Source organism: Chrysemys picta, chromosome 4, assembly GCF_011386835.1.
Source record: "Chrysemys picta bellii isolate R12L10 chromosome 4, ASM1138683v2, whole genome shotgun sequence".
Lineage (NCBI taxonomy): Eukaryota > Metazoa > Chordata > Testudines > Emydidae > Chrysemys > Chrysemys picta.
In genome coordinates, this window is record NC_088794.1 from 131,752,512 (window position 1) to 132,837,200 (window position 1,084,689).

Genomic DNA, 1,084,689 nt, shown 5'->3' on the forward strand with positions numbered 1-1,084,689 from the left:
GGATGGGATGGGTTCAAATGGGGTGGCATGGGTGGGTTATACAGGGATGGGGAGGTTGAGATAGCTAGAAGAGAAAGCAAATAGCTGGGCTGGAGTGGGTTAGCATTAACTGCTTCTGGAATTATTTGTAAGTATTTTGTGCTGGGAGAGTTGTAACAAGACTTCACTGTAATGAACAGTATAGTTTCAAGTATCAAAGGGGTAGCCGTGTTAGTCTGGATCTGTAAAAGCAGCAGAGTTCTGGGGCACCGTATAGACTAACAGACGTATTGGAGCATGAGCTTTCGTGGGTGAATACCCACTTCTTCGGATGCATGTAGTGGAAAATCAGTATAGTTTCAGTTCTTTTATTACATACTTAATGCAGGAGTGTAAAGAATGCTGCATGACACATGTCAAGGCTGATTCCCCACTCTGGCACTTTGAGTGCAGAAGGTGGGGGCCCACAAGGATTCTAAAAAATTAATACTGGTCACTCCAGGCTTATATTAAACTCCCAAGGTTGTTTTTCTCTGACGTTGGATGGGTAGATGCTGCCACCACCCAAGTGCAAAAACCCCTTTGAGAACCCAGGAAGGCGCACTTGGGAATTCCTTCCTGTGAGATACCCTCAAGCCCTTTCACCCCCTCCCCCAAGGGAAGAACTGAGAAAGAAAACAAAGGAAATCAGCTGTTGCCACCAGCTAATTAAACAACATGTGTACAAACCTTTTAGGACACAAAATCCAATCCTGTTCTTAAAAAAGGTAAATTTTATTAAAAACAAAAAGAAAGAAATACATTTGAAAACTCAGGCTATTGCTAGATTTAAAAAACTCACTTACAAAAATTCAGCATCAAGAATGACCTTCTTGCAGTCCAGCTTAAAGGTTACAAGCAAAACAAAAGCATTTAGGTTTAGCACAGAGGAGTCCACAAGCCATAAAGAAATAAAAAGAAATAAACCTAATCGTGTCTTCCTAGACATTTCCTGATCTACTTACATATTTGGGGTTTCAAATGAGTAGATTCTAGGTATGATCTGATGATTTTTCATACCTGGCCCAAAGCTTCTTACAGCATTGCTGCTCTTCTCCCTCTCTCCGGAGAACAACAACAGACAGAAAATAGGGGAAGTTTTTTCCCAATTTTAAAAAGTTCTAGCCTTCCCATTGGCTCTTTTGGTCAGGTGCCCATTCCCTTTCTTTTACCTATGCAGGAAGACTTTTTAACCCTTTACAGGTAAAGCAAGTAGAGAACAACTACTAAGAAGGATTTTATAGCTAACTGGCTGGCTGGGTGTCCGTAAAAGGGAGTTACCCCTGCCCCCCTTTCATTTATCACAACACAAATTTATCAGAAAAGTCAAGAGTAGAAGTTCAGTGGAAGGAGTTCTTGCTACTTGACATTGTGACCTTTCCTCCCTAGGCTATGGTAGTAAATATTTAACAAGAAATAAGTGCCTCTGTGGGGTCATTTCTTCTTGGGGGATTCTGGGTACCTGTAGAATGGACTGTTGACATAACTTAGCTATTACTTCTTTATTACATGGACATCATTTTAATGTCCGATTGATACTATGTCTATAATGAAAAAAACACCAGGTAAGTTCCTAAGGATATGTCCAGCAATGGCTATTAGCCAGTATAGGCAGGGATGTAATACCATGCTCTGAGTGTCCCTAGCCTTTGTTGCCAAACGTTGGGAGTGGATTGGATCACTTGATGATTTCCTGTTCTGTTCATTCCCTCTGAAGCACCTGGCATTGGCCACTGTTGGAAGACAGGATACTGGGCTAGATGGACCATTGGTCTGACTCAGTATGGCCGTACTTATGTTTTGGGATGTGTGTGGTTTGGTGAGGTGTATGCTACTAAGTGGGGGGTGGAGAGGGGAGCAGTGCCTCTGCATGATTTGTCTAGAAATGAATGTCCGTTATGGAATTTACATTGATTGATAGGATAATGATACAGTTTACACTTCCTTATTTTTGAGCATCTTCTCCCCATGCACTTTTTTTTACTCCAATTGTGACAAATGATCCATAAGCATTTAATATCACCTCCATGGAAAAAGAAAATATCTTTGCCCCAGTGAAGTCCATGCACTTGTTTCAGATGCAGGCAAAGCTTTGGAGAACTTCCTTTGAGGAACCTGGCCCAGTGAGAATGATACAAACCTTAATCCCTGTAATGTAGATGAAGACCTCATGCTCACTTCCCCCACGTTCCTGTGTTGCACTGTGGAAAAGCTTGACCTGGATGAGAACTGGCTCTTCCCTCTTTCTTCTCGATAGAGACAGGATGTCACATTTCTCCAGTCTCCTGCCATTTTCAGGCAGTATTTTCAGTAGCAATGAGCAGTCAAACCATGATGAATCTGTTGCTGCAGCTCCAGCTCTTACTAAGGCATAATCCAAATATTTGAACACCAAATATTTTAACTGATCCTCATTCTAGAGATGAGAAGTAAAAAATGTAACGTGGCCAAAATCTGACAATCTATATATTAATTTCTCTCCGTCTAGACATCTTTTCCTGAACACCTCAAGAAATACTTAAATAAGATGGTCAAGTAGGAGCTGAATCTATTCTTTGATCACTGCTTGTAATTTCTGGGATCCTTGTTATACTTTACATCTCTTAATTCTGGGGTCCTTAGTTTATGTTTCCTTGTTCTAACTCTGCTTTTCAGGAAGAATGGGAAGTATTGTTGCTCCCTTGATGAAGTCAGACAAAGAAGGTTTCTCTTAACCCTAGTGGTCTTGCTGATCTCAATGATTATATAGGTGCCAATCTTAAATTGAAAATGTTAATCCCTCCCCCTAAGAGCCTAATGCCAGGAGGAATTGATGAGAAATATTTGTACCCACTCATGACTCCTTTTGGGAATACTTTAGGAAGAATGGGGTGGTCTTGATAAATGCCATGAACCCTCTTCCCCTGTTTACCACATCCTTAGGTCACCCAAAGAGCATCCTCTACCTCTTCTGATATGGGTATTCTGCAATCGTCCATACACCTGTTGTCCCATAAACTGAGACTAGGTGTGACATTTACAGAGAAAATCAGAGGAGACCTTGGCCACTGGTTTTGTTGGCTCCCAAGGTCAGCTCTGCTCATCCCATTAGTCTTAGTTATACCCCATGTACCACCCTAAATAACTTACTCTAGCCTTCTTTGCACTTTTAAAATAGCTGTAGATAATTAAGTCCAGACCTTTTGTCCTCTCTTAGCTTGACTGCATATTTCTCCATCCTAATCTTTCTTCATAAATCAGTTCCTTGGCTTCAGCCTCCTCATATCTGAGTTGATCTTCTCTGAATTCCATCCAGTTTTTCAGTATCTTTCTGGCAGTAAGGTTCCCAGTACTGAATTCAGTATTCCAGGTAGTTATATCAGAGTCATACAGAGGACTATTGCCTCACTGCTCCATCATTTGATGCCTCTTCACGTGCAGCCCTGAAATTATATTAGATTTATTATTGTTATTCATAATAATTATTATTAGGGTTGTCGATTAATCGCAGTTAACTCACGCGATTAACTAAAAAAAGAAAATCATGATTAATCACATTGTTAAACAATAGAATACCAACTGAAATTTATTAAATACTTTTGGATGTTTTTCTACATTTTCAAATATATTGATTTCAATTACAACACAGAATACAAAGTGTACACTGCTCACTTTATATTATTATTTTTGATTAAAAACATTTGCACTGTAAAAATGTTAAACAAAAGAATCAGTATTTTTCAATTCACCTCATACCAGTACTGTAGTGCAATCTTTTTATCGTGAAATTATAAAGTACAAATGTAGATTTTTTTTGTTACATAACTGCACTCAAACAATGCAAAACTTTAGAGCCTACAAGTCCACTCAGCCCTACTTCTTGTTCGGCCAACTGCTAAGACAAACAAGTTTGTTTACATTTATAGGAGATAATGCTTCCCACTTCTTATTTACAATGTCACCAGACAGTGAGAACTGGCATTCACATGGGACTTTTGTAGCCGGTATTTACGTGCCAGATATGCTAAACATTCGTATGCCCCTTCATGCTCCAGCCACCATTCTAGAGTACATGTTTCCATGCTGATGATGCTTGTTAAAAAAAATGCGTTAATTAAATTATGACTGAACCCTTTGGGGGAGAATTGTATGTCTCCGGCTCTATTTTACCCGCATTCTGCCATATATGTCGTGTTATAGTAGTCTCAGATGATGACTCAGCACATGTTGTTCAAGAACACTTTCACTGCTGATTTGACTAAACACAAAGAAGGTATCAATGTGAGATTTCTAAAGATAGCTACAGCACTCAACCCAAGGTTTAAGAAGCTGAAGTGCTTTCCAAAATCTGAGAGGGGTGACATGTGGAGCATGTTTTCAGAAGTCTTAAAAGAGCAACACTCCAATGCAGAAACTACAAAACCCAAACCACCAAAAAAGAAAATCAACCTTCTGCTGGTGGCATCTGACTCAGATGATGAAAATGAACATGCGTCAGTCTGCGCTGCTTTGGATTGTTATCGAGCAGAACCCGTAATAAGCATGGACACATGTCCTCTGGAATGGTGGTTGAAGCATGAAGGTACATATGAATCTTTAGCTCATCTGGCATGTAAATATCTTGTGACACAGGCTACAACAGTGCCATGCAAACGCTTGTTCTCACTTTCAGGTGACATTGTAAACAAGAAGCAGGCAGCATTATCTCCTGCAAATGTAAACAAACTTGTTTGTCTGAGTGATTGGCTGAACAAGAAATGGGACTGAGTGGACTTGTAGGCTCTAAAGTTTTACATTGTTTTATTTTTGAATGCAGTTATATTTTTGTACATAATTCTATATTTGTAAATTCAACTTTCATGATAAAGAGATTGCACTTCAGTACTTGTAATCAGGGAATTGAAAAATATTATTTCTTTTGTTTTTTACAGTGCAAATATTTGTAATAAAAATAAATATAAAGTGAGCACTGTACACTTTGTATTCTGTATAATTGAAATTAATATAGTTGAAAATGTAGAAAGCATCCAAAAATATTTAAATAAATGGTATTGTATTATTGTTTAACAGTGCGATTAATCACATGATTAATTTTTTAATCACTTGACAGCCCTAATCATAATTATTTTTATTAATTTTTTTCTTAGTATTAACCATTGCAAATTCTTGTTTACCTTACTGTCCACCCTCTCCTCTGGGTATCTTTCAACAATATTGCCTTCCAACTTACTCCCTACTATTAAATATGCAGGTTTTGGACCCTATTTGCGCAGATGTATTTGCTTTGCATTTTTCCAAGATGAAATTCATTTTGTTAGGTTTCTGTCCATATTTTTAATCTCTCTAGATCCCTCTGTATTTCCCTGTCCTGACTGGCATCCACAAGCACTCCAAAATTACTATACACAATTATACACATATTAATATATGATGAAATCCTACCTTCAGATACAGATGCCTACTCCCAACTCCCAGTGAAGACAAGGAGAGCTGTATGTGCCTCTCACATGGAGGGATTTAGCCCATGGTAAATAAACCACAATAGAGATAATTTTAGTCATCATCTGTGGAGAAGGGTATATTCACACCACTGTGTGTAAGTTGCTTTACAGGAAAATGACAGTGAGTCTATTGGACAGTCATGGGGAATTAAGTCATATACTTATGTACAGAACAGCTGCAGCAATAGTGTTGGATAAAATTCTCCAGACTACCCAATCAACGTGCTTTAATATCCACCTTAGAGGACCACTCCTGGAAGTGAGAGATGTATGTATTTGCCAGGCTTGTTCAGTTCTTGGCCTCTTTGCTGACATTGTCCACAAGGCTAAACTTTAGAGTCCATTAAGGTGGTGATTACTGAGCTATTAATGACTTTCTGCTCTGTGATCACCAACTAATTTCACATAAACCATAGAACAACCTTGCATAGTTTACTGACCTGTGATCTAAATTTGGTCCTGCAACATACAAGCAAAAGACTCTGTGTCCCATTAAGAATCCACTGAGTTATCCAGTCACATCTGCATTTATGTTTCTCTCTGTTATGAATGTGTCTTGGAGTTTCATTAGCACAGCTATTTTGATCAACTGACATTAATATAATAAAGATCAGTGTATTCATTTTATTAGAAACTGTGTTCCAAAGGCTTTGTGATGGTTGAAACAGCACATTCGAAAAAGTGTTGAACATAGTGGTTTCCTCTTATGCACACAAATTATTAAGTAAGATGCACCTTGTGACTATGGTGTATGGAAAATATGGAAAATCGTGTTTCAGATATTTATTCTGATCAGGCTATTTTGCTTTTATTAATTCTTGGCTTTTATATAATACTTATCATCCATAGATCTCTAAGCACTTTACAAAGGCAGGTAGGTATCTCTAAACCCATTTTACAGGTGGAGAAACTGAAGCATGGAGAGGGGAATGACTTGACAGAACTGGAAATCCATCCCAGCTCTCCCGATTCCCAGTCCAGTGACACAGAGGCAAAATCATGATGAAAATTATTGATTTTATTATATCAAGTAAGTGATACAAGATAATTTGCTCATTCTACTTAAATAACTGCTGTACTTCCACTTCTTTCTTACACTTAAACTAGCTTCTTTAAGCCACATCTTGCCACTGATCTGCACCTGGAACTCTCCACTGAACTCAATAGGACAGGGGTAGGCAATCTATGGCACACGTGCCAAAGGTGGCACGCAAGCTGATTTTCAGTGGCACTCACCCTGCCCAGATCCTGGCCGCTGGTCTGGGGGGCTCTGCATTTTAATTTAATTTTAAATGAAGCTTCTTAAAACATTTAAAAAACCTTATTTACTTTACATACAACAATAGTTTAGTTATATATTATAGGCTTATAGAAAGAGAATTTCTAAAAACGTTAAAATGTATTACTGGCATGCAAAACCTTAAATTAGAGTGAATAAATGAAGACTCGGCACACCACTTCTGAAAGGTTGCCGACCCCTGCAATAGGAAGTTCTGAAGAATTGATGGCAAGATAAATGGCCATTAGGGGATTTTGTTTGTTTGTTTGCTATGTAAAATACTCTTTTGATGGAATTCTGACATCTAGTGGTCAGTTAGATTAATCACAAATGAATTTTCTATAGATACTATTTAGTAACTTAGACCTGGTCTACACTACGAGTTTAGGTCGAATTTAGCAGCGTTAAACCGAATTAACCCTGCACCCATCCACACAACAAAGCCATTTACTTCGACATAAAGGGCTCTTAATATCGATATCTGTACTCCTCCCCGATGACAGGAGTAGCGCCGAAATCGACATTGCCATTTCAAATTAGGGTTAGTGTGGCCGCAATTCAACAGTATTGGCCTCCGGGAGCTATCCCACAGTGCACCATTGTGACCGCTCTGGACAGCAATCTGAACTCGGATGCACTGGCCAGGTAGACAGGAAAAGTCCCGCAAACTTTTGAATTTCATTTACTGTTTGCCCAGCGTGGAGAGCACAGGTGACCACGCAGAGCTCATCAGCACAGGTAACCATGCAGTCCGAGAATCGAAAAAGAGCACCAGCATGCACTGTAGGGGAGGTACTGGATCTGATCGCTATATGGGGAGAGGATTCTGTGCTAGCAGAACTACGTTCCAAAAGACCAAATGCCAGAACATTTGAAAAAATCTCCAAGGGCATGATGGAGAGAGGCCACAATAGGGACTCATATCAGTGCCGCGTGAAAGTTAAGGAGCTCAGACAAGCCTACCAGAAAACCAAAGAAGCAAACAGAAGGTCCGGGGCAGAGCCGCAGACATGCCGCTTCCACGCTGAGCTGCATGCAATTCTAGGGGGGGGCCTACACCACCTCTGACCGTGAATTCCAAGGAGGGGGTAATCTCAGCCATGCCTGAGGATTCTGCGGACGGGGAAGATGATGATGATGAGGAAGACGACGAGCTTGCGGAGAGTACACAGCACTTCGTTCTCCCCAACAGACAGGATCTTTTTCTCAGCCTGACTGAAGTACCCTCCCAACCCTCCCAAGGCGTTATCCCAGACCATGCAGCCATGGAAGGGACCTCTGGTGAGTGTACCTTTGTAAATATAAAACATGGTTTAAAAGCAAGCGTTTTTTAATGATTAATTTGCCCTGAGGACTTGGGATGCATTCGCGGCCAGTACAGCTACTGGAAAAGTCTGTTAACGTGTCTGGGGATGGAGCGGAAATCCTCCAGGACATCTCCATGAAGCTCTCCTTTGCAGAAGGTTTCTGGGCAGTGCAGCCTTATTCCATCCTCCATGGTAGGACACTTGACCACGCCATGCTAGTAGCAAGTAATCTGGTATCATTGCATGACAAAGCCTGGCAGCGTATGGTCCCGGTGTTTGCTGGCATTCAAGCAACATCCGTTCTTTATCTCACTGTGTTATCCTCAGGAGAGTGATATCGTTCATGGTAACCTGGTTGAAATACGGGAATTTAATTAAGGGGACAGAGGTGGCCGTTTCTACTGGGCTGTTTGCCTGTGGCTGAAAAGAAATCCTTTCCCTGCAGTTAGCCAAGCGGGGGGGGGGGCCATTGGTGCTGAGCTTTTTGCGTTTGGCTAGCAGGGATCTTCCCTGATATCAGCCACGTGGTGGGGGGAGGGAAAAAGCGATCGACCCAGAGAATTGGATGGGGGGGGGGGGGTAGTTTGGTTTCTGCTGCTGCACGTTAACAGGAAAACCACAGCACTCAATGGGCTTTGCTTGGTATGTGGGAAAGCAAAGGTTCTGCTGCTTTTAGGAAGATTGCAGAAGCCGAAAGACAATGGCTTACCATGGCCGCATGCAAGCCGAATTCTGTTGCCCGGACCTGCGTCTGTGATCTCTAACACCAAAGCCGCAGGCACTCAATATTAGGATGCAAAATGCGATCTTGTACCGAAATCACATGTGCTATGTAATGTGAATAGTGTTTTTCACCGTGAAAGAGTATAAGCATTGTTCTGTAAAATGTATCTTTTTAAATACTTCTCTCCCTTTTTTCCCTCCTGCAGCTGCAAATTTTTCAAGCCTCCCTCCTCCGTCCCGAAGGCTATCTCAGATAAGGCGGCGAAAAAACGCATGCGAGACTAAATGTTCTCAGAAATCATGCAATCGACCCGCGATGAAAAAACTCATCTGAATGAGTGGAAGGACATCCTATCCCAGTACAGGAAAGCTGCCAGTGAACGTGAGGCCATGAGGGACGAACATGAGGAGAGGAGAGACGCTCGCGATGAGAGGTGGCGGGATGCAATGCTGGGGCTGCTGCGTGATCAAACTGACATGCTCCGGCGTCTGGTGGAGCTTCAGGAACGGCAGCAGGATCACAGAGTGACGCTGCAGCCCCTGTATAACCGCTCTCCCCCCTCACAATATTCCATAGCCTCCTCACCCAGACGTGTAAGAGCGCGGGGGGGGGGGGAGGCGGAGGCTCCGTGCACCTGCCCACTCCACCCCAGTGGACAGCCCAATCAAAAGGCTGTCATTATTTTAAACTTTTGATGTGGCCTGTTCCTTCCCTCCTATCCTCCTCCCAAACCCCACCCGGGCTACCTTGTCAGTTCTCTCTTTTTATATCAATTAATAAAGAATACATGATTTTTAAATGATAGTGACTTTATTTCCTTTAAAAGCAAGCTGTGATCAAAGGAGGAGGGTGGGTTGCTTACAGGGAATGAGTCAATCAAGGGGGCGGGTTTTCATCAAGGCGAAACAAACAGAACTTTACACAATAGTCTGGCCAGTCATGAAACTGGTTTTCAAAGCTTCTCTGATGCGCAGCGCTTCCTGGTGTGCTCTTCTAATCACCCTGGTGTCTGGCTGCGCATAATCAGCGGCCAGGTGATTTGCCTCAGCCTCCCACCCCGCCATAAAGGTCTCCCCCTTACTCTCACAGAGATTGTGGAGCACACAGCAAGCAGCAATAACAATGGGAATATTGGTTTGGCTGAGGTCTGAGCGAGTCAGTAACGTGCGCCAGCGACCCTTTAAACGTCCAAATGCACCCTAATTCTACCACCATTCTGCACTTGCTCAGTCTGTAATTGAACAGCTCCTGACTACTGTCCAGGCTGCCTGTGTATGGCTTCATGAGCCATGGCATTAAGGGGTAGGCTGGGTCCCCAAGGATAACTATAGGCATTTCAACATCCCCAACGGTTATTTTCTGGTCTGGAAAGTAAATCCCTTGCTGCAGCCGTTTAAACAGATTAGTGTTCCTGAAGACGCGAGCGTCATGAACCCTTCCTGGCCATCCCACATTGATGTTGGTGAAACGTCCCTTGTGATCCACCAGTGCTTGCAGTACCATTGAAAAGTACCCCTTGCGGTTTATGTACTGGCTGCCTTGGTGCTCCGGTGCCAAGATAGGGATATGGGTTCCATCTATCGCCCCACCACAGTTAGGGAATCCCATTGCAGCAAAGCCATCCACTATGACCTGCACATTTCTCAGAGTCACTACCTTTGGTAGCAGCAGCTCAGTGATTGCTTTGGCTACTTGCATCACAGCAGCCCCCACAGTAGATTTGCCCACTCCAAATTGATTCCCAACTGACCGGTAGCTGTCTGGCGTTACAAACTTCCACAGGGCTATCGCCACTCGCTTCTCAACTGTGAGGGCTGCTCTCATCTTGGTATTCTGGCGCTTCAGGGCAGGGGAAAGCAAGTCACAAAGTTCCATGAAAGTGCCCTTACGCATGCGAAAGTTTTTCAGCCATTGGGAATCGTCCCACATCTGCAACACTATGCGGTCAGGGCCGGCTTTAGCAAGAGTGGGGCCCGATTCCTGGGGGCGGGGCTTGCTGCAAGCCCCACCCCCAGGAATCGGGCTGCGCTCCGGCTGGAGCTCTGGCCAGGGTCGCGGGGCTTGGGGCCAGGCCGGGGCCGGCACGCTTGGCTGGAACTGGGGCCTGAGCCGGGCCGGAGCCAGTGGGGCCAGCGCGCTCGGCTGGAACCGGGGCCGGCACCCTGGGGCCCAAGCCAGGCCGGAGCCGCTGGGGCTGGGGCCGGGGCCGGGGGTGCTCGGCCGGCGCTGGGGCCCCGGGGCCCGAGCCAAGCCCAAGCTGCCAGGGCCTGGGACGGAGCTGCTGGGGGTGCTCGGCCAGTGTGCTCGGCTGGAACCGAGGCCGGTGCCCCAGGGCCCAAGCTGGGCCGGAGCCGCTGGGGCCGGGGCTGGAGCCGCTTGGCCGGGCCAGGGCCGGAGGGAGCCACTCAGCCAGGGCTGGACTGGGCCACGCCGCGCCTCCCCAGAGCCCTCCTCCTCGCGTCCCCCTCCGCCCCAGCTTACCTGCTGCTGCCCGCCTGCCCCTGCTTGTTTTCAGACTTCCCGCGAACATCTGATTTGCGGGAAGCAGGGGAGGGGGAGGAGCAGGGGGCGGAGTGTTCAGGGGAGGGGAGGAGGGGGAAGTGAGCTGGAGGAGGGTTGTGGACAGCTGCGGGGCCCTTTTAGGCGCAGGGCCCAATTCAGCCAAATCGGCTGAATTGGCCTAAAGCCAGCCCTGTATGCAGGGCCGGCTCCAGGGTTTTGGCCGCCCCAAGCAGCCAAACAAACAACAACAAAAAAAGCCGTGATCGTGATCTGCGGCGGCAATTCAGCGGGAGGTCCTTCGCTCCAAGCAGGAGTGAGGGACTGTCTGCCGAATTGCCGCCGAACAGCTGGACGTGCCGCCCCTCTCCGAAGTGGCCGCCCCAAGCACCTGCTTGGTAAGCTGGTGCCTGGAGCCGGCCCTGCCTGTATGCGGTCTCACCAGTCTGTACTTGTTTCCCGGGCCCAAAATCGGCGTTCCACAGCTATAACATGCCCCATTAACATCATGATCTCCAAAGCGCCGGGGCCCGCGGTTTGAGAGAATTCTGTGTCCATGTCCATGTCCTCATCACTCTCATCACTGCACTGCAGTCGCAGCCTCCTCCTTGCCTGGTTTTTCAGGTTCTGGTTCAGCATAAACTTCACGATAATGCGCGAGGTGTTTACAATGTTCATGACTGCTGTCTTGAGCTGAGCAGGCTCCATGCTTGCCGTGGTATGGCGTCTGCACAGTTCACCCAGGAAAAAAGGCGCGAAACGGTTGTCTGCCATTGCCCGAGGGAGGGGTGAGGCTGTACCCAGAACCAACAGCGACGATGTTTTTTGCCCTATCAGGCATTGGGATCTCAACCCAGAATTCCAATGGGCGGGGGAGACTGCAGGAACTATGGGACAGCTATGGGAGAGCTACCCACAGTGCAACGCTCTGGAAGTTGACGCTAGCCTCGGTACATGGATGCACACTGCCGAATTAATGTGCTTAGTGTGGCCGCATGCACTCGACTTTATACAATTGGTTGCCCAAAATCGAATTCTGTAAATTCGGAGTAATCCTGTAGTGTAGACATACCCTTAGTTTTCTAGATCTGAATTAGCATTCCTTGGCACCTCTAATTAGAATAATTCTTCCTTTACATTAACTGTTGAAGATTTTAACCATTATCTAATCTATCTATAATGCGCTCTATCACCATAGAATCTAGAGACAGAATTAGAGAAATATGTCTGTAAAACAGCAGTGCTTGGATTTAGGGTGAAGGCAAGTGATTGTAATTCACTCTCTGTTCAGTCCACAAATGATATCTGTTCGTTAAGGGGGCAACTAGGAGAGCAAATCCTTTAGTTCAAGCTGCAGAAGCTTCTGCTTTAGCCCTGGAGGTACCAATTCAATTCCCAGTGAATATCAAAATGATGATTCTTATGTGATGATATACTCCAAAAGGGATACATTTTTATTCTTAACCTTTCCTCATCCAGCAGAATTTGGCTCAAAGACTGATTTTAGCACCTAGTTACCATGGTGATGAGCATAACAACAATACCTAGATAGTTTTATTATAGTAGTAGAATCTTTAAAGTAAAACCTACACCAAAGGACAGTTTTCAGAGTCAATCAATTTTTAAGACTAATCTTAACTTCTTTTTGGATTGGCTAATTAACACCCTTTCTTTTCTATGCCTCTGTTAAGTCATGATTATAGGGGACAAATGAACACCCAAATGGACAATTCTGTTCCCTAAAGAATTCCTGTTTATAATAGAAATTGCTTGACTTTACCATATAAAAGTTTTAGATCTTTTTGCAATGAATTATTTAAAATATTTTATAATGTATTGGCCTGACCTTTATCCCGAACTTTATCTAATGCAGTTTTACAGCAATTAACTATAGCAATTAACAGCATAAAGCATAGGCAGCAGGAAAGCCATCTGTATTGTATTGGGATTGGAAATAATTTATTTTACATAAATACTACGCCAATTTTATAATCTCATTCTCTTTCTCTACCACATCCAAAACAATTACAACCTTTCTGAAGATGGGTGGCTCTGTAAAGCATTTTATTTTGTTCAATGTTAGGATTTGTGGTTATTTTCTCAGTCATGTGAGACAGATTTGCTGTTCCGTACTATAAGCACTGAGCTATGAATAGGGAAGGTAATCGTGGAGCAATTTTGCCATTCTGGGATTTCAGGAACAGTTTTACTTTGATCCCAGGGTTCTAATATAAACTGTTAATAAGCCTCAGACAGGTATTCTTTGCTTCTAAAGCAACAAGATTATATATAAATATATATTAATATTCCCTAATTATGAATATACATATAGATTATTCTAGTCTAATTGGTTGTTTTTCACATTATTTCTGTGTATGTATTATATTTACGTTTGAAGCCAAAATATATATGTCCTTAAACACAGAGGGTATAGTCCACAAAGCAATTTAGACACCTACATTCCAGAATTAGGCACCTGCATCACTGGCATGGCACCACTGCGATCCCAAAAACTTCTGCTTGGCTGCGGCCTAACCCAGTAGGCACCTAATTTTCCACTGTAAAAGTTCCCTAGGTAACTAAATTATAGACCCTGAGTCTAAAGTTTGCACACTGATGCTTCTCTCTGGCTGCATATGTCTGGCACATTTTCAGTATAACCTTTTGAACTCCTAGGTCTCCCCTCTGTCACATGTCCTCCCTAGAGAGTTTACATACAATCCTGTACCACAATAATGGCATTCAAGCATAGTGCAAGAAATTGCCATATGTGTTACAATCCTCTAACTATTGAGCTATGGGATATTGTGCTGTAGGGCTCCCCCAGTGTAACTTGTTGAAGCAGTTCTATTGTAGATAAATAATGAAAGAGTGATTGGAATAGGGGGACTAGACCTGACCCAGGGTCTCACACTTCCCAGGTGGGTACCCTAACCACAGACTACAGTCTCTCTCTCTCTAGCTCTTGCTCTGGCCCAATGACTATTTAAGTATTTAATGACAGTGGAACAGTCATTGGGCCAGAGGGCAAGAGAGAAAATACATGTGAGACTGACACTGTGGTCCAGGAGTTAGAGCACCAATGTAGGAGACCCTGGATTCAGTCCCCCTGCCCCAGTCACGCTTTCATTATTGACAATGAAATGGCTTCAACCGGAGAGACTGAGGGACTCCCTATATCAGAATATCCCATAGCTCAGGGGTTAGAGAACTTTAGTGAGAATGGGGAGAGCCCTGTTCAAATAATTTCTTCTCCCTCTGTCAGAGAGAGTGGGGAACTGAACTGAGTTGAACCATTGTGCTGAAAGTTATTAGATGGACAGTGGCACTACCACCTCCTTCTTTTAGCTTAGGTGGCTCCCCACCTCGCATGCTGGTTTTTGTTAATTGCTGTGACAATGCACTCCATATGTTTTATGGAAATATGCTAATGAGTGTGAATATAATGTAACTTGAATATGCTTTATGCAAAAGGTCTCTTGTAAGGTATCATTACAAAGCTTATAATCTACTGAGTGTGTTCATCCTATTTGTATGAATGTATCATTCTTGTACCTGAAGCTAGAAATATGAAGTATTATTCTGAAGTCCTATTGTAATTATGCAAAGTGTGGGCCATTAATGGTGGCTTGGAATCTTGATGACTTCCATTAACTAGGACAATTGGTTGTAAATGGCTCTTGTAAGCCTTCCTGTATACCTGGGTGCCAACCAGTGAGTAATGAAGTCTCACTGGACATGTGAACATGTCACATGATACTGGAATCCATCTTAAACTTGGTGCTTTTCCATTTAGAAAGAAGGGTGGGAACCCAGAGAGAGACAAAGGATTCCCGCCTTAGTGCCAAAGATATAAAAGGGGGTGGAACAAAACAAAGGGGGCTGCCAGGTATGAGAAATCCCCTGAGCTGGAACTAACAAGAACTGTACCAGGGGAAAGGATTGGGCCCAGATTAAGAAGGAGTCTAGTCTGTGAAAGAAGCTTATTGGAACATCTCTGAGGGTGAGATTTACCTGTATTCAGTTTCTTAAAAGTATATTAGGCTTAGACTTGTGTCTTTTGTTTTACTTTGTTTGGTAACTTACTTTGTTTTGCCTGTTATTACTTGAAACCACTTAAATCCTACTTTTTAGTCTTAATAAAATCACTTCTGTTTATTAGTAAATCCAGAGTAAGTGATTAATACCTGGGGGAGCAAACAACTGTGCATATCTCTCTATCAGCGTTCTAGAGGGCGGACAATTTATGAGTTTACCCTGTATAAGCTTTACACAGAGTAAAATGGATTTATTTGGGGTTTGGATCCCGTTGGGAACTGGGTGCTGGAGACAGGAGTACTTGCTGAGCCCTTTTCAGTTAAGTCTACAGCTTTGGGGGCATGGTTCAGATCCTGGGTCTGTATTGCAGCAGGCTTGCGTGTCTGGCTTAACAATACAGGGTTCTGGAGTCCCAAGCCATCAGAGAAAATGGGCTCAGAGGTAGTTTCAGCACATCAGGTGACAGTCTCAAGGGGGTCTCTGTGGCTGAAGCCATCACAATTGCATTCTTAGATGCCCCTCTCTCCCCATTCGTTGTATAGGTCATATTGGTTAACTGGAAGGTGGGCGGGCTCACCCGCCCACTTCTAAAGGCCCCTCCCCCAGCCTAGCGGGAGGGACCACTGGACCCAGGAACCAAATAATTTCTTGGGACAACTAATGAAAAAACAGGGAGTGAGGTGACGGTTAAAGGTTCAAAATCAGGATACTGGATGTATAGGTGCTCAGGTGCCTAACCCAGCTAGGTAGATCACAGGGTTGTGCCTATTATTTTCTAGGCACCTACAAGATAGGCACCATGATGCGCAGCACTGCAGTGCCTAATTCCCTTTATGGATTCCATCTCAAGAACCCAATTTAATAAGAAGTAAAAGGAGAAGCAGTTTTCATATATTTTTCCACATCATTAGTACTGGCAGATTATGTTTTATTCTAAACTGGAGAGTGAGGAATAATCTGTCAATAAAAGTGCCTGTTTGTACTAACCAGCTTCTGTTTCCCTGCTAATTCATGATGTGTTAGATTTCATGTGATACATTAGCAGATTTTGTGCTATACACACACGTTTTCAATCCTTTAAATACTTGATTCCAAGTAACATATTTCATCAATCATTTGAACTCAGAAATTCTCATCTTCTCCCACCCCCCAAAAAAGCCAGCTACCTTGTTTGGGGGTGTATTCATATGTTTCAGCTGATAGAGGCGGGTAGCTGTCATAAAGAATTCTATGGAGAGTCCAGACTCAAAAATATGTTTGCCAATCACAGGGAACTGTATAGTGCTTATTCAGCTAAATCATTTCTCCTGAAATGATTAGAAAATCTGGGATCCCCAATGGATGATAAGCTCTGATTTTCCCCTTTTTATATTGATGATGGATTTCCTGTGTAACTCCACTACACATCATCAGTGCTTTGGCACACAGTACGGCAGAATCCACTGGGCCACATCAGGCCCTGGTGGACCTACACTTGCGAAAGTTTCCACTAATTTTCAGTATTTAGTGGGAAACACCTAGGATCTAATTTTCAAAGCTGCAGACCACCTCTAAAAATCAGATCCCAGGTGCCTCAAAGTGAGTGCCCAAAACTTAATGCACTCAAAATGAGATGAAGTGGGCATTCACCCATGAAAACTTATGCTCCAATACTTCTGTTAGTCTTAAAGGTGCCACAGGACCCTCTGTTGCTTTTTACTGATTCAGACTAACATGGCTACCCCTCTAATACTCAAAATGAGTGGGCTCTTGGAAAAAAACAGGCCATGAACTCTACATCAAAGGGCTTTATAGTTGAAGATCCACTGCTTTTTGGGTTGGACTAACGAAAGAACCAAAATCTCTGAGAGCCCTGCCCATCCGAAGGACAAACTTCTGAAAAGAGAGGGCTCATGTGAGGTGCAGAGAGGTGCTTAGGTTTTTGAGATTGGCTGGTCCAAAAAACCCCACAAATCAGGGACTGAGCTTCAACTAGAGAAAAATTTCCCTGCTTGTAAACAGATAGATGCTTCATCACAGAAACAATTCCACCTGGAAGTGCTCTACAGATGACAGTTTGAAAACCACTATACAGTCCTAGGCTATCTGCCTTAATAATATAAAACTGCATTGAATTCCAAAGGTTATGTTGCATTACAAAATCCTTTTATATGGACCAGGACCCCATTGTTCTAGGTGCTGAATAAGCACAGTACAAAAAGACACTTCCCACTCCAAAGAGTTTATAACCCACAGCTGTTTCTTGAAAACTGTTGGCATTTCTAAATGGGTGTTTCAACAAAAAATATTAGCACACTGAAAAGTAAACTACACTTCTACATTTAAATACTTTTCATGCTTAGAATGATGTGATAATTTGCTAAAATACCATATTTCATTACGTGTGACAGCTGTTGGATTAAGTATTCATTTTGTGTTAACAGGCACAGTATATGTTGTCTAGTAGAAACATGATTAGTTTGGCACAGGAAATTTTGCTGCCCTCGGGCTGTCATGGGACTGCACTAACTTACCTTTGTTTTTTCTAAATGATTAATTTTAGTAGTTTCAGTCAGTAATTCTTCTCTCTTATGATGAAATGCTGGTTCAAGATCTAATCTTTCATGCTGGGTGCCATGAACTCCCATCTGAAGTGAGGTTTTTACCCACGAAAGCTTATGCCCAAATAAATCTGTTAGTCTTTAAGGTGCCACCAGACTCCTTGTTGTTTTTGTAGATACAGACTAACACGGCTACCCCCGATACATAATCAACTCCCATTGACTTTAATGGGAGTGAATGGATCAGCGGCTTGCAGGATCAGACCCAGAGTGCATAACCATGTAAATAGATGCCCAAGTGTGGGGCTCAGGAGGACTGCCATTGCTGCAGGCAATACATATGTGTACCTGCTGCAGGCTGTTGCATATGTGGATATGTTTACTGACCACACTGGCCATGACCCCCACCACCTTCCCAGTTTTGAAATCACCCTGTGTGGATTCTCCACCCAGCTGATACACATTATTTTTCAGTGTTTTGGGCCTCCTGCATTAACTGTGATTTGGCTCTTTGAGACTTCAACACACCTATCACATGGACAGATCTATTCTGGACACCAAATGGAAAAATGAAGTTTGGTGAATTAGGAAAGAACAATTACAAATCTTCATCCATCAGAAAGAGGGGGAAATCGTGAATGAGTTAATGTATTTGCATTTGTCTTTCAGATTCATAATCCAATAAACAATAATAATTTTGCTTAAATATAATTTCACACATTAAATATAGGGGGTTAAATGATGCTCCCTTTTCTCACTCAAGTAGTCCTCTAGTGCTCGATTCTTCTCCCATCTTTTAATGCAGTCTAAATCAGGGTTAACTACTGGGAGGCATAGCCCTTTGACTTAAGTGGGACTACTTGTGTGAGTAAGGCAAGTAGACACCGTGTGTGTGTGTGTGTGTGTGTGTGTAAACTATATACAAGGGAAATAAAGGGTACAGCTTATCAGATGAGTGTTGTTGCTAGAAGAGTTATACATAATTATAATGATTTAGGGGTGATAGTGCACAACAAATTAGAAATGAGTTTGCAATGTGAGGTGGCAGCAAAAACCAGGACCCTACTGTGCTCAGTACGGTACAAGCAAAGATAAAAGACAATCCTTGCTCTGGAGGACTTACAGCCTATAAAACATGAACATGACAGGTAGAGGGAGAAGAATGTAACATATAAGCAAATTAATATGGTGAAGAATTGGTGCAGCTTTGTTAGTTATGTGTTTTGTTTTCTTTTATTTTTATTAATTGGGTTTGAAGTAGGGTAAAGAACAGCAGAAATGGGGCAATTAGTAAGAGTAAGTGAGAAAGAAAAGGAAGGCAGAGAAAAAGTGACAGTATACACAATTCATCACCTGCCTAGCCACAATCAGTAGATAGAATTTGTTAGTCATCATGGGAGAGGTGAATCTTAAGGGGAGAGTTGAAGGAGAATAAAGTAGCAGCATACCGATTATATCCAGGATTTTTACCACATGTAAAGGGTGGTATCTGAGAAAGTACAAAGATATTTAACAGAAGTTGATGAGTAGCGAATAAAGGCTGGCTAAGTTGTGAAGGGCCTTAATGCTAAAGACAAAAAACTTGTTTGATGCAGAGGTGAAGGTAGAGTCAATGGAGGGACTCAAGATGACCAACATCCTTCCTATGGTTTAGCTTTAACAATAATTCAATCTGTACCTGGATACTTTGCAAGAAGCTGGGAATGGGCGACAGGGGATGGATCACTTGATGATTACCTATTCTCTTCATTCCCTCTGGGGCACCTGGACCTGGCATTGGCCACTGTCGGAAGACAGGATACTGGTCTAGATGGACCTTTGGTCTGACCCAGTATGGCCATTCTTATGTTCTTACTAACCTAAATTTCCACCCTGAGCTTACCCCAGGGTTTCCCCCTCCAAGACCTCTCTTGTCTTAACTCAATCAGTAGAATGTCATTTCCAGGTAGAGGTAACACCTGCTACACTGAGTTAGCAGAATTTATTCAACAGCGTATATGGGCCTCTAATAGCCATTAAGAGTGTGATCCAAGAGAAGAGTCTTGTCTTAAAAGCAGTGACTTCATTTTCCTCTAGTGTGTAAATGTCTGATATTTGAACTCATTTATAAGAGATTCACAAATGCTTAACTATTTCTAAAACTGCCTAGTTTATATATTTTAAAGCCAGTGGCAAACAAAAACACTGGTTTTTATATATAATAGATAGGTGTTTGGGTTACAAGGGAAGTGATCTTTCTTTTCCTCCACAGCTATTCAAATATTGGGCAGAATGTTCTGGGTGATACACCTTTAACAAGAGAAAGGATGGAATATTAGAAGCAGAGAGTTCCCAGGCAGTGGATTTGGGCAGTTTGGGAAAGGAGAGGAAAAAAACAAACAAACAAAAAACACCGCAGTGACATAAGTAGCACAGAAAGGAAAATGGGAAGTGGTTGTGGAGGAGAAAGATAGCTAAGCTGCTTAAAGTATGTGAGAGAGGATGGGTATCAGAGAACTGAAAATAAGTTGAAGAAAGAAAAAGAAAAAAAGAAAAGAAACGAATACTCCACTGGTAGGACTAGTTAGGAACAAAAACAGCCCCTCGGGGGGAAGAAAAGGGTTGATCCTGGTTCTGTCTTTTACAGGATGGAAGATGTTTAAGGGTTTAAATTTTTGTCTGATCTGCCTTTTCTTTCAAATATATTTTCCTTCTAGTGAGTGATTTCTTGTTTTCAAGGGACTAGTTATCTAGTTCTGGTTAGATGTAATTGAGGTTAAGGGCCATTACTACTAGTATTGAGGTATGAGGCATATGTTTCTTACATGTGAGAGAGCTAGTATGTGTTTTGTGTGAGAGAGGATTAGAGGTGACACACAAGACTGGATTGGTGCATTTACAGGGGCTATGATTTCAAATGCTTCCAACTAACAGACCACCAGAGGAAAACAGGAAAACCAGGAACAGAGAAATGTGATGTTAAGAGGCCAAAACTGCAAGGTGCGCTGAGCACCAGCTGCAAGCTATTTGGTGCCTGATCCAGCAAAGTACGGTATATCTTTTCTAGGCCCATATCCTGCACAGACTTATGCATAGGGTTACCATATCTCATAAATAAAAAAAGAGGACCCTCCACGGGCCCTGGCCCCGCCCATTTCCCCACCCTAACTCCGCCCCCTCCTCCCTTCCACTCCCAGCCAGGGGGAAAGGGCTGCCCCAGTGCTACTGGCTTCAGGGTTTGCCGGGCAGCCCCCAGACCCTGCGCCCCCAGCCGGCGCTTCCCCAGCGCAGCTGGAGCCCAGGAGGGGAAGCGCCCAGCCAGGGTGCAGGGTCTGGAGGCTGCCCGGCAAACCGTGAAGCCGGTAGCGCTCGGGCTTTGGGCAGCCCCTATGCCTCCGGACCCTGCGCCCCCAGCCGGGCACCTCCCCTCCCGGGCTCTGGCGGCGCAGGGTCCGGAGGCACGGGGGCTGCCCGAAGCCGGTAGCGCTCGGGCAGCCCGGCTCTTAAACAGAGCCGAAGAGGAGCAGAGCCTCCAGCCGCGGCGGCTCTGCTCCTCCCCGACTCTTCGGCTCTGTTTAAGAGCCGGGCTGCCCGAGCGCTACCGGCTTCAGGCAGCCCCCATGCCTCCAGACCCTGCGCCCCCAGCTGGGCACTTCCCCTCCCGGGCTCCGGCGGCGCAGGGTCCGGAGGTACGGGGCTGCCCGAAGCTGGTAGCGCTCGGGCAGCCCGGCTCTTAAACAGAGCCGAAGAGTCGGGGAGGAGCAGAGCCGCCATTTTCCCGGACATGTTCAGCTTTTTGGCAATTCCCCCCGGACGGGGGTTTGACTGCCGAAAAGCCGGACATGTCCGGGAAAAAGAGGACATATGGTAACCCTACTTATGCATGTATTTAACTCTGTGTACGGTGAATGGTCACATGGATTTCAATGGGATGACTCAGTATGTAAAATTAAATACTGGTAAGTCTTTACAGATCTGTGATTTTACATACTTAATTTTACATACTGAGTCGTCCCATTGAAATCCATGTGACCACTCACCGTACACAGAGTTAAACACATGCATAAGTCTACACAGTATCTGGGCCTAGAAGAGCACTTAGGATCCATTCCTGAGCGATAACTCAGCCAGTTACATGCAAGAGAAATGGTAGGGAGAAGAGACTTGTCAAGAGGGAATTTAGTGTTGCTCTTGCCTGTAAGATGTGCACATGCATATCTGAAACTGATGCCCTGAAAGAATTTAGCAGTACCAGGGAAGAGGAGTGAAGAAAAAGGAAATGATGAGCAGTGTTTAGAAATGGGCTCTGACGGACTAGGACTAGGATTAGGATTTAGTTTAGCAGATATTAAGGAAGGAGGTGAATTATTTCAGAAAAATTATCATTTCTAAAAATTTGACGTGTTTATTAGAGCTGATCAAAAATTATAAAAAAAAATTAATGAAATAGCTTTCTGCAGGCTACACAAAAATGATTTTTCATAAAAACATGCATAGAAAATGTTTTTTTGTTTCCCTCTCTTCCTTCCTCACCCTACTTTTTATTCCACCTCCCCCATTTCCTCCTTGTATTTGATAGTTTGAGCAGACAGCCCCAGAACCACTGGTGAGAGAACATAGGACAAAAAGTCCCTTAAATTTGAACAAGTTGATTCCTCCATTCTGCCCATCACCCTGTGCACCTCCAACTAGCAAGTCAACTCCATATTATTTGTCTTGATTTGTGTTGAAAGTGATATGGAGGAAACTATGAGCCCAATCACCCTTTCATTTGAGAAAAATCACAGGAATTGTGGGGAGGCATAGCAAAAATGTTTCCCCATGAACTGTTCTGTTGGGGTCTCCTCTCAAACAGGGGATGTGCAGGAAGCCACGGGCATCCACTCCCTGTACTGGCTCTGGAGGCCCTCTACCCTGCTTATTATCTATTGCTGTTCCTCAGAACACCCTTAAAGGAGTGGGGGGAAGTTCACTGAAGATAAGGCTGCAAAAAGGTAACAGAAAAAGGAGTTATTTTTTGTGGGGGGCAGGGGCTCCCTTGATCCCTTCCAGACCCTGCTCTGTCCAATCTCCCCCTCATCCCGAGTTCATAGCACACAAGGTGTTCTTTGAGTCAAACAAACATTCAGAAGAAAGGCATGTCCCCTTCACCTACCCCACCCCTGAAGATGGAAAGGCCATTCTGGGGCAGCTTGTCTTCATCCCTGATCTCCTGTGAAAAGAAATTGGTATTTCTTGCCTGATGTTGTACTCTGAAACTATAGTGTAGCACAAGACACCAACACATAATACATGGGTTTGTGTCTTTCATGGAATGGATCCATCATAGGGGTGTGTGATCTGTGACCAGGGAGAAGGGGCTACCCAACAGGTAATATCTGAGAGAGTCCACAGCTAATTCCTCCTCCTCAATAATTGAATACACCTTTTCTCTAGGTAATAGCTTCCTTCACAGGTATAGGATGGGATGCTCTACTCCCCCAAAAGCTTGCGATAGGATGGCGCCAAGTCTGACATCCGAGGCATCTGTGTGCAGTATAAACTCCCAGGAAAAATGAGGGCTGAACAGCACGTGGCATAGTCGTGTTTTCAGTTCGCTAAAACTTCCTCGCATTTCTCATCCCATTGGATCCTCTTACTGTTGCTCCCTTTCATGTGGTCCATAGGGGGAGGGTGCTGCAATTGAGGTGAAACCAGGGATAAACCTCCAGTAATATCCTGCCAGGTGGAGAAAATACCTCACTTGCCTCTTCATCTGGGGAATGGGATATGCTGTGAGGACCTGTACCTTGTTGATCACGGGTTTCATAAGGCCATCTCCTCCGCAGTATCCCAAATAGTTTATTTCCTCTACAGCTAATTTACGGTTTTCAGGGTTGGCTATAAATCCCACATCCTACAGGGCTTTTAACACTGCCTTTAAGTGCTGCAGGTGGTCTTCCCAGGTAGGACTGTAGATGATTATGTTGTAGATGCAGCATATTGATGGTGGGGGCTGAGGATCCTGTTCATAAGCCATTGGAAAGTTGTGGCAGTTCTGTGGATGCTGAAAGGCCTAGTCTTAAATTGGAAGTACCCAAAAGGGGGAGGAGAAAGTTCGCTTTTGGGAGGATGCGGAGAAGGGAATCTGCCAATAACCTTTTGTTAGTTCAGTAGTGCTCAGGTGTTCTTCTGGTCCCAGCCCCTCATCTACCCTTGGCATTGGGTAGGTATTGAATTTCGAGATGGCATTAACCTTCCTGAAGTCAATGCAAAACCGACCCATCTGGTTTGGAAACAAGAACTATGGGGATCCTCTATTCACTTTTGGATTTCACATTTCCCGCCTCCATCTCCAGCATCGCTCGCACTTCCTCTCAGACTGTATCCTTTGTGGCAACAATTTAAGGATCTCCCTGAGAACATTCTCCCTGGGCAGGTGGAGAATACAGTCAGAAAATCCTCGATCAGTGGGACGAGCTGCCTCCTTTGTACAGGAGAGACCCCCTCACTCCCTGGAACTGTCACCAGTTCTTGGCCGCTGAGTCCTTGGGGTCCTAATTTAGGTCCTCTTGGAGAGGGAGTTAGCAGCAGGGCCTCCCATGTCTTCCAAAGTTTGAGAAGATTCACATGATAGAGCTTGTTTTTTCTCCTCTTATATCATAGTCCATAGGCCCTACCTGTCTGACCACTTCAAAAGGACCCTGCCATCGGGTCATTAATGTAGACTTGGCTGAGGGTAGTAATAGAAGGAGATGATCACCCAGGTGACAAGTCCACAGTCAAGTCCCTCTATTATAATTTTTTTCCCCGTGTGTGTTGGGCCTTTCCTCAAATTCTCCCTGGTGAACACCCGAGTTGTTCCCTTAACTGTAAGACATATTGGGTTGCACGGAAGGCCCCCCCCCATGTCTTGTTCCTCCCAACCTTCTCGTAGCAAGTCCAGGATCCCCCACGATTGGCAATCATAAAGCAACTCAAATGAAAAGAGCCCCATAGAGGCTTGCAGGACCTCCCTTATGGCAAACAGAAGTGGTGGAAGTAGCTGGTTCCACTGCGTTGGATTGTCACTGACAAAGCATCTCAACATTCCCTTCAGCGTCTTATTAAAGTGCTCTAGTAGGCCATCAGCCTGCTGGTGGTACACTGAGGTTTTCAGGGACTTGACCTTCAGAAGGAAGCATAATTCACACATTAACTGAGAGGTGAAGTTAGTCCCTTGATCTGTTAATATTTCACTGGGAAACCCCATGTGTGAGAAGAGCTTCAAGAGTCATTTTTGTGGCTTTTGCAAAGCGAAGAGGAACAGCCTCCAGGTACCTGATTGTGTAGTCGACAATCACTAATATGTACTGATGCCATGATGCATTTTTTTCCTAGGGGTCCAACCACGTTCACTCTGATCCTCTCGAAGGGTGTCTCAATCAAGGGCAGAGGAGCCTAGCTGACCCTTTGGGTAGGAACAACAGTATTCAATCACCTCATGATGCATGCCTGGGCCAACAGAAGCAGGCTGATACCCAAGACAATGTCGGGTTTCTTCCCAGGTGCCAGCGCATAGTATATCATGCACAAACAGCAACACAGTCCAGCAGTACCTGCGCAGCACCAGCAGCTGGCCTTCAAAACTCTGGTTTGCTGATTCCTTTCAATTTGGTAGAAGCACTCTTTCTTGAGTGTGAAGTGTGGGTACTGCCCACCATGCTGAGGCTCTGTTACTTCTTCATTTATGAAGGCCATGTCCATATGCATGGCTCAGTGTAGGGTCTGTTCTTGCACAAAATTCCCAGCCTATAGGAGGACTTCCAGGTCTCAACTGCTTGCCTCTTCTTTCCCTGTGGGGGGTCACTGGCCATGTTGCTTGGGATGTTCCTTCCTCGAGGTTGTCGACTTCCTCAAGCCTTATCAAGCTCCAGAGAACTGGTGGTAATAATTGGCCCAGGTTGTCTTTGCTACCCAGCCTCCTGTATTAATGACTTGCCAGAAAAAAGGTCATTTCTGATCTATGATTATGGGGTAGGCCAATTTTTCGGCTAGGACTACCATTATCACTGTGGTATGGGCTCCCATGCTCAGTTGTAAACGTTAGTTACAGTATGTATTGACAACGCAATGGATACACTGCAGGTGGATCAGATTCTTAGGAGTGATGTCACCTCCCTCCATGGCCCTCCCACTTTTTGAAAGTGGACAGGCCTGGCCCATTCACTTTTTGCCATGGGCCTCCTTGCCCCACCCCTGGCCAGGCTGGCAGCTGGTGCCCAGCCGAGGAGCCTGGGCAGCATGGGGTGCCACCCTGTGGACCTCCACCTGCCTGAGGTGGGGGGGGGGCCACCAAGAGCAGCCCCCAGCCTGTGTCCCCATCCCCCTGGCTCCCTGCCCAGGGCAGGTGGAGGGTCCTTACTAGTCCTTGATAGATGGACTAGTAAGTGGTCAGATAGCAGGTGTTGTCAGAGGTGCATAAAAAATGGAATTTAATCACATGACACCACTACAACATGAAATATTGAAAACCAAAACATTATTTGTGGATCAAGAAACTTGAGATTTCTAGGTAGGGAAGGAGTGAGGCTATCAAAAGGAGAAAAGAGGGAAGAAATTAGGAAGAGAAGTAGAGATGACAGCATGACAGAAAGGTAGGGCTTGAACTGTGTTAAATTATTTTAAAATCAGGCTAGCTTTCAGCAGCAGTCTAACAACACTTTTGCCCATTTGTTGTTTTCTTGTTTCCTTTAACATGTGAATATTATGTTTTTGTTATAAATGGAATGCTTGTTTACTCATTAAACATTTCCAGGGCTAATAATACCTCCAAGCTGAGTTTATTTAACAATACCTACCTACCACTTATTTACAACACTTTCCATCAGTATAACTCAAAGCACTTTTCAAAGAAGGTAAGTATTGTATCCCCATTTTATAGATACGGAATCAGAGGCACAGAGAGGAACAGCTAGGCTGTTCTCAGTGGTGGCAGATAACAGAACAAGGAGCCATGGTCTCAAGTTGCAGTGGTGGCAATCTAGGTTGGATATTAGGAAAAACTATTTCACTAGGAGGGTGATGAAGCACTGGAATGGGTTACCTAGGGAGGTAGTGGAATCTCCATCCTTAGAGATTTTTAAGGCCCGGCTTGACAAAGCCCTGGCTGGGATGATGCAGTTGAGGTTGGTCCTGCTTTGAGCAGGGGATTGGACTAGATGATCTCCTGAGGTCTCTTTCAACCCTAATCTTCTATGATTTGCCCAAAGTCACCCAACAGGCCAGTGGCAGAGCTGGGAATAGAATCCAGATCTTCTGAGTCCCATCCAGCCCAGTGCTCTGTCTACTAGGCCACGCCTAATTGTAAACACTTTGACCTCTGCATTTATTCAGCCTAGGGGATAGCTATTGCTTTGCAAATAGGAAGCACTTCGAGTTATTACAACAGGGAAAACAACAAATGTCTATGTATTTAATTTTATATTTAAATGCACGCATGCTTACCCATTTGCAAAGATAAAGAAAACACCCCCATGAATGCGGAGTATTTGGAATGACATTTTTTCCCTCTGCAGCTATTCACAAAATAAACTGTGTTTGGGCTGAAGTCCCTGGAACAGGAAATGGGCTGGAATTGGAAGGTTCTAGAGCAATTTGGGAGGAGGGGGGAAGAATCAAAGAAAGTGAAATGACTACAGCAGGAAGCCAATGATTTTTTTGAGGGCCGTTAAGTTCAGTGACTAAAGGGGTTGTGTTTTCAGAAGAAAGAAGGCTAAAACAAATAAGTGCTTAAAATATCCATTCATACCTGGAGTTGCTATCTGGGGGCAAAATCCATCTGGCATAAGCCTGGCTAGGGGATGGGAAAATGCCCCATTTAACATGTCCATCCTCCCTCCCCAACCTGATTCTACTAATTATGGACCTTTAGTAGCAGATAATTATACTGTACATGTAGTATTCTCAGCTCTCTATGAGCTGAGGGGGTGAAAACATTTCACTCTACATAGCAATTGTACACAACTAACTGCAATGTACTACTCATATTAAATTCTACATTTCAGCGAACCAAGTTATTGTTCATTTCCCTTGATTATACAGGTTGCATTGCTTTAAATCTACAAATTCAGGAGATTGTCTTCAATATTGTTCAACTGCACAGGAGCAAGATGGAGAATTCTCATTGGCAAGCAGTATTTTAACTGCATAATTTTAGTTTATGGTTGAATGAGTTAGCTTACTGAAAAAGCTTACTGACTGTGCTGTATACATGTCTTCCCAGAAACAACTTTTTCCCCCCTCTTGATTATGCAGACAGCCACACAGTTGTAAAATTCAAGTAGACCTTCATTATCCAAACTGCCCCATATGGATTTGTGGTGGTTTTCAGAGATAATACACAGCCCCTACTCCAAAGACTGTACCATCTAAGAGCATGTCTACACTTACCTCCGCAGCAATAGATCCAGCTGGGGTCGATTTATCCCGTCTAGTGAAGACATGATAAATCGACCACCGAGTGGGAGGCGCAGGCGGAGTCAACGGGGTAGCATCAGCAGTCAACTTACCACAGTGAAGACACCGTGGTAAGTAGATCTAAGTACATCAACTTCAGCTCCGTTATTCACGGAGCTGAAGGTGTGTAACTTAGATCGTTCCCCGCCACTAGTGTAGACCAGGCCTTAGGCCCTGATCCTGCATAGGGATCTTCTTCAGGAAGTGCTTCATTAGGATTTCATGTAGGTACAAGACTTTGCACTGGCAGATCTCAATGAAGGATTGGGGCCTAAAGGCCCAATTCTACAAGTCTTCCTTGTGTGGTAGTCCTACCAAAATCAAGGGCTTGCAGATCAGATCAAACAGAGGAGGAAAGATCAGAGGGGAAAGTTAGAAAGTGATTAGGAAATAAGGATACTTGTTGGTTGCAGTCTACATTTACTACATATTTTAATATCACATTGAAAAGCTACAGCTGATTTTTCATATTACTTGTTTTGATATGATTTCATCTTGTTTCATTAAGGCTCTTTGATCACTTGAACTCTGTTTCATGTTTGAAGTTTTTCATATCTGCTGAACTTGGCACAAGTATACTAGGCAGCCTACACAGGTTGGTGGGGGTGGTTGTTATTTGTACTTAGGTGGAGTAGAATGGAGGGGGTGTCACTATTTTTAGATTTGGCCTATGGCAACAGAAAGGATTAAAAGGAAACAACCATCATAATCATGGAGTAATTCTTACCTGTTACAAACAACAGAATATTAAATGAAATATTTTGAAATCCATTTGCTGTCACTTTACTGGTGGACAATGAAAATCAAATCAGTTTCACTTTTGTTTAGTCAGTTTCATTTTAATTATTTCATTAACTGGAAACTTAGTTTTAAAACAATTTTACCATGGAATTTCCGAATAAGTTGTTGAGTCATTTTTATACACTTTTATGTTTAAAAGGAATTAATTCTTACAAACTGGAAACTTTGAACCAAATTTAAATTGACACTGTTTAATAGTCTACAGAGTTTTCCCAACTATCCTCCTTGAGAGGATGACTTTAAATGCAGCTATCAGTCATTATTGTCCTACCAGCCCGAAAGTTAAAAAACAAACAACAAAACACTCCAGTTTCTATCACTGTACATTTACCTAAATAATAGCAAAGATAGGAGAGTAGTCAAACCACTGTCTACTGGTGTTATTGATTGCTGTAGCCTGAACCTGCTCTGAGCAGAAGGTTCAGTCAGTCTACACTAGTGCTCCCACTCCACTCATTGATGAGTGAGACACTTCATGAGGTAGAGGGGGAATAGTCTAGCAGACACAGTCTATCTGTTTTCCTTTAAATGGACAACAGCTAGTAAGTAGCAGTTTATTTTGCAGTTTGCTAGGGGTTCTTCACTTTTGATCCTAAACGGTTTGATTTTACACAAGTATAGGATTTCTCCTTCAGCAGCCAGCTGAATGGGAGTGACAGGGTAAAAGTGATTAACAGAGCTTGTAAAGTACTGCAGTTTCCCCCTCTCGTCTTACTTGTTGCAACCACCTCCTGCTAAGGTCTCATGTCTTCCGGTTAACACTTGTATGTTGTTTTGGCCAGGGCGAGTCATCCGGTTTAAAACGGCCGTTCCCTGTAACACAGGAACGCGTTACACTAAAACTGTATCGCCGCACGTGCTTTTTCTTCACTATAAATCAGATGCAACTTCGTTAGAAAGCGTCAGAAACTCAGCATGAGGCTCGCTTTGGGGCGCTACTTGACCCCAGCATGAGGAATAACAAAGGGAAACATCCACAATCGCCTGCCAGCTGTGCCGAGCCAGGTTTTCGGAGGGCAGGAGCGCGCGGACGGGAGGTGCGAGCTCTCGGGCTCTTTAGAAGAACAGGCTGGAACCACAGTCGGCTCCTGCCGCCGGTGCGGCCGGGTTTCCAGGGACGCGGTGGGCGCACGGAGCGAGCGCCCCGCAGCAGCTCCACGGAGGCGACTCACCCCGGTTCAGCGTGTTCCCCGGGGCGCTCGCAGCTCCGGCCTGGCCCGTGACAGAGACCCGGAGGGACGCGGGGTCACGAGCGCAGCAAACATCCTCCTAGATCGTTTCCGCTCCGCAGGGGCAAAAGAAAGGACTTGGAGCGAGTGACAGCTTCCTCCCTACCCATGGTCGGCGCGGGTCTTCCGCAAGAAGCAGGGATAGGCTGAGGCGCTAGGGGGCGTGCCCTACGGCCCAGCGATTGGCTGTTTATGGTAAAGGGCAGGGCCTCGGTGCCAGACGCTCTCCAGTAGGCTGTCTGGGTTGAAGGGGCGTGTCCCCGGTGCTAGGCGCGGTATGATAGGCTGCTTAGCGTGTGGGGGGGACTCCCGGCGGCAGCAGCCTCCAGGGGCTGAGGTCCGTCTCGGCGGTAGCGGCGGAAGTCTCGCGAGGGAGCGTAGCCGGGATTTGGCGGCTGGCTGCCTCCCTCTCGCTGGCTGCGAGGAGCTGCCTGGTGTTTGTGTGGAAGGGGGAGGAGGAGAAGGAAGGGAAGCGAGAGGAGCCCGAGCCCCGTCGCCTGCCCGCCGAGGGGAGCGGACCGGACCCTCCGCCCGCTCGTCCCCTCCCTCGCCCCGCCATGGCCTCGGGAGACACCCTGTACATCGCCACGGACGGCTCGGAGATGCCGGCCGAGATCGTGGAGCTGCACGAGATCGAGGTGGAGACCATCCCGGTGGAGACCATCGAGACAACCGTGGTGGGCGGCGAGGAGGACGAGGACGAGGAGGATGAGGACGAATGCTGCGAGGAGTGCGGCCCGCACCACCCGCCCCATCACTACCACCACCACCACCAACCCATGATCGCGCTGCAGCCGCTCGTCTCGGACGGAGACCCCAGCGGAGCAGGCGGCGGCGCGGGCGGCGGCGGCGGGGGGCAGCTCCACCTGCACCATCACCAGGAGGTGATCCTGGTGCAGACCCGTGAGGAGGTGGTGGGGGGCGACGACTCGGACGGGCTGCGGGCAGACGACGGTTTCGAGGACCAGATCCTCATCCCGGTGCCGGCTCCCGCCGGGGAGGACGAGTATATCGAGCAGACCCTGGTCACCGTGGCCGCCGCCGGTAGCAAGAGCGGTGGGGGCGGCGGCTCGTCCTCGGCCGGAGGCCGCGTCAAGAAGGGCGGCAGCGGAAAGAAGAGCAGCAAGAAGAGTTACCTGAGCGGGGGAGGCGGCGGTGGGGCCGAAGGCGGCGGAGGCAGGAAATGGGAGCAGAAGCAGGTGCAGATCAAGACCCTGGAGGGGGAGTTCTCGGTCACCATGTGGGCCTCGGGTAAGTGCGCGCCGGGCCCCTCCCTCCCCGGGCCCTAGGCCCCGCCGGGCGACCACCAGCTCTGCCAGGCCGGTTTTGTTTTGAAGGGAGGCCATGTTTTGATGTGTGTGATGGGCGCCGCCATGTTCATCGCCAGGGCAAGTATGGCGGCTCCCCCGAAAAGATGGCGGGGTCTGCGCTGCTGCTGCTCCTGCTCCTGCCCGGCTCCGGCGGGGGGAAGGAAAGATGGCGGCGGCCGCCAAGATGGCGGCGGGGGGGAGGGGGAGCGAGAGGGAGGCAGCGCGCTGCTGGCTCCTGGACTAGGCCGCAATGGCGTAGTTTCTGCAGCAGGGGGAGGCGGGGTGTGCGGGCGGGCACGGTGCGGGGTGAACCCAGCCTCCTTTCCTCGCCCCCCATTGGCTCCATCTCCTCCCCCCCGCTTCTCTTCCTCCCCGGCTCTCTCTCCCTTGCCATCGGCTGTCTCTCTCTGCCCTACTCCCACTCCTCCGCGTCGGCTCTCCGCCTCTTCTCCCCGTGCCCGCGCCGACTCCTTCGCAGCCGCCTCCACCAGCGCCCCGTCTCGCTCTGCCTGCCGGTTCCCTCCCCTCCTTTCGGTCCGCCGCACACCCGGGGCCCCATTGGGCTGCATTTTAATGCTGAACATGGGCCGCAGCCCCGGATGACGCGTGTACTTCAGCCCGTGACCGTTATATGAGGGGGGCGGAGGGGAATAAATGGCTGCCTGAGCACCGCCTGCCTCAGCTCTCACGCTGCAAGTTGGTCGTTAGGACCGTGGGAGGGTTACCGGCCCCACCTGGCGAGGGGTGGGTGCCTGTACCCCATTGAGGCACTTATAACTTCCCTGCTTCCAAGTGAGCCCTGTGGGCGAGCCAGCCCTGCTGTGCCTCTGCACTGAGTCAAGCCCTTTGCAAGAGGGGCTGGGTGTGGGTGGATCCTCTGCCTGACATGGGGGTGGAGGCTAAGAGAGGAAAACACCTTTCTTAGATTTGTTTGTGTTCTATCTATATCTAGAGGGTGCTCAGATACCAAAGTGTTAGGGGCCTTAGAAATACCCAAGATAGGAGCCTGGATCTCTGTCCTCCGCTCTGGAGGAAGGGGGTGGGTCTTATGTCAGAGAAGCCTTGGTCCCTGGCAGCATCTTGGAGGGTGGGGGAGGGTTTGGCTGTGGATCCTGCCTTACGCTTGGAAATGTTTAAGCTCTGCCTTTTCCCATTTGATAATAACTGTGTCAGAAGCTTTTTCAGTTCATCTCTGTTTTAGGGGCAAATAAAAAATTACGCCTGTCAGAGAAATCTTAGAAAATAAATGTAAAATCCAGCGTGATACAAGATTTTAACCTTTTATGATAGGGAGGGTGGAAGGTTGTGCCTGCAGGGTTAGGAATCAACCTGATTTTGTTTCTAGCTTTGCTAATGTCTTTAATTCCAAATATTGTTTTCTCCCCCTTACTTTTGAAGTGTTTTGTAGATTTCTGGAAGAGATAGGCAACCTAATTTATTGTCCATCAGTGCAGAATTCTTACTTGCTGTGTCTTCTCTGTAAGAATCACATTTACTAATGTTGCTGGAGAACAGGTGTTCATCAGTTATTAACTCTGTGTGTGTGTGTGTGTGTACACTGTTCATGAAGAACTGTCTGTTTTAATGTGGTTGTCATATGAGTCTCGAGGAAGAGGTTGGAATTCCATCTTTCACTGATAACTACTTCTAACCTTGAGTGTCATAATAACTTTAACAAAATTTTATCCTCTGAATTTTAACTCATAGAATGCAACAGAGGTCAAGCAGGTAGAAGAGACAATGTGAACAAAAAATACATCTTAGCGCATCTGCCACTGTAAGCTGTGTAGTGTAGCCATAGCCTGTATCTAGTTGTGGTCAGTTGAAGGTACTGTAAAGATAGCTGGAAACAAATGACTGGGGGACAACTGAGTAAATAGGCTACAGGAGATTGCCAAAATCTGTTAGCAAGTGCTAGTGTGCATTTGAATTCTGCACTTCAAAGTGCCCAGTAGGGTGCTTGCTTAAAGCTTGTTATACATACAGATTAGTACTTGGTTTAAATGAAGTACAATAGATATAATGAATGAGCCTGATTCTCTCATTTAAACCAGTTTTACATTAGGGTAACTCCATTGATTTCAGTGGACTCTGTTCCTTATACTAATGAGGAGAATCTGTCCCTGTTTGTAACAGTTTATCAGAGATTTTGAATTATACTGGCATAACTAACTGCTCCACATATTTAGACTGTAATCCAATGATGCTGGGTGCTTATTTTTAATTATTATAGTCTTTTGCTAGAAATCAGGGCTACTTTCTTTATAGAGCTGGTCTACACTAGGAACTTACTGGCATAAGTGCATCTCTCAGGTGTGGTCTGAGCATTGGATATGAAAAATTCACACCCCTCAGATACATAGCTGTGCTGGACAATGGAAGAAGAATTCGTCTGTCCACCTAGCTTCTGCCTCTCAGGGAGGTGTATTACACAGATGGGAGAGCCCCTCCTGTCAATGTAGACATTACCTATGCTGAAGTGCTACAATAATGTACTTGTGTACAGTGTAGTTGGCTGTAGCAACATGTCGTTACTGTTGTGAGGGCCACCGAGACTATTCAGTAGGCTAGTCCATCCCTTGTGTGACCTATAGTCCTGAGACTTAATTGTTAGTCTGTTTTCAGAAGTTCCAGATTATAAACAGAATGGATACCAGAATAACTCCACGAGAAGCATACCCAAAAACTCCACCTCCCTCAACAGGGTAGAAGCGTGTTAGTAGTATACTGTTCTCACAGAAGATAATAAAATAGGACGTTTGACATTGCATATTTCAACTAAACAAGGTTTAAATTAGTGTCTTTTAAATGTTTTGCACCATTGACCCAACTTAAGTTAAAACTGTGCAGACTGTGGCATGAACAAGTCCTTAATTACCTGGTAAGGCTTCATGTCTGACTTAGAAATTTAGTAAAAAGCTCATCAAAGAGAGAAAAATAAATAAGTGGTTTGTCAAGATATGGATTCTGTGTGGCTTGCATCTGGGGGTTTTCAATGAGGAACAAGGGCACTTTGCCTTCAAAGAGTATCAAGCAGTGGTCTCCAACCTTTTTACGCACAAGATCACTTTTTGAATTTAAGTGCAACCCACCCCTTCCCCGAGGTCCTGCTACACTCAAACACCCCTCCCCCCCAGTCGCTTGCTCTCCCCCACCCCCCACTCACTTTCACTGGGTTGGGGTTCGGGAGGGGGTGTGGGCTCTGACCTGGGGCCAAGGGGTTCAGAGTGTGGGAGGGGGCTCCAGGCTGAGCCTGGGGAAGGGGGTTGGGGTACAAGCTCTGGGAGGGAGTTTTGGTACAGGAGGGGGCTCTGGGCTGGGGCAGAGTGGTGGGGTGTGGGATCCAGGAGGGGTAAGGTGTGCAGGCTCTGGGAGGGAATTTGGGTGGAGGAGAGGGCTCTGGACATGGGCAGCGTGTTGGAGTGCAGGTGGAGGTACAGGGTGGTGGCTCCAGGAGGGGGGTCAGGGCTGGGACAGGGGTTCAGGGCGCAGGAGGGGGTATGGGGTGCTGGCTTTGGGAGGGGGCTCAGCTGGGGCAGAGGTTTGGGGTCCAGGAGATGGTATGGGGTGTTGGCTTTGGGAGGAGGTTGGGGTGCAGGCTCCCGCCAGGGGAAACTTACCTCAGGTGGCTCCCAGTCGCGGCGCAGTGGGGCTAAGGCAGGCTCCCGGCCCCATGACGCTCCCAGAAGTGGCCAGTATGTCCCAGGGGCAGTGCATATGGCTCTGTTTGCTGCTTCTCTCTTCAGGCACTGCCCCCTCAGCTCCCATTGGCTGCAGTTCCCTGTTCCCAGCCAATGGGGGCTGCAGGGGCAGTGCTTGCAGGCAGGAGCAGTGTGCAGAGACCCCTGTGTGACCTTCTCTCCCCCCCCCCCCCCGGAGGGGCCAGGGGGGGCATGTTGACTGCCTGTGGAAGCAGTGTGGGGCCAGGGCAGGCAGGGAGCCTGCCTTAGCGGCAGCCCCACTACACCACTTTTAGCAGCCAGAGATCGTGATCAACTGGGAGAGTCTCCAGGATCGACCAGTTGGTCACAATTGACCAGTTGGTGACCACTGCTGTTGAGCAATGTAAATAAACAGCACATGCCATTTTCCAGTGCTATTAAAGTGATTTGATAAACCAGTGTTGTTAAATTTAGGGCTCATATCTTTCCTTCAAATGAGCATTGCCATACATCTTCTAAAATCATGCATGTATAGTAATCTATTAGATGTGAGCCTGTGTACCTAAGAAGGTGAATATTTAGTTTTGTTGTATGGTTAAGTCAGTTGCAGCATGTTGTTGGTAACCATTTAGGCTTTCCATAAAAGTGCTCTGATGTCTCCTTTTGTATTCTGCTGTATCAGAACTTGACAAACACAAGGTTGGTTTTAAATAAAATGTTAGTTTGAAAACAGTAATGCTTTATGGCAGTTCTTCAAGCTAACTTCAGCTTTGCATCTGGAAAGCTTTCTGACTTACTTCCTTTCATACATGTGGAAGTACAATGTACAATGATCTCTGATCTGTTAAATATTTCTTCAAATATTTGAAAATTACTATAAACTCTTCAAGCGTATTCCTACACTGAGCAGCCTCTCTGCACTGTCTATAGTTTATCTCCAGCGTATCCGTTGGGTGCAATTCGTGATCAGAGAAAATCGTGTGTGGGGTGAATGGTACTGTTTGTTTTACTGAGGAAAAGGCCCTGATTCTCTTATAAATTGGGAAAATTCTGCAATTTTTGTGGCGCAAGAATGCACACTTGTTTTTTATAACTAGATCTGTTGCTTTTTGTTATACCTGTTTTCTGTTGCTGGCGTCAGACCCCACTGTATTTAAAATATATACTGTAGTAGCACCCAGAGGCCGCAGTCTGGATCAGAGCTTTGTTATGATAGGGGCTATGCAAACAGTTTTGTTTTTTCCTTTCTATAATGAGTCAAGTTGCCTCTCTCTCTTCCCCCTCTGTGTTCTTGATGTTTCCCTGACACCTTACAACTTTTATTTTCTGGCAATGTGTATTCTGTTTTCTCTCCACTCTAGTCCTATCCCCCTGTCTCATTCCAAAACTTAACCACTACCATGCTGTTTATCCGAACAGTCTCCTTCCATCTACTACCCATTCACTCAGTCACCTAGAGGGCTTGGGAATTTTATCAGATGCCTTGTAGCCAGAGGTTTAAACCTATGAGCCAAAGACTGATAAAGAAGATGACCAGGGGCTCTCTCACCAAGCTATTGCATCTGGAGTCCTCCCTCCACTGGGTGGAAAGGAGAGGATGTCAGGATTTCTATCGTAAGGTGCTGTTTCTGGACTGTGGTTGATCACAGTCTTTCATACTAGCATTTGGCTAAAAGGTGCCTGATAAATTTGAAGTGGTAGCAAGGAGAAGGAATAACTAGGTACTTCCTGGTTATAGTGAGAATGGGTTGAGGAAATGAGATTCTACATCTCCCTCCTCCCCAGCATCATAGCTATCTCTGCCACCACTCTCCCAGCTTCGATTTGAGTCCTTGTCGTCGATGAATAAGGCCAGTGCTGGGTTCTGGATCGTAGCAGTAAAAACTTACAAAACCTCAGTCAGATGGCGCTCTTACTGAAGCTTGTCAAAGCTCTGAGCAGCACTGGAGCTCTTTGCAAACTGGGGAAGACAGTACTGAAATTGTGGCTCCAGAAAGAGTTGTTGTTTTAAACACTAAGCTTAGAACAGTAGGGCCTGGTTTATGCACACTGCATGGATTCAACTAAATTAGCATCTAAATTGTAACTTACTTCTGTGAGGCCTCTTAAAACAGGATTGAGTGGCTAAAATTGATTTAGCTTAATTTGGTAATACCACAAAAGAGTTGCATTGATTCAGTTAAACTGTGCAATTTCTGTAAGTAGACCAGTCCTAAGCCATCCCCTTCAGCTGTTGAGCATTGCATTAAAAAAACAAAAACACACTTTTGTGTGTCATGCTCAGACAGGAGTTGACACAAATTTTACTTCTGGGAGAATTCTGTGCCTGTGCAGAATTCATGTCCCCCCACAGATATTTTTTTTTCTCCTCTGCAGCATATAGATTCTACTGGAGAGGTGCTGCAGTTACACCTTTTGCCCACCAGGGGTTGCTATGGTGCCAGAAGAGATGGCAGCCAGTGGGCGGAGAGGAACAGGGAAAGACAGCGTTCCTCACAGATGGGACAGAGCAGGGCACATGGGGCTGTTGGGGAGGGGGTGTCACAGACTGGGGTTCAGAAGGGCTACTGGGGGGACAGACTGGGGTGTGGGCTCAGGAGCTGGGGGGGTGACAGTATTCAGCCAGGAGTTGAATGGGAGGGGGCTGCAGGGACACATGGGGGAAGGGGCAGATGATCTGACTGACTGAATGGGATAGGCTAGGGGTTAGCCAGGGTCTGCATGGGCAAGGCTTCCCAACTCCCTACCAATCCAAAATAACACGATATTTCTCCCACCCACACCCAACAACCCTCCAGGTTCATTCCAAAGGCTCCTTCCCTCTCCCTCTACCCCTGACTCCCCCAAGCCTTTGCTTCTGAGGAAAGCAGGAAATACATTACTGTTTTGTAGTTTAATATAGAACTTCGAGTAATTTATTTAATGTGCCTCGTTAGGAATCTATTTGTCAAAAAAACATTTCCTGATTTTTTTGGGGGGGGGAGGAGGAGGGGAGGTGATCTGTATTGTTACAGACATACTTGCTGACAGGTACTTTGAAATAAACTATCAAACTAATTGAAACTGGCGTGGTTATATTGTGTGATTTTTGACAAATAAAATATGCAGAATTTTTAATTTTGTCACAGAATACCCCCTGGGAGTACAAGATGTAGTAGTCTGAGCGGGCCAAAATACATGAACTATAAAATTTCTATTATTCTTGATAATTTTATGGTTCCATCTCAATGAGCTTCCTGAGTTTTATTTTGAGACTTTATGCTGAAGTTAGGGGGTGGGTCATTTAAGGTCAGTTTAAGATTATGCTCAGCCTCACATCACAGCATTTGGGGGTTTTGACTTCTGACTTTTGTGGGTTGTTTTTCCCTTTCCAGCATCTAGTGCTGTCATTAGGAGTACAGGAACTGCCATACTCACCAGACCAGACATCTAATTCAGGAAGGTGCCTGACTCATACTTTAGGAAGGTGCAGAAATCTCCAGGTAATGGACAACTATGGAATAAGATGCTTATCAGAGAACTTATTCCCAATTGAAGCAAGTAGTGATTGGCCTATACCCTCAAGCAGAGAACAATAACCTTTTTTAATCCTAATTCATAAAACATGGGTCTTTTGGGGATCCTTAAGTATTAATCTGCTGTTGAATTTGTGACAGTTTCACAGGCTAACTGTACACTGTAAATATTTTCTTTCCCCTGTTTTAAATTTAATGTCTTTCAATGGTGAGGGTAAATCTCACATTTGTAACATGAATTATTTTAAATACCTTATCAAGTTGCTTCTCACTTGGTTGTTTCTAAACTAGAGTCCTAGTCTTTCAGTTTTTAGTCAACTTTTTTTAGTTTTAAATAGATGATTAAAATAACTAACTATAATGCATAATTAACATATAGGAGAAAGTGTGTTTTTTGTTAAGGATTCAGTTAAAGATCTGTGCCTTGCGATTAAAATGAGAGCACACACCCCATAAGTCCTCTAGCAAAACAAAAGATCAGACTTCACGTTCCTGATCTTTCAAAGGGGGGAGAGAACTTTTCAGAACTCCTGCATACATCATAAAGAATCAGATACAAATCCAGCTTAAAAAATCCTTTATAGATGGTTCCTTTTCATATTTATACCTTTGTGGTTGCAGCATCCTGCACAGTGCTGAAAGGTTAGGATGCCATAGGCTGTATATGTTGTGAGGACTTGCTGTTTCTATGGTCAGGAAGAGGTTAAGCAACCCAGTGAAATACAGAAAAAAATGTTTGTTTGGTTTTTTTTTTTGCCATTTTCCATTGAAAATTAGAATTCTTCTTAAGCTTCAAGTAGCTTTAAAAAGCTTTGTGCCATCTCCGTGCTTGAGGTAGCAGTTATTAAAATTGGGTTGGAATGGAGATGGGGAGCTAAGGCATGAAGTTGATTAGAATGACTTAAGTTAAAGTTTGTATTTTTTCAACTGCCACAGTTGGAAATGAATTGAAGCTACCACTGTGTAGGTGGGCACCCCATCTTTCCAGTGGTGGGTAGCATTCATTTCTAGCTCTGGCAGACAGAGAAAAAGTGCCTTAAATCTGGTGTGGATTGTTTGGACAAGTGCAGTACTCTTTTGGTACCAATCCAGGATTTAGTATAGGAAATCTCACACTGGTCTAAGGTTAATTTTCAATCCCTCATTAATAGATGGTGCATATGTGAATGAGGTGAAGAACACACATCTTCAGCATTTGCTTAGTAGCTGAAGTTGTTCTGCTTTGCTTAATGCTACTTTATTGGCTTAGTTCTTTAAAATAAAATCTTGGTGCTTTTACTCTGTTACAAGGGGTGTGTGAGAGCATAGACATGTGCACGAAAACACTACTTTTGGTGCCTTACACACATGCTCTACTCTTTATTGCCACTCTCCCTCCATTTTTTGACCTCCCATTTACTTGTTTGACCAGGTGGCCTTCAAGATCAACCCTAGATGGAGTGTAACAAAACACTATCTGGAGGTGACAAATGTTTGAACTGTTGTTGCTTGGCTAGGGAGGAGCAGACTGGTCGCCTCAAACCAGTGAGGTTTCTGGCTACTGCTGCAACGTGTGTATATTGGAATAATTATAAGTGGTGTAAGAACTTTTGTGCAAGGTGGACTGCATATTACCTTGATCGCTTATAGGTAGTCCACCATAATGGAGGATGAAGTCACAGTACCGACCAGTTCCAAGATCCTCACACTTCAGGTTTCTTCTCCCTTGCACTGGATGTTTGTTGACATGGAGAGGTAATCTAAGTGTCATTGTCATGTTTCATGGTGGCCTCACATAAATGTTGAAGTCAAATCATGATAAGATCAATATGTACAGCACTTGATCAATTCATACATCATCTAGTGATCTGATACATCAGGTTGGGTGACCTGGGCATAGAAGAACCCTGTTCACAATATGTGCAATGCACATTAAACAATCAGTCAATTAGGTAATCAGTAGATGAGGCAGAATGGAACTTGTAACGAGAGGTTTGGCACATAACTAGAGAATTTAGCAAGCTAGCAACAATTCTTTTTTCCAAACATAATAACTAAGACGACGTTTTGCCAGAAGAGATCAGTGAGCAGTGGACACAGATGTGCTGTACCAGTCCTGCCACAGAAATCTGCTTGTATGCCTTTTAACCATTCTTGCCATTGTCCAGGACAATGCAGAAAGTCAGCATGTTGCAGGAGATTGTGATTCTGATGGCAAGGCTTGAAGAGACCATTACTATTGGCAGAGGGTCCTGTGTATTCCCCAGCCACTGAATTCATTCTTCATCACAGAATTTTATTCCAGAATTTTAACTCTTTTAAAACAAACATTCTAACCTTGTGATTATGAAGATAACATTGAAAAGGTTAATTGAGCATACGGTGATGGAATGTCGTCTTCCCGACTTTACAGAAGGCCTGAAACAATAACTCTTAGATGCATCCTGCCCTGCATCTCAATCAGGAGATTCAAAGACTGCAAAATTTGTGGCATCCTGGAGATTGGTGGGGGAAGTAGGGATGTAAGAATTTGGCATTTAGTGAACCAAGAAACCAGCTACTTTCTGTTCATGTCCTCTTAGGAGTTGCCTGCAGATCCCTTACGTTCTCCAGTTTTCCCAGAAGTGGGATTTATTTGAATTACAGTATATTCTCCCTGCTCTGTAATCGATGGAGCCAGATTACAGGGCTCTGGAAAAAACCCTTCATTTCCATGACCTGTTATCTAATGGAGATCCAAACAAAAATACTGACTGCAGAAGTTAAGGGTTCTTTTCATGGCACTTGGGAGTGTTTGCTATAGAATTTTGTCCTATTGCGCCACAGAGTACTGAGGACCCTAATTATTGAACCTGATAAACATGACCATTTCCACTGTTCCTACCAAACTGGTTGGCTGCCACTTGACAAGATATTTGGACAGGGTAATCTCTACCCTTTCACTTTCCACATAAAATCCAACAACAGAATCCTTGTAATGTCACTGTAACTTAAAGTCTGGCATACACAGCGGAGTTGCACCCAAATCAGTAAAATACGTTGCATGATAGGGGGTGTCTTCACAACACAGTTAGCTTGAGCATAACTTGAGTTACTATTGTGAACACCTTCATGATAGTGCCACTAGGAGTTTGAAGGTGCCCAGCTTAAGATGTGTATCACACACATCCACCGTACTGGAAATGTCCAGTAGGAAGAACTTAGAGAGGATGTTTTGATAAAGCTCCATATCTGATGTGTCCTCAGCAGAGACTCAGCATTCCACTTCGGGTTGTCTACATCATGCTAAATGTTCTCTTGCAAGGTCTCTTTTGGTTCTCTTAAAGGCAGTATCTCTGTATGCCCTCTGTCAGTTTTTTGTTTTTGTGTTTTTGTTAGCAGTCATGTCAGCCAGATGAGTATTGGAACTAGATACGCTCTCCCTAGAGTGCTGGTAGTGCATTTTTCATGCTGATAAAGTGGTTCTTGGGGGCAAACCTGGCATTCATCCATGAAGTCAATTCTAGAGTCCATAAATCACAGGAGATAGCACACGCTAGTCCTGTCCCATGTTATCATTGAAAAAGCTGTGGCACACCTGGCATGTGGACTCTGTGCTAAAGATATGTTTAGTCAAATCCAGAGTGAGAAAATAAAGTAATCTGGGCTCTCACATGGCTGTAAGGGACAAAAGTCTTGAAGCCTAAAATATCTAGGTGCATCAGCTGGTGTCTGAGATACAAGGCATAGATTGTCTTCACCCATGCCAACTACTGTAGAGCTAGTTGGTGATCAGCATATGGATTAGCCTAGCCCGGGTATGAGGCTCATTGGTGCTTTACTCACCTGTGTGGTACTAGGACTTCTGGGGGGTATATCCCATGGTTCTTTATGCTGCAGTAAATTAAGCTGCTATATTCATCTTTCCCAGTGAATTGTGGGGGATCTCTTCTGTCTTTCTGGACATGGTCAGCAGGGTGGGGAGTGGCAAGGTCCCTTCTGGCCCTGTATATGTCTGATTCTGTGAAGACATTGGGGGACTATCAGCACTAAGGTAGTTTAGCCTGCATTCTTACTACAAGTGGTGAGTTACCTGTCAGACTGAAAGCCTGACTTGGGCTTTTGCCTACGGCCCCACATGAGCCAGCTAGCAAAGGTTGAAAGCACCAGTAACTTTGGGTGAAAGGTGTGTGTGGGGGGGGGGGGTTAGAGGCAATCCCTGAGTAAGAACCATGGCTGACAGAGAGAGACCCTGACAGCAGTAACGGGCTCTTTGGAAATGTATGCTTCATAAGAAGAAAGCTCCCAAACAGCTACCTGGTGGTCTTGTTCATTTACTTGTAAAGTTCTTCATAATAGAGGTGCAAGCCTGATCTGTTGCAGTCTTGGGGAGGGTATTGAATGCTGTAGTCAGTGTCTCAGTAACTGCTTTATGCATAGTTTTAATTTTACATTGGAAAATTTTCTCACTCTAGGATACATGCTGATGAAATTCCATTGTAAAAACTATAGAAACTACTGTGCTGAAAAACATTTACTGCCTACCTGCCAAAAGGAAAATTTTGGGTAAGATCCACAGATAGTGTTTTTTGTTTTGTTTTGGTTTGTTTTTTTGTTAGCCCTGTGGCTAAAAGAAGGGATCGCTGTTTGCTAGGTACCAAAACAAAGTTTTCATGCTTTGTGGTAGGGCCTCTCATAGTTACTAGTGTTTTACTCAGTAATTTACTCATGTAGAACATGGTTTTTCAACATATTTGTGGGAAATGATCTTGGTTGGCAGGCTCTTCAGAAGGAGAGGCATAACATTGAGGTAGTCTCTGACCGTTCTGAATTCTTACAGCTTTGGGGGAAGTAAGCATTATAGAATCTGTGGCTCTTGCTAGTAGGAGAAAGGATACTCTTTAGGAATATACGTATACAATTTTCTTATTGACTAGCTCATATGATATGAGGCTGAAAGTGAAAACTAACCTCTGTCTCTTGTAAATATCACCAAACTCAGATTGGAAGTTGGGAGAGGGTATAGAATTAGCTAAACAAGAGAGGCTATCAAAACTCATTCTGCTCCAAGGATTCAGGAGGTATAAAACTTAATTCAGAAATACAGAACTATAAACTTCCTAGAAGTTTTATGTTTCTACCTGTCATAAATGTCAATTAATACTGTTCATAGGCTACTAAACATTTGGAAGAACATATTAAGCGTGAGGCTTCTGCATTTATAATACCTTCCTAAATTAGAGTGGTGGCTTCTTTTGTAGGTGCTGGAAAACATATGTTAAACATTTTGTACTTTCACTTTTAAATGTGAACAGTATTTTCAGCAGTTATTAGAGAAAGAAAGATAGAGAATCTGTAATATGAAGACTAGGAAGACTTTCTAGGTATTTCGTTCAATACATATATTAGAGCTTTCTCTTTATAACTCTTTAACACACATTTTCATTTTGTTAGAAAAGTGTTTCATTTTTCACATGAAACATTTAAGTGAACTGTTATTTGAGCTCGTAGATCAGATTAAACTTCAAACTAGCAGTAACAATTCTAGAAATAGTGGCATAGTTTAAAAGCAGGCATTACAAATTGGTGAGAGAGTTGTCATGTTGGTATTTTTAAACACACAGATAAAAGAGAAACTTCCTACAAGGCAGGTCTTTTAGTACTCTTTTCTCTTCTCTACCTTACAGAACAATGGTAGTTTGATACTTTCTGCATTTTATTGTGTTTCTGTAACATGAATAACTAGCGCATACTAACCCAGGCTAGTTCTATCTTTTTTCCTTTTTCCTGTTCACTGTACTCCTCCTTCCCCAGTCCTGCCCCATCTAGTACATTTTCTTTCTACTTCCTTTGCCTTGCCTTTTCTTAAAACTGGGGGAGCTGTGTTTGCCCTCTCTTATGCTGAGTCTTCGCTCTTTACTGTTGCATTATAAAGTGGGAGTTGATATCTTTCTGGTGTGGCTCTGGAGCTCACTCATGGGACAGAAGTGGCTTGACAAAGCTACCCTAAATAAGCAGGGCAGTGGAAGTAGGATTATACTAGCAAGGAGGTTATTTCTAACACTGTACGTAGTGGGCAGGTCTACACTATAGCAGGAATTGATGCTCTGAGATCGAGTCACTGGCGGTCGATTTAGCGGGTCTAATAAAGACCCACCAAATAGACTGCAGGTCGCTCTCCAGTCGACTCCTGTACTCTACCCCCGACAAGAAGGCCTGGTCTACACTGGGGGGTGGGGAGGGGTGTCTGTGTAAGATACGTAACTTTAGCTACAGGGATACCGTAGCTGAAGTCGACATATCTTATTCTGACTTACCTCCCGTCCTCACGGCGTGGGATCGATGGCCGTGGCTCCCCCGTCGACTCCTCTACCGCCACTCGCTCCGGTGGAGTTCCGGAGTCGACGGGGAGCGCATTCGAGGATCGATCTATCGCGTCTTAAAGAGACGCGATGTATCGATCCCTGATAAATCGATCGCTACCTGCTGATACGGCGGGTAGTCTGGACGTATCCGAAGAGTAAAGTAAGTCGACGGGAGTTTTTCTCCCATCAACCCCCCACAATGTAGACCCCACAGTAACTCGACCTAAGGTATGTCGACTCCAGCTACGTTATTCATGTGGCTGGAGTTGCGTAGTGTAGGTCGACTTACCACAGTAGTGTAGACCTCGCCACTGTGAGCTGTGGTAGAGGCACTATGAACAGAGTAAAGCTGCCCCATACCTGCTAACATCATACCTGATGTTTCATTACTCTGATCCTCCCTGTATTTTTGGAAGGCTTTTTATGGATGGGAGAAGGAGAGATGGCTCTGAGTCTTTCTCCCAGCAGCGAAACACTCTGAGGTGAATACTTCCTAAGGCCTCTCCACACTGAAGAGAGCTATTAGCCAGCTCTCCCTGCTGGATCAGGGGCTTTAAAACATCAGTAGAGAGAAACCAATATCTTCACCACTTCAGCAGGCTTGGGGGTGGGTGTTGAGCAGCAGCACCAGGGACTCCTCCCTGCTCCCAGGCCTGGTGGGAACAGGGAATTGAAAGGAGGACCCGCAGAGCTGGTAGAGAGGAATACTCCCTAATCAGCTTTCTGATCAAAGGTCTGAGTGATCCCTGTCCTTTAAAAAGAAGAACAGGAGGACTTGTGGCACCTTAGAGACTAACAAATTTATTAGAGCATAAGCTTTCGTGGACTACAGCCCACTTCTTCAGATGCATATGCATATGCATCCGAAGAAGTGGGCTGTAGTCCACGAAAGCTTATGCTCTAATAAATTTGTTAGTCTCTAAGGTGCCACAAGTCCTCCTGTTCTTCTTTTTGCGGATACAGACTAACACGGCTGCTACTCTGAAACCCTGTCCTTTGTTTACACAGTGATATAGGGAAGTGGGAGCACAGTTTGATGTCCATGCTGGAAGAGGAAGCCCCTCAGCATGTGCAGGAGATTTCATTGGCTATCCTTTGCTCTCATGTTGTGTGATTAGGAAGGCAGCCAACAGAGTTGTCTCCACTGATTCATGCATTTTCCTTGTGTAGTACCTGTATGAAGGTCTGAAAACTAGTTTATAGGAAACAAACCCTAGAGTTGGCAGGACTGATGCCAAAGTAGACAGTAAAGATATCCCGTTTAGGCCATGTTTACACTACAGCGGCACAGCATAGTCCAGCAGTTCTCAAACTGTGGGTTGGGACCCCAGTCATTCAGGACCCCATTTTAATGGGGTCGCCAAGGCCAGCATTAGACTTGCTGGGACTCAGGGCTGAAGCCCAAGCTCCACCCTCACCCCAGGCAGCAGGGCTCGGGCTCCCTCCCTCCCTGCCTCCCACCCCCCTGTGTCATATAGTACCTTTGTTGTCAGAAGAGGGTCCTGGTGCAATGAAGTTTGAGAACCCATGGCGTAGGCGCTTCCTATATTTATGGAAGGGTTTTTTCCATAGCTGTATGTAATCTAGTTATTGCCTCTCAGAGAGGTAGGTTGATGGAGGAAGTCTTCTGTTGATCTAGCTGCAGCTACTGTGGGGATAGGGTCAACCTAAACAGGTTACACATGGTGCAAAACTTTTCATAGCCCTGAGCAATGTAGCTAGGTTGACCTAAGTTTTAGGTGTAGACTAGGCCTACGCTAGACAAATTGGGGTTTGCTGCAGGGAAACAGGTCAGGAATAGGAAGGTAGATGTGTTTTTTGTCTTCCATGATCATCTACATACCTATTGGCTCTGGCTACTTTATAAAATCCTCCACTACATCTTCAGTATTTTGCCTTCAAAGGTGATCTGTGGAGGTGCAATGTGTTTTTACCCAGGTCACCAGACATTTTATTTGAGTATTGTGGCATACCTGTTTCCTTTCCTTTTTTTTTTTTTTTTTTAATACTTTTGCACATTCCGAGATCCACCAGTTAAATGTATGCTTCATCTCTAGGATGTTCCTAGTTATACCCCATAACTTGCACTTTACTAGATCTGTATACACATCTAATTAAAAAGTGTGTGCATGTGTTCACCGCGCCTCAGAAAATGTGTATTGTGGTTTTTTATAACTTGTGGAGCTGATTCCTGTTGACTCCTTACAAGTAGCATAGGAGTCTAGAAGTGCACTGAGATTGGTTGGAGAACTTTAGAATTTTACTTGTAGCAATAGCTAATTTGCATTGAAATATTGGCCATGCAAGATGCCTAAAGATAGTATTCATGGTGTTTGATTTAATATATGTAAACATCCAGGGTAATTTTATCTATTTCAGATGATAAAAAAGACATTGACCATGAAACAGTGGTGGAAGAACAGATCATTGGCGAGAACTCTCCACCTGATTACTCAGAGTACATGACAGGAAAGAAACTTCCTCCTGGAGGAATACCTGGCATTGACCTTTCAGACCCCAAGCAGCTAGCTGAATTTGCTAGGTAAGTCACAAAAGAGCATCTGTTAAATCTAAAATGACTATCATTCCATGGTTTTCTTAAATAAAACCTTCAAAAAACATGAATACTAGTTGTCAAATTACTTTTGCCTGTTCCATTGTGACCTATATTACTTCACGTAAAGAGCCTGTGAAACAAGCAGTTAAAAGTAACAGGAACTTGGGTCCTTATAACACAGTATTCTCAATATTTTGTTTCCATTTCCCAAATGCTATAGTCTTTTTTAAAATATTTGATTTTATCAATGCCAGATAATTTTTTTACTCTTTAGTCTTTGTGGCAGACAGGAATCAGATACCTTGAGAAGTTACATCTTTACACATGTCCTTACTATTGCTGTTTTGAAAGATTACCTGGGACTAAAAATGCATTTGAGTGAGAGGTGGCTACTTCCTTGTTAAATTTGACAAATCAAACGTGCTGCACTCAAAAGTTGTCCAGTACAATAAGAACAGGCCAGTAGTGTTCAGTATGAAGATCTAGTTATTAATTTTATTTTCATTCTTGACCACCTCAACCCCTATCAATGTTTGTGGGTTCTACAACTTGCTCCACTATATCAAACCAATCTGTTGATCCTTTTTTTTCTTAATAATGGAAAATATCTTTTGTATTGTGTTTATCGCAAAAAACTTAACGTAAAAAAAAATGGTAAAAGTTGCATAGTCAGCACTTAAAAGCTTAGGAAACATCAGTTCAGGTTGCCTGTACCATCTTAACTTGGCCCATTGTGCATATGCATTATGATACAGCATCTAATTACATGATCACTCACTGGTTGAGTGTGTAGGCATCCTTAATTCTGGCATTTCCTAAACTTTGAGCATTTGAGTAATCTTGTTTTTAAAACTGAAATATTAGCCCATGTGGTACGGTACCGCATGATTTGTCGGCAAGGCTTGGGGAACATTAGATCCACAGCCCAGATTTCTACTACTTGAGACAATAGCGAAATTAGTAGCAGTAGTCAGCTGTTACCTCTGTATGGGCCAGCCACTAGAAGGGGAAGAGATGTACAGTAGAACCTCAGAGTTACAAACACCAGCGTCACGAACTGACCAGTCAACCACATACCTCATTTGGAACCGGAAGTACACAACCAGGCAGCAGCAGAGACCATCAAAAAAAAAAAAAAAGCAAGTACAGTACTGTGTTAAACATAAACTACTAAAAAAAAAAAAAAAAAAAATTGGAAAGCAGCATTTTTCTTCTGCATAGTAAAGCTTCAAAGTTGCATTAAGTCAATTTCAATTGTAAACTTTTGAAAGAACCGTAACGTTTTGTTCAGTTACGAACAATCTCTGTTCCCAAGGTGTTTATAACTCTGAGTTTCTACTGTAACTTCTGCCAGTGGGATTCACAGCTGTTTGCTAGACCGCAGGGGAATACTGGGTTCCATTCCAGGTTTTGGTGGGGAGTGTACATAGACCCTTCTGTCTCTGCTCCCTCTGCTCCTGTTCCCCTTCCATAGTCTACCTCTGCTGTTGTCATCCCCTTATGCTGCTTAGGTGCTAGCAGAGTAGCACTGAGAAAACCGTATACAGTCTTCCTGCTGTTGTTTCTGGTATCAAAGTGGCTCCCCAGCAGCTGGGAGGAACAACTGTGGGAAAAACGTTTGTCTCCATGGTGCGTCATCCTCAAATTTTGAGCATGCCCCATGTGCCGTTAAGCTGGCCTGTAGGAAATGTGTGGCAATAGAGTATGCACAGTGCATATAAAATCTGACTGTAAGGCTGCCAGCTTCTACCAGCCTTTACCGAAAATATGAAAATGCAATTTCCCCCCCTCCCTCCCAAATTCTTATGTTGGCCAAATTTGTGCAGGCTTTCACAAGGATAGCAAAAGGTACATTGCTGACAGGATTGGAGCATGGACTTGAAATATGATAGTCAAAGTGTGGAGGTACTGGAGCGTCTCAAATGGTGGTAAGAATTTTTTAATATGGGCAAAAATAGATATTTTCCCTGTCCTGATGCTAGTGTCAAGAAGGAGTTAAAATTCAGCCAGGAAAAAAAAACAAAAAAAACCTGTTAAAAATCAAGGATATAGTTAGCATTGTTCTTTCTTACTGATGAACTGACCACCCTCAAAGCCCCCAGCTTTCTGTAAGCACTCATCCCTACCCCTCCCCACTCCGGATCTTCGCCCCGAAAGTAGTCACAAATAACTGATGTAATCAAAATGGGTTCAGCTGTATTGTTCCTACTGTTATCTTTGTTAAAAGTTTTTTCTTTATAACAATGTTTGCCCCTATAAATACAAAATAAATGCAAATAAATTAATAAAATGTATATAACTGGCCACTATGGCACCATATTTTTAAAGCTGCTTGTCAGTCTTCCCGATACTGTAAATAAACCCCCTTCAATATAATCTCTGCTTGCCAAATTCTTAGGCAAAATTTTTTTTTTAACACTAGGCAATGTTTCAACTGTGGGGTTTATTTATTTATTTATTGGGGAAAAAATTCCAGTAAGTCAGCCTGCAGCAGACATGAAAAGTTCAGCCTGAACATTAACTATAGGTGGTTCCATCTGAGTGGCTTATAATATTTCATAACTTATGAAGTGTTGGTGTATATACTCCCACATTTGCTATCGGTCATAATAAACTAATTTCAAAAAATAAGATTACGTTACAAGAAAAACACTTGCTTTGATCTTAACGTATGTCAGCATTATCTAGAATTTTTGTCAAAGCAAGTTTAGTTCTGTATGCTATCCCGCATATACCTATTGCTGTGGGTTGCATCCATCAGGCTAGTATCTGGGTGTTCATTTGTTTTTAAAATGAATTTAAATGCTTGGTTTTGTTGTGCTACTTTATAACTGAGTGTGGTTACCTGCTACAGAATCTATTTAATGCTCTTCTAAAATTTTTTTTAATGTGAATTATTCCTGCAAATACTGGATGTTGCTATGCTGTGGCTTGTCTGACTACTCAAACTGTTCTCTTACTGATGAATTGTCTGTTGTCAGGGTTAGTTTTTTGAGGTTTTTAGCTTTAACTGGCACATGACTTCTGTTGGGTCTTTTTACTAAAAAAAAATAATGTACTGCATATGTTACCTTACAGAGAAAAAGAGATTTCTAAGCAAATATTGATGATGTTTTCAAATTATGAACTAATTTTTTTGCTATCCTAGAATTTTTAGCAAGTATCATTATAAATCAACAGCTAAATTAAGTTTTTGAGCATACAATTGCTATTCAGATTTTCCTTGAAGTCACTTATGTTTTTACAGTTATTCCATCTGTTTTTATACTGGAGCCATTCCTGTGGTATCTGAACACCTTAGGAATGCTGTCAAAATTGACAAGCCTCAAACTTGAATTACCAACCATTATGTGTTCATCACAGTCAGGAAAACCTAATCATGTCACCGCCTGCTGGTATGATTGTGTTGCATATGAAGAATAGGATGGACAAAACCTTCCTAAAACAGTGAACGCTTAGAGGTTTTCAGTCAGTAGAGCATCACTTTCAAGAAATCCCTTCTTTTTGTTACCGCCTTTGCAGTTGTGTTATAAAGTTTATAGGGCCAGTTTTAGAGAGAACTAGTGACAATGTGTATAATTCAGTTTTATAAAACTATGGTGGATGGCACAGTAAATAAGTTCTAATCTTCTGATGCCCATACATTGCTGTTTAGTCCTGTTTGTGTTTGGGTCAATGGAGGGTGGGGGCGGAAATCAACTTGAATGATGCAGGATCAAGCTCTAATTTTCCCTTGGTTAAAGTTTACTACTGATTCAGTTTTTACCTTGATTAAGATTCTCAAGTACAAGGAAAGGGAATTGTGAGTACAGAACAGGGAGAGAATAAAAAGTGAGATAAATGAAATTTGACAGTTGATTAGGGCATATTAAGGGCTTGGCGGCTTGGTTTTTGCTACAGTAGCAAATGGTCATATTTAGTGTGTGGTTTCTCAGTTATAGTGACTTAAGGAGTTCTAAAATTTTACTCATCTAGTAATACTTTGAAAGTGACAGTGAACTTGAAATCCAGTCAGTTTAAAGAATTGATGAAGTAATTTATGGTACCAAATCTACCCCAGTCCCATTGGCAGTTTTCATGGTTTAACAATCCAGTCATATTTTACTAGCTTTAAAAATGCGTTTTCTCTTCCTTGTTGCTGTGTACAAACTTAAAGGGGAAATGGGAAAACTGGCTAGCCAATGTTATGTAGGGCTGCTGTGGTTGCCTCCGTTCCTTAAATTGATAGGAGGGTGTGCAGTAGTGATTTGCAGAAATCACCTTACCAAGCTCACTATTGAGGCATCTTATTGATCCTCAAGAACGAAGTTCTGAGGCTAAGGTTCATTTCCAAACCCACAGGCAGCTGTGGGTCAGTTAACACTATAGGTGCCCTTGGGTACCGTAGCAGAGTTTTTTTCATGCTTATCTGTAATACATTCTGCTACTCAAGCCTTTATGTTGGGTTTGCAGTCATGTTTAGTAGTCAACTTCAGACAAACTTCCAGTATTTAGGACATTCTCCTATCACTTTTTTTAAAGATGCCATTTCACTTACTCTCTCTTAAAATCTAATCTCTGTTGAGAGCATGTGTTGCTGTTACAGCAAGTAGCCAGATGGTCCCTTAAAAGCCATTTGCCCTATAGCTTGTGGTGGTGATGGTTGTTCCTTTGTCTCTGATGTATGGAGCTGGAATATTGGACCCTTGTTTAAACCTTGCAGGAACTAGTACAGCTATGCCTGAAAGTAGTTCATAATTTCTAAAATAGCTGAAAATATTGTACACCTCTACCCCAATATAACGCGGTCCTCGGGAGCCGAAAAATCTCACCGTGTTATAGGTGAGACAGTGTTACATCAGGGTAGGGAGAGGAACCGCTCCCCGCCCCAGCTCACCTCTGCTCTACCTCCTCCTTGAGCACACCGCCGCCGCTCCACTTCTCCCTCTCTTCCAGGCTTGCTGCGCCAATCAGCTGTTTGGGCCCGGCAAGCCGGGGAGGAAAGGGGAAGAAGCAAAGCAGTGGTGGCGTGCTCAGGGGAGGAGGCAGAGATGAGCTGGAGCAGGGAGGGGTTCCTCTGCAGGGCAACCCCCTTCTCCCCCGTTACTTGCTGTGGTCCTCCCCGGGGCCCCCCCCGCCCCAGCTCACCTCCATCTCTGCCTCCTCCCACAAGCGCGCTGCAGCTCTGCTTCTCCCCCCTCCCTCCCAGGCTTGCTGCGCCAATCAGACATTTGGCGTGGCAAGCCTGGGAGGGAGGAGAAGCGGAGCTGAGCGGCGTGCTCATGGGAGGAGGAGGCGGCGGCGGCAGAGCGGAGGTGAGCTGGGGCGGGGCGCGGTTCCTCTGCACCCCCCCTTACTTGCTGTGACCCCCCTGCCCCAGCTCACCTCCGCTTCGCCCCCTCCCAGGCTTGCCATGCCAATTAGCTGTTTGGTGCGGCAAGCCTGGGAGGGAGGAGAAGCGGAGCTGCAGCGTGCTCGTGGGAGGAGGCGGAGCGGAGGTGAGCTGGGGCGGGGGGAACCACAGCAAGTAACGCAGGCGCAGAGGAATCGCTTACTGTAACACGAATTTGGATATAACTAGGTAAAGCAGCCCTATCTCCCGGAGCGCTGCTTTACCGCGTTATATCTGAATTTGCGTTATATAGGACCGCATTATATCGGGGTAGAGGTGTATATAACAAGTTACATCAGAATAGTGTGATCTGTTGGGTAGTACTATCCAGTTAAGGCATATTCTGACATGAATGGATGCATAAACTTTAGTTGTCCTTGTCACTTCCAAATCTTTATACAGGGTTTATGAAGAGTGCTGGCATTATTTGTGTTAAACAGGACCAGAAAATATAAATAACTATATACCTCAAACAGTGTGACTGATTTTTTTTTTTTCTCTTCAGTTTGCTTATTACAGGCCAACAATTGTGTTTGGGGATTTAAAATTTAAAATGTGAATGATTTTAAGCTCTTTAAATGGTCTACTATTTAATAGATACACTCCTATAGATTTTATGTCTTTGCATGGGATGGTGAGAATCCCTTTAAATGAAAGACTAAAATGGAGCATTTTCTAAATTTGGTGTTAAGCGAAACTTATGTTGAAGTATAAAAATTCCATGATTGTCTGGTACTAGAACCTAGTGGAAGTAAACAGTAGCTGTAATTCTGGCAGTTATGAACAGTGGTGGCTTATTTTTCCCTTTTCTTTAAAAAATAAATACATTTACTTAAACTTACTTTTTAAAAGTTGGCCTCTGATTTTTTTTTTTTTCTAAGCACTGTTTGTGGCTGAACTGCTTAGAAACAGCAAAAGTACAAACTAAGAAAGAGGAAGTAAAATGTGAAGAAAGAAAAAGGGGAAAATATAACGGGTGGGAAGTTGCCACAGCCCTGAGTCTTAGTCATAACGTTCTTCCTTGTTTAGCTTCTCCCTTTTTTTCCTTTTGGCCCCTCTGTTCTTTCATTCACACTTTTCTCCACTTCTGCATGCTGTCCAAGCAGTAATCCCCTTCCTCTCCTGCATCCCCTTCACGCCTCCCTAGTGCACTCATTGAATGAGGGCCAGTAGTGGCAACTCTCCTTGCAGTTGACCCCATCTCCCAGAATTGATAGAGAAAAGGAGAGGGAACTATTTTAGCCATTGGTCATGTCAACTTCTGCCACCAACTGAAGTGCTCTGGGCACTCCATCCCTGGAATGAGGGCAGGCCTACACTACAGAATTACTTTGCTACAATTACATTGATCAGGGGTGTGAATTTTTCACACCTCTGAGTGATGTACTTATAGCGACCTAAGCGCCAGTGTAGATAGCGCTATGTCAGCGGGAGAGCTTCTCTTGACCCCATAGCTACTGCTTCTCGTGGAGGTGGACTAACTACGCTAACGGGAGAATTCTCTCCCATTGATGTAGAGTCTTCATGAAAGCGCTACAGTGGCACAGCTGCATTGGTGCAGCTGTGCTGATGCAGTTTTAAGTGTAAACCTGCCCCAAGTCTCCTAGGTTAATAGCCGTAAAGACATTTGTGATTGTTATGCTTGAGTGGGGTTTTTTCCTCACAAAAATGGCGCAATTGTACGTTCTTTTCAAAATAAGGTACCTTGTTCTGCTCAACTGTGTGAGAATGTGGCCTTCACAGTGCAAAACATTAATTGTTTTCTCTACTTGCAACAGAAATAATTGCATTTTCCAGAGCCTTGAATTGAAGGAGAAATTCTTATTCCATTTTATTGCAACTCGCTCTACCTTACTGTGACCCAACTATGCTAAAACACTAACTAGAACACCAGGATTAAAAACTCTTTAAAGATCATAGATTGTATTAGGGCAGCTTTGTACCACTCTCGTGGTGCAAAATTTAAAAATGACTTCTTAAAGACCCAAATCTCCTTTTTCTAATAAATTAAATATAAAGTTTAAGTTCTTCTTGCAGTAGCAATTGTCTACTAGGATTCCACTCCTGGTGAACACATGCTCTAGGTACACAAGATCAGGTTCTTTTGGCCAGCAATGTCTGATGGGGACATGTCTGTGCCCTAGATGTCCTTACACCCCTTCTTAGGGCCTAAAGGGCAGAGCAGGCCCAACCTCAGTTCTTCTTACCACCCGCAGCAGTGGCCTGCATACTTCTCTGAGCACTATGCTATTTTTAGTGTTGATGGTTAGTCTTATTGCCCCAGTGCAATCCGTGCACATACAGATTCCTTATTTTATGCATGTTCTGTTTCTTAGGCTAGACTACCACCTCAGGGACTCTAGAAGAATGATAGAAGCAAAATCTTCATGGTTTAAAACCTGCCTTAATGTGAATCTTCAGTGCCACTTAGTGATACACTCTAGGTGCCCATTTAGTTTGAGGAAACATTCCTAAGTGGTGTACTGAATGTTGCTCATTTTCAAGTGGACTCAAAAGTTTGAGGATCTCACTTAAAATTGTTCCTCTTGAAGCACTCAAGGCAAGCCTCCTTGGACACAGCTAGACCTCATTTGCCTGGTCATTCCCTGTGCATGAGTTCCCTGGTGAGCCCAGAGTCCATGCCAAGCTCTTGAGCTTCATCGACCAAGAGGCGTGGTCATCTGCCTTCATTCCAGCTTCTGAGGGCTCGGAAGAAGCAGTGCTCCAGAGCTGACCCAAGGTATAGATACCTTAAGTCTTTTGCCTTGACCCATAAGTCTGATTCATTTCTAGCTCAACAATCAAAGGGCAGTCAACAGCCTGAGAGGGGTCCCTTTGGCACCTTGGTACTGACTTTTAAGAGAGTTTTGGCAATAACCACTAAAGCTATGGACTGCATCTCTGTTGGAACCAATCCTTTATCACCCAGGGCTCCTGTTCAGGTAACCTCACAAATGTGTTCCTGAGTGTCCAATGGATTGATACTTACTGGGTCAGTACCCCGGTGATGATTTTTTTTTTTTTTTTTTTTTTTCCACAATCTGTGTGCCCAGTACCACAATCTCCTCTCTTTGAGAGCTTGAAGTTGGTGATGACTAATCCACGTTGGCCAAGTACTTTTTGAAGTGGTGACATAAATGCACTCAAGACAGTGTTTTTGAGCCATACCCTACATTTGGCAGTAAAGCTTGACTGCTCTGTCCATTCATCAACACATCAAGAAGACTTGCAAAATCCAGTTGAGTTGCAAACTTGCTGGCAACTCATGGGCATTAGTGTTGCTACCTTATGGACAGCTACCAGTTCCCTAATGATTGCACCTGCTTAATGCTGTGAAGCATCTTAGGGCTCCAGCTGTCATTGTGACAAGTTGGACTCGGTGATCAATTCGGTCCTGCATATCATCAATGGTACAACCCAGACAACTCCAGCTTCCAACATTCCAATCCTAGTTGGCATTGCTTCCCCAGTAATTGGGCATAAGGCAAGGCCCTGGCCGCATTACTGTGTGCAGCCAACTATCAAGACAGCTTACTTCATAAAATCCATATCAGAAACACTTGCTAAAGTGTTTTCTGAAATAGTTGACCCCATCAGACAACCTTTCTAAGGAACAGTGGCAACAGGTAGTGCGGGACTATATTTTGGAGCAGTGGTGCATTTCTTGGCAGTTAGACAACTCAGATCTATGTTTCCTAGGCTCTCAGGATAAGCTCTCTCAAGACCTTCAGAATAACCATATGAACCAAAAGATCCTTCTTTGTTACAATGGGATGTATTGTGGTCACAGTCCGTTTTACTTGCATCTTTATCATTGGGTCTTCCTGAGCTTCCTGTCCTGCTCCTGTGGAGCTCATGAACTGTGTGCTATTTGGTTAAAGAATGCCCTCTTTATCATATTGATGGTGGGTGGATGCACTTAACAGAGTGGCTACATCTCATACCCATGCTAGAATCTAATTAATTGTTTGTGTCATCAGAAGCCATATACCAGAAGAAGGAAAAGCATCAGCTACCAAGTTGTTGGTATAGCAGGTCAAGAAGATATCTCTGGTACTGAATTAACCCACTGCCCACTTAGGGAGAGCATAACAGACCCAGGGCACTCCTGACAGGATGACCCCTGTCTTGGAAGCCATGTATTCCTTGTCTGCATCCCTACTGGGGCACAATAGGGACTCCTCCTTCCATTACTTTTGGGTTGTACAATGCAAGTCAGAAATGGATCTGTAGTCGACAGCAGTATATGACCTAAGGCTCATGGGGAATATCCTTCCTGGTTTTACATGCACACACCCCCATGTGTCCCTCAATCCAGTATCCATACCCATATCGGCTCTGGCTTGACTGGATACCCATGGGAGTGCAGCTGTATTCATGCAAGCCTGAGTAATCTGCCTCCTTGTGGATTAGATACTGCTGCCCAAGGAGGCAGTATAAACTAACAAGTCAAGTCAACTAGTGCAGCCTTAGAGCCTCAAAGTATCAGGAGGAAAGTGATGAATGCTACAAGGGGAAGAATGAAGCAGTAAATTAACGTTGTCTTTAGCTGATGACTTCAAGGCATTCCAGGACCTCATCAGATCTATGGCAGAGACTCTAGATACACCTCTGGAAGTGGTGCAGGAGAAACCTTTCAAACACACTTCCATTGCTGGCAGGCTCGTTTTGCTTATAAATGAGGATCAGCCCACAAAAGACCTGCGACATGTGCTAGCTTCCATTTTGGCCACATCCAAGGGGGGCTGACAGGAGATTCCACATCCCTTCCAAAGAACTTGGAGTACTTTTATTCCCACTCAGTATCAAAGTTGTTTCTGGAAGCTGCGGTCCAAGAGAGATCAAAGTGGCAGGAGTCTCCCAAATCTATATCTAAGGGGACAAATATTTAATATTGGCCTCTTCAATCTAGCAGAGAAAAGTATAACATGATCCAATGGCTGGAAGTTGATGCTAGACAATTCAGACTGGAAAGAAAGTGTAAATTTTTAACAATCTCAAAAATTGTGGTGGATTCTCCATCACTGGCAATTTTTAAAATCATGATTGTATGTTTTTCTAAAAGATAAGCGCTAGGAATGATGTTGGGGAAGTTCTGTGGCCTGTTATCAGATGGTCAGGCTAGATAATCCTAGTGGTCCCTTCATCCAATGTTTCAAGTTCAGAATGGTGACTCTGACCTCTATAGTTCCCTCATTAGATCCCTCAAGACTGTTTTGTGGTTCTCAATCTGCAAGATGCCTATTTTCAGATATCCATTCATCCGGCCCACAAGAAACTTTTTGGATTCCTAGTGGAAACATCTCTCTATCAGTACAGGTCCTGTGCTCTCTCCACAGTTCTGCACTTTCACTATAGAGATTGCACTACAGTACTTGTATTTTTTCAATTCACCTCATACTATTTCTTTTCATCTTTTTTACAGTGCAGATATTTGTAATAAAATAGAGAGCATTGTACACTTCGTGTTCATGTTGTAATTGAAATCAGGATATTTGGAAATGTAGAGAAAATCCAAAAATATTTATAATAAATTTAAATCGGTATTCTGTTTAACATTGCATTTAAAACTGCGATTAATAGCAACTATTTTTAATCTAGTTTTGTTAGTCGCTTGTTAACGGCGATTAATTGACAGCCTTACTTTAAATGTACAGTGTTCTGTATCTGAAAGATACTTATGTAAAGATCTTCAGATTTTAAAGTTTGTGTTGTATGGACTAAACTGCTTTTCCAAAATGCAAAAATATACTGTTACTGTATTTTTATATATATATCTATATCCTCCCTACAACATTAAACTCCAAGTGCAGTTGATGTGTATGTAACTTGCAGAATTTTTTTTTTAATAGTAAAGCAAACAGTTTCCGATGAAGTGGGCTTTCACCCACGAAAGCTTATGCTCCAATACATCTGTAGTCTTAAAGGTGCCATAGGACTCTGAGTTTTAGGAAGGTTGCTTCTGCACACTTACCAGTGTTTTCTTCTTTTGTTTTTGTAAGAATGAAGCCACGAAAAATTAAAGAAGATGATGCTCCAAGAACGATAGCATGTCCTCACAAAGTAAGTGAAGCTCTCAGAACTTAAAGCATTTCAGTGGTCAGTCACTTGTGGAACTGAATTTTGGGTGGCTCACTTTTTTTCTGTTAGGGAAGGACTAAGCTGAATATTTGTATTAAAGCTAAATATAGAGGCCTATTACTTTAAATACAGTTGCTTCTTTAGGTGCTTTCCAGATGCTAAAAGATTTCCTCAACTCTCCCTACAAACTGAATGTCCTAACACAAAAGGGAACCTTGTTTGCATGTAAGGTGATCATAGGAGTGTGGCAAGACCCTTTGTCCCTGTAATGTAATTTTCCGTCTGATTACATGAAATCCTCATTAATCCTCTAGACTCCACCCGAACTATATTCCTTTAAATTTCTGTACTGCTTTTGTCTCACACCTGGGCTCATGATATTGAGAACTTGGAGGCTCATTGGAGGACTTCATTCAGTAAAGATCAAGGATATGTGTATGTTGCAGCTGGGAACTAGCCTCCCAGCTCAGGTACGCAGATTTGTGCTAGAAATAGCTGCGTGGGCATTGTGGCACTGGCAGAGGCTCAGGCTAGGTACCTGAGATCAAGCTTCTCTTAGGGGAATTCTGTGCCACTGCACAGTGCAGAAATGTTCAGAAATTAATGTTGTGCACGCAGAATTTCCTTTTTTTCCTCATAGAAATGAACTGCAGAGATGTTGGCCGCCACTAGAGGCCACTGGACCCAGCACAAGGCTAGGGGGAAGAGGAGGGAACTGGAGGGTTCCCAATAGCTGCAGTTGTCAGCATGCCCTGAAGGAAGGAGGTGGTAGCATGCAAGTCTTGGACCCAGGCTCGGCTCTGGGAAGGAAGGGTGCAGAAGAACTGGGTTGTCGTAGGGGTTTCTTTAACACTCTACTCGTGGAGGAATTTTTGACATGTATTTTGAAATAAATTACCAAATAATTCAAACTGGCATGATTATATAGTGGTGTTTTTTTGACAAAATCTGCAGAATTTTAAAATATTGTGCGCATAAATCCCCCAGGAGTAGCTCAAGCCTACCCTGGCGCCAAGCTTGTCTGGCTAGTGTGAGCCTCTGCCAGTGCCACAATGTCCACACAGCTATTTCTATCACATTAGTGTGGGCCCCTCTAGCACAAGTCTCTGTCCAAGCTGTACGGCTGGCTCCCAGCTGCAATGTAGATAAACCCCTAGACCAGTGGCTCAACCTTTCCAGACTACTGTACCACTTTCAAGAGTTTGATTTGTCTTGTGTACTCCCCAAGTCTCACCTCACTTAAAAACGTACAAAATGAGACACAAAAATACAAGTGTCACAGCACTCTATTACTGAAAAATTGCTTACTTTCTCATTTTTACCATATAATAAAATCAATTGGAATATTAATATTGTACTTACATTTCAGTGTATAGTATACAAAGCAGTATAAACAAATCGTTGTCTATGAAATTTTAGTTTGTACTGACTTCACTAGTGCTTTTTATGTAGCCTGTTGTAAAACTAAGCAAATATCTAGATGAGTTGATGAACTCCCGGAAGACCTCTGAGTATCCCCAGATGTACATGTACCCCTGGTTGAGAATCACTGCCCTAGACAATTTAATCATCAGATCTTTTCTGCGGTCACTACTTAAATAAAGGAGAGCACTCTGGTCCCTTCTCTTATGGTTAGAACTTCTGTAAGTTGTCTTTTGGTAGCTACCATACACTGTTGTTGCAATATCTTGTCCATGGTAATTTAGAATACTTATTTGATGGCATGAACCTGTTCTGAAAACTATCCAAAGTGTATTCCTGAGATCTAGGTGTACCCAGCCTTGATATGAAGTCATTATAGGTTGTGGGGCTTGGTTTCTAGTTAGGGTAAGCCTAAGAATACTTGCCTATGCAGATATTTAATAGTGCACATTACAGATCAGGAACATAGACAGATTTGTTCCTTACTAGCCTTGAGCCCAAGCATCTACTCTGGGAACATTGAGCTCCTATTCAGGGGCTCTATATTTTTCAGGATGTAGGTTCACCTTTCCTTAAAGTTGTACTTGGAGACCCAGAGTTAAATTATTCTTCCTCTGAGGAGAGATGTTTGTTCTTCACAACTTTATACTTCTGATAAACCATTATATTGTCTACGTTAAGTGGGAGAAGAAAAGTAATGCTTCCTTATTGCTTCTTTTCCACTCCCCAAAAGTTCCTTTATCAGTGTAGAGCAGTGGTTCCCAGACTGGGGTTCGTGAACCCCTGGGGGTTCACGAAATGTTACAGGGGGTTCTCAGGAAAAAATTCCCTAATGGCGGACAGAGCTGTCCCTAGGGACTTCAGACAGCACGGGGCCAGCAGCCTGAAGCCCTTGGACTTCCAAGAGCTAAGCAGATCAAAGCAAGTATATCTATCATACTGAGGAGATTTAAACTTCAAGACTCCTTATAAGAAATGGAAAAGGGAGGTGGATATTTTTTGCTGTTTTTAAAATTAAATAGGCAGGTAGTATTGTTTTTAAAATTATTATGAAGAACAAATTTAAGCTTTGTTGTAACGTGCGTTGTTTGCCTGGACTACTCAAGACCTGAATGCTTATGTAGGAGGAACTCTTTGAGTTGGCTTCTTAAATACCTTCATGCTGTTTCAAATCTGATACTCCTTGATGAAACATAGGAGCTTTGTCTTATAACAGGCTTATTCAAAGTGATACAAGCTACGGAAGTGAGATCTTGGAAGAGTGTTGCCATTTTCATAATGTAATAATAATAGTGTAATTATAAATAATAATTCATAATTAATAGTGTGTAATCATGTAATAAAAACAAATTTTATATTTCCAAGATCACTGCTTTTATAATTTATACTCAGGTAAAGGAGAAAATCCCTGGAAATATTCATTTTTAGGAGGGGGTTCGCGAGACTTGACATTTTAGTGAAAGGGGTTCACAGGTTGTTAAAGTTTGGGAACCACTGGTGTAGAGGTAACTCTTAGGACAACTTTGTTACTTCTGTGTAACCAAGAAATACCTCTTAAGACTTCCCTTCTCCTTTCCACTGAGTAGTTGGGATTTTAAAATCAATATAAATAGTTTTTTTTCATGCCACCCATTTGTGAAGTTTAACTTTTGAATAAAGACAAGGAAATCTTGAAGCCTGTGGGGAAAACTTTTTTTATTTAGAAGTGGTGGCTCCTTGGTTTTTCAGAATGTAAGACATATTCAGATACAGTTATCGCCAGTTTGGCAGAAGTAACTCCCAAAGAGGAAGCCTACACATTTGCAGATTGGAAGGTGGATCACTCAATCAGTTGCGGTTTTCAAACTTGTACTCCATGTAGTTGTATGGTACTACAAGTTCTGAGTTATTTTCATGTACACTTCAAAATTCATATGGGATCTGAAACTCATTAACAAAACTTAAGAATTTATGAAAGTTTCTGACATCCTTTGAGGGACCTTTGACAGCTGAGTTCATCTGTATTCCCATCTTACGTTTATTCAACCGGGAAGCCCTGGTAGCTCAGTTAATTTAGCTGGGTTGAATTTGTAAGAAGCGTGTTTGTCTTTACCATGAAATGCAGTTTTGATCCCACAAATCCATTGCCCCATCCTTTATGCTGGATAGTAGAGGTAATGTTTTTGGTATGAGTGACTAAAAGTCATCTGGTTGGATCTTCTGTGTATGTAGGGCCCTATGAAATCAGTTTTATTATGGATTTTTGGATTTATTTTAATTTTGTGGGTTTTTTCCATTTTTAAAATAATTCCACCTTTATGGTCTTTTACATCAAAATTGTTTGATACATTGGCAACAATTAAGTAGCCTTACTGTAAATGTATTGTTCAGAATTGGATTGCAATGGGAAAAATTGATTTTACCAGAAAAAAATATAATAATTCTACAATCTAAACAAAACATCTGGCAGATATACAGTACAAGCTAAAAGTAATACATTTTAAATTGCTTTTTAAAGTAGCATTTGGTAATATGACCAAACTGACATTGCTGAACAGTAACACAAGAAGTCCACAAAACTGTGTTGGGGGAGTGTCGGCACAGTCTCTCTTTAAGCAGAGCAACTCACCAGCCTGAACACTTGCTTAGACGGCAGCTGTAGCAATCACTCCTGAGCCAGAGGCTGGTGTACAGACAGGTGCCCCCCTGTTCTCCCATGTGGCTCAGTGGAGACTGAGTACACCAGCGGGGGGAAGGAGACGCCCCAACCCCCAGGCCGGCTGTGCACAGCAGATCAGAAGGCTTGACTCTTAACCTGCCTGCCCCTGCGGTCCAAATGCTGGGGAGAGCAGAATTCCGCATTAATGTTTTGATTCTGTCCATGTTCTCATTAATGCGGATTTCATAGGGCCCTATGTATGGTTGTTAGCCAAAGAGGTATTAGGGGACTTTTTCATAATCCATTTGGCTTGTTATTTCTGATGTAATGGCTTATGTATGAAATATGAAGCCTCTAGATTATTAACATTGTAGCTAGTCGTCATCCTTTTGTAGACTAGATTTGTAAAGAGGTGCTTTTTCAGAATGATTAGAGTCTGGGCTTGCTCAGCGGTATAGAAGGTGAGGCTGCCTGGTAGTGTTAGGGGAGGGATTCAAGAGACACTGGCTCTGTTTCCCCATCTGTAAAATGGGGAGGGTATTGACCACTTTTGGTAAATCCTTTGAGATCTGATGAAAAAGCTAGTTGGTAATATTTATAAGTAATTAACTTCTGTCCCTCGTCTGTCTATTGGTTTCTGTTTAGTGGTATTTAAAGTTGGTAAGGGGATTGGAAAACCTTCCATTAAAAAAGGATGTCTAGGGGATGGCAGAAGCAGCAGGCAAACGAAGGAATGGAGCACAGTCTATCAGTAAGGAAGGGGATAGAAGAAATGTATGGTGAAAGAGTTGGGAATTTTAAAGATAGCATGAATTTTGAACAAATGATATCTAGGACAACAGGATTCTGTAAAAATGATCATAATTTTCTATTTTCCAAATCTCAGCAACCAGTAAAGATAGAATGGGAAATTCATAGATTAGGGGTGCAGAAAGGGAATAGCTCAATCAAGAACCGTTATGTCTAGGTAGGACTTCAGCCTAATTTTGTCTGTCTTTAGTCTCTCTGCAAATGCAATATTCAAAAAATAAGTGAATCTGCAGAGGCGGGATCTTCAAGAAGCAGGGGTGAGTTCCCATTACTTGAGGTTATAGAGTCTTGTTGCTCAGGAGTGAAATCTGTATTCTGCCTTCCTGTGATGCAGCTACCAGGTGTTGGTCTTCAGGCTTCATGACCCAGCAGCACCAGATCTATTTTCCCCCTCCCTAGAAACCACACAGCTGTTACCTTTGTAATTCTAGTCAATTCATCAGATTCATTCTGCTCTCAGTGCATTATGGAATAGATTTCTTCTGTAGCTGCTGTGTCTTGGAGACCCTCTTGCTTCTTTCTCTGTCAGGAACGGGAAACAGACAAAGAAAGAAGAAAGAGGGACAGTAGGAGATGGACAGAGCCAGACATCACTTGCACAAAGAATATGGGGCCCACCAAAGGTAGCGGTGGACTACCATCATTTTACCTTTTGCTAGCCCTTGGACTACCATAAATTTTGTTCAGTTTGTTCATCTGTGCTTTAATAGCATATAATCTTCTGGGGAAGATGCAGTGTGTGTTAATAAAACTTGACTGCATGTAGTACACTAATGTTGTATGGGTGAGTAGAGGAGTTGGATTCCCCCCTCCCCCCCACTTCTTAAATTGATATTTACTGGCTGTCCATAGTAAGAGTTTGTGTTTAATTTTACTGTAAAAGTGTTTCATTTTTAACCTAAGTCAAAGCAAAATATGTATCCATGTGAGGGAGTGTCTTTTCAGGGCCAGCTTCTATTTTAAGGTATTTTTCCAGGGAAAAGGGGGAGGGAGGAAGGGGCGGGTAACTAAACTTTCATCTACTAAAATGCTAGACATTTTATTATCGGAACTTGTTTATGTATTTACTAATTTTTTTTTATTATTCTCTTTAAGGGCTGCACAAAAATGTTCAGGGACAATTCTGCTATGAGGAAGCATCTGCACACTCATGGTCCTCGAGTACACGTATGTGCAGAATGTGGCAAGGCCTTTGTGGAGAGTTCCAAACTAAAGCGACATCAGCTAGTTCATACTGGAGAGAAGCCCTTTCAGGTATGGCCACTTTCGAGACATGCGGAGTATTCCAGTTTTAATTTATAAAAAAAAAAAAAAAAGAAAGAAAGGGTGGGGTGGGGTGCAAGAGAGACTGTGCTTACCTGGCTTCCCGGCCAGTTGAGGCAAGGAAGCAGCTTGTCTCAAAACAAAATTGCACGTGGTGACTTGACATGCAAAATCAAGACATGATCCAAAGTCTGATACTAATATCGGCCTTTCCATTGACTTTAGAGGCTTTGGATCAGATCCTTAGAGAAGTTAGAATAAGTTCTCTGTTCGCTAATGATTAATGCTTAGACAGAATTATGATTGTTTATTTCCAGGTATATTTTGGAAGTGGAGTGCATTGTAGCACACACATCAGCACATTTAAATGTAACTATCATTCTAGCCTACTTTAAGATTTTTGGAAAACTTGCAAGAAAATTAGACTTTGAATACCATATTTGAGGAAACTCTCATTGCTTCCTCTTTTTCAACATGATGTATTTTACCAGTGTAAACAAGGCCTCAGGTTATGCTCATTAGGCTGTGTAAATGGAATGTCGTCCACTATTAAGAGTCATACTATGTAGCTTGGCAGATTAAGACTGCAAAGCTGGATCACAATATATTAATTGTGTGGATTTTTGTTTTCTTTAGAGGCTGTTTTTGTAACACATTTGTAAACTGCCTGAATATCTTTGTTAAAATCTGCAGTGCGGATACTCCCCGTGGGGGGAGAAACTGTTTCATTCTCTCTCCTTTTTTTTAATGTCCCCCATGTTGTCAGCAGACACTTTTTTTCCCCCTTGTGCTGTTTGATGCATCATTGGCTAATCAGAATGCTTAGCTTTCAAGTTGAGTGTTAATCAACTTAAAATTAAAGCCATGAACTCTACTCACTGAATATCCTCTGATGCTACGACAATGTAGGAGACGCTTGAGCTCCTGCCACCAGAGGTCCCCAGCCTTCTTCATATGGTAAATATCATTCAAAAATTACTGTAGACTCTGACTTATACAACATGCAGAAATAACTGATGCACATCAGTTCAGTTAAGATATCTTACTTTCATTTGTTTAGTTCCTTCAAGAAAGTAATCTGTCACAAGACACAAACTGATATTCTAAAAATGAGATTCTTTAATACAGAAAACCTCCAAACCTACCACTGCTTCTGGTTTTAAAAAAGCCATTACATTTAATATAGTTTTCATAGAAGGTAATGCCTTGAATTCAGTAAGTTGTGGGTTTTTTTGTTTGTTTTCCCCCCTAGAAATAAATATTCCTGTGGCTGTGGAGTTTATTCATACGTTTATCTGCTTTTATTTGTAGCAAAAAAAAAAAAAAAAAAAAAACTCTGATCCAGGCTCTTGTGGCTGTTTATGTACATTAAGAACAATTGTATAAGGCATGAGTTGGCTTCTCATCTCTCCCCTGCATGGCAACAACTCATAAATAAATATCTTATCTGAACAGTAGCCCATCTGACCCACAAATAACCCATATTGTGCTGTGCCCTTCTCTTCCCAAAAACATGGTGGAAATTTTAGTCTTTGAGTCCCTGCAGTAGAATGGAGTCTAGCTGCTTTTTGGAGCAGGAGGGAAGGGGGAGTACCAAATTCTAAAGCTGAGGGCTGCTTCTTTAACTGAAAGTTTAAAGAAACCCCTATGACAACCCAGTTCCTGTTTCTCTGCTCTGCCCCCCGAACCCAGCCAGGGGACCAGACATCCACAATCCCTCTCCTCTCTCCCTCACCCCCTCCCATCCCAGCCGTGGGGCCCACCCAACCCAGACACTCACTCCCAGAGCCCAGGGAGAAACCGCCTGATGCTTAGTCCCAGGCTTACATGGAGTTTCCTGTGTGCTGCCCTCTCCTTCCCTCAAGGCATGCTGGGAACTGTAGCTGCCAGGAACTCTCTAGCTCCCTCTCCCTTCCCCAGCAGTGTCTGTGTGTGAGCTGTGCTCTGCTGGGTCCAGTGGCAGCTAGCAGGCACTGTAGCCCATTTCTGTGGGGGGAAAGGAAATTCTGCGTGCACAATGTTAATTTCTGCAAAATTCTGCACTGTGCAGTGGTGCAGAATTCCCCCAGGAGTAAAAGAGGGTGTGTGTAGAGAAAGTGCTTACTTTTTGCAAGCTTGGAGCTTTGCTTTCTTCAGAATTTTTCTTCACAGTAGTGTACTGTGTACATTGCAACTATTTGAGAAAAATACCAGCCATCAGTTTTCTCTTTAGGCTTTCACTAAAAAAATAAGCTTCGTATGTTAAATAAGATGTAATGAATGCAATGTTGATATGCAAAGACCTGCAATTATTTCTCAGGCAAAGCGCTCACTGGTTCTACTGGGAGTTTTCAGGGAAAATGGACTGCAGGATCAGGACCTAATATTTGTAAAGGGAATCCAGTAACGCAAGCAAGAAACTTTTGCTGATTTACCAAGTGTCTGTTGCTCCTGTTGAGAATGTTTTTAATCTATGACCTTTCCTTTCAACAGTGCACGTTTGAAGGATGTGGAAAGCGATTTTCACTGGACTTCAATTTACGCACACATGTGCGAATTCACACTGGCGACAGGCCCTATGTGTGCCCGTTTGACGGCTGTAATAAGAAGTTCGCTCAATCAACTAACCTGAAATCTCACATCTTAACACACGCTAAGGCCAAAAACAACCAGTGAAAGTAAGCGAGAAGAAAGCTCTTGAACTCTCAAAGCATCTTACAGGAGTATGGGAATAAATATGCCTCCCCTTTGTATATTGTTTCTAGGAAAGAATTTTAAAAAAAGAACCCTACCCACCTAAAGGACATGTTTTGATAAAGTAGTAAATAAATAAATAAAAACTTTAAGATGACGTTACTAAGATGCTCTACCTTGCTCTGTAATCCAGTTTCAAGAACACGGTGTTTTGTAAAGTGTGCTCCCAACAGGAGGGGACAATTGATGAACTTGCATCAAAAAGAGACAATTCTTTATACAACAGTGCTAAAATTGGACTTCTTTTCACATTCTTATAAATATGAAGCTCACCTGTTGCTTACAATTTTTTTAATTTTGTATTTTCCAAGTGTGCATATTGTACACTTTTTGGGGATATGCTTAGTAATGCTATGTGTGATTTTTCTGGAGGTTGATAACTTTGCTTGCAGTAGATTTTCTTTAAAAGAATGGGCAGTTACATGCATACTTCAAAAGTATTTTCCTGTAAAGAAAAAAGTTATATAGGTTTTGTTTGCTATCTTAATTTTGGTTGTATTCTTTGATGTTAACACATTTTTGTATAATTGTATCGTATAGCTGTAATGAAATCATGTAGTATCAAATATTAGATGTGATTTAATAGTGTTAATCAATTTAAACCCATTTTAGTCACTTTTTTTGGAAAAATACTGCCAGATGCTGATGTTCAGTGTAATTTCTCTTTGCCTGTTCAGTTACGGAAAGTGGTGCTCAGTTGTAGAATGTATTGTACAGGCACTGACCTTTTATTAACACCTGATAATATGTACATCCCATGTAATAGAAAGGACAACAATAAAACAGTGGTCCTAAAGAAAGAGTATGGCAGAAGATGATCTGTAAGCACAGTCTATTTTCTTTTTTTGTCCAGAATAATTATAGTTCTTGAACCTCCCAGAAATTGGAAGCTTAAATAAAACTCAAGTTTCCTTTACTTTGCATTCAATTACAATGATTTTTGATTAAGTAATACATCTGTGGCAAAATATAATCTACCGAAGGTGGTAATTTTAGTCAGAATTGATGACAGTAATCCTGGGTTTGGGAGTGATTTGGACTCCTATTAACTGGAATAATGGAGTTGGAAACAGTTTTTTCAGCACCCACAGCCAGCCAATCAGTGGAACAACACCGTGTCTAAATTAATTGTGCTTCTCTCTTTAATCAAGGTAAGGGGCGGGTGGAGTGGAGGTGTGTGGGTGCCTGCTTCTTTGCTTAGTCAAGGTAAAGGTGGGTGGGGTGAATGGTGACACCAGAATATTGAGAGAACCCTTTGTTGTTTGATTGGGCTAGCCTTCAATTTTGGACCAGGTGCAGTAACGGGGATCCATGTTTGGAGCAAGGAACAAAGACCATGAAAATTCCCAATAAGTTTTAACATACACAATATTCTTTTGATGGTCTAATCAGAAGTGATTTCTAACATTTTGTTACAAACGTTGAGTAATCTGTGTGTACTGTAGTAAAGAGTTACAAACACAGGAATATGCACAAAAAATGCATAGGTATTGTTTTAAAAGAATGTCCAAAAAAGGTTTAATGTTGTTCTAAACAGTGTCTGATAGTAAAATGTTTGTAGATATCAATCTCTGCATCTGTGTTACAAGACTATAATCCATCAAACTTTACAAGATAAAAATTAGGTAGCAAAACTTTTTTTCAAGTTTGGTTTCAACTAGTAATGTTAAGTGCTTGCACAACACACAGGCCATTTTACAAATAGCAAGGAAGGATTTTCATCTACAACTAATTCAATTTTATTCCTAAAATAGACCCTGCTTCTCTGGCTTCAGGGGCTTTTTAGGGGTAGAAGATAGTAGTGTGGTTGGGTAATTTAAAAATGTGCGTTGGACTATCTAAGGCAATACTAGTTTGGGTTTTTTTGTTTTTTTCCCCGCACATGGCTACATTTTTGGGAGGCAGTGGCAAATAGTTCATAGTAAACTTCTATTAGCAACTTTCTACAGGAACTGATCATCGTAGTTGCATAAATGTGGCATTTTGTTTTTGAAAGGGGAGACAAACAACTTAGTCTAGTGTTATCTAAGCAAATTTTATCTGTATTTTAATACAGAATGCATGGCGTCTGAGCATCTCCACTAAAGAAGGTACCGTATATACTCGTTCATAAGCCGAATATTTTTGGTAAAAAAGTGACGCATCTGAGAGCAGGGTCGGCTTATAAACGGGTCTACACCAAAATTTGATGATTTTAAACTCTATGGAATCATTGAATATCTAATACAGGGATCGGCAACCTTTGGCACGCTGGCCACCGCTTCCTGCCGCCCCCATTGGCCTGGAGCGGTGAACCGCAGCCACTGGGAGCCGCGATCAGCTGAACCTGCGGACACGGCAGGTAAAGAAACTGGCCCGGCCCGCCAGGGTGCTTACCCTGGCAGGCAGCAAGCCAAAGGTTGCCGATCCCTGATCTAAAACATTGTAGTTTTTGTTTACTTGGTGTGTCTGCAGGCATGGAGTCTCTCAGCTCCCTGTGGCCGCGGTTCGCCGTTCCCAGCCAATGGGAGCTGCGGGAAGTGCCACTTGCAACTCCCATTGGCTGGGAACGGCGAACCGCGGCCACAGGGAGCTGAGGAGCCGCAACTCCCATTGGCTGGGAACGGCGAACCGCGGCCACAGGGAGCTGAGGGGCTCCATGCCTGCAGACACTCCCAAGTAAACAAAACGTTCCAACCTGCCAGCGGCTTACCCTGACAGGCCGGGAGCCAAAGTTTTCCAACTGGTGGAACTAGTTTTCCAAATATAGGGTGGGTTTATGAAAGTGTCATACAGTTTTTGCTATTTTTACTTATCCATTTTGGGGGGTTGGCTTATAAACGAACGGGCTAATGAATGAGTATATACAGTATATATTCCTCTTTTTCTCCCCCTCCCCCCCCCCATTCCTCGCTCCCCATTCGGTGGGAAGTGGTATCTATTTTGTTCCATGTGGGTGTGGTTTTTTGTTTGTTTGTTTTTGTTTTTTGAGGCTGGCTCAGGATGAAGCATGTATTGCACTTCATCTTTAACTAGTTTTGCCATTAGAACAAGAATGCCATTTGAGGCCAGGTTATTTAATTGTATTCTGTATTGGTCTGTTTGTTATCTAGAAACACAAATCAGCATTGTCACCCAGTGTATATACTGTGTATGAGAAACCGGAGATCCATTGAGCAGCTTCGTCGGAGTATTGGATCCCCTGAGTAGATGCTGACTCTTGTTACCAAAAAGAGGTTTCTCACAGTTGTGCTTACATAGCTCTGGTGGTGAACAATTAGGAATTCCTATAATCAAATTGAATAAATCTTAATTATAGAAGCTATTAAAATAAATTCACTTCTTGGAATAGCTTTTAAAAATATAATTGGCACATCTTATTCTTAAAGCTCCTCACTTCACTGATTCAGCAGCTCCCATTGTGGAATCTGAGGATATTGCAAGCAGGAAGTCAACCTTGGGAAACCAACACTGTCTGTCTGCTACCACAAGAACCTGCATCATGCCACCAAGCCTGCAAGCAAGTTGAGGTAAGAGGAGAAAAACTTTTCTGGGGCCCCACACTGCAACCATTTGTAATTGCCAGGGAGTTTCAGGGAGGGCTTTAGTGTCTGTGCCCTATGCATCATGCTCATTTCATAGCCCAGTTATTCTTTCACTCCCTGTATTCCAACTAACAGTCACATAGTCAGCAAAGAGAGGGGGAGGAACTTTAGTTATGCTTGTGTGTGGGTTAGGACTCTGGTTCCCAAAGCTTGCAGGTCTTTGGGCTCAAAATAGTTTTAAAAAAGCCCCGGCTAATTTGCAAAAGCTTTCTACCATTTTCACTGTTTGCCTCAGGAACATCAGCAAATTCATATGGTGTAGGGGGAACCCCACTGTTAGTCACAATAATTGCTCTGTTTGCCTCATGCTCAGAGGAGGAACTTCACACCAGCATTCTTTCCCTTTAGAGAGCCCTTCTGCCTGAAAGAAAAGACACAGAGGGCTTGTCTACACTTACTGGGGGATCAATGAGCAGCAATCGATGCATCGGTGGTTGATTTAGTGGGTCTAGTGAAGTCACTAAATCGACTGCAGATTGCTCTCCTGTCTCCTGTACTCCACCGGTTTGAGAAGAGTACGTGAGTCAACGGGAGAGTGTCTCCCGTCAACATCATGTAGTGTGGACCCCAAGCTACGTTGATTTGAGTTACGTGAATAGTGTAGCTTGGATCGAATTTCCCTTGTAGTGTAGACAACGCCTGACAAATCTGTTTTCCACCCCCTTCAATCCTAACATGGTGAATGTGGTTTTATAACAGAACAATGACAAAGAGCTATTTATTTCTCCCTGCCAGGGCCCCTCTTCAACCACCTAGTTTTGACCTAGCTTATTCTGTCCCAATAAGTTGTGGTCCCTGAGGATGCTGTGTTCTATGTGTTAGAGTGGTCATACAAGCAGTCTGTTGGTGATACTGCTTCTTCCCAGTGGACATTGGCCCCAGTCTGTCCTGGACTTTCTCCCCAGCCCCACAGCAGTCAAATCTTTAAGGGAGACAACCATATCAGGGCTTGAATCCAAGCTACCCCTTAGGAATTACTCTTACAAGGAGCCTAAATGTATGTGATCCTCTAGTGATGCTGTGTGTAGTGTAAGACTTTTTGAAAGGTGACTCTGCCTAAAGTGGGGGCAAATCCAAACATCAAGAAACATAGCTTTCAAAGGACTAGCCATCTAGAAAAGGAAGCTACATCAGTCCCTAAAATTGTGGATTCTAGCTCGGGTGCAAGTGCTCCTGCAATTCCTGGAAAAACAGGATACTTTAATAATCCTGAATTTTTGTTGTTTTTAAAGAGAGCCAATCCCTCCCCCTTTTTTCCTTCCCAAGGGGATTAATCTAATGGGTCAAGTCCCTCAGTTTTGAAAGGGCATGTGAATAACATTCCTTGTTTGGGACTGGATGGCCAGGGGGAGAGAACAGTCTGGTAGGTATTTTAGTTTATTAGAAAAAGTTTCTCTTCCTCCTGATTGGACAACTTTATCTTTCTGGGAATAGTTTTCTAGCACAGTTCTTAGTCTCCTCAGCTATGGCAGTGTGCCTGGGTTAAGTCTCCATTACCTCAATTATGCCAAAAGGGGGGGATGGCAGCACACTTGAGAGGGGCCAAAAGACAAGAGGGATGTCACATATATTTCCAAAACGTGCTATGAAGGTGAATAGCCCATTGGTACTGGCCTGACTGAGCAGCAGTTCCCATTTGGAGAAAATAAAATTAAGGTAAGGAAGCTTATTTTGACCTCTCTCTTCCTTAAGTGGTGTCTAATAATAGATATGAACTCTTTAGGTCTTCAAACACACTATGAAGCTTACTTGTGGATGTTCTCTATCAGTCTTCCTCAGGTGGAAACTTACAGGCAGCTTTCTCAGTGGCAAATTACTAGATATTTCCTGTATAGGTCACTAGAGAGAGTATTTTTTTTTTTTAAGGTGGTGAGATTATAGGGTAGTCCACTTGGTCTAGGTAGAGGCTTATCATAGAACTTTTGGGAGTGCTATATAATTGAGGTATTGCACCCCATATATGGAGAGTAATATCTTGTATAATATCTGAGAAAGGGACTAAAAACCCCCTTAAAACATGACTCAGTTTCAAACTTAGTCAGTCTTGTTCCTAGTAGGGCTGTCAAGGAATTAAAAAAAAAATCATGATTAATTGCATTGTTAAAGAATAACAATACCAGTTATTTAAATAATTTTGGATGTTTTCTACATTTTCAAATATATTGATGAGAGAGAAGTTTGTGAGACAAGCTTTTGAGCTTACAGAGAAAGAGCTCTGTGTAAGCTCAAAAGGTGGTCTCTCTCACCAACAGAAGTTGGTCCAATAAGATATTACCCCACCCACCTTGTCTCTCAGGATATTGGAGACCGACATGGCTACAAGAATACTGCTTACAACAATGTAAAATTAGGCATTTGATCCCTCAAAAATTGATGTTCCATACCTTTTGCTGTTAGTTATGGATACATTAATATAGTTTAGTGCCTTACTGCAAAATATGTCATCTCTTCTAGACAAGGACCACATCTTTGTTCTGTAAAGTGGCATATATGTTTATTATATTGTTATGCTGGAAGATGTTGACAGTCATCAAGCAGGTCTTCGATCTAGAGACAATCACAGACCTGGTTAAATCCCATGGGTGTGCTACACACCCTTCTTTCAGGCTAAATGGAAGGAGCAATTAAGCCCCATTATGTAGAGAGAGAGCTGGAAACAAGGCCTGATCAGAAGTTAAGCTGTGGGCACTGTCACAGTGGCCTTTTAAGGGGAGTCAGAAGGGAATGAACCAACCCAGGGTCCACACAGCAGCGAGTCTCAGAGCCCAGGTTAACTGACTTGGGCTCATGCTATGAGGCTAATAGTGGCAGTGTAGACATTCCCGCTTGGGCAGGAGCTCAGGCTCTGTGACCATGTGGGAACGTCTACAGTGCTATTTTTAGCCCCATAGTGCAAGCTAGAGTCAGTTGTTCTGGGTTCAGACTCACTGCTGTGCCTAGGTGGCGGGTATAATAGGCCAGCTCTTTCTCTGTAAGCTCAAAAGCTTGTCTCACAAACTTCTTTCATCGACAGAAGTTGGTCCAATAAGATATTATCCCACCCACCTTGTGTCTCTCATAATTTGACTTTGAGACTGAAGTCTTAGCTAATCTACTTACAAATCACACCACCTGAATTTCTAGGTGCTGAAGACAGTGTGAATCATGAATATTTCTTAAAATTCCATTCACAGATGATGCATTCTGTCCTAGGTTGTGATTAGCCCCTCACAGGTGCTAAAGTGGGGGAAGAGAGGGCACAAGAAGTCTCTCCATTTCCCTCTAACCGGTTGCGGCTCTTGTACTCCCTAGTACTGGCCAAACAAGGAGGTTCTCGTGCTGGGGGATGGGTCCATAAATTCAGTAGTGATGGGATCTTCAGTCTTTATGCTGTAAGAGGCAGGTGTTTTGGTTGGCTGGGCTAGCTCACCAGATAACTCCTCACAGAATTTTCTCTGCCTCCAAAGGCGCAGCAGACTTAAGAGTCAAGTCCTCTGTGCATCACCTGGTTAATTTTGTGACTTTTTTTTGGAGTTTTTTGTAACTCAGCACTCCTCTTTTGCGTGGGGGTTACTGGTTTTTTAAGGTCTGTTAAAATTACCTCACAGAGCTCTGCGCAATTGTGAGGGCTTAAATCAAGTGATCCTCTCCAATTAGCCCTGATAATGGCTGAGAAAGTATAAAAAAAGGGGAAGGGCAGGTCTGTACCCTGTGCTCAACACTCTTGGCCCAATGCATCAAAGGAGAAAAATGTTCCTTTCGCTCCCTCAACCTTGGTCCTATCACAGCTAGAATGTAGGCCGTAGCACAGCCAAAAGTTGCAGCCTGCCCCCTAGGACTGCACCTTGGCAGCTGCCAGCAAACAAGGGACCCAGTAAGTCAAGCTGCTCAAGGAAGAGTGGGAGAACAGGGTGCCATCCATAGCCACTGATGCAGACCAGGCCCCCATTGCTGGGTATTGCATCCCAGGAAGGTGCATGAAAGAGGCTCCAATCAACAGAACCAGCTTGTGGTAAAACACCAGGGCCCTAGTCACCTTCCTTCCTCCCTTCCATCTGCCAAAGCATCATGATGGGGCAATACGTGTGTTTTTTAGGACCCCCTCTCTTCCTGCCAGCCGGTATGCTGTGGCCAGGACACCCCCTCAGTTTCTTAGGAGTCCCAAACTGTTGGCGGCACAGAGAAATCAGTTTCCTGCCTCTGCCCCTTCCTCCTTTTGTAGCGAGGTCACGGCAGCCATTTTGGTGTCAGGAGCTCATGTGCTGCAGCCAGGAAGCTATTTTAGAACACACTTCTGGCCTTTTCAGCAGCCATCTTAGAGCCCCCTGAGCGGAAGAGCATAGATGTTCCTCTCCTGACTCTTAGGCTGCCTCCTTCCGCTTGTCATCCCTCTAAGCGGAGTAAAGGTCACAAACGGAGACGTTCTCCTATAGCACAGGGCAGGGGTGTGCAGAAATAAAAATGACCCCTTTGGGGGAGCACATTCTGTACTCCCCTGGGGTCTGAGGAGCTCACTCCCCCTCTGGGGCCCCATTGGGGCACTTGTGCTTCTCCCTCCTACCTACCCCTGCCATGGGGTACTCTGCTCCCCCCACCACCTTCCCCTCAACTGATCCCTTCTTTGTCTGCCCCACACCCAGAGGCTCTGCTCACTGCCCCACTACTATTGGTTAGGATGATTGTCTGTCTCTCTCTCATGTCAGCTGCTGATTGGTGGAGGCAGAGAAGGGGTGGGGTGGGTGAGCTCCAGAAAACACTGGCTCCTGGAGGAAGGGATTTGGCTGCCCAGCACTGCAGCTAACAGGTCATGCTTAAGGGTGCACTGTGAGCAGACCTCTGGTATGAAAATTGGGGGACAGGTGTCCCTCACTCCAGGGTTGAAGGAGCTGTCAGCTCCCCTCCAGGGCCTGAGGAGCTCACTCTCCCCCTGCAGCCCCAGGGCTGGAGGAGTTCTGTGCCTCTGCTGATTGGGGGAGGAGGGCTGTGCCCCAGCTTGTCTCTGCCCCTGCCCACAGGGTTAGGGGACAGAAAGCTTCTAGGTCCTCCTCTTGATGGGCATTGGCTTTATTAACAAAAACATGTATGGATTTAAAAAAAAAAATCACCTCAAGCATTTTCCCCAGGCTTGGCTCTCCTAAAACTCCTGCAAAAATCTCACCTAGAGACTAAGCCACTCCCATCTCCCTTGCATACCATTGAGGCTTCCTGCCTCTATATCTAGAAGAATGAGGTGTGTGTTTACCAAACATGTTAGCTAACACTTGTTAAGTGGTGTGATTAACACATAGTGTAGACAAAGTGTTTAACTTATTTGGTTAACATGTGTTAGCTAATGTTTACTAAATACACCACCCCTTTTTAGAATCTAGACAGGACCCAATGAGTCATCAGGACCCACTTAACTCTTTCCCAGCATTATCGATGCTTGCTAGTGGGGGGCAAATAATGCCACGCTGTCACAAGCCACTGTCCAGCCCTTTAACAAAAAGGCATTCTGTAAAGCAGTACAGATTAAGGCCCTGAGGCTAAGGATCTAAAATGTCAAAATGTGTGAATTTCAGTTTCATGAGACTGCAGTCTTACTACATGCAGTTTATCAAGCATTTTCTTATTGGAGGATTACATTTCAATATTCAGTGTCTCATAAACAATTTGCAATCCCACAGCCAGCCTTCTCTCCACTTCCCTGTGTCAATGTTAGCAATTGCTCAACTGAAAAAGTAATATTAAAGTCACAGTGCCCTTTGAAAACAGGACCCCGGCTTTCCATGACGCCCGATCTCAAAAGCTGGAGAAATATACCCCTCTGGCCGACACCCTGATAGCTACGGGCGACAAGGTCCAAACTCACGCACTGATCGTTGGAGCCATGGGCGCATGAGTACTGAGAGAATGTGGAGTTGGTCAACGCTACGCTCGGCTGATGCAGCAACTCATGGTGTTGGACGCCATCAGGTGGTCGAGGGACATCTCCATAGAACACATCACCGGACATTGGCAATATCAGGAGGAATGAGCTGGCATGCCAATGAGAAGCGCAGTTGGGAAAGTAACTCAAATACTTTCCTGACGGACTGTTTTCTCTAAATGGAAAACCTATCCTAAATTCTCAATTACTGAGGGACAATTTTCACTCATTGATATATTTTGCTTTCTGCTACAAACTCTCTGTATAACTTTTTTCATGAGTAATGTACCTGAATGCATGGATGCTAAATATCTAAACTGTTGATTATGCACTATGTATCTTATGACTTTAAAACAAACTTTGTATTTGTGGATAATCTAAGCACTATATGCAGATGTACAGACACTCTTTTCTCAACTGATGTATTATATAATTTTTTTAACATTAGCTTTAATAAAATGAATGATTCTCAGGTTCAGAGATGACTCTGGACTCCTCAGTCACTGCAGAGGGGCTGATCTCTGCTGGCAGGGATCTTCTTCAGGCAGGAATCAGGCTGCTTTGGTCCCAGGATTTCCCCTCACCACAAAGGGGTGCAGGGCTCAAGGTATACTAAAATCCAAACTGTAGTCTCCTAGCCCAGTGTCCGGACACACACACAGAGCAGGCAGCAGCCCTGGACTAGCAGCCAGAGCAGAGCTGACCATGTGGTGACTGGTCTCCTTGAGGAAGCTGGAGGGCTAACTCAGCCTGGCTGGGGAAGTTTCCCAGCAAAACTCTACAAACTGGGAATCACCAGTGGAAAAGGAAAAACCCAGCTGAGGGATCTTGTTTTCAGGTCCCTAGAGGCCAGTTCTCAGGGGGAACTCTGCAAGCAGGCCTGGGACTTACTAACTCCCTACACACCCAGTCCTGCCCTTGCCCTGGTTGGCTCCACACTGACTCCAAAATGGCTTCTCCCCTTTCCTGAACTCTCTGGGAGGAACAGACTCTGAGTTTGCCTTGGCTCCCCCTCCCTGAGCTGCCAGCAGACAGAGCCCCAGGAATCTAGGTAATCTCCTTGGGGGCTACACTATATAAGTGTAGTTAAATTTATTTAGTCAGCTTGAGGCTTGCCATATAGATACTATCTAGAAATTGTTAATCCCCTTTTTTGCCACACTTTCTAGGTAAAGAAAAGACCATGGGCACATGCCAGGAAGTGTCCAATTCTTAGGACTGGCCCAGTTGCATAAATTAATATTTAATGTGTCACCAGGATTGCCCAGAACCCCTTTTGTGCTAGGTGCTGTACAAATATATAGTAAGAGCCAATCCTTGCCCTGAAGAGGTTACAAACTGATCCCCTGACTGCTAGTAAGGCTTTTTGTAGTTGTCCCCTAACTGCTTTCCCTTTGGCTGTTGTGCATTTCTGTTTCTTAAACACTAGATTGTTTAACTGCAACTGTATTTGGGATTAAACTGTTATTGCTGAGGGAAACAAGTGCTCCCTGAACTCTCTGGGACAGTCCGTGCTGGCACAGTGAGCTCTTTGACCCTAGGGGTGATGGGCACAATGATGTGCTCATGAGTTTGTTTTAGGCCTATTCAATAGAGTTAACTTTAAAGGGGGAAAGTGGAGGGGGAGAATTAATGTATAAAATTTGGCCTTACGTGGAAGTGTTTAATGGAGCTTAGAACTAAAGAACTGTCACTTGCTTCAGTTCACCCATATTTTGTTTTCTATTCTTGGAGAATTTAAATAGTATCTGCATACCTATAATATTTCTGGCTAATGTGTCCCTCAATTATTTGGCCACTCTGACATTCTAGTGCAGATTTATGTTTAGATGTAACATTGTGCATTGTCCTGAACTTAAGAACAGACAAGTTTTCCAAACGGGCTTGGGGAGATTAGGTTGGCTACTTATGGAGAACTCGCCATCTCCACTTCTGGTCCCAAACTAGATTGAAATAAGATGACTTTGCAATACTAGTTCACCAAACTTAACTGTGTGATATACTGATGTGAAACTTAGTATGGGATAGAATGGGAAACTTAAAACCCATCTACTTAGTGTTCATACCCCAGCCCTTGCATATGGCACAATACCACCATGGCAGTAAGTGCTGACCTATGCATGGTTATAAATATTTCTTAGAGGAGGCTATGTACTATGTTGAAAACCAGTCTTGTACTAGTTGTACTATCCTCAATCCTTTTTACTATAAAAGGAATCCCTTCCTGGTTCTGCCCAGTCTGTTACCTTACTTGTATTAGGTGAACACCACTTTTGTATTAAGTGTACACTACTTTTATTTTCATGCATATGTATGAATTTATCTTGTATTTTCAACATGAGCTGTACAAAATACCTGTAAGAGTACAATCTTAAAGATGAGATGATAATGGCTATAGAGCAGTAGTGAATCCATATTTTGATGAAATCTGGTGAGTAGACTTCAGACAGTATAGGACTTCCCACAGCTCACCTCAAATGCTTTGGGAAAAATAGTACTTTAGGGTTCTATCAGTGTTATGTACAATTTCCAAATTAAACTGGTTTAAAAGAGAGACAAAATCTGTTGAGGTCTCTGGTCAGACCTGTCTTAGTCCCACCACCACTTTAAGTTATTGTCTTTGTCCCTTGCATTAATTGTAGATTGCTGCTGCTGTATTCCATCAAAACAATAGTAGTATCAAGGAACTGTTCTCTAGGGGTTGGAGGAGAGGACAGGGAGGGGATTCCTGGCTTTTATTTCTACTGCTGTTTGACTGCAGTGGGATCTTGACACAGAAGTGAAATAGTCTCTGCTTCTCCCCTTCCCACTGTAAAACAGGGATAATTACCTACCTATAAGCCTGGGGTATGATGTGAAGTCTTTTAGAGCAGCTTTCATCTAAGGCTAGCAGTATACCCAAAAACCCAATTTGAGAGATTTTACTGAGATAGAGAAACTTTTGAAGAAATGTTAGAAAGTACTGCCTCAACACCTGTGTTCTCATCTAAAAGCTGCCTTTGCAAGGAATAAGGTCTGACATTTGTATTTCCTTTTAAAAAGTATCCCAACAATAAGTCATAAGACATTAAATGTTCCACTGTATTTTGCTAAGTAAGTAAAAATGGGAGTTGAGAGCACACCCATGTCTATAACAATGTTCTGAGGGGGCCTGCTTGGTCTTTTTGATGTCCACCACTGGGTCTTGCTATCTGCACATTATGTTAAATGGGTGAAAGAAAGGAAATAATTCCAACAGTTGCCTTCCCATGCAATAAGAGCATAGAGTTTCCTTTTAATTCAGTTTCCTGTTCAGGGCTGTACTCCAAACTCATGCTTAAATTGTTCCATTTCTTTCTAAATAAAGAGGGTAGGTGATGTGCTAATGCTACTTATCTCCTCTGTAAAGCACTTTGAGAGCTACAGCTGAAACTCTATATAAGAGGTAGGTTGTGGTATTTGCTTTAGTGGCTAAAACCTAGTTTAAATGGAATTTCTCTGTCCTCCCTCTCACCCATTTTGTTACACAAGGCTGCAAGGGAAAGCTAATAAAAATAGAAGAGATAGCTGAACATGGTCCCTCCAACAATTCCAGGAAATGTTTAGGTTTTTTTTAAACATAATTTGAGAGCAATGAGCTATATTCTGATATAGACCCTGAATTGACTTGCTGTTAACTGCTGGTGCATGTCTCCTCCATCTCAGCTGGATAAAGGCATACAGCATGCTATAGCTGAGATGTGGGCCCAATAGTCTAATAATCCTGATTTACTGCTTGGTATTTGAACATCTTACAGGAAAATGAAATAATCTGAGACACAAACAAACACTGTGAATCCCAATGAGAGGATTTAAGCTGTTGCCTAACTTGCTTTAATAGTTAGAAATAGCACAAATGTTTGTCAAATAACTGCCATTGTTGTAACCCTGATAGTCCCATGATATTTGAGATAAGATATTACCTCAGCCACCTTGTATTGGACAAATTTCAGCTGGTGAGAGACAAGCTTTTGAACTTCCACAGAACTGAAGAAAAGCTGTGCAAGTTTGAAAACAGCTCTCACCAACAGAAATTGGTACAATAAAAAGGTATTACCTCACCCACCTTGTCTGTCAGTTAACTGGCATGCAAGATGAATTGGCAACTGGCTTACAGCCTCTTCTGTGGAGCTCACTTACAATATTGGAGCACAGTAGTAGCAGTATTAAACTTTGGGGGGGGAGGGTTGAGTTTTATTTCAGTTTTTATTCCTAGCGGACTTTGCAAGTGTATGGTTTGAGCAGAGTGGTGTGCTGTCCCTTCAAAGTGTGGCTATATAGAACCCCTTCTACAGTCACAACCCTCCTTCCTCTGGGAAAGAAGTTCTCCTGCTCTTAGGAGGCTGCATGAACTCATTCCATGCCTCTTGCTTCCTCCCTGAAGTTCTTCCAAGGTGCCACTGCTGTGATAACTGAAGCAGTATGGCAGCCTGGGCAGTGGTTGCAAGATCATGGCTGGTTCCTAGAACAGTAAAGGAAAAGAAGGAGCAATTCTAGTCAAACTGGTTGCTAACTGTTCCTTTTCAGTACTAGTCTTCTATGTGGCTGGGGAAAGTGCCAACCACAGATGAATTCTGCCAAGCCAAAAGTGAGCCTCCTTTTGCCGAACATCACTAAATATAAGGAAATGCGAACAGTCATGGAGATCTACTAATTCCTACCAGCAATGGGGTGGTCACATAACACACATCAGAAGCCTGCTCATCCCAAGTGGATTTCTTATCCTGCAACATCATTCCTTTTTAATTTCCATGAAGTGCAGCATGTAGTCAGTCAGGTTTTTAGCCTGTAACCAGATCTATTTTTCCTTTAGCTGGAATGTAAAGAAGCCATGCTGAGGCATTTTAAATATTATACAAGTAAGTGTTGGGAGGAATCCCAGTAACAGCATGATCTAACTATACATCCCTTTTAAAAGCACAAATCATACTTCTGAAAGTGGCATTACTGAGTTCTCAGTGTTTCTTCCACGAGTTTGCTTCACTTTACTAGAAAAGCTTCCCTGCAAAAAAGCAACTAGCCCTGCACAGTCACACATGAATCTGGAAAGCAAACATTATTTCTGGCTCAAGCATCAATATCACTAATTGAGTCTGCAGTCAGAACTTAACTCTGCTGATCAGCAAGCCTGCATAATTCTCCAGAACCAACACAGCTAACAATAAGGAAGTCATCAATAAAATAACACAGTAGGCCCAGAGCTGTTGTATAAGGAGGTACTATGTACCCAGTCACACTTCTGTTGGGCAGCTAGTTAGCAAAAGTGAAAAATTAATGGGGAGAGAGAGAGAGAGAGAGAGAGAGACAGTGTAGCTGGATATATAGAAGATAAAGCCCTTAATTTCAGGATGTCTGGTCACCCTATTCTTCTGGCCATAAAGAAAGAAAAAGCATTATTAGTAAGCAGCCTGAAACCTACTTTAAAGCATTGCTGTTTTAAAGAGATCCGTTTAGTTCAGCTTTTACACTCATGCTGAAAACAGCCCATTGCTATACCTTTTGCTATCAGGAGTATGTGTAGAAAATAAATTCCTTTAGGCAAAGAAAATGTGCATCTTTCAATCCTTTTGGAAGCTAGGTATATTAGTCAAGTCAAAAGGGTATTTAAATACAGAAGTGTTAACACAGGGTCACTTCTATTATAAAAAGAGAAGAGGACTGAAGTCAAAATTTTTAAAAATTTTATTCCTTAAGTTTATATTACAGTAAATACAGAATACTGTACAAAGGTGTAATTGTCTTTGCTCTGAATTGTTGTGCATATACATCTTAGCAGACACGTTTCACATTCAGTTTGAATCTCAGTGCAAGTAGGCACCAAAACATCCAACATACCTCCAAGGTATATAGAGACATACCAGTTTTACAGGTTTCTCCACCATATTTTGTTACAGTACAAAATGCTATGAACTGAAAGTTTTTTTAAAAGTGTAAACACATATTGCACCTGTCCCAAGCAGAAGTGTAACATGTTCAACATCCACTATCTCACCGAGCAAGCTTGATACATTTAACATGCTTCCCCTTCATCTGTTTGTGCCAAGCAATCGTGGTTCTTATCCAAAATATTGGATAATTTTGTTTAAAGCCATTAAAGTAATCCCTTTTGGGCACACTGCTATAAATATAACAGCTGGTGAATGTTACAAAAGGTTCTCCAGAACCCTTTTCAGTATGACTTTATCCAATGCACTGTAACCAAATACACAAAGTCAGGACAGTGTAGTACAAGAACTTAATGTAATACCAAACCCTAATCCCCTCTTAGGCATTTCAGCATTACACCCCTATCCATTATTCCAGTGGCATATGGAACCTCCACCTCTATGCCTCTGTGTATTTTCACCACTATATATATATAAAAAAAAAAGTATATAAGTGATGACCCCCCAGTTTAACAATTTGAGCAGGAACTAAGAAAGGACTTCGTATTACACATCACTGACTGCCATATTGCCTGTTTGGAGAATGGTGAGCGGTGGCATGTAATTACGTAAACCTCTCCAGAAGAACGAAAGCTGCTTGCACTAAAGCTAGTTAACACATTCCATGCACACACAAAAATGAATAAAGTTGAAAGTAAAAGCAAATCATGCCATCAACCTCACTTGCCTTGAGTCTCCTTAACTCTGCAATTTAAAGAAACAAATGTAGGTGGGGTTCAAATGCTCCTTTTAAGCACAATGAAACAATACATCTGTGTATAGAAGGAAGTGAGAGAAGTTACTTAAAATAACTAAACTCAAATTTACAAAAGTCAAGGAGAAAGATGTGGCTAGCTGAAGGCTACTCCATGCCTTAAACATTTAAGAGTTCTCTGTAACATCTCCAGCATAGTAAACCATGACTTCTAATAAAGACTACAGGTGTCCCAGTCAAATACAAAAGAGCATTTTTTGTATTCAAACAATATGATCCTCTTGGTCATTCAAAACATGATTGGAAGAAAACCTGGTTTCTGGTATTACAAGATTCTCCAGACCATACATAGTGATAGAGCAGCAGTGTCTGTACAGTATGTTTTTAAAGTCAGATCCCTACATTGCCTGGATTAACACATTTTGATCATTATAAAAGGCAATAAGCTGCTTATAGAAGTGATGAGATGAAATCCTAAGTAACAGCCTCTATACAGATAGAATTTATTTACACAATTTCTATAGATAAAATGTTTACAAAAATAAGCCCCGTAAAATGAACTCCAGAAAATAAACATGTAACAGATGTGTCAGATCACTGAACAATGAATTCACAAGCTTGAAGGCTGCTGGATTGCTGGACCTGCCTCACATTCATGTAGATTCTCTTCCGACCTCATATACATAAGAAACACTGTGACAGTGGCAAAAGTAGCTGCATTGACGGGGAAAGCTCGGAGAAGTGTAGAAGTAAGACCCCTTGTAAACACCCTCCAACCTTCCTCACGGTAACTTTTTCTAACACAGTCCAGAATTCCATTGTATTGAACAACTCCTCTGACTCCATCTGCCTGAAGCCGGGACTTGATCACATCCACAGGATAGGTAGACAGCCAGGATACAATTCCTGACATGCCTCCAGCCAACAGCAATTTGGGGATGATGTAACTGTCCTCCACTTCACAGCCTAGGTATCTGGTCAAAGAGTCGTATGTCAGGAAGTAAAAGCCAAAGCTCGGTGTCTCTCTTAGGAATGTGGAAACCATGCCCCTGTTGATGCCTCTCAAACCTTCCTTTTGGTAGATTTTAACTAAGCAATCTAGAGAATTCTTGTAATTCTTTGACTTTAGACTGTATTCACCTGTTCCCTGAAGTTGCATTCTTGTCTTAGCTAACTCCATAGGGCAGCAGATCACACACTGAATGGCTCCTGCTGCCGAACCTGCAAGAAACTGGTTTAAAGGAGTGTCTTTTCCGAGAGCACGGATTGTGTTTCCCTGAACGCCAAACACAAGTGCATTAATGAAGGTAAGTCCCATCATTGGTGACCCAATACCTTTATAAAGTCCAAATGCCTAGAAAATAAATTAAAAACAAAATGCTATTTAAGAATAGTGTTAATTATTTTCTAAGACTGCATAGAAAATAAGCTTCTCTTCAGCTCTTGTACAACTGTTGCTCCAACTTCTCAACAAGGTGGCTGGTGGCAGAGATTCCCTACAAAGTACTCCTCTACCTCGATACAACGCTGTCCTCGGGAGCCCCCCCAAAAATCTTACCACATTATAGGTGAAACCACGTTATATCGAACTTGCTTTGATCCACTGGAGTGTGCAGCCCCTCCCGCGAGCACTGCTTTACCGCGTTTTATCCGAATTAGTGTTCTATCGGGTTGCATTATATCAGGGTAGAGGAGTACAACATTGTCTGTCTGCGTTAAGCAATAATTAGATCAACAGCTAGAACTTCAAAAAGCATCTTTCAGCATAAGAACATTGCTAGTTAAATGTTTAAAGTTCTCATAACTATGTCGCAAGGACAATTATGATCATATAGTCTGATTTCCTGTATTATACATACCACAGATTTCACTCAGCTATTTTTGTATCCAGCCCAATAACTTGTGGATGAATTAGAGCATCTTTCAGAAAGACATCCAGTCTTTGTTTAAAGACTTTGAGTCAGTGGTGCCCAACTTTTCCTGTCACTCCCCTCCCCTCCCGCTAGTAATGGAATCTGTCTAAATCCCCTCTGTTACTGCAGCTGGCTCAACAGAGTAGCTACATCTGGGGGTGGAGCAGAGCTGCAGTGCTCCCTCCCCACCACACTGTGGGGTCTGGCCCAGGGCACACCGCATGCCTCCCTGAACTTCCTCCATGCTCCCCTAGGGGGCATGCCTTACAGTTTGGGGACCATTGCTCCAAGTGATGAACCCTCCACAGAGATTTAAGATGTTCAATTGTTAATTCCCTTTTTTAAAAATTGCATCTTATTTCCAAAGCGTTAACTTTGTTGACTTCAATTTCCAACCATTGGATCTTGTTTATGCATTTGACATCTAGATTACAGGTCATTCCAGTGCTTTGACAACCAGGTTTGAAAAGATTTGGTGCAAATTCTTAACTGTTTGGAAGATCCAGAGATAACAAACCTGTCCTGATGAAATGTGAGTTTCACCATTTGGAGCTCAATTAAGATCAGAGTAAAACACTACCATTTCATAGTTTTTCTAATCACATTAAATACATTTATTTATCCTTGTATAAAACAGCAATTGGCTACTTACTGATTCATGCTTTATGATAGATTGAAAGCAATGGTAGGTCCCACGGTAGAGAGGTTTCTCTACACTTTGTACTTGAAGGCGCACCTACAAGAAGTTTAGTGAGAAGAAGTTATTTGTATGGTAATATTGATGTAACTGGTACACTAGTGCTTGGTACCTATATATGGAGATATATTATAGTAGTGTCTACACAAAGCACACAGTAAAGATATCAGAATGCCATAAATGGCAATGTAAAATCATTTTAAAGAGATGTTCAGAGTTGATTGCTTTTGAGATGATGATTAAACCTGGGGGGGAGGGGGGAGCGTTCATTAAACTAAGTCCTTTTTATAAAAAATGGGAAATATTTAGCCATTTTGAAAATGCAATAGGGTGAAAACTGGCAATAGGTTTCACCCACGCTAAAAACCAAAGCTTTCTTAACCTAGATGTTAATGATATTTGTCAACGCTTTGGGATGTAATGGAGAATTTTTATAATTGATCTACAAACTAAGCATGAAATGTGGCCAGTGACATACTATCAGTCCTCAAATGAACAATTTTAGAATGTCCGGACCAAGATTTTCAAAAAATGGCTAGTGTTTGTGGATGCTCAACTTAAGTCACCTTAATGAGGTCTGATTTTTCTCACAGGTGCTCAAAACTTTTTGAAAAATCGGGACTGCTAATGTGTCTCAAATTGGGCACCCCCAAAAAAAAAAAAATCACAAGGCTCTTTCAAAATAAAAAAGAAAAGTAGACCCAGGATTTAAAGGCAGAATGCTAACTTAAGTGTTCAATAAGCTTTATAAAGCATATTTCTAAGCTACAGTGCTCCAAGTGATCTTTATTTACTGTGATTTATATATACTCCCTATGCAACATGCACTTTACCCATAGTTTTTCTAGAATGAAACAGTATATTTTTGGTCAGAAAGATGCCACTGTAATTGTGTGTGGAGACTGTCTAGGAAGAAGTATGGCAGAAAGGGATCTAGGGGTTATAGTGGACCACAAGCTAAATATGAGTCAACAGTGTGATGCTGTTGCAAAAAAAGCAAACATGATTCTGGGATGTATTAACAGGCATGTTGTGAGCAAGACACGAGAAGTCATTCTTCCGCTCTACTCTGCTCTGGTTAGGCCTCAGCTGGAGTATTGTGTCCAGTTCTGGGCACCGCATTTTAAAAAAGATGTGGAGAAATTGGAAAGGGTCCAGAGAAGAGCAACAAGAATGATTAAAGGTCTTGAGAACATGACCTATGAAGGAAGGCTGAAAGAATTGGGTTTGTTTAGTTTGGAAAAGAGGAGACTGAGAGGGGACATAATAGCAGTTTTCAGGTATTTAAAAGGGTGTCATAAGGAGGAGGGAGAAAACTTGTTCATCTTAGCCTCTAAGGATAGAACCAGAAGCAATGGGTTTAAACTGCAGCAAGGGAGGTCTAGGTTGGACATTAGGAAAAAGTTCCTAACTGTCAGGGTGATTAAACACTGGAATAAATTGCCTAGGGAGGTTGTGGAATCTCCATCTCTGGAGATATTTAAGAGTAGGTTAGATAAATGTCTATCAGGGATGGTCTAGACAGATGGTCTAGACATGGTCCTGCCATGTGGGCAGGGGACTGGACTCTATGACCTCTCGAGGTCCCTTCCAGTCCTAGAATCTATGAATCTATGAGAAGGGATAGGGCGTGGGAGGAAGGCCCCGTATTCTCATGTATTTATAGGCCACTCCTTTAAGACTTCAATTTGACACCCCCCTCCCCCAATTTGTCTCCTGCACTTTATAAACATTTTTAAACTCAGATACACACATGTAAAAAGCCATATTCCAGTAATTAACATTGATTCTGGCTAGAATGATAAAGCTAGAACTTCGTCTTTGTTTATCAGAGTGCAGGGTTGTGAGCATTTTTGGGAGGGAATACCTATTAGCCATCCAATATGCTGCAATTTCAAAGCAAAACATGCTTTTTAAAAGAAGTTTTAATTCTAGATACCGTAGTTCTCCAATTTGCATGATGGATTCTTGACCCCAGTAACTGTTCTCCCTATCTGCTTAAAGCTCCCACCGGTGTCAATGGAAGACCCATGCATACAGCAACAGCAGAATATCTATGATAGTGAAGGCAACGTGTGGGTCAGGAAAGGATTTTGGCCAGTTTTGTTTGTTTTTTGTTCAAGTTTCATATTTAGTTTTCACTTTTAAAGAGACAGTAAAATTTACTTTCAAAGTTAAAGATCATTAGTATTTTCCTCAAAGTAAGAACTAGATCATGTAATAGGCAAACTAAATGTCAAGGGTCACTTTTTAAAAGCAAAAGATGGTTTGAACTATCTAAGCACAAGAGCACCTTTTTTAGCCTGCCATATGGCAAGACAACTCACTCCAGGGAAGAGACCTTGTTAAAATATTGCAGTACAGAGTGAGATATTAAACCGGTTACAAACCACACTAAACTAAGTTTACAATGTGATTTAAAGAGATCATAGCCTCTTAATTTCCTACAGATTACTGAATACGTGATAGTGTGGTGTGAAGGATTTATCAGCCTTAATTTGGGATTGTTACAAGTAGCAGAGCCGTTAAGTGTGCTATGACGCTCATTCTGAGCAATGCCAATAAATTTAATACTACGCTACCATGAATAAAAGAGCAGTTTAATGTTATTGGTACTATTTTTCATATCCCCTGGCTGTAAAGCCAAGTTACCTTGTTTACAATGAGTCCCAAACTGTACAGGCCTTGGAAGTAAAGGAAATAACTTAAGTTTAAGACCTTTCATTGCCCAATAACTTTTCTATACGCAAGTGTTTGCAGATAAAAGATACCAAAAGTGTGCTCTGTATCCACATTGGAATCCTTGGTATAAAGCTTCAGTTTCTAGTCCTAACTGAAATATTGGACCTTGAACCTATCACTTGGACAGGACTGAATACTACCTCTCAAACCTTAGGCCAGTATAATTGGGCATAAAAACACCAAATCTAGATATGATGGGAGGGATTTTGTTTGCTTTTTAAATGGCAGCTGTTTGAAGACACGTCAATTGTCAATGTCAGAACTAGTCAGGACAGAGATGTGTTAACTGGCACAGTGGAGGTAAATGTTTCATAAATGCAATTTATCCATGGCTCACTGCCACATTATTTTCTACTCAAAATATTTAAAAAAGTTTGATGCTTTTATGCTATGCAATTTGGCTTATGAGAGTCTGCGAAGAGGTGGGTTTTATTACAAAATTATACTATATCATTAATCTACTGATAAATTCTTATCTTCCTCCTTCCTGCATCTGACAATTCATGGTGATTTAAACAGGCAGGCCCAAAAGTAACTTCACTTTACAATTACTGAATTTGTTTTAAGATATCAAAGAGTGAGCAGCAAAAAAGGCAAATATTAAGTGTGCACAAGTTTGGTGCATTTTAGATATGTCTAAACTAAACATATGCATTTCAAATTTAAGAAGTGGATGAAACAGATCAATTGAAAGTGTGCCCAAGATCCAGTTTCACAACCACTTTGTGCACAACCTTAAGCACATGGTGAGAAATGCACACCAGAAAGATTCAGAAGAACATCTATAGACTTAAAAATGTTCCCATTAAAAAGGGATTCTCATACCCCACTCCCTCCAATTCAGAACACTAGTAATGGGACACATCAGTTTAAAAACTAAAAAAAAAAGAAGGGGGGGAGGGAGAACTATATAAGGTTGTCTGTTTGAACTAATCATACATTTTGGAATAAATTAAGACTGAGAGAAACAGAAGTGTTCACCTGGTCTATACTTACTAGGTAACTCTCCAGTGATGAGGCTTATCTGTCATCTACAACAAAGTAACACTTTTGCTGTTAATGAAGACAGCCCCTAGCTCAGAAAGTAAAGGCAGTTAAAAGCAACAAAGCAATTTTACACATTACATCAACAAACCAGGGAAAGGGAGTTTGCCACTTTTGAGATTAGACTCAAAATCTGTTTGATTGGTTTTAGCATGATTTTAGAAATTAATTCTTTATTCTATGTGTTTCCGCCATCTCCCCTCCTCCCCCCCATCCCACCTTCCCTCTCCCCCATGTTTTTGCCCTTATGAAGCATGATTGCTGGCAAAAAGGTTTAAAGGTTGAGGAGGAAGCAGAATTCTGGCTCTATTAATGCAGCTTCCTCATTTTTAAAATTAGTGTATTAACACTTTAGTATATAGTTAAAAAAAAAAAAAACCACCACCAATCCAATTAGCCATCAGTCCTGTAGAGTTAATCTTAACAGAACACACAAGATACAGCATTTTATAAACGGTTCTCTCTTTTTAAAGACCGGTTACAAATTCTTAGTTTTCCCCATACTTTAATAGTGATTATACTGGCTGATTATACAAATACTGGTTAGTATTTTATTCTCCAGTATGGAAAAAGCAGGAAAGTACTATTCCCTTCTACCAGTACGAAAATAAGTTACCCTGGATTTAATAAAGCAACAACTATTAACACAATTACAGAAATTGACAATACTCCATTGAACTGTCATAACAGTTAGTCTACAGCCAATCCAGCTCTCACTGCACATTAAATAATGCTTAATTTAAAAAAATTACAACTATTAGAACATTCAGCACTAGAGTATCAATCCTTCAGACTTAAGCACTTGCTTTTTATATCCTCCCAGTAGTTCCATTGACTTAAACATCTCCCAAAACCTGAAGTTAAGCATGTATTTTAGTAGTTCCACTTTAGTCAATCAAACTAGACACAAGCCATACATTTAAGCATGATTAAATCTTTGCAGGTGTGGGGCCCTAGTACTTTTCCTCTGCACCAACTCTAAAAATAGTTGCAAATCCAAGTAATACAATCAATGAGAATGCATTTAGTGAAATGTAGCCGAACTGTTTAATAGCGAAGGTTAACATATCTTGAAGCGTAAACAGTTTGCATTGGACTGATAGGAACTTAATACCCAGTAGATAGAGTCTTTTCAATAATAAACCATGTGGCTAAAATATGTAATAGGGCGATGCACACCCTTAATAGTCTTCAGATATTTCCCTCATTTATTGCATTTAGATATCCAGCTTTGTGCTGAACTTAATAAGCATAATGTGAGATGGCATGCTCTGTAGAGGAGAAAGTTATCAAGTACAGTATATTAATTTATTACTGGGTACATCTTCTATTGGGAGACTATATTCTGCCTTTACAGGTGACTAGACGGAGTAAAACTCTCAAAGTGCCTATATCCCATTTTGAAAAGTGACTTAGACACTTAGGAGCCTAAGCCTCATTGACTTTCCAAGAGACATAGCCAATTCTGAAAATACTATCCTTTTATCTAATATGCCTTCTATTTCTAGCTACTTGAATCCTAAATCTCAGTCTATCTGCATACGATACGTACAGCTGATAATCATTAGCATCTCAAAGGAAAAATTAATTCTGGCTAGGAAAGGTAAAAAGATTCTTTTTCCTCTTCAAGGAAAGAAGCCCAAAGCAGTGTGTCAAATTGTGAAACTGCTGCTTCATGCAGTTAATTGCTTTTGTTCACTAATGATATAACTATTGGCCAATATAACAATGCTTTCAGAGTGAGAAAAAAAAAAAAAAAAAAAAGGAAAAATTCCAGCCCATAACAAAATAAGATTAAATTACAAGAGAGGGTACAGACAGTTTTAGATGTCAGTGATAAACAGCTGCAGGGAAGCAAGCCTGGATTCAAATTCTTAAGTTTAAACTCTGTCCTGTTACTGGTTTGACTCTTACATTCAAATGGTTTTCATTTGCTTTTAAAGATCTGGGGCTTCAGCAAGTCTAGAAGAATACTTGAAAAGGATTGCTTCAAGTTTTGCACCATCAGGCTTAAGCTTCTGAAATGCCGGTGTTTATATTTTTTCCCCTTGTAAATACTTTTGCACTGCTTTCTGCCTAGAGTGTGGAAGTTAAACCTGTTCAAAATCAACCCACCTTAACAGTGTCGAATGGATGTCCTACTAGCACCCCAGCAGCACCTGCAACAAGATAAATGGCAGTTTTATGGTTGTACGATCTAGCATTTTTTCCCTTACAGCAATCCAACACTACAGTAGTCCTAGAATGAGCTGGTAACTCTAGGTGTAACTCAAGGTGCACTTTGTTACAGGCAGGCCACACATGGAACAAATTACCAAGGGAAGCGGTGGATTCTCCGTCTCTTGATTTTTTCAAATTAAGACTAGATAGCTTTCTGGAAAATATGCTTTAGTCAAACAAGTCACTGGGCTAAAGAAAGGGTGAAATTCTGTGGTGTGTTATTCAGGCAGTCAGACTAGATTATCTAATGATCCCTTCTGGCCTTAAAATCTATGGACGTCGTCATCCCCAGTAGGCAAGTATTGTGGTATCACAGGCATGTCCATGTAGAAGTGACAGATTTCCTTGAAGTGGAAATCATTGTCAGGTATATATGATCTTTACTGGATAGGAGCAAAACTGAGACAAACAAGGCTTCTTGTAGGAATAGGCTAACAGTCTTTCCAGATGTGGTGGAAAGCAGTGTCCCAACACAGTACTCCTGATAGAATTTGCTCGAGTACTAACTGAATGGAGTGAAGAGATCATCTCACTATGGCATAGTTAGGACTAGGCGTAAGGTTCTTTGCCTACTATTTTGAAGCCTGTAAAGAAAGTCTTCGGGTAATGAAGTATAAAAAAAAAACTCAGCGACAACAGTTCTTTAATGATGATTGGTGGCTTTACCCTTACTCATCCATGTACCATTAGACATTGTTTAAATACACTAAGGGCTTGCCTTCACGTGATCTGCTACTGCAGAGCAGCTGTGCCATTCTAGCCCTTCAATGTAGACACTCACTGCAGTGATGCAAAGTGTTCTCCCTTCAGTGTAGTTAATCCACCTCCTTGAAAAGCCTTTGCTAGGTTGACAGAAGAATTCTTCCATTGACTTAGCCTTATCTATATGGATAAGCTTAACTTCTGAGTGGAGACCTGGCCCCAGTTACTAAGGCCTAGATGGATAAAGGAACGTGGGCGTGGTGACAGTGAGTGTTGCCATGCCTAACTCTCAGGTGCCTAAAAAGTCACTGGGATTCACAAAGCCTGATCTTGGCACCTAGGCTTCTTATGCAATGAATTGGGAGAAACTGGTGCCTAAGAATAGGAGTCATGAAAAGCCAGCATACTAGGTGGCTCCTTACCTAACCTAGCTAAGGGCCAAGATGAAGCCAAGTGCCCTGTGATAAGCTCTGCCCCTTTCTTGGAGATAAGCGCCCAACTCTAGGCTGCAGCAAGGCACCTCCCTTTGTTTGGGATTCTCAGCTGCATGCCCTCTCTTGGTGTTACATGCCTATGCTGTTTTAGTAAGAAGCAAGGAGAGAGAACTCCCACTGGGGCCTTATTGTGGGAGTTCGGTGTTTAAGTCCTTTTGTGAATCTAACCGTAAGTACAGTAACTCCTCACTTAAAGTCATCCCAGTTAACGTTGTTTCGTTGCTGATCAATTAAGGAATATTCTCATTTAAAGTTGTGCAATGCTCCCTTCTAAGTCGTTTGGCAGCTGCCTGCTTTGTCCATTACTTGCAGGAAGAGCAGCCTGTTGCAGCTAGCTGGTGGGGGGCTTGGAACCAGGGAGGACCGGCAGCCCCCCTATCAGCTCCCGGCTCCCCTAAGTTCCCTGTGCAGCAGCTGCCCAGCAGGCTAGCAATTGCTGGCAGTTGAGCTGTCCCTCCCCACACTACCATGTGCTGCTCCTGCCCTGTGCCTTGGAGCTGCTCCACAAGACTCCTGCTTGTTGTGCAGGGGGGAAGGGAGGGTCTAATGTCAGGGTATCCCCCTCCCCCCTGCACCCCGCTTACCCCATCTTCCATAGAGCGGGGGGACATAGGACAGGGCTCAGGACAGGGGGAGCTTGCTAGCTGCAGTCTCAGCAAGCTGATCTAATTAACAAGGCAGCGTACTTAAGAGTGGGTCAGCGTACTTAAAGGGGAAATGTGCAACACACACACAGTCTCTGTCTGCAATGCTGTCTCCCCTCCCTCCATTCCTGCTGCCTTGTAGAGTGAGAGAGTTAACTCTTGAGGGTTCAGCCAATTGCTAATTCATCATTTAGCAGTAAGGCATTCCCTGGGAAATATCCCACCCTCTGACTCCTCCACCTCAACCAAGCTTCACAATCATCATCACTGTGTACCAGTTCTGGTGAAAGAAGTTTCCCTGGAACCTAACCCCCCCCCCCCCCCTTTACATTAATTCTTATGGGGAAATTGGATTCGCTTAAAGTCACATTTTTCAGGAACATAACGTTGTAGTTAAGTGAGGAGTTACTATATTTAAATCCTCTATGAAATTCTGATGTATGGTGTTAAAGATCTAGCACATCCCCTACAGCACAACTATCAGGATGGATAAAAATCAATTTTTTTTATTTAAATCAGATTTTTTGATAAAATGCCTTTTGAGGAAAAAAACCTCTCTCATCATGGAATAGAGATTATAAATTCTAAAGTATGAAACAATATATTCATGTAATGTTTAAGAAAAAAGTTTTTTTAAGCGAGTTCCAATAATTCACAGATTAGGGACCCAATCTTATGGGGTTCCAGGGGCTTCTATATAGAAAGATTAACCTAAATAATCTATCTACCCAATGGGACTCAGTGCTAAGTCTAGAAGATACCATCAGAGATGCTTAGTTTTGCAGTTCTCAAACTGTGGATTTGTGTCTCGACAGATAACATGCTTGTTAACAGCAAAAATGTTTTTAAATAAAATAAATAAATATACAGAGGTGAGAAATAACAGACCTCAACCCTACTGTCCCTCTGCAAATTTGTGTACAGAGATTTCAATCCCTTACCTCTCTCTAGAAGTGCAAAGTTTCAAAAAGTTCAATGAATAGAAGATTGTTGGGGGCGGAATAGATCTGGACAAGGAGAAGTGTTCTGGAGATAAATGTGAGAAGGGAGGGGCAGATAGTAGAAACAAAAGTGAAACTGATTGAGCAGCATATTCCAGAAGTCTGGAGATCTTTCTGAGCCCTGGTCTGGGGGCGGGGGGGGGGGGAATTGATCTAAGTTACGCAACTTCAGCTACGGAAGTGGACGTACTTAGATCGACTTACCGTGGTGTCTTCACTGTGTCGACTCTGCCTGCGCCTCTCGTGGCGCTGGAGCACAGGAGTCAATGGGAGAGGGCGGGGGTGTGTGTGTGTGTCAATTTATTGCGTCTAGACTAGATTTACTAGACTAGACACAATAAATCAACCCCCACTGGATCGCTGCCCGCCAATCCGGTGGGTAGTGTAGACATATCCTGAGTGTAGCCTTCATTGATTTGAGATCTACCATACCATTCTCTCACTAGAAGGGAAAACCTATAATGGCAGCAGGCCCTAGAGTTGTGAAGAATATGTATTAAGGTTATAACAACCAACAAGAATGCACTTTTATGTAGAAATCTATGATTTATATTGAGTCTTCCTGAAATCCACCCTGATGACTATATACTTCAGTTACAGAGCAGTGGATTCCAATAGTGTTTTCCCCTCCCATCTCTACCTTCTATGTAAAGGTTTTACTGCCATCAGTCAGCTAACCATTTAACATCTCTTCCAAGGGAGAAAGCTAAAGGTTACACTTGCATTGTTTTATTCAGATGGCCCACTGATCCTTAGTCTTGACTTGTTAATGGAAAAAGCCTCTATTCTTTCTAACAGAGATAAGATCTCTTGCTCTCTGGAGTTCACAGCTATTGCCAGAGGCAGGCAAGCAATTCCCTACACAGAAGTTAGAGGCTATGCACAATTGCGGAAGAAACACAAGTACAGATTGTCAAGCGGGTGCCATACCCTACCCCCTTGCAGGGCCTTCCCACCTGCCCTGGCATCCCCTGCTACGGGAAGTACTTAAGCTTAAGAAAGCAGCTAATGCCGCATCTAGGCACGTTTCCCATCAATGTGATTAGCAGGAATGAGAATCCCCTCTGTGTGCTTTGTACGTGTGGGCAGGCAGTGGAAGTTAGTGTAAGAGCTACACGAGGTGTGCATTGCGCACAAGGAACCGGAAGCCCCGAGCAGGGGCACATTCAGCATCGGGGTTTGCAAGTTGTGGGGTGGCTGGGAGGGAGGGCGGAAATGGTGGCTGTTCTGGGGGGAAAGGGAGGTGAGGAGACTCAGGACGTGCGCCAAAGGAGGTGACCGGGTTGGGGAGCAGCTGTGGAGAAGGGGATGATGCTCAGTTCAGGGGGAGGGGACAGAGTGCGGCTCATTGTTCGAGCTCCCCCTTTGCTCTTGGCGGCCCTGGACGCAGCAGAAATCGCGTTTCCGCGAAGAAACCCGACTCCTGGGCGCTGACTCACCCCCTGCTCCTGCACCAGCTCCGCGCACGCTCCAGCCTCCAACCGCGGGCTGAGACAATGGGCCCAGCCCGGCCCCTACAAAGAGCCGGAGCCATTCAGGGCGCGCGGAGCGAGCGGAGGCGTCAAGCTCCCGGCGCTGGCAGAGCGAAGCTGCCACGCCAGCAGCCCGCAGGGCGGGGAAGGACCCGCCAGCGCTTGGAATCCTTCTCCCCAGCCGCCCCGGCACGGGGAGAGTCTGATCCACCCCATCTCCTGTGCATCCCCCACCGTCAGTGCGCCTCCAAAGCGGCCCCTGCTCTGCACCCCGGGGCCGGACATGCTGCCCCAGCGCCCTGGCTCGGCTCCCACCCCTCGCTGCTGGCAGCCGCTTATGTAACCGGATCACTGCAGCAATCCCCAGGCACTCGCGCGGAGCCCCAGCGCCGGGGGAGCCTCGCTCCTCTCTTACCGCCAACGCATCCCGCTAGGAAATCCAGCGCCATCCTGCTCTCCGCGGCCCCTTGCTGCAGGCCCGGTGCGTGCTGCTGCTGCTCCCCCCTCGCTGCACGGGGGCACCACCGCTGCTGCTCCGGCGGCTTCCTCGGGATTGCAGGGGCTGGATGCGGGGGTCGGCGGCTCGGGATCGGTCGAGATCAAGGACTCACGAGGCCTCCCCCGGTAGCGATGTCAGCAGCGCCCGGCACACGTTCCAGCCCTGCGCAGCGCAACCTGCTCCGCTCTCGCCCTTTCTATTTCTGATGCCGCTCGTGCGAGGCGGGGGGGAGACAGAGCCTTATGGGGAAGGGGAAGCCTCCAATCAGCGGCAGCGGGCGAGACAACACCCCTCCGGCTGAGCCCTCTGCCTGGCTGCCGATTGGCGGCTCCTCGGGGGCGGCTGAAGCGCTTGGGGAGGAGGGTGGAAGTCGTGGAGACAAAGAAGCTGAGAGGCTGGGGGGTGCCTTGTGCTCTCTCCTCTCTGGGCTGGGGCCTGGCGTTCCGCCCTGGGGCAGAGCCTATCGCGGCCCTGCAAGATGCCAGCCGGGAACCGGCCCCGTCAGATGCAGGCCGGGCCGACAAAAGGCTTTTTCAGGCTGGTAGTTCTTATGATAATGCAGCAACTGCTCCACCTTCCCCCCGCCTGCTCTTGAGTCGGCTGAAGCAGCGGTTCTCAAGCCTTACGCAGTTTGCTGATGGCCACTCCGAATTGAGCGGAGAGTCAGACGGAGGCGGGTATTAGACAACCTACGGGCTGGTACTGGTTCACACTTTTTAAAAATCTCTTGTATTGGTTTAGGAACTGATACAGCTAAAGCAGTACGGCCCCCTAGTGGGGATGCTGTTATACTAGTATCACATTCACCATGTCTGCACTAGACATGGGCTGTACCAGTTTAACTGGATTTGTATAAAATCACACCCCTAACGAAAAAATGGTGTAGACCAGGCCTAATGCAGAATCATTGATTCTCTGGAATAGATTATTTTCATGTTTGAGACCATGAAGGATATGATTTGTGTGTCTTTATAAAACACTATGCAGCCCTTGTCTAAGGTATATATCAGTATTAGCAATATGCTGTTGTGAATTGCCTCTGTGGCGCTCCTTTCACTTTTTTATAAAAATTTTCCTATTCAGATTCCTAGGGTTCCAGTCAATATAGATTTTCTAGGTCGAGAAGGAGGATTTCTCTCGAGTTCTGCACAGTGATGTTTGCACAAGACTGAATCCTGTTAAGATGGCACAGCTTTTGTTTAAATCTGCTAACAGTATTCAGTTACCCTCTTCCTCAAAATGTGGACTCTTATCTTGCAAGTGGGGCCAGAGAAGAGCCTCGATGAAGTCAATGGGGGGGGGGGGTAGGGAGTCTGTTGTGATTTTTTTTTTAAATTGATGCCTGGCTATCTTAAAAAGAACAGGAGTACTTGTGGCACCATAGAGACTAACAAATTTATTTGAGCTTAAGCTTTCGTGGATGCATAGAATGGAACATATATTGAAGAGATATAGATATACACATACAGAGAGCATGAAAAGGTGGGAGTTGTCTTACCAACTCTGAGAGGCCAATTAAGTAAGAGAAAAAAGCCCAGTACAGACAGTTTGATAAGAAGTGTGAGAATACTTACATGGGGAGATAGATTCAATGTTTGTAATGGCTCAGCCATTCCCAGTCTCTATTCAAGCCTAAGTTAATTGTATCTAGTTTGCATATCAATTCAAGCTCAGCAATTTCTCGTTGGAGTCTGTTTTTGAAGCTTTTCTCTTGCAAAATTGCCACCCGCAGGTCTGTCATTGAATGGCCAGACAGGTTGAAGTGTTCTCCTACTGGTTTTTGAATGTTATGATTCCTGATGTCAGATTTGTGTCCATTAATTCTTTTACGTAGAGACTGTCCAGTTTGGCCAATGTACATGGCAGAGGGGCATTGCTGGCACATGATGGCATATATCACATTGGTAGATGTGCAGGTGAACGAGCCCCTGATGGTATGGCTGATGTGATTAGGTCCTATGATGATGTCACTTGACTAGATATGTGGACAGAGTTGGCATCGAGCTTTGTTGCAAGGATAGGTTCCTGGGTCAGGTTTCCTGCCTATATTGTTCATCCCAGTCTTCCCTTCCCTTGTTTTTATAGCTATTTAACAAGGCAATTACAGGTAAGGACACTATTGAGACCTGGTTCAATTCTATCCTCTGTCTTAGGGTACATCTACACTACAGCGGGGAGTCGATTTAAGATACGCAAATTCAGCTACGTGAATAGCGTAGCTGAATTCGACGTATTGAAGCCGACTTACCCTGTTGTGAGGACGGCGGCAAAATCGACTTCTGCCGCTTTTTGTCGGCGGCGCTTACTACCACCTCCGCTGGTGGAGTTAGAGCGCCGATTCGGGGATCGATTGTCGCGTCCCGATGGGACGCGATAAATCGATCCCCGAGAGGTCGATTTCTACCCGCCAATTCAGGCGGGTAGTATAGACCAGACCTTAGAGTTCCTGTGTGGCCCTTGTCAAGTCACTTAGGCACTTCTGGAAATTTTACATAAAAGTGACTTAGGTTAAAATGTGCTGTATGGAGGGGTGATTTCTAAAGCACACTAATATGTTGCACATCAGTTGGTCCTTGTCGATTCTGCTGGTGCACACTAAAAGTTCCTTAGTGTGTTTCTTTAATGTAGTACTGTTTTAAACTGCACTATGTTCAAGTGCACCGGAGAAGTCTATGCCAACCAATCATAGTATGTTTTAGAAATCACACCCATTTAGAGCTCATTACAAGCCCTTAGTCATGTTTGAAAATGAGATTTAGGGTCCTGAAAATGTTACCCTTTTTCTATATCCTATCTGTTTCCCTATCTTACTGGGGTTTTGTGTGGATAAACATTAACAAGGTGTACAGATACCATGGAAAGTGGGGAATTTAAGTACTAAGACAGATAGAAGATGGTGCTATTGTGTACACTACAGCTATCTGGTAGTGAAAACAACAAGGAGTCTGGTGGCACCTTAAAGACTAACAGCTTTATTTGGGCATAAGCTTTCGTGAGTAAAAACCTCACTTCTTCGGATGCAGTGATCACTGAAAAGGAAAGTGTTTTCTATACTATTGTTGTCTACAGGAATTAGCAACGCACTAGAGTGTAAATAACCTCAATTCCTAGTATAACTGTAGGAATTTCTCAGTTTCAACTGGACCTGTAGACTGCTGTTGATAACAAACATACAGCTGTTTACATGTAATACTTGTTATATATAATCTTTCTTTCATTTAACAGAAGAACCATTTGCCCATGAAACCTGCTCTATTGATGTATTATTCCCTGTGCTCTGAAGCTCTAGAGGTAAGGTGCTCTCTGTTCCCATTTGTTTGTGGACGGGGGAAGAATGGCCACATCGCTGTTTTATCCGTATAAAGCTATAATTCCAGGTGGACAGAAACTCCAAAGGGGAAGTTGCTCTCTGCCATCTGTTGATGAACAGGAGGGAAAGTATGGCTACAGAAAGCTTCCTCTGAATAAGAATTCTTTCAGTGACACTTGAGGAGTCACCATAAAGATACACAGCTCAGAACTGGTTGCGTAGTGGAATTGAACTGAAATAAGGGGAAGGGCTCCTATCTTGTGTAATAGAAGGAAGGGAGCCTGGAGCACCGGGTCTGGTGCAAGGTCTGATGCCTGAACCAAAGTCAGCAAGAACCAGGCTATGAATCAAAATCAGACCCTGTCATAAAGCAGATGCTTGCTTACAAGTTCACTGTCCGGTACATGAACTTGGCAAAAACACAGCTAGCGTGGCAAAAACACAGGCGCTCCTAAGATGTACTAGGTACTGGATATTAATATAAACAGGTTCCAGAAGGCTAACATAGGGGTGACACTCTGTACCTCAAAATAGCACCCTGGAACCCCCACATTCACCACTGTGATATGATCATGGTATGTTTTGTACAAAATATGCCTTGTGAGGTATAATTTGAGAAGTCATGAGTAAGGCTGCGATTTAGTCATGGAGGTCACAGCAGTCACGGATTCCGTGACTTTACCAGACCTCCGTGACTTCTAGGGCTTCAGGAAGCGGAGGCGGGACTGTGTGCCGCTGCACTGCAACTGGAGCTGGAACCAGGAGGACCCTGCAGCCCCTACCCAGCGACTTCTGCTGGGGCCATGCACCCCAGCCGCGTGGCGTCCCGGGCTTGGGAGGTGCGGGGCTGCAGCAAGGGCCGTGTGCCCTAGCCCCGCGGTCCTGGGGTTGGCGGGGCTGCAGCCGGGGCCACCTTCCGCCAGGGGCTGCAGCTGGGCCGTGCAACCCAGCCCTGCGGCGCAGCTGCCAGCCCCACCGCAGCAGGAAGCGGTAGAAGCCTGGCTGGATGATCACTGGGACTTTCCCTGGTGTTGCCTTTACAAGCACCTTCCCCTCCACCGCTTCCCTCCCAACAGCTGGCATGACTGCTGGCCCATGGCATCCCAGGCTTGATCTGGAGCAGGGCTGTACACCCCAGGGGGGCCTGTGCCACTGGAGCCAGGGCTGCACCCCCCTGCCATGGTGGGGGGCTCGGTCTGTCAGTCCCTCCCCATGGGACTCCATTCTTCCCCCTTACCTAGCCCTGCCTCCCCCTCTCCCCCCCCCCCCCCCCGGTTACTTTTAGTAAAGTTACGGACAGGTCATGGGCTCCGTGAATGTTTGTTTATTTCCTGTGACCTATCCATGACTGTTACTAAAAATAACCGTGACAAAATCTTAGCCTTAGTCATGATCTGTTGAACATTACTATCCTGTTGAATTATATGTGTTACTATTGTATCTGAAATTATGAAGCTTTGCTATGTGTGTGTTACTGAAATATGTTGAGTCTGGGAGCCGCCCATAGCTGGCCTTTCGATGGCAACAAAGCCAACACCCTCAAGATAGATTTACAACAGAACTAGCTGGCCATCTGTTGATGGCCCATTAAGGAGAATCCATTCTCCCATTGGGACCTTCCCAAGGCACGTAGACAACGGGGATTGCTTAACCCAGTGACTCAGCAGGGGACACAGAACATGTGATCCCTGACTTGTTTGAAACAATATCTTTCCATGCACATGGATTGGGATGTATAAACTGGAGTCTGTGACATCAGCTCCTGGCCTCTCTCCTCCCCCACCTACTCTGAAGGCAACAAGAATGTTTGGAAGAAAAGACTTTGAACTGAGGAGATTCCTAGCTGAGCAAAGAATTCAGCCTTTGCCACCTGCAACATCCAGTGGGGTGAGAAAAGATGTTTGATTCAAATCTTGCTTAGTCTGATAAAGTTTAGAATTTAGATTGTGATTTCATTTTTATTTCTCATGCAACCAACTTTGACCTCTATGCCTAACAATTATAATCACTTAAAATCTATCTTTCTTTAGTTAATAAACTTATTTTAATGTCAGGTTTCAGAGTAGCAGCCGTGTTAGTCTGTATCCGCAAAAGAACAGGAGTACTTGTGGCACCTTAGAGACTAACAAATTTATTAGAGCATAAGCTTTCGTGGACTACTGCCCACTTCGGATGCATCCGAAGAAGGGCTGTAGTCCACGAAAGCTTATGCTCTAGTAAATTTGTTAGTCTCTAAGGTGCCACAAGTACTCCTGTTTATTTTAATGTTTTATCCTTACCAGTCAGTTTGTCTAAAGTGCTTGGGGAATCTGCTGAGATTTTAAAGGCCGGACATGTTCACTATCCTTTGATGAAGTGGCAAACTAATTAATGAGCTTGCATTGTTCAAAAGAAGGTCTTGAGCAGTGCAAGATGGTACATTTCTGTGGTGCAAGGCTTGGAGCTGGGGGTATTTGCTGGTGTCTCTCTTATGTATAGTTCCTAAGTGGCTTACAGAGTATTCATGCCAATTAGCTGGATGTGTCTCTGCATGCTGTTGACTGAGAGATCACAGCACCGGGTGGGGTTTGCTGCTTGTAACTAGCATGACATTGTAAGGGAGAGCCCAGAGAGGAGAGTTAAGGGAGCACAGCGGTCCCACAGTTCCATGTTGTTCCCCGGGGGTATGTCACAACAAGTAAACCCCAACATAAAGTTATGGCATAAACACAACTCTGGGAGATGGTACAAGAGCACTCCAACCCCGAGGAAGACAAGGATGGGAGGACAGGATGATGGATAGAGATGTTTTTGTTGGATCCATCAGGTACGAGGTGTAGGGTTGGTAGTTAACCACATCAGAAATGTAATACATAACTTGTTTGTATCAATATATATAAAAAAAAATCAGAGGGGGGTACCTTTCTCCAGCTGAGGGGGCAGCAAAAAGCCCTGATGCTGACTGAGCTGGTACCATTGTGAGAAGCATACATGTGTTAGCGTATTTGTAGACAAGGAGCCAGCAAGCTAGTACCACAATTCATCGACTATAAACCTGGCCAAGCGCATTCGCCACTGATCTGAGTCTGTGGTCTTTCTGGGTAGTGCTGTCATGATCTGCTAGGCATAGTTGCACAGAGCTGGGACAGCACACAGAGAGAAAACATACACACGCCAACTGACAACACCTTGTAGCACGAAATGCATCTCTGGTAGCAAAAACTCTGTGGAAAGATCCTGTATGCGTCCCCTATACGTCTTCTTTCCTTTCTCTCCCCCTCCCCCCCCCCCCAAGATTCTGTGCCATTAGGTGGATTCTTCAATGGGAGATGAGGCAGGAATGGCTCTTGGAAACTGACTGAGTGATGGCTCCTCAGCAGGGTGCAGGGCTGAAGCCACGAGGATGGCAACAGAGCTGAATGAACTCCGGTGAGGCCCCCTCCTATCCAGCCTCTAAATTAAGTTGAATTCCCCATAGCTAGTTTAGCTGGTGGAGCCTCAGGATAGGAACAGGCAGCACTTCCCAAAGGACTGGAGACAGGCTTGCTTGAATGCACCTGAGAACTCTGGGACTATGCTACTCATTGACATCAAACTGCGAGTAGGGTTTAGCAGATGGGGAAGAGAGAAGTGATGTGATAAAGGGACATGTGTCTAGTATAGGATGTTCACTCTAGCAGGTACTGATCTTAGGTAATGGGCTACTGCCCAAGTTACTGTGTGGCAGTATTTTTGTTTCCTTCATATAGATAGTGCTGCTGTGTTTTCCCAAACGGATCCTGTTTCTTTTTCTCCCTAAAAGTTTTCCTTGTTTCATACACACACACTGCTTGTGGGAGGGGAAGTATTGCTTGTTAAGATAACCCAGGGAAAATATTTAGGGAGCCCAGAAATTCTGGGTGTGGACATAAGCCAGTGATGTTTGTTTTAAGATGGACCCTGGGTATTTGGACCTTGCCCTGAGTCTCTCGTGGGGATGGGGTATAAAATAGCATGGAAAAAAGGTGAAAGGTGATTGGTAGAAAGAGTGATATTGTAGTGAAACCGGTTTAGTCTGTAGCCTTACTGTGTAAAACAAGCAACGCCATATATGGGTATAGTCTCATGCTGAAACAAAACCTAATCTTATCCTGTGTTAATATTGGTTCAAACTGTTCTGTTTGACTATGGCTGAGAAAATCTGATTCATCTCTGAATTATGGCTGGGGAAAGCCTTTCTTCAAACCACCAATGCAGATGCAGTTATATGATTTAAAAGGGCCTATGCTGGTATATCTCATTCCCCTTCCCATACACCCCCTCTGTTTGGTGAAGCGTAAGGGTGCAATGGAGTGCGAATCAAAAGGGATGTGCTAATTCTTGTATCTTTCAGGTTCTTTATAGTTATTCAGCTGAAGGAATAACACTTGTTGAACATGTTTCAGAGTAAACAGCAACAAAGAGTCCTGTGGCACCTTAGAGACTAACACATGTATTTGGGCATAAGCTTTCGTGGGCTAGAACCCACTTCATCAGATGCATGGAGTGGAAAATATAGGAGCAGGTATAAATACATGAAAAGATGTGAGTTGTCTTACCAAGTGAGAGGTCCGTCTAACGAGACAATTCAATTAACAGCAGGATACCAAGGGAGGAAAAATAATTTTTGAAGTGGTAATGAGATTGGCCCATTTCAACAGTTGACAAGAAGGTGTGAGTAACAGTAGGGGAAAATTAGTATTGGGGAAATTAGGTTTAGGTTTTGTAATGACCCAACCACTCCCAGTCTTTATTCAGGCCTAACCTGAACATGTTCATCTCCATTCTGCTAAACCAGTTCCAAACATAATCTATAACAAACTGGGACCAGTGTGTAGATAGGCAGTAGTAGCTTTCTCTGGCTAGGAATGAGGACACAGCAGGTAAGAATTGAAGTGGAAGGAACTGGGGCGTCTGGGAAATTTCTGTGGTTCCCAGCCCATCCTGTAGGTAGAGCAGTAACAGTAATACCACCTGATGGGAGGGAGGGTCAGAAAGTCTCCTTGCTTAAAGATCCTGTTCCCTCATCAGTTATGTCTTTCCTCTAGGGAAGAGGGGAAGAAAGAGCTTCCTTGTTGATGACTAAGGAGGGGGGAAATAGAAGAGGAGATGCTGCTGCCCCAGGGGCAACAAATCGATCTTCAATTCCCACTCCCCTCCTGGCACTCCATAGTGGGGTTGGAAGGAGTGACTTGGGAGAATGTGAGCCCAGATGGGAATGTGTAGAGAAGGATGGAAAGTGGCAAATGGAGGGGGAAATGAAGAGAGTGGAGGAGAACAGAAGGGAGTTAATGTTAAGGGGAAAGCTGAAAAACTAAGGGAAGAAGACAGGAAAAGAAAAAAGTAGAGTGAATAAGGGGAAAAGAACAGAAACCTGGAGGGACACAGTCAGTGTATAGAAATTCTGGTTCAAAATCCCTCTTTTTATTTGCTGATGTGACATCAATACAGATTCTTCATTCTGGTCAAGTCCAAATGATTAACATATAGGAATTAAGGTGTCCCCTTCCCCTGTCCAAGATTTAGTCAGGGGTATATATATAGTACAAGTCATGGACAGGCCATTTGCCATGAATTTTTTGTTTACTGCCTGTGACATAAGGGGGAGGAAGAACAGAAACCAGGAGGGACACAGTCAGTGTATAGAGATTCTGGTTCAAAATAGTGTAACAAAATACCCATGACTAAATCGTAGCCTTAGTCATCATTAATTAAGCAACACACCATGAAAACAGGAAGTGGGATTACCATCCAGCAATGTTTAGCATTTAAGAGTTACTTACATACATAAAAGGTGTAAGTCAGTATCTTTGATTGTTTCATGTGTCAGGTTTCATAAAGACCGCATCATGTCAGGGGTTCATCTCGACTTCCAATTTTATCTTAAAACCAGAAAAAATCATAGGGCTTAATTCTGCTCCCATTCATGTCAATGGGAAAAATTCCCAGTAACTTAAAAAGCACAGGCTCAAACCCTTATATTCAATGCACACGCACACATATTCAATGTGTGCGCACACGTACTCAATAAGGGTTTGAACCTGTGCTTTTAAAGTTACTGGGAATTTTTCCCATTGACATGAATGGGAGCAGAATACACACACACACACACACACACACACACACACACACACACACACACACACACACACACACACACACACACACACACACACACACACACACACACACACACACACACACACACACACACACACACACACACACACAGCAGAACGCTCCGGAGAATGGGAAAGTGCGAAGCTGCAGCGCCGCCTATCAGCCTCAAGAGAGATCACCAACTTCTGGACCTGTGCGCTGGTTGTTCGGTTACTATGGAGAGCTGGTTTATGGAGTCAGATAAACGAGGTTCTACTGTACAGTAGATCCTAGGCCCTACGTATCTGCACAGTGTGACATCAATCTATCAGTTCTATCCTATATGCTTTTAAGAGAAATGGTGCTGGGGAGGACAAAAGATCATTTTGTGAGAAAGGGAGAGGATTGTGGTGGAAGAGAAAACATCCCAAAGTTAATCTAGGGGAGAAGACATAGTCGAAACCCCTCCTTCTAACTAGGGTGACCAGATGTCCTGATTTTATAGGGACAGTACCGATTTTTGGGTCTTTTTCTTATATAGGCTCCTATTACCCCCCACACCCTGTCCCGATTTTTCACACTTGCTGTCTGGTCACCCTACTTCTAACCCCCTTCTCTAGGACACTCCGAAGCACAAAACTGACTGATAACCCTTTAAAACTTCCAAGTCCCCTACGTTCCCCCACTCATGCTGTGTGGTGAAAAGGGAAGCAGAGGAAGGCACAGTGGGGTGGGTTGCTCCTCCCCCTTGCAGAGTCATTTGTCTTGCTTCCATTAAAGATCTATGCTACCAATCAGCTGTGCAGGAAAAACATGTTTGTGGGTGGGAGAGAGAAGGGTTGGGAGGAAGCTGTGCTCAGCAGTTTGCTGCTCTTGCCACCTTGAGCACGAGAGGAGCAGCAAAATGAATGGGAAGCTAATGCGACCTCAGAGAATGTCAGAGAACACAGCCATGAGCTGGCATCCAGTGGCAGCATATATACTGGCCCTGATATGTTGCTATGGCTAAGGGAAAGGAGAATGTCAAGGGATAGTCCCTCCACATGACTGGCCAACGATCTGTACATTTGGGGATCCATTTCTCTGGCTGCTGCCTCTTCATTTTATGGCCTGGCCCCCATGGCTGGTTCGTGCCTCTGCCAGTCCATTGGTCTAAAGGTAGAATACAGGCTCTTATACAGAGGGAGAGTTTTAAAATGAAGTTGTTCCCCTCTCACTTATGTATGGGCCCAATTAGTCATTCCATTTTGGCAGGAGGATATTACTTTAACATAAAAAGAAGAACAGGAGTACTTGTGGCACCTTAGAGACTAACAAATTTATTAGAGCATAAGCTTTCATGGACTACAGCCCACTTCTTCGGATGCATCCGAAGAAGTGGGCTGTAGTCCACGAAAGCTTATGCTCTAATAAATTTGTTAGTCTCTAAGGTGCCACAAGTACTCCTGTTCTTCTTTTTGCGGATACAGACTAACACGGCTGCTACTCTGAAACCTTACTTTAACATAGATCCCCTCGTGTGGGAGTCCATTCCACTTGTTCCCCACTCTCTGTAAAATCAAACCTTCTTAAACTCTTTTGTAGATAGCCCCTCTTAAGGTAAGCTCAGCATAATACCAGTGCTTAGAAATGTTTCCTTCTCCTGAAAGCATTTGTGCAAGGCTGCCTCTAAGTGCCTTTGCCACAATCTTTTCCATATGATAGTGAACAAACTCTTGGAGAACAATGCTTTATAATTTCAGAGATGGGTTTCCTTCCAAGTTTTCAGATGTTATGCTTGTCCCAGAGCCACAGGATCGGTGCTAAGCCTTCAGCTCTGGAACAATCTCTTGGAGGAACCCCTTGTGTGTGCCAGGGTCTCACTCTTCCTTCAGGGTAGGCCATGTAGCCTCAATGCCTCCTTAGACTGAATTTTGGGGGCTTCATCACTCCTGCTTCACACCGTGAACTCTGCTTAGCAAGTCCAACTGAGAGAGACTCCTGATAGAGACTTGTACACTTCAGAGACCAACGCACCTCACTCAGTATTTTCAGTGACACTCAAGCAGCGTTTTCAAAACAGTCAGGTTTATTGATCAACTGGAGCATAGCATAGTCCTCAGGTTAGCATAAAGCAATAAAGATTAAAACATAGTCCATTCGGGTCACCCCAGTTCACCAGCCAAGCTGTTGTGAACTCCATTTTCAGGCTCTGTGTGTCTCTCTCTGACTTCCTCCCTAGTCAGTTCCCAGGTGAGAGAGAGAGCCCAAACTTCTTCCACAGCCCATGTTTATCCCCCCTCTTCACCTCACACCACCCAGTCCCTGCTGAGAGGTGGGTAAATCCTTCTCCCGCTGGGTCTTTAGTTGCTAGGTGTCAGTGACTTGGTGACTGGTTTTTCCACTGTCTTCTCGGATTTTCCGTATGGGTGGGCCTCGGCCAGCTTCTTAATGACTCTATTCATTCCACCCTGACAGTGTGGTGAAACACACTCCTAGGTTTCTTAGCCTGCTCTGAGAGCAAACTTAATCCTTCCCCCCCACCTCTCCCAGGTAGCATTGCAAAGCATGGCGGAAACTGAGCCACACATAAGATTAATAAAAAATTACAAAAAATTCCCACTTTGTCACAAAGCTTCAAGGGGATCTCAAGTTGATGGTTAACACATCAACAGTTAAAGGTATATACTGCGAAGACAGTCAGGTATAGTCATCAGAATTATCTGATTTCAGGAATGAGCTCAGGAGATTTTTCAGTGGGCGGAGCAGGTACACAGAATCATTTGAGTTTGAGTATGATGCAGGAGGAGACAGAGAGTTATTGGAGTGACTAGAAGGGGAAAGCAATGGGGTTAAAGCATTAAAAGAGCATCTTTGCTACCTGCTAATGGAGCTGCTGCTTCTTTAGCTCAGCTGGTAGGGAAAGCCTGTGTTTGGAGCTGAACATCCTGGATTCTATCCCAGTTGCTCACCTGGGGACGAGGGCACTATATTGACATCCTGAAAGGCAGATACAGTATGTATCCTCGCCAGATGGAGAAACTGAGCCACAAGGGTGAAGGTCTTGGCCAGAGGGAGTCAGTGTCAAAATAGGATGTAAAAATTCTTGCCTCCCCAATCCTGTGCTCAGATCACTAGACCAGGCGTATGCTTCCCACGGAGTGTAGAAATGCTGGAAAACTGCCCAATTATTGTACTATCAGATAATGGTCCTGACGGTTCTTCTCTGCAAGGCAGCCATCACTCCCTTTCAAAGTGTCAGTAACATAAAATCAAGACTCCTTAGAAAGAGTTAATTGAGGTGCTCCAGCATCCATTTCCCTTCTGTTTTTTAAATCTCAGTACAACAGATGCCGAGATTAAAAATGGTAGCAGGATTTGAAGGAAGTTTGAAATAAACCATGCAAATGACATAAGCAAGGCATTTTCATATTTTTTAAAATACCTTTTCTTGCTGTTTCTCTATAATACTCTGTACTCTCATACCACCTTCCATCTGAAGATCTGAATGTGTTTCACAAACATTATTGGCTGCTGCGAGAATGAATCTGTCACCCCCATTTTAACAGGTGGACAATTGAGGCACACAGAGGTTAAGTGACTTGCTCTAAGTCACCCAAGAAGTCTGTGCTGGAGCTAGGAACAGATCCCCTCATCTCTTGAAACTTTCTATCACCATCCTTTCTCCCCTTGAAGTGTGAAATCAGTGGCATAACATCAGGGTAAAACTGATGTTAATAGAGCAGAGAGTCATCTTTTTCTTTGTTTGTCCTGGCATACAGGCTCATAGATTTGTCGTAGGGCTGGATTGTCAATATCTGGGCTCCTACCTTATTATGTTTGTTGGTTTTTATTACTTAATTAAAGGAGAAATTAAGCCTTTTGTTTTGAAAAACGATTGCATGGATTTAGTAAAGAGATTCCACCCCCAGCCCATCCATCCAGCTCCAGGCCAAGTTTTAGGCCTTGCCCAAGCCTGCTGACAGCAATTCTGGGCCCCAGGGTGGAACACTCAATGGCATAGGCGCCGACTTACCCTCTGCCCAGTGGTGGTCGACCCGCCTCTGCCCCTGCCCCTGCACCGCTTCTTCCCACCCCTGCCCCGCCCTCGCCCTGCCCCCATTCCACCCCTTCCCCAGAGTCCCCGCCCCTGCCCCGCCTCTTCTCCGCCTCCTCCCCTGAGCACGCTGCGTCCCTGCTTCTCCCCCTCCCTCCCGGAAAGGGAGGAAACAGCTGTTAGGCAGCGGTGGGGGGGGGAAGCACTGGGAGGGAGGGGGAGGAGCAGGGATGTGACGCGCTTGGGGGAGGTAGGAGGAGGCGGGAGGGGCAGGGGGAGCTTGGCTGTCGATGGGTGCAGACCACCTGCTAATTTTTCCCTGTGGGTGTCCCAGCCCCGGAGCAACCACGCAGTCGGTGCCTATGGTCAATGGGGCTTCCACTTGCCTGCCCGGCGGCCTCTGCCGCTGCTGGTACCACTCTGCGTGCACCTAGGAGCCCTGCAGCCTGCCCAGGCAATCTAAAAGGGCATCGGGCTCCCGGCCACTGCTGCCTTTACCACAGCAGCGGTGGCAGCTGGGGGCCCTCTTTTAAATCACCCGGGCCCCTGGGCAATTGCCCCCTTCCCCTCCCTGCGGTCGGGGGGCCTGGCCTTGCCAACTTTATAGCATTGCTGTAACTCTCTCCTGTTCTGCAACTTGCAAACAGCATAATGACATACTACTGGGCATGTTGTCTGATATGTCTCTTTAATCAAGGATCTTCCAAAATAAAGTAGACAAAAATTAAACTGGTCTGTGTATGCATCTGATTTTATCAGACACAAAGGCCATAGAAAACGGGACATGGGAAAGTTTTCCCAGTGAAGCTGGCCTTGAAGACCCAGCAGATAAAGCAGAGAGAGATCAGAGACTAAAACATGCCTGATGTTCTTTCTCTTTGCAGGGGGAATGGTGCTGGTATAGTGTCCTGGGCGTGGGGTTCTTCACTCCTGGAAGAACCTGGTGCACTCAAGTGCCTCTCACCCATCTACATTATCCTGCCCAACCTCCAGCTGCTCTAGTGTCTCTTTATTCTCACCCCTTTTCCTATTGCTCTATATGCTCTTCCTAATCTTCTCACCATACTGCTGTCTTTGGCCTCTGATACTGCATTATTATCCATATGCATGGTGTGCTGCACCCACACGCTCACACTGTTGAAATTAGTGCAGCAGTCTATCTTTCATATCCAATGCAGGATTGGGGCCTGTGTCTCTTTTTCCCACTGTTGGCTTTGTAAATCCTATCACCTTGCCCTCTCCTCCTCTTCCAAGCAAAACACTTTAAAAAAAATTGACTGATGGAATTTACTGTAAAACGAGTTGTTGTTTCTAATGAAATAATCTCCCTAGAGCAGGCTCAGCACATAAATTCCGTGTGTCAAATTTCACTGAACAGAATTTTACTAAATCAGTAGACAGCATAGGCGCCGACTCCGTGGGTGCTCCGGGGCTGGAGCACCCACGGAAAAAAAGTAGTGGGTGCTCAGCACCCACTGGAAGCCCCATGGATCAGCTCCCCCCACCCCCAGTGCCTCCCGCCCGCTGGTGGCCCCTGATGATCGGCTCTTCCCCCTCCCTCCTAGCACTGCCCACTCTCCACAATCAGCTGTTTAGCGGCATGCAGGAGGCACTGTGGGGGAGGAGTGGGGGCAGAAAGAGGTGGGTGAGGGAGCGGAATGGGGTGAGAAGAGGCAGGGCAGGGGTGGAGCAGGGGTGGGAAGAGTCAGGGTGTGGGCAGAGCGGGGGCGGGAAGAGGCAGGGTGGGGGTTTGGGGGAAAGGGTGGAGTGTGGGTGAGGCCTAGGGCACAGCAGGGATCCAGCACCCTTGAGGAAATCACAAAGTCGGCGCCTGTGGTAGACAGGCAGGATTAACATCAGAGCTGAAGGTGTTTGAGCACTACAGCTATTCATTGCATAGACTTGAGCTGCTCCTCTCCTCTGCCAGAATCATAAGGAACAATCGTAGCTATCCTTAGTACATAGTCTTTACATACCATGTATGGAATGAAGTTTTCAAAGTTTGATCAACTGCAGGACAAGCTTGAAAATCGTCCCACAATTTTGAAACTTCTGTGTTTGTTTATTTTATAGTGTAGGGCAGGGAGGGGCTGGATTTCTGAGATGTTTCTAATGGGATGATGCCTCAGACTCATAACTATTTGAAGCCCCAAAGAACAGAGAATATGACCAAGAGGACTGTGTGTGCGTGAGAGGGAGCTCAGGTCTTACAATGACTCCATGCTTCAGAAATTTTTGTGATGACCCCTGGGAGAGGCTGAGTCATTGGATCATGACCTCTTTCTCCTTTGGGGCCTATTTATATTGGGTATCTGTGGCAGTATAGCTACACTGTATCCATTTGATTTACTTAGTGTTATTGAAATCTGGTGGGATGATTCACACAACTGGAATGTTAAAAGCAATTGTTATAACCTATTTAGAAAGGGTCATGTGGAAAAGGGGCAGAGGGACTGGCACTCTGTCAGAAATGGCATTGTCTGTTTCCAAGTCACCAGTAACTCTGAAGAAAGTGATCTTGAATGCTTGTAGATCAATGCGCTAAGATAAGGCACAAGATGGGGTACTAGATGGCATGTGCTACAGCCCATGAAATCCCACTAGGAAACAGGATGCACCTATCTACAATGTGTAGGGTGGGAAAAAAGGGTATGTGATCATGGGGGACTTCAATTTGAGTGATATATGCTATGGAGGTTTCATGTGGCCAATACTAAAACATACTTGGAATTTCTAAACATAATAGATGACAATTTTCTAACTTAAAACATTTTGCAGCCAACACAGGGGAATTCTGTATTACAGCTTGTCTTGACAGATAAAGAGGGACTGATCATAGAACTAAAAATTAATGGTAGCTTAGGTACAAGTCTGACTTGTTCACATTTATTATGTGCAAGCAGAATAAAGTCCAGAGCAGTCATATATATATATATATATCACAAAGCAAAAACAATTATGAGCCAAATCAGCTGGGAGGAAAAATTTAAACAGAAAAATGTGAATGATAATTGGGAATCATTAAGAACACCATACTACATGCCCAAAAGCCACAATCAAGGAAGAAGGCCATGCTGGTTAAAAACCTGACTGGTTTAGAGGGGAAGTGAAAGCAGCTGTAAAAATAAATAAATACAAATAAATAATATGTAACAAATGGAAGAAAGGGGAAGTTAATAGTAATGAATATAAATCAGAAGTTAGGAATTGTAGAAAATTGATAAGGGAAGCCAAGGGATACAACTCTATGCCCAGCAGACTAAAGGGCAATAAGGAAACATTTTTTAAAATATATTAGGAACAAAAAGAATCCTGACAGTAATATTGGTCCATTAGATAGAAATGCTATAATTCTTATTAATAATGCAGAAAAGGCAGAAGTGTTCAATAAATATTTCTCTACCATATTTGGGAAAAAACAGATTCTATAGTCCCACCATATGGTGATGATAACATGCTTTCCATTCCACTAGTATCTCTGGGGGATGTTAAACAGAAGCAATTAAAGTTACACGTTTTTAAATCAGCGGGTCCAGATAAATTACATCCAAGAGTTTTACAAGAGCTGGCTGAGAAGCTTGCTGGACTGTTAATGTTGATTTTCAATAGGTCTCGGTCCACTGTGGAAGTTCAAGAAGACTGGAAAAAAATTAATATTGTGCCAGTATTTAAAAAGGGTAAACGGGATGACCCAGGTGATTATAGGCCTGTCAGTCTGACATCGATCCCAGGCAAGATAATGGAGTGGCTGATATGGGACTCAATTAATAAAGAATTAAAGACGAATGATGTAATTAATGCAAATCAACATGGGTTTTTGGAAAATGGATCTTGTCAAACTAAACTGATCTCTTTTTTCTTTGTGATGAGTTTACAAGTTTGGCTGATAAAGGCAATAGTGTTGACACAATATACCTACACTTCTGTAAGGCATTTGACTTATACTGCATGACATTTTGATCAAAAAACTAGAATGGCATAAAATTAACATGGCACACATTAAGTGGATTATAAACTGGCTAAGTGATAGGTCTCAAAATATAACTGTAAATGGGGAATCTCCAGTGGGGTCATGCAGGGAGTGGTTCTTGGCCCTCTACTATTTAACATTTTTATCAATGACCTGGAAGAAAACTTAAAATAATCACTAATAAAGTTTGCAGATGACCCCAAAACTGAGGAAGGGGTAAATAAGAAAAAGGACAGATCACTGATACAGAGAGATCTGGATTGCTTGGTAAACTGGGTGCAAGGAAACAGTACGTGTTTCAATATTGCTAAATGTAAAGGTATACGTCTAGGAACAAATAATGTATGCCATACTTACAGGACAGGGGACTGTATCCTGGGAAGCAGTGTCTCTGAAAAAAATGTGGGAGTCATGCTGGATAATCAGCTGAACATAAGCTCCCAGTGTGACTCTGCAAACAAAAGAGCTAATGTGATCTGGTGATGCATAAACAGGGGATGCTCCAGTAGGAGTAGAGAGGTTTTTTATCTCTGTATTTGGCACTAGTATGACCACTGCAGTAATACTGTGTCCAGTTTTAGTGTCCACAATTAAAGAAGTATCTACAGGGGGAACAAATATTTAATAATGGGCTCTTCAATGTAGCAGAGAAAAGTATAACACGATCCAATGGCTGGAAGTTGAAGCTAGACAAATTCAGACTGGAAATAAGGTGTACATTTTTAACAGTGAGAATAATTAACCACGGGAACACTTTCCCAAGGGTTGTGATGGATTCTCCATCATTGACAATTTTTAAATCAAGATTGGATGTTTCTTCTTTAAGTGATGTCCCCATGGGTGCTCCACTGTAGGTGCGGCAGCGCCCCTGTGCCTGCGATCAGAGATCTTTAGTAGCAGTGCCCATCGGACCACACATGCGCACCTCCCCCATCTCAAGACATGAAGGGGACACATATATATAGCATTGTGTAGTCCGACTGGCCCCCAGTTCCTTCTCTACAACCTTTGGTCTGAGATAGAATCTGCAGCAGAGCCCACTTCTCCTTTTTGACTAGATAGTGCCTTTACTGTTAGTTTTAGGGTAATTAGTACTTCCTCCTTCTTCTTTCCTCTGTGTTAAAAATTTTTTTTTGCTTTACCCTACTCATTACTTCATAGGTTAGGTTTTCGTTTCCTGGCTTCCCACCCTTCCCGATTGGGAAGCTTTTTTCTCACCCTTATGCCCGGATTAAGAGGTGCGTCTCTTGCTAACTCACCTTCCCAATAACAGATGGCTACCCACAGTATATTCGCTGTCTTGCAGAAGGACATGTCTCACAAAAGTGTTCCCACTGCCATGACTTGACTGCCAGAGTTAGAAAAGACCGGGACATTTGGTTACTACTTCTCTTCATGGAGAAATAACTGTATCCAGCATCGGACCAGGGCCTGGACTCTCCCCATATGTGACTTTCCTGCTTTGACGAGAAGAAATGGGCTCCCTCATCACTCCCTGAGGCACTGCCCGCTAGAACACCATCCCCTGCGAGGTCAGTCACCTCGACATCATTGGACATGGGACATAGCTCCAGGGCCTGTTTGAATAGCTCTAGTACAGGAACAAAACAACAGTCTAAAGACCCTAACTGGGCAGACCTACAGCCCTTGACACCATCTCTCAGCTCTGGAGACCAAGAAAGACCAACTTTGGGCCCTAAGGTACCAACAAAACTGTTGGCACTGATGAAGCTGTCGGCACCGAGCAAATCTTCAGCTCCACCTGCTGGCTGCTCAAGAGACTGTATCTCTTCCTCTGCACCGATTCATGCACCCGTGCAGATGATGTTCCTACCTCCTCCCCAGGAGTTCAGATACCCTAAAGAGCTACTTGTATCTGACGTGCCTGAGTCACCACTGCTCAGACATGACCTCCCACCACTTCCACCCTCCTCTCTGGGCTCATGACATTCTTCCCTTTTCTCTTTGAGGACCACAACCCCTTTCCCCAGTGACAAGGAGGAAGAAGAGGAGGAGGAGTGTTCCATCACACCTTCTTGTTCAAGACAGGTGCAAACGACTTCCTCTACATGTCCTCACTATTCACAATCCACTCCTGGACCAGAACCCTGGTATGGACCACTGTGGATGCAACCCCAAACGTTCCACTCCCTCCACATTGGCCATGCCGATTCCCCTGGCCCAGGTACAGAGCCCAGTTCAGGAAGCCACCTCTGGTGCAAAATCCAGAGACTTACATCTTTGCCTTCTCCACCAATTTCTCTTCCACCAGAGACCAGGCCTCCCCTGGTAACAGATGAAGAGGAAGAACAGGAGGAGGAAGCTCCATTACATTTCTCCTCTTCTTCCCCTGATGAGGCTCTCATCCTCTGCCTCCTACTGCTGCTGCTGACTTATGGTTATACGGTTACACATGTGTCTTCAGGTGGGGCTACGTACAATATATGTCCCTCACAGACACAGCCTGCACAAACTCTTATCTGTGCCAAGATAAAGGACTCGCTACTGTGGTGGACACAGCCCAAGAACGTCTGTGTAGGGATTCCTTTCCTTCAACCAGCACCCGCCGACCAAGATTCTAACAACCAAAGCCTCCTTAATCGGTTGGGGAGTGCACCTTCACACTCATACAGTGCAGGGCAGATGGTCCTTAGCCGAACCCACCCTACACATCAACCTTCTAGAGCTATGATCTCTCCGCAATGCCTGCCAACATTTTCTCCCACTGTTCTCACATTGCACCATCAGAGTCATGACGGATGGACAAATCATCTGCATGTTTTATATCAACAGGCAAGGCGGAGTGAAATCCCACCTTTTTTGGATGCACTGAAATTATGGAACTGGTGTATCCAACACGACATTACCATCTCAGCCACATACGTCCCTGGACACCAGGAAACAACACTGCAGACTCATTGAGCAGGAGATTCTTCCACAATCATGAGTGGGAATTGGATATGCAAATCCTTTAGTTTATCTTCCACTGCTGGGGATTCCTCACCATAGATCTTTTTGCCACACCGCAAAATGCCCACTGCCCTCAATTCTGCTCCAGGGTGGGACTCAGACATGGATCTCTGGGAGACACATTCCTCATCACATGGGATGCGCCACTACTCTATGCCTTCCCTCCCTTCCCCCTGCTCTTTCAAGTGCTCCACAAGATACAGGAGCACTGAGCCCTTGTCATCCTTATAGCTCAGACATGGCCACAACACATCTGGTATACTTATCTCCTTCACATGACGATGTGCCCTCCAATCTCTTGCCATCTGAGTCCGTGACTCCTTTCACAGGATGTGGGTCGTATCCTCCATCCTGATCCACAATTGCTCCACCTGAAAGCCTGGCTCCTTTATGATTCTGGGATTCGGAAATAACCTGTTTGGAAGCAGTTAAACAGGTACCCTTGAATAGCAGACGTGACATGACTAGATGAACTAATGTCCAAAAATGGACTAGATTCCAATGCTGGTGCATCTCCCATCATGTCAGCGCAATGAGTGCTCCATTACCACTTATCCTGGACTATATTTTACACCTTAAACAATTGGGATTATCCACCAGCTCCATCTGTGGGCATTTGGCTGCCATCACAACCATCCATTGCCACATAGACAGCCACTTTGTCTTCATACACCCACTCACAAAAAGTTTCCTGGAGGGTCTCCAAAATCTTTACCCTCACATACAAGATTCAACCCTGGCCAGGGACTCTGGCCTTGTCTTACGCTCTGTGTTTGAACCAATGGCAATGTGCTCCTATTTCACTTATCTATGAAAACAGCATTTCTTGTTGCTATTACCTGTGTCCAATGGGCTGATGAAATTGGAGCACTTATGGCATACCCCCGTATACATTTTTTATAAAGACAAAGTTATGTTATGTCCACACCCCAATTTTTTTACCCAAAGTACCATCCTCTTTCCATCTTAATCAATCTATCTACCTGACTTGCTTCTTTCCAAAGCCTCATAGCAACCAACAGGAGGCAGCGCTGCACACTAGGATGTCAGATGAGCATTAGCTTTCTACCTTTCCGAAAATTGCCACACTTACTCCTTTCAATGGCCGGAAGATCCAAGGGCGTAGCCATCTCTAAGCAATGCTTTCCAAGTGGATCTTGCAGTGTATACATCTATCCTACCACCTACACAATGGACAATCTCCTCCTGGAACTAGAGCACATTCCACTTGCCACCTCCATTGCTTTTCTCAATAATGTCCTTACTGCTGACAGTTACAAACTGGCCACATGGACATGAGTGGGCACTTTTGCCCATCACTATACCACAGCAGATACTGTCCTAGGGCATGCTGTCCTATCATTGGCAGTAAATGCTGCTCCAAAGGCCCAGCCTTCCTATTAGGGCACTGCTTCCTAGTCACCTACAGTCGAGCACTCATAGGGCCCTCATTCGAAGAAGAGAAGGTTACTCACCCTGTGCAGTAACTGAGGTTCTTTTAGATGTGTGTCCCTATGGGTGCTCTACTACCTGTCCTCCTCCCCTCTGCTTCGGAGCTGAAACATAAACTCTGCGGCAGGAAGAAACTGGGGGTGAGTGGGGTGGTCAGCCTGCCAAGCACTATATATATATGTCCTGCTCATGATGTGAGATGGGGGAGGTGCGCATGTGCAGTCTGATGGCCACTGCTGCTGCTGATCTCCGATCCTAGGTGCAGGGGGTGCTGCCGCACCTACAGTGGAGCACCCATTGAGAAACACACCTGAAGAACCTCAGTTACTGCACAGGATGAGTAACCTTCTCTTTTCTAAAAGCTCTGCTCTAGACATTAATTTGGGGAAGTCCTACGGCCTCTGTTATACTGGAGGTCAGAGTAGACGATCCTAATCAGAGGCGATGTGTAGGGGAGGCATGCAGGGTCAAGTGCCCCAGATTGACCTGCCGGGGGTGGGGAAGGAGAGGAGCTCTGTCCTTCTCTCCCTGCACCTCTCCTCCGTCACGTTCAGCCGCTCTCCCTGGCAGCCGGGCAGGGAGCGGGATGGAGCCACTTCTGCCTGAGAGAGCCTTGTTGGAAGGCAGCAGCGGCCCGCTCCCTGCCAGGGCTCTGCTGCTGGGGACAGGAGTTGAGCGAGCCGGAACCCCCTGTCACCCACCTGGCATGCTCGGCCCCTGTCCCTGGCAACCAAGGGGAGGGGCAGTCACATGTCCAGTATGGGGAGGCACCAGTCATCTTGATCCTAATGGTCCCTTCTGGCCTTAGAATCTATATGATTCAAGAATAAGCTGCACTGTTGCAGCTCCAGTTTACACCAGTTCAGTGTGTATACACTTGGAGTTTGCACCGGCAAGCTTTGATATAGCTATGCCAGTACAAATATCTGCAGTCTGTCCCCCAGAAAGAGCTTCTTGTTGGGTAGCCATTCACAGAACTCGTTGACATTTTTCAAACACTAAAGTAATTTTCTCTAAAAATGGCTTTTTTTCTTAACTGAATTTTTTTTTTTTTGGTGGAAAATTGACGACTTTATAAAAATGTTCTTTTCTCATGATATTTGTTTTCTCAAAATGATGATAGAAAACCACTATCAAAATGGTTATCAACATTCTTTCATTTGTTCTAGCCCTAGTTTCAATAAACATTTTGATGAAAATGATTGCAAAAATATCATGACAAAAAGGCCCATTTTTCACCCTGTGAAATGAGAACAGCTTCAATATTTTTCTTTGCCAGAGGATGTTGTGAAGGCCAAGACTATAACAGGGTTCAAAACAGAACTTGATAAATTCATGGCGGATAGGTCCATCAATGGCTATTAGCCAGGATGGGCAGGGATGGTGTCCCTAGCCTCTGTTTGCCAGAAGCTGGGAATGGGTGACAGGATGGATCACTTGATGATAACCTGTTCTGTTCATTCCCTCTGGGGCACTTGGCATTGGCTACTGTCGGAAGACAGGATACTGGGCTAGGTGGACCATTGGTCTGACCCAGGGTGGCCGTTCTTATGTTTTATGTTCTTCTGTTTTCCTGAGAGGGAAAAATCACATTTTGACCATCTCTATTCACAGTTAATAAAGGTAAAAATCCTTGATTAGGCTTGTACAATTCAAGGGTGACATATTTGTTAGACCTAATATTGATGACTTTATATCTGTGAGTCAGAAAATTCCATTAGATAATATTCTCTCTCTCTTTGGTATTTCTAGATGCTGATACTGCTTTCAAAATGGTGGCAGGAGGTAAGTGACAGCTCTTTGATAGCAGGAATAGAGTGGATTTTTTCACTTGCCCCAGGCAGCTGCTTGCGAAAGAATGATGGAAGGAATGCAAATGAAGATACCCTTTACCATACTTGGAAATGTTTGATTAATCACATGGACTGTGGGTGAAGCACTGTTAATAAATCATGTAGGGTTACTAAATATAACAAGGGATGGCTACTGAATAACTCAGCACGTGTGTAGCAGTTACATTGCTACTTCCCTAGGTAATATTTTACTTTTCTCTTTGTGTTCATGCTGTACTCACATGATACTATATTGTGGAGTAAAAGTTCTTTTCAGGTTGGAAAATAATGGCCCATCTTAACAAAAATTAAAATTTGATATAAATCCTTTGAATAATCTTTAGTTCCCATCCACTCCCCACTTGCTGTAACCTATGATGCTATAATTCTACAAGGGGACATTGACAAGTATATTCATCCGAACTATGTTCTTTGAAGTGAATTTGGTGCTTGTGAAAAGGATGAGGGCCACTAAAGCCCTCAGCTTACCAGTGAACCAGGTATGCCAGAGGGAGGGGCAGTGCAATTATCCCTTCAGGCTGGGTTGCCAACAGTCCCTTATTTTTTCATTTCTGTACAGCAAGATCGGGAGTAGTTGAGTGCTGCAAAAAGCATCAAGAAATACCCCTGGCAAATGTAGGTGAGTACTTATTTATTTATTTATTGATAATAGGGATGCTAAGAAAACAGTCCCTTATTTTTGAAATACAGTGTTGGCAACCCTATGTGACCTGGTGTAATCTCTGCTAGAAATGTGTGATTCGGGTCTTGATCCGACAAAGCCCATAAGTACATGTTGACACAGCACATGCTTAAGTACTTTGCAGGATCAGGACTTTGGTTTCCATGCTCATTCAGAGGAAATCCAGCCCACTCCTCCACAGATATGGATGCCACCTGGGCATCAGAACTGGTGTAGTTCTACTGTGCGAAACATGAGCTGACCCCCTCCCACTTTGGTTTCCCCTTTCCCCTTCAGTAGGCCTGAGGTCAGTCTTCCATGTACAGCACAGAACAGTCACCATCCATTCATGGTCTGTTACTTTTCCATTCCCAACTAACCTTATTGAACCGTTTACATTGACAATGTTTAGTGTTGGCTTCTCTTATCTCACTGAACTTTGCTAGCTATGGCTAAATTTTCAGAGATTAGTTCCCTTGGCCCCACAGTGTCTGAGCACAGAAAAATTACTGGCACCAGCACCCACCTATATTAAAGCCACTCCTCTCTCTCCCCCCAAATTAAAATAATTGGAAAACAAACCAACCCAAACCCCAGAAAATATTGAAAGTGTCAACATTGATAAACAATGAACTGATGGTAAAATTCAGTTTGCATTTTCTAGTTCAGAAGGGGCACTGGAGCAAAGCTCCAGTGTTTTTCCTGATTAAGCAGCTGATATCAGTGTTGTTACCTTTGATACAGTCTATTTGATCAGCCAAAACAGTCCAGGTTTAATTTGGGTTATGTTTGTTGGTTTGGAGGACTAGATGACTCGGGATCAGAAATGAGATACAAAACTAACCCCCTCTAAGTCATAAACATGAATGTTGTCGAGATAGGAAATGACTGGCAGTTCCTGTTACCTGATGGCTCAGGGGCCTATATGAAAAGAACTGGTGGTCTCAATCCAGTTCCTACTGGACAGGTGTGCCTGTCACAGTAGAACCCACCAGCATTGCCACCTGCGCTGGCCCTTTCAGCAGAAAGGCAAAGGAATGGAGGATGGGCAACCGACGCTCTAGAGTCCTAGAGATGGTTCCTCCTAGCCCCGGTCTGAGCAGAGCAGTGAAGTGATAGGAGGAATAGTGGATATGCAGAGGGTGGCCTCTGTTGCTTCTCCTGTTTCCTCATTAATCACAGAATCCACCCCTGTGGTGACCTTTCTGGTTACTCGACAGCCAATCGTACCAAATCTCTGAGGTTTTTGAGATCATGTTACAATATGCTTTTGCAATAAGAAGACATCCCCCATTAAAACCTCCACTGACGTCTCATTTAAAATTCCTATGGTATCACTTGGACTGCTCCCTATCACTTTCCCCATAGGGAATTCCTTTTGATGGACGTGCACAATTGGTCCTGCTCTGGTGAGGTTGCCTGTGGTCAAACATTGTGTAACAGATCTCTTAGCCGGCTAGCCTAAATTCAAGCATAAGTTTTACATATGGAAATGTCAATGCACCAGTCTCTCTGGACAGACCAGTCATAAGGGATGTGATTTGGGAAGCAGAGAACAGACAAAACAGGCATATTTGGTGGAGATGTTGTGGAGTGTACTAAGCTGAGGGCCAACAGGGAGTGAGATCACAGCACAGTTTACATTGTGGTCCTAGCCTACGTGAAAAGGTCTCCAAAATAACACTGATTGGAATGCCTTAAGCTTCAATGCACTTGCAATGCCCTGTGCTTATAAATGATAGGATATTTTACAAGCACTGGTTACAAGCTGATTGCAACCCTTGTGATAAGGAGCCACATTTATCTCTAATGTAACTCCACTGACTTTTGATGAATTATACTTGGAATGAGGTTGACCCAAGTTCCTTAGCACAGATCCACCCAAACCAATGCAAACTTAATCAGTTTCTCCCCAACGTGGTCTGGATCTACCAGTGTTGTAGTTGCTGATCCTCTAAACCACTGATCCTTTAAACCCCATCCTATGATCTGCAGATTCATAGTTTATAAGTCCAGACGAGACCACTGTAATCATCTAGTTCGACCTGCATAATACTAGCATAGAACTTCTCTGAATTAATCCCTGTCTGAGCTAGAGCATAATTTTTAGAAAAGCATCCAATCTTGATTTTAAAATTGCCAGTGATGGAGAATCTACCACACCCCTTGGTAAACTGTTCCGATAGTTAATTACCCTCACCGTTAAAAAACTGTGCTTTATTTCCTCTTTGAATTAGGTCTAGCTTCAGCTTCCAGTCATTGGATCTTGTTATGCCTTGCTTTGTCTGCTAGACTGAAGAGCCCACTATAGGTGCTTATGGTCTGTGATCGAGTCACCCCTTAGACTTTGCTTTGTTAAGCTAAATATATTGAGTTCCTTTAGTCTATCACTATAAGGCAGGTTTTCCAATTCTTTAATTATCATAGTTCTTCTCTGAACCCGCTCCAGTTTATTAACAGCCTTTTTGCATTGTGGACACCAGAATTGAATGCAGTGATGTAGTGCTGTGCGTGTGCACATGTGCACAAATTAACTCAAAGCACCAGTTTCCAACAACAGAGCTGGACATTATTGCTGGCTGGAAAAAATTATTTTGAATTTTTTTGGTGGGGCAAAAAGGGGCACATTTTTACTCACACACACAAAACGACCTGCTAATCAGGGCATTATTGAGTTCCAACTGCATGTGGATGTGCCAAAATGGCACTGTCAAAAACACTGTTCCTGCAGGAGAATACATGCTGACCGTGGAGCTCCTTTAGCGCTTCGGGTCTGACACAGTTGGTGCCCCGCTAGAGTCATGACCACTGCAGTGAGCAGGAGAGCTCTTCTCCAGAGCCCCCTCAGCTGCAGCATTCCCTGCCACCCCAGCCGAACGTATAAACGCATACAGTTTACTCTAATCCCATCCTCGACTGTTGTTTTTTTCTGTGCCCTCCCAGAGTGCCCACTAGACTGAGGCTTTTTGTAGCCCCCTGTGCAGTAACTGACTAGAGGTGCTGCAGAATGCTACCCTATGAATGCTGTGGGAAGTCAGAGCACCCTTGCAGGGAGAGGAAGGACATGTGTTCTGCATGGCCAACCTTCAAAAAGTTGTCCTGCAGATGGGGCTCCCTGCTCCCCAACAGGGTGGGCAGGTTTGTGGGTGGCACCTGTGGAGCTCAGGAACTGCTTCCCTGGAGGGGCCTCCTTCCCATTCCTTCTCCCAAGAGCTCCCACGCGAGAGGTCACCTCCTGGAGCTCCAGAGTGCTCCCCTGTTCAGAGGTTGAGTTTCCTGGTGTTTATGAGCACCACTCAGCCATGGCCAATCCCTTCATATATAACTGTATCCACCTCTGCTTTTAAGACTTGGCAAGGATGAGTTGAGTGCTGTGCAAGGCTGAAGAACCAGGACCGTAAGTAGGAAGGTCAGGGTGAATGGCAAGGGAAGAGGGGGTGGCATGCTTTGCCTTTGATTGGGAAGGGAGTCTACTTTGAAATAGTGCTTGTGGGGGACTCTCCACTCCTCTGTGTGTGTGTGGATGTACCTGGGCGAGTTATGGAAAAGACCATCTCCTGCAGTTAATTAATACAACAGGGATAATGTGGCTGCTCCATGTTCTACATCATTGTTGTTTTATAAGGCCGGGTACCCAGGGATTTGCAGGGTAAAAGGCACTGGAATAGAAGTTTCAGGTCAATGTTCTGGTTCATTTCTTCATGGGATTATTTATTCACAATATTCTTGGAACCAATTCAATCTTTGTCTCTCCCTGCACATGCATAGTTCATCAAGTTTCCCCAGAGTACATAACCTCTGGAGGAAGGTGGAGTTAGCAGGGTTAGCTTTAATATATTATGAACTATATCATTTCCAAAGGACTTAAGTTGGCTTGTGCACGGAAAGGCTGAATTTTCCTCTTTGACTCCTCTACAATCCCAACGTTTGATCAGGCCAGTCAAAGCAGCAGACTCTGTGCAGATGGATTTCATTGCTGGAGCCATTGGAGGTAAATAAATAAGTAAAATGGTGTATGATGAAAGCTGTGTTTCCTATTAATTTAAAGGCAGATCCTAATGCCACAAATGGCAATGTTATAGTTGAGAGTCTTTCCGTGATTTATTGAGAAATCTCCTTTTTTTAAAAGTATTGTTACTTTAAAGAATCAGCAAACGTACAGAGCTGTTAAATGAATATAGTTAAACATATGGTTAGCTAAGGTTATTGCTCTGCAACGCCAGGTCTAATTCCAAAAGTATTAAGCAAAACAACATGAAAACCCACACGTGGCAGCAGGAGACAATAAGATGGAACAAATTGAATGCAGATACTGGCAGACACTGCTGGTATGGTACAGCCTCAGTTATCTGATATCCTAGGCAGTCAGAGTAGGAAGAACTGAGGTCATTTCCAGTACAATTAATAGTGCAGAGAAATGACTGTTTCAATTAACAAGGAGGTTTGGAGGAGTGACATTTGGATAACCTTAGGTTGATCTTTATTTGCAGTTTCATGGGTTAATACTACACAGACTTGTTGCATAGCAGAAGTTGATCTGGGAGCAAATATTTTCCAATTTTTAAAAAAGGTACCGCTTAGTTTTAGATTTTTTCGGGGTTCTTGTACATATGAAAGCTAGTTTTGTTTTAAACAATGAAATTTGGCAAGTGATCAGCAAAGAGTATGGTCTAATTACCTGGGAGATTTTGAAAGAGAAAAGCATTAAATGGCTAAGATTGATCAGAACTGGAGAAATGCAGTGTCATCTTTGCTAGAGAGGGTCAGGCAAATTTGGCATATGGCTGAGACATGCTACAAACAATTCCAACCAGGCTTCCAGATCCTCTGAACTTTGGCAGCCCTTTGCTGGTCAGTTCAGGAGAGGCTCATTGTCCATGTAGAGATTTAAATAGGAGAACATACTTAACTCTCCCTTTATGTAATAATTGGGAGGTATAGTGAGTCCTGTGGGATCCAGAATGACTGCAGGAGCAGGAGAGATGGATTTCGTCCCTTCATTGTGGTTCCCTTCCCTTCTCTGTCCTCAGTCATCTCAGACTGTGTGGGAGTTTTGGGAGCCTGGGAACTGGAGGGATATGGTTGACAATGAGAAGTTGGGGCAAGGCTATGAAAGAGATTCTTTAAACCTTGGTACTGACTGCCACATTGGGCAGCAGCTGTGCAGTAAGTGCATTTTTGGGAATGGGAATGGGAAGCACTCAGTACTTGTTGGATCCTGCCCTACTCAGATGCATCAGGGGAGAGGGACATCCCTCTGGGGTTGTAATCAGAAATACTTTTGCTTATTTTAAATGCACCACATTGCTATGAATACAGAATCCTCCTAGCTGCTACCTAAGGCAAACTGGCTGCTCTTCTATGACGTGCAATGCCTATAGAAAGCAAGCTCCTCTGAGATATTTTGTCCAGTACCTAGAGAGTTTGAATGTAAGTCAGTGGAAATTTTGTCTGTTCAAAGACGTCAGGGACTGGCCCAATGCCTATCATTACCAGTCTGATGTGGGAGATGCCATTATCTCTTTGAGGGGTGTTTTCCAGATCAAAGATTTCTTGGAGAACAGACATTTGTGGCTGACTTTCTCTGAGACTTGGAGTTGGTGTATGGCTTATGTTTGATTCTGACAAATGTTAGAGAGTTGAAGCAGGCTCGTCTTGTGTATTTTCACATTTCCAAATATGTTGCAAACCCAGATGATTTGCATCAAACAACTAAAATGGCAACACAGCGTTTCTGTTTAATTAACTGCACTCCTAAGACCTTGATGTGTTTTCGCTTTTTGGAAAAGCCTGGCTCCTACTGGAGAATAGCAAAGAGGCACAGTCCCCTTAAAATCCTGGCTGATGTCTATGGTGAAAATATTCAAGGTGATAAGTTATCTACAAGCACAAACATGCCCAGAACTGTTGTGCAGCTCCTCACACGTGCACGTGCACACACACACAACCTACTGCACAGCTCCTCCCACTGCTGTTGCTTCGGAGTGTATCGAACTAGCTCAGAATCAAGGGACGGTTTGAGTGCACAGTGACACAGTATGAGATGTGCCTGAGAGAAATCAGAGAATGCACAGTGCCTGCGCTTGTGACACCACATGTTGGCAACATGACACCAATGTAAACATGTCCACTGCTCAGAAAGATCTTCAGTAATCAGGACATGGGCTGGAGGTGCTAGAAAGCTTATCCCTTCCTTCATATATAACTGGGTCCACCTCTGCTTTCTGGCCTGCATAGTGCAGGTGCCCAGGCCAGGGTGGAGATGACCGAAAGGGCTCTTTTCTGCCTGAAGCATAGAGACCTAGTGTTCTCTTAGGCAGAAGGCAAGGTATGTCCGGCATTGCTCTGTAGCCTTCAGGGAAGTGTGACCAGTCAGCTGTGGACATGTCCTGGCTCCACTGCCAACTGCTACCATCAATAGCTAGTGCTTTATAAACCAACCACACGCTGCGCAGGGTTAGAAAAACTTCCCTTATGGGCAGGTTATTCTATAATTGTCCATTAAGGGACAATACACTGGATCAGATGAACCAGGGGTCTGACCTGGTATAGCAATTTCTGTGCTCTACTGCTCCTTTGCAGAGCAGCCATAAGGAGATCTTCAGAGCTTATCTTCCTGCCCCAGCACCCATGAGCCAGGGTGGTGGCTTCTCCCTGTGCCTTGTGCTAGCAAGGCCAGGATTTCACGTATAGCTATTGCAGTCAGTTGTGTTAATATAATTTGTCTTCCACTATGTTATTTTTTCATTGAAGATCACCTACACAGTTTGCTTCTTCTCGATCCATATCCTCACAGGACCCCTGGCTATGTTACATATCAGGAACTGCTGGCGCAGGGGAACACAAGTTGCTGTGATAACTGTGTACATCCAAAAAAAAAAAAAATCCCAGCCAAATTGGGCACAAAGACAGGGACTCAGAAGACCTGGGTTTTGTTCCTGGCTTAGCCACTAGGTGACATTAGGCAAGTCACTTCACTGCTCTGTGACTCAGTTTCCACATATGTAAAATGAGCATAGTGATACTGGTCTCCTTTGTAAAGTGCTTTGAGATCTACTGATGAAAAGCTCTATATAAGAGCTAGGTATTATTAAAACCCAGATAGGTCCTTAACTTGATTTCACTGTTTATCTTCTATTCAACCTACAGCAGCCAGGCACCACTTTACTGAACAGAGTCTTTCTATAGGTTCTGCCTCCCTTATGTGTTCTATACAGAGCTGCTCTTGTTTGGTTCTGCTGTGTAAACAGTACAGCCAGCTCATGCTATCACTGTCCAGGGCTATTTATATAAAGTGACGGAGTTCACAGCATTGCAGCTTTCACAGCCTTTGATAAACCTGACTGGACACCACTGATGTGTAAAAGCTTCATGCCTTGGGTGCTTAGTCCCTTCTCAGGAGACTAAAAAGCACACCTGGAATTTGGTAGACTTTGGGGCTCGTGGTGCAGAGAAGAGCCAAAGTGAAAAATGCCAAGGAGGGGTATCCGTGTGGCTAACTCCTCTGACGTCTTCCCCAGTCAGGGGATTCTAGCCAGAGCAGCAGTCAGTCTGGCATTGAGGAAAAGCTCCCGGCCTTGCTCAGATTTTCAACCCTGCCCAGGGATGTGGGGAATCCCTTTACTGACTCCTTTCCCCACTTGCTGGCCTCCTGGGGCAGAAGTAGATCTTCCCCCTCCCTGCCTCCAGCTGACACCATTCTCTCAGGAGGGGAGGAAGCAGAAAGAGCCCAGCAATGCAGGCATCTCCACTCTCTCCTCACCTCCTGTGACAACAGGGCGGCTCCTGGGCACAGGAATTGGGGTTGTCAATACTGGGGTGCAGTGGTGGGGCAGCCTCCCGCTCCCACGTCGCCTCCGTGATGGAGCTCAGCTCAAAATGGGACCCGTCGGACATGACATCAACCAAGGGCCCTAGGCACATGAAGAAATAGGGCCTTCTATGGCCCCCTTCATGGTGTCCCCTCTCCTGCTGCACACTTGGGATGGTGGAGGAAGGGATGGCTGCCTGGACCCCTTCTCAGGAAGAGCAAGAGAAGCAGTGACTCTCTCCTTCCTGGAGAGAAAAGCGGGGCAGCAGCAGGGCCCTACAGTAATGACTTTAGGAAGTGGGGTGTATCGGCCGGGTTCGCTGTACTCTTCTCCTGCCCTATGTGGCCCCTGGTGGAGGTGGTGTTAGTGGGGCCCTCAGAGCAGTGAGCCAGGCTGGTCAAAATTTTGCTCAGTGAGATTTTTTTTAACAAACAACCGCAAAACACTGTTACCACTGTGGTAACACTTTTTCTTGATTTTTAAACTTCCTCTGCCTCTCCGTTTCCTATTAAATGAATTAAAAAGTGAAAGTGTTTGTTTTCCCCCTACTTTCTGTCATATTCCTCCCCCTTTTTTCCATTAGGAAGGCGGGGGAGGGAAAGTAATAAAAACAAAACAAAATTGGGGTGGGGGGAGAACACACAAAGTTTGCAAGAACTTTTTTGTTTAGTTTTGAGAAATTTCATTTTGGATTATTTCTTTGTGCGATGAAAAAGGTAGAAAATGTTGAACAAACCAAACCAAAACAAACAACCCTCTCCCTCCCGACATTTCCTTCTACCCTTTTTGTGCAAACAAACACAAACCTTGAACCAGGTCTGGCAATGGGTTGTGGAGAGAACACCTCACTGAGACGCTTCGGGCAGGTCACAGCCCCGCTCAGAGGTATCTATTGTTTATTGTTAAGGCTGTCTGCAGACTCAGGTAGACATCACTGCATTGGTTATATGTCAGGGCACATTTTCAAGCTTTTCTTACCAACCCTGAGGGCTAGAAAATACTTTTTTTTTAAATGAAAGCCTAGATTCTGATGTAATTACAGAACGCCAAGAGCTCTCAGGCTAATAGTATCTATGTCTTATTCTAGCCCAGGGCAGAAGGAGTCAGGGATCAACACAATGTGTACCTAAACTTCAGCCTAATTCACAATTTATTTGCCATTGCTGCTGTTACTCAGAGGAGTGAAACAGCAGAGAGTTTATGAATGTTCCATGGCCTTGGAACAGCATGAGGGACTGCTGTGGGATGGAGGTGGAGTTAAACAGAGCTGTCTCTTGTATATCCCTAGCTCATTTGCAGGCCACTAACTCTCTCAGTCTCTCAAGCTGTTTTATCCAGAGGGACAGGTGACAGTAACAGCCCTGTAAGAGGGCCTATGTGTCTGTTTTTGCATTCTGCATATTTTAATGTGTGACAAGGCTGATTAATCCCTATCAAGATACTAAATACACCCAGTATTAACCCAAATCCAAAAGGAAGGAAGGAATGCACTGGTCCCTGCCTGTGAGCCAAGCATGTATCACAAAGTAGCAGGGAGTTCTTCCTTCTTGAACGCAGTAGGGGCAGCCGGAAGACTACGTTTTTAGCTCTGCCATGCACAAAAGAGCCCTTTCTTAAAAGGTCTTCCAAGAGCCAAAAGTGCCACCTTAAACCACTGAGAAGCTTGCAACTCACGTAAAGCCAAATCCTGCCCTCGTTTGAGGACATGCTCATGCACGGAGGGAACACTGGGTGTGGGTGAGATCTGCACAGCAGAAGGGCACAGTAACTTACTCGCTGCTATGCCCTTGGTTTCCAGGAAACCCTCCTCCCCAACTTAGTGATCTGCCCTGGGTACATTTGCAAGAGGCCCAGGCTGGAGGATCTGTCAGTGAGCAGGAGAGCCAGGCTGGGTGGGGCATGTTTTCATTCTCTGCACGCTCCACTACCTAGACTGAATACGCTCCTCTTTTTTTAAATTCCATCTTTTGCCTGTGTATTTTTCTTTTCTAGATAGTCCTTCCCCTTCCCACAATGTACTTTACATATAAAAAGTTGTTTTCTGACCTATTTGTTACTGCCTATTGAGCTTTCCTACTGCACAGATTTGATGGAGAGGCTGGCTGGACCATGCACAGAAATTAAAATAAAGGGTTTGTTTGGGTTTTTTTGGTAAGTGAGCAAGGATCATGTAAATCTTGTCCAGGATTGTCTAAGGTGCAATGCACTACAGGATTAGCTGTTGGGACCTTGGTGACTCACTCAAACAGATACTGTGTACTTCACCATGTAGCAGTGCTAGTCAGTTACCAAGATGGCAGGGCCGGCTCTGGCTGTTTTGCCGCCCGAGGCAAAAAAGCCTCTCACTGCCCCCCAGTGGGGAGCGCGGCAGGGGAGGGTGGCGAGCCTGCCGCGGCTCCGCTCTCCCCGGCGGCTGGAGCGCTGGGGGGAGGGCGGCGAGCCCGGCTGCGGCCCCGCTCTCCCCAGCCGGCCAGAATGCCGGGGGAGGGCGGCCCTGCTCTTCCTGGCTGGCCGGAGCACCGGGGGGAGGGCGGCGAGCCCAGCTGCGGCCCCGCTCTCCCTGGGTGAACACCAACCCCCTCCAGGTGCCGCCCCAAGCACATGCTTGGAGGGCTGGTGCCTGGAGCCGGCCCTGCAAGATGGCCGTGTTATTTCAGGTGAAATGTGGCTTGTGCAGTGACTACACCACCCAACACTAACTTTGTAAATGAGCTGAATTGCAAACTCCTCTTAACTGGTGAACCTCCAGGAAACAGATCAGTGTAATTTCCCAGCTCCCTGAAAGGGCTTATACAATACATTAAGACAACTAAATCTGTTTTCAAAACAAAAGGACTGGCCACTATCAATGTCCCATTGAAATGGCTCCATTGTCACTGAGACGGATTTCCTTTGAGGTCACGTGCAGTTCATGTATTAACCAGAAGTTAGCTATTCAGTCGGCTGTAAGGTCAAAAAATACTTTGCATTGATGTAGTGTCAATCAACAGAGGAGTGAGACATTTAGAACCATTGGCTGAGAAATATGGTGGACATAATGGCAGTAATGAAATTCTATTTGTTTTTGTTAAATAAAGAAACCTACATGAAAACTATGTGTCTTGTCTGCCCACCCGCCCAAATTGTGACAGCAACTTTTTCTCCTAGAATGATTGAGCTTCCATCTCTAGAGATTATTTTAAGCTCTAGAAATGTTCCTGGGTTTCTATATTTGGGGCAGACAAATCCCTGTTGAATGTTAAAAGCGATGTCTTTGCTGTCACACCATGGTAATAAAGATCAGCTGGTATCCAGACAAGCTCTGTTGACCAGCCTGACTTTGTGCATACCCCATCATTAGTCCTCCTCAGCACTGTCACAGTGGGGTGACACTTGAAGCTTGCCAAAGCTGAAACAGCAAGGGCAGTTTAGCCTAAGGTCAGCTCTGCCACGCTGATTTGCAAAGCAGCCATTGGGCTTGTGCTGTATGTTGTACACAGTGTTACTGCCCTGACATTGCATCACATCACAGTTCTAAAATCAGCTTGGCTCCTTTTCAAGGGCTGTTTCCTGGTTAAGCATTAGTCCTTTGTTTTTGTTCCTCTTTCTTTGCACTGTCGTGTATCTGTTCACTGCACATGTAAAACACACTATTGCTTTATGGGCTCGATCCTGGAAGGTACTGGGTGCCTTTAACTCCCATTGAGTAGTTTAGTCTGGGGCTTCATATGTGGCTCTTGAAGACTGCCCATAATGTGTTCCAACTTTGCCCTGTGAAGTCATAGAATGAAATCACTGGCTACCTCTGCTTAGATCAAGATGGAGTCTTGCTGGCTGGAACCTGTAGTCTGTAAACCTCAGTTAATATCTGAGTGGCTTCATTCTTTATTACTTACTACTTCTGGTACAGTAGCATCTAGAGGCTCCAGTAGGGGTTATTCAGTAACATCTAGAGGCCTACGTGTTGCCAAGGGAGCGGAAGCCACAGTGTCCTGCGTAGGAAGGCTTGGTCTTGCCCCAGAAAGCTTACACTCTAAGATGAGAAAGGACATGCAAAAAGACAGGGGACTAGGAAACGATCAACTATTTCCTTGACATCTCCTGTTAAAACTCCCGACACAACTAAAGTCCAATGTCAACAGGGCAGCCCACAGCCCATGACATTAGCACTTTGCATAGCATATTCCTAGCAACATTTGTTACTTTTTCGTTTACAATCCTGGCTTGCACTATGCTGCTGTTACCTCTGGGATGTTCCCTTTGCCACTCCAAAGCTTTCTTTTAATTTGTCTCAGCCTCTCTTTTTTTTGCATCTTGATCTTTGGCTTAAACTTTCTGGTTACCTACAAATTAGAGATATGGTATCAAAAACAACTTGTCTTTCTGGAACTGACTTTCACTGAAATTCATTTAATGACTTCCTTTGCATTAGGAAATTGGTCCTGTAATTATGTACATTCTTAACCTTGTTTAATAAAATATCTGTTTCAGGTGGCTTAAGTGTTGCTGTGGGTTATCCACTGGATACAGTAAAGGTATTTGTTTTAACTTTACTTCTAAAACTTAACTTTTTGCTCTTGCCTGTTCTTCTCCATTTGGTAAATCAGTGATATAACTGAATGCTGTAAATTTTTCTTTCAAATTCTTTATACAAAAGCGTTCTATAATTAATATCTGATAGTATCTGCTGTCTGCTTGAGAACGAGATTCTACTGCAAATAAAACGGTGTAGCATTAATGTATTCGTTAATATTTTCTGAATATGATGTCCTTTGCTTACAGGTGAGAATTCAGACGGAGAGGACCTATAATGGAATTTGGCACTGCATTCGAGAAACATACAAAGCAGAGAAAGTAAGTACATGCGTCTGACGAAGTGGGTATTCACCCTTGAAAGCTTATACTCCAATACTTCTGTTAGTCTATAAAGTGCCACAGGACTCTTTGTCGCTTTTTATAGATCCAGACTAACACGGTTACCCCTCTGATACTAAGTACATCTAGTTTAATACATTACATTTATCATAAAAGCGAGTGTAACAACCGAAACAATGATCCTGTGTACCCACTTGTTAGCAGGTGCTGAGCTGCTAAGTGTGTCATGCTGATTCATATTGCAAGCAGCCCATCAATTCCACTCTAGATAGAAGGGAGGAGAGATCTCAGAAGTAATCAAAGAGAACCTAGGGTCTGGACTGGTCAACCCTGAATGGGGACTGTACAAACAGCCAGCCCTGGGGAGAAGATTTAGGTTGAACTTTATTTTATTGTTAAATTGTTAAGAAAGCTAACTGCAGGCTGAGGGTGACTCTACAGCGAATGGATTGCGTGTTAGAGCAGATTGGATAGGGCATTTGCATAAGTACAAGCTATTTCCTTTCTAATCGATTCTTTCTCTCTCTCTTTCAAACTAGGCATGGGGATTTTACAGAGGCATGTCACTGTCAGTCTCCACAGTGTCGCTTGTTTCTTCTTTTTCATTTGGGGCATACAGAAACTTCCTTTATAACATCTGCAGATTAAGATATGGCACTTCAGACGTGAAGCCATCAAAGGTGGATATTTCTGTTGCTGGATGTGCTACTGGTGCTGTTCGGGTAGGTAAATCACAAAAAAGACCACAAAGAAAGGTCCCAGTTTTATATATGTGAGGCTGGAAAGATAGTGAATAGCTTTTGTTCAGTACTTATAGGAAGGTCATTGGAACCCCACTGTTTATAATAATCCTTTGGAATCTTGCAACAGAATTAAAAAATAAAAAAAAAGAAGAAGTTCTACTCTTCCTCTGTTGTGCCCACATGCTGGTTTGGTTTGGCTCAGTCTTGCTGGGTGTCTGACATTAATCTTCTTTTCTAAAATAAAAACAAAGTATTTAAAAAACACATCACAAATTACATGTATATGTTTCCTTGCCCCATGTAGAGGACCATTCAGTAGATAATTTTTCATAGCAGATCGCATTGTATGGAGCAACTTAATGCCCAGATTAAGTCAGGGAAATCAAATAGCAAAGATTTCTCATCTCAGTTTAATTTCTAGCATTGTTTATGACAGTGGTTCCAGCCCACTGACACATGTACTAGGACTCGTATAATGTACTGTTAGCTTAGGATTCCCTCCTTTCTTCCCTAATGGCCTGACTGCTTGTTCCTATTCTACAATACTGCGCTATGCCCCAGTGCACCACTTTTGCATGCCTCTCATTACATTAAAAAGAAGAACAGGAGTACTTGTGGCACCTTAGAGACTAACAAATTTATTAGAGCATAAGCTTTCATGGACTACAGCCCCCTTCTTAGGATGCATAGAAGAAGTGGGCTGTAGTCCACGAAAGCTTATGCTCTAATAAATTTGTTAGTCTCTAAGGTGCCACAAGTACTCCTGTTCTTCTTTTTGCGGATACAGATTAACACGGCTGCTACTCTGAAACCTCTCATTACATTGTGTGCTCCTAACTCATGCTTAGGCAGCTCCAAACTTTAGTCTTGCAGTTGCTCTATGATGATTTAGAGCATGCTCACTTGAATTGGAGGAGGATGGGCTTGGCTAGCTTTAGGCTGTAAAACTGCTACTGTTGCCTGGAAAAGTCAAGTGTGATTGATTCATTGGCTCAAGAAGGATAATGATGTTAATCCAAACACCGTGAAAGTTTAAAAGTTATACGTTCTTTTAATTTTCCAGGTGGTGCTAATATCGCCTACGGAAACAGCTAAAGTTCGAATGCAAACTCAGAAGCAATCACATTACTCAGTTACAGCTTCTCACCTCTCCAAGCCAAAGTATCAAGGACCTGTGCATTGTCTGAGGATGATAGCAAAGGAGGAAGGTTTTGGGGGTCTATACAAAGGTTGTTCTGCATTACTGTGCAGGGACTGCCACTCATTTGCAACATATTTCCTAACCTATAATATCCTGTGTGATTGGTTTACTCCAGCTGGAAAAAATAAACCAGGTATGTGGAGAAAACAGTTCAGGATTGCCTACAAAAATAGGTTCGTTTATATTGCATTAACAGGGGAGGCATATTTTGAGTATACATTCTTTTTACCTGTCTCCTGTTGTGCATTGGTTTTCAACCACAAAGCTTACAATTATTGCATTTATATAGTACCATTCATCCAAGCGGCTCCCAAAATGATTTACTTACAGAATGTACAAACTATATATAGTGAAATCTGTATGAGGTGACTATTTTAAAGTATCAACAAGTCTTTCAGTATAGTTTTGATCACCCTTTAATTAGACCCTGCAAGCTAAGTAAAGTAGGGTGGGATTCCTTGAATAAGTGTCATGTAGTGGTTACCCAAAACAGGCTTCCCAGTCAATAGGAATCACATTGCTTAAGAATAAATGCAGCTACGTCTGGGATGAAACAGGACACAGATTTAAAAATGCAAAACAATCTAATTAGAGTCATTTAGGATAAGAAGCAAAGATTGTCATATTTATTTGAAGATGCGGAGGCTATTTCATAGAATCATAGAATCATAGAATATCAGGGTTGGAAGGGACCTCAAGAGGTCATCTAGTCCAACCCCCTGCTCAAAGCAGGACCAATTCCCAACTAAATCATCCCAGCCAGGGCTTTGTCAAGCTGGGCCTTAAAAACCTCCAAGGAAGGAGACTCCACCACCTCCCTAGGTAACACATTCCAGTGCTTCACCACCCTCCTAGTGAAATAGTGTTTCCTAATATCCAACCTGGACCTCCGCCACTGCAACTTGAGACCATTGCTCCTTGTTCTGTCATCTGCCACCATGAAGAACAGCCGAGCTCCATCCTCTTTGGAACCCCCCTTCAGGTAGTTGAAGGCTGCTATCAAATCTCCCCTCATTCTTCTCTTCTGGAGACTAAACAATCCCAGTTCCCTCAGCCTCTCCTTATAAGTCATGTGCTCCAGATCCCTAATCATTTTTGTTGCCCTCCACTGGACTCTTTCCAATTTTTCCACATCCTTCTTGTAGTGTGGGGCCCAAAACTGGACACAGTATTCCAGATGAGGCCTCACCAATGTCGAATAAAGGGGAACGATCACGTTCCTCGATCTGCTGGCAATGTCCCTACTTATACAGCCCAAAATGCCATTAGCCTTCTTGGCAACAAGAGCACACTGTTGACTCATATCCAGCTTCTCATCTACTGTGACCCCTAGGTCCTTTTCTGCAGAACTGCGACCTAGCCATTCAGTCCCTAGTCTGTAGCAGTGCATGGGATTCTTCCATCCTAAGTGCAGGACTCTGCACTTGTCCTTGTTGAACCTCATCAGGTTTTTTTTGTCCCAATCCTCTAATTTGTCTAGGTCCCTCTGTATCCGATCCCTACCCTCTAGTGTATCTACCACGCCTCCTAGTTTAGTGTCATCTGCAAACTTGCTGAGAGTGCAGTCCACACCATCCTCCAGATCATTAATAAAGATATTAAACAAAACTGGCCCCAGGACCAACCCTTGGGGCACTCCGCTTGAAACCGGCTGCCAACTAGACATGGAGCCATTGATCACTACCCTTTGAGCCCGACGATCTAGCCAGCTTTCTATCCACCTTACAGTCCATTCATCCAGCCCATACATCTTTAACTTGGCGGCAAGAATACTGTGGGAGACCGTATCAAAAGCTTTGCTAAAGTCAAGGAATAACACATCCACTGCTTTCCCCTCATCCACAGAGCCAGTTATCTCATCATAGAAGGCAATTAGGTTAGTTAGGCACGACTTCCCCTTCGTGAATCCATGCTGACTGTTCCTGATCACTTTCCTCTCCTCTAAGTGTTTCATAATTGATTCCTTGAGGACCTGCTCCATGATTTTTCCAGGGACTGAGGTGAAGCTGACTGCCCTGTAGTTCCCCGGATCCTCCTTCTTCCCTTTTTCAAAGATGGGCACTACATTAGCCTTTTTCCAGTCATCTGGGACCTCCCCCGATCGCCATGAGTTTTCATAAATAATGGCTAATGGCTCTGCAATCTCATCTGCCAACTCCTTTAGCACCCTCAGATGCAGCGCATCCGGCCCCATGGACTTGTGCACGTCCAGTTTTTCTAAATATTTACTATAAGAAGAATGGAACTGAAATTTGACTAAACATGTTGGGGATAACACCCCTACTCTTAGATGATGTGCTATGCAGTTTTTAATGACTGCTAGGGATTGGAACCATCCAATTTATGGTAGCACAGTATCCTGCAGTAATACATGGGGCACTGGTTCTGTACTAAGGGGTTAATCATACGAGGTGCCAAGTGGCCTCATTTGAATAAACCCTTTAACAAAGGATTTAATTCAATCAGAGAGAGTGGCAGGTCCTCAGTCCCTTTAAGGCTTGGGGTTTTAGAGAGAGGAGGGCCAGCTAGTGCATCATATCCACAATTTCTTGCAGGCTATGAGTCTTCCTTAAGCAATCTCCCATCTGGGTTGTGTCGCACTCAACTCTGCTTGGATTGTGAAATCAGACCAACTTCATTAGACTGTAATTATTCCAAGTGTAGCAATCTCTTCCGTACACTCGGAATGCTTAGTTCTCAAGCCATGCACCTCCTCTTCAGATAGCGATGGGGAGGAATTCCAGCAAATGAGACAAAACAAGCATTCTACAGCCCGCAGCACTGCATGCGCTACATGCCCAGGCTGAAGTTTGAAAACAAAGGCCTTTGAACTATCCCAGACACAGAAACAAAAAATGTCTTAAGTTTCCTAAGAGGCAAATAACCCCAAGATGACTACAAAATGCCTCCCCCCTCTGGGTTAAGCCAATCTGCGAGAAGTTTCAGCAAAGAAGATTATTCTTGGTGAGACAGTTATATAAGCAATTGGAAACAGGTGGTGGACTCCAGCTGCAGAGGCACTGGACACCTTGGAGTGGCAGGCTCCAGGTCAGTCTTAACTATAATGTCTCAAAACCAAATATTACCTTAAACTAGGTAAGGTGCCCCGAGCCACCTGACTTGTTGCTACATGAAAAAATGAATATGCTGTGAAATTAAAAGGTAGCACATTTAAAATATTGGAAACATTGGAACTATATATAATATACATGTGGTAGATATCCTGCAGAATTTACTACTACAGGCAATACAGGATAGTAGGCTTGCTATCTAGAGTAAGAAGTTACAAGGCACAGTTTTGTTAAGAACACAACTTTGTCTTTGGGCAGGAAGGAATTCCTTTTTCTCCTTCCCAAATTGCATAAATGGTCAGGTTCATTGTAGAGTCGTTTCACTTTATTTCAGCATCAGGTCAAGCACTGGTCACAACTGGAGGCAGTATCTGAAACTTGATGGTGTATCAACAGTGCTGTTTGAATGGTTATACAGTATAAATGGACTTGCATACTGTAGTGATGGGAACAATACAACCCCCTAGATAGCCTAGAATGATCTGATATGGCAAGATAAATCCAGTGGACTGGCTGAGGTTGCTAGAACTCTAGTTGAAGTCAGTGGAAAGTCTGCATGAAGAAACTCTGATCTCACTTATCCGGTTGTAATTCTGTTGACATCAGTGGAGTTACTTCTGATTTGGACTGTTGTGAGGTCAGTCACGCTGTACAAAACTAATTTTTAGTAAAACAGTCTCTTTCTGCAGTTTTTCCTCTTTTTCTAAAACTGTTCACAGTGTTATATTTGAACGAGTAGCTGGAAAAAGTCTCTCTGGAAATGCTTACCGCTCTATCATTACCACACTCTGGTTAACTATTCCTACTATTGGTTCTCTTTTTGCAGACATACTGACTGTGCTTATTTCTGGTGGCTCTGCTGGAGTGTTTGGGTGGGCCGTAGCTACTCCTATGGATGTAATTAAATCACGGATGCAAGTAGATAACTTGGGCCAGCGCAAGTACAGAGGACTCATACACTGCATCCGAGTCAGTGTGAAAGAAGAAGGAATAAGAGTTCTTTTCAAAGGACTTGGATTAAACTGCATTCGTGCTTTTCCAGTGAACATGGTGGTGTTTGTAACATACGAAGGCGTAATGAGACTTGCAGAACATCTTATGAAGTAAAAGCATGTTACATCACTCGGTTCTAAGGTGGCTGCTTCCTTTGAGAAGACTTTTCATATAACAGAACGCTCAAACAACAGTCCACCAACAGAGGTCTTGGGTGAAATCAGTAGACTTATGGGGGAGTGAAATGCAGAATTGGAGAGAAGTGGCTGATGACTACTACATTGTGTCCATTTAGTTGTCTTGTCAAGTTGTCTCCTACTTTTGAATAAACTTGATCTAACTTGTAAAGCACCTCTCTCCACTTGGTTACCTGTTTTAGCAGAAATATCCTTACAGGCTTTGATGGACAGGCGTGGGTTTTTCTGGATCCTGCCTCAGCTCAGTAGGGTGTAACTTCTGTATTCCCATATGAATTTATTTGGTGGTGCCTCCACCCCCCTTGCTCCTTCCTGGCAGGGCAGGGTCACCAGGGCAACTTGGAAGTAAAATTCTAACCATGGGTAACCCCCACTTACTTGCCAACTCCCAAGAAATAACACAGACACAGTAATTATATTAAACAGGAAGCAAATATCACAGGGTAAAACACTACTCTCAGGGTCACCGGTGCCCACACTGATAATATCCGTCAATTTCCCCAGTCATGTGACCTGATATAGCAAATGTAAAATTAGTGTCCCGTTGGTGTACGCACTTTGTAGGGGCCGTTGACCACAATATTGTCTGAGCAGCAATTAGCAACTTGACTGATTTGGCTTAGTGCAGCTCAACAGACTCTCACTTGGGATAAGGCGGTAAGCCCCTCCACAGGTTAATAGGCAGGATTTTTCCCAACAAAGCCCTCTAAACTAGGAGTTGCCTTGAAGAAAGGGCCAAGCTGAGGGATTTTGCATCCAGAGACCAGTTCTCAGGGGGAACCCTGCATGCAGGCCCGGGACTCACCAGCTCCTCACACTGCCAATCCTGTCCTTTTTGTGTCTGGCTCCAGACTGCTCCAACGTAGCTCCTCCCGCCTCCAGGGCTCCCGGGGCAGGCATCTCCCTTCCTATTGGTCCAGCTCGTTATTCTTCCTGAGGTTGCACTTGCCAATCATTTGACTCTGCCCCCCTCCTTGCTCTCAGACACTGCCCCTCCTGCCAGCAGGCACCCTGCTGTCCTCCTCTGGCCAACAGGGGCCCTGGACGCTCAGTGTCTCTTCTCTTGCCCTCTCCCCCTCTCTGTTGCCTAGCAAAATAAAAACTGGTCTTCACTCCACATGCGTGATTAATAAAACAAACAAGCCCACTTTTGCTGTAAGTCTAACACCGTACACTGTGTATGTACCACAGATACAGGTAAATTGCAAATATACCAAGCAAAGTGTTTTTGATGTGTGAATGCTGGGATCCAGGAACTGACTGTTCTGTTTTGCTTAACGTTGCCTTGACCATGAGCTATTAATTGCAACTTTAATTATCAGAGAACTATTTCTTCTGATAAATTATCCAGGCTGAAGGCCAGTCAGCACAAGGAAGACAACACATTTGCCATGCTGATTACCAAACGTATTTTGCCAGAAACTGCAGCTTTCTGTGTAAACAAGTCTCTTTTATAATGTGAAGTTAATGGCCTTACGCTTAAAGCAGTGTTGCGGCAGAGGGGGCCAGTCTGCTCCGTATATTTTTGTCTTGCCATTTACTTCCTGTTTCTGAGGCAATGTTCTCAACTATTGCCATGTGGTTTCCAGGATGCATCACACTAAGAAGTGAAGCAATTTAGCGAGGCTAGTCACAAGGAGTATTTGTCATTCTCAGCCACCCTTCATTCTAGAGAGCCATATTTCCATTTTTGAGTTCCTCTTGTCATGCCAAACCTTCTGAGACACTGCAGCAATAGCTTTCATACCCTTAACTTCCCCCACATAGTTCATCTGTAGATAGCTCTCCAGTTTTACTGCCCTGTTATGGGGCGCTGGAGACTGACTCCGAGCTCAGGTCCACCTGGCAGTACGCGGTGAACAGAACCTCTTGGGGGAATCCTTAATTCACAGAAACTACAGAGGATCCAAACTTGGGGGCAACTTCAGGCCTTGCAGACTTTGGACAAGCAATATCTGCGAGTGACTGATCCAATCTTCACAAGAACAGGGAAAGGGGCTAAAAGAAAAGTGTGAAATGAAAGTAGATGCCCTCATTAAGTACCGGGAGCGGAAATGGAGAAATTAAACACAGACTTATGTCAACTCAATCCATATTTTTATTATACGGAGATGAACAAAATACCAGTAAGTCAAGGTAAAGTTTTCAGCTGATCATTATCTGACAAAAGCTCTCAAGGATTTCACTGAGGCTTTTGAAGACTCTGTTCTCCCCAGCCTCTGGGATTTGTTGAGTGACATTTTCCAGTGGAAATTTGAGTTTGTCAGTCTCCATTGGGAAATATTAATCATGCTGTTGCTATATATAAACTTCAGTTTTCAGAAACATACTTTTTGTAAGCAATCACTGCAGTACTTTATTAAAGCGTTATATCAGCAAACATGTTTAATTCATTCTGTTTTCACATTCTTCTAGTGCTCGCCAGCTTAAATACAAAATAATTCTGTACATCTGAGTTAAAAGTTACAGAATTGCACACTCTGTTCCCCTTTCTCCTATAGTAATGTAAGTTTATTGAAACAAATTAGGACATATAGTGCTGCACTGCTTGGGAAATCTGCACAAACACAAGAAATTTGCATTGGAAGTTCTTCAAAGAAATGAGAAAAATATCCATAATCCCATAATACTCTACAATATTGAGAGTGTGGATCAAACAGGGTTAAAGTTGGATTGTGGGAAACTAGAAAGGTCACCATTAAAAAGTCCACATTAATCAAACAGTTAACTTCTCACATACGGAGACAGTGTTTCACCTTTCTAATACAGGGTCCATACCCTCTTCAAGTATGACAGGATGGAAATCAAGTTAGTTTGCCTACAGGCTGGGAAGGACGATAGATAGAAATTATTTTAATTTTTAAATACTTGGAGGTGCTCGGATACTATGGTGATGTGATGGCCTATATAAATGGGTAGCTGTTGGTAAAGTTGACTTCAGTGTACTAAACCCAGTGAGATTTTTATCTGTGACATCAGGCCACCATATTTTAGGAGAAAAAACTAAGCACTTTGTTTTGTAGCCTGTTTTGCTAACTCTTATAACCCTAAGTCAAGCACTTAGGTTAATTATTTAGGCTTGATGCTAACTGATTACACCTCATACTTTTAGAAAAGTCTGTTACAAATACACATTTGATTTCCCCTACTTGCATTACAGCTTTATTTATTTTTATTTTCAACATCTTTACGCTTCTTAACTTTTCCTAACATAGCGATTATAGTTTGATTTTAGGCATAAACCTCCCAAGATCAGGTCAGGGGTGAACGGTAGTTTTCAGCACATAAATAATGAAGTTTAAACATGTGGTAGCAAGATCCCAACTTTAACGAGTTTCATAGTTACCTCCTGGTCCCAGGTGGACGCATGTCCACATCATACTAAAAAACCACTCAACATACTCCTGAGCAGCAGCTGCCAGTTGTGCCAAATTGTGAGACCGCAGGACCCGAGTGCATTGGCAGAATTTTGAGGATGGGAAGGGAGAAATTGTGCATTGTCTGCTAGCTCTAAGCAGGACTACTGTATTAGTCCTTCATGTTCTCATGCATTGAACTTAATGGAAGAGCTCCCATTGACTGCAGTGGGCTTTGGATCAGACTTTAAGTTAACCCATTAAACATCTCCCTCCTTTCCCACAATAAACCTCTGTGATGGAATCCCTGAGGTGCAGCCTGGGGCTGTGGGACCGCTGTGCCCCCTGAACTCTCTTCAGCCTGGGCTGTCTCTCACAATGCCTGGCTAGTGACCAGCAACAAACCCCTCCAGGCGCTGTTATCACTCAGCACAACCGCATGTGGAGACCCCACACCCAGCTAGATTGCATGAATGCTCCCAGAGACACTCATGAACCAGACAGAGAAAGGCACCAGAGCCGAATCCCCCCAGCTCCTAGTACTGTACCTCAGGAAAATACCGTCTTGCACTGCTCAAGACGAGCAGTGCAAATTTATTAATTGGTTCACTACTTCATCAATGGAAAGTGAATATACACCAGCCTTTGCAAACCTGAGCAGATTTGCCACAAACTCCCTGGTAAAGGTAAACAGTAAAAGTAGTTTACTGACTACAAAAGATAAATTTTAAGTGCTATTAAGTGATAGGCAAAAAGTCAGAGTTAGTTACCAAAAGAAAATAAAATATTACCCCCCAGTCTAAACTCTCAACCCTATTAGATTGGGCAACATTTAGATTAAGCAGTTTTTCTCACCCCACTGGATATTGCTGTCCATAATATATAGATTTCACCCTTGAAATCTGGGCCAGTCCCCTCAGTTGGAGTCTTCAGAGTGTCCTTGTTGCTTGCAGCATAGGTGGGTGAAGGAGAAAGGCCAAGCCTGGGCCCCTGTGTTCAGTTTTATACCCTCAGTCCATGTGCTTGTAGAACATAAGTCCAGGCATGCCTGGGGGGCATTGCTGAGTCTCCAGGCAAAGTTGAGCAATCCCCTTGGTGTGGCCTCATGCAGGTAAGTCATTGAATTGTAGCTCCCTTGCTGGACAATGGCTGTTGATGAGTTGTTCAACGCTCGGGCGGGGTGTCAGTTACTTTCCTTGTTGTTGCCTCTGGAGAGCTAATATCTGGCTGATTCCCCAATTTACAGCATGTTTTAGTGACAACCATACAACACAACTCTCATAACTTCACATGCATTCATAATATACATATGTGGACAGAGAAATGACTTTCAGCAGATCATAACTTTCCCCTGATACCTTACAAGGCATGCTTTATATGTAAATTATATAATTATATACAGATGAGGAATATGGGGGGTTACAGGCTGCTCCCCCAAGGTACAGAATGTCACACCCTCTATCTAGTAAGGTATGAAAAAAGTTGGGAGTATACCTTTACATAGGTAAAGGACTCCTAGGGCACTGTTCATTGTACAAACACCTCAGACTTTGGTATGCATGTGCCCAGGTTCTACAGTATGGAAGTCCTGACAAATTGCTTTTTCAGGGGGTTCAAACTACCTATCACCTTTCATACCACATACATAGTTTACTGAATCAACCTCTAATGGATGGAATCTTACAAACAGTCCTAGCTACTTTCATTTCATTTTAAATGACTGTCAAATATTACAACATAACTCTGTTTTCAGTGCTCAACTGTATTTCCAATTCTATCATCCAGACAGGTATGAGTTATAAATACACATAAATTGTTATACTTTAGATCCAGTCTAACGAATAATGTTTTCAGCACTATCAAAAAATGTCAGTTGATTGTTTGTATTGCTATTGCATGTATTGCACTAAAGATTGTAAGGGTCTGTTGCTTAAAGAAATTGGACATGGAAATATTTTATGGGGTATTTCAAGGAAGTAGATTTTCTAACAAATGAACAACTTAAAAGGAATACCTCAGTCATAAGGGGTTTCTCAGCATAATCTGAGGCATTTTAGATCCCGGTAATGAAAAAGTAATTTGCATTTCTATAGTGTGTTCCATCTGAGGATAAAAACTTTACAAGCATTAGTGAACTTGGCCCAGTGTCTGGGGAGGTAAGTATTATCACTCCACTGTTACAGATGTGGAAATGAAGGGAGAGAAGATTCTGTGACTTGCCAAAAGGCTGTGGCAGAGTCAGCGTGACTCCCAGTTCTCTGCTTTAGCAACAGAGATACTCCATATCCATTTAACATTGGGAACATATTCCTGTACAATGTACCCTGAAAAACTCACCTACTGCGTATGTGCAATATGTCCCTGAGCAGCCACCATTATAACCCAGTCCCTTAAGCTGAGAAACACAGGATAAAAAAAGTTGGATCTACTAAGAACTTCATTTCTTTTTGAGCTATGGACTCTTACTAGCATATCTAGAACAAGTTAGACTTTGGCATTACAATAGAAATTTTATTATTATATTTTAGTATTTTCAACTTAAGTACAGTAATAGGGTCCTCTGCTAACTAACATGGTTCGCCAAAGAATCTGGCAGCTGTCATTTGTGTTACAATGAAATTGATACCTCACCTAACAAGTTTTGGTTTTTTAAATACAGATATGAATAATGTCTTAACAATTCTTCCAAATAGTCACTGATCGTACACTGCAAATAACTTGTTAAGAGCAACATTTATAAAGCACTGATTGCAGCCTTTGCATAATTAAGGAGTGATGACAATTCAGTCTATTTCCTACCTATTGATAAATTACATCTACATCATTAAAAATCGAATGCCAGTTTCCGTGGAGTCATAAATTGTTTCACCATTTCATCTGTGATCTGTTTGCGTCTCTGCTGATGAGCTGCTACCAAGGGCTGTAGTGTTTCAATAAGCACCTTCTTTAGCTCTCCTGTGAGCAGTGCTCCGCTTGTGTAAGCCTGCCAAGAAAGTGTCAGTTGTTAAAAACTACTCCGGTAATTGGAAAAGAGCCTCAATGTTGAGCAGAATCTCTTTAAAAGCACAACTGGCAAATAAAGATTTGCATATATATTAAAATTATGTACGTCAGAAGATCACCTGATATCACACTGGTAGTGTAATCTGCAACATCACTCACTGATTTTTAAAGGGTTTAGCAACACAGTACAGCAAGTTCTTTTATTTAACATGCTTCTGTGAGTAAACTAAGTGAGCAGAGTTTTAACTTGAAAATCCAGTTACAGTAAAAGCTGTTTTATCCAGCATGGTGGGGGAATGGAGGGGGGTGCCAGTAAGTGAAAAATGCCGGTTAACTAAGAGGGAGGGAGTTTGGGTGCAGGAGAGGGTGAGGGGCATGGGCTCTGGGAAGGAGTTTGGGTGCAGAAGGGGCTGGGGGCTGAGGCGCGGGAGAGGGTGTGGGGTGCGGGCTCTGTGAGGGAGTTTGGATGCAGGAGAGGGCTCAGTGCAGCGGGTTGGAGCATGGGAGAGGGTGCAGGGTGCCGGATCCGGGGGGCGCTCACATCAAGTGGCTTCCTGCAAGTGGCGACCCGTCCTGGCTCTTCCTAGGCAGAGGTGTGGCAGGCGGCTCTGCGTGCTGCCTCTGCTTGCAGGCGCTGCCCCCACAGCTCCCATTGGTTGTGGTTTCCAGCCAATGGGAGCTGTGGAGCTAGTACTGATGCAGTACTAGGAGATTTTCAGGAAAGCACTCAGACAGCGTGTCCCACTGTGCTCCTGGAACACACAAGGACTTGGCTGCAGTATTCCCAGGGGATCAACGACTTCCTCAACTCTGCTTCCTTCCCTGTTCAGGGAAAGTTGTGTGGGGAGAGCTAAAGAGAAATTGGTAGCTCCTAGTCTTTCTTACAGCTATTCTGAGTGGGGAAAGTCAACAAATTAGTCTTGGTATAGTTGCTTTCAGTGGTGAGTGAAAGTACTGCTTTCCAAAGAACACATGTGCTGCTTAGACCCATCAATGATCCTTACAGCTAGAGGGGTGAGTGGACCCTGCCACCAATCCCAGGATGAGGAGTTCTTGCGAGGTAGGTTTTAGAGGGAAACTACTTATACTAGTGAGGCCTTAGTGTGAACTTCATTGTATATAAATTAGGGCTGTCAAGCGAGTAAATAAAATTAACCGTGCAATTAACCGCACTGTTAAACAATAATAGAATACCATTTATTTAAATATTTTTGGATGTTTTCTAAATTTTCAAATATATTGATTTCAATTATAACACAGAATACAAAATGTATGGTGCTCACTTTATATTTATTTTTTATTATAAATATTTGCACTGTAAAAAATAAAAGAAATAGTATTTTCAATTCACCTAATATAAGTACTGTAGTGCAATCTCTTTATCATAAAAGTTGAACTTACAAATGTCAAATTATGTACAAAAAATAACTGCATTCAAAAATAAAACAATATAAAACTTTAGAGCCTACATGTCCACTCAGTCCACTTCAGCCAATCGCTCAGACAAACAAGTTTGGTTACATTTGCAGAAAATAATGCTGCCCACTTCTTGTTTACAATGTCACCTGAAAAAAAGAACTGGCATTTGCATGGCACTGTTGTAACTGGCGTCGCAAGATATTTACATGCCAGATGCGCTAAAGATTCATATGTCCCTTCATGCTTCAACCACCATTCCAGAGGATATGCATCCATGCTGATGATGGGTTCTGCTCAATAACGATCCAAAGCAGAGCGGACCGATGCATGTTTATTTTCATCATCTGAGTCAGATGCAACCAGCAGAAGGTTGATATTCTTTTTTGGTTTTTCGGGTTCTGTAGTTTCCGCATCCGAGTGTTGCTCTTTTAAGACTTCTGGAAGCATGCTCCACACCTCATCCTCTCAGATTCTGGACGGCACTACAGATTCTTAAACCTTGGGTCGAGTGCTGTAGCTATTTTTAGAAATCTCACGTTGGTACCTTCTTTGTATTTTGTCAAATCTGCAGTGACAGTGTTCGTAAATCAAACAACATGTGCTGGGTGATCATCAGAGACTGCTAGAACACGAAATATATGGCAGAATGTGGGTAAAACAGAGCAGGGGACATACAATTCTCCCCCAAGGAGTTCAGTCACAAATTTAATTAACGCATTATTTTTTTAACCAACATCATCAGCATGGAAGCATGTCCTCCGGAATGGTGGCTAAAGCATGAAGGGGCATACAAATGTTTAGCATATCTGGCACGTAAATACCTTGCCACACCGGCTACAAAAGTGCCATGTGAACACCTGTTCTCACTTTCAGGTGACATTGTATATAAGAAGCAGGACTGAGTGGACTTTGTAGGCTCTAAAGTTTTACATTGTTTTGTTTTTGTGTGCAGTTATGTAACAAAAAAAATAAAAATCTACATTTGTAAGTTACACTTTCACGATAGAGACAGAGTACTTGTATGAGGTGAATTGAAAATTACAATTTCTTTTGTTTTTCACTTTTACAGTGCAAATATTTGTAATAAAAATAGTATAAAGTGAGCACTTTACACTTTGTATTATGTGTTATAATAAAAATCAATATATTTGAAAATGTAGAAAAACATCCAAAAGTATTTAATACATTTCAATTGGTATTCTATTATTTTAACAGTGCGATTAATTTTTTAATCGCAGTTAATTTTTTTGAGTTAATCACGTGAGTTAACTGCGATTAATCGACAGCCCTAATATAAATATAAACATGTCAAAAGTTGTGTTCATCCATAAGGACGATCAGCATCTGAAATAAACTTGTCACTAGCTTTAAAAGCTACAAAGGGTTTAGAGACATTGCACACTACGTAAGTAGGGTTAATATGCACAATATTCTTAAAACTTTATGAAAACATATAAAAAAAGCCAAACAAAGTAGCATCGTTTAAAAAGGGGTAGAGGGAGGGAAGAGATCCTCCTACACAAGACCCCATGAAAATATATGGGGTTTGTCGTTTCCCACTTTTTAAAAAGAAAAAGAAAGTGATACACGTGTGGAGAGAATGCCACAACCATCACACACAAATCTTGATCATTTGCAGGATTGAACTAGGATAGAGAAACCCATAAAAAGGGAGGATATAGCATTATACCATGGATATCTTCCATGAGGAGGTTCAAATAGGAGGTCTTGATTGTAGCTGGGTCCCTCCTCATGAAAAGACGAATAATAATGATCTTTAAGTTGGCTCCTTACCTGCTTCATTTTTTCAAGTTCGTCATCATCTTCAAGGAAGAAGGTGAGATACATGTAAGAGACATCAACCTCACAGTTACCCCCATACTTCCTGTGTTCTTCAATAGTATCTTTACCTCCAGAGAAGGCATGCTTGTTGATCTAGAACAACATAATTATTTGATGGTATAACTTCTGTCAAATGGGGATTACACTATAAACAGTTGATATGGAAGGGCCATAAGCACTTTTATCAACATTACATACAAAAAAAAAAAAATCTACCTCAAAGACTAGTTGAGGTGCAAGCAGGAGCAGATTTGTGCAGAGCCTTAAAGGCGAGGGAAGAAGCCTGATCCTGATGCAGAAGGTAATGGGAGGACATGACTAGGGGAGTGACAAGCTGTGAGCAGCAGGACAAGATGATGATACACACAATCAACCCATAAACTGGTCCCTTAGGTCTAATTAAGTCGCATCAAGAATTTACCCAGATTTTCATTAAGAACACCTAGTCCTTTCTGCGGCAGTTGTCACCATTTGTAAGGAAGGCTATGTATTATTATTATTATTGCACAAAACTATCTTCATACAAACAAAAGCAACATTGTTAGGTATATCCTATATTCACCTCACTGAGAAATTAACTTTGAAGGAGAATGGAGTGGAGCGGACAGATTTTAGGGAGGTTAGAGAGAGAATAAAACTGGTAGGACTTAGCAACTATCAAGAGCGACAAGAGACGGAGAAGAGAGGAGCTGAAGATAATAATGGCCAAGGCTGGAAAGAGATAGTGTCCAGCACCTTCATTTTTGCTATTTGCCCTTTTTCATTTTCTTCTGTTTACAGACAAAATCCTGTTTGGGATTTACTGTATTTGCTATAACTCGGAATTCTTAGTCATATTTGAATCTTGCTAAGAGCTGGATCTTAAATGATATCTTGGGGCAATGAGTTTCATGGGCTAATTATTCATTGTCTGAAAACGTAAACATTTTTTTAAAATCAATTTTGAATTTGCCACCTTCCAATTTCATCGACTGTCCCCTTGTTCTTGTGTATGAGACAGCCTGAACAGCAGCTCACAATGTGCCTTTTCTAGAACACTCATTATTTTATATACTTTATCAAGTCTCCACTCCTCTGCACCTCCACAGTAAGGCAAACAATTCCAGTCTTTTGACTCTTCAAATGAGAATTTTCTCATGCTCTGAATCGTTCATGTTTCCAATCTCTGAATCTCATCTAATTGTGCAATATACTTGCTGAGAAGGGATGACTAGTACTGAAAGCAGAATTCCAGCTGAGGGCATACCATTGTTTCATATACTGATATAGCGTATATAATTCTTGCCCTCATTCCTTAAGCGTGCAAACATCGTTTGTTTTTTTGACTGCTTCTGCACATTGAGCATAGGGTTTCATTGAGCTGTCCACAACGATGGTCTTTTTCCTGAGCTGATAAAGTTAATTTAAAATCCAGTTAGAGGTACAAGTAGTTGAGATTATTATGCTTTATATGCATCAGCAATGAATTTCATGTACCACAGTGTTGCCCATTCACCCAGCTTGGTTAGGTCCCTCTCAAGCTTCTCAGTCTTCCAGTCTTGACTAACCTAATTAGCTTGTTCCATCTGCAAGTTTTACCACCTCACTGCTAATACCCTTTTCCAGATCATTAATAAAGTTATTAAAATCAATTCTAGTACAGAATCTTGTGGTACCCTGCTGTTAATCTTTTGCCATGATGGAAATTTGCCATTTGCCTACTCTGTTTTGTCTCTTAGTCAGTTTTTGATCAACAGACAGTACTTTGCCTTTCTCTCCATGACTTCTTAATTGCCTCTTGGAATGGACTTTTCCAAGCCCTTTGAAAGTTTAAATGAATATTAATTAGTTTTCCTTTATACAAAACTTTACTGACATGTTTAAAAAATTCTATTCTAAGCCATAATTTTCTTTTGTAGAAGAAATGCCTATCATATTGTGATCTGGTGTTTATAATTCTACCTTTAATTATTGTTTCAACCAGTTTACTGGGTGCAGAAATAGGATTTATTGGCTTACAATACCTTGGATTGCCCCTAGAGTATATTTGATATCCCCCAAGAGACTGGAGGTAAACTACCAATATTGTATTTAAATGAATATCACTATTTTAAAGCCAGGGATTAGTTTTTTTCCTCCCCCAGTAAAATAGAAGAGTTAATCTACCTACTTAAAACAAAACTCTGCATAATTGTGGAATTCTTCAAACACAAATGCAAGAGGACACAATGCTGAAGTCGTAATTATAATTCTTAAACAAATACTGCTTCCTCAAGACACACCTAGCAGTTCATATGCAGGACACTAATTGTTCACAGAAAAAAAACCATGCCAAAGATCTTAGCTGCTACATTCTGTGACAGTTTGTCAAACATATTAGGAATGCTGCCTAACCAGCTAGAAGCTACAACAAATCTTTCCCCTGCTTTGACCTACAGTGACCTCCACCAATCAATACATGGGCTGAACACGCCTTTTCTGAACACTTAACTTTCTATGTACAAGGAGGTTTACCTACTTGTAGATACTCAACCCCTAAATCAAGGGTATCGTATGCCTAAAAGTCAGGGTTCCTCTTGTCTAACTTTGTAACTTTTTCAGAATATTCTAAAGATTCTTATTCTCATTCTTATTGCAAATTCCACAGAGCACTATGTCACATGCAACAAACCTAGTCTAATTTAGTCTAGTAATTATGAATGCCTGATTTTCTTTAGGATTAAGAGTAGTTATGGGGATGCACTGGAGAGGAGATAGATACTCTTTTTAAAACCAAAGAGAAGGTTAATGTAATATTTCTGTTCACAGACTAATTAGCTGGAGAAGTGCATGGTAGCAGCAGATCCACTGAGCCGCAGTGAAAGCTTCGCCTGCCTAGCAACTGTCACTGTGTAACACGGTGGTATTTGGTGCCATGGAGTAGTCAACAGAGAACAAGAGCTCTTCGTTTGATTTACATCACAGGTTGCCAGTCTTTAAAATTACAGAAACCTGCTGTGTATTTGTAGAGACAGGACATTGACAGACTTATTGTCATGGCAAAGCTCTGCAGACACCAGGTGAACAAACAGGATGTTTAGTACATTAAATATTATTCTGGTAGTATAGCTGACAGGGCAAAATATCAGACTAGGTTAGTTATGTTTGTCTCACTTGGTCGATTTCCAAAGGTACATTAGAATAAATTACAAAAGGAAAAAGGATGTGGATATGTTTAAAAAAATGGTCAACAAAACAAAAAAGGAGGGCTTATTGTAACACTCAAGCAAATTACTCCACTGAATATAGTACTGTATATATTTTCATATTGTGTAGGTTCTTACCTTTGTCTTGATCTGCTTGGGTGTGTCAGTGAGGAAGATGGAGGAGTTGGGGTCACTAGCACTCATTTTTGTCTGTGCTCCTTGCAGCGCTGGGAAGAAGATCGAATGCAATAAGGCTGGTTTAAGATATCCAATCCTCGGAGCTACATCCCTTGTCATTCTAAAATAAGGATCCTAGAACAACCACCAATAAAAGCCTTGAATAAAATTGAATATACATAGTTCAGAACTGTTTGATTATAACTCATCTGGTTCAGGTTCCAACCAGTGACAAAATGTCTCATAGCCCATTTCCAATCCCCTTTGAAAAATCCCTTCTGATATCTCCAGTTTCTTTTTAGAGCCCATCCTTCCATAACAAACTGTGCAGTTTATTTAAGAAGAAACTGTGTGTACTTGGCACTTATGAAAATGAAGTTTGACTGCCCAGGAGACAGAAGTCTGCCATTTATCAACAGGACACTTAAATTCTGGGCAAGGGCAGTGTAAGCTTCTTATCAAAAGTACCCTGGCAACATACACAGCTTGTAAATTAGAGAAACCTCCTCCAGGATGGAGTAGGTAGTGCTGCCTTCATGCCTGTTAGTTTCTTGATCTCTAACAAGACTTTCAACAAGGGAACCAATAGCAGTGGTTTTACAATGTGGATGTGTGACACAGGGCCAGAAAGGCTTGCACAACTAGCAGGCTAATTGACCCAGATTCAACCTTTAGAGACATATTAGGAAATAATGTTTGTGTTTTTTGTGTGTTTACATATACATTGTTAGAAGTTGACAATGTAAAGAAATGGTTCCTGTCTTTCGCTGTATTCTGTTGATTTGGAGAGCAAAAGGAGATAAATAAGCTGTGAATGTAGTAATATCATCGTCCTTATTTCTCTTTGAAGTTTGTAGTAAACTACCTGTAAATGGCTGAAGATGGGTAATTACCTTATATTAATCTATGTAGCTAATTACTGGTGGTGCTTAGGCAATAGGAGGTTACTTCAAAGACACCATTCTTCACTCAAGGAACACCTGGTGTCAAGGGATCTATAAAAACTCTTGGGCCCTGACCCTTTCATCTCAGATCTGCTTAAGCTTCATCAGGGGAAGTTTGAGTCACAAGACTGAGGTCTCCAGTTCCATTCTAGATCACCCTGATATTGGACATTGGACTATAACCTGATGAACTGATTCTGGAAAGGACTCTTTGCAACTCTAAAGCTCACGATCTACACTAGAAACTGACCTAAGAATTCATACCTGTATATATAATGCTCTTTTAACCAATACTCTCTCTTTTCTTTTTAAATAAATCTTAGTTTAGTTAATAAAATTGGCTGTAAGTGTGTATTTGGGTAAGATCTGAAATATTCATTAACCTGGTGGGTAATGTGTCTCATCCTTTGGATTAGTAAAACTTTTTATATGATGCCACAAGATTTTCAGTAATCCTCCTCATATTTGACTTGGCTGTCTGGGTGGGAGTTCCAGGCTGGGTTGCTTTACGGGAACTGTGTTTTTGTACTGTAGAAGCTGTTTTGTTGCTGGTTTGGTGAATCTAAGTATAGAATAACCACCAGTTTTGGGGACTGTCTGCCCCATACTTTGCAGTTTGCCCTAACTGAGCAATCACAGTGTGGCCCCCTGAGGCCTCGGTCACAGGATGTAAATGCAATAGCTTGGTGCATGTAATCATCTTCTAGCAGCTGTCTCCAATGACTATGGGCTTGTCTACATGGCACAGCCATGTGCACCAGAGGGGTGTTTTTTCTGGAATGCATGAATGTGCTGTGCACTAACTGGACCGAGTTGACCCAGCGCGCACAACACTATGTTTGTGCGCACTAGGGAGCTTTTAGTGCATGCAAGTAGGGTGAACACAGGCCAGTTCATGCTCAGTACATTAGTGCACTTTAGAAATCAGACCCTTCTAGTACACATTGTCATGTCATGTAGACAAGCCCTACGAGAGCCTTATGGCTAAGTGGCTCAGGGAAGCCTATGCTTTTGGTGCTGAAGGCATGGGCAGAGACAACCATGATGCCTGTACATGTATATCACTTCTGGGGGAATTCTGCACCAAAAATTTTTAAATTCTGCACACAATATTTTAAAATTCTGCATATTTTATTTGTCAAATAACACAATATAATCATGCCAGTTTCAATTATTTTGGTAATTTATTTAAACTAAACTACAATGGATGGAGAATGGGAATGGGGAGCATTGGAGGATATCCCGAAACCTCTTTTGTCTAATGATAATGTAGCTAGGTTTGACTCTTTATTTCTAGTTATTAGTCAACAAATATATGCACTCAGTATTACATCATAGGCAACTGAAGAGCAAGTGAGTGCTGGGGTATCAAACTCACAATTTATATTGGCTACTAACCATCTCCAGAAAGATCAGGAGTAAACAGTTCATAGAGCATATTTTGATTGGAACATTTTTCAGTCCAAAAATTTAGACCAGTTCTAAATTTAGACTATAAGCATTTATAAGGCCATACTGTCCTTTACCCCACTCTGGCAATGTAAAGGAGCCTTAAAACTTTTACGCAGTCTGCTACATTCTGCTCTGCCTGAGGGGACTGAGCCTGTCCCATGCCTACCTCCTCAGAAACATCCCGAAGCCTTGCCACACACACCGGGCATGCTGTAATAGCAAGCAAGAGGGACAGAGCCTCTCTTGTTCGCCCGCATATACCCCCTCTCCCCCCTCCCGGTGTGATTGACATCTCCCCATGCACGCATACCAGCCCAGCCCCAGGGGTGATTTACATCTCCGCTGGCTGCCCCGGGCACCCGAACTGACATGCCCATGCTGCTGGGGAGAGGGGGGCATGATCATTCTTGTGGATTCCCTTTGCTTCCCCATCAGAAAGCATTTTTCTGCAGGGAAGCAAAGAAATCTGCAGGGGGACATGAATTCTGCACATGCGCAGTGCTGTGGAATTCCCACCCATGAGTAATATATAGTGTGGTCTAGTGGAAAGACCACCAGACTACAACTCAGGAGACATGAGTGCTATTCCAGGCTCTGCCACTGACATGCTAGGTGATCTTGGGGAAGTCACTTCTCTTTCCTGTAGCTCAGTTTTCCCATCTGTAAAACAGGGATAATTATACTGACTTTGTAGTGCTTTGAGATCTGTAAGAGCCACATGTGGCCATTGTACATTCATGTACACTTGCACACTAGGGACTAGTCTGATATCATGACAGGTTCAAGACTTAATGGGAATCAGTATGAAATTAGTAAAGTGCCTACTGGGCTGATACAGCCTGTATTATTCCTATCAGGACATAGTATAAGACCTAACAATATCCTCAGGCTTCTGCCTGAGGAGATTGCCTGTGAGAAGGATGTTTTCTATTTTTTTAGTCACTTAACAAAAGTCTGATGGGTGCATTTTAAAAATCCCAAAATAAAATACAATAATTTCTAACCTGATCAATGGCACATGGGATAAGACACTGAATGTCTTTCTTGTCCTTGAAGATTTGTGGAAATGATGAGCTAAAGGATGGAGCAGCTTGGATAGCAGGAAAGCTGATCTTTCCTAGAAAAGAACATTTTAGAACATTTTTATTTACCCCTTTCCAGTTCAATTACATCCAACACACGCATCTTTAACACTACAGTAAGATAATTAAGAACTGTATTATAGAGATGTATTTAGTCTATCACCACATAGAAAAGTGAATTATTTGGTTCAGCAAGATGAGAATAGCTGTCTTTCTAAAAGGTATGTTTTAATCCACCTTCTGTGAGCAATTCTGCAGCCTGTGTGAGGGTGAGGCGTTAGGCTGGCCCCTTCTGGCTTTGAAATCTGTGAAATCGCCCTGTTCATTCCCTTCTTTCACAGGCCATGGGGAGAATAGAAAGCTCTGCACTGCCATCAATATGCTCATTCTACATTAAGACAGTAACTATCATCAAATCTCATGCTTCAGACTTTTCCAAAGATGCCTTTTGCCCTCTTCAGGAGAGGCACAGGAGATGGGGTGTATGACCTCCTTACCCGTGTCCCATGACAGAGATTCATGGCCCAAATCAAATAAGGGCAATGGTAGATTTTCCCAAACTGGAAAAGAGTGCTCAGTGTCCTCACAAAGCATAAATAACAGTGGCTGTTTGTAACAAACATGTTTTTTTCTATTCAGATCCCAGCCAATATGTGGGAATCACATCCCAGAATGTAACAACATATTCTGAGAAGCTACAAGAGAGGCCTGACCTAGTAGTTCAAGAACAAGGCTGGGAGCCAGGAACTCCTGAGTTCTGATCTCATATTTGAGCCCCAAAGCATTTGGAGCCTTATTGTGAGGGGTGTTAAGGACCTACAACCGTGTCAACAGAAGCTGTGGCTGCTCAGCACCTCTGAAAATAAGGTCTTTAGGACTTTATTTTCCATCTGAAAAATATAGATAGCATACCTAGAATTTATCCTAAAAAACAAAAAGAAGACAGACTTGGAAAATGCATTTAAGGTAGAAAGTGCAATAGAAGTGTTATTATTAAGTATTAGTTGTAACAGTAAATTACACAAAGAATTACTCTCTGCACTGTGGACATTGCATGCACATCAACAACTCCTGTATTTCATACTTCATTGCCATCAAGGCCATAAACAGCAGCCCTTACACTGGGAAAACTTACAATGGTAGCTAAAGGTGTTTTGCCTGAGTAAGGACTCCAGGACTACGTCCTACGTGAGCAGTTCAAAATATTAATATTTGTGCTTCTCCTCTCAGTTTTTCCAATAAGCAGCAGGTGCGAGTCTGTTTACACAATCAAGGTGCCTTTGGTATCACACAAAGTGCAAACAGCAGTCCTTTCCAGTAACTCATATTCATGCTCTTACCAATGCAATCACTGTCTGTAAAGCCAAAGATTCCCTTCACTTGGTTAAATGTAACATGCTTCTGAACCTTTACAACATTCTTGTAGAATCCTGAACTCATCCTGTAAAAAACGGGGGAGGGAGTCAAAGGGAGATAATTTAGTGTCAAAGAGGGTAGACTACATTTCTGTAATAACATCTATACAACATGGGTAGATTGGCAGACCACCTTAGAAGCACTGCTTCCTAGTATTTATTAATACATTTAGAACATAATTTTTAAAAAACCAAGATTAAATAATTTTGGAAGTTTATATTCTTTTCTCCGCAAGCTTACATACAAGTGGTCAGTAGGGCTGGTCAAAAATGTTCAGCCAAAACTGGTTTTCAATGGAAAATTGGGTTTTTAACAAAATGAAGTGTTTGCTTTCTGTAGAAAATTTCAATTTTTTTGTAAAAACAAAACAAAAACAAACAAACCCCAAATGCCTGAAAAATCAATATATTTTGATTTGGAAATACTAGTGAGGTGCCTCATGGGAATTGAGGTTCAGATGCATCCTGTCCTTGTTCTCCTCCATGGGCTGGGATTCCTGGCAGACTAAAGCTCCTATGATGCACCCTGGCCAGGGACTTCTATGATGCATCTCCTCCCTCTTCAAGAGGAAGACTGTGTTGTATCATGGGAGATCCCAAGTCAGGCTGGCCAATAGGGAAAAGGAGCTTGACGCACCTGAACTACAACTTCCATGAGACACTGCAGCAAGATACCCAGAGAAACCCTTCTTCACGAGAACAGGCTTGGAAGTTCTTTTTGCTACATGAAAAAAAAAAAAAGAAACAAACAAAAAAGAAACAGGAGGAGGTAAGGCTAGTGAAAACCTCCAACACAGTCCTCCAAGTCACCAAGCCCTCCCTGAACTATCATAGTTTTTAAATGTCGGTCATTATCATGGTATCTGAACACCTAACTGACACTCTTTCCCTAAGCATACAAGAGTACATTCTTCTTCTCTTCTGGAAGATCTATATATCTTCTGAATAATTTTATATTAATTATATAAATTTTATATTACACCTCTACCCCGATATAACGCTGTCCTCGGGAGCCAAAAAAATCTTACCGCGTTATATGTGAAACTGCATTATATCGAACTTGCTTTGATCCGCTAGAGTGCGCAGCCCCGCCCCCCCGGAGCGCTGCTTTACCGCGTTATATCCAAATTCGTGTTATATCAGGTCGTGTTATATCGGGGTAGAGGTGTAATTATATTGAATAATCTGAATTAATTTTATTAAAAGTTGGCTTGATTTTCAGGTCTCATTAAGACATAAAACCTCAGGTTTCACTTGAAAATTACATACTTCGTTGTGTATAAGTTTGTGTAAGAAATTCAAATTTGTGCTGTATTTATAAATAATTCTAAGAAGAGAGCCCATATTTTACATGCACAGGCACAAGGAGGCAGAGTTAGGCCATGACTTCGCTAGTGAGCTCACAGCGGCACAGCTGTGCCAATGCAGCTGCACTGCTGTAAAATTACTTGTGTAGCCACTCTCCCGTCAGCATAATAAATCCACCTCAATGAGCGGTGGTAGCTACGTTGACGGGAGAAGTTCTCCTGCCGATATAGTGCTGTGCACAATACCACTTATGCTGGCAAAACTTATGTTGCTCGGGGTGTGGTTTTTTCACGTCCCTAAGCGGCATAACTTTTGCCGACGTAAGTGGTAGTATAGATATGGCCTTGATGTTAACTTTTCAACATTTACTCTAAATTCCTTGAGAGTGTATGATTTTTTCCCCTTAAATGTACTAAGTATACAAGCTTACAAAATGCACTACAAGCAAAATATACCTGTTCTTTGATGATAAAGCTTTATGAATTTTTAATTCACTTTCCCTGTAAAGAAGATTAACGGACACTCAGCTATAACCTTACACCCTTGGGAACATTTCTCAATAGCTGCAGATGCATGAGAATATATAGAAATACTGCAGCCCCAGCAACTGCCACTCAGCAGAGATTGCTGCTATTTCTGTTCAAGGCTAAAATAGGTCTCCAAATATACTCCAATATGTTTGTACAACATGAGTGTGTCTGTACATATGGTATGGGTGGAATTTTCAGATGCAGTTGGTGTTGGTCTAACTCCGCTCCCATTGAAGTCAATGGGAGTACCATTAACACCAATAGGAGCAGAGCTAGGCCAAAATTGAGTGCTTTGAAAATCCCTCCTTATACATTTTTTTGAAATTGGCAGGCAGGAGGAAATGAACTAATTTATTAGAGATATTTCAAAATCTTGTTAATTAATCTGAGATTGGAGAGTTTGGAACTTCTCAGCTGCTTTGTTCTTCCTCATAACTAGATGCCATTTCTACTGCCATTAAAATGTTAAATCAATATAAAATACCTGAGGTCTTATGACTTGGAGGCTCCCAAACTGGCCTGGATCTCTCCAAGCATTGATCCTATATATGTATTTTTGTTCTTCTGTTTTATAAAAACAAGTTTTAAAATATAGATTAAAAAAAAAAAAGGCTCTGCAAGCAGCTAAAGTTGCTCCATTATTACAATATATTCCTTTGCCCCTTGTTTCAAAACTTGTTTTATTTCCTGCAAACTCTACATAGAAAAAAGGTTTCGTAATAATACTCTAGTGAGTATTTTTATTCACATGGCTAGTCCCACTGAAGTCAATGGGATCCTTTTCACATGGGTATGAGCTACTCAGGTAAGGAAGATTTGCAGGATGGGTCCCGTACGAGCAAATTATGCACAGTGTTTTCCTCTCCTCTTTAATGAGGTGAAAGCCAACACCATGGGGGACAAAAAAGGGAAGTGCTGGCTCTACAGCATACTCCCTTGTCCCAAGGTCTCCATGGAAGTTCCTTATTCTCACCAGTTTAAGTGAGAGGAGAATCAGGACCATGACTTCTAAAGTTTCAATCTCTTCTATGGGGGTTTCTTCCTTTGAAGCAGGCAACCATGATGGCTGCTTCTTTTCCTTGTGGATTTGTATTAGCAGCTCACTCTTACTGGAAGTTAAAACGTGAACCATTTAAGTTCTATTACAGTCATAGATCAACATGAAAGTAACTTGTTTATCCCAAACAGAAAAAGAACGCAGCCCAAAAAAGCTATGACATGAGACTATAAAGACATCTGAGGTTTTGATAGCATCCTAAACAAATGAAGCTTCAGTCTTGAAGTTACCAGGCCTATGTACTCTCAGTTATTTTTATAATATTCTCTTTATTACATACTTATATTAAATATATAAAATATGATGTATATTTTATGTTGTTATACACACACATGTTCATACATTGCAAAGAATATATTAGAAACACGGACAATAAGGTATTGTGTTAAGTAGTGCAAAAATTGCCTGGAAGATTTCAGATCTAGATACATAGTCAATGTGTTTATATTGCTGGCTGTTGCAAGATCACAGAGATTATCTGAAAGCTTTTGATCATGAGGTTTTACGAATTCTTATAACCTTACCCCAAGTAGTCAAGATCAGAAAAGATAAAGGTTTTATTGATGTCAAAACCACAGGCTATGATGTCCTTTGCATTTTCTATAGCATATTCATAAGCTTTCTCAATTGTCAGATCTTTCCACAGGTATTTCTCATCATCAGTCAACTGTATAACCAAGGGAACATTAAATACTTCTTGCAGCCACCTAATAGAAATAAAAATATTTTATTTTGTAGAACAAGTTAAAGCAAATGGGTTGCACAGCCAAAATATTTAAATGACTTCAGGCAGTAATAAAGTTAAGGGGTTGATTCTCCACTGCTTTGTACATATGCTTATCTAAAATGGATGGAAAATTCTACCAAATCAGAGTTCTTCAGTCACTCGCCTCAGGGCTAGTGTTTTACATGCATGTGCCACAGATGTAAATGGTTACCCAAAGTAGTGGAGAATCAGACTCAAGGTTTCTGATGCTATGTTAGTGACCATACTGTACTTTTTGCCTCTTTGATACCTATTTAACAAGAAAAAGAAGAATGGAGAAGAATGTGTATGTGCCATGTGGGAGAGGTAACAGTGGTGAAGGGACAGCAATAGACTTGCTTTAACCAGGCCACTGTAAGAGTTTCATTAACAAGATTTTTGCATTTAATTTTATATGCAGCTGAAGTAACATAGATAGTGGGTATGATGTACAGTTTTTATAGCTCTAAATACTGTTCAATATTTCAGATGAGAACCAAATATTTGTTTAATAATAAACTAGCAACTTAGAGGCAGAAGCTACTTACTTTGTGAAAATAAATGGGATAAGATGACCAACATGCATTGCCTCTGAGGAGGGGCCTCTACCTGTATAAAGGTAAAAGGGCTTCTTATTTTCATATGCATCAAGAATTTGGTTCATATCTCTAGAAAATAAAACAGAGGAAACATGGTGTGACTTATAGAATTTAACCAAAGACGACCAATGTAGGTAAATAAATTAGCTCTACAAGGAACAGCTGGCAAGCTACAGTAAAAATTTTGAACAGAAAAGTGAAAACTTTCGAATGCAAAATGTATTCACAAACCAAATATAGTAACTTTAAAAAGTCTTCATATATAGTACACTTCATAAAAGTTATTTTAAAAAGAGAAGGTATTGGTTGAGCATATTTAAAAGATTTAGTTAAAAAAAAAGCAAAACAGAATTATGTAATAGAAAAATGTAGGCCCTATATATGCACTGTATGATAACAAATTAAGGTCCCAAATGTCTATTGAGATCAAATGATGTGGACCCATGTGTCCATGCTGAGTCTCATTGAAGTCAATAGGGACTCTGCATGAGCATGGAGGTCTATGCCAACAGATCCCAATACAGAATTGGGGCCTAAGCGTATGGCCATGTTTGGAAATTATACTGTATTCAACACTTGAAAATGTTCACTCTTGGAATGCTAACTCTTTTCCCCTACCAACAAACAAAACAAAACACAGCACAACAAAAACCCAACTCCTTCTCCGCCCCTCTCATTTCCTACAACCATACAAAACTTTCTTTCAAAGTTATGCTGGAGCCCAAGCAGATTTATTTCTCCAGATAGTTTAGAATACTCCTCCTGAACCCAGTTCTGTTGTTGCTACATATGTGGAACTCTCACTGAAGTCAATGAGAAGCCAGTGCATGGGGAACCGCTGAATCAGACACTTTGATACTGGCAGCTTTTGAACCAAAACCTGCACACCCCCCCTGATTACTTAACATGGTCTAATTTTAAAAAAATGCACATTTTTGACCTCGCTCACATTTTCCTTAATGACTAAAATGGATGCAAACAGTTTTTGCATAGGTAAGATAATTTAAAAATCAACTCCTATCATGGCCATGAATCATGCTAAAATAAAAATGCAATTTACTTTTTAGAAAGCTTTTAACTTTTTAGTACCTAACTTCAAGAGGACCTATGACACTTCAGAATTTCTAGGATTTCTCCCTAGACTTCACATTTCAAAAGAAACTGTCCTTTGTTAAATCAGTGAGATGAAAGAGTACTCATACTCTTAACAACTGTATTTCCACTTGAAATCTTTCATGTTATTCATTTATTCAATCACAAGTCCATACACAGAAAGTGCCCTCTCACATAATACAAGGCTGAATGAGTAAGAGGATGAAACAGCAAGCATTTTTTCCCCAAACTTCCCCTACTTTTTGGGAGCCAGGTTTTGCTTCCCAGTGATGAAATTGTAAACCAGGAATAACTTCATTAATTTCAAGCACTTTATTCTGGGTTTTTGATTTGGTGTAAATAAGAGTAGAATATGGCTCTCTGTTGGACACAGGCTGCTCTTGCTGAGATTAATGGAAATTGCATGTATCCTGATCCATACATTTTTGTGTTTACTTGTCTCTGGGTATTACCAGAGGATCAAAAAGAAAACCTCACCCACCTATGAGAAAAAAAGATGCCTCTGCGCAGAAAGTGGTGAGGTGTTTTTCCAGTAACTCTCTCTATTCGATTGATTAGCTCTTTATCAATTTTACTGCTTCCAAATCGAACTGAAAGAACAAATGCACAACAAATTATATACACTGCTAGCTAAAACCCGCTCATGGATTTAAACAGAACATATTGCTTAGGCACAATGGCAAAGAAATATAAAATCAGAAGCATTGATCAAAAAGAATCTGGGTAGTGGTTAACTAAGGTGCTTGTAAAGCATACAAACATCTGCTTGTTCTTGTCACTGTTAGCAGGCGAATGCACCGCTCACCTCTCCTGGTCACATCAAGTGCACCCTCTCCTAGGTCTCAGACCTCTAGCCACCACGTGGAGTTGTGTGATTCTCCTACTTTAAGACTAGGTCCTTGGTTGCAATCCTTGGTACTAACCATGATTATCTCAGCAGGCCTGACTTATCCTCAGTGCCCACAGTTCTCTTCCCTCTGGAAGCAATGATAATGATTAATACAGTGACCAAGAAGCCTCCTTTAAGCCAAGTATTTATTTAGAACAAAAGTGTTTCAAAGAAAACAGATCTTAAAAACAGTCAGATAAGACTGTAAACATATTAGGTGTTCCCTAAAGTTTACCATTCCCTGGATCTAGAAAGGCCCAACTTTTTCTGACTCCCCCTGCAGTCTCTCTCTGTGCCAACCCTAGACAGCTTCTGATAACTGACTGCCCCTTCGCTCCCTGAGAAGGGCTTTTAGCTGTTTATCCTTCTTTTGATTTCCAGGCACCTCATTTTTGCCAAAACAATTTACTGGGGACACTATACAGGTTCCTTGAAGCTAACAGCGAGCCCCATTTTCTTGCAAGTCTGTGCTTGAGGCTGTTTATCAAGATCTAGTGTGCGGCTTTCCTGTCTCCTCCCATAGTGCTCTTATTAAGTTAGATCAATGCATTCATATAGGAAAGTCTAATAACTCGCCGTGTTTATACAGTAACTTTACCTCACTGACCAGATTACTTACAGCATTCATGACATTATTACATATCAGTATTCATAGATTAATATATAGCACCTCCCCTCCTTAAACTACAAATCCTACAGAAGCTTTCCTGCAAGGTGCTTCAGTGAAGAAAATCTTCATTCCTTCCTAGTAAGTGCCCTTGAAACCTGCATGTAGTTTCTACAGTTTGGCTATGCAGGTCTGTGCATGTTCAAGACAACTATGTGAGAAAAAGGATATTCCATTGAATTATACCTTATTTCTTGGCACTTTGGTTTCTTCTGTCTAAAGTAAACATGAGTATTGTGTTCAGTTTTGGGTGCCACAATTTACCAAGCATGTGGATAAACTGGAGAGAGTCCAGAGGAGAGCAACAAAAATGATCAAAGACATAGAAAACCTGACCAATGAGGAGAGATTAAAAAAACAGAATAGATTTACTCCTGAGAAAAGACAACTAAGGGGGGACCTGATAAAAATCTTCACATATATTAAGGGCTATTATAAAGAGGACAGACCCCAAGTGTTCTCCACACTTGACTTTATCTGCAGCAATGAAGATTTAGGTTAACTATCAAGAAGAATTTCTAAATCTTAAGGATAGTTAAGCCCTGGAATAGGCTTCCAAGGAAAGAAGTTGTGGAATTCCTGTCAGTGGAGGTTTTTAAGAACATGTTGGACAAACATCGGTCAGGGATGGTCACTCTAAAGTTTACTTGGTGCTGCTTCAGAGTGCAGGGGAAGGACAAGGTTACCACTCCAGGTCCCTTGCAGCCCTACCTTTCTATGACGGGACTGGTGGCTATCTCCAATAGTGCTAGGGGGGAGTGGTTTGAGCATTGGCCTGCTAAACCCAGGATTGTGAGCGCAATCCTTGAGGGGGCCACTTAGGGATCTGGGGCAAAATCAGTACTTGGTCCTGCTAGTGAAGGCAGAGGGCTGGACTCAATGACCTTTTGGGGTCCCTTCCAGTTCTAGGAGATAGGATATCTCCATATATTATAATTATTATTTTATAGATGTGACATTATGCCCCTATATTCTTCATAGAAATATTGTTATGATATGAATATGGCATAACTAAGATATGTTTCATGCAAGATGGGTCATGTGAGATATCATTGAAAAGGTTATAATTTACTGAATGTAATTATCCAATTTGTATGCATGTATCATTTCTGTACCTGACTATGTAACAATTACAACTGTGTGTGTACTTGGGGAACGCTTACCAGACAGTATGCAATCAACCTGAATGGGCCATTAGGAAAGACAATGGGTCTTTGAAGATGCTGATTTCCCACCTTCCTGGAGTTCCCTCCTGTGGATGTTACAAATAAACCTTGTCTCATGGTTGCTTTAACACTGCAAGGTCATGTGATGATGTCACCTGGTACGAAATACCACCTTGGACACTGCTGGTACTTTTCCACCGAAGAAGGAGGATGGAGATCAAACAGGGAAATAAAAGATTCTATTTAAGGCTGGAGAGTGAGTTAATCAAGGTCACTGGTTCTTCACTGAATCCCCACCCAGGAAAACTGCTGTAAACATCCAAGACTGATCTGGGGAGAAAGGACTGGGACCAGGCTGAGACAGGGGTCTAGCCTGTGAAGAGAAATACCTGGAACTCTAAGTAGTAGAAACTCAGCAACCTGCCTAAAACAATATTTAGGGTGAGAAATTACTATTTGTAACCAGTTTCTTTAGTGAATTAAGCTTAGGTTGCATGTTTGTTTATTTTGCTCAGTAGTCTGCTTTGTTCTGTTTGCTATCCCTTATAATCACTTAAAATTCATCCTTTGTAGTTAATAAACTTGTTTTGTTTTCTAAAACCCAGTTTGTGCAATTCATAACTGAGGGGGCAGGGCAAAAAGCAGTGCATATCTTCCTCCACACTGAGGGAGGGGGCGATTTTCATGAGCTTTAAAACAATATAATTTTGGGTTTGCACTCCAGAGGGTATGGGCACAGGAGTGCTGGGCAATCCCCTAGTTGAGTCCTCCCACAGAGAGCTGATCACAGACTGTGTGATTTTACAGCTGGGTGTGTTCCTACCTGTGTATGTACTAGAAGGAGGCTTGAGAGCCTGACACAGCAGCACGGGGGGTGGGGGGAGACCCAGGCTGGTGGGCCAGGTGGGCTCAGTGGGACCCTAGCACATCAGGTGGCACCCGGAAGGGGGGGTCCAACCAGTCACAATAGACTTTTGAAATAGCACCAGAAATTCACTCTGCCCTAAAGAGGGAAACTGCTTGTTATTAGAATCTTGGACATTAAGATTTGTATAGAAAGGAGTAGCAGGAAGTTAATATGTACTGCTGACAAACTACCTTCTTTTCATGGAGCGCTCAGTATTCTCATGAAGAAAAGCCCACACCGTTTCCAAGAAACTTAAAGGAAACCACTCCCTCCCAATCTACAATTACAGTACGACAGGCCAAAAATCAATGAGTGTGTAGGTATACAATAAGCAGCCCAAGCAACGCAAGCTAACTACATTGTTCTAATACTAAGTCCCATTGTTCTTTAATATCACTTAACTGATACCCATAAATCATCAAGGGATTATGACAGTAGAGATCTCTTATCCTCCCCACTTCCACCACCTAGAGACAGACCAGATGACATAAAAGGTCTTTCAATCTCTAGATTCTATGATTAACACACAAATGCTGGGTTAATGCAATGTTAAGGTTGCACAGTTAAAAAAGTAAGGAGATGCAAAATGTTAAATGGACACCATCAACATCAGTTTCAAAAAGCAAGTTAAAAGCCTTTTCAGGTATTGCCTGTACCCTTGGGTGCCCCCAGATGACTTTGTTTTTCCACAACCCCATTTTCCTATTTAAAATGTTTTTTTCTCTCATGTTGCTATGTGACAGACCCACACAAACAGGGAAACTAACTTGACTACACACAAAATAAAGAAATATTTTTTTCTCTAACCTCTTTCAATTATTCTTATCTTACAAATCGTAACTATAAAAAGTAAAATGCTTTCAATTAGATGCACATTCTTTACATGGGCTGCATTCCTTCAATTCCAACAGTACTTAACCTGGCCGTAGCTCATGTACTCTCTGAGGCCTGGTCTACACTGGGGACAGGGGGTGGGGGAGGTGGGAGACGAAGGGGAGGAAGAAATCGATCTAAGTTACACAACTTCAGCTACGTGAATAAAGTAGCTGAAGTCGACGTACTTAGATCGACTTACCATGGTGTCTTCACCGCGGTGAGTCGACTGCTGCTACTCCCCTGTCGACTCCGCCTGCGCCTCTCGTGGCAGTGGAGTACAGGAGTTGACGGGAGAGCGCTCGGGGATCGATTTATTGCGTCTAGACTAGACGCGATAAATTGACCCCCGCTGGATCGATCGCTGCCCGCCGATCTGGCAGGTAGCGTAGACATACCCAGACAATGCAACAGCATGATGACCTCGTTTCAGAGCCACAGTAACAATTCTACATGGGCCCCTCTCTGTCCAAGTCCCAAGAATCTAGTTGGGGGTCAACTGAGGGCAGGTAAGACACTCAGGCATGGCCACAGCACATTCCACATGTTCTGAAAGTTATTACAAAACAGGGCAACCTCTTCAAAACACTTTATAATTACATTGTTCTAATAGGAAAATAACATGTACCACAGCACTTGTGTTAAAGAAATTAAATATATGAATGGGAAAGATTTTGCTCAAATTTTAAAAACAGAAATTGACAAAGTGGAGACCAACCTCTGGATGTTTTCAGTCCAAAAAACGAATGCTTCAGAAAGACACTAGCATGAAAAAACATAGTATAATGGAAACTGATCCCTACCACCTCTCCCTATGATATTCTACATTAATAGGTTCTTGTAAGTGACATTAATATCAAAGTGACACAAGTGAAACATCCTGGCAACATAGGCTCTATTTCAAAATGAGAAAATACAGTAAAACATTTGCTATATTTACAGTCATTAGAATAATCAGACTCATCTTACAGATGTTACATTTTGCTAACGGTGCTTTTTAAAATGAGAGAGTAGAATACCTATAAGTTTGTCGTAGTCTATGCCTTTCGCATTGGATGTCTGCACTGTCCAAGGGTCTACAAAATCCTCATCCTGTGTAGTAGTTGGACCATTATTGCTTACTGGTGAGAAATTGACTGGAGGAGAACCAGCCTTGTAATCTTGTCCTGTTGCTGTTTTATAAGTCACTTTTAATGACAATAACAGCTTCACTGCTGCATCAATTTCATCCTGAGCAAAGGAAAAACAATGTTAAGATGGAATGTGCTTCAGACAAAGTCTGTTAGTATGGCCTTCCTTCTCCAAACACTAACACACATGCATTGACTTCAATGGGGCTACTCATGTGCTTCAAGTTAAGCAGGATCAATGTCCACGATAAAAGAAAAGGAAGTGGCAGGTGGGACAGTTTCTTAACATTCTCTGTACACAAATCGTAAGAATTTATTGTGTAAACTTGGGCAAGTCACTCAAGGCACTCTCTGTGCCTCACTTTTCCATTTGTAAAACAGGGACAAAGATATTTACCTGCCTCACAGGGAAGTGGTGAGGTTTAATTCATTTAAGTATAAAGTTTGTAGATATGCTTAGATAGAAGGTGCTATAAAATTATTAGTTACTTTAGAAATACTCCTGTAGTAGTTGTTATATTTAACATTTTTTAGTTCTTTACACCTCACATAGTTATTTTATGTTCTATATAATTTAATGTTATTGTAACAGCTCATGCATGCACACACTCCCATTGCTAAGATTTCTTATCCAAGTTTCACTTGAAAAACAAATCTTCAGACCCCAAAGTACATCACCTACTGAAATTAATTCTATTTACACACAGACTGATGACAGGATCAGGTATTTAGAGCCAAATGCTGATCCCACTTAAGTTAACAGAAAATTGCCAAATGACTTCCACAAGACTAGGAGTTGGCCCTCAGTGCACATACACTGAAAACCACATTTCCTAATAGGTATGGTAATACTTTTATACAGTGCTTTGCATCCAAGGATCTCAAAATAGTTTAGAAAGGTCAGTATTACTATCTACATTTTAAAGGTAAGAAAACTGAAATGCAACAAGACTAATTGATTTAAGAAAGGCAACGTAGCAAGTCAGTGGCAGAATTAGACCCTAAGCCTAGTGCCTCCCAGTTCCTGCTCCAGGAAAAACAACTTTGGTCATTTTGAATGAGGTAATATTAATAATTCCAAAGTTTGTATTATGGACAACAAAACATTTTTAAAAGAAAATATTTTATTACTGGAATATAAAATAGCATCTCAAGCCACAAAACTGTTCAATGTGTTAAGAGAGAACTAAGGTGCAAAATTGAAAGAGTTCAACAAATGAAATAAAATTACCGTTGATGCTTTCCCTGCTTTCAGTGATCTGACTTTTTCTCCTTGTGCAGTCACTCTTTCAAACAGCTCAAGTGGACTTGAAGGGCAAGAGTCACAGTTCTGAACGTCCGCCATTTTTTCAGGAGTGTAAATTATCCTTTTTATTCACAATATAAAGTATTTTATCCAGCAGATTCAAAATAGCTGCAGCAACAGACTGGAGAAGGAGAACTGTAAAGAGATAACCAGGTCATATGTTTTATTTTATTGTAATTTTAAAGACTTCTGTTCAAACCCATCTGAAATAATACTATTTCATTTCACCCATAGTAAGCAATATGTTTGGAGAGTCCATTTTTTCAGCACTGTTCTTCAGAAACCAAAGACACATAGCACAATGAAATCGTTTCATAGCAGGAGTTTAGACGTTTGAACTAGAAGATGGGCACTGCTCTGGAGGAAATAAAATCACAGGTTGATTCATAAATACTGTTCCTTTAAATCTACGTACGTGCACTAACTAAACTATGCTGGCTCATTTTATGTTTCAATGTACGTTATAATTTTCCCATCAACACACACAATCTTAAAAACAAACAAACAAAAAACAATGAAACACATCTTGATCTCATCATATATCAGGTAAGGTTTTAGTTTTCTTTTTCTTCTAAATCTGTTCTTTGTCCCTTTTAATATTTATTTCCCCCCTTATTTAGCGGCAGTCCACAAAAGTACAATGAAGGTGCTTTAACAATTTGCAAAACAGAAGTTCACGTTGTACTGGTTATACATTCAATTCTTAACTCCCACTTGGTTTTATATGTTCTCTGTCTAAAGGACCACCTGTAAGGGACTGGGCCATAGGTGGTCTGGCCTAGCAGTCACAGCTGGGCTGAAGTCTGCCCACCAGGTAGGGTTGCCAGCCCTCTAGGATTGGCCTGGAGTCTCCCAGAATCGGCATTGATCTCCTGGTGACTATTGAAAGCAATCCAGGAGATTTTAATAGGATATTTTAAGAAAATGACATTATGTCATGTTGGGGGGGAAAAAATCTCCCGGAATAGCTTCAGAGATAGCACCAGATTAGAATCAAGAGGCAGGAATCTGGGTCAGTCAGGCTGGAGTCGGAGACTGGAGATCAGGAGACGAGGTGAAATCTGGTATTGCAGCAGGCCAAAGTCTGTGTGGTTGCCCAGACAACTTATTGGGCCAACCCCTGAGGTTAAGCAGGGGCACATGACCAATCAGAGGGCCATGGGATACTGTCACTATGGTCTCTTGGACAGTCCTTCCTGCAGTACCTACACTCACAGTGCTCCCTGGCTTTGCCTCTGCGTGTGGCACTCTGGGAATATCAAATACCCCAGGCTCTACAGACCCAGGTTCCAGTCCCCAGATCCTGACACTACCTTCTACTACTGGAATTTCTTCCTCCTCTTTCAGGTTTTAGTCTTTAAAGACAGTTTAATTAGAGTAACCTTTTTACAGGTGCTGCAGGATTGTTTATTCTAATAAAGGGTTTGCATTTATGACTAAGAAATGTGGCAACCTGTTATCCATTAGCCCAATTATAATGAAAACATGGTTGGGTTGTGGGGATAGAGCTTTCCCTATGTGATCCTGAAAGAATTGTTAATAATCAGAAAGGAATATAATAAGCAGAAGCTCAAGCAAAAAATAGGTTAAGGTCATAAGAACGGCCATACTGGGTCAGGCTAAAGGTCCATCTAGCCCAGTACCCTGTCTTCTGACAGTGGCCAATGCCAGGTACTCCAGAGGAAATGAATGGAACAGGTAATCATCAAGTGATCTATCCCCTGCCACCCATTCCCAGAAAATATAATGTGAATAGCTTTTAAAATAGCAATGGTGGTTATGTGTAAAAATGCAAGCACATTGGTTATACTAGTATTCAGGCACCAATCAAGGATTTATTTAATTTTGTCATTTGATACAGAAGAATAGAAGATTAAAAAAAACATGTTTACATTTACAGTAAGTTCTCCATATCGACAAAGAAAAAAGATTAGTGCGTTGGAAGAGGAGGGGATGTCATAATTCAGAGAAAGCAACCTTACTGGGTGAGCTGTGATTGTCCCAAAGACCTATCATACATCTGTGATGAACACAGCATGAGTGCAAGACACAGAGAGGGATCTCTAGCAGAGAATGCTTGTTTTGAAATGCACTTCATTCATATGTGATGGATACACAACAAATTGAAGACTAAATTAGTCTTATAACAGTACAGCTACCATCAGTGGTCAGTTTGAAAGACGCACCTCACACCTTAAGTATCCCTTATCAGACTAAGGCCCAGGAGCCCACTTGGCACCTCACTCACTTCAAAGGGACACGTGGGCATACAGGTCTATCTGCATAGAACAAGTTGCAGGATCAGGGACTAGAAGATTATCCCTGATGCAACTGAGGGGCAAATTTGCTTCGAAGATTGATCTTAAGATGCATCTAACTATTCAAGAACTCTTAAAAAACAGATTCCTAAACAGTTTATTGACAGAATTCTATATATGATGCATAATTAGAAATGGATTTACAAGACCTAACTTTAATTAATCCTAAGAGAAAGTTACAAAAAATGACCCACTTGGTTTCACTGTTCCAGAGTTCCAAAAACAAGCCTACAGTATTCACACTAGCTGTTCAACACTACAAAGTCTGCATCCTGCAAAACAGTCTGATCACAACTTGTTTACAAAAGATACATTTAGACTGTCACCATACTACGAGCCTTTTGCCTGCTCGGGAAACATAACAAGGAGTTGCCATGGCTAACTAAAATGTAGCTAACCATCAAGGTTCTGTTCCTTAACCAGCTGCAATATTTCCAGGTTATGGAACAGCTGAGCACCAACTACAGCTAATGTTATCCTCTTATCAGCCCACTACTATATCAAATTCTTATTTTAAATAAAACTGTCCTGATTAAGGGTACATGCAGTTTGAATGGTCACTAGTTTTGATTGCTTAGTTCAGTAACCCTTTAATAAGATTGTTCGAGGCAAAAAAAATTGTTTGGTTGGATAAGGAAATGAAATTATTAAACCCACAAATCCAATAAAAGGGTTTTATATAGTCTTTTATGAAGGTTAACACAGCATCTTTATGTGGGGCTACCATGGTTATATTAGCTGGCTTCAAATTTTACAATGTATGAAGTTAAACACCAGTTTTTTGTATGTAACATTAACATGGCTGCATAGTTTGATCTAATTTAATTATTCTATTTAACTCCCTATTTGCAGCACTTCTCTATCCTGAAAGGCTGAAATGACAGTGTGAAGCTGATGGACTTCAGCAGTACACTAGAGAAGACCACTCCCGTCTGAGGAAAGTAAAATTGGATGACTCTTTAAAGAGGACTAAGGTAGTGTTATGCTATTCAGCATAGCAGAATTGAATAATAGAATCATAGACTTTAAGGTCAGATGGGACCATTATGATCGTCTAGTCTGACCTCCTGCACAACGCAGGCCACAGAATCTCATTCACCCACTCCTGTAACAAACCCCTAACCTATGTCTGAGCTACTGAAGGCCTCAAATTATGGTTTAAAGACTTCAAGGTGCAGAGAATCCTCCAGCAAGTGACCCGTGCCCCATGCTGCAGAGGAAGGCGAAACCCCCCCAGGGCCTCTGCCAATCTGCCCTGGAGGAAAATTCCTTCCCGACCCCAAATATGGCAATCAGCTAAACCCTGAGCATGTGGGCAAGACTCACCATCCAGACACCCAGGAAAGAATTCTCTGTAGTAACTTAGATCCCACCCTATCTAACATCCCATCACAGGCCATTGGGCGTATTTACTGCTAATAGTCAAAGACCAATTAATTGCCAAAATTAGGCTATCCCATCATACCATCCCCTCCATAAACTTATCAAGCTTAGTCTTGAAGCCAGATATGTCTTTTGCTCTCAGTGCTCCCCTTGGAAGGCTGTTCCAGAACTTGATTCCTCTGATGGTTAGAAACCTTCATCTAATTTCAAGTCTAAACTTCCTGATGGACAGTTTATATCCATTTGTTCTTGTGTCCACATTGGTACTAAGCTTAAATAATTCCTCTCCCTCCCTGGTATTTATCCCTCTGATATATGTATAGAGAGCACTCATATCTCCCCTCAGCCTTCTTTTGGTTAGACTAAACAAGCCAAGCTCTTTGAGTCTCCTTTCATAAAACAGGTTTTCCATTCCTCGGATCATCCTAGTAGCCTTTTACATCAATCAACCTTTTGTTCTCTCCCTATATTTGCACAATCCAGTCTGCAAAACTGCTCAAAACAATACAATACTACATGCTCTACTAGAGCTTGGTAAAGCCAGATTGCCTTTTCTTTCACACAAGCACTTTCCAAACAAAGGGTGAAGTTGCCAACAACAAATGTTGCCAACAACAAAGTTGCCAACCTACATAGACATATAGAACATAACTATATATAGAATATATAGAACTATATATAGAATATAGACGGACATACAGAAGATGTCTATCTGTGCAAGTGATGACATACTCTATAGACTGTCTTCTACATGGACATACTGTCCATGTCCGCATTGTACAGGCGTCTACACAGACATACATAACAGCATAAGAATGGTCATACCTGATAAGACCAATGGTCCAGCTAGCCCAGCATCCTGTCTCTGACAGTGGCCTGTGCCAGATACTTCAGACGCAGTGAACAAAACACGGCAATTTATTGAGTGATCCATCCCCGGTCATCCAGTCCCAGCCTCTAGCAATCAGAGGCCTAGGGACACCCAGAGCATGGAGTTGCGTCCCTGACCATCTTGGCTAATAGCCATTGATGGACCTATCCTCAGTGAACGTATGTAATTCTTTTTTGAACAGTTATACTTTTGGCCTTCACAACATCCAATGGCAATGAGTTCCACAGATTGACTATGCGTTGTCTGAAGAAGTACTTCCTTAATAAATCTTCTTTGAGATGGGGTGACTGGAACTGCATGCAGTATTTAAGGTGTGGGAGTACCATGGATTTTTATAGTGGCAAAATGATATTTTCTGTCTTATCATCTATCCCTTTCTTAATGGTTCCTAACATTAACTTTTTTGACTGCTGCTGCAAATTGAACAGATGTTTTCAAAGAACTATCCACAATGACTCCAAGATCTCTTTGTTGAGTGGTAGCAGCTAATTTATACCCCATCATTTTGTATGTGTAGTTGGGACAATGTTTTCCAATATGCACGACTTGCAATTATCAACAGTGAATTTTGTCTGCCATTTTCTAGCCCAGTCACTCAGTTTAGTGAGATCCCTTTGTAACTCTTTATAGTCAGCTTTGGACTCAACTATCTTGAATAATTTTGTATTGTCTGCAAACTTTGTCACCTCACTGTTTTACCCCTATTCACAGATCATCTATGAATATGTTGAACAGCACTAGTCCCAGTACAGGTACTTGGGGGACTCCACTATTCACCTCTCTCCACTGTGAAAACTGACCATTTATTCCTACCCTTTGTTTCCTATCTTTTAACCAGTTACTGATCCATGAGAGGACCTTCCCTCTTATCCTATGACCGCCTACTTTGCTTAAGAGCCTTTGGTGAGATACCTTGTGAAAGTCTTTCTGAAAGTCCAAGTACACTATACCTACTAGATCACCCTTGTCCACATTAGCTATCCACCAGTACAGAGGCTGATTTAAGTGACAGGTTACATACCACAGTTAGTAGATGGATGGCTGGAGAGAGATCACTTGATCATTACCTGTTAGGTTCACTCCCTCTGGGGCACCTGGCATTGGCCAGTGTCGGCAGACCGGATACTGGGCTGGATGGACCTTTGGTCTGACCCAGTATGGCCATTCTTATGTTCTTAGTAGTTCTGTGATTTCATATTTGATTTCCTTCAGAACATCTGGTCCTGCTGATTTATTACTGTTTAATTTATCAATCTGTTCCAAAACCTCTTTTACTGACACCTCAAATATGGGACAGTTTCTCAGATTTGTCACCTAAAATGAACGGCTCAGGTGTGGGAATCTCCCTCACATCATCTGCATTGAAGACCAATGGAAATAATTCATTTAACTACTCTGCAATGGCCTTGTCTTCCTTGAGTGCTCCTTTAGCACCTCAATCATCCAGTTTCCCCACTTATTCTTTGGCAGGCTTCCTGCTTCTGATATACTTGAAAAAATGCTTGCTTTTAATTTTTGAATCTTTTACTAGTTGCTCTTCTAATTCTTTTTTGGCCTGCCTAATTATACTTTTACATTTGACTTGACTTTATGTTCCTTTCTATTTTCCTTAGCAGGATTTGACTTCCAATTTTTAAAATATGCCTTTTTCTCTTTAACCACCTCTTTTGCTCTGTTGTTTAGCCAACATGGGGGTTTTCTGGACCTCTTATTGTTTTTTTAATTTGGAATTTACATATCGTTTGCAGCTTCTACTATCATGTTTTTTAAAAGTTTCCATGCAGCTTGCAGGCATTTCATTCTTGTGACTGTTCCTTTTAATTTCCTTTTAACTAGCTTCCTCATTTTGTGTAGTTCTCCTTTTTGAGGTTAAATGCTACTGTGGTGGGTTTTTTTGGAATATTGCCCCCTACAAGGATGTAAAATTCAATTACTTTATGGTTGCTATTCCTGAGTGGATCAGAATCTGTACACTACTTAGGACTAAGTCAAGAATGGCCTCTCCCCTTGTGGGTTCCAGGACTAGCTGCTCCAAGAAGCAGTCATTAATAGTGTCCAGAAATTTTATCTCTACATCCCATCCGAAGGGGCCATGTTTCCAGTCAATATGGGGATAGTTGAATTCCCTCATTATTATTGTGTTTTCTGTTTTTGTAGCTCCTCTAATCTCTCTCAGTCACCATCACCATCCTGATCAGGTGGTTGGTAGTATATTCCTGCTGCTGTACTCTTATTATTCAAAAGCATGGAATTTCTAGCCATAGAGATGCTATGGTATTGTTTGATTCATTTAAGATTTTACTATATTGGACTCTATGCTTTTTTCCCCCCACATACAGCACAACTTCTCCACCAGCGCAACCTACTTTGTCATTCCTATATCTTTTGTACCCTGATATTAAGTGTCTCATTGATTATTATTGTTCCACCAAGTTTCTGTGATGCCTATTATATCAACATCCTTATTTAATACCGGACACTCTCAAGTTCGCCCATCTTAGTATTCAAACTTCTTGCATTTGTATACAAATACTTATAAAATTTGTCAATATTTTAGTTGTGTGTCTTCATGTGATGTAACTGAATGAGACTCTTTTTTGTTTGACTGATCCTCTTCAGTTGCTATCTATACTCCGATGAACAGAACACAAGAACAGCCATACGGGGTCAGATCAATGGTCCATTTAGCTCAGTATCCTGTCTGTGACAGTGACCAGTGCCAGATGCTTCAGAGGGAATTAGCAAAACAGGGCAATTTCAAGTAAGCCATCCTCCTGTCATCCAGTTCCAGCTTCTGGCAGTTGGAAATTTATGGACACCTGGAGCATGGGGTTTCACCTCTGACCACCTTTGTTAATAGTCACCGATGGACCTATCCTCCATGCATTTATCTAATTCTTTTTAACCCAGTTACACTTTTGGCCTTCATCCCTGGCAATGAGTTCCACAAATTGACTCTGCACGGTGTGAAGAAGTACTTCTTTTTGTTTATTTTAAATGTGCTCCCTACTAATTTCATTGGGTGAGCCCTAGTTCTTGTGTTATGTTGAAGGGTAAATGACACTTCCCTATTCACTTTCTCCACACCATTTGTGATTTTATAGACCTCTATTATATCCTCCCTTAATCAATTTTCTAAACTGAACATTGCAACTCTTTTTAATCTCTCTGCTCATAGAAGCTGTTTCATACCCCCAATAATATTTATTACCCCTTTTTGCACCTTTTCCAATGCTAGTATATCTTTTCTGGATGTACCATGGATTTATATGGATGCATTATCAGATTTCGTATTAACTATCCCTTTCCTAATGGCTCCTAACGTTAGCTTTTTTGAATGCCACTGCACATTGAGCAGATATTTTCAGAATATGTCTGCACTGTATAGCTGTGTATGCAGAGCTATTGCAGCTGTGTTAGTCCCAGGATATTCAAGTGACAAGGTAATCTCTTTTATTGGACCAACTCCTGTTGGTGAGAGAGACAACCTTTCCAGCTTACACAGAGACTTGAATAAGAGTAATCTCGAAAGCTTGTCTCTCTCACCATCAAAAGTTGGGCCAATAAAAGCTATCACCTGCCCCCATCTCTGTACAGCTGGTGACAGCCTATAGAGCCCTCATTCTCAACCGGGGGTACACAGAGATCTTCCACAGGGTACATCAGCTCATCTAGATATTTGCCTAGTTTTACAAAGCACTACCGAAGTCAGTACAAACTAAAATTTCATATGGACAAAATAAGACAGTAAGCGATTTTTCAGTAATAGTGTGCTGTGACACTTTGTATTTTTGTGTCTGATTCTGCAAGTTTTTAAATGAGGTGAAACTCGAGGACTCCACAAGACAAATCCAACTCCTGAAAGGGTTACGGTAGTCTGGGAAGGTTGAGAACCACTGCTCTACAGCATGTCCAGGCAGCCTGTGCCAACGCTGGCCAGCTCCGACGGCTGGTGGCAGCGCACTGCGCAGGGACCAGAGCAGTCACTCAGGTCCCCCTGTGGCTGTAGCAACCATGGAGGCCGATGTCTCCCCTGCCGGGGACCGCACCGAAGGAAGTGGCGGGCCTCCGCTCTGAGGCGTTACTCTCCCAGGCCCCAGGGCGATGCAGATGGATGAACATCCCGAGCGCCCACAGGAGTGAACCCACACTAGAGCTCTCCCGCCCAAAGGCCACCCCGCCGCCGCCCCCCGAGCGCGGCCAGGCCCCTGTCCCCTTACCCTGGCGTGGCCGTCTCCCCTTCTCAGCGCTTCTGCCACCGTCAGCGCCGGGCACCAGACCAGAACCGGCACGGCGCGTTGCTCAACCCTGCCCGGTCGGAAACGCGCACCCGGGCCGGAACCATTCGCTACCCGCGCAAGCAGGGCGGCCGGGCGCGTTTCCCCAGACCAGATGCGGAGTCTGTCGTTGCGGGCGCTTGACTACCGCGCTGGGGTGGCCTGTGGGGGATTTACACGTGGCCGGCCGCGCGCTGGGGCTGTTAGCAGAGTAGCCCCAGTTTCCACCCGGCTCGCTTTGCGGGATTGACCCGCCGCTGGCTGCTTTGGAGTGTGTTCCTGGGAAAGGGCCTGGTGGGTTTCTTCCCTTCAGGTAACTGACGTGGGTTCCCCGCATAGGTGGGGCACGTGGGGCCCCCCCTCGCCAGGCCTCAGGAGGGGCCTCCTCTGTAGGAGGAGCTGCAGGGTCAGGCTGCCCCCGGACCGAGCTGCCCCGTGTCTCCGGGGGGCTGAGGGGAGGCTGCCCCCGGACCGAGCTGTCCCGTGTCTCCGGGGGCCTGAGGGGAGGCTGCCCCCGGACCGAGCTGTCCCGTGTCTCCGGGGGGCTGAGGGGAGGCTGCCCCCGGACCGAGCTGTTCCGTGTCTCCGGGGGGCTGAGGGGAGGCTGCCCCCGGACCGAGCTGTCCCGTGTCTCCGGGGGGCTGAGGGGAGGCTGCCCCCGGACCGAGCTGCCCCGTGTCTCCGGGGGGCTGAGGGGAGGCTGCCCCCGGACCGAGCTGCCCCGTGTCTCCGGGGGGCTGAGGGGAGGCTGCGCCCATAGACTGAATTGTCCACGGCCTCAGGCACTGGGAGGCTGACCCCAGGTTGCAGTGAAGTGGAGGTTTCCCCCGTTCACAAACATTCCGGGTAGTTGACATTTAAGAAACTATTTATGTTATCTCAGTGGGAGCTGGGGGGAAGTGAGGTTGGGGGCGATGAAGGATTTTGCTTTTTGTCTTTAACTGAAACATTTAATTAAAAAAAACATTAATATCTCCTACCACCCTAAGCACTTTCAGAAGAAGAGCATTCTGGATGGTTTTAATCTGTCTGTTGTCTAATACTGTCATTCTGATTCTAAGGTGCCTTTCTCTTTTATGGGCTGGGGTGAGTTGAACAAGGGGAGATTTTATCTAGTTAAAATGTGCACTGAGATTTTGAAGTGCCTAATTATCAAAGCTGAGAATGTGCAAACATATTAAGTGCTTGTGCAGGTGGCCCACTATGTGTGTTATTGGCCTTTTGTGTGTGCCCCATATCCCAATTTGTACAGAGATATACCTATCTTCTAGAACTGGAAGGGACCTTGAAAGGTCATCGAGTCCAGCCCCCTGCCTTTACTAGCAGGACCAAGTACTGATTTTGCCCCAGCTCCCTAAGTGGCCCCTTCAAGGACTGAATTTACAACCCTGGGTTTAGCAGGCTATTGCTCAAACCACTGAGCTATCCCTCCCCATGTAAGTTGCTCCCTATCTCTTCAGAGTAATTTATGCTTACTCATTAGGTACGTGCAATGCATATACAGAGTTTAGATGCCCAATGTCTAGTTCTCATTAAAAACCATGTAAATAAACCTTCCTCATGAAAAAGAGACTGGAGAAATACTTAAGCTGCACTGTCAACTTAAAAATAGTATGTTGTCAACCCATGCTACAAATACATAACTGGTGCAATACTGGTTGAAAAACCATACTTCGAGTAATCATCAATGGTTCACTGACAAATTGGCAGTATGTATCTGCTTGGGCCCTGCAGGGGTCTGTCTTGGGTCTGGTACTATTAAATGTTAATGAATTGGATAATGGAGTGGAGAGTATTCTTATAAAATTGTGGATGAACCAAGCTGAGAGGGCTTGCAAGTACTCTGGAGGATAGGATTACAATTCAGAGTGACGTTGACAAATTAAAGACTTGGGCTGAAATCAACAAGATGAAATTCAATAAAGACAAGTGCAAAGTACAACATTAGAAAGGAAAAATCAAATGTGCGACTACAAATAGAGAATAATTGGCTAGGCAATAGTTCTGCTGAAAAGAAGTGGGCATGTTTAGTCTTGAGAAAAGAAGACTGAAGGGGATCAGATAACAGTCTTTAAATATTGTAAAGATTGTAAAGGCTTGTTATAAAGAGAACAGTAGGGATGTGAAATGTTAACCAGTTAGCCAGAAGCATTAGTCTTACCAGTTAACCCACCTTAACCCCTGGGCAGCCCTCCCCCTGGCTGGATCAGCCCTGACCCCAGCCGCGCCAGCCCTGGCCGGATTGGCCCCAGGTGCATTTCTGTGCCTGTATAAGCATTTTAGATTAGTAAAAGTGAGAATTTGAAATCCAGTGGATTTAGAACTGTTTTGTCTACTTTTTTTGCACTTCTTTTCAGTTTTGACCATGAAAAATAAAGAGACACATTTTTGGGGAATATTTATTTGCTTAAAAACAGATGCTTTCACTGCAACCTCTAAACAAAATTTTGGAAACATTTCTACTATTTTCACAAAATTTAAGGCCTCAATCTTGCAATTGGCTGTGTGCAAAAGTGGGCATGCACAATGTCAATTTCAGGATTGGGGCCTAAACTTGACCAAATTTAAGTTGACAGTGGCCTTTCAGTCCTCAAAGAGGGAGGTTTTTCTCCCAGTGGATGTGAAGTGAGACAGGTCCATTTCACACACTCAGTTATGAAAACATCTGTCTTCTACAGTCTTTGTTGTTAGTTATAAAATAGAATTGTATTATAAAATGAAAAGTAAAATCTGTTGGTTTTTTGGGTTGTGTAGGTTGGTTGTTTTGTTTTCAGGCCTATTACAACTGCTATCCCTTCAAGAAAAGTGTTTTTCTCTAACTTAAAAAGAAAATTCCCATCAGTAGTTTGGACATCCTAGTTCAAATTATCATATAAAGGCAATTTTTATCTTGGAGCACTAAATCAGTCTTTGAAAGTCTAACAAAATCACTTCACTTCTCTGTGCCTCTCTTTCCTCTCTCTCCCTTTGTCTGTCCTCTCTGTTTATATTGTAAGCTTTTTAGGGCAGAGTCTGTGACTTACTACACATTTGTTCAGTGCTTAGCACAATGGAGCATCAGTCTTGGCTGGGGCCACTACTGTAAAACAAATAATTAATATCTGTTGGTTGTAGTTACTTTTAGCAATGGCTCAGAAGCAACATTTTCATGCATTATAACCTGGATGAATTTTTATTACCCATCTTGTTTTGAACAGGAGTTGATAGTCATACTACCTTTTAAACACTTTTCCAATTTTTCTTCTCTCCTTTGCACAGGTGGAATCCCATTTAAATCAACAGTGTTTCATGATGTAGCAGAGATGAGTTTGGCCCCTTATCCGTTTTTGTTGTTTATGAAATAGTCCCACTGTTTTATACTCTGATAAACTTCAGTTAAAGATATGGGTTGCCCTCTAGAGGGAGGATTTAATGTTTTTTATACTTAGCTCTATGCTGCTTTTTTAAACTTCTGCTAAATGTTTAGGTCACTCTCCTGCAAAGGGATTTGAAAGAATCAATCTGTAGTTCTGGATAGAGCCTTGTTTGCTTTAGTGGGACCCTGCTCAGGAGTAAGGGTTTGAGTATCCTATTGTAAAATAGAAGCACAACCTACAATGTAAATCTCTTGTTGCTTGGAATAAAATGTGCATATTAGAGACTTGTTCTATTTATACCAGAGGTTTTCAAACTGCGAGGTGTGTTCCCCTAGGGGAACAGAGGAATGTTTGGCAGTGACACCAAATGGGGCTCTCACCTCAGTAGGCCCCCAGTCTGTGGGTCAGTGTCAACATCTGCGGCAGCTGCGCCGATTTCCGCTCCCAGCACCCTCCGCACCCAGTGCTGGCTCCACTTTCAGAGATGGTCGCAAGTGCCTTCCCCCCACTCAGAAAACTGAGAGGGGAGGGGCAGGTAGTATGTCTATTTTTATCTGGATATGGGGGGTACAACCAAAAATAGTAACTCGGGGGGCGGGGAGGGAACTCAGCTCAAAAAGTTTGAAAACTGCTGATTTATACTAAGATCTGAATCCTGCAAACACTTAGATCATAAAGTTACTCACAGGACTAAGTAGTCCCATTGAATTCTAATGGACTACTCACATAGATTCATAGATTCTAGGACTGGAAGAGACCTCGAGAGGTCATCGAGTCCAGTCCCCTGCCCGCATGGCAGGACCAAATACTGTCTAGACCATCCCTGATATACATTTATCTAACCTACTCTTAAATATCTCCAGAGATGGAGATTCCACAAACACTTATGCCCATGCATAAGTGTTTGCAGGACTGGGATATAAGGTACTGATTCTGCAAATACTTAGGTATGTGCTTAACTCTACTACTGTGAGTAGTTCCATTTCCACTTTCTTTTCAATATGACTTCACAGAGTAATAAAGTTAAGCATGTATGTAAGTGTTTGCAGGATAAGGGCCTAAAGTTGCAAGGGACATGGATCATATCTTCAAATATATGTCAAGTGCTATGCATATCCCTGGTGTCAATACACAGATGGATTTTGTCACAGTTATTTGTAGTAAAACTTGCAGACAAGTCGGAGGCAATGAACAAAAATTCATGGAAGCCCATGACACGTCTGTGACTTTTCCTAAGAATAAGGGGGATGGGTTTGACTGCTGGGGGGGAGCGGGGAGACAATAGCGCTGGGTCCCCTGCTTGCAGCAGCGGCGGTTAACAGCTCTGGGGCTCCTTCCGCTGGTGGCTGGGAGCTCCGGGGCTGGCAGCGGCCCCTGCCCCGGGACATGAGGCTGAAGCAGAAAATGTCATGGGGGTCTCTGAACGTCATAGAATCCATGACTTCTGTGACCTCCGTGACAAAATTTTATCCTTAATTATTCTGGATAAAATGTCATCATTCGTACTAGATGTAAGTGTCTAAAAGAAACTTTTTATTTCAAACTACAGTCTTCACGGCTGTGGATGTGAGGGAGATTTCCAAACCTGAGCCATTCTTTTTAGGTGACAGATCTGAGGAACTGTCCCAGATTGAGGTATCATTAGAGGAGGTTTTGGAATTAATTGATAAACTAAATAGCAATAAGTCACCATAACCAGATGATATTCACCCAAGAGTTCTGAAGGAACTCAAATGTGAAATTGCAGAACTACTACTGTAGTCTGTAACTTATCATTTAAATCAGCTTCTGTACCAGATGACTGGAGGATAGCTAATGTAACGCCAATTTTTAAAAAAGGGCTCCAGAGGTAATCCTGGCAATTCCAGGCCTGTGAACCTGATTTTAGTACCGGGCAAACTGGTTGAAACTATAATAAAGAACAAAATTGTCAGACACACAGATGAACATAATTTATTGGAGAAGAGTCAACATGGTTTTAGTAAAGGGAAATCATGCCTCACCAATCTACTAGAATCCTTTGAGGGGGTAAACAAGCATTTGGACAAAGGGGATCCAGTGAATATAGTGTACTTTGCTTAAGAGCCTTTGGTGAGGGACCTTGTCAAAGGCTTTCTGAAAATCTAAGTAAGTTGCCATGGGATAAGAGGGAAGGTGCTCTCATGGATTGGTAACTGGTTAAAAGATAGGAAACAAAGGGTAGGTATAAATGATCAGTTTTCAGAATTGAGAGAGGTAAATAGTGGTGTCCCCCAGGGGTCTCTTCTGGGACCAGTCCTATTCAACATTTTCATAAATGATCTGGAAAAAGAAGTAAACAGTGAGGTGGCAAAATTTGCAGATGATACAAAATTACTCAAGATAGTTAAGACCAGGCAGATTGCAAAGAGCAACAAAAGGATCTCTCAAAACTAGGTGACTGGGCAACAAAATGGCAGATGAAATTTAATGTTGATAAATGCAAAGTAATGCACATTGGAAAGCATAATTGCAACTATACATATAAAATAATTAGCTGTTACCGCTCAAGAAAGAGATCTCAGAGTCATTGTGGATAGTTCTCTGAAAACATCCACTAAATGTGTAGCGGCAGTCAAAAAAGCGAACAGAATACTGGGAATAATCAAGAAAGGGATTGATAATAGGACAGAAAATATCATATTGCCTCTATATAAATCCATGGTACACCTACATCTTGAATACTGTGTGCAGATGTGGTCGCCCCATCTCAAAAAAGATACATTGGAATTGGAAAAGGTTCAGAAAAGGGCAACAAAAATGATTAGTGGTATGGAATGGCTTCCGTATGAGGAGAGATTAATAAGACTGGGACTTTTCAGCTTGGAAAAGAGGCGACTAAGGGAGGATATGATAGAGGTCTATAAAATCATGAGTGGTGTAGAGAAAGTAGATAGAAGTATTGTTTACTCCTTCTCATAACACAAGAACTAGGCGTCACCAAATGAAATTAGTAGGCAGCAGGTTTAAAACAAATAAAAGGAAGTATTTCTTCACGTAACACACAGTCAACCTGTGGATCTCCTTGCCAGAGGATGTTGTGAAGGCCAAGACCATATCAGGGTTCAAAAAAGAACTAGATAAATTCATGGAGGATAGGTCCATCAGTGGCTATTAGCCAGGATGGGCAGGGATGTGTTTGCCAGAAGCTGGGAATGGGTGATAGGGGATGGATCACCTGATGATTCCCTGTTCCGCGCATTCCCTCTGGGGCACCTGGCACTGGCCACTGTCGGAAGATACTGGACTAGATGGACCTTTGGTCGGACCCCGTAGGGCCGTTCTTATGACACAAAATTACAATTATTTTTATTGTTTATTGTTATCTCGTTATCTCCAGACTGATTCTTGCCTGCATATTTATACCTGCCTCTGGAAATTTCCTTTACATGCGTCTGACGAACTGGGTATTCACCCACGAAAGCTTATGCTCCAATACATCTGTTAGTCTTAAATGTGCCACAGGACTCTCTGTCAGTGGCGTAGCCAGGGTTGCAGCCGAGGAGGAGCGGCGGAGAAAAAAGGCGCCGGTCCTTCGGTGGCATTTCGGCGGCCCTGCACATGCGCCGAAATGCCGCCGAAAGATGGAGCGGTGCATGTGCAGGGCCACCCCGCTTCCCTATCCGGAGTGCTGTCTGGGGCACCGAGACCCCCAGCCACGCTCTCAGGGCCGGAGTCCCGCCGGGAGCCTGCAGCCCCGCTGTGCCGGCTGGAGTGCCAGGAGCCCGCGGCCCCGTTCCGCCAGCCGTCCAGAGCGCGAGGAGCCAGCAGGCCAGCCCGCGGCCCCATTTGCGGCCGCCCGGAGCGGCGGGAGCCAGTCCGCAGCCCCGTTCCGCCGGCCGCTCGGAGCACCAGGAGGCGGGAGCCAGCAGGCCAGCCCGCGAAAAAAAGAAAAGAAAAACCCGGAAGCAGCCGAGGAGGTGGAGGGGGGGGTGCGCAGGTGGGCGGGGGATCAATGCACCACTGCTGTTGCTACTCACTTCATCAACAACAAAAGAAGTCTCCTCCCCTGACTGGAACTTGTCCATCTTTCCTCCGGCTCGGACCGCAGCCGCTCACGCTGCCAGCCTGTAGTGATCCGAGCCGGAGGAAAGATGGACAAGTTCCAGTTGGGGGAGGAGACTTCTTTTGTTGTTGATGAAGTGAGTAGCAAGAGGGAGGAGACAGCGGAAGGACCTGGAAGCAGTGCTGAGTGAGGCCTGGAAGCAGAAGGACCCAGAAGTGGCGCCGAGTAAGTATGAAAATTAAAAAGGCGCCACTTTTGGGGAATGTGGTCAGGGGAAGCGGCCGCTTCACCTGAACGCCCCTAGCTACGCTACTGCTCTCTGTTGCTTTTTACAATTATTTTGTTTCAAATGGACACTAGATAATAGCATCACAAATATCTTGAGCCATGTGTGCTTCAATTTTCTAGAGATATCAACATGCTCAGTGATTTCATTATGACTTAACTAAGCCTTTTATGTAAAACTGAAGATGATGCTGATTTTAACACGTGGGTGTGGTTAGATTTACAGATTGCATTTTTAACCTATTCTGTGATCCATTTAGTAATTCTGTGGCTGCTTCTTTTTTCTTCTGTCACTTCGGCCACATTCATGCTCTTTTACTGTACCAATGTGGTGGAAGAAAGACTGTGTCATATTGGCTCCATTTGTAGTTGTTTCTCTGCATAAAGTTACACATCTCCAAGCTACAGCATAATTCTTATTATCCGGTCAGGATAGACCTAGTGGCAGGTCAGGTTAAAAGTGTGCTATCATAACTGCATGGGTAAGTCTGTGCTTTCTTTGTCGTAATCCTTTGCATCAGTTTTGTGGAATGCAGCTTGTTATCTATGCAAAATGTAACTAATGTTTATAAAGTGCTTAGAGATCCCGAGATGAAAGATGCTGTAGAAGTGCAAGTATAGGTGTGTTGAATTAAAGATTAAATTGTGTGGGTAAATATGCATACAAGTGCATATTTATATTTGTAAAAAATATGTTTTTAAGTGATTAGAACCTTAAATATTTTATAGTGAAATGTCTTCTGAATTATTGATTCCTTTAATTGCAGATATTCATCATTTCGGAGGATTTCAGCACAGAGATTATTGGACTTTGCCATATCTGACCAGGATGAATTCATCATTGGTTGCTTATGATGATTCAGATTCTGACACAGAGACTGGAAAGGCTGAAAATCTCAGTCTTTCTAGCAGAGAAACCAGACTTGCAAGTTCTGCTATAAATCCTATTCAGTATTTTGCACCCGGTGCATTAGGCACAAAATCTACATACAAAATGCAGACTGTTGAGAATACTGCCAGTACTGGCGCAAGCATTATTTGTGAAGGTGCTCCTGCATATAAGGTACAGGCTAATAACCGGGATTTGGCAGCTGTTTATCCCTGGAAAGAATATTCTAACCAGGCTGAAACGCTTTCTGGAAATGGAAGTTTCTCTCAGAAGAGAGTACATCAGGACAAGATTGTTACCATAAAGGGAATTAGACCATATATCCCTAAAAGACTTCGACAAGAAAAAACTTCTAAAGTGTATGGAAAAAAAGAATCCGAAGAACAGAGAGAGAGTTGTGCAATACCAGGAGAGCAAATTTCCACAGAGGTTTCTGAATTTATTAAGCCATATTTAGGGTCTAAGAACAAATCAACTGAAATCCCAAGGAACTTGGTGTTTCAAATGTCTAAACACAGTGGTCCAGTTAATAAAGTCCAGTGGTGTCCTGTACAAGGATGGAGCCATATGCTTCTTTCCACTTCCATGGATAAAACTTTCAAGGTAATGTACTTACATGGTGGAATGGTTTGTATTACGTATCACTCACTTTAAATAGTAAAACAGATGGGAATGGTTATTACTTTCTGAAAGCTTCACTCAGCCTTTTTAGTCTGCCTGTATTTGATAATTGATCCCATGTGTGTAGTACCTATTAATACCTTGATCAGATCCTTTGCAGGACGAGAGCCTCTTGTAGGCCCCTTCTCAGCACATAGTCCCATTTTTCCAGTGGGTAATTAAGGATTGCAGGTAGGCTTACCATATGTCCGTTTTTTCCCAGACATGTCCGGCTTTTTGATAATCAAACCCCCATCCGGGGGGAATTTCCAAAAAGCCGAACATGTCTGGGAAAAATACTCCCTGGCTTATCTGCTGTGCTCCCTGACTCCTGGGCTCTGTAAGAGCCGAGCGCTACCGGCTTCGGGCAGCCCCCATGCCTCCAGACCCTGAGCCGCTGGCCGGGCACTTCCCCTCCTGGGCTCTGGGGGCACAGGGTCCAGAGGCATGGGGGCTTCCCGAAGCCGGTAGTGCTTGGGCAGCTCAGCGTTTACAGAGCCCAGGAGTTCAGGGAGCACAGTAGCCGCCGGAGCCCGGGAGGGGAAGTGCCCGGCCGGGGGCGCAGGGTCCGAAGGCATGGGGGCTGCCCGAAGCCTGAGCGCTACCGGCTTCATGGTTTGCTGGGCAGCCTCCAGACCCTGCGCCCCCGGATGGGCGCTTCCCCTCCCGGGCTCCAGCTGCAATGGGGAAGCACCGGCCGGGGGCACAGGGTCTGGGGGCTGCCCAGCAAACCGTGAAGCTGGTAGCGCTTGGGCACCCCTTTTCGCGTGGCTGGGAGGGAGGAGGGGGAATGCAGGGCGCTCGGGGAGGGGGCGGAGTTAGGGCGGGACTTTGGGGAGGGGGCGGAGTTGGGGCGGGGCCGGGGTGGGAAAGGAGCGGGGCCAGGGCCCCATGGAGTATCCTCTTTTTTTATTTTTTAAATATGGTAACCCTAATTGCAGGGAGGTTGTGGAATCTCCATCATTGGAGGTTTTTAAGAGCAGGTTAGACAATCACCTGTCAGGGATGGTCTAGATAATACTTAGTCCTATCTTGAGTGCAAGGGACTGGACTAGAAGACCTCTGAAGGTCTCTTCCAGTCTGATGATTCTATGAGTTTATGATTCGTCCCTTTGCTTATTACCAAAATAAAAGCTTGTGGAGATGATTTAGAATTCATATGTCTAAATCAATTAAGCTATTGAACATAAGCTATTTTAAAAGTCTATATACTATGATTATGGTGCTTGTAGGACTTCCTACTAATTTTATTAGAATTTATAGAACAGTGCTTCTATATTAGACACACGATCATTTTTGTTTTTTAATTGAAGAAGCCAGATACAAGTCTGCCTGTAGCTCTTGGTATGACATAAGGAACAGATTTTGTATGAATTCTATTGCTCTTATATTTTATTTTTAATTTTTTTTATTGTAATTTTCAATATCTATATCTGTGGTAGAGGAATACATCTAAATCCTCAAGTATATTAATGAAGGACTGTTGCCAGAAGCTGGGAATGGGCGATGTTTACCTGTTCTGTTCATTCCCTCTGAAGCACTTGGCCACTGTTGGAAGATAAGATCCCTTTGGTCTGACCCAGTATTTCTGTTCTTATGACTGTGTATTCTAGAGAATATCACAAAGAGATTTAAAAAAAAAATACTGGGGTGGATATAGATTTTTTTTTTTTTTTTTTTTTTAATTCTTACATGGTTAAGGAAAGAAATGTTTAATGTTTAGAAAGGACTTGGAGTTGGGATTCCTTAAATGGAAGTTGCTTGTTCCTACTAGTTGGGAGGGAAAACAATAGGTGACCCCAGCTTTTATTTTCAACTCTGATATGGATTCACAGTGTTAAGTGAAAGTCACTTAAATGTTGTAAGTCGGAGTTTACTAGTCTATAAAATTAGTATAAAAATTCTCCCCCATCTCGTGAGGGTGTTGTGAGGCTTTGAGATTTGTAAAGCTCTTTGAAACCCTCACATAAAATATGATACTCAAGTACATATTACTGTGGGGGGGATTTTCAACTAGATCACTGTATTTTCAGCAGTTAATTATTCGTATTGTTTTTATGGTTTGCATTGAGCTATCACCCAAAGACCCTAGTCTGGATGGGACTCCCATCATACTAGCAGTACAAACACATAGGAAGAGACTATGTTTGCTCTGAAGAGCATTCAGCATAAGGCTTTGATCCTCCAAACTTCTCTGTGAGGTTGAACCCCAGTACCCAAACGGAGTCACACTGATTTTAGTTGGGCTACACATGGTGTCAGGGGTCTACCCATGCAGAACTATTTGTGAGATCATGGTTCAAGTTTCCACTCCTGCGGTTGGATGTGCATGGACAGACCCTTAGATTGGCTATATGACTGTTAAGTGGGGAACATGACTGTTTACAAACAATATAAACACATAGGATGGAGAGGAAGTATTTAGTATGGCACAGTGGGGTATAAGTGAGAGAAATTAGATAAAATAAAGAAGGAAATATTTTAGGTTGACTATCAGAATATAATCAAGAAAGAGGACAACTTTTTAGTTAAAATACCATCTGGTTTAGTAGTGGAGCAAAAAGGATTAGAAATGAAAAAGCAATATATAACAAAAGGAAAAAGGGGGAAATAGCAATCAATAGAAATTAGAAGTTATGAAGGCAGAAAATTGATAATTGAAGTTAAGCAGCAAAACATCCATGGCAGATAAGGGCTTAGGACAATAAGGAGGTTAAGTATATTAGGAACAAAAGAAATTCTAGCAATTGTATAAGCCCATTAGTAGTTGGAGGTGGTAAAATTATTAATAATGATGCGTAAAAGGCTGAGATGTTCAATAAAGATTTCTGTTCTGTATTTGGAAAGGAGCAGAATGATGTACACCTCTACCTCGATATAACGCTGTCCTCGGGAGCTAAAAAATCTTACCACGTTATAGGTGAAACCGCGTTATATTGAACTTGATTTGATCCACCGTAGTGCGCAGCCCCGCCCCCCGGAGCACTGCTTTACCACGTTATATCCGAATTTGTGTTATATCAGGTCGCATTATATCGAGGTAGAGGTGTACTTGTATCATATGAGGCTGTGACATTAGTAGCTGAGGAGATGTTAGACAACATCTGCTAGAGATAAACATTTTTCAATCAGCATGTTCAGATAACTTGCACCCAACAGTCCAAAAAGAATTTGCTGAGATTTCTGGTCCTCTGATGTTCATTTTTAATAGATCTTGGGATACTGGGGAAATTCCAGAAGACTGGAGGAGTACTAATGTTGTGCCAATATTAAAAAAGGGCAAGCCAGATGACCCAGGTAACTATAGTCCTGTTAAACTGACAGCATTCCTGGGCAAAATAACGGAAGAGCTGAGATGGGATTCAGTGGATAAAGAATTAAATGATAGGAACAGAGCCGTCCCTTGGGTAGGAAAAATCAGGGCAACTGCTCTGGGTCCCACGGACTGGTGCGATTGGCCGGTGCAGCTGGTCCCAGAAGACATAGGCATGGGAACTAGGGGCTCGGGGGGTGCTGCAACACCACCGGGCTCCCGGCTCTGCATGCCTGGGGTCTCGGCTCTGGTGGGGAGGGGGAGACTGGGTAAGGGGGCTGGCTTTCAGTACCCCCACTATTAAAAATGTTCCAGCGCCATTGCTGGAAGACGAATCCATCACTTCCGCAGGGCCCGCCATCTTGTTGGTAGTTAGCGGAGACAGCGCCCCGCTCAGCTGTCTGCATTTTGGTGCAGTGAATTCCCTGTCTGGAGCCCTGAGGCGCCATGGCACTATTGCTAACAATAGCCCCACGGTAGGTGCCGACAACTGCCAGCAGCAGCAGGTGGCCCAGAACCAGGCTGGATCCGTCCCGCCAGCCCAGCCACCGATGCAGTGCAGGGCCCCCAAGCTGGCGGGGGCTGATTTGTCCCTGGACCCGCAACTCCCTAGGGACGGCCCTGGATAGGAATATAATTGATGCCAGGCAACTTGATTTTATGGAAAATAGGTCCTGAGATTATCTTTATTAATCTAATTTTGTAACTGCAAAGTCTACACTTAAACTTTTGTAAGGCATTTTGTTTAGTTCCGCACTACACTGTGATTAAAAAATTAGCATTATACAATATCAATTGAGCACACATTAAACTGACTAACTGATAGATCTCAAAAAGTAATTGTCAATGGGGAATCATCACTGAATGGGTGTAGTCTAGTGGGGGTCCGAAGAGACTGGCAGTAGGCCCAGTGCTATTCAGTGTTTTTCATCAATTATCTGAAAATAAGTATAAAATAACTGCTGATAAAATTTGTGGATGACAAAGATTAGTGGAGTGGTTAATGGTGAGGACAGGGCAGTCATACAGAGCAATTTAGATGGCTTGGTAAGTTTGGGTGCATTGAAACAAAATCTGTTTAAGTACATCCAAATGCAAAGTCATTCATCATGGAACAAGGAATGCAGTTCATACCAGGATGGGGGGACTATATCTTGGAAAGCAGAGACTCTGAAAAGGTTTTATTGTTCTAGGGGACAAGTAACTCAGTGTGAGTTCCAGTGTCATGCTGTTGGTAAAAGGGCTAATGTGATCCTTAGATGTATAAACAGGAGAGTAAGAGTCTAGTTCTGGGTGTCCACATTTTAAAAGGATGTTGAAAAATTGGAGAGTGGTCAGAAAATAGCCTGTGGCAGGGCCTGCTTGCTCCTGCCTCTGCTAAAGTCTACAAACACCTCAAAGACCTTTTTGCTGGCAAAACACCAAGTGCAGTTTATTTACAATATTAGTTTCCACTACCCTTATACCCCATATAGCCTCACCCCTACTGTCCTAGGGAGCCCTCTGCTCCTGAGGCAAGCAGAGAAGAGCAGTCTGTCTCTTTCTGCTTCATCCTCTTCCCACTTCCTTCCTATGCATTTTGTATAATCTGCCTAGTGGCCTAATTAGCAGCTTAGTTTTCCTCAGCCCATCAGTTAGGCCCAGTTCTTTTTAATGAGGTCTGTTCTGGAGTATGTAATTAGAGTTGCAGTGAGCAGAGTCCTGACTCAGATGCTGTTGCCCAGCCCTCTGTCACAGAGCCCCAAAATGATTTGAGAGCTGGAGAAAATGCCTAACACTGAGAGACTTTAAGAGCTCAATCTGTTTAATTGATCAAAAGAAGATGTGAGAGGTGACTTGATTACAGTGTATATAAACCATCTTTTTCCTCTTATTCTGTTGTCTGGGGTTGGGCTGTTGTATGGGCATCTACCATCTTCAACGGTCTAATAAAGCACTAAAGTCCACCTCCTTATTATCTTCTTTGATGCAATCCATCCATAGCTTCCTTGGCTTTCCACTGAGTCTCTTTCCTACTAACCTCTCTTGCCATGCTGTCCTCACCAGCTTTCTCTTCATTCATCCTCTGTATGTGCCCAAACCAGCGAAGTCACACTTCCTGGATTTTGTCGGCCACATCATGGACTTTGTCTTCATCCTAATGCTTTAATTTAGAAATCTTTATAGTGCAAAGACATTGCATCTTGAACACCTGTAGGCGTTGAACCTGCCATTTCTTTACGACCCATGCTTCCACACCATACAGCATTGTGGCGCGCTCCATTGTGTTATACCGATGGGATTTCATTCTCAGTGACATATACTTATCATGCATGACACCTGAGATGATATTCCACATTCTTTCAGTGCTCCCCAGTCTGGAATTCATCTCACATTTAAGGTCACTGTTGTCTGTAACCCAGCTGCCAAGGTATTTAAACTGGTCATTCTGGTTTAGCTACACTCCATTAATCTCTGTAGCCAGTTTCCCTGTGGCACCTCTACTGACCCTCATGATCTCAGTCTTAGTCATGCTCATTTGCATCCCATACCTGCTTAGCTGGTCTTACCACTGGTTTACTATTTCCCTTAGGTCTTCTTTTGAGGACACCCTTTTTGCTATGTCATCTACATATAGTAGCTCCCCACCTTTTCCCATTGGTATCTTCCTGGTGATGTAGTCCATCTGTATGGTAAACTGCAGCGGACTGAGGTCCAATCCCTGATGCAGTCCAACTTTCACTTCAGAGGGCTTGTCGTTCCAAAACATGTTCGGAACACTGTTTTAGGCAATCTGTATAGTGCATTCACCAGAGTTATTAAATCCTCAGAAACTCCATATTTCCTTAGCACTGATATGAGCATCCTTCTAGCCTCTTTATTTTATACCTTTTCTAGGTCTATAAAGGCCCCAACATATCCTGTTGTTACTCTAGCTGCTTCTGTATCACTTGCCAAATTACACACATGGCATCTTTGGTTCTTCACCCTTTCCTAATGTCAAAGTATTCTTGTTCGAGGAGCGGTTCCACCATTCTCCTAATCTGAGCATCCATGATGCATTCCAGTATCTTCATCCCATGATATAGTAACTTTATCACTGGATAGTTTCCACGTTCATGGATGCTTCCCTCCTTATATATTGGGACCAAGATAGACTTGCACCAATATTCGGGGATTCTTTTGTCTTGCTATACAGTTTTAACTATTCTGCCCCTCAATTTTATACTTCTCTTGCTCAAGACTTCCACCACATCCGCTGTCACTTCATCAGGACTTTGTGCTTTACTATTCTTCATTTTTTTTGTACTGTTTCTCACCTCCTTCTCTGTTATGTCAGACTCCAGCACCACATTAGGATCACATGTTGGCAACTCTGCCCACTGGGATTTTGCCTCATTTAAGAGACTCTGAAAGTATTGTTTCCTCCTCTCCTTCACTTGTTCAGGTGTTGATAGCCTCCCCATGTCATCATTTACAAATCATGTTGCAATACCAACCTCCTTCCCTATGCATCTTATTTTTTGCAGTGCTGTAGATCTTTTTGCCAGCCAGCTGTAGGTGGTTCACAAACTCAGTGTACAGGTCATCTAGGGCATTCTCTTTTGCCTTCCTCACTGCCCATTTGGCAGCTCGCTTTGCATTCTTTCATTTGCACTCGGATTAATTTCTTTTTCTTTAGGTGCCATTTCTTGTTTTGGATTGCTACCTGCACTTCATCAGTCCACCACCACTATTCTCTCTCCTTTGGTTTTCCCCATCTTCATTGTCCATAAACCTTTTCTGCAGCCGCAATCCACGTTATTTTGAGGTAGTTCCACTCCTCTTCAGTCGATGCCAGATCTGTTTCCAGGTACTTGTCCTCTACTACTTACACAAACTTCTTTGCTGCACTTCCCCTTGACTTCCCATACTTTTAATCTTGTTTCTTTTGAGCTTAATTCCCTTCTTGTCCAATAGTCTACCACAATCTTTGCCACAAGAGGCTTTTGCTGTGGTGCTACCATCTTCTTAGTTATCACTTTGCAGTCGATAACTTGAGTCCACTGAGATTTCTTTGCCAACATCATGTCAATCTGGCTTTTGTTCAGCCAGTAATGTATGTGATCCAATGACTTATATCCTCTTTTGAAAGCATGTATTGGCTACCATCCATTGGTGTGCAATACAAGTCTAGTAATGCTTTCTTTTCCTCATTTATGGGGCGGAGGTTTAAATTTCCTAAGCACATTTCATATCCCTCGGGATTTTGCCAATGTGTGCATTCATATCACCCAGCACTAACAGCTCCCTTGACACTGCTGTGTCTGACGGTGCCTGCAAGTCTTGGTGTAAACTTTGTCTCTTCTTTGTCATGTCCTTATTGAGATGCATACACAAACAGAGCATTCTGCTGGTTTCGTACAGTCATCAGTCTGTCACTTCTCTAAAAACATCAATCACCAACTTCCTCAGTTCTCCTCTCACTTCCACCCCAACTCCATTATCCCCATTTTGTCACTTACATAGAAGAGTTTACAATCTAAGCTCAACTCTTTTGCTGCATTCCTTGGCCATCATGTTTCCTATAGGCACAGAACATCTGTACCTCTCCTTTCCTTTCCATCATATCAGCTACTTCCTTTACAAGTCAAACTGGATACGTCTGGTGTTGTTACATTTATAATATAGTTCTGGCTGTTCAGGTCACTGCCTTTCACCTGGCTTTTTGCTCTGACCACTAGTCCCCCTGATCCTAGAGGATAGCTCAGACTCTGGCCACCAGAAATCCTATTGGCCCGGGGCTGCCAGGCTTGAGGTGTGCAAACTTCTAGCATGATGCTGAGATGCCCTCCCATCATTAGCAGTAGTCCCTGAGAAGTACAGTGATTGAGAAGCATACATTCCAGTCTTACCCTCACCCCTTTTTACAACCAGTATTTACTATGGCTCTTTGGCAACTCTCCCAAAATATGAAACTGCTTGCACCAACATAATTACCTTGTGCCAAAAAAAGTATAGTGTATCGCTTGGTATTCCTGACATACACCACAGTGAGAGGGCCTTTCTCTAGTGGAACTAAGTACATGCCCGCTCTCTTCCCACATTGTTGTGGTAGATTTGGTGGACCGTCAGCAGGTGGTCCTGGTATTGCAGCTGCCCAATATCAAGCTTCATTTGACCCAGGGATGGACGTTTGAAATCAGATTTCAGAGTAGCAGCCGTGTTAGTCTGTATCCTCAAACAGAACAGGAGTACTTGTGGCACCTTAGAGACTAACAAATTTATTAGAGCATAAGCTCTAATAAGTTTGTTAGTCTCTAAGGTGCCACAAGTACTCCTGTTCTGTTTGAAATCAGAATTTTTCCTTTTCCTGGGTAGGCTGGTTTCCTGGACTGAAGAGCTCCACTTGCCCTGAGCTGTCTGGTTACTTTTAAAAGGTGCCAGATACCTGCCTCTCTCACACCTATTTTTGGTTTAAAAACCAAAAACCTACAACTCTGCCGCATGAAGGATATTTCATATTTGTTGGGAACTTTCATGGGGAGAAAATCCTGTGTACTGAAGGGCTTTTCAGTTTAGCGGAGAAAGGCATAACAAAAACCAGCAGCAGGAAGCTGAAGTCAGATAAATTTATGTCAGAAATTAGGCACAGTTTTTTTTTTTTAACTGAGGGTGATTGTTCCGATGGTGACTCTACCAAGGGAATTGGTGGATTTTCCTCTCTTGATGTCTTCAGGTCAAGACTGGATGACTTTCTGGAAGTTATGCTTTAGTTCAACACAAGTTCTTGGGTGCAAATGGGTGATGCACAGGAGGTCAGTCTAGATGATCTAGGTCCCTTATGGCCTTAAAATCTATGAACAGCAATCAAACCGAGGATAACCCAATGACTTCCAGACAGTGAGATGTTGAATTGTCTTCCAGGAAAGTAGTAGAAGTGCCATCTGTTGAGAGCATTAATAGAGTGGGCAGAACAATATAAAATATACTTCAAGAAACAATCCTGCATGGACAGTGAGAAGGAATGCATGATTATAGAAGGAATTTTCCATTGCTAATTCATGTGATTGTATACAAGGAGCACAATTTATGGTGAGATTCCCGTGTCCAGTTGAAGATTTGCATGGTATCTAGTTACATTAAGTGCTTATTAATAATTTTCTACCACTGAAACACATACTAGAACAGTACAGATGTAATATTTCTAACTATCTTTGGAGAAATTTTGGATTGCTAAATAAATCTGAAATAAATGTAAATGCTTCACAATGTTTTGACTGTTCTGTTTTCATAAAGACAAAACAATTGGTGAATGACTCAAAAGGTTCAATGCTAAGGGCAATGAAACAAAAAACACTTAATTTCAAAATAGTTTTACAATTGATCTTTGAATTTCTGAATTATTTTTTTATTTTTTGTTGTTTTTAATTCTATTTTTTAAAAAACCACACCGATATGAAACTATCAATTTGGCCCTCAGCTATTGTGGCCTGTTATAACAATGATTTCTTTTCCTTTTGTAAAAAGCCTGTCTCACTGTATTGATTATAAACCATTGCTCACAAGAACCTTATAATTAAAGCACTTTACATGTTTACTGTAATGACCTTGCCAAGAATTATGAGGTTCTGGTGTAAGACTCCCCACAGTGCCATGCTTCTCATTTCTCTGCTAATTTCTCAAAATTAGTAGTTGAATACTTCATGTTTAGTTTAGTCAATGTGATGTCTTGTTTTTACTTTCACTAACGAAATTGAATATCTTCCCACAAGAGGGACTATCGCTTTCGTATGATTCACATTAGAAATTGCCGCCTTGTATTAACCTTGCAATTATTTAACTGGTCGTAATGATCAGTGCAAGTGGCACTTCACCAATAGGTGATGCTGTATCTGTAACTTAGCAAAACAGGACAATTTTAAACTATTATGTTGTAGTCTTTGGGAGAGAGGAGATGATCTAGAAGGAGTTTAAGTCCTGCCTGTGTGTGCTGGAGTTACTTTCAGTGTTCCAATAAATCTTTCAGAGACTGTGCACCACATACTTTGAGGAGATGTCATGTGCTATCAGAAAATAAAATACTAATCTCCAGCTGGTGTTTCTGCCTGTGGGCCTTTCAGGTCAACCTGTGTGAACTCCCAGGCCTTACTAGGATGGAGCATTTCCTCTAAAGGAGTTCTGCCTCTCCTTTCTGGTGCTTTACAGGTAAGTCAGGAAAGTAAGTCAGGAAAGTCCTTAACATCTGCAGCCATGCCCAGCCAAAAAAATCTCTTGGGTACCCCAGGTGGCCTGTTGCTCGGTTATCATGAAGACTCTTCAGTTCTTGCCAGATATCTTTACAAGACCAGTCTACGTGTACTCTCATTGCCCTCAACTGGCTGAAAACATCTGTAACTAGATTTTGGTTTCCAGGTTTATGATATTCTATGAATCTGTCTTCCTGAGCATCCTTCCAGGTTGTGCTTCCAGGAGAATTGCAGGGCACTGTGGTCTGTGTATGCTGTGAATTCTGTACCTAGTAAATATGGACAATAGGCCCTTAGGGCCTCCACAGTATCCAGATGCTCCAGTTTTGCAGCTGAATACTTGGTTTCCTTTTCATTCAATTTGTGACTTCCAGAAGGTCTGTGCCTGCTGAGCTCATCAGTTTGTTCAAGTGCAAATCCAGGTTTTGCATCTTTTGAGATATAACAGGTTACTGTGAATAGATAGGGTGGATCTGAGAATTTAAGTGCAGTATGGTTTAGAAGTCCTTCCTTCAGTGACTCAAAAGATTTTGGGGTTTCTCTGTCAGGACAAAGTCACTCTTAGCTGGCGTAATGATGCTACCTGCTCTGTGAAATTTGGGACAAATTTCCTGTAGACTCCATAGAGGCTTACAAACTGCAGTACCTCCTCCAGGTTTGTAGGAGCCCTTCAGTCCTTTATAACATTCAGTTTCTGGAGTTGGGGTTCCAACTCATCATTACTGACTGTATGTCCAGTGAAAATGATGTGAATCTTAAATGGACATGTGCTTCCTGTAGGTTTAAACCCTGACTCCTTAAAAAGCTTTAGAATCTTTTCCACTCCTACCAGCTTTTTCTCCAATGTTTTTTGGAAACAAATGAAGTAATCTAAGTAAAGTAAATCATCCATAGAGTGTCACCAAGACAGTTTTTTCCATTGCTCTTCAGGAGTCTCTTTAAGATGGTATCCAGATACCAAATGGAAACCATAAAATATTTTGCACCTGACATTTCATCCGGGGTATGAGTTCGTTAGCTACCATCTGTGAATTAAATATCCTGTAGTCAGATGGTGTCGGCGAGAGGGTTTTGGCTTCTTCGACAATAAGCTGATGTTCCAGGAAGGAGCATTACTGTGCTGGTTTGGGTTCTCTCCATCAAATACTGGGAAGACCATCTTTGGCCATTTTCTGGCTAACCTGATAAGGAAAGCTTTAAACTAGGTCTTATGGGGGATGGTGACAAAAATCCGGCCAATGCGCATCCAGGCTTAAGTAATGAAGACAAGGGGAAGGGGCTAAATTCTGGAGAAGGGACTGGAAACCATAATTGCATTAAAGAGGCAAGAAGAAAAACAGGGCAGTCTGCAAAGTGTCTTTGATGCCTGTATGCCAATGCAAGGAGTATGGGGAACAAGCAGGATGAACTGGATCTCATGGTATATGAAGAAAATTATGACTTAATTGGCAATACAGAGACTAAGTGGGACGACTCCCATGATTGGAGTACCAGCATTGAGGGATATCACTTGTTCTGGAAGGACAGGTATGGGGAAAAAGGAGGTGGTGTTGCGTTGTATGTCAATAATGTATATGCTTGCTCTGAGGTCCAAGAGGAAGTGAGTGGCAAACCTACTGAGAGTCTCTGGGTGAGGACAAAAAAGGAAAAGAATGGTAACAATGTTATGGTGGGGGTCTATTATAGATCGCCAAATCAAGAAAAGGCAGTGGAAGATGCATTCTACAAGCAGATAGCTGATTTTGTTAACACACATGAGCTAGTATTATTGGGGATTTTAACTTCCCTGATATCTGTTGGAAGACTATTACAGTAAAACATAGTATGTCCTGCAAGTTCTTAGTTCCAATGCAGAGGAAAGATAAGAAGAGCCACAAGTGGCCAATGTGGCTGCACAAGATGCATTTTAGCTATCTAAAAACCAAAAGGGATACATACAGGAAATGGAAGGAGGAGCATGTCACCAAGGAAGTATACATGAGAATAGAGCGAGCATGTAGGAACAAAATCAGGAAAGCCAAGGTAAAGAATGAGTTACTGCTTAAATGTTGGCAACAACAAGAAAATGGTTCTACAAATATGTCAGACCAAAAAAAAAGAAAGATCAGGAATGGTGTGGGTCCACTGCTCAATGGAGAAGGTGAGCTGGTAACAGAAGATGATAGGAAGGCAGAGCTGCTCAATGCCTTCTTTGCGTTAGTCTGTTCACAAAAAATAGTGTGACCAGACAACTAGTGAAGTTACCAAAGACAATAAAGGGAAAGGGATTCAGATCAGGATAAGTAAAGAACATGTCAGAGGACTAACTTGATTGAATTCAAGTCAGCAGGGCCTGATGTTATTCACCTGAGGGTACTGAAGGAATTAGCTGAAGAAATCTCGGCGCCACTGGCAATAATATTTACAAACTTGTGGATGACAGGAAAGGTTCTGGAAGACTGGAAAAGGGCTAACATAGCACCCATCTTTAAAAATGGGGAAAAGGAGAAGCTGGGAACTATAGACCAGTCAGCCTGACCTCGATACCTGGGAAGTTACTAGAGTAATGTATAAAACATTCAATTTGCAAATACCTGGAGGATGAAGGGGTAATCACTAGCAGCCAGCATGGATTTACTAAGAACAAATCATGCCAAACCTGCTTGATTTCCTTCTTTGGCAGGGTAACTGGTTTGGTGGATAGGAGGCATGTGATGGACATAAAATACCTGGACTTTTAGCAAGGCTTTTGACACAGTCCCACCTGACATTTTGATAAGTAGACTGGAGAAATGCAGGGTCAGTTACATAATTGGTTAAACAACCACAAGCAACGAGTAACTATTAATGGAATGATGTCAGATTGGAAGGCGGTCTCAAATGGGGTTCCACAGGGATCTATTCTGGACCCAGTGTTGTTTAACATCTTTATGAATGACCTCTATGTAAGAATAGAGAGCATATTGATCAAATTTGCAGATGACACAAAGCTGGTGGGGGTTGCAAACACTTTGGAGGATAGAGCTAAAATTCAAATGGATCTTGATAAATTGGAGAACTGGGCTATAGATGACAAACAGAAATTCAAAGACAAGTGTAAGGTGCTAGGGAAGAAAAAACCAAATGCATAAATACAGAACGGGGGATAATTGGCTTGGAAGCAGCACCATTGAGAAGGATCTGGGAGTTGTGGTGGATCACAACCTCAACATGAGTCAACAGTGTGATGCTGTTGCAAAAAAACCAAAGCAGTTTTGGGCTTCATTAACAGAGGCACAGCATGCAAGTCCTGGGAGGTGAGAGTACTGCTGTGCTCGATGCTGGTTAGGCCTCAGCTGGCATGCTGTATCCAATCTTGGTCACCAATGTATAGAAAGGATGTAGAGAAACTGGAAAGGATCCAGAAGTGAGTGACAAAGATGATCAAAGGGATGGAATGTAGGCCATATGAGCAAAGGCTGAAGGAACTTTGTATGTTTCATTTGGAAAAGAAGAGATTAAGGGGAGGACATGAAAGCAGTCTTCAAATACTTGAAAGGCTGCATTGGCCTGCTAAACCCAGGGTTGTGAGTTCAATCCTTGAGGGGGCCATTTAGGGATCTGGGGCAAAAAAAAATTGGTCCTGCTAGTGAAGGCAGGGGACTGGACTTGATGACATTTCAAGGTCCCTTCCAGTTCTATGAGATAAGTTGTTCTCTCTCGCCACAGAGGGCTGGACAAGAGGCAATGGGTTCAAACTATAGCATAGCAGACATAGATTACATCTCAGGAAAAACTTCCTAATTTTAAGAACAGTAGAACAATGGTACAGACTGCCTTCAGAAGTCCTGGAAGCTCCTTCCCTGGAGGTTTTCAAAAAGAGGCTGGATAACCATCTGTCTTGGATGGTTTAGACCAGGGGTGGGCAAACTTTTTGTCCCGAGGGCCAAATCAGGATGCGAAACTGTATGGTGGGGCGGGAAGGATGTGCCTCCCCAAACAGCCTGGCCCCCGCACCCTGACTCCCTGACTCCCCCCCCCCCAACCCCTATCCACACCCTGCCCCTGACAGGCCCCCCAGGATTCCCACGCCTGTCAAACCACTCCCTGCTCCTAGTCCCCTGACTGCTGCCCCCTGGGACTCTCTGCCCCTTATCCAATCCTCCTCTGTCCCCTGACCATGCTGCTCAGATCAGCAGAAGCTCACAGCCCCATCATCCGGCTGGAGCCAGCCGCGCTGCCTGTGTGGTGGCGTGGCTGCGGGGGAGTGGGACAGCAGGGGAGGGGCCGGGGGCTAGTCTCCCCGGCCAGGAGCTCCAAGGCCAGGCAGGATGGTCCCTTGGGCCGGATGTGGCCCGTGGGCCGTAGTTTCCCCACCTCTGGTTTAGACACAACAAATTCTGTATCGTGGCAGGGGTTTAGATTAGATAACCCTTGCAGTCCTTTCTAACCCTATGGTCCTATGATTCTAATGTCTCCTCAAGTCTCCATTGAGCTTTTTCACAATAACAATTGGGGATGTCCAAAGTGATGTTGATTGTTCTATCAGGTCATGCTCCAGCAAGTGCTTTAGCTTCTCTTTCACTGCTGCCTGGTTTAAACTCAATCTGACGTTTCACCTGTTCATATCTCCCAAGCTCTTCATTGTTTCTGAAAAAACACATTAGCATACTATAAGAGCAGCTGTTTTAATATAGCTGCTCCTATCAAGTCAACCCCAAGTTCTTTCACTGACTGGGATGCTTCACAACTCTTGGTCTCTGACTCTGTGAGAGGTGTTGAGACATCAGCTACATTGAAAACTGTTCCTGTGATCTGCTTTTTCACTAGATGCTTTCCCTGGTCAGTCACATTAATTGTTTGTATGCAGAACTCCCCCTTTAGTCCAGTCAAGCTTGAAATAGAGTTCTGCTAAACAGCAATCCTGAGTGGATATTTGTTATTTTCAAACACTCTTACAAGGGATACCAGCAAGCCTAGAAGTCTTGGAATTCCACTCCTTAGTATGATTCTTAGCTTGTGATAGTGTAATGTTTCCAGGGCTTTGGGTTCAGATAATGTTCTTCTGGGTTGGATTTGCACAGGAATGTATTTTTGATGGGAGAAATAAACTTAGAGAGAGAGAGCATACAATGTAATGTAGCATGTACTGTTATTCTAAAACTGTTCCTGTTAAAATACAAGCCTTTGTTTTTGGTGAGTTACTTTTACAAAATGAAGAAGAAATGCCAATATTTTGTAATGGATCATTTGAAAAGAAGAATATTGTAAAACAGGAAGAGCTGACTCTGTTATCTAGCATATTTCTAATAAGCTAAATCAGGAAAGGAACTCCAAAACTGAGTTTGCATTTCCATTTCATCTGAGGTTCTACTTTCATTAGAGTTAAGTTACTTACATAGGATCTATTAAAATTGGGATTTTGACCTTTTTAGCTACTTTCTTAACCAAAAAGGAGGTCTGAAAACATTGGGTTTCTTTTTGTTTTTATATTGTCCTTGTTTTTTGTCTTAAAAGCATCATGACAAGTCTGGTTTTCCCTAGTTTTTCTGGAGGACTCTGGCATGTCATGAGATATGCATTGTGAGTTCTCAAACCTTCAGTGAAGCAGTGGGAGTCTTGAATCTTTGAGAAAGAGATGTTTTCTTCTAAATGTCCATTAGGCATTGGTGTTTACAAAAATAAAGAGAACTTTAAACAATCTGCCTAAAAATTGCTTCTCCTTTCAGTTGCTCAGTTTTGAGTCTCTGATGATGTAATAATTTCACTAGTTGTCTAGTCACCATAGTCTTCCAAGCATACAAAATTTGAATTCCTAATTTGAAAATGTCTTTTTGTCAAAATCCTTTTGTGTCTTCTTTATATAAGATGAAATGGAGGCCACAAGCCAATATGCCTCTCCCCCCCCTTTGCAAGTCAGCTTTTACACTCTAAACAGGGTCAGCCTTGTTAGTACTTGTAGGACAAGACTTCTAATGAAAACCTCGGAGGGGTTCAGGAAGTGCTGCTGGTTATTTTGGTAAAGTTAGCACTAAATCAGTACCCCAGTCTGAATGGGGATGAGTCATTATGACGCTGGAGATGCTGATCAGTTTCAAATGGACATAGTATTCTTCACTTCAGTTTAAAGTCAGATCTGATAAAACCAGTTTCAGCTCCAGTGACTTCAACAGGTCTAAATTTGAACTCTTGTCCTAAACTGTTGTGCCGTGTACTTAGTGGTTGAATACTGTCCCAGAGTTGCATTTCAATTATGGGTAAAATGCATTATATATACATATAAAGTTTGGTAAAGCACTTTGGGATGAAAGTTGTTATAGCCATGTAAGATTGTTATTAATATAAGGTCTTAACAATATCTGTCATGTTATCCATCTTGTCCTTTTAATAGAAAGAAAGGCCAAAGTTCTGGAGATGGAGAAAACAAACAAAAAATCCAGAATCATCTTTCACCTGGAGCAATCTTAAAACACTAAGCTGGGATTTTCAAATGAGTTTAAGGGAGTTAGGTGTCCAAATCCAATTGAAATTCAGTACAAAATGGCCACATACTCCTTTGAGCACCTTTAAACATACCAGGCTAAATATTATCAAAATAATAATTTGGCAGAAATAAAATTACTACGCAGAACAGAATATTAAAAATGTTTAAATGTTTTAAAAAAATGTGCAGAAGTGCTTTACTGAATAGGGATGGACTTAATCATGTACTCAGGTGCTTTCCTGAATTGGGGCCACACCGCACAACCCGTTTAATGACCAATAATGTAAAAAATGGTGTTCTTAGTAGCTCTGCAATAACAAATGCAAAATAAAATTAAGACCTTATGAAGAGGTTATAAATATTGAAAATAAACCTGCCCCGGAGAAGAAAATTAAAATGTTCATTATAGAATAATTCTCAAATGAAATATTAAAAAAAAAACTCCAGTTGTGAAAGACTTCTGAAATATTTTAGATATTAAATATTTAAAAAAATCTGTTAGACATACAGCAATCTTTAATATTAAAAATAACTGAAAAAGTATTTCATAGTTATTCCTCAAAAGTAAATGCAGATTTTTAATAGGGTGTTAGGGTTGCCACCTGTGAGGTGTTGAAAGCCTGGCCACCGACACCACCCCACCAGCAGAAACAGGCCATTTCCCTAGCAACAAAGTGTCCTGGTGTCAACTATAGCTAACTATTACTAAAATGTTTGAAATCCATTTTACACACACATGTGGCATATGTGTATTTTTATGTTGTTTTCTCATTTTCCTATCTTATCCTAACATGGTGCCACAGTCCCAGACTACCAGGGTGTGAATTGTAGAGCACTCTAACATGTCCCAGGTGGGAACTGCCCTACCCCTGTCCGCAGCATATTAAATGTTTTAATCAGCAAAGGAGTAAAAACACTGGTCAGGCCAGCTGAAAACCGGATCGGTGGCAACCCTATGATCTGTAACATCTTTAGCACTTGCATACTTTCTTGTATGCATCCTTCAAGCCAGTAGGGGGCACAGTTAGATTAAATATGGGCATTATAGGGATCTGAGACTAATTGTATTAAGGCTTCATTGTCACAGGCCCATGAATCTCCAATCACTGTGGAAAGAGTACTTTGTAGTTTAGGAAATAAGGTAACGGTGAACAGCTTAAGTTTTAAGGAATTTCTTTTTTTCCAGATACAAGTTTTTTGGAAAAGTATGCGATTGAAAATAGTGATTTATGTTATAAAATGTGGATTTTTCTCACAGTGCCACTTTTCTTTGAAACTATGAAGTATCAAGAAGTATGTAAAGTGCTTATGAAAAGGTTGCATGTGAATATGAACAAGCATTTGAGATCTCTGTTAGAGGAGATACAGTGAGTATGTAACATGAAGAATAGGCAGCCAGAATGGATGATTTATTAATCTGAGCTTCAGGTTTGAAACATTTAGCCTTCTTAGAACCACAGATTTTAATCCTAGCAATGCAGACTCAGTCCTTTCAATGGGAGTATTCATGGTACTAAGTAGACAATTTGTCTAATAGTAAATATTTGTAGGATTAAACCCATAGGCTTCAGTCATGCAATCTGATCAACGCAGCCAGATCCTGATGTTTGCATTGTCCCACTGAAGTCAGTAAGACTTCATGTTAGCATGGGGTCCTGCCTGTGCAGATCAGATTGACCATGGCTGATATTGCATAGTTTAGAAGGTTTTTTAAAAAGAATAAATGAAAATAGGGATACAATAATAAAATACTACTATTTCAACTTCGTATCCTGTGAGAATCTGCAGCCACATAACTTTGCTGCATTATTTCCTAAATTAAACAATTTTACATCTTTGATTTTTTTGTTTTGTTTTTTTGTTTCATGTATGCTTGAAGACTCTGACCTTCTTAAATTGTTTTTCATCACAAACTAAGAACGTTCTACTTGGCTGCTTTGGGAAATGATCTATTTTATTAGGAAAAAAGACATGTATCGTACTTCCAAATTTTAGATCAGGCTTTATATGGGAAGAAAGAAAAATTGAATAAAGTGTCCTGTGTATTATATTCCACATAGGAATATATTCCTATAATATGCACATGGAACTTACTACTTTTGAAGTAATGTGTGGAATGTGATATGCATTCTGCCTTTAATCAGGAACAAAGCACAGCCCACATGTCATGCTGTTCCAATTTAAGTGCCATGCATGGTGCCCTTATCCAGGTCACCCTTACAAATCAATGTTAGAACCTACTACAAAATTTGTAAAGTTCAGGGGGGCAGTTTTCAATTGGCATCTCACAACAAAATAAAGCATCAGAGAGAGGAACTGTTTTGGGTAATGTATAAACATTTTGAATATTTAACAAGGGATGTTTTTCATTAAAAGTAGTTGGTCTGGGTAAACATGTGTTTGCTTTCTTTTATTCAGTAGTAAGCAATCATTGATAATTACAGTACAACTTCATGGTTATACAGTAGTTCCCTTTTTGTAATCATTTCTACCAGTAGGTGGGGCTAGTCAGCACCTTAGAGAGTAAAACATGAATTAATATTCTGTGAAAGAAGAGAAAATTTGAATGTTGCCTCCAATTTATATGTGAAAAGGCAAAATCAAAAATCTTTTGTTCATTTTTCTAGATCAAGCATGAAACACTTTGGCGGGAGAAAGAGCTCCAGGAAAAATAAAATGTCTAAGGTTACCTCTATATTTATGGTGTCGTGTAAAGTACAGATACTGCACGCCCAGCTAGCACTGATATAAATAGCAGCATAGATGGTGAGACTCGGCCTACATGCCTGAACCCCCAGGGTATATACCTTACAAAGCTCTTCATGTGCCCAAGTCTATCCTGCTGCTTTTAGCTGTGTAGTGTTCTGCTGCCGCCACACTGCTGGAGCCTTTCCCCACCACAGTGAAAAGCTTCAGCAGTGGGAAAGCCTCTGCCATTGGGGAAGGCAGTCCAGAAAGTCTCAGGCAGTGGGGAGCTGCTGGCAGGGCCGGCTCCATGGTTTTGGCTGCCCCAAGTAGCCACACACACACACAAAAAAAAGCCGCGATCGCAATCTGCAGCGGCAATTCGGCGGAAGGTCCTTCGCTCCTAGCGGGAGTGAGGGAATGTCCGCCGAATTGCCGCTGAATAGCTGGACCTGCCGCCCCTCCGGAGTGGGGCTGGCCCTGGCTGCTGGAATCTTTTCCTGCTGCCTCCTGGTTGCCCAAACCTTTCACTGCAGCATGTAGTTACACACTGTAGTGCAAGTGTGGATGCAGCCTGACTTTCGCTGCAGTGTGTAGCTATATGTGTAGTGCCTGTACTCTACACGCTACCATAAGTTTAGACATAGTCTAATAAACCTTCATAGAGAACTGGAAGCAGGTTAGAACTTCACAAAGGAAAGTGATTTTAATGTGTATATTACAAATAACTTAATCAGTATACTCATTTCCCCACTCTGGAGCATTTCGATTAAGAATGGCTATTGCATGCTGCTTTTATAATGGCAAGGAATGCTGATAAATGTCTTAAAAGGACTTACGGCCCATACTTTAATAACACTAAAGTGATGAGGGAAAGAGAAATAGATTGAAATGAATCAGGAAGACCATTTAATCAGCATAGATGCATTGCATAACTACCAGATTATTGGGATGTGTATCACTTGTATTTTAGGACACCATTCTCAATGTGACCATGGTATTCGTGATATTCTCAAAGCCATGATACACTAACTTCATATGGCAGCTAACAATGCTTTTGATTAATGATATTGTGTAAATACTTATGCCAGCCCCTGTAACTTATTGTTTTGGTTTTATGCTGTATAAAGTTGGGTGGAAAAAATTTGCTCTTAGTATGAGTCCAAATATTCCAAATTTTAGAACAGAAGGGTAATATTCCAAAATTTAATGTCTAAGTTCTGTCTGACTAAAAAATGAGGTTGTATTGAAGTCCCATCTCAACCTTAAGTGGAGTTACTGCACTGCTATGATAAGTATACGATTCCTTTAGAGTCCACAACGGTTTTCTCTTAATTGGCCAGAGGAGACAGTCCTGATTGTCAGAGTCATGTTCTTCCTGCAGGCTCATGTGCTGTTCTTATAATTCTGTATTTCTAATTCATGGGGGTAGAGATGGGGCAGGAGGTTTATCTCAGGGTGGGGGAAGGAGTGTTGGGAGTTTTTCCCATAGCAGTACAGAACACTTTCACTTCCAATAAACCAGCTAAGTTTGTAAAGCAATTCATTCAGTCCAATTTGGGGAGTATGTGTATGGGATCAGGGATGTGGGGATATGGACACACGATTGTCTGCCTGAACTGCTATAGTATGAAATCTCCCTTTCTTTTCCTCTTTAGATAATGTTAACATTCTGATACATCCCTCATGTTGAATTGCTGCTTTATGTAAATTCTAGGAATGTGTGATATATTTAATATTAATGCCATGTATTTTTGCTTTAATACTCTAAGCCTAGTTAAAGTGGCTGAGATTTTCAAAACCGAGTAGTAATTTTTGATGCCTCCATTTTTGAGGTCCAACTTGAGAGCTTTTAAGAAGCCTGATTTTCAAAGGGCAGACGCTCAGCATATTCTGAAAATTAGGCCCCATTAAGGTGATTCAAGTTGAACAGCCAATAATCATGGAATGCGAAATCACTAGTCACTTTTGAAAATCTTGGCCATTGTCTCTATTTTAGGTGCCAGGGTAGATGGAAATTGTTCCTTGAAAGATAGCCATTTTAACAGGTGTACTGAAAATGCTTCTAATTCCAAAACTTCAGTGTCTGTTAGTAGGAAAATGTCGTAACCATGGAGCACCATTGAAGAGTAGGTACATTTTTGGTAGTTTCTGATGCTGTGCTGACGTTTTTTCTGGAACAAATGTTGAACAAACAGACACACACACACACACACAAACCCAACATTCCCACATTCTGTATTTCCTTAAAAATAGTTCAATCAGCAAAATTAAATTGTTAAAAGTTAATGTCTTTGCTATCCTTGATTGTAAGTCTTTGGCCTTTGTTTCTCATTTCCATCAATTTAGCCTGTTCCACTTCATAGTGTTGGCAGTGACAGCAGCCGTGTTCCAGTTGTTGCAAAACACAACTATTCCCTTTCGGTTTCTCCCATTTCTCTGCATATGGCACTGAGCCTAAGGAGTACAAGAACTGTACGCTCCAATACATAAGCCATTCAAAATATACACTAAATAAACTGGTGAAACAATAACAGAATATATGATAAACTGACTTTATTTTTGTTAATTTCTGATGACTTTCCATAACTCTCAGAAATCAATCACATTTTATATGCTCCATGCATGTATTAACTTTCCTTATTCTGAAGGGAGTATAATCTTGTTAGAACTGGTGACTTGGAGTTGGGTCTTTTCTTTTCTTTTCTTTTCTTTTCTTTTCTTTTCTTTTGTTTTGTTTTGTTTTCTTTTCTTTTCTTTTCTTTTCTTTTCTTTTCTTTTCAGGTGCTGTGTGACTCTGGACAAGTAACTTAAACTCTTCATATCTATGTTTACCTATTTGTAGAACTGGTGTAATAATGCTAACCTACTAAAGTACTGTGAGGTTTCATATTTGCAAAGCTCTTGGAAATCACTGGATCAGAGGTTCTATATTAAAAACATCATATTATTTATACTATCCAGATTTGATGTACAGGGTTTCACAGCCTGCAGTACATCAAGTACTATATGAAGCCATATTTGTGTTCCGATTTTCAAAACTTTGTTTTTCCTTATCTGTCAACACTGGAGAGCAAAAATAGAAGACTAGGGCATATATCTCTAGAAGTTTCTTCCTGTAGGATAGTGTTTCCCAAACTTGGGACACCGCTTGTGTAGGGAAAGCCCCTGGCGGGCCGGGCTGGTTTGTTTAGCTGCCCCATCCGCAGGTAACTGAAGTCTTCTCTTCATCTATATAATGAGTGTAGCATGGACAGTAGCAATGTGAATTTCCTCAATGCTATGATTTCACCCTGTCCTAGAGGGATCACTTCTAAAGTTATTTCAGTCTTGAAGCCAATTCGGTGCTTGGTGTCTCTGATGAAATAGCCAATATAGGTGATAAATCTGAGTATATGTTTGTGACATGGATGTATGTTTACTAGGTAATGAACTGAGACTGCCAACTCATTTCACATAAGTCCATGGACAGCTGTTAATTGGTATGACCTTGTCACTAGTGATCTGGGCTAGATTCAAACTGGTGATATAGTGGTGAGAGCCTCTGTATCACATTGCCAATCCTCTGAGCTGTCTACTTCCAGTCTCCTGGGGCAGATTCATTTTAAAATCCAACAGTCTTGTCAGTATTCCTTTAAATGCTGCCAGAATATTTCTAAGATGGATGCTTGATGTGCCTTTTCTCAGAAAATTTCTATTACGTTAAATGTGAAAACTCTAAAAAAAAACAACAACCTTGTGCTCTGTGAAGGTAAATTTTTAATACCACATTTCTAAAATAACAAGAAGTTGCATCCATCATGTCTTGCTTACAGCACTCTTGGGATGTATTAGAAGGAGTGTTGTAAGCAAGACGAGAAGTAATTCTCCCACTTTACTCAGCACTGATAAGGCCTCAGCTGGGGTAATGTGTGCAGTTCTGAAGACCACACTTTGGGAGAGCAACAAAAATGATACAAGATCTAGAAAACATGACCTATAAGAAAGATTGAAAAAATTGGGATTGTTTAGTCTGGAGAAGAGAAGACTGTGTAAAAGGTTGTTATAAAGAGGAGGGTGATAAATTGTTCTCCTTAATCACTGAGGATAGGACAAGAAGCAATGGGCTTAAATTGCAGCAAGGGAGATTTAGGTTAGACATTAAGAAAAACTAACTGTCAGGGTAGTTAAGCACTGGAACAAATTACCTAGAGAGTTTTTGAATCTCCATCACTGGAGGTTTTTAAGAAGAGATTCGACAAAAAACCCGTCAGAGATGGTCGAGATAATACTTCATCCTGCCTCACTGCAGGGGGCTGAACTAGATGACATACCGAGGTCCCTTTTGAGTGCTACTTTTCTGTGATCATCAGGGGGCCAGTAGAAAACCACTCCTGATGCTGTTATTAGATGTGTGTCTGATGGAGTGCTGTTTTACTGGTCTTGTGAAAATAGCACCATCTCCTTACCATCATTACAGAGTAGCATGGGAGGCTAGTGGGGAAAAGGGAGGCTAGTAGCGGGCAAGCAGACTTTCAGAATAATTTTACAAGTGATAGAGAGGTAGGCTTCATCTCTTCCTAATGCTGAGTAGCACTTCAATAAGTAATCCTATTTAAATATCAATGAGCCTGCTACTTGCCTGAGTAAAAGCTCAACATATGTAAGGGTAGCAGAATTAAACACACATGAGGGTGGGGATTTAAATCTCTTCTTTGGAAAACTGCCCTTATGGGGAAGCCGTAATCAATGTAAAAAAGATTGATAGCTGTGCTGTAGAATTCTGATGGATGATTAAAGAAACCTAAAGAATAGACATAATTCTGTACTGAATTCTATAGGTTTTTAGTGTGTTTTTTGTAGAACCCTAGTGGTTTCATCTCCATAAATTCTATAATATTTTCCCACAAGTGTTAAAAAAAAAAATCCCTAAAAGTAAAAACAAACAAACAATGGTCTTCTGTATCCCTACATCATTTTTTTTTTTTTTTAAGAAGGGGAACAAATTTCTTCCCATTTCTAAATCAAGTTCTACCACACTCGTCTCAGCACCCATTAAAGTGCATCTCAGTACTGTCCTTATTTCTTTCCCTCCTGTAGTGCATTGTTAACAGAAGGGTAGGAACAACTCTGTGATATCAGTGCTCTACATTCCTATTGTTAGGGGAGGGGAATGCTGCCTGTGCTGAGAGATGGCATTACAAGGGTCTTGTGAATGTAATTACTTGGGTAATAAAAATATTTTGCTGCATGGCACCCAGAGTTGACACACAGGCTGTCAAAATTTAGTGATTAGTACATTACACTTTGTTAAATAAAGCAGCATGTCAGAGGCTGAAAGGGACCTCATGAGGTCTTTTTGTTTATCTTCCCATGCTGAAGCAGGACTAAGTATACCTAGACATTCATGGAATGACCATGCATGTAAGGATGCAAGAAAGGCCAAGGACAGGGCACTTCAAAGAGAAGTCGACTTTACTAGTTCAGAGTAGTCAGTCTTGAATCCTATAGATCAATTTTTTATTTAGTTTTTTTTAACTTGCTAATTACTAATTTACAGGCACAGTAATATTCAGGTTTATTTGTAGAAATGTGTATTAATACATATTTGCCAACCACTGAAAATGCTGATATTGTCCATATATTTGAAATTTTGCCATTTTAAAATCTGTTAAATGGGAAATAGTCTTTTGAATACTCATTATACTATATATAAAATGAGCATTGCGTAGGAAGGAATTTATTTGACAACCAAAACTTCCGACTTTACTGGTATCCAGATAATAATATAGGTCATTTTATAAAAGCCAATACATACGTCAGCAAAGTGTAGTTCTTGGGTGGTGAAGGTGCTTGGCTTTGGCCCACTTGTCACAGAAGTACTTGGAATGTATAGGTGTCTGCAGCGTACTGCTATTGTATGTTATTGCTTAAATATATTTGAGATTTTTCTTACAAAGATTTATTTTTTAATTATTTTCTCAGTTGTTTCTGGCAATGCTGTTGTCAAGGAAACAGAAATCCTTGTAATGCCTTGCTCCACTTTCTATGATTCCTTGCCTGGAGATGACTTGTATACTATTTATCCTGATTTAAGTAATAGGCAAGTTCTTCCTCCTCTAAATGGTCCTTTTTGAAATGAGTTTGTTTCCTTGATTATGAATAGCATCAGCCTGACCTTTCCGTTATAGGTCATTATTCCTTTTTTTAAAGGCTCAGATATTACACACGTGCTGTTTTAGACTCTAGGAGCCAAATTCATCTATGTTCCAGTACGCAGCCCAGCACAAAAGACCAAGGGGGGAAGCAGTGCACCTTCTCTGACCTAGGAATATGCTAACATCTTACAACCCTGTTGCGATGAAGACCTCATCTGTCTTAATACATCTCTGTAATGCCTCCAGGATTGGGGCACCTGGGGGTTTGTAGAGCAACATCCCTATACATGGGATATTCCTTGGGAAGCTGTATGGCTGCTTCATTGCCCATTTTTGATGGCATAGCTGTCACAAAAGGATCATAGGTTTCAGAGTAGCAGCCGTGTTAGTCTGTATCCGCAAAAAGAACAGGAGTACTTGTGGCACCTTAGAGACTAACAAATTTATCTGAGCATAAGCTTTCATGGGCGACAGCCCACTTCATCCGATGCATAGAATGGAACACACAGAAGATATTTATACATGCAGAGAACATGAAAAGGTGTGAGTAGCCTACATCCATAGTGGCCAGGATGGTGTTTTCTGTAAGATCACTGATGGATTGTAGTTTCCTCAGGAAGTCAGTGGTGTCTCGAAGATAGCTATGAGTGCTGGTAGTGTAGGGCCTGAGGAGAGAGTCCACATAGCCAGACAATCCTGCTGTTAGGGTGCCAATGCTTGAGATGATGGACAAAAGAATAAATGGACACAAATCTGACATCAGGAATCATAACATTCAAAAACTAAGTGGGAGAACGCTTCTACCTCTCTAACTACTCAGTGACAGACTTAAAGGTCTGTCCACATATCTATTCAAGTGACATCATCATAGGACCTAATCACATCAGCCATACCATCAGGGGCTCGTTCACCTGCACATCTACCAATGTGATATATGCCATCATGTGCCAGCAATGCCCCTCTGCCATGTACATTGGCCATGTACAGTCTCTCTGCAAAAGAATTAATGGACACAAATCTGACATCAGGAATCATAATACTCAAAAACCAGTGGGAGAACACTTTAACCTGTCTGGTCATTCTATGACAGACCTGCGGGTAGCTATTTTACAACAGAAAAACTTCAAAAACAGACTCCAACAAGAGACTGCTGAGCTGGAATTGATATGCAAACTAGATACAATCAACTCAGGATTGAATAAGGACTGGGAATGGCTGAGCCATTACAAACATTGAATCTATCTCCCCTTGTAAGTATTCTCACACTTCTTATCAAACTGTCTGTACTGGGCTAGCTTGATTATCACTTCAAAAGTTTTTTTCTCTTACTTAATTGGCCTCTCAGAGTTGGTAAGACAACTCCCACCTGTTCATGCTCTCTGTATGTGTGTATATATATCTCCTCAATATATGTTTCACTCTATATGCATCCGAAGAAGTGGGCTGTAGTCCACGAAAGCTTATGCTCTAATAAATTTGTTAGTCTCTAAGGTGCCACAAGTACTCCTGTTCTTTTTGCAGACTTGAAGGTGGCAATTTTGCAACAAAAAAACTTCAAAAACAGACTCCAGAGAGAGACTGCTGAACTTGAATTAATATACAAATTAGGTTTGAACAGAGACTGGGAATGGTTGGGTCATTACACGAATTGAATCTATTTCCCCATGTTAAAATATCCTCATACTTTCTATGGGTCATCTCGATTATCACTTCAAAGGTTTTTTTCTCTCTCCTGCTGATGATAGCTCATCTCAATTGATTGGCCTCTTACAGTTGATATGGCTACTCCCACCTTTTCATGTTCTCTGTACGTATACATATCTTCTTTCTGTATGTTCCATTCTATGCATCTGATGAAGTGGGCTGTCGCCCATGAAAGCTTATGCTCAAATAAATTTGTTAGTCTCTAAGGTGCCACAAGTACTCCTGTTCTTTTAAAAGGATCATAGGGCACTGATGAAGTGCTTCCTCTTTCTCCCCATAAAAGAGCTAGGAAGTGAAGAATTGCAAGAAAATAATGTGACAGAGTAAAAATATATTCTTCACTTCATATACCAAAGAACATCCACTATATCATCCATGCAAAGGAATACCTGTGAGATACTCTTAAAGGTGGCCTGAAATGAGTGGTAGGGCCAAAAACCTGGATTATGCTTTTTTTTCTTTATGATATTCAGAATAAAGGAATGAAAATAAGAGTGTATGTGGTTTAAAGATTTTTTCTTGCTTGTTTTTCTTTCTTTGGAAATATTAAAAATATCAAGTTTGATCTTCCTTGTTTCATTGGCGGTCTCCCTGGGAGCCCTCTCATCCTTTGCATCTCAGACTTGCTTGAGGGGATGATGGTATTAAGTTTTTCCTAGAAGAAAGAGCTTTTCCTCCAGCTGTGTGCAAGATGTCTCAGTTAAATGAGTGTTAACAGAAACAAAAAAAAATCTTATTGAACAGTCTGTATAAAAATAATTCCCCCTCTTAATTTATCAGATGTCACATCCTTGGTATCTGTTATGTCATAAACCCACTAGTTCTTCAGTCATTTATAGACTCTTTCAGGAAAATCAAAATTGACAAGATCTGAAAAGAAAGGAGAGGAAAATTTTATTTTTTGCAAAAACCTTTCAGGCTTTCATGGAGGAGAAGGTGGTGATCAGGAACAGTCAACATGGATTCACCAAGGGCAAGTCATGCCTGACCAACCTGATTGCCTTCTATGATGAGATAACTGGCTCTGTGGATATGGGCATAGTGGTGGATGTGATATATCTTGACTTTAGCAAAGCTTTTGATACGGTCTCCCACAGTATTCTTGCCAGCAAGTTAAAGTATAGATTGGATGAATGGACTATAAGGTGGATAGAAAGCTGGCTAGATTGTCGGGCTGAACAGGTAGTGATCAACGGCTCGATGTCTAGTTGGCAGCCGGTATCAAGCGGAGTGCCCCAGGCGTCGGTCCTGGGGCCATTTTTGTTCAACATCTTTATTAATGATCTGGATGATGGGATTAATTACACCCTTAGCAAGTTCACAGATGACACTAAGCTGGGGGAAGATGTAGATACGCTGGAGAGTAGGGATAGGGTCCAGAGTGACCTAGACAAATTGGAGAATTGTGCCAAAAGAAATTTGATGAGGTTCAACAAGGACAAGTGCAGAGTTCTGCACTTAGGAAGGAAGAATCCCATGCACCGCTACGGGCTGGGGACTGACAGGCTAAACAGCAGTTCTGTAGAAAAGGGCCTGGGGATTACAGTGGACGAGAAGCTGGATATGAGTACCCCTACATGATTGGGGAATCCTTACTGAGAAGAATAGATAGGCCTGTAACCAGAGCTGATGTAGAGAACAGAAGGGTGTGCTGTCTGCCAGGTGCTAAGATAGGGGATGTGGACCTGAGGCTGAAGAGGATCCTGACGGGAGTGGGAAAGAATCCACTAATTGTCCTTGATGTGGGAACAAATGATACGTCTAGATTCTCGCTGGAACGTATCAAGGGAGACTATGCCAGGCTGGGGAAGACGCTTAAGGAAATCGAGGCTCAGGTGATCGTCATTGGGATTCTGCCTGTTCCTAGAGAAGGGCAACAAAAGTGTGACAAGATTATGATGATCAACAGATGGCTCAGGCAGTGGCATAATAAGGAGTGCTTTGGGATGTATGGCCACTGGGAGGCATTCATGGACAGAGCACTGTTCTCTCGGGATGGACTTCACCTGAGTAGGGAGGGAAATAGACTTCTAGGATGGAGGCTGGCACAACTGATTAAGAGAGCTTTAAACTAGGAATTTGGGGGAGATGGTTGGGAGAGGTCCAGGTAATCTACATGGCAGATTTTAACATTGAGAGGGATGGAAACAAAGTAAGATTATGTAAGATCGGGATACAGCCGTGGATAGGAGAATGGACATAGTCTAATAGGTAATACTGGCGGTAGAATGTCTGTGCCTAATCGGGTAAAGAATGTGAGCAAAGCCAAACAGCAAAAATTAAGATGTTTGTACACCAGTGCGAGGAGCCTAGGTAACAAAATGGAGGAACTAGAGTTACTGGTGCAGGAAGTGAAACCAGATATTATAGGGATAACAGAAACATGGTGGAATAGTAGTCATGACTGGAGTACAGGTGTTGAAGGGTATGTGCTGTTTCGGAAAGACAGAAATAAAGGCGCAGTTGGTGGAGTAGCATTGTATATCAATGATGAGGTAGACTGTAAAGAAATGAGTGATGGAATGGATAAGACAGAGTCTGTTTGGGCAGAAATCACATTGGTGAAGAAAGCTACTAGAGCCTCCCCTGGGATAGTGCTTGGGGTGTGCTATAGACCACCGGGATCTGATTTTGATATAGATAGAGACCTCTTTTTAATGTTTTTAATGAAGTAAATCCTAATGGGAATTGTGTGATCATGGGAGACTTTAACTTCCCAGATATAGACTGGAGGACAAGTGCTAGTAATAATAAAAGGGCTCAGATTTTCCTGGATGCGATAGCTGATGGATTCCTTCACCAAAGTAGTTGCTTAACCAACAAGAGGGGATGCCATTTTAGATTTTGTTTTGGTAAGTAGTGAAGACCTCATAGAAAAAATGGTTGTAGGGGACAACCTTGGTTCGAGCGATCATGAGCTAATTCAGTTCAAACTAAATGGAAGGATAAACAAAAATAGATCTGTGACTAGGGTTTTTGATTTCAAAAGGGTTAACTTAAAAAAATTAAGGAAATTAGTTAGGGAACTGGATTGGACTGAAGAACTTGTGGATATAAAGGTGGAGGAGGCCTGGAATTACTTCAAGTCAAAGTTGCAGAAACTATCAGAAGCCTGCATCCCAAGAAAGGGGGGAAAATTCATAGGCAGGAGTTGTAGACCAAGCTGCATGAACAAGCATCTCAGAGAGGTGATTAAGAAAAAGCAGAAAGCCTACAAGGAGTGGAGGGATCAGCAAGGAAAGCTACCTTATTGAGGTCAGAATATGTAGGGGTAAAGTGAGAAAGGCCAAAAGAGTTGGACCTTGCAAAGGAAATTAAAACCAATAGTAAAAGGTTTTATAGCCATATAAATAAGAAGAAAACAAAGAAGAAGTGGGACCGCTAAACACCGAGGGTGGAGTGGAGGTTAAGGATAATTTAGCCAAGGCCCAATATCTAAACAAATACTTTGCCTCAGTCTTTAATGAGGCTAATGAGGAGCTTAGGGATAATGGTAGGATGACAAATGGGAATGAGGATATGGAGGTAGATATTACCACATCTGAGGTAGAAGCCAAACTCGAACAGCATAATGGGACTAAATCGGGGGGCCCAGATAATCTTCATCCAAGAATATTAAAGTAACTGGCACATGAAATTGCAAGACCATTACCAAGAATTTTTAATGAATCTGTAAACTCAGGGGTTGTACCATACGACTGGAGAATTGCTAACACAGTTCCTATTTTTAAGAAAGGGAAAAAACATGATCCGGGTAACTACAGGCCTGTTAGTTTGACATCTGTAATATGCAAGGTCTTGGAAAATTTTTTGAAGGAGATTGAAGTCAATGGTAATTGGGACAAAATACAACATGGTTTTACAAAAGGTAGATCGTGCCAGACTAACCTGATCTCCTTCTTTGAGAAGGTAACAGATTTGTTAGACAAAGGAAACACAGTGGATCTAATTTACCTCGATTTCAGCAAGGCATTTGGTACAGTTCCACATGGGGAATTATTAGCTAAATTGGAAAAGATGGAGATCAATATGAAAATTGAAAGGTGGATAAGGAACTGGTTAAAGGGGAGACTACAATGGGTCATACGGAAAGGTGAACTGTCAGGCTGGAGGGAGGTTATTAGTGGAGTTCCTCAGGGATCAGTTTTGGGACCAATCTTATTTAATCTTTTTATTACTGCCCTTGGCACAAAAAGTGGGAATGTGCTAATAAAGTTTGCGGATGAGACAAAGCTGGCAAGTATTGCCAATACAGAGAAGGACCGGGATATCACACAGGAAGATCTGGATGACCTTGTAAACTGGAGTAATAGTAATAGGATGAAATTTAATAGTGAAAATTGGAAGGTCATGCATTTAGGGATTAATAACAAGAATTTTTGTTATAAGCTGGGGACACATCAGTTGGAAGTAACAGAGGAGGAGAAGGACCTCGGCGTATTGGTTGATCACAGGATGACTATGAGCTGCCAATGTGATATGGCCGTGAAAAAAGCTAATGTGGTCTAGGGTGCATTAGGCGAGGTATTTCCAGTAGAGATAAAGAGGTGTTAGTACCGTTATACAAGGCACTGGTGACACCTCATCTGGAATACTGTGTGCAGTTCTGGTCTTCCATGTTTAAGAAGGATGAATTCAAACTGGAACAGGTACAGAGAAGGGCTACTAGGATGATCCGAGGAATGGAAAACCTGTCTTATGAAAGGCGACTCAAAGAACTTGGCTTGTGTAGCCTAATCATAAGAAGGCTTGGAGGAGATATGAGTGCTCTCTCTAAATATATCAGAGGGATAAATACCAGGGAGGGAGAGGAATTATTTAAGCTCACTACCAATGTGGACATAAGAACAAATGGATATAAACTGGCCATCAGAAAGTTTAGACTTAAAATTAGACAAAGGTTTCTAACCATCAGAGGAATGAAGTTCTGGAACAGCCTTCCAAGGGGAGAAGTGGGGGCAAAAGACCTGTCTGGCTTCAAGACTAAGCTTGATAAGTTTATGGAGGGGATGGTCTGATGGGATAGCCTAACTTTGGCAATTAATTGATCTTTGACCATTAGCGGTAAATATGCCCAATGGCCTGTGATAGGATGTTAGATGGGGTGGGATCTGAGTTACTACAGAGAATTCTTTCCCGGGTGTCTGGATGGTGAGTCTTGCCCACATGCTCAGGGTTTAGCTGATCGCCATATTTGGGGTTGGGAAGGAATTTTCCTCTGGGGCAGATTGGCAGAACAGTCCAGGGGAAGGAAGTATATTGTTTTGTTTTTCCTTGTTCTGGAGACTTAAATAAGAGCATCTTAGAAAGTGTAATGACTTTTAAGCTTTGAAAAAATAACACAGTCCCGAGTGCTTGCATATGTCCAGTTTACTGTTGGTGTGTGCTTGCCCTTGCGAACAGTTATCGGAGAACTTTTTCCCTCAGCAGTACCCATCGGGGCAGATTGAGCTCCCTCTGCTGGCATAAACCACTGCATGTTGGCATAAGAGAGTGGGGCTGCCCCCAACTCTCCCCCCAAGTTACTTCATTCTGCCAGTGACAATTGTCAGAGCGATCTTACAGAAGTTAGTGTCTCTCCATCATTCCTTGTATAAAGTATATCTCTTGTTGTTTCTAGTTAGTTAAGGTAGATAGGCTAATTATCCTAGGTCCTTTCGGCTAAAATTTGTGTTCCTTGGTAGTGGGCTCAGTATTGAAACTATGCCATGCTAACCAGGATTTAAGTCCTGCAGTAAACCCATGCTCAGTGACTCACACCCGACCAGTTTAAAATGCTTGGGAGGATCTCATATCAGTGGCAAATGCCACATCTGTAAGGTATTTAAATCCCCCACTTTTTATTACTGACCTTGGCAATACCTCCCAGCTTTGTGTCATCCACAAAGAGGGATAGAATGGTGAGATTCAAGTGTTTATTCATGGAGGCAGCACTTCGGCCTCTGCCAGAATCATCTCATGCGGAGAGCATCCTGAGTATTTTGGCTTTGGTGCAGAGCACACCAGAAAGGTCTGTGCCTTCTTGGTCCAACTCATCAGTGCTGAAGAAAAGGCTTAGAGCTTTCTCAGGCTTGGACCATGCTTGGCCAGGTCGGTACCTAAGCCTGGTAGAGACAGACAGACACTCCAAGAAACACGCTGGAGAAAGTCTCTCAGTGGAGCAAGTTCCAGCTAAAAAGAGGGGTTCGCTGCCTCCAGAACCTGTGCCAGGTCCATTGAAGGCATCTCCAGAAAAGCCTCTGAGGCAGACCTATCAGCCACTGCTGTGTTCGTCCTCCCTGGGGGTGTACACATCCCCGAGAGACCTGCTTACCCTCTCAGTACCGGTATCTCTGGCAGTGCAAGGAAGTTTGCATTGAATACCATTGCATGCAGCTCCTTTCTCACCATGTCAGGACATCACTGTACTGTTACCTATCAAGCCTATTCAAAGGTCAATGCAGTCTAAGTGCAAGCCTCTGATGATTTCCCTGGTGCCTCCTTTCCTGGGCTTGAGGTACTTGTCCCTGGTACCGACTGGCTTTGTGCGCTGTTCCCGTCTACCCGCTCCCTCCCGCATGTCTGATGGTTCATACTGTTCATCCTCTGACTCAGAGGTATGTTTGTCTGTGTCCTATCCAAGACAGAAGTCATACCCTTAGACAGACACTTGGCAGATGTGGGCAGTGCAACAGTCTCAACACTGGCCTGCTCCTACCTTCAAAGGACAATGGCCCAGTCCAGGTTGGGTTATCAGTAGCCTTTCTGGACACTGTGGGGTGTTCTTTACCACACTTGGTCTTCCTCCCAAGCCGCCTTATTCCATCTCACCAAGACCTCTGTGAGGTTACTGGCACAGAGAACATCATTCCGCACTAGCTGGTACCGACATTAGTACCAAACACCCAGCTGCATCTCAGACAGCTTCCCCACCACACATCATGGAGCAGCCACCTGCCTAGAATCCTGTGGCATCCTCTTCCTTGTCTCCAGATGAAGAAGTGGGGACACTAAGTGATTCACCACTGTCAGAAGACCACAGGGCTCACCAAGACCTATTGAGAAGGGTGGCTTCTGTTCTAAATATTCAAGCAGAGGAGTTGAATGAAAGATTCCACAAGTTGGTGGACATTTTGGTATTGGCAGCCCCTGCCTGGGTGGATCAATGAAGCCACCATGGAGCCAGTCAAAGCACTATTGCAGACACCATTCTTCTTACCTCCCGCAGCAAAGCGAGCGGAGAGGAGGTATTATGTCCCTTCTAAAGGATATGAGTATTTGTATTTCCACCCTTCCCCAGATTCCTTGGTGGCGGCAGCTGCTAATGAACAGGAGAGACAAGGACATCAGGCATCCTTCTCCCTGTGCTGGAAAACTCCCCAAGTGGACTGGTTTCAACCAGGGTAAAGTTTCTGTCTTCACTCAAAATTTCTCTCCAAGGTAGTCTCTAATTCCATGTCAACCAGGCAATCTGTTTGCCCCATGCACATAGAGACGAGAAGAGGCTTCATTCATTGGATGTGAGAAGGGCTTTGGCTTTCTACCTGGACTTTACTTAGCACTTTAGAGCCTTCACGCAGTTGTTCATTGCAGTTGCGGATGGGATTAAGGGCTACTAAATCTCCACTTAGCGCATCTTGTCCTGGATCTTATTGTGCATTGGTTATGCTATCAGTTAGCTGAAGGTACTCCGCCACCACTGGTGCATTCTATTAGAATGCAAGCAATCTTACTGGCCTTCTTGGTGTATGTATCTATTATGGGTATTTGGAAAGCAGCAATGTAAAATCATAGAACTATAGGGTTAGAAGGAACCACAAGGGTCATCTAGTTTAACCACTTGCTAAGATGCAGGGTTTGTTTTGTCTAAACCACCCAAGACAGATGGCTATACAGCCTCTTTTTGAAACCTCCAGTGAAGGAGCTTCCATAACTTCCCTAGGCAGTTTGTTTAATTGTCCTTCTGTTTTTACAGTTAGGAAGCTTTTCCTCAGATTTAGTCTAAATCTGCTATGCTGTAGTTTGAACCCATTGTCTCTAGTCTTGCCCTCTGTAGCAAGAGAGAACAATGTTTCTCTGTCTTTTTTATGGCAGCCTTTCAAGTATTTGAAGACCACTATCATGGCCCCCCCCTTAATCTCAATTTTTCCAAACTAAACATACCCAGTTCCTTCAGCCTTTGCACATATGGCTTGCATTCCATCCTTTTGATCATCTTTGTCACTTGCTTCTGGATTTTCCAGTTTCTCTACATCCTTTCTATGCAGTGGTGACCAAAATTGGACACAATACTCCGAGGCCTAACCAGCTCTGAGTAGAGCGGTACTGTTCACCTACTGTGACTTGCATGCTGTGTCTCTGTTAATGCAACCCAAAATTGAATTTGCTTTTTCTGCAACAGCGTCACATTATTTACTCATGTTGAGGTTGTGATCCACCACAACTCCCAGATCCTTCTCAGCATTGCTCCATTCTGTATTTATGCATTTGTTTTTTCTTCCCTAAGTGTAGCACCTTAAATTTGTCTTGGTCATCAGTACATGCTTTTGCTTCACATTATGCCATTTCCAGAGATGATGCTAGCTTTGGACGGGTTGTGTTATAATCACTATTCAAGTAGATTCCAAACCCATGTCCTTGCATGTTTTGCTTGTGAGTAAGAATTAAAAGTTGAAGAATTAAAAAAGTTACTTACCTTTCTGTAACGGTTGTTCTTCGAGATGTGTTGTACATGTCCATTCCATAACCTGCCCACCTTCCCCTCTCTATCTGCATCTATACACGTACAAAGGAACTGAGGGGGGTTGGCCCTGCCCTCTTTTTCCAGCATGCAGTGGCCTGGCCAGCAGAGGGAGCTCGAGCAACCCCAGTGGATGCCATTGAGGGGGAAAAAAAATTCTGATAACTGATCACGAGGGTGAGCACACACCTAATGTAAAATGGGCATAAGCAGCACATCTTGAAGAACAACAGTTACAGAAAAGTAGGTCACTTTTTTTCTCTTCCGAATGTAAAGTAATACATTTCAAGAATGCCTTACTTAAAATCTTTTACAACAGTTGAAAAATTTACAAAGGCTTTTTAAATTTATTTATAGTATAAAGAATTTAAATAAAATTAAATTAGTATTCTTTTTCAGGAGCATAGCTTCATGGATATGCAGTGTACACACACACACACACACACACACACACACACACACACGTATGTGTATGTGTGTATATATATGCACATTTATAAAATCTGCTAAGAAAGGTGCATTGTATTTTCCACTTGTTTCTTTACCTCTCTTTGTCAGTGATGTTGTCAAGGAAACCCAAATCTGTGAGAAGCTTTGCTCTACTTTTTTAGATTCCATAGGAAAAGAGAGATTATTTCTATCCCAGTGTTAGTAACAGAAACAAATTTGCATTACATTTCTATTCTTTCTAATGTGTTCATGTACTTACTTATTTTTTATTAGAAGCAGATTTTGTTTCGAGCAGAGCATAAAATAACTACATAGTGAAGATCAGAGTCTATGGGAATATAGTGAAGATCTTTAGTTAACATTGGTTTCTTTGTATCAACTTTAGTGTAAGCAGCATTGTCACACAAAAATATGTTTAAATGTCATTAAGGCAGAGCTAGCCTTTGAGGCTTTGGAGAGCTGTTGTCTGCGGGTCCCCCTAATTTAGGGGAACAAGAAATGCAATGAAAAATTTCCACATTCATTTAAAAAAATTCTAGCCCTTTGTGAAGTTAGCCTTCGGAATACAAACCAAGCATTAGAGTTGAAATCTTGTTCCTGATTTTTTCTAAAGATCATAGATTATTTAGTTTCCTTGCTACTACGATAGAGAAAATGCCTATTCATTCTGACTTTGAGTAGGAGTTGAAAAAGAAGCTACAGTACAAAGTCTTGCCACAGTAATACAGACTGTTGTCATTGGAAAAACTTAATTTGATCCTGTGCTTGCCTGTGGCACAAGGAAGGTTAGCAGAAGTATCCAGCATGGTTCATTTGCCACCAGCATATGGAATTGGTGCAGTTGAGCTGTTTCTAGGCTCATTGCTTACTGTACTGCCTAGGATCTATGACAAACCTGGAGATGGTCCCTGAAATCTAGCTGTGCTCAATCAGTCTACTGTCAGATTCACCAGCTCAGCTGGCTGTGAGCTACGTGAGGAGTCCAGTCTGCCAAGATTTTCAGAAAAAAGGACAAAACAGTTTCCTTTAATAGGAACAAGGGACAGGCCTGAAAACAGGGACATATAGTAATCCTATAGTTTGTAAAAATGAGATCTTGTTCATTCATCTTAATGGGCAGTCTGATTTTGATATGGGGTGGGGGAATAAGTAAAATATATATATTGAAGGGGAAGGACATGTGTGTGGAGTTAGTAGCCAAGTATTTCAGAGTCCTGACCCCCTCCCTCCCAAATGCTAAGGCTGGCCCTTCTTTAAGGCCTTGAAACAAACTGAGGGAAAAACAAGAAAGAGAAAGAAAGAAAGAAAGAAAAAATTATCTTGTTTGATAGTTCTGAGATATTGCTGGGCATATGTGTTACCTTTGCACTGAAGTTATTCTGCTGCATAAGCTTCCAGTTACTATTGTTTGTTAGAGATCTGCTCCTGTTTGAAGTCCATGAGAGTTTCGTCATTGACTTCAATTGGATTGGGTATACTATATATACTGTATAGTTTATATAGTGCCTTTCACCTAAGGCCTTTACGAACAATTAAGCCTGTCAACACTCTTGTGAGACAAATAAGCAGTAGTATTCCCAGTTTAATGAAAGAGTGAATATTGATGCACAGGTCTGCTATTTGCTCAGGGTCACACAGTGAGTGAGTAGCAAAATTATAAATAAAGCACAGGACTCCTGGCTCAAGACCATAGCTTTAATCACTAGACTAGCCTGTCTCCCATGTTTAAGTGATATTTCAAATTAATTTGGGCCATTAGGACACACTGGTTATGTTTTTTTAAAGAGTCAACCAGTGGCATTTCCAGGATCTAACATTGTGGGTGACAAGGAATCCCCAGATAGGGGGATTTAACCATAATCATTCTTTCACCACAGCAGGAAGTCTTAATTTAGAGCAATAAAGTTAATTGCCATTAGGTATATTTAGAACTGTATTGTACCAGTGTATTACTCCCTGAGTTACTGTATATATGCTGATAATAGCTAAACACATTGCAAGCAGGTGCAGCATATAATGCTTTGGTACAGCTGCCACTCGTGTGATAGCTGGATTGGCAGAGCTTTTCCATAGATTTCTTCAACCCTTTTGCAGACTCCCTCAATGGATAGTAAGATCCAGGAATAAGAGGTCTAAAACAATTCTTATCCGTTTTTGTTTTTTGTTTGTTCTTATTTCTTTATTAACAATAAAAACAGGTAATAACACACAATGAATAGAGAGAGTGCTGCAATACACCAACAGCAGTGCTATGTCAGCTGTGATCAGTGGAGGTATTTGAGGTAGAGCCCACTGGTGAGCTGGCAGAGTCACTAGCCATGGTGCTATTCTACAAGCACAATATACTGACCTGCAAAAGTACTATTCAAATAATATGACTTTTGAGTTTTGATATCCAGTGTGCCACCAAAGCTAAAAAGCTGCTATATATAGTACGCATAATTAGATAGCACCTTTTCCCCCATCCCATGAAAACAAAAGGAGAAAACTAAGGCAATATATATAGTTGTTCTTCCACTTGAAAATGGCTAAGACTACACCTCTACCCCGATATAACGCAACCCGATATATCACAAATTCGGATATAACGTGGTAAAGCAGCGCTCCAGGGGGGCAGGGCTGTGTGCTCTGGCGGATCAAAGCAAGTTTGATATAATGTGGTAAGATTTTTTGGCTCCCAAGGACAGCGTTATATCGGGGTAGAGGTGTATATTCTTTAGGAAGCAGAACATAGATGCTAAGATTGCAACTATGCTCTGCATAAAGTACTGAGTAGACTACTTTTGGTAGTAGTTAGTGGCTAGATTCTGCAAGGTGTGAATACCTCCTTCAAGGTGCATATCCAATAATATTACCAACTACTCAATGAGGATTGAGGGCACTCTGGGACTGGCTTTGATGGGAACCAAGGTTCCCTCCCCAAATAGAAATAAACAAAAGGCTTCCCTTATAGAAAAAACAGTTCTTTACCGAGGAGAAGACTTTTCCCTTTGCTGTACACTGACCACCAGCAGCTTTCCTCCCATCCCTCCTCTGTCTCCTGGAAGAGATTTTTAAAGGTCACAGGCTGCCTTTAATTGTCCATAATTAACCTGAGGTAACCTCTTTCAGTTTATAGGAAAAAGGGCTTTAATTATTTTACAAAAGATATTCTATAACCTTTTCAGAACTGTCAAGTCTGACTTTGTCACAGGAACTAATTAAACTTCCGTGGAGGACTCTTTTTATTTCTTGTCCAAAAGTATTCTGGCCACTGTTAGAGAGAGGATACTGGACTCAGTGGCCCACTGGCTTGATACAATATTATATTTCCTATGCTGCTTTGTTCTTCAGGTTGCAAACATCCTAAATGAATAACGTGTACATTTATGAGGTACAACACTATGTCCATGATCTATGTAAACAGGACAGGAGGCATCACATCATGCGTTCTCTTCAAAAAGCCAAATGCCTATTGTCTGGAGCAGTGGTTCTCAATCTTTTTACAATATGTTATATGGGCCGTGTCCAATACTACCTGTATGGCCATGAGGATGTCACAGGGGCTGCAGCTCTGTGCTGATTGGGCCGCAAGTGGCCCGTGGGCCACAGGTTGAGAACCGGGGGGAGGGATAGCTCAGTGGTTTGAGCATTGGCCTGCTAAACCCAGGGTTGTGAGTTCAATCCTTGAGGGGGCCACTTGGGAATCTGGGGCAAAATCAGTACTTGGTCCTGCTAGTGAAGGCAGGGGGCTGGACTCGATGACCTTTCAAGGTCCCTTCCAGTTCTAGGAGATGGGATATCTCCATTAAAAAAAAAAAAAAAAAAAAAACCACTGGTTTAGAACCACAAAAACCCTACGTGCCAAGGAAGCTAAAGGAACTCAAATATAAAATTGAAGAACTGCTAACTGTGGTATGTAGCCTATCACTTAAATCAGCCTCTGTACCACATGACTGGTGGATAGCTAATGTCATGCTGGTTTTTAAAAAAGGGTCCACAGGCTGGTAGATCTAACTTCAGTACCAGGCAAATTGGCTGAAACTATAGAAAAGAACAGAATGATCAGACACACAGATGAAAACGATATGTTGGGGAAGAGTCAACAGCTTTTGTAAAGAGAAATCATGCCTCACCAATCTATTAGAATTCTTGAATGGGGTCAACAAGCATGGGTGATCCAGTTGATATAGTGTACTCGGAATTTCAGGAAGTCTTTGACAGGGTCCCAAGCCACAGGCTCTTAAGTAAAGTAGGCAGTCATGGGGTAAGAGAGAAGGTTGTCTTATGGATCACTGGTAAAAAGATAGGGAACAAAGTGTAGGAATAAATGGTCAGTTTTCGCAGTGGAGAGAAGTAAATAATGAGGTCTCACGAGAATCTTTATAGGGACCAATGCTGTTCAACATATTCATAAATGATCTGGAAAAAGAGGTAAACAGCGAGGTGACAAAGTTTGTAGATGATACAAAATTACTCAAGATTAAGTCCAAAACTGACTGTCAAGAATTACAAAGGGATCTCACAAAGCTGGATTACTGGACAAGGAAATCGAAGATGCAATTGTGTTAATAAATGCAAAGTAATGCACATTGGTGAACATAATCCCAACTATACATACAACATGATGGAGTCTAAATGAGCTGTTACCACTCAAGAAAGAGATCTTGGAGTGTTCTCTGAGAACATTTGCTCAATGTGCGGCGGCAGTCAAAAAGCTACCAGAATGATAGGAACCATTCAGAAGGGGAGAGATAATAAGCAGAAAATATCTTAATGCCCCTATAGATATTCATGGTATGCCCACAGCATGAATAGTACATGCAGTTCTCGTTGCCTCATCTCAGAAAAGATATATTAGAATTGGAAAAAGTACAGAGAAGGGAACAATTATAATTAGACTGTGACTGTTCATCTTAGAAAAGAGATGCCTGAGGGGAGATATGTTTTGATAAAGGTCTATAAAATAATTAATGGTGTGAAGAAAGTAACTAAGGAAGTGTTATTTACCTTTTCACATACCACAAGAACCAGGGGTCACCCAATAAAATTAATAGGCAGCAGGTTTAAAACTAACATAAGGAAGTACTTTTTCACACAAAGCAGTCAACCTGTGAAACTCATTGCCAGGGGATGTTGTGAAGGCCAAAGTATAACTGGGTTCAAAAAAGAATTAGGTAAGTTCCTGGAGGATAGGCCCATCAATGGCTATTAGCTAAGATGGTCAGAGATGCAACCCTATGGTCCAGGTGTCCTTAAACCTCTAACTACCAGAAACTGGGACTCAATGGAAGACACAATACTAAGCTAGATGACCAGTGTGGCCATTCTTATGTTTTTCTGATCAGAGTACGATATAGTAAATCAGAGTACGATATAGCTGGCTCAGCAGATGCACCTTAGGACCTACCAAATGGAGCTTAAACATATCAGTCTGCCATCTTCTATTCAGTGCATAAGTTGTTCCAGTGATGAGTCTCTTAATTTCCAGAGAAAACATTCTTCAAAAGACAAAAAGGTGAAAATGTGAAGGCTTTTGATGTTGTCTTGTTGCTATGTCCCCAGGGTTATCTTTTTGCCAACTTTCAAGTTTGAAAACCCTGCAAGAGATCAAGAATGAAAGAGCAATGTTCATAATGAGCGTATAACCAGTTTTCCCAGCCCCTGACTTATGCCTACCACATAGTCTATAGCAAGGATTGGCAACCTTTGGCACGTAGCCCGTCAGGGAAATCTGCTGGTGGGCCGGGCCGGTTTGTTTACCTGCAGCGTCCGCAGGTTAGGCCGATCGCAGCTCCCACTGGCCGCGGTTCGCCGTTCCAGGCCAATGGGGGCTGCCGGTAGAGGTGGAATTGAACAGGAGCAATCAGAAAAATTAAGGACCGTTTTCTCTATTCAATGAGTAGGAGTCTCTCTACACAGTTACCTTTGGCATTAAAGGGAATTTTGTTGCTGAAACTTCTCACGTAAGCTTCTATACATATCTCTATAAGAGCAGGTAAGCAAAGGCATCTCATTTTACAAAGCAACAAAATACTTGATTACAGGTCTAATGATAGTTTAAGAGGTGTTTTCAGATATGCTGGAATCAAGGCCTTGCAGCAGATGAATGTAATTATCTTTGTGAATATGCACAGTCACATTATGTGCTTTAAATGTCACATTTGGAAATAGAGCCACATTGCTAGTTAATTAACAATAATTACTAGAGGCAGTGGTTATGTTTCTGGAATTTCTTACCCACTGAGCAAAACATTTTTTGCATGTACAAATTTAGTCATTTAAAATCTAGAATTTTTAACCCATTATTAAAGTGCTTCTGTTGCTTAGTCTCTGAGCTTTTCATCTTTGGTTTCCTTGCACAGATAATCACAATAGTTAATAAATCATAACATTTTACTTTGCCTTCTCTCTTTCAGATAGCCAACACTATTAATGGCTAAATCCCATAGTTTATAACTATTTTCTCGTGTAAAATTCAAGTAGCACAGCTACTTCAGCAGCTTTGAGACATTCACTCATTCAGAGTCAAGCCACTAGAAATTTTATACTCAACCTCTAGGGCTGGGAGGTCTGAGCTAAATTGTGGATACAACTCAAAGTGCTGTTGTGGAGGCATATTTCCCAGCTGGAACTCTGGGGGAGTGTGGCCACTGAGATGCTCCTCAGCTTCAAGAAGGCAGCTCACCTGCACAGGACAATGATTCCATCACACCTACTCTCTTTTGGGGGTTTTAATGATGCTGCCATCACAGGAGATCCAGTGTCCCTGAGCTAAAGGAACATAAGGTCAAGATTATGGCTCGCTTCTTGCACAGGGCAATGGGAAAGGTTTCTTGTACTCTTTCCCTCCTGTGCTCTGTACACTGATATAGGACCATTATGGTATTTTGGTTAAGGCATTGTCTTGTGAGTTGAAGGTCAGTGTTTTCTACCTGATTCTACAAGACGCTTCCTGCATCACCCAGGTCACTAACCTTTTGTTGCCTCAGGTTTACCCTTTTGTAAAATAAGGATAATACTTCCTTGTTGCTCTTGGATATTGTGGATAAATTAATATATGTGACATGCTCAAATAAAACTATAGTGTTGAGTGCCACAAAAAAGTCCATAATAGATCAAGTCTAGGCCTATATGATTTAGTCGTTGCCCCCCCCCCCCAAAAAAAAAAAAGGTTGGAAAAGGTTTAAAATAACTAACCGTAAGCCTTAAGCTAAAAAATTGTTAATTGGACTGAAATATACAGTCTGGCTGTTCTTTCCGCCTTGGGAGGGGAGGAGGGGTTCTGCATTACCTGCATGAACAAGTAATTTCCATTGAAGTCTTAGCAACAATACATTCCCTGTACAATTTATGTTTTCATAATCAGCTTATCTTTTTAAATATATGAATTGACTAACATTTACAGTAAACCTTTTAGCTCAGATTATATCTGCAGCACATGAAATGCATGATTAAATTAATAATGTTTGGGAATTGGAAAAAATAAATTCAGAGGGGAGCAAGAAAAATTATTAAATGATTGGCGAGACTGAAGATGAATAGAACTAATTATGTATGCTTAGTACAATTGCAATTAATGGGAGCAATAGTAACTATAGATAGGTATTTGAAAGTATAACATCAAGGAGAGAGAGCATTGTTTAGGATGATACAAGAGGTTATAACTATGGGAATGAGCAATGAAATTTAAGATGAGTAATAGGAAATTGGAATCATTAGATCAATCAGATTGTGGAATAGTCTTCAATTTAGTAGATGAAAAGCACAGCAGAAGTGCTAAGTATTGTATCGGGAAGAGCTTCCAAACAGTGAGTTTTGTTAGTCTTCAAAGAGAGTGGTGGAAGGCCTCATTTCCTTCAAGTAATTTGAAAAATGGGCTTGAAAAAGCACAGGAGTTTATAGTGTAGGAAACAATTCTGTATTAGAAAGAGTGGCGTAGAAGGACAAATAGGGCTTTTGTATGTCTAATTTCTGTTTTTTATGAAACTATAAATGGACTGACACTGAATAGAACTCTGTTTTATTAATTTCTTCTTTACATCAAAAGGACTAGATTTTTTCAAAAGTGCTCAGGAACCAACAACTTCCATTTAGGTGTCTGAATATGTGGCCAGATGTATCAAAATGCTTAGTAGCCAGGATCTTCCATTGTTTTCAGTGACCACTTTTGAACTCTGACCAACTCCATTTCGGTGCATAAAGGTGAGTTGAAGTCTTATGAAAATCTGCCTTGAATTGTGAGTGTGGGCACTCCCTAAAATCTGGTCCAGAAGGTTTTACTGTTTTGCAAAATCCTTTGATGATTGGTGGTTTTCAAATGCACAAAAACTAGCTCAAAATAGTTGCAACATTGTTTGACTTTTAAAATTAGATATTTCATCCTGCTGTTCCAAAGCCATAAAATAAGGTGAACTCAATTAGGACGAAGTAATACTTTTGAAATCCTAGGACCATCTGCTCTGTAAATGTCATGCTGCTGTGAGAAACATTGAACCAAATTCTGCCCCAGATGTGTGCACAAATTATTTTATTTAAACATTTATATTTTAGTAGCATCTAGAGGTCAAGCAGGATATTGCCCTATTGTGGTAACCACTATTTAAACATAGTAAATGACAGTCCTTGTCCCAAAGAACTTGCCAGTTGGCTTCAACAGATGTTGTGTGCAAGTATGCACATCGAGCCTTGTAAAAATGTAGTGCCTAATCCTGCAGACACACCAACACATGTACAGTTTTGCTCACATGAGTAATACCATTATGTGCCAGGTGATATTACATTTCCAATTCTGTTATTGCTCACCAGGTGGTAACTCTTAATTGTTAGGGGCTCAGGACTTTATCAATATCTTATCTCATAAAAAGAACAGGAGTACTTGTGGCATCTTAGAGACTAACACATTTATTTGAGCATAAACTTTCGTTTGGAACTCCGAAGAAGTGGGCTGTAGCCCACGAAAGCTTATGCTCAAATAAATGTGTCAGTCTCTAAGGCTTGGTCTACACTACCCCCCTAATTCGAACTAAGGTACGCAACTTCAGCTACGTGAATAACGTAGCTGAAGTTCGAAGTACCTTAGTTCGAATTAGTTCGAACTTACCTTGGTCCACACTCGGCAGGCAGGCTCCCCCGTCGACTCCGCGGTACTCCTCTCGGCGAGCTGGAGTACCGCAGTCGACGGCGAGCACTTCCGGGTTCGACTTATCACGTCCAGACTAGACGCGATAAGTCGAACCCAGAAGTTCGATTTCCAGCCGTCGAACTACCGGGTAAGTGTAGCCAAGGCCTAAGGTGCCGCAAGTACTCCTGTTCTTTTTGCGGATACAGATTAACATGGCTGCTACTCTGAAACTTATCTCATAAAGCAATTTTTTATTTGATGCCAAATCTCCAGCATCGAGTGCTGTGTTGATTTTAGCCCTGAAGGCATGAAGAATTTAGTTCCTATGTAACTGTTAAGGTTAAGATTTTGTCACACTTATTTTTAGTAAAAGTCATGGACAGGTCATGGGCAATAAACAAAAAATCACAGAACCCCACGGTGCGACCTGTCTGTAACTTTAATTAAAAATAAAGGGTGGGGGGGGAGTTGACGGGGGAATGACTGAAGCCCAAGACTTTGAAGGATTAGAGCCTGAGCCCCAGGGCGGGGAGGGGGAAGGGGGTTCCAGCGGTGGCTGACAGGCCTGGAGGCCAGTGGCTCGGAGCTCTGGGGCTGGCGGCTCAGAGTTCCAGGGTCCCTGCTGCACATGGTGGTTCAGAGCTCTATTTTTATTTTTTGTTTTTTAAAAGCTACAGTAAAGAATAGTGAATCAGTAAATGGGTTTTATTCCTCAAGTGAATGTCATAGCAATATTTTGCTGAGTCAGCATATTTATTTTTGATCATTTGTCTCTACAAAAATGTTTTAAAGGAAGACTTTCAAGGTTTAATATCTCCATTTTTTGAACTTATAAATTTTAAATAAAAAATAACCCAAAAATTCAGCCATAGGATGTTAGCAGTCGTGGAAGGTCAACATACATTCTTCAAAAACACCATTCACATTTTAAAAAATGTATATGAAAAACAATTAAATTATTGTCCTGGAATAATATTATCATGTCTAGTTTCATATGGAACCCTTTTTACTTGTGTAGAAACTCAGCTTTCTTCGTGTGTATTTATACGTTATTTTAAGATGTAGTGAAGCACTTTCATTTTGTAAAAAACATTGTCTCTAATCCTGCAAACACGTATGCACATGTTTAATTTAAGCAGTTCCACTAATTTCACTGGATCTACATGTACGCTTAAATCGATGCATGTGTCTAAGTGTTTGTAGCATCAGGGCCTTTCTTAGTGTAGTTTGAATAGAAACATAAAGGGCTGGCTGGAAAACAATTCAGTTTCATGAAAAATTTTGAGTTTTCAAAATTTGTTTTTGGTCCAGTGCAGAACAAAAATGAAACCTGTGGAAATTTTTTGAGGAAAAAATGGAGAGAGAGAGAGAACCACGCACCACAGAAAAGCCAATCACCCAGTAATTAAGGCACTCATTTGGGTTGTGGGAGAATCTGTTCCGAATCAGGTAGAGTAGGACTATAGGCTAATCTGGGATTGGGTCTCTCCCTCTCCTCTCCATGCCCCTCCAGAAATTCCATCCTGTACCTGAGAAACTTTCCTGCCTAGATTTTCATGAAAACTGATACACCTCTACCCTGATATAACGCGACCCGATATAATACGAATTTGGATATAACGCAGTAAAGCAGTGCTCCGGAGGGGCGGGGCTGCACACTCCGGTTTATCAAAGGAAGTTTGCTATAACGCGGTTTCACCTATAGCGCGGTAAGATTTTTTGGCTCCCGAGGACAGCGTTATATTGAGGTAGAGGTGTACTTTATGTATTCAGACTATTTTTTCATATTTCTCTGACTGTTAATCTCAGTTGTGAGTTCACCTATGCAGGGCTCAGAAGAAACTATACACATTTCTGAAAATGTACAAAAAGAGCTCCGTTCTCTTGGATATTCTGTACTCATCCAGACTGGTGTGTTTCTCTATAATTCCTATATTTGAACAATTAATATTTTTTCCAACTGATATTAAGATGCTTTAGTAGAAAAAGATTTTGGACATGAGAATTTACTTTGAGTATCTTCATCTGTAATTCTGTGTAGGTGAAGACTAGTGCAGTAATGATCACATAGCTCAAGATGTATTACAGCAGTTCTATAATACATTTTGTTTAATTTGTGGAGGAATAACATATTTCAAAAGAAAAAAATAAAGTGACTTTTGAAGACTTAAATTTTATCAGGAGTTATTTTTGAAGGCAGCTGTTATAAAGTATAATTTTCTATAATTTTCTTTGATTTAGAAAAAATGGCCCAAATAATGACAAATAGTGCTTGGAATTGGATGTCTTCTCAGTTCCAGTAAAGAAGGTAGTATCTGACAGTTTACAGTTATGTTGAAAGCTCTATATTGGAACACCATAGGTCAGTAATGCATGGTTGCAGGGTGGGAATTAATATAAACATTTTATTTAAGAACAATGGAACCGTAAAGATCAAGTTCTCTAATGCTTCAATTGTGTTGTTTTGTTTTATTAAAATAAAGAATGTGTGGTTATGGTCCCTCCAAAATCCTCTTGTAATTAATAGTTTCCTCTTTCAGGTTTTAGCCTTCTACTTGTAGTATTAGGATTTCTGCCTATATGTGTCTTGTGCAACAAACTATTTATGTTGTGATGTTGCAGTTTGAGTCCACCTGTAATGATAGATGCTGACTTGTGCAGCATCATGAGATACTGCGGCAGTGTCACAACATACAGATGCCCATGCAGAGTGAACACTGCATGCAGCTCACTCCTAACAGATGTAACAGTAGCATAGACGGAGGGAGCTGTACAGCTCTCCGGTCACTTTGCTGTGCTGGAGCTGCAAGAGGAACAACTGGCTGATAGGCCCTGCGGCTCATTCAAGGGACTGGCCCACCAGATAATGCCACACTGCCTGTCAACCCAGTCCAGGTCTGTAAAATATTCATCTCACATTATTAGTTGTTGAGATAAAAGTGGATTTGCGAACTAGAATCCCAGGACATTGTACTGAAACACAAACATGAGAAGTCAACTGTTTTAGGACTCCTAAAAGGCCCACAGCTTTTTTTCATAAAGATTTTTAGATAAAAATACAGCTGCATTGCCATCTGCAGAATACTTCCATTCCAGCCCCTAATTGAAACAAAATGCTTTGTAATTAGCTTCCCTTTAAATCAAATTTAAAGTAATATATATTTAATAAAAGGAGCTCTGGGATTTTTTGTTAAAGCATCTTGTTGGTTTTACCAGGACCAGATGGTATTCATCCAAGCTTTCTGAAGGAACTCAAATATAAATTTGTAGCATTACTATCTGTGGTATGTAGCCTATCACTTAAATCAGCCTCTGTACCAGATAACTGGTGGATAGTAATGTAACACTGATTTTTTTAAAAGGCTCCAGAAGTGATCCTGGCAATTACAATCTAGTAAGTCCAACATCAGTAGTGGGCAGATTAGTTGAAAGTATAGTGAAGAACAGAATGATCAGACACACAAATGAACACAATATGTTGGGGGAAGAGTCAACAAGGCTTTTGTAAAGAGAAATCATGCCTCACCAATCTATTAGAATTTTTTGAGGGGGTCAACAGACATTTTGTCCAGCGTGATCCAGTGGATATAGTGTACTTAGACTTTCAAAAAGCCTTTCACAGGGCCCCTCACCAAAGACTCCTAAGCAAAGTAGGCAGTCGTGGGATGAATAGAGAAGGTCTTCCCATGGATCAGTAACTAGTTAAAAGATAGGAAACAAAAGTTAGGAATAAACGGTCAGTTTTCACAGTGGAGAGAGGGTAAATAGTGGAGTCCCCCAAGGATCTCTACTGGGACCTGTGCTATTCAACATATAAAAGATCTTGAAAAAGGGTAAACAATGCGGTGGCAAAGTTTGCAGATGATATAAAATTACTCAAGATAGTTAAGTCCAAAGCACACTGCAAAAAGTTACAAAGGGATCTCACTAAACTGGGTGATTGGGCTAGAAAATGGCAGATGAAATTTAGTGTTGATAAATGCAAAGTAATGCACATTGGAAAACATAATACCAATTATACATACAACATGGAGTCTAAATTAGCTGGTATCACTCAAGAAAGAGATCTTGAAGTCTTCTTGGATTGTTCTCTGAAAACATCAGCTCAGTGTGCAGTGGCAATAAAAAAAAAACCTACCAGAATGTTGGGAACCATGAGGAAGAGAATAGATAATAAGATAAAAAAAATAATAATGCCACTTTATAAATCCATAGTGTGCCCACACCTTGAATCCTGTGTGCAGTTTTGATTGCTCCCATCTTAAAAAGATATATTAGAATTGGAAAAGTCCAGTGATTAGGGGGTATGGAACAGCTTCCATATAAGGAAAGATTTAAAACTCTGAGACTGTTCATTTTAGAAAAGAGATGATTGTGGGGGGATGTGATAGAGATCTATAAAAATGAATGGTGTGTGGAAAATGAATAAGGAAGTGCTATTTACCCCTTCACATAACACATGAACCAGCAGTCACTCAATGAAATGAATAATGGGCAGGTTTAAAGAAACACAAGAAGTACTTTTTCACAAAAAGTAGAGTCAACCTGTGGAACTCATTACCAGGGGATGTTGTGAAGGCTAAAAGTATAACTGAGTTAAAAAAAGAATTAGATAAGTTCATGGAGGATAGGTCCATCAATGGCTATTAGCCAAGAGGTCAGGGACGGTACCCCATACTCTAGGTGTCCCTAAACCTCTGACTTCTTGAGACTGGAACTGGACGATGGGATGGATTACTCAATAATTGCCCTGTTCTGTTCATTCCCTCTGAAGCATCTGGCCCTGGCTGTTATTGGAAGTCAGGATACTGGGCTAGTTTGACCATAGGTCTGATCCAGTATGGCCATTCTTGTGTTTTTAGGTTCTAATGAAACACAGGGTTTTAATTTTATGCATAACTTCTTTTCCTGCTTTGTACTTGAAGGACTGAACTTTAGTTTAATGATCCTAGCTATATGTTCCCTTTTTGCAGTGAATGCTTTATGCTGTTGGCCTCTCATCCCCTATTATATTTAAGTTTTGTTCTTCAATGTATTGTGAGATTTGCTGATTGTATAAGAAAAAGGAGAGCAAACCACATATACTGTAGTTTCTCATTTAGGCTGTGTCTGCCAGAACACGTTTTCAAAAGTAATCTTGCAAAAACACATTGGCTGGTGTCCACATATTTTTCTAAAGAGTGTACACTAATGGATGATGTTGTACCAATCTCTCTCACCTCGCATATCTCCTGATTGTGTTTGCAAAAACTGTGATGTTGGCAGACCAGGTGCCAGCTCATGCAAGAGCCCCAGGCCAATTCACTTGTATGGTAGTATAGATCAAAGCAATTGTTAAATGTATAAGAGTGTATTTGGCATTTTAACTAGGGCTGTCAAACGATTAAAAATTTAATCACAAGTAATCGTGAGATAAAAAATAAGTCGCAATTAATTGCAGTTTTAATTGCACTGTTAATAATAGAATACCAATTTAAATTTATTATAAATATTTTTGCATGTTTTTCTTCCTTTTCAAATATACTGATTTCAATTACAACACAGAATACAAAGTGTACAGTGCTCACTTTATTTTTGATTACAAAGATTTGCATTGTAAAAAAGTTAAAAGAAATAGTATTTTTCAATTCACCTCATACAAGTATGTTAGTGCAATCTCTTTATCATGAAAGTGCAACTTACAATTATAGAATATTTTTTTCGACATAACTGCACTAAAAAACAAAACAATGTAAAACTTTAGCGCCTACAAGTCGAAGCATGAAGGGGCATACAAATGTTTAGCATATCTGGCATGTAAATACCTTGCAATACTGACTACAACAGTGCTATGCAAATTCCTGCTCTGACTTTCAAGTGACATTGTAAATAAGAAGTGGGCAGCATTATCTCCCATTAATGTAAACAAACTTGTTTTTCTTAGCGATTGGCTGAACAAGAAGTAGGACTGAGTGGACTTGTATGACATGAATTGAAAAATACTATTTCTTTTGTTTATCTTTTTTATAGTGCAAATATCTGTAATAAAAATTATACTATAAAGTGAGCACTGTACACTTTGTATTCTGTATTGTAATTGAAATCAATATATTTGAAAATGTAGAAAAACATCAAAAATATTTATAATAAATTTAAATTGGTATCCTACTATTGTTTAACAGTGCGATTAAAACTGTAATTAATCGTAACAATTTTTTAATCTAGTTAATTTGTTTTGTGTTTATCGCATGCATTAACTGTGATTAATTGACAGCCCTAGTTTAAACTTCATGAAAACGAATGGGATGTTATTTGAATTGTTTTCACTTATCTGTCTCCTGTTATAATGTAATAAATTTACATTGTGTATAACCCTGTAACTAAATAACCCTTCAAATGTAAAAGAAGCCTTGTGGAATGCAAATGAAGAACTTTAGCAGAAAAGTGCTCAAAGACTCAAAGTGCATTCGTCCCTTACCATCATCAAAGGAAAAGCCCACGTGGGTAGTGACACTGTCAGCTTGTTTTCTGTGAGAAGAAGCTGTAAGCATGGATTCAAGGAAAGATCCTGGATCTCTAGACAGGTTGGACTCTTACAGGGAAGTGACCAGATATGAAGCGGAAATCTCCAGAGATAATCTGGGAACCCTGAAAAGATTTTTGGAAAACTGGCAGTTTATTACATGACCGCCACCATTTGCAATTACAAACTATGGCTCATCTGTACATATATTTTACTTGCTTTAACCTCTTAATAACTCTCATTTTGTTTTCTTAGCTAATATACCTTTAGTTAGTTTACTATAGAATTGTCTGCCAGCGTTGTCTTTGGTGTAGGATCTGGAGTAGCAGTTGATGTGGGGTAAGTGACTTGTCTCTGGGGACTGAAAGCAACCTGATGTGGTGTGATTTTTGGTTTAAGTGACCTTTTATCACAAAGTTCAGGTTGTCTGAGTGTCAAGATAGACTGGAGAGTCTAAGAGGACTGTCTGTGACTCCATGGTAAGACCGTTATAGTGATCCAGGAGTTCACATTTCTTACTGGCCTGGTGAAATATAATTATAGAACACAGCACCAGTTTGGGGTGTCTGCCATGTTTTCTGACAGTCTACCCTGAGGTAGGCACTCACAGTTGTGAACCAATCCAGACAGCGTGACAAAAACATTTATTCATACATTTTGTTAAAATTCAAACCAGTTTACACTTCCATGTTGAAGTAATACTTGCCTTCTGAAGAAAGATTTAATAAGTTGCCAACCCCCGGAAAGAGAAATATGCCCAGGTAGAAAGTTGAGTATCAATCTATTGTAGGAAGTGTGCATTAAAACATGTCAATTCATGCAAGAGTATTTTCAGACAATGCAGAGAATATGAAATCTGGTGCAAGGTTACATACATTACATGCATATGAATTAATACAAATGTATAGAAAAAGATGTTACATTAAATAGTTATGACCTTTGTATTGTTTGGAGAGAAACTGAATAATCAGTAACTTCACTGAAATCTGCTGGTGTTCCTGTGACATCCGTAGGTCTTGCACCGTGGACTTTCAGAAGGTCTTGTTTTTCAATTATTTTTTAATAATATTGTTCCTGGGTTATTTAAGTTATACTTGTCCTATGTGCTAAAAGCTAATGCTGTCAGCACTCTGACCCTTTTCTGTAAAATGTGCTGACATGAGTGATCAGCTTCCCAAAGTCAAATAATGCTTTTATGTTCTGTGATCCAGGTCAGAAATTTCAGACTAAATGTTATTTCACTGTTGGGAACTTTTTCTGTACATAATAGGCTCTCATTTCTAAACCTTCAGGATTGAGAGATATCAGTCTTTAAAACTGTTGCTGGTCCAAGCCTGAATATTGCATACCCTGTACCCCAGACAATGGTTGAAATATCATCAGAGTTAGGAATCTTTCAGATTTAATTTCAATTGCTCATTTCCAGCTTCCATTTACATTGATAAGAGTTCTAAGCACACAATGAGGGGAGAATATACCCCGCTGCACTGCGTTTTCTAGAGGATATATATCCTAGATTAAACAGAAGAACATGACTTTCACAGATGAAGTATCAATGAATGTGTAATAAGCAAGAAAGTGATATATTGACACATCCTTCCTTTTCTTATATTCCATCTATTTGCTTGCTTTCTTTGGCCCTTATAAATCTTGGCTGACTCGATTCCTTTCCCCCATGGAGTCACACTTTCACTTCTGCTGTACCCTTTGTCTGGATCTCTTCCATCCAGACCACTGAATCACTTCCTCACTTTTAATCACATCTTAAAACTTTCTTTTACTCTTCAGTCTACTATGGACTCTTTTTTGCTGTAAATTGTTTTACTGTCCTTCATTTTAAGGATGATTTATATAGAATTAAAATATATTTTGGAGTCAGTGGGTCCTGTGCAATTCTCCCCTATTCCACCTGCAGTTGGTCGGAAAGGCTCCAGTGAAGGGAAGTTGGAACCAGCTCCCTTTAGAACCCATCAGTATTTCCCCTTTGATTTGGAAGAGGGGTTGCTAGAGAGGCCTTTTGAAGACTAAACTCACTGCTTCCTCAGTGCTACCAGCCTGACCCTATGTTGCATTGCTACTGCACCAGTGACCAACATAGTGGTCCACACTGGAGCTTTCAAACAAAGGTTTGCCATGATTCCCATGCATTATAGTTGCATAGGCTCATGAGTGTTATTTTTGGGAAGTCACTGTGTTCTACTGGTTAGCATATGGGGCTGGGAATCTACCTTGTATTCCTGACTTCTCCACCATCTGGCCATGGACAAATCATTTAATATCTCAGTGCTTAAATTTCTCCATCAGTAAACTGGGGATAATACTTTTAAGTCACTTTGAGCTTTTTAGATGAAATGTACTAAATAAGTATAAAGTATTAGTCTTAATTATTTTTTATTTGTATTTTTGTAGTGGCTAGAAGCCCCAGTCATGGACCAGAACCGCATTACGTTAGGTACTGTACAAACACAGAACAAAAAGACAATTTCTTCCCCCAAAGAGCTTAAAATCTATAGGACAAAAGACACAAGTTAGACAAACAGGGAAATACAAGGAAACAGTGGGACAGTACTGGTCAGAATTATAGGCAGTGATCTCAGCAATGGTAAATATTACACGTACCTGGTTGTTCTTTACAAGTAATAATACTTAGCACATATTCACTCAAGCAAAGCTGATTAGTGTAAGGAATATTTGGCCAGCTGTAGAAGGAAGTGATATAGTGGGCCATTTATACTGCATTATCTAAACATAAAAGCCAACATTTTCAAACTTGGATGCCTAGAATTAGTCACCTAAGTTTCTATTTGGGCATCTAACATAAAAACTCTGATTTTCGGAGGTATGGGACACCCACAACTCCCCTTGGCATTAATGACACTGGTGGGTGCACAGAACCTCTGAAAATGAGGCCACTTAAATATAGGTGCCTAAATAGGAATTCTAGTTGATTAACCTGATGTACCCAAATTAAAAATGTCTGTGAAAGGGCGAAGATGAGGTGCTGTGGTCGTCTTAATGTAGAATAACCTTGCTTTTGCGATAATTTGTGATTCAATCATTTTTAATGTAGCTTTTGTGTTCCCTTTTGTTTGTTTTTAAAATGATAATATGACTTATAATGAAAATAGTTTACTGTTGAAATTACACATCATAATGGTCCTTTAATGGCATCTTAATGGGATCCCCCAGGAATTACATTGAAATGGTTACTTCACAGTAGCTTGTAATGGCATCATTTACAATCTCCATAAATTTTGTATTGATTTAATTAATGTATCAATGAGTTCTAAGTCTAAATTCCCATTCTTGGGAATAGAAAGAGAGCAGTGTTGGGAAAAACTGCTTGATATACATAGCATCTGTTTTTCAAACAAACATTTCAGTTGTCTCAGTATTAGTAAGATACTCAGTATTTATAAGATACTAATTTACATTTATAAGGATATTGTCAACATTAGTAGATCACCAAAATCAATGTGCATTAAGTTGATTTTCTTTCCAATTAGGACGATCAGAATTCCTTTTTATCATGACATTGCTGCAAGGTGTCCAGCATTACCATAAAATAATAACGTATGCTAATACAGTATGACAGTGTTAGAGGCTTTAAACCGTCTTTAAGCTTATCACTATAACTCATGACTGTCTTTAAACCTATCACTACATTTATTTGAAGCAATTATGCACTATTTATAAAACTATCATAAGCCATTTATGTAATTCAGTGCCTAGATACTACAGTGATTGCCAATATATGGTAAAAATACTTAAGATAGATACTAATGCTGCCTTTATTTCGATGTGCTGATAAGAAAGCTGACAATAAGACTAGAAGTTACTATAATAAGAATACATGGTCTTCCCTCCCTCTGAGTTGCCCCTAGGGAATGAAGAGGAGGAGAGGGTCATGACCATTCCTTCTTGCACTGGTCTGCAGGGCAGCCTAAACGTGCCTTGGAGGGAGCAGATTGTACCATCTGAAGATAGATGCATTTCCCTAAGGCACAATATTTATCCAAGTGCTTGCTTAGTTAGCGCAGCTCCATATCACCTCAACACAAAATGTTTCTTAAAGGCACAACTTCATCCTAAATAGACAAACCTATGGGTCTGGGGCAATTTATTCCATTGTTTTGTATACAATTCCTGTGCCTAACAAATAAAAAAACCCTACCTCTTACTTAAACCTACCTTAAATTCTTAATGGGCTGGAGTGATCCTTCAGCAGCATATGTAATAGCTGGTGTGCCACACAGTCCGATGCTTTGAGTTGTTGATGGTATGAAATAATTTTCCATATTACAAAATGAAAGCTGGATCCAGATCCAGAACTGTATTCTGGCCAAATCCTCTAGATGGAAAAACCATGACTTGGGCCATTGTGGTACCAGTACGGTACTTTTAGTTATATCTGTCAGATTCTCTTTTTTATTGTGTTTGAAGAGGATAATAGTGTCTACACTGGCAAATGAACGACAAAAGTTTTGTCGTTCAGAGGTCTGACCCCCACCCCACCACTCTGAAAGGCAAAAGTTTTGCCGACGAAAAGCGCCGGTGTGAACAGTGCTTTGTCGGCAGGAGCGCTCTCGCTACCGCTGCTTGTTGGGGGTGGAAGTTTTTTCTTGATGGGAGAGCTCTCTCTTGCTGACAAACAGTGGCTATGCTGCGTGCCTTTTTGCGGCACCGCTGTAGTGGCACAGTAATGTCGCCAAAAGGTGCGTAGTGTAGACAAAGCCTAATAGACCGGGGTGTTGGAACAATTTGTATAGTGGGGGTGCTGAGAGCCATTGAACCAAACTGTAAACCCTGTATATAATGGAAACAATTTCAAGCCAGGGTGTGCGGCAGCAACCACCAGTATCCCTAGTTCCAGCACCTATGCTAATAGAGACCAACAGAGAGGATCAGGCAATGTAAAACTAAAGAAATTCTACTGGCACCATACTGGCCCAGAAATCATAGTTTTAAATTTGGGGAATGCATATGTACAGTAAAACTGATTGGCAATGGCAGAAATACGGTATAAACTTACTGGACTGGAAAAATTCCAAAAACTAAAAGTTCAGTTCATTCAAGTAGAAACATTTTTTGAATTTCATCTGAATCTTGGCATTGTGCTGCCTCAAAATATTGAGTTATTACAGACTAATCTGTAGACAAGTTTGGTTTCTTGACTGAAAGAACTAAAACAGTATATTTCTGTAAATGCCTGAGAAGAGGTGGGTTTTTTTACTGTTGTGTCAACATTTCATTATAACCACAGAGGTAGGAACAATGCCACAGGATTAAAAAGAGAGCCATATTCTTTCTTGAGAAAAAAAAATAAAAAACGAATAAACAAACTTTATGAACGGAAGGGATAAAAAGATTATTGTTCATAATTGAAATCATGTACTGTCACATTTTAAAGTAATATTTTCAAAGTAGCACATTGAAGTGTGTGAGTTTAACTTGTTAGCTAAGCAATTGAAAATCCAATCCACTGTCATGGGATAAAAGAGCGAACTAAGTAAAAAGAAAAGAAAAATGCAAAGATGTTTTTGTGTTTCATCCAGTGATAATGCTGAGCATGTTAAAAGATTTAGAGTTTTGAAAGAATGTGGCATGTGACACCTACTTTAAAAATAGCTTTTTATGTCTAGGTAAAAGGAATAAAGATAAATTCTTTCCAACTTTATAGCTGAGATTTGCATGATTGCCTGGAATCCCATAAGGCTAAATAGGTATTAATATAGATGTATCAAGGAGTATGAATATCTCAGTCTATATTTTTAATGAAGTCCTTATATGCCCCCGATTGTTGTTCTTTTTATAGATTTAATATGTACATTCATGCTCCGTATATAGCCAGATAAAACTTTTCTCCCAAAACCTTTTACCTGAAAAATGCAGATTCAGATTGACTGAAAGTTTTCGACATGAATTCATGTAATGCATCTCCAAAGAGCTTCACTTTTGGATATTTACGAATTATGCTTTGTTCTATCCCCTTGCCTCAATTCTGTTCTATATAGGTTCTTATACTGTGCTCATCATTGTAGTATCTTAGTGCCTTCCAGCAGTGTATTAAACAACATGACTAACATCTGTCATGTCATGTTTGTTCTCTCATCCTCTCCCCATGCATTCATTGGAGTGTCTTGTTTTGATAGTTTTTTTTAAAAAATACTGTGTATTGATATTAGTGAAATGCACCTTGCACTGGAGCAGTAAGTGCTATGGTTTGTGATGGCCCTTCATTGTGGGAGAATTCATTCCACAGTTTTGGACCTGCCCCCAAGAATGTTCTGTCTCCTGGCATTGAAAATCAGTGGTTTGTGTTACATCCTGGCCCTGTACCTCCCTATATGGTCACCAGGTTTTAACCCATGAAAGCTTATGCTCAAATACATTTGTTAGTGTCTAAGGTACCACAAGTACTCCTCGTTCTTTTTGCTGATACAGACTAACACGGCTACCACTCTGAAACCAGTCTTTTCTCAGTGGACCCAATCAGGTCCCACATGCTTCCAAGCCGACTGAATCTGGGTAGAGTTTAGTCACTGTTTCTAGCTCTGAGAATCTAGGACAGACTCCCAGGCTCAGACCTGGCTCTGATGCCCTTCCTTGGGTGTCACTGCCGTTCTAGACCCCAAAATCAGTGTCTGAGACCCCCAGAGTCCTACCGGTCCCTAGCACACACACTCCCCCAGAGCTCCAGCTAAGCTGTGGGCACTCCAAACTTCTAGTTAAGCCCCTTTGAAAAAAACATAGTGGGAAAGGAAGGAACACAGGCTTAGCAAAGGAATTTCATAACCAAAGAAACTTTACCCCTAAAAAGAGCCAGCGGAGTGGGTTGGGACCGGGTCACTCCACTTCCTGCCACCCGGTGAGTGCAGGGCACGCCCGACTCCACACTCACAGGGCGGCAGGAAGTGGAGTGACCCTTGGAGCTTGGGGGGAAGGGGGAAACTGCCCCCCCAGCACTCACCGGTGGCGTGACTGGGAGCTGGTTGCACAGAGCGGGCTGGGGCCGGGTCGCTCCGCTTATCGCTGCCTGGTGAGTGCAGGCCTGACCCCTGCTGCAGTCCTCAGGGGAAGGAGTGGAGTGGGGGCGGGGCTAGGGAGGAGCAGGGGTGGGGACTTTGGGGAAAGGATGGAGTGGGGGCGGGGCTGAGGCAGAGCAGGGGTGGAAAGGGGCAGAGCAGGGGCGGGGGACATGGCGAAGAGGTGGAGCAGGGGCTGGAGTGGCACACAGCTACGTAGGGCACCAGGAAATTTGGTGCCCCAAATTTCCTGGTGCCCTATGCAGCTGCGTATGGGTAAGGACAGCCTGCCTGAGACACAGATTTCCCTGATCTGATCTCACCCCTTCTTGTGAATCTAATGTTTGTCAGCTTTTCAGGATAGTCAGACTACCTCCTGCTAACACCCTCCTGCAAGTCTTATGTCTGGCGAGGGTTGATCCCTCTGTACAAAGCAGAACCCTGTTCTTTAATTAAGCGTCTCTTTCTCTGCCATGTGCTCCATGGGGAAGCTGCAACCCCCTTCCAGGCATGCTTACCCTAGCCCCCAATATGGGCTGCTTAGTAGAAAGTCCATTTTCTCATTATCTCTCAATAACCATCCCATCCCAATCAAAGTTGATGGTTTCTTGGTGATAGTCCTTCAACGAGGTGTCAAGCACCTTTCCCAGGTAGGACAGCTGTCCAGAATGCAGTTTGATAGGTTGTATTTGGACATGTCCAGACTTGTGCAGTCACAGTATCCAACACTTCATACAGAGAACAAGATAGAGTTAATAATTTAACTCAGATATATCCCATTCTATCACAGTTGGTCATGCATGACTTTCAACCTCTGAATAGTTTACTATTCACATGGAAAGTGCACAACTAGTTTCCTTGGACAATCTTGCCTTGACTCTTGAACACCAAGCTTGTTCCTTGATGTCCTTCTCAGTCAGTGGCTTATCTTAGTATTGTTGTTCATATGTATGACTACATCATTATAACTGGTGTTTTAGGGGCTCCCTGCGATATCACTGGTCTCTTTGGTAGCCTCAGATTCTTGTAAACAATAGGCCATATTTTTCGTCTTCCACAGGCAAAGGCATACTTACATTTAAAACTGGTGAGTTCTTTTGGAAAAAATGCAGCATGCTATCCTTCCCACAGCAGGGCAGAGAGCTGTGTCTATATCACTGAGCTGTGTCTAGCCAAAACCACGTAGGCCAGAGATTTGTAGGAAACTCTGGAGCAAACCTTAAGGAATTTTGTTTGACATGGAACGTCCCTTTCTGAGCCCCTGATCATTGCCCTACACATAACATTGACAACTTTTATTGTGTAGCCTTGCATTTATTGTGTTGCTTTGCTTTTATTGTGCGATCGCTACATTTTTCGAGTGTCTCCTAAAGTAGGGTGTGAAGCCACAGTAGATGCTGAACCTATTAGCATTAACTAACAGCAACATCTTCTGCAGAATCAGGTTAATTTGCATAGGGTCATGCCTCCAGAGCAACTGCATTCCAACTCCACTTCTCGTAACTGGCCACCTCACCCCTAAAAGACACATGTTCCACATCAAACATTATATAGGTGAAAGCAATTGATGGACGCTTATAGGGTGGAAATGGAAAGGATGCCATTTAGTGACTTTTCCCTTCCACTCAGTCTCTAATGGTTTACATCCACAGGTGCAAAATGTTTGCTCCCTTCCATAAAATGGAGAAGAACATAAAGCACGATCTGTGTTACACATTTTTCTCTATTATACAGATGTTCTATTCTTAAACGAAAACCATGCAATGCTGTTAAAGCTTGTTTTATTTTTCCTTTCTTGAGGAAATTGCTTTTTCATATTTAATCATTAAAACATGGTAGGGAAATTTTTTTGAAGCATTTACCACCTGTTTTTCCTTTCATCTTCATTCATTCAGTAGCTTCCTCATGCTAAAATAGCTCCTGGACATAATTAACTCCTTTTTTATATAGTAATGTCTGAAATGATTGTTAAAAGTCATTAAAAGATGATAGAACCTTATTTCCAAAAGTATTTTAATATTTTTTTCTTGATTTCCCTGCTCATAGTTAGAGTAGAATAGTTAGGATACAACTTTGTGAAGCCTGCTTAAATGACCAGTGAAGGAACTAACAAGAATTGGTTGCTTATCAGAGTAAAATGATATTCAGTACGTGTTATGGGGATACTTCGAAGCAGTGTCATAAGACAGAATCTTGTCTGTGAAGAGTGGTCTGTTATACAGATAAAGCTATCAACAAATCCTTCCCAGATATAACCCTTTCTAGTCCAGTAAAAAGAAAAAAATGATGATGAAGGAGATAAAAATAAATACAAAATATTTTTCTTTTGCTGTTTTCTTCTTACAGCTTAGTGTTCCTGATCTATGCTGTTATTACAATGGAAAAGACAACCAGTCACGTGTTGACATTGACAGCATTCATTTTGCCTTTAATGCACATGTAATTGTTTTAAATATAGAACCATAATCAACTGTATCTTACTAATTAATAATTGAATTCAGTGGAGTTACTTGGCTGCAAATGAGGACAGAATTTGGCCCTTGTGTTTCTTAGATAAGCTCTTGGAAGCAGGGACTGTGTCTTTTCTATGTTCTGTAAATTGCTTAGCACATTTCAACCATTATATAAATAATAATACAGATCAAGACTTAAAAAATGAGTAGTTAATTAGGATAGAAAGAATAAACACTGTCTTTGGTGAGCTTACAGGCAACTTTTGTTTGAAATATGCAGCAAGATTTAGGCTGTCTACACTACAATCTTAAATCGACCTATTTTAGCTCGAGTTACAGCCATCACATGTCCACACTACCCTAGTTCTGTCGGTGGTGCATGTCCTCACCAGGAGTTCTTCCACTTACTGAAGAGGGGCTGTGTGGGGGAGCTGGGAGTGGGGGGTGGGAGGGAAAGCCACCCAGGGCTTCTCGCCTCCGGCAGGAAGATCCACACCTGGAATCCAGTCGGCTGCCGTGCTCCTGGCAGGAAGCCGGGACCTCAGGAGACAGTAAGGCTCCCAGTGGGGAGTTGGGAGCCCAGGCAGCAGCCGAAGCCAGGAGCCTGGGTGGCAGCCTGGCTTGGAGCGGAGACCTCTAAGCAACCTGGCTCAGGACCTGGGAGCCAGCTTTCTTGACAATTTCATGGCTCCAATGGATAACAGCCAACAGCTGATGTAAGGACCCCAGTGTCTACACAAACACGTCACCCTAACTATACTGAAATAAGCCCTATGCCTCTTGTTGAGGTGATTTTATTATGTTGGCATAGCATATATTATATTGGCAGGAGGAGCATTTCAGTGTGTACGCCTCCACTGTTTTATCGACAAAAGCTGACTGTAGTACAAGGCCTTAGTATGATGGAAATGTAATGACAAACCACAAAGATTGTTAGTATTTCTGTTATAACTTTAAGCCATATACCATCTGGTTTTCAATTTTCAACTGCAAGTACAATAAAATTGTTATCTAGCACCATTAAAACATTGATCTTCTTGCACTACTAATACTGGCAGTGAAAACATATTGGGGGTCACTTAGCAGCTAATTGTAATATTTGGCTGGAAGCCAAATAATTGGAAAAAATTGTTTTGCCTGAGACAAATAATAGATATAGCAATAAGTGATATAGTCAGATTGTATAAATTAGTGTTGTTTGCAGCAAGATATTAATAATAAAAAAAATCAATGGTTAACCTAATCTCAAATCTGAATTTGCTAGATGTTATTTTTCACATATAATTTGATAAATTTTGATTGTCATAATATATGATAAACTCTGCATATAGAATGTGTGTTTTTGATTAATGAGGTGTACTGCATATTTGATAACCCAAATCATAATTAAAAATAGTTAATAGTTGCTATAAATAGCTTGTGACAGCTACTTTGATTCAGAAAATCATTACTTTTTCCTTTATCAAATCATTGTTTTTGTTTTTAAAATGTGAACTAGAATACAACATTCCAGAAAAGTTAAAGATTGAATACTCTTTTGTTTTTCCTAATGCTTTAAAGATTTAAGGTAATCAGTAGAGGTGGGATTTTCAGAAGTGCTCAGATTGGCCTAACTTTGCTTCAATTGAAGCTAGAATTAGGCCAGTGCTGAGCACTTTAGAGAACCCTACCCAAGTCTCTATGACAATATTCATATCTAGTTCTTAAGCAAAGTTTGAGAGTGGCAAAATGCTGCCTGAAATTAGTATTTGCAAGATTGAAGAATCAGGCCTAGCCAACATATAGGCAGATCTCAGATCTGTAGTCTGCCAGGGTTCCTGTTCACTACTAAATGGGGTTGATTACAGGTGAAGTATGTGGGAGAGAAACAAGAGGGAACAAACAGGAGTTGTTGGGGTTGTTTCTCACCATGGAAGGAGACGAGGGAGTGGCAGTGGGAAGGTCTAATAAGAGCTGCCACTGAGAACAGTTTATGAATTTTCAGGAAATTATGCCTGCCACAAAAATTCTTTCTTTTGCTAATAAGGCTTCTGACACCGTCCCATGTCACATTCTTATAAGCAAACTAGGGAAATGCGATTTAGGTGAAATTACTATAAAGGGGGTGCACAACTGGTTGAAAGACCATATTCAAAGATTTCAGAGTAGCAGCCGTGTTAGTCTGTATCCGCAAAAAGAACAGGAGTACTTGTGGCACCTTAGAGACTAACAAATTTATTTGAGCATAAGCTTTTGTGGGCTTATGCTCAAATAAATTTGTTAGTCTGTAAGGTGCCACAAGTACGCCTGTTCATATTCAAAGAGTAGTTATCAATGGCTTGCTATCAAACTGGGAGTGTGTATTTATTTAGTGGGGTCCCACAGGGGTCAGTCCTGGGTCCGATACTATTTAATATTTTCATTATTGACTTGGATAATGAGTTGAGAATCTGTTTATAAAATTTGCAGATGACACCGAGTTGGGATAGGTTGCAAGCATTTTGGTGGATAGGATTAGCATTCAAAATGACCTTGACAAATTGGAAAATTTGTCTGAATTCAACAAGATGAAATTCAGTAAAGATAAGTATAAAACACTACACTTAAGAGGAAAAATCAAATACACAACTACAAAATGGGGAATAACTGGCTAGGTAGTAGAATTGGTGAAAGGAATTTGGGGGTTCTAGTGGATCACAAATTGAATATGAGTCAACAATGTGGTGCTAATATAATTCTGGGATTTATTAACAGAAATGTTGTATGTAAGACACGGGAGGTAATTGTACCACTCTACTCGATATTGATGAGGTCTCAGCTGGAGTACTGTGTTTCTGTGTCACACTTTAAGAAAAATGTGGACAACTTGGACAGAGTCCAGAGGCGAGCAACAAAAATGATAAAAGCGTTAGGGAACCTGACCTATGAGGAAAGGTTAAAAAAACTGGGCATGTTCATTTCAAATCTGTTAAGGGTTGTTATTAAGAGGATGGTTGTTCTCCATGTCCAGCACAAGAAGTAATGAGCCTAATCTGCAGCAAGGGAGATTTAGGTTGGATATTAGGAAAAACTTTCCAACTATAAAGGTAGTTAAGTTTTGAAATAGGCTTTTGGGTGTTTGGGGAATGCCTGTAATTGGAAGTTTTTAAAAACAGGTTGGACAAACATGTCAGGGATGGTCTAGGTTTACTTGGTCCTGCCTCAGCACAGTGGACTGGACTAGTTGATTTCAAGGTCTCTTCCAACCCTACATTTCTATGATCTGTAAAAATATTTTCATAATTTAAGGGAGTGCAGTTTTACTTTAATCCCATCCTCATAGCAAAATCAAATCTGTTAAACCATATGAAGCTTTCTCAGCTGGGCTAATTGATTTGTTCTAATTCTTTATCAGCAGGTTGAATAATTTAATTACTGATGTTTTAAAATTTATATTTAGAATTGTCATTGTGTTTCTTTTTAAGATATGGAATGCTGTAGATACAGGCTGTTGTTTAAAAACGTACTCCTGTCACAGTAGTGCTGTTCGAACTGCTCAGTGGTCTTTGTGTGGAAGAAGAATTCTCAGTGGAGGCTTTGATTCTATGCTTCATTTAACAGACGTTGAAACAGGTAAATGTAATTTAAAGTTACATTTTTTAACACTATTTTCCAACTTCAGCCTGGATAGTGTGGCATGAGACTATTAGCCCTATTCTCCATAAATGAGGTTAAATCTCAAAATATCAAGGCCAAAATTGGGTACTTAAACGTGGATATAATTGACTACATTAAAGACACTTAAATAGGTGTGCTAATTTTCAGAGGTATTGAACACCTAGAGCCTATTATTTCATGTAGTTAGGACTCCGTTTCAGCAAAGCACTGAAATAAAGTATACGAGTCCATGCTTATTCAGCAGAGCATTAAGCATATGCTTAACTTTAAAGTTGACATCAGTGAGACTTACACATGTGATTAAGCATATGCTTAAGTGGCTTGCTAAGTAGGGATGGACTTAAGCAGGTGCTTAAAGTTAATTAAGTAGATAATGTGCTTTGCTCAAAAGGTGCCTAATTACGTATATAGATTCCTAACTTTAGGACTGAAAATTTGAAAATTTTGGCCAAAACCCATTAAAAAGTGATTTGTAGAGTCATGAACTTGAGATTGGACTTCATTTTTGTTACCTCATTGGTCTGGTTGCTAAAATGCCATTTTTTCCCCAGGCTGCTACAACAATTGGAAGGGCATATTTTGTGAGTCTTCCAGATCTCCCCACATTCTTTGTTTAGTACATTATTTCATCAGTCCTGCAATGGCATCTATGCAGCTGATCCTTGCACTTTAATGGAGCCCCATTGACTTCAGTGGGCTCTGCATGAGCACAGGCATCCAACTGTGTCAATGGAATTGCAGGTTTGGGGCATAAGATAGCATCTTGCCAGCTGAAGAGAGACACTTTAATAAATCTTGGCCATTTAATCTACATTGAAATATATTTAACTGTTTTACAAAGTAATTTATTTTATGAGCATATAATTTTATATTTAAAAAGGTTATATTTATAAAGTAGCATCTGTCTAGTAGGTTTTTTTCCTGATGTAAAATTAAAAATCACCTTGTAAAGTGAAGTCTGATGTCTTTTGGAGAGCAGAGTGGCTGCAGATTAAGCATGAAACGGTCCTCTTCTAATGAATTAGGAAGCTGCCCAAGACTGGGAAAACTGGTCATACAAATAATTAAAGAGAAAGTTCCTTTCCCTACTGTAGGAATCGATTTCCCGAGATTTGTCATGCCATGTGATTTTAAATTCAGTCATGGCTATAAGAGGGTTGCTGTATGCTGAGACTGTAAAACGCATAACTAGCACTGGAATAGTGACGTTTCTTGAGTATTCAAGCTTCACACTAGTATAAATGAGTTTGCCTGGATGGCATTCTGTGGAGTTAATGTACCGTTTTCATTTCAAATAGACTTTATTATGTCGTCTTCCCCCCTCCCCCCCCGTCTCATTTCAGCATTATTTTCATTTTCGTTCTAATTTGAAACTAACTCTGACTGAACCTAATGAGCTTAAATTCCGGTGTAATACTCAGGAAGTTATGCATACAGTGACTGCTATTGCTAATGGGAATTGGACATAAAGTACATTTATTCCAATGTTCTAAATCAATATGGATGAAATCTGTGCGTTATAAAATGTCAATACAAATTCCTAAGAGATATAATTCTAAGATTATATAATAATATTTTATGTCTTCTGGCTGCTTGACTTACAGAACTACCATGAATCAACATTTAAATAGCATTCTTTCTTGGATTAATTATTTTTAGTATTTCCTTTGCCTCTAAGGGTAACTTGAATAATAAAATATTGCCAGCATTTTGGACTGTGGCAGCATGAGTGGCAAATAAGCTGAGTTAGAGCTCAGTATGCTAAATGGAAATAGTATATGTTTAATCTGTTAAGATTTATGCATCTCTGGTATCTTTTAATGGCCTCATTTTAAGAGGAGGGTAGCTCCTGTTGACCTGTAGTGTCGGTACTCGGAACTCCTGAAAATACCAGGCCCAAAGTGACTAATAAACCTCCATAACAATACAGGTAATATGACCTCTTCCATGCACATCCAGCCCAAACTTCTAGTTTTCCTGGAACTTGTAAAGTTACCCTCTTTCTCGCCTACATTTTCAGTAACTCTTTCAGAGAAACAGGGCAAGTAGTTTGCAGATGGAATCCAAATCAGGTTGATATAAAAAGCCTCATTTCCATTTGAAAATATGAAGCCAGTTACTAGAATCAGATCTGCATTAGTTCACTGAACCATTTACCTCTCCCTACTCTTCATTACTGCTGAGATGATTTCATCTTTGATTAACTTAACACTAAACTGGGAGGCGTGGTAGATACACTAGAGGGTAGGGATCGGATACAGAGGGACCTAGACAAATTAGAGGATTGGGCCAAAAAAAACCTGATGAGGTTCAACAAGGACAAGTGCAGAGTCCTGCACTTAGGACGGAAGAATCCCATGCACTGCTACAGACTAGGGACCGAATGGCTAGGTCGCAGTTCTGCGGAAAAGGACCTAGGGGTCACAGTGGACGAGAAGCTGGATATGAGTCAATAGTGTGCTCTTGTTGCCAAGAAGGCTAACGGCATTTTGGGCTGTATAAGTAGGGGCATTGCTAGCAGATCGAGGAACGTGATCGTTCCCCTTTATTCGACATTGGTGAGGCCTCATCTGGAATACTGTGTCCAGTTTTGGGCCCCACACTACAAGGAGGATGTGGAAAAATTGGAAAGAGTCCAGCGGAGGGCAACAAAAATGATTAGGGGTCTGGAGCACATGACTTATGAGGAGAGGCTGAGGGAACTGGGATTGTTTAGTATCAGAAGGGTAGCCGTGTTAGTCTGAATCTGTAAAAAGCAACAGAGGGTCCTGTGGCACCTTTCTGTTAGTCTTAAAGGTGCCACAGGACCCTCTGCTGGGATTGTTGAGTCTCCAGAAGAGAAGAATGAGGGGGGATTTGATAGCAGCCTTCAACTACCTGAAGGGGGTTCCAAAGAGGATGGAGCTCGGCTGTTCTCAGTGGTGGCAGATGACAGAACAAGGAGCAGTGGTCTCAAGTTGCAGTGGCGGAGGTCCAGGTTGGATATTAGGAAACACTATTTCACTAGGAGGGTGGTGAAGCACTGGAATGCGTTACCTAGGGAGGTAGTGGAGTCTCCTTCCTTGGAGGTTTTTAAGGCCCGGCTTGACAAAGCCCTGGCTGGGATGATTTAGTTGGGAATTGGTCCTGCTTTGAGCAGGGGGTTGGACTAGATGACCTCTTGAGGTCCCTTCCAACCCTGATATTCTATGATTCTATGATTCTATGAACTTCAGATAGATGTTACAATTATATCTTCATAAAAGTGACTCATTCTTTTTTGGACTTGCTAGGCTGAACTCACTGTCACTACATTTAAATATAGCGAATGCACACCTGGGGTGCCATATAAATAATAATGCCATCTGCAATTAGTAGCTTAGCCCTAAACTCTGTTCCCTGTGCACTTTGTCCTTACCGTTTGACTTTTTTCCGGCTATGTTTACTGAAGTCTAATCTCTTTTGTCCTCATTTTCAGTACAGTTTTTTTGTGTAAATTGCTATGTTTATTTAGAGCAGGGATTGGCAACCTTTGAGAAATGGTGTGCCAAGTCTTCATTAATTTAAGGTTTCGCATGCCAGTAAAAGGTTTTGCGTGCCAGACCGGCAGTGCGGGCAGCAGACGGAACCCCAGACAGGTAGTGGGCTGAGCGGCTCATCACGCTGCCACTCTGGGGTTCTGTCTGCCGACCCCTGCCAGCCAGGGTCCTGGCCACCGGCCCCGCTCAGCCCGCTGCCGGCCTGGGTTCCATCCATCCATCCAGGCTGGCAGCGGGCTGGCAAGGGGCCGGCGGCCAGGACCCCGGCTGGCTCAGCATGCCACCAAAAATCAGCCCACGTTTTGCAGGTTGCTGACCCTTGATTTGGAGAAAGGGAGTATAATAGCCCCAAATTACTTTTTTCATGTAGAATCCTTTTTAAAGCTGTAGAAGAGAACTAGCTTAAAAAAAAATACAGTACATTAAAGTTATATTGATTCTTTGGATTTTTTAAAAATATTTTATTTATTTTTTCCTTAGGTCTAATATCCTTTTACCCTTTATTTTTATAGCTCTTTTCTTGAAAACTTCAGTGTTCCTAAAATCTAATGAATCAATGTTATAAATTTTTATATAAAATTCAAATAATAGAATCATAGAATATCAGGGTTGGAAGGGACCTCAGGAGGTCATCTAGTCCAACCCCCTGCTCAAAGCAGGACCAATCCCCAAATAAATCATCCCATCTAAGCCTGACCTTAAAAACCTCTAAGGAAGGAGATTCCACCACCTCCCTAGGTAACCAATTCCAGTGCTTCACCACCCTCCTATTGATAAAGTTTTTCCTAATATCCCACCTAAATCTCCCCCACTGCAACTTGAGACCATTACTCCTTATTCTGTCCTCTGCTACCACTGAGAACAATCTAGATCCAACCTTTTTGGAATCCCCTTTCAGGTAGTTGAAAGCAGCTATCAAATCCCCCCTCATTCTTCTTTTCTTTCTCTCTTCATTCTACCAAATTCTATGCATTCATATTTAGTACAAAGTTCTTCTTTAGAAGGACATCTAAATTAGTCTATTTATAATGAAAACAATTAATTATATTCTTTAGTTTATTGAAACACAAATTTGATGTTTAAAAAATATTTTGAGATGGGGCAAACAATTATTGATTATGGAGAACCCACAAAAATATGTTGACAATCCTGTAATGTCCCTCCCAGACAAATAACTTTTCCAAATGCAGTACCTTTATCTCTAAAAGTTGCTAAAGTAAACTTTTATGGTAATTTCACAATTCAGTACTGGAGTAGTATGTTACTATGGGCAAATTTAGGGTCAGATTTTAAAAAGCTGATGCCCTCTACTGGATGCAAAAATATATGCATGTATGCAGTTGCATGTACATTCTCCACGAATGGGTGCAAAAATTGGTTAAATGCATGCAGAAAGCAACAGAAACATTTAACTAGCTGTGTGTGCCTTGGTTTATTTGATATCCATGTACATAAAAGCACAGTAATTACCATGTGTATGTGTGTTATTTTGTTCATGGACCTCTGCTGCTACTCAGTTTGGGGCTGGCTATAAAAACTATGTAACACTTGCAGAATTGCAGAACTCTCTCTCTTTCTTCTCCTTTCTATGTTTTTTCTTTCTTTCTTTTGCTCCAGCTAGCTGATTGTCCTGTCACTGAAAACGGGTGGTATCAAATGCTTCAAAGGAAAGTGTTAGAATACCTGTAATAAACAATACTAGAATAGCCTGTCTGTGACTGTGGGACCTCGTAATGCCAACAGGCAGTGGTTTTAAAGATTAGAGGTTAGAAGAATCCCTGGGTCTAGTATTTATATTCTAGTTCTCCAAAGAATGTCATGTGAGGTCTCTAATAAAAGCCAGTGTCACTCTGGATATCAGTATAATTGTGAAATTAGATATTATATAAAGTGTTATGCATATATACACTGAAAATTATGCTCTTAACATGTGCAGCTGGGGAGCTGGTCATCAGGAAAGGTGAAAAGGCTTTTTCTTTTCAAGACTCAAGATGTTTGTCTATATATATAAATTGAGTATTGTCTGGTTCATAATGGGCAACCAAATGCTAATGAAGAGCTGTCAGGAACTTAAGAAGGAAACTAACAGGAAGAGGTAAACAGTGGAGGAGGGTGGAACCCTATCTTGAGGAACACATCAAAAGTTTGTTCTGGTATATTTGGGGGACAAGGAAGACACCTTGTCATCCTTTACCCAGGAAGTAAATGGACAGCAAGTTGCTTCATGAAAGAGGGGTCTCAGCCAGGCTTGGTTGAAAATGCTGGAGACAACTTTGGGTGAGATATGTTTCTTTAGACTGGAGGATAACATGTTAGTTAAGTCTCTATAAATCATGTTATGATTTTGATTTATACATAACCATTGATTTCCAGTATTCTTACTCACTATCACTTGAATCTCTGGTCTTTGATAATAAACTTATTCTTGTTTTCACTATACATATATCTGTGTGTTTAGTAGAACTTTGTTCTAACATATAACTAATAAGCTGGTGTTTACTGTTCCTTTGGGAACAGCAGGCCAGGTAAGTCTGTGAGTGGTCAATGGATTAACGGCTAGACTCTACAGGGAATGCTCCAAACACTTGGGAATTGATATGTGCCTATTGTGTACCTTTATGGCGAGAATGAGGATAGTACTTGTTTCCCCAAAGCACGAGAGTTTATTAGTTATGGAGATACTGTATTTCACAGTTTTAAAATTTGTTTCTGAAATTATCTGCTGCTTTTCACATCTGAGATTTTGCACATGCTAAAAACTCAGTTGTGTGTGTTCAAACTGTATTTGTTAGAGAAAATGTTCCGGTTATTCAATCATTCCTTGCTGCTATCTATTTTTTGTTCTTCCCCTTAACAGTTGAGTTCATCCATAATTTACATAGATATAGCCACATATTCTGCATCAAAGATTATGTTTCCAGAAAGTTAGCAGTAAAGTTTTAAAACAACTTTGCAGAAAGTATATGCCTGCTCCTATATATCACTTGTTATTTACTCCTCATACACTTTTTAAACTACTGGCCATTATTTTTAGATGTAATTCATATGCTCAGCAAATTTTAGTAGGCTAATACTGTTTTCTTTACATTTCTATATCTGTGTGTTTATGCATAGCTATATATATACATATATTAGTGAATATTTATATATTAGCATAAGTCACGAAAGGACTGCGGCAATCACATATGGAGAATTCTAGCAAAGATAACATTATTTGCATGCCATGGATACCATTCAGTCCTTCATATTATGGCAGAGACATTGCTCCAGGATGTTCAGGAGCATTTTACTAAGTGCACTTCAAATTGCCTAGCATAGCAATTACATTACAGCTCATGAATTTTATATGCACCTCCCTCAAAAGTACATTGGGTCACTTAATACCCTGGTTTGTGCTACTAAGATTACATCTAGCTTTAAAGGAAACTGTAGATTACTTCAAGTAGTTTTTAAAATTTGATGGTTTTTTTTTTTAACTTGTTTTATTTTATAAAGCTGTGTAGAGTCCCTCAGTAGTAATACTTTGCACAGCCAATTGGGGGACATAGGTTTGATTTCTTATCTTGGTGGTCCTGCTGACATAGTTTATTATTATTTATTTTTTATTTGTGAGAGAGTCAGTTTTAGAAGTCACAGGTGATAATCCCAGCAGGGATGATGTAGCTCTCCAACTTTATTATGAAGATAGAATAGTATGCAGTTTACTGTGTAGGAATCTTTCAGATGATACCTCAAGAAACAGTGGCTTCATTTTTGAAAAAGTACTCAGCGCCTTTGAGAATGAAGCCACAAGATTTTCCGTAGTAGGGTTTTGTTTAAGTGTCCTTGAGGAAAAAAAATTCCTCCCAGCCATTGTTGAGTAGTAACATGCTGAATACTGTTTATCTGTCACCCTCCACTTGAGATGTGACCACCTCTCATTGGTTTTGTTTACAAAGTGTGTAAAGTGCTTTGAGAAGAAAAAGGATGAAAATATTATTTATTGACATGGAATTATTCTGAAGAGTGTGCAGCTCCTCAACTGGAAAAACCTATACAATATATCCAATACACCTCTACCCTGGTATAACGCAGTCCTCGGGAGCCAAAAAATCTCACCGTGTTATAGGTGAGACTGCGTTACATCGGGGTAGGGAGAGGAACTGCTCCCCGCCCCAGCCCACCTCCGCTCTGCCTCCTCCCTGAGCGCGCCGCTCCACTTCTCCCTCCCTTCCAGGATTGGCATGGTAAGCCTGGAAGGGGGGGGGGAGAAGCGGAGCGGCAGAGGCGCGCTCAGGGGAGGAGGCGGAGATGAGCTGGAGTGGGGAGCGGTTCCTCTGCACCTCCCGTTACTTGCTGCGGCCCTCCCCAGGCCCCCCCCTACCCCAGCTCACCTCCGTTCCGCCTCCTCCCACGAGCACACCGCAGCTCCGCTTCTGCTCCCTCCCCCCCAGGCTTGCCGCGCCAATCAGCTCTTTGGTGTGGCAAGCCAGGGAGGGAGGAGAAGCGGAGCTGAGCGGCGTGCTCATGGGAGGAGGAGGAGGCGGCGGCGGAGCGGAGGTGAGCTGGAGCGGGGAACGGTTCCTCTGCGCCCGCGTTACTTGCTGTGGCTCCCCTGCCCCAGCTCATCTCCGCTCTGCCTCCGCCTCCTCCCACGAGCGCGCCGCAGCTCCGCTTCTCCCTCCCTCCCTCCCAGGCTTGCTGGTGCGGCAAGCCTGGGAGGGAGGGGAGAGAAGCAGAGCTGTGGTGCACTCATGGGAGGAGGTGGAACGGAGGTGAGCTGGGGCGGGGGGCCCTGGGGAGGGCCACAACAAGTAACACGGGCAAAGAGGAACCACTTGCGGTAACACGAATTCGGAGATAATGAGGTAAAGCAGCCCCGTCCCCCGGAGCGCTGCTTTACCGCATTATATCCGAATTCGCGTTATATAGGACTGCATTATATCAGGGTAGAAGTGTATTCAAAGTTTTAGATTCATTTTAAATGTTAAAAAAAGTTTTAATAATTTAAATCCAGCTGGATAGCTGGACGATAAGCCTTTGTCCACATTTAGCAGGTTTTTAAAGATGTACAGAATCTAAGGCATGTTACCTAGGGAGTATTTCAAAAAATATTAAACTATTCTTCAGCAATATAGTATGACCATTTGACATAACTCACCAGAAGTGGGATTTTCAAATGTGCTGAGCCTCAGGCTAATTCTGCTCCCACTGAAGGCAATGAGAGTTTTACCATTGATCTCAGTGGGAGCAAAGTTAGGTGAATGTAAGAGAGTTCTCTGAAAACATCCACTCAGTGGGCAGCTGCAGTCCAAAAAGCTAACAGAATGTTGGGAATCATTAGGAAAGGGATAGATAATAATACAGAAAATATCATATTGCCTCTATATAAATCCACAGTATGCCCACATCTTGAATACTGCATGCAGATCTAGTTGCCCCATCTCAAAAAAGAGATACTGGAATTGGAAAAGGTACAGAAAAGGGTAACAAAAATGATTAGGTGTATGGAACGGCTTCTGTATGAGGAGAGTATTAAGACTAGGACTTTGCAGCTTGGAAAAGAGATGACTAAGGTGGGATATGTTAGAGGTCTATAAAATCATGACTGGTGGAAAGTAAATAAGAAAATGTTATTTACTCATCCTCATAACACAAGAACTAGAAGTCATCAAATGAAATTAATAGGTACTAGGTTTAAAACAAACAAAAGGAAGTATTTCTTCACACAATGCACAGTCAACCTGTGGAACTCTTTGCTAGAGGATATGAAGGCCAAGACTATAACAGGGTTAAAAAAAGAACTAGATAAGTTCATGGAGGATAGGTCCATCAATGGCTATTAGCCAGGATGGGCAGGGATGCAAAACCATGCTCTGAAGTGTCCCTAACCTCTGTTTTCCAGAAGCTGGGAATGGGTGACGGGGTGGATCACTTGATGATTACCTGTTCTGTTAATTCCCTCTGAAGCACTTGGCATTGGCCACTGTTGGAATACAGGATCCTGGACTTGATGGACTATTGATCTGACCCAGTATGGCCATTCTTATGTTCTTATGAATACAGAATACTTTTGAAATTCCACCGTAATTGGTGACATACTGTTACACTGGCAGGCACATTCCCTTCCTTGGCCCAGTTCCCCCTACACCAGAAGTAGAAAGAGGCCAACTCTACCCTGTAAAATGTTTTTATGACCGCATTATTCCAGCAAGGAGGGATAGCTCAGTGGTTTGAGCATTGGCTTGCTAAACCCAGGATTGTGAGTTCAATCCTTGAGGGCGCCATTTAGGGATCTGGGGCAAAAAATTGATCCTGCTAGTGAAGGCAGGGGACTGGACTTGATGACCTTTCAAGGTTCCTTCCAGTTCTATGAAATAGATAGATAGAACAGCATAAATGGGCTGCAGCATATGGGAGAATGGGACATTTTGTCATGTCAGTGTCTGGCCAGGACAAACCATGTTTAAGAATCATGCTAGAGGCCTGCAAAGTCCTCTGTGCAAAGAGTGACAATCATCACTCATAACTGATGCAAATTAAAAGTTGTCTTGTGTCTACTACTTTTTAATTTGTAGTTTTCGTTTAAAAATAATAGAACAAAGCCCCCCACTATGAGGCTGTATTTTACAGGGTTGTAAAAATACGGATATAATGGTGAAGTAACCAACAATAATAAAGGGACAAAATACGGAAAAACTAAAGCTAAATTAATTCTAGCAATAAGTTATATCTATGGTAAAATCGTTTAGCAAGATTTGATCCTGCTGGCATATTGATACAGTAAACATTTTGGGTGAAATCTTGGCCTCACTGAATAGATATCAAAACTCACCATTCAGAAAAACATCATCTTTGCAGGAACAAAGATCTACAATTATCAAAAAGTCTCATGTTCCCTACAGCCTCAGAATGGACTGAATCTTTGTTATACAGACAACAGGAACTTAAATACAATGAATATATACATTCACTGGAACAAATGCATTTTCTGTTTTATGTCACAAGCAGCTTTAATTTTTGGTTTATTAACTAAAGGGTGAAGTTACCTTAACTCCCATTGAAGTCAGTGTGAGATGGGAGAGCTCTGCAGAGCTAGTAAGAAATAGCACCTCACTAAATCTGGCCCTGGAAAAATGTTACTGTGTATTTAATGTTACTAGTAGCTTAATAATTGTAAACAAAAGTGGATAAAATGTTTGCATAGAAAATATATCAATGGTTACTTCTAGAGTGCTGGACTGACAGCAAATTACATTTATGATGATCTTTCTTAGCTGTTTCTATTGTGAGTTTTGAACAGTTAATATGTTGAACATGGGTCTGTCAATATAGTTCCCTGTCAATTAACACTACAGGTCTGTCACATCTTACGCGCATTTAACATGCACGATTTCAGCTTTACACAGTCGGCAAAAAAAGAAGAGAAAAATAACAATTTTAATACTGTACCTGTAGTGCGGGCGATTCCGCCCGCCATTACACTCAATGTAATTTTGACTATATGCTATTTTCGCTTTATGCGCTGACTGCGGAACGTAACCCCAGCGTAAGATGCGACAAGACCTGTATATCCATTATTGGGTAATGGACTTAGGTGAACATATAGACTGACTGTCATATGAAGTATTGGTATGGGATATTTGAACAAAAATCAAAAGCTATAAGTAACAGAAGTGATGGCCCTTTGTGATGCTGGATGGGCATACATGGAAATTTCTGATGATTCAAAGCAGTGGTTCTCAACCAGGGGTACATGTACCCTTGGGGGTATGCAGAGGTCTTCCAGGGGTACCTCAACTCATCTAGATATATGCCTAGTTTTACAACTGGGTATATAAAATGCACTAGCAAAGTCAGTGCAAACTAAAATTTCATATAGACAATGACTTGTTGATACTTCTCTATATAATATACACTGAAATGTAAGTACAATATTTATGTTCTAATTGATTTATTTTAAAATTACATGGTAAAAATTAGAAAGTAAGCAATTTTTCAATAATAGTGTGCTGTGAGTGACACTTTTGTATTTTTATTTCTGATTTTGTAAGCATGCACTTTTAAAGTGAAGTGAAACTTGGGGGTACACAAGACAAATCAGACTCCTGAAAGGGCTACAATAGTCTGGAAAGGTTGAGAGCCACTGATGTAAAGTGTTCACAAAATAGCACCATGATGTACATCTCAAAAAGGTACAGTAAGCTTGAGGTGTCTGTAGTGTGACAAAGAAAAATAAACTGCAACAAGACTAGCAAAAACCAAAGCCAAATCTAATGTGAGGGAGCATGGATAGCAAAAAATATAATTGCACTGTTGTGGTGATGGATGAAGTATAAAAGCTTGACTATAATAGGATCGAAATCAGGGGGGAAATGGCTGCTCAGAAAGTATTCCTGATATCAAAAAGCATGAATATTGTTCATAAAATATGATGTAAAATAGAGAGCACATATCAGGTATAGCTCTATAATGGAATACAATTTTAGTAGCATCAGTAACACTATAAATTGGTTTAGGAAAGGAAAAGAATAACTACACTGAATATTTAGTTAGGTCAGAATGTAATTAGCTTGGTGGGAATTCAGCATGGTGTCACACCCATACTCTAGCAAATAGTGTCATGGGATCTTTAATGAATACAAGTACAGTAACTCCTCGCTTAACGTTGTAGTTATGTTCCTGAAAAATGCGAGCCCGGGAGGGGAAGTGCCTGGCTGGGGGCGCAGGGTCTGGAGGCATGGGGGCTGCCCGAAGCCGGTAGCGCTCGGGCAGCCCGGCTCTTAAACAGAGCCGAAGAGTCGGGGAGGAGCAGAGCCGCCATTTTCCCGGACATGTTCGGCTTTTTGGCAATTCCCCCCGGACGGGGATTTGACTGCCGAAAAGCCGGACATGTCCGGGAAAAAGAGGACGTATGGTAACCCTAGGTAAGCGGGATGCAGGAGCAGGGGGGAGGGGGACACCCTGACAGCCCCCCTCTTCCTTCCCTCCCCCCTGCACAGCAAGCAGGAGTCTTGGGGAGCAGCTCCAAGGCAGAGGGCAGGAGCAGCACATGGCAGTGGGGGGAGGGATATCTGCAATTGCTAGCCTGCTGGGCAGCTGCTGTACAGGGAACTTAGGGGAGCAGGGAGCTGATGGGGGGCTGCCAGTCCACCCTGGTTCTAAGCCCCCACCAGCTAGCTGCAATGGGCTGCTCTTCCTGCAAGCAGTATACAAAGCAGGCGGCTGTCAAATGACATTAGAAGAGAGCATTGCACAACTTTAAACAAGCATGTTCCCTAATTGATCAGCAACGTAACAATGAAACAATGTTAACCGGGATGACTTTAAGTGAGGAGTTACTGTAGTTGGGTCAGTTTTACATTTAATCTGAAAATGGTTCTTCCAGTAGTTCAATGTCCTAAATCCTTGTCCCTTACCATATACCTGCTGTAACATTCTAACAGTGCAAAGGGCACTTACAGCTGTAGGGGCAATGATCTGGTAAATAGTGAGGTGGCAAAATTGGCAGAAAATACAAAATTACTCATGGTAGTTAAATCCAAAATAGACTGTGAAGAGTTACAAAGACATCTCCCAAAACTGGGTGGCTGGGCAACAAAATAGCAGATGATCTTCAATGTTGATAAATGCAAAGTAATGCACATTGGAAAACATAATCCCAACTATACATACAAAATGATGGGATCTAAATTAGCATGAAAGAAATCTTGGAGTCATTGTGGATAGTTCTCTGAAAACATCTGCTCAATGGGAAGTGGCAGTCAAAAAAGCTAACAGAATGTTAGGAACCATTAGGAAAGGGATATATAATAAAACAGTAGATATCATAATGCCAATACATAAATCCATGGTATGCCCACACCTTGAATATTGCATGCAGTTCTGGTCACCCCATCTAAAAAAAAAGATATATTAGAGTTGAAAAGGGTACAAAGAGAGGCAACAAAATCAATTAAGGTTATGGAACAGCTTCCATATGAGGAGAGATTGTAAAGTCTGGGACTATTCAGCTAGGAAAAAAGATGACTAAGGGAGGATATGATAGAGGTCTATAAAATCATGAATGATGTGGAGAAAGTGCATAAGGAAGTATTATTTACTCCTTCACATAACACAACAACTAGGGGTCACCCAATGAAATTAATCGGCAATAGGATTAAAACAAACAAAAGGAGGTACTTCTTCACACAACACACAGGCAATCTGTGGAACTCATATACCAGAGGATGTTGCAAAGGACAGATTTCTCCCCTCTCCCGCCCCCCCCCCCCCCCCCCCCCCCAGTGTAGACCAGGCCTATGTTGCTCCTAAGTGGCTGTTGCTGTTATGGGGAGTGTCGACAATTTACAGCAGGGAAGGTGTTCCCAGGGGCAATGTTGCTTATAAGCAGCAGTTGCTCTTACAAGGTTGCTGCAAACAAGCATCTATTGTGTCAGGAGAGTTGTAAAGATGGCTTAGAGCTACCTCTGATTCCCTGGTACAACTAAGGTCTGAATCCATATTTTTTCAACATTGTTGCCCCTTTTTGACCCAAGTGACTAATCAATGTTTCAGTGCCCTGGCTATGTTCTAGTTGGAAGTAGAAATTATGGAGTTCAGTATTTTCTTTGATCCTGTTCTGTTTATTTATAAAGAATGTACAAAATCCTATGTCTCTAAATGCAGAAGGTATCAAACAGCAGAAAACAGCTTCTTTTGCTCCCAGCACTAAGAGCACCCTTTTCAGCCTGCTTTCTTGGCCCCAAAACCTTTCTTTAGGTTTAGGGAAGGAGGTTACTCTCACCTGATGGAACATCTGACATGAGACTGTGACCCAGAAGGACAGGTCCTGCGAGAGGACCTGAAATACTTTGAAACCTTCCAGGGTCATGATGTGGATTGATGGCTGCAAAGGCACTGGAACGATTTTTATAGTGGGGGTGCTGCTGATCAAAACCCTGTATTTGGTGTTTGTTATTACTACTTCAAGGAAGGGGTTGTGGCAGCACCCCCAGAACCCTTAGTTCCAGCACCACTGGATGGGTGATATCTGGTAAGATAGGCATACATGTAAGCTGTTTACTGTTTTCAAGATATATTTTCTCTGTAATGCATTTGTTTTGAATAATTAGTATTTTGTTTGTCTAGCTGGTAGCAGGTTAACCCTGTCATTACCCTTGAGAGAAGTGCAGTTAGCCAAAGAGAAGTGACTTTGAACTCACATTTTTTAAGCCTTTAAAAAAAACAACCCACAAGTTGCTGCCTATGGGTTTTGGTGCTTAATTCTAATAGATTGCTTTTTCTCTGGATTATTTTTTTGATTGTGCTCCAATCAAGTCCGATCCAGCCATCACCGTGCCCAGTGTGACTGAGGAACAACTCCCTGCCCCCTGCTGCTCTCTAACTCGGTACTCACTTCTGCCGGACAGTCAATATACTGCAATGATTTTTTTTTTATGTGAGCGAAGGCATATGATTGGCCCTCCCCCTCACTTTAAAAAAAAATGTATGAATTTCACTGATTGGGTCTGTGTGGTTATTTAAAGAGCAAAATAGTTCTCTCTCTTTCAGGTTCAGTAAGGGCTTTTAGAGTCAATGATATTGCTACCCCAAGGAAACATCCCCTTTCCCGTAAAGATGTCCTATTCAACATATTCGTTAATGAGCTGGAAAAAGGGGTAAACAGTGAGGTGGCAAAATTTGCAGATGATACAAAACTACTCAAGATAGTTAAGCCCCAGGCAGACTCCAAAGAGCTACAAAAGGATCTCTCAAAATTGGGTGACTGGGCAGCAAAATGGCAGATGAAATTCAATGTTGATAAATGCAAAGTAATGCACATTGGAAAACACAATCCCAACTGTACATATAAAATGATGGGGTCTAAATTAACTGTTATCACTCAAGAAAGAGATCTTGGAGTCATTGTAGAGGGTTCTCTGACAACATCTACTCAATGTGCAGCGGCACTCAGAAAAGCAAACAAAATGTTGGGAGTCAAGAAAGGGATAGATAAGACAGAAAATATCATATTGCAACTATATAAATCCATGGTACACCCTCATAGAATCATAGAACTCAAAGGGACCTCGAGAAGTCATCTAGTCCAGTCCCCTGCACTCGTGGGGACTGGACTAATTATCTAGACCATTCCTGACAGGTGTTTGTCTAACCTGCTCTTAAAAGTCTCCAATGATGGAGATTCCACAGTCTCCTTAGGCAATTTATTCAGTGCTTAACCACCCTGACTGTTAGGAATTTTATTCTAATGTCCAACCTAAACCTCCCTTGCTGCCATTTAAGCCCATTGCTTCTTGTCCTATCCTCAGAGGTTAAGAAAAACATTTTTTTCTCCTTCCTCGTGTAACAACCTTTTACGTACTTGAAAACTGTTATCATGTCCCCTCTCAATCTTCTCTTTTCCAGACTAAACAAACCCAGTTTTTTCAATCTTCCCTCACAGGTCATGTTTTCTAGACCTTTAATCATTTTTGTTGCTCTTTTTTGGACTTTCTCCAATTTGTCCACATCCTTCCTGAAATGTGGCGCTCAGACCTGGACACCGTACTCCAGTTGAGGCCTAATCAGAGTGGAGTAGAGAGGAAGAATTACTTCTCGTGTCTTGCTTACAACATTCCTGCTAATACATCCCAGAATGATGTTTGCTTTTTTTGCAACAGCGTTACACTGTTGACTCATATTTAGCTTGTGGTCCACTATGACCCCCAGATCCCTTTCCACAGTACTCCTTCCTAGGCAGTCATTTCCCATTTTGTATGTGTGCAACTGATTGTTCCTTCCTAAGTGGAGTACTTTGCATTTGTCCTTATTGAATTTAATCCTATTTACTTCAGACCATTTCACCAGTTTGTCCAAATCGTTTTGAATTTTAATCCTATTGTCGTGGTCAAAGATACCCACGCATTGATTTTAGTTTACAGACTCAAGCCTGAGGCCAGTTTATTGACATACATACCAGTGCACTGGGGTGCAGTCCGAAGACTGACACCCCTAGGACCGCTCACAGGCGGCTTTTATTTCATTAAACCACAAGCAAAGTACAAACAATACGTCATGAGTTAAGAAATTGGAGTTGGGGTCAGTCCCCCCTTCCCCGGCACCTTCCTCATTATTTTCCAAGAATTGGGTGTTTTATTTGGGTATAGGGGCGCTTGGTGGTTTTTCCTCAGGGGTGGTACTTGGCACCGGTTTAGGGGTATTTTTCATCAGGGTACATATTATTTTCCGGGGCTTTATGGTTATGGGCACAAGGGGGTTAACATAGGACGCTCAAAGAGGATACATGATTGGTTAATTTTGCAGATAGCTGGAATCACAGGAGAAGTTGGCATTTGCAAAACCAATTTCTTCATACAAGCGGTTATTATATTTCATAAACTTGCGGTTATTAGGTTGCGGAGGCCTTTACCACTGTTACTTCCTCCCCCCTCCCTCCTCTGGTCATGACCCTTGACCGAGTTTGGCAGGGAATTGTACAGCTTAGTCCTGTACCGAGCCTCTGTCAGAGGGTCTGAATTTGGGCCTTCGGTGTTACTCAGGTTATTAAAAGGAAGGCCCCCCAGTTCTATTTCCCCACACTGTCCTCCAAAGCACTTGCAACCCCTCCCAGCTTGGTATCATCCGCAAACTTTATAAGTGTACTCTGTATGCCATTATCTAATCATTGATGAAGGTATTGAACAGAAACAGACCTAGAACTGATCCCTGCAGGACCGCACTCATTATGCCCTTCCAGCATGACTGTGAACCACTGATAACTACTCTCTGGGAATGCTTTTCCAACCAGTTTTGCACCCACCTTATAGTAGCTCCATCTAGGTTGCGTTTCTCTAATTTATTTATGAGAAGGTCATGTGAAACAGTATCAAAAGCTTTACTAAAGTCAAAACTGTGGAAAAATTGGAAAGAGTCCAGCGGAGGGCAACAAAAATGATAAGGGGTCTGGAGCACATGACTTATGAGGAGAGGCTGAGGGAACTGGGATTGTTTAGTCTCCAGAGGAGAAGAATGAGGGGGGATTTGATAGCAGCCTTCAACTACCTGAAGGGGGGTTCCAAAGAGGATGGAGCTCGGCTGTTCTCAGTGGTGGCAGATGACAGAACAAGGAGCAATGGTCTCAAGTTGCAGTGGGGGAGGTCCAGGTTGGATATTAGGAAACACTATTTCACTAGGAGGGTGGTGAAGCACTGGAATGCGTTACCTAGAGAGGTGGTGGAGTCTCCTTCCTTGGAGGTTTTTAAGGCCCGGCTTGACAAAGCCCTGGCTGGGATGATTTAGTTGGGAATTGGTCCTGCTTTGAGCAGGGGGTTGGACTAGATGACCTCTTGAGGTCCCTTCCAACCCTGATATTCTATGATTCTATGAAAACATACCACATCTACCACTTTCCCCCCATCCACAAGTCGTTACCCTGTCAAAGAAAGCTATCAGTTTGGTTTGACACAATTTGTTTTTGACAAATCCATGCTGACTGTTACTTATCACCTTATTATCTTCTAGATGTTTGCAAATTGATTGCTTAATTATTTGCTCCATTATCTTTCCGGGTACAGAAGCTGACTGGTCTGTAATTTCCTGGGTTGTCCTTATTTTTCTTTTTATAGATGGGCACTATATTTGCCCTTTTCCAGTCCTCTGGAATCACTCCCGTCTTCTGTGACTTCTCAAAGATAATCGCTAATGGCTTAGATATCTCCTCAGTCAGCTCCTTGAGTATTCTAGGATGCGTTCCATTAGGCCCTGCTGACTTGAAGACATCAAACATTACTTGGACAAATTAAACTTGTTCTTTCCCTATTTTAGCCTCTTTTGATCCTACCTAGTTTTCACCGGTATTCACTACGTTAGACGTCCAATCACAACCAGCCTTCTTGGTGAAAACCGAAACAAAGAAGTCATTAAGCAGCTCTGCCATTTCCACATTTTCTATTATTATTTTTCCCCTCTCATTGAGTAACGGGCGTACCCTGACCTTGATCTTCCTCTTGCTTCTAATGTATTTGTAGAATGTTTTCTTGTTACCCTTTATGTCTTTAGCTAGTTTGATCTCATTTTGTGCCTTGGCCTTTCTAATTTTGTCCTTACATACTTGTGTTATTTGTTTATATTCATCCTCTGTAATTTGACCTAGTTTCCACTTTTTGTAGGACTCTTTTTTGATTTTTAGATCATTGAATATCTCTTTTCCAGAAGCTGGGAATGAGTGACAGGGAATGGATCAATTGATTATTATCTGTTCATTCCCTCTTGGGCACCTGGCATTGGCCACTGTTGGAAGACAGGATACTGGGCAAGATGGACCTTTGGTCTGATCCAGTATGGCCGTCCTTATGTGGGGAGTGTGGTGATGATTGTGGGAGAGGATGCTGGGTGTGTGTGTGTGTGTGTGGGTGTGTGTAATTATGTCCTCAGCACTCACTGCTGGTTGGGTACTTGTTTTCAGAATTTAGGGCTGCTTTTGAAACCCATTTCAGCTTGTGGTTTTTGAAAAATCTGGCAATCCTTCTGTAGGTGCTGAACTAAAGTCAGACCTGCTGAAGTGATCAAATTGAATTACAGGAGAAATTGCAGCTTAAATTCTCAGTCTGGAGAGAGAAGGTCATGGGACTTTGCCCCAAGAAAGGTAATGGCTAGACCTGAAACTTTAAGTGGGGTGCCCTGAAAGAGGCCATGAAGGGGTCACAGGTGCAGTTACCTTGGAAACTGAGACATGGAGGTACTCACGTAAATGTTAGAAAGGTTCATATTTGGCTTTGATCCGGGGTTGGATTGATGTTCAGGCATATTCATATTATATGTAATCTGGTTACTCATCCCTAGCAGCCCATTGATAAACTAGCTTTTTTGAAGGTCAGGGTGTAATAACCAATTATCAAGCTTGTTTCCCCTTCTGAGCAATGGTGTTTTTCCTCTTCCTTCACCTGCAGTCTTTTTATTTTCCTAGTTCCATCCTCTTCTGCTGTTCTGTTCCCTGACAATGGACTGAAATATGTATAATAAAGTTGTCCTCTCCAAAGTATTGCTTGCTGGCCTTTCAAAGAGAGAGATTTGATTGACTGTCACTTCATAGCTGGCACAAACTGTGTAGTGTGAATGAGAGGAAAATAATGTGAATTGGAAAGTATTAATGGAAGAACCTGAGCTTCTCAGACTGATGTGTCCTGACCATTCCTCAGACTTCAGGAGGTCTGGGACTTGGGTATTGGAAGCTTGGAGGAGAATTCATCACTTTAATAGCTGGGTATGAAAATATAGAGAAATATACTTTAAAAATAATTTTTTGGAGGACAGTAAATTCCTTAACTCCCAGATGACAAATATTTGAGTAAACAGAAATCTAACACATTTTAAGAGAGAGATGTCAGGCTATGTTGATATCTGACCATAAGTGTCTGTATTAATTGCATCTTTTGATCTCTATCCAATATGTGATCTATGTGCTTGACTTCTAAGATTGCATGTTAGATTAATCAAGGGAATCAGAGAATTTCACCACCCTTTCCTCCAAGGGAGACTAGCCATGAGGCCAGGGATTACAATCCATTGAGATTGAATGCATCTAATAGGCCAAACAATTGAACTGCTATGATTTTTATTTTTTCCTGGATAGGGCCTGCTGGATGCTGTAACTGACTGGGAGAATGCAGTTTGAAACACTAGGAGACTTCACACCTATTGCCTCTGTATGTGGCACTGTTGCAACCACTGCTGGAATACTGCGTCCAGTTCTGGTGTGCACAATTCAAGAAGAATGTTGATTAATTGGAAAAGGTTCGGAGAGGAGTCATGAGAAGGAAAATATTCCTTATAGTGATAAGCTAAACCGATAGAGCTCCTTGAGTCTAACAGAGAGAGAGAAGGCGAACAGATGACTTGATCACAGTCTAAAAGAGCTGCATAGGGAACAAAAAATTGATAATAAAGGGCTCTGCAGGCAGACAAAAGTACAATCCAATGGCCGGAAGTTGAAGCTTAAACAAATTCATACTAGAAATAAGACACAATTTTTTAAACTGTGAGGGTAATTAACCATTAGAACAACAACCAAGGTTTTGTGGTGGATTCTCCATCACTGGAAATGTTTTAATCAATTCAGGGAAGTCCTATAGCTTGTGCTATACAGCAGGTCAGACTAGGTGATCACAGGGATCCCTTCTGACCTTATAATCTATGAATCTATAAATCTGGCCCATAAACTATTGAGCAATATAATAATTGGACTTAGTTTCCTACAGGGAATGGGGAAGGGTACTGTCCTGACACAGAAAAAAAGTCAGATGGAGATTGAGACTAAGATCTACAGACATGAAGGAGGATCTTGGCAGTCTAAGAAGATGTGAATTAGGTCAGTTCCATTCCAGTAATTTAAGCGGAAACTCTATCTACCGTAGCTTGTAGTGAAGCATAAAATAAGATGAGACCATTTATTTTGTTGTCAAAATGGGAGCTGAGCTCATTGGAAATTATGGACACTATTGTTTATTATAATTCAAGTTTTCATTGTTGCATTCGAATAGAATCAACCAATATTTTGCCCAGAAGTACTTTTTAAAACTTTTTGGTTTTAGCAATAGTTAAATATTTAACAGTTTTGGAGACTAAAATCCTTTTCCTGCAAATCTTAGTGGTGCAAGCTTTTCCCTTACAAGCTTCTAGCGTGCTTCAGCCTAGACATGGAAGATCCCCTAGGGAAGAGAAGCCAGTTTTGTTTCGTTGTTTTATTCCATTGTTGGCTCCTCTACTGAGACTACCAGAAGGGTGCCAGTTGTGATGGAGTGTTTGTTTTTTAATGTGAATACGAAGCAGTGTGGAGGTAGAGTTAGAACAGTGTGGAGGCAGGGCTAGAGAGCCAGGCTGGCAGGAGGACAGTGCAGTGTAGGACTACACCACTGCCTTTCTATGAACATATTTCACATAGCTTGTCAAAGAATCATCAGGCTGCATCAACTTTCAGTCACTGCTATTCTTTTCTGGATTTGAATTAGAGACCTAGAAGCATTTGTATCATTTTACCAATGCCCTGAGCCTTCCAGTCCCCAAAAGAGTATAATCAATTGGGAAAATCAGAAATACATACTACAGATATTTTAAGCTTTCACTAGGCAGTTTTTACACACATTCATTGCATGGTCTCAATGTGACAGTATATAACATGAGGAAACAATTTCCTTATTGCAAAAGCCTACTTTTACTTACTGTGTAGACATTTCATTTCTTGCAGGAAAATTGGTAGTTCATTTTTAATGCTCTCAATTTTGAACAAGAAAAGTTGGGAAGAAATACTTCTATATTCCAGAATATTCCCCCATCTTCCCCACTGTTGCACTTCAAAGTATATTTGAACAAAAACGCTTTACATTTCATTTTATTCAGAAGCAGAATCCCTTTGAATTTTACATACAGCCATTTTGCTGCTTATTAAATCTAAGAAACTTCATCTTAATAACAGCTCAGATTTCTTTTATTTTAAAAAAGGCAGGAGACTTCCTAACTCTGCATTTGCTTTGTCATAAAAAGACTATAATAATTGTACTTTTGAACTGTTTAGCATAGGTAGATGAAATATTCTCAATAAAGCTTGCCCTTATCTCAAAGAAGAATGTAGGTTTTCTCTGTGGAAGAGAACATTACCAGAAATTGTGTCTCAGTTCAGCTAAGAAACAAATGACAAAATATCTTTGTTAGGGATCAACAAAGGAGATTAAAAAAACCCTTCTGCATTTAGTTTAACAAAGGACAACTTTTCTCCATATAAGTAGTGTATTATTTTATTAATAAAAGTGGGACTTGGGAAGAATGGAAATGAACTATATATCTTTTTTCTGCCTGAAGTTGCTCATTTTGGGTATGAGATGTGAAACCTTCATTGTAATATTATATATCTTCTTTTTATATTTTCATAGTCTTCTAAAATATAATTAACAAGATGTTGCTAGAGGTCATAAAATAACTGACAACAAATGGAAAACCTATTCTTAAAATTAGAGTTAAATGTTCCAAAAACAAAAGTTAAGTTGCCTATTGTATTTATGCAAAAAGTACACAAAATTGCATATAAAACGGAACAGAATTAAATAAAAAAATTCCAACTCTTTTTGTTTTAGTTTCTTGTTTTAAAAATATCTTAATAAAGTGAATATTTTGCAGGCTTCCTCTTGTTTAACAAAAAAGTTCATATTCAACTTTTCCCACTTTTTAACCACTTGAGAAAAAATTCTTATTTTCCTTTTTGTGTTGTGTAAGAATTTGCTTTGTCCTTATATCTGACAACATTTTAGATATCTGATTATTAAATCACTGTGTATTTGTTATGGTAACAATGATCCACTATTATTCAGCACATTTAACAGGAGTTGTTAGCTAGCTATTTTGCTTCCCATGTGTTGGAAGGTTCTGCACTCAAGATCCCATACTAATCAAGATCCTTCCAAGGTAGAAGATCAAGCTGAGGGATGTAGCAGCTATTAGATCAAGATGGTGGCCTAGATGAGAGTAATCTCCTGTTACGTTGGTACTGCCTTTGTCCTCCTTACTTATGAGTATCTCCTCTCTTCCTTCTCCTGTCCTTGGGGAAGTTGCAGGTTTCCAGGAGGAAAAGCCACTACGGGTGGCATGTAACTTTGGAAGGAAGGACTGTTGGCCTGCTAACCACCCATTCTTTCTTTTTTTTTAAAAAAGACCTTTGTTGGATGGATGCTCTCACTGTCAGTGTTTACAGGAGCCCTTAAACATTTTAGATTGACAATCTATCAGGCAACAATAAGCAACCATCCAACCCCCCCAGCTTCAGCAGGGAGCAGTACATTTTGTTTTGTATTGTTCTGATTTTTTTCTGCTTTTCTGCTCTGGCTCTGAGTGAGCATGCATAATGAAATCTCATTCTTTCTGAGAAAGTGACTCAGAATGGCTTCTTGTAAAACCTCCTTACCATGTAAGATTGGTTAATCGAGTCAGGATCAATTCCTATGTCAAAACCAATCAGATCAGCTCAGAGTGAAGAAAGTAGTGTGAAAATTTATTACATTTTTACTTTCAACCTAATAGCAAAAAAGTGTTCACATCATGAATTTTTATAGAACAAAAAATCGCACATTATTAAAGGTTTCAGAGTAGCAGCCGTGTTAGTCTGTATCCGCAAAAAGAACAGGAGTGGTGCCACAAGTACTCCTGTTCTTTTTGCACATTATTAAAGCTAATTGGCCTGAAAGTCTGATTTGCTGTACAACTGGTGAGATGCACATTTTTAAGGTGCCCTCATCATATTTTAAGGTGCACAGGGGCCCTTGACTTACTCAGTGATCTGGAAAAGTGTGAAAACAGTGAAGTGGCAAAGTTTACAGACAATACAAAACTACTCAGTATAGTTAAAGCCAAAGTTGACTATGAAGAGTTACAAAGAGATCTCACAAAACTGGGCAACAAAATGGCAGATGAAATTCAGTGTAATGCACATTGGAAGACATAAACCCAACTGTACATACACAAAGATGGGATCTAAATTAGCTGTTACTGCTCAAGAAAGAGATCTTGTAGTCATCATGGAAACATCTGCTCAATGAGCAGCAGCGGTCAAAAAAGCTACCAGAATGTTCGGAATCATTAGAAAAGGGATAGATAAGAGGATGGAAAATACCATAATGTCAATATATAAATCCATGGTATGCCCACACCTTGAATACTAGGTGAAGTTCTGGTCACCCCATCTCAAAAAAGATATATTAGAATAGGAAAAAGTATAGAGAAGGACAACAAAAATGATTAGGGGTATGGAACAGCTTCTATATGAGGAGAGAGTAAAAAGACTAGGACTGTTCAGCTTAGAAAGAGAGACAACTAAGGGGGGATATGATAGAGGTCTATAAAATCGTGAATGGTGTGGAGAAAGTGAATAAGGAAGTGTTATTTATTCCTTCATGTAACACAAGTTCCAGGGGGTCACCCAATGAAACTTCTTTATATAATGCAGAGTCAACCTGTGGAACTCATGGCCAGGAGATGCTGTGAAGACCAAAAGTATACCTGGGTTCAAAAAAGAATTAGATAGGTTCATGGAGGATAGCTTGGCTATTAGCCAAGATGGTCAGGGACACAACTCCATTCTCTGGGTGTCCCTAAAACTCTGACTGCCAGTAGCTGGGACTGGACAGCAGTAGATGGATCACTTGATAATTGCCCTGTTGTATCTAATACCATGCACTCTCATAGGACAGGATGCTGGGCTGAATGGACCATAGTTCTGACCCATTATGGCCATTCTTGTGTTCTTATGTTAGTGCACACCATCTAATATATTCTCGATGTATGTGGTCGTTATATATTCTTGAATGTAGATACCATGTGTAATACAATAGAATATAAAATGTGAAATTGTGAAAACTTAAATGCATTTAGCTTAAGATATGTTGCTATTTCAGAATAGTATTGCAGTGAATGTACATTATCATGAATTTGATAAGTATAACAGCAATGAACTGGAGATAAATCCTACACATTCATGTAGCTGAATTTCCTGTGGTATTAATTTATGAATTATATAATTTGGAAGTGCTGTTTGCAAGCCAATTACTATTAAGCCACAGGATCCTTTGAAGATTACCATACACAATTAAATTTAGAGAACAGCGTATCCATGGGAACAGATATTGCCTTAGAATGAGGGTATGCAAATTATTTTCTGTTGTAAGGGCAAAATTCACCCCTCCTCCACAAAATCCAAGCAAGCAAAATCCAAGAGGAAAGGTATGTGGCTGATCGGATGGAATTCCACTCCCTGCAACATACATGCAGGCCGCAGGGTTTCAATGCAGCCCCTTCTCTAGCTGCTGGAATAACAAGCACAGCTCCTCTGCACAGGAGTACCCATCCATGGGATCTGCATATGTAATTCCTGCATGCCATCCTAACTGGGACTATTGTGGAACCCCTAGGGTTACCATTCGTCCGGATTTACCCGGACATGTCCTCCTTTTTGTTCTAAAAATAGCGTCCGGGGGGAATTTGTAAAGCACTCAAAATGTCCGGGATTTCCCCCCTCCCCCGGCAGAGCAGAGCGAGCAGCTGGGAGGGCTGCAGGAAAGTCCCGGGCTGGACTCCGGAGCAGCTGTAGAGGAGCCGGATCCGCCCTGCATTCTGAGCCGGCAGCTCTCCCCTGCAGCCCAGTCCAGCAGCACTGTGCAGGGCCAGGGACCGGGTTTTGTTGTGCTGGGGAGCGCAGCCACGTGTCCGGCTCGGCTCGCACAGAGCCCAACACCCTGTTCTGAGCAGCAGGGTAAGGGGGCCAGGGGGCAGGAGAAGGGGCAGGGAGGTTCTGGAGGGGGCAGTCAAGAAACGGGGGGGGCTTTTGGGGGGGAGTGGAGAAAGTTTTGGGCAGTCAGGGTACAGGTAGGGGGTAGGGTCCTGGGGGGTAGTTGGGGGGGTCTTAGGAGGGGGCAGTTAGGGGACAAGGAACAGGGAGTCTTAGGTAGGGGGTGGGGTTCTGGAGGGCAGTTAGGAGCAGGGGTCCAAGGAGGGGGCAGTCAGGGGACAAGGAGCGGGGGGGTGGGGGGCTGGGAGTTCTGGGGGGGAGCAGTCAGGGGGCAGGAGTGGGGAGAGGGATCGGAGCAGTCAGGGGACAGGGAGCAGAGGGGTTTAGATGGGTTGCGAGTTCTGGGGGGGGGCTGTCAGGGGGCAGGAGTGCAGAGAGGGATCGGAGCAGTCAGGGGACAGGGAGCAGAGGGGTTTAGATGGGTTGGGAGTTCTGGGGGGGGCTGTCAGGGGGCAGGAGTGCGGAGAGGGATCGGAGCAGTCAGGGGACAGGGAGCAGAGGGGTTTAGATGGGTTGGGAGTTCTGGGGGGGGCTGTCAGGGGGTGGGGAGTGGTTGGATGGGGCGTGGGAGTCCCAGGGGTCTGTCTGGGGATGGGGGTGTGGATAAGGGTTGGGGCAGTCAGGGGACAAGAGGCAGGGAGGCTTAGATAGGGAGTGGAGTCCTGGGGGGCAGTTAGGGGCAGGGGTCCCAGGAGGGGGCAGTCAGGGGACAAGGAACGGGGGGAGGGTTGGGGGTTCTGGGGGGGCGGGAAGTGGGAGGGGCAGAGGCGGGGCTAGGGCGGGGCTCCTCCCGTCCTCTTTTTTGCTTGCTGAAATATGGTAACCCTAGGAACCCCCACCCACAGTGTGCAAGTGACCCAGAAGTCTCTCTGCATATCCACTCTGCCCTGTTCTTGTCTGTGCAAGGGCACTGCCCAGCAAATGGTGTAGCAGGCCAGGAGTAGGATGAATTTCACTTAAATGGAATAAAGTTAATTCAATTCCAGATCTTTTACACTCCCACATGTTTATGCTACCATTTACGTATTGACTTTTGGCAACCTACATTTTATTTTAATATTTATTTGCTACATAAACATTCAGTATTCTGTCTAATGAAAGTATTATTCATGTTCAAATTTTAACCCTGTTCTTTTTTTTTTTTTTTTTTGTATTTTAGGGACACAGGTATTTAGCAGCAAAAATGAATTTAGGATCAGCACACTGAAGTTTCACCTTTCTGAGCCTAATATTTTTATTTGTGGAGGATTCAGCCCAGAAGTTAAAGCCTGGGATATAAGGAATTGTAAGGTAACAGATATCTGATTCATTTCTTGTTCGCCAGATTATTTTAACTTGTCTGATATAGATGCATTCTGAAGGGTGGGGAGTGTGGGTAGCTAATAGGACTTTGCTTTGGAGGGGGAGGGGATAATTGGAAAATAAGAACATGTTTTTGTCACTCATTCTTGCTGTATGTTAAAAGGGAACAATAAGTCAGTGTTCGTGCTCTGTCTATAGCAAAAACATATGTTTAAAAAGCATTTCTTTAAAAAAGTTTTTTTTTGTTCTGAGAACTATACAATACAGTGGCTGTGTGAAGGCTGAACTGTCAGAAATTAATGAGTAATGCATTTTCACTAGTAACCATTGGTGGATGGGTAGGAAAAGGCTTCCAACATAGCTTGTAATAACTATTAAGTTTTTTTAATTGTTTTGTTTTCTCTTGAGTTGTGAGATTATTTACAAAAATCTATATTCTTGTCAGTATCTTTGATGAAGTTCGTAACACTATTTTCTGTGTCATATTGTCATTCAAGTCTCACCTAGGATTTAGGATGTACCCGAAGTTGACATTTCTGTACAGCACGAAAGGGATATAGTCCCTTTCGCCCACCTCTAGTGACTCTCCATTTGGAAGTTAAATGATACCTTTTTTACTCTCTTTGCAACACTGTTAGGGGAACTATTTATAGTTAACCTGATTTTTCTTACTTGGGTGTGTGTGTGTATATATGTATATATATATATATATATATATATATATATATAAAATTTATTTTTAATTAACCACCGTAAATTACTAACGGATCAATAGTTGAGTTTTTCTGTCATTTGAAATTTATATTCTGATGTCTCTGTTGTGGGATTCAGGCAATATTTATGTTTTCACTACCTACCCAACCAATGGGGCTCTTTTAACTCTTCCATACATGGACTCAATGTGTGAGACATCATCAAGTGGGGTCAGGAGGTGTTCCTGTGCACCTGGACCACTGCTTGTTCTCATTTGAATTCCACCTTACAACCCAAGAGTGCTCAAGAGCATTGCAGTACAGGTATGAGCTTTTCTTTGGAGGCTGAGAATATTCCCACTGTGATGTTTCTAAGTACAAGTTCTGAAGTCCTTTGGTCACACTAGTGGCTGATCTCCTAATAGGCAGCACATTTTACGGCCCACAGTACAGGATACCGTGAAGTTCACAATAGCTGAATGATGTATTTCTGTGTCATTAGCTGACCATATTTTTTCTTTCCCAAAACTGGAGTTTCATGTTTAAAAGCTATTTTAAGTAACATGGAACAATGAAGAACTAAGGATTGGTAATCTTCATAGACTGATCCCAAGGCAAATCACAATAATTGTGAGAGATTTTGTGCACACCTTTTTTTAGTAGTCTGACTGTAATTAAGAGATAATACTACTTTCCCACCATGTTAACAGGCAGTAATCCAGTTCCTAGAAATGGTTAGTTTATTGTTAAAAAGGGAAATTAACTGTTGTAAAGCATTTTAAAAATTGGTGTTCAGGTTTTAGGCTCAGAGGCACACCAGGACAAAGAAACCTGTCTACACCTGCTCCTAACAGGCACCGTTTTCAGATATGATTATCTGCTTTGTTCTCTGAGACATAATTAGATATGTGTGGAAGTTCTTCAGTCAGGAAACCACCCGAATAAGCAATTTGTTAAAAATATCTAATTTTAACTTGGAACATGCAGCAGTTAATCAGTGTTGAATGTGTAAGGAGTGGCGTGGGTCGGAAATGGATATTGAGCTTCCTGTTGGAATGTTTGTTTTAAAACCTAAGCTTTATGTTTATTGTCACTGATTAAAAAACAGCAATCTGTAGTTTACAGTCCTATCCATGCAATAGTTCCAAAGTGGACCATCATAGTTTCTTCTCTTTCCTATTGATTTTAAAATGTAGTGTTTTGAATTAGGGAAGAATGTATGTACTGGGTGATATGTGGATAGTCACAACTGAATGGTGCCATCAGAGACTTTTATCTGCCTGAGCAGTCTGAGAGAGGAAAAATCAGGGACGAGTTCTGTGTTTTGATTGACAATTAATAGGGCTCCGTGTCTGTCATGGAGATCGTGGAAGTTGCGGATTCCGTGACTTTCTGCAACCTCCATGACTTCTGCCGCGGCCAGTGTGGCTGACCCCAGGGCCGCCCAAGCAGCTGGCCCCAGGGACAGCCACACTGGCCGCTGCTGGAGCAACTCCGCAGCCAGCCGCTTGGGCGGCTCCACAGCCAGCCTCACCGGTGCTGCTGAAGTGGCCCCAGAGACAGCTGCACTGGCTGGTGCTTGGACAGCTTCAGGCAGCTGGCCCCGGGGACCCCCTGAGCAGTGGCCGGTGTGGCTGGCTCCAGGGACTGCCTGAGCAGCGGTCCCAGGGCAGCGGGAGCAATGGCAGATGGGCGGCCCTGGGGGGTGGCCGGAGTAGCCACTGCTTGGTGGCTCCTGGCAGCTAGTGCCACTGGCCCCTGGCCCCCTTTCCCGCAGCACCGTCCCCCCAGAGCAGTGCACCCCCCTGCCTTCCAGCTAGAATTTAATCAGGGATATTTAGTACAGGTCACAGACAGGTCACGGGCTGTCTGTGATCTGTCCATGACTTTTACTAAAGAACCCGTGACTAAATTATAGCCTTAGCTATGAGCTTCCACCTGTAGCATAATATCTAATGTCTAATAAATACAAATATAAGTATAATTGTTGCAAAGCCTCCAGTTACTTTTCAAAGTGTCAGTTTGCCATAAAACAATGTGTTGATTAAACATGAATTATTAATATTTAATGCATCCTGCCCATAACATTTGATATTTCAATACAGATTCCTTTTCACATATATTAGTTTCTTTATTATTCATGTGAGACAGTAACCATACTCTCATTTTCTTTTCTGTCTTGTACTCTTATGATCATATTCAAGATTGGATAAAGTGTCTTGTCCAGTATTTCACTTTTTGTTCTATCATAATATGTTCTATTTACTCTTAAAATAAAATAGGTGGCTGGGACCTCATCCCACCTAGTTACAATTATGATGCAAAGGTCCTGCAGATATGTGTAGTGTTTTCATCTTCATTAATTGTAAGATCTTTCCATGGTATTCTTGGTCTTACAAATTTGCTGCAGCTTTGCCTATTTTGCCTCAAATTGTATCTTCAAGTGTTTCAAATTGTCATTCAGCTTCAAGGAGCAGCTGATGGCTGTGTGGATGAAGAAATGAATTTTTTTTTTAATGTTTCCTTCATTACATCCCTGATAGCCTTTCCGAGAAGAATTCTTCTGTCAACCTAGCCACTGCCTCTTAGAGGTAGTTTTATGACAGCAACAGGAAAACCTCTTCTTTCGCTGTAGTAAGTGTCTACACCACAGCGCTACAGCATTGTAACTGCAGCTACGTCACTGTAGTACTTGTAGTCTAGAGTACACATATTATACATTGGAAGCTCAGTTTAAGTGGTCATTCTTCAGAGTGTACTGTTTCTGTTTAATGTGCTGGCTTTTCCATTTGCACATCTTAAACTTACATTTCCAGGGCCAAATAGCCATCATATTTTTAATGTTCTTTATACAACCTGAAATTTATCTGACTCCTGCACCTGGAATTTGTGTTGAGCTCTGGGAACATATTACAGGAATAATACTGACACAGTGGAGGGTGTTCAAAGAAGAGCAACTTAGGAGGAAAATATTAGCTAAATAGATGTATAATAAATGTGACAAAGGGATTGCTTTTTGTGAGAATGGCTGTAAATATGATTTATTATTAATTAATTGTCCAAGAATTAATATATACCAAAAGAGGAATTTTAAGTCTTAGAAGTAGTGATATATAATGGGAGGTTTGTTGCAGTCTTTCACACACTGAAACCTGGAGCAATAGATAGCAAGTTGGCTAACTAGAAACAAAAATGTCAAATCTATGCTGTATCAAAAACCATACGAAACATCGAAGGACAGATTTTGCTGCTCTTGCGTATGCTGAGTAGTGCCTTTCTCTACAAGACATCCTATTGATTTTGAGTGTAGAGTAAGGTACTACTCAACATGAGTAAGGTTGGCAAAATCTGGCCTTTAGTTAATATGTTTTAAAGCGAACATAAAGTGAAAATCTTCAATGTAAAGCCAACCAGTGTTTCATAGAGAACTGCATGGCTGTAGGCAGCAGCTTGTTAACGGCTTGATTAATAGTAACTTATACACACACACCCCTCAGAAGTGCACAAGCTAGTTATCTAAGCTCATATAGTGAAGAAAGAACTAAGGGGTACTAATGCATAAGTTAGAGATTTAGTATACAGCTATTTCATTCTGCTGGTGTTGAACCAAGCTTTGTCTGTGTAGCACCAATTATTCAAATGACTTTATATTGCTGTATAATGGGCTGATTAAATAAGGTTATAAAACTATCGGAGAGCATATAAAGACTTCACACGGAGACGAGAACATTTCAAAATGAAATTTTTAAAATGAGCTGCCATGTCAGAAGGAACACAGAGCTGTGTTTTGTCAGCCAAGGAGACTACACCACACTGAATGAAAGGGCCCAGTCACGGGGTTCTCTGCTCACTTCTAGTATGCCTCCTTGTGGCTCTGTCTGGGGAATTGCTCTGCCTGGTCTGACACCCCTTTTTGTCTCTCTTTCACTGTGAGACCCATCTGACACTCCAGGAGTGGCAGTGCTTTCTCTTCCTGACTCAGGAGTGGGACACTCCCTCTTCATTGCTTGGCCCTCCAACCAGGTCACTATAGTTTTTCCCTTCCTGGGGTATCAGAGTCTTTCTGTTTAAACTGTCTCAGGCAGTCTTCCAATTCACTGCCTAGATTGTGCCACTTCCCCAGTGGCTAGTAGGGGAACCCAGGCCTGCCCATTATTCCAGGTTCCAGCTCAGGACCCTCAAATCAACAGCCTAATCCTCCTTCAGGTGTGGCCTATCAGGTTACTTAACCACTTCTAAGGCAGACTAACCCTTTTTGGGCTAGCGTGGGGTGAACATTCTGTCACAGGCCCCACAGGAGCTTTGCAAAGACCTCAGAGCTGAAGCTGCCAGAACAGAAGGGCCTGAAACCGCCCACCCCCAAACACACAGTAATTCAAAAAGAGTTTAAAATATAAAACCACTAGTCTTCCTGTTTCTTTACTTGGCTATGAAAAGGTTATTCAAGAAGCCAAACTCACATGCCAGTTGGATTGCCTCATCTCCTGGCAGGAAGCATACTCGATGTTCAGTGGTCCACCTATTTACACTGACTAAAACTTGATATCATCACTGATCCATTTCACAGGCAGGAAACACCTGGATAGAATAAGGGAGTGAGACCTGGATACTTTGGCTCGGCTCCAAGGGCCCCTTTTATTGTCAACAGCAGACTTCTCACAGCTGGGTTAAATCTTTTTCTTTTAGGGTCCTGAGGGAACACAGTGATAATATCAGAACAAGACTAGAGCTGTAATACCACTTTCAACTAATACTACTTTCAACTGAGCTGAAGTTTCTACGTATCTCAAGAGACCAGCCATTGTGAACTGTCAGACTGAGTTGAGGAATTTATTTACACACATTGGTTTCACATGATAAGTAACAACAACTTTTATATGATGTCAGGTAGGAAAATCCTCATCCACCTCCAAGGAAAAGCTACACACTTGTAGAGTCAGGAAGTCACTTCTTAGTCCCAAAAAGTAATTCCTAAACAACACTCCAAGAACTTCCCAGGGCCTAAGTAAGTGTAAGTGTATTTGTTTAATCTTTGTAAGCATTATCAAATAACTGTATTTTGTTTTCTGCAGTGTAGTTGTAGCTGTGTCGGTCTGAGGATATTAGAAAGACAAGGTGGGTGAGATAATATCTTTTATTGGACCAACTTCTGTTAGTGAGAGAGACTTGTCTCGCTTACCAACAGAAGTTGGTCCAGTAAAAGATATTTTGCATCTACCTGGTCTCTTTATTTTGTTTTCTGTAATTTTTTCCTTATCTTTAAATTCTAAGAAATTTTTATCTTCCTGTATGGCCATTGTGTATTGTGTGCCTCACAATGTATGCCAATTTGCATACTGAGCCAGATGCTGATTAAGAGATTGCAAAATCTACAGAGACGTACACAGGAAAAAAAAAAAAACAGCAGGGGGCACCCTGTTTATTCATAAGGACAATAGCTTGTTCTGATATTCAGCGGGTTCGGCTGTGTGTTGCTCGCGGGGGGCGGGGTACGGCGGGGCGGTGCTCTTCTTTTTTGCCTGAGGCGGCAAAAAAGTTAGAGCCGGCCCTGAGCAGCAGGGAAGCAGTGGGGACACTACACTGCTAAAAATAGCAGTGTAAATGTGGAAGGCACTGCTTGGGGCGTGTAGAGAGCCATGCAGGGTACATAGCTTAAAGGTTATGGCATCCCTTTACTCTACTTGCCTAAGCCATGCTTCACCATCTGCACTGCTCTTTATACCCGTGCTAGGTGGTGTGTAGTGTCTATACTCTATATGCTGCCGTAAGTGTACACATAGCTTGTGAATGTGGGTTAGCGCCTTGGCTCTGTCTACTTACATTCCTCTGGGAGTAACTGGGTGGTATCTGGTATACAGTCTTCATGCTCCCACAATTTCAGCCGAAAGGTGGAATCCTTTATCAGTCCTGCTTCCCTGCATGGCCACATAAGCACTAGTCCTAATCTCGCCCTGCATTTTGTATAATGTATATATCCTCATGTTCTTACAGTATATGGGAGCATAGCTAGCGTTAATGGGATGAAATTCAGAGGGAATATTTAGGCTGAAATATATAACCAAAAAACTCTTCCTGATGGTGAAATGTTCTAGGCTGTAGAATAGTCTCCCTAGAGAGATGGAGAAAGCAGTAATGTTTGGGACTTTTAAAACTAGACTGAACACAACACTAGAAAATCTATGGAACAATGGGAACAATTCTGCATTCGCACAGGAATGGACGGAATAACAATAGATCTTTTCTTTTTCATTTCTTTAGTCTTTGCTTCTATAAAATAATACATAGTTACACTTTTGAAGCTTAAGTCAAATCATCTATAGCTATATGTGCAAGAGAGAGAGATTATTCATAGCATATGGTTATTACAGTTCTCAGTGTTTGAATCTCATTAAAGGACTGTTAAAAGCTAATAAATTTATAACGTGCAAATGCAGTGCAGTTTCCTTGGAAACATTCTAGTACAATTGCTTTATGATGAACCATATTCATTTTAAGAAGTGTGTAGTTAGGAGCCTGTATAAACTGGTGGTGATGTTTGTACTTACTTTATTTATGTGATACTTTGGGGGGGGGGAACAAAGATTATTCCTCTTTCAGTGATATAAATTCTTATTGATTCTGTGGGTAAGGTAGTCAAAGGAAGATGGAGCAGGGGCATTTGCTAATCCATAATAGTATTTGTGTATAAGTGTCTTAATGTACACAGTGATCCTTTCTGCATATGAAAATACATGTCTGTATTGGGTACAAAAGGTGTATGCACAGCACTAAACTGTTTACTAGGAATAGGGAGGGCAAATATGGTGGAGTAGCTTGCGGGATCAGAATCTTAGGGCTTGTCTACATATGGAGTTATGCAATAGCCGTTCCTGAATAACTCCTTGTGTAGACAAGCCCTTGTTTTTAACATCTTAAGATATAACTTGTAAAAGTGCATAATGAAATATTGCTTAATGGGTCCTCCAAAGGTTACAGCATTCTGTAATGCATCAAACAGGGAAATAAAAAGATTCTTTCTCCACCAGTTTCATTATTCTTTCCAAAGAAAATGCTTAAAAAATGCCATTTCAGGATCTTTATAGTGTCTCAATCAACTTGAAGTTTGTCAATTTTTTCTTTTTCTCAGTAACCTACAAACATTTCACTGTGAATGTCAGATTAAGCATTCAACATTTTATCAATATCTGCACATTTTTTAACATGCCTCAGTAGTCAAGGTTTTGTCTTTCAAAACAGAAGAAAATTAAGAACAGCAGCAAGGAGTGCCTGATCAGAACAGAAAAGAGAAAATAATGTATCTTCAGTGGCATACAGGAAAACCCATCCTGGGTTTATGGTACAGTATTCTAACCCAAAGGAACATATTTTTGTGGAAGATAAAGCTATAGAGTTTCTGACCTTTCTGTCCATGACATTACCATCTGTTTCAGTAATTAAAATTGCCATTAAAATTAGTTAGATTGAGAACAGGAACATAAGTGGATTTCTCATTTGCTCTTATAAAGTGCTCCATTCTGGTCTTAAATGTGATGAAAGGTTAATAAGGCAAATAGGATTTTGCAGTCACACCAAAACATAGGAAAATTTAATGTTGATATAGCATATGATTGAAATGAAACATTTCACATTATGAGAATATATCATTTAAAATGTGCGGAGGTAGCATTTCATTTATACTTAATCATTTGACACAAACTCACCCATACTGTGCAAATTAACTTTCTTTTATGCTGAAATGCAGTTTCTTGTTTGTATGAGTGTAGCATCTAGAAGTATCAACTGAGATTAGTGCCATATTGTACTGAGCACTATACATACACTTAGTAAAAGACAGTCATTGCCCCAAACTGCTTACAGTCTTAATGGACAAAATAAAGAGTTAAAAAAACTAATTTCCCTTTTTACAAGAGGGGGACTGAGGAACAGAGAGATTAATCATTAAGTGACTCATCCAAGGCCACACAAGGAGGCTGTGGTAGTGCTAGGATTTGAACCCAGATCTCTCGTAAGAACAATGACTTAATCACAGAACCATTCTTCTTCCTCATCGCTTCCATAAATCCTGAGTAATGGGACTTTATGAATGTGAAATGCACATATTCTGTGGGGTGGCCACTCTGGGGACAAGGTGTGGGGCATGCAGTTCACTTTACTTGAGGCTTGGGCTTTTAAAAAATCAAATATCACTATATATCATACACTGCATATACTTCATACAAAGAAATCCTATGGACCATCAATACAAAAATAAGTCTCTTAAATTCAGCCTTACTAAATACTATTCCTATCACCAATATCATTAGAATCTATTTGAAACTGCTTTCATTTGCTTAAATTACTGTTCTTGAAGAATGCCTGCAGCCCTGAACTCTGCCTTAGTAAAGGAGTTTCATCATTATGTTGAATTTTGTTGACGTCAGAAGCCATTATGAGTATCTTTGAAAGCAGGTCTCTTTTGTCCGGATATGTTGAGACTGTGCTAGTGGACTGTACGTTTTCAAAAGCTTGTGTATAATAAACCTGCAAATGGAAAAGCAGCAAAAGCCTTCATTAACAAATGACAGATAGCAGGGTAGGCTAACTGACATTTTGCCTAAACTGGCATCCTTGAGCATGTCATAAATTAATGGTCTAAATTAGAACAAAAGTTTAATTATGAGTTCTCATTATAGCAATGATATTGCAGTTATTTACTTTTGCAAAAGATCTTTGCAAAGTGAAATTGAAAAGTATATATACCTTGATCCCAATTACAAACCAAAATATTACTTCATTGGTTCTAGGGATTGAACTACACTTCTTAAAGTAAAAAAGCAGCTTTTTATTACATTTTTTGGATTTGTAGTCTAGATTATAAAAAATTACATGCATATTTTGTATATTACTATATCCTATATTACATAATTTCACTTTTTGGCTTGATATTTTTTAATCTGGGTGAAGAGGGTAATGTCCTTTCTCTGTGTTAGTAAGCGAAATTGTTTTGATGTGAGGCACTAACGTGTTGCTCAATGAGATGTAAATCCAGATTGCCTCCCCCTTTTCTGGCCACTATTGTTCAAGCCATTTAAGATGGTTGAATCTGGCCCTGACTGTCCAACCAAGAATTCCCCTGCCATAGAAAAGCTCCCAGCTGATGTAAAGCAATGGAGCCTGCTCTTATGCCAACTAATCCCTGTCTCGAGTGTAGGGCATGTGGGGGGAGTTTACAGGAGTGGGATAGAGTTAATGGGGAATGGATTTTGCTAGTGCATAGCATTTGTTCCCAAAGATGAGTGAGTGTGATTTTCCAGAACAGTGTGGAGAGGAGGGGGAAATCTGGTCTGTTTGCAGCAGTAGCGTGGCAAGTGTGGGGAAAGGGAGCTGAAATACAGACAACTTTAGCAGGGCACAGTTAAGGATGTGGTACATGGTTTATGGTGATTGTTTTAGTGGTGAGATGTGTGTCTCTGGGAAGAGAGAGGATATGTATTGTTAGATACCTTAATTTTTCATCTCTTTCCTTTCGTAGCTTTCCATTATATATGTTTTATCAATCATATCTGATACACAATGTAGTGCTTTTGTGGATTATTTTATATAGAATAGAAATTAAAACTTAAAGGGGTTAAATAGAAAATGTGTGTACACTTAAGAATAAATTGTCAGACAAAAGCAACATGGCAGTTGCTCTATTTCTTTCTGAAGCAGATACCCAAGAAGATTACAGTGCTGGAGAAGAAGTTAGCTCTGGTAGCAAGAGATTTGATTTCACAAATCCAGTTTGAAGAGCCGTGTAAAACAGGAGCTATCAAACTGCATTTGTCATTAAGCACACAGAGATGCATCTATTTTTAACATTCACCAGTGAACATGTAAAAACTGATTAACAATTAATTAATAGGGGTATAAACTGATTTTTGCCTAGATTTCCAAATATGTCCATTTTAATTATTTCCCCACTTTTTGACCTTTCTCATCATTAAAGTGATGTCCCAAAATGTATGTAAAGAAAATTCCATGTGGCACCCCTGGAGCATGCCGTACCTATGTTCCGTGTAAATATGTATATATGCTTCAAACAAACATCATGTTGCTGAGGACCCAAATAATGTATTTGAGTTTAAGCCTAAAACACTTTTAAAAATATAGAAAACTACCTCTTTTGATTGCTATTAACGATTTTCATTCATTGTCCCCTTCTCTACTGAGTTAGCCTTTGTCCTTGTGCAGCCTCTCTCCTTCCATGTCTCTGTTTTGTGCATCTCCATCCTCTGATCTTTCCAACTGTCATGGTTAGAATTTGACTCCTTTTTAATGATTCCTGTTGCTAGGTAACCATCTCTTCCATTTCCTGTTCTATCTGGATGTTAGAGCGCCCCTTTTGCATTAATAGCCACTTGATTTTTTTTGTTACATGATTTTCCCTTAGTTTAAATCATTCTCAGTTTTGCTGCAAGCCCTTGAGAATCCTTATATTTTATCATTTCTCATTCAAAAGACAGCTATAGTATATAGGAGTTCAGATTTTTTTTTTTATTCCTAACGGTTTACCTTTCTTTGTAACACTGTACAGAGTTATCCATGCATGGTTTTCACAGAATTATAAAGCAAAGGCTATATATACAATTATCACTTTGGGCTTTAAAAAAATCTAATTGCTTTTTCTATAGTGCAGGATTCCTAGGAATTTAAGTATGAAGGGAAAACATTTACTTTTTTGCCATCTAAAAAGGCAAGCGGATTGCTGAAAATTATATAAATTTTGCAGACTTCAGGCTTACAACTTGTTGATTTTATTACCATGTGTGGGCACTACCTGCATGAGCAAGGGTCTACAACTGAGTGCAAGCATTACATTTCCAAACTGATGAGACAGGCAAAGCATGTGAAAAACTGGAGTAACTGCTCACATATCTGTATGTAATGAGATGACAAGTATCCAGGCAGTCTCATAGTTTTTCAGGTGGAGGCAGTTTTATTCTATGTATACTTGATTTTCACTAGTTTGTTTAAAATGTGGTCAGAGATGGTTTAGTTGGAGGACTTGATTGATACTCATCACATTATTTTCGAACATTTTTAAATCCTTGTTTTTAGATGTTCAATATCAAAGGAAACCGAGCATGTGTGTTGGTTGACCTACACTGTCTGGGAGCAATACAGGGGCTAATCAGTTAAGTCATAGAATCATAGAATATCAGGGTTGGAAGGGACCTCAGGAGGTCATCTAGTCCAACCCCCTGCTCAAAGCAGGACCAATTCCCAACTAAATCATCCCAGCCAGGGCTTTGTCAACCCTGACCGTAAAAACCTCTAAGGAAGGAGATTCCACCACCTCCCTAGGTAACCCATTCCAGTGCTTCACCACCCTCCTAGTGAAAAAGTTTTTCCTAATATCCAACCTAAACCTCCTCCACTGCAACTTGAGACCATTACTCCTTGTTCTGTCATCAGGTATCACTGAGAACAATCTAGATCCATCCTCTTTGGAACCCCCTTTCAGGTAGTTGAAAGCAGCTATCAAATCCCCCCTAATTCTTCTCTTCTGCAGACTAAACAATCCCAGTTCCCTCAGCCTCTCCTCATAAATCATGTGCTCCAGACCCCTAATCATTTTTGTTGCCCTCTGCTGGACTCTTTCCAATTTTTCCACATCCTTTTTGTAGTGTGGGGCCCAAAACTGGACACAGTACTCCAGATGAGGCCTCACCAATGTCGAATAGAGGGGAATGATCACGTCCCTGAATCTGCTGGCAGTGCCCCTACTTATACAGCCCAAAATGCTGTTAGCCTTCTTGGCAACAAGGGCACACTGTTGACTCATATGCAGCTTCTCGTCCACTGTAACCCCTACGTCCTTTTCTGCAGAACTGCTTCCTAGCCATTCGGTCCCTAGTCTGTAACAGTGAATGGGATTCTTCCGTCCTAAGTGCAGGACTCTGCACTTGTCCTTGTTGAATCACTGCTGTCATTCTAAATTTTCAATTGGGGCATCATTCTCTGAGCAGCCAGGGCAGTAGTTTCGCTGTCTATTATTACAAAAATATTCAAAGTTAAGATGATGATAAGGATCTTACTCAAAATCTGGATTTCATTGCTTTAGTTGTTTTATGTCTAACTGTATCCTTAACTCAGAGGTTTAGGGGGATTATTTAAGAATGAAATAAGATATATCCTTTGTTTTGAGACCCATTCCATCCTTCATATACTGGCTATACTGGCAGAGAGAGAGAGAGAGAGAGAGAAAGAGTCAGGACAAAACTGGGAGGAAAGATCAAACCAGTATCTTAGATGCCTATATACAAATGCGAGAAGTATGGGGAATAAGCAGGAAGAACTGGAAGTGCTAATAAATAAATACAACTATGACATTGTTGGCATCACTGAAACTTGGTGGGATAATACACATGATTGGAATGTTGGTGTGGATGGGTACAGCTTGCTCAGGAAGGATAGACAGGGGAAAAAGGGAGGAGATGTTGCCTTATATATTAAAAATGTACACACTTGGACTGAGGTAGAGATGGACATAGGAGACGGAAGTGTTGAGAGTCTCTGGGTTAGGCTTAAAGGGGCAAAAAACAAGGGAGATGTCATGCTAGGAGTCTACTACAGGCCACCTAACCAGGTGGAAGAGGTGGATGAGGCTTTTTTCAAGCAACTAACAAAATCATCCAAAGCCCAAGATTTGGTGGTGATGGGGGACTTCAACTATCCGGATATATGTTGGGAAAATAACACAGCGGGGCACAGACTATCCAACAAATTCTTGGACTGCATTGGAGACAACTTTTTATTTCAGAAGGTTGAAAAAGCTACTGGGGGGAAGCTGTCCTAGACTTGATTTTAACAAATAGGGAGGAACTCGTTGAGAATGTGAAAGTAGAAGGCAGCCTGGGTGAAAGTGATCATGAAATCATAGAGTTTGCAATTCTAAGGAAGGGTAGAAGGGAGAACAGCAAAATAGAGACAATGGATTTCAGGAAGGCAGATTTTGGGAAGCTCAGAGAGCTGATAGGTAAGGTCCCATGGGAATCAAGTCTGAGGGGAAAAACAACTGAGGAGAGTTGGCAGTTTTTCAAAGGGACACTATTAAGGGCCCAAAAGCAAGCTATTCCGCTGGTTAGGAAAGATAGAAAATGTGGCAAAAGACCACCTTGGCTTAACCACGAGATCTTGCACGATCTAAAAAATAAAAAGGAGTCATATAAAAAATGGAAACTAGGACAGATTACAAAGGATGAATATAGGCAAACAACACAGGAATGCAGGGGCAAGATTAGAAAGGCAAAGGCACAAAATGAGCTCAAACTAGCTACGGGAATAAAAGGAAACAAGAAGACTTTTTATCAATACATTAGAAGCAAGAGGAAGACCAAAGACAGGGTAGGCCCACTGCTTAGTGAAGAGGGAGAAACAGTAACAGGAAACTTGGAAATGGCAGAGATGCTTAATGACTTCTTTGTTTCGGTCTTCACCGAGAAGTCTGAAGCAATGCCTAACATAGTGAATGCTAATGGGAAGGGGGTAGGTTTAGCGGATAAAATAAAAAAAGAACAAGTTAAAAATCACTTAGAAAAGTTAGATGCCTGCAAGTCACCCGGGCCTGATGAAATGCATCCTAGAATACTCAAGGAGCTAATAGAGGAGGTATCTGAGCCTCTAGCTATTATCTTTGGAAAGTCATGGGAGACAGGAGAGATTCCAGAAGACTGGAAAAGGGCAAATATAGTGCCCATCTATAAAAAGGGAAATAAAAACAACCCAGGTAACTACAGACCAGTTAGTTTAACTTCTGTGCCAGGGAAGATAATGGAGCAAGTAATTAAGGAAATCATCTGCAAACACTTGGAAGGTGGTAAGGTGATAGGGAACAGCCAGCATGGATTTGTGAAGAACAAATCATGTCAAACCAATCTGATAGCTTTCTTTGATAGAATAACGAGCCTTGTGGATAAGGGTGAAGCGGTGGATGTGGTATACCTAGACTTTAGTAAGGCATTTGATACGGTCTCGCATGATATTCTTATCGATAAACTAGGCAAATACAAATTAGATGGGGCTACTATAAGGTGGGTGCATAACTGGCTGGATAACCGTACTCAGAGAGTTGTTATTAATGGTTCCCAATCCTGCTGGAAAGGCGTAACGAGTGGGGTTCCGCAGGGGTCTGTTTTGGGATCGGCTCTGTTCAATATCTTCATCAACGACTTAGATATTGGCATAGAAAGTACGCTTATTAAGTTTGCGGATGATACCAAACTGGGAGGGATTGCAACTACTTTGGAGGACAGGGTCATAATTCAAAATGATCTGGACAAATTGGAGAAATGGTCTGAGTTAAACAGGATGAAGTTTAACAAAGACAAATGCAAAGTGCTCCACTTAGGAAGGAAAAATCAATTTCACACATACAGAATGGGAAAAGACTGTCTAGGAAGGAGTACGGCAGAAAGGGATCTAGGGGTTATAGTGGACCACAAGCTAAATATGAGTCAACAGTGTGATGCTGTTGCAAAAAAAGCAAACATGATTCTGGGATGCATTAACAGGTGTGTTGTGAGCAAGACACGAGAAGTCATTCTTCCGCTCTACTCTGCTCTGGTTAGGCCTCAGCTGGAGTATTGTGTCCAGTTCTGGGCGCCGCATTTTAAAAAAGATGTGGAGAAATTGGAAAGGGTCCAAAGAAGAGCAACAAGAATGATTAAAGGTCTTGAGAACATGACCTATGAAGGAAGGCTGAAAGAACTGGGTTTGTTTAGTTTGGAGAAGAGAAGACTGAGAGGGGACATGATAGCAGTTTTCAGGTATCTAAAAGGGTGTCATGAGGAGGAGGGAGAGAACTTGTTCACCTTAGCCTCTAAGGATAGAACCAGAAACAATGGGTTTAAACTGCAGCAAGGGAGGTCTAGGTTGGACATTAGGAAAAAGTTCCTAACTGTCAGGGTGGTTAAACACTGGAACAAATTGCCAAGGGAGGTTGTGGAATCTCCGTCTCTGGAGATATTTAAGAGTAGGTTAGATAAATGTCTATCAGGGATGGTCTAGACAGTATTTGGTCCTGCCATGCGGGCAGGGGACTGGACTCGATGACCTCTCGAGGTCCCTTCCAGTCCTATAATCTATGATTCATTCTGAATTTCCCTGGTTTTATGAGTCAGCCCCTTAATATTATTCTATAGTAGTTTTTGAAATTGTTTTTAATAAGCCATAAATATGGTTAATGGGTCGTAGCAGATTTTCACAGCTGATAAGATTGGAAGGAGCCTCCCTGGGCCATCTAGTCCAACTCCTAGTATTAGCACGAAGGGTTCTACATTATGTTTTTCAGTTTTTAAATTATACATTTACATTTATATTGTTCATTTCAATCAGCCAACCAGTTCAAGAGTGAATGAGGGAAATTTTGGGCAAAGACACAGGGGCAAATCCTTGTGAACAGTACCACATATCTTTAAGGTCAAGAAAGAGCAGACCTAGATCTCAATGAAAGAGCCACCCACAGTGTTCAATTTAGCCCCATAAGGAGAAGGGGTTGAGGAGACCCTGCCTGGATTCAAACTTGTGGTCCCATAGAGTCCAAATGTTTCACACTCGATGGCTAATTCCATATACCACCTCTCTTGCTTTTCATACCAGTGCATTGTAATGGTATGAAAAAGCGAGAGAGAGGTGTCATATAGGAGTAGTGCATTGTAATGGAGTTTTTTTGTAGGTTTCTGACTCTACAAACCTTCCCTGCAGCTGGAGGCAGGTTTTTAGATACCTTTACTGTGCTTCTCATTTCTGCTGGAGCACCTCTAATGAGTTTGCCTTAACTACCTCATAGACAAACTATCCCACTGATTGTCATTACTGTCAGAAATTGTTTCCAGATAGCCAAGCCACACTGACAAATTTGAAGATTAACAAAATTATGCAATAACTAACTATTGGGCTTCTTTGATATATATTTTGTCTTGGAGTGAGAAAAAACAATCTTTCTGTAAATGGAAAATCAATTCCATATCCCACAGATGCATAGCATGGCTCTTGATATATTTCTTTCCTCACAGAACATAATCAGTGTTGTAATTATTTTTTTTTAAGATATACTTTACTTTTCAGTTCAGTTGCTGCAGTTCTGAAAGATACAGGTATTTCCTTTATTGCTATGAAGTAAGTAGTCTTCACTCTGCTGTGCTATTGGATTGAGGACCTTTGGGTGAAAGTCTTACTCCAAAGCAATGGGACTATTCGTCTAGAGCCTACCACATACCTTTCAGGAAGGAGCAAGGAATAGTAGCATGAGACTAGTGGAGGGTAAAGGCTTAGGGTAAATCTTCAATGCACTGCTCTCAGAGTTGCACATAAAATTCCCAAGAGCAATTTAAAAGGTATCCCTTTGTTCCTCATAAATCCATTTTCATTTAAATTAGGTCTCTCATGCACCATATCCAGGAACTCTGGGAATAATAATGTTGTACTGGATTTTTTAAATCGTTTTTTCTGTGGGTTTCAGTACAAAGTAGTGCTCTGATCACACAATCCATAATGTTTCCTTGTGTAGAAATTCATTACACTCTCATAGCAGCAGCAGCAGCCTTTGGGCACATATAACATATTTAAAACAATTTAGCTACATATATACACAGTATTATTGGTGTGAGGTAGACACCAGTATATGTCCCACCAATGGATTGAGAATAATTCCTGTTTTAATACTGTGGATCAAATCGTGGGCCTATGTCAAGATGCACTAAAGGTCATGGGAGCTGTTCACTTCCATGTATGCTGGCTCTGCACTGGACTGACTGACCTTCACAACAGTTGGTCCTAGGGAATCAAAAGGGAGAAGGGTGGAAGTAGGGGTCCCAGAGTATTTTTATCCCAATGGGTTATTTCCTTCTCTTAACAGCTGTTAGCCTCACTGCCTCCATAGGACTCATCAGTCTCACAGAAATCACTTATTTGGGGAGCAGTTAAACCTGTTCCTTGGAAGGCGCTGTTTCCTTCTATGCCAGCTGTGAATTCCCTGACCACCATATATGGCAGTTGGTAGGTGGAGTCACAGACGCTGCTTCTCGGAAGAGGGAGTGGTTGGGCCAGCTTTGAGAGGTTCTTGGCCCTCTGGACTTGTGTTGGATTCCACAGCTCCAACTCCTGAATACTCTTTGATGCAGTAGCTAATGATATGGAATTTAACTTAATTTAGAAGTGGTGCATAAAGTGGTGCTAACAAGTGTTCCTGTATCCTTGTTGCCATGACAAAGAGGCTAATTTCTTAAGGTGTTGGATAGAAGTTTATAAGAAGAAAATAGTGAAGTAATACTTCCTTTTATATATTGTTTAATTTCCCGTTGTGTGTTATTAAATAAATATTGTGTGACGTTATAACAATGCTTCTTTGATAAAATAGATGTAATACTGCCTCATTTAAAAATACCAGTGTGCTACTCTATTATCATTTATCTATATTTAAAAATATGCTTTATGTGGCTTTAATGCAATGGTGCCCAAACTTTTCCTGTCCTGCCCCCCCACTACCAGTAATGGAATCTGTCCATGCTTCCCCTCCATTATTGCACAGCCAAGGCTTCCTCAACAGAGGTGCTTATGCTGAAGGCGGAGCTGGGGACAGAATTGGGGATGGGGTGGAGGTGGGGCTACAGGTGGAGCTGGCCTGGGGGTGGAGAGGGAATGAGGGCAGAGCTGGGCTGGTGGTGGAGGAGGGGACGGAGTGGAGTTATGGCTGGGGGCAGAGTGGGGCTGGGTGGTGCTCCCACCCTGCCCTTCATGGGGGGCTGGCCCAGGCCCCACTGTGTACCCCCCCAAACATTCCTCAATGCCCCCCCCACCCATGGGGGGCGTGCCCTACAGTTTGGGGACCACTGTTTTAATGAAATACATGAGTTTGTTATGATGATACACTTGTCACCACTTCAAATGACCTCATTTACATTGTGAAATATAATCTATCCCAACATAATGGGTGTTCTTGTTTAATAGGTGATAAAAGTCTACAAGGCAGCAGTACAACAGACCTTGGATGTCCTCTTCCTTCCTGAAGGAAAAGAATTTCTTACAAGCACGGATGCAGTAAGCCGGGACTCAGCTGACCGTACGATCATTGCATGGGATTTCCACAGTGCTGCAAAAATTTCCAATCAGATTTTTCATGTAGGGTTAACACTTATTATTATTTGAATGCTGATTTAGTATATTACATTGTGAGCAGAGTAAAAAGCTTTTGATTTTTCCTAAACTGCTGTGAGTTATTGATCAATTTTGCTGGAAGAAGGGATGAGTGCAGCTTATATTAAATCACAGTACTTCTGTATGATTTGAAGTAAGCCATTATAATGTTACTGTGATGTGTAAACTGCTACTTACTAAAAAGCAAGAGCTGTTTTTCTATTTTAGCAGCCCTTACTTATTCTCTGTAACTATAATTGTGAAGTGACCTAGAGAACTGTGAGTGCCCTCCTTGGAAAAGTATTTCCGTTTCACTGCCTATTCACTGACTTTTGAGCTAAGTTTAGGCAGGTACACAGGTAGAAATGTCGGTGTGTCCTGCAACTGTGTATCAAAGTATTTGTTATGGTATCACATTTCCCTCTCCAGTACCTTTCCCAGGACAGCAGAAGTGATGTATTTGGGATGATCACAGGTGAAGGATTTTATCAATAAAATGTTTGAGCAATAGCATGGTATATGCATGTAAATACATAGCAAAGGATAATAGCAGAGGCAAAATGGTGCTGGCAAAAAAATTACTTTAGCAAACACAGGTGCAATATTCCTTGCAATATGTAGCAGTCCAACCAACTAATTCATTTACATGCTGAATTGTCCAGAAAGGCTGGCAGCTTCACAGGACACTTAGTGAGTTAGTCCTTGCTCCCTTAGGCTCCTTTGAAAATCCCAGCCTAATCGCTCATGTAAGTTGAAGAATGCATGAGTGAATTGGGTTCAGGTAGTTCTACTTTTTTACTGGAAAGAACTGTACTGGCAACAAGATGGAGTGGATGATCTAGTAAGATACTTCTATCTCTAACTTCCACAATTATGTCTTTGTTCAATTTTGGAGCAGCACACGTCCTGGGTATGCAGTTTGACAGCATGTTAGTCATTTGCTCTGGAAAGAAAACGCTTCAGTGAATAAACAAACTGCAAAACAGTCATATTCAGTGTACTGAGCAGTTTAAACAAGACAATTCTTTTGGAAATAGAGCATCACTGAATGGGGAGGTTAATTCACTCTTTAATATGTTACTAACAAAAAATAGATAGTGATTTTGGGAAATAAGTACTCTTACATTTGAAAGAGCATAGCATTCCTTTTGCCCAACGCAATAATCTCAGATGTTTTTACTGCGCATAAACTATGATTTATAGTGAAACATAAAAGTTGTACATTAGAACTAGAGATGAGCTAAAACCAGAACTTTGATTCCAATTGCCCTCCCCCTTAGAATTTCACTAAGTTTGTGAAAGTTTGGGAAGTTTCGGAAGTTTGTATTTGAATCCCTGGATCTAAACCTGCCCATGTGACTTTGGATTTCTTCTGAAATTGGAGGAAACCCTTTTTCTCACTTTGCTTTGGATTTGGCTCATGAAGTTACCATCATTCATAATTCTAAACACTGGCCTAAGGCTATTGTGGATCCAAAAGTATCCATCTCTTCCTACAGCTGAACATTTTGAACTGAAAATAGTCGTGTTGAAAAGTGACATCATTTGTGACTTCTGACCTTACTAGGATTAGAAAGATCAGTTGTAATTAACAAACTGTTTTCTTCATGATACAAATAGCAGTAAAGAGGTATTTCGTACTAGGGGGTAAATCCTGTCCCTGCCTCTGTAATCAGAGAAGATTCTCTGGCAGCAGAACTGTAAGGGTAGCCAGGGTTTAGGGAGTTAAACAGGGACTATGGAAGGGGGTGGGGAGTAGGACTAGAGGACCCATTGCTACATGGAACCTTTAGTCTTCCTAGGACCCCAGAAGCTGTTTGAGTGCTTTTGGGCTGAAACTGCCTTTTTAAAGGGGTGAAAGGGAATATTCCTTCCCTATGCATTTGCCCAGCTCCTGCTCAGCCCAGCTAATTAGGGTAGATACCAGATTTAATATTTGCCTCATGTGAACTTTCAGGAGAGTGTGTTGAGCAAATTGGGCATGGATTTCTTTTAAATTTCTTCATGGTTACATATCTAAAATATGTCAGTTCTCACCCATCTTCTAATCATTCAGATATGTTAGATCTACAAAAGACTGCCTGATTAATTTGAACATGTCTGTATTTCAGGCAACAAAAATATAGGAATGTCAATCTTCTCAACTATTTTTTAGGAGCGTTATACCTGTCCGAGTCTGACTCTGCACCCTAGAGAACCTGCATTTGTTGCTCAAACAAATGGAAACTACATGGCATTGTTTTCTACCCAACGACCATACAGAATCAACAAAAAGAAAAGATATGAAGGGCATAAGGTATTATTCTTCACAAGAAACTTAAAGTATTCAGGACTATAAGTAATATAACCAATTTCTGTTCCCTTAACATGTCTGCTGATACTATTGATTTATAAACCAGGGTAGATATTAATTGACTTGCTTCTTTTCCTGTCTGGTTTCCTGTAATGTAGTTAATTTAGAACGATACCCATTATGAAGACAACGGAGATTAAAATAATGGAAGATTTTGTGAATTGTTAATAGCTTCACCAATTATTGATTGACTAGTGCTAACAATTTAAAGTCTAAATAAGTTTGTCTTAATAAACACCTGGGGAAATAATTAGAGCATATTGTGTAAAAGAGACATTTTTAGTACATTAATGCATTTTCAGGAGGTTACATTAAATTTCCCTAATTAGCATATTGATTTACTCTTATTCTTGACTCTTCACAGGTGGAAGGATTTGCAGTGGGCTGTGAATTTTCTCCAGATGGAACACTTCTAGTGACAGGAAGTTCAGAGGGCAAAATATTTTTCTATAACTATCACACTGCTAGAATCATTCACACTTTGTCTGCACATAACCAGGCTTGTGTGAGTGCAACTTTTCATCCAGTCCTTCCGTCACTTCTTGCAACGTGTGACTGGGCTGGAGATATCAAGATCTGGCAATAAGAAGACAGGGTTCCCTTTCAGAGTGAATCCAGGTAGTCCACATTGAAGACACGGGTGCTGGTGTTTCATCATAAATAAACCAGTGTATGTAATTTGAATTTTTCTTATGAATATGAGGGAGTCTGTTGTCATTTTGTATATTCCATCCAAGCCTTCTAAGAGTAGGATTTTCAATCCTTCCGTCTGGAAGTCAATGAGAGTCAGGCTAACACTGAGCGTTTTTGAAAATATCATCTAAGCTTTAAGCTTAAATTTGTTTTTTATCATTTGATGCCTAATGGGGGTAAAAAGGAGGCATAGTGGTAAATATTAAATTATACCAAAAATTAAAAAAAAGAATATTTCCACATGACTGCAGGTCTCTGCATGTCCAACTCCTTGCTGCTCTGAGTCCGCTTAACACTGGGGTCAGTGTTCAAGTTAATATAATAATATTTTACATTTATAACATCATTTTTCAATCCAAAAGATCTCTACTTCCATGCAGTTCAGTATCACCATGTGGAAGAAATCTTCTTCTGAAGTGCAAAGGAAAAGGATCTCCTTTTCTACTGACCTCTGTTAAATACATATCACCAGTTATATGGTTCTTCTTCTTCTTCTTCAACTGGTGTTAATTGTCATAGTATCATTGAAGCCAATAGAGCTATTACAATTTAGACCAGCTAAAGATCTCCCCCAAATATTTTTACATAGTCCTGTGTGTGTATAAGAGAGAGAGAGAAAATTAATCTTGTGCCTTTTAGTATCAACCTTAACTCTGACTCACAAGATATACTGACTCTTTAAACATATACATAGATTATTTAGAAGTTGTCTTTATATTTTGATGATTATGTTGAAAAGATAAATATGTCTTGTATGTTGGAATTAAGACTGCTACTAGAATGTGAGAGATGAATTTTCACATATCAATATTGTGGTTAATTGATTTTAATGAACTGCAGTGTTACAGAATATTTATGTCCATTTTAACTGAATATTTCCAGATTTTTTTAACTAGTCTTTTTTATGACAATGCTGTAGTTTGCAGATGTGTTATTCTGTGATCTAACTCTAAATTAAGGAAGCATTTTGTTTGAGAATATCAACTAGAAAAGAAGAGAGCGTGTACCACAGAAATGAAAGGGGGGAATCCCTTTTCTGATGAGACAAAGACCTGGATTTCAAACATGTGGCGGTTAGAATTGTAGGGTAGTTAAGCCACATAACCACATTTTGCTATTGCCTAACTAGAAAAAAGAAAGTAAAAGGAGGTGGGAAGGGGAGCATCCCATCAGTTTTTGCCTCTAATTTGTTTGCTGCCATCATTGGCAATCAAAGCTAGTTCTCTCCCTATTAATTCCATTATAGTATTTCAGTCTATGAAAAAGAACTTTATTCAGATACTGGTAATATTGTAGCTCCATATTAACCCATATATATTGCTATATCATAGAATCATAGAAATGTAGGGCTGGAAGGGATCTTGAAAGGTCACCTAGTCCAGCCTCCTTTGCGCTGAGGCAGGACCAAGAAAACCATTTCTGACAGGTGTTTGTCTAAGCTGGTTTTAAAATCCTCCAATGACGGGTATTCCATAACTTCCCTTGAAGCCTATTCTAGTGCTTAACTATCCTGATAGTTAGTTAGAAAGCTTTTTCTGATATCTAACCTAAATCTCCCTTGCTGCAGTTTAAGCCCATTATTTCTCTTTTCTTCAGTGGATGTGGAGAGCAATTGATGAATCCCCCTTATAACAGCCCTTAATGTTTTTGAAGACTGTTATCCGGTCCCCCCTCAGTCCTCTTTTCTCAAGACTAAACATGCCCAGTTTTTTTAACGTTTCATCATAGGTCGGGATTTCTAAACTTTTTATCATTTTTGTTGCTGTCCTCTGGACTTTCTCCAATTTGTCCATATCTTTTTTTAAAGTGTGTTGGCCATAGGCACCGACTCTGTGGGTGCTTCAGGGTGGGAGCACCCACAGGGAAAAAATGGTGAGTGGGGAGCACGCACCAGCAGCCCCCCTATCAGCTCTCTCTCACCCCATCCGCTAGCACCTTCAGCCCGCTGTGCCCCACGGATCAGCTGTTTCACGGCGTTCAGGAGGCTGGGAGAGATAAGGGAGGGCGGAGGAGTGAGGACGCAGTGCATTCGGGGGGGAGGAGGAACTGGGCGGGAAGAGGCGGGGTGGTGGTGAAGTGGGGGTGGGAAGAGGCGGGGTGGGGTGGAGTGGGGGCGGAAAGAGGTGGGACCTTGGGGGAAGGGGTGGAGTGGGGGTAGGCTGACCAGAGAGCAAGTGTGAAAAATCGGGACAGGGGATGGAGGGTAATAGGACCCTACATAAGAAAAAGCCCCAAATATCAGGACTGTCCCTATAAAATCGGGATATCTGGTCACCTTAAGAGGGGGAAGGATCTGGTTTGGAGCCGGGGGTCGATCACTCCCCCGGCACTTTGAAAATTCGGCGCCTGTGATGGTGGCCAAAACTGGAGATATATATCTGTTAATGTATGTACATATGATATATGTTTGTAACCTACCTGGGTCTAAAAAAAGTAAATATATAAATAGTGTACATATATTTATGTATTTAAATGCTCTGACACAAAGTAAGACTTAGTGTATATGTATTCATTCAAATAGCAAATCATCTACTTACAAAGAGAAGCTAAATAAAATGAAAACCCAACGACAGTCTCTGAACTGATGAATAGAGAGCTGCACTGATATAAAATTTGGATCCACATCCATCTGCAATCCGCAAACATGGTCCATGGATATCCACGGATGTGGATATCTGTGGATATAAAGCAGATATCTGCAGGTTTGCAGGGCTCTAGTGATGAAATATTAAATTATTAAAACATTAAAAAACACCACCCTCTTGTTGAGCTCTGTTGGAATCAAAGTGAGCTGAAATGCTTTTTAAATACATATGAAATCTGATTCATTAAGCACCAAGTCCTCCTTATCTTTACTTATGCAGGTAGTGCTTTGGGAGTCAATGGGATAACTCTCTTGAGTCAGACAAGTAAGATTTAGCCATCAGAAAATATGTGGTTAGAATTAAGAATAACAAATACTTTTATAATAAAATATAATTATTTAAAAATAAGTATCCTTTTATTTTTCCACCTTGGATTGAGTGCAGGGTTCTGTGTTTCAAAAGCAAGAGTTGATGTCATCACGATCACCTATAGTGTGCACAGCTTTATTCACATGTCTTTGCCTTAGACATTTGTAATATGCCTGTCACCAGAGTATCTAAGATTTTTGGAGTTAAGGCTGGCACCAGCTTTTGCAGTCAAGGCCTTGGTTTACTTTTAAAATGCATTAATTTATAATCGTAGTCTTGTGCCTATATTTTCTTGAGCCATAGTCCACCAAAATGATCCAGGGTTGTGCAGAGTCCCACTAATTTCAGAAGGACTCCACATGTGCTTTGCAAGATCAGGACTGTAGGGCCCTATCTTGCACCACTGAAGTCAATAGGATTTTATGTCCAAAACAGTTGATAGTATTCAGTTTTATACAGCATTTCAGTTCCATCTTTAAGGTTTGTTTCAGCTGTTGGTCTTGAGAGTCTGTTTATTCATGTTTGAGTTGTATATTTACAAAGAGAGTGTTAAGGTGCTGGAGCAATTTAGCACTCTTCTTTGTGTTGGTAATATGGTTCAAAAGAAAATAAATGAATCCATAGTGTTATCTTTGGGTGTCTTATTTTGGACATGATATCATTTCCACCATTCTTCCTATTGCTTAGCATATTGCATATCTTCTTTATTATAGAGCACCGGTCATGACTCTAAAGTTAAGGCTGAGTTCCATTTTGCGCTTAAAGAAGAGATTTAGCCTCTTGTTGTTCATCTAAAATATTGTGTATCCTCTCCAAACTTATAGAATTTACTCTTTGAGTAAAGAATGAATATTATGAGAATTTGCAAATAAATCCGTTACTTTGAGTTTCAGTTAGTTTTAAAATAATTCCTTTGAGAAATTTAGCCTGTCAGTCTTTTTTGTCCTGAATGATCTTAATAATGGAATAACACAGACTCAGACATTCATATTTCATCAAAATCATGTGCATATGCTGTATTTGAAAATAGGTTGTAATTAAGCTAAGTTATTAATGATAGTTGTAGCGAATGGTTAACTCAAATAGGCTGAAACAGGGTTCAACAACTCAGGTAGCTCTTAAGTAGGGCTATTGTAATATCAGAGGTGATTCAACCAATCATCACTCTACCTCTATAACTAATTTGCATGCAATAGCTTTATTGGTTGTAATGAGCAAGTAGTATGAGGGACACTGGAGATGTGTCAAGTGTTCTAATTGGTAGATTACTTGGCCCCAGTGTCACTACTCTTTAAAGGTTCCATTGCAGAATGCTACTTAGCCATCGATGCTTAAAGGCTCATTATGGCATTGCTGCCTCAGCTCCTCTGTGCACTAAGGCAGTCCTGCTGGGAAACTGAGAAGAGTGCATGGATGGCCAGAGTCATTGGGACCCAAGGAATGGGTTCCCCTCACCTCTTCACATAGCAATGCTCTCGGTATCACAGCCCTCTAAACCAATACATTAATGGCAAATTAAGGACCCAATTCATCAGTACACTAAGGTTGTTTTGTGTTGCTCTGGTGTACTGGTGAATCTGCCCTCTAAAGTTCAATAAATATATTAATTACTTAAGGTTGATACAAAATACCCAAAATTGGTAGAAACACTGCATGATAACTTTCGTTTGGGGTTTCTTGTTTAGTGTCTATGTATGACATTTTAAATAATTTTTGAAAACCAAGGACATTTTCACACAAAAAACTGCATTAATATCAAATTAAGGTTGAGAATACGTATTAGTAATTTAAGAATAAAATCACAGATACGTTATAATTATACCAAACCCAGGCATTATAAACTCAGGAAGTTCAAAGTTAAAGTGACACTTAAAAAATATTCAAATATTTGAGGTACGGAATACACAAGTAAGGCATACAGGCAACTTTAACTCTGTCCTGTAGGTACACCATGAAGAGAAAAATATGGGGAAATAATTGTCATTAAAATCAGTTTAATCTAATTTGGACCAGAAACACTAAAATGCCTTAGTTTTGACGCGGTGCAGCTAAGATTGCTTGGGTGCCTTCAATGTGCATTTCCATACCATTTCTTTGAAGTGTAATCTTAACGCTGAATTTCCTGTGTTTCTGTTGCTTGGTTTTGGGACCCTTGCTCCATGTTCGCATAGTTTTTTGCCTTTGAATAAGGATTGTGAATTTGGTTTGCATCTGCCAGATTAGTTTAGGAAATATTTTAAATAATGCGTGATCATTCTGCACAGTAAATTGTCTCTCACAAAAATACTGATGCCAAATCCATAATGCATGTATAACAGTAATTGTTTTTCACATGCAGCAGTGTTTTACTTTGCTGATTTAATCCTCCTTGACACAGATATAACAGTTCATTACCATTCTTCATGTGTTCAGTTTAAGACATCTTAAAAGGCTTTCTGAGGAACATCTGTCCGATGTAACATTCCAGTGAATGGCAGATTTGAATCAAGAAAATCACAAAAACTGGAACATGGTGTTTTAGCAAGCAAAATCAATTCTTTTTGTTGGCAGTTCAGAACTGTACTTGGGATCCAAACACCCCAGAAGTTTTAGACTATTTAAAATCTGGATCCAAATTTTGTGGATTAAGAACTTCTCTAGTTTTAATTTGCTTGCCAGCAGTACCAACAAATGAGTTGCAAATTGAACCAAGGGACTTGAATTTAAGTAGACCAGGCAACATATACACCTCTACCCCGATATAACGCGACCCGATATAACATGAATTCAGATACAACGCAGTAAAGCAGTGCTCCCGGGGTGAGAGGGGTGTGGATGAGGGGCGGAGCTGTGCACTCTGGCAGATCAAAGCAAGTTCGATATAACTCGGTTTCACCTATAACGTGGTAAGATTTTTTGGCTCCCGAGGACAGCGTTATATCGGGGTAGAAGTGTAGTAACAAGCAATTGTTCAGAGTTTTCTCAAATTTCGTGCTGCTTTTTAGTGCAAGCCATTTCACAGTCTTTAAATTTCTGGATTTTTAATTTCTTTAGAAATTGTATCACTGGGCCACCACATCACAGAGAAGATTGGTCCAGCCCCAGCTCTGACTAATTCATTGCCTCCTAGCTGAGATGTGGGGTTAGCATGTCAGGTGATAGCCATCAAGAGTTTAGTTGAGCTGAAGAGCTGCAGAGAACAGGTAGGCTCCTGTAGTAGGCTGTGGAGCAGGGGAAAGAACCCTGCTACAAGATACAGCGGAGAGTGAGAACTGCAGGGATACTCCAGTGGGTTGACTTGGGCCAGAATAAGGACTGGAGAGGCAGAGAGAAGATGTGGAAAAGACCCTGGGAATGGTAGCCCATGTTGGGCAGAGGAACTAATTTATTTTGTCTAAGTTTCTGCATAATCAATAAGGCCCTGAGGCAAGAGCTTGAAATGGACCGGGATGGTACCGAGTTTTCCTGGGCTGGAGAGCTAGCTAGTAAGTGTACACCCCATTTTGACAATGTATGGAAAATGGCTTAAATCTCTTCAAAGGCAGCCTCCAATTTATCTACTGTAGCCTAATAATCTATGTTCTTTTAAGAAACAAAATATCAAAATGTAGATTACATTGGCATCAGATCTCCAAGAATGACTGGAGGTTTTGATCACTTGTAAGAACTGAGTTACACTATCTGATCTTTTGACTGGTTATGTTCACAACATTACCTCCTGAACATCTTTACTAATTTGGAACTGAAATTTGATGATTGAATATATCTTAGCACTGTGAGGTCAATTAAGTTGTCAATATGAACCAAAGACAAGTTCTCCAATCAACACACATTCCGATCAATCCATCTCTTGGGTAAAAAGTACTGTTTGGGCTGCAAACAAGGATCGATGTGATCAGCTGAAGCTTTTGAAATGCAGTAAATTGTTAGTGAATTTATTTTATTCATAATACGGTAATCACTACAATCTTAAAGTTAGCTGTTGGAGAGGTTCCAGTTTACTAGGAAAATCTGCAGAGTATTTTATATTACAATAGATCATCTGGTTTGGCAGTACCTAAAAGGGAACGTAGCTGTACACTGTGATTAAATTAACAGTGTGTGGATAGAACAAACCCACCTCTTTATTTTTATTGTTTTATTTCCATGTTTTTTTAAAAGAACAAATGATGATTGTATTGTCTGTTAACAAAGGCATCATTTAACCCAAGGGTGACAAACGAGCTACACCATTCAGATCTTCTTATTCTTCTCCCTCTGTCCCTGAGGACTGGGGGATGGTCACTAGGATTTGGGAGCCCACTCCAGCCCTTCAACTGCAATATTGGCTCTGGAGGTGTTCTGCCTCAACTCTGCAGCCTGGATTGGAATACTAATGCACATATTCACATTGCAATGACTGTGTTTCGTGGCAGAAAACAAAGATTGTTTAAAATGTGATTTCAAAAGGGCTAACTTAAAAAAATTAAGGAAATTAGTTAAGGGAGTGGATTGGACTGAAGAACTTGTGGATCGAAAGGCGGAGGAGGCCTGGAATTACTTCAAGTCAAAGTTGCAGAAACTATCAGAAGCCTGCATCCCAAGAAAGGGGAGAAAATTCATAGGCAGGAGTTGTAGACCAAGCTGGATGAGCAAGCATCTCAGAGAGGTGATTAAGAAAAAGCAGAAAGGCTACAAGGAGTGGAAGATGGGAGGGATCAGCAAGGAAAGCTACCTTATTGAGGTCAGAACATGTAGGGATAAAGTGAGAGAGGCCAAAAGCCATGTAGAGTTGGACCTTGCAAAGGGAATTTAAAACCAATAGTAAAAGGTTCTATAGCCATATAAATAAGAAGAAAACAAAGAAAGAAGTGGGACCACTAAACACTGAGGATGGAGTGGAGGTTGAGGCTAACGGGGCGCTTAGGGATAATGGTAGGATGACAAATGGAAATGAGGATATGGAGACAGATATTACCACATCCGAGGTAGAAGCCGAACTTGAACAGCTTAATGGGACTAAATTGGGGGGCCCAGATAATCTTCATCCAAGAATATACTGCTACCTCAATATAATGCCACCCGGTATAACAGGAATTTGGATATAACACAGTAAAGCAGTGCTCCCGGGGGGTGGGGCTGCGCACTCCGGTGGATCAAAGCAAGTTCAATATAACGCAGTTTCACCTATAACGCAGTAAGATTTTTTGGCTCCTGAGGACAGCGTTATATCGAGGTAGAGATGTATTAAAGGAACTGGCACATGAAATTGCAAGACCGTTACCAAGAATTTTTAATGAATCTGTAAACTCAGGGGTTGTACCGTATGACTGAAGAATTGCTAACATAGTTCCTATTTTTAAGAAAGGGGAAAAAAGGTGATCCAGTTAACTACAGGCCTTAGTTTGACATCTATAGTATGCAAGGTCTTGGAAAAATTTTTGAAGGAGAAAGTAGTAGTAGGAGATTGAAGTCAATGGTAATTGGGACAAAATACAACATGGTTTTTACAAAAGGTAGATCGTGCCAAACCAACCTGATCTCCTTCTTTGAAAAGGTAACAGATTTGTTAGACAAAGGAAACACAGTGGATCTAATTTACCTCGATTTCAGTAAGGCATTTGATATGCTTGCACATGGGGAATTATTAGCTAAATTGGAAAAGATAGGGATCAATATGAAAATTGAAAGTTGGATAAGGAACTGGTTAAAGGGGAGACTACAATGGGTCATACTGAAAGGCGAACTGTCAGGCTGGAGGGAGGTTTTTAGTGGAGTTCCTCAGGGATCAGTTTTGGGACCAATCTTATTTAATCTTTTTATTACTGCCTTTGGCACAAAAAGTGGGAATGTGCTAATAAAATTTGTGGATGAGACAAAGCTGGGAGGTATTGCCAATACAGAGAAGGACCGGGATATCATACAGGAAGATCTGGATGACCTTGTAAACTGGAGTAATAGTAATAGGATGAAATTTAATAGTGAAAATTGGAAGGTCATGCATTTAGGGATTAACAACAAGAATTTTTGTTATAAGCTGGGGACTCATCACTTGGAAATAACAGAGGAGGAGAAGGACCTTGGAGTATTGGTTGATCACATGATGACTACGAGCCGCCAATGTGATATGGCTGTGAAAAAAAGCTAATGCGGGCTTGGGATGCATCAGGCAAGGTATTTCCAGTAGAGATAAGGAGGTGTTAGTACCATTATACAAGGCACTGGTGAGACCTCATCTGGAATATTGTGCGTACTTCTGGTCTCCCATGTTTAAGAAGGATGAATTCAAACTGGAACAGGTACAGAGAAGGGCTACTAGGATGATCCGAGGAATGGAAAACCAGTCTTATGAAAGGAGACTCAAAGAGCTTGTGTCGCCTAACCAAAAGAAGGCTGAGGAGAGATATGATTGCTCTCTATAAATATATCAGAGGGATAAATACCAGGGAGGGAGAGGAATTATTTATGCTCAATACCGATGTGGACACAATGACAAATGGATATAAACTGGCCAATTTTAGACTTGAAATTAGATGAAGGTTTCTAACCATCAGAGGAATGAAGTTCTGGAACAGCCTTCCAAGGGGAGCAGTGGGAGCAAAAGACATATCTGGCTTCAAGACTAAGCTCGATAAGTTTATGGAGGGGATGGTATGATGGGATAGCCTAATTTTGGCAATTAATTGATCTTTGACTATTAGCGGTAAATATGCCCAATGGCCTGTGATGGGATGTTAGATGGGGTGGGATCTGAGTTACTACAGAGAATTCTTTCCCGGGTGTCTGGCTGGTGAGTCTTGCCCACATGCTCAGGGTTTAGCTGATCACCATATTTGGGGTCGGGAAGGAATTTTCCTCCAGGACAGATTGGTAGAGGCCCTGGGGGGTTTTCGCCTTCCTCTGCAGCGTGGGGCACGGGTCACTTGCTGGAGGAGTCTCTGCACCTTGAAGTCTTTAAACCACGATTTGAGGACTTCAATAACTCAGACATAGGTTAGGGGTTTGTTACAAGAGTGAGGGTGGGTGAGATTCTGTGGCCTGCATTGTGCAGGAGGTCAGACTAGACAATCATAATGGTCCCTTCTGACCTTAAAGGCTATGATTCTATGACTATTGCAGAACAAAGAAAAACCAACACATGCCAAAATCATGGAGTCTGTTAGCTTTCTTTTATCCTGATGATAAGACAGCATTTGTTTTTTGAGTATTTTGGAATGTTTTAATGAGACGTTTACAATTTTATTCAGCTGGGCCTTGAGTTCGAAGAATCTGTCCTGGTTTCGCTGGCTAATCCTTCCTGCCCCATCACTCTTGTTTCATCCTCAGTCTCTTCTCCATTCTCCTCTTTCATCACCTTCCTCTCTGCATTAAAACACATCACAGTCTTCTACATCATCTTCACTAGATTAGACTTGCCTAGCATCCCTCTTTCTCCGTAGCTTTGTACTCAAATGACATGACTACTCACACTGTATCATTCTCTCTCCAGTAACTCTCTCCTTAATTCCCTTCAGTCTGGCTTTTGCCATTTTCATTCTATTGAAACTGTCATTACCAAGATAGTCAGAGACTAGTTCTTGGTCAACTCACAAAGCATCTTTCTCTTTCTGCCACCTCTGATATGGTTGATCACTACCTTCTTCTGCAAATTCTTCTCTTTTGTTTTCTAAAACTCAGTACTGCCTGGTTTTCTTTCTACTTCAAATTGATTCTCTGGCATTTCCTTTGGTGGTTCTTTTTTTTGATCATCCCTCCTGCTCTCTGTCAGTGTCCCCTCCTGCCTTCTGGTGTCCCCAATGGGTCTCTTTTTCCCCATCTCCCTCTGTCTTTGCTGATAAATCCTATGTCTACCTCTTCTGTCTCTCTGACATCTCCTCTAGATGTCTCACACCACCTCAAAATATGGAACTATGGGGAATTAGAAACTAAATTGATCTCAAGGGAAAATTGTCACTATAGAAGGACCTCAACTGGTAGTTTCATCCTTACTCTGTTCTCTCTGTGAAATTCACCTCTTCCTTGTGCAAAGTCTGAGTAGCTCTGCTTTGTGTGGGGACCTGCTGCACAGGGTAGCAACCTACGGATGGGAATAGTGGCCACAGCCCCTTCACTTCTCCGATGTGAAGGCTTAGAGACACTGGATCCATGCCCCATCCACCTCAATGTCCCAATACCTGCATCCTCCTCCTATTTGGAGTCTATCCATATACCATGCAGGGTGATGGATCCCACTGCATTGTCATCCTGCCTTTATGCCCTGTCTGGGGTACTTGGGGTCTCAGTGTGAAAGGCCATGGAGGAGCCCGTTGCACACGACTGAATTTCACCCCATGAGAGTGCTCCAAGTTGCTCAAATCTGGCAATTTCTGTCAGGAAAATATCAAGCACTACCTCAGTTTGGATCACCCATTTCTCTCCTATTTTCTTCAATCAACCACAAAGCCCAGGTAATGTTCCTACTTCTGAACTGAATGAAGTACCAGCAAATTGTCTGAAGCATATTTTCAGAGCAGCAATTTATATAAATAGAAAATTGCTTGAAAGAGCCTCAGAGCACTGTCCCTGGTGCAGATTTAGTTACCATGACACAGCAGTTTTCTTGCATCCATCTACTTTAAGTGAACACAGAAAAAATTACCTCCCATTATCACTTTTGTTTTATCCTCTGCATGTGACCTCGGGTGTGTTTCATTCACGTACCACACAGACATCTCCTGTGGCATCAGCTCCTCTGTAACCTTTATATTAATTGGTATCAGTGAATACTCATCACCATAGATGTATGAAATCTTTTGTCCCTAGATGTCTACTAAATATGTCACCTAAGTTACGTATGGTACATCATCATATTTTATTGGACCAATACTGAAGTCCTTCTTCAGCCTTTTTTCTGTATTTTTGCTCAGTCCTTACTCCAAAGAGTTTCCTTTCAAAGCATCAGGCACCAGCCACTGTCAGAAGACAGGATACTGGACTAGATGGCCCATCGGTCTGATCCAGAGTGGCCATTTTTATGTTCTTAAGCCAGGGGTGGGCAAATTACGGCCCATGGGCCAGATCCGGCCCATCAGAGCTTTGGATCCGGCCCACGGGATTAACACCCTGGTGACGCCGCGGGCCCCGTGCCGCTCCCGGAAGCAGCCGGCACCATGTACCTGTGGCCCCTGGGGACAGGCCTTGGGGGGAGGGGGGGGGAAGGGCTCCGCACGCTGCCCTTGCCTGCAGGCACTGCCCCTGCAGCTCCCATTGGCCAGGAACAGGGAACCACAGCCAATGGGAGCTTCAGGGGAGTACCCACAGGTGAGGGCTGTGCTGCCAGCCGCTTCCGGGAGCGGCACAGGGCCAGGGCAGGCAGGGAGCCTGCCTTAGCCCCGCTGCACACCACTGCCACCCCAAAGCTGCCCAAGGTAAGTGGTGCCGGGCTGGAACCCATACCCTGAACCCCTCCTGCATCCCGCACCCCAACCCCCTGCCCTGAGCCCCCTGTCACACTCCACACACCCTCCTGCACCCCAACATCTTGCCCCTTCCTGCACACCACACCCTCTCCCACACCCCGCACTCCCTACCACACCACAACCCTCTGCCCCAGCCCTACATTCATGGCCCTGCATGCAAATTCCCCACCCAGATGTGGCGCTCAGGCCAAAAAGTTTGCCCACCCCGTCTTAAGCTCCTGGAAGCAGCCGGCACCATGTCCCTGTGGCCCCTGGGGACGGGCCTTGGGGGGGGGGGGAAGGGCTCCGCACGCTGCCCTTGCCTGCAGGCACTGCCCCTGCAGCTCCCATTGGCCAGGAACAGGGAACCACAGCCAATGGGAGCTCAGGGGAAGTACCCACGGGCGAGGGCTGTGCTGCCAGCTGCTTCTGGGAGCGGCGCAGGGCTAGGGCACTTGACATTTTTAACTTTGGTCTTGATTTTAGCTATGCACACTTTAATATTCCTCTTATTAAATCTGTAGAATATTGTACTCCCCATTGAAGGAACTAATTAAACTACACATGACACACTGCTGGGTGTGTACCATACTGTGTATTTTAGGTGGTCCTCTGAACTACTTAAACCCCACATTCTGAGCTTCAGTGATGCAGCTGTTGTCCAGGCCCTCTGCATTGGACTTCTGGATTTCACTGTGAGAGAAGTCTTAGATACCTCAGAGTGGGAAGGCTGGAGCACATGTTTTCTCTAATGAGTGAAGCAACAGTAATAGGTATAAAACCAAGTTTGCCTTTTAGAATCATATATATTGGATTAAAATTTTCTGCTGGGCTAAATGGGCAAAATGTGACAAAATACTGGATAAAACTCAACCACTGTATTTTGAACAAATTTCAGGATTTTTATCCATGTTTAGAATTTTTTGTAGTTAAAATTCAGCAGGAGTCAGAAAAGTATTTGTGTCTAGTTTGTTTGTGTTTTTCTGACACTCACTTATCCCCAGACCTTCCCAGAACTTGAACCCCTTCCATCCCCTTCATTTGCTCATTCTAGAATGATCAAATAATGTGGGTTGGGACCTTGCTGTTGGAGACACTGCCCCTCTCTCTCCTTGTGCCATACTAGCTCAGGTGGAATGGGTGGAGTCACTTGAACTAGCTCCCCCGCAATTAAAAAGAGAGGGAGCTGACAGTAAAGCATTCTCTGTGAAGGGTCTTTGGCTCTGGAACACGCTCCTCCCCATCCTGCCTTGGGGCTGGTCTACACTGGGGGGGGGGGAATCGATCCAAGATACACAACTTCAGCTACGCGAATAGCATAGCTGAAGTTGAAGTATCTTCGATCGAATTACCTGGGGTCCAGACAGTGCGGGATCGATGGCCGCGGCTCACCTGTCGACTGTGCTACCGCCGCTTTCTCTGGTGGAGTTCCAGAGTAGACGGTGAGCGCGTTCGGGGATCGATATATCGCGTCTTAACGAGACGCGATATATCGATCCTGGATAAATTGATTGCTACACGCCGTATAGACGTACCCTTGGTCTAACATAACCCAAGTCTATTTTCCTTCAGAGCACATGGTAAGACACTTTTATTTATGTGGGCTGCTATGGAGATGGGCCTTGCAAGAACTCAGAGATGTGGGGGAGAGGGGAGTTGCTAGTTATGCAAGTGATCTAATTTTGTTTCATAATCTATGGCAAGGGCACCTAGAACCATTGTTAGCCCCCTCCCCTTTTTTGTTTTTATCTAAATTTTCAATACACCCCTGTGATGGGGCGTTTGCCCCACGGTGGCATGTAAAGAATTAAAAGAGGCCTAGAGAAGCTGCTTGGGGCACCACCAATAGGAGAGAGGCTGAAAAGAGCAGCCAATCAGGGCCCAGTAGGCTCACACAAAAGGAGCTGCAGGGCTGAGCAAACGTCAGTTGGTGCTGGGAGCCCAAGGGGGGAGGACTGTGTCCCTAACAAGTTGAAAGAAAGCTAGCACAGGTCAGTTGTTGGCATGGACCAGGGGAACAAGAGGGAGCTTCTGGCTGGCTGCAGGGACTCAGCAGCTGAGTGCCCTGAGGCAAAGGCGAAGAAGGTGCTGGGGCCATGGGGAAGTGGCCCAGGGGATCATAGCAGCAGTGAGAGGAAGTAGAGGCACAACAAGAGGCTGCTCTCCATAGACTCCCTGGGCTGGGGCCTGGAGTTGTGGTTGGGCCTGGGTCCTCCCCACTGGGAAGTGCCATGATTATTGGACTGAGACACTAACCCCTGGAAGGGGGGGGAACACAGATGGTGACACAGCCGGAGGGCTGAGTCGCAAAAAGGATGCTGTGGTTCCTGGGGCTGCAAGAGGGCCTGTGCAGGCAGATGCAGAGACAGAGTGACAGCGTGCAAACTGTGGACAGAGGGCATCAGCCTCGAGCTAATCTGCAGCGTGACCAAGAGGAGGTGCCTATCTGGCAGTGAGTGATGCACCCCGTGACAACCCCCTTCCCTAATATGAAATTCAATTGTACTTTCTCTTTGTAATGGGAGGGTGGGACAACCTGCTTCCTTCAGGGCAACTGTCAACAAGTTCTATCAATTTGCCCAGCAGAGGACTCTCTTAATGGGGACCAATATCAAAACTGGAATTGGTTGGAATTTTTTTCCCTGCAAAATATTTTGTCAAAAAACAAATATTGAAAAATTTCAACCATAAACTGAAAAATGTTTGGTTTGGCAGATTTTGGTTTTCCAATGAAAAATCAAAAATTTTCAAGGTAAGCGGACACTTCCCACAAAAAGTTTTGTTTAATCAAAACTCCAAATTTCAACCATAAGAACATAAGAACGGCCACACTGGTCAGACCAATGGGCCATCTAGCCCAGTATCCTGTCTTCCAACAGTGGCTGGTGCCAGATGCTTCAGAGAGAATGTACAGAACAGAGCAATTTATCGAGTGATCCATCCCCTGTCATCCAATCCCAGCTTCTTCAGTCGGAGGCTTAGGGACACCCAGAACATGTGGTTGCCTTCCTGACCATCCTCCATGATGGACCGTGAGCCATTGATGGACCCATCCTCCATGTACATATCTAATTCTTTTTTGAACCTAGTTATACTTTTGGCCTTTATAACAGCCCCTAACAATGACTTCCACAGGTTGGCTGTGGAACCATCCCTAGTCCAGAGCTCTGCAGTATCCCAGCTCTCCACTAATCAAGGGATAAGTACCCCTGGGCACTTCCTAAGCCAGAGATATACTTCGTAGAAAGTCTCAGCTATGTGACCAGGTTGAAAATATTCACATTACATAAGAACTTATTTTTAAGAGGAAAAGTGTGACACTAATTTCAGTAAAGGAAGGATAAAAATATCAATGGGCTCTTCAAATATGTTCAAACTTTCTCCTAGGGAGATGTTATTTTTTCTTAATAATATCAGAACTTATCATTTGTTTCTGAAACTAAAAGCTCTGTTATCATTCATAATTAGACATTAATTTCTCCCTAACCGCTTATATTTCAAGTTTCTGCAGTCATCCCGTTTTGAGCAACTGCTCTTTTAAATGTCAGCAACAGAAATTTGTGAAGATAAAGTAATAAAGCTTTAAAATACACTTTATCTTATTGATGGGTATTCTTATAATCAGACAGGGCTTGATTGAACTCCCCAAAAAGTTAATGGAAGATATATATGGCCCAGTCTGAATTGCAGTGGAGTCCACCTTCCAAGCAGTCTTTGTATGCAAGGTGTGACCTCCTTGAGCCCAGCCCATAAGCCCCTACCATCTCCACTTTGTTTTCAGCATCTTGTCTGTCATGCATTTCTGCTGTGAAGCTTGTGACTGTGTTTAAAAATCCCTTCTAATTTTGTTGTTGTTTGTTTCTCTTCCCCAATCTCTGCTTATCTGTCTGTCTTTAGAGCTGCTCAGGGCAGGGACTGTGACTTCTTGAATGTTTGGAAAGCACCTAATGGACACTTCCGCAAACAAACAATAATATATGGAAGGAGTCCCTTTGATTTCAGTCAAATGTATTTGGTTCATTGGTGGATGTGGTAAAACACACAGTAGTGGTAGCTTTATCTGGTAGCTTTATCAGTCAAGTATATATAGGCAATGTGCACAGCCAAGGTGTGCCAAGCCAAACCCCTTGCACGCCCGAAAGCTTTTCAGAGCTGCACTCACTAGGGGCTTGATCCTTTCCATCCCTCTCCTTAGGTGTAGCATGAGTGAACTAAAGAAAGTCAGCATGTGCGTGTTGAAAATTCAGTGGGTGTCCTCCATTGTGTAGCAGGGTTTTTAAGAGCAGTTTTGAATACTTTCATGTACATAGAGACAACCAAGTTTGCTAATGGTCTCTCAACTTTATGTGGAATGAATAGGGGGAAAAACAATCTTTAGTGGCCAAATTCCCAGAGCATACACCTCAAATTTCAGTCCATCACAATAAAATCCCTGTTATGGGCTGCACTAGTGTCCCTCTATATCTGCACCCATTGCTTGAGGCAGTTTTCAATCTGCTAACAGACCAATTCAAAGGGAGGCAGATAGTCTCAGTCCAACCAGCAGAGGGAGGTGCAGAATGAAATCAGTAAACTGAGGCAACAGAAGGAGAGAGCTCAGTTTGCTGTTCGAAGATATTGGATGGGTTTGCTGTCTCACTACTATAAATTAGGAGTAACTGTGCTGAAGTCAGTTACATCATGCACCTTTTCTTGCTTTGTCACATCCCCCCACCCTCTTGAGGTGTGTGTAATACTGCATGTGATACAGCTATTATAAGTGAGATTAATCCATGCAGCAGCTTACAAGCATTTCATGAAGTCTAAACACATTGTTATAAGTTCAATACCCATCTTAACCATTCTAACACATAGGTGAAACAGACTGGTTTCTAGCAATGAATTTGTTGGTGCTTGGCTGAGGCCTAAAGCCCTGGCAAGAGCTGGCACCTGCTCTGCCAGCACCACATCATGCTTAAAAGATTAAACATTTTTATTTCAGTGCCTAGAGAACCCTGTGTAGGGAGTGGACCTGCTCGGTGTAATTTATGAGTAGGGTATCCCTCCTCCTCATAACAACCTTTTACGTACTTGAAAACTGTTATCAGGTTCCCCCTCAGTCTTCTCTTTTCCAGACTAGACAATCCCAATTTTTTCAATCTTCCCTCACAGGTCAGGTTTTCTAGACCTTTAATCATTTTTGTTGCTCTTCTCTGGACTTTCTCCAATTTGTCCACATCCTTCCTGAAATGTGGTGCTGAGAACTGGACACAGTACTCCAGCTGAGGCCTAATCAGTGCAGGGTAGAGTGGAAGAATTACTTCTTGTGTCTTGCTTACAACACTCCTGCTAATACATCCCAGAATGATGTTTGCTTTTTTTTTTTTTTTTTGCAACAGTGTTAACACTGTTGACTCATATTTAGCTTGTGGTCCATTATGACCCCCAGATTCCTTTCCGCAGTACTCCTTCCTAGGCAGTCATTTCCCATTTTGTATGTGTGCAACTGATTGTTCCTTCCTAAGTGGAGTAATTTGCATTTGTTCTTATTGAATTTCATCCTATTTCCTTCAGACCATTGCTCCAGTTTGTCCAGATCATTTTGAATTTTAATCCTATTCTCCAAAGTCTTGCAACCCCTCCCAGCTTGGTATCGTCCACAAACTTTTTAAGTGTACTCTGTATGCCATTATCTAAATCAATGATGAAGATATTGAACAGAAACAGACCCAGAACTGATCCCTGTGGGACCCCACTCGTTAAGCCCTTCAAGCATGACTATGAACCACTGATAACTACTCCTTGGGAATGGTTTTCCAACCAGTTTTGCACTCACCTTATAGTAGCTCCATGTAGGTTGCGTTTCCCTAATTTATTTATGAGAAGGTCATGTGAGACAGTATCAAAAGCTTTACTAAAGTCAAGATATACCACATCTACCGCTTCCCCCCCATCCACAAGGCTTGTTACCCTGCCAAAGAAAGCCATCAGGTTGGTTTGACACAATTTGTTTTTGACAAATCCATGCTGACTGTTACGTATCACCTTATTATCTTCTAGATATTTGCAAATTGATTGCTTAATTATTTGCTCCATTATCTTTCCGGGTACAGAAGTTAAGCTGACTGGTCTGTAATTCCCTCGGTTGTCCTTATTTCCCTTTTTATAGATTGGCACTATATATATATCTTGAGCCTTTATTTTCTTCCTGCTTGTTTTTCCTTAGAGCTCCCTATTAAATGAAATTAATATATAATATCATACATCTATATCTAGATAAATCTATATCTATTATATATTAATGTAGTTTAATAGGGAGCTGTAAGGAAAACAAGTCGGAAGAAAATAAAGGCTCAAGATAAGATACAGCTCAGCAAACACTTGAGCAGTGGGTCTCAAACTTTTTTTACTGGTGACCCCTTTCACACAGCAAGCCTCTGAGTGCAACCCCCCTTATAAATTAAACACACTTTTAAATATATTCAACACCATTATAAATGCTGGAGGCAAGTGGTGTTTGGGGTGAAGGTTGACAGCTCGTGACCCCTCATGTAATAACCTCACGATCCCCTGAGGGGTTCCGACCCCCAGTTTGAGAACCCCTGCACTTGAGGGTTCGTAAGGGTCAATGCCAGACCCACTTTGGGCTCAATGCCTTTCTGAGCCTACAGGACTGGCTTGAACCAGAGGGTCAAAGGCTGTGAGCACAGAAGAACAAAAAGCTGTGGCCGTTTAAAAAAATCTCTCTCCTTAAGAAAGTGGGTAGCTGTTCAGGGGCTGAGACACAGCTGTCTGCTGGGGTGTCTGAAGAAGGTAGGCCTGCCTAGCTGCCTCAGGGCATGGTGAGCCGTTAGGTAAGATGGACATGCATGTAGACTGTTTTAAAATCCTTTTTCTCTAAATGCGTTGTTCTTTGTGTTAACATACACAGTACTTTTGGTTTCAGAAGGCTGTCTGGTCACCAGTCACCACTGGTCGCAGACTCCCAAAGGCGAGAACCCCAGGTCTCCAACTCAGTCAGACCCCCCAGTTCCCATTGGCTGGTTGAGTGCGGGGCTGGTGCTCGGGGCAGGGGCAGCGTGGGGAGCCCCGTGGAGCCCTCCGCCTTGGAGCCAGATCTGCTGCTGGCCACTTCCAGGGCACAGTGCGGTGTTGGAAAAGGTAGGCACTAGCCTGCCTTAACTGAGTAGCACTGCCAATGGGACTTTTAACATCCCAGTGGGCGGTGTTGACCAGAGCAAGGTGACCTAGTGCCTTACATCCGCGACCCAGTAGTGGATTGCGACCCATGGTTTGAAAAACACTGGTCTAAGAGTGGGAGACTCATGGAATTCCACCTGAGAGATCAGATTGGTCTGGAAGAGGATAACAGTGACAAACCATTCAAGATCAGGACCAAGCACTGTATAATTGCATTGTATTGGACAATCCCTTCCCTGATGAGCTTACAGCAGTAAATAAACTAAACATGCAAGAATTATCCCCCTTTTAGCGAGAGGGAACTGAGATACAGAGAGATGTGATTGTCCAAGGTCACAGAGGAAGACTGTAGTAGACAGTGGGAATTAAACCCACATCTTCTGGGTTTCAGATCTCATTTCTTAACCACAAGACCATCCTTCCTCTTTGTAGAATAGGAGAAATTCAAACCTCAGTGGAGAGTGCTCTTAGACATTATAAGTAAATATATTCTGAAACACGTATTTGTCAGGTTCAAGGTTCTGGTGTCCCTGGCAATAACTGCCTGTGTTAGTAATAGCTATCGTAAGAGAAGCAATACAGCTTCCTGCTGTCTGTTAACTGGCCCAAGGAGTATTAACAAAGCTATCAACTGGCACAACAATAATACAGACCCCAAAACTCAAGCTCTTAGCAGGTGAGTGGTTTTTTGAGGTCACCTTTAATAAGCAAACAGCAATAAAGCAGATAGATGAGCTTACCAAGAGCCCAAACAAGAAATCAAGTTTATTTGGCACTATCTGCAATGCTAACAAATGCATTTCATCTGCCGCACCCACTGAGTTAGGGAGCCAAAGTAGTTCAGGGTCTTTCTGAAGTGTGATTTCATGTAAGTTATTGTGTTTCTGCACCATAGGCGATGGCTTTATGGACACTGAGATCATAGTAATGAGCTGTCTGTCTACAGATAGATTCAGTTAGACTGTTTCTTCGGGAGTAACAACGGCTCTTCTCTCTTGCTATAAGGATTCAGTCTTTGGGATTTTTTTCCCCTCCAGTGACAAATGTCAGGTTATTGCAGGAGAGACAAACAGACTCTAACCTTAGCAAAAGCCACAGTGTTGTTGCTTTTGTTACATTATCTTTTCCTCCTAATACGGAATTGTATTTTTAAGAAAAGGCAAACAAAGGAACACAGGTATTTGTGTTGCTAAAACTCTTTTCCTGAGACATTTCTTTGATGTGGTTTAAAGAGCAGGGAGTCATAATAAATATTGTGACTAGAATGTCTTATTATAGTGATGCTGTGCTGGTGCAACTATAGTCCTGGGTCCGCTTCTGTGCCATTATCAACTACTATAACTTGTCAGAAAAAAATCAGGCTGGCTCAAAATAATAATCCACAAGGTCTCAGCTGGGGAGCAATTATTTTTGTTCTCAAAGCAAACTTTGAAATAAAACCAACTGTTTTATGTTATGAGTACAAACTTTGTAGAGATGTTAGTGATTTAGATGCTTTTATGTGTTGGTGCATTTCTGTGAATTCTTGTTCTTCTAGTTCCCAGTCTAGTCCTCCTTAATCTCAGACGTCCATGGGGATGTAGGACTGGAAGGAGCCTCTTGGGTCATCGGGTCCAGTTCTCTGCTATTGAAGGAACCTCATTGTATTATCCCATTCATGAACTTATCAAGTCCACTTAAAACCAGTTAGGTGTAGTGGGGGCAAACAACCTGTCAGAAGGCTGTTCCAGAACTCCCCCCCCCCCCGTGATGGTTAGTAATACATATTCTACATTATCATAAAGGCTCCCTGAGAAAGAGGGACTTCTGTATGGCAGTATAGGAGGAAGGATGGTCCAGTAATTATGGTGCTAGCCTGGAGGACTTGGGTTTGATTCCCTGCTTCTCCAAATGCTTTCTGTGTTACCTTGGGCAAGTCACTGGGTCTGTCTGTGCCTCTTCTCCCCATCTGTAAAATAGGCATAGCAGCACTGCCCTATTTCACCGGGGTGTTGAGAGGATAAATATATTAAAGATTGTGAGGTGCTCAGATACTGTGATGCTGAGGGGCTATATTTAGGTAGAACAACCAAAGCACAGTCCAGTGAGTCATGTATCTTGAATTTTGGCTGCCATCCATTAAAGACTGCTTCTGCATTAGTGGGTATATCACTAGTGCTCTGTCAAGAATGCCCCTATCTTATTCACCATCAGGTCAGGAAGTCTCCTCCAGATATGAGATCTAGATGGTGGCTGGAACCTTTACAGATGGTGTCCCCATCTCAGCCTATGGCAGAAAGCTCATTTACTAAATAATATGAGCTAAAGTAGCATCATACCAGTCTCCCTGCCACAGCCACCAACCTGGTGCAACTTAAATCTTCTTGCACAACCTTCCAGCCAGTTGGTGTGCATTCTATGAGGCTCTCTTACACATTTCCTCTGAATTTAGCCCAGTGCCTGATCCAGAGCCCTTTGAAATCCATGGAAAGGCTTCCATGGGCTTTGGAGCAGACCCTGTGTGTGGTGAAAACAACTGCTCTGGCTTTTGGCTCGTTGAGTATGTCTACACTGCAATGTAAGCCTAGGGTTAGTAGAAATCAAGTTAGCAGACTCTGGGTTTGTTAACCTAGGGCTTGAGAGTCTACATTCATTGGTAACCCAGACTAGGAATTGTTGAACCCTGGGTCCCAACTAGGGTGACCAGTGTCCCAATATTTAGTTGTTTGTCCTGTGTCCCAACTGATGTACAGTTGGGATGCCATTTGTCCTGATATTTTTGGCTTAGGGCTGGAGGAGTACACTGGTGAGCTCTCACCTGGGGTCCCAGCAGTGCTTATTTGGGGTGGCTCCCAGGAATCGGCAGGCAGAAGGACTCTGCATGTGTGTCTCTGCGTACTGCGCCTACCGCAAGCGCTGGCTCCATCGTGGGAACTGCGGGCGCGGACAGGGTGCAACCCCCCCACCCAGCTGTCCCTGATCCTGGGGCGCTGCATGTTACTCATGCCCCCAAGTAAGTCCTGCCCCCACAGCTTCTAGCCAATGGCAGCTGGAGCCAGTGCTTGTGGCAGGCACAGCATGTGGAGTGGAGGCTCACTGGCCACCGCTGACTTTAGGAGTCAGAGAAACCTGCCAGGGGCTTCCCAGTGGGTGGGAACCCTCCCCCAGGTAAGCGGCGGGGCTGCGGCTGGGGCCTTGTGCCCGCAGCTTGTGGTGGGGCTGCGGGCGGGAGCCACGGCCGTGTGCTTGTGGCAGGGGCGGGGGCCATGCACTCCCAACCCTCAGCTTGCAGCAGGGCTGGAGCAGGGGCCATGAGCCCCTGACCCGCAGTGGGGCTGCAGCCAGAGCCAGGACTCCACGCCGGGAAATCCATGGAAAGGCTTCCATGGGCTTTGGAGCAGGCCCTGCCCCCCCGACCTGTGGTGGAACTGTGCCTGGAGCCGGGGCCCTGCGCCCCCGACCTGTGGCTTCCTCAGGGCTTTGTATCCCCCTCCCCCATGGCTCCAGTGGGGTGAGCCTGTGGCTACCCCCCATGTGTCCCGATATTTTGTTCTTGACATCTGGTCACTCTAGTCCCAAACTAGGGATACAGCATCTAAACTGCATTATGTGGGCCTGAGTCTAATCACCCATATCCCAGACTTGCTAGTGCCTTCCCAAAATGTGCCATTCTAGTTCTTTGTTCAGGTGCAGTGAGGGAAAATTTGACTATCCAGAGGACAAAGAAAAGTTGACCCCATGGGATTGTGGGATACTTTCAGAAGATTCTCAGAGCACAAGTCCACCGGGGTCTGTGTCTACACTACAAAGTAATAGGGCTTGAACCCTGGGTCCTGGCTTGACTCAGGCTCAGACCCTCCATCCCCATGGGGTTCTGGGACCCTGGGTCTGAGCCCTGGATTAGTGCAATTTGTACATAGTTCACAGGGGGGTTAGGCTTGAACCTGAGTTTCAACCCTGACCCTACATTGTATTGTAGACATACAAAACATGCCACAAGGGTATGTTGGTGTGGCATAACAGGTAGCTGGGGGGGGTGGGGGTGGGGGTGGGGCTGATGACAGCCATTGGTGTTAGAAACCGAGGAGAGTAATTAGTCTAGGACCTGCTGCTGTTTCTATTTTTAAATCCTAGAACTGTCATTGTTAAGCTGGGTATAGTAGTTGGGAGAAATATCATTGCAGCTCAGTAGTTTGGATGCATCTGCTCAGATGTGGTTAAATTACAAGGCAAAAAGCTACTTGAATGGATGAGATTAGATATGAATTCATTAATGATAGTTTTTTTTAACCCAGAAGAACCATATGTATGATAATGAGTATAGTACGGTATTAACTATAGCTAATTAGGCCTAAAGCCACACACTGCACAATGAGGATAAAACAAAATATTGAATAGCTGCTCATTTATTGAGCACTGTCCATCCTGTGTGCTGAATGAGGCAGGGGTCCTGTGGAAAATAGTATGTGATCATGTAATTAAAGACTGTATCATAAGGCTACTCACAATGGAGCCAAGTTAAGCTTGCACAGGCAACCTTAATTCTTATAGATATAATTGGGGTTTTCCAAAAAAATAAGGGGAGAACAAAACCCCCCAAAGACAAAAAGAAAGAACAGAAAAGTGAAGGGAGAGAAAAGAAGGGGGAAAAGTGGCAAAAGGAGAGTGATATCTCAGTTACCACTGCTAAGAATTAATCAAAGATTTCTAAAAAGTCAGTCCAAATCTGTTCAAATTTGTCTGAAGTCCCAATTCTCTAAAACATTCCTCGCTCTTCAGCTGCCAGGTCAGACACATTGCTGTGCCAAGCTTGCGTCCCGGAAAGCAGTCTGCTCTTCCATCTGCAGTATGAGTCGTTTGGCTACAAGCACTGCTGTAGAGAACCAAGCTTTCCATGAGGTAGAGAGTATCCAAGCTGATGGGATACATTCCAAAACACAGTTCTGGGAAGTAATTTTTAAGGAGGTATTCATCATCATATTAACCCTCCCACCTGCTTCTACCCAACCACCTGCAGTTTGAGATGGAGCAATGGCATGTCCAGGGATTCTCAGCTTTCTGCCTCTTACACAGCAATGTTTTTCTTAGTTTTTCTTTCCTTTTGTTGTTTAGTTATTTTATTTGTTCTTTAGTTTCAGTTGTATTTGGAAGGGGTGTTACCCCTCCCCATAGAACCCCTATTTTGGGCGCATTACCACTCTGGATTATGCTGAAGACCACAGGGTTTAAGCCCTGCCAGACCTGCTACAGGTCTTTTCCCTGTAGTGACCGGCATTAGAGCTGCCTTCACTGCCTCAGAGACACCCACGTCTTGTCTAACTGTAAGGTGAGTACAGGGTTTAAAGGCAGGTCTCAGAAAGACAGAGGCTAGACTGAAGCTCCTTCTAATGGAGTGTTCATTAGCCCCAGTGGTATACACTTCTCTCTCTCCCCCCCCCCACCCTTGTACATCGGCCTCAACATCCCAGGCTGCCCCCCATGGCAGCAGCACCTTTGGAGGCTAGGACTTCTAAAAAGAAGAAGCCTCTTTCTCCTTTTGGAGAGCCTAAGAAGAGGGGGTGGTCACCCCATAAATCCCGCTTTAAAGAGACCTCATGTCCAACCAGGGGAACATTTGATGCTCCATCTGTGTATGGTACTGAGCCAGCACTACTGCACAAGAAGCAGCGTGTAGACAAGTCTTCTAGCTGACAGCACAGGGAGGAGCCTGCCTCGGCACCAACTGACACTTCCAGGCACAGAGAGATGCACAGATCTCCTTTGCAAGCCCTGGTACCATCATCTCCCATTCACCAGGGCTTTGAGGTTAGAGAAGCTCTACAAGCCTCGCTGGTTCCACATTCACTACCTTGGTACTGCCAAGCCTCAGTCCTGACTCAGTCTTCTGGATACCATAGCCCTCCAGATTTCTTTTCCTGGAGGACCTCTTTATACTGGAGATACCAGAGCCTCGCCTTCAACTGCCATCAGAAAAGGGGGCCTCTTCCTTCTACAACAACGTCCTGTATCTCCCTCTAAGAAACAGTTTGACATCTTGGTTGAGGACCTTGAGCAACCTACTTTCCTTGAGCAATCTACTTTTCCAGATCCTGTGCTAAACGATTCCATCCAATTCCCCTTTGGAGATGGTCTATCCCACTTTCTCCCTGCCTGGGAACAGATTACCACAGACAGATGGATTTTGGAGGTGATCGCTGTGGGATACTCCTTCCATTTCCACACTATTCCCGCTGCCCGCTCTCTTTCCCCATCCCTCTTCAGGGATCCATCTCACAAAGATCTCTTGAAACAAGAGGTACAAGATCACCTAGTCTTGGGGACAATCAAGGCAATTCCCCCAGAATCCTCCATAGGAGGGTCCTATTTCAACTATTTTCTAGTTCCCAAGAGGGGTGGAGGATGGAGACCAGTTCTCGATCTAAGAAAACTGAACACCTACATCTTTTTCTAGCACTATAATCCAATCCCTAGAACTGGGAGACTGGTTCTTTACTCTCAACCTTCAGGATGCCTACTTTCATGTAGTTATCCACCCACCCTGCAAACGCTTCTTACACAACTAGGCACTGAACACTACCAGTCCTTCCCTTCAGACTCTCCAGAGCCCCAAAGGGGAATAGTATTACCTGCTCAGGATGATTGACTCCTCAGGGTTGATCAACTCTAGAGATTCGGTCAGCAGTCTCTAGGGCTCTCGTCCTATTTCAGTCTCTGGATCTATGCACCAACCAAATCTACATTGACCCCATTCCAAAGATAGGCTTCATCAGAGCCACTCTAGACTCTCTAATCACCAGACCCCATCTCCCCAAGGAGAGATTCTCCACTCTATCCAATCTAATTGTGACAATACAACACTGCCTGCAAACAACTGCAAGGACCTGCCTACAGCTCATGGGCCATGTATTGGCCTCCTAATTGTCACGCTTCACATGGTACTGCACCTCAGGTGTCTACAGACATGGCTAAGGTCTGTGTACACCCCAAACAGACATAGTCTCTCCAAACGAGTCACAGTACCTCAGAAGGTTCTGGACCCTCTGAAGTGGTGAAAGGACCCTCTGAAGGTCTGTGTGGGAACCCTGTTCTCACATCCCTCTCCCTCTCAGACCCTCACAACAGATGCTTTTTTTCTGGGATGTGAGGTAGCTCACCTCCAAAGGGCAAACAGCCCAGGGCAACTGGTCTGTACAAGAGGTCACGCTCCACATCAGTATTCTAGATCTGAGAGCAGTTTGTTATGCTTGCCAACACTTCCATCACACCACACAGAGCCACTCCATCAGGGTGACGCTGGACAGTAGGGCTGCAATGTATTACATCAACTGATAGGACGGAGCAAGATCCCAGTCCTTACGAGCAGAGTGGCTAAAGCTGTGCAACTTATGCATTTCCCATTAGATGGACATCTCAGCTGTGTATCTTCTAGGCCTCCGAATACAATTACAGATTCCCTGAGCAGACACTTCCTTCAGGACCATGAAAGGGAGCTCAGTTATTCTGTCTTCCAAAGCATCTGCCTGACCTGAGGTTTCCCAGGAACAGACCTCTTTGCCATCTTAAACAAAGTGAAATGCCGTCCTTTCTGCTCCAAGGGAAGACATGACCGTAACTCATTGGGAGATGCCCTGATAATGCTGTGGCGCCATACCCTGCTGTATGCTTACCCATTCTACCTCTGATCCTCAAGATCTTACTCAAACTACATCAGGAAAGAGCAAGGGTTATCCTCATAGTGCTGCCTAGACAAGTGTACTTGAACATTCTGCACCTCTCCAACTTCCTCTCAAGAGGCATCTCCTGTCACAGAACTCGGGGACTTTGATCCATCCCAACTTCTCCTCCTTGAACCTCAGAGCATGGTTCCTAGATTGTTCTTAAGCATGGAGCTAACCTGTTTGGATGGGGTCTAATCAGTTCTCCTATCTAGCAAGAAACATGGTACTTGCAAAACTTACCTTCAGAAGTGGAAATGCTTCCACTCCTGATTTTCTTTTCACTCTTCCCATGCCTTGGAAGTTTATCTTTCAAAACTCCTGGACTACCTGTTGGATTTAAAAATGCAAGGTCTGTCTATAAGCTCAAGCAGAGTACATTTGGCAACTATTGCAGTATTCCACTCACCTATTGAAAGCTTCTCAGTCTTTGCCCACCCTACTATAGTTAGATTCCTCAAGAGCGTACATAGTTAGTTTCCACCTGTACAGAACCCGGCCCTGCAGTGGGACCTCAGTTTGATTCTCGATGCCCTGAGGAACTGATGGCTACTTGCACCTCTCCCTCAGGACTTCATTCCTTGTAGCCAGCACTTCAGTTAGATGAATGGGAGATATTGGTGGTATTATGGCTGACCTGCCGTATACCATCTTTTGTAAAGACGAGGTTACTTTGCATCCCCATCCTTGCTTCCTCCCGTAGGTCTCTTTGGAATATCACATTAATCAAGTGATTCACCTGCCCGTGTTCTAACCAAAACCTCCAGAGAGGAAACCAGTCTCCATATGTTAGTTGTCAGAAAGGCCCTCACCTTCCACCTTGAAAGGATTAAATCTTGCAGGCCTCTTCTAGGCTATTTATGTAATTTGTGGAGAGAACAAAGGGTCAGACTATTTCCACTCAGACTGTCAAAGTGGGTTCCAGGGTGCATCATAGCCAGCTGTGTATCCACTGGGATGCAGCCCCCTCACAGATTTACACAACATTCACCTAGAGCTCAGTCCACACCCGTGGCTCTACTGAAGGACAGTCCCATAACAGAAATTTGTAGGACTGAACTTGGTCTTCCATGTATACCTTTGCCAAGCATTACACCATCTTACCTGCTTGCAGAGATCATTCTACTCTTGGTGAGCGCAGTCCCCCGAACTGTCCTGGTCTTGCCTCCTCAGCACTCACTTCCTCATGGAGTTACTGCTAGGGAGTCTCTTACAGTGGAGCACCCATAGGGGTATATATTTGAGAAGGAGAAGTTATTTACTTACAGTAACTTGCATTCTTCAAGCTGTTTTGTCCCTCTTTGGTTGCTTCACCTTCCATCCTCCTTCCCCTTGGCTGTGGTGGCTCTGTTTTGCGACCAAGAAGAAACTTAGTGGCAGCGGGCCTGGGACTCCCTATAGGCCCTTGATTGGAGGCACGTGTAGGCCTAGGCCCATGGACGCTGCTTTGCATGCTGTGGTTGAGAGCACACGCATATGCGCATATCCTACCGTGCAGCACCCACAGGGACAAAACGTCTTGAAGTCAAGTTACTGTCAGGTATGTAATGTCTCCTCAAGCAGATGACAGGAAGAAAGACAACAGTAAAAGATCCCTTTGAAGAAATTGGAAAATGGTCTCTGTCCAATGCCTTTGTTATCAAGAATGTAAAACTCTGCAAGGATGATCTTTGTAACCAGTGTCAGAGGCAAGAAGGCATCCCGAGTTCTGTACTGATGCTTACATTTTTAATATTGTCTTCATTTTGTAGAGAGGAACAGTTTCTTTTTGTCAATCAGTGTTGCTAGCAAATCGGAAGCTGTTATCTGCTGAAATGCATTTCGAGTAGCAGATAAAAGGAAACGGAAGAACCCTAAAGGCATTCTAAACCAAATGAGGGGACAAGCTGAAATAGAAGACCTGTAATGCTCAGCTTGCACCCCAGGTCCATTAGGACAGTGAAATGCAAGTGGAAATCATTAGACGACAGCCTTTTATTAAACCTCTTTGGACGCAGTTTATCTGCTGCAGCTTAAAAATAATGCAACTTCTACTGTTCCAGTCTGTGGGAAAGATAACTTTGCAATCTAGGTGTTGAGGCTGAAGCTAAGTAATTTAATCACTGATTCTGCCTGGAATAGAGTTTACTGAAAATGCTGTACCCAGATTATTCACTCATATCAACAGCTGGCATCAACAGTGACAACACTCTACTACACAAATTGGAGCATTGACTCCCAGTGGGCCTGATTCTCTTCTCCGCCCTGGACCCTCTATACCACATAGAGAGCAAGAGAGGGAGTGGATCTGGTCTCAGGAAAATACTCCTCTGTGTAAGGTAGTTCTCCAGCTACAGTAAAGCTGCCAGAATGGCTCTGGCATGCTGGATCTGGCAGTGACGTGATGAGAGAAGGGGTGAGTCTTTGCACTTTGTCTATTCTCAGCTGGCAATGGCTCACAGTGGTCTGTTATAGCCACAACATAAAGTAGTGTACCCCCAGGGGTGCTCTAACTCACGCTGGGGACCAGGCAGACCCTTTCAATGATACAGTTTAGAAGGTGCAAAGATAGTTTGGTGAGTATAGGAACGGAATTGGGGACATTCTCTGTTTGACTGTAGCTAGTGGGCCACTGTCTGCTACCCTTGCATGCCATGGCATGGACTCTGTGGCCCTGCTGCAACCTGGCCGCAGTTGTGGAGAAGGCCTGGCTCAGCCAGACAACTGTCTTAGGCAGGGCCGGCTCCAGCATTTCTGCCGCTTCAAGCAAAAAAAAAGCCGCGATCGGTGGCAGCAGTCCAGCGGCAGGTCCTTCGCTCCTAGAGGGAGTGAGGGACCTGCTGCCCCCGAATTGCCGCAGGTGCCACCCCTCTTCCTTGGCCGCTCCAAGCACCTGCTTGTTAAGCTGGTGCCTGGAGCCGGCCCTGATCTTAGGTTGCAGGGATTAATTTAAAGTCAGTAGCTCAGACAGGCACTACCAGCTAGGAGATTATTAGCAGCTCTTTCGACTCAAGACCTTAAAAGAAGAATGTGGTCCTCTCAGTGGAGGGAGGTTGTGCTGACCAGAAGACAGGGCAGGGAGTGCTGGGGAAACACAGGAGGATGGGTTATACTTTTTGGTTTTCTATTTCTGCATTTCCTGCATGTAAAGCTGCAGGGAGGCCCAGCTTACAAGTGATGCAGATCCTCTCTATGACTGCCCTGTCCTCTCATTACTTCTGTCTTTCTGTTAGTTTTATGCTGGGACCCCCAAGGGAAAAGATAAGGTCTCAAGAACTGCTGAGAGAATGGGAGAGAGTCACCTTGATTCTTCTGCAGCAAGGGGAAGCCATGTGCTTCCAGGTGGGAGGGTGGTTGAGACCAACTCCTACACTGCAGCTGGAGGCAACACCACATCGGGAAGAGATGGGGGTGTGGGGATGTTTGCCAGGGAGAGAATTGTCCAGGTTGTTAGCTGCCAGCAGGTTGCAGCTGAACCAGAGACAAAACCCTGCTCTAGGGAACATAGAGGAATGTGTCCCAGAGGAGAGCCCAGGGAAGGGGCAGGGAATCTCAAAAACCACTGAAGTGGGTGAGGGTTCCTGTGACTCTGTAACACAGGGAAGCAGGTGTATGGGAGGAGCTGAGACTAGTTCCTTTCCAGCAGAAGGCAACATGCCCTCAGGCACAGAGCTGGAGAGATGTTGTCAGTGATTAAGGAAACTGTCCCAGTTGTTAGCTGGCAGAGTTTTGCAGCTGAACAAGAGAGAGACCTCTTCCAAGGGAGCCAGAGAAATGTGTCTTAGGAGTTGGCCCAGAGGAGGAAACTGGGGAAGGAATAGTGGGGGTACAGGAATGTCTCCTCACTAGTCACTTGGGGCTGAATGCCCAGGACACTAGGAGGATGGCTGGGTCAGCATCTGTGCACCCAGGCATTCAGCCTGTGACCCAGGTTTTGAGAAGGAACTGTGTAACTGACTGGAGGGGAGCAGTCACACAGCTGACTTCTTGGGGACAGATAAAGGGGTGATGGAGGGTCCCCCAATCCAGGTCCCAGTTTTTCAGGATTCTATTTCTGAAAAGTTTTTGGAAATTAACTGTCTCTCTTTACATCAAGATGCAGCTTCAACGCCTGGGACAGCAGAGGAGTTGAGACCAGGAAATTGCCAGGTGGTAGTTTGTGAGAACACAAATGACCCAACTGACAGAGAAGGAGGTGTTCTCCCCCCGGCTGGTGAGACACAGGGAACAGTTATGAACACCTATCTTGCCAGACCCTGAGGCACCAAAATTCCAGAAACATGATTAAATTAAGAGCCCACAGAGAGGGGAACAAAAGAAAAGTCAGTGACTGATTACATGGGAGAGAGTCAAAGTACATCATGGGTAATGAACAAACTAACCTCAAACCAGACTATCTGAACAGAAGGCATGGTATCATAAAGATATTTGTAAATGGCCATCTGCGATAAATTTTTTTGGTATTAATGTTAAGTTTTGGGGATAAGAATTTTGATACATGTTAAACCTTATGGTAATGCTAGTTCTCAGTTAATACATGTAAACAGATTCAAAGCTTATCACAGCAGAGAAACCATAACAAACCTGGTTTGCTGTGTGTGAAAGGGGAAACAGAGGCACACTGCCTCATGGCCTTAATGGCTGGATGCCAAGAGAACTATAACACAAACTGCCTTCGAGCTAGTCAGTGATTAACCCTCCTGCAGTAAACTAAGGGGGGATGTGTGACGTTCTGTACCTTGTGGGAACACCCTACATGCCCATGTTCATCCTTATAAAATGATTGTGTGGTATCCAATCCAAAGTTTGTCATGTTGGGTGTCTTCAAAAGGCTCATGATGCACTGAGCATTGTTGTTATAGTAATTGTGTTACAGTAATGTTATAGGTTGTAATTTCATGCATATAGTTATGAGGCTGAAAATGTGTCCTCATGGCTTAAACCAGGCCCAGAGCAGAGGGGCAGTTCACACCTCATCAGGGTATGTGTGGGACAAACCCAGCCCAGCCTCACAGGAACAAAGGACACTGGCCTGGGTAGCAACAAAGGATCTGTTGGACTCTCAAGTGAATCACCCCCCTTCCTTCGGTCAGTAGGGACTACAATGAGGTATTGCTCACCTGACCCTGAAGCGGGGTGGGGTGGGGAAGCCAAGAGGGAGGAAGGAACATGATAAAAGGGAGAGATGTTTGCCCTGCTCTTCCTCTCTCTTCCACCTCCATCTACAGACATCACCACCAAGTGACTGAAGCGCTGATCAAAGGGGGGAGCCTGGCTGAAGGGCAACCAGCCAGCCTGTGGTGAGAAGCATCTAAGTTTGTAAGGGCACTGAAAGTGTTATGATAAGTTTAGAATGCATTTTGCTTTTTATGTCATTTGACCAAACCCAACTTGTTGTGCTTTGACTTATAATCACTTAAAATCTATCTTTGTAGTTAATAAATCTGTTTGTTAATTCTACCCGAAGCAGTATGTTTGGGTTGGAGCATGTCAGAGACTCCCCTTAGGATAACAAGCCTGGTACATATCAATTTATTTGTCAAATTGATGAACTCATATAAGCTTGCAGTGTCCAGCAGGCATAACTGGGCACTGTAAGACGGAGGTTCCTAGGGTTATGTCTGGGACTGGAGATATTGGCTAGTGTCATTCGGTTGCACAATCCAAGGAGCAGCTTACATGCCCGAGGCTGTGCGTGAACAGCCCAGGAGTGGGGGTTCTCACAGCAGAGCAGGGTAAGGCTGGCTCCCAGAGTCAAGGATTGGAGTGACCTAGCAGATCACCGGTCCAGATAACTGCAGAGGGGAACGTCACAGGGATGGAAAGGTTTTTTTGATGTCATGAACATTTATGAGGATGAGAAAATCATTTCCCACCAAGCTCTTATAGTCTCCCAGCGTAAAGGGCAGAGATTGTCTCTATAGCTATGCTTGTATCTGATCCAGCACACCGAGGCCCGGATCCCATTTGTGGCCTTCAGGCCCTGCTATAATATAAATGTTTGTTAATGACAATAATGAGGTAATTGGTGCAAAGAAAGTTGAGTAATTTAAACCTGCATATGGCAATATATTGTAGGGAACAATCCAGCAATGATCCTCAGGAGATGGACCGGATGAGTAAATAAGTGACAATTTGAGACCCTGCTGGGAGACTGTTAGAGCTTGGTGGGAAATGATTTTCTCATCCTGTATAAATTTTCATGACATCAAATAATGCACAGCAGTCTCAGATATATGTCCCAGCATATATACTTATAGAGGGTGAAACAGGAATTTAGCCTCTTGGGGCTGATCCAAAGCCCAATGAAATCAATATGAATCATTTCATTGACTTCAGTGGGCTTTGGGATTGGGCCTTTGGAAGCTACTGCAGAGGATTTGAATGGCCTGAAACATTGGAACTGGATAAGAAGGCTCACAACCAGACTAGTTCTGCCCTGTTGGCTGAATGACAACAGGACTGGTGTGGCTCAGTGCCTGAGGCACTCCAACAATGGGTTAGGTTATTAGTTCGCAATTTAGCCCACAGTAAGGGGCAGTGCATTGTTACACTGCCCTGGGAGGAAGACTGTCACTTGGGGAATCACAGGCTCCCTTCTGGTCTTCCTGCTGCTCCAGGGAGGGAGTCAACTGTGATGAGTCTATTGTAGTATATGCCACCTGATGCCTTGGTGTAGCAATGCTGCTGGGTGCAATATGGAGGGTGGAGTCAAGGCTTCACCCACTCCCTGCCTCCTCTTTTCCCTTCCCACCAACTCTGCAGAACCTGCTTCCTCCGTGCACGGGAAGAGGTAGTGTGGTGCACTGGTGCTAGACAATAAGGAGGCACCTTTCACCCTTTCTACTTCCTTTTGCCAGGATGGACCACTATCCGTCCCAATGATAGTTGTAAAAATATAAAGAAAAAGAGGGAGACCTCTTTGCAACTATATTGATGGAAGATTTTCAGGATACAAATTTTTTAAGTAATTAAAATACAAGATGCAGTGGTTGCCATTAAAAAGTCAACATTTCCCAAGAGTTACTTACCACACAATGTAATCTGAAATTATCACAATTTCCCTCTCAATTTAGACCGGGTGATATCTCAATAAGGTTTGTGTATGGTAAAGGTTGGCATGACGGTCTACCCACACCCTGCTCCTCCCAACCACTCATTAATTTTAACAGGTGAATTGATGAGCTGGGTAGCCATAGTACTGTGTCTGAATTTCCAACTACCATACGTTAGTTACCTGAAATCTTCTCACTATCATTTGACACATTTAACATACTATGCTTAAATCCTTTAAAAGCATTTATTCTTTCTGACAATCTCATTTAGCTGCATGGATTTTTATTTTCCCTATAATTCATTTGACATCTATGCCTTCATATTTGTAACTAACCTTTTGGATGCTAGTATAAATCTATTTATCTTACTGGAGCGTTTCTTATTTCTCAGGTGGATTTCTGTTTTCTTAACTACTTCGAGCACATGCTTTCTTGTGACTCACTTTTGGTTCATTCCAGTCCTGTTTGTGTCTTGTATTTATTAGTGTCCTGCCCCATTAACTTCTCTGGCTTCAATTTCCATTTGCCATGATGGCTTTCTGCATGTCCTGCTCCACTAAACTGTTGAGAACGCTCCAATTTGTCTTTGTTTCTCCACCAGTATTGCCTGTGGTGATCTGAAAGAATGAATCAAAGTGAAAAGCCTGATCTACGTACATACAAGTCTTTCATGCAAGCTTGAATTCCCTGAACCTATGCCATAACAAAGTCTGTGCTGTTTGATGGCTTCCCATATTAGGAGTTCTGTTTCCTGTGGAAGAAAATTAGGGTCACTGCTAGCTGGGAAGGAGCTGCTTTGGAACAAATCCTCTGCTATTGGACTTCAACAGAGCTATAACAATGTACACCAGCTGAGGAGCTGCCCCTTTGTGTCTCTGGATTCACATGATCTTGCGGATGTAGCAGCAACACCATGCCTAACAAAAATACCAGTCAAAATCAGATTTGCAATAATAAAAGGATGAAAATAAGATGCTCCAAGAGTTATTATTTTTTTAGAGACCATCCTGACTTGTAAGTGTCCTTGAGAGAACACTGCATGTATTGTGGACCATGTTTATAGCAAGCTAGTTGAATACCCATTTAAGTTCAATATGAGGAGATGCACCATGACCTAGCGAAGTACTAAGTATGTACCTCTCATAGACTACTCTATTTTAGCTAGTGTTAAAATACTCAGCCTTCTAAACCCTCAGCAGCTCTTAGGTCTATACTTAAGTCATGTTCTTTGTGTGATGACAAAGCACAGCATTGCTAATATCATAGTGCATCTGATGAACTGAGTAATTAATCGGTAGCAAAACCTAAGAAGTGAGAGTTCTGAAAACAGCATGAGGAAAGTTGTTCTGTTACCTTTAGTGACCTCTACCTGCATACAACAAGGAGCTGCTCAGTGATAAGGGTTCTCAGGAGATTTGATTCCAAGCTAAAATAAATAAGAAGTGAAAATATGCAAAAAACAAAACAAACAAATGAACATAAAGAAAAACCACCAAGCGGGCATGTACTGGCATCCCAACCTTCTTACATCTTAGGCCTCTCATGGACCAGTTGCTAGAGAAGGGAACCTCTTCGTCAAAACTAGAGTTGGTAGAAAAATGAAAAAATAGTTTCATGGAAAAAACCAAACAATTTTTGACAAGTTTGAAACGGACCCATTTTATATTACAAATTACTGAATTTTAATTTTTTTTCTCATTTTTTTTATTTAAAATGTGATCAAAATGGTTATCAACATTTTCTATTTACTAAAAATCTGGTTTTCAAGAAATGAAAAGTGGCAGGAAACTTTTTGGCAATGTTTTTGATATACATTTGATAAATTCAACTGAAAATACCAGAACTTTGTTTTTGCAAAAATAAAAAAAAATGTTGATAGTATTGACAATTTTGCATGAAAACATTTGTTTTAAGAAAAAAAGTTATTTTACAATGAAAAATATTTGTTCCAAAAATGTTGCCCAAATCTAGTCTACAGTCTCCCGTACTAGCATGTATAAACTGTGACCAAATATGTTGGATGCTCCTATAACACATTTGAATGAGGTATGCAAGCAAGCATTGACACTGCATTAGAGTGAAAGAATAGTAAAATCTTTTAAACAAGCAGGCACATAAAAGCTTCCATAGCATAAACCTAATTGTCCATAAATTGCTAAGGGTAGTAGTTACATAAGTATCAAATGATGAATGATATTAATGAGGAATTAATAAACTCCTGGCTTCTGATTCAGTGAATCTGAAGATTTATTGGCCTGAGAATTAAATATTGACTTACATTATGTAGAGGTCAATTTTTACCTCTTGCACTAAATCTTCATATTCACTGAACCAAGAAATCAATACATGTCTCATTCAAATATGTTATGACCATTTTTAAAGACTGGCTGCAATCCTATATCCCTGACTGAGCTTGCAGTAAGAATTGTTTTTCAGTTTTTAGCCTTTTAAGGTTAGAGGGTTAGAAAAGCTATTATTCACCTTGGGCCTGAGTCTGTCACACTTCTTCATACTGGTCATGCCAAGAGCAATTCGATGGACTGCAGTAGGTCTGTTCTCAGAATAAGGTGCTACTCAATATGAAGAAAGGTGGCAAGATGTGACAGCCCCCAACAACAATATTATAGACCTTCAAAGAGGGTGCGGGAGGGATAGCTCAGTGGTTTGAGCATTGGCCTGCTAAACCCAGGGTTGAGTTCAATTCTTGAGGGGGCCACTTAGGGATCTGGGGCAAAATCAGTACTTGGTCCTGCTAGTGAAGGTAGGGGGCTGGACTCAATGACCTTTCAAGGTCCCTTCCAGTTCTATGAGATAGGTATATCTCCATATGTTGTTATTATTATTATAACAATGGGAACTTAGTGCCAGATTTTCTAAAGAGCTCAGCAAATACTTAGGCACATAAATAAGGGCCAGTTTTAAAAAGCTGAGAACACAGAGAACAATGGGGGCTGTTGGTGCTGCGTGCTTGAAAACCTGGCCTTGTGTGACTCATCAGACTTATCCGTTTTCAGCCAGACGAGACAATATTTTCTTCTAGTATGTAATATGAATTACATGGTTAGTTAAGAGCAACAGAGCGTCCACTTCGTCGGATGCATGTCACCCATGAAAGCTTATGCTCCAATACATCTGTTAGTTTTAAAGGTGCCACAGGACTCTCTGTTGCTTTTTACAGATCCAGACTAACACGGCTACCCCTCTGATACATGGTTAGTTAAGTTACCTGAGAAGTAGTTTAGCTTTCCACTCTGAGCTCATTGGGTACTGGGTTTATATTGCACTAAATAAGTGGCCTCTATTCAGGGGCATCATAAAAGTGCGCGGGTTTATAAACATATGAGATGAAGTCTCTGGATATGACCGGGTGACTTAAGGACTTAGAGGCGTATTCTACCACCCTTACTATAGCATTGAGTAATAGCTTATTCCTTGAGTACTCCCATTAAAGACGAAGGTGAAGTCCATGGGACTCACTTTCATGTATCCTTTTCCTCTTCTTGTTTCTTCTGTCTGCCTTCTGCTACTCTATGAACAGTACATTGTTAAGTGGAGGGATTGCAACAAAGAGAAAATTCTTAGGGGCAAATGCAAAAATTACAAGTGAAATCCTGGCTCCATTGAAGTCAATGGCAAAGCTCCCATTGATTTCAATGAGCCAGGATTTTACTGTATGTCTTTAAATGTTTCTATCTTTGAAAAATACTGAACCACACAAGAAAAAAATATTACCTTTGGGTTGCGTCCATTCATAGAACATGCCATGTGCAAAGAAATTGGTTTGAGAAAGTCGTAAGTGACTGAAGTAGGTGTTTGAAGGGAGGGTTGGTTTTCACCACTAACTACAGTGTTCATTACCAGTGCACACTGCACTATCCATCAAATCCTATTTGTACAATTCAATTGGATATTAAGGACCAAATTCTCCTCCTCAGCGTGTACGTTCCTCTCCCACGGAAGCCAACTGAGGACAACACAAGTGTATATTTGAACAAGATTAAATTACATGGCTGAAATCCCCAGGTTAAACTTCCTCTTCCAAATTGTATTTGGGAATGGTCAATTTGGAAGAGCTCTGTGTAACTGGATGTATCTTAATCGTGAAACTGTATTTTACTAATTTAAGACATGCCTTTTAATGCTGTTTTGGTCTCTGTGAATTCTTTCACCATTGGCCCTCGCTAGCATCTTAGTGAGCTCAGCAGCCTGCAGTGATGATGAAGTAACTGTTTTTGGGAACATATGTCATTGGGTTTTAGATAATACAGCTGTTTTGTCTTGTCCTCTTTCAGGCCATTTTCCGCTGCTCATAATGAAATCACCCTCATCTGTGCCTGAGATTTTCATTCTGATAATTAAAAGAGGCAAACACAGAGAAAGTGCCACAAAAGCAATTGGTGAGCCATACATTTATTGGATTTTATATTATCTGGAGGTTTTCCTTCTTGAGGGTTAAATAGGGCCTGATTCTCAGATACTGGAAGGCGTTGAGTAACCCCAGCAAGGTGCTGGGTGTCCTCAACTCCCACTGAATTTAATGGGAACCCCTTTCCAGATTGATGCCACAGAGAACAATTGTGAATAATTGCATCCCCCAGGATATACCGTATTTTAAAGAGGACAAAATCAAAATATTTCCACCGGTGTCTTTTATTAAGTAATGCAAAATACAGTACTAATTATGACACTTCATGCATTTTAGACAATATAAATGCAAGCCTACAGAAAATATGTGACCAAGAAACCCTCAATTACTTTGAGGTAGTATACAAGGGAAAGTAGGAAAGCAGAAACACAATGGAATAAAAGAACAAAATATTTGTATTACTTTGTGTGTACATTTTTCACTCAAATACATTTGTATGAAAGAACTTAGGGTTCATTTCTGTTCTCATTTAAAAATATACTTCTTTAAATTCACCATTCTCATACATTTCAGCTTCACATAACACAGAGTTGATGGTATCTTATCGAGTGGGTTTGATTTTTGTCATCACAATGATGATTTTACCCTCTTCCTCCAAGAGTACAGGCACTGATGGCCTCATGCACAAAAATAAATAAGAAACCTGCTTGAAGGAAAAAGGTTGCCGCTCAAATAGCTTAGATTAAGGATAATCTAATAAATACCATTTTGTTTATAAAAATATTTCAGGTTTATAAAAGGGGAGAAAGGGTGGTCTTCCAGATGGAAAGGATGTTGTGTGAAAAGTGCTGTGTAATGTTTTTGTACAGATTGTTGTTCTAAACATACAGTACCATTATGAATATATAATTTATAATAATCCTGTTTCTTAGAACCCTGTCGTTCAAAAGAAATATCAAACGTTGTTTGTTTTTTCTTATTGCAGTTTTGGAAGCTATTTAATTTAGAAGGGTTCCATATAATTGTGCTTTTGTAAGACTGTCCTTCCGACTCAAACCAGTGCTCCCAGTCCGTTGAAACTGCTGCTGTTTGCTGTGAAGACCTGAATGGCTTCCTTGCTCCATGGAAGACTGATGGATCTCTGAAGCCTCCATTGAACTCTGATTGAGGGATTCTGCTGAGCTGTTTGGGCTCACATCAACGTATTCTCTTTTCAATACTGGGCTACTCTCGATATTTTTGCTACTGCACAACTGCATTGTGATCCTGTCATTTTTTTGGTCTCTTGGTTCTTTTGTTTTGTAAGAGGGCAACTTGTCCTGTTTACAGCTAGTGCTGATGTCAATGTTCAGGCCACTGTCTGTTCTGAGGAAGCAAGAATCCACAAGTCTATTTTGACAGATATCTTCTCCCTCTGAGAAGCTATCTCCTTTGTAACCCGCATAGATGGGGCTTGTTCGGCTTTCTGCTTTTTTTATAGGGCTGCTGTAGTACTGCTCCGAAAAGCTACAGGGTGATAGTCTGCCAGCGTTCCTGTAAGAATATGCACCAATGTCCTCTACGCTCAGCTGCCTCCACCTCCCGGGTAAGTCTTCTTCTGAAAGATGGGTGCTCATGCAGTCGTTACGCATTTTCTGAGTTGCCAATGCCTGTTGCGTCGTTATGGCTGAGAAATGAAAAGGCTCATTAGCATAAGGTGGTAGAGTCCTAGTAAAAGTGGGAGAGTTCTCATTGTTATCAGCAAGTTCCATTTGCTGTACGGACTTTGACTTGGCAAACCTAGGACTTCCCTGATGTTCATAACTAGAACATGACTTTCTTTCAAACATTTCATCTCTGCTGCCCAGGTAGATTGCTTGCTGGGAGGCTGTCAGAGTGCTGGCCTGGGCGTTCTCTTTTTCCTCAGAGGTAACACTGAAACTGGAGTAGGAGCTCGAGGTTGGTAAAGAGGTAACATATTCCGGGAAGGCTTCATGAGAGAAGCTAGAATGGAAGCCATCTTCTTCTACAGTGCTGTCAGTAGAGTTCTGGGACCTCAAAAACCCCACATCTTTCACTTGCATATCAACGCTTTGTCTCCTCTCCCTCCTCCTCTCCTCAGGGCAATAAAGGGCGGTGTCACTGCAGTAGATGTCAGACTTATATTGGGGCTTTTGGCCAAGCTTCCCAACGGAGTCTTGAAAAGAGTGATCCCTTGCAGATGTACTTGACAAATGCGAAGACAAGCTGTTTGGGTCTGGTTTCTCCAGTACCTTAGCGATGACGCAAGTTGGTATGTTATCAGCAAATGATGTGTGACACAAGGGTACAGAAAGGCTGCATCCATGCTTTTCCAGATGGAGGCTGACTCTCTCTTGAAAGTCAGATGGCAGCTGTAACATAGAGAAGTGGTAGGGGGAAGGAAAATAGGAAGAAAGTCATTAATGGTGTCTAGCTACACTTATGGAACACAGATGAATGAGTGGACCAGACAGTATTATTTATTTCAGTGTGTACAAGGTGTAAATCATGTGCCAATTTATACCAACTGAGAATCTAGCCCTTGGGTTCTTACTTGACTCCCAAACACTGAATCTTTTGAGATTCACCCATCACTATTACTATGCTTTTTTACAACCATGACCAAATACCAAAAATTAAATTCTTCTGCTCCTTTATATCAGTTATACAGTGGTCACTCTTAAAAGCTTACCAGTTGCATTATATCACTAAATAAGGTTATTACTAAATAAATAGCTGTATTTCCTACAGTAGCATAAGGGGTACTGCAAATATTGAAGTTAGCATCCCCATTACTCTATGGCAAAAGTTTTTAAGGGTGAGCACTGTGGATAATGATTCCACATTGTATAACATATGGTTCCTCATTTTCCAGCTTCACTTGTGAGCTTTTATACTTGGATTAACCCAGAGACCTTAAGGCATTCAAAATATGACGTGATGGGAAATGGCAAGCCTGTTAGTTTGGTGTAAGATGACAGTCCTTTTTAATCTATACACCTTCCATGATATTTTAAGTTAATTCATATGTTGTTAATTTAATCCGTCTATCCTCCATTTGAAATAAGGTATGTAATATTGCTGATAGAAATATTAGTAATAGTAACTACAGATGCAACAAAGATTGAAAGAACAAGTTGTAAGATAAGACCACGTAAATCACCATAAAGGTGTGGTTACTATTGCAAAAGAAAACAGATCATTTAGCATGAAACTACTATGCTGGATAGGTGCAATTTTTGTGAGAACATACTGCAATAATTACACTACTGTTTGATCTGTTTTATGCATTATTTATATATTTATATCCTGAAGTATTTTAAGGAAAAGAACTATCAACCCCTTTTTGGCTATCACTCACTGGGGCTGGAATTACTAAAATGGTATTGATCTCATGTCAGTGGTACGCCACACCACAGCTCACATTCTTGTGTCCTCTAATTTTGCTTGTTCATGGATTTGTCAAGATATTCAATGTTTTGCAATGCATCCACTTCTTTAATCTTTTTAAAGAAATAATTGTTCCTCACAATATACTCAGAGTTGCTGAGTAATAAATGCTTGCAGTGATAAATGGAATATTTGCCTCTTCAGCTGAATAGATGACAGAGCTTTTGGAAATTAGGGGGAAAAAACAAACAAAAATCCAACTAACCAACCAACAAAGCCTCCACCACAACACACCACCCTGGATACTTTTCAGTAAGTGTTGAGTCTATCTAGGGCCCAATCCTGGAAATGCTTGGGATCGTGTACAGTGCTTACTGCATTGCTCTCAGCTGCAATCATTTGCAGGATCAGGACATTTGAAATCTCTGCTTTTGTTCCAGTAAATCATTGTCCTTATTGACCAGACAACCTCAGTTACCAGATGTATTTAGTATCTCTCAGCATTATACTGATATTGAAATAGTCAATACATTTAATATTTAGTTTTGCACGAGTCTATCAAAGAACTGCATAAATGAGGCAATTTGAGAGCACTGTACTAATGAAACTGCTGGAAGAAATTGGTGTGTTAGTAGCAATAACCTCTGCCATACAAACATACATCTTTGAGGTGCTGCCCAGTGTAAGACAGTTCCAAAAATTGGTTTAGAAAAAGACCAATCTCCTGCATTGAGATACCCATCCATAAGAATGAAGAATAGACCGGTAAGTGACTGACCCAGCTCCTGTTAAATCCCATTGATCTCTGTGAGAGTAGGATCAGGCCAAAAGTGTCTCAGAGGTCATGAGATGATTTAAAAGCCTGGGGTGAAATCCTGTCACCACAGAAGCCAATGACAGTCTCGTTGACTTTAGTGAGTGGGGCCAGGATTTCACCTTAGGTTATGGACATGTGGCTAAATGTTCATGTTTCTTTCCTGCTGTTTTGCTTTGATTTGTACCATGCCATGACACAAATACAGCCCTAATCATGATTTTTTTAAACCATTTGCCTCAACTTGAAAGGGTCAGTTTCTCAAACTTCTGCTCCTTGGAAGGTTTAGGGATTAGTCTAATTTAACCAAAGTTTTCTGGTTGCCTTAGAAAAAGATGTCCTTTCCCATTAGCTTGTTTTAAAATTGATTTTTGGACTGTAGTTGTATGTGCTGGGAAATAGCTTGTTGGGGAAAATTGATCCTGGAAAGATACCTTGATGTCTGCAGGATCTCATTGTTTCTTTTATCATTTCACATTCTAGTGGCCTGAACATTCTTAGCGCTTTGATTATGCTAAATTTTTTTCTTTTTGCACAAGATCGATAAGGCCCATTCCAAACCATACCACCGCTTTCGAAAAAGAAAATATCATCACGTTTCATCTGAAGCTGGGATTTTGTTAACAATTCCCTCAGCTGCAGGGGTGTTGGAACAAGTTGTATAGTGGGGGTGCTGAGAGCCATTGAACAAAACTGTAAACCCTGGATATGATGGAAACCACTTCAAGCCAGTGGGTGCTCCTGTGCCTCCAGCACCCCTAGTTCCAGCACCCATCCTCAGCTGTACAGAAAACCAACAGATATATACATTCCTTTCTGTTTCTTAAAGGAGAAAAAAATCAGAGCTTTAAAGGCAAACAGGTTTTGGGATTGATCACGCATGAATATTCTGTTTTCCAAGAAACATTATTTCTTTGTATATTCATTAAGTTTGATCACATTACCTCAGAAAGCTTATGTGCCCTGTCGTAATTCTTGCTGCACTGGAGCAGCTGAGCAGCTAAATTGCAGTCCTTTCTATAGAGCTCCTAAAAAACAAAAAAAGCCTGATTTTTATGGCTTGCAACTAACCTAAGCCTTTGATTCTTGCTCCCATTTCTGGGCAAACTTTGTATGTTTTATGCTGGGAAAATGCAGAGCACATTTTATTTTTCTAATTCATTAGGTTTCTATTTTTTGTACACACTCCTGAAATGTTGCTCAACTGGTTATCAAAGGAAAGGGTCGGGGGGGGGGGGGGGGGGAGAGGGGAGGAAGGGACCAGAAAGAGAAGTTTTAAACAGTATTACTTAAAAAACATCAGTCTGCAGCTTAGAGTATTGGGTGAATACTTACCATGGGGAACTCAGCATTACATAGTAAGCATGCCTGAGAGACTGAGAACTATAATAAAGGTGAACTCTACAATAAAAAGGAAATTTGACTTAAGCATAAATATTCTGTACTGAATATCCCCCAAATCACTTAGATCCCATTTTAGAGATACCTGAAATAGTCTCATCAGGTTGTAGGGGGGAATTCATCATAGACATTGTTTTAACATTATTTTTAAAAAAGAATTTGTCTCTTTCTTTCCTGTGTGAATTCCCCTTGGTACTTCCTGGTTCACTAAAGATATCCCAGAATGCCTCATTTGATGACATCAAATACTATGGCTTGCAATGAGACTTAAGATATTTGCAATATAGTTGCATTCTGCACTACATTTAATGAACCAGGAAGTAGCAAGAGGATTTCACACTGAGGAAACATAAATAAATGGGTTAGTTATGTTCTTGCTGTGCTGATTGGCTCCTGCAGCCTGTTTAGTGGGGGAATCCAGAACAGAAATCTGTGCTTAACTCCATATTCAGTCTTGCTTTGTACTATTTTAGCACACATGACTATCCTCTGATGCAGCATCTATAGGGCCACTGATATACAACTTATACCATGTTCCACTGTTAAGGTGCCATTACTGATGAAGCTTATTTTCAGAAGTAAGCCCTATAGTTGTGCACAGATATGTCACAGAAAGGATTAAGAACCCTACAGACACCAGGCCATGCAAAACTTGTAAACATTTTATAATGTTTATAGAGAAAATGTGTTTGTGATTAAAATAGCTTCGTTTTTTTCCCTGGGTGCTAATTCTGGAATTTCATTGCATGCCAACTTCTCCATTCTATTTATTCTCTTAAAAAACATGGCAATTTTCTAGAAAAAGAACAAGGGGAAAAAGTCTCTTTTCTGAATACCCCTTTTGAGAAAATATAGCTAATATGCAGAATCAGTCCCACAAGAAGCTCCTGGGATCACATCTGTAGATTCAAATATCCTTAAACAATGTTTGCAAACTATGATGATTTATTTTATTTGGCTTTCTATATAACTCTCACTCTCTGCCTCAAATATAAAGACTATATATATAAAGTAAACAATGGTTACCAGGTAATTCTGTTTTTAATTTGATGCTAGTGACTCAGACCCTGACTCTGGAAAACAGATGCAAACAGTAGGAATCTAAACATTTAATTTAAAAACAAAATCTCTGTTGCATGTGCATATGGTTCTGGCATATTTTACATATGTATCATACTTCCAGCATATTGCTGCAGAATATAAAACCAAAGACAGCTACTTTAGATTCCTAATGGCACAATTTGGCACTCAAGAATGAAATCGTTCCTATGTCTCATCCCTTATTTCAAGACTGGCTGCTTCACTGTCTGTGAAGACATGGCCATGGAAAGTGTAGAACACATTTTTGAGCCTTTTTTATATGAAACATCTTCAAAAATGTATGAAATATGTATGTAGAAAATCACATTAGTTGAATGTAGTGGATGTACCTTATCCCCAACATGACGGGATACACTACCTGACTGGATCAATCATCTCTTTGAATACAATATAATTCTGGATGGAAACCAGCCAAGAGTACAGCAAATAGATCAATAATCAGTAAGTGGCATCATAAGGTGTCTCATATTCCATCCCATATTTTCTGAATTTAAGATATTGTGATCCCTCATAGTGTGGGGGGAAATACCATCCATTTAAGAAATATCAGCAGGACAAGGATATGCTCTTTGTCTCATAAGGGTCTGTTGCTCAACAGCTTCTCTAGTTAACAATGATGTATAATATGGAAGATCTATGTGGTAGTTCTTGAGCAAAGTACACTGGACCAAATTCACCCCTCAGGTTTGCCAATGCAGCTCCATTACCAGAGGGCAGGATTTTGCCCAACATGACTCACTCTGGGGTATGAGGAGATGAGTATTGGCCTCAGTCTTGGCTGGGGCCTCTAGGCTCTGATGTAATACAAATACTCAATAATAATAGTGATAACAACAACACCAGCTTCTTGGAGGATGCTCCATATTCTAGTTCAATCCAATATGACTATTTTAAAGCACCACAATTGAAAACTGCGATTGGTTCACATGTGGGATCAAATTCTGCTCTCATGCAATCCCATGGATGTCAGTGGAGTTGCAGGGCAGATGTTTACCCAATTTCATTTATACCAGTGTTAATCTGGAAAAATTCCATTGACTTTGGTGGAATTACACCATATTTACATCATCAGTATACTTGTAACCAGAATTAAGCCTATTGTACTTATAGGGTCCTTTTAGTTACAGGTATTAGAATAGTGGGAATAACAAATGTATTCCATTTTTCTGACACCCTTATTGCGGTACAAATTAAGGGCCAGATTTTGAACTCTTTGCTCCCATTAGTAAGATGTTACTTGTATGAGTGGTCCTATTAAACTCAATGGAGCTATTTGTGGAATAAGATACTCTCAAATATGACTAAGGGTTCATAAATATACATATGGGACCATGCAGGAATGTCCTAACAAGACTATAATGTTTTCTCTAGCATAAGTATTTTTCTTGCTATCTCCATCTGGGGAGTGGGATTATAATGAACTAAACACATGCAATCTGTCCCCCTCTGCCACATCCTTTGAAGTTTGTACAGGAGAACGATTTCATGAGCTTGTTTGCCAGTTTCAAAATGCATGATAATTTTCAGCAATATTTAATGAGATGTATGACAGTTGCAAAGGATATTCCATGTTTCATTTCATACAGAGATAGATACAATACCACACCATCAGTTAGCAGGGGAAAATCTAAATTCTGGGGCTAAGGTGGGTCAGTCCTGCAACCATTCCTCATGCGAATAGTGCTTACTAATGCTAGGAGTCCCATTCCAATGAGTAAGGATTGACTGATCTGATCCTTTTTGTGAGATGAAAAGATCAAATGAAAGGCAGTAACATTTTAGGGGCATATATCGGGACCGTAATCATCTGTAGAATTCTCTTTGATGCTTATGTGCAATGCAGGACGTTCACCATACAGTACCTAGGGACATATGCCTCCATCAGTCTGCTCTGTGACCTCCACTGAATCTTACATAAAACCCAATAGCAGAATAACACCTTTTAAAAGTATTTAGAAAGCTGCATTATAGCTATGTTCAAATTTAGTGTCCCTAAATCCTTATAATTTTTTGCATAGAGGAAAAACTCTAAGGAACAGTCACAACAACACAATAATTGAATTGTAAGAAAAGCTAAAATTATACACTGAAAGAAATTCCAAACAGTAACGTTTCTGATCCTAGGATTGACAAGTCACATTTACTGTAAAGAATAGGTAATGATTCTATAATTACATATAAAATGTATTGCCTAATTCACTGTCACACACAATCTTGAGAAGTATCCATAATTAAATACTTACATTATCTTCTGATAACTTATCTATTGTCACCTTGGCTTCTATTAAATGATTATTGAGCGCTATTATTTCATGGCTTAAAGCCCGTTTTTCCTCTTCGTAATGTTGACCCTGTGTATAAAAAATGGATTGGTCAGTATTTTTTGCCACTGTGATATAATTCCTGAAAAATACTCATAGCATGATGCCATTTTCAAAGCCAGAGGGATGCACAACATAAACCAAGTATGTTCCCTATCCGCTTCCAGATAAGCTGCTACTTTCACTCAGCACACTAGGTGATCTGCTGTGTAAACGTGAAGGTCAAATGTATTCAGAAAAAAATTTAGACAATGGGAACGAAATGGCAAATGAAAGACCATCTGCACTGACATCCTCTACTATCCATAGGGTGCACTGGGGTTTCCAACCTGGAGAGGTGGATCAACTCCGGCTTTCACTCTAACAAATTCTCCAAAAAAAATGTTCCAATTACACCATTTGCTTCCGTCTTCACCAAGCAGGAGGAGCAAATAGTCATAGAAAATAACAGGGCCATTTACTTTTCTGGGAGGTCCCAGAGACAGACAAATCAGGTTGTTTGTTTCTAAAGTTCATTTGCCTGATGAGCGGAGAATGGATCACAATAAAAGAGCTAACTTACTGTGATTGGGATAAGAGTAAGAGAAAAACATATGAAATGATTTGAACTTTTTCCTCCCCACTTTCTTTTCTGCCCACTGGTCTGATTACATTGCAAGGATACCCATGATGTTTATAGCAACATTGTATGACTGAAAACAAATCAGCATAAAAGATAAGGTGTAACTGGCCCGTAACCTATTGTCACCTTTTAATACTTCAGTGTTTCTTCTACGAGAAAGGGACCAAGTGACCTTCACCGTTGGATCATATGAACTGGAATCATAAACTCCCTGAACATTAAATCTCACCAAATGAGGGCCAATCCATCCTCATCATCATATCCACTCATTATACTCCACACCCGAACATAGCCACTCTATGAACTTCATACTCTCATCTCTCAATGCCTGTACTTTGATCCATCAACCTTTTACCCCCAATCGAGGATATTGCTGATTATGTATTCCTTATGGCACCTGATCTTAAACCAAACTTTGCACCCTCGATAATCTGTACGTTATTCCCTGATAACCAGAAACTTCTATGCTCAAACTCTGTTCACTTTTTTTAACATCATCTTAATAAAAATACTATCTTAATTCTATACATGGGGGTGCACAGATTAAGTGACTTGCCCAAGGTCACATAAATTCTGTGGCAGAGATGGTAACTGTGAGCCCAGATTTCTGAGTCCCAGTCCAGCAGGCCTTTCATCCTTCCTCACTAAAGCTCTGAGTCAAAGCCCGCTCAAGGCAATATGGATATGTCTTCACTGCATCGGGAGTGAGCCTGCCAGCCTGGGTCCACAGACTTGTGCTAATGGGGCTTGCACTAGTGTGCAAAAATAACTGTATAGACGGTACTTTGACATTGCAGCTTGGGCTCTGAAGCCCATCACCCCTCCTCCAGACTTCAGAGCCCAAACTCCAGCCCGAGCCACAACATCTACACAGCTATTTCTAGCTCACTAGAGTGAGCCCTGTTAGCACAAGTCTGTAGACTGGGCTGGGAAGCTTTCCATTGACTTCAATAGACTATGAATCAGGCTCTAACTCAGACAAAATTGACTTCAAAGTGAGCTTTGCCTGTGTAAGGACTGCTGGGTTAGGCTCTCGAAGCAGTGGGGTGAGAGATCCCAACCACAGTAAATTAGCTCTTTCACTGTGATCCTTTCAGCATAGCTGCCTGAGAGAAACATGCAAGACCAACCTGAGATGTTGGATTGGGGACACTGCTCCTTCACCAAAATGCCGCTGACAGCAATTATCTAGTAAGATCTTTTTTAAAAAGCCACACAGCAAATCAGAATACTAGGCAAGATAACCACTGGCCTACTTCTTTTCTGCTTTGACTCCTCACTCTAGCAATGGGTCCAGGACCCGATTTTTCACTCTAGATTTCTTTTAAAAAGTTGTGAAGGATTTTTTCCAACAGGCAAACTGTATTAGAGACTTAAATTTCCCCAGTGCCATGTGTGTTAGTGTGACAGTGTCAAGGAAAAATCTTCCATCACTACAGGCTCAGCATCGTCTGATAATTGACAGCAGTGGGAGTCAGGTGTCCTGAGGGCACTGAACAAATATCAAGGTTAATTATCTGGTTATGGAGCAGGCGGCTACAATAAAAAGAGATTATGAAAGCAGAAAGTGGTGAACTTCACATACTAAGCAGCTCTTCAAAGAAAAGCACATTCTAAAATCATTGAAGGGAACTTGGTGCTTGTTTTAAAAAGTGTCAGGCTGACTGAAGCTCCCTTCTTATCGACAAAACGGGACAGGACAGGCAATGAGACTCCAAGATTCTCCAGACTGTGTCGACTTCTTCAGACTGTCCCATCACCCTAACCTGGAATGATCATTTACAGGTAAAAGGGTAGTTCAGTCTCCATCACCATTCTGGCCTTGGCCTTGCCGAGCAGACTGCCAGTCAGACTGGCAACTAGTGCCAGTGTTGGTGATGGCTTGTACATGTGCAGTGGAAAAGCCAAAGGATAAAAAGGTCCCATGTCTTATTTTTCGAAAGAGAGTAAGGCATGTAGGAGCCTGAGTCCCACTGCCTTTCTGTTAGACACAGGCTCCTAAGGGACAGATGTTTAAAGATATTTAGGTGCCTAGCTCAATGGAAGCTTGGTGCCTAGGTGCTTTTGTAAACCCCACTAGGTACCTTTACAGATCTGGCCCTTAGTCACTTTAGGGTTAGATTTTCAAAGGAATTTAGGTGTCTAAAGATGCATTAGGCATCTGGCGGAACTTGCGAATCTGACCAGAAAATCAATGGGAGTAAAGTGCCTAACCTGCTTAGGCATTTTTGAAAATCACAGTAGTTGCCTATCTGCATTTTTAGGCATCTAAATAGCTTTGAAAATCTGGCCTTAGGCTTCTAAGTCACTTGAAAATTTTACCCAAGGTCTATTGTATGCAGATTTAATTTTTAAGATATCCCAGTATACGATAGACACAATGCAGTAAATATCGCTTGCAGCTGATGAATTCTCAACCAGTTGGGTTTCCATTTGGTCTGTCTCCCTGAATTCAGTAATTGTTACTTCTGTGCAATAGAACTGAATTGGGTCCCACTGTATTTTCCAATGTTGGAAGGTTTTGGACAAACTAGGATTTATATCCTGTATCGATGGCTGTATATGGAAAGAACTGGCAGATTAAAGTGGTCTGGCAGCAATACCTTCCACTACATTGAATAATACTGAATAAGGTTGAATATGGTTTCCATTTTAATTTAGTTACTGATAGCTTGTCACTTTGACATTTTCCAGTCTTGGTGTCTGCCCAAATGTGACTGATTTATTTAAAAATTTGCATAGATTTCTCGTAATTAGAAATGACATTATTAATATCAGCAGTCCTGAGGCAGAGAGATAGGGACAAATTCTCTGCTGGTGTCAATTGGCACGGCTCTGTTGAAGTCAATGGCGTTTACACTAAAAGGGAATTTGGTCCATAATATCAACACAACATAGGATCAGGGTTAGCGAAGAGATGTGGGATGCTGTGTTTTCAGTATGCTGATGACACCAAATCCTGCTTGGACAATGCAGTTCAGTGCCTCAGCCAGCATCCAGCTGTGCTTGGGGCATGACTAAAAACAAGCTGGTTGAAGTTCAATCCCGACAAGACAGAAAGTGATGCCACTGGAAGAGCTGGCAGAGGTATTATCAATCCCTTTGACTGAGGGAGTACGTCCACTACTTGTTACGCGAGGTTGCAACTTAGTGGTGATTTCAGACTCCCAGCTGCTGTTTGATGATCATAGTGCAGCAGTAACGCAATCAGCTTTTTACCACTGAATCTAGTTAAGAGATTGTGACTTTTCCTTTCAGATGTGGACCTTGCCACTGGTATCCAGGCCCTCCCTAGAATCACAGAAGATTAGGGTTGGAAGAGCCTCAGGAGGTCATCTAGTCCAACCCCCTGCTCAAAGCAGAACCAACCCCAGCTAACTTATCCCAGCCAGGGCATTGTCAATCCGGGTGTTAAAGATCTCTAAGGATTCCACTACCTCTCTAGGTAATCCATTCCAGTGCTGCACCACCTTCCTAATGAAATAGTTTTTCCTAATATCCAACCTAGATCTCCCCCACTGCAACTTGAGACCATTGCTCCTTGTTCTGTCATCTGCCACCACTGAGAACAGCCTAGCTCCATCCTCTTTGGAACCCCCCTTCAGGTAGTTGCTGCTATCAAATCCCCCCTCACTCTTCTCTTCTGCAGACTAAATAAATCCAGTTCCCTCAGCCTCTCCTCATAAGTCATGTGCCCCAGCTCCCTAATTATTTTCTTTGCCTTCTGCTGGACTCTCTCCAATTTGTCCACATCCTTTCTGTAGTGGGGGCCCAAAACTGGATGCAATACTCCAGAGGTGGCCTCACCAGTGCTGAATAGAGGGGAATAATCACTTCCCTCAATCTGTTGGCAATGCTCATAATAATGCAGCCCAATATGCCGTTAGCCTTTTTGGCAACAAGGGCACACTGTTGACTCATATCCAGCTTCTCGTCCACTGTAACCCCTACGTCCTTTTCTGCAGAACTGCTGCTTAGCCAGTTGATCCCCAGCCTGTAGCAGTGCATGGGATTCTTCCATCCTAAGTGAAGGACTCTGCACTTGTCCTTGTTGAACCTCATCAGATTTCTTTTGGCCCAATCCTCCACTTTGTCTAGGTCACTCTGGACCTTATCCCTACTCTCCAGCTTAGTATCATCTGCCAACTTGCTGAGGGTGCAATCCATCCCATCATCCAGATCATTAATGAAGATGTTGATCAAAACCAGCCCCAGGACCGACCCTTGGGGCACTCTGCTTGATACCAGCTGCCAACTCGACATCGAGCTATTGATCACTACCCGTTCAGCCTGACAATCTAACCAGCTTTCTATTCATCTTATAGTCCATTCATCCAATCCATACTTCTTTAACATGCTAGCAAGAATATAATGGTCCCACACTTTCCCTAACCTTCTTCTTGTTGCTAACATACCCGTAGAAACCCTTCTTATTACCCTTCATATCCCTTGCTACCTGCAACTCCAATTGTGCTTTGGCCTTCCTGATTACATCCCTGCATGTTTGAGCAATATTTTTATATTCCTCCCTAGTCATCTGTCCAAGTTTACTTCTTGTAAGCTTCCTTTTTGTGTTTATGCTCACCGAAGATTTCTCTGTTAAGCCAAGCTGGTCTCCTGCCATATTTGCTATTCTTTCTGCACATCGGAATGGTTTATTCCTGTGCCCTCAATAAGGCTTCTTTAAAATACAGCCAGCTCTCCTGGACTCCTTTCCCCCTCATATTAGCCTCCCAGTGGCTCTGCCCATCAGTTCCTTGAGGAAGTCAAAGTCTGCTTTTCTGAAGTCCCGGATCCATATTCTGCTGCTCTCCTTTCTTCCCTTTGTCAGGATCCTGAACTCGACCATCTCATGGTCACTGCTACCCAGGTTGCCACCCACTTCTACTTCTCCTACCAATTCTTCCCCGTTTGTGAGCAGCAGGTCAAGAGGAGCATGGCCCCTAGTTGGTTCCTCCAGCACTTGCACCAGGAAGTTGTCCCCAACACTCTCCAAAAACTTCCTGGATTGTCTGTGCACTGCTGTATTGCTCTCCCAGCAGATGTCAGGATGATTGAAGTCCCACATGAGAACCAGGGCCTGTGATCTGGAAACTTCTGTTAGTTGTCCAAAGAAAGCCTCATCCTCCTGGTCCGGTGGTCTATAGCAGATGCCCACCATGACACCACCCTTGTTGCTCTCGCCTCTAAACTTTGGGTTATTTACGCTAACCCAAAGACTCTCAACAGGCTTTTCTCCAGTTTCATACTGGAGCTCTGAGCAATCATACCGCTCTCTTACATACAGTGCAACTCCTCTACCTTTTCTCCCCCGCTTCTCCATCCTGAATATGCCATGACAGTGCTCCAGTCATGTGAGTTACCCCACCAAGTCTCTGTTTTTCCAATCACATCATAGTTATATCAAGAGTATCCTATTGAACTGCACTCTCATAGGTCCATTCCTTGAAACCATTTGGAGGCTCAGGCTGATGCAGAACTCAGTGGGTTGTTTATTGAGCAGGACACTTTGCTGAGAACATGACACCAGTGCTCTGGGACCTGCACTGACTGCCTATTGGTGTCTGGGTAGAAGTTATGGTGTTGGTTATGACCTATAAAGTCCTAAAATGGCCTAGGGATGGCCTCCCTGTGCCACTGCTGCAGTCAGCAGTTGTGTTCAAGTTGCATACCTTTTATTATAAAAGGGAAGGGGTAGCTGGCAGGTCATTCTTGGTGAGGGTGCCGAGACTCTGGAACTTGCTGCTTCTTCGTCCAAAATAGACAGAATTTGGTACCCCTGTTGGCATCCTGCAAAAGACACCTGCTCCATAGGGTTTTTGAGAGGGCTTTCCATAACAATAAAGGGGTGGAAATGAGTTTCTGTAGGTTTCTGGTTGGTTGAGTTCATCACATTGTATAATTAGCAAAGGTGCTAAAGTGCCTAGAGTCGTGGATAGGCATTTTTTTAAAATAAAAATAGTTTAAAATTCAAATAAATAAAAATCATTCATCAAAGTATGGAGCTGGTCAATCTCCTGTCATGGCCTGGAGGTTCCCATTCTCAGCTCTTAATTCCTCTGCTCCTGACCAGGAGCATCAGTCTCCTGATTTGGAGAACTGAGGAGATACCCTAGGTAAGGGTTGTTCTAGGCAGGATTTCTGTGGTTACAGCCTGAGACCCCCAACCAGGAGGGTTCTAACTCATAGTCTCCCAAACCATCCATGGCCATAGACTCAGAACTATGCCTGGAGCAGCATAGGACAGTGTTCTGGCCACGGGAACCTATGACCAGAAACGATGGGTCAGCAGCCAGAGACTCACCCCAGCCAAGGGATAGCAGACAGGGGAGCCAGAGCCCTCACCACCAGAAATCAAGGGGCAAGAAGCAGCCAGAACTTGACCCTCTTAGAAGCTGGCAGCCCAGCCAGAGCATCCCCAGCAGATGACAGGATGCAGCCAGATCCCCTTTCCAATCCAGAGCAAGCAGCAGGCAGTACAAGGGCTAGCAATCTGACCGCAGTCCTCCACCCAGTGCAGGACAAGGAACAATCGGGGCAGAGCCTCAAAGAGCAGCCTGAGTTATCATGGCACCAACCCAAAGGGATTGCAGAGTCAGCCAGGAACACCGCATTTCCTGTGTCTCTAAAGCTTGTTTCATGGCACCAGAATTTAAGTCTGACATGGCTGTATCTAGGACATTTGCTGTCGCTTACATAAATGAGGCAGTGCATCATAATTAAACATGCAAATTTGCAAATGAAGGCATTGAGTAATTTGCATATAATCTCCAGATTTCTGGACCTTGAGTCTTAACAGGTATGAAAATACACTTTGTGAGGCAGAAGTACAACATGCCACATCCTTGTTACAGTTTGATAGATTGTTACAATCTATGGTGGGAATTTCAAAAGCACTCACAATTAGCCTAATTATGCAGTGGGAGCAGAGAGAGATCAATTCTGAGGGTTTTTGAAAATCCCATCCATATTATTCCTAGGATATGAAGTGGCCAGTTCATTATGTAAATGGAAAGCAAACCTTAATAGACAAAGAACTGTCAGTCATTGTGCAGCAGAGACCTTAGAATACAAAGGGACTGGAACCACTTCAGGTTATAAATAAGCAGGACCCTTCAGGTCAAAGCCCAGCTCACAGTATGTGCAAGGCAACCTCACAACTAACAGTGAGCATTAAATCTGGCTTCTAGCATCACTATGCAGTGCACAAATGATTGTGGCAAATAAAAAAACCCCAAACAGTGTTTGGGTTTGTCTTCAGATTAATGAACCATTTATATTTGGTGGGTTAGAATAAGGAGCACCATAGTTAGACTATCTGCTTCTGTTTTTTTATGTGCATAACTGTGAGCGGGCATAAAGAACGTAATGGATTAAGAATATAAATGAGTATCAAAAGCTGAACAAAATGACCTACTTAATACTCCAATAAAGTTCTGTCATCATCAGAGTCAAGATCACTTGCTGACTTCCTTGCCATCCATGGAGAGCTTTGAGGTGTGCACAGACCCTTTGAAATCAGTCTCATTGATGCAAATGAAAGGGCTGGCCTGTGGAAATGTCACATTCAGTTTGGCAGGTATGAAAATCCTGTTCTTGATGTTCCCTTAAGGGGATCATGTGCAAACCTCATTTGTGGTGGCATTCTATCGTCTCTCAAAACTGAGAAGTGATTGATGCTGTCCAAAGCTTGCTAAAACTTTAACTGCATAAAATGAGATAAAGAAAGGCAGCTGGTCAACGGTCTGCTCTTTAGCCTAGTGTTTAGGTAATCTGGGTCAATTGTTGTGGATTTTTTCTGAAGAATTTGTACATTTTCTTAAAAACAGCTTGAGGTCTGGGCGGTAAGACATTAGAATGAGCTAGCCATCACTACATAACAATCTATGATTGGCTTTTTCAGAGGGTGACAGGTTGAACCCTGATAAATCTTGTTGTGTGTTATTAATATTTGATTACTTTTATGTTGCACATAGAGATGGTATTGGGTAACCACTGATTACTTACACAGAATGAGTCTTTGTAGGAGGAAATTTGCAGAGGCACAGATGACAGATAAGCATCTTAATTCTAATTCACTTTCAAGGGAAATTAAGCACCTAAATGCCTTTTGTCTTGAAAATCTCCGGCATAATTATTAATAGGGGTAAAACACTTCGTTCGTGCAAATAATTTGTAGTAATGTTTAGAGAGTGAAAACAATCTCTAGCAAGTAAGTACCAATCAATTCACTTAGGGCCAGTTTCTAATATATTTACTTATACTGTGAAGTTAATAGGGCTTTCACTCTTAAGACTCTTAGGCACTTTTGAAAATCCCACACTTGGGTGTCTACACATGGACTTCAGAGCGTAACTACAAGGCTCCTATTTTGCAAAATTTGGCTGATGAATATATGGAATAAGTTTGTGGCTGAACATGAGTGAGGGTCTAAGTTGTGATGATGTCTAGCAGGTTGCCTGTGTTAGATCACTTCAAAGGGAATGTTAATGGCATTGCCTTCACTTATCTATAAACCTGTTGATTGCTATCACATTACATTATGTATGCCCCTGTAATTAAATAATCCTAGATCAAAGTGTGTGCGTATTCAGGTGTTAGAACTTCATGAATACTAATGAATGATACTCATATTGCTTCACTAATCTATCCCTCTTATAATGTATTGGCAGGTAATTGCATTATGTATATCACTATAAATAAATTACGTGTGAATGCCAGGAAATAGAACACTAACTTCAAAGCAAGGGTCATTGTGTTCAACAATGGAAATTCACAGACTCAATCTGCAATTGCTATTCATCAAAACCCATGTGGGTAAAGACACTGATTTCAACAATTTCCATCCCACCATCAACCTCAGTCTGGACCAGTCCACACAAGAGATCCACTTCCTGGACACTACAGTGCTAGTAAGTGATGGTCACATAAACACTACCCTATACCGGAAACCTACTGACCGCTATACTTACCTACATGCCTCCAGCTTTCATCCAGACCACATCACACGATCCATTGTCTACAGCCAAGCTCTAAGATACAACAGCATTTGCTCCAATCCTTCAGACAGAGACAAACACCTACAAGATCTCTATCAAGCATTCTTAAAACTACAATACCCACCTGCTGAAGTGAAGAAACAGATTGATAGAGCCAGAAGAATACCCAGAAGTCACCAACTCCAGGACAGGCCCAACAAAGAAAGTAACAGAATGCCACTAGCTGTCACCTTCAGCCCCCAACTAAAACCTCTCCAGTGCATCATCAAGGATCTACAACCTATCCTGAAGGACAATCCCTCACTCTCACAGATCTTGGGAGACAGGCCAGTCCTCGCTTACAGACAGCCCCCCAACCGGAAGCAAATACTCACCAGCAACTACACACCACACAACAAAAACACTAACCCAGGAACCTATCCTTGCAACAAAGCCCGTTGCCAACTCTGTCCACATGTCTATTCAAGGGATACCAACATAGGACCTAATCACATCAGCCACACCATCAGAGGCTCATTCTCCTGCACATCTACCAATGTGATATATGCCATCATGTGCCAGCAATGCCCCTCTGCCATGTACATTGGCCAAACCGGACAGTCTCTACACAAAAGAATAAATGGACACAAATCAGACGTCAAGAATTATAACATTCAAAAACCAGTCGGAGAACACTTCAACCTTCCTGGTCACTCAATTACAGACCTAAAAGTCGCAATTATTTAACAAAAAAACTTCAAAAACAGACTCCAACGAGAAATTGCAGAACTGTAATTAATTTGCAAACTGGACACCATTAAATTAGGCTTGAATAAAGACTGGGAGTGGATGGGTCATTACACAAAGTAAAAACTATTTCCCCATGTTAATTTTCCCCCTACTGTTACTCACACCTTCTTGTCAGCTGTTTGAAGTGGGCCATCCTGATGATCACTACAAACGTTTTTTTTCTCCTGCTGATAATAGCCCACCTTAATTGATTAGTCTCAATAGAGTTGGTATGGCAACACCCATTTTTTCATGTTCTCTGTATATATATATCTTCCTACTGTATTTTCCACTGCATGCATCCGGTGAAGTGGGTTTTAGACCATGAAAGCATATGCCCAAATACATTTGTTAGTCTCTAAGGTGCCACAAGTACTCCTCATTCTTTTTATTGTTCAGATTGTCTTCTGTGAGCAGAATCTATAAATACTGGTTCAAGGGAATTATCCTGCATCTCTGGACTGATGGATTCTGACAGGGTGGAACACTAAGCAAGTGGACAGAGATTCCCAAGGTTATTTTGAGTAGCAAATCACTAGCAAATCACTACATCTCTGCTATCATATTGGATTTATAAACTTTGACTCACCTGTTAACGTATTTTATCTGCGTTAGCCTCTCAATAACTTTGATTTCTTTTTCTTAGTTAATAAACCTTTAGTTTACTAGAGAAATTGGCTGTCAGCCTTGTCTTTGATGTCAGATCCAGAGTATCTATTGACCTGGGGCAAGAGACTGACCCTTTGGGGTTGGAAGAAACCTAATGTGAGATGATTTGTGGTTTTAATAACCTTTCATCACAAAGCCCAGTTTGTCTAGGTAGTAAAGAGGGGCTGGACAGCTTAAGGGGATTATCTGTGTCTCCATGGTAAAACTAATATAGTAATCCAGGAGCACACATTTGTTACTGGCTTGGTGAAATCTAATTATAGAATATACCAGCATTTTGGAGTGTCTGCCCTGTTTTCTGACAGTCTGACCTGAAATTGGCACTCTTGGGTAAGCCATACCATGGCAGTATTGGGCCCTTTCTGAGCAATGCTTCTATTTACTGCATGATATTTAGATGCACTCACTTACAAATGGCAGCATTAATTTAATTAAATAATTAAAATGGTTTAACAAATTTCCAATCATGTTTTTTAATGTTAAGTAATTTTTAGGAAGCACAGTTAAACAGCAATGGAATTGTTTTACTTTGCCTCCGTGGCTATGAATCAGTAATATTTTTAGTGTCGTTGTACATTTGTAGGTGATAACTGAGTGCCACATTCCCACCCTCCACTCCTAAATATTTTCAAATTTCAGCAGTGACTCCCTAGTTTCAGATATTAAATAGTCCACAGAAGGATATGAAGTGCATTAAATTAACTTACTGTTCTTTCACCTCTACAGACCTGGATTTGACCTTAAGTCCAGATCTTGAATATATTTACCACCAGTCAATGGGACTATTTATAGTAATACGCACTATGCCTGGTGGCAAATGTTTGTAGAATTAAGCAGTTGGTTAACAAAGGGAAATGGTTTGCCAACTGGCATTAATAACCTCTCCCTTTTATGTGCACTATGGGTCTGATCCTGGTCTCATTGAAGTTGTTTGCAAAACTCTTATTGACTTCATGGAAGTAAGACTAAGCCATAAATATAACAATGTTACTTAGAATTTAGGCTTTCATCCTAGGACCTCAGACAAAAGTGAGGAAGTCCCATTATCCCCATTTTACTGAAGCAGAAATGCGATGCAGAGAGATTGTGAATTCCCTCAGACCACACAGCGAATCAGTGGCAGAGCTGGGACACCTAAATCCCATTCCCTTGCCCTTCCCAGTGGACCATTCAACAGCAACAACAACAAAACGGCCATATTTTTGTGGAAATTATTATCAATTTTTCAAGGAGCCCTAATCTGGTCCCATCTGAACCAGCCATTCATTGAGGATTGAATTGCACAGGTTAACCCATAGCCACTCACTACCAGGGACATTCATACTTTTTGCCACTCCCAAAGGGCATATCACAATATAATTTCTGTGGAAGGAGGAATCTGGGATATCAATTTGGGAGATCAGTGGGGCTTTATATGCGATAGTCAAAGGATCTTTATAGTATTTCCACAGTTCACTCACCAGCCCTTTTGTCGAAATAATCCTCAGTCCAGCCATCTGTTTTTTATGGAAAAATATGGGCTCTCCTTCTCACTCTGCTGTGAATTATATTTTAGTGCAGTGATTGTAGCAACTAAAATAGCCTCCTCTTTGACTAGTTGCTATTTTTGTATTTTAATTCTATATAAGGAGTCCTTTTAGCAGGATATTAGGTGACAGAGCAATAGCTTCATTTCCTGAAATACAGACTGAGCATGGAAATCTGTGAATTTATTGTAATAAATATGCCAACATCCTGGAAGCTTTTGCCAACATCTCACTGAATTGGGGGATGGATTTGTAGAGAGTTGGGAGTACATATATTAATCATAGGAAGGTTATCAAAGCAACATTACATCAGGCAAAATATATTGTAGATGCACTGGGTGAAATCCTAGCCTGGCAGCAGTCAATGGATGTTTTACCACTGATTTTAATGGGCAGAGATTTCACTATGGGTCTGTGCAAAGTCAGGTCACAGGAATTTGTGTGAACTCTTTTTTCCTTTTTTTGTTTGCATGGTTTTGCAATCATTGAGTTATGCTTAGATTTTAAGGGATTGACTACACTGGGAAATCACATTGTGTTAGACCACAACCTTAAGCGTCATGGTAGCTAACACCATGTCAAATACTCAATGTAAACAGGAACTCAGATGGCCATGACTAACCTGAATTCTTAAGAGGACAATGTTAAGCATGAGAACACTCGGTGTAGACAGGGACTGAATCATGTTTAATATTGTGCTACATACCACAATTCTCAGGTTTGTGTTCTAACATGATGCAAATTTTCCAGTGTAGACAAGTCCCTAGATTCATATAAAATCCTGCTTCATTCAGACTTTCGAAGGAAAACAAATAGCCAGTGTTTTATCTGGTGTGGAAACCAGACAAAACCATTGAGTTTCGTATAATTTCTACTTGGAAACATAAATCAACCCAGAATCCCCCTAGTCAAATGCCAAACTCTCTGAACCTGGTATCTTATTGGGCCTCTTTCTTTGAGACTTTAGGTACAGAAAAGACTCTGTCAGGTGGTAACAATTGTTAAAGAGCAGTGGGATGAAAAAGTTTCTGAATGTAAAACTGGACCTAATATAATTCCTACTAATATAGATTAAAAAAAATTCTTGGCAAGATCCTCAGCTCGTATAATTTGACATAGCTCAATTAAAGATAATGGAAATACACCAGTTTACAGCAGCTGAGAATCGGGCCCCCATATTTAAAGTATGAATATGAAATAAAGCCGGAAACAGCTTGATGACTTCTATCAAGTCTGGACATCAAACATGGGAGACAAAGCGAACAGCAGGAGTTTTCTGCAGCTCTTTTTAAGCTCTGTATTTTTTCTGTGGTTTAAAAAGATATCATTTTAGTATGTATGTTCATCTTGTGAAAACCAGATGTCCAAGGGTAACCAAAAGAGCTGTAGAAAACTCCTGCTAATCTCCATGTGTCTGATTGTAGCTCTGATCTTCCTGCTCTGATATACACCATCAAAGTGTACTTTCTGTTGCTATTATCATAAAAATGGCAGCCATGGGGAATACACAGCTGCCCAACTCATATTAATAGAGCTTTTGAAACATTTTCAGGGAATTTTAAACACTGTTTTGAAGTTTCTTTGTTCAGTTTACATATCCCGAATAAGTACAATTTTCAGTAGCTACCGAAGTAAGAACTAAAAATCACTGTACTGACTAGCTAACCTAACTCATTAGGACAATGAGAGAGTCACTCATAATGATTTTAAGGTTAGCCCTCCCTTGCTTAAACTCAATATAATTTGTAGCAATACAAGTATGTCTTCACTCATTTTGCTTGTGGTAGTTGAGACGTCTGCATGCTACATAATACACATAATGACCACTGAGGCAAATCAACAGCATTCCTGCTAATAGTCACAAAAAGCACTAAGCCAGGGGTAGGAAACCTATGGCACGCGTGCCAAAGACGGCACGTGAGCTGATTTTCAGTGGCACTCACACCGCCTGGGTCCCGGCCACTGATCCGGAGAGCTTTGCATTTTAATTTAATTTTAAATGAAGCTTCTTAAACATTTTAAAAACCTTATTTATTTTACATACAACAATAGTTTAGTTATATATTATAGACTTATAGAAAGAGAGCTTCTAAAAATGTTAAAATGTATGACTGGCACGCGAAACCTTAAATTAGAGTGAATAGATAAAGACTCCGCACACCACTTCTGAAAGGTTGCCGACCCCTGCACTAAGCAGATATAGCTCTTTCCTGGGGATAGAGATACGCAAGATCTGACAAAAAATATAGTCCATGTTGCCTTCATGTAATATGTACCCTGAAACCTGCACATGCTGGCAGGACTAGTGCCACTTACTTGATGGGGAATGTAAGTGGGATTCTTTTTTTGGCCTTCGTTATTGACTATTGTGTGTGTGTTAAGAAGGAACGAAGCTCTGACAGAAGAGCTGTTCCCTAAAGGCTACATTTTCAAAACCGTGTGTACATTTTTAGTATGTTTCCCACTAAAATCACGGGGAATGTGAAGGACTTAGGGAGAGCTGCTCTGTAATATTTTATGAACACGATATATGACTTTACTATTGGGATAGTTACTGTATGGCTATATGGGGTCATTGGGATATTTACTGTATGCATTTTTTGGTTTAGTTTAATGCAGGCAGTTGGCAGCTAATGGCTACAGATAAAATACCTCCCAGTAACCACTTCAAGGGTTAAGAGACAATGCCTGAGCTATTAACTGTGAAGAATCTACTTCTTTGGCTCCAGCCACCTTACCCAGCTTGTTTTGCTGAGACTGGGAACCAAAAGATAAGGACAATAAAGAGTTAAAGACTCCCTCTGACCAGAGGTCAAGCAGTTGTTTGGGAGATATTCATGGGAAACATGAGGCACAAAGTAGGGCTACCATATGTCCGGATTTCCCTGGACATGTCCGGCTTTTCGATCTATAAATAGCCGTCCGGGGGGGGGGGGGGGGGGAGTTCTAGAAATCTAAAAATGTCCGGGATTTCCCCCCGGTTGACTATTTATAGATCGAAAAGTGGCGCTGCTCGGTAGCCAAAGCCCCTTCTCAGCTCCCCCTATCCCCTGCAGCCTTAGCATGCCCCCGGCCCGCAGCTGTCTTCCCCCTCCTCCGCTCCCCTGAACGCTCCGCCCCCCTGCCCCTTCCCATCCCCTGCTTCCCGCGAATCAGATCTTCACGGGAAGTCTGAAAAGAAGCAGGGGCAGGCGGGCAGCAGCAGGTAAGCTGGGGCGAGGGGGACGCGATGAGTAGGGCTCTGGGGAGGCGCGGCGCGGTTCAGTCTGGCCCCGGCCGAGCGGCTCCAGCATTGGCTGGCCCCAGCTGCTCCGGCCCGGCCCGGCCCGGGCCCCGGGGCACCGGCCCCAGTTCTGGCCGAGCGGCGCCAGCCGAGCACCCCCGGCCCCAGCGGCTCCGGTTCCGGCCGACCAGCCCCAAGCCCCGTGACTCCGGCCAGAGCGCAGCACGATTCCTGGGCTCTTGTTAAAGCCGGCCCTGGTCAGGGGACAGGGAGTGGGGAGGGGGGTGTTTGGATGGGTCGGGAGTTTGGGGGGGGGCTGTCAGGGGGGCAGGGGTGTGGAGAGGGGTTGAGGCAGGCAGGGAGCAGAGGGGGTTGGATGGGTTGGGAGTTCTGGGGGTCCTGTCAGTGGGCAGGGAGCAGTTGGATAGGACATAGGAGTCCCGGGGGTCTGTCTGGGGGCAGGGGTGTGAATATGGGGTGGGGGTGTGGATAAGGTTCGGGGCAGTCAGGGGACAGGTAGGATCCTAGGGGGGCAGTTAGGGTGGGGAGTTCTCAGGTGGGGGCAGTCAGGGGACAAGAAACAGGGAGGCTTAGATGGGGGTGGGGTCCTAGGGGGCAGTTAGTGGCAGGGGTCCCAGGAGGGGGCAGTCAGGGGACAAGGAGCAGAGGGGGGTTGGGGGTTCTGAGGGGGGCAGTCAGGGGGTGGGAAGTGGGAGGGAGTGGATGGGGGCAGGGCTAGACCGGGGCTCCTCCACCCCGTGTCCTCTTTTTTGATTGTGCAAACATGGTAACCCTAGCACAAAGACAGGTTTCAGAGTAGCAGCCGTGTTAATCTGTATCCGCAAAAAGAACTTGCATCCGAAGAAGTGGGCTGTAGCCCACGAAAGCTTATGCTCTAATAAATTTGTTAGTCTCTAAGGTGTCACAAGTACTCCTGTTCCTTTTATGAGGCACAAAGACCATGCTAGAGAATCTGGAACAGGCAGGCTTTCCTAAGCTTCCAGCACCAGGGGAGGGTAAGCCTTAGGTAAGTAAGACTTGCATATTGACTGTTTATTGTTAATATCTTTTTTCTCTTATGCTATGCTTTGTTCCTACTACTAAGATTAAACAATATTTTGGGCTAAGGGGCTGCTGCTTAGAAGCTTCCGAAGGGAAGAACTGCAGGTTCAAGCACAGTTGATCCAAAGGGTACAGTAGCCCAGGACTGGGTCTAAGAGTGGGGGAATTGTGGGATTCCAACCTGAGAAAGGTACAGACGTAGGCCTAAGGGGGTGTGCTGAGAGAGACTCCAGAGGAATCAGAGGGGTAGCTAGCCCTGTAACACAATAGGGACTTTTGACATGAAGACAGAAGACTGAACGATTTACCTCTAGGAGAATTAGGTGCAGCTATAATTATGCAAAATAAATACTCAATGTGTAAGAAATAAACCTTCCAGTCCAAATGAGGTGGATTTATTTTTGCACAGAGAATAAATGTGTGGGATATATGGAATAAACATGAGATGAATTTATCCCTGATGTAATGCCCTGGACTTCAAAGAGCTAATGAGTGCAAGGGAGTGTAGCTTCTCTGGGTCAATGGAATTGCACCTAATTACTGTTAACTATGAATTTGGCCCCAAGACTACAATACAGTGTTCACTGTAATCACAAAAGTGAGAGAGAAGTGCAATACCTAGAAGGAAAGAAAGGATGGGTCTCCTAGCCAATGTGCATCCTCTGTTCTTTATTGACTATTCAGTGTTCTCAGTGTTCTGTGGAGATTTAATTTTCTTTTTTTTATAGACTCTGTCAATACAGCTCTCTCTTATCAAGGTGAAATCTAAAGGAAAACAGACATCACTCAGTGAATTGTCTGTGGCTAGAGTATATGTATGCTCTCTCACAAGCTCCACCCACCGGATTTGTATGAATTCCAAAAGTGTGGGGGCAATAAAATAGTTCCGTTCAAACTTGTGCACACTCTAATTCCCATCCAGGTGTACCGTGATCTCAGTCTGAGCACCGCACAACTTTGAAATGCTCTGTTTGAATCAAGGGACAGCCTAGCTAACTGGCAAAGACTTAAAAACAAACAGAGAAGGAGAAAAAAGAAAAGAAAAGAAACAAGCAGGCCGGGGGCATATCTTGCAATCTAAACAGAACAAGAACAAAATCTAGCGGTGGAAATAAAACCTCTTTTTATTGCAACTCTTTAAGTTAACAGCAATTCTATTCACAATGCTTCCCTAAAGGCCACACGCGTAGTGTATGTGTTACCATTCTGCCCATAATCAAGCAAAATATTGTTTAGATTTGTATATTTTACTGAGTATTCACTGCAGTAATTCAGTTTTACTGGGTATTTGCTGCAGTAAGTCAGTTTATACCAGTTGAGGATTTAGCCCTGAATATCCCCCCCACCCACAAATTGTAATAAAAATGTCATGAACTGAGAGACTGAAACCAACAAATAATGACAAAAGTATTTTTAATGAACATAGGAGTTATGTCAACTTATGCCAGCTGGTGATCTGGCTCTTGGAATGTGAGATTGAGTATTGGTCATTTATACACTGACATTCAAAAAGCATTTTTTTACTTCTTTGTCTAATATTTTTATATGGGTTTGCAGCAAAATTGGTACCTAGAAAATCTGTGTATTTACAAGCGCATTCAACCAGCAGGGGTCTATTTAAAGAATACACATCTTCCCTGGCAATTGAAAAAACATAGTCAAATCGGTCTATTCGTTTACTGGTATTTGTCAAGTTACAAACAGCAAAGCGAGAACTTGTAGAGACTGGTACACAGAACGTGTCAGCCTCCTGATTGCGCTTTTTGATGTATCACTGTGTCATCTTGGCTTCCCTCTGCATTAATTCCCAGGACATTGATCCTTATTTCAACACCTCTTCATAATGCTAATAAAGCCTGGCTTTCAGAAATACCATTACAATTACGGCAAAGAGCAATTAGTAATTCATTATATGTTCTACGGCATATCAGATATTTGTTTGAAGTGGTTTACTATTTTCAGATTGCCAAAGCCACAGGCAAGGCTGTAGTCTGTGGAGACAAATTTACAGCATTAAAGATGTTAAAATATTCACTTTCGGGGAGGGTCACAGAAAATAAGTTGTTGATTTGTCTTGTGCCTGAGGACCTTACCTATTGCAGAAATGGAGTTTTTCCAATTAAAGACGACAGTGGCAAGAACTATGTTTCAAGATGGAAACAATCTTTGTCATGATGGGGAGCTGCCAGGGCAAACAGGTGAAGGGAGAGATGGCAGCCATATCTAAACTGGAGGGGCTGAGATGAGATGTACTTGCTGTTTCTTTTTCTTTGGATTTTTAACAGTGTACCCATCCATTGCTCAATAGCTAAATATACTTACATGGCTATAGTCAAATTAATACAGTTCTCTGTGTGTGGATCTTTGAACAGAACTACTGGTAAGTTATAACTATTACGCTTTTTTCCTACTTTATATTTAATAAAGTCAAAAAGCTGTGCACAGTTTAGCTTCACTTTGATGGATGGCATGGCTGGAAGATTCAGGGAGCTAGGGCTGAAGTTGGTTCTTCCAAAACGCCAAGAAAATAGGTCTCCAGGTCCACTATAGATGGCAGGAAACAATTTTCCCATTCTGCAAAAGTTTTTGAGATTTCAAAGATTTTCCCATTCCACATCAGAACCTTTAAAATTGTTGATATCATGCTGAATCAAGGACTTGAACCTGGTCTCCCACATCCTAGGTGAATACCCTCATCATTGAACTATCAGCTATTCTGGGGTGTGGCATCTCTCCCTCCCTCGTTTTATTAGAAAATTCCCAACCATTTCTACTCTGCACCCTGCCAGGCATCTTGGGCATCTGCCCTTAGTATTATCTTCAGGGGGAAGGTCTGGTGGCCTGACAACCACTAATAGTTGTCTGCTGGGGCTGGGGGCTTCTGAAGATGAAAGGTGGTTTCATGCCCAATTTTCATTCCATCTACCAGCCAGCTAACTAGAGTCCTGTTTGAATAGAGCCCACTTAACTGAGCCCTGCAACTCACAGTTCCTTGTGTAGTACATGTCCTCTTTCTTATTATAAAATATGTTGTCATGGCAATGAACAGAAAAAGAAGGAGAGAGTCAGTACTACACCGGGCTACTGCAGGGTCTGCACATCCACATTTGCAGCTTTATAATAACTGAATTACCAAAAATGTGGGGTTCAGATGCAGAGTTCCATCTGACAAGTTTGGGAGTCCTTGCAGCTGGGGTTTGGCTTAAGACTTTGCTTATGTGGGGATGAGGAGATTTGGCAGTTTCTCTGAATAAAGAAGTGAATGAATTAGGAAGGAACGGTGAAATACTGAACTTTGGAACTTGTTATTCATTAATATTTATCACAGGTCACGTTAATAAGCAAATACATTTTAATTAGATTCAGCTACAACAGCAAGGGTCAACCTTCCATTCTGACTAAACAAAACCAAAACCAGAATATTTACTACACTTTGTTCTGCTGCGTGGCTGTTTGGATTCTCATTTCCAAGCCCCCTTTTGACATATTGTTTACTAAGGTGGGCAGCAGGCAAATGAAGCTCTTCCCTGATTTTTCTTCTAACTGCTGTCTCAAAATAGACTGTTTAGCTGACTGCAGTCTTTGATGAGCAGAGATATTTATTGTTCAGCAAGCACTTTTCTCTTGTGCTATGGCTGATGTCAATCTGCAGTAGAGCCAAGGCTGAAATTTCCCCCCCATCTATGGACTCTCTCTACATCCAAACTCAAAGGGCCACTATTAGGAGAAGAAGGATGGTCTTGTGGGTAAGGCATTACATGGTACCTGGGAGATCTAAGTTCATATTCCTGATTCTGCCAGATTCCCTGTGTGATCTTGGGCAAGTTAATTACTCTCTGCCTCAGCTTCTCACGTATAAAATGAGAATAATAGTGCTTCCTATTTCCACCATTTAGATTGTAACCTCTTCAAGGCAGGGACTAGCTGTTACTATGTATATGTGTACAGCATGCTAGCATGAAACTAGTAGGTGCTGTTGCAATATTATTATTAAGTTGTATATTTCTGCCTTTAGACGACACATAAATACACCTTCAGAAACCATCCTTTCTTGAAACAGGCTCATAAGCATATGGCAATGCATATGTATAAACCTTGGCATGTGCCAATATCACACATGTATTTAATATAAATTTGAATATCCAGTGGAAAGATTTCAAATCTAGTTTACATAGTAGCAGTGTGAATGGATGTAGAATCTCCAGGCTGCTTAGTACAGGGAATGTGCTAGATGCATTTATGAGTCTTTTCTGTGTGAATTAGCCCCTCAAGCTTTTGTTTTCCTCCCCAAATCTCCATTATCTATTTTTAAACAGCCACACTTCAGATAGTACTATTTAAGATATTTTTTCCCCGATCAACTTAAGCTCCTTAGAATACAGAGAAGAAATCCCCATAACCAGTTGTTTTTCAGTGGAGAGCGAGGCAAGTTCATTAAGGTAAACTGTTCCATTCAAACCTCCAGGCTCCGCCCTTCCATCAGACCCTGCTAAACATAGCAGCGTTTTTAGCAGTGCTCCCACTCAAACCTCCCATTGCCAAGTGTACTAATGCTAAATAACTAATGTGAAATATAAAAGTGTAAAAAAAAAAAAAAAAAGGAAACGCATCATTATGTAAATTGCTTGAGTGAAGAGAGAATTTTCCTCTGAAGTCTGTTAATACATTACCCATGTCTCATTTTCCTCCTAATTCAGCTTTCCCCAGAACTGTTTCAGATTTAGCTGTTTTTATCATTTTTCCATGGCTTTAATGCTGGCACTTAGCTGCTGCTGGGTGGATGGACGGATTAGACCAATCTCCCAGAAGACTGATGATATAGATAGGTTATCAGTCACATGGGGGCTTTGCTGGATACAGCAATACAGTAACACTGCAGCCACAGTTCAGGGTCACTACTTTTGCTGAATGCTATTCTTGTATAAACGTTTCAGAGTAACAGCCGTGTTAGTCTGTATCCGCAAAAAGAAGAACAGGAGTACTTGTGGCACCTTAGAGACTAACAAATTTATTAGAGCATAAGCTTTCGTGGACTACAGCCCACTTCTTCTTCTTAGCTATATGCATCCGAAGAAGTGGGCTGTAGTCCACGAAAGCTTATGCTCTAATAAATTTGTTAGTCTCTAAGGTGCCACAAGTACTCCTGTTCTTCTTTTTGTATAAACGTGTTCTTCTTATCCTAAAGGAAAGTTGCAGAATTGGACACAGTAGGCTAAGTCTTGCTACAGAGAAAATAGAGCATGTTTTCTGGCCTGAATACTGGGACCCAAGTCCAGAGAAAACAAATTGCTGGACCCATTTATGCATAGTTTTGAATTGCATGTGGAATTCAATTTTTATATCTGCTCCTAAAGTTATACAGACCAACTCCTAGTTCTGGCTACTCTTTGGGCAGTTGTCTGAATTTCTTATAAAGGCTTTTTACTTTGACAGAGCTATGTCCTAGGAATACCTTCCTCTCTGTGTTTTCCCCCCTTTCTTATGCCACAATGACTTGTAACTGTGTTGAAATGGGGTGGAATGAAGATTTACCTGCATTTATTTGTGCATCTTGTAGGAGCAGGATTTCATAATTGTACTATGAGAATTAATGTATGATTTGATTTGATCCTGCCAGCCATCCTTTTTGCATAGCAGAAAGGAATGACAGACCAGAACAATCCTTATGACTTATTATGGTCACCCTTTTGTTTTAGGATAAGTTATAATGTCTACTATGGTTTCCTATATGTGTTACAAATTAGGCACTCTAGTTAAATATACATTTCTTTGTTTTAAAGTTTAGAAAGTAAGAGACAGGATCTTGTATTGTGTCTATTTTAAGGAGATTAGAAGAAATGTTGAGGGCCTGAAGCCCCAATGTGTATTGTTTTAATTATAAGATTTAGCAAGGCTTGATTTACAATGTATTCTGCTGAATATACAATACTACTGTCTGTATACCTTTGAAGGTTTCTGTAAGAGATTGTTTGTGTGAATGAGGAATGCAAGTGTCAGTAAAAGATAAGGTATGAAAGCCATCACAAATGTCCAGATGGTCAAGAAAAAGTGAGACACTTGGAAAAACCAGGAGACAATCAGAAAACATCCATTGTATCCAATGCTAAACATGTTAGCAGCATTGACGACCTCAGAGGTAAGGCAGGCACCCCGAAGGTGAGACAACAAATAGGAGATAACGATGGGAAGCCCGACAATAACCATCAAATGATAACACAATTTAAGGACTAATGATTACAGGATAACATTGCAAAATGCATGGACTCAAATGGGAATTTACAACTATAAAGCTGGGGTGTTTTGCCATGGAACTCTGGGTTCAGTCCTGTCACTTTTTAGCTGTCTGCCATGTGATTATGATTTGATTAATAGCTGTACTTGAAAGGGAGCTGTTTTAGAATCAAACAAAAGTATTATTGGTGGTTTAAATCCAGCATGAAGCGAATAAAATCTCCTGGATCTATTTTGTGGCAGATCTGACAGTGTCTTTGTAAGCTGATGGGCTATATCACAAACCCAGGAAAGTACCAGTACTACTCTTGCATCCAGTTCAGGGACTTATCTCAGGGCTCAATTTATTGTTTAAGCACAGAAACTTATAAGTTGCACAAAAACAAAGTGATTCCCTTGCACAGAGGCTATTCCCCTTGCCTCTCTCCTCCATGGAATGAGGGCCTGCCCCATCTTTAAATCCTTTGCTGAGATATGTGCGGGGAAGGTAGCCTTTAACCTTTCTCTGGATGCTTCACCCTGCCATTTTCTCTTAGTAACAAAGCCATTTATCTGTTTTAGATCTAGAGCTGGTTACTACCATTCTATTCTTCTCATTGCAGTGATATGAACCGAGCATGTGCCATTGCCAGTATTATTGAATGGGATTTGAAAAACATCCTTTTTACAGACAACTACTGGGTTCCAATGTACTGGTATGGATGTGTTCACCTTGGAACCATTGCTGGGTGGCTATCAGCAGGGGAAGCAAGGAAAGCAGAGTGAGCAATTCAGCAGTGTATCCTCTAGAATAGCGGTTCTCCACAGACAGGTGGGTGGCCTGCTGAGGTGAGTCAGGGGGTGGAGCTGGCACTCCCTCCCTGGACCCCAACACGCAGAGGTGGCTTGAGCCCCGCTGGCCCCTGCCTCCCCCCCAAATAGAAGTCAAACTATGCCTATGCCCAAGGCCCCTGCCCCAAGCCCTCCCCCTCTTCCCCTGCTGGGCCCTGGAGTTTTTATATCATGTCAAGGGGGGTCTCAGAGAGAAAATGGTTGAGAACCCCTGCTCTAGAAAAGGTTCAGGACTTGGTCAGTAGAGAGGTGGGCTTCCCCCTCTGAGTAGCAGACATGCTTTCCCCAAAACAAGCTTATGAGGATGCATGTAACTGGAGAGGTCAAGGAGAGAACAGGGATCCCGGTCCATCTTCCTTATTTGATGGTCAACAAAGTATGTGTATTAGTATCTGTCACAAGCTGCCAAAAATACCCATATGTCAATCCCACAGCCCAGCTGGCTTCTGGTCTTGATGTTTTCTGCCTCAGTCAGTATAAATGCTTTAGTGACATGTTTTATTGGTTGAGGAAAGTTCATAGGCCTCAGGTCCCTCTCTGTCCATCTCAGCTCCCATTCAAACATGAGGGGAAAGCCTTAAAATTTTCCTCCAGGGCACTGGATAGGAAGATTTCCATGTTCCAATTTCCCCCCTGTGTCCGATGATTCTTACTGACATCAATGGAAGTGAGCCTGCAGTGGGAGGATATCCCATCCCCTCTCATACGCATTTCCCAAAGTGTCCTGAAATTACTTCAGAACCTGGGCCAAGAGTTTTAGAATGCTCCAGGAAATAAAACAATGTTCACCTCATCTACACTTTTAACCTGGCCCCTCTCATTCTGGGTGGAAATATATTTAACCAGCACAAAAACAGTTGCAGCACCAGTATTCATAGTGGTTTGGGTTAGAATAAAAGCAGTCTGTTTGTGACATCTGATGTAGGCCTTTTGATTTTTATCTTCATTTCATGGCTCACTAAGTGTGTTAGTCACGTCCCTGCCTCACTAATGAATTTATGCATCTTGCATTGGTCACATCATTGTTTCTTTGTGCTTGTTAACCAGCTGTGATGATGGATGACAGTTTCTTCCAAACAGTTAAAAAAACGAGTTGAAAGAAACTAAAAGGGGAACAAAGAGAGAGACAGTAAATGGTCCTAGTGAAGATCTGCTGGCAATTAACTGTATTTTGCATAATGTGTAGGAATAACCCTATAATTTCTAGATGGCTTCTTGACCTTTGAGCCAACAGAATGAACTTTTTAAGAATGACCAGTGCCATGGTAAGAAGGGAGGTTTATGAGCCCATCCTTTTGGGAGTGTGCTCATGTTTTGGAGCACACAAAGGCAACATTGCAAAATGTCAAGTCTTAGCTATGAAGTCTGCAGACAGAAGATTTGAGGTGCTCCATGGAATCAGTCCAATGATGCCCTATAAGCCACACCTGAGCTATGTGAGTGTACCTTGGAATAGATTAACCAATGTGTATCTAAGAAGGTCTATCTGAGACAATGTAATGAGCCTTAAATGGATTGATTGGCAATAGCCCTGATGACTCTTGAGGCTGAGAATCTTTTACCTCTCACAAGGTTTGAGACAACCTGGTCTGATAAATCTCTCTCTTGCCTGCCCTTTTATTGAACAGTGGGAGCCTGATGGATCCATTGACCTTCCTCTGTCGGACCACAACTGACAGCAAAAGAGAAATCAGTCTCCAGAAGGGAGTGTTACAAGATCTCTGCCCTTTCATTGCAATGAGTAGATTATATCTACCTGACTTTACATGGAGAGTGAGATTCTCACCCACGCTCCAGCCCATGTACACCAGATAAAGGAGATGGAGTGTTATAGAGGAGATCAAAAAGCCCCAGATCTGTCTGACAGAGAATATCACTAGCACAGGAACTGAGCAAGTTAGCCGCAAGCAGTCTCTGAAGACCTCGCAAATTCTGGCATGGGTTTATGATACAAGTCAGTCATGTAGGGTGTAGATTTGGGTGAGAGTTGGCAGGGCCACAGCACATGGAGCTGCAGAGATTTCAGGTGAAATTATTGGGGCTTCTCAGTGCTGGATGTTTTTCTAAAAGCTCTGCTCTAGGAATTCTTTTGGGGAAGTTCTATGGCTTGTGTTATGCAGGAGGTCAGAGATGATCACAAGAGTCCCTTCTGGCCTTGGAATCTATGAATCAGTTCTTGTTTGGGCCCCTGGACAGTCTACTCAAAAGTCAGGGGTCTTCAGGCCCAGTGTCTCAGCTGCCCTCTTCAATCAGTCTCTATTCTGGCAAAAAGGAGCTTCAAGGTTTCTGAGTCAGGCTCAGTTAGTGTCTCTCACTGGGGCTCTCTGCATGGTCTCTCCACTGCTGCGCCCCCAAAGCCCCAGGCAGACCTGCACCGAGCTGTTATGTCCAGCAGCCAGAACCTGTTCCACAGGCAGCTCTCCATACAGTTCCTGGGAGATCCTCTGTGTAGTTTCTGCCTTACTATCTGGTTGCTGCTTCCCAACAGAGCTCAGCCTCTTTCTGGTTCATGACCTTTCCCTTGCCTGGCCAGAGAAAGAGGAAGTGCAGTAGGGTGGTGCTGTTGGGACCTCTAGTCCCCTGATTAGCAAATCCACTACACTAGGCAGTTGTTGATGCCCATAGCCAGTCAGGGACCCTAATATTACAAGGACCTTGTAAGTCACCACTGTGAAGTGTATAATGTACTTTCAATATATGTTTCTGCAAAGCATAGGAGAGATCATGGAAACCACATTTATAATAAGCTTTTCACTCTCATTTTTATATTCATGAATTCTTTTTTAACCACAATGTGTGTTTAGTGACATCACTCTGAGGGTTAATTACTGCTTTCAGCTGATTCATTTATTTCCAGACAGCTCTTGGGGGGGGGGGGAAGGGGAGGGAAATGTAACTTGCCAGGTATACACACTGTGTTAAATTGAATTGTTGTTCATTTGTTCTCAGTGTAATCTATTGTTTCCTTTCTGTACAGTACATGCATTTCAATTACAAATGCTAAAATAATTTAACAGATTCTCCCTTCCTACAGAGGTAAGGCAAGGCTGTGTTAGGCTGTAGTATATCCTCTGGCTTCTGGAAAATGCAATTTAGATACAATAATCACCCCAGAGGCAAGTCCAGGCTGTTGAAAATAAAACCTTTTAGAAGATTGCTTACTGAAATATGTAAGTACTGTAAGAGCTACTGAGGCCCTTTGAATCAATCATGGTAAAGGTAGGAAAGCTGTGAAGAATTGGCTTGACAGAAAATCTTGCAGTTAAGAAACGCTTTGGTAGCTGTCTATGGTTTTACTCTCAGTACAGAAGTGCACATAAACTCTGCTTAGTGTGAGCTATTTGAATGATGATGATTTGGGGAAAATGATTGGCTCAAACACTTGCCTTTTTTATATTCAGTCTGTTGGTGTAAATTGCCACAGCTTTGTTGGAGTCAATGAGCTACCCCAATATATAACAGCTGGGGTCTGGCCCTGCAAATGAAAACACTACATTTCTCACAAAAGGGGCTACCCACTCTTGACCGTATAGCAAATCCTGCACAGTTTGTCACAGGAAACGAAGCCTTAGTGGTAGTGCTCTTGCTTACTGTTTGAAGTCCACCTTTCACCTTATAAGTGTCCGCACTTCACTGAGGTATGGAGTGATCCCTGTATGTTGCTTGTAATCAAATTTGTGAATGGTTTGGGATCTCTGGACAAAAGACATTATTCTAGTGTCAAGTTATTATTAATAAGTGAAGTGTTGTGTGTCCATGTTAGATGCCAGCTACAGGCTCCTAACTTATTATCCTTTTTTGAGATCCCACCTAGGGGTGCCAAAAGATGAAGGAGGAGGGTCATAGCAGAGCATTGGAGTTCCTATATGTGCCCTTTGTTAGCATTATCTCCCGATTCCCTTCCATGGTATGGGTTGTTTATGTGCACCTCTTGAGAAACCTAGAGCCTTAGTCTTGACCTCAGCCATACACTGGTATCTAATCCAATCTGTCTGGCTTCATATACCTCACCCATTAGCAGTATGTCATAGGTAGACTGCTGCATCCGTTATCCTTCCTTTCTCCCTCTGTGTTGTGGGCTGGCTATATGCATCTCTTTGGAAACACAGAGACATTGAGCTCAGGGAAACCTTATTACCTAATCTAATCAATCTGGCTTCTCCCATCACCTTGGCATCTGTCTGCCTGCTATGGCTTCTTTTCCTCTGTCTCTTTGTACTTTCAAAATGGTTAGTCTTGGGGTGGGATGTGCCAGCATGTGCAGCCTGGAACGCTGCATTCTGTTTTTGTACCCAGAGGTTGTACCCAGTTTGCTGGTCCTTTTTCTGGCTTCTTGTAATTTAATTTCCCGTCTAAAGTGCTGAGTCACCATTTGCTTTTCAGCCTTTCAAATCTCTGTATTGAAGTAAATGTGTTAGTGTGGAGGGGTGTTTAAGCGCTGTAATGATTGTGACTAGTCATAAATAATTTTTGTGACAAGGGTTTAAACAGTCATCGATTGTCAAATCTATTATTTTAGTCTTCTGCCAGCTACATCTCAGAATCCTACCTTATGTTCTATTCTAGTCTGTCACTCTAAATAAGAGAGTGAATACATTCTCCCTGTGTGGATCTATTTATAAGGTGAATAAGAGGCTAACCTCCAGATGACCTAACAGTGTAGGAGCAACAATGCACGTTGCTGCCCAGGAGCCAAGGTTCAGGAGCAGCCATAGGTCTCACTGTCAGGGTTATTGGGGTTGTCAAGTGTGGTCTGGATCAAAACAAGTTTAAATGTCACTCAAACACTTGAAGTCCTGCCGTGTCTGGCTGCCCTGAGTTACATGATGTAAATTCTGCTGCATTATGTCACATACAGTGGTTCGGGGCAATCAACAACAATATGTTCCTCTTTCCTTACCTCACCTGCTATTGCTTTAGGTAAAAATAAGCTAATATAGGTGTGGTTTTTGTTTCGTTGTGGGGTGGGAGGGAGTGTCACCCTAGGTAATCCATAGCCTATGGTATCCATATGTCTTCAGGGTTCCAGTTTGAGCTGCTTGCTGCAGTGAGGCTAGGCAATGCTGTGAGATGCCATGGGCATTTTCTTCCAGAAACATTTTCTTCTTTTGTCTGTTTTCTTTCAATGTTGGCATTGATTTCAAAACCCATACTTTCCAGCTGGCTGAAAACACCAGGATGATTTTGAAATAATGGGCTAATTGTCATAAAAACCACAATAGGAATGCAACTTGTGATCAAGTCACGGCAATCCGGGTTAGATTTAGAATCTCTTGACGCCTCTGGCACAGAAATCCACCTTTCATGGATATTTTGGAATGAAACCTCTCGCTTCTTAGAAATCTAGTAACAACAAGACGTTGGGCTTGTTTTTCACAGATTTATTTTAAGGGCAGAAGAGACTGTTGAAATCGTCTAGCCTGAGCTTCTGCATAACATAGGCCGTTGAATGTTACCCAGTTACTCCTGTAGTGGAGGGACTCATTCTTCCCTGACAATGCTGAGGATCCTTGTAATTTAGGAACCGATCTGACATTTCATCAGGTGGCTGTTACCACCCGGAAGGCTGATCCTATATCTGCATATTCAGGGTGCAGATGCAATAAGCTGTGTTTCACTGTGTGAGTAGCTGAAGATGGTCATCTGAACATCTTGTGCTCCTTGGGCTGGGTATGCTGTGACAGCTGTGCACGTAGCCTCTCTGTAGGATAGAATCCTTTGGTTGCCTGAGGGACCCCCCTCTGATCATCCCTAGGAAAAGTTTTCAGAGGCTCCAGAACTCAGCCAGAAGTCAGACAGGTTGTCATGAAGCAGGGCACTAAATGAGGTCAACAGCGGAGTGGGGAATGGGAGTGGAGGGGAGGGAGAAGAAGGGAAATGGAGCTGAAACATGATAGTTACGTAGAAAGATGTCTAACTACATGTTAATTTTCACTATTCGTCACCACTGAATGATCACAGACTTGCTACAGATTCAGAATTGAGAGCCCGAAAGCATTCTTTGTAGGAACAAAAGCAGTTGAATAATGCCGCAGTCTAAACTGTTCCTTCCACAGTTGACTCTCTTTTGCTATTCATTACATAAAGGGCCCTATGATAATATCAGCCTGCTAGTATACAATCATAATCTATACTGACCTATTTAATTTGAGTTTTTACAATCCCTAATTAGAATGGTAACCCCTGGGAACAGCCATTCCTAAGGCACTTTAGCAGTAATGCTCCTCTACATCTAAGCTCGTGGCCCTTGCCAGCAGCCCATTAAATGTACACCAGAAAAGATGGCAGCTGATTTTTAATTTTGGATAATGAACATTAGAATCGTATTTGCATTACTAATCTAAGTAATGACATTTCAAGAGCATCCGAGCTCTATGTTATGGAATCAGGGCCGGCTCTAGGATTTTTGCCGCCCCAAGCAAAAACAATTTTGGCCGCCCCCCCCCCCCGTTTTTTTCTTACCCCACCCCCGGCCCCGCCTCAACACCACCCCTTCCCCAAATCCCCAGCCCTGCCTCCTCCCCACAGGCTCTCAAGCCTAGGAGGGAGGGAGGGAGGGAAAGGGAGAAGCAGCGTGTGTGCCGCGGCCACTCGGGGTCTCCACCTCCCTCCCAGGCTCTCAAACCTGGGAGGGAGGGGGAGATCCCGAGCGGCCGCAGTGCGCGAAACAGCTGATTCGCGCGCCGCTGCTCCCCCTCCCTCCCTCCCAGGCTCTCAAACCTGGAAGGGAGGGGGAGATCCCGAGTGGCTGCAGCGTGCGAATCAGCTGTTTCGCGTGCCGCGGCCGCTCTGGATCTCCCCCTCCCTCCCGGGTTTGAGAGCCTGGGAGGGAGGGCGAGCAGTGGCGCGAGCGGCAGCAGCGGAGGTGAGTTAGGGCAGCCGGGGCACATTTTTAGGGGCGGCAGGGCCCGCGCTAGAATGCCGCCCCTCAAAAATGTGCCGCCCCAAGCACCAGCTTGTTTTGCTAGTGCCTAGAGCCGGCCCTGTATGGAATTGTCTCGAAGAGCTGGAGCAGAGTCAGAGCTGTAGGTTAAGAAGCTGTTCAAGTGTTCTGTGCGTAGGAAATGATAGATCAGACCAGCACAATATTAAGACCTTGATCAGCTGCTAAAAGAGACCAGGCTTCATCCCTGCCAACACTTTAAATAGAACTGTGTTTTTGTAACCAGCTTGTGGCCCCCATGTAACCCAGTTACAAGAAATGTGGTTGAGTTGTGGCCACACAGCAGACTGGTTTCACAACACCACCATATAACAGCTGTGCCTTCTGCAACACTTAGAGCTTTTTTCAAGCTATGGAAGTTTCGTAATTCTTTTTTCTGTAGCTAGCCTGGTTTAAAAAAATGTGGTCAGAACATTTAACAGTGAGAAGGCTCTTACCGTCTCCGCACTCCACTTGTCCATAATGCAAAAACAGCTGAAGAGATTTTGCTCAAACTTCTAAAAGCTTCCTTTCAGGTAGAGAATAAACATGAAAAACTTCAGGTCCAAGGGTGAATGTTTCAAAAAGTTATGAGCAGGCAAAACAGGGGATAATAGTAGGATCAGTTTTGCAAACTTAACTTTAGAGGGGACTAGTAAATACCTGCTATACAAACTAGTTGCACCCAGCACTTCTTTGAAAGAGAATTACTTAAAAAAAACTCCATTGTAAGTATTAAAATGTCACTGCACAGACAGTGAGTAGGGTTACCATCTTTAAACATTAAAAAAAGAGGACACTCCACGGGCTCTGGCCCCGCCCCTTCCCCACCCTGCCCCAACTCCGCCCCTTCCCTGCCCCAACTCCACCCCCTCCCCTGAGTGCCCCGCATTCCCCCTCCTCCCTCCCAGCCACACGAAACAGCTGCCCGAGCGCTACCGGCTTCACGGTTTGCCAGGCAGCCCCCAGACCTCCAGACCCTGTGCCCCTAGCCGGGCACTACCCCAGCGCAGCCGAAGCCCAGGAGGGGAAGCGCCCGGCCGGGGGTGCAGGGTCTGGAGGTCTGGGGGCTGCCCGGCAAACCATGAAGCCGGTAGCGCTCGGGCAGCTCCGCTCTTCAGCTGCACAGAGCTGAGGTGTCTGGGGGGAGCTGCAGGCGGATTCCCCCGCAGCGGTGGCAGCAAAAAAAGTTAGAGCCGGCCCTGCCCCCCGGACAGGGATTTGAGGACCAAAAAGCCGGACATGTCCGGGAAAATCCGGATGTATGGTAACACTAACAGTGAGTAAACCAACATATCAAGCCTGTTCTTTTGAAAATGAACAGGATTTTTCAAATAAACATGCACTAGAAATAAAAATTATACAAGAAGATGATATATATATATATATATATATATATATGCATGTGTGTGTTATACAAGAAGATTATATATATATATATATAACACACACATGCATATATATAGAATATATGTATGTGACACTGTGTTTAATCCCCACACACTGATGTGCTGCATTCACACTTGTTCTCCCAGTGGCCCTGATTCAGGAAAGCACTCAAGCATGTGCTTAAGTCTATCTTTATTGAGCAAAGCACTTAGGCACAGGATTGAGACCCAGTCAGACTTAAGCATATGCCTAAATTTAAGTATGTGCTTAAATGCGTTGCTGGATAGCAAGGGACTACTAAATTGGGGGTAGCGTGCATATAGCCCTGTGATGCTAGTATTAGTCCTACAGACATTTTTTTCTCATTGGAGGTAATGAGAGCAGAGAAGCAGAAAAGTATGAATGGTGGTGGTGGAGGGGCACAGTAATGGGAGGAGAGGCATGTGGTCATGGAAGAAGAGAGACTCTTGACTGACATTTTAAAATTTTACTTTGGCCCTTTGCATCTTTTATCCACTCAGATTCCAAATGGAAAAATATAGTCAACTCTTAACCAAAAAGCAGGTAAGCCTGCTCACAGCAGAGATGGAAATCCAAACTGGTCTAGTTCGCCTCTGTACCACATTGATATATATGAATCCTCTCTCAATGTAGCTCTCGTTGAGGGCCAGGAACCTCATGATTCTAGAACAAGCCATAGCATCAGGGCAATGTCACAGTGGACATGGTAGGCAAACAAGCCTGCTCATCAAGATACCAGTGCTCAGATACTTGCCTAAGACCTGTAATATGAACCGATACTAAATGGCGGGAACTAATGTCATCTGTCGAGGGTGAGGAACCCTAGTGGGCCACCGTAGTCCCACGGTCCGCCAGGGCTATCAGCTGGTGGCTCCTCCATGGACCTGTGAGCATGGGCATGTATTTGGTGCAGTTCACCCCTGTCCCTGAAGCCTGCCCCTTCTGCAGCGTGAGGGAGATCCTAGCGCACCTTTACCCTAAGTGCGCCAGGTTGCAGCCCCTTTTCCAGCTCCTCCTCAACCTCCTTTTACGTTTTTGGCTGCACTTCTCCCCCCACCTCCTTATATACGCACACTCTATCTGTGGCCCCACGAAGTTGCGGGACTTCCTCATCAACTTTCTCCTAGCGATGGCCCAGGTGGCTGTTTACAACACCAAGGAGAGAAGGTTGGCTGAGGGGGTTCTCTGCAACTGTGGGGCCTATTTCCAATCCTCCCTCTGGGCAGAGTTCCTCTGGGTGGCGTCCGCTGGCTCCCTTGACACTTTTGAGGAGCAGTGGGCGCTGTCCGGGGTTCTCTGCTCGGTGTCCCCTTCAGGTTCCCTATTTTTGACGCTTTGCCCTTAACACCTGTCCTTGTTTTGTTGTTGTTTTTTTTCCCTGTTGTTCCCTGTAATTACTTGAATTTCCAGGCTCTGTGGATCCTCCCCATAGCCTGGGGGAGGGTCCTTTAGCTTGCGCCCGCCAACCTCCCTGGAACCCAACAGGACCTGTAATATGAAATGATGTAGCTCAGTATGGGATCTTGCTTTCTACCTTTATCTTCTGTTCTTTTGACTTCACTTATGCAAGGAAGGCTCCAACTATAGCAGTGTATCAGGGCCAACATTTAAGTTTTTACATAGGAACAGACTTCGGTGAGATTACAAAAACCAGCCATGTCCTTTAAAAACCAGGGAGCATGTGATGGGGTATACCAACCCCAAACTGAGCCAGCAAGGGGTAACAAGCTGCTGTAGGCAGGGCCGGCTCCAGGCACCAACCGACCAAGCACATGCTGGGGTGGCACCTTATAAGGGGCGGCCAATGTTGGGGTGGCGGGGGATGCTCGTGGTGTTTTTGTTTTTGTTCATGGGGCGGCGCTCAAAGTTTTTTTTTTTTTTTGGTGGCGTGGCATGGCGTGGCGCTGGGAGGGTGGGGGCTTTGGTGGCGTGGCGCTCCAGGGGGGTGGGGCTTTGGGTGGCCTGGCGTGGCACTCGGGGCTTTGGGTGGCCTGGCGAGGCGCTCGGGTGGGGGCGGGGGGTTGGGCGGCCCGGCGAGGCGCTCGGGGTGGGGGTTTGGGTGGCCCGGTCCAGCGCTCGGGGGTTTGAGTGGCCCGGCGCTCTGGGGGTTTTGGGCAACCCAGCGCTCGGGGAGGGGGCGGGGGTTTGGGTGGCCCGGCGCGGCAATCGGGGCGGGGGTTTTGGTGGCGCAGTGCGGTGCTGGGGGGGGGTGTTGGCGGCGCGGCACTCGGGGTGTGTGTGTGTGTTACGGTGGGGCGGTGCTCTTCTTTTTTGCCTGGGGCGGCAAAAAAGTTAGAGCCGGCCCTGGCTGTAGGCCTACTCAGCTGTGCCCTGCTACACTGGCACTTGCTGTCAGGTAATGAAGGGGTAGTTAAAAAAGGGGGAGAGGGCAGCTCTCTAGTTGGTAGCTGGTTTAGTAGGGAGGAGAACAAACCTTTTATTCCTCCTTTCCTGGGGGAAAGGATCAGCCTAGAAGATCTGCAGAGACTGCTCGCTGCCTGAGCCCCTCTGGAGAAAGGTAGTCTTGGCACTGGACTATTGAGTTTGTTTTCTTCATGGGACTTTTTCTGTATTTTATTATAAAAAGACTATCAGGCTTACTGGGAGAGGCCTGAGGGGCCTAATCAGCCGGTTACAGGGAACCCCTGCCCAGGGTAGGTGTGGGGAGCTCAGTAAACTCTGTGGACTCCTGTACCCTACTCAACTCTCCCCTTAGTTTGTCTGGACCCTGAAGAGTGTGGTCACACTGTCACAGGAACCCGTTTCCTCATCAACAAAGATACCACTGTCCCAAACAGTGGGAGACAGTCTGCAGTGGTACGGCACAGGCAATAAAATATAATAACCTGTGGAGATGAAACACTGTTCTAAATAAAAAGGCTTTTATGAAATGCTCTTGTACCGAGACCTCAAATAAAAAAACACAATGTATATGAATGAGCAGGAAGGCAACAGCAAGGACAAAAATAGGATTCTACTCTACCAAATTCAAGATTCTATTCTACATGTCACCCAGATCTGAACTAATTTTTCATCAATACCACTCATGGATGGGTGACATTTCTCAGGTAATTTTCCAGATAACTGCTTATATTTAGAGGAGGTTGATAAGCAATTTTGCCAAAGGTTTACAAGTTGTTTCCATTTCACAAGGTTTAAACTAGATCCCTTTCCCATTCTGACAATTTCCATGACCTTTCAACTGAAAAGTTAACCCATATTTTTATTGAAATCACTTAAAAAAACCTTGTTTCCCAAACTACCTTCCAGTGAGAAAACACTGTTTTTAGTAAATAAAAAAATTCAATTAAAATATGGGTAAAATTTTTGATAAAAAATAAAGCAGAAAAATTCCCGAGAAGCTGAACCCTTTCATAATGTCAGGAATTTTTTTCTATTTTTTTTTGGGGGGGGAAAGGTCACTTTTTATGACACCCCCAAACAAAAGACCCCCCTATTTTTCAAAAAAAATGTTGAATAGGTATTTCCTTTAGACTGTTATACAGGCTTCTGCTTTACATGGTTGAATGTATGGGAACTTGAGTGACATAGCCTTGGATTGCTGTGAAGGAAAAGTTTAGTGCTTCTTAACCCGCTTTTCTGAAAACTGCTGTTTATATGAAATCAAAATAATTAAAACACTCACTCTGCCTTTTGGAAAGCTTAAAATAATGCCAATAATGATCAAAAATACAGAAAAACTCAGAAAAAATACAGATACAATACAGTGTTGCAGCCCCACATGTGCAGTATAGGTTCGATCCAAAGCTCACTGCACTTAATAGGAAAACTTCCACGGATTTCTTATTTTATTGTTTATTTGTATTGCAATAGTACCTAGGAGCCTCAGTCATGGTCTAGGACCCCATTATCCTAGGAGCTGTAAAAACACAGAGCAAAAGAGATGTTCTCTACCCGAAAGAGCTTGCCATTGGTTTTGGACCAGGCTTTAAATCACTCGTCATCTGTATGTTGGAGGGAGGTGTGGGGAAATAGAGCGGGGAGGCCTTCTTTTTAATAGCCAGAGCTGTGAATCTAAAACCCCCAAAATAAACCCTCCAATAGAGATCTGTTATGCTAACTACCCTTACACAAAGTAGTACAGGCCAGGGCCCAGGCCCGGGCCCAGGCCAGGGCCTGAACTAGACTGGACTGCACAATTCCCTGCCAAACTCGGTCAAGGGTCATGACCGGGGGTGGGGGGCAAGGAGGGAAAGACTAAAAATAAAAAGCCCCAGCAGCAGCACTAATGAAATATGTTCATGACTAATGAAATATAATAACCACTTGTGTGAAGCAATAGGTAACTTTAGCTAAATGCAATTTCTTGACTCATGCAGCTTCTCCTTTGGGTGATCTGTGACCCACTCCGTGATTCCCGCTATCTGCAAAAATAGGCAATCATAGATCCTCTTTAGGCGTCCCATGAAAACCACCCCCCAATCTTTAACCAAAAGACCCCGGAAAATAACATGTGTCTTGAGAAATGTACCCAAACTGGTGCCAAGTACCACCCCTGGGGAAAACCACCAAGCGCCCCTCTACCCAAATAAACATCCAATTCTCGGAAAAATGAGGAAGGTACCTAGGGGGGACGGGGGAAACTGACCCCGACCCTAATTTCTTAACTCGCGGTTTGGGGAGGGACTGACCCCAACCCTAGTTTCTTAACTTGTGGTTTGGGGGGGGGGGGGCTGACCCCAACCCCAGTTTCTTAACTCATGACGCATTGTTTGTACTTCGTTTGCGGTTTGACAAAATAAAAGCCCGCCTGCGAGCGGCCCATGGGGTGTCAGTCTTCGGACTGCACCCCAGTGCACTGGTAAGTATGTCAATAAACTGGCCTCAGGCTTGAGTCTTTGAACTAAAATCATTGCGTGGGTGTCTTTGACCACAACAGAGGGCTACATGTAAGTTACTCTTTCGCTAAAATTAAAAACCTTTCCAATTCTCTTTTGCTGTTTTTGTTTAGTAAATCTATGTGGCACTCCTTATACTTGGAACAGCCTTTCTGATACAGCTCTATTCTCTTCCCCTTCAAATTCCTCCTTAAAACGCACTTCCAAAAAAAATTGGTAAGCTCTGGTCCTTTCCATAATAAAGTGTTTTCAAAACGTCAGACAGAACTCAAATTAAAATAACATATAAACAAAAGCCATGTCACTTTTTATGAGATGTGTGCTAAATCTGCCTGCTCAATTGCTTTGCTTTTCATTGCATCCCTACCCCCATGTTTCCGCAGCATGCTGTTTGGATTGTAAACTCTTTGGGGCAGGGACTGTATCTTCTTTTCTATCAAGTACCTAGCAGAAAGATGATGCTCCAGGGATTAAAGATTAATCTTTAATTAAAGAGTATGTCATGTGATGAAATGCCCAAGAATACATCCAACCAAAATCGGCAACCCTACAGAGTGCCTTCCACTTTAAATGATTTGAGTGGGATTTGGGGGGCACTCAGTACTCTATGGCAGGGATGGGCAAACTACAGCCCGCGGGCCACATCCAGCCCATCAGACCTTTTAATCTGTCCCTCGAACTTTGAATGGGTTTGGAGGCTTGCCCCACTCCGCACGTTCTGTGGCTCCGCATGGCTCCCAGAAGCAGCGGTATGATCCCCCTCTGGCCCCTACATGTAGGGGCAGCCAGGGGGCTCCGCACATTGTCCCCGCCCCAAGCGCCGCCACCACAGCTCTCATTGACCTGGAACCACAGCCAATGGGAGCTGCAGGGGCAGCGATTGTGGACGGAGCAGCATGCAGAGCTACCTGGCTGTACCTTCACATAGGAGCCAGAGGGGGGACATGCTGCTGCTTCCGGGAGCTGCTTGAGGTAAGTGCCACCCGGAACCTGCACCCCTGGCCTCCTCCCATGCCCCAACCCCCTACCCCAGCCCTGATCACCCTCCCGCCCTCCAAACTCCTTGGTTTCAGCCTGGAGCCCCCTCCTGCACCCTGTACTCCTAATTTCTGGCCCCCACCCCAGAGCCCGCACCCCCAGCTGGAGCCCTCACCCCCTCCCACACCACAACCCCGAATTTCGTGAGCATTCTTGACCCGCTATACATTTTCCATACGCAGATGTGGCCCTTGGGCCAAAGAGTTTGCCCACCCCTGCTCTATGGGAAAGTGCCACAATGGCTAGTTTGACAGAGGAGAAAAATGTCTCCCTGAAATAAATTCTTGTTCTGGGCTTGTGACCATTTTAGCAGTGAGTTTGACTTTGCCCATGATGTTTGTTAAAATAGCTAATTTTTGTAATCTGCCTAACAGATATCCAAGTATTATTGCTTATCATACTGTAGAGTAGAGGGGGGGGGGTGGGAGAGGGATAGCTCAGTGGTTTGAGCATTGGCCTGCTAAACCCAGGGTTGCAAGTTCAATCCTTAAGGGGGCCACTTGGGGATCTGGGGCAAAACCAGTACTTGGTCCTGCTAGTGAAGGCAGGGGGCTGGACTCAACTCAATGACCTTTCAAGGTCCCTTCCAGTTCTAGGAGATGGGATATCTCCATTAATTATGGAACCAAAATAATGTAGTAACTGACACCATGTTTTCAGCTGATTCAAATTTCTAGTGGATAGGCAATACAGAAACTCTTTATCTGAGTTCATGGGTATAACTCACACAATATTATACTGCTTGCTGTTTGGGGAGGGGAAGAAAGTGAGAGGAAAAATGTATCTGCTCCCAGGCTTGAGTCTTTCTGCTGAGCTACTTTCAACGAGACATAACTAATCAATTGCTTTCTGAGTTATATGTCTTCAAAGAGGCCTAAATCAGAGAGACCTTCAGTCCTCTTTATTAACCATAGAGTGCCATAAACAACTGATGAATTTAGTTAGTTCTGTTATCATTAACAAAGGCCCCAATGAAGCACATTTGTAACTCTTTAAGCATGCGTGTCTTGGCTAATGAACCAGACAATAAACTGGGGATCTCCAGAGCTGAGCGCTTGAGATGGAGAAGCAGGCCCTGGAGTTAGGGTTATACCTCCTCCAAGGACACACACTGACCAGTTTGTTACACATAGTCAGTTGGGATTATTTAGATGCTTAAAATGAGGCATGTGCCGGAGTACTTTGTTGAATGTAGAATCATAGTGTTAGAAGAGATGGCAAGGGTCATCTAGTTTAATCCCCTGCCAAGATGCAGGATGGTTTAGACACAACAAATCCAAGACAGATGGCTATTCAGCCTCCTTTCGAAAACCTTCAGTGACGGAGCTTCCACAACCTCCCTATGCATCTGTTCCATTGTCCCACTGTTCTTACAGTTAAGAAGTTTTAACTACTGACAAGCTCACCATTCCTTCTTTCTTACCACAGATGGTAAAGCAGCACCTTGGAGACTTCTCCTTCGTAGTGGAGGATTAGCTAAACCTGAATGAGATCTTTCTTTCCCTCTCACCATATTCTGAGCTGGTTTGCTGAAGGTAATTTTTAGCTGGTTATACCATATTAAAACAGTACTGGGACTCCAACTAGCTTTATAGGAACCAATTAACAGGAAGTGTTTCATAAACATGCCACTGAAAGCAAATATTTATCCTTAACTTTGTTCTTTCACAAAATTTTCTTTTATCCTGATTGTGGGGGGAGGAGGGAGATTCAATTACTAACTGATTCCCTGCATCTCTTAATTAGGCTTCTTAAGGTTTAGATCAAAAGCATTCTGTTCCATAGTAGAATCTATAGGGATTCATCAAGATGAGATTAAACCTTCTATGGATAACTAGCAGCACTAGCTTTGAGGCTTGTAAAGAAGGATGATCTCTTAAACTACCTGGAAAATTCCCTTAAGAGATGCTTCACAATCTGAGGATTAATTTGGACTGCATATTTCAAGTCCACTTGAATTCTTTAACCCTTTGCTCACCAGACTAGAAAATAATTTTCTGTTCAACTAAGGGGCCCACATAATACACTTTAAAATTAGGCACTTCCCTCATTTGGAGGGCCTTTACAGTTCTTTTACAGCCTCTGTGGGCTTCCAGCTCATAGGAACTTATGTACAGTACAATCTGGTAGTTTAAGTAGGGTTGTGGGAATAGTGGTGGGAAAAACTGAACAAATAAAATGGAACTAGTTTGTTCATCAGTTTAATAGCACTTATCTTGCCTCATAAAGAAAACTGCAGCTTTTATTGCTCAGCAGAGAACTTATGCCATTGTTAAAGATGGATGCTTCAGCTACTTCTTCTATCTACTGCGGATTGCATGGAAAACTTCAATGTACTGTATTCTATTTACTACCTTCCTTGTACCATCTAAATACTAACTGAGAGAGCAAAGGGGAAGGGCAATGTTTGGAAACAGGAATTTTAATATTTAAAATGTGGCGATGGAAAAGGGACTGTGCATAAATGGCACCTTCTTGCTCAGCAAATCTGGCTCCTGTACGTCTTTTGAGCCAAAGGTCCCAGTTAGGATAAGAGTTGCATTGTATCTGGTTTTGTACAAACTAAGACATGAGCAGTACTGTGAAAAGCTTATCAACTAAATGGATATTGCAGATAAACAATAGTGGACAACATATAAACAAAATATCAATGAAATACTTTGTTAGTTACATTCCTCCCTCCATCCCTCTGCCCATGTGCCTCAGCGAAAAAGCTGCCCTGGTTTTTAACTTGCCCTCCACACACAAATAGATCCAGGGTCAATGTTGTGGGGGTGGAGAGACAAAAAATGAAAACCAAGAACTTTGGGCTGAAAACTTTAAATTTAAAACTTTCACTTCAGACATGCCAATGTGGTACCTTCTGGGAACTGCAGTTCAAATGTGACAAGCTGCCATTCTCTTCCATAAACTAGGCTCCATGGCTGGAGTACATCTCCCATCCTGCACTATGATATCCCTTGTTGAGCCACTGCAGTGCATCATGGGAGACCCTGGTCTGGTGCATCATGGGAGATGTAGTTCAGCTGGGCTACCCAGCCGATAGAGGAGAATGTGGGCATGAGGCATCCAAACAATTCTACTGAGGCAAAGTGGTGGGATTTTTTGATTCAAACGCTTTTTGGTTTTCAGCTGAAAATAAAAATCTTGTTGGTTTTGGGGTATTGTTTTTTTTTTTTTCCTTGAAAAGTTGAAACTTTCCCGGAAAGCAGATACTTTTTGCAAAAAATTTTCTATTGTCAAACATTTTCTATTTGAAAAACACTTTAGACAGAATTTTTTTGACCAGCCCTTCTAAAGGTCTCATGGCCTTTCCTGCCCTTCTGCAGTGTTTAGTAGGGGGAAGCACACTGCAGTTGCTAGGAAGTGGCTGGGGATGGGGAAAGGGAGTTCCTTGGATTGCTTCCTGGCATAGCCTCTCCTGACACTCTGCACACCTTACTGGCACATGCACCTCTTCTCTATCTCTGAAGAAGCTAGAGTGGTTCATATTCCATCGTGAGGGCTACCATGGTCCATAGTAGGGACTAGCATGGGCTCTGCTGTCCTTGCTAGCAGTTCCAGCCTCTCTTCCTCACCATCCCTATTCCTCCTGATGTGGGGTGGAGACTCCCATCTCAGCCCTTCTTAGCTTGTGGATCTTTTTCAGGCTTGTGCATCAACAGAATTTGTGAAATTCCCCTAGTATATCTTCCTATAGCAAATTCTTCTTCTTCTTCTTCTTTTTTTTTTGAATGTAAGGTGCTTTGGGGGCAAGGAACCTGAGCCAAATGAAGGGGTGACTGTGGTGGATGTAGCTATACGTATTACTTCATTTTCTCTGTACTGCTTCCTTGCATTTCTAAGGAGTGTCTGCATGGAAATGTACCATGAGGTAAGGCAGAGTTGGTGGAGCACATTAAAGGAGAGACATGCATGGTGCTCTCTCATACAGGTTTAAATTTCCTGTTCTTATTTTCTCATAAGAATGGCCATATTGGGTCAGACCAATAGCCCATCTAACCCCATATCCCATTTTCCAACAGGGGCCAGTGCCAGATGCTTCAGAGGGAATGAACAGAATAGGGCAATTTCGAGTGATCTATCCCATGTCATCCAGTCCCACCTTCAGGCAGTTGGAGGTTTAGGGACACCCAGAGCATGGGGTTGCATCCCTGACCCTGTTGCCTAATAGCCCCTGATGGACCTATCTTCCATGAATTTATCTAAGGCATTGGCTACACTACAGCTTCAATCAGCATAACTTATGTCGCTCGGGGTGTGAATCAAACACCCCCCTGAGCAACGTGAGTTACACTGACATAAGTGCTGGTGTGGACAGTGCTATGTCAGTGGGAGAGCTATTTCCCGTCGGCTTAGAGCAGCTACATTAGAGAGCTTACAGTGCCAACTCTCTAATAGCGTGCCCTAATTTTTTTTTGAACCCAGTTATACTTTTTGCCTTCACAACATTCCTTGGCAACAAGTTGCACAGATTGATTTTGTGTTGCGTGAAGAAGTACTACTTTATGTTAATTTTAAACCTTCTGCCTATTAATTTTATCTGGTGAATCCCAGTTCTTGTGTATTGTGAAAGGGTAAGTAACACTCCCCTGTTCCTTTTTTCCACATCAGATTTTTATAGACCTCTATCACATTGCTCCTTAGTCATCTCTTTTCTAAGTAGAACAATCCTAGTTGTCTTAGTCTCTCCTTGTATGGAAGCTGTTCCATACCCATAATCACTTTCATTGCCTTTGTCTGTATCTTTTCCAGTTCTAATACCTCTCTTTTTGAAATGGGGCAATGAGAACTGCATGCAGTATTCAAGGTGTGGGCATACCATGGATTTACTTAGTGGCATGATGATATTTCTTTATCTATCCTTTTCCTAATGGTTGCTAATATTCTGTTCGCTTTTTTGACTGCTGCTGAGTGGATGTTTTCAGAGAACTATCCATGATGACTCCAAAGATCTTTCTTGAGTGGTAACAGCTAACTTAGACCCCATGGTTTTGTACATATAGCTGGGATTCTTTTTTCTGGTATGCATTACTTTGTATTTATCAACATTGAATTTCATCTGTCATTTTGTTGTCCAGTCACCCAGTTTAGGATGACCCCTTTGTAACTCTTCACTGTCTGATTTGGACTTAACTATCTTGAGTAATTTTGTATCATCTGCAAATTCTGCCACCTCACTGTTCATCCCCCTTTTCAAGGTTATTTATGATTGTGTTGAACAGCACAAATCCCATTACAGATCCTTAGGGGACCCTTCTATTTACCTTTCTCCATTGTGAAAACTGGCCCTTTGTTCCTACCCTTTGTTTCCTAGTTTTTACCAGTTACTGATCCATGAGAGGACCTTCCCTCTTATTCCATAATCTAAAATAAGTCATTCAGACTAAAAGCGCATGGTTATCTGTATGGAAAAACATAATCACTATATGGTGAAGTAAATTATATGTTGGTAGGATGGTGTAATTAAATATGAGCATAACCTGGGGTAACTGATTTGCTAAATGGTCAGGAGAGTAAGGTTATGTGAGGAAAAGCACCCAATGAGAAGGGAGTAAGTAGTCTGTTCTACAGCTCCTGTTGCTTAGTTTTCCTGCTTAATTCCCTTTGGCAGGCAAGTTATCCAGCTTGCGCTTACTGGGCTAACCCTTTGTCCCATTGAAGTTGGGGAGTTTTGGCATTGGCTTAAATGGGAACAAGATTTTGCTCAGTGGCACCAATTTACTGATACAACATGTATCATCATTTATACACCTCTACCCCGATATAACGCGACCCGATAGAACATGAATTCGGATATAATGCGGTAAAGCAGCGCTTTGGGGTGGGGGGGCTGTGCACTCCAGTGGATCAAAGCAAGTTCGATATAACGCTTAAGTGCTAAGTAGAACCTAAGTTCGATATAACGCGATAAGATTTTTTGGCTCCCGAGGACAGCGTTCTATCAAGGTAGAGGTCTACCAGGCTGTAGATTTAACCCCACAACTTTAAGTTCCCTATAGCATTGAACAAATTATTAGAGTTCAGCAAATGAATAATAATACTTAATTGCAGAATCTTTATTATGGGTGATGGGGGAGCCGGAAAGGACAAACCTTGACTTTCAGATCACAGGTTGGGTTTGCAGGGCTGGCAGTTAGAAAAGATACATCTTAGACTGGGCAAATTAGTTTAGAGGCCACTTAAAGTTAGTGAAGATTAAGCCCCACGATGTTATTTTTAAATGTTTCCCCCTTAGCTGAAAAATTGCAAATTTCATTTTGTAGGGAAGGTGTGAGGCTACCTCTGGCTTCATAGGTCAAGACCAACTTGTTTAAACTCCACCTGGAAGCCAACTGCCTGCCAGTGCAGGTCATGGGGGCGAGGGGAGGTGGGTCCCAGAGTCATGTGCTCCATTGAAGAGTAGAAAGAAGAGATGTGTAAACCAACTTCCATTCCTTTTTGATGGTTTTAATTTCCATTTTCACTTATTGCCATTTATTCATTTGCCCAATATTAAGAAACTTATAACACACCTTGCCCTTTAGGGGACCAGTGCATACATTCATAGGCTCACTTCCCATGGCTGATATTGCAGGCTCATCTAGCCAAGCTGATTTGCAGTGGAAGCTTCTTTTTAGGTTAGAAATCTTGCTGTGAAAAAGGAAAAAATAATGAAGCCTAAGCAATTAGGATGCTATTCACCCCAGGGCAAAGAGCACGCACAAGGTTCTACTTAGCACTTAAGCCCTGCATTAATGACTTACAGGGGTAGTAAGTGGTGCACAGGGCTTTGTGTGGACTCTCTCTATATAGTGGTGAATTCTCCCCATTAAGTGTGTGAGTGCTTGCATTGCACTATAGAGCTCTTGAATCATACAACAGACATTTCCTGTACCAGAATAGCTAAAAGCATCATCTCAGTCCCCGATGATATGAAACTTTTCAGCAACAAGGAATGGATTAGCTGTGGAGCCTTGAAGTTCAGAGGTTTATAAGATTGTGCAATAATTCAGGTGCTTTTTTCTCCTTTAATTTTTTTCTTAAACATTGGGTAAGCACGGTAGCTGAGAGATGATGGAGAATCAAAGGCTTTTGAAAATTAGCTGCACATCAAACATAATGAAAAACCCCATGGGAATCAATTTGCTACTGGGACTTTCCTCTTAGTATTTTAATATCTTCTTCAATTAGCCCGCACTTCTACTAAAAAAGCCACTTCACACTCATAGTCACTTGAGGGTCTTGTAAAGATCCATAGAAAAATTTTGCATGTGTTACTAAAATTCACCATAATCACTTGTTTGTCTTTCTCATTGTGTGTGCTAAAAAGTCAGTGCACAAACTAAGCATGTCTCTGTTTAGGTTTATATTAGCGATGGCCTGAAGGGATTTCAAACAATGAGTCCTATAATATTCTGTGCAACCAACCTCTTCCTTTATGAACAAGAATAAGCACAAGGATGTTCAACTGAAGGTTGTAATTTCTGGAGAACTCCAGCAACAGAGCAATTTGTCATCTATAAAGGAAGACTGAAATATAAGCAAATATTTGGGTTGTGTGCATTTATTTATCTATAGTCTGATTTCCTGTAAAACATAGGCTATACAATTTCAACCCTCTATTGAGCCTAATAACTTGTGTCTGACTCAAACATATCTAAAATATAGGCAAAATGTGTTATGCCTCTGTCAAGATGTCAGAGTGGCTTTTTGTGTCCCAAAGCATGTCCCAGGCAATATGTCCTTGAACTTGTTCCCATTGAAGTCAATGGTGACAATCCTATTTACTTCAACAGAGCAGGATTGGGCCCTATGAGAATAAGAATTTTGCTGATTTAGGTTCAATCACTTACCTCCTCCATACCCAATTTTGCTTGCAATTGAAAGGGCACCTATTTCCCTTGACCATGTATAGTCTATTTGGCAGCTTCAGTTTTAGCAAGTCTTAAAGCTTGTATTCACTTGCATTTCCTGAAGTTGTCTGTCCTCTCTCTTTCACCCACCCCTCAATATCTTCTCATGGAGGAAAAGATAAATTATGCACCTCTAAACTGTGTGAATTCCAGTTAGATATATTTTTAAATTCCTTTACATGGTGCCACTTTTCATATAGTGAACTAATGTTCTCTCGCTGAGACCGATATGTGGGAGGTTAGTGGCAGTGGTCAGGAATCAGAGCCAAGGGTGAGAGCCAGATTACTGGAGTGAGGCAAGGCAGGAGAAGGGCTGAAACAAGCAGACACAGGAGATACTGCAGCTGGTCAACAGCTCCTGCTGCTTTTTATATTTTATGGCAAAGCAGACTCATCTACTGCATCTATCCTGCCACCTACTCTATTCCTTGAACATTCATGTCACTACACTCTCACCCTGCTCTAGACCCTTAAAAAATACAATAGATCTTTTTTTAATGTTATCAAACTTTCCAGATACTCTCACTAGACCCCTTATACACCTCTACCCCGATATAACGCTTTCCTCGGGAGCCAAAAAATCTTACCGCGTTATAGGTGAAACCGCGTTATATCGAACTTGCTTTGATCCGCCGGAGTGTGCAGCCCCGCCCCCCCGGAGAACTGCTTTACCGCGTTATATCCGAATTCGTGTTATATCGGGTTGCGTTATATCGGGGTAGAGGTGTAGTATATCCTGTCACCTTAAAGCATCTAAATTGCATATAAAGGATTTCTTTCCTGGGAATACTCCCTGCATTCTCATATCAGGTGATCAACATTTTTTTTTAACCTTACATATGTCTCATAACTAAGGCTAAGATTTTGTCATGCATATTTTTAGTAAAAATCTCGGACAGGTCACAGGCAATAAAGAAAAATTCACAGAAGCCCTGTGACCTATCCATGACTTTTACTAAAAATATGCATGACAAAATGGGGAACTCCAGGGTCCCCATACTATCCCTGGTGGCCCGGCTCTGAGTTGAGGGGCATCCCCACCACCCGTGACTCAGAGCTGCGGGACACCCCCGCTACCTGCTGCAGCCAGGGAGCTTGGGGGCATTGGCTGGGAACTGCAGCGCACTCCTAGAGCACTCTCTCCCCTGACCTCGGCAGCTATGAGCTTGGGGCCCCACAATTCCCAGCCACTATGGGCAATGGGAGGACCCTGCAGCTCCCAGTCGCTGCAGGCTCAAGTCCCGGAGGTCTCTGGAAGTCATGGATTCCGTGACCTCTGTGACAAAATCGTAGCCCTATTCACAACCCATCTTTGTGTCTATTCCATCAATATAAATTATTATGCAAACCACAATGACCAGTTAAGTCTAAATAGGAGCACTTCTCTGATCCTTTTATAGCTTTGGAATAGTGTATTTTCCTCTATTTTGGGGCATACTTTGTAGAATCTTCTTCCTCTTTTCTCCTTAGTCCACAATTCTTGCCATTCCCTTTTAAATCCTTTTAAAACTAAACTTCTAAGTTCCTGTGTACTCCAAGGAATCTTTATATCAGCTTCATTTTTTAAAAAAGCATTTTTCGCTTCCTTATCCACCATTTCATTGTCAGGTATCCCAGTATGTGCTGGAATCCAGGCTAGTACTATGATCACAGCCGACCATACTAACTCTGTTGTCAAAAACAGTATTTCATTGATTAGAGCACTGCTGCTTTCTGAGGCACCCCTTTTAATTGCTAGTAGACCTGATAATGAATCCAAAAAGATATTCACTGTGGTAGGCTGTACATCCCTCAGCTAGTTCAATTCTAACATTATTCCCACCAGTTCAGCTGTCATAATGGCTACACAATTAGATATTCTTCTAACTCCATCTCAGGGATGCAAAAGCCTGCTCTCACTCTACCTGTTCTTTCATCTTTAGATCTGTCGGTATATATTTGGCAATGGTGACTCTATTTAGCATATATAAACCTTATCTGTCATATAGGATGACTTTCTTTCTCTTCATTTTATTATACAATTCTAAATCCACGTCCAGAGAGACTATTTTCCAGGTAAAATTTACTGCCCCATAACTATAAATTTTAATCTCCTCTAGTTCTTCCTCTTCACTTAACACTTCTTTTTTAAGCACACCCACATTTTAACCCTAAGAGCATGAGGGAGTTTATTGGGCCTGGCTATGTTTTGCCCAACATTCCTCATATACCAGTCCAGTAGTCTGATCTCCACTATTTCCTTTGACTTTAGCCCACAATGTCAGATCTAACATTTATGCTCTTAAATTGATAGGCATTTCTCTGGCAGCTACCTGCATTACATTCAGTGGTGTCATAATAATGCACTATATGCCATCTGTAGCACTTGAGCATGAATTGATTAAGCTCCAATCTGGATTCAGAACTAAAGGCTTGACACCCATAATCTATGACTGATCTCTCTAACACTCTATATCTGCGCTTAAGAGCTGGTTTGCTGACTCTGGCTACACAACCTGATTGGTAAGAAATCAGGCAGCCTATAGGCTAGCTGTGCTCCTTAGGTTGCCTAGAGACTGGTTTTGCTGCAGGCCGTGATTCTTGACATTGTTCTGTCAATGCACTAGTTCTGCTATTTATGGGAGGGATCATACAGTCAAGGCTGAATGTATTGCTATAGGATTTCTGCATAGGGGAATATAGTAGCAGAATAAAGTATACATTTGTTGACACAGGGGCGGCTCTATGTTTTTTGCTGCCCCAAGCACGGAAGTCAGGCTGCGTTCGGTGGCATGCCTGCGGGCGGTCCGCGGTCACGTGGATTCGGCGGCGTTTCTGTGGGTGATCTGCCGGGCCCGCGGATTCAGTGTACCTGCCACCAAATTGCTGCCGAAACCGCAGGACAGGCAGACCTCCCGCAGGCATGCCGCTGAACGCAGCCTGACTTCCGCCCTCACGGCAACCGGCACGCCACCCCCCACAGCTTGCTGCCCCAGGCACGCGCTTGCTGCACTGGTGCCTGGAGCCGCCCCGGGTTGACACCACTGAATTCAACAGGGTTCAGATACCAGAGAAGAGCTCTGTGTAAGCTCGAAAGCTTGTCTCTCTCACCAACAGAAGTTGGTCCTATAAAAGATATTGCCTCACTGACCTTGTCTCTGTAGATATGTTCCTAGACTTTCTTCCTCCTCCTGCCTAAGTTGGGTGCTACAGTGATGATTCATGCTTTGATTACTTCAGGGCTTCATTATCATCATTACTAATTTTACAGGCTTCCTAAAAGAGATCAGTCCAGACTGCATCCTGTATACAATGTTGCCTTGAATGTTTCCAACTGATTACTAGCTTTTCCAAGATATTTCTCTAGTCCTGCAGTTCTTGCATTGACTCTACCAATCCCCATAATAAACTGTGTATGTATTTAAAAATCTCAGCATCCCCAAATTCACTATCATTCAGAATTCCTTATGTACTCTAATGAGTCCTGCTTTAATGTCTAATTATATTGGCCTTTGGTGATCCTTAACACTAGTGATTACGTCTTCTCGGTCAAGAGCTTTTACCCCAAGACTCAAAATTCCTTCTTGTGTCGCACAGTCCTCCTGAGAAGCTTATGATTTAAATCCTCTGTTTAATTTGGCTCTTATGTAAATATTTGTGCTGTTGAATTTTAATTCTTTCTACAGTACCTTGCCTGAAAGACATTGTAGAGCGGTAATCTGAATGATTAATTTGGCTTCTATAAAATTGCCATACACAAATGTTTTATATAAAATTCTAAGAAAACCTGTTATGATCATATTAAATAGTCCTGGTTTCTTCAACGAAATCATGTCAAAAATTGACAGTAATTAAACACATTAGAACTACAAGATAACAAAAATTAGCATGTTCTCTTCCCCTTGGCACCCTTCTTTGGGATAGGATGGGATTCGGATTATGGCTGACACCCATGTCAGGAATTTTAGCAAACCCAGGCCAACAGACCCTGACCACATTTTTCAAGTCCACAATCATAGAACTGTAGAGCATATACAGCAGTTTATAACATCATTCTGTTCCTGCCTCGTTCCTACTGCCTTTCCAACTTTCCTTCAAATTCCCAATCTGTTGTGCTCTTCCCCCACTTGAGACCAGCCTTCCGCCTAACAAACTTAGCGTGGACATCTTTTCATGGCAAAACTATTGCCTATTTCCTCTGTGGCCATCATTCCCCCATGACAAACTCTCCATTCGGAGAGTAATATGTGTGATGCTGGCAAACCAGGTGCCAGCTCATGCCAAGGCCTTTAGATCTCAACTGAACACTGACAAATGCATGGCTGGAAACCAGCCTGTCTACTTTGTGTGTTAGTATTGTTAAGATAGGTATTGAACTTATATCAACGTGTTTAGACTTTATGAAATGCTTGTAAGTTGCTGCATGCGTGAATGTCACTTAAAACCTCTCTATCCCATGCTATAAGGTAATACTTAAGTGTTTGTTTTATAACTGTAAAATGTTTGTTCTGAAACTAAGTAACTCACCAAACAGGGAAAAAAACAAAACAAAACTTCACCTAATGCGAAATACTGGATTCCTACAGAAAGTGTGATCTCCTGCCCATCAGGAAGGGTTATTGAATCCAAATGGGCCATTGTGGAACCAAGACTTTGTTGATTGCTTCAACCAGAGCCCTGCAGAGGTTATGTACCCACACCCTCTTCCCATCACAGCTTGAATGCTGGGAATGTATCATTCCTATGCTGTTGAACCCTGAGGGGCAAGGATTTCTAAGCATAAACAGGGAGTCCCCAACTGTTTAGCTTGGGTTAGCTCTAAAAAACATCTAGAGCAGGGATCGGCAACCTTTGGCAAGTGGCTCATCAGGGAAAGCTGCTGGAGGGACGGGACGGTTTGTTTACCTGCAGCGTCCACAAGTTCGGCCGATCGCAGCTCCCACTGGCCGTGGTTCGCCGCTCCAGGCCAATGGGCGCTGCGGGAAGCGGTGGCCAGTACATCCCAACTTGAATATTGTTGTATGCAGTGTTGTTGTATCCATGTCGGTCCCAGGATATTAGAGAGACGTGGTTGAGGTGATATCTTTTATTGGACCAACTTCTGTTGGTGAGACAAGTTTTTGAGTAGTTCCGAGGCACAGAAACTCTCCAAGGAGATCTTTGCAGGGATTGTCTCCCTCTAAGCTCCCTCCTGAAGGTTTACTGATGGGAGGGGATGATCCAGGCCCTAGACTACTTGCAAATCAAAGCTCATCAGATTTTGCTTTACAAACCACAGGGCCCGACTATTTTCAGTTTCATGCCCCTGAGTCACCTTCCAAGTTCTGCAGAGCCTTTGTATAATTAGAGTTAAATCTGATCTCTCCTTTAATAATGGAACAAAGATTTTTATACTCCCAGATCTAGCTACAGTAGCTTTTTTTTACTTTAAAAACCCTGCTGGAATTACATACAGGAGGCAAAGTATGGGATTTTGCACCCTGCTAAGTTTAAAGTGACTTTTAGTAATGTTACTCGTGTACTCACAGTTCTGGGGCCCTATACTCTTACGACAGGGTACTACCCTGTAGCAACTCTTATTGAGGTTAGTGGGAGCTACTCATATCTCCAGAGATGGAGAATCGCTCATTGTACAAGCACAAATATTTAGACAAACCGTATAACGAAAAAACTACTCCCGTCTCACCATGAGCAGCACTGGCTCACTGAAAGAACAGCTCATTATCTTCATACAGCTTCTGATTTAATAGTGCTTGACTGTCCAGTAAATACAAAAAACATATTGTAGGAAAAGGAGAGACAGTTCTGTCCTTTGACAAAAGTTGGCATCCTCTGCCTACACATTTTGATAATGATTCTTAGATTGTTTTTAATAATTACTCTACAATATTTCCCAATTTAATTACATTGTTTAGGAGTAAAATTACATCCAGTAATTTTGTATGTATCTCTTACACTGCTTTGTCTGTCTTTTCTTCTCAAACTATCAACCAATAACTATATTTTGAACACGTCTTGGATCCCACTAGATATTTAACTGAGTAGTTAGTTTGAATCATCTCAATATCCAGAAACTTCAAAGTAGATATGTGGGGTGGGATATTTCCAAAGACCTCAGTCAATGGTAAAACTCCCAGTAATATGAGGTCAACATTAAGCACTTCTGATAATCCCAATCCAGCTCTTCATAATAGTACCTGGCTCTTATATAGCACTTTTCATCAGTAACTCTCAAAGTGCTTTTCAAAGTAGGTTAGTATCATTATCCCTATATTACAGATGGGGAAACTGAGGCACGGGGCAGTGATATGACTTGCCCATTGTCACCCAGAAGGCCAGGAGCAGAGCCAGGAATAGAATGCAGTTCTCCTAAGTCTTAGTCCAATGTGCTTTCCACTAGGCTACATAATCAGAGACCATTTTCTTAAAAACATAGAGGCACACAATTGTGTGCCTAAAACAAAGTGTGTATTTCAGACCTCCTTTTAAGAAAAAGCTCTTGGTGTCTTGTTCCTCATGGTAGCCATCGCATCAAGGGTTTACATAAGTTATAACTGGGCTGGAATCTCAGCTGGTGTAAATAAGGAAGTCAGTGGAGCTATGACAACTCCCACCTTTTCATGCGCTCTGTATGTGTATATATATCTCCTCAATATATGTTCCATTCTATCCCTCTGAAGAAGTGGGCTGTAGCCCACGAAAGCTTATGCTCAAATAAATTTGTTAGCCTCTAAGGTGCCACAAGTACTCCGGTTCTTTTTAGTGGAGCTATGCTAATTCATAGCAGCAGAGATTCTATGTCCTGTGCAGCATCCGCTGCAAAGAGCACACATTAACTATCTGATCCTTGAACCTCATTTCTCTTGCTTTGCACATCATGTTAGACTCCTGTTTGACAGAACACACTGCTTTCTTTAGGAAGAGAATATATATTAAAAATTCATCAGCTAGATCATGCAAAAAAAAAAAAAAGCCTTACTCTTCTATTCAACCCTTGGCTATGGAGTTAAAAATGCATCTGCACACATTTAAAGCCACTCTTTATGGCCTGCTCTTTGTCCTCTCCTGTCTTTCGGTCCAATTAGCTCTTGTGTTTAGAATTTTTCAAATGCTGCAAGCCTTTGGGTTTTCACTCTTTTGAGCTGGCAGTGTGCAAGGAAACAGATCCAATTCATTCGTTAGGGTCAAAGCTTCCAAGCTTTCCTCCTCCAAAAGCTCATTCTTCACTTCCTTAGCACATTAAGATTTTGCTTCCTGCAACATACTTCAGTGCTTCAAAATATTAGTGTTTTTTTTTAAAGCGGACGTTCATAATGCTATGGCATGTTGTAACTTGTATATCGTTGGGTGTTCATTACAATGGGGCAAATCTCTCCCTGGCACCAAGCGTGGTTTAATATGAGGAAGGCCAGTGAGGCTTAGGGTTGCCAATTTTGGTTGGATGTATTCCTGGAGATTTCATCACATGACATAATCTTTAATTAAAGACTAATCTTTAATTCCTGGACATTCCAGGCCAATCCCAGAGGATTGGCAACCCTAATGAGATTTGAGAGATAAACCACTCTCCTCCCAGGTCCGGACATAACCGTCTTGGGATTCAAACTAAATTTCTAGGCTGCAGTGATACTTGCAGTACTAGTGCCCCTTACATGGTGGAGAATGGCCAGCAAATCCCTGAGGTCAGGCACTCCTCAAACTCCCCTCCGTGGCTATGAACAGGAAGACTTACTGGAGCTGAGCTCCTTGGTGCACATGTGACACCTTGTACACACTCAAGTATCAGAGGGGGTAGCCGTGTTAGTCTGAATCTGTAAAAAGCAACAGAGGGTCCTGTGGCACCTTTAAGACTAACAGAAGTATTGGGAGCATAAGCTTTCGTGGGTAAGAACCTCACTTCTTCAGATGCAAGTCAAGATGAAGGTGCCACAGGACCCTCTGTTGCCTTGTACACACTACCACTCGTGTAGGCCACCCCCTGAACGACGTAAGTTACACCAACCTAAGCACCGGTATGGACAGCACTATGTCTCTGGGAGCGTTTCTCCCGCTGATGTGGCTACCACCTCTCGTGGAGGTGCTTTTATTATGCCGACCGGAGAGCTCTCTCCTGTTGGCAGAGCATCGTCACCAGACTGGCTGCACTTCTAGTGTAGACTAGCCCTAAAACAGATCCTCTTCATGGAAAAAACTAATCCTGTCCCCCAACCTTGTGCAGCAGAGGAGCACTGGTTCTAGTGCAGTCAGAGTCCTGCAACAAAGCAGGATACTAATCTAATTTCAGACAATCCAATGAAGAGGTAGGTAATGTATCAAATCCTCCTTATTTCTATTCCCTTATAATTGCACTAAATCAGCTCAAAGGAGAGTAAATATAGAAACTCAATATGGAGATGAAGTGTCACTAGTGGAAATAGCTAGCAAATCTACATCCCTCTTGCAGTCTGACCAATATATGCTGAGCTAATATCTATCTGTCACATTATCAATATGTGTTATTCGCACCTCATATAGTAATATGAATTAAGCACATAACATCAATATACATGTGGTGAGTGTATATATATTTCTAGCAGTTACACGGCCTGAATTGGCCTATGTCTTTCTATAATCCTGTTCACTTATGCTAAGTATCCTATAACACATTGCAAAGCTGAAGTCAACTTTGGTATTAGAAACTTGTCAAAGGCAAAATACATTTAATGTTCTGCCCCGGGACAAGATGGGGAGGTACCTTCACAGACCAGCAGCTGGAATGCATGTGTTCAAAACAAAGATAAGGCCTACACTGTGGTCCAATAAAATGAAGGCAGAAAGACAATTGGTTAAATCTAGCCCCAGATGATGCATACAGTACTTTGTTACTTATAAACAGGTTGGGTGTAAAAAGGCTAGATTTAGGGGTGTAAGTCTGGAAGCACAGCTCCTGCATAAGGTGAATTTAACAATGCACCATGAGACTGCTTCCTGGAAATTTGTTTTTTCCTGTACTACACTATTACTGACCTGACTGCTATTAGTTATTGGTCTTTTACTGAAGTGTGGTCAAGCATCTGACTATAGAATTTACCAACAAGTCTTTTCTTGAGGGCTCCTGGCTCCGCTTTTCTTTTCCACATGGAGCATTTTCTAGCTCTTATTTTTTCATCTTTGGCTATTTACTCAGAGGAATGAATTCCTAGAAGCTGAGAAAGTGGGAGCAGGGGCAAGGCGCTGTAGTGAGGGTTTCATCAAAACCTTATTTGAAGAGAGAAAGCCAATTGCTTTTTTCACCAGCAGGTAAAACGAGCCTCATTCAGAGAAACATCCTGTCTCATAATGTTCTCTTTAAAAAATGGTACTTTCCACTGCTAAAATGACGGTGAGAACTGGTAGTAGAGCAAAACAGGCAGAGGGAGGCCTCTGACAGGGGGACACTTCTCCAATCACATTGTAAATGAGCAAGGGGGCAGCCTTTATCCTTGGCCTAAGCGCCTTTGAGCTAGGCCTGTTGGTGCCTTTGATTTGACTCTTACCATTGCAGACACCAGCAGCAGGATATTCCCCATGCCCACTCCTCTCCCACCCCAAAGAGCACACATGCAGGCAATAGGAGAGGAGTGGATGAGCTGAGACAGTCGGACTAAGAGTGGAGCAGGGGATGTGCTTTTATCCTTACCCTGGCTAAGGATCAAAAGCTCTTCCCCTGCTCCACTCTCACTGTGGAGCCATGGGCGCTGCATTGATGTGGCCCTCACGCCCTGCCCCAGTGATGCCAGAAGGAGGCTGCAGCCAATATTTTAGCCATAGACTGGAGTAGTGCCTCATCTGGTCCTAGTTGGAGGAGATGGTTTTTACCTCCCTTGCACTTCACCTGCATAAAGCTAGATTACTTGAGCTTTATGTGGAGGAAACAAATTTTACCATAAAGCAGTCACCATGGCAATCCTTTCCTATGTCATTGTTCAAAAGAGACTGTTGCCTGTATTCTGGATAAAGCAGAAACCCCCTCTTCCCGTGACAATGTGTGGCTCTCCGGTCCCAGAGGAGTAGTATACAGTAGCATAGCTGGGGGGCGGGGGGGGGGGGGGGCGGCCGCTCCCCCGCCAAGCACAAGTGGCGCCTTTTTAATTTTACTCACCCGGGAGCGGAAAAAAAAAAAAGGCGCCACCCGCTGCGGCGCTTTTACTGACGGGGCAGCACTCCAGGTCTTCGGCGGCGGGACCTGCACTAGCTCCGGGTGTCTTCGGCGGCACTGAAGCTTCATTGCCGAAATGCCGCCGAAGACCTGCGGAGCGAGTGAAGGTCCCGCCGCCGAGGTGCCGCCGAAGACCCGGAGCGCTGCCCCATCAGTAAAAGCGCCGCAGCGGGTGGCGCCTTTCCCCTCCCCCACTCCCCCTCTTCCCTCCACCTGGCTACGCCACTGGTAGTATATATGCAGTAATGTCCCCTCAGCTTCTTACTGTTCAAGAAACTCCGATGTCTAGGCTGCCCTATACGCGTTTCTGAAATTCAACCAGTTCTTTCCTTCTCACTTAATTTGCTGGGGGGGAAAATTCCATTATTCCAAAGCAGAAAATATTGTGGTGATCTACTCATCAAAGGACAAGCAAGGGCATTTTACACCAGCTATTATCTGCTAAGCATGCAAATGGTGCATTTCAGTTTCAGACCTGCCAGTTGGTCTGTGTATGCAGTGGTGTTCTCAGGATATTAGAGAGACAAGTTTCAGAGTAGCAGCCGTGTTAGTCTGTATCCGCAAAAAGAAGAACAGGAGTACTTGTGGCACCTTAGAGACTAACAAATTTATTAGAGCATAAGCTTTCGTGGACTACAGCCCACTTCTTCGGATGCATATAGAATGGAACATATATTGAGGAGATATATATACACACATACAGAGAGCATAAACAGGTGGGCGTTGTCTTACCAACTCTGAGAGGCCAATTAATTAAGAGAATGTATGTTCCATTCTATATGCATCCGAAGAAGTGGGCTGTAGTCCACGAAAGCTTATGCTCTAATAAATTTGTTAGTCTCTAGAGAGACAAGGTGGGTGAGGTACTATCTTTTACTGGACCAGCTTCTGTTGGTGAGAGAGACAAGCTTTTGAGCTTACACACAGCTTTTCTTCAGATCTGGGAAATTAACTAAGAGTGACACAGCTAAATACAAGGTAAAACACCTTGTTTAGCATAAGTAGTTAACACAATTCAAGGGACCATTCTAGGTAAAGTGGCCTGCTAGCATCCTTCCAGTCAAGAAAACTGGGGGGTTAGTAAGTGGTTACAGATTGTTGTAATAAGCCATGAATTCAGTTTCTCTGTTCAGTCCATGATTTTTAGTGTCTAGCAAAGTGATAGAGTGCTGAGACCTGACAGGTGGATTGGCATGCTGATCACTGAAGCCTCAATTAGTTTCCCCAGTGACTGCCAACTGAGCAATGAGCTAATCAGTAGGAGAGGCTGGGGAGGTAAGGAACTAATTAGCCCTCAACTGGCTAACCTGATAAAAGCCAGGAAGAAAGCATTATAAGGGGGGGGGGGACAAGGCTAGCTGAGTATATTAAAAGAGTCCAGGATAGGATAGATCTTTAGGCTAGGGCCCTAGTAAAGAGGAACTGAATGACTTAGGGATTTAAAACCGTGATGCACTGGTGGAAGGGTTTGGAATAAAATACAGATTGAACCCTAAAAGAAAGTGGGTCTGAGCAGTTTCTAGGGTATCAGAGGATGGGGACTGAGCACTGCCACATCACAGTCTGACTGGGATACTTAATGGGACTTGTTTAGGGGAGGTGGCTCAAGGGCCTGTTTCCCCTGTAACATTTCTGAGAGGAACTGAGCCGGGGTGGTGCTAGTCAGTAGCTTGGTAGAGCTGAAGATCCTCTAAATGTTAGTTGGTGTGGGACTTCAGTGTCCCCATGATGTCTCTCCCACTGCAGTGTGTTGCCTCCTGCAGTGGGAGAGACTCAAACTAGAAGAAAACCTTAGTTTACCCAATCTCACAAGTGTATTTCCTGCAAAAGTGTTTGGGGCATGTTGGGACCAGGATGAGGGTTTGAGGGTAAAACCCCAAAGGGTTCTAGAAATTTAGACCTGCATTTTCAAAAATGTTTAATCCTGACTGCCTTGATTTTTTTTTTTTTTTTGGATGCCCAGTTTGATATATCCAGTCTTCAACAATGTTGATCAGCATAATTCCAGCTGGAGTTCTTCAGACCTGAGCTATCCGAAGCATCCCAAATCTGGAGCAACCAAAATTAGTGGCAACTTTTGAAAACTTAGACCTTTGCTTCCCCCTCCCTCCCACAAAATATGAAACCATCTCTGCCTCTAATTACCTTTAAAAATAGGCCCAATGTGTCACCCAGAAAACCTTGAGCACTGTTTTTTTTTTTTTTTTAAATATGTCTCAAGAATTCCTGGCCCTGATCATTGAGTCTATCTGAAATGGGGTTGGCATAGAATCCTGGTGTGTTGATGGGAGGCAGGAAGGAACACACAGTTGATTTTACACTATCTTCCTCTTTTAATCGCTGGGTTGCCAGGAGCAGAGAGCCCCCAGCATAATTCAGAGGAGCCTGAGCTTCTTAGGAGGCTGCAGGCTCTGGGGATTCACAGCAGCTTCAGCCAGACCACAGAATGCTTGTGCCATGAGCCAGGGGCTATGGGGAAAGGTAGAGTGTGCCTCTAAATCCCCCAGAGAACTCCTGGGCCATGGGAATTTCAATGTAACTATCTAAACTGGTTTTTAGACTATTTTGCACTGCCAGAGCAGAGTTCATTTAGCCCCATCTCTTTATTTTTGGAGATCTAATAAAACTGAAATCATCCTTCTGTCTGCTCATTAGTGATCAGATTAGGGGATTGATTGCACCTTATTTAAAGGAATTTGATGTAAGTTCATTTGATAACTTGGACATCTTTGATAGCATTTGATCTGCTTTCCTTACATCTTGTATAGGAATGATATTTTTACTTCATTTGATGTCTCTTATTTTTGCATGCAATCATGTTTCTGTATACTTGCTCTATGAAATTGAAAGAAAATCATTAGAATAATTAAATAGAAAATTATGCAGACTTTTTAAAAAGTGGTGTTTAAATATCAGGACAGAACAAGTATCAGTTGCACTGTGCTATATTAAGTTCAGTTAGTTCTGCAAAATGTAACATTAACTATTGTGGCAAAACAAACAATAACTGCTAGTTAAATCACCTAATACAATACTAGAGTAAGAGTTATACAACCTGCTAGTGCATAAGATTCATTCCGTAAATAAATTTCAGTTTACATCTTGTATTGAGAGACCTGAGCTAAATTTGTTAGGGATTTTCATTGATTTTTTTTTTGGCCAGTACTTGGATAACTATAAAGAAGCTTGTGGCACCTTAGAGACTAACAAATGTATTTGAGCATAAGCTTTCATGGGCTATAGCGTGAAGCCCACGAAAGCTTATGCTCAAATAAATGTGTTAGTCTCTAAGGTGCCACAAGTACTCCTGTTCTTTTTGCGGATACAGACTGACACGGCTGCTACTCTGAAACCTATAAAGAAGCTATGTATTAATTTGAAACTTACAAAACTGATACCCACTAATGTATTTTTGATTTAATAATCACATCGTCCTTAAGTGAATTTTATTTAGTCAGACAGAACTTATAATTAAATCATGTCTTTTCTGATCCCCATCATGCCAGATGGTGCTGTGGTATGTTTACAAAGGCAGAGTCAAAAATATAACCCCCGCAGTAAACTGGTTTAAGTTAGTTAATTTTTAAGTCCTCCATTATACACCTCTACCCCAATATAACGCGACCCGATATAACACGAATTCGGATACAACGCGGTAAACCAGCACTCCGGAGGGGGGGGGGGGGCTGCGCACTCCGGCGAATCAAAGCAAGTTCGATATAACGCGGTTTCACCTATAACGCAGTAAGATTTTTTGGCTGCCGAGGACAGCGTTATATCGGGGTAGAAGTGTATTGTGAGTTCTTTTAGGATGAATTTGGAATCAGTACCATAGATTTGTTTGAACTTGGGTTTTCAGTCTGAAAACAACTGAACTTTTGGGATATACTCAAAATAAAGAGACGATTTTCACTTGAGTATGCCCTGCAATAATTAGGAAGTTTAGGAAACACAGCATTGCTGAGAATACGAAGGCAAAGATTTTGAGACTGCCATTATACAGCTGCTTGTGAAATCAATATACTTCATGACCACAAAATACTTAGGCAAGTTACTTGAGAGGTGATTCAGAAAGGGATGTAATTCTAGGAATTGTTGAGATGAGTGGGGATAGTATGGAGATATGTTAGGGATATTTAACCATTGTAGTTTGAGCTGTAGAGTGTCTAGGTCAGGGGTGGGCAAACTTTTTGGCCTCAAGGCCACATCTAGGTATGGAAATTGTATAGTGCGCCAAGAATACTCATGAAATTGGGGGTTGGGGTGTGGAGGGGGTGAGGGCTCCAGCTGGGGGTGCGGGCTCTGGGAGGGGCCAGAAATTAGGAATTCAGGGTGCAGGAGGGGGCTCTGGGCTGTGGCAGGGCATTGGGGTATGGGGGAGGGGGCTTCAGGCTAGAACCAAGGAGTTGGAGGGTGGGAGGGGGATCAGGGCTGGGGCAGGGGCTTGGGGCACAGGAGGAGGCCAGGGGTGCAGGCTCCAGGTGGCGCATACCTCAAGCAGCTCCCGAAAGCAGCAGCATGTCCCCCCTCCAGCTCCTATGTGAAGGTATGGCCAGGTGGCGCTGCATGCTGCTCCGTCCGCAGGCGCCGCCCCTGCAGCTCCCATTGGCTGTGGTTCCAGGTCAATGGGAACTGCGGGGGCGGCGCTTGGGGCGGGGCAGTGTGCAGAGCCCCCTGGCTGCCCCTACGCGTAGGAGCTGGAGGGGGGACATGCCACTGCTTCCAGGAGCCAAGCGGAACCACGGCATGTGCGGAGTGGGGCAAGCCCCCAACCCCGTTCCCCGGCTGGAGCTTGAGGGCCAGATTAAAAGGTCTGATGGACCGGATATGGCCCGTGGGCAGTAGTTTGCCCACTCCTGGTCTATGTCCTTAAGAAAGAGAAACAAATGGCTGTGTACATGGGCTTTCAATAATCATTGTATTAGGGAACCATACTGTAGCTTAGGGTTACCATATCTAATAAATAAAAAAAGAGGACCCTCCACGGGCCCTGACCCCGCCCATTTCCCCACCCCCCAGCCCCACCCCAACTCCGCCCCTTCCCCACCCTAGATCCGCTCCCTCCCACTCCCAGCCACGTGGAAAGGGCTGCCCGAGCGCTACCGGCTTCACGGTTTGCCGGGCAGCCCCCAGACCCTGCGCCCCCAGCCGGCTTCCCCAGCGCAGCTGGAGCCCGGGAGGGGAAGCGCCCAGCCCGGGGCGCAGGGTCTGGAGGCTGCCCGGCAAACCGTGAAGCCGGTAGCGCTTGGGCTTCGGGCAGCCCCCTTGCCTCCAGACCCTGCGCCCCCAGCCGGGCACTTCCCCTCCCGGGCTCCGGCGGCACAGGGTCCGGAGGCATGGGGGCTGCCCAAAGCCCGTAGCGCTCGGCTCTTAAACAGAGCCGAAGAGTCAGGGGAGGAGCAGAGCCGCCATTTTCCCGGACATGTTCGGCTTTTTGGCAGTTCCCCCCGGACGGGGTTTGAGTGCCGAAAAGCCGGACATGTCCGGGAAAAAGAGGACGTATGGTAACCCTACTGTAGCTTGAAAATGTTACTAGGATGATCTCACGTGTAAACGTTGGTAATTTCTTATTCAAAAGAGAATGCTAGCAATTTCCACAGAATTGCTCTCTGAAGACCATTTTTTTAAACCCTTTCACAAAGGGGCAGTGCACTCCCCATTGCCAGGTCCGGCTCCAGGCACCAGCCGAGCAAGCTAGTGCTTGGGGTGGCAGATTGTACGAGGCGGCATTTGGCCCAATCCTAGGGCGGCACGGCTGCTTTTTTTTTTGTTCCGCTCTGGCCACCCTGTAGGGGATGGCGGCGCAGAGGAGGGGAGCGCCCTGCAGCAAGCCCGGCAGGGCAGCCCGCGTCCTTCCCTCCCAGCTGACCACGGCACGGAGCCCTCCTGGCAGGCGGCGTGGCGGTTGGGGCTGCGTGGCAGCGCTCTGCTGAAGCCCTGGCTGCCCCCTTTTCTCTCCCCCCCCCCGCTCCCTCCCCTCCCCTGTCCCCCCGCTAGCCGGGGCACCAGCGCAGGGAGTCCCCTTGCACCCTGGCTCCGGCGGCGCCACAGGGTTTTTTTTTTGTTTTTTTTTTTTTGGCTTGGGGTGGCAAAAAAGCCAGAGCCAGCCCTGCCCATTGCATAGGAATAAATCTGTATTTAAGCATGCAAATCAGGTAAATGCAAGTGCAAATAGGTACTTGTCCATACAATTTGCACAGCTCATCTGATACATGTAGCTTTAAAATCTGTTTTCCTTAATATTATACTGCAGCACGGAGTTATCGAACTAATTGTCCAAATCTGTGTTCATTAGAGATAGTTTCAAGCTACAAAGTTGGAATTCTGATCTAGATTCAAAACCCCATGGAGTATGGGGATGTTCAGGTGTACCATACTTGAAAATCTTTATTAATAATAAGAGGACCTGGATGGAGTAGATTTGCTACAAATTTCCTTTCTATATCCCTAACACATACATTAAAACTATTTTGCAACATAGGGATGTGGAAACAAAGAAGGAAGTAATGCCTCAAATCTGAAGTACTGACCCAATCTAATTGTGGGACAGGGTGAGTGAGATAATCTCTTATTGGACCAGCATCTGTTCATGAGAGAGACAAGCTGCAAGCTCAAAATCTTGCCTCTCTCATCAACAGACACTTGTTCAATAAAAGTGATTACCTCACCCACCTTGTCTCTAATATCCTGGGACCGACACAGCTACAACAACACTGCATACAACAATCTAATTGTGTCCATCAGAGTTAAATTATAGAATTTAATCTTATTAATAATAACCAGTATGCCATTTGTTTAAAAATGACCTTGGGCACAATCTGATTTATGTTCTCTATATCTAAACAATACAGCGTTATTTAAAGGTAACTTGGAAGGGTCTTAGTGATTTATCTAAGGCTTTGGATCTCATGCTCTGATACTTTAGTGGAAGAATTCCTTGCTCTTTACTTCATATTTAACAACATACTAGAAAAGGCCTCGTAAAGGTTTGTTTCCTTGACTACCAAATGTCACAGACTCAAAAGTTAATTTGCATGGTGCATGGTTAAAAAAATTGTGTATAATTAATAACATCACAGAAAGAAATGTTGTTAGAGAAGTGCTAAGATGCAGCTTATTAAGCAAGGAGCTTGAATAATATTGGGTCACTGTTTGTTTGTCTTTGCTCTGTAGAGAAGTAGTGGTGTTAGTATTAAGTATTTTTCCTGTAGGGTGCAAGCCTGCTTGTATTGAAGTCAATAGGAGCTTTGCCATTCAGGAGTAGGATCTGGTACATGTAGTTTAGTTCAGTTACAGAGAAATAATCCTAACTTAATGTTGCACTGAGCTCATCAGGAAAATAGAAATGAAACATTTCATGTTAGGTCAGGACTGCTTGAATCGAAATACTTTGTTTTGTCACCTCAAGCCATCCAGAGTAAGACAAAGTAGGCCCTGTACCCTGTTTTCTCTACTTCCTGCGGGCCAGTTATCTCCAACTCCTGGAGCAGACAGCCAGGGATGGATAAGAGGGGGCAGACCCTATATGCTAGCCAGCAGAACTGAGCAAGTAACAGGGTGTCCTAATTTGCTACTGCTATAGGTCAGCAACAAATTACTAACCTCCCCTCTGCAACAAGGGAAAGGGAGGGAAGTATCTGAGCCTCTGAGTGGTATCTCTGAAGCACAAAGCCTCCCAAAACTATTCTTGTGCTGAAGCAGCTTACATGCCACCACATGCTCAGGACTGTTGCTAAAGGCACAATCTAGCCCTAAGTAAAGATATGTGGAAAGGTGATGTGGAACAAACAGCAATTAAATGGTGCAAAATAAGGAAACAAATGTGTGCACCCACTGAAAGTTCACTGGAGGTTTATTTATTGTGTTTTTTCTACCCTCTTCTGTTTTTTCCCAGTCCTAGATTAAGTCTGTAGCATTCTGTTAAAAGTTCCTTTCCTGTTTATAACTGTTTTGGCCTGTTCTCACAGGGCTATTTCTCTGCAGAACTAGCTGTTTCCAGCTTTAGTTATGTTTATAACTGGATGTAATTAGTTCTATTTTCTATCCTACATAATTTTTTATACCACATGTATCACTGTAGTGTCTGGGCGCCTTCCAATAGTGCATTAAGCAACCTGACTACACATCTGTCATGTCTCTCTCCTATCTTTATTGGGCCAACTTCTGTTTGGTGAAAGACAAGGTTGCCTCTCTCACCAGCAGAAGCTGGTCCAATAAAAAATATTACCTCACCCACCTTGACACATGTCCTGAGACCAACCCAGTGACAAAAGTACTGCAAACATCTTTCTTGTCTCCTCCTCCTCCAAAAGGAGACGCATATGTCTTATTTTGATTTTTTTTGGTGTGTGTGTGTGTAAATATACCTATTGCCATATGCTTATAGTACAGAAAGAAAGGTCAAATTGCCTAACCTTGCCTTTAGCCACACCATCCAGATAAAACCATATATATAGTCTTCATCTGACATCACCGTCCCACCATTGTTTCTCTGCTTGAAGAAAGACACACCCTAATTTTCATCTTATTAGTAAGAGTCTTTTCTTGAACCAGCTGGTCTACCTCCTGTTCTATGCTGCCACTGCTTCTAATTACAATTAAATTTTGTTAATTTCATTTTAATCTCCCTGCATATCAGTGAATTTAAATGAACAGCCTGGATTCCTAGGGTAGAGGAGTGCTGGGTAATAATGTACTAAATGCATTTTAGCTGGAGGGACGAGAGATGGTACTGATTCATGATAATCCCCTTGTGTCAATTTAATAACATCTTCTGAGAATGTTACAAGACACTAGCTTGAAAGAAGAAATATTTGTTTCCTGTAAAAGAGGCAAGTAACTAAGTCTATAGTGAACAGAGAAGATGCTGCTGGAAACAGTCACTGTAATAATAAAACTGACAAATGTCATAACAATGATGATTCTATATACGATTCTGAGTGTACAGGATTCAATTATTAGAGATCCAATATTCAAGCTAACCTTTCTCCCTCCCTTTTTATATGCGCCCCCCCCCAAGTCATTATCTTCTTCCTATCTCGACTAATTTCATACTCCCTCCTGTGCAGTCAAAATTACATTGTTTTGAACTCTGTAGCTGCTGGGCTGTCTGTTTCTGTGAGGTGTTTCTTCCTTCATTGAAAAATAGATTTTTGGAAACAATTGATAGAAACCACTTCTAGAGATGGGGAACCAGAGTAAATGGATCCCATTCAGGTATGTTCTTTGTTAGGCTATGACAAACACTGCCTTTCTATTTTTCATCTGTATTAAAAAAAAACAGGGCTAAAACTAGTGGAAAGCTGTCTCATCTCAACTATGCCTGTCATCTATCAATATCTTAGAGCAGGGGGTCGGCAACGTTCGGTACGTGGCTCACCAGGGTAAGCACCCTGGCGGGCCGGGCCAGCTTTATTTACCTGCTGACGAGGTAGGTTCGGCCGATTGCGGCCCCCACTGGCCGCGGTTCACCGTCCCGGGCCAATGGGGGCGGCGAGAAGCCGCGGCCAGCACATCGCTCGCCCGTGCCCCTTCTCGCCACCCCTATTGGCCCGGGACGGCGAACCGCGGCCAGTGGAGGCCGCGATCGGACAAAACCTGTCGCGTCAGCAGGTAAATAAAACTGGCCCGGTCTGCCAGGGTGCTTACCCTGGCGAGCCGCGTGCCGAACATTGCCGACTTCTGCTTTAAATGTAAGCAACGGGTAGCCCCAGTCCATGAATGAAAAGCGGCACCTGGATGAAGATAAAAGTAGGTAAGGCCTGGTCCACACTAACCCCCCACTTTGAACTAAGATACGCAAATTCAGCTACGTGAATAACGTAGCTGAAGTCGAAGTACCTTAGTTCGAACTTACCGCGGGTCCAGACGCGGCAGGCAGGCTCCCCCGTCGACTCCGCGTACTCCTCTCGCGGAGCAGGAGTACCAGTGTCGACAACGAGCACATCCGGGATCGATTTATCGTGTCTAGACAAGATGCGATAAATCGAACCCAGAAGATCGATTGCTTACCACCGGACCCGGAGGTAAGTATAGACCTACCCTAAGACACAGGTGATCCTAGCAGGAAGAGGAAACATAATATCACTTTCACTAAAGAGTATTTGCCCCCTTTCCTTTATCAAAATGTAATGCATCCTAGAGGTCTTCCTGGACTCCTCACTAATAATGGATTCACAAATAGTGATAATGGACCAAGGTCTATGTTTTTAAAGGAGCCTAAGCATGTTAGATGCCTAACCCCTGTTTCATGGGATTTGGGCAAATGCTTCTTATGTGCTCTTATGCTTTTTTTTGGAAATTCCAGCTGAAATTACCTTCTGCCTTTCTGGCCAGGAGACAGATTCTGTATTCTGACATAGACAGACATGGCTGTGGAAATTCAGGTACCAGGATGAAACAGATGACTTGAAAAACTCAGTAAACAGGGACATATCCCAGGATACTTAAAAACAACTGTTACTAGAATATTTCCTGAAAATTAGAACCGCCTGGTCATTTTACCTGAAAGCACAGAGAGTCCAAAACCCAGGCAAATGCTTAGTAAATATAAAGCAATCACAAACTGGAAATAGAAACCAGGAGACATGCAGCATGCTGGAAAGCAAGGAGGACCTGCTCTGTAATCAATGTTACAAAAAGGAAATTGGAAGTGAGAGGTCTTCTGTCACCGTACAAAACAGAGGGATGAGAGAGGTTCTGTACGTCCTCTGGCTGTCAGAATTAGTGAAAGATTCCTATTACGGATGGGGAGAGGAAGAAAAGTTCTGACTTTGGGAGAAAGGAAGGAGACTTTAGAAACAGCCTCCCTTTGTTTTATTTTCAGCCACTGAGTCAGAAGTAGCAAGTGCTGCAATATGAAATGGACATGTGGGATCAATCCATCTATGCCATTACAAGTGGAAAACTAACTCCTGTACATACACACATAGAATGGAAAATATGAGTCTGTGCCTGCTCAAGTCATGTGCACAGAACAGCTGATGTGTACGCAAGTGGCAGATTTGTGCATGGATATGCATCTACATCTCCACAATGCTGGCAAGTGCATGCAACTTGGGCCTGGGTAATTCGTGTGTGCAAAAGTGCACTTGCAATTTTGGGCCTGGGCTTTTAAAAGTTTGGTCTTGGGTGTATTCATCTTTGGCAACAGTTGAACACTTTGTCATGCTGGTGAGGTTACTGAAATGGATTTGGACAGAGAAAAATTGAATGCAGGGTGAATTTATGGGGGGAAGAAGGTGTGTGTGAGCGATAGATAGATATGGGTTTTGGAATAAAGAAAAGTGGTTCTAAGATAAAAAGGAAAGGTCTTAAAAATATCTAAGAAATTAGATTTTTCAATAGTTATTTTTATAAATTACTTGGCATTTATAGTAATTTCTTCCCCAAAAGAAGATTTTTAGGAAGTTTTCTTGGCTCCAGGAAATACACTTTCTCTGGATTCTGCCTTGACTGACTATCCCTCTAAATGTCTCTGAAAATTCACAACTGTCCTCACTAAATGTGAGAAAATGAGCCTGTCAGGTAGAGCTGACTCTAAATTTTCTTGTCTTTGGGATGCAAATCCCTTAAAGTATATTTAGGTCACCTCCACTTCACTTTCATGGGGCATTCAGCAAAAAGAAAAAACGCAAGTGCTTCTTAGTGAAGAAAAAAAATGAGGTGCTCTAAATCACTCCAACTGCTCAAAGTCACCTTCAAAGTCATCAAATTCTTTATGCAGGAACAAGATCACATGCTGGGTTTTCAGAGTCCTTAGGTATAAGTCAGAAATAGCCTGACATTTCCTCATTGTATCCATCTTCCACATTTTTTATTTAAATACTAATGGCTGATTGAGAGCTGTCATGGGAAAATCAGGCACAGACTTTTATTCTAAAGTCAATGCCTTGGCTCACCCAGAGAGACAAGGTGGTGAGGTAATATCTTTTTATTGGTTTATTGCCTTGGTTCAACCAGTTTGTTAGACGTTTATGCAAAAACTGAGATTTCCAACCAGATTCACCAACCCTTCCCCTGACTCTTCAGTTCCATTACCCTGACCTCTAACAAGTTGAGCTGTTTTGGGGATTCTCTGACAATTCTGAAAAACTGGGGAGGGGGGAAATCATTTCAGGTCAAATCATATGTTGAATGCTTTATTTTTGACCATTTTGATTTAGTTTTTAAAAACTAAAAGGAAATTTTGAAACAAATTGTTTTGAACTGAAAATTTAAATGCTTTATTTAAAAAATGTCAACTTTTTAATTTTTTTTAACTTCTTTAGTTTCCCCCCCACCCCAACTGAAACAATTCTGTGAAACCAAAGCTGTAATTAGGCATTTTGGCATTCTGGGTGAACAAGCATATTTGCGTCCCCTACTGTTTTTTTGAGTTAGGATATTATAGAGTAATGATAATGCAGTTATTTTTGCGTATCGGTACAGTAGGTAGACAATAAAAGCAAATGTAAGGTTCTTTTAGATGCCACATTAATTTTCATACAGTCCTTTAACATGCCTATAGCATCCTATATAACAAGGGTAGGCAACCTATGGCACGCGTGCCAAAGGTGGCACACGAGCTGATTTTCAGTGGCACTCACACTGCCCGGGTCCTGGCCACCGGTCCGGGGGGCTCTGCATTTTAATTTAATTTTAAATGAAGCTTCTTAAACATTTTAAAAACCTTATTTACTTTATATACAACAATAGTTTAGTTATATATTATAGACTTATAGAAAGAGACCTTCTAAAAACGTTAAAATGTATTACTGGCACGCGAAACCTTAAATTAGAGTGAATAAACGAAGACTCGGCACACCACTTCTGAAAGGTTGCCGACCCTTGCTATATAACCTGTAAGTAAACTCATTGAGGTACTAAAAACAACATGGACTGAAAATAATCATATCAAAAATATGGATACTACAATGACTTAATAGCATAAAACATATTCAGAAAGACAAAAAGTTGCATTTCTGTTTATTAAAGAAGGGATACTGGTGGTTTTCCATCATCCCCGCAGTGAGACTATGGCTAGAATAAACAGCCACCTCTCTCAATGACACAGTGAAGAATAAAAGGGGCCGAAGAGTAAACAAAGAATGCATTTACCATGGAGGTGGATTATCTAGCAATTGAATTACCACCATAGCATCTGACTCTGTATAAGCAGAAGCCATCCTTTCTCTGGCCTTTATATGATGGAGACAGCCATTTTAGGGTGGAGGGAGGTTATAAGATTTGTTTTTTACCTTTTGCATTGTGATTTTATTTTTCTAAGAATATTGATTATTGTTTGCTCCCTAGTACAATGTTATGGTTGGATTATACCTGATCATTTCTCTTGATGAATCCTGCCAAGCAAATTGTGATTATGCCTCTTTTAATTACAGCAGCATGGCTTGTTTGTATAAGGCCAGTGCGGGAAGTATCATTCAGTTGGGGAAGCTATGTTGTGACAGTTGATAAGAGGCATCACACATCCTGCATCTTGGCAGGGGGTTAGATTAGATGACACTTACGGTCCCTTCTAACCCTATGGTTCTATGACATTTGACTTCTGGCCAGGTGAGGCCCCCCACACCTAAGTGTGGAGACAGAAGAGAGTATATGGCTGTGGTGATTGTGAAATCAGATTACGCTGTGCCTCAGTGTGAGATAATGCCAGTGCCATGGTTATAGTGAGTAGATGGACATATCACCATGGTGATGACCCTGGTCTCCTAGAGAAGGGTGTCAGGAACAGACTGGCTGGATCACAGCCCAGAATGCTACAAGCACAAGTCATAGTGGACATGTTTCTTCGCTAGTGCATATCTCACCAGCAGCCTCAATCCAGATTTGCACCCAATGCAGATTTCCCTATTGGTCTCTTCCCCTGTACCATCAATAGCCTGTATTTTTATCTGTCAGGGCACAACTGAAAATTATCCGTAGCCCAAAAGTAGAGACCTTCTAAAAGAAAAGCCAAGGTGTGTTCAGGATCCTGGGCCAGTCTGCCCTGAAGGTGTCAAGTCCCTGATGTGTGAGTGCACCTTGCTGGCCAGGGAATGGAGCATCATAACAATGGGTCAGAGGGAGGCTCCTTATTCTGTTCTCTGTAATAGCGATTGAATCAGGCTGGGGCAGCAACAGGTAAGGGTAGGTCACAGTAACAGGAAAACAAGGCTCCAGAAGGGAGCAGGGTGTGTTTTACCCCTTCTGAGGGTTGACTAAAAATGGCCTGTTTTACTTGTGCAGTGTTTACTTTCTTTGTTTCTACTGTTGCTTCCTCTAATTGCAAATCACAAGCGGCCCAGGGCGTCTTCATTTTTCTCGACTGAACATTTTCTCCTAAGCAAGGAAGTCTCTCTGTCCTCCCTCCCCACTTTTGCCAAGCAGGGCAGGTGGCTCATCCCATCAGGGTGACTGTTACCCTCAGTTGGGCAACAATACTTGGTTAGAGTCACAAGGTTATTTTAAAAAGTTTAAAAAAAATGTTTTATAGGTCAGTATTTAAAAGCAGGTACAGGTTAGGAGAAAAACAACTGATACACAAAGAAAAATCTCAGTTTTTTTCTATTTAATGGAACTAATTTTTATGTCACTTTCAACAGTAGGCACAAGTGGATTTAAAATTCCAGATTCCTCCGAAACAGGGCAGTTACTAGATTTGTTTTTTTGCCTTGTCCACCTAATATTTTTCTTTTCAATTCTATTTTGGGGGGGAGGGTAGAGGCAGAAACATAGCAAACTTAGGCCCCAATCCTGCACCAGCACAGAAGCATTCGGAGCCCTTTGTCTGAGCAGAGTTCCTTTAACTTCAATGGGACTCCACCTGCGCACATGCTGTTGTAGGACTAGGACTGTAAAAGTATTGCTTCTGCTCCCCAACCTCCTCCCTGTTCGTTCCATTTGGATATGTTAACTGTTCAGTATCCAAATACGAACCAAAATATACAGGCAAAGGTAAAGCCGGGATGGCATGAGTTTGGGGTTTTTTTGCTTATTTTTTAAATTTATTGGGATTTCTATAAAATATAAAACAGCGCCATCCAGAGGCTTTAAATGCTTTTGAAATACAGTGAAACACAAACTGACCTAGACAACAAAAATTAATCCCGCTGCTTCCCTAACACAGAAAGTGAGGAGAGAGAGAGAGACCTCTTTTCAGAGTAGGAGCCATGTTAGTCTGTATCCGCAAAAAGAACAGGAGTATTTGTGGCACCTTAGAGACTAACACATTTATTTGAGCATAAGCTTTCGTGGGCTACAGCCCACTTCTTCGGCCTCTGTGATCCTAGCCCACAATAATAGCCAGATCGGCTTTTAATTCACCCAACTCTTCCCAAAAGGTTGGGCTTTGCAATGTGCCCTGAAAATCAAATGGTTTGGGCCATTTGAATCAAGAATGGCACACAATCTGCTACATTCCTCCTTCTTGTTTTTATTAGTTTCCATTTGATCTTATTTGTTTTTTGCCAACAGGTTCCCCTGTCTCAATGTTCCAGAAGACAAAGCAACTCTGAGATTAAGTGTTCCATAAAGCCTTGGAGAACCTCTTCAGTTCCTGTGAATCAGTCTTCACTTCCTCTCGAGCTGATAGGAATAAAGAAAGGTGAGGTTCTCCACTGGGACCATGTCCTGTTCCACTCATGCGAGATTCTCTTCTCATGCTTTAAAGCACAGGCTCTGTTGTGGGTCTGAGAGCTCTTGTTTATTCCAAAGTATTTGGTATGACCTAGAAAACTGTTGCTTTCTATAGTGCCTGGCGTTACCTCTTTCTTTTTGTTTGCCAATTGGAATTTCAAAGTGTTATTATTTAGTTGCATTGTGATTGCAACGACAACATGCTAGGTGCTGTCCAAACATAGATGGAGATACAATCCCTGGCCCAAGGATCTTACAATAAAAGAAGAAATGAGCATATGAAGGGTGGGGGACAGGGATATAATCAAATAGATATAACTTAAACAAATCTGCTCACTGTCTCCATCATTGCCCCTCACTTTATCAATTCTTTGCCAGTTACTAATGTACTGATGTTTTATTAACTATGGACCACATCTTGCATCCTTTATTTGCACAAAATTCCTGGGATACGAATGGGTCCATGGATATTTGGAGCCTGGAGGAGAAATATTCAGATTTAAGGTTCGGTTTCCAATTTCCTGTTTAGGGCCTGGGGGACTCTAAATTGTGCGTTCCTGGATTCCGTCCCTATTCCACCCTCCAATGTCTAACAATCCATTTCCTGTCCTCTTTTTCTAAATCTGAAATTCCCCCATCTTCATCAGGCACATTGCCAAGCCCAGTTTGTCTTGCATAGCTCCAGTCTGTCTCTCCAGGCAAATGTTATATGCTATTCTGTGCAATATGCCCCAGGCTCTGCACTAGCATCCTTAAAGGGCTGTATCAGCAGTATGTATGTATGGTGCATGCATGAGGGATTGTTAAAGGACCAGAAAGGAAGGTGAGTTGGGAATGGATGGTTACAGGGTCAAAGGGAGGATGCAAAGGAAGGGTAAAGACCTGAAGACCTTTTGAGATTCAGGCACTGCAACAGAATTCCTCACAACACAATGTTTACAATTGTTGTTCCATGCATATCCCTCCTCAACATCACACCCAAAGTTCTCTTTAAAATCTTCCTAAAAATGAATATTATGTTAAAAGTGCATTGACAAATAAGCATCACCACTAATAAAATTACAGGGTATTTTTACAGCTCCAAGCAGAGTGTGACTGTATGTTCATGTGGTTCATTCATAATGTTCATAAACCCAGAGGCCCATACCTGGTGCAATAATTTCTCCCCCTCTTAGTTACTAACTGGCCTATGGCAGTAGGATCAACATTGACACAGAAATGAATATACTGAGACTGACTGATAGTTATGACAGGATATGAAAAGACTCTCCAAGCTCAATTAAGTCACTTAATAAAGCTGAATGAATGTACCAAAGATCAATGAAACATTTTTCAGTTTGGTAATTTGGATTGCCTCATTTGAATCTTTTCTTAATTAAAACCTAAATATTACAAACCGAAGGAAAAAGACGTTATTAGCCAAATTAACCAGAATTCTTTTAAAGCCAAGATTGTCCAGCCAGATCACCAACTGATATAAATTGACATATCTTCGTTGAAGTTAATAGAACTATGCAGATATATGCCAGCTACGGGGCTGGCTCATTACATTGATAAAGTCATGCTCCCTGGTTTAGTATCCCCCTGTGTACAGCACAAGCTTAATCATACCAATTATGCAGCCATTTGTCCTGTAGCTTAAGAATCATAAAATATATATTTAAAATTAAAAAAAAAACTTACCATCCTGTAAAGTTTATCTTCCAAGTCCTGATTAATTCTTTGTAAGGCTAGATAATTGTTTTGTATCCTAAAACAAAGATGATATAATATAATTAGAAGTGTTTACATATTTCTTTTTACTTGTATTTTTGCACCTCAGCATAAACTTGGGCTCCCATTAATATTAAAGTATATTTACTTTTCACTTCTGCTGCCTATCAATGGATAGGAGTTTAAAGCCCAAGGCTTTAGCAATATATTTACCATCCACTTCCTGAGAAAACCACTTTGACATATTTGCTTACTATAGTTAGAGGCAAATTGTGCCAGAAGCCCTGAATGCACAAGAGCCAGTGCCATTCCTGGACATAAGTATGCATGGAGCACCAGGATGTGGGAACCTGCACAGAGGGTAACCTGTGCACCATGCTCAGGAATTGTGGTGGTAGAGCTGGGGGAGAGGCGTGATCTGCAGATCATCAAATGCATGGATTCACTAACCACGCCTTCAAGTTAAGGGGTGATGCTACTGGAGTTCTGAGATTGCAAGAACAGCCACATAAAGTCATCACTGTATGGCTTAGGAGAATTCCTTCTGGTAGACCACAGGAATCCATGCCCTAGCACACCCAACACATTGACTTGGGCTTGGTGTAGGGAACAAAATTTTGCCCTCAAAAGGATGGATAGATATTTATTTTTATTAACATAATGGGACTGGGGTGGGACATAGGAAACAGAAACTTCCTATTTATTCAGGAGTTACACGCTCAAGAAAGTTTGTCAGCTTCTCCAGGCTATCCTGCTAGTAACCGTAGTGTTCTAGGAGACAAGTTGCCTAGAATCGGCTCTGTCAGAGACATCAGCCATTAGTGTAACAATAGTGACTGTGCCTCATTTTTCCATATCCTAAGGGATGGTGGTGCCCTGTTACACATGTGCATAACAGCCCATCGGTATGCCCTGCTGTATGCAGGTAGGGGCCATTGGCAACTTAATGTTCAGGTTTGAAAAGTTTATCTAAATGCCTCTCAAATCTCTGCATTGGACATCTCATGGGAACAGACCTAAGGCCTTCTTCACTATGATGTCCTAGGCAATGGACCCTGCTAATAGTGAACTTGGATATAATGAACAACTGGGCCTAGGCTGAGAAGTTTGAATCTGAATTCAGCTTCCCAAAAGTACAGTGGGCCTAGAAGCATGATTTTGGTTTGACCAATTATAGAGATAGGGAAAAGCCTTGAAATGAGGATTGAACTATGGATTCAAACTGCCCCAGAGTTGGGTGAGGGGATGGTCAGGCCTATCTCTGATTTACAATGAAATAGAGAGGCATTTCAGACCTATTTCCACTGCTTTGTGCTGTAAAGATTTTCCTTCCAATTATATGGCAAAATTCCCCATTTAGAGACTGCATCAGCGGATCATAATTCTGGGACTGTGCTTTCCCTATGTGCCCATAATTCTTGTGGGGTTGTAGGGTAGGGAGAATGGACTCTAGGTGTTAAGATCTGTCAGGCAGATCTGTGAGGAAAATTTTTGCCCCTAGTAAAGCTGTGGAAAAAGGAGGACTTCCCTATGGGGAAAATTCCCACTGTGAAAGGGGGTGGGTGTGGGGGTCAAATTAAGGCCCATAAGCCTTATTTTGAGAGCCTAAAGAGGACTAAGGTGCTGTGCAGACCTTCTGTTGGCCCACTACACAGAGGTGAACCTCACCCTAGAGGAGGGCTCTGCGGTAATGCTGTCTGCCAAGTGGATGACCAAATTGGTGAGAAAGCGTATACAATGAGCCCTTGTACAGAACTAGAGGTCAGTTCATGAAATCACCAGCTGAACTGATTACATCTCCTGATGTCATTGTTACAAATTTCTAGGTGATTAAATGGCTTGGTTGGAGTTCACAGATCTCTCTATCTTCTCTGTTCCTATCACATGCACCAATTCATATTAAGCCTCTATATAGATGTCTACTTCTGCAACCACTAAATAGACTTTCACTGCTAGCCAGATTCAACATGACAAAGAAAAGTCTGAAGCTGTATTATACCCTACCCACCTTCCTCCAGAAAAAACAATAGGAGAGAGAGAGAGAGAGAACAAACACTATTATAGCAAAGAAAAGTGCCAGCCGACTTGGGCTTGGACTGTGGGGCTGTTCCATTGCTGTGTAGACTTCCAGGTACAGACTGGAGCCCAAGGTCTGGGACCCTCCCCACTGCGGGGTCCTAGAGCCCGGGCTCCATCCAAAGCCCGGAAATCTACACAGCAATGAAACAGCCCAGCAGTCCAAGCCTGAGTCAGCTGACATGGGCCAACCATGGGTTTTTCTTTACTGTGTAGACATACCCATATGAGGCTCCCTGTCTACACCCTTAAGAAAGTTGCAGGCATAGAACATGACCTAATGCTTCTCTAACTCGTTAATTATCTATGCTATTCAGATGAGGGCATGCCATGGAGAGTAGCTGATCCCCCTGGTTTTGCGCCTAATCCAGCACAGGCCTGATTCTGCACTGTTTTGCTATTGACTTCAAAGAGCACAGACTCAATCCCCATTAACTCAACTCTTCCTGTGACACATAATAGTCTCCTGTCGGCTGTAATATTTTGGTCTAATTTTAGTTGTTGGTTTAGTGTGGATGTTGGGTAGCATTGGTGGCCTGTGATATATAGGAGGTCAGCATAGGGCCTGCTCTACACTAGGAATTGACACTTCTGAGCGATGCACTTAAACCAACCTAACCCCCCGGGGTAGGCAGTGTTAGGCCGACAGGAGAATTCTCCCATCAACTGAGCTACTGCCTCTTGGGGAGGTGGATTACGTACACTGACGGGAGGGTTTCTCCCATTGGTGTAGAATCTTCACTGGAGCGCTGCAGTGGCACTGCTGTGGTGGCACCACTGTGCTGCAGTAGCGGTTTCTATGTAGACAAGCCCTAGATGATCTGGTGGTCCCTTCTAATATTAAACTCTTCACTCTGACAGTGCCCCCCCTCTATGGGTGCAGTAGGAATGTGTCATGGGCCATTGCTCCCTGCTTCTCCTACTCCATTTCCATCCAGGTTTGCTCTATCCACACGAGTTAGTGGACTGTAGCATGTAAACCCTAGTTCTCTGAAATACTCCTTTTTAAATAAAATTTTTAGAAAATTAACAAAACTCACTAAGCAAGAGCCAAACCTCAACAAAACGGTGACAGATGAGTTGTTTAATGCCTATTTTGCTTCAGTCTTCACTAAAAAGGTAAACTGTGACTGGATATTTAACACAATTAATGTTAATAACAAGGGGGAAGGAACACAAGTCAAAGCAGGGAAAGAACAGGTTAAAGAATACTTAGATAAGGGAGATGTATTCAAGTCAACAGGACCTGATGAAATTCACCCAAGAGTACTTAAAGGAACTAGCTGAAACAATTTCAGAACCATTAGTGACTATCTTTGAAAACTCATGGAGGATGGGTGAAGTCCCTGAGGACTGGAGAAAGGTACTTAAAAAGGGGAACCAAGAGCATCTGGAGAAGTATAGACCAGTCAGCCTAACTTCGATACCTGAGAAGATACTGGAACAAATTATTAAACAATCATTTTGTCAACACCTAGAGGATCGTAGGGTTATAAATAAAAGCCAACATGGGTTTAACAAGAACAAATCATACAAAACCACTTTAATTTCCTTCTTTTGCAGGATTACTGGTGAGTGGATAGGGGGAAAGCAAGAGATGATACATTTTGATTTTAGTACGACTTTTGACAGTCCCACATGAATTTCTCATAAGCAAATTAGGGAAATGTAGTTTAGATAAAATTACTATAAGGCAGGTGCATAACTGGTTGAAAGACCAGAGTAATTATCAATAGTTCGATAGCAAACTGTGGGGGGCAGGGAGGGGGCTTGCAGAGGTCTGTCCTTGGTCTGGTACTAGTCAATATTTTTACTCATGACTTGGATAATGGAGTGGAGATTATGCTTATAAAATCTGTGGAAGACACCAAGCTGGAAGGGGTTTCAAGCACTTTGTAGGACAGGATTAAAATTCAAAAGAACCAATGAGAACTTAGAGAACTAGTCTGAAATCAACAAGATGAAATTGAATAAGGTGTAGAATACTGCACTTAGGAAGGACAAATCAAATGTGCAACTACAAAAAGGGGAATAATTGGCTAGGCAGGAGTGCTGCTAAAAAGTATCTGGGGTTACAGTGGATCACAAATTGCATATGAGTGAATATTGTGATGCAATTGTGAAAAAAGGCTAATATAATTCTGGGGTGTATTAACAGAGTATTGTATGTAAGACCTGCGAGGTAATTATCTTGCTCTATTTGACACTGGTGAGGTCTCAGCTGGAATGCTGTGTCCAGTTCTGGGCACCACACTTTAGAAAAGATGTAGACAAATTAGAAAGAGTCCAGAGGAAGAGGTACAAAAACAATAAAAGGTTTAGAAAGCCTGACCGATAAGGAAATGATAAAAACACTGGATATGTTTAGTCTTGAGAAAAGAAGATGGGGCGAGGGAGAGGGGGAACCTAATAACGGTCTTCACATATGTTCCCTATGTCCACAGAAGGTAGGACAAGAAGTAATTAGCTTAATCTTCATCAAAGGAGATTTTCCCAATATCTAAGTTAAAACTTGCTATCTATAAGGATAGTTAAATACTGGAATAAGCTTCTAAGGGAGGTTGTGGAATCCCCATCACTGGAGGTTTTTAAGAAGAGGTTAGACAAATATCTGTCAGGGTAGTGTAGGTATACTTGGTCCTGCCACAGTGAAGAGGGCTGGACTAGATGACCTCTCAAGGTCTCTTCCAGCCCTACATTTCTATGAAAACCCCTACAATATAGAAGGAGCTGAGCTTCAGAGAGTGTTTCTATTGAGAACTGTATGCAAAGGTAATCAAAATAAAGTAGATAAACACACGCACACACAAAACCCAAACTGGAAAAATAAAAGACCCACGGAGCCAAAAGAAGTGTCAGTACTGTGAATGGGGAGGGGGGAAATGGACTCAGAAATATATGGAAAAAAGCATTAAAGGTATGAAAGGAAAATAATATAATAAAATTAAATAAAATCTTTTGGCAATACATTTAAAAATAAAGCAGGAGTGGAGAAAATTAATCTGACCTTCAATGATCAAATGAACAAATGGTATCATAGCCCCACTTGTAGAGAAAAGCATTCACCCCGATTGTCTGAATTTTGCAGTGTCTAAGACTTTTATATTGTAAAATCTGTCAGCTTTGTAAATTTCAGTGGTAATTGGGTTGACTAAGCTATGAATTGCCTTTTACAAAGAATGAATTATTTGATGTGACCCTGTTCATTTATTATGTTTTTGGTGCCTTCTCTGTGTCCTGTAGTAAATTCAAATTGTATGGCACCCTTGTGCTCTGTATGTGTGGGTGTGTGCACCCATGCAGTGCAACTGCTCATGTTTCTCAGGGTCTAATAAAAAGAATTCTGATCATCACTACTATTAAATATCTATGTGGTCTAATGTAGCAGAAAATACCTTCCCCTTGTAAGGTAAAATTCACCCCTGTGCAGATAGCTCATACAAAGCCTATGCACTGAGACCTCAAAATGTGGGTTAAATGAAGCATAGGCCTTGTGCGGCTGGCCCTCTGCACAGGAGGAAATTTCACCTAGATAGCAGTTCTGCTTTGAAGAGTGACTGTACAAATGGCACCTTCTTCTTCAACAGGTTTGTTCCTTGTCTGTACTCTAAAGTTTTATCTACTTTCTTACAAATATAAGATGCTTTTTCTCCTACCAGCACTGCAAAGGAGCCAACACAGCTGCGAGGCCCCTGTTCAGGAACCCACTTCAATACATGCTGAAGTCCATCCCTCTATAGTGAAGCACTTAAACACGTATGTTTAAGTGGATTTTACTTCTTGTGCATCAACAGAATTCTACTCTAAATTCCAAGTGGAGACGATGGGTTTTGCACAGTTGTTACTGAAGGCATAATCTGAGAGTTGTACAGGTGTGGACGTGGGCCTAATTTGACCAGCAGAACCTTTATTACTGGTTGGGGTGCAAAAGAAGGAATGATTCCAGCAGGGCTCTTTGAGCTCAGTTTGAGTTTTCAGGACTGGTAGTCAAAATGCATGGTTGGTTTTTTTTACTTTTAAACTGAGCACACTCTTAAACACAACACAGGTTAGATATTGGAAAAAACTTCCTAACTAAAAGGGTAGTTAAGCTCTGGAATAGGCTTTCAAGGGAGGTCATGGAGTTCCCATCATTGGACACTTTTAGAAACAAGTTGGACAAACACCTCTCAGGGATGGGCAAGGTTTCCTTGGTCCTGCCATGGCACAAGAGGCTGGACTTGATGACTTCTCGAGGTCCCTTCCAGCTCTACATTTCTATGATTCTATGATATGCAAATCATTGTGAGGCACACGGAACCCCGCAATGCCATTTCAGCCACTTTTCAAAGCAGAACTATGGTTTAAGGGTGGGAATTTCAGAATTGCTCAGCATTGGCCAAACTCTGCTCCCTCTGATGTCAATGGAAATTTTACCATTGAATTCAGTGGGGGCAGTATAGGTCAACATGGTGTGCTTAGAAAATCCTACTCCTTTAGAGAATGATAGGCCATCAAGTCATCTAAATGTGCCCTCCCTAAACAGGATATAGTTGTGTTTAAAACAAACAAAAAAGACAGTTTGTTTTGGCATTGCTGTAGATTAAATTAAGGGTGTGGGAGGCTTTCGAAGCAATGGCTAATGGAGCTTCCAGCTTTTAGGGAGAACGCTGCTCAGAGCAGCAGTACAAGTTTAATGACTGAAATGTTTTTTAGCGTACAAGTGGGACCATGTTACTCTGTGCTTATCTAGTACAGTTGTTCACATTTACCTTTCTCTTTCTTTAGAAATGAACAACGTGGGAGATAAATTCTTGATGTTATAATATTGCTCTTACTGTTCTTTACACACTGATCTTCATATAGTTATTTTTACATGTTGCTGACACTCTTTTGGATCATACTTTTGTTTAAAATGTTTATCTGTTTCCAGTTTGGGGATTTCTAGGTGTTTATCTTGCCTTATTTTTTTATGTTTTTGCTATTCTCAACAGAAACAATTTTTAAAGCTCACCTTGTAAAGTATTTTGGGCTTCCCACATGATAAGTCTTCGGAGGAGAAATCACCTGCCTGGAACATAATTTTTTTTGTATAAATTTTCTTCGTAATAAAAAAACAACTACCAAGTAGAGTATTAGAGAAGCACTTATAGTCATTTGATGTTAATACTTTCCACTGATAATGTTCTTTGCAATAAATGAAACACGTTATGGGCCTGACTTTTGGAGGTTCTGAACGTCCACAGCATCCACTGAACCTGATCCATTGTGCACTGATTTCAACAGCAGTCTTTCCATTGATTTCAACAGGCATTGGATCTGGCTCATTGACCTGAACTGAAGTACTAGGTGCTCAGTGTGACGTGATGCCCCATATTCTTCATAGAAATATTGTTATGATACGAATATGGCATAACTAAGATATGTTTTATGCAAGATGGGTCATGCGAGATATCATTGGAAAGGTTATGATTTACTGAATGTGATTATCCAATTTGTATGCATGTATCATTTCTGTATCTGAAGTTAGAAATATTGACTATGTAATAATTACAACTGTGTTTTCACCTGGGGATCGCCCACCAAAAGTATGCAAATAGCTTGAATGGGCTATTAGGAAGGATACTAATCTCCCTCCTTCCTGAGAAGTTTCCTGGGATGCTGCTTTAACACTGTAGGGTCATGTGATCATGTCACCTGGTACAGGATACCATCTTGACGTGCTGGTACTTTTTCACGGGAAGGGGGTGGGAGTCAAACTGGGAAACAAAGGATTCCTGCCAAATACAAATCCTATTTAAGGCTGGGGAGTGAGTCAATCTAGACTCTTCTCCACTTCCTCCCCACCCAAGAAGGAAGACTGCTGAAAACAGCTGAAGAAACAAAGGAATTAAGCTGGGGGAGGCAGGGGCTGAGCAGAGGCGAGAAAGGTCAGCCTGTGAAGGGTATACCTGGAGATTTAAACTGCAAGCAGTGCAGTTTACCTTCAAGAAACTCTGCAACCTGCATAAAACAACTTTTAGGGAGAGAAATTACTGTTTGTAGCCAATTTCTTTAATGTATTCCGTCTAGTTTGCGTGTTTTGTTTTATTTGCTCAGTAATCTGCTTTGTTCTGTTTGCTATCCCTCATCACTTAAAATTTACTTTTTGTAGTTAATCAACTTGTTTTTTGTTTATTCTAAAACTCAGTTTATGCAATTCATAACTGGGCGGGGGGAGGGAAATTGTGTATATCTTCCTCCACATTGAGGGAGGGGGCGAATCTCATGAGCTTATGATGTATAGATCTCTATACAATGCAATGCAACATAATTTTGGGTTTACATTCCAGAGTAGTGGTGGGCAACCTGTGGTCCGCGGGCCACATGCAACCCATCAGGGTAATCCACTGGCAGGCCGCCTGACAGTTTGTTTACATTTGCATGTAAATCTGCAGCTCCCAGTGGCCCTGGTTCGCCATTCCCAGCCAGTGGGAGCTGCAAGAAGCGGTGCGGGCCACAGGGATGGGCTGGCTGCTGCTTCCCGCAGCTCCCAAGAGCCAGGAATGGTGAACCACGGCCACTGGGAATGGTGGGCAGCCATGCAAATGTAATCAAACTGTCTGGTGACCCGCCAGCGAATTACCCTGACAGGCCACAGGTTTCCCACCACTGCTCCAGAGGGTATGGGCACAGGAGTGCTGGGAAATTCCCCAAGCTGAGTCCTCCCATACAGAGCTGATTCCAGACTGTGTGATTCTATAGCTGGGTGTGTCCCTACCTGTGTGTGTGTGTGCTGGAAGGGGCTTGAGAGCCTGTCACAGCAGCACAGAGTAAGGGGAACCCAGGCTGGTGGGATAGGTGGGCTCAATGAGACCCCAGCACATCAGCTGGAGGCCCGGAAGGGGGGGTGTCCAATCCATCACACTCAGAACTTCTGAAAATCAGGCCCTACCTATATAAACAACCTGTCTACAAGCCTGATGTTCTTTTTACTCTGGCAAAACTCCCACTGACTACATGATTAGCCTTTTTATAATGGCTCCTTCTGAGATCCAAATGTATATTATAAATAAGCAGAGATGGTAGGGAAGAAATTATATAGACCTGATGCAAGGTTTACTGCACATTTTCTAAAAGGCAAAGTTGAAGCGGGTTTTATGGCAGAAGATGGTTACTATACTTAAATACCGAGGCATGTTCCTATAAGTATTCCAAGCATAGTGAACGAGTTACCTGTATGCTCTTTTAAAAGTTGCATGAAAAGGTAGCATCTCAGATTAATTTCCAGTCTGGCTACACATTTTGTGTGTATTTTATAACATGACTGAAATAGTGGGGTTTTTTACTCACGAAAGCTTATGCCCAAATAAATCTGTTAGTCTTTAAGGCCTGGTCTACACTGGGGGTGGATCAATCTAAGATATGCAACTTCAGCTACGAGAATAGCGTAGCTGAAGTTGACGTATCTTAGATCGACTTAAACATACCCTAAGGTGCCACAGAACTCCTCGTTGTTTTTGTGAAATATCTGACTTACACTTTAAACAGGATATGCCTGAAGTAAAACATTATTTCAAATCCAGAAAGACCCAAATATTCCCTGTTCTATACCTGAGCCTTCCACTTGCTCTGCAAAATGTACTTCTTCAGGAAAAGTAATTTAATGTACAGTAAGAAGGATGGTTAACATTGCCATTTATTGGAAAACACTGTGAAAGGATTTGAAGAAAACTGCACTGAGAATGGAGTTACTTTGAACTGCTCTGATGTAAATGAAGCGATAGGAGAGAAGGGAAAAAATATGTTGTAGACAGATAAGTAGTGTGGATAGCTGACTGCCTGCTCTACGTAGAAGCCTGTAGATAACAAAATCATGTAAAGTGGTATATACTGTATCTCTGATTTAGGCCTTGATTCAGGAAAGCATGTAGCTTAATTTTAAGCATGTGCTAACATGATTTCCTCTACTGGTGTCTTAAAATTCAATCTGTTAAAAATTCTTTATTTATAGCAATTATCTGTTATCACTTATATTAGTGCTACAGTCCAACTAAGAAATGTTATGCAAGATTTCCGTTTCTACTTGCAAAGGTACTTTTGTTACCTGCATTAGGTGTGATGCACTGTCCGTTTTCCTACATGATGATGATGATGATGATGCCTTCAGGAAAAGTTCAACTGCATTTTTTCATAAATAAATGCATCTTTTGGTTCAGAGTTTTTCAAAAATGACTTGTACGCACTTAAGGCTAGAGCCTGCTCCCTTTTAAGTCAATGGTGGCTATTTTACAACAGAAAAACTTCAAAAACAGACTCCAACGAGAGACTGCTGAGCTGGAATTGATATGCAAACTAGATACAATCAATTTAGGACTGAATAAGGACTGGGAATGGCTGAGCCATTACAAACATTGAATCTATCGCCCCTTGTAAGTATTCTCACACTTCTTATCAAACTGTCTGTACTGGGCTATCTTGATTATCACTTCAAAAGTTTTTTTTCTCTTACTTAATTGGCCTCTCAGAGTTGGTAAGACAACTCCCACCTGTTCATGCTCTCTGTATGTGTGTATATATATCTTCTCAATATATGTTCCATTCTATATGCATCCAAAGAAGTGGGCTGTAGCCCACGAAAGATTATGCTCTAATAAATTTGTTAGTCTCTAAGGTGCCACAAGCACTCCTGTTCCTTTTGTAGATTATTACTATTATTTATACTGATTGGGCTCTAAATTTAGAACAGCTCTGTGCCTTTTTTCTGCACAGTTTGTATTCATTTTAAATAGAAGGCTTTTTGTTTCACGTCATACTTTTTGGAAGTAAATGTAACATGTTTTACCACACCATGATATGAAACTTCATAACATTTCATACACTGAACATAAACTTTGCTCAGCTTTGAAAAACAGGGCCTAATTCTGCTTTTACACCAGCGTAAATACAGAATAACTCAACTAATATCAATGCAGTTACACTGTACTTACTAAAGGGAATATCAATATCCTTTGTGTTTATAATAGGTGTGTGTGTGTATAATAACACACACACACATAATGTATATGCCATTAATTATATAAAGATTACATAACATGTATACAATATACACTGTATGCACACACAAATATACATATATATGTATGTGTAACACACATAGACATATATCAATATATATGTGTGTGGTATGTAACAAATATGTGTGTGGGTGTAAAGTGTACTATAAACATGTTTATATAATGAATGGAGTGCATATCTCTACATTGTTAAGTACAGTAGTTTGTATATTCTCAATGCAGTTTATTTATTTAAAAAAAATACTCACCTTCTCAATTTTTCGGTTACTTTTTCAAGTTCTTCCTGAGCACGTCTCAGTTCAATTTCAAGATATTGGCGAGTAGAATCAAATTCTGTTTCAAGCATTTCCAGTTTGTGGGTAGTGTAGGATAGGCGCTTCCGTAATTCTCCCTTCTGTTCTTGCAAAGTACTGGAAGAACAAACACTGCAGTTATAGCATTTAGAAGTTCTGGAAGACTCTTTAATGATCCACTATTTTCAAATGGCCTCATTATCCATATTTCCCCCAAAATATGGCTTTGTAGCAAGAAAGAGAACAGTACTTATTCATCTGTTTACTAATTTTTGTTAAAATTTTATTTAAAATGATCATGTTGACAATCTCTCTCCATCCATCCTTTCTAGGACACCCCATCACTGGTATCCAAATGCCATTATAGGACATTTTGTGGAAATATCCTCAATAAAAATATAATACATTTTAGAATACATTGAAAACCAAATTTTGGTTTTATGTGATGTCTTTCATTCTGAAATGATCTAAAACTGCTTTATGTAATGCTATGTACAAACAGCCTCAATTCCCCAGCTATAAAATAATGATAATAATCTGGCTTTGTCTATTTAGATTATAAACTCTTCAAGTCAGGGATTGTCTCTTACTTTGTCTGTACAGTGTACCGCAAAATGAGGTCCCGATAAAAAGTTGGAATCCCTAGCTGCAACTGTAATGTAATAATAATACAGACTCTTCATTGCTATGTTGGCTTTGAGTATGAGCTCAGGTCCTGATCTGGAACTTGAATCCACTATGACCTAGTGGCATGAGTGTTACCAAATGAATCACATTTGCTACCGTAACCGTGCAGCTTTCCCCTTTAAGAGTCCAGAGCCCTTGGGCTAGTCAGCCCTGTTCAATGAGCCCTGCCCTGCTACACCTGCACTAGGTGTTGGGTTTAAGAGGAAGGAAGCCCAGCAGTGGGGAACCAACTGGATAAGAGAGCAGAAGGCAAGTAGAGGCCTGTGGAGGACAAGAGGTCCTCAAGAAAGAGCAGGGAGCAACCTCAAGGAGGCCAGGGGGGCTGAGGAGAGAGATGGTAAGCCGCCTAGGCAGGACAAAAGCTGAGCACAGAGGCTGGGCAGAACAGTGCTTGTAGTAGAAGAGAGAAGACAGACCCTTTGGGAAGGAAGGTTTGAGCAAGGCCGGCTCCAGGCACCAGCTTACCAAGCAGGTGCTTGGGGCGGCCACTTCTGAGAGGGGCGGCATGTCCAGCTGTTCGGCGGCAATTCAGCAGAAGGTCCCTCACTCCTGCTCGGAGCGAAGGACCTCCTGCCGAATTGCCGCCGCAGATCGCGATCGCGGCTTTTTTTTGTTTTTGTTTGGCTGCTTGGGGCGGCCAAAACCCTGGAGCTGGTCCTGGGTTTGAGACAAGGGCAATTATTTTGTTTTTTTTTTTTATTGCTTTGGACATGGATACTCTGGGAGGGGTGGAGTTTTGTTAATGACTTAGCTGGAGGGTCCAGTCACTGCAGCAAGTCACCCTCACAGCAGGAGTAGGCCAAAGATCAGTCTGAGGAAACTGAGGTGTAAGTGGTGTGATGCTGGGTCTCGCCATAAGGGGGTGCTTTAGGACAGTGAGCCCTGTACAGTCACCTTGCTTACTTTTGATATATGCTAAATATAACATTTCATAAAATAAGGGCCAAATCCCGATTCCTTTGATGTCAATGGCAAAACTACCATGGATGTCAAAGGAGCAAGGTTTTGAATGTAAACACAGCTTATGCCTGTACCTAAACTTACTGTGCTGGGGCCTGAAAGAATGTTAAGAGGCTACTTACCATTGACTAAAGACCAGATATAGTATTACCAGTCTCAAGAGAACAAAATCACCCAAAATCACGAGACTGGGGCCCAACATTTTGATTTAAAAATCTATCAAATCATGTTTTTTAGGCTGTCTTTTGACTTTTTTTTTTTAACTCCCCTCTAGTCCTCTGCTAATGTGTCTGAGATGATTTTAGGTTGAAAAGTCAACCTTAAAGGCACACAAAAATGCATCTCCTTGGCTGCTCAGATGGAGACTCCACTCACCCCCTCCTCACCCCTAAGGTAGGGGAACTGCCCTCTGCTAACGATCCCCCTCCTAGCTTATTTTCTTTGGGGAAAAAATGGGCTGGCTCTAGACAAACTGACCTAATTAAGGCAACATGAGTCACACTCACACATAGAATTTGTTAATGTGTAGGGTTGATGAGTTACAGATTCACAGATGAAATAACTTTTTAATGTACATAAGTGATAATGTCTCAATAGAGAGACAAGATGAGTGAGGTAATTTTACTGGACCAACTTCTGTTGGTGAGAGAGACAAGCTTTTGAGCTTACACAGAGCTCATCTTCAAGTCAGATTGTTTAGCATAAGTAGTTAACTCATATTTCATGGGACCATTCAAGATGAAGTGGCCCATTAACACCCTTCCAGTCATAGGCGGGGAGGAAAGGAGGGGTTGGAAAGGCAACTCGGGGAGGACTTGGAGGGTAGTTACTGGGTTATATATTTTTGTAATTGTAGGCTGGTGGGGTGGTTCCCTGGTGCCCCGGAGAGGGACTAGCTCTGCTGGACACCAGAGTGGGCGGAGCCAGAGTACTCCAAGCCTGCCCCCCCAGAGGGTCAGAGGCTAGACAGGAAGTATAAGAGCCCAACCCCAGAGCTCGCTCGAGAGGCAGCCAGCCAGCCTCCAGCCCAGCTCCCACTGGGGAGACTCCAGCAACCAGCGGCGGACCTGAAGACTGGCCTGACCGGCCAACACTCGACACGGATCAGCGTGTGGGAGAGTCGCTGAGCCTACCCCTCGCCAGCTGCCCCTCGCATCCAATGGTGATCGACCCCCCGCCCCCGAGGGCCCCCTTTGACCCAGGTACCTCCAGAGGGGAAGTTGGGAAGTAGCCCGGGGGCAGCCGACCTGAGTCTTGTGGCAACACAGCCGGAACCCATGTCAGTGTGTTGCGGCTGGGATTCCCACTGACAGCAGTGGGCCTTTGGCTGCTGCTAGGGTCCCAGGCTGGGATGCAGTGGAGTGGGTGGACCTGCGTCCCCCCTGCCACCCAACGCGTGGGTGGCAGTCTCCCCCTCTCCCAGGCCCCTCGGAGCCTGAAACCTGGGTTTGCTATTTACCTATGTTTGCTCAGCCTCTGCCCGAGGGTCTGAGCCTTGAACTCATTGCTGCCCCGCCCTGGGCCTGTTGACTATCTAAACTGCTGCTCAGCCCCCGCCTGAGCCTGGAACCCATCGCTGCCCCGCCCTGACCTAGGCCTGGGCTTGTTATCTTCTAATTGTTACCTGTGTGTGCTCAGCCCCCTGCCGGACGACTTGAACCAGGACTCCTGGGGCCCGACCGATTCCCCAGGGGGCCGTGCAAGGACTAAGGGAGGCGGTGTGGTTTCCTGCTACCCCAGAAAGGGATGAACCCTCTCTACAGTAATAAGCGATAAATCCAATGTCTCTGTTTAGTCCATGATTTTTAGTGTCTAGCAAAGTTATGAATTTAAGATCCCAGGCTTGTCTTTTGAAAGTGTTGTGCAGGTTTCCTTGAGGATGGGGACTGACAGGTCAGATATGGAATGATCACTTTGTGAATAGTGTTCACCCACAGGAGATATGGGGTTCCAGCACACTATGGGATTGGTTCAGCTTTTGCAAGAAGCAACAATTCCCTGACTCTCCCCCCTACTACTTCTCTGCCCAAGACTTGGCAGTGCTCCTGCCTCTAGGGTGACCAGATGTCCCGATTTTATAGGGACAGTCCTGATATTCGGAGCTCTGCCTTATATAGGTGCCTATTCCCCCCACCCTTGTCCTGATTTTTCACACTAGATATGTGATCACCTTATCTGCCTCCCACTTCTCTGGACACCCACGCCTCCCTCCTGCGCCTGACATCCCCTGCAACCCATTTCCCTGTAACTCCTAAATTGCCTCCTGTTCCCCCATGCCTACCCCCTCTCACTTGTCCCATCCACCTTTCATAGTATCCATATTGCTCCTCACAGTCTATGTCCCGTCAAGAACCCCTGAACTGAGCGGTAGCCATTTTGCCTGTGGGTGTGTCTTCAATCTAATTGAAAATAGTGGGAGGTGGTAGCTATCTTTATTAAGTGCAGCCTCATTTCCACAAATAGATAGACAGTAGGGATAGATGGCCATCTTCAGACCCATTGACAGTAATAGGAGATGGTGGCCATACTGAATCAAGGAAAATTCATGAGTTGGTGCCTTTCATCATATTTTCATGAGACAGATAAAATCTACCCCAGAATTGCTAGAGTCAAGATAAAATTGTCAGAGTTGGCAATACTGCACTTATTTGACTTGTCTTTAATACACTGGCTCTCATTGGTAGCTCTTCTTTTTGTTACAAAAAGAACCTACGTATATTAAAGGAAAAAGCTTTAAAATTCCTGCTTACTGTAACAGAGTAGCCTAAATCTTGGAAATAGCCTAATGTTTTGCCAACACCATGTTCTATTTTTATTGAATTTTTTGTATGATTACAGTTGTACTTGGTTTACCACTAGTAGTTGCACTATTTTAAAAATAATATATCTTAATTCAGGGAACAAATGCTTCTCTGCTTAACACCGGCCTCTGGATTTCTATTTTTTCTCTTCTTCCTAAAGGATCAGTACCTTGAAGGAACTATACACCAAATATAGGGCTGGATCCAAAGTGCACAGTGAATCTTTCCATGGACTCCAGTGCATTTTGGAACAGGTCCATAGTGGCTGCTTTTAGGGAAGTATCTTTAGAATTATGCATACAGTTATAGTCGGCCTTATAATATTACTATGATACATTATTCTATGAGCACTTTAGGAAGAAGAAAGGAGAAGCAGGAATACTATGTTAAACAGAGACCCATTTGTTGCTTATGGCCCAAGTTAAGCAAAGCATTCAAACGTGCTTAATTTTTAGGCAGATGCTTTAGTCCCCATGAAGTCAGCTTTGAAGGGTATAAGTGCTTATGTGCTTTGCCAAATAGGGATGGGTTATTCACTTGCTTAAAGTTAAGTACATGCTTGAATGCTTGGCTGACTCAGGACCATAGGCAACAACTATAAGTATATAAAATTGAAGAGAAAGTGTTGATAGAACATATTTAGGCTACTTTAAAGACCAGGGTTTATGCTATTTCAGTAAGCAGTGATTCTGAAACGAGGGGCTGTCCATACACTGAGAAAAGGAGAGGACCATTCCTAGAAACATAACCCAGCGACTACTTTTTTAAATAGAAAGACCAAATTGTCCAACATTTACCTTCTAGTATCAACATTTAAAAATGAATTAAAAATTAACAACTCCTATTTAACATCCGTTTTAACTCATTCTGATGGATAAACTGGTTGTTTGTTTTTTAAGATTTTTTTTTAAGAGTTAAAAAGTATACGAGAGAGTTTGCTTTAGTAACATGCAGTATATAATATATTACATTCCATGTTAAAAAATTGATGATACGGTCAAAGGTGTGTGTGTGTGTGTAAAACCTATATAATTTAAAATAAAATATATAAATAAAATCTTACAAAAAGTTTGAAAGCTGAGAAATATAGAAATAAGATTCAGGGATTGGTGGGCAGGAAGAAGAGTAAGGGAAGAGAGGGAATGCTGAAAACCAGGAAACTCAGCCAAATGTTCACAAACAAATACACCAATAAAACCCCAGTTCAGGAAAGCACTTGAGCATGTGATTAAGTCTATCCTAATTCAGGACAACACAATGTACATAACTTTAAGTAAGCTTTCGTGGACTACAGCCCACTTCTTCGGATGAAGTGGGCTGTAGTCCACGAAAGCTTATGCTCTAATAAATTTGTTAGTCTCTAAGGTGCCACAAGTCCTCCTGTTCTTCTTTTTGCGGATACAGACTAACACGGCTGCTACTCTATAACTTTAAGTGTGTGCTTAAGTGCTATTGACTTCAATGGGATTTAAACACATGCTTAATTCTCTTGAATAGGGATTTTTTTCCTGAATCGGGGCCTAATAAATCTCCAGTATTGGGGTTAAGAATGAAAGCAGAGACCGATCCTAACGTATGGTAGCATGGAGAAGGATTATCTATGGCTGTATATTTGTGCATGAATGAATCACCATACACACACCTTACCAGTTTCAAGAATGAATGGGGTTAAGAATGAAAGCAGAGACCGATCCTAACGTATGGTAGCATGGAGAAGGATTATCTATGGCTGTATATTTGTGCATGAATGAATCACCATACACACACCTTACCAGTTTCAAGTAAAGACCATTGCTTTTTTTTTGCTGATTAGACACAGGCTTTACTTTGCTTCCAGTTGTCCATGGAAAAACACAGGAAGCAAAGGTAAGACAACAAGAGACAGAAACAACACTAGATAGACAAGGGAAGAATATTTTCTTTCAGAAAGAAAATGTAATAGGTCAAGTTCAGAGCTCGCATAACTCCAACAGAGTCAGTGGAGTTCAGGGATGAATTTGGCACAAATTTTCTTTTTCACAATTTTAAGAATATTTGACATGCTTTCCTGCATTCTACATATGGGGTGCAGCTCTGAAACCATTTCCCCTCACTACTGAGCACTGGTAATCCCACACAATTTAATGCTATAATTCTTTTTCCGTCTGCTTGGTGATATAATTTTCTTGCTCTACAAATCTGGTATCTATAAAAGAAAATGTATCTTTTTGGATAGTTTTCATTGTGTATCACTCTGATTTTTTTTTGATTGGTAACCCATACAATGTTGGAAAGGGTTCATGCTGTTTTGATATAGCACTGTCAAGAAGGTACCAGAGAGAGATTGATCAAAGGTGGATTTTCATGCAGTTATGTCAATTACATTGCATTTTTTCTTTCCTCTTAAACAATGACCTTCCAAAACCTAGTTCCATTTAATGCAAAAGTGCCTTCCCCCCCCCACCCCAGTTGTCATAAACCAGTTCTGCAGAGGCAGGATGACCATACTCTCTTATACTAGAGAATCACTACATTTTAATTCAGGATTTACCTACTGTTGCCAACAGGCATTCACAGTTCTTCATTGCATGGTATATATTCTTTATTATAATTAAAAACACAGGAAAATGATTTAGTGGGGAAAATAGAGTGGACCTATTCTCTTCTCCCCCTCCCCCCACCCTTCTTCCATTAAAGCATCAAGACAAAGATTTAAAAAAAGAAAAGGCAGGAAAGCCACATTTGCTGACAACTTCAAAGACAAGACCATGTTTACACTACAAAATTATGTTGACCTAAGTTACCTCAGCATACAGCTGCTGCACTTATTAAATCACTTGTGCGTTCACACTTGGATCCTTGCATTGGCAGTGTGCTTCCTCACTAGGAACACTTATATTAATGCAGAATGCAGTGCAGCATAGGTAGGTATCCCACTGTGCAACTTGCCACATTCCAGTGCAGGGTCTTTTGGGAAGTCCTTGCAATGCCCGATGGGGTCAAAACGAGTTGCGCAGGGATAACTGGGTGCATGGGGTCAATTTCCCATAATACAGTGTTCTCCATCCCATAATTTCATCTGCAGCCCATAATATTTCACGCTTTCTTTTCAAAGTCCCACAAACCCGCACGTCCCTTTTCGCTGTCCACCATCTCTGACAGAAGTACTATTGTCATGAGTGTTGCAAGCACAGGGCACCTGATCCTTCAGTATTTGCAGAGCCATAAGAGGAACTGCGGGAAACATAATGACGCCTTGGAGGCTAGATTGCTGTGGGACATAGGAAGAAACAATTCAAGGTTGTTGGTGGCATTCAGGAAACAGCAGGAGCGCTGGTTCTGGGCTTGAGAAACAAGCACTGACTGGCGGGATTGCATTGTCATGCAGGTTTGGGATGACAAGCAGTGGCTGCAGAACTTTTGGATGCACAGACAATATTCCTGGATCTGTGTGTCAAACTTGCCCCAGCCCTCCAGTACAGGGACACCAAAATGAGAGCTGCACTGACAGCTGCGAAGCGAGTGTTGATTGCACTGTGGAAACTTGCAATGCCAGAGTCGGAAATCCACCGCGGGGGCTGTTGTCATTCACGTGTGCCGGGCCATTAATCACCTCCTGCTACACAGGACTGTGACTCAGGGCTATGTGCAGGACATAGTGGATGGTCTTGCAGTAATGAGGTTCCTGAACTAGGGTGGGGAGGAGTGATAGATGGCACACACATTCCTGTTTTAGCACCAGACCACTTTGCCACAGAGTACATCAACAGAAAGGCTGCTTTTCTATGGTTATGCATGTGCTTCTGGATCATTCGGGATGCATTACCAACATCATTGTGGGCTGGCCAGGAAAGGTGCATGACACATGTGTCTTTAAGAACACAGGACTGTTCAGAAAGCTGCAAGCAGAGACTTTCTTTCCTGACTGACAGATTACCATTGGGAATGTTGAAATGCCAGTAGTGAGCTTGGGGGACCCAGCCTACCCCTTGCTCCCCTGGCCAGGGCCGGGTCCAGGCACCAGCCCTCCTAGCATGTGCTTGGGGCGGCACCTGGAGGGGGGCGGCGCTCACCCGGGGAGAGAGGGGCCGTGGCCGGGCTCGCCGCCCTCCCCCGGCGCTCCAGCCGGTCGGGGAGAGCGGGGCCCCGGCCGGGCTTGCCGCCCTCCCCCAGGCGCTCTGGCCGGTCGGGAAGAGCGGGGCTGCGGCTGGGCTTGGCAGCCTCCCTGGCTGCGCTCCCCGCCGGGGGGCGGGGGGAGGCTTTTTTGCCTGGGGCGGCAAAAAAGCCAGAGCCGGCCCTGCCCCTGGCTCATGAAGCTATACACCAGCCATCTCGACAGCACCAAGGAGCGCTTCAACTGCAGGCTCAGCAGATACAGAATGACAGTTAAATATGCCTTTGATCATTTGAAGGGTCATTCACCTTGCTTACTTAAAAGATTGGATCTCAGTGAGAAAAATATCCCAATGGTTATAGTTGCCTGCTGTGTCCTGCATAATATACACCTCTACCCCGATATAACGCGGCTGTGGGGAGCCAAAAATCCCTACTGCGTTATAGGTGAAACGCCGTTATATCGGGGTAGCAGTGGCAGGGCTCTGATTTAAAGAGCCTGGGGCTCCCCACAGCAGCCGGAGCCCTGGGCCCTTTAAATTGCCGGCGAGCCCCACTGCCGCAGCCCCGGGGTAGCAGTGGCAGGGCTCCGGTGGTGATTTAAAGCGCCCCGGGCTCCCCGCAGCAGGCGGAGCCCGGGACCCTTTAAAGCGCCGTCAGAGCCCCGCTGCTACCGTGCTATATGCGAACCCATGTTATATCGGGTCGCATTATAGTGGGGTAGAGGTATATATGAAGCAAAAGGGGAAAAGTTTCTGCTGGGGTGCAGGGCAGAGGTGGAGCGGCTGTCTGCTGAATTTGCACAGCCAGATACAAGGGCTATAAGAAGAGATCAACATAGAACTATATGGCCCAGGGAAGCTTTGAAAAACCATTTTAATAGTGAGCCAGAGTATTGTGTGTTGCTGTAGTGTGCTCTACCTGGTCTTGCTCTTTTGTAGGGATTGCTGTGTATGTAGGAATCTAACATTGTCAATACACCTATTAATATTGTTTGTGAATGATGTTATGGGTTCTGTGACACAGTGCAGTAACAGGAAATTGATCGCTGTCAGACCTGCTCCTCACCAGCCAGCATATGTTGTGAACTAATAAAGATGAATTATGTTCCAAAAAATAGACCTTTATTCTGTAACATGAACCAGGCAAATAAAAAAGACACTTAGCACTTAATAAATTAAGGGAACAGAACTTATGAAGGGGAAAGAACAGGCTTTTTCATTTCAGGTACATATACACAAACTGTGTCTTTCAGAGTAATGTCTGTGAAGCTGTTATTTTCTTTAGTGTCCCCCTGGGTGGAGGCAAGGCAGCTTACGTCAACCTAGCTGTGGAAGTGTCTTCGCATAAATTGTGCAAATCCCTTATGCCACATGGAATGCTGAGGGGGTGTATAGGGAGGTCCCAATGCAGAGTTTTATATGGGCTGCAGAGGGAGGTGAGCATGGAATTTTTGAACTTGCAAGTCTAACAGAGTCTGAAGCATCTCTGTTTGCTGTCTGAGAAGTGCAAACATCTCCTGCTGAATGTCCCTCTTCTTTTCCTGCACCTTTCTCCTCTCCACTCTATCTTTGTCCAGGCTGTCTGCAAGGCCCTGTGCTCATTCTCTGATGCAGCACTGGTTTGCAGGATCTCCTGGAACATGTCATCCTGAGTCCTTTTCTTTCTCCTCCTTATCTGGCTCAGGCATTCTGCAGGTGTGGAGAGGGAGATCCTGACTGCCGCAATGGCAGCAGCTGCAGATACAACACACAGATGTACCATTGTCAGTGTATTCATACTGGAAATCAAAACTTAAGATGCTCATCTCACTCTCCTTCCTCCTCAAAATGTAAGCCCTACATTCTCACTTCTGCTTGGGACTGATAGAGCATGGCGTCAGTCACAGCACCAGCCATGGTGAGTATGGCCCTTAAGGGGGTAGGGGACATGAGGGGGGAATAGCTCACTAGCATGATTATAGTTGTCTAGGGCAATGGAACTGAATACTGGCGCCATTTTCCACCGGTGGTGGTGATTTTAGCTGATATCTCACTTCTTAAGGTAACAGAGGCAGAGAGAGAGCACAGCTGCTGCTGGCATCCCAATGCCGCCTGGGTTCATATGCTGCTAGCCTGTGTACTGCAATGGTGCCTGCTGAAGTTATTGTTGAGTGGCTTGGGAAAGTGTCCTACCATGGAGGAAGATATAAGGCAGCCCTCCTCAGAAATCATCAGCAGAGGATTGCAGAGTACTTCCATGGAAGTTTCATCAAGATCTCCATGGAGGATTCACGGGCCATCCCACTGCATATAAACAAACTGCTCCATGTAGCTCCCACTGCCTAATTCTAGAGGGGAATGAAAAGCAAATAGCAACTCTACCTCTTGGTTGTTTCACTACCTCTTCTAGCACAAGTTCAAACGGGCAAATCAAAAGATGTATCCTGCTACTTTGGTGGTGCCATCCCTGTAATTTCAAAATAAACAGCACGCTTATCAGAGGTTCTTTCCCCTGCATCAGACTCGCCAGTGCTTGACTGTCAGGACAGGCTGGACTGTGGTGGTGTTGAAAACAGGTCCTGGTTTGCTGCACAGCTGGATTCCCGAGTATTCCTCCATATTCCTGTCCTCCATATTCCTCCTCTTCCTCCTCCACCCCATCCTCCTTGCTGGTCATGGCAGGGGCCTGGGACTCAGGCTCCTCAGAAGAATCCATGGTGCTCTTGGAGGTGGTGGCAGTGTCTCTGCCAAGGATGGCACGTAGGTTTTGTAAAAGTGGCAGGTCTGCGGCTCTGCACCAGATCGATTGTTGACCTCCCTGGCCTTCTGGTATGCCAGCCACAGTTCCTTGGCTTTCTCTCAGCACTGATGCTGGTCCCTGTTGTAGTCCTTTTCCTACATCCCCTGAGCAATCTGCTCATAGATGTCAATGTTTCTGTGGCTGGTTCGAGCTGTTTCTGCAAGCCTCTTCTCCCTACAGGTCCAGGAGATCCAACACCTCCTGTGTACTCCAGGCAGGAGCACCTCTGGAGCATGTAGCAGGCATGGTCAGGTGGGCAGTTCCATTCAACAATGGAGAGCTGCTGGGTGTGCTTGCCAAGCCAGGCAACCAGGAAAAGGAATTTAAAAAATTTGCGGAGCTTTAAAGGGGAGGGAGGCTTCCTGACTCCTGGCCAGTGAAGTTCATAATGGTTACCAGAGCGGTCAGTGTGGGGCATTGTGGGACAGCTCCTGGAGGCCAGTAACAGTCAATGTAAGTAATGCAGTGTCGACACTGACACTGTGTCAATCTAATTACATCGACCCTGACTCTATGCCACTCGGGGAGATGGTGTTATTAAGTTGGCATAGCAGGGCACTTACGTTGGCGGGAGCCAAATTTATGTGAAGTCACTTCCACAGCGAGGTTGACGTGAGCTGTCTTGCATCGACCTAACCATGTAGTGTAGACCGGGCCTAAGTGGAAATATGTAGCCCCTTGTGCAGTACAGCTCAGAGAGGGTCTAATCCTGCATTTTCTCACTTCCCAAAACTCACATCCTCTTCATAATAAGTTTCGAATGAGCAAGGAATGGCAGGATAGAACAAAATCCAACAAAGAAATAACTTTTGCATCAGTGGTTCTTCATTTCTTCTAATGATCTCTAAAGCACTTCTGCTGTGATAACTAATGGTTTTTAAGCTATTATCCATTTTGATTAGCTAAAATCTCTCTATAAAATGGATAGTCAATAAGATTCTAAATATTTATTCTATCTACAGGGAACCTCTCACTGTAGGATGTTTTCACTTTCCCTCATTAAAAATGTGTTTGCAGACATTTCATCATGTTGTTCTCAGCAAACTGCTCTGTTCCAAAATTTAATACATATTTTATTGGTTTGCTTATATGAATGTAAAGCAGACATGAAAAACTACTTTAGCACCATCATGTGTGTCCGTGAACAGTGTGACTACCCATACTTGCCAGTATTGGACCACCAGAGTTCTAGAATAGATCCTTCTGAAGAAGTGCCCAGGCCTGTCGGGTACCCTAGAGGGGACAATGAAGGTCTGCCATACTCCTCTCCAGTGTCTGCTGAGTCATACTATTGCCTGGGGTTTCAGGGGTTAATTCCTAGTCAAGTTTCTGAGGCAACTCAGGGATGCATTAGTGACTGGGAGCTGACTGTGGAAGGGTATCTTATTCTAGAGGAGAAAGACAAGGGTTGTACGGACCATGGCAGAAAGCTCTGAGGGACTGCAAGAGTTGCTGTATGGTCTCTACTTGTCTGGTGCTTACATTTTTAAATGTTCTGCTTGCAGAACTGCAGGGAAGGGTGACATTTTTGCAAAGCTAATGCTAATCTGGGTTAAGCCCACCCGGGAACATAAACCGGTAGCTCCTTCATAGAGACATGAACACAGGCGTGTTGTTGGCGTGGTTCATGGAGTCCCAACATTTGCCTCTTCTGTGGCGAGGGAAAACCATGGTACATTTCTGCCTAGAGTTGAAACCCCTTTTCCAGTGCCGCCAGAATCTCATATTCTGGCTGCACTTTTCCCCACATCTCTGTATTTACGCACGCCCTTGTCAACTTCTTGCTAGTGCGGGCTGAGCTGACTATCTATTGAGGAGGAGAAGGCTCAACAGGGTAGGGAGGAGTGCTGTGTGACTGTGGGGCCTGCTTCTGTTCCCCTATTGTTTCATGCATCCATGAGCTAAAATACCAACCAGTCACAGGGGAACTGGATACTGAGATGCAAACTACCAACCAGCACAGGAAGACTGCAGACCAGCAAGGGGAAACTGAGGTACAGGAAATGCTGACTAAGGAGAGGGAAAAGTAAATGCCTACTGTGCCTATCCTAGTACAAATATTAAACAGCCCAAATGGGGGCAGTATAGCCATCCAAGTCCAGGTTGAGGAGGAGAAGGCAGAAGAGGGAACAGAGATATGCCAGTGCATTCTGGCTGTGTCAGCAGCACAATATTGTTGAGAACTTTACTCTGAAAGAAAATGCTCAAGATTTTTCCAAATGTTCTCCAGATTATTCTAAAGGTCCCAAATGAACCAGCAATTGTATTACTGTGTTGGGCAGGTCTTTTGGGAATAGAATATCCTACCTCACCAAGTATCAAATGATCAGTATCAAATGATACTAAGGGGAACACTTAGAAAAGGGGCAATGGAAAACCCAAGCTGATATCTCTGTACTTTTGTGAACAAACTGATATGTGCACATGTTAAGTGGAGAGATGGGCCGAAACTGCAAAGTTTGGATCCACATCTGAACTTTGCCACATTCAGGAGGATTTAAATATGGGATTTCGTTTCAGCCCATTCTAGAAACAGAGGACCACTCTGAAGCATAGATCTGGAACCCAATCCATACATCCCCAAAGATTTGAGGTGTTCAGACTAGGTTGTTTGGGCCCAAGTATAATTAACTGCATGCTCAAATTGGATTTGCACAGGTAAATATCCTGTATGCCCCTCCCCACCCTCCGACCTGAATGTGGGTGTGCACAGACTTGAGCTCCTTACAAATTCAGTCCTTGATGATGGAGGGTCTTTTCCTATATATGGCCCTGTGACAATCAGGGTCCAGACACCCCAAGTGGAGAACAGGGGGGATCTGAACTCCAAAGAATAAGCAATTTTATACAACCAGTTGATTCAATATTAGTGTATATAAAAATAGGTCAAGTAAGCTCTTTTATGAAAGCTTGTCATGGTCTGAACTTGATGGTCGTTATGAGATGTATACAGACAGTGCTTATATATTTATGAAGATATAAAACTGTGTTCATAATTTGTGCTGCAACAGTCAGCTCCACCTCACAACAGGGAGGTGGTCAGAGAGGCAAGGAGGGGTTGCCTCCGCAACCAGCTCCAAGCCCTTAGCATTGTACATACTGTGACAGACCCAGACCAGTGGGGTACAGGAGTCTGGTAGAGGGCAAATATACTGGACACTGGATGAGTAGTTTTCTGTTCCCTGAGTGACCAGAGCAGGGGCTGCACTAGAGTAATCAGGAACCTGCTAGAACCAGTTAAGGCAGGCAGGCTAATTAGGACACCTGGAGCCAATTAAGAAGAAGCTGCTAGAATCAATTAAGGCAGGCTAATCAGGGCATCTGGGTTTTAAAAAGGAGCTCACTTCAGTTTGTGGTGTGAGTGTGAGGAGCTGGGAGTGAGAGGGTATTCTGTTGGAGGACTGAGGAGCACAAGTGTTATCAGACACCAGGAGGAAGGTCCTGTGGTGAGAATAAGGAAGGTGTTTGGAGCAGGCTATGGGGAAGTAGCCCAGGGAGTTGTAGCTGTCATGCAGTTGTTACAGGAGGCACTATAGATAGCTGCAGTCCACAGGGCCCTGGGCTGGAACCCGGAGTAGAGGGTGGGCCTGGGTCCCCCCGCCCCCAAATGGACTGTGGGCTCTTCCAGAGGGGAAGGTCTCTGGGCTGTTCCCCAACCCACATGGTGAATCTCTGAGGCAAAAAAATCTGCCAATAAGCACAGGACTCACCAAGATAGAGGAGGAACTTAGTCACAATACCCAGGAAGAGACAAACCACGGGCCATTGGTGGTAATGGGAAAACATTAAGACCTCCTAGCTAGAATTTCCCCACCCTAAATAACCAATAGTTGCCATGCCAGGAGAAAATAAAATAAAAGGGGAAAAAAGCCCATAAGAAGGAGACTTGAAACTGACCTTATTTGACATATTTTACACACAATAACACTGTATCCATCCAGTTGATTCAATTGCTTATTCTTTGAGGTTCAGACTCCCTGCTCTTTCCCTAGGGTGTCTGGACCCTAATTGTCACAGGCCCTTCTTTGTCCGGTCTCATAGGCCTATGTTTTTCAAAGGGTTTGAGCATCAGAGAATGTATTGTGCATTTACTGAATTATGTCCTGATTTTTCCATTCATGTATGGAAAGCTGCTGACAAGTGAGTGTTTGTGTGGGTGTGAGGAAATGTATGTGCTTTAGAATAAATGCTTGAGTGAGCTAGATTTGGATGTCAAGTTGCTTTTATAGCTCCCGGTCCCCATCCATATACACACACAAATGGATGGGGTCCCTGATTGTAGTTCCAAATATACCTAAAGAGCTCAAGATGGCATACCAACAACCATCAAACACTAAGGGGTCACATGAAAGGGGAGACAGAGAGGAGAGCAAGAGATCCTTTTATTTATTTATATCTTTAAGTACTATAGCATTTATGGTCCTAAACACTATGAGCCAGAGGTAAAGGAACCCACTTACATGAGGTGAAGATCTGGACCAATATCTTACAATAGTACTACTGCAGTATTTGGGGTGATTACTTTACTTTTGTTCTTTGTTCCCCAGGGTACAGACAACTAATGCAGAATTAACACAATTATAACCCAGAAAGAGAAATTCTGCTAAATATACCTGTCTGAGCCCTGCTGAAATCATGGACTAGCTCAAACGAGGGCAGAACTGTTGCATCCCTTAACTTAAAATAGCTTGGAATCACGTTTTGACTGCATCAGCCTAACGCAGTCTGGATTAAATGGGAATTATTCCTATCCCAGGATACAGAGCCCAGGATACAGAGGCAATGTTGGGGGGGGCAAGGGGGAAGGTGTGAAAGGGTGGAGGTGGCTTGTGGGGTCACGTGCCCCCCCCCAGATTTACGCTAGCATTTGCTGGCCCTATTCAAACACTTGGTGCAGCAGGGCCCCCTCCCTGCATGGTAACTGCTGGAGCCAGCAAGCTGTGAGCTGTGCCCAATGGGGAGAGACAGGAGCAACAGCTGGGATTTGCAGGGAGGGGCCATGCTTTCCAGGAGGGGAAACTGAGGGTAAGTGGAGGGGCTGTCTGGGGGGGCATGACTGAAGCTGTTCTGGGGGTGGCTGAACCTTTAAATTGTGCCCCCCCCCACCTACCAACAGGTATCGGTCATCTCTGCTGTGGCAAGTATGTGAGGGCCACAATATGCTGGTTAGTGAAGAGAACATACATTCTGAACGCCTAGAACTTCCCAGCACATTGAATTCAATATAAATATCATATGAAAAGATGAATAGTTAAACTTAGATGTGCAAAAAATCCTTAGAGGATCAGCTGCCAGCTGTTATGTGCAGTGAATGCCATTATTCTCAGGAGAAAATGGTGTGTTTCTTGGCATATGTTCACAATATGGCTATACAAAGTCTCCTCTACTCCAGTGGTACCCGACCTTTTCTCTGCCATGGCACACTTCACGCTCCAAAGGCTCTTCCCCCTGCCCCCAGCTGGCAGCTGAGGATGGAAGGGGAGGGGCAGGGGAGAAGAGAGGGAGATTGATCTCTGATTGGTTGCTCCACCTCTGGAGGAGGCAGGGCAGTGTGGCAGATGGCCAATCAGAAGGCAGCTTTCCTCCCCTTGTTCTCACATGTACTTTTCCCAAAATTCCATGGCACACCTGTTCAGGCCTGACGGCACACCAATGTGTTGAGGCAAACTGGTTGGGAATCACTGCTCTATTCTATATGTACTATCAGTAACCAAAGGCTCTTTTTGGGTCAAATTGAAACATAATGAATTTTTATTCATTTACAGCTTTCAGGAATAGATTAAAACTCATAAGTTATTAAATGAAGTCTCTTCACTAGGCAGTCAGGTTTCCCTGAGGTGCTGAAAACTGCAGAGGACAAGACTTAACCAAATAACAGTGAACAGTGGGGAATCCAAACCTCTATTTTGGGGAATATTCTATTCTGTCGAACACTGAGGAATCCAGGATGCAGCATAGCTGATGGGGAGGAAATAACTTATTGCTATAAATCATGATACTCATATTGTATCATAGACAGCACTGCTAGTTATGCCAGCCACTGCAGTTCATATAATTCTCCTGCATAGAAAATCTGAGTCAGATCTCTGAAGAGTGATTTAATATTTCTGTTAACTTGATTTGTATCCGGAGTCTTCAAAATGCATTTGCAGCTCTTATTAACAAGATAGCCAGTTTTGCTGAAGAGACACTTTTGAGGGTTAAATACCTGAGTGAGATGAGGCTGTATGTATGAGAGAGAAAGATGAATGTGCCACACGCAAAAATCAGAAGGCTAGTGGCTTAAGTCAAAAGTGACTAAAGACATCTAATTAGAGAGACAAGGTGGGTGAGGTAATATTTTTATTGGACCAGCTTCTGTTGGGGAAAGAGACAAGCTTTCGTCTGAAGAAGAGCTCTGTGTAGCAAAGCTTCTCTCTTTTCCCCGTTTGACAGGGTGTATAAACCCCACAGTAGGAGTGAAAAGGTTAAGGAAAAACTCTGGGCCCAAATCAAACCCACCCTGCCACACTTGCAGAGCATGCTCCAGGTGGAGGTGGAGCTTAAAAGGCACCCAGACAGCTCAGAAGGAGGTTGACCAGGCAGGGAGAAGGACCTGCCCTGGGAGCTTCTGAGGAAGGACATGGACACTGCTCCTCTAAGAAGAAAGGAACCGATCTGCTAGAGGCCAGGCTGACTAAAGGCACTATGTTTGTTCTACATTATCTTGGTTAGAGACTGAAAAAGCTTGAATTATAGTGTGGAGGGGTAAGAAGTGGCCCAGAGAGGACTGTCTTAAGGTACTTGTGGGTGCCTGACCTTGGCTACCCCCTCAGGGCTCTGGGCCAGATCCTGATGGAGCAGGAGAGCCTAAACTCCCATACCACTAGGGGCCACTCCTGCCAAGTGCCAGCCATTGCATCCCAACAGAAGTTGATTCAATAAAAATATATTATCTCACCCAATTTGTCTCTCATATCTTGGGACCAACACGGCTACAACAACACTGCAACCAATAAGGAAGTCTTAGTCAGTATGGAGGAAGTCTAAACTATCATAATCTATACTTTCTTTTGCCCCCACCCTACAAGCTATCCTAATTAGATTCTCTTTAGAGTCTAAACTGACTTACTTATCTAGACTCAGCAATTTTTAGAGCAACTGATATATTTAAATAGACATTAGCAAAGGGTTGTAAGTAGAGCGGGTCAAATTTTCTATCAAATGTGGAACTTGATGGAAACTTTTTTTCAATCAAAAATGCTATTTTGTCAAAACTGAAATGTTTTATGGAAACATTTAGAGTTCAGTGGACACAATGCTCAGCTCCAGGATGGAATTTCTTTAGGGAAGGTGTGAAGAGACTGTGTTCTACTTCAGAATAGCCAATAGCCTAGTGTGCTTGGCTGAGAACTGGAAGATCCATGTTCAAGTCCCTGTGCTCCCTGATTAGGAGCAGGGCCTTTAACCTGATTTCCCACATTGCAGGTGAGAGCCTTAACCACCAGGCTATTTACTATTCTGAGATCTCTCTCTTGCTTTTTCATGAAAAATGTCAAAAGCTCTTGTTTTTGTTTCACATTGGAACAAAACCGTTCTGCAAAACCTAGAAATTATTAATGAAATTAGGGTTACCATATTTCAGCAAGCAAAAAAGAGGATGGGAGGAGCCCCGCCCCGTCCTGCCCTAGTCTCGCCCCTGCCCCTCCCACTTCCCGCCCCCCTCAAAACCCCCAACCCTCCCCCCGTTCCTTGTCCCCTGACTGCTCCCTCCTGAGACCCTCCCCCCATCCTAACTGGCCCCCTAGGACTCTACCCCCTACCTGTACCCTGATTGCCCCAACCCTTATCCACACCCCCACCCCCAGACAGACCCCTGGGACTCCCACGCCCCATCCAACCACTCCCCACCCCCTGACAGCCCCCCCCAGAACTCCCGACCCATCTAAACCCCTCTGCTCCCTGTCCCCTGACTGCTCCGATCCCTCTCCCCAAGCCTGCCCCCTGACAGCCCCCCCCCCCGCTCCTTGTCCCCTGACTGCCCCCTCCTGGGACCCCTGCTCCTAACTGCCCTCCAGAACCCCACCCCCTACCTAAGCCTCCCTGTGCCTTGTCCCCTAACTGCCCCCTCCTAAGACCCCCCTCCAACTGCCCCCCAGGACCCTACCCCCTACCTGTACCCTGACTGCCCAAAACCTTCTCCACCCTGCCCCCAAAAGCCCCCCCCGAACTCCTGACCCCCCACCGTCTCTTGACTCCCCCCTCCAAAATCTCCCTGCCCCTTCTCCTGCCCCCTGGCCCCCTTACCCTGCCGCTCAGACCATGGTGTTGGGCTCTGTGCGGAGCCGGACACGTGGCTGCGCTCCCCAGCGCAACACACAACCCGGTCCCTGCCCCTGCACAGTGCTGCCGGAGCGGGGCGCTGGGCAGCAGGGGAGGAGGAGCTGCCGAGGCCCGATGTAAACGGCCCGGCAGACCGGCCGGCTCAGAATGCAGGGGGGGGGGGGGAGGAGGAGCTCTACAGCTGCTCCGGAGTCCAGCCCGGCAAGCTGCGGGGGAAGGGCTCTGGCTGCCAGAGCCCCATGCGAGCGGTGACTTTCCTGCAGCCCTCCCAGCCGTGCCTTGCTCTGCATGGGGGGGAAATCCCGGACATTTTTAGTGATTTACAAATCCCCCCCCCAACGCTATTTTTAACACAAAAAGGAGGACATGTCCGGGTAAATCCGGACGAATGGTAACCCTAAATTGAAATGGAATTGTTTCCTGCCAAACCCTAGTTACACATAAGTCTAATGGAGCTTGAGTAAAGGCATCTAATTTACATCACTTTTGAATTTGTCTGTGTGTTTGGGGAAAATATAAGGGTGAACAGCTAGAAAAGAGAAGAACAAAATGTAGAGGAAAGAGGTGAGCCTGCTTCCTATCTCTTACTAACTTCAGTGAACGCTGCAGTGCACACACTTTGTGAACATGCATTGAGATTATGAGTGGTTGTTTGTTTTGCCCATTTGCAAATATTTGTGTAACTGGAGAACAACTACACTTTGTTCATGTGTGATACTGGGTTTTGTACAAAGGTATGCTCTTCTTGTTGTTTACTTTTCTCTATTCTCCTCTCTTAAAAGTTCCAGTCATCCAATGAGGGAGAAAAAAAATCCATGTGACTTAGATGAGCAATCACACACCAAGCATCACAAACTGTTCACTTCAGTTATTTGCTAATATCACAAAGGCTGATATATGTTTGCATAAACTATTTGGTAAAAATGTGTGAAAAACAAAAATACACTTGCAGTCATAAGGATGATTCAGAAAGAGGAAAAAGGGCTGAGTCTGTCAGATCATTTATTTGTAACAAATAGCTCAACTTGCCTAACAAAGACTGTTGGGAAGTTGCCTGTCACTGTAGCAAGTCAGTTTAAGTTGTTGTATGAACATTGACTACTTTTTATATCCTCCAATGTCCGAGAGAGACCCAGTGATCTGCCCTCTATTTTTCTAGGGAATCCAGGCTAGTAAGTCCTGAATAATAATAATAATTAATAAGAAAATATCAAGGGAATAAGAAATGGGGATAGCAAAATTAGAGGTAGACCTCTATTTTACCACTACAGTTTGAAAGCAAAGTGGAAGCTCTCTAGGCAGTTCATAAAGCATCCCTAAATCACACCAAATCACCTTAACACAACTTCTGGGATGGGGGAGAGGGAGTGTCAATGATTGCTTTGGCTTGCAGTTAAGAATAAGTACTTCCTCCACTCCCTCAGGCTATTACTAAGGAAGACCTGCCACATCAGCTCTCATACATATAACGCTATATTCTAATAATATTAATGGTTCCTTCTTCTTCTATTTTCTTTTCTTTTTTGTTTATTCTTGAGTCATCTAGAATAGCCTGACAGCTACACTGAAACACTATTATGGCTTTGCTAAGGGGAAGCTCATTTGATCACCCACACACTGCCCCATTTTGTTTTGTGTATGTCTTAAATGTTCATTTTCAGTATCAAAGTTGTGTGCCTGTCAGAATACAGCACGTAGTAAGGATCAGTGAAGCGCCATGTACAGAGGCACATTGAATCTTTTCTTTTATCACTTCCTTTAAAAGGACAGGGAAGATCTATGGAAAGATGATGTGGAATAAGGAAAGAGAATCAGCTCCTGTCCTACTTCAGATAAAGCAGCCAGATTCAAAGAACTTGGTAGATGAAGGGGTACAATCTCCCACATTTGCAACTTCTTTTCCCTCTGTTTTCTCCTGCTTGTTCCTGCTTTCTTTCTTTATAGCTCTGTGTAAGCTCAGAAGCTCGTCTCTCTCACCAACAGAAGTTGGTCCAATAAGATATTTTACCTGACCCACCTTGTGTCTCTAGTAGCCTGGGACCAACACAGCTACAACAACACTGCATACAACAATGGAAGATATCAAATTTTGTTTCATGCCAGGCATTTACAGAGGGTTTGTAGCTATGTATATATTCTTCTGGCTCTGGGAGAAGACATCTTAGGTTGGTTCTGGAAGGAGGAATTAGAAAGAGCAATGTTTTCCCCTCCCCATACTCTGTATGTAGAGTGTATCTATATATTAATAAGTTTCATTAACTGGTTGTCCTTTTTATTATTCACACTTGCACTCTGGTCACCTTTCATGGCAAAAGTCACACAAGCAATTTGTGTTGTATCCAAAATGTGAATATACAGGGGTCAATCTTTAGAAAGTAAACATCTGCCAACTGGGATCAGAGACAATACAGCTGTTGCCTAGAATGGGAAACAGCGGTGGTATTTCAGATACCTTGGGTGGTAACTGTTGGTAACTACTGAAATTCTGCTGGCAGCTGCTATAGGACTGTTCTTTGTCATTCTATGCTCTCTATCACACAATGGCTGGGTTCTATAGTCAGAGCAGCATGCTGTGAGAAAAAGGATGAATAATAGGGATTTTTGTGCAAGGTTTTTGGCAACACAATATATCTCCAGTGCGTAGACACCAGAAACACCAACGCTTGATGGGGTGAGTTAAAGAACATCATTTAGCCTGAACAATCTATGTCCTGTAAATGTAATTCAGATTCCTTGGGAACTAAGGCTGCTCTCAGTTACATGTGTACAATACTTATGGAGTATTGAGAGCTTACCTGGGGGCCAGAATGGCCCCTAATGTTTCCTGAATGAAATCTGTGTAGCTGAGTATTTAAATATATCCTCAGTTTCCTGATATTTTCAAGTGATTTTCAGCTGGGTGATCAACTTGCTATTATGGCAAATCAGATATGTGCTGTCATTGTTAGTTCATTATTTTGATCCTCACCTCTTTGTTTTAGATGCTGTGCTGCACTATTTTAGGACTTGCAAACTGACAAGTTTCCTATTCTGCAAGAATCTAAATGAGTACACCTCTAGCAAGTGTGCCATTGCTCAGCATGTTGTGAAATCAGTTCAAACAACTGTTCTCCCAGTTCCAGTGTCATGACTTATTAGTTGAGCAGTGGGTGGTTTTATTCTACACACTCAGCTCAACTGGCTTTTCAGCATAGGGCTAAATTCTGTCTTCTCCTATGTGGATATACTGGGGAGAAGGAGGAGTAGGAAACCTCCTCCCCTGTCCCCAAAACTCCTATACAGGGATTAGTCAATAGCTCTCCCTTAGCAGTGGAGAGAGCCAGGTTAGCAAGCAGGGGATTGTTGTACAGCATCAGAAGCAGGGCCGGCTCCAGGCAACAGCTTAACAAGCAGGTGCTTGTGGCGGCCAAAGGAGAGGGGCGGCACCTGCGGCAATTCGGGGGCGGCAGGTCCCTCACTCCGATCGCGGCTTTTTTTTTTTTTTTTTTTGCTTGGGGTGGCAGAAATGCTGGAGCCGGCCCTGATCAGAAGGGCTAACAGCTGGTGAGCACATGCAGCACTGTTCATCAGCAGGTGTGAAAAGCACTGTACAGCAAGCTCCTGCACAGGGATTCTGTCTCCATCAGCCCTGCCCAGGCAGTGGCTGCAAGAACTCATTTACTGATTAAAGTGGCTTAATTTTTTAACAGGTTTTTATTAGAGACTGACTGAAATGGCCTGAATTTGCCTTTTGCCAAGAGATACTTACTACTTAAATGCAGCCTACAGTACTGTACCTAGTACAGGGGCCACTTTTGTGCTCTCTGAAGTGAGAAAGAGACTTTTCTTTATGAAGTGACTGGAGTGGTGTGTGTTTTTTTTTTTTAAATCATGGGTGAACCAGATTTGATAAAATTCAATCTGCCCACATTTTACTGACAACTTTTATAGCTAGTATCTTTCATTTTCACACACCTATGCACTTGCTAGTCCCAACCAGAAGCAGAACTCCTAAAATACAACCAGAAAGCCAATTCTGGTGAGATTTCCAGATATGCTTTGAAGAACTAAGAGTTTTGAATAGTTTGCATGTGGTTTGGGAGTTTTTACCTTGAAACTCATAATTTATTTTTAGGTTTTATCATCACAATTATTTTTGCATGATTGGTTCATTTTGCAGTTCCTTCAGATGCTCATGCAATAATATTAGCATCATCTTTTAGGCTTACTCTGCTCCATTTAAAAGTTGCCAAATATTTTTGTAGGAACTAGAAATGGCCTGATCCAAAATCCAGGATCCGAATACCCTAAAACTTGGGAGTGTTTGAAATCCAGCTGTGATATTTTTTTCCCTAAGTGCAAGCTCATTTTTATAAGAAACTAAGTGAATTCCCAAACATCAAACCAAATTGAAACTCAAACACTTTTTATAAGGGTGGAAATATGCTGCTTAATTTTTGTTTCATTGGTCACTTCCTGGTTTCAGCCAGGACAGGAAGCAGAGATGCCATGAAGCAAAGTTATTCTCATATCTGGACCATGGTAAAAATAGCAGTCATTTGCAGTGAACTTAAGGATTGGTATCTACTGTAATTTAAACTGCTTCCCCAATATATGACATGTTTGCCGCTCATGGAAGTCTACTTCTCTCCAAATGTCGAATGGCTATTCCCCCTCTTCAGTACACACTATAATATACAGTGTGCCAAGAAGTATCTGAAGAATCCTATATATATTCTTTCTTGCACTAAGATCTCTGTAAGGGTGGGAAACCACAACACTTCTTTGAGGAAAATCTGCATATTGCAACAAGACACCCTAAGGGCAAACCTACCATTATTTTGTTGTCTTATGAATTTTCTACTTTGAATATTTGTCCCAGTGAAAATTTTATAGGATGAGTGAACAGTTTCACCTCTAGGTACCTGCAACTTTTAATGATGTTGGGTGGATACCAGCAAAAGGAACAAAGGAGAAATCCATGGAGATAGTAGGAGGAAATGAAAGACAAGTAGGTGGAAGAAATGGAAAAAGTCATTAGTTTAGTTTACTTTATACTATGTGCTATATAGGAACATCAAGCTAAAATTAATCATGACTGCTCCATGTAAGCCTGTCTCCAGCATATCCTTTCATCATCTATGCACCTATTGCTTTGAGAGAACCTGACTCATGGAGCCCAAGGAAAAAAAGAACAAAAGAGATCTAGAAATATATAAACATTGGCAATTAAGAAATGTAACCTAGTCAAATTACTGTTGCATCAATAATGGATGAAATGTGTATGTATTTTCATAACCACATGAACAGAAAAGCTATTAACTAATAGTAGGAATCTGAAAATACTGCAGCTTTTATACATACTGGTAATAATTACTACGAGCTGCCATGAGACAATAACCTAGAATATTATCAAATAGATTTGCTGCTACTTCCCTGATTCAGAAATATTGTATAGTTGGGGTGTGAGCAACTAAAGACTGACGTGAAGAAAAGAAACAAGTTACTGACATGAGAAAGTTAGAAAGAAAGCATAACTTAACAAAACATCACTTTTTAATTACCTGTCCCAGAGGGTAGGTGAAGATTTTGCGAGCCTGCCCTGGAGAATTCTAGGTTGCCATAGGCAGGTTGGCACCCAGGAATTTCGTACCCTGCAGCATGAATAGAGGATAAACCATGGCTAGGTATGGCTCATAAGACATCTGAGTGGAAACCTAGCTAGACAACCTGTTTATAAGCAGGTTATGACATAATTTAGATATTTAAGTAATGTATTGAAATTCACACTATATTTAAAGCAATACTAAATCTACACACAAGATGTTGTTTCAACCCACATCTTTGTTGGTTATCTTGCATGAGACCTGTTGTAGTTCACAAAAAAGATTTGTAGGACCAAACTCACCCTGGGTCTAAATGGGTGCATCCTCATTGCCTTCACTAGAACAGCACCCGCTCAGTAATTACGTCTTTATAATTCCACTGTACCACATCAGTTTAAACAGATTTATATTTCGTATCAATTGGGCCAACAAAGTAACTTTTCTGCACGGTGGCAGTAGTATGTTTAATTAAATCTGGGCTGAGATTCAAGTTCTGCATTCCATGTACTGTGCACATCCAACAGCAGCAGAAAAATAGCTGTAAAATGTTTGCTGAAAATGGAAAACACAAAAGCGAATAAACCTGAACAAGCAACATTAACCATGATTAACACTCAGCAGAAGTGGATTCAGAGCCAACAAAAGGACAACAGGTAGGCATCAACAGGAACTCCTGTACAATATTTATCACTGCCCAACATTAACATCAAGCAGTACTGGGAAGACTGGATATTTCCCAGTATTCTATTCAGTTCTTATTTAGGCAAATTCCTACTAAAGTCAATGGGAGGTTTTCCTGAGTAATAACTGAGTAAGAACTATAGGCTTTGGCCCTACAAGCTGAATCCAGATTGTTCTCCTGCATGCCTAAAAATGCAGCCTAATACTTCTTGGCATGGAAACAAAGACCGTGATTTTGTTCACATAATTACTATTCATATTTAACAACCAAGAATGTTTATATAGCTTGTAGTGTATCTGATGGCTAATGACAACGTGTACAGGATATCCTACTTTCCAGTGTTCATAATTAGAGTACTTAGTATTATAAAGAACAACCCATTAGCATGTGTTTTTATAGGCTTCTCTATACGTAGTGGGATGTATATACAGAACAGGGTGTAATTGCTGCACCTGCATAACCCTGCATTGAATGTCTGAACAGAACTGGAACAATGATGTAAAGAACAACCTTGCTGATTGCTGCAATTACGGTAAAGTGAAGCTGGCAACAGCTACATCTCAAAAGCAAGGGATACCTAGATGATGCACTTTGAATACCCTGATGAACAGCTCTGTGTAAGTACACTTTATTACTATAGTAGTAGCTTTGTGCCAAATCCTGAGGACCTAAACCCTTCCTCAGATAATTCCCAAGAAGGACCACAGTAACATTTTGCTCAGTCAAGTCCATGAAATCATTCCAGATTAACGTAGATAAATCTGAGAACAGAATTTGGCTCAATGGGACTTTGCCAAAGTAAATAATATAATTAAAGAAAATAATCCCTCTGGATTGTAGTACCCATTAAAGATACTACTATAAGATTTACGCACATTGACTGATACCCTATGATAATAATAATAATTAATACCCATTGTTTGAGTGTGTGGGTAGCAGAATGATGCCTTTACTTGGGAAAATAATGGCCACAGCCTGCCATTTAACTTAGAATTTAAATGAAAGTTCCCCTTTCGAAATAGAAGAATTGTGCAAAGCATCTGTTAACCCCATACCGAAATGCCAGCTATGCATCACCACTCACAAGAATCTGATCAGAGAGTGCTTTAAAAGAACCCTGGAAAATCTATATGATCCATAGATGAGGGAATAATCTTACTGATGTTCTACTGTAACAAATTCACAGGACAGTTTTATATGCATCTCACAATTAACAATTGATTGAAGAAACTGCTGTAGTTTTGCTATCTTGCGATGTGGTCTGGTATGCTTCCAATACTCTAGCATTTTAATGAATAATAACTGAAATGATGCCTAACCATGCTGGAGTGTTAAAAATTAAATACTCTAGTGTAAATAAGAGAAGAGCTTATTAGTTTCTAGATATCGTCATGCTTCAGCTGTTGATTCAACATTGAGAAGTTTGTCATTTTAGAAGATCAGATGAGGTTTCTTGTTTGAGATAAGTGTTGGGGTGCTATGGCTTAGCCACCAGTAACTCATTTCAGGCAAACTTTCTTGTTTCTCTGAAATCTTCTTGTGATTAGTTAGGGATAGATGATGCTTTAGGCACAGCCCTGAGCAGATGCTGATACATAAACTGCTCTACCCCAGGACTGACTAGCACTGGGGGTATTGTACCTCAGAGACATCCCTCGGTACAATCGAACCCTGCACCCCTGCTTGTTCTGAAAGGGAGAGGGGACTGAGGAGCAAGAAGGAAAATGGGGTCAATTACAGCAGCCTTTGAAAGGGTGTAGTTTACATTCCTTCCCTCTCCTCTCTGCACATGCCTGGACATCTACTCTGGCCAGCAAGGGGGTGGAGCCACAGGAATGTCCCCTCTCCACCCCTTTGCTCAAAGAAGGAAGTATTCAAGACATATGGGCTGGTTCTGTACCAGACCCAAGATCAGGGTATGTCTGTCTTGGCTGAGCAGGATTGTATATATGCTGGAGAGGGGGCTTATACACCTTGTTTCCCTGCTCGGCTGAGTAGGAGACGGGCACAGTCTACCACTTACTTGACAGTAACAGGGTTTATAAAAAGAGCAAAGCTCACAGCCTCTGAGAAGCTTGTTTTCTCTCAGTTTGGAGTCTGACATGGATCCTGTGTGGAGACTGAGATTCAGTGGATTTTTCTCCATCACAACTAACTTACAGGTTAGACAAACCTGAAAATTAATAAAGGAGGCAAGGAGAAATGTCTAATTTCTATTGTACATTTGTGCAGAGTGCTTTTTTAGTGAGCTGTCAATCTTATGTTTGATTGTTTCTGTCTTTGCCTTCCTGCTGTGATTATCAAGCCCACTCTGTGCCTCTTAATTAATTAGCATATGTGTAATTAATTACTTGATATACACCAACACTTATGGTACTTCTTTCTGTGCTCCCATTCTTATCAAGTGGTGACTGGAAAAAACAAACCTGTACGAGTACAAATTAAGTTCCTGAATTTGAAAGAGATCTCAGTGCAGCCTCCATTTTGTATCTGCAGATCAATAGGTACATAACTGGAGACTTCATCTAAATAACTAGCTTCTTAATGTCTTCCAAAGGCAACAAAGAGAATTCAGTCAAAGATTTTTCCAAAACTAGTGAAACTTGTCAAAACTAATGAGTTTAATAAAAACAACAACAACAACCCAACAAACCCAAGCACAAAACCCCACAAACATTTTCCTAATGAAAGAGCAAGACTTGCAAGCTTCACAAGGGATCACACAAAACCACTGGACTGGATTCTCCAGTTCACAAAGTGAACTTAAACTACCCAGAGATTCGGACTGGAGAATTCCCCCTGAGTAGGGAATTGGTGGCAACCTAAATGCCACTTGCCTGCCTCAACGGGTGGCGGAACTCAATGGGGGTGGCGGTGAAAGGGGGACAGCCTCAGTAGTGAGGGAAGGAGACACTTGCTGTGGGACAGCAGATAGCTCCTCTACACCCCCTTGAAGTCTCTGGCACCCATTGGGCAGGTTGGGGGGAGGAGTGTGGAATGGCTAGCATTACCTAGCTCCCAGGGGCCACGTGGAACTTCTTTTGACTGGCAGTAACCAGGGAAAGGCTCCTTCTTCAATTAAGAGACCGGGGGGGGGGGTGTCTGGTTTTCAAATCCCATGTGGAGTGAGGTGTCACTGCAGGGCAGAGAACTTGAAGTCCATTAAAGGCTTTGAGTGTATCGTAAGGGCCAAGAGTACTACAGGAAGAGTGGCAGGTCCCTTCTTATGCTGGAATTGTGCATATCTCCCCGAGGTGTGGTACTGAAGAAGGTGAAGGGGGAATACAGGTTTATTCACTACTTGTCCTACCCTTGGAACTTATTGGTAAATTACTATATAGACCCTCACTGTGTTGGATGAGATACTTCTCATCTTATACAGCGGTAGCCACAGTCAAGGTATGTGGCCTTGGGGTGATGTTAGCTAAATGCGACATCAAGTCTGCATTCAGGTTGCTTCCGGTGCATCTCAGAGACTGTAATTTGCTTGGGTTTCAGTTTGAAGGTGACTACTATTTTGATAAAGCCATGCCCATGGGGTGCACAGCGTCATGTGCTGCTGAGAAGAGTCATCTACCTGTTGGAGTGGGTGATTGTATACAAGATTGGCCTGGATCATGTAGTGCAATATCTCAATGACTTATTATTTGCAGGAAAACTTGGGACAGACAAGGGTGAGTACATGCTTCCGAACTCACCTTGGGGTTCCTGCCTCAACACTGAAAAAACAGATGGTCCCACTCAAAGTTGTAACATACCTGGGCATTGAACTGGACACAGTTTGTTGTGTTTCTAGGTTACCTGCAGAGAAGCTGGAATTGGTCAGGGCACCGACAGAGGCTCTTAAAGAGGCAAAAGAAATTATGCTGATGGAAATTCAGGTGGTCATGAGGCCACCTGAACTTGTGTTCTGGGTAGTGGCTCCTGGTTATATGTCACAATTTTAGGGTAACTGCAACTATATTTCCCTTTAGGAGTTTGGCAAGGGTACCCACACTTAGGCTTCCGGCTCCACAGTCATTGCATCTCTTGGGTGGAGACCTGTGTCTCACTCCATTTGGACAGGGATATAGTTTGGCTGATCAGTTCCCTGCTTTCACTGTGTTACTTCTGGCCGAGGCAGGCTGCTGAAACAGACTTATTTGAAGCAGACCCTTTCCCCCAGGTACTTTGTGAGAAATCCACTTCACACATATTGTTCCAAACAGTCATTTGGGGTTCCTCGCACTTACATTAGGCAAGTCCATAAGGCTGGCTTGGATATGGTAGGATCACTGTCAGACTGGCACATCACCTCACCTACAGAAGTGGGTGTAGCTAGGGTGCTGATCGGCATCCTAGGGAAACCACTGACTTATTGCCTGGACAGGTTTATTCCCTGGATAGCCTTTCTGCCATTACCTTTCATAAATTGATATGTCAACTATGCACATGATAAACATTCTGCTAGCAATCCAGCATACAGCCTTCAAAAATCCATACAAAGTCATTTTAACCTATGGAACTGAGCTTTTACATGCCCCCTTTCTACTTTGTTACCCCAAAACATTTGGGTGTAAACTTGAGACTTGGTTCTCCCATTCCCATCTCCCTCCTGGTTTCTAGGGAGTGTGTTTGTGGTATCCCCGTATAGCCTGGGGGTTAGCTGCCTCAGTGATGAATTGAGCCCAGTTCCACCATAGGATACTACAAGCAGCCATTCTTTGGCCCAAAGGAAGAAATATGTCATGGCTGCCTCCCTGTGGAACAGCTCTCAACCATGAACAGATCCATGGTCCGTATTATAAATAGACATTCGGCTAACTTGGGAAAGGAGACTGGCAAGGGCCTTAATTTTACACTGCCTGTGTTTTAACATCCTTTTTTCATGCAAGTGCAAGTCCCAGGAGTGGATAATGGTGTCTGCCGATGGTTCGTCTCGATTTCAGATTGACAGATTCTGGGAGCTCACCCAGTTGTCAATAGGGATCCACTGGTGATGGCCCCAACAAGTCTGTAACCCTGGCTTGTGACAGCTGAAGGACTAACTGTGGGCTTGGTAGCCCCTTGTAGTAGGCCCTCCGAGTCTGATTTGCCTGGTGTGCATTTGTCAAATGGAAGTGCTGACATATTGCGAAGGAATGTGTGGGAAAGAATTGGACAGGAGTTGTGATACCAGGTGGCTGGTGTGTGCAGGAGTGGCACCAGGGTTTTTGCCACCCTAGGCGGCAGCGCTCCTCCTCAGAGCATTCGGCGGTGGGGGTCCTTCCGCTCCGCGTCTTCGGGGCGCTTCGATGGTGGGTCCCGGAGCGAGTGCCCCGAAGACACGGAGCGGAAGGACCCCCGCCGCCAAATTGCCGCTGAGGACGGCAAAATGCCACCCCCCAAATCCTGCTGCCCTAGGCGACCGCCTAGGGTCGCCTAGCGGAAGCGCTGGCCCTGGGTGTGTGTGACCAAGCTAGTTGCTGGCGTCCCCTTTTGGCCGGTTCACAGTGTGGTTAAAAGGATAAAATAAATGGTTCCCAGAAATAAAAGAACTAGGATTTTGCTGAGGGGCCTTGGGCTCATGAGATTGGGTGAGACCTCCTGGCCCTTGCGGGCTTGGGTGAGACCTTGCAGCCCTCATGGGCTGAGGTCACCATCTTTCTGGCCAGGGGGAGGGCGGTAGGACTCAGAACAAGGTGGGTCGGCTGAGGAGAGCCTACCCTGAGTTATATGGTAAGTGCCCTGTCTCCCTTGCATGAGTTACAGGTTATATGATAGGAACCCTGTAACCCCCAACCTAGTTACAGTTATCTGGTGGGAGCCCTGTAACCCCCACACTAGTTACGGGTTATATGCTAGGAGCTCTGTAACCCTTGTACTGGAACCACCTAAATGCTTGGTATAGGAGATTACAGGTGACGGGCAGGTAGTGCCCATCCCCTGTATTTAAATTTAATAAAAATTGCAGCCTGCAGTTTAAAATTCATCCATAAGTCTGCATGAAAGTTGCTATGACGGTGTATGGAACAGTTATGCTGGGAGTGTGCTGGGGTGTCGGTTGCAGTTGGGTGAAGCACTCGAATGGGTACCTAGGGAGGTGGTGGAATCTCCTCCTTTCTTAGAGGTTTTTAAGGTCAGGCTTGACAAAGCCCTGGAGGGGATGATTTAGTTGGGGATTGGTCCTGCTTTGAGCAGGGTGTTGAACTAGATGACCTCCTGAGGTCCCTTCCAACCCTGATATTCTATGATACTATACCCAGCCATAAGGACCCCAGCAAAGTTGCTACCCAGCCATCCCTGAAGTAAGGTGGTGCCTTGCAGTTGTTGATCCCAGGTGGGGCTTGGTTTGTGTTGAACTACGCTTTTGCTTTTCCCCCACCCAGAAGCAAAGTGAGCAGACCCACAAAGGCGAGGCCAATACCAGGATTTGTTGGCTGTGGCCTGTACTAGGCCAACCCTATGGTGGAAACTGGGTGTGGTGAGGGGCCCCTGCCCAGCTAGGGAGGCGACCCAGTGGGACTCTTTACATGGGGCCTTTGAGTTTTGCAGTTTATATGAACCCAAAACTCAGCGAAAAATCTGACTGCCACAAATCTATCTATATAGCTAAAATGCACTGGTAAGTTTTGCCAAACCTGGTGCGAAATGAAAGTGATATAGCTTAGTGTCCATGTGGGAAGAGATCCTACCCTAGGAATGCTAGGTCCATGCATTCTGTATTGCACACAGCAAGCAGTTTTCGTGCAGATATGCTTCCCAAAGCATATTAAGGAAATAAGCAAATTAATGTTCTGGTACACAATGGAGAAATATTAATTTTTCTCTCTCTCTCTCTCTCTTGCTTTTCAGTGCTTTGCTAGTAAGTCCTGCATAATTGCTCATACACAAGTTAATACAGAGAAATGCTCTCTGCTCCAAATGTCACAGATCTCGGCTTACAAAACTCCCCCGAAGGGATTTAATAACATCCTGTCTCAGATAATCAGTGTCAGTTGTAGTCACTCTAATCCAATTCGCAAGTGCAAGGTTGAGAGATAATGAGTGATTATACAATTTATTTATTTTCCTGGCATATAAATATGAAAATGAATTTAGCAGCATTCCTAACTTACATGGGAAATTGTGTGCTTTTCTACTCTGCCAGTGATAACACATACATACGTTATCTGTCATGCATAAGAAATTGTAATTTTCTGGGGGGGGAATATGGAAAATGTTATCAGTTCAGTGATCATTTTTTCTCCATAAAGGACTAGCTGCTAAAACAATATAACCAGCATGGACTACTTAAAAGTAATATTTTTCTAGTAATAGTATACAGCCAGTGTTATTTCCTGCATGAAAAATGTCCTCCTCTATAAATAGGCTGATTAAATGCTGATAAAACCTCCTGATTGCTATTTTGAAATACTGTATTATTATACTGTAGCCTGACAATATCATTCATCTTTCTGAGCCTTCTCTTTTTTCATATCTTTATTGATTCTTAGTGTCTTCAGGCTCTTCCACACAGCAGTTTCCTTAGCATCCTGCTCTGTGGGTGATGGAACTGAGACAAATTCTGATGTCAAGTGAGGTCTTACTCCATGCATACTACCGTAATAACCTGTTTTCACTTATTCTACAAGGCAAACTATTGGCCTAGTACATTCAATATGTTACTTTGAATACAGGGCCAGGAACCACATGAGATACTTTGAGACCAATAGTCACTTTGCAAACAAGTCCAAGATATTTGCTCGTTAACTATGCACAATACATTAATTCACTGTCCTGTAAGAACAAATAGCTGCTTTTCTGTTTATTGAGGTGGCAGATGACAGATCCTTTTATGACTGGGACAGACTCAGAAGAGTCTGCTTTGCAACTAGCAGATTTAAGTAATAATGTTATGGGAGAGGAAAACAAAATGGAAAAGAAAAAGAAATCCCCAGTTTTTGCAGATGGGTAAAAGCTGAAGCAAAAGCGGAGGCTTCTGATAAACATAAAAGACGTTTGGCTCATACACTCTTCTTCCAAAACCACTATTCCTGGTATGCAAGAAGAGAGAGGAAGATTTTTACAAGCCACAGTGAGGATGATAGTGTATTTCACAGCTGCTCCTTTCTCAGTCTTTCCAAGGCTTAGGTGAATAACTGTTTGAGCAGAGATACCCAAAGTGAGTAATAATTGGCCTGATTTTGCCACCCTTGCTCTTGCTCTCGAAAGGAATAGGGCAGTGAGGTACTACTTACCAGGAGTAAAGAGGTCAAAATCAGGCCTTATATTAGGGCAGGGTTAAACTGACTACTTTTTTGAAGGGTGCCTTGAAATGAAGGGGCCGTGAATGGACACACATTTTATAGGGAGACATCTGCTACCAGGATTAATCGAAGCTCTGACATTGTTATTTATATACTTTTTATACGGCACTATTTATGTCCCGTAAGGCAAGTTAAAGCATGATTTCTGTCTGCTACTTTAAGTGCATTTATTCAATCTGATAAAGCTTGTTAGATCTGTTTCCAAATCTTAATACAAACTTGAATCTTAAAATGACTTAAATAGTAGATATGCCAAGTTGTGGACACCTAGGCCCAGATCCACAAAGGTTTCAATGGAAGTTAGGAGAACAAATACCTTTCTGGATCTGGGCCTTAGTTTCGAGTGTTAATGTTTGTTCTGTTTTCTGGAGTTTTCTAAAAGCTAAGAAAGTAGAATAGTTTGGTTAAGATCAAAGGTCTTCTAAGGTGTTACAGGTAAAGCTACTGTGATGAATCTGCTGAGCAATAATAAGTCACCAGCAGGCAATGAGGTAAATTTGCTCATGTGGATTCTGCTTGTTTCCTCCTGTGAGGAGGGTTTTGAGTTGTGAGGTACAAAGGATTCCAGGGAAGTTGCGAGAAGTGGTACTTAGCATTTTTCTAGTACTCTATATTGTTCATAGCACAGCTTCAACTAACTTCAGTTGCAGTTGTGAACACTCAGCACTTCTGCAGCTCTGGTCCCAGGCGTCTCACATTGTGCACCCAGAAAACGAAGAACATTGAGTTTTGTGACCTAGTGTGGAAGATTTTGGTTTAAAGGCTCATCTTAAGTGGTTATGCTCAGCATCCTATAGGAACTCGGTGGCAGAGGCAGGGATAGAATCCAATTCTCCAGCATGGCAGTCAACTGCTTTAACTATCCTTTCTCTTCTTGCAGTGTCTTGCCTTATTCATTACATACCTGCCAAGTGTCACTGTGTCTATGGCCGATCAGCAAGAATACCTGGGCAGCAAGTTCCCTTCTGCCTGGAGCTCGATTTGAGTGTGTCTCCAAGCCTCAGTCAGACAACTGCTTCATGTGAAGTCAACCAGTCCACATCCAACAAGATTGTTTGTATAAAGATTGTAGGTATGGACAGGTTTGGGTAGCCAAATCCAGAGCCCGCAAGAGGGGATCGGAGAAACTGGTGGTACAGGTTAATGGGGTCAGTGTCCAAGATTTAATAGACATGGGCTGTAGTCAGACAATGATCAGAGAGAGCTGGGGGTGAGAGAGAACCTTTGGGCACTATACTCCTTCAATACATCCATGGGGATGTACATCCATACCCACAAGATAAGTCCAGGTAATGATACAGAACAATACAGCTACCACTCACACAAGGGTGGCCCCGAACTTAGTCTACCCTGTGATAACTGGGCGAGACTGGTAGTTCATCTGGGAACTGATGGGATTAGGATGAGGGGAAAGAGGGAGAAGCAGAAGACACAATGAGAGGAGACCCCCCCAGAGTTGGTCAGGTTTGCTGGAGACAATGACCCAGGGGAAGGAACATCAGCTTCCTCGGGTAATGGTCCCACGTCACCAGTCAATGACCCTGCTCACGTCTTGCAGGGGCTTGAGCTAAGGACCATCATATTCCACCTCCTGACACAGACCTGCTTTTGAGCGAAGCTGACTTCATCGCCGAGCAACAGAATGATTTGACATTGAGTCAGGCCTATGAACAGCTCACCCGGGTCAGTGATGAAGTACAAGACCGATGATTATTGAAACAATAGCCTCACTTTAAATTACAAAGGAAAAAAATATACCAGCTGGTGAAAGACCCACGGATGGGGCAAGTCTGGATGCAACCCCTTATTCCCCAAAAGTTTTGAAGGGAGGTGTTAAAGCTGGCCCACGTGATACCCTGTGGAGGACATCTTAGGTGGGGAAAATCACTGGAAAGGGTGACCCTAAGATTCTGTTGGTATGATGTCCACCAGGAAGTGTGGGATTAGTGCGCTTCAGGCCCCAAATGTCAGTAGGAAAGCCAGAGGAAGGTCTCTTAGGCCTCTCTAGTACTTCTTCCCTATGGTAGGTCCCCATTCAAAAGAGTAGGAATGGTTAGTCATGCCTGACTAACCAAATTGCCTTCTATGATGAGATAACTGGCTCTGTGGATGAGGGGAAAGCAGTGGATGTGTTATTCCTTGACTTTAGCAAAGCTTTTGATACGGTCTCCCACATTATTCTTGCCGCCAAGTTAAGGAAGTATGGGCTGGATGAATGGACTGTAAGGTGGATAGAAAGCTGGCTAGATCGTCGGGCTCAACGGGTAGTGATCAATGGCTCCATGTCTAGTTGGCAGCCGGTTTCAAGTGGAGTGCCCCAAGGGTCGGTCCTGGGGCCGGTTTTGTTTAATATCTTTATTAATGATCTGGAGGATGGTGTGGACTGCATTCTCAGCAAGTTTGCAGATGACACTAAACTAGGAGGCGTGGTAGATACACTAGAGGGTAGGGATCGGATACAGAGGGGCCTAGACAAATTAGAGGATTGGGCCAAAAAAAAACCTGATGAGGTTCAACAAGAACAAGTGCAGAGTCCTGCACTTAGGACGGAAGAATCCCATGCACTGCTACAGACTAGGGACCGAATGGCTAGGTAGCAGTTCTGCAGAAAAGGACCTAGGGGTCACAGTGGACAAGAAGCTGGATATGAGTCAACTGTGTGCTCTTGATGCCAAGAAGGCTAACGGCATTTTGGGTTGTATAAGTAGGGGCATTGCCAGCAGATCGAGGAACGTGATCATTCCCCTTTATTCGACATTGGTGAGGCCTCATCTGGAATACTGTGTCCAGTTTTGGGCCCCACACTACAAGAAGGATGTGGAAAAATTGGAAAGAGTCCAGCGGAGGGCAACAAAAATTATTAGGGGTCTGGAGCACATGACTTATGAGGAGAGGCTGAGGGAACTGGGATTGTTTAGTCTCCAGAAGAGAAGAAGGAGGGGGGATTTGATAGCAGCCTTCAACTACCTGAAGGGGGGTTCCAAAGAGGATGGAGCTCGGCTGTTCTCAGTGGTGGCAGATGACAGAACAAGGAGCAGTGGTCTCAAGTTGCAGTGGGGGAGGTCCAGGTTGGATATTAGGAAACACTATTCACTAGGAGGGTGGTGAAGCACTGGAATGCGTTACCTAGGGAGGTGGTGGAATCTCCTTCCTTGGAGGTTTTTAAGGCCCGGCTTGACAAAGCCCTGGCTGGGATGATTTAGTTGGGAATTGGTCCTGCTTTGAGCAGGGGGTTGGACTAGATGACTTCTTGAGGTCCCTTCCAACCCTGATATTCTATGATTCTATGATTTAATAGGCCCTTTGGAAAAAAAGGGTAGCAGGATACCAATATATCTTAGTGATAATGCACTATACTACACGCTAGCCTTAGGTGATACCTCTCCACTCCACGAAGGCGGCAGTCATCACCACCGAGTTGATGAAAGTATTCGCTTGGATAGGGATTCCTAACGAGATAATCACATACCAGGGAATCAATTTTATGTCACAGTTACTGAAGAAGCTATGCAACTTGCTGAAAGCGAACCCCCTAAGAACATCCGTTTATCACCCACAGACTGCCAGGCTGGTGGAGCATTTTTAATAAAACGTTGAAAGTCATGCTAAATAAGTTCATGACCTCCCATTCTTGTTACTGGGATTAGCTCTTAACCTCCCTTCTATTCTCCATACAGGAAAATCCCCATGCTTCTACAGGATTTTCCCCGTTTGAGTTTTCATATGGGAGACAACCCTGGGAAATATTAGATCTGAGTCATGAAATGTGGGAGGGGCAGGAGTCGAAGTCCACCAATTCAATACAGTATTTATTACGATTAAGAGAGAAGCAAAAATCCCTGGGCGAGTTTGCAAAGGAGAACTTGCTGAAGGAGCAACACAACAAGGAGAAGAATTACAATAAGGGCACCTGTATCTGAGCATTCCAACTGGGGGACCAAGTTCTATTTCTGCTACCTATCTCCGAATCCAAGCTGTTGGCCCAATGGCAGGACCTTTTGAAATAGTGAAGTTATGAACTTTGCCAGCCTAGGAAGAGGAAAGCAACCCAAATATATCATGTCAACTTACTGAAGGTATGGAAAGAATGGGAGGGACTCGTCATCATTCTGTTCCCTCCTGAGCCTGAATGTGGCCCCCGTGCCATGATGGTTCCTCAGTTGGGGGACCATATCAATCAGGGAAGGCTTATGACCTGAGCAGGAAGAGCAGATACACAAACTCATCATCACAGTCATCTCTGCGTTTTTGGCAACAACCAGGCTGCATGTACCCAATGTTCCACTGTTTAGAGATTGAACACAGCCAGAAAGTGCAAGAAAGCATGCAACCATTAACCAGAAAAATGTGGGCGACAGTGTGACGAGCTACAGAACATGTTGGTCACAGGGGCCATCGAGGAGTCACACAGTGAGTGGCAAAGTCTGATAGTGCTCGTGCCCAAACAGAATGGCTCAACATGGTTCTGCATCGACTTTTGAAAAATGAATACAATATCCAAATTCAACCCCACAGGTTGATGAATTGCTGGAGAGTCTGGAGGCTGCCCAGGCACATATCCACTCTTGACCTAACCTGAGGGGAACTGGCAGATCCCCTTTGCTCCTGAATCCAGGGAAAAGATGACCTTCTCTAGCCCTGGGGCTTACTCAAGTTTAGAATCATGCCCTGCAGTCTGCATGGGTCGCGGCTACATTCCAGAGGTTAATGGATAAGGTATTGTGCCAACATAGTATGTGGCTGCTTATTTTGATGATACCATCATCTACAGCGGGACATGGGTCAACCACATAAAACACCTCACAATAGTTCTACAAGCATCTATGAGGCTGGGCTGATGGCTAACCCAGATAAATATCAATTAGCCAACTGGGAAGTGAACTACCAGGGATACACCGTGGGTGGAGCATGGTTACACCTATTATTAGAGAAGGTAAAAGGCCTTGTCAAAATACCTGAACCCCTCTATGAAGAAACAAGTATGACGTTTCTGGGGCTAGTGGGGCCCAATAGGTGGTTCATATCCAATTTTGCCACCATAGCCACACCCTGAACAGACCTAGTAAAAGATGTTTCACTCAGGCAGATCTGGTGAATCAAGGCCTGTGCCAAGACCTTCCAGGGATTAAAGGAAAAACAGCTGGTGAAGGAACCTGTTTTATTTCACCCCAACTTTTCAGAACCTTTCACTTTACAATGGACACATTGGATGTCGGCCTTGGAGCCGTACTATTGAAAGAAATAGGGGGAGAGGAACATCCCGTCCTATATCTCAGCAAGAAGCTGTTGTCCCAAGAAAATGCCTGTTCAGTGACAGAGAATAAGGCTCCTGTGGTAAAGTGGGCAGTGGAGACCTTACATTGTTCCTTGTGGGGCCAACCATTCCAGCTAGTGACAGATCACATGCCCCTCCAATGGCTACAATCCATTAAGGACCATAACCCCTGAGTCATCTGGTGGAATTGGTCTCTGCAGCCATACCACTTTGAAATACTGCATCAAGCCAATAAGGCCATAAAAATGTGGACTTCTTTTCACGAGACTGGGGTGGGGGGGACTGTCAACCTAAGTAGACCTGGTGACTTGGAAACTGAGTGGGAGGGTGTGAGATGGGGTCTAGAGGCCCCACGCTGAACCAGGGCTGGGAATAGAGCAATACTGGGCTAAGGAGGCCCCACCTTTCAACAGGTGTAGGGCATGCTCCTAGTGGAGGAACAGTTGAAAAGAACACTGGGAGCCCAGGAAAAGGGGGGGTGGAAATGAGCTGCATATGGCACTGGGAAGCAAGGTTGATGCTGAGAGCTGTGCCAGGAGTGGCAACAGCTTTGTAAAGGCTGCTCTGGCAGCAGAGACTTGATAGCTTTGCAAGCTGAAAACCTGAAATGAGATTGATTCAACAGGACACTAAAAGTATGTTGCCTTCCCTTTCCCCACCAAACACATACGTCTACACTGGGATAAAAGACCTGTGGCATGGCCGCAGCTGGTCCGGGTCAGATGACTTGGGTTTGTGGGGCTAAAAAATTGCTGTATTGATGTTCGGGCTTGGGCTGGAGCCTGAACTCTGGGACCCTTCACCCTCGCAGGCTCACAGAACTCGGGCTCCAGCCCGAGCCCGAACAACTGCTCAGTGATTTATCAGCCCCAGATCCTGAGCCCAAGTCAGCTGCCTCAGGCCATACATGGATCTTCTTATCCCTGTGTAGACACACCATAAGAGACCCAGGAGAATTTACTAAGCCAGTGACCACACCCCAAATTGGGGCATTCCAGACTGCTAGGAATTGTCCCAGGGGAAAACATAATTTGGGTTAGTTCAATAACTGAGTTGGATGGGTGGAATGGGTGGGCCTGGGTCATGCTGCCCTGCCTCCACCCGGTAGTGACCAAACCTCTGGGGGAGCAATCAGAGCACACTGGGTTGATTCAGGGGCCCTCTCCGAGATGTCTAGCCTGGTAGAAACTGTAAGTCCACGACCTGACCACTAGGCCAGTTGGTCATTGGACCTTCTGACCAAAACATCCAATCTTGATTTTAAAATTTCCACTAGTGGAGAATCCACCATAACTCTTGGATATTTGTTCCATTAGTTAATTACCTTCACTTTTTACAATTTGCACCTTATTTTCAGTCTGAATTGTCTTGCTTCAAATTCTAGTCATCGGATGTGTGATACATTTGTCTGCTAGACTGAAGAGCAAATTATCAAATTTCTGTTCCCTGTGTAGGTATTTATAGACTGTGATAAAGTCACCCCTAACTTTCTCTTTGGTAGATTGAGGGTGTGATCCACGAAGGTACTTAGGTGCCTAAGTCATTTTTTTAGGCACCACTGCGATCCACAAAACTCCTGGTCAGCTGCCTCCTCACCCTGTAGGTGCCTAAATTCATTAAGCACCCTGATTTTTTTCCTCTGGCTATTTGCACTCCAGCCTTTCTCTACGCACCCAGCCACCTATCTCCTGCTTGAGTATGTGCACTGCTGCCTCATGATAGGCATCCAGATGGCTATCTGCCACCTAAAGCCCAGAGCAATTAAAAAACCAGGAAAGACAGGCATTCATCTGCCTCAGTTGTATGCAGGGGCCTGATCCGCAATGTGATCTCTGAGAATGCATATGGGATCAGGCACCTCAGGTGAGCCTACACAAAACAGCCAGTGAGGGGAGCGAGAAAAGAGAAGGAGGACCCCCCCCCATAACCTTTCACCTAGTAGTGAGGGTATTCACCCAGGATGTGGGAGACCCTAGGTTCAAGTCTTCTCCTGAGAGGGAGAAGGGAGTTGAACAGGTATCAGTCACCTTATAGGTAAGTGCCCTAACCAGTAGATGATGGAATAGTCTGTCAGTCTCCCCTACTGAAATTCTTTCACTTTAATTAGACAATTAAGTATTAATTGGGCCAGTGAAAGAGTTAGAAGGACTCAATAGCCTAGTGGTTAGGGTACTCACCTAAGAGATCACATGTTGACTGTTCAAACCCATTCGCTCCCTGAGGTGGGGGGACTTAACCTGGGGGCCTCCCACATCCTAAGTGAGTACCACAACCACTAGGCTAAAGGTCATAAGGGAGTTGCTCCTTCCTGCCCCTTTTGTTTTGGGCCTCACATGAAATGTAGGTGGCTGAGCACCTGTCTTCATGCAGTTCATGGATCGCTAGCAGAGCTAGGCACTTAAGTCCAGGCTGCGGGGAGGCACCTATCTCCAAAAGAGGGGCAGGCTTAGGAAACCCCTCTGGTTAGCATCTCCCATTGGCTAGTTCAGGCAGGTCCCCACCTTGGGTGCTGGCCTTGTAGATTACAGTCTAAGGCATCTATCTCTCCCCATTCATTGTATAGGGATCCTAACAGCCTAACTCAAGTTTTGTGGTACAGAGGTGTTCCTGTGACCTTTGTATATCCCACGCTGAGCTCCTTGAATCTTTCATGATCAGGCATGTGTGGTAGGGTGTGTAAACCCCACACTCGTTAATCAGGGTCTAACAGGAGCCTGAGTCCAGTTAGGCCACTGGGAGGCACATGGAAGGGGTGGTAGGCATAATTAGTGATGAAATGCAGCTGGGGAGGAGTTGGGTCTTCTTAAAGGAAGGAGCAGAGGGTAATGGCAAAAAGAAGGCCAGGGAGGTGATCCTAGAAGGCAGTAAGTGAGGGTTTTGTCCTTAAGCTGAAGCTAGAGAGATGCCTGGGAGGCCTGTTATTGGAACTGGAGGGTCTTGAGCCAGGAGGCCACCTCAGAGCAGTGAAGCCTGGGGCTGAAGGAAGGTTGGTGTGAGGTAGTAGGAAGTGGTGATGCCCAACAGAGAGTGACAAATAAAGTCTAAGGGGTGTCTGGGCTAGAGTTTTAGGGACTGCAGGGAAAGATGTGTCGCTAGTCAATGTCTGGGGCCCTGTGTGTTTTCCAGTTGGGAGTAGAAATTGGTGGTAATTATTTTTTTTTATGTAGCTTTGTTTATTTACAAAAAATGTACCAGATCTTTTCTCTGAATGGAGAAGGAATCAAATAGCAGGAAACAACTTATTTTGCTCCCAACATCAAGAGCACACTCTTCAGCCTGCTTCCCTGACACAAAAACCTCCCCCTAGGTTTCTTCCAAGTCAGCTGTTGTGCTTTTAGCTACTCCTTTTGGCGCACATGTGTGTGCTCTCTTCTGTCTCTTCTCAGTTTCTTTGTGTTTGTACAGGCATAACACACCTACCCAAAACAATACTCAGCAAAAGCTCTTGGGGGGTTAACACAGCGCTTTTGTCTGGGGGGGGGGTATGCTTACAGTTATGTTAATTTAAGAGTGAGTTCACACCATCAGTCTTAATCCTATAACAAGGTTTCACCCAACTCCTAGGAGAGGGAAGAACTCTGCTGTCCCTCTCTTGGCCCTAGAAAGTGGAGATACTTGGGACGTGCTGGATTGGAGCAAGCTCCTGACACAAGGATAGGAAGCAGGTCTCCGGGCAGAAGCCCTGGGAGGTGCTACTTGTTACAAAGAGCCAGGAAGGGACTAGGGGAAAAGGCCTGAAGAAAGACTAATGGTAGGCAAGAGTCCAGGTGGGCTAGCGGCAAGGTGTGTGACAAGCAGACCTTACCTGCTGCTTCTAGAGTCACTGGAGGGGAACCCATTGTCAAAGGCAGGCCAGGGTTCCCCTACCCACTAATGGGAAGGTGGTGTGAAGTCCCTTGATGAAAGGGGATAAGGGAAATTCAGAGCCCAAAGAGAAGGGTGTAAGGATTTCTGGACCTAGACTCAGGGGCCAGAGACCTGATACAAGGCCTGAGAAAGTCCAACAAATAATTCTGTCCTCCTGGAAGGGGAGAGATTTTAAAGTGACTTGACTGGAGGGCTGAATCATGAGAAGAGGCAGACCACTATGGACCAAAGTGACCTTGATATGAGGTGCTGGACAGGAAAGAGCTGCTATGCTATGCCTGGTCATGAGGGGTGCACCAGTAGTGAGTCCACCATTCTATAGCATGTTTTCCAATCCTTTAGTACTTCTTTTGGCTCTTCTCTGAATCCTCTCCAATTTTTCAGTATCTTTGAATTGTGAACACAGGAATTGGACACAGTATTCCTGTAGTGTCTACACTAGTGCCGATTACAGAGATAATGTAACCTCCCTCCTACTCAAGATTTCTCTGCTCACACATCTGAGGATTACATTAACCCTTTTGGGAACAGTGTCACAGTGAAAACTCATGTTCAGTCGATTAACCAACATGGGCCCCAAATCTTCTTGAGAGTCACTGCTTTCCAGGATAGTCTCCTATCCTGTAAGTATGGCCTACACTCCTTATTCTGGGATGGTTGACCTTATATTTAGCTCTAGCAAAATGCATATTGTTTGCTTATACCCATCATACCAAATTATCCAGATTGCTCGGTATCAGTGACCCCTGTCATCTTCGTTTACTACTCTCCCCATCTTTGAGTTATCTATAAACTTTCTCAGTGATTAATTTTTCTCCCAGGTCACTGATTTAAAAAATCTGAATACCATAGTAGCCCGGCTTTGAATCTTGCTAGAGGTTATCATTAGCGTGACCAGGTGTCTAGTTTTCAACAGAAACACCTGGTCGAAAATGGATCCTGGCAGCTCCGGTTAGCACTGCTGACTGGACTGCAGGCTTCCTGCTAGCCTCTGTGCTGCACAGCTCCTGGGAAGCAGCTGGCATGTCCCCGCTCCAGCTCCTACGCGTAAGGGTAACCAGGGAGCTCTGCATGCTGCCCCCGCCCCAAGCGCCACCTCCGCAGCCCCGTTGGCTGGGAACCAGGGCCGATGCAACCTATCAGGCGACCTAGGCGGTCACCTAGGGTAATAACATTTGGGGGGCGGCATTTTCTTCGGCGGCGACCGCAGCAGCCGGATCTTCGGCTGCCCCGGTCGTCGTCGGCATTTAGGTGGAGGGAGCTGGGGCAGGGTGGTGCGGGGAGGGACGCCTGCGGCAAGTAAGTGGGGGGTGGCACACAGGGGAACTCCCCGCCCCAGCTCACCTCTGCTCTGCCTCCTCCCCTGAGCACACCACCCTGCTCTGCTTCTCTCCCTCCCAGGCTTGCGGCACCAAACAGCTGATTGGCGCCGCAAGCCTGGGAGGCAGGAGAAGTGGAGCAGCGACAGTGTGCTCGGGGAGGAGGCGGAGCAGAGGTGAGCTGGGGTGGGGAGCTGCCGCATGGCTCCCCGGGTGGGGGGAGAGCTGCCATGTGTGGGGGGGCACCTCAGGGCGGAGGAGGGGTGAGGAGCTGCCGTGGGGGGGGGTGCCTCAGGGCGGAGGGGGGATGGGGAGCTGCTGCAGGGCTCTGGGAGGGGGCGGAGCAGAGGTGAGCTGGGGTGGGGAGCTGCCGCATGGCTCCACGGGCCGGGGGGGGTGGGGAGCTGCCGCGGGGGGAGGGCGCCTCAGGGCGAGGGCGGGGAGCTGCCGCAGGGCTCTGGAAGGGGGGAGGGCGCAAGGTGGAAATTTCGCCTAGGGTGCGAAACATCCTTGCACCGGCCCTGCCGGGAACTGTGCCCTCTGAGCCCCTCAGTCGCAGCCCAGAGCACCCTCCTGTACCCCAAACCCCTTATCTAGAACCCTACAATACCTCTTAAGAAATATGCTATTGTGACAAAGAAATAACTATGTTAATTATATAATACTGAGCTATTTTTTATTACGCCGATTTTACTTCAGCAAAATCTCAAACTGAATAAGCATCTCAGGATTTAATCTATTTGCTGGTTAGAGCCTATTCACATATTATTTGTGCTGTTTTAATATTCTCAGTAATTTCTTGTGAGTAGCATATTGTTGGTGCTGTAGCTAAAGTAGTTAAAATACTGTATATAGGTGTGTGTGATCTGTGGATAATTCCCACTGGAATTGCACTTGTTTGATACCTCCACAAAACCTTTCACAGAGTTTGTATATATGTAAGTGGATATGTGACTAGTTTGTAAACTCTTCTGGACAGGGCTTCTTTTTGGTTTGTTTGTACAGCGACTAGCACAATGGGATCCTCACCCAAGATTGGGTGTTCATGGATGCTCCTGCAATGCATAAAACAAATAACTGCTAAAGATCTTTTTTAAAACACTAGTTTTAAAATGTAGCTAATATTTGAGGCTGGAATCATATACCACCCAAACAAATGGAGATAACTTTAAGTTAGCAGAGTCTGTTTCCTGTGGACGGTTTTTAATTTGAAAAACAGTTTATTGTCCCTATAGAATGATTGGTTGATATCCGTTTTCTGGGTTGTAACAGTAAATTTGTTTTTATTAATACCACCTATAACCATCTGCAATCCAGTCTTAATACACTTGACCTGCCGTGTAGCCTTGGGCAAGACATTTCACCTCTGTATCCTCTCCCACCTTTTGTTTGTCTTGTCTATTTAGATTGTAAATTCATCAGGGCAAGGACCTTGTCTCACCATGTGTTGTGACTTATGGTTCTTCACATTGCACAATCTCAGTTGGAGACTCTGGCTACTATTGTTATACAAAGAAATAATTACACAGGAAAAAATTCTAGAAGAGTCACTGATGTGTGGGAGACAGATGCTTCTGAGGAAGCAGTGGGGAAAAACTAGATTGGAGAACATCTGAGAGAGGGTGGTGATGGGGGAAAATGCTTTGGAAGCATCATGAGTGAAATTGATCCCCAAGGAGCATGGAGACTGGCTAGTGGAGGAATTTGAAATGATTCTGGATACTTTCCTAAACTAGATGAAGTGGTTGATGGTGGATGTGTTCAGATGAATAATAAGCCTGTAGTCACTTATCAGGGGCTGAACTACTTACTGTATTTGGATAAAGGCCCATACTCGCCGAAAGCACTTCAGCAAAAACTTTCACAAAAAACTACCAGGTGTGAGCAATCAGTGCACAATTAAATCTATTATGAACTGCCTGAATTATCCCCCTTTTTTAAAAAAACCAAACAAGCCAGCTGTTGTGGAACACCTCTTATTTAGCAATTAAAAGAAAATCTGTGGTCAAGTTGGAATTTAGTAATCTACTGCTTGGTTAGTTTACAAATCAGCACGACAGAAGTTATCTTGAACAACAGAACTATATTTGCAGTAGAAAAGAGTTTCAATCTTTATCTTGGTATAAATTGTGGAGGTCATGGATGGCAGGTAGTTTATTCTGTTTGGACAATATCTAACTAAAACTACATTAAGAAGATGTAAACTGTTAAAATATTTAAACACACCTTTCCAATAGCAGCAGCTAAAGATTAAATGCCAGGTGCTATTTTAGGTACAACACGCTATTATTAACAAATCTTACATTTTAGAGAGAACCTTAAAATATGAAGGATTTTCTGGAGCACGCTACTAACTACACTTCAGGGTAGCATATGCCATAGGAGTTTGGATCCTGCAAAGTGCCGAGCACCACTCAGGAGAAGCTCAGCCGTTTACATGCTCAGGCCCTAAACTCAGACTGAGTTTCAGGGGGCTTTTCAGGATGCTCAGCATTGATCTAACTCTTGCTTCCATTGAAGCCAATGGCACTTCTTACTATTGCCCTCACTGGGAGCAAATTTAGACCAACGTTGAACATTACTGAAGATCCCATCCTTAAATTCCACACTGCTGCCCCTTCCTGCTTTTTAGTTCCTTAGCTTTCTCCTACACACTCAGTTTGCTCTGAAATTCTCCAGGTTTTGTCTCAGTCCGAAGATTTTGGGGGAAAAAAAAATTGGGTTGAGCTGCTAACGTATTCACACATGAAGATAACACACTGCTGCAAATGACATTTTTGCAGTCAGATAACTCAAAAGAATGGCTGGAGTTAAAAACATCAAAATGGGCTTGCTCTTTTACCCTCTTCCAGAAAAGAAAAAAGTTTAAGGTCAGAAGAAAATTTGTTTAGTGTTTCAAAAAGGTATGAATCTCTGAGATCAGGGTTATAACTGATATCTCAGTGATGCCCTGAAGAGGGAAGGAGACTTGAGCCACATCATGGGGAAAGGCTGCACAAGACTAATGGTTAGATTTTTAATGGTATATAGGTGCCTAACTCCCATTGAAATCATGGAAGTTAGGAGTTTAAATCTTTTTGAGTATCTGGGCCTAGAACCTTTACTCTCAGCTCAGCTGTGGTTGAGAAGGTATGCACTAACACAACAGCAGGTTTATTACTGTATGTTTGATCTCACATCTTAAAAATATAGTCTGCTATATTGTGTAGTTCTTAAAGTTAGTGTTAGAGAGAGTTAACACATGGCAAAAACAATTTTGATGCTATTTCCATTTCAAAGATTTTAAAATGAAACACTTTTCCACTTATTCTTGGGGAACTTTACATGAAATAGTTGAGACAATTTAAAATTTTGAAGTGTCATCATTTCCTCCTGTTTTGCCATTAAGTGCAGCAAGATAAGTGGGGTCCTAGCTGTATGTATTTTTACACCTCTCTGGCCCCTTCCTTTCTGCAACTCTGTTTCCAATCATCTCCACAATTGGAAAAGGTAGAGCGGCAAAGTTGGTGTTTCATTGCTCTCAGTCTGTCACTTTTTTCAAAGACAGAGACATTTTTAAAAACGTACAAAGTGAAAAGAGGAAAAATGAGAGAAAACAGTGTATGGGGGTGGGGAAGGCGTTAGACATGCAATCTAGCGCATTCAGTAGCAACAAACAAGCTTTTCAAAAATCACAATAAATCTCAAATTTGAAGCACAACTTTAAAATTATCATTTTTCCCTGTGGAAAAATTTAATTTTGACAATTTTTTTAACTGTTCAGACTCTGCACCCTCTCACCCCCACTTTCCCTATGTGAGTTCTTAGTCCCAGCCAGACTGCATGGGACAAGGGAGAAGGAGCAATCGGTGATGACTCCCACATTACAGTCCTGAGTCGCAGTGAAGATAGTGGTGGTGTTAGTCATGAAAAGACCCCTCCCTACTATCCAGCCTCCTTAGGAAGAAACAGCACATTTGCTAGGCTTTCCAAAGGTAATCAACTCTGGGGTGTGTCAGACCAAAGGAGGAAGTGATTTCGAGAGTTCAGGGCCCTCTGAGAATGCTGACTCAAGGGTGGAAATGTAGAAAGCGTAAATCCTCAATTATGTAGTCATAGAGTAGTTTTTGCCATGCATTAAATATTAGTTTTCCAATAATCCAGTAGATTGAATTTCTGTTATGGAAAGAGTATCTGGAGGCAGTGGGTTACCCTCTTCCCCAGTTTCTCAGACTTTGGTGGTGGTCTATATATGATGGATACAAATAATTCATCTTTTCGGCTTACAATACCCTGTGACCTCTTATGTTTGTTTAAAAGTGCTCCTATAAAATGGAGTCACCGAACTTCCATCTGCCATCTCACGTTATGCCTAAACTATATAGGAATGACCACTCTGCCTGAACAGCAACACACCTACAACAATGAATTCTGGCACCGAGTAAAATGTTACAATAGCCATTTTAGGAACCTCATTGTTATGACAGATGCTGCTGTCAAGGGGACTTCCCTGTGAGAAGCCAAGCACCCTCTCGACACTGAAGCCAGTGGGAGATGAAGGTGCTAAGCACCTTGTGGGATCAAACCCCAAGTGAAATATCCTTTTGATTTACTCACCTCACATTAGGGTCTTGATAGCTCAGGCTGGGAAAGTTCCTTTGGCAGACGCAAACCACTGCAAAATGTGTTTGAAATGAAGGTGAATTAAAACCAGCATTTCTGAGTCTCTTGCTGATAACTACAATCTTGCTGAGAAGTGACATCCATGTGTGGTATAGTGCTCAGTGTCCACTTGTCCTGTTCCTACGCTATCCATTTTAACTATCAGAATCAAATTGGCAGCAAGGCAGAGTCTAGCTCTGAATCCAGTGCACACACATCTTGGTCTTTGTCTACTTGTGCCCTTCTGCTCCTTGGGTGAGCAATTTTGGGGAGGGTGCGAGAAAGCCCCTCTGTTCTCTACTTTCCTTTTCCCATTAAGCCCCCATGCAGCAGCCAGCTACAACGAATTCCTGAAATCCCTTGAATATAGAGACTGCTCCCTCCATATACACCCTGGTGTGCAAGATGCTCAGTGAAGTCAAGGAGAATACAGGGTGACAGCCCTCCCTCCACTATACACACTGGCCACCATTCTGGGGAACTCTGGGAAGAATTCTGCATTTAGGATCTATAACTGGCCTTACATTGGCCTGTGCCTTAAAGGCATAATTGAAGCGATAAGGTGAAGTCCTGGCCCTAGTGAGGTCAGTGACAAAACTCCCATTGACTTCAATCGGTCAGGATTTCACCCTTGACTTTTATTTCTTTCCATCCCTGTGTGACTTTGAAACAGAGCTATAGCCACTCTCACAAGGTTTCCTGGCTTATATTTTTGATTAATTGGACAAACTGTCCTCTCAACACTAAAAGGATCACTTCTTTCAAGTCTCATTCCTAACTAGACACTGCTTTTTCTTCTCCCCCCATTTCTTGCTCCGTGAGGCCAATCCTGGAGGTTCCCAGCACTCTCACCGCCTTCCTTTGTGGTGTATTGAAAACTGTTTAAAATTACAGCCTTTCAGATGGAATATTCTACATTTTTATCTAACTTCAGTTTGTATGTTAAGAACACAACATCAAACAGGCCCCAAATTGCTAAAAGAAACATCTAAATTGTCATGGAGGTTGATGTCATGCAGAATATTGATATTTTTAGACAGGGAAAACAAAATGTAAAGGTTTTCAGCCCAAGCTCTTGTGTCAGAATCAGGCTGAGAAGGATTAGAGATAAAAGCCAAGGAGATGGGGGAGGGAGGACTAACTGATGGGAGAGGAAAACTAAATAACATTTAATGAAGTGTTCAGCTGATCATTAGCTACACACAGTTCTGGTTTAAAGTGTGAGTTTCAAAGCTGAAGATCAATGCCTTGTGTTGTAGTAGGGAGCGGGAATAGCTCACAATACACAAGCCTGTATTCTGTAAATCTTCTAAAATGCTTTGCTGTCATTTCAAGCATCACTAAATATTTCATAAAATTTTATGGCAAATACAAATGAAATGTTGAGGAAGTTTATCCTCCTTATACTAGAAGGCTTTTTATTTCAGCAGGGTCTTTCTTGTCAATTTCTATGGCTAGGTGAAAGCATTGATATAATTCTTCCTTTTTGCCTCCAATGTTCAATTTCAGGTTCTTTTTGGTACTTTTTAAAAAGAAGACAGTAATTTGCTGCGGAGTTCTTACCAAGCTGATGTCAGCCAGGTTACAATTAACCACATGTCTTTCCCTGGGGGTTGAATGGAAAAAGCACAAGTGAACATGTAAGTTTAAAACAAGCTGAGGTCTCACTAAGATCCTGTAAATACAAGGTTCATTCTGTGAAGCTAGGTGGCAATTTTACCAAGTGTTCCACCACTTTTCTGGTCATTTTGAACTGACAAGGTAAACAAGGATTAAAAATCAAACTGGAAATATTCAAGATAATTTGTAACCACCCAGCCTTATTGAGCAGAGTTGATAGGGCTAAAATGATTTTTTTTTTAAAGTCCATTCTGTTCAGGTGTGTCAGGATGCATCTCCTGAACAGAATGGTCCATATAAATGAATAAAAGAGCAAGACCTTACTTCACTGTGTACAGGAACAGTGTATCCTAAAACTAGTTTGCCTGTTGCGAAGCAGATGATAATGTACATTGAAGAGCGCACGCTCTCTAAAGTGAATTTAGATGCTAGTGAAAGGTGCCAGATATCAGCTGAAATTGACAATCCTCTTAGTTCAGAGAACAGCAGTGCAAAGCTTTTCAAAGCTCTGTCCGTGCCTTGAGGGGTGACAGGTCACCACAAATGTTCCACAGTCCTTGGCCTCTGCTTAATTATGTGTGGGCACCTCCTGGGGACTCTGTTGTGCATGTGCACACATACAGTTGTCATCCTCTGGTGATGGGAGTGGGGCTTATTATAACTGTTCTGTTTGGGAAGGCTCAAAGCTGGATACAGGGACTGTGGGGGTCGGGGAGACAGTGCTCAAAGAGAGAATATATGGGAAGAGGGAGTTGGAGGAAGCCTGTAATGGATACAGTATCAGCAGCTGCTGGAGGGGAGAAGTAGCCTGGAAGAAGCCCCTGGCAAAGGCCATTAAAGCCAATGGGAAATAGGAAGGGCCTGGAGAGCTGAGCTGCTGCTAGGAAGAGAGGAGGGCTCAGAGAAGGCAGCTGATGGGGGTGATAGTAGCCTCAGCATCCTAGATGAGTCCCTTGTGTGTGGGCAGCTGGTGAGAGAGAGGGTAGAAGGGGAACCCCAGTGAGAAGATCCCTATGGGACACACGGACATTAAGGGAGGGGAGCCATGACCTGAAAAGGAAAAGAGGATACAGAAACCCCACCCTTCAACATTTCACTAAGTACTTATGCTCCTCATATGCTAAGGTGGTGTGTTCACAGCACAGGGCACTCTAGACAGCCAGCAACCTCCGGATCACTCCAGGTGTGATGTGGAGAGTGAGCTGCAGGTGCACAGAGCTCTCATTCTCTCTACCTCCCTGCAAGGGATCTTACCAAAGGAAGGTCCCTGTAACTGCAGGGTGTCAGAACTAGCATTGTTCAATTTCTCTTAGCATGAGGTGCTATGAGTCACATCCTCAGTTGGTGTAAATGGCTCCATTGGAGCCCATGGTATTGTGCACCATTTAGAAATAAAAGGGACCAGGTAGAAGCAAGTGCACAGTCCTGGATTTTAACCCCACCTCTGCCACTGATTTTGTGCAGAAGAGTATGTCACTTAAAAGCCGTGCCTCAGTTTCCCTATCTGCCAACTAGAAATAATAATGCTAGAGCTGAGTGTGTCATCTGGGAGAATAATTTATCCTGTTAGGTAAAACTTTTTCATAGTTAGCTGCCTACAGCCATCTACTGAAGTCCATATTTAAGTACTTCCCTATTAGAGGCCTGACTTTCAGCAATGCTGTGCCTTAGATAAAGGTACAAAGCCTTTCATTGCTCTGTATTACCAGCTTGAAGGCTTTATGAAATAATATATTCTACCAGGTTATGATGAAACCTATTGTTACCACTAATCTTAGGCCTGGTCTACACTGGGGGGAGGGGTTTCGAACTAAGATACGCAACTTCAGCTACCTCCCGAGGTGGAGTACAGGCGTCTATTCGGGGATCGATTTATCGTGTCTAGATGAGACACGATAAATCGATTCCCCGATACATTGAACACTACCCGCCGATCCGGCGGGTAGTATAGACGTACCCTTAGATAAAAGACCCTCTTCTCCACTTCATGGGCATGTCGCTTTCATTACTGCTAATGGGAGCTATGCATGTGTAAACCTCCCTGTCTAAAAAGACACATACAGTACCTGTGTTCCTCTATGGTGCTCATGAAATAAATTAGGTGTACGTAAATGCTGAATGAACTAAACTCTAATATTCACTTTAGAGAATAGGCTGTGAAAGCAATCTTCTGGCCAAGCAAGCACTGGCACTATATCATCTAACGAAGGGGTGCATTGCTATTATGAAAAATAACTTTTACAGAACCATGGATGGGTTACTGATTTTTACAGTGACTGCTGCAGTATGGATCTACTGCAGGGGGAGCCTCTTTCTCCTTGCACAGAAGGCAGCCATAATACTACAGCTACTAGTGCAGGGGTTCTCAAACTTCATTGCACCGCAACCCACTTCTGAAAACAAAAATTAGTACACAACCCCAGGAGGGGGGACAGAAGCCTGAGCCTGCCCAAACCCCACTGCCCCAGGCAGGGTGTGTGTGTGTGTGTGGGGTGGGACACAAAGTTGAAGCCTAAGGTCTTCAGCCCCAGGCAGGGGGCCTGTAACCTGAGCCCCACCGCTGAGGGCTGAAGCCCTCGGACTTTGTCTCCAGGCGGTGGGACTTGGGCTTCAGCCCTGGGCCCCAGAAAGTGTAAGCCAGCCCTGGTGACCCCATTAAAATGGGATAGCAACCCACTTTGGGGTCCCGACCCACAGTTTGAGAACCACTGCACTAGAGAGACTAGAACAGCTGATGTGATGGCCACCAACTTGTCCAACATTGGGTCTGAACAAGGGCCCTGCAGAACCAAAACGTAGGTCTACAGCTTGAGCTTCCAAGCCAGGCTGTCAAGTTGAGAGCTATAACAAACATGTAGATTGGACACAGAGTGGGATGTGGAACACATGCTGAATAATGAGTTACACTTGCACAGCTGAATGTCCCAAAGTTGGAGTGCCTGTGAGGGAAGAATAAAAGCAACACCTTTTCTTAATATGTTGCAAGGCTTGCCACTAAGTGCTGTAAGAAGCACCATACCTGCTCTTACCCTGTGCAAGCGTAATGTTTCCAGTCAACTTTGCTTGGCCATTGCTACCCTTATCCCCAACTCCTGTTCCAGCCTGACTTAAGTCCTAATAGAGACAAGCCAAATCAACACAAAGCATGGGGAAACAATTCAGCCATGTCAGGTTGTATAGAAGTTCTTGGGGAGGAGAGAAAGGCTGGAAGAATTCATGGGAGGAAGTGGGTTTTAAGGAGGAATTTGAAAAAAAGAGGGTGCTTGGAAGACCTGAAGTTTGATTCCCTCCTCACCTCTTGCTTACACTGGTGTAAATCAGGAATAACTCCTTTGTAATTGGCGTTACAGCAGTAGATGAGGTAATTCAGGCCCATGAAGCGAAAGCCTGCCTCAAGCATAGGGGACAGCATAAAGCCAGGAATCCAAGGGGAAAACAGGAGCGATTGAAGGAGTGAAGGGAGCAAGAACAGTGATTTGGTGGGGTCAGATCATGCAGGGCTTTGCTGGTGAGGGTGAGAGCTTGAATGTGAAGAGAGGAGAGGCAAGAAGACAACAGAAGGATTCTAGAAGGGATGTGTGAGACATAATCAGAGTGAAGAGGTTCTCTACCGAGAATATTGACCTTTTCTATTTGGGATCCAGGAATTAGCTGCTCACTGGAAGTAAAGGTAGGATATACATATATCTCTTTGCTGGAAAATCAGCAGTTTCAGTAGTTTTAACTCAAGGTTTTTGTACTGCATTTTTCATCATTTCAGAGATATTCCCTGATATAGCAAGGCCACTGTTGGGCCTAGGATAAGAACTAAAGCCCAGATCCTCAAAGATATTTAGGTGCCTAACTCCCATTAATTTCAAATGGCGTTGGGTGCCTAGTACCTTTTGAGAATCTGGACCTAAAGCTTCCTGCCCCCCAGTCCTGTATTTAGCCCTGGGGCATTCTTTTTCCTAGCCATCCTTCTTTGGGTACGTCTACACTACCTGCCGGATCGGCGGGTAGCGATCTATCTATCGGGGATCGATTTATCGTGTGTAGCGTAGACGCGATAATTCGATCCCTGATCGCTCTCCCGTCGTCTGCTGAACTCCAGCAGTGCGAGAGGCGGAAGCAAAGTCGATGGGGGAGCCGTGGCTGTCGATCCAGCACCACGAGGATGAGAAGTAAGTAATTTTAATTCAATCTAAGATATGTCGACTTCAGCTATGCTATTCTTGTAGCTGAAGTTGTGTATCTTAGATTGATTTCTCCCCCCACCCCCCAGTGTAGACCAGGCCCAAGTCATGCTTTTCAAGTAGGCCCGGGGGCTAGGCACAATGAAGTGCTGCCTGTTTTAAAAAGGTGTCTCATAGCAGCACAAGGCAAACTCATATTGCATCTCATATCACTAGGACGTTTTATGCTTTGCTCTTGATAAATACACAATACTGTATATTTACAGGACAGGGTTCAAATTGTGTAACTTGAAAGTAGGTGGGTTGGGTGAAGACTTTAGAAGAGGGACCTGGGGCATGGCCCCCGCAAAAAAGTTTTTGAAAGTAATTCCCACTTGATTATAAACCAGTCCAATCCAAGGTAAAACTCTGATCTCCTGAAGTATTTTTATGAGCCCCACAGATTGATAATCTCCGATAAAGTTGTGGTAGCAGAATCCAGACAGGTGGATTCAACCACAAAGAGGGAAATCATCCCGATCCTTCTTTACATTTGCTGTTGGAATTCTAACCAAGGAGATTTCAGGGAACCTCTCTAGCACAACACTGGCATGGCCACAGTTTCCTTGGTCAATGGGAATGCCTGCAGGGGAGGAGGTGCGACACTCTGGCAGTCACTGAGTGTAGTTATTTGCTCCCAGCAGTTTCATTGATTGCTAAGTTTATTGACAAGACATTCTCTCCAGTCAATGCCTGTTATTTTTAGACTGATCTTTGAATCTCAGTGGGCTTGTTTTTGACAGTACATTTCGTAATGCATGTGCACAGAAGCTTGTAGTAATGCTACTACAGTGTAAAGCACTTATGTCTCCACTTCACCTATTGTAAGGTGAATTTAGAATCAGGTTTTTCTCGATTATGGAAACAAAACTTTTCTCATTCTTGGAAAAAGACATTTTTGTATTAAGGCATAGAGCAGATTGGATCCTCAGTAAACTAAATCCAAATTAAGACTTGATCAAAGGAAAAGATTCTACCATCCTAGGCTTTCCTTGAAGGGGAGCATTGATTGGTGTCATGGAGGGAGTTGAAGAGAATTGTTCTTATTTGGGGGATGTTTTTCTGAGATCTTCTTATACATTGACTTAGTGTCACATTTGTGTGTATTTTATAAAGAATATTAGATGCCTAGACTTCCAGATTGGGCAGTCTTCATAAACGGAAGTGCATCTTAAAAAATACAAGAGACAAAACAGGAGGAGGGTAAGAAGACACAGCTATGGAAGTCGTCATTTGTGTTGCAAGATTTATTGCCTAAATAATGCATTTAGTTCAGTGTTGTTAAATAATTTTGCACTTTGTGCAGGCTGTCTTGTAACCCTGACTTGGCAGGTTCTTGCCTGTACATCTGGGTAACAATATTAGAGAGATACTTGAACTTGAAGTAACATTATGTGCTGCTGTTGATGATTTTACATAGACTTTATACACCGTGGGAGATGTATTTTACAGTATAAACTCCTTGAAGATCATCCCTGTTCTACAATGGTACTGTGATGACTATCCCTTCCCTTGGTAATGGTGGCGGAATGTTAATATTAGCAGAAGTGACAGAAGAAGAGGAGGAACATCACATATGTACGAGCACGAGGGAGGATAATGTCTCTGAGTTCCAAACAATAAACTATTCCATGCTACTGCATGTCATAGCAATTAAATTTCTCTCTCATTCTCAGTTCTGTCTAACCTATTTATCTAACATATGCCAGTTGTAATGCACCTATTGCTGTAGTGTTTAAACACTAATACTGCATAACAGAATGACTAGGTCATATTATGTTTCCTGAAATTTAAACACTTCCGATTTTCAAATTGGTACTAACTGAGAAAGGTCTGTTTGTTTAGCTAATTGAATTTAAAATACAAAAGCTCAACAACAATAAACAAAAGAGGGTAAAAATGAATAGAAGAGTAGCATAATGTTATTCCAGCACTAAGTTTGAAGTGAAGTTTCACACAATGATTAACTGATGCACTGGGGTTCCTGTTGACTAATTATATTCAATAAAGGTGATTTCATACAATTTAGACGATATTTAGTAGAATACAATGAATTCAAGGGCACACCATGATGTGCTGCCACATTTTTTTTAATACAAGAGACTCCCACAAACATGTTAACCATAGTTGATGATAAGGTGCTTATGCAGGTGCAGAGGAGAGGTGGGAGTTGGGAATCTATTTGCTCTTCAGGAACGTTTTTATGATTCAACAATAAGTCATCTCTGACAGGAATAATTTACAGTATCCAGAGAGGGGATGACTCCATCTGAGCTGGGAAATCACACCAGCCTTCTGTATTTTTGTCTAAGAACTTTAACCAGTGGCTTCTAGAAGCTCTCAACTCCTTTTACTCTTCCACCCCACATCCAAGCAGCTGATCATCCTGGGTTTGATCCAAAGTCCAGTGAAGTCAGAGAGGATCACAATATCCATTTTGGGACAAATGACACTGCTTAATTCTCATGTGACTGAATTTCACATCTCTGTTCAGAATAACATGGAGATAAGATTGAAAGCTGTATTTCAATTTAAGAGGAAACATCCTGGAGAAAAGGCTTGTGTTGCAGCATACATTTTTGTCTTGTTCAGCACCTTCTTGCCTTTGTATCCTTGAAGAGGATCTTCCCCTATTGACATTAGGTGTGGGAAGGGGAAGCTCGCAGGCCCCAAGAGGACTTTCTGCCTGTAATGCAGGAAGCAGAGCAGATGCCCTGCAATGGTGGAGAAGAAGAGGGTATGTATCTAGAGTGTTGCATAATAGAGGAGGAACCAACTAGCCAGAGAAGCATGTGCCTACCCTGGAGCAGACTGGCCCCACTATCTCCTTAATTACGGTGCCACTTGTGTAAGAGATCAACCTACTGTTGTAAGAACCTCCCAGAGTATGCCTAAATGTACTGAGTTCAACTGTACTCTCCCTTTACAGGATCACCTCTGCTAAGCAACCCACTTTTTGATCCCTTGGGAGAAGTTAGACAGATTTAACTAACTGCTTTTGTGTTTAGTTATCGGGGTCATATTCTGGTCTTAGTTGCACCCATAAAACTTTATCGACTCTGGTGTGATTATGGATGTCATCAAAACCAGAACTTGGTTCTTCATATTTATAAAGTGACACTGGAATTTTATTTAATGCACATATCCAGAACAAAAGCCTTATCATAAAGACTAACCTTTCTTTAAAATGAGTGAATGCACCAGCATGATTGGGCACAGAAATCTGCGTATTTCTGAGCACCAAATGGGTAATGAGACACACAGCTGTCCATGTGCACAAGCAAATATTTGTGCATGCATTTGTATTTGTGTGTTCAAATGTAACAGTACGCTTGTATCTGCCCATCCCTGATAGTCCTGCCCACAATGTCTCAAAAGGTTTCTAAATGAAACTAGAAAAGCCCATCACAGTTTTCTGGATGGAAACGCTTTATCTCTTTCTCAAGACCAGTTTTAATAAAATGAAATATAATTATAGTTTTTCTGGTAAACTTATTGAACTGAATGTTTATCAGAAATTACTCTGGATGGAAACTTTTAGCACAAAAAATCATAAATATTTGTGTCTTAAATAAAATTCTATAACATAAATTGGATCAAATCTTTGGTTCATCCAAGGCTCCATCCTGTAACCTTAGGACATCCACTGAAGTCAATGGGAGCTCCAGTTCATAAAAGGCTTGTGGGATTGGGTCTCTAATTCAGTATCTAGATTCTGACTGTGGCCAAGAACAGAATTAGAGCTGGTCAAATATATATATTTATTTGCAGGAATTTTTACAGAGACTACAAACTTTCTCATGTCAAATTTCTGATTAGTTCTATACCTAGTCAAAAACACCTGAACATGTTTTTTTTTTAAAGCAACAGAGTCTCCTGTGGCACCTGTAAGACTAACCGAAGTATTGGGAGCATAAGCTTTCGTGGGTAAGAACCTCACTTCTTCAAATGCAGGAAGAAGTGAGGTTCTTACCCACGAAAGCTTATGCTCCCAATACTTCCGTTAGTCTTAAAGGTACCACAGGACTCTCTGTTGCTTTTTACAGATCCAGACTAACACGGTTACCCCTCTGATACTTAATTTTTTTTGTTACTCTCAGGTTTTTCACTTGAAAATTGAACTTCCAATGAAAAAAAATTCAAACTCAAAATATGGAAATTGTTGACCTGCTCTCATTAGACCCTTTAGAAGATGATGTAAAACTTCAGTGATGCACCTAGAATAAAATGCAAAGCTATATCATGAGGGTGCATGTCTGAGCCCAGCTGATAATCATCATGTGTCTTCATAACTCTTATAGGAGCAGTCTAGGTGCAACTTTTGGGCCAGTCAAGGAGAACACATTTACTACTGTCCTCCAACCTTGAGCTGTTTGTTTAATTCCTCACTCAGTGTGGCTGCAGGATTTATTCATTCTCCTTCTTGGTTCCATCTCTTCCAACTTCTTAACTGGCTGCACTGTTGAGTACATGCACTTGTTGCTGATGCGTCTCCTGCTAGAGCAAAACACCACATGCACACAAGGAACCAGCCTATGAACACAGCAGGGTTGATGCTAGCACTCACACCAATATTTCATGTTGGACTGCCCCAGAAAGACACTTTTCCGATCCCACCATTTAAGAGGTGGTGGGGCAGGGCTCCCTGCTAGTGCTGCAGAGCTAGACATTGGAACGCTGGCTGTGGCTCTGCACGCTGGCTTTGAAGTGGGCTTGGGGATCTTTTTCAAAAATGTATTTTTAAAGGAGTCCAGAGGCAGTTAGAAATGGAGGGGTGTGTGATGCATCTATACCTGTGACCCCATCCAACAAGAATCCAGGAATGTCTACCTTGAAGTCAGAAATTTTAGGATGCAAGTAGGTGTCTTTACAGAAAACAGCTGATGGTTGGGAGGGGCTGGGTATGTACACACGGGAAGGGAGGTTGCAGTGTCACTCATCAGTGGGTCCTTGCAACAGCAACCTTGTTGTTCTTACAGGCCGGTCCTCTGTGTATGCAGGGTTCTGTGCTAGCAGCAGTGACAGCAACTCGCTTGGAACTACCGTATATATACTGTAGAATCAGTCTAGTTTTTAGGCTAATCCATACAAGTGCAACTGCAGATGCTGCTCTCATTCATAAATGTGCAGCACTATTTTTGTTTTCAATTCCATGCCTAAAATGCTCCATTTTGAATCTGTTCCAGGCAAACCGCCCAAGATTAATTTCCTAAAATGGCAACTGATAGCCTCTTATTTTATAATTAGCACTCAAACAGTATTGCTCACTGGCTGGAGAGTCCCTTGAACAATCAGAACTCCTATATATTGGAGTACCATATCAAGAATGGCTTTTGATCTTTCTGTATCTCTCACTCCTGTTCTTGAACATTTCTTGGAATTTTGAAGAAGTTCTCTATTGTGTGCAACAATTAGGGTAAAACTTATTGTTTCTCAACTAAGTATGTGTAAGAAGAGAACTCATAGCTCAAACCTACTTTGTCAGTGTAGGGCGTGCAGAGAGCATTGTGATATTTCTCACAGATATAACATCAATATATAATGTTACAGCAGTAAAATGTGACATCCTCACTTAATGATGCAATGTAATAGCCTAAATGTTAGGTCATTGTACCATGACTATTTAGCTTCTTATGCCACACCCATGTATCTAAGGTATTTATATGACCCCTATGACTATAGCACGTGAGTGACTCCCAATCTTTAATGTATTTCTTCTCACAACACTCCTGTGAGGTAGGGGAGTGCTATTATCTCTATTGTATAGAGAGTCTCCGGGTCTCAGTTTCCCACATGACTCATCTAAGGTCATACAGGAAGAAGGGGGTAGAGCCAGAAATTGAACCCCTGTCTCCCACCACCCAGATTAACACCCTAAATACTGGGTCGTCCTTCCTCTCTGCCACCCATTGACCACCATAACTGCTTTCCCTCCTTAGCTGGCTAGCATCAGACGTCAGGGGAATTGTTGCACCACAGCTGTGCATGATACATGTCCCATAGCTGTGGTGCTGCAGATAAGACATTGCCCTCTGGTAGAATACAGGAGGGGACATGGAGTTCAACCAAAACCATTTGTTGAAGGTCACCATTATCCACATCCATTTAAGTCAGAGGAATCATAAATAGATCAGAAGAATTGCTAACAATTTGACATGTGACTGTTTTTTCAAATGGGCTCCATCCAAACTTCCTGCTGGACCAGGATGTTTCTAGCCCATCTAATGTTCTTCCACCTTCTCAAGGCTGCTGGGTAGATCTTCCTCCTGTAAGCTGAGAGACAATGGTTCCCAATGAGTAATTCCTCAGGGCAGGGAGTAACTGACCTTTAGGGCTCTCCACATTGCCAGCATCTCCATGCGGAGCTCTGCATGATATCCTGAATGTGGCGGGTATGACATCATATAAGGCATAGGTTAACCACTATTACTTGTAAGTTATTGGCGTACCCCTCTTGCCCTGAAGAGAATCAACACGCATAGTATTTAATCCCGCACCCTCTTCTTGGGGTTTGGCTTTGTGGAGAAATGAAACAAAAACCTCATCCTAACCTTTTGTCCCTAGCTTAACTCTTTCTAGAGGTTTCCCTGAAGACATATGTACTAAGCCCCACTTCCCTTTGACCAAACAGCTCCTCCCACCTGTCTTGTATGCAAGGTGGAGTTAATGAGCTATATGTGTCACAGTGAGTCAGCAGGACTCAGTCAGCATTTTCTGCAGGATTTCAATGCCTTCTTAAAGGGTAGCATGCTCCAACTGTGCAACCCCAGTGCTGCTGCAGTTCCCTGTCACTGTAGGAGAGCCCTGCCCTATCTTGTTACACAAGCTAAATCTACATCCTACCTGTCACCCTCTATTGAAGAAGGCATGATGATGAAAGTTGCATTGTATTACTATCTTAGTCTGCCCAACAGTCCTTTATCATTGGCTCCTCTTGGAGCAGCCCATTTCATGTAGCTCCTGTCACTAACAACTATCCACTTTTCTAACCGATCAATAGACTAGATAAGCTTCAAAACTTGTCTTTTGTCCAAATTTTTAACCAATAACCCTGGCCTTTCAGCACCCTCGTGGCTGAAAAGTTAAGGTTTTGTTTAATATGCACTGGCAAATAAACCTTTGGATGGCGTGCTGCTCGAACGTGTTGAAATATCTTAAGCCCTAAACACACAAAAATCTAGAGTAGAGACAGTTCACGCAGTTGTTGCTGTTGCCTGAATGTGGGGTCAGGATCATGGTAGAGAGAAGCCGTGTGCTGTCAGACACAACAGCGATTAGGGTGGTATAAATACATAAGGGAGAGAGGAGGGTGGAAAAGAGATAGCTTGAGCAGGGCAATTCTAATTTTCGAAATGATAGATGTTAAAGGAAAGTTATGAGTGTAGTTACATTAATCACCTTCATCACATGGTATTTCTTCTATTCCCTGATTGGTTGACTATAAATTTAGCACACAGGAAGAGGACGGGAATAAATCATTAGGGCTTCAGCTGTTTTAGAGAGAGGGTGCCAAATTCACCACTGGGATAAACAGGAGTAACTTTATTGGCATTAGTGGAGTAGTGCCCATTTACATCAGCAATTTGGCCCTTTGAAAAATTACTGAATAGTTACGAGCTTTCCCATTAAACAGTTTGAGCCTAGTCCTGTATTCCTTACAGCTGTGAGTAGCCCATCATAGAATATCAGGGTTGGAAGGGACATCAGGAGGTCATCTAGTCCAACTCCTTGCTCAAACTAGGACCAATCCCCAACTAAACCCTTACAAGGGTTCCCATTGGCTTCACAGGGACTACTTACCTTCAGGGATGGATTAAGAAAGGGTGTGTGAACCTGGGCCTTGGCTGAGGGGGTGCCAGTAAGCCACAACATTTGGAAACAAAGATCAATAGGGAAGGAGCCTATTGCCATAAGAGAGTGTTGGAGTCTGTCCTGAGGATTGGGGATCAGGTAGGCAGCACTGGGGAAAGGAGCCAGGAATGCCTAGAGCATTATTATTTACTTTTAGGGGATGCTTTGTTTGGTGTGGGTCTGAGCTCCATTTACCAGAGTAATGTGATATTGTTCATTTCAGTAAAGTAAGGTTAGATTTTTATTTCTCTCCTTCAGATACAATGGTAGAGAAGTTAAAACCAGAAACTCCTGAATTCTAATCTTGGGTCGACCCAAACTCCCTGTATGATCTTGGGCAACTCACTTAAAGCTTCTCTGCCTCAGTTTCCCTATTTTAAAATGGAGGAAAATAAGTGCATGAGTCAGAGAGGAGTCATGAGACGTGGCTGATGTTTTTAAAGCACTGTGAAGGTGAAAGGTTCTAGATAACTGCTAAACATTATTGTGTCTACCAAACAATCCAACAACGTGCTGAGTCAGAGAGGAAAGTGAAAGGTACTTTTACAGAGAATAATCATTGATCTATCTTTGTCTCTTCCCCACACTCCCACCCAATGCTCCATGAAGGATATTGTAAAAGGCATGCTGCACATTTATTTAAAATTGCAACTGCAATACTTCATGTAACATCTACACTTAAATATCACCTTCTTATTACTTATTCTGCTAATACTGTACTCTGCATGCTGATCTAGCATCTTTCATCTGATGACTGTCAAAGCTCTTTACCAGCATTGATTAGGTAAGCTTCCCATCGCCCTTGTATTGTATGTAAGTATTATCTACACGGTAGGGGTGGATAAACTGAACACAACAGCTCACTGGGCTTCAGAATCCTTAATAACTTGACCTTGCTGTCTTTTGTTCATACACCTGAATCTGATATGTTGAAAAGTCAATAAGGAAAAAATGTAGCACAGTTCTGTTAGTGCCCCATTTTAACAGAATAAACTACAAAAAGCAATTCAGTAATTCACTGTGGTAAATGTCCTCAACAGCTCCCAGACTTGAGCTATGTTATGCTCCAGAATGAATGTAATTATCTCACTAGTTAGTTATATTTTTGCTTAATAGTCCAAAGACAATGTTATACACTCTTTGAATAGTCATGGAATGAACCTTCATAAAAAAGGTTTGTCCAACATTTCCCAGAAACAGATTTTTTTTCTGTTATTTCCCCTCCCCCCCCCCCCCCGCAGAAAACCCTGAATGGGATACGGTGGTGATGGGGTGGGAACGCAAGGAGATTCTCTCAACTCTTATATCCCTTGGTAATAGGTGGCTGGAATCCTCTCAGCAATAATAGTTCCTGTTGCTTCCTGGGTAGCCAGGCAAAATCAGGGAGGGTGAGGGGTGACATGGTCTGACTTGTACAAGTAGGAAGCAAATGAACCACTTCCTCAGAACTGGACTCCTTCCTCCCTCTCCAACAAGCCTCAGGATGCTCGTAAAGGTGTATAAGGTAAGAAGATTAGGAATAGTGCTGAGGAGTAGTGGGAGGTGATGAGGGTAGTGAACGTTCACCTTTGAAGTTTGATTACAATGAACCCTAGTTAGAGTTCCATGAACTACCCAGTGCTAGGCTTGCAAATTTTGATCTAGTTTGTTTCAATGGCATTACAGTGGCATAGAACAGAAGTAATAAAGCAGCGATTCCAGGCTTATTGTTCAAAAATATAATTCCCACTTTTATTCACAGTTAGAAATATCTGGCAGTTTTGAGCTTTCAGAGTGCTAGGCTGAGCATAATGGATCCAATTTTCCTTTCAAACAATTCCTGTATGCTTATAGTTCTACCAGTCAAGGCTCTTTCTTCTTATTTTTGACTGCAAACAAGTTTTACGTCCATTTACACTACATTTTAAACTACAAGTAAGAGCTTTGCTACTTCTAGTTAGCAGATGACCCAAATCCCATTGTATTTCCAGTTTATAAAGACAAGTTTTGAAGACATGTTCATGGACAGGACTTTTGCTGGTTAATATGGCAATATGTTAAAATGTCAGATGCAGAATTAACAGTTCAGAAAAAAACACAATTATATGCACTTTGACAGAGCTTTCCATTCAAAGATCTGCAAGTTCTTTACAAGCATTGAGGGACTGAAGGCTCTTCAGTGCCCGAATGAGGTTGGTAAATATCACCTGGAGAAACATACAGAATTTTTGTGACTTCCCTGAGGTTGTACAGAAAAAAATATTTGCCAGAACTTGGGAGTAAATCCCAATCAGCTGACTGCTAGGTCTTGTGGTTAAAGCAAAATACATCATAGTCTTTACAATATAAAACATTGGTTCAAATTTTCCAGTGTCCAGCTGAAGTCAATGGGTCCTGTGGAGCCTCAGCACCTATGAAAATCAGGCCCTAAGTGATTAAAGTTGGGCAAACTCGGTGGATATTTGCTTACACTAGTGTCCATTACACTTTTTTGCATTACATGATTGGTCTTAATTTCAGTAATTAAAGCATGACTGTAAGCCAATGCCCTAATGGGCCTGTGCTGAAGAAAACTGGCAGAGTAAGAATGGAAAGTGCAGCCAATTGCTTTATGTGAAAGAGCTTCCCCAAGTAAATGGATGGCATCTCCTCTGTTTGCTGATTCTGCCTGATGGCTATAAGGTCTTCTGTCTTAGTTCGCTTTAACTTAGCTAACCGCTAGATAAATCTGGTGACCAGTAACAAAGAAATTAGTTAACTATGATCTTGAGAGCGCATAAATTATTTAGCAAACACTTGCTATACAAAACTCAGGTTGGTTTGGGCATACTTTAGTGTGAGTTCCAATCCATACATACATTTAACAGGCAAGACTTCAAACCGTTACAGATACAGATGACAGAATTACTATATAGAAACTAAATACTCTTTTATTTATGCATATTTAGGCAGTGATATCACACTGAATCCTCAGATTTGTAGTAACTCTTCTTTTAGATTAGGAAATAACTTGGTTTCTGGAGTCCTTTTCAGCTTATGTTCTGCACAACTGTAGTTTGCTGATCTCAAGTTAACTTTGTGTGGTCTGCCCAAGCCAATAAGTTATTGTTTGTTTTTTAGCAAATCTGTACATAATGAGCTAGATATCCCACGACAAGTAGCTGTCATTCTAGGAAATAATGCAGAAAGCATCTGAGGATGTGGGAATGATGAATCATGATTCTGCTATTTTGAATACATCATGTTCAGGATACCAATATATAATAAAAGATAAATAAGGAGCAGGGACACTGTTAATCCACACTGGCATCTGAATCAGGATGCTAGCTCTGCCTGTCATTGTCATCATTAGCTCACAGTTGTAGGAACTACAAACAGAAAAATATTGGCAAATCTCATTTTTATATTTTAGCAAGATTTAGGGATTCTTTCATGGGATGGAGATGGGAATGCAAAGACTCAATAGGGTAGGTCAGGTCCATACAACATTACCAGAAGTGCATTCAATGGAATTTTAACTACAAAACTATTGCCAAAGTCTATTTACAGTCACAATATCTACAATGTTACTTGAGGGTTTCCTTCTAGTCCCACCAACCAGTGACAATTAATTATTGTCTGCCACATGTTTCTGGATTATAATAATTTTTTTAGCCAACCTTTTTCTTAATTGTTTTTAAACACCTGTATAACAGATTTCCGTTTCTGAAGTAAAATGCTTCCAGAATGGAAATCCACAGCAATATACATACAGTTCCACTAAAAATTGATAGGCACCTTTTTTTCTGATGAAAGTTCAAACACCAACACAGAAGATATGCCAGAGTTAAGGAGACACCTGTCCTGAGGAATGCTTTCATTTTTATATTTAGGTAGATAACATGCAGCTTTATAGTCTAGAAGGAAAACCTTTAGAAACTCTTGGCATGCAAAAACAATCTGTGTTTTCCTAACTAAATGTCTTGAGACTTTGCCAAGTTTACAAGTAGGCTACGGTAAAAGGCTAGCAGATGAGTCTATGGTTACAGAAACAGGAATATCAAACTGTAAAAGGATACATTTCTATTAAAAGGATGTACCTATTACCCAGAATTGCTTGCAATATATGGAGTATGCAAGACACACTACATAGGTAGGGCTGATCTAGATAAATGGCACTTATTAGCAGTATCCCTCTTAAGTGCTGTAGCCTTGTATGTATTTGCTTTCCCTGGAAAGAATATTGAGTTACAGTTTCTCTTGTGGGCTCAGTGCAGGAGAGCAGGAGGGAGTAGGGGTTTGGGAGCCAGCTATAACTCTGATACCCTAGGCCAGTCTGAACTGGCCCCAGCCTGGAGTTAGGGGGTTTTCTAAGTTACTCCAATTGCATATAGTTCCTAAATGACCATATACCAACTGAGAATAAAGGAGCCCTGTCCTACCTGCCATCTTCCCCAACACACTCCCTAAGTGTGGTGTAGGAGCCAGCGCCACCACCTCTGCACCAAATGAGAGCTGTACTTACTGGGAAATTCCAGATCTGGCACCCCTGCACCACCCGAGCTGTGCAAAGGAGTGTAATCAAAAATGAGAATCTGGTCCAAAACATCAAATTAATTCATCTCCTCCCTTACAGTCTAGCCATGACATTGAGTTTGTCTGTTCCCTTCCCATCACATGAGAGCTGTGATAAAATGCTAAACAATATTATACTGTACATCCACTAGGTGGCACCATGTGCAACATACTTTACCTAAGCTGGTAATAGCTAGAGTAACCACCAGTACATTGAGGTATCTTAAAGAGAACACACATTCATATGTCCCTAAGATGGAAGCTCTGTAACCAGTTTATATCTGGTACGTGACATGATGTCAGAAATAAAGGTAACTTAACTGCCAGAGGAGCACAAAAAGAGAAGGAAAGCTACAACAAAGGTTACAAGAGGAAGGGAAAAAAGACAACAAAGGTTGCAGGATAGCTCTCATCAACATGCCACTCTCCAATGTCCCAGAGAACTTCAGCTTTCACAGACTTTCAGAATGAACACCTCGAAAGCAACATTTTTTGCAAAATTTCTCATTGCAACCAAACTCCATAAGGCAGTGTTTCTCAAACTGGGGTCGCCGCTTGTGTAGGGAAAGCCCCTGGCAGGCCGGGGCTTTGGTTCGCCGCTGCAGGTCAATGGGGGCTGCTGGAAGTGGCGGCCAGTAAGTCCTTCGGCCCGTGCCGCTTCCAGTAGCTCCCATTGGCCCGGAGCAGCAAACCACGGCCAGTAGGAGCCGTGATCGGCCGAATCTGCGGATGGGGCAAGTAAACAAACCGGCCCGGCCCGCCAGGGGCTTTCCCTACACAAGCGGCGACCCCAGTTTGAGAAACGCCCCCATAAGGAAACTGGAGACACCCAGGTATGTTCTTTAATTTATGCTATGGGGAAGCAGGCAGAGCATATCTTTAAATCTTTTTTTTTTTTTTTAACTGAAGACCCCCAAAGATGACTGTCAAAGGGTTCTGACTAGGTTTGATGCATACTTTATACCGCAGAGAAATGTGGCTTATGAAAGGCCATGTTTCCACCAGAGAATTCAACAAGCAGGGGAATATTAATCTTTTATCAAAGCTTTATATGCGTTGTCTGAAAACTGATTTTGGGGCCTGCAAAACATGAAAATACTAGAAATACATTAGCCATATAGCTTGCAGATGATGATCTTTCACAGCAACTACATTTTAAAACAGACTTAACCCTGCACATAGCTATTCAAATAGCAAAAAGCAGTCTGAGTTGGTGAAACAGGAAAATTAAGAGCAACTTGCCAAACTTGAAAAATCAGAAACTTAGACGCTGTAAACAAACAGAGTAAGTGGTAAAAGTAATTATCATAAGATCCTTGAGGCGAAGAGGGACATATTCCAGGCTAACTACAAAGGCTTTCAGACTAAATGCACAAGATATGGGAAGATTCACAGCCCAAGTGGTGCATGTGCAGCCAAAGGTACAAGATGGTAATAAATGCACAAAATATGGATATTTTGCAGCTGTTTGCTGCACAAAAGCAGTCAGGAAGTTGATTCATTACAAGCAATCAAAAGGCATTGTTTCTGGGATCTATCACATGTGATGACGGAGCCTGCCTGGACAGTGAATCTGAATATTCACAGACTAGTAACTTCAAAATTTATTCAGGAACAGTAACAATCCTCTCATAAGGGACTTACAATCACCTTCAACCCCTCTGAGCTGAAGTCACCTGACAGCCCTGACTAGCCCTTGAGGTATTCTGAACTGCATGGGTCAGTCCATCTCAGAAACAACTTAAAGACAAACCTTTGCATTCAGAGTCCAGCAAAACTCCTGAAGGGAAGATAACTCAGATTCTTTTCTAATGTTGGAATAGTAGTACTAATCTCCAAAGTGGCCAGGCATGAAGAAAGTAGGTTATTTTATTATTTAACTGTTTTCTCTGTAATGCTTCTACCTTAACAGAAAATGTGCTTGCTTAAAAGAACTTGTGTGGTAACTTATAACTATGGACACTACATTGGTCATAGCCCTCAGAGAGAAAGCAAAGTGGAGGCATTGGCCTTTTTAGGCAGCCTGGCTTGCTGAGGATATCACAATGTAAGGCAGGGAGCTGTGTAGCCAGAAGATTTCTGGGTCAGGCAGGAGAGAGAGACAGATCTCTGCCCAAGAGAGGTGACAGCTGGGAGCTGGAAATCTAAAGTGGATGCCCTTAGTGGACCACGGTGGGGAGTAGAGTTGCAGTTGCCCTGAAACTGTGACAATCAGGTTCCCCACTCAATCTTTTCTCAAGACAAAACATACCCAGTTTTTTAACCTTTCCTCCTAGGTCAGGTTTTTTAAACCTTTCATTATTTTTGTTGCTCTCTTCTAGACTTTCTCCAGTTTGTCAACATCTTTCCTAAAGTGTGGTGCCTAGAACTGGACACAGTATTTCAGCCGCGGCTTCACCAGTACTGAATATAGAAAGACAATTACCCACAGTGTCTTACATACAACACTTCTGTTAATATACCCAAGAATATTAGCCTTTTTAACAACTGCATCACACTGTTAACTCGTCCTCAATTTGTGATCCACTATAATCCCCAGATCCCTTTCAGCCACATTACTACCTAGCAAGTTGTTCCCCATTTTGTAGTTGTGCATTTTATTTTTTCCCCTAGCTTTGAACCTTATTTAATTTAATCTTTTCAGACCAATTCTCCAATTTGTCAAGCTCACTCTGAATTCTAATCTCATCCTTCAGCATGCTATCAACCCCACCAAGCTTAGTGTCACCCACAGATTTTATTAGCATACTATTCCCTCCATTATCCAAGTCATCAATGACAATATAAAATAGTACTATGCCCAGGACAGACTGCTGCAGGACCCCATTAGATACATCCTCCCAGTTTGACAGCTAGCTGTTGATAACTACTCTGAGTATAGTCTTTCAACCAGTTTTTGCATTCCATTTATGTTTTATATCCATCCACTTTGAAATCTAGCTCTGATCATGCAAAACAGTCCTTGCCTAAGTCCTCCACTACTATTGCTTGCTATTGGGTACTCACTGTGCCTGGGTTCATGAATACATTTTTTTTTTTACTACTCCCACTTCTGGTCACTAGAGAATAACCCAGTGGGGTTGCAAAGCATTTATACTTGGGTTGTCCATTTATATCTGTATGAAAGCTTGGAATATGCTTTGCGTGTGTATGTATGTACTTGTTTTTGATTAAATTCATTGTGAAAAACCCATGTTCTACCACTTCATTGCTACAGAATGAGAACCATATTTATACCATGAGTAATACATCCTGCAGGTGTCCTGGTGGTTAGAAATTCTGTTAAAGATACATGTGTAATGTCATTTCTAGTGCAGCTGATTGCCTCTGAAGTTGTATTTAAATGCTACCACTGATGTAGCATTTTCTCATCTTCCTCCTTACTTATGTTAAGTGGTCTAGCAAATTGTCAGTGTACATTACTATAACTGCTCAATGTTCTCTATCTGTAGGCCACTCTGGAATCTAAGTTTGGAAGCCATGTTAGTGTTCGCTATAGCCTAGTAAATCTAACATCTATATGTTAAATGGTACATTAAGCATAAAGATCTGAAGGAAAACCCCCCAGATTTGTCTCTAAAAACCCATAAATAATATTTAGCCCTTCAAATTTCCCATACCTAAAGGTAATTTTTAAGAAGGAAGAAAGGACCAGGATTGCCATTCAGTACTGCATGGTACCTTCTAGCTTTTAAGAAGAGAACATCTCCTTGAGATAGACATCTGTCAAAATGGTGATAAACTCCATCATGAAGTAAAACAATGCTCACCAATTTGCCTGCTTGGATCTCCTAAGAATGCCCCTAAATTAAGCTACTTCCTGACTCAGTTACTGCAATATGGTTGGTCCAAATGGAGGACTGCCAAATGATGATTTTTGATACATGGTAGATATCTTTGAGGCATGTGTGACCTATTTTCAATGCTATCAGCAAAAGCTTGAAGATCACATAGCATTTTGGGACTTAAATGGTAAAATTTAAATGTTATAAAATAAAGTCCAACTTTTAAAGATAGTCTTTTGAGATCAGAATAGCAAGCCCAACTTGTAGCTGATGAACTTTACAAATTCAACTCGTGGAGTGTCTTGTTCAAACTTGACCTTTATGTCACTTGCTGTGGCAGTAAAGAAGGGCTCTTCATCTGAATTCAGATCAATCAGTTTTCATTTGAGCTCTTCTCCCTTGATCACCAGCAGTCCTAAGTGGTTTCCTGTCTGTTATATACTAGCCACCCCAGATTCCAAGCATATGTCAACAGAGAATAAGTCCCATTTTGCACAAATCTGACGTATGCTGATTCTTGCTCAGCTATAGAGCTGTCAGTGGATCCATCAGCAAGTGCAGTAAGAAACCTAAGAATCTTCGCAAATGCTTCTATAAAGAATTTCACACCATGAGTTAGTATACACTGATCTGAGATGAAGGCCATTTATAGCCGGTTAGCAGTAAGACTCTGTAGAACTAAAATCATGAGTGGTGTTAAACAAGATGGGAAAACTTTTTGGTATCGTTATTTTTAGAGTAATCTAGTAACAAGAGCTTTGTCGAGCCAAAGTGACACACTTCACCTGAGAGGCAGAATGGTCACATAAATGCAGGGAATCAGCTTTAAAGGTCCTATAGCCACTTACAAGAGTGCTGCCCTTATTGGAAAAAACATTTTATGCTTTGTTCAGTTACACACACTATTTCATCTTTCAGACATGAATTCTGGAAAGTGTGTCTATACCTGTTTCTGATTCCTTAGAATACTCTCTTGTGCTGTGTACTATACCCTTATTTGGCCTTGGGTCTTCATTATAATCTTAAATAATTTCAGTCCTGTTAGATTTTATTTTAAACCCCCCCCCCCCCCACACACACACAAAAATGGGGGTGCATGGTGGGTTGCTGTATTCTGGCCTTTTTTTTAAAAAAAAGTCATTCCATCTGGACATATTCAACTGTATTTAACAGTTGGGCTGTAAATCATAGAGCAATTTGCAAATTGAATTGCCTAAATCTTGCCAGTGAAAACTAGAAGCATGTCTACACTGCTCCTCCAAAGTTCAGACTTTGGGAGTGTGAATAGCAATGCGCACTAAAGTGCTGCGCTGTAACTCCCTTGTGTGGACACTGTGAGTGCAAATGAAAAGTTTCCTGTTCACATTAATGGAGTCCTCTTCAAACCGGACTCCATTAATGTGAACTAGGAACCTTTTTAGTTTGTGCCGGAAGCATCTGCTCACAGGAATTACAGCACAGTTCTCTGGTGATTGCTGCTATTCACATGCCAAAAGAGCAAACTGTGGGGTAGCGTAGAGGTGCCTTTAAATTTGCAAATGTAAATGGCTGTAACAAAGTAATAGAGCCTTTCCCTTCTCTAATCAAATTGTTTTGTAGCAGCAACAAGTAATTACATCATAGTTAATAGTATAACAGAGCCTACTCTGTTTTGGTTAGCAAACTGGACTGTTACTGCCTTTGAACTGATTGTGGGCCAGAGTTTGCAATCTTTTCCTGAAAATCATAGAAAAATTTCTTGTTGCAGGTGCTGATGTCAAATTGGTAAAACTCCACACGTCTTACTCTGGCTTGACTACTAACCTGCATTTCCCCAGACACCTTTGATCATCGCACTGACAGATGAGGCTCAGGCACTACTGCCAGTCTAAGTTCTAAATAATTATAGCTGGTTAAAATTTTCCCAATTTTGTATTTATTGAAGAAAAAGATCTATTTTCTAACAATAACTTTCCTGAACAATGCTTTTTCCAGCTGTAGAACTGGTTTTAAAAAAACTTCAACCACAAAAAGGGACACAGGCGTCTCAAACTTTGTGAAAAACGTTCCCATTGTTTTGGACCAGCTCTACTAACACTAATGTTCGGTTGTTATTCCTTGTCTCTTCCCACCTCTCTATCCCCAGGCATTACCTGTAAGGTTGTATCAAGGAGGCACACCCCTTTCCTCTGTGACTCACTGTAGTGCTCCACAGGAGATTAGCAGTACAGAGCTCACCCCTGAATCAGTTCGGGTCTTTGTTCCACTCCTAGTCATCTCCTGTGGCCACCCTCCCCTGTTCTACCTGGTATCATTCAACCTGGCCCCATCCTGTCCTGTTCTCTCTGTCAACTTTTCTGCTTGCTGGATGCTTTTAATTGCCTTTCATCACTTCTGCTTGTTCCACGTTTCCGGGCAATAGGATTTTTCCCAGCCATAGAGCAACAAACTGCAACTGCTACTTCAACAGAGAGGGTAATTAACCATGTGAACAATTTTACCAAGGATCGTGGATTCTCCATGACTGACAATTTTTAAATCAAGATTGGATGTTTTTTTTCTAAAAGCTATGCTCTAGGAATCATTTTGGGGAAGCTCTACAGTGTTCTACAGAAGGTTGGACTAGATGATCAAAATCGTCCCTTCTGGCCTTGGAGTCTATGAAAAAAACCTGTCTGCAGCAGTGATAGTGAAACAGCTTAATACCTTCTGTTCCTTCATCCCTGTGAGGCTTTCCCTGAGCTCTCAGCCTGTCTCTTCGAGGATTTATAAGGGATAGTTGTGTCAGGGATGAGACTGAGAGAACTGAGCAGTTTAGAACTCCTGTGAGCAGGATTAAATGACACAGCATTAGGAACACCAGTGGCTTCAGAAGCTTGTCTACACTAGGGCTCTCACTGTTGCTGGTGCTGCCCGACGGGGAAATTCTTATTAAAAAAAAAAAAAAAAAAATGAGAGGGGTGGTGGGAGAAAGAGCAAACTACAGAGGAGGACAAGGCAGAATGGAAGGAACTTAGTGGCAGGCAGGCGTATGCATTAGCATGTGAAGAGAGCTGTAACAAGTGCTGGGAATGCAGCATGGTCTAGTGGACATGCACGTGTGTGTTCAGTTTTTTTACTCAACTAAGAGCATTCCTCCAGTGCTCTGGTGTCTTTGGCTATCTTTTAAAAATGCACCAATCAATAAGCAGACCCACCAGTTATCCCAGATCAGCTCAAATATCCAGCTACAAAGCACAGTATGAGAATTCAAGATAGAGTGGTTCTATCATTGGCTCTGTAAGTGTGAACTTTGGGCAAATCAGTTCATCTCATTTTTGTCATCTTAAATCTGAGGATCAGAACCTGCTCCCCTCACAGGGTTGTTGAGACTTTAGGCGGTTTACAGAAATGACTGACTTGAGTTCCTTTGATGAATTGTCATAGAAGTCCTATTACTTTTATAATGATTACGACCAATACTAAAAAGAACATAAAAACCTCAATAGAGAACCAACCACTGCTCCATGCACTATGATTAAACTAATTACTTGTCATGATCTTGCTATACCACTGATGTGAATAGGAGGTGCAAAAAAGGAATTAGCAGGGGAAGTCATCTATTTAAACCTTCCATATAGGGACATACAATAAATCCTGTTTCTGCATTGTGTGGATCTAGAATTGATTCCTGGTGTGTCTGGATTGCCATTTTAAATTTAGGGATATACTTTGATATCTTTACTCACATTGAACAGTACCCGACTGAACAAATAGTCCTATTGATCTCATTAGGATTACCTGGAGACAGGGCTGGCTCCAGCGTTTTTGCTGCCCCAAGCAGCCACCCCCCCCCCTCGCAAAACAAAAAACAAACAAACAAACAAAAAAGCCGCGATCGCGATCTGTGGCACTTCGGCAGGAGGTCCTTCGCTCCCAGCGGGAGTGAGGGACCCACTGCCGAATTGCCACCGAAGAGCCGGACCCTCTCTGGTGTTGCCGCCCCAAGCACCTAGTTGGTAAACTGGTGCCTGGAGCCGGCCCTGCCTGGAGAGAAAAAAAGCTTTTCCCGCACGGGATAGTATCAAAAACTGAGTTAGGGCTGAAAACAGATAAAATAACTTTGTATTCTGAGGTGGTCATCTTCTAGGATCTTCTAGGATCTGAAACGAGTTTTTAGACTCAACTTCACAATCATTTCCTTGCAAAGTAGGAAAATATTATTACCCTATAATTCAAAGGGGGATGAATCTGTGGCTTACTAGGCAGTAGAACCCCTGAGTCCTGACTCCCTGTCCTGGCCATACTGTCAATCAGTTTTGACTTCTGGATCTGCATGCACAATCTTTTAGTGGCCACATTTTGGTGCACCAAAAACCATGGATGTGCAAGGCTGGAAGCATGGAAAAAAAACAACCAAGTAATGCTAAATACAATTGTATTTAATTTATGCTAAATTTTATAGATCACCCGGAAAATCTGGCACTCAGCTCCCACAGTAGTAACCTAAATAGAACAGAACATAATGTACATTTCAAAACTCTACTTTGTTACATACCATAGGTCTGAAACTTTCAGCCCTTCTTGGTAGACACATTTGAGCAATGAATCTAAAAACTGTGCTTAAAAGATTGTATTCAGCAGTAATTAATGTTTAAAGTGTCTGGATAAACATGCACACCCAACCTACATAAATGCTGATCCCCAAGAGGTTTGTGATTAGTAGTTAGCCTTACTTCCTGCCTAATATATTGGTACCTCTAGCTATTGTAAACGCTACTCTATACCGCTAAGAATTAGTCACAGTGTGAAGATTTCATTTAGCAATTATTTTTCTAGCTGAAATTTTACAGAAAAATAGCATGCTTCTACTTCTGTGGGAAGTTCTCCACATGCCAGACTAAATTCTGAAAATCTCCCACTCTCCTTCTCCTCCTACCCCTGTCTGAAAGGACTATGGTGCACCACTGCTAGTCGAGTGCTCTGGGCCAATAGAACACTGCAATAATTCCAAAGTGTGGTAGATTCCTGGGTCAGCAGTTGTCTGTCTTATGGAACCTACTGCACCATTCCTCAAGGCCACTTCAGATGCATCGGGTTTGCTCAAATACAGCAGGACTTCTATAAGAACAGGTTTTAAAATCTTCACATATTTGGCCTTCGGCCTCCCAAGGACTGCCGTTTGAGTGGGCCATATGAAGCGTGAAGTCCCTGTGCTTATTTTTGATACTTAAAAGGCTCATTTTTGAAATGGGGAATAGAATGTAAGAACCCTTTTAACCTTTAGTGCTCACCCTGAGGAAACTCAGTCAGATGAGATCCAGATACATGTGATTCTTTCTCTCTCCCCCACTTCTCCCTCGGTGTCCTGGTGTAAGCCCCACCTTCTTCCTCCCGCTTTCTTAAGTCTTAACTCTGCCTCAGTCACCCTAGTTCCAAAGAAGTGGCCTGAGGCTCTTATTCTCCTCACTTGCCTTATCTCAGCTGCTGTTCACATTGCCACCAGCTGCTGATATATGACACCTCCCTCTGCACCTTACCACCCAGTGGATGTGACTGGAGCTGGTAGCAGAAGAGACAGAGCACATTGAGAGTGCACAGGCAAGGCAGGATAGGAATGGCTCCCACCATGATACTGTACTTGTCCCCACATGCCGGCTGTCAGAAACCCTCCCAGCTACAAGCAGTACTGCCTTGTAGTCCTGATGAAACCAAGGGCACTGGCCTTAAGGTGCTGAGCACACTCCACCTGTGTGTGTGAGAGACACTTTTACAGCTCCTGAAGGCAAGATCTTACATGGTTTGTGAGTTTACCAAACCTTTAAAGTGACCGCACTGTAGTATTTTAAAGTGTTTCATTTTTTAAAATGCTGAAGGTGGATTTAGTTTGTGTTCAGGTGTGAGACAACTATGATTGGCATGAGCAGGCAGTGCAACTCACCCCCAAGTAGCTCTGCCAATGACCACCTATCTTGGCCGACTGTCCTTCTTCTGAGCCCCTCTTGGGCAGAGGGTGCTTATGATGAGTTATGAATGGGAACAAATGTCTGCTTTGTAAAATACTATATACAGCAAGTGTAAACAACAAGCTACAAATATCAAGATGCTAGCGTACAGACTGATCCTGCTCCCACTGAAGTCAATAGCAAAACACCCATTTACTTCAGTGGGGTGACACTGGGCTGCTAGGGGTTGGGCTGACTTTGTAGCAGATCCATGCACAGAGTAACTAACTTCGGTGGAGTTCTATGTGGATAGCAGCTGCAACATCCATTCCCCAAATGTTTATGTCCTCAGGTTAATATTTGCTAGTCAGCTGCTAAGTATCTCTTCTCAGAGCAAAATGTTGCCCTTGTTGCATATATTTCTGAACTCATTCTTCTCCTAGGCTCCACAGCCTATTATTGCAAATACAGCCAGAGCTGTGTTTATTAAAAGCAGACACCAAGACAGACTTGGGGTGGGGGTGAAGTATTTGTAGCGGTCCCCATATCTGTGCACACAAGTACATAAACAATTATTTGCTTGCACGGTTAACCAATTTGTGCATGAAAATATGGGTGTGCATATGTCACAGATGCTTGTTTCAATACAGTCAAAGTTTTGTTTAATACTGGGCCAAATCCCAAGGTTCTTACTCAGTCTTTACTCAGGCCAAACTCGCATTGACTTGAGGATTTGTGCCATTTATTTATGTTCTTTTCTATATAAATAACCACACTATATCACACGAGTGTTTTATCAAGCTGATAAATTATACCACTTTGATTCCCATGAGACAACACTGCATAGAAATGTAAAATCAGCATCAACTTAATTTATTAATTATACCAGGAACTTCCAAAACATGCATCTTGATCAAGTGTACTGTAAGAGTTAATCCTTCCCACTCTTTTCCTACTAAAATTCCAGCAAGGGACAGTGTTGTGCTTCCTGCCCAGAATTCTCCAAATGCTAACTTCAAACCTCTGGGTTCTCTTACAACTGCGCACTACTGCCTTTCCCTAGCTGTTCTCAGAGTACTGCAACTTCCCTTCGCTTGCTTAACAAACTTAGTAGCCTTTTTAAAGTTAATAAATCTAAGATTTGTGCTTTATCAGTTAGCCCTGCTGTTCAAACTGGCTCAGTAGGTCCTGAGAAGGAATTTGGGCTTGCTAACTGAAAACAAATTGAGAGTCTAGTAGATATAACTGGACATGAAAATAAGCCTTGTAAAAATACTTTAAGGATAATCAATAGTTAAGCATTTCCATATATCGGTTGATGATGTTTGTGGATTGTCTTTAGCCGACTGTATTTGATTAAAAATGGCTACAATTCATGCTCTTTTTTCTTTGCAACACGTACAAAAGCAATATCCCCCAAAGCAGGCTTACACTCGGACATGAGATGGGAAACTTATATATTTATAAAAGCCATCTCCCTTTGCTTAAAGCAGGGAGCTGTGCTCATAAGCTGGTACAGTATAACACCATTTGAAACACAGAAGAGACAAGCTTTATCTGGGTATTCAAGAAATATAAAACAGAAATGAACACCAATATTACAGCATTACATTGAAACAAACCACAGTAATTAGATGCTTTGAATTGAAGCCTATAGTTTCTTTAGATTTTTCATAAATTATTGATCCACCTTTCTCATTAAAACAGAATGGCATACTCTTGCAATAAATGGACAAGTGACTACAACATTTATATAATCAAATATACTCTGCATCTGGTAATGAAAACATGTTTGTGTGGAGAATACCCCTTCTGAATTAACATGTCTGCAAAACAGATTTACTAATCGAACCACATTCACTTTCTATTGTCTCTAAACCACGGCTCTCCTCTGCCACATTATCATGCAATCCAATATTTCACACCCATCATATTAAGCAAAATATTTTTCAAGACCCTATATCACCTATTGTGCACTAGAATATTTCGTGTCTATAATGAGATGTAAATAAACTGTCTGACTTACCTTATTTTCTCCATTTCTGTCGCAGAGGCCTACAAGAAATCAAATAATAGGAGCAAGTGAATGAAGGAAAACATTCACTCGGCAGATTTATGCATAGTTTAGGCTTTCCAAATGGCTTTTGACAAGTGTCTACAAAGCATCAGAAAACGAACCCCACATCTGCATTAGCAGAAAATAACATGGACAGATTAACTCAGAAATAATGCAGCACGCTGCAGAAACACTGTATACCCAGGAGCCATGGGCAACAGAATGACTCAGTTGTAGCGCTGAGGCAGAAAATGAAAAAGCAAGTAACAGGTTACTGTGCCGATTGGATTTCATAGGAAAAAGTTGAAATGCAGAGCTAGCCTGTGCATGGTAAGCACTATGGAAGGATTCTGCTGGCTGTTGAAATCAAGTGATTTAATCTTACGCTAATTTGAGTTCAATTAATCTGTTTCACAGATATCTTGCCAGATGGAATGGCCACAAGCATAGCATCCTTAGCAGGAGTTTTGGGTAATCAAATTAGTTTTTCCAAGTAATATTCTGTCTTTTACAATTAGCAGCTCAGTACATGTAGCCTGTACATTAACCCTTTCATACCTGCTTAGCAAGTTCACTGCTTAGAACTCCTTTAGATCTTTGAGTCCCATTTACCATATTTCTAACACAGAGTTCTGTTAACCCTTTGATTTCTCTTTACCAGAGCTGTAGCATAGAACCTGTTTATTAACTCTTTGATTCCTGCTTACCATATCTGTAGCCTTGAACCATATAAAGGTGTGATTCATGCTTACTACATCAGTAGCCTATAATTTAATTAGCCCTTTTGAGTTCTCTTTACAATATAGATGCTCTAGGACATTGTTAACCCTTTGACTCCTGCTTATTCATAGCATAGAATCTCATTAACCTTCCTGATTTCTTTTATATCAATAGCATAGAATGTTATTATCCCTTTGGTTTCCTAATCATCATTATCTAGCATAGACCCTTTGAATCCTACTTGTCATACCAATAGCATTGAACCTCCTTAACCCTTTGGGCTCCTGTTTATTGAAACTAGGGAATGAAAACTCAGAACAATTCTGCAATCCCAAGGTTTTAAGATCAATTTTACTTAAATTTCAGCATCCCGAAATCTCACACTGAAAGCATTACCTATTAATCATGAGTTCTTTAAACATCATTGATTGATTAACCATTGTATTAAATATACAATAGATAAAAATTAAAAATAGGTAAATGCAAATGTAACTGTTAGATAGCAGGATTTATTTGTCAAATAGCCAGGAAAACATTCAAAGTACCAAACTGTTGGTTACTCTGTGTTACTTTTCCCTTACTTCCACTCATATACTTTTGATTTGCCCATTACATGAAGCCATCAGTCATGTACACGGATACATAATAATCTCTGATGAAATGTACAGACGCCCCCCGACTTAGGCAATTGTTCCGTTCCGGAAAGCCTTGCGTAACTCGAATTTTGCATAAGTCGGAAACATATACCCACGCGTTACGCAAAAATTTCCGCAACTCGAAAATCCTATTTCTGGTTTATGGAACTTTTTCCGTAAGTGTGAGTTTGCGTAAGTCAGGTCTTACGTAACCCAGGGAGCGTCAGTATGAAGAATCATAGCGAATTCAGTGATTCATTCTTGACTATATCCTGGTGTGCAAGATGCCAGCTGCAGGAAAAGCCCTTTCTAGCTACATTCTCATGGATGTAATGCACATAATGCAGTCAAAGCATGTTTCCTGGCAGCCCGGGACACTCAGTGGTAAATCCCAGATTGCGAGATTAAAAAATTACCTTGGGGTCCAGAATTGCTTTTTCTAATCATATCTTATTAATAGCCCCGTGTTTTTGCAATTAGCATGAATTGGGTTGTTTAAGTGGCACTGGTTTAAAGTTTAGCCTCTGGGGTTTTTCTTTGGGTGTGGAATGCTGGTGTATGGGGTGGTGTCTTATGGGATATCACTTGATTTCCCACACCACTACCCTCAAAAAAGACTCTGCAGTCAAGGGAGACTGGACACAGCTCCTTTCAGGGCTATTCAGCGCTGCTGTGAGTGTGAGCTGGAGGGGTCACTGCATGCCACGAGAGGCTGAGCTCATTGCTTCCATGAAGCTGCTAGTTTTTGCTGGCATCAAGAGAAAGTAACTGACCTTCAGACACTTGTCTGGTGCTTTGTTTTCTAGTTTTATTCAAGGGGCCGGGGGGATGGTTTGTGTAGTTAAAATGAAGGACTGAGAATAAAGAGTTCCGGGCTCTTTTTCTGGCTGTGCTACTGACCTAATGTGTGAATTTAGGTGAGAGACTTACTTTGTTGTGTCCCCGTTTCCCTCATCTGTAAAGTGGGAATAATTACATTTAGAACATAAGAGCGGCCATACTGGGTCAGACCAAAGGTCCATCTAGCCCAGTATCCTGTCTTCTGACTGGCCAATGCCAGGTGCCCCAGAGGGAATGAACACAACAGGTCACGATCAAGTGATTCATCCCCTGTTGCCCATTCCCAGCTTCTGGCTAACAGAGGCTCGGGACACCATCGCTGCCCATCCTGGCTAATAGCCATTGATGGACCTATCCTCCATGAACTTTAATTCTTTTTTGAACCCTGTTATAGTCTTGGCCTTCACAACATCCTCTGGCAAAGAGTTCCACAGACTGACTGTGTGTTGTGTGAAAATATAAATATATATATATTTAAACCTTCTGCCTATTAATTTCATTTGGTGACCCCGAGTTCTTGTGTTATGAGGAGTAAATAACACTCCTTATTTACTTTCTCCATATCAGTCATGACTTTATAGACCTCCTTCATATCCTCCCTTACTTGTCTCTTTTCCAAGCTGAAAAGTCCCAGTCTTATTAATCTCTCTTCATACGGAAGTTGTTCCATACCCCTAATAGTTGTTGTTGCCCTTTTCTGAACCTTTTCCAATTCCAATATATCTTTTTTTGAGATGAAGCGACCACATCTGCACACAGTATTCAAGATGTGGGCATACCATGGATTTATATAGAGGCAATATGATATTTTCTGTCTTATTATCTATCCCTCTCTTAATGAATCCCAACATTCCGTTAGCCTTTTTGACTGCCGCTGTACATTGAGTGGATTTTCAGAGAACTATCCACAATGATTCCAAGATCTCTTTCTTGAGTGGTAACAGCTAATTTAGCCCCCATCATTTTATATTTATAGTTGGGATTATGTTTTCCTTTGCATTTATCAACATTGAATTTCATCTGCCATTTTGTTGCCCTGTCTCCCAGTTTTGAGAGAGCCCTTTGTAGCTCTTCGCAGTCTGCCTGGGACTTAATGATCTTGAGAAGTTTTATATCATCTGCAAATTTTGCCACCTCACTGTTTACCCACCTTTTCCAGATCATTTATGAATATGTTGAATAGGACTGGGCCCAGTACAGATCCCTGGGGGACACCACTGTTTACCTCTCACCATTCTGAAAACTGACCATTTATTCCTACCTTTTGTTTTCTATCTTTTAACCAGTCACCAGCCCATGAGAGGACCTTCCCACTTCTACCATGACAGCTTACCTACTATCCCTCATTAGAGTGCCATAGGGCTTAATCTGATACTTTTGTGAGCCACTTTTGAGATGCTCAGATGGAAGGGAACAGAAAAAGCACCAAGTGTTTTTTTATTATTAAGATGCATTTCAAATTACATAGTAAACTTTGTGAATTTATGTCATCTCATGTGTTTGTATAATGTCAAGCACAACTGGGACCCGATTCTGATTTCTGGAGCTCTGGTTGCTACCATATTACTACTGGTAGGAATAGTATCAGAGGGGTAGCTGTGTTAGTGTGGATCTGTAAAAAGCGACAAAGAGTCCTGTGGCACCTTATAGACTAACAGATGTATTGGAGCATAAGCTTTCGTGGGTGAATACCCACTTTGTCAGACGCATGTATCTGACGAAGTGGGTATTCACACATGAAAGCTTATGCTCCAATACGTCTGTTAGTCTATAAGGTGCCACAGGACTCTTTGTTGCTTTTTGGTAGGAATAGTAATCATCGTTTAAATCCAAATTGTTGAAAAGCTTTTATGCATGGAAATGAGTGGGTTTTTTTGGCTGCAGACCTCCCAAGTTGGCAAGGGGGTTTGTATTAGAAGGTCAATAACAAAGATGACATTTAGGTTAGACTATTGCAATGTCCTCTGCACGGAGCTAAACATTAAATTGATTGGCAAGTGCTGCAGAATATGGCTGCCCCCTAGGGAGCCTGATAGAGAACACACAACACCTATGTTTGGGGACCTGCACTGGTTACCTATGAGCTCCTGTGAGGTAGGTTTTAAGATGTTGGTTTTCAGTTATAAGGCCTGGATCCTCAGCATTGCAATGCCTGACTTCTAGGCACCTAGGAAATTACAGGAATAAAGTCTGCAATCCAAAAAGCCTGACTTAGGTGCCTAAGCTCCTACAATGAATGGGATCCACAAAAGGCAGCACACTCGGTGTGGAAACTGCCCAACTAGCCAATGGGCGATGCGGACCACAAGGCTAAACCCCACCCCTCTCACAGAATTAGGTGTCTGTCTCTGCTTGCAATCCAGAGCTGGGAACCCCTCTATTGTAGTCAGGCAGCTTAGGGTGTATGTAGGTGTGTAAGTTCCACATTAGGTGCCATTGCAATCTACAAAAATCGTGCTGGGCTGCTGCCTAACCCTGTAGGTACCTAAACTCACTTGACACCTACGTTTTCACTGTAAAAGGTCCCTAGGTGCCTACATTTCTGCCTCTGGGCACATGTGCTGCAGCCTCATTCTAGGCATCTGGACACCTTATCTCCTGCCTAAGCCTCAGAGCGAGCTAGGTGGGTAAATGCCTATCTCACCCATGCTGCTCAAAAGCTGCCTAGCAGGGTCCCTGCCAGATTTTGAATGGAGGAGGAGGTGCTCACCTTATTACTTCATGGTTAGAGCACTCACCTGTGAGACCTACATTCCCTCCTCAGGCAGAGTGCCATTTTGGGCCATCTTTTCATCTGAATGTGGCATCTCACTGCAGGACTGGGAGAGGAGGAGAATGCCTGGTCTGGGAGTTGTGCTCTGCTATTTTTGTGGGAGGAGGAGATATTCTCTTTTGGGTGGGAGAGTGGGATAATATAGGGCATAATTCAACACTCACTGAAGTCCATGGGAAAAATTCCCTTTCCAATTTAATGGACATAGGATCAGGGATATAGTCTGAGTTGCTGCATGAGTGGCAAGAGCACAACATTGGGGGGAAGATGAAGACAAGCTCACTTAAATTGGCCAGTATTCGTTTGACTTTTTTTTTTTTTTTGGGGTGTTGAGGAGGCCATTGGATTTTATTTCTGTGGTGGTGAGAGTAGTAAACAAGGTGCCACTGACAGAACTTCCTGGCACATCATCTGTTAGTCGCCCACAAGTTTAACATCCTATCAATTTCATTTCAGCATTTCCATTGTGCCCATAGTTGGAATAAAGATTTAGAGAAGGCAGTGTAGCCTTTTCTTAGTTTTGTTTCTATGAGGCATTAGTGTCACAAGGTTTAACCCTATCTGATTATACACAGTCTGTGTATTGTATATATCAATTCCAGAGAATTATCTATTCAGGCTCAAAAGTACCATTCAAGATGTCCTCAAGACTAGACTGAACTTTAATCCATGTTAATTTTAATAGAACTGGATGAAGTATACAGTTGCATTTGATTGGCTTCACCATGCTGAATGCAATGGATGAATCTGTACCGAACAGAAAGTATTCCCATGAGATTGTCAAGGGAAAATATCATCCTAATGCCAGCTGAAGATCTGCCCCTATGTTTCTGGTTTTACTTAGCAAACAATCCAGGGAAACCTGCACAAGAGGCAAACCATATTAGACAATCAGCAAATAGTGCCCTCTTAGGAGGCCACTTTAGGGGCCCTAAAGATACTGAATACAATTATGCTTCACCTTATAAGCAGACCATCTCAGTTAATTAGCTTGTATACATGCTGTACACTCTCTCCCAAACTCGGACTGCATCTGTGCAGTATTTGCCTCATCTGGCTTGTTAATAATTTATTATTTGAATTACACTAGCACCAAGAGGGCCCAGTTGAGACCGGTGCCTCACTGTGTACAATATCTAGTAACAGGTATTTCCTGCCCTGAAGAGCTTGTAATCTAAAATGTCACCACAAACAGATGTACACTTACACTGTTTTCACTTTCTCTACCATGCTGGGATACAACAACAGGGCTTGCATTTGGTTTGTTTACTGTCATTCAGTGTTATATTATGCTCCGGGACTACAAAAGGTTAAAATAAAAAAGGTATAACAGCATTACATATCCCAGTCACCATTCTACAGTGCACTTGCAGCAAGCTTGGCTTCAGAGGACCCCACAAACTACAATGCATCTGAAAATATTGTGAGTAGATGCCAAGGAGCAAGAAGGAAATCAAATAGACCACTTGAAGTACATACCTCTTAAGCTAGCACTTGGTGTTATTTACCTACATTGCTAATATACTTGCGTGGGTGTATATAATGTATAAATTGTTAACTCAGAAGTGAAGTCTATAATTACATCAAGGTATTTCAGCACAGCAGTTTAAAACATTTTGAAAGTTTGTATTTGTCAGAAGGTGTACAAAGAGGTGTCTGAGATAGACTAGGAAGTAACTATGGCATTGCAACTACCACTGCAGTAACTCTTGGCAGATATTGACTTTATGGGTGGCCATTATAATATCCTCTGGGAGCAAAGCCTGGGTGAAGCATAACAACATATGAGTCCTAAGATAATTGAAATAAACTCATTTATGTACATGTAGGTATATATGATTACGTACTGGAGATGAATATAGTGGAATAACTTAGCTTCCCTATTTGTAGATAGCACTACAAAAATTCTGCACTCTTAAATTCTTGGCTAATACAAAGTATACATTTTCTTATCTATCTATAACTAAGTGTACTCACATCATAGTATTGTTATGGCATGAGTCTCCATGTGGTACTGTTGAACATAGTCTTAAAAGTTATTTTTCTTAGCACATGAACACTGTTCAGTCTTTGAAGACATTTTTGTAATGTTCATTTTGGGGGGGAGCTGTGGCAAGCAGCGCGAAAATTTGCTTTTTGACTTAAATTCCTAATCAGAGTCCATTCAGAAGGCAAAGTAGCTTCCAGGGAACTGCAGTGGTATTTTAGCTGAGATTCCTGGAAGAGGGGGCTAATTTGTGACACACCTGTTCAAGGACTAGTGTTTATAGTGCAATATAAACAAAGTGCACAAATAATATATCTGGATTCTATGTCACTGATGTCCCCTCTAAAAGGAATCTGACTTGCAAGGACTCAACACCTATTGTGACACGGCAGAGGGGTAACAATATGCATTTGATTCACATTCTCTTTATCCCAGTCCCAACCAACATTTATCATATTTCAAAGACAAGCCAATGATGCTATGCTTATTTCTGGAGCAGTGTGTGCTCTATTTAATTAAAAAGTCATTGGCCTGTGATACACCATTTGGGTTTGTGCCTGCAATTGTTTTAAGAAGAAAACCTTACTTAACAGATGAAAGAATGAGATCAGAGATTTAATATTAAGGAGATCTTTGATCTTCCTCTTCCAATCAGGCTTTGCTGTTTTTTTTTTTTTTTTTTTTAGATATGCTCTAGTTCAAAAGGAATCATTTTGGAGAAGTTCTATAGCCTGTGTTTATATGGGAAATTAGACTAGAAAATCACAATGGGCCCTTCTGGCCCTGGAATCTACAAAGGGAACAGCATTATTGTCCAGACACTATGGAAGAGATTTAAAACAAAAAACCTCTCCAATTCTGCAATTAACTGGGAGGCAGAAGTGCTAGGTTACCTGAATTAAGGGAAATGGTTCAAATTACCTCTCTGGTGAATGTATTAGTAACATGAGGTAGAAAACAGAGGATCAAATTCCTAGAAGTGCTGCCAATTGATGCCAGCACTCTTTTCACTTTTAGAAGTCAATCCTCTTATGTATATGGTTGCCTGCGATAGCAGGGGGCTGGCCTCAATAACCCAGAACGTCCCTTCCAGTCCTGTGTCCCTCTGTTTTGTACATGTAATCCCCATTGACGTTAAAGAGAGTAGATGTGTGCAAAAAGGAGAGAACAGGCTGGTTGTTCATTAAGATGGTTAACGTGATATTTGTAGTCTTAAAACTATGTGAGTAACATCCAGTGTTAAAACCTGAAACTTAGAAATTCATTTGGAGGCTTTATAGCAAGACCAGGTCTGTCTGGTTCTATTTTGGACTCTGCCACTGACTAACAATTTGAATGAGTGCAACCACACTGGCCCCAATTCAGCATACCACCCCTATGTAGAAAAACTTTAAACCTATTAAAATCAATGGGATTTAAGCATGTGCTTAGTTCTGCAAGCACGTGGGCTTCTGTGCCTTGGTATACTCAGTTGTAAAACAGGTTTTAATAATACCCATCTCAGTGGGTAGTTGATGCTCACAAAACCGATTAACTAAAGTTTGTAAAATGTCTTTCCCTACCCACTTGGAGGTGTCTGGATGTGTAGGGAACATACAGACTGAGTAATCAAAGCTACTTATATGACTCCATTGCTGTAGTGTCTGAGCACCTCACAGTCTTTACAGTATTTTTCCTCACAGCACTCCTGCGAGGTAGGGAAGTGCTCTTATTCCCATTTTACAGCTGGAGAGCTGTGGCACAGTGAGGCTAAGTGACTTGCCCAAGGTCAAACAGGAAGCCTGTAGCAGAGAAGGGATGTGAAGCTACGTCTCCCAAATATTAAACTAGTGTCTTGATCACTGGATCATCCTTTCTCTTCATCTCACTTTAGGTAGGCTGTGCAAGTGAGAGATGCTCTTCCTGCCCTCTTCCCCATGCACTCTCACAATGGTGAGCCACAATCTAGCCCTAATGTTCTAGTAAATAACATGCTACCTGTTTAGAATGCACAAAAGTCTGAAACCTGCACACTTTAATTAGCAAAGATTTTTGGCCTTTTGCAAAGCTGCAAGGCTAGTCATTGAGTCCTGTAGTGTCTTTGTGAAATGTTTGAGTAAGATGAGCTCTGTGCTGGACTTAGATGGTGTCTTAATTGCTACAAGGTCATAAGAGGTCTTTTCTTTTCATATTCATTGTGTTCTGCATCAACGTTCTTCAGTGGTGCTTTTCTCCTGTAAGTTTAAAGGAGTCTGTTCTTACTCTTACACTAGAGTTGTTAAGTTTTATTGTGGATACATTAAATCAGACTCTTGAGATTCCTTTTTCAAAAAGGAAGCTGTATTGTTAAAATTACATCTGGTTTCTCACACATGTCACGTTTCTCAGGAACATTTAGCCAGTATTATCTAGCGGTTTCACTTGCCTGTCTTTCCTTATGCAATGCTATTTTTGGATAGTTTTGATCCAGTTAGATTTAAATAGTCTAGTTGTCAAGGCAAGAAAAAGAAGATGGTTAAGGTTGAATTTGTCAATGATTCAGCCATGCTTATTGTCACTAATGCTATTCACAGTCCCCACAGTTGGGGACAGATGCCACATTCAGAATGGGGGACACAGCTGTAGTATAATAGTTGTATTGTACTATGGGATTTGAGAACTAAATATATATCAAATATAATTATAAACCAACCAGGATCATTAACTGTTTGAGAGGCATTGTCAAGTGAGCTTCTCTGAATAGTGTGAGTAAAATCTTGCCTCCTTTGCAGTCAATGGCAAAACTCCCATTGACTTCAATGGGGTCAGGATTTTATCCCATATCACGTTTCTTTCATACAGCTTTAGAGTTTTTGCATCTAACAAGCATAAAGGTGAAATGAAGTCAGCTTTGATTTCAGAGCTAAAATGGCTCAGGAACAGAATGTAATACTATCATGGCACTGGATGAGAAATACAAAGATAAGCACAGTATCCAGGGCCCAATCCAAAGCCTATAGGAAGTCCATGGAAAGACTGACCTCACTGGGTTTTGGATGGTGTGAGATTATGTTGAGAAATCAAAAAGTCTAACTCCTAGAGTAATAAAAGCTCTTTTATGCCTTTCTAGTCCACGTGGAACATAGAACCTTCACCACTGCCTTCCATCTTTGGTGGTCTCCTGCCACCGTCTTAGCTACTTCCTGGGTCATTTTGATAGTTTTCAAATATGCTTTTATTGTGCATCTCCATGTCATTCTTGATCTTATTGCCTCTTGCCCTCAGGGTTCCAGTCTAATCCCTGTCTTGTTATGTTGTTCAGCTCTTTCCTCCACACATTTCCTAGCCATCCCCATTTTCGTTCTGTAATTCTCTGTCCTATCAGTTTCTGTTTTGTCCTCCTCCAAAGTTCTTCATTTGTGATTTTTTTCTGGATATCCGATATTGAGGATTTGTCTAAGACAGCTGTTTATGAGAACATGGAGTTTAGATAGTAGCTCTGGTCAAGTGTAGGTAGTCTCTTGGTCTATCCAAGGCTGTGATCAAATGGCTTGATGTTTTTGGTCTTTTGGCCTCGAGATGAAAACCTTGTCTTTGCTTCTGGGACCTTGAAGTGAAAAAAATATTCTCTAGGTCTTAATAACTGTCCAAGTTTCAGTGCCATATAGTAAGACCAACTTTACAATGGAGTTAAATATTCAAAACTTTGTTTGGAGGGCAAGATTTCTGTTTCTCTAAATTGGCCTTAGAACTGCGAAAGCATGTCTGACTTTCACTATTCTAGCTTTAATATCTTCATCCGTTCCATCTGTTGTACTTACAATGCTGCCAAGATAAGTGAACTATCAGACCTCTTTCATTCCACTCCCAGATAGTGTTACTGGTGGTTCTTGTTGGTGTGTTGATTCTCACCATTTTAGTTTTCTTGGTGTTGATTTTTCCATCCTGGAGATCATTTGTTTTACCTTGGATGTCTCTCTGGGTATGGGATACCAAGATGATGTCATTTGCAAAGTCAGGATCCTCAGACTTCTCTGTGGAAGGCCACTGTATGCCCCTTGGTTGTTCTGTACTCTCTCTCGTTATCCAATCTATTACCAGTAAACAGATCATGGGTGACATAAGATGTTGTCTGACACTGTAGTAACATCAAATGGCTTAGTCAGTTCACTGTTATGTATTACTTGGCATGCTTTTATTTTCATAGAAGCACTGAATGATGTTCACAAATTTCGGAGTGATTTCATGCAGTGTAGCAACTTCCATAAAATTGTTCTTTCCACTGTAGCAGAGGCTTTTTGGAAATATATAAAATTCATATAAAGCTATTGGTTTGACAGTCCTGTGATGATACATAGGGTTAGTATTTGATCTATGCATGATTTCTTGTGGCTGAACCCTGCCTGTTCTTGTCATAACTTTGAATCTATCACTTCCTTTTTGTCTAGAATGGGGAGGGATAGCTCAGTGGTTTGAGCATTGGCCTGCTAAACTCAGGGTTGTGAGTTCAATCCTTGAGGGGGCCACTTGGAGATCTAGGGCAAAAGAATTAATAAAAGAAAGCAGTACTTGGTCCTGCTAGTGAAGGCAGGGGGCTGGACTTGATGACCTTTCAAGGTCCCTTCTAGTTCTAGGAGATGGGATATCTCCATTAATTTATTATTATTTAATACAGTATGTATAAATACTTCACTTGGGATAGACAGCAATTGAATGCCCCTCCAGTTTTTACACTGACCAATGTTGTCTTTCTTTGGCAGCTTCACTATGACTCTTTTCCTTCTTCCCATATCTTTTGTAAGAAATCTGTCAAATGTCTACTGTGCTCAAGTTTGCCTTAAGAACCTCACTTGGAATATAATCTGGATCTTTCCTAGAGAAATAAAAGCTATATGTCTCTTATTAGGTGAAGAAAGCATTAGCTACTCCATATAGGTCTCCAAAGTAGTCCTAAAGTTACTGATCCAATACAGCACAGAGGCACATGCATAACTTTGAGCACATGAGTTGTTCCACTGAAGTTAATGGGTTCTCATGTTTAGCACAATTTGTCAAAGTCACAAAGAACATATAATCATCAGAAACCTAGCATCAAATCTTAAACCGTGAATTCTGAGAAAAAAATCTTAGTGATTAAGGGAACCAGGTAATAGAAAGCTCTGATTTAGAAGGCATTTGACTCCACTACTTCAGTGAACCTAAAAAATAGGAGACGTGGTCAGCTAGAGCCCAGAGCTCCATAATGGCAACTGAAAAAATTTCAATGGCATTAGTTTGCATATGCTAGGACCTGTATCTGCGGGGAAACAAATGCATTTACGGCTTTGGTGGTAATAACTAGCGAGGCACATTGAATCTCACAATGAGCTCGGTGGGGGTGAACCCCCTGCAGGATCAGGGCCGTGGTATGTAAGATGGGATTTGATATTACAATTCTGATGCAGGTGAAACTCTCATTGAAGCCAGTTGCTCCCAGCTGACTTTAATGGGACTCTGCCTCCCTGAGTACTGCAGAATCCCGCTCAATATGCTTAAACAAAGCTTGCTCTGCCTCGCTAAATCTAGTATCAGTGAACAAACAAATAATAGATAGTCAAGCATGGACCATTTAAAGAATGTAAACAAATACACACTTGGTGAAATTAAACTAATCTGGCATTTGTAGAACAGAAGCCTGTCTGTTAAAGTTACTCTTGCTTGTTCTGCCAGACTTGAGAGTCTAATTGTTTTGCCAGGGTATTATATGCAACCTGGAAGATTTACAGGATTGAAGTAACAGTCTCCTAGCAACAATATATTCTCTGACTCTCCTCTTTGATAACCATTAAAATATATGTTAATGGCACTAGATATTACAAAATGAAATGTTGAGTTCCATAACTAATGAAATGAGGAATTTTGATTTACATCTTCAGTTCAGAATAACAATGCATTGGGCTGGAACTGCAACATGGTTACTAGGATACCTCCATGTAGTTTATATTGCCAGCAATTTGTTTAGTTACTCATTACTGGGTCCCAATCCTGCAAACACTTAGGCACCTAAGTACACACATGAGGAGCCCCATTGAACTTGGCAAGACTATTCATGTGCTTAAGTGTTTGGAGAATTAGGATCTTAATGTCTGCGTGTTGGCTTGTATGCATTTTAAGCCTTATTTTTTTCCCTTTGTGCCTCTGTCTGTCTCTCATTAGGAAATCATTTTTTGACAACCTGAGAACAGGGAGTCAAAGAATTTAAATCCTAACGGCAAAATTCTGCGCTCAGATCCTCATGGGAAATTTTGACTGATATAATGCTCTCCCCTGGAATTCACAGGAGTGCCTCACCCCTATGAAGTGCAGTATATCACTCAAAATGCAGCTCTGAGATCAGGAATGCAGAAAAGAAGGAACAGACATGTTAACTGAAAAAAAATCAGCAAACGAAGTCAGTCTATACAAGGGGAAGCTATGGTAGCTTGCCAGAAGACTTCAAAAGGGGTGCACAGATGTAAGCCAGTACAGAATGCAGGACTTGGCATTTAGGGTAGGATCAAAAGAGGATGACGCATACTGTTTTTAATAGGGTGAAGCAGGAAGGGCCATGACTCCAGAGAGTACTGGTCAAAATGTTTTGAAATTAAAAAAAAGCATATGTGGGGCGGGGGGAAGGAGGACAGAGAGGGGAAGTTTTCTTCATGAAAACTTCAGCAAAGATTTTTCTCCTGTATTTTGACCATCTATTTCTAACTGAGGAGCACAGACAAGGAAGTGCTGAAAGGAAGAAACAAAAGAAAATTGGTTTTCATAAGTGTAGATTTTAGAAAAATTGATTATTCCTATGGAAAAGAGCTACACAACTTAAAATAAAATATCTGCTATAGAATTGTATAGGAAGTTTCCAAAAATTATTCAAAGGGTACCACAGAGAGGAAGGATGGTCCAGGTCTAGGGCAATAGCCTAGGACCTAGGAGATTCATGTTCAAGCCCATGCTCCTTCACAGACTTTCTATGTAACCTCGGGTAAGTCACTTAATCTATCCGTACCTCAGTTTCCCATCTGTAAAATGGGGGATAATAGGACTTCCCTACCTCAGAGGGGTGTTGGAAGGATAATTAAGAACATAAGAATTGCCATACAAGGACAGACCAATGGTCCATCTAGCCCTGTCTTCCGACAGTGGCCGGTGCCAGATGCTTGTGAGAGAATGAACAGAACTGGGCAATTATCATGTGATCCATCACCTATCATCCAGTCTCACCTGCTAGCAGTCAGAGGTTTAGGGACACCCCGAGCATAGAGTTGCATCCCTGACCATCTTGGCTAATAGCCATTGATAGACCTATCCTCCAGGAACTTCCCTAATTCTTTTTTGAACCCAGTTATACTTTTGGCTTTCACAACATCCCCTGGCAATGAGCTCCACAGGTTGACTGTGTGTTATGTAAAGAAGTACTTTGTTTATTTTAAACCTGCTCCCTATTAATTTCATAGGGTGACCCCTGGGTTGGTGTGTTATATGAAGGAGTAAATCGCACTTCCTTATTCACTTTCTCCACACCACTCATGATTTTATAGACCTCTATCATATTTCCCCTCGGTCATCTCTTTTCTAAGCCGAACAGTCCCAATCTTTTTAATTTCCCCTATGTGGAAGCTGTTCCATACCCCTAGTCATTTTTGTTGCCCTTGACGGTACTTTTTCCGATTCTAATTATCTTTTTTGAGATGGGTTGACCAGAACTGCATGAAATACTCAAGGCATACCATGGATTTATATAGCAGCATTATGATATTTTCTGTCTTATCTATTCCTTTCCTAATGGTCCCTAATATTCTGTTAGCTTTTTTGACTGCTGCTGCATCTAAATACCTAAGATAGATTCTATAGGTTTTAGAGTAATTTCTACAGAACCCCATTAAACGTCTGCAGAGTCCCATTAGGTTCATCCTTATTAAATTCTGTAGGACTTTTTTTCTGTGAGGAGCTGTCCTGCAAAGAAGATGGATCTGTTATTTTTCTTGCACAGAAAGAATAACCATACTTTTTTGGTCAGAAGAGACAAAAAGAAATGTAAAGTCTCCATGAGAGAGCACAATGTGTTTGTCTGCCCCAAAATGACAGCCACCTCAGCAGCAGGTATTTAAAGGTGTGCATAGAAAAGAATCAGAACTGAGTTATACACACTGCAATGTACACAATTAGTAAGTATGGTTAAAGTAAAATGGACTGGTATTATCCAGGCAAACAAAGTCCAATAAAATGTCAAATAGAGATATGTCATTATTGTTCTGCTATAGGTAGGTCCTAGAAAGATCACAAGCACATCTACACTGCCAAAAATAACCCCACCAGCCTTAAACAAACCACAGCAGCAGGTCTCAGAGACCAGGTCAATTGATTCGGGCATGTGCTAAGGGGGAAATAAATGGCAGTGTAGACATTCCTGCTTGGCCTCTGAGACCTGCCCCCCCTCCCAACAGTTTTCAGAGCCTTAAGCTCCAGCCCAAGCAGGAATGTTTCCAGTGCTTAGTCCCATAGTGTGAGCCTGAGTCAGTGGACACAGGCTCTGAGACCCATTGCCATGGGTTTTTTTCTCGCGTGGTGTCGATGTGCCAGATCCTTGCAACTGTAAAGAAGTACAGTACCCATGTCTGATTATGTGCTGGCAGGGCGTTTTGCCATTCAATATCCTGTTACAATAAATAGTAAGGGAAAGTAAATTTTCCTTTCATCAGCTCTTTTGAATGTGCTGTCAATACACTCAGCCTGCCAACCGATTACAGTAATGGTGTAAGAGGAAAGCTACTTACAAATTGGATTTGTAAGTATAAAAACAAGAACATAAACAGGCCTAAAATGTTCCTGACTCTCTACCCTACTGCTAAAATGATGGAATTCCATGACTTTGAGCAAGTGCTTTTCTTCCCCATTCAGAGATTTTCCCCTCCTTTAATGCCTATACCGTTATTTGATACAAAAGTAAGATTTGTTTCTGCATAGTGGAAGCAGTGTGATTTCTTTAGATATATCGTTAGTCACATGCCAGACACCATGCACACACTCTCCTTTGGGTCTCTGCCTTACCTAGACTTTGAGTGACATCTGAGCTACAGACCATATTTGAATCGATGCAGGTGCAAGAGATCATTCTTCCATTCACATCTCACACGGCTGCAATAGAGAGAACTGGAACAGAAGGCTGAAACTTAAGTAGAGGCCGTAAGGAGGCTATGGAGAGAAGAATGGGAAATTTCATACGATGACATCCTATACCAGAAAATAATGTTCCGTTGTGCTTATGAACTGTGTGTGTTAGTGTTACATTAGCCCCTTAGTGACGCATCTCCCAGCACTTTGTTGGGCTAATGGATTCTGATGTGTGCCAGCTTTGGCATGGAATGTGGGGTGAGAGGATCTCCACTTGCTGCAGGTATAGGAGCTGCAAAACCATTGGAAGGGAAGGATTCTGGGAGTTGCTTTGCATGACGTCCATCACCCCTCACCCCCAAGCGGGCCTTTGTATCCTAACCCTCCTTCCCTCCTCCTGAAATTGCAGCAGGTTCTGCCATAATCCCATTATCGCTCCTTTTGTGGTGAGTCAGAGGGACGGGAGTGCACTCCCTGAAGTTGTTTGTTTGTAAGGAAGGGAGAGGGTGTGGTGTCACTGGAATTGATTTCCCCCCACAGCTACCTGCTCCTCGCTGCCTACTGAGGATGGGCTCCACTTTGGCTCAATCCTGTGAGCTCTCTTATTGGAGTTGTCAACAGGGGGTTGCTCTCTGGGTGATGGCTTCAGTGTGGCCCATATGATCTCCTCCATTGCTACTCAGATAGGAAGGAACCTGTCCCCTCTGCCAACACATTGTAGAGTCACTTCCTTTCCTGTCAGCATGTGCTGGGGCCCTAAGTGCAATATAGCAGCTGGTAGGATGGAGTCACAGAGGAGATGAGGATGGGTATCTGCACACTTCTGAGCACCTGCTCAGTATCTGTGCAGACATTCAGATCTGCAGTGCCTATTTTACAATGGGGAACTGAGACACTGAAAGGCTAAGTGACTGGCCCAAGGTCACACAGGAAGTCTGTGGCGAATTGAGCCCAGGTTTCCCAAAGGTAGATTTGACCGAGGAGAGACATGAAATTAGGTTAGATCCTAGAAAATGGTTTTATCTCTATTAAATATTGTTGGATAGCAATTCAATGTTTTCATAGAAACTACTCTCAATTCCTATTGAATTTAGTTGAGGATGGGCTCTTGGCTTTTTGGACCATCTTATACAATTTGACAACAAGGCAATCTCTCCTACATTCTGTAGGATACTTCTAAAAAGACCAATAGAGTGGTTATTGCTTCCTATTAAATTCCATAGGGCCTTTCCACAATGATATTGCACCTCTAGAAATTTAAGGGCATTAATGTGAACATACCTGGATATTTTCAGAACAGGCCCTGACCTACTGCCATTGACTTCAGTGGTGCAGGGTCAGACACTTAACTTGGACAACACAGCTGCTTTTATTTGGAGGGGTGGTGAGTATCTTTAGAGCTGTACTGTATTCAGCATCACCAGGAGACTGACTCTGGGCATCAAGACAATAGATGCGCACAGAAGAACAGGGATAACTTGTTCCCAAGATCCCAGCACAATGTGCAGGTTTGGGGAATAGGCAATGTTTGACAGGGAAGCTAGTAAACTAATCAATATTAAGTAACATTGTTTATCTTTTGTACCACTCACTTGCTTTCAGTTAAAGGTGAAATCAAGGAATGTTACATTAGAAACCTCCTTTCTTTTTTGGAGAACCCAAATTGGAGGAAGAATCAGAGGATGGTCCTGTGGCTAAGGCAGTGCATGGAGATTCAAGAATCTGGGTTCAGTTCTTGGATCTGCCCCAGTTCTCCTGCATGATCGGTCCTGCCAACACTTATGCATTTGCTTAACTTTACTCACATGGGAGGTCTCATTGAAGTTAAGTGTTTGCTGGTCGAGGCCTTCCTCTGTACCGCAGTTCCCCATCTGTAAGATGGGATACCCCCTCTCTCCTGCCTTCTTTCTGTTATGTTTACCTGCCCCAAATAGTTTGCAATCTCTTACTATAGCTTTCTAAAGCATCTTGCACAATGGTGCCCCAATCTCAGGATACATCTACGCTGCACCCTCCTTACAGCAGTGTGTAGATTACATACATTGCCTGCTCCCCTAGCACAGTTCTAAACAGCAGCATAGACAGCGAGGCAGTGCTTGGGCAAGTAAAGATACACCTGAACACCGTGAAGGACATATCCTACATGGCTTTCTACACACCGGGTACGTCTTCACTTACCGGAGGGTCCGGCGGTAGGCAATTGATGTTCTGGGATCGATCCCGGAAGTGCTCGCTGTCGACGCCGGTACTCCAGCTCGGCGAGAGGAGTACGCGGCATCGACGGGGGGGCCTCCGTGCCGCGTCTGGACCCGCAGTAAGTTCGGACTAAGGTACTTCAAATTCAGCTTAGTTATTAACGTAGCTGAATTTGCGTACCTTAGTCTGAAGTGGGGACTTAGTGGGGACCAGGCCACCCAAACAGTGTCTCCCCTGTCTGCACTGCGTAGTGTCAGTGTCAGCTCCCTGCTGCCAGAGCCTTTCCCTGCTGTCAAGGCTGGATCCCCACTTTGAACTTTAGGGTACAAATGTAGGGGCCTGCATGAAAACTTCTAAGCTTAACTACCAGCTTAGCTCTGGTCCGCTGCCACCACTCCCAAAATGCTAATTCCCTTCCCTGGGTAGCCTTGAGAAACCTTTCACCAATTCCCTGGTGAATACAGATCCAAACCCCTTGGATCTTAAAACAAGGAGAAATTAACCATTCCCTTCCTTCCTCCCACCAGCTCCTGGTGAATACAGATCCAACCCCCTTGGATCTAAAAACAAGGAAAAAATCAATCGGGTTCTTAAAAAGAAGGCTTTTAATTAAAGAAAAAGGTAAAAATCATCTCTTTAAAATCAGTATGGAAAATAACTTTACAGGGTAATCAAACTTAAAGAGCTCAGAGGACTCCCCTCTAGTCTTAGGTTCAAAGTACAGCAAACCAAGATAAACACTCTAGTAAAAGGTACATTTACAAGTTGAGAAAACAAAGTAAAACTAAGACGCCTTGCCTGGCTATTTACTTACAAGTTTGAAATAGGAGAGACTTGTTTAGAAAGATATGGAGAACCTGGATTGATGTCTGGTCCCTCTCAGTCCCAAGAGCGAACAAAGTCCCAAACAAAGAGCACAAACAAAAGCCTTCCCCCACCTCAAGATTTGAAAGTATCTTGTCCCCTTATTGGTCCTTTGGGTCAGATGCCAGCCAGGTTACCTGAGCTTCTTAACCCTTTACAGGGAAAAGGATTTTGGAGTCTCTGACCAGGAGGGATTTTATAGTACTGTACACAGGATAGCTGTTACCCCCTTCCCTTTATAGTTATGACACCCGCTGTCTCCCAACTGCCAGTCTTTCACTGATGTGTATGGCTACAGACCATAGTGTTGGCACAGATTGCTTTTCACTGTGGGATGTAGCTATACGTACCCACCAGTGGTGTGCAGTGTAGACATACCTTCAGTTAAACTATTGTAAAAATAATAAGAGGCAAGATTCAAAGAGGAATGATGGTCCAGTAGTTCATATCCCTGCTCCACCTGGTTTCAATTCCCTGCTCTGCCACAGATTTCCTATGTGACCTTGGGGAAGTCATCTAGTCTCTCTCTGTCTCAGTTCCCCACTTGTAAAATGGGGATAACAGTACTTACCTACCTTCCAGGGGAGTAAAGAGGATAAATACTTTTAAAGATTGTGAGGCAGGAATGTCGTACAAATATTTTAGATAGATTCACTAAGCCTCCTTTTACACTACTCCAGCAGGGTAAAGGGACCTTAATTTGGGTACAAAGTACATTGAAGGCCCCTTTGCAATACCAGAGGCATGTAAGGATCCTTAGTGTAAATAAGAATCAAGCCCAGAATCTCGAACAGTGAAATATAATTGGTTTGCTTCTGCACAAAAATAAACAAAGCCCATTAATTTGCTGAACAATTTGTATCAAAGCTACAAAGGATCAAACTGAAGTTCAATGCCGAAAAACTCACTGACAAATGAATCAGCCTTCTAAAGCAGGAAATGCAGGCTGCAGACAATAAATAAGTAAAACAGATATGCAACCTTGTAATACACGACTATATTTACATTACATTCTTTTGCTGGTGTCCAAACCCAGGAACATAGAGCTGAAGCCCAAGTCAGAATTTAGTTCAGCTGTGAAAGCCATTGTTCGTTCATTTTAACAATAGGTGTGTGAGGCACTGAGGCGCAGCACTGGGGAGATCAGAGTTGTCACCAACATGACAAGATAACGAATCCAGCAAGACAAAAAGTTTCAGGTGAAGGTTAAAAGTAAGGGAGAGAAATAAATGGAAACAACAGACCTAAAACAGTAAAAGGAAAAAAGGCTTTCCAATTTTCCACGAGTAAGCCAGAAAAAAGGCTTATGGCAGTCAATGCTGATTGCAACTATTATACATACAAATATATGTATGGCTGGAACATATCCTGATCCTTTGACCTCAGTGGGGCCAGGATTTCACCCTACAAATATAGGGCCCTCCCCAGGTGTGAAAAGGAGCTTTACCATTGGCTGTTGTAGAGCCTGGATTTCACCACCAGTACATAGGAACTTTTTCCTTCCAGGCCACTTCCTGGAGGGATGGACATGATTTAGCCATCCCTATGCAGTCACACATTCAAACAAACATACTCCTAGGGAGGAGTAGTGCTGGCTCCCAACATCTCACTTGCTATTAGTATAAAGTAATATGTAATAATAATATACATATTTGGTACTTTAATAGGGTCAATTTCACAAAGTTGAAAACAATTGAGCCAAATCAGCTGGGAGGGAGAATTTAATTAGAAAAATGTGAATGATGATTGGGAATCATTTAAGAACACTTTATTAGATGTCCCAAAAGCCACAGTCCCACAATAGAAGAAGACTGTACTGGTTAAAAGACCAACCTGGTTTGTAGGGGAAGTGAAGGTAGCTGTAAAAAAAATTGTTTTAAATGTAACAAATGGAAGAAAGGGGAAGTTGTTAGTAATGAATACAAATCAGAAGTTAGGAGTTGTAGAAAATTGGTAAAGGAAGTAAAGGGACATGAGGAGAAATCTAGGCGGAGCAGATTTAAAGGCTATTAGAATTTTTTTTTTTTAAATATATTGGGAACAAAAAGAATCCTGACAATGATATTGGTCCATTACTAGATGGAAATTGTAGAATAATCAATAAAAATATAGAAAAGGCAAACATGTTCAATAAATATTTGTTGTCTATATCATATGGTGATAACACTCTTTTTGTTCCATTAGTATGGCTTCAGCATGTTAAACAGAAGCTACTAAAGTGAGTCATTTTAAAATCAGCAGGTCCAGATCAATGGATCTTTTAAAACTCTTGGATGCAAGTGTTTATCTTTTGTTTAAAAGATCCATGCCATGCTGAATCACACCATCTAAACCCGTCTCCCAGCATGGCCTATACTAGATGTGTCAGAGGAAAGTACAAGAAATGCTGTAGTGAATGTATGGAAGAACTTTTCCATGAGGAAAGTTTCTTCTTAACTTGTCAGTCCGCAGTTGGCTTATGGCTTGAGGGTTTACATTCCTTCTAAACAAACATTTTAGTCTATCTACCATAACTGTGGATATTGTCATCCTCCAAATAAATGCCCAATTGTGTTCTGAATCCTACTAATCTCATTGGTCTCCGTGCTATCTTGTGGCAGAGAGTTCCACGGGGAAATTACACACTGAGTAAAATTTCCTTTTATCGGTTTTAAATTTATTGCCTAATTGAAGATTTCATTATTCTTGTATTATAAGAGGCTAAAATGGAGCACCTTATTTACCAGCTCTAAACCATTCCTTGTTTTCTATACCACTCTGATTTTTCCTCTAACCTAAACAGTTTCAACCTTGTCAGTCTCTCCCCAAACAGAAGTCTTTCCAAACTTTTATTAGGTTTCATTGCCCATATTGGAATCCTATTTCTGCACTGCCGTTTATGAAATAAGGTGGCCAAAACATACCCAGTGTCAAGTCTGGGATGTGGGCAATTTGATGTAATGGTCAGAGGCAGAGTCCAAGCCAGGGGTCAGAGCACAGAATCAGGAACCACGGATCAAGCAAGACTCTGGTCCTGTGCAGCAGACAGTCAGGAACTTTCTCAGTCATTCAGACAACTTTCTGTGCTTCCTTCTGGCTTAAATAATATGGTTAGGCCAATCAGTGGAGCCGGTCATCATCCCAATCAGGATCGTCATGGGTGATACCTCGGGAAGAGGGTCAGATTTCTGCTAGCTCATTACTTCCAGTAGTTCTGGGTGAGCTGCTCAGTGGTGGCCAGGGTGTGAGGGCTGCCTGGAAACCCATGTGCCCATACACCAGATATTCTAGATGAGGGTGAACCACTGATTTATAGAATATTGTCTGAATATTTTCCCTCCTAATCGTTATACGTACTAAGTAACATGTTCTCTACTTTTCTGACCACCCCACCATGTGGAGTGCAGTGGTTTCCATTGAGCTGTCCACAAAGATATTCTGGTCTATTCCCTGCATTTTTTTTTTCAATTAATTTAGAGCACAGCTGAAATTATTCTTTCCAAAACGTTACTTTGCATTTGTAAACATTGAGTTTCATCTGCCGTTTTGCTCCCTTTTACCTAACTTTGTTAGTTCCCTTTGAAGCTTCTCATCGTCTTCTCTAGTCTTCACTAACCTAAACAGCTCTGTGCCTTCTTCAAATATTGCCACTTTCTTTCTTTTTCCACATCATCATTTAAAGCCTTTCTCTATACCCAATCTTCTCACCTACACATTGATACCCATGGAGTTTCCCTTGTCTAGCTGGGCCTATGCGTGGAACTGGAGATATTTCAAAGAAAGCTGCCACAGGTGCCCTAAAAAGATAGCTTTGCTCTAGTAATCTAAACTCTGCTTCCAGGACTTCTCTTCTATATATTTCCATGGCCACTGCTTCATCCATAGCACACTCTAGAAGTCTTGTGAGCTCTACCAGTTTACACATCATAGGCAAGTTACTGAATAGGTTCTCATGAACATTATATGCCCAGCAATCAGAATTTCTAATGATCATATCCCCTGTCACCACAGCTTGTCTACATCTAACAACTGTAGCCCCATCTCCTGGAGAGTCATCTTCTCAGAACAGGAGGAGCCTTCAGCTTCCTTAAGGCACTTATTCAGACATCATCAATATATATGAGTTGTTTAGAGTTCATTGCTGTTGTCTGCACTGAACTCCCTCGGCCAGCATGGAATACAAGAAAACTTATTTAGTCAGAACTACTGATAGGCTACAGCATGTTTGCTTTTTAACACAAGTATCAGTATCAGTTATAGCATCTACTTCCCCCACATTTTGTAACCATGTGACTTTTATATTGTGGGATAACTGTAATAACAGTATGCATTTGAACAGGCCAAGAGGCATCTTCAGTTAAATAAGGGTACGTCTATACCCAGCTGCTAGTTCGGCGGCTGGCAATCGAACTTCTGGGTTCGACTTATCGCGTCTTGTCTGGACACGATAAGTCGAACCCGGAAGTGCTCGCCGTCGACTGCGGTACTCCAGCTCGGCGAGAGGAGTACCGCGGAGTCGACGGGGGAGCCTGCCTGCCGCGTGTGGACCGAGGTAAGTTCGAACTAAGGTACTTCGAACTTCAGCTACGTTATTAACGTAGCTGAAGTTGCGTACCTTAGTTCGATTTGGGGGTTTAGTGTAGACCAAGCCTAAGAAACAAAATATTTCAGTTCAGAGTGGAAGTTATTCTAAGCATGGCAGGTTGTTTTAATCTAATAGAGATAGGTAAGGCAGAAAAGGTAAGGGATGGCTATTTCAAAGCCATTGAGAAAGATTACACTACTAAATATTATTTGCGACAATAGAGAGGAATCTTAGAGTAGACAGCCATGGCATTTCCAGTGGGGCAGAATAAGGTTAAATCAATAGGCCATTACACCTAATGTTAAATCAATACTCTATTATCAACTTCTCTTCTTATTTTTTGGCCAACTAGCATAAATCCTGCTAAAAACACATTAAGAACAAACAACAGCTAAAATAGCTATTGATTCGATTGTTGAAAAGCTGAAGTTTGTTGAAATTATAAACACTGCAATATGTTTTCCAGGAACACTACTTGTGCCAAATGGGCAAACCCCCATAAAATAATAAGGCCAAGGTTTTTAAAAAGTAACCAGTGATTGTGGTTGCTTCAATTTTTGGGTGCTCAGCTCGAGACACATTAAAGGTGTTATTTTCGCAAAGTGCTGAGCACACATCTATCCTCTGAAAATCAGGTCCCTTTAGTGTGTCTGAAGATAGGTGCTCAAATATTGGGATATCTAAAATCACTCATCGCTTTTGAAAATTTTGGCCTGAGTGGGAAAGGGGAAAAGCAGAACATTTCACATAAAAATGGCTGAGCTTTTATAAAGTAGTGAAAACAGACATTTGCTTTTCAATAATTTGTCCTTATCTCCCACTCCTTACAGCGATTAAAAGGGATTCCCATTGGGAATTAGTAATTGCAACCTGTAGGCAATGTACATCAAGGCACAATGTAACAATAAATAAATAATTTAAAAACTACCCAATTAAACATGTAGGCAATTCAGAAGGAAAAGAGGGCATAAAATGTTGCTCTATTTGATCAACAGCCTGAATATAAAATCCTATAAAGGAGAAACTGCTGCTCGGCTTCCATCCAGCATTCTTGAAACAATTTACTTGAAATGATAGCAAATAGAGATCCCATAAAAGCAAAGTGCATAAAGGAAAGATGCATTTTCATGTGACTATAGAAAAGAAAATGGTAACATGACTGCTTGTTAAAAAACAAAGTGATTAAGCATGATTCTTTGAAATGTTCAAAAAAAACACCTTTTATAGCAAGATATTACAAATCAGGTCAAATTAATAACTTATGCAGATTGAATTTTAAACAAGCTGTTGCTTTGAAGAAATTGCTACCTGTATACTAAGTAGTTTAGTTAAATAAATTATCATGTGTGAGGCTTTGAAGTTTTGAAAATTTATCAAACTATATTTCAAATCAGACCTGGGCAAGCTATTAATAAACCAGACATTCACAGAAACAAGTTATTTATAACTAAAGACAATTGTTGGCATTCTTCATTGTCAGAAATTTAGAAGTCTAGTTCTTGGTAAAATAATGCACTCTATTTTGTCCACGTAAGTTGTCATCAAGCTATGATTTTACCCAAAGCTTCAAAATAGGGAAGCTAAATAATTTCCTGTTAATAAAATAAAGGGCTAAATCATCAAAAGTTGGTACCACAAAATGTGCATGGATAAATTCTCTGTTTCCTGTGTACAATCCAGAACAGGCATATGCAGGGCCGGCTCCAGCATTTCTGCTGCCCCAAGCAAAAAAAAAAAAAAAAAGCCATGAGCGGCGTCGGCAGGTCCTTTGCTCCTAGAGGGAGTGAGGGACCTGCCACCCTTGTATTGCTGCACATGCCGCCCCTCTCCCTTGGCCGCCCCAAGCACCTGCTTGTTAAGCTGGTGCCTGGAGCCGGCCCTGGGCATATGCCAATATTTACTAGTGCACACTGTTCCTACATGTTTGTTAGTTTCAATTTGGCTACTCTTAATAATAAGCAATGTGCACTTGAGTAAGCGTTTCCAAGGTTATATTCAAAGACCCACTACTTTGACCTTGACTTCAGGTTCTCAGTAAAAAGCAGCTCCAAAGTGCACATAATATTGTAAAGTATCAGAGGGGTAGCCGTGTTAGTCTGAATCTGTAAAAAGCAACAGAGGGTCCTGTGGCACCTTTGAGACTAACAGAAGTATTGGGAGCATAAGCTTTCGTGGGTAAGAACCTCACTTCTTCAGATGCAAGGAAGAAGTGAGGTTCTTACCCACGAAAGCTTATGCTCCCAATACTTCTGTTAGTCTCAAAGGTGCCACAGGACCCTCTGTTGCTTTTTACATAATATTGTATTTTACCTTCGTGAGAACAACAGCAAAAGAATCTTCAGTCTAATTCCTGTTCATGGAAACCATCATCATCTTCAAAGTGTGTTTCTTCCAAAAGTGAGGAAGTAGCTGTTCATTCAGATCCATTATACTTAAAACCCAGTGGTTACCTCAGTTGTACATTTTTGCTAACCGCATGCATTCAAAAATCAGGAGTTAGCCCCCGCAAAATAATGAGATTGTCTTAATAATCATGAGATTTTAAAAAATTATACATTTCAGATTATGTTTGCCTTCTGCTTTCTGAGCCTTTAGGGAGCATTCACTTAATGTTTTCAAGCTTTTCTCTACAGTAATGATGGATCGAAATATACTTCTTTTTAATGAAAGCTAAGATTCTCACGTACTCTCTTGATTCCAGCAGCTGAGGCTTTAAGAAAAACATCTAAATATTGCAAGTGTTGGTAACTCTGTTTGTAGTTAGCACAGAGCATTAAGAGAGGAAATAAATTAGCGTCGCAAGAAGACGACAATGATGAGTTACATTAAGAATGAAGTTGGCCAGCTGCTTAACAGTTCTTTAAACACTCACTTGATTGGAGCCCCTCTTCATTGCCACTTAAAATCCTCTTCCACAACAGAATCAATGAAGTCTGAGTTACAGCCTCCTTAATTAATTATGCATGCATTGCTGGGAGTCCAGGACTGGCAGTAGCAGCAGCACGCAGTATGTGCAGGGATCCCCATATCCTGTTTCTTTGGTGCTAATCAGAATTAGCCGCAATGAGGCCGATTATCTCTGCTCTGTACTGACTGTCTATCCGGAGAACACCTGCAGCCTCTGCTCTTCTAGGAGTCCCTTGGTGGCAGAAGGGGTTCTGTACCCTGCACTAAGCACTTAAGCCTTCTAGAGATAATGCACAGCATCTCAGTGTCGCTGTCTACTGGGGCATTATTAGCTCCATCACACCCAAATAACCAGTTTCCCCAATGAATACTGCTGAAAAAAAATTTTAAATGTTCTAAACTTCCCTCTGCAATATTTCTGTGTACTTCTGTCACCGTTACCAGGATATCTACACCTCTGATCTGACCCCCCCACACACCCTGTCGCTCCAGTTCTCTCACTCTCAGACAGCGCCTGGGGCTGCAGAACTCTGGTACTAACTGTAATTTTCTTAGCAGGTTTGTCTCCGGCGCAGAACCTGCAGTTCTGTTCCCTCTGGGAGCAATGACAGTGGTATCCAGAAACCAGAGAGATTTCTTAAAGCCAAGTATTATTTATTTAGAACAAAAGCATGTAAGAGAAAACATCTTAAAAACAATAAGCCAGTTTATACATATGCCAGCCTTTCCCTAAGGTTTATCATTCCCTGGATTTAGGAAGGCCCAACTTCTTTAGACTCCCTCCAAGTCAGACTGTCATCCTATACCAGTGGTTTTCAGCCTGTAGTCCGCAGACCACCAGGGGTCAACAGACTATGTCTTAGATCAGGATTTCTCAACCAGGGGTTCGCTGATCAACTCCTCCCCCTCCCTCCCTCGACTCTTTCCCCTCCCTCCCAGCACCTCCTGCACACTGGGGAACAGCTGTTCAGCAGCATGCAGGAGGCACTGGGAAGGAGGGGGAGGAAGGAGAGGGGATGGGGCATGCTTGAGGGAGGGGGCGGAATCATGTCTGGGGCCACCAGCCCTGCTGATCAACTCCTTCCCTTCCCTCCCAGCAGGGCTCTTGGGGGTCTGTGAAAATTTTTAAATCAAAATGGGGATCCTCGGGTTGCTAAAGTTTGAGAACCGCTGTCTTAGATTTCCAAAGGTGTCTATACTTCCACTGGAAATTTTTTAGGGGACTGCAAATGAAAAACTAGGCAGTTTCTGACAAGTGACCACCACCTCCTTCGAAAATGTTTTTTTAACTGTTCAGTGTTCTTTTGATCTCTTCATTCCCAGCATTAGCAGAACAGCTAAGTCATTTCGGCCTAGGGCCTGGAAGCATGCCATTGCCCTGTAATGGCCTTCCCAATATTTGGTGGGAGTTTGCTTATCAATCATTATTGCATTGCTTCTCTGGCTGTTATTCCTGCAGCCCCTTATTAAACTAGAACAATACAGTCACATAGAAAAGTCTTATAACCCAATATATAATAACTTCATCTCACTGACCAGGTCACGTACAATGTTCCTAAAATTATTACATCTCAGTGTTCTTAAATAATTACATTGCATCTCCACATCCATCTCAACTTCCTTTTCTACTATACAGTTTAAAAACAGAGGTACAGTATTGACGATTACAGGCTATATCACAAGTGTTTTAAACAGACCCCCAAACAAGACAGAACCATTTAGTATGAAAGTCAGAATCAGAATACTACTAGGAAACCATAGAGCCAGATATTTTGGTTTGCTTTTCAGGAAGGTATTCACAATGGATTCAATAACAAATTACTTTGTGTGATAAAATAAGGGTAATCAAACTGTGATTTAGGGAATAGGCTGATCCCCAAATAGATCAGGAATTGCAGCTTTATTGGGTATCTTATACAATAGGCACCCACATTGCACTTTTTATGTGAAGATCTCAAAGCACTTTGCACAATTTTTTATCCCTATTTTATAAATGGAGAAACTGAGGCAGAGAGGTTAGGGCCCAGATTTTTAAATCTAATCCAGTTGAATCTAATTCCAGTTGAAATCAGAGTTACATGGCAAGTCAGTGGAGGAAGCCCAGAATAAAACCCAGTCTGATGTCCTGTTCCCTAATGAAGGCCATCTTATTATGGGAAGGATTTGCTTTCCTCTGAGGTGTCATATTCTTTCCACTGTAGGATACCAGAATTCATGGACTGATGTCTGATATGAAATGGAAAATTGTATATTTCTAGAACCAGTCTGAGCTACATATCACAACAAAGCTTTCCCATAAAGCAAGATTAAAAGAATAATCAGCAATGAAGCAGCTAACAATTGCTTCTCAACAGAAAGAAAGGATTTAAAAGCTGACTGCTTGATAGCTCTGTCTTCTTGTCACATGCAACACACGTATACCTTTGTAAAATTCCATTACAGCTAAAAGGACACACAGTAACATTTATTACCACTATAATGGATTCATAGTTTTGAGAAATGCATAGAGCAAAGCACTGATCTATTGTACTGAAATAGCCAAGTCACCAGTACAGTTGACCAATAGCTTTCTTTCTGCTACTAGAAGTCCAATTAGAGTGGAAAATACTTATTGTCTAGTTGTCATGATCTCTAATTAATTATTATGTTATTAAATAATGACTCAGCTATAGGTATTTTTTTTTGTTTGATTCCCTTTTATGGGTGAGGAACATTAGCTGTTTTGCAAAGTGAGAACTAAAACTTTCTTCCCAGCAGCACACCATTTGTCTGTAACATTTCCTTTTCTTTTTTTATGGCAAAGCAGACTTGACTGAATAGTCTATAACCTCCACCAACTATAATTCCTCAATACTTAGCAGTTTAGGTCCTCTCCTTCTGCCCTGTTCTTTCAGGTAAAGTAACAGCATCTTTTTAATAATACTCCATTTCCCCAATATTTTTACTAAATCACATAATGTAATTTTTTTATCTTGACATTTGAATTTCTCAAAAATCTTTCCCCTTTCTTTATCAAAGCTCTTGCATACCCATAAAAGGTGATCAATTATTTCTTCCACCTTACAGAGTGCATATAGTCTGTCTTTGTGTCTTTTTATTGGCAAAATATTTTTGTTTATGCCACAGTGGTCAGTTAGTACACCAAACAAAAGCACCTAATTAATGTTATCCAGGCCCTGAAGTATGTCGTAATCCTCAACTCTAGGCACAATTCAAAAAAATCTTTTTGCATAAATCCATTTTTTTGGTCATTCCTCTTTTACATTTTTCTGTACCAGGTTTTTGAATTCCTGTTTACTCAAGGGCACGTCTATGTCAATCCTTGCATTTCTTACACCATTTTTTGCTGCTTTGTCTGCCATTTTGTTCCCTGTTATCCCAGTATGCGCTGGGATCCAAGCTAATGCTACATATATCCCCAACTGCACTGTCTGTTATTAGAAATATAACTTCTTTGATTAAATCACTTCTACATACTGAGAAACCCTTTTTTATCACCATAAGCCCTGAGATCAAATCAGAAAAAATGACGACTGCTGCTGGGTGTACATCCCAGATCCAATTTAATGCTAGCATTATTGCTACTAGTTCGGCTGTCATGTTAGCTACATAATCAGATATTCTTTTTATATACTAATTCCCAATTTTGGTATACAATATGCCTTCCCTGCTCTTCCTGTTTTTAGTTTTTCTTTTTTCAACCTGTCTGTATATATTTGACAAGACTGGCTCAACTTTTTAGCTATAAACTGGTACACTCCGTTTTTAATACCGATTGTCTCTTTTTTTACCCCAAAGTTTATAAAATAAATCTAAATCCACGTTTAGACATGCAACTTTCCATCCATAACTATTTTCCCCATGATTAGAAGTGTTTTGACTTCATTCAGCTTTGCCTTGTCTTTCAACTCCTGCATCCACTTTAACTTGAATGGCATGTGGAGTTCTAACATTGTGTGCTATAGTTCACCTATAAAATTCCCAACAATCCTCATGAATTTGTTTGATACTTTCAGCATTGTAATTCCCGTTAACTTTTACCTAAAAAGGTAGGTCCAGTAACTTCATTCATAGTGTAACTGGCATTTCACTAGAAGCTATCAGTAGTGCACATACAGGTGTTGTCATAAATGCACCACACACAATTTGTAGTGCCTGGGCTTGTATTAAACATACTTCTTTATTTCTGATTTTGATGCTGACCCAAAAGCTTGGCAGCCATAGTTAATAACTGGTCTGATTAAAGCTGTGTATACCACCAGCAGTATTTTCTTATTTGTCCCCAAGTCCCACCAAGACTTTTAAGCAGGTTAATCCTTTCTGTACATTTATCTTTAACATAGTTTATATGATCTTTCCAAAGTAATTTAGTATCAAATATAACCCGTTTTAACTATATCTATTATTCTATACAGATACAGTTTACGTTCCTTTGTTGCTTTCTTTTTTGTAAAGATCAGTCCTTTGGTTTTAGTAATGGATTTCCCCATGCATTTCCCCAGTCAGGGGTCTTTTGTAATGCTTTGTTGATTCTCTCTTCGGCCACCTCAATATTCCTACGCCTAACCCACAGAGCAAAATCATCTGCGAACAGTGTGACACCTATCCCAGCACTTATTTGATTTAGGAGATCATTTATTATAATTTTAAATAAGGTTGAGCTGATAATACTTCCCTGTGGTGTACCATTTTAAATATATATATATATACATATATATATATATATAGAGAGAGAGAGAGAGAGAGAGAGAGAGACATGACTTTTCCAACCTGCATGGTCCTTTCACTCAAAAATTCTGGATTCCTTCCAGACATTCTTCCCCTTAGCCCTTGTGCACCTACATTGTACAATAAGCCTTCCCTCCATAGCATGTCACATGCCTGTTCAATATCTAGAAAGACAGCTGCCATGAAACCCTTGTGCCTCATACTTCTTTGTATTTCAGCTTCTAATTTAGTAGTGTGATCAATGATGCATCTTCCTCTCCTAAAACCACTCTGCACCTTATCTATAACACCATTGTTTTCCAAATGATCAGACCTCTTTCATTCACCATTCTCTCCATAATTTTACCCAAGCAGGACATAAGGGCAATTGGTCTATAGGCATCCATTTTTGTGGATAGTTTGCCTGGTTTTTGTAATGGAATTACTACTGCATGTTTCCACTCTACTGGTATCACTCCTTTTCCCCATATAGTGTTAAATAATTCCAAGATAACCCTCAAACTGCTGTCAGAGTGAGATTTAAACATTCTGTTACATATATTATCTTTACATGGGGATGTATTCTTGCTGATATCAATATCTTTCTCAAGTTCTCGCATACAAAACCATTAATTCGGTATAGTATCTTCATGTTTTCCCAAGCTACGTAATAGATCATGATTCTCTTCAATGAGTTGTCTTTTAATCTAGTGGAAAACTTCACTTTGGTTTTCATCATTACACATTCCTCGGAAAGTTTTTGCCAAACTTCTGCTTTCACATTATCAGAACTTCTAACTATGTTGTCAATCCCAATAGGACCTGGGATGTGGTCATTCTTAGTCTGAATTCCGTTCATTCTTCCTATTTGCCTGTATATTTTGGATGTCTTGATGTCTCTGTTTATGCACTCACAGTACTTCCTCCTACAGTAACTCCTCACTTAAAGTCATCCCGGTTAACATTGTTTCGTTGCTGATCAATTAGGGAACATGCTCATTTAAAGTTGTGCAATGCTCCCTTCTAAGTCGTTTGGCAGCTGCCTGCTTTGTCTACTGCTTGCAGGAAGAGCAGCCCGTTGCAGCTAGCTGGTGGGGGCTTAGAACCAGGGTGGACCAGCAGCCCCCCTATCAGCTCCCCGCTCCCCTAAGTTTCCTGTGCAGCAGCTGCCTGCAGTTTAGCTGTACCTCCCCCCACTGCCATGTGCTGCTCCTGCCCTCTGCCTTGGAGCTGCTCCCTGAGACTCCTGCTTGCTGTGCAGGGGGGAAGGGAGGGAGATGGGGGCTAATGTCTGGGTGTCCTCCCCCCCTGCTCCTGCATCCCACTTACCCCATCTTCCATAGTGCAGGGGGGACACACTAGGGCTCAGGACGGAGGGAGCTTGCAGAGGCTGCGGTCTCAGCAAGCTGATCTAATTAACAAGGCAGTGTACTTAAAGGGGAATGCGCATATCTCCCTCCATTCCTGCTGCCTTGTAGAGTGAGAGAGTTAACCCTTGAGGGCTCAGCCAATTGCTAGTTCATCATTTAGCAGTAAGGGAAATATCCCACCCTCTGACTCCTCCAACTCAACTAAGCTTCACAATCATCATCATTGTGTACCAGTATTAAATTATTTGTTTAAAACTTATATATATATTGTGTGTGTGTATATATATATATATAGTATTTTGTCTAGTGAAAAAAATTTCCCTGGAACCTAACGCCCTCATTTACATTAATTCTTATGGGGAAATTGGATTAGCTTAACATCATTTTGCTTAAAGTCGCATTTTTCAGGAACATAAATACAACATTAAGTGAAGAGTTACTGTACTCGCTTTCTTTGCTTTTTTTTTTTAATATTTCTTTGTGCTATTCCCTTACTTTGGTTATAGTTCATTAGGTCTTTACAATTCATATACTTTTTTATAGACTTGGTTCCTTTCTTTAATTGCCATTTTTCACTCCTCATTCCACATGGAAGTGAATTTTTAGTTTTGGATTCTTCAGTATTTAGCTACAGTAGCTGCTGCTATTAATCCCTTTGTTACATTGTCACTGGAATTCTCTATGTCATCACTCACACAATGATTTTTCTCCTGTTCAGTACATTTACTTGTAAATAGCTCCCTGTTAGCTTTCTTAAAATTCCAGGTGGGCAATTTTCCCTTACCTTCAATCTTACCTCGCCCTTGAAAAGCAATTTATATTCTTTATATATTTCCCAGTCGCATTTACTTGTTATAATTCCCAGGACTAAGCACAGAAAGCTACCATCTGCTGCATAAAATCTAGTTGCGGTGCCATCATTTAAAATGAGTAGATTGTTTTCATCAATGAACTTCTCTAAACATGCACCATTTTAATCAGTTGTCTGTCTTCCGCACAATTTATTATGACTGTTTAGGTTGCTGCATAATAATATATGGTCTTTTAGTATTTTTCACTATTTCTTGTAGCTCCGAACTTCCTAAATTCCCATGTGGGTTATAGATATTATAAATCCCTAACAGCATTATATTCTAGGCTTACTTCTTCATTCTCTACGACTATGTAGTTTAATCTTTCTCTTATGAAAGTACAAATGCTGCTTCCTCATCCGAGTTTTTAGTCTTGCCTAAAGGCAATATACCCTGGAATTTTAAAAGTGAGCTTTTCAACCAACCTTATTTCCAGGATGTAAGTACATCTGATTTAGTTTTCATTGCCAGGATATTTTCTTTTAGTTTTTGACCACGTGCTATCAGACTGTGTACATTCCAACTCCAGATTGAGATCCCCATACCAGTCATATTTCACCATAAACTTCATTCAAAATTGCTTGAGTACGGTCCATTGACAAACTGCTCATATACAAGTAATTTTCTGCTACATTTGTTATAATTTCAATTTTTTTGCTTTGTTTCCCAGTTTATAATGTACAATTTAACACTTCTCTCAAAAATGCAATAAACCTTTCTTTTTTGTGACTAGCAGATCACCTATTCTTTCTGCAGTGTTTATCATATTCTTTATAGAATGAAGCTACGCTGGCAGTTCCCCTTGTCCTTTGCTGATTGTATCTCCTTCTCCAACTGATGCTTTGAGAGTCTCCTTACAGCTTCCGCATAAGACATGTTGTTAACAATTTTTTTTCTTTTGTATCTCTTTAGCTTGTTTTGCCACAATACATCCTCTACTTACCCGACTGTGGTTACCACTGCATTTCTACATTTGACTTCTATCCCTTCTACGCAATTTTCATAGGAATGTTCTCCGCCATATTTACCACATCTTGTTTTCCCTTTACAAACAGCTGCTACATGCCCATACTGTTGGCACTTATAAGACCTTAAGGGAGAGGGGGATATGTGGCTTGGTTCTGAGTATGTGAAACTTTAATGGTATTTTCTCGGGTACAGTCCCTCCCTTTAATGTCCTCAGTGCAGCTGTTGATGGCTTGCTTTCTCTTCCTCATTTACTAATTAGTCTCTTTCTACTAAACTAACACTTTATCTTCTCCTGTGCTTTTTAGTTCTCTCATCATTGGTCAGCTCTAATGGCACTCTACATATTACCCCCTATAGTTCAGTCAAGTAGTTTGGTAGCTGGCAACTTATTTTAACTTTCCATAACATTTTACTTTTTAGCAGTTTGTCAGCTTGCTCTTTGTTTTTACATTCAACTAAAACAGGGGTTCTCAAACTTCATTGCACCGCAACCCCCTTCTGACAACAAAAATTACTACATGACCCCAGGAAGGGGGACCAAAGCCTGAGCTTGCCCGAGCCCCATTGCCCTGAGTGTGGGGGCCAAAGCCCAAGCCCCACTACCCTGGGCTGTGGGGGTGGGGAGGGGAGAGCAAAGTCCAAGGGCTTCAGCCCCAAGCAGGGGACCTGTAACCTGAGCCCTGAAGCCCTCAGACTTTGGCTTCAGCCCCGTGTGACATAGGTGCCAACTTCCCCTCTTCCCCATGGGTGCTTGAGCCCCACTCTATCCCCAGCCCCACCCCCACTCCCCCGTTCCCCAAAGTCCCCACCCCAACTCTGCCCCCTCCCTGCCCCTATTCCAACCCCTTCCCCAAATCCCCGCCTCGGCTCCGCCTCCTCCCTATTCTTCCTCCCAGAACGTGCTTAAGCCACCAAACAGCTGTTTGGCAGCAGCCGGGTGGGAAACGCTGGGAGGTAGGCCGAGGAGCGGGGATGCGGTGCGCTTCGGGGATAGAGGCAGGTGAGGTGAGGGGGGGAGCTTGGCTGCCAGTGGGTGCAGAGCACCCACAAATTTTTCACTGTGGGTGCTCCAGCCCCGGAGCACCTACGGAGTCGGCGCCTATGCCGTGTGATAGGGCTCAGGCTTCAGCCCCAGGCACCAGCAAGTCTAAGCCAGCCCTGGTGACCCCATTAAATTGGGGTCCCGACCCACTTTGGAATCCCAATCCACAGTTTGAGAACCACTGAACTAAAAGATCACCATCTTGCAGCCTCCCAGCTCTTACAATAAACCCCGTGCTTTTTTTAAAATCCAGGCAGCTACTTTCACAGCGTTAACATCACTTAATCTTATTTCTTTGGTTAGAGAATTATAAAATTATAACATTTTACTTTATTTCCTTCCTCAGCTTTGCTTTTTTTGCTGATATCAGCATCATCTGCTTCTGCTTCTACTCTTTTCCCCCACCCCCACTTTGTATGTCTGTTCTCTCTTTAATAGATTCTTCTTCAGTTTCTAGAGTGATTTCATTTGGGGTCAGAATATCCTCCATCTCCCACCAGCCCAGCCCAGCTATGCCAGTGAGGCTCATGTCCCCTGTAACATTTCCCCAAAGTTGCAGAGATTGATTTCCTTTCAGAGAAGTAAAAAATACTGAAAAAGGGGAATTAAAAAAGGGGGGGGAGTGGGGGAGACCCAAGTTGTCACTAGACAATTGACAGGGCAATATCGCTGCTAAAATACCAGCTAGAGCCTGTAGTACCTCTAACACTGGTTACAGCACATACAGTTTGGGAATTAAATACTCCTGGGTTATTGCAATGCTTAAAAAGATAGTTTATCAACACAAGACATTAATTAAACAAACATAAACTTCCTCAGCTCAGAGGGTAAAAAACTTCTTCTTAAATAAAAACTTAACTATAGGCCAAATACTGTTTATAGTTGTACTCTATCTGAAAGAGTAAGAAAGCCCTGTATGTGAAAGCCAAAGGCTCCTTCCTCTATGTCACTTCCTACAAGGGTAATCCCTTCTTCTCAGTGCCTACACTTAGGCCACCAATGACTAGTAGAGGGAATAAATCCACCCCTCATTTTTAAAATAAAATAAACAACCCCCAACCCAGGTGGTTCTCATTTCCTGTTACAATGACTAACAGCTTGTTCTCTTTGGTTGTCAATATAGAGTCCTGGGAGTTCCAGGGATGCAGTCCTTCATCTTGAACAGTTCAATCCTTAAGTGACCCCGACAACATAGAAAGGTGAGCTGAATGGGAAATTTGTTGGGGCAAAATGGGGATTTGTATCAAATATACTACAGGGTAACTCAGAGTAAAAACAGCAGGCTAAATTCTGCTCCCAACAGCTCTCTATGAAGTCAACAATGTCAATGGGAAATGAAATTAATGGGAACTGCATGGGTTTTGCTAGCACAATTTGACTTAATGTGAGGTGTAAAGTAATTTTAGTTTGGCTCTAATTCTCATTGCTTCTTCTCTTTTAATTGTATTTTTAATTAACCACACAACTATACTGGGCCAAGTACCTCATTGGTATAACTGGTATACCTCATTGGTATGGCTTACATTTGCCACAAAAAGACAGTGAAAGAGACCAGATTTTAACATAACAAAATGTGAATAAGAGTCGTGTGTGCAATACAACTGAAGACTCTAATCCCCATTAGAGTTCCACAGCTAAATACAGACACTTGGGGGAAGTTTCAGTACAGTCTCTGTTATCTAATCACCATTTCATTTAAATCCCCAATGAGCAGGGACTTTTTGAGGCTTTTTATTTTTTTTTGTAGCATAATGATTCTCAAATTTCTCTCTTTTAAAAACAGTTCCAAGTATGCAGTGGGTTAACTTCTTTCCTGGCCTAGTTGTCCAGGGAAAGGGCTATAAGAATTTTGCTGCTAGAGTGGTAGAAAGAGACGATTACCTGGGGAAGAAAGGACCTTTATCCAGACTGCTTGCTTATGATCCCTTGTTTTTGATTTGTGTTCATAAAGATTATCTAATGCTGAGCATGTCTTGCTGCTTGTTGCTATGTTTTGTTTCTGCTCAGTCATCCCAACAGCTTCTTGTTGCCCTACTATGATTCAGCTTTGGAGCTCCAGAAATAGGCTGTGTCTAGTACACCGTGTGAGTTTCTGCTGCAAAGAAAGTTGGCTGTCTTCTGCAAAAGTAAAGGTTTGTAGGCACTAGTATGAATTCTGAAAGGATATTCAGTTGGATCGTGTTCACCCTATGAGTTTTTGTGAGTACAAATATCAGGAATAGCTATTTTTTGGGTGAGTGTCTTTATTCTCAGGGGAATAAAAGAGTATGTGTTTGAACAAGACTCTAATTTATTTGTTCAGTATTCTCATTTAAAAAGCTGCAACCAGCCAGTCAGGGAGAGCTTACCATGAGACGTTAGGGACTAATCTCACACCTCCAATGTTGAACATCAAAAACCACCCAGTTCATGAACACTGCATAGTCTGACATTTGTTTAAATAAACTGTTTAGCAAACTCTTGCAAATAAGTAATGCAGTCTCAGAAATCAGGAACCGTTTGCAAAAGACTTGCAAACAGAAATTTGTCAGCTAGCTCATTTGTGAAGACTAATTAAACTCTGGATCTAGAAGCACAGGAGAGGCCAACAGTGCTGGGAGATACTATTTGGGAATTGCATGTGTGTGGGGAGAGGGAATGTAGCTGTTCATAGCATTGCAAAGTGATAGAAATATAGTATTGTAGTTACCCATCAAGACAAAGAGGAAATGGTAAATTTCAGCTTGTGCATCTTTCCTCCTTTACTTCTGCTTTCTGTTCTTGTGGAGACACCATTACCAGCTGTCCACAGAGACACCAACGAGACTGGTTATGGAGTTTTTTTGCTTGACCGATTAAACCCAAGAAAATAAGAATGGGCTGAAAACATATGCAAGCACAGCTAGGGGACGATAAACCTGGGATGTAATCCTAGCCCTGCAAAAGTCCTATTGACCTCAGTATTTTTTTTTGTTTTTGACATGTATACGATTTTATTTTAAGGACCGACACAGCAATCATAATGACAGCAACAGAACCATTATTTTAATACTGAAAGCTTTCCTCCATAAACTTGGCTTGTAACTTAAACCACGTTAAATATGGAAGTATTTAAACAGTGTCTTAAGGTACATTGTAAAACATGGCAAACCTTAAATATATCAATTATAAACTCAGTGTGCTTATTTCCTTCCTTTTTAGCGTGTGGCGTTATCAGTTAAAGTTCTTCAAAGTCATGGCCACTTGCATTCATTGACCTCAGTCTTGTTAGGTTTTTATCTGTGAACTCTAATCCTTAAGCAAGGTCCTTTAGAATCAAGACTGTGTCAATTCAGAGCTCCTAAGCAAAAGGATGCTTGCTGAAACGAATACCTGAGCTTGGCTGTGGCTATTCCATCCCCTTCTGATAGAACTTAATATAAAAAGCATTCTTTTAAAAAACAAAATGGTCTCTATCCTGTTCTCTCCCCCCCCCCCTCATACCAAGCCATCCAAAGACTACATCCCCATGATTCCTATGCTGTAATAATAATGCAACAAGGTTTTGGGGAGTGGGGGAGGGAAGGTAGGGTGCATGGTTGGTGTCAGAATTATCCACACTTTATATAATCACTCCAGTCTCTAGTCTAACTCCTCAAGGCTTCTGCTCTTGAACTGTCAATGCTTCATTGAGCATTAGCGTTTCAAGACTAACGTTTCCTATACAATTCTGAAATCTACACAGCACTGAGGCCTTGACGTTTCAGACTACAGAGAAGATGGATTACTTAAAATCCAACTGTTGCTGAAAGAACGGGAGTATCAATCTCTCTCTCCCTGATTCTCCACAAATGCCTGTTGTGATGGATTCAGTTTTGGAAGTAAACCTTTATTTTGCTCACGGACGAATGGTAAGGTATTGCTTCTATATTTCTGTTAATTGCATTCAGTAGGACACTGACTAGAATTGTTAACATTCTAATTGCCAGAGAATGAGTTGGACAAAAAAAGTCAATACTTCATACGAATGGCACAACAGAGCAAGCTTTGCCTTTGGGGATTTCCCTTGCACTCTAAACAAGATATGTGCCACCTCTGGCACCACTCAGAGGTTTTCACTATGCAGGCAAGGGTAAGTTATTGTTGTAATGATTCCATCTGATCCCAAGAGATTCATTGCACACTGCAATCCATCTGCTTGTATATACCAAAAGGCCATACCATAGCAGGACAAGATGTTAACTCACAGTCACTGAATATGCACTGAAAGTGGGTAGTGACATCTTTAAAAACTGTTCTCTCTCATAAGTTATACCGGAAGTTTTTTACACAAAAAAGGAAAATCTGAGCTGGAGAATACTGATCAGTATCAAAAACCAACGATTCATCGTATTTGCTATTCCATCCCTCCTTCCTATCTTCCTTTGGTTAGCTGTCTCTTCAGTTTGCAGAGAGACCAGGTGGGTACGTGGTTACAACAACATTGCATATCTTCAGTTTGCAGTCATGTCTGACAACAGTCAGGTACACAGGCCAGTAGCACTTATTTTGCTGTAAAAGTACCGTTTCTTTGTATATGCACCGTCTCAGCCAAAGGCAAACTGCACCATTGGGAAATGCTTGTCAGCAAGAGGTGGGCGAAATATCACTAACAAAATAGCAGTAGAATCCAACCAAACATAGGTTCTCATTACATTGCTTTCCTGTGAAGCAGATGTTGGGAGCTACTGAAGTCAATGTGCATTGTAAGGGCTTGGTATCATTCAATCTAGTGCAAGATTTTCCCTTTACTAAGTGGAGCTCCCTCTGGAGCTAAACAGTAGACTTAGTAGGAAAATGTTTTTGTTTTTCCCCCCTGTGGGACAAATTTGACTTTTCAGTGAAGAACCAAAAATGGGAAAATTTTCATCTCAAAGCCAAAAAGCAGACCTCTTTTTTTGTGGAAAAATTTAGTTAAGTCAAAACCCCAATTTTCCCTTGCCAAGCAGCTTAGACAGAAAACTTCAGGAAATTGCCCATTGTGCTGTGTTCTGGCTTGTAGCTATCTATGCATTTTAGAATAGCTGTTGATCTAGTTTTTATCTGACAGCCAGAGAAACTATAATTGACCATATACAACTTATTGTGAATACTTCAGCTTTTTGCATTGTAGTCAGGTAGACACAGGGTCCATTAGTAAACAGAGAGGTTTTAGAGCAGCCAAGGAGAACTCTCAAAACACAATCTGTTTATCTTGTTTCTTTGTAAAACTCGGCCACATCTGCTGCTCTAAAAACTTTACATTGGTCTCTCCTGCAATGCATGATGGTTACACACTTCTTGACAATGGGCAAAGGAGCTGATTCTGGGAATTGATTTAACTCTATTCCTCAAAAGATGGAATTGCACATAGGCTGCATGGCAGCACCAGTACTTATGTCACCATTATCACAGACAAAGCAATAGGAGAAGATCTAGTGCTCCATATTTGAGTCATGCTTAGAAGTGCAAGGCCGGGTGGCAGGGGGAGTTTATTTAACCTGTTCAGTTAAATAGTAACATAAAACAATCCGTCACAGGTTTGATTTCATAACTAGCAAATGAGTCACTGACAGGTTATAGAGCAGGAGTCATTACTTTTATGACCAAAAGTAGTGGTAAGTGCCTATAACTTATGGTACTGTGCTGTAGGACCTCCTGCCATAAGCCCTTGTGTATAAAGTTAACTGTATACACCTGAGGTCACGAGACTATATTGTGAATGCATAAGATATGTGGAAAACTATTCATTAGTACTTCATTGGGTATTAGCCATACCATATTGGCAGTTTCACAGGGAGTAGTATGGGGAAAGCACTAGATTAGAGGAAAAAAAGTTGGTGTTGACTTAAAATACAAAGCCAAAATTTTCTGACTCTGCACTTAACAATCTTCAGAAGCATTGAGTGTGGCCTGATCCCAGTGACCTAAGTTCAGGGGCATAACTTTAAGCACCCAAATTTGATGATTTTGACATATGGCTCTTGTGTGATATCACACGACCATGCAAGATAATATTGTACAGTATGCATGGATAGGCAGATGAAGAGACCATAATACCATATCAAAGGCTGAGGCATTGTGCATCAAATTCATTGTCTTAAGAAGAAAACAAAGATGCCAATTTTAACAAAATTGGAAAGGTGGTGTCACTTCCTATATTGTGAAGGGAATCAGCCATTTCCTTTTTACAGAAGCCACAATCCTGCATATGTTGATCATCCGTGTTTTGACAATAAAGCTAGAAATTACCAAGAGCCCTATGGTCACCTCTGAGAGATGAAACAGAGAGGAGCAAAACTCTCAGCAATTTACCACCAAAATAATATGATAGGAAAGAGGCCATGATGTTAGAGAGAAAGGATAACGCCATGTAACTACCTATCACCACTTACATGATTAAGGATTAGAAATCTTATAGTCACAGACTCGAGGAGCTCAATCTATTTAGTTTAACAAAGTGACGGTTAAGGGGTGACTTGATTCTTCGGCTATCCCTCGATGTGAGGATGATGTCTGCCAAGGGGGTTCATTGGTGGGTTTTAAGTGGCTGAGGAGCCCAATCTGTGCCCTGCAGATTTTCTCACAGAAGTGACAGGTGTAATCTTGGAGGAGACCTAGTAGTTGGCTGGACTGTTGTGCCCTTTCTTTCCTCCTTTGTCACTTCTGTCTCATGTGCACGTCTGTTCTCCTCAAAGTGAGCTGTGGGTTGGTGTATGGTGTGGCGCCACCATGTTCTGTTCCGAGTCCTCCCAGTTTGTTGGGTTGATGACTTTTTAAGAAAAAACAACGAGGAGTCCTTGTGGCACCTTAGAGACTAACAAATTTATTTGGGCATAAGCTTTCGTGGGCTAAAACCCACTTCATCAGATGCATGGAGTGGAAAATACAGTAGAAAGGTATAAATACACAGCATATGAAAAGATGGGAGTCGCCTTACCAACTGGGGGGTCAGTGCTAATGAGCCAATTCAATTAAGATGGAAGTGGGCTATTCTCAACAGTTGACAAGAAGGGGTGGACATCACTTTTTGTAATGCTAATGAGGCCAATGTAATCAAGGTGGCCCATTTCAAACAGTTAACAAGACGGTGTGAGTATCAGCAGGGGGAAATTAGTTTTTTGTAGTGATCTATCCACTCCCAGTCTTTATTCAGGCCTAATTTGATGGTGTCCAGTTTGCAAATTAATTACAGCTCTGCAGTTCCTCATTGGAGTCTGTTTTTGTTATTGAAGAATTGCCACTCTTAAAGTCTGTTATTGAATGTCCAGGGAGATTGAAGTGTTCTCCTACTGTTTTTTTTTTTTTTTAATGTTATAATTCTTGATGTCAGATTTGTGTCCAAATCTTCAAAAACAGACTCATTTTCCAGGGATTCTCCGCTGATGGTGATTTGTGGAGTACAAAGAGTAGTTTGTGCAGGTGAGGGCTGGTAGAGTACCTTGGTTTTCCTGATGTTGAGAGAGAGACCCAGGCTGTGATAGGCATCAGCAAAAAGATTTAGGGTGCTTTGCAGGTCAGCCTCTGTGTGTGCGAGAATGACGCAGTCATCTGCATACTGAAGGTCAACGATGCCAATTCTCGTGATCTTAGATTTTGTTTGGAGACGTTGGAGATGTATGGATGGTCAACTCCTCAGATAATCAATCACGATTCCATCAGGAAGGCGGTCATGGATGAGAATCAGGATCACGGCAAGGTAAAGGGAGAAGGATGTTGGAGCAGTGACACAGCCCTGTTTGACACGAGTGCAAATAATGAATGGTTCGGTCTCTGAGCCATTGCACAGAATGGTGGCAGTCATCCCATCATGGAGTAGTCTGATGATGGAAATGAATTTCTGTGGACAGCCAAACTTATACAGCATCTTCCATAGGACATCACGATTGATAGAGTCAAAGGCCTTGGTTAGATTGATGAATGCCATGAACAGTTCCTGGTGTTGCTCTCTGCACTTCTTCTGAATCTGTTGTGCCATGAAGATCATGTCAATTGTGCCTCGGGATGGCCTGAAGCCACATTGATTCGAGGAGGAGTTCCTCAGCAAAGGGGAGGAGGCGGTTTAGTAGGATCCAGGCAAGGATCTTCCCTGCGATGGAGAGAATGGCAATACCTCTGTAGTTCCCGCACAAAGATTTGTCCCCTTTCTCGAATATTGTAAAAGTGTTGGCATTCTTAAAGTCATGTGGAAGAAAGTCAGGCAGATCCAGATTTTGTCGAGGAGTTCGTAAAGTTTGTGCTGGAGCATTGTTCCACCAGCTTTAAAAACCTTAGCTGGGATGCCATCTAGGCCTGGTGTTTTGTGATTTATTTATTTTTGTCTGGGTGATGGCACGCCGGACTTGATTACAGTCTATAAGTATCTTATAGGGGAACAAATATTTGATGATGGGCTCTTCAGTCTAGCAGAGAAAGGTATAACATGATCCAGTGGCTTGAAATTCAAGCTAGATCAATTCAGACTGGAAAGAAGGCTCACATTTTTAACAATGAGGATAATTAACCACTGGTACAATTCACCAAGGCGCATGGTGGATTCTCTGTCACTGACAATTTTAAAATCAACATTGGATGTTTTTCTAAAAGATTCTGCTCTAGGAATTTGTTTTGGAGAAGTTCTGTGGCCTGTGTTATACTGGAGGTCAGACTAGATGATTACAACGGTTCCTTCTGGCCTTAGAATCATATGAATCTCTATATACAACTATAGAATTTAAATGTTGTCCACGTAAATGTCTTATTGATTATAATTCTTTCAGCTTTTAAAACATTTTAATCTTTAATTTTTCCGGGGGAGTGGAATGGGCATGATAGTCTAATTCATACTTCTCTAAGGTTTACCTTTTTTTTTACAGTTGCAGATATTGCTTCTTCACCTATCACAACAGAAAATGAATGTTCTATTGCAGTGGTCTCCAAACTTTTTTGGTCACGCACCCCTATCAGTAAAAATTTTTTGAGCATGCATCCCCTACCGCGCTGGCTCTACCATTTTTGCGCTCTGACTCCCACTCAAACTGACGAAGCAAAAAAAAAAAAAAGCGCTCCTCCTGCTGTACACCCCCTGGATCCTCTTGCGCACCCCCTGCGGTACATGCACCCCACTTTGGAGACCACTGTTCTATTGTATTGAAGTCTTGGTCAAGACTGTATTTAAACATGCACTGCTCTTCCTACAAAGTGTGCTTTCTAACTAATTGGTTTTCTCACCAAGTTGAATTCCCTTCTCTTCCATGACTGAGGAGGCGATCACTGTACAGTACAGACTGAGGAGGAAGATGAGGCATTTTTTGGAGCTGTCACTCTATAAAACTGGCACTAAGCTCTTTTTCTCTCTCTCTCCAGATTCTGTGTCGCTATGTCACACACAGCCCTAAGCCCTGCCAGTTGCTGAACTTCAGTTTTGTTGCTTGTGCCCCTATTTCTGGGTCCTTTCTTCTTTCCCCAACTCCCAGTCCATTTTGTTTTTGCAGTTGCATCCCCTTTCAAAATCTTACTATAAACGTGGATTGAGGGAGTTTTAGCGCTCTACATAGGAGAGGGCCCTCAACAGAATGGATTGGCAAAGGCCCAAGATGTGTTTTGAACCAACCTTGTCTATACCCATGTAATATTTCACTTTAATAGGGATAGACTTCATCTCAGACCCCACTTCCATGCATTCACACTTCTAACCACAACTATTCCTGTGTACAAAAGTAGGCATGCTCCCATTGTGGCATGCACAAAGTGTATTTTGGAAATCCACCACAGAATGTTGTGGAGCTCTCTTTCCCATTTGTGGAGAGCAGCACGCCTGCTTCTTCCTTCTGAGAACTGTTCCTTTCCTTGCAATAGAAACATGTTGCCAAGGGCTGTGATTTCTGGGATGGAGTTAAGAACATCAAAATGGCCATACTGGGTCAGACCAAAGGGTCATCTTGCCCAGTATCCTGTCTTCCAACAGTGGCCAATGCCAGGTGCCCCAGAGGGAATGAACAGAACAGGTAATGATCAAGTGAGCCATCCCCTCTCGCCCAATCCCAGCTTCTGGCTAACAGAAGCTAGGGACACCATCCCTGTCCATCCTGACTAAAAGCCATTGATGGACCTATCCTCCATGAACTTATAAATAGGATATCTCCATTAATTTATTTTTATTTTATCTCCTAGAACTGGAAGGGACCTTGAAAGGTCAATGAGTCCAGTGCCCTGCCTTCACTAGCAGGACCAAGTACTGCTTTTGCCCCAGATCCCTAAGTGGCCCCCTCAAGGATTGAACTCACAACCCTGGGTTTAGCAGGCCAATGCTCAAACCACTGAGCCCCCCCAAAAAGTTCTTTTTTTTTTTTTTTAACCTCTGTATAGTCTTGGCCTTCACAACATCCTCTGGCAAGGAGTTCCATAGGTTGACTGTACGTTGTGTGGGGAAAAAAAACTTCCTTTTGTTTGTTTTAAACCTGCTGCCTATTAATTTCCTTTGGTGACCCCTAGTTCTTGTGTTATGAGAAGGAGTAAATAACACTTCCTTATTTACTTTCTCCACACCAGTCATGATTTTATAGACTTCTATCATATCCCCCCTTAGTCGTCTCTTTTCCAAGCTGAAAAGTCCCAGTCTTATTAATCTCTCCTCATATGGCAGCAATTCCATACCCCTAATAATTTTTGTTGCCCTTTTCTGAACCTTTTCCAATTCCAATATAGTTGGTTTTAATATCACTTTCCTTTATTATTGGCTTCATCATCTATATTATTGCTTGTCAAGAGGGGTAGCCGTGTTAGTCTGGATCTGTAAAAAGCAACAGAGGGTCCTGTGGCACCTTTAAGACTAACAGATGTATTGGAGCATAAGCTTTCATGGGTGAATGCCCACTTCGTCAGACGCATTATTGCTTGCAGCTACATCCTGTGAAATTCTGCCATATCCCCTGCAGCTGTGACATTATCACATCTTACAAACTAAACAGGGTTATGCTGGCTCAGTGCTTGGATGGGAGGACCTCTAAGGAAAACCCAAGAGTGCCACATATTGAGTTGGTACCAAACCATTGCCCCAACTTGGTCTTTAGGATGCGGTGGTACCACAAATGTGTTTTAAAATAAGATCTACAACTTGGGCGGGGGGGAGAAATTAAACCTCCCATGACACTTTCTGCAAGAGTCAGGATGTTAACTCTGTACCTGGATATCACAGTCACTGGGTGAACTGCATCTCTTAGCCTTTCTGGTTTCTTCATGTGCATCCCTCTCAGCCCTCTAGCTGTCACCTGTTTCGGATGGAATCATTCTATCTTCCAACTCTCAGACTGGGTTTTGGGCTGCAGTCCCCTGTGATCAACCATGATTACCTCAGCAGGCCTGAGTAGCTGCAGTTCTGATCTATGTGTGAGCAGTGATAGAAATGTAGGGCTGGAAGGGACCTCGAAGTCATGAAGTGCCAGCCTCCTGTGCTGAGGCAGGACCAAGTAAACCTACACCCTCCCTGATAGGTGTTTGTCCAACTTGTTCTAAAAACATCCAATGATGGGGATTCCACAACCTCCCTTGGAAGCCTATTCCAGTGCTTAACTACCCTGATAGTTAGAAAGTGTTTCCTGATATCTAACTTAAATCACACTAGCTGCGTATTAATCCCATTACTTCTTGTCCTACCTTCCGTGGACCTAGAGAACAATTGATCACAGCCCTCTTCATAACAGCCTCTAATAGATATGAAGACTGTTAAGTCCCCGCTCAGTTTTTTATTCACAAGACTAAACATGCCCAGTTTTTTAACCTTTCCTCATAGGTCAGATGTTTCTAAACTGTTTATCATTCTTGTTGCTCTCCCCTGGACTCTTCCCAACTTGTCCAAATCTTTCTTAAAGTATGGCACCCAGAATTGGACATAGTACTCCAGACGAGGCCCCAGTTCTGAGTAGAGCAGGACATTCACTTCGCGTATCTATCATACAACACTCCTGTTAGTACACTCCTGAATATTAGCCTTTTTAACAATTGCATCACATTGTGGCCTCGCATTCAATATGCGATCCACTATAACCCCCAGATCCTTTTCAGCAGTACTACCACCTAGCCAGTTATCCCCCATTGTGTAGCTGTGCATTTGAGTTTTCCTTCCTAAGTGTAGTACTCTGAACTTGTATTTATTGAATCTTGTCGAACACAGACCAATTCTCCAATTTGTCAAGGTCATTTTGAATTCTGATCCTCCAACGTGCTTGCCACCCCTCTCAGCTTGGTGTCATGTGATTCTCCAACTCTCAGACCAGATCTTGGGCTTCAATCCCCTGTGATTTCAAACTGCTGAGGTAGTCCATTCCTGCAGTTCTGATCCACCCGAGAGCAGTTATAGTGGTAACTAGTAACCAAACGGCCTTCTTAAAGCAAAGTATTTATTTAAAACAAAAGCACCTCAGAAAACACAGATCACAAAAACAACAAATCAGTCTGTATGCCTGCCTCTCCCTAAGTCTTACCATTTCCTGATTCTGGGAAAAGATCCAGCTCTTTCAAGACTCCTCCTCAGACCCTCTCTCTGTGTTAACCTATGCCCCTCTTACATTCTGAGTTAGTTTCCCAGACCTGAAGAAGAGCTCTATGTAAGCTCGAAAGCTTGTCTCTCTCCCTCTCCAACAAAAGTTGGTCCAATAAAAGATGCTACCTCACCCACCTTTTCTCTCTAATATCCTGGGACAAATGTGGCTACAACACTGCATGCAACCTATGCCCCTGACAGTTGTGCACCTTCTTCTTCACCCCTGCTTCTGTCCAGAGAAGTGCTTTTTGATTGTTTGTAGCCCTCTGATCTGTTATTTCCCAGCCTGGCAAAACAGCTATGTCACTTCAGCCTTGGAAGTATACTATTGTCTTGCAAGGTTTACTTATTGTGTTGCTTTCCTGCAAGTTCTTCTAATAGCCCCGTAGTAAATTAGAGCAATATATTCAGTTAAGAAATTCTAATAACCCACCATAGTTATACAATAACTTTATCTCACATGAAAGAGTCCCAATCCAGTGAATGGGGCTGTATGTAAGGTTTTTCCTCCCCCACCTCTCTTTCCTTTTCACATATTTCTCTCTTCAAGCTGGAGCATGGCTTGCTGCTATAAGATGCACGTTAAACTTTCAATGACTAGATTTAGAACAGGCTGATGCTTAAATTGAATAATTAAAATTTAAAGTAGGCTGATGCTTACATTAACTGATTGGAATTATAAAGCACTCAACGAACATTTAGTCAGTCATACTGCTCGGTTGGCTGAACGTTCCTAGCCTCCCAGGTCTGTACAGAGCGTGGCTTTGTGCAGTGGAAAAGATGATGTGACAAGTGGCTAATTGAACCTTCAGAGAAAACACGATTCCTGCCATAGAACTGGATCCGAGGCCCAGTGAGGTTACCTCTTTCTATGAGAAGGCTCTTGCATTTTCTGCGCAGGGGTTGTGACCTGCAATGGAACATGCAGCTTCTCTGCGTTTCATTATCTCCCACCCCTCAGGCCCTCTTTGATAGACAGTACATAGATAACATCCAAGGGCACCCTATAAAATCCTTAGCCTGGGTTGCTGATGCTTACATTAAATTACTAGAGTTAGAACGAGCTCACAGGGAAGCACGGGGGGTGGGGGGGGGAAAGAGGGTGGTGTCTTGTCCACTGCATAGAATAGGCAGACCTTCTGTATTTGTCAAATGCAAGCCTCTTGTGAGCAACACTGGATCTGAACATGATCTTTTGAGAGCACATTGCTTTAATAGCTGTCTTCATGTAAGGTCACAGCTTGGAGATCTATGTGTTTAAAAAGTACAGTCTCTGGGCTAATGTTTTTAGCAGGCCCACAATAAATGATTCTGGAGCATAACTACTTTATAGATCAGTTCAGAGTTCTGCAACATAGGATGCCTGACAACTCCATGCAATAATAATAATAATAATTAAAAATAGGGCTACCGTATGTCCGGATTTCCCCGGACATGTCCGGCTTTTCGATCTATAAATAGCCGTCCGGGGGGGATTTCTAAAAATGTCCGGGATTTCCCGCCGGTTGGCTATTTATAGATCGAAAAGTGGCGCTGCTCAGTAGCCAAAGCCCCTTCTCAGCTCCCCCCATCCCCTGCAACCTTAGCACGACCCCGGCCCGCAGCTGTCTTCCCCCTCCTCCGCTCCCCTGAATGCTCCGCTCCCCTGCTCCTCCCCATCCCCTGCTTCCCGCGAATCAGATCTTCACGGGAAGTCTGAAAAGAAGCAGGGGCAGGCGGGCAGCAGCAGGTAAGCTGGGGCGGGGGGGATGCAAGGAGGAGGGCTCTGGGGAGGCGCGGCGCGGCTCAGTCCAGCCCCGGCCGAGCAGCTCCAGCCCCGGCCGGCCCCAGTGGCTCCGGCCCGGGCCGGGCCCCAGGGCACCGGCCCCAGTTCCAGCCGAGCGGCACTGGCCGAGCACCCCTGGCCCCAGTTCCAGTCGAGCACACCAGCCCTAACCCCAGCGGCTCCGGCCCGGGCCCCAGGGCGGCGGCCCCGGTTCCAGCTGAGCGCGCCGGCCCCAGCGGCGCCGGCCCCAGGGCGGCCGGACCGGCCCCAGCTGAGCATCTCCGGCCCAGCCCCAAGCCCCGCGACTCCGGCCAGAGCACAGCCCGATTCCTGGGCTCTTGTTAAAGCCGGCCCTGGTCAGGGGACAGGGAGTGTGTGTGTGGGGCGGTTAGATGGGTCGAGAGTTCGGGGGGGGCTGTCTGGGGGGCAGGGGTGTGGAGAGGGGTCGAGGTAGGCAGGGAGCAGAGGGGGTTGGATGGGTTGGGAGTTCTGGGGGTCCTGTCAGTGGGCAGGGAGCAGTTGGATAGGGCATGGGAGTCCCGGTGGTCTGTCTGGGGGCGGGGGTGTGAATATGGGGTGAGGGTGTGGATAAGGTTCGGGGAAGTCAGGGGACAGGTTGGATCCTAGGGGGGCAGTTAGGGTGGGGAGTTCTCAGGAGGGGGCAGTCAGGGGACAAGAAACAGGGAGGCTTAGATGGGGGTGGAGTCCTAGGGGGCAGTTAGTGGCAGGGGTCCCAGGAGGGGGCAGTCAGGGGATAAGGAGCAGAGGGGGGTTGGAAGTTCTGAGGGGGGCAGTCAGGGGGTGGGAAGTGGGAGGGAGTGGACGGGGGTGGGGGTAGAGTGGGGCTCCTTCCCCCACCCCGTGTCCTCTTTTTTTGATTGTGCAAATATGGTAACCCTAATTAAAAAGCTACTGCAACCAAGATTTAAAAATAAGACATTACATCAATTTAATTTGTTGCCAGTCAGTGGTCAAGAGCCTCACCCCGGAGCAATTTCCCTCCCTGTTCCCCTTCCCTGCTCTTAATCTAGGTTTTAAAAATAGCCAGACAGGAATCTCTTCTGCTAGACCTGTTAATGCCAGACACTTAACCCTAGGGAGTTTTTCAGACAATAGGATCTGCTACAAATGTATAAACATACTGAATTTTGTTTCACCCAGTCCTGCTTTCAGAGAGTGGCTGAGGAAAGGGTTGGTAGGATGCATATTGCCTTCTCTGTCTTCTCCCCCTCCCCACCCCGTATTTCTTACAGGTAGTGCCTTCAGCTTCTGAAAAGGAAACCTCTATTGGTATGTCTCCAATGCAGCAGGGAGCGACCCTCCCGTCCTGGGTAGGCAGACTTGTGCAAGCAGCCCTGGGTCAGAGCTGGAGTGGCTAGCCCGAGTTGCAACATCCACACTGCTGTTTTTAAAGTGCTAGCTCAAGCTGAGGTTTGCTCCCTGCTGCAGTGTAGACATACCCTATATCTTGCTCTACTTGGGGGGATAAGGTTCTGCATACAATTAGGGCCCACCCAAGGGAGACTTTAACAGCAATTCCCATAGTCCTATCAATACGCTCAGTACTGCTAAATCTACATAGCCAAAAGAAGTGGTTTGAGAGAGGCTCACCATGCTTGTACTTCGAGGTAGAGAAGCAGACTTTCTGGCTGGCATTTCACTGATTGCAGAAACCATGATTTCTCCAGGCAGGACAGGACTTGTTCTACATGAGACACCATTGCCAAATGGTCCGGTATCCAGAGATAAAGACTTCTCTAACTTGTGTATTCGTGGCCTAACCACCGTGTCATCGCTTCTTAAGCTTTCTAGGTCTGTCTTCTGAAGGCCTTTCCTGACTAGAGTGTTCTTTTTCCAGCTTTCCGGAGACTTCTTAATACGTAAGTCTTCCAGGCTTCTCCCACCGGCCGCACAGGTGTTTTTCAGCTTAGGAGCGCTAAATGCCCTCATGCTCATGGGATCGAGCACTCTGAGAGTAACTTCATTGAGAAATTGAGAGAACTTGAGCTTTGCTTCAATTTTTTCTTCCACAATAGAGACAGAACTTGATGATCCTTGACTCACAACACTCAAGTCGGATGCAGACGAGCTGCTTTTGGTTTGCATTTTCCTCTGCCCGTGGCGCTTTTGGCTGGTGTTTCCCACTGGATATAGAGAAGAGTGCTCCCGACCAGGGTTTTTTCCACCCCCCTTCTGACGGTGCTTTAATCGATGGGATCGATAGCAGTCATCCTTATTTTTGCTGTTAACAAAGTTTTCGGTTTCTGACCTGGTGCTGCTCTGTAACTCAAAGCTTTCCTCGCTGGAGCTGCGGGGTTTAGCATTACTGTCTGTTGTTAAAACTCCCGAGAGTCTCCCCTCGAGGTCGCTTCCTGCTCCAGGTGCATGAGCAAAGGCAGAGACACGGCATGCTCTTTCTTCGGCCATCGCTCCAGGCCCCTCCTGCTTAGTGGGTCTGCCATGCGCAACACTTTCTGAACGCTTTGCCAATGCCTCCATTTCTCTTTATGCATTGCTGTGTAAGCTGTGACCAGTAAAGTGACAGTCCCCTAAGTCCTTGCCTAGCCACACAAAACAGACGTCTCCCTGTGACCCACACAGGCATCCAGCCTCCACATTTTATCACACATCCTTCAGAACTGGATCAATAGCACATTTGCATTGTTTTAATTAGTCCTACTGATCAACTAAATCTATAGCACATGTAAATTTTCCAGGGTATTGAGTGCATGGGCTCTCATTGATCCAGAGTAGGACATGATATATTCCTGTGTGTTGAACTGTGAACCAATCTACAATGATGTAAATCAATTCTTACCAAGTAAGATCTGGGGTGATTCTGTTGGAGGGCTTTTTAAAATCAGATAACAGAAGGTCATGATATAGTTCCCTCTGTCCTAATACTATTCATGTACTCTGTTCCATTAGAAAGCCAGTCACAGATCTATAAGAGTCTGTAATAGCAAAGAGAGAAAGGTATTCTTAATTTTCTGCCTGCTTTCTCTCTAGATTAAAATTTAATGACCCTTTATTTTAAAATAAAAATATTAAAGGCAAGGTTCCATATTGTGAACAGGAGAGGAGGTAATAGAAGAATTGGCACTTCTAGAGCACCTTTCATTTGAGGCTCTCTAAGTTCTTTTACAGATGTTCACGATTTATGCAAGTCTGAATAGCCCTGTGAAGAAGGGAAGCGTGATGCTGATTTTTACATATGTGCAAACTGAGGTTAAGGGCTACGTTCTAACCTTATAATCTGCCCTAAGTATGGGGTAGCATGTAGCTGCACAGCCCAGAGAATGACCTGTGACTGAGCCAAAATTCTTCCCCCCCCCCCCACTCTGGGGCAGGGAAGTAAGTAAGTTCACAGTCTCCTACTTACAGCCAAGTTTTGCAGATGTGGAGGCTTAGATGTGTCAGGTAAGATTTGCATTGGATTCAAATCAGAGATGCACTGTTGCTATTCGCTCACCAGAAATCTGTTGCTTTTATATAAAATACTTTCCAAAAGACTTCCACTATTTCATTTGGACCGTGCCACTTTGTTATACTTGGTGAAAGGTCCTTCTGTGACTCAGAACCCTTCAGACACAGAGAGAGTAGCTGAAAATGGATCAAATCCAGTTCAGAAGCCCTTCTTCCCCCTACCATTTCAAGATGAAATGTGCTGGTTTGGTGGAAAGGCTAGAAAACTTCTTATTGTTGACAGTAGTACAATCATTTTCATGACACTTTCAGCAGCATTTCCTATTAAAGATGAGAGAACTCACTGTGCAACCTGAATTTAGGCCCGAGTTAAATTATCTACTAACAGAGATCTCTGCATATTTATTGTGGTCTACTAGAACAAGTGGGAGTGTCCAAAGATGCAGAGGTCTGGCTTAATGCATCCCAGCACTTCTGAGTCTCAGGTTCCATTAGTGTCTGACAAAATGGAAGTTCTGGCCTGCTGCAATTTAAAACCTTTATTTGCCTATTAGCTCCAGAAATGGAGCAAAACTCTCACTCAAGATGGACTCTTTAACAGCAGCTCACATGTGTTTGGAGAGGAGCTGTTATTTGTGGGATTGAGCACTGTCATGCATGAGCAAGGGTATCTGCATGAGAAGCACTTATCCAGCTATCCAGTACATATAAGTGATTTCATAGTGGGAATGTGGAAAAGGCTGTTACAACCAACAAACTTAAGTGATCTTTCTCCCGTCCTCAGTCACAAAGGAGCCCATTTGCTTTGCAATCTGTGGTCCATGTATGAAGTCAGATCTAATGTTCTTTGTGTGTGCAAAATAGAACAGGAAAAGATGTTGGGGTTCCCAGGGCCGGTGCAAGTAGGGTTACCATACGTCCGGATTTTCCTGGACATGTCCGGCTTTTTGGGCCTCAAATCCCCGTCTGGGGGGAAATCCCCAAAAGCCGAATGTGTCTGGGAAAATAGGGACGTGCTGGGCCGGGGGCCGGGCCGGGCCCGGGGGTGCGGGGCCGGGCGTGCTGGGCCAGGGCCGGGGGTGTTCGGCCGGGGGCTGGCCCGGGGCCGGCACCCCAGGAGCCGAGCCAGGCTGGAGACGCTTGGTTGTGGGGGCCAGACTGGGCCACGCCTCCTCCCTCCTCTTCCCCCCCCCCCCACCTTACTTGCTGCCTGCTTCAGGCTTCCCGCGAATCAAATGTTCGCGGGAAGCAGGGGAGGGGGCGGAGTTGGGGCGGGGGGCAGGGGTGGGGCCCGTGGAGTGTCCTCTTTTTGGACACTCAAAATATAGTAACCCTAGTTGCAAGGAAGTTTTGCGCCCTAGGTGAAACTTCCACCTTGCATTCCCCCCCTAGCCTTGAGGCACCCCCCCCCACTGTGGCAACTCCCCCCTCCCCCCCGGGGAGCTGTGTGGCAGCTCCCCACCCCAGCTCACCTCTGCTCCGCCTCCTCCCCGAGCACGCCGCCCCCCCCCCCCCCGGTCTAATTCTCCTCCTCTCCCAGGCTTGCGGCACCAAACAGCTGATTGGTGCTGTAAGCCTGGGAGGCGGGAGAAGTCGAGCGGCGACCGCGCGCTTGGGGAGGGGGCGTAGGAACGCTGTGTGTTTGTTTTAAAAAAAAAAAAAATGGGGGTACCGCTTTTTGGTGCCCCCAAATCTTGGCGCCCTAGGCAACCGCCTAGTTTGCCTAAATGGTAGCACTAGCTCTGGGGGTTCCTAAAGGTTTGTAGTCCTGCTTAGCGCCTGACTTATTTCCCTAAACTGCTCCCGATCTTGTCCCTGAGAAATTGAACATCCCAATGACTTCTTCGGGCACTGCTTCTTTTATAAAAGTTACTTTGCCCAATCAGGAAATGGGACCAAATCATGTGACCTGGTGGCCACCTGCACAGAACAAATGCTCAGTTTTAACTATTCTGTAGACTACTAGCTACAAGCTGTTGATTAAAATCCAACAGATTCAAATATGCTGTTAGTAGTATTTAACAGTTACAAATAACATATTCATGCTTGATTGATGGACCGCCCTAGACAGGGAAAAAGGACAAATACAAAGAATAAAATGTTTTTTTGCTACTTTGCTTCTGACAATTTGACCTGATCTGCATTGGGTAGAATGGGTCTTCAGCATTTCATACCAGGACAGAGTTCACAGGTGCCGACTTTTCAAAGTGCTGGGGGGTGCTCGGCCCTAAGCCCCACCCCCGCCCCACCTCTTCCCACCCAATTCCACCCTCTCCCCTGAGCGCACCGCGTCCCCGCTCCTCCCTCCCTGCACACTGCGAAACAGCTGTTCGCGAGGGGCAGGAGGCGCTAATCTGTGGGGCTGTCGGCCAGCGGGAGGTGCCGGGGGAATGGGCAGGAGCTGATAGGGGGGCTGCTGGTGGGTACCATTTTTTCCCTGTGGGTGCTCCAGCCCCAGAGCATCCACGGAGTTGGCACCTATGACAGAGTTCCTTTGAAATGACAGACAACTTTTACTTGAGTGGCACTGGAATGGCTTGAGAATTCATAATACAGATCTTTTCACATTCACCCGCCTAAAATTCTGGCTAAGTCAGCTTTTACCCAAAGGTGATACCATACAATGACTTTCCATGTGAAATCAGTTTCTCAGTCAAGTCCCTCCTGAGCAAGTATCTGCATCACAAAAACAATTGCAACCAGTGACACTCCACATAGAGAAGCCCAATATGCACATGCTAATTTAAAAAGAACAGGAGTACTTGTGGCACCTTAGAGACCTTCGGATGCATCCGAAGAAGTGGGCTGTAGCCCACGAAAGCTTATGCTCTAATAAATTTGTTAGTCTCTAAGGTGCCACAAGTACTCCTGTTCTTTTTGAGGATACAGACTAACACGGCTGCTACTCTGAAACATGCTAATTTAATAAGTGTCTGCAGGATTAAACCGTTATACTGTTTCACACTATCATAATGGAATAACTTCAGTTACTTAATTTCCATATGGTACGTGATCTTCTCTATAAAGTGTTCTGCTCTTAATGCCATATAGAGTTAAATCTTCATAAGCATTTGAATACCTTTGAAGACTTTGCTCATCAAGAGGATTTCTTTCTCCTGTGCAAGTGGATACATCTGTGAATAGTAATGTGTTATTGTAGCAATCCAGGCAATATTTTCAAAGGAAATAACATTAGAGAGCTATATTAACAGTTTAAATGTTGTACTGTTTCTTGTTCTAATGTTCCTTTGCTAGATGGATGATTGCCTGGATTCTAATAGCTTTAGAAAAGCTCGTATAGAGATCTTAATAAGTTCAGACATTATTTTAAGGGAGAACTGAAGGTATCCCTCTTAAAACACTTTCAAATGCTGGAGCCAAATTCTCAGTTGCTGTAAGCTAGTGCAGCCCTGTTGACATCAGTTGAATCACTGAGTCAGTTGGAAGCCATGTGGGCTAAGTGGAACAGGAATGGATTAGGAATAAAAACATATGTTTTCTACTCCCAGCTCGGCCACTGATCTGCTGTGTGACCTTGGGCATGTCACTTCACCCCTTTCTCCTGCCACCCATTGTTTGTCTTGACTACTTAAATTGTAGTGTATCTGGGGCAGACACTTATTACGTGTTTGTACAGAGCCCTGTGCACAGGGATCCAATCTCAATCGTGGCCTCTATGCACTATTTGCATGACTATAACTGAAATACTGAACCAGGGTCAGGTGTGTCCAATTTGTATCTTACCTATGGAATTGTTTAAACTTTCCCCTTTTCCCTTTTATAATAACAAAAAGGGATAAAAAAGGCAATGCTTAGCTATCTTTCTTTCATACCTGTTTCTAATGCCCCATTCACTGTAGTATCGGAGTTCACATTTTAAATGAGCCTCTCAAAATTAGATATTCCATTGGACTAGACTGATATCTCAGATGCCCCAGAATAATGACTTCTGGAGCACATCTAGTGAACCTGTTATGAGGAGAAGGGTTTAGCAGTGCATATTAAGATTTTTTTTTTTTTTTTTTTTGGGCAAAGGTTAATTTACAGTTATTTATGTGGTGAATGCTGTTTTACTCAGACACTTTGCACACCTGCAGGTTTGGATGAAGGTGGAGCAGGACAGAGTAGCTATCTCCAAAGATTAATCGATTCAGAGTAATATCTCTACAGACCACAGTTCAAAGAGCTGAAAATGGAAATCTCATTTTTCTTTGAGAACTGTTTCTACGTTTGTTTGGCTTTTAAAAAAAAAACACTAATGTTTTTTAACCTTTGGGAGGCTTTATTTTCCTGCTAATGGTATCAAAAGCAAATGGAAGATCTTTGTAGCAATACTAAAAGAACTGCAGCAGGTTGTTATGACAACTGGAAGTTTCTTAGAGTAGCGCTCCGGGAAAATGTGTTTTCATTTTTGGGTCTCTGCTGTTAAATGTTGTTTCCATTAACTCTTGTTAGATTATTATTTTATCTTCTTTAGCACCACAAAGGTTTTGCATGGTTGAAACTATACATTTTCAGTGCCTGATTTAAAAATATTCTCTATCAAACAACACATCTTTTGTTTAAACAAATCTAAAAGTTTCTCTGGTAACAAGGTGCTAATAAATACTGCATTGATTCATGTGACTAAGTTTTATAAGCTATAACTGATTTTTTCCCAAATAAAGTAACTCAGTGCACTATACCATATGTTGGTGATTTCATCTCTGTAGAGTACTCATTGCTGCTAATAGGGTTCAGGGCAAAAGGACATGGACTTACATAAAACTATTAGGGTTCCTTCCAGTTACTGCAACCTGAGTCTGTACCCTTCAGAATTTTAGTATGTCCAGTGCCATCAGCATCACTTTTCTCCTTTTTTATTTCATCTGTGGCATCAGCACAATACTTCTTGCCTCTCACCAAACTCTCTGCTCTTTCTCCAGTGCCACCAACTACCCTTTACCCTCCTTCAATTGTCTCAGTTTTCCTTTTCTCCCCCAGGGCCGCTCAGAGGATTCAGGGGGCCTGGGGTCTTTGGTGGCAGGGAGCCCCTGCTGCCAAATTGCCGCCGAAGACCGAAGCAGAAGAAGCTCTGGGATCCCGGGCCCCACGAGAGTTTTCCGGGGCCCCCAGAGCGAGTGAAGGACCCTGTTCCAGGGGCCCCAAAAAACTCTCTTGGGCGCCTGGGGCAAATTGCCCCACTTGCCCCCGTCCCCATGGGCGGCCCTGTTCTCCCCATCTCTGCTCTTATGACCTGTACATCTTTCTATTCCCATCCTTCTGCGTCCTTGTCCTTATCTCCCGCTCACCCATGCTTTTCCCAGTCTACTTTCACCCTGTTACATTCAATGTAATGAACTGTAATGAACATTGAACAAATTCTCGTAATATTTACTCTACTGCACACTACTCTCCACTACGGCTGCTTGAAGGCTGGATCCCTGAAATTCCATAAATAGACTTCTGGGCTCTGGAACAGATCCTAAATGCACCATTCTTCGAGGCAACTGTCAGTAGAACTATGCAGTTCTTCCCATCACCAAATACAGATGTTTCTCTCCTATTGCCCTAGGTTTGGGGATGGTTTCTTGCTCTAATTGCTTCCAAAATACTGATGTGCATTTAATACAAAACTTTCTTTTCTAATTTCTTAAACTATGCAGTGTTGGCATAAAAACTCATCAGCCTGGTTTCCTTTTAACATCTTTTTGGAAGCTATTCTCATTTGCTTGTTAATGAGACACAACTCTTGTTTCTAGGCAGGCAAGGTATTACATGGCATAAATGCCACACCACTAAAATCTAACGTCACCATCTTTTATAGAGCAGGTCTTCATAATGGACAGGATATGCAATGAACTTCACCTGTGGTCATCTACCATAAGGCATCATAATTCACTACCCTCTCACTGAACGTCTTTCCTCCCTAGTGAAAACTCCAATACACCTTGGTCACTTTCTCATTCTTTTACAGGGTCCTGTAGCACTCAGAACCAATATAATGGTAGACTTGTTGCTCTCTTCCAAAGCTGGGCTGCCAAATAGAACTAGTTAACATGTTAAAATGGGATTTCCTTTAGGGACATCAATTGTTGATAGTTAACATTTGCTAAAATGAAAAATAGCAAATTGTCATCGATAGTGAATGACACCATCCTGGATTCTGAAAACTGCTGATATGCAAATTAAATGACTCCATGTACAGAAGACACTCAACCATGGGTTGTAATATACTTCTTCCATACTTGCATCGAGGCTTGGCAGGATTAGATTTAAATCAACACACGTTGCTAAACGTCAGTTTCAGATGCGATGTTGAAATCAATGAAAAAGCATCCATTGGTAACAGCTGGCAGGAGTGTGGCTCTTTCCCCACCCCTGTCTTGCCCACGTGGGGATTGGGTGTTATTGGCTCTGCAGCAGTGCATGTCTTAGTCCTGGCTGGGGTCTCTGCACTGCCCCACCAGGACTGCAGTCTTCCCTGCACCTTGCATCTGCAAGGTTCAGGTGTCATCAGCTCTACAGCCATGCAGGGAGCCCTCTGCAGCTGTGCTGTCACAGCCCTGCTCCCTCACTCACCAGCCAGGGATGTGGGAACTGTGCCTGGGCAAGAACTGTTCAGCAGCACCCTGTAGTCGGGCTCCTCCTCCTCCTTGCAGTCCTGGTAGGGGATCTCTGCTCCATGGGGCCAGGACCACAGCCTCCCTTGCTCCTTGTGCCCTGGTGTCTTAGGGCCCCGCTGGGAGCCCTCTGCAGCTCCACTGTCCATGCTGCCCAAACTCCAATCCTACCCCCTCATCCTTAATTTCCAGCAACTGTAAAAATCAGAACAGTTAAAAATAAAAAAATTCTTAAATAAAAATTGATATCAATTGTCAAAATTAGAAAAAAAAATGAAAAACAAATTCTGCCAAGCCTGCTTACATCCTAGCAGATGAAAATGGACTGGGAGTAGGGGCTCTCAACAGTAGGGTTACCATACGTCCATTTTTTCCTGGACATGTCTGGCTTTTCGGCAATCAAACCCCCGTCCGGGGGAATTGCCAAAAAGCCGGACATGTCTGGAAAAATACCGGCCGGGCACTTCCTCTCCCGCGGCTGCTCTGCTCCTCCCCGACTCAGACTTCGGCTCTGTTTAAGAGCCAAGCTGCCCGAGGCAGCGCTACCGGCTTCGGGCAGCCCCCGTGCCTCCGGAGCCCGAGCCGCCGGCCGGGCACTTTCCTTCCCGGGCTCCAGCTGCTCTGCTCCGGCGGCGCAGGGTCCGGAGGCAAGGGGGCTGCCTGAAGCCAGTAGTGCTGCCTCGGGCAGCTTGGCTCTTAAACAGAGCCGAAGTCTGAGTCAGGGGAGGAGCAGAGCAGCTGGAACCCGGGAGGGGAAGTGCCCGGCTGGGGGTGCAGGGTCCGGAGGCATAGGGGCTGCCCGAAGCCCGAGCGCTACCGGCTTCATGGTTTGCCGGGCAGCCTCCAGACCCTGTGCCCCCGGCTGGGCACTTCCCCTCCCGGGCTCCAGCTGCGCTGGGGAAGCGCCGGCCGGGGGCGCAGGGTCTGGAGGCTGCCCGGCAAACGGTAGCGCTCGGGCAGCCCTTTTTGCGTGGCTGGGAGGGAGGAGGGGGAATTAGGGCGGGGACTTTGGGCAAGGAGCGGAGTTGGGGCAGGGCTGGGGGTGGGAAAGGGGCAGGGCCAGGGCTTGTGGGGTGTCCTTTTTTAAAATTTTTTAAATATGGTAACCCTACTCAACAGCCATCCATCAAAAGAACGTAGCATCTTAATTGTTTGGTCAATAATTGACCCATTTAGCTATTTTTCTCCATTCTTATTAGTCATTCTGAATTTGACAGAGGTTAAACTGGCCTAAATGTACCTGGCATGGTCTCTGAAAGCACAGAATACCATAAATGTTGTAAGCCTAACATTGTACAGAATTTTATATAATCCTAGATAAACGACAAACTTGGAATTCAATTATGAAAAGGCTTCGCGCAGCCCTAACTTTTCAACTTGTTCATTGGTGCACGAATAGCACGCCACTCAAACAAACAAATCTTAGCAGGGGAAAGCAATCTAAGTCTGACTTTTCCACACTGCCTTAATTATAGTAATGATGGAACAAATTGCAGGTCTTGAAGAAGCAGGGGGCCTGACTTACTTGCCTGTTCACTCAGTCTCAAGCAGACACCGATGTGCAAGTCATGGTCCGTTTCATATGACTACCCCAGTCAGTATCTGTATAAACTGATAGCCAGTTATGTTGTTTGAACTATATTATAATTTTGCTTGGAAAGAAAATTTCAGGGGTGAGTTACTCTTTTGTCTGCCTCCTGAATGTATTTTGAGTATTTTTAGTACTGAACACTAAAACTAGCTTCAGTATCTTCTGAACTTAAATGCCTTTGGTAAAGGTATAGCCCACTTCCCAACCACAATAATGAAAATGTTACAGTGGAATGAAGTAGGGGCCTAAAAAAGTTGCAGTACTGCCTAGCTGAGCAGAGTAATTTTAGAAATGTTTGCTTTAGAGTTAGTAATCTGCACAATTAATATTATCTCTGCTCTGCCCTAAAACCCAACCTTCATGCTCTGCGTAGAATCAGGCCCACTGTACATTATACTGTCTTTGGTAGCACTGGCAATGGGGACAGTGGCTCCTTAAAGGTAGTCTAAAGATTTTTTCCCTGTGCTACAGGGATTCCGCAGAGTGCAGATTATACTGGTGTAAAGAAGCCAGATTATCTTTGCAGGGGGGCAGGCCTATCTACTCCCAGATGCACCTTCTGCTGCAGCCACCACTTCTTGGCCCAGACTTCTCAATCAATCAAGTGCTACTTTCTGTAGCCGCTGCTGGCCGCTCCTAGCTTCCCTCCATTCACATGGGTCCAGAACACAGTCGGGCAAATATTTGTGTGCCTCACCACAACTCCATGGAGACCAAATTCAATGCCCTCTTGTGTGTGCAACCAAAACCATCCCCCTCATTTCATTTATTATCTACATCTTTACACAACACTTATACACATGCAGTATGCTCATTCCCAGAAGCCAGGCTGGAATGGTTTGGTGGCTGCTTTATGGCAAATATTAGAGCTACAGCAGAGCTTCTCTGAATTACGCTGGAAACCTATTGAAAGCCACTTTTATGTTGCAGGGCTTGGCTTTAGAGTTGGTCAAAAAAGTTGAATGAAAAAATGTTTAATTGAAAGATGTCCTTTTTTTGTTTAAATTTCATATATATATATATATATATATATATATATATATATATATATATATATATATATATATATATATATTTTTATATTTTGTTTAAAGCTGGTATATCGTTCACTTTTTTTTCTTATTTTTCCAACACCTTTGTCTCCATCTTCTTCTCTTTTTTTCCCCCTACTGCCCAACACTTATTTTCATTAATGAAATGGGGGGGTGGGGGGGAAGAGGAGGGAAGAGGCTGGCTGGAGGGCTGGGAGGGAAAAAAGGAGGAGGATGGGTGTGGATGAGAGGGACCAAAAACACTTAAAAGGAAACAAATATTCAAAAATTTTGAAACCAAAACTTTTTGATTTTTGTATAAATTTTTGCATACATCATTTTCTCTAATGTCTGTGGAGTGTTAAAGCTTTGTAACCGTTGTCTGTTGTTTGAGCTCTACTTCATATTAACATGAATACTCCCTTCTTTCCTATCCACACCCACTTTGTTCCTGTGCTGAGGTTCTTCCCTGGTAACTCTACAGCTGTCCAGTTTGTCCAGTGTAGATGCCTGCAGAATCAGCACTTAATGTACAGACCTGCTAAAGGAACCTATTTTATTATGTGAAGCTGTCTTAACAATGAAAGGTTTCAGAGTAGCAGCCGTGTTAGTCTGTTAGTCTGTATCTGTAGTCCTCCTGTTCTTCTTTTTGTCTTAACAATGAACTTAACATGACCCAGAATCTAGTCCAGTGACTTTTGGAAAGTCTTCCTGGTATCATTATAGACATTCAGTATATCCTCATTGTTCAACATTTCCGTACTTCTTTACAACGGCAGAAATCAGTAAGTCCAACAATTAAATGTTGCAGGACAGAGAGAGCTGTCAAATGCAGAAGCCACAAAAGAATAAGATGTCACTACAATACTCGTATTTTGACTGTCCATTCAAATTAATACAAGCATGTGGTCTAAAACCTGTAATCCATAGTCGCCCATGAATGTCGTGTAACGACTCAGATCCATTCATGCCATATCAAGTCACTGTGGGACTTTAGTTATTAACTCTAAAAAATACAATTGACCTGTGGGGCCTCACTGTGATCTAGCCTATAGGATGCGGACAGAAAATTCTGTAAGACAAAGCTTACAGAGTTTAATTTACTTGTTTCCATCAGAGGCGCTAGCTTTTGGGGGCTGCAAAGGAAGCAGAAGGCTTGGGCCTTAAAATATAGGGAACTCTTCTCCCCACCCCTTGATCCTGGAGCCTCCATGCGCATTAGGGTGAAGCAACCTTGTTCTCAAATGCTCCCCGCCCCCCCCCGCCACCATTTGGCAGTTACTTCAGAAGCCAAGCTACCATGTGGTGCTTTCCCCTGTGGCTAACTGGCAAAGGCCGTGGAGAAGGGGGGGGGGGCGCATGCTGCTTTTAAATGTGTTTGGGTGTAGTGGGGGAACATGCCACAAGTTTCCATTGCTTCCTGGACCCACTGTTCCCACCCAGAATTTTCACAAGTCCTTGACTCCAGGGAGCATCTGTTGAGGTTCTGTGATGACCCAAGCAGCAGTTGAGCATGTTCAGAACTTGTGTGTGTGTGTGTGTGTGTGTGTGTGTGTGTGTGTGTGAGCGAGCTGGTATATCACTTCTAATTTACCTGTCCTGAAGAAAATGGAGGGTAGGACAGGAGGCTGTGTGTACAATAACTGCTAATACCCCAGAATTAATTGTATGCCAACAAAAGGAATAACAGTTCCAAGCTGGGGGTGGAAACTGCAACACACTTGAGCCCATCTCCTATAGCTAGGTGATTAAAATACGTTATAATTGGCTCTGTGGATAAATTTTAATAATGAATACAACTAGAATGTGTCTTCTGGCACCATCCTATGCAGCTGCCTTGCAGTGAAACCACACAGCTAACATCTCTCATAAAACAATAAATAGCTAGAAAGGCTGAAACCCTTCTCAAGGCTCTACCAAAGGCTTTTTCAAAATCTCGATGCCCTAATTAACAGTGACACAATTCTCAAGCCCATCTGAGGTTGGAAGGCTGGGTGTTCTGAAGCAAAACTCAATGTTGTCATCTAAAACCTCATGATAATTCATGCTTTCCTTTAAGCTCCAACTCCTGGAGTCATGCTGACAATGTGAGAATCTCTACTTGCTACTTTTTTAAAAGAAAGTTTCTAGCTCTCTAGTTGCAGAGAAAAACAGGGAACTGTGACCCCCACCCCCACTGTACCCGAAAGACAGAAATCATGAAGAAAATAAAAATTCCAGTGTTTTTCTTATTTTTAAAAGTCTCAAGATGTTTTGGAAGAATGATTAATAATTTTTGACCAACTTGGGTTGGGGATAACATGTTGTTTCCCTACAAGCCTCCCAGGTGTAGAAAGGCTGTTTCTTCTGACTGAAAAGAAATGCAATATGAATAACAGAAATGCAATGCCTATATGCCACCTGAAATTGTAATACCTTCTCTTGACTGTCATATCACACTGAAATTGCATGTCCTGATTCTAACTTAAGTTGAACTATCACCAGTTGAGAGAACCCCTGTGGCACAGCTGTCAGAGTTCAGCCCATTTGTGGGCTATCATAGGGTTAACTCAAACTCTGCCAAAATTTCTCTTATCCCAAGAATTAACTACAAACCCTAATTTTCTGATCCCAGGATGTTTGTTCTTGTTTCCAGAGGAAATAGGTATTGTTCAACATAGTCCTATGCCAGTGGTTTTGTTCCTCCTCTTCACATTTATTCATTATCTCTCTGTGTGCATAATCCTCCAAACGTTTTCCATCTCTATTATACAATAAATAAAGGAATGGCTGCTCTAGTTCCATTTCTTCAGCATATTCTGAAAAAAAGGTGCTCAAAAGCATGTCTGCATATAAATGAATTGGCCTGATGTTATGTGTCTCTCTTAAAAAGGTATTGTTATGAATAATCTGAAAATAACCCGGAGAAATAAATTTACCTCTTTCCTATTGGTCTTGCAGTAGGCTAGGGTGCTGGCTGGAATCAGAGGAAAGTATTTTGGATATTTTCCCTATGACAAATGATTTACTTGAATAGTTGACTTGCATAGGTAATCTATTTTTCCATACATAAAATGTTGTGTTGCTGTAGAATGGTGGAAGAAAATATTGTGTTAAAAGTTTAATTGGACATCAGTAGCAGAGACGCAGCATGTTGTCTGCTTATATAGTTGCAGTGAATTTCTACACTACACATATTGCTCATTCACTATTGGTGGATCACGTGATATGTTAACGGAACCTAAGCAGCTAGTAAAGCAGTTACTAAATGAAGAAGTATACGTATGTTACAGCAATCGTATGTAGAGACCCTTGCGTTATCCGCTGCAATGACCTCCTTTCTTAACTTCCCACTACAACTGTTGTGACTTAAACATTAAAAAAATGCAGTAAAAACTGCTCCTTTTCCCTTTCTTTCCTGACCCCACCTCACTTCATCAGGTCCTGATGAACATGTCTGGTGAGCTGTACAAATACTCTTGAGGAAGGCAGGTTACCATACGTGCCATTTGTTTTGGCAAGTGGAATTGGATTTATGCTGTCTCGCATACAAATAATTTCATCGATTACATGAAAGCTAATGTTAGGGTTTAGCAACAATTGACTATCTTGTATAATTCAACAGTCATCCACTATAAACATCCTCCTCCAATATTTTAGTACAGATCACTAAGTATTGCTTAATATGTATGCATCAGCTTTATTATTATTTGGGTAGAACGCCAGAATGACTTTTTTTCCGTTTTGCAGATAAAAATCACTTTCCTAATTTCATACTTAATGGCCAGTAGCATATTTTTGATGCACATTCCATTTATAATGAGAGCAAATAGGCTTGTTCCATGATATGCATTATGCAAATGAAAGGTGAAGAATTCTTTTTTCCCCCCAAACAACCTATTATGACAGTCAAGTATAAATCATTCCATTAGCTTTCTAGCATTGCAGCTCTGGGCAGCTGCACCCGTGTAATTTGCCATCTTGTACAGTACCATAATATATGAAATGTTTCCTTTTTTAAAGGCAGTAATGTCTGCCAAATTAAACAGCAGAACATGCTAAATCACATTAAAACAGGCAATTCACATATCAGATTGCAGCACGAGGGGTCTTGTGCTGAAGAGTTTAGCTGCCTGTTATACATTTTACATGAAGAAATATGCATGCTGTACATTAAAGGAAAATACTTACTTGAGAAGGATTGTGCAGCTTCTGTTCTGCTAGTCCACAGACTGAAATGATGAAGCCAGATTTAGAAGTAGCTTATTAGGTGCATGCTGCTTCAACAGTTGCAGGTTTTTTTTTTTGTTTTTTTTTAAACTGAAAGACAGGATCGCTTTCTTTTAAGGAAACCAGCTGAGAATGAATTCCTGTCCATGCTGCTGTGAGTGCTGCAGAGCCAAATCAAGAATCTCCAAAGAACTTAAGTCATTCACAATTTACTGGCTGGGGTTTTCCTATGTTGTCACAAACTTTAATGGCATCAAGCGGGGTCACAGCATACCGCCAATGAAGGAAATCACTAGTTAATCACATACAAGTGAGGCTGACACTGAGTCCAATGCTATATATGACTTTAATTGGATAAAGTTTAATCTTTCAGTCCTTACATAGTCGAAATGCCCATTGACTAAGTTTTGAGATCCTGGTTCTTAGTGGAACTGGTTCTGGCTGGGCACTTTGATACTTATCCAGGTCAGACCTTGAGCAAACAATACAGGAACTGCCCTATCAAGATTATATTGCTGTGTACAGCATATGGAGCACAATTAAGAAACACCGCATCCTGCTGCGTCTTTTGATCTTCAGGGGTGAAATTTTTCCATGGCCTCAATCCAGCCTCTGTTTGTACATGCATAAATCATTGGTACACACAACAGTTCATATGCAAACCCAACTGTGCTTCAATTGTGCCCACAACGTAACATTTGCCTGTGTAATTTTGTTACTGACACATAAGTGCACAAAAATGCACACCACGCTCCAGTGACTTGTGCTTCAGAGGGAGTGAAAGAACAGTGATTTATTGAGTGATTCATCCCCGTCATCCAGTTCCAGCTTCTAGCAGTCAGAGGTTTAGGGACACCCAGAGCATGGGGTTGCGTCCCTGACCATCTTGGCTAATAGCCATCGATGGAGTTATCCTCTCTAAACGTATCTAATTCTTTTGTTTGTTTTGAATCCAGTTTTAATTTTGGCCTTCACATCATCCTCTGACAATGAGTTCCACAGGTTGACTCTGTGATGTGTGAAGGAGTACTTCCCTATGTTTGTTTTTAATTTCACTGGGTGATCCCTGGTTTTTGCGTCATGTGAATGGCTAAATAACACTTCTCTACACCATTCATGATTTTATAGACTTCTATCATATCCCCACTCAGTTGTCTCTTTTTTCTAATCTGAATAGTCCTGTTTTTTTAAATCTCTTCTTGTATAGAAGTGGTTCCACGCCCCTAACCATTTTGTTGCCTTTCTCTGTACCTTTTCCAATTCTAGTATATCTTTTCTGAAACAAGGTGACCAGAACTGTACTATGGAAAGTACTCAAGGTATGGGCATACTGTACATTTATATAGTGGCATTATAATGTTTTCTGTCTGATTAGCTATCCCTTTTCTAACAATTCCTAACATTTTGTTAGCTTTTTTTCTTACTGCTGCTGCACATTGAGCAGGTGTTTTCAGAGAACTATCTGCAATGTCTCAAAGATCCCTTCTTTGAGTGGAAACAGCTAATTTAGGCCCCATCATTTTGTATATTTTCCAATGTGCATTACTTTGAACATATCAACAACTGGATTTCTTCTGCCATTTTCTTGTCCAGTCAGCCAGTTTAGAGAGACCCCTTTGAAACTCTTCACAGTCAGATTTGGACTTAACTATCTTGAGTAATTTTGTATCATCTGCAAACTTTTCTAACTCACTGTTTATCCCTTTTTCTACATCATTTATGAATATGTTGAACAGCACAGGTCCCAATACAGATCCTGGGGTGACTCTACTATTTACCCCCTCTCTATTGTGAGAACTGACCCTTTATTCCTACCCTTTGTTTTCTATCTTTTAACCTTTAGTGTGGGACCTTATGAAAGGCTTTCTGAAAGTCTAAGTACACTATATCCACTGGATCACCCTGGTCCACATGTTTGTTGACCCCTTCAAAGAATTCTAATAGATCACTGAGGCATGATTTCCCTTTACAAATGCTGTGTTGATTCTTCCCCAATATATTGTGTTCTTCTATGTGTCTGGTCATTCTGTTCTTGACTATAGTTTCAACCAATTTACCTGGTACTGAAGTTGGGCTTACCAGCCTGTAATTGCCAGGATTTCTGGAGCCTTTTAAAAAAAAAATCAGTGTGTACATTAGCTACCCTCCAGTCATCTGGTCCAGAAACTGATTTAAGTGATAGGTTACATACCACAGTTAGTAGCTCTGCAATTTCCTAATTGAGTTCCTTCAGAACTTGGGTGAATGCCATCTGTGCCTGGTGACTTATTACTGTTTTAATTTACCAACTTGTTCCAAAACCACCTCTATTGACACCTCAATCAGGGACAGTTCCTCAAATTTGTCACCTTAAAAACTGATCCGGTGTGGGGATCTCCCCCATATCCTCTGCAGTGAAGATCGATGCAAAGAATTCATTTAACTTGTCTGCAATGGTCTTGTCTTCCTTGAGTGCTCTTTTAGCATCTTCACCCCACTGATTTGTTTGCCAGGCTTCCTGCTTCTGATGTACTTTAAAAATTGCTATTAGCTTTTGTGTTTTTTGCTATCTGCTCTTCAAATTCTTTTTTGGCCTGCCTAATTATACTTGACTTGCTAGACTTTATTCTTCTTTCTATTTTCCTCACTAGGATTTGACTTCCAATATTTAAAGAGTGCCCTTCTTGTCTCTTACCACCTCTTTTACTCTCTTTAGCCATGGTAGCACTTTTTTCCCCTTTGGTAATCTTTTTTCACATTTGGAGTACACATTTAGATTCAGCCTCTATTATAGTGTTTTAAAATAGTGTCAATGCAGCTTGTAGGCATTTCACTTGTGTGACTGTTCCTTTTAATTTCCATTTAACTCCACAATATATCTGATTAAAGAAGCATCTCATGTAGATCTCAATTGGACCTGGGCTGGGGAGACCTCCCTGTAAAATGGCCTCAGTCGGTGGGCTGTGCCTCTCCATGCACAAACTCAGGAGCTGAGGTCAGAACTACTAAGCCCAAAGAATTGTTACTGAGGGCGTCTCATGAGAGTAAAGGGCACTTTCTCAAACTCAAGGACATATCTTCCAAACTGCTCAGAGATTAAAAGATCCCGCCCCGATTCCACCCAAGTTGGATGAGTCCTCATGTGTTGTCCCTAAGGGCTTAGGTCCTCTCAAACCTCCTGAACATGAAGGTATGGTGCAAATAAGTAAGGACCTGACAGGTCCTTTTCAGTTCCAACTCATAAGCCCAAGAATCGGCACTCGTTGATACCATCTAGGAGTTCCAGGTTAGACTATGCTCTGGATCAGTCTGCCCCCACAAGGATTCACCATCCACGATAACCAGGGATATGCCAGATCTGTTGGTCCCGACTACCTGGACACAATGAAACCTACACCTCTGGAAACTCTTTGCCCTACCTTACCCACAATCTCCTTTTCTTTTGGGTGTAACCCTACTTGGAAACATTGTGACACCAGAAGAAGAAACTAACCTGAGGAGACGGAAATGTTCCCCTGTCCCATCCTGCCGGATCATTCATTCATTGACTGAGACCGATAGTTCCAAAAGGGGTATCCTCCTCCTTGCTAGATGAGACAATTGCCCATCTTTGCTATCCCCACCTGATGATCACAGGCAGTATCAAGAGCTCCTGCAGAGGCTGATGACTGAGTTCCAGATCCAAGTTAAGGAGGTCCAGGATACTCAGCATAGGCTAGTGGATATTCTGCAGCCTTCTGGTGCTAGCAGAGTGACCCTTCCAGTGAGCAGGTCATTCTGCAGCCAGCCAGGATAGTTCAGCATACTCCTGCTTCCTGCATCCCTGCCCCCAGAAAAGTCTGAGTTATTTTGTACCAACCAAGGGAATGGAGTTCCTGTTTATTCACTCAAATCCCAGCTGGTGCAAGCTGTCTCTGAGAGGTCTAGCTACAACATGCCAAGGTAACACCCATGGATGACAGTGCTAAAAGCCTTGACCTCTTAGGGAGAAAAGTGTTTTCTTCCACCAGCTTTCAGTTTTGAAGTGCTAACTACCAGGCCCTGTTAACAAAGTACAGTTTCACCAACTACACCAAATTCTTAGATTTTAAGGACAAAGTCCCTCAAGAGGACTGGGCCCAATTCCAAGCCCTCATTGACGAGTGCAGACTGGTAGCTAAAACATCTCTTCAAGCTGTAGTGGATGTTGCTGATACTGCCTAGAGAGGAAGAGCTATAGCAATTGTCAGAAGGTGCTGGTTATGGTCCTTGGGGTTCCCCAGGGAGGTACAAAATACCACTGAGGCCACACCTTTTGACTAGGCTAAATTATTCAGTGGAAAAACTTCTGCGTCCCTTCACTCACTCAAAGATGCCAGAACAACCCCCTGTTCCCTGGTTATTTTTACCCTGGCTCCATAGAGGAAATACCACAAACAGGTGTAGCAGCCAAGACCGTCCCCTCAATCATATCACAAGTGCTGTTATGAACTGCTGTGCAAATTGCAGAGGGTAAAAATACCCAGGTATGTGGCCGCCTCCACCTCTACTGTCACTGCTCAACTCCACCCACCACCTGGGGGTTACTATTGATGAGGATGTTTGAGAACCATGTTCCTATATTGATGCCATCTTACACTCCCCCCCCACACATTTTGGTGGTCACCTTTACCCACTTCATTCACAACTGGAGGCAGTAACAATGGACAAGAGTGTGCTAGAGATCATTCAGAAGGATGAAGGAGGATGGAGACCAATTGTCAATCTGTGCCCACTGAATCTCTTTATTCAAAAATTGGCATCAATAATACACTTTCTGCAGGAGGGTGGCTATACTGTCTCTCTATAGCTGGAGGACTGGCTCCTGATAGGCAGAATCAGCAAGGAGATCCAGTCCGTGACCCTGTTCCTGCTCTGTCTGCTAACTTCCTTGTGAATCATGGTCAACAAAGAAAAATCCACGTTGACTCCCCAGAGACCATATAGGAGTGACCCTAATTTCAGAGTTTCATATGAATTCACTTACCAATATTTTTCCCAAAACCTCACATTTTCCAATGGGGGGAGGAGACTTCCCTCTCTTGATGTCCAGCAGGCTCTGGCACTTTATCTGCACAGAATGAAACCAATTAGAAAAATGCCTAGAGTATTTGTCACCTTAGTAGAGCAATCAAAAGGACAAACATCAGCTGCCCAGACTCTACCTGGATTTCTGGTTGCGTCATTCTTTATCTGTTGGTTTGTATGATTCCCCCAGATGGGGTAAGAGCCTACTCCAGTAGATCACAAGCAACTTCAACAGCATGTCTTCAAGAGAGACTTATACTGGACATATATAATGTGGCTACTGGAGCTCCATCCATGCACTTATGACATATTACGCATTAGTCCAGACCTTTTTCTGCAGATGGAGCTGTGGGGATAGCAATATTACAGATATCTATACCAACTGCATCCTCGAACCCCTCTCCTGTTTGACTACTGCTTACCAATCACCCAGATCTTATTTGATTAATGGGGAGGCGTCAGTCTGCACTGCCCCTTATACCTTTGGTTTGAGGACAACTGCGCAGGTGTGGACCAATGGATGTTGCTTGCTAGAAATCTCCAATCTCAGGAGCATAGTGCGCATGCATACCCATGTGGAATACGGATAGGAACCACTCAGCTCAAAGAGCCTCCAGTTACAGGTGAGTAACCCCCATTTACCTCTAATATTTACCTCACCTCTGTATTTGAATACACATAAATATATACACATATACATCTGTGTGTGCGCGTGCGCATACGCATGCACGGACAACATCATTAGAATTTTGTAGCTTGTGTGTAGAAAGTGTTACCATTTTTCTGTCTTGAGATTTCTTTCTGGACTTAGCGGCCTCAGTCCAAGTGGACCCCAACATACTTCTGATATGTATGTAAAGAATATTTCCATAAGATTTTTGACAAGCCAATTTCTCATATAGGACTCAAGTGTGCCTTAGAGTCACTTGGTCATACTGAGGGAGATGTGGGTCCATCACAAGTGGACAGGCATTGTGCTTCAGGGGCTTCTGAGGCATGTGTGAGGTGACACAGCTGCACTTCTTAAGGGTCTTCAGTGCATGCTCCCCTCTCCAGACAGCTGATGGGGAAGAAGCGTGAGCATGGGCCATTTTGGAGCCCAGGAGCCATACTCAAACTCAGTGGGAATATGGACTGAAACTGTTGCTAGTCCCCTGCACGCATACTCTTCCTTTCTTGTGCTCCTGTGCAGGGGGCAGCCAGACTCTGTTCTTAATGAACAATTCTGTGGGCAACGTTAACATGTAACTAAGTGAAGCAAAACAAATAAAACTTCTCTGGGACTAATGAATAAAAAGCACTGCAATTAACCAAAACTAAACCATCCCTCCTTATGCCACTTTTATATTTCCACATTCTCTTCTTGCCCTGTTTTCCCATTTGTAGGGAGCCAAGGTTGTTCAGCTGGGACCCAGACAAGGATGCGTTCACTTTGTGCCCCTCCCTGCACACATTCATTTCGTTGTAAATGCCTGTGCAGGAAACATGAAGCAATTCAAAGAGTGTAAAGGGAATAGTTTGCACAGCCAGTGAGCTGGGGAAAGCTGTACAATTTATGATCACTAGCCTGGCTGAGCAAACTGCAATATGATTGATTCTAAATATATCTTGCAGAGCACAGCCGTCTAACCATTCATTGCTTCTCATTTCCCTCTCCACATGTTCCTCTTCTCTCAATCAAATAATCACTAACAATAGTCCCAAGTAGCAGTAAGAAGTGAAAATAGAGGTGAGCCCGACTCTTTTTTTTTTTTTTTTTTTTTTTTTCAATAATAATGCAACTAGAATCATTACTCTTGTCCACTCAAAAAAAATTAGTATTAGTGTGAGTTAAAATGTCCCGTTTAAAGGGAGGTGGGTGGGACTGGATGATTCAGGGGACTGATCTCATGGAGCATTTCATCTGTAATGGCCCCATCCTGCTCTCACTGAGGTCAATGGCAAAACTTTAAGCCCAGACTGATGCTCTTATTCACATTGAGTAGTTGTGAAGTTCCATTGAAGTTAATGGGACTATTGGTGGAGTAATTTACTACCAAATGTGAATAAGGGTATTGCAATGTGATGTTTACTGACCCCAATGGGAGAAGGATCTAACGTTGGATCATGTGTTCAAGTTCAGCATGCTGTTGCTAATAAAAAAAAAGTTATTTAAAGACTGTGAGCAGGAAATTAGTTAGAGATCTTAGTGCAACTCCTTGTGTCGAAGTGAGCACATCACTCATTAGTGGTGACTGGTCTGGTCTTGTGATGCTCCTGTTAAATCTTCCAGTCATATTGTTTAGAAAAATAATAGAAGTTTTGGAATCTTTAATGTTTATTAATAGAGTTTGCTTTGGTGTTTTGGTATTTCAAGTCTGTACTATAGTAATGTTGGCTTCAAACCCAAACGTAGACATATAAAGATCCAATGGCTAGAAGCTGAGGTTAGGAAAACATTCAACTCAACATGAGCTGCAACTTTTTAACAGTGACTGGATTAACCATGGGAGAATTGACTAAAGGATGCGGTAAATTCTCCATCACCTGGAGTCTTCAAGTTAAGACTGGATATTTTTCTAAAAAAATTCATCTAGTTCAGCTACAAGATTACTGGGCCTTGTGCAGGAAGTACTGGGTTGTGTTGTGCTGAATATCAGACTATATGATCAAAATGGTGCCATCTGGTCTTGGAAATCTATTGATTACTTTTAAGAACCACTGTTGTGAAGTGATGAGTAGCTGCTGTGCGAGGCTCCAGCCAATTCACAAGCCAGGAACTGGTCTGGTGACTTTCAGGGCAGTATATAAGCCCCATGAGAGAAACACCTGCTCAATTTGCTCAATTACACTCCAGGCTTGGACCTCTCTCCTGTCTGACAGTGGTTACAAACTCCTCAGGCCTTGCTCTTGCTCCTGCTCCAGCCCTGCTTTTGCTCCTGCCTTGCTCCAACCCTGTTATGGACTCCTGATTCTGGCTCTGACCCCCTGGCTCCAACCACTAGGCCTGACTGCCATGGCTCCAACCACTAGCTCTGACCATCCCCGTCATGGCTTCTGACAACTGATATAAAATTATTAGCTTGTCTGCAGAAGTGCCTTCACTTTATATTGCATGTAACTGAAGTGAAAAATTCCTCCCCTACCTCTGACCTGTGCTCACTTTTTTGAGACTAGGTGCATGTTTTCACTGCAATGTTAGCTTGAGTGTGCGATTGTTGCCGGGGCGCTGGAAGAATTTGTATAGTGGAGGTGCTGAGAACCATTGAACCAACCTGTAAACCCTGCATATGATGGAAACCACTTCAAGCCAGGGGGTGCGGCAGCACCCTTAGTTCCAGCCCCTATGACTGTTACTCCCAACCTGATTCCCGCCCACACGCACAAATCACTAGCTTGAGTTAGGTGGTGCTTTAAACTCAAGCTAGCTGGCCCATCGGGATGGGGAGTTGAAGCTCAAGCGCTGCTGACACTAACAGAGCTTGCAATGCAGTGGGGATGCCGCAGCTTGAGTTGCAACTCATTAATTGCTAATCCAGTCACTCTGTGCTGCTGAGCAAATCACTCCGCAGCTTGAGTGGTGGTTCGCTGTGCGGCTGCTCTCACTCAAGAAGCGAGCTGGAGTGCAGTAATGTTCCTTACCAAGCCCTATTCATGAAAATAAGGAGAAGATTCAGTGCTTAGACATCAAGGGGATTAGGCACCTTTTTAAAACCAAAGTCACCATGACAATCTCCAGTCACTGCTGACCATTGTGACCTAAGGCTTGTCGTCAAGGCAACAGTTAGCTCAGGTTAGTACACTTGAATTTTCTTGCCATTTTTTCCTATGCATGTCTTAAATGAAAATGAGGGGTTATTTATATTTAATTCCTCCCCCCCTCCCCCAACTTTAGGACTAGTCACCAAATCTTAAGGTGAAACTCACTTCAGTGCATGAGGCTGTCTTCACACTGAGGTGCTGCTCATGCCCTTAATGCAAGGCCTAGAGCCTTGTGCTAGATGTGTGCCTTGGGTGAGTTTCAGCCATTACTGATGCAGGAGACTAAGATTTGACTTCTGCACATGGTTTCACTTATTCTCACCCCATGGTATGGCAGAAGCTGGGGGGAGGAGGAAGATAACTCAACCAGTGGGTCTAAGGGTTTTCTATTGCTAAACATGTTTATGAAAGACTTAAATAAGGCGGCAGTAACGCAGGGAAGTAGGGGGTGGGAGGCACTGGAGCACCTTCAGAAATTGTAGATCCCTCTGAGGAGAAACTTGAAAAAAACCCTCAGTGTTTGGAGAATTATAATGCAAGCAGCGTTTTTTCCATTGGTTCTCGGCTGTTTTACACTCAGTTTCATGTTACCTTTATATCACAAAAATCCATTTTTTGTTAAATAAATAAATAAATACCTTTTGGGCATCAGCAGAATGAATGGGTTCCACTGTGTGACACTTGCATTTAACAAGAGCTGTGTGAAATTCACTGACCTTTTTACCAAGCATTCAGCTGTAGGTTTTCTCCAAACCTGCAAACTTAATTGCTAAGGATTCACCTGTGTAACCCTCATCCAAGGTGGCAGAGTCCCTTGTTCTTCCCTCCTCAGGGATTCTCTGAACCCTCCCCGCCATCCTAGGACCAGTGGGACTGGGTCAGTTTCAGGTCCTTTTACCAGGAGAGTCCAAAAATGGCTGCCTCTCTTACTGCTGAGGAGAGCTATCCTCCACCACCTCCTTCCCCTCAAGGAACTATGCAGAAAATGCCAATCAAGTTCCTGGGTGTGGTAGTTACTGCAGGCAATGTATAACAAGCTACCATTCACATGTGAACTAATCCTTTCCTCCCCTGTATTTATCATTCTCCACACATAGCCTGCTATCTCCACATCACTCATGCTCAACTTTCAGCAGCTTGGCTGTTGTACACCTACACACAACTTCCCACAGCTTTCATTCATTTCACATATATACCAGCATCTAAACAACTCTGTGAACATTACAGAGTACACAAGAAACAAGGTATTAATGAAAGTGATTGTTAGGAGGCATTTGGTTTGTTGGGGTAGTATCATTCTTTACCCCAGAAGTTTAGGGCCTGGCTTTTGGTATATGTTGGTTAATGTCCTGGGTTGTTTTGGCCCCAGGTTGGTTTGTGTTTGCCGCTGCCGCCACCACCACTACCTCCTCCTCCTCCAGCTTTGAAGATCTATATATTTTATTAAAAGCAATACAAAATGAGCTCACTGGTATCCAATTAAATCTACAGAAACTTGTAAAAAATGGGAGATATGGAAAAAACCACACTAAAGCAATTGGTTCGAAAATAACTTGGACCCAAAAGGACTCGACTTGTGTTCAGTTCTGCCAGCCATGTGCCCTCTTGCTTATCTCCACCTTGCATTTTAAATAGAGTAGGCTAACGCTGGAAATATACCTGCTAAGGAAACTGGTATGATTATATAATCTATAAACTATTTATCTTATACAGTCTTTTATCTGTTGTTTTAAGACTTTATGGCTATTCAACCAGATTGTATTCTTTCCACCATCTGTAATGAACTCTCTACTCAATTTGTTGTGAGCTTTTCTGTCTCTCTCTCTCTCTCTCTCTCTCTCTCTCTCTCTCCAGAAATGTAACAGTAACTCTTTTAATTTTACACCCCTGTATAAAGAGTATCAAATTCTGACTAGGCTAGGCATGTCTAAGACTACTTCCCCAGAATGTTAGCTGGTATTTGGTAAGGAGAGCAACTGAATAATTGACTCTACCAATGCCAACTCTGTTTGCACAAAGGGGTATGCCTTCCTGCTTCTACCCAGCCAGTCTCTTCTGAAGCCAAGCTGACATGATATTATAAAAGCTTGACTCAAGGAAAAGCAAACTCTCCCTTTTTCTAGACATCTTGAGATTGGATAGGAGCATGTGTGGGTATACACCATGTCAGATGAAGCGAGAGAACAAGATGTCCAAGCCATACATGTCTATTTTGGTTATAATGGGAGGAAGCATATGCAGTAAATACAGTATTTCAGGGAATATTGCCATTCCAATTATGTTAATCCTACTTAGAGAGAGAAGGAGGAACCACCTCAACAGGCCAGCTCTTTGATTTTGTTAAACAGTAAAATTTGTAATAGAGTGCAGACCAGAAAGTTTACTTGGGCTGTAGACCCAAAGATAGAAGAACAACTCCCTAGAATCATGAGAAGAAGAAAATGACTTACTAGGTCAGGGGATCCCTGGAGATTGGCCAGCTAATGCTTAGGTATCCAAGCTAATTTTTGAAACCTGAAAGTTGATCAATTTGGTTGATTTTTGAGAAAATTACATTTGAGATGGAAGTTTCGGGAGAAGCATAAAAACTAGCAAAAAGCACAAGGAGTACTTGTGGCACCTTAGAGACTAACAAATTTATTTGGGCGTAAGCTTTCGTGGGCTAAAACCCACTTCATCAGAGGCATGGATTGGAAAATACAGTAGATATATATATATCTCAGTTAAGGTGGGCTATTATCAGCAGGAGAAAAAACTTTTGTAGTGATAATCAGGATGGCCACAGAAATGGGTTAGAGTTGGTATGGCAACCCCCATTTTTTCAATGTGTGTGTGTGTGTATATCTTCCTATTGTATTTTCAACTCCAGGCATCTGATGAAGTGGGTTTTAGCTCACGTAAGTTTACGCCCAAATAAATTTGTTAATCTCTAAAGTGCCACAAGTACTGCTCGTTCTTTTTGCTGATACAGGCTACCACGGCTACCACTCTGAAATAAAAACTAGCATCACATTAACATTTTAAAGACATCTTTTGAGCAACCTCATGTCTTTCAATGCCTAGAATGGAATATGAAGAGCAAACTGCTTCTACTAGTGGTGTTAACTCCCCAAAATCCCTTTGAAAATCCCAATCTCGTTAATCTCTTCCCTCTGGTCCAGGATCAGAATGCAGATACAGTTCACAAATCCATTCACTGGGATAGAAGTTTGAATGATCTGCGCTGAACAGAATTTTTTATAAAGATCCAAAGGAAGCATTGTTTGTTTTTAATTATTTGTTTTAGATTGCTGATCACTTATGCTATCTGCAGGGATTAATGTAGGTGCAGTACAGCCCTGAGCCTACTTTGCTAACAATCTCCCTGGAGTATTACCTTGTGGGAATAAAATCTGTGTCTAGCTGGAACTAATCTATTTGGAGCTCCTTCTGTCAATCAAAGCATTAAATCTCAGCCTGGTGGCATCTAGATTGTCTTTGATGTGTAAGTTGAGCAAAGTTCTTTTTATTCTCAAGTCCTAAAAGACTCTTGGTTCGTTCATGTTTTGGAGAGGGATACAAAATTATAGATCCTTTATGAAATGTCTTGTCTTCCAAATACAGGAGGTTGCTGTCACTAACAGGGTTTATCCCTGCAAGCACTTTGTACTATGTTTCTTTTTCTAAATAAGCTTTGAAATGAGGAACTTCAGCTGAAGCATTTTCCCTTCAGAGTGGATTGTTCCCCCTGAGTTTTTATTTTAGATAAAGTAACTGAAAGTGCAGCCTGGTCTGAAATGCCCATTATGCGAATCAACCACTTGGTGAACTAAAGCCCTTGATGTAAAAGTATAGTATATGTAAAAAGAAGGACCAGGTAATGCAGGGAGGGGAGACAAAAGGGTTTTGGTAGGGCTGTCGATTAATCGCAGTTAACTCAAGCGATTAACGCAAAAAAATTAATCGTGATTATTCACACTGTTAAACAATAGAATACCAATTGAAATTTATTAAATATTTTTGGATGTTTTTCTACATTTTCAAATTTTTATTACAACAGAGTACAATGTACAGTGCTTACTTTATATTATTTTTTATTACAAATATCTGCACTGTAAAAATGATAAAGAAAAGAAATAGTATGTTTCAATTCACCTCATACAAGTACTGTAGTACAATCTCTTTATCGTGAAAGTGTAACTTACAAATGTAGATTTTTGTTGTTTGTTTGTTTGTTTGTTACATAACTGCACTCAAAAACAAAACAATGTAAAACTTTAGGGACTACAAGTCCACTCGGTCGTACTTCATATTCAGCCAATAGCTAAGAGAAACAAGTTTGTTTACATTTTATGGAGATGTTGCCTGCTTCTTATTTATAATGTGAGAAAGTGAGAACAGGTGTTTGCATGGCACTTTTGTAGCCGGCATTGCAAGGTATTTATGTGCCAGATATGCTAAACATTCGTATGCCCCTTCATGCTTCAGCCACAATTCCAGAGGACATGCTTCCATTCAGATGATGCTCATTTAAAAAAACAATGAATTAATTAAACTTGTGACTGAACTTCTTGGGGGAGAATTGTATGTCCCCTGCTCTTTTTTATCTGCATTCTGTCATATATTTCATGTTATAGCAGGCTCAGATGATGACCCAGCACATATTCATTTTAAGAACACTTTCACAGCAGATTTGACAAAACGCAAAGAAGGTACCAATGTGAGATTTCTAAAAAGAGCTACGGCACTCGACCCCAGGTTTATGAATCTGAAGTGCCATCCAAAATCTGAGAGGGACGAGGTGTGGCGCATGCTTTCAGAAGTCTTAAAAGAGCAACACTCTGATGCGGAAACTACAGAACCCGAGCCACTAAAAAAGAAAATCAACCTTCTGCTGGTGGCATCTGACTCAGATGATGAAAACGAACATGTCGGTCCACTCTGCTTTGTATCATTATTGAGCAGAACCCATCATCAGCATGGACGCATGTCCTGTGGAACGGTGATTGAAGCATGAAGGGACATCTGAACCAGAGCATCTGGCACGTAAATATCTTGTGACACCAGCTACCACAGTGCCATGTAAATGCCTGTTCTCACTTTCAGGTGACTTTGTAAACAAGAAGTGGGCAGCATTATCTCCTACAAATTGTAACCAAACTTGTTTTGTCTGAGCGACTGTCTGGAGTAGGACTGAGTGGACTTGTAAGGTCTAAAGTTTTACATTGTTTAAGTTTTGAATGCAGTTATTTCTTGTACATAATTCTACATTTGTAAGTTCAACTTTCATGATAAAGAGATTGCACTACAGTACTTATACTAGGTGAATTGAAAAAAACTATTGTTTTTTTACAGTGCAAATATTTGAAATAAAAATAATATAAAGTGAGCACTGTACACTTTGTATTCTGTGTTGTAACTGAAATCAATATATTTGAAAATGTAGAAAACATCCAAAAATATTTAAATAAATGGTATTCTATTATTATTTAACAGCATGATTAAAAGCTTAAAAAGATTAATCACGTGCTTGACAGCTCTAGTTATTGGTAATCCTTTTAAATGTCAGTGTCTACTAGTTTAAAATCTTGATTAAGCTCATTAGAGGCTTTCCTGAGTGCTCTTAAGGCTGGAGGACCTATGCATGAAGGTGACTTTACATTGTTAAAGTCACCCGCTAGGACAATATGCACAGTGACTGATGTACCAACTGGATCATTCTCTTCTGCAAACTCTCCTGTGTGCTGCACTGCATCACTAGCTTTGGGATGTTTCTGAATCTTTTTCTTGAGCTGCCAACCAGATTTCACCAATCTTGGAAGCTGGTATCAGTCCAACCAGGGCCGACTCCAGGCACCAGCCGAGCAAGCTGGTGCTTGGGGCGGCAGATTGAACGAGGCGGCATTCCGCCCAATCCTAGGGCGGCACAGCTGCACTTTTTTTGTTTTTGTTTTTTGTTTTGTTCCGCTCCGGCCGCCCTGTAGGAGGTGACGGCGTGGAGGACGGGAGCACCCTGCAGCAAGCCCAGCAGGGCAGTCCTCGTCCTTCCCTCCCCACCGACCGGAGTGGAGCCCTCCCGGCAGGCGGTGCGCAGCACGGTGGGAGGGGCCGCGTGGCAGCGCCCCGCTGTAGCCCTGGCCGCCCCCCCTTCTCTCTCTCTCCCGCCCACTCCCTCCCCCGCTAGCCGGTCCCCCGCACCCACGCTCCGGCGCACAAATCACTGTTTTTTTGGGGGGGGGTTTGGTTTTGCTTGGGGCGGCCAAAAAGCCAGAGCCGGCCCTGAGTCCAAGTATATACTTTGCTTGATAATTATTTCTGATTATCATCGCTTTTAAATCCTCTTTTAAACACCGGGCACTTGAGGTGGGATTTGGGCTGTGAAGTGCTGCATTCTATGCAAGGTGCTCCACTTAATTTGATGCTTTTGCAACTGAGGTTCCACAGAGAGAATAGGACAAAAGCAAAACAACCTCTGACATAAATGATGAAAGCTCTTCTGTGGTCCTGAGGCTATTCTGCTGCTGGTGGTGATTGGAGGCAAGGGAGGGAGTGTTATGGCTTTTGCTGTGTTAGGAGGTTAGGTGCACTGAGAACCTCCACTTCCAAATGCGGACACTGGTTCTGAGGCTCCTCTGCTAACAGATTTAGGATTAGGGTCTATATTTTCATCTTTTGTCTAGAAAAGGCAATTAAGTCATTTTTTAGTAGAATCCAGTATGAGTGGGTCCTCCCAGGGTGAATTTGCTGACATCAACATTGACTCTCTTCTTGTTGAGGGTAATCATATGCAATACCATTTATCACGTCTAGGGTCCACAGTCATTTCACACCACCTCAGTGGTATCTGTCTGCTGACAGATCTAAAATATTGAACATGGATCTTCTGTAAAGGAATTGGCAGGATGATCTCCTTTGTCCATCCATAGGACAAAGTCTCTTTATTATCCAGCAATAGCACTGCATGTGTATCTACACCCTTCAGGATGCAAATGTGCTTGACAAAGATTAAGGGAATCTAAAGAAACCTGGTGCTTGCCTTGCTACCACCTCCTCAGTGACTTTATCTTGGAAACAGGGCAACATAAGCACAATCATCAGCTTCAAAAGTATGGGCTGAAATGCTGTTTCAGGGTTCTTAACCTGTGGGTTGCACCCTTCAGGGGATCACAAACTTCTGTCAGAGGGTCATCCTGCCTCAAACATATTACTGTGTAGGAAGGGTAGTCTGCTGGATCCTGGCTAGAAGAGAAGGGAGATGCAGGATGGTTCTGGTATGTGGAAAAGCTGAGTCACTGGGCTATTTGTTTGAAGAAAACTGGCATCCTGCTTTCCTTTAGGAAGTGTTCAATGATCTCAATCAGCAGTGGACACAGTCCTCATCCTTTGATATGCTGTTGCCAATTTTAATGATAAAATCGAGTCTCTCGATATTGGTAATTCCTCTTTGGGCTAGAAATTTTGTCATATGTATGTATAACGCGTAGCACAATGGGGCCCAATCTGTGGCCTATAAATGCTACCACAATATAAATGTTTAATAATGTATGTGTTTTTCTTAAAGCCCTCCTCCCTCCCCCCCCAAAGGCTCAAAATGCAGATGGCAAATAAAAAAAAAAATCCAAAAGGTATTTTAAAACCCTTATGATTTTGTGGGGTCTGACTCATAACAGTACTGTTATCACTAGCTGTAAGGGGTGGCATGTCCAAGTCACAGTCTTAACCTCCTCCAGGACATCAAATAAAGAAATTGGCTGCAATTTAGCAAGAGACAATATGGTCTGACTCCAAATATAGAGCTGGTCCTTTGGAAGCAGCTAATCAGGGCTGCATCCAATCAACCGTAGTCCTGATTGATCTAGTTATTAACTAATTCTACTGAAGGAAAAAGATTGGGTCTTTGGCAATAAATCATTCGAATCATCCTCCAAAGCACAAGTTCTGTGTCATCCGTAACAGAGATGGGCCTGAACAAAACAAACTGGGATTTTCAAAGGGGCCTGAGGCAATGAGGTGTCCTGAAAATCCCACCCAAAGTTTGGATCCAGATCTGAACCTTGGCAGTAAAGGCAGGCTGTGATTATCAGATTTGGACTTGAGCCTTCCCCAATGTTGGCGGGTGTCATACTTGGGGGGCATTCCATTTTTAGTCTGTACTTAAGATTTATTGACAAATATCCCATCAAATACGACTTTAACATTCTATTTTTCTCAAGACATTTTAACATATTACAGGATAGGATCTTCCTCCACATAGGCTGCCATTTCAGACTTCCATATAGGTCTTAATAAAGCTGCACTTCAGAGTATATTTTCACAGCTATATTTTTCAGATCTCAGCTACTGGACAATGAGTATTACTTCTCTCATCCTAGCTGAATTTCTTTTAAAAATCTATTATTTGGAGAGGATTTTTTTTCTTAAAAAATACATATTTTTTTCTGGAGGCTAATAAAACCATCTAATTCTCTATCCTCAAAGGGATTATAATGCAGCTAACTGCACTAAAAGATACAGAACAGAAATTCGTAATCAGGGTGGCAAAAGCAGGGGCATATGTTGGTGGTGGTGAAGTAGGAAGGGTAGATGAGTAGTTACTGCTCTACTGGTCCAACCATGACCATGCCATGAAAGTTATTCACACTACACAAACATGGTATGTCTGCTGAGGTGCTTTACATGTTGAAGTGCTTTACTGACGTTCTCCAGTTTAGAATAATACCACCTTCAGAGAGGTCATTTTGTCACTGCTCATATTAACAATAGCAAATAAGGAGCCCTACAAAGATAGGGAAATGGTAGCATATGAAAAGCCAGGAAATGTAACTAGGTGAACGATGATGATTTTGTGGTAGATGACAGGTTAAATAATGGTTTTATTTGTTTTGCTATTTTTTTTAAAGCAGCTTTAAAAATTCACATTCTATGTAGAGAGTTGTTAGCTTTTTTAAAATTAAGCTTTACTGTGCAATAACAAAGAGGATTTGGGAAATTATAGACCAGTCAACCTAACTTCGATATCTGGATGATACTGGAACAAATTCTCAATCCGTTTGTAAGCACCTACAGCATAATAGGGTTTAAGGAATAGCCAGCATGGATTTGTCAAAAACAAATTATGCTAAACCAACCTAATTTCCTTCTTTGTTGGGGTTACTCAGCGAGGGGATATGGGGGAAGCTGTAGATGTGATATATCTTGATTTTTATTAAGGCTTTTGACATAGTCCTGCATGACATTCTCATAAACAAACTAGGGAAATGTGATCTAGTACAATAAATTACTATAAAGTTGGGTGCGATTGAAAGACAGCACTCAGACTAGTTATCAGTGGTTTGCTGTCAAACTGGAAGAGTGTGTCTAGTGGGGTCCTGCAGGGGTTAGTCCGGAATCTGGTACCATTCAATAGTGTCATTAATGGATAATGGAGTGGAGAGTATGCTTATAAAATGTACAGATGATACCAAGCTGGGAGATGTTGCAAGCACTTTGGAGGACAAGATTAGAATTCAAAATGACCTTGATAAATTGGAGACTTGGTCTGAATTCAACAAGATGAAATTCAGTAAAGGCAAGTGCAAAGTACTTCATTTAGGAAGCAAAAGTCAAATGCACAACTATAAAATGTGAATAACTGGTGGTGGTATTGCTGAACAGCATCTGGGGGTTCTAGTGGATCACACACTGAATATGAATTAACAATGTGATGCAGTTACACCCAGAATGGCATTAACCTTTTTTGCATTTACAGGAGTGTTGTATGTAAAGCATGGGAGATAATTGTCCCGCTCCACTCAGCCCTGGTGAGGACTGCCGATTTATACTGCCTGCTCATCCAAATCACGAGGCTATCAGAAAACTTCAGAGAGAAAAGAGATCTTATATTCATAGCAGACATTTAGATCTGTGTTTTAATTCAATGTATTGCTCTAGAAAAGGTTAATGACCTCTGAATTCATTGCTAGTGTGATAATTAAAACACCTACGTCTATCTTGATTGACTAAAGGTGCCAGAACACAGACCAAGCAGTACACAGTTGCAAATAATATTCTGTTTAGGACCTGTGTTTAATCTGTGTTTTTTTTTTTTCTCTGTGAGCAGACAAAGATTTACCTAGCAATGAATTGAAGACAGGATACAGGAGATATTTTGATCTCTCCTGCAGTAGAATTTCCTTTCTATGTTTTAAGTACATTTTGTTAAGAAATCCCAGTGGGAGTTTTGATTCTTCAGTACACAGTGCTATATCTATTTAAAAGAGATGGAGGGAGGGAGCGAGCAAGCTTAGGGATGATGGTGTAACCATGATCTTAAAAGTAGTCCTTTCAACTCTTGCAGGGAAAGTTAAGCATTTTATATGAGAGGACAAGAGTTACCAGATCATGTAGCTGCTATGGTGACAGGCACAGTATGAAACCTGGAGAACAGAATAAGAAGTATATTGACAAGTCTATATATTTCAGATTAACTGTTTTCAAAATTCCATTTGCTTTAAATAACCCAATGAGCCAAAGCCATGATGTAAGGAGAGAAGGGGAGAACTTACTGTAACCTATCTCTAGTCAGTGTGGGGTTTTTGTCCCCGACTAGTGGCTAGGACATGTATTGAGTCAGCTTCTGCCTCTAAGCTGATTTATCTATTTAGCTCAAGCAGTGGAGACATAGGTATTTAAATCCAGAGTTCACCATTACAGTCCTCACAAATGACCCAGCTAGAGGCATTGTCACGTTTGCACAGTATCTCTGGTTTTGATTTATCCTTTTCCCCCCGTAATATACTGTTATAAACACATGTCTAATTATGACAAGACACAACCTTTGCATAGTACTGTGCAACCAATATAGATTGGTTGATGGTGGTATTATTACTGTTATGTATTGGGTTACATAACTTGCAGCTCTATTAAAGAGGCATATACTGTATATGGATTCTGGGAGAGTGGGAAATGAATACTCAGAATGCTAATAAAGTAAACTACTAATTCAAAAGTCAATTATTTCAGTTACTCCATAAAGGATGTAGTTAGCAGTTACTAGGGAGAAAGAGAGAAAATGGTATTTGTTACAAGATAAATTTAAGAAATTGATAGTTAAAAGGAAGTTGAGGAAGGTGTCCAAAATCTGTGACCAGGAGCCTGGCAAATAGGAGCTGCACAGAAGAATTAATATAGGTGGGTTGTAATTTTGTGTTTAAAAGAAAACGAAGGCCAAGGATAGCCTGATTTGTGGAGCTAATGAAGGACATGATGCATAAATGTTGGTCAAATCTAATGTATTCATATGTTTTTTTTTTTAATTTCTTAAAATTTTGCATGAGCTCTATTGCAGTGATATGAAGGTAAGTTTTAAAGTGTCTTGTACAGCTATGTGAAAATATCACATGGTGATTTTTCAGGTGTGCTCAGTACTGGCTTAACTCTGCTCCCACGGAAGACCAATGAGAATTTTAATATTCTTGTGGTAATGCCCAGGAGTCTCAGTCATAGACTAGGTCCCCGTTGTGCTAGGTGCTGTACAAATACAGAACAAAATGACTGTCCTGTTGACCAGCAGGCACAGAGTTAGGCCAATACATGCCTACTGAAAATCCCACTATTGGGACCCTAAATTTTATGATATAAACTGATGTCAATCTGCATTTTGTAACTAAATTAGGGCTGTCAATTAATTACAATTAACACCTGCAATTAGCACAAAACAAATTAATACTTTTTTAACGAGCATTAATCACACACGTGGGTGCTGTACTCGGGGTGGGGGGAGCACCACTGCATGGCTCCGAGGCAGGGGTTCCCCTGCTCCACTGCTGCTCCCGCCTCCTCCCCTCCACCCATGGAACCACCCCTGGCCAAGCTGCTTTGGACTGAGAGCCTCCTGTCTGGTGAACAGAGCAGGGGCGGGGCTAGGGAGGACTGATATCAGGGTGAACCCCTCCCCCCACCCATGTAGCTGGTCATTGCTGAGCCCCATCCTTTCCACCCAAGGCCCTGCCCCCCCACACACTGGAGTCCCAAACCCCCCTCTCACCCCATAAAAGGAGAAGCCCTGACTCTGAGGGGCCCCCGCTACCGGAGGAGCCCTGGCCCGCCCGCCTGCCCCAGCCACATTGGGCTGAGTCGCTGTCGCTAGCCCCCCTTGCCCACCGCCCCACCAAGCGCCAGGCCAATCCGCCAGCCCCCCACCCCTGACAGCCTCTCTCCCGAGTGCCAGGCTGAGCAGCTGCCCCCTAACGCGACCCCCCTGCCACCAGCATTGGTCTGGCACCGAGCCGAGCTGCCGGCTCCCCCGGCGCCAGCTCTTCCTGCCTCTGAATGCCCTGCAGAGCCACCAGCACCAGCACCCGGGCGAGTCTCCTCAGTCCACTGGCTGCTGGCCCTCTGTGTCCCTCCTCACACCCCCGTTCTGAGGAGGAGGGACACAGCGAGCAGCAGGGATCTGGGGTGGAGTGGAGGAGGCAGTAGGGGGCTTGGGGAAGGGCTGGGGCCACCGCAGCCCAGGTCCTATTATACTCACCACCGATGGTGCGGTCCCTGGCCATGCTGCTCAGGACCTGGAGCCTCTGGTCTCTCTCTCTCTCTCACACACACACACACACACACACACACACACACACACACACACACACACACACACACACACACACACACACACCTCTTCCTTCCCAACATCCACAAATGTTTAAATAAATGGTATTCTATTATTGTTTAACAGTGTGATTTAAAACTGATTAGTCACAACTTTTTTTAATATCATGATTAATTTTTGTAATCATTTGACAGCCCTACACTAAATCAAGGGTTTTTAATCCATCATACTCGAGGGCAATGTGTTTAAATGTAATCCAGAAAAATGCTGCTACACTGTTGTTTTGAATGTGTTGGTAATGCAGAAAGAGCTCACTAAATGCGATACTCTACTGAAAGTGAGGCTATTAAATTCAGCTAGGCACAACTGTATTATTTACGCTCAGTACACAAACTGAATATTGTATAGTGGTAGCTAATTGATCAGAATATTAACCTGCACTTTCATATTTACAAACTGGTAGCCCAAAAAAGCTTAGTGTTATATTTCTGGAAAAACTACACAATATGTTACCATTGTGTGCAGAAATAATGTCAATGTTAAAAAGATCAAATCCTCGTGCTTCAGGCAAATAGAGCTCTGCAAACACATCTGCTCTGTCTGGTCTGAAATCTCGTGATGTCTTGATTAACCTAGCATAAGGTTGTTTGCGGAGTTAATAATAATAAGCCTACAGACTACTAATGACAATTTAAATAAGCTGGAGTATATGATTTGATACTTCCAAGTCTAAAAACCATAGTTTCTGACCCCCCCCAAAGCCCTCTATGCAAGACTTACACCCAAACTGTGCTGATTGGCACACTTCAATGGCACCCTGTCTTCACAGATTAAAGCTGCCCCTCCCCTGGAGGAACAGATATGGAGGTCAGTGGTGAGAGTACTACTTGCCCTCACAGAGGGGCAAATGTCCCTATTGGGGCAGCTGTCCCATTTTGTACGGAGGGTAAAAACTCCTTTCAGAGGAAGGATGATCCAGTGGAGGATTAGGGGCCTCGGGAAACTCCTTTTCACTTCTTGCTCGGTGTGACTCTGGGCAAATCACTTAGCCTCTCAGTGCCTCATCTGTAAATTGGGAATAACAGAATTTATCCCTCACAACACCCTTTTGAGATAGATAAATGTATTAAAGATTATGAGGTGCTTGGATGCTACATTGAAGGGACCATAGAGATAATATAGATAAGAACATACTCCCATGGGACCATGCCAGGTTAACTGTGTCCAATAAGTTTGAGTCAGAATTTATTTAAAAAAAAAATGCCACAGAAGGGATAAAAGAATTGATATTAATAACTCCTTTGTTACCAATTATGTCATGTCACAATGCTGTACTCAGATACACTATGGATGAGGTTCTGAGCCCAGCTCTGGCCACTTTACAGCAGGGAGAATTCTCTCAGAGCAGGAACGGAGGTAGACAGACACCGGCTCTTTTCTAAGGACTCCATCTTTTTTGCTGCCCCAAGCAGTGATGAAGGAAAAAAAAAAAAAAAGAAAAACTCAATTGAGTGGCTGCCGAAGTGCCGCCGAAGAGGAAGCAAAGGACTGAAGGACCCACCGCCAAATTGCCGCCGCAGACCCGGACGTGCCGTCCCAACAACGGATGGACTGCCACCCCTTTCTATTGGCCGCCCCAGGTACCTGCTTCCTTCGCTGGTGCCTGGAGCCGGCCCTGCAAAGGACCCATTGAAAAGCCTTTGCATAAGAGAGACTCAGGGACTACACCACATAGTGTTGCAAAGATACTAGGCAGTACTGCTGCTACAAGAAACTGGGGACAGAGCCGTCTAAGTTTAAACCCAAGAATCCTCCCCTCCCCCTCGAGTCTGCAAATTGTGTACTGCACCTCTAAGAAGTGTAACAGAGTCTCACCCTCTGTTATTTTTCTGGAGATCGGGTGGAAATATGAGTTTACAGCTAGATTTGACAAGGGGATATTGGGAGCTCCAGGCAGCAAGGACTGTGGGAGTGTCTGTTCCATTTCCTTCCTTGTCTGTCTAATGGCTGCTTTCTCGAGATACTGGCAGCATTCACTTATTTTCCTGTGTGTAGGGCTGGTTGGAAAATGCTGAGTATTTTCCATTAAAATGTTGAAGGAAATTAAGAGAAAATTGTATTTTTAAAAAATTTCCATACATTGAAATGAAAACTTTTCAATATTTGAATTATTAAAAAACAATTATTTCCATTTTAATCCAAATATGGAAATAAATTGTGAAAACTTCTGTGCTGTTCCAGCTGTCTATTCACAGACAAAGCTTTTCATTGAAAAACATTTTGACCAGCTCTACTTTTAGGAATTTTTGATTTTTATCTTTTTCTAAAATCAGAAAATGCCACAGAGTATTCCAGAATGATCCCCACCGGACATGTGAGCTATCGGCAAGTCCTTTAAAATTGGCAAGGATTTGCATTTCAAAGCTTATCATGTTCTTTTTCTAAGTTTTGTGCTCAACTATGCCAAATTCTCATAGCCAAAGTAAAGGTCATAGAAGGTCCCAAATGCAGTGGAACCAGTATAATTCTGCTCAATTATGTGGGTGGACAGATATGTACATCCTCCAGAAGAGGTCTGTACTCCCTGCATACTGTTTGTCTCTGTGTGTCATTTGTTTATGCATAGAACACTCCTGCGAGACTTCTGTGCCACAAAAAAAAAATTGTGCACAGTATTTTAAAATTCTGCACATTTTATTTGTCAGAATAACACAATGTAATCACGTCAGCCACGTGGTGGCTGGGACTCCTGCCTGAGGATGCCAGCAGGAGCCCACATGGCTGGGCTGTCATTATTTTTTCATGCAGAAATCATGAATTCTGTGTAGAAAAAATCAGTGGGGAACATTAATTCTGCGCAAATTCTGCGTTGCACAGTGGTGCAGAATTCCAGCAGAAGTAGTAGAAGGCTGAGGGGCAGAACACTGGAACTATACTATGGTATATCTTAGTTGCAGAGTTAACTTGAGTAATTGGCACTCAGGTCTGAGCAGGTCTGGGTTGGCCTACCCCGGGTATGAGCAGCCACACTGCAAAGTCATACCCAAGTTACTGTGACCTCACTGGTGCTGCACTCCCCTCTGCGTGTCGCTGTGATGGCTGGAGGCATATTCCACAGTTCTTTGTGCTGCAGTAAGCTGGTTTGTTCTGCTCCTTTCCCAGTGCCTTGTGGAAGAACTAGTCTGTCCTTCTGGGCACCTGGGAGGGAATTGTTGGATGGCATTGGAGGACTATTAGCATCTTTATTGCAAAGTGGACAGGTTACCTGAATGAAAACAGAATCTGGGTATTAGCCTATGGCTCCAGACAAGTCAGTTAGCCCAGATAGACAGCACCACTAAAATCGAGTGAGAGTGTTTTGTGAGTGGATTGGAGGAGGGTTAGTGGTAACACCCAAGTAAGAGACTGGATTAACAATCTGTGAAGACATTCCATATGGATATGTGTTCACAGCAAAAGCTGGGCGTGGGTCCGCTTACATGAGCTAGCTTGAATCCAGGTAGTGTGGGTAACCACAACCATGAAGACCATGTAGCATGGGCTTTTCAGAGCAGGTAGTAAAGCCGGGCACGGACCTTGGGTATGTACGTGGCTTGCTAGCCCACTCAGCTAGTGTTGCACTGTCTTCACTGCTACTGTTACCCACGCTGGCTGGATTCTAGTTAGCTCAGGTCCTCTAACCTGTGCACTGCACTGCATGGATAGGCTAGCCCATGCACTGCTTTTGCTATGCAGATGCACCCTGTGACTCTCTGCATCCACTGGTGAAAGACCACTGCATGTATAGGAGAGAGGCATAACCGCCATGGAGATTACTGCACCACTGAGGATGATGCTGGTCGTGGAGTCACTCTACCACCATTCCACAAGCTGGGAGGAAGAGGAAGGATTGCATCCCTCTTGATTTGGAATTGTGAGCCCTCTCTCCAGGCTTACTGAGCATACGTCGGAGTGAGGAAGAGGATATAGTTCCTCATACAACATGTTTCTCTAGTCTGTCTGAGCCCATGCAGTCTGTCTTATTTTACACCATAGCCTGTTTTTAATTTGTGGGGAGGGGTTACATAATGCTGTACCAGGGGTTACATAATGCTGTACTAATCTTATGATTTTTATAAATCCAGATATGAATTATTCCGTTAGCAGAATGCTATGTAATAGCCGTGCTAGAAGAATTCTGGTAATGATTCTGTGTGTAATGGGTGCCAAGTAAGTACAACGTAGGGGGTAGGGAGATGGGGAAGGAGGGAAGAGCCTGAATTTTTCAAGAATGCAGAATATTCCATGTATGCACTTACCAGCAGGAGAAAAGCCCTCAGTAGTAGTATGACAGAAAAACAAGAGTACTAATTATTGGAGCCACATATTACATTCAGAACACAAAGAATATAATTGCAGGAAGACTAGTTCATCATTCAGTCTGACCAGGAATCAGTTAGGTTAAGCCTGATGTCATGATCAAATTCCAACCAGGGTCAGTTCATTTTGCCTGTGTAAAACTTTTCCTTTCTAATTTCAGTTTAATAAGGAATTGCTTGGATAGTGCGGTGCTGTTTCCCCAAGGTGCCCGTATTGTAGTGATGGATGAAATTATCTCTACCCACTAAAATACACCTTTTTTTACATAAACTGGCTTGGGATCCTTATTAATTATTGTATTGAGCCAGTGATGGCACTCAAATACAAACATACATTTTGTTCCAAAGGAATGAAAGCCATTAATATAAAAACAAGATGCTGTTGTTACTGTCTTGAGCTAATAAGTGGCTTCAACCCCACCTTTTTCTGTTCTTCCACCAGTCCCTCTCTGGCCTCCATTATCATTCGGCAGCGCACCCTGTCTCCCTACAGGGAATAGTCTTTGGCCAATAATTTATATCACACTCTCTTGCATGTCTTTACTTATCATGTTTTGTTAAATGGGCTCTGCTGTCACCAGTTCTGGGTTTTTGGCGCGCCTGTATGTGGACTCTGTTTACAGTTTCTTCTTGCCTTGCTTAGATACACTTCAGCAATCCTGTTGATGGTGCTCCAAACAAATTCCTTCTTCCCCTCAGCATATGCACAAGATCAAGACAGGTCAGATCAAAGCAAAGGATGAATTGCTGTTATACTAACTAGCTGTCACTTGACTAAGCTACTGTAAGTAAGTTTATTACAAAACATGGCCTTCCCTTTTCTGGGTGTTTGCACCTCTTGAAATGTTATACCACATGGAGGAACCAATCTCTTTCTCTCTCTCTTTTCTATATATTTCTAGCCCACAGCCTTTAGTTATTAAAACTCTTAGGAAACCAGGACCCCTCTCAAAAACCTACTTCACTGAAATCCTGATTCAGGCTTCTTTTAATGATGCAGTTATGGCACATTACTCAACCCCATCTAGGTAAACCCTTGTCATACAACCATAGAAAATGGCTCCTTCACAAATCTATTTTATATCACCCTCTACAAGGCCATCCCCAAGTCTCAGACATACACCGGTCCAGATCCTACTTTCATTAACGTAATAAGCAAAACAAGACAGATAAACCTTCTTAGAAGATCATTTGTTATGACTACATCTTGATGTATACCAAAAGCCACAGGAGTCCTACTCAGTCACATTTCAGTCTCCTCTCTGAGGCGGTACAGCTGTCAAAACCTGACTGGAGTAACAGCTTTGTAGTTATCATAAATTTTTTTTTCCATTAAACATCCCATCGCAACCTGTTTTCATTATTCTTGAGTCTTGGGTAATCAGTGGGCTTTTGTACAGAATCAAAATCAAAAGCCAGTTTTCATTTTTCTTTTCTTTGCTGACCTCATTTTCAGATACAATCCAGTGCTCCAACAAATTAGGCCCCTGTGAGTGTTGTTTTCCTGAGCTCCAAGAAGAAAAAAGATTATCTGAGTATTTCTCCCCTCAGTGGCCTTTAATAACTCATAAGAATATAAGAATGCCCATACTGGGTCAGACCAAAGGTCCATCTAGCCCAATATCCTGTCTTCCGACAGTGGCCAATGCCAGGTGCCCCAGAGGGAATGAACGGAACAGGTAATCATCAAGTGATCCATCCTGTCACCCATTCCCAGCTTCTGGCAAACAGAGGTTAGGGACACCATCCCTGCCCATCCTAAGCATTGATGGACCTATCCTCCATGAATGGACCTATCCTCTCATGTAATATTAAACCTCCTCTCCCTCCTCCCCTCTCAGTAAACACCATTACCTCAAATATCTTAAATGCTTTTGAAGGAATAACTTAATTCCTCCCCCCCCATTTTGTGTTCTATTCTGTTTTTCATTTTGGCTTATATTTAAAATCAGACCTCTTTTATTTAAGATTCTTAGTATGGATTAGGAAGCATATCTTAAATATTTTGACTTTCTAGGTAGTATAAACCATGCCTAGATATATAGAATAGTATTCAACAGCAGTATTAAGCGGAACCTTATAAGTGGCTTGACAAATCACTCTACAGTTTGGATGTTTATATGAACCACATGGGACTGAAAAAGTAGGCTGGACATCTCAAGAGTACTGGCCTCCTTATGAAATGTTCAGGATTTCTTGCTTCCATTCTCAGCCAGAAAAATGTGGTGTGTTATATTCACACTGCAATTTAAGGGTGAATGAGTTCTGGGATATATGCATGTAGTCCATTCCCCTTATCTTGCAAATACTTGTGTCATCACTTGAATCACCTGCATGCTTAAAATTAAGTGCCTGCAGAGGTCTTTGCAGGACTGGTGCCTATGGGAGCTGCTCTGCTTATATTTCCTAGGGGTGCATGAGGTCACTGAAAAGTTGTTGGTATCTGTTTTACTCCTCTCTCTATTATACTCGTCTGAACCAGTTTCAGCTGGAAATCTGTTTCTGTTACAGCATGTGTATGGTAGAGAGCTTTGTAGTTCAGGTTACAAAAACCAGTTTCAAATATTATCCTATTTTCAGTCACTCATAACTATATGAAAAATTCTCCCTTGGGGCTGAAATTTGATGAATAGCCATCAACCTAGTTTTAAGTTGGATAAAATGGAAAGTAATATCTTTTCTACTGGAAAAAAATATTGCCACACCTACAGTAATTTCACACAGCTAACTCAAGAATGGCAGAACCTTGAAACTCTGTCCCTGATCCGTCAACTGGCTATGGAGCTGATTAACTGATTTCAGTTGTGCTCTGTGGGAACAGGGGTACAGCTGCATGGAACCAGTTCCAGGACTGGTGCCTTGGTTTGTAAATGGTGCTCATTTTGGATGATACCCATGGGCAAGGTTGCAAAATATTAGTAGATAATACAATATTACCATCCCTAAACACTGAAAAATCATGAGATTGGCTTAAAAAACAGGTGATTTTCCAACTTTAGGCTCTTCTTATTTGCCTTCTGGTTTTTGAGGCATTAGCCTTCACGATTTCCAAGCTTTCCTCTGCAACCATTTGGGCTAAACACTTACTTTTCATTTTCAAATGAAAGCTGAGTTTTTCACATAATCACAAGACTCCCGAGGACAGAGCTTTAAGAAAAATACAGGTTTTGCCAGGCTTTCCATAAAACTGAAAGTTGGTAGCACTGATTAATAATGAAAGCAATTTAAAAATGTGTTTCGACCTGGCCAATGAGTACCAGCCAAGATTATTAGCAGAGCCGATTCAAAATTTTCTGACAAAACGGATTTCAGTCAGAAAATGCTGATTGAACAATCTAAATGTTCTTCAGGAACATGTTGATCCTGTTAGATGCTGGCTGGCTGGTAGCCTGCTTGGTTTCATGCCAGCTTGGCCACCCATCTCCCCAGAAGATCTGACTCCTCAGCAGTCTGGATTTTTGGTGGCACACCTGGAGGTCTACTTCGACTCTCAGCCTCCACGGGCTACTTGTCTGGCAGACAACCCTGGGGTGCCACAACCGGGCAGCCCTCTTGCTTGTCAGGCGGGCCAGGCTGTCATGGAGCCAGAATACTCCATTTAGATTCTCACCAAATGAAATATTTCTAGCCTTTCCTTCCTGCCCCTGCCCTTGCCCCTCTCCCCCAATTAATAACAAGATTTTGAAAATTGGAAACCATTTTTTTTTCTGTTCCAATTTGGAAAATTCTTTTTCTAAAAGCCCATTTTTTTGGTGAAGTGGCAAATCCTGTTCCCACACAGCTCCGATGTAGAGAGATTTTAAATGTCCATTTGAAGCAGAGTTTGTCTACATGCCGTTTTTGTACAAGTTTAACTGGGTTGGAAACTGCCGACGTTGAAACAGTACAATGCCCCTAGTGTGGACACCGTTTTACCAGTATAAAAGTGCTATGTATACTGGTGTAACTGGGGATTGTGCTGTTTGAACTATATTGGTAAAAATTCATGCCCCAGCCAAAATAGTTAAATTGGTACAAAAAGCACGTCTATGATCTGAGCTACACACAGCCCAATCTTCCAAAAAATCAGGAAGAAGATAACATTGTAGGCGGGGTGGGGGTGGGGGAGAAAATCTGTGGATCCCAGGAATACAGGATCTCTCCACAACCTATGCTGCATTTGGTATTATGCAAATTCAATGCTTTCATTTACTAACCATTATGTTTCTCCTTTTTTGGTTGCCAAGATAGTGTTTGCCTAATGTCCTGTTAACCCAGACTTGTAGAAAAATATCTCCAGCTATATAATAGTAATGGCAAAAGTGTAAACACACGCTTACCCTATTCCATTTTCCTCCTGTGAGGAAGAAACTTCAGCTCAGCGCATGCTAACATGAATAGTCCTGGGAAATTTAACTTCCCTCCCCCCCCTTTTCTTTTTTAAAAAGAGGGAAGGTGGGGGTGGGGGGAGGGAGAGGTTTCATGCCTACTATGCATGTAGATCTACCCCCTTCTTGCATGAGAAGGTGACTCAGATATATCAGTGGCATCTTCCCCCATCCTCCTCCTGTTGACCCTCTGGAATCCCTTCCAAGCAATTAGATATCCATATTGGGGAAGGGGACAGGGAATGGCTGGGGCAGGGAAAGGCAGGAATGTACATTGTATCCCTTTGGAGATGAGGCAGGAAAAGTTACACAGCTTAAGGCATTAGGATCCAAAGTTTGGGATCCACCTTCTATAGAAATAGGAACATGGGAATTGCCATAATGAATCAGAACAATAGTCCGAGACAAGTAGCCTGGTTTGACAGTGACCAATACACCTGGAGTTTCAAAGAAAGGTGCGGGAAGCTTGATAATAGATGAGTATGGAATAATCAGGGCCACCTGAGGGGGGGACAAGTGGGGCAATTTGCCCTGGGCCCCGCAGGGGCCCCCCATGAGAATATAGTATTCTATGGTATTGCAACTTTTTTTTATGGAAGGGGCCCCTGAAATTGCTTTGCCCCAGGCCCCCTGAATCCTCTGGGCGGCCCTGGGAATAATGTGTCCATAGGAGAAGTTTTAGCCTAGCCCACCTTCCTGTCACTTAGTGTTTGGCTTAGTAGGAGATGGCCATCAAGTTCATATCCAGATCTGAACATCCTGAAGGCTTGGGGGTGTCTGGATCCAAGGTTTTGATTTGGGTCCATCTTTAGTAATTAATTTGGACCCATCTTGCTAATTAATATAGTTATTGCATGTGTTGCACTGTTTAGTACAGCAATTTGTGCATCATAGTTAAATATTTCTCCAAGGAGGAATGGGGCTATTATTGACCAGCCAAAAGTTAAAGGTGCTTATTTGTCATTTGATAAAATGCAAAAATGAATGGCTTCTCACTGTAGCTCCTGAACTTTTCAGAAAGGTCTCTTATTGCAAGGGAAATATTTTCCCTTCTGTCAAACCATCTCCCTGTCCTGCCTTGATTTATAACTTATCATTGTGAGCATCATCTGGAAATGAAAAATAACACAATGCCATAAAGCTTTTATTAGAAGTGTACAGAATAAAATGACGTCCATTACTGCTGTCAGGAAGACAGACTGATCTGTGAATAAAAGCATCATAACTGATCAAGAGCTCTCGTTTTACAGCTGGTACCAAAGAGGCTTCTCAAAATACTGTATCTCTTTGTGGTTACTTAATTTATTCCACTATATTACTTACACAAAGTCTTTAATGGTTCAGAGGGAAAAGCTAAGGTCAGTAACGTAACCAAACCCAATTTCTCAGCTCTGGCAAGGAGATCAACACTGGAGAGATTTGGAAAAGGAGACAATGTGACACATGGGAAGTAATAAGGCCTTCCAAGCTTCAAAGTAGCATGAAGGAGGAAGAGATGCTGAAATCAAGAGAAGAAAGTGAAGGAAGATGAAGCAATGGAGATGAAGGGGTCTATTGGTTAAGCTGGCATTAGCCTAGGACTTGAGATTGCCACAGACTTCCTTTGTGATTCTAGGGCAAGTCACTTAGGCATAGATTTTAGGTATCTGGGTGTTGCTACACTCAGCATTGCAACGCCTAACTGATTTAGGAGCCAAAATCTCATTTTCAAAAGGGATTTAGGCAGTTGAGTGACTTAGGCTCTTAAATCTATTATGCATTGCAATGATGAGCACAGCAACACCTAAGTACCTTTTAAAAACCTGAGCCTTAGCCTCTCTGTGCCTCAGTTCCCCATCTGGGGATAACCGCACTTCCCTACCTCAGAGAGGAGCGATGAGGATAAATACATTAAAAATTGTGAGGGGCTCTGATACCATGATGATGGGCATCATGTAACTACCTAGGATCGATAAATATAGTAGAGTATTCAGCATGGAGTGGAAGAATGTGTGACAGACTGAGATTAGAGATGTGGGAAGGAGCAGAGGATTATTATTTATTATTTTATTATAAGTTCTCTTGATTTATTATTCATTGTAAGAGGGAAGAAACCTAATGAGCATGTATGTATGCTGTCTGTATATTGTCCATATATATTTCTAGTGTGTCAACCAGTAGTAACCATGCACCTAAATATAGATAACATTAACATTATAAAAGGGAAGATCTGGGATAAAATCAGTGTAAGTCATTAATTTTCAGAGCAGTGTGGGATTTTAGCTGCTAGGCACTCATTGACTTTAATAGGATTCATGTTGGTAAAAACACTGCACAACATTTTGAAAATGTACCCCTGATTGGAAATATTCTGAACACTTGGCTGCCCACACAATCCTGCATCTCTACAGCACTGAATCCAACCCAATAAAACATCCTGGATCGAGAGTGTGAATGTATTCACAGCCCATTTGGAGTGGACAAAACCACCACACAAATGTCAAAACTTACTCCGGTCTCACTCCCAAAAGTCTCTCCATCAATCAGTGGTGATTTCCACTCAAGGATACATTTCTAAAATGTTGTCAGAGTATTTTAATGATTTCAGTGCCATTCATGTAATTCTGGGTCAGATTCGAATACTATAATATATGTACTCACACATGCCTGGGGCTATTGGTGGTATAAGGCAGTACTGTGAAACATGAGTTAGAGTATCCGAATCCATCTCACAGGAACAAGTTTAAGCTCTGATTCTAAAATGAGCTGAATATTCTTAACTCCCACTAAGGTCAATGGGAACTGGGGATGTTCAGAATCTTTGAATCTTTGGACGTAGACAAGTGCCCAATTCTGCTTCCATTAATTTCAATGAAATCAAGACAGGGTCCCAAGTGTAGTTGTGTAGTTTGCTTTTGGTCTGACACTGCTGCCACAGACTGGAATTCTGGCCTGGATCTGTATCCTGTATAGTACCCCCCCGCCTCCAAAGTTTGGAGGTATTTGGGTCTGGGCTTCTCGTTCATGCAAATTCTATTACAAACTTTGGCAGAGAGCTCTGGTCCTTTTCCTGACTCTGTCACTGACTAGCTGTGTGACCCAGGGTTAATGAATTATCCCATCTTTAAAATGGGGATGAGGGCTCTTAATCTGCAAAGTGCTTTGAGATCTATGGATCAGATATGCCATGTAAATGTGCATTGTTTTTAGTGTCTGATTCCCAAGCAAGCAACTGCAAGAGGACAAACTCTAGCATCCTCCTTTATAGAATGATTCTGTCATGTCCTCCAGCACAGAACAAAGGTTCAGCAGGCTTTTTACATGACAATGAAATACCAGCAGTATGGGAAGATCTCTTTACACCCTGGCTTTGGAAGAGAAAAAAGGACCTGCCATGATTAAAATCATTGTCAGGTATCCAAGCTGTCTTCCTTCCAATGTTTATTCAGGATGCATTTTCAGTGCAGCTGGGAAAGCAGTTACTCACCGATGAGCAAGGCTGGCTGTACGTTGAAAAAATAGATGATTTGACAGACATAGCTTCAAATATGGATAATTTTTATCCAGACGGTGCTGTTGATGATACAAATGCTGACAGAAAATCTGACATCGTGATGATGGTTTGGTAATGACAGCTCATGATGGGGGGCTGCAATATGGTGAAATTCAGTCCTCGGAACATGAATTCCTTGGAACAAGAGCAGCACTTAAAACTCCACCTTCCTTGATTTGAAGAAGACAACCGAAAGGCCAGGCAACAATGATACTGCTATAGAGTGAAAATGGTTATCTAGCTTTATTTTAAGCTATTACTTTAAAACTTTCTTTTTGGCTTGAGGAAATGCTTCCCATTATGGCTAGAAAGAGGAAAGTGGCTAGACAGAGCTTTGCAAATGTAGGGGAAGATATTATAACTGAATTGCTGTGTGCTGCAATTACAAACTTTGTTTCCCTGCTTGCCAGTTCAGACACCGTGCTATGACTCAGTTCAAGATCAAGGGTTTTGTACATTTGTGCTCTATTTAATTTAAAGATCAACGTAACCTAGACTGAAAATGCATGATTGATTTCTTGGGTAGGGTGGCCAGGTGTCCGGTTTTCAACCGGAAAGTCCAGTCAAAAAGGGGACCTGACGGTGTCCGGTCATATCTACTGACCGGACCCCGAAGTCCGGTTACTGCAGGTGGGGGACCTGGGGAGGCAGTGAGTCATCACCCATGCCAATCCCTACTCAGCCGGGGCCACCTCCTACCTGCATTGGGCAGCTCCAGCTCCAGCTCTTCCTGGGGAGAGGGGAAGAACAGTGAGCGATGGGTGGAGAGGGAAAGAGGACCGAGCGTGGGGGTGGGGCTTTGGGGGGGGGAGGGACAAGGTGGGGCAGAGGCAGGGCAGGGCAGGGGAGGTTCTGGCACTCCTGCTGGAGTGTCCAGTTTTTATATATTACAAAGTTGGCAACCCTAGTGTTTGAAAACTAACAGGAGGGGAGTGGGATTTTATCCTAGGACACTTAGGAGGGGATTATGTTTGGTATTCTTGCTGTAAAACTTTACCAAAAGTGGCTATACATGCTCTCAGCTTGCATTTACAAATGATCATGCTTTATTTATCCAATACAAGATGCATAGCTGGGCACTAATCTTTCTTATTCTTGACAGTCCTACAATGACACTGAAACAATAAGCTATTTGCAAGACTGGAAAAGAGCTACATGGATGTGGAGTTATCAACACCTGGACTTTCTTGGGGTTGAAAAGCTCAGTGATATGACTTTAATGTAATTGATGCAGTGATGTCTACCTGAGTCTGTGGACAGCCTCATACAACAGCTATTATATAAACTCTCATTCATCTCAATGGGATGTTAACTCTAGACCCCACTGTTCAGGGCAGCTTCCCCCCTCCCCCTGACTTATGAGAGAAGAGGAAGGCAGTAGGCTGGTCTGTCCATCTATCCATCCATCTACCCATCCACCCAAGCAGGTACTGGCTGATTGGGTGAGTGCTGGGACCTCTCACCCCCGCGGCTGACTAACATTACTGGCCCTGACTCCCTTGAGGGGAGGAGGGCCCTGCTGCTACTCCTGGGAGGGAAAAGAAAGCTCATGCCACTTATCCTGCTTCTCTGGGGTGAGAGGGGCCCCTGAGTCACCATCACTCAAAAGTTCAGGGTGGAGCTGCAGCGTGAGGGGCCTGTGCTGCAGTGTGCCTCAGGCCTCAGTTTGCCTTAATACATACAGGAAAAGTGGGCTAGGTGTTATGGCAGAGGATTATTGCACGTAAAACTCTTATTGTGGGATGATTGAAAAAGAGTGCTATTAGCTCCCCTTCTAGATTGGCTGGGAGCAGGGCCGGCTCTAAGCACCAGAGGTCCAAGCATGTGCTTGGGGCGGCACTTTCCAAGGGGCGGCACTCCAGCTCCTTTTTTTTTTTTAAACTTGGGGTGCAAAAATCTGGGAGCCGGCCCTGAGCGGAGGTGAGCTGCGGCGGTGGGGGGTTCAGGGAGGGCCACAGGAAGTAACCCCGGGGGGGGCAAAGGAACTGCTCCCCCCCCCCAGCTCACCTCCGCCTCCTCTCCCGAATGCGCCACCACTCCACTTCTCTCCCCTTCCTCCCAGGGAGGAGGCAGGGCTGGGGATTTGGGGAAGGGGTTGGAATGGGGTGGGGAAGGGGCGCAGTTGGGGCGGGGCTGGAGGGCACAGAAAAATATTTGCTTGGGGCAGCAAAAAACTTGGAGCCGGCCCTGGCTGGGAGATGCTGATGGTACCAAAAAGTTTTAGGATTAGGACAAACAGATTGCCCTGGGTGGTCGTGGAAGCTCCTTCCCTGGAGGTTTTCAAAAGGAGGCTGGAGTGCCATCAGTCTTGGATGGTTTAGACACAACAAATCCTTGGCACCTTGGCAGGATTAGTTAGACTAGATGACCCTTGCAGTCCCTGCTAACCCATGGTTCTATGATGTTTTTGCCATTTGTTGCTGGTATTCACCATTCAGGCAGGGCCAAATGGCATTAGTTTTGCCTGTCTGACTGCTCCACCTCAACCCAGAGTTGGCAGAGAAAGCTTGTGCTATGACCACAAGAAAACTCAGTGGGTGAAAACATCTGGAAAATATGAAATTATAATTTTTTTCTGTAATCTATTATAGAACATGTAGGTGTGATGTATTATTTACATGCTAGCAAAATTGAGGATTCCCTGGAGCCTGAATTCTGATGCTGTCATTATAGCATCTCTTGAACTACTACATTAAATATCATTGGTATGCAAACATTGTCCTGAGCAGCTACTTAAAGGTTCAAGTTATTCCTGGTTGGCTCTGTAACATGGGCTGTCATTAAAAGCTCAATACTCTAGTGTCCAATTAGAGATCCTATGTTTTGTTATTCATTTATGACTATTTTTTTTTGACACTGGCAGAGAATGCTATGTTGGCCCTTTCACAATATCATTGGAGAAAGAAATTGGACTATATACATTCCTCGATGCTAACACTTGGATTCTTAGAGCTGAATTAACTTGACGGTAATTGCTATGCTGTGGTGAAGGCATTATGTAGAACAGGAGGCGTATATTTGTTTTCAGGCAGTTGGTTTGAAGAAACATTTTGATGTTACTTTATATATAATATTTGTTAAGATAGAAAAACTGCAATGCCCAGTCTTACCTCTAACTGTCAGCAGCAAAAACAGAATTCTCACCTAAAGCTTTGTATTTAAGTTGACATACAGTAGCCTAGGTAATCTCTGCTTTAACAGCAGTAATTCCTTGGTTCTCAAATATATAGTGCTGTTGGCAGAGCTGGTAGCACCACCGATTAGTATTAAGGTTGATCGACACTTCCCATTATAAGACTCTGGTTTCAGTTGCTTATAGCTCTGCCACACTTTAGGTGTCTCTGTCATGTTGAACTTTTTTAGAAAATAAAAAGAACAGGAGTACTTGTGGCACCTTAGAGACTAACAAATTTATTAGAGCATAAGCTTTCGTGGACTACAGCCCACTTCTTCGGATGCATACAGAGTGGAATAAATATTGAGGAGATATATATACACACATACAGAGAGCATAAACAGGTGGGAGTTGTCTTACCAACTCTGAGAGGCCAATTAAGTAAGAGAAAAAAAACCTTTGAAGTGATAATCAAGCTAGCCCAGTACAGACAGTTTGATAAGAAGTGTGAGAATACTTACAAGGGGAGATAGATTCAATGTTTGTAATGGCTTAGCCATTCCCAGTCCTTATTCAATCCTGAGTTGATTGTGTCTAGTTTGCATATCAATTCCAGCTCAGCAGTCTCTTGTTGGAGTCTGTTTTTGAAGTTTTTTTAGAAAATGTGATCTAAAATGGTTCTGAGAACAAAACTAGAGGGAAGATGTTCTTCTTTGAGTGATGGTCCCCATGTGGGTATGCATGCCCCTGAGTCTGGAGATTTTTAGTAAACAGTATGCTCGGTTGTTCCACCCATACTCTGAACTGAGGGTATAATGGGCAGTGTAGACCAGAGCCTCTCCAGTTCCTTTTTACCACTGCATGGTCTGAGTCGGAATCTTCTGTATCCACAACTTTGTCCTTCCAGTGATTCAATCTGTAAACATATTGTATACAGTTTTAGTATTTTACTCTCCTAGTCTTAAATATTAGTGTAGTTAGTCAGTTAGTTGTTTTTTACCCCTGCCTTGGTGAAATCTTCCCAGGAAGGTAGGATTATGCCCAGAATCCTGGGCTTCAAGAATGGCTTTTCCTGCCCCCGCTCCTTTTCAGTGAGTGCCAACCCCAGTGCTGCCTCTACTGCCTAGGTGAGGTTCACATCTTGGCCAAGTAAAGCATTTGCCCCTCCTTCCCTCCCAGAGCACATGAGGGTCAAGAGCTGAGACTTAAAAAAACAATCTAATGGAGAAGGTCATGAGGCCCCAATCAAATCTGGGTTGGGGAGACCCCCTGTACATCATCCTCAATCAACAGGCAGGATCCTCCTGAACATGAGATCAGGAGTCAAGGCTAAGTTTGCATGTATAACGGGAAGGCTTCTCATGAGTGTAAGGAGCACTCTCACAAGCATAGAGAAAAATAATCTTCTTCCAAAGCTGCTCTGAATGAAAGAGATCCCTCCCTGACTCCTACAAAGTTGGGAGAGTCTTCACACATGAGTCCTACAGAGGAAGTTTACTCAGGCCTACTTCTTTAAGTTGCACAAAGGAGCATGGATCAGTCAGTTCTGATAAACAAACTGAAAGATAGACACCCACCTCCTCTCCCTTCGACGTCCAGATCAGACCACGTGCCAACATTGTCACAGCACTAGAGGTATCAGACTTCTACTGTGACCAGGGAGTTTCTGTGACCGGATCCAACGGTTCCACCAACTGACTCATCCAGTACCCTGGGGCAGTCCAAAACCTATGTCTCTCTGGAGGACATTTTTGCTCTCCCCTGTTCTCACTCCCCTCAGGTCTGCCTTTATTCTGAGACTTAGTTACTCCAGAGGAGGAAGCTATTCAGAGGACACAGAGATGCTCTCCTCTCCCACCTGTGAGTCTGGATACCCAACCATTGGTACCATCAGTTCTGCCATTAGTTTGGGTTCCAGCTTTCTCATCCAATGAGTCAGAGATTCCAGAAGAGCCCCTGCACTGTTGGACAGAAATGGGTCTGGACAGAAGCCCTAAGAGATTGGGGTTCTGTCCTCTGACTAGATATGACTTTTCAAGAGGCAGGTGGTAACCAGTTCCATGAGGTGCTTGTCAGCCTGTTGATCACTCATACTTGAGTTATTGGGGCCCTTGGAATCCCTACCAGGCACCCAGGATCAGTACATGAGTCTTACTTGCCATCTCCTGGTCAACACCAACTGGCTTCATCAGAGTATGCGGAAGTCAAAGTTGAGCCAGATCTGACAGTTCTGGGAGCAATTTATTTGACTTTACCAGATGAGGCCGTTATCCCATCTTCACCAGCTCTACCTTTTGACTACAGTCACTATCAGGAGTGGTGTCTGAGCTCCAGAATCAGCTGTAACAGGTTCAGGAGTCCCAAAATAGATTTCTGCACATCTTGCAACCCTTGGGTCCTAGTCAAGTGGCACTTCCAATCAATGAGGTCATCTGGTTCCAGCTAGAAATGTGTGGCATACTCATGCTTCTTGTGCTCTCACCCTAAAGAGGGCTGAGAAGTGCTACTTTGTTGCATCTAAGGGGGCAGAGTTTTTATTCCTCTCTCCAGGCTGCAGTAGATGTTGCAGACTCTGTATCCAGAGGGTTGATTGTAGCCTTTGTCATGAAGAGAGATTCTTGGTTACAATCCTGAGGTTTTCCTAGAGAGGTGCAGAGATCTGCTCTTTGATTCAGTTAACCTGTTCAATGAAACGACTGGATGAATCTCTCTCCTTTCTCAAGGACTCAAGGATAATGCTTTGTTCTCTTGGTATCTATCCCAGCTTGTAATGATTCCTCTTAGGGGCTAGGGTATAAAGAGCAAGACCACCTCCTCAACAATTTTACCACCAAAACTCCCAAGAACTACCACACAAACAACAGAGGGTACAAAGGCCCAGGTATACAGCTCTTATGCCATCCACTGCCATGCCTCACTCTAACCCACAACCAAGAATTTCTTTTGATGGAACTATCAAGACCTTCATCCCTTTATTGATGCCACATCATCCTGCTCCTCAGTTTTTTTTGGAGGCCACCATACCCAATTTGCCCACAACTGAAGTGCTTTAACAACAGACAGATGGGTGCTGAAAATTATTCACTACTGTCATTCTGTCAATCCCTACCAAGAAACCTCTTCCTGGTTCCCTTTCAGAATCTCAGGAAGTTCTGCATTAGGAAGTGAATTCCTTTCTCCACCGGGAGCCATAGAAAGAGTTCCACCTCAACATCCAGGGAAAGGATTCTACTCCCCTTACTACTTAGAATGGAGACAGATTTTTAACCTATGCCATCTAAATATAGTCATCTGAAAATTAAAATTCCACATGGTCACACTGGCAAAAATAATTGCCCTTCCTGGAAGAGGGCACATGGTTTGTGGCTCTTGACATGAAAGGCATATTATAGTTTCATATAGACATTCACCCAGCCCACAGAAGGTTCCTCGGGTTCCTCCTTGGTCAAGAGCATTACCAACTGAGTCCTTCCATTTGGGATAGCTATGGTCTTTACAAAGGTCTTTTTCAGTGATGGCAGCTTGGATGAGAAGAAACAGGCTTATTGTCTTCCCATACCTCGACAACTGGCTTCTGACAGGCAGATCATATAAGAAAGTCCAGTTGGCAACCTGATTTCTCCTACATCTATTACCTTCTCTGGGAATTTGCATCAACCACAAAAAGGTCACTTTTACCCCAACAAGGTCCATAAACTTCATAAGAGCGACCTTGAACTTGAATACAGCAAAAGCCTATCTACCTACTGAGGGATTCCATGACATGGGCTATCTCATAAAACAGGTGACCCTCAGACCTCAGACTTCAGTCAGAACTTGCCTTTCCTTCCTCAGCCGCATGGCCTCATGCACACATGTGATGACATTTGGCAGGCTCCCATCCATCTACTCACCAGGAAAAAAGTCAACATCAGTGCCAAGATAGGAATTCTGTCCGTGGCCTCTTTCATCTGGTGCACAGAAAGTTTGAGTGGGAGCTCTTTCCCCCACACCTACATCTGAGGTGACTATCATTACTGATGCATCCCTCTTGGGTTGGGGAGTTCATATGGATGATCATACTGCACAAGGCATCTGGACTCTCCAGGAGCCCAGGATGCATATCAATTTACTGGAAACTAAGAGCTGTCTGTCAGGCCTGCAATGCCTTCCTCCCACTCATCTGCTCTCAACATATCCAGATAATGTCAGACAGTCTGATGACTGTCTTCTATATAAACAAGCAAGGGGGAACAAAATTCCTCCCTCTGTGTGTCAAGCAAGTCAACCTCTTGAACTGCTATATCAGTCATCACATAACTCTTTCCACAGCATACTTACCAAGTGTACAGAACTACACAGTAGACAGTCTCAGCAGACTTTTTTTTTTCATGGACCATGAATGGGAGAGTCAGGATTCATAGAATCATAGCTTACATCCTGAACAAAGTCTTTATTCATTTGGCACCTTTTCACCTCACCGGTGAAAATGTCTCCTGTATTGCTTCAGAGGATCTCTAGGCAGCGCTCAAAGGGAGATGCCTTTCGGTTACCATGGAGGGATCACCTCATGTATGCTTTCCCTCCCATCCCACTAATACAACAGGCCCCATGGAAAATCTTTCATGACAGGATTCGAGTCATCCTCATCATGCCTAACTGCCTGAGACAGTTCTGGTTCATGGGCCTATTGAGATTTTCACCCCATTATCATCTGACCATTTCTGGACCTGCTAATGCAACAGAATAGCATCTTCAGGCACCCCAACCTGGGACTACTGTAACTCAAGGCCTGTTATTTGGATGGGCATCAGATGTAGAGCATTCATGTTCCAGAATGATTCAATCCATCCACAACCAAACCAGGAAGGACTCTACCAGGTGATGCTATTGAGCTAATTGGAAGTGCTTTTCCTCTTGGTCACAACACCAGTTATCTCCAGAGTTCACTGGGATCCCTGCCATTTTAGAATATCTGCTTACCCTTAAGACATTGGATCTTTCTATTAGTTCCCTACGAGTTCATTTAGCAGCACTTAGCTTGGTCATTGATAGGGGGATGAAAAAGTACTATCTTCATTCATCTCATGATGACTAGATTCCTGATGGGACTTATTAGATTCTTCCCACCATTGGTGAAGCCAACACTTCAATGGGACCTCAGTCTTATTCTTTTGTCTCTCACCAAAACTCCCTTTGAATCTTTAGCCACATGTTTGTTGTCACATCTGTCAATGAAAGATGCCTTCCTAGCCACTATAGCATTAGCAAGAAGAGTCAGTGAGCTGGGAGCATTCATGTCAGACCTGTCATATACTACCTTCCATAGAGAAACGGTATGTCTTTGCCCCCACCTGAAATTCATCCCTAAAGTAATTTGAATTTCTCATGCCACTTACCATCCACTTACCAATATTTTTTCCAAAACTGCATGCCTCTGACGAGGAGAGACAGCTTTGTTCTCTTGATGTCCAAAGAACACTGGCTTTTTATCTACAAAGAACAAAAGCAATTAGACACCTAAACTATTTGTTTCCATTGAAGAGAGACCAATGGGTCAAACTATATCTGCACAGAGACTTTCTAAATGGGTGTCTGGCTATGTTGTCTTTTGCTACCAACTGGCCCGCATTCCTCCCCCAGAAGGGGTGAGGGCTCATTCCACCAGAGCAGAGACAACCTCTGCTGCATCTCTGAGAGACTTACCTCTACTAGAGATATGTAGAGCAGCTACCTGTAGCTACTTACACAACTTAACAAGACATTAGAGTCTGGCCAAGTCTTCTACACAAACAGCTGTGGGAACAGCAGTATTGCAGTCAGCCATCACTTCTGCATCCTTGCACCCTGCTCCTGTTTGACTGCTGCTTGCTAATCTCCCATGTGTGATATACACATAGGGACCATCACTGAAAGAAGAAATGCAGGTTATTTACCTGTAATTGTAGGTTCTTCAAGATGTGTGGTCCCTATCTGTATGCCACTACCCACCCTCCTTCCCCTCTGCTGCAGATTATGATGAAAGATACACTCCTTTCCCCCATCTCAGCTATCACATACTTTGCAATATTCTCTGTTCTCACCTATCAGAAAATCAGGCACCTTTAAATGTGTCACAGGTTGGGACACTCAAAATCACTAGCCATTTTTTTGAAAATCTTGGACCCAAACTTTATTTCCTGGCCACATTCTCATGGCCTGGGACAGGGTGCCAAATATAATTACCCCTATTACATGACTTGGTCAGTATCTACTGACATCAGAAGTGATCACTGACATTTTATTTTTAAAATTGAATTTGGTCTCCAAAGTATTAACTAATATTATGGTCTGTCTCTATATGTATGTCCATGGGCAGTGGGTATCGTACCCTCCCCTAACCCAGGCTGTGGCCCTCGCACACACTCCAGCTTGAGGCCCCGCCCTTGCTCTCCCTCTCCCCAGAAGCCGGTGGGGGCTCAGCTTGGGCCAGCAGCCTGGAGCTCGAGACTTGGGCCATTGGGGGACTTGGACCCGGGGTGGCTTGGGCTGGCCAGCGGCCCAGGAGCAGCCAGGGGTATCTTAGGGGTTAGGCCAGTGCTCGGGGCAGGCTGGCAGCCCCGGGGTCAGGGCATTTTGACTGGGGCTTCTCTGGCCATGATGCAGGGCGGCAGAAGGGGTGAGGCAGGACCTCGGATGGAAGGGGCAGGGCCGGGAGGTTAATGCACCACCCATGTCCAGATCTGGACCAGATTAGTATAGTATCTTGAATCCTCTGAAAGCAATATTTTAGCTTTATACAAGCTTTTTAATGGGAAAGAGCTGTTCGGTTCCAATAATGGGCAAATTATATTGTTCTTCCATTAATATTCATGATGCTCCAAAGAACAAACATCTAAATTGTTTTCTTTATGATATCTAGCAGAGTATGATTAGCTAAGGAATGATTCACAAACACTTGAAGGTTTTCTTTTGCCACGAAATGCTAACTAAGATGACTCTGCCCCCCCCCCCTTTTAATCTGCCTACTCTCTTTTTTATAATAAATGAGGATGCATATTGTGCACATTTTACAAAATGACAGAGTCACTGAATAGGAAAATTAACTCCAATACCTAGTGCAAAATGACATCCAAATGTTGCTATCTTTGCAGACTGCTATGGGCTTGCAGGTTGGTGTGCAAAAGGATAGACCGTGAGGTGCCCTTGCTCATCCACACAGTTGTGAGTCAGAAGCCCCATTACCCCTCTTCCTTACTTTCAGCAGCACATTGATATTTTATTATACGAATCCCTGCCCTCACTGAAGAAAGCAAGCTGGTAAAAATGGGGGATCAGTGGGACGGGGAATCAAGACAGAATGAAGGCCCTCTTGCACTGACCTATGGAGAAGGGGTGATATGCTGGTGGCAATGGGAAGCATTTAGCTCCATTCTAATGGATGGAGCGGATTGATGACCCTAGTGAGAATTGTTATAAGGATCATGCATAAGTTTGGACATACCAAGTCAATATTTGGCCTAATTTGCAGGTTGCTTGACATGAGCAAAATGTTATCTTAAGTGATCTTGTTATTCGGTAAACTTGTTTGTAACAGCTGTATAAGACAGAGGATGTGTTTAAATTGAAGATCTCCAAATGTGCTGCCAAGAGCCAATTAGAGAAAAACAGGCAAAAAGTTCCTGTGCAGAGAAACATGTCACAGTGACCTGGTCAGATGTGCACAATTAGTGCATAATCAGTGGTAATAAACCAATCAGAAAAAAGGAATAATGACATGGAAATAGCTTGGACAGCAAAAGATTGTGCCAATTACATTTCATGTGTAGATATTATGAGTTAAATAAGATACTTATTTCAGAGTGGTAGACGTGTGAGTCTGTATCAGCAAAACAAACGAGGAGTCCTTGTGGCATCTTAGAGACTAACAAATAAACTAACAAGGACTCCTCGTTTTATAAGATACTTAATATTCATGATACTGAATGGTGATTGGAAGAGAACTAATGAATATGTAATTTGAACATGTAATAAAATGTGATAGCGTGTAAGGGGTAGTCAGAGTTTCGTAGGAGAAATCCATCATGACCCTCTGCTGCTCCTGCTCCTTATTGTTTTCTGCATGTCTGTTGTTCTTATTTTCACAGTAATTGTATTGGAAAGGAATTTTTTTGGTTAAAATAAAGGTTTGAATTAATAACCTGAGTGTCTTGGACCCAAGCGTGTCCATTCTCACCCAATGACCCACACCACCACCATTACCAAGGAGCAGCACTGGAGAGAACTTAGCTAGCTGAGGTACACTTTCTGGTGTTGCTCCTGGGGTATTGTAACTCGACACTGCCCCCTACTCAGGGTCTGGGTTAATAGGCACAGTCAAGGCCTAAGTAAGAATCATAAGGGCAGAATCTCTGCTTTACAGTCTATTTGTGCTGCTCAGCTGGTAAATAAACCAGCAGGAAGCTCTCCTGTGACCGAAACAAATTCTGCTAGGCAAGTGGGCTGCAGCTGGGCCCTGTGCCTGTGCATCTTCACTCACAGCCCAGCATAGAGGCTATGTGGGTGGGTTGGGGGTCATGTGGCAGACCAGAGTTCCACTGTGCCAAGCCTATACCAATGGTGCAATTTAGAGCAGCCTGGAGGTTTCTCTAAGTGTAATCAAGGTTGGATCTGGACTGAGAATCAAACAGCTATAACCAGCTTCTCTCTCACCTCCACCTCCTGCAGAGTGTGGAGCTTAGGCACAGGAAAGAATCTTGCCCAGAAGTTCTAAATCAACGTCTGGCTCTGATTACAGCCATGCTACCCCATGTTGCCAATGCCCATTCAAACCGGTTGGCTTTACAGTATGTCCCAGAAGGTCAGCACATTTGGGTTATTTCAGCCCTTGGAGATGCAGAGCATTCCAAAGGAAAGGGGCCTGTACAGACAGCACTCTGCCAGCAGCCCCTTCATTTTTATCATGAGAGGGATAGAGTTCAAGAGCTTCTGTTGATCTCTTCCCCATGCCATGCTGCCACAGTTGCAATCAGATTAAGCAGCTTTGAGATTGAAGTCCCCGTATACCAAATACTGTTAAATAGAAATGTACTAAGGATTCATAATAGTAGGCCTTAGAGAGCTTGTCTTTACATTGACTCCTGCTGAGAGGGACAAATGGACAGATGTCAGTTGGAACTTTTGCCTGAATGAGGATTGAGTGAGGGTTTGTGTGTGGGGAGTGGGGCATCAGATACTTAGGGGCACAGGGCAGAAGCTGTGTCCCCCCCTAAGTCAGCAGGAGGCTCATGACTGCCAGGCATTGAAATAAGAGTTGCTTGGAGCCAATGGATGCTTTATTTGTGATGTAAAACTTAACTGATGGGTGGGCACAAAGAGGTGAAGCAATTCTGAGGACTAGCTTAGAAATGTAGAAAGAATGATTTTTATAGCAGCAGATGTAATACTTGGAGTGGAGGAGGTATGGAAGAACACTGACATGGAGGCTGAAAGATGCTTTTTATGTTGCATGAAAACATTTGGCAAGGAACCAAACCTACGTTGGGGTGTGTGTGTTTTCTTTTTAAGACATAAGTGGGGATCTATAGAAACAGAAATGGTGAACGGGTGGCTTGTATGGGAATGAGGTCAAAAACAGTGATTTGAATATGCTAATTAAGCAAGTCTAGCAGCACATCTGTAAGCCAGGATGGACAAGCAGGCCATAGTTTCTCATCAATAGGACAAGAAACGGTGCTGGGAGGTGAATGGGGGAAATGGGGAAATGTGAAGATGCAATAGCAGTGGACCATTGAAAGGTATCCTTGTGAGCTAAACCAACTCTGAAGATTGCCGTGTAAGTAGCGGGATAAATATGTGCAAACGCTGATGTGATGGGCGCTATTCAGGGCAGGGACTGTCTTCAGCTGGTGCTCATAATCATCCTGGCGAATCCCAAAGGGACGTAGCCTCTTTACAGGTCAAGCACACCCTCTGCAACCGTCTTCAGGTCAGTCCTTAAGATGGTCTGGCTAGACAGTCAGTCTATGTCCATCATTGGAAATTATATCACGCCACCGAAGCTTTTGGTGCCCGTAGTGTTGCCATCCATGTAGCGGCACTTCTTGATGAATGCACACTACTGTTGCATGCTGCTGCAATTGAAATACTTAATCTAAACATGGGGATGATGATTTCTTAAGAATTGGGGGGTCACTTCTTCTCCAGGGTGCTCTTCTTTATTCCTCCCCCACCATCTTCTTAAAAAGACCACAGCATCTGTAAAGAGGCAGTTGCTCTGCCTCTGCCCCATCACCCCGGGACTGCTGCACACTGCAGTGCGGGGAGCCGCTTGAGACTAGGGACACCGACTCCACCGCCACAGACCTGGGGGCCCATTTGTCCATTGAACTGCTGCTAAAAATAAGAGAAAAGTAGTGAAATTGCGCTAATTCTCTCCATGCTCTTTTACAGATCAAATTAGCAGGATGAGCATCTTGCCTCGTTAGTCATTCTTTCCCCGTTTGTTTTTCTCCCCTGGTTAGTAATATGAACCTAACTTTATTTTGAGTGACGCTAGAAGAATATGCATCTCAGAATTAGCAAGGAACATGCCAAGCAATACTTCTTTTAAAATATTTTTGGAACGGGTATCCCAGAATTAGCACTGGAGTCACCATTTCTCGGTCTGTTCAGCTATAGTTTGGCAATTTTTTTTACAGCCAATCAGAGGTGATGCATGGGGGGGCACATGGGGTCACGTGTCCCCCCTGATTTCTACCAGGTTGGGAGTCAGGCTGAGTGTGGCTGAGGGGGATGTGCCTGGGAAAGGCACCAGCACCTAGTGCTCCTGCTGGGCACCACTGGGTGGCGAACGGAGCAGGGAAGAGAGACTGGGCTGGCAGCTCAGCTTAACCAGAGGGGGAATAGGGAAGCCTGCTGAGTCCTGTCCCTTCCTTGCTCGCAATCGCAGTTACCGATGCCTGGCAGTAGGTGGCAGAAGCCTGCTCTGGCCTGTGCCACTCTCTCAGTGATGGGAGAAGTGGGAAAGGAGCTGTGAGAGGAGTGGGGGCAAGGTGGTGCTGGCTTGGAGCAGGTCTGGGAAGCGCAGGGGGAATGGGAAAGGGACCAGAGGTGATGCGTGGGGTAGTCATGTTCCCCCCCCCCAGAACCTTTAAATGGTGCCCCCCCCCATCAAGAGTCATGTGTTGCTTCTGCATAAATAAAGAATATTAATATCTTCCAGGCCAAATGGTCAGCCCCAACCTCCAATTCTATGCTCTCGCATTCACCTGCACATACCCATTTTGCTGATGCAGAGTCATTTCTGCCCGTCAGTCAAGCCCAGTGGCTCATTTTTGGCCTTATCCTGAAAGGTGCCGAGCAGCTGCTGAGCACTGAAAACTGGGAAAGGGCCCAATTCAAGGCAACTGGAGTTTGGGCATTGCAGGGGCGGCTCCAGGCACCAGCGCAGTCAGGCTGCGTTCGGCGGCATGCCTGCGGAAGGTCCGCTGGTCCCGCAGTTTTGGCTGCAATTCGGCGGTGGGGATGCTGAAGGTGCGGCAATGGCGAACCTCCCGCCAGCCTGTGATGGGATGTTGATGGGGTGGGATCTGAGTTACTACAGAGAATTCTTTCCTGGGTGCTGGCTGGTGAGTCTTGCCCACATGCTCAGTGTTTAGCTGATTGCCGTATTTGGGGTCGGGAAGGAATTTTCCTCCAGGGCAGATTGGCAGAGGCCCTGGAGGTTTTTCGCCTTCCTCTGCAGCGTGGGGCACAGGTCACTTGCTGGAGGATTCTCTGCACCTTCAGGTCTTTAAACCACGATTTGAGGACTTCAATAACTCAGACATAGGTTAGGGGTTTATTACAGGAGTGGGTGGGTGAGATTCTGTGGCCTGCGTTGTGCAGGAGGTCAGACTAGATGATCATAATGGTCCCTTCTGACCTTAAAGTCTATGAGTCTATGCCGCCGAATCTGCGTGACCAGTGGACCGCCTGCAGGCATGCCGCCGAAAGCCGCCTGACTGCCGTGCTTGGGGCGGCAAAAACCATACAGCCGTCCCTGCCATTGGCTTCAATTGGTAAAATAGACATTGGCTTCAGTGGGAGGTGTGTTTGCTCAGTCCTGTGCAGGATTAGTCCATTTCTGTGTACAAACAGCATTATATGTCTACAAAATGGGTGCAAGTAAGGGGAAAAACTGGGTCTGCAAAACTGGAGGTCAATTGACCCTCCCTATATTTGCTATGACTCTTACTAAATCTTAAGGGGTATTTTTAATCTTTAGATCATGATCTTAAAAAGTACTCTGGATGGGTTCTGTGGCATAGCAAAATTTGAAAAATTCTGAAATTAGACTACTTCTGAAGCCAGCTGGAAATCCATTCTTGCATTTGCCCATTTTTGTTACTCAAAAAAAGGTCTATATATGAGTGTAGCTTGTAGCTTTGTGAAAAGCATCAGTAATATGACATGCCATCCATTTCTCTTGCTGATTTTTTTCTCAAAACCCCCTGTTTAAAACTCCATGACAGAAGTGCTGTATAAGAACATTTAGTTTAAATACTCAGTGTGAACCACTTATTTTAACTGTATTTTTAAAATGTTCCTATCCATATAGTCTACTTATTTTATTTAAAATTATAAACATGCTTAAAAGGGTGCCTATTCACATGCGGTAGGTGTCCTTAATGTGCATAGCTTAAAAGTGCATACTAAACACAACATTCTGAGCTGACCTACCACAAATTCCCCACCTACCTTTCAAACAATTCGACATCCTTACAATTAAAGTTATAATTCTCCATTTTCAAATGCTGCGGGGAGGGGGAAGGGGAATGAGCCTTGCACTTCCTGAAGGTCATCTGATTTGAGGCTATTTCAGACCAAGGCTCTAGAAGCGAATGTATGTGAAAAGTCAGATTTCCAAAAGAGCTCAAGATCTGTTTGATTTTGTTTTTATTCACAGCTGGGGCTATTTCCCCCCCCCCCAAAAGTGTGAAGTACCCAATAGCAATCATTATGACATTCATGGCCTACGTTTTCAAAAGAGCATTCTGAGTTCTTTTGAAAATCTGACTCTAAACAATATTGTTATAAGCTGGTTAAACCATATGCGATGAGTTAAAACTTTTTTGAGATTGATAAGTGTGAACACGTCCATCAATTAAATAGCTGTGAGGATAGCCTCACCCAGGAGTTTTGGAATGAGTGCATGGATGGGCTTTGTTGTGTATTGTTCAGGTAAGGGTGGGCTGCTTTACACTTAAAAGGCTGCATCGACGCAGTTGCAGCGCTTAAGGGAAAACTCTCCGTACACCACCAGGAGACCGTCTCCCGTTGGCATAGTTACTCCACAGTTGACATTGCACTGTCTACATGGGGAGGGGAGCCTAGGTCGGTATAATTATGTTGCTTAGGGGTGTGGAATTCATCTGTGCGACATGGATATACCAATATAGGTCTGCAGTGTAGACCTGGCCAGTGTGCAGGTGAGGGAAGGCAGAATAGAGAGAACAAGAGAGACACAGATAGCTTGAAGGAGCAACAAAATGAAAGCATGATGTATGACCCTGCAAGAAGCCTGAGGAGAAGTTTTTTGGGTCGGGGTGCAGGCTGAAAAGTGTGTTCCGGAGGCTCTGAACAAATAACCTGTTTCCTGCTATTTGATTCCTTCTGTGTTTGGAGGCACAGGACTTTGTAAATTCTTTGTAAATAAACAAAACTGTATTCAACCCCCCCTCTCCCAAAAACAAACAAAACAGACTCACCACTTTCTTCTAACTGGAAAAAAAACCTACTGGACCATGAATTTTTGGCTAGCAGCTCAGGTGAAAACGAGTAACAATACCATATTTTACCAAAATAGATCTTCCTGTATCTCTTGCCAGTAAAAGGAGTTATTGATTTGAAAACTGACATAGCAAAGCAAATTCTGGAGCTCTCAATCACAGGAAAATGAGGCTAGAAACCTCCACTTTGAAGGGGTAACGAGCCTTTACCAGGTGGCTCATTGTGACGTCCATTTTTGCATATCACACTTGTTTTTGTCTCATTTTGGTATCGATATATTGCTTCCTTATTAAATGAGCAAATACAAGACTGTTCCTACATGCAATCAGTGAGTGTGTAATCACCACCATCACTGATCATTCTATTCCGGTCCTGTTCTAAAGCAGTCAATTAAAATCATTACAAAGGAGCCAAGATCAGCTTGGAAGGAGCCCTGGGAGAAAAGTGTGTGTGTGTGTTTTGTTTTTTTTAATAATGACATTTTGGTATGAATTAAGGACATAAATAGATTCTAGTCCCAATTGGCATTCAGACAGAGAGCAAGCACATAAACCCCACTGAGACAGTGGTTCGTTCGATCAAATTAAGATACAGACCATAGGTTTCACATGGAATGCTGCATTTGAGCTCCAGTCATAGATCTGCAGGAAGAAAGCCTTGATGGGCACTGGGGGACACAGGTGGAAAAGGGAGAATTAGAAGGGAGAATGATGTTCACTTTCAATCTATTTCCTACATCCTATCTTTAAAACATGACACTCATAAACCAAACTTTTGGGCCATTTCCTGAGATCCTTACATCCTTCATGAAGTCAATGAAACCTCAGAGTTCAGCCCGGATTGTGCAGTCTAGTGACCATGTGCAGCAGGTGTGAAGGAAATGCCAGTGCAAATCCACTGACTTCGATTTGGAGGGTGCCATGAAAACTTATAAAGTTATGCAAGTAATTTTAAAATAACGAGAAATGACATGAACCATGGGTAATCAGGAAGATGGACTGTATCAGATCCCTGGCTGTGTAGTGCAGAAGCTGACTGCAATGGTAAAAAAGAGAATTAACTGGTATTGTGTCAGGCATGTGCGTATACCTATTTGAGTAACAGAATATATTTTACACATGATGTATGGTAAAAGCCTTCCGAGTGCAGCCAGAGGCAATGTAGGTATGTAATAATTAAGAGCACAGTTCCTGCTAAGGGCAGCCCCGAATGAGGGGCAATGCTGAGGTACACTGACCCAGTGGAAGCAAAAGAGAAGTCATGCCTCCAGTGGATACAGTCCCTTCCAGAGCTCCTCTGCAAAGAGGGCGACCACTATCCATTGCTACTCCACTAACACAGGTGCTCTGCTGAGCACCTGACCAGCTCCATCAGCTCTTGGGAAACTGCTTTCTCTCAAGCAAGCGTGGGGTGGCGAGTGCCTGATGCTATGTGCAGGGTATGAACGGGAGAAGGCTTCTTGAGCCCAATATTTGGATTAAGGTAATATGAGCTGCACATGGAGCCTCGTATCCTCACCTGCACACCATGGCAAGCCCTTCATTGGGGTGGCAGAAGAAGGGGCTGCTTTCCCATACTGTCTGATGGACTGGTTTAAGACCTGCTGTTGCCTCTCTTGGGCAGGCCAGGGTCTCCATTCTCTGTCTTCAGGAGGTCTATTGTCTTTTCTTGAAGAGAGGACTTAGTCCTCACTCAGCTAAGCACAGGATTGTGTGTGTGTGTGCGCGCCCTGCAAATCTATGATGGAGTGGCAGCAATGAGCCCCAACCCTATACCTACACCCGCAGCCCTTTGCTGGGTAGTGAGGTGGGGTTTAGAGATAACAGCCCAGTAAGATGCATGGGGTAGCTCACTTCTCTGAGCTATTTTTGCAGGTTCTCTGCAGATTTGGGCAGACCCTGTTGCATTGGTTCAACTCAAGACTCACTTTCAACTTTTTCTTTGCAACTATGGGGACTAGAAGCATAAGTATTTTTTAAAATGAAAGCCAAGATTATGGTCTCATCATGTGACCCTAGGAGCTGGGACTCTAGTCATGGGCTTAGGTGCCTGTTCCTTAATCCAGACCCTCCCAACCATAGGTGCTGGAACTAGGAGTGTGGGAGGTGCTATCACACCCCCTGGCTTGAAGTGATTTCCATTATATACAGGGTTTACAGTTTGGTTCAATGGCTCTCAGCATCCCCACTGTATAAATTGTTCTAGCACCCTGCTCCCAACCCTATGACCTTGAGTATGTCAATGAACTATACTGCTTGGATCTACTGGTTACATTGGAAATCGGAGAAATGATGACCCACCAAATGTTCTTTATCTCAGTTCAGGAGAACTGAAAAAGCCAGTGGATAGCCAAGTGGAAGGCAAATGCATGCTGTAAGACTACAGCCATAGAAAGAACTTGAAATCAGAGCTGAGCAAATAAGTGACTTCAGTTCAGGGGGCCGAACCCAACAAGCTGGAAAAAAATCAGTTTGGTATCAACTGAAAAAGATTTTTTTGTTTTAGTTTTGGTTTTCCTTAACAAAATGACCCTCCCCTCCTCCTCTCCTCCCACCCGCCACCAATTTTTGTTTCTGGTCAAACAAAATATTTTGTTCGACTCCCACCCCCAAATTATATTGGGGCATATTTTGTTTTATTTCAGGTGTTTCTCCTTCCATTTTTTTTTAAAAGTTAGCTAAATTGAATCTAGATTAGACCTTTCATAAATAAATTAAGTTTTGCCAAGCCAGATGATGTTTCCCAAGCAATATTTCTTTGGCTCATAGCTATAAAAATGTTGGAATCAACATGGGGAAGAGGCAGATGGGTGCTGACAGCAGATAGGCTGCAAAAAAACTCAGAGTGAAGAAACAAGATCTCGGTCTGCTTTTTGTAAAAGAAGTGTGGGTGGGCTTACATGGGGGTAAGGAAGAAAATGTACTTTTTATTAATCAGTTTGTGAAGGATCTGTATTTGCTACACAAACCAGAATAGCTAGTAGGCACAAACCAGCAAAATGGGTCAAAAATAAAACTGTGTGTGTGAGAGAGAAAGATTCCTCCCCCCTCCCCAAACGTGGTAAGATTGTGATATGAAGCTTGAATGATTTTGATAATCAGAATCAGACTGGTTAGATCTCAGAGTGTGAATTTTGGATCATCACAAAGGTTTATTGTCCTGAGGGTGAAGATGGAATCTGTCAGTGTGACTAGATTCAGACCTCAACTTAATGATGCATCAAGGGAGCTACAAGGCCCAGCTCGCCAGTGTTTTAGGCTCTCGAGGCTTGCTGGGGGACAACACATGCTGCCTGGCCTTCAGGCTTGGGGTGGAAAACTCTGCCTGGGGCTACACAATGTTTATAGCCAGATATTCATGTGTTTGCTGTTAAGCTCCGGAGGAGGTTCTATTTTTATTAAGTAGGGCGAAAGGAAAATGAAATCTGTATTATTAGTCTTATTTATCAGAGACTGATTAACATCTCCTCCCTGAGGGAGAATGAAAGGGAAATTTGTAGGCCCAGAACACACACACACACATGGCATTTAATTGCCTTTAGTTCATTTCTTTGAGATTTCTCAATCCAACAGCACTTCTGGACTGGCAAATTTACAGCCAGCAAATGACTAACCAAAGCCCAGAAAAGTCAGTACACCAAAAATAACTTTCCCAAATTCTTATAGTTCTGGGGCCAGACTTCAAGGGACACACCTACTCTCTGTGAAAGTGCCTTTATTTAATTAAATGTTTAAAGCAGGAATATTCAAAGGAGCCAGCAGGTGCCCAGCTCCTATTGAATCTTAATGGATCTTGGGCAACTAACTCCCTTAAGCTTCTTTGAAAATGCCAGCCAAAAAAAAAAAAACTTTAGATTACTGTGCCCCTCAATTATGCCCTGGGTTTACTACAGTATTCTTAGCATTCTGGAACCTCAGATGCCATTAAGACCTTAATAGTACAGGCCAAGAAGTAAAGTATATGTGTGCATGTACAGAGATGGACAGACCCTCCCTTCGTGATGTATGTAGTTAGGTAAATTGTTTCTGTAGCACCTGTTGCTGAAGAATCTATGCAAAGCAATATAATCTAAAGCAGTTTTCAATCCTCCTGAAAGCCTGAATCTATCAAAGTAACATCAACAATATTTTTCAAACCAGTAATTTTGAAAAGGGACTTGACATCTGGACCCTCCTGGTGTGGTCAAGAATATGGGATTTGCATGTATTAAATACCAAGGGGTGTATCTAACTTTTGGGTTAAATGATTAACTAAGTTAATATGCCATTAATTTTAAGCAGAGATGCTAGATGCATACGTTAGAGAAGCAGCTACATTGCTGTTTTCCCCTTTTATAATGCTCCCTTCAGTTGTTCTTTAAAATTGAAATGCATGCTTGAATATTTCCAGGTAAACCCCAGTACAGGTCTGTCTCATCTTACGCTGGGGTTAGGTTCCGCAGTCAGCGCCTAAAGTGAAAATCGCGTATAGTCAAAATTACATTGAGTGTAATGGCGGGCGGAATCGTCCGCACTACAGAAACAGTATTTAAATTGTTATTTTTCTCTTTTTGTTTTGTTTTGTTTTTTGTTTTTGCCGACCACATAAAGCTGAAATCGCACATATTAAATGCGCCTAAGATGCAACAGACCTGTAGTTAGCTCAATTACTAGATTAGACAGTTAAGGATGTTCCTTGTTTTCATTATGACTTTCCCTACAGTAGTACAGTTCTCCACCTGACTCACCAGGCCTGAGGGTAGGGAATGATTCTTATGGGACCATAAAAACACTTTTGTTTGGTTGGTTCTAAAGGTCACTTGGCACAGAGTAACTGCTATGTAGCTGTGAGAGGAGAGCTGGGAGTCATGTCAATACCAAGGGCAGTAGATCTACCTGAGGTGATTTCAGGATCAGTTCATTCTGTCCTCCCTACACTCAGGCCCACAGTGTACAATGCATGGTACCTACCAATGTATGACTAGATGTTTTTGATGCTAACCAATGAGGTCTACTTTTCTTCAAAACGGACATATTTTATAGGACAAGCCATCCCTCTGTGCCAGCACTGCTCCAAAATTGCCACCGCAAACCTCTTCACAGTGAAGTATATCTGTTTGTGTGCACAGGTGGTGCCAGAAAGGTCAAGTAATGATGACAATACGTATTATTTCCCTTGTTCTAATGTTCTCCTCAGCATGGCATTCTTTTCATGAAAATATGCCTTGCTAAAATGAGAGTTACTTTCACCCTTCAGTCATCTGCCCTTTCTGCTTCTCATAGGAATGAAGAAGAACAGTGAATTTCCAAGAATATCAAACACATTCCTGGAGGACTATAGAAAGACTTTTAAAGTATACTTTAAACAAGAACATTATACATGTATTTTCCAGATGCTACTCTGACCCCATTAGAGCCTAAATTTTCAGGAGTGCCCAATTTTTTGTGTCCAACTTGAGATGTCTCAAAAGGGGCCTGATTTTTATGGGGGAATGCTCATCACTTTTTGGAAATCAGATCTATACTTTAAATTGTCTCAGTCAGGGAACCCCAAATCACCAGTCACTTATGAAAATATAGGCTTCTGTTTGGAGATGGTCTTCTTTTAGATGGTCTCTACCATTAATATGCAAATTGTCTCCCTGCTAATACTTTGGAAGTCTGCTGCTTTGGATTACTGCTAAGTTAAGATCACTTTTTAGGAGAAACTTAGATGTTTGCTTTAGCTGGTGCTGCACAATATCTTAACTTGTGTGTTTCAAAAGTTATTGTGCCCCACTGGGGAATGGCCCTATTTTAGATATTGGATTGCCCTCCTGGACCTCCAGCCTGGGAGCCTTAGCAGATTCATAGAACTGGCCAAAACAAATCCACAGATAACTGAGTTTTCTACTCTCTGCCGCTTGCATTCTATTAAAAAAAAAAGAGTAACATTTACTCATGGCATTTTACTTCTCATGTCAATGAACTCTATATGTCATTCTCTGGAAAAACTCCTAGAATCCTCTCATGCTTCCAGGCAAATGCTTCCTTTCTCTAGCCCTTTCTTGGCTATTTTATCCCCAAACGGAAGACTTATTCAGCACAAAACAGCGACCTTGTGTGTCTACTGACCAGACCCAAAGAGAGCCCTTTGATTTTTCAATTAGACAATGAGCCAAGTTTAGATGCAGATTAAGATACAAACTTTCTCCAAACCCACGTGTTCAGATCTAGGGTATGGTTTAGAGCTAACTTGGTTCCTCTTGTCTGTGTACGCCAGTTGCAGATATTACCCCTTGAATTTGCCTCACTCCATTGATTCCAGAACAACTAGAGGCGGCCTAGTAGTGGGTCCTAATAAGGAGTCAGCTTCCATACTGATGCTGCTAAGGACAGACAAGAGCAAGTGAGACCATTTTAATGTTCTCAATCTGTCAGTGGACTGTCAATGGGCACAAAGCAGTGTCTGTATAATACATTCATATTGTTGTCCATTGATTCAGTGGAGCTAGGCTTGATTTATACTGGCCGGGGATCAGGCCCAAGGTTCATCAATGAACATTGTAGCAGTTGTATGTAATAACTTCTGAATTGCTTTTCCATTCACTTTTTCGGTGTTCACAGATTTCAGACTAGACTTGTTGAAGGATCATTGTGTCTGCAAGGAATTTAAAATAAAGGATAAGGCTGCCCAGTGTTATCACTATGCCAGTGTTCCAGCAGCAGCTGGGAAGAAACAGAATTCAGAACAAAGAACCATGCTATAGTGTTCCATTGTACTTTCTTGAGAAATCATAATCCTAGGCTGCTAATACAGAGATACTGACATGAATTTAAGCAATTTAGGCCAAATTCAGCCCAGGTGTCAAGAGGTGCAACCCTACTGAATTCAGTGTCGCTACACCTGTTTATACCAGAGCTAAATTTGGCCAAGTATATCTTGCTTAAAACTGAATACATAGTGGAATTTATAAAACTGCAATCCCCACCTTTCCTGAAAGCCAAAACAAGTGAAATTCTATTATTTATAAGACTCAACTCCCACAAGCATAAAACAAGAACTTCTATGTCAAGTAAAATGAATCCTGAATAGAAAAGGGAATTTAAAAAATAAGTTGCACCTAACTGCATGAACTGCAAAGTATATTTAAAAATGAATTTTTTATGTCCCCTTAGTATTTCTGATCCTTATGGTGCTTGCAAACCTAATTTATGACATTGTCAGCATTGGAGGTCAGTCCTACAGACTATAAACTGGTTCAAATAGGCTTTTTACAAACAAGTATGGAGAAAAATCATTTGAGCGAAGAGACTTTCTTTCAACAGAAGAACGATATTGACCGGAATTTGTGTCACTGTTCTAACTTGACGGCTGCATGTGCACTCACACATGCGTTTTGGGGCACTTTGAGCCTAGGAAAATATAACATCATCTAGGTGCATCTCTTCATCTGGTGCAAACTACCATAGCCCCATTGGAGCTATAACAACTTACCCCAGTTGAGGATCTGCCTCCCTTGTGCTTTTATGACAAGTTATCAAAATGTTACATGAACCCTTTTTCCATTGGTCTCTCACTGTTAATAGAGGGCTGATCTCTAATGTGTAGCTCATAGGGCTAGCCTCCGTAATATACATTTTCTTATGGGTTTGATTGTTTTATTATGATAGATTTACAGATTGGTATCAGAGTATTTTTGGCCATAATGCAAGGAACCTACAGGCCACATACTGTATGTTGCGCTAAAGCAAGTTAGCAAACATATGTTCGGAACCTTTACCCTAGAAAAATGATGAGATAAAGCAAGTTAGGTCTTTGGCATAGATAGATGGATACCTAAGTTCATGCCTTCTTTAAACTTACTACATACACAACAAAGAACATGGAAATAACTGGTTAGGCCAGAAATGACAGATATGAGACTGAGCCAATGGTCATTAATACATATGAACATGCCAGCCTATAGAGTAAGCGTGCCCTGATATTTTGTGGGTGAGGAAATTGTTTGGACAAGGAAGATGGGCACATAGTTCTCAGGGTCTATAATAGGGGCACCACCATGTTAGTTAGTTTTAGTCAGGCATTAAGTTAGCCTCTATCATCTTTCTATAGCTTTTAGCTCTCTAGCTTCTCCTAAGTTCTGCACCTCCCACTCGAGAACTGAGGAACCTGGACCATCAGACTCTTTGGCACGCCAGAGGCCAGGCTGGTCCTTTGTCTCTTACCACCAGGTTATCAAGGAAGGGGGTCAGTAAGTTAATCTAGAAAGTTTTATAGTATATCACACATGTACCTCTAGAACAATATTATTTCCTTTGTAATTCTGATTGATTACTTTTCCTTTTGATTATTATTCCATTTATCTCCATAAAAGTCTTTAAGGCTGAATCTTGTTCTCAGTGTGAGTGTCCTCGTCATACATGCCAAGGGTCCTTGCAAAACTCTGTGTAGCCTGATTCTGGGAAAAGAACCTTTATTATCTTCTGATCAGATTAATTGGCAGCTCCTATAACCCATATTATATAAACAATAATATTAATGTCCTGAAATCAGGCAACATTCTCCTGTCTGTTTATCTCTATTAACATAAATTGTCAAATAGTCTGTTTATAGATACAATGTTTGTTGGGCCTAAATAACAAAATTTGGATTTGGAATAGGTTTGAAATCCAAATGTCCCCAGTGTTCTGAGGCAGAGGCAGGGCCGGCTCTAGGCACCAGCAAAACAAGCTGGTGCTTGGGGCGGCACATTTTTAGGGGCGGCATGGCCAGCGCCAGAATGCCACCCCTAAAAATGTGTCCCGGCCGCCCTAGCTCACCTCCGCTGCTGCTGCCAGGGCGCGCGAAACAGCTGATTCGCGCGCCGCTACTCGCCCTCCCTCCCAGGCTCTCAAACCTGGGAGGGAGGGGGAGCAGCGACGCGCGAATCAGCTGTTTCGCGCGCCGCGGCGGCTCGGGGTCTCCCCCTCCCTCCCAGGCTCTCAAACCTGGGAGGGAGGGGGAGATCCCGAGCGGCCGTTTCACGCGCCGCTGCTCCCCCTCCCTCCCAGGCTTGGGCGCCTGGAAAGGAGGGGGAGAAGCGGCACCCACGCCGCGGCCACTCGGAGTCTCCCCCTCCCTCCCAGGCTCTCAAACCTGGGAGGGAGGGGGAGATCCCGAGTGGCCGTTTCGCGTGCCGCTGCTCCCCCTCCCTCCCAGACTTGAGAGCCTGGGAGGGAGGGGGAGAAGCGGCGCCCGTGCCGCGGCCACTCGGAGTCTCCCCCTCCCTCCCAGGCTCTCAAACCTGGGAGGGAGGGGGAGACTCTGAGTGGCCGCGGCGCGGCGCCGCTTCTCCCCCTCCCTCCCTCCCTCCTAGGCTTGAGAGCCTGGTGGGAGGAGGCAGGGCTGGGGATTTGGGGAAGGGGCGGAGTTGAGGCGGGGCCGGGGGTGGGGTAATTAAATAAGGGGGTGGGGGGCGGCCAAAATTGTTTTTGCTTTGGGCGGCAAAAATCCTAGAGCCGGTCCTGGGCAGAGGGTTACTTGGCTCTGGTGCTTAGGTTCAGGCCCGTCTCTTGTTTGAAAATCAACCCTTAAAGGTCCAATTATTTTTAAACGAATCTCAGCTGAGCCTCTGTGTGGTTGCAGATGATCAGATTTAGGTATCAACCTGTCTGAATTACAGATGTAACCAAAAAGTTATAGTCAGCGAGTGGAATTAAAGCCTAGGCAGAGGGCCTGGATAACGACCAGTGCAACATATAAAACTTAAGGTCCATATATCTGTACTGTGATGAGTTTTATTTTCTATAAACAAAATTTCTGGGCCAAATTCATCCCTGGTGTAAAAAGATACAACTCCACTGATTTCCGTGGAGTTAAAGCAGTGATGAAATTGACCCCATTGTTTTAAATCAAAACTATAAGGCTGCTATGAAATTTTTAAGTGAAACTAATGTTAGAAATTATACTTGCTACTAACAGAATTTTCACTTCTGGGATAACCACTTATTAGTTGTCTCAGTTCTACCTCTTTTATTTGGCTAACTTTCTCTCCTGATTTTTTGTGTGTGTCTCAGTCATCACTCGCCTAGGATAAAGAAAAACAGTTTTTAATTGTGTGACTATAAAGAGTCAAATCCTACTGTCCCTATTCAGGCAAAACTTCTATTGGCTTCAAAATACATTTAATTCAGCTCTAAATACTAGTAACCTATTTATAATGTACTGGAAAAAAATGGAATGAAGAGTAGGCCATGTCAGTGAGTCCAGGTTCTTTATATTTGGGCCCAAATGTCACGGTTTGTTTCATTGTTTAATTAAACATCTGTTAGAGTGATAATAGCACTGAGATTATCAATAAAGAGATTTTCAACACCTCTAGAGAGAAATCTAATCCCCAACCTAATATATACACTAGCAGAAACTAGTCTCCAATGCCACCCAAATCTGTATTCTGGGACCGTTTCAGGCCTTGTCTTCACTAGGGGGAAAGGAGAAAAGGGTTGTTCTTTACTAACTAACATTAGGTAACACAGGGCTAAGTAACACTAGGTAACTTCACTGCAAACACAGTGAGGACAAGGAAGTCTGCAGGTTTCATGTGAGTCAGCAGATCAAAGTAACTACCCACTAACAACCTACTAACTTGTGTGAAAACTGCAAACTATCTTGTCTTCAAGATATCTTTAACTTAAGATATCTAATCTGAACTAAGAACACCCTTCCTACCCATACCCTAGTATAGTCACTGCCTCAGTCAGGTTTCAGACCTGGTTATGGCACAGATACTTGTTGCTCTGATGGAGAACCTCTTTCTATCTATAGACAAGGGAAACCTAACCGTATTCATCTTGCTGAGCCTCATTATGGTATCTGATGCCATTGATTGCCAAATACTCCTCTCCCACCTCCAAGAAACATGAGCCCTGAATGGAAACACTCAGGAATGGGTTGGGTCTCTTTTTGCTGAATACACAGTATCATTGCGGTAGATGTTCCTTCACCTCTAGAGCCCTTCCCTCAGTCTTCACCTCCATATCATTCAACATCTATATGAAGTTGTTGGCTGAAGTGGGGAGACAACATGGGGTGAAGTGCAAGCAGTGTACAGAGGATGTGCATCTCTGAATCTCTTTTACATAAAATGTAAACTGCACTATCCCCTGGCTTTCTCAATCCTTTGCCAAAATCAATAGATGGATGATGAGCGGACCCCATGTTATTGGCTGCTCAGGTAACCATAGCGGCAAAACATTCCTACTTCCATCGGTGCCTGGCTAGAAGATTGTGTCCCGTTATTTTGTACTCAAATCAGGTCATAGGGATCCATGCATTCATGATCTCCATTCTTCATTGATGCAATTTATTATTCTGTGAATGAAGCCACACGCCTTGAAAAAAGCTCCACCTGACACAAAATGCAGCAACTCATCTGCTTAGCAACACAGGGCATATAACCCTGCTGCTCCACCCTCTGCCTTTGGCCCCATCTTGAATGAATACAAAGTCCACTCTAAGGTCTCTGTCCTGCTATTCAAAACCCTAGATAGATAGAATTTATTTTGCCACTTGCTGAAACTCAGTGTGCAAACTGCAGATGGAAGACAGTAGTATCCATGGAAACGTCACCTAAACATATGGGCTTGCAGTTTCTTTTCTAGTCCTCTGATTAGAATTTTAGCCATTCTATAGCACAGGTGTTTCTATAATTGTGATACATTTGGAAAATTCACTGTGTTCCAATGGTGATTGTGGAATTTGTTAACGTGCTGCATCACAATTAAAGAAACATCTGTGCTAAACAGCTATAGCTAGTTCACTATTAAAATCCCAGTTCAGAATGCCAAAATGGGCTCATTCTGTACCTTGTATTTTGGCAAAGCTCTCGCTGAAGTCAGGTACGTAAGCATAGCTGGTCGCTACAAGTTATCCAAACCATTTAGTCAATTAATTTTGCACAATGTCCATGGATAGCATGTTTCAAATGTATTCATTGTTCAAAATGATTAAATAGTTCTTTGTCTATATCTTGTTAACAAACAGTTAATTGAGAGTGTGTGTGATCCCCTGGGCTGGGATATACAAGGCCTGGGTTCTATTCTCCCCTCTGCTGCTAGCCTGTTGTCTCTCCTTGGGCAAGTCACTTCACTTCTCTGTGCCTCCATTTCCCCAGCTATAAAATGGGAATAATGGTACTTGCCTTGAGAGCTGGTTGGGAAATGGTTTTCCCATCCTGGCAAATTTTTCAAGACTTAAAAAAAAACAGTTCTGCTTTAGGACAAAACAGAGAGCTTTTGAAAATGTTCACAAAAATTAGACACCCCCCTTACCCAAGAATAGCCAATAGCACAGTGATTAGGGCACTGAGATGGGCAATCTACAGTCAAGTCGCTATTTTGCCTGATTTACATCCCAGACAAGTGTCCTAATCACTGGGCTATTCTGGGGTTGTGTGTGTGAGGGAGGGCAGTTCTCTTTGTAAAGAGCTTTGAAATTTATTGATGAAAGAGCTAGATATTAATATTTTGTTATGTGAGTAATCAAGATTCTAGCTGTTTTGACTGAACGAAGAGGTATGTTTCTGTTCTGTAGATGAATGAATGTAACTTTGCAAGTGTCTGGCAAAAATCAAATTATAAGGTTTTCTGGAAATATTCTACAACATTCACTGTTTTGATGAACATTCCTGCCTGTAAACTCATTTGCTAAAGTGACCCGCTAAGGAGTGTGAACATAGTCCAAGGTAACTCATTTTAAAATGTGAATATTAGTGGTACCTTTTCAGTATTTGCTCAGTTGTAGAAGTTGAGCTAGTCATAGAATCTGAAATTCTCTATTAAAAAAATGGGGTGGTGGTGAAATCTGCAAAATGTTTCATGATGCCCCTCTTGTTTTTTATCTAGCTTGTGAGTTGGTCGAAAAATTAAAAAGACCCAACAAGAAACAATAATAGTTTTCTGGTTTCTGACCATCTTTAATAATCAGAGGATGATCTAAACCACAGAGTTGAGATCTGCAGCCCAAATTCCCCAAGTGTGGGGGTCCACAGCTCCAAGATTTTGGCTGGGGTCTCTCTCTAACAACCAGCCTCATTGTACAGAAGGGGAGAAGAACTCAAGGGAGCTGGGTACTTGTGTTGATTCCAAGGGAGTTGATTCCCTTAGGCCTCTTTGAAAGCCTCAGCCTAAATGACCAGAGATCATAGAGGGAATCCATGTCAATTCTATGATTAGCACCCAGCAGAGTGTCCCCATTCCTGGGCTTAAACCACCAGAGCAGGATTTTCTCAAGTTTCTGAAAAGAGACAACTTTATTGTCCCAGAAAGGATCCATAAGGACTCCTCAGCTATTTTATAACAATATACAGCAGTATCAAAAAAGAAGAAATGAATGACACCCCCCAAAAACCTACTCTAAAATAACATTAAGGTTGCAAAGCCAAACGCAATGCTATGTATGGTTGCCAGTGCAACTTTAATTAAGCCCCCTTTTGCGTTCATCCTGTGCACTGAGGCAGGGGTCCTGTAAGAAAAAAGAGTATGTGATTATGCAATTAAAGACTGTAATTAAAGAGTGTAATGCATATGCACGGGGGGGAGGGGCAGGACAGGGTGAATTATGGCTGCCCGGCAACTTTTGAGTGCTTGATTTTTGCAACCTAAATGATGTGTAGGCTTTGTTTGTTTGTAGTTTCTACCTTTTATTAAATGAAATTATGTGCAACTGTAACAACCCCACTTGAATCATCAGCATGGTTTGCCCCCTGAACTTTCAACATTGCAGTATTGACTGCTACTGCACTAGAGAACAAACAACATTAGCTGGCACAAGAAGAATGCTCTTGCCCTTAGGGTGGGGGTTGTGGTGCTGAGTCCACGGAATAGTTAGGGGAAGGACCAGCTTTGTCTGACTGTCTCTTTCTCCTTGCCAGGGCCCTGGGGTGGTAGTAAATGGCGACATGCTGTCTACACTTGGAGGTAGACATATGACTCCCAGCTCCAGTAGACATACTCATGTTTGAGCTAGTGTGATGAAAACAATAGTGTAGTCACAGTAGTATGAGCAGCAGTAAATGGAAGCATGGGCTAGCAGCTCTGCGTATGAACCCCCTGCACTTGGCGGGTATGTACTCGGGGTGGCTAACCCATTACTCCTTTTGGCATTCTGTGCCAAAAAAATAAAAATTCTGGGCACAATATTTTAAAATTCTGCAAATTTTATTTGTCAAATAAATGTGGAGGCTCCAGCATGGCACTGGGGAGCACAGGCCACCAGCTGCATAGAGGTGGGAGATCACTGTGCAGCTCCTCCCCACCCCTCCCAGGACACAGACTCAACGGTGAGGCTGCACCCAACCCTGACACAGTGCAAGGCCTGGGCCTGCCCCAGAAACACCCCAGGGCCCTGCCCCTCCGTGACAGGTGTGGGCAGGCAGGCTCAGCAAGGCAGAATCCAAGGGTTAAGGGGCTTAGTGTGGGGGGATTCAGGTGTGGGTTGAGAGGGTTCTGTGTGGGGCAATATGGGTGGGGGTGGCTCAGTGGTGCATCTGGGTGTGGGGGGGATCTGGATGCACAGGGGCTTGTTGGGGGGTTCTTGGTGCAATGGTAAGGGGACTCTGCAGGTGGATTCAGGTGAAGGTGGTTGGGGCTCAGCAGGAGTGTGCGGGGAATAGAGCTTGTCAGGGGGTCTGGGTGTTGGGGACTCAGTGGGGGGGCAGATGCTGGGGGAGTGGGGTTCAATGAGGTGGGGTTCCAGGTGCAGCTGTTTGGGACTTGGTAGAGTGGGGATCTGAGTGCAGATGACTTGACAGGGTGGTCCAGGTGCAGGGGGAGTCGGGCTCATTGGGGGAAGGGGTTCTGAGTCCGGGAGGGTGAGGCTCAGCGGGATGGTCTGGGTATGAGGGGATCTGGATGCACGGGGATTGGGCGTATGAGGAAGCAGCTCTCTGTACAGTGATCCCTTCCCCTGCAGTTGAGGAGCATACAGGAAGTGCAGGGAGAGGGGGAGAGTTTGTAGAGCTTCCTACAGCTGGGAGAGAAATCTGGGGGGTGGTTCTGACTCAGCCCCGGCTGCCATGCAGAGGGAGAGGAATTCCCGCCCTCCACAGCCCAGCCAGGACTAGCAGCTGAGCCTGGCTCTGTGTAGGAGCCACCAGCCGGGTCTTCCTCATCCCGCCCCCTTCCCCACAGTGATTTACCTCTCTGCCAGCTGCCCTGGGAACCCGAAACATATTGCTGGGGATGGTTGCTTGACCTCTTTTGTGGTTTCCCTTGGCCTCCCTGTCAGAAAGTCATTTTTCTGCAGGGAAGCAAAGAAATCTGCAGGGGACATACATTTTGCACATGCGCAGTCAGAGCCATCCCTAGGGTACAGCAAATCAGGGCAACCACCCCAGGCCCTGTGCTTTGGGGGGCCTCATGCTTCGTGAGGAGGCAGGTGGGGAGGTAAGACGGCAGGTGGGCGGGTGGGGGGGGGCAAGGAAGAGCCCCTTTACCAACTTCCCCCTCCTCCCAGTGCCTCCTGCCCACTGATGGGCCCCACAGATCAGGGCCTCACCCTCCCTCCCAGCACCTTCCGCTGATAACCTGTTTCATGGCATCTGGAGGCACTGGGAGAGGGGGAGGGAAGGGGAGAGGAGTGAGGGTGCAGTGCGCTTGGAGGAAGGGGTGGAACTTGGCAGGAAGAGGTGGGATTGGGGGCAGAGCGGGGGTAGGAAGAGGTGGAGCGGGTGGAGCCAGGGGGAGCACCCCTCCAGCAGATAGAAACTTGGCTCCTATATCCCAGGCCCCACACCCCCTAGGGATGGCCCTGTGCACAGTGGCACAGAATTTCCCCAGGAGTAGCCCTTGCAGCTGCCCATGCTACTGTGGCTACACTACTATTTTTAGTACACTAACTCGATGCAGGGGCAGCAGAGCCTTCCCAAAATTGGAGGGGCCATGGGCCCCTGCCTCCCCGAGGCCACATCCCCCTTTCCTTCCCCCCAAAGCCCTTCCCCCACCCTGCCCCTTCACCACAAGGCTCCTACTCTCTCCCCAAGGCCCTGCCTCTTCCCCTGAGGCGCTGCCCCTATCCCTCCTCTTCCCCCGGAGACCCCACCCCTGGCCAAGCCGTAAGCTGGAAGGAGCCCGGACATTTGTGGGAGGCATGTGGATGGCGGGGGGCTAAAAGCAGACCACTGCTTGTGTCCCTGTCCCCCAGATCCCCTGCCCAGGACAGGTGGAGGGAACCAGGCTCCCCCACAGCTGCCTGCGCAGCTCTTACCCCCGCCCAACGTGGCTCTGGCTGAGGGGCAGGGCCTCAGAGCTGCAGCTGGCCCTGGTAAGAGCCATATGGTCAGCTGTGGTGAGCCACAGCATACACCTTCCACCTGCCCTGGGCGGGGAGCCCAGGGGATGAGGACACGAGCCCAGGGGCTGCTCTCGGGGCCCCCCAAACCACAGGAAGGTGGAGGGTCTGCCACCACTCCCCACAGCTGGCCGTGCAGCTTTAACCATGGCTGGGCTGTAGCTCTGAGACTCCACTCCTCGGCCAGAGCCAGGTTGGATCGGGGTAAGAGCCGCGCAGGCAGCTGTGGGGAGCTGGCGTGGACCCTGCACCTCAACCTGTCCTGGGCTGGGCAAGGCAGCCCGGGGGGCAGGGATATGGGCGGGGGGTTGCTTTCGGCCCCCCACCACTCCAGGAGGGGGATCCGTGCAGCTCCCACAAATGCACAGGCTCGCAGGCCAGGTTCCACCAGCTGTTGGCTGCCCGAGGGGTGAGGCCTTGGGAAGAAGGGGGGGGGGAGGGGAAGGAGGCGGGGTCCTCCATGGGGAAAAGTGGATGGCCAGGCCCATCCACTTTCAAAAGGTGGGAGGGCCACACCCTCCCCCCCCATTCCAGCACCACTAGCTGAATGAGAACTAACGCAAGTATGTCTGTTCAAACTGGGAGTCACACCCCATTCTCCAAGTGTACACAGACTTATCCTGAATCTGTAGCTCCCTCTACTCCAGCAGCAAACTGGTGTTCATAGTACATAGTAGTGATGCTGCTGGTTTGGGTTTGCATTGCATTGCCTTGGAATATGCAGTAATTTTCAACAGACTGCTAAAATTTTCCTGAGGAACTCAAGTGAGAGATGGGAAATACTTTCTATCTTGGCTAAAGCTGAATGGCATTTCGTGGGTCAAAGGGGGATTCCCTATGCTGAATATCAGAGGCCTGCTGCAAACAATGGAGGTGTGAAGGCATGTCAGAAAAAAGTTCCCCAGAATCCTCTTGTTATGGAAAGTATGAGGCAATCTAAAAACAGGTTTGTTACCAGCTTCACCTATAATTAAGGTCCTTCCATGTATTCCATGGGGACCTGGGGGGGTGCACGGAGTTCATTGCTGGGGTAGTGGTTGTCTTTGCATCATTCCCTGTATGCAAACAATGGATATAGGGAATGATGCCTCCTGAGAGAGAGTATCCCTCTCATAGCTCAATGTGTTGTTTCAGATCTAAAATTTAGATCTAAAACAAAAACAGGCTAAAATTGTAAAATTTTGAATTAATAAACATGATACACATTGTAACTATAACAACTGTGGACAAATGCTGTCATTAAATTTAACTGCACGATTAAGCCATTGGGTGTATTCCTGGCTTGGTTTTATTTATCTCTTTATTATTGTACAACACATAAGAAAATAATATTTCATTAAAATAAGCTTCAGAATTAAAGTATGGCATTTTTACAGTGAGAAGAAAGTCATGCAATTATGATTCTCTCTAACGTAAGGTATAACTCTTTGTTTAGACTGAATTGTGAAATTTGATAACTAGCAAAGAAGACTGCTTGGGACACTTATTTGTAGATTTTGTACGGTGCTTTACTATCTCGGGAACCCCTGAACGACCCAAGAATTTCAGAACTTCTTTTGCCATAGCCTGAAAAGACAGTAAAAGGATCACTAGAAACAGCAGAAAGACTAAGACGTAAAGGTTTGCTACTATGTAGGCCTTCTTATGAATGAGAAATTGAATGGGTCATTTTGGCTGTGTCCTGATTCTGAATTAGATGCTTTGTAAATGCTCAGCAGTGCCATTATAGAATTCAACCTTTGGGTAATTCTGCCTTGACTATTACAGATCAAGAATTCACTTCTCTTCAGGGATGTAATTCAGACCCTAATGCAATCAATGGGAGTTTTGTCACGTACTTGAATTTCATCCCGGTGATCATCAAGTTAGACACGTAGGTGTTTTTTAAACTTTCGCTAGGCACCTAAATACCGTAAAAAATCTGGCCTTGGGTGCCCAATTGTGCTATTTTAAGCACATTTTTGTGTTGGGGTTGCCCTAAAGTCAGGTTGGCTGGTCCCAGGAGAATTGCCCTAGTGTAGGGGGATTCAATGTCTCCCACTCAGGAAAGGAGGAACTGTGTTATCAGTTGCCTTTTACAGCAGCAACTACATGTCTGCATTCAATATATGTAATAAACAATAATGATAACAACTGTAAAGCCATGGGATACCTCACAGTTAGCATTGCGAGACCCATAAAGTGATACAATAAATGGAGAACACAGTTTAACTAAAGTTTGAATGAAGAAAATACATTGTCTTAGAAGAGAGCACATACATAAGGTGGTAACCTGCCTTGAGTCTTCCCCAATATAGCCCCATCGTACTGTGTATGATTCTGCTCAACCTTTACGAAAAGGTCTAGTTTTTGTCAGTCCCTGAATAGTCATTGAGGATGGGTTTCATTTGGTGTGATTTTTTTTCTATAAATGTTTTTGAACAAGTAAATCGAAAGCACTAATATAGAACAAACTTTAATGTAAGATGTGCTGTAGCTAAAAGCTTTTTGGGAGCCAGTTTTGTATGTTGCATACAGGACCCTGTGAATTCCACAGCTAAAAATTTCCCTACAGCCCCACTAAAGTCAGTTTTTATGCTTGCTTAGTGGTGTGAGAGCCCCTCAGGAGGATAGAACGCCAAACTCTGTAACATTTCAGGTTCAGTCAAGTACAGCAAGGATTGCTGAGCTAATGGTGTGATATCCAGAATTCCATTTGTCTTCATTTCTCCTCAGTAGAGCTGGTCAAATAACAAAAGTACTGTTGACAAATCATTTACCAGCTGACAGAAAATTCCTAATAACTTCCTTGGAAGGTCATTTCTTTGATTTCAATTATTTGACCATCTATGGAGCTGGTCACATGAGCATTTGTAGTTGCATAAATGACAAATATTTTGTAAATTAAACTATTCTGGAATATTAATAAGTCAGCTTTATCCCTTATCCTGAAAGTACTTCCTCACAGTAATTCTTCCTCCCGCAGAAATGGGCTGGCTATTATGGCAAGAACTGGATTTTCCACTAGGCAGGAAAATCTACTATTTTGAAACTTGTTCCATTCTGAAATGCAACAAATTTCCACCAAAATGAAAATAATTAATAAATTCATTTGTGGCCAATCAAAACTTTTTATTCTGATTTCAACCTTCGTAAACTTTTTAAAAATGTATGTCTTTCAAAAATTAATTTTGAAATAAAAATCAAATTTTGTACGGAAAATATCAAAATTTTGACACAAGTCAAAATGCTTTTTAAAAAAAAACAAAATTTAATTGAAATCCACACATCTTCTGAAAGGTTTAGATTTAAATGAAAAAAGTATTTTTTTGGTCAAAAAACACCATTTTGGTAAAAAATTTCCGACCAGCTCTGCTGACTATCTCACCTTCCAGAGCCCATTAATGCTGCTGGAGGGGTCACTGCAGAAAGGAAATACGATGCCTCTGAGCTGCCTGTGCAGTGTTGTACCCACCCTCTTTTAACTCAACATAAATCTGGTAGGACAACTGAAATATGGTACAATACATGTTAGCATTCTATTAAATCTCCCCCTTTAAGTTATACATTCCTACCATTTACAATATTTACACTATCACACTGTCTTTGAAATTCAGTACGTATCAGTCTAAATGTCTCTGAAACATACTGGTTTTCTAATTACGCAACCCAAATGTGTAACAGCTTGGTCATCTGGCTGTCCATTAGTTGCAGTGACTGGCTGCGGTTGGTTTGTAATCCTTGTCTGTCATCTTGTTCTGCATCTGGCATCTGTAGAGTTGGCGGTGTTGATTGTTCTTTCTGAGGAAGAAACTGTAGATGTTTTCAATTTCTGTTGAACTCTCCACTGTCAGTCTTCTTGATCACATCGCTGAGTTCTTTTCTTTATGACAGCTAGAGGTATTCATTCTTTTACTCCATACAATTTGACATGAACATGGTCACCTGGTTCTAGTCCTGACAGTTCTTGGAGTGTCATCTTATGAACAATTTTAGAATGGCTCTTTTTGCCTTTCTATCCAATTTGGCTATTCTCATCATGTCTGGCCACTTTGGAGTAGATTCTTTCCTCAATGTCCAGGAAATGATGTCATCTGAATATGCATACATCTACAGCTAGTCTCTTCCAAAGTCTCTGGTAGAGGTATTTATACACTGTATGGTTCAACATTGTCTCTTAAGCTGATTTGTACTGGATCTCCTTTTAAAAGTCCAATGTCACCAAATATTCCTACAAGTTCTTCCATCTTTCTCTCTAGGCCCATCACAGCTGCTAAACTGAGGCTAAAAAGGCTGTTGGTCTGTGGTTCTCTGAAAGCAGAGTTTTTGTCTTCGTAAGTTGTTTCTGTGGTGACTTGGCCCATGAAGTTCAGAGACTTCCAAGGGTGGTCAGTGCTGTGTCAGGTTTGGGATGGGCTGAAGGTGATTACAAGTCCCTTCTGAGGTGATTACAAGTCCCTGTGATGTCATATCCTGAGTCAATTTTAAAGGCAAGCGTCTTGCCATAAATATTCAGTTTCACTTTCCAGGCAGACTCTATATCATCACAAGTGATAAATCCCAGAAACAATGGCTCTTGATTGTCTGCAATATGAGTCAACTCCCTGATCACTTTGATGCAGCAAACAGCTGCAAAATGTCCATATTTTGTGAAACTGTCACACTGTGTGCCTCTGGCTGGACATGCACCATCTCTTGAGGTACGACTTTTTCCACACCTTGTGCATGTAGGCTGAAATTTGTCCCACTTAGCCTGGAAGTTCTATCTCCTTGTCTCAGGGGTTTTATGATAACTTTTAACACTCACGTGTCTATTTACAGTTTCTAAGATAGGTTCAGATTTTTCAAGTTTTTTAAGTTATTTCCCCCCGGGAACCCAGACAGGATGGAGGATGCCATTTTGAAGAGAAAAATGATGTCCTCCACACAGCAAGACCTTGCATTCCCCATATGTCTGTGATGGGTTCCCTGGAGTGCAACCTGGAACTGAGGTACCACAGAGCCCTCTGTCTTACCAACTTGGGCTCCCTCTCACACTGTGATGTTGTGGCAAGTTGCCACAAGTGCCTCCAGGTTCTGCACTTACACAGACATCCACAGGCTGGGACACACCCAGCTGAGTTACATGAATGCTTCTCCTAGCCACTCATGAACCAACAATAGAGAGGCTTCAGCCAATTCCCCCATCTCCCCAGTCTAGGATCCCAGGCCTTTACCATCCTTCCCTGATCAGAAGACTGACCAGTGTAAGTTTATTACCCAATCCACCGCTTCTATAAAGGAAAGTGGATGTGCACTAGCTTTTGCACACTGAGCAAATTCCCCAAGCACTTCAAGCAAAACACACTGTTTTAGGTAAAATATAAAACAGAGTTACTAACTACAGAAAGATAGCTTATAAGCCACAGCTCAAAGCTGGTTACCCAAGAAATAAAAAGTAAAATTGCAATCTGAGTTCTACAAACTAGACAGGATTTGAATCAAGCAGTGTCTTACCCTGATAGACAATACAAGCAGGTCACAGATCTTCCATACACAGACTGGAAATCCCCTTCAGCCTGGGACCACCTCCCCAGTTCAGTCTTTGTTCTCCAGACATGTCTCAAGGTGTTGAGTTGTGGGGGGAGTGAAGCCAAATGATGATGTCACTTGCCCTCCTTTATAGGGTCCTCCTTCTTGCTGGAAAGAGCTTTCGCTATGACGTGACTCAAACAGTGTCCATTGTCTACATGCTCCCTCTGAGAAGTCTTCATTGTATACAGATTCTGTGATAGTCCTTGGTAGTGTTGATTCCCCTTAATGGACCATCCACACTGTCTGGCTTCTCCATTGTTGTACCTGAAAGGCTGGTTGTGGGTGTTCCCAGCCTGACAATGTATTTCAGTAATACACACATAGCAAAACTTTGTAACTTCCCATAAAATGATAGCACATACAATCCAACAGGATATTTATATTCAACAGATCAAGATTTTTACCTCACAAGGCATACTTTGTACAAAATACATCATAATTATATGACAGTGGTGAATATGTGGGTTCTAGGATTCTGCTATAAGGCACAGCGTGCCATAACGTCACACTCTGCAGAACAAAATGGCATCTTCTGCATACCTTATGGATCACTAAAACCCCATCTATTGATGGTGTGACCCCACTTGGGATTGCAAACCACAGCTTGTGAACAGCTGGATTAGGTTAAATCTCTCTTCAGCTGTAGCTGCTGTGAAAGGTTTTTATCTGTTAACCCAATAACCAACCTGTTTCTGATATTTTTATATTTTGCATTCCCAGAATCACAATTTTCAGCCAAAGTGTACACAGCTTTCATAAAACATTCAATATTTTCTCCTGGTACTTGAATTCTCTTGTGAAAACATGCTCTTTTATAAACCCCATTTCTCTGAGGTATAAAGTATGCATCAACATAGTCGGAATCATCTTTGTGATTGTCTTCAGTAAAAGTAAAAGGATTTAAAAATATGCTCTGCTTGTTTCCTCATGGCATAAATTAAAGAATATACCTGTATATCATCAGTTTCTTTCTGGAGCTTGGTAGCAATGCAAAATCTTGTTTCTAGTCTGTCCAGTCTGAATGTTTGTCAAAGCTGAAGTTTTCTAGGGCATTGAAGAGTAGCATGTTGATGAGATCCTGCACTCTTTGTTGCTTTGTTCCTTCTGTTTGCAACCTTCGTTGCTACAGTACTTTCCTTCTGTCTCTGTTCTTAATACCACTGATGCCACCATGTCATGTTCTTCTGTACCCGATATGGACTGGTCACAGAGCTTGCTTATACACACCAGAGACGTTCATCATAAGATCTTTTAATAAGTTTAATGCTCTGCCAGATATGGCTGAGGTTAGTTTAAATAAGGTATTTTACATACAGTGCCACCTACTGCCTGAACAGTATAATACAATTTAACATTCCACTACAGATATCACACAGGAACGTGCAGGATCCCACTAAAGACTTGGCATGAGGCTTGGTCCTTTTTTCGATCAAGTTTTCATGGCTGTCTTCCTCAAAGCGTTTACAATCTTTATGGATAGCCACTTTCTATTCAGATCTATCTGTGTCTTCAAAGTTTCGATATTGCTGCAGCATGAGGTGAAATTCTGCTTAAGGGCGTCAAGCATTTTGTTTTCTGCTCCTCCTGTGATTTCCAAGTTCCAGTTTATCATAGAAAACTTTTTTAGGAAGTCTGTTATCACCCATTCTGATAACATGACCTGTTCAGCTAAGCTGAGCTTTGATGATCATTACCTGGATTCCAGTTGGTTTTGGTCTTTCAAGGATGTTAACATTTGAGACTCTGTCTTGCAAGTGGATCTTTGGCATAGATCGGAGACAGCACATGTGAGATTTTTCATGTTGCTTAATGAATCTGTGGTAAATTGTCCATGTTTCAGTATGCATTATATGTATGTTAGATACTCGTCAAATAATGTTCTTCTGTGGAATTAATGTGATTACTGACTTCCAGCCTCTGCTTACTAATAATAAAAAAATGAAATGTTTGTTGTAAATATCATTCTGACAGCAGGTAGGTGTTCTCTGAAACTCTGTCAAGGACTACACATACATTTGTTTTTAGTCTAGAGTGGTAACTATGGATATATCAGGACAAATTCTGTTATTAGTTACACTGATTGAACCCAAAGTATTGTCATTGAAGTCAGTTGAGTTACTCCAGATTTACACCTGAGTAACTGAGAGCAGAATTTCTTCATCACAGTTTGTGTTGGGTCCTTACAGCTTAGACATATTTTTTATATTCCCAGTGTTGGTGTTTGATACTGCTAATAACTGTATTGATTTGATCAAGTATTTGGAATTTCTGTATTAAGCTCTTTGGTCACAATCTTAGCTTCACACAATATCTTTGCTAGCTATTTTCAGAGAGAGAGAGCGAGCGAAAGAGAGAGAATTCACTTTAGATTTATGGCATCAACTGTAGGTGGCCTGTCATCATTCAAAATCTGGAATGTACTTATCAAACCTTTGACAGTCTATAGCCTAAGAGAACACTTAAAAAACCTGGCAGTATTTGTAGATTTTTCATTAACAGTTTGCAATGAAAGCGTCCAAATATTTTTTACACATTATGTCACCCTAATTAATTCAGAACATACCGATGGCAAAATATGCAGCTCCAGGCAGAATATTCAGTGTATGAATACAACAGTGGACACTAATTGCTTGTTTAATTCTGCCTCTACTCAGGGCCGGCTCTAACTTTTTTGCTGCCCCCCCCAAATAAGGTAGCTCCACTCTGCTGAAATAACCCCCCCCCCGAGCGCCACCCTGCCCCACCGAAATGAACCCCCCCCCGAGTGCCGCCCTGCCCCGCCGAAACGAACCCCCCCCAACTCCGCCCTGCCCCGCCGAAACAACCCCCCTGAGCGCAGCGCCACTGAAACAAACCCTGCCCCGAGCACCGCCCTGCCCCGCTGAAACAAACAAACAAAAAAACCTTGAGCTCCACCCTGCTGAACCAAAAGAAAAAAAGAAACCGAGCGCCGCCACCCGAAGATTGGCCGCCATTTACAAGGTGCCGCCCCAAGCACGTGCTTGGTCGGCTGGTGCCTGGAGCCGGCCCTGCCTCTACTCTTGTTAACAATCCTATCACAACACTACTCAGTAATACAATTGAGATCAAGTTCCCAATGCGGGAGTTCATAAACAATGAAGTTGTAAATTGATTAATCTTTTAGTTTTTTGGAAATGGAAACCGTTTAGGTAATTTTGCTAAATTGCATGTGAATGCACAAGAGGATACCATTGTTCTTTTTCTAGATGTCTTTCATGTCAGCCATGTCATAAGAAAAAAAATAAACCATAACTTCACATTAGAAAACTCCCAGTGCTTTCTTCTGAGGACTCATTAAAGGCTGGGATTCCCAAAGAGAGTGGTGCACAGCTGCTAGTAAAAGTCAATGGAAGTTGGATGGCTAACTCCCTTAGTTCCCTTTAGAAAATCTCAGACTTAAAATTCTGAAGTGAATGCGATGCTCGTATGAGCTGTAATGTATGTGCCCTGTAGCCTTTGATAAGTTTAGGTTGCACAGGTCACTAATAACTTTTATTTTTTAACTGAGGTGGCTATGTAAGATTATTGTTCAGTAAGATTGGTGAATCACACAAATAGAAACATGAAGACTTTACTTAAAATCCACACAAATCCAAGCATAAGCGTAGAAATACAAAAACAGATACATATAACAAAACACCCCCCAGGGCTGATGTACAACCTTACGTTGACCGTTAGAAATAAAGATGAAGAGAAGAATAAGTTGAGAGCGACATAAGTGGATTTGATGGCAATGAGGCTTCCTCCCTTCTGTCATCATTCATGTCCCAGCTAAGGGTTGGTCTGACAATGTTTTATAACTCTTTCCCCTTACATCCCCACACACCTTCAGGACCATATTTGATTTAGGTCCCATGTGTGGTATTCCAGGGAACCATAATTAGGTTTCCAGCTTACTAGCATACAGCTATTTGTGTCACTTCATTTCCCAGTAGTTTCTATATGTAAATGTGGTTTCTCCATGGTTACATGTACCAAAACCCCCCTAGAAATCTATTAGTTTAAACTCAAACTGTTCTTTCGTGGTCATGTGTTTATCACAACATACGTATTGCTAAAGCTCCTATAAACCTTGCAACCCTACATCAAATAATTATGCTACTTGCCAGGCCTTGCTAGGCCTCATGCTGATCACTATACCTTACTAGACCTTAATTAAGCTTATTACCTATTTTATTTACTTATTATATTTATGTTTCCCTGCTTATATTATAGCATTTCTTAAGCAATTTAATTTATAACATATAGATTGATATTTATGTTCACATATGGACCTTCCAAGATCAAGTCAGAGACTAAAGGTCAGCGATCCACTTTAAATATATTGTACTTCCTTTAGAAGAAGTTGTACCCTCTTTAAATATATTCCTAAGGCTTGGCTGAATTAGACTACACAAGTCAATATAATTCCTAGAAGTGTTTTTATTTGTATTTGGATCTGAAAATGTCCTGTACCTGAGACAGCAATAACAACAGACCATGGACACATCTAATAATATTTGACACTATGTAGTTATACAATGTCTTCCACATGTTGTCAGACTTTACTGTGCAGGAAAGGTCAGTGGATTGGAACTAGTGGATGACAAGGACAGAAGAGCAGAATGTGAGACCGAATTCTACATGTTTGACAGCAGTGGTTGTCGGAACTTTTGAAAAGGCCAATACTCCGCTCACTAATTCTTCCAGGTTGTGACTTGTATGTTAAAGCATAATGGTGACTGGGAAGCTGTCTCCATCTATAACAAAGAATAAACAGAGAAGTGATGTTTTAAAGAGGTGAAATAGCCATAAGGCAAAATGATAATGGAAAAGACTTAATTAAAGCTAGAACTGTTGATGAAGTGTTTAGAGAAAGAGGGCCAAACTAATTCCTGGTCCAATTGCATTGTCGTTGCTCGGACATAGGTGCTGATCACCCAAGAGTGAAGACATACATACCCTTAGCTACTTCTGAAAACTTAACCCCAGGCTGTGTATATATAAGGTCTTTTGGAGAATGAAGGGCCATATTTACAAAGGTATTAAGTGCCTAAAGATGCAAGTTGGTGCCTAATAGGATTTACAAAACCATCTAAGCAAATTAGGTGCTTAACTAACTTGGGCATTTTTGTAAATCCCATTAGGCTTCAACCCGCATCTTTCAGTTCTGTAGTGAGGCAGTGTGGCTCCCCGCTGCCCCGGAGGAGGAAGAGCCCATCCGGAGGCTGGAGTGGGCAGAGCTAGGGAGCTCTGAGCCCACCCCTCAGAGGGTCAGGCGGCGACCCGGAAGTATAAAGGCTCGCCCTCAGAGCTCAGTAAGGTCCCAGCCGCCGCGGAGGCCAGACGCCTCCAGCCTAGCCCACGGCTGGGAAAACCCCACGGCCCAAGGCGGCCACCAGACTGGCCGGGCCTGCCCTGTGCCCGCTACCTGGAGGAGTTGCTGGACCTGCCCTGCGCCCGCTACCAGAGGAGTTGCCGGGCCTGCCGCTCGCCGAGGAACCTATGGTACTGGACCCCCCGGAGGACAACACCCTGACCCAGGTACTACCCGAAGAGGAGTCTGGAAGTAGCCCGGGGGCAGCCGACCCTAGTCTGGCTGCAGCACTGCCAGAGCCCATGTCAGTGTGTTGCAGCCAGGATCCCCACTGACTGAGCAGCGGGTCTTCTGCTGCTGCTAGGGCCCCGGGCTGGGACGCAGTGGAGGGGAGGGCCTGTGTCCCCACTGCCACCCAACCCGTGGGTGGCAGTCTCCCCCTCTCCCAGGCCTTTGGAGGCTTGGGGCCTACTGTTGTTTCTTAGCCCTGCCTGAGGACCTGAACTCTGACTTTGCACTGCCCCGCCCTGACCCAGGGCCTGGGCTCCCTACTGTTTGTACTACTCCTGCTCAGCCCTGCCTGAGGGCCTGACCCCGTGATTCATTGTTGCCCGCCCTGACCCGGGGCCTGGGCTTACAGTGTTTCTTTCAGTTACCGCAAGGGCTGCCGAGGGAGACCCCTGCAGACAGACTAATTCCCCCGAACAATGACTGTATGTAGTGAGCCGGTGTGGCTCCCCGCCGCCCCGGAGAGGGTCGAGCCCCGGTTAACCCTTGTATAGGTTTCTAAATACTTTTGTAAATCTGGCCCCAACACAATGCGTCTTGCACCTGGGAGTTATTTTTATCGCTGTGCACCTGAGGCTTGGTCCTGAACTCCTTATTCAAGCATTAACTTCAGGATATGATTTACTTTCTGTATTGCACTCTTGTAATGTTTTTGTTGCAGGTTACTATTAAACAGCTGCTCTGTTTCACCTTCATGGTGGCAGCATTCCATCATTTGGCAAAGGATTCATAAAGAGAGCCTTTTGCAACATTTTGCACTGGTTTACAAACACTTTGGGAGCCTTTGGGATGAAATTTCATACAGATGCAAATAATTACGATGACTCATATGGTAGTAAGAGGTGAACACCGAAGTATTTGGGTCTGGTTTGTAGAACCATCCAGATTAAATCTAGATGCTTTTCGGAAGCTTTTCTTAACTTATCTGAATTTGTTGGGCTGGGGATGCAACTTGTTGGGCTGACTCTTATTTTATCCAAACATATTTACTCATATCACATAAAAAGGCAATTTTCTGGTGTCTGTGGAAGCTGGAAGAGAGTGTGATTACAGCACCCCGTGGCACGCTCAGACCCATTAAGTCTCTCTTATTTCAAGCAGGCAACTCACAAGTTTTAGACTGATATTCTGCATAAATAGAGGTTCTCGGACCATTCCAGTGCTGGGGCTACACAAGCAATAAGACAGACAGGAGTTAGAAAGATAGTAGATACCTGAATTCATTGCCTGAAGTAAGATATTTCATTAGGCCTTGTCAACAGAGGAATCTTTGCAACCATCTGCACAGGAGTAAAATGAACTAAAAAGTAAAAATGATATTTTGACATGTGCATGCAGTTGTGTCTAACTGGCCTTTTGTATTTGAAAATGCATGATTCATACAGACAATCATGGTGCTTGTACACTCAAATTAGGGGTGCACAGCTGATTACTACCATCTTTGAAAATCAGACGTTTGGCTTAAAACCACCATAAAGAAGTATTTCTTCACACAGCGTACAGTCTACATGTGGAACTCGTTGTCAGGATTTGTTATGAAGGCCAACAGTATAATTGGATTCAGGAAAGAACTAGATAACTTCATGGAGGATAGGTCCATCAATGACTATTAGCCAAGATGGGCAGGGACACAACCCCACATGGGTGTCCCTACATCTCCAACTGCCAGAAGCTGGGACCGGACAACAGGATGGATCACTCAATAATTGTCTGGTCCTCTTCGTTCCCTCTGAAGCACCTGCTACTGGCCACTGTCAGAGGACAGGATGCTGGGTTGAATGGACCATTGGTCTGGCCCAGTATGGCCATTCTTATATTCTTTTATTATATTAATGCTTGTGCAGTAGGCATTCCAAACATGCCACCTATAACCTAATGGCTTCAGATATGGAATAAATCAAGTTTAAAAAACTTTGTGCCTCTCCACCCCCTGGGAGATAATTATGTGAGGTGCACCGATAGGTATTTCCTAGCCTTGGATCCAAAGAAAATGAAGTTGTTAAAACATGGTGATGTGAAACAGAGAGTTGTGTTCTATTCTGATTAATTATATTTCCCTGTGACCAGTGGTGCTACTTTCAGCCTCATTCTTCTTTGTTTAGTTTTTTTCAGTAGTTTGTATGAATCTGTATTACCCACCATGATTGATAATCAATAAGGCCAAACGGAGTTTAATTAAATTTGCATTCCCTATTATTTCATTGAGTTTCAGGTGGCATTCTCACCCGAAACTACATTCTACCTGAAAGAAACATATACTAAGTTCTTGAAATCACGCCAAGATGGTTGAAAAAAAGATGTTCTTTCATTCCAAGTGTTCTCTGATCTCAGAGGCAATGGCGGGAGTAAATCTGGCTCTGTGGATTAGATTATTCAATAATTGGGAACACTGGAAAAACAGTACGCAATTTTTCATAGATTCATAAATTGCTAAGGCCAGAAGGGACCGTTAGATTGTGTAATCTGAGCTCTTGTATAACAGACTATTAAATTTACGCAGTTAAACTGGCATTGAGTCCATGACAGTGTTTGGCAAAGGCATTCCATCTTGATTCAAAGACATCAACAGATGGAAAATCCACTTCCCCGGTAGGTTCTTGCAATGGTTAATCTCCCTCACTGTTAAAAATTGTGCCTTATTTCCAGTTTTAATTTGTCTTGCTTCAGCTTCCAGCCATTTGTTCTTATGTCTTTCTCTGCTGGATTAAAGAGCCCTTTAGTACTCAGAATTTTCTCCTTGTGATGTCTCTTATGCACTGTAAAGAAGCCACCTCTCAATCTTCTTTTTGATAACCTAAACAGATTGAGCTCCTCCTAATCAATTGTGTTCATAATTCTCTTACATTTTAGCAATTAGCCTTTTGGAAGCACAGTTTGGGAATGACCTGTGTTTGCACATATTGACTGTAATCAGGTCATGATCCCAGGACAACCACCAACTTCTAGTTCAGTGATTGATTCATCTTTATCTGACACAATGAGGTCCAAAATAGTTACCTCATGTTTGGTGCGATACCTTTTGTGTTAGAAGATTACATTTTTTAGAAACTCTAGAGGATAAAGATATTTTACTACTTGGATGCACGGGACCACCAGCATAAGTCTCTCAAATTGAAGCCCCCAATAACACAATCTTTCATCCCACACATTACAGATAGGTGCTTAAGGAATAACTCATTGTTGTGTTGTCTGGTTTGATTTGCTGGTCTGTAACAGAGGCCTTCTGGAGTTTTTTATTTAGCACGTTAATCCCTATGCGTTCAAGATCCTGTGGTTAGCAATAACTCTAAAACAAGGTTGCCCCCCGTGCCTGTTTTACTCATTCAGTAGTTCCAATCATGCAAATCATCTCATTTCAGTAATGCCAATTCTATCAGATTTTTTTTGCATCAATGAGAATTTCCAATTCCTTCTACTACTTCTTACCCAATCTCCTAGTATCCTTCCCTTGTGTTTTTAGTTTAACCCACTCTGGCCACTCCAATTAGACTCCCACTGAAAAGATTAGCCCCACTAACTTTGAGAATCAGGCTGTCCCATTTGTGCTACCCACGTCTCTCCCGGGAATGTGGCCAAATGTTCCACAAAACCCAAACCTACCAGTCATAGAGCCAATGGTTCACCTCCAGTATTTTCTGCCCTTTGCCTTTTTTCGCTCACAGGACCAGAAGGATCTCCAAAATGATCACTTGGAGTTTCCTCTTCTTTAGCTTCCCTTCCAAGATCCCTGAAGTCTTCTATAATCTGTATAGTTCCTCATGATGCTGTGTCATTGGTTCCAATGTGTATCATCACCACTGGAGATTTGCCTGCAACATCATAATCCCAGCCAATCTTGTAGTAACATCTTGTATTTTTGCTCCAGGAGACAGCACACTGTTCTGTTGTTGTTGTGTCCTGCTGAATTCCCTGACCACTTTTCTTAATATGGAGCCACAGATGATGATTGCTTACCTTCTTAGCAAAGGTGACCATCATGTATGTTTCCTGTAGCTCTCTGTTCAATTCCTCCAAAGACCAGTTCTTTCGTAGCTGACTTGGTGAGTATCTGATAATGATTTGATACTCCTAGCCAGATTGAATGCCTGCTGGTTTTATTTTTCTAGTATTAAAAAAACTGGTTGTTTTTAATTTTGAGAGAGGGCTTCTTTCCATTTTGAGGGCCTGGTTTTTACATGACACTAAGGTAAATCAGGAGTTCCTCCCTTGAAGGCAATGGACCTGATTTTCCTTTCACTTTAGAAAGTTTTCTGTTGTTGTAACTCCACTGACCTCAAAAGAGTTTCTGTTGGTTTACACCAGAGTCAGCAAGAGGAAAATCAGGTCCCATGTATGTTATCAGAGATACTACAAAGCAGAATGAGACTGAGTGCATTTACCCTTCCCCATAAGCAGGGCCGTCCCTAGGGGGTGCGGCGCCCGGGACAAATCAGCCTCCCTGCTAGTCTCCTTACTGTCCATCCAGCGTGCCCCCCCCGACCGTCGCTCTCCTCCTCGCCACCCGCCTGTCTCCTCACCCCCCTTCCACTTGCTGCTCCCCTGCCCGTTCACCTCCTGACCCCGCTCGCCTGCCCACCTCCTTTCTCATCTCCCCACCCGCTGCTTCACCTGAATATCAGGACAAATGGTGCCCTGATCGTACATCAGTTGGGACACGGGACAAAGGGCTAAATATTGGGACAGTCCCAATTTTATCGAAGCGCAAGGCCCCCCACAGGGCAGGGCCTGGGGCGGTCACCCCAATTCACCCTACCCAAGGGATGGCTCTGCCCTTAAGTGCACAGTCTTGGAACAGATGACTAGTTGGAAGCTTGTGGCTGCATTTCTTGATGCTTTCACACATACTTATTAGATCGTTGTTTGTGCAAATCCATTTAGCAAAGAGAGCACTATACACAGACACATTGCATGAGAAGAGAAGCCTCAAGCAAACAATAGAAATGGGGATAAGTTCATCCACAGATTTATTCAGGATGATGAACTCAAAGCTTAACTTGAGAACTCACCCTTGAGAAATGAACAACCTGCCACAGGCATATAAACTTGACTGTGGCAACAACATTTAAAAACAGGGAAGAGGTAACAAAGAGGGGCTGTGCAAATGCTCGATTCTTCATATTAAACACTTGATGGGTGAAGGCATACCGTGGGCAAAGATCAAAGCATAGCAAATCCATGTGATCCCAGGTCTCTAGACCTCATTTATGCTAGCATTTCCCTTCAAATTTCCCACCAAAGCATTACCATGCTGCAGCGGCACCACTGATAGCAATAGAGGGAGTGTTGATGTAGACAGGTTGTCAGCAATTTAACTGTCTTGTCATCTGTTCTGGGCAGAGTTATCTCACTGGGTGGATAACCTATCCATATTGCTGTGTAAGGAGTGGAATATTCTTGAACTGGAATCACTACAATGTTTGTATTACCGTTAGCAAATTTTAGTAAGAAATAGTTTTCTGGAAAAGTCACATATATTTTGTTGGGTATAAAACAGACAGGGTTCTATAAAATTACTCTTAAAAGTATTTGAGGCATTAAATAAAGAATGAGCTAGCTCCTGCCAATGACCATAGTATCTGAGCTCCTTACACAAAAAGTTCATAGTAGTACATGGAGTCTCTTGCTCTTCTCTCTTTTTGGGGTGAAAACTCTGCTTGGGAGGTTTTGGTTTTTGTGTTTTATGGGGTTTCATTAATTTTTGGGGGTAGCTGTTTGAGCAGATGAAGCTATTGTTGTGAATGTCAACCTTGTTATGGTAGAAAAGGTTTTTATGGAAAACAAGGCTTTGCAGTGTCTCCTTAAAAACTATGGAGGGATAATTGCTATGAATAGTCATTTTAATTCAAACATAAATATTGGTTCAGCTGCATTCATGACAACATCTATGTGATTGCTTTCCACCAGTGTTTGAAATTGTGAGCTCTTCTATCAGGAATCCTCACAAAAAGTGCAATGAATATTCACTGAATGAGAATTTTGAATCTACCCTTGATTGTAATATTCACAATTTCAACTGAGTGGCATAATTTCTTCAGAGCCCAGGGCAATGGGAGCTGACTGCCTGAAGCTGAGAGAAGCTGCCATCAGGGTAAGCGGGAGAGGTGACGATGGACTTAGAGAACAGCATCATTGCAGCCACCTCCGAGGCTGCCAACAGGCCAACGGTATCCTGGGACAGGGTGACACTGCCTGGAACTGTCTCATCCAAACCAGGACTGTCGACAGCTCTGATCTTCAGATTCAAAGGTCATCAGTCCAGCACCTTTCATCAGCATTTAAATTTAAAGTGGAAAAAGAAGAGAAATGTATGATTCAACTTAGGTATGACATGGCTAGAACAATATTTGACTCTATTACCCTTATTTATAAGTGTGTATTGGATGTACAGGTGCTGTGCTGATGAGCCTGGTATAAGGATTTGTACTGAATAGATTATCATGGAATATATTTTCTCCTGGCTAGTGTACCGTATACACTCTGTTTAACCCTTTGGGCTAAATACACCTGCCATGGTTCCACATGCAGAGCTTCTACATAATTCTGCTGGTATTTTGTGCAAAACTCCATGTCAGAATAGGCACTTAGAACTGCAAAAGGGTGGGGGAGAGGGAGGGAAGGAGGGAGGGGAACACATCAGTGAAGGAGGACTTCACTTGCACTGGCATCTAACGGCTGTATATTGTCCTGGATGCTGCAGGAAGAAAGACAAGGCACCAGGAATGTGCTTTAACTAGGCAGCACCTTTATTAAGTAGCACACCTGGGAACTGTCTGGCAATACCTCATATAGTTCAGGTCCCCTTCCTTTGTAATCCATTCCACCTGCTGGAGGGCTGCCAACAGCCACCCAGCCTGCTAATCTGGTCCGAGAAGCATTGCTGAGACCGCGCCGCTCTCCTTCATCTGAGGGTTGAGGGGTTGTCTCCTTGCTGTACCAGATGCTAGGAACCCTAATACCATTACCTACCTCCTTTAGGAGATGCCTTCTCCCAATCAGCCTTCAGCTCTGGTTTATCAGGGAATTAGAAGCCTTATTGAACAATTATCTGTGCTGGGTACCTGGCAAATTGCCACAAAATTGTATTTTGCAACTTAACCTACCCTTTGGGTCCCTGGATTGCTGAGAGGAAGGAAAACCCTCACACTGCCCAGGTTAATCTTGCAATAAGGAAAAATTCCTTCCCAGCCCCCAAAACATGACTAGTGGGATGCCCGAGCAAGGCCCAAAAGATCCAGTCCTACTCTAATCCCAAAGGAAGGAGGAGAACTTTCCTTTCTGCATAGAATGACCCTGCTCTGAGAATGTTTTATAATTCCTCCCATTAAGTGCATGGGAGCCAATGGCTTTTGTTGTGCCCTTGTGTCCTACCAATTAGCCCAGAGTATTTCCCTCCTCAAGACCTTGAAGGGATTGCATGCCCCCATGCAATGGAGGGTGGGATGTACTCCTTGAAGGAGTACCAAGGGTTTTCTTTCCCTTGCTGGCCCAGACAAAGCCCCCAGCCAACTTCTAAGGCTGTGGGCAGGCGGGGTGCATTGGCTATAGCTCCACCCACACAACACTTTCCGCAAGTGTAAACCAACACCATTGGCAAAGTGCTATGTTGAGATGTGATAGCATTTTAGTGCTTTCTGAAACATTACTAAACTCAGAGTAACAGCAATAAAGCAATGCAAAAATAGAACTGTGAGCATTAGTGATTTTTATAATAGAGGGGCACCTAGGGACTCCCAATCAAGGATCAGAGTCCCATTGTAATGGGCTCTCTGCAAACGTAGGGTTGTTTTTTTTTTTTTAAGGGTGAAATCATGGCCTCACTTAAGTCAATGGGGTCAAGATTTCACCCACAGCCCTGACACCAGAGAGTTTAAAAGGTTTATGACAAGACACACAAGGTGGATGAAACAGAAAAGTAGGTGGAGAGAGAGTGAGGATGGAGTAATGGTAAAACAAGCATGTCTTGGTGTAATAATTAGCATGCTCCAGTTGCCCTTGCCTAGCCTTTGTCGCAGTAGTTGATTAGTAAGAAATGCATTTACATTTTATGTGACAGAACCTTGGCTCCATTGATTTAATATTAGGTTTTACTCATGGTGTACCAATATCACCCCTGATACAATGGGATATATATCAAGAACATATTCAATGCCTTAATTTTAAGAACACAGTTAGCTTCTTATTCGAGCTGCAAGGGAATCTAAGATACTGTGGTGCTAGGCAGGAGTATTTACAAAGGTAGGTGGAGAATATGGGTTAGCACTGTTGAGAATGACCATGACTGCGTACATGGTATTTACATAATTTCTGCAATATATATTATTATGCATTATTGATTCTGTCACAATCAATAATGTATATCAACACTGCCCCTCTTGAAAGCTCTGTATTGAATGCTGCAGAACTTCAGGGCGAATATGTGGAAGTTTATATGTGAAGTTTCTTACTTTTTTTTTTTGCTTTGGAATGAAGTCTTAAATGATTTGCTGAAAGGTTATGAATTCTTGCCCAGGTGGACATTGTGCAGCTCAGAACACAGGAAGTCAGTGGTGGCTGCATGGGGCAGGAATTTAGTGGCTCTTAAATTATGGCCTCTTGGAAAAGTTGCTCTGATGGGCATCTGCCATGAGGAACTGTGGAGCATCTTTATGGATCGTGGTCTAAGAGTGTGGACTGACCCATGATCTGTACACACAGCCCTCAAAAGGATGATTATTTCTCTCAGTATGAATTGATTGTGTGAGGAGCATGCCTAAGGGGCTGGTTTGGGATATAACACAGGCACTCATTCATGCTGCCTTTGTAGGATGTAATTTAACCTGTTTGGGGGTCTGTTATGTGGCAGCTAAAACATTGCCCTCCAAATGGAAAGTGCAGTATTTTTATGATTGTTTCTCTAAGCATGGCAAATAATCATGTCCGCAGAGAAAGGAATAGAAAAGAGTGGTTCTACTGAGATAAATGCATCTGGCAAGGTGAGAGAACAACTTCACTGCCATCTATGTTTAAAGCGTGCCACCCACCAGGTGGCTGTTACAGAAAGCATGCTGAAGAGCAGTTCAAGGGCTGTAAAACACTGGGAAAGCTTGAGTAAAATACAAAATGCCTTTTAGTAGGGAAAAGGTTCAGGAGTCAAACCCTATCCATGGTTGGCTCTTGACCTAAGATCACCAGGTTCTGTGGGATTGCTATCCTTCTCTGCACAATGAATACATGATCAAATAATGCGCCATTTAAAATATAATGTAGGAAGAATTGATTAAATCTGCTGGACAAAATATTGGCATCAAATTCTAAGCAGGGAAGTAAGTTCCTGATGTTTCTCAAGTGTCTTTTCTGACTGGGGAGTAATGGGCATTCTACCGCTTTCCAGTGTCATGTGCTGCAGGACATGAAACATTTATTTTTCCCAATCTTCTAGGAATTTGTAATAAAATTCCAAATCCAGCCATTCATATGTGGTGGCTCTTTAAATACAGCATTAGCTCTTTAATATTGCATTAAATAAAACATTAGTTTGTCAATATTTCATTAATCCCCAGCATTTCTATGCCAGCTAGACTAGCAGGAGGTATTGTGTTGTACTGCCATGATACTGTATAAAAGAGCTGTATGTAATTGGAGCAGTTTGTTCAGTGGCAAAGAGATCTGCATGAACAATTTCTCTGTGATGTTTATTGGTTTCCTCTCTCTGAATGTGTGGGTGTGATGGGGAGAGAGAGAAAATGCACTGTCTTGAGCTGATGGTTTAATTCAGGGACACTCTGTACGACTGCTGCACACCCCAAGTTTTTTGTTGACCCTCAGTAGGGTTCTGACTGACTGAGCCAAACTTCAAAGGGCAGTTAGACAGAGACCAATCCTGCTTATGCACAGCCTGCACCCTGCACTTTCTCATGTTGTGCGTTCTTGGCTAAAATCCTAAAGACTCAGTTAATACCTCTAATCTGCTGGTCCCGCTCAATGGCTGGTGTGGAGGCAGGGTTGGACCCTGAGGGAGTTCTGAGGCAGCGATCCCTGTGCTCCTTCAGCACAGGGACAGGAGAAGGCTCTTTGCACTCTCACACCCCCAAACATGCTAAGTTCACGCTATGAGAACTGGACCCAGAGAAGCGAACACAATTTATGTGTAATGAATATATTTCTGGAAAGTAGGATGTTGCTTTTCAAAGGCCAGGTGCCCTCAGAAAAACCCTTCTAGGGCATGGGACCAGGGGAATTTTCCCAGCAGAAGTGCTGTGTCTTGTAAGCTGGCAGCCTATGTAGGTTTTGATTTGCTTACATGTTACTGGTTCTGTTCTACGGTGGGGTGCTCTAGCGATGATTGTGGTGCCTGCAGGGCATAACACATGGCAGTAGAAATGGAAACTGACAGTGAACTGTGGAATATTTAATAAGGCAACACTTATGTTGTAGCCGTGCGTGGCTGGGTAGACAACAAAGCTATCAGAACCAAGATAGGGTCTGTAGCCAGCCCCTTCCCAGACATGAGTGTGGTTCTGCTCAAGGAAAATGTACCTTTCAGACCATTGGGTGGAATATCCAGCTTCTATTCTGATGCTGTGATGGATGGTACTGCATGCCCAGCTAACTCCACAATAAGAAGCAGCATACTCATATGTGTAGTGATGGGATCTAATGGATTTAGCTCTCCTTTGTGCTAACGTGCTTTAAACATAGTGGCATTTCAAGGGTGCAATCACTGTAATTAGGCGTGTGATGGAGATGGCCAAGCCTCCCTCAGCTTCTGCTTGGGAGCTGTTCAGCTGTCTCTTAGTCTCTCCCTGCAGACTCCCAGTGGTATATTCCCTTCAGTGTTCCCTGGAATTTCAGTCCCAGGAAAGTTCAGTCAGAGAAGGAGAGCTAGGGTTAGCCCCTCCGAAACTGAGGGAAGGTGCGGGGAAATTGGAATTTGGATACTGTAGGGGTGCTTGGATAATTCAAGCAGAGAGCCGTGGGTGGTGCTCATAACTTGCCTTACCATAGTGCCCAGGGGCTCCAGTCATGACTAAGATCTTATTTCACTAGGCACAGTAAGTATAGGCAGTGCCTGCCCTAAAGAACTCTATCTGGAGCTGGCATAATGGGTCCTGAGAGATGCAGGAAGAGCAGGAGGGGGAGAGCACCAGTGAACTATTTATCATGACTTGATGAAACCATCAGCAAATCCACAATACAACTTTCTCTAAACGCAAAAAAGGAAAGCGCAGAGAGCTTCTTAACTGTTCAATTAGGGCCTACCTCCAGGCAGGGAAGCTGCAGAATCCCCCTGAAACTCAGAGACCAAAAACATGGATAACAGAGTTTTTGCTCCATTGAGTTTTGCAAGGAGGTGGCTCTGTTAGAGAGTCATTAACTGTTTCATTAATGTCAGCTACTAAGGTATCTCAACAACAGGTGATGTCAATATAAACAAAAGACTGGACTGGTGCACCCATGCGAAGGAGTAAGAATTATCCCTTTAGGTGCCTCCATGGGCTATCTCCAACTTGGGTCCAGCCACACAGGAATAAGAGGGAGCTTCATGCCTGTTTATTCTTCTTGGAACAGATCAGCAGAGAATGGGTAGATTTAAGACCTTATGTAAGGTGGAAGTAAACTTTAATACTTCTCTCCTCTCCCCTTCTACCAGGTCAGCATACTGAAGCAAGCACCCAAGGTGACCTTATTTGCTGCTGATACAGGCTAGCAGCACTCCCTGGAAGCAAGGGGAAAGCAGGGTAGTAATTGTGCATCCAGTGGTCCCTCTGAGTCACAGTGCTTCCTGGGGTGCTACAGTTAACACACCTAAAGTTACAATCTAACCTAAAATAAATTAGAGTTGAAATTTAGAAGTCTACTAAGAATTCATAGTAATAGGTGAGTTTTTAATATGCTAATCTTCTCGACTCTTTTTATGGAAGCTGATCTATTCTTACGAATGACTACAATGGGAGTCATTGTGTATGTGCTAAAATTACTTCAAAGAGATGTTCAAAGCATTGCACAGGAGAGCAGCACGCATTAAACACCTCCTAACATCTCATGGAAAGTTTATGAATATCTTCCTGGTTAGAAATAATACTGCTTATGTACCACATTTTCTCTATTTTCCTTCCCCTGTTCTTTATGACTAGGGACAGTTGCTAGGTAGTAGGAGATTTTTTACTTAAAGTTGATCTGTTCTCATTGCATATTCCTCAGCTGAAGTCAATCCACCTTTAGTGATGATTAGTTGCTGCAGAGATGATTGATGTTGCAGACAGAGCATTGTGTCTTCAAAAGAAAATAAGTAGTAGAAGATCAAGACTCCTCCAGATTCCTCCTCAAGACTCACTTCTTTCAGTTAATGCTCAAACACTGACCTTCTCTCCAATGCTCCTGCCCTCCAGAAAGAGATTTTTTCTACCAATTATATATATATATATATATATATATATATATATATATGTATATATATATATATATATATCCATAGGCAGAGAGCAAATGGGTATTTCAGCTGAATGATTTTAACGTGAGATCAACAAGATAGAACAAAAGTAAAGTCTTTAGGAAAGAGCATGATGTGTGCATCTCTACTGTGACTGTCTGCTCGGATATGAGCACAAATTGGCTGCCTTTCTAGATGGTAGAAGAGATTTCAAGATGTAGCACATGGAAAGCAAAGTCAGAACATTTTTCATAATTAAACATTATGATATATGGAAAAGGAAACTAAAACAGTTAAATAAAACAGATTTTTAAAAAATGTTTCCAAGCAGTAAAGGTCATACCAGAACACCACTATCTAGTAACGAAAAACAAGGAAAGAGACCTCATATAATCCATAAGCAGACTTATCTCTAAAATGATGATTTCCCCAAAAAAGTTTTCTATCCAGCACCAGCAGCAATTTAAACACTGGTGGCTTATAAGGTTTAGTATATTTCTATCACATAATATAGCACTTTGAAAATTATCCTTTAGAGTAGAAATACACCTCTACCCCGATATAACGCTGTCCTCAGGAGCCAAAAAAATCTTACTGCATTATAGGTGAAACCGCGTTATATCAAACTTGCTTTGATCCGCCTGATCGCGCAGCCCCACCACCCTGGAGCGCAGCTTTACCGCGTTATAGCCAAATTCATGTTATATCGGGTTGCGTTATATCGGGGTAGAGGTGTAATAAGCCTGTTATGTCTTCCTATAAAATGAAAAGTAAGAAAAGAGAGCGACATTACATTTGATTTAGCTGAACAGTTCAAATAAATAATACAAGACCACTAAAGGAGTTCAAAATGGAAATTTTAAGGCTAACAGACAGCTACTGTTTATTTACCCCCTCCTTATGTCTACGCTGCCGGCGGTGTAGGAAGGCAGTTGAAGTTATACCCATAAGAAAGTCAATAATTATGAGATTTATCTTTTAAAAACAAGAGATGCAGATAGTTGCAGGAGCAAGTACTTTGTGTGAAATAAGCACAGGGAATACAGGTGCTCATGGTAAAGAAGAATGTAGGGCTTTTCATTTATCACATTGACAAACAGCTGCGCAAGCAAACTGCATCGCAATGCTTTATCTAATCGAAAAAGACGCCTTTTTCTTTTTTTGCATCTGTTCTTAAATGGCCCATTTGTATTCATTTAAAAAGCCACTATCATGCAACTTGCTTGGTGTAGTTATTTAGAGGAATTTGCAGGCTTCCATAGAGTCAGTACGTTAGACTGAGAACTAAGTGGTTATATTGATGATTATAGTGGAAGCTGCGTTTTTTCATTTCAACCATGCTCTAGCATATTTTAGCAATGTGAAAGAATATTGACTTCAGATAAAAAGTTTCAGGTGTAAATGAGCAGTAATTATATATTGGAAGGTGCATGGAGGTATAGTGAGTATAGTGCATGGAGGTATAGTGAGCTTTCTTGGGGGTTCAGCTTAAAGATTACAAGCAAACAAAAGCATGTGGGGTTAGCACAGAGGAGATCCACAAGCCAAAAGTTAGCACTGACCCCTCCCCCACTTGGTAAGGCAACTCCCATCTTTTCATGTGCTGTCATATATATACTGCTTACTGTATTTTTCACTCCAAGCATCTGATGAAGCGGGTTTTAGCCCACGAAAGCTTATTCACAAATAAATTTATTAGTCTCTAAGGTGCCACAAGGACTCCTCATTGTTTTTGCTGATACAGACTAACACGGCTACCACTCTGAAACCTGAGGTTTTTTGAGTTTTTTTTTAAGCCAATGCTATTGGCTGATGCAAAATTGCTTATGAGGCTAATTAGATATTTAGGAAAATTAGTTAGCTCTTTTAAAATTATTAGCAATAATGTCAGTGTTTGTGGTATGGGGCATTTGGCTCTGGTGTATATTAGAGTTACATGAATTTAGCTCATGTAACTTTTTAAATTGAAAGTATAAACAAACATTACAAATAATAGGAATTTTAGGAAAAAACCCACTTCAGTAAATTTTTTCTATAAATATTTCTGTTCTGTATTAGGGGAAAATAATATGGCTAAATGTAAATGTATATATCTAGGACCAAAGAATTTTGGCCATTCTTACAGAATGGGGGACTCTATCCTGGAAAGCAGTTACTATGAAAAAGATTTGGGGGTTGTGGTCGATATGCAGCTGAACATGAGTTCCCAATGTGATGCCATGGCCAAAAGAACTAATGTGATCCTGGGATACATAAACAGGGGACTCTCGAGTAGAAGTAGAGAGGTTATTTTATCTCTGTACTTGTCGCTGGTGCGACCACTGCTGGAATAATGTAACCAGTTTTGGTGCCCACAATTCAAGAAGGATGTTGATGAATTGGAGATGGTTCAGAGAAGAGCCATAAGAATGATTAAGAGATTAGAAAACATGCCTTACAGTGATAGACCAAAAGAGGTCAATTTAACCTTAATCTTAACAAAGAGAAGCTTAAGGGGTGACTTGATTAGTCTGTAAGTATCTAAATGGGGAGCAAATATTTAATAATGGGCTCTTCCATCTAGCAGAGAAAAGTATGGCATGATCCAAAGGCTGGAAGTTGAAGCTACACAAATTCAGACTGGAAATAAGGCATACCTTTTTAGCAGTGATTGTAATTAACCATTGGAACAATTTACCAAGGGTCATAGTGGATTCTCCATCACTGACAATTTTTAACTCAAGATTGGATGTTTTCCTAAAAGCTATACTCTAGGGATTAGTTTGGGGAAGTTCTAGGATCTGTGTTATACAGGAGGTCAGACTAGATGATCACATTGGTCATTTCTAGCCTTGGAATCTGTGAAATGACTGTGCAATGTCCCTGAAATTTTGTTCCAGCACAATTTTTGGCTTGATAGAGGCATGGAATGACTTCCGTATAGAGAAGATTAGGATAATTTATTTTGTAGAGAAGACAAGTAAGAGTTGACATGACAGAGGTATACAAAATAAAGAATAGTAAAGAATCACTCCAATTTACCTTTTTGCATAATGCAAGAGCAGGGGACAGATCATGAAACTGAATGGCAATAGATTTAAGTGCTAAAAGGAGATATTACTTTCCATGATTTGTAATTAACCTGTGAAACTCACTTACACATGGTATCAAAAGATTTTACAAATACATTAGAAGCAAGAGGAAGACCAAGGACAGGGTAGGCCTGTTACTTAATGGGGGGAGGGGGGAAACAATATCAAAAAATGTGGAAATGGCAGAAATGCTAAATGACTTTTTGTTTGTTTTTACCAAAAGGTTAATAATAATTGGATGTCTAATATAGTGAATGCCGATGAAAATGAGGCTAAAATAGTGAAAGAACAATTTAAAAATTACTTAGACAAGTTGGATGTCTTCAAGTCACTTGGGCCTGATGAAATACATACTAGAATACTTAGAATACTCAAGGAGATAACTGAGGAGATATCTGAGCCATTAGTGATTATCTTTAAAAAGTCATGGAAGATGGGAGAGATTCCAGAGGACCGGAAAAGAGCAAATATAGTGCCAATTTATAAAAAGGGAAATAAAGATAACCTAAAGAATTACAGACCAGTTCGCTTAACTTCAGTACCCGGAAAGATAATGGAGATAATTAAGCAATCAATTTTCAGACATCTAGAGGGTAATAAGGTAATAAATAACAGTCAGCATGGATTTGTCATGAACAAATTGTGTCAGCCCAACCTAATAGCTTTCTTTGACAGGGTAACAAGCTGGTGGTATATCTTGACTTTAGTAAGGCTTTTGATATTGTCTCTCCTGACCTCATAAACAAACTAGGGAAATACAACCTAGATGGAGCTACAATAAGGTGGGTGCATAACTGGTTGGAAAACCGTTCCCAGAGAGTAGGTATCAGTGGTTCACAGTCAAGCTGGAAGGGTATATCAAGTGGGGTCCCACAAGGATCTGTTCTGGGTCTGGTTCTGTTCAATATCTTCATCAATGATTTAGAAAGATAGTACACTTATAAAGTTTGTGGACAATACCAAGCTGGGAGGGGTTGCAAGTGCTGTGGAGGATAGGATTAAAATTCAAAATGATCTGGACAAACTGGAGAAATAGTCTGAAGTAAGCAGAATGAAATTCAAATAAGGACAAATGCAAAGTACTCCACTTAGGAAGGAATGCGGGACTGCCTAGGAAAGTGAACGGACTGCCTAGGAAGGAGTACTGCAGAAAGGGATCTGTAGGGCATAGTGAATCACAAGCTAAATATGAGTCAACAGTGTAACACTGCTGCAAAAAAAGCAAACGTCATTCTGGGATGTATTAGAAGTAGTGTAGAAAGGAAGTAATTCTTCTGCTCTACTCCATGCTGATTAGATATCAGACATCATTTGGAGTACTGTGTCCAGTTCTGGGTGCCACATTTCAGGAAAGATGTGGACAAATTGGAGAAAGTTCAGAGAAGAGCAACAAAAATGAGTAAAGGTCTAGAAAATGTGACCTATGAGGGAAGAATGAAAAAATTGGGTTTGTTTAGTCTGGAGAAGAGAAGACTGAGGGGGGACAGGATAACAATTTTCAAGTACATAAAAGGTTGTTACAAGGAGGAGGGAGAAAAATTGTTCTCTTTAACCTCTGAGGATAGGACAAGAAGCAATGGACTTAAATTGCAGCAAGGGAGGTTTAGGTTGGACATTAGGAAAAACTTCCTAACTGTCAGCATAGTTAAGTACTGGAATAAATTGCCTAGAGAGATTAGGGAATCTCCATCATTGGAGATTTTTAAGAGCAGTTAGACAAACACTTGTCAGGGATGGTCTAGATCAGGTATCGGCAACCTTTGGCACGTGGCCCGCCAGGGTAAGCATGCTGGCAGGCCGGGACGGTTTGTTTACCTGCCGCGTCCGCAAGTTCGGCCGATCGCGGTTCCCACTGGTTGCAGTTCACCATCCCAGGCCAATGGGGGCAGTGGGAAGCGGCGCGTGCCAAAGGTTGCCGATCCCTGGTCTAGATAATACTTAGTCCTGCCATACTTAGTCCTGCCATGAGTGCAGGGGACTGGACTAGCTGACCTTTCGAGGTCCCTTCCAGCCCTATGATTCTATGATCATTGAGGGGAAAAAGCTTCCTGCATGTAAAAACAACCAACCAACCCTACTCATTAAGTAAGAGAGTAAAACATCCATAGTTACATAAGACAGGATATAAACTTGCTTTTTCCTAAGGACATAAAACAACCATCAGTTCACTGTATTTAGAGAGAAACTTGCTTTATGAATAGGCTATTTCAAACTTGTATATTCTGGGAATTCTCAAAACTTTCTTTGAAGTTTCTGACCCTGGCCACAGTTTCAGAGAGAATACCAGATTAGAAGAATAGCTGGAGTGATCCAACATGGCAATTCAAGGCATTACAAAGCTGGGGCAATACTTGGTGGCACATATTGTCGAGTTACTAAACATAAACATAAATGGTATGTTAGGATCACTGTGTCGTTAGAAGCTGTATTGTTGGTTATACTGTGCCAGTGTAGTGTCTCCATCTCGGATTTCTTCTGTTTAATAATGTTGTGTCTCTTTAACCTTTGTCTCTGTCTGTTTCCTATCTACTCTAATGTAATGCTCCCAGCACAGTTGTGTCTGGACTCTTCCTAGATACTCACAACATGCACTGGGTGTACTGGAGATTGGGCCTGGACGCTATGTCACATCTTCATAATCCCTTTCATCTGCTTGATACTGTCCTCCTGATGTGCTTTCCACTTTAAAATTCTGAAAGGACACTTCACCCTGCACATGCTCCAAAAATGTTGGAGACCAGCATTCCCTCAGAATTTAATTATTGGACATAGGGCCAAATTCACCCCAAGCTCATGCTGATGAAAACAGTGGAAGAAAGCACCAATGATATTCTGTGCAGGTTGAGGAAGGCAAAGCAACCACAACTTCAGTTATATGGTAGGATGGAGCTTCCAGGGTCCAGTACAGCCTGAAAAATGGCTAATCTAACAGGGAAGGGGATAGACTGGAAATCAGCAGATGCAGCCACCCCCTCCCGAACTGAAATGGGGGAGGAAGGAAAAGGCTCCTCCAATAGCACAGGAAGAAGAGGTATAAATTCCTCCTTGAGATTTCCTGAAGTGACACCACTGAGAATGGCATCAAATCTGTGGCTATTGATATGCAGATGTTAGTTTTCATCCTGATGCAGTGAAAAATGGCTGCATTTCCATGTTTATTTGTTTTGCACATAAATATGTATATTACTTATCCTAGTGCCCCTGCTCTCCCTCCTGAAATGAAAGCAACTGATGTTCAAATAAGGCATGCAATATGAGACAAAAATGCAGATGAATCATGCTTGTGCAGTATTCTCTTCCTCTTTCTTCCCTTTCTCTGTTTCTGACTTCCTCCTTTTGTTTTCTTTTTTTCTGCATACAAAGCTCAGTCCAAGCAGAATCTCTCTTTCTATATGTGTGGGTGGCCAATCTGGTTCTCTCCCAAGGTGACAGCTGCTTGCTTTTCATTAAGGAATATGACTGCCCTCACCTGGTGAGAACAACACTTGAAAAATTCCCATTCCAGTGATCTACTGAATACAAGTGTTACTGTCAAACATGACACTTGAATGATGGTTTCAGAGCACAGGGTCACCCATTGCACATGAGCGCAGTTGCTAAAATCAGCAGTTTAAAATAGTTTCTGCTGTTTAAGACTTTTTTAAAAAAAAGTCTCTGGGTTTGATTTTACTTGGTTCAATTAAAAACAAACAAACAAAAGAAAACCACCCCACTCCAGACATTGTTTGATTGTGACTAATCTGAATGCATTTACTATCTACATTTTATTTTTCACATTTCAATGTGTGTTTACAATTATTGATAAATAGTCATGACTGAGTAGAGCTGGTTGGAGAAAATTACTTGTGTATATGTTCCTGTTCTAGAATAGCCAATAGGCTGGTGGCCAGGCAGAGCAGGGAATTGAACCTGGGACCCTAAAATTCCAGGTGAGTGCCCTAACACTTGGACAATTGGCTATTGTGGGCTAGGGAATCTAATCTCTCTTTTGGGGAGGGGGAAAGAAAATTCTTGGGTTCATTCAAATGTGAAATGAAAACAAATATCAAAACCTCAACATCTTTGTTGAAAAAGGGTTCTTGTTTTTCTGGCCAGCCCTAGTTATGATAAAATACAACATTTTTAAAAGGTCAATATTACAACAAAACATTTGGATTTTGTCGAAACAAAATATTATGATTGACCCCAGATCAGTTTTTTCCCCCCAGAATTTTACATCTCAGGGAATTTTCAAATTTTTGGTTTCCATTCTGATTCGGAACGAAGCCAGATTTTGAAATCTCAAAATCCTTTGAAAAATGGCACTTTCATCCTCTGCTTAGCTCTAGTCCTGAATACTGTATGATGTCAAAGATTGAACCATTCATTTGGATGGCACTTTAATTTCCCAAATACATACAGTGAATTAATGCTACCACAGTATAAAATGATTCAATATTATGTGAGAGATCCTCTGCTTTAGCATAGTATGGCTTTTGAATCACCTTCTTGATACTGCTGTGCAGAATGAAATACTGAAGAAATCCCATTCTTCTTTGAACATTGGAATTGCTGAAATAAATTGCACTCCTGGGAATGTTATAGAGCAGGGGTGGGCAAACTATGGCCCACAGGCTGAATCCGGCCTGTCAGGGCTTTCAATACAGCCCGCGGGATTGCCAGCCGCATGGCGCAGTGGGGCTAAGGCAGGCTCCCTGTCTGCTTTGGCCCCGCACTGTTCCCGGAAGCGGCCGGCACCACATCCCTGTGGCCCCTGGGGGAGGAAGGGGCAGAGGGTTCCATGCACTGCCCTGGCCTGCAGGCTCTGCCCCCCGCAGCTCCCATTGGCCAGGAATGGGGAACCACAGCCAATGGGAGCTTCGGGGGCGGTACCCAGAGGCGAGGGCAGCGTGCAGCGGAGCGGCCTGCCGCACCCCATCCGCAGGAGCTGCCAGACATGCTGGCCACTTCTGGGAGCAGCGCGGGGCCAGGGCAGGCAGGGAGCCTGCCTTAGCCCTGCTGCACACCACTGCCACCCCAGAGCTGCTCGAGGTAAGTGGCACTGGGCTGGAGCCTGCACCCCAAACCCCTTCTGCACCCCAATCCCCTGCCCTGAGCCCCCTAACCCTCTGCCTTGAGCCCCCTGCCATACCCCTCCTGCACCCCAACCCCTGCCCTGAGCCCCCTCCTGCACACTGCACCCCCTCCCACACCCTGCACTCCCACCCGCACCCCAATCCCCTGCCCCAGCTCTACATTCATGGCGCTGCATACAATTTCCCCATCCAGATGTGGCCCTCAAGCCAAAAAGTTTGCCCACCCCTGTTATAGAGCAATCAATCCACAGAAAGAAAAGAATGATCACAGTCATTCTGGCCACAATTCAGCATAATATTTTAAGCATGAACTTAAGTTTATCCCTATTCAGCAAAACAATCAGCCATGTGCTTAACTTTAATCATGTGCTTACATCACATTAAAGCCACTGGGTATTAAGCATGTGCTTAAGTGATTTGTGGAATAGGGATGGTTTGTTGTATTGGAGCCTCCTGGATAATGTGGTTTCACAGGATTTTGGAACAGCATATAACCTATCATGAATAGCTAGAGTATGTAAATAATTTCTGAGGACACTTTTCCCTGACCCTAATTATTAGATTATTGAGGGGCCTCTCAATCTAACAATGATTGGTTTAGGGCCAAATCTGCATCAGTCTTTGGCACCAGCAAATCACCCATTTAATACATTGTACTATAAAATTCAATTTCCCTTTAGTCTGGGTCTCTTGCCTTACCACAGAGTCCTGAGTTATTGCTACCCATCTGAGAGAAATGAGTTTATCTTTAGTTACACACAGGTAATGCACTGGTTTCAGCAGAGTGAAATTATCTTCTTCCCCTTCAGTGCAAAATCTTCATTTTTTTTCTAGGAAGAATATTTTGAAAGATTATAGAATCATAGAATCATAGAATATCAGAGTTGGAAGGGACCTCAAGAGGTCATCTAGTCCAACCCCCTGCTCAAAGCAGGACCAATTCCCAGCTAAATCATCCCAGCCAGGGCTTTGTCAAGCCGGGCCTTAAAAACCTCCAAGGAAGGAGACTCCACCACCTCCCTAGGTAACGCATTCCAGTGTTTCACCACCCTCCTAGTGAAATAGTTTTTCCTGATATCCAACCTGGACCTCCCCCACTGCAACTTGAGACCATTGCTCCTTGTTCTGTCATCTGCCACCACTGAGAACAGTCGAGCTCCATCCTCTTTGGAACCCCTCTTCAGGTAGTTGAAGGCTGCTATCAAATCCCCCCTCATTCTTCTCTTCTGGAGACTAAACAATCCCAGTTCCCTCAGCCTCTCCTCATAAGTCATGTGCTCCAGACCCCTAATCATTTTTGTTGCCCTCCGCTGGACTCTTTCCAATTTTTCCACATCCTTCTTGTAGTGTGGGGCCCAAAACTGGACACAGTATTCCAGATGAGGCCTCACCAATGTCGAATAAAGGGGAACGATCACGTTCCTCGATCTGCTGGCAATGCCCCTACTTATAAAGCCCAAAATGCCGTTAGCCTTCTTGGCAACAAGAGCACACTGTTGACTCATATCCAGCTTCTCGTCCACTGTGACCCCTAGGTCCTTTTCTGAAGAACTGCTACCTAGCCATTCGGTCCCTAGTCTGTAGCAGTGCATGGGATTCTTCTGTCCTAAGTGCAGGACTCTGCACTTGTCCTTGTTGAACCTCATCAGGTTTTTTTCGGCCCAATCCTCTAATTTGTCTAGGTCCCTCTGTATCCGATCCCTCCCCTCTAGTGTATCTACCACGCCTCCTAGTTTAGTGTCATCTGCAAACTTGCTGAGAGTGCAGTCCACACCATCCTCCAGATCATTAATAAAGATATTAAACAAAACCGGCCCCAGGACCGACCCTTGGGGCACTCCGCTTGAAACGGGCTGCCAACTAGACATGGAGCCATTGATCACTACCCGTTGAGCCCGACGATCTAGCCAGCTTTCTATCCACCTTACAGTCCATTCATCCAGTCCATACTTCTTTAACTTGGCGGCAAGAATACTGTGGGAGACCGTATCAAAAGCTTTGCTAAAGTCAAGGAATAACACATCCACTGCTTTCCCCTCATCCACAGAGCCAATTATCTCATCATAGAAGGCAATTAGGTTAGTCAGGCACGACTTCCCCTTCGTGAATCCATGCTGACTGTTCCTGATCACTTTCCTCTCCTCTAAATGGTTCATAATTGATTCCTTGAGGACCTGCTCCATGATTTTTCCAGGGACTGAGGTGAGGCTGACTGGCCTGTAGTTCCCCGGATCCTCCTTCTTCCCTTTTTTAAAGATGGGCACTACATTAGCCTTTTTCCAGTCATCTGGGACCTCCCCCGATCGCCATGAGTTTTCAAAAATAATGGCTAATGGCTCTGCAATCTCACCCGCCAACTCCTTTAGCACCCTCGGATGCAGCGCATCCGGCCCCATGGACTTGTGCACGTCCAGTTTTTCTAAATAGTCCCGAACCACTTCTTTCTCCACAGAGGGCTGGTCACCTTCTCCCCATGCTGTACTGCCCAGTGCAGCAATCTGGGAGCTGACCTTGTGCGTGAAGACAGAGGCAAAAAAATCATTGAGTACATTAGCTTTTTCCACATCCTCGGTCACTAGGTTGCCTCCCTCATTCAGTAAGGGGCCCACACTTTCCTTGATTTTCTTCTTGTTGCTAACATACCTGAAGAAACCCTTCTTGTTACTCTTAACATCTCTTGCTAACTGCAACTCCAAGTGTGATTTGGCCTTCCTGATTTCACTTCTGCACGCCTGAGCAATATTTTTATACTCCTCCCTGGTCATTTGTCCAATCTTCCACTTCTTGTAAGCTTCTTTTTTGCGTTTAAGATCAGCAAGGATTTCACTGTTTAGCCAAGCTGGTCGCCTGCCATATTTACTATTCTTTCTACACATCGGGATGGTTTGTTCCTGCAACCTCAATAAGGATTCTTTAAAATACAGCCAGCTCTCCTGGACCCCTTTGCCCTTCATGTTATTCTCCCAGGGGATCCTGCCCATCTGTTCCCTGAGGGAGTCAAAGTCTGCTTTTCTGAAGTCCAGGGTCCGTATTCTGCTGCTCTCCTTTCTTCCTTGTGTCAGGATCCTGAACTCGACCATCTCATGGTCACTGCCTCCCAGGTTCCCATCCACTTTTGCTTCCCCTACTAGTTCTTCCCTGTTTGTGAGCAGCAGGTCAAGAAAAGCTCTGCCCCTAGTTGGTTCCTCCAGCACTTGCACCAGGAAATTGTCCCCTACACTTTCCAAAAATTTCCTGGATTGCCTGTGCACCGCTGTATTGCTCTCCCAGCAGATATCAGGGTGATTAAAGTCTCCCATGAGAACCAGGGCCTGCGATCTAGCAACTTCTGCTAGTTGCCAGAAGAAAGCCTCGTCCACCTCATCCCCCTAGTCTGGTGGTCTATAGCAGACTCCAACCACGACATCACCCTTGTTGCTCACACTTCTCAACTTTATCCAGAGACTCTCAGGTTTTTCTGCAGTTTCATACCGGAGCTCTGAGCAGTCATACTCCTCTCTTACATACAACGCAACTCCCCCACCTTTTCTGCCCTGCCTGTCCTTCCTGAACAGTTTATATCCATCCATGACAGTACTCCAGTCATGTGAGTTATCCCACCAAGTCTCTGTTATTCCAATCACATCATAGTTCCCTGACTGTGCCAGGACTTCCAGTTCTCCCTGCTTGTTTCCCAGGCTTCTTGCATTTGTGTATAGGCACTTAAGATAACTCATCGATCGTCCCTCTTTCTCAGCATGAGACAGGAGTCCTCCCCTCTTGCGCTCTCCTGCTTGTGCTTCCTCCCAGGATCCCATTTCCCCACTTACCTCAGGGCTTTGGTCTCCTTCCCCCGGTGAACCTAGTTTAAAGCCCTCCTCACTAGGTTAGCCAGCCTGCTGGCGAAGATGCTCTTCCCTTTCTTCGTTAGGTGGAGCCCGTCTCTGCCTAGCACTCCTTCTTGGAACACCATCCCATGGTCGAAGAATTCAAAGCCTTCTCTCCGACACCACCTGCGTAGCCATTCGTTGACTTCCATGATTCGACGGTCTCTACCCCGGCCTTTTCCTTGCACAGGGAGGATGGACGAGAACACCACTGGCGCCTCAAACTCCTTTATCCCTCTTCCCAGAGCCACGTAGTCTGCAGTGATCCGCTCAAGGTCATTCTTGGCAGTATCATTGGTGCCCACGTGGAGAAGCAGGAAGGGGTAGCGATCTGAGGGCTTGATGAGTCTCGGCAGTCTCTCCGTCACATCGTGTATCCTAGCTCCTGGCAAGCAGCAGACCTCTCGGTTTTCCCCGTCGGTTACAAAGGGGTTAATAGTGGGATTGTTTGTCTAAATGTTAATGTACACAACAGTAAAACAGAATAACTACAACTCCTTTTATCTTCGTCACCAAGAAATCATACATAAGACCATATAAATTAAGATTTTTTTAGGGGTTCCACACCTAGACAAAATTCTTTGCTGAATCCTGAGGAAAGAAGATGACTGTAAGGGATCTTTATTCAAACTACACATGGGGGGGGGGAAATAGAAAATATATGTTTGAATTATAGGTATTGTTATTCCTTTTTGACCTGAACAGTTGGCCAAAATTTGGGGCCCTTCAGGTTTTTTCCATGAACAGAAGAAATTGATGATGGAATCAGGTGTGTTTGATGCAATCTTGTTTATTTGCAAAGAACGGACAAAGTCCTGTTTCCCTGAACACAGTAGGAATCAGACAGAAGACAGCTTCTTTGCTTACAGTTCCAAGCCTCCTTCAGCCAGCACTCAGCCCAAAAGAACTCTGTCTAAGCTTTTCTCAAGGCCACAATCCCAGTGCTTGTTTAGGTTTTGTCCTTGGCTTTCTGATCCTTCTCTCTGTGGCTTACTGTGATGTTTTCTCACTTTCTCTTTCTCTCTCTCATATACCTCTACTAAAACAATATCCATCAAAAACCTTCCACCCACATGTGCTTTGCATATGCCTTTTGTTGTGGATGGTGTGATATGTGCCTGTATTTTGGGTGGAGGCTGCTATTGTTTTAGCATTCTGATTCCAGAAAGGAGATGAATTGTTTCTTACATGTTTCCCAAATGAAGGGTGGCTCTTACATCCCACCTCATTGAAACCGATGGTTTTAACTCAGCCGATAACAATATGTATAAAATGTACTAATGCACTGTACATGTATTTATAATATATCTGACAGGCCTCAGGTGCCAATGGTATGCTGGTTTCATCTACCGGTCCTGTGGTGTATGCCGGCACCATCTGTGGCAAATACTGCTCCTCGAAAATTGGACTTTGTAGCCGTTCATGATGCTGCAGCATGACACAGAGGAACTGAACTACTTTGTCACTTACACCATCATCTTTCAAAATGGATGATTGCCACCTAGACTGTATGTTTAAAATACTGAAACCTCTTTTGAGACTTTGGTCTTGGGTGAATCTTAGCTGCTATAGTCATTGTGAAACTGAAGCAGGAACAGATTCCTGTTCATCTGCTGAATGTTTATCAGTGGGAGTTAACTTCACAGGTGGTTTTGAAAATCCCAATAGGTGCCTGTCTGTCTTTAGGCACATAAATAGCTTTAAAAATCTTGTCCTATGACAACAACATTAGTCCAGTGTCAACTAATTTACAAAGCCCAAAGTAACTTCCCAGTAAAATAAAGGTTCTCCTGTCCTTGTCATAATGTCAAGGCCACTCAAAAGCTGACTATTTTTTCTTGGGGAACATGTCTGTTCCACTCCTCATTTCCCCCATCTTTAATAAGTAAAAAACAGGAGATAAGGATATTTAAAACTATAAAAAATCCTGTAAGTTAAATTGCAAAAACGATCAACAATGCACATGTTCTTACTTAAATATTTCCCTTAGTCATAAGCAACAAAGATACAGAAACTACTTTTAGCTAAACTGCACAGACCAAAAGACCTTAGCTTTTACAAAACTGACATTGCAGAGCAGAGCATACCAGCATCCTGTTCCATGGGCAGAGTCGTACTGTTAACCATTAATATCAAGAAAAAGAAACAACATGGTCATTAGGCATTTCACATTTTGATTGTACCCCCTTCAGAACATCAGACCCTCTTTTCTTGGGAATAGAAATGCTCTCTGGGAATTTGCAAACCTTGCTTTCACTACTAGAAGTTGAGAAGAAAGCTAATTAATTACTCTCCAATTTTCCCCCTATTTTCAAAGTGAAATTAGTGCTTGTGAATGGGCATGTACATCTGCAGGTGCCATACTGACAGACATGGATACTCGTGTCTTCTGAGTACCCATAAAACAGATGTAGCTAAGGCAACAGCAATAAAGCTACCCCACCCTATAACACCAATATACCTCCAGGCGGGTCTGGAGGAGCCACCTCTATGGACAAGAGGTGTTACATGTCCCTTCCATCCTTGAGACAATCAACAAAGGTATGATGGTTTTTATATGAACCCATGTTCATTTCAAATGGTAAAATACAGCTATCAAGGGTTAAGTATATTTGGTTTCTCCTATCAATGGATGGAAATGTTTGTTGAAATTTTTTTTTGGACCAAAATGATCCAAGTTATTTAAAATAGAAACAGATTTTTTTTTGGCTTTCAGATTTAAAAAAATAAATAATGGTCTGACTTTTTAACACAAAATATGTTTAGGATTCAAGCTTTTCATTTAAAAATGAAAAATGTTTGCAAGTTAAAAAAAAAAAAGACAGAAAGCAAGAAAGCAACCCATGAAACATAACTGGCATTTTGAAATAAACTAGTCAGTACAGAGTGAAGCTATATTCACACCAATGCCCTAGAGGAAAGAGGCTCCACTAACCCAGTATCTGGAGCTTTATCTAGTCCCACTCCTTAAAGAGAACTTAGAACTTAATGCACCAAAGTCTGACTAGAGGAGAAGACTATGAACCAGATTCTGATCTCAGTTCCTCTAGTGTAAATCTTGAGTAACTCCGCTGATGCGAACAGATCTACTCAACATTTACATCCATGGACAGATTTTTGATGAGGTACCTATAATTTCTTTCAGAGTATTGGGGAAATCATTTCTGAAACCATAATAATTGCCTCTTGATTTTTAACTTCCTTTTGAAGTTGAAACATAAGGCTAGGTCTCCTACAGATCTCAAAAAAAAAAAAAAAACTTCATTCAATATGGTATGCTCTTTAAAAATCACATAAATTATAATGCTTTTGAACAGTGCCAAACTGATAGCTGTGGAGACAAAGTTCCTCTTTATCTACAAAACAAGTACAGAATAAGAAGGATCAGTGCCAACTTCCCCACCAACATGCCTCAGGCCTGACTTGGAAGGGTCGCCCATATGTATACAGGCCTTAGTCCAGCTAGAGAGCGTGTCAATTATTGACTATTCCAATAGTTAATTTAAAAAACCAGACAACATCACAGCCAGCAGAAGGTGACAACTTTTTTGTCACCACCAATCAGAGTTAGATTTGCACCAATGACAATGAGCTACAACTACCAATATCCTGTTAACATTCTCCCGAGATGGCTACTTCCCATGTGTTGCATTTTCCTGGTGTTTTCTGCCTCCAGCTTTCAGAGTGCTGGGAGGAAACTTCTTTCTGAAAATATAACAGGTACCTCCTTATTTTTAACATCCTTCTGGGACAGAATTATCCAGAGTTCTGCGAGAGTTCTTGCCAGGCCTGTTTTCTAGATTCTTGCACATCTTTTACTTTTTAAAGCTCAGTTAAGATGTGTTCCCTTTGGGCCTGATCTAACATCCATTTAAATCAAGGGCAAATCTGTTCATTCATTTCAGTCAGCAATAGATCAAGCCCCCTTTGCAGTGTTTCCATTTCCTTTCCTATTACAGGAGTTTCATTTTCTGTGGATCGTTAACTCATCTATTTTTAAACCTTCTCTAAAAACATCTCTCTTTCCCCCACCACTGGCTTTTACCTCTTAACATTTTTCCCCACAGACACGGTTTTTATTTTTAACTTCATAACTGCAACTGTGGTGTTTAAATCTGTAAAGTGTTCAGGAAAACAGCTTTTATAAGAGGTACTTGGCAAATAAAATCATATAGGACACTAGTTCATTCTTGGTTGTATATCAGACCCTTTTAAATATATTTTGTTGTTGGCCAGATTTTGTAAATGTCACGCAAGTTTGCATGTGCAATTGACTGTGCGCTCAAAATTTACTGGCCACTCTGTTGTAACCTGAGAACTCCCCAACTGCTGGAAGATAGTTCAGTGAGCAAGCTATGAGAATGTGGATCAGGTTGCTAGAGATCTGCAAAGAAAAAGCAATAAGTGTGTGTGTGTGTGCGCGCGTGTGCGTGTTTACTTTGTTAGCCTGTTTTGTATATAGCCATAACTCTATTGCTATTATAGGTGCTGGAATTACAAGTGTGTGTGTGGGGGGGAAGGTGTGCTGCAGCACCCCCTGACTTGAAGTGGTTTCCATTAGATATAGGATTTACAGTTTGGTTCAATGGATCACAGCACCCAAACTATAAAAAATGTTCCAGCACCCCTGATTGCTCTCCTCCTTTCAACCTGCCCGCTGGCAAATTTCTGGCCAAAATTTCAAACCCCAGTCATATTTGGGACAAACGATTTTGTCACCCGTGGGCTGCATGCACTACATTTAACAGAAATGGACTAGATTTGTAAATAGAGCACATTTCCTCCTTCTCCCACACAGTTCACCGTTTCCAGGCGGCTCATCAGACTTTTGAGTGGTTACAGGCTGGTGTACTTACAAGTCCGGCAATGTAAGTTTGTTATTTTTAAGAAACAGGAATGGCCCTAGCAAAAATCTGCGTAAATCCAGTAAAAATTCACTTTTCAGGCGTTTTTACTGTTTGCATTTCCTGGTCTCTATTTTGAACTCCACATGGTGGGGAAGGGGAGAAGGGAGCAGGGGGATGCCAAGGCGCTGGCATACAGTCTGCTATTAGTGGATACCCCCTGCTAGTCGGGGCCTCTCATAACTTTTGCATTGGTTCATAGAACAGAAATTGTTCCCATTCCTATATTAATAAACTTTGAAATGGAGCTGAAACTTAGCAGGCTCCGGGGCAGCTTCTGTCCCTGGCATGTCTGCTGCCAGTTCTGCAGCAGGTCATTCCTCAGGGCATCAAAAAGCTCCTCTGAGTATGGCCCCAGGATGTGCAGCTGCTCCTGTGGCAAAGCCTCCTCTGGGACCGATTTCAGCAATGGAGTCACTTCACTGGCATCACTCAGAGCCTGCTGCTGGCTTCCAGCAGTCCCCAGGCTGGATTGTGGGGCCAGCAGGCAGCCATCCTAGCTGACTTGGTTATTGTGCACCACCACTGGCTCCCTGCTTGGCACATTACTCAGCACCTGGTCAAACTCCTCAGACAATGGGCATGATGTTGGCGAGTTACATGCAGTGCAGTTCTGGTTCCTGGTTTTCTGGTATGTGGTCTTGAGATGCTTAATCCGTTCACTACACTGGTAACCAGTCCAGTAAATTTCCAACGCTGCCAGCTTCTCTGCTATTTGCTGGCACTGCATGGTCATTCCTGGTACTCTTACTAAAGTCCACTGTCTTCCTGGTCTCATGCCGGAGATTAACCAAAATCTGGCTGTGCTCCTGTGACCACGAAGCAGCACACTTTGCAAAGGACTTCTTCCCGCCAGTCTCCGTTGCAAACACAGGTTTTCCAAAAATGTGTTTGCAGCTCTGAGGTCAGAAAACAATGGAAAGATTAAATGCTGACTTGCCACGCTGCTGCACTACTACAAGAAAACTCCTTGACTGAGGAGGTTGTGAAGGCTAGGACTATAACAGCGTTTAAAAGAGAACTGGATACATTCATGGAGGTTAAGTCCATTAATTGCTATTAGCCAGGATGGGTAAGGAATGGTGTCCCTAGCCTGTGTTTGTCAGAGGGTGGAGATGGATGGCAGGAAAGAGATCACTTGATCATTACCTGTTAGGTTCACTCCCTCTGGGGCACCTGGCATTGGCCACTGTTGGTAGACAGGATACTGGGCTAGATGGATCTTTGGTCTGACCCAGTATGGATGTTCTTATGTTCTAAGAGGGGTTGCTTCCAGTTCCCTGAAGTTGATTGTCGACTCTTGTGATACAAAGGACAAAGGAAGTTGGCTCATGGGATTGTGGGATACATTTAGCAGACTCCCAGAACCCAGTTGGCCCATGGGATTGTGGAACATGTTTGGCAGACTCCCAGGACCTCGTCTGGGGGTGGGGGCTGCATCTACATTGCAAAACAATAGGGCTTGAACCCTGAGTCCCGACTTGACTTGGGCTTGAACCCTCCACCCCCGCAGGATCCTAGGACTCTGGGTCCAATCCTGAATCTGAGAGATTTGAGTGTAAATGGAGATGGGGTGGGGGGCCTGTGTCTGAGCTAAGACTTACATTGCAATGTAGACAAACCCTGAGATCCTTGAATATAAAGGGTGTGGTTTCACGATGGATAAATAAAATATGAATAAATGGAGATATCCTATCTCCTAGAACTGGAAGGGACCTTGAAAGGTCATTGAGTCCAGCCCCCTGCCTTCACTAGCAGGACCAAGTACTGATTTTGCCCCAGATCCCTAAGTGGCCCCCTCAAGGATTGAACTCACAACCCTGGGTTTAACAGGCCAATGCTCAAACCCCTGAGCTATCCCTCCCCCCGCGGATATGGAAATAGATGGGGAAGTTCAGGAAAGGAGGAGTGATGTGCTCATATTTGAATGTCTGAGTGAGAAGACATGTCTGTGTTCTAAGCAGACTGGTGTTTGCACGTGGCTGGCTCTGGGGATGTACAGAGGAGGGAGTTGCAGTGATCAAGGCAATAAATGATAAGTCTATGGATAAGTGAGTCAGCACATATGCTGAAGTAGCAGCAGAAGTGGGCTATCCTGTGGAGGTAACAGTAGGCTGATTTGTACAGAATAGCTGTGTGAGGCGCTAATGTGAGGTAAAGGGTCAAGGGTGACTCCAAGATATTGGAACTCAGAGGAGATCAGAGTTAAGGCAGTTAGAGACTTAACTGGATGTATTTCTTTTGCCAACTAGGTATCAATGACAATCAGATGAGAAGATGGAGCCAGGTGTTGATGTGTATGAGACAGGTGGAGTAGGAGTCAAAGGAGGGGGTATGTAATGAGAGATTTAAAGGTAACTTGGTGCCATCAATATAGAAGAGGCAGTTGAAGGTCCCTGGGTTAACTGAAAAATAGAGTTGAGATGAGAAATAACCACAGAGATATATACATACAGAAGCAGATCACTATCTGGCCCCATGCCACATTCTTTTTTTGAGCAAAATTACAGTAGGTTGACAATTATATAAAAATACCATGAGGCATAGCCAAGAAATGCTGATCTGTAGATCACAGGTATGCACCATCCAGACCTAGATGTGGCCCCCTGTAAGATTGACAATTTGTAGGGTGTTTATCTGACTAAGATCCCATCTTATATTTTACCACGACTGTTCTTTGAATAGGGGCCATTCAGCGGTAGTCGGATGTCTCGATGGGCTACCTTCCATACATGGCCAGGGAGAGAAGTTATAATTTCATGCTACTCAAGGGAAGCAGCCCGAAGTTCAGAAATATATTATTAGAAAATAGTTGGAGACAAACACTCCAGCTATGGAGGAGTGGCTTAAAGAAGCTTATCAGTGCTACTCTTTGGAGGAGAGAGTTTATGCAACTTGGAAGGAAAGGAACACTCACTTTATTATTTGGCTTCTATTCACAACTCCCTGGGAATCACTAACATATACATTCAAATATTTAGATGCAGATGACCTGGATGATTAAACTTTGAAAAACATTAGGATTAATTAACTCCTGTATACATCTCCTCATACAAGCTGTAGATGTTGTGCAGTCTGCTGCTGCAGATAATTTTGGAACCGAATCCGGCAGTAGGGTGAAGTGAGCTGTCTGTATAGACTAACTCACACTTGAGAGACCTCTGAATCAAAACTGTTTACATAAATGCACAGAATTATGTAGTTATTGTGGGCCAGATTGTGGAGTTCAACCTCTCAGTTACTCATAGTAGTCCCACTGAGTGGCAGATTTCCACAGCACTACTCACAAAAGCAAATGTTCACCAGGATGAGTAAGAGCACCTCAATCTGTCTCTGTATTTTCCTGTTTATCTAATCAAAATTTTTATTAAAGTAAGCACAAGCTTACCATAGAATTTTGACTTTTCTTATTTGTAACATGCTCAAAGTGACATAGGCACCTCACTGAACAGTCAGGCATGGCCTGAAGAATTTACAGTCTAGCCAGGCCAGGACATAACAAGTGAGGGTGAGAACAAACAAGGAGGGGAATGAGAACAGGCTGGACAGGGTTAGATAAATAAGACCATCCGAAGAAGTGGGCTGTAGTCCACGAAAGCTTATGCTCTAATAAATTTGTTAGTCTCTAAGGTGCCACAAGTACTCCTGTTCTTCTTTTTGCGGATACAGACTAACACGGCTGCTACTCTGAAACCCATAAATAAGACCATGCAGTGACTTAGGTCACGTGCAGGAGCGCCGCCAGCTTTTCTGCTGCCCTAGGCGGTGGAAGGTCCCGCCCCGAAATGCCACCCCCCACAGAGGTGGCGGAAGGTCCCGCCACCGAAATACCACCATGGTCTCCACCCCCCAAATTGTAGCGCCCTAGGCAATTGCCTAGGTTGCCTAATGGATTGTGCCCGCCCTGGTCACGTGCACTCATTTTTGATAAACCGGTGAGAATTTTTTACTTTATTTGCTTTAGTTCACTTCTGATATATTCTCCTGTGAAGCCATTTCGGGCCACATTGTGATACTTCTTACTCACACTGTACTTGACTCCAAGCATAGTTCATTGAAATCAGAACTGACCCATTGCCTTCAATGGGCAATATATACATTTTTTACATTCCCTCTTTTGTATTTTTATCATTTATAATACTTGGCGTTAGCTCACTTACTGGTCTAAGCAAGTATACTGAATTGTCCAAAATGTATTGTTTAAGGAGTTGAACCTGGAAAAATGTATACACTTTTTAACTTTATGTACCATGAGTCGTTCCATGGAATTGCATGGGATTACTAATCGTGCATAAAGTTAAGCAGGTGTCTAAGTGTTTGCAGGATTTAACTGAAATATTGTTAATATAGCAAATCATAAGTTTTGTACTGTTTTCAATTTTGCTCACAAAACATGACATTTCTCATCTTAGTAATATGATGGAAATGGGTTATACCAGCCTTTAACAGGTAATTAACATCCTCTGAATATGTCAAAACCAAAACCAAAGAAAGAAGAAATCCTGGTGAGGTATAACTGAGAATTTTAGATACTGTTCCATTTATGTAATACATTATAAAGGTATAAGGCTGTCCTCTTGGTGTAAAATAAAATAATCTTTGCGAGTAAACATATTATTCCACTTGATGCTAAAGTAAATCTAATTGTTTCTGGTTTCAAGTACTAAAGACTTGCAATTGCTTCTGGGTTCAGCCATCTTGGAAATTACTGAAAAGTATAAAACAGACACATGATATAGAAATGTTTGATTTTTCCTAAGGAGAAAACTACTGTAAAGACCTTTGAAAAATGCTTAATGAATAAATGTTATAAATAATTAAGAATGTAATTACACTGTAGCTCATTTAGGTTCCAGTACTGAAACACTTATTAAGCATATGAATAGTCCCATTGCAGTCACAGCTTCTTCAGGGAAAATCCATGTCCTCCGATAAATTATTCAATAAATACTGTTAACCGCTGAGTTCAGTAGGGCCCTTCACATGCTTAAAGTTGAGCAAGAGTGTCAGCACTTACAGAATTTGGGCATTTTTCTTTGAATAGTCATAAGTATATATCTAGGGATACTGTCTTTTCAAAGAAAGAAAACCCATATCTTTCTATTTATGACAGAGCTCAAGATTTGTTTGACAAGTTTAACCATGATTGTGAATATTTTATCATTTTGTGTAGTTATTTTGGCATAGTCATCTAGTTTCACTACAATTTTGTTTTTGCATGCACATTACAGAGCACTTTTGGAAAGAATGCAAACTTAAAAGTTTGGAGTATAGATGTACTAAAACAACTAAGAAGAAAAGGTTCATTTTTCATGCATATATTTCGGAACCTGAACTGATAAGCAGTATCTCTTGAATAATTTATCAAAGGACAAATATTTTCTCTGCACAAATACTGTATCAATAAAAACAGTTTTTTGTTCACATAGTCACTTCACTGGTCAACCAGTTATTTCATTCTCCATAAGCTAAATGTTCAAAAACAATTGTTGTCCTAGACAATATGGTACATGTCATTAGTTTCTGCAGTCAATCAAACCACATTTTGGAATGCACAAACTATTCCCTTGCATTCACACTTGTTACATTTTATCCCACCTTTTTGGCACTTCTGTTGAATCTATACTTGACATTTTCCAGGTGAAAGAGCAGATTTACAATATTGGTGATCCATAAATAAATAAAAAATAAATTATATAACTGATGTTCCAAGAGGCCTATTTTATCTGTGTAAGTTCTGCAATTTTAAAATCTCCTAACACCACTGAAATACAGAGTCAGATCCTTATCAGTGTAAGTTGATGTAGCTTTGTTCATGTCAAAACAAAGCTACATCAACATTGATGTAGCTAAGTATTTGATTTAGCTGAGTATCTGGCCTGTAATTTTTTATATATAATTAATCATGTAGTTGTGACATGATAGTTTATATTGCAACATGTGAACCTGAAAGGCCTATGCAGAATGTAAATGCAGCAGCCCCTTAAGCACTGCGTAATCATGAGCCAGACCATATTGTATACAGTCTATATCTTATGTAGTAGGTAATCATAATTTATTATATATTTTCTCATTTTAGAAAACCCTCCACCAGGATCTGTCAGCACTTACACATTACTACTACATAGCTGAAGCTGTTAATTATTTCTACTTGCATCAGACTGAAAAAACTTCCTACCAATACTTCTTAAAGGGGACTAAAGATTGTTGTTGTTTTTCCTCTCATGAACTAAAACTGGAAACATCACCCATTTAAAATTGAAAAGCTGCTACTTGTACAGGTTCAATATACAATTTTCATGACTGATTATCCTTTCATTTACACCAGTTTAAGCGAAGAGTAATTCCTGTCATAGCCATGGAATTACACCAGTGCAAAACTAGCGTGAGGGGAGATTCAGGCCCATTTGTTTTTATTTCAAGGTGTATATATTATAACCAAAATCTAAATTTGGGTATGAACCAAACCACACACCTGAGCATGCCCAAAACTCATGGTAGAAGGACATAATTTGGACTGGACTCTTGACCAACGTGTCCATAATAAGCTAAACCAGAACCCCAAATCAGAAGTCCCACAAATGTGTCTGTACATGAACCCAAATCTGACCTTTACAGGCCCATTTCTAGCCAAATCAATTGATTTCAGTAGCATCTTGCTGTACTGAAGATTAAATTTGAAATTGACTTGATATTCCATTGTGGGTATTTTGCACATTTTCAGCAGGACTATGACAAGACAGCTAACTTTCATTGGATTATTTTCTACATGTTATTAGGTTTGGGACCATTGTTGGTCCCTTTCTCACAAAAATGAGCAGTTACCACTCAAGTACTCCCATTGGAATCACTCGAGTAAGGCCTGGTCTACATTAGAAAATTAGGTCAATTTAACGACCTTGGCCAGGAGTGTGAAAAATACACACTTCTGAGCAGCGTCATTAAAATGACCTAAATTCCCATGTAGACAGCACTAGTTCAATGGAAGAATTCTTCCGGCGACCTAGCTACCGCCTTCAGGAAGATGGATTATCTACGCCAATGGGAGAACCCCTCCCACCAGTGTAGGTTGTGTTTACACTGCAGCGTTTTAAGTGTAGACATGCCCTAAGTAAGGAGTTTATAGTTTCACCCACACCCTTTATATAACATATCTGTGCATACAATTTATGTCTGATGTAAGCCTGAATCTATTAGAAACAGGATGACACATCCCATCCTGGGGAAAAAATGGAGAAAATGCCTAGGGTGGGGAAATAATTAAAATGCTAATAGACCTCACTAGAACAAAGGATCTTGGCTTAAACACTATCCAGAGGTAGATACTTCTTTTGGACATAATAACAAAAGGTAATAAAAGCATCTGTTCAAAATAACTCTTTGAAATGCTTGGCACATACTTGAAGGAACTGATCAACTTGTGAATTAAAAGTTTGTACAAATGTGGTCTAATATAAAGATACCTTTGTAACAATGGGTTACGTGTACATTGCAATCTGAGGGTATGTCTACACTGCAGTTAGACACCTGTGGTCGGTCTGTGCCAGCTGACTTGGGCTAAGGGGCTTTTAATTGTGGTGTAGATGTTCAGACTTGGGCTGCAGCCTGAACCCTGGGACCCACCCATGTCTCAGGGTCCTAGACCCTGTGCTCCAGCCTGGGCTTGAATGTCTATACTACAATTAAGCAGCTCCTTAGCCCGAGTCCTGCAAGCCTGAATCAGCTGGCATGGGCCGGCTGCAAGTTTTTAATTGCAGTGTAGAGACACTCTTGGTGAAACAGCTGACATAAATCTAAACTTGCTACCATCATTGTGGTTTTCCTCAAAGGAGGAGCTGGATATAAAAAAGAAGGCTGAGCAAAATCCAAGTTTCTTCTCTCATGTAACAACTGTAGCTACCAAACTTGAACATTTGTTAGTGAGTCTCAAAGCTTGTGCTAGTGAAGGTTTTTGCAACCTGTGCAAAAACTAGACAAAAGTGTTTGATGGGGCCTGATCCAAAGCTCATTGAATACTTGGAAAGACTTACATTACCTTCAACAGGCTTTCGATCAGGCCCATAATGTTTTCCTGCATTTTTATGTTTCTTCCCTATATTTTTGTTTAAGTACCATCATAATTTAGGTTAGGCTGTTAATACTAACGAATATGTGCTGTCTGATCATTCGGAGTCTGAGAAAGATACTACGTTTAAGGGAGGAAGAGAAAACAAGTGGCGTTCATTGGTCCCCAGTTAATGGCATAAGAAGGCAACTTGGTGGGGCTGCGCCACAGAGATGTCATAGAGGATGAAATGGGGTTTGTGAATGCATAAAGGGAGCCAGGGTACCGTGATGCACTGCTGCAAAAACTAGTTGACTCAATGTGATGTCAGCATTTATTGATGTATTTTATTATTTTTAAAGAATGGGTTTCCTCTATTCCTCTTTCTTTTTTGCTGTTTTATTTTAAAATTAACACACTGTACTACATTCTGTTACAATTGATGTTATGCTTATTAACATGAGCTATGACTTAAAGCGGATATTCAATGATTGTCGTTTTATTTCACCAGGCCAGTAGAGATCCTTTTGTGCATTAGTCAGATTAACTTAACCACATAACCACTGTTACAGCAAATGTGAATAATACTTACCAGATTCTTTTGTGTAATTTTTGTAGCTGCTCCTTTAGCTTAGCTGGCAGAGTGTCAAATTTTAGTCTCCCACGTCCAATTTCTCTCAAATGTTTATGCATTTATCATTCATAATTATCTGCTATAGTGTATATTTACTGCAGTATGTTCCAGCCTTTACTAGTGTGCAAGCATACACAAAAAAGCATCATAAGAAGAAGCTTGACGAGCAAAACAGGAGCTATAGAAATCTTTATTCATATATATGTTGTACTACTAGTGCGAGCAAGATGAGCAGCATTTCCTCAATATTTATCATATTGCCTATGATTGCATTATGGTGGTAGTTTTGGGTGAAATTACTCCCTGTGCCCACTTTCTATACGCTACTTCAGTTCCATTTGAGCTCTATTTTGAGATCTTTAAGTGGGCCCAAAGTAGTCCGTAGACTTTCTTTGAGCTCTCTGCGCAGGAGCAAATATCATTCTATGGTAGCATATGCTGTAGTAAAGGTTTGCTTTTACTCCTTGCTTTTTATCACTCTGTGTTTGCTCTCAAACAGAAGGTAAATTTTATTTAGAAAATTAAAAGCAAAATCATTCAGTTGTTTGAGTTGTATGAAATTGGGTGGGAGGGAGGAAATACACTTTTCTTAAACTTTAAAATATTGCTACACATATTTTTTATTCAGATCTCCTTAACATCTGAACTCTGAAATTTAAAACCTTGATCTCTAAACAGTGCTCATTTTGGTGTTGGTACACATTTTTACTATCTTCTAACTGGAAGGAAAACTTGGAAAACAGCAAAAGAATGAAAAGCAAGGTTTTTCCCCCTCCACTTCCTTACCTTTTCTAAACTTTTTCAGTGGGGGAAAAAGGAAGGAAATGTCCATAAATAACATTTTAAAGAATGGGGGTGGGAGAGGGTTGCCCAACCATTAAAACTGGAACACTTGAATGTTTTCAGTTTTCAAAAACTGAAACAAAATTACATTTTAAGTCAAAACTAAACAACACTTTTTGCCCTGTTTCCAAATGTCAATTTAAAGCAAAACTTTTCATTTTGAATTTTCTGATAAGAAAAGAGAAAAGTTTAATTGAAATTAATAGTTTCCCATGTAGTATTTTGATGTAAATGACGCCACTTTTTTTTTTGACAGTAAACAATTTTCATGCAAAAAATGTCAACAATCTCTAGTTACCAGGACTCCGCCAACAAAATGTAATCCAGTCTATGCTGCGCCATTAACTCAAACCTGCAGAAAACTGTGTCAAGCAGCCAGTCAAACATGGACTCCCTCTCCTAACTCGGTTCACTTCATTACAATTACAGGTGGGGCTGGTAGCACCATCTATTATTCAGGTAGCCGGACACTTCCCATTATGTTTTCAGTTGCTTATAACTTCGCCAGAATTAAACCATTTGGGCTGAAATGTGTCTACCTCGATGTGTCTGCCTCAGGCAGATTTTTTTTTTTTTTTTTTGGCCGGGGGGGGGGGGGGGGGGGGGGGATTTTAGCCAAACCTGTTCAGCCATTTCCAGAAATGAGGCTAGGGAAAAACACATTATATTGCCCATGTTAAAAAAAATTCTGAAGACCTTTTTCTTTGGGAAGATTTAGTGCCCCCTGCTTTGGAACAGGAACTTGAAATTTGGGAGTAGGGAAGACTTTGTGTCAGGGTTTTGCTTTTTTCCATCCAAATTTTCCTGAATTTGGCCAAGTTATTAGCCTTTGAAAAATCGCTATTTGCACATGGTCAGTAAAGACTTGTTAGATCTTAGCAGTTAATTTCTCCAAAGATTCCATCCTCACTGAGCGTGCTCCTGCTCCTAGTGCTAACCAGACTGCACTATCCCCATAGAATGATAACATGTTCTAGCTAAGGGCTACAGTGGATCAGAAGGACTTTTCCTGTCAGTTCTGCTCAGGGAAGGTTGGCCCGGGTACCAGAAATAAGAACCAGGAGCCTGTCTCTCCTGTGCCTTCGGTGACCCTCCTGTTGGCACTCAGGCAGCATGGAAGAGGAAGCCATCTGATTTGAATGCAGAGGGGACAAAAGCTAAACCAGAGGGACAGAAAAAGGAGTAGATTGGGACAAAGAGTCTGCTGAGATGGGCTGCAGGGGTGGAAGAGAAACTGTGACTTGGAGTTGGAGGAGGGAAACTGGGACTGGTTGGGCAAGGAGGATGGAACTCGGATCTGTGTGTATGGGGGCAGTGGGAGAGATGGACAAGGAGCTGGTGAGGAAAGGGAAAAATATCATGTGATCATTTAATTAAAGACTGTATCAATAATGTATACCCACAAGGAGCAAAATTAAGGTTACACAGGCAACCTTAATTCTGGCATTTCCAAACTTGTGACTGCTTGGCTTTGCAACCTTAACGTTTTTAACAGGCTTTTTTTATGTAATATATTTATATAGTACCAGTAGCCTATCTTACTAAGAGAGGCAGGAACTTTGTCACCCCATGCTCTTAGTCACATTTTAAGATAAACCCTTTCTGGGAAATGTTGTCCAAATGAAAGCAGTTTCCAGTAGCTAAGTTTGAGGTTTATATTTGGAATCACTTGATACCCTATTGCAGAATGATTTAGCTGCTTATGAGCTGACTGGAATATCAATTTGGACTTGAATAGCAAATGCACATAAAAGGACAATACCCTCAAATTACTCAGTGTTCTTATTTCATTCTCTTAGCTGTAGAAATATTGGCTCTTTTTGTGCCACATATAAAGAAGAGACTCTTGGCTCCTCCATCTGGTTACTAATCACACACCATGAAGGGATATTCTCCACAAGGGTCGATCTCTAGACAGAATATATGTGCTGTGTAAAGTATGCCTCACTGATTTTTCCTTGGCTCATCTTTATTTTTGAGCCAGTGCTTAGTTATACTGCACTGTGATAGTCTAATGCATTTCACAGAGCTTTCGTAGCAAAAAGCTCATGAAACTAACACTGACTACATGTTTCTGTTTGCTAGTCTGCTCTATCAGTTAAACAGCACACGGCTTTACCAGGGCCCTGTGTTGGCAGAAGGGGCATCCATCCCCAAGGGGTCTGTCAGTAAAAGCAATGTGCAAATGGAACGGTTGCCCTCTTGACTGACACAGTGAGGAATGAGTGGGGGGACCTTCAGAGCTAAAAGCATGAGCTGCTACAGCTTGAGCTAAAGAGCCAATGCTCTGTAAACAGGGGCTGTAACAATTTATATTTTCTGCGGATCGGCACAGAGGGGAACCTCTAACACGCACTCACTGGTGTGTTACAGAAAGTTGGCACAGCGTTCATTATCTTAAAAGAATTGTGGAACAAGTGGTGCTGAAACAATTTTTATAGTGGGGGTGCTGGAGGTGGAAACCATGTATTTGGGTTGTTATTAGCATCCCTAGTTCCAGAACCTCTGCCTGGAACAGTGCTGTGATGCACTGGGTCTGGTAAATATGCGTTCTCAATTACCTTTTCTGAAAGATTTCTCCTTTACAAGAATCATATCTGGGAAATGGAATAAAAACCCCATATGTTTGAATAGTGCAGAAAACGAGATGCTGATGCAAGCTGACAGATGCCAAGAAGATTCAAATGTAGACTGCCATTCCTTGATTAAACTCATGTCATTGGCCCATTTATTTTCATGCCATCCTGAATTAGCCAGTAGTATCAGCCTTAACTGAATTTTCTTTCAGCATGTGCCATAATGTGATTTTATTTAATCACATTACAGAAGCTATTGTATATTACATGGGAAAACGTGGTGATTTGGGGTTTCTTTTGTCTGAGTTAGACACTGTTCATAAGATTTTGCTGGGTGGCTGTTAACATACATCCCAGCTGTCCAGACATGTGATGATGAAGCTGTCTGATAATGAATTCCTTTTTCACTATGAAAAGATGGAGAAAGGGTGGGCAGCATGTGAACCATGCTTTTGTGCTTGTGTAACCCACACACCACCTGGGTGTGGTGTTCTGTCCCATCTAGTGGGACCGAGACCACTTAGAGAGAGAGAGAAAATGAGTCTGCTCTACAGCCTTAGCTAAAAGCCAGTTGGCTTTTAGCTCATGCAGTAGAGACTCATGCACTAAGCTCCAGAGGTCCCCAGTTTATCGTGCCCACTGACGACCGGGGTCTGTCAGCGTTACACTTGCAAAGGAAAACAGGCCCATCTCCTCTGGAACCAACTGATCTGGCTGGGTTCCGTGCAAGTTCAGAGCAGAATGGCAAAAATGTCTTTACACCACCTTTGTGTTTCCCTGCTCTAGGGACTTTCAGTCCCTTTGGTTGATCTCTAGTGTAAACTGGAGCTAATCTACATGAGCTGCCTATAGCCAAAAGGGACATTTCCAGCAGCCAGGGATCATAAGAATGCTTTAGTCACATCACTGGAACTTTGGGCTAGGGGAGAGGGCACTGACTTAGAAGCTGCAGGGGAATCCTCCACTAGCTCATTAAAGGGGCTCTCAGGCCCCTTTGCATAGCAAATATACCTCATCAGAGGCCAGAATCTGGCCCATAGAATGTAGCCATACAAAAGCAGGTATTGGTTAGTTATAGACAGAGCACTTCTCTAATGCACTGAGCTTTCCTTTGATATGTCTGCATTTTGAAAACTTTTTTTTGACTTTTGGACCTGATTTGCAGGCCAGTCTCAACCCCACCTTTTTTTTTTCTGCATATAATTTTGTGGGTGTAACTAGCGACATTTTGGAGATTTTACTAGCTGATCTTCAGGCACAAACATGTAGTAAGAACGTCAGCTGACATGAATGATGCCAAAAACATTTGCATGAGCCAAAGTGGAACCATCATTTATTGTGCCAGCCAAGTGCTGTGCAAAATGGGAGAGAGGCTTTATAAATCTGTCCCTCCACCCAGAACTCTTGGCATTGATTTAGGGGGATTTGAGGGAGGTGGGGACAAATAGTATTTCCACATTGCTCCTTCTAGTCATTTTATCAACAGTGAAGTGTTGATATTGTTAATTGAAATAATAGCTTTTAAAAGCACATTTATAACTTAAAATACATTCAGAGGTGACAGAGCCCAGTTAAAGACTTTTGCCTGAAAAAGGCACCGCCACCAACACAATAAACGATATATGCCACAACAGTAATTACAGTCACACAAACTGGAACTACTATTCTAGGAATAAAATGAGTGAATCGTTTCTTCTGTGTCGAAGGTCCTACTTAGGATGGAGTAATAATAAGGGTCTTCTGCTGCTACAAAGGCCTAAGCAGGACATATTGTTCCTAGGTCAATGTCCTAAGACAAAGACTTTATTTCTGTAATACAATAACAATACTGTTACTCCTTAGAACTCCATGTTTGTCATCCTGCTTTTCACCATGACCACTAAGAAAATGGGAAATCAGCAAAATAGGAAATCAGATCATTCTTCTTTCAATGCAAATGCCCTCTGCTACGTGAGTTAAAAGTCAATTCCCATCAGCTTTCATCAGTCTGAGATCTTTGCCACAGTTTAGCAGTGAATCCATTTGCTAGAAGGTAGCAGTACACATAGAGGACATTAGTACTCACCAAGGGAAGCTTTCCATTGACTTTAATGGTAGCTTGGTTGGGTCCCAAGTTCATTCCTTACAATACCAGAGATGATTAATATAGATTTAGCTAGTCCAATCTGATTGAAATTGGTGCATTAGAGTGGGAGTAGCATGCTGTACCATTACTGACCTGCTACATTCTGATTGAGTTAAAATAGGACTTCATGGCTATTGCTAATCAGTTTATCTGTAATAGTTCAAACTTCCATGCTTTTTAAAAGGCTGAATAATGTGGTATCTGATATTTTTTTCTTTCACTTGTTAATGCATTAGTTATTATTAATAATGCATTAGTTATTATTAATAAATAAACTAGGAAGCTTGTTGGCTGACATGCTGCGGTTTCAGTTTGGTCTGATAATTTGTAATTGTTTTGCATTACATATTTAGAACTCAGTCCTGTTCTCAGCTATGCAGGAACACAAGCAAATAGACTTATAGCAGCAAGTGTTCCAAGTGAATAGACTTATAGCAGCAGCAGGAGATGTTGGAGTTCCTTGTAGGTGACATTCACCCCTATGCAGAGGGCCTGTATGAGCCCTAGGTACCATGGAAGTCCCTCTTAAGCCCTGTTGTGAGGATTTGTGTGGTTCACTGACTGTGTGCCAGCCCTGTGTGTGGTATGAATTGAATCTATAGTGCATCACATGAAAGAAAGGTCCTTCACTCATGTTGTATTTCAGTTTTTTCACACTTTTCTAAGGAAGGGTCACAGTATAACAGGCCTGAGCCCAATCCTGCAACTATAATCTGCCAAATCAAAATGCCAGGGCTGAGCCCCTGGACTGTTGGAAGAAGAATTTGGACTCTGCTTCTGAACTTTGCAGCTAAATGGAAAAGAATTGTTCAGAAAATTTCTCTAATGAGCTCAGCTGTAGTCCTTGCTCAGGCCCCAATTCAGCAAAGCCCTTAAGCATCTGAATAGTACCATTAGCTTCAGTGGAAGTTTTGCCTGAGTAATGGTTGAATAAGGACTCTGGGACATGACCCAGGTCAGTTATTCACAGTAGCAATATTTTTTCAGGTAAAAGTCTATGATCTAAAACTGCATTCTGATCGTACTAGCACTGGTCTAAATGAGAAGTATGTCCATTGAATTCAGTGGAGTTACCTGACAATAACTTGTTTAACTTGGTTGCTACTATGTTTTACCCTATGTTTTTATGGATGCTTATAATACATTCAAATACCTGTTCACCACCTTTCACTTACCTTACATCTGTTTAGTTTAGTTTAGTTTACAGTGCAATGTTTTCAAAAAGATATTGTATAATTTTTCTCTGTAATGTAAGACAGAGAACTGTCTTTGGAGATTGTGTGTTCTTATATGAAAATGATTGTTCAGTACTATGTGGAGAAATCATTATTTAGAAATTACATATCCCAGTTGTTTCTATGGAAACACTTTGTCACCTTATGCAAATGAAACAGGAGGTATGGAAAAAATATTTTTTTTTCTTTTAGCATGGAAAGCCATAGTATTAGAAGAGTAATTCTCTGCATATTTTTGCAAAAAGTTCAGTAGTAATATTTGGCCAAATTCATCCTTGGCACAACTTCACACCTGGGATGCATTTGTCTCATTGTTCAATGGAGTTCCAGAAGTTAGATGGAGTACTGTGATTATAAAACATGCATACTGTTAACTAGCAATAACATGCTAAATTAATATCTTTTCTAACCCAGGCACAGGCCAACACAACCATATGTCCATGCTGAGTTTCCTGTTTCATTCATTTATGGTTTTTGTTCTCACCTTGTCTAATATAGTATGGTTAAAATAATTTATAATGGATGCTTCTTTCTCCACCCTCACCTTACCCGAAAACACTGGAGGGATGGGAGGTAAGGGCTGGCATATCAGTAGGGTATTGTATACTTCCCTAGCCTGCAAGCAGGACCAGGAAACCCCTTAAAATTACAAACTATCACTTTAAGTGTAACACAGTTTTCCATACACCACAGTTCTATTTTCCAAGTTCTGCCACCAATTTAAGGCTCCACCCTGCTCTGGGGTCCATAGCAAAGTTTCCTTTGACTTCAGTTGTGCAGGATCAAACCTTTGTTGCATAAGCTGGATCTGTGCAGTCCTCTGAGGAGGGTCCCGTGAAGAAGCGAGAGAGAACAGCACTAGGTAACTGCTCAGAGGGTGGTCAATTAGTCTTCAGCCAGACTCATTTTATCCACCACAGAAGTTACTGCAGCCCTGTGGTAGTAGTAACCCAGTCAGTGTGGAGATGGACTCAGTGTGGGGGTCCCTGAACTGCCCTACTTCACTATACTGTTGTATCTTTTGTTGGGGATGGCTAGTGGTGTGTAAGGGGAAGTAAGTGTGTTTTTTTTCCTCTTCTTTTCCTACCACCTGCCCTGATGGGGTATGTAGAGGGAAGGGGAGATGGAACAACCAGGATCTCATGCAGTGTAGAGGGGTAGCAGACACCTGGGATCTATTCTTGGCTCAGGACACCTGGGTTCTATTCTTGACTCTGCCACTGGCCTGATAGGTGACTATGGACAAGTCATTTCACCTCTCTGAGCCTCTGTTTCCCCTCCCACCTTTGTCTGTCTTGTCTATTTTGACTGCATGTTTTTGGGATGAGGGGCTGCCTCTTCTTATGTATATGTACAGCACCTTGCACCTGTTTTTGGTTGAGTCCTTTAGGCACTACTGTAATATAAATAATAGTAAGTGTTTCTAATAAATAGCCTGACAGAACTCCTGCTGGAGCTGGTTGAAAAATGCCAATTTTTTTAGTGGGAAATCTTTTTAAATAATTTTTTCAAAATTTCTCATGATTTTTTGGGGGTCAAAAACCTCAATCCTAAAATAAATAAAATAAAAATCAGTTTTCACAAGCAAATTGGGGGTGGGGGCGGAGGTGATACCAGTCAACTCTGTGTTCTTGGGGAAGCAGAGCACAGTATCCAGCCTGTCTGACTCCTGAAAGGACACCCGCCTCCCCTCTGCTGGAACCAAAACCGATCAGAGAAAAGACTTGCAGAGAGCAGTGAAGGGTGGTGGGAGACATACCTAGATCCCTCATGACAAGGGTGACAAGATTAAGGCAACTTCCCCAGCCTCATCTGCATCAAAGATGCGACAGGGAGGCATCTCCATTAGCATACAGACTAGAGAACAGTGATTCCAAGGCAAGAACCGCACTGCACTCTGGGACCAGAAAACCAGGGAAGCACTGCATCATGGGGGATCTCTGCTCCAGATGTTAATGAACCTATGCCTGCACACACCCAGCTCAGCAGTTATCAGACCAATTCTATTAATAAATCCTTGATTGATATCCCAAAATACTGAAACAGCCTAATTGCATTGTGAGCTCCCTGAAGGAACATCACCGATAGCTAGGAGTGATCAGCTCCTATTGTCTAGCCTAAAGAAAACCCTTGAGTCAACAGTTTACTCATAAACAAATCTAGTGTTCTCCCTTGAACCATTGTATTTTCCCTACAAAAACCCCTACTCACGCTCCAGTAAGTGTTCTGATGCATGGATCCAAACTCTGCATCAGTTCCACTAGGACTCCATCTTCTTCTCACTGATCATGCTGGGGGCTCTGCCTGTCTCCAGCACTCAGAACCCTGAGCTACCACCATCACCTGGGAACCCCGACCAGTTCAAGCTTCATGGAGTGGTGAGATCCTTACCCGTCTCTCTCTCTCTGTTTTCTTTTCTACCCCAGGTATTAACCTTTAATAACGTAACTGTTATATTGGTTTAGGCTCTCCTTGTGTAGTTATCACTATTATTCAATAAATAACTTTGATGGTTAAGCTGGTTGCTTCTCTCTCTCTGAACTTTACTCTCTTGTGTTTTTGCTTCCCCCATTTACTCTGCAGCAACGCTTCTTTCACCCAGGGGTGAAAGTAAAATTTCTCTCTTACCGGTATGGGGGGGCAGCTTTTCCCCCCTTGAAGGGGCGGGGCCTCAGGCAGAAGGGGCAGGGCTGTGGGTCAGCGTACCCCAGCCAGGCTGCCTGCGCTGCCCGGGGTTCCAGCGGCAATTTAAAGGGCCTGGGGCTCCAGCCACAGCAGCAGTAGCTGCTCCTTTTGTCCCCTGTGTCAGCGGGCTGGGGGGGCAAAAGGGGCAGGGATGTTAAAGCTTTAAAGTCAGCGGTAGGGGCCGGTACTGGCGGCTACTTTTTACCAGTATGCCATACCGGCCCGTACCAACTTACTTTCACCCCTGCTTTTACCTAAGCTAAAGATCGCTGTACCGCCCAAAAATACTGTGGGGTTTGCTCATCAAGTGGGTTACTACCAGTACAATTGTAATGTGAGAGTGGGGATAGGGACGTGCTGAACCTGTGGCATATAAGGGTTGCAGCTTGAAAGTGCTGTTTGGCCCAGCCTATTGAGCCCAGGGGCATATAAAGGGTCAGCTTGAAAGTGCTGATCGACCCGGTCCGCTCAGACTTGCTCTGTGTGTGTGTGTATGTGTGTGTGTGTGTGTGTGTTCATCTGGTTCTGGGGCTGGAGGAACCCAGCCCTGGGGAACCTAGGTCCTGCAGGATAGCTCTATTGGGAGGGGACTTGCAGAAGGGAGGGGTAGAGCTCCATATGAAAACATAAGTGACACAAGCAGTACATTGATAGAATTACAGAGCCCCAACCCCCAGAAGAGTAACCCTAATAAATGAGCATACCCCAAAGTAACAGGCAAATCTGGTAACGGGGGGCAAAAAATTCAGTTTTCAAAAAAATGGAAAATTGTCAATCAAAAATACTTGTATTCTGCTTCCAGTTTTCCTTAAATTTCCAGAAAAGTTTGACCAAAATAATTATTTTCCATGTAAATTCTCTTTTTGTTCATACATCCATTTTGATCAGCTCTAGTTCTGACTCATAGGTCCTCTTCAGAGCTCCCAGTATAACTTACTATAGTGAGGAATGCGTTCCCTCACTTGAATCAGCAAGGCACTATGTGTAATCAGTGCTTCTCTATCATTCTCTTAAATTATAATTATAGTAGGTCCTTTCAAGTGCCCTCCACAATACACTAAATATATTAATCAGCTTTCATGTGCACACACTTATAATGTGCCAGTGCTTTTTGGAAAATCAATGTAATGCTTACTTAATAATATGTGGGGCTAATGGAAACTGTGAGCTACTTTTTTCTATCATGGGCACAACAGGTGCTACCAAGAGAACCCTGCATTTGCGCACACAGCTCTAGCAATTGAAGTGTTTATTTGAAAGTGGCATTATACATTTTGTGTGTGTGAATGCATGGAAATACATATCCAAGAATGTGCCTTTCTCACTGCTATTTGTGGAATTTAACCCAAACCAAGCAAACTATTTTGACATGAGATTCATTGTGCATATGCTATATAATATGAAATTAAATTAGTTTAAACTATCACTTTCCTGCAGGTACACTAGTTCATCATAACATTAATATAAGAGAAAAATATACCGATACAATGCAGTTAAAATATATATCCTTCTATATAAGTACAATACTGTGTATATATAGCTAACTATTACATGTATTTGAAAAATACAGTTTAAACTATTCTGTGAAAATTACATTCTCATGCTATTTACATAAAAATAACTTCAGGAGAGTGCAATGCCATATCTGTGCACGGGTGTCCTATTTTTATTTAAGAGCAAACCAGGTAATAGAAAAAATAATATATCCAGTTCTCACTAAGAATGGGCTGACTCATTAGAGAGGTTTGAATCTCTGCTGAGCTGTGGATATTTAAGGTATAGAGTAGTAGCTCCTGAAGTAGCAACCATGAGATGGTCACATAAGAAATTTAAAATAGTAAGTTACTGCTGGACGCCACTACAGGTTTAACTTACACCCTACGGTAACTGTTAATCATAAAAACACCAAGCCAGTATGTTGAAAACATCAATCCATAGAAAAAGGTCTAACACTGAAGTTAAAACGGCTATACAGAGAATTCTATCCACAGAAAACAATTTACTGAGTGCTTTGCATCCTGTAATCCTATTTTAGGGTAAGAAATTCTTGTAATATTACTAGCATGGTTATTCGTGTAATTGATTTTAACAGGTCCAAGCTATCCTTTACTGTTGATAAGGTGAACGGCCGATGTGATCAATAGTTCATTTGAGTACTATTATACTACAGCATTCCTTTCAATCATTCAATACGGAAGGGAAGTCACCCTGAAATTGTGAAATGGACACTCAGCACGAGTTTCAGAAATCTGTCTTTAATTGCTTTTAATCTCACTCAGCCTGATCATTTATTGCTAATTCAGCCTCCTGCTGCCACCCACTGCCAGCTGTGCCTATATGAGTTCTTAAATCAACAACGGGTTAGACAGGTGAAGATGTCGGGTTAGGAGCATTCTGTCTGGGAGAAAATTTAATGTGGTAATGGACTTCTCATTAAAAAAAAAAAAGTAGCCAAGTATTGATTTACAGCGTATGGCTTTTCTAGGTTTGGAGTGTTAGTAGCAGCTGTTGCTTTTGTCTCTCGGTTTTCTCTTTCCATATACTGTGTTTATGTTATGAGTATGTATGCGCTGAGAAATTTGCACTTGGATTCAGAGCAATTGTGAAATATGACTTGATGGCCTGAGGCCCTAGCTGCAGCAGTTCCCAAATGTAAAGTTCCTTGCAAGAGTTTATGTTGTTGTTAATCTAAGTCTACAAGTGATCGTATCCTTCAGTTCCATATTAATCTAGATAATAATTATGCTGAATGCTAAGAAATCAAGGGACAGGCTGAAATCAGTGAAATTGCTCCAGATTTCCATGCAATTGAATTTCAGAATCTGGATCTAAATGTAGGGAGCCTAAAAGGATAATAAATAGCACAGAACAGTGCATGATTTGTAACACAGAGGTCCACACTGGTAGCTTTCCAGAAATTTGAGGATTGCACCTAATTCCTATATTTATATGAATAATTTTATTTCTTTTAAAAACAGAGTAACTGCACACAACCCCAGCATTTTCCTTGCCCCTTTACTATATCTTCCTTAGCAACAGAATAGAAATTGCTTGTTGTTTTGAGTTCACCAGAAATAAAAACCTGCTGTTAGTTGGTCTGGTTTACCCTTGCCTGGCAGTTACATAGAAAGGGTCTCACTTTAGAACTATGGAGGGCAGGGCTGACACTTTGGCCACAATTTGGCTACCATAGGGTATTATTTTGCCTTTCTGTGAAACAATATTTTTGGTAAGACTCACTTGCCTTAGGAAGACAGAACTTAAGCACAGACATATACCTACATACATTTTAAAAAATGCAGGACCTGGAAAGAAAATTGAAAAAAGGGCCGATTACAAAATATCATGGGGTTTCTAACCAAATAGTCCTCTTTAGCTAGTGTCGCTGGGAAGCCTGTTAATATTTCCACAGCATATTTCCTCTTCAAAGCCCTTTACAGACATTTGGTTTAATTTTTATTGTACTCCTGTGAGATAGGTAAATATATTGATTTCACAGATGGGGAAATAAAATGGAAGCAGGAAGATTAAGTGATTTTTCCAAAGCCTCAGAGGGCATTTGTGTCAGAGTTATCTCGGTTTAGAATCCATGTCTTCCTGACTTTCAGTCCTGTGCTCTGGTCACAAACCTGCCTCCCCTTTACCCTACTCACCCTCACCTTTATTGCAGTAAGTGTTGCTCCTCCTTTCTCTTCCTGCATCATTGTACTTATTTTCTTCTTTTAAATGATTCAGTTGAACAAGACACAGTTCTGCATGGGGAGCCCAGTTGATTTCAAAGTGGGCTACACCAGGGATATGCTTGGCCTGGGGTGACTGTACAGTTTCAGCAGGAACATGTCCCCTTTAATTTTAATGTCTTATATTCAAGGAACTATGGTAGTTTGATATTCTGCTTTGACCTTTAGATTTCACTATTCAGAATGTTAATTGGTTGGCCATCCGGTTCTCTGTTTATATACTCTCAAACCTGCGGCCCAAGGAGTGGGATTATAAACTTGCATGAAAAAGGTCAGTATGGTGCATGATTAACATGTGCACTGGGGCATATATAAATATGAATATATTTACAAGCATTTAAGAGTTGATATGTCAGGCTGTTGAGGATAGCTTGATGTAAAAGTAGCCCAGCTCCTGTAGAACTACATGCAGAAGTGTAACATTGCACCAAGAATATGATTTGTTCTCTGCCTTTGGCAGAAAAAAAGTAAAGAAAAAGTAAGAAATCAAGCAGAAATCTTCTGTTTCTTTAAGTAATAAGTATCCATTCTGGGTTTTTTACCAGTTAAATAGTGACTTTACAAAAGAAGTAATGGCCTAAAGAAAAGTTTTCCATTATTCTGATTTCAGCTCTGCTTTGAATTTTTAATTCAATATCATCCAGATAAAGATAGGACAAGGATGGAACCTCCAGTCCATATTGCTTCAGCTTTTAGATTGAGAGGGAAAGGTATGGATTCATTTCCCCAGATCTGAACAAGCCCTTACAATTTTGAGTCCAGGTTGAATCTAAAACTGGAAGAGTCCTGTTCTCCTGCTCCACTTTAGACATGGCCAAAATCTCAGAAGAGCCATTCCTATGAGATTCTTGGCCAAAAATGATGGAACTCTCTTGTGTTTATGAAATCATGTGAGATTTCCACCATTCTGGGCCAAAAATCTCTTGAAGATGTAAGTATCATCTAATCGGAATATGAGCCCTGGATTTGATTTGGTCATGAATCTGAAACCCAAATCCTAACCTAAACTTTGGATGTGAACATCCTCTATGGGCTTGTCTACATGGGGAAGGTTTAGCGGTATAAGGTAGGGCATGAATTTAAAATGCTGTAGCTATACTGGTATAACTCCCCGTGTAGACACTTTTATTGCAGTATATCTGTGTCTTTTTCTGGTTTTAGCTTTGTCACAGAGCCCAGAAAGGGGCTGGGAACAGGACCAAGAGGGTGAGTTGAATAGAAGTCTCTAAAGGCTGGGGAACCTTTTTGTTTGTTGGAGACTTTTTAGTTTGGACTCTTGGTACATGGGAAGGGGTTATGTATGTTTGTGATAAGGCTGGAGTGCTAAGTTGCATCTCCAGCACAGACTGATGTGTAAAGAGCCATGGAGACCCACCTCTGGTAGGGAAACTGAGGCAAGGAGTGTTGGCAGAACTATGCTCGGTCACAGGGGGTACTACAGAGCAACCATATCCCTATGATAAATTGGTACAATGGGTGGAATCATGAAACCCCCTCCCATCAAGGGGGGATTATGGGGAGGAGGGGTACCGATGCTTTCTTTGGCTAGGTAACATCCACTTTCCTTGATTGGTGTATGGAGGGGAAAGATGTATGTGGTGAACCCCTTCTAGAAAAAAATGAAAGTAATGGAAGACATTCTTTGCCTGCTGGTGGCACAACAAAGGCAGACACAGGCAATCCTCCTGCAACTCTTGCAGGACTAACAAAACCATCACTGTCAGGGAGTACCGCAGCTCCAGCCAGGGAGAAACTCCTGGTCTGCTTTAGGTGCAGAAAGGTGGGGCACATAAGGAGGGTCTTCCCCTTAAAGAGGAGAGTAGGCAAGTCCCTTGGGATGGAATGCTTCTCATGTGTGAAGACAGGCCATATTAAAAGAGTCTGTCACACTAAGAGCTTGAATTTTGGGGGGAAAGGACTGTAGCAAGGAGATAGCTGAGGGCCTAGGAATAAGGTGCAGAAGCTGAGCCTTGAAACCTAGTTGAGGTAGATGGAGGCAGTGAGGAGCCACTTGAAGGAGGTGCTGACTCAAGAACAGGAGGCAAGGAAGGATCTGGAGAAACAGATTTCTGCCCTTCCCAGAAGACAGTGGCTCTGAAGAAAAAGTTCAGGTTTCGACTTTTAAGTTTGTTGTGACTTGTCCAGCATGCTAAGCCACATCTCCAGGACAGACCAGTGTGTGGAGAACCAAGGAGACCACCTTCGGGAGGGAAATGGAGGCAGGGAGTGTTTGCAGCACCACATCTCAGCCAACAGGTAGCATTATGGGGCAGCCACACCCCTATGACAAGTTTGTGTTGCTTTGGAAACAGTTTAACAAAACCTAAAAAGCCACTTTTATTCTGGAATAAGTGTGCCCATACAAGGGAGCTAAGTGAGTACAGCTAGAGTGGTTTAATTACACCAGTATAACTGGGAAAATCACCCATATAGACAAGGTCCAATTCTAAGATCCTTTCTAGCATTGTTCACTCCTTAGAAGTACAGTACCATACCGTAACAGAAAGAAGTTGAGTGAACAAGTCAATGATGATGCTGTATGTCCCTAGCAGATATTGATTAGAGCTAGGCAAATACAACAAAAGCACATTTAATGGGTATGCATTCAAACCTGAAGGTGTATTTATTTGGCCAGAACATAAAAAGATGTATTAGATTGAATTTTACTTACACTGCTCATGGAGAGTTAACTTGAAACGGAATGGTGAATTTTAAGCAGATAGTAAATGTTAAACTCACCCTGGCATGTTTTTGCACTGGAGTGGGCATATTTTAAAAGAGATGGGACATAGCAAGGGGAAAATGTTACAAGCCCTCCTGACACTGAAGCAGTTAAATGAACCAGACAAGCTCTTACTGGGTGCTTTGCAACCTGGCTTTTGCATGTATTCACAATTAACTTATGTGCCTGTGCTGAAAGAAAATGTAAATTTAAAACTCTGAACTCAACCAATAAATTTGCCTAAATTTTCTAGGAATGATGCCTCAGCAAAAATCCATGCGCCTCAGAAATGAAAAAGTTTAAAATGTCCCATTCCTTCTTACATAATACTTAGAGACTGAAAGGTCATGTGGCTTATGCTCATTTAAGCAAGGAGCAGAAACAATACCATGAGGCTTGAGTGACCAGTCACTAACCAACACATTTTGACTTTGACATCTAGAATTTTACCTGTTCATGATTAATTCATGAAGGATAAAGCAAAAACTCACTATTTTGGGGGGGAAGGGTGGGAGGAGAGAGGGGCTGGAATAAAAATATATTTGGGATCTCAATCTGTTTAGGCATTGCATAACATGGGTTAAATCCCTTATAAATAATTTGCTGCCAATTATTCTTTGTTACATTACTGATATTAGAATGGAGCAAATTAAGAGTTCTGTTAATAGTAAATATTTAAATGGATGGACACTAAATTCATCAAATGTTGTTTCTAATTTAAATAGCAAAAATAAAAAATATATATACTATCAATTTACGTATCCATGTGCAATTTCATTTGTTGCTGCATGCTGTGCCAGACTGTTCAGTATGCTGTGCCAGCCTACAGTAACTGGAAGCTGGTATAAGGTAGGATGTGAATGCATGAGCAGGGGACCATGTGGTTGTTAATTAATCATGCAAACACGCTACATTCATGGCTTTGGCAAAATGAGCAACCCATTACTCTTGCCCATTCTTGGACCCAAACTCAAATAAAATGGTTTTCAAAGGTTGGGGAAAGTTTGTTTTATCTTTGACCCTCTCTCCATCTTCCTTTCTCTTAGCAGAAGGTGGAAAGATTTAACAATCCTCATCCTCCTCTTTCCCCAAGGGTACCTGACTCTCCCACCTTCTTCAGAGAACTCCCCCCCCAAAAAAAGCCTGTGCTTCATTGCGTGCTGTATTCTGTGGACTTCTAAACCACCAGGTTGCACAAGAGCAGTGATGGCCCAACTCTTAGCTGTAGAGTATTAATGGAACAGTGAGAAAATGCTATATCTCAGGACTTAGGAAGCAGGATGTCTATTGGTTTGGCCCCAGAGAAGCAGGAAGAGGGAATGGGCCCTCATGTCACCATATGATGAGTGAGGAACAGAGCACAGCTGATTGTTGGATGAAGATGGTAGAAAGAGGAGAAAAAGGCACCAGGCCTTCTCCACCATGAAGGAGCACATGGTAGGTGATGGGGAGAGCAGGTCTCTTGATGTTAAGGAGGTGTCATGCTGAGTAGGGTCCTTGGATGCCTGGTCAAAACTTCTGAGCAAAGCTCTCAGTTCCTGATCTGGGACTTTCCTTTTAAAGGATATCCCCCTCTCCTTGCATAACTGTTCAAGGACTTTTGTTTCAAGACCATCATATGACTGCAGTCTACTCATTGTATCTATTCTTTAACTCTTTAAAACTCTCAATATCACGTTTAAACTTTTAACAGTGCTGGGTTATGAGCTATACATTCAATTGACCTGTGGCATGTGAATCCTGCCGACTACGCCAAATGTCACACTGTCTGGAGTGGCTCATGAACGAGAATACCACCCTCAGGGCAGACTGTTAAGAAGCAGGATACAAACCTTAAACTGGTTGTTTAATCTATACTTAGATTTCACCAACCAAATAACAAGTGTAAACTCCTCAGGCACTATAACAGCCTTAACATGGAGTCATAGACAATCCCCTTGGGCATTGCGATCTATCTTGCCACCCAGGCAAGCTTGACTCTGTGACAGATGGTTACTTTTCACCAGGGATCAGCAACCCTTGGCCCGCAGCCTGCCAGGGTAAGCCCCCTGCTGAGCCAGGCCGGTTTGTTTACCAGCCGCATCTGCAGGTTCGGCTGATCGCAGCTCCCACAGGCCGCGGTTCACTGCTCCAGGCCAGTGGGAGCTGCAGGAAGCGGCACGGGCTGATGGATGTGCTGGCCGCTGCTTCCTATAGTCCCCATTGGCCTGGAGTGGTGAACTGTGGCCAGTGGGAGCTGCGATTGGCTGAACCTGCAGACGCGGCAGGTAAACAAACCGGCCTGGCCTGCCAGGGGGCTTACCCTGGCGGGCCGCGGGCCAAAGGTTGCCGATCCCTGCTTTACACCAAAGATCACAAAACATTCAGGTTACTCCTAGTCCCAAAGGACCAGTCACTTACCCCAGTGTGTACCTTAGATCTCACACCAAAGACAACACTTGTAGCCAAGTCTATAGTAAATGAACTGAGGATTTATTAACTAAGAAAAAGAAATGAGAGTTATTTACAAGATTAAAACAGGTAAACATACACACGCAAATGAGTTGCAGACTTAGGTTTCAAATGGTGATGTAGATTCTGAAATATGACAGCTCTATAAATCCTTTGGGACTAACCCAGGTTAATCTTGGGGATCTTTTGCTTATGTTTAGGAATGTTTGCCCCTTAGAGTCCAAACAGCATAAAAAGACCTTAATTTCTTCTGGTCAGAGATTTTTATCCCCATCTCCCTAGAGTGCAAGCTGATGAGATAAGTGCTCCTGCACTCCCCTCTCTTCATAAGTCCTTGTTCTTTGATAGTTTACAAAGGCCCATTTGGACTCAATAGGCCCTCCTGATAGGCTGGAGATAACCCCTCCTCATGGGCGCATACCAGTATTTCACGTTTCAGAGTAGCAGCCGTGTTAGTCTGAATCTGCAAAAAGAACAGGAGTACTTGTGGCACTTTAGAGACTAACAAATTTATTTGAGCATAAGCTTTTGTGGGCTACAGCCCACTTCTTCGGATGCATAGAATGGAACATATATTGAGGAGATATATATACACATACAGAAAGCATGAAAAGAGTATTTCACGCTCGGTGATGTTTCTTTCTTGACTGGATTTACAGTTTCATAGCAAATGTTTTTAGAGTTACAGAAGTTAAGTATTACCTTATAGCATGGGTTACAGATATTATAAACGAGATGAATGCACGCAGCAGCTTACATGCATGTCATAAAATCTAGACACATTGTTACAAGTCTAATACTTATTTTTGCAATACTAACACACAGGTGAGTCAGACTGATTTCCAGCTATGCATTTGATAGTATTCACATGAGGCCTAGGGACCTTGGCATGAGCTGGCACCTGGTCTTCCAGCATCACAGGAGGGTTTGGGTGGAAGAGAGGAAAGGGCTTATGTAAGTGGAGGAGGTCACTTTGTTGAGGTCAAGGCTCTAAAGTTTCCAATAAACATCCAAGCTTCTTGTTGCTTACTGGAACCAAACCTGAATGCTGATCCTGCTGAGGTTTGGCTGTCACCAAGTGTGCCTCTATGCTTAAATATTATGAAAATACCAGTAGCAATGCACTGTGAGATGGGAAGTCTGGATGGGTGAAATCAGATGTCTTCAAAAATAGGAGAACCACACACATACATCATCCCAGCATTGATACCAAATAAATATTTTGTCATTATTTAATAAATTCAAATTCACTTACATTTTATCTGCTCATCAGTATGTGTATTAGTACATGTGACATTTTTGTTTATGCATTTCATTCAGCGTCCCAGCTCTCACCTGCCTGAAATGAAGAATTAATGTGGCACAAACACAGAAGACAATTGTTCATGAAAATACAATAACATCCCTCAAGCGCTAATTTATTTATTGGAGCTATGTAATTTCTAGTCAGGTACTGAGTTTGAGGTAATTTATTCCACTTGCTTACTTTATATCTGCCGTGTAATGACAAACTTGCACTTATTGCCAGCATCCTAATATGAGAATTAATGAATATGCAAAACATACTGGTATTGTTTATAGCCATGAGCAATGAACATCTTGTAAATCACACTGTGATGGCTGGTCTTGTTTATCTGACTTCAGTTGCTGTGTTACTGAGATTATTTTGTGTTATCCTCACACTGTAATTTATGTTTGTCTTGTTCTGAAGGTCTCTCATATAACTGCTGTGTATATCTGTTGATATTAAATTACAAGCCATGATGCATCAAATGTGGTCATTACTTTAGCACAGATGCTAGGAAATAAAAGAGAATGTGCTTCTCACAATTCAATGGGAAAGACAAAGTTTAGAAATTACATAGTGTGTTCAAAGTTGGACAGAGCAAAATAATCTAAAAGAGTTTTGTTTATTTGTTTTATTTCTGGATGTTTATTTCAAATTGCTTGTAATCCAGTGAGAAAGTCTCTGTCTTTTTGTTGTAACTTGATCTTCTTCTTATAAAATGTGATAAAGCATTGTTTAGACATAATGGTCAAGATTTTCAAGCGTGATTTTGAATGTCTGTCTTGACACATTTTAAATAGGCCTGTTTTACAGAGTTAAGGTCCCTGTAGCGGGGTGGCTACCCCGCTCCTGCCTGGAAGGGCTTAAAGAAGCCCTGGCAGAGGGCTGCAGCTCTAAAAGCTGGGCTGATTGGGAAAGCAGCCACAGCTGGGCCATGCCCCAATCAGGCCTCAGCTGGCCCTATATAAGAGGCTGGGAGCCAGGAGTCTCTCTCTCTGCATTCAGGAAGAGAAGGGCATTGCTGCAAGGAGCTAGACGTAGGGTACCTGTAGTGGAGCAGGGCTGAGGCGCTCCAGCCTGGATAGCCCCAGGATGCAAGGGGTAATGGGGGTTGCAGAGGGCAGTCCAGGGCTAGGCCAAGACAGCGGGTCCAAACCCTGCCTTGCCTTTGATGAGTGGCCTATACTGCAGTCTGCCCCAGGGAATGGGGGCTATTTGGAGACTGGCAGTGGCCTTATTCTGAGGTGTTTTTGGCAGGGCCCATGAGACTGCAGACTCTGCAAAAACATATCTGTATAACTAGCAGCTTGTAACTTCTTGTTTAACAAATTGCTTGTTCAGTGGTTATTGGTGATTGATAAGCTATGTAACATGAGTATGAGAAAGGGGGAAAGGTCTGAATTTGGTGGACTGGTCATGGACACATCTCAAGATCTCCCGCAGCAGATGGAAGGCTGGCTACCAGAAACCTGACCCACTCGAGACCACTGCAGACTTTTGGGGTGACTATTGATTTGTGGTGCTCTATAACCTATTGTGTTTGTATGTTCCCTTTCCTTTGGGCCCTCCTGGGCAGTCCCTGTATGGTCCTTTGCTTGAAACATTGGAAGAGTTGCAGAAGCCCCCACCCATAGCCCGCATAGTAAACACCACAGTAAGGAAGACTGGAACCTGAGGGGGTAAAAAGGAGGGGAAGAATGGGTCGAAATCAGGCCCTTCACCCCTGACCAGGTTAGGGCAGTAGGGAAATTGGTTGGCCCGTTAAACAAGAGCACAGCTTTGGGATGGCAAGCTAGGGTAGCTGGCACCCCTGGTCTCAGTCTCATGGATGTGGCAGCAACCCCCACTCTCCTTCAGAGACAGGATAGGGGACAGGTGGACAGGTTCCCAGATGCTTTAGCACATGGAGCCCCACTTCTCTTTAGTTTTAGATTTGTTGCTGTTGGTACTTTGTTTTTGGCTTAGGTTTTCCTTCCTAAGTGGTTCTGCACACACTCCCTTCTCTCCCCTCTCAGCTTCTTTTTCCAAACAAACCCCCTTGCTGCTGCTTTTCTTTTGTGTACTTTTTGTTTTAAAAGTGAAGGGAAGCAGTAAATTAACAAAAGAAGGGTTGAGCCCAAAGATTGCTGTTCATTTCTATGGCCATAAGGGGATCTATGGCTCCACATGAAGAAACTCCGTTTAAAGCAATAGCCCTCCCAGATAAGACTCTACGGAAGTTGAGGGCAAAAGGGAGGGAAAAGGAAAATAACCGGCAATTTGGCTTAATGAATTTTGGAGGGGAAGGGATTTTAGGAACAGATGCTTTGAGGGGACTTGAGAGTGCTGGTTGATTTTTCTAATAGGGTTCTGTGGGGAATGCCTGCTGGGAGCCTGTGGAGATTTCAGCAAGCTACCAGGTAGTAACCCTTAAGGCATCTGAAGAACTGGAGTAGAAATCTTAGTCACAGCCCCCAAGCCCCACAGCACAGAAGCAGTATAGATATCCCAAGGAGGCAGAAGCCAGTCTGAAAGAAACAACTGATGGACTTTTAAGCTAATGGGGTTTTAGTGGAATAGTCAAGTCCCAATAACTCTGCCCTAAGGCCAGTCCTTATGAGTAACAGCAAAACTTGGAGGCTCGTGGTAGATTTTTGCCCCCTTAACTGTGTGACCCTGCCAATGCACCCCATTGTGGCTAAGTATCAGGAAGTGATGACCTCCATAACTTCCTGATTGTAGGAAAAGCCCAGTGGGTTTTAGTTTTAGATTTGGTTAGTGGTATTTTTTTTTATTGTTATCGCTTTACATCGGGATAGCCACTACAAGTTTGAATTCACCTTTTGGAGAAGCAGTTGTGTTTTGCCAGGGTCCACATGGGCTGGAATAATTCCCCTATTTGCCATGCCCATGTAGTCAAGATGTAGGATGGGAGGCATGAAAGAAATAGTGATATATATATATATACATATATTATATATATGTGGATGATATCCTGGTTTGCAGTCAGACCAGGGAAGATAATCTGGAGGTATTGGACAGGGTGTTAAAGATTCAGGAAACAGGGTTGAAGGTAAGCCTATCTCTGCTTTCAGCAGGTACATTACCTTGGAGTAACCCTGGGACAAGCAGGATGTTCCCCTGACCAACAGAGTGTAACTGCTTTTATGTCCTTTCTGGGAATGGTTAATTTTTCCTGAGATTTTATTGAGGGGTTTTCAGAGAAGACAGCCCTGGTGCATGAATTGTAAAAGGAAGCAGAGTAGAACTCTCAGCAACTAAAAGCCATGATCCAGTTGAAATAAGTCTTGGCCCAAGCCCTAGCATATCCCCCTAGCATATTCCCATTTGTGCTGCAGTTAGCAATTACAGAAATGGGGGGTGGGAGTTGTACTACTGAACAGGGCTCTGCCCTGTGGCATATGCCTCCAAACTTTAAGTGAAGTAGAGAGGGGATTTACTCCTTACGAAAAAGAGGCTTTGGCACTAGTTTGGGCTTTGCAGCATTGGGAATATCTGGTGGGATTGTCTCCTGTGTTATTTAACACTGCCCTCTCTCCAGTAAAATATGTATTCACTGGCAAAATTAACTATGTCCATGTGTCCAGCCCCAGCAAGCCTTAAGCAAATCAGGGCAGATGAATTTGCTGAGCCCCAAGTGGGTGTTCAAAGCACAGTTTCAAATTCAGGAGCCTCCTCCTCAGGGGAAAAAAGGCGGAGGGGGGGAGGAACTCAGATCCAAATAGGTCTGAGTAAAAGTTAATAGGTGGCTTAAAAGTCTAGTGATACCTCCCGCTATCTAGGGAGGGGAAAGGTTTGTTTTGCTTTCTGTTTTAGATTACTAACCATGTGGATGCTGGAAGATTTTTGGAGATGATGCACAACTGTGCACTGCTTTTGCTAGCATTTGGATTGTAGACCTGCTCTTTTGGTGGTGTGAATTCAAAACCTGTGGGTTCAAGATGTAGGGAAACTTGCTGTGGATGACAATGGAATGTAAGTGAATAATACCCTGGACATCACTACTCATCCCAGGAGAATGAATCACTTTTTTAGGCACCACACAGATATAATCCCACTTCAGTAAAATTGAAAGGTTTAGATTTGGACAAAGTAAATATTAGCTTGGGAATAGTGAGAACTGGCAATGTATCATAGTTTGGGTTGCAAATGGTCTACACTGGTGACAACAGAATCCCTAACCACTTTGGTGGCAAAAGCACCATCCTCATGTAAACACCTAGGGGCTAGTGAGGGAGTGGATTTGTTAATAGAAGAAATCAAAAGCTACCCAGGTGGGTACAGTTGTTGCTGGGTGGGAACTGACAGGCTGTTATGTAATTATAGTCAGCCAAATGTGTTCACTTGTGGAATGACATCCCTAAATAGACAGCTCAGGGGAAAAGCCAATTCATTTTAGGCTGAAACAGTCCTTTTTTGCCCCCCAAACACTGGATGAGAAGGTCTGGGGGAGGCCAGCTACATATAGTGACACCAGGAGGGGAATGGGAGGTTCCTTTGCCCCGCACTGTGGAGGCCTGGGTTCTCAAGAAATTTGTAACAAAGAATGTTTGGATAATAGGGTGGTTAAATGGTGCCTTGGAAAATAGTTATTAACATGCAGCCAGTATGATGGAGGAGCCATTTTTCCAGAGACCCCATGGAGGAAACAGTATAGAAATGTACATTTTGGAACCACTTGTAATCAATTTGGAGAATGTTTCAAACCAATGTAAAGAAGCAATTGGTGATTAATCCAACCCACACCCTGAAGAAGATTATTGTAGACTATACTTTAGCAATTTTCTCAGTAATAGAACCCCACTGTGGACAGTTTGTCCTGCCATTATATGAAGACAGGAAAAATTGGATTCATCTTCATGAAGTCCCCAAACCTGGCAAGGGGCTGAGATGGGTGAAAAGGGACCTAGATCTACTGGGAGTACTTGGAATGGGTGGAGCAGCCCTTAACAGCATCAGTGAGGAAGTAATGGCAAATGAAATGAATGTAGTAGGACAACACATAGGATTTAACAATGCCCCTGAGTGTATCCTTAGATCAGCTAAGCTCCATATAAAGGATGGGGTGGCACAGGTTTTAGAGGAATTGAGGGCTATTCTCCCCCCCTCCCCCAAAAAAGACCAGTTCCATCTTTTGCAGGCTGTCAGCACCCTTCAGGCCAATGTCTCTCTAGCTCTAGTGGAGCTAGGCTGCATGAGTGATGTAGTGAAGGATATGATCTGTGATGGTATGAGTGGAATACTCCCATTAGAATTCCAAAGTATCATTTGGAAAAATTCCACCCCAACTGAAAGAATTACAATCCTGGGGGAAAATGGTGAATTTAATCATGTACCTCATAATCCACATGGAAACAAATGGTTTTGCTCCATTATAGCTATTGAAGGATGGCATTTTAAGTGTCTGAGTTAAAATATAGCAAATTAAGAGGGAAATACACATTGTTCTCAAATGTAACACCTGTACCCATTGGAATGAATTTGACTGTTTTAAAGATATTGCTTGGATACCCCCATTTAAGGAATTATTTATATAATGCTACACAGGAGGCATGTAGAGTCATGGTCACTGTCCATTGCTCCACACACAAGATTAAAGAAGTGGTTGAGAGGGTTAGCAAGGATTTGGAACACAAATGGTGGGAGACATTGTTGGGATGGTCCACCAAAGCAACAGGGATCTTTAATTTGGCCTTCTATTCAATTGTGGTGATCCTGATGTTTCAGGTTGTGGTGGTGGTTTTATTCTTGGCACTGATGTGCTGGGTAGTAAAGAAAATCAATCTGCAGGGATTTGGAGCAATCAAATTTTTGAATTGCTCTGCTCCGGCTCCACTCCAGCTCCAGGCAAAAACCTACTAGTCCATGCTCCAGCTCCGGGCTCTGCTCCAAAGCCCTGATCATCTGCAAAACTTGCGCTTTTATAGACTATGGGCCTTTCCTGAGGGACACTATATAAAGCCTGGCCAATAATGAGGTAAGATTGGGGTGAAAGTTAAGGGCACCAGTGTGAAAATCTTTGCTCAGTCTCAATTGAGAGCCTTGAGCCTAGGGTGGACAGCCTCACTAGTAACCTACTAACCTCATAAGTGAAGGTCTTCACATTATGTGACCTTCAAGGAGGGGATTATTAAGGGAAACAATGAGACTATCAAAATGCCCAGGCCACTGCCAGTAACAAAGTTACATTTATTGTCAAAAGCAGCTAAGCTCTAAGGCCATTGTAGCATCCTTAGCATAACTAGGCAAGCCAGATGGGGAGGGGGACTGTAGTGAGGCGGACAGGCCTCCCTCCTCCAGAGTGAGTGAAGGAGTGTTACACTCCCCTTGGAGGGTGGAGCCTAGGCCTCCCTGCCCCCCTCACCAGAAGGACAGGGGGGTGGCTGGAAGTATAAAAGACCAGACCCACAGCCCATTCAGGGTGAAGCCTGCAGAGGGGAAGGATGTCCCACTGGTTCTGGAGCAACACGGAGCAGATTCCCTGCCTAGCTCAGCCCACACCCCGGACAAGGACGATGACTGGCCCGGAGTGCCCACTGCCGCTTACCCGGAGGAGCCAGACAACGACTGGATATCAGAGGTACCCACCCCAGGGGAGGCAGGAAGTGGCCCAAGGGCAGCTGCCGTAGGGCTGGCTGCAAAGCCCAGAGCCCCAGCGTCGGTGTGTTGTGGCTGGATCCCCGCCGACCTCGGGGCAGCTAATTCTGTCCCTGCCTGGGCTGGGACGCGGTGTAGTAGGGAGGGCCCGTGTCCCCCTGCCCCCCCCCCGGTGGCTGACCTTCGTTCCTCTGCAAGGTTCTCTTGCTCTGAAGAGGAGTGGCCCCAGCCTCCTGAGACTGTTTGCTGGCTGCCTGAGCCCCGCCCAGGCTAGAGCCCACCCCTTAAGACTATTGGCTGCCGGCTGCCTGAGCCCAGGCCCAGTTAAACTGAGACGAGTGTGGAGGCAGGGTACTGCCAGCCTTCAGTGACCTCCCTCCTCCGGAGTGAGTGAATGTTACAGGGAGTAACCACGATAATTGAGCATGACCCTGCGCCATCCTGTTGGGCTTTCTTTTGAACTGCTGAAGTGTGCAGTTCTGAAAGTCAGGAAATCTATCTATGTTTGACTTCTGCTGTGTTTTTGTTGGGGCCCATGAGACTGTAGACTCTGCAAAAACACATCTGTATAACCAACAGCTTGAAACTTCTTGCTTAACAAATTGCTTGCTCAGCAGGTATTAGTGATTGACAAGCTATGTGACACTTTGAGCATAAAAAGGAGAGAGCTCTGTGTCAAGTGGACTCTGCTGTGAACCCATCTTAAGGTTCCCAACAGCAGACAGAACACTGGCCACCGGAAGGCTATTGTTGACCACTTGAGACCACTCCAGACCTTGGGGGTGCTCTGTAACCTACTGTGTTTGTATGTGCTGAAAACTAAATAAAGTAGAAACTTTAAGTGAAAGCACGCTTGTGGGGGGGGGAGGGTGATAAAGACTAAAAGCAAAGGCTTTAAATGAAAGCACTCTTGTGTTTTACTGCTTGTGCCAACAATGTATCAGACGGACGTGCTGTGCCCCCATTGATTCATTTCCTGACACTGCCTCGCAAAGACTAAAGTTACAAGAGCTTTGGTAACAATCCATTCCCACCTACTCCCAACCCACTTTCTTGCACAGGAGAAATACTGGACACACAATGCCTGCTTTTCTTCCTGCATCTAGAACTTTGATCCTATACAGCAAGCAAGGGGATAGAGGCAGGACCTAACTCCTCATTCCCACACATTGTTTCATGTACCACATGCTGGGTAATAACAGGAAAGGACTCCATGCTTCTAAAACTAAACAGGCTCTTTATTAATAAAACTATCCATAGAGGTGTTGCAACTGCAGCTAGTATTCCAGCCATGTGGAATACTAGCTGCAGTTGTTTTCCTGCTGCCTTCTTCAAAGTCTTCTCTCCTGCAACATGTGCTCCTCCATCTAAGTTCCATGCAGGTTGCTACACATGGCCATATAGGGCCAGGGCATCATCTAACCCTTAATGTTTATTCACCTTTATAAATCCCCTGTTGCAACTACTTACCCAACCCCTGTGATAACACCATTGTTCTGGTAGACAGAAGCTTAATAAACAATTATGGTGAAAGGCATGATAATTGATCTCAAAGTATAAGACAGAGGCTAAGCAGGGCAGTGGAGGAGTGTGTAATTCATCAAGGAAAATTTAGAACCAATGTATGACACAGTTGAGACTTCATATATAATACTTACACATGCAAGTCCTTATAAGTTCCTGATTAAACAGAATAGAAAAAAAATATCATGTGTTGGAACTAAAGGGCAGAGTTAATTAACACCCAATTTGGACTCTCTGATTGAATAAGAGTACTGGTATTTTAATTCTCTCTCTCTCGGGTTTGGCTGGCTGGTGCGTGCGTGCTTGCTAAGGGTCAAACTTTATGGCTATGTGTGGGGTCAGGAAGAAAATTTCCCCCAGATCAGATTGGCACTGACCTTGAGGGTAGTTTGCCTTCCTCTGCAGCATGTGGGTTCACTTTCCAGGGTTATCTGCATATATCTCACTTAATCATTTTGTTACCTTGGGCACTGGTGCACCTCAGTCCCTCCTATTCTCTGCTTGTGGCACATATCTAGTCTCCTGTGGGCTGTAACAGTTTGGTTTAATTTTGGTTGTTTGGGTTTCATGTTTTCTCCCACCTGGTGCTAGTGGGAAGATGAATGTCTACACACTGCTGCAGCACATCTGGTGAAGAAGCTCTATGCTGTTGGGAGAGAGCTCTCCTGTCGGCATCATAAAACCACCTCTGCGAGCGGCGGTAGCTATGTTAGCTAGGGTTACCATATTTTGTGCCTCCCAAAGGAGGACACTCCACGGGGCCTCCGCCCCCTCCCCTGCTTCTCGTGAACATTTGAGTCGCGGGAAGCCTGAAGCAGGTAAGGGGGAGTGTGGGCGGAGGAGGCGCGGCCCAGGCTGGCCCCGGCCCTGGGGTGCCGGCCCTGGGCCCGGCCCCCGGCCGACCACCCCCGGCCCGCCCAGCACTGCGCTCCCGGGCCCCCGGCCGAGCACCCCCGGCACCGCTGGCCTGTCCCCCGAGCCCCCGGCCCGTCCTGGCACCGCCGGCCCGGCCCCCGAGCCGCCGGTGCCGGCCCAGCCTCCGAGTCCCCGGCCCCGGCTGAGCCCCCAAGCCCCCGGCGGAGCCCCCCGGCCCCGGAGGGCCCGGCCAGGCACCGCACCACCGGCCCGGCCCCCGAGCCCCCGGCCGGCCTGGCATGTCCCGATTTTCCCGGACATGTCCGGCTTTTTGGGCTTTCCCCCCGGACGGGGATTTGGAGCCCCAAAAGCCGGACATGTCCGGGAAAATCCAGACGTATGGTAACCCTAATGTTAGCAGGAGAAGCTCTGCCACAGATATAGCAATGTGCACATGAGCGCTTATGTCTGCGTCAGTCATGTCGCTCAGTGGGGTGGTTTATTCACAACCCCTAGTGACATAAATTATGCCGACGTAAGCTGTAGTATTGACAAGTGTAGACATAGCCTTAGGCTTTGCTTTAGGTGTGGCCCCTTAACTGACCCTTACAACAGTCTTAAATTGGGCAATCATTCACATGTCCATTTGAATGAGGTTTCAATGCAATCCTATCAAGTTTTCACTCAGCTTGTGACAGTATTTAATGGTTTGAAAGGCTATTAACATTGTATTCATGGCTTTTTCCACTGTGTATATTAGTTTAGATTACAATTATTATGACACACACTTCCTAACGTTGGGTAATTTTGATTAAACAAACAACATGGACCAAGGAAATTTAATAAGCATGTGTCTAAGTTGGCATCTAAGTTTAAAGGATATGTTTGAAAAATGATGAATTATTCACAAATCAAGATGAAATGGGGAATCTTTTAACTTGTGCTTTTGAAGTGTCATCGCATTAATTTAGGCAATTTTATGCACTGCTATAGTCTTTTCATCTCTGGAAATCTATTGTAAGCATGGTGAGTTCATGTCACTTAATTCTTATTGGCAAAGCCAGAATGTCAAGAAATAAGTACTTTAAAATTTGCAGTTTATTACTATTGTGCTTCAATTAAAATGTAATATTCCTAAAGGGCTTTTATGAGGTTGTGAATGTTTATGCTCATTTTTATTTTTTGAGACTTTGTGGCTTCCATCATTTATTCAGTCATTTCATTGCACATTTGCTAGCTTAATGTTCAGTTTGTTTCCATACTACTCAGTGTTACCCATTTAAAACTTTGTATTTTTCCTCACCCAGGCAACTCGAACATAATTTTATCTTATTTAGAAAATTAAGAACTCAGTGATGGGTCTAAACCAACATCTGAACACTTCCAAATGCTGGAGAAGTTCAGCTCCAGATGTAAATTTAGTAGCCACCCACTATTTTGGTGATGGGCTGAACAAAAATCTTGGATCCAAATATTAGATATTTGGATTGGGGGGTCAAACATTGAAGCTCCTCTATTAGAGAATGAGTTATGTTGTTGGTCTCAAAGATCCAAATAATGAGCTTCTGTTAGATTGATGTCCCCAGGATAAGATCAAAAATTCTTAATCTTAATGATACAGTGAATACATGTATAAAAGTGACAAAATTGCAGAATTGAATTAATATTTGCATATTTTCTTACATAAAAAACAAAACAATAAATGTGAATGAAATTGCTAGGGAGAAATGAGATGAGGGAGTTATATAGCTGTCTAGGATTTTGTTTTGGGGAAGAATTTTTGGTCAGTGTGGAATAGTTTTTGGTTATCTAGGGTGGGATTTTCAAAGGCATTCAGGATTGGCCCAACTCTTCTGAGTGAAATCAATGGAAGTTTTTCCTATGACTTCAACAGAAGCAGAGTTAGACCAGTGCCTAGTACTTCTGAAAATCCCTTCCTCAATATATAGTTTTGTATCTTTGCAGTAAAATCAATAAAAGGCATAATTTAGAGCATGAAACTAAAGGCCCTATAAATACGAATGTTGCAACACAGAATCTACAATGTTGCCACATTTCATGATTTTATTATGAGGAGCATGATATTTTCTAAAGTCTCAGATCTTGTTATTTTGTGAGAATCTCACTTTTTTTTAGTAAATGTCTAGCCCTCATGATTGCTTTAAAAGTATTGAAAATGTGATCCAGTTGCAGCCTAAAGTTTCAAAAATAAGAGGTAAATGAAAAGAAACCAAAATGTATATTTTTTTATTATTAAATATTATTAAGCAAATCTCAATTTTGGGGGGATCCTGATTCATGATTTTTTTAATGCTTAGGAATGGCAATAATTGAATCAGAGGTGGAATCTGAGTAGAAATGGAAAACAAATCTAAACACCCACGGTCTCCTAGGGTGGTTTACAAAAGCATCTTGATGGCCTTGGCTAGCTAATGGATTGTTTTGGGGCTCTTTAAATTTTTTGTAAATTGATGACTTTAGTAAGTATCTATTACAATTCATAAAATTAGAGCTCTGAAATATATATTCCTATTACTTACCTTATTGTGACAAAACAAGTGTCTGCAATCTTCTACATGTCAACACCAGTGCAGTGTAGTTCTTATTCAGAAGACAAAATTCTCTCTACACCAGTTGCATAATGGCATTCCTAGTGCACTGCTCCACTCCCAGGCAAGTTTTTGCATTTATCTCCCCCATACTGATCAGCTCAGGAGAATTCCCCTGAGCACAAAGGGGAGACTGATCTAGCTGGATAATTAAGAGCAAGCTATGGAACACACTTATTTTACAAATGGTGAAACACAGCCCCAAACAGTGGGAGACTGAATCTTACGGCTGAGTTCTTCATATCCCCATTTTTATGGAAAAATCCTACCAAATTTAATGAACAGTATCTTAGCTATAAATCTGTGCAATTCTCCAGTACAGTAGCTATACAATTTAATTCTTTATCAAATATATCAATTGGTATGTGACTCTTTATTAAACTCCATTGCTTGTTTTGAGTAACTTCTCTACTACCTAATGTCTAATAAACTGAGATTTTTTTCAGTAGGAGAGTAGCCTAAATCTCCTTTCTAACTACCTCATAAGACCCTCCTGCCCAGAATAATCTATTGGTGCATGTTACTCCTTCCCCTCAGATGCATAGAGGGGGCATAGCAACAGTCTCTACTATTCTTCATGCTCCTTGGAAAGGTCAGGAAGTGGCCAATGGCAGAGAAAAATCATACCCTCACCAAGGGTGCAGCCACGTACAATAATTTGGAGAGAGAGGATGAGGACAAGGACCACGGATGAAAATGTATTGAATTCTATACCCTCCATGACAGGAAATGTGGTTTGAAAGCATTGAGGTGGGCATGGTTCCTCTTTATGACCCTCAAGATCTGTGCCTATACATCTCCACTGCCTTTCCCCGATTAGCTAATACAGGTTAAAATAGCAGTGCAGACATGGCAACTTAAATTGGCAGCTCGAGGGGCCACCTAGGGTTGAATTCAAGCTGCTAACCTGAATTAAAAGCAGAGTTGCTGTGACTTCACTGCTATTTTAACCCAAACTAGCTAATGCAGGTTAACTAGTCTGAATTACGGACACCTTTTTTTGCAGTATACACATACCCAAAGTGCCAGAGGCAGAAGTGCCTCGCAAAAATATTCAATGCCAAACAAATTAATCAGAGAAGCTCAACACACAGTTGCAAACTCCTTACGGATGTATAGGGCTCTTAAGCATATTTTTGGCATTGATGATTTTTATTCTTTTATATTGCAGCAGTGCCTAAAATGTGCTAAGCATGTTGCAGAGAGAGGAAGATAGTCTTCACCCCAGAGAGAAACACAGCAACATAAAATTAGATAGTAATCCCTGGGCCAGATTCTTCTCTCGTATGCATGGGTGACCCAATAGAGTCCAGCTGGATTACCCCTGAAATACGCTGATGAGAGAGGAGAATCAGGCCTCTTACATTTTATAAGAATGCAAGAGACCGATTTTACGCTACTTGGACTGTATGAATCCTGCTGCCTGTAGTGTGTGGGGGTAACACAATCATGATGATCCATTTGCTGTAGTGGGCAATGAGCCAACCTATGACAGAATGCTTGGAGGTAGGGTGACCAGATGTCCCGATTTTGTAGGGACAGTCCTGATTTTTGGGTCTTTTTCTGATAGAGGCTCCAATTACCCCCGACGCCCTGTCCTGATTTTTCACACTTGCTGTCTGGTCACCCTACTGGGAGGTTCAATTTAGGGTAACATTTATCTCTTGCAGCCACAGAACATGTGTATTCCTGTCAATGCAAGTAAAGTTCAGTGTTACCTAAATTTGTGGGTTGGGAGCAACTCAGGCTAACTTGCTTTTCTGTGCCAAAATTCTCTTGTATGTCTTCATTACCTCTTTGCACCAGATGATTCAGGTTTTATGCATTTATTAAGTTATAACTGCAAGTCTGTTTTGACTACAAGTCAGTAGACAAAACACAAATGATGCAAAACAAATACAGACTAAGAGTTCTATTCATTAGAAATGATCTCTGGGATTTTATACACCAATGATGAAAATCTTTTCTCTATACCTGGCAGGTCTATTCACCTGAAATGGTGACATGGAATAGAGGATTTTTTTGCTGTGGGGATCACTAGGAGACAGTTAATATAAAATATATTGTACGTGGCTGAGCAACTGAGAAGAACAGTTAATAAAACAAGTATTTTTGTAAGACAACAGGGACTGAATCTTCTCACTAAGCCGTTCTTATTTGTTTGGAGATTACTTTCTATAAAGATTTCTGAGGGCAAGTGACAAGATATGATTATTCACATTCCTAGTCAGAATTTTGTCCATTAAAAAGGGATAACCAGGTTTTCAATCTGAGTATCTTCCCTGCTTCTGCTTGACACCAAATTAAAATATATAACTTCTACTTACTTCGAATTGAAGATATCATGCTCCCTTAAAGGTCTTCATAATAATGTAATTACCAGTTTGTAAATGGATAATGCTCATTTTTTTCCATCATTTTGAATATGCTATTTTTTATGTTAAACAGAGAAAAGGGTCAGTGTGCCTTAGCTGTATGAAATGTAAGATGGATTTGACCACAACCAAGTTTTTTTGAGTCTGTTGTTATCAGCAGGTGCTTAAGCATAGCTTAAAGTGATTTTTAAACTGTGAAAAAATATTTTGCATTTCTATAGCTCCTTCCCTCCAAAGATTGCTAAATACTTTACAAATGCAAATGGATTAAGCCTCACAGCTATTATTTAAAATGAAAGCTAAGTATTGTTCAACATTTTACATATGGAAAACCTGAGTCGGAGATAGGTTAAATGACTTGCCCGAGTCATGCAGGAAAACTGTGACTGAGCTGGGAATGGAGTCCAGAACTCTTGACTCTCCGTAGCTGTGGAGTGTCTCCAAAATGCCTTTCATGCTGTTCCATTTTTCTTGGTTACTATGTATATGACATTCCATTTCTAGCCCAGTAATTGAGAATTTTGTTAATACAGGCCCGTCTGAGAGAAGAGAGAATGATTCCATTTTTAATTAATCTAAGATGTTGTTTTTACACTCCAGTCTAAAAAACTAGTAAATAGAGGGGGAAAATGTGTCTGTGATAGGGTGCATAGCCCCCACAGGCCCTGAAAGGGTTAATGTGGGCCTCAGGGGCCAATTAGGAAACCTGGCTGCACCTGGAGGCAGACCCAGGCTTATCTGAACAAGAGCCTCAGCTGGGCCACAGTTGTCCAGACTATAAAGCCAGGAAGTTTGTAGCAGGCTTCAGCATAGGTGCTGGAACTAGGGGTGCTGCCACCATCCCCTGAACTGAAGTAGTAATAATCCAAATACATGGGTTCTGCCTTCAGCATCCCACTATAAAAATTGTTTCAGCATCATTAAGCTTCAGGGAGAAAGTCTGCAGTCATTCTCTGGGAGCAGAGATGAGGGGAGGTGAAAACCCAGGAGGAAAAATAAGCCCTAGAACAGTGGTGGGAAAACTACAGCCCAGGGGCTGCATCCGGCCCTCCAGATGTTTTAATCTGGCCCTCAAGTTCCCGCCGGGGAGCGGGGTCTGGGGCTTGCCCTGCTGCACATATGGCGTGGCTTTGCACGGCTCCTGGAAGCAGCAGCATATCCCCCCTCCGGCGCCTATGTGTAGGGAAACTCAGGGGGATTCGCACACTGCCCCTGCCCCAAGCGCCGCCCCCGCAGCTCCCATTGTCCGCCCTCTAAATCCCTCCTGCCCTCCGACCCCTCAGTCCCACCCTCCTGCACCCCAGAGCTGACACCCCCAGCCGGAGCACTCACCCCCCCACCTACATCCCAACCCCCCACCCCAACCTGGAGCCCCCTCCTGCACCCTGAACTCCTAATTTCTGCCCCTCCTGAGCTCTCACCCCCTCCTGCACCCCAACCCCCAATTTCATGAGCATTCACGGCCCACCATACAGTTTCCATACCCAGATGTGGTCCTTGGGCCAAAAAGTTTGCCCACTCCTGCCCTAGAAGAAGGATCAACACCAGAGGAGTTGTGTAAAAATGAAGCCTGGGGCAGGGGTAGGTAGGAAGAAGCCCAGCAAACAGCAGCAAGGGCCAGGACTGTACAGAACTTGGCTGCTTGTTGTAAGGTCCCTGGGCTGTAACCAGTGTAGAGGGTGGGCCTGCACCCCTGCCAGCCACTGTGAAGTGGCACAGAAGCATTGGAGACACCAGCTAGACAGCTGGTCTGGAGAGACTTTGTTACCTCGGAAGGGTAGGATTATAGTGATGGGGCCAGAGGGGCTGAGACACAAAGAAAGAGCACCCCAAGTCCTGGATAGAGAGGGGCCACAGTCCGAGGAAGGGGGTGTCAAATCTGAGTGGAGCTAATCCCCAGATGTGGCCACACGGACGCGCCCTTCATGGTGAGTGAACCCCATCACAGTGTATGTAAAAGTAAAATGTATATAGCTTATGTAATAAGTACAGATTGTATGACTTTTTATTCAACAATGTAACCTTTAGAGCTCTCATTTAAATTGTGCGAATGTGTTGCCTCAGAGACTAAATCCTTTTTAGGACCTGGTACCATTAAGTACTCTGCTTAAATAGTGTTATCACAAACAAACAGTGAAATCATGGTTACCTAGAACTGGGCATGTTATATAAAGAATATAAGTACTCATTAAATATAATTAGCAGAGTGTTCTGGTGATCTGGATTTGGGATTGGCTTCCATTCCACATTTCTGTGCCAGCAGAGGCTGGGAATAATGTTAACAACATTGTGCACTTCAATCGCATCTTTCATCCAACAGTGTTAAAAGGCTTTACAAAAGTAGGTAAATAATATTTTCTGCATTTGCGATAAATGGCATAGAAAGGCCAAGGGGCCCACAACCACACTGAGAGTCAGTCACAGTCAGAATAAAATCCTAGGCCTGAGTACCATTCCTTTTCTTTAACCACTTGACCTTGGTGCATAGTGCTGTGGCAACACAGTGAAGACCCAATGGGACATGAGTGCTTTGCATTACTTTTTGAGTGAATACTCGAGCCAACCCAGGAGCATTGGTGTTTGCTCCACTGGTCCTTTAAGGCAGCTTGGCACTAATCTTCTGGAGCAAAGCAGCCCTAAAGCTGGGCTATCTGGACAAAGTGAATCCCCCTTGAGTAGCTGAATCTTCAGGTGCCATTAAGGGTGTTGGAACAATTTGTATAGTGGGGGTGCTGAGAGCCATTGAACCAAACTGTAAACCTTGTATATGAGGAAACCACTTCAAGCCATGGGTATGGCAGCACGCCCCGCACCCTTAGTTCCAGCACCTATGGGTGGCACAGAGCGACCTAGAGATTCCTATACCATGCTGGCCAAGGATTGGGTGTGGAGGAGCAGGAAGTGCATAATGAATCTTTGTTCACACCCTTTTCCGGTTATTTGCCAATGGATAATCCGGCCTTATGTGTAGCACCTTTGTTTGAAAAGATTCTATGGTCCCATATAAGGCAAATGAAGAAAGGAATTAAGTGCAAACACTGGAAAATCCGGCGGATCTTTCCTTTCCCCACATAATAAATTCTACAGCTTAGCTTTTTATATACAGTAGCAAGTACTAAATAATAAAATGAAATGATAACTTATGCTGAGATTTTATAAGTGAAGAAACTCAAGTTCCAAGTGTGCATCCTAGCATGATCAAACCTTACGATTCAGGAAATCACCAACATACTAAAGGCTAGATTCTGACCCCCTTGCTCATGTTGCTAAGAGAGGGAAAACAGGTAAGGTGAAATACTACTGAAGTTAATGGAAGTTTTGGTGTGGTCAGGATTTCATACAGGGCAAAAAAAAAAAATCTCTTGAGAGTGAAGATCTACTAGCATGTGAAATAGGTATTTTCCTTCTTTATCTTATGATACAGCAGGGGGTGAAGTTTTTCAAAAAATTAGCAAAGATATCTAGAAACAATAATGTAGCAGATTATTTTGAGCCCAAAACATCCCATGCAGCTTTGCATCAGCTCTAAAATAGAACTGAGAAGAGTGAGGCTGTCAAGAGTGAAATGTGAGACGAAGAGCTTCATCTGGCTGCTGACCAGGGTGAATTATGAGGTCTGCCATTGTGAAATATATATGTAATATATTACACACACACAAACCTATGTTAAAAGAACGTTAGCAAGGTTGTGAATCAAACACTCGAAAAGTTAGGAAATGCCAGAATGAAGGTTGCCCGTACAATCATAGTTTGGCCCCCTTGTGCATTTGCATTATGATACAGTCTTTAACTACACAATCGCATACTTTTTTCCACAGAAACCCTGTCTCATTCAGGGTAAAGGATGGATGTTACTCATTTACTGAGCAGCTTTTCAATGTTTTGTTTTTTCTGGATTGTTCAGTGTGTAACTGCAGGCCTTATTCACTGAACACTATTCAAAACCTGTGCTGAAGATAGAATTATTAATTTTCTCATAGATACTATAGCGACAAGCACCATAGAAAAGTCTAAGTTCTTCCAAAACATTAATCTTCACAACACCCCTGTGAAGTGACAGGATGGTATTATCCTCATTTTACAGATGGGCACAGAGATTAAAGTCAGGAGTGTCCACTAGGGTTGCCAGGCATCTGGTTTTTGACCGGAACACCCGTCAAAAAGGGACCCTAGCAGCTCCGGTCGGCACTGTTGACTGGACCATTAAAAGTCCAGTCCATGGTGCAGCGGGGGCCTGGGACTAAGGCAAGCTTCCTACCTGCCCTGACTCCTCATGGCTCCTGGAAGCAGCCACCAGGTTCCTGCGGCCCCTAGGCGCATGGGCGGCCAAGGAGGCTTCGTGCGCTGTTCCCACCCGAGTGCTGGCTCTGCAGCATCCATTGGCTGGGAACAGCAACCAATGGGAGCTGCATAGGCAGTGCCTGCAGGCATGAGGGCAGCGCATGGAGCCTTCCCAGATGCCCATGCAACTAGGGGCCACAGAGACCTGGTGGCTGCTTCCTGGAAGCTGCGGTAAGTGATGCCAGGATCCTGAATCCCCTCCAGCCCCCAAGCCTCTGTCCCAGGAGAGTCCCCTCCTGCACCCAAACTCCCAGCGCCCACACCCCTGCCCCAGCCCTGAACCCCCTCCTTCATCCCCAGCCCCTACATTCCCAGCCAGAGCCCTCACCCCACCTGCACCCCACCCCTTGCCCCAGCCCAGAGCTCCCTCCTGCACCCCAAACTCCTCATCCCTGGCCTCACCCCAGAGCCCTCACTCCCTAACCCCTGACCCAGCCTGGTGAAAGTGAGTGAGGGTCAGGAAGATCAAGCAACAGACGGAAGGGGGCTAGAGCAAGCTGGGGGGGGGGAGGGCATCAGAGAATGGGTGGGGAAGGGGTGTTCAGTTTTGTGCAATTAGAAAGTTGGCAACCCTAGTGTCCACTAATTTGGGGTGCCCAGTTTGAGATACCTACGATCTGATTTTTCGGAGTACTTAGCATTATATAGCACTCTAGATATTCAAAGCACAGCTCTCATTGACTTCAGCTGCAGCTGAGAACGCTCAGCACTTCTGCAAGGTACAGCCCCCAAGGTTCTCAAGTCAGGGACACAGAAAATGAGGAACACACAACTAGTGACTGTAACAATCTTGGGGTTCATTAAACAACAAACCAGTGAATGAGAAAGGACTAAAATTTTTAATAAAACAAACTGGAGAGCGTCTGTAGTGAGCTGCTTTACACAGCCATGCAGTGGTCCCAACCCTCTCCTCCAAGACACATTTCCAAATTCCTATGTTCATAATACTGTCCCTTAGGAGAGAGCATCTTTAAATTATAATCTTCTACAACCCTCTTTACTTCTTTCCTCTTAAAGAAAAACAAATTAGCTGTTTATATATGTATATAAGAGTTAACTATCTAATAACATATGCATTACATTCTCTATGTAGTGCATTTTCATAAACTCAATGCGTCAAGGAGAGGTTACCAGGGCATCATTCTCAAGTGAGTCTTTACCACTTATTTTCCTCAAATACCCCTTCTCCAGGCAGGTTAGTAATTCTCCATGAGTCTTTCAAGACGTTTAATCTCCCACTCTGATCTTCTCAGTATCATCCTTTCATTAGAGTCCGAGTTGTTCTCTTGTTCCTTAACAGTTTACATAGATTCCTTCGATTACGTCAAAATGTGTCCCTCGGTCTGTCTGGATTACATAAAACCTTTGATGCAGCTGTTCTTTAATGGTACCCCTTTGGCCTCCAGTATTAGAGGTGTGATTTCTCAGGCACACTATCACCTGGTTTAAGAGATGGGAGATCACAGGCCCTTTTGTCAAAATAATATTTCTGTTTCCACTTCTGATTTTCTTTCATCTTCTGCACGGTTTCATTATTATGAGATTTCAGCAAGTTCTTAATAACTGGTAAATTAGATCTGATCCTTCTTCCCATTAACAGCTGAAGTGGTGAAAAGCCATTCTCCAGAGGTATACTTTGGTAAATCAATAAAGCTTTATAGAGATCACTCCCACTGTCAAAAGTCTTCCATATGGTTCTTTACATTCCATTTAGACCTTCCCACAAGTCCATTTGATTGGCAAATTGCCTAAAATCTGCACTGGAAAATTGCAGATCTTTATCATGAAAGACTTCATCTGGAATTTTATGTCTGGAGAAGATTCCCTATGTGCTGGCTGTCACTGACTTACTAATAGTACTGTGCAGTGTGCAAATTTCTAGATACAGAGAATAATAATCTGTAACTATTAAATAATGCTTTGATTGCCAGGTAAATAAGTCAGTGCTGACCTTCACATAAGGCCTTTGTGGAACTGGTATGAAAAGCAGTTTTCTACCACATTAGTGATGTCATGATTGATCTGCAGTATTAAATGTGTATAGCGTTGAGCTTTCTTCTGGTAATTTTAGCTGCCAAAAACCTGAGAATGCATCCAGTTTACTGAAATATTGAGCATTTGCAAATTGAGCCGTAATCTCTTCTCTGGTTGGTAGTTTGAAATGTTTTCTTTTTACAGCCTTGTTAAGGTCCCAGGATCTAAGCATATGTGTAGCTGGCCGTTACTTTTCTCCTTCATGATTAGGGAGCTCACCCTTTCTGTTGTCTCATCAATTTTTTGTATTACTTGTATTGCTTCCATCCTTGCAAGCTCAGTCTTGAGTTTATCACAGAGTACAAATGCACCTTTCTACATGGATGGGGAGGGACCTGCTTGTTTATCCGGATTATATGTTCACCCTTCAAGCAACCCAGCCCTTGAAACAAATTATGATATTTCCGAAAGAGTGGCTCATAGCCAAGTTCAATGTGATCTTGTAGTGAGAGCACCCGTTTTACCAGATAGAGTTTCTCACATGGAGCCAGGCCTAAAATTGGTATCGCCTCTTTTGGCACTACAATGAAGAGGAGCCTGTTCATGGTGTTTTATGGTTGATACTAGCAATGTACCTTCCCTTCGCTGGTATAGTTATTCCAGAATAATCAGTTACTTCAATTTTGTGGGTCCCAGTTTTGGTTTATTTTTAGTCTCTCAATCTTGTTCAAACAGAATATAAACCTGAGTTTCTGTGTCCAGTTTCAGTGGAATAATTCTTCCATTCACTGTCAGATGCAGTATCCACTCCCTCTCATCAGGCGTGATAGATCCCAGTATGTCTATGAAAAACACCTCAATCAGATTTTCTTTAACTGAATTCGTTGACTTTTCTGCATTTGGGATCTGCAGCATTTTGCAAAATGATTATTTTCCCCACATTTATGACAGAGTTTCCCAAAGGCAAAACACTGTTTGTGGCCATGCAGTGATCCACACCTTTCACATAATCATCTATACCCAGTCGTCTCCCTAGCTGTGGTTTTCATAGTGAGTAGTTCCACTTTCTGATTTGACCTATTCTGGATATATTTTTCAGTAGTTAGTACATGGACAACCCCTTCTGGTGAATTCATCTCTTTGGCTTGTGCTTTCACAGTTTCTGCTGCCCTGCATATTTGGAGAGCTTTTTCTAAAGTTATATCTCCTTCACAGAGCAGACTCTCTCTTAAACACTGGAATAAATTGCCTAGGGAGGTTGTGGAATCTCCATCTCTGGAGATATTTAAGAGTAGGTTAGATAAATGTCTATCAGGGATGGTCTAGACAGTATTTGGTCCTGCCATGCGGGCAGGGGACTGGACTCGATGACCTCTCGAGGTCCCTTCCAGTCCTAGAATCTATGAATTAACACATGGTCTTTAATGCCACAAATGATTCTATCTCTGACCAGAGACTCACACAAACGAAAGTCACAGGTTTAACTGAGTTTCCTTAATTCTGAGACATATTGCTCTATGGTGTCATCATTTTTTTTGCAAGCATGTAAAAAAAAAATGTGCCTCTCTCAAAGGTCTCATTTCTTTTTGGCAGGTATTGTTCCTCAAATTTAGTCAGTATTTTATTTAACTTCATGCTTTCATCTTCTTCAAACTTAAAGTTGTTATAAATATCTAATGCTTCCTCCCCAACAACATGCAAAAAGATTGATGATTTCACTATCATTTTTCCCCTCTGCCCCATGACTGCTAAATACAGTTCAAATCGGTCTAAATTTTTCCCAGTTCTCTGCGACATTGCCTGACAATTGCAGGCTGGAAGGAGGTTGCAACACATCCATTTTTGGCTCAAACCCAACCCCCTCCCCTTTTCTTAAGCTAGTCAAGCCACTATTGTGCTCACCAAATACATGCAAAAGCCTCTGTGCCTGGTGCTCCACATGCTTCTCTGGTGTCTCCCTTTGACTCTGCTTTCACTTGCAAACACAGGAGTTAACTTCTCTGCAGTTTCCTTCTCATTCAGCACTTCTGACACCATGTAATGATCTTGGAGTTCATTAAATAACCAGTGAATGAGAAAGGTCTACAACTTTAATAAAACAAACTGGAGATCTTCTGTAGTGAGCTGCTGCACACAGTCATGTGGTGTTCCCAACCCTTGCCTCCAGGGCACATCTCCAAATTCCTATGCTCATAATACTGTCCCTTATGAGGGAGCATCTCTAAATTACAACCTACAAACATATTTCTACGGTGACCACCTGTGAAAAGTGATTTGCTCAGCATTTCCTAGGATCTCTGTGGCAGAGACAGGGATAGAAGACAGTTCTACAGGGCAATATTCAACTGCTTTAATCATAAGACTATTATTTCTCTTCCTGCAATCCCCTGCCTCCTTCATTACATTAAGTAAATCATTTGTTGCCAACCATTTGTTTATCATAAGCGTTGCTTATTCTGTTCTATCCATTTTTGTTATATCAGTATCTTCACATAACTTTGGAGTAGGATAGCACAGACAAGATTAGATCCTCTGAACCCAACTTTTTGTAGCCAAAAAGTCCAATTGAGGAAATTATTTTTATTTTGCAGGGCAGTCTCCTCCCTCCCTTCAACCAGTGCACACATTTTTTATATAATGGCCAGGAACAATAACTTAGATCCATGATTATTCTGGATATTCTAAGAACTGTTTGTATTTTAAAGTAACAAGCACTTTTGTGAAGCCATGGTGGTTTCTTCCCTTTGGGGGGAGAAGGGGTTAACAGTTGCAGTGGTGTAACATTTGGCCCAGTCCTGCAATCTGATCCACATAGACTCTTATGACCGCGCAGAGTCCTACTGAAGTCAGTGTGGCTCTATACATATATACGGGGATCCACTCTTGTGATGTCAGGATCAGGGTCTTAGTTCTCTATTGTAAAACTGTCTATTATGCCTTAGTTAAGCTTCTCCTACCAGATCCTATGTGCAGTTTGGTTCCAAAAGGTGACTCAGCTGCATTCTGTTTTCTGCACTTTTCTGTTTGGCTGAGCTCATCAGCAGAATCATGAATGCTGCCCTGAATCTGCAAAGTGCTGAGTATCATCATTCCCTATTGGCTTCATAGCAGTAGAGGTAGCTCAGCATTTCATAGGTGGTGTTCAGTAGTACCTTGCAAGATAGGGGCCTTAAGCATGATGCTCTAGTAAGGAGATGAGTAATACTAGAATTGTCAAGATCTGGCCAATGGATTGTTAACTTTAAGGTAACTGGAAGTGAAGAAAATATATTTTTATGCCAACCCCCCTCCAGTACATAACTGATTTTAGTCTTATATTTTGATTTCACATGCCCTGGAATCCTGCCATTCAGTTCCTTCAAAACTGAATCATCTTTTCAGTGGGACTACTCGCCTGCTTAGAGCCAAGCATATGCTTAAGTGCTTTCCTGGTCTGGGTTCTTCTGAGTCTTCTTGGGACATTGCTGGACTCCGCAATAGCTGTGCATCAGAGTGGAGCAAGAGTTGGCACTGAAATCAGGCCTGAAATTGTGTAAGAAAAGTATGCAATGAATTGTACTATTTACTTCTTAAAAAAAAAAAAAAAATTCCAAGTAGGGATGGTCAGAACCCAGAATTCATGTTCTGCAGATAATTCAATTTAAAAAAAAATCATTCTATTTCAGAATTTCCCAAGGAATGAAGGAAGTCCAAAAATTTCATTTAAGAAAAATTGAAATGACATTCTTTTAACTCTTTTGAAACAAAACTAATAAGGGTCCCCAACGGGGTGACCAGATAGCAAGTGTGAAAAATCAGGGCAGGGAAGGTAGGTTAATAGGAGCCTATATATGACAAAGCCTTGAATATTGGGACTGTTCCTATAAAATTGGGACATCTGGTCACCCTAGTCCCAAAGCTGCCCGGTGCTGTGGCTGCCCACCTGATGAGCTGCCAGGAAACTAGGAGCCTGGAAGTCCGACAGTCCTGACTTGACCTGGGGCTGCCAGGCTCCTGGTTTTGTGGCAAGGCACCTTGCGTACTTGGCTTGAGTCAGGGCTTCCTGGGTCCCAGCTCTGCAGCAGCCCATGAATGCTTGAGAGAATTTACTCATTCCCACAGAACGTTTAGATTTCGCCACTTTTGACAGAAAAGTGTTCCTTCGGGAAATATTCAACTAGCTCCAATAGCAAGACACTGGATTTATAAAAGCAAAACCACATGCTTGGTCATGAGCTGTGACTTTCCTCTTTTTGGTGAAAAAAGAAAGACCTGAACGATATTTGTTACTGTTTTGTAGTATTTATTTTGTATAACGAGTAGGCATCATGGTGTGTTTCCAGGAACAGGGCTAAACATAGTACAGTATCTTTGTCCTAAAATGTGATGAGAAAAAACTAAAGAATGGCTTTGATATGTTCTTCTTCAGAATCTGGCTTTAACTCCAGCATGGCAGTACTGCTTCTCACTGTCAAAGAGCCACTTAGTCATCAGGCAAAGGATATTTCTATACTGAAATCTCAGGGTGTGATAGCAGCTTGAGCACATCTCCGTGAGCTAGTTTAATCCAGCTAGCTCAGGTACTGGAGCAGTGAAGCCATGGCAACGAGCGCTTCACAGTGTGGGCTGTGCAAGCATACCTGGAGCCCTACACAATTACTCTCAGGGCTAGCCCGTGCTGAAGCATGCTCTGCACTGGATCAAAGCTAGCTTGGGTACGTGTACATGAGCTGAAATCAACCCCCAGTGACTGCAGTGTAAACATAGCCAAAGACAGAAATATAAAATCATGGAATGTATTTATTATTGATTGAAATATAGTGAGCTTGATTAGGTTAATATACATGATTCCTAGGAGCCCATGCCTGGTGGTCAGTGACATGCCTGTAGTCTCTGGAAAGGGACTCCTAACCTCATTACATTACTAACTGTAAATGTGTGTGTGTGTCGGAGGGGGGTTGTTTGTTTTTACTTTAAGTCCCCTGTCTCCCCAACTTTTTGCACTATTTAAGTTTTGACTTGTGTGTGCTGGGGAGGCAATGAGTGTTGATACTTCTAATTTAATGTTTGGGAGCTAAGATACTGCAGTAATCGGACACATGCATATAGGTAGATGGCTAGGGAAACGAGATAGTTTGGAAAGATCAGGGTGCCTGATTCTTCCTTGAGTTGCACTGGTAAGCAGACAAATAGGGTAGACAGGCAGAGGAGGGGGAAAATCAGAATACCTGTTCCTTCCTGAGTTATACTAGCTTTAAAATGATATGACACTGACTTAAATATGACACCAAAAACTGAAGGATACCTGATTTTGAAAAGGAAAATGGGACAATATTCTGTTGCATCTGGTCCCAATTACAGTATTATTCACCCTGAAACAAACATTTGTAATCTAACAATTCACACACTGATGAAACCAGCCTCGTTTCCTGGGGCAACTGCCATATTGAAGTCATGATGTTGCATGACTCCTCACTCAAACCCAGGAAAAGTGCAACATGTAGGGCCACACGATGCTACACGGCCTCTGGTTGAATACCACTGAACTAAGCCATAAATAAATTTATATTATAACACAAACACACCCTTTAGCCATGAACTTGCTTGGTGTGAATGGCCACAAGTCCCATGAAGCCAATACAGTGACAACAGGGGTAAATTTGATCCACATACATTCCATAATTTATATCAGTATAACAGTTTTTTAGCTCCGCAGATATTGCCACCAGTATGCAGAACCCAGTGTTTGTCATGCATCTGCTAGGAGCCAAAGATATTACCTTGTCTGCTAGGTCAGATGAATCAGCAAAGGTAAAACCTATAACTCAAGAACTCGTTATTAAAGCAATAAAATGTGATCCATTTTTATCAATAATACATTTCTGCACCAAGGTTAACTTGATTTATGAGCTCTCTGGGGTCTCTACTGGAATATAAATAAATCTATTACAGTGAATATTATTGCCTTATACTTTTTACATTTTTATTGACTCATGCTAGTATGCATAAGCTTCTGTATATTTGAGTGCATTTAATACTTATCTTGGAGAAAAGTAATCCAGAACACAGATATTCAATGAGAGGAAAAGATACATTGAAAAGGGAAATGTCAAAGCAAGTTCCTCTCCATGCAGCATTGGTGAGAGCACACCTAAAACAGTTCTGAACAGCTCGACTGAAGATGGCTATTGAAAAGCTGGAGAGAATTCAAAGTAGTAGTAAAGTAATTAATGATCAACCAATTCCAGAACATCTGCCTTTTTGGGAGATATCAATAATGAAGGTGAAGGCTGAATGATTCCCAGGGACATCTGGAGGGATGGGGACTCATCAAGGCCAGCTCCAGGCACCAGCTTACCAAGCAAGTGCTTGGGGCGGCCACTCCAGAGAGGGGCAGCACGTCCAGCTGTTCAGCAACAATTCGGTGGACGGTCCCTCACTCCTGCTTGGAGCAAAGGACCTTCCACCAAATTGCCGCTGCAGATCGCGATTTCAGCTTTTTTTTGAGGGGGGGGGGGTTGTTTGGCTGCTTGGGGCGGCCAAAACCCTGGAGCCGGCCGTGGGACTCATACTTTCTAGTCTTGTTTCATGCCCTGGAACAATGTGGAGATGACATTAGTTTGTGCAATAGGGTGGTTTCTGAATGGTTTATTTTTTAGCTGGTTAATACTATAAATTGCAGGATGTTATTGACATTATTTCAGGGACTAACTGAATGTATGGAGTTGTTTTAGAGCGGTTCTATTTCTAATTTATTTTGAGTACAGATGCCCCAAATGCTCTCTTGTATTCAGCCCTGCAGGAACTGATCTTGTCACCACTTTATGAGTGATACCACTGTGTTTATGTAGACAATAAAGTACTGAATGTCAGCATAGATAAATACTAGATGTGTGAAGCCACTTAGAGCAGCATAGTTTTGAAATATCCCCAGTACTCTGAAAGCTAGATGTTATATTACCATCTCATCCAGCCAAGGCCTGTCCTGTTAACGAATTATCACGTCTCCCATGGAATGTTACTGGTAGCAGCTTTACCAACATAGGATAGACCTATTGAGGACGTGTCTGGATTTTTCTTCTAGCTCAATCTATTAATGAGGAGAGCCACCTTCGGTTGAAGATGTTTGTAATTGGGAGACTGTCATATGGCAGCCTTGACTGGAGTACCCTCTGCAGCAGGCTGCATCATGACATGCCTGCCTGCCTCAGTTTCCCCTTGTAGAATCCCCACTAACTCCATTTCAAGCTTTCTTACTTCAATAATGCCCTTCCTTGGGCCAGTTTATTATCAAAAGCATACATAAATAGTCCAAAACATAGTCCATTTCCCACAGCAAGTGGATATAGTCCTTAAACCCCCACTCTTCCCAGTCAGCACCCCCACCAGAGTCTCTGCTGGGAGTCCTTCCATACCTTACCCCAGCACCCTTCAACTACAACTGGACTCAGGCTGTAATCTTCTGTCCCTGGACTACCACTCTAGCCCTCCCAACTGGAGTGCAACCCTGCTCTCCCCAGTCAGATCCCAACACATCACCTGCCACTGCCTCATATTGGGATGAGTTTTGGGGTTGCACTCACAGATTCCAGGACCCCCAGCTTATATCACTGTGCCTGGCAGACTTTCCACTGTTGTGCATTTTACGGATGGTAGCTAGAGGAAAATCAGGTAGTGAAATGGGCACTTAGTACAAAAGTATTGTTTGGTTTGTTTTAAACTATTGTTTAAAGAACAAGTAATTGTTGTAATTGTTGTAATTGAAGACAGTAATAATTTGGTCTGGCTTTTTTTGGACCACAAAACTTGGTTGTGGATGAATGAAAGTCACAGCAAAATAGCTATTACACCTCATAGTAAAGACCTTCTTAAGGGCATTCTAACAAATTATACGGAGGTTATAAAACTACCCATTTGTTTGTGCTAGGCCTATAACAGGACATGTTTATTAGGCAAAAATCTCTTCTTGCTTGAATTGGAGCCAGAGACAGAGAGGCTGTATCAATAAGCTTTTATTTCACAATTCATAAAAATAAACTGTGCCTGTTTCCCTGTCTGCACTGGATTTTCAAGTCTGGAAGTCTGTCGGTTTGTGGTGTCCCATGTGAATTACTCATTAAAGTGAGACTGAGATCTTGCAGTGTGAAGACTTTTCAGACAGTTTGTCAGACCGTTTTCAGAGAATGCTCAGGATAATAAATGGCCTCAAGGAAGGCATCAGTGATCTCCTTTAGTACTCCAATGCAGACTGGGGTCAATCCTGAAATCTGTATTCAACCAACATACCCATTGTCTGTTCATCATCAACTAGTTATTGTTTAAAACAGAAGATGATCTTGGTTACCCTCAAAACTTGTGCCCGAAATCACAAACTGTAACATTCACAAGGCCAAATTCTGCCCTGAGGTAAAATTCCACTGAAGTCAGTGAAGTTTCTTGATAGTTGAAGTGGGTTAGAAGGCCTGCTTTGAGGCTGATACTCGTCCATATCAGCTTGTAAATGGGTAAGCATAGGTGCTGGAGCTAGGGGTGCTGCTACACCCCCTGGCTTGAAGTAGTTTCCATCTTATACAGGGTTTACAGTTTCGTTCAATGGCTCTCAGCACCTGTGAGTATATCGATGCTTTCAGATGTAGGCAAATTTCCAGAAGCCCCAATAAGCATAAAGAAAATTGTAGGAAAGATTTAGTCTGTGGATCCCTATGCTTCTTCCTAACAGGCTGTGAATCCAAATGAAGATTAGTCATATCTTCACCAAGTTAGTTTCCCTAGAATGAAAGGGTGGCAACGGCAGATCAGCTAGCCTTGAAAGGCTAGATAAAGCTGGATTTACATCAGGTAGGGGGTAAAAGTGCTGTAACACCACACTGAGTGAAATCCTGGCAAAACTTCCACTGATTTCAATAGAGTCAGAATTTTACCCAGTCACTCTAACCTAAAGCAGACCCATGTTTGCAGGGTTGTTGTAGCTGTGTTGGTCTCCTTGTTTTTATTGAGTATGAAGCACACATCAAAAATAGCAATAGTCTAGAGCACCCCAGATCTAGTTACCCAAGGTCTGAGAAGGTGTTGAGTGTTCAGCAGCTGGGTTGTGGTGTCCAGCCTTCCTCCTAACCTCTGGGGAAGTAGCTATCAGATTCCAAACTCGTAGAAATTTTCTCAAAAGAACTTCTCCAAAGCGTCTCCAAAGTGCACGCACTAATACTCTTAATACTAATACTCTTTTACAGGTAACTCAAAACAAAGCATAACTCATAGTAACCCCTAATGGCCTGACCGTTTCCCTAGCAACAGCAAAGAAACTCATAGTTTCTACTTACCAGTAAAACAACTTCTAACAAGAAACTTACAGTTGCAGATACCTAGACTCAAGGTCAGATATCCACACTCCATTTGTATTCTCATGAATCTGTCACTTTACTTTGTCTACCCTTGTTAGTAACACTGCAGCTGTGCAGTTGTTTTTGTCTGCCTAACCAAGGCTGCATTCCTTCTGACTACCTGGTGTCCTCACTTCCAGTTTATGGTGGCTAAGTGTACAAGATGGCTGAGGGTTATGTCAAGTCCAGGTTATGTTAAGTCCAGTTCTCTCATAACAAAAGAACCTACAGAACCATATGATCTTTTGACACACTCACCTCATCAGTCACTAAATAGACAAAAGAATGTATTTTAGTACTTATTTTCTTTTTCAGACTGCTATGCAGAGATTTCAAATTTTCAAAGGAGCCTTAGAAAAAAGCAGTAATTGGAAAGAGCAGTTTAATATGTGCATTTTTTTGTTTTTACATTTTATCACCAAAGGTATTGTAATACTTGTAGACCAAAAAGTACAAATAAGACAGCCTAATGATTGATGATCAAACATTCATCCCACAGCATTTTTGACAGCTGTAACTTCCATTTGTTCAAAAGAAGTTATTTCATTTAATGACTTTCCAAAGCTCTTCACATTTCCAAACCATTCTTGCAGAATTTGTACAGGATTTCAGTCCACTGAAATGCAGCATTTGTATATACTGTATTAAATGTCTTAATCAATGTGTTGTAGGAAGAACTCAACAAATAAGAATGCCTATAAAACCTACATGGAGGCCAGTACAACAAAATTGAGGCAAAGAGACATGGGGCCAAATCCTAGGTCCAGGTTAAGTCCCTTTGTACTAATCCAGCATACTACCCTGGCCTAGCTAACCATAATATTTTTAAAAGGGTAAATGGGATGACCAAGTAACTATAGGCCAGTCAGTCTGACATCAATTCCATCAAGATAATGCAGTGGCCAATATAGGACTCAATTAATAAAAAATTAAAGGAGGGTAATCAACCTAGATTTATGGAAAATAGATCCTGTCAAACTAATTTGATATATTTTTTATGAGATTACAAGTTTGGTTGTTGAGGGAATATACTTAGATTTCTGTAAGACATTTGATTTGATACTGCATGACATCTTGATTAAAAAAATAGAAAGACATAAAAGTAACATGGTTTCAGCAGACCAGGTCATAGGCAGTCATTCCTAATGATCAGAGTCTGAATGCAAGAGCCAACGGTTGAGACAATTGGACTCATGAGTTAGAGCCAAGGGTCAGAACCAGATTACCAGGAGTCAGGGAAGGCAGGAGCAGGGCTGGTTCTGAGGCAGGAGCAAGGCTGGAACAGTCTGGGAACAAGGCTGGGAGCAGGGCAGGATCTGGGCTGTAGCTATGGAGAAGCAGAGTAGGAGCAGGGCTTGGAGAGACAAGCACAGGGAGGCAGTGAGTCCATGGGTGTGTGCATTGAGCAGCCAATGAGGAGCTGCTGCTGCTAGGTTTACGAACTGGCCTGCTGGCTGCTTCAGCCAATCAGGCAGGTCGGTCCATCATGCAGACTATCTGGCTTGTTAGGACATCAGAAATACCGAGTAGGCACATCTGAGGGCCTTACTCCCTCCACTTTTGAGGGCGCAATCTAGGTGCCCTTGGGCCTACTTTCTCTGGGTATTGGAGGTTCATTCTGACTTGTTAGAGGTTGAGGATTTGCCAAACTATATACTCATCATGTCATTGGACAGTTACATGGGGGTGAAGGTGGAGGAGTGCTGGAGCGATGTGGGAAGGGGTCCTCCGTGTATAGCTTCAGAAGGAAGACATGAAATATGGGGTGGATCTTCAGGGACTTGGGTAATTACAATCTGAATTCTACTGGGTTGATCTGTATCTCAATCTTGAAAGGGCCTATATTGGTGGCCCAGTTTGGCTGAGGGTTGAGTAGATTTTAAGATTGCACGTGGACAGCTGGACTTTGTCTCTTATGGCAAGGTTGGGAGTGGCCTGATGGTCCCAGTCAGAATGACATTTATATGCTTCCTTGGCTGCTTATAAGTGCTCTTTGCGATCCTGGTATAACTGGTAGAGATGGGTAGCTAGTTCTGTGACAGCTGGTACTGGAGAGTTCATGGGGATGTCTAGAAGAAAGCAGGGTAAAAACCGTAGTTTGGGGAAAATGGGCTTTGCTGGGTAGACACGTGTGTGGCATTATTGTAAGCAAACTCTGCACAAGGGAGCACAGACATCCAGCTGGTGATAGATGAAGAAGCAGCACAGGAATTGGTCAAGAATCTGGTTGACCTGCTCTATTTGTCCACTAGTGTGTGGATGGTAGTTGAGAGAAGGGGCTCAGTCTCCAGAAGTTTTAGAAATTCCTGCCAGAACTGGGAAATGAACTGAGAACCATGGTCTGACATGAGGTTTGATGGCAATCCATGGAGCTGAAAAATCTTTTTCAGGAAGAGGCGAGCTGTTTCCTGGGCAGCGGGTGAAGTGCCATTTTGGTAAAGAGGTCTACCACAGCTAGGATCATTCTATGTCCCTGGGAAGGTGGCAGCTCCACAATAAAGTCATCAGAAATGGTAGCCCATGGTTGAGTTGGAATGGGCATGGGTTGGAGAAGGTAGAGTGGTTTTGAGCAGGGGCATTTGGACGGGCACACAGTTCATAGGATCTTATGTAGCTCTTGATTGAGGTGTGCAAGCATGGCCACCAGAAACTCCTTGTGATTAAGCTTCAGGCAGCTGAAGTGCCCTGCAAGGAGTACATCGTGACATAACTTAAGAACCCACAGCTTTGGTTGCCCCTTCAGGACATAGATGCAATCCTTACAGTAGATGTCCTCATCTTGGAACATGAACCTGGGGCTGGTGGGGCATTAGTATTCTCCAGAGTCTGGTGGATCTAAGCAGTGAAAGGAGTCATTGGGTAGCATGGTACAAATTGACTCCATTAGGCTGTTGTCTACTCTTCCATTGATGAAGTTGGATGCCTTGAGAATCATAGAAGGAGTTTTCTCACCCAGTTCCAGATACTCAACCTTATGGGACAGGGCATCAGCCTTCCCATTTCTTGTTCCTGGGCAGTAGGTGATTATGAAGTCAAATCTGGTGAAGAAAAGAGACTAACGGATCTGTCATTGGTTGAGGTGTCTGGCTGTTCAAAGATATTCTGGGTTCTTGTGAAATGTGAGCACTTGGACAGGATACCTGCCCTCCTTCCCCTCCTCCCCCCCCTCAGCAGGTGCCACCATTCTTCAAATGCTGTCTTGATAGCTAAGAATTCCTTATCTCATATATCATAATTCTTCTCTGCGGGGGCTAGCTTGCGAGAATAATAGGCACATGGATGAACTGGACCCACCAGTTGAGACAGTACTGCACCCAGGGTGAAAATGGATGTGCTGGCCTCTACTGTGAATGGTTTAGCAGGGTCTGGGTGAACTAAGATGGGTGCTGTGGTGAATTTCTCTTTTAGGTGATTGAAGGCAGATAGGTCTTCCAAGGACCAAATGAACCAGATTCCTTTTCACAGAAGTGTGGTCAGGGAAGCAACTGGACTGGAAAAGCCCTCAATGAATTGCCAGTAGAAGTTAGTGAAATTTAGGAACCATTGGATCCTGTGGGTGTCCTTTGGTGTAGCCCAGTCAGACATGGCCACCATATTGTGTGGGTCCATAGTTAATCCCTTGGATGAGATAATGTAACCAAGGAATTCTACTGTATCCTGGTCAAACTCACATTTTTTGGGCTTCACATATAGATTATGTTGGCAAAGTCTTTCTAGGATGCTGAAGACATACTAATCATGAGAAGCCTGTCAGAAAAGATGAGGATGTCATCCAGATAAATGACTACATAGCAGTATAACACATCCCTGAAGTGCCTGATCTATGAAGTTACTTAAGGCACGCGAATCCACCAGTGCCCCAAGGTGAACCTCTGAGATGGAGGGACGTTGGATTTGCAGAGGGAGTTTGAAGTCAAGAACTAGGGGTCACCAAATGAAATTAATAGGCTGCAGGTTTAAAACAAACAAAATGAAGTACTTCTTCATACAACGCACAGTCAATCTGTGGAATTCTTTGCCAGAGGATGTTGCGAAGGCCAAGACTATAACAGGTGTCAAAAAAGAACTAGATAAATTCATGAAGGATAGATCCGTCAATGGCTATTAGCCAGGATGAGCAGGGATGGTGTCCCTACCCTCTGCTTGCCAGAAGCTGGGAATGGGAGACAAGGAATGGATTATTTGATGATTACCTGTTATGTTCATTCCCTCTGGGGCACCTGGCATTGGCCACAGTTGGAAGACAGGATACTGGGCTAGATGGACCTTTGGTCTGACCCAGTATGGCCACTCTTATGTTCTTATGATGTGTCAGGACCCACTTGTTTATGGCCAGGGTATCTGCAGAGAGGTACTGAGGCTGGGTACTGATGAAAGGCAGGGATGCCACCCAAGCCCAGACTCCCCTATCAGGACCTGGGGTTTGGCCTTCCCTGACCAGGGTGCAGATTGGAGCTTAGCAGGGCAGCCTGACACAAAGTGTTCTGGTCTTCCACAATATTGGCATAGCCCTGATGCCTGACACCACCTTCTCTCTGCATTGATGAGGTGGGGCTGGATTTGGTCAAGCTTTGTGAGTTTGGGTGATGGGGAAGGCGCCCAGGGTTGGTGGGCTGGAGATGCCAATACTGGCAGGAGTCAGGAAGCTCTTGGTGGCGTTCCATCAGGCAGTTGTCAGTCTTGATTCTGAGATCAATCAAGGTGCCCAGAGTGGGCGGGGAGTCCACTCGGGCCAGCTCGTGTTTGAGGTCATTATTTAGGCCAAAGTGAAAATAACGATGCTGCGCGGCTGTGTTCCATTTAGTATCTTCTACCAAGCGGTGGAACTCTGCTGCATATTTAGCAACAGACTGACATCCCTGCCACAACACCAGAAGGGTGGCCTTGGCTGTACGCTCACAACTAGGGTGGTTGAAGATCACAGCCATGGTTTGAATGAAGTCTTCTTTCATGCCCAGAAGTAGGCTTGCTTTCTCTAGGAGTGGGGATGCCCAGGCCAGAGCCTCCCTAGTCAGTAGGCTGATCGCTCCACCCTGTATTGGTCAGAGGGGAATGACTGCAGGTGCCGGTATTGATTAAGAAACCCCCCAAATGTGCCCCGATCACCATTAAACTTATCAGGCAGGGGAATCTTTGGTTCATGCAGAGTTGAGGGTGGTGCTGCCTGCCTGTGCAGTGCTGGGTTCTATGCCTGTAGGGCAGCAACCTGGCATGCACCATAGTGGCCTGCGCCTGCAGTGTCTGCAAAGTACCCCATGTTTCTGGCAGGGGAATACTGGCTAGGGAGGGATCCATAGAAGCTGCTGGTCTGGACCCCTTGTCAGCTTAGTTCCCCTCTGTTTACCTGGGCTGCCCAAACCATCATGAGACTGGTCGTAGGCAGTCAGGCCTAGTGGTCAGAGTCCAAATGCCAGACCCAAGCATTTAAAAACATGCTTAATCTCATTGATTTTAATGGGACTTAAGCACATATTTAAAGTTGAACATGTGCTTTGCTGAATTGGGATGGTGTGTTGAATTGGGGCCTTATCCAGTGCTCAAAACCACAGCAGCTGTTATTCTTTGCCAGGATTAGAAGTCAAATTTCCTGTCCCCCAACAAGTGTTCAGAGTACTAGAACATGCGTTTTGGTAAAGTGAAGATTATTTTAGTTATTACAAAAAATACTTTTATTGGGGTAACAAATTAGAATAAGGATGACTGGGCATGAAAGAAAAAAGTTTCATGATTGAGTTTAATGCCTCAGCTGTTTTAGTTCCATGAGTAATTTACCTTTATTATGAAATCAAAGGGATATCATGTTTTATAGAATGATTATTTTTCTTCTTCTGGTTTTATTGCTACAAGGGTTATATTTAATTATTTTTATTGCTGAACTCTAGTAACCATATCTGTGTTATGCTTATTGGTTTTTAAATCAATAAAGCTAACGTAGGAGCATTGTTTAATGCCCCAGGTATGCATAAGTACCTCCTAGTTTTATAGAACTTGAATATGGTGAGTAGAAAAAACTCATGTCCCAGATCATATACAGAGAATAACTTTCATCTCTGTTTTAGTTAGGATTCAATTAATCTTAATTCAGTTTGAATAAGATCTCCAAAATGATGATTATTTTTGTCCTACAATTATTGTGTATCACACTTAGCCCCTGTGGCTAAAATCCAGGAAATAATAGTAATACTATGAGTCTGCACTGCTGTAGTGCCTACTATCCGAGAGGTCCAAGTGCTTTACATACACTAAATGAATCATAGAATATCAGAGTTGGAAGGGACCTCAGGAGGTCATCTAGTCCAATCCCCTGCTCAAAGCAGGACCAATCGCCAACTATTTTTTTTTTTGCCCCAGATCCCTAAATGGCCCCCTTAAGGATTGAACTCACAACCCTGGGTTTAGCAGGACAATGCTCAAACCACAGACTTGCAAAACCCTGAGGGAAGGGGGTAGATGGAAGTGGGGGGACTGATGTACAGACCAGTGCCAGCAAAAGTGCAAGTATTGCTCATGTATAATGTATACAAGGGTAAATTATTCAAGCTTTAGGGATCTAATTAAGGATATTTGCATATTCGGTGTGTCCTTACATCATGCATATGGAATTATTACACTTTTGCCAATAAAGAGAGATTGGGGCCATAATTCAGCAAAGAACTTAAGCACATTCGTAAATCGATTCCTATTCAGCAAAGCACTTAAGGACTTGTTTAAGTATTGGGTCTTAAGTGACTTGCCCAAGGTCACAAAACAAGTCTTTGTCACCACCAGGAATGGATTTGAGTTGTCCTGATGGCCCCTCCTTTCACCACAAAAGTACCCTTCTCTATAGGTGAGTAATCTTTCTATTTTTCCTGTATGATTTCTGTTTCATAATGAACCCTGCACGTTAGTTGGATTATGATTAAAGGGATGATTGTACTTTTTGCATTAATACCCAGGAAATGCATCTCTTACCTTGACTATTTGCCTAATTTTTGTGTCACAGCATACTGGCCCAAAAAATAATAGACATAATGTGGCACAGTGTGACATAGAAGTAATTTGTGATTTTCAGAATTGTTACTAAGGGTATGATGGCCATAGTCACTGAGAGCATGAAATGAACCTAAAAGAATTATTTTTATTTTCCTGTGCCATTTCAATTTCTAACATACTGAGTTACTTTGGAAAAGAGACAGCAAATACAGTTCTTAGCACAATTTTTTCAGTATGCTTTGTTGAGTGAATGAAGTTATTACACATCATGTTCCGCAGGTAGCAAAATAACCATCCAGTTAGAGAGACAGAGTTTGTTCAACTCTAGCTAAATCAGTTTGTGGGTCAGCCAACGAGCTTCTAACTAGAGCATTGTTAAAGAGAGACATGAAGGAAATGTATAAGAATAGTTTATGTTCTTATACAGATGAATCAAACAGAAGAATACTGGTAATGTATTGCTGACCCATGTTTTTCAGTACACATTGTTTTAAGAAATGAAAGTGGGGGAAAGAACTTCTAATTTTTAAAAGTTCAGAAGAAAGTACATAGATTCATAGATTATAGGACTGGAAGGGACCTCGAGAGGTCATCGAGTCCAGTCCCCTGCCCGCATGGCAGGACCAAATACTGTCTAGACCATCCCTGATAGACATTTATCTAACCTACTCTTAAATATCTCCAGAGACGGAGATTCCACAACCTCCCTAGGCAATTTGTTCCAGTGTTTAACCACCCTGACAGTTAGGAACTTTTTCCTAATGTCCAACCTAGACCTCCCTTGCTGCAGTTTAAACCCATTGTTTCTGGTTCTATCCTTAGAGGCTAAGGTGAACAAGTTCTCTCCCTCCTCCTTATGACACCCTTTTAGATACCTGAAAACTGCTATCATGTCCCCTCTCAGTCTTCTCTTTTCCAAACTAAACAAACCCAATTCTTTCAGCCTTCCTTCATAGGTCATGTTCTCAAGACCTTTAATCATTCTTGTTGCTCTTCTTTGGACCCTTTCCAATTTCTCCACATCTTTTTTAAAATGCAGCGCCCAGAACTGGACACAATACTCCAGCTGAGGCCTAACCAGAGCAGAGTAGAGCGGAAGAATGACTTCTCGTGTCTTGCTCACAACACACCTGTTAATACATCCCAGAATCATGTTTGCTTTTTTTGCAACAGCATCACACTGTTGACTCATATTTAGCTTGTGGTCCACTATAACCCCTAGATCCCTTTCTGCCGTACTCCTTCCTAGACAGTCTTTTCCCATTCTGTATGTGTGAAATTGATTTTTCCTTCCTAAGTGGAGCACTTTGCATTTGTCTTTGTTAAACTTCATCCTGTTTAACTCAGACCTGTTTAACTCAGACCATTTCTCCATTTCTTCTTCTACATCTTTTGCAAAGTACTTAAACACGTTTAGCTTTAGACATGTGAGTATTCTCAGGTCAAGCACATGGCAAAGTGCTTTGGCAGATAAGAACCACAGTCTTCTGGGTATGTGCAGGGCTGGATCTACACCTTACATGCCCCTAGGCACAGCATCTTCAACACCTCCCCTGCCTACCGCTGACCTTCATGTTGCAGACAGTTTTAGAGAGATAATGCGCCCCTAGAACGCCGGTGCCCCTAGGCACATGCCTACTGTGCCTAATTGGAAATCCGGCTCAGGGTATGTGTTTTAATTTTGCTTTGGTAATGTGCCTCACATTGCATATATTAAGGAATGGGGTAATGGGTTTCTTTTACTGTGAGCACAGAATTCCTGGTAATGGTTACCAGCCAAATCAGGTGCACCATATTAATGAGTACATATGGAAGTAGTGGTGTTTGAATCTTTTAAATGCCTGTCACAGATTGAATTGATTTAGTAAAACTCAAAAAAGAAATCAGACCTGTCCCCTGCCCCAAAATGTCATTGCTGTCTTATGCAACAGTAGCTTGTTTTCCCCCAATTTTTTTATAGAACTGGTCCATTTTTATTCACTAAATGTGATGTTAGACAAATATTTTCACTATCCATCAAATAATTTGGATGATGGTTCGTTTTCTCAGTGTTTAGCCAGATGAGCAAATACTACAAGTCAAATAAAACATTTGATGACTAATGTTAAAATTTGCTGAGTAACTCACTTGAATTTTTTTCAACTAGATCTAATTATTTATACTAATATTAATGCTCATATTGGATCATGTAAGCAGTGACTTTTTAGGTAGTTAAATAGTAGATGATGCACATTGCTATGTACATCTAGCTAAGTAATGCCTACCATGTTGTTGATCTGTTGCTTAATTCAGAAGAAGAATGGGAAGAAAAGAATTTATATTGGAACCCATTTGTTTCAAATAATTCTTCAGGATCTAATCCAACTTCCTCATGAAAAAACTTTCATTAACTTCAAGGGGAGCTGGTTTGGGCCCTCTATTATTTACCATTTAAAAAAAACCTAAGGACTGTAGAGCTAAAACATATGGAGGTTAATCAAGATGGAAGATGACTGAAGCAATTGATATAAAAAGACACTTGGATTTGCTTCTGGAAAAAGTACTGACAAAAAATCAGGAAGGTGGGATTAGGATAGGCAAAAGGACAGGCATGTTGGGTTGCATGGCCTTTCTACTTTCTCAGTCCAATTTTTCAGCCAGCCTGAACACAGATGCCAATTTTGTGTACACAACCGATTGCTCCTGCAAAACACAGCTAGTTGACTTTCACATGCAAGAGGATGTGCGTGCAAAACAGGATTCAAGCCCATTTTGGATCTCTCAGCCATTTATTCAGGCCAAAGTGGGTGCACAAAATCAGAAGTGAGGGCTGAAGATCAGACAGAGCAAAACAATATGAAAAAGTTAAAAGAGACATCTAAGCGATAGCTCAGTGGTTTGAGCATTGGCCTGCTAAACCCAGGGTTGTGAGTTCAATCCTTGAGGGGGCCACTTGGGGATCTGGGGCAAAATCAGTACTTGGTCCTGCTAGTGAAGGCAGGGGGCTGGACTCAATGACCTTTCAAGGTCCCTTCCAGTTCTAGGAGATGGGATATCTCCATTAATTATTATTATTATAATTTAGAGAGATTGTGGGGTCGCTAATGAGATTTTTGCCATTGACTTCACTGGGGCCATTATTTCATTCCATAAATGTATCAATATAGTCTTCAGGTAGTACATTCTGATGCGCGTGCACAGAGAGAGAGAGAGATTGGAAATGAATCATTAGTAGCCCAAAGTGATATTATGAGCTAGGCAGCAACGCCAGGAGAGAGATCTATTATCCGTCTTCTGTGCTATAAACTATATGAGTGGTTGAAAAATGCTGGTATGGCAGGGGGTGCCATGTGGTTTGCCGTGTGTAGTCAAAGTTTAGATTGTCCACAGAGTGGGCAATCTGAGGCTTAAGAATTGCTGACACAGAATTCACAATTTGTAATTTCCCAACCTGTTGCTTTGCATAAAATGTTTTTTGGGAGTGTAAACTTTATGGTAGAGAATCAAATCCAAACTAATATTCAGACGGGAAAGTCAGGATAAAGGTCAATGATCCTTCTAAATTATTAATGCTGCTTAGCATTTTCTGGTATTACATGAATTTCTAATGAGCATTTATCGGATGTGCTGTACTCTCACTGGGCTTGACTCTGCAAGGCCCTGAGCTCTCAGGCCCTCATCCAGCAAGACATTTAAGCACATGCTTTTCTTTAAGCACATAGAAGGCCTTATTGAAGTCAGTGGAACAACTCACATGCTCAAGTGCTGTATCAGGGACAGAGTGCTCAGAACCTGGCAGGATAGGACCCACTTTTTTTTTACTTTACATCTGATATAGGAAAAATAAGTGACTTTTCAGCCATTTTTGAAAAATACCAGCAGCTCTTTTTATATAATACTGTGGTCAACTATTCCACAGCCATGATTTATACTTCAGGAAACATACAGGAAAGTTTGGTTATGATGGAAAGTGACTTATCATTTTATCAAGCAATATAAATACCTCAGCAATAAACAGGGAGCTAACCTTCCTGTTACATGAACATGTGAATGTTTGATATTAGTGGAGGGTGAAATGCAAAATGAGGAGGCAATGCAAATCTTTGTGTTTTTTGAACTAAGATGAGGCGCTTCCTAACTTTTGAGTGATGAATCATGTAAACCTCCATGTTCCCTTAATGTCACTTTTCACATTTATATTTACAATATTTTGCCATCATTCAAAGGCCCTGGAAAGAGCTGATGGAAGCCAGAGTGAGACCTTGTGCTTGTGGGCAGGCTACTGGTGTCAGGGAATTCAACCATAGCTGCACGACATAAAGGCCCCCAAGGTTAGAGGGCAGGTGTTGACAGAACCCCACACTGGTGTGGGTGACCCCCAAAACATCACAAACACATTGTGCAAGTTCTGTTGTTTTTGCAACCTCTGTCACAACTCTTCATCTTTTGATAATTGAGACACAATGGTGAGCGAGGCCTTGTTGCTCAATCTCCTTTTCTCAGATTGGTTACAAGCACAATATTTCATCAGTTGTATGCTTGTAGCTAGTGCCAGAACATAACCGTGCCTGCCAGGCATGCAATTGTTTGCTATTTTGTTATATCCAAGATTATTTAGAGAGTTTGGGACTGTTGTAGGAAGAAAGAAAAAGTTCTCAGCCTCACATGTTGATATGGATGTTGTGTCTTGGGTTACCCCCAGAGACAGAGGGGCTTGTAATGGACAACCAGCTCACATTCCCTTTCTTTTTCATTTAGTATTTTCTCCTTTGAGTTTTTCTTCCCAATGGGATAAACAAAGAACAATATGGTTTGTCTTCTCCTCTGCCACTGCTGCAGTCTTGGATTCAGTGAGCTCAGACTCAGTATCTTGGATATACTGTGTGAAAAAGTCTTGTACCACTTGCAAAAAGGAATATTTTCACTGGATTGATAAAAAGTAAAAAATGTGCCATTTTTGGAACCCCACCGTGTGATTGAAGGGCAGTCTTTCAGAAGTTAAACTGTCTTTCCAGCTGGCTTCAAACCTCTACTAAGGCCTATGATGGGGTGGACTAGGCCATGAGGCCCCCTGCTGGACGCTTTGTGGCAGAAAAGGGCAGTAGAGAGGGTCTTCTAAGTTGCCTAAAGAGGCACATGGGACACAGCCATCAGGAAAGAGGCTGCAGGGAGCTGCCAATCATGGCCCAGCAGGCTCATATATAAGTAGCTGCAGGACCAGAGTGAGATCAGTCTGCTGGCAGGGACCGGGGGACCAAGAGGTGTTCCCAGCTAGCTGCAGGGGCTGAAATGGTTGGACAGATCAGTTGCTAGCAGGGACTGGGGGTGTGAGGAAGGTGTGATGCTGTAGCAAATATGAGTGACCATTTATAATATTATTGATACCAATATTAGAAAATTGCAATGAATCGTACAAGATATGCCATGTTAGGTACCAGTGGAAATGTTATGATTTGATAAGTATAATAATCATGTTTATATGTATGTATCATTTTTGTATTGGGAGTTATAAATATGAGTGGTATATTTGTATATCAAACTTGTGCTGTGTTTCTGGGTGACACCCCCAGACAGATTGGCGTCAGCACTAGCCAGTCTGCTTAATGGCCTACCCAGGGCAATCAGCTGTACAATGTACCCATTGAGAGAAGGCAGGGTCCACACCTCTGAATCAGCAGGACATGTAGGGACATTCCTGTGGACAGCGGACTCCAAGTGCTTTTCCATGCCCATGTGCTGTGAGCTTGTGTTTGGGACAAAGGATGTACAAGCCATATGGCAAAGGATATAAAAGGCAGCTGCAGCTTCTCCATTTTGTCTTCAGTCCTGCTTCTTACCTCTGGAGTAACTTCTCTACCAACTGAAGCTCTGAACAAAGGACTGAATGACCCATCCAAGTTTTGGATGTGTTCCAGAGGAACTCTGCAAGCCAGCAAACTCATCAATGTGCTAAGAACCCGATATATGGACTCTATAGTCTTATGTATATATCTGATTGTTGTGACCATTTAACAACTCTCTTCTCTTTCCTTTCTTTTATAATAAAACCTTTAGCTTTAGATACTAAAGGATTGGCTGGCAGAATGGTATTTTGGGTAAGATCCAAACTAGCATTGATTTGGTAATGTGACTGGCTCTTTGGGGATCAGAATAACATTTTGTATAGTGAGCAGAGTTTTAAATAACTCCTCACATTCCTGGATCTATTTGCGTCTTGGGAGCCAGAGAACTGGAATTCAATAAAAGGGGCTGTGTGATTTCTTTTCTTTCCTTTTCTTTAGCTTTTTGATAACCAGTGTGGGGATCAGAAGCACTGTCTGTGACTGGTTGGTGAATCATCTAACTACAGTGTTAACCACCAGTTTTGGGAGAATCTGCTCTCCTTTTGCAGCCTGCCCTGACCTTGGCATTTTCAGGCCTAGGCACCTCAGGTCTCAGAAGGAGCTTCTGGCTGGCTGCTGGGACTCAACTAAGACAGGCTACAGGGAAGTTGTCCAGGGACATGTAGAGCAGCAATTAGTAAAAGGGCGCAGCATGAGGTTGCTATACTTGTTGGGACCCGGAGCAATGGGTGAGACCATCCTCTCCACCAGCCAGTGGGGGAAGTGGCTATGCCCTAAGGAAGGGAATTAGAACTGTGGTACCCCAGGGAAGGGGGGCCGCACTACTGGGACTGACTCAGCGGGGAGCTGTGGTCAGTGAACTGAGTCCAAGAGGGGTGGTTCATCAGAAAGGCTGGGGTCACTGAGGACTCAAGTAGAGACAAGGAGTCCTCAGGGAAGAAGCCCTCAGGGCATTCCTCAATACCAGAGTAGGAACCATGCAACCTAGCTGGACCAACCGAGGTTACCATGATAGTTAAAGACTGAGTCCAGGGAGTGCTGCAGGACATTTTGGATTGTCTACCCCCAAAGGGGTTTGTTTGTTTTGCACGCAGACTGTGTGTGATTCGGCTGGAGGGCTGAGTCACCGAAGACCTGCCTGACGAGCACAGCAGCTGACGGGACATCATGAGCAGGGGGAAAAAACCTGCAGGTATGCACACACTCGACCAGGGGATGCTCGTGTGAGGTGAGGTACACTCCATTACAGGGCCCTATGTGAGGAGGCTACATAATAGGGACTACTTAGTTTCAATTTAATAGGATAAAAAAAATCAAACCTTTGTAGCTAAATTAAGAAATGTTGTCAAAGTCAACAAACCCCCCTGTGCTCACATTTCTCACAGTAAAATATACATCAAAATGCATCCTCGTCGACACTAAATAGGTGTAAATGAGAACAACATTTGGCCTTAAGCTTTTAAGGAACTTGTTATTTTTAATGTTTTTTTCTCCTTCCTCTCTGTCAGCTCCTGTGCTAATCTTCAGGTTATCTTTAGGCTAGGCAATCTTTGTCCCCCTGATCAGCACGAATGCTGGGGCAAGAAAATTCTGCTGCCCACCAGCCCCTCTCTGTACTGTCACTCCCAGATTATATTTCAATCCAATGCATTGGTAAACTGCCACCTCATATAAACTCCATAGCTCATTATTTTCATAATAAAATGTCCGAGGAAAGATTTTCCATAGCTCTGTGATGTTCTTCACCTCTGCATTGCAGTGAGCTACCCCATTTTACACAGGAGGATGTGGGACCCACACTTGCCCTTCATTGCAGCATGTGCAGTTCCATTGAAATTTGAGCCTTATTCTGTAGAAGTTTAATGTAAAATCTGCTTCTGTACAGAGTGCTCTTGTAAGGCTTTATGTCTGGCGTAAGCCCCATTTAACATGGTGTGAAGGGACTAAATGGGGCATAAATAATGGACAGAGGACATGTGCAATGGAGACTGCGAATGGTGGGAAATGAAAATGATTTCCCCCTTTATCTGTAAAACTCAGAAAATATCAGGAAATGGTTAGGGGTTTTTGATTGAATTGGGTCATAAACACCTGTCATCTGTGCTGCTTTCTTTGCTGTTTGCCATTCAAACATGAAAATAGAGAAGCCTTGATCATATAATATTCAGACTGCATTAACTTCTTGACAGATTCCATAAAAGGAAGGAATCAACAGTTGGGAATTGGTCCTGCTTTGAGCAGGGGGTTGGACTAGATGACCTCCTGAGGTCCCTTCCAACCCTGATATTCTATGATTCTATGAACATGCATTTCTCCCTTGGCCCTGCCCAGACTCACTATCTCTCCAGCTATGAATCCCCAAGTCTGCGTAGGACCTGGGTCAGCGGAGACTGTGTTGCATAGACAATTGACTCTCCACTTCTCCTATGCAGAATGACTTTCACCCTCTATGAATCTGCATAGGCTTTTGGGGAGGCTGATAGTCCCAATTCTATAAAAATCCCCAAAGAAAAATTGTGTGTAGTGTTGTTGTAGCCGGGTTGGTCCCAGGATATGAAAGAGACAAGGTAAGTGAGGCAATATCTTTTTATTGGACCATATTCTGTTGGTAGAATGTACATGCTTTCAAGCTACATAGCTCAAAACTACGTACCTTCCACCCACATAAGTTGGTCCAATAAAATATATTACCTCATGTACCTTTCAAAAGAAAAATTGTGTGGAGGCAGAAATGAAAATATTCTGGGAAGAAGAGAGAGTTTTAAACTTCCAGACACCTGAATTTGTCTGGGTTAGTTAATCCCCCTTTGCCAAATGGCTGGCCAACAGTAAACAACTTCATTGGCTAATTAAATCTTTTTCTTTAGTTCCATGGGTAAAGTCCAATATGAAAGCAAAGAACACTCCACTGGATTTGATTTATTAGGCAAACATTTGGCACATCCCATCTTGGCCTCTGTGTATCTGCATGTTCAATCAAATTAAAAGTGCTGAAGTTCAGAAGAAAAGGTTAAAGTATAAATGACCCAAGTCTTGTTTTCAGCAGGCATCTCCTTCTCGGAGTAAAATCTGAGCATAAGTGACACTTCTTAGCCATATTAGGGATAAATCCAGCAGATTTTCATTGACTTCCCGAGGCATTGCATCAGGCCCAATCGCTACCAAAATTACTTTAAAAAATTGCCATACAAAACTGTCTGAAGAGTTAAGATGCCGTAAATAGAGAAAGGTGACTGCAAAAATGTCTTCATAGGTTTCCACTTTCATTGTCACACAATGCTTCTGTTTCTGTATCAAATTTCCTCAGTTCACAAGTACAAAGATTGTCTGTTTGTTTTCTAACAGCCAGCCCTGCAAACTGCACCTGGGATTAGAGAATCCAAACTGGATTCTTTCTGGTTGGTGTGTTAACACAGGGGGAAACATTCAGCAGTCAGAACTTGCTTAACAATTCTGTAACTGATGCTTGAGCCGGAAGAGCATCTAGCTCACTGTCCCATAGTTTTATTGGCTCTGCAGTGCTAAAAGTCAGTAAAGTAAGCCACACGACTCTGAATGCACACTATCCGTGGACCAGAACTGTTGCTCATGAATTTAGGATTTATACTTAGCCATTATTCTGACTATAAGTGCACTTCAAAATACCATTGGTTGTAGGTGGTAGTTATAATAATACAAATGTTTGAAAGGCAGGAAATTAGAACACTATGTCAATAGTAAAGAACGTATGTAAGAAAGTCTGGAAAGACTCAGTGAATGATGGACACCAACCTTGACTCTGCCCCCGATTCTTAACCCATTGTATTTCCCATTCACTAGTAAGAGAACTGCAGTAGAACTGGCAGATGTAGACAAAAGTTGATCTTTGGTCTACATCTGGAATTTGGATTCTCTGACAAATATTAGGATAAGTAATGGGATACCACAAGGTATCAATGCATAATGGAGTAGTTGCAGCAGTTCTCAAACTGTGGGTCAGGACCCCAAAGTGGGTTACGACCCCATTAAAATGGGGTTGCAAGGGCTGGTGTTAAATTTTCTGGGGGCCAAGGCCAAAGCCAAAACACGAGCCCCAGGGCTGGAGTCCGAGCCCCACCAGCTTGGGTGGTGGGGTTCAGGCTTTGGCTTCAGCCCTGAGCAGCAGGACTCAGATTACAGGCCCCCCACCTGGGGCTGAAGCCCTTGGGCTTGAGTTTCTCCCCCCACCCCCACCCCTGCTCAGGGCTTGCGTGAGCTCAGGCTTTGGTCTCCCCTCCTGGAGTCGTGTAGTAATTTTTGTTTTCAGAAGGGCGTCGCGATGCAATGAAGTTTGAGAACCGCTGGAGTAGTGGATGGAGGCAGGATATCATTTTAACTATAGGTGGAGAATAATATGCGAGTGCTATGTCCTTTATTCCATGTGGTGCAGACAAGGGTGGGTTTTGTCTTCAGCTTATGTTTATTAGGTAGGTTTGCATTTTACAGACCAGCATACAGAGAATGTCTGTGTGTACAAATTGAAAGATAGCTGGAGGGGAATGATCGGGGCAGGCAATTATTAAGGTGCCTCAAGAAGATAATTCCAGTTTAATCTATGACACTGTTCATACAGTTACCCAGAAGTATGCAGCAATATACAATAACACATGTAAACATAGTTCCTCCTTGCCAACTCTTGGGCACGAAAGTGCAGCATTACTATCATTAAAACCTGTAACTGTTAGGAATGTCATTTATGCAATTGTATATATTGTCTAATACTTATGTGCCAAATCCAGTAACCCTACCTCAGACAAAAGTCCCAATGCATCCAGCAGGAGTCTGTCACAATAAGAGCTGCCGGATTTGATCCAGGAAAAATTTTAATATAAAATAGTTATACAATTTTTACTTCTATGCTAAAAATAAAAGATGTTGAAAGCCTCTAACTCCTATTTCCCCCTCACTCACCATGGCTATGAAACTTCTATAACTGTTTATTTAATGAAATACAATTTATGAAACTGGCACAAAAAATCCTATCTGCCATGACGCTGATTTATTGCAGTTACATAATCAGACTATTATGTTTAATCATGTAGTAAATTATTTAAATTGAGAATTTATAGAATTATAACTTTGTTGTCAAAGATTGGCTCTTTAGGAAGGAAGAGAGTAACTAAAAGAATCTGTGCTTAGTGGAGGTGTTTCAAAGGACAGAAAAGGAGGGTGAATGTTTAAACTTAAGTCCAAAGTGTTGATTGATTATGGTTTCTATCCATAGATTTCCTGTTGCTTTTTTTAACTGTATCATAGAATGAATTATGTTTTTATTTTTTCAGTCACATAACATCATGCAGTTTCATTTCATTGTTCTGGACTGTACAGTAAATACCCAAACTTGTTCCCATTAAAGGCCTTGACAAAATTATTGATTTAAACAGGGCTGGGCACAGGATCAGTATTTACTGTATAGAAGAAATAAGTTGATGATAAAATACCTTCCCTTTAAATCCCCTTGAGACACACTACTAAGTAGTTTGCTGCACATCAAGTGTAGTATCTGAGCTGCATTTGAGCAGGCAAATCTTCCAGGGGTGTGACGTTCTGGCTAAATGAGAATCGCACATGGGGCAAATTCATCTCTGGTGTAACATCAGTGAAAATGCACTATTAACTCTAAAGCTGAAACTGGTTCTTTAACATGAATTCCATTTTTAATCTTGAACAAAAAAAAAGGAAAAATGGTCCAATAGAGAGAGCGATGAGCCCTGATCTTTCCACACCACATAAGATGCTGCAAGCTTGAAAGTCTTGTCTTATGTGACTTAGCCCAACCAAGGGGACAGTTCACATCGGTAAGGAAGGATGCTTATGCGTTATGGAAACAAACATGGAAAGAGCAAATTTTAAGTAAATGTTTAGGAACAGTCATAGAAAGTGAATGCTGAACTTTTAAACACAAGTATTCCCAAAGACAGATGCATTTGTATTGCATCATATCTAGTGAACTCTTTGGCTTTGAATTAATGCTCAAAAAGGATACATTTTTCAATTGTGTTAGGTCAATCCAAGTTAGCTGAGCATGACTGAAGAATCCCATTAAAATGCAGGCCAGCACGTTTGAAGCTTTGGTAGCCGGCTGTGTTGTAACTTAAGGGACAGCCTTATCTGCACAGCTTTTGGAATCAGTAAAACTTGCTTAGATTCTAAATCAAAATGGAGCGCCACTTTGGCAAATTTTGTGACTATTCCCAGCTGTATTTAAAATCCCATTGTGATGGAGTGAGGGTGCTGGCCCCAGCAAATGAAGTAGATCCAGCCCCCCTGTGTCAGAACAGGTGCTCCCACTTGGCCAATGAAGAGGGCAGGGCAACACCTGGGGTTATAAAGGAAGAGAGATGAGGGGATCTGGTGACCCAGAGCTGCCTGGGTGAGGGCGAGGAAGGGCAGATGAGAGGTGCTAGAGGCAGAAGGTGTTTATTGAGGGAAGGCTGAAGGCAAGAAGAGCAGCAAGAGGGGTTTTCTGGAGGACATTCCCAAGCTAGAAGGCTAGGGCTGGAGGCAGGAGGACTAGAGACTAAGCTTTCATGGAATTAGTGGGGACTCTGAAAGGGGAAACTGAGGCAAGCATGCCTTTCAGGCTGTGGTCTGCCTCATGAGGATGCCCCAGGTGGGGTTACAATACATCTAATGATATCCATCAAAGAAGGTAAGTGATCAGCTGAGAAGAATAAAGTAGCTGCTCTGTCCCAATAAAAACACTGAGTAGGATCATGAATAGCATAGGCAGGTTGTTGTGTAAAATTTCCTCACATAGTCCTGCCTCTGTGCACTCCAGTTCTAGCCTGTGTTATCCTTAAGTGTAGAGGGTTACTAAATTGTGTGAACAAATAGCTGCGGGAGCTGTAGCTTCATTCCTGAAAAATCCTTTCTGCATGGAGTCCCAACAGGACGGTGCACAGGTGAAGGGGTCGATGCAGGCAGAGTCCTTTGGTGCCAAACCTGTGACCATCAGACTCACTTCCAACTGTGCCTTAGTCAGGAGTTGGAGCTGGTCCTCCATGAGTGAGAGGCTAGTGCAACAACCTACTGTTCCATCTGGGCTGAGAACTCCATGTAACTAAAATCAATCCTACACCAGTGCCCTCTTGACCACAGGTGTTGGTGACATAGCGAGAGAAAAAGGGGGCATGGCTGGGGCACCTCTGTCCTCAACTGTCAGCCTCATGGAGAAATAACTGCACAACTTCTCTCTGAGGTTAGAAATTTTCTTCCTTAGTATCTGGAACATTCCAAGCACAGTCTTCTCTCTAGGGGCTTGACTTTTTCTCTGTTTGGCTTGGCAGCTAGCACATGAACGTCATGCTTCAAGCAGATTCATTCGATGAAATAACCTAATTAATTTTCTATTTTAAAAAATAAAATTAAAAAGTTCACCTATTTTAATTGTCATCTATCACTAGGCCCCAGAGAGACGGCTGCCCCCACTCACTCAAGCATAACCCCTCTTTCTCATATCTTAAGTACAGCTTTGCGGCAGACCCATAAACTATTTTGAAATCCAATCCATTACAGCAGCACCTAAGTGAATATAAATATGCCAGATCTCAAATACCTTTTATTTGCAATTAAAGTAAATTGCCCCTCTCCCTTCTTTGTCTGGCGAGTATAGTCCTGTGTGGATAATTAAGTGAGAAGAGATCTGCTAATCACACACCCCACAGTACAATATTTATTGTCAGTGAAACATACAGTGGTTTAAAAGTAAAAATACCAAAAGGGGGTGGGGGAGCTTGTTTTTTTTTTTTAAACCGTTGCTTCAGAAACACACAGGATCCAATTTTCTGAAATGTTATCCATTTACCTGAGCAGAAAAGTGAATAGAACTGCACCCATTTGCACAGTAGAGAATTTGGCCCAGAAAAACTTCCTGTGGTTTAGTATATTTTGTTTGTGACCTTATGTGACAAGGAGCAATGTAACATAATACCAATCAACACTTCGCAAGACAAATTATTCTTATTGGAATTGAAATTCTTTCCCCAATAATTATATACATCAGGGGTCGGCAACCTATGGCACGCGTGCCAAAGACGGCACACAAGCCGATTTTTAATGGCACACTGCTGCCTGCCAGGGTCCTGCTCAGCCCGCTGCCGAACCCCGGCAGGCAGCAGCGTGCTATTAAAAATCCTGCCCGACCCAGCCCGCTCTTCTCTGCCCCCCGCCTACTGCTCTCTCTGGTGGGGTAAGCAGGGCCGACGCAACCCATTAAGCGACCTAGGCGGTCGCCTAGGACACTAACATTTGGGGGGCGGTGGCAGGATCTTCGGCTGCCCCGGTCATCATCGGTATTTCAGGGGTGGGACCTTCCGCCGCCTCCGGGGGTGGGGCCTTCTGCCGCCTCTGTCAGGGGCGGCATTTCGGGGACGGGACCTTCCGCCGCCTAGGGCGGCAAAAAAGCTGGCGGTGCTCCTGGGGGCAAGGACTCCACTCAGCCCTCTGCCAACCTGGGGTTCTGGCTGCCGGTCCCTTGCCAGCCGGGGTTCCGGCCTCAGGCCCCGCTCAGCCCACTCCTGGCGTAGGTGAACGGAACCCCAGGCCCACAGCGGGCTGGGCAGGTCGGCGGCTTAAGATCAGCATTTTAATTTAATTTTAAATGAAGCTTCTTAAACATTTTGAAAACCTTGTTTACTTTACATACAAACAGTAGTTTAGTTATATTATATATAGACTTATAGAGAGAGACCTTCTAAAAAACGTTAAAATGTATTACCGGCACACGAAACCTTAAATTAAAGTGAATAAATGAAGACTCGGCACACCACTTCTGAAAGGTTGCCAACCCCTGATATATATATATATAATATATATATATATATATAAATTTCTATCCATTACATAGAAATGTTGCTGAGACGTTCTCTACCAGTAGTCTCTTTTGGTGCTTGATGGATGGGCTGTCATATGCTAAGTCTGTGTACGGTATCTGCAGTATCAAACGTCTGAACTGAAGATACAAGCAAGTTTTTTTTTTTTATCAAATTAACAAGGGAATATCAAATTAACACGGGAAAGATGCACAAATCTGTAAGACACAGTTGATACTAAAACCCCTTAATACACTTCTCTTCTTGGCCCTGTGTTTTTATTGATTTTTTTTTTAAACAATCCCATTGTTTGCAGGTTGTCAATATTTCATATTTCATCTGGTCTTGCTTTCAGTGCTTAGGAGAGTTTCCAGGTTTTCACAAAACTCTCCTTGCAATCAAATTAGGTGTTAAAACAGGGGTAGGCGTACCTTTTGGCCTGAGGGCAACATCGCGGTACGGAAATTGTATGGTGGGTAGGGGTGTGGGATGGGGTGAGGGCTCCAGATGGGGATGTGGGCTCTGGGTTGGGGCCAGAAATGAGTTCAGGGTGCAGGAGGTGACTCTGGGTTGGGGCGTGGGGGCCTGGGTGAGGGCTCTGGGTTGGGACTGGTGATGAGGGGTTGGGGTGCAGGAGGGGCTCCAGGCTGCGACTGAGGGGGTTGGAGGGTGGGAGGGGAATCCGGGCTGGGGCAGGGATATGGGGGAGGGGTGTGTGGCTCTGGAGTGGGGCCAGGGATGAGGGGTTTGGGGTGCAGGAGGGTGCTCTGGGCTGGGGCCGAGTGGGATCAGGGATGAGGCAGGCTGTTGGGGCACGTGGGTGGGTGAGGGCTCTGGCTGAGAGTGCCGGCTCTGGGGTGGGGCTGGTGATGAGGGGCTTGGAGTACAAGAGGGGGCTCTGGACTGGAACTGAGGGGTTTGGAGGGTGGGAGGGGGATCAGGGCTGGGGCAGGGGATTGTGGCATGGGGGGGCCAGGGGTGCAGGCTCCTGGCAGCGCTTACCCCAAGCAGCTCCCAGAAGCATGTCCCCCCTCCCTCCAGCTCCGAGGCGTGGCCAGGTGGCTCTGTGCGCTGCCCTGTCCACAGGTGCCACTCCTGCAGTTCCCATTGGACAGGGCAGCAAACAGAGCCACCTGGCCGCGCCTCCACGTACTACGTAGGAGCCAGAGGGGGGTCATGCTGGCTGCTTCCTGGGAGCTGTGTGGAGCGGGGCAAGCCCCTGACCCTGCTCCCCTGTGTTAAAAGGTGGTGCTTTTAGGGGGAGAGAAGGCAGTTGTTTTGGGGCTAAGGGAGACAAATTGGGCTCATGGGGTATGAGGGAATTTAGGGTAAAATTTTCACCCCCTACACTCCCATGGGCTTTTGTGGGAACTTACACACATGTATTTGTCCTCCTCCATGCAATCTGACTGCTGGCCTACATGAACGTTTTGGCCATTGTACCATGTATTTTGCAGATTCAATTTTTTTCCAAAACAAAATGTTGTCAAAATTGACACATTCCTGCAGTTTTGATAGTATGTTTTCCCATCAGAACATTTTTTACCAGTCTATTTGATTCTGTTCTGTCTGGCTCCCGACTTGGGCATGATGCAGCGACTGCTCTAGACTTGCGGGTTGATGAGCTCCTCCTTGGAAGGGACAAAGTTCAGGTGTCCGTGCTGTTTCTTTGAGCTCTGTCTGCAGCTTAGGGACAATACCATTGTCCGTGAGGATTTGTTGACTTGTCTGAAGACTCTAGCTGGGGTAGAAAGCTTTGTGTGGGCCTATTCTTTCCTTTCTGAGAGGGTTGTTTTCTGTTACCTGTTCCAAGAGACAGTGTCCCTGTTTCTTGTAGGAATCTGCAAGGTTCTAGTCTATCATCGCTCCTGTTCATCATGTATGTCGCTCAACAATGGAGATAAAATGCTTTTAGCTGATTTATTTAATCAGTTTCTGAGTGACTGTTTACCCCTTTTTCCAGTTTCTGTCTCATTTGTACCCGATTCAGATGGTGCAGTGTCCTTGCTTTCCCAATGTCTAGCTGAGATTGGCTGCATGAGTGAAGCAGAGGTAGGCATAACCGTCTTGATTCTCTTCCATTAAAGCTGCTATGTCTTAACTATTTAAGACCACGGACTGGACAGGCACCTAGCGGGCTCAGGACTGGGGAAATGCAAAGGTGGTTTAAAGCCATTTTTGCCCCTCAACACAGATGTGTATTGTACCCTTCCTCCCATTGCTTAGTGCTACCTTCTAGGTACTAGTTGTGTGGCTCCGTGGCCATATTCTCAAAATACCCTTAAAACAAGACTCAGCTTTTCAGGGGGTCCTTTATTTATTCTAGGAATTCAAATCCTTTTCTTTAGGAGCTCCTCGTTGACAGAGACCACAGCAGTGCCCAGCTACAAGCCAGCCTCATCTTTCCCAAGCAGCAGCAGCAGTGCCCTCTCTGAGCACTCCAGCCCCTGAAAGGGCTCACTCACCAGGTACCCGTCCTATTTTTAACGAGGCAGATCCCATTTCTCTTATTACACAATTTATATCACCATTAACCAAAGCAACAATAAACAAATATTCAAGATCGTTACTAAATATAAACAATATGAACATATTTCTAAAACCTCTATTCTAGGTCCCTCACGCTGGTGATGCTGGTGAACCTTATGCAAAGAGGGAGTACAGATCCATTATGAATACTTTCTTGCACGGGTGTAATTACCTATTTAGGTTTTTATGATGGCCATCGTAGTATCTGAACACTTAGAGGTAAGGGTCTTCCTCTGTCATCTTGTTCATCTAGTTCATGTACATTGGGGCAGCCGCAATTTGGCCTTTAATTCTATTCATATGATTGCAACATTTACATCACAATACGGCAGACAGATATAGAGACCATGGACAAGCAAGGCACCAGGGACAAAATAATCTGGAAAGTTCCCGCCCAAGTTTCTAAATGTCACTTGTTTCTTTCTGTCTTTGGCAGGCTTAATGCCCCCCTCCATGCCACAACCAAAATTAGCTCTCTGATTGAGACAACATAATGCAGAAAGCAGAAGTGGCGTTTAGCTCTGTTCTTCCACTGTGAAGCACATACATTAATTTCCAATGTTACTTATAGCCTATGGGCTGCACATCTTGGGGGGTGAGGGGAATCCATTTATCATCTTCTCATGCCGCTGGAGACTCTACTATCTTTCTGATATTTTCTTCCTCAGTCTGAGAAACCCTCCCAGATCTGGAGAGGCCATGCCTGGTTCCAAACAAATTGGCCCCAAATGAACTAAAAGCATGAGGGTATATGTTTCTTCTGTTCAGAATGTGTGGCTATGAAGAGGCTACCCAGTAGGAATCTGCAGTTTCCTGCTCACCATTTAGCCAAGCTCCTTGGAGCCCACTGAACAGGAGTTCACAGTGAGGTTGTTTGTGGTGGGCTAGGAAAATGGTAGGGACATCACTACTAGCAACTGCAAAGATCCACTGCCTATAAAAAACACACAGATGTGGATTCAGAAATCCACAGCCTATGGAATCCAGCTGGAAGGGTCTGGGTGATGCCTTCTGTGGGGAAGTTAACTAGTGGGAAATAGCCCTGTCCCAGTCCTCACTTGACCCTGTCAGAGAGAGCTGGGTTTACTCCAGAGTCTGTGTGAGTGATGGATCTTTCATCCAATATGCATAAATGCTGTATTTTTCTATCTGCTCCTCCTTTGCTTGCTTTAGTTTGGTGTGATTAGTTATCCCTTAGCACAGGAAAAATAAGTATTGGTCCCTATGGCAAAATTTGCAAACATGCATGAAGTAGGGAAGTGGATTTTTATTTGCCTATGGAGGAAATCAATGAAAAGTCAAGGTTTGCTTGTTTTCTAGTTCTCTGTATGAAATTCTACACACACTTCTAACACACTCTGTGTATTTATGTACTTTCATTTTGTAAGCCCAAGAGGAGTATAGGTTGCTGGTGTCTCCTTGCAAAATATTTATTGCTTTAGGCAGTTTCATAACCTCTACCTTCAATGCCTCACATATGAGTTCTCAGTGAGAGCTACGTGACTGAAAGATTATCTTTAGAAAATGTGGGTCATATGTATTGCATTTTATTTGAAAGAGAACATAGTCACTATTTCAAAGCTGTTTGTTTCAATCAAGGAAAGGGTTTATTTTATTAACTCTGTGTCAAAACCTACATATTAAAGGCCAAAGTTTTTAAAAGGGCACCCAACTTGGGACCACAACTTCTGCCTACCAAGTTTGCAGCTGCAAGTCTATTGGATCAGTCTGAATTTTTGCATGACTAACTATCTGATTGTAAGTGTACATCAGGCAGTTGGTGATGCACCTACTCAGATTTACACCTGCAATTCATTGCTGCAGGGAAAAAAATTGTTGATACAATTTGTATCTGCAAAACAGAGTCTGGTCTCAGCTCTATGAGAACTTACTTCTGTATTTTTTATTACCCCTAAATACTGCTGCTCCCATATTGAAACAGACTGAACTATTAGAAATAATTATCTATAGTACTACTTTTTCTATTGAATTCTGCATTTTGGGGGACAACTTCTACTTAATTACAACCACATAACTTGGATTGCATAACTGTAACTGAGAGCAGAATTTGGCCCTTCTAACTTTCCATGTATCTTTGAATAACTCACTATAATTATGATCACCTTGCTAGTTACAGGCCATGTCTTTCTGCAACTACAGTTTATAGTTGAGAAGGATTAGTTAGAACTGTGTCCACAGGGCAGTCTGGTAACATGCAACTTCTTTTGAAGGTTTCTATATTTGGATGACCAAATTCTCTGAGATCTGTGAAGAGAGGGTTTGGTCACTCGTTGAATCAGGTGAGAAGTATCAACAAGATGAAAGTGGCTGTGTTATGTACCCTCAGTCCTCATTAAAATAGGCTTTTTGGTAGAGGTGTGGGGACATGAGCCAGCCTAATGTAGGGTTACCATATTTTGTGCCTCCAAATGGAGGACACTCCACGGGCCCCGGCCCCCCCCAGCCCCGCCCACGCCCCAACCCCGCCCCCCCAAGTCTCCGCCCCCTCCCCTGCTTCCCACGAACATTTGATTCGCGGGAAGCCTGAAGCAGGTAAGGGGGAGTGTGGGGGGAGGAGGCGCGGCCCAGGCTGGCCCCCCGGCGGCTCCAGCCTGGGTCGGCTCGGGCCCTGGGGTGCCGGCCCCGGCCGAGCACCCCCGGCCCGCCCAGCACTGCCGGTCCCCGGCCCGACCCGGCGCACCCCGGACCGGCTCCCGGCCCCGCGACCCCGGACCGGCTCCCGGCCCCGCGACCCCGGACCGGCCCCGCGACCCCGGACCGGCTCCCGGCCCCGCGACCCCGGACCGGCTCCCGGCCCCGCGACCCCGGCTCCCCGCCTGGCCCGGCCCGGCACCGCACCCCTGGACCCCGGCCCGGCACCGCGCGCCCGGCCCGGCTCCTGGCCCGGCACCATGCCCCCGGCCCCGACACCAGCCAAATAGGCCCCGGCCGAGCACCACCGAGCCCTCCCTCCCGATTTTCCCGGACATGCCCGGCTTTCGGGGATTTCCCCCCGGACGGGAATTTGAGCCCCCAAAAGCCGGACATGTCCGGGAAAATCCGGACGTATGGTAACCCTAGCCTAATGCCCTATCAAAAGCACACAGATCAGAGCTGGGTCACTCAGACACAGAAAAATATCAAGCAAACTCATACAACATAAATCTGGAAAAGGCAAACAGTGGCTTTTGTAGCCTTAACTATAGTTCTGGGTTACTTTAACCAATGATCTACCCTAAGGTGAGGGTTTACACCTACTTTAATCTTTGAGAGTTCGGCCGTCAAGATCAACTACAATGGAGAGATTATCAAAAGTAGAGAGACCCCATGGTGCACAACAGAGATTACATACCGCTCTTTCTATAATTACTTTTATTAACCAACCAAACAATACACACACTGCAATCTGGTAAAGGAGAGAGAGAGACCAATACAGAATGCATAATATTTGCCTTAGTCACACCATGCCCTGTGGAAAAACTGGACGTGTTAGTCGTCATCCTCACCATTATCAGTGGTTGTCATCCTGGCATCTTCCCCACCACTACACAAAGGCCAGGATACAATTTTTATAATGTGTTAGTGATGCCTATTGGAGTTCATATATATTTATGAAGATTTTAACTTTTTTTTCTTCTTTGAACTTTCACACCTGACTACTTTTGGGGTGCCCTGTTTTTGATAGGCTAACTTGTTAGTTCCCCTTACACTCCTTAACATTTGTCACATTATAACCGTAGTAACAGGTAGTTAAGGACGTGGCTACCATTTCACCCCTGCTACCAATGGTCATCTTGTGGTGTCTACTGTCTACTCAGACATTATACAAACCAAGCAACTTTCAAAACATCAGCATATCACAACACAAACACAAGCTCAGCAGATTTATTATTTATTTACTTATGCTAACTTATCCTAAGGCCTAATTTGACTAAGCTAAATATTTTACAGGCCTGGGGTCTGTAGGCCCTGAGTTGCAACATTAATTAATACTTATAGTTCACCTCTATATCCTAAATATACCTGATACTTTTTATCCTTAGCCACACTGTGCACAGGCCCCTCTTCAGCAAAATGCTTAGACGAGCTTAACTTTGAGTGTTGATCATGGATATGGAGGAGCCAGGTTCGCCCTGCCAAGACTTTCCCGGAGCACCGTGTCACGACCAACAGAACCCGGCTCCTCCCTACCTGAGATCAACCTAGCTGGCCATGAGATTGACTCGGACTCTGGACTGGTAACTATAACATCGACTGGCGGGACTTTGTGTGTGTGTGATTGAATGCATATGCTAATTGTTGTATATTCAATAAATGCGGCATATTGCCTTTTCCTCTGAAAAAGATTCCGTGTGCTTCATATAAGTGTAATACCATCCCTCTTCAGAAAAACAATTAAGCACATACTTATATTTGAGCATGTGCTTAAATCCCATGGACTTCAATGGAACTTCAGCATGTGCTTAAATATTTGCTGAATTGGTGCCAAAATGATGATGATTATCAAGGCCAAATGACCTAAGGCTCTGTTCCATCATTATTATTAGTGTTATTTGTATTGTGGTAGCACCTAGAGGCCCGATCAAGGAACTATATTGTTATATATAACAATATAGTTCCTGCCCAAGAGATGTTAATTTGTTATATTTAGGTTTCTTAATATGTTTATAATGTTGACATAACAAAGAATGACTGAAATGAAAATAATCTCCCATTTATTTAGGATTCTTTAGGTAGCTGAACTCTGTCTTATAAATGATGGGCCATGTTCATGCCTCATCTTTGGCCATATATACCTCATCTTGCCCACGGAGCACCCATGTAAGGTAATTAGAATCTAGCATGAAGATGGGTAGAGCATGGTTTGGGTTTTCAAAAGCCCATGTGATTTAGGAGCATAAGTCCTAATGGAAAAGTACTCATGAAGAAAGCTAGGTGTTCCTCAACTATTTAGACAATAAATTAGCCACCTTTATAGGACCAGGTTTCAGTAGAGCCACACGATTGATTATGACTCATGTTCTGAGACAATTATCAGGGGGTAGCCGTGTTAGTCTGTATCTACAAAAACAACAAGGAGTCTGGTGGCACCTTAAAGACTAACAGATTTATTTGGGCATAAGCTTTCGTGGGTAAAAACCTCACTTCTTCAGATGCATAGAGTGAAAGTTACAGATGCAGGCATTATATACTGACACATGGAGACCAGGGAGTTACTTCGCAAGTGGAGAACCCGTGTTGACAGGGCCAATTCAATCAGGGTGGATGTAGTCCACTCCCAATAATAGATGAGGAGGTGTCAATTCCAGGAGAGGAAAAGCTGCTTCTGTAATGAGCCAGCCACTCCCAGTCCCTATTCAAGCCCAGATTAAGGGTGTTAAATTTGCACATGAATTTTAGTTCTGCTGTTTCTCTTTGAAGTCTGCTTCTGAAGTTTTTTTGTTCAATGATAGTGACTTTTAAATCTGTAATAGAATGACCAGGGAGATTGAAGTGTTCACTTACTGGCTTATGTATGTTACTATTCCTGATGTCCAATTTGTGTCCATTTATTCTTTTGCGGAGGGACTGTCTGGTTTGGCCAATATACATGGCAGAGGGGCATTGCTGGCACATGATGGCATATATAATATTAGTGGATGTGCAGGTGAATGAGCCCTTGATGCTGTGGCTGATGTGGTTGGGTCCTCTGATGGTGTCGCCAGAGTAGATATGGGGACAGAGTAGGCAAGGAGGTTTGCTACAGGGATCGGTTCCTGGATTGGTGTTTCTGTGGTGTGGGGTATGTAGTTGCTGGTGAGTATTTGCTTCAGGTTGGGGGGTTGTCTGTAAGCGAGGACTGGCCTGCCTCCCAAGGTCTGTGAGAGTGAGGGATCATTTTCCAGGATAGGTTGTATTAAAAATCTGCACCTGATTTCTGGTGTGAATTTGTCTAGCTTCAACTTCCAACCATTGGATCACATTGATTGAAGAGCCTATTATTTATTAATTATTATCCATGTAGATACTTATAGACAAATCAAGTCACTCCTTAACTTTCTCTTTGTCAAGCTAAATAGATTGAGCTCCTTGACTCCATCACTATAAGGCAGGCTTTCTAAGCCTTGTAATCATTCTCATGGCTCTTCACTGAACCCTCCCCAGTGTTTCAACATCCTTCTTGAATCGTGAATACCATAACTGGACACAGTATGCCAGCAGTAGTCGTGCCAGTGCCATATACAGAGGGAAAATAATTTCTCCATTCCTTCTCCACTTGCGAAGTAACTCCCTGCTCTCCATGTGTCAGAATATAATGCCTGCATCTGTAACTTTCACTCTATGCATCTAAAGAAGTGAGGTTTTTACCCACGAAAGCTTATGCCCAAATAAATCTGTTAGTCTTTAAGGTGCCACCAGACTCCTTGCTGTTCTGAGACAATGGAATTTAACACCAAGCAAGAGTTTGAGCACAAAGGATTTATAAGGGAAATTCTGCAGCAAAGCACTATCAGGCGCTCAGCTGTTAGAGGTCTCAGTATCTATATTGGTGGCAATAACAGATGGTAGACAGGGAATTAATAAAGGGCTATCAAACAATGAGCCAGTTCTGAGGGAGTTAGTCTGGCTATGGCTTGCTAAGAGGAGGTCATTCTGGCAACCAGTCTTAATCTAAATCTACTTTTATGACTTGGTTTTATCTTTTATTGTTTTGTCATCTAATGAATGGCTACTTTTAGTCAACAAAACTGATTCCTCAAGTATCTTCTATTCCCTATGCAATTGAAACAGCAGGGGGCTTGTTGGGTAGCCAGAATGTAGTTTCTCAAGAATTGGCCAGGACAGTGATGCTCATCCCACTCGTCCTGTGAAAAATGATCAGCTTTTGAGTGACCCTGAGTAGTCAAAATTTTTGTTCCTTATATGGGTCCAGTAGACTTACCCCTGAGACAAATGAAAAGGTGCATTTGGAACAGGGTGGCCTGCCCCTTTAAGGGCTGGGAGTCATTGGGCCACTCTGTGCTGTTCATTTATCCCTGCCCTGCTACATCTGTGCTGGGGTGTGGGATTGAAAAGGAAGAAAGCCCAGTAGTTAGTCTGGCTGGGGAGGAGAGCAGGTGGGCTGACTGAGAAGGAAAGCCCCACCATTGAGTACTGTCTGGTGGGAGGAGAATGGATAGCCTGCTCTGGTGTGAGACAAGAAGCTGGGCTCAAGCTAGGAACTAGCTGAGGGTTGCCAGAGGCTGTTGGTAGGAGGTTTGACCTGACACAGATGACTGGAATCCAGGAGCTGGCAGTGAGACAGGTTGTTGCTGCTGAGAGCCTGCCTTAAGGGAAGGGGGCTGAAAGCTGAGCCCAGTGGGGCTGAAGACTTTTGTGTTGTTGTATTGAACTTGGGCTAAGGGACTCTGTTACCCCAGGAAGTGTTGAACTCTCTAAAGTGGCTTGGCTCAAGGGCCAAGTAACCCCCATGGCTAAAATAGGCCAGATATTGTTGTGTGCAAACTGAGATTGTGCACCACATGCTGGGTGTTATTGCAAGGGCGTTCTCTGAAACATCCCCTTCCTCTTCCAAAACAAAAGTCTTCCTGGCCGGGAGCAGGTAGTGTTCACCTATTGTTTCTGCTTTTACATTTAACTCACTGTTTACTTTGCAAGAGGGCCTGAGGCGCAAAATTCTGATCCAGACTTTAAACACACCAGCGTTTGAAGGTGTTTGGATGTGAGTTTTTGGGCTAGGTCCATCTTTAATCCATATGTTACACCTAAGCATTTCCAGATGTAGCATCAGTTCTAGACTATTAAAGAATGTATATTCTTTGTACCGCTATTGACAATAAATATAGTCTCACCAGCTGAAATGTTTACTTGATTCAGCTGTGGTAAGTTGATATGGGCCTATTTTGTTTACTACTTAATGTTACTGTTATTTATATAGTGTTATGAGTATGCATGGTGCACTGGTGCCTTACAAATTTAAAAGACAATATCCCTGCTCCTTTGAGCTTACAATCCTGTAACAATTTCCTGTATTCCTGGGAACTGAAGACTTAATTAAACACCAAGCTGTCCAAAGGAATACAGGAAATTGTTAACTCTCTATAAAACAGGTCTTCCTGATAGTCATTTGATCAAAGCAGAGCTCCATCCCAGTTATACTAGGGTTTTTAGCTTAACTTGTTGGGTTTTTCCTCTTGCTCCTCTTATTGTAACCAATGTACCTTCAACTTCAAAAACAAAGCCTCAGGAAGAAAAATGTCTGAGAGGCTGTGATTTTGTTGCTGGAACAGCTGATTGCTGTGCAAAATATTGCTATCCTGCAATGAATGACAAAGAATAAGTTAAAAACTGCTAAGCATTTAGAGAGTTTTAAGGTAATCTTTTACAAAAGAGATGAATTACAAAGCTCTGTGAAATCATAGTACAGTAGCCCTTCTTTCAGAGTGCTGTAACTGAGTCCTATAATGAAGGTGTAATTAGGTTATACTTATTCATATGTTTAACAGCATTAAGACAAGTATAATTATAGCATGTGTTTAACCTCAATTTGAAAAGTGTTTGAAATATATTTGGTGAAGGCAGTAACTGGCAGGAAGCTTTTGTTACCAGTTGGCTTTTCTCTTGTTTATGCAACAGAGTAAGAATACAAATTCCAAAAACTTTATCTTGCAGGAAAGATTGCTAACTTCATTTCAAAAGAAGACGTACCATTAAACACACCGGGAGGGAGAGAAACACTATGGAAATCACAAGCTGAAGAATTCTGCCACCAATCTCAACATCCAGTTCATAAATGCAAATAATTAAACTCCAGCATCCAAACAGCCTTCACTCTGTCCCTAGTTTCAGAGATGTATCCATGTTAGTCTGTATCAGCAAAAACAACAGAGTCCTTGTGGCACCTTAGGGTAGGTCTACACTTACCCGGTAGTTCGGCGGCAAGCAAATCGAACTTCTGGGTTCGACTTACCGCGTCTTGTCTGGACGAGATAAGTCAAACCCGGAAGTGCTCGCCGTCGACTGCGGTACTCCAGCTCGGCGAGAGGAGTACGCGAAGTTGACGGGGGAGCCTGCCTGCTGCGTCTGGACCGAGGTAAGTTTGAACTAAGGTACTTCGAACTTCAGCTACGTTATTAGCTGAAGTTGCATACCTTAGTTCGAATTGGGGGTTAGTGTAGACCTGCCCTTAGAGACAAACAAATGTATTTGATGAAGTGGGTTTTAGCCCACAAAAGCTTATGCCCAAATAAATTTGTTGGTCTCTAAAGTGTCACAAGGACTCCTCTGTCCCTAGGGTTGTTACTATTTTAGAGCCTTATTCTAACTTCCACTGACTCTACTGGGATTTGAACCCCAAGCCCTTTTATGCCCCTTTTAACATTTTCCAAATGGGGATAATAGAATGCATATTATTTGTTCTACAGTATCAGATTAATGGTTCAATACAACCTGAACAATTCCTGATTTTAATTTAATGGACTTGCTGTAAATTATGTGTAATCTGTATTCATAGCCTAGCTTAGTCTCTAATGATATTTGCTCAATTAGATGTACAGTATGTGGAACTATTTTGCCCAGTAGGAAAAGATCGCCATTTTGATGTGCTTGTACTGTTTCATGATAGGGGCTAAAGACTACCTTAGACTACATAATAATTGTTAAAGTATTTTGGATTATGAGGATTGTTTATGAATAAATCAAAGATATTGAAGTTTTTGTGTAGAGCTCTAAGAGAAAGCTGCTGCTATGTCATGGACAAATAAGGTCAGTTTCCATTTTGTAATTATCGTGAGTGCTTTTACAGCTCAGAGTTAAGGTTATTTCCTTGCTGTTCACGGACAGTGTTTCTGTTTAGTGGGTGGTGTGTTTGGAAGTACCCTTGTTTATAATTATGATGTCTAGCTCCTGCTGCTTTTATGTGAAAAGCTCTGCACTCTATCTGGTAAAAGCAGGGCATACAATATTTTATACTGATTTTGATTTAATTTAACTATTTATCTTGTCCTGCAACCAACCAGCCCAGTGCTCCAACCCCTCAGAGTATGTCTTCACTGTAGAAGTAACTTGGGTGATTGGCACCTGGATATGAGCACCCAGGTTAGCCTAGTTTGTCTGTGAGCAGTCACACTGCAAAGCTAAACCTGAGTTACTGTGTTCTCACATAGACTGCATCCCCTATGTGTGCTGCATCCCCTATGTGTCCTGTCCTGATGTCTGGGGGCATATTCCATGGGTCTCTGTGGCAGTAAGCTGAGTGGCTGTATGGTTCTTTCCCAGTGGGAGAACTTGTCTGTCTTCTGAGCCCCAGGGGGATTGTGGAAAGACACTGGAGGGCTAGCACCACTATAGTAGCCTAGCCTCCATCCTCTCTGCAAAGTGGGCAGGTTACCAGACTGACTGAAAGCAGCACCCAGGGGTGGGCAAACTTTTTTGGCCCGAGAGCCACATCTGGATGGGGAAATTGTATGCAGGGCCATGAATGTAGGGCTGGGGCAGGGAGTGTGGGAGTGGGGGTGTGGGAGGGGGTGTGGGGTGCAGAAAGGGGCTCAGGGCAAGGGGTTGGGGTGCAGGAGGGGGCTCAGGGCAGGGGATTGGGGTGCAGGAGGGGTTTGGGGTTCGGGCTCTGGCCCAGCACTGCTTACCTTGAGTGGTTCTGGGGTGGCAGTGGCACGCAGCAGGTCTAAGGCAGGCTCCCTGCCTGCCCTGGCCCCGCGCTGCTCCCAGAAGTGGTCAGCATGTCCGGCAGTGGTTCTTGGGGATGGGGTGGGGCAGGCGGCTCTGCCACACGCTGCCCTCGCCTGTGGGTATCACCCCTGAAGCTCCCATTGGCCGTGGTTCCCTGTTCCCAGCCAATGAGAGCTGCAGGGGGTGGTGCCTGCAGGTGACGGCAGCACATGGAGCCCTCTGCCCCCCTTCCCCAGGGACGTGGTGCCGGCTGCTTCCGGGAGCGGCGCAGGGCCAGGGTAGGCAGGGAGCCTGCCTTAGCCCCGCTGCGCCATGGGGGTGGCAATCATACAGGCTGGATTAAAACCCCCGATGGGCGAGATCTGGCCCGAGGGCCATCGTTTGCCCACCCGTGCTTTAGCCTATAACTCCAGCCGAGCCAACTTGCTTGAGTTGAAAGCATCCCTGAACTTAGTTCAGAGTTGTTTTGTGTGTGCATGGGATAGGTGGGTTTTAGACGACATTTACCAGAGTAAGAGCCTGAGTTAACTTTGAAGTGAAGACAAGCCCCAGTCTAGATTCTTCAGCCAGCCCTTACTGCTAGATCTTGTTCCCTGTCTGCAGCCCCATCCTTTGGCTCCAAGTCCCAGCCAGGATCACTCCATAGCCCAATGCCAGCCCTGACTCCAAAGACCGCCCTACTTTGTCACCAGCGTGCCCATTGCCCTAGCTGCCTCCATTCCATGACACCAGACCACTCTCCTCTCCTTTACTAAAGTCTACAAAACCCCGCTCCATTGCACCTTAGCTAGTCTTGCAGTTATCAAAGATGTCTGCATATGAGAGTTTGGAGCCTCCGTCTCTCTCTGGCTGCTTCCTCCTCTCTGGCCCCAGGGTTCAGTGCTCCCTCATGACCCATCTACCTCTGCACATGCAAGTGTTAATTGCTTTGTAATGAAAGCTTTAATCATCGGGTTATTAAAATTTTACTCAATAAGCAACTTGTCAGAGAAGTAGGCCACAATTCTGAAGATTTGTTAATTTTTATAGCTGCTTTTCTGTGGGAACTAAGTTCTCTTCAAGGGGGGAGAGGCCAATATCCATGTGTGATACTTGGCATTCTTAGGTATTTTCTGTGTTGCGAAAAAAGATATGTGAAGAACTGAGATACTGTTGTAAAATTTGATATATCACCTATTTGTGATTTAATTCCTTGTGAAAAAGTTCTCATCCTAACTTGTTTTAACCACATAATGTTCTGAAGAATCTTTTCCTTCGATCAAAAGTTAGAGTGGGTGAGAAAATACAGCATATAATGGAAATCTGTGTGCAACCTCACTTTCAGATATTGTGTCACGCATACGATTCCATCCTACTTTGCTACTGCTTATATGTTCTAAAAATCACATTATAGATATGTACATGTGTGATTTAGACATGTTTGCATATTACAAGAGTTTGTATGATTTCTGACCTAACAGATCACTACTTCATAGTAGAGTTCTGAATGGCATAGTACATCTAGATAGGCACCAGAGCACCAAAGGCCAGCAGCCAGAGCAACTGGCCTTTCTTATTCTCACCCCTGGTAAATATTGGGCAGTAGTTGCTTTTCTGACTTTTTGTGGTGCATGTACCAACATAACAATTGTGACTCTGTGTACTGCAGAATTCTAAGTTCTGTGCTGTCATTTTGTGTTGTGTTTAGTGCAGATTGTTAGATGGGAGACGCACACAAACACTGTTCTCTCATGGGGACTTTACTTTTTATCCTTGTGTGTTTTGATTTCTTAATCTAACATAAAAGTCACATAGACTGAAAGGCTATTGTTGGTCTCTGTATGGGGGGGGGGGGGGGCGGAGAAACCAATTTCTGAAATGGGAGCCATAGGGGAGGCATTACGGGGTGTGGACTGAGGGGAGGGAGGAGAGGGCAGAGGGCTTGGTCTGCATGTTTACATGCACTATTGCCTCAGTACATTGCCTCACTCACCCTGGCAATTGGAATAGTCTACACGGGGACTGCCTTTTACTGGACAAACTTCTACTGGTGAGAGAGACAAACTTTCAAACAGAGCTTTTTACACTGAATACAGATTTGGACTGACAAGCGATATGGGTGAAGAAGAATGGATGGATTTTAGAGATGTTGTAATGTTTGTCCACATTAAGGGTCAAATCCTGAGGCTGGCTTGTGCAGCCATAAGGGGAGACAAAGCTTTAAATAGCTACACTAAGGGCTTGTCTTCACCATGATGAGATCAACGCCGCTGCAATCGATGCAGCAGGGGTTGATTTAGCAGGTCTAGTGAATACCCACTAAATTGACAGCAGAGTGCTCTCTGGTCAACACTGGTACTCCAGCTCCCCAAGAAGGGTAAGGGAAGTTGACCAGAGTGTGTATCCTGTTGACTCAGTGCAGTGAAGACACCGGGGTAAGTCGATCTAAGCTACGTCGACTCCAGCTACGTTATTCATGTAGCTGGAGTAGCGTAACTTAGGTCGACTTACCCCGGTAATGAAGACAAGCCCAAAGTACTCTATATAACCCAATCATCCACTCCTAAGCACAAGGAGCTGGAATGTACAAGGAAACAGAGCGGGTCACATGCCCATTTAAGGATGCTGTAGACCACACCATTTGCAAATATAGAGCGGGAAAGGCTCATACCCATAGGAAAAGCTCCCTATTTTAATTATCTAAATGTAAAACATTTGCTGGCCCTGAGCATGAACATTATTTGAACATTGCCTTCAGGATCTGGAGACTTTACTGTTGAAGAATAACAGCTGTTTGTTCACTGTAAATTTATTATTCCTATCCAGATGATGCATGAAATGTAAATAAGCAAGTCTCAGTAGACTAAGCAGAGGTTTAGGCAGCTAATTTATGATCACTTATTCCAGCATGCAAATGTATCCATTATCCTTTATGCATAAAGAAAAATACTTGCTAGAAGAGAGAGATGCATCAGAATGAGAATACAAGTGGCTTCCCTCATTTATCACTTTGGTTCTCCACCATTAGGCCTCTTATTTTAAAGGGAATTGTGTCCTATATTTGGTATCATGCCTATTAATCAGGGGAGGAGCTGCTTCTCCACTCTTCACTGGTCTCCACTCATGGTGGCCCAAAGCAGCAATAGGTAACCCATTCCAGTGCTTCACCACCCTCCTTGTGAAAAAGATGTTCCTAATATCCAACCTAAACCTCCCGCACTGCAACTTGAGACCATTACTCCTTGTTCTGTCTTCTGGTACCACTGAGAACAGTCTAGATCCATCCTCTTTGGAACCCCTTTCAGGTAGTTGAAAGCAGCTATCAAATCCCCCCTCATTCTTCTCTTCTGCAGACTAAACAATCCCAGTTTCCTCGCCTCTCCTCATAAGTCATGTGCTCCAGCCCCCTAATCATTTTTGTTGCCCTCCGCTGGACTTTTTCCAATTTTTCCACATCCTTCTTGTAGTGTGGGGCCCAAAACTGGACACAGTACTCCAGATGAGGCCTCACAATGTCGAATAGAGGGGAATGATCACATCCCTCGATCTGCTGGCAATGCCCCTACTTATACAGCCCAAAATGCCGTTAGCCTTCTTGGCAACAAGAGCACAGAGTTCAAGATGAGTTTGGACTCATCTGCTCTATAACACTGAATTGTGTTTATCTTCTCACCTTCAAACACTCCTCCTCCCCCAACTGCTGCTGTCCCATTCTGGTCAGTACTGAGAACCAGGACAGGAAGCAGCCAGCAGGTGAAGAGGCAAAGAGGAACCAGCTCCGGGGTGGGGGAGGGGGGAACCCTGTTCAGTGCTGGGAGCTGATTCTGGGAAAACTGAGAGGAGTGAGAAAGTGACACCCCCCACCTGCCTCTTTGTGGTGATATTTATGGCCCTTTGAGGGCTCAATCAGGCCTCCATTTGGCTGCACCTGATAGCCTGTGGCACATGCTTCTCTTTTTTCACAGCCCAGTTTAACTCCCATTCCATTTAAGGAAGGTCCTCATTGACTTAAGTGAGAATTGGATTAAGGCCTAGAGGAGGAATAAGGTTCATATTATTATGCATTTCTCCATCCATAAGCCAAGATGTCCCACACCAGAATCTATGCAACAGCTGGCACACTTCCTTTCCCCCTCCCTTAACTCTTGCACACACTCAGAGCAGCTCCAGCTCATAAGACAGGACCATGGACCTTGGTGTGAAATATTGCAATCACATCCCCACAGGTAGATCTCTGCACCTGTCTAGTCTCAGGACCCACATGCATGGATATGATTTCAGGAATGGGGCCTAACCAGACCCACTTTATCATAAGAGATATGCTAAACCAAATCAATAGAGACACATATACATGGCATGTAGACTTTTCCGCAGAACCAATGAAATGATGTATGTAAGAAAATAATCCACTTTGTTGCTGCCCCAATCCCCCAGTAAGGATGTATGAAATTAATATTTCCATAATTAGTTATCAAATCTATTTGCACTTCTTGCTAGGTGGGAGACGTTCAGAAAATTCAGTACAGATTGTGAGTGCCATGTAATGAATTACAAAATATTCAGTTATTTTCTGCTTTTCAAAACTCTCCTCCAAGATAAATTAATCATTATTGAAGGTGTCATGTATTACCTTTTAAACTATCATGGGATTATCTCATAGTTACACTTCACCTAGGGTTTTTCCCTCCTATTTGTATAATTGTTCTAGGGAGCAATGGTGAATAAATCATATCAGGAAATTTTAAAAAGCCATTGTCACAGGTCAGTGAGGTAGCATTCTGAAACACCAAATAATTATGTGTAGAATTTGTAATTCACATGCAGCAAGAATGATAAGATATTGACAACTTCCCTACTGTTAAGAGTTTATATCTGTCCCATACCTCACTGGAAATGTTGTTAGTTTTAAATAATGTTCCAGATTTTGCCTATGCCTTGAATATCACAAGTTATTAATGTATCTCAATGCAGGTAGCATTGACTTTGTAGATTAACTGACTGGAATTTTGTCACTTTTACAAAAATTAACTCTGTAATAAGACAATAGAACTGATTGGAAAGTGGATGCATTTTTCCTGCAGAAAATTTAGCCTTTGTGTCAAAAAAACCAAATACATGAAAACTAGGGAGAAAAATAATTTTTGACAACTGTTTGGTTTTTGCAGTTTTCTGATTGGAAAAAGTATAAAGCTTTTGAGGAAAGCAAACCCTTTCGGTGGGAATCTTGATTTAGTCTAAAACCAAATTTTCCATCAAATGGTTTTGATGGAAATTTTTCAGCCCCCCCTACAAGACACTGATTTCTAGAATTTTATTTATTTACACTAATTATACCTGTTCCTTAGACCAGCACATCTAACAGTAGGCATTAGCCCTTGAGCTCAACTGATATATATGCATATATACATACGCATGGGGGATATTGAAAGATTAGGTGTGGAGTTGCAGTATTCACTTGGCAGCAGACAAGCTTTGTGACTAGCATTCTTGGATTTTCTTTAGAAACACAGAGCCAGTATTCTCCTTGGATTTGTATAGTCATTAAGAGCACCAACAAAGTAATATGTTTCTGCATCAATAGAGCTTTGAGTCTTTTTTTGTGTTTTTGCTTTATATTTCTTTGTAATTTGTGAGTAGGGTAAGCTCATCTATGTTACTGCTCTCCGAACTGTTTCTGCCACTACTTTACAGGATTCAGAGTAGCAGCCATGTAAGTCTGTATCCGCAAAAAGAACAGGAGTACTTGTGGCACCTTAGAGACTAACAAATTTATTTGTATCCTGTATCCTTATGCTCAATTTCAACTCATTTAGACCAGAGTACTTACCAAGTAACAACGGTATTTACTTCAGTGCAGATAATCTAGATTCACAGGTATAAATAAATATAGGACTATCTTGGCCCTGGTTAAGTAAACTGCAAAAGGAGCTGACACCTACCTAAATCAAGCATTCTGAAGATACCCATGATGTAGGAGAATTCTTGGCTGGCATCCAGTGTTGCCAGGTTTAAATCTCTCACTCTGACCCTACTTAATGTGGGGGTATTCCAGCACAGTGAGGGGGCCGGCCACAATTGAAGGGCATAGGTCTGGAACATGATGCACATAAGCACCATTTTACCAACCCAGGATCACCGAAGAGACACTTCCAGCTCACGTAAATTAGAGCAGCCACTTGTGCCTGGAGCTATATTGGTCATCAAGTACATCCTGAGTAGTGGAGAAGGCAGATGAGTGGTTTAGAGCTATTTTTGTCTGTCCCCCTTCCCCAACCCACACTAAGTCAAGACTGAGCTTGATGCAGACCAGAAATCAGCCCATAGTCACTTGTATCTATTGCTTTCTCCATCCTAAATTGGAATTGTGATAGGCTTTGTCTGCACAGCACTTCTGTACAAGTTTCGGAAGAGCTGGCTGACATCAAAATTCACTATTTCTCTTTCTTTGACCACAGTGAGTCAGTTGCTCAAATTAAAGGCAAGAGCTGCTGTGAAACAGAGAACGTTGAACAACTTCAGGAATTTCTCAAAGATACTGTACCAATCAATTTGATACCTGTGGCTTCCCACTGAAAGCAAATGACATTTCACTGTGGCTCATTGAGAGCACAGGGATGTATAAATTAAACAAAATGCTCTTTATTCATCTCTCACTGTTAAGTGACCATATTGTGTGCATAAAAATGAAAGGAAAAATGATTTTTTTGAAAAGCTAAACTGTTGAAAGCAACCAGGCATTTAGCGCCACAAAACATGGGAATCTTCTATGGAATAAAACAGAGTTATTTTTCTATTTAAAAAGTAAATTGTTGCTTTAGTAATTCTTAAAAGATATTGTATTTCGACTGAATTTTTGTTGTGGAAAATAACTGTTTCCTAGGGGACTAGATTAGAAATGTGGTCACCCAGGTAGCTCAAGCTTTAATGCCATCTGGACATGATCACTGAACAAATTAACACCTTTAAATCAGAGTTGTTTTCATCATTAGGAAGAGGGCCAGTTGATGAGTCATTTCTACTATAGGGACTCCAGTTTTTGAAGCATGTGAATTCAGGAACTCGACACTTCTCAAATAGATTGTGCTTGCAAATTTAATAGTAGGTGTAGGTGATAACCACTATTTGTGTGTGTTGTCAAAGTATCCGGAGACTGGATAGAGACTGGATAGAGTCAGGGTTGACCCAATACTATGGAATGAGTTCCCCCAGGAATGATCAGAAATGTTACCACCTTCTGCTCCAAGTATAAGGGGCATTTCTTTGATTTTTGCCTTCTCTACAATTAATACATAGCACTGTGTGTGTGTAATTTTTTATAACATCCAAAACACTCCATTGAACTCACTTCCATCCTTGGACAGAGGATGGGAAAACAAACATATTATAGTTGAGTCATGTTGCTTAATGCACTACTGGAAGGTTCTCTGATACTATGGTGATGATCTGAATTTGAGAATCTATATAGAATGGGTAACTGACAGTATGTTTCATAATATTCACCTATCAAATGCTGTTTCTGCAAAGGAGAGCGGTGCCTCTCTAGTGTTCAGGGCCAGCTCCAGGTCTTTTGCTGCCCCAAGCAAAAAAAAAAAAAAAAAAGCCGGAGTGCCGCCCTTTGAAAATAACCGCCCCTTGAAAAGGGCCGCCCCAAGCACATGCTTGGAACGCTGGTGCCTAGAGCTGGCCCTGCTAGTGTTCTGAGACATTGAGGATGGAAGACCACATAGTGGTTCTGTAGATCTTTTCGCAAGGTGCATGCAAACTCTCCACTTATGATATCACTGTATAACCTTTCTGCCAGGTAGAATCGGCACCAACAAGGGCTGTGTCCAATATCTAGGAGTTCCGTTTGACAATACAACATAGAACCAATTTGAGCCCCCACCTTGTAATCTGGGAAAATTACACACCACCCGTGGGTGCCTCTAAGAGGGAATACTTCCCCACTCATTAGCACTGAGTCTGTGTATGGAAAAGAGAACTTTTATAAAAGTGGAAAGGAACCCGATATTAATTTGGGAAAACACCACAAGTATGATTCAAGAACATATGAATCATATGTTCATATGGGGGGAGGGATAGCTCAGTGGTTTGAGCATTGGCCTGCCAAACCCAGGGTTGTGAGTTCAATCCTTGAGGGGGCCACTTGGGGATCTGGGGCAAAATCAGTACTTGGTCCTGCTAGTGAAGGCAGGGGGCTGGACTCGATGACCTTGCAAGGTCCCTTCCAGTTCTAGGAGATAGGATATCTCCATTAATTTATGACCCTGAATTAAACACCCAACTCATAATATGCTGGGCAGTATCCTTTTTCTCAGTCTCTCACCTTGTGTGAACAGGGCCGGCGCTTCCACTAGGCGACCCTAGGCGGTCGCCTAGGGCGGCAGGATGTGGGGGGCAGCATTTTGGCAGCAATTTCTCTGGGCGGGAAGAAAAGTGGCCGCGGAAATGCCGCCAAGAACCAGAGCCGCCCAGAGGGGCTTCTTCTGCTCTAGGTCTTTGGCAGAAATTCGGCGGCGGGTCCTTCACTAGTTCCAGGACCTGCTGCCGAAGTGCCCCAAAGACCCGGAGCGGAAGGACCCCCGCTGCCAAGAACACAGCTTCAGAAGAGGAGCGCTGCCGCCAAGGGCGGCAAAAACCCTGGTGCTGCTCCTGGGTGTGAAAGTCCAACAACTCCATCTCCCTTTAATCACCACTGTCCTCTCCCTCCAGCGCATCCCACTTACAGTTGCCCTGGGTCAGTGAAGGCCCAGAGTTCGCATGAGTTCATCTCCCACCCGGGGGTGGGGGAGAGAAAGGCACCGAGCAATGCCTTAGCTGCAACTCTGCCATCGCTCACTCCACCATTGCCCTCTCTACTCCAACCTCTGGAATGCCTTGAAGTCCCATCACTGAACGCAGCTGTCAGTGATTTCAGCAGTTCATGGGGAACCTCACAGCTAGTACAGTGGGCAGTCTTTCACCAGTGACCTGGTGATCTGTAGCAGATCTAATGCTTAGAACTGGTTATCACTGATTTCAACTCTGTCCATAACAAAAGACTCTCAATTGAGTTTTATCAGCTCTGTCATTGAATAGTGGAGAGGAAAAGGGTCAGAGAGTCTCTAGGACTCTTTAGTCAGGGACCATACCACCAGGCACAAATATGTATATCCCAATCCTCTTTCCTCCCTACTGGGCTTTGGCACCCCTGCTTAGTGAGTGCAGTTCAGTTGAGGGTGAACCCCTCAATCAGGGCATTCCAAGTATAGTTCTGCTCACCTTGATTCACACAACCCCTAACTCACCCAGCAATATCGTCAGTTTATCCAGCTACACACTCAATCTGGCAGAAGAGTCTGCCCTATCTCAGGGACTCTCTTTTTGCCCCACCACCCCCACGAACATGATACAGTTCTGCGGTGATCTGGAAGACTACTTTTGCCGTCTCCGACTCAAAGAATACTTTCAAGATAACACTGAACAGCGCATTGATACACCGATACCCCCCCCCACCCCCGCCAACAGCACAAGAAGAACTCCACAGGGACTCCTCCTGAGGGTCGAAATGACAGTCTGGACCTATACATAGAATGCTTCCGCTGACGTGTACAGGCAGAAATTCAGGAAAAACAACATCGCTTACCTCATATCCTAAGTCGTGCAGAACGCAATGCCATCCACAGCCTCAGAAACCACCCTGACATTATAATCAAAGAGGCTGATAAAGGAGGTGCTGTTGTTGTCATGAACAGGTCTGACTACCAAAAGGAGGCTGCCAGACAACTCTCCAGTACCAAATTCTACAGGCCACTTTCCTCAGATCCCACTGAGGAATATACTAAGAAACTGCACCATCTACTCAGGACACGCCCTACACTAACACAGGAACAAATCAACATACCCTTAGAGCCCTGACCAGTGTTATTCTACTACCCAAGATCCACAAACCTGGAAACCCTGGACGCCCCATCATCTCTGGAATTGGCACTCTCACTGAAGGACTGTCTGGATATGTGGACTCTCTACTCAGACCCTATCTCCGTGACACCACTGATTTCCTGAGGAAAACTACAATGCATTGGTGATCTTCCAGAAAACACCATCCTAGCCGTCATGGATGTGGAGGCTCTCTACACAAACATCCCACACACAGATGGAATACAAGCTGTCAGGAACAGTATTCCTGATGATACTACAGCACAACTGGTTGCTGAGCTCTGTGACTTTATCCTCATGTACAATTATTTCAAATTTGGTGACAATATATACCTCCAGACCAGTGGCACCGCTATGGGCACTTGCATGGCCCCACAATATGCCAACATTTTTATGGCTGACTTGGAACAACGCTTCCTCAGCTCCCGTCCACTCACACCCCCTCTCTACCTATGCTACATTGATGACATCTTCATCATCTGGACCCATGGGAAGGAGACTCTGGAAGAATTCCACCACTATTTCAACAGCTTCCACCCCACCGTCAACCTCAGCCTGGACCAATCTACATGAGAGGTCCACTTCCTAGACACCACGGTACAAATAAGTGACGGTCCCGTTAACACCATCCTATACCAAAAACCCACCGACCACTATGCCTACCTTCATGCCTTCAGCTTCCATCCCGGACACACCACACTATCCATCGTCTACAGCCAAGGCTGAGGTATAATCACATTTGCTCCGACCCCTCAGACAGAGACCAACACCTACAAGATCTTCACCAAGCATTCTCAAAACTACGATACCCGCACAAGGAAATAAGGAAATAAATCAACAGAGCCAGATGGGTACCCAGAAGCCGCCTGCTGCAAGACAAGCCCAAGAAAGAAACCAACAGAACTCCACTGGCTATCACCTACAGTCTTCAGCTAAAACCTCTCCAACGCACCATCAGTGATCTACAACCCATCCTGGACAACGATCCCTCACTTTCACAGGCCTTGGGAAGCAGGCCAGTCCTCGCCCACAGACAACCCACCAACCTTAAGCATATTCTCACCAGCAACCACACACTGCACCATAGTAACTCTAACTCAGGAACCAATCCATGCAACAAACCTCGATGCCAACTCTGCCCACATATTTACACCAGCGACACCATCACAGGACCTAACCAGATCGGCCACAACATCACCGGTTCATTCACTGGCACGTCCACCAATGTAATATACGCCATCATGTGCCAGCAATGCCCCTCTGCTATGTACATCGGCCAAACTGGACAATCCCTACATAAAAGGATAAATGGACACAAGTCAGATATTAGGAATGGCAATATACAAAAACCTGAAGGAGAACACTTCAACCTCCCTGGACACACAACAGCAGATTTAAAGGTAGCCATCCTGCAGCAAAAAAACTTCAGGACCAGACTCCAAAGAGAAACTGCTGAACTTCAGTTCATTTGCAAATTTGACACCATCAGCTCAGGATTAAATAAAGACTGTGAGTGGCTATCCAACTACAAAAGCAGTTTCTCCTCCCTTGGTATTCACACTTCAACTGCTAGAAGAGGACCTCATCCTCCCCGATTGAACTAACCTCGTTATCTCTAGACTGATTCCTGCCTGCATATTTATACCTGCCTCTGGAAATTTCCACCACATGCGTCTGACAAAGTGGGTATTCACCCACGAAAGCTCATGCTCCAATACTTCTGTTAGTCTATAAGGTGTCACAGGACTCTTTGTTACTTTTTACAGATCCAGACTAACACGGCTACCCCTCTGATACTTGACAACAAGGATAATGACACTTTATTACCCCTGCCCCCAATAACAAGGTGACTTGCAATCCAACACCTGCCAGAAGTGGTCATTTGGGCAAAGCAGCTCCATCATGCTGTGCACCTAAGCAGAGTGGGTGTCTATGCAAACAAGGTCGTCTCCTGAAGTCTTCTCCCCAGCTCATTACTAGATGTCAGGGAAGAGCTCATTCAGACCCTCTGTACAACTGTTTCCCTCAGAAATTGACCCGTAACATTCTTTTTATGTTTTTGCTATATCCCTCATATATTTATCCTTGTCCTTCTTGCATGCAATTTATTCCATTCTACTTCCTAGGATGTTTTCGATTCAGACAGAATGATGACACCATTTACTTTTATTAGCAGAATGTTATGCTGAGTTTAGGAATTACTATTTACTTTTCCATACATTAACCATGATTGCACTCTCAAGAAGAGCCCCTTCTTACTCATCAAAATTAATTTTCTTCAGTATTTTCTGTATTGAGAATCACCAACCTATTTTTTTTTCCAGTGGTTATTTTTTCTCTTTATTTTTCAAAGGCCTTTATGATAGTGTTGGATTAATTAGCTCTGGAGCTGCCCATCACCAGTTTACACAGACTATGGGGATGCATTGGCCTAGCTCCATTTATTCGAAGGAGTTAGGCTGATTTACAGCAGTTTAGGATCTAGTCTCTGTTCATATTTCAGGGAAGAATGTAGAGAAGTTATGTGCACATTGACATGTTTCTAAAACTGTACTTCATAGCAAACACATGTGAGTACATGGGACTTGATCCTCAGACGTGGCTGAGATCACCCATCACAGCCTCACTGGGGTGTGGCACCACTAAGCCACATCTGTGGCTCCCCAGTCCTGCTACTGGCTGGGAGCCATTTCAGATCCCCCATAACTCAGCAATCTCAAGGCTGCTCTAACCTATGCCCAGCTTCCCACACCTCCAAGATCTCTTTCCTGTCTCCAGGGATAGATGGAGTAAAATATGTTTTATTCATATCCTCTGCCCTCCAGCCCCCTCACCACAGGGGGCTGTTACTTGTCATAGGCTGAAATGCTTTGCTGGATCAGGGGCTTGACCGGCCTCAGGATGAGAAACCTGCCTCTCTTTTAAAATGTCGTTGAACACCTATGTAATGTCAGCAATGCTTTCTGGACAAAAATTCACAAGATGAAATTTGCTATACAGCAAAGCAATAAAAGATGTAAGAGAAAAAAATGGATAACAGATGAAAATCCATGATGTATGATACCTCGAGGACTCTGATGAAACTAAAAAATAAATGAGCCGAAGCAGTAGAATGATAAAAATTAGTGCATCTTAATGATGGAATGAAACCCAGTGAATAGTAAGAAATCGCCTCTAGCAGCTGAGACAGAGAGATGAATTGGTAGACTTAGTAGTGATGCGATTCATAAATTCCAAGGCCAGACGGGACTATTGTGATCATCTAGTCTAGCCTCCTCTATAACTGTCAGTGTCTTTGCATCCCTCTGAAAAGTGAGGATGATGATACCGACGTACATGCCTTGTAGGACTGCTATGAAGATTAAATAGTTAAAGTGTGAAGCAGAAAAGTGATATTACAGTACATATTAGTAGCCTGCCGTTTGTGTATATATTGAACAATACAATACATAGAGGATTTGCCCTTTTACTCTAATTTTCAAAATTTTGATATTTTATTGGAAGTTATCACTGAAGAAATTGAAGCAATTTATAGCATAGGAGTTAAGATTTTAGTTGATTTTAACTAAGGGACGTATAGTCGCAATGAAACATCACTTGTGTTCTTTAAGTGGTAAATTATTGTAGATTTTTTTCAAAACAAATAATTTCTAGTGCCCTACAAGCCATTTTAGAACTTTAATCATGAGAACAAACATGCTCATTACCTACGTTTCCTTTAGCAGATTTTAATGAATGGCTGAATACATATTCATTTTATGGGCCAAAGTTTGCCCTCTGCTTCCAATTTTCCACATACAACTGATCAAGCTCTCAAAAGTACACTTGCAAAATCAGAGGATGCCTGAAAAGGGCTCTATAAAAATTGTTGCTATAGTACCACACTTCTGCACCCATCACCTTTTGGAGATTGAACAGAGATTGCTCCCAGGATTAGCTCTTGCTCATTTGGTGAGAGCGGGGAGAGATGAAATAGTGCTCTGACAATAATGAGCATGTTGGGTAGTTCAAGGAACTGCAAATGACTGAGTGAAAGGTGAAGATTCCTAGCTGCATTGAGTAACAGCCAAGGTAAATCAGTAGGAATTCTCTCTGACTCATTGAGGCACCCAGCAACAAAAGGTAGGGATGAGATCATATATTCATAGTTTCCAAGACCAGAAGACACTGTTGTGATTGTCTAGTCTGACCTCCTGTATAACACAGGTCCTAGAACTTCCCCAAAATAACTAATAGAGCATACCTCTTTGGACGTTTTTCTATCTTGATTTAAAAATTGTCGGTGTTGGAGAATCCACTACAATCCTTGGTAAATTGTTCCAATGGTTAATTATTTTCACTATTAAAAATCTGCACCTTATTTCTGGTGTGAATTTGTCTAGCTTCAACTTCCAATCATTGGATCACATTGATTGAAGAGCCTATTATTAATTATGTATTATCCATGTAGGTACTTATAGACAAATCAAGTCACTCCTTAACTTTCTCTTTGTCAAGCTAAATAGATTGAGTTCCTTGACTCCATCACTATAAGGCAGGTTTTCTAAGCCTTGTAATCATTCTCATGGCTCTTCACTGAACCCTCCCCAGTGTTTCAACATCCTTCTTGAATCGTGAATACCATAACTGGACACAGTATGCCAGCAGTAGTCGTGCCAGTGCCACATACAGAGGTAAAATAATCTCTCCATTCCTTCTCAAGATTTCCCTGTTTACGCATGCAAGGGTTGTATTAGCTTTTTTGGCCACAGCATCACATTGGAAGATCCTATTCAGCTGATTGTTCACCTTGACCCCCAAATCTTTTTCAGAATCACTACTTCCCAGGCTAGTGTCCCTGATCATGTAATTATGGCATACATTCTTTGTTCTTAGATGTATACATTTAGATTTAGAGATGTATGCATTTACATTTAGCCATATTAAAACATGTTTGCTTGTACCCAGTTTACCAAGCGATCCATATTTCTCTGTATCATCAACCTGTCCTCTTCATTATTTACAATTTTTGTATTATCTGCACACTTTATCAATGATTTTGTTTTCTTCCAGGTCATTGATAGAATTTTTTAATAGCATAGGGCCAAAAACAGATCCCTGCAGGACTCCATTAGAAACACACCCACTAGATGATTTCATCTTCATTATCTTGCCTGGGATTGATATCAGACTGACAGGCCTATTACCCGGGTCATCCTATTAACTCTTTTTAAATATTGGAACAACATTGGCTTTCTTCCAGTCTTCTAGAACTTTCCCTGTGTTCCAAGACTTATTGAAAATCAATATTAATGGTCAAGTGAGCTCCTCAGCCAGCAATTTTAAAAAAACTCTTGGATACAAGTTATTTGGACCTGCTGATTTTAAGTGTCTTATTTTAGTTGTTGCTGTTTAACATCCCTCTGAAACACTAGTGGAATGGAAAGAGTTTCATCATATGGTGATGATAACACTATCATCTGTTTTTCCCCCCAAATACAAAATAGAAATATTTATTGAACACTTCTGCCGTTTCTGTGTTATTGATAATGTTACCATTTCCATCTACTAATGGACCAATACTATTGTCAGCATTCTTTTTGTTCCTAATACATTTTTAAAATTCCTACTTATTGTCCTTAACTTTGCTGGCTATAGATCTCTTCTTGTGTCCCTTTTCTTCCTTTATCAGTTTTGTACAGTTCCTAGCTTCTGATTTTTATTCATTACTATTAACTTCCCTTTGCTTTCACTTGTTATATGTATTTTATTATTATTATTTTTGTAGCTCCCTTCTCTTCTCTAAACCAGAACAGTTTTTTAACCAGTATGGTACACCAAAATCATTTAAAGTTTGGAAGATTCAGAAATAATCACTCAAGAGAAGCACTTGCTGAGTTGGAGAAGCAAAGAGAGAATTCATTATTTGCAGGGGCTGCATATAGAAATATTGTGGACCACACCCACCTCAGAACTGGTTGCCCTAATCTTCCAGTTGAGGAAGCTCTCCATGGGATTAGACCTTACTGTCTGGGAGATCACATTACCCTTCACAGCCATGACCTCCCATGACACCTATGCTCTGCTGTGAACTATGAAGCTATTAACCAAGAGTGGGAGGCTCATAAATGCACGAGACAGAGCCGACACAGGAGCTGGAAAAAGGGGTAAACATTGAGGTGTCAAAATTTGCAGATGGTACAAAGCTACTCAAGATACTTAAGTCCCAGGCAGACTGTGAAGTGCTACAAAAGGATCTCTGAAAACTCAGTGACTGGGCAACAAGATGGCAGATGAAATTCAATGTTGATAAATGCAAAATAATGTACATAGGAAAACCTAATCCCAACTATACATATAAAATTATGGGATCTAAATTAGCTGTTACCACTCAAGAAAGAGATCTTGGAATCACTGTGGATAGTTCTCTGAAAACATCCACTCAATGTGCAGCGGCAGTCAAAAAGGCTAACAGAATGTTGGAAATCATTAAGAGAGGGATAGATAATAAGACATAAAATATCATATTGCCTCTATATAAATCCATGGTATGTCCACATCTTGAATACTGTGTGCAGATGTGGTCGCCCCATCTCAAAAAAAGATGTATTGGAATTGGAAAAGGTTCAGAAAAGGGCAACAAAAATAATTAGGGGTATGGAATGGCTTCTGTGTGAGGAGAGATTAATAAGACTGGGACTTTTCAGCTTGGAAAAGAGATGACTTAGGAAGGATCTGATTGAGGTCTACAGAATCATGACTGGTGTGGAGAAAACAAATAAGGAAGTTTTGTTTACTCCTCATAACACAAGAACTAGGGGTCACCAAATGAAATTAATAGCCAGCAGGTTTAAAACACACAAAAAGAAGTATTTCTTCACACAACGCATTCAACCTATGGAACTCCTGGCCTTCACAACATCCTTTGGCAAAGACTATAACAGGTTCAAAAAAAGAGCTAGATAAATTCATGGAGGATCGGTCCATCAATGGTTATTAGCAAGGATGGCAGGGTTGGTGTCCTTAGCCTCTGTTTGCCAGAAGCTGGGAATGAGCGACAGGGAATGGATCACTTGATTACCTGTTCTATTCATTCCCTCTGGGGCACCTGGCAGTGGCCACTGTTGGAAGACAGGATACTGGGCTAGATGGACCTTTGATCTGGCCCAGTATGGCCGTTCTTATGCTGAACCTAGATTGTGCAACTCACTCTCACAAGAGATAAAAGGATGCTGAGGGAACTAATCCCTTTCAGGCCTAAATGCAACATTCATCTCCTTGATTTAGCTCTCTTTCAATAATTTCTTTACATATATCCACACCACACCCACTCATTCACATACACAAACAAACTCAGATAAACTAATTAAGCTATTGCTCCAACAGGCTGAGAAGACAGAGAAAGAGAAAAAGATTATTTCTATTTTGAAATACTTGGGAGCTGCACAGATACTGTGGTGATGGGGACCGTGTAATAACTTAGATGAAAGAAAAGAAGAAAGTTCAACAGGGGAATGGAGGGACAAATTCCCTGCATTGGGGGACACATTCCCACAGCAGGAGAAGAGGTTATCATTCATCACATAACAAGGAGATCACTCCTGGAGATGGGGTTTCATTTATGAGATATAGACTGTGGTGATAGGAGATCTGAGCATTAGAAATGTCAATAGCTGGGTAGTTGACTATTTGGCAACTTTTCTACTAGGTGTGAAGATGGCAGATCTGACCAGACCACTAGATAAACTTCTATTTAGTGCTGGGATGGAGCCAGTGGGCATGGTATATAGTGGAACTAATGACATTAGGGAAATGTAGAGGAGAGGTCCTAGAAACTAAATTTAGATGACTAGGGAAAAGTCTTAGGTTGAGAGTTCCTGTGGTAGCTTTCTATGAAATGCTTCAAGTTCCAGCCACAAGGGCAGTTAGACAAGGAGAATGTTAGTGGTTCAAGGTGTAGATGTGACGATGGTGTAAAGAGGGGCCAGGGTTATGGTTATTTGGTATTGGGGAACTTTATGAGGAAAGGAGAGCATATATGGCTCCAATTTAACCAAAGTAGAACCAGACTGCTGGGACAGAAAATAGGCAAGACTTGCAGGGGTTGTTTGTACTAAGAACTGGGGAAAGCAAATGTGCTGAGGAACCCTGGGGTCAGACATGGACAGCTGATAGGAATGTGGTGGAGAATGAGGGAGTTCTGTGTTATTTTTATAAATATCATAAGCACCACAGTTTACCTGTCTGTTATTATTTTGCTTGACCGCATGGAGCTAAATCTCAGGAAGCTGATGCGTGGGAAGCAAACAAGAAATGAAACAATAACAAAGATAAAGCTCTTTTATGGGGGATATTAATATTAATGGAGGATATTAATATAATTGAAGAATGCCCCTGCCTAGCGCCAACCAGGTGACAATGCCAAGAGAGGGAAAATTGCTTTTATAGTGAGACAGCCACAGCCAGTCCCTATTCAAGCCCAAATTGATGGTGTTAAGTTTGCAAATAAATTGTAGCTCAGCAGTTTCTCTTTGAAGTCTGTTTTTTGTTGAAGGATAGCTGCTTTTAAATCTGTTATAGAATGTCCAGGGACATTGAAGTGTTCTCTTACTGGCTTTTGTATGTTACCATTCCTGATGTCTGATTTGTGTCCATTTATCCTTTCACATAGAAACTGTCCAGTTTGGCCAATGTACATGGCAGAGGGGCATTGCTGGCACATGATGGCATATATCACATTAGTAGACGTGCAAGTGAATGAGCCTCTGATGGTGTGACTGGTGTGGTTGGGTCCTAGGATGGTGTCACTAGAGTAGATATGGGGACAGAGAAGGCAATGGGGTTTGTTACAGGGATTGGTACCTGGCTTAGTGTTTCTGTGGTGTGGTGTGTAGTTGCTGGTGAGTATTTGCTTCAGGTTGAGGGGTGTCTAGAAGCGAGGATTTGCCTGCCTCCCAAGGCCTGTGAAAGCGAGGGATCATTTTGCAGGATAGCCTGTAGATCGTTGATGATGTGCTGGAGAGGTTTTAGCTGGGGGCTGTCGTGATGGCCAGTGGTGTTCTGTTATTTTCCTTGTTGGTCCTGTCCTGTAGTGGGTGATTTCTGGGTACCCGTCTCGCTCCGTCAATCTGTTTCCTCACTTCCCCACGTGGGTATTGTAGTTTTAAGAATGCTTGATTGAGATTTTGTAGGTGTTTGTCTCTGTCTGAGGGATTGGAGCAAATGCTGTTGTATCTTAGAACTTGGCTGTAGACAATGGATCGTGTGATGTGTCCTGGATGGAAGCAGGAGGCATGTAGGTCTAGTCAGGAAGGGCGAGGAGTGAAAGAGTTTTGGAAGAGTGTTGTCAACTGACTGAGGCTGGCACCCAGGGTTACCTGAGGCACACCAGGAGAGAGAGTCTGCAGAGGGCAGACTCTCTGACCCAGCCCCAGAGATGGAAGTAGCTGGGATGAATGGAATTTACCAAAGCTTGCAAGGAAAGATTAAGTTGTGGGTAAGGCGAAACATGCACATAGGCCCTTATTGTTCTAACCCTTTGCTCTGTACCTTTTGGATGAATGAATAAATAATTCTTTGTTTTGAAGAAGCTGTTTTTGAGTAACTTTAATCAGCTCCTTGGCCAAAGGTCCCTGGAGGAAAAGCACTTACAGGCAGGGCGGGTGCAAGGATGTTTCGCGCCCTAGGCGAAACTTCCACCTTGCACACACACACCCCTGAGCCCTGTGGCAGCTCTCCGCCCCCCTCCCCCCGCGGCAGCTCTCCACCCCCCCCCCCCCCGAGGCGGCAGCTCCCCGCCCCAGCTCACCTCTGCTCCGCCTCCTCCCCGAGCACGCCGTCGCCGATCCACTTCTCTCGCCTCCCAGGCTTGCGGCGCCAATCAGCTGTTTGGCGCTGCAAGCCTGGGAGGGAGAGAAGCAGAGTGGGCCGGCGTGCTCAGGGGAGGAGGCAGAGCAGAGGTGAGCTGGGGCGGGGAGTTCCCCTGCATGCCGCCCCCCCCCCCTTACTTGCTGCAGGCGGCCCTCCCCGTGCCCCCCTACCCCAGCTCCCTCCACCTAAATGCCGACGACGACCAGGGTGGTCGAAGATCTGGCTGCTGCGGTCACCGCCGAAGGACCCGAAATGTCGCCCCCCAAATGCTAGTGCCCTAGGCGACTGCCTAGGTTGCCTAATGGGTTGCACCGGCCCTGCTTACAGGTACCAAGCCTAGTTGTGCCTGTCGAGGTAACAGAGGAGGGGACAGTAGCCCAGAGTTGCTGCATGCTTCCACCCTGGGTGAAGTGCAGGAAACCAGGCCTGTCACCTGAGGGGTGCACTCATGAGGGACTGAAAGGGATCTAAAGCACAGCTTGCCCTAATTGTGACAAGTGTCATTTAATAAAAGGAAGCTCAATGTCTTGTAAAGATTAGGCCAGAAATTACAGCTGGGCTAAAGGGACAGGTTATGCTCACCAAGGTAAATTCCAGAAAAGCTACAGGGTATCACACACAGGATATAAATAAAAAAGTAAGCAAATAGGTACAATGTCTAGCATGTTGTGGCCTAATCTTTGACTGGGGTTCCTACGAGCTACCACAATACAAACAAATAGTAATAAATGTCTGTATATTAATGTGATAAACAAAGTAAAAGTCTCAAACTAATCCTCTTGCTCTTGTGAAAAGCTAAAAGATTATTTGGGGAGTGCATAAAATTCCCCCGAGAGTCTAAAAAGCCCACCAGGATACCTACACTGTGTGATCTAAATCTCTGAGAGGCAAAGATTTTCTAAAGAAACGAGGCAAAGTGATCTTTTTGGTTTAATAAAAATTATTTGAAAAGTATTTTCCCTTATGTAGAAATAGAAATAGAAGCGTCTCATGCTAGGCAAAGCATGCATTGCTTCCCCCCTTCTGCGTCAGATACAGAACAATCGTTCCCCCTGCTTTAAATCAGGTCTGGGGCATATCTACATGTCTCTTAATGTCTAACCACTTTCAGATGTCAGCAGCTACCATTGTATGCTGTATTTTTCCTCCTGCTACAATGTTAATGAAGTTCAGCTTTTGTTTCTGTAATCCCCTGTTGCTTTTCTGCATATATTTTGATTGCAGTGTTATGTTAATTTTAAGGGTAATTTAAAAAAAACCACCTAGTTCAGCCAATCTCTGCTCAAATAAATACTTACTGCCTTTTGAGCCTTTGTCTGTCTAAATGTGTCAGACACCTACATTACGGTAATGGGTTTCGATGCACCTGCTGTTACAATGACAATGGAAGATTCATTTAAATTATTGTTTTATTTAAGATATCCCCAGCCCACAACTGCTTAGTAGCAAGGCTGCTCTGAACCAGTGTTCCCTGCATGGGAACACATTGTCATAGCAACCAAACAAATGGGTCATCCTACTCTGGCTCCATTTCATTGTTACACAGAGTACAAGAGAAATTGCAGCACGAGTGTGAATGTGTGTTTGTTACTGTTGGAGAATGGGCCAGATTCCACTCTGGGGGAACCACATACCCTCTGCAGGTGTTGGGTACCTACTCACATGCACCCCCTTAGCTATGTTGGCTTGGAGGAGGAGGAACAGTGCTCCTGGAGGCGTAGCCCACAACAAGGAGCCAGCAATTGTCCCCCTCCTGCACTGAAGCACTGTGGGATAGCAGGAAGCACAGCCAGGGCAACAAACCAGCGGCAGCTGAATAGAAGTCTATTAGCAGCAGTATAGTGGGTTCTTGGAGCAGGTCACCCTGAGAGCCAACTTTCAGGAGTGCCATTAGGGCTACCACCTGGCCAGTATTTGACCAGCCTGGCCGGGGGTTTTGTGGATTTGCCAGTTACCAGAAAAATAATTTATTCTGCCAGGGTTTTTTTTGGTGGGTCTAAAGATTTGCATTATCACAATACAACACTGGGATATCTAATGTTAAGTTTGTGTGTCCAACTAAAGATGCTACAGTGTTCCCACTTCTGCAGTTTAAGCAATAAAAGATCAAAACTGTTGAAAATACAGCAGCTGTCTACCCACCAACATGCAAGCGCATTGTGTGTGCGTGTGTGTGAGAGAGAGAGAGAGAGAAAGAGAGAGGGTTTGAGTCATGTGAGAGTGAGGAGATGTGCGAGGCATATTAAATAATGGAAGATCAGGGCGATGGTGCAAGTGATCCTACTAGACTACAAAAAAGCTCGCATCAGAAACTGCACATTCCATAACAACTGGCTAAACAAAACCGACTACAAAGACTGACTGGCAAAATGTGCTGATAAAACTTATGCACATTTGTTATCAATGATCTCAACACACAGAAGTAAGATTATCTCTCTGGATACTAAAAGTGGCTGTTGTGAGAAGGGGTTATGGAGTTGCCTTGTGGTTGGGGGTTAGGGTTGAGGCAGACTTGCCCTGTGGGGGCAGGGAGGTGCCAGATTTTTTGCATTTCAAAGGAGGTAACCCTATGTGCTGTGCCACTTGGGCTTGTGTCTTTTTGCTTTTTGTTTCGCTCATCCACACCAGGCAGCACCAAAAACATCTTCCACCCTGGCTGGCAAAATGCCTAGGGTTGTTCCTTGGCAGCAGAGTGGCTGTGGGGCAGAAGGAAGCAGTGGAGCAGGGGTGGAGTAGAGGCCCAGCTAGGACAGTGAAGTAGCAGCAGGACAGGGGTGTGGATGATGCCCTGCCAGGAATAGTGAGATCTAGTGGAGAGGCCTCTCTGCTGAATGGCTATTTCTTCTGACTTTCTATCCCTCACGCTCCCTGCAACTCCACCCTCACTCTCCCTCCACTCCTCACCAGCCTCTCCTCTTCTCATTCTCTCCTTTCCCCTTTTACATCCCTGTCCTTCCCTTTATTTCCTTCTCACTCACTCTTATTCGCTCATCTCCTGCTGCCTTCCCCTGCTGACCCATAATTATAGGTGGGGTTGGAAGCTCCACCTATTATTAAGGTTGCCTGACACTTCCCATTTTAAGACCCTGCTTTGAATTTCTTATCACTTTTTGTCAAACTTTAACCATTTGGCATAGGTGCTGGAACTAGGAACATAAGAATGGCCATACTGGGTCAGACCAAAGGTCCATCCAGCCCAGTATCCTGTCTACCGACAGTGACCAATGCCAGGTGTCCCAGAGGGAGTGAACCTAACAGGTAATGATCAAGTGATCTCTCTCCTGCCATCCATCTCCACCCTCTGACAAACAGGCTACGGATGGTGGGGTTGCTGCCGCACCCCCGACTTGCATTTGTTTCCATTATATGCAGGGTTTACAGTTTGGTTCAGTGGCTCTCAGCACCTCCACTATACAAATTGTTCCAGCACCGCTGCCATTTGGGCTTAAATTTCCCATGAGGGTCTGCCTCCGGATGGATTTGCCTGGAAATTTTCTGCCAAAATGGTTCAGCCATTTTTGAGAATGAGACTAGGGTAAAATACATTGTTTTCACAATCATAGAATCATAGAATCATAGATTATAGGACTGGAAGGGACCTCGAGAGGTCATCGAGTCCAGTCCCCTGCCCGCATGGCAGGACCAAATACTGTCTAGACCATCCCTGATAGACATTTATCTAACCTACTCTTAAATATCTCCAGAGACGGAGATTCCACAACCTCCCTAGGCAATTTATTCCAGTGTTTAACCACCCTGACAGTTAGGAACTTTTTCCTAATGTCCAACCTAGACCACCCTTGCTGCAGTTTAAACCCATTGTTTCTGGTTCTATCCTTAGAGGCTAAGGTGAACAAGTTCTCTCCCTCCTCCTCATGACACCCTTTTAGATACCTGTAAACTGCTATCATGTCCCCTCTCAGTCTTCTCTTCTCCAAACTAAACAAACCCAGTTCTTTCAGCCTTCCTTCATAGGTCATGTTCTCAAGACCTTTAATCATTCTTGTTGCTCTTCTTTGGACCCTTTCCAATTTCTCCACATCTTTTTTAAAATGCGGCGCCCAGAACTGGACACAATACTCCAGCTGAGGCCTAACCAGAGCAGAGTAGAGCGGAAGAATGACTTCTCGTGTCTTGCTCACAACACACCTGTTAATGCATCCCAGAATCATGTTTGCTTTTTTTGCAACAGCATCACACTGTTGACTCATATTTAGCTTGTGGTCCACTATAATCCCTAGATCCCTTTCTGCCGTACTCCTTCCTAGACAGTCTTTTCCCATTCTGTATGTGTGAAATTGATTTTTCCTTCCTAAGTGGAGCACTTTGCATTTGTCTTTGTTAAACTTCATCCTGTTTAACTCAGACCATTTCTCCAATTTGTCCAGATCATTTTGAATTATGACCCTGTCCTCCAAAGTAGTTGCAATCCCTCCCAGTTTGGTATCATCCGCAAACTTAATAAGCGTACTTTCTATGCCAATATCTAAGTCGTTGATGAAGATATTGAACAGAGCCGGTCCCAAAACAGACCCCTGCGGAACCCCACTCGTTACGCCTTTCCAGCAGGATTGGGAATGTTAATGTTAAAGTGACTTTTCTTTTGGATAGCTGTAGCACCCCATGCTTTGGATCAGGGACTTGACATTTGACAGGGCAATAGCCTTAGCACCTTTTGCCAACCCTGTGAAAATCTGCTAAAGTCTGGCCAAGTTATAAGTCTTTGACAAATCTCAATTTGCACAACCTCTAAGAAGTCTCTAACAGCTAAAATCTCTGGACAGTCCATGTGCACATGCTGGGCATGCTCCAGCCCAGGGCTCAGAAGGACTTTTCCTGCAACTACAGCTCTGGGTTGCTGCAGCCTGCATCAGGGCAGAACTGAAACAGGGAGCTTCTCTCCTGTGATCCAAATGCCCCTATGCTGAGTCCAGGCAGCATGTAGGAGGAAGCAGAGGGGATAGGAGTTGGACCTGTGGGAGCAGGTTGAGTGGATTGGGACAAGGAGCTGGGGGAAGGAGGGATGACCATTGGGATTTGAGACTGTGGGAGGGGCTGGAAAGGGAAACTGGGACTGACATTGGCATGAGAGAGAGACTGAGACTGGGGGTCAGGGAAGACAATGCTGCGGGTAACTAAGATCAGATGAGGAGCTGTGTGTGGGAGCTGGGAACTGAGAACTGGTGGGGAAGGGGGAGGCAGAGTGTAGGGGAGTGCAGATGGTCCTGAGAACCCCAGGTCCAGGGCTTTTTTGTGTGCAATTTCCTATGTTAAAAGAATATTATTAAGGTTGCAAAGTCAAGCACTCAAAACTTAGGAAATGTCAGAAGTAAGGTTGCCCGTGCAATATTAATTCAGCCCTCTTGTGCGTGGGTTGTGTAGCATAAGATAAATCGGGATTGTGTAGCATAGGAAAATGTCGTCTGTAGGACCCCTGCTTCATTTGTTGCAGAAGTTGGAATGTGTGTACTTTTTGTGGGTACTAAGACAGGTGTGTCTAAGCCCACCCCTCAACTGTGGGGCAGGAACCACTGAGCTCAGGCCACAAGTGATTGCTTGGGACAATGAAGGAGAAAACAGGAATGGGAGTGAGGTCACAGGTTGAAAATCAGGGAACCAGAGGGGGACAGTAAGCAGAGAACCCCTGCCAGTGCCCACTGCTACTCAAAAGTGTACAGCAAGTCAGTGGACAATGCCCAGAGGAACTTGGCCTGGAGGCATGATTGGATAAGGGACCAGAAATAGGCCCCACAGTCACAGCATATCCTCTTGGAAAGTGCGTAGTGAATGAGGCAGCAGTCTGGATGGATAGAAAGGCTGATATGGTTAAGGGACTTGAATGCAGCCCTGGTAAACTGGATTCTATCCCTGCCTGAGATGCAGAGTTCCTGTGTGATGTTAGGCAGGTCACTTCAACCAAACTTTCCATAGGTTGTGTGTTTCTCTTTTTCTGGGGGCCTCACTTGCAATATTCCCTCTAATTTTTTACATCCATGTACGTAATGAATTTTGTTATGTGCACCAGTACGGAAGTGATGTGTGGTGGGGGTGGGGCCGATGGGTTTGGAGTGTGGGAGGGGGCTCAGGGCTGGGGCAGGGGGGTGAGGGCTCCGGCTGGGGATGCGGATGCTGGGGTGGGGCCTGGGATGAGGGGTTTAGAGTGCAGGCTGCCCCAGGGCCGTGTGCGGAGAGAGGACTCTCCCCAACCCTCTCTCGCTGCAGCAGCTCCAGGGCTGGGGCTGGTGATAGGTGTCTCTCCCCACCACAGCCCTGCACGCCCCCTACCTCTCTCCTCTCCAGTCCAGACCCCTGTGCCTGCATGCCTGCATGGCCCTTGATAGCCTGCTGTGCAGCTGTGAGGCCACACAGCTTACAGGGAACTTAGCTTGAGACCCTGGCGTTTGATTTGCAGAAGTGTGGAGCACTCTCGCTGATGTCAAGGGGAGCTGTGCTATGAACATATATAGTGCTTTATATTTCTAGGAATTCTGAAAAATCAAGTCATAGATGTGTCAAATCGGGCACCCCAAATTGCTGGAAATTTTTTATCTGAACCTCTTTGTGCCTCAAAAAAATTTTCATGTTTGTGAAGCACTTAGATACTAATATGAGTGCCATAAAAAGCCCATGAGGAAATAATTCTGTCTTCAGAGCAGGGTATGAATATTGTACAGTAAATAAGACATGCAACCACACACATTTGAATAGCTGCGCATTAAGTAAGCACTGAATTGGGCGAGGGTCCTGCAGAAAAAATAGTACCTGATCATGTAATCAAAGACTGCATCATAATGTATATGCACAAAGGGGCTAAATTAAGGTTCCACTGATAATCTTAATTCTGACATTTCCTAACTTTTGAGTTCTTAACTTCACAACTTTAATGTTCTTCTAGCACAGTTTTGTGTGTGTGTGTATGAGTTTTATTATATATTGCTCCACCATAAAAAACAAACCAAACTCCATAGTGCTATCTTACTTCTTGCAGCCATTACCATAATCACTTTACTATGATTTTGTTGTATCCTTTCCCATCACCCTTCTCTGATTTTTGTCTGCTTCCTGTAGATTGAAAGCTCTTTGTCATAGTGGGGACCACAAGTTAAATATGAGTGTACAATGTAACACTGTTGCAAAAAAGTGAACATCATTCTGGGATGTATTAGCCGGAGTGTTGTAAGCAAGACACGAGAAGTAATTCTGCTCTACTCCGCGCTGATTAGGCCTCAACTGGCGTATTGTGTCCAGTTCTGGTGCCCATATTTCAGGAAAGATGTGGACCAATTGGAGAAAGTCCAGAGAAGAGCAACAAAAATGATTAAAGGTTTAGAAAACATGACCTATGAGGGAAGATTGAAAAAAATGGGTTTGTTTCCTCTGGAAAAGAGAAGACTGAGAGGGGACATAACAGTTTTCAAAGGTTGTTACAAGGAGAGAGAAAATTGTTCTTAACCTCTGAAATAGGACAAGAAGGAATGAGCTTAAATTGCAGCAAGGGAAGTTTAGGTTGGACATTAGGAAAAACTTTGTCAGGGTGGTTAAGCACTGGAATAAATTGCTTAGGGAGGCTGTGGAATCTCCATCATTGGAGACTTTTAAGAGCAGGTTAGACAAACACCTGTCAGGGATGGTCTAGATAATATTTAGTCCTGCTATGAGTGCAAGGGACTGGACTAGATGACCTCTCAAGGTCCCTTCCAGTCCTATGATTCTATGTTATCTAAAAATAAAATATTATAATAGTTACACCACTGCAAATCAGGAATCTGTCTCTGGATTTGTACCAGTGTAACTGAGAGCAATGCCAACTCTTTCCCATCACATCTGGTCACCATCATTCTTCTGTCCTGCCAGTCATGGGAAATATTTTTATTCATATCCAGGTCATTAAATTGCTTTTGGTTGTTATTTACAGGAAGCAACATTTGAACCAGTGATCTAGTGTGTGACAGATTCTCTGTTCCATTTCCAGTCTCTGGAGCACTGCACTCCTCCATTGAACTTCTCCCACCTAGGTTTCCTATAGAAATTACCTATCTGAAAACTGGAGAATTGATCAAAATACGTATGTCTGCAACAGAGAAAAGCACCATATCGGAAAAACTGAACTGCTCACTGTTACTGTATTATGCATGAGAACGTGCCCAGGAGCTTTATAACACATTTCTATTTGAAGATGGGAGGGGAAAAATCAGTTTGGTCAAAATGCCTGAGGATTATTACACTCCAAAGAGAAATATCACCTTTGAGCATGTGTTCAACATTCACAGACCTGTAGATGAAACATTTAATTAGTTTAAATGCAAGTACTCTTGAAACTGTGAATATGAATAGCTTATAGATGGTCTGATTCCTGACAGCAGGGAAGAGGGAATTATAAAAGATGAAACTCCAAAATGATTACTACAAGAGTATACGGAGATGGACCTTTCAGGAGAGGATCAATGGCTCAGCCTCAGGAAGCTGAGAAAAGGTCCACTTGTCACATGAATAAGCAAGGTCTCCCCTGCCAGAACCAGCCTGGGCTGGGTATAGGTGATGCACCTAAACTCTGTATTCTATTCCAATTATATACTGACAGGAAATGAATACTTCTTCTTTGAGTATATGTCCCTCTGGGTGCTCCAGCATAGGATGTGTGTGTGTGCTTGTGTGCTCTCGATTGGAGAGTGCAAAGCAATGTCCATGAGCAGGGATGGCAGACTAGACTGAAACTCCTCCTAAAGGAACGTTCCCTAGCTCAAGAAAGTCAGCTTCCCATGCACTGCCCCCCGCCCCCGCATACATTGGTCTTGACATTTCAGGTGTCTGCTGGAACTTTGTCAGTGGCCCGTAGACCAAGACCTCCAGGAAAAGGAAGCATACTTCCCTGAACAGGGAAATGAAGAAAAGGAGTAGGTCACCCCATACAACTCACTCTCAGGAGAACTTGCATCCCCAGGAAGGTACCACTGAGGCTTTGTCTGTATCCAGTACCAAAGTGGTGGTGCCACATAATAAGTACTGCATGCACAAGCCTTTTGCTCCCAGGGCACCAACTTTGTTGGTAGTCCTGTGAAACCTCTTGGCACCTCAACACATGCAGACCTACCCCAGATGCTCTAGTAGCATCATCTTACCACAGCTCTGAGGGTCAGAGAAGATTCAGCAACCTCTTAAGTCCTGCATTCACCGTCTTCTTGCTGATCCGTATTTCCAGGTCTGATACCAATCTTGGCTTTGGCCATTGGCGAACATAGCCCTCCACTGCCTTCCAGATTCCCTTCCTACTCCCCCTTCCCAGTGGGCTTACTGGAACCCATTGGGTCATTTCAGAGAATAATTCCACAGGATGCTATCCAAAAAGAACACTGATATCCAACTGTACCATATAACCCTCCAGTACTGATGGACCAATCTCCAATACCACATGTTTCCGTGGTATTGGATGATTCACAAGAGGAGCAAGTACCACAGACTAAAGAGGTCTCACCTCCTTCAGCCACGTCCTCTTCCTCCAGCTGAGACAGTAATGCCACCACTGCCATCTTATGCCAATGACTTCAGGGCCTTTCAAGACCTCATGAAACACCTGGCATATTCGCTACAAATCCAGCTAGAAGAGGTCCAAGAGTCCCAGCACTCTTTCGTGGACATTTTGAACACCAACCCCCAGGGAAAGATAGTGGTGCCTCATTAATTGGAACGGCTATCTCCTGTTTACACTTGGTGGTAAATACCCGCCACAAATCTAGCCATTTATAAATGGGCAGATACAAAATTATTATATGCGATCAAAAGGAAAGGAGCACTTCTCCCATCCCACCCCTAATTATCTAGTGGTAGATGCAGACAATGAAAAGAAACATTAAGCTCACTCTAAACCTTCTCACCTGCACAAGGAGTCCAAACAACCGGACTTACTGGGCAGGAAGAGCTACTCATCAACTTCTCTTCAATTTAGAATTGCCAGCTAGCAGGCCTTAATGACAAAATATGATTTCAACAACTATTTGAAATTCACACATTTATTGAACTCCTGCTATAAGACCAGAGACCAATTTCAATCCCTCATCTCAGAAGGCCAGTTAGTTGATAAAGTCTCCCTGCAGGCCACTCTAGATGCTCTGACAGCCTCCAGATCCATGGCCATGGTTATGAGAAGAGCATCTTGGCTTCAGTCGTCTGGCCTCCTGAAAGACGTGCAGAACACTGTCAAAGACCTTGATTTTGAAGGGCCCATGCTCTTCAGTGAGCACACTGACTCCTCTCTCCACATCCTTAAAGACTACAATGCTGCAATCTTTGGGAATTTATGTCCCTGCAATGAAAAGATGTTTTAGCAGGTCTCAAACTGCACAGCAATCCAGGCCTTTTCAATACCATCCCACCTTCCCCAAACCCTCTAAGCCCTTCAGAAGGAGATCTAAACCCCAAAAGAGAGGTCCACCCTCCTCTACAAACACCCAATCTGCTCTACAAACACCCAGTCTGCACCTCCCTATAAGACTCAGTTTTGATGCCTTGGTTGAGGGCATCGACAAACTCCTCCACCAGATTCTATGCTGTACAATTGTTCCATCCAACCCACCTTTGGAAACTGACTGTCGTACTTCCTACCTGCCTGGGACGCATCACCTCAGACAAATGGATTTTGAGGCTGTCAGTGGATTACTCCATATACCACTCTACCCCCATCTCATCTCAACTCCCTGTCCCTCTTCAGGGATTGTCTCACAAGGAGCTCCTACAATAGGAGATACAGTCTCTTTCAATATTGGGAGTGACTGAGCTGGTTCCACCTGAGTTTGTTGGAAGAGGGTTCTATTCCGTCTATATTTCCTACTCCCCAAGAGGGCCGGAGGGTGAAGACCAATCTTCAACCTCTGGAATTTGAACAACTTTGTCCTTGCACAGCATTTCAGAATGGTGACTCTAGGAACCATAATTCTATCCCTAGATCCAGAAGACTGGTTTGTTGCCCTCAACCTACAAGATGCCTACTCTCATGTAGCCATCCACCCTTCCCACAAGCATTTCCTACACTTTGTAATAGGATCACCTCACTACCAATATTGAGTCTTCCCCTTCAGGCTCTCCATGGCCCCAGGGGTCTTTACAAAGATCCTCGGTGGCAGCAGCTTGCCTTCATCAGTGGGCGTTACAGTCTTCCTGTATTTGGGCAACTAGCTGATCAGAGACTTGCTTAAACTCACAAAGTGTTTGGTTCACTGACATGTTGCACGGGAGGCAGTGCACTCAGGCTAGGAAACTGGGAGCCAGGAGACCAGGATTCGGTCCCTCTCTACCACAAGCACATTGTGAGACCTTGGGCAAGTTACAGCACCTGTCTGTGCTTCAGTTTCTCCCTCTGTGAAATAGGGTAGAAATATATACTTTTGCAAAGCACTTTGAGATCCTCAAATGCACCCAAAACTTGAAGTTCAGATGATGGATATATATATATATCCCATAGGAACCATCTCTACTTAAGACTTTTTTCCCCACCTCCTGTGTAAAAATTCCTTTTATATAATTTTTAATTGTATATCAATATACATCCTTTTCAATGGAATACTAGTTCTGTCTGAAGCTTGACAAATTCAGGCAGGAAATAAGGAGCACCTTTTTAATCGTGAGCTTATTTAACCCTTGAAACAATTTAACAAAGCGTGTGGTGGATTCACTATTACTTGAAGTCTTTAAATCGCAATTGCCTTCCTAAAAGATATACTTGAGCTCAACACGACATTTTGGGCTTGATGCAGGAATTACTAGGTGAAATTCTATGGCCTGTTATGCCAGAGCCCAAACTAGATGATCAGAATGATCTAGCCTTGAAATTCATGAATCTATGAATACAGTAACTTTTTAGTTGGTTTATTTGGAAGTTTATCCTTTATTGGTAGTTTGTTTAGTATTTAGGGGAGGCTTAAATGAAATGTAGAAAATGGGTTGGAAATAGGAAATTTCATCGGAAATAGGTAATACAGTTTTGTGAGATGGAATTCTGGGATATTATCATATGAAGAGGTGGAATTTGGCCAGACTCCTTTATTCCTGGCTTGGGTGCTGGAAAGCAAGGATAGTTCCACAGCTAGGAGAGATCCTATGTAAATGCTGTGTTTTATTACCCCACTTCATTTTCTGTATTTTTCCCGTGTTCTTCATGCAGTGAATTCTTATGACACTTCTTGTTATAAAATATTAACTTTGCATTTACATGTTCATGTAGTTTCTCCATGTATCCTTTATAAATAAGATAAAAAATTCATTGATATAGAGCAGTGGTTCACAACCTTTCCAGACTACTGTATCCCTTTCAAGGAGTCTGATTTGTCTTGTGTACCTGAGTTTCACCTCACTTAAAAACTACTTGCTTACAAAATCAGACATAAAAATACAAAATTGTCACAGCACACTGTTACTGAAAAATTGCGTACTTTCTCATTTTTACCATATAACAATAAAATCGATTTGGAATATAAACGTACTTACATTTCAGTGTGATATTTGAGCTTGTTTTTCACTTGTGAGCCTTGTCTGAAGCCCAAGCCCCAGGCAACAGGGCTGAACCATGTAACTTAGCTTCACGGGGCTCCCTGTGATGTGGCACCCTGGGCAGTTGTTGTGCTTGACGTCCCCTAATGCCAGCCCTACACTTATGATCCCTCCCTAAACCCATTCCATGACCCCCAGAGTACCCCCAGAGGTACATATACTCCTGGTTGAGAATCACTGATATAGAGCAGTAGAAACTTAAAACTAAGAAATTGTGACTGATTATAAAATGGGCTTGGACAAGAGAAAGATTAAATAACCCCAAACAAAATGAAAAATTCGCATGTGCATTTTTTTTAAAGTAGGGCAAATGGGATTTCACCAGCAAACAAAAATTAGCCAGATAATCTAAATGAGACCTTAATTCTAGTATCTGTAGAGTTGAACATTATCATTGTGGAGAACAATGGGCAATTATATGTGTAAAAGAAAAATGTTAAGTGACTAGAAAAATGCTTAGGTGTTAGGCAGAAATAACTGAGGAAACTTTCTGGTTGTGGCTGGAACCAGATCTCCATAAGCAAGTACCCATATACGGGTATATATATATATATAACCAAAAAAATGCATCATGTGAGTTTTATACAGAAGAAATAAACTTAGTTTTTTAGTCCATAAACTCTATATCCAGAGCTAATAACACCCATGGTGAACACTGAGAACGAAAATATAGTCTTGCTTCTATAGTTAGAGTAGTAAGTGAACAAAATCCAGTTGAGACAGACAAAGATGAAATACCAGAATGCCAGAGCCTGACAGCTGTGACTGGACTAAAAAGGTTTTTGGGTTGCGTTTTTGTTTTTTGCCCAACCACATATTTCTCCCCCCGAGTTATTGCAAGCATCTCCAGCCTCAGACATGGCTACCTTAAAGATTTCAAAATACAATACTTTGAAAGATTTCAGTATTACTACAGCTGAGAGAGCAAGCCGAAACTGCCAGTATCAGAAGACACTGGAGATTTTAAGGTCTTAAAGTTTGTAACTGAACTTTTCATTTTGATATGTTTGTCTCAAAGCAAACTGCATGCATGTTCATTTTTCCTTATAAATACCCCTTTTAGTAAATAGAATAATTTACTCTAAATCCAGGTAAACGTGAACATGGTGCTTTATTAAATATATTAAAATGATCTCTTTCTCCATTGAAATGAAGGCTCAAATCTAGTTAGAAGAAACACAGAAAGTAAACTGACTTGACTGGTCTCAGGAATGCACCTAAAATACATTTTAAAATGTAACAATAGTAAAGTGGACAAAAAGTATTACACATAAGGATTGACTATTCAGAGTCTAGGTATACATACTGTACCCAATTCATAACACTGAAAAAGAAGAGATAAGGAGGTGTTGTACTTTACAGAGCATCGGCTTCTGCCGAAAATGGGTAAAACATTTGGGACTCGATGGGTTTTTTATGAATTTCCTAGTTATTGGTATTTCTCAGAATGCTCAGCACATTTTTTTAATCAGTAAAACTCATGCTTTGTAAAGTAGTAATTTGATGGAAACATTTTCTAGCACTGAAAGATATTATAAATGATGGCTTTGAAAGGGAGATCCTGGATAAACTAATCCAAACACCTGCTTCAAGCAGTGAGTGTCTTATATTACTCTTTCCATAAATGTTCTTAACCTTTCCTTAAAGACATCCAATTATTTTGCCTTCTCTTCATTTGGCAAACAGTCCCACTGTTTGATTGACCTTACTGGTAAAGAGGGTTTATATATATCTAAGCTAAATTAATCTTTCTTTTGACTTTATTTCTGGCTATTACATCAGTCCACCATGAACACTTCTTTTCCCACTTCTGTCTTCTTCCCTTTATATATTCACATAGACAATATGCTCCCACCTTAAAGTGTTTCTCTTGTTTTTAAGCTAAACAAATGTTGTTCCTTCATTTTCATAAGACCTGGAAATACATATCGCCTTTTGTTGAACCTCTCTGCATCATTAGACCACTCTTGAACAAAAGAGCCCAGAAATGTTTTCAGTATTCCCATGTACAGACTTACCAGTACAGTATAAAATGATGATGAAATCTTCCTAGCTCTCCAAAAGAAGCCTTTCTACATACATCCTAGAAAGGAGTTATCCTTTCTGTAACATCAACTTCTAAGGTCTTGGTTTTTGTTTTATAACAGATTATTTCTTTCTTGAGTATGTTTGTTAGTTTCCTAATTTATATTTGTAGCAGTGTATTATTCTCTCAATGGATTTTCCTTCCATTTCTTGACAGTTTCTTCAGTTGATAAAATACTATGTGAGAAATCATATGGGGGGTTCTTTGTGTTAATTCCTTGATCATGTTTGTTGGTTGTGCCTTTCTGTCAGTGAAAGACACTGGGTAAAATCCTGGCCCCACTGAAGTCAATGGTAGCTTTGTCACTGGGGCCAGGATTTCATCGGATGAGTTTACTGAAATGGCCAACAGCATTTTCTGGCCTGTATTAATTGACTGATGGGTGGCACTGCTGTTTGTCATTGGCTAGCACATGAGGTTAACGTTTGTGGTGGGAGTTGAGGGGCACCATTTTGTTTCAGCTACAGTTTCTTCAGTTGTTTCTGTTCTGATGAGAAAACAATTATCCTGTCCAAAATACTCTGGCAGTTTGGAGGTAATAAATAAGGGCTGCCATTTCCTTGTGTTTTTGTAGGTTTTCTTTGTTTTGCAGAGAGACACATTCTGTTTGTATCTAATCATGGTAAAAAGCAGTAGCTTCCAGCCGGATGCTGCACCATTGAAGTCAGTGGGAGTTCTGCTATGGACTTGAGCAAGAACAGAACCAAGCCCCAGGAGTGGGGAGTAAAGAGGCACTGTTGCCTGATGGGAGAGGAGTAAGGTGGCTCAGCCTGCGCTCGAGTGTAGAATGGTTCTGGTGGGTTCAAAGCGGCCTCGATTTTATTGGAACAACTTTTCTTTATTGACAACACTGGTCACAGGTCATACTTCTATAGAGTAGAATGTTAAATTCCATCTTTTACTGTGGTTCAAACCAGCAGGTTATTGATCAGTATATCCCCCAAAGAAGCTGTGTGTCCATGTGTGTTTGTATTAACAACGTCTCTGGCTGAGGAGCTCCTAGTGATGGATAAAGGTAGGGTGTACACACTGATATTATTAGAGCTGTCAGCTGTCTTTGATGCCAATGTTCACAAGGCACTGCTGACTCGTCAGTGGGATGGGACAGCTTTAGAATTGATTTTTCCTTTCCTTTCAGAGAGCTGTTGAGTGAATTTTCATTTTCTCCACTCCCAGGGCTCCTATATGTGATGCCCCATTTGGCTCCTTCTTGTTACCTCTCACTTTAATATATGTATACAGAGAATATAATGAGGGCTTTGGGACCTGTAGTATAATTGACATGCTGATGATGATCTGTTGGCCGCTTCTCACTGAACCCTACATTCTTACAGCATCTGAATGAAATTGGGAGCTGAACAAAGACAAATTGGCTGAATCTCCCTCCAGACAAGACATAAGTGATATGTGACAGGGTCCAAGGGCACTCCTGAGATCAGGCCCCAAAGGGTTAATGCAGCAGCTACTTAACCCTGACCTATTAGAGGGGGCTGGGAAAATATAAAGAGGGTGCCTCCAAGGCAGAAGTTGGGGCAACAGCTGGAGCCCTGTCTACAGGTTTGTACGAGGAAACTGTTGGTTGTAGTTCATCTTTGTTTTACTACAGCTGATGTTGTTCTGTTTGGACTCATTATAAAGTCTCATAAAGATGGCCCTGGGAAGGTGGCCCTGCCTGTTCTATTTTGTGGGCTGAGAAATCAGTGCACCAACCCCCATGATATTAGCAGGCAGAGGAGGCACCTGGAGGAGTGGATGGGTACATCCACAATGGCAGTTCACAGCTTCAAGGCTTTACTGGACCCTTTGCTGCTGTTGGATTCTCAGTTTCTGAAAGTGAGCCTTAGCACCCATTTATGTATATTACTGGCAAAGAGGTTGAGGAATTTCCTGTCCTATCTTGACTCAGCTACTGCAATCTTTGCCTTTGACACCTCTGTGCTGGATTTCCATAATATATTTTTCTTAAGGAAACTTCTGAAGGCCAGCCAGAAGTTTCTGCTAGTTCCCAGGGAAACTATCCATCTCCTAAAACTGATGGAATGTTGGGACCTTCAAAAAGGTTATTCATTAATTTCTAGGTGCTGGTTCAGGGTGTTGGGTACAATCCTTAAAACCTTGAATGGTCTGAGATCTTGATACCTGAAAAACAACCACTTAACAAGAAATGAACTATGTAGGCAAAGATTAGGTGAGGTGCTTTTGCTTCCAGGTCTTAGAGTAAACCTTTCTAGGATCAGCAATGGGGTATTCTTAGTGGAACTCACTAAGATTTGCCAGAACCCAAGTCTTTTCCACATTCACTGAAAGCTGTCAGAGTGCTGGATGAGCGTGTTTCTGACAGGTGGATGTAATTATTGAGCTGAGTGGCAATGGTTTGCTGTCCGGTTGCTCAGGTGGCATAACGGAGAGAGGAGAACTATTTTGGATTCCTAGAACATTGGAACTTCTGTGTTGAAAGTTTGTTTGGATTTAACAGTCTCCACTTAAGCAGGAGGGATTCTGACCTCCTCGATTTAAAACTGGCAGGATTATTTCAGGTGGTCTTTAAACTAAAGACAGAGAAAGGGACCTATTTCCTAATTCAACTAATCAGAGAGGCACATCTGACATACAATGTAATAAAAAGATGGAGTTTTGCTGTGAAAAATAGAGAGCATTTGTGCACTAAAGCATCTGTATACACGTGTACAAACACGGGAAGCAAGCAAGATTAAAAACATATTAAATGAGAGTGCGTGTAATACAGCATGTGTAACAGAAACCTGGTGACAAAATTCTCATCAGTGTCAAATATCAGTATGGATAAATGCAGTCTTTATTCAATAGCAGAGATAGAAAGAGAGGGGGAGGAATGTCATATGTCAAAAGTGTTTTCAGAACCAATGAGATCATATAAATTGACACTTATGAGTGTGGTGGTGAAATCTATGAATTATCATACAGGTAATGACAAATAACAGCTACCATAGGCATCTTTTGCAGACCATCAGGACTGGAGGAGAGAGAGAATAAAATCTTCCGGGACCAACTATTAGAGTATTTGAAACCATACGATATCATACTTATGGGGGTTTTAACTATCCAGTTTATCTGCTGTGTAAGAAATACAGCCAAACATGCAGCATAAAAGATGTTTCTAAATTACATAGACAATTATTTATCTGTAATATCGAAACTCAAGGATAAGCTACCCTGGATATACTTCTGACCAGTAGCATAGAAATGGTTGAATGTGTGAGGAAAAACAGAAAGCTTGGCCTGAGTTACTGGCCTTCATCTTAGTAATGAATGGATTCACAGAATAAGAGTATATGAGTATTGCCCTGTGTCTTCCCTTCTCTCAGGGTGGAATTCTGCAACTCTTCTACTCTTAGACCAAGTACCTGGACCTATAGCATCCCATGTGCCATCTATTATTCCTGACTGGGTCAGGTGCCTGCAACTCTTCCCTTCAGGAGTATTTTCCAAACAAAGTATTGTTTAATCTCAACAGCAAAAACAAAGCATAACAAGGGAGAAGGGTTCTTAACACAAGGGTTCTGCACACATTTCTCTCTTACCTATAGGTTAGGAAGGTCCAGTTTATCCAAGACACCTAAACTGCTGGAGACAGGGGTTCAATCTGCTCCTAAACAGTCTCCCTCTCCCTCTTCCCTGTTCTTCAGGGGGTGTTGTTTGTGCACCCCAAAGTTATTTGTTCTAGCTTTTTCCACTTGGCTTCCTACTGATTGTGGTTACAAACCCTACTGATGAACTCAGCATGGTTGGGAGTAAAACAGGATATCTGATTTGTCTTAAAGTACCAGTAAACAATCTGCCTGAAGCTATTGTCCCCTTTCCTGCATATGTGCAAGTAACCCCTGGTTGAATTAATCCCTAGTGAGCCTATAGCAAACAACACCATAACAATCAAACAGTTAATGAACTATTACTGGCAGCTCCATGTACTTCACATAAATGTTAACAAATAAGGTCTCAGGGAAAGAAGCATTAAATCAACAAGTGAGGAAAAAGTGGGCTGGGGAATCCTAAAAGCCACTAATTAAGGCATAATGGACAGTAATTTCTTTAAAGGAGGACTGCAAGCAACAAAAATTAGCCAATCTGGCTCTAAATCGGGTAGCTGAAATCACAGGCACTCCTGTGCTACAAATGGGAAAGTATAGGGAGGGACAATCGCAGAAAAATACACAATCAGTTGAAGGTGACCCTTCAAGGGGAAAGGAGGTTTGTCTTTTTATTTTATTTTTTTGTTTGTGTTGTTCTTTATTGATGTATAATGAAGGACTGAAAAGTTTTTAACCTTAGAAATATCACATATTAAATTTTGTCTTCCCTGTTTTTGTTGGAAGACTAGAAACCTAGAGTTGGAGCTTTCTCTGTCCTTACCTGAAGGGGTAGACGTTATAGCTTCCCCAAAGAAAGCATTTAGCCAACTGTGTGGGGGCAGTTTGGATTAAATGCCTGGCAACAAACACCTAGTTTAAACCAATCTAACTAAAACTCCCTGCTACTAGAGTTGCCCCCATTTCCTTTTCTTGTCCCTTGTAATGTCATAATCCTGCTAGTTCTTCAATCATCTACAGAATTCACCAGCAAAAACAGGCCAGACAAACCTGCTAGTTGTATTGGAAAAGTAAATAGAGGCTGGGAAAAAGTGGTTTCCTTTTCAACCTCTCCCCCATCTCCAGAATTATTGAAAGCTGCCTTTGAGCACAATAAATAAACAAGAAAGGGTGCGGAGGTATATTTTTTTCCTTTGCAGGGTCCCTTTCAATTTTGCAGGGGAAAGACAAAGTACTCTAGACAACAAGGCCAACATTTTCAAAAGCAACCAGGGATTCAGGGTGCCAGAATTTTGCACCCCAAAATTGGCAGCCACTCTGGAAAAGGTGGATCTAACCGTCTGTAACTGTCCAGCCTGGGTGCCAAGAGGCCGCTAGTCAGTGGAGAAGGTGATGAGGGACTGGACGTTGCCTGACCGCAGTTTGGACAGTAAACGCACCCATGTAAGGAAAACCCACATACGCACTTTGAAATCCAGGGACGGGTGGCCCCCCCCCTGGGGCCCGGATCTCGCTCAAGCGGTGCGTGGGGCTCTGGCAGGGCTGCCCGCTGATCACTCACCTCGCCTGCCCGGACACTAGCAGGAGGAGCGCGGCTGCAGCCAGCCGCCCTGGCCGGTCTGTGCAGTGAAGAGGGGAAGGGCGCAGGACAGGATCCCCGTTCTGCTCCCCAGGGCCGGGGCAGCCCCCGCTAGCTCCGCGGAGCGGCACAAGCCCCCTGCGGAAGAGCCACCCCCGAAACAAAGTTAATCCCTGGCGACCCCTTCCCTGCCCACGAGCAGATGCGATCCCCCCGGGAGAGGAGGCGGGGGAGGATGGAGGGAAGCGGGGGAAAGGGGGAGGCCTCTTCTCCCCCCCCCCCACTTCCCTCCCCCTTTCACGTAGAAGTTTAATTATAAGCCGGATCCTGACTGTGCCAGCGGATCCCCTGTGAGCCGCTGCCAAGGCTAGGAGGGAGCTTTCGCGCTGCAGCAAAGACGGAGTCTCCGCGCCCGCTGCTGCAGAGGGGCGGTGTAGACACCCCCAGGTGCCAACACTTCCCGGGCCAGCGGAGCTCGCGGAGCAGAGAGCCCGGAGCGTGCGGGCGGGGGGCGGATGCCAGATCCCCTCTCTGGGCTGGTGGGGGAGCAGCCCGGCGCCCTGCCACGGGCATGTGCCTGTCGTTGTAGGTGGGGAGCGCGCCCCTGATATGCTGGGTGATGGATTTCCAGGCTGTCACTTTAATCTGCTGCTGCTGCTGCTTTCCCCTCATCCTGCCCGTGACCCCAGGTAAGAGCGCGCCGGAGCCGCCCGGCTGGCTGCTGCGGCTGGACGCAGCCTGGACAAGTTCGTGGCACTTTTGTCACTCGAGGAAAGTTCTGCAGGCTCTTGTTGGGGGGCGGGAGGGGGTGATTTGGTTTCCTTACACGTTCGGCTGCTGCTGCTCCCAGCTCCTGTCTGTGGGATCGGGAAGAGTTTGTTCAGCTTCTCTTCGGTTTCGTTTGAGAGAAGGAGAGTCTAGTATGTGGATGTGCGTTCATATGTCCACGAGAGAGACTCTGGGTCATATGCGCGCACACACACTACAAGCGAGAGAATATGGAAAGCGTTACTAGATCACACAAACACACCCGCCATATTCTAGGAAGCGTGTCCTCTGTGCTCAGTATCATGGAAAGCGGCAATTGACCGATTAGACAACCATGCAGAAGACCCAGTGTTTCCTCTTGTCATCGTGGCGTGCAGTTGATGGGATGAATGAAAAGAACTTGCAACCTTAACTCAAGTAACGGTTTTAAAAACTTTCCAGAGGTCGTCTCGCTAATTTTTTTTAATGCCACTGTTGAAGAACCTAGTATTGCTTTACCCTACGCATGTTTTTCTAGTTCAGGTTCCTTCCAAATGCTCATTTTCTCTCATTGATTTTAGAGAGACGCTTTTCTTCTCACTGAGTGTGAGCAGGGATTTGTCTTGCAGTTTAATTATTTCAGAAGTTAATGATTGCATGTGAGATTAAGATTATTTAACAGATTAAAATATTTACATTCAATTGTCTGCAAAGAAAATGTGACTTTTTCACTAACTTTTGCTATTCTCATACAATTTAATCAAAAGTAGTGTTTCTTCATAGCACAGCCTTGTTGAATGGATTCAACATGTATACCATCAAATTTTTAGAATGCAAATTATTTCTGACTAAAGGTGCTTTTGTATAAATAAAAGTATAATCGTATAATTAGAGTATCATGTGATGTGTGAAATGACCTTTATGTAATTTTCAATTTTATGTAAATTGATATTAATATTGCAAAATTTTTGGATATGCTAAAGTGGTTTAACTTGTACAATTCTGAGGAACTTCCATTCCAGTTGTCTAATAGGTGTATCAGCTGAATTGCTAGGAGATATGTTTATTTAAAATTACATTTTGTTTTCAGAATGAGAACAAATCTACATTTTATACATTTTTGGTTGGTTTTAAAGCATCTATAATCTATATAGAATGTGAGGATATGGTTCTTTTTAGTACTGACACTTTACAAATCTCTCTCCCAGATGTTGTTTGTAAACCTGGCTGCCACCCAGTGAATGGATTTTGTGAAATTCCTAGTGAATGCAGGTAAAGAGATCTACCAGCTGAGGTTATTAGTGAAGGGATTGATTGTTTCAATAATACATGATTTTTGTAAAAAAAAAAAAAAAAAAAGACAGAAATTAGAATGATTTGCCAGCTGAAAATGTGATGCTATAAGGAAAGACCATTAACAGACTGTAACTAGAATTGTATAACATTTTAAAGAAACCTGGATGCGTCTGAGAATTAGAGTATTTCTTTGAAAATATCCTAGGAGCACCTATAGAAAGATACTTAAGAGGGCTAAGTTATTTTAGGTTTAAAATATTTGTTTTTCTTCCACCTAAAGTGAATTGATTTTCTTTAATTCTTTCCCCAGTATTTTATACTCATTGAAGGTCTTTTTTTTTTCAAATGCATTACATGTAGCAGTGTTATCTTTGCAAATTCCGTTTTTTGTGCATTTAAAAGGAGAACTGCCTGGTAATTATTAAAAAAAACAACACCTCTGTATCCTGTCTTGTATCTATTTCAGGTGTCAACCTGGGTGGCAAGGAGCGCTCTGTAATCAGTGTGTTCCTTTTCCTGGTTGTGTGCATGGCAGCTGTGCCAAACCATGGCAATGTGTCTGTGAAGAAGGATGGGTTGGCAGCCTTTGCGACATAGGTTTGCAAATACTTTCCTTTAATAGAGCAACATAGTTTCCCAGAGATTAAATGAAGTGATTACAGCTCCATCTGGTGTTAAAAATATGCAAAAGCTTTTCCCTAGATGTTTTCTTTCTAAAATGAATATTTGACCCAAAACACGATGAGACATGAATTTTTGGGGGGGGGGGAGGGGGAGAGAAAAAAAGCCCTATGCAGTCACATTTTAGGTGAAAACATACAATATCTTGTATAATATAGTTCTGGGTATTGTTAGAATTATGCATAAAACCCTAATTCCATTTTTAACTATGATTGTCACATGCAGATGATAAATAACAAATTCTACACTGGTTCCGTAAATGTAAGAAGTCCCCGTGGGTGTGTTCAATCAGTTGAAATAATTCATTATCCAACATTGTGTACATATGGTAGTAGAAGTTGAAATAAATACATGAGCTTGGTGCTTGACCAAATATTTCCTGGCAAAGGATTTGAATGGAACTATTTGAAGGTATAACACTTAATTCTTCCCTCATTCAAACCAATGTAGATCAAAAGAAATTCCAGTGATTCAGTGGAGTTACATTGGTGTTAAACCAGTGGAAAAGGAGAACTGGGCTCATATTTTTTGCCAGTCTTCTGGGTTTCATCATTTTCTAGTTTATCAAAAGTTAGTTTGTTGCTGTGTTCTGTAACTTGATGTTCAAGAAATCATTCTTATTCATTAAGCAATTTTCATTGAGTAACATTTTCAAAGTCTGTGACTTAGAGCCTAAATCCCATCATCTTTCAATTAAACTTGGGCTCTTATGGGCCAGATTTTCAAAGGTATTTAGACACCAAAGATGCAGATAGGTACCTAGAGAGATTTCAGAAACACTTAAGTAGGTTAGATACTCTTTGTTTTTAAATTCCACTAGGCACCTATCTGCATCTTTAGGAACCTAAATACCATTGAAAATCTGTCACTTTTGAAAATGGAACTTAGTCACTTGAAACCAGTGGGTGTTAGAAACTTGATCTGGTTTGGCACGTCTGAAAATAACACTAGTTTCTGATCTAGTTCTCTAGGCACCTAAATACTTTGAAAATCTGGTTCTAAGTCACTAAGTCGCTTTTGAAAATAACTTGGGTGGATTTGAAACTATTACCCATTATCTCTATATTTAGTAATACCCAGCGTGCTCTACAGACATCCAAACATTATTTCACTCAGCACTAGGAGTCAGTTTTTGCCAACTTGAATCTGGGGCCAGCTAAGGACATGTCAAGAATAATCAGAGTTATAGAATTAGCCGTTTGTCTGATGTCTGGATATATCAGGTATATTGAAAATCATGCCAGTCCAATGGATTTAGCTAGTCTGGACATGTTCTCTCATTCATATTGGGTCAGCAGAGAGAAGCTTCCTCCCTGTTATTGGATGGCCTTTACCCGTGATAGTCATGATCCAATAAAACAATATAACTTGAAATGGAGCAACTACTCAGCCATTGGATTGGACCCTCCTCTGTTAGGAAGATGGTGTCAGTTGCCTGGTTGTATAAAGTTGTGATGGATTGCTATAACTCATTAGCACATACCACTAATACAGATTTGATCAGGTTAGGAAGAAAGAGGAGATTCCACAAGACAAATAGGAGGCTCCTGCCCAACTTGGGATGGTAGCATGTATGAATAACTGACTTTCATATGGAAACACTAAATCCAATCCAGTAAATCAGTATAAAATACTAGACTCCTACCTATAAAGGAATCCCCCTTAACACTTTATCTTTGCATGTGAGAAGTGGAGACAACCAGAGTTACATTTTCACAAGCAAATGGACCTAAACTGGCATTTTTAGCTCCTGCAGGTAGTCTATATCTATGAGTGTACACCAGGTCAAAACATACATTTACTATGTTGCTCTAAAGAATCAAGAAAGTTAATAAGTAATGCACCTTTTTTATGGGAAGTTGTTGCACCTCCTCAATGTCCTCCATTTTCACAACTTTTAAAGATTGTATACGTTTGCCACGGCATTTCTGTATGCAGCCACTGCTTTGGCATTGTCAAGGGAGAGCGAATGCCAGCTAGAAAGGATGCAAAACTGATGGTGGGAAAGCTGAGGAGGTCTGTAGTTAGTTTGATAGATGTATACTGTTAAAATGTGAGCATATTCTGAGCAGCTACTTTGCTCATTAAACAAGGAGGAAACTGGAGGTGATTTTGAACTGCATTGGTATATTTTGCTCAAATTTCATTGTGCATCACATAAATTTCCAGTTTGTATAGTTTTAGAATATGCATCTGTATAGTTGTTCTAAATCTTCTCCTTGCATAGCCTCTGTTTTTAATAGAGTTGGGCCTGCTCCAGAGTTCAGATCCAGGTTGAACTTCCCCAAAGTTTGGGGGTATTCAGATTTGGGAGTTGGTCCAGCCTGTTATGAGGAAATGGGCCAGTGGTGGTGGCATTGTTTATTGTTGGTAAGCGGCTCCAGCCCACGACTGAATGTCTACATACCAATTTGTAAGCTCCCAGGGCCCAAGTCTCATGAGCCTGAGTCAGCTGACCTGGGCAAGTTGCATTTTTTTTATCCCCATGTAGACATACCCTCAGTCAGGGCCGGCTCCAGGGTTTTTGCCGCCCCAAGCAGCCACCCCCTCCCCTTGCAAAACAAAAAACAAACAAAAACTTCCACTTTGGCAGGAAGTCCTTCGCTCCGAGCGGGAGTGAGGGACCCACTGCCAGCCGAATTGCCGCCGAAGAGCCGGACATGCCGCCCCTCTCTGGTGTGGCCACCCCAAGCACCTGCTTGGTAAGCTGGTGCCTGGAGCCGGCCCTGCCCTCACTCATTTAATCACATGCTTGAAGTTGAGTATATGCTTGACACTTTACCGGATCAAGGCCAGAGGGTAGAGCACTTTGCAGGATCCAACCCCATATTTAAAACCTGTACACATGTGTCAGGGTGTAACCAGGTTGGCCACCTCTCATGCACCCCCTCATGGCCTAGGGTCAGGCTACAGGCAGACTACCTCAGTTTCCCCACTTGGACTGTTCAAATAAAATTTCCCTTCAAGCTTTTTCTTGGTCAAAATATAAAATAAAATGCAAATAAAACTCAAAATCCCCAAACAAGGTCCATTCCTAAATCCACACAAACATAAGGTTTCTCTTCCTTCTCCCAGGCCTTCCTGCCTGGGGCAACTCTCCTGGCCTCTGGGTCTTCACTGCAGGAGCCTCTCCTCACTTTCTCCAAACTCTGCCACAGCTTCCTAGGCTTCCTCCCCCTTTATTGCACCCTCCTGCTCCTTTTACCCCAAAATCACTTGATTCCTCTCAGGTGAGACTCATGCTATAATTAGGGTTGGCTTAGCCCCAGCCTGTGGTGAAAGCCACCCTGTTACAGAGGGTTTCTCTTTCTTGAGCTAGCTTTGTGACATGCCACAGTGGGTGTATGTACCACACAGAATCACTTTCAAAACAAAGGGGGAAAATTTTCCCCTAGTGTGGCTGGTTTGTTTCTATGGAAACCAGGGCAAAAGCCCACAAAATTAGTGCCATTATAGTAACTATGGCATTCAGAATATGTGGCAGGTACCCTAATGACAGCTCATTTGGAACATAGGAGTCCCCACAGCAGATCAAAGCAATGGTCCATCTAATGGTCTCTGATACTGAGCGGTGCCAGATGTTTAAGAGGAAGGTGCAAGAAACCCTCCAGTGAACTGCTACTGGGGAAGTTTCTTCCTAATTAAAACAATTAGTGATTGCTGAAGCATGAGGGTTTAACTCTTTGTATGTGCTATTTTAATTCTATGTAAAACAACTGTAGATATTTTTATCCATGTAAATGTCTAATCCTTTTCTGAATTCTCTTAAGCTCTGGGCCTCAGTTATCTCTTGTGGTAAGAAATTCCACAGCTCATCAGTCATTTGAGAGAAGAGTGGGGGGGAAATTCAAGAATAATGTTGTTTTTTTTAAAGTAGTGAATTTATTCCTATAGGCTCAATGATTGTGTGTCACTTTCCTAGCTAGTGAGCTGTTATATGTCTTATTTTCTTTCCTTTCTTATTTTCTTCTTATACATTTCTTATTTAATGTTATTGAATGTGTGTCTATTTCAGGATATCTCCTTTCTCACGTATCAGGGCTGTGTTTGGTTAGCTGCCCTTAAAGCTTGCCAAAATGGGCACACAACACTGCTGCAAAACGCAGCCGAGGCTATTTTGGTCCTTGTGGAAACCACTGTTTACACACAAAAGTTCACATAAAGCGGTAGTGCGGCAATCGGGACAGACTATGATAGTGGATAATAGGCCCCTATACAGGGGGAAGAGCATTTTACTATTGTAACTGGACAAAGTTTATAGTTAATATTTTACATTGCCTCATGATATTCCTCTAGGTTCATATTATCCTGTGGGTTTAGGTGGGAAGTAGAATTTAATACTCATGACATCCTTATTTATCACTTTAGAAAAAAAGTATGCGCATTGTGCTGTCACTCAAAACGCATGCATGAGCTTGCAAAAATTCACAGCAAGTTGCAAGACCTCACAGCAGCTGCCATGCTATCTTGGTTCAAACCTACATTTATTTATTTATTTCCTTTTAAATCTTCAATAGTTGCTCTGGAGGAGACTCAGTCTAAGAGGGTAATTGTGAAAGATTAGGTGTGTGACTTACAAGGCAAAAATATAATAGGGTCCACTCTTCTGGCACCTGATGTAAGAGGTAAATGCCAACCAGCAAAGACTACACCACAGAGAGAGGGACAAGTTGAGGTTCAAAGGTGTTTTGTAGAGCTGGGCTGGAACCAGTTTTCCCATCCCACAAAAATGTTCCCATTCTGCACCGGGATGAAACTGAGACCTTTCAAAGTTTTTCATGTAAACAAAAAGCCTCCCACAGTAGCCAATAGCCCAATCGTTAGGGTATCTACCTGCAATTTGAAGGATGCAAGTTCAAGTCCTTGCATCATCCACATCCTAGGTGAGCCACCGATCTCTACAGTCACTCTCGCTCTGGCCCAATGAATATTTAATTAGGTATACAAAGTTGTATAGGGCCAACAGGAGAGATTGAGACAGACACCGTGATGCCAGAATAGCAAAGAACCTGGTGCTTAAGGATGTGGAAGACCCAGGCTCAAGTCCCTGCTCAACATCAGGCAGAGCAAGGACTTGAATCTGGGTTCTCCACATCACAGATGAGTGCCATAACCATTGATGTTACTTATTGTGGGGTCGAGGTATCTCTCTCTCTCTCTTTTTCTGGTTTTACCCAGAATTTCCAATCAGGACCCAAGAAACCTTTCCAATGAATTTTCATTGAAACCAGCCCACTCCTAAGAAAAGTTTCAGTTTCAACTAAATTGGCATTTGCTGACACCCTCTCTGCCCAAGAAAATCTAAATTCTTAAACAGCTCCTGTGTTTTGTTACTACAAATACCAGTTATCTCTTTTAAAATGTAAAATGCTTATTATAGGACTTCAAACATCAGGCAATCTGGAGAAATTTGTAAATATACCATTTTTAGATTGCCCATTGCTTTATCTGACTTACATGCATGAAGTAGTTGGGAATGTGAGGTGGTGTTTATAGTAATGAGTAGCTCTCCCCCCACCACTAACTTTTTATTGTTAATATTACTTATTCATAAAGCGAAACAATCCAAGTGTATTTCACAAAGTGAGAGCTAATGGGTGGGGAACAAGTTGACAGTGCCTATGAAGTAACTGAACAATCTGCCGTCCATTAGAGAGAAGAATAAATCAAAATATATGCAATACAGGATGAAGGACCATTAAAAATGCACTTAGTCTTTTTGCATTGTTTACTATTTAATGGCTCTTATATGATAAAGTAGGCCCTGATTTCTCACATGCTAAATATTTAACATTACGACTAATGGTGTTTTGATGTAACAAAACTGTCTGTTTTTGTTGACACAGATATTCACCCATGTTCTTCAAAACCCTGCACCAATAACTCAACATGCATAGAGAGTGGAGATGGAGGATATATTTGTTTGTGTGCCAAGGGATTTACAGGAAAAAACTGCCATCTGAAAAAAGGACCCTGCATTATTAATGGGTAAATATTGATTTCTGATATAAATATACAGTCCTGCTAAATTTTTCTCTGGTTTTCTTTCTTAAATCATAAAATGTTTGCTTTGTAGCACATAACTTTTCAGCCTATATGGTAGTTTAGTTTCTAGCCTATTTGTTTCTAGCCTCAAATCTACTAATTCTGATCTATTCCTATTATATAAATATGGTCAAATTTTTAGCATGAGTTTGTGTGCATAATTTGAACCTCAAATATTCAAAATTGCAAATATTGTAGTAATATTATGATTGGGTTTATTTACAGTTTCAAACATCAAAAGAATGTTCTAGGTGCTCTTAACAAATAATTAAAAATATAATCCAAAAATATAATCCAATAATTAAAAATATAAGACCAAAAGAGCAGTAGCCAACCAACAACCTCCCTCAGCACAAAATAACCCTGCCTGCAACACCACGGTATTTGAACTCCCACAAAACTCTACACCCAGTGTAGTGGTTAAATGAGAGGAGACATTCTCATTAAATCAGCAGAGGAAGAGAAGGGGTGGGGGGCGCACTGCTTCCTCAGGCCACGGAGAGGACAGGGAGTTTCTCTCTTCTAGTCACCCACATTCCTCCTAGCCCCTGCCTCTATGCTCAGCTAAACCCACCAAATCTCAGGCTTCCCGAAATGCCTGTCCAAATTGGTGAGTTTGGCAGCATGCTGTAAGGGTATGTCGACACTGCAGCTGGGCGTGTGCTTCCCAGCTTGAGTAGACAGATATGTGCTAGTTTTGCTTGAACTAATGTGCTAAAAATAGTAGTGTTGCTGGGGATAGCACAGGCAGCAGCTCAGCTAGCTGCCTGAGTACAAACCCACCTGGTCTCCCTGGGTATGAACTCAGGTGGCTAGCCCGAGATACTGCCTGTGCTATTCCTGGCTACATGGTTATTTTTAGCACATTCACTCAAGCAGGCCTAGCATGTGTCCATCCACTCAAGCTGGGATGCACACTCACAGCTGCAGTGTTGAAAGACCTAAAAGTCAACAAATTGGATTAGTGGGATGGGACTGGAGGGAGGAGAGGGTTGTATTTGATAGTGAAGGGCTCTTGCGCAGAACAGCCTTCCTGCAGCTCCTTCTCATCTGTACAAAGGCATCCCCAGCTCAAGCATCTCCATTAACCTCTGTTATGGCAGTGTTCCAGGTAGCTGGCATCCAAGTGGCCATTTATTTATTCACATTTGTAAAACTGCCTTTCTGATATTTATTGGTCCTGATCCAAAGCCCAACAAAATCCAGGGAAAGAATTCCATTGACTTAAATGGATTCCCTTTCTGAAGTACTTAACTAACTGGCTGTTTGGAAGATTTTCTCATGCAGTCACAGTAAGCATGTGTAAAACTGGCCAGTCATGTGTCTAATTAGTCATTTGTATGCTCATTTGCCATAACTGAATATGCAGTCACAATATCTGCATGTACAAGTTAGGCAGAAAAATGCATGTGCATATGTCTGACAACATGGCCCATCAAGTAGACAACTGGCGTGTGTTTACATGCAAGATACTAACTATTCCTTAGACCTGTATTGTAAGGTAAATCATCTATAATGTACAAATTAAAGGAAATTAGTACCAGTAAATAAAATCAATTAAGAATGTAATGTCTGAAATATGGATACCTGTTTTAATTAAGCATGTAACAAAAGATTTGGACAGATAAACATTAAGAGGCTGAAACAGCAACAAGGGATTAGAAGGAATATAATTTAGTTAAATTCAAGCTTTTACTCATTGATGAAGGCTGGCAGTATTCTGATACAATAAACTCTATATTAACGGTTGAACTCAAATTACTATGGGGAACATAGACTTTAAGGAATGAACCTATTCATTAAGGAACCTATTGTCTGTGAGTTTTGTCTTATTGTGGCTTTTTGGCTGCACATTTTGTCCATGACTCGGCTGTCACTAGGTTTTAATGAAATAGCTGGGAACAGAACTGTCTGAAAAATGATGAAAAAATTGTGAATAATTTTTTAATGAAATTTGAAAAAATACAGCCAGCTCTAGTTGAGGAGCTGTCCTTAGGAGGAATCTGTTCTGTTCTGTCAAGGGTCTTCTCACATTCTCCTAATATCTGAGGACCTTTAATCCTCGTGCATTTTATTATGGAGGCCTGCAATGTTCTGTGGCCTGCAATGTGCAGGAGGCCAAAGTAGATGATAATGATGGTCCCTTCTGACATTAAAGTCTATAAGTCTATGACTTTGTTCCAAACCTGTGCTCTGGTATGTCAGTGGAAGATTTTTGCCATTGACTTCAGTGGGGCCAGGTTGGGTATTTTGTGTATGTGTGAGTATTTTACCTTCATTGGTTGGTTGCTGTTTACAATGTAAGGATGGCTGATGTGCCATGCTCGGTAAGGGAATTGGTGGCATAACAAAGGCCTAACAGAAATCTTCCTTTAACTCAGACAGTAGAGGTTTGGCTTTTAGGAATTGGAAGGACACAATTCCAATCACTGCTCTGCAGGTATGTGTTTTGTTATGGAGGGGCGATAGTCTGTCTCCTGTTTATGTGTTTTGTAAGCACCTAGTACAGTGGGGCTCTGATCTGATTGGAGTCTCTGGGTGCCACTGTAATATGTTGAAACTGTCATGATACAGGGCTAGTTGCACCTTTGACCCCTTCTCTGTTCTGAGTGTACCCCCGCAGCTGTTAGGCCTCATGCCCTTACCTTTTTCTGGGGTGAACCCACAATTCTCCCACTCTTGAACTTCAGCACCATGTGGCCTGACTGAGTTTTGCACCTGCAAGTCTTCCCTTTGATGACTTGTGATCAGTGCTAACTAGAAGAACTAGACAGCTTTCTTAAAACACAGTCTTGTTTAATCTGAACAGTAAGAACAAAAAAAGCATAAGACAAAACGGATTTTAAACCAAGAAAAGGGCTACACACATCGTCTTACTTAACGCATAGGACGGCCTAACTCCTTTAGAACCCCAGGTAAGTGTCTGTGTTTTTGTCAGCCTGTACCCTATGAACAGCTCCCTGACAACTGCCTGATCTCAGGAGAAGGAGATGTTTTACCTTGTCTTTGCTCCTTTTGATTTCATCAGTCCCAGCCTGGCAAAACAAGACTTGTGACTTGGCTCTAGCCTGAAAGTAGCATCTTCACAGCTAATAGCTCAGGCATTGTGTCTTACCGACCTCCGAATGTGCGTATATGGGGCCATCATGTGGCCTTCCTACTTGTTAACAACTCTATATGCATCCGAAGAAGTGGGTTGTAGCCCACGAAAGCTTATGCTCTAATAAATTTGTTAGTCTCTAAGGTGCCACAAGTACTCCTGTTCTTTTTGAGGATACAGACTGACACGGCTGCTACCCTGAAACCTGCTATTAAAGTAAACCAACATATGCATTCAGTTAAGGTGACCAGATATCAAGTGTGAAAAATCGGGACAGGGGGTTGGGGAGGTAATAGGTGCCTATATAAGAAAAAGCCCCAAATACTGGGACTGTCACTATAAAATCAGAACATCTGATCACGCTACATACAATAAATATTCCAATAACACAATATAGCCATACAGTAACTATCCCAATAACTAGGTCACATACAGTGTTCATAAGTTACTACAGATGAGTTCCTGAACTTCACAATAATTATAATAAAATATTCCTGAATGCTACCTACTGGATCTGGCCCGGTGTCCAGGGGAAATGACCTGAGTCTGGGAGGCTTGGACCTGAGCTGTGCCCACATTGCGCTATGATAGATTTTTGGGCCTGAGCCTGTTTGGGACGCTCAGGCAGCTCTCTCTGGAATACTAATATAGTCCAAATTAGGAAAGAGATGTAGTGGGTTCTGTTCAATGTGTAAGTCAGTGACGCATCAAATACTAAGCTCAAACTAGTTTATTAAGTCAGATTTCTCTAACTACAAATAGAACAGCACATAACAGAAAGGTGGTACTCACCGACCAGTTGGGAGGTGAGGGGGTCAGTCTGCATCTCACCCTGTCCCAGAATGATTTAAAATTCTATAGGTTTTTATAGACTTATTATCAAATGAATTATGCCCTAAAACAACTCTTAACCAATCATTTCACTGTGTCCTTTGTGGTTTGGAACGTTTTAATAAATTGGCCGATCATATGTTAATGTCATATTGTGGTTATACACAAGGTGAATAATGTTCTTCTTAAATGCTTCCATCCTACATGCTCTTTCTTGTGGTTTTGGTTACAACTTCATAACTTGTTGTTCACACAGCATAGCCAACTACAAGGCACAAAACAACCTTAAGCAGTTATAAAAATAGGTCATACTCTTAAGCTTATTTCCACTCTATAAGCAATTTAATTTGTAGCTGTTAGTAATATCTATTGTTTCTCTGACATAACTTGTGTAAGGCCTCATGGTACTCTTGCCTACATACTAACAATCTCTTACCATAGCCAGGAGGGATGCTTGGAGCTTGTAGGCCTCTGTGCTAACATTTCTAAGTTAACTTATTTAGCTTTAAATGGTTTGTGATAATGTGTTCATATTTAAATTCTGATGGGATATTCAGGGTTACATTAGGGATCAGCACATAAAAATACTTCTGGAAGAAAAATTCCCGAAACAAGTCATTGTGAATGTTTTCAGTGTTGACTATATTGATGCAGTCTGAGGAGCTGATAGCTCTCTGCTTTTGCATAATTTCTCCATTACTTTCCCTTATCTGGCTGCCACTCTAGCTCTCTGAGTCCTCTGAGATTGCTCTTAGTACAATCTTCTTTTAATAGCTTTTGAGTTAATTTAGTACCAATGAAATATGCTGAATTCATATTCCTGGAGGATGAAGTCCTCTTCCCTTCCACAGAAAGGGTGTAGCAAAACAATCAGTGTCTCCTAGCCCTGATATGAATGAACCACCTCTAGAACTGAGAGCATTCTCCAGTTTCCATGTCCTTAGCTTTTCTGTGAAGACTATCAAGGAGGATGCTGACTGGGTTGGCTTTTGCACTGTGAACACTTATCTAGTAGGAATTGGAATAAGGTAATTTCACACAGGCAACCAAGCAGCCATGAGATGGAACCAACTTTTGAACACTACTGACCTGGGTCCATTCAAATTTGGGACCTAGATGTGAAAAGTTTGGTATCCTTGTTACCAGTCTCCTGAGCAACTGCCTCCCCAATCCCTTTGAAATAACAGTTTTGATTGTATATGATTTCTTTTGACAAAATTATTCTCACTTAATGTATTTATTCAAATAACAATGGAAATGTTTGAATTGTTTTCAGTGCTTTGAGGTTTCAAAGTGCCCTGAATTCTTCCAGGCTCTTGAATGTACAGGGTATGACTATGCTATAGACGTAAAATAAAAATAAACGTCTCCACATCAGCTTATGCTTGTTGATATTTTATACTGAATATATAATACCTAGATTGTGTTAGAACTAATTGCTGAGGAAAAACAAAGCCATGCTGGCAGTATCTTTGCTCACTGTGGTCTGAATATCTACTCAACCATTCCTCAGATCTCTAGATCTAACCAGACAGACACACTGGGCAGCTTAATTTCAAAAACAGGTATAAATCTCTTCAGAGAGGATTTGTACATTAGGATGTGCAGAAGAGATTGTAATCAATGTTGGAATATTAGAGGGACAGTGTATATTGATAAACATGTTGGACAAAATTCATGCTTGATGCAACTCCATGGACGTCAATGACATTCCACCAAGAATTGACATGGCTCATTATCTAGTAAAGAAAATTACTCCTTTTTAATTATCTGAAATGTTGCATATCTGCTTATTTCACTTACATTTTCTTTAAACTCCCATCTGTTTTTGTCTTGTGTTCCAGCTCTCCCTGTCAGAATGGGGGAACATGTGTTGATGACAATGGATTTGCACCTCATGCCTCCTGTTTGTGCCTTCCAAGTTTTGCTGGCAATTTTTGCGAAATAGATGTAGATGACTGTGAACCCAACCCATGTGAAAATGGAGGAACGTGCACGGATATTGGTGGAGGCTTCAACTGTCATTGCCCTATTGGCTATATGGGCAAATCCTGCAGCAGCCATGTCATATTCTGTGCTAGCAGCCCATGTGAGAATGGAGGAACGTGTCATGAGCATCCTGAAGGACGATTTGAATGCGTTTGTAAGCCAGAATTTGTTGGTGTAACCTGCACATATCTTAACAGAAACACAAGTCTCCATGGTGTGAATACAGAGGCCAAACATGGGCAGAGTTATAATCTACCACCAAATGCTCATCCGAAGTCAGTACCTCACCAAGAACATAAAGTCTTGAAGATAACAATGAAAGAAACAATCCAAAACACAGACCCCTTGCTTAATAAAAGTCAGGTGATATGTTTCATTGTGCTAGGCTTGCTTACATGTCTTGTTGTGTTGGGTACAACTGCGATTGTATTTTTTTCCAAATGTGAAATGTGGCTTGCTAATGCCAAATATAGCCATCTCCTACGCAAGAAAAAGAATTGCTTTCTTCAATCTAACAATGGGGAAAACCTTTCCGTTAACATAATTTTCCCAGAGAAGATCAAACTCACTAACTACACCAAGAACTACACCGCCATCTAGACTCCTTGAAAGCCTTGCAGCAACTTACAGAGTTTTGTAACAATATGTAAAGTTTATTGAACTTATTACCTGTGCCTGGCTTTGATGTTCGTGCATACGTTTGCTGTAATTTGTGCTGGGAAGTACAGAATAAATATGTTGTATCTGTGTTGCCAAGTGAATTTCTCATTCCCAAAATAAAACTTTAACATAATCAGATTACAGAGCAAGGAATGTTCATTTGAAATTTTTTTTTAAATGCAGCTATATTTTGTAAAATAAAAGAAATTTGCCAGAAGGGTAGTTTTCAGCTTTATTGGATTGTGTAAGCTTGTTTGGCAAATATGGTACTCGTAAATTACTTGCCAATGCTTATTTTTTAATAAACAGTAATTAAGGGCTATACAGGATTATTTACTAGTTTTGTGAATTCTAGCATGCTATGGTAAATGTGCCACAGGCATTAATATGTAGTACTTCGTCTCACTGTGAGTCTTTAGAAACTGATCACAATCTAAACCATTATTTTGAAACTTTCATCTATTATACAAATGGTGCCAGTGTATTAAATAAATAGAGGAGGGGGGGGGGGAACCCTCAAATTGTTATGGGACGAAGAGAATTTTGCTTTTGTGCTTAAGACTAGTATTTAACCATTCATGGACAGACAACCTTTACACAGTGCTTTGTCCTCCATTGTAGTGCCATCCTATATTAAAACTTTGACTGGTGCCATACCTGCCAACAGCAAATTACTTCTTCTGTCCACACTGCAGAAAGGCAAAGCAATGTAGCCAGTGGGACAAGCTGGTCGCAGTAGCTTTATAAACCATACTATGCCTGTAGAGACTACTGCTATGCTACCACCCACTGGTTTAATGGATGGGAGACGTAACTGGATCTATAAGGTGCTGGCCAGTTTTAGAATGAAAGGGGTAGTGTACTCAGGGATAGGTCCCTCTTCCCCCTGGCTGTGCTGCTGTCCATTGGCCAGCCAGATAGATGTGAGCTGATTGGCTCTTGCTTCTCACGATTATTACTGTAAATTTCCTGGGGCTTCTCAAGCCTCTGGCCCCACTTCATTGGAACTCACCTTTCTTCCCCTATTTATATATGATGGGAACCACTTTTTTAGGTGGTTGTGCATCTGCCTGATCACCTGCATATCATGTCAGGAAAGAATCTTTCCTATCAGGCCAAATTGGCTGATGCCCGGTAGGTTTTCTTTCCCTTTATCCATTTCATCATGGAGACACAGGTTAAATAGGAATAGGATTTAGAAATTTAGTGCACCTCTACCTCGATATAACACTACCCAATATAACATGAATTCGGATATAATGCGGTAAAACAGTGCTCGGGGGGGGGCGGGGCTGCGCGCTCCGGTGGATCAAAGCAAGTTCAATATAACGTGGTTTCACCTATAACACGGTAAGATTTTTTGGCTCCCGTGGACAGCATTCTATCAAGGTAGAGTGTATTAAAAACTCTATGAATGTTTACTTGGTCTCAACTTGTGGCCAGTGTCCTGTTTGGATCAAAAGGCCAGCACCCAGCAATAAAACACCTGGGATTTTGCTGGTGGGAAAAGGGGAGAGCTGAAGTCTTTGCAGACCCAGGTCCCTCACTGGTACCTTTTGTCTCCTTCATGTGGGGGTGGGGAGAGAGTGTGTGTGAGAGGATTCAGCAGAGCAAGCTTAAGTTTGTTAGTTGTGGCCTGCTGCTTAAACTTTATCCCTGTGTCTGTCCTTGTTCATTTGCATGTCCTGATCAAGGAGCTTCTGCTACAGTAGTTTCAGGCTAAAGGTCTCTCTACCTTAATGCCGGTGGTTATCCCCCTTGTTTTGGGTATACAGTCTATTCCTGTAACTCTCCACTGGATGCTCGATCCAATGACAGTAACATATGGCTTTCATCAGCTAAATGCATGAGAACTTGCTCAGCATCTTTGTCAGCCCTTCTCTCTATAGACACCACCCAAACCTCAGTGGATCTTTTATTGGCTTTTCTTTAAATACTCCTCTCAGTGCCTGAATGAAGCCTACAGGAGCTAAACTTCCTGTGTTCAGCCATGGTGCTTACCATGCATTCAAATATGCCTTTAAATCTGTATTTCAATAAGCCACAGAAATTGAAAAGATGGCCTTATGTGATCTGGAGGACAGCAGCTTTGCATCAAGCAATTTTAATTCCCCATACATGCAGGGCAGGTGCAAGGATGTTTCACGCCCTAGGCAAAACTTCCACCTTGTGCCCCCCCCCCACCCTCCGAGCCCTGTGGCAGCTCTCCGCCCCACCCCGCCGCAGCTCCCCACTCCCCCTGCCCGGGGAGCTGTGCGGCAGCTCCCCGCCCCAGCTCACCTCTGCTCTGCCTCCTCCCCGAGCCCGCCGTCGCTGCTCCACTTCGCCCGCCTCCCAGGCTTGCGGCGCCAATCAGCTGTTTGGCACCGCAAGCCTGGGAGGGAGAGAAGCAGAGCGGGGCGGTGTACTCAGGGGAAGAGGGGGAGCAGAGGTGAGCTGGGGCGGGGAGTTCCCCTGTGTGCCACCTCCCCCCCTTACTTGTTGCAGGTGGCCCTCCCCGCGCCCCCTTGCCCCAGCTCCCTCCGCCTAAATGCTGACAAGGACCTGAAATGCCACCCCCAAATGCTAGTGCCCTAGGCAACCGCCTAGGTCGCCTAATGGGTTGCACCGGCCCTGCATACAGGCTTCTTTGCTCTTTTTCTTCATCCAGTAAGGAGACTGGATTTTCCAGGATCAAATGCAACATGGTAAATGTGTACAGGGTTGTGAAGGATAAAAGATAACTTTTTTTAACTGATTTCCTAAGGATGTCTTTAGGAGCCATTATCTAAAAATTTATTTCCCCTCTGCCCCCAGATAACAATGTTTAACTTCTTCCAAGCTGTCTAATAATTACCCTACTCACAAATCTACTAACTCTACTAGGCTCAGAATGCCTGTTAAAAAACACAGCTCCTTATTCATATATTTAAATAAAAAGTTAGCTTGCTACCACAGAATTTTTCTGTTGGGATCATGTCTGTTAATTGCTGTGAAGTGCATAATCGGCATTCAGCTATTCCCAATATTTACATATACTCTGGCATTACTCTAGTGCAAAGATTAGAACGGATAGGAAAATCAGGGTGTGCGTCTGCAGAAAATTTTGATTTTGTCAATAGATTGAAAATTAAGGCCAGCAGATACTTTCCTCGAAAACTTTTGTTTGGTCAAAAACCCTATTTTTAATTGAAAAAAGTTGCCATGGAAAATTTTTGACAAGCCTTAGCAAAGATAGCTAGAAGCAGATGACATTAGAGGTGCAAACAAAGCACCAAAGCATGGCTAGAATGATAAAAGACCAAGTGGTTGACAATTTATTTTTAAACGTGTTATACAATATAGTATATTCCAATATGTGATCTACTCAGTAACACAAATGCATTAGCATCAAATCAGTTTGTGGCATTAAATGGAGATGGGCCTAAGCAAAATCTCCACCCAGCTGAGAGGGTTTGGATGCAGTATTCTGGTTCAGATCCATCTTACAAAGCTGGGTATAAACTGAGAATTTCTAATTAGAATCTAGAGTCAAGCCACGTTTGAGGGACTTCAGCTTTGGTATTCCAGTTCCAATTCTAGCATTAAACCTAGCAGACTGCTCTAATGAGCCAGAAGCAAAGAAGAGATTTATGGCTGTTCTTGCGTTCTTGGCAATAGAATTAACAGGTAGCAGTGGGGTTTGGTATTTGAAGCATGTTTTCTGATTAGAGCTGCTGTCTCCATGCGGCAGTGCATCTGTTTCCCATCCTATCTTTCTTTCGCATTACATTTGTTGCCAGAATTTCCTCTGAATGAATCTAACTGCTGTCAAAAGTCATTTTTTCACTGTTTGAAAGTTCTTTTCTTTCCACTCCAAATAACAAAAGGAGGTGGGGTTTGCTCTGTGTTAGATTTCACAAGGAAATTTGGTTCTGTCTTTGAATTTCAAGTTCCTTAGATGTTGAGTAGGCTCAGCTCTCTTGTCCAGGAGCACTTGGCATATTAGCTCTCTGTGTGATGCCTGCGTGAAGGGGATTTGTGACACTATTAGTGAGCTTGATCAGTTAGGCGTATACCACAGTAATTTGCAAAAAGAAAACAGAACCAGAAAACATGATTACCACAAACTGCTTTTCTGTCCATTCACCTCAATGGAATCATGTCTCATTTATACCTGTGTAAAAGATCAGGCCCTCAATTTAATCACACATGGACTGAGATTTTATATTTCCATTCTGCTCCTGAGATATTTAGAAATACTTATTCTCCAAGTGGAAATGGAAAATATGGGGGGGAGGGTAGGGAGGAAAGGTGGCAGTAACTGATGTACCACTTTCTTTAGGCAAATGTCCTTCCAAGATACATGTAGAAGGAAAGTATATAGGGCAACACAGCATATCAGACCAGTTGGGTACATTCTCCTTGTTGAAGCATGGGGCTGATTAAAGAGGCATTTCTCTTATCTTTCGACACTTCTTGTCCTTTGAATTCACCCTCCTTTTGTATATTTTCAATTAAGTACTAGCAGATGCAGTGCAAGTAACAAATTCAGGTGTATAATTGCTTTTCCAAGCATTCACTAGAAAGAAGGGAAAATAAAGGTACAATAAATATATATATATATATGGCTAGATTGTGACTTAGGCATAGTCCTGAGCAATCGGGGGTGGGGATGTGTGTGTTTAAACTTCTCCACTCCAGGAGTAGCCCTGGGAGGCATTGTGCTTCAGACACACCCTTTGAGGTACAGATCACCCTTCCTGTTTCCCTCTTGTTCTTAGGACAGAGTTTCCTGTTGGCCTATACCAGCTGCAAATTTTGACAGCAACTTCCCACCTCTGCTGCGCTGACTGGTATGTGGGTTGAGAGGGAAGAGCCAACCCTCCCCCGCCCCAGTACCTGTCAGCCTCCACGACTCTGCTCTGTAGTGGTGGCTGCAGGAAGTAAGTGGGTATGATTTTGAATACACAAAAGGAAGAGATCTGCTGTGTAAAAAGGTCCCATTTTCACTGGAGCCTGTGGTTCCTACAGGAAAATGTCAATTTTTGCCCAAACTTTAACTGCTGGAAAATTAAAAATAAATCTCAACTTTTTATTTCAGGCTGGATTGAGTAACCATTTATGTTTGCATCCACTTAAACCACTGTGGTGCTTCATGAGAGACGTGGTTTGGATGCCTCAGGCCCCCATTCTCCTCTACTGTCCAGGCTGTCTGACCCGACTATATCTCCCATCATGCACTGCAATGAATCTGCCAAAGGAGAGGCTGCAGTGCATCACAGGAGAGAGATTCTGGCTGGGGATCCTGGCCCACAGGGAGAGAATAAGAGCATGAAGTACCAAAACTTCAATTCACATGAGGCATTGCACTGGCTCCAATGTTTCCAAATCAATGTTTTTTCTGCAAAAAGCTTTGATATTTCAACCTTCTTCCCATTTTGGGAGGAAAACCAATGTCAAAACGTTGCACTTTCCTATGCAGTGGAAATTCTGTTTTTTGGTCAGTTCTAATTTTTGTATGATCACTTTTCATAGAAGAACACCATTGAAGTGCTGCCTGTGAAACTTGCCATCTTTCTCCATCAAAAATGTTAAGTTCTTAATTGGGTGGGAGTAAAGAAAAGCAATTTAGTAATTGAAGAGAACTCTGAACTTGGAACCCCTTAGGGAGAGCAGTGCCCAGTGACGTTTTGGGCTTTGCAGGACCTTGAGAACATACTGAATATTTCTACAAGCTTAAATTCTACAGTACATGAGTTTATCTTTCACCAGAAGAGTCTAAATACTGCCTTATGGCTTCTTCAATAATGAGAACACATGCTCTGATATCTACTCTGGAACGGAATAGAGTGGAGGGTGAGGAGGGAAATACCAATATTAAACACTAATATATGTTTGTATTTTTAAAAATGGAATGACAAGTCTTAAACTGTCAATTAACTCCTTAACTTCCATTAAAGTTTTCTCAATAACAGGTAAAGTCACTAATGTTAAAATTTAATGTTTATTATTTAATATTTGTATCACTGTAGCACCAAGAAGCCCCAATCATAATTAAGGCCCCATTGTGTTAGGGATGGTGCAACTACATGCAAAGGACAATTCCTTCCTTGAAGAGTTTACCTGTACAGAGTTTGCTGAAATCAATGGGTTGCTGAAAAAACATATAGGTCTACTCACACAGATAAAACTGCAAGAACAGGGACTAAAAAGCCTGAAGGAAAGAGGGATAAAAATCAAGTATACACAATTTTATACAGATTAATACATTTACGGGGGTTTTGCTATTCTTAATATATAAAGTGCTAACTAACCCAATCTGCTTCTCAACCTAGTAATCAATTGGCAGTTCGCTTACAGATATTGCAGTGGGGACTGCAGGTGATCCAAAATTGTTGTTCCAGGCATAAGGGACAGCACTGAAGAAGGCATGGAAACTTTTGTGTTGCATACTGCCAAATGGATAAACAAGGCTGGTATCATTGGCAACATGTGTAGTAACTACATTCCTTTAAGCTGTCTATCTCATTAGTGATGAAGAAAGTATATATATCAACAATATAAAGGGTATAAATGCTTTATTTATGTTTTGTCATTTCATCAGAGTTTCTGTATAGATATATCTGGCAAAATTAGATTATTTTATAATTTCAATAGATAATATCAATGTTTATTTTTCAGCACTTTTTTCTATTTTAATTGATTAATTTTTCAAAGCTGCAGAAAATTGGGCCCCAGTGTCAGCCAATAATTATATAATGACAATAGATGTTGAGATTCAAAAAGTTAAAGCTTTATAATCATTAAATACACCATTTGTCAACATCACATGCAAAATATACCAATAAATATCCTTAAACCAAACTCAAATTCTCAAGCAGTATTTTTCTTACTTTGCCTACCTGTGAATTTCCATTATCATCAAAAAAAATATTTTTGCATTACTTTGTGTATGTTTACTGATTTTTATCAATAAAAATCTAATCCTTATAAGCCTAAGCATAAACCTTATTGTAGAAAAATTACATTTTAGAGATCTACTACCTGAGATCTTTCAAAATACTGAAGTTTTCATGAGTTTACATCCTTTTCATCATTCCAGTTCTCCATGATTTATCTATGGTCAGGTTTCAGAGCTGGTCATGATAATGACACTTGAAATGTTACAGGGTGGAAAAAAGTTCTGTCTTCTCTGTTCCAAAAAGAATTGAACATGAAGACCTGGCAGACGTAGTTTTTGCCAGTCCTGCATGTTTGAGAGTAAAGTTTACTCTTTGAGGGAATAGAAGAAATAGACTCTGTGCCAATCCCCTAATACTCTGTACTGTCTATCCATGACTGGAGGAATGCTGGTAGGTACGATCTTTGTTCCTTGAATGCTGCACCATTATTGACCTTCTCTCTAGAGAGACTATTGTTTGTAACTATGAAGAACTACAATCTGTAGGAGGGGAGACATGCCAACTAGTCCACAATGTTCTAATTTATGGATGATAATTTCATGATGTGGATTATAATTCCTGATGCTCTTTATTTTAAACACCCACATTATTATTAAAACCTCATCCTGGACTCAGTCATGAGTTCTTCTACAAGCTCCATTTACTAAATGAAGAGAAGCAAGGCTAATATCTTCTCAATATATTGAACTATATCCAAGAACTCTTGAAGCATGTGAAAGTGCAGTTAATGTGCCACTTTTCACGCCAATATCATATTGCTTGTTAAAACAGCTGGCAGGGTAGCTCTGGAGATTTAAGTCATCTGATAATATACAAAACAGGTACATCATAAAGAGGGGAAGAGCAATTTGCCTTAGGCTACCTCACCAATCTTCATCAACCCTAAGAGATCAGACCACATCCTAAGGGTCTGAGGCTAGGTCTACACTACCCGCCTGAATTGGCGGGTAGAAATCGATCTCTTGGGGATCGAATTATCACGTCTCGTTGGGATGCGACAATCGATCCCCGAATCGATGCTCTTACTCCACCAGCGGAGGTGGGAGTAAGTGCCATCGACGGGGAGCCGCGGAGGTCGATTTTGCCGCTGTCCTCACAGCGGGGTAAATCGGCTCCGATACGTCTAATTCAGCTACGCTATTCACATAGCTGAATTTGCGTATCTTAAATCGACCCTCCCCTGTAGTGAAGACCTGCCCTAAGATTACCTAAAATGGTAATTCAGTTTCCATCACTATTCAGTCCTTGGGAACTCTGATGAGGCTGCCAGTTCCAGTTACAGATGTGAGACTGAGTTTTGTGATGCAGACATAGATTCATATTTATAAATTTAAGGCCAGAAGGGACCATTACATCATCTAGTCTGACTTTGTGTATTACACAGGCCATAGTATTTCACTCAGTGATTCCTGTAGTTCCAATAACTTGTGCTTGATTAAAGCATATCTTCCAAAACATCTGGCCTGACCTTACTGCTCATTTCACATAGGCCACTGAGGAGCAATCAGATGACAACATTTAGTCTCTGCAATGTGATATGTGCTGTACTGATAGGCACTGATGACAGATTAAAAAGATGCCACATGGCCACTTCTCTTTATTTTAATTGTTGATCACTCTAACCAGTAGCAATAACATATGTCCCTGCTCATAATATAGTCATAGATACGCTTTTCTGAGCAATTAGTGTACTGTCTGCAAATGTGTAACAGAGTCTATTCACCCCTAGGTGTCCCTTTATGGCCTGGGGCCATAAAGGGGCACCTAGGGGTGAATAGACTCTGTTACACATTTGCAGAATAGTACCGCAGCTCTTGCAGGGCCCTGCTGATCCAGCACTATGGTGGTTCTCTGTCAGTTACTCATCCAGTGACTCAGCTCTCCAGCCAGGTCATGTCTAAACTAAAAATCCCCCAAATATCTTTAACACAAAACAAACCCTTCCACCCGCTCTCGGGCTCTCCTTCAGTCAGTCCTTGGTTCAGTCTGCTGCCCACTTGCTGGCCTCAACAGCCATTGTGGAGAGCTTGTACACTCTCTCCTTTGGGCTGTAATGGGGGCCAGCTCCCCACACTGGCCCTAAAAAGGTTGAATTAGGTCAGGCAGGCCCAATCAACCAATTAAACAGCAAACAGGGGAGAGATTTAGACTAGGAGGAGGCTGCTAATTGGAAGCAAGTTCACCTGTGGGGGAACAGGCAGGGCTTACATAAAGCCAAGAGACTGGAAATAGAGAAAGGCTGTAGGGTGATGAGTAATAGCTATTCTCTCTCTCTCTGAGGTAAGGCGGGATAGGAATCCCTGAGACTTAGGAAAGAGGGGATCTGTGTTGTTTCTATGCACTAGTCATCTTCATTTGTCAGAACAGCCCCTTAAGGACTGGGGGCTGATAGCATAAGGCTGCTCTAATTTATATTGGGGCCTCATGACTGTGCAAATTGGATCCAGCTTTGGGGGCCCACAAAAGTAGCATCAAGCCATCTTTATCCCTCCTGCCCAGGCTTGTACTGAGGGGCATAGCTGGCTCATTTTGTCTGGCCCAGTATCTCTGCCGCTTATTAAGTGTTTTCCTCTTGTCTGCTACAACTAAAATCTTGATTTATTTTCTATGGTGTAGTGTCCCTTTCTGGAAGGAAATAAGTATACATGCTACTTTTAAAATTTTACAAGAGATGGAAACAAGATCCCATTTAAGAAGCTGGTGAAAGTATTACAGTCTCACATATATAGTACATATGTATAGTCACTGCTCTGGGAGCTGAGCAGAATATTAAAACCATATTGTTCAATGTCGGATATCATAAAGCAGGGGTCAGCAACTTCTGGCATGTGGCTCACCAAGGTAAGCACCCTGGTGGGCCGGGACGGTTTGTTTACCTGCCGCGTCTGCAGGTTTGGCCGATCGCAGCTCCCACTGGCCATGGTTCGCCGCTCCAGGCCAATGGGGGTTGCGGGAAGTGGCCTGGGCCTAGGGATGTGGCAAACTGCGGCCAGTGGGAGCCGCGATTGGCTGAACCTGTGGATGTGGCAGGTAAACAAACCGGCCCAGCCCGCCAGGGTGCTTACCCTGGCGAGCCGTGTGCCAGAGGTTGCCGACCCCTGTCATAAAGGGATATCCCTCCCCTCTCCCCATATATGCTCTTTCCTGAAAGAAAATATTCTCCCTGTGAGAGTGAAGGGCCCTACAGCTTGGGCTCCAGCCTGAGCCCCAATGTCTACACAGCAATAGTTAGCCCTGCTGTCTGAGTCAGCTAGCCTAGACCAGCTGTGACCATGCTGTGGGTCTTTTATCCCTGTGCAGACATACCTTAAGCCTTACTCCTGTTCGGAAAGGGTAACTTGGCAACCACTAGAGCTGAGAAATAATGGTGTGTGGTTTTGTTTTTGTTTTGTTTGGGAGGCCAAACTGAAAAACCGGGGTGGGGGTATTGAACTGACATGCACTCTTATTGAAAATGAATTTTTAAATATTTTTTGATAATGTTGACCAAACATGTCAGTCAACTAAAAATGATTTTTTTTCCCTCCGGTCTTTTGTTTTGATACAGTAGTTTCATTAAGCCACCTCTCATTTTATGCATTTATTTTTAAATTGTCCAAATTTGAAACCGAAATGCTGTTTTGAATCAAAGCTCAACAAAACGGTCCCTTTCCCCTCTCCCCCCCAAATGTTTTCTTTTAACCAAAATCATATTTTGAATTCTCCCCAAATTCAGCAAAAAAGTTTGGGTTTTAAAAAGTGCTTTGTTTCTTCACTGAAAAAAAAAATTAGTCAAAAAATTTTGCCCAGCTCTAGCAGCTGCACAATCCGGCTCACATTAATTTATAATTGCATTCCTTTTCATTTCCCTGTCATGCTCATCCCTTTACCTTCCACTTGTACTCACCTCCACACACTCTGCAGAATCAGAGTCTGCTGAGGAAGCGTAACATTTCTTAACTATCTGAATAGTCTCACTGGTTACCATATAGCCTTCTGCTTATTTAAAACACTTCATAGTTTAAAAAAAAAAATAATGGCCCTAAAATATAAAGTCAACATTCTACAGGGAAGACAGCCTGAAGCAGTGTGGCTAGAATTCTATTTTTGTACACCAGACTTTTGGCTAGGGCAAGTATCCTATTCTCATTATCACTGAACAAGTATATTGCCTTCAATTGCAGACGCATCAGTTTATATACCTTACAATGAAAACACTGGTTTACTCTCCATCTAAAAATCAAATACATACAGACAGTTTATGTCCACTAGATGGTGGTATTTGAACATGAAACTATTTGCAATCCCTTCATCACTGTCCTCTGCTGCACTTTTTCTCTACAGTAGGAAGATTTAAACCTACCTAAGCAAACCTTTGTAGCCCAGCTGTGTTGGAAGGGAGAATCAGTCTGATTTTAAATATCTTGGTTTTCATTTACATATAATTCACATATATGGAGGAGGCATAGTTCAGTGGTTTGATTATTGGCCTGCTAAACCCCAGGCTGTGAGTTCAATTCTTGAGGGGGCCATTTAGGGATCTGGGGCAAAAATCTGTCAGGGACAGTACTTAGTCCTGCTGTGAAGGCAGGGGACTGGACTCAATGACCTTTCAAGGTCCCTTCCAGTTCTATGAGATAGGTATATCTCCATAGAATTAAAAAAAAATCACTTGGCCAGCAATATCAAAACCAAAAGTAACAAGTAGCCAGCACACTTCCCCCTCTGCATCATTGTAGTTCTCATGGAAATACCTCCAAACAGTGGCTTGCTTAATCAGCTATAAATGGAGTCATAAAACAGTGGAATTAATAACAGCACTAAAAACTTACCAGAATAAGAGTTCATACTGTAAGCCTCCTGTCATCCTACTTTAATGTATATATTTACAGTAAGAGTAATGCAGGATTTTGCTGTGCAATTTTGTTATGCAATTACTCTGTTCTTTAATAGCAATAAATAACAACCCTAGTCATTCCACCAGCAGAAGTTTTCAGCATGTAAACAGATGCTGAAACCTCAAACCCCAAAATATGCATCTTAGAAAAGAAATTGTATGAACAAAGCTAGCTCAGATGTATGCCCAGGGATCTTTCTAGCCAATGGGAGCTGTGGGAAGCGGCGGCCAGCAGGTCCCTGTGGCCCGCACTGCTTCCCGCAGCTCCCATTGGCTGGGAATGGCGAACTGCGGCCATTGGGAGTTGCGGACAGTCAATGTAAACAAACTGTCTCGTGGCCTGCCAGCGGATTACCCTAATCAGCTGCAGGTTACCCACCACTGCTCTAAATTCTTTTTCCTTGTCCATTTGTCGCTTGATCATGAGCAACTTGGCGCATAGACCATTCCTTCTTGATGTTTGGAAAGTGCCTAGCACATTATGGGTGCTACTGTAAGTAAATGACCAAGGGTGGCAGTAGATAGTGTCACTTTGGTATTTTGTATACTTTATATGGGAAATTGCATGGTAATATCTGTCACTTGCAAAGATATTTGCAAGAGTTTTGCTAGTGACTACTGTATGCCACTGTCAAGGCTGCTTCCCCACTTTGAACTTTAGGGTACAAATGTGGGGGCCTGCATGAAAACTTCTAAGCTTAACTACCAGCTTAGATCTGGTCCGCTGCCACCACTCCCAAAATGCTAATTCCCTTCCCTGGGTAGCCTTGAGAGACTTTTCACCAATTCCCTGGTGAATACAGATCCAAACTCCTTGGATCTTAAAACAAGGAAAAAATCAATTAGGTTCTTAAAAAGAAGGCTTTTAATGAAAGAAAAAGGTAAAAATCATCTCTGTAAAATCAGGAAGGAAAATAACTTTACAGGGTAATCAAACTTAAAGAGCCCAGAGGAACCCCCTTTAGCCTTAGGTTCAAAGTTACAGCAAACAGAGATAAACACTCTAGCAAAAAGGTACATTTACAAGTTGAGAAAACAAAATAAAAACTAACACGCCTTGCCTGGCTGTTTACTTACAAGTTTGAAATATGAGAGACTTGTTCAGAAAGATTTGGAGAGCCTGGATTTATGTCTGGTCCCTCTCAGTCTCAAGAGCGAACAACCCCCAAAACAAAGAGCACAAACAAAAGCCTTCCCCCCACCAAGATCTGAAAGTATCTTGTCCCCTTACTGGTCCTTTGGGTCAGGTGTCAGCCAGGTTACCTGAGCTTCTTAACCCTTTACAGGTAAAAGGATTTTGGAGTCTCTGGCCAGGAGGGATTTTATAGCACTGTACACAGGACGGCTGATACCCTTTCCTTTATAGTTATGACAGCCACTTTGTGTTCATCTTCAAAGAAGGAATTATTTGCGCTGGGCTGAATTCAGCCATGGGATAAGTCAGGGCCCTTGGCTTCAGAGAACATTACAAGTATGAGTGTGTATTGATGCTGTACAATAAAATGATTAAAAACAGCAATATGTCTACGTGCACAGCAAGTTTAGCCAGTGTGATCTTATGTGTATATCTTTTATGACTGGGTTGCATCCAGAGGTGCTGGAACAATTTGTATAGTGGGGGTGCTGAAAGCCATTGAACAAAACTGTAAACCCTGTATGTGATGGAAACCACTTCACGATGGAGGTGCAACAGCACCCCCAGCACCCTTAGTTCCAGCACCTATGGTTGCATCTAATCATAATGTAAACTAAAAGCTTTATTATAGGTGGAGTTGATAGTGTTGCTTATATTTAAGATTGCCTAACACTTCCTATTATAAGATCCTGTCTTCAGTTGCTCATCCAGGGTTGAATTTCCCATGCTGGGTGTCTGCCTCAGTCTAAACTTTAAAAAAAAAATGTATTGGAAAGTTTCAGCTAAAACAGTTCAGTGAAAACCAAATTAGAGGAAATGCACTGTTTCACCCATGTTTTTAAAAAGATTAATCTTGCAGCCCACTTGTTGAGAAGCAATAGTGCCTCCATACTTTGGAGGGACTTGAAATTTGCCAAAGGGGTATTACTTCTAACTTTTGAGTGTTTGACTTTGCAACATTAATGTTCTGTGTTATTTTGGTGGTTTCTTTTTAGTGCAATAGTTAAAACAATGATTGTAGGGTGAGCAAGCATTGCTCGTAATGACAGACCCCAAAAGGGGCCGAACATATGCAGTGGCCGGGACCAGGGTCTCTCTTTTTATGAAGTAGAAATGACGCTGAACTGCTTAATACAGAATCCAGATCCAGAGCTGAACTTGCCTAGAGATTTCTACTGGGATTTTTACTGAGGTGCATCTCTCGTTCAAAAGAGATCTGTGTTCTATCAGTATTAGCCTGAAAGGACTTGACATTAGAGTTTTGTCTGAATAAGGACTTTAGGGTAAGGTCATCAGTTTTTAAAATTAGAATTGAAATCCAATCGATAGAGGGCTTCAGATACATACCATCACCTGACATGCTTGCATGCTTTTCACAGTTCAATGAGGGTATCATGTGATCGTCTGACTGTGCCAGTAGCAAGTCTAGAGCTTCAACAAACCAACTGCCATCATCACTTGCATATCGCCCTGTAAAAAAGCTTGTTTGGTCTTGGCAGACCAGATTCAGTGGTGTAGCTGAAAGGGTTTGGAGGTTCAGTTTGGCTAAGGCTCAGGTGTTTCTTTAATCCAAATTATCTTACCTTTTTGAGCCAAGTGCAGTCTAAGGGATTGAGCATTACTTGTAAATTAGTATTTTGACACAATGCAACAAAAGAGGCACCAGGAATGAATCCCATTCATTCATGTTGGAAAGTCTGGCAACAAATCAGTTTAAAAAAAAAATAGCCAGCCTTAATTTTTTTAAGGGAGCTTTCCAAATGTAAATCTCAACCTTGTTGTTTTGTCACTGATCAGATCCACTGAAGAACAAAGCCTATAAGATTTGACGTGAAGGGGGAAGGTGTACAGTAGACATAGTTATAAGTGTTGGCTGAATGCTTTTCTCAGGTACATGTGTCAGAGGGATTTGTTTGGGCCATTGTTGCATTCTCCTACTAAACCACTGCATTTCCTGATATTGCACTAAACCACTGCATTTCCTGCAGTTCATGCTTGCCTGTTTGATATGCTAGTTTCAGTTACATGACCCCCAAAATAATTTCAAAATGTGGATCCCAGCATGGGTGTTGGGATCTTGCCAAAGTTCAGGGTTGCTGTTTAAATATGGGATTTGGTTTTGTCCCATTACAAAAAGCTGCCGTATGTAAACATGACATTAAGGTTTGGATTCAAAATCTCTACCTCCAAATTTAGGGTTTATTCAGATTCAGTTTTCTGATACAGACCTATTTCTAGTTATAGCACACATGCTTATCTGCAAAGCTCTTCACTAACATTAACCAATTAATCCCTCACAACACTCCTGCAAAGAAGGGAAGTACCATTATATCCCATCCAAATGAAGGAGATGACTCCACGTCACAGCTTGAGTAAAACTCTAGAGGTCCTAGCTCCTATTTCTGTATTCAGACCACCCAACCTCTGTTCTCACAATGCTCCCTGGCTTTTCTGCAAGTTGATCTGTTCAGCAGAAGATGGAAAGCTGGGCAGGGTACTACTTACTGTGCTATATGGAAAGGATCAATGCTTCTATTTTACCTATTAAAAATTGCCTATTCTCTGGCTGTGTCCTGTCAGCTGAAAGATGTCTGTCCCTGAAGGGAAGATTTATATAGAATATTTAATATTCAGTCCTTGTTTTTCTCTGACTTCTAGCTCTGTGTCATTGGTCAGATGGTAAATTATACATCCTAACACCCACCAATGCTGCCTGTATCCCCAGTAAACTTTCTTTAACACCAATAAATCCTCATGTTTGTAGGCAGCAGTGTTAGACTCCCATACAGTTACTGAGGCTACATCTACACTTGAAGTGTGGAGTTTGATTCCAGTTTGTGAAGACTCACCCAAACTCTCATTGAGCTAGTGAGCTAAATATAGTAGTGTATCGGTGGTAGCACTGGCAGATGGAGCAGCAGCCTGGGCTAACCAGCCCACATACAAATCTGCCTGGTCTCTAGCTGTGTCCCCTCAGTTCTCCAGCCTGGGATGCTTTTTACACTGCTTTGCTGTGAAAGCTACCACTCCTGATCTGCTTTCACACAGCCTCCAGCAGGTAAGTTACTCCCAGTTATATTGTATGAGTGCTATAACCAGCCACTCTTGAACTACACTGCAGAGGAACACCAGCAAATTCCCAGTCCCGGACTTTCCCCGGAAATGTACATCTCGTACTGTCTTTGCTCTCTCCTGGACAGAACAAGCTCATATAAAGTCTGTCATTTTATTAATAGAAAATATGTACAAGCCTTGTTATCGCAAATGGAGTTTCCCAAACACTTCAGTTCAAACTCACTGGCTTAGATAAAACAAATGTATTAACTAGAGAAGGATAGACTTTACATGACTACAAGTAATGAGGCATAAAAGTCAGAATTGGTTACAAGACAATAACAAATCATGCTAAACCAACCTAATTTCTTTCCTTGATAGGTTTACTGGCCTAATAAATAGAGGGAAGCTGTAGATGTGATATATCTTGATGTCAGTAAAGCTTTTGACACAATCTCGCATTATATTCTCATAAACTAGGGAAATGGGGTTAGATGAAAATACTACAAGGTGGGTGCACAACTTGTTGAAAAACCGTACACAGTGAGTAGTTATCAATGGCTTGCTATCAAACTGAGAGGATATATCCTGCAGGGGCCAGTCCTGAATCCAGTTCTAGTCAATATTTCCATTAATGACTTGGATAATGGAGTGGAAAGTGTGTGTTTAAAATGTATATGACACCAAGCTGGGAGGGGGTTCAAGCACTTTGGAAGACAAGATTAGAATTCAAAATGACCTTGATAAATTGGTCTGAAATCAACATGATTAAATTTAATAAAGACAAGTGCAAAGTACCATGCTTAGGAAGGAAAAATCAAATGCACAACGGGGAATAACTGGCTAGGTAATAGTACTGCAGGAAAGGATCTGGGGATTATAGTGGATTGTAAATTGAATTAGTCAACAATGTGATGCAGTTGAGAAAAAAGCTAATATCATTCTGGGATGTATGAACAGGCGTGTCATATGTAAGCCACAGAAGTAATTGTGCCGCTCTACTCAACACTGGTGAGGCCTCAGCTGGAGTAGTGTGTCCAGTTCTGGGTATCAGACTTTAGGAATGATGTGGATAAATTGGAGAGAGTTCAAAGGACAGCTACAAAAATGATAAAAGATTTATAAAACCTGACCTATAAGAAAGTTTTTTAAAAATGGGCACATTTAATTTTGAGAAAGAAGATTATAGGGGGACCTGATAACAGTCTTGAATTATGTTAAGGGTTGTTATAAAGAGGATGGTAATCAATTGTTTTCAATATCCACTGAAGGTAGGACAAGAAGTAATGGATTTAATCTGCACAAGGGAGATTTAGATTAAATATTAGGGAAAACTGTCTAATGACAAGGATCATTAAGATCTGGAAGAAGCTTCCAATGGAGATTGTGGAATCCCTGTCATTGGCGGTGTTTAAGAACAGGTGAGCCAAACATCTGTAAGGGATGGTCTAGAGTACACTAGGTCCTGCCTCAGTGCAGGAGGGTGAACTAGATGACCTCTTGAGGTCCTTTCCATCCCTGCATTTATATGATTCTGTTTCCTTTGTTCTGATCCCTTGAGATGCATGTTAAATTCTTAAGTACAGTTCCACCCAGTGGGCCTGATTCACATCTGATATGTAAAAGGGGGTATAAGCTACACATTGATAAGTGACTTTAAGGGAATCTAGGGTAGGAGTCTCAAAAGTACCTAAGTGACTTGGAGTGGAGACCATTTTGGACCCTTTTGAAAATCTCAAGAGCTAGTCTAATTACATCCTAGGGACACTAGGAGGGAGCTTATGATGAGCAAGAAGACCATGTAAGTTACGCAAACTTAGACTCCCTATAGACTTATTCTTTCCTCTGAATTTGGCCTCAGAGAGTACATCCTCCGTTGCTGTGTTTATATCTCTCTCATTTTTACCACCAAAATAAAAATGTTACACCTATTGTAATTAAATCTGAAAACCTGTGAAGAAATCTGTTCACAGGTACTGGAATCAAGAAAAAATGCAAAGTAAGACATATCTGTTTTGGCTGCCAATGGACTGCCTTCGCCTACATGATAAGACTTCTTGATTCAGCAAACTGGCAGGAAAGTGTATTTTAGCAAATGTTGGTGGAACAGACCACTGTCTGAGAGAGGACTCCATTGTAAATAATCACAAGGGTGAACAGGAGAGCTTTGTTGAACATAAAGGTGGAGGTGAATCAGTATACGCTGATTGTATGAAAATATTTTGTTAGTGAATAGTAAAGAGATACGAGATAAGAGCAATGAAATAAACGGACGAATATTGGTTCATTCACATGACGCCTGCACAGTGAGAGCTCAGTTCTGCACTCTTTATCTAGACAAAACTCCTGTTAGTTTTAGTTCATAGTAAAAAATACAGTATTGTTAGTAGAGTTCAGTGAATAATTGATTTTGCAGTTCGATGTTCACAGTGAAAAATTCAGGAAAAAAGTCATTTTTGTTTGATCTTGAAAGCACAATTTTTTTTTCACTAAACCAAAAAAAAAAATTCTGGTCAAACAAAATGTTTTATTTTGGTTTGGGGTGTGTTTGACCCTTTTTTGTTTTTGTTTTTTAGCTAAATTTCAAAATGAAAGAATGTTTCAAAATGAAAAGTTGAAATATTTTGAATTTTTCAACAATTGTTTTCTGTATTTATTTATGGGGTTTTGGTCAACCCAGAACTGCATTTTTCAGCTAATAGACTTTGCTGAAAAAAATTCACGCAGCTCTAATTGTTTGTTCTCTCCTGTGACCAATGAGAAAAATTATCTAATCAAAAAAATATAATATACTAGTGACAAGAAAGACAGAGAATGTGAATAAATGTCTGTAGCCTTTGTTCTGTTCCATAATGCATCAAAGGGGACTCAATGTACAAAGGGTTTACAGGATCAGGTCCAAGATGTAATGATGGGAAGGCTGTTCATAGATTAGTGATAGTACCCTCCTTTAGTTTTCTATTCATCAAGTCACGTATCAGCTGCTCCATTATCTAGCTCAGGATTCAATTAGGCTGCCAGGCCAATAATTACCCAGGTCATTCAGCTTATCCTTTAAAAAAAATGATACAGCATTAGCTTTCGTCCAGTCTTCTGGAACTACCCCAGTGTTCCAAGACTTATTGAAAATCAACATTAATGGTCTAGCAAGCTCCTCGGCCAGCTCTTTTAGAACTCTGGGTTGCAAGTTATGTGGACCTGTGCATTCACAAAATGTCTAACTTTAGTACCCTGTTTAACATCATGCAAAAACACTAGTGGAATACAAACAGAGTTTTCAACATTGTGAAATTGGCCCTATTAAAGCAATTTGTGTATGTACATTATTGGTCTTCATGTTATTCTGCTTGCACATTATAAATGTTATCAAGTCATGATTACTTGTACCTAAGCTACCATTAACTTTTAGTTCTGTGATCAGTTCCTCTTTATCTGTTAGGACAAGGCCTAATATAGAATTCCCCTGTATTGGCTGCAACACTTTTGAGTTAGGAAATTGTCATTATAATGTTTAAAACTATTCCACGGATGTTTTAGTAGTGGAAGCATGAGACCTCCAGGATATGTTCCTCAGATTGGAGTCCCCCATGATCACACAGATTTTGTTCTCTATAGGGTACATATGCACTTGTAGGGATGGGCATATCAGTTGAGACAAAATGGAATCTGAGCTTAATCTTCACCCAGAGCTTGACCTGAACCTTTTTTGGGTTCTTTTTGCTCACTTTTCTCATTGATTCATTTTGGAGACAACTGGAAGCGGAAATCCAAAACCCCAGCCAGAAAACCTGTTTTAGGGAGATCTTCATTTTGCTTTTATAGACCAGAGTTTTCAATACAAATCCAAACTGGGTGCTTTTTAAAAGTGGCCTTCTGAGGTTCTCCAGCCACTTATACTGTAAGATGATTTATGATGGGATGAAGCACCTAAGCACACTTTTGGGTGTAGTATAATTATAATAGCAGCACTAAATTGTAAATTGACTGTATTTATTCTATCAATAAATGTCGTCGTTAATCTGAACAATTGTCTTTGCTGTCTTCTATCATTTTGTATAAAGTCTCATTAGACTGGATGTGCTCCACCAGAATGAATTATCTCTGTTTCTAATGAGTCAAAACTTTGCTTTTGCTTAAACTCTGACCTTGCTTAGCTGCCTTTTTTTTTTTCCTTTTCTTTTTGGCAAGGGGCTAACATGTCTTGTGGATCAAGTTTACTAACTACACATGCAATGAGCAAAACTCTGCAATGAAAAGAATCTTTGCTAACGATTACTCTTATCAGGTAGATTGTGAAGTTTGTGTGGCTGTTCAGCATGCTGCATTTCTTATTATATTCAGAACTCCATGGCAACATGCTTCTCCTGTGGATCCCCGTGGGGGAAAAAAATCAGAATAGTTGACTGATTTCCACAGCACACAGTTTAATCATGATAAAATATGGTCAGATGTAGAAATGTGTTGGTTGGCCTGCTCAAGCTTCGGCATGTCTATATTTTTATTTTTAGTGTACAATTATACCAAAGACATGCTTCACTAAGCAAAGGCAATGCCTAATGTATTTTGCTGGGCAAAGTTTTGCTGAATTAGTACCACCATGAAAACCTTTTCTGTTAGAAAAGTGATTTGTGGCCTTTAATTCATCCTATCTGCTTGGGAAAAGATTAATAGACTAGAAATCTAAGCCAGAAAAACATAAAACCTCATTGTTTGGTGGAAGAAACCTAACTGTACATATAAGTAGTGTAGGATGTATGACCAGTGTATACATAAGATGCCTGCTCTGATTTCATGTAGATCAGACCAAAGCACACTTTTCTTTTTTTTCCCTCATTCATATTCTAGAAACCTCAAACCACTGTGAGAACAATCTACAGCTGTTTGTACATACCTGAGAGCAACCGGGACAAACTTAGCTAGATAACTAATTAAACAATAAGTAGACTAACCTTGTACAAGTCCCCAAACTACACTCCTTATCTGAGGAAAGGGCCCATGTCCTAATTTCAGACCAAAACACATGGCCCTCTGGATCCTCCATGCTACAGACAAATATGGGATTTAGTAACTACTGGCCTATTCATCAGGAAATTTGTTGGCCTACAGAAAGCAATTTTTATCCTCTAACTGGCCCAGACTAATAGAAATACATGAAGCAGCCCAGAAAGTGAAGATTTATGCAACTGGGCTATCCCTTCTCCCTCAAACCACCACTCTTAGTATTTATAGTTATAGATCCTTCCCCATGTCTGTTGCTGAATTTTTCATCCCAGGGCTGGAGTATTTCCTATTTTTCCTTATATTGTGGCTGATCATCAGAATGCAAGAGGTCCAGGGGCCCATCTCACTGATGTTTCTGTTTTAAAAGCCCCTGTTTGTCTAGCCAGAGTTGGGCATTTAATTCTAACATCTATTTGAGGGTTTAATAGTCTTTGAGTTGGTTTCTATCTTGCTGGAAGCTTAGGTGCTACTGTCACTCTAAATCCTGCTCCTGACAGGTCCCTTCTTTACATTAGTCAGATGAAGCTATAGCTCCCAGTAATAGAAGAACAGCTAGAGGTGTATCTGCAGTATAGAGTGACTTCAGGAATACACATGTCATCTAGGGACAATTCAAGACAGAACACCCAGGTTAAGACCCTTAGGGAAGCTTCCTGTACAGTCACTGTGGGACCCATTTGATGTCACTGATGTCAAGAGATCATCTAGTCCCTCCCCACCAATTAGGCAAGGTGGAGCCATACGACTTCACACTGTGAGAAGGTAATACAGGATCCCTGATGCAGCATTAGATGGTGATTGATGTGGGGGGTTCATTTTACCTTTGGGGCTGTGACTGCAAAGCTAAGGAAAGTTGCAGAAGCAGCCATGGGAGTTTTTTTATATATATAATTAAACAGGTCCCAGGATTCTTTTAAGCTAAGCAGCAGACGCAAACCATATTCAGATTTCCTTTAAATGCTAGTTCACTCACCTCCCTATATTTCAGTAAGAAAACCTAGGTACAATTTTCAGAGACTGAACTTTTGTAAACCGCAAATCTTCTGTCATAAATTTAGAAATGTGCTTGAGAATTTGTAGCTATTCACGCCATCTGGCATCTGTCGGCTTTCTCTATTCCCTTCCCCCTAGCTAATGCAACACACAGAAACTGGACCTTTCGTATTTTGTTACAGGAAATGTTAAAAAGTTGGTGTCTGGAGTTTCTTATGAAACTGTTAAAAAGCCAAAACATTGCACTATTACAGTGCCTGCGTCTCAGGATCTCAAAGCACTTAGCGAACATTAATAATGATTATTGCACCTTGTGTGGTCCATATTATCCTCCCTCCCTAAATTCTCCCATGAGACAGTGCAACTCTTTGTGGCCTCTAAGACCAGTGGCTAAATGTCAGAAATTGGCCCTGTACATTTCTTAAAAGGGAATTTAAATATAATCAGTGCTTATCTAAAATGGAGGCACTTATGAAATACAACTTAGTGAAACCACCTTTTTATTGTCTGAATGGAATTTGGGGATATCATTTTCTCTGAGGGGGACAGTAACTATTTTTGTCTGCAAGCATTTATGACCATTGTAGACTCTTGTGATTTTTTCCCCCCTTCTCTGAAATTTTGCTGCGTAGTTAGCATAGCAATGTAAGCCACGTGTGCAACAAAATGCAATAGAAGCAAAAGAAGAAGAGATTCCACTCCCGATGTTGACCAGTACAAGCATAGAAACATGGCCAAATATTGGTTAGTTCTTAGCTGAAGGGCTGCATAGGATGTACTGAGAGCATGTAGAACAATGTAATCCTGATGTTAGTTTAAAGAAATGTGTGAGAGCAACTGTACAGAATGTTTCCCCAATGTTTGTGAACATCACTGCTTGCCGGGCCTAATTCTTCTCTCTGGGAGACCAGTGTAAATCTAAAACAATGCCATTGAATTCAGTGGAATAAATTCAGATTTCCACCAGTTTCACTTAGTGGTGGAGAGTCCTCAGTTCCTATTAATATCAACAACCTTCCCAGGAGGTGCGCAGGAACTTGGAAGAATACATCCCTAGAGCAAAACTTGGCTTTGTATAATACCTGAGGCGGAAAAGTGAAACTTAACAGTTCCCTGTGCATATTCCAAACACCAGGTCAGAAAAAGGATCCTAGTAACTTTCAGTCTAAGCGTGCCAAGAAATGCCTAGTTGGTGGCTATTGAAGTCCTGGTGCTGGTTAGTGGAAAGGGTACTGCAATGTATCAATCTTATGATGGAGCTTTTGTGCCTCCAGATTTTAACTAACTCTCATGGATTCCTCCTGAGTTATGAGAGGTTTTCTGCCACAATCTATCTTAGTTCTGTAAGTATTCACAGCAGGGGATTCAGTTGCCACTCCAACACTGTCAGCTTCAGATGAAAAAATGCTAGTGGGGGGTTCTGCAAATCACACTTTTTATATTCCAAAAGAATAGCAAATTAACTGGAAAAGTTATGTGCTGAAGCTCTGAAACTTTTAAACACTCAAAAGGCAATAGCAACAAACCACATGTGAAAGTTAAAACTTCAGTATTCAAAGAGAGATTTTTCCTCTGCAGCAGTTGCCAAATGGCTACATGGTTCTGGCTTTTCAAGTTCCTCCTTTACTCTCCTCCTTGGTTCCATTTTACCAGTACCCCTTTCCTCTGCTCTCCAAGTTACTACTCCACCTCTTGTTTAGGTGTTTCTCCATTTTCCTTTGCTACCTGCTTTCTGGATGGCTAAAGTTTTTTTTTATTATTATGGAAGAGTCAGGAGGTCATCTTATTCATCGACCTCTTCTCCCTTCCCCACAATATGTAGCATTTAGAGACAGTCCCTGCCCTACTGAACTTACAGTCTAAGACTGTAGAGAGTGGGACAGAGGAAGCATTATGTCCTTTCTACAGATGGGGTCTGGGGAACATAGAGAAAAGTGACTTACCCAAGGTCATACGAGGCATCTGTGGCTGTGCAGGAAATTGAATGCAGACGTTTGTTGCCTTTACCCAAAGACCATCCCTCATCTTCCAAAGTGATCTCATCTAAATGTTTTCTTAGTGCTATTATACAGGTTTCCTCATAGAGCGAGCAAAAGAATGATATGATCAGAAACTTCTCTTTTCAGCAATCAATCATGTCAGCTCTGTGTGAATCTGTTTGACCCAACCACTGTGCAAACACTGTCCCAACACTGATTCTAAATCCAAGGTTCCCACATGACAGACATCATTGCACTGAGCCTCTTATTAAACTTTGTTGTTTTTTTCAAAAGCAGAAATCAAAAGTATCTGTGTCTGGAGATAAGATTCTGCCTAATAAACAGTTTTATTCTGTTTTATAGGTCCATAACTTTTAGCGCCAAGAATCTGTTCAGTGTGTTAAAAATGAAACCACTACAGATGGATATTTCTTTCAATTACTGTAAAAACGTGTAACAAATCCTCTGGCATGCCAAGAACCAGGCATCAAAGTGCTTACATATTCTATTAAGTGATTTAATATTATAGAGAGAAGAACAAGAAAAATACAATGGTTTTTCCACCATGGCTGCCTTTAGGAGACCTCAGGGGGTTGACAGGTTGTATTTTTCTTGGTCTCCCCTCTTCAGTACTAAACCACTGAATAAAATATGTAAGTATTTGAGCTCTGATGCCTACTTCTTGGCATGCAAAGGATTTCTTACATGTTTTGATGATTTGGAGTGGTTTGTGAGCTATTACACTCCCCTCCTATTGAGAAGGCACATGTGGTACAAACTTAGAATCATAGAAGATTAGGGTTGGAAGAGACCTCAGGAGGTCATCTAGTCCTACCCCCTGCTCAAAGCAGGACCAGCACCAACTAAATCGTATAAACTTTTCTCTTCATTTTGGTGTACAGAAGTTGATACTTCTTTCCGTTGCTTTGTTTCTTCCTGTTATCTCCAAAACTTTGAGTGAAACTAAACACAGATGTTACTGAAGAGGATGCAGGTGTCAGGGCTTTTATTCTGCCAGAAGGACTCTGTCATTTACATGTTCTCATTCTGGGCTTCATCCTTGGGCCCAGCTGATCCTCACTCAGCATAAGTTGAGGGTGCAAAGAGGGCTTTGGGCTAGCTGGGGCCACTACAAGTTAGAGTCTGAGTTTGTTCTATCTCGTGCTGAGCCAGGGAGCCATTTACCAACCCCAGATCAATGGAGCACAGCAGCCCTCCTCCTATATCAGCTAAACCTGCCCTATACCACATGAGCCTTCCTTTATGTTGAAGCAATGCAAAAGCATCCAGGATCCAGCCATTTGATTCTCAGTTCTTCACTTTCAGTTGAATCCACATGTAAGCTCTAGATGCTGCCTCCCTGAACTTTAAAGATGTTTGAAACTAAAGTCCAAATATTGTGGCTCTAGCCACTCTCTTTTTTCGGGGTCTGATGCGTCTCTCACTTACACCAGTTTTGTACCAGCGTAATTTCAGTGGAGTTACTTCACCTGATTTGGTCCTGGGTAACAAGCAAAACATACTCTGCTGTCTCTTCTTTCTAAAGAAAACTGCCAGTCACTGGTACTTCAAATGGAAGAAACTTCAGACAGATTGTTGAAAGCTTCTGTTTTTCAATATTTGTCTCAGATGAGGGTCTCTTTTCAAATATTCACTGGTTATAATAATGATACAAGCTGGTTTACGTACTGGACGGGAAACATGTTCTTAAGCCCTGGTTCTAATTTTAGAGTAGAGATTTATTCTCTGCTCATTTAAAACTTTACTCTCAATAGCATTATAAAAGGTTCTTGAAAGAGGTCACTGAACGTTCAGCCCAGCTTTGATAAAACCTGTGTTTGCCTCATTAACATGTATGCACTCACTGTTTGCTAAGTTTCTTTTCTTCATACTCCCAAGTACAGTTTTGGCCAGTTCTCAGCCTGCGAGTGTGTTGATTTGGAAGAGCTTTTAACTACACCATTGATTATACACAACAACAGCAACCATTCAGACCCTTACCCTCCATCTCTACAGGAGCTGTTTTCTCTTCTAAATATTTGCAGTCAAATTTGGGTGCATGCCAGAAAATCTACAGACCAAAGGGGGGAACAAGGAGTTTAGTCTCCTGTGGGCTATAATACTTTGGTCTAATTTTGATTGTTGGGTTACTTTGTGGGTTCTGGACGGTGTTGGTGGTCTGTGATATACTGGAGGTCAGACTAGATGATCCGGTGGTCCCTTCTGACCCTAAACCCTATAACTCTGTTCCTGCAATGATTCTGGCTTCTGCTAAAACCTACAAATACAAACTCTCCATGGGCCTGATCCAAAGTGAGAGACTAAAGTTTAATTTGTTTAGTTTATCCAAGAGAAGGGTAAGAAGTGGCTTGATCATAGTCTACAAGTACCTACACAGGGAAGAGTTTTTGATAGTAGATGACTCTTTAATCTAACAGAAAAAATTCATAATGAGATCCAATGATTGGAAACTGGAGCTAGACAAATTATGGCTATAAATAAGGCACATTTTTTAACAGTGAAGGTAATCAGCCATTGGACCAGCTTACCAAGGGATGTGAGGGAGTCTCCATCACTTGAAGTCTTTATGTTAAGACAAGCTAACTTTTTATAAGAGATGCGATGGCTCTATCAAAAGTTATAGGTTTGATGCAGAAATTATTGGGTGAAGCACTATGGCCTGTGTTATGAAGGAGTTCAAACTAGATCAAAATGGTCCCTTCTGGTCTTAACATCTATGCGCATACAAAAAAGCCCATTTAAATCCATTAGATCAGGTTCTATGAGATGGGTCTCCGTGGGCTGTTCTCTGCTAGCCTATTGGTGTTTGTCTTCTATATACACTCCTTGGTCTGACACTGGGAGCTACACACATACACTCCAAGCACATTCTTCATGTTCCAACAGCCTTATCTATTGCCTGCTGAAGTCAAGGAGCATATTCCATTGACACGGGCATGGAATCAGGTTCCAAACTGGAATAACACGTATGGAGGAATTGGCTGTGCTCTTTGCCACTGCGGATCTACATCAGGATGTGCAGTGACACTATCTGGGCAGTATCTATATGTCCCTACATTGGTGGCAGTTCCATAGCTTCATGACTAATGTAGCTGGAGTCGACGTACCTTAGGTTGACTTCTTGCAGTGTCTACACTGCGCTGGGTTGACAGCAGAAACTCTCCTGTTGACTTACCTTGTGCTTCTTGTTCCAGTGGATTACCGGAGTTGACGGGAGAGCGCTCTGCAGTCAATTTTATGGGTCTTCTTCACTAGACCGGTTAGATCGATCACCACAGCATCAATCCCCCGGTAAGTGGAGACAAGCCCTGAGACTGGGCACAAAAGGATCTGAACTTCTCTAAGCACAGAAACTACATAAGATTATTGCTGCTCCCAAAGGTAACCTCTCCAATGTGCAGAGGGATGAAAGAGGCATGGTGCAGAGGGCAATATATGTTGCATCATATTCAAGGGTAGGGCAGTACCCACACTCTATGGAGTTCTACAAAGCACTGCACAGCCCCAAACAGTGCTGGCCACAGCTCCTCTGGAGCAGTATAACATGGCGCTGTAACCATAGAGCCCTTAAAGAATTTGAAGAGCCAGCACAGAAAGAATAATTGTCAGTGTGAAACTTTACTATTATGTTGTGGTCTCAGAAAGTATAATGCTCAATGCAGACAGCACCTCCACCAATAGGTAGTGCTGTAACTTTATCTGAGTGTTAAGTTGTTGTCTTGGTTCTGTGGGTTTTAAGAGGAAGTTAAGTCCTGCATGTGTGTGCTGGAGTTGTTATTTAGTGTCCCAATAAAACCTTTGACTTCTATGAATATTATAGAAAAAATCTTCTGCAACTAAGCTGTAAGAATAAGTCTTTAAAGGCAAGGGAAGTCAAAAAGCAGATAGTTATAAAGAAATCCAGCAAGACTAAATGGTACATTTTCAAATAGCTAAGGAGTTGTAAGTGGTTTTTGCTGCTCAGCTCCCATGACTAATGAGAGTTGATTGCACAACTTAACCCTCATGAAAGACTGAAAATTTAGACTTGATTACTCTATATGTAACCTGATTATTAGCCATTGGGTATCTTCTTGTTTAGGGGAGGTTTGACAAGCCTAGGGCTCACATAGATAAAATGTTGATGGAGAGTTAAATGTCTCAGTAGTATAATGTTGGATAATCCCAAACTTCAGAGAAATACCTAAAAATCTGATCCTGAATCCATTGTATTGACTGTAACTTTTTTATTTATTTATTTACTAAGTGCCAAGCAGTCCACAGAAAACATGGGCCCAGCCCCAAAAACCTTTCATTCTAAGAGACAGATTTTGCCCTCCATACTCATGTTGTCTAGTATCCTAGGGACAGATCCACAAAGGTAGGTAGGCGTTGCAATGCTCAGCATTGCAATGTGTAATCCATAGGTGTTCTTGTCACCTAGTGGAATCCCCAGCCCCTGAGTTAGATGCCCAAGCTCCCCATGCATTTTATGAAAAGCTGAGTGAGGAGCTGCCTAAGCTAGCTAGGAACAAAACACAGAGGAATGAAGTAAGCTTAGGACCAAATCCTCAAAGGTATTTATGTGCCCAGCTCCCACTGATCTGGGCCTTAGGAACCTGACTGACAGGCCAGAGATAGGCATCGCCCTCTGCTCCAGATCTTCGGCTGTGAACCTTCTCTTAGCTTTACACACCCAAGCCAGGTCAGCCCTTTCTCATGAAAAATCAGAGAGAGACAGCAAACCTCCCCAGAATACCTAACATTCGAATGGTTAGGGCATTCACCTGGGAGGTGGGAAAGTTGGTTTCAAATCTCTGCTCCAAGTCAGGCAGAGCAGGGAGTTGAACTTGAGTGTCCCACATCCCATGTTAGTGACCTAAGCATCAGGATAGATTGAGACACATGCATACCCTGCTTGTCTTTTGTAACAGATATCAGGTCTTAGGCATGCCTCCGGGTTCAGGTCCTGTTGGTGTTCCACCACCTGGTTAGAGAATCTTGCTCTGGGTCTTTGGCTTGATCCAGGGTTTCAAGAAGCGTGTTCTCCATGGGGCAGCGCCAGCAGTTAGGAAGATTTGCCAATACTGAGTGATGGAAATGTAGGTGCCAGCAGAGTTAGGCAGTAGCTGAGTGGGGGGTTTGAGAATGGCAGTGGCCCATAAAGGGTGGACTTAGGCACCTGAAGAGACAGTTAGGCACCTAAATACCCTTATACATCTGGGCCTTATTCCCCAAGTGTCACCATGGAAATCAATGTAAGAGGGACAGCAATGAAAAACAATAATGTGGCACATCTAGTCTGGCACATCTTGTCTAGCCCATCTAATTAAGTACCCTGCCCTCTGACAGAGGCTAGGCTCTGAAGTGTTCTGATTATATTATCATATACCTCATCCTCGGTTAGCTCTGTGCAGTATCCACTCATGCCTTTATAATGTAAGCTGTCCAGGACAGGGACATGTTATTGGTTTGGCACTGTTCACTTATTGCACAGTGCAGTGTATGCTTACATCATTGTAACAAATAATAATCATAGAGAGGCATGAGGGTCTTGGGTCAGATCCAGGTTTGAGTCCACATTGTGCTTCAGACTTCCTGTCCATGGGCAAGTCACTAAATCTCTCTGTGCTTCACATCCCCATTTGTAAAATGTGGGAAATAATATTTCCTTTGACCCACTCTTTGGTTGCCTTGCCTATTTAGATTGTAAGCTGTTCTCTTACTATATGTATGTGCAGCATCTAGCACAGTTGGACTCCATCTTGTTTGGGGCCTCTAGACTGGTATAATATGAATAATTTATTATTATTATGCTTCAGGAGAAGGTAATCAAAGAGCCCATGGAGGAGAAATAAAGATTTCCCAGCCCACAGAGGTTATAAGTTCACTGTACACATTTGGTAGAGGTCTTATTTCAGAGTCTAATAACTTTTGTTCTTTTAGATTCATAGAGTTTCAGGCCAGAAGGCACCACCAGATCATATAGCCTGATCTCCTGTATATCGCAGGCCACCGAACCCAACAACCAGAATTAGACTAAAGTATTACAGCCCTCCAGAGAGTAAACTATTGTGTGCTGCAGGCAGAGAATGGGAGGGACTGAAGTGCACCCATGCCCGAGGCCCATGCTATGGCAAGGAACTGATTAGTGACATATACCCAGATGATCCCAGCAAGTGAACCACACGCCACACTGCAGAAGAAGGTCACTGCCAATCTGACCTGGGGAAAATTCCTTTCCGACCCCTCATATGGTGATCAGTTAGATCCTGAGCATGTAAGCAAGATTCACCAATCAAACACATGAAAAAGAGAATTCTCCATACCACTTCAGAGCACCGGTTCACCCCATCCAGTGTCCCATCTTCTGTAAAGGCAATCTCTGATGCTTCAGATGAAGGAAACAAACATACAAAAATACCACCGAATACAGTGAGGAAAAAAATCCCTTCCTGACATCTACAGGTGAAGCCCTGAAGCATGACAGTTTAGGAACACAAGACATGAAGTGGAAGGGACCCTAAAGCTGTTGATCCCAGCCCCCCACTACCACAGGTAATCCCATCATATAATCCCATTCATAAATATATCTAGCTCTTAATATTCTACTTACACAATAAACTTATTGGGGCAGGGATCCTGTCTTATGCTTTATCTCGATACAATATCAAGATCCCTCTTGGTACAAAACAGGTAATAAATAATGACAATGCTCTTACTTTGACCAATCCATTGACCCCAAATTTGTCACACCTATTCAACACCTTTTAACAGCCTGTGAAGTTTACTACAGATTGCAATGTATACTGGATAAATAAGTAAATTTATTTATAAAAATAAGTGTATACTGGAATTGAATGCACAGCAAAGGCATAATCAAAGTGAGAGGCAAGAAAGTAGATTTTCTTGGAAGCATTTTGGATGGATTGGAGAAGGGCCATGTTAGTATCAGGAAGATCTGGTAGATGGAGATTGTGGTATTTGAATCAGGAGATAAATGAGTGATTTGGCCTTTAGTTACGTAAAGGAAGGGGTGGATTTTTTACACATTATGGAGGAAATCAAGACAGGATTTGGTCACAACCTTAGTATAAGGGTGCGGGGATGAGGGGGAATTTCGGTTACGCTTTTCCAAACTTGTCTCTCATTTATCTTTAATATCCATCTAAGATGGACTTTCTAAATGTCCAGTAAGTCCATTAAATATCGTGACTGTTATCTACTGATGAACAAATCATCTGCAGAAAATGTTGCAAGCATCATACACAGCTATTATGGTGTGTTAAAACTTTGTTACATGACCTTGGTTGCTACAGTACCTGCCAGCAGAAATAAAACATAGAAATCCTTCCAGCTTCAATTAGACTAGCAAGCTATTTCTTTCCCAAGGCTGTTCAGCCACTTTAGATATTAACATAAAACAAAAACCAAAGGGTTATTGCTAATTCTGACTAATTATCTTTTCCTGCACTGAAGAGGTGAAATTCTGGAAAGAATTTAAACTCATCATTATTAACATACCTAAAAATAGAAAACAAAAATACTTGCTTTTAAAAGATCCCCAATTATCTGGCTACTTCTAGAAATGGAATCTTAAGCCGCAGGGATTCATGAAACACAAAGGTTCCAGAGATTAGCTTTGTAAAGTACTTGAATTTGTTAGGAACAAAGGCATGAGAGGGGATTTTTGGCAAGCAAATGCAACATGCTTTTCTTTATTCAACAGGTAGGAAGCATGTGACCTCATGCTAGGCTTGCTATTTCTGTCAACTATGTGTTCTATTTCTTGTCAAATAAGACATTTTAATAAAAGTAATCCTTTAAAACCCTCCAAATCTAAACTTTCAAACATTTGTTTGTATGAAAGAGAGGCCAGCTTAATTATGTGTGTCTTTGTCAAATAGTAAATATTTTAATCTCTTGGAGATTTTTTGTGTTAGGATTTATAATCCATTTAACCCTTTCTGAATAATATTACTGATACCAAAGTGCTGAAGTAAGGCATAAAAACCTAGGTTCAAACTGAACAGCATTCATGCATTTGTCAGGACGGATATATTGGTCTTTTTCCAGCAAGTCCAGTGAAATGCATTATTCCTGATGTTAGAAAGACAAATGTCCTTCCCCTGCCTTTAATTATTCCATTTCATTATAGAATTTTTATTTATTTTATATTAATAATAGTACAATAAAGGGAATAAATGAGCTAGGGAGGGGGTGAATTGCTGCATCAAGTCACAGCTCTGCAAGAGCTCTGGGAAACATTGTGCCTCAGGCCTTGTCTACACTTACCGGGGGATCGACGAGCAGTGATGAATGCATTGGCGGTCAATTTAGTGGGTGTTGACCGCCGATCGCTCTCCCGTCGACTCCTGTACTCCACCAGATCAAGAAGAATAGGGGGAGTTGACAGGAGAGCATCTCCTGTCAAAATCGTGTATTGTGGACCCCGCGGTAAGTAGATCTAAGTGACATCGATTTGAGTTATGTGAATAGCGTAACTCAAATTGCGTAACGTAGATTGAATTTCCCCTGTAGCGTAGACAAGGCCTCAGAGCTATACAGTTGTTAGGTAGGTTGTTCACAGGCATTGTGAGTTTATCAATATTCAAAATTCAGACTAGCTTGGTTAGTTTTTATTGGGGCTTAGGTCACTTGACGTTGCTTCTGCTCCCTGAGCATGAGTGCATGTCCTAGAATGAGAAGTCTCTGGTGAAAATGCTGACATTTATAAGTTAAGCATTCCATTTCCATGGATATTATTCTTTAGTATTTTCTTAAAATTTAATATTTCTGCAAACATTCTTACCAGTAAAGTTGTTCACCAGACTGGTTCATGGAACACTTGCTGAAGCTCTTCCACAGAGAGTTCATCCTCTTTGTTTCCAGCTGCCAAATTGCGTCACATAAAGTTAAAAATACATTAACCATGTTATGATTCTCACTTTTCCATGTACACAATTGCTGTAGTTGCCACAGGCATATTACCTGAAAGGAGAGATGATCCACTTAATCACAATTGATGGGAGAAGATGCTCTATGAGACAATCTCTCTGATAAGACATAGTCAATTCTATGACAAAGTTGGTGACCTTCTGCATTAAAAAGCAAGTTAATTGGTTCCAAATATAATTCCCTTTAATTTCATCACATTCCCTACCTTGATCTTATATTATGGCACAGCTTGAAAGGAAGGGACTGATCTATTTCTATTATGCAACATACTTACTAAGAATTTGGGACCCCAGCTATATTTTTGGAAATCAACCATTTCAATGGGAAAATTTGTGTTCTTTAAAAATGATTATTAGCACTAACAAATTACTACATTGTTTCAGGTTAAGAAGTCATGTAAGCTCCTTCTGTATTGTTTATGAGAATCAAAAGTGTGAACATAAAAATATTAGAAAGGCCATACTGGTCAGGCCAATGGGCCATCTAGCCCAGGATCCTACCTTCTGCCAGTGGCTGGGGCCAGATGCTTCAGAGGGAGCAAACAGAACAAGGCAATTTATTGAGTGATCCATCCCCTGTCATCCAGTCCCACCTTGTAGCAGTTGGAAGTTTAGGGACACTCAGAGCATAGGGTAGTATCCCTGACCACCTTGGCTAATAACCACTGATAGATCTATCCTCCATGAATTTATCAAATTCTTTTTTGAAGCCACTTATATTTTGGCCTTCACAACATCCCCTGGCAAGGAGTTCCATAGGTTGACTGTGCGTTGTATGAAGAAGTATTGCCTTATGTTTGTTTTAAACCTGCTGCCTATTAATTTCATCAGGTGACCTCTAGTTCTTGTGTTATGTGAATGTGTAAATGACACCTCCCTATTAACTTTCTCCATATCATTCATGATTTTACAGAACTTTATCATATTCCTCCGTCAGTTCTCTCTTTTCTAAATTTAAAAGTTCCAGTCTTTTTAATTTCTCCTCATATGGCAGCTGTTCCATACCTCTAATAATTTCTGTTGCCCTTCTCCATGCTTTTTGCAATTCTAATATGTCTTTTTGAGATGGGTCACTCAGTATTTAAGGTGTGGGTGTTTCATGGGTTTATAAAGCAGCATTATATTTTCTGTTTTATTATCTATTTCTTTCCTAATGGCTCCTAACATTCTGTTAGTGTTTTTGACAGCTGCTGCACATTGAGCAGATGTTTTTAGAGAACTATCCACGATGATTCCAAGATGTCTTTCTTAAGTGGTAATAACTAATTTAGACCCCATCCTTTTGTATGTACACTTGGGATTATGTTTTCCAATATTCATTACTTTGCATTTATCAACATTCAATTTCATCTTCCATGTTCTTGCCCAGTCACACAGTTTTGTGAGATCCCTTTGTCACTCTTTGCAGGCAGCTTTTTGGACTTAACTATCTTGAGTAATTTTGTATCATCTGCAAACTTTGCCACTTCACTGTTTAACCCTTTTCCTTGAGCATTTATGAGTATAGGAACAGCACTGGTCTCAGTTCAGATCCTTTGGGGACGCCACTATTTAATTCTCTCTTCAGTGAAAACTGACCATTTATTCCTACCCTCTGTTTCCTATCTTTTAACCAATTATTGATCCATGAGAGGACCTTGTCTTTTATCCCATGACTGCTTACTTTGCTTAAGAACCTTTGATGATGAACTTTGTGAAAGGCTTTCTGAAAGTACACTATATCCACTAGATCCCCTATGTTCACATATTTGTTGAACCCTCAAAGAATTCTAATAGATTGGTGAGACATGATTTCCCTTTACCAAAGCAGTGTTGACTCTTCCCCAACATATTGTGTTCATCTATGTGTCTGATAATTCTGTTCTCTACTATAGTTTCAACCAGTTTGCCTGGTACTGAAGTCTGGCTTACTGGCCTGTAATTGCCAGGATTGCCTCTGTAGACTTTTTTAAACATCAGCATCACATTAGCTATCTGCCAGTCAACTGCTACAGAGGCTGATTTAAGTGCTAGGTTACATACCACAGAGTGACTATATATATATAATATCAGTGGTGTACAGTTAATCAGTTCCCTAGAAACAGGATCCAAGCTTTATTTTGCAAAGAACATGTTTAAATGTATATATGAGATTCATATAACTGATATTTTGTTAAAACAAATTTTTATAATCTTTTTCAACAATGTGTTTCCATCAAGATGGCAGCTGGCTGTTTACTGCATTGGCCTGGCATCTACACTGCTGCTTCAGCAACCTTGCCTACTTGGCTGCTTCACAAATTTGTTTCTATTTGGGTGAAAAACTGTTTCCAAAGGATATTCAGTATTTTTCTTTTTTTTTCACATATTCCCTTTAGTTCAGCCATCTGTGCAAAATTAACAGTACTGTAGTTGCTTATTAGTGATTTTCTTTTCTTGATTAAAATTTTCATATTTATTATAGTCTCTTTATTTCTAAAGTATGGGTAAAATGTTCAAAACTGCTTGAGTGACTTAGGACTAAGTTTCACAGAAAGTCAGTAGCCCTTTGTATCCAGACACACAGGAGTAAGTAGGCTATTTTTATTTATTTATTTAACATTTATATTGTGGTAGAACCTAGAGGCTTCAACCAGATTGGCGCCCTATTGTGCTAGGCACTGTACAAATATATATTACATGATAGTCCTTTCCTTAGGCCTTACAGTCTGCATTCCCACTACTTTCCCAATAGAGCCAGTGAGTGGGGAGGCAATTCCACAGTAGTCTATTCCCAACTGGTGCAACCACTCCTGAGATACAGTGTCCAGTTCTGGTGTCAACAATTAAAGTACAGTGTTGATAAATAAGAGAAGATTCAGAGAAGAGCCATCCAAATGATGAAAGGATTGGAAAGCATGCCTTATAGAGTATCAGAGGGGTAGCCATGTTAGTCTGGATCTGTAAAAAGCAACAGAGAGTCCTGTGGCACCTTTAAGACTAACAGATGTATTCACCCACAAAAGCTTATGCTCCAATACATCTGTTAGTCTTAAAGGTGCCACAGGACTCTCTGATGCCTTATAGAGGTAGATTCAAGGAGCTCAATCTATTTAGCTTAACAAAGAGAAGGTTAAGGGATGATTTGATCAGTCTGTAATTACCTAAGTGGGGACCAAATATTTGATAATCGGCTCATCAGTCCAACAGACAAAGGTATAACAATATCCAAAGACCAGAAGTTGAAGCTAGACGAATTCAGATGGGAAATAAAGCAAATTTTTTTGCCAGTGATGGAAAATCAACCACTGCAACAACTTACTAATGGTTGTGATTGATTTTCCATCACTGGTAAATTTCGAGCCAAAAAGGATTTTTTAAAAAATATATAAATATGCTCTAGTTCAAAAAGGAATCATTTGGGGGAAAGTCTCTGACCTGTGTTATACAGGAGGTCAGACAAGATGATTACAATGATCCCTTCTGTCCTTGGAATCCATGAATCTGTGAGCGGTACACAGACTCACTGTGTGATGTAGGGGAAGCCACATTAAATGCAAGGTCACATAATGAATTAGTGGCAGAGTCAGGAACAGCTGATAGTGGAATTTTCTCATGTACAGTTGGAACATCTGTTTAGGCCTAAGGCATTAGTAGCAAGCAGGTGAGTTTCAGAGAGCCCGTTCCTCAGTCTCTGATATTGAAATAAGTCAGTCAAGCCAAACCACTAAGAGATAAGAACATAAGAACAGACATACTGGGTCAGACCAAAGGTCCATCAAGCCCAGTATCCTGTCCTCTGACAGTGGCCAATGGCAGGTGCCCCAAAGGGAATGAATAGACAGGTTATCATCAAGTGATCCATGCCCTGTCACCCAATCCCAGCTTCTGGCAAACAGAGGCTAGGGACACCTAGCCCATCCTGGCTAATAGCCCATCCAGGCTAATAGCCATTGATGGACCTATCTTTGAATCCCGTTATAGTATTGGCCTTCAAAACACCCTCTGGCAAGGAGTTCCAGAGGTTGACAGTGCATTGTGTGAAAAAATACTTTCTTGTGTTTGTTTTTAACCTGCTACCTATTAATTTCATTTGGTGGCCCCTTGTTCTTGTATTAGGAGAAGGAGTAAATAACACTTCCTTATTTACTTTCTCTATACCACTCATGATTTTATAGACCTCTATAATATCCCCCCTTAGTCACCTCTTTTCCAAGCTGAAAAGTCCCAGTCTTATTTATCTCTCCTCATACGGAAGCCGTTCTATACCCCTAATCATTTTTGTTACCCTTTTCTGAAACTTTTCCAGTTCCAATATATCTTTTTTGAGATGGAGCGACCACATCTGCATGCAGTATTCAAGGTGTGGGCATACCATGGATTTATATAGAGGCAATATGATATTTTCTGTCTTATTATCTATCCCTTTCTTGATTCCCAACATTCTGTTCACTTTTTTGACTGCCGCTGCACATTTAGTGGATGATTTCAGAGAACTATCCACAATGATGCTAAGATCTCTTTTGTGAGTGGTAACAGCTAATTTAGACCCGTCATTGTATATGTATAGTTAGGATTATGTTTTCCAATGTGCATTACTTTGCATTTATCAAATTAAATTTTATCTGCCATTTTGTTGCCCAGTCACCCAGTTTTGTGAGATCCTTTTGTAACTTTTCGCAGTCTGCCTGGGACCTAACTATCTTGAGTAGTTTTGTATCATCTGCAAATTTTGCCATCTCACTGTTTACACCTTTTTCCAGATCGTTTATGAATATGTTAAATAGGGCAGGTTCCTGTACAGATCCCTGGAGGGACACCACTATTTACCTCTCTCCATTCTGAAAACTGACCATTCATTCCTACCCTTTGTTTCCTATCTTTTAACCAGTTACCAGTCCATGAGAGAACCTTCCCTCTTATCCCATGACTGCTTATTTTGCTTAAGAGCCTTTGGTGAGGGACCTTGTCAAAGGCTTTCTGAAAATCTAAATACACTATGTCCACTGGATCTCCTTTGTCCGCATGCTTGTTGACCCTCGCCCCCCTCAAAGAATTCTAGTAGATTGGTGAGGCATGATTTCCCTTTACAAATACCATGTTGACTATTTCCCAACAAATTATGTTCATCTATGTGTCTGACAATTTTGTTCTTAACGATAGTTTCAACCAATTTGCCCAGTACTGAAATGAGGCTTACTAGCCTCAAACAAAAAAACAAAAACATAATTATTAATATAATAAGACAAAAAAAAACCAACAACATTAAAATCCAAGAAAAGTGTGAGTGGTCTTTCAGAGCTCCCTTGTGAGGCCTGCTGCTCCACAGCGGCCTGAGGCCTGGCCCACTCTTTAATCTTCAATAGAGATGTATGATCCACAGAGGCTGCAGGTTCAACATACAACCCTTCATCCTTCTGCTAAGAACACTGGCCTAAAGGGTCTTGTAGGCTCTGAATAAGCTGGCATTACCTGAACTTTATAGAAGACTGTTGTGCAGTTGGAAGGAAGGAAGATCAGAATCAGAGTAATATATGGGCTTTGCAGGAAACAAGGCACAAAGCAACTAAAAGCAATTTTTATTTATTTAATTATGATTATTATTTTTTGGTAGGCCAACTTGAGACACCTTGGGCTTGATTTCAGATGTGCTCAGTACTTGTATCTCCAAGGAAAGTCAATTGGCTCAATGGCAAGTTGTGGAAAAGATCCATTTCTGAGTAGATAATGACAAAATCCCTTCTCTGGACTCACTTCAAGTCTGGAAACTGATGGCTTGGGCCATCATTTCTGCTTCCTAAAAACATATCTTCCGGCTCTAACCCAAGTAATACCCGCTGAGTGCCCAGTCCTTCAGGATCAGGCTCTAGAGAATTGCTGAGCAGTATGATGAGAATTGGGAGGCCATGACAGCTCTAGGTAGTAAAATGGACATTTTCAACACATGAATACCTTAGGGCCATGTTAGACTTGAACATTCAACTATTCACACTGATGTAGCTGCTGAAAACAAAGCAGGAAGCCGCCTCTGTGTTCCAAACAATAGAATCGCTAATGACTGAGAACAAACTTCTCAGCACATGCAGAGAACAGACAGAACCTGTTGACATTATATACATGGATCTTGGCTCCCAGAAAGATTTACCACTGAACAGTCACAGTGTGTAGTCAGCACCAGGCAAACTCTGGATGTTTGCAGGACTGCCATTGTCAAGCTAATGACCTAAAAGGTAAAGAACAAATCTTGTAGCAAGCCAGGTCCCTGGAAAAATATTATCATCAGAGCCTCATCTCACCAACCCCTTTTTCCCTATTCACTGGTGAAAAGAAGACTCTTGGTCAAACAAAAACTTACCAAAGGAAGTGTGAAAGTGACAATATCATATCTCACAAAACAGAGAACCTTAATGCAAAAGGTGCACCCCCTTTCTGACACAGGTTCATCCAAAGACTTGTAAACTTTGGAGGCAGGTGATTGCAAGGCAAACTCATTGAAACATTCGCCTCTGAGGATACTATTTACAGTAGCAGAGGGGTAGCCGTGTTAGTCTGAATCTGTAAAAATCAACAGAGTGTCCTGTGGCACCCTGACATTATCATCAAAGAGCCTGATAAAGGAGGTGCTCTTGTCATCATGAACAGGTCAGACTACCAGAAGGAGGCTGCCAGACAACTCTCCAATACCAAATTCTACAGATCCCACTGAGGAATACACTAAGAAACTGCACCATCTACTCAGGACACTCCCTACACTAACACAGGGACAAATCAACATACCCTTAGAGCCCCGACTGGGGTTATTCTATCTACTACCCAAGATCCACAAACCTGGAAATCCTGGACGCCCCATCATCTCGGGCATTGGCACTCTCGCTGAAGGACTGTCTGGATATGTGGACTCCCTACTCAGACCCTACATCACCAGCACTCCCAGCTATCTCCGTGACACCACTGATTTCCTGAGAAAACTACAATGCATTGGTGACCTCCCAGAAAACATCATCCTAGCCACCATGGATGTAAAGGCTCTCTACACAAACATCCCACACACAGATGGAATACAAGCTGTCAGGAACAGTATCCCTGATGATGACACAGCACAACTTGTTGCTGAGCTCTGTGACTTTATCCTCATGCACAATTATTTCAAATTTGGTGACAATATATACCTCCAGACCAGTGGCACCGCTATGGGCACCTGCATGGCCCCACAATGTGCCAACATTTTTATGGCTGACCTGGAACAACGCTTCCTCAGCTCTCATCCACTCACGCCCTTCTCTACCTACGCTACATTGATGACATCTTCATCATCTGGACCCATGGGAAGGAGACCCTGGAAGAATTCCACCATGATTTCAACAGCTTCCACCCCACCATCAACCTCAGCCTGGACCAATCTACACGGGAGGTCCACTTCCTAGACACCACAGTACAAATAAGCGATGGCCACGTTAACACCATCCTATACCGAAAACCCACCGACCGCTACGCCTACCTTCATGCCTCCAGCTTCCACCCCAGACACACCACACAATCCATCGTCTACAGCCAACCGCTGAGGTACAACCGCATCTGCTCCAACCCCTCAGACACAGACCAACACCTACAAGATCTTCACCAAGCATTCTCAAAGCTACGATACCCACACAAGGAAATAAAGAAACAAATCAACAGAGCCAGACGTGTACCCAGAAACCTCCTGCTACAAGACAGGCCCAAAAAAGAAACCAACAGAATTCCACTGGCCATCACCTACAGTCCTCAGCTTAAACCTCTCCAACGCATCATAAGTGATCTACAACCCATCCTGGACAATGATCCCTCACTTTCACAGACCTTGAGAGGCAGGCCAGTCCTCGCCCACAGACAACCCACCAACCTTAACCATATTCTCACCAGCAACCACACACCACACAATAACAACTCTAACTCAGGAACCAACCCATGCAACAAACCTCGATGCCAACTCTGCCCTCATATCTACACCAGCAACACCATCACAGGACCTAACCAGATCAGCTACAACATCACCAGCTCATTCATCTGCATGTCCACCAATGTTATATATGCCATCATGTGCCAGCAATGCCCCTCTGCTATGTACATTGGCCAAACTGGACAGTCACTACGCAAGAGGATAAATGGACACAAGTCAGATATCAGAAATGGCAATTACAAAAACCTGTAGGAGAACACTTCAACCTCCCTGGCCACACAATAGCAGATGTAAAGGTAGCCATCTTACAGCAAAAAAACTTCAGGAGCAGACTCCAAAGAGAAACTGCTGAGCTCCAGTTCATTTGCAAATTTGACACCATCAGATCAGGATTAAACAAAGACTGTGAATGGCTATCCAACTACAGAAGCAGTTTCTCCTCCCTTGGTGTTCACACCTCAACTGCTAGCAGAGCACCTCACCCTCCCTGATTGAACTAACCTCGTTATCTCCATACTGATTTATACCTGCCTCTGGAGATTTCCATTACTTGCATCTGAAGCAGTGAGGTTCTTAACCACGAAAGCTTATGCTCCCAGTACTTCTGTTAGTCTTAAAGGTGCCACAGGACCCTCTGTTGCTATTTACAGTAGCTTTGCCCAGCTTTAATCACTGCCATAACACTGTAATTACTATAGTAGACACTCACATACTACCATTATGGGAGATTTAAAAGTAGATAAGGGCAAAATTTTTCACATGAATAGTTTATTCAACAACAAAAAAACTTTAGTTTGACCCAAAACTATTTGTGAATTTCACACAAATAGTTTTGGCCATTTACAAAACAATCAGAAGAGATGGAGCTGCTGCTGCCACTGCCTTCTTTAATCCACCTTTATAACCATTTATCCAGGGATTGGGGTATTCACCTTGGAGGTAGAAAACCCAGGTTCAAATCCCTGCTCTGGAACAGACCCAAAATGAATTTCATTTTTTTGGAACTGCCACCAAACTAAAAAATCAGTTATTCAGCCTGCTCTTCTTGTAAGAACTTAGATAGATAGATATCATCCATGGTTCACTATTGTTTTCTTGATCAGATTGTACAACTTGTTTCAGAATTGTGTTAACAAATAATGTATTTTCTCCATGTCCCTTTCCTTCATCAGGAAATAGATATATATCTATATTCTTTGTCCTCTTTGACTTTGCTGTTGTGCAATATTTTTGCCTCCTCATTGCATCCCAAACAATATATTTTATATTCCTAGAAATTTCGGTAACAGCTGAAATATTATAAATGGGCACATGATTAACAGTCTTGAGACAGCAGCTCTAGAACATAAGAACAGCAATACTGCATCAGACTAATGGTCCATCTAGTCCAGTATCCTGTCTCTGATAGTGGCTAGTGCCAAATGCTTCAGAGGGAGTAAACAGAACAGGACAATTGTGAGTGATCCATCTCCTGTAAGTTAGTCCCAGCTTCTGGCAGTTGGAGGTTTAGGGAGACCCAGAGCATAGGGCTGTGTCCCTTACCATCTTGTCTAATACACATTGATGGACCTATTCCCCTGGACTTATCTAATTCTTTTTTAACTCAGTTATACTTTTGGCCGGCACAACGTCCCCTGACAATGAGTTCCACAGGTTGTCTGCGCATTGTGTGTAGAAATACTTCCTTTTGTTTGTTTTTCAACCTGCTCCATATTAATTTAATTGGGTGACCTCTAATTCTTGTGTTATGTTGAATAGGTAAATAACACTTCCCTATTAACTTTCTCCATATCATTCATGATTTTATAGAACGTTATCATATCCCCTTTCATTGTCTCTTTCCAAAGCTGAACAGTCCCAGTCTTTTTAATCTCTCCTAATATGGAAATTGTTCCATAGCTCTAATAATTTTTGTTGCCCTTCTCCATGCTTTTTGCAATTCTAATATATTTTTTGAGATAGGGCCACCAGAACTGCATTCAGTATTCAAGGTGTGGGCATACAATGGACTTATATAGTGGCATTATGATATTTTCTGTCTTATTATCTATCCCTTTCTTAATTGCTCCTAACATACTGTTAGCGTTTTTGAGGACTATTGTACATTGAGAAGCTGTTTTTAGAGAACTATTCACGATGACTCCAAGCTATCTTTCTTGAGTGGTAACAACTAATTAAGGCCCCATCATTTTGTATGTATACTTGGTATTATGTTTTCCAGTGTTCATTTCTTTGCATTTTCAACATTGAATTTCATCTGCCATGTTCTTGCCCAGTCACACAGTTTTGTGAGATTCCTTTGTAACTCTTATTTAAGTCCAAGGATGACTGCAATCTTGAGTAATTTTGTATGATCTGCAAACTTTGCCACCTCACTGTTTAATCCTTTTCCCAGATCATTTATGAATGGTCCCAGTTCAGACCCTTCAGGGACTCCGCTATTTAACTCTCTCCGCTGTGAAAACTGATAATTTATTCTTACTCTTTGTTGCCTATTTTTTAACCAATTATTGATCCATGAGAGGACTTCCCCCTCATCCCACATCTGTTCAGCTTGCTTAAGAGCCTTTGGTGAGGGCCATTGACAAAGGCTTTCTTAAAGTCCAAGTATACTCTATCAGCTGGATCATCCTTGTCCACATGCTAGTTGACACCTTCAAAGAATTCTAATAGATTGGTGAGGCATGATTTCCCTTTACCAAAGCAATGTTAACTCTTCCCCAACATATCATGTTCATCTATGTATCTGATAATTCTGTTCTTTACTATTGTTTCAGCCAATTTGCCTGGTTAGGTTTACTGGCCTGTAAGTGCCACTATTGCCTCTGGAGCCTCTTTTAGAAATCGGTGTTACATTAGCTACCTTCCAGTCATCTGGTACGGAGTCTGAGTTAAGTGATAGGTTACATACCACAGTCAATAGTTCTGCAATTTCACATGTGAGTTGCTTCAGAATTCTTGGATGAATACCATCCTGTCCTGGTGACTTATTACTGTTTAATTTATCAATTTGTTCCAAAACCTCCTCTAATGACACCTCAATCTGGGACAGTTCCTCAGATCTGTCACCAAAAAAAGAATGGCTCAGGTGTGGGGCTCTCCCCCCACATCCTCTGCAGGAAAGACCGATGCAAAGAATTCATTTAGCTTCTCTGCAATGGTTTTGTCTTCCTTAAGTGCTCCTTTGGCACCTCGGTCATCCAGTTGCCCCACTGATTTTTTGGCAGGCTTCCTGCTTCTGATGTTCTGAAACAATATTTTATGGATAGTTTTTGTCTTTAGCTGATTGCTCCTCGAATTCTTTTTCGGCCTGCCTTATTATGCTTTTACAATGGACTTGCTAGAGTTTATGCTCCTTTCTATTTTCCTCACTAGGATTTGACTTCCAATTTTAATCTTTTTTGCTTCCAACCACCTCTTTTACTCAGCTGTTTAGCCATGGTGGCATTATTTATTTATTTATTTATTTATTTGGTCCTCGTACTATTTTTTTTTTTATTTGATGTATACATTTAGCTTGGGTCTCTATTATGGTGTTCTTAAATAGTCTCCGTGGAGTTGGCAGGCATTTCACTCATGTGACTGTTCCTTTTAATTTCCATTTAACTTGCTCCATCCTTTTTGTGTAGTCCATCTTTTTTAAGTTAAATGCAGTTGCTCAGGGATCAAGCCAGCTGCTGGTCCTAGTTGGTCCAATCCCTGACACCCAGTCAATATGAACACAGATGAAATCCACCATTACTATTTTGGTTTCTGCCTTTGTACCCTCTGTAATCTCCCTGAGCAGTTCACAGTCACTATCACCATCCTGGTCAGGTGGTTGGTAATATATTCCTGCTACTATACTCTTACTGTTCAAGCATGGAATTTCTATCCATAGAGATTCTATGATATGGTTGAGTCATTTAAGATTTTTACTTCATGGAACTCGATGCTTTTTTTTCACTTCCCCAACAGCGTGACCAATTTCTTTCCTATCCTCTTCACTAGGATATAGATTTCCCCCCCTAAAAAAAATCACCTCTAAAGGGTGTCTTTGCCCAAACCATGTGCTCCTCCACATCTGTTGGCATTCCCCTAGCCCCTAGTTTAAAAATTCTTGACAACTTTTTAAATTTTACATACCGGCAGTCTGGTTTTGATTTAAGTGAAGCCCCTCCTTCCTGTATAGACACCTGCCTTCCCCAAAGGTTACCCAGTTCATAATAAATTGAAAACCCTTCTCCCAGTACCATCATCCACATGTTCAGACCCTGCAGTTCTGCCTATCTTTCTGGCCCTGTGCGTGGAACAGGAAGCATTTCAGAGAATGCTACCATGTTGGTTCTGGACTTTAATCTGTTACCTACCAGCCTACATGTGGCCTCCAGGAACTCTGTCCTACCTTTTGCTATGTCACTGGTAGCTATGTGTACCATGACCACCAGCTCTTCCACAGCACTGACCATCCATCTGTCTAGATGTCTTGTGAGATCCACAACCTTTAAGCCCAGCAGGCAATTCACCATGCAGTTCTCTGGTTATCACATACCCAGCTATCAATATTTCTAATAATCAAATCTCCCACTATTATCACCGGTCTCTTCCTAATAACTGGGGTCCCTCCCCCGGGGGGTATCCTCAGTGCACATGGGTACTGTGACATCATTGGGAAAGTATCAGAGGGATAGCCATGTTAGTCTGGATCTGTAAAAAGCAACAGAGAGTCCTGTGGCACCTTTAAGACTAACAGTTGTATTGGAGCATAAGCTTTCGTGGGTGAATGTTGCATCCGAAGAAGTGGGCATTCACCCACGAAAGCTTATGCTCCAATACATCTGTTAGTCTTAAAGGTGCCACAGGACTCTCTGTTGATCATTGGGAAAGGCAGTCTTAACTATAGGATTGTTTCCTTTGGCTCCAGCTTGATGTTCTCCTTCCCTTAGACTATCATCCTCTTTAACAGCACAGAGGCTGGTACACTGGGAGTGGGGCCGCTGAATTTTGTCCCTGAAAGTCTTCTCTGTGTCACCTCTTTGGCTGAAGTGGAGGAGCTAAGGGAGACAATCTGGCCTCAAGAGCCTATACTGTGTCTCCATGGGCCATGAGCTGCTTGCACCCAATGAACATGTTTACCACCACCATACATACTACATTCAGTGCAATACCCTGGGTAGCCCCCACTCTGCTGCTGGACTCGTGCTTGCATTATTTTTATTCTTGCAGGGTTTTTGTTTTGTATTGTGGGGGGTTATTGGCCTAAGTTTAGGTGTATCTGGCTCTCACATGCCCTCCTTCACCTGGAGAACTCCTGCAAAAACTCCCCCTTGTGCTCCTCCTGTTCGCTAGCTTCTCTGGTCACTTAGGAGTTGGTGTTTTAAACCCCTGTTCAAGCTGAGTTAGCCCCCTTCAAAATTATTTTCAATCAGAAAAAGCAGGATTAATTAGCTTTCAAATTACCTAGCTAGATTTTTCTGAGAGTCTGATTGCTATCAGGCATCCAAGGAACGAGCTAACCAAGCTACACAATAATCTCACAGAGTGAAGGATGTAAAAGAGCGCGTAATCTGTGGGGGGAAATATAGCTTGCTAAAGAGGTCGAATAGACTGGTGAAATCATCTGGAAAGTCATTTAAATTTAGCCAAAAAATGTATTAGCAAAAATTAGAACCTGAGAACAGAGCCTGAGTAGCAGAAACACAGCAGAATAAGATAAAGTTGTTGACAGTTGTGCGGTTATTGGCAACAGTAATTGTAGAAGACTTCAGCGTCCAGTACAGAGTATGATGTTGTTGGAATACCTGATACTTGTGTCAGTGATAGCATTACCTTGGCTGGCTATGCAAAAGTTCAAAAATGTTCCGTGGTTTGTATTTTTATATCTTTAAAGTATCTTTAACATTAAAGTTATATATTTAAATGCACAAAGGTCAGGAAATGAGAATATTCTATTTCTCACACTAGCATTATCTTTCGCATTGTGCACTCAGCACATGCTCACCTTACCAGAGTTAGCTTTAGTAACCATGGTTTCTTCCTATCCTCACAAAATGAGATGCTGTGGGACTTTCACTGACTGTCTATGGAGTTCCCTGTGTGTAGCGGTTTATATTAGTATATAGATTCAATCCTAGAGCTGGTGGGAACATTTATGGAAAAAATTCCATTTAATCAAAACTTGAAATATTTGGGGAGGAGAGGCTCCCAGACTCTATAGTCTGATGGTTGGGGCACTGGCCTAGTATGTGGGAGCCCCAGGTGCAAGTCTCTGCTCTGCCTGATTCAGAGTGAGCTGGGATGAAAAACTCCACTCTGAATCAGACAGATCAGGGACTTGAACATAGGTTCCCACATCCCACACCAGTTTCCTACCGCTAGGCTAAGCACACTTCCCAAATCAGAAAGCTCAGGTGTCAGACTGAAAATGGACATTTCAACACAATTTTGGCTTTGTGATATCATTGGAAAGGTTTTGTTTTCATTCTAATATGGAACAAAAACCAATTTCAAAACCTCAAACAGAGCTGTCATACGCCAGTCAAACCCCATTTGCCTGCTTCTTCCACAACCGTTTCCGGGCTCTCTCATCTCACCCTGTATGCACAGAACACCGTGCCTGAGCTGATCAGCAAGGTCATTCTTCTCTCTGTGTTCAAGTCCTGCCTTAAGACAAACGTCTGTAACAGCAGCGAGAAATAAGCTAGCTCTTTATTTAAATAAGCTACAAACCCCACTTCCTTACTCCCTCCCACCTTGCCCAAGCCTCCACTGTGTATCCATGAAATCTCCTCAGTGCTACTCCATGTTGCCTCCCCTAGTACTTCCCTATTACCTTGTTCCCCCTTCTTTTGTCATATCTAAAGTAAGAGACTTGAGAAAGGACCACATCTTGCTGCAGTTTTGGAAGGTATTACTCACTACTTTGGGTGCTCTTAGAAATAATAATCATAATTAATGCCTGTGAAGTGTAATATTTATATATTAAGAATGTGCCTGATCTTAGTAGACCAGATCCTGGGGATTTTACTCAAGTCTTACTCAGTGGGAGTTTGCCTGAGTAAACACTGAATAAAAATGGAGTCAGAACTTAAAGATTTGGTCCATTTTTGAGCCACTAAAGATTCTCTGTACATGGCTACCTCTTGCCCAAGCCTCACATTTTTCTACATGTGTTTCTTAGATACTTGGCTCAGCCACTGACTGTACTAATGTGTGACCTTTCACAAGTCACATCATCTTTCCTGGCATCAGTTCCTCCAGCTGTAAAATGGGGATGATGATATTTTGTTTTCCTTCGTAAAGCTATGGATGGAAAGTACTACATAAAAGTGAACTTATTCTTATTTATTTAATTCTACTGAAAAGCATGCTCCTTCTGAAAGTGATGCAGAAAACAGAGGGACTTGAGCATTTTGCATTGATACCCTAAGTAACCCTCTGTTGAAATTCATGGAGGATAGGTCCATCAATGGCTCATGGAGGATAGGTCCATCAAAAGGCCTCAGCTTCACCACCTTTAAAATGGGATTAATACACACACACACACACACACACACACACACACACACAAACAGGGATGTCGGAAGACTTCATTCATTAATATTTTTGGAATACTGGGAGAAGCCTCAACTGGAAAATAATCTCAAACTGCAAAGTGGTAGTATTATGACAGGTAGATGCTCCCGGAGTAGCCAGGTGTTTAGAGAGCAGAACAAGTGGAAAGTTGCTCTGAGTCACTGAGCAGCAACCTGAAAAAGTCAAGGTCAGAGGAGATTCATCAGGAAACTGGGTCAGTACACTGTCTGCTCTCAGTAAGTACAAAATTCATTGTACATCGTGACTGAGTGGATTAAGGGATTGGCCTTTTTTTCCTGGGCTAGATGGTGCCTTTACGCACAGGCCTCTTATGAGAGGCGTCTAAAAGAGCTTGACTTGTTTAGTCTAGCAAAATGAAGGCTGAAAGGGGATACTGTTCTCTAGAAGTACATCAAGGGGTAAACACCACAAAGAGAGAAAAGCTATTTTAGTTAAGGACAATGTTGGCACACACAAAAACAGGGACAAACTGGCCATGAAAAAATTTAGTCTGGAAATTGTAACGTTTGTAACCGTTAGTGGAATGAGGTTGGGAAAATAGGAGCAGTGGGGGCAAACAACCTAACAAGTTCTAAGGTGGAACTTGATTTGTTTGTAAGCTCCTTGGGAAGGAACCATGCATTGCTTCAGTTTTGGAAGGTACTAATCACTACTTTGGTGCACTTAGGAATAACTAAGTCTGGGAAGTGTAACCTTAATATATTAGTATGTGCAAGGTGGGTGAACTAGTTCTAAGATGGAGCTTGATAAATTTATGAATGGGATTATATGACAGGTGGCCTGTGCTAGCAGGGAACTGGACTTCATTACCCAGAAGGTTACTTCCATTTCTATGTTCCTAAGTTGAACCACTCTAGAAGTAGACCCAAGAGCATTGTGATTGACTTCTTCCCAGCTTGTTCCTAGGAGCAGTTAGGGAACAGTGGTAATTTACTGCTTGTATATCTCAGCTTTGGGGCCATTAGAAATGGAGGGGCAATGTTCTGCAACAAAATAGAATTTGAAAAGACAGAATTCATGCAGACCAGCAGTAAATTACTAACTTCTGGCAGGGAACAAAGAGTTGCCCTTCTATTATAAACACCCTCAAATAGGGTGTACAAACAGTAAATTACTACCAGCCAACCACTAATTATACAGGGCTGGGAAGCAGCTCATCCTATGGACCTGTTATTTTATCAATGGAGTGTCATGCACCTTCTTGTGAATCATCAGGTGCTTGCCATGGTTAGAGACAGAATACTGGACTAGATGGACCATTGGTTTGGTCCACTATGGCAATTCCTGTGTTCATAAGTTCCCAATGTAAAGTTGAAAAGGTTTAAATTTATAATAGGTCTTGAAAGGTCAGAGGCAGGATTTTCACAGGGAGTATGGCCCTTCTTGAAGGTCCCAGTTTCACTGGTAAGGAGAGACTTGGCAACAGCACCATCAGGGTGCAGACAGATGGATCTTGAAAAGCTCCTCCTGGTCCTCCCACCCAACCTACCCACCAGAGTGAGGCTATGGCTCTAGAAACATAAGCGAGTTACTCTTTTGTAGCCTCAGGAGTCATGATGTCAACAGTGCCAGACCTTGATTTGTTTTTTGGGGGGTTGGGAGATTGACTGTTGGGTGGCAGCTGTGTGAGAATGGAGGGAGAGAGAATTGAGTGGGGGCTAAGTTAACAGGCTGGTTCTGGTTGCCCTTTCATAGTCCCAGACTGCAGAGAGATACCTGATTAATGGACTTTCTGCCTCTTTTGCCTGACAACTACAGGGAACCATTACTGCCCCCTGAACAGCAGCCAAGAGGGTGCGAGGACCCATGGAGCTGCAATGGCCTCTCGGGCCTATGTGGGTCAGGTGCCTGTGAGTGTGTGTGGGGGGGGTGTCTTGGCATCTGAGGTGGCTGTGGGGATTGCAGGTATTTTTTAATTATTAATAATGGCAGGTAGAAGGCCATCTGGGACTAGTTCATATTGAAGAAGGGAATGAACTAAGCTAACAAAATAAAACAATAGGCAGCAAGCCCAGGGGTTGCATTTTTGCGGGGACTCAGAGGATAGGGCTGTTCAGGGCTTATAGTTCTAGGGAGCATTTTAAAATAACTATTAAAAGCAACATTTCAGTTCTTTGGAACTACCCAGTTTGTGCATGTTTTTTGTGCCTGTGTGGGCTCATGATATGACTAACATGACCACATTCCTCCATCCTCACTACTCCCATTTGTTCCCTTCGCTTGTTGTCTCTGGTCTTTAATTAGACTTTACACAAATTAGGATAGTGACAGTGTCTTCCTATATATTTGTACAGTTCCTACCACAATGGGGCCCTGATCCACCCTGAGACCTTTAGACACCACCATCATAGTAAATCAATTAACTCCAATGACGATCTATGCGCTGTCTTGAGCAACGTGTTCATCAGCTTCACAACAAACAGACACAATGGATCCTTGTAAATGGCATTGATGTAGTTCAGCCACAAGTTGCTGGGAGAGGTGCAAAAATTCCTTGGATGAAATTACATGACCTGAGTAATGCAGGAAGTCAGACTTGATGACCACAGTGGTGCCTTCTGGCATTAAAATCTATGACTCTCTGAAGTGGTTGAAACATCAAAAGTAGTTTTCGTTGCTTTGGGGATCATGAGTTGTCTGAGCTATCTGATCTGAACCAGTTCACCCATCCCCACTATTTGACACAGCAGAATTACAGTTAACTCCCTTTTAATCCCATGGGGCAGTCCTTACTCTGACAAAACTCCCATTGACTTGCAATTGAATGGAGCCCTGTGGAATATCTGTTTGCTCTCTTTTTGGATTTGCCACAATACATCTGTGTTGAATTTTATAAGTTCCCCATATTTAATAGCCCAAAAGAAACCCTCAACACACTACAAATTAAGAACAAATACATACTGTACATCATTCAGATACATCCCTCATCCTGTGGCTTTGCAATGCTTTGGAATTCGTTGGCAGTGAATAACAATGACTGCAATGGAAATACTGCCTGAGTAAGGGCTTCAGGATCACAACTGTTGTCAATAATTGGAGTCACCCAATATACTCCCCAGGCATTGACTCTGAATTGCTCAAACAGGTTTCCTGCTATACTCCCCATGCATGGATTCTAAATATCTCAGACAGGTTTCCTACAACTCAATGGGGATATTAAAAATTAAATATTAATATTAAAATCCCCAGACGGGTTACTGAGACTGAAAAACTAGACCCCAAATTGTTTCTATTTGAAGACTGTAACACAATATGAGTTTCACAAATCTATGCCACATATAACGGAGACAGCCCTGATTGTGCTCCAGCTGAGCTCAGTGGGGGACTTTTGCTATTGACCTCAATAGGAGATGACATGAAATGTCTTAATTTTAGCCTTTTTGACACTTAGAAATAAAGAGAGAGAGGAAAGAATTATTCTACAATCCATACACTAGAAACAGTGTAGCTGAGTAGCAAAGGAAACAATACACTGTCATTCTTCAAGTGTTTTGTATACATTGACCATTCACCCATATCAAATGTCAGCATGTCCAGTGGTAGCTCCAAAAATTTTGCCTTAGATAATATCTTGGGTAACTTAATAACTTACCTCAGTACATGGAGTATTCAAGGTATTATCTCTTCAACAGGTACTGAGATGTACAAGAGAACACTGCACATATTAAGGTAACCATAGCTATTTATCTAAGGTACAATTGCAAGCTTTTAAGGGTGACCAATTTATTTATTCTTATATTTTATTAACTAATTATGGAATGATTAATCATTATGGATCACTTGATGATTATCTGTTCTGTTCATTCCCTCTGGGGCACCTGGCATTGGCCACTGTCAGAAGACAGGATACTGGGCTAGCTGGACCTTTGGTCTGACCCTGTATGGCCATTCTTATGTTCTTATTATGAAATTACTAGCATGTCATTGTCTCATTGATAGTGCTAGCTGCCCACATTTCAATGTCAAGGTTGACCTTATGGGAAAAGTATACTGACTCTTTAGTTAGAAGCTATGGAACCCAATCCTCCTCAGGTCAGCTGGAGGAACACTGCAAAAGAGAGTTCAAAGGTTATTTTTCCAACAAACCCCTGTATGTTCACTTTGGACAGTGTTTGTTTGTTATCCGTGAACATTCAGATGAGTGGTGGTGTTCATGGAAAGTGAAAGCCTTGTGTTTGTGTGCAGTTCATGTCAGAAGCATTGGTGTGGGCATCTTGCAAGCTCTTTCAAAAGTTTGTCATCCAGTCAGAGAGCAGAAACAATACCATGTGACTAAGTTATCCAATCAAACACCATTACAAATATTGCATAACAAAGGTGAATAATTCCTGAACAGCCAATATTCTCCTGATTTAGCTATGAGGCAGTGTGGATTTGGCCCTGGACTAGGGGTGCCGGAACAATTTGTATAGTGGGGGTGCCGAGAGCCATTGAACCAAACTGTAAACCCTGTATATGATGGAAACTACTTCAAGCCAGGGGGTGCTGCAGCACTCCCAGCACCCCTAGTTCCAGCATCTATGCCTGGACTGGAACTCAAGACACCTGATTTTGCTTCCCAGCTGTGCCACTGAGCTGCTGTGCAGCCTTGGGCAAGTCACTTGACCTTCCTCTGCTTCTGTTAACCTTCCTTGCCCTTGTCTATTTACATTGTAAATGCTTTGTCATTCCCCAATGTGTTTGTACAGTGACTAGGACAATGGGGCCCTGATCTTGGGTGGGGCCTATTGCTATTCAAATACTAAATAAAACGTTTTCAATAATTAATGCTTTTGTACAAATCATGGTTTGACTGGAGATAATTTGTGAACAGAAAAAAAAAATTAAATTTGTCAAATTATTCATGTGAGTAGTCCCACCCACATGAATGACAATGGGCAGGAGTGGACCCTAAATCCTAAAAATCCCTGTATACATAATCTAAGGGAAAATTTCCCTTCTAAATAAATACGTAGTTCACCAAACTAACCAGCAGAGAGCAGCACTATTTAAGTTTGGGTTCATCTTGACAAACTTTAGTTATTGGCATACTGTGCATAAAACTGTAATGTACTGTACATTAAATGTATGACTGTTACTGTAGTCACTACGATTCACTGCCAATGCATTTTAATGTAAACGCAACACCAAAATGAAATGTATTTGAATGATTTACGTATTTGTTTTTAATTTGCAGTACGTTGAGGGTTTCTTTTGGGCTGTGATATATGGGGAACTTGTAAAAATTCAACACAGATGTTATATGATTTCAAATAGAGAATTTAATTACGTGTCTTTAACAAGGAACTCGTTCAATTAAATATTTCCCGCTCGCCATCTAAAATGGTATTTCACTCAGCCAGCAGATTCAGAATTAAATCAGCCAACTTGCAGAGGTCATTTCATGCGAATAAGAATACCTTTATCTGAGATCCATTATTTTTGGTAGAAAAATAATTGACTCTCCCCTTTACAAGGCAGCTCATGAGGTTTTTTTCAGTCTAGCATTACTCCAGCTCATCTTTTTCTGGTGACCACTGCTCTATTGTATTGGATTTAAGCAGTCCTCCTGTTTTAAGCAAGTTGACTGACATGGCTGTGGTGAGGATAACCAGGAGAGCAAGGAGAATCTGTCTATCCATGACATTATGGCGATTATCCCCCAGATTTTATCTTTCCTCATCACCCCTCCTGCTACCTCCAGTGGAGACACCAGCTTCAAGTGAGGTCCTTAAGCAGTCCTGAGCATGGCACCTACTCCTTGCTCATGATCCCTGGGCAACAAGCATCCCCAAATCAGGTAGGGAAGACAGAGGGTCATAACTCACCCTATCTCATCTCCACATTAGCCAGCAAAGATAGCTGGTCATGGAGAGGAGGCCATGCTGTGCCCTACTATGATGGGATACAGCCACTGTACTCCCCTGCTGTTCTGAGAAGATTAGGCATATGTAGTATCTTTCAGTGTTCTCATTGGGGTAGAGCATATCTGCACCACACCCTACTCAGGATTGTGCCTGGAAGGCATAATCTGGCCCTCAGTAAATCTGATGTCCTGCACTAGAGAGATCATGGGACATGTTCTCTTGGGAAAATATTCCAACTGGTAATGGATCATGTTATAAGGTGGCACTTTTTGCAGTGGTATCTTGTAAATGAAAAGTGAGTCATGAATGGCTGTACAGGAGAATTTCTGCACATACAATGTTTGTACCACAATGGATTTTTCCAATCCCTGTTCCAATCTCTGTTAGTTTAACATTGTGCCTCTAATGAGAGCTGATCAAAAGTGATGCCATGGGCCGAAAACAAAAATTGGTTTCATAGCTCACACTCCATCAAAGGGCAAGAAGTAAAAATGTAAAAAGCTTGCCCCAGCCCTCTCTACCTAATTAAAGAGCCATCCTGTGGGCCATAATGTAAAGCACAACCACGTAAAATGAAAACAAACATGGAAATCTTTACTGTATATACTGTAAAGCCTTATTTCTTTCTTCATTTGACCCCTGGGAATGGCCCTTAGCCTTGAGCACATCTGGTTCCTTGGTAAATGCATTACCTAGTTAGAACTAGGTGAGTTCTGCAACACATTTTCCATGAGTATTCTTTTTACTATTTAAATGAAATGGTTTTGAATGAGCTCATGCTCCTGTAGTGCTAGCTTTCTTGTGAATATTCTAGCAATCACGTGAATAAGTAGGAAAGTTTCACATCAAAATATCAGGTTTTAATTAAATTTTGCTGATGTTTGAATTTGAAATTAACTTTCTGTGAGTATTCAAGTGTTCACACCAGTAATCTGATCCTAGGAATTATGCTCATCCAGGTAGGGAAGAGGAACAATACTACATGTGCAGTCAAAACATGACAAATTACAAACATCCAGTGCTCACAATTAACAGCATGCAGAAGATTTGCAGATCAAGAGCCAGTCGCTGATTATCTGGGGAATAAATCTGAATAACAAATCAATCTAAGAGAATCCCAGCCTATTCACAGACAACTTGCAAAACAGAATTTCATTGAATAAATGGTTTGTTATAAACAAGCTCTGCTGCCAATAATTCTCTTCCCAGGTCCACAGACGTACATGACAATGGAGGGAATCTGGTGTCATGATTAGAGCAGGGGATTGGAACTCAGAATTCCTGGGGTTTCGTGGTGAGCTACCATTCAGCTAATGCAGAATGCAATAACACAGGGAGTAGGCAAATGGACTACTGCCGACCTGGGGCCATTGTGTTCATGTGGCTGGCTGCCTATGTGAGCATAGACTAAGACTGAGAAAACAACTTCATAAGGTTCTTCTGGCCTAAGGTTAACTGGATGATCTTGAGTGATAAGTTACTATTCAAGTAATTTGTTCTGGTTGTTTGGCTTCAAATGTGGCAGCTCAGTAATGTATTGTCTCTCACAATGTAGAGAAACTTCATTATGTATACACAGACACAGGGGTGCTGAGAGCCACTGAACCAAACTGTAAACCCTATATATGATGGAAACAACTTCCGCACCCCCAGCACCCCTAGTTGTAGCACCTATGCACAGACAATATGTATAAACAGCTTCTGCTTCATTTCCATATTACATGCAACTCATTCTTCTCTGCCTTAACAATATCCTCATCCTCTTTTCCCCCACCCCTCTTTCCTCCACTATTGTATCTTCAGCCACTGGAATGGGACATTGCAGGGCATGCATGTACAGATGGGGCTTGAATCTGCACAGCACAGGTGTAGCATGCTGTAAATAGAAACTCAAGCTAAAAAGTGGTGAGTGTTGAGGCAGGACAGGGAGTGCAAATGAACCTGCAATAACAAGAGCACTTTTGCACGGCAGGCCAAGCTGAAAGGCCTAAGGGAGACACAAAGCTAAGCACCTCATTAGCCTCAGGATGAGAATGCTTATGGTGTGTCACCTCAAATGCACCCATTCTCTACTCATACCTCATCTCTCTTTTTTAATGCCACTATTGAGAGTAACGGAGCCACCACACAAGGAGCCTGAGATTTATTTCTGCACAGTGCAGGGAACTATGCCTAGCACTCAGTCTGATTTGTGCCAATGCATAGCCTTGGCTCACACTTGCTCTGGAGTTCAACAGTCTTTTGTTCTATCTAATCTAATCTATCTATCTGTGTACTCATATGGCCTCCATTACCATGGCATCTGAGTCCCTCACAACCATTAATATATTTATTCTCTCAACGCCTCTGTGAGATAGGGAAATGTTATTAGGCATGTGCCAGAACTGTATGCCATGTCAGATCAAGGCAAGGATGACATATTTATATTCTCATCATAAATCTAAGCCATATCTTCAGCACCCCAAATATGCATTCAGTTGTAATGCAGACCTTCTTTGCCTCACTGTAGACTTGTTCCTCATCAACCTGCAGAGTCATAAAAACATAACATAAGAATGGCCATACTGGGTCAAACCAATGGTCCATCTAGCCCAATATCTTGTCTCTGACAGTGTTCGGTGCTAGTCGGAGGTTTAGGGACATCTGGAGCATGAGGTTATATCCCTGACCATCTTTGCTAATGGCCATCGACCTATCCTCCATGAAATATACCCCATAGAAGAAGAACACAAGGTCTTCCCTGGGCACGGAGATCAGATGAAATGAGCAATTTGTGATGCATGCTATAGATGCTTATAGCAGCCGATTATTTGACCAAGCACTGTTTCTAGGATATGCATCTCATACGAGGTATATTTTTCTCCATACCACAGTGCATTTCCTCATTATTTGATACATCTGGAGGACTAATAGCAGTAATGCATGTAGCACAGCAACATCATATATGGCGCCTGTGATTCTCACTAAAAATATATATCATGGTCTTCCAGCATTCAGTAAATGTTTGACAATATATGAAATTTGTGTGATTTCTGTTTGTGAAATGCCAGCCAGAATATTACATGCCATTAGTTAGCTGTGGCCTGGCAAGTGGTGCCTGCTAAATGGTATATACATTTCTTTTCCATTTACTGACATGCCTGGCACATGTAACTGAATGTGGCAGGAAACTGTTACATTGCTGATGGTATGTATCACACTTGTGGGTCCTGACTTACATAGGGCTCGACTGTTTTTCAGACTCCTACCCTCTTGCTTGCTTGCTGCAGTGTGAATGTTGTAGGGAGCAACCCCATGTTAACATGTCATGAGTGTGTCTCTGAGCAGTGTTGTGAGAAACTTTCTCTAGAAGTTGAGAACGAGACATACAGATGCATAGTGACATCTTCCATGAGTTGGCAACCAGGTTTGGAAGGCGTGGAAAGGTACCTTCCTCGGGGATTGTTTTCTCTGTGACCTTAGTGTCAGGAAATCAATACTTAAGTATAGACCGTGTGACCACCCATGCAACTGTCTAGTTTCCCTTAATAAGTAGAGGATGCTGGGCAAGAATTAAATCCACCTAACAGTTAGAGAGTCTTTTCTAAGAGAGATTGTCATTTTCCCCCCACAAATTTCAAGACAGCAGAATCTCTGTTAGTGGTACCTCAGCTAAAAATTGCCCCTTTATAACTGAACCATGTCCCCCTTTGGAGACCATCTAGAGAAAATATGGAAGGATCGTGTTTGGAGTATAGAAGCATCAAGGGAACCACACAAAAAGCTACCTTTCCTACCAGATAGCTTGACATATCTGCTAATCCATCTTGTGAATTTCCTATAAGGTCATGGCCCTCTGTTATCAAACAGTATAGGGATGTTAGCTAGCCAATGGTGGTTGTGTTTTTACCTACATATCTAAACAGGAAATGTCATGTAAAATGGAAGTTCAGGCACATCGCTCCCATGTGCCAGCTTCTTGACTAACAGAAATGAAGAGCAATTTTAAGAGTTGGGTTTTGGTGTACGGTGGAGACTCTCTGCTTGAAATAATAGCCGCCAAGTTTGGGAACTTGGAATACAGTGTGGTGAACACTGGTTTCCAGCTCTGTGCACATGTGAGGGGTACAAGCCGTTGTGTCTTTCGGTTGTACAGAAAATCTGGTAAACCTATGAAATTACAAAGTGTTCTCCTTGAAAAACAGAATTGCATAATATGTTGTTTTACTACTGCACGTAGTAAAAAATCATTCTTAGGTCCCAAAGCCAGAAAAAACAACACATGAAAGGACAAACTGACTACAAGTTCACTGCTTTGGATATAAAAAGGTATCTGGCAGGATGCTGTCATTTTTAGTCCATGTGTTTTTCATTTGAATTAGTTCATGTAAGGTTATTTCAAGGGGAGAAAAAAATAATGTGATAAATCTCCTTAGGAATTAGAGCTGTGCGAGCTTGGGAAACTCGCTGGACAAGCCAGCTTGTTTTGTCCGCCAAATTCAAGGGGCTCAAGAGTCTAATGAGAGCTTAATTAAAATCAATGTGAAAAAATTAAGCACTTTAAAAGTATTGTTTGGGGGATCACAAAAACTCAGGCCACACAAAGTTACTCATTTATTGCTTTGAAATTTTGTTCTGTGAACATTTTTTTCTCTTCATCTGTAGGCCCCTCTTGCTATCTCTTCTGTCTCCATATAAAAGGAAACACACCCATGAAAGTGCTGTTTGGAGAGGTTTCATCAAGGCGTCTCTCATCTCCTCTTCTCTTTCCTCAGTTCCCCTGTTGCTGTTAGAAACAGGATTTAAGTGATCACGTCAGACTTAAGTGCTCTTCCCCTCTCAGAAATCAATGGAAGTCTTTCCATGGATTTCAGCAGGCTTTGAATCAGGCCCACTAGCATCATCTCCTGAGAGGTGATGAGCACCCAGAAGTCCCACTGAAGTCAGTAGGAGTTCAAGGTGCTCCACATCTTTCAGGATCAGGCTCTATGTAGAGATTCTCCCTTGCCATTCAAGATTTGGGCTTCCCTTCCACTCAGTAAACCTAACCCTCTTGTTCCAAATGAGTTCCTCGTCTAGTGGCTTGTTTTGAATCTGAGTATTTATCTTTCACATCAGCAATTCCCTTAGCATCTGTTTGGAGAAATTCAAACTCCTATAAACTCAGTGACACAGCTGTGAGGGGTTGTTTTGGGTATTCACTGCGGGCCTGATTGTGCTCCTACAATAGACCAGTGTAAATAGAGAGTAATTCAGTGGAAGCCAATGGAGTTACACCAGTGTTAACAACATAAGCATGACTAGAGTCAGATCTTATGAGAACAATATGTGGAATGGTATCACACAGCGAACACAACAGCCCCTTGAGAGGTATCACTGTCTGTAGGCTTCCTACTGGACCTCCAGTCATCTTCAATTAATTCTATATCTATTTTTGCATGTAACAGCTATATCCGAGATAGAACAGAAATGTTTATGATCTGTTAACAAATGACTTTTTGTTTGCTTGTTTGTTTCTTTTTTCTTTGGCAAGAGAAGCTAAAATAAAATATAAAAATGCCGCTTGGGGTAGGGAAAAAAGCCACTTCCTGGAGAGTTTAATCCTGAACGCAGAATGTTGTGAACCCAGTTTTGTTCTATTATAACTTTATTTTGTAAACCGAGTCGAAACAACAAGCTGACAGATGACATGCAGTGCTCAACTCTTTTACTCCTAAATGAAGCTGTTCTAATTAGAGATTGAATCAGCCAGGCCAATGGGTGTCAGATACCTCTGAAGGTGGATGACTTTGCCTCTCCATGGATAATTTTTGTGTTTGATGAATGAATCAACCTTCTGGACAGCACAGCAGAGCTCTGTTCTTGGAAATCATTCTCTGAGAAACCATAATGAAAGCAGAACTTCCACAACAGGAGGCTGGCCCAGCCAGAACGCTAACTGGCTGCAGGATGATGCCATTCACAGAAATATCACTTTTTGTTCTTGTTCAAAAGCATTACGCTGTCCTGGAATCTTAAGAGCCCATTGTCCTGCAAAGGATTTCCTTCTCTTCACGTTGAATTCCAGTGAATAACCATGAGCCTGCTTCTGTACTTACTTACATCCATTTTACACTGCTGTAAAGTCCATTACAGTCAATGGGGTTCACTTGAAACTTACAGCACTGTGACTGAGAGATGCATTTGGCCCACTGAATTCCTTTCAAAAAGATAATTTCTTCATGCAGGGCCAGTAGAACATTAAAGCTCCAGTATTACATATAAATGGAACATTGTATTGTTTATATTGAGCTTTCTCTCTCCTGCTGCTGTGTACCAGAGTTAGATTTCTTCACTCCCTCTCCCCCTGACTGATGGATTTGAAGACAGGTTTCCCACCTCTCAGAAGAGAGCTCTAACCACTGGGCTATGGGATACTCAGATGTGTGTCTGCCTCAATCTCTCCTGTTGAAATTGTTACACTTTGGATAAATAATTAAAAATAGTCGAAGCAGGGGGACTGGCTCCTGGGTCTCCCACCTCCCAGGTGGGTTCTCTCTCTTTCTGCTCCAATGACATTGTAGAGGTGACAATATCTTCCTCCTTAAGCAACAATACCAGATGCAGTGGGGCTTGCTACTTAGCTCTGAGTCAATACTGTGTGTTGTTTACCCTACTTTTCCCTTTCCCAAATACTATTAATCAAAATATTTGTAAATACAGTATTTGTTTCCAGAGGGGGGAAAAAGCCACCCACAGCTGAGACTTTCATTTTACATAGAACTTTCAGGGGTTGAGTGGATGGTGGGTTTTTTCCATTGTTTTTGTTACTAGCCTTCATTTTTAAGCAAAGCTGTTATGTTTTATGTAAGGCTCAGCTGAGGAAATCCAGCCAGCCAGCCGCTCTTCGGAGAGTTCAGTCACATACTCCCATCAGTTCAGGGTAACTAACGGCAGTCTTATTGTATTTCTTAAACAATAAACAATGACTCCATCTCTTTTTGAATTGCCTCGGAAAACAAATCTTTTCTCCTTTGCCTATGATTCTTCATTGCTCTCACTCTCACTCTCCCTCCTCCTTCTATTATTTATTATTTAACTCTGTGAAGATGCTATACCAAGTGAGACCCCGAGTATGGGGACGCACATAGTTGCTGACAATGTGAATCATTGCAGAATATGATCAGAAGGGCCAAAATTCACTCTCAGTTATACCTTGATCCACCATATTTCTTTGGAAATACACAGAACCTGATAACCTTGTACTGGCCTCTTAAGTATGCAGGGTGTGATGGGCTGAAGCTCTTGTGGAGCCAGGAGTTGAGAGGAGGAGCTGTCAATCATCCAGAGAAACATGGGAGGGGCTTCCCTTCCATACAAAGAGTTCTGTTTAGGGAAGCCTTCTATAAAACTCCCTGACTTCCAGCCAGCAGTCTGAGTTGCAAGAGGAAGGATCACCTGGAGGAACCTGGGCCTGTTGGAGTTATGTTATAGAAAGTATTCTTTCTTTCTTTCTTTCTTTTGTTCTTTTTCCTTTTCTTTCGTTCTTTTACTCTCACTCTCTCTTTCTTCTTGGTAGTTTTTTAAAATCCCTCCACACTGGTTCTGCCTGCTTTATTGGACAATCTTGCTGCTGCATTCTGTCACACTAGGATTCCTTGTTGAACAGGTTATGGAGGATAGCTCGGATATGAAAGATGCTCTATAAGGCCCAGAGTTAGCAGGCTTAGAGTGATGGAACTCTGCTTCCACCTATGGGACAAAAGGCAAAAGCTAGCTCTGGCTGCTTAATTTACATATAATAATTTCCCCCCAGTGCATGACTGTACAGTTTTTCAGGTTGTATCATTTGGAGTTTGGTTGTGTTCTGCTTTGGGACATTATATTAAATGGTGCATTTAAATATATTTGTGTAAAAGGGGGGAAATTATGAGAGAATTTTGGGAAAGGGGTTCACACTAAACTAAAAGATAGTGGATTCTGGGTATGGCAGACATAGGGAGGCAGAGTACTGTGGAAAATTAGTGTACAGCAATCCTGTTGTGCTGTGGGTTTCCCATTCAGCGATCTGGGACCTTGTGCAGAGCAAAGTGCATTTTATAGACCAGGATAGAGGCAGCATAGACTTGACTCTGAAGGACCAAATTCTGCAAAACTGAACTAGTAGCAGCAGAGTGGAACAATGTTGATAAATGCAAAGTAATGCACATTGGAAAACATAATTCCAACTCTACATATACAGTGATGGGGTCTAAATTAATTGGTACCACTCAAGAAAGAGATCTTGGAGTCATTGTGGATAGTTCTCTGAAAACATCCACTCAATGTGCAGCAGCAAGCAGAAAAGTAAACAGAATGTTGGGAATCATTAAGAAAGCGATAGATAATAAGACAGAAAATATCATATTGCCTCTATATAAATCCATGGTACACCCACATCTTGAATACCGTGTGCAGATGTGGTCGCCCCATCTCAAAAAAGATATATTGGAATTGGGAACGGTTCAGAAAAGGGCAACAAATATGATTGGGGTATGGAACAGCTGCCATATGAGGAGAGATTAATAATACTGGGATTTTTCAGCTAGGAAAAGAGATGACTAAGGGGGATATGATAGAGGTCTATGAAATCATGACTGGTGTGGAGAAAGTAAATAAGGAAGTGTTATTTACTCCTTCTCATAACACAGTAACTAGGGATCACCAAATGAAATTAATAACCAGCAGGTTTAAAACAAACAAAAGGAAATATTTTTCACACAACGCACAGTCAACATGTGGAATTGCTTGCCAGAGGATGTTGTGAAGGCCAAGACTATAACAGGGTTCAAAAAAGAACTAGATAAATTCATGGAGGATAGGTCCAGCAATAGCTATTAGCCAGGATGGACGGGGACGGTGTTCCTAGCCTCTGTTTGCCAGAAGCTGGGAATGGGCGACAGGGGGTGGATCTCTGTTCATTCCCTCTGAGGTACCTGGCATATGCCATTGTTGGAAGACAAGATACTGGACTAGATGGATCTTTGGTCTGACCCAGTATGGACGTCCTTATGTTCTGATGAGCAGGACCTGGGGCTGTTGACCTATGTGAACTGAAGCAGACAGGCAGGGAGAACCACCTCTTAGCATGGTGACATTGTAGTGTGCCCTATTAAGCTTTTGTTTTGTTTTTTGTTAGTTACAGCTTTACTTTTCTTTGAAATGGTATAGGGCTTGATCTATTGCCCATTAAAGACACCCATCAAATTTAAAGGGAGCTAAATCAAGCCCATGCAGAGTGAATCCTTGTCCATACAGCAGTGCTTTAAGTGACTACAGAATTACACATTCTCATACATATCTGATTTCAAAGACATTAACTAAAGAAGACAGTGTAATGAGATGAGGAAGCAAAGAATCTCTCTGATAATCACTTTAATCTGGGTATCAGTTTTGTTGAGACAAATGTTATCCATAAATAGAGAAGTGAATCTGCTACGGAGAGATCTCTAAGGGCGTAAGCTGACTTGAGTGGAAAAACAGGAGACTAAGAAAGATGGCGTGATATCTGAGGAGAATGAAAGAAGAGAGACAGTGTTGTGGGGGAGAGTGATGCAGGCTGTCCACCAACGTCCATGCCTGGGACATCCGTTTGTCATCTTCTTTCCAGGAAAAATGTTTTCAAAGCCTTTAAAAGTTGCTGTATTTATTGGAGGTTTTGTTGTGGCATTTATGTGCATTTATGTAACTTCTTTAAATCTGTTGCTAATTGTTGCCTTTACTTTATTATTCCATTGTCCGATGCCCTCCGGCTACTTTTAATAAAATGCCACATTATGACTAAAGTTTACTGTCCCCCCTCAGAGGCGCCTTTGTCTCACAAGTAAAGGAGGTTTGCTAACCAGGAGTCCAACCAGCATTCCTTGTGCACCCAAACTGCCCATCAAAGTCTATGGGACATTTGAGTCCGCTAAGATGCAGGACTGGCCTTAAGTCACTCTGGTGTTGGACCAAGCACACTAGGAAAACAGAATGGTGCACACATGCTAGGGACATTAGAAAGGGATTGTGCCCCTGGGACATAAAGTTCAGCACTGCCACTTACTCAGAGCAGTGACCAGACATAACAATGGCCATATTGTGTCAAACCAGTGGTCCATCAAGCCAAGTATCCTGTCTTCTGACAGTGGCCAGTGCTTTAGACGGAATGAACAGAACAGGGAAATTTCAAGCGATCCAGTCTCAACTTCTGTCAGTTGGAGATTTAGGGACACCTGGAGAATGGGGATGAATCCCTGACTATTTAGGCTAGTAGCCACTGATGGACCTATCCTCTATGAACTTATCTAATTCTTTTTTGAATCCACTTACATTTTGGCCTTCACAACATTCCCTGGCAACAAGTTCCACAGGTTGACTGTGTGTTGTGTGAAGTACTTCCTTATGTTTGTGTTAAACCTGCGGCCTATTAATTTAATCGGGTGATCCCTGGTTCTTGTGTTATGTGAAGGGGTAAATAATACTTCCTTAGTCACTTTCCCCGACATCATTCATGATTTTATAGACCTCTATCATATTCCCCCCCCAGTGGTCTCTTTTCTAAGCTGAATAGTCCCAGTCTTTTTAATCTCTCCTCAGAAGCAAGCTATTCTATACCCCTAATCATTTTTGTTACCCTTCTCTGCACCTTTTCCAATTCTAAAATATCTTTTTTGAGAAAGGGGCAACCAGAGCTGCACTCAATATTCAAGGTGTACCATGGATTTGTATAGTGGCATTATGGTATTTTCTGTTTTATTATCTATTCCTTGCCTAATGGTTCCTGACATGCTGTTAGTGTTTTGGTCTGCTGCTGCAGATGTTTTCACAGACTGTCTATAATGACTCCAAGATCTCTTTCTTGAGTGGTAACCACTAATTTAGACACCATCATTTTGTGTATATATAGCTAGGATTATTCCCCCCCCACCACACACACACACAATCTACATCTCTCTATAACGAAAACTGACCTTTTCTTACCTACCCTTTGTGTCCTATATTTTAACCTGTTACAGAGCCATGAAAGTACCTTTTAAAAAAAAATGGAGATATCCTGTCTCCTAGAACTGGAAGGGACTTGACAGGTAATCACATCCAGCCCCCTGTCTTCACTAGCAGGACCAAGTACTGATTTTGCCCCAGATCCCTAAGTGGCCCCCTCAAGGATTAAACTCACAACCCTGGGATTAGCAAGCCAATGCTCAAACCACTGAGCTATCCCTTCTCCCTTCTTTCTTATACCATGTCTGCTTAGTTTGCTTAAGAACCTTTGATGAAGGCCATTGTCAAAGGCTTTGTGAAAGTCCAAATACACTACATCCACAAGATCAGTGGTCTCCAAACTCCAAACTTCATTGCACACCCCTAGCAGTAAAAAAATTTTGAGCATGCACTCCTTGCAGTGCTGGCTCTACCATTTTTGCCAAAGCGGAAAAAAAAAAAAAAAAAAAGCCACTCAGACTCCCACCCGAACTGCTGAAGCAAAAAAAAAGCCGCTCGGACTCCCACCCGAACTGCCAAAGCACCCCACTTTGTAGACCACTGCACTAGATAACCCTTGTCCACCTGGGAGGGAGGTGGAGCAGCGGCGCGCGAATCAGCTGTTTCACGCGCCGCGGCCACTCAGAGTCTCCCCCTCCCTCCCAGGCTCTCAAACCTGGGAGGGAGGGGGAGATCCCAAGCGGCCGCAGCGTGGTGCCGTTTCTCCCCCTCCCTCCTAGGCTTGAGAGCCTTGGGGGAGGAGGCAGGGCTGGGGATTTGGGGAAGGGGCGGAGTTGAGGCAGGGCCGGGGGTGGGATAATTAAATAAGGGGGGGGGGGGCGGCCAAAATTGTTTTTGCTTTGGGCGGCAAAAATCCTAGAGCCGGCCCTGCCTCCAGTCATCTGGTACAGAGGCTTGATTAAAGCAATAGGTTGCATTCCACAGTCAATAGTTCTGCAATTTCACATTTGAGTTCCTTCAGAACTCTTGGGTGAATATCATCTAGTCCTGGTGACTTATTACTGTTTAATTTATCAATTTGTTCCAAAATCTCCTGTATTCACACCTCGGTGTGGGACAGCTCCTCAAATGTATCACCTAAAAAGAATGGCTCAGGTGTGGGGATCTCCCCCACATCCTCTGCAGGAAAGACCGATGCAAAGAATTAATTTAGCTTCTCTGCAATGGTCTTGTCTTTCTTGAATGCTCCTTTAACACCTCAATAGTCCAGTGGCCCCATTGACAGTTTGACAGGCTTCCTGCTTCTGATATATTTAATATTTTGCTGTTATTTCGTGTGTCCTTAGCTAGTTTCTCTTCAAATTCTTTTTTTGCCTGCTGTATTATACTTTTACACTTGACTTGCCAGAGTTTATATTCCTTTCTGTTTCCTGACTAGGCCTGACTTCCAATTTTTAAAAGATTCCTTTCTGCCTCTAAGTGCCTGTTGTATTCAGCTCTTTGGTCATTATGGCATTTTTGGTCATTTCACTGTTTGTTTGTTTTTTTAATTGGTGTATACATTTAGCTTGAGCCTCTATTATGGTGTTCTTAAATAGTTGCCATGCAGTTTGCAGACATTTCACCCTTATGACTGTTCCTTTTAATATCCATTTAACTAGCCTCCTCGTTTTGTGTAGTTCCTCTTTTTGAAGTTAAATACTACTGTGGTGGGTTTCTTTGGTATTTCCCCCACTACAGGGATGTTATATTTAATACATGATGGTCACTGTTAGTGAGCAGTTCAGCTATATTCAACTCTGGGACCATATCTGTGCACCACTTAGGACTAAATCAAGAATTGACTCTCTCCTTGTGGGTTCCAGTAATAGCTGTTCCAAGAAGTGTTGATATTTATGGTGTCTAGAAATTTTATCTCTGCATCCCTTTCTGAGGTGATATGTTTCCAGTCAATATGAGGATAGTTGAAACCCCCCTTATTATTGCATTTTCTGCATTTGTAGCCTCTTTAATCTCACTGAGTAGTTCACAGTCAGCATCCTTTCTGGGCAGACAGTCGGTAGTATATTCCTACAGCTATACTCTTATTGTTCAAGCACAGAATTTCTATCCATAGAGATTCTATGGTACAGTTTGATTAATTATTTTTTTTACTTTATTAGACTCTATGCTTTCTTTCAATTTAGTGCCACTCCCCCACCAGTGTGACCTATTCTGTTATTCTGTTATATACCCTGATATTACCTTTCTCATTGATTATCTTCATTCTACCAAGTTTCTGTGATGCCTATTATATCTATATCCTAATTAAATGCCAGATACACTAGTTCCCCCATCTTAGTATTTAGCATTTATATATTCATATATATATACATTATATATTCTAGCATTTATATACAAGCACTTGCACGTTTTGTAAATATTTAATTGCTTGCCCTCATGTGTTTTATTTAAATGAGACTCTTTTATGCTTGACTGTTCCTCACTAGCTCCTACTTGTACGTTACCAACTTCTTTCCTATCCTCTTCACTAGGATATAGAGTTCACCCTTTAATAAATTCTTCCTAAGGAATGTCTCTGTCCAAACCATGTGCTCCTCCACATGTGTCGGCTTTCCCTCAGTCCTTAGTTTAAAAATCCTCTACAACCTTTCCCAAAAAGGTTTCTCAGTTCTTAATAAACCTAAATCCCTCCTCCCAACACCATTGTCTCATCCATGCATTGATACCCTGTAGTTCTGCCTGTCTTTCTGGCCCAGCATGTGGAACTGGAACCATTTTGGAGAATGCTACCATGGAGGTCTTGGACTTTAATGTCTTACCTACCAGTCTAAATGTGATATCCAGGACATCTCTTCTATCTTTCCTTATGTTCACAACACAGCTATCAATATTTCTAATAATTGAATTCCCCATTGCTTTTCCTGATAACTGGGGTTCCCTCTCCAGAAGGGGTATCCTCAGTGTGAGTGGATATTGTGACATCATCTGGAAAGAGGGCCCCAACTATAGGATTATTTCCCTCCGTTCTAGCTTGATGTTCTCCTCCTCTGAGACTTTAACCCTCCTTTACAGCACAGAGGCTAGCAGACTGGGGCGGGGTGGTGGTGGGTGGCTTGGACTGCTCTATTGTGTCCCTGAAAGTCTCCTTTATATGCCTCTCTGTTTCCCTTAGCTCCTCCACTTCAGCCACTTGGGCCTCTAGAGCCCATACTGTGTCTATGAGGACCATGAGATGCTTGCCTCATATGCACACATACACCACCTAACCATGAGGCAGGTAATTGTAAACACTGCGTTCAACTTAGATGCAGCCCCAGATCTGGCACATAGTATTAGTCCCATTCATAATTACAACTAAAAAAGGAAAAGCAATTGGAAATCCGTTAACCAGTACATTCTCTGTGGATGCCAACACCGGTACTTCAATTCTCTCCTCCTGTGGTAGCAGGGTCTCTCCATGGCCCTTGTGGGAGGGCCTTACGGTCTGATCATGCAATGCTTCAGAGCGCCCTGACCTTCCAGTGAAGCCAATGGCTGGGAGATAAAGTGGTGACCACTCCTGGGAGACAATATTGCCATCCCTAAGCATTCAAAAATCATGAGTCATGCCACAAAAAAATCATGAGTTTGGCTTAAAATTCATTTATCTGTTGGTTTTTTTATGCTTCACATTTTCAAGCTTTTGTTCATAACCATGAGGGCTAGAAACTTTTTTAAAGTGAAGGCTGAGATTCTCATGCCTACAGGATCTGGGGCTTTAAGAAAATCAGCAAACACTCCCAATAAAAATCACAATGAGTTGGCAATACTGAGGATGCCCTCACAGAATTGGACCCTAATGCAATAAAGAGAAAATTCCCCCTTTGACCACATAATAGAAAACTATAAATTAATCATTAACATTTGAGGAAATGTACCAGTCATTAACACACATTAAACAGCTAAAACTTCAGAAAACTCCTCACATGTTAAGTGAATTGAAATGTTTTTTTTAGGCATAGCCTTGTGCAATAGATGGTTCATAAACTGTACCACCACAAGAATAGTCCTATGAAGCACTGTGAGTTAGAGACAGCCCTGAATCCCAGTTCTTCCCTTGCTTTCCCACATCCCCTTGCTCAGGGAAGGAGTAAGTTCTTCGCCCCTTTTCATGGAGAAGCATCTTACTCTCCTCTGCGTGACCAGCCAGATGCTCTCAGTAGTTAGCAAGGAGGTTGCTCCCACTGCCTGCTCCCTCTCCTCCCAGATACAGTAGAGACCCTACACTCCCCACCACAAAGTCACACTCTGAGAGGGGTGAAGCAATGAAGTAAGGGAGGGCTTTACCAACTTTTACTCACTCTGACAGTCTAGCCACAATTCTAGTCTCTTCAAATTCTTATACCACTCTTGTCACCATTGTATCTGAGCACCATCCAGTAGCGCATTAAGCAACATGACTAACATCTGTTATGTGTGGTCCATTCTAACTCCCATCCTTCCCCAGTGGAGAGTATTGTTTGGCTAGGTTTTGCTTTTTGCTCTAATTGTATATGCTGCTCTGTGTTTATATTAGAGAAGGCCAGGTCAAAGAAGTTCCTCCTTCCACTTATAATAGAGATGTTTATAATGGTCCTCAAGTTCTGTGGGAGTTTTTTCAACAGTCAGGGACCAGCCCCCGAGAAAGTTCTGTCTCCTGCACAGACAAGCATTACCCTTTTGGGGAAAGTTCCATTGTGCCTGAGGAGTGGTGTTGTCGAACACAGTCTTCATCTCAGAGCTTTAGACAATTTTTTAGAAATCCTAGGCCCAGGCCATTAAGCTCCTTGAGGATAAAGACAGAGATCTTTACATTAATTTGATATTCTTAGGAAGCTGCTGTAGAGCGCGGAGGAACAGGTAGGACAGATTTGATGTGCTCATGGTAGCCCATGTTGCTAATGAAATACACTGCATAGTGCTGCACTAATTGGAGTTTCCTAAGGGCTAATAGCTTCATGCCGAGGTACACTGCTTTTCTGTAGTCCAGACGGGAGGCAAACCCCAGGTCTGGGAGATGTAAGAGACCCTAAAAAGTGAAATTCTGTTGCACCAACAAAAAAAGGATCCACACTTACTCTGCTTTAGGTGATGGTTTTGCAGGAGAAACACAGAACTCTTGGCATTTAAAGCCCTTCATTTGTCACTAATATGGTATTAAGATCACACATAGGGTTTCCAGGCATCCGGTTTTTGACTGGAATGCCCGGTCGGAAAGGGACCATAGCGGCTCCAGTCAGCACTGCCGACTGGCCCTTTAAAAGTCCAGTTGGTGGTGCAACAGGGGCCTGGGGCTAAGGCAGGCTTCTTTCCTGCCCTAGCTCCCAGAACCAGCCGCCAGGTCCCTGCAGCCCCTAGATGCATAGGTAGTCAGGGAGGCTCTGCGTGCTGCCCCCGCCCCAAGGGCCGGCTACACAGTCCCCATTGGCCGGGAACCGCAACCAATGGGAGCTGCGGGGGCAGCGCTTGTGGGCACGAGGGCAGCATGCGGAGCCTCCCTGGCTGCCCATGCATCTAGGGGCTGCAGGGATCTAGCGGCTGCTTCCCAGGAGCTGTGGTAAGCACTACTGGTACCCCGCACCCCTCCTGCCCAAACCCTTGGCCCAGCCTTGAGTCCCTTCCCACACCCAAAATCTGCCCCAAAGCCCACACCCCCCCAACACCCTGATCCCTTCCCCTGTGCTCCCAGCCCCATCCCAGAGCCCACACCCCCGGTCGGAGCCCGCACTCCCCCTCACTCCCCCTGAACCCCAACATCCTGCCCCAGCCCAGAGCCCCCTCTTACACCCCAAACTCCTCATCCACGGCCCCACCCCAGAGCCACACTGCCAGCCAGAATCCTTAACCCCCTCCACACCCCAACCCCATGCTCCAGCCTGGAGCCACCTCCTGCACCCTAAACCCCTTATTTCTGGCCCCATCCAGAATCTGCACTCCCAGCCCAGAGCTCATACCCCTTGCCCCAGCCCAAAGCCTTCATCCCCAGCCCCACCCCAGAGCCCACCCCCCCAGACGGAGCCCTCACCCCCCTCCCCAAACCCCAACCCCTTGCCCCAGCCCAGTGAAAGAGAGTGAGGGTGGGGGAAAGCTAGCAACATAGGGAGGGGGCATGGAGTGAGCGGGGGTGGGGTCTTGGAGAAAGGGGGGAGGAGGGCCAGGTCAGGGGGCGGGTGAGGGGTGTTTGGTTTTGTGCAATTAGAAAGTTGGCAACCCTAATCATATATGTGTTCTAGTAGAGACAAATTCTACTCTCAATTTTATCAGTATAAAATACACTTTTTTATTTATTATTTGTATGACAGCACAACTAAGACTGGGGGGTCCAGTGAGGTGGGCACTGTACGTACACCTAGAATGACATAGAATGTGACCTGAAGAGCTTACAGTCCGCATTGACAAAGGGTAGGATGGGACTCAGAAGTGAATTGCCAAGGTCACACAACAGATCGGTGGCAGAATCAAGAATAGAATCTAGGCCTCCTGACTCCCAGTGGTCTTTTCGTAAAACTACACTGCTTCCCCGTGAAGTCAATGGAAATCCTCTGGATTTGGACTAGTGTAAATGAGAATAGATTGGATTTGGATGATTTGGATTTTAAGCAATTTTTAAATGACCTTATTTTTTAAAGCATTTAATTTCACTTGTAAATGAATGTATGTTTACTTTCAAGGATGCTGTCTGAGAGGCGCTGTTAGAACCAGAAGAGGGTGTGTCAGCGGCTCTGTGAGAAACACAGGACATTGAAGTGCCAGTGAGCAAGAAAAAAAAACAAGCCTTGTTAAGACCAGGACACGCCCATTTTCCACCTCTCTTTTGGCTGCTGGCTACATAACTCACAGAGGAAAGAGTTTTATGAATCATGCAGAGTACAGATGTACTTTACTTGGAACGATGTGTGATCAAGTGAATTTACATAAACAACATAAAAGACATGCAATATAATATGCTCATGATGAATTTCATGCCCCAATATTTTGACAGGTAATGATGGTTCTTTGATGGCATTTTCTCTACATTTAACAGTTATTCATAAAGATGTATGGAGTCTTTGAATGTGTTGAAACCTCCTGTAATAAATTAAATCCTACATACCAACATACTTAAAACGCCAGGCTTTACTGGTGAAGACAGAAAACATTTAAATAATAAGCATATACCAAAAACGCTGGGGGAGAAGGTCGCACTGGTTAAGAAATCAAAAAGGACAAATCCAAATAGGAAAAAAAGGAACATATTGATGTGCTGATTGAAAGTAAAGCTGGAGTTAACCAGACCAGACACCACCGGAAACATTCTAAACATGGCAAACAGTCTAAAACCAATTGCTCAAACAGTAAGACTAATGAAGGCCGTAATTATTTGATTTTATTTATCTAAGTAACTGGGTACTTGTTTTGTTTTTCTTGCCTGCTTAAAATAGAAATGAACTAACATGGTTTCTGGATTTGGCGGAAGGCTGGGAAAAATAAAAGGAAGTCAGAGATCAAAATATTTACAGTTAGCTTTTATCCATTTGTCATATCCCATCCCTTTCCTCTGATCATTTGGCTGCTTATCTTCAGGGAACATCTGAGCTTCTTGTGGTTAACCCATCATTAGTTGAAAGTGCATTGGATAATAAGTTGTGTCATGAAGTGATTTGCATCACTGCTCTGTCAATGGCCCACCACGAGATCAGTGAAAACAGAGTGATGCAATATCTGGATTTATCATGCCAGAAACATTTGAAACAGAATAGTTTACTCTTACTAACACATTTTGCTTAAAATCCTGGACCCATTAAATCAATGGGAGTTTCACCACTGACTTCAGGGGGCCCAGGATTTCACCCTCTATCTTTCCACAGTAGCTTTTTCTTAATCCCAATACTATAACTCTTTGGTGTGCTATTATTATTGTTTTTATTGCACCAGCACCCAGAGTGTTATGCAGTGTATAAACACAGAGGCAGTCATGGTCCCTGCCTCATAGAGCTTAGAACAGGCATCTCTCTCTCACGCTCTCTTTATTAAGGCTTGTATTTATTTTTACTTTTCAATACAACCAGAAAATGCAGAATTATAAACTTAAAATTATCATCTGTAACACTCAGCAGAGAGGCAAAATACATAAGCAAAACCTATTTTTAACAACCTTAATAATAAACTATAAAATTGAAGAAATCAATACTTTGCAGCTAACAGGGGGACAACACAGACAAGCAGGGGAGCTGGAACAATTTGTATAGTGGGGGTGCTGAGAGCCATTGAACCAAACTGTAAACCCCCTATATGATGGAAACCACTTCAACCCAGGGGGTGCAGCAGCACCCCTATTTCCAGCACTTATGCAGACAAGGCAGGGAAGGGATGTATGAAAGAAAGGCAGGAAATAGAGAGGTAGAGGCCGAAGGGGAAGAAGGTCTGGGCTGACCACTGGGCCTTCAGGTGTTCCTTAGTTAAATGTCTCTAAAAATGAAGCCCAGATATCTTCAAACTCATGTAGTTGAGCCCTGAGGCAAAAGGTGGCCTTTTCTTTGGCCCTCGAACAGTGAGGTCAGAATATCATTGCTTTACTCTGTGCACTGATTTATTTTTCCATCTCTGTAAAAATATTCACTTCGTGATCATGGCTACTCTTGGAAATCATGAGTGCTGTGCTGATGGGAGGCCTAAATCAGAATACGTAGCTCTTGACCAATGTTTGCTAAAGCTAAGAATCATTTAAATTCTAGTATCAAATTCTTCCCACACCATGTGCAGAAGTGTCCTTATTCCACTGTGCCAGCAGGTACTCAAAAGAAGAGTTTTCATCTTGTAAGCAATTCATCACACAGAAGTACTGTAGTGCAATCTCTTTATTGTGAAAATGTAGAAATATTTTTTTACTCAAAAACAAAACAGTGTAAAACTTTTAGGGAGCGGGAAGCTATGGGCGAGATGTTCATCCCAGGGTCCTTGACTGGAGAGCAAGACCCGGTGGAGGCTCTTATTAGTGGATCCCCAAAGGAAGAGAATCAGGCCCCATTGGATGAGCGTGGGGAACAGGAAGCCCTGAGTGTCCAAGACGGGGCCAGGACAAACCCCGAACTCCCGATGGAAGGGAAGGGAGGTAGGAAAATGGGAACACCCAAGGGGCTGTGAATGGTGCGAGGACCTGTGGGTCGTGGTGGAGCTGTGGGGCCATCCACCCCCCACACAATGTAGTTTCTGTGGATGGGGGATGAAGGAAACCCACATGGAAACCCCTGGGATTGACCCAAATGAGGGGAAAAGACTACCCCATAGAGCCCTCCAGGTAGAGGAAGGAGAGGGCGTGGAGGGATGAACCTGGCAGTTTGAGACGGGGGGAGGTGTGTGACAGGGTGCTTGGCAAAGGGTTCTAGATTCAGCCCTCTGTCAGGCCCGCTCCTCGTTAGGGGGAGTCACCCAATGAAATTAATAAGCAATAGGTTTAAAACCAACATAAGGATGTACTTCTTCACACAATATACTGTCAACCTGTGTAACCCATTGCCAGGGGATGTTGTGAAGGCCAAAAGTATAACTGGACTCAAAAAAGAATTGGATACGTTCATGGATGATAGGTCCATCTCTGTGCATTAGTCAAGATGGTCAGGGACACATCCCATGCTTTGGATGGCCCTAAACCTCTGACTGCCAGAAGCTGGTACTGGATGACAGGGGATGGATCATTTGATAAAGTGCCCAGTTCTGTACATTCCCTCTGAAGCATCTGGGACTGGTCACAGTTGGATGACAGGATACTGGGCTAGATGGACTGGTTTGAACAAGTATGGTCACTTTTATGTTCTTATGTAGTGTTTGCAGCGTTCACTACATACTAAATTTTTGTTGTTGAAAACATAAACTTGTGTAATACAATTGCCATTCAAGAGCCTGTGAAGAACACTCCAGCTCTTTATCCCAGGTTCCAGCAATATCTTCAAGACTCAGAGTCCTTTTTAACCAAAAAGCCATATATGGATCACATGGGTTGAGAGAGTTTGTGGAGTATCTCTACTACACACTGTACTCCAGGGGTGTCAGTCCAGGGCATCCAGGTTAAGGTGATGTCAATAAATGCTTCAGCTGTATAAACATATGTGGCCAGGAAGTTATCCTCATCTTGTAAGACCTGGAATGGAACTATCCCTGCATCATCAATTGAAAGAGGTGTATATAATGCTTCTCTCTATCCATTCTCTCAATATGATTTAGTGACTGCTAATCTGTAGATCAGAATTATTCCAGATAGTGATTTTTTTATGGCATTGGAGATGAAAATGGAATCTGTTGGCCAAAACGATTCATGCTTTCCTGGTGCCCAATGCAGAGAGCACTGTTTTTTTTCAGTAGGGTAGGATGATGAGCCCAAGAGCCCCATTAAGGGGCCAATTAATTCCCTTCCAATCCACATCCATAAAGAAGTGTTGTTATTTGCACTGGAACCAGTGAGAGGCCTGAGACATAGGCAGAGACAATATAATAATTCTGAAGGTCTAGGAATGGGGAACTGAAGTTTCCACCAAAATAGCCAAGTGCTTTGCCCCAAGCCCCATATAAATGTCTTGATAATTTTATTTAATCTCTTAAAATAAAATGGTGAGATGATGACAGGTAGCCCACTCAAAATGTACAAACATGTATGTAAGGCATTTGTCTTAACTATGTTAATTTTTCTCCCGGGGCTCTAAGAAAGTGCTCGCCACAGATTGTCTTCTGTAAACTGTAGAAAGGTGGGTTCTAAAGTCATTTTTACGATTTTTTACAAGATTGCTTGGTACTATCCCCAAGTATTTAATTGCCTCTGACTAGCTACCAAAGTTTGCTTGGGAGAAAGCCCCACTACAAGGTAGCTAAGTGATTTAAAGTAGTTCCAGCTTTGCCCAATGCTATAGCCTGAAATTGAACCTCAATCGTGGATTAATGCTAGAAGGGCTGGAATTGTGGGTTTGGGTTTCCTTATAAACAAAAGAGCATCATTTGCATTTAATATAAAACAGTCCTCCAGTGGGCCAATCTGGACAGCGTGAATATTTGGGTCAGAATGTATGCTACTCGCCATGGGCTATAGGAGCAGATTCAACAAGAGAGGGGCCAATGGACAAACCCTGTCTGCTGCCTTTGAGGAGGCTCAATTAATCTGAAATTAGGCCATAAATCTCCATAGGGGATATAGTATGTATTCCCAGTTCACTTAATCAAAGGCCTTTGTTGCATCCAAGGCGAGACGTGTTCGGGGATCAGGGACATCAAACCACACGGCTATTATATCTGCTAACTGTCTTAAACAATCCAAACCATGCGAGGCTTTAATAAATCCCATCTGGGTTGGATGTATGATATTGGGCACAGCTTCTTCCAATCTACCTCCAAAACTTTGTGCCAATATTTTCACATCACTATTAATTAGGGATCTCATGTCATGCTCTATCCAGAGTGGAAATAACTTGAAATTAAGGGCTCCCTCACGGTACAGGGAAAGAGTACCCTCCTGCAGGGATTTGTGGAATAGAGTAAGCAGATTGCCTGCAAGGGGTTCAGAAAAATATTTATAAAAATTAACAGGGAAGCCATCTGAGTTGGGAGCCTTACCCACTTTCATGAATTTCAGGGCTTCAACAGTCTCAACTGATGATGTGGTATCCAAGTTCCCCTGCTGGGCCACAGAGTTGGGGCATTTGTATTTTAGCAAAGAAAGTTTCCAGGGGCTCGTGTGAAGAGACAGAATCAGAATTGCATAGATAGTTGTAAAATATTAAAGATGTGTTTATTTATATCATCGGGTGCAGAACATATTAAAATATGTTTACCTCAGGTTCCATTGATTCCCACGGCTGTTCTTTGCTGTAGGCAATATGCTAGCAGTCTACCTGCCTTCTTCTCCAATTGCCAGAAGTCTTGTCTTAACCAAAAAGGTTAAGACAAAAACTTACTGAGCTCATACCTGTTTCTAGTCAGAGTGTGTAGAAATTATGAGGAAGGATTCCTGGTCCAGTTCCTTGACTTTTCTCTCAAGGAACACCATGTTTTCCTTCTGTTCCCTTTTTTTAGATTCAGTAAAGCTAATAATTCTGCTTCTAAGACAGGCCCTTAAAGTTTCCCCAAAAAAAGCTTGCTTGAGGGATTTGAGGGCTCATTGATATCCAGGAAGATGCTCATTTGCTTCTTCATACACATCTTGAAATGGAGGTCTAAAAGCAGTGAGGTATTAGAAGTAAACTGTAGGGCAATGGGAGCATGGTCAAAGATCACCATGCACCAGTTGAAGAGTTGCATACTGATTGGACTAGCTCCCCTGAGATTAGAAAAAAGTTAATCCATGAATATGTATTAAGGGCAGGGGAGAAAAATATGTAATGTCTTTCTATTGGGTTCACGAGCCACCACACATCACACACTTCTATATCCATTCTCCTGGATTCCAGTGCTCTTCTGGACCTGGTTTGCTTACAATTACTATGGGACGATCGACCTATTGGCTCTAGAACCTCATTAAAGTCACCTGCATTTATGATGGGGATGCATCTCTGTGCAGCATAGCAAAGAATCTATGAAAAGTCTCAAACTCATCCATATAGCTGGCATTCCTGAAATTAACTACAACTCAAATTTTTACTTCTTATTTATTTATCTTAACTAACACCTTGCACCAGTAATATTTGCTTTCCTGAATCAGGACCTTAGTGACTAACATGGAGAAATGGTGTCTCCCACACATATAGCCTTGTTTTTTTTAATCTCCCATCTACTCACCCATCTGTCTCTCTCTCCATCCATTTGTTTCCAGTGCACCCATCACCAAGGTATTTTAAGCAAGATGATCAGCTTAGGACTCACTGTACCTCTGGTGGGTCATCAAGGATAAAGCATCAAATATATTTCCAGCATACTAATTTCATATAAATTGTGCACTGTATAATCCACAAGAGGAAATTTAGGTGACTCTTCTTCCATCTTTCCCTTCCCCATATTATTGACAGAAAATGTTGTCTCTTCACAGACATTGTCTAAAATCCTCCTACTGTAACATTTACCATCATTCCAACATTTACCAGCGTACCAAGTTGATAGGGTTTTTTTTTAAATGGCTGAGGCAAATTTTCCCACATTGTACATGTTATGTTGCTAAATGACAATTGGCAATGCATATTACATGTTGCTGCTCCTTCTCTGAGCTGGCGACATTTTGTTTGCTACATTCCAGATGTCAATGTAGATGGATGTCATCCTGTAAGGATGTGCATTTGAACTAGAAGAGACCAAATCATTGGTAATATCTTATGCAGTGTTGTTGTAGCCATGTCAGTCCGAGGGTATTAGAGCAACAAGGAGGGTGAGGTAATATCTTTTATTAGACTAACTTCTGTTGGTGAGAGAGACAAGCTTTCAAACTTACACAGAGGTCTTCTCACCCACTTTGTCTGTCTGCTACTATCTTAGGCAGTTTTATTAATATCAAAACTTTGACAAGTTATTAGTAAGGTTAAATTTTTTGTCACAGTTATTTTTAGTAAAAGTCATGGACAGGTCACAGGCAATAAACAAAAATGCATGGAAGCCTGCGACCTATGTGTGACTTCTACTAAAAATAATGGGCAGGGTTGACGGGGAGAATGACTAAAGTCCAAGTGGGGGAAAAGAGAGCCTGAGCCCACAGAGCTCCTGGTCCCCATTGTAGCTAGGAGCTCTGGGGCCTCCACCACTTGTGGCAGGTGACATATCCAGGGTGCCTCCTCTGCCCATGGCGGCTGATGGCTCCGGGGTGCCCATGGTGGCTCAGATGTCTGGGGTCGGCAGCTCAGAGCTCCGGGTCCCCTGCCACCTGCAGTGGCTGATGGCTTCTGAGTGAAAGTCATGGAATCCATGACTTCCATGACCTGGGTGACATAATTTTATCCTTAGTTATTAGTTATAAAACAAGCTGGCACCTCCTTGACAGATTTTCTGAGGGCCTTCCAGAATTTTTTTAGCGGATTTGAATAACGGAGACCATAAACTTTACATTAAAAAGGCATGTGTTTTCTGTCATAAACAAAGAGGGCAATTTCTGTCCCCAAGGACGAGTTTTAAAATTCCCTCTTTGCTGTGTGACAAAATAGGTCAGTAACTGTTCATAAAATGTGGGTGGATTCTGCAACTGGAAAATAAGTTGAAATAGTATGATCTTGCCATTTATAAATATGCTCCTGAGGGTATGCCTATGCTGCAGGCTAGCCACATGTTGTGCCATTATTGTTGCCCAATCCCCCTACTATCAACACTCAAAAACCTTATACACGTATAGCTATGGGTTGAACCCATGCTGGCATGCTTGGCTAGGGGTATGGGGCAAAGCATGTGTTGAGCCTCCCTTGGGCTGCCCCTCCAACAAACTTTGCAGTGTGGAGACAGCAAAAGCACGTGTATCTGGGTTCATGTTTAGATAGTCCTCCAATGCCATTCTCATAATTCTCTGTGCCTGAAAGCTACAGCTGTTCCATCTACTCACAGCTCTCCCTCCCACCATGGACTCAGTTTTACCTGATGGTTTATATACACACGCTCGGCATTTAACCCTTTATTTTCTAGTGGCCTTTTCTCATATCTGTATAGCTTAGTTAAGCTCTGCCAAACCGCAAAGTGCCCTCCAGCCTGCATCCTGCAACTGACTGGAGGAGCACTCCGGGGTGCTGGTTAACTTCTAGTGTGAGCACACCATGGATCAAGAGTTTTGGAAGAAGCACCCAAAACATTCCTTTGCAGGCAGTACAGATGATCTGATGTCTAGACTGGAGGAAGGGGGTGAAAGCGCTTGGGGAAGGCCACCAAAGGAGTTCCAGGAACAGAGAATGGAGCTGGAAGATGAGGATCAGCCAAAGCAGCCTGATGAGTTAGTGAGCATTGTAGATGGAGGTTTCCAAGAATCTGTCTGGGGAAGGGCCCGTGGAGCAGCCCAGAGAGTGCGTCCAAGGGCACACAAACTGGATCCACAGCCTGCTAAGTGCCACCTGCCATCTTTATTATTACCATGTGGGGTAACGGTAACATGAGAAGCAGGGTTTTTTTGGAGCTAGGGAGGATATTACTGAGACATTTTCTTGGGGATCTCAAAAGTGTAGGTCACTGTGTAAATCCCCCCTCCCCCGGCTCAGTGCAAGAAAGATTTACTGGAGCTAAACTGGGTTGCAGCTCCCTGTCACGCCAATCTCTTAGTTACCCCAGACAAACTTCTCATGACTCTGCCAGCCTTTTACTTTGCCTTGCAGGTAACACTTGGTGCAACCATGTTCCCAAGCTCTCTGGAAGAGTTCCCTTGGTGTATCAAGACCTTGTCACTGGACAGTCACGGAAATTACCAAGTTTGCTATATCCAAAGCGACCGTGTACACACACCAGTTTGTCTGGTTCAACTAGAATACCCACGTTGCTTAATATTACAGCACTGAGATCAACTTATGATAAAACAAAGCTAGATAGAGAGTTAAGTGATACTGTGTAAAGATAGTGGAAACGGTATATGTTATACTTTTGTTTATTTGTAACCATATCCAAGAGACTATAACTTTAGCAAGCAACAATCCTTTGGCTAACATAGTTTTCTCACTCTCAAAGATTTTCTGTACAGCTTGCTGACTTTCAATCCAACCAGGAGTTGGATTTTCATGATTTCCCACATGCCCTATTAGTATTGTTGAAGCCAATCATAGAACCATAGAATCATAGAAGATTAGGGTTGGAAGAGACCTCAGGAGGTCATCTAGTCCCACCCCCTGCTCAAAGCAGGACCAATCCCAACTAAATCATCCCAGCCAGGGCTTTGTCAAGCTGGGCCTTAAAAGCCTCTAAGGATGGAGATTCCATCACCTCTCTAGGTAATCCATTCCAGTGCTTCATCACCCTCCTAGTGAAATAGTGTTTCCTAATATCCAACCTAGACCTCCCCTACTGCAACATGAGACCATTGCTCCTTGTTCTGTCATCTGCCACCACTGAGAACAGCCGAGCTCCATCCTCTTTGGAATCCTCCTTCAGGTAGTTGAAGGTTGCTATCAAATCCCCCCTCACTCGTCTCTTCTGAAGACTAAACGAGCCCAGTTCCCACAGCCTCTCCTCATAAGTCATGTGCCCCAGCCCCCTGATCATTTTTGTTGCCCTCCGTTGGACTCTCTCTAATTTGTCCAAATCCTTTCTGTAGTGGGGGACCCAAAACTGGCTGCAATACTCCAGATGTGGCCTCACCAGTGCTGAATAGAAGGGAATAATCACTTCTTGAACTGCTGGCAATGCTCCTACTAATGTAGCCCAATATGCCACACTGGCAACAAGGACACATTGCTATCTCATATCCAGCTTCTTGTCTACTGTAATCCCCAGGTCCTTCTCTGCAGAACTGCTGCTTAGCCAGTCGGTCACCAGCCTGTAGCGGTGCATGGGATTCTTCCATCCTAAGTGTAGGACTCTGCACTTGTCCTTGTTGAACCTCATCAGATTTCTTTTGGCCCAATCCTCCAATTTGTCTAGGTCACTCTGGACCCTATCCCTACTCTCCAGCGTATCTACTTCACCACCACCCCCCAGCTTAGTGTCATCTGCGAACTTGCTGAGGGTGGAATCCATCCCATCATCCAGATCATTAATAAAGATATTGAACAAAACCGGCCCCAGGACCGACCCCTGCGGCACTCTACTTGATAGCTGTTGATCGCTACCCGTTGAGCCCGACAATCTAGCCAGTTTTCTATCCACTTCATACTCAATTCATCCAATCCATTCTTTTGCAACTTGCTGGCAAGAATACTGTGGGAGACCGTATCAAAAGCTTTGCTAAAGTCAAGATATAATCACATCCACTGCTTTCCCCTTATCCACAGACCCAGTTATCTCATCGTAGGAGGCAATCAGGTTGGTCAGGCATGACTTGCCCTTGGTGAATCCATGTTGACTGTTCCTTATCACCTTCCTCTCCTCCAAGTGCTTCAAAATGGTTTCCTTGAGAACCTGCTCCATGATTTTTCCAGGGACTGAGGTGAGGCTCACCGGTCTGTAGTTCCCCGGGTTCTCCTTCTTCCCTTTTTTAAAGATGAGCACTATATTTGCCTTTTTCCAATCGTCCGGGACCTCCACTGATTGCCACAAGTTTTCAAAGATAATGGTCAATGGCTCTGCAATCACATCAGCCAATTCCCTCAGCACCCTCGGCTGAACTACATCTGGACCCATGGACTTGTGCATGTCCAGCTTTTCTAAATAGTCCTTAACCTGTTCTTTCACCACTGAGGGCTGCTCACCTCCTCCCCATAACTATGTGGCCCAGGAGAATAGTGTGGGAGCTGACCGTGTCAAGACCAAGGCAAAAAAAGCATTGAGTACTTCAGCTTTTTCCACATCATCTGTCACTAGGTTGCCTCCCGCATTCATTAAGGGTCCCACACTTTCCCTGGCCTTTTTCTTGTTGCTAACATACCTGTAGAAACCTTTCTTGTTACCCTTCACATCCCTTGCTAGCTGCAACTAAAGTTGTGTTTTGGCCTTCCTGATTACATCCCTGCATGCTTGAGCAATATTTTTATACTTCTCCCTAGTAATCTGTCAAAGTTTCCACTTCTTGTAAGCTTTCTTTTTGTGTTTAAGCTCACCGAAGATTTCACTGTTAAGCCAAGCTGGTCGCCTGCCATATTTGCTATTCTTGCTGCACAATATTGGGCCCTGGTCTGACTGTCCTAACTGCCACACCAAAAAAACAGATCCCTCGCCTTTTTAATCTGAAATTATTACCAAGGTTTGTCTTTGATCTGGGCCTGTCGCTAGAAGGAACTTCTGCATACCCCAGTGCTTGAATATAATGAAAGTTTCAAACTGTGGCCTTATATCAATGAAGAAAAGTATATTTTTAAAAGGGAGGGGGAAGAATCCTCCCACCTTTTCCCCTGGGAGGCATGGAATAGGCTCCTTCATTCTCTTGGCAAGCACTTCCACCTCAGCTGCACCAACACTCCTTTCTCCCCGTCCATGTCCTCTTGGGGCTAGGATCCCCAATCAGTATGGGGAAAGGAGATGGGTCAGAGATTAGATGTTCAGGGACATAGGATGCAAATGGACAACCACCTACAGTACCCAAAAGTGAAGGAGGAGTGAGACAAGGAGTGGGAGGTGTTTATGGTCTCAGATTTCCTCAAACATGACCAGAGAAATAGGAAGTAGGACAGGTCGCTGTTGGAGCAGCTGTTCACTTTGATTGCCACCAGGGGGCCAGTGCCAACTCCACTAGCATCTAATATGCCACCACCAGTGCCTGAAGACTCTCCTTCTTGGTACCACATCCTGTAGCCACGTTTGGTCAGGGGAAAGGAGAACAGGAGGCATACTGCTGACATCCTGTTCCACCACCAGTCAGACTGACTGTTGAGCTTGGACTTAAGTTAATTGCACTGTTGTTCACTGTCTTTTCACTCTTTTGTGCACACTTCCAGTTTACTTCACTTTGTACTTTTGTAAATAATGATATGTGGCCATGCCTGCAATGGGTTTATTAATACTTATTTTTCTGTTCATACTTTCGGTTTTGTTAATAAATTGGTTTTGTTGCATGGTACGTTGGTGTGTGAGCACTTGGAAAAGAAGGAAGAGTCAGGAAGTTGTATCCATGGATATGGAAAAAGTATCTTATTATGTAATGCCAATAAAAAACACTAATGAATCGGGTAATATGTATACAACAGTAAACACTCTTACAGCCCCCTATTATAGCATCACATCTCCTTATTTATATCAGCCTGCAATGCTAGGACGGAGGTTCACGAGCCATCTCTTATTTCTTGTGCCTGCCTGGACACAGCCTCAGTGATAAGAGGCTCACTCTCCGGTTGTCTGCACTGGACCTGTAAACCAGCAGGATCTGGAGACCACTTCATGTGAAAAATTTTGCCTACAGCCCCACAGGTGATGCGCAGAACAATGCGTGCCACGAGCATATGGATGGCATTGGCCGCTCTGGCCAAGGGTGGCAGATGAAGCTTCCCCTGGGGGAGCGACCCCTCTGCCCCACCTCTTGTGGCCAAGGCCCCGCCTCTGCTCTCTGCTCTTGGCCCCTCCCCCACCATGGCCCTGGCAGGGGCGAGGGACTGAGAGCTCGGTTGGCGCCACGGGAGGAGGGGCTGAGAGCTCAGCTCCAGCCAGGGTTGAGCTCTCAGCCCCCGCTGGGAGCATGGCAGTGCTCTCTTGGCCCTGGCTGGAGCCTGGAACCTCTTCCGCCTGCAACCGCACTCCCATTCTGCCCATGGCCCTGGCCCCTTTCCACCCTGCCCCCATCCCCACTCTACCTCTTCCCCCCCCAAGGCCCTGCCCCCCATCACTTCCCCCCTCCCAGGGGGCCAAAATCTGCCACCTCCACACACACACCCCACCGGCAGCGGCATGAAGTTTGGGGAGGCTTAGCCACCGCTGGCCTCCATTACATGCTGCCTATGACTCAGGCATCCAGATTGTTTTGTAGGCATCTTGCCTTCAGCCTACAAATGTACTCTCCAGCACCATACCACAACGGCTGTGTGTAACTGAGCCTTCCTCTATCAGGTGCTCTGTGGTCAGTGTACTGTTCCATTAGCCATAGCGGGAGAGGGAGAGCAGGGTCCCCCAAAATAACAGTGGGTACAGACACCTCATCAATAACAATGTCTTTTGGAGAGAATAGGGTCTCTGCTTCTCCAAAGAGGGAAGCCTTAGATCTCCTCAGCACCCTGGGCTCATGCACTTTGCCTGTACCTCCCATGCAGGGGCACCATGGTCAAGGGGAGGTGCCGTGCGGCCGTTTGGAGACACAAGCTGCTCCCAGCAGAGTGCTGTGTGTGTATTGGGGGATGCCCAGATTTCTCTCTGTTTCTTCCCGGCAGAGGAACATGGCTGGGGAAGGCGAGCGGTGACACACAGATACTGCTCACCAACCTCCGCATGGTCCTCTGTGCCCCCTCAGGGGTTGGAGAGGGGAGGGAGCAAGGAGCAACACCAAGTGCTCGGTACATCCTGGTCATTTTCCTACCTTGGGATGCTGCTCCCCTGCCCTCCCCTGACGTTGCTCCTCTCTCCCCCTTCCCTACGGGTGCATGGCGGGGGGAGAGGGAGGTGAGCAGCAATGCTAGCTGCTCCATGCATCCAGGTCAGGTTCCCCAGGTGGGCACAGGATGGGGTTAGGGATGCAGGAGGGGGTGCAAGGATTAGGGGCACAGAAGGGGGTGCAGGGGCTGGGGAAAGAGGGTTGCAGTGTAGGTGCTAGGGATGCAGGAGGGATGTGCTGGGGTTAGTGGAGCAGGGAGCACAATGCAGGGATTAGGATGCAGAAGAGGACAAAAGGGATACAGTGCAGGGATTAGGGGCATAGGAGGGGCTGCAGGGATTAGGGTGCAGGAGGGGGTTGCAGGGGCAAAGGGGGCACAGTGCAGTGGTTAGAGGTGCAGGAGGGTCAGGGTTTGGGTGAAGGGGACACAGTGCATGGGTCGGGGTGCTGGAGGGAGGTGCAGGGGTTAGGGGCACAGGAGGGGTCGGGTTGGGGCAAAGGGGGCACAATGAAGGTGTTGGGGGTGCTGGAGGCACAATGCATGGGTTAGGGGTACAGGAGGGGTTGGGGAGCTCATGGGTGCCAGGGGCAATGGAGGGGCACTCACAGGGGCCAGGAGTAATGGGGGAGGTGCCACATCCATGGGGGTTACAGATGTGAAAAACCAAGTTCACCTAGGGCGCCATTTTCCCTGAAGCCGGCCCTGTCCCATGCTGGCATTCATAAACCTGCTGCCTAAGGCCTGGAGCAGTACCCTTTACAACAACACATTCACTTTGGGCAAAGAGTGCCATTAATGACCCCAGCACAGTTTGGGACTCTCGTTCCCTGAACGCCAGCTATTATGTCAAGCCCATTGGTAAGGAATGGTATTAATCGCCTCACAAACCACCACGGCTGCAGCACTGGTTAGCTGTGGAGCTGTAGCCGTCTGGAGTATCCAGGCTCTAGATGGTAATTGTCTATCCTGCTGCATAAACACTTTGGCCAAAAGTGGGACTAGCAGATACACACTGTCATGTAGACATATCCTAAAAGCCTTCTCATAAATTCTGTGTACCTGAACTAAAAGGCTAAGGTGGCCCTGGCTTCCATTCCAAATCCAAAGGATTCAATTGTTTCAAGGTTTTGCAGCTTGGGGCAGTATCTGTTTCTATTTCTATCAGCAGCTTCATTCAGATAGATAGATAGATAGATAGATAGATAGATAGATAGATAGATAGATAGATAGATAGATAGATAGATGCCCTACCCCCAGGGTACAATCTGGACTGTTGAACCGCTGTGTGCCCAGGGTGCCTTTTACACTACTTTGCTGGTGAGAAGCAGCCTCTCCAGGCTCTGCTTACACACCCATTAGCATGTAAAGGCACACCCAGCAAAGTTACATGAATGCTCTTTCCGCCGCTCATGAACTATACACAGGATGACACCTGCATATTCTTGGCCTCAGCCTTGCACCCCAGAAATGTGCATCTTGCACTGTCCAGCACACTTCTACATAGAGCAATAGTTCATCATTAATAGTTCATCATTTTATCAAAGAAAATGAATATGCCCCAGCCTTTGTTATCCTGAAAGGGGATTCCCTAAACACTTCAATAAAAACACACTAGTTTAGATAAAAGAAGAAAACAAGTTTATTAACTATAGAATCATAGAATCATAGAATATCAGGGCTGGAAGGGACCTCAGGAAGTCATCTAGTCCAACCCCCTGCTCAAAGCAGGACCAATCCCCAACTAAATCATCCCAGCCAGGGCTTTGTCAAGCCTGACCTTAAAAACCTCTAAGGAAGGAGATTCCACCACCTCCCTAGGTAACCCATTCCAGTGCTTCACCACCCTCCTAGTGAAAAGGTTTTTCCTAATATCCCACCTAAACCTCCTCCACTGCAACTTGAGGCCATTACTCCTTGTTCTGTCATCTGGTACCACTAGATCCATCCTCTTTGGAACCCCCTTTCAGGTAGTTGAAAGCAGCTATCAAATCCCCCCTCATTCTTCTCTTCTGCAGACTAAATAATCCCAGTGCCCTCAGCCTCTCCTCATAAATCATGTGCTCCAGCCCCCTAATCATTTTTGTTGCCCTCCGCTGGACTCTTTCCAATTTTTTCACATCCTTCTTGTAGTGTGGGGCCCAAAACTGGACATAGTACTCCAGATGAGGCCTCACCAATGCCGAATAGAGGGGAATGATCACGTCCCTCGATCTGCTGGCAATGCTCCTACTTATACAGCCCAAAATGCCGTTAGCTTCTTGGCAACAAGGGCACACTGTTGACTAATATCCAGCTTCTCGTCCACTGTAACTCCTTGGTCCTTTTCTGCAGAACTGCTGCCTAGCCATTTGGTCCCTAGTCTGTAGCAGTGCACGGAATTAAAAGGTAGATTTTAAGTGGTTATAAATGTTCAAGGCATAAAAGTCAGAATTGGTTACCAAAGAAATAAAAGACAAAACCACAATCTAATTCCTAAACTTTACCAAGCTAAATAAGATTACAAAGTAAAGAAGTGTCTCTCACCCAAAAATTTTCAGCAGTCCATGCTAACTGGAAAGACCTCCCCCCCTACACACAGTTCAATAATGGTTCTTTGTCTTCCAAGTGATCTTGCAGCCATCAGTAGAGATGGAGAGGAGATGTAATGGGGAAGCCATTGTCTCTTATTTTATAACCGCATCTTCTCCTTGAGGAATACCCCCCACTGGGGTGCAGACAATCAGTCTGTGGCATACCTATGATTCAAAGCATCTTTCAAGTGAATTGTAAATTTCTTGTTCACACCTTCTATGTAAGTGAGGTTTGAGACATCTTTGGGGATGACATGCAAATCTTTTGTTTATAGTACCCTGTGATGGCGAATGGCTGCTACAGCAGCTAATAGTTTTCGAACACCTGTGATCAGTGCTTTGTTGACACTGAGGCTCTATGTTTCAGTAGCAAACATAAAGCAAACTCTCATAACTACATATACAATGTTGATACACACATTTTAATGGGACAATGATGTTCAGCAGATTATGACATTTTAAATGATACCTCACAAGGCATATTTTGTACAAAATATATAATTAACATACAAAAGTGGTTAATGTGGGTTACAGGGTGTCATATGGGGTTCAGGGTATCACAATATATATTCAAAGAACATGTAAAAAGCCCAGGACTCCAGTATGTCTGCTGTGATATTTCCCAATGTTCTTCTTGTCAATGCCACTGCTTAAATTCTTTAAAAAGATACACCTCTCACCCACCTTTCTTGGACTTGATTATGAAGTTACCACAAACCCTGTGGAGGATCTAGTTGGGTTCTCAAGGAGCAGACCAAAGACCAACCCATGACTCAGTGAACATTCAGTCCCTGGCTCTCCTCTTGCTGCAGGGGAAAGTAATCTGCACCATACCATTGCCCAGTGTAGATTATTTCCCTCTCTAACTGACTCAACTATGTTAGCTGATCGAGAGCTGTAGAGTCAAGCTGCACCCGCCCCTGCATATCCATACACCTGCACAGAAGCAAGAATAGCCCCACGGAGGCAACTCTCCTGCTCATGCTGAAACTCATGATGCACTAGTCCACACAGGAAAAATAAATGAGTACCTGATGCCTCCTTTGCACAGTCACACAGGACAAGCCACAATCTTGCCCTTGGGCCTGATCCTGTGACCATTACTTGGTCAAATCTCTCACTAAGGTCAGGATCAGTCCTATGTCCCCAATCCTGCAAAAACACACACATGTGCTTAACTTTGCTTGCTGAGAGCAGGTCCAGTGAAGTTAATGTGACTTCTCACAGGGCATAACGTTAAGCACATGAATGTTCTCCGTGTTTCCAGGATGAGGGCCTTTTCCTGTAACCTAGCTGAAAATATATAACTAAGAGTAAATATCCTTTTGCCAAATGTGTTGTGGAACCTTCATTTCCTTATGTTGTATCTAGATTTGTAACAGATGACAAACAGCTTCCACATCACTTTGATCATTACAAAAATAAATGCATTGGTCCAAAACCTATTATAGGGCAATAAAAGAGTATTTAACATGTACTCCCTTCAAAATCTTATCATGCAGGAAAGTGGAATGGATCATTCACTGCATGTTCTTATTTTGCTATAAAATGTAATATTCATGGAGAGAAACTGCTTAAGAGAGCAAGCCCGAACATAAATTGACTAATTTAGCACCACTTTTTTCATATGCAATAAGGAACTCTTAATCTCCTGATCTAATAAGAAAGAAAATATTCTGTTTTCCTGGAAGAGGAACAATATAATTTAAGTGAAGAGAATACAAGTTAACTGTTTAAGAAAAAAAATGGAAGAAAAGGGATTTACAAAACTGTGTAATTGTTGTTATAAATTAAATAGTTCGGTTTTTAAATATTTAGCTAATATACTCACAATTGTATGAAAAGCTCATGTAACTAATGAAATTTTAATTTCTCTAGGTGTTCTAGTCTAAATATTTATGAGAAGACATAGCTGTGTCCAAAATGCTGATTGGTTGCAGTCATTGTATTTTCAGTGTGACATCAGTGCTGATAGGTTGCTGATATACTATAGTTCTGACTACCTAAAGTTTGAATTTTGGGCACAAACTAGGGTAACTCACTGGTCAGTGCCTGTTTCATGTCCTCTGCCCATCCCTGTCTTCAGAAGAGATGAGGGTGTTAAAGCCAACAGCTAGAAAGCCTGCCTCCTTAGCTCAAGCTTGTTACGGTTTGATTCAATTTAATAAAAAAGATCTCAAATAGCTAGGATTAATCAACTTTATTAATCAAAGATTCTTAGTCAAAGATTAAGACAGCCTAATATGGTATGTTTCCAATACATCTGGAAGGCAGCAGTGCCGTGGTCAGACTGCCTCAAAATTTGAGCTTGACTTTAGTTCTATATATATTCTAGGGTTATTTACAACAGATGAGGGTTTCAGCATTTCTTTCCATTACTTTAAACCTAATATATCATTCTTCTTTATCTCCTTTTTACATGTTTTCGGAAACTTTTTGCTAGGCTTGGACAGACTATGCAGTAAACAGGACAGAGATTGTAACTAGTTTATTACCTTGTTTTGACCATAGCATTCCAAAATTCAGCAAAACTTTATAAACATCCTTCACCAGGTATAGCTTGGTACAGAGGGCATGTTAGCTAAGCATTAACAAAATTGTTTGTCTTGTCTTTTCCTCAGTACCTAACTCTGAAATTACACTAATGTACATCATCCCTTCATTAAACAGCTTAACATAAGCAAAACACATTTTGGGAAAAGCAGAATATAAATAAAATTAATAGTTATATAAAAACACACATGATGTTATATATAATAGTCAAATAATATTGATTAACACTATAAGCCTTACAGACTTTCTCTTATCTGGCTCCATACATATTTTGTAAGACAGAGGGTCTGCAGTATAGCTAAGCATAGCAGGATATCAAGAGGCTGGCAGGTTGAGTGAATTTCTCAAGCCTTGTATTCTCTTGCTGTGTACTGCAAGGATTGTGCAAAGGTTACTGCGCCCAACTATAATACAGTTTTAGAGTTATATAATTCAGTATTCTAAATATAACATACTATACTTATTCACTATTGGCTACTCTCTTATTTTTGTTACATAACATCTCCTTGTTTAATCACATATATAGCTACAGCAACAAACAGTCCATGATTTGATTAATACATTTTGCTTGTGAGTTGAATACATCTATTTTCTATTAGTTAGCAATAAACAAGGTACCTTCCCGTTAAATAATTCTGTTAGTGAGACCTGTTTTCCCAAAATATTTTGTTTACAAGAGTCAGTTACACAAACCTTGACAAAGTCCATTCCTCATCTGATATCCATCTGCAGCCCTTAGCAAGGCATGTGATTAAAAATTTGCAAGCTGGGTTTTTCCATTTTGCCAGTGCCTTGGCTTAGTTCAGTCAGCAAACTGTAGAAAATCAGAGGGTTTTTTTTTTTTTTTTTTTTGCTAAGGAGATTCACCAATACAAGCCCTGGTGTCAGCTAACAAGGTGGCTTCCTGAAAGAGGATAATTACTGAGCGACCACTGAGTACCTTCATCTTCCACTACAGTCAGGTGGACACATGTCACCGCACATGAGATTGCCCTAACACCAGATGACAGCTATCACCACAGGCTCACTGGTATTTTATGGGCCCTGCATCTTGTTTTTTAAGACAGGTCCCTGGTTTATAACTTTGTAATGGCAATCTGCACTATAAATACAGCCTAGAACCATGCCAAGTTGTTTGAATTAATGGATTTTGCTCTGCTCTATGAAATAAGGCCACCTGCCACCTTTAAAGATTGGGTGAAAAAAACAATTTCATAATCTGTGCTCATGACAGTAGACAATGAGTGAGACCTGAAGAAGAGCTCTGTGTAGCTCAAAAGCTTGTATCTACCACCAAGAGAATAAAAGAATAAAATGTCCAATAAAAGATATTACCTCACCTACCTTCTCTCTCTCATATCCTGGGAACAACAGGTAATTGCAGGTGGCTACAACAACACTGCAAACAACAACGGAAGATATCAAATTTTGCAGTTTCAAATGGAAACTTCACAACATGAAAAACAAGGAAGCCAGACTAAACAGTGACATCTACTTCCTGAGCAAATGCAAGAACAAGACCTAAAGCAGAGCTCTATGTAGCTTGAAAGCTTCTGAGTTCCATCAACAGAAGCTGCTCCAATAAAAGATATCTCACCTACCTGGTCTCTCTCATACCCTCGGACCAACATGGCTAAAACAACACTGTAGAGAATGAGCAAGATTATAATATCATTAGCCTGTAAATGAGTTTAGCTGATGACTTATCTGCCAATTACCATTTTATATTGATATATTTAAGTTTAAATCCTGTTCCTTACCCTCCTGTGAGTGTGTAGGTCCCCAAATGTTGCAGACTAGTGAGGTTCTACTGCATAAAGGTGAGAACTGGGACAGGCACATTTTGGAAATCCTCTGGAGAAACTGCACCTCCTATGCATCCAAAGCATAGCTCCGTGGAGGCTCCATCTGTGGTAGAGAGAAAGAGTCTTTTGGGGACAGGCCAAAGGCTGTGGCAGGGGCATGGTCAGTGGATCCATGACCACAAGGATAACCACTCCTCTAAAAAGGTGAGGAGCTCAGTTGGCTAAGGAGCTTAACAGAGCCCAAAGACCGCTGTAGAGCGTCTGAATGTGGTTCTGCTGATGCTCTATAGCCTATGAAGGAGGATCCCATCTGCCAGTTCCCCACTGTCGCCACTGCACAAGCTCTATTTATTTAGGCTTTGCACTGGGACAAAGGATTTGGTCAAAAGCTGGAGTCGATGGTGAGGAGCTGTGATAAGAAACTAACTTGCACTCCAGCTCTTGTTTCTAAGGGAGAATTTTAAATGAATCATTTTAATGTGTTTTTCAGGCTTAATAGCTAATGTATTGTACTGTATTTGAATTTTATTAATGTTATTTAAATAACCACTGGAAGAGAATGCTTATAGCTTGCTATAAATATTGTTTTAAGAAATGCCTCTTTCTTAAACAAAAAGACATAAATCGTTGTGACACCTTCTGAGTCAATTCAGTAAGTAACAGTGCTTCCATCACAGCCTAGATGTTCGTTATTTGTAGAATGCAGCTTTTCCTTTCTTTGAGGTCCCCATTTCCACATCCTAAATCATAATCATCAAACACACATCAACAGCTTATTCTTTATATATACCCTTCATTCCTTCAATACTGAGAAAAAGAACATTGCTTCAAAGCTGAGCCAGAAAACAGAACTGCACATGTTCCAAATGTGAAGTGAGGGAAATAGATTCTTGTTCAGGAACTTGTCCAAGATGAATTGAACGTGGTACAGCTGCAACATAATAAAAAGAAATGCTGGAATCCATGGCCAGCCTTTCCTCTGTATCACAGCCTATGCCAGAGTTCTTAACTCTTCACATGCTCCTTGGGAGAGTCGGCAAACTTCCCATTCAGCCTGTGCACCTCAGAAACCAATAGAAGGAGGTTAACAGCTCCAAAAACACTGGACTAGATCCTCAGCTCCGTAGATCTGATGTAGCTCCACTGAATTCAAGCGTAGATCAATGAAGTCAGTGGAGGAACACCAAGTTATATCAACATAGGATATGTTGCTCTGTTTTTGGAGGATCTTCCATAGCACAAAAGTCAGACCCTCCCAGAAACAAACTTCAAGGATAGCAACAGACAGCAGTTTTGTGAGAGTTTCAGAATAATACAAAGTGACTGATTGACATCCCTGGTGACTGATTGACATCCCTGGGTATGGCACATGTTAAAACACAGGCAAAACATAAGGATAAGCTTCCTCACCTTGAGGACCCTTGGGTTTTATTTCCCACTTGGTACAACTTACCCTGAATCTGTTTACTATGCAGGGAATGCTGCAAAGCCCACCTACTTTCCTAGGCATTTGAGGAGGGTAAGAATGGAGAAAGAAAGAGAAAGGGCTTTGAGGTGGAATGGGGTGTTGGCTTCCTTGTTCTGTGCCTTTGGTTATACCAATTTAGCTAAGGCATCAGATACTTTGGCTGGCTTCTCTGGAATGTGCAGTTATTATGGGAAAGCTAAGCCAAATACAGTTTTGTCTTTGTTCCCAAAGGTGATGAGGTGTGTGGTGCATCATTCTGATGCTGTCTCAGAGTGAGTTCCCCAGCTCTGTCCACCACACTTATGAGTCTCAGGGACAGACTAGAATGAAAAAAAATGCCTGCAGTTATGCAAAGGGTTATAAAGAGAGTGCAACTCTAGAATTAATTTCTTCTGTGGATAGGCCATTTCCTTAATTACATCCTGAAAATGTTTGCTAATCTCTATAACATTTTTATCTACACTTGCAGTTTCTTGTTTTTCAGTTGTAATTAAGGGTACGATTTAGTCATGGATTCTGTGACTTCCAGTGACCTCCGTGACTTCAGCCTGCAGTGGTTGGGAGCTGCAGGGTCCCCCGCCGCCCACAGGGGCAAGGAGCTGTGAGGTACCCCCACCGCTTCTGGCAACTCCCAGAGCTACCCCCGAGCTTCCAGCCGATGCAGGCGGCAGGGGGAACCCCGGGAGTTCTCTGCCACTGTGGGTGGCGGGGGAACCCCCGAGCTTGGGGGCCCCTGGAGATGCCAGCAGCGGGGAACCTCACAGCTCCTGGCCCCCATGGGCAGCTGGGGGACACCCCCCCTGGGAGTTGCAGGCAGCAGGGGTATCGTGCAGCCCCCAGCTGCTGCAGGCGGCTCCTAGCACCTGCACAGCTGCCCCACTTCAGGCGGTGCAGAGATCCACACATCCCCATTTTGTCACGAATATTTTTAGTAAAAGTCACAGATGGGTCACGGCTTCTGTGAATTTTTCTTTTTTGCCCGTGACCTGTCCGTTACTTTTACTGAAAATATCCATGACAAAATCTTAGCCTTAATTATGACATTTTTGTGGCAATTCTTTAAATTTATGACACTAAGATGAAAGAGTTGTGTGGTATGAAGTTCTTCTAATATTAGGCAGTTTCAGGCCGAAAATAACTGACATACCCATGGAAAAAAGTCTGCTCTCAGTAATGACTACAGTGATTTACAGCTATTATTATTATAGCAGCATCCAGATGCCCCAAACAGGGTTGGGGTCTCATTGCGTTAGGTTCTGCACCAACAAAGTAAGGGACAGTCATTACCCAGAAAAGCTTGCAGTCTAATTGGCACATGACCATGGGCAGGCTAAAAGGGAGCCTATTTCAATGAATGTTATAAAACAGTTGTATATAGCTCGGGAGATATGGAAACATTTTGAGCATAGGTTTGAGAAGTAGATAAGGTACCTCACTGAAAAGGCACCTCAAAGGTTATGGAACAGAAATCATGGGGCATAGGACTGGAAGAGGCCTCCTGGGTCATTGAGTCCAATCTGCTGATACTGCATGCAATCCCATCACATAATCCAGTTCTTAAATTTATCAAGTTTCATTTTAAAACCAGTTAGGTTGTTTGGCTTCACTACTCCTATTAGGAGGCTGTTCTACAACCTCATTCCACTAGCGGTTAGAAATCTTCTTCTAATTTCCAGCCCAAATGTATTCATGGCCCCTTCATATCCACTTGTTCTTGTATCAACATTGTGCTTTAGCTTAAATAGTTCTTCTCTCTCCCCGGTGTTTAACCCCTGGACGTATTTATAGAGAACAAGCAGATCCCCTCTCAGCCTTCAATTTGTTAGGCTACAAGCCATGCTCTCTCTTTCAATCTCCTTTTGTAAGATAAACTCTCCATTCCCTTGATCCTTCTAGCAGCTTTTCTCTGCACCGGTTCCAGTTTGAATTAATCTTTCTTTAACATAGCTGACTAGAATTGTACACAGTATTCTAGATGAGTATACCAGAGCCCTGTATAATGGCATTCATAGTTCCTTATCTCTACTGGAAACACCTTACCTGATACATCCTAGGATCACATTTGCTTTTTTTTACAGCCACATCATATTGGTGGCTCATAGTCATTCTGTGATCAACTAGTATACCCAGATCTTTTCCCTCCTTTTCCTCTTATTTCCAACTAGTGAGCTCCAAGTTTATAGCAGAAATTCTTGTTATTAATCTGTAGGTGCATGACTATTAAATTTCATCCCATTTCTACTACTCCAGTCCTCCAATTTTTCTTATATAATATTCCAGTTCTCCGGTGTATTGACAATGCCTTCCAACTTTGTATCATCAGCAAATATCATTAGCACATTCCCACTTTTTGTGCCAAAGTCATTAATGAGAATATTAAATAAATCCCAAGACAGATCCTTGAGGAACTAGTAACCTCCCTCCAGACTGATAGCTCTCTGTTCAGTACAACCCACTGCCATCTCCTCTTTAGCCAGGTCCTTATCCCCCTTACGGTTCTTGTACTAATTCCCATTTGCTCCATCTTAACTAATAATTTTCCATGTGGTACCAATTCAAATACTTTACTGATGTTCAGATGGATTTGATCTACTGAATTTTCCTTGTCTAAGAAATAAGTTATCAGGCAAAGATATGTTTGTCTGGCATGATCTACCTTTGGTAAACCCATGTTGCATTTTCCATTTACCTCTATGTCATATTATTCTTTACTTCAACATTTGTTCTAAAGCCTTGCATACTCTTGAGGCCACACTAACGTGGCTGTGGTTGTGCAGTTCATTTCCCCCCTTCCCTTCCTTAAATATAGGTGTGCTCTTAGCTATCCTTCAGTCAGACTCTCTCAGCCCACCTCTGCTGATTTAATAGGTTTACTTAAAATCCTTGCTACTTGCCTTGCATTTTCAAGTGCCAATTCTTTCAGTCTTCTGGGATGGAGATTATCCTGCCCCCCTGACTGGAGCGTATTACACTCTCGGAATATTGTTTCTCCCTCAGATGTGGTAATTTCCATTTCTATACACTCATTCCCATGAGCCATGCTGCCTTTGCTCCCATGTTCTGCATCATCATCCTTATTGAAACAGGCCAAGTATTCATTTAGTTTCAGGGACCATATCTAGATTAGCCATATAAACAAAAAGAGAACAAGAAGAGAAGAAGTGGGACCACTATGGAGCCAGGATGGGCTAGAGATTAAGGATAACAAACCTTTACCTATTGTTTTAATTTCCCTTGCAAGATATAACTCAGCCTGACTTTTGGCAGTTCTCACTTTATTCCTTCACTCTTTGACCTCCAAGAGGCAGCTTTCCATGATGATCAATCCCTGCATCCATTCCTTGTAGGCTCTCTGCTTTCTCCTAATATCCTTTCTGAGGTGGTTATTCATCCATTTAGGTCTAGAACCTTTCTCTACAATTTTCTCCCCTTGTTTGAGATGCAAATTCCAGATAGTTTTTGAAGTTTAAAGAAATCCCAAGCTTCTTCCATATTTAAGTCCCAGAGTTCTTCAGTTAGGCTGGTCAAAACATAGGCAAGCTTTGATCTTGACAACTCCTACGGAATAGGTGAATGAAGTTGAGGAGTACCACATTCTCCTCAGCTTTGGATAAATTTCCTTTGAGATCAGTAACCCTGCCTCATCCCTCAAGGTGGGGTTTTGGTGGAGAAACCAAGCTGCCATTGAAGAGGAAGTGTGCAGATAAATGCAGTCACAAGGCTGCATACACACTTCTCTGCTTCCAACCTTCCCAATCATGCAGGCATTCTCATTGTCTTGGACTTTCTACTGATTAGAGTGTGGGCTTCCAGTCTATCCTATAGGAGGAGACTGGACTCACCACCAAGTGAGATGAGAGTGTGCGTTGACTCTGTGAATGGAACCACAGAGAGTTCCCTAAACAATGAAACAGGAAAACTCACATACGTTACGTATCAGAGGGGTAGCCGTGTTAGTCTGAATCTGTAAAAGCAACAAAGAGTCCTGTGGCACCTTATAGACTAACAGATGTATTGGAGCATGAGTTTTCGTGGGTGAATACCCACTTCGTCGGATGCATGCGAAGAAGCGGGTATTCACCCACGAAAGCTCATGCTCCAATACGTCTGTTAGTCTATAAGGTGCCACAGGACTCTTTGCTCACATACATTAGGATAATAACATGCAGCTGGACACCAGCAAAGGCTATAGCAGTCTATTTGACCTTTGGGTCATAAATATTATAACTGTTGTCCTGCATGTGCCTATTGCAATAAGCATATCAGGCATCAGCTTTATTATTATTTGTATTACTGAAGCACCCTGGGATTCCCAATTAAGCCTCATGTCCCCATTATACTGGGCAAGGTACAAAAAAGTGACTAAGAGAACAGCCTCTTCTCCAGAGAGTTTCTGATCTAGGGCCCAGATCCTACAATAAGATGTGTACAGGTGGATCATTATGCCTGCATGAAGTCAGTGGGGTTTCATGTGAGTGCAAGGCTCAGGGCCTAGGTGAAAGAGTTTACCATGTAGGAACCTGATTCATGAAATCACTTAATTGCATGCTTACAATCCCTACTCTGGACAGCACTTAACTTTAAACACATTCTTGTGTGCTGTCTTGGATAGGGAAGCTTTCCTGAATGTGGTCAGATGATTTGTTTCTTTAGCATATAGATACAAAAAAAAAAAACCAGTCAAACACATTTCCAGTCAAACACATTACTCAATTCTATGCCAAAACCTGACTTAGTATGTTACACTGGAAGCTGACAGGAGTAAACTGACACCAACTTTCAGCAATATTGTGCAAAGGCTCCGTTACAACATCCAGCAACTTCTATAAAACATGAAACTTCATTTATTTCAAATGTTTTCCATAAGAATTCTTTTAACAAACTAAATATCTCCCCTGAATAGCCACTTGATTTTTTTATTTGACCCTCTTTACTCATATAAACAATTTGTCCTCAAAGCTTCCTTTGTTTTGATTTTCTAAATTATATTTTAAAATCAAATGTAAAATAAAAACTTGTGTGCGGATGACAACAAATCAATAACAAATAGCTTCCATTAAGCAAAAAAAAGTATGGTGCAAATTTCATATGCCACAGAATTAACCCCTTTTTTACTGCACCCTTTCGTTAGGAAAAATGGTCAAACCATCCAAAAGGTAAAGTCTTGTGGGGATTACAGGAACATGTTAAGGCCGAGAGCAGCAACAGAGGGTTAATGTCTGTAAAGGTGCAAATGATCTTTTTATCCTAGATAATTACCTCTTAAAACTTTTGATTGTGACTATTCAATAGCTCTGCTTGCCAAAAATTTGAACTCCTGGCAAACAAATATCCTCCAAGAACACAGGCGCCGTGTGTGTGTGTGTGTGTGTGTGTGTGTGTGTTTTAATTAAAAAATATACATCTTAGTCAATTTAAAATGATGTAAACAAATATCAAATTTCTCATGCCCTTGTCCTTATTGTGGCCTATCCACATGCCACGCCTGAAGCTAGACTCTTTAACAGGTTTCTTGTTGATTTGTTTAATGGTTTATTCCCTCTCGTGTTCAAAAACTTTTGACTGCAACTTTTATGCAGAGATGCTGCTCATAAAGATCTGAACTCTTGGCAAACAGAGTTCTTCCAAGAATGCATACTCACTGCCATTTGTCCATTAGGCTCGCGAGAAGGACTGAGCAAATATCGTGCCACTAAATCGATGGGCCAATAGAATCTTTCATACTGTTCCAACTGCAAGAGCTAATTGAGCTGTTGAAAGCATAAGGTAACACTAGAATTGAAATAACTACATTATATGACCTCATGCCGAATGTGGGTGTTTGATTTATTTAGTTTTGGGGGGAGGGCTGGGATGTGTTTAAGCCAAGGCTTGATTATCAAGGACAAAGGTGGGGGAAGGGTTGGGGGTAGCATGGATAGAGCCCCAAAGGAGTATATTTAAATAGAGATGAGTCAAGATCAAATATTACACATGCCTTTTCTTTTCCCTAGGGAATCAAGAAGGCTGAAAGCGGAAGTGGGGGAGGATGGAAAGATCACGCCCTCAAAAAAGTAGATTTCAGTCTTATTTCGCCTGAGTAGTATGGAGAAAGAGGGTGAAGTCTCCATTGACTTTATTCAGGCTCTCCCTTGGCTTGTAAGGTTGGCAACTTCTTCTATTTTAAAAAATCAGACTGCTTTTCAGGCAAGTTTTCTCAACGTTTTCTTGTTTTATGTGTTTTGGAGAAAGATCCTGGCTAGAGACGTCCAGAAGAAAGTGTTTGCAGTCTTTGGAGGTTAATAATTCCTGGAAAAAACTTCTGGCAAACTCCACCTCACCAAAATTTCACAGAAAATGTTTGTTTGAATTTGACCAGTTTAAATGAGTTTCTTGTGTTGGTGTCTTTACCTAGTGGAAGTATGAATTGTGTGTTAGTTTTTACACATAAAGTCAGGCAACATTGCCAACACATACAGCACTCTTCTTTTTGAAATATTTTATTTATTTACTCTGGAGTTTGAAGACAGCTTAGAGACATGTCTCTTGCCAGTGTATTTTGCAATGGTATTTGCAGAGTTGTCCTCTCATTTCAGACTGGGTTTGTATTTATTTCCTAGACTCACACAGAGATGTAATTTTCAGTAATACCTCTCTTAAACATATTTTATATTGCTGCCGTTCTTCGGCATGGTAACCAACCTGGCTAGCAACCTTCAATGGAAGAGGCCTTGCAAGACTTCAATGTATGGCAAGCCTAAACACCTACAAATTTAAACAGGAATTTACTGCTATAAAAAAATCTTTGGTTAAAAATATAGAGCAACAATCTACTGCTTCACTTGTGGCAAGCTGGCTTCCAGCAGTGACACATTCATTTTCTGCCATGTTCAGTTTCTGAAAAGGCAATTAACAGTAAGTGAGAGTACCCAACATGATACGTGTATGATGTGTAGAAAGGGTCCGAAGAACATCCAGATCCACATTTGAACCTGATCATTAGTTACTTAGCTTGTTAACTCTTTGGGGTTGGGACTGTGATTTTATTCTGTCTGTGTACAGCATCTAGCACAATGAAGTTCTGGTCCATGACTGGGGCTCCTAGGTGCAGCTGCAATACAAATAAGGAATAATAATAGATTCAGGATTTGGTACTGAAGTAAGGTCCCACCATCAAATTCAGCCCAGATTTCAACTTCTTCTATATCCTGGGGCATCCACTCTGGAGTACTGATGCAGATACGTCTCTAGTGTGAATGTATTTCATATGCAATATAGAATCATAGAAATGTAGGACCGAAAGCGACCTCGATAGGTCATTTGGTCCAGTCCCCATCACTGAGACAGGATTAAGTATTATCTCATCCATCCCTGACAAGTGTTTGTCTAACTTGTTCTTAAAAACCTCCAATGATGGAGATTCCACACCCTTCCTACGTAATTTGTTCCATTGCTTAACGACTTTACAGTTAGAAAGTTTTTCCTAATGTCTAAGCAAAATCTCCCTTGGTGCAATATAAGCCCATTATTTCTTGTCCTGTCCTCAGTGATAAAGAGAACAATTTATTACCCTGCTCTATAACAACATTTAACAAACTTGAAGACTGTTATCATCTCCCCCTCAGTCTTCTCTTCTCCAGACTAACAAAGCCAATTTTTAAATTCTTTCCTCATAAGTCATGTTTTCTAGATCTTTAATCATTTTTGTTGCTGTCCCCTAGACTTTCTCCAATTTGTCCGCATCTTTCCCGAAGTGTGCTGCCCAGAACTGAATACAGCACTCCATCTGATGCCTTATCAGTGAGGAGTAGAATGGAAGAATTACTTCTTGTATCTTGCTTACAACACAATATATATGTATACAACTTCCAGTAAGCTATAGTTTGACTGACTGGTAAGTTTTAGTTTTGGAAAGACAATGAACCTACAGTGGTAGGGTTTCACTGAAAAAAATGGAATTACATCAGCAATGCTTTCTTTTCCCCAAATGTATTATAAAAGTATGCTAACTGCCATATACCACTCATAAAAAAGACATGGCTTCAAAACAAAAAAAGAAAACCCAAACATACTATCTTGACACATCTACTTCACACTGTATCAGTTAGTTGTTTGGAAAACACAACATCACTCTATAATTTACGCTCACTTAACACTTTAAGAAATGGTTGCAATTATGGCTGTCAATTAATGGCAGCTAACTCACCCGATTAACTCAAAATTAATTACACTGTTAAACAATAGAATACCAACTGAAAATTATTAAATATTTTTGGATGTTTTCTACATTTGCAAATATATTGATTTCAATTACAACACAGAATACAAAGTGTACAGTGCTCACTTTATATTTATTTTTGATTGCAAGTATTTGCATTGTAAAAAAACAAAAGAAATACCCGATAGTATTTTTCAATTCACCTAATACAAGTGCTGCAGTGCAATCTCATTATCATGAAAGTTTAACTTACAAATGTAGAACTATGTACAAAAAAACCCCTGCATTCAAAAATAAAACAATCTAAAACTTTAGAGCCTACAAATCCACTCAATCCTACTTCAGCCAATTGCTCAGACAAATAAGTTGGTTATAATTTGCAGGAGATAATACTGCCTGCTTCTTGTTTACAAAGTCACCTGAAAGTGAGAACAGGCGTTCGCATGGAACTTTTGTAGCCGGCATTGCAAGGTATTTACGTGTCAGATGTGCCAAATATTCGTATGCCCCTTCATTTTTTGGCCACCATTCTAGAGAACATAGTTCCATGCTGATGACGCTCATTAAAAAAATAATAGTTAATTAAATTTGTAACTGAACTCCTTGGGGGAGAATCGTATGTCTGCTGTTCTGTTTTACCTGCATTGTGCCATACATTTCATGTCATAGCAGTCTCGGATGATGACCCAGCACATGTTTGTTTTAAGAACACTTTCACAGAAGATTTGACAAAATGCAAAGAAGGTACCAGTGTGAGCAGGGCCGGCTCCAGGCACCAGCCCACCAAGCATCTGCTTGGGGCGGCGCCTGGAGGGGGGCGGCGCGGCGGGGCGCTCCGGCCCGAGAGCGGGGCCGCAACTGGGCTCACCGCCCTCCCCCCGGCGCTCTGGCCGGTCGGGGATTGCGGGCCGCAGCTGGGCTCGGCGCCCTCCCCGCTGCGCTGAGGGGGGTGGGGGGACGGTGGTTGGCTTTTTTGCCTAGGGCGGCAAAAAAGTCAGAGCTGGCCCTGAGTGTGAGATTTCTAAAAACAGCTACAGCACTCGACCCAAGGTTTAAGAATCTGAAGTGCCATCCAAAATCTGAGAGGGATGAGGTGGGGAGCATGCTTTCAGAAGACTTAAAAGAGCAACACTCAGATACAGAAACTACAGAACCCGAACCACCAAAAAAGAAAATCAACTTCTGCTGGTGGCATCTCACTCAGATGATGAAAATGAACATGCATCAGTCTGCTCTGTTTTGAATCGTTATCGAGCAGAACGCGTCATCAGCATGGACTCATGTCCTCTCGAATGGTGGTTGAAGCATGAAGGGACATAGAATCATAGAAATGGAAGGGACCTTGAGAGGTCATCTAGTCCAGTCTCCTGCACTCAAGGAAGGACTATTTATTATCTAGACCATCCCTGACAGGTGTTTGTCCAACCTGCTCTTAAAAATCCCCAATGATGGAGATTCCACAACCTCCCTAGACAATTTATTCCAGTGCGTAACCACTATGACATATGAATCTTTAGCGCATCTGGCATGTAAATATCTTGCAGCACCAGCTACAACAGTGCCATTGTGAGCAGCGAACAGCAGAGGCTAACAGCGGGAGTTTGCCTGGGAGCTGTCCGAGAGGAGGTACGCTAAGTGCTGCATTAGGGGGGCTGTGTTGGTGGGCCTTGAGTGGGCCTGACTGGTATATAAGGGCAGTCAGCAGCGAACCAGCTGAGCGGCGAACAGCAGAGGCTAACAGCGGGAGTTTGCCTGGGAGTTTGCATGGGGAGAGCGCACTGAGGCTTTCATCTTCAGGTTTCTCTGAGTAGTTCCTGCAACAGTTGAGCAAGTTCTTAAGAGGACGGTGATATGGACGGTGAGCAATCAGCTGTTGTCACCTGCACAGTCTGTGCCATGTTTGTCTTTCTTCCACAGGACAGAAGCGACTTTGTCTGTACAAAGTGCAAGCTGGTCTCCATATTGGAAGAGAAGGTTCAAGGCCTGGAGAAACGAGTATCGACTCTGCGTTGCATAAGGGAAAATGAAGATTTCCTGGACAGACGTCAGGAGATGCTTCTATGGCCACAATGTTCTGAAGATTCAGAGCAGGCGCAGCAGGGACAGAAGGATTGTGAAGAGGTTTGGCAGCATGTGACCTCCAGAAGGAGAAAGAGGAGCGTCCATGCACCAGCAATGGAGATACAGGTGAGCAATCGTTTCCATGTTCTCTCTACAGGTACTAATGCGGAGAGTGGACTAGATGACCCATCTGAGGGAAGGGAGCAGAAGGAGACTCCACCAATTGGAAGGCAAAAGATGCACTGTCCTAGGAATGGGAGTTCCACGACCACCACTCCCAAGAGGAGGAGGAGGGGGGGGGTGGTCGGGGACTCCCTCCTCAGGGGAACTGAGTCATCTATCTGCCGCCCCGACCGGGAAAACCGAGAGGTCTGCTGCTTGCCAGGAGCTAGGATACACGATGTGACGGAGAGACTGCCGAGACTCATCAAGCCCTCGGATCGCTACCCCTTCCTGCTTCTCCACGTGGGCACCCATGATATTGCCAAGAATGACCTTGAGCGGATCACTGCAGACTACGTGGCTCTGGGAAGAAGGATAAAGGAGTTTGAGGCGCAAGTGGTGTTCTCGTCCATCCTTCCTGTGCAAGGAAAAGGCCGGGGTAGAGACCGTCGAATCGTGGAAGTCAACGAATGGCTATGCAGGTGGTGCCGGAGAGAAGGCTTTGGATTCTTCGACCATGGGATGGTGTTCCAAGAAGAAGGAGTGCTAGGCAGAGACGGGCTCCACCTAACGAAGAGAGGGAAGAGCATCTTCGCCAGCAGGCTGGCTAACCTAGTGAGGAGGGCTTTAAACTAGGTTCACCGGGGGAAGGAGACCAAAGCCCTGAGGTAAGTGGGGAAATGGGATCCTGGGAGGAAGCACAAGCAGGAGAGCGCAAGAGGGGAGGACTCCTGTCTCATGCTGAGAAAGAGGGACGATCGATGAGTTATCTTAAGTGCCTATACACAAATGCAAGAAGCCTGGGAAACAAGCAGGGAGAACTGGAAGTCCTGGCACAGTCAGGGAACTATGATGTGATTGGAATAACAGAGACTTGGTGGGATAACTCACATGACTGGAGTACTGTCATGGATGGATATAAACTGTTCAGGAAGGACAGGCAGGGCAGAAAAGGTGGGGGAGTTGCGCTGTATGTAAGAGAGGAGTATGACTGCTCAGAGTCCGGTATGAAACTGCAGAAAAACCTGAGAGTCTCTGGATAAAGTTGAGAAGTGTGAGCAACAAGGGTGATGTCGTGGTTGGAGTCTGCTATAGACCACCAGACCAGGGGGATGAGGTGGACGAGGCTTTCTTCTGGCAACTAGCAGAAGTTGCTAGATCGCAGGCCCTGGTTCTCATGGGAGACTTTAATCACCCTGATATCTGCTGGGAGAGCAATACAGCGGTGCACAGGCAATCCAGGAAATTTTTGGATAGTGTAGGGGACAATTTCCTGGTGCAAGTGCTGGAGGAACCAACTAGGGGCAAAGCTTTTCTTGACCTGCTACTCACAAACAGGGAAGAACTAGTAGGGGAAGCAAAAGTGGATGGGAACCTGGGAGGCAGTGACCATGAGATGGTCGAGTTCAGGATCCTGACACAAGGAAGAAAGGAGAGCAGCAGAATATGGACCCTGGACTTCAGAAAAGCAGACTTTGACTCCCTCAGGGAACAGATGGGCAGGATCCCCTGGGAGAATAACATGAAGGGCAAAGGGGTCCAGGAGAGCTGGCTGTATTTTAAAGAATCCTTATTGAGGTTGCAGGAACAAACCATCCCGATGTGTAGAAAGAATAGTAAATATGGCAGGCGACCAGCTTGGCTAAACAGTGAAATCCTTGCTGATCTTAAACGCAAAAAAGAAGCTTACAAGAAGTGGAAGATTGGACAAATGACCAGGGAGGAGTATAAAAATATTGCTCAGGCGTGCAGGAGTGAAATCAGGAAGGCCAAATCACACTTGGAGTTGCAGTTAGCAAGAGATGTTAAGAGTAACAAGAAGGGTTTCTTCAGGTATGTTAGCAACAAGAAGAAAATCAAGGAAAGTGTGGGCCCCTTACTGAATGAGGGAGGCAACCTAGTGACCGAGGATGTGGAAAAAGCTAATGTACTCAATGATTTTTTTGCCTCTGTCTTCACGCACAAGGTCAGCTCCCAGATTGCTGCACTGGGCAGTACAGCATGGGGAGAAGGTGACCAGCCCTCTGTGGAGAAAGAAGTGGTTCGGGACTATTTAGAAAAACTGGATGTGCACAAGTCCATGGGGCCGGATGCGCTGCATCCGAGGGTGCTAAAGGAGTTGGCGGGTGAGATTGCAGAGCCATTAGCCATTATTTTTGAAAACTCATGGCGATCGGGGGAGGTCCCAGATGACTGGAAAAAGGCTAATGTAGTGCCCATCTTTAAAAAAGGGAAGAAGGAGGATCCAGGGAACTACAGGCCAGTCAGCCTCACCTCAGTCCCTGGAAAAATCATGGAGCAGGTCCTCAAGGAATCAATTATGAAACATTTAGAGGAGAGGAAAGTGATCAGGAACAGTCAGCATGGATTCACCAAGGGCAAGTCGTGCCTGACTAACCTAATTGCCTTCTATGAGGAGATAACTGGCTCTGTGGATGAGGGGAAAGCAGTGGATGTGTTATTCCTTGACTTTAGCAAAGCTTTTGATACGGTCTCCCACAGTATTCTTGCCGCCAAGTTAAAGAAGTATGGGCTGGATGAATGGACTGTAAGGTGGATAGAAAGCTGGCTAGATCGTCGGGCTCAACGGGTAGTGATCAATGGCTCCATGTCTAGTTGGCAGCCGCTTTCAAGCGGAGTGCCCCAAGGGTCGGTCCTGGGGCCGGTTTTGTTTAATATCTTTATTAATGATCTGGAGGATGGTGTGGACTGCACTCTCAGCAAGTTTGCAGATGACACTAAACTAGGAGGCGTGGTAGATACACTAGAGGGTAGGGATCGGATACAGAGAGACCTAGACAAATTAGAGGATTGGGCCGAAAAAAACCTGATGAAGTTCAACAAGGACAAGTGCAGAGTCCTGCACTTGGGACGGAAAAATCCCATGCACTGCTACAGACTAGGGACCGAATGGCTAGGTAGCAGTTCTGCAGAAAAGGACCTAGGGGTCACAGTGGACGAGAAGCTGGATATGAGTCAACAGTGTGCTCTTGTTGCCAAGAAGGCTAACGGCATTTTGGGCAGTATAAGTAGGGGCATTGCCAGCAGATCGAGGAACGTGATCGTTCCCCTTTATTCGACATTGGTGAGGCCTCATCTGGAATACTGTGTCCAGTTTTGGTCCCCACACTACAAGAAGGATGTGGAAAAATTGGAAAGAGTCCAGCGGAGGGCAACAAAAATGATTAGGGGGCTGGAGCACATGACTTATGAGGAGAGGCTGAGGGAACTGGGATTGTTTAGTCTCCAGAAGAGAAGAATGAGGGGGGATTTGATAGCAGCCTTCAACTACCTGAAGGGGGGTTCCAAAGAGGATGGAGCTCGGCTGTTCTCAGTGGTGGCAGATGACAGAACAAGGAGCAATGGTCTCAAGTTGCAGTGGGGGAGGTCCAGGTTGGATATCAGGAATAACTATTTCACTAGGAGGGTGGTGAAACACTGGAATGCGTTACCTAGGGAGGTGGTGGAGTCTCCTTCCTTCGAGGTTTTTAAGGCCCGGCTTGACAAAGCCCTGGCTGGGATGATTTAGCTGGGAATTGAATCATAGAATATCAGAGTTGGAAGGGACCTCAAGAGGTCATCTAGTCCAACCCCCTGCTCAAAGCAGGACAAATTGGTCCTGCTTTGAGCAGGGGATTGGACTAGATGACCTCTTGAGGTCCCTTCCAACTCTGATATTCTATGATTCTATGTGAATGCCTGTTCTCACTTTCAGGTGACATTGTAAACAAGAAGTGGGCAGCACTATCTCCTGCAAATTGTAACCAAACTTGTTTGTCTGAGTGATTGGCTGAAGTAGGACTGAATGGACTTGCAGGCTCTAACATTTTACATTGTTTTATTTTTGAATGCAGGTTTTTTTGTACATAAGTCTACATTTGTAAGTTCAACTTTCATGATAAAGAGATTGCTCTACAGTACTTGTATTAGGTGAATTGAAAAATACTATTTCTTTTGTTTTTTTACAGTGCAAATACTTGTAATCAAAAATAAATATAAAGTGAGCACTGTACACTTTGTATTCTCTGTTGTAATTGAAATCAATATATTTGCAAATGTAGAAAACATCCACAAATATTTAAATAAATGGCATTTTATTATTAACAGTGCGATTAATCGCGTGATTAATTTTTTTATTTGATTGACAGCCCTAGTTGTAATCAGTTTCAAGTAAGAGTCAGTGTAACTGAGCCAATTTACACCAGCTGAGGATCTGACCCTACATTACTCAGCCAGGAATTTTTTTTGAAAGCGAGTGTGATCTCATAAGACAGTAGCTCAGTACCAGAAGAATGAATCGTACCAACAACAAAAATAAAAAGGAAAAAAATCCAACTTTACAAGGAGAAAATGAGACATTCCTAAAGCATTTCAGGATAACCACACACCAAGTGAAAAAGAAGCCACTTCAGAGAGTACACCCGACACAAAGGATAATACTACTCAGCAGAACACTAGTTCCATCCCCTTATATTAAAAACAACCCACCAATCAATCAACACAACTTAAGCTACACTAAGTATTTTCCCATCATTTACCAAGTTTTTCAAAACTTCATCACATATTACAAGCCAAATAGAAAATCAAATATGTTATGTGAATGTTATATATACACACAAACACACACACACACACACATACATCTGACAGCATTTCATAGTAACATGCTAACGTTTTCCCTTTTGAGACAAATAAAGCTCACAAGTTTGAACACCGGCCCTATGACTACTTCTATCCTATTGCTATCTATCTATTAATCACAATACTGTCTTATTTTTAACCTTCAGCAGAAAGCTATGGCATATGTGCCTTTTACTTTTTTCCCTTTCATGCTTCTTACTATCTCTACATATCAAAATGTGATTGGTTCAGATATTTATAAAATCTTCTGAATTAACAACAGTATGTTCTGGCTAGCACATAATCATATGTACAGTGAGAATGATGACCCTGGTACCTTGTTCATTTCAGATTAAACCTCTTAGATACATGCAAGACCATTTTGCAGCATGGGGGAAAAAGGTCTAAAAGAAAGAACACTGCAAATTATGAAGTCACAAAGATTTTAGTCTGAAAGCAAAGGTATATTGCAGCATGTTTATATATGGCTTTATGCCATTTCTTAGCAATTGAGTTGTTTTGTGATTTATGATATCTTTAGCCCCCTGAATGCAATTGAAGATATCTCCAGTTGTTTTTACAATGATATTTTTCCTGGTTTAAGTACTGAATGTTAATGTGCTTTAATGTTGTTCTTTTACTTTTAATTGCCTCTAAGTCAGCGTACTCAACCAGAGGTAGGTAGACCGCGGTACTCATGGTCAGAATAGTGGACATTAATAATCTGATATTTTTAAACCATAGCACCTTTTAGAATGAAATGCAGAAGCTCTTTAATGGTACCTGGATTAGAACAGAAAGTGAAGAGCAACTTTTCCAATTTTACTTCAGGGGAAATCTAGGTAGACAAAATGTAACTACTTGAGATGAAATATGGACAGGAGAACAGGGTGAAAAACCCTGTATTTATGGAGGCTGCCATAGAATCTTTTAGTGACCACTGATGTTCAGTACCTCAGCTTTGTGACTTCTGCAAAAGGCTCACTCTGGTGGTGCAATGCCGCCACAAAGCCAGCTTAATTAGTTACCCAAGTTTTTCCCCAGTATGGGGTTGTGTCCCAAAATTTCCAGTGGCACCATGGAAGATCAAGAAAGACATTTCTGGCATCTCACTGCAGCCCATGGAAATTGAAATGCAATTCATGCCATAGCTCTCTACAGTTCATGAAATACTCTGCAGCAGTTTAAAAGATATATCTTCTGGGTATGAACATAATGTAGCTTGGTCTGTGTTTTACTATTTAACAGTGTATATTTTGTTGTTTACCTCCAATTCCATAATGTAAGCTGGCCTGCCTGGGAGCTAGATTCCAAATCAGACAGCCAGTCTTTACAGGCACTATGCAAGGAAAGAGTTGCCCTAGCAACAGAAATCACATGAGGCTCTGAGATCAGATTCCCCACCCTCCGCACCACCTCAAGAGTCCTTTCTTCCCAGGCTCATAGGGAGAACTGGACATCTAGTGTCTGGTTTGAATTTATGGAAAGAATTGAAGTGAGGACAACGGAGCAAGGCTTGTCCTGCTGCTCACTAGCCAGTGAGCATCCCAAACTTTCTTCTCTCCGAAAGGCTTTGGGAATCATTTGGCACTCATCTAGTTCTGGCTTTATCTTCAGCAGTTTGTGTAGCTAAAGGCATTCGTTTCATAGACAATTAGCCTCCTAAAATTCACAAACATTTAAAATTGATGTTGGCTCCACTGTACTTGAGGGATTATCAGATGTGTGGACACTATTTAACTATGCCCTTTGGATGCATCTGTCACGTATGCTTCACAGTATTAGCATAGAATATCTTTTCCTGAATTTTCCAATATGTGGCAATTGTTTTCTTTGCAGAACAAAACAAACTTGGGACCAAATCTTTAGCTGGTATACCTTGGCCTAGGTCCATCAATATCCGTGTAGCTATGCTGATCTACACCAACTGAGTAGCTAGGCCATTCAATCCACAATTTGCTGCTCTTCCCTGAGACAAATCATTAGAAGATGACACGAATAAAAAAATACTTTTAATATCCCCAAATATGAGAAAAGCTCCTTCCCGCTGGACTGGAGATGAGCCCTGAAATCCTTACTCAGTTCTTGATTTCAGTTGGAGTTTTGTAGGGTTAATTTTTAGACATTTGCTTTAGCCATAGTCACCATTCTCCAGCAAGGCTTCCAGTGCTGGAGGCCAAGAGGGGACTGTCATACTATACTGATATTGCAGCTGATATATCACCCAGGGATTCCCTCCCTATGCTGAGGGAATCCTCAGGAGCTGGTTAAGGAAACTTCTCAGACCCATTGTTCCACCCAAGCGGCTTTCTTTTGTCTTGGTTATATTACCTAACAATACAGTTCATTCATTACAAATATGATCTTGTTTATTTTCCTTTGAAACCATGAGTCAAATTCTGCTCCCTTTTATGTTAATAAGAATTTTTACCTTGACTTTGGTGGGAGCATGCACAGGTTGCTAGGCCCTTTGGACAGTATACATGGGCCCAGTGCAATTAGATTAAATGGCAGAATTTCAATTGACATCAACAGAAGCAAGATCAGGCCCAGTGTAACCAGGAGACAATTTTAGTTGAGCATATTTCTTTAAACATCTCAAGCTTCCCTAGTCAACAGCTCAGGGATTTATCTATCTGCCAGACACCTCAAGAGATCATAGGCCAAAGCCTCTGCTGGTGTACCTTAGTGCAGTTCTCTTGACTTCAATGGAGCTGTGCTAGTTTACACCAGCAGAGAATTTGGCCTCATATTTATATCAAAAAACTAGCTTTCATCTCTACAAGGCAGCTTCAGAGAAGTCTTTACTCCCTTCCCAGGCCCCAATCCTGTAAATATTTAAGCAGGTGAGTAGTGCCACTGAAATGCTGAAATATTTGGAATCTCAGGACCATATTTAGGAAAATGCAAATGGATTCTTGAGTCATTTAGGGAAAACAGAAGAGATAAAAGTCTAAGAGGATAAAAATGTTTTATTAAAATATCCACCTTTTTAATCGTTGTATTTTCCTTTGTAGCAAACTAAATGAATCATTAATGACATGTGAGAAACTCCACCAAACAAAGAACATTATTCTTATCTTTATTTGTATTATCACAGCACGGTCATGGACCAGGACCTCATTGTTCCAGGTGCTGTCCAAACACTGGAATAAAAAAAAGATAGTTGCTTTCCCAAACATCTTACACTCTGAGTAAGTTTCAGATTATTATTTTTTCCTTCCTTCCCATAAACTGCATGTATCTGTAATTTCTTCTATCCTATTGCAATGATGTAAATGGGGATTTTAGATATGTTATAAAAAAAGGTCTCCATTTCAAGAGTTATTTATAAAAGTTAACATCTACACACAAACACATGCAGTGATTTTGGAATAACTAACATGTCGTAGGAGTGGGTGAAACCAAATCTGAATTAATGTACAACTATAAGTAGCAAAAGAATGTTTTTTGTCTAGAGATGTTTTTGTCTAGAGATGGGCCTGAGTCAGTTATGAGCAGATTCAAACAGGAACCTAAATCTATACTTCCCCCAAAGTTTGTGCATGTTTTGACTGATTCATTATCTCAGTTCAGAATAATGAAATTTGAACTTGGAGCTGTGCCCCAAATAAACTACTTCAAGGTACTCTGGTTTGAGCCCATCTTTTGCTTTTACCAATGTGCAGAAGCACGTTCTGGGTGTTTCAGTTCCATTTGCTATAAAGACCTTCTTTAGTTGGTACAATTTTATTTTTCTCAGAGAAATTAATAGGAAAGAAAAATTCCAGGCAACAAAACCGTCTAGTTGTTTTTTTCCATCACCAAAATAAAAGTTTAAAAAGGGTAAATAAACAAATCATAGAATTACAGAATCATCATCATCATGTTCCAATTACGCCTCTGGTGTTTAGGGCAGTGACGCAGCTCCTCCACTCCTGTCTGTTTCTGGCAAGTCTTTCAATAGTTTCCCAGCTGTGCCCCAGGTTTTTCAGCTCGGCTTCCACAGCTCTTCGCCATGTTGTTTTCGGGCGGCCTCATTTTCGTTTGCCTTCAGGTGTCCATATTATTGCTACTCTGGTGATGGAATCCGTTTCCATCCATAGCACATGACTGATCCATCTCCAACGCCTCCTGGCAATGCTGGTGCTCAGATCCTCTTGGCTGCACTGTGTCAATAGATCTTGATTTGAGACTGTTCTGGGCCAAAAGATACAAAGAATTTTTCTGAGGCAGGTTGTATGGAATGAAGACAGTTTAGACATGTCATACTTTCTCATTCCCCAGCATTCTGCACTATAGTGTTGAAAGTATGCAGCTCTGATAAAGAATTACAGAAGGCATTTATTTATTTATTAGGAGGGGCAAGGTTGGAAGAGCATTCTCAGCTAACCAGCAACCTAGAAAGCAATAAGAATGCAAAAATCCCTGTATGTTTATAAAACCTGGTTCTAACTGGTTGCAATGAACCATGGGGGAAAAAAATATCTCACCACAATATGGCTACTATCTTTGATTTAATTAGCAAAGAAAGGGAATCCAGGCCACCATTTTAGAAATAGAATCCCTACCACCGCCATGGACATTGGAGGTAGAGGATACGGACAGCCCATATGCCCCTCACTAATGAAAGGTCAGCTGTTTTCCTCACATCCGCAACCATGTCTACCATCAGGACATTATCGTGGAGATTATTCTTGCCCTTGGGCAGGTGTGCAGTGAGAGAGGATCCACATTCTTCACCATCAGCCTATCTCAGCTTTCTCCAATGGAAGCCTTGTACCTTTGTTCAGTTGCACTTCTTTTTAGTCATCTTTTTCTTACAACTTAAAATCAAGTGCAATAAAACACAAATTAAAGACAACTAAATGTTATACTACACTCTTTGCCTGGCAGAGCATCTAAAAGAAATATTTGAAAGTTTACCAAATAGATCAAGCAATGATATTTTCCAGACTCTGGTTTTATCATGTTGCTTAAGCAATGATATATGGACTTTGACCATTATTGGTGAGATAATAACCAGTGAGAGGACGTAAAGATTTTTGGTTTTGTTGTTGTTGTGGTTGCATTTTTTTTCTCATTCTGTCCATGTCTGTCAAGATGGTTTTCAGTTGTTGAAAAATTGCTCAGTTTCACTTCCTTCTGTTTCCTAAAAACAGATGGGTCCAATTCTTCTTTCAGACACAAAGGAATTGAAGCCTGTATGTGAGGGCAAAATTAGGCCCATTTGACTTTACCAACTGGTTTATACATTCTTTGATGTTTTAGAATAAACATATATTAACATTTTATTTTTTTCTCATAACAAACATTCAAAAAACATGTTAAGTTACAGACATGCCCAAAAAAAGAGGCTAGGACTTTGTGTGTGACCTTCACAGATACATACCTTATGGGTCCCCTTTGAAATCTTGCCGGTCTTACATTATAAAGTGAAATAACATATGATGGTGCTTAATATTTTTAACAGCTGTTACTGATATTTGACAATCATCTACAATACACATACATGTCATTATCTTCATAAATTTGAATATTCAGACTGCAGCTATTTTAGTAAATTATTTATACTGAAGAACAAGATGATGGTAGTAAATAAGTTCTATCTTGCTCCAAAGAGAATAAGCCCGCTGGATATGTGTCAAAACATACTTCTCACATGGGGTCTTCTTTTATTAACTTAAATAACAACTAAACTAGGATGACCAGATGTCCTGATTTTACAGGGAGAGTCCCAATATTCGGGGCCACCCCCGATTTTTCTCACTTGCTATCTGGTCACCCTAAACTAAACATCAACCCTAGTCTACACTTTTTTCAGAGTATGGCTGTTCCTCAGTTTTCCCTGAGGGCCCTTTCTGACCTTTCTCCTAGCTCCCTGGCCCTAAGAGACATTCAAACCCTTTTATATACCTGGTTTGCGGCAAACAGGACTCTGACATCTGGCAAAATCAGGAGTTAATTTTGACTACACACTCTGATGTCAGAGTCCTATTTGCTATGAGTTTCAAGCAAACTCCTTCAGGACAAGCTCCTTTTAGAGAACACAGTTTCTAAATAGGACTCTGGAACCTGCCTCCTGTTACAGTACATCACAAAGGAGCCTTTGCTCGTAAGACAATGGGTGTCATAAATTCTGTACCAAGAGCAAAATGTGCTATTCATTTTCTGCCTGAATCCTAAAATGATTGCATTATGTGATATTTCAACACTGTAAAATGTAAGCTCAAACTCCATCCCTGATTTGGCTTCAGACCAGCTTAAATCTATTCCAGAATGAAACACTGCCTTGTCATCCATTTCTAATAACTATAGAAAGTGACTGTTGAGAATACCACATTACCAGAGCAAGGAGAAGCCATCCATCATAAAACCAACCAGGATCCCTCAGAGCTCTTGTATGTCCAAGGAGTAATTTGCTTTTCTCTCACGTCTCCATTTGTTGGCGGGAGCACCTCTCATGATCTATGCATAAGACCCCAATGAGCTGTCATGAGGTGGAATGAATATGATGTCATTGTATTTCCAAGAATCCACTTAGAGGAGCTTGTCTTGAAGGAGCTATTATTTGGAATCTTAGGGAGCCAAAAATAATTAAACTACAACACTGCTTTACTGTTCAAATGTTTATCGATCCAAGCTCATTTTTATAGGATGTCAATTTTTTACCTTGCCTTGTAATGCCTTTCCCCAGAAGTGTTCATTTCCCCTGACTAAGTAAATCTTGTGCAATATAAAACCTCTTGGAAGAGATACTCAGCTGCAAATTTAGGATGGAAAAAGGCCATAAGGCTAAACCATCACTGGATTACCATCTCTAATGACTGACTAATAATAGACATAAGAAATTATTCTCTTCCGGATTGAACAGTTATAATTGCTGGAATAAATGAGGCTTTACACTAGAGACCAGAATGGCATCTTTGGTTTTTATCATCCAGGAGAAGCCTGGGTGTCTTTAAAAACAAAAGAACAGAACAGCTAAGGTTCGTAATACTCTTTAAAAAAAAAAAAACCTCCTGTCTAAATATATTATATGTGCCTGCATTTACTGTCACTTAGATGTCTGAACCTGACTTGTAGTTGCAGGTAAGTACTAAGCTGTCCAAATAACCTAAACTGCTGAGCCAAAATTGAGCTTCAAATATATAAAACAGGAAGCTGGGTAGAAAGTTTGGATCATAATACTGTACATATTTGAAAAGCAGATATGGTTTATTTGGAGATGTGACAGATTTATCTTTGTTCTGTTATTTTAGGTAGGTTTAAAAGCTACAGTGTGGAAAATGAACTGTAAAAACATTATTTAAAGAATTTAAAATAATAATACTTTGCACTTACATTTTTACATTTTGTTACATCTCTTTAGTACTACATAGAGGAGGTTCTTATTGGGGCCCCATTAAATCACGGCGCAATCAGGAATCATTTTATTGGCCCATGGAGCCGAGTGCTGAATTTGATGGAAGTTTTGCCTGAGTGAGTACTGAGGTACCAATCCTGCATCAGAATCTGCCAGTGCAGACCTCAGCGCCCATTCGGATCAGGCACAGACGTCATAGCTAGCAGATCCCAGGACAGGATCAGGGCTTCAGTAAACTCTTCACATTTGGAATGAATCCTCACAAGTTCCACCCTCACAATCCTTATTAGGTGCTGTAGGTGAGGACTACGCCACAGGGAGGTTATGTTATTTGCATAATGCCACACAGGATGTCATTGATAGAGTGGGGCTAGAACTCTGGAGATCCTGGCTACCAACCCTATGTCAGACCACTAGAATGCACAGCTTCTGAAGTGGTTAGGAAATAAGCCAACAAAAAGCCAAGATGTTTTAGGATAAATTGGCACCATGATTCCCATGAAGTTTTTTACAATTATTTTATTATGTTTTGAGTGGTGTACCAGAATAGCCTCCTATCTTGGAAGGATATAAAGTAGCCACATACATTCACATGTATTTTTACAGCTCTGACTAACAGTCTGAAAAATTGGCAGTTAAAAGAAACTTTTAAAACTTTTACAAAGTAAATTAAAGTTTTTAAAACATAATTTTTAAAATGCCATATTCCACACCAAACAACATGTTAATATGTTAATATGTTTCATATTACACACTCACTCTCTCTCTCTCTCTCTCTGCATATTGAGACCATATATACACTCAACAATAAATTTGGCTAAACAAACGGTAGCAGATACCATTGATTCTGCTGTCCAAGCTATTTTTAAAAGTCCCACAAAAGAAGGGAAATGACGCTAAAATTTTTCACATGGTCATCAACTCTTAGGACAAAAACAATTCACTGATATCTACTCCACGTGTTATTCTATGGCCTTCAGGGAGGCAATATGTCTGTGAAGCATGAAAAAAAACAGGATAAAAAAAATTTGCTTGAAAAAAAAAATCCCAGGAAAATCTATTTCATGCTGACAATATTAAGTCCTGGGTAGAGTTTTGTGGCCTGGGACTCTTGGAGAACTGTGCAAAAGCTTGAAATGGGGCCTCTGGCTCCCTAGTGGTAGAGTTAGTATAATGTTATAGGAATGTTGGTGTTTTCTGAACAAAAGATTTCAGTGGCTGATCATTGTTCCCTTTCCCTCCCCATTGTTCTTTATTCTGCAAAAATGTCATTTACTTAATCAGAATTAATAGGCTACATCAAGCATTTGACCCAAAAATGCTACATAACTATATTTGGATAGGCTCTCAAGCACAAACTCAGCATGCCCATGCTTAGAAAATATTGACTTTGGAACGTTGGTCTGTTGGGATCCCAAGCACTGCTGGGGCATTTGGGGCAGGACGGACTGGGATGAGTAGAAGTGTGCTGACAAAAGCCAGCAACTAAACACTGTGCTCCAAAGCACAACACCTGCACAAAGAATAGGGGGAGCATAAGGTCAGAAAAGTGTCCCTGCACGAAATAGCTGGCAAGAACTCAGTGAGGGAAAGATATAAACAATGGGTAGCTAAGGCAGCAGACAGGTATACCCAAAAAGGAGAGTCAAAGAGAGTTGAACAACTCCTAGGAGGATGGACACAACTTTATTTTATTCTACAGGGTCGAGATTTTCCAAAATAATTTTGACTGCGTCGATTTTTTGGGTGTCCAAACTGATACATCTTAAAGGGGTCTGAGATTCAAAAGTGCTGAACACTTTAAGAGCCTCTTTTAAAATCTGGCCTCTTTAAGATGTCTCAGATTAAGCCCCAAAATGGGGGCATCCAGAATTATTAGTCAACTTTGATGCTCTTGGCCTAAATGTCACAGGACCAACCACACCAAAGAGATCCAGATCCCAAACTGGATTGCTCCACCTTCAGGCAGGCTCTCTGTCCTGGGAAGGATCTTTTACGCTAAGGCTGAGCTAAAGGAATACCTAATATGTCAGTTGATTGTAGTTACTATTCATAATTTCACATTACTGGCTATCAACCTTTGATATTTCTTATGTGGAAAGAGGAAAAACAAACTTGTAAGCCATAAAGAAAGGGTAAAAGCCAGTGCTTTGGCTCCTCAAGCAAATGGGAAACCTAATTTTGGCAAATTTTGAACCAACTCTGAAATCAGGAGCTAGAACAGAACTTAAACCAATAGAGACTCAGGTTCCTTTGCCTGAAGTAAAATATGAGTTCTAGGCTGTAGCAGGTTTTTTTAGTTTTGTTTTGTTATAATTGTATTCCTCTGGTAATCCCAGAAGCAAGGCAAGAATTAATTTCAGACAAGGATCATTATTGTTTGCATAGCTCTGTCTTCTACTTAGTTGGAAAAACATGTTTGTTGTTTTTTACATTTAATATTCCTTGAGAAATGATGGTTTAAATTAAGGGGAAATGTTTTGCAAAACTGAAAAGTTTTGTGAAACCGTAAACTTTTAATTTTTTCTTATTTTATTTGTATGTCTTTATTTTTTAAAATATTTCTTAAATACTATGAGGTTTTTCCATTTTTTTAAAATAAAAAAAGTTCGAGGACCTAAATCAAACATGGTAGGTAGCTATGTTCAGAAGAGTCCAGTTATCATTCTGGGCTAGATCTACAAACAGACTTAGGTGTCTGACTGCCATTTTAGGTGCCTAAATGTAGGATTTAGGCACCTATAGAATTAGGCAGCAGCTGATTGGGGGTTTCGAGAATCTCAGTGGTGCCTAAATCCTACATTTAGGCACCACTGAGATTCTCAAAACCCCCAATCAGCTGCTGCCTAATTCTGTAGGCACCTAAATTTCTTAGGCACCTAAGGGTATGTCTACACTGCAATTAGGCACAAGCAGCTGGACTGTGCCAGCTGACTCAGGCCCATGGGGCTTGGGCTGAGGGGCTGTTTGTGGTGTAGATGTTCAAGCATGGGCTACCGTTCGAGCTCTGTGATCCTCCCACCTTGCAGGATACTAGCACCCAGGCCCTTGCACCGAAATTAAACAGTCCCGCCAGTCCAAGCCCCACCAGCCTGAGTCAACTGGCACGGGCCAGCCAGGGGTTTTTAATTGCAGTTCATGCATAATCTACAGTTCTGCTGTGCGCATGGACCAAACCACCTAAACTCTGATACTGCCAAGCAGCACTGTTACCCTAGCTCACAACTAAGCCATGCCAGGATTCTCGCCTCGCTTGCAGGTCCTGATCCACTAGGCATTCTCAGAACACACCTACCTGATCGGGCCTTGCACAAAAGACAGCTGGGGGGCAACCAGATCAGGAATCTTGGGGGCTGGGCTGGTGTGTGCAGTGCTGCTGGAACAATTTTTATAGTGGGGGTACTGAAGGTGAAAACAATATATTTGGGTTGTTATTCAAGCCACGGAGTGTGGCAGCACCTCCAGCACCACTAGTTCCAGGACCTATGGGTGAATGTCCCCCTGAATACCCAATAACCCAGTTGTTAGGGCACTCACTTGGAACACTGGAGACTGGTTTTCAAATCCAAACTCTTCCTGACTAGGAGCAGAGACTTGAACCCACTTTGGAAGTGGATTAAATTAATCCATAAGAGGCATTCGTATTCGAGAATAAGAGTATCTATATATGGAGATAAAAAGGAATAGTTAATCCTCACTAACGTCACACCTTCCCTTATTCCAAATTATCATTCATGTGTCGACAAACTGTAAGGAAACTACTAATTGTTTCTTTTTAACATTTAAACAAAACCATTTTCTTATGACCAAAGAAAAAGACAACAATTGTCAAAAAAACAATTGTTGTATGAAGCTGCACTTTACTGGAAATGGTTTGTTCCTGAAGAGAATACTGATAGACTATACAGAGCTCAATTTATATAATTAGATGGGGGTGGTGGTGGAAAAGGAAGATAATGTAGATGTGAGTGCCCTCAGGAAATTTCTTGGAAATACCTTCCGTTAGGTGCAATCAGTTCCATTCCAATGTTTGGTTTTCAAAAGAAATTTTCTGAGCCCCAAGGATAAATCATCTCTGGCCAGGATGAATCAGCAGAATCCAAAGAGCAAGGTGGCTCTGTCAGAGACAAGAAAACCACCACAGTTTTGTACGGTTCTGGCAGTCTCTGATAGCCCTCTTGAGAACCTGCTGACACCTATAATACCATTGGTTTAGAAGACAAACCACACATCACAAGTAAGGAGCAACAGATACCTGAAACAAGCAGTTAGTGAATAATCCATAATCTGAAAATTATTTGCTAAAACTACTTACAGTTAACACATACTCAAGGGCAATCACTAGCACTTCACAAATAACTTAACTAACCACAAAAGAGACTACATTTGTAACAGATAATGGCCTGGAACTGCATCGATTGATGTCTGCTCTTGTGTGGATCCCCGTGGACTTCATAATCTATGGTGTGAATTTAAGGCCCCTTTACTCATTTCAGTCATAATGCAGGTCTTATATACATAATATTTTAAAGATATGGAACGAAAGCAAATCTTGGAGGAACCCAGGACAGTGAATCTGATGTAGTCAAATTTGAGGATACTTTAGATGAAACATCTGAAAACAACAGTATCCCAGCAATTGTGTAGTCACATATTCTCAAAGGTATTGATTTCAGTGAAAGTTAGACCTTAAATATGTGTAAAGATCTGTGCTTTAGTGCTAGAAGACAAAGCTTCAAGGGGTGAAATCCTGGCTCCACTGAAGTCAATGGGATTTTTGCCATTGACTTCAGTGGGGCCTGGATTTCAGCCTAGGTGTATTTGCTTTTTTAGGAGCATGTTTCATATGGAATAAATTGCATTGATGAATGGTGGTGCTTCTGGAGTGGACTCACTGTTTGTTTGTTGCTCCATCTGAGAAGTTTCTCATGTATCGTAGCCCCGAGAGGGTGCCAAATAGAAAGTGCCTGATATGAACTCAATGGAAAGACTCACATTGACTTCAAGAGGATTTGGAATAGGTCCAGAGCTGGGCGATTAATGAAATAAATGATTGTTCAACCCTTTTATTCAAAAATATGTGTGAAATTCATCAAATAATTTTTGATGAGTAACTTTGTTAGAACTGGGCAAACACTATCACAAGCACCTGTTTGACTTTAAAAGGAAAATTCAAACATTTTTGTGATGAAAATGGAAAAAAATATTCATCACATATTTTACTTGAAATTTTTCACAGAATTCATTGAATAATTTATTCAGCTGATCAATTCACAAATTATTTACTCAGTTTTAATATTGGTGAATTATTCACCCTACCTAACTTAAGTGGGAGAATAATTGTGGAGGTGAGGAATAAGCAAATAATTTACTCACATACCATATCTCAAATAGATCACACTGTTGGTTGAATAAATATTTTGATAAATATCATTTGCCCAGCTCTAGTGCAGAGCCAGTACTTGGGCCCAGTTCTGCTAGGTACTTCAGCACATGCCTGCCTTTAAGGGCATGAGTGGTCCTATTGACATCAGTGGATCTATTTATGTGTACTTAAAGTTAGACACATGCTTAAGTAAAAAGAACAGGAGTACTTGTGGCACCTTAGAGACTAACAAATTTATTTGAGCATAAGCTTTCATGGGCAAGAGCCCATTTCATCAGATGCATAGAATGGAACATATAGTATGGAGATATATATATATATACACATACAGAGAACATGAAAAGGTGGGAGTTGCTTAAGTAAGTTCCTTGCTGAATCTGGGCTTTAGGGACTGAGCATAAACACAAAGAAGTGTTGTGACTCATGGTTGGAATGATAAACATTTGATACTAAGCTCCTACATAGCACTCTATATTAGCAGCTCTTAAAGCACTTTGCAAAGGAGGGCAGGATCATTATCCCTATTCTAGAGATGGGGAAACAGCGGCACAGTGACTTGTCCAAGGTCACCATGCACATCCTTCATTCTCGTCTATCTTCTCAAGGGGCTATGTCAGTGACTCCTCGAACTTCCCCTCCATTGGAGCCTTAGGATGACCTAAATTAAATATGATGTACTACAGGGAAAACATTCTCTCCACTTGGTCCTCCCCCATTCCTCACTTTTAATTTATTGGCCACCCACCCCTCTTTTTTCTTTTTGTTGTTGTCTAAATTTTCCCATTTCCATCATGTTTTCAGATTAAAAAACACTTATTTGGCAGAGAGTATAAACACTGTACCTCAACAGATGTTTTGACTGTCAGTGCAAGAAACGGCCACACGCTGATGCGGTTCTGCTTGGCACCGTTTCTCGTCTGGCGAGACTGACGCTGCATGAATATATTCATTTGACTGCTGATTGTTGTTTTTTTGGTCATGGTTTTTCTTTTCTTCAATCCCCACTCATGACACTGGTAATTTTGTACAACTCACCCTTTTTTGGCTTATGACTCTGTTTTTATGACTCCCCTTGGGCTCATTTTGAGGACTCAGTTGACTTGACTTTACCTTACAGCTCCTCTCCCTACACACTAGATTCCAATGTACTGTTTACCAGGAATGCATTCCCAGGATCATTCTAGCATTTACCAACTCTTTCCATGTGTCTCAATATCACTACCTCTCTCCAAAATGTATTGCGATGCAGGCATATGTATCAAAATAGTTTAGGGCCTCAATGAGTAATATGCACAAGCTCAACAGTTTTTCTATTTACTCAGCTGGTCATGCTCTTGTATGAGGTTTTTTTTTTTTTTTGAGTGGTGCTTGTAACAGGGAACAGGTTATATAATGGTAAAATAAAAACATGCCTTTTGTGAAGGCACACAGGCTTGATCCTGAAGAACCTCCCTTTCCAAATTGCCTCACTTCTCCGCACATCTCAGATTCCATAATCTGAACAGATTCTTCTGGTTTTCAGTTGGCAGGTGGTCCCCCAGGTAATCATGCCAGAGAGAAGCTGTGTGAGGCTAGGGAAACCTAGCACTAGAAGGGAGCAGAGAAACTGCAAGTTAACTGCTGGTGGTCTTCAGTGCTTGCCCATTACAAAAATCACCATTGGTTAACAGTTATCAAATGGTGGTCTCTGAGATTCCACAGCATTTCCCCAGGCTGGCATCAGGAAATAACTGTGGTGCTCTGGATACTGTGATACTTTTTAACTGGCAATCGCCGTACGTGATGGATTGTTGGGGGATTTTCATTTTTATTTACCTCAAAACAGAACATATTTATGTGAGCTGCACAAGGGGGAAAGCGAAGAATCCGGCAAATCTCTGTCTTGGATAAGCAAGTTACATTTGGGCTGATTTTCAGAGCAGTTGAGCACCTGCAGCTCCCATGGAGTGTGAGTGCTCAGCAGCTCGGAAAAACCAGCCCCACCGTTTCTTGAACGGAGACTTTTGCCCTTATCTCCGCCCTCACTGTAAGCCAAAGAGGGGACCAAATCAAAGTGCAATGAGACAAAAAATCCTCTCAAGACAGTAGAAAATCTCGAAGGGAACAAACACCACATACTTCCTAGCACAAGAATGCAACGGGGACCCAGGCCCTCACCCTTAGCCATAGACAAGGAGGGAAAGGCGGGGTCTGGGTCGCTCCAGTGGGAGCAAAGTGGGAGAGGGGTCCTGGCAGATCTCTCTCACCCAGAGACAGTCTACTTACCAGAGCCAGCTCCGCACTTCCCAGAATCCTGAGTGCCATAGATAGCTGCTGGCTAAGGCTAGAGATGGCTTAGCATCCTCCCCCCAAAAAATCTATTTTCTGAGCAATCCCACCACCTGTACCCATGCCCAACTTGGCAGGCAAAGCGCCACGTCAGGTGGCACCAGGGCCAGGAAGGAGGGGGGTGGATTATTATGGGGAGAGGGCCCTGCCTGAATGCTGTATTCCTGGCAGTGGAGCTAGATTCCTCAGTTCCAGCAGGGGGCGCTGGCTACTGAGCACAGTTTCCTGGCAAGGTTCACTGGGAGTCTTGGGGAAAGTGGGGAGATCCTAAGAGGATTAGAGGGGGGGAGACGGGGAGTCTCAGGAGAGGTAATCTTGGCCCCCTAATTAGTAAAATTCTGGTTGCACCCCTTTCCCCTTGGAATTTAGGGGTGTCAGTCAGTGTTAACTCTGCTCCTACAGGACTCCATGGCTTGCCTGGAGGGGTTCCAGCAGCGGAAGAAAGAGGTAAAGCTGAGAATGTGTTACCTCAATACCAGTAGCTAAACCGGAAGGTAATGCTGCCTAGAGATGCCTTGCCACCTTCCTATGGTTGGGCTGGTTAATGAAAGTATGGCTTTTTGGAGAGCAACACTGCCAAGCCACAGGGGATAAAGCAGAGAACATCTCAGAGGAGCAGCCTGTGGGGAGTCAGAGTTCTGTGAGGTTTATAGGCTGTACCTCTGCCTCCTCAGTGGGACCCTAAGCCCATCCTTACTGAGGGGAGCACTTTGGGAATCTCTGGGCTGTGACTTTCATGGAGTTTCTTGGGCCTCTTCTCCATCTCCCTCAGATTTTTGCTGTCTGAGGGCACAATATGGCCTTAGTCGTTATTTACAAGGCTGAGGTGTAAAAGTACAGGCTGACCTGTGTAGCATTGTGAAGTGAGGCTTATCTCCAATGTAACAGGCACAAACATGCTATCCTTCACTGTCAAGCATACATGTCTTTGTTCCAGCTGTTTTTCTCTCAAACAAATATTTATTTTGGAGAAAGCCAGGAAAACCCAATTCTCCACTTGTGGTTTTGTTTCCTTTTGTCTGTTTCCTGTTCTGCTAGGAAAGTGATGCACTGCAGCTTCTTTTTCAACCCTATGGCTGGCTCATTGGGAAGGTGGGTAATGAGGCCGTTGGAAGTCACCAAAAACAACTGATAATGTTTAATATCCTTCTGTCCTCTAGCTATTGAAATACATTCCCCACAGGCAATATTGTGAATTTCCATGAAGTATGCCACAACAAATTTCCCCTCAGCATCATGCAGGGGCAGCAGAGTCAGCTGCATTCTCACTTCGATAACAATCCCGCCACTGATATTCTAGCTTTTGTAGGAGAGGATGGCAAAGAACAAGTGACTGACAAAACAAATAAACAAATCATTGTCAGTCTGGAAGGAGGAGGATGTGATCAAGGACAACTGATCTCCAGGCCCTCACGAATGGCAGCTGGCTATCGACTGATGTCAAACAACATAAATGCAAATTTATTATTAATGTAGAAGCTTTTCATGGTGTAGTTAGACACCCAGCTCCCATGAATTTCAGTGGTTGCTCTAACACTATGATTATCCTAGCATCCCCAGCTGCCAATCAGAGTCAAGGCATCATTATGCTGGGTATGACATGAACTTATATAAAGACAGAGTTCCTTCCCCAAATTGGCCAATAACTGAACATCAGGGTGTATCCAAGTTAAGTGGGTCAATATCAGGTTTAATTATCATGTAGTTCAATGTAGTGAGATCTATTTGAATGAATTAATTGCACTGATTTATTAAAAATAAAGTTCAGAAATTTTACTTATTACTAACATGTCAGAGACAACAGTATAAAAATCAAATGTACTAACAGTACAGACTATTAGGAAAGCAAAACAAAGCTAAGCAAATGTTGGAAAACAGGTATGCTTGCACTTACTAAGAGGTTCTTGTGGTTATGTCTCTGCTGAAGATTTCCAAATACTGTCATTTTTTTTAAAAAATGCCTCTTATGAATGCAAATATTAAATATGTTGATTGTTACATCCAGTGTCAGAGGCTTTTTATTTAACTCATTTTCAAAAAGCATCTTCCAGTAGAAATGTGTTATTTTTGGCAATAAGTTCAAGTCCAGGTAAATGCATATATAAAAGAAATATTTTATTGGGGTCAGAAATGAATAATAAAATATTTTCAGATAAGTACATTATTTCCCAAGGCAAATATTAAGTCTCATGGGTTAGGAATATTGTAACAGTTTACATACATAACAAGCAGAAATGGAACAATTAAGACAAACAATAAAACTTCAGTAAGGAGAAAATTTGGTGGTTTGCTAATCCAGCATCTTTTCTCAGTTTAAGTAATGAAGGGTAGCCAAATGTCCAAGTACTTGTATGTGTCATTTTTAAGGCTAGTCATTATTTCCATGGCTAAACTGTTCCAAAGTTCGGTAAGAAATTTGTCCAGTGTCTCAGTACTCAGCTCTAATAGCATCTGTAGAACTCAAACATTTTACAAAGAAGGATAAGTATCATTCAACCCATTTTATATAATCTGTATTTTCTGAATAGGGATTTCAAGATAACAATCTGGAGTGGAGTGAACAAGTACTTTCTCTTTACACTGGTGTAACAAAAATCAGAATCTGGCCTCCGTCTTTAAACTTAACAGATAGCCTACAATATCCATGTCTCTTAAAAGAGCAAACAATGGCTATATACATCCTAAAAGAACCTGGGATGTTTTATATTACTATAGCTTGGAAACCAAGTTACATTTTATGATTTTATGTAAGAGGTCAGGATCCCGACAAATATTGAAGCACTTGTTTATAACTTGGCCTTTATTAACTTAGTGCATTTGATACTTTCTGCTCCAAGTTTGCCAGTCCTTGAATCTGGACTGAAAGCTCTGTAGCGTGCTGCTCTGGAAAAATGCTGTCCAACTTCTAATGACAGCCGAAATGTCTTTATATTTTTAAAACATTAATAATCTGCAAGATTGGAAATATACTGAAAAGAGGTGATTAATTGTTATGTATTATCACCATGAAGCAAATCCTTGGCAAAGCAATGATTACAATAGTCAAATTAATGCCAGATTTGTGTTTTAGATTTACTTAGCCCTTTATTTGCATTTATTCCAGAATTATGGAATGCACCCCTCAAAGGACTGCCAGGCACATATACAAAAATGTCAAGCCATGTCCAGAACTCATTGACAAGTGTCAACCCAAATAGATTATGTTGTGATAATAGGCTGTGGCCAGCGTTTCCATCACTGGGTGTCCTAATGTTAGTATCACTTCACTATATTCACATTTAGCCTTCCCAGATCACTTGTTTAGATGTTTTCATTTAAGTAACTAAATTTCGGCACCCAGTTTAAAATGCTTGCCACACATATTTACTAAATAACAGAGGCCTCTTCCTTAAAAAGAGCCTACTGAATCCAGTGAGAATTTAGCCATTGAATTCCACGGGGACAGGACTGGGCCCAAAGAATAGATGGGGCAGCAGCTTTTGTTCTGAGGTTGGGTTCTTTTTGTCAGTAAAAAATTGAAAACAAAAGTTAATAAATTCTCCTCTGATCAAGACATTTGCCCAAATTAGAACAACTAATGTTGGGGCCAAAGCAAGCTGAAAAGAAACACAAATATAACTAGAAAAGAAACAAAGACAAAGCAAGATATGGAAAACCAGATGGATTCTGTCTCTAGTTGTCAATTTGTCTCCTTTACTCTTTATCTAAGAAAAGTCAGCTCTTCCTCAAGAAGGAAATCAGAAGGAGGTACCTCCCATTATAACCCCTGTGATTAAAGCACTCAACCAGGCTCTGATAAATACAGGTTCAAATCCCCTGTGCCTGCTGTGGAGCAGGGATTTGAACCTAGTCTCCTACATCACTGATGAATGCCCCAACCACTGGGCTATTGGGACAAAGCTTTCTCAAGGTACCCTGTTGAAGCTCTTCTGCTTTGTATTAAATACTTAAATAGCCATGGGAGCAGCAACTGGAACCTGGGTGTTCCAGGTGAGTAAGTCCCACTAGCCTATAGAGTTATTCTTGCACTCTCTGTGCCCAATGACTGTTGAAGAATGTTATATAAAGTGAAACAGCTTTAACAGATGAAACTGAGAGAGCCCCACCTCAGAATAGTCCAGTGATTAGGGCACTTGTCTAGGAGGTGGAAGACCTGGATTCAAGTTTCTACTCTGAATAAGACAGAGGAGGGATTTGAACCCAGCTCTTCTGCATGCGTGTTCTAACCAGTATAGGAAAGACACACAAGGAGAAAACACAACCACCACAACAACTTTTGTGGAGGTTTGTTATGTTCTGACCACAGATTGGCCCCTACCGGTGAGATAAATGGCAGAACACCTAGTTTGTGGCTCTCACCAGGGCTTAGGTGTGAGGAGGGTCGGATTTACACCTTATACACCCCTCGGCACAACATCTTCAGCACCGCCCCCGCCTACGACTGACCTTCATGTTGCACGCAGTTTTAGAGAGGTAAGGCACCCTGAGAATGCCGGTGCCCCCCTAGGCACATGCCTACTGTGCCTAATTGGAAATCCGGCCCTGGGTGTGAGATAGGCACAAAGCTATTTGGAGCTACACAGGACTTACGTGGCTGTACGCATGCTCACCAGCAGAACTTTAGGCATCTACAGAATTAGGCCTGGTCTACACTACGACTTTAATTCAGATTTATCAGCGGTAATTCGAATTTACCCTGCAACCGTCCACACAACGACGCCATTTATTTCAAAATAAAGGGCCCTTTAAATCGATTTCTGTACTCCACCCCGACGAGCGGAGTAGCGCCAAAATCGATTTTAACATTTCGAATTAGGGATAGTGTGGCCGCAATTCGATGGTATTGGCCTCCGGGAGCTATCCCACAGTGCATCATTGTGACCGCTCTGGACAGCAATCTAAACTCGGATGCACTGGCCAGGTAGACAGGAAAAGCCCCGCGAACATTTGAATTTCATTTCCTGTTTGCCCAGCGTGGAGAGCACAGGTGACCACAGATAGCTCATCAGCACAGGTAACCATGCAGGCCGATAATCGAAAAAGAGCACCAGCATGAACCGTACGGGAGGTACAGGATCTGATCGCTATATGGGGAGAGGATTCAGTCCTAGCAGAACTTCGTTCTAAAAGACAAAATGCCAAAACTTTTGAAAAAATCTCCAAGGGCATGATGGAGAGAGGCCACAATAGGGACACAGATCAGTGCCGCGTGAAAGTCAAGGAGCTCAGACAAGCCTATCAAAAAACAAAGGAGGCAAACGGTCGCTCCGGGTCAGAGCCGCGGACATGCCGCTTCTACGCCGAGCTGCATGCAATTCTAGGGGGGGCCGCCACCACTACCCCACCTGTGATCGTGGATTCCGGGTCGGGGATAGTCTCATCAGCTACACCTGAGGATTCTGCCGATGGGGGAGAGGAGGAGGAGGAGGAGGAGGATGAGCTTGCAGAGAGCACACAGCACTCCGTTCTCCCCAACAGCCAGGATCTTTTTCTCAGCCTGACTGAAGTACCCTCCCAACCCTCCCAAGCCAGTATCCAAGACCATGACCCCATGGAAGGGACCTCAGGTGAGTTTACCTTTTAAAATATAAAACTTGTTTTAAAAGCAAACGGTTTTTAATGATTACTTTGCCCTGAGGACTTGGGATGCATTCGCGGTCAGTTCAGCTACTGGAAAAGTCTCTTAACGTGTCTGGGGATGGAACGGAAATCCTCCAGGGACATCTCCATGAAGCTCTCCTGGAGGTACTCCAAAAGCCTTGCCACAAGGTTTCTGGGCAGTGCATCCTTATTCCGTCCTCCATGGTAGGACACTTGACCACGCCATGCTTGCAGCAAGTAATCTGGTATCATTGCCTGACAAAGCCTGGCAGCGTATGGTCCCGGTGTTTGTTGGCATTCAAGCAACATCCGTTCTTTATCTTGTTGTGTAATCCTCAGGAGAGTGATATCACTCATGGTAACTTGGTTGAAATACGGGAACTTAATTAAGGGCACAGAGGTGGCCGTTCCTACTGGGCTGTTTGCCTGTGGCTGAAAATAAATCCTTCCCTGCAGTTAGCCAAGCGCAGATGGGAAATTGGCCCTGAGCTTTTCGCGTTTGGCTAGCAGGGATCTTCCCTGTTACCAGCCACGCGGTGGGGGGAGGGGTACCGTGATCATCCCAGAGAATTTATGGCGGGAGGGGGGTGGCGGGGGGTGGTGGTTAGTTTGGCTCCTGCAGGGATCTTCCCTGATACCAGCCACGTGGTGGGGGGAGGGGTACAGCGATCATCCCAGAGAATTCATGGCGGGAGGGTGGGGTGGTTAGTTTGTTTTCTGCTGCTGCTGAATGTTAACAGAAAAACCGCAGCACTCTACGGACTTTGCTTGGTATGTGGGAAAGGAGGGCGCAGAAGCCGTAAGACAATGGCTTACCATGGCCGCATGCAAGCCGAATTCTGTTGCCCGGACCTGTGATCTCTAGCAGCAAAGCCACAGGCACTCAGTATTAAGAGGCAAAATGCGACCTTGCACAGAAATCACATGTGCTATGTAATGTGAATAGTGTTGGTCACCGTGAAAGAGTATAAGCATTGTTCTGCAAAATGTATCTTTTTAAACAATTCTGTCTTTTTTCCCCTCCCTACAGCAGCTGCAAATTCCTCAAGCCTCCCTCCTCCATCCCGAAGGCTATCACAGATAAGGCGTCGTAAAAAGAAGACGCGAGACGAGATGTTTGCAGAAATTATGGAATCCAGCCGCAGTGACAGAGCTCATCTGAATGAGTGGAAGGAAATGGTTTCAAAGTATAGGAAAGAAGCCAGTGAACGTGAGGACAGGAGGGACCAATGTGAGGACATGAGGGACCAACGTGAGGAGAGGAGAGACGCTCGAGATGAGAGGAGGCAGGATGCAACGCTGGGGCTGCTGAGTGAGCAAACAGACATGCTCTGGCGTCTGGTGGAGCTTCAGGAACGGCTCCACTACAGAGTGCCGCTACAGCCCCTGTACCCCCCTCCCCCCTCCCCATGTTCCATATCCTCCTCACCCAGACGTGTAAGAACGCGGGGGGGGAGGCTCCGTACACCTTCCCATTCCACCCCAGTGGACAGCCCAAGCAAAAGGCTGTCATTTTTTTAACCTTTTTTTAGTGGCCTTTTCCTTCCCACCGATCCTCCTCCCAAACCCCACCCGGGTTCCCTCCCTCTTTTTATAATCTATTAATAAAGAATAAATGATTTTTAAATGATAGTGACTTTATTTGGTTTGAAAGCAAGCTGGGGGAAGGGGAAGGGTGGGTTCCTTACAGAAAATGAGTCAATAAAGGGGGCAGGTTTTCATGAAGGAGAAACAAACAGATATTTCACACTGTAGCCTGGCCAGTCATGAAACTGGTTTTCAAAGCTTCTCTGATGCACAGCGCTTCCTGGTGTGCTCTTCTAATCGCCCTAGTGTCTGGCTGCGCGTAATCAGCAGCCAGGCGATTTGCCTCAGCCTCCCACCCCGCCATAAAGGTCTCCCCCTTATTTTCACAGAGATTGTGGAGCACGCAGCAAGCAGAAATAACAATGGGGAGATTTCTTTGGCTGAGGTCAGAGCGAGTCAATAATGAACGCCAGCGACCTTTTAAACGGCCAAATGCATATTCTACCACCATTCTGCACTTGCTCAGCCTGTAGTTGAACAGCTCCTGACTCCTGTCCAGGCTGCCTGTGTATGGCTTCATGAGCCATGGCATTAAGGGGTAGGCTTGGTCCCCAAGAATAACTATTGGCATTTCAACATCACCAACGGTTATTTTCTGGTCCGGAAAGTAAGTCCCTTGCTGCAGCCCTTTAAACAGAGTAGTGTTCCTGAAGACGCGGGCGTCATGAACCCTTCCCGCCCAGCCCGCGTTGATGTTGGTGAAACGTCCCTTGTGATCCACAAGTGCATGCAGCACCATTGAAAAGTACCCCTTGCGGTTTATGTACTCGGTGGCTTGGTGCTCCGGTGCCAAGATAGGGATATGGGTTCCATCTATCGCCCCACCACAGTTAGGGAATCCCATTGCAGCAAAGCCATCCACTATGGCCTGCACATTTCCCAGAGTCACTAACTTTCGTAGCAGCACCTGAGTGATTGCTTTGGCTACTTGCATCACAGCAGCCCCCACAGTAGATTTGCTCACTCCAAATTGATTCCCAACTGACCGGTAGCTGTCTGGCGTTGCAAGCTTCCACAGGGCTATCGCCACGCGCTTCTCAACTGTGAGGGCTGCTCTCATCTTGGTATTCTGGTGTTTCAGGGCAGGGGACAGCAAATCACAAAGTTCCATGAAAGTGCCCTTACGCATGCAAAAGTTCCTCAGCCACTGGGAATCGTCCCACACCTGCAACACTATGCGGTCCCACCAGTCTGTGCTTGTTTCCCTTGCCCAGAATCGGCGTTCCATGGATAGAACCTGCCCCATTAACAACATGATCTCCAAAGCACCGGGGCCCGTGGTTTCACAGAATTCTGTGTCCGTGTCCATGTCCATGTCCTCATCATGCTGCCGCTGCCTCCTCGCCTCGTTTTTCTGGTCCTGGCTCAGCATAAACTCCACGAGAACGCGCGAGGTGTTTACAATGTTCATTACTGCTGTCTTGAGCTGAGCGGGCTCCATGCTTGCCGTGGTATGGAGTCTGCAGTGTTCACCCAGGAAAAAAGGCGCGAAATGGTTGTCTGCCGTCCGTTGCTTTCATGCAGGGAGGGAGGGAGGGAGGAGGTGAGGCTGTACCCAGAACCACCTGAGACGATGTTTTTTGTCCCATCAGGCACTGGGATCTCAACCCAGAATTCCAATGGGCGCGGGAGACTGCGGGAACTATGGGATAGCTATGGGATAGCTACCCACCGTGCAACGCTCCAGAAATCGACGCTAGCCCCGGTACTTGGACGCACACCGCCGCATTAATGTGCTTAGTGTGGCCGCATACATTTTGACTTTATACAATCTGTTTCCCAAATTCGAATTATATAAATTCGGATTAATCCCGTAGTGTAGACATACCCTTAGCCAGCAGCTGAGCAGTGGTTTTGTGAATGCCAGTGGTGCCTAAGTGTTGGAATTAGGTGCCTAAAATGGCAGGTAGGTGCCTACATTTCTCTTCTTAATCTAGCCCCTATGCTTCATTTCTGGGTAGTGGCGATTGTTAGCCATGAAATCCTGCACCCTTGAAATAAAGGGAACTTTGCCATTAACTTTAAGGGGGGGCAGAATCAGGGCCTATTTTTGGTGATTCCATGGCTGTTTGACTGTCCACTGTAATGCACAAAGCATACACTTGACTTCTGATGCATCATAGATTAGAATAATGGCATAATAAACAGTGCCTTAGAAGAGCCCATCCCTTTAACATATAATGTATTATGTTTTCAAATTGCAAATGCAAGGATGAAAGTATTGCCGCCAGTGCAACTACACAACTTTCTTTGGAATAGACAGAATTAAAGGTGAAAATTAACTTTGCTTTCTTCAGTATTTCAAATGGAAGCCACCTAAAAACTAGCAAAGGCATCCAGGATAAACAAGCGCTGGCTTGCGAAGTTGGGCAGCTTGTGAAAAGCCATGCAGAGTGTTATGCTTCTTTGAGAATGTTTTCAAAAAATCATCTAAGGATAACAAATATTTAGCATCATCAATGTTCCAACTCATTTTTAAAGAAAAAAGGCACAAAATGTTACTCACTCCAGGCTTGTCCCTGAATAAAATCAAAACTGCTGTTTTTGTCACTGTCTGAGAAAAATATAGCCTCTGTAGACAATGCAAAAAGAATTAAAGTTTTTATATTACTGTTTTTCATTTCCATTTTTCCGTCTCCCTCCAGGTGCCAATAACTAAAAATGTATCCAATGATTGTAAAACACAATGTATTCTAAAACACATGGGGGTGAGTGACAACAAGAAAGCCTTTGTTAGCTTATGCATTTTTCCATACACTAATCATTATCCTATGGTGCAATGTACATAATTTAGATATATAATAATCTAGCTATGAGCATGTGATTGCCCCAATCACTGTCTAATTGGACACATCAGGCTCTTTGCGTTTGTCTACTCACTATTTAAACTGTATGTTATAAACACAGAACACTTGTGCATAAATAACAATTTTGGAAAAAGAAATGTTAACATAATTGGATCCATTCTCACCATTCCCAGCCCCCTTCCCTACTTCTGTCTCAATAACTCCTTGCAGACCTTAGATTAATTAAAATAGGAAATATCATAGCTTCAGCTCGTTTGCTGCCACACATACAACGTGTGGCAATCAACTATAATTATATATCATATGTATTGGCCCAAATCTTGTCCTCAGTTCTGTTTTTCCCATCATCATTAGGACCATGCAGCATTGCCTTCAGAAACACATGTGCTTTTTGGATAAAGTCTTGCTTTTCTCAACGTTAGGCCCCAGTCTTGCAGATGGTTCCGCATGGTGGGGGGAGCCTCATGATAGCATATAAGTCAATGGGGCTCCACTTGGCCATAGATATCCATCCACATGGAACAGATTACAGGATTGGAGCATTAGGCCAACATTTTCAAAAGTAACTAGTGATTTTGGGTGCCTCACTTTCTGAGTGCCTGGACTGAGACACCTTAAATGGGGACTGATTTTCGGAAATGCTGAGCACCCATCTGGTGAAACATAAGGCCCCTTCAAGGTCCAGCAGGTTGGCACCCAAATATAATGTTACCTAAACAGAGTAGTTCCTAAAATTACTTGCCAGTTTTGAAAAGTTGGCCTTAGTCTCTATCATTAGCAGGCTCAAGCCACCCGGGCAAAATAATTTAAGGCAGCATGTGTATGTTGTTATAAATACATACAATGATTAACACACACACATACACACACAGTGTGGTATGGTGTGGCATGGCATAAGGGTTTTATCAGCATGAGTTTCAGATAATCGGATTATTCATAAGTGGTGGGTAAAGCCACAAGTGAGTTAAGGAGGTCATCCCAAACAATTGCTGATATGAGCTCACACCATCATGTAATCCACATATGCCACCTATGTTACAGGGGAAATAATTTGGATATATTTGATCTAGTTGTAAAATAATGCCTTAGAGTTATTTTTGTACCCTTACACAGGTATCTTCACTATTGTGTTTGAGATGATGCCTCCAAAAATCATCTTAAATAGCTTTACATCATCTGTATAAGCAGCATAGCGTCAGATACATGCACAGTGTGACCCCTGTTAATCTCCCACTGTAACTAATCATGGGAGAGACCAAATATGATAATACACATCGAGACCACAATAGAAGACATAGACATAGGTGTCAACATAAAAGGCCCCTTTTAGGGCCTCAGCCAAAGATGGCACTCAAAATTATCAGTTTCAACGCGGTGGAATTTTCTGCAGAGAAAGCTGACATTTTATATGGCATGAAAGCAGATGTGTGTTTACAAGAGACACAGAGAGAGAGAACAGCACCAAATATCACCGCTAATTGCTGTTACCATTGTAAGTAACATCTATGGCAGCATGATACTTGCACATGACAAAAGACTAGTGAAAAACACTGCCAGGAAACACCATGCTGCAATGGAACTTATCATGGTTGAACTCAATCAACTAGAGTTTCGGTTCACAAATCACCAGGTAAAAAGTTTGCCTGGCCAACCAACTTTGCTCTCCCAGAAAAAAACATGTCTTGTCAGAGGTGACTTCAACAGTCACACCACCATCTGGGATACCACAACAATAGGGAAGAAATTGAAAAGCAGGTTGCAACAAATAACTTGCCCCGCTCTACAACTTCAAGGATTAATGTACCTTCCAAAGTGCCTGATGAAACTAGGAGTTCAATCCCAACCTAAACTTTGCCACCTCTGGAAATGCAGGCAATTTCAGAGGGGAGGCCATGGCAGCAATCTCAGACCACAGCATAGACCAGTGCAAGTGATAATAAGGGCTGCAGCACAACTCAAGAAAACAAAGTACTTGACTGAGATTCAACTTCAGAAAGGCTGTCTGGAAAAAATTTGATTAATCCATCTGTAATGTTACTGTGACACACAAGCACTGTGGAGAATTCGTCTTCCTGGTATGGAAGACTGCCCAAAAGCACAACCCCAGGGGATGTCAGACACTAAATGTACCTGGACTTTCAGAACAGACAAGCCAACAATATAAGCAATATTCAGAACTATTTGACTTGATCCCTTTAGTGAAGAAACCATTGGGTTTGGGGAAATGCTTTTGAGAGAAATTGGAAAGAAGCACAGTTGTTGAGGGAGCTGATTGAAATAACAAATCTATGCCATAATAACAAAAAAAGCATTGGCCTCCATTCACAAGCTGAACCCTGATGGACAACAACCACAGTGCATTGCCCCAGTCTCTCTCAACCAAGTCACACACCAACTCATTCTAAATGATAAACCAGCCCAAAAAGCATAGTGCAGAACAAACCAAGTTAGGCAGTCACTCCTTAGAGATAGCAAAGTCCACAATGAGCAGCTCAACCGGAACTGACAATAGCCATGAGAACTCTGAAATGTGGGCATGCAGCTGGACTTGATGCCATATCTAATGAACTATTACTACCTTTCAGAATGTGAGCAAAGAAGTGGCTGCTTGACATCCTTAATTCTTGCATGGAGACAATGCAGATACCCAGGCTGTGCAAACAGGCCGAAGTGGATGCACTACTCAAACCACGTAAAAGGCTAATACTGCAAAGAGTTACCACCCAACATCCTTACTCTGCTCAACTTACTAGCTATATGAGTGGATGATAATGGGTAGAATAGTGCTAATAGTAGAAGGGCTGCTGACTGATGACCAACACCCAGGACATTCAGATTGGGGCAAGTTGTAAACCTAACTCAATACATCAAAGATGACTTCAAAACCTGCAAAATTACAGGGGCTGTGTTTGTTGATCTGTTGGCTGCATATGACATTGTGAACCATCATGCCCTTCTACTGAAATTGGCAAGATGGTCCAGGTCATCTCCCTGCTTCAGAACTGATGTTTCTTCGCTGAGATGGATGGGCAGAAAAGTCAATGGCATAATGAATAGTGCCAAGTTTCAGTGCTATCACACTTGCTGCTTAATGTCTGACGAAATGATCGACCAGAATTTTCCAACATGCACAGATTCATTTATGCAGATGATCTTTGCATTGTCACCTGATCAAAAAGATTTGAGGACACTGAGTGCATTCTACTTGGTTCCCTGAGTGCATCTGGAAAATACTATTGCACATGGTTTTTGAATGCTTACGCTAGCAAGACAGAAGCATGCATCTTCCACCTGAAATGGCATTAAGTCCAATCAAAAATTCCAAATATCTTGGGATAGTACAACCCTTGAGCACTATGAACCTCTATTGCTCCTTGTGGTCATATTAGACTGAAATCTGACATTCAAAGAGCACCTCAAGAAGTTGAAAACGAAAGTGAACTTCAGTAATTGTGTACTCCAGAAGCAGGCCAATAAAAATGGGGCGATGACTCTAATATACTCAGATCAACTAGTCTCGCACTGTTATTTAATTGCAGAGTACTGTGCCCCACTATGGTCCCACTCGAACCATGCACACAAAACTGATATTGAACTATGTCAATCCTCAAAGATCGTCAGAAGGACTTTGAAACCGACTCTCATGCGGCGTGAGGGAGACCCTGGCGCACGTATAGCTGGAGTGCGCCAGGTTGCAACCCCTATTCCGGCTCCTCTTGGATACATTATTGCATCTTTGGTTGCACTTTTCCCCTCTCCTGTTCATATACGCACTTCCTATTCGTGGCCCCACAAATTTGCGGGACCTCCTTCTCAACCTCCTCTTAGCCCTGGCCAAAATGGCCATCTACAAAACCAGGGAGAGGAGATTGGCCGACGGGGTCTCCTGTGACTGTGGGGCCTATTTCCATTCTTCAGTCCATTCACACATCCGGGCAGAGTTCCTCTGGGCAGTGTCCACTGGCTCCCTTGACACCTTTGAGGAGCAGTGGGCGCTGTCCAGGGTTCTCTGCTCAGTGTACCCATCCTGTTCCCTTCATTTAGCCCTATGGCCTCACTCCTGTTCCTGTTTTATCTTTAGTTGTCCCTTGTACTCACTTGGTATCCTGGACCTGTGGATCCGCCCCTTAGGCTGGGGGAACGTCCTTTAGTAGTGAAACCCGCCCACTTCCTGGATCCCAATAGGATACTGTTGCTATATGGCCTTTTAGGTCCTGCACCGCCATTAGAGAGGCAGGATGCCTGCAGTAAAAAAGAGACAAAATCAGGTCCATGATACAAGACATCCACTGTGTGTACAGATTCTACCACCTACGAGGCTGAAGTCGAAAGAGAGCTTTCCTCTGAAAATCCCTTACCTCAAAATACCACCATGGAAGGCTACAGAATACAAAATGTCAGGAAATGTAGATAATTCTGGAGAATTTAGCTTCCTTCAGAGCAATGCCCTCCAGGCACTGACTTCAAATAAAAACAGTGCTGTACACTAAACGGAGTGAGAGGGAGGTGATAATATGACCAAGTGCAAGCTCAGGAATAACCCCAAATATGAATGTGGAGAGCCTAGACAAACATTTGAACATTGCCTGATGCAGTGCCTGTTGCCAACATCCTGTACTCCCTAGGAACTATTTGAGATAAGTGATAACACCAGATCTTGGTTGTGGTTTTGGAGTGACAAGCTACCATGATGATGATTTTAAGGTCCAGCATCTCATATTTTAGGGAATCCTCAGGATAGTTCAAATTTGCACTAGCTTATAATAGCCCCATGGTACTGTTATGCCAGTGAGCACAGTGATCTCCAACCATGCCCCCTTTCACCTCTGGAATGGTTTAATCAGTATCTTTTTATACCCGTTACCCATGATTCCCTTCCTTAACCTTATAACCCACTTCCATAGGCAGCAAAACTTCTGCCTTTTATATATTTGGCCTATTTGTATTTTAACAAAACTCTTGGATTTCACAGCTGAATTAGAATGCTAATAAACTTGCCCAGGGCCGCCCAGAAGGGGGGGCAAATGGGGCAATTTGCCCCAGGCCCCACAGGACCCCCCACGAGAATACAGTATTCTATAGTATTGCAACTTTTTTTTTATGGAAGGGGCCCCCAAAATTGCTTTGTCCATGCCCCCTGAATCCTCTGGGCGGCCCTGAACTTGCCCCTTTTCTGGCACAAACTAGTTCTTAATTCAATATAATTTATCCTTAAGAAAGAAAGTAGAAAATTGGAAAACAATCTGAAATAGGTGAATTACATCTGACTCGTTATTTTGTTTAGTTCTTAATACATTTTTTAGCTCAGTACTTGTGGATATTATTTTTTCCCTGTGTAAAATTTGGATGGATCAGGATATAACTGGATGTATATGACAGAAATGTCAATATTGAAAAGGTCTCATGCAGTATCTATTTGAATTGAACAATTCAACAATTGCAATCAGGTTTTTTTTCCTCTGGTAAAAAATATAGGTTTTCATGTTTGAAACCCCATTACAAGAATGCACCAGCCTTTAATAAGGTTGAGAAAGAAATATAAATGACTATGATAAATATGACAAAATGATTCTTTTAATTGTTACCAGTGGTATTTGGAACAGCACAAGTGAAGACTATGTTTCCATGCAGAACTATGTAGTGGCAATGATGTGTCAGGTAAACCGAACTGGGGGAAATTATACGCTGAAGCATTAGATCAAAGAAAAAGTACTCAAAATATGTTTGCATTTCTGATATCAAATTGTGTCAGGTTGCAGTTTTTACACCAATCAGTGACCAATCACAAACCATATTCCAAGAATAAGTTGCTGCAAACAAGGTAAGGTAATCCTTAAGTGGGTGGACAAATTTGTAAAGGCCACAGTCTTTCAAATAGTTCTAGAGCCATTTATATCAACCATAGGAAGCTGCCTTCAAATATGTGTAGATTCTAGACAATATGAGCCAGCAACATCCCCTGCAACAGACAATCTAGCTTTACACATTCTAGGTGAGAATACTGAGCCAGTATATTACTAACAATGCACTTTGACAGGGTGTACTGTGTAGTAACATACAAAGAAAGTACAAAGGGATCATTATAAATGAAGGCATACATGTTGTGCACAGCTGTTCTGCATTTAATGTTTACGTCCATATTGCTGGTATCTCCTTATCTAGGGGTAATTCAGACTTACAAGGGAGTACGTGCCACTCACTAAACTGCAGTCTGACTAAAAACCTTGCTGCTGCAGCTGGTTTGAAGCATCCAAGAGCCTGGGAACTGCAGGCAAGTTATATTAAAAAGACAGTAATCATAGCATCCTGTACAGTTTAATTGGCAAGAGTAATTTCATGATTGCAGTTAGCTTGAGTGAGGCACATTGCTCCAATTATGTGTATCATCAGTGCACACGCAAAGACGAAAAACTACCTATATAATCAGGACAACTTAAAATATTCCTGACTTCCATGATTACAATTAGTCTGTGGGAATTATTTGCCAATCATAAGATTACCTAACATCATAAAGTAGGGAACAGCTATTTTAAAGGTGAAATAGGTTCATCGATTTTATGGCCATTGTGATCATCCGGCCTCACCTCCTCTATAACACAAGCCATAAGAATCAAAGGAATAATGGATGATGACCATATATGTGGAGGGATTTATGTTCTGCCTCAATGAAATTTTGTTTTTTAAATACCGCCCAGCTACAGCTGCATCATCATAATTTTTACTGTTCAGTGTATCATTGATGGGGATGCTGCACATGTTACTGGTTGGGACATATTCACTCTGGAAAGGTCACTGAACAATTATGTTAATCTGAGCATATAAAGGCTGTGAATTAGTTGTAAATATAGTTTTAAAACAAATTGTTTGAGTTACAATTTTCCATGCTTCATCTCAGTCCAGTATCATCTTTTGTTAATTAAAATTTGGGCAAAATCGGTTATGTCCTCCGAATTATGAGAAAAAATGCTATTTCCTCACATATTCCTAAATGCTAAAATACCTCAAAAAAAAGGCTAAAGCTAAAAACTTCAAATTTTAATTGCTTTGCTGCCTTCAACAAGGATGGGGGAAACAATTCAGGTTTAAAACCAAGTACACACACACACACACACCCCTGGATTATTTGCAGATAAGGACATGTTTGTTAAAGAAGCCTCACTTAAGGTTCTTTCTATTGAGGACAACTAACATTAAGTATATCTCAGTTAAAGATGTCCATATTTCTCTCTCTCTCTTTTTCTTTAAAAAAAAATGGGGAAATTAAGAACCTGATTCTGCAAGGCACTGAGCAGCTCCTGGAATGATGAAGTCAATGGGGACTGAAGGTACTCTGTGTCTTGTAGAATTAGGCCCAGTGGGAAATCAAGAACATAAAAATAAGTAGATCATCTGCCTGTCTGGAAACACCTCTTTGCTTGTAACACTTTGAGCTAAGCTCACAAAGTGAATAGCTAATGAAATAGCTTCTTTTCACTTGTGCAAATAGTATAATATTGAACTTGAATGAATGTTAAGAGGCATCTCAAAACTCTGAAATAGTTTCGATCTGAAGTCAAACAATGCAACTGGCCTATCTTTGGGAAACTTCAGATCTGGAACCATATTCAGATCTGGCTCCAGACTTCGTAATTCCATCTTTACCTTCTGTAAATTGTCTCTTCCACCCTATTAGGTGTTTGCATATTCCTGCCAGTAATATCATTTAAAGAATTTCACAATTTATACCAGAATTCTATGATTGACTATTGATAGGCAGAGTATGTTCTCCACAGAATTTGCTTTCTGTACCTTTAAAAAAATCTATATCTGTGGTGTTGTTGTATTTCCAAGCTTTTCTTTCAGCTCACACAGGCATTTCAAATTTCAATGAAGAAAATATTTCTTAGAACAACAAACTATATTAATTTTGGTGTGCTTTGTTTGCATCTGTTCAGGTGGCTGCTTAGCCAAATACTTTATAAAAGTATTAGTCTTAATTTACAAAGAGCTTTATTCAATGAAACAGCAGAGTGCCCTGTTGGCCTGCTCAGCTGTATACATAACAGACATCTGGAAAAATGCTCTAATTCAATACTGCAAAATAGCCTAGGAAAATCAGAAGTTCTTTTCTCTATAGGCAGTTATAATCCAGAGTGACACCATTCAGTAGATCGTTGATGCAGGCTTAATTACTTTTTCTGTTTACTGTTGAAGAGCTCCTTTTCTCACTTCCACCTGGCATCTCCATGTTGTTATAGTAAGAGTTCCAGCAAGTACTCCCCTCTAAATCCAGGAAAAGTGTCTCTTAGGTCAACTTCCAGTTGTTCATGCTGTATGTCTTTATTTTATTTACTGACACAAAAAATAGATTCATTGTGGGTTTGTTTCCTCTCATGCTGTCTTTTGCTGAATTTTTTCCCTATCATGGGGCCACCTCGTCCTTATTTAACATGATTATATTTAAATTTAACCTTTGCCATTGTTTTTTCTTAATAGAAAAAAGATGCTGCACTATTACTGCGGCTTAATTTTCCATTGAACCCACTCTAATTTAGTGTGGCTCAATAGTTAATATGTTTGAGATTGCCTAAGATATTTTCCCCCTGACAAACCAAAGAGAAAACACTGATAAAATATGAAGCATAAAGATTTTTTACTGTCAATATTTGACTCTGTATATAAAGTTGGCAGTTGTTTAACAGTTATTCCACTTTATAATGATTACCACTGGAAATGTAATATTTTTTCTCTCCCTGCCTTTCCCAAATATACTCCATATGTAACTAACAATTCCATATGTTTATCTCATACACTCAGATTTCTTGCAGCCCCCCTTCCTCTGTGTAAGAGTGGGGTCTCTACAGCTCAAAGGACCTGGTGATTTCTGAATTTTATACATACTCGCAGTTACAGCCATTCAGCAACACTGAAATCACTAATTCTGAAGAAATTCAGGCTTTCATTTGGATCACATATTGCAGACCAGACCGCAGAATATATTTATAATAACAATAGTTTAATGTTTACTTACATACATCAACAGATAGTAAAACAGCATTAAAAAAAACACTTAGAAGAAGGAAGAACAGTTTTGCACAGAAAAAATGTCTACATTTAATTTATGCCATCACTAAATCTAAAGTCAGGAAAGTACATGATTTTCAAAAGTTACAGAAATATATTTTGTTTTGACTAATCATGCTAGAGATCAGATACTTCCTCTCTTGTGTTTCTCTGTCTCAGAGCTGAAAAGTAGATTTTTGATTAATCTCTCCCTCACCTTACCAATGCCCCTCTATCATTGGTGTCAGATGCCACTGTGGTAGGAATGAATATGTAGACAGATTGAAGCAGCGCATTTTCTTGTCAGAGCAGTTTCCTTGGATCAGCCCTGCCCTGGTCCTGGGTCTCTATGGCCATAAGAGCAAATACCAGAGCAGGCGGTGTCTGCCAATTATTTATTCTCCTATTGGTGTCTCCCTCAGGACTAAGCATTCACACTCCTGGTCCCCCACCTCCCCAAACACCATTGTACCACCACCTCGGCAAACATATTTTTTCTCACTTCCTGGGTAGGCTGGTTGATATTTGGTTGTCCTCTCCAAGTACATCAGTGCTCATCATCTGCTTCAAAGCACATTTACTCTCAGCTACAAACTTCACTATCTGACTGATCAAATTTTGCCCTCAGTAACATCTACATACCTTTTTGGACATACATTGAATAACATTAATTTCATTTACCCCAAAGTACTACACAGCAACCCTACCCACAGACTCAAATTTTGTGGATTCTTCTTGGCAGAAAGCAGTATTTTTGGTAATGCAAATGTCCTTGATTTCAGCCAGCATGGCACAGCTACTTTCCAGCAGGATAGATATATTTTCTGTCATCCTACTGTAAACAAAATAAAGGAATAACTCAAATTGGTCTTCCCAATCATTTCTTTCATCTGGAAAGGGGTGTCTGCCAGAAATCCTACTTTATATTGCATGATCTAGTTTAAAGAATATTTTCTTCTATGAAATATGGCACCATGGGACCCAGAATTGATAAGAACTCGAAAATCCATTGACTAGGGAACTCAGCTTATGTTGAAATGTACTGTGTATAAATTATATCCCTGTCAGCTACTTCTTGGAAAACCATCAGAACAAGTATCAGAGGGGTAGCCGTGTTAGTCTGGATCTGTAAAAAGCAACAGAGAGTCCTGTGGCACCTTTAAGACTAACAGATGTATTGGAGCATAAGCTTTCATGGGTGAATGCCCACTTCGTCGGATGCATGTAATGTGATTACATGCATCTGACGAAGTGGGCATTCACCCACGAAAGCTTATACTCCAATACATCAGAACAAGGCTCTCTAAATTGCATTGTTAACCATTTTGCCCTCTCACAACTTGGTACCCATTTATGGGATCATGGCCAGGTATAAGAGAAATTAGCATATTGAGAAGGTGCTGAGAACACAAAGAAATGGGAAGATTTGGGTAAGGAAATCAAGTTGTATGTGTTTTGACCTCTCAACCTCAGTGCATAAAATCAAGTTGTTTGTAATCAGCAGTAAGGGTTACACTAATCTTTTTCATGACTCATAGCCTCATCTATCGACCCCAGCCGTGTTATGTAAAGACAATTCTCTTCATCTTATTGCATGTTCCTTGGGACAATTTACTACAGATGTGGAAGGAAACCTCAGCCCAGCATGAAAACAAAGACTTGTTTAATAATTATTTTAAGTATTCATATGAAATTACAAAGCATATATGTGGTCTGTTTCTGAACTATTTCATGTCTATCATAAATCTTAAACTCATCAAAAGCTAAATAGGAAGAAAGGCTTCACAAATGAAGAGTAGGGTGACTAAAAATGTAGAACCTCTTTTGTTGTGACACTATCTGCAAAATGACAGGTTTCAGAGTAGCAGCCGTGTTAGTCTGTATCCGCAAAAAGAACAGGAGTACTTGTGGCATCTTAGAGACTAACAAATTTATTAGAGCATAAGATTTCGTGGACTACAGCCCACTTCTTCATATGCATATAGAGTGGAACATATATTGAGGAGATATATATACACACATACATATCTCCTCAATATATGTTCTACTCTATATGCATCCGAAGAAGTGGGCTGTAGTCCACGAAAGCTTATGCTCTAATAAATTTGTTAGTCTCTAAGGTACCACAAGTACTCCTGTTCTATCTGCAAAATGTAAAATTATATTGAAGAGATGGGCCAAAATCAAAACCTTTTCTTTGGACCAACTCTAAACTACTGGAGTGTCCAAAATCCAAACATGAGCTTGCAACCCGTTGTCTGCCTTGTCTATTTAGATTGTAAACTCTTCAGGTGAGGAAGACTCTCTTATATGTACATCACTTATCACAACGGGATCTTAATCTGGGTTGGGGCTTCTAGACAACAACTTTTCCACCACTCGCAACATTTTTTTCCTACCATCATTATGTTGATTAGCAACCATTAACTGGAGTTGTTTAATGTTAATATACGCAGCAATGCATATTTTTATCCTGCATTCTAAAAGGAGAATCTATTGGTAACCAGACCGCCCAACAGACCTGGGATGTGACTGTCCCGCTTTGATCCCATCCCCAACATCCTTGTCCCAGATGAAGCAGACCATTTCCCAAACTCAGAGCCATCAAAAGTGGTGGTGGGGGACAGAAGGGGAAATTTGCTCTGGGATCCCAAACCCAGTTCTGTTGTCATCTGGTGCATGGGGTCACAATGCTACTCAGGTTTTGCCCAGCTACCCCTCTGTTTCTGTCTATCAAGGGGCAGCCCAACCAAATTTTAGTGGAATTCAGACCTCGTGTACTAGGTTGCAATGCCAATCAAATTTGGCCCATCCGCCCTTCTATCTCCATCTATGGAGATGCAGACGGACCAAATCTGACATGCAGATGGACCAAATCTGAGTGGCGCTGCATCCCGCTTTAGCTGCTTGAGCTGTTGGGAGATATGGGTCACTGCATAGAAAAGGTTACTGACAGTTAAGAGTTTGACAGTCGTGCACTGTAACACAAGTGTATGTATAATCATAGCTCACTCTAGAAGCTTGCCCACATACAGAGTAAGAGCCTGCTATCAGTACCACCTATAGAGTTACACCTTTAGCTCAAGGGGTAGAAAGAAGTGGTTTGGGGGCTGAAGATTTTATCCCTGCAGCTGACTCATGGTGGAGAGTTGTTACAAATCAACCCCAGCAGAGAAAGAAACAATAGCCCTAGTGAAGTAGTCCCCCAAGACAAAAGTTTATCCCTTGTGATTCACTACAAAGGAGTATTGCTAAAAGAAGTTCCATATTAGACTGTAAGCTCTTTGGGCGGGAACTGTTTTTTTTGTTTTGTGTTTGCATAGCACATGGGGTTGCTGGTCCAAAATTGAGTCTGCTAGGCATTACTGCAATGCCAATAATAAATAATAAATTAATAATCTGGTAGAAATCAGAAATAAACTTCAGGGAAAATGAACTGCAATTCCATCCACTTAGCGAAGTCCACACAATTCCCATTTAAAGGAAGATAAAATAATAATCACGCAGAGCAGAGAATTTACTGGAGTGTTTTTCCTAAGAACAGCCCATCTAGAAGAGGCATAGGCTCTTGTCAACTTTGTTGCTAGTTGGTTGCACTAAAAAAAATCACAGTTGTTTGGAAACGAGGAGAGGAATTTTCAAGTGTGAAATGGACAAGATGCAGCAATAGCACCCTTATCTGCGGTGAAATAATGTCAGCAAACTTGTATCACAAAATCAGTTTATCAGCGTGATAGTAGTGGCTATTTATAATATTTACACGGCTGTTCTCGTTCCAAAAAAATTCCACCAAGCTCAATAGAAAGACATTAAGAGTTATATTTTGCCTATTTTCTTTTGCACATCTGTTATCTTCCTGTAGCCAATTTTCCTTGAAAAACTGATGTTTTGTTGAAGCACATCCAGTAGCTGCACAGCTGTGCTGCTGTGCAGATTAGCAATCTATTACTCAACATTCAGAGTACAGTATAACCCTTGGGAAAGAGGCTGGATCGTGCCTCCAAATATCAAGAGCATCTGAACAAACCCACTATCCCAAACTCAGAGCAGAAAGACAGAAACTCACCCACTTTTCATAGTGCAGCAATACAATAATATACATTCCCTTCTCACTAGTTTTGGTTTACCCTCCCAGACAATCCACAGAGGCTAACTACATTAACATTCAGAAATGATCCCTTTTCAAGGGATAACATTGCCACAAATGATTGTCTATGATTGTGCATTTTGTTAACTTGAGCTAACACATATTAAGGTTAATTATATTAATATCCAAAACACAATTTTAGCTAACTCCCATATAATTAAATCTAAGATGATCTTGCCAGATAATAGCCCTTGAGATGGGAGTAAAATCTATTGCAGAGTTAATTCCTTATCGTTGGTTTCAGAGTAGCAGCCGTGTTAGTCTGTATCCGCAAAAAGAACAGGAGTACTTGTGGCACCTTAGAGACTAACAAATTTATTAGAGCATAAGCTTTTGTGGGCTACTGCATCCGAAGAAGTGGGCTGTAGTCCACGAAAGCTTATGCTCTAATAAATTTGTTAGTCTCTAAGGTGCCACAAGTACTCCTGTTCTTTTTCCTTATCGTTGTTCTTTCCATTTAATCACCATTTTGTTTCTGCTGGACAGCCTCTGCTACTTTATTTTCCCATATCCTACTCCAGGCCACAGGTGAACCAAAATGGGTGCTGTGATGTTATTGACATGAACTGTGACCATTCATGCTCATTGTTACAACCAAGGTCCTATAGTCACACCAAATCTTGTACAAAAGAGATCAAGCAAGGTGTCTACAGAAAGATTGTAATTTGCTAGTTATGATTATGCTGTCTGTATGTGTGTATCAGTTTTTATTTGAAGTTATGAATATTGGCTATGTACTTGTATCTCAATGTGTTTGATTCTAAGTAGCCTCAGTGAAGCATTTGGTCAGCTTCTTGCGAAAGGACTATTCTCAGTAAGTGCCCAGTCAAGAAACACTTAATTGACAATGGATATTGGGAGACACGAATCCACATCTGAGCTTTCCTGGGAACGTTCAAACTAACGTAAATAATGGCATTGGCCTGCAAAAAGCTGAATCATTCATGGACGTGTGACTTGCCCAGGTGGCTACAAACTCCATCTTGTTGCTGTGACTTTACACAGAAGAACAAAGGGGTTTCCGCCAACAAGAGAGAGAATATAAAAGGCCCTGGAAGCCTTTCCATTTTGTCTTCAGCTGGCTCAGAAGATAGCCTCTCCACCCCAAAGAGATGCCTGAAAGAAACTGAAACAAAGATCTGTAACTACGGCGGTGTGAGTGATTGCTGGACCCAGGCCATAAGCCACAATGTTGGTCTGAAAAGGATTGGGCCCAGATTAGAAAGGAGTCTAGTCTGTGAAAAAAGCTTATTGGAACATCTCTGAGGGTGAGATTTTCCTGTATTTGGTTTCTTAAATGTATTAGACTTAAACTTGCAAACTTGCATGTTTTGTTTTATTTTGCTTGGTAACTGACTTTGTTCTGTCAGTTATTACTTGGAACCACTTAAATCCTACTTTTTATAGTTAATAAAATCACTTTTCCTTATTAATTGATCCAGAGTAAGTAATTAATACCTGGGGGAGCAAACAGCTGTGCATATCTCTCTATCAGTGTTATAGAAGGCAGACAATTTATGAGTTTACCCTGTATAAGCTTTATACAGAGTAAAATGGATTTATTTGTGGTTTGGATCCCATTGGGAGCTGGGTGTCTGGGTGCTAGAGACAGGGGCACTTGCTAAGCCGTTTCCAGTTAAGTCGGCAGCTTTGGGGGCGTGGGTCAGACCCTGGGTCTGTGTTGCAGCAGATTAGCGTATCTGGCTCAACAAGACAGGGTTCTGGAGTCCCAAGCTGGCAGGGAAAATGGGCTCAGAGGTAGTTTCAGCACATCAGGTGACAGTCCCAAGAGGGTCTCTGTGACCGAAACTGTCATAGAATCATAGAATATCAGGGTTGGAAGGGACCTTAGGAGGTCATCTAGTCCAACCCCCTGCTCAAAGCAGGGCCAATCCCCAATTAAATCCCCAAGTGGCTCCCTCAAGGACTGAAGTCACAACCCTGGGTTTAGCAGGCCAATGCTCAAACCACTGAGCTATCCCTCCCCCCACAGGTGCATTCTTTGGAAGTGGACATGGAAATTGCTGTACTATTTGTGTAAAATTTTCCTTCACTCTTCTAGAGGGAAAAGTTCACCCTAAAGCTTTACACTGGAAATAAGAACAGCTTATTGCTGCTGTTCAGAAAGTTCTGGAATAGAATCTAGACATAGAATAATAGAAATGTGAGCTGGAAGGGACCTCAAGAAGTCAGCAAGTCCAGCCCCCTGTGCTGAGGCAGGATCCATTAAAACTAGACCATCCCTGACAAGCGTTTGTCCAACTTGTTTTTAAAAACCTGCAATGATGGATATTCCACAACCTCCCTTGGAAGCCAATTCCAGAGCTTGTTATAAAGTTCTCCTAATATCCAACCTAAATCTCCCTTGCTGTGGATTAGGTCCATTACTTCTTGCCCTACCTTTGGTGGGCATAGAGAACAATTGATCACAGCCCCTTCTATAACAGCCCTTCATATATTTGAAAACTATTAACAGATCCCCTCTCAGTCTTCTTTTCTCAACATGCCCAGGTTTTTTTTAGCCTTTCCTCAGAGGTCAAGTTTTCTAAACCTTTCATCATTTTTTTGCTCTCCCCTAGAATTTCTCCATTCTCTACTGACTGTGAGTAGCCCATGTTCCTGCTATTCTGCAGCTGCTGCCTCAAGAACTCCACAACTCATGCACTTCCCTTGCATCTGTCCCTTCCCGCCATTCCACCACCAATTTCTGAAAAGGTGGACTCTTTGCCAGACCTTTCATGTTTGTCTAGCCTTCACCTCCACCACACAATCCTTTCGCCAGACATTTTCTGTGCTCACTCTTCTGGTCCGGAGCACACTCTCTTTGCAAGAAATTTCCCTGAAACTGACCTTCCCCACTGGCTTAGGATATAGGGATAAGGTTCCAGTATGCTTTTTCCCTCTTATAGTTGTATTGGTGACATATGCATATTTCCCATCACAGGACATGTGCTGCATACCTCAGATTCACCTCCCTGACTTAGCACACTATCACAGATTTCAAGAAGGAACTGAAAATCTGTTTCAGATAGTTTTTAATGAATCATCTACTGTATGTATGTGTAGCACAGCCCTCTACTGCATGGAATGCCAGTGCATGCGACCTATACGTCCCCTTTAGCAGCTGGCCCACCAAGGAGTATCTGTTATATATAGTTTTGGGTGGGGGGGCGTATATTCTCTGTAGGTCAGCCATTTGAATGAGACATAGTCACAAACACATGAGCAGTTCTGATACTCCGTCCAGTAAAGGGTAGCAATGCATGCCCACAGATTGGCCAATACAAGTTCCACTCCAAATTATCACTGATTGGAGGAGGCGGGGGGGGGAAGGAAAAGAAAAAATGACTGAGGCCAGCATTTTCTAAAGTGGCCACTAATTCTGAATGACCGGTTTGGAAGTGCCCAATTTGAGACATTTTAACAGTGTGCCAAGTTGGGCATCCAAAAATGGAGACACAAATTTGGAGGTTGCTTATGAAAATTTTGGATAGAGTGTATTAGCAATATGAGGTTATGGCAGCAGTTCAATTTGGAAGTGACACAGAATCGTTTTGCTTTGTTGTGTCATTTGATGCAATGCTGATATGATGTGTATGCACATTACACCAAATTCCTCTGCAAATGACGCTGTTGACATTAACATAAAAAAATGCATATATGCATATGTGCAGTATATATAGTAGCTGTGGACTGTCTAAATATAATTCAGGAAGGTTTTATATTCTCTTTGGGAAAAATGTAGCACTGCTACAGACTAGGGACTGAATGGCTAGGCAGCAGTGCTGCAGAAAAGGACCTAGGGGTTACAGTGGACGAGAAGCTGGATATGAGTCAACAGTGTGCCCTTGTTGCCAAGAAGGCTAACGTCATTTTGGGCTGTATAAGTAGGGGCATTGCCAGCAGATCGAGGGACATGCTCATTTCCCTCTATTTGACATTGATGAGGCCTCATCTGGAGTACCGTGTCCAGTTTTGGGCCCCACACTACAAGAAGGATGTGGAAAAATTGGAAAGAGTCCAGGGCAGGGCAACAAAACTGATTAGGGGGCTGGAGCATGAGTCCACATGACTTATGAGGAGAGGCTGAAGGAACTGGGATTGTTTAGTCTGCAGAAGAGAAGAATGAGGGGGGATTTGATAGCTGCTTTCAACTACCTGAAAAGGGTTCCAAAGAGGGTGGATCTAGACTGTTCTCAGTGGTACCAGATGACAGAACAAGGAGTAATGGTCTCAAGTTGCAGTGGGGAAGGTTTAGGTTGGATATTAGGAAAACCTTTTTCATTAGGAGGGTGGTGAAGCACGGGAATGGGTTACCTAGGGAGGTGGTGGAATCTCCTTCCTTAGAGGTTTTTCAGGTCAGGCTTGACAAAGCCCTGGCTGGGATGATTTAGTTGAGAATTGGTCCTGCTTTGGACTAGATGACCTCCTGAGGTCCCTTCCAACCCTGATATTCTATGATTCTATGATCTTAGAGGTTGTAAAATTGATGGCAGTAGTAAAATCATAGTTGGAAGACTCGTAATTTATCCTAATAATAATAAAAACATTAAGACTAACCTTAGTAGTATTCTGGACTGGACTGAAAAGTCTTATTAAGAACCTATTATGTGTTATAAAGGAAGCTACTTAAATCTGTCCTAGTTAGTTTACATATATGACCAGACAGATAGAATCACAAAGGAACTTAGTTGTGGTGAGGCTCAGCATTGCCACACCTAACTTTTAGGCACTAGAGGCGCAAAAGGATGTAGGTGCCTAACTGCTACTTTTGGTACCTAAATCACAGAATCAGGCAACACTGGGATTCACAAAACCCCTGCTCAGTGCTTCAAACTGCTTGGCATCTAAATTTTTGCAGTAAAGGTTCCCTAGGCGCCTATGTTTTGGCTATGAGCACACACATGCCACCCCATGCCAGGTACCTGGATGCCTAAGCCCCACTGTGATGCTGGGGGAAGATATGTGTTCCTCTGCCTAAATCACCTGCAGGTCCTGATTTGATAAGCATGCTCAGACCACACCTGCTCGACTGGGCCCCTATAGGCAAGCTTACACAGAGCAGCCAAGAGGGAGGACGCCCTCCCTCATAATTTTTATCCCAGCGGTTACTGTACCCATCTCAAATGTGGGAAACCCCCGGTTCAAGTTCCCTCATCCACCTGAGGTGAAGGAGGGATTTGAACAGGGACCTACATCTCTGAAGTGAGTGCCATAACCACTGAGTTATGGGACATTCTTATGTGGGGTCTCTTGGTCTCTCCTGTTGAAGTTGTTCTACTATGGATAGTAAATCAAAAATGTCTGTGGAGCAGGAGGACTGGATCCTGGCCTTCCTTCTCCCATGTGAGTGCTCATGCATGTTTGTGTTCTCTCTCTCTCTCTCAATCTCTCTCTCTCCCCTCTCTCCGCTCCCCTACTCCCTCCAATTATTTTCAAAGGCACAAATATCAGTTAGGCACCTAACTCTCATTTTTGTCTCCCACTTGTGTCCCTGTATCTCATTTCCTTATCTGCGAAATTAGGATAATAATATTTCCTTTCTCCCTTCCTTTGTCTGTCTTGTCTATATAGACTTTAAGTTCCTCAGGGCAGGGACTGACTGTTACAATATTGTGTTGCTGTATTGTGTTATATAGGTGTTAGAGCACCTAGCACAATGGGGCCCCAATCTCAGTTAGGATCATGATATAAATGATAAATACTCATCATAACTTGAATGAAAACACTATGCAAACTCTTAGTAGTGGTGGAGATCTGTATCAGAAGTATTCTAATTACAGCAGAGGAAAACCCTAGGACTGATCTGGCCCAGAAGGGAGAGCCACATCACAGGAGGAGGCAACTGCTGCCCTGAGAGAGAGGCAAGCTACCATGCAACATGCAGCTGCCAGAAGGTACCTTGTGGTGAGCAGATACCCTGCATGCTGCCTTAACCCACAGGGTAATCTTGGGACAATTGCAGGAGCGGATAGGAAGTGGCCCGGGGAAGGCATCCTTAAGCACCCCTGGCTGTCAGATTACTGATAGTCCTCAAAGGACCCTAGTTTGGAGCTCCCCTACCAACCACTACCCCTGCAAGTCATGGGCCTAAACCCCTGCCCAGTAGGTGATGCTCCCCTATCAACCACCCTCTGAGCGAGGACTGTGACACCATCATATTCCTTTATCTGCTACACCTGTGTTTGTACATATCATTAAAATAAAGGAAAAGTACACCTATAGTAAATGAGACAAAAATCTTTATAAATTAGCTACAAGGTTCCTGGGCCACCAGGTTTAATGCTGTAACAATAGCAGCATGTCAGAAGTTCTATAAAAGTATTCTAATTAGAGAAGAAACCCAAGGAAATCATTCAGATCCTATCTGTGTTCCTCTAATAGTCTTCTTGTGTTTTTAATTAAAAAAAAAAGCCTTTTTTAAAAGGCATATCCTGTGTTGTCAGTTTTGTGCAGCTCCCTCTCCTGTTCAGGCTGCATAATTGACAAGATGTAATAGGAGGAAAGAAATTTTGTGTAAATTATTTTTTACATTTTAAAATAACACAGTAGGGAGATTAGAAACTGGATGCCTTTCTGATTTGCTTTACCTTACAAAAGCAGAACAAGCCTAAAGTTTCCAATCTGTAATACTCCATGTTTTTAAAATTACAGGCCTGAGAGGTTTGTTTGGCATGAAATGAAAACCACTAACAAATTGCTAGTGGTAAAACATTGCATGAACATTGTTTCTTGCAAAATATTGGAAATAACTATTGTAGCATTACTCAACAGTTAAGCAACCTCTGTTTACTGTAAGTATTAGCTGCTTGAACAACGTGTACTACATACGTATATTCACTCCCTTTGGATCCAAACTCCTAAATGGTCACATGGACCATAAAAGCAAAACAAAAACTCAGCAAACAAGTCCTTTTTCTAACTGGCCTGATGTCTGTAGCTGGAAGGCACTGCTAACTTCCAAAGTCACTAAACAGAACCATGTTTATTTTTTAAAGTATACAAACAGTTCTAAAGGATACATCTCATTTAGAGGAAAAATATGATTTGGTTATGCTTGCTATTTGAGGCGTTCAGCCAAATTGTGCATGATGGTATGTACAAAGCCATCATGCATTTATTTAGGTCCTCACAGGAACAGTTAGACCTACTCCTCGTGGAATGGTCCTACAACTCCTTGTGTGAGAATGCCACACATTTGAGGTTGGAAAAACATGTATGACCCCTCTTCCCTCAGGTCATAAAGTGAAGAATTTAAAGAAATTGAAGAATTCCCCCATGAATGAAAGAATTCAGTGCAGTTCAGTGCAATGATAGAAGATAAACTCACTTGGCCTTTTACCCATTTACTTTATATAGGGCCTGATCTTGCAAGGTTCTGAGTGCCTCCAGTTCCCACTGGCTTCAGTGGGAGTTCGGGATCCTCAGGGCTTCTCAGGAAGTGTTCAGAACTTACCAGGACTGGTTCCATATTTTCTCTGGTATACTTCTATAGGAGCACATGGTAATTGGAAAGGGACATGATTTGTAACCACAAGTCCAAACTCCTCCAGATTTTCTTTTATTTATTCTTTATTTTTGGAGGGGGTCGGCATGGAGGTGGGGAAGGTTTTCAAATTTGATTCCCCGCATTTCAAATCTGCTTCTACAGTTTTGGTTCCAGTTGGAATCTAAAACTAAAAGGGTCTATTTCCCAAATCCGGTGCTGTTGCAGCCCAAGATGCATAGACATAGCAAGAACTGCCCATCACTTGATTTTGAGGCAAAATCTTATGAGAATGGATCACAAGTTCTTGATGCCATCAAGCCTAAACACAAAGCATAACCATGGTTCATCTTGAATTTGAACCACAGCAAAAACCTAGTCTGGATTCAAACATGTCCTCTTTGGACCATCTGCCACTGCTGTGTATAATGCTACTTCTATGCAACATCTGGAAAAATAATATTTCAATGTATTTCAAAGATACCAGGGGCCAAATTCTTTTCTGAGTTACACCAGTGAAACTGTGAACATAATTTAGTTCTTGTACAATAATTTAAATTACATGCATTTCTCTGAATTTTCTTAATGTGTGTGAAATACCCTCTTATATGCTGAAAACTAAATTGTCTATGACATGTTTTTCTTTTGTAATTTGAACAAGCATTGATTATTTCATTCTTTTTTCAGTGGAACTGAAATTAACATGGATCTTTTGGGTTACGTTTGGATTCTGGTGATTCCTCCCTCATTTCCAAACTTTTAATTTTGACAAATACACTTGGAGAAGGGATTTTGTAAAAATGTGCTTGACACTTTTTTCTTACTTTTTGATCAACTCTACATGCATTCATCAATAAAAAGAAACCAGCTCTCAGAATAAAAGTTTGTTGTTTAACAACTTCCCTTGCTGCTGGGTGGCTGACTCTGCAACCTCAGTGCAGAAAATATTATAGGTCCTACATAAACATGACTAGAATTATACTTCTGTGAATTTTCTGGAAGGTAGGAAGTAATCCAATGGGTTTAAATTGTAAACTAAGGCACAGAATGTCTCACAATATATTCTGCAAATTATAATGCAAACTACAGTAAAATGGAGATGTGGGAATTGCATCTGGTTGAGAAATTACTGAATACTTAGAACCAGGGAACAAGAATACAGAAAATTGAGGGTTGGCAAGTGGGTGAATTCCCTACTAGACTAAACCAGATTGAAAGTAGGTCAGATTTTCCCTTTTGAGAATGAGGATAAGGAACATAACTCTGTGTGACATGTGATCCATTATATTTAATTTTCTTCATTTCCATCCTCTCCCAGGAGCCCTACCGATCGAAAATCTTGGGTTTTACAACTATGGCAATTATCTAAACTAATACTATAGAGTTACCTGCAATCATTGTCGTTATACTTTAAGTATGTGTTAACATTTTTGTTATGGGTCCCCTTTCCCCCCTTGATTTAAAATTTGGCTGCTAAAATTAGCTCCAGCTAAAACTTGGAACACACACCCTCGCAGACAGGCTTTAGCGAAAATATGTCCTGGACCTGTCTGCAACTTTACTTGTGTAACTTTTCTGCCAGGTGGTGTTGGCAGGAACAAAGGTTGGGATCAAATAGCTAGGGGTTCCTCTTAAGCGTAACAAAATACCACTGGCTCAAACCCTCACCAAAAAAACCTGGGCTCACTAAATATCCTCCTTGGGTGCACTTAATAGGCAGTACTTTCCCACCCACAAACACTGAGTCTGTGCATGAAACAAGAAACTTTTTATTAGGGGAAAAGGTAACAGTTGGCAACAACTTGGGAAAACACAGCAACAACAGATCAACATTTATATTAAGAATAATATTATACTGGGGGTTGGATGAAATCTAATTGAAGTGCGGGGGGACACCCTTCATTCAGGATAAATATAAAAAGCAATTAAGCTTCTTTATGGACTAGATAGCTGAAACAGGAGCCTCCACCCAAAACACAAGCCATGCAGCTTGGGGGGTTTCCCTGTGGTCAGCATGCAAATGCATGGTATTACAGGCTGGGTATTGTTAGATGGAGCTGTGACGTTGCACTCCATATGTTTATGGAAATATGCTTATGAGTGTAAATATAATGTAACTGGAATATGCTTTATGCAAAAGGTCTCTTGTAAGGTATCATCACAAAGCTTATAATCTACTGAGTGTGATCATCCTATTTGTATGAATGTATCATTCTTGTATCTGAAGCTAGAAATATGAAGTATTACTCTGAAGTCCTATTGTAACTATGCAAAGTGTGGGCCATTAATGGTGGCTTGGAATCTTAATGGCTCCTATTGACCAGGACAATTGGTTGCAGATGGCTCTGTTTACTTGTAAGCCTTCCTTAATTCCCACTTTTTATATATAATAAAATCACTTTTGTTTATTAATCAACCCAGAGTAAGTGATTAATACCTGGGGGAGCAAACAGCTGTGCATATCTCTCTATGGGTATGTCTACACTATGAGAGTAGTTCGATTTTACTTAAATCGAATTTTTGGAATCGATATTGCAAATTCGAACGTGTGTGTCCACACTAAGGACAGTAATTCGACTTTGTGAGTCCACACTAACGGGGAAAGCGTCGACATTGGAAGCGGTGCACTGTGGGCAGATATCCCACAGTTCCCGCAGTCCCCGCTGCCCATTGGAATTCTGGGTGGAGCCGCCAATGCCTTCTGGGTAAAAAAATGTGTCGAGGGTGCTTTTGGGTAACTGTCGTCATCCGTCCATCACTCCCGCCCTCCCTCCCTGTAAGCGCCGGCGGGAAATCAGTTTGCGCACTTTTCTAGACAGTGACAGCGCGGACACCACAGCACTGCGAGCATGGAGCCCGCTGCGACCATCGCTGCAGTTGTGGCCGTTCTCAACGCCTCGCAGCTTATCATCCACCTTTCCCAGAGGCAGATGCAGATAAGTCAGGCGAGGAGGCTACGGCACCACGGTGAGGGCCTGAAGTCTGAGAGTAGCACAGACCTGTCAGAAAGCACGGGACCCAGCGCCGAGGACATCACGGTGGCAATGGGTCATGTGGATGTTGTGGAATGGCGATTCTGGGCCCGGGAAACAAGCACTGACTGGTGGGACCGCATAGTGCTGCAGGTCTGGGATGAATCCCAGAGGCTGCGAAACTTACACATGCGGAAGGGAACTTTCCTTGAACTTTGTGAGTTGCTGTCCCCTGCCCTGAAGCGCAATGACACCCGGATGCGAGCAGCCCTGACTGTCCAGAAGCAAGTGGCCATAGCCCTCTGGAAGCTTGCAACGCCAGACAGCTACCGGTCAGTCGCGAACCACTTTGGCGTGGGCAAATCTACCGTGGGGGTTGTTGTGATGCAAGTAGCCAAGGCAATCGTTGATGTACTGCTGTCAAAGGTAGTGACCCTGGGAAACGTGGAGGTGATCATAGATGGCTTCGCAGCGATGGGATTCCCAAACTGCGGTGGGGCCATAGATGGAACTCACATCCCTATCCTGGCACCGGACCACCAGGCCAGCCAGTACATTAACAGAAAGGGCTACTTTTCCATGGTGCTGCAAGCACTGGTGGACCACAGGGGACGTTTTACGAACATCTACGTCGGATGGCCGGGCAAGGTTCATGACGCTCGTGTTTTCAGGAACTCTGGTCTGTTTAGACAGCTGCAGGAAGGTACTTACTTCCTGGACCACAAAATAACTCTTGGGGAATTGGAGATGCCTATAGTCATCCTCGGGGACCTAGCCTACCCGCTAATGCCCTGGCTCATGGAGCCCTATATTGGCGCCCTGGACAGTGAAAAAGAACTCTTCAACTACCGGCTGAGCAAGTGCAGAATGGTGGTGGAGTGTGGTTTTGGCCGTCTCAAGGGGAGATGGAGAAGCTTACTGACTCGCTGTGATCTCAGCGAAACCAATATCCCCATTGTTATAGCAGCTTGCTGTGTGCTCCACAATCTCTGTGAGAGCAAGGCGGAGACCTTTATGGCTGGGTGGGAGGTTGAGGCAAATAGCCTGGCTTCTGATTACGCCCAGCCAGACAGCCGGGTGATTAGAAGAGCCCAGCGGGACGCGCTGTGCATCCGGGAGGCTTTGAAAGCTAGGTTCCTGAGTGAGCAGGGTAACCTGTGACTTTTAAGTTTGTGTACAGAGAAGCTGAACCTGCCCCCATTTCTTTACCCAGTTAATGTTGACTATCCTCTCCAGTTACATACCCCCTTCACCCCCTTCCAACACACGTTTAGAAATAAAATCACTTCTACTTTGTTAATGAACACCGTTTTCTTTATTACTGTTTTCGCGGGAATGTTTTAAACCTGGGACGCAGACTGTGGTGGGGAGCGGGTGTAGTGTAGTGACGCAAATGACGCTTCTAAACTCCAGGATTGACAGGCTCCGCTGTGGTGGACTGGTTGTTTCAACGGAGCCTGTCACCCCTCCTGATCGGGACTGTGTGTATGGGGGGGCTATGTGACTTTGTGGCAGGGGGAGGACGGTTACAGATCCCCTGCTGCGTGGCTCTGTGATCCAGGATAAGGACCGCCGCATAAGATCTGTAACTGCCCTCCCCCGCCACAAAGTCACAGAGCAACCCACCCCCCACCACAACATGAAAACCACCTCCCAGACTGACCAGGGTAACTAGTGACTGCACTGTGTATGTGCCCTGCTGCTGGACCTGCCCCCGCCTATGTACCCTGCTAAAGGTGACTGTCCTGTCCAATTACCAACCCCCTTCCCCTCCCTTCCCCCCCCCTCCAAAAGAACATGATTGAAACAGTAATTAACAGAAACATATTTTTTATTAGCAACTACACATGAAACTGGGAGGTGAAACTTGGACGGGGGCTTGTGTGAGGCGGGAAGGAAAGAACTTGTCAAATTTTGGGGAATGAGAGCCTTCTACTACTAGAGCTGTCTGCAGGGGTGGAGTGACAGTTTGCACAGACTCTGCCGCCCCTCCTTCTTTGCACTTTGGGTGAGGGGGGTATGGGACTTGGTGGCGGGGGGGAGGGCGGTTACAGATAGACTGCAGCGGGGCTCTGTCCTCCTGCCTCCGTTCCTGCAGAACATCCACAAGGTGCCGGAGCGTGTCCGTTTGCTCCCTCATTAGTCCAAGCAGCATTTGAGTCGCCTGCTGGTCTTCCTGCCGCCACCTCTCCTCCCGTTCCATGTGTGCTTGGTGCATTTGGGACAAGTTCTCCCGCCACTGGGTCTGCTGTGCTGCCTGGGCTCGGGAGCAGCCCATAAGTTCCGAGAACATGTCCTCTCAGGACAAGGTCGAATTCTCGGCCTTCGCATTCAGTGCCTGGGGTCTTGCACTGCAGATCTGAGAAGCGGGGCAGGACACCGGAATTTGTGTAGCAGGCAGACATGGTAAGCCGTAGACTTGTGGCAGCTTAAAACTTTAATAGTAGCACTGGCCTCCTTTCACATTGAAAGCAATGCCAGTCCCTGCTGCCAGCAATCCGGCAAGCAAGAACTCTGCCCCTGTCCCACCCCCTCGTGGCTGTCCCCGGGAAAGATCCCTGTATGCTGCCCCTCTCCCGCCTCCACCGCGTGACTGCAAACCAGCGGTTACAGTTCTGTAAAGGAATGGGCAAGCAGTCCCAACACTAACATTCCCCTACCTAATTCAAAGCAGGTCACCATGAGCGACATCACCCTGATGAGGATCTCAGACAGTGAGAAAGAAAGAATGCTTCGAGAAAGCCTCCAAAGACCAGGGCCATATGCCGCCCTGCTCTGCAGGGCAATGATCCCTGAGTACTTGATTGTCTCGTGGCGCGGAAACGTTTCATACTACGGAGGACCCAATAAGGCCGCTCTCCCCAGGAACCTGATGCAACGGCTTTCCAATTACCTCCAGGAGAGCTTCATCGAGATGTCCCAGGAGGATTTCTGCTCTATCCCCGGACATATAGACCGCATTTTACTGTAGCTGCACTGGCAGGGACTAAACAGTAGAGCAGCTTGGGCAGAACAATCATGCTAAACCGGACATTGTTAGATTTTTTTTCAATAGTTGCACTGCCCAGGACTGAAACGTTAAGCGCTTAGGGAAAACTAATCATGAGAAACCCATTGTTGTTATTCTTAATATTCCTGTTCTGTTAAAAATAAATGTTTAGATGTTTAAAACACTTATTGGCTGATCCTTCCCCAGATTCTGTGTCCGGGTTAACGGCTGGGAACGGTTGGTAGGGGATCTCTGTAAGGGTGATGAAGCGATCCTGGCTGTCGGGGAAATCAGCGTTGTAAGCGCTGTCGACTGCCTCGTCCTCCTCATCTCCTTCCTCATCTTCCCCGTCCGCTAACATGTCCGAGGAACCGGCCGTGGACAATATCCCATCCTCAGAGTCCACGGTCAGTGGTGGGGTAGTGGTGGCGGCCGCACCTAGGATGGAATGCAGTGCCTCGTAGAAACGGGATGTCTGGGGATGGGATCCGGAGCGTCCGTTTGCCTCTTTGGTCTTCTGGTAGCCTTGTCTCAGCTCCTTGATTTTCACGCGGCACTGCATTGCATCCCGGCTGTATCCTCTCTCTGACATGTCTTTAGAGATCTTCTCGTAAATCTTTGCATTCCGTCTTTTGGATCGCAGCTCGGAAAGCACGGACTCATCGCCCCACACAGCGATCAGATCCAAGACTTCCCGATCAGTCCATGCTGGGGCCCTCTTTCTATTCTGAGATTGCACGGCCATCACTGCTGGAGAGCTCTGCATCGTTGCCAGTGCTGCTGAGCTCGCCATGATGTCCAGACAGGAAATGAGATTCAAACTGCTAAGACATGCATTTTTCTGGAGGACTGAGGAGATGAAGGGGTTGGGAGTGGGAAGCAGTTTTCCATCTATAATCATGTGTAATGGATGACCACCATGTGAACACACACTCAGAATTCACTCCTAGGACTTCACTGCTCTTCAAACATTACTTGAGTAGCTTCACAAGTGATAAACACGTGTTATAAGCAGGCAAAGCCAGCTAGATCACAGGCTATTACAGAATCCCAGTTATACCACAACAGCCTCAGAGGTTTGGCAGATTAGTAGTACTTGTATATTACACTGATTATGTTCTTCTAAAACAGATTTGCAGCAATTCCTCACTGCAGCGTAAGGTTCTGAGCACAAAGTGATATTTACACCTATCAGTGATCCATTATTTTGCTTCTCAGTGACAGTCTAGCCACTAATTCCATGAAGCAATCAGCAGTTGCCCTCCTCCCCAGCCCGTAATCACATAACCCCGGCATGAAAGCAACACAAAGAGGTGTAAGACCTTTATCCAAGACTGTTCTACTGTCATTTCACTTGTGAGTTCTTTGTTCAAAATGAGCTTCCTTTTGAAGTGATACATTGTACATTTGCTGCCTTTGCTTCAATTAGCTTCATCTTTAGACTTAATAGCGGGAACACAGGAACATTTAAAATATAGAAAAAAAAGTGGTAATGTAGCTGTTGCTGTTTTTTTTTAAACCAAAATTTGTGCTTTCCCCTCCCCAATCTGTTGAACACTGTTGTGCAAAGATCATAGAGCTGCTGATGCACAAATTCTTGTCTATTTTATACGGTCGAGTCCAGATGACTGATACGATGATTCCTGAAAGCCAAATTCTGACATCAGGCTTTAGCAACAATGACATCAGATGCTGCCAAAGACATTTGCCTCCTCTGTTTTGAAATGCCAGCTTGGTTCTAGGAGACAGCGAGAAGCCAGTTCTTTGTAAAAAAAATTCTGAAGTGTCATACCAACTACAGATCACAAATTTTGCTGCTGCTGCAAATCACAGGCCCCCAAGGACATGGCTAATACTGTCACCATTTTCTACTGTTTGCGAAATACTGCTACAGAGTTCATGTACGCAGGCTGTAGAAAGGTTTCAGAGTAGCAGCCGTGTTAGTCTGTATCCGCAAAAAGAAGAACAGGAGTACTTGTGGCACCTTAGAGACTAACAAATTTATTAGAGCATAAGCTTTCGTGGACTACAGCCCACTTCTTCGGATGCAGAAAGTGTCCCTGACATGGTGCTGAATCCCAGAGCCATCAGTTATTACAGCACCCTGCATTTGACGAAGAATAAGGACTGGGGGAGGGGAGGTTGGGGTATTCAAAGGCACAAAGGGCATTTAGGCATCTAATGCTCATTGCAAGTCAGTGGCAGTTGGGTGCCTAACTGCCCTTTATGCCTTTAAAAAATCCCCCCCCCCCCAATTCTAAGAAATCATGACCACACAAGCATTTCCTTTTGCAAACATTCTGGAGACTCAAAAATCACCCAACCAAATAGGTGTAGATAACAAATTAAAAGAGCTACAATCAGGGTTGCCAGGACAGGTGGGGATAGGGGGGCATGGCCCCATCACTTTTTACCAGTCATACAGGTGAACGATGTGGGGGAGGGGACAGAAAGGAGTGAGCAGGGGGTGGGGTCTTGGGGGAAGAGGGGTGCAAGGGCAGAGCTTCAGGGAGAAGGGGCGATGCGAGAGGTGAGGCCACGGTTTGGGCACTCATGGCCCCCCACTTTTAGGGAGTTTCTGGCCCTCCTGGCAATAATCACTGTTGAAGCAAGTTTGTAATTTTCATTATCACTGGAGAAATTTTTGAACCAGTTGCAAGAGCTTGCAGGGGTGGACAGAACAGTCCCTTCCAACCCTCATATTCTATGATTCTTCCTCTGTGGGAGGACGCTTTCCCATGCCAGTCAGTGATAACTTCGGCAGGCACCATTGCAGTACACAGGCTAGCAGCATACCAGCCTGGATTGCTTCGGGATACCAGTAGCAGCTGGGCTCTCTGTGCCATTGTTACCCTCAGGAATATGAGATCAGCTAAAATCTCCATTGCCTGGAGATAACGCTTTCAGTATTCAGTACCATTGCCCTATACTTGTAGTTTCATGCCACCGAGCAATTCCTGCCTCATTTCCATCACCCCTGGAAGGCCATGCTCACCATGGATGGTGCTGTGAGTGGTGCTGTGCACAAGCACTGTGAAGCAGAAGTGTCAATAAGCAGGTCTTGTTTAAGACTTTAGGGGAGCAAAGGAAGGGAGTTCTTAAGTGTCACTTTCCCTTGTGACTATACTGACAATGGTACCTCTGTGTGCTTTAGCTCTAGCTGCTGCCATTGTGGCCTTGAGAGGTTTCTCCTCCCCCGCCCCCCATGGAATGCCTGAGCCAGATAAGGTGGAGAAGGAAGAGGACTCAGGATGACATGTTCAGTGAAATCCTGCAAGCCTGTGCTGCATCAGACCATGAAGAGAGGGCCTGGAGAATGAATATTGCAGGCTGTATGGAGAAGGGAAAAGTGGACAATAGAAAGGCCAAGGAAAAGGAGAGTGAGATGCACCAGGACATAATGGGGCTTCTGTGACAGCAAACACAGATGCTGCAGACTCTTGTTGACCTACAGGTTCAACAACTCCAGGCTTGCCTCCCTTTTCAGTCCATGGAGAACTCCAGTGTAGCAACTCCTTACCCACACCCCAACATTCCCAGTGACATTAGGGGCTGCATCCCAGCCCTACCACTCAACACTGAGAGTCATAAGGACTACAGCTTCATGTGCACTGACCTGAGAGTGCCAGGGTTGATGTGTGTGTAGCTAAAATGGACATGAATGTTCCTTCCCCTTCTTTAAGCTGTTCCGTAAATTGTTTAACTTGCATAGAATTTTTAAGTGTTTATGTTACTCAATAAAACTCTATTGTTTGGAAAATAATCCATCTTTATTAGTTCCAAACATATGCTGCAGAATGTTTGGCAGTACTGAAAGCAGGGATTTTTGCCACCAAAGCAAAAACAATTTTGGCCGCCCCCCCCCCCCCCCCCCCGCCCTCTGTTCTTTAATTACCCCACCCCCGGCCCCGCCTCAACTCTGTCCCTTCCCCAAATCCCCAACCCTGCCTCCTCCCCCAGGCTCTCAAGCCTAGGAGGGAGGGAGGGAGGGGGAGAAGCGGCGCCCGCGCTGCAGCCACTCGGAGTCTCCCCCACCCCCAGGTTTGAGAGCCTGGGAGGGAGGGGGAGACTCCAAGGCACGGGCGCCGCTTCTCTCCCTCCCTCCCAGGCGCTCAAGCCTGGGACAGAGGGGGAGCAGCGGCGCGAGAAATGGCTGCTCGGGATCTACCTCTCCCTCCCAGGTTTGAGAGCCTGGGAGGGAAGGGGAGACCCTGAGCCGCCGCGGCGCGCGAATCAGCTGTTTCACGCGCCGTGGCAGCAGCAGCGGAGGTGAGCTAGGGCGGCCGGGGCACATTTTTAGGGGCGGCATTCTGGCGCCGGCCATGCCGCCCCTAAAAATGTGCCGCCCCAAGCACCAGCTTGTTTTGCTGGTGCCTAGAGCCGGCCCTGACTGAAAGCATCCATTTGGTTGCTATTTTACACTGTGACACAACTTTCAGGATCAGTGACAAACACAGTGTAATAATTATAAGAATACAGCAAACATCACAAAATTAATAGGTGCATTGTCAGTGTTATTTTCATAGATGTGCACCAAGCACCACACAATTCCTAACAGGCCCCCAAATTGCAGGGCCCTGTAAAGCCCAGTCCATACCACATTACTGTGGCTTGCTGTTAAACTGCTCTTTCAAAGCCTCCATGAGCTTTATAACTCGTTTTGAGCTCTTCCAATAGCCCTTGTGTCTGGCTGTTCAAACTCAGACAGCTGGTCCACTTCTGCCTTCACCCCGGCAGCATCTTTTCCCCCTTTACTTCATAAATATGATGCAGTACACAGCAGGCACCTATAACACTGGTCTACAGTTTTTGAGAAGTCGTCTGCTTCAGAGATAAAATGTGCTATTTATCACGTATTTTGATCTGCTGAATTCAAATATGACAATTAAAACAACTGATTGGCTACTGTTTCTAAGATATTTAAGTTTTTACATTTTATGTCTATGTATATTGTGTAGATAGTAGAGTTTTAATCATAAATTGTAAACCTAGGTCTTTTCATGTGTTTATGGTTGCTTTACACGATAATATTTCACCTGTCCTGTTTATGTAACACTTTAAAAATCAGCAAAAGGGTTATATAAATAAAATTTATTATGAAACAAAAGGCAAAAAACTATTCTGTACATAGTTTAGTCCTATTCGGTGTCTACTCGGCGCTTCTTGGCTTGTCTCTTGTATTCATTAAATTGAGCATCTCTTGGCACTGTCCAGCAATAGTCTGCAAGCATTGATGGGCTCCATTTGCCCTGATAGCGTTTCTCCATTGTTGCAATGTCCTGGTGAAATCGCTCACCGTGCTCGTCACTCACTGCTCCGCAGTTCAGTGGAAAAAAATCTAGATGAGAATGCAAAAAATGTATCTTTAGTGACATGTTGCAACCAAGGCTTTTGTATGCCTTGAGGAGGTTTTCCACCAACAACCTGTAGTTGTCTGCCTTGTTGTTTCTGAGAAAATTGATTGCCACTAACTGGAAGGCTTTCCATGCATCATCTCGAAGAAGTTCACAAATCTGAGGAGCAACAAAGACACCTTCCTTTATCTTAGCTTCACTTAACCTTGGAAATTTTCCACGGAGGTACTTGAAAGCTACTTGTGTTTTGTCAATGGCCTTGACAAAGTTCTTCATCAGACCCAGCTTGATGTGTAAGGGTGGTAACAAAATCTTCCTTGATTCAACAAGTGGTGGATGCTGAACACTTTTCCTCCCAGGCTCCAATGACTGTCGCAGTGGCCAATCTTTCTTGATGTAGTGGGAATCTCTTGCACGACTATCCCATTCGCAAAGAAAACAGCAGTACTTTGTGTATCCAATCTGCAGACCAAGCAAGAGAGCAACAACCTTCAAATCGCCACAAAGCTGCCACTGATGTTGGTCATAGTTTATGCACCTCAAAAGTTGTTTCATGTTGTCATAGGGTTCCTTCATATGGACTGCATGAAACTGGAATTGATGGCAAAACATTGCCATTCTGCCGTAAAACAGCTTTAAGACTCGTCTTCGATGAATCAATGAACAGTCTCCACTCCTCTGGATCGTGAACGATGTTGAGGGCTGCCATCACACCATCGATGTTGTTGCAGGCTACAAGATCACCTTCCATGAAGAAGAATGGGACAAGATCCTTTTGACGGTCGCGGAACATGGAAACCCTAACATCACCTGCGAGGAAATTCCACTGCTGTAGTCTGGAGCCCAACAGCTCTGCCTTACTCTTGGGGAGTTCCAAATCCCTGACAAGGTCATTCAGTTCACCTTGTGTTATGAGATGTGGTTCAGAGGAGGAGGATGGGAGAAAATGTGGGTCCTGTGACATTGATGGTTCAGGACCAGAAGTTTCATCCTCTTCCTCATCTGACTCAAGTGAGAATGATTCTGGTGCATCAATGTTTGGTCGGGACACTGGACAAAGAAGAAATTTTCCCTTCTGCTGTGGCGCTCGCCCCCCCCCGCTCCGGCTCCGCCCCCTCCTTCCCCCATTGGCTCCCTCCTCAAATCCCTGCCCTGGCCCTGCCTCTTCCCCAGCATTCCTCCTCCCTCCCAGGCTTGCAGCATGGCGGTGCAAGCCTGGAGGGAGCGGGTGGCAGCGGCGGTGCCTGGATCCTGGAGCTGGTGAGTCAACTCCAGCACCTGGGCACTGGGCGGGCGAGCAGGCAAAGGGGGCCTGGCAAGGGAGGGAGACAGGGAGGCTCAGCTGTGAGCCCCCCCTCCCGCCGCGCCAGAGGGCTTCTTCCCGGGCTGCCTCACCTGGGGCCGGGAGTGCAGCCTGGAGGCTGCTCCAGCCCTGCAGCCCGCGGGGCAGCGCGGTGGGTCCGGGCGGGGGCAGCGTGGGTGGCGCGGGCCGAATCCCCGCTGCTGCTGGGGAGCCCCGCGCCTCTCCGTCCCGCTCGCGGCTGCGGCTCCTTCCCAGCGGGACGCGCCCCCCCCCGGCTTGCCCCGCGCACATGCGGCTCACGTCCAGCTGCTCCTTCCCGGCGGGAGGGAGATTAGGCGCGGGCGACGCGCGCCGCATGTGCCCGGGGCAGCGGGGGGCGCGTCGCGTCGGGAAGGAGCCACAGCCGCGAGCGGGAGGGAGAGGCGCGGGGCTCCCTGGCAGCAGCGGGGATTCGGCCCCTGCCACCCACCCGGCTCCTGCTCGCTCCGCGCTGCCCACGCCCGGACCCACCGCGCTGCCCCACATATGCCCGTGGCGGGCCAGGGGGTGGGAGGCTCCGCAGGGAGGGCAGCGCGCGGGGCCTGCTAATGCCCCAGGCCCTTAAAACTTTTTTTTTTTGCTCCGCCCCCCCTTTTTGCTCCGCCCCCTTTTTTGGCTCCGCCCCCGTCCCGATATTTTACACTGGTAATCTGGTCACCCTAAGTGTTGCAGCATATGTGTGGGGCCCACCTCTTGTCCTGATCTCCAATTTTGCAGCCAAAATAAAGGTGATAGGCTTTCTTAACCATAGTGGTTATACTGCGCTTTTGTGATGCAAAAGTCACTTCACCACAAACATAGCAGAAGTTATTTGCACTGTTCACACAAGTACGAGGCATCTCTGCTCACTTTGGCTAAACAGAAATGTGTCCCTTTGCAAAATCAAACACTGACAAATAAGAGAGCACGACACTGTATGATTTCTAGAGCTGATATAGGGCAATTTGTTCAGCAGAGTGATGTAAGCTTCGTTATGATTGCAACATCCACGACTTCTAGGAATAACATGATGCAATTCATATCATGTATGATGCAATACCAGCTTCAGATTGCATCATTCATTGTTTTGCCTAAAAAGCAAGTACTGTCCAAACCCAGTCATAGATTTATTCATAGATCCAGTCAAAGATGTATTTTAGTCATTTCTGGTTTAAATTGAGATCCCTTCCCTTCATAACTCACTTATCCTCCGCCATTCCCAAGTCAAGGGTCATATATACTGACCCAATAGCATATCTTGAAAACTAGAGCCAATCAACAATTTTAAGCATCATTTTCGTTCTCAGTGACCCAGAATTAGTAAAGTTTGACTACATTTATTTCAGAAGTATTTTGGCTGTAGAGCAGTGTAATCATTGGGATATTTTTCTCACTGAGATCCAATCCAAACAACACCAGTGTCCCTTCAATACACCAAAAGGACATTCAACTGATGTTCTGCGCCTGCTGAGCTAGTAGGTGAATCTTTCCTTTTTGTTGATGTACTCTGGCAAGGTGGTTTGGTGCCAAAATAGGGATATGCATGCTATCCATCATGTCCCACCATTGTTCAGGAATCCCATTGCTGAAAATTCATTGCCAAGAATCACAGTCTTGCATAGTAGGAGGCAATTAATGGCCCTGAACACTAGCATGACAATTGCCCCCACCATGGATTTTCCAACTCCAAATAATTTCCCACTGACAGGTAGCAATCTGATTTTCCAAGTTTTCACAGTGCAATCATCACTCGCTTCTCCGTTATCAGTGAAGCTCTCATTCTGGTGATCTTCCACTAGCGGACTGGGGTGAACTAAGTACACAGATCCAGGAATGTGACCTCATGCATCCAAAAGTTCTGCAGCCACTCCTTGTCATCCCAAGGCTGCATTACGTGATCCCACCAATCAGTGCTCGTTTCTTGGGCCCAAAAGAGATGCTTCATTGTTTGCAGCTGAACCATGAATGCCACCAACAATCTTGCATTGGTTCTTGCTTTGTCCCACAGCAATCTGCCCTGCAGGAAATAGTCATGTTTATGGGAGAGAGATGCCATTATGGGGTGGAGAAAGTAGCATGATGGGAACTTGAACCCACAGACCCAGTCACCCCTGCACAACTCATTTCTGCCCCATCATGCATTGCCAAAACTACCCAAAAGACCCTCCGCTACACCGTGGTGAGTTGCAGAGGTGGATTAAGGTTTCCTGGTGCCCTGGGCCAGAGCAAGTGGGGGGGCCCCTCCCCATCCTTCTGCCTGCAGCCCTGCCCCCATTCCACTCCTGCTGCCTGTGGCCCTGCCCACAGCCCCACCCCCTTTCTGCCCCTTCCCTGGGGGTGGGGCTGTACCTGTTCCACCCAGGATCCCCCCCATTCCACCCCTCACTGCTGCCCTGCAACCCTTTTGCTCCTTTCTGTCCCACTCCCACTGCAGCCCCAAGACCAGAGAAGTTCTGTTTCCATGCCATGACCCTGAGGCCACAGCAGATAGCGAGAGCTCCTCCTGTCCCATGACTGCAGTTGGGGTCCGGGTGCTGGGGCTTCCCCTGCCATCCACCGCGCTTCTGCAGGGGACCAGGGTTGGGGAGGTGGGGCTTCTCTCCCTCACCCCTAACCTGACACTTCTGCCAGATAGATGCCTAGTAGGATGTTCAAAAGTACCTAGGCTCCCATGAGAATTAGGCACTTAGGTGCTTTTGAAAATCCCACTAGGTGTCTAATTATCTTTAAAATTCTGGCCCTTGGGCCTTGCAATACTGAACAGAACAATTCTTAAACACCTTTAAAAATCTGGTCCTGAGGGACCTAAATTCCATTGACTTTCAAAGAGACTTAAGTTCTTAAGGGGCACAAATCCTCAAAGGTATTTAGGTGCCTAACGCCTGTGCCAACTGCTGAAGTCACTTTTGAAAATGGGACATAGAAGCTTTTGGAGATTTTACCCATTGTCTAGATTTGCCCTTCATTTCATCTCCCTCTTTATTTATTTTTTTTCTCTTAGCTAAAAAAATAGGAGATTTCTCTAGCAGGTCTCCACAGACCACCACTATGTGCTCTGTCGATGATGCGTGATACAGCTCTGAAGCACAGTTGCCAACTTTCACGCGGTAAATAAGCACCCAACTTTCACAATAAGTAGGGTGACCAGATGTCCCAATTTTATAGGGACAGTCCCGATATTTGGGGCTTTTTCTTATATAGGTGCCTATTACCACCGACCCCCATCTCGATTTTTCACACTTTCTATCTGGTCACCCTAATAAGCCAAAAATGAAGCTAATCCCATTTCAAAACAAGCCAATCTCTAAGAACCCCAACACTTTATGTGACTAGATCCCCCAGCGTGCAGTCTGGGACTCTGGTGGGCCTTCTGTGAACCCCTGACTCTCTCCCCCCCTTACACCTGCTTGCCTCTTGCCCCTGATTGCCCCCCCTTGCCCTTGCTTTCCGGGAGCTGGTCAAAAAAAAAAAAAAGCAACAAGTTACAACAAGCAACAAGCCAAACAAGCAACAAGCTACAAGCCAAAAACTAGCCAACAAGCAACTCACAAGTCAATTAGGCCAAAAACAAGCCCAATTTCTCTTTTTTTTTCTCGGGTTTGGCATGTCTGCTTAGAATAGCTCAGGAACCACTGAACTAAAGCATAAAGACTACTAAAAATTACTTATCTGAAGAGCTGAAGCAAAATAGGGAGAACAAGACTAACACATCTTGTCTCTGTAGGGTGCTTTTTTAAAAACACATGGGAAAAATTCATTTTTATTATTAATCTTTCAAACAGTAACAATATGCTTTGCACTGTACAAATCACAAATAAGGCTAATGCTTAGCCTAAAAAAAAGTATTGTCTAAAAGAGACTCTGATAAGACAGGATGCAATGGGAGATGTGGAAAAAGATTAAAAGACTCTAAGGCCAGAAAAGACCGCTTTGATCATCTAATCTGACCTTCAGTATAACATAGACAACAGAACTTCTCCAAAATAACTCCTTGTATCTCATCTTTTAAAAAACATACAATCTTGATTGAAAAATTGCTAGTGATGGAGAATCCACCATAATCATTGGTTAGTTGTTCCAACAGTCAGTTACCCTCACTGTTAAAAATCTACAATGTATTTAAGTCTGATTTTGTCTAGATTCAACTTCTAGCCCTTGGATCTTGTTATATATTTGTCTCCTAGACTGAAGAACCCTTTATCAAATATTTGTTCCCCAGGCAGGTATTTATACACTGTAATCAAGTCACCTCTTAAACTTCTTTTTTGTTAAGGTAAATAGATTGAGTTCCTTGAGTGTATCACTGTAAGGTATGATTTAATCATTCTCATGATTCTTCTCTGAACCCTCTCTAATTTATCAACATTATTCTTGAATTGTCAAATATCAGAGGGGTAGCCGTGTTAGTCTGGATCTGTAAAAAGCGACAAAGAGTCCTGTGGCACCTTATAGACTAACAAACGTATTGGAGCATAAACTTTCGTGGGTGAATATCCACTTCGTTATGCTCCAATACGTCTGTTAGTCTATAAGGTGCCACGGACTTTTTGTCGCTTCTTGAATTGTGTACATCAGAACTGGACACGATATTCCAGTAGCAGTAGCACCAGTGCCAAATATAGAAGTGATTTAATCTCTCTAGTCCTACTTGCGATTCCACTCTTTCAGCATTCAAGGATTGCTTTTGCCCTTGTGGCCACAGCACCATACTTGGAAGTCATGTTCAGATGATTCCCAAGTCTTTTTTAGAATCACTGATTCCCAGGATAGTGTCCCCCATCCTGTAAGTATGGTCTACATTCTTTGTTCCTAAAATATATATGTTTACATTTGGCTGTATTAAAATGCATATTGTTTGCTTGTGCCCAGCTTACCAAGTGATCCAAATTACTCTATATCTGTGCCCTGTCCTCTGCGTTATTTACCACTCCCTCAATTTGTGTCATTTGAAAACTAACGTTAATTTATAACTTAATTTGATTGCATTTAATAAAAAGCTGGGGACATAAGTGGTAATTGACTGGCGTACGTTAGTATTTATGGGCCTCATGGTACGAGGGAATTTGAATGAGAATGTATGGTCTGGTGCACTGGGATTCAGAGGATGCTCTAAGCGTAGGAAGCAGAATGGAAGACGGTCCAGAGATGGGAATGGAAGTGCTACAGTATGTGAGATGGCTTATTTGTGTAATTTCTCAGCATATGTAAAAATACACATATGTTGTTCAGCAACATATTTATGGCTTTGGTACATGCACAGTAAACTCTCTACTCCATTCCTGCACTACATACAGTTCAGTGGTGACATGAATTATTGACACAGTGGCTTCATGATACTTCCTCCTGTTTTATTTAACTTGTGTAGTAACTACACCATAACTGTACTGAAAACATTAGCATTGACACAGTGAGCCAAATTTGAAAAGGGACCCTAAACAGGGCTCTAAAATTGTATCTCAGACAACTTGGGCATGCAAAACTGCAGGAGAAATTTTGGAAGCCTTCTTGTGAAAATATGGCCAGTAAATTATACAATCACGACTGCATGTTATCTCAGATAACTACCCAGTTTAAGAAACTACATAGATTAGACAGAACTATGCAAAAAATGAATGTTATCTCCGCAGAAGTCACTTTTCCTGTTTGGAAAACAAAATCAGCATCTTTCCTACAAACAGATTGTCATGCTTAGTATCAAATTGCTATACTGAACACTAAAGCCAGATTCAATTTAAAAAAAAAAATCTGCCCGGCTTTCCTGCATTGAAACAATGAGCATGCTCCAAAAGCACAGCTTCTGCTACCTTACGTGGAGTGAAAGATAAAACAATGTGTTGCTGAATCGGGCCTGGGAGCATAACCTTCTCTTTCAATGGGGAGTGGTTGGGATTTTGTGGCTTTCATCCACAGGTTAAAAATAATTCTAAAGCACTTCGCACTGTTGCTAGGGGGGAAATTATACATTTGGCAAAGAAATGTTAGTGGTAGTCACAGAGTCCTGAAAATAAAACAGGTTTGGTTTTATGGCTCTTAGTGAATTTTTTTAAATGAATTTCAGTATAATTAGTATCCAATTAGCTATACGCATAACACAAAGTATCATATGGCACAAACCTCATAAACACACACAAGCAGATGAGTTACTTGTTTTCTTTAGATCCCTTCACTTTGCAGTGGGTCATATTTATTTAACTGCCATACATAACATTTTAAAATTCCTGCAGAAATGTATCCTATGCAGTTTCCACGTCGTTTTTGGATTGAAATAACAGCTCACATATGCCTATTTGCCACCTATTCAACTGCACTAGAATTGCTCCTGGAGGAAATCAAATGAGAATCAGGCACAGCTAGTCTCATTTGATGGAAGGATGTGACTAAAAACTGATGCTCCAGCTTCTATAACCCTGTGAACCCATTTCTAAAACTGAAAAGGGTTGGCAGATATTATGTAGTCTTGGTGTTTGGAAGGGTGGCTGGGAACAATGCAGTGTCACTAAAAGTTACTCTGTCTCATTTAGAACTGCAATGAAAATATAAAAGAGATTAAATGAATGAATCTGCAGTTAGGTCCTGATCCAGCAAAGCACTTAAGCACTTGGTGAACTGTGTGCACATGAGTAGTCCCATGGACTTCACTGGGACCACGTAAGCACTGCGTGTGTTGGTTATTTTGTTAGACAGGAACCCTACACAGCACTCTGTATCTCAAGTGCGGCTCTTTAACTGGGGTCTTGGTAGGAATGGCTCAGCCAGCCTCTTGCATTCTTCCAGCATTATATACAAATTCTTAATGTTTTTCTGTAAATATTGCTCGCAGTGCAAAACGATTACGAAACTGTTAATAGAAAGAGCTGAGTATTGCCTGGGATTTTCATGCACTCAGATGCCAAAGTTCTTTAAGAACCTGTGCATTAGTTGTAGACATGACCTCAGCTAACCCAAGAAAAGCCACAGGCACGTCTCCTTTCCCTACTGGCAGCTACTTTAATTGGCAGGTTCACAATGAACACTTTTGTTTGCATCCTAAACATACAGAACACAATTAAAATGTTTGACACTTTCATCTTGAGAGTGCAGCAATTAATACCATTTTATATAAGCCAAGTCTGTTACACATTTAAATAGCAACAGTCAAGCGCTTAAGGAAAGTGTTTTGCAGGGATTCATGAGGTTCCCTTTTTTAAAGAAATAAGGAACTGGTTTTGTTTTAAAATAGAAATTCTGTTTCCGTTCCACTGCATTGCTCTGCTATATTGCTATTCTTTGGCAAAAATTACTATGTGTATATTCTACTGTCCTCTACTGGATGGAATCAAAATTGCTTAATTGCACGTCATAGATCATATACTGCCAACACCTAATGGTGATTCTCCTTTACCTCAAAGGCATGATGGGAGCTGTGCTCCATAGAGCAAGAGGATCTGAATTCTATTAATGGTGTCACATGACATTCCTAGTGGCAACAGTTTGGACCATGATGACAGCTGTGAAGTATTAGACCATTGGCTTTACATAGTGCATATTATCATGTTCCCAGAGCACTTAGAAGTGCTTTGCAGAGCAATAAGTCAGATCCTGGTAGTGCAGTAACTACACGTAGCAAAGGAGCAATGTGGTAGTATATAATTTATTGGCAATAAGCATGTTGGACAGCCACCAAGTCATACTGAAAGTCTAAACCTATGTGAGAAAGATTTGAACGTACAACTATTTACAAGGACAAACCCTTCATTTACCGGATAGGATTGATATTTGATATGAAGAGACCTATGCAGGTGGACTTCTAATACCGGCTACACTCATCCTTTTGCAGGCTGAGAGCCATTGTGTGTAAGTGCAGCAGCACTAAGCCTTCCTACCTGATTTGTGCATGAAAATATACAAACAAATGCAGTTCGCACTTCCCAATAGTTGTATGGGCAAATTTGGCACAAGCAGCTTCAGAAGCCAGAGCTAATCCTTTCTCCTTCATCTTATATGGTAAGTAATTTGGCTGTGAATGTCCTTGTTTTTTCAATGGCACTAGTCATGTTAAAAAAAAGAAAGAAATGAGTCAAATTGTCTGCTCAATAGTGCTTTTCCGTTGCAGTTTATAGTTTTAATACAAAATATTTAAACAGCTCACCAGCCTGGCAAGTGGGTGGGCTGGTTGGCTCCTTGGCTGGCTAGTTCTCTGGTGGCCGGCCTGGCTCCTCTGAAGTTTTTGAAAAATTCCACTCAGATTTTCCCAAAATGGATTTTTTTTTTTCAAAAATTCAGTTTCACAGAAAATTTCACCGTTCTGACTTTTCAGTCCAATTAGGAGCGAAAAACATTCAAAATTGCAACATTTTCTGTGGCACGGATGTTCCAGTCCCCACATAGCCTACTTCCCATTGACTCCAAGGGAATTTTGTAAGTCGGCCGATATGTTTACTATCTTTTAAAAAGCACATTATTCCCACATGCCACTTGCATCTCCTTACTCCCTTTTATGGGTGCACATCTGGGTTTACAATTGAGCCCTATATTAATAATCTCTATTGGTCTTACCTATACTTTTTCTGTCTGAGCGCAAATCATCACCTCTATTACCTTAGCTTCAGACCCATCTGGAAAAGGCTTGGCACACTGTTGGCTTAACTCAAACATTTCTGAAAATGCCAGATGTGCATTTCCACAAATGCTGTGTAATAGAGCCAGAGCTGCTGTAAACAGTATAAAGGTTCATTGTTTAAAGTTGCCTAGCGAATTTACACAGTGAACTGTAAACGCTTTAAAAGAAGGGTTCTAGGCCCCAATCTTGCAAACACTTATGCACATGTTTAACATTAAGCAGGTGAGCAGTCCCATTGTCTTCAACAAAGTTATATAGGGGTTCAACATTAAGTATGAGCATAAGTGTTTGTAGGATTGCAAAAAGAACAGGAGTACTTGTGGCACCTTAGAGACTAACAAATTTATTTGAGCATAAGCTTTTGTGGGCTACAGCCCACTTCTTCGGATGCATAGAATGGAACATATATTGAGGCGATATATATACACATACAGAGCGCATGAAAAGGTAGGAGTTGTCTTACCAACTCTGAGAGGCCAATTAAGTAAGAGAAAAAAACTTTTGAAGTGATAATCAAGATAGCCCAGTACAGACAGTTTGATAAGTGTGAGAATACTTACATGGGGAGATAGATTCAATGTTTGTAATGGCTCAGACATTCCCAGTCTCTATTCAAGCCTAAATTGATTGTATCTAGTTTGCATATCAATTCAAGCTCAGCAGTTTCTCATTGGAGTCTGTTTTTGAAGCTTTTTAGGATTGTAGTCAGTCTTCTTGGTAATTCTTATTCTGAAAAATGCTTAGTATCTAGACCTTAGGTATACTTGTCACAATACGCAAATCAGACACTTCCATGCAGATATTTTGTTTTATTTTTAATGAAAAATTTAAGAACAAATCAGATGCAGACACAATTAAATTAAGCGGATATGAGATTTGATTAAACCTAAAAAGACAAGCGGGATTAGCATCAAGGCTAAAAGTCCATCTTTAAGCTACCCTCCTGGCTCGGCTACAGGAAGAAGAGATATTGTATGTGAAAAATCAAGCATTGCTTATAGCCCCCCTTCAAAATCCAGGGTGTTTCATGCATCTATGCCCTGCCCCTAAGCTCATGGTAGTTGACAAAGATTTTCACTGAATTTACAGGCTTTGGATCAGGCACTGACACCTTATGTGGCACTATACACAAGAGAAGACACAGTCTCTGCCCCAAGGAGCCTACACTCTAAATAGATAGACAACAAAAGTACGAGACCTACAGTGTTTTAGAGCATTTTTTAAAAAACTAATGGATCAGTAAGTTAGCATATGTAGCTTTAGCAATTACTGAGTTTGGGGGACATATTTGAAAGGAGAGAGGATGTGACTGACATACGGGGGTAGAGAGAATGTTCTAGTCTCCAGGAAGCTGGGGGAAAGGCTGCATGAAAGAAATGAGTGAGTGAGAGAGAGAGGAAAAAACATTCCACAAATGGAGATATAATGAGGGATTTGGCAGTGGTGCAGAGTGACTGGGGAGTAGCAAGAATTTTGAATGTCAATAGTTTTGTAATTAATTTCATTATTAACATTGTTTTCTGTTTTGTGAGTGTGCCTGAATAAAGTAACATTTACATTTGTTCCCAGAAAAACCTTATGTAAATAAATCAGTTTCATTCCATCACTTCCTGAACATGCTAACATGAGATCTATGGAACTAAACTTAAGGGACAGCGAGAAACAAAAAATCTTATTTCACAATAAGTCAAACTCTCCTTCTGGTTTTCTGTTCACATATAATGAAGTCACAACAAAAAAAGAATAACTGCAAAACTATTACCAGCAGTGTAATAAATAGCATGTGCAAAATGTACAGTACAGTAAGTATGCTACAGGGACTATATACAGAGTCTCTTCCAATCCATAACCATCATCAACTGTCTGCTGTGGTTTGGCACATCAAATATTTGCTATAGACTTTACCATTTTAATAGCACTGAAAGCCACTGGCTCGACACCAAGTCAATACTGTACATTACTTGTCAATCTTACTGTTGCCTTCTAAACTCTGTTTCTGACCTTATCTCCCCCTACAGTCCAATATGTAGAAATGCCAATAAAATACATGACATTAATTTCAAATGTCTTTCAAAAATATTATTAAATAGGTAGAAGCAAACTTTCTGGCAAACTGAAAGGAAACATGGCGTACAAAAATGCTTTTTGACAGCATATAATGTAAAATCAGAGCTGGGAACTGAAGTTCTGTTCAGAGCAAGATTTTCCCTGTTTTTTTCCCCCTCTTCCTTTTGTTTAGTTTATCTTTCCACTTAAGAAGGGATGGTTTTGTCTTTTATGACATACAGTGATACTAAGGGAATAGGCACCTTATAAACCCCTAAAATAGTTAGAGAGAGAGATAGACCATGTTTAAGGAGCAGTGATAAGGGAGGTCTCTGCTAGTCAATGCATATACCAATTTGCTTTAAAGGTTAGAACTCCCTGTTGTTGGACTACTCTTGATTATATCGATGGATGATGTTCAGTAAAGTACTTATCTCAAACAAAACTGGTATTAGATAGGAAATACCATGAGAGATGCGCCTATGGAAGGACTGTAGTATGAGATCCTTATTTGTTAGTATCAAAGGGATAGCCGCATTAGTCTGGATCTGTAAAAGCAGCAGAGTCCTGTGGCACCTTATAGACTAACAGACGTATTGGAGCATGAGCTTTCGTGGGTGAATACCCACTTCTTCGCATGCATCCGAAGAAGTGGGTATTCACCCACGAAAGCTCATGCTCCAATACGTCTGTTAGTCTATAAGGTGCCACAGGACTCTTTGCTGCTTTTATTTGTTAGTATATCATGAGCACGTTGACAGCTCATCAAGCTTTTTTTATTATTATTTAATACAATGCCTGTCCCCAGAGTGTCATCATAGAGGGCTTCATTTACAAAAAAATAAAAGAAAAGAATTATTTTAAATAATGTATAAATACATTATAATTTATAAAAAATCAAAAATAGTCATTAAATTATTTCCAAAATATTATTTTAACATATTAAAATGTCAGCGCAAAAATTAATTATTTGAAAATTTAAATAAATGTTCTGCCAATAAAGACAGATCTTTCCTTTGACACAGGAAACAAAAAGTGGTTATCAAGGGGATTAACTCAGCTCACATGAAGTTTGCTTCTTCCAAGCCTAACAAAAATCCTGAAATATTAAGTAAAGTTTGTAAAAAGGCAGCATGACCTGGTAGTTAGAAAGGGACAAAGTAGAACTCCTGGGTTCTATCCACTGTCTCACGTTAGTAGCTGATTCACAGATATTGAACCCTTCAGGTCTTAAATATGATCATCTATTTTGACCTCTTCCCTAAAAGAGGCCATAGTTTTCTCCCAGTGATTCCTGTAACTAGACTAGCTTGAGCAAGCCATTTAGATCCAATTTCTAAGTTCATGCATGCAAAAGTGCAAGCACACTTTTATGTGTGCCTGACTTGTACACGGGTAACTGGAGGATTTGTGCACCTGTAACACAGACTGGCCAAGTGGGTGTCATGTCCCTCGCTACTATATAACAACCTACTACTGCTAGCCGTTAATGGACCTACCCCTTTAATCTACATGTTAGAGGTCAGTGTTGTGCTGACAATTCCAGTTTGAACTTTACTGACCACTGACATGCCTCTGAGTAACTCTGACTTATCTACACACATTAGCCATTTTTGCATAGCCAATTGATGTTCAAAAGTGTAAGCACTCCTTTTAAAAAAATGTGGACCTTGACATCTGTGCTTCAGTTCCCCATGCTTAATATGGGTACAATATTTGACCAGTCTCACAGGGAGTAGTGACATTAATGTGGAGCACTTTGAGATCCTAGTATTAAAGGTGCTATTTAAATGCAAAGTATTCTTATTTTAGAGGAGGTCTTCTCTAGGGATTTAGACACTAGCTTCTCCTTAAGATAAGCAATGTTCACAGCTTATATTAGTAGAGGAACTCCTCTTTTGAAATGCTGACAAACAATAGGATTGCTGCTCTTCCAGAAGGCTAGGAGAAAGTCTGTACTACTATGAGTCAAGGACTTTATGGGTGTCTTTGAGGGACATCTCAATCTAAAGAACATTTTTTACAAACTACATTAGTGTATGTAGCATTATTATGTGAAGAAGAATTAAATACTTGTCTGGACTGCTATGCAATAGCAGAAGCACAAAGGAAATTTATGAAAACCTTAAAAATACCACTGAGGAAACATGCACTGGATCTCCATCAGTAAAGTACCAGCATTGAGCCGGATATACAAAATACACACAAAAGACCACATTCATCCCCCAACTGACAAGGGAGAAATTTATCCTGTAAGGGGCACTGTCTTCACCTTCTCTCAGGGGACTGGCAAGAAGAAGGTAGGCTCAAAATCCAGGCTCTACAGGATGTCCCACTGATATACCTGAATCGGTGCAACTCCTGGTTAGCCTGGCTATCAGTCTGAGCTTTCCCACACCACCTTGTGGCAAATCTGCAAGGAGGGATCAACCACACTAGTAGAGAAGAGGGTAGTGAAGTCTCCATGTCCATACAAATCATGGAGTGCCAACAAGGTTATGAATGGTGATGTCATGCAGACACCTGTCCATTGAGAATGTGACACCAGGCCACCAATTGGCCCATCACATGGTAATGACTAGGGGCTGGAGTCTCAGCTGGTGTCAGCTGACGTAGCTTCAGTGGCTTCAATTTTCACCAGCTCAAGATCTGGTTGTAAACTGGTTTGGTTGTCACCACTTTTGAAATCTTCTCACCAGTGCTGGTAGACCTTCTCTGCTGACCTTGGCTGGATTCAAGCCTGTGGCCTTGCTTATCACCAATACCCCAAACTCTCTAGTCTCCATTCTTTCATATTTAAAGTAAGATTTCTTCAATAAATAAAAAGTAGAAGAAAGGGGAATAGGGGAGATGAGGGGGGTGAATGTCCACAGCTAGAAAATAAAAGTTTGAAAGGAGAAAGTATACTACAGCTTTTATTCTGAAAAAATGTGATGTAAAAATCTAAGCATACACAGCACACATAAGGACTTTATCAGAGCTAAGTCTTATTGTTATTCTATGCCAGTCAATGTGTCCCTAAAGAACTTGTTAGCGCTCATAGATTTGAGTTCCTATGGTAACTGCTTTTATTATTAAGTATTCATTTAAAAAAATAGTTGTTTAATATATTCCAGGTTGTTCTAGGTCATTTCTCCTCGGAAATCTTTTCCTATCCAGTGGTATCTGTTCCCTTTGCCTCAGAGTAAACACGTTCAATGTGTTGTGTTACCTTTAGAAATAGGACTTTTCTAAAAACTGAATCTGCAACCACTCACCCTCCTAAAGTGAAATAGCTGAAATACTCTTGGGTCTCTAGAGTACCTGTGGGTCCCTATACCAGCCCCACTCCCTCTTTTCCATAGAAAGTGGTATTCCCTATGTCTGAAACATTCCTGGAGCACTAAAATTATGTTTGTCCTACCCAGGAAACCTCCTTGAGTTCCTTCATATGGCAAGCTGACTTCCTGCAGATCAACTGCAATGTTAAGGCCCCAAGTCTAATTTTAGACCTCCGTAGCTAATTGTATATATGCTGAAGTAAATCCTTGTAAACATGTGGGCTTGATAACTGCACACCAGTAAATAAGGGCTAGCTCATATTTCTAGTTTCAATTGTTTTGCTATAGCAAAGTTGCCACACTGTTCCTCTCCTGTAGGCAAATTCATTACAAAAGGCCTGATGTGAGTGTTGAACTGGAAGTTGCTCACCAACCGTGGGTATTTCTTTCTGGAGACAGAGCTTGTCTGCTCTAGCACCTACGCTTTCATTTACAAATTAATTAACTCTCTAACACTCACTGTTGCAAAGATAAACTTCAAACTGTGAACCAAGCGTAAACAGATGCCAAGATGTCTGACTGAATCTGCAAACAGCCTGATCAATAGTGTTGAAACATGCAACCTACTCAATTCAGAGCTCAGTGAGTTAACTTGGAATCCTAATAATGGTAATTAAAAAGTCAAATTATTTAGTACTTCCCTGATAATCAAAGCACACGTCAAAAGGGCAGTGATCATAGGAAGATCTTTGCAATCTTCTGTAAATGGTTTTTCGTTTTGGTGCCTCACTGTATTATTAATGATTGGTATTAGTATTCTGGTAGCTCCCAGAGACCCTCTCATAAGAATCAGAGCCTCAATCTATTATATGCTGTACTAATACACAGAAGGACCTGGCCTGTACCCCAAACAGACCGGCAAGCACCATTAGGTCACAAAGTCTAACATCCTGTATAACACAGGCCATAGATCTCATCCAGTTACTCTGGTACTGAGCCCAATAACTCGTCTTTGACAAAAGCATATCTTCCAGAAAGGCAACCAGTCTTGATCTGAAGATTTCAAAAGATGGAGAATCCAGTGATAAAAATAGGTTGCTACATAGGCTAACAATGTGCATAAACTGATGGCTATACGATATTGCATAATGAATAAATAAATCTATATCAGCAAACCCTTCTTGTTCTCTACCATGCCATTGCCAATTAGCAATGTCACACAGACATCCAGGTAGATGTGAGTATTGAGAAGGGATCCGGAGGAGGATAGGGCAGTGGCTTTCTGGACTCTGGGTATGGAACAGCATTGAAGAAAGCGCAGAGATACTTGTGAAAGAACTGGACAGTCAGGCCATTGAAGCTGGTACAGCAGGGGAACGGTGTGGAGGCTCATCATAGTACAAGACACTCTTCCCTCACTCAGTGAAACTCCTCTCATCCCCTTTAGCCTGCCATCTATCTCATCTAAGTGTGCTTATTTCCATTGTCTCTCCCTAATACTTTCCTAATATCACTTTCTTTTACGTTACCAAGCACTACATTTTTAGCAAGGATGTCATGGTGTATTATGTTGGGGGTGGGAAGGTCTCTTCCAAATTGCGTCACAAGATGAACAATAAAGGAACCATTATTATAATACATTTGCTGGATGTTTCATCACAACTGATTAATCCAAACAAGCTCTTGGGGATGGACAACCCCCAGGATCAATCACAGGTCTGGAGATGGAGCAGGAAGCACTGGCCACTATTGCTGATGCCAGCCCTTCCTTCTGATAGTCACTGCTGGCCTTCCCTAAGCTGGTGGAAAAGACATTGGCTCCCCTGCATAGAAACACTGTAGCAGCTCCCACACCAGACCCCAGGTTCAGTGGAGTATAGAGGACGGAGAGATGAGGCAGAGCCCAGAGGTCGAGCAACATGTGGAAGGTGTGGGAGTTGCAGTACAGGGGAACAGCAAACAGAGGAAGGTATAATGGGATTGTGTGTGAAATTACTTTAAAAACCTATATAAGAGAATGCTCTCCTTCGTACAGGTACTTGCACGATCCTATAAGAGGGGTACAGTTATTTATCCTATTGAATTCTACAGGATGGTCCAGAACTCGTATAGATCTGTCTCTGTGAAATGCTATAGGACTTTGCCATAAGGTGTACCAGGGGAGGATGTGTGAGGCAAGTGAACAGGGGAGAAGAAGGTATTCAGTCCTGGCTCCACTCTGTCTGCCATGGAAATGGCCATCATTAAGCATTTCTCACACTACTCATAAAATTGGCTCTGCTGAGAATAAAAACGCCTGGAGATAGAGGTTTATCAGTTCAGCATCCACTCTGCTGAGCACAGATCCAAGGTAGGTTCCAGTGGCTCTTGCACAGAGCACATTACTTTTTTCCATGCAACACAACAGTCACACTTAAAGTCTTTCCTTATTTTGTGTTGACCTTTTACTACATTTTGACACTGTGATGTTAAATGAATGTAAAATAAATGTATTGAACTGCAGCAGTTTTTGTCTTTAAACACCAGATGGCAGAGTGAAATTCAGTAACATGTTTTAGGTCAAGAACCAGCTGTTTTGGTTATGTCCAGCTTATGCAGCCACACATGAAACCTTCACTAATGTTACTTTTCTCTTATGTTTCCAACCCCTAGAATCTGTGGTTTTTATATAGTCCCACCAAGTTGGTTTCTTCTCTTCCCCCTGTCTTTGATGCTCCGACTTTAACCTGGCCCACTGCACCAAGCCCAGGGCCGGCTCCAGGCACCAGCTTACCAAGCAGGTGCTTGGGGCGGCCACTTCGGAGAGGGGCGGCAAGTCCAGCTGTTCAGCGGCAATTCGGCGGACGGTCCCTCACTCCTGTTCGGAGCGAAGGACCTCCTGCCGAATTGCCGCTGCAGATCGCGATCGCGGCTTTTTTTGTTTGTTTGTTTGTTTGTTTGGCTACTTGGGGTGGCCAAAACCCTGGAGCCGGCCCTGACCAAGCCACAAATTGATTAAGAGATGTTTTGGAGCTTGGGAGGAGGATGGGACTTTAAGAGCAGAGAGGGTCTGTTCCTTGTCAACATTTTCCCCCCTTTGGGTTATAGGCCCAAAATACAGTGTTTGGGGCTATAACAGAAGAATGTTACCTTTTCCCCCCTTTATCGGTAGGCCTATGCTGCAAAATTTGGATCCATATCTAAATTCCACAACGTCCATCAGTGTTTGCGTGATGGTTGCCACCGGAGGTTGCAGAACTAAAAGCGTTATTGCTAAAGCTTTGAGCTAGAGAGCCAGGCTGAGAGCTGTGACAGACTCACATTCTTTGTTGAGTGGGCACGGAGGAGGATGCGTAACACACTGACTACTGGGTTACATTTGGCTCTAAAGTTTTGGTCCATCTCAAAATAAAGTTTTTAATGAAAGCATTAACAAGCTACCTAATGAGAAGAGACTTACAGAGCCTGGTTTGTTTACAGGGGCGGCTCTAGGCACCAGCAAAGGAAGCATGTGCTTGGGGCAGCCCATTTGCAGGGGCGGCAGGGATCCAGCATGGGAGCTGAGAACCAACAGGAGGCCCTGGGAACTGTAGTTCCTTGGTTAGCTCCCTGCCTATAGAGCCAGCCCTGGAGCAGGGAAAGAACTACATTTCCCAGCATTCCCTTGGCCACTACCAACAGGAAAGAGGAGGAGGGAGTGAAGTAGCTGAGACCGCATGCTGCAGCCTGCTATGAATAGAGAGCTGCAATCTGAAGGGTAGGGATACCATATTTTAACATTCAAAAAATAGGACACTCCACAGGGAGGGAGGGTAGCCCCACCCTGCCACCATCCACCCCCTCCGACTGCCCCCCACAGAAACCCCAACCCATCCACTCCCCCTGCTCACTGTCCCCTGATCACCCCCTTCTGGGACCCCTGCCCCCCAGGACCCCACCCCCTATCTAAGCCTCCCTTCTCCTTGTCCCCAACTGCCCCCTCCTGAGACCGTCTCAACTTCCCCCCTAGGACCCCACACCTACCTGTCCCCTGACAAATCCCCGAGACTCCCATGCCTATCCAACTGCTGTCTGTCCCCTGACTGCCCCCCCAACCCCTGACCCATCTAACCCCCCCCTTCTCCCTGCCCCTGACTGCCCCCCCGAACCTCCGCCCCATCCAACCCCCCAACCCCGTTACCGTGCCACTCAGACCAGCATGTCTGGCTCCGCGCAGCGCCAGACACACTGCTGCATACATGCTGCCGTGCTCCCCTGCGGAGCCACGGCCCCCTTACCCCCCCCCCAGGCACCTGCCTTCCAGATTTGAACACCTCAAAATTCAGGAGTGCTCAAGCTCAGTTTGGGCAGCTGTTACTTCATTTCTCCCAAATCAAATATACTGATCCACTGTAACTTGCTGTAGAAAAAGTAGGATAAAATTGAGCAAGAAATGCTTCTCAGTGGTTATTAGGACTGGAATTGCTATTTTCAACAGCCATTACCTTTTTGTTTGTTTGTTTGTTTGTTTGTTTGTTTGTTTGTTTGTTTGTTTGTTTGTTTAAAAGGAAGATAGTGATATTGCATTGGCAAATTCCCCATAGAAGGAAAGAGTGGAAGAAAAGAATAATAAAGATACCTCAATATGCATCCAGTTATCCTCCAATCACACAAGCTGAAAATTGTTCCACTTTACTGCAGTTCTGTAACCATATGGGAACCAATCCTGTCTGTGTTCTGTGCACCTCTAAAATTCATGCTGAATGACCTGCCGTGGGAGCGAGTTACCAGTGACCCAGGGAGGAGGGTGCAGGTGGGGGAGAGGGGAGAAAGCCCAGGGCTGGGGCGGCAGGAGGTGTGTGGGGGGGGCAATGGTGGAGGGGAATGAGGGAGCGCAGAGCTGGGGCGGCAGGGCGCGTGGGTGGGTGGGTGGGGAGAGCCCAAGGCTGGGATAGCAGGGGGGTGCGGCGAGGAGCCCAGGGCTGGGGCAGGGGGCAGCCAAAATTTTTTTTGCTTGGGGCGGCAAAAAACCTAGAGCCGGCTCTGCTTGTTTAGCCTTACAAATGAAGGATCAGGGGAGATATGATTATCCCTCTGGTATATTTATGCAGAGCAAACACCAGGGAGGGAGAGCAGTTATTTAAGTTAAAAAGTAATGATGGCACAAGAACAAATAGATATAAACTGGCCATTAATAAGTTTAGGCCTGAAATTAGATGGAGGTTTCTAACCATCATAGGAGTGAAGTTCTGGAACAGCCTTCCAAGGGCAGCACTGGGGGCAAAAAAACTCAACCCTTAACTTGTTTTAAGACTAATCTTGATGAGTTTATGGAGGGAGTGATGAGATTGCCTATGTGGCATATGATCCATCTGTGACTGCTATTAGCAAATATCTCCATCAGCTTGAGATAGGACACTAGACTTTTTATTTTTAATTTTTTTATTTTTTTTTTAGCATCGGAGGGTGCAGTGTTCAGGGTATATAACGTAAAGGAGTGGGGACACAAGCGCTCAGGGAAAGCACATGGGTGCACAATGCAGTGGACTGGGCTGGTGGGAGGCCCACATGAGGCAGGGGATTGGGAACAGGGGGAGAAATGACTGTGGGCAGGGCAGGTAAAGCAAGGGAAAACAAACTGCTGGAAAGGGCGGGACAGGCAAAGCAACAAACTTGCAGGATGGGGCAGGCAAAACAACAAACTAAGGAACCTAGGGTGGGTCCTGAGTTACTACAGTGAATTATTTTCCAGGTGTCTGGCTGGTGGATCTTGCCCACATGCTCAGGGTCTAACTGATCGCTATATTTGTCCTTGGGAAGGAATTTCCCTCCACGTCAGATTGATTGTGACCCAGGGGGGCGGAGGAGTTGCCTTCCTCTGCAACATGGGGCGGGAATCACTTGCTGGTTTGAACTAGAGTAAATGGTGGATTCTCTGTTATTTGAAGTCTTTAAATCAAGATTTGGGAACTTCAGTAACTCAGCCAGAGATTATGGGCCTACTACAGGTGTAGGTGGGTGAGGTTCTGTGGCCAGGGATCTGCAGGAGGTCAGACTATATATTCATGATGGTCCCTTTTGGCCCGATGAGTAAACTCCCATCTGTGGGCAAGATCCTGGCTCACCCTGTCTATTCACACGAGCAAACTAGGGGGCATACGGCATTCCCTTAAACCTCTGGACGGGCTTACCCACATCACAGGCCACAGTGCAGGACCATGAGCAGCACTCATAGGACAACTGCTCCCTTACCAGCATGTGTAAGTGAGGTGTGGGCAGAGCCTTGACTCCAACCCAAAGTACCAGCCAAGAGAGCTGTGCATGCAGACTATTGCTATCTGAATCATGTATCAGAGGGGTAGCCGTGTTTGTTGCTTTTTACAGATTCAGACTGAGGGTCCTGTGGCACCTTTAAGACTAACAGAAGTATTGGGATCATAAGCTTTCGTGGGTAAGAACCTCACTTGCATCTGAAGAAGTGAGGTTCTTACCCACGAAAGCTTATGGTCCAATACTTCTGTTAGTCTTAAAGGTGCCACAGGACCCTCTGTTGCTTTTATCTGAATCATAATTCCCTCCCTGATTGACTCCTGGGGCAGAAGACCTACATGCTGCAACTAGCTATGGGCTGGCAACTGTCAATCTGGTCCTCAAATGATGCTACTGTGGAATACTTACGTTAAGTAATATGCTAAGAGAGAAGATTAAATAAACCCACGTTTGCAATAAGACATATTCCTTGCTAGGGGGATGCCTCCTTACATGGATTTAACATTTTTTGATAGTAAAAATGTCGGAATTATTATATGAAGTTTAAAGAGATCATCTGTCTGTCTCCCTTACTGCACATTGCCCTTGACTGATTTTAAATCTTCTCTATACTGATAATATCTGATTATTTTTTCAAATGCCCTGTTAAAATAAGATCATTTAGGCCAGTTTGAAAATTCTCATTAAATTCTTTAGCATCTCAGAACAATTATTCTATCCCACAGTAGCCAGATAACTTGACATTACAAGGACACACAGCTATTATAACATCTACTTGTTTTGGACACATGCAGTGTACAAGTACATAGAAAATCTGGCCCTATATCTAAAGCTTGTTAGTGTTCTTCCTCTCAGAAATACATATCCGTCTTCCAAAAAAAAAAAAAAAACCTACCACCACACAAGATTAATGAATATTCTCTTTGTTAAAAACGTTCACATTCTCTACTGAAGAGGAACAATTTCCAGCTAGCAATTAATCTGCACTCTGGTTCAAGGACACAATTATTTACTTACAGTCTTGGAATGCAGGATATTGAGAACACATTATTGTCAGGATAGTAACAAAAATGAGGGGGTGTTTGAGGTCCAAAGAACTCAGGTGAACTTCTTAAAATAGTCTCCATAAAATGTGTATGAATTTTCTCTCATTAACTAACACTGACATTGTCACTGCTTTTCCAGGAGGGCCTAGAAGTGTCTCTCACCTTAAATAAACTTACAGTTCTCCCACAAAGTATTGTTTCCTTCTGAAGCCCTCCCATGTCTCCCATTAATACTTTACTCACGTGCATCTAAAGGAGAATGCAATATGTCTCTTCATGTAGTTAGAATGGAAATCTAGTCTTCTTCCCAGGAATATTTTTTCTAACTAGATATTTTAGAGATCCTGCACTCATCCTCTGGAAAGAAACAAAGTCTCTAATTTGCTAGTGACTATATAACTGTATATTAATACTGCACTTCAGTCTTTCCAGATTGCTAAATCCTATTTTAAGAACATTTTGTTTTATTTGCCATATAGAGCATTTGCTCAGAAAAGCTAACACCACAGGAGAAATAAAATTCTCCCAGCACCACAATTACAGCAAAAAGTTATAAACAAATTACTGGGCCAGGAATTTGGGCCCCTATTGTCTTGTTGGCAAGCAGAGACAGATTTTGTAGTGACCTCAAAATTCAGTCCTTGATCTGGTAAAGAATTTAGGCACAAGATGGAAACTTAGACTCTCTTCTTATTTTTTTGTCACAGAAGACATTAATCCTCTTGACTAAAGTAAATTGCTGTCTTTCTAGCAGAGAAGGAAAGATGGGATGTTTGGGGAAAGGCTCACAAGAGTATTAAGGTAAGACTCTAGTCTCATGAATTGTTTGTGAATCCAAAGCTCCCAGTGACTTCAGCAGGATTTGTTGGAACACAATGACTAGGAGATCAAGCCAAGCAGCATTCAGCACAGGATCAAATGAGAGGGGCAAAAGTGTTATGCCACCTTTGCAGTTCCCCAGTCCTTAGGATACCCAGCTACATGTAACATTGTCCATGTCCCTATTGTATGGGATGCCCACTTGGGGTTCTCTTCGTAAAAGGGAATTCCTCTCATGCAATCGGCTATCCAGCTGCTTTGCAGTACAGGTGCAGTGCAAAGCAACTGGACTGTAGGGGAGAACTGGGGCCAAAATGTTCAGCTGATGTTGTATATGCTCTGAAAACTTGAAGAAAGAACCCATTCCAAGAGTCTCATGAACTACAAAGCAGCACATTTCATCCCGAAGGAAATTCTAATGTTTCAACCTTTGTTTTTACCCCAACTCAGGACAAAAAGTTTAAATATGTAACTTTTTTGCAGAATGAAATATTCTAAAAATTTTGATTTGGAGATGTTGCAACATTTCATTTTGACATTCCCGATTAAAACAGAACATCAAAATCCCCTAACTTAAATATTTCATTTTAGTTTGTTGAACTGACCCAAAATCTTTTATTTTAGTTTGTTGAACTGACCCAAAATCTTTTATTTTGGGTCAGCTGAACATTAAACGGCATGTACTTATGATGCCACATTACCTCATAGTTATAGTTCAAGAGATTGATGCCCTTTTCTCCCTTATGGGCCAGACTCCCTGACCAGTCTACATTTCCCATGATGCAACCACAGTCATATGATTCTCATGATACACCATGCAGCTCAGTCAACAGGGAGTCCAGCCCATAGGAGAGAAGGGGGCCTGATATTTAACTCCAGTGATGCAATGTGGCACAATGGGGGAAATGTAGTTTAATGTTCAACTTATTTGAAACGAAAAAGTTTGGATCAGCTCAACAAACCAAAATATTCCAATTCAGGTGAAGCTGACTCAAACCAAAAAATATTTCATTTAGATGTTTGTGATGGAATATTAAACGTTTTTGAAAAAATCAGAAAATATTGATTTAGCAGAAACTGTATTTTCCTTTAAAAAAATCATCCCAACAGAAACATCTCAACCAGCTCTACAATGAGGAGACATATGTCCTGTCCAAACCCCTGCTGATATCAATGGGAGCTTTGGTGTGGATTTCCATGAGAGCAGGATTCAGATCTAATTCACTTCACTCATATGCCTGGTTAAATACTGCGCAAGTTATTTTCTACTACCCATTCTGATTTTTTTAAATGAAGTTGCCTTAGTCATCCTTGTACCCTGCTTGTGTCCATTTTCCACAAACATTCAAGCAATCAAGTTTTACTGGCATACATGTTCAAAGCAAGCAAATTTCAGAGTTGTGCAAACGTATTCATAGGATCCATATTTTAACCCTACAGGATTAAAAAATAGCACCAAGAGCACCCATAAACTCATCCAAATCGAGGAGCAGAAACAGTGCTATGTACCAGAAACTGAACAATTACCAGTTAAACATCACCACCCCACTTTCAAATACCAAGTATGCTATCAATACTTACAGAGAATTTTTTGCAACCATTCAATCTTTACAGTAAAATTTGTTGTAAAAGTTGGATAAATCATAATAATGAATAATTCACAGAAATTGCAATCTACTCAGACACACAGCAAGCAGCCACAGCCTAATTTGTCAAGTAAATTATTCACTGCAAGTTATTCACTCTGTTCTGCTAATATGTATCATAAACAAATTATGGAATTATGGTTGAGAAGAAACCCTCTCTGATCTTAGCTTTGAATTTCAGCATAATCACTTGGTCAAAAGAAGTGAGCACTTCTGAGGCTGTCACTTGGATAATATCACCTGCTTAAGAAAATAATTTTTCTTTAAGCAAATTTTTGGAGAATTGACTTAACCTAAACAATACATCTTCTCAAAAAAAAAATTAAGCATGACTTAAAAAAAACAAGTGACAGGACACTATCAAAATCATGGGAAGTTTTGGAAGGAAAAAGTTATTGTAATTGGCGAACAAATAAATGTTTATTGCAGAGTGTAAATATTGTAGGCACAGGACTGTTGCAAATTGATATCAAATGTTGCAAAGAATATTTGAGACGAGAAATAAGGACATTTTGAGATCTCTCATTTGGATTTGAGCCTGAGTTTTGAGAACTGTGCAACAAAGAATCTTGAACTACTAATGCTTTGAATTCCTTTGTCTTGTTCAAGCACATCTCTTGAGCCAGATTCATCAGTACTCTTGACCCATAACTGAGTTGATTCAATGCTATTTGGATAGCATTATTTCCAACCAACTCAGGTCACTAAAGAGTAAATATGGCAGTCAGAATTATTTTTTAGATCATAGGACATCATTAAGGATTTCTGACATTCTTAAACAGCAGTAGACCCTTACTTATTTGGAGCTTGATATAATTCACAGCTGTTGCCCATTTCACTTGTTTTTTAGACTAATTTTATTTAAAAAAATTTAAAAGACTTTGTCCAAAACCAACCACAGAGCATGTCTTGGACCTACGAAAGAGAGACACTAAAAATCAATGGTTTATTAATTAAATAAACAGCCACTATTTCCTGTAGACATACAATACTTGATAATGGATAATGGATTTCAATGAATTAAATTCATTACTATATCAGTGTTGCCAATTTATGAGTCTCATGATACTTGGTGTTCTTCTTAAAGCCCCATGTGCTGGAGACAACTGATTACTTAAGAATCTCAGCTTTCATTTAAAAAAAAAAAAAGGAGTTTCTACCCTTTTTGCTTGTGGAGAAAAGCTGAAAAACGTGGAGCAAGTTCACCGTAATTGCTCAGAAACCAGAAGGCAAATAAAAAGAATCCCAAATTTACTTATTTTTAAATTCATGATGTTGAGGGAGCGGATTCATGATTTTTTAATGTTTGGGGGTGACAATATTGCTATACATTTTGCCACCTTTCTATTGACTGAAGATTAACTTATCAAAACTTAACAAGCAATTCATACATTGCAAGTTCAACAAAAACCAGTACAAAGATCAGTAACGTACAAGAGACTAACTTGTGTAGAAGTCTCCTGACCAGTCAGCGGTTTTGTCTTCACCACAAAGTTAATTCAGGATCTTACTCAAGTGTTGCCCCTCACCTGACTCCTGTCCATACACAAAAACCTCTCTCTCTCTCAAGCTGAGCATGAGATATAGTCTAAAGCCCTAGTGCCACTTACACTTCAGCTGCTAGTACAACCATTCTGCAGTGTGGAAGCAGACCTGTCTGATGTTAATGACAGAAGTTATGAAGCCTTGTGCAGTGTATGAACAATAACTTTATTGAATTTAAAAACTGAAGAAAAATATTACATATTCCAGTGCCAGTGGATACCCCCTTTATATTAAGGCCAAGTTCTGCCACCCTTACCCACACCAAGTATTGCCTTATTCTGAAAGTAATCCCATTGAAATGAATGGAACGCAATGGGTGAAATTCTGGTCCCAGTGAAATCAATCGGAGTTTTGCCATTGACTTCAATGGGGCCAGGATTTCACCTAGTGACAGTAAGGGTTACAGAGTCTGTCCCTAACTGACACACTCTCTCTCTCTCTCTCTCTCTCTCTCTCTCTCTCTCTCTCTATCTATATATATACACACACACACAGAGCACATCTGTATATACTGTGTTCTTGTGAACTTTGCTAACATCTGAAACTTTGTTGTGCTAGAAAAGGAACTGTTCTATTTCAACTCTATCTTGTCTGTCCTGGGTCACTAAAAATGAAAGCTGAAAAAACTGATCAACACAGACCATGAATTTCTTGAGGTTCATGTGATAAAAAGACATTTAAAGTTCTTAATCAGCTTTGAGAATTTAAACATGCGCAGTTAAAACACTGGGCTTGGATGAAGAGAGAGTAAACTGAAAAATAAGAGACCAAGGATTTTTTTTAAATTGTAGAAGACCCAAAGTTATATATTCCTAGGTGAATGAACAGAGGCAAGAAAATGTGATGAGGGGGCATGTACTTTTAGAAACAATGCACTACAATGTGTATAATAGGTTCCCTTGGGCCTGTCAGTATGTATAAAGAACAAGCAGTGACCATAAGTCCAAAAATGGCTTATTGACAGGACATGGAATTGTGTTATAGTTGAATTGGACTAAACACTGATCAGAGAACTTACTCTGGGGAGTTGAAAATGTTTGGAAGTTTGCTGAGGAAATTGAATAGGACAGTTCAAAAATATTTTAAAATAATTTCTCTCCGGAGTCAAAAAAACGAATAACTGGAAGGAATAATCAACAGCGACAAGGGGCGGAAGAAAAACACTAAAGCTATTGATATTGTGTCAAAACAATGTATTCGCTATGATGATGATGGCCCTAAAATGAAAAAAGTGTTGGGCAAAGTCTGGCTGTACAGGGACCAGCTGTGCTGTTCATAGCTTCTGTTCCCTTTCAGTGTTTTCTTACTTTAAACATTTGGGGTCAGTCCTTAGCTGGCGTGAGTAGATTCATAGATTCTAGGACTGGAAGGGACCTCGAGTGGTCATTGAGTCCAGTCCCCTGCCCTCATGGCAGGACCAAATACTGTCTAGACCATCCCTGATAGACATTTATCTAACCTACTCTTAAATATCTCCAGAGATGGAGATTCCACAACCTCCCTAGGCAATTTATTCCAGTGTTTAACCACCCTAACAGTTAGGAACTTTTTCCTAATGTCCAACCTAGACCTCCCTTGCTGCAGTTTAAGCCCATTGCTTCTTGTTCTATCCTTAGAGGCTAAGGTGAACAAGTTTTCTCCCTCCTCCTTATGACACCCTTTTAGATACCTGAAAACTGTTATCACGTCCCCTCTCAGTCTTCTCTTTTCCAAACTAAACAAACCCAATTCTTTCAGCCTTCCTTCATAGGTCATGTTCTCAAGACCTTTAATCATTCTTGTTGCTCTTCTCTGGACCCGCTCCAATTTCTCCACATCTTTCTTGAAATGTGGTGCCCAGAACTGGACACAATACTCCAGCTGAGGCCTAACCAGAGCAGAGTAGAGCAAAAGAATGACATCTCATGTCTTGCTCACAACACACCTGTTAATACATCCCAGAATCATGTTTGCTTTTTTTGCAACAGCATCACACTGTTGACTCATATTTAGCTTGTGGTCCACTATAACCCCTAGATCTCTTTCTGCCGTACTCCTTCCTAGACAGTCTCTTCCCATTCTGTATGTGTGAAACTGATTTTTTCTTCCTAAGTGGAGCACTTTGCTTTTGTCTTTGTTAAACTTCATCCTGTTTAACTCAGACCATTTCTCCAATTTGCCCAGATCATTTTGAATTATGATCCTGTCCTCCAAAGCAGTTGCAATCCCTCCCAGTTTGGTATCATCCGCAAACTTAATAAGCGTACTTTCTATGCCAATATCTAGGTCATTAATGAAGATATTGAACAGAGCTGGTTCCAAAACAGACCCCTGCAGAACCCCACTTGTTATGCCTTTCCAGCAGGATTGGGAACCATTAATAACAACTCTATGAGTACGGTTATCCAGCCAGTTATGCACCCACCTTATAGTAGCCGCATCTAAATTGTATTTGCCTAGTTTATCGATAAGAATATCATGCGAGACCATATCAAATACCTTACTAAAGTCTAGGTATACCACATCCACAGCTTCTCCCTTATCCACAAGACTCGTTATCCTATCAAAGAAAGCTATCAGATTGGTTTGACACGATTTGTTCTTTACAAATCCATGCTGGCTTTTCCCTATCACCTTACCACCTTCCAAGTGTTTGCAGATGATTTCCTTAATTACTTGCTCCATTATCTTCCCTGGCACAGAAGTTAAACTAACTGGTCTGTAGTTTCCTGGGTTGTTTTTATTTCCCTAGGAACTGTAGGCATAGCTGCAATGACACAAAGTCTCCCTTTAGCTAAATTGTTGACTAGTGACTTTTCTTTGTCATTTGTCTATCAAGAGAAATATGATGGGCACCTAGAACAAGATACTGAGTAGCACTCTCAGCTATAAAAAGCAACAGAGGGTCCTGTGGCACCTTTAAGACAGTTAGTTAGTCTTAAAGGTGCCACAGGACCCTCTGTTGCTTTTTACAGATTCAGACTAACACAGCTACCCCCCTGATACTCTCAGCTATGTGATTGTGAGGTGCACCTATCCTGATAGGATGAGAGACCTGTTTTGAATAACAATAGTTGACGGAGCCTGAGAATTTCATGAGGGAGAATATTTTTCTGCTGGATTTTGGTAGACTTTATAACTATCTTTTGTCCTTCACCATCCATAGGGTGGCAACTAGGCTTCTTCTTTCCCTCCTTTATCCTCACAGATCACCCTGGTTCATGGACAGCTCATGCCAAAGGCAATAGGAAGGAACCATAGTGGAAGAGCAGCAATGCAGAAGGCTCATGTCAAATCTCATTTCAGGCAGCATAATGCTTTAAAAACTCTTACCCTGTAGCTGTGTGGGAAATATTTCTTTGCTTCAACCTTAGCATTCGCAAAATCTCAGAGGGCAGATTTGTTTGGGGCTGTAGATAGCCTGGTTAATCTGGGCTGTCTCTGCTGAGTGGCTGATCTGAATTCCTCCTGTTGTGAGGAAATTTCTTGTTATTTTGCAGATAAAAATCAAATGAATTTGGAACAAGCTGTTTGTGTCTAAGGGGGCAGAACAATATTTTGAAAGGGTAAATGCCAATAATTCTCTGCTTCACTTTTGGCCAATGTTACTCACTGAGCTCCTAAAAAAGTGTTGGAGAACTTCATGGCTTTGGATTAATATGCACTTTGAATTTATTTCTGTCCTGGTTGGTGAGTGCTATTAAGGAAATGCTAGCTCCATTGCTTGTAGAGATTATCCCTGCCTCTCTTAGGGAAGGCAGGCTACATTTTGCTCTTTATGAAGCATTGGTGAAGCCTTTGTTCAAAGAACCATCGCTTGATAATTTGGCCAGTTATGATTCTGGTCCAGTCTCTCATTCTTGGCCAAGGTCATTAAAAAAGTTGAGCAGAAACAACTCTCATAGTAGGTAGATCCCAGTGTGGGAAGGTTATCACAGAGACAGCATTGGTTGTTTTGGTCAATGATGTCCTCCTGGATGGATGAAGCATTGATATTAGCTTTGTCAGCAGCCACTGATACCACTGATCATGGTTAAGACTACGTTTTAGTCATGGTTATTTTTAGTAAAAGTCATGGACAGGTCACAGGCAGTAAACAAAAATTCATGGCCCATGGCCTGTCCACGACTTTTACTATATACCCTAACTAAAACTTGCGGGGGCTGCCCAGGGGCACCATGGGAGCTGGGAGGGATGAGCAGCGGCCTGTGGCCCGACCCCCAACTGGTGCTGCGGGGGGGTTGGTGGGGCAGGCCGGCTTCCTACCTGGCTCGGCACCTCCCCCTCCCCAGCAGCAACAGAGTTTGAGTGTGGGAGGGGGCAGGGGGTTGGTGCACGGGATAGGGTGAGGTGGGCTCTGGGCAGCGCTTTCCTGGGAGGCTCCCCGGAAGCAGTCAAATCCCCATCGCTCAGCTCCTAGGGGGAGGCATGGCCAGGCAGCTCTGCACGCTGCCTCCACCAGAGTGCTGGCTTCATGGCCAATGGGAACTGTGGGGGCGGTGCCTGCAGGTGGTAACCCTAGATTGAATGTGAATGTGGCTTCAGCCCCTACTGGTGATTGACAGCACTGATCTTAGATGGCTTCATCCTTTGCTCTGAGAGATTGCAGAGGATGATAGAGGCCAATTGCTCCTCACCCTCAAGAAAACTCAAATGTGGGGTACCGCAGGTTTCCATCTTGTCACTCCTCTTATATGACTTCTTATATGACCATAGGTTGAGGTATTTTCGGCATGCAGATGCATAGCATCCCGCACCTCTATTTCTTTCTCATCCAATCCACATGATGTAGTCAAATGCTTTACCCAGTCCCTGGCTAATATAAGGTTCTGGATGAGAGAAAGATGGCTAAGGATCAATCCAAAGAAAAGCTGATGACAATGTGTTGGGGGAAAGAACCAGAGAAAATGTCAGAAATTATAATCAGCCTATTTTTTGTTGGTTTGTTTGAGGTCATCTGTACACCTTATGCTACCTAAATTCACATCTCAGGGATACTAAGTACCCAGGGAGAGATGATATTTTATTTAAATAGTAATAATATAATAATAAAGTATTAATCAACTTCACTGGAAGCTGACAACATTCAGCAACTCACAGGATCAGGACCTTAAGACTGTCTTCACAGCAAGTTACTGCATGGCAAGTCAGGGCGTTAATCTACAGTGCTCCAGCTTGTTGTGCAATAACATGCCATCTGAACATTGCTATAGTGCGGTGAAAGTCCCAGAGTGCACAAGGAACACAGCTTGTTCTACTGTATGTTTTACAAAGGACCAAGTACATTTGCAATGTTACCGAAAGGCTGGATTGCCATTGCCCTTCCTTGGCCACCCATGGGACTAAACTCCTGTCACCCTCCTTAATCCCCTCTGGTCACTCCTCCAGCGGTGACACTAGCTGCTGAAAGGAGAACAGGGCCTGCTGACCTAAGTTCTCCACCCTGTGAGCATGTGGGCATGGAGGGGGCATGCAGCGGCAAGGCCTGGGAGAAGCCCTGGCTCAGTCCCCCCTGCCCACTAGCCCAAGTAGCTGGCCAGGCACAAAGGAGGAATTGTTCCACTAAAAGAGGGGGTAAAGCAGCTTTCTGCTCCTGCAGAGCAAGGGTGTCGCAGGGAAGGAATCGGCACCTCTCTGGGTCACAGCTTGTCCTCTGGTCTTCTCCTGGGGCAGTGCAGCAACACACGGCCATTCAGTCGGAGGCAGATGGTAGCATTATGATCTAGCCCTGGGTGATTAGTACCAAAAACTACACTGTAGGGCATCAAAATGAAAAACAATAATCCCCCAGACAGAGACTGAACAGGAATTTCTTAAAGCATCTCACATCAGAGTAGGAAATAACAGAGCTATCTTTGAAAGCACTGAACAGCAAAAGATCCAGAGATATAATAACCCCTGTAAACATAATAAAGCTTTTCGGAGCCGGAGAAAGGCTGGGGGTAGGGTGGGAGGAACAGTACAGCCTTTGCTGTTTTGACTGGCATTACTACTTCTCTCATTGACAGGTCACTAGGTTAGGATTTTGTTTTGAATCAGTCATTTCCCCTTGAACAGTGGCATCTTCTCTGTTACTATTAGCAAGAATAGAATCAAAGATAATGACTTCAAAGCAAAATATTTTTAATCAGCAGCTTTTTTCACCATATGCTAATTCTAGGAGGCAGCCAGCATCAAGAGATTTAGTAATAAACACAATGGAAAAAATTTTGCAGTTGGTGGGCTCATGTCAACAAAAGGATTATTCTACACCAGTGGTTTTCAACCCGTGGTCTGCAGACCCCTGGGGGTTTGCAGTCTATGTCTAAAATTTCCAAAGGGGTCCTCCACACCTCCATTTGAAATTTTTTGGGGGGTCCGCAAATGAAAAGAGGTTGAAAACCACTGTCCTAAATAAACGTTATTATCCTAGACAAGAAGCCACTGAATAGTTTATGGTTGTCCATGAGACCTAACCCTAGAAATGTGAAAGTATCAGGATTATTTGCTTCTTTTCTTTGTGCTCCAGTGATCAAAATCAGCCTTGTAACTGAACCATGATTAAAACTTTAGCTATGCAAAGATAGTCACCTCTCTTTAATACAAGGTGCTCACCTGTAGAACCTGTACTGGAACTCTGATCCTCTCTCTGCAAAACAGACTATTACCATCTGAGCTGAAGAAAAGTTTTTCTGGCTACCAGCTGCAGAAATTCGGTTCCATTTTTGTTAGGCTTCAACCAGCCAATAGAGGGCAAAATACTCACACATGCTGAGCCCTATCTTGCTCCCACTGAAGTAAAAGGCAAAAAGCTCTTATTCTCACTGAGAGCAACACTGCCCTCAGAACTAACCACAACAAGACTTGTAAAGAACTTTGTTTCATTTTCTTCCAATATGGCTAGCACATGAGATTTCAAAGAGATATGACTGTATAGAAAGTTTTTGAAGTAGAGCAACAGCACAAAGCATTAAACAATGAACATTTCCAGTCAGAGAAAATGTATGATGCCCAGCAATTCAAAAACTATTTCTTGAAACTTTGCAGAAACACTGTGCTTTGCCTTCAGGATAAATCTGGCAATTTTCAGGTCCAATCAACTTTCCAAAGAAAGATGATAGGAGGGGCTAAAACAGGGCTTTATAATTAGGCTTGGCAGGATTTGACTTTTTTTTTTTAATAATTTCTACTGATAATATCAAAGTTTATTTTTAAGTATTTTAATAGATTAAAATTTTCACAGTTGTGTAATATTATGGGTTTTAAGCATCTTTTCCAATTTTTATAGATTTAAATATTCAAAGTTGTGGGAAATCATGGGGTGTTCAGACAATTATTTAATTAATCAAAAAGTTAAAGCATTAAAACACAATTGTGAACATGACGTGAAAATATACATATTTATTATACATAGAAAATGTATACATAGAAAATATCTAAATATCCTTAAACCAAATTCTAATAAGTTCTCAAGTAGCATTTTTCTTATTTTGCCTTTTTGTAAAGGTCAATTATTATCAATGGAAATAGCTTTTTCATCTGTGTGTGTGTGTGTGTACAGTGAAATTGATGTTTACCAATAAAAATCAAATCCTTCCAAGCCTATTTATAATGGAAGCTGCTTGCAGAGCCCGAACAATGAAGAGGCTTCTACTTTTTCATAATTCTACATCAATTGCAAAGTACTCTGTGGACTATTAATGCTGATGGAGCACCATTGAACCAATAGGTTCCTTACCATAATCAGTGACAAAAATATCGTGTAGAAAAGAAATGTTTCCAAGATTATTTTGTTTTCCTAATTATTAAAAGAAAAACTCCACATAGATGGCTATGTCTTTCAGATAAGATATGTTTTGCCTATTTCATGGATTTGTAAACCTCTCTAAATCTGAGGAAATAGAATCACAGAAATAAAAGAAATCTCTGTGAATACTGATACCTTGGTGACAGAATCAGGTGATCACTGAGTATGATATGCAGTTCACTGAATAAAATGTGTAGACCATCTGAACCTGTATTAAGCATATCCCAAGTATCAATAAGGTGCATCTCCTAAACATATTTAACTTTTAGAGACATAGCTAAAGGGGTTGGGAGTACAGTACCTATATGGTCTTCTGGGTTTAGAACACCTAAAGTCTTCACTGGTCTCATGGTACAGTGACTGGGTGATGTTTTACTAACAGCTTGTATTTTTAAAAGGTTCTCAGGAAGGACCCCACTGACTCTCAATGGGAAATGACTGCCTAAATCCCCTAGGTTCCTTTGAAAATATTAACTGACGTCTTTAAAAAGTAGAGGTTGTGGCAGAGGAATCTAGATTAGGAGTATAAATTCTACAAGATTCATTTCAGAACGATTGTTTGGCCTTTAAAAGAATCTGCTACCAATTTGATTAAATAGTCTTATAATGCTTGAATGGGTTGTTTGGTATTTGTTTGTTTTTTTGTTAATGAGAATTAACACCCCCCCTTTTTAATGACAATTCAGATAGGGTGACCAGATGTCCCAATTTTATAGGGTCAGTCCCGATTTTTGGATCTTTTTCTTATGTAGGCTGTAGCTACACTCGAAACTTCAAAGCGCTGCCGCTGGAGCACTCCCACGGCAGCGCTTTGAAGTGTGAGAGTGGTCGCGCGCCAGCGCTGGGAGAGAGCTCTCCACCTCCACCTCCACCAGGTACTCCACCTCCACGAGGGGATTAGCTCCCAGTGCTGGGAGTGCGGCTCCCAGCGCTGGGGCACTGTTTACACTGGCGCTTTATAGTGCTGTAACTTGCTGCACTCAGGGGGGTGTTTTTTCACACCCCTGAGTGAGAAAGTTGCAGCGCTGTAAAGCTCCAGTGTAGCCATAGCCATAGGCTCCTATTACCCCCCCACCCCATCCCAATTTTTCACACTTGCTGTCTGGTCACCCTAAATTTAGATAACCTATTCATTCAGCATGTTTTGGTCAAATAAATTTCCCATAATGAAATAAATTCTTGGCTTATTTATTATTTTTGTAAAGTAGTTGAGCAATTGTTTTTTTGTTGTTGTTTTACACAGTGATTCATTCCCTTATTATTAATAGAATCCTGTTTATATTTATGAGACTTTGTTTACATTGTGAAAAAAGGATGAAGGGACCAGAACATGAAGAAATTATAGCTACCATCAGTGTGGTCCTAACAAGGTTTCCTTTAGAGCACCACGGTAACAATTCATAACATAAATATAGCGGCAAAATCCACTGAAGAGAAACATTTCCAATAAGAATTCAGATCACTGACTGTAAATAGGACATGGTTGGAAAAAACAATTCTCAGTTCCTATACAATATAATTGGGAAAGAGTAAGTCACAAGCTGGGTGGGGTGGAGGGGAATATTAAACACAATGATAGTAAAACTAACCCCATATCGACACAATTCAATGCTACAGTAATGAGGGTGTCCCAGTAAGAGTTAGCAGCCCCTGTTTTAATAAACAATTGGCCATTTCTCAGGGGCATATCATATGGGTAGGCAAGCAGTGTTTCTGCTGGCTAATGGGACAAGCCATTGAGAAAAGTAAGTGGGAAGTGGAATTAAAAAAAAAAGAATGTAGCAGAAAGGACCGGTCCCTACTTACCTCAAAGAAAGGAGTGCTGAGGGATCTTTTTTTTCTAAGCATTGCTATGAAATTCCACAACCCCACCACTCTCACCTCCTGTGCTTTGCTCTGTGAGCTCCATTAGGAGAAAAAGAGGTGGGGAAAATTAGAGGAAGAAGAGGAGGAATATAAGATAGAATTTAAAACGTGTGTGCAGGGGGAAATCACAATTGAAACCTGGTAAGAATGCTTTCATTTTTAAAGGTTTTTCAACTGATTGTTTAATTGATTAATAAACTGGGAAGGAATGAGTTTTTCATAACCCTAAGTGGGTGTAATTAATGTATGTTACATCAGCAGATTCTGAGCAATGACTGAGGTAAAGCAAGTTATTGAAAAAAGAAAAGCTACAAAGATTTTTGGGACTGAAGTTTTAGTATCTTTTTCATGTAATACTGTTCCACAAAATAAAACCTGAGACCTTTCTTCATAATTATTAAGATCTAACATTACATAGCACATTCTATCCCAAAGACTCCAACAATGCAACACAAATTATACCTAACTAGGAATCACTTCACCCCATCTGTGAAATACTTGCATCTCTAAAGTGAAACAAGGCAACTGGTTTAACCGTGAGCTACACCTCTAGAAAAGTCAGTAAAAATAACGTTGCCACTTGAAACTGCAGAAGCTATTTTGGCCAACAGCATGTGAATACACATATTGTAATTTGGCCAGGATATTGGATTGGGGTGGAGGGTAGGGGGGAAATCTCTCTAGACTTGCAAAAAGTGCTAAGGGATATCTAAGGCCAAATTTTCAAAAGTTAGAAGCCCACTTAAGCATATAAAAACATGTGCATAAATTGTGTCCACACTTGCCAAAATGGCAGATGCACATGGGGGGGGGTTGCATACAACAGCTGCTAGTTTGCATTCTCACTGGCCCTCTGAGCATGGAAAAACCCAGTGTTTAGGCTCAGTGGAAACAGTGGTGTGCCTACATTTGCATGCGCAAATCTATTCTTTACAAATTTGGTCCACGGTGACCACAAGTTGTCCGATCTCAATTTTAGTCTCATCCTAAGAGAGTACCTGCAACTGCAAAACCTCCTAACACCATGACGGATTATTCGTGCAGTACTGACTCAGAGAAAAGTGTAGCCAGCACCACTTCTTGAAGCACCTGGATTGGATGGCTGCCATCCAAATATTCTAAAGAGTTGGGACAATAGAAACCTGTGGAGCTGAATCTGGATTTCGGAGGTGAAATGATACATGCATCTTAGCTTTCATTTCACCTTTGTCCATGCTTTAGTGGACCCTCTAGACCTTCCCAAACCCACTAAATGGAATATTGCTACATCAGAAGACATCTGGTGGTCTTCATTAAAACATGTTCATAGTGTTCAATGACATCCACTCTGCATGGAATCATTTGCTGAGGCTGTTCACAACAAGCCAGCTGTTGGCCCAGCTGGAGTGAGTATTCAGACATGTCTTTGAAGAAATCAAAAAAGGTGATAAATGCATGTTTCCCTCAGATGAATCAAGAAGGGCCTTAGCTGGCAGAAAGCCAGGCATTCAAAAAGAAGTGGGAAAGAAAGTGTTGCCAGCTGAAGACTGCATGTGTATGTAGTTGGCTGTTCAAAATTATTTCCATGGGACCATTTTTGGATCAGGGAGGTGGCAAGGGGAAGATCTGTCAGCATAAACTCTCCATCCCCAAGCAGCTCTCTTCTAGAAGCAGCAGCCAAAAATAGTTCCATGGCTTGCATGAGATTTATGTTGGATAATTCAGTCAGGTGCCAAACCAAGATTCTTGACTTTGTACAGCCTCCATATTACAGGGAGCTGTGCTCTTTGAAGATGAGAAGGAGGCAGGTCTTTTTTTGTTTTGTTTTTTGTTTTGTATACATTTCTATTGTTAATTAGCCCATTTTTACAGAGAATTTACTACAGGAGCAACTCCCTTCCCCGAGAAAATAATCTTAATGATTCAGCTTTGAAGATTATACTCCAGCAAAGATTATATTAGATCCATGCACTTATAACAACTGAATTAAAAAGGTATGTTTTTTAGGTGTAGCTCCCCATTCTCTAGAATTACCACCTGATCTTCAATCAATCTACACAGACAATAGAGTTATTATAGTTAAAACTTGGCACTTATTTAATGCTTTACATTTTCTAAGTGATATAGAAATAATGGCTGATTTATCTTCTTAATACTCTTGTGAAATAATTAAGGGTCAGTTTCTGATGCCCTCATTAACACTGAATAGTCCCTTACTCCATAAATTGTGTTGTTCAAGTCAAGGGGACTGCTTGTGGAGTAACATGCTATTCAGCATGAGGCACAATATAAAATCTGGAGCCTACAGTTATTTACAGATGAAGATGCTGAGACAGAGAGGTTAAGGCCCACAGTTTTAAAAAGTGGCTTCTAGTGATGCAACAGGAGATCTGGGAGCTCCCCATCTCTGAAAATCAAGTTCTTTCTGTCTCAAATTGGACACCCAAAATTACAAGCCACTTTTGAAAATTTGAAACTAACTGATGGTCACAATCAATTAATAGAAGAGCTGGAATTAAAACTCAAGAGCCCAATGTCTTCTAGAACAGTGGTTCTCAACCACGGGTACATGTCTTCCAGGCATACATCAGTTCATCTAGATATTTACTTAGTTTTACAACAGGCTACATTAAAAAAGCACTAGCAAAGTAAGAACAAACTAAAATTTCATACAGACAATGACTTGTTTATGCTACTCTATATACCATATGCTGAAATGTAAGTATAATATTTATATTCCAATTGTTTTATAATTATATGGTAAATAAGAAAGTAAGCAATTTTTCAGTAATAGTTTGCTGTGACACTTTTGTATTTTTATGTCTGATTTTAAGTGAGGTGAAACTTGGGGGTACACAAGACAAATCAGACTCCTGAAAGGGGTACAGTAGCCTGGAAAAGTTAAGAGCCACCATTCTAGAATATGCAGCATACCTCCGCACAGAAACAGAGTGAGAGGTCAGAGTGATTATTATTTAGTGGTGGCTAAAATGACTGTAATTCTTTATGTCCCCATATCTTTGTTACATTCTATACCTTACATTTTTGAGGCATTGTTCAAGTTTTCATCTGTGTAACTTTCATTGCTGTTCATGGGACTCTCACAGCCAGAACTACTGGAAAAATTAGAGGTAATATGAAATAACTCTATGTATGACCAAATAAGTCCTAAAAAGGTATTGGCTATAAATGTAGTACTTTTGATTTTTAATTAATCCTTTTTTCCTCCAGTACAAAATATGGGAACAAAGGAATATTCAAATAAATTTAAGGCATTAAATTGAGAACCAATTAAAAAATATTTTTGTTCTGACAGGTATCAGTCTAAGATAGGTTACAAATGTATCTACAAACAAGGGGTGCCTCTTCTCTCTCCTGATGCCAAGTCAGTTACTCTTAATGCAACTCCATATCCATGTAATTTTGCCTCTGGGATCCTGTTCTAGTGAAATGTCAAACAATTGTATTTGTAACAAAACCCCCAAATCCCTTGTTGTGTTATCCATGGGGAATCTATGGAATGTACTGCTGCAGGAGGTCATTGAGTCAAATACTGGCTGGACTTTTAAAAGGAATGAATCATTTCATGACCACTAATAATTTCTGTAGCTATGCAAGTTAGAACAATGAGTTGGGCAATGAAATTGCATTGGGGGGGGAGGGGAAATAAGTTGATTGCTTGAGGATAGAGGTTCAAAAAGCATTTTTTTTCTTCATTCATGGCTTTTCATAATTGCCTAGATGCATTATGGGATATTCCCACTGTCTTCTAAAGTATTGGTACTGGCTACTGTTGGAGGCAGGATAGTGGACAGTGCCCTTATCCAGTATGAACTATTTCTATTGCCTTGCACGTGGGGCTGGATTCTTTACTTATATTCACTGGTGTAAGTCAGGAGTAACTCTGGCGAAATCAATGGAGATAATTCTTTTTACATCAGTGTAAATGAAAGGAGAACCAGGCCCATAATCTTCATAAAAATAAAAGAGGGCATAGCCTCTTCAGGAATCACTTTGCAGATATCAGCTTGTGGCACTCTCAGTGACTTGTAACGAGATTTCCTGGCTAGTGACAGAAAGACCCCATAGCTTGTCTGCCTTCCCCCATCCCAACTGTAATTAGAAATAGAAAACAATTTATATATAAATTCCTCCTCTCTAACCTATAAGAGAAATAGCTTGATTAGTGTGACGTTCCCCTCTGGTGTTATCTGGACCAGTGATCTGCTAGGTCACTCCAATCCTTTACTCTGGGATCCAGCCTTACCCTGCTCTGCTGTGAGAACCCCCACTCCTGGGCTGTTCACGCATAGCCTCTGGCATGTAAGCTGCTCCTGGGATTGTGCAACCGAATGACACTAGCCAATATCTCCAGTCCCAGACACAACCCTAGAAGCCTCCATCTTGCAGTGCCCAGTTATGCCTGCTGGACGCTGCAAGCTTATAAGAGTTTGTCAATTTAACAAAAAAATTGGTATGTACCAGGCTTGTTATCCCAAAGGGAGTCTCTGACACACTTCAAACCAAACACACTGCTTAGAATAAACAGACAGATTTATTAACTATGAAAGACAGATTTAAAGTGATTATAAGTCAAAACATAACAAGACAGATTTGGTCAAATGAAATAAACCAAAATGCATTCTAAGCTGATCTTAACACTTTCAGTGGCCTTACAAACTTAGATGCTTCTCAACACAGGCTGGCTGGTTGACCTTCAGCCAGGCTCTTCCCTTTGATCAGCGCTTCAGTCAATGGGAGGTGATGTCTGTAGATGGAGGTGGAAGAGAGAGAGAACATGGCAAACGTCTCTTCCTTTTATCATGTCCTTTCTTTCCTCTTGGCTTTGCCCCCCACCCCCTTCAGAGTCAGGTAAGCATTACCTCATCGCAGTCCCAAACTGACCAAAGGAAGGGGAGTGACTCATTCAAGAGTCCAACAGATCCTTTGTTGTTGCCTAGGCCAGTGTCCTTTGTTCCTGTGAGGTTGGGTTTGTCCCATAAATGCCCTGATAAGGTGCAAACTGCCCCTCTGCTCTTGGGGAGTTTTTGCCTGGGCTTGCTTTAAGCCACGAGGACACATTTTCAGACTCATAACTATATACATGAAATTACAACCTATAACATTACTATAACATTACCATAACAACAATGCTCAGTACATCATGAGCCTTCCGAAGACACCCGACATGACAAACTTTGCATTAGATACCACACAATCATTTTATAAGGATGAACATAGGGGTGTAGGGTGTTCCCATGAGGTACAGAATATCACAATTAGTTTCTAGAGTTTGTTAGTATATAGGATGTATGAAACTCATTGAGAGAAGGCTAAGATTAAGAGAGTATTGCTTAGTACTTGCATCATCCAAGGGCAAATTCAGTAGTTAGAAGCACAGTTATTCAGATTTGCATTCACAAAACAGAGAGAGAGAGAGAGAGAGAGAGAGAGAGACTCCGAAGTAGTCATCCAGACAAATAGCCACATTTTTTCAAGTCAGTTTCCAAATGTATGCATCCAAGTTTTTGTGTTCCAATCTCAGGCTACTACTACACGTCTATCCCGATATAACGCTGTCCTCGGGAGCCAAAAAATCTTACTGCATTATAGGTGAAACCGTGTTATATCGAACTTGCTTTGATCCGCCAGAGTGCGCAGACCCCTCCCCCCCTTCCGGAGCACTACTTTACCACGTTATATCCGAATTTGTGTTATATCGGGTCGCATTATATCGGGGTAGAGGTGTATCTGCATATTTGACACACATCTCTGACCACCACATGGAGCTACAGTTTCCATGCACAAATGGCATTCTGGAGTGCATAACATCATGAATGGCAATAACTGGTTTCTGCTTCTCTGAAAATGAAAATCAAAGTCAAGCCGTATGCCATCCGGATACTTTTCAATGTACTTAAAGTAAACTATAAAGATGCTTTTTTTCCTTATGAGGAAATACTGTTAGCAAACATTATTGTTAGTAAATATCCCAAGCCACAAGGGAGAGTGGGAGGGGGTTGCATTACCCCATCTATGCTAATTCTGCATAGCATGAACATAATACATACCACAGCCTCTCTTTGCCAGAAATAGTTTTGGTCTATCCGCCTGGGTCTGGGCTTTTCAAGCAACACTCTGTGCTGTTCTCACTTGAAAGAGACAGAAGGACCTTCCGCTGATTTAAGGCATGTAAGGGCTAGACACCATGAGATGGTGCAGAATGCTGTACATAGTCAGGTCTGTCATAATCAGGGCACCCAGCCTACACAACTTGACGCTGGGCTTGTTTCCATAATTGCAGCTAGTCTGTGTGTGGTACATGTGCTAATATTTTGAGTCATGTGCTCATATTGTGACTAATGATACAAAGCATTTTCAAATGGGAATCATGGATAGATTGTCTTTGGTGAAGCTACCCATCTGGAAGTTTCAGACTTTGTGCATTTATTTTCACAGGGATTTCTACACATCAAACGTTAGTGGTTTAAAAAAATGCTCATGTGTATTTTGAATATATAGTAGTTATGTAAATACTTGTCAAGTGCTAAATAGCAAAACCAAAACAAGCTTTTGGGCCTATTTATTCTAACAGTTACATTATTTACAGATAGGGGAACAGATTGTCAAGTAGTAGGCAAATACCCACTACCTAAAGGGACTGCAATAGAAGGATTACCATCTCTGCAATACGCAAGGGGAAACAATGCAAGTAGTGTATAACAATACGGCAACTAATCTTCCTGTCATGACCTAGGATTGCAGAAGCAACAGCAGAGGCCACTTCAATGGTTTTCACACACTAGGAACAGTGGCGGGCAGTATAAATTTTTCCTTAATGGCAAATAGATCAAATTCTCTTTCAAAAAATGTGTGGGTAGAAGGAAAACAGATAGCTGAGAGGAGGTTACCTTTAACTAGTTGAACTAGAGATGGGCTGAGAAGGGATTCAAATCTGCACCCAGACTGAGTTTAGGTTGGGGTTCAGAGCTTATGTTCAAGAGCAAATTGGAGCAAAGGTTTGAGTTAGATAGCACCAAAATCTTGCAAGCTGCTCTTGCAAAATTTCACCCCCAACAGTTAGAAGTCCCTTGCAATCAGCTGTTTCCACCCTCCTGGGTTCATACAAAATTTACTCTGGAACCAAAGGGCAACTTGACAATAGGCTCCTTTTTATTTGAATCCATCCCACAACCAAAACAGTAGCTGCAGGTTCAAATCATAGAAATCAAATTCAAATCCTCCTAAATTTGGAATGGCTTCACACATTCAGTTGTCCGGTTTTGGCCCCATCTCTAGTTTTAACTGTTCTTGTCAATTAAATCTAAGCCTTTGCAAGTCAAAATAAAAATATCTTTTACGGCTCATTATTCAGAAATGTACATAATGCTTAGAGCTGGGCACAGCTCTGAACTTCAGTCCCATTCAAACGGAGCTTTGGGTTGGAGGTTGCCTGGGTTCATGAACCTCAGCCCATACACATGAAGTGTGAGATGCGGTTATCCATACAGCCAGCATGCTGTTAAAACTCCCTCCACCCCAGCTGGACTCCCTTATTCTGTCAGCAAGTCCTGTCCACTCCCGAAGTCATCTAAGGGAAGCAGAGTTCCAGGGCTTGTCAGGAGGGGGAGATGAAGCTGCGGTGGGTCTGGTTCACTTTCAAATGCTGCAGACCAAACTGCAGGGTTCATTTCACCCTCTGGAAACTGAAACACTCCGGGTTCAGGCAAGCCGAATTATCACCTCCCTTACATGTGGGTAAGCAGGGAAGGCCTTCATATTTATTTATTTATTAGACACACAAAATGCATGCATCACATTTCTCTAAGTGCCTCTTCACAACACATTGTAAGAATAGCACAATAAACAGACCTGATGTCAGTTAAGGGACTCAGCCCCACACCTAGTTTAAAGGACTCAGTTAAAATGCTGTTTGTGGAGGGGAAATATTCCAACCCTTTTCAAACCACCCTGTGGGCAAAATGGTGAGCAAATAGATGGGCCCTTCAGTGTGACCTGTAGATTAACAATCCCAGGCCTTTTCAGGCCAGCGAGTTAATTCAATAGCTGAGGACCATGCACTAAGAATGCCCTGCTAGCAGAGCTCTAATGGTTCGACCTGGAGGCTGCTAATTCCAGTTTCCCAGTTGAGCTCAGCTGCTAGGGAAGGACATGAAGGCCCTGCTCCTCTGCTACATTCTGACAGCTCTATGCCATTCCAAAAGCACACCTAACCATGGGCGGGGGAGAGGAGGCAATCATCCTAGTGTGGGGTGGTGTAAAAATGGCATAATAGGTCCTATCCCAGTCCCTTTCAGAGCTACTGGAGTAGGAGTGTAGTCAGGAGAAAGAGGCATGGCTGGAGTTTCCTTCAGCCACCTTTACATCCCTTCGAGTGAACTGTGCTTTTTATTCCGTGGCCACAGCCAAGAGGCAGAGCCCTGGGCTCTAAGATATGAAGAACCCAAAGCATAAAAGGCTTGATAAATTAAAACCAATGCTTAAACATGACCCAACAGTTAATTGCAGCTATTGCAGAGTACAGGGATAATATGTTCACTGCAAGAAACAGAATCTGCACCCGCAGGATTTCAAGTGGTCTGCATGTATAGCCCCAAGTAAAGCACATTGCAGCAAACCAGTCTTGGAGTGACAAAGGAATGGATCGTAGTGACGAGGTGCTTGTTGGAAAAGAAAAGTTGCAGTTGTCTACCAAGTACACATTGAAAAACCTTTGTTGGCTACAAATTCTACATGTTAATTTAAACTCAGACTAGGATCCAGTAGCACACTGTGGGCTTGTCCACGAGGCAGGGCAATGCACTCTATGGCGGTGAGATTTCTAAAGTGCACTAATGTGTTGCACATTAATTCATCTGTGTACACCCTGCTGGTGCGCTTTAATGTAGTGTTGCTTGAAACAGTACCCAGGCTCCCAGTCATGTCTACATTACACCAAACTGAAGTCTCTCTAGAGCTATGCATTCACTTGCTTATTGAGACTCATACCCACATATCAGTGTATTTAGCATGCCTCCAAAGTCTTACACACCACTTCTGAGTTTAGTTCAGCTGAGAAGCTGGTCACATGTCAGCAAAGGGGTTAACGAAATGATGAATTTTCTGTTCTTCTCTTGCATATTATTAGCCAAGAGGCATAAAGGTAACTCTGTTTATGTCTCCCATATGTTAAACCACATCTCACTTCAGACCATAGGATTTGGCTTTACGGCGGCATCACATCAGCTAAACCATAAATGGTTTCAATATTAAAACTGTATATCATGAAAAATAAAGAAGAGCTTTGTTTGCTACTTCAATATGTTCAATAGCTAATTTATAGGGGGATTCTTAGTGGGTGCTCGTACAGCCAAAAGGATGTAAGAATCCTTACTTTCACCCCATTACTCTTAGAAAGGGTATTTGCCATTGCCAAGGCGGCAATTAAGACAGTGACTTAGTGGTCTTGGCAAGAATTTCACTCACTTCTTCATTCCTGGCAGTAACTTGCCAATCCAAAGTCATAAAAATACTACTGTATTCTACAGTGATAGCCCCACAATACTAGAGCATCTGTAATGTAACCTGCACCATTTGGGATAATTATTTGCAGAACTTTTATCAAAGGGAAGAGTCGTCCCATTAGAGATTAAGTGCTGGATCACCCAGCATGCCATGACTGATTTAAGTAGCTCTGGTAGCACAAGGAAGCTGGCCTAACCAGCGATCTGGGGAACCTCTGGGAGGCATAGAGCTATTGTTGTGGCTCATGCACCATCGGATGTCATGGTGAAGGAAAGGGGACAGGATGGGGGCATTCCTAAACCCCAACAATCCTCAGATGCTGAAACAGTCCACTGGCATACCGTCAGGCATAAATTAGAGCAATCCTAATGTTGTTCTAAAATTACACTGTGACCAAAATCACCAACAACTCTCATCAGCCCTTTGGTCTTTTAGATTTTCCCCTTGTGTTCATGCACCACAGCATGATAACAAGAGAATTAACTGGGAGAGGACATCTTTGCCCAGGCCCCCTGACTGAGACTGACAGGAAGGTATAGGGTCCAGAAACTTTCACCCTTCAACATCTCTCCTTAGAGGTGATGGATCTCATCTCTTTGAGGACATGAAATTACCTGACAACAGTAATCCTAACCAAAATCAAGTTTTATTAAAAACAGAGAGAAAATGGAACAGGAGTACTTGTGGCACCTTAGAGATTAACAGAGTTGGCATCGGGCTTTGTTACAAGGATAGGTTCCTGGGTCAGTGGTTTTGTTCAGTGATGTGTGGTTGCTGGTGAGTATTTGCTTTAGGTTGGGGGGTTGTCTGTAAGCGAGGACAGGTCTGTCTCCCAAGATCTGTGAGAGTAAAGGATCATCTTTCAGGATAGGTTGTAGATCTCTGATGATGCGCTGGAGAGGTTTTAGTTGGGGGCTGAAGGTGACAGCTAGTGGTGTTCTGTTATTTTCTTTGTTGGGCCTATCCTTGTAACAAAGCCCGATGCCAACTCTGTCCACATATCTATTCAAGTGACATCATCATAGGACCTAATCACATCAGCCATACCATCAGGGGCTTGTTCACCTGCACATCTACCAATGTGATATATGCCATCATGTGCCAGCAATGCCCCTCTGCCATGCACATTGGCCAAACCGGACAGTCTCTCCACAAAAGAATTAATGGACACAACTCTGACATCAGGAATCATAATACTCAAAAACCAGTGGGAGAACACTTTAACCTGTCTGGTCATTCAATGACAGACCTGCGGGTGGCTATATTACAACAGAAAAACTTCAAAAACAGACTCCAACGAGAGACTGCTGGGCTGGAATTGATATGCAAACTAGACACAATCAACTCAGGATTGAATAAGGACTGGGAATGGCTGAGCCATTACAAACATTGAATCTATCTCCCCTTGTAAGTATTCTCACACTTCTTATCAAACTGTCTGTACTGGGCTAGCTTGATTATCACTTCAAAAGTTTTTTTTCTCTTACTTAATTGGCCTCTCAGAGTTGGTAAGACAACTCCCACCTGTTTATGCTCTCTGTATGTGTGTATATATATATCTCCTCAATATTTATTCCACTCTGTATGCATCCGAAGAAGTGGGCTGTAGTCCACGAAAGCTTATGCTCTAATAAATTTGTTAGTCTCTAAGGTGCCACAAGTACTCCTGTTCTTTTTATGAATACAGACTAACACGGCTGCTACTCTGAAACCAGAGAGAAAATGGAATCAAAACAAAAGTTGTTTGCTGAATAGGGGTGGACTTAAGTACATGATTCAATGCTTTGCTGAACTAGGGTCTCAATGACTACATAAGGTGCCATCAAAGCAATGCAGAACCAAGCCCCTAACCTTCATGTATCCAAAAAAAAAGAGAGAAACCCCAATATCGGAAAACGCTCAACAAAGTTAACATATATAGTGTTGCTGATATAATAGCATACATACATACTTACAATTCTCCATCTTTATTCATAGCACCTCTTATAATATAGGGTTAAAACAAAAGACACTCTGTATGACACACAGTAACAGAACATATCCCTAAGGTTGTTCTGACATTGCAACCCTCTCAGGGCTAGGGATAGTTGACTTACTGTGCGTTCTGTTCAGCTGTGAAGGAACTCTTAGAACACAATGAGCGATAAATGATAATAAAGGTGACAGCTTTGCATTAACATGAGTCAAACTTATTTCTGCCTCTATTGATGACGTCCCATTGACACAAATCTTCACCTATGTCAGTATACAGGAGACAACAAAATATTCAAGAAATTTTCACTAGTTATATACAACAGTAACTTTTTTCTTTAACAAAAAAAAAAAAAACCTTAAAGCATTGGTCTCACAGGCCCCAGTTCAGCAATTATTTCATGGGACTAATAACATTGCTCTACAGCCAAAATGCTTCTGAAATAAATGTAGTCAAACTTTACTAATTCTGGGTCACTGAGAACAAAAATGATGCTTAAAATTGTTGATTGGCTCTAGTTTTCAAGATATGCTATTGGGTCAGTATATACGACCCTTGACTTGGGAATGACGGAGGATAAGTGAGTTATAAAGGGAAGGGATCTCAATTTAAACCAGAAATGACTAAAATACATCTTTGACTGAATCTATGAATAAATCTATGACTGGGTTTGGACAGTACTTGCTTTTTAGGCAAAACAATGAATGATGCAATCTGAAGCTGGTATTGCATCATACATGATATGAATTGCATCATGTTATTCCTAGAAGTCATGGATGATGCAATCATAACGAAGCTTACATCACTCTGCTGAACAAATTGCCCTATATCAGCTCTAGAAATCATACAGTGTCGTGCTCTCTTATTTGTCAGTGTTTGATTTTGCAAAGGGACACATTTCTGTTTAGCCAAAGTGAGCAGAGATGCCTTGTACTTGTGTGAACAGTGCAGATAACTTCTGCTATGTTTGTGGTGAAGTGATTTTTGCATCACAAAAGCGCAGTATAACCACTATGGTTAAGAAAGCCTATCACTTTTATTTTGGCTGCAAAATTGGAGATCAGGACAAGAGGTGGGCCCCACACATATGCTGCAACACTTGTGCAACAAATCTTCACCCGCCAGTGGTTGAACAGGAAAAGGAAATCTATGCCTTTTGCAGTGCCAATGATTTGGAGAGAGCCAACAGATCATACCAGCAATTGTTACTTCTGCATGGTGCCTCCAGTTGGGAAAGGTGTGTCAAAGAAGAAAAAGTGGACTGTGCATTATCCAAACATTCCATCAGCTATATGCCCAGTACCCCACGGAGAAGGACTGCCGGTTCCCGATGCACCAGAATCATTCTCACTTGAGTCAGACGAGGAAGAGGAAGAGGATGAAACTTCTGGTCCTGAACCATCAATGTCACAGGACCCACATTTTCTCCCATCCTCCTCTTCTGAACCACACCTCATAACACAAGGTGAACTGAATGACCTTGTCAGGGATTTGGAACTCCCCAAGAGTAAGGCAGAGCTGTTGGGCTCCAGACTACAGCAGTGGAATCTCCTGGCAGGTGATGTTAGGGTTTCCATGTTCCGTGACCATCAAAAGGATCTTGTCCCATTCTTCTTCATGGAAGGTGATCTTGTAACCTGTAACAACATCGATGGTGTGATAGCAGCCCTCAACATCGTTCACGATCCAGAGGAGTGGAGACTGTTTATTGATTCATCAAAGACGAGTCTTAAAGCTGTTTTACTGCAGAATGGCAATGTTTTGCCATCAATTCCAGTTGGTCATGCAGTCCATATGAAGGAACCCTATGACAACATGAAACAACTTTTGAGGTGCATAAACTATGACCAACATCAGTGGCGATTTGAAGGTTGTTGCTCTCTTGCTTGGTCTGCAGACTGGATACACAAAGTACTGCTGTTTTTTCTGCGAATGAGATAGTCGTGCAAGAGATTCCCACTACATCAAGAAAGATTGGCCACTGCGACAGTCATTGGAGCCTGGGAGGAAAAGTGTTCAGCATCCACCACTTGTTGAATCAAGGAAGATTTTGTTACCACCCTTACACATCAAGCTGGGTCTGATGAAGAACTTTGTCAAGGCCATTGACAAAACACAAGCAGCTTTCAAGTACCTCCGTGGAAAATTTCCAAGGTTAAATGAAGCTAAGATAAAGGAAGGTGTCTTTGTTGCTCCTCAGATTCGTGAACTTCTTCGAGATGATGCATTTGACCATGCACTGCGTGGCAAGGAAAAGACGGCATGGAAAGACTTCCAGTTAGTGGCAATCAATTTTCTCGGAAACAACAAGGCAGACAACTACAGGTTGTTGGTGGAAAACCTCCTCAAGGCATACAAAAGCCTTGGTTGCAACATGTCACTAAAGATACATTTTTTGCACTCTCATCTAGATTTTTTTCCACCGAACTGCGGAACAGTGAGTGACAAGCACGGCGAGCGATTTCACCAGGACATTGCAACAATGGTGAAACGCTATCAGGGCAAATGGAGCCCATCAATGCTTGCAGACTATTGCTGGACAGTGACAAGAGATGCTCCATTTAATGAATACAAGAGACAAGCCAAGAAGCGCCGAGTAGACACTGAAGAGGACTAAACTATGTACATAATAGTTTTTTGCCTTTTGTTTCATAATACATTTTATTTATATAACCCTTTTGCTGATTTTTAAAGTGTTACATAAACAGGACAGGTGAAATATTATCATGTAAAGCAACCATAAACACATGAAAAGACCTAGGTTTACAATTTATGATTAAAACTCTACTATCTACACAATATACATAGACATAAAATGTAAAAACTTAAATATCTTAGAAACAGTAGCCAATCAGTTGTTTTAATTGTCATATTTGAATTCACGACATCAAAATACATAATAAATAGCACATTTTATCTCTGAAGCAGACGACTTCTCAAAAATTGTAGACCAGTGTAATGTGCTTACATGAATATATTGATTATATTCCAGGTAATTGCTGTACAGACATTGCACCACTATGACTCAACCCTCACTATTTTCACTGAGGCTTAGGGAAGTCATTAAATACCGCACAATTTCTACCACATTCTCATTCTTTGTAATATTGCTTATTCACGGGAGTCCTGGGATTCAGACCCTGTGTTTTATCAAATGCAGAAGCCTCTCCCAGGTCAGACACATACTGACTTCCACATTCGAAGGAAAGCTTTTCCAGATGTGGGCTCATAGAACTGAATCTTTGTTTAAATAATGGATAAGGCATCGACTTACCAAAAGATTGGAGGTATAATCACTGTATACACTGAACTCTAGTTTATCCATCACAGAGTGATTTCTAAGTTTGGTTATGAAGCTGTAAAATAGAACACCAAACAGTGCTGGATTGGGGAAATAGATTCCAAAAGTCTGACAGATAATCCCATGGGCATTTCAAGAAAGATTAAATTTACAGTTTATTCAAGGCCAAGTAACTTGGCTAACTATGTGGTGTGCGTGTGTGCGCGCACACACCATCAACCCACAGCTCTAAGACCAGTTTCATCCTTAGTTACAGCTGAAATATCAGGATGGCCAGACTAGGTTATTTTCTAAATCCACAGCTCTGCTATCCTACCTTTGCATTTTAGCCTTCATCTTGTTTTCAGTCATAGTCAAAGGGTACAATCCTGACCCATTGAAGTCAGTGGCCTCAAGCCATTGACTTCAATATAAGAAGCTTCAGGCCTAATGAGAGTGATGCCGCACCTGAACTTTTGCATAGTTAGGGTGACCAGACGTCCCGTTTTTAAAGGGACAGTCCCACATTTAAGCCCTCCTTCAGGTGTCTTGACTTTTTCTTAAAAACGGGCAAATTGTCCAATATTTTCTGTTTCCCCCACATCAGTACTAGCGGATCCTGCTGCTGGCCAGATCCCTGCTTGCCAGGCACCTGCCTGGCAGCGGTGAGTGGGGGTGCGGGGGTTACAGTGAGTGACGATGGGGGTGGGTGTGCAAGGCTGGTGGCTGGGCAAAGCTGCAGCACGCAGGGTCGGCTGCTCCCCCTGCTGTCCGTCAGCACAGCCCCCGTTGCATGCTGGCTCTCGGCCAGCAGGGCCCCACCCCCATCCTACTGGCTGGCACTGGTTGCGCACTGTGAGCTGCAGTGGATGGTGAGTGCAGGCAGGCGCCAGGCGGCAGCTGGTTACATGTGACCTCTGCTGCCCACCCATTGGTCCTTTACGTGCTCCCCCTCTCACTGTCCTCTCCCTGCTTTGCAACTTTACACACACACACACACACAGCTGTGCTGCTCCTCCATATCCCCCCCGGCGGGGCGCGTCCTGCTCCCAGCGCTGTGCGGAGAACCAGCCCCTGGTCGGAGTGCTCAGCTCACCAATAGCCTGGCCAGCAGGCTCTTTCCTTCCCCCACTGACTCTGGCTGGACCAGCACCCCAGGAAAGCCCAAACATTCCAGCCCGGGGCATAAGCTCTGGAGTGGCGAGGGGAAGCAGTTTCCACCCTGTTCGCACCCTGAACCTTCAGGTTTCACAGTAGCCCGTGGGCAGGGGCTTAGCACCCTCTTCACCCACCTCCCTCGGTCCTTCCCCCGGACCAGTGGTCCATCCCCTAGACCAGTGGTCTCTAAAGTGGGGTGCGCAAAAGGATCCTTGGGGGTGCGCTTTTTTTTTTGCTTCGGCAGTTCGGGCGGGAGTCCGAGTATCTTTTTTTTTTTTTTTTTTTGGCAAAAATGGTAGAACCGGCACGGCAGGGGGTGCGTGCTCAAAATTTTTTTACTAATAGGGGTGCACGATCAAAAAAGTTTGAAGACCACTGCCCTAGACACTCTCCCCTGCTGAGCCACCTCTCTGGCCGGGTTCACTGAAGCCCCTGTGGTCAGGTTCCCTGGGCCCTGGAGCACAATGCAGCCTTAGGGCTTAACCCCTTCCTGCCTGTGATGTAGCCAGGGGACAGGAGGCGGCTGGGTTATGTCTGTGGCCAGCAGCAGCCTGGAGGTGTTTGCTGCCTTTTGACATGGTGTGGGCAGGAAATGACAAGCTACTTCCAGCCACAGGGAAGTGGAGCTCGGGAGGGGGAGAAGAGATAAGTTCTGCAAAGACACGGTCCAGGTCACCCCCCCTGTGGCGGGAAGCAGCTCCCATCTCTTCCCTCCTGCACAGTGCCAAAAGGCTGTTGCTGGCCATATTCTGGTATGAACCCTTGCAGAAATCTGGGGAGGGAGGCATGTGACCCTGCATGCTCCCCCACGTGTTACCTTGGGAAGACGTGGTGCCAGGTACCAGGAGAGGCGAGTCCATCCCACGGGCCCAGCCAGGAATGGAGGGCAGAGAGCGCTGGGCAGGGAGAGTTGGGTCGGTCGGTCACCCCCCCCGCCCCGTGTGAGAGAGGTTTATGGGAGTGTATGTCTCACCTCTCCCTGTGTGTGTGTGTGGGGGGGGGGGGTTGGGGTGTGTGTGTCACTCCTCCCCATGTGAATCCTAAAGCCTTAAAGTTAAGAAGGTAAATAAAAAGAATCCAACTATGCAGTATTTCTTTTTAACAGGCTCTGTCACCTTGATGAACATTTGTAGTGCATAGTTCTAATTGATTGCCATTGAACTCACTTGAATACAAGTTATTTTACCAGGGCCCCATGTTCAGCACAGGGAAATATGGTCACCCTATGCATAGTCTATTCAAGCTTTGTAAAACTGCCTCCTTTAAATATCTGTCCCCTGGCCACACCTACATGAGAAGCAATCACCCTGAAACCATCTTTATTTGTCTGTCTACATGAGATGAAGAACTCATCTATGGAAGCATCAGACTACCCTTTGGGCATAACCAATAGTCCAGGCAACCTCTTAAGAAGCCAGGGACATTAAACAGCAACAATTTTCTGCAAAGACTTCTGTACTTCTCATTCTAAAGCTGAAACAGGAGTCAGTCATAGCACCACAGAGAGCATATATTCTTCACCAGCTCATGCATGTGCAACCCCATAAAAATGGTGTTTGACAAGGATATTCCAGCTTCAACTTTAAAAAAAATAGCTTACAATATTTGGGCACAATTTTGAACCTGCAATGAAAGGAGGGTGGAAAATTACAGGCACAATTTTTATGAACACATTTGCACCATTTAGTCACCTAATTATCTCACCCAATCCCCAAACTCAGAGTTAGGTACCTGCCGTAAATGGATGCAATTACAGGAACAAATAACTGTGCCTATGCTTAACTGCAAAGGCAAACTTGTACCTACTGTATTGGATGAAGACCCAGACTAAAATTCAGGGATGCTGTCAAAACTCATTTTTACTATGACACTTTGTACCATAACTGCTCTACTTGTATGTGCTTTTGTTTTTGTTACAAATATGTATAAAGTAGAGCTGGTTGGAATATGGGGCTTTTTCCACCACAGAAAATTGTGGGTATTTTTAATCAAAAACCCAAACTCTTTTTGGTATTTGGCAACCAAAAACTGAACTTTTTTTTGCTAGTTTCTGGCTTTTAAATATTTTCAAGGAAAATAGACACTTTCTATGAAAAATTTTGGTTGGTGAAAAACCCAATTTTTCATAAAAAAAGGTTGTGATGGAAAAAGTTTGACTAGCCATAGTCAAGTTTGACTAGCCAGTTGTCCTAATTTGTCTTTTTTTGTTAAGTCTTCCTTATTTGGTCAATGAAGTGATATGAATCTATCATCATTGTAAATTGGGCATATTAAGTTCTACATTCAAAAAATGATCAGCTCTGACATAGCTAAAACTAGGGGACAGGGGATTCACTGGAATCTCTGAAAACAAACAATTAAACAGCATGTGCCCCTGGGATTTTTCACATTGCCTAATGTATCAAAGTGCAGTGTACAAAATTCTCAGTTACTTACCGATATACTGGTGAGTACTTACACTGCATCAGTCACCATGGTATAAGTCCACCAGCTGTGTCAAAGGACCTGGGTATTACACCATTGTTCCACAATACTTATGAAACTTCTTGTACAACACATGGATCCCTAATGATGTGTAAATTCTATCCATATATCTACTAAGACCTTGGGTAACATTTTCAAAAGCACCTGATTTAAGAGCCTAAATCCCATTTTCAGAAGTGATTTAGGCATGTGCTGCCAGATTTTTAAAGGTATTTAAGCACCTAATTCCCACTAATACCTTTAAAAAATCTGGGCCATAGGAGCCTAAACCTCAACGCAAGTCAAATTTATTTAGGAACTTTTGAAAATTTTACTCTGGGTCTGTCCAAATGTAGTTGATGGAATTGAAACGTGTAACTGTTCACTGAATACACATAAAAGCTAGTCTGAACATCTACATGAGAGATTTGGACATCACGTTAGGAGGTCCAGACTATGTAGAATGGATGTTTGAGAAGGATCTCTGTCAATTACCTCTCCTCCTTTGTACTGCTTATTAATTTCAGATTTTCACAAGTATGCATGTCATTTATACTCAAGGAAAAGTGGTTTTGTTGGAATGGGAAAAAGCAAACTTTACTTGGTTTTTACAATAAATGCACAGAAAGCTAATATAAAGAGGATTAAAATGTTATTACTAAAGCTCTTAGAAACTATTATTCTACCTCCCAAGACCACACTTACAAACAGAATCGGAACACGTGAATTAGTTCAGTTTGGTCTAAGATTTGATATTTTTCCATTCAAAACCCATTTTGAAAAATGCACCCTAGATTGCAACTTACTTTAGTGTCTGCTTGAATGACACTTCAGCATTGGCATAATAATCAGTGTTTGCTGATCCATGCTAATAAATTTCCTAGAGTTTTACATTTCACTGAAGAAAATGAAAACTCTGAAGGCCTGTCCTTCTTCAAATTCTGGGTCACATAAAGCCACACAGACTTGTCTTAGATGGCTACAGAAAATGCTGTTGTTGGCACAGGCCTATCATAAATAGCTCAGCAATGATTTCAAATAAAAATGTTTGTGTGTGACAGCTTGCTGAAAACAACATGGAGGAAGAAATGTCTAAAAACCCACCCTCATGTTGTCATGGGCCAAGCTCTTTATTCTGGAACCACAGTCTATGCCCCACAACTTATGCCCACTTGCCCAGCATTCCCATGAAGGCCTTTTTCTCAGTGAGGCCTTTTTCTCAGTCTCTGGGGATCCTTACCAACAGTAACTCCTGTTCTCCAATTGCATTGCCCCCACAGAGCCACTCTGTAACAGTCATACATCTACCCACATATCCCATTTTGAGCATTAGTTGGCTGTTCAGGGTCCCACACTCTTCCTTCAATCCCAGCATTCCAGGTAGGAATATTAGGATGGCCATACTGGGTCAGACCAATGGTCCAGCTATCCCAATATACTATCTTCCACTGTGGCCCATGCCAGATGCTTCAGAGGGAATTAACAGAATATGGCAATTTATCGACCAATCCATTCCATCACCTAGTCTCAGCTTCTGGCAGTCAGAAGTTTAGGGACACCCAGGACATGGAGTTGCATCACAGACCTTGTTGGCTAATTGCTATTGATGGACCTATCCTCCATGAATTTATCTAATTCTTTTTTTACTCCAGTTATACTTTTGGCCTTCACAACATCCCCTGGCAACGAGTTCCACAGGTTGACTCTGCATTGTGCGAAGTGCTTTCTTATGTTTGTTTTAAACCTGCTGCCTATTAATTTCATTGAGTGACCCCTGGTTCTTTGGTTATGTAAAGGGTAACAAACACTTCCTTATTCACTTTCTCTCGCACCATTCATGATTTTATAGACTTCTATCATATTCTCCCTTAGTCGTCTTTTTTATAAGCTGACCAGTTCCAGTCTTTTTAATTTCTGCTCAGATGGAAGCTGTTCCATACCCCTAATATTTTTTGTTGCCCTTCTCTGTACTTTTCCCAGTTCTAATATATCATTTTTTAGGTAGGGCAACCAGAACTGCACGCAGTATTCAAGATCTGGGCATACCATGGATTTATATAGTGGCATTATGATATTTTCTGTTTTATTATCCATCCCTTTCCTAATGCTTCCTAACATTCTGATAGCTTTTTTGACTGTCACTGCACATTGAGCAGATGTTTTCAGGGAACTATTCACAATGACTCCAAGATCTCTTTCTTGAGTGTAACAGCTAATTTAGACCCCATCATTTTGTGTATATATCGGTGTGATTATGTTCTGCAATGTGCATTTCTTTGCATTTGTCAATATTAGCAATTTCATCTGCAATTTTGTTGCCATCACCCAGTTTTGTTATATCCTTTTGTAGCTCTTCACAGTCAGCTTTGCATCATCTGCAGACTTTGCTGCCTCACTGTTTATCCCCTTTTCCAGATCATTTATAACTAAGCTGAACAGCACTGGTCCCAGTACAGATCCTTGGGGAACCCCACTATTTACCTCTCCACTGTGAGAACTGACCATTTAACCCTACTCTTTGTTTCCTATCTTTTAACCAGTTATTGACCCATGAGAGGTCCTTCCCTCTTATCCTATGACTACTTTGTTTTCTTAAGAGCCTTTGGTAAGGGGCCTTGTGAAAGGCTTACACAGTATCCACTGGATCACCCTTGTCCACATGTTTGTTGACCCCCTCAAAGAATTCTAATAGATTGCTGAGGCATGATCTCCCTTTACAAAAGCCTCGTTGACTTTTCCCCAACATATTGTGTTCATGTACGTATCTGATCATTCTGTTCTTTACTATATATAGTTTCAACCAATCTACCTAGTACTGGGGGGGGAGGGATAGCTCAGTGGTTTGAGCATTGGCCTGCTAAACCCAGGGTTGTGAGTTCAATCCTTGAGGCGGCCATTTAGGGAACTGGGGTAAAAATCTGTATGGGGATTGGTCCTGCTTTGAGCAGGGGGTGGACTAATGACCTCCTGAGGTCCCTTTTATCCCTGATATCCTATGATTCTATGAAGTTAGACTGTAATTACCAGGATTGCTTCTGGAGGCATTCTGAAAATTAGTGTGACATTAGCTAGCCTCCAGTCATCTGGTCAAGAAGCTGATTTAAGTGATAGGTTATATTCCATAATTAATAGATTTGAGTTCCTTCAGAATTCTTGGGTGAAAGCCATCTCATCCTGGTGACTTATTACTGTTTAATTTTTCAATTTATTCCAAAACCTCCTCTACTGAAACCTCAATCTGAGACAGTTCCTCAGATTTGTAACCTAAAAAGAATGGCTCAGGTGTGGGAATGTCCCTCGCATCCTCTGCAGTGAAGACCAATGCATAGAATTTAGCCTCTCCTCAATGGTCTTGTCTTTCTAGAGTGCTCCATTAAGCACCTTGATCATCCAATGTCCCCCCTGTTTGTTTGGCAGGCTTCCTGCTTCTGATGCACTTTATAAAAAGTTGCTGTTAGTTTTTGAGTCTTTTGCTAGTTGCTCTTCAAATTTTGTTTTGGCTTGCCTCATTATACTTTTACATTTGAATTGCCAGAGTTTATGCACACAGCCTCCCAAAGAGAGTACACTATAACCTTCAATCAGGCAGGCACATGACAAGCAAGCAAACAACAAACAAACAGACCACAAACTCACTCCAAGGGTCACATAGTCACGCCTCTTCACCTGGAGGACTCCCTCGCCAAACTCTCCTGTGTGCTGCTCCTGTTAGCTCGACAAATGGCAAGTGTGTGAAATACCTCAGCTCCTTTAACTCTCCTTCAGTTCACCTTGTCTCTAGAAATCTTATTTGTAGCTGGGCCCCAAAAAAGAGAGGAGGAGGAATCATAGAATCATAGATTATAGGACTGGAAGGGACCTCGAGAGGTCATCGAGTCCAGTCCCCTGCCCGCATGGCAGGACCAAATACTGTCTAGACCATCCCTGATAGACATTTATCTAACCTACTCTTAAATATCTCCAGAGACGGAGATTCCACAACCTCCCTAGGCAATTTATTCCAGTGTTTAACCACCCTGACAGTTAGGAACTTTTTCCTAATGTCCAACCTAGACCTCCCTTGCTGCAGTTTAAACCCATTGTTTCTGGTTCTATCCTTAGAGGCTAAGGTGAACAAGTTCTCTCCCTCCTCCTCATGACACCCTTTTAGATACCTGTAAACTGCTATCATGTCCCCTCTCAGTCTTCTCTTCTCCAAACTAAACAAACCCAGTTCTTTCAGCCTTCCTTCATAGGTCATGTGCTCAAGACCTTTAATCATTCTTGTTGCTCTTCTTTGGACCCTTTCCAATTTCTCCACATCTTTTTTAAAATGCGGCGCCCAGAACTGGACACAATACTCCAGCTGAGGCCTAACCAGAGCAGAGTAGAGCGGAAGAATGACTTCTCGTGTCTTGCTCACAACACACCTGTTGATGCATCCCAGAATCATGTTTGCTTTTTTTGCAACAGCATCACACTGTTGACTCATATTTAGCTTGTGGTCCACTATAACCCCTAGATCCCTTTCTGCCGTACTCCTTCCTAGACAGTCTTTTCCCATTCTGTATGTGTGAAATTGATTTTTCCTTCCTAAGTGGAGCACTTTGCATTTGTCTTTGTTAAACTTCATCCTGTTTAACTCAGACCATTTCTCCAATTTGTCCAGATCATTTTGAATCATGACCCTGTCCTCCAAAGTAGTTGCAATCCCTCCCAGTTTGGTATCATCCGCAAACTTAATAAGCGTACTTTCTATGCCAATATCTAAGTCGTTGATGAAGATATTGAACAGAGCCGGTCCCAAAACAGACCCCTGCGGAACCCCACTCGTTACGCCTTTCCAGCAGGATTGGGAACCATTAATAACAACTCTCTGAGTACGGTTATCCAGCCAGTTATGCACCCACCTTATAGTAGCCCCATCTAATTTGTATTTGCCTAGTTTATCGATAAGAATATCATGCGAGACCGTATCAAATGCCTTACTAAAGTCTAGGTATACCACATCCACCGCTTCACCCTTATCCACAAGGCTCGTTATTCTATCAAAGAAAGCTATCAGATTGGTTTGGCATGATTTGTTCTTCACAAATCCATGCTGGCTGTTCCCTATCACCTTACCACCTTCCAAGTGTTTGCAGATGATTTCCTTAATTACTTGCTCCATTATCTTCCCTGGCACAGAAGTTAAACTAACTGGTCTGTAGTTACCTGGGTTGTTTTTATTTCCCTTTTTATAGATGGGCACTATATTTGCCCTTTTCCAGTCTTCTGGAATCTCTCCCGTCTCCCATGACTTTCCAAAGATAATAGCTAGAGGCTCAGATACCTCCTCTATTAGCTCCTTGAGTATTCTAGGATGCATTTCATCAGGCCCGGGTGACTTGCAGGCATCTAACTTTTCTAAGTGATTTTTAACTTGTTCTTTTTTTATTTTATCCGCTAAACCTACCCCCTTCCCATTAGCATTCACTATGTTAGGCATTGCTTCAGACTTCTCGGTGAAGACCGAAACAAAGAAGTCATTAAGCATCTCTGCCATTTCCAAGTTTCCTGTTACTCCCTCTTCACTAAGCAGTGGGCCTACCCTGTCTTTGGTCTTCCTCTTGCTTCTAATGTAATGATAAAAAGTCTTCTTGTTTCCTTTTATTCCCGTAGCTAGTTTGAGCTCATTTTGGGCCTTTGCCTTTCTAATCTTGCCCCTGCATTCCTGTGTTGTTTGCCTATATTCCTCCTTTGTAATCTGTCCTAGTTTCCATTTTTTATATGACTCCTTTTTATTTTTTAGATCGTGCAAGATCTCATGGTTAAGCCAAGGTGGTCTTTTGCCACATTTTCTATCTTTCCTAACCAGCGGAATAGCTTGCTTTTGGGCCCTTAATAGTGTCCCTTTGAAAAACTGCCAACTCTCCTCAGTTGTTTTTCCCCTCAGTCTTGATTCCCATGGGACCTTACCTATCAGCTCTCTGAGCTTCCCAAAATCTGCCTTCCTGAAATCCATTGTCTCTATTTTGCTGTTCTCCCTTCTACCCTTCGTTAGAATTGCAAACTCTATGATTTCATGATCACTTTCACCCAGGCTGCCTTCTACTTTCACATTCTCAACGAGTTCCTCCCTATTTGTTAAAATCAAGTCTAGAACAGCTTCCCCCCTAGTAGCTTTTTCAACCTTCTGAAATAAAAAGTTGTCTCCAATGCAGTCCAAGAATTTGTTGGATAGTCTGTGCCCCGCTGTGTTATTTTCCCAACATATATCCGGATAGTTGAAGTCCCCCATCACCACCAATTCTTGGGCTTTGGATGATTTTGTTAGTTGCTTGAAAAAAGCCTCATCCACCTCTTCCCCCTGGTTAGGTGGCCTGTAGTAGACTCCTAGCATGACATCTCCCTTGTTTTTTGCCCCTTTAAGCCTAACCCAGAGACTCTCAACACTTCCGTCTCCTATGTCCATCTCTATCTCAGTCCAAGTGTGTACATTTTTAATATATAAGGCAACACCTCCTCCCTTTTTCCCCTGTCTATCCTTCCTGAGCAAGCTGTACCCATCCACACCAACATTCCAATCATGTGTATTATCCCACCAAGTTTCAGTGATGCCAACAATGTCATAGTTGTATTTATTTATTAGCACTTCCAGTTCTTCCTGCTTATTCCCCATACTTCTTGCATTTGTATATAGGCATCTAAGATACTGGTTTGATCTTTCCTCCCAGTTTTGTCCTGACTCTCCTTTCTCACTGCCAATATAGCCCACACTCCCTCTTGTTTCCGACCCATCTCCCCGGTCTCCATATTCCCCACTTACCTGTGGGCTTTGCTCACCTGTCCCCGTCAAACCTAGTTTAAAGCCCTCCTCACTAGGTTAGCCAGTCTGTGGCCAAATAGGGTCTTTCCTCTCCTCGAAAGGTGAACGCCATCTCTGCCTAGCAGTCCTTCCTCAAATAGCATCCCGTGGTCTAGGAAGCCAAAGCCCTCCTGGCGACACCATCTTCGCAGCCAGGCATTCACCTCCATGATGCATCTGTCTCTGCCCGGGCCCCTACCTTTGACAGGAAGAATTGAAGAGAATACCACCTGCGCTCCAAACTCCTTCACCCGTACTCCCAGAGCCCTGTAGTCACTCTTGATCCGCTCAGTGTCACACCGCGCAGTATCATTTGTGCCCACATGGATGAGTAGCATGGGGTAGTAGTCAGAGGGCTGGATAATCCTCGACAATGCCTCCGTAACGTCTCTGATACGGGCCCCCGGCAGGCAGCATACCTCCCGAGATGAAATGTCAGGGCGACAGATGGGCGCCTCCGTCCCCCTCAGCAGAGAGTCTCCGACCACCACTACCCTACGTTTCCTATTCGCAGTGGTGGCAGCAGACTCTCCAGCCTTAGGGGTACGAGGCTTCTCCTCCTTTACTGTAGGGAGTGATTCCTTCTTTCCTGTATCAAGAAGAGCATAACGGTTACCTATAACCACGGCAGGAGGGTTCGGAGCAAGGGTGGAGCGCTGCCTGCTGCCAGAAGTAACCAGCTGCCAGCGTCCACCCTGAGCCATCTCCTCCTCCACCAGTGGTGTATCAGCAGTCCTGTGTACTGGGACAGCTACCTCAGCTGTCTCCACATGGACACTGTCGAGGAATTGCTCGTGGATACGGATGCTCCTCAACCTAGCCACCTCCTCCTGTAGCTCTCCCACCTGCCGCCTGAGAGATTCCACCAGCAGGCACCTCTCACATTGGATGGTCCCCCCAGCCTGGATATCAGTAAGTGGAAATTGCAAGTTACAGTCTTTGCAAAACCACACCAGGATCTGGGTAGAGGCATCCATGCTCAGGCACTCTGTCTGGCTACAGGCACAGGTGGAGGAGACAGCAGCAGTGCTGGCACAGGTGTTGCGGGTCTTCCTAACCATCGTAAGCCTCCCTCTGTCATACTCCCGTCTGCAGCCCCCTGTCAGCTGAAAGGGTTGTTTAAGCAAAAAGTTATGAATGTCGTTGCTTTATAGGTATTAAGGGGAATCAAGAGTAAACGGATGGAACCAGCAAGGGACCCTCGCCCCCTTCCTAACTCCCTTGTGAAACTCCCTGTTAGCAGCCCCTGTTCGCAAAGCTCCCTGGTCGCTTGTGCGCTGCTTTATAAAGCCCTGGCCTGTATGAATGCCCCGCCCACTGATGAAGGCTCAGCCACTTACCAGAGGCTTCTAGCTTTCAAACCTTCCAACTGCCAGCCACAGCACACGGTCCTTCAAACAACCAAAACAAACAAACAGACTGACAAACACAAGCTCAGCACACAGCAAGTAACCCTCAAACACAAACAAACACACACTACAGACAGTCACTTACCCCAAAAGGGTGCTGTATTGCTCCTCCTTCACCTGGAGAACTCCCTTGTGAAACTCCCTGTTAGCAGCCCCTGGTCGCAAAGCTCCCTGGTCGCTTGTGCGCTGCTTTATAAAGCCCTGGCCTGTATGAATGCCCCGCCCACTGATGAAGGCTCAGCCACTTACCAGAGGCTTCTAGCTTTCAAACCTTCCAACTGCCAGCCACAGCACACGGTCCCCAAAAGGGTGCTGTATTGCTCCTCCTTCACCTGGAGAACTCCCTTGTGAAACTCCCTGTTAGCAGCCCCTGGTCGCTTGTGCGCTGCTTTATAAAGCCCTGGCCTGTATGAATGCCCCGCCCACTGATGAAGGCTCAGCCACTTACCAGAGGCTTCTAGCTTTCAAACCTTCCAACTGCCAGCCACAGCACACGGTCCCCAAAAGGGTGCTGTATTGCTCCTCCTTCACCTGGAGAACTCCCTTGTGAAACTCCCTGTTAGCAGCCCCTGTTCGCAAAGCTCCCTGGTCGCTTGTGCGCTGCTTTATAAAGGAAAAATAATAGCTATATTCCTTTATAAAGGAAGCATCAGTGTGGCTCTGTAGAGGCAGTACATTCAGAGAACAAGAGATCCCATCCCTGATTCATCACTGCCTCTCTCCAGTTGTACACGGGGGTAACTCCATTGACTCAAATGGAGTCACCCCAGAGTAGAACTGGTGTAATGTAATGGTCAGTCAGGCTCACTGCTGGTGATTAACCTCTTTGTCTCCTTCCTGACACTGACTCCACAGAACCCTGCTGTAGGATATGAGCTGGCAGTGACCTCTCTGAGGAATCCTGCTAACTGAGCAGTAATTGCAGCACTGTCCTCCCAAACGCAGCATGCCATACTAGTCCCACAGACAGCTTGCCTCCTGACAGAAGAGGCTGAGCTCCCCACTTTCTGCTCAGATCACACATTGCAACCATATTGTTTCTGAGAATCTGCACCAATTGTCCTCTAATCTGTACAAAAGGATTTAAGCATCAACTTTATGGCCCTAAGTTCAAGCAAATTTATGTGGAGTCTTGAATCTAGAAGCATCTCAATATCACAGAAGTTAGAGACCCTTTTAGTGTCCTCCCCAAACTATATCGATCGTAACATTGTCTGAGGCATATGTTGAGAGAAGAACATCCCCTTCAAGACATTCTCTGGTAGTGTCCACCACAGGAGGGGTTCTTTGACCTGCTTGAGAGAAGGAATACTATTGTGTCTAAACGGTGACCCTGTTGATGATACACCAGATTCCACCATCTTTGCCAGGATCACATCCGTAACCTTGCAAGGAGGGTGACAAAGATGCAGGCCATCACCAGGATGAACACTCACAGATAAAATTCCAGTGGGCGTTTTTGCTTGGACCTGGCTATGTCCACTGCCTGGATGCAATCTTGGAACCTCATCGGAGATGAAGCCTCTGTGGAATCTTGGGTGGCCCCTCTGAAGGTTAAATTCTAATTGGTTTACTCTCAGACCAAGACATTGGAAGAGGAAACCAGTCTCCTATATAGGGTCATGAACAGGTTAAAGAATATTTAGATAAGTTAGATGTATTCAAGTCAATAGGGCTGTGATGGGGTGTTGACTCCACACAAGGCCAGACTAGGTAAAAAGGACCAGTTAACCCTGTTGCAGGCTGCACCTGGAGGAGAGTCAGGGCTGATAAGCCCAATGGCTGACGAAGCCCAGCTAGGGGAGGAGCTGGGCTAAGCATAAAAGGAGGAAGTTGGTGGTATGAGAGGGCTGCAAGGAAGAACTCTGCAGTCACTCCCTACAGAGGATGGGACTTAGCAACAGAAAAGGAGGTGTTAGCCCTGAGATCCTGCCTTGGAATACAGACTCTGGCAAAAACTTGAGATGTGGTGAAATAGTCACAGGGAGCAGAGGAAGCTCCAAGGCTAACACAGAGAGGGGTCAGAAGATAGGAATGAAAGGTACAAAGGAGCCCAGGGAAACAGCAACAAGGTCAGAGCTTGAGCAGACAGGTTGCTGGGCATGGGGTCCTTGGGCTGGAATCTGGAGTAGTGGTTGAGCCCAGGTTCTCCTACCAGCCACTGGGGAAGTGGCACAGACTGGAAAATAGAGCAGAAAACTGCCTGAGACAGTTTATCCAGTAGGACATCGATACCCCAGAAGGGGAGGACTATAGTGGCCAGAGGGACAAGCCACAAAGAGGGAGCACCCTGAGTGATGAAGTAGTCATCTAACTCCAGAGGGAGGAAGCAAGACCACAGGATGAAAAACTGAAGGAGGGGGTGTCAGACTGGTCAGGAGCTAATCCCCAGATGCAGCCACAAGGACGTGCTACAGCAGTGAGTAGAAAACCCCATGACAAAGGCTTTATGAAATGCACTTTAAGGTAGCTGAAGTAATCTCAGAACCATTAGTGAGATTATCTTTCAGAACTCATGGAGGATGGGAGAGCTCCTGGAGGACTGGAGAAAGGTATTATGTTTGCCCGTCTTTAAAAGGAGGAACAAGTCACTCAGATTTAGATCAATCCACCCTGACACTGATACCCAGAGAGATACAACAATTTATGAAACAATCAATTTGTAAGCACCTACAGGATAATAGGGTTAAGTAATAGCCCACATGGATTTGTCAAGCACAAAACCTGCCAAACTAATTTCCTAGTGGATAGGGGGGAAGTAGTAGCTGGGATATATATTGATTTTAATAAGGCTTTTGACACACTCCCACATAAGTTTCATAAGGAAACTAAGGTAATGTGGTCTAGATGAAGTTACTATATGGTGGATGCAAAACTGGTTGAAAGACCATATTCAAAGAATTGCCACTGATGGTTTGCTATCAAACTGGGGGTGGGGGAAGAAAATTTCTAGTGGGATACCACAGAGCTCAATCCTAGGTCTGCTACTAGTCAATATTTTCTTTAATGACTTGGGTAAAGGAGTGAAGAGTAGGCTTATAATGTGGTTGATTTACCACTAGGGTGACACCTCCTGGCTGCTCTGGGATTAGCTCCTTCTGGTCCGACACCCGCTTCCATCACTCATTCATGCACCCCACAGCCTCTCTCTCTCTCTCTCTGACTTAGGAGCTCTCTTCATAGCTTGGTTGCTGTCTTTTCATGGCTTGGCCTTCTGCCCAGGTCACTGTATTTTCCTCCTTCTGGGGTATCAAAGCCTCACTGGACTAATTGTGTCAGGCAGTCTTCAACTCCATTGCCCAGACCATGCCACTTCCCCAGGGACTGATAGGGAAACCTGGGCCCACCCTGTATCTACTTCCAGCTCAGGGACCCTCTAATCAGCAGCTATGGTCTGCAACATCCCACCTTGCTGTGGTTTCCCTGAACATTTTCCTACTCTGCCTCTCTCATCCTTCTGTGTAAACCCTTCCTTCAGGGCCTGGATCCCCCAGGGTTTCTACTCTCCTCCTGGGTTTCCTCCTTGCCTCTTCTAATGCCCAGAGAGTAACTGCAAGCTCCCTCACTTCATCCCCTTTCCACTGCAAACTTCCTGCCTTTATATCTTAGCCAGCTTCTTCCCCAGCTGGGCTTTATCAGCCATTAGTCATTCTCAGTCAAGCCAGACTCTCAACCTTATAGGGCACACCTGGTGAACTGGCCCCATCCACACCATCTTAATCCCATCAGCCTGCTTAATTTGTCAGTGTTCTATTTTCCTTCATTTGCATGTAGCCCAGGAATAGCATTAGCGTCTAAAATAAATCCGTGGATCTCTATTTATTCTGTACATTTATTTATTTCTTTTCCTCCTTCTTTGTGGAGATTGCTTTATTTTATTTTATTTTTTAAATAGTAATAGACACTGCGAGGGGAATGGTGGGGAATGTGATTGCCTTCAGATCATGCAACTCAGATTTGTGGAGGCTTCCACCAAAATGACCACAGCCTGGGAAAGCTAAATTCTGACCTTTATTTTAAGTTGATGACTGCAAAAAAACCAAATGCATTCTCCTTTACGATGCTGCCTCCACAGAGCCCAGCTGCAGGAGCCCACAGCCCTAGATTACACATTCCTTTTCCTTCGCAATGGTCTTGCCCATATTTTCTTGATCATTGGGATGATGCACCATGGGGTGTTCAGCACTATGGTCCTCTGCCTCCAGCATCACATGTATTTTCAGTGAGGTTTGGTGACAAAAGACCAAGGTCTCCTTCCCCCCGACACAAAGTCACCTTCTCTAAAAAAGGCAAAGTCTCCCTCATCGGAATCTCTTGGACCATCTGTCTGATGCAGAGACAGACTGGCCTTTTCTCTTTCTCTCGCTGAGTAAGAACTGATGGGATAATCCACAGAGGTGCCCTTCTGTACCTCATCTCCAAACGGAAGTTGTCCTCACTGCGTCCTGCTGTCTTCTGAGTGAAGCCAGGGCCTTTTAGAATAAGGTGGGCTGTATGTCCATGGCTCTTAATATTCACTTATCAGCTTTACCTAGGAAACTACACAAACTACTGACATCATGAAGAAAGAGAATAATTCTATCACTGAGGGTTTGCTGGGTTTGTTAGAACTGGCTAAAGAGGCCTGCAATACTCCTGCCTCTTTCTTTCTCAAGGAAATCTAATTCTTTATGGTCTCCAAGGAAGGATCTGATTTATTTTTCCAGCATCCTACCTTAAGATCACTTGTGACTTCTGATGCAAATGAGAAGCCTAGAGTTGGGAAGGTGTCATCAAATAAATGACTGGATGTGTTTGGAATAAAGGCTTATTTCTTTGGCTGACCTGATGTTGAGAGCTGCCAATTATTAGGCAATTATGGGCAGACACAGTTTTTCACTCTGGTCCAAAGCTGCCTCTTTCTTAGGCCCCCTACATGACTGAAAATAAAACCCAGGAATTTCGGGAGGAATTCAAGGAAGGTCAGGAGGCGTCCAAATGTTTCCTCAGAGTATACTTTGCTGTCTTGTACACCACTGCTAGATCTTTGGCTACAGCTGTCTCCTTCAGAAGGCATTCTTGGCTAAGGAATTCTGGTCTTTTCTCTGAGGTCCCGGCTAAAGTTATGGATTTGCTTTTTGAAGGCCAATACCCCTTCAGCTCCAAGACAGACAAGATCTTGGAAGAGAGAAAATCTACAAACCCTATGGCCAGTCAGGTTTCTGGTCTTGATTCAGGTTGTTTTCCACAAGAAATCCTCATTTGGATTCCATAAGGAACAATTACAACAGTCCTCCTGGGGACCTGGAAACCAACAAAGACCCACACAACTTGGGAAGCCCTTTGTTCCTGTCCGAGGAGACCAAACTCTTCCTCCTTAGCTTCCTCAGCTACTGGAAGGGTTGCATCTAGCCAACTAGTCAGAGGAAGCAGCAGAGGACTCAAAACTAGGTTTGGAGTGTCCATGTTGCTCTCTGTCTTCCTTTATTACCTCCCTTTTAGGAATCATTTGTCTCAAATTTTTAAGGCCTGCCAAGCCATTTCTTTGGATCATTTGGTCCTAGAGATTTTTGAACTGGGATATCCTGTCCAATTCAAAGTTATGCTGAAACCTAACTACATCTCTCCTTCTTACAACCGTGTCTTGTGAATAGAGAAGAGGTCTGAGCCTAATTGAGAAAAGGAGAGACAGAGTGATACCAAAGGTTTACCAGGACCTGCAAGTCTATCTATATGTGAACAATCTTACAATGAGTAGTTCATGCTTTGGCTGGGCCACCACTGTGCACCAAGAGGAGGCAATCTGCAGCTCCAGTGGCACGCTGCACCATCCCCAATGCTGTATCTGAAAGGCTCAGTCTAGCCCTTTATAATTACCACTATTCCATGGGGCTGTTGTAATTTGCAACAGCCTCGCATGGTGGTCTATGGGCTGCTCCACAATCCAGAACAGCCAAAGTGTAGACCACTCCAGGCATTCTCTCTCCTACCCCCAGCATGTCCCTATGCCTGAGCAGGGGGCTCTTCGGACTACTTCACAGCCCCTTTGCACCAAAATCTGGCTCTGATGTATAAATTACATTTATTTTGCATACTCACTGAATACCAATTTAGTGCAAGTCCTGCTACCTTACTACTCACACAGTGCGCAAATTGGCACGGAATGTGGCTTCCTGTCCCTTTAAACTAGGCTTTTCTTACTCCTGTTCTGTCTTGAGAATAGAAATGTTAACTGATTTACACCTCGTCTGCAATTTACCATGCACCATAATTTAAGTCACTAATGAATTTATCCCAGGGATTTCCAGGAGAATTGCCTTGGAAAGGCCCTTGAAGCCTTTTTCATCAGATGTCCATGTGGTCTACTTTGGCTGACCACTGGAAATAAGATTATTTTATTTGCAAGATCATATACCCGACTCAGCAGGCTGAACTGTGGCCAGGAATTGATGACCAGCAATATCACCAATAGATCTGAAAAACTAAGCATGTCATTCTAGCCAGTGTATCTTAATTGCAGTTAGTCTGACACACAGCAATTTGCCTCTGTTCCACTGCAGCTGTAAACTATTATCTACGACAAAGGGGTTGATTTTTAAACCAATAAATATGATGACTGTTATGAAAGCTTTACCATTATCACATGATGTGCAGTCTTTAAATTCACTCCCTGCTGTGTGGCTGAACTTTTATTTGAGGATGGGGAAGGTTATGTGAGGACAGAAAATCTCTTAGTCAGAGTGTGTAATGCCTAAAACTATTCCAGCTCTTGTCTAAGTGCTAAGAATTTGAGAGACCAGCAAGCTGTACTTCATGCATACTGCTGCATACATAATACAGTTCTGCTTGACAACGATAAAAATATGCTTCCACCCCTCCTACATTTATAGCACCAAAAACCTTTTCTGGACCTCTAGATAATCGACCAGTTCATGAGTAGTGGGATCTTCTTACGCAGGAGGTATTCAGAATGACACACACAACCTGTAGCCTACACCTATTCTGAACTGAAGTCATGCGAGCAAAGCACAGGGAAAGCCAGCTGTCAATCTGATGTCTATACAGAGAGGGGAAATTAAATTTCTGACTTTCTGTGAGAGCACAGCTATGTACTTGAGGAGTTTATAAAGTAGAATGCTGTAAGCAGTGTAATCATGTAAAATAAATCCTGTGCAGATTATTGTATGTAAAGAAAGAATTAAACTATTCAAACCCATAGTTTGTGCACCTTCCCTTTTGTGGTTTCTTCTCCCAGTGCCCTGTGATGGGATGTATTTTAATACTAGAAGCTGTAATCATAACTATTCAATAAAAATAATCAATACCCTCTGGCTTCTCTTTTCAATCATCTCCTGTCTCCCCACTGCTGTGGGAGAAACCTTCACCTTCTGACAGAAGAGCTGTGTGGAAAACCCCTAAAGGGGCTGGATCAGCTAGAGAAGGGGGTGAGCCTAGCCATTTTTCATAACAAATTCATCTGCATCAAAAAATAAAAAACAGCTTCCCAAATGTATCCCTTCAGTCTAAGTTCCAGGACAATTATAACGCATGCTGCCATGATTTACACCCATATTTTCCAGGGAATTAGCCCACCACTTGATAACCAGTACAGTAACAAACTAATGTAAAACAGTAACTAAAGTGCACCAACAGACAGTGTGATCCTGCAAACCCTTATTGTTAGACCTACTTCTTACTACATCTCTCCCCCGATATATCGCGACCCAATAGAACATGAATTCGGATATAACACGGTAAAGCAGTGCTCCGGGGGGGGGGGGGGGGTGGCAGGGCTGCGTGCTCCGGCGGCTGAAAGCAAGTTCGATATAACATGGTTTCACCTATAACATAGTAAGATTTTTTGGCTCCCGAGGACAGCGTTATATCGGGGTAGAAGTGTACCATGAGTAATCTTAGGGATTTAGTTGGGCTACTTAATAGTAAGTGTTTGCAGGACTGGGCCCTGATTCTGCAACCCATACTCACACAAGGCGATCCATGGATTTAAGTGGGGATACACACATTAGCACTACCAAATATGAGTAAAGATTTCAAGATAAGGTCCTCAATAATGTGGTAGCATTAGGACCTGGGAGGAAGCTAGCTCATCAGATAAGCTCATGAAAAAATAAAGCTTACAAAACAGACAATGCTTTTTCATGAGCAGCCACGTTTCCTCTGTTCCATTTTCCACTTCACAAACATGAGTGCAAAGAGACACTTGTCACTATATAGAACTGAATCACAACCAATAGCACTTTCCAGATTTTTGAAGTTATGCTTTTTATAGGCTGTACTCAGTAGATCTGACACTCACATGCATTGTAGTTATTATTATTATTTTAGCACCTGCAGCCAAGATTGTGGCCCTATTTTTTCTATGCAATGCATAAATCTATAGTAAGAGACAATCCCTGCTGTGAAGCATTTACAATCAAGATAGAAAAGACAGACAGTTGGGGCCTCTATGCACTACCATAATTAATAATAAATAATAACTACTTCTTGCATTGGATAGGATAAATGAGATTTGGCCCATTATCTGAACTATGCTAATTGTGTCCAAAATGAATCTTCATGTCCTTTTTAAATTACCTATTTCAGACTCCCTTTAAAAACCATCTGTGCCTACATTTCCTGAGATAAATATCCTGTCCTGAATGTTCCCTGTATTTCAGAAGAGTAAACTTGAACAAACCAGTTACTCTCAGTGTAAGGAGTTGAGGGATACTAATATCCTGTTGAATATCTGAAATTCACAGCCTTTCATGTCCTACAAGATTGTTATCTGGGAAATTGGCATCCTTGTTATGTCTTTGCTGGGTAGCCAGAGTTACGGTTTATCAGAATTCCAGAACACTGGATGAAAAAGACTGTCTGGATAGAAGATATTGCTAGATTCCTGTTGAAATACTCAAGCTTCTGATACTCCCACCTGGGCTAATTTTTTGTTTGTTTGAGTTGGATAAAGATGTGTGAGTTCTTTCACATTTAGGAGTTAAGAAGGTGACCAAAACTTCAGAATTGTTTTGTCATATTATTTGTCTCTTCTGAAGATGATAAATCCTGTTAAATTAAAGACAATTAGAGCCTAGAGTGGCTGTCAAATACATTCCCACATTTTTCAGCAGTATAGCTGTAACTCAGACTGTATCCAAAGAGAAAGGAGTAGCATTTGATCTTGAAAGCAGCCAGACAGTCTGGAGGAGATACATTTTGATGGTTTTATTGATGGCCTTCTGACAAAGGCAGCTATGAACTAACTTTGAAGGCCAATAGGCACTTGGATTGTGGGGGTTAAATCTAATTTGTATCCAGTGAGTTATTAGCCATAATATTTGAGAAATAGAAATTGCAGTATATTCATGATTACAGCAATCCTAGTTTTCTTACATTTCCCATTCCAAATGATGGCTTCTCACACTCCAACTATTGTTCCCATTTACCTGACAAAGGGAATTATGACTCATAACTTTTAGTAAACACTAGACAAAGGCCTTCTTATCAAATGGGCAGTGGAGCAAGGTTAAATGTGCCAGAAGGGTAAGGTTCTTTGAACAGGCATTAGTGAATCTGAGAACCTGTGTTATTACTAAGTAGTCTATTCAAACTCAAAGGGCCATACTCTGCCCTGACTCACAACCCATGGTGAAGTTCTACTATGCTTGGAGCATTCAATGTCCCTTATTTGGATTGGCAGATTTCATCCTTTTTATATATGTATATACACACACACTAGGCTGGGTAGAGAGTCAGGGAGTTGTAACCAGCTTAGCTCAGCCTCCCCTTCTGCTTCAGTGAACATAAACATGGGGGAGAAGAGAATCTGGCCTTCAGTTTTTACCTTGCCCATACGCAACGGCTGTACAAATGTAGCTAAGCCCACAACAGGCCCCCTATACCTGGTGAGGTTGCCCGCCTATATCACTGGCACTACCTCGCACATAGCTTCTACTACATCAGGGCAATCCCTATTTAGTTAATTACCCTACCAGGAGCCAATATGTTGTGTTCAGAGTAATGGTATTCAAGCAGTTAAACACCATGACAGTCACCAGTAGGAAAGCTGGAGTCCAATCACAGTGTTATATTATCTTTTTAATAACCAATTTTATAATCTGTATGATTATTACAGTAAACTCTATTTCTCACATTGATAACTGCAAACCCAATAGTTCTCAATAACAGCCTGGCAGTCAGTCCCCAATGATTCAGTAGCAGAGTGTGGTATTGAATCCTCATGTTATGAAAACGTGTATGGGCCAGGTTCCCTCCTGGTGTAAACTGGCATAGCTGAATTGACATAAGTGAAGCTATTCTCATTAACACCAGCTGAGGATCTGCCGCTACCACATTTACAACGTAAACTAATGTTTATTTGGTAGGTTACTAAAAAAGAGATGGGCTTGAATTGTAAAACGAAGACCTGCCTGCGAACTTCCACGAAGTGTGAGAGTGTGCAAATCCAGGGCTTTGGTTCAGCTGTTGCAGAGGCTGGGGGCAGCCATAAAGTTGGTATCTTCCCCAACAGTCAAGTCTGTTCAGGACCATCTCTGACATGAAGCAAATAATCAAAACTAACTGGCACTTGGTTCAGTCTTCCCAACCCCAGGGAGAGCTCAGCTAGTTGTGAAGGTAGTTGGCCTTGATACTTCACTTCCTGCACCTGCAGAACTCCCACTGGTTTCAATAGGAATTTTCAATATTTCAATCTGGACTACAAGAATGGAATGTTGGACCTTTTATCCGGAAGGCTGGAGCCACACTGAACATCAGTGTCTGCAGAAGGCAACACCCAGATGTAAGAGTGACTCATTCCCAGTCATGACATTTGAGGGACAAACAGAATGACTTTAATCAGACATTTCCATTTTGTTAACAATGCTCAGTAAAAACAGATGAGCCTCCTAGATTATAACAGTTGGTATTAATCTAACGAATATATTGAGCCACTGCCATAGTTGGGAAGACAGAATGCATTGTTTTAGTTAATTTGTTTAGAGAACATAAGGTGGCATTGAAATTAATATTCCTGAGGCTAAACACAAAATAATTGTTTAAATGTTCCTGACTTTTATTAAGTAGCAGTCTTTGAAAATACAGAGATACAGAAAATAGTTAGAATGTGTAACATTTTCAAAACTGCCTGAGTCCCACTTGCAATGTAACTTAAGCACTTAGGAGCCACTCCCATTGACTTTGAAAATGAGAAATAGGTGCTGAAGTCATTTAGATGCTTGTAAAAATGTTCCCTGAAGTCTGTTTATTATGCTGTCAAATTATGAAAAGACACTGTGGTTGAGAATTTTCCAAGCTGCTATTAATTCTTCAATCCTTGAGGGGGCCACTTAGGAATCTGGGGCAAAATGGGTACTTGGTCCTGCTAGTGAAGGCAGGGGGCTGGACTCGATGACCTTTCAAGGTCCCTTCCAGTTCTAGGAGATAGGATATCTCCATTAATAATAATAATTAATAATAATAATTCTAATGGCAATTGGACATTTATGCAACTTTGAAAATCTCAGTTTATAATGTCAAGATGCTACATAACCATCACCCATAAACTGTACAAACAGCATGATTATAATTTATTATTTCCATGACAATTGCATCTAAGAGCCCCAAACAGGATCAGAGCCTCATTGTCCAAGGTGCTGTATAACCAAGTAAAAAGAGACAATCTCTGTTCCAAAAGATCATTTACTCCTTCCAGATACTAATATATATCATACTAAACTACAAACACACATTCAGAGGCTAGTAAACACACAGGAGATCTCAAGATTGCCTTGTCTTTGCTTTCTTTTTTGCTAAGTTCTTCACTTACTTAGTCAATGCTAAACAAATGGAGATGATCAAAGCAGAGGGACCTCAGAGTATCTGTGATCCTATCATTTGTGTTGTTCATGTCTCCCTCCACTGGCTGGACCAAGCACTACCCAGTCTATTACTCCTGGCCCAAGGAGTTTTCTCTTAGTTGTGAAGGCCTGCGTCTTTGGAGCTGAATATCCCAAATACTAGCCCACATCTTGAAGACTGTGGTGTCAGTATGTGTGTCTAGCTATAGTTTGTTTCATGAGGTATATTGTTTATGTGCAGCACTGAGAGGTGAATGACACATGATGCCTCCTACTTATTTTCATAATCAGAGCATAATGAATGTTATTCAGTATCCTGGGGATAATAGGACAGATGGAATTCATCACTGGGAAATGGGAGCAGTACATGAGCTATTTCTTCAGTCAGCTGCTTTCAGTGTTTTAGTGTTTGCTGCACATACACGCACACTCTCTGTCAATCAGAAGCCAGTGGAGTTGCTCCAGGTTTACAATGGAGCAGAATTTGGCCCTCAATGTCTCACTGGCACAGATTTATTTATTTTTTGATTTATTAAAACTTTGTGCTTCATAATCTCTGGGAACATGCACAATCAGTATAAAACAGCAATTAAAATAACCCACAATTGACTAAAACAGCTCAGAAATTCCCTCCTGGTCACAAATAAAAGTCCACCCAGGCAAGCTACCAGCCTCAGACAAAAGCCTCAATGAATAGATAAATCCTTGCAATAGATTCTGAAGGTTAATGACTTTGGATTTGTCTTGAAGTGAATTGTAGTCCCACCCCCTGGAAAGGCCCTCTTACTAGTCATCCTCCTTTTCCATCACAGCATTCAAATCTGGAAACTGTTAGCAAGAATGCTTCTGTTGATCTCAACGGCTGGGAGATTTCTCCCCAGTCCAGACTTGAGCCCATCTCATACACATGAAAATAAACTTTTGAAGTTAAAGATGCTAAGACTGATGTACACTCATTTCATGCTTCAGGGCATGGACCACTAACCTGCCACGGTCAGGAAGTAACACAAGCATACACAAAGCAGCATTGTACAATTGGTGAGGTGTACTTTGGGGTGTGGAATTTGAATGCCTCTAAGAAACATCAAGCATTGGCCATAACCAAATACCACATGCATGTCACGATGGACTAGTTACGATGCATTTGGTTTACTTTAAACAGTACCTTCCATTCCAGTCATTGGTAACAGCTCAGGAGTAATAGCTATTTGAATCAGCCAGGTCCCTGCATCAGATGGCATTTTTATGGCTCTTCAGCACACCCCTGACTACATAATTTATTGTGATCCCGTTGGGTGCCACAATTAGGCCTGCAGATTTATCAAGATGGGGAAAATGTCACAAATACCATGATTTTCCTGTTTGTCCGTGACTTGTCTTTTTGTCCATGATTTTAATAAACTCACCCCACAGTGGCAGCTGCCACCATGAGGCTGGTCCGAGCTCCCTGCTCCAGGCATTGCAACCTGGCCCATGTGATTTAAGCACTGCTCAGGTTTGGCCCATGACTGTTCCATGATTTGTGATTAAAAACTGCGGAGACAAATCTGCAGCCATAGACAAACTTTTAGGATACAGCTACACTGCACAAAAACAAAAAATATGCCCTGTCAGCGAGTCTCAGAGCCTGGCTCTGCCATCTCAGGCTTGTGCTATGGCACTAAAATTAGCAGTGTATATACTACGCCTGCTTGGGCTGGAGCTTGGGCTTTGTCACCCATCCCCCTCGCTGGGTTTCAGAGCCCTCGTAGGAACATCTACACTGCTCTTTGTAGTGCCATAGCATGAGCCCAAGTCTGTAGACCCAGGCTCTGAGACTCGCTGCCATGGAACGTAGGGGGTTATGGTGTAGACAGACCCTTAGCGCTCTGGACACCAGAGGTATAAAATGCTAAGGAGTAGCCACTATACACAGGAGAAACATTTTCTCAAAGCAAGGTGGTGACTTCATAAAACATAATTAAAGGCTCAATGCTGCATTGCACTCAGCGAGAATACAAAGATCAAATGCATGACTAAAGATCAGTGGGAGCAGTGGCAGCAGCCCCCTGGCAAGTTAAAAACCTCTCCACTTGGTGAATCAGGACCTATTCCTACATGCCCTGCTGCACAGCATTTAACAGGGTGAGGATTAGGCATTCCTGGGGCCACGGACCTGAGCTGTGATCTATAGTATGGTAATGAGTTGCTCAGTAGCCATTGATCAGGAAAACCAGTGCTCCCAGCAGGAGCAAGAAAAGTGCTGTCCGCACTGCTCCACTGCCTACCTCCCAGAATGCTAAGCAGCACAGCACTGAACTAAGCGCCCCTAGTGACTCTCCCCTCTATTCTCATGGAAGATGGAGCCCTGAATAGATAAAAAGAATAACTGAGCTTCCAGTTAGTTGATCCTGAACTCCTCAAGAATGTTAAGTTGGAGGATATTTTGTAGACTTCTAACTAACATTGGAAAGACCCAAATAACAATCCGATTAATCTCAACACAATAAAGGCTTTAATCTAACATATCAGCAAATTCCTATTTCTCCATTTTCTAACAAAAATAACAACACTTTTGTTGCCAGTGCATTAATAAGATCCTATTTCTGCTCAGGGACTGAATCAAACCTTTGTTCTTCACAGTGAAGGATTAAGAAGGTTGCTATTTTGGTAATGAGATGGGGTAGAGGTTCTTACATTGCAGCTGAGAACCAGGCTGGGTGCCTGAGAAGGGAATAAACTCTGTTACCTCAAATGAACTTTATTCTTCTAATCAGTATATCAAACTCCGTTAGTGTGATGCATATAATCAACAATAAAAGAGTGACTGTTCATGAATAATTACAATTTGATAGAGTGTTTAAGCTCATTTGCAAAATGTGCCCTATGTTGTGTAGAAAGTCATGAATACAGATTACGTGATAAGCAAAAAAAACAAAACAAAAAAACCAGAAGAAAGTTGCTTACTTTCTAGGTAGTTTATTGGTCAGCCTTTTTTTTTTTTTTTTCCATGCCAAACCTAATTTCTTCAGGATGTCTCACCTCATTAGGCATGTAATGGAAAAATTGTCAGAAGAACAGCACGGAAAAAAAAGGTGGCAGAAAAACAGCACATGGGCAAGTATACTCAGCAAACACTCCAGAAGGAATAGCAAATCATGGAGCACAGAGCCAAATCTGAGGGCACCTCCTAGATGCCCAAACTGATTGAGCAAACTTTGTGAGACTGGAGAAGGAGGCAGTGACCTGTGAAAATGAAAGCAACTCTATGAAAACATTAGTCATGTCAAAAATATGTTGTTTATAGTTATCATAACATTTTTGTGCTTGGTTAAACAAGCATATTTGGTATATGAAATCGTTGCAAGTAAAACATTTTCCAAAGGGTTGGGGTGCAACCATAGGTATGACACTGTGGTTGGAAGTTGGCACAAATTTAAAATTACATCAGGATTCACTTCTTGCACTTAGAAATGGAAATATTTAGATGTGGGGTACACACAAGAACTTCTAACTAAAATGTTGCAACAGAATCTGGGAGGAGCATCTTCTGAAATGACAACAGCAGACAGGAGCAGATACCAGCCTCAATATTTTACTCACATTCTGCCTCTTGGTGGGCTGTTGTCATTACAACGGGCACTGTAAATAGGATAGAAATGCAACAATTTGCTAAATTACATCCCGTATCTAATAGTGCAGTGCATTCTAATCATATTTTTGAAAAGCCCAACATAATGAAAAGCAGCAATCCCAGAAATGGGCAGGATGTCAAAAGCAAATTGACCCACTGGTCATTTCTGACATCCGGTGGAAGTTTTGCTTTATATCAGTTGAAGCTCTCCCTCCTCTCTTAATCTGACAAAGAGCTGACCAACAACAAGGATAGGGCACCAAAAATGTTGTTATTTAGATATCTGTAGCATTACTGGAATTGGGCTGCAGCATACTTTTCTAAAGGAACCACAGGGTAGGGGAAGTTATGTTTACAAGCTTACAAGTTCTGCTTTAGTCAGTCACAGGATATTTGCCTCAATACAGAGGTAAGTGGATCAAATGTAATGGCCTGTGATACAAGGAAGATCAGACAAGATGATCTTCTGGTCCCTTCTATCCTTAAACACTATGAATCTATGGAATATAGTTGGCACCATAAGATTAGTACATGCCCATTCCCCATTTTGGTCTCTCACTAGTTGAGGCCTGTTTTTAACCCTGAGCATGCACAACACAGGTTAACATCAACATCAACAGGAGCTGCGAGTACCCAACACTGCTGAAAACGAAACCAGGGGAGTCTCAAGTTGGGCACCCAAAATTAGAGGCCATTCTTAAATACTAGGGTCCAGGGGGGAGTCAGGATGAGAACCCAGTTTTCCCAATGCTCAGATCTGCACTTTGACTCCAATAGCCTCATTCCTCTTGCTTCCTATAGTGCTTTGTAGCAAGGTGGAGCCATAAGGGAGGAATTGGCAGCCTTCAGAGGTCCTTTATACTGTGTTAAAAGTATGGCTTCTTTAATGTTTCCTTTTTTTAAAGTGGCAGTATAAACTAACTGAGTGTGCTCTTAGGAGAGCTTTTGGCAGAGGTATCTGACAATCTGGTGCCAAACCTCTTCTTTGGCATGTAGGAAGAAACAGACTTTGGTTCTACATAAAGACAAGACTTTTGGAAAGGGTTTTGAATATTTCTCATAACAAGGAGAGGGGGAGAATTATCTTGAAATTCAGAATACCCTCCAGAATTGCAATCCAAACTGAAAATATCTTAACCTAATTTAATTGTGAACTGAGTTTCTTGATTAAAGTATTAAAAACAATTAAATAGTCAAGGCAGGATATGTCCCTATTCTAAACTATCACCCACATTAAGGTAATAATACATAGCATTTTCATAGTACTTCATATGTTCAGAGCACTGTACAGACATTAATAACTAATACTCAAAACACCCCTGTGTGAGGTACATATATAGGCACATGATTATTATCATATGGAGCAATTGAGAAAGAAAGACAAAGTGATTTGCCCAAGGAATAGGGGGCAGAGCCAGGATTAGAACTCAGGACCTCCTGACTCCCCACCCTGTGCTCCTTGAGCATGCTGCCTTCCAAAAGAAACACACTATTCACATGCCTAGGAAAGAAAATTCAGTCCTGTATTTTATTTTTAAGATGAGTCTTTTAATGTTTAATAGTATCATTAAAAAGGAGAAGCTACTCCAGATAATATCGATGATACAGAAGAGTAAGGAGGAAATAGCCAGTGATGTGTAAGAGACACCGCAGTTAAAATTTAATGATGCTATCAGCTCTCAACTGCTGAGCAGTTCAGAAAAAGCTACAGCTAAATTCTGAAGTAAGAAGGGTTTCTCGTTGCCCAAAAAAGTGGCATCTTAACATTGTTTTGGTTTATTAACTCAAACACTGCTGTGGCCTTATAAAATATTTGCATTTGCACAAGCTTAATAAATGACAATGCATTTTTGTTGTTATATATGATCTTCTCTGTCAACGTGCTTATGTATGATAACATAGAGAGTAAACATCCAAAATGTGTGACTCTGCTTTTCTAATACACACAGAATGATGTGGCATTTACAAACTATAGTTAGTATGATTAAAAGAAATTAAATGAATTATGAGAATAATTTTAAAACTTTTTTTTGTTTTGGGGAGGGAAGGTGGTTATTCTCTTTCTCTGATTGTTTTTTTCCTTCTAGATTTGTTTTCAGGTTCCTGTTTGGTTTTATCTAACTCCTGATTTCCCCCCCCGCCCCCACCCACCCCCGGTGATTCTGTTTCTCTTTAACTCCCTTGTTCTGTTCCCCGCTGGTTTGTTTTTTGTTCCTTTTTGGCTCCTTGCATTTGGCATGTCTTTTTGCCCCACAATGAAGAGAAGTCCTCTGATACCCAGAGTCCTCTGTGGGAGTATCAGAGGGTTTCACAGTTAACAACCCAGTAAAATGGATGAGGCAGTTCACACTTCTCAGAGCTATTGTGTCAGGCTCTTTGATAACTCAGGCAGAAAACACTACAATGGTTAACTCCAGTCACATTTTCAAGTTTTTCTTCATAACCATGAAGACTAGAAACTTTTTTTAATAGAAGCCAAAATACTGATATCATCATGTGACTAGAGGAACGAGAGCTTTGAGACTCAGGCTTCTGCCTTAATCCAGCCCTGGACACTAGCAGTGTAGTCACTCTGAGGAGGAGGACATACCTCTGCTCAATTACTTGTCCCTCCAGCAAAACTGAATAGTTGAAAATTTTTCAAGAACATCACTGCAATTAACAGTGGTTAAACCCAAAGGGTGCAGTATTTCACTAAAGAATGTACCAGTATCTGGTTATATAAAGGACCTTGGTTAAAGTATACAGAAACTCCAAGTACTGTTTAGGTTCAGGAGGTTGGATGTTTTGTTTTTGAGTTTTGGAATTTGAGTCCCAATCTGATTTTGAGAAAAAAGAAAACAAAAACAAAACAAAAAAAGGTCTTGGTGCACTAATAACTCTGTGCCACATCCTATCATGGCATGAAAGTAAATAGAAGTGATGTGTAAGAATCAAAAAGCAGGTTCTCTGGCCCCTAATCATCAGTCAGCTATTCTGCTGCATTTCTCCAAATGATTTTCCAGCTTAAAATAGACTGCAGTCTTTCTCAATGGTTACACCTCATTTTCCAAGTCTAAACCTAACAAGTAATCACAAAAAATCAATGATGTTGCCCAGCAAAGTTAAATCTCCTATTTGCAGGGGTGGGAAATATTTCTGCAAAGTTGGCAGAACACCTGCATAGATAGGATTCTCTACATTCTAGCTTAAATACAATCCATGAATGGAATGATAATTCAGACACAGGAAGCTGCAGAACAGAGAAGAGATTTGCCGAAGAAGGCTTCATGAACTAAGTGCTCATTTAAAAGGGATTTAGAAGACAAGACAGAGAAGTGAGAGGCTGTCCTACTGGTAGGTGTAACAAGAAGAAGGCACAAAGCCAGAAGAGGGAGAAGGATGTGAAGGGTGTAGTTAGGAGGTAGAATATCGAGATAAAATGGGGTTAAAGAATGAAACAAGTGCAGAGACAGGAGGAGGTGTAAAGCTGTAAAGAGACAGTAATGTCAGGACAAGCAAACTGAATTTATTGTGGAAAAGGGGAAAGCCATTAAAATACTTCAGAGAGGTGACAAAGGACCTAATCCAAAACCCAGTGAAGCCAGTGGAAAGACTCCTATTGACTTCTTGGGCTTTAGATCAGGCCTAAATTCAGAAGAACTAAAAACAAAGCTCTAGGGGGAAATCCTGACTCCAATGAAGTTAATAGGAGAATTCTTGTTGGTTTTGGGGAGGCGTTTATGTACATATATAAATACAAACAAAAATGCAAGAGGATATTTTAAAATTGCTACTTGAGAGGGAGGAGTTGCTTTTTGCTAATACTTCAATTTATATTGTGACAATTAATTGAACACTACACTGTCATCATAAACATTAATTTTCTCTATAGAACCACATAAAATACTGTTAGAAACACACAACTAAATATAGCCAATCCGGGGCAAACCTACTGTAAGCAGTGTAAGTGCAAAATGCCCACACTGGAGTATAACTGGATGAATCCTGCATTCACTCTAGGGATCCTGTTCTCCTGCATCTATGTTTAATTTAGCCCACAGT

At 42.6% G+C, this 1,084,689-nt stretch overlaps 7 protein-coding genes and 1 long non-coding RNA gene across 53 annotated transcripts; 5 read left to right on the forward strand and 3 right to left on the reverse strand.

Annotated features, from left to right (window-relative positions):
- The first annotated feature begins 30,642 nt into the window (after window positions 1-30,642).
- On the forward strand, window positions 30,643-68,971 carry YY1 (YY1 transcription factor). 6 transcript variants are annotated; one of them, XM_005308826.5, is made up of 6 exons: window positions 30,675-31,621; window positions 47,560-47,722; window positions 59,111-59,171; window positions 64,250-64,316; window positions 65,155-65,313; window positions 67,795-68,971. In XM_005308826.5, exons 1-6 carry the CDS (start codon window positions 30,928-30,930, stop codon window positions 67,803-67,805), a joined length of 1,155 nt encoding a protein of 384 aa, XP_005308883.2. In that variant the 5' UTR covers window positions 30,675-30,927; the 3' UTR covers window positions 67,806-68,971. The 6 variants fall into 6 exon arrangements, 3 of the variants coding, with proteins under 3 accessions (XP_005308882.1, XP_005308883.2, XP_042714643.2); XR_010601156.1 differs by having other exon boundaries at window positions 30,704-31,621; window positions 65,155-66,279; XR_010601155.1 differs by lacking the exon at window positions 64,250-64,316 and adding an exon at window positions 64,589-64,682 and having other exon boundaries at window positions 30,704-31,621; window positions 65,155-66,279.
- A 2,452-nt stretch (window positions 68,972-71,423) lies between these two features.
- LOC135983456 (uncharacterized) lies at window positions 71,424-78,004 on the forward strand. The gene is made up of 2 exons (XR_010601159.1): window positions 71,424-71,564; window positions 77,373-78,004. It is a non-coding gene; the product is annotated as an uncharacterized LOC135983456 (long non-coding RNA).
- A 5,204-nt stretch (window positions 78,005-83,208) lies between these two features.
- SLC25A29 (solute carrier family 25 member 29) lies at window positions 83,209-97,666 on the reverse strand. 9 transcript variants are annotated; one of them, XM_065595709.1, is made up of 7 exons: window positions 97,528-97,666; window positions 95,581-95,665; window positions 92,695-92,738; window positions 90,532-90,566; window positions 88,733-88,847; window positions 86,749-86,832; window positions 83,209-85,537 (listed from the first exon to the last, which is right to left on the reverse strand). In XM_065595709.1, the coding sequence occupies exon 7, from the start codon at window positions 85,502-85,504 to the stop codon at window positions 84,794-84,796; it is 711 nt and encodes a 236-aa protein (XP_065451781.1). In that variant the 5' UTR covers window positions 85,505-85,537; window positions 86,749-86,832; window positions 88,733-88,847; window positions 90,532-90,566; window positions 92,695-92,738; window positions 95,581-95,665; window positions 97,528-97,666; the 3' UTR covers window positions 83,209-84,793. The 9 variants fall into 9 exon arrangements, with proteins under 9 accessions (XP_065451781.1, XP_065451782.1, XP_065451780.1 ...); XM_065595710.1 differs by lacking the exon at window positions 90,532-90,566; XM_065595708.1 differs by lacking the exon at window positions 88,733-88,847.
- A 344-nt stretch (window positions 97,667-98,010) lies between these two features.
- SLC25A47 (solute carrier family 25 member 47) lies at window positions 98,011-140,983 on the forward strand. 11 transcript variants are annotated; one of them, XM_065595701.1, is made up of 10 exons: window positions 98,011-98,148; window positions 100,837-100,902; window positions 121,198-121,230; window positions 121,858-121,917; window positions 125,821-125,950; window positions 134,241-134,284; window positions 134,532-134,603; window positions 135,164-135,346; window positions 136,431-136,701; window positions 140,466-140,983. In XM_065595701.1, the coding sequence occupies exons 5-10, from the start codon at window positions 125,923-125,925 to the stop codon at window positions 140,744-140,746; spliced, it is 879 nt and encodes a 292-aa protein (XP_065451773.1). In that variant the 5' UTR covers window positions 98,011-98,148; window positions 100,837-100,902; window positions 121,198-121,230; window positions 121,858-121,917; window positions 125,821-125,922; the 3' UTR covers window positions 140,747-140,983. The 11 variants fall into 11 exon arrangements, with proteins under 11 accessions (XP_065451773.1, XP_005308888.2, XP_005308885.2 ...); XM_005308831.5 differs by lacking the exon at window positions 98,011-98,148 and adding an exon at window positions 98,170-98,310; XM_005308828.5 differs by lacking the exon at window positions 98,011-98,148 and adding an exon at window positions 98,170-98,310 and having other exon boundaries at window positions 121,858-121,913.
- A 5,692-nt stretch (window positions 140,984-146,675) lies between these two features.
- WARS1 (tryptophanyl-tRNA synthetase 1) lies at window positions 146,676-179,925 on the reverse strand. Of its 2 annotated transcripts, none has more exons than XM_005308834.4 (11): window positions 179,787-179,925; window positions 170,899-171,108; window positions 169,557-169,767; window positions 164,517-164,625; window positions 162,872-162,991; window positions 162,103-162,285; window positions 158,609-158,709; window positions 157,191-157,303; window positions 153,752-153,925; window positions 150,402-150,542; window positions 146,676-147,168 (listed from the first exon to the last, which is right to left on the reverse strand). In XM_005308834.4, the coding sequence occupies exons 2-11, from the start codon at window positions 171,010-171,012 to the stop codon at window positions 147,010-147,012; spliced, it is 1,425 nt and encodes a 474-aa protein (XP_005308891.2). In that variant the 5' UTR covers window positions 171,013-171,108; window positions 179,787-179,925; the 3' UTR covers window positions 146,676-147,009. The 2 variants fall into 2 exon arrangements, with proteins under 2 accessions (XP_005308891.2, XP_065451772.1); XM_065595700.1 differs by having other exon boundaries at window positions 146,676-147,196; window positions 150,298-150,542.
- A 78-nt stretch (window positions 179,926-180,003) lies between these two features.
- On the forward strand, window positions 180,004-303,662 carry WDR25 (WD repeat domain 25). 3 transcript variants are annotated; one of them, XM_065595699.1, is made up of 7 exons: window positions 180,004-180,137; window positions 188,276-189,000; window positions 254,242-254,389; window positions 281,397-281,527; window positions 300,202-300,372; window positions 302,543-302,683; window positions 303,105-303,662. In XM_065595699.1, the coding sequence occupies exons 2-7, from the start codon at window positions 188,338-188,340 to the stop codon at window positions 303,324-303,326; spliced, it is 1,476 nt and encodes a 491-aa protein (XP_065451771.1). In that variant the 5' UTR covers window positions 180,004-180,137; window positions 188,276-188,337; the 3' UTR covers window positions 303,327-303,662. The 3 variants fall into 3 exon arrangements, with proteins under 3 accessions (XP_065451771.1, XP_065451768.1, XP_065451769.1); XM_065595696.1 differs by having other exon boundaries at window positions 180,016-180,156; XM_065595697.1 differs by lacking the exon at window positions 180,004-180,137 and adding an exon at window positions 180,556-180,689.
- A 38,659-nt stretch (window positions 303,663-342,321) lies between these two features.
- Window positions 342,322-821,511, reverse strand: BEGAIN (brain enriched guanylate kinase associated). Of its 18 annotated transcripts, XM_065595714.1 has the most exons (12): window positions 821,404-821,511; window positions 623,994-624,076; window positions 586,889-586,972; window positions 515,237-515,265; window positions 474,274-474,397; window positions 461,212-461,301; window positions 435,981-436,142; window positions 431,691-431,747; window positions 424,592-424,658; window positions 351,005-351,112; window positions 347,204-347,287; window positions 342,322-344,427 (listed from the first exon to the last, which is right to left on the reverse strand). In XM_065595714.1, exons 5-12 carry the CDS (start codon window positions 474,372-474,374, stop codon window positions 343,054-343,056), a joined length of 2,043 nt encoding a protein of 680 aa, XP_065451786.1. In that variant the 5' UTR covers window positions 474,375-474,397; window positions 515,237-515,265; window positions 586,889-586,972; window positions 623,994-624,076; window positions 821,404-821,511; the 3' UTR covers window positions 342,322-343,053. The 18 variants fall into 18 exon arrangements, with proteins under 18 accessions (XP_065451786.1, XP_065451788.1, XP_065451791.1 ...); XM_065595716.1 differs by lacking the exon at window positions 474,274-474,397; XM_065595719.1 differs by lacking the exon at window positions 461,212-461,301.
- DLK1 (delta like non-canonical Notch ligand 1) lies at window positions 821,505-836,908 on the forward strand. Of its 3 annotated transcripts, none has more exons than XM_005285796.5 (5): window positions 821,505-822,606; window positions 823,377-823,440; window positions 823,931-824,061; window positions 829,992-830,133; window positions 835,966-836,908. In XM_005285796.5, exons 1-5 carry the CDS (start codon window positions 822,579-822,581, stop codon window positions 836,708-836,710), a joined length of 1,110 nt encoding a protein of 369 aa, XP_005285853.2. In that variant the 5' UTR covers window positions 821,505-822,578; the 3' UTR covers window positions 836,711-836,908. The 3 variants fall into 3 exon arrangements, with proteins under 3 accessions (XP_005285853.2, XP_005285852.1, XP_005285854.1); XM_005285795.5 differs by having other exon boundaries at window positions 821,505-822,110; XM_005285797.5 differs by lacking the exons at window positions 823,377-823,440; window positions 823,931-824,061 and having other exon boundaries at window positions 821,721-822,110.
- Window positions 836,909-1,084,689: the final 247,781 nt, after the last annotated feature.

What these genes read in the sequence shown, in the direction of transcription:
- WARS1 (XM_005308834.4), bottom strand. Translation starts at nt 171,012, where the DNA reads ATGGCGGACGTTCAGAACTGTGACTCTTGCCCTTCAAGTCCACTTGAG. An exon ending in AGACTACGACAAACTTATAG is followed by an intron (nt 164,626 to 169,556) that starts GTATTCTACTCT and finishes TTGTTCTTTCAG; the next exon opens with TTCGATTTGGAAGCAGTAAA. An exon ending in TCTGATCTTGACTACTTGGG is followed by an intron (nt 158,710 to 162,102) that starts GTAAGGTTATAA and finishes CGTTTTTTACAG; the next exon opens with GATGAGTTCAGGATTCTACA.
- WDR25 (XM_065595699.1), top strand. Translation starts at nt 188,338, where the DNA reads ATGAATTCATCATTGGTTGCTTATGATGATTCAGATTCTGACACAGAG. An exon ending in GGGATATAAGGAATTGTAAG is followed by an intron (nt 281,528 to 300,201) that starts GTAACAGATATC and finishes CTTGTTTAATAG; the next exon opens with GTGATAAAAGTCTACAAGGC. An exon ending in AAAGATATGAAGGGCATAAG is followed by an intron (nt 302,684 to 303,104) that starts GTATTATTCTTC and finishes GACTCTTCACAG; the next exon opens with GTGGAAGGATTTGCAGTGGG.
- SLC25A29 (XM_005308832.5), bottom strand. Translation starts at nt 97,561, where the DNA reads ATGGCGCTGGATTTCCTAGCGGGATGCGTTGGCG. An exon ending in ATCCATTCGACACTGTTAAG is followed by an intron (nt 86,833 to 92,694) that starts GTGGGTTGATTT and finishes AACTTCTTGTAG; the next exon opens with GTGCGCCTTCAAGTACAAAG. An exon ending in CTATCATAAAGCATGAATCA is followed by an intron (nt 85,538 to 86,748) that starts GTAAGTAGCCAA and finishes TTTATTTTCTAG; the next exon opens with GCATTTGGACTTTATAAAGG.
- SLC25A47 (XM_005308828.5), top strand. An exon ending in AAACATACAAAGCAGAGAAA is followed by an intron (nt 134,604 to 135,163) that starts GTAAGTACATGC and finishes CTTTCAAACTAG; the next exon opens with GCATGGGGATTTTACAGAGG. An exon ending in GTGCTACTGGTGCTGTTCGG is followed by an intron (nt 135,347 to 136,430) that starts GTAGGTAAATCA and finishes TTAATTTTCCAG; the next exon opens with GTGGTGCTAATATCGCCTAC.
- DLK1 (XM_005285795.5), top strand. Translation starts at nt 822,041, where the DNA reads ATGGATTTCCAGGCTGTCACTTTAATCTGCTGCTGCTGCTGCTTTCCC. An exon ending in CATCCTGCCCGTGACCCCAG is followed by an intron (nt 822,111 to 823,376) that starts GTAAGAGCGCGC and finishes TCTCTCTCCCAG; the next exon opens with ATGTTGTTTGTAAACCTGGC. An exon ending in GAAATTCCTAGTGAATGCAG is followed by an intron (nt 823,441 to 823,930) that starts GTAAAGAGATCT and finishes TATCTATTTCAG; the next exon opens with GTGTCAACCTGGGTGGCAAG.
- YY1 (XM_005308825.5), top strand. Translation starts at nt 30,928, where the DNA reads ATGGCCTCGGGAGACACCCTGTACATCGCCACGGACGGCTCGGAGATG. An exon ending in CGATAGCATGTCCTCACAAA is followed by an intron (nt 59,172 to 65,154) that starts GTAAGTGAAGCT and finishes ATTCTCTTTAAG; the next exon opens with GGCTGCACAAAAATGTTCAG. An exon ending in CTGGAGAGAAGCCCTTTCAG is followed by an intron (nt 65,314 to 67,794) that starts GTATGGCCACTT and finishes TCCTTTCAACAG; the next exon opens with TGCACGTTTGAAGGATGTGG.
- BEGAIN (XM_065595714.1), bottom strand. Translation starts at nt 474,374, where the DNA reads ATGGTCCCCCAACTGAGGAACCATCATGGCACGGGGGCCACATTCAGG. An exon ending in AAGATAAACTTTACAGGATG is followed by an intron (nt 351,113 to 424,591) that starts GTAAGTTTTTTT and finishes TTTTATACACAG; the next exon opens with GGTCAACATTACGAAGAGGA. An exon ending in ATAAGTTATCAGAAGATAAT is followed by an intron (nt 347,288 to 351,004) that starts GTAAGTATTTAA and finishes TTTGTTTTTTAG; the next exon opens with GAGCTCTATAGAAAGGACTG.